The 1,124,643-nt window shown below is 40.9% G+C and overlaps 45 protein-coding genes, 1 long non-coding RNA gene, 1 other non-coding gene and 5 pseudogenes across 66 annotated transcripts; 18 read left to right on the forward strand and 34 right to left on the reverse strand.

Moving 5' to 3' along the window:
• Nucleotides 1-751: 751 nt before the first annotated feature.
• rab28 (RAB28, member RAS oncogene family) lies at nucleotides 752-42,488 on the reverse strand. 2 transcript variants are annotated; one of them, XM_033633653.2, is made up of 8 exons: nucleotides 42,031-42,488; nucleotides 35,462-35,558; nucleotides 30,782-30,870; nucleotides 27,849-27,978; nucleotides 9,368-9,471; nucleotides 9,199-9,276; nucleotides 4,007-4,108; nucleotides 752-2,331 (listed from the first exon to the last, which is right to left on the reverse strand). In XM_033633653.2, exons 1-7 carry the CDS (start codon nucleotides 42,103-42,105, stop codon nucleotides 4,013-4,015), a joined length of 669 nt encoding a protein of 222 aa, XP_033489544.1. In that variant the 5' UTR covers nucleotides 42,106-42,488; the 3' UTR covers nucleotides 752-2,331; nucleotides 4,007-4,012. The 2 variants fall into 2 exon arrangements, with proteins under 2 accessions (XP_033489544.1, XP_033489545.1); XM_033633654.2 differs by lacking the exon at nucleotides 4,007-4,108 and having other exon boundaries at nucleotides 42,031-42,486.
• A 5,477-nt stretch (nucleotides 42,489-47,965) lies between these two features.
• Nucleotides 47,966-50,601, reverse strand: nkx3-2 (NK3 homeobox 2). The gene is made up of 2 exons (XM_033632776.2): nucleotides 49,995-50,601; nucleotides 47,966-49,233 (listed from the first exon to the last, which is right to left on the reverse strand). The coding sequence occupies exons 1-2, from the start codon at nucleotides 50,362-50,364 to the stop codon at nucleotides 48,809-48,811; spliced, it is 795 nt and encodes a 264-aa protein (XP_033488667.1). The 5' UTR covers nucleotides 50,365-50,601; the 3' UTR covers nucleotides 47,966-48,808.
• Nucleotides 50,602-64,905: 14,304 nt separating this feature from the next.
• Nucleotides 64,906-80,340, reverse strand: bod1l1 (biorientation of chromosomes in cell division 1-like 1). The gene is made up of 29 exons (XM_078169463.1): nucleotides 80,109-80,340; nucleotides 78,340-78,464; nucleotides 78,061-78,251; nucleotides 77,476-77,952; nucleotides 76,949-77,098; nucleotides 76,641-76,801; nucleotides 76,014-76,110; nucleotides 75,611-75,737; nucleotides 75,449-75,506; nucleotides 73,530-75,339; nucleotides 73,389-73,435; nucleotides 72,307-72,607; nucleotides 72,041-72,148; nucleotides 71,636-71,679; nucleotides 71,478-71,546; nucleotides 71,305-71,377; nucleotides 71,065-71,123; nucleotides 70,898-70,973; nucleotides 70,721-70,767; nucleotides 70,405-70,573; nucleotides 69,980-70,032; nucleotides 69,468-69,594; nucleotides 69,003-69,055; nucleotides 68,825-68,897; nucleotides 68,553-68,632; nucleotides 68,216-68,312; nucleotides 67,650-67,785; nucleotides 67,151-67,222; nucleotides 64,906-65,864 (listed from the first exon to the last, which is right to left on the reverse strand). The coding sequence occupies exons 1-29, from the start codon at nucleotides 80,223-80,225 to the stop codon at nucleotides 65,729-65,731; spliced, it is 5,133 nt and encodes a 1,710-aa protein (XP_078025589.1). The 5' UTR covers nucleotides 80,226-80,340; the 3' UTR covers nucleotides 64,906-65,728.
• A 1,231-nt stretch (nucleotides 80,341-81,571) lies between these two features.
• Nucleotides 81,572-81,653, reverse strand: trnal-aag (transfer RNA leucine (anticodon AAG)). Its single transcript has one exon. It is a non-coding gene; the product is annotated as a tRNA-Leu (tRNA).
• A 561-nt stretch (nucleotides 81,654-82,214) lies between these two features.
• aurkb (aurora kinase B) lies at nucleotides 82,215-88,382 on the reverse strand. The gene is made up of 9 exons (XM_033632761.2): nucleotides 88,257-88,382; nucleotides 86,150-86,188; nucleotides 85,876-85,957; nucleotides 85,752-85,794; nucleotides 85,445-85,633; nucleotides 84,860-84,998; nucleotides 83,412-83,560; nucleotides 83,101-83,275; nucleotides 82,215-82,804 (listed from the first exon to the last, which is right to left on the reverse strand). Exons 1-9 carry the CDS (start codon nucleotides 88,260-88,262, stop codon nucleotides 82,631-82,633), a joined length of 996 nt encoding a protein of 331 aa, XP_033488652.2. The 5' UTR covers nucleotides 88,263-88,382; the 3' UTR covers nucleotides 82,215-82,630.
• A 2,553-nt stretch (nucleotides 88,383-90,935) lies between these two features.
• On the reverse strand, nucleotides 90,936-95,847 carry LOC117260592 (F-box/LRR-repeat protein 12). Its single transcript, XM_033632580.2, has 3 exons — nucleotides 95,544-95,847; nucleotides 95,330-95,405; nucleotides 90,936-93,348 (listed from the first exon to the last, which is right to left on the reverse strand). Exons 1-3 carry the CDS (start codon nucleotides 95,711-95,713, stop codon nucleotides 92,317-92,319), a joined length of 1,278 nt encoding a protein of 425 aa, XP_033488471.2. The 5' UTR covers nucleotides 95,714-95,847; the 3' UTR covers nucleotides 90,936-92,316.
• Nucleotides 95,848-100,292: 4,445 nt separating this feature from the next.
• cops6 (COP9 signalosome subunit 6) lies at nucleotides 100,293-105,112 on the forward strand. The gene is made up of 9 exons (XM_033632414.2): nucleotides 100,293-100,451; nucleotides 100,589-100,720; nucleotides 101,047-101,135; nucleotides 102,424-102,486; nucleotides 102,578-102,625; nucleotides 102,746-102,860; nucleotides 103,038-103,130; nucleotides 103,388-103,488; nucleotides 104,648-105,112. Exons 1-9 carry the CDS (start codon nucleotides 100,340-100,342, stop codon nucleotides 104,786-104,788), a joined length of 894 nt encoding a protein of 297 aa, XP_033488305.2. The 5' UTR covers nucleotides 100,293-100,339; the 3' UTR covers nucleotides 104,789-105,112.
• A 9,634-nt stretch (nucleotides 105,113-114,746) lies between these two features.
• On the reverse strand, nucleotides 114,747-118,885 carry and4 (actinodin4). The gene is made up of 5 exons (XM_033633547.2): nucleotides 118,812-118,885; nucleotides 118,317-118,379; nucleotides 118,184-118,228; nucleotides 117,939-118,099; nucleotides 114,747-115,851 (listed from the first exon to the last, which is right to left on the reverse strand). The coding sequence occupies exons 2-5, from the start codon at nucleotides 118,369-118,371 to the stop codon at nucleotides 115,036-115,038; spliced, it is 1,077 nt and encodes a 358-aa protein (XP_033489438.1). The 5' UTR covers nucleotides 118,372-118,379; nucleotides 118,812-118,885; the 3' UTR covers nucleotides 114,747-115,035.
• Nucleotides 118,886-122,237: 3,352 nt separating this feature from the next.
• mcm7 (minichromosome maintenance complex component 7) lies at nucleotides 122,238-133,457 on the reverse strand. Of its 2 annotated transcripts, none has more exons than XM_033632449.2 (15): nucleotides 133,287-133,457; nucleotides 130,809-130,888; nucleotides 129,461-129,625; nucleotides 128,590-128,714; nucleotides 128,310-128,490; nucleotides 128,082-128,219; nucleotides 127,813-127,962; nucleotides 127,555-127,669; nucleotides 126,778-126,909; nucleotides 126,386-126,469; nucleotides 125,864-126,075; nucleotides 125,515-125,780; nucleotides 125,258-125,426; nucleotides 124,031-124,140; nucleotides 122,238-122,868 (listed from the first exon to the last, which is right to left on the reverse strand). In XM_033632449.2, exons 1-15 carry the CDS (start codon nucleotides 133,315-133,317, stop codon nucleotides 122,643-122,645), a joined length of 2,184 nt encoding a protein of 727 aa, XP_033488340.1. In that variant the 5' UTR covers nucleotides 133,318-133,457; the 3' UTR covers nucleotides 122,238-122,642. The 2 variants fall into 2 exon arrangements, with proteins under 2 accessions (XP_033488340.1, XP_078025590.1); XM_078169464.1 differs by lacking the exon at nucleotides 133,287-133,457 and adding an exon at nucleotides 131,472-131,556.
• Nucleotides 133,458-134,789: 1,332 nt separating this feature from the next.
• On the reverse strand, nucleotides 134,790-172,067 carry stag3 (STAG3 cohesin complex component). 2 transcript variants are annotated; one of them, XM_033633658.2, is made up of 32 exons: nucleotides 171,956-172,067; nucleotides 171,453-171,575; nucleotides 170,580-170,676; nucleotides 170,053-170,277; nucleotides 168,878-168,974; nucleotides 168,462-168,538; nucleotides 167,890-168,094; nucleotides 166,599-166,750; nucleotides 162,240-162,437; nucleotides 161,734-161,832; nucleotides 161,112-161,191; nucleotides 157,560-157,667; nucleotides 154,905-154,998; nucleotides 154,570-154,672; nucleotides 154,311-154,414; nucleotides 152,291-152,383; nucleotides 151,927-152,019; nucleotides 150,711-150,911; nucleotides 149,734-149,801; nucleotides 149,524-149,611; nucleotides 147,976-148,056; nucleotides 145,758-145,850; nucleotides 145,333-145,501; nucleotides 144,105-144,238; nucleotides 141,972-142,073; nucleotides 141,163-141,296; nucleotides 140,257-140,379; nucleotides 139,535-139,713; nucleotides 137,947-138,142; nucleotides 137,364-137,465; nucleotides 137,179-137,272; nucleotides 134,790-135,385 (listed from the first exon to the last, which is right to left on the reverse strand). In XM_033633658.2, exons 2-32 carry the CDS (start codon nucleotides 171,479-171,481, stop codon nucleotides 135,335-135,337), a joined length of 3,669 nt encoding a protein of 1,222 aa, XP_033489549.2. In that variant the 5' UTR covers nucleotides 171,482-171,575; nucleotides 171,956-172,067; the 3' UTR covers nucleotides 134,790-135,334. The 2 variants fall into 2 exon arrangements, with proteins under 2 accessions (XP_033489549.2, XP_033489548.2); XM_033633657.2 differs by having other exon boundaries at nucleotides 171,959-172,047.
• An 876-nt stretch (nucleotides 172,068-172,943) lies between these two features.
• Nucleotides 172,944-192,878, forward strand: gpc2 (glypican 2). Its single transcript, XM_078169465.1, has 11 exons — nucleotides 172,944-175,003; nucleotides 176,761-176,919; nucleotides 178,861-178,995; nucleotides 182,117-182,292; nucleotides 182,400-182,480; nucleotides 184,390-184,555; nucleotides 185,522-185,652; nucleotides 186,566-186,712; nucleotides 188,680-188,816; nucleotides 190,320-190,492; nucleotides 192,275-192,878. Exons 1-11 carry the CDS (start codon nucleotides 174,826-174,828, stop codon nucleotides 192,550-192,552), a joined length of 1,761 nt encoding a protein of 586 aa, XP_078025591.1. The 5' UTR covers nucleotides 172,944-174,825; the 3' UTR covers nucleotides 192,553-192,878.
• A 4,042-nt stretch (nucleotides 192,879-196,920) lies between these two features.
• On the reverse strand, nucleotides 196,921-218,789 carry LOC117261210 (integrin alpha-6-like). Of its 2 annotated transcripts, XM_033633530.2 has the most exons (25): nucleotides 218,471-218,787; nucleotides 218,264-218,385; nucleotides 216,179-216,258; nucleotides 215,830-216,100; nucleotides 213,451-213,570; nucleotides 213,039-213,252; nucleotides 212,050-212,246; nucleotides 209,675-209,763; nucleotides 209,464-209,591; nucleotides 207,932-208,021; nucleotides 207,773-207,837; nucleotides 205,827-205,972; nucleotides 205,589-205,735; nucleotides 205,334-205,455; nucleotides 204,931-205,087; nucleotides 203,199-203,282; nucleotides 201,819-201,898; nucleotides 201,670-201,744; nucleotides 201,142-201,244; nucleotides 200,859-201,035; nucleotides 200,655-200,762; nucleotides 199,176-199,286; nucleotides 198,398-198,502; nucleotides 198,036-198,161; nucleotides 196,921-197,219 (listed from the first exon to the last, which is right to left on the reverse strand). In XM_033633530.2, the coding sequence occupies exons 1-25, from the start codon at nucleotides 218,644-218,646 to the stop codon at nucleotides 197,133-197,135; spliced, it is 3,180 nt and encodes a 1,059-aa protein (XP_033489421.1). In that variant the 5' UTR covers nucleotides 218,647-218,787; the 3' UTR covers nucleotides 196,921-197,132. The 2 variants fall into 2 exon arrangements, 1 of the variants encoding a protein (XP_033489421.1); XR_004502016.2 differs by lacking the exons at nucleotides 196,921-197,219; nucleotides 198,036-198,161; nucleotides 198,398-198,502 and having other exon boundaries at nucleotides 200,655-200,742; nucleotides 218,471-218,789.
• A 13,700-nt stretch (nucleotides 218,790-232,489) lies between these two features.
• Nucleotides 232,490-242,075, forward strand: LOC117261438 (uncharacterized). The gene is made up of 6 exons (XM_033633840.2): nucleotides 232,490-232,572; nucleotides 232,782-233,126; nucleotides 233,205-233,543; nucleotides 237,509-237,625; nucleotides 237,799-237,848; nucleotides 241,603-242,075. Exons 1-6 carry the CDS (start codon nucleotides 232,530-232,532, stop codon nucleotides 241,726-241,728), a joined length of 1,020 nt encoding a protein of 339 aa, XP_033489731.2. The 5' UTR covers nucleotides 232,490-232,529; the 3' UTR covers nucleotides 241,729-242,075.
• Nucleotides 242,076-244,934: 2,859 nt separating this feature from the next.
• LOC117261498 (uncharacterized) lies at nucleotides 244,935-246,799 on the reverse strand. The gene is made up of 6 exons (XM_033633912.2): nucleotides 246,757-246,799; nucleotides 246,298-246,621; nucleotides 245,805-246,161; nucleotides 245,603-245,719; nucleotides 245,247-245,308; nucleotides 244,935-245,151 (listed from the first exon to the last, which is right to left on the reverse strand). The coding sequence occupies exons 1-6, from the start codon at nucleotides 246,797-246,799 to the stop codon at nucleotides 245,041-245,043; spliced, it is 1,014 nt and encodes a 337-aa protein (XP_033489803.1). The 3' UTR covers nucleotides 244,935-245,040.
• Nucleotides 246,800-252,252: 5,453 nt separating this feature from the next.
• Nucleotides 252,253-254,898, forward strand: LOC117260853 (uncharacterized). 2 transcript variants are annotated; one of them, XM_033632959.2, is made up of 6 exons: nucleotides 252,253-252,295; nucleotides 252,455-252,775; nucleotides 252,938-253,294; nucleotides 253,394-253,519; nucleotides 254,161-254,222; nucleotides 254,335-254,898. In XM_033632959.2, exons 1-6 carry the CDS (start codon nucleotides 252,253-252,255, stop codon nucleotides 254,461-254,463), a joined length of 1,038 nt encoding a protein of 345 aa, XP_033488850.2. In that variant the 3' UTR covers nucleotides 254,464-254,898. The 2 variants fall into 2 exon arrangements, with proteins under 2 accessions (XP_033488850.2, XP_078025593.1); XM_078169467.1 differs by having other exon boundaries at nucleotides 253,496-253,519.
• Nucleotides 254,899-258,702: 3,804 nt separating this feature from the next.
• Nucleotides 258,703-261,050, forward strand: LOC117260864 (uncharacterized). The gene is made up of 5 exons (XM_078169473.1): nucleotides 258,703-258,745; nucleotides 258,902-259,225; nucleotides 259,448-259,930; nucleotides 260,476-260,537; nucleotides 260,650-261,050. The coding sequence occupies exons 1-5, from the start codon at nucleotides 258,703-258,705 to the stop codon at nucleotides 260,776-260,778; spliced, it is 1,041 nt and encodes a 346-aa protein (XP_078025599.1). The 3' UTR covers nucleotides 260,779-261,050.
• A 4,258-nt stretch (nucleotides 261,051-265,308) lies between these two features.
• Nucleotides 265,309-267,798, forward strand: LOC117261459 (uncharacterized; annotated as a pseudogene). Its single transcript, XR_013491837.1, has 6 exons — nucleotides 265,309-265,351; nucleotides 265,512-265,835; nucleotides 266,058-266,338; nucleotides 266,432-266,557; nucleotides 267,164-267,225; nucleotides 267,338-267,798. The product of XR_013491837.1 is annotated as an uncharacterized LOC117261459 (transcript).
• Nucleotides 267,799-270,544: 2,746 nt separating this feature from the next.
• LOC117261458 (uncharacterized) lies at nucleotides 270,545-274,821 on the reverse strand. The gene is made up of 6 exons (XM_033633857.2): nucleotides 274,747-274,821; nucleotides 274,277-274,606; nucleotides 273,430-273,786; nucleotides 272,103-272,228; nucleotides 271,827-271,888; nucleotides 270,545-271,714 (listed from the first exon to the last, which is right to left on the reverse strand). The coding sequence occupies exons 1-6, from the start codon at nucleotides 274,787-274,789 to the stop codon at nucleotides 271,586-271,588; spliced, it is 1,047 nt and encodes a 348-aa protein (XP_033489748.2). The 5' UTR covers nucleotides 274,790-274,821; the 3' UTR covers nucleotides 270,545-271,585.
• A 6,143-nt stretch (nucleotides 274,822-280,964) lies between these two features.
• On the reverse strand, nucleotides 280,965-283,363 carry LOC144463831 (uncharacterized). Its single transcript, XM_078169472.1, has 6 exons — nucleotides 283,302-283,363; nucleotides 282,882-283,187; nucleotides 282,466-282,780; nucleotides 282,178-282,315; nucleotides 282,031-282,089; nucleotides 280,965-281,922 (listed from the first exon to the last, which is right to left on the reverse strand). The coding sequence occupies exons 1-6, from the start codon at nucleotides 283,342-283,344 to the stop codon at nucleotides 281,788-281,790; spliced, it is 996 nt and encodes a 331-aa protein (XP_078025598.1). The 5' UTR covers nucleotides 283,345-283,363; the 3' UTR covers nucleotides 280,965-281,787.
• A 5,786-nt stretch (nucleotides 283,364-289,149) lies between these two features.
• Nucleotides 289,150-291,761, reverse strand: LOC117250584 (signal-regulatory protein beta-2-like). Its single transcript, XM_078169471.1, has 5 exons — nucleotides 291,702-291,761; nucleotides 291,238-291,567; nucleotides 290,660-291,010; nucleotides 290,366-290,497; nucleotides 289,150-290,221 (listed from the first exon to the last, which is right to left on the reverse strand). The coding sequence occupies exons 1-5, from the start codon at nucleotides 291,748-291,750 to the stop codon at nucleotides 290,076-290,078; spliced, it is 1,008 nt and encodes a 335-aa protein (XP_078025597.1). The 5' UTR covers nucleotides 291,751-291,761; the 3' UTR covers nucleotides 289,150-290,075.
• Nucleotides 291,762-297,737: 5,976 nt separating this feature from the next.
• LOC117260854 (uncharacterized) lies at nucleotides 297,738-301,284 on the reverse strand. The gene is made up of 6 exons (XM_078169470.1): nucleotides 301,224-301,284; nucleotides 300,760-301,089; nucleotides 300,170-300,520; nucleotides 299,879-300,007; nucleotides 299,698-299,735; nucleotides 297,738-299,583 (listed from the first exon to the last, which is right to left on the reverse strand). The coding sequence occupies exons 1-6, from the start codon at nucleotides 301,270-301,272 to the stop codon at nucleotides 299,449-299,451; spliced, it is 1,032 nt and encodes a 343-aa protein (XP_078025596.1). The 5' UTR covers nucleotides 301,273-301,284; the 3' UTR covers nucleotides 297,738-299,448.
• A 10,017-nt stretch (nucleotides 301,285-311,301) lies between these two features.
• LOC144463830 (signal-regulatory protein beta-2-like) lies at nucleotides 311,302-313,774 on the reverse strand. The gene is made up of 6 exons (XM_078169466.1): nucleotides 313,717-313,774; nucleotides 313,252-313,581; nucleotides 312,669-313,025; nucleotides 312,380-312,511; nucleotides 312,220-312,257; nucleotides 311,302-312,106 (listed from the first exon to the last, which is right to left on the reverse strand). Exons 1-6 carry the CDS (start codon nucleotides 313,763-313,765, stop codon nucleotides 311,972-311,974), a joined length of 1,041 nt encoding a protein of 346 aa, XP_078025592.1. The 5' UTR covers nucleotides 313,766-313,774; the 3' UTR covers nucleotides 311,302-311,971.
• Nucleotides 313,775-320,900: 7,126 nt separating this feature from the next.
• On the reverse strand, nucleotides 320,901-323,483 carry LOC117260855 (uncharacterized). Its single transcript, XM_078169468.1, has 6 exons — nucleotides 323,423-323,483; nucleotides 322,959-323,288; nucleotides 322,363-322,713; nucleotides 322,074-322,205; nucleotides 321,914-321,951; nucleotides 320,901-321,800 (listed from the first exon to the last, which is right to left on the reverse strand). Exons 1-6 carry the CDS (start codon nucleotides 323,469-323,471, stop codon nucleotides 321,666-321,668), a joined length of 1,035 nt encoding a protein of 344 aa, XP_078025594.1. The 5' UTR covers nucleotides 323,472-323,483; the 3' UTR covers nucleotides 320,901-321,665.
• Nucleotides 323,484-329,462: 5,979 nt separating this feature from the next.
• Nucleotides 329,463-331,982, reverse strand: LOC117260856 (uncharacterized). Its single transcript, XM_078169469.1, has 6 exons — nucleotides 331,924-331,982; nucleotides 331,460-331,789; nucleotides 330,873-331,220; nucleotides 330,579-330,710; nucleotides 330,420-330,457; nucleotides 329,463-330,304 (listed from the first exon to the last, which is right to left on the reverse strand). The coding sequence occupies exons 1-6, from the start codon at nucleotides 331,970-331,972 to the stop codon at nucleotides 330,170-330,172; spliced, it is 1,032 nt and encodes a 343-aa protein (XP_078025595.1). The 5' UTR covers nucleotides 331,973-331,982; the 3' UTR covers nucleotides 329,463-330,169.
• A 55-nt stretch (nucleotides 331,983-332,037) lies between these two features.
• On the forward strand, nucleotides 332,038-343,867 carry LOC144463864 (uncharacterized). Its single transcript, XM_078169643.1, has 8 exons — nucleotides 332,038-332,044; nucleotides 332,183-332,220; nucleotides 332,350-332,422; nucleotides 339,495-339,623; nucleotides 339,725-340,054; nucleotides 340,350-340,460; nucleotides 341,781-341,833; nucleotides 342,982-343,867. Exons 1-8 carry the CDS (start codon nucleotides 332,038-332,040, stop codon nucleotides 343,108-343,110), a joined length of 870 nt encoding a protein of 289 aa, XP_078025769.1. The 3' UTR covers nucleotides 343,111-343,867.
• Nucleotides 343,868-344,470: 603 nt separating this feature from the next.
• Nucleotides 344,471-346,459, reverse strand: LOC117260857 (signal-regulatory protein beta-2-like; annotated as a pseudogene).
• A 3,018-nt stretch (nucleotides 346,460-349,477) lies between these two features.
• Nucleotides 349,478-351,749, reverse strand: LOC117260858 (uncharacterized). Its single transcript, XM_033632963.2, has 6 exons — nucleotides 351,686-351,749; nucleotides 351,246-351,572; nucleotides 350,669-351,025; nucleotides 350,436-350,567; nucleotides 350,267-350,325; nucleotides 349,478-350,164 (listed from the first exon to the last, which is right to left on the reverse strand). Exons 1-6 carry the CDS (start codon nucleotides 351,726-351,728, stop codon nucleotides 350,033-350,035), a joined length of 1,050 nt encoding a protein of 349 aa, XP_033488854.2. The 5' UTR covers nucleotides 351,729-351,749; the 3' UTR covers nucleotides 349,478-350,032.
• Nucleotides 351,750-354,437: 2,688 nt separating this feature from the next.
• Nucleotides 354,438-383,111, reverse strand: LOC117260866 (signal-regulatory protein beta-2-like; annotated as a pseudogene). The gene is made up of 6 exons (XR_013491836.1): nucleotides 383,052-383,111; nucleotides 382,588-382,917; nucleotides 356,385-356,738; nucleotides 356,152-356,283; nucleotides 355,983-356,041; nucleotides 354,438-355,881 (listed from the first exon to the last, which is right to left on the reverse strand). The product of XR_013491836.1 is annotated as a signal-regulatory protein beta-2-like (transcript).
• Nucleotides 361,143-366,108, forward strand: LOC117260863 (immunoglobulin kappa light chain-like). Its single transcript, XM_078169654.1, has 6 exons — nucleotides 361,143-361,260; nucleotides 361,374-361,718; nucleotides 361,820-362,155; nucleotides 362,426-362,542; nucleotides 363,882-363,934; nucleotides 365,083-366,108. The coding sequence occupies exons 1-6, from the start codon at nucleotides 361,218-361,220 to the stop codon at nucleotides 365,209-365,211; spliced, it is 1,023 nt and encodes a 340-aa protein (XP_078025780.1). The 5' UTR covers nucleotides 361,143-361,217; the 3' UTR covers nucleotides 365,212-366,108.
• LOC144463912 (signal-regulatory protein beta-2-like) lies at nucleotides 366,521-368,514 on the reverse strand. Its single transcript, XM_078169666.1, has 6 exons — nucleotides 368,472-368,514; nucleotides 367,988-368,311; nucleotides 367,408-367,767; nucleotides 367,129-367,244; nucleotides 366,967-367,035; nucleotides 366,521-366,890 (listed from the first exon to the last, which is right to left on the reverse strand). The coding sequence occupies exons 1-6, from the start codon at nucleotides 368,512-368,514 to the stop codon at nucleotides 366,756-366,758; spliced, it is 1,047 nt and encodes a 348-aa protein (XP_078025792.1). The 3' UTR covers nucleotides 366,521-366,755.
• On the reverse strand, nucleotides 373,367-375,342 carry LOC144463892 (signal-regulatory protein beta-2-like). The gene is made up of 6 exons (XM_078169655.1): nucleotides 375,289-375,342; nucleotides 374,832-375,137; nucleotides 374,372-374,722; nucleotides 374,138-374,263; nucleotides 373,910-373,968; nucleotides 373,367-373,809 (listed from the first exon to the last, which is right to left on the reverse strand). Exons 1-6 carry the CDS (start codon nucleotides 375,335-375,337, stop codon nucleotides 373,678-373,680), a joined length of 1,023 nt encoding a protein of 340 aa, XP_078025781.1. The 5' UTR covers nucleotides 375,338-375,342; the 3' UTR covers nucleotides 373,367-373,677.
• Nucleotides 383,112-394,447: 11,336 nt separating the features above from the next.
• On the reverse strand, nucleotides 394,448-396,658 carry LOC144463893 (uncharacterized). Of its 2 annotated transcripts, XM_078169657.1 has the most exons (5): nucleotides 396,596-396,658; nucleotides 396,156-396,482; nucleotides 395,460-396,056; nucleotides 395,241-395,298; nucleotides 394,448-395,131 (listed from the first exon to the last, which is right to left on the reverse strand). In XM_078169657.1, exons 1-3 carry the CDS (start codon nucleotides 396,636-396,638, stop codon nucleotides 395,668-395,670), a joined length of 759 nt encoding a protein of 252 aa, XP_078025783.1. In that variant the 5' UTR covers nucleotides 396,639-396,658; the 3' UTR covers nucleotides 394,448-395,131; nucleotides 395,241-395,298; nucleotides 395,460-395,667. The 2 variants fall into 2 exon arrangements, with proteins under 2 accessions (XP_078025783.1, XP_078025782.1); XM_078169656.1 differs by having other exon boundaries at nucleotides 395,241-396,056.
• Nucleotides 396,659-399,582: 2,924 nt separating this feature from the next.
• On the forward strand, nucleotides 399,583-403,609 carry LOC144463894 (immunoglobulin kappa light chain-like). The gene is made up of 6 exons (XM_078169658.1): nucleotides 399,583-400,132; nucleotides 400,246-400,590; nucleotides 400,692-401,027; nucleotides 401,317-401,433; nucleotides 402,694-402,743; nucleotides 403,083-403,609. Exons 1-6 carry the CDS (start codon nucleotides 400,090-400,092, stop codon nucleotides 403,215-403,217), a joined length of 1,026 nt encoding a protein of 341 aa, XP_078025784.1. The 5' UTR covers nucleotides 399,583-400,089; the 3' UTR covers nucleotides 403,218-403,609.
• Nucleotides 403,610-408,928: 5,319 nt separating this feature from the next.
• On the forward strand, nucleotides 408,929-414,111 carry LOC144463834 (immunoglobulin kappa light chain-like). The gene is made up of 6 exons (XM_078169478.1): nucleotides 408,929-409,457; nucleotides 409,571-409,915; nucleotides 410,017-410,352; nucleotides 410,642-410,758; nucleotides 412,098-412,150; nucleotides 413,401-414,111. Exons 1-6 carry the CDS (start codon nucleotides 409,415-409,417, stop codon nucleotides 413,548-413,550), a joined length of 1,044 nt encoding a protein of 347 aa, XP_078025604.1. The 5' UTR covers nucleotides 408,929-409,414; the 3' UTR covers nucleotides 413,551-414,111.
• A 303-nt stretch (nucleotides 414,112-414,414) lies between these two features.
• Nucleotides 414,415-430,173, reverse strand: LOC144463836 (signal-regulatory protein beta-2-like). 3 transcript variants are annotated; one of them, XM_078169482.1, is made up of 6 exons: nucleotides 430,118-430,173; nucleotides 429,653-429,958; nucleotides 429,213-429,557; nucleotides 428,919-429,047; nucleotides 428,778-428,824; nucleotides 414,415-415,074 (listed from the first exon to the last, which is right to left on the reverse strand). In XM_078169482.1, the coding sequence occupies exons 1-6, from the start codon at nucleotides 430,164-430,166 to the stop codon at nucleotides 414,940-414,942; spliced, it is 1,011 nt and encodes a 336-aa protein (XP_078025608.1). In that variant the 5' UTR covers nucleotides 430,167-430,173; the 3' UTR covers nucleotides 414,415-414,939. The 3 variants fall into 3 exon arrangements, with proteins under 3 accessions (XP_078025608.1, XP_078025609.1, XP_078025607.1); XM_078169483.1 differs by lacking the exon at nucleotides 414,415-415,074 and adding an exon at nucleotides 427,075-428,686 and having other exon boundaries at nucleotides 428,922-429,047; XM_078169481.1 differs by lacking the exon at nucleotides 414,415-415,074 and adding an exon at nucleotides 427,075-428,686.
• On the reverse strand, nucleotides 420,832-423,035 carry LOC144463832 (uncharacterized). The gene is made up of 6 exons (XM_078169476.1): nucleotides 422,970-423,035; nucleotides 422,530-422,856; nucleotides 422,076-422,432; nucleotides 421,843-421,974; nucleotides 421,623-421,681; nucleotides 420,832-421,512 (listed from the first exon to the last, which is right to left on the reverse strand). Exons 1-6 carry the CDS (start codon nucleotides 423,010-423,012, stop codon nucleotides 421,381-421,383), a joined length of 1,050 nt encoding a protein of 349 aa, XP_078025602.1. The 5' UTR covers nucleotides 423,013-423,035; the 3' UTR covers nucleotides 420,832-421,380.
• An 8,687-nt stretch (nucleotides 430,174-438,860) lies between the features above and the next one.
• On the forward strand, nucleotides 438,861-444,033 carry LOC117260860 (uncharacterized). Of its 2 annotated transcripts, XM_078169474.1 has the most exons (6): nucleotides 438,861-438,937; nucleotides 439,051-439,395; nucleotides 439,497-439,832; nucleotides 440,108-440,224; nucleotides 442,026-442,090; nucleotides 443,004-444,033. In XM_078169474.1, the coding sequence occupies exons 1-6, from the start codon at nucleotides 438,895-438,897 to the stop codon at nucleotides 443,151-443,153; spliced, it is 1,056 nt and encodes a 351-aa protein (XP_078025600.1). In that variant the 5' UTR covers nucleotides 438,861-438,894; the 3' UTR covers nucleotides 443,154-444,033. The 2 variants fall into 2 exon arrangements, with proteins under 2 accessions (XP_078025600.1, XP_078025601.1); XM_078169475.1 differs by lacking the exon at nucleotides 442,026-442,090 and having other exon boundaries at nucleotides 443,004-443,078.
• A 648-nt stretch (nucleotides 444,034-444,681) lies between these two features.
• On the reverse strand, nucleotides 444,682-450,441 carry LOC144463865 (uncharacterized). The gene is made up of 7 exons (XM_078169644.1): nucleotides 450,399-450,441; nucleotides 448,792-449,066; nucleotides 448,460-448,493; nucleotides 445,342-445,716; nucleotides 445,049-445,177; nucleotides 444,900-444,946; nucleotides 444,682-444,816 (listed from the first exon to the last, which is right to left on the reverse strand). The coding sequence occupies exons 1-7, from the start codon at nucleotides 450,439-450,441 to the stop codon at nucleotides 444,682-444,684; spliced, it is 1,038 nt and encodes a 345-aa protein (XP_078025770.1).
• Nucleotides 450,442-452,699: 2,258 nt separating this feature from the next.
• On the reverse strand, nucleotides 452,700-464,660 carry LOC117260862 (uncharacterized; annotated as a pseudogene). The gene is made up of 9 exons (XR_013491860.1): nucleotides 464,618-464,660; nucleotides 464,134-464,457; nucleotides 463,585-463,913; nucleotides 463,284-463,421; nucleotides 454,330-454,656; nucleotides 453,877-454,230; nucleotides 453,650-453,775; nucleotides 453,431-453,489; nucleotides 452,700-453,318 (listed from the first exon to the last, which is right to left on the reverse strand). The product of XR_013491860.1 is annotated as an uncharacterized LOC117260862 (transcript).
• On the forward strand, nucleotides 457,868-488,885 carry LOC144463833 (immunoglobulin kappa light chain-like). 2 transcript variants are annotated; one of them, XR_013491838.1, is made up of 7 exons: nucleotides 457,868-457,945; nucleotides 458,059-458,403; nucleotides 458,505-458,840; nucleotides 459,130-459,246; nucleotides 460,585-460,637; nucleotides 461,500-462,076; nucleotides 488,530-488,885. XR_013491838.1 is itself a non-coding variant. In XM_078169477.1 (6 exons), the coding sequence occupies exons 1-6, from the start codon at nucleotides 457,903-457,905 to the stop codon at nucleotides 461,647-461,649; spliced, it is 1,044 nt and encodes a 347-aa protein (XP_078025603.1). In that variant the 5' UTR covers nucleotides 457,868-457,902; the 3' UTR covers nucleotides 461,650-462,218. The 2 variants fall into 2 exon arrangements, 1 of the variants encoding a protein (XP_078025603.1); XM_078169477.1 differs by lacking the exon at nucleotides 488,530-488,885 and having other exon boundaries at nucleotides 461,500-462,218.
• LOC144463866 (signal-regulatory protein beta-2-like) lies at nucleotides 469,681-477,646 on the reverse strand. Its single transcript, XM_078169645.1, has 7 exons — nucleotides 477,595-477,646; nucleotides 477,197-477,307; nucleotides 476,748-476,827; nucleotides 471,433-471,439; nucleotides 470,395-470,700; nucleotides 469,932-470,285; nucleotides 469,681-469,823 (listed from the first exon to the last, which is right to left on the reverse strand). Exons 1-7 carry the CDS (start codon nucleotides 477,644-477,646, stop codon nucleotides 469,681-469,683), a joined length of 1,053 nt encoding a protein of 350 aa, XP_078025771.1.
• On the forward strand, nucleotides 483,789-488,885 carry LOC144463835 (immunoglobulin kappa light chain-like). 2 transcript variants are annotated; one of them, XM_078169479.1, is made up of 6 exons: nucleotides 483,789-484,052; nucleotides 484,166-484,507; nucleotides 484,609-484,944; nucleotides 485,215-485,331; nucleotides 486,672-486,724; nucleotides 487,943-488,885. In XM_078169479.1, the coding sequence occupies exons 1-6, from the start codon at nucleotides 484,010-484,012 to the stop codon at nucleotides 488,090-488,092; spliced, it is 1,041 nt and encodes a 346-aa protein (XP_078025605.1). In that variant the 5' UTR covers nucleotides 483,789-484,009; the 3' UTR covers nucleotides 488,093-488,885. The 2 variants fall into 2 exon arrangements, with proteins under 2 accessions (XP_078025605.1, XP_078025606.1); XM_078169480.1 differs by lacking the exon at nucleotides 486,672-486,724 and having other exon boundaries at nucleotides 487,943-488,044.
• Nucleotides 488,886-488,931: 46 nt separating this feature from the next.
• On the reverse strand, nucleotides 488,932-496,800 carry LOC117255254 (uncharacterized; annotated as a pseudogene). Its single transcript, XR_013491861.1, has 12 exons — nucleotides 496,676-496,800; nucleotides 496,236-496,562; nucleotides 495,783-496,136; nucleotides 495,550-495,681; nucleotides 495,324-495,382; nucleotides 495,090-495,212; nucleotides 491,219-491,290; nucleotides 490,749-491,069; nucleotides 490,169-490,528; nucleotides 489,879-490,007; nucleotides 489,730-489,776; nucleotides 488,932-489,646 (listed from the first exon to the last, which is right to left on the reverse strand). The product of XR_013491861.1 is annotated as an uncharacterized LOC117255254 (transcript).
• A 5,417-nt stretch (nucleotides 496,801-502,217) lies between these two features.
• On the forward strand, nucleotides 502,218-507,299 carry LOC144463895 (uncharacterized). Its single transcript, XM_078169659.1, has 5 exons — nucleotides 502,218-502,300; nucleotides 502,464-502,808; nucleotides 502,898-503,146; nucleotides 505,195-505,290; nucleotides 505,487-507,299. Exons 1-5 carry the CDS (start codon nucleotides 502,258-502,260, stop codon nucleotides 505,492-505,494), a joined length of 741 nt encoding a protein of 246 aa, XP_078025785.1. The 5' UTR covers nucleotides 502,218-502,257; the 3' UTR covers nucleotides 505,495-507,299.
• Nucleotides 507,300-511,977: 4,678 nt separating this feature from the next.
• Nucleotides 511,978-516,397, forward strand: LOC117266174 (immunoglobulin kappa light chain-like). Of its 4 annotated transcripts, none has more exons than XM_033641239.2 (5): nucleotides 511,978-512,112; nucleotides 512,255-512,599; nucleotides 512,699-513,034; nucleotides 515,090-515,183; nucleotides 515,889-516,397. In XM_033641239.2, the coding sequence occupies exons 1-4, from the start codon at nucleotides 512,070-512,072 to the stop codon at nucleotides 515,179-515,181; spliced, it is 816 nt and encodes a 271-aa protein (XP_033497130.2). In that variant the 5' UTR covers nucleotides 511,978-512,069; the 3' UTR covers nucleotides 515,182-515,183; nucleotides 515,889-516,397. The 4 variants fall into 4 exon arrangements, with proteins under 4 accessions (XP_033497130.2, XP_078025611.1, XP_078025610.1 ...); XM_078169485.1 differs by having other exon boundaries at nucleotides 515,902-516,397; XM_078169484.1 differs by having other exon boundaries at nucleotides 515,090-516,397.
• A 2,661-nt stretch (nucleotides 516,398-519,058) lies between these two features.
• Nucleotides 519,059-527,160, reverse strand: LOC117266115 (uncharacterized). Its single transcript, XM_033641102.2, has 7 exons — nucleotides 526,848-527,160; nucleotides 522,529-522,738; nucleotides 521,952-522,281; nucleotides 521,478-521,846; nucleotides 520,850-520,996; nucleotides 520,695-520,738; nucleotides 519,059-520,604 (listed from the first exon to the last, which is right to left on the reverse strand). The coding sequence occupies exons 2-7, from the start codon at nucleotides 522,596-522,598 to the stop codon at nucleotides 520,470-520,472; spliced, it is 1,095 nt and encodes a 364-aa protein (XP_033496993.1). The 5' UTR covers nucleotides 522,599-522,738; nucleotides 526,848-527,160; the 3' UTR covers nucleotides 519,059-520,469.
• A 1,972-nt stretch (nucleotides 527,161-529,132) lies between these two features.
• Nucleotides 529,133-537,745, reverse strand: LOC117255248 (uncharacterized). The gene is made up of 12 exons (XM_078169646.1): nucleotides 537,626-537,745; nucleotides 537,202-537,529; nucleotides 536,719-537,072; nucleotides 536,117-536,260; nucleotides 535,960-536,003; nucleotides 535,718-535,869; nucleotides 532,511-532,605; nucleotides 532,088-532,414; nucleotides 531,613-531,966; nucleotides 530,818-530,955; nucleotides 530,654-530,712; nucleotides 529,133-530,563 (listed from the first exon to the last, which is right to left on the reverse strand). The coding sequence occupies exons 2-12, from the start codon at nucleotides 537,422-537,424 to the stop codon at nucleotides 530,411-530,413; spliced, it is 2,043 nt and encodes a 680-aa protein (XP_078025772.1). The 5' UTR covers nucleotides 537,425-537,529; nucleotides 537,626-537,745; the 3' UTR covers nucleotides 529,133-530,410.
• A 2,570-nt stretch (nucleotides 537,746-540,315) lies between these two features.
• Nucleotides 540,316-541,520, reverse strand: LOC117259293 (ribonuclease-like). Its single transcript, XM_078169487.1, has 3 exons — nucleotides 541,437-541,520; nucleotides 541,295-541,355; nucleotides 540,316-540,796 (listed from the first exon to the last, which is right to left on the reverse strand). The coding sequence occupies exon 3, from the start codon at nucleotides 540,785-540,787 to the stop codon at nucleotides 540,365-540,367; it is 423 nt and encodes a 140-aa protein (XP_078025613.1). The 5' UTR covers nucleotides 540,788-540,796; nucleotides 541,295-541,355; nucleotides 541,437-541,520; the 3' UTR covers nucleotides 540,316-540,364.
• Nucleotides 541,521-545,788: 4,268 nt separating this feature from the next.
• LOC117259286 (trace amine-associated receptor 13c-like) lies at nucleotides 545,789-547,251 on the forward strand. Its single transcript, XM_033630540.2, has 2 exons — nucleotides 545,789-545,961; nucleotides 546,209-547,251. Exons 1-2 carry the CDS (start codon nucleotides 545,789-545,791, stop codon nucleotides 547,017-547,019), a joined length of 984 nt encoding a protein of 327 aa, XP_033486431.2. The 3' UTR covers nucleotides 547,020-547,251.
• A 6,110-nt stretch (nucleotides 547,252-553,361) lies between these two features.
• On the reverse strand, nucleotides 553,362-909,699 carry slit3 (slit homolog 3 (Drosophila)). 2 transcript variants are annotated; one of them, XM_033624492.2, is made up of 38 exons: nucleotides 908,836-909,699; nucleotides 887,745-887,816; nucleotides 880,408-880,479; nucleotides 875,421-875,492; nucleotides 735,184-735,255; nucleotides 710,975-711,046; nucleotides 671,619-671,690; nucleotides 666,167-666,330; nucleotides 663,258-663,402; nucleotides 658,496-658,567; nucleotides 654,990-655,061; nucleotides 652,683-652,754; nucleotides 648,740-648,883; nucleotides 646,814-646,977; nucleotides 640,503-640,653; nucleotides 636,806-636,880; nucleotides 635,157-635,300; nucleotides 627,510-627,653; nucleotides 623,028-623,191; nucleotides 614,593-614,725; nucleotides 610,700-610,768; nucleotides 610,491-610,562; nucleotides 608,253-608,324; nucleotides 602,352-602,423; nucleotides 602,175-602,257; nucleotides 601,985-602,065; nucleotides 598,432-598,556; nucleotides 593,616-593,713; nucleotides 585,355-585,494; nucleotides 582,943-583,036; nucleotides 580,498-580,635; nucleotides 579,658-579,898; nucleotides 577,501-577,631; nucleotides 560,294-560,448; nucleotides 559,612-559,772; nucleotides 558,847-559,004; nucleotides 558,141-558,346; nucleotides 553,362-558,031 (listed from the first exon to the last, which is right to left on the reverse strand). In XM_033624492.2, the coding sequence occupies exons 1-38, from the start codon at nucleotides 909,024-909,026 to the stop codon at nucleotides 557,778-557,780; spliced, it is 4,617 nt and encodes a 1,538-aa protein (XP_033480383.2). In that variant the 5' UTR covers nucleotides 909,027-909,699; the 3' UTR covers nucleotides 553,362-557,777. The 2 variants fall into 2 exon arrangements, with proteins under 2 accessions (XP_033480383.2, XP_033480394.2); XM_033624503.2 differs by lacking the exons at nucleotides 735,184-735,255; nucleotides 875,421-875,492; nucleotides 880,408-880,479; nucleotides 887,745-887,816; nucleotides 908,836-909,699 and adding an exon at nucleotides 711,379-711,479.
• On the forward strand, nucleotides 753,979-761,737 carry LOC117255523 (uncharacterized). The gene is made up of 3 exons (XR_013491885.1): nucleotides 753,979-754,360; nucleotides 760,947-761,067; nucleotides 761,185-761,737. It is a non-coding gene; the product is annotated as an uncharacterized LOC117255523 (long non-coding RNA).
• A 100,211-nt stretch (nucleotides 909,700-1,009,910) lies between the features above and the next one.
• Nucleotides 1,009,911-1,116,033, forward strand: fgfrl1a (fibroblast growth factor receptor like 1a). Its single transcript, XM_078169488.1, has 8 exons — nucleotides 1,009,911-1,010,435; nucleotides 1,012,042-1,012,141; nucleotides 1,050,316-1,050,588; nucleotides 1,097,868-1,097,945; nucleotides 1,104,413-1,104,712; nucleotides 1,108,661-1,108,833; nucleotides 1,108,924-1,109,104; nucleotides 1,109,414-1,116,033. Exons 2-8 carry the CDS (start codon nucleotides 1,012,081-1,012,083, stop codon nucleotides 1,109,839-1,109,841), a joined length of 1,494 nt encoding a protein of 497 aa, XP_078025614.1. The 5' UTR covers nucleotides 1,009,911-1,010,435; nucleotides 1,012,042-1,012,080; the 3' UTR covers nucleotides 1,109,842-1,116,033.
• Nucleotides 1,116,034-1,124,643: the final 8,610 nt, after the last annotated feature.

A 1,124,643-nucleotide genomic window follows, 5' to 3' on the forward strand; every position in this document is an offset into this window, starting at 1 on the left:
AGCCATTTTTGGCCAAAAAAAAAAGGAAAAATGTGTCTGTACCCACAAAACATACTATAAGCCTTATAATGTAAGTAAAACAGTCTATTAAGTATTTGCCTATTAACATTACTAATAGGTCTAAATGAGCATTCTTTGATATGTTTTACTACAAGGTGGCTCCTCTGCAGTGGCCTATTTATAATTATTTGGTACTTTAACTTTGCAGCATTAGCGGTGAATGCAAAAAAAAATCTGTCTATACACTATTAAATTCTCAGAGACGTTTCGTTTTTTGGATTTGGAATCCATAGCCAAGTTCAGAGAGGGAAACTTAAGACAAGGCACTACTGTTTAGGTTTTGCAAAAGTTCTAGGAAAAGGTGCCAGGTCGTAGAATTTGTAAATTAAAATGTAAAAAAAAAAAAAAAAAAGTTATTAATTTCCATACAATTTTTTGTGAAAGCCACAGGGAGCCACTGGAGTGGGGCTTAAGAGCCGCATATGACTCAGAAGCCACAGGTTACCTACCCCTGGTGTAAGGTAATGAAAACATGATTCTTATTTTCTGTTGCTTATACACTACAGAAAAAATACTCGTTATATTTAGTTCTTGCTAATATTTCCCCCTAAATCCTACACACTGAACCACTTATTTGAAGAAACAATTTTCAATGCTTTTTAAGACTTTTCAGCACCTGCAGATTCATATAAAGCAATTACATCACAAAAACATCACAAATTCTGTATTCATAGATGCACTACACAAAGAATTCCTGGTTTGCCATGTTCCATTTTTATTTAGAAACACAAAACTGCGTCACTGTTTATGTCAACTAAACATTCACTTTAACCTGTACATTCTTAATTTTTTAAAGCATACATTTTGTTTACATGTTCAGGATTTACAGGATGTGTTCTGATCATTTCTAATCCATGAAAGCAGCTTTGAAATGCAGCTTTTATTGTACAAATACATATTTTACACATATGGCGGACATTTCTGTCGGTGAACGACACATTAAAACATGCCAACACAAACCATCATGTAAAAACTACTGTGACAAAACTGGTTAAACGTACAATATCTCAGTTGTCTCTAAGAATACACATACTGACAAACAGGCTATTAAAATGAAGATCCTATGAGGCATTTCATGCGACATAGCCATTCTTCAATGCAAACTTCTGTTCTAGAACGGACAGCTGAATAAGGCTATGTAGAGACCTCTAATAAAATGTTGTATATTTCAGCTCAGCTCACGCTCAGCTCGACACTCGGGTACTTCCTGAGTCATATTTACCAACCTTCATCAACACTTTATCAACACAGCATCTGAGTTGCCATGAACAGGATGAACCCGGGAATGTTACACAGTGTGAAAATGTAAAGCTGTATGATCACAATGTAATGTGGACCCTGCACAAAACATCTGGAGAACAGAGATGCTATTTCATGATTTGGATATTATCTGAATAATAAAGAATATAAAATGTAAATATTGATTTAAGATTGTAAATTTATATTTTCCTATGTAAAATAACACAGTACACAGTTGACGTCACAGCACTGCTGGTGCAAGCCCCTAATTGGCAAATTGAAAACAGATTCATTTCAGTCCACTACAGCTTTTTTTAATGCCTATCTGTTCAACTGAGGAGCACCACAGACGCATAAAAGAGCATTTGGTTTCAACTCCCTGTTTAAGTCTTACAACAAATTCACTTTGCAGAGGTGGATCTGACAGGTGTTGATGGTCCTTACAAATACACTGCAGCATATCTACTTATTTAAATGTCTCTAATATCACGGACAGAGGAAAATATACTGATATATAAAAATATTCCAATTATTGATTTCAGTTTTAAACATCCAGCCTCATTCTAATACGTAAAAGTCTTATTTTTATATTTTTTAAGGTGAATCATAGAAATAACATGATAGCTGCGTGTAAACTTGGAAAAAAAAAAAATAACGGAGTTCCCGCTTCCTTTTTGGTAAACCACCAAAGAAATCATTCTTGCTAAATATCCGAACTACAGGCCAAGGCCTCGAAAACCACACGGTCTGTTCTTCATCTCACCCGTGCGACTCACACACAGAAATACAGAGAACACACTCTAACACATTTCATCCAGTCACCCCACAAACCCAAGAAGAGGAATACTGACCGAAGGCAATTTTACATCTTGAAGAGTGACACTGTGTGTGTGTGTGTGTGCGTGTGTGTGCGTGTCTGTGTGTTTGCTGGAGAGAGGGTCACTGCAACACACACATGGAGCTGCGAGGGGGGTTGACTGTCCTGGCCACGGTGTCCTGACTGTAGTTCACGATGTCTGCCTTCACCACACGCTGAAATGATGCAAAGACAGATAAACACACACAAAGTTAATAAGCTAAGAGTCAAAGCATCACAATGTTAAATTTTAAACAAGTTATTTAAAAAGAAAAAGATCTAGTAACATCCCTTGAGGTTACCGATAAAATTGTGTCCACCACATTAAACAGCTTTACAAAGACTTGCAGTGAAATAAACACTGCAATTTAAAAAAACTGACTTTATGACAGGAATAGTTCAGGTAAAGACATAATGTGAAATACATGTCTTCACTTTATAGCCAACAGTTAGACGAGAGGATCGATGCCACTCCCGTGTCTGTACAATAAATATGAAGCTACAGCTGTTGCCGGTTAGCTTAGCTTAGCACAAATACTGGAAACGATGGAAACGGCTAACCCTTTTTAAGGGGTTTTTAACTTCCAGGCTATTTAATAATAATAATAATAATAATAATAATAATTATAATAAATTTTATTTGAAGGTGCCTTTCTTGGCACTCAAGGACACCGTACAGATACACAAAATGACATTAAAAAAATAAATAAATCTTGGCCAGTGACCTGTCACTATCATGAGGTTGCAGGGTAACTAAAGCCCCTTTCCCACTGCACAAAAAATCCCCACTAACACCCGCTAACATCTGGCTTTTGTATGTAATGGGAAAGGTTTCATTGGCCTGGGTCAAATGAGTCTGCTGCAGTCACAGGTATTTATCGGCTCTGGCTCTGATCGGCAGTGATGGAAATACAACACCCACATAAACGGTGTAATTTAAGCCCCTTTACTGATGCGATTTAATGACATGCCACCACAAAATACCGCCCGTCTCTGCACCCCAGCACTTGAACATCGATCCAAATTAATCGGCACTGAGTTTGAAAAGTGGACTAAATAAGTAAGAGATATATTTAAAAAAAAAAGAAACCACTGTGACATTTTCATTGGCCACCATGCTGCTTTCTACTGTTTACTAACCTGTTTTCCAGCGCATCATGATGGAAAATAGGTTAGTTAAAAATTAGAAAGCCGCATAGAGGACCATGACACACCAGTCAAAAAAGAGAAAGGCAGGCTTGTCTGCTGCAGAGCCATGTACACAGCTCTAGGTCTGCAAGCAATGTGGAAGGAGTCTATCACTTATTTTTAGCAGGTTTTCTCATGTTTAAAAATCGTGCTAATTTTGGTGGACAAAGGGTATGACAAAGACTTCAGGACTTCTAGCTGTAGCTTCAAGTGAAGGTGCACAGACATGAGAGTGACATCGACCTTCTCATCCAACTCATGGCAATAAAGCAGATAAACAAACTATTCCTGTAACATTTCACATGGCTCAAAATCCATAGTCAGAATATTTGTGTACCCCCAGCCAGTCAGGAGGCTTCTCTGTTATCATCATGAAGACTTTTCTCACTACATCACTGTCAAACAATTTAGAAAAACACACAAAAGTTAGATTTCTAAGACAGTTTAGCAAAATACTGTCAACTCTATGATAACACAACATAACAGAGGAGGTGTGATTAGGGTCTATTAGTCTGACGGGTTTCTTTACTTCTTCTAGAACTCTAATCTGAACCACAGGCACCAAATACATCCACCATGACTGCAATATTTACTACAACTACAAGGCAACTGTTGCCCTCTAAGACCTACTGAAATATACCAGTGTAAACTGTGGAGACATACTTCCAACTATTGAACAGAACATATTTTGCTTTGCTGGTTGTTGTCTTGTCTAATTGGGCCTTCATCCTGAGGGTAGTCCACGAGCTCAGCCTTCACAATCCTCTGAGCACGTTCAACACGTCAGAGCAGTGGAGAGATGGAGGAAAGCAAAAGGACAACAGAAAAGACAAGGACAGAGACATGGGGTGAGAGTGAGAAGAATGGAGACCAAAGCCAAGTAGACAGAGGACAATGAACAGCAGAGGAGAAATGAAGTGAGAAATGAACAAGAACTGTGAGACATAAACAAAAAAAGAATTACACTATGAAAAGTGACATCAGTGTGCAGCGACAGAAATCAAAGCTGAGCCAACAATGTAAAAGTGAAATAACCTTTAAAACCAGAATAACTTACTTGACTTTTCTAATTGGAAATTAAACCATGACCCAAAAATCTTACATTGATCTTGAGAAAATAAAAGGTATAAACCGCAAAACTCACCTCTGACAAGCAGAATCCAGAAACTGTTTGCCATTTTTGCTTTATATATATTTTAAAAGATTATTAGATTGTCAAAATTGTTGTCATTTTATGTTAATCAACTAATCTTTTTGGCACTACAGTAAATTGTCGACATTACATAGTATGGCTTGTAGTGTGGCTTTCCTGTTATGAGCCATGAAGAAATGATCATTGGTAGAGGATAAATTTAGGTGTAGCTAGGCCTTAAAGTTACTTAACTTAAAGGTTATGCCTGGTGTAAATCCAACACTCATTTCTCATTAGTACAGAGTTCTAATTTTATGATTGGGATATAAACCAAGCTGTATTTGTTCCTCTGACCGATGTGTGATGTCTATCTGTGTGTTCCAATACCCATGCTACCATACTGTATAGCATGCCAGAAAAAGATTTAGTATGTCCCAATACATAGTATGTCAAATGCAGTATGCAAAAAATACCAGAATGTTACTACTACATCCAGTCCGATTTTGCAGTATGCAAGCCGGCATGCTTTTCTGGCTATTCTGACCCACAGTCTACTGCACTGCAGATGATGCAACATATCGACAGAAGTCCCCATGACGGATGACAGCGCATTCAAGTAACATTCAGTCGAATAGTAATAATGGGAATAGTGATTGTTAAAGTGAACAAAATAATCATAAATATCACACACAACAAAAAGACATAACTATGGAAATAACAACCACAGAGAACTACAGATGTAAATTCACTGTCACAAATATAATATGTTGCCGTCTACAATCTGTGCAGTTCTAACTTTAAAATTAAACTACACACATTGCAAAGTGACAACAGCAGATCTCTCCGGGTTGATCTCCATCTCTGGCGTTAAATGGTGTTTCTTTTTTATCTCCAAAGTAATGGATATAAAAGCAAGAGAATCAAAGTTCAGGGTGTAACATTATGAGAAAGTAGTATGTCCCAACTGTGTGCATACTACATGCAACAGTGCATACTTTTTAAGGGCAGCTGCAGTACCTACTAAAAGTGAAAAGAAAAAGTATGTGATTCGGAATGCACCCTATTTTATTAAAATCTTGACACCTTGTGGAGCATTTTGAAACTCTACGTGTCAGCTGTTGAATTTTAGGAATACATAAGCCGGGCCTTCAAGTTCAAACTAGCCTAGATTTGGTCTTAACGTTCAACAGGGGGTTCAACAAGCTGTTGGACCCCATCACCAGTGAAGAACAGACCACATGGCTGAGCAGCAGGCCCTGGTTGGCTGTCTGATTAACGAGCTGCCGAAGCCCGGTGTCGGAGTCAGTGAGTGATCCGTGGCCTTGCTATCTGATCCACCAGACAGAGGACCATGACGGAGAGGGCTGCCAGGCAGATATAATACTGTCAGGGGTCGTGACCCTCGTGTTCAGCTCTCTGAAGCTGACAGCTGATAATGAGGCCTCGCCGGCCCCACGGCTAGACCCAGAGCCGTGACCTGCTCAGAGCCTCACCTCTGTATCCACGACATAAACTCACTGTGTCATTCCTTCACATCGCCAACAATAACGTTATGTATTTTAATGTCTTTTAAGAATGTGTTCTTTTTTTTCTGCATGGGAAAACTGATTACGTAGAATTTATTTCTGTAAATGGAACTGTAACTGAAACGATTGGACAGAAATTCAGTTTAATGCCAAACATTCCACAGTTTCTACTTCCTACATGTGAAGATTTTGCTCCATTTTACACTGAATATCTATGAGTTTTGGACTGTTGCTCATACATCACCATGGTCTCTGGGAATTTGTGATCAGCATTCCTTTTTTTTAAAATACTATTTTCTGACATTTCACCACCAAAACGACTAATTAACTGATAAAATAATTGTTGGATTGAACGACAATGTAATACTTGGTTGCAGCCGTAGACCAAACCAGCAGTCATTCAGTGAGTACTGATTCAGCAAGTTCTCAGAGTTTGCAAACAAAATTACTGTCCTTGATTAAGAGCCAGACAGTCCTTATGTTTTAGAGTCCTTGGAACTTCAACTTTTTTGGGGGGGTAACTAAAATATATTGATGAGGGTCTCTACCACTGTCATGAAAATTAAATAGTGCCAGCTAATCACATTTTACCAGTGTGTAGGCATATCCATTAGGAGTGAGAATTGGGAGTCCCAAGTCTAGATGGGCAAGTCTCGAGTCAAAACCCAAGTCCTAAACTTTAAGTTTCAAGTCCTAAACGAGTCATAATCCACTCTTCACCAAGTGTAATGCCATTTTAACAACATAGTGTTAATATATTTAGTTTAAAAAGATCATGACTGCTTTTTAAAATTTGTAATTATTTGTTAAAACAAATTTGTTAGAAATGGTTGCGTCAAGACTTTTTTGATTTTGTCAAGATAGGTCAAAGGTCTTCAAATTCAGACATGAGTCTGACTCGAGTCCAAATCATATCAAACAAGTCCACACCTCTTGTACGAGTCCATTAGAAACTGTTCCCGTGTTTTTCTTCCTTATTCTGCTTTGAGCTCTGGCCACTATAATGAGATCATTACCTCACTGTTACAATTATGTCCTTATTCTTGAAACATCACAAGAATCAGAAGTTTATATATATGCATATAGCGCTTTAAAAAAACACTCCAGAAGTCATGTTTTGTTTGTTTCTGTCAACTTGTCAGCCTTTTTGGTTCGAGCCCTCAGCCTGCTTGTTAAGCCTGGATTAAAGCACTTTGCTTTATTGACAGAGCTATCACAGGGAGGGCAGGAAGAGGAAAGTAGATTGACAGCTCCATTAGTCGATGGTCATTTTCAGTTAGTCAGCAGCGGTGTTGGTGATGGGAGAGGGGCTTGAGAATTTGGCCAGTCCTTTCCTGACATGCTCTCCCTTCACTGAGGGTCCTGACCTCTCTGTAGCCTCCAGGCTCATCAACCACTACCCAGCCAGTGTGGCTCCAACCGGTCATATCAGACCCAGGATTAATGCTTCTGTGGGAGGTGACCTTGTAAATCCTACAGCTGCCACCACTGGGCACCTCGGTCTGGCTGGCAAGCTGAGACCCTGTTTTAGCACCAAAACGGTGGGAGATAAACCAAATAAATCAGACAGCCACTCCTAACCTCCTCACCCCTACGACGGCCTACTTTTAACCTCAGACTTCACGCGTTAATGTGCTCAATGTGGGTCTATTTACAGATGGCCAGTGTCAGTGGCAGGTAGAACATCACAGGAGGCAGATGTAACAAACTCATGTTTACACAACAAAAGGTCCTTTACAGTGTGTGGTGACCTCCATTGACCTCACACACTCACTGTGACCTCCCTTAAGTTCAGGCATTGCATTACACGTAATGTTAGGAGAGAGGAAGCAGAACCAAATCACCAGCTACTTTCACTATTTTACCAATCAGCTATACATTTAAAGGAATACTCAACCCACAAAATAACTATTTGTACATCAATTACTCGCCCGCGTTACATTGAATTTGTAAAGAAAACTTCATTTTCCTTACACGTCTCCATGATGAACAAAGAATCCAAAACCAGAGAATATTCTTGATGAATTGGAGTAAAAAGGGGACGTAGTTATTAACTTCCGTTTACGAACTCTCACACAACTCATGCAGTATAATCCAAGTCTCATTAGCCAGTCGTACGTTCAGTACTATTAAAAACACTTACACATACAAGTAGGTCACCTGGGCAAACGTGGAAGTACTGAGTATCACAGTCCTGCATTGGGCTTGGTACCCAGAGATACCCGGCAGGTGATTGCATTTTGTCTTAATTGTATTTTTTGGTAAAGTTCTGGTTGAAAAAACAACATTTGGTTTGGATTGGGGTTGCTGGATGATAAATTTCTTAAAATAAAATGAGAAGAAGAAGAAGAAGAAGAAGAAGAAGAAGAAGATTTAATGTTCTGATGTTTTAATCCTCTGACTGCTGACTTTGTGTGCTGGATCTGTCTTCTGTGACAGCTGGAATATGAAAGCTGCTTCAATCAGGTACATTACTGACAGACACATTAACTGTGGAGATGTGCTGCTCAATATCATGAGAATAAGCAAAAAATATCTTAGTTTCACATGTATGAAATGTCCCTAAATGATCACTTTAAACATGCTGCCTAACATAATTATTTCAACATTGCATGGTTATTATGAGGTTTGCGGTCTTGGGTCAGGCCGTGGATCTTGGGTTGGCCAGGTTGGGTTGTAGAACGAATTGGTGCGCCGGTGTGGTGTTGCATGCCACGGTTGTGGTTTTGGAGCAGATATTGAAAATCAGACCAGTGGTTTTGGAGCAGATATTGAAAATCAGACCAGTGCAGGACTTTGAAGAGCATTGAGTTGAGATTGAGATAAATGAGTTGTGTCAGAGTTTGTATATGGATGTTTCGATATAACTTTGCTGTTAAACGTGGCTCCATATGACTTCAACTCATCAAGAATTTTCTCAGTTTTTGGATTCTTCATTCACTGTGGAGGCATGTGTGGTAAAACAAAGCTTTCTTCACGAATTCAATGCAACACAGGTTGAGTAATTGATATGAAAATGGTCATTTTGTGGATAAAGTATCTCTGAACAGTGACTGGTTAAGTGCAAAGCTGAGAAAAAAGTGTATAGTTTCTATCCTAGTTAGGAGCAAATAAACCATTTAAAATGTGGCTTGAGAGGCAGCTGCATAGAAATTTTGATGACATCTGAGAGAGTCGTTGATGCCCTTATGGCTCACCTGGGACTGCTCTATTTCTGCTTTGTTTAGCTTTACACCAAGAATCTCAGCAGCCACTCTCTGGAAACAAAGGTACACCTGGAGAAAGAGATGACAAGAAAACCAGGACAAGTTGAGTTATCAAAGTCACACATTTTAATTGTGACTCAATGAATCAGCTGGTACTAACCGAGTCCCCCGTCTTGGCTGATACGAACTGACTGATGAGGCTGTTCTCTTGGCAGAAACGCTGGTGTTTGTCAGCTTTCACTGTCCTCATGTGCTCCAGGTCGACTGTGGACGAAACACAGCGTGACGTGAGAAAACTTACGAAAGATAGATAGATTTATAAAGTGGTTATACAGCACTCTCGCAGGGTTAACTGTCACGTATCTGAACATAAACAGAAAAGATAACTGTTTACACTTGAGTTAAGATGGAGGGGGATCTGCCTAGTGTAAAATAATAGGCATGTGAATACAAAGCATAATTCAGTTGTTATGTTGCTTTCAAACCCAGCTGCTGGTTTTATTTTTTAATTTATGGAGAGAGTCATTTTAGGGGGTTCGAGAGTAGAAATGATCAATTCAGTGGCCCCGAGCGTTCATTCCCAGCTGGTACTAAAGCTTGATGTGACACATTCCTCAGTGTAAGCCTAGTACAGTTGGACCCCGAAGCCATGAACCTCTGTTTGACCTGAAACAGACAAACCAGCCCAGCTGTGGAGAACTGCTTAAGAAACAATGCGTGGATGACCGAAGTCTTCAGGCTACACTCGCAGTGAGAGCCTAGATGGAGAAAACAGTTTGACTTATGAGTGTGCCGGCCTCTTAAGGTGGGCACGCAGGCCCAAGAACTGGAACTGTCACCTTCATGCTGATTTACTGTGAGCACACAATGACAGCACCTTCCTTTTTAGCTATTGTGATGTGCATTCGACTCCTGTGCAGTGATACCGGGCGCTTTGCTTCTCTCCTTCCTCACTATGGGGTCATGCTAGGGTCGATGAGGAAGGTCACCCGGGGGTCTTGCCGCTGAAAGCAATAGCTTCGCTCTTTATTTCTGGCTTTGTGCGGAAAGGCGGCCACGCCCGGTATCTGGTGCATGCGTGTCTATGGTAGCTGGAGGAGGTCAGGCTACTGTACGGTGTTGCATTTCTCTCGTCCCCCCGAGTTTTACTCTTTGTGTGAGGTTTCATTGAAGTTGTCAAGGATTTACCCCGTTCTCATGCCCCTTAGTGTGTGTGTGTGTGTGTGTGTGTGTGTGTGTGTGTGTGTGTGTGAGGGAGGGAGGGAGGGAGGGAGGGAGGATAAAGTCAGAAGCTGAGAAAGAGAGAGACAGATACATAACAAGGAAGAAATGTAAACAGTGCGCTAATCCTGTATTATTAATATCTCAGTAAGTCATATGACCCAATCCAAAGTTAAAGGCCAATCCACAGCGATGAACAAAAAATACATTGGGAAAGAATCATTTTAGACTAGAACGAATATGACCATCATCATATCATCATACGTGACATATAAACACAAACCTTTCTGGGCACGGGCAGACACTTTTACAACTACTCAGTGTCCAGGGCAGACTGTCATGTCTCGGCCTGTACATAAACATGGCTGTCTCATAGGCGTCAGCAGGTTATTAATTCCAGTCATTAACAGCAGAGGTACCCAGCATGCTACTAGAAGTAAACACTGCTAATCCTTTGGATCCTGCACACTTGGGAAAGGTTATCAATCATGTGTCACGGTCAGATTAGCCAACATTAACATAGTGGCTCAGGAGCTGAGGAAGGCACGTTACTGTACGTTAAAAAGGTGTACGAGTGAGTGCGGTTTCTGAATCTTGCCTGTGGGTATGTGCATCAAAGGGAAAGGAAATATAGAACATTTAAAAAACTGCAATAAAACTAGAAGAGGCAGAAGGCAGGCAATCTGAGGCAGATTTATTTTAGTTTACGCAGCAAACTGCAGGTGCAAACTTTGTAAACTAGTTAACAGTGTTAATGTCAATTGTTTGCAGGTGAGATGTCGCATGACAGTTGCAGTTTAAGTTGAAATACTAAAAGCAGTTTAAGTGTCAGTTGAAGCTGAAGCTCTGACAGAGTTTAAGGTGTCTGTTGAGTGTAATTTCTAAAAGGATCTAAAATTTTAGTTTAAGGTTAAACGGGATATGTTGCCAATTTTGAACCAGCTTTGTATCATAACAGTGTGAATAGGATGTGTAAATGAACTGTGATAAACGTCTCTGCATCTGACCTGTGCCTAGATCTCTCTGCTCATGTCTTAGCTCAAATATGCGAAAAGCATCACCTGGTGGATTTTTGCTGGCTCTGGGGCTGTTGCTCGAACTACAGGTTGTACTTCTGTATTATCGTGTGGGCGCCACCATGGACACAAAGAGTATGGAAGCAGATCAATAGAGAAAGGCCTGCCTTTTTCTCTCAAACTTAGATCAAACAGTAAAACTAAGCAGTAAGATCAAATATAAACCAATATTCTGTTACCGTATTGCCTATTTCTCACCTAAATGTCATCAGAAACATTTTAGTGCTCTGTTTAGCTGTGATAGGAGAATTTGTGACCAGGAAGTATGCTGTTTCTTGTATTGTAAAAATTATGATGAAAGATGAGGTCAAACAGTGAAACTAAAGCTGAAAATACTCCGGCGCCGCTGTGGCGCATCACATTGCAGCTCGTTAACAAACAACCACACAAAGGTATTACCACTTTTACTTCAAGATCTGTACTTCTTCCACCTCTGCATTAGCTTAAAATCATGTGTGGAGCCTCTTATTACACTTGATTTCTCAGCTGAAGAGCTGATCTCCAGAGCTATGACTTTTTTTTTTTTTTTTAAGATTATTTTTGTGGGCTTTTTGCCTTTAATGGACAGAACAGTGTGTGAAATGGGGAGACAAAGAGAAAGTGGGGACTGACATGCAGCAAAGGGTCGCGGGCCGGACTTGAGCCCGCGGCCGCTGCGGTGAGGCAATGCCTCTGTACATGGGGTGCCAGCACTATCCACTACGCTGCTGATGCCCCTGCAATATCTCACAAGAAGTCTCTCATCATCAAGTCTTTGTCACACATGAGACAGTTCACTTTATGCATCCATAGGGAGGAGAGGAGTTGAGCTGCCACAGAAGCACTGAAAAAGAGATGCTATAGGAGCTGGTATATACAAGCAGAGAGAGAGCAGGGAAAAATGGATTTAATTCCGGGGGCTGCAAGGTTGGAAATAGGACAGTGGCGTTAAGTACCACTGGGTGGTGTTTCAAGGAGCACCGGTGTGGGGTTGTACATTGAAAATAATAGGGCTGTATTTTTTGATGCACTGCGTTTGCCACTGGTGTGTTTTGGCTTTAAGCAGTGCTGATAGAACATGAACCAAGATTCTGTTACTGCATTGCCAATGCATCTCCTAAAATGTTTTCAGAAACATATTTTAGCAAACTGTTTATTTGTATTTGAGATCATTTGTCACCAGTTGGCCCCCATATTGTTTCCTGTCTCAAAATGGATAAGCTTGCAATCCATCATCCACCAGCAGTTGTATATTGGTCTGGTGCAGCGCAGTACTTTTTCGTAGTTGTAGGTTTTCTACCTCTTGAGCAAAAGCAAATGCCACTGTCAGAAGTATTTGCCTCTTTCTACTGTATAGACAGCACAGTTTTATGAAAAGTGTAAGACATTGAGTTGAAATGTCAGTTGAAGTGTAAATGATGACTGCATTTTTGTTAGTTAATTTCATTAGATTTAAGTTAAAGTTGCCCCACAGATAGTTTCAGTGTGTGCTGTGTAGATTACTTTCAGTTGCTATGTAAGCAGTGACAGCAGTTGAACTGTCAGTTGAAGAGTAAAAGTTAAATGAAGTGTCAGTTGATGTGTAGCGGCTGCAGGTGGATACAAGCGTGTTAAGTGTTACCCAGATGTCATGGAACTACAGATATTCAAATTTAAGGTTAAAGTGCTCAGAAAAAAAAATCTACAATCCCATGACAACTAGGACAACTTAAAGACCAGATGATATGAACAAAAGCCCCACAAAAACTAATAAATGGACCTTGTGGTGAGGTTTCTTTGCAAACATTTATTCTACTGAATAGATATTTTAATATGCATAGAAAGACAACCCTCATTTTTGCATGTTCTTGATAGAGTTCATGATTTGTGAACAAGTAGCTCCTTTCAGTCACAAACTGATACTGTAGGTGGGCCCACATTCTCACACAAAAGAATTTTTGCAGCATGTGGCATCTGTCTGTGTAAACTGAATACAAGACTAATCCCACAGTTTTAGTGTTTTGCTCCATTTTTCTTCCTAATGTACCCATTTCTACTTATCAGGTCAAAACAATCTTCCTCCGATGATCTGGTTTCCCTCTGTTTCTGTCAAACTGTACATCAGCTTAACAACCCCAAGGAAGTGACTGCAAACACGAAATAAACTGTTTAGGCCTCCGAGCGCATAGAGATAGCAGAGGGGATCATCACTCGTCAAGAGCGATGGCCCTCCCTCGCTCTGGTCACCATCAGTGTTTATTTAAAAGGTCTGCCTGTCATTGCGGTGAATTACAAGACAACAGTCGGAGATTAATATCTGGCGGATAAATTAGGCTTTTACCGTAAATAACTGGTTTGTTATTGCGGTGACCTATTACATAAATGGGAACTCAACCAAATGAGAAGAAAATATGGATGTTCCTCTCCGCAAGTTAGTGTCTGTGGGGATGTCAGCTTAGCTCCTTCATGGAAAGAATCCACTCACTGGCAGACCAGATTATCCTGAAACCAGACAGACTTGGAGGGAGTCACTTAAAACTTGAAATTAGTAAGGAGGTTGGATTTTAGATAGATGAATCTGCCCAGAGCAGGCTTTTAAACCAACACTGTTGCTGCATCACCTTCTCAAAAAAGGAGATGTGCACCAACTGCCAATGACTGACAATAAATAACCATGTAGCAACATCATTATTGGACTGAGTGACTTAAAATGAGACTATGAGTACATTTAGATGTGCTCGAGTATCCTGGTTATGATCAGGTTTTTGGAGTATCCTAGTTATCTGCTGCACATCTAAACATCATATCCTGATTTCAGGAAGGAGGATAAAGTATTAGTTAACTCAATTAATTGTATGTAGTAGGGCATTAACAGAAAAGTTGATTTGTCGACATGTCGACGTCAGTGGCAGTCAACAAGTCGTGTGTTTTTTCCCTCTCTCTGTGTATGCTTGTGTACAGAATGCAATCGCTGCCTCTGATTGGAGTGACAGACACACATCACATGTGTGGAGATACTTCACTTTCCTCCGCCGTGTCAATATGATGACGTCATCAAATGACTTGTCGACTGGACTTAGACTTTATTGACGGATCAGTCGACCTGAAAAAAATCAAAGTCGTTAATGCCCTAGTATGTAGTAGCCTATTCACCTCCCTAGGCTCCCTTTGGTCGCAGAAATGGTGTTAAGGAGAGCAGGGTGCCCAAAAATAAAAGCATTTCAGTAAAAGCAGTCTTTGACGGTGGCTGAGTGTAAGACAGCAAAAAGTGTATGAAAAACTTTCTGAAAATTCCTGTGCAGTATTATCCAGGTGTCTTGTGTCTGTTTGTGGATTAATGGAAATTTCAACACAACTATTTTCAACTGTTGCTAAAAGGTAAAAGAAAGGATAATCCCAAAATGCTTTGTTTAGCAATAATTTAACAAAAATAGACATTTTGGGGGCGCTTTCCTTCGTTTGGTCATTATCAAAGTATTTTCTGCAATAATCCAAAACCCAATGGAATAATCTTTTTGTCAACGGAACCAGGCTGATGCTAACCTCCATGTCGACCTATTATAGTCATCCCTCTATGGCGGCTAAAGTAAGCTTATATTAGCAAACTTCAGCTATGTAACTGGTATGACTGAGTCAGACCAGCTCAGTGGCCTAGTGATAGAGTGTCCGCCCTGAGACTGGGAGGTCGTGGGTTCGATCCCCGACCAAAGACTATAAAAATGGGACCCATTGCCTCCCTACTTGGCACTCAGTATCAGGGGTTGGAACTGGGGGGTTAGATCACCACATGATTCCTGAGCGCGGCACCGCTGCTGCTCACCGCTCACTCGGGATGGCTCAAATGCGAAGAACAAATTTCACACACTCAGCTGTGTGACAATCAGTGGAACTTTACTTTACCCTTTACTGACTTTATGTTTTATCCCATTATTCTCACTTGAGTTTGCTTTCAGTGGGGCAAAGTAACAGACCTGCTTCTTTACATTTGTTTAACAACTGTCACTGTGGCCACAAGTGACAATTACTGGATATTGCTAATGCTAACACATAGCATAACAGTAGCATGAGGAGAGAAAATAATAAAGTGTTTGTTATAGAGCAGTATCAAATCAATGTTTATTGACATAAGCTAACATTGGCCACCATAAGCTACTGGTTTTATTAATGAATACCATTTTTCATTCCAAGACTTGTGTTATTTCCTCCTTTAAAAGTCTTGCACTCTCACTTTAAGGGGGAGAATTCACACAGAACCTAAAAGGTTATTGGCAACATACCTCGCATTTCCAGACACAGTCTATTGTTATTCTCACTGACACAGTAAAGGGCCAAATGTGGACAATGTGAGAATTCAAGGATGGATTTTTCCTTAACAGTTCACCAACACACGTAGCCAAGCCAAAACAATAAGCTAATAGCTCTTCGTTGGCTTACCAGCCTGAAATCCTACACTGCGCTGTGTGATCCTCAGTGGGCTTTTTAAAACCATGCTGTGATAACAGAGACACCTACTTACTGTTCTACTGAGTCGGCTGCTGGGGACCAATTGGAACAGTTTACCCAGCGAGCAACAGCCAGAGAATACGCTTGACATAACACAGCTAATTGCCAGCAGCCTCGTTTTAAACTAAACAGCAGTTGGTGCAGTGCAGTGGGGAGTACGAGGGCTGAGGGTGGAATGTGTGAACCGTGTGTGTGTGTGTCTATGTGTCTGTGTGTGGTGGTAATAGTAGGGTGTGTGTGTGTGTGTGTGTGTGTGTGTGTGTGTTGTCAGAGACTTGGGGCTCTGAGGGGTCATATCACATTAAGTGAAAGTTACAGGGTTGAGCCTAATCAACCCCAGGGGAGAACCTATCACTTCCAACATTACCTCACACTACGCCTTTAAGACCCTGTTAAGAGGGTTTGCCTCAGTTTCCCCTCAATGACGACCGTGAAACAATTCAGACTGTATAGTGAGGGCAGGGATTATCAAACCAAGTCCAACTCCTAATGAAATGACTTACAACTGTCTGAGCAAATTGTTCACTTGGCACCACTGAGTATAAAAACATCCCAGAGCTTTTCAGCAGCTCTGACATTCAATAGGGCTTTGTGAGTCTCTACTGCTGGACTCAAAGTCAAATGACATGAGAACAGTGTCTAACAGCACTTATAGGTCTTCTTAAACAGTCCTGGTTACTAGCAGCCTTTTACATGAATGCATCAGCACACTGTCCTCGCATGTTGGACATCTGCTGCATCTCTGCAAACTTATTAAGCAATTATTATCTCAGATCACATGACATAATCTGCTGTCTATCTCTAATGTATGGACTTAGATGGGAATGAAGGCCTTTGTGTTTTCTGCCCCAGTAAATACACTAGTCTGCAAAAGGAATTTAAATTGAGGAATGTGATACCTCTGGCTGGTTTAAAGACTATTGTTGATTCAGTGGTACAGTAAATGACTCCTTTATTACTTGTGTCTATTCTTAACTCATTGTAGTCTTCGTACTGGGGGGCTGTAGCTCAGTCCATGGGGACTTGGGTTGGGAACCAGAGGGTTGCGGATTCAAGCCCCCGTCCAGACCAAACACAGAGCGTGGACTGGCAGCTGTAGAGGTGCCAGTTCGCCTGCCGAAGTGCCCCTGACCAAGGTACCAAGCCCTCAACCACTTAGGGCGCCTGTCCAATGCATGTTTAGGTCCTGTAAGTGCATGTGTGTATTTCGGGTCTGTATGTATGACAACAGAGTGAAAAACTGAATTTCCCCTGTGGGATTAATAACATATCTTATTCTTCTTATCTTTTGCCTGATTCTGTACTGTTCCTTGGCCACGTCTCCCTTGAAAAGGAACTTCAGCAGGACGTTATTACATTGATGTCACTTAACGACTCAACCTTAATCAAGCTGCAACATAAATGATGAACACATTAATACATCAATAATTATAATCCAGTAATATCATATGCCGGTATAATATTCTGAGGCGAGCCATTCTGCCCGATGAGTACTTTGACTTTTGGTACTTTAAGAACATTTTGATTGTGGTACGTTTGTATGAGTAAAAGAAAGATTTTGTATGCATGACTTTTACTTGTAACAGACTAATTTTATACAGAGCCATTGCTACTTTTACTTAAGTAAAAGATCCAAATACTTCTTACACCACTGCTCCAGTAACACAGTGCCTTCATTCAATCCTTTTTGTACCCAAATCTAGAAATAAATACTGTTTTGTGGTTTTGCCGGCAGCCAATCACCAGAAGCGTTCTTCGATTTAATGCAACGTGTGATTGCCCCCCTAACAACCCATACAGTATGTGGTGTGTCCTGAAGTGGAGCATGGTATGTTTTGATGGAGTTGGCAGTTCAGTGTGCCGAGATGCCACAAAAACATTCCAAAAGTATGGCTCCTGTGGCGTTTGGTGACATTTTACGCAACTGAATGCTATTAAATGAGGTAGAGGAAAAAGGTTATCAAATAAGGTTCTCTATTGGTGTCTGTATCACTTTAGGAGTACTGGTATTGTAATTTTTTGAAACAGTACCCAGGCCTAGTGTCCTTTATGCCTCTCAGAACTTTGTTATAACATTTGCAAAACCTTTTGAATATTCGGAAACTTGCAGTTTGTGGTCCTCTGCCTTATTAGCTTACTGCTTGATCTTTATGCACCTTAATGCCGCCAACTGCTGATGTGCAGAAACACCACCCTTGCACTGCCCCGAGCATCCAAACATCCAAACAATACACTGACCTGTACATCAAAACAATGCTCACCATCACCCCCAGTGGTCACAAACTCTCGACAGAGTGACCTGAAGCTCCAAGTCACCTACTTTACAGTGAAGCATTCAGTCAAAAACGCTGTCTAATACAGCTGTCTTAAAAAACAATGCCACATATCCGACCACCAACCTGAACTACTTAAGAAATGCTACAGAAATCTTAACAGTAAATCAGTGGACACTTAGACACTTTATTATGAGCAAATATTAAACTGCAGGAGTCTGGAAAAGCAGCAGAATAACTTTCCGTCAAAGTCTGATAGCCAAATGGTAAGGTTAACGGCATGTGACATTTTATTTACCCTTAAATTTTCTGGTACAAGATACAGGAAAAGCTTTACTACCTTAAAAACTCCATAAAAAGTATAATGAATCATTCTGGGTGATGTGTGATTGAATTAGACTTTGATTTAACTTTCACAACACCAGTGGCTAATAAAAAAAAATGACGAGAGAAATTTATGTGGAGCATTTAAATGATTGGGTCCAACTGGTTTACATGACTTGGTGAGAGCTCGTAAAAACTGAGTGTATTGAATTATGAAGGGCGTGATAAATCTGTGCTAGTATTATAAATATGCACACTATAATGTAAATGTAAACAATAACTATGTTTCCACTTAAAAAAAAGTACTGGCTCGTTCCCAGATTCTTTTACTTTATGATAAAGAAGTGTCAGAAAATGTTGTGTCATCTTTACTCTTAAATGCTCTCATTCAGAAGTCAAAGGATACTTTTAAACATTTCATTAAGCCTTTACAATGTAGGCAAGAGGACTAGATTCTTACAATCAAGGAAATCCTAATTCATAGATCATAATTTCTGCATCAGTACTGTTGCATAATATTTCAGCAATCAGATATCAGTTCTGTACTGATACCTCTGACTTTGGAGGCTGTACAACTAGATCTTTGAGAATTTGACTCGTGGTGGAATAATTAGAGATAATTATCAGTATATTAGAGCTTGAAGGTACGCTAATAATATTATCAAGACTTTTCTGAGTGAGGGCAGACAGATGAAGTGCTGTTAGTAGCCTGGTGTTGTGGAGGTGAGCAGGGCCCGTGCAGGAGTCCTCAGGGGACTCCTGACAGAGACAGAGTGCTCTTTGTGCAGCGGCGCCCCTGCCCCGGTGGCCTGAAACGGGCCGGGTTCGTCAGGGGACTCGCTTTCCACTAGGTCAGAAGTGTTCTGTCGACAGCTCATTGATCACAGCTCATCTTGTCATTTGATCGTTCTTCAAGAAATGATGTGCAGAAACACACACGGTCATACACACACGTGTGCATTCACACTTTAAAACATAATCAGATACTCCACGGCGGCTAGTAAAACAATGTGCTCTTCCTCTCCGGTCAAGGAATGTAAAACAGAGATTGTCCAGCAGTAGCTCTACAGGCGGAGAGAGAGAAAGCTGGAGTGCTGGGCTGTCACTGCTACAGTAAAACATGGGGCCGAGGGCCTCGCAGCCTGGGTTAACGGGCTCCCAGGACTCGTGAAAAGCGAACAAAAGGCCCAGCTCTGAGCCGACCGCACAAGACGCTGCCCTGGGTTTCACTGGCCATGTCCTCTGAGTTCTCCTGTCGCTGTTAAACTAAGTGGACTTTTATGGGCGAGCCGTAATACATGCCTCTGTGAGCCGGCAGCGCAACTATGAGCCATAATAATTATACAGAGCGCTGGGGAGCCTTCGTAAATGTACGCATCGCATCACTATAAGTCTATTCATAATTATAAAGTCTTCCTCTGAGTAATGATGCGTTGGACTAGCCTACATATTCAGCTTCGAGCCACAGCAGTGAACTGTAACATGGAAAGTGAGTTCTGCTCACGACTGCCTGAGAAAACATCGAAAAACCTGAATCAGTGGAAGGTTGAAAAGACAGTGATGTAACATTTCACGCCACAAAAAAGTAGATTTAGCGAAAAGGGAGGGAAAACTATGTTGATATTTCCCATATATTTATAATATATGCCTGTGGATCCAGATCAATCGGTTATTTACCCAACCCTGTGTCAGCAAGGCCCCTTCCAGGAATTCCTCCATATCAATGTTGTGAAGCAGAGAAATAAAGTAAAGCCTGAACGTGATGAGGGTTCCAGGCTGCACTCAGGTCAGGTGGCTAAGCTGTGCTGTGCAACTCAAATGGCCCATGACTTACCACACAAGAAGGTATGCAAAGACTGATCATCTACTGCATGTGCAACAATATTTGCTTTATGGATGGCTAAAATGAATGAGGACTTTCCATGTTTCGACAGGCATGAAAGTCAAGAGAGATGAGTGTAGGGACCAGAGCTGGGTCAAACAGTTGTTACAATTAAATCTTAGCATTTAGTTCATTTAGCAAGGAGCAACAAATTGGCACTCGTTGCATTGCTCTGTGTGGGAAAGACCACCTATCAGCCATCTAAGTAGGCTTAAACAAACCTTAGAAACACACACGTCTCAGCATCTGCAGCTGTGATTTTACACTGACTTATCAGCCGCAGTGTAATACAGCTGTAATTCCTCATTCATCCCTCCGTGTCCCTGTAACCTGAATCTCTATTTCCCATCTTTTCCAGACTTACAGACAGCAGGCTACAGTCAGTGCGGTTACTGAGACAATTTGATACACATGTCTGTTCTGACCCTTTACCTTTAATAAAATGTGAGGAGAAACAGGAAACACTGGATTTGGTGTAAACTGTAAACATTCCAGATCTTTACCGAACCATACACCATGCCCTACTAGGTCTATATATTGTATATATAATGTTTTACAGTGTCGAACCTGTGGTCGCGCTACCCACAGTGCAAAACAGACACTGCTGACGTGTTCATCCTTCTATCTGGGGAGGGGTGAGGGTGCTGGGGTAAGAGCACTGGGCTTTTGTCCCACCACATGTCTATTGTGGCTAAACCTTTCCCTTGGGGGCAATTAGGACCTTTTAGTTTGTTGTAAGAGGACCTAAGTACGAGTGGGTTGAGCCAGGAAAAACATTTTTGAGCTAAACCAAAAACAGAAGCGCATTGAGCTCCTCTGCGCCCCTGGACTTCTGAGCATCTCTCTATTAAGAAATGTGCAGGCCTGCACTGAACAGACAGGAACTGTGGCAGCTTTACAGGGGCAGGGAGGTGACGGGGGTGAGAGGGCTGGGGAGGGGGAAGGCTTCAACTCCACCCGAGGTCTTGCCAAGATGGCAAACAACTCAAGACCAACAATGTTGGTGGCAAGGACATGCTTCATGAGAATCGAGAGTTAGGGGAGATCCATGTTTCGCTTTAACTTTCACATGGCTGGATGGAAAACTGGGGAGAGTGAAGTGCGACGGGTAACGGTATGCGGTGAGATCTGCCGTAGCGTGCAGAAAGCAAACAGGCATGTTGTTTAACACAACAGAGACACGGAGCCAATGAAAAGACATTACTGTAAAGGCAGCTACAGCAGAAGTGTTAGTCTACACATGTGAGAGATAAGCGTTAAGAGTAGGTCTAAGTGTGTGATTGAAAGAGTTAATGTTTGTACAGGGAGGAAAATGAATGTGTAAGTGTGTTTGAGAGATGGTGTAAGATAGGGACTTAGAGGAGAAAGAAAGGGGGAAAAGAAACACAGCAGAAGAGAAAAGCAGGTAAGATGTTACTGAGTGTACAAATTCTCTTCATGCGGGGACCTTATCTCCCTGCAGAAGGGAACGTTTCCCATGGCAGGCCTGAGTGGATCCACAGTAAGCAGTGTTAGAACCTCTGAGCAAAAAGCCATGAGTGATGAGGAGGGGTTAAGAGAAATGAACCCATTTAAGTCACCCAAATAAGGGCTGTACAAGCCCATGATGGATGCTCTGGAGTTCCTGAGGGAGAGCGCGCTAGCAATGGGAAGGGTGATGGGTGGGGAGCAGGCAGGGGTCCTGTGATCCCCACTTAATAATAACAAATTGGTTTGATAAACGATGCAGGCTTAATGTCTACGAAGAAATATGTGCACTAATTTCGAACAGTAACATAAGACATTTTAAAATGGCGGTGGTCCCATTTAATGATATGTGTACGTTGCAATACACAAAAAGATGCTAAATATGGATTAGGACAACTAACAGTGACTACATTAACATGCACAGAGTAACATTTTCCCCTAATCCTAGAAAAGATGACAACATTCCTACTAAGCTGTTTACATGGCCCATTGACATACAGTCTTGCAATGTGCCCTAACATGTTGTTTATCACTTCAACTTTTTGCATCTTTGCATGAAAATAGGATTTTTATGCCTCCATGCCAGCAACAGCTGTGGGTGGAGGCATTATGTTTTCAGGTTGTCTGTCCCTCTGTCCCATTCTTGTGAATGCGATATCTCAAGAACACCTTGACGGAATTTCTTAAAATTTGGCACAAACTCCGCTTGGACTCAACAATAAACTGAGTAGATTTTGGTGGTCAAATGAACCCATTTAAGTCATGAGAAATGAGAAAGGTCAGTGTGACCCTGCATCTGTCTCATTCTTGTGAACGCAATAACTGAAGATTACCTTGAGGGAATTTCTTCAACTTTGGAACAAACGTTCACTTGGACGCAAGAAAAGAACTGATTAGAATTTGGTGGTTAAAGGTCACTGTGACTTTACAAAACATGTTTTTGGCTGTAACTCAAGAATTTGTGAGCTAATTATGAAAAAAAAAAATCACACAAATGTCTTATAGGATAAAATGATGAAGTCGGGATATTTTATATCCAAAAGGTCAAGGGTGAACTTCACTATGACATCAGAAGATTCAGCAAAAACACTTCTCTTGCCATTACCCAGCATCATAACAGAACAGAAGGGGGGACATTTGGTCAGATACTGAATGGGTGACACTAATCTTGGGTGTCCACCTTGAAACTGTGCTGATTGTATAGATTTTCTGTGCTGCTGGGTTGAAGATGTTTGCGAAGCATCCATGTTTTCACAGACATGGACCATGTGCTTCACCATGAGCACAAAGCCTCCCTCTTTCATTCCTTCAACCGCATTCTTGAAAAGGTCAGCGTTGCAGTATTTGGGTATATCCAAAAGCCTGTTGATGTCCGAGTTTTTTATAATGCTTGAAAGTAGGTGTGTTTCTTCTTCCAACCAGAAATGTGGGATTTCTTTTAGGTATGCCACAGCATTGCAAACTGTTGGTTAGCTGGTTTGTGTACATCACATTCATGACAACGCATAGAGTTGGCCAAAAACAGACAAGAGGCTGTATGGTGCAAACTGCTGTAAAAACTCCAATTGAGACAGATATTCTGAATGTGCTGTATATGTCCAAAGAATGCTCCTAAAACCCGATTAATACCGGCATGTCCCATGTCTTAATTGGAAAATGTTCAATTTGGAAAAAGGCCTAATTCAGAATATCCAAATGGAATATGCTGTTTACACAACCTGTACCAAATTCAGAATATCGTCATATTCAGAATATCAGTGTGCACGTAAATGTGCCATATTTTTTATATCAGACAATCTCTGATCTGAAAGGCAAACAGTCACAGGCCAAATGCAGCTGTTGTTAAGCAAAGAGCAACAGAATTTATCGTTTGGAGCCCTTTCAAAACACACAGCACTTATTGGTCTACTAAAAATGAAACACTCGAGTGGTGGAGTAGATGACTGCGCAACAAGCCAACATTTCTCTTGAGAGGTTCCTGTGTACCATACGGTGTTACACTGGGCTGCGCTGTAATAAACAGTTATAGTATGTTTAGACAGACCAAGAGCTTAGCATTCTTCCATTACCCGTGTGTTCCCAGAAACTCCACAAGTGTGTCGCTGTACCTAAGTGCGTGTTTCTCTGTGAGTGTCTGCGTGTGCATGCGCTTGCATGAATAATTGCGTGCGCGTATGTGTGCCCTCAATAAAACATTTCACTGGCTTCCTCTCTGAATTGTTACAAGTGGTGCCATTATTTAACACAAGGCTCTGGGCAGCATGAAGAGGGCATGGGGGTGCAGCATACTCCTGCTTAACAAGCACACTTAACCCCAGCCGGCCATGCTAAGCCGAAGAAAGGAAAGGTTGTTCCCCAGCAGTGACATGGCACAGGAGGGCAGTCAGGCCAGGGTAAGGAGAGGAGGGGACAGCATCATTAATGAAGCAGTCTGGTCCATAGGCTCAATTACCGTACACTGGGTAAAGAAGACAGTGTTCAAATTAAAGTAGAAGGCAGGCATGGGGTAATTCAGGAAATTTAAGCTTAGTGTATACGGTAGCACATGTACAGTTAATAAGCCAAACAGAGTCACATTTGATCATAGCCCCTATGTTGAAGAGTAAACACTGTCTGTGAAGTAGAAAGACGCAATTACTTTTGAAATTGGTGCAACATGACCAGAGGAAACAGAGGGAAAGGGCTGTGGTGTTCACTTTTGCTCAAGAGGTAGAAAACCCACAACTACCAGAATGCACTGTGCCGCACCGCACCAATAAACATTCCTGCTGGTGGGTGATGTAATGTGAGCTTGGCTGTTTTGACACAAGAAACAATATGGCAGCCAACAGGTAACAAACTATCTTGTATAACAGTTTAACAGAACATATGTTATTTGACAACATTTAAGGCAACAAAATAAGCGACACAGTCACAGAATCTCGTTTCATATTTTTTCAGCACTGCTTAGCTTTAGTATTTGATCTGAGTATTTATATCCTCCATTTTTACAATACAGTAATTAATGTGGCGCTCACTTCCTGTTCACAAATTCTCATATATCACAGTCAAACAGTGCACTAAAATATGTTTCTAAAAACATTTTAGGTGAGAAATAGACAACACAGTAAGATAATTTTGATTTATATTTGATCAGCTCGGCCTGGTTTTACAGCTTGATGAGAGTTTGGAGAGTTTGGTCTGCATTTGTAAGACAGAGAGGGAGAGAGGGGCGGGTCACTCTCTCAATCCGCGTCTATACATCTCGTGTCCGTGGTGGCGGGCAAACGAAAATGTGTACGTATCTGTTGTTTGAGCGACAGCCCTAGAGCCAGCCAAAATCTGGCAAAGGAGGCAAAACGCCTCATAGTGGAGTTTACCACAGTTTGTTTGAACATTCTATGCACACTATATTGTTGCAATGGCATGAGATTTTAACAGTAAGATAACGTTCTCGGAAAATATCACAGTTTCACAGTATTACAGAATAATAACTATCAGTCAGAATGACCCTTAAAGGAGTGAGAACAGAAGGGTAATTTTGGTTGAACAAACATTTTATTACTTTAATTGAAACTTGAAACCATTTTTAAATGAAAGTACATATAAAAAGTCCTTCCCTCCCACCAAAATAAAAGTGAGATTTTCTGTCCAGTTGCCTCTCCCCCCCCCCCCCCCCCCCAATATCGCAGATAAGCAGGTGCACATGATATGCTCACCATCAATTTGGATGTCACAGAATACCTTGAAACCAGCCCTACAATTTTGTTATGATACAAAGCTAATTTAAAGGTCTTTTGGTACATGAAAAAAAATCATTTAGCTGCATATGTTTGACTCTTTCAGCTCTAACCAGCAACTGAAGTTAAGTACTACTGTGCACATGGCATCTAAATCCAGTGGTCACCTTAAGTTTATCTAAGTAGAAACACTAAAAATCTCCCCTGAGACGAGCCCTCACAGAGACATAAATCTGTAGTGTTTTTATAAGCTCCTTGTTATGTCTGTACTTCTATTTCGGTTGTCACAAACATGTTGCCTCACTCTGTCCGAAATCATGGGAACCATTTAAAAGAATCTCTGCTCCCAAAAGAATGCTGCGTATTCATGTCTTTAGCTTATTGTTAGTGTGTACCAAGTATTCATTTAGGAGAAAAAACATAAACGCTACAACACTTAAAAAGGTTAGAAGCTCAGACAGGGTGGGGAGACGAAAGAGTAAAACAAAAATGTAGGTGTGGACATTTGCTGCTAGATAGCGAGACTAACTCTCTTCAAGCTCCCTGAAAAAATGGGAGTCCATGGGAGGGTTCAGGGATTCATAAAGTCTTGTAAGGTAATTGATTGCTCCTAGCGGGGCAATCTGTGTGGGATTTTGTTTTTCTTTTTTTCAGCCTGTAGGAACAGAAAAAACACACATGGGGCATTCTCAGCGATAGAGCCATTAGGGGGAGAATGACTGTGCGAGTGTGAGGGTGAGGAGCCTGACAGCGGGATGAACACTACTTAAATATTACAGTACACACACTCATCCATACACCCAAAACCTAGCCTAAATACAGAGGCGCCCACCGTTAAAGCCGGGGCATTAGGAGATGCAACGGATGCGAAGACAAGAGAATCTGCTCTAGACAGGCGAATTAAACCGTGACCTATGGTCCCCGTTGAGTAACATTAGCGAGAGCTTCCTGTGTGCAGGCACCACTCTATTGACCGTTCATCATCGCCCGGGAAGGTGGACAGTCACCATTACACACACACTCGCTGACGCCTCACTTTACAATAACACGGCGGCAGCCATGACTCCACATCTGTCTAAGGGATGTTTAAAAAGACTCATCATTATTACTCTTTATTTTGGAGGCGGGTGGATGGGTGCAGGCTGATAGGAGGAGAGCCGTCTGGTTAACGTCGAGGTCCTCTCCTTAACCGACGACTCAGGGCAGGAGCGCAGGCTCGGGCTGGAGGGGGAGGGGGCAGATGGGTACTGACTGGGAGGGAGGGGGGCACAGATAAGCGGTGCCCTAGGTCCGTTGGCCCGCGGATCTTAAATCATCGTCAGTGACTCCCCAGAGTTCACAAACATCAGCATTCCCATCGCTCCAAAACCTCACTCTCTTATCAACTGGCTTATCACACCGATCAGTTATCTGGTGCTCTAACAAACACGTCTGCTACCATCAAACACTCACTCCTCCATGCACAAACACAGACACGCAAAATGAAAAATGCCTTGAGGTGAAATGGATAGAGAAAAACTCAGTCCGATACAAAAGATAATCTAATTTCATCTGCAGCTACTTAAGCCGGGCTTAGACACAGGAGTTTTAAAAATCCAACTGATTTTTTTTTTATGACACCACGCACATAAGGATAAACTAATCTGAAACACAGTCACAATAAAAGATTGGAAAATAATGGCGCATCACAAACTACCCTGCTGGAGGGAACATGAACGCACCACCTCATGTGATCTCATGTAGAAGCAGATGTAAACAGACTTGCTGTAATGTTGATAATGCTTTGCAGTGAGAAAAAAAAAACAGAAGGCTACACGAGTCAAAATGAGAGCATGGTTTGGGAGACGAGGTCAACACAAGTTGACTATTCTTCAAATTTTACCTGTCAGTTTTAATATCTGTCAATGGTAGTATGCTTGCTAACATTAGCCTCCAGGTAGAATGTCTACTAGTGCTTGGTAAGACCCTCAGCTGCTCCGTACTGCTGTAATCATAATCCTAAATATCACCGTGTTCGAAATTATTGGGGCGACCCCGATGAGTTTGTGAGCAGTTCTGGAGGTTTAAGACTGGATCTCCTGTGGTCTGTGCCCAAATTTAGTAGAAATGACAATAACGCAACTTCCAAACTTGAAGTTTTAGTACTGTAATGTTTCTTCTCTGCTGAAAGAAAAGTGATTTATATGCGTTTGTGTGTTAATGCATGTGTAATTCTCACTTTTGTTCCCAATCAGGGAGACGACAGGCTGGATGTCAGATTCCTCGTTGGCCTTCTTCACCATGCTGAACCAATCCTCCAGATTCTCAAAGCTCTGGTAGTTGGTGATGTCGTAAACCAGGAGAACCCCCTGCATTGGAGAAACATAAAGGAACAAAACCATCCTCAGACTGTGATTTGAGCAGTTGAACTCTACACTCCCTGGATGTGAGTACACAGTTTGATTTCACCTGATATTCATTCATATTAACATGAGTTAATATTGAGGGAGTGAGGGAACAGTAGGTGGCACTGCTCCTCTTCTTAGAGTTGGGGACAGACTCACACTGAAGGGGACACACTCACTCACACATAATCTGAGGTAGGTTCAGTATTATAATGATCTAGGTGTGTGAATTCACTTGGATCTTGTTTAAAATGAAAACTGTGCTTTGTACATGATCAGGCCTCAGTTCTGTAAGCACAGTCCAGAGTTTGGTGCAGAATAGAGATGAGGTTCGGTTATCTACCATCTGAGCTAATGAATGAAGGCTGTCGGCCTGAAGACATTCTCCTCCTCCCTGTGTAATCCTCCACACTGAATGCACTGCAGAAACATGCAACAACACCAGAGCCATGTTTGAGTGAACACTGTTGTGTGAGTGAACGCTGTTTACATGGACACATAAATTAATCAAAGAGTAAACGCAGATACAAGCTGCTGGCATAAATCAAGACAAATAATCACAGTTTAACTGTCTGCTATTGCTGCTTAAACTTTTCCTAAAGGGCTGCAAATTAAATGTGAGCTAAGACAAATGTCTCTACTTTTACTGCATGATGCAACACGACTGAGCGGGTGTCTGTTGCTTTTTGTTCGGGCAGACACGCACTGTCACAACACGCAAGGTCGGTGACGACAGCTCAGGCCTCTGACAATTACTGTGAGTCTCTCAGAACAGCCATGATTGATTACAGGACGCACAGTGCTGAACAATAGGTGTGAAAGTTCCACACAGCACCGACAAGAAGCTCCCTCAGCAAAGTGTCGTCATGTGGCAGTGATGTACGACATTTTGCTTGTGAAGAATAGACAGTAAAGGAAGTGCTGCAGACAGTGCAGAGTGTTGGGGCACAGAAAATAAAAGAGAAACATGTCACTTTCTCAATTTTAAAGCAAAGTAGATTCATGGAAAAACAACCCCCTACGTATGTCTGACAGAAGTGTGATTTCATATCACTGATGTATGGTGACAAGTTTGTGCTCAAATGTTACATCTCACGCTGCAGTGCAAGTCTCATATTAGACAAACCATGGTCTTTAAGTAGGCCTCTTCAAACAAGAGACATCCTGGAGGTGACAAATAGCACTCATCTGTTGCGGTGCGACTACTGATGTTGCTGACACATGTACAAACTAGCATACACTGACACATATTACAGTTTTTGAAGAGGTCTGCTGTCATTTTAATCAACACATTGTTGAGTATGTCAAAGGACATGCGTTAAATGACGGTAAATGGATCAATTAGGAGCCTATATTTTCCAGCACTCCTTCATGTAAAAGCTGAGTGCTGTCAAATACTTATGAATGATTTCAGTTTAAAATAAAGTTAAATGTAACTACAATAAATGTACACATTGGGAGTAATTATACATAAGTGCTGTCACAATACTGGAAGTTCAGACTGTGATTAAATACCTTGAAAAATATTGATATTCTATACCATGTTCATACAATTTAGTTCTTAATTTTATATTTTTTATTTATTTTTATTAATCCCAGAGGGGAAATTCAATTTCTTCACTCTGTTGTCATACACACATAGGCCCGAAATACACACACGCACACACAGGACCAAAACATGCATTAAATGGAGAGATGTCAAAGCGAGGGGACTGCCCATGGACAGGCACCCCGAACAGTTGGAGGTTCGGTGCCTTGCTCAAGGGCACCTCGGCAGTGTCCAGGAGGTGAACTGGCACCTCTCCAGCTCCACCCTCTGGTTTCCAACCCAAGTCCCTGTGGACTGAGCTCCTGCCAATTTAAAGTTATTTTAAAGGATAAATTTAACAAGCCTATAACATGACAATGACTTTTAATTTTGTGGTTAGGACTGGACTTACGACTGGACTATAATAAACACTAACAATAATTAAAGGTTTTTTACATTCATGAAAACAATGTAATGCACGTGTTCAAAATGCAATGAGGTGCAAGTGCCACAAAAGCCTGAATGCAACCGAGTGAATGATACAAATGATGAGAAGAGTGACAGGAGGCGGGCCTGTGGGGGCGCTGCAGTGGTGTGTGTGTCAGCTTGCTTTTGGAGAGAAGACGTAGTGAGTAAGTAGTGTTGATAGTATCGATACTGAGGTAAACAAGTACTGAAATCGTTCCCAATATTCAGAATTGATATGTATTGATACACTGATATTTTTGCCAACACTAGTATACATGTTAAAGAATGTAGTTTTTGAGTATTGACCTACAATGTGCTGTATCATCAACATGTGTTCAGTCTGATTACATTAAACTGTAACAACTGTAAAAAGTAGAGATTCGCTCAGTTTTAAAGCCTCATTGACCTGTCACTGCTCACTGTGAATCCATGTGACAGTTAATTATGATGTGGCTGCAAGGAGGGAGGCTCTGAAGAGAGTCACCAATACAAGCCTATTAGGGAAATGGAAACTTAATTCTCCCTGTTCTTCCTATTACTTTGTCACAAGCATCTACGGCTGCTGACTTGTAGCTTTACGCGTACATTTCTTATCCTTCCTGGGGTTACTGGAGGCAAAGACAGTTTTATGTTTTCCTTCATGATGGAGGAATAAAAGAATGTTCAGAAAGCATAAGATGAAGCTGCAGCACAAACCAGAGATGCATATGTGATTGTAGGGCAAAACAAAAAGTAGCAAGAGAGGATTTAGAGTGATGTGTTTCATCTTACATGAGCTCCGTATACGTATTTATCCAGCATTTTCCCTCCTAACGTTTGGCCTCCGATGTCCCACACCTGCAGGGTCACGTTCAAGTTTCCTACAGAGAAGAAAAGAGACAAAAACACCTCCATTTTTAAAAAGAACTGACATTTAAATGACAGAAAATGTGTATAAATCAGCTCTATAAAGGGGTCATACAGAAGATGTTTTAGTGTAACCGCTTTCTCTCTCTTGTCTGCTAAACAATTACATTTTAAAAGGAGAAAAAAAATTGATAACACTGCAATCTGTGGGTTTCCTTTCAGGATATTTTTGTCCTTTTTAATCATTAACTTGTTTGTTTTAACAAAGCTCATAATCCCAAGGAAATAACGAGTCAGCTGTAACTGGAACCTGTATTTTGGGTGAGCGATTTCTATAATAAAAGTCCACGTTGTTGATATACATAATGGAAACAATAAATCAGCGATTAATCTTTCATGCTGAGCTCTCTTGCCTGGCAGGTCACCCACACCTCACATCCAAGAATATCCAGCCCAGAGATTGAGGGGGGATAAATAGGTACGCTTACCCTCTAATTTAAACATTCTCAATACCATGGATGAAAAAAAATGGACTTCTTATTAGCCTGTGAAGAGCTGTTTGCATTGTGCCGTATCCTGCCAAGTTAGGAAAGTGAGGAGAATTATGTGCTGTTAAGGAAAATAGCAATAATTAAACACAAAATGAGAGGAAACGAAGACTCTTGTCCCTCTGCCTGTGGAAAACAGAAAGAAGGAGTGAATGAGAGGGAGAGAGAGAAAGACGGGCACAAAAACCAAATCCAAATAAATATTTTCTTCCTCTGGAAAATGAAAGGGGTGGTTAAAAAAAAAAAAGTCAAAAAAAAAAAAAAAAAAAAAAAGAGGAGGAGGGAGGACCAGACAGCGAGGAGTTTATGTTGGTGTGATGAGGGCCCGGCGCTGGGCTGGAGCAGCGATGGGGAGCAGAGCGTACACTGTGGACACGGCTGGACGACTCAACCCCTTCATAAGTCCCCTTTTTAAAGCGAGGGAAGGAAACGCTGAGGTTCACAGTCACTACATCTAGACTATACAGTGTCAATGTAAAGCTACATTGAGGAGTGCAATGAATAACGGTTCCTTGGTGTTATAAAGAGCCATCCCCACCCATCCACCATGGCTGGACACTAGCTTTATTTATGTCTCAAAGATTCACACTGACTCAACAGTGCTGACATTTTTCTGCTTATGCTTTACAACAAGTACAATCTGTGAGCCCAGTGGATGAACCATCAAACTGATAACAAGTTCGGGAAAGAAGGGCATGTTGATAATTATCCTCTAGGACCCTTTTTCTACCAAAATTAGCATGTGTGTGCAGGTTTTTTAAATGCGTGAAACCTGTAAAAATAGGCGATAGACTGCTTTCCCATTGACAGTAGACCAGAGGAGTGAGCACGGCGCTGCAGTAAAGGAGCATGCTTTTTTTGTTTTTCTGTTGTATCACGTTCAGCGTAACGGACGGGCAAGAAAACAGGTTAGCAGAAAGCAGCATGGAGGCCAGTGAGAATGTTACAGTGGTTAATTCTTTTTTTATATCTTACTTATTTAGTCTCGGTGCAAACTAAACTTTGAACAATGTGCAAACGCTTCTTGAACCAAGATGGATGTTATTTTGTGGCAGCCTGTCATTGTGTCGCGCCGGCAACAGGGCTAAAATAAGCGAGTCCACCCGGGTGTTGCATTTCCATTACTGACAATTGGAGACGGAGCCAATAAATACCCATGACTACTGCTGAGTGATTTGTCCTAGAAATGAATGCCTATTGTTACCTCTCCCTCTAATTAAATACAAGCGCGAGAGGTTAGTGCGTGTGCGTGGTTTTTTGTCCAGTGGAGAGGGGCTGAAGTGTGATGTGAAGTGGATGCAGACAAAGCAGCAGAGGTGTGGACTTGAGTCACATGACTTGGACTCGAGTCAGACTCAAGTCACAAATTTCATGACTTTAGATTCGACTTTACAGAAACAGAAAAAGACTTGCAATTCGACTTGAAGTGAACACCAATGACTTGTGTCTTCACTTGGACTTGAACCTTTTCACTCAAAAATACTTGAAACCTTCCCCCAAGCCCAAAGATTAAAAAGTCTGTTATTTAAAAGAGTGCAACAAATCAATTCATTTCCAGAATTAACCAACATTACTGTTATTCATTCCAAGAAAATTAACACCAAGCTCAGAGCATCCGGGCATCAGACAGACTTGTTTTAACAAATAAATACAAATGTTTGTAATATATATCATTATTCTGTTGTTATCATGACATTACATTTGGTAAAGAGCACATTATGACTTGTTTAGGACTTGAAACTTAATGTTTACGTGGATGCTTCTGGAATCCCTACAAAGTCTCAAAAGGCATTGAATTCATTAATCTAAAAACAGGGACTTAATTGTAATAAAATGTCTTATTTCAATCTTTCAAAAGTCTTAAAAATGCTAAGACATAGCAAAAAAAAAAAAAAAAAGTAATATCTATTCTAAAAAAAATTTACCAAATGCCTCTCACATTACCGAAATTTACCGAATGCCTCACATTACTGTAACACAGATCAGGATAAAGGAAACAATAACACTTAAATACATTTATCACATCTGATCCAATGACAAATCAACAAGGTTTTTTTTAAGGCAGACTAAATGGACACTTTTATGATAATATGTTAATTGTTTTCCATGTCTTTTGAACTTGACCCAATAAGTTATAATTGTCCCTCCCTCTGAGTAACTGATGCAGTTCACGTTTTCTTCCTTCAGTTTTGATTATTGTAAAACTGGTGTTAAAATTCATTCCAAGTGTCATTAAAAAGTCTTTAAAATTCTTAAATCTAACTTGCATTAAGCTGCAGGAACCTGGTTTAGGGACTTGGCACTTGACTCTGGACCTGAGTGCACACTTGGGACTTACTTGTGACTTGCAAAACAATGACTTGATCCCCGCGTCTGCAGAGCAGTGTCCGAAAGTTAGAGAATCTATCAAGTAAACTTCACCTCGAGTCAATCCCCTTCACCGCCTGTACCTCACTGGTTTGGCAGAGACATCTGGAAGAGGTATTGTTATAAAAAGCACACACAGAGGAGGCTGTTGTGTGCCAGTCGGCTTCGCCTCACCTCTCCCTGCGTTGGAAAATGTACATTAAGTTTGACAAGCTGGGCCTTTATGGTGAGAGGGGCCAACGCTGGCTATAGGCTACTCACCCCCCCGCTGCAAAAGACCCTTACAGCCCCATAGAGACCCGGAGAGCCATACAACCTCTCCAATACAAGGCAGGGTGGGGGTCCTAACGAAGTTTGGGACCACCCAGCTCGCAGAGCCACCCTCCTCTTCATCAGCTCATCAACACCCAATTCCCCAGAAAATGGGCCATTTAACAACTCCGGTGTTGGACCCAGTGTTGTTGCTGCCCCAGTGATGCCGGCGTGTATTTAAACAAAGGTTACAGTTTAACGCCGGAGAGATCAGTGATTATTTCAGGAAACTTACTGGAAAGAGAAGTCAAACGATTAACAGCATTTGTTCAAGTTCGCATTAAGACGCTGTGAGCCCAGCCTGTGCTTATGGTTGGCTCTTTTCATCCTGACTCCACCACAACATTTTTGGGGGTTTAGTTCTCCTAAGTCTCATAAGCTGAAACTGACACAAAATCAAAATAGGATCCTTCAGCCAACTCACAAATCAGCATAACTTTTACTTTTAGCACTTAATTTGCCCTTGCTTAATGTTGTTTTATTAGTAATGAAAGAATGGAGGCACTTTGCAGATTTCTGGAGCTTAGGCCCTGGCAGAGTTTTTAGAGATGCCATTTAAAATGCTGAAAATCCCCATTTCACATGGTAGGAAGTAAAAATGGAGTGCTTTCGTCTAAATATAGCATTAGTCAATAAACATTTATTTTACAGATCTAAGGTGGATACAGAGTGTGGCTTTATGTCTGCGGGTTCAACATAAACAAATAAGAACATGCATGTTTTATGTGGTGCAGGACAAAGATCAGTTGAACTCAGGGATCAGCGATATGGATATAAAATGTTAATGTATTTACTCTGTACGGTGCCCGCAAAATTATGAGCAGGGCTCGCCCGTTTGGACATAAGCTGTCCATTGGCCTTGTGGAGTCCAAAAAAAAAAAAAATAGAGTGTGCTGTTTGCTCTGGAGAGAAGAGCTTTCAGAGTGAATAAGCCTGAGAAGTGGCAGACACTCTACAATGAGGAGCTACCAGAAAAGACACATTCAGCTCCTGAGTTAACCTGGAGAACAAACTCTGCCTGGAAATGGTCGGACGAGAAAATACAAACAGCGCCAGAAAATATGAGAAATAAAAATATGACAGAAAGTGATGGTGGAACAGCAGGCCTCTTTGTTCCACTCTCAATTAATATTCTGGATCTTTTTAATGCTGATAATGTAAAGTAAACACAGACATTAAAACCTTAACATGGATATCACAGTATTACAAACAACCACTAACCGTGAAGCTGCTCTGTCTGACTACAATCCTGCCAAATACATATCCTTAGTATTTTATTGAATTAACAAGTCTGCCACTACGTGCTTGTGCAACATGTGTGCGTCTGTGCAAGTCTCCGAACAAGCGAGCACTCCAAATGATTATGAAGGTGTCTCACCTGGAAGGCTTATTCTCTTCAGAAAGAAATCCAGGCCGATGGTTTGTTTGTACTGCTTCCCAAAGGCCTCCTGTGCAAACCTGGTGGCGAGTGATGTCTGAAATAGAGAGACAAAGCGAGAGACACGGTGAGCGAGTGCCAGAACACCTCTGTAGCAAACAACAGGCTAAAATATGTCATTTAAAACAGTTATGGGTTTAAAAAGAAAATGCTCATAGGATAAAGCAGAAACCTCGATTCAGTGTGTCGTATCTGTCTCATAAATAATCTTCACACATACATGCGTACGATAAAAACCAAGTCAAAATCACAGCTCAGAGCAAAATGCTGCAAAACTCCTTCCAGAGAAAATACACAGTGTATTAAAGAACTTCCTGAAAAAGTGATATTCTGGTGCTGAGCAGAAGTAGAAAAACTTTGATTTCATTTATGCTGACCAAATGCCAGAGTAAGCTTTTTACAATATTTCATTAAATATTTCTAAAAAATACAAGAGTATAATTTATCATAAACCAACACTTCCATGCAACTCTTTTCCACAACAGCCTGCAGCCATAACTCTCAGGCGATGCAGCCTTGACGTACGAGCTGTAGGACATTAATTTCGTTTTTACAAATCCATTTTAAGCAACTTCAAAAACTCTGCGATTGACTGAAAGGTGCGCTGATGTAATTGTCTGCCTCCTCCCTGCCGTCTCACTACTCAGCCGCGGCTGTGACAGTGAAAATCAACGTGAATTACAAAAACAGGTGTCGGGGAGTATGTCATGTCTACAGACTGCAGACCTAATAATTGCCACAAATTATAAAGCCTCCATCACTGTCACTGTTGTGTTTGAGGAGGGGAAAAAAATAGCATGTTAGGGGCTCTCCTGAAATCCATGGGAATTCATGGCGCAGGCCTGACATGCCAAGTTTAATTCATTTTGATGGATGAGGATGGGGAAAAAAATGAAGTGCTGAATGTCTATTAGCTATCTTTAGAGCAGTGTGCTTACATAAACACAACAGAGAAGTGAAGCAATGGGATTCCCTGAGTGTTCATGTGGCAGCAAATGCATTTTAATGTGGTGCTTGCCACTCACTGAGGGTTAGAGGATTTAAAAGTAAATTCTTTCTTTCAATCCACTAAGCTTTCACTTGAGCCTATGTCCTTATCTATCTCTATTCAGGCTAAGAAAGTTTAGGTTTAGCCAAATAACGTCTCAAATAAGACTGGATTTCTTTCAAATACTCCAGGGAAGACACAATCTAATAGAAGTCAGAAAACCCTTCATGGTTTATCCACATATTCCTCAAGTAAACAGAGTCTATTTGCCTTCCAAAGGTATTGATTTGTCACTGTGGATGATACCTTTAATATCAAACCTTTATGCTTATCCCAGCTTGGATTTTTAAATGTAATCTTTTAATTAAACCTTTTGAGTGTGTAATCCTGGCCTTTCCCACTGCCTTGATTGATTAACATTTCCTTAGCGCTGCAGAATAAAGTTTTATCCACCTAATTCTTCTAAAAGTTCACTCACCTACAGACTTTTTTAAATCTCAGCCTGCGGAGCATGTCACAGGCTCGAGAGTGACTGAAAAATTACTAGAGGTGACTGACGCAACAAGGAGAAAATCGGCCATTTAAGTAGCCCAAACAATCACTGACAACACAGGAATAACAAGCTCGGACAGCAAAAATTTATTCCACATGCTCGCGTTGGCCTAGTCGGCCATTTGTCTTGGCATTCCAGTAGCTTGGCTCCCCTCCCTCGACGTAGTCCTTTTTTTCCAACGTACAATTGGAACTAACCAGCGAATGTAAAAGCTGGCGTAATCCTGACACTCCAACAGAGAACAGCACAGGGTCACCAATGATACCAATGCCGGGAAATGAGGGAAGTTCTACTGAAACAAGAAACTGGGAGAGAGGGAAAAAAATATGGCAAGCTGACTGCGTCCATGTGATGCAACTCAGATGAGAGATGCAGCGCATATTTGCAGCATCGCATCAAAACTGGCTCTTTATTCTGCTTAAACAGTTAAGACACATATACATGTTGAAGAGTTTGACTGTAAATAGCATTTCTGGGAAGCAGCATCCATTAATGTACAGGACCTGCACCTAAAGCTGCTTTTTACAGAGCAAATAGTCAGAAAAAAAAACTGAGAGGCTTCTAAATCAGGTTGAAAAATAGACCTGTGTGTGAGTTAGGCCCAGCACCTTACGAGCCTGGCTAAATGTGAGGGTCCGTATTTTAAAAACATCTTGCTCAGGTGGACAAGCCTTCCCACATCTCTCTATACTTCTGAATGGACAACCAACCACAAGCAAAAATACCACCGAAACTGCTGTCCAAGAAAAACTGATCCGATTGCAATTTGCTCAGCAAATTGACATTAATAAGGGGGGAAACGGCATTCAAGATGTCAGTCAGTGGTGCCTACTCAAAATGGGGGGCAGGGCTCCTGTTTTCTGCCCAAAACAGACAAGCAGGTAAGTCATTCAGACAGTGACGAGCTGACACCTGGCAGCAGTGTGAGGAGGGTTATTAATGTAGCGTATCTACTGGGAACTGAGTTGTGTGTGTTCTCTGCGCCCCCTCCCCCAAAAGAAAATGTCGACTCTCCAGAATGAGAACATTCATTTTTCTCATTGGGTCTCACCATTACTGCTACATTCATTTTCTTTCTCCCAGAGGAAGGAGAGATTAGTTACGAAAGGGGATGTGTAGCTGAAAAGCACTTGACGTCCCTGCCTTGCATTCACACTCATTCATTCGAGGACTCGAGATGCAGTGAAGAAGAACCATAGCTGCATCGTCATGACAACCTCCTTGCTTTGCTGCAAATGATTGTTTGGTGTGACAAGGGAAATATTCCACTGTTGTGGATGTAAGTTAGGCCTTCTTAATCTACATCTTTATACTATATCAACACACAGAATGAGTCACACCAGTGGTTTTGAAAGAGACTTACAGCAACCCTGTACAGATTTAGCAAAGATACAATATACCAACAAAAGGTATATTATTCACAGTTCAGGCACTCATAAAACCAAGTCGTCACACATGACCCTTTGTTATTTTATTCTATTAAATGAGAAAACAGAAACATTTCTCATAGGGGCTGTCCTGACATAATTTTCTTAAATGGGGCCTCACTCTGGAGCCAAATGCATACAGGGGTCCTTGGCCAGGAGAAGAGAGGTATACTGACGGAAAACAACCACCAGCTGCAAGAGCTGGGCGAAGAAACTGTCATACTCTGTATAATACTGTACAGTGCACTGTTTTACCCACTGCAGCCCCAAAGTGTTTAACAAATGTAGGGAGTGTGAAAATGCATCATCTAGATAATTTTATTTTAACAAAGGGAAAATTTAAGTTGTTGTTATGTGCTTACCTATTGTCTGTTTAATTGTAAGTCTCGTTTAAAAGCAGGCAACAAATCGATGGTGAATTTAGTTGGGCTCATTTAAATTGGCTCTCTTTGTTGTCATATCAAAATTAGATAAAAGCATAACAAAACAACAACACATAATCTGTAAGTGTATACCTATAGGCTGAGTCACTATAAAACACAGCACCACCAGCATGCAGTCTACAACTACGTTCAATAGCACCTGTAATGTGGATTAAGGGCTGGGTAGACTTAATAGGTTTAGAACAACGGATTTGTGCCAGATTTAAATCCATAATGCTATCATTGAGACAGAATAAAAACTACACGTGCTCATCAACCTTGTAAAAAAGAAATTTCAAGATAAACTTTAAAAAAAAATCAGAAATTTTTTGAAATGTTTGACTCTTTACTGTAGAACTACTTTAGAAAAACTGTGTACATTTTCGTCAGGAGCAGTTCCTGCACTGTGTGATTTGTTTGTCTGATAATCCTAACATTTATCTTTACTTTAACATACAGTTATTAAAGCGTGTGACTAATACTGAGTTCCTGAAGCTGCTGTTTCAGTCCACATAGTCATTTTAGAAACGTCATTCCTCAACATCCATTATCAGGCGTTAATTTTTTTTTTTTTTTCAGTAGTTTCTCATACGGTACGCTCTCCTACCAATAATTTAACCATCTCCAGCTCTGGCTGAGATGAACACCTTCATCCTCAACATGACATCAGTGTGGATGGGCAACCTCAGAAACACTCAGAATGTAATTTATCATTATATTATAATGCCCAACTTTTTGTCATTAAACTATCACAGAGAGAAGTAACGGTTGTTGCCAAAGTTTTACTAATTTATTTCTTATCTGAAATAAATGGCCACTTAACTACAGTAAAGGTAAAGTCGGTCAAAAAATAAATATAACACCAGGTTGACTGTCCACTTAAAGCATCTCTACCCTTCCATGTCTTTCGCTGCTTTTGCTGCTTCACTGACATCAAGTGAGCAGCAACTTCCCGGCTGAAATCTTATTAACCCCCACTCGCCATATGGACTACTATCCTCATAGTCTCATTTCTGAGTCTGGGTGTCTCCTCCTGTATGAGTTTTAACTGAGGCCACCAACCAACCTGTTGAGTTACCTGAGGTCGACAACACGGGGAGTCCTTCAAACAATTGTTTACATCTATCTGCAAAAATGGGTTTTATGTGTGACTAGTGCGTTTAGGGTGACTGTTCAATACTGACTCTTTTGATGCTCTGTCATTACTTCTCTTAATTTACAATATGGAATGAAAAATACTGTCAACCTCTCTCTGCTTGCCCCTATTGATATTAACAGCTATTACACTGTTCCACACAGGTTGACCAAAGCTAATGAGTACCCTTTTAAGCGTGAGTCAATTGCTATAGCAGATGTTCACTTAAAAAAGGTGTTTATATGTTTGAGTAGTACCACATGTTTAAATGTTGATAGTGATTAATTTGAATTACTAAAAGGGAAATTTTACTATAAAATGTATTCAGTATTGTACTATTTTTTAGTCTTTACAAACATGGACAAATGTCTCCCAAAGCTGGAGATCTGAGCCATGTCTAAGACATAATGTTAAGCCTAGACACTGTATTTACAGTATATAGACATGTATTGACATAGACATGTATTGACATGGACATATACAGTAGACATGTCCATGTAGTGTACATAATTATCCAGTCAGTGTATATCCATTCAGTATTTATTTCTTTGCACTATTTGTACAGTGCACAACTTACAGAACACTTGACTTGACTACACATTTTAAATTTTCATTGGTGTTTTTTTTTATATCTAAGTAAATAGTATTTATGTATAAATATTTTTTCACATATTTGTGTCCATGATAGTCCCGCCCATTCTTTACCTTATTTTTTGTCCAGCAGTGTTGTCCTTGTTCCTAGTTGTTAAGTCTATTTCTTTGTCAGTTCTTTAACACCAATGCAAAAAACTGAGTGAGATTCTTTATCTGTGATTGTTAACCAATTCAAGTATGTTGAGCTGCTGATAGTGATAAACTTGTGAGGACTAAGAAGGAAATTTTACCACAAAATGTACGGTATACTCTACTATGACAATAGGACGATGCTTTTTGAAGACAGTCTGAGACAGTATTTACAAGCATGGACAGCTGTCTCCAAAAGCTGGATATATGAGCTATATCTAAGACATGCACTGATGTTGTAGTGGGGACTGTTTATTTATGAGGGACCTATGTTTTTTATTTTGGCCTATATGATGGACATACAACTTTAAATGGCTGTATTTTGTATTTGTTTGACCACGTTACACCATTTATCATAGCCAGAGACTGTAAAAACAGACATTATCGTTTGATATTCACATTTCCGATAGTTCTTCAACACATGATGTTGGACAAACGCTTCCGTCAGAAAGAAACCTAACCAAATCTACGCTTAAAATAGTGATAGCTTATCAAAATGACTTTATTCTGCATGTCTTATTTAAAATTTTACAGATAATAAACCATTTGCATGAACTAACAAGCATACACAACAAGAGAAAAAAACCTTTAAAGTCCAGGATGTTGTCTTTAACTTTTAACTTTCAAACACCTATTCAGAAGTTTTTAAAGTCTAATAACTAATTTATGTTTGAGGAACGGTCGTGCATTTTTCCCAAGTCACTCAGGGAGGCTTGAAGAAAAATATTTAGCTTCAGGGAAGGTTAAAAAGAAGCCACCTCACCAGCCACCCCCCTCACCTGATAAGTAAAGAACACTCCCTTAAATTGAGAGATTGCAGATTTTGTTTTATAACTGTGTTAATGTTAATTTTGGCTTCAAACGTCTATAATAAAAGGCAAAGCAAAGACTTTAAAGAAAGAAAGTGTCTACGCCATTATCCTAACTACAACTACTGCATTATTAATCGCTTTATGTTGTCTTGCTGTGATTGTTAGCCTCGGTTGCTAGCAGTTAGCTAAGTTAGCTACATTAGCGTCGGTCGCCATGGTGACTGTCAAGACAGAGCAGCGTCCGGATGAGCAGCGTAAACAGCAGAATACTAACCAACCCTCCGTGCAACTGACATTAACACACTGTCTGTGTTGAATTCAGACTTTGCAGGTCTATGCACAGTTAATATTGTGAGTGTAAGTTGTCTCTGTGTCCGTGCTGGTCTCACCTTCCCACACGCACCGTCTCCAATCACTACAATTTTAAGCTGCCTGTCCTGGGTGTCCTCCTCCGAGTCCGACATGACGCTGAAATGTGCTCCGACTGTGTCAGCGTGGAAAACCGAACCAAAACCACCGGGATATAGTCACAGGCCGGCTGACACTGTCTATCAGGCTAATCACAGATGGATTAAACGAGTGTTGAGTGGGCAAGCAGACGCCATTTTGACTCTGCTAACACAACACTGCTGCTCTGCTCGGCATGATCCACTCTTACCGTGCTGCCTCCACGTACACTGATTTACGGTTAAAACGGGAGGACACAGATACCAGGAAAACGAACCGGAGGCTACAATATAGCGTTTCAGTTAGTAAATGTTGTCAGTGTCGCCATGAAGCTCTTTGTCGCCACGGGAAACGACCAGAACCGGAAACCCAGTCGCCAGCGGTGTGGTTGCGTCCTGTGTGTGACGCGTTGCTGTTGCCCTGGTAACACAGGTCAAAGTGTGAGCACTAAAACGTGAGAAGCACAACAAAAAGTGGTTTAAAGTAACTATTTACTAAATTACTAGACCTAAAATTACAATTTGAGGTTCTTCACTTTATATTTTCAATTTTCAGCTACTTTTTTTATTTCAATAACTGTGCTTACTTTGAATATTCTGAGTTTAAACAGCTTATTAAATACAATGAGCTGCCAAACAGCATATCAAGACATTAAAAGCTCCACCTCGACCTCACACAATATTAAAATGCTGCTTAAACCTTCATGCATCAGTAATAATATCCAACAATAAATTAGTTAGTTAATATGTAAGTACGAAAACGCATTGCATTTTATACACTACTGTGGCATTGCTACTTTTACTTGAGTAAAGGATCTACATATTTCCACTAGCTACATGTGGCTTATTCAAGATTTAAAATAACAATAATTATTTAATCTGTCCATCTCTCACTTTCTTACACACATACACACACCCTCTTACACAGGGTGCCCCTGTATTTAAACATATGTACATGTTTAGTCCATCATCTGGAATTCTCATTTACTTTAGCAGCAATACAGTTCTTCCACAAATAGACTTGTAGACATAAATCTATTTTAAAAAATGTGATTTTAATTATATATTTATACTACAGGCTACTGTATAATAACTAATTATCAAGTATATCTATATGGAAACCCTTTTGGACCACATTATGCATCTGTAATATGACAGATTTATGGGCCTAATGTACATCTAACACCAAGCTTCATTATGCTTTACTTGTGTTTAAGTTGTCATCTTATTGGCTGTCTGTCAACACACTCACACACACATACATAACATGTACACATACACACACACAGGTGCACTATATGTCATGTCAAACTGAATCAAAATTATGATAACCATGATTTAGATTCCCCTGAATAAAAGCAGATCTGAAGTCTGAAGAGGGCCAACAAACATTTAAGGATTTTTTTGCCCTTAAATCATTACAGACTCTGTGTACTAGTCGACCATTCAAAGGTTAATGTTATTCCTGAGGCATCCTAATCATGGATAGACAGACACATTTCATTTTTCCACTGCTAAATTCACAGCTGAACAGCCTCCCAGTTTACCACAGTGTCGAAGAATATCTTACCAGCTGTGTAACGTGATTGCTCTAAATGACACGCTGATGTATTTACCAAATGAAGTATGACTATTATTGGCAAAGTTAAACTCCAGTCTTGGACCAAATGCCAAAGCAGAATATTTTGACAGAATTATTTTTGTCACATTTCTTTCTAGTGTATTTGTAAATGATTCACAATTAGCTCAAGAATCTGTGCTTAATTTAACATAAACAAAATGTAGGTTAAAGAGTCATTATTTAAGATTTCATCAGTTTTTGCAGGAACTGTTGCAAAGCAGAAACATACCTCTTCTGTTTTTTTAAATTATGGCACATATTTTTTGGAGTGCAGAAGATTTAATATACCCTGCACCAAAATAGACACCCAAACTATTCAGTTAAGTAAAATAAGGAATAAAATATTTCATTCTTAATTACAAGAATAAGCCTTTGTGTCAGTGACCTTTAAATTTAGCCTATAATAAATATTATTCCGTCAAAAAGGAGGGTCAGGACACAAAGTTTTTTTTTTGTTTGTTTCCTGTAATTTTACTATCAAAAGTTATTATTAACAGCCTGTAGAAAGTATTTCCAAGAAGAACATCTCACTATACAACTTTTTCTCGACTGTGTGAGCTGTAGTTGAAGTTTGATGTCCACCGAGATCCATTTACTGTGTGCTCACACACACACACACACACACACACACACACACACACATACAAAATAAAAGGTTGCTTATATTTTAACCCATGTCACTAAATGCCCCAAAGTCCACCTCTTCCAGGGGAACATGTTCAGTGATAATGATTTATACATTGTCTCTAATTTACGTCCTCTTGTTAAATATTTTGTAATTTCTCTGTAAAACGTGAGCTGCGGTGTTTTAAAGCTAAAGGTTGAATCACGGTCCTCGTCTTTCACACTTTGCTTTTCACAGCCGGAGGATGGATGTCGCTGCAACATGAGGGATGGAGAGGAATTCACACCTGGGCCACTTTGAAGCAGGTGGCAGTGACTGTTAGGTCAGTGTAACAGGCTCATGAGGGTGTGAGTGACAGCAGCCCCAGCCGGACAGAAAGCTTTGGAGAGAAATTAGGACTAATTGTTTTTAAAAGAGTTTTCAGGCAGAGGCGATCAAGGCGAAGAGAGACACAGTTTGGAAAAGTCTGTCAGTGACTTCTTTGCATTTCACTTGTTCAGTGTAACCTAATCGCCTAAATGGAGAAAGCATTTGATCTCCTCAGGAACACGGAATTAGAAAGTCATATATTGGGTCAAATGGATTAAACACAAATTAATAAATTCACAAGGAAGAAGGTGTCGGACCTTTTACCTTATCATAATTAACTGTACTCTATATGAAGCTCAATTGTTTCACGAAAGCGCACCGAAACTGAGAAAATACAAAAATCGTGTTTTGATTTTCTCATTATTTTTATGGTAAAATTATCAGTATTAGACACAATGATATTGAAAAAAACAACAATGTCGTCAAATAGAGTTTTTAATGGACCTGTGCGGGCTCTTCAGTTTACATGTAGGCTAGATGATGAAATATTGATGAATAAAACGGTTATGCAAATGAAAACCATATCAGAGTAAATATGCTTAAATATATTCGTATATTGTTGTGCAAAATAAACCATCTTTTTCAATCACACAAGCCGTGCAGAGACACACAGAAACCCGTGGGCACACCTTTTAGATATCCCTCTATATCTGTTTTATAACTTTAAATGTTTTTGTTTGATTAGATGCTTTATCACACATGGTCATGTTGGTGACATTTTGCCCAAAGATATTTTATTATCTGCAGTAATAGAGAGAGAAATATTCTATTATTGATTTAGGCTACAAAAATAAATAATCTTCAAGTAAACGAACCTGTTATTAGTTGTTAAAATATTGTTAAAGACTGACAAATAATTTTAAAAAGACCTCGTGGTGTGATTGTGTCACTTGTTTACAGCCCAGGGCTATCTTAGTTACTGTGAATCGTGAAATTAGGCGGATTATCTCAATTTTTTAAAAAAATAAAGGCTATTAAAACCGACTGTTTTAGGAAATACGAATTAATGTTTTATCAAATTGATATTTTTTGCAGTGTGATTTGGTGTAAGATATCAGTGCATTTTATATTTCCATTAACCAACAATCATAAACCTACAAGGTTGCGTCTGTTAGTAGTCGCTCCGCCAAAGACGCAAATACATCCCATTATATAAAGGTGGAGGACCCCGGCTGTAAGCAGGGTCTGTATCCAGCACAGCCCACCGTTTAACGTGTGAAATAATGTCTATTAACTTCCAGTTTTCTGTTATCAGTAACAACTGTGGAGACTCTCCAGCTTAAAATAATTACTGCGCAGTGAACGTGAAGAGAGAGCCGCTGATGTGTCAGCTCACGCAAATATGGATCAGTTTAAGATATAAAGGAAGAGCTCGTTGCGTAATGTGAACAGAGGTAAAATAAAGAAAACATAAAGATGACGAAATTTCTGTTCAATCACAACTCCAAAAAGTTCAGTTTCCCAAAGTCCTTGCTTTGCTCCAAGTACAGAAAAGACTAAAATAATATGAATATATTCTAAAAAAAAATTGTTACTTCTTGTTGAGTAATAGAGACAAAAGTAGGTTACCTGTGCGTGAACATGCGTAATTGGTTTCTGTAGGCCTATATATGGGGCAAATAAAATACACAAACTGGCGTAGTTACCCTTTAAATCATATTTTTTTCCTCTAGGAAAAACTCAACATATGGTTTCACAGTCTATTTGATTAATACAATAAATATCTTTCCCACGCACCGCACGTACCGTAAGAACCAAAAAAAGGAAATAACGGGGAGACTGTGTGATGGGCTAAATGCACACTGATGGGGGTGTTTGCATTTCAACGATCGCAGGTTGAAAGGAACATCAGTCCTCTATATCAGATATCTCCACATGCAGGTATGAAAGGAAGTTATGTGGGACGGTCCACTCCTCAGTATCCTCTCTCTGTCCTTCAAGCCTCACAGCAGCCAATGACGAGCATCACTGCCGCTGGAGATGGTCTCGGGTGGCTCATGTACCTGCATCAAGGAGATCAGATTTTAGGACATATTGGCGCCGTTCGCGAGGAGGGGGAGTGTATATGGGGTTAAAGAAGATGGGACACGGATCAACCGCCACCCTACATATACCTGGGTGTTGGTGCGTATACGTGCGTAAAAGCGCACAGTCGTTGCGCAGCGTCAGGGCTGAAACACAGATGGTGCTCGTTATGTCCACATAAATTACACCTCATTTGGATCTTTGGTGCTTTCATGGTATCAGCTTATAGATGTGACACCTGTGCTGCAACAATTCAGATTTTTTTGTATTTCTGTCTCCAATTTCCCGCTTAATGCCTTTTTATATACTGCTGATATGCAGCATCCAGACTGTGTAGGAGTCTACAGGGGATGTGGGTATTCTTTAAGGCCAGAGATGGATGGCTGGTGCACGGCAGCTCCCTCCTGACCCCGACTTAACATACAGGCTGTTAGTGGAGACAGAAGAACACCTCCTCCCGTAATACTTCAATTCCAGTATTAGGCCTAAAACTACAAAGACAAGCTTTAATAATTTTCCTTTTTGACATAAAGAAACTGTTTGCAATCTGCCAACTCTTCCCCTCTTTGGCTTAAATTTAGGCGCAGTGACATGGGCCTCCTTAACCCCGGAATACTCATCTCCTTGTATTGGCATGCAGCCCTAAAGGTAGCTGTCAGTTTGCCCTGTCCGGGAATCACAGTGCTATTCATCATTGTTTGACAGGTGTGTTTGGGAAGGAAGCCATGGTGGCCCAGATGACATCTACACGGTCTCATGGTATGGCGTGAACTCTCGTGAAGTTTAGGTCTTTGTGGGAAAAATGGATACGAGAATAATAGTCGTTTTATGCGCGAAAATGCGCAGGAAAAGAAAAGGAAAGGATGGATAAACCTGTTTCTATCTATTGCATATTTGACCGTGCGAACAAAAACACCAAACGTTGTCCTAAATCAGTTTACTAATGAAAAAACTATAATAATGAAGTAATTTTAGCTCTATATGTAGGTCGAATTTAATTAATTTAAACTCTAACATGCTCTTTGTTTAGAAAAAAAGAGCAAAAACATTGTTTTATACAAGAAAGTGAAACTGTGTATTCTTTCCCAGTCACCGAGTTGTCAAATTAAAAAAAGAATTTATAAACCAGTGCACCCTTAACTTCCTTGTAAATTCTTATAATTATTGGTCATATCTGACGGTAAAAAATCTCTGTGCCAACATAAAACCCTTTAAATAAAATTACATCCAAATGAAAGTAATGCCTGATATGTTTTTAATGTTTTTTCGATCTAAACAGTCATTTAACACAAATAACACATGTACATTTCAAATAGAAGTTTGGGTCTGTTTTATAGCCTGCTTCCTGCCACGAGATCACTTTCAGGCCAATAACACAAGAATCCGCCTCCTCTCAGTCTGACACTGTACATGCCCACACTATAATGCATTTTTACATTGAAGTAATGTAACGTATATAGCTCCAAAAAGTGCTGAAATATCTTACCTTTACAAACACAGCAAGAGAAAAATAAAAACACAACCTGTAACAGAGACAGTTAATATGAAATGTCAATGGAATATGCCTATTTTTCCAAATCACTGCAGAGGTAGGAAGGCGCATGTAAAATAGAAACCAACATAAGGTGACATTTTCAGTCTGTTTAGGCCGCCGGGTCCCAAAGCGGGGTCCGTGGGGCTTCAGAGGTCCTTGAGGGGCTCCCGAGCAAAGAGAGGAATACTTTACTGTTATTACTGTGTCACTCCTCAGAGGTTAACACACTGACATTTACTAAGGAGGTCCAGACTCCCCGCTCAGCTACACTTCAGAGAGGTGTGATTTTATAGCCTAAATCATGAGAAGTGTCTTCTTTATTATGGTTCCTGGAGACAGACTCTTATTAAATGAAAGAATTAGTCGTTTTTTGGTATTTGAGGATTTGATAAACGGTTTGGGAACCTCTGGTCTGGCCTGGACATCACGGTGAGGCAGATTAACAGTCCCCTCAGGTCTCATCCTCGTGTCAGAAAATAGAGTTAGTCTGATGTCCTTGGAGCAAAAATAATCAAACAAAAAAAGAATAAATACAGTCACCGAGTTCTCACTGATTCCCCGCACATGCAGACAGTGTCCATGCAGGGAGGCAGTAGGCGTAGGGGTAATAGTAGGACGGCTGCAGGGAGAGCAGCGGGGGCCGCAGGATCTCTCCTGGGCTGTACTGTCTCTGGTCGTCCCGCACCAAAACTTTCACCGCCACCTTCTTGGCCGCCGGGGTCGACGCCATCAGGTCGGCGGCCATCTGGCGGCGTTTCGTCTTGTACCGGCGGTTCTGGAACCAGATCTTGACCTGAGTCTCTGTGAGCTTCAGGGAGGCCGCCAGGTCTGCGCGCTCCGGCCCGGACAGGTACCGCTGGTGGTTGAAGCGACGCTCCAGCTCGAAGACCTGCGCGTGAGAGAAGGCGGCCCTGGAACGCTTCTTCCGCTGTTTGGGCTGGTCCAGGCTCTTCTCGTCCAGGGTGCTGGAGTCTGGGAGAAGGAGACACGACAGATGCGTCATGCGAGTGAGTTCCGGGGTTTGTTTGTTATTTTGAATACAGCTGGAAGCACATCTGCTGATGTAAAGTGAGATTGGAGCCTGTTTTGGGATGTGAGTGATTTAAACAAAATAGGGAAAATCCAAATTCAGCTCACTTCTAAACGAAGTGTGTTTCAGTTCATTGTGTTGGCATGTGCTGGCATAGATTTACACAAGGTCACTGGATGCTGGAGTTTTCAAATCAAAGTTTAAAGTGTTATCAGTCAGGCCTAAACATCACATCTAGTGCGCAGATGTTTATTTAGGACGAGTTGGAGTTATTTCTTTAAATAAGGCTTCAACTACAGGCGTGTTTCTGGTAGCTTATAACTTTTGTCCAAAGATAAATCGTGCCAGAGCAGAATGAATTGACGTTAAGCCCCAATGACTCTATTTAATCAATAATAATTAGTGCTGTAGTGACACGATTTGAGTATAAGCCATAGTATCCGTTAATAATCGTGCGTAAAACCAGGACATTTCGTGCGTAAAAGTTGCAGAACGCGAATAGATTTTGCAAATAGGCCTGATATCCCACAGTAACACAATCACAGCATTATGGTTCTGCAGAACTGCACCAACAAGAGTGCCACAGTCCTTAGTCTTTAGTCATACTTGTTTGTTTAAAGGCCAGATCTTTTATTGACTCGTTATATTAAAATCAGAGCAACGCCACACATTGTAAACAGCTGTGTCTCTCTGTCCCACTTACCCGCATTATTGGGCTCACTGTCACTCTTTGCGTTTTCCGCAGCTGCAGACTCGTGGTCCGTCTCCTCTTGCAAGCTTTCTTCCGGCACATCCGACGCAGGGTCTCCCTCTTTCTCCGACTTGCACGCGGCCGCATTCTTGCTGTCGTTGTCATCGCTGAGCCCCGAGTCCGAGTCGTAGCTTTTCTGGTCCGTCGGCTCACAAGCCTCCCCATCATCTCTCCGAGACCCGCCGTTCATCTCCCCAAATATTTTCCAGCACGCCGTCTTGGAGAAGCACATGTCCAAATCTGGCAAGTGTCGGCTGTCGTCCTTTTTGTTCAGGATGGCTTGGATTGAGAAAGGCATCAGCGAGTTGCCACGAACGGCCATTTTCCAAAAGTTTGCTCGGTTCTTCGAGTTGAGTAATTAAAACCGGCCCGGATAGAGGAGTAAATGTCAGTTCATCCACATTTTAGGCTACTCCCTCCGTGGAAGCACTGCTGTGGGTTAACTTTGTCCCTCCAGTGTTGGTTCCTGGTCGCATCCCCGCGGGAGAAGCCGTGGAAAGTTTCTGCTACATCCGCAGGCACGATGCTGCTCCTCCGCATAGCTCTGCCATCAGCCCGGGCTCGCTCCAGTCTCCGGCCCTTTTCACCCAATTTTTTTTACCATCCACCCTCACCTGTGACTGACAGGCACTGCTCGTCGTCTCCTATTGGCTCAAAGAGGAGGAATGCCGTTTCCCGATTGGCCACTGTAAACTACGTCATGCTGCTTTCAATCGGCTGGGAAAAAGTTAAAGAAATGTTTGGTTGAAGTTTTTCATCGGAGGCTGAACTGACATGCAGGCTGCAACCACACAAATTATTTCAACTGGGAGTTCTCCCAAAAACAGAGGGGCAGGCTGTATCTCTGCACGACCTGTGATAAGAAAATTACATATTGATTTTGATTAATAATTTAGGATGAAGTTGGCTGAAATGCAGAATGTTCTGTGCTGCTAATGTTTAAAGTTTGTGCAGTCAGAAAAGGAGAGGAGCCGTGCGTAAAAGTCTGAGATCTTAAGGAAACTCATTGTGGCTGCAACACAAGTAGAAAATAAAACGCGAAAGTCGTGTCTCCCATTTTCCCTGCGTCGCTTAAATGCAGCACCAGGACAATAAATTCGTAGGATGTGTGTGTGTGTTTTTTTTTTTTTTAACTTAACCCCTTCATCATCCAAACAGGTCTGTCGGGAGTCCGGTGCGTAACGCGTAATGGGACGGTTTTTATCCTTGCTGACATTTTGGCCACCGACCAACGTGTGTCAGGTTGATACTGCTTCACGCTGTCTACGATTTTAAGGCCTAGTTACAGAAGTGCTCATTTTTGTCACGTCCCTGGCAGCCTGCATCATGGATCGCCATGACCAGGTAGGCCTCAGCTTGTGCGCAAACCAAATTCTTGCATTTCATAAATTCATAAATATAAGTTTAAAAAAAAAACAGGCAACTTGACCTCCTGCTGACTTCATAAATGGTGTGAAACCGTCTCATTAAAGAAGGCAAAAATATCTGATCATAGGTTACAAGTTAGAGTACTTACATTTTCGTTTCAGCAGCAGCCAGCTTTGCATCGACCCTTCAAATGTGACGCACATGAAACAACTGAAAGGATCTCGTTTTACTATCAGAATATTTGTCTCCTTCAAAAATGGTTTTATATATAAGAATTAATTCTCAGACTTCATTTTAAGGAAAGCTTGTTTGTTTTCTGTCACCTGATGTTGACCGTCTGATTACGAAATATCTCCAGACGTCTTAACAATGGCGAACATGACTATTAGTAAGAAACCTTTTGCGTTTTTATTCCACATGCAGTGACGAGGCAGGTCTCTCCTTTGGGGGTTTAAGCGGACAAACATCTGTCGCTGCAGATCCGGATCGTGACCTCTGCAGTTTTTCACGTCGCCTCTGTACAGACACTTCTCACAGCTTCTCTGCTGTTTTTATTCACCAACCAAAAACGATTCAAATTCTGCTTTAGATTATATTTTGGTAAATAACATAATAATAGTCTTTACTCGGCCAAACGCGCAAGAGAAGATATTTTATTAAGTCGATATAACGCAGCTATTAGGCTATTTAATTAATAAACACTTCTGACATGCTTAGCCTTTAATCAAAAAACGGGCGTGGAAACCTTGCACACACCCATATTATACCATTATCATTCATTATATTATATCATTATGTGATTTATTATAAATTTGTATTTATTTATTCTCTATGATTTAGTGCTTCCGTGGCATTGAGCCACCTGGTTAATCAGTCTGTATTAATTACAATAATACTAAAAATAATGATAACACATTTAAACCGCTTCAGAAAATGACCCTGAAATCTTCAGATTGTTAATGATCTAATGACTGATTATGAAAAAAGTGAAACTGATGAGGCTGTTAGTCTATAATAAATACTATGGATTAAAGTGACCTGATGACTTCAGTGCTGCATCGATGAAAGTTTAAGTATCGTTTAATAAAACGAGGCATTATATAAGTAATTAACAACATTATTCAAATGTAATAATTATGACAACATTAAGTTTAATGATTAAATGATAATAATAATATGTTCGCTACTTAATTTATTTCACTAAAATTGTAACAGCTGATTTGAAAGAAGAAAAATAAAATGTCAAATCGAAATCTAAAGAAAAGCACCGTCAGTGCAGAGGATGAGTGAAGACGCAGTCAGCAGATCAGCTGCTGAGAAAAGTTTAACAGATTTTTATTTTGTTGTTTTTGCTCAGTTTAATTTGCATCAGTTCTTTTGAGTCTTATTGTATTTCCTGCACATGAGCCTTCTGCGCATAAACCAACAAAGTGAGCGCGTAACAGCTGATGTTAAGACACAAACGACTCTGAATTTCAACTTCAATTAATTTAAAATGATATATTTTGCAATCCGTGAAGCTTTCTCATTGTTGCTTATTTCCCGAGGCCTTCATGCGCCGTTTGATAATAAAATATATGAAAACCCGGATTTAATCATCCTGTGTTTTAAATATTGAGCCGTAAAATAAATGAATAATTTCTCTCCTCCATGCCACTTAATTTGTGACATTTACACCTTTACAAACGCGCCATGTATTCATCACTGAGCTCATCAGCATGTTAGTCAGAATCCCCTCAACATTATAAGAATAATAAATAAGATAAATACAAATTGGCTTCAGGTTTTAATCGTGATAATATTAATCTACCCTCAGTGCTGCTGTCACCTTGTGCAGACCAGTTGCATGCATATATTATACCATCTAGTGGCCACTGAAAATACCTCCTCATTTGACTTCTTGACATCTTGTACCTCTGGGGTCAAAACACTCTGAACTTCACTCTGTGCAGAGGTACAAAAAGCATTCATATCCTTTATTAAAGTAAAAATACCAATGCCACACTGTGTAAATACTTTGTTACATTAAAAAAAATACTTTAAAAAAGTATAATCAGGAAAATGTACTTGAAGTAGTACAAGTGAAAGTACTTAATGCAAAAAAAAAATCCTTAAACATGAGAATCTGGAAACTTTTAATTTATATATTTTTATATATTTTTTTTAATATATTTTACATGAAAAACGACTGAAACGATCAAAGTAGTTCTTTCAATCAACTAATTGATTAATTAGCCAATCATTTCAGCTGCACTTGTAGGCCGCTATATTGTTGGGTACTTCAATTCATAATAAAATATCATATTTTATAAATTCCTCGTATGTTTGGTGTGCAAAAAATTCCTAATTAGTAAAGCTGTCAGATGAATGTAGTGAAGTTGAAAGTATTACCAGACAGTGGCATTAAAAGAAAAAGCTCAAGTAAAGTTCAAGTACCTCAAATTTAACTACAGTACTTGAGTGAATGTGCTTAATTATTCCACCACTGATAGCTTGCACTATTATTATTATTATTATTATTATTAGATATTAGGACATTATAGACATGATTAACTGCTGCAGACAGATGCTTCTTTTTAAAAATATCTCCTGTGAATCACTTAAACACTCTAACTAGGTTTATCATCCTGCTCTGTGAAAATGAATTGAATGAAATTATGTGGCATTGTCTCGGGGCTGGATGTGACCTCGGGGATGAAAGCCTGAATCACCGCAAGCAATGAAAACACAACTGGGAAAAGGGAAAAGCACAAACCGCTGACACCGTCTGGATATTTTCATACACCCTGCCTTTTAGAAACTGCTCCTTCCACCCAAGGCCAATACACAAGTGGTACATCACATAGTTTTTAAGTTCTCTTGTATTGCAGAGGGTGTTTCCCCCTCCTCCTCCTCTCTGTGTCCTTCATGTATTTATTTCATACTGTTGTCTTTTGTCCTCAAACCAGCCTCGCTGACCCGTACACACACACAGTCTGCTTCACCCTGAGAAAAAAAAGTGGAAAATAAATAAAACTGTCTGCCAATTCTCCAACAAAGTGAGTCAGTGTGTGCCTATCAATGTGATGTCGAGCAGAGCTCCACGGGTTACTCTGTGTTTTGGTAACCACACTGCGACGAAGAGTAATAAGCAGTAAGTAGCTGTAAGTGGCAGGAAATGTAAACAGCAGCTTGGTTTTCATTCAGACAACTGCAGAGGCATTTAAAACAGATACGCCGCTGGTGTGATGTGATTCACACATAGAGGACAGAGGAGGTGATCATCTGAGCAACTGGACATGTGTTTATTTATCTGCAAGAGCATGTGAGGAAACTAATTACTGCTGTTGCTATGTAACAACTCTAAATATTGTAAATGAAACGGAACTTGAAGCCAATATTTCTCATATTTCCTGAGATTAGACGAGAACAATTGAGTGGATTAAACTGTGACATTGGCAACAACATGTACTTAAAGTATCAAAAGTATCTGACCCCTGTCAGTGTACCATACCATAAGCAGTGAGGGAGTTTTTAACACAGCATCACCTACTTCCAGGTGTATGGAGAAGAGAAAGAAGTCTTAAGAGGTTGAAACTCCTGCAACACTTTATCCTCCTGAGACCCTGCGACATCACAGTTTGGGTTTCCTGCACCTTATACTTCATTCTGCTTAATTTACACCTGTTGTCCTTGTTTGTGGACACTTTTATGCTCCGTCTACAGGTGACCCCAACACAAAAGTGGGCAAGGTTCAAATCCTGATCAAATTTTGTGGTTGAAACTAAATTAATTGTGCTAAATAATGTCTGTAGTTTGATATGGCAACAAATTTGACAGACAGACAGCAGCAAGCTAAAATGCTGTTAATTAGGAAGTACTTGTTGGAAGACATTAGGACTAAATTATCGTCTTGTATGAGGACTTTTTGTTTTGCTTTGTTTTTGCACAACAATGTTCAGATATTGAAATAATTAAAACAGTTTTAGAATTTATTATACACTTGTGACTATTAAAAATAAACCCATCCTCATGAGGACATCTTTTTTTCCCCAAAACTACTTCCTGTTCAATAACAGTGCTTAGTTTTTAATACTTATCAGGTTCTACTGATCACAAATAGCTCAGAGAAATTAAAAATGCATACCAAACAAAAGCTGGGGTCTCAAGAGGTCAGAGCAACTTTACTGCAAGACTAACATGACTTGTTGTCTTCATGCAATTGCAATAAAGTTGCTCTATATGCTGGAAGTGTTGCTGGAGTTTTGACCTCTTTAGTGTACTATTATATCACAGAGTTTTTAGTACTTTAATGTTGAAGTCGAGGTGGAGCTAATTTAGAATACTTCATAACAGTGTTACAGTGAAGACCTCCTAAGTATAGACCAATGACTAAGACCAGAGTGTAATCAAGACTGAGTCAAGACCATGACCAGTCCAGTGTGAGTCCCAAACCCTATGACACACAATAAAATGTTGACCATGCCAAGAAAGATCCACATCCCCATAAAACACCCACAGACAACAAATTAGGATTTCTGTGTGTGTGTGTGTGTGTGTGTGTGTGTGTGTGTGTGTGTGTACCGTTGATCAAATAATCAAAAGGCATTGTAGGGGTGGATTTTATGTGTTAGAATTTTCATTTGTTTTCTATGAACAAACAAACACTAAGGAGCTGGAATGTACTCAACCATCCATTTTCAACATTCTTTTATTTACACAAGGAATTTAGTGATGCCCCCGCAGTGTGATCTTTACCGGTTTTGAAATAAGATCCCAAATCCTCTTTGTGTGAGACCGAGACAAGACTGAGTTCTTTAAAAGGAGGTCTTGAGACCAAGACCGATCTTGAGTGCTACAACACAGCTTCATAATATACTTTCAGTTTAATCAATAGTGATACATATATTTTACAAACTTTTTTTATATATATTTTTTTTTTATCTGTAAAGCAGCCCCATCTATCAAATACATGTAGGGGAGTGTTAGTATAAAGTTGCATAAAATAGAAATACTCAAGTAAAGAACAAGTACCTCATAACTGTACTGAAGTACAGCATTTGACTTATTTTACCACTGCTGGAGACTTTGATTAATCAGAGTGATGTAACATGTAGCATCCTGGATACTGTACTTTATTATTATTATTATTATTATTAGAGGAGGAGGAGGAGGAGGAATATCACTGCCTTTAAAGGTAGAAAATGGTCATTTAATTGCAGAAGAACCCAGATTTTTAGCCCTATGATCTGTCGGTAAATGTCAAATCATATTTTAAAAGATTAATTGAAATACAGCATATATATTAATAGAAATATACATAATGTGATGATTACCTTCATTATTTTACTATTATTTTTCATTTAGTCTGTAAAAAGGTCAGAAAATAAAGGGAATAATTGGCCATTACATGATCAGAGCCTTTGAATGCTTTGTTTTGTCCACACAAGGTAAAAAATATTTTAATTTAGATTATACAAAATAGCGGAAGGCTGTAAATCATCACGTTTGAGCAGCTGTAACCTGTGATTTTTTTTTTGTGTGTTTTTGCTTAAAAAATAACTTCAGTGATTGATAATTTATAAAAAATTATCAGGGACTAATCATTTATTGTTTCTGTACTGATGTTGTGTGAACAAAAAGTTAAAAACAAACATTAAAAGACACTTTTCTGTTTCTATAAAAGTCTTGTTTCCAGCCAACATGAAGCTGAAGCTGGTCTGCTGCTGCTGGACAGGAGGTCTCCCTCTGCTGGTGAGGACAGAAACCTGCTGCCGACATGGAAAGATGAGATGATCACTACATAATAGCCGTGCCGGGAAAAGGTATATTTTCTCTTCTTTTTCTATCTACAATGACACGATTCCTTAATACCCCCAGACTCTTTGTCTGCTCCCCTCCAGTTGAACACTGGGGTGAAATTCCCACCACCTTTCCAGTAAAGAAATAAACTTTAATGGCATATTAGACTATTACGTTTGCCTCCACCCACCACCACCACCTCTTTTTCCTGCCTCTTCTTGTAACTTTAATCTGGTGTTTTAAACAGAAATCACTCCTGATGCAGCAACGGGCCAGTCGCCGTGGTAACGTCTCTGTTTCCCCTCCTCTCTCCTGGGTGTGTTTATGACAGGTCTTGAGTTTTTTTCTTGCGTGCTGGTATGAAGGAGGCTCACAGCACGCCATACTAACCCCCCAACCCCCCCCCACCCCCCCCCCCCCCCCCACCCCCCCCCCACCCCCCACCCCCCATGTGCCAAATTGTGTTCAGATGGAGCAATACATGAGAGGGCACTGCCAAGAGTCATTTGCTGTAAATGCTCCCAAAATGCCCTCTAGATTTCTCACCAAATATCAGATCCACCATGATAGCACCCTTAATCAACCTCAACATTGGAAAGTGGAAGGAAGGGGAAGGGACGGGGGGGTTACTGCCAGCTTTAAGTATGCTTTTAGTCGCCTAAGTTACAATTGAACCCTCTTTCCCAAAGAAAAATTATCCTTGCATGCGATGGAGCACTAAATGGAAGAGCCCTTGGGACAGAACACTTAATACAGTAAATGGAAGCAAGAGACAAGCGGGGAGAAGTTCCTGCGTCTCTTGGAAGCTATTCAAAACATCTCAGCAATGGCTGCATTACTGCAGACACAGGAGCAGAAGTGGGGGGACAGCCCGCTGTTACAGTCCAATTAATGTGTGTAGATAGTGCAGACGTGATTTATAGTTTATTTTTCAGCTCTGCTGTGCTGACAAACGAGCTTCCAGCCGCCTCTGGCACGCAACAGATAATGCATGCAGCTCAAGCACATCATGAAAGGCTTCTGAGGTCCTGAAGGGCCTTTGGCTGCCTGTTCAGGTCTCTGTGACCGGCTCCTTTCTCCTGCGCTCACGCCTAAATAAAGACGTCCTTCAAAAGCAGCGGACCCCTCTCAGTGGTTTCATGTCACATGTGAAAGACCACTTTTGAACATAGGAGTTGATGTAGTTATGAAAACTTCAAGGATCATTTAGAAATTCTTGAGATATTATGGGGCTTTTCTTTTGGTGAAGTGGGTGTCAGACTGCAGCTGCAGCGGACCAGCTCGAAGTTTTTGGATCTTTGCAGATGACAGATTTACCTCTCTGACAGGTGTTTGTAGTTTAGACGTACAGTAGGGCTGTTGTCTGTTAAACTATGGATTACTTTCTGTACAAGTCGATTAATCATTTAGCCTTATGAAAATTTAAAAATGATCCTTATGGTTTTCCACATGACCTCTTTGACAGTCCAAAACACAATGATAATACATTTTGACTGTTTTGTCAAAAGCAGAAAATGTTTGTCTTTTTACTTGATAAATGATGTTAACAATTATTCGATTATCAAAATAGTTGTTGATTCACTTTGTCCGTTGACTAATCACTTAATCGACTAATCTTTTCAACACCATTCAATAGCATTTTTATTATCAATCCCTACACTGTGATGTGCAGTCACAGGGCACTCATTGAAAACATAAATCATTATAAACTAGTTAGAAATATAAAGTTTCATATTTTAAAAAGTCTGTGTGATTTCCTGAAACAGCTGGTCACTGTAGTTTTTATCAAACCTTAGTCAAATAGAAGTGAATAGTGCATTTGTTGGGGACTATTTTAAGCTGTGGATTAGTACACATTTATGTGCACAGTGAATACAGCAGCAGGCTCAGTTTGAAAAAGATGATGTCACATACAAGCCCGGTCTCATTCAGTATCACAGAGTGACTGACACATTCATATTGCTCAATTTATCCAACCATCAGTCTAAAACCCAAAGTTTTATATGACAAAGAAACGCATCCCATCCTCATATTTCACACGCATCTGTGCAGTATTTTGGTACAGAGCAGGGATACTCAGCTTTGCTCGGGGGCTACTTTTGCAACATGACAGGAGGCCAGGGGCCAGTTGCAGTCCCCACATGTCCACAGGGGCATTCCTAGGATTTGAGGACATTTGGGGCTTAGCCCGGACTTCTGTCGGGGGTCTGGTTGATCCACCCTGGCACTCGTTTTGATAAACAAGTTCTATTTTGATGCTTTTTATGCACTCTGGCATCTTATGTAGAGACCTGAGACCCTGTGTCCTCATATGAGGACATCACGTTTTGTGTTTACTTGACCTTATACTTCATTCGACTTAACTTAGATCTGTTGTCCTCGTTCGTGGACACTTTTTGTGCCATCTAGTGGTAGTAAGAGCACAATACGCTAATCCATGTGAAAACAAAATGGCAGCCATCTCTGCCAAGTCAGTTTGCAGCTGATCCCGACACAAAAGTGGACAAGGTCCAAAACCTGATCACATTTTATGATTGAAACTTGTTTATTTATGATTAATAGTGTTTGTAGTTTGTTATGGCAACACATTTGAACAATTTTAGCAACAGTAACAAGCTAAGACTCTGCTAATTTATTGATTAGGAACTCGTTTGAAGACGTTGGGACTTAATTATCGTTGACAATGTTTAGTTTTTTATACTCATCAGGTCTTACTGATCCCAAATAGCTGGGAGAAATTAAAAGCATACCAAGCAAAACTTTGGGTGTCAGGTAGTCTCACTCACCAGACCTTTCTCAAGAAAAGAAAGGTCTGGCTGTGCCGACTCTCACTTTGAGATTGGAGAAAAAAACGCCCCAGCTGCTTGTACTTCTTTCAACCAATCACAATCATTCTGGGCGGTGCCACAGCAACAGTGCGCTTGCAAAAATATTGCCAGGGGGAAACAGGTTTTGGTGTAACACGCCCACAAAAATATCGCCTACAGGACGCGAACCATGGCAGAAAAATGGCTACATCCCCGCAAGATCAAACACCGCAAAAGTTAGTAAAGGACGTGTTGAAAACAGTTGAAAACTGCTACACAACCGGAGGTGGTAGGGCGGGACTTCAGCGGGTGGCTCGTTCCGCCCAATGAGAGGCTGATCTATGCAGTGAACTTCCGCCCACTCAGACTAGGTGTCAGGAGGAGATTAAAAGTAGAGCTGCACAATTTATCAAAATATTATTGAAATGACAGCATGGCCAAGTACAATACCCAAATTGCAGGCACTGCAAGTTTTTTTGTTGAAAGTAAAATGTGTCACAGCAAACCATTATAAATGTATATATAAATCATATGTATCATACAAAGTATTGTGATGCTACTGAGGTACCCGACCTACAAATCATTTTCCAGATGTAAGGAAACATGGTTGTTTGGTACAGACCCAGCAAAAATCCCTTGATCATCATTTTCTAAAAAATTTTCAGTTAAGATAAAATGCAAAAATCATCACTCCCACTTAAATTGTGACTCATACCACAATCACAGTATCTATCAAAATAATTGCAATATGTTCTGGGTTTTTTTGGCAAATCGTGAAGCCATATTTTAAAGTCCCAAAAAAATCCCAGTGTGAATCATTTTATTTTCCCTATAAATTAGAAAATAATTTAGGGGGCCACATGGCACTCTATTGGGGCCAGATTTGGCCCCTGGGCCATAAAATGAGTATCTCTGATTTAGAGCATCATGCTATTCTCATGGTGTGTATGTTTGGTGTATATGGATGTGTGTGTGTTACTGAGTGCTAACTGTAGTTTGATTGTACATGTATGGTGATAATTGTGCATGTGTCTGAAGACGCTACGTTTTTTGAATGCCAGAGACAAATTTCTCCTTAAGTAGACAATAAAGGATCATCTTATCTTTTTACTTTTGAGAAGCTGGAACAAGTAAATATTTGGTATGATTGATCACTAAAACAGATTCCGATAAGTTTTCTGTCCATTTACTAGTAATTGCAGCTCTACACATGATAACTAAGGATGTTTTACTCTCTTTTAATGTTGCTTTAAATCATACACACTAAATGTTGTAGTGAAATACTCTCAGTGTTTAGAGACCTTAAATGACCCACTTTGATAATGCATCAACTAGAAGAGAATAACCACAGCTTTGTGACTGATGTGTGTTTTTGTGCTGCATTTTCTTTTGAAACAAACTACTACTAAGCTACTACTGCAACAGGTGACTGTAATTTTAAAAAGTAAATGGATATCAGCTGACATTTCAAACATCGCAGCAGAGCGCAGAATACAAGACATAAAATACAACAGCCCACAAAGTATGTACGTAAAGCTACAAATCAAAGTTAAACATGTTCTTCTTAAAATTCTGTACCAGACCAAACACACGATGCATTTTAACTTCAAACAGTGCTGACATGCTGCAACTATTCAATTTGACTTCAAAACGTTGGTCAGTAAACACATATTTAAGAAATAATCCTGCTCTCTGCTGTGTTTGTTGCAGCCTCAGACGCCAGAAGTCAGTCCAAATCTCAACTCAAATGCAGAACTATTTCAATACTGCAAAAGAAAAAGCAAACTCTAAGACTCTAAGCCACCACCCCTCCCTGCTGCCTGTCGCTGGCTATTTCTATGACTCTCGTATGAAACACTTTTGACGTTAAACACCTGTTAACTTTTATGTCTTGTGAGAGGAGTGGCTGAATGGGGGAGCATTATGTTCAGCCCTGGCCAAATCCCCAGTAGAGGAAAGACCACTCCCAGTGCAGAGAGGCAGCGGCAGGAGTGAGTGAGCCCCCTTATCCCCACAGCCTGCGAGGATCCCCTCGGCAGTTACCTCGATTCCAGTTGACAGCTGTGTGAAACCACCATCTTTCCACAGCTCTCTGCTGGATAAACTGCAGCGCGACCCACCAGCAGACCTGCTTAAGAGGCAGAGTGAGGCGATGTGAGGAAGCTTATGTTGTTGGTGTCTCGTATCATAGTGTTTTTTCCCTGCACTTTTAGATGCTGAAGTGAGGCTGGTGCAGGGTGTCCTGCCAGAATCCACATGACCCGTACCACCCATTATGAAGAGTCCCAAACTGTGCTGTAATTATGAGGTACTTGTGCTTTGGTAATTCCATTTTATATGACTTTATATTTCTACTCTGCTGCAGTTTGGAGGCAAATATCATGCTTTCTACACCTTTTTTTTCCTAACTTACTGGTTACTTTGCAGATTTTATTTAATAATACAAAATTTAATCAACTAATATTATAGATTATGCTACCCAGCAATATATTAAAGGAATACTTCAACCCCAAAATGACCATTTGTATATCAATTACTCATCCAGTGTTATGTTGAATTCATGAAGAAAACCTTTTCTCACATGCCTCCACAGTGAACAAAGAATCCAAAAACGAGCGACCATGCTTAACAACAGCAAAACTATATCAAAAGATCGGTTTACAAACTCTCACACAACTCGTGCAGTACAATCCAAGTTTCATTTGTCCAGTCGTATGCTCAGTACTTCCCAAACAGACAGACCTTCCTGTCTGAAGGAGCTGAATTACAAGTGAAACTTGTCTCTGCTCTCTTCAAAACCAGACTCCATTGGCAAAAACAATAATTTTACCTCCCTGAATTTGAGAGCTGCTGGTCTACCACTGCTTCGATTGGTAGTTTGTGTTATTGTGTGACTGTGGTGAGTCTGATCTAACCCTTCAAAACACCAAAAGGAGAATTTGTAAATGGATCTGTTGATATTGTTTTGCTGTTGTTAAACCTGGTCATCTATGACTTCAATTAATCAAGAATTTTCTTTGTGTTTGGATTCTGCGTTCACTGTGGAGGCATGCAAGAAAACTTTTCTTTACAAATTTAATGTAACACAGGGTGAGTCACTGGCATACAAATGATAATTTAGAGGATGAAATATTCCTTTAAGTAGTTAGAATCAGCCACATTTAAGTGATGGTTACACATTATTACATCCATAGTTATAATCCAATAATATATATTATTCTGAGCTGGGCCATTCTGCATAAAGAGTACTTTTACATTTGGTACTTCGAGGATATTTTGATGCTGATATTTATGCACTTTGAACACAGTAAAATCTTGAATACAGGACTTTTACACTCATTACATGTGTCTACACTGTGGTACTGCCACTTAAGCAAAAGATGTGAGTATCAAGTATTCAAGTATCATATTTTAGAAAACACTGGAAACTGGAAACCGCAAATATTTGGCATTTTTGGTTTAAAAAAGAGACTGAAACAAATAATCAATTCTCAAAATGGCTGTTGATTTTTTTTGTATATCCACTAAGGAGGATGTTTTGTATTTATGACCATTTATATTTTTCCACTCTGAGTGAATATTGTATTTTGTAGAAACTATTGTAAAAGCTGGGTAATACTGTCCTATGTATTGTTGATCTATAAGTAACACGACTGTTGTTTTAAACCGTTTTTTAAACCGTTTTCTGTTTTTGTGTTGCATAACTGATGAAGGCAATATAGCCGAAAATGCTGACAGACGATGGAACAAAGTAAAAGTTTGACTTGTTTGTGCCTGAGAGTTTGTGTAAGAATATTTTCAGGTTCAGTAGATTCACCTAAAAGCAGGTCAGCATCTGTGCAGCAGCAGCTCAGCAGATATATTTGGATTATTAACTTGTGTTGCTGCGTTCTCTACCTTTCTGAGTTCTTACTGTGAGGTCCCTGCTGAGCTGAGAGCAGTCCTCCCTCTCATACATAAAACATGCGGCCTATAAATCAGCCTAATGTGTCTCAGACTGCTGATACTCAGCAGCAGAAACCCGCTTGGCAAATTCAGAAATCATTTTGGACTACAATGCAAACGACATATAATAAAATGACGTCTCAAGTCGCTCCAATGGCATCAGTGAGTGAAAGGAGCGCTGTTCGTCTGCCAGACCCGGTGGCTAAATGAAAGCTGATCCAAACCCTTTAAATGAGAGCTAATATTTTAAGGCTTGGATTGCAGCACCAGGAAATACCTGGGAGAGGTACACCTTTAAGGAATCAAATTTAGCAATCCGCAGGAATGGCTGGAAAACTTTACCCAGAGAAGTCTCTTTCCGTAACCTCTCTCCGTGCTTTTTTGGATCCCGTAAGTTCAGGTGCAGCGATTAAAGCCTCCTAACGTGTTAATGATGGTGGAATATTTCATTCTGAGTTTGTCAGTTTTATCCCCCATTAGCAGGCAGGAATGTCCTCTCCTCTTCTCCGCTCACAGGGGATTGGCTAATGTCTTTGGCTATTTACACATTTACAGACAGCACATCCATTCAGGAAACAGAGGAGATAACGTTTGAGACATAATAAGGGTAAATTAATAAAAATGTGTATATTCTACTGTGTGCACTGTTCTATCTTTACATAAACAAACAGGTCAAACTCCCAACCGGGAGCAACACAGTTTAGGTTTTCTTCAGCCGTTGTAGAGCTGTTTTTTTTTTTTTTTTCCAGGATATTATGGATATAAAAACATGTGTGAATGTTTTAACCACAATGCTCATGGATTTACGAGTCTATAAAAATAAAAACGTAAGACCTCACTTAAAAATAATAAGACACCAATTTACTTTCATTTGCCTCTATTTTTGAAGAAGTTTTGTTAAAAATAAAAAAATACAAATTCTAGTTATTGACCACAAGTAAGAAACATTGAAAAAAAGGAAGCAATATTCAGTATTTTTACATTTATGAAAAAACAACAACAAATCTTTACATTGACAGGTAGGCGAGATATCTAACACCATTATATTGATATACACTTAATGTAAAACAATACATGTAACGAGATTACCTCCGTATAGAGAGTAAGAAACTTTGTGTGCAGCGGCTGTTGTTACAAATATGTCATGAAGGGTCAGTTTATAGATAAAAGTTCACGTACTGTGTTGTCTCTCATCTAATACTGCTGTTGTTTCAAGCAAAAAAAAAAAAAACAACTTCCCTTACCCCCTGGATGATGTAAAAACAAAGTGTAAAAACAAAAACTTAAAAATAGTGGTAAAGAAAACGTCTCCTTTCATTCACAGAATGAATATTAAATTATAAAATTCACAGTGATTTCTATGTACAGGTGTACGGACTCACAGTCTCAGCAGGAACTGAAACACTCAATTTCAATTCACCCTCTTCATGTCAAAGCGTGACTCGGCAGCTCGTTAGGCCTGTGATTGGCCTGAAATGCTCTGATTCACTGGGTATTACTGAATAAACGCAGGAATGATGAAGTCTGATCCAAACCATCTGGGCGTAGTGCAGTAGAAGGTATTCTGAGGGGATTCCTGCACAGATCCTCAGGTTTACACTCGGCCATCAGAGGAGAGAGTTTAATACTATCCAGAGCCTTTCAATATCTACAGTCAATGAAGCAGAAACAGCTTCATGTGCCGACTGTAGACGCTCTCTGACCCCCCGACAACAAAACTGACTTTGAATATGGAGTGGAGAGAAAACGCTGCCGGGGTGAATCAGTCCACCGCTGTCTGAAGTTTTAGCGTTTGGCTCTCTTGGTAGGGGGCTCCTCTGATTTCTGTCCTCCCCGCGTTCGCACCGCAGGGGGGCTGGCCTCACGTTTACGGCCCCCCTTCGCCGCTGCTGCTGCCGCTGCTGCCTGGCCCCTCGTCCCGCTGCAGGAGGGAAACAAGGAGAGAGTGTCAGTCCGTTTGTCTAAAGTGTCATATTTAGGTGCTGTGAAAATTTGTCTTTGTTAATTCAAGCGTGAAAAGTGTTGGAATAACAAGAAGTCCTTCACTACATGTAAGTGAACCTGGCGCGTCCACGTTCCCCTTAAAGAGTAAAGTCTGGACATGAGACAGATTTATAAGACTTTTGTAACGTTAACTGGAATTTAATTTGAGTTAAAAAACAAAATGAAGAATCATTTCTGACAAAATTTCCTAAAAAACTACAAATGCAGAACTGAGCGTTTCAGGAGATCCTTCGTCCCCACGGCAATGAGACTGTTTAACACCTCCTAAGTCCACTCACACACACTCACACGTATCACCTTAGCCACAACTGGACTGGACTGTGGAACGGGCAATTTTAATTTAAAGAAACAACCCCCCAGAAAAACATTAACTGAAGTAGTAAAATGCATTTTCTCACATATTTAAAAGACAAAAAATAAACATTGCATACAGTTATAATGGGAATCACTCATCCCTTAAATACATAGGTACTGATAAGGTATGTTTGTTGTTTGTTTTAAACTCATTTTGAAAAGTTTGTGATATTATATCTTTTGTATTTATGATAACTTCACCTTTTAAATCTGTGTATCTCCGAGAGTAAATCTGTAAAAAGTATTTTTCTTTTTAAAAAAAGGTAATGATGACCTATAAGTGTACAGAGTCTCTACAGTTTATCTAAAGAAACCAGAAAAAAATTTGGAAGAAGGCACGTCAGCCAAAAGAATTTGGTGAGTGAAATTAAGCTTAGTGTACTGGACAAGAGTTGTACAACATATATGTATATATTTTAATTTTTATAGACTCTTATCGGAGAAGTAATCCCCTATTTTTTATACATTTCTGAGTGAACTTTGGCCATTTAATATAGTTTAAATTTATTTGAGATTTTACAGATTTTAAAGACCCGTGGATACTCTAGGTATGTAATGAAGTCACACTAAGAACATGAAGCCTCCCACCTAAAATACAGATTGTACATATTATCAAATCAAATTATTCACAAGTCTTTTATAGACACTGATTGTATACCTGCAGTATAATTCCAGATGTTTAACACAAACATCTGAGGCCATTCAAAGTGATTTCATATTTTTATTTTGGGACTTCATAACTCAAAACCATTTTGAAATTCCGGGAAAACTTTTGGGAAAATGTTCCCTTTCACAGAGTGGCGACCTCGTGGTCGTTCGTTGTGTTGAACCTCAATGAGACAAACTCACCGTGTGCCAGCTGCGGTCTCCTCTTTACCGCTCTGTCGACTCGCCCGGGTGGATGGTTTGCTTGGCTTGTTTCTGAGGAGCAGTAAAAACAAATATGAAACAACAGTTGTTGCTGTAGTGCTAAATCTTCCACCGGCTTTCTTTTAATAGGATGTGACAGTGATGAAGCCTGCTGGGTGCAAACATTCAGCACTGAAACAATCAGAGGCTCATTCATCATGTCTCAGGTAGCTGTATTTGGTTTTATCTGCAGGTGTTCTGGTGTTTTATGATCAACCATGTTTTTAAGATGTAAATGGTCTCATTTAATGTGAAATACTGTCTTTTACTGTATGTTTTTTTTAAACCATAAATTGTGTTAACAGATAGGGCAGTTCCAGTGAAGACTGAAGGTCCATAATTGTGTGCAGTCCTGATACTGGAGAACCACTGGTACATTTATATTATAGGTATTATTTTGTTATTATGATGTATTTGTGTCCATGAGCTGTTCAATTACCTTTCAGCCTCCAGGCGAGATGCTAAGCGTGTGGTCGCTCTGGTTGCAGTTCCCTTTTCTTCCCCTTCTTTGTCACCATCGTCGTCCTCCTCTTCGTCATTCTGCTCACTTTCTTCTGCCTTTTTGTCCTTTTTATCTGTTGGAAAGATGATAAAACACAGCCTGCATCATGGCTTTGATATCCAAACTCCATCTCAGACACTTCACTGGAGCTATATAATTATTTAGTATTAACATATTTATAGATGTACAGTAAAAATTCTCCCACTTTTTATTAAGTTATTGTTTATATGTAGTGTATACTGTTGGTAAGTAAGTATTTTATATATTTTTTATTCTTTACAAATTAGGATTATCTTATTCTATCTAATCACAAATCTGCTCGTCCTTTCTACTAACATGAGAAAACAGTTTTATCTTTCACCAACATAGCACCTACATTCTTGTCCAGCAGCAGTGTAAAGCTTAAAACAATAATTAGTAATAACAGTTAAGTAGGGATTATCTCCTTTCTTTGTAACAAAACTTTTCTAGTTTGTTTTAGATCAAGCTTTAAATGTCCTCACCTGAATCCTCTGTTGTTGCTGCTGCTTTCGGCCGACCTCTCCGCCCAGGTCTCTTTGGAGTCGTCTCTTGGTCCTCCTGTTGCTGCTCCTCCTCAGCCTGGAGAGATAACAATAAATATTTAAGTCCCTGAGTCTGATGAGAGCTTGAATAAAACAGTGAATGATTGACGTACGGAGCCAAAGCTTTAAAGATCAGAGGATTAAACTTGTTTTAAGTTATTGCACAGACAATACAGACAGTACACCAACAGTGATGGATGCACATACAATGTTTACAACATTCAGATACATATTTGAACAGAACAACTGTAGTTTCTGAATTTTACTGCCAACATACATCATCTGGTTTCTTCCCGCTGCAGAGCTCCTCTGTGACCTCCTCCTCACCCTCTGTCTGACTCACTGAGGGGGAACAAACTAGGGAAAAAAAAGAAAAATGTACAATACAGAGACTTTAATGATCAAGGTAACTCAAGTTACTCCTGACTCAGATAATGTTGTGATGTTTTGTCCCTACTGTACACTGTGTTTTAGATGCAGTATTCAAGAACCTGCAGTAATGATTATTTCATTTAAGAAAAAGCGTTTCAAGTGTGTGTGTTTTCTTACCACTGTCAGGTTGTTGCTCACTTTGTTCTTGTTGACTGTTGTCCATCTCTACCTCCTCTTCAGCCTGAGTTTCCTGTAGAATCATATATTATTTTTGAAAACACGTAGTATACATTAATAGGGAAGTGAACACAGACTAAGAAGGAAGACCTGAATGCAAAGAACATTTTAATCTCACCTCCATAGATTCCTCCATTTCCTCTGACCTCTTCCTCTTCACTGCTGGTTCATCTGAAATGGAAAAATGATAAACTGATTAAAACCCCATCATCTCTCTCACGCATAAGGACCACCCAGAAAATATTTGTAATCCAGTATTTTAGGTTTAACTCACAGCAAAGCTGCCAGCTTTCCCTCATGTCAACTATCATTGCCACATTACTCATTTTACAGGCTGTTAACGGTGATGACAGCAAAATAAAACTTGTTTAACTCTCGACGTCATGCTATGAAATGCACCAATTAGCTGCAGAAGTTTGGCTCACTTATTCTCTGAGCTGGTAATGCCTGCTCTGGCAGACATGTAGCCAAACCTCTCCATAATGTTACCGGCCATTTATAGTGTGCTTGTACACAAGTACAAAGACACTGCAATCAAAAAAACAGGAAGGAGACGGATGACTTGAATTAAAAACAAGCGTACGTGCGTCAGTGGTCTCTTTGGAGGCGGAGCTTCCTGCAGCTTCAGCATCTTCAGGAACAGGAGACGGCAGATTGTCTTGACTTTCTTGCTGTGCACTTTCCTTTGGTCCACTTTCCTCTTCAGTTCTCTACAGATTGGGAGAATATTGTTAAAAACACTATAAAATATGAGGTACAGTGGGATGCACTCAATGCTTATGTCCTCTACAAAATGTTTAACCGCTATTGCATAAAGTCACATGTCCTGAAACAGAGTGTGGGCCAAAACACACTGGTAGCGAATGCAGCGTGTCAAAAAATACACTCCTGCTATTTTCAATATATAAACCTACACCGGCGGCAGCAAGATGCACGTTGGCACTCCTTCACACACTGCCCTGCAGCTATTTCCAGCCTTGCCGCCCCCGGGATTAAATGTACAGCTTGTCCTTGTAGTAATACACCTGATAATGTTAAGTATTGTTAAGTATCTCACAGTATGTGTGCGTACATGTTGCACATTTGTTAACGTACCTCTTCTTTCTCAGTGCTCTCCTCGTCTTTACTCTCATCCTTCTCCTGATTATCTGAGGATAAATAAATCACAGAAAGCAGACTCAAAACTTTTACATTGTTCTGCAGCACCTATAAGCGAGCATAGACAAGGATAGCTTCTTCATTAAAAAGTATAATAAACGTTAAATCTTTATAGACTTGGGACAATATGTTTCCATCAGCAGTGTGAATCAGAGGAAAAATGTTCAACAACTATTTAAAACATTTGATTCCATTCTACATATCTTAATATCTTGACTCAGTGTGAATATTTTGGCTGGTGCACAGTATAATATGGCTGATAGCAGGACAATATGACAACTAGGATGAAAAGTCTATCATAAAATAAAACGTTTTCAGACTTAAACAACATCTTTCTTTGTCTAATTCAAAGTGGCTCTCACCAGCAGTGGTTTCTTTGGCAGCAGCTCCTGAACGTCTCCCCCCGCGGCTCGGAGTCTCCTCCAATTTCTCAGCTTCTTTCGGTTGGTCCTTCTCCGCCTCCTCGGTGATTTTGGATGATCGACCCCTGCGTGGTGTTCTGACTTCTGCAGCCTTCTCCTGCTCTGGTTCCTGAAGGTAAGAATAAAAGTCCATGAGCAAATCAATGTGGAGTCAAATAAACTGATACAGATGTCAAATAAAAACACATACATGCGAAATAGTTTGCAAAGTACGTGGTTATTTTATGATTGAGGCGATGTGACAAAGACGAGTTACCTCAGCAGACGGCTGCTCTTTACTTTCCTTTTCATCCCTCTTATCACCTGATCAGTCACAGAGACAAACACATTAATTAATAAGGTAAGGCTGTGAGAGGGAGCTAATATCTTCCAAATCTAAACATCACAAACTTTTACTAATCTTTGAAATTTTGCAGTGGAAAGAAAATCTCACCTGATTCTTTCACTGCTTCAACTTTCTGTGTGGAAAGCTTTCGTTTACGTCTTCCTCTCCTCTCTGTCTTCTCTTCCTACACGACAAAAAAAGGTAGTGTACTGTATCATCACCTACATTTATCAACTATGTAAGAGTTGAATTTCAAACAAACTGTGCAGCCTTACTTTCTCTGACAGGTCTGATCCCTTCTCGTCGTCCTGGCTGTCTGTGCTGGAGACATTACCTGGAAAATACAAACAAATATCACTGACTGAGAAAACTGTGAAAAGACCAACATCTACAGTGGAGGAATAAGAAAAAACATAACAAGAAAATTAGTTTTCACTTCTAGTTTCAGCTTCCTGAAGGTGCAGTGAGGAAGATCCAAACATGAGAGTAGTTTTTTAAAAAGTCACATGACTCACTGATTTGTTTGACCAGTTTGGACTGACTCTCAGGTCCACTTTCTCTGATCTCCTCTGTCTTCTCCGGCTCCATCTGAACACAATTTACAAGATTCACAGATTAACAGAGGAACTATAACACGTATTACATCTGAACAAAGATTAAGTGATCATCACTGCGGTTGAACACTTACAGTTTGTGTGTCACTCTTCTCTGGTGCAACATTTTCTTCCTCCGCTTTCTCACTCTCAGCTTCCTCTGCCTGTTGGTTTAGAGGGACGAATTTGAATTTTAGTTTTGCACGAACAATTTAAGAAAGTGCAACAATTAAAACCATAAATGATACCTCACCTTGGGGCTCGTCTTTGTGTCTGTGACTTCTGGCTCAGTTTGATCTAAAGTAACAATGTGACGCAAAATTATTATTAATAATTACATAATAATAAAAGTTTTTAATATAAACTTTCAAAACACTTACAACGTGCTTTAAAATAACAAACATAACACATTTTAAACAGAGAATCAAAGTAACTAAAATCCAAAAACTAAACACAAGAGTAAACAAGATAAAATGACATAAATAAAATCACCAAGAAGCAATTTTTAAAAATGGGGTTTTGAATTTAAATGTGAGACTGTTTGCAATCTTGATCTAATAATTTTATTAATAGACAATAATAATTAACAATTAACGGTCAGGCAAAGAAAGCCCATTTTTGTTTTATTTTTTCATTAAGAAAGTTTCCAAGCACTCACCTTGTGTTGTGGGAATTTCTGAGATTTGTTCATTGGCGTCAGCTGCAGTTATTCTTTCCTCTGTGGCTCCTCTCGTCTCCTCTGCTTCTGACACGACAGCACCAGCAGCTGAAATATTGTAGAAAGTTAAAAAAGGGAATGAGCACCATGATCTTCATCGACCCACCGACCTCACATTGGAAATCACATGAAATTATAATTGCATGGTTCAAAACACAAGAAATAAGATGTAAATTTAATCAAAAGTAAGAGATAATTAAGTTTACCTTCTTCACCAGCCACTGCTTCTGCTGCCTCTGCTTCTGCTGCTGCTTCTTCTTCTGCTGCTGCTTCTGCTGCTGCTTCTTCTTCTGCTGCTGCTGCTTCCTCTGCTGTTGCTTCCTCTGCTGCTGCTTCTTCTTCTGCTGTTGCTTCCTCTGCTGCTGCTGCTTCTTCTTCTTCTTCTGCTGCTGCTGCTGCTGCTGCTGCCATATTTCCAACTGGCTGTGTTTCAGGAGCAGTTTCTGCATCTTTGGCTTCATCCTCATTTAAAAGAGGCTGACATTCACTTGAGATAGTGTCTTCCTCCTATGTAGAAGACAGAGGAGTAATTTTCCACAGCACAGTAACACCTTAGAAAATACTACTTCCAGAATTATCTTCACTAAACAAAAATATAGATGCAGCACTTTTGTCTTTGTTCCCATTTTCACGAGTTGAAACATAAGATCTAAGTTTTTTTATGCACACAAGACTTAATTATGTGTGTGAATTTGTTAATGTCACTGTTGTTAGTGAGCACTTATCCTTCTTCAAGATAATCCATTCCCCTGACAGGTGTGACATATCAAGAAGTCACACAACATCTATTGCACGTCTGTCCATCCTGGAAGACAGATCCCTCCTCAGTTGCTCTTTCTGAGGTTTCTACCATTTTTTTCCCCGTTAAAGGGTTTTTTTGGGCAAGTTTTTTCTTATCCGCTGTGAGGGTCCAAAGGACAGAGGGATGTCGTATACTGTAAAGCCCTGTGAGGCATATTGTGATTTGTGATATTTGGCTTTATAAATAAAATTGAATTGAAAATTACAGGGAAGTGCTCACTAACATGGATTTTAACATATTTGTGACCAAAATTTGAGAGAAATAAGTCTTCTCTGTGCATAAAAAAGTCTCAAGTCTTTTACTTAAAACGGTGTTCAGTTCAGTGTAAATAGCATTATACATTTTCCATTTTAAAAAAAGCTTGCAGGGAGTAGTGAAATAGACTAAAAAGGCTAGGAAGGATGTCCTTATCTCTAAACAGGACAAAGGCAATTTGATTTTACAAATGTGACTTTTTTTTTTTTTCTTTTTTTTTTTTTTTTTTACCTGTGAAGCCTCCACATCCATTTCTTTCTCCAAATTTTCAGACACATCTATAAGAGATACATATTTCTATTTAGGGAAACATTCTGACATGTTTATGTATTAAATAATACACACATTTTGCTGTTACTGTTTTGTATTTACCTGCAGTGTTCGGTTTTTCACCAACAAACTCAACAATTTGTTGCGTTGTAACTGGTGACGGCTCAGCTTCAGCAGCTGTTTGCGCAGTCATTACAGGCTCTTCCTGTTCAGCTGCACTGGTTTCCATCGGCTGTGGTGAAGTCTCACTCTGACTCACCTCTGGTTCTTCTCTGGTGCTGTGACACATTAAGGTGGAGGAAACTGTGCTGTCGGGGTCCATGGAGAGCAGAGTCAGAGCTGCCTCTTGCATCTTCATGTCAGCATCCTGCATCTCAGGCGTCACATCCTCCCGACTGCTCTCAGGGGGAAGTCTCGCCTCTGCTGAGGTACAGACGTCCATGAGAGCCAACAGAGCGTCAGCCTCGGCCGGCACAGCTGGAATGTCGCTCAGCCGTGACTCCGTTTCGCCCTCAGGAGGCTCAGGGGTGATGTCGCTTAGTGCGTCACAAGTATCGTCTGAGAAGGAGGTGGTGACGGTGGTGGTGACGGGGTCGGAGTCTGTGCTGGTGTCTTGGAGGAGAGAGCGTTTCTTCAGCAGGTCGTCTGCTTCAGCTGAGGAAAGTGAGGACTTTGAAGATTTATCAGACTTTTCCAGTTTGTCTTCTCTGGCTGCTTTCTTCTCCTCTTGGCTGTCATCTTTCTTTTCTGGGACTTTATCCTTCTTCTCGGTTTTCTTCTTTGCAGTTTTAATGTCTGATTTGTCATGCAGAGGTTCCTCGGAGACTTTACGCTGCTCCTTTGCATTCCCCTCTTTTTTCTTCTCCTTTGTCGCCTCAGGTTTGCTGATGGGTGCACTTCCTGTAGGTTTGACTTCAGAACTCTGAACTTTATCTGTCTTTGATGACAATAAAGTCTTTGTTTCCTCTTTGGATTTTGATTTAGATTTTTCCATGGTTCTTCCTTTTTCTGTTGGTTTTACCCTTTTTGGATCTTTGTCCGTTTCAGAGCTGGACTTGTTCGATTTCTGGCTGTCTTGATCTGCCTTAGTCTTTTCCTTCTCGCTGTCTTTACTGTCAGTTTTAGATTTGGGTTTGTCTCCTGGCCTGTCCTCACTGTGGCTCTTTGATCTCTTCAGGACTTCCTTGGAGTGTTTATCTTTCTTCTTGCTGCCATCGGGCTCCATGTCAGACCGATCCTCGGAGGAGCCGGCAGAATCAGGGCGGAGCAGCTGCTTGAAATCACTTTTAGCTGAAGTTTTCTCGCCTTTGGCCTTTTCCTTTTCTTTGCTCTTTTCCTTATCTTTCTCCTTTTCTCTAATTTTGTCCTTCTCTGCTTTGACAGTCTCCATCGATGGAGTTTTCGCCTTCTTGACAGAAGCATCTTTAGGACCCTCGTCTGCCAAACCTTCTGACAACTTTCCTTCCCTCGTGGTTCCAGCTGTTTTCTTCTCACTTTTAATCTTCAGCTTCTTCTCACCTTTGTCTTCAGACGGCACTTTAATGGCGACACCTTCCTTCTGCTGAGATTCATCTGCCTGATGTTCAGATTTTTTCTCCAGCTTTTGTTTAAGTTTGGCACGTTCATCTGACAAGCTGCGTTCTTTCTCTTTGCGTTCTTTAGGGTGAAGTTCTTTACGGGACAGCCTGTCAAATTTCCCAACTGAGCGCTGTTTGAGAGCCTCCTGGGAGCCTTGCTCCAACTCCAGGATGAAGGAGTGAGTCCGGCCTTTGTCCGTCAGCTTTTTGGGTTCACTGGAGTCTTCGGAGACGCTGCCACTCATCCTTCTGTGCCTCTCATCAGACAATGCTGATTCTGACAGGTTTCTGATCAGTTTCGGTTGTGGAGGTTTTGACGTTGTAGATTTTACTTCCTGAATTTGAAACAACAAAAACATAAAAGCTTTAAAAAAAGTCACCAATCCTGTTGCAAACCTGTTACTCATAATAAAATCTGTGTTAATCATGATAACTTTCATGTACCGCTTTCTTGGATCCTTCTGCATCTCCTTTCTTTTTGCTTGAAACATCTTCCTCTTTCCTGAAGGATGAAATAGATGAATGCATTCATATTTATATATTTTGTATATCTGTACATTTGGCTGTTTTGTTCAGCAGCAGCTGAGCAAGTTTCCGATTACTTACCTTGAGTCGAGCTTCCTCTTTCTGTTGAGAGCCATTTTTTTCTCCAGAACTTTCCTTTCTTTGCGTGCCTCTTTGGCCCTGGGGCCCTCCAGCCCAGCAGTGTCTCCACTCTTTTGTTTTTTGTGATCTGTGTAGGAAATAAAACCTGGTAAATGACGTGACAGTTGAGAGTAAACAAAGCTATTTTGAGGACGTTTGATTTTTAAGATGCAAACTATGAGAACATGGAATGATACTAAAAAATGCTAGACATGTCTCAACTCTTGAGTAGTACACAGTGGGGAGAAACAAAAGGAAAATAGTAGAAGAGGTCAAAAACATGAGATGATAAGAAGCTCTGGAGCCAAATTCAAACCCACAGCTATATGCACATGACACAAAACGGGTGCCAGACAAAAGTTACCTTGTTCTTCAGCCTGTGCTGCCTTCTGTTTACGCTTCTCTTCCATTCGCTCTCTGTTCTGTTGTCTCTTCAGCAGCCTTTCCTCTTTGTCCTTTGCCTATGAGAACACAGTGGAGAGACGGCAGTGAAATAAGCCAATAATTAAAACAAATTACCACAAATATCAGTGTGTTTTTAAAGCTTGTGATCAACTCATTTGCCAAATACAGCCTCTGATTTAGCTTGAAATATAATTAAAGCACTGCTAACACTGTATCTGGTGCTGGGCTACACGGAGAAGGTAAGAGATCACAATATTTTTGACCTAACACCTCAATATTAGTATTGCAACAATATTGTAGGGTTGACTATTGGTGCTTTCACAATATACACAGTGAGACTTTTGATCAATAATCATCAGTAATGTGGATATAATGACTAAATGGGTAAAGGTAAATAATAAAACAGCTAGAGGAGTCTCATTACTTTATTTTAATGCAGCTTTTAAAACCAGGAAAAGACAACACTTAGATATTACAATATCCAAAATCTAAGATGATATCTAGTCTCATATCACGATATCTACATAACATCGATATATTACCCTGCCCTAGCTGAACCTTCAATGTTAACATTAATACAACTCACAGCAGATCTCCGGCGTTCTTCCACAGTGATTTCATCATCCGAGTCGCTATAGTAACGGGAGTAGAGGAAGGGCTTGTGGACGTAGGCCTTGCGGCGAGGTTTGCGCTCTTCTTCTTCTGTGTCTCCACTGGCTGGTTTCTTTTCTGCTTTCTCATCTTGGTCTGGTAAAGGAAATAACATTATTATCAAAACAGGAGAATAAAGCTATAAATTATAAATCTGTGGTGGCAGAGACCATATTTAACACTTTCGAAACTAAATTGTTCAACGTTTGTGTGAAATTTCAGTCAGGAATAAAAAGTTGAGACCGTCTGATGGGAGCTCGCCCTCTTCAGAGGAATCAGACAGCTGCTCGTCGTCTTCACTTTGTTCCTCAAATGACGACAGGTCGCTGGTGTGGACGGAGCTCACGGTGATGTCACTCAGACCCTCCAGGTCAGAGTCCTCCAAAAAGTATTCTGCAGGACAAAGACACGTCAGACTTCAAACTCAGTTTTTTCCACTACGTAAAAACAACCTCACTCAAAGGGAACATTGTGTTTTTCATATATATGTATGTGTCTCTAACATGTATTCTTCTTGTATTTCTTGCAATAACCGAGATAAACAAAAAAAAAAACGATTGTAATTTGATATCATCCATGCCATTGTTCAGCCACAAAACTTTACACCAAGCCAGCAGATTATACATCTCTTGTAAAAGTCTCCACAAGTCTCCACATGACGATGCATATAAATCCCTTATCTGTCACATGGGGTTTATCAAGTATAATGTGTGCATGCAGGTTTCAATGCTCTTAAACTGGAAGCAAACACAGAGGGTACAACAGCTCACCTTCCTTTATCCTCTCTCTGGCTTTCTGCTTTGCCTGACTGGTAGATTTAAGCAGATCATCATCCTGCCTCTCCTCTGAGGGTTTTCCAGTTGTTCTGCTGGCAGCTTTATCTCTCTCCTCCTCCGTCTGCTCCGGAGCTCCTGACTCCTCTTCTTCCATCTTCACCTCCTCTGTTAACCCCTCTTTTCCCAGATCCATCTGATCCTGAGAGTCCTCTGTCTTCACTTCTAACGCCTGGACCTCTGATGCCAGCTCGTCTGCCTCCTCCTGTGTCCTTCCATCATGGTGGCTGTCTCCTTCTTCGACAATGCTCATGTCCTGCTCACCGTCCTCCACCAGCTGCATGGGCTCATCTTGGCCTTTGCGTCCTTTGTCTGAGCTGGCCCTGACGCTCGCCTCCTGGTTCAGAGAAGTTATGGTGTCCAGGATGGACATGGCGTCGCTGGCTGCAGTGGTAGCTGGAGCAGACGAGGAGGCTGTAAAAATATCATGTGTTAACTAGGTGAGTGTGAGCCAGACACTGTTTATGGAGACATTCATCATTCTGTTTCTCATGGTTGATAAAAGAATGAGGTGTTGTGTACCTTGCTCAGGAATACTGCTGTCTGGTTTGGTCTCTGTTAAAGGCAGAGGGGGCAGTGGCTCCTCGGAGCAGCTGCCAGGTGACAGAAACTCACGGACCACCCTCTCCACCTGTGGCCTGAAGATGTGGTTGATTTTGGGATCCACCACCTGGGCTACGATCCTGTCCACTCCCTGCTCCAGCATCCCAGATCTAAGAGGAACAGTTTGGTTGAACTCTGGGTTCTTTGCACATTAAACTAGCTTTAAAACATCAGAAACAGCGAGCAATGCTCACTTACTGCAGCACAAGTTGTCTGATGTTGTTTCTCAGCTGGTTCTTGTTCAGATGAGGGCTCCATGTGTGGTTAGAGAGGTGATTGGAGACAAAGTTGTCCACTCTTTGTTTGAGGTTCAAGTAAGCTGGCTGCAAGACAAAAAAAAACAACAAAGTGATCACAGTCGAGAGGCTGTTTTTTCAAAATTAGATTTAAAAAAAAAAAAAAAAAAAGATGACAAAGTGCAGACTGTTTTGGTTCTGTTTTGAGAGTCAACTGCCATTTTGCAAACTTTTAAATACAATAAGCAACCAAACTAATACTGTGCTTTTCCATCTTTGGCCATTTGTTTGTGTCCAAATTTGATCAGCTGTCAAAAACATCATGGTGTTACTAGTCTGTCTGATATAAAGCCTCCAATAACTGAAATCATGTTTCAGTTTATAGTAGAGTGTTAACAGGAAGTTAAACTCTATGGGCTCTAATTTACCTCAAACATTAGTAACATCACTATGTAGGTTTACACTTCGTCATTTGCGAGTGAGTTTATAGTGGTTTCTATATTTCTTACCTTCACTAATCTTCAGTACATTTATTGTTTTAATAAAGTCAGAAAAAAGATAATTTAAAGAAATAAACTGGTTGATTTAGCAATAATATTATTGACTATACCCGAAAAAGTTAACTAGCTATCACAATAAAGTACAACAGTACATACAGCCATTTATGAATGCGAGACAGTGATGATATTTTCAATTATGTTAGCTATATTTACACGTAGCATAGTTGCTGCTTAATTGGGCAGCGTTGCATCTGGCTTAAGATAATCTTTATGAAGGTTTTACTGAAACTGTTTAAGAGTTGTGTTGATTCAATGTTATACTAATACTTTGTCCACCCTCCTTGATATTATGGAAGACAGAAAATGTCTTCAGTGTCAGTAAATAAATTACTCCTGAAATAAATGTATAAATAAATACAGAAAAAATAATTAAGCACAGAAATAAAGAAAAAAAAACACAATAGATCACTGCTAAAAAATATATATAAATAAGTAAATACTAAGATAAATGATGAAATAAATGAATAACAAAATAAATAAATCAATAAATGCTTAAATAAATTTGGAAAAAATGCTGCTCTTTGTCATTTGTGAATGAGTTTTTGGCAAACTAAAGGAATTTGTCTATGTATAACCCATATAATATTAATATAACATTCATGTTTTCTTATTCGGTGTTATAATGATGTTTTATGGTAGTTTCTGTATTTTTTCACCTTCACTAGGAGTACATTTATGGTCTTAATAAAGTCAGGGGAAAAAAAGAAAATAATTTAAAGTAATAAACTGGTTGATTTAGCAATAAGATTATTGACTATGCCCAAATAAGGTCAATAAAAGTGATAAGCTCTTAATGTGATGGATTAATATAACCTGTCCGTCTTAACCAACTCTCTACTTTGAATTTTAAGCTGTACTAAAATGAATGAAAATCAATGGCTGACTCAAACGTAGGACAATTTGATGCGTCATGTTACTTCTTTAAAATGACCCCTGACTGTTTCCCTAAACTGGACTACAGTTAATATCCTGGCCCCATGATAATAATAATGATTAAGCATTAACGTGTTAACAGTAGGCTGTCGCTTTGGTAGCACAAAACAGACACCTGCTTTCAGTGTTACCTAAAGTACACTCACCCATAAATGTTATATTACCAGTTATAAGACAAACCAAACGTAGCTAAACAGTAAAACATTAACCGTTATGAATATATTTTTTTAGCCGTTACCTTTGTATCAACGTCTGCCAGGCAGTCCCTCCTGAACTGGTCGAAGAGACCCTGTGTTTTCAGGTGGTTGACGATCATTGAGACCAGCTGCGGGTCTCCGGGAGGTAAACCGGCCATGTTCGATGCAGCTAGCGTTAATTAAAATGAGTTAATACTGGTAACACATCTGTTTGTATCACACTGAAGGAACCGGGCTGCTGTTGTGGTTCATGAAGTTCGAAGCAGGTTTGAACCGGAAGGAGAACTCAGCCTGTGAAATAAACCGCTCCACTAAACCGGAAGAGCTCCGAAGGTTAGGACGTCGTTACCAAAATAAAAGTATAATGATATTTTCGATTATGTTAGTTGCACGTAGCATAGTTACAACTTCATAGAGCAGAGTTACATCTGGCTGAAACTAATTTTCATGAAGGTAGTTTTACTGAAAATGTTAAAGAGTTGTGCTGATTCAACGTTATGCTCATACTTTGTCCACCCTGATCTTATGGAAGACAGAAAATGTCTGAAGTATAATAAAATGATAACTCTTGAAAAAAATGTATAAATAAATACAGAAATAAAGAATGAAATATCAAAATAAAGAAAAAAAACATAAATAACTGCTAAAATTAAAATATAAATACACACATGCTAAGATAACTGATGAAATAATGAATAATAAAATAAATAAATAAAAATGAAAAAAGAAATACATAAATACATCAGTTAATGAATACTTGCAATCTATTTCTGCATTCACCTATTCACCTTTATAGTTCTGTGTGTGTATGCATATGAGGTAGGAGGTCCTAACCTCAGTCTAAGGGTAGGGCACACATAAATAGAATATAAAAAAATAATTATAATTAAGATATGTATTTATTTATGTACTGTTTAACGTTCAAGTTTTATCTATATATGTATGCATTTATTTATTTCTGTATTTATTTCAGCGTTTACCTTTCATGGACTTATTTATTTATGCACTTCTTTCTTTCTTCCTTTATTTTAGAGTTTATTTTTTCAGTGTTTATTTATTCCTCTGTTTATTGATTCTTGGGTTAGTTTTCGTTCTCCTCAGATATTAAATGGGGTTACTATATCATTATGTTTAATTAGTGACCTCTAGTGGTTTGAATGCAGCAAGAAACTTCCACACATCTTTGACATGGTGTCAAGTTGTTCGGTGTTATCTGTTTTCTATTAATTTAAGTAGTTACATAAAACTTGCCTCGGTCCAGACATTTGAAACATCCAATCCACTGAGTTGACGGTTCTGTCCCGTATCAAACACCGCAAATTAAAGTTGCTATCATTTCAATGGCTCCTAACGTACCACGTGTCTAACGGCCGTGTGGTATCAGTGATGGAACATGAGCGTGATATATCGACAGTCTCCTATCGTATAACCTGAATTTCACTGGCAGCACAAGCTATTAATGCAGATACACAGTATTAACTAGAGCATGTGAAGACAAAAGTAATGGCAGCGGTGGGATTCGAACCCACGCCCCCGAAGAGACTGGAGCCTTAATCCAGCGCCTTAGACCGCTCGGCCACGCTACCGTATGTATCATTGATGGTCACGTGGTCTTATAAAGGTGACCTGTACTACCACTGCCATTCTGTTAGTATTAAATTGATCACAAGAGGTAATTTCCTGGAGATTAATATTTTTATTAACTGTGTCTTACTTTAGAATACACACCCACTTCCATTTTGTTGTTGCCAGTCCCGCCTTCAGGCAACTTTTGTTGGTATACAGCACTACAATAAATCCTACCTTCAAGAGGGTAATAGTCAGCTTATTTCAAACTTCATATTTAGTCTGCACTCATTAATGTAAAAAGGGTGGATACAATTTTAAAAAGGCCACAAAACAGTTGAATCGACACACCAGCAGATATATAACCCCCAGAAAAGGGTCCGACTTATTGCAGGGGGTGTAATTATATAAGACTGCAGTGGTTTAACTCTAGCTAGGTGTAAGGTACCTTATAAAACTGATACCTGAGTGTATTTGAAAACACCTTCCAGAGTTATATCTTAATAGTATGATGCAAAGTTGAAGTTTTCTCATTGGTCATAACCTTCACATCAATCAACCATTCATAAGATGTCCACAAATCCTTTTATAATATTTATTAGAAATTTAAAGTATAGGTTGAGGGAAAATAAAAACATGCTTTCCACCTCAAACACATCATCTTAAACTATTTGCAAATATAGTCATCTTTAATGAGTCTAACAGTAGTACTTTGGTGTCAACACCGTCAGATACAGAGATTCAAAATACAGCTGTGTCCACTTTAAAAAGTTTCAGAGAGGAGAAATGACAGTAAAAACAAAACATCCCTAAGCAACATACTAGACATAGATAATGACATCACACTGTACAATATAAAAAGTGGGTATGCAGTCATACCCATCATAAAATGTGCCAGTATAATGGCAGTTTGAAGCCCGTGGCAGTGGAACCGAAACATGCTGGCCCAGAGTCTCTTGTGAAGGACAGATAAAACCAAACGGGAGGCCAGGAGGGCTCAGGACTTCTTGGCGGAGCAGATGGGGGGTAGGACTCGTCGAGAGTTGGCGCGCACCCATGGGTGGTCGATGACACTCTGTAGTGAGAGGCGATCGATGGGGTTGTGGCGGAGCAGCTTAGAGATGAGGTCCTTTGCACCATCTGAGATGTTTTTGGGGAACTTCAAATCCACCTGCAAACAGTAAGATAGTTTTATAACCCTGAAGAAGTTTTTCTTTACATGTTTTAATAACTGTTGATTGATCAGGGATTTTTTAACAATTACTGCCCATGTGCAAAACAAAACAGTCAACTCATGGTTTGGTATGCCACAGCATTCACAAATTAAAACACTGAATTTAAACAAACATTTCCAGCAACCCAAAATGCAGAGTGAAAATGGGTTCTGCCAGATGGTTTCCTCTGGAAACGTTTACATAACATACACACATTTGTAAAAACTGAGTGTATTAGACAGCCAACACTAACCTTCATAATTCTTTTGTATGTCTCTGAATGGGTGGCAGTTTCAAATGGCGGGTTGCCGACTAAGCACTCATAGCAGAGGACCCCGATGCACCACAGATCCACCTTTTCACTGTGGGTGTGGCCCTCAATCATCTCTGGAGGGAGGTAGTCCAGTGTCCCGCACATTGTACGACGTCTGGTTGGGGTTAAATAAAGAGGTGAGCAGGGAAACGCAGATTCACGTGATGTGATACTGCGGTATCGGGCAGTTTCTGACAGAACACAGTGGTGTGCTGACTTTATGGAACATTAATGGCACTGTGGTTCCTCACCTCAGAGAAGGTGCATGGACGGACCAACCAAAATCTGCAATTTTCAGCTCTCCACGATAGCCAAGAAGCAGGTTCTCTGGCTTGATGTCACGATGAATCACTTTCTTCTCGTGGCAATACATCAGTGCATCAGATATCTCCTCCATATACTGGAAATGTAAAGAGGTTGGCATTGGATCACAACAAGATCAGAGATGTAATCAAATCAAACTGCCCATTATTTGCAAATTATGTCACCCCTACACCAAAAGACTTTTCAAATGAATTTACTGTCCCAGACAAATTTCCAATGTTGAAATAATATCATGGGTTTTGCTAGAGTGGTGGCGCACGCGCCTGTGATCTCGATTATTTGGTGTCAGGTGTTCAAAAAACTATGTCTATGCTGTCTTAAGCCAGTCTTGTTCTTGTCTTGATGGGCCAGTAAATTGTGTAATATCATCCTAATTTTTTAGTTTTTGCTCATGCAAATGGTGAAGTTCAATGACATGCACATTGTCAACAACCAATAGTTGCGCTCTCTCCAGCATCAAACAGGAAGCAGCAAACTGGGTAGGCAATGAACATAGAGGGGACTCCGGAGAGGCGCAAGAACATGAACAAGTTTCAGCTGAGAAGCGGCTGACGTGAACAACAGTCAGTGTTTAGTTCACTGTGCCCAGCTCAGACCAAAGATCTGCGACAAGATGAGTTGAAACAGGCAATGTGCCGTCCTATAATGTTCTAAAAACCTGCCGGTTCACACCACTGCACCTAGATGAGATGGTGTATCATCTCTATGCAACAACTCTGTACTTGCGTTCTGATGTTCAGCTTTTTCAGGCTCATTTTGTGGCTGAATATAATTTGTAGCTCCTTAAAATATGAATGAGGATAGTGACAGTGAGATACTGGCTATCTGTTGTTGTAAGAAATCTTCATTTTCTTTTGAACAGTTTCCTCCCACTTAAACCGCACAGCTAACCCACGGAGGCTGGTAGCAAATTGAGGCATCAAAATTAAAGTTTGTCCACAAATACTGTTAATCTTTAGAGATTATATTGATGCCAAATTGACAGTACCAATGTCTGCATATGAAACCTTTCATCTTGTGTTCCTATAATTATGTGTTTGTGCGGACACGTAAGGAATTATTAACGTTGTATTTTTTTCCAAGAGATTTTTTTCCAAGAGATTGGTGCAACATTTTCCACTCAGAGCAGGATGGGAAATATTCTCAAAAGGAATCTAGTTGTATAAGAAACAGTGACCCTGCAAGATCCCCAGTATTTATAAAACCTTTAGTGAGTGACTGAAAATGTGAGATAGTGTCATACTTTACTCTTTTTAAAGTCTTCTAGTGTACGATAGGAATTACTCTCCAACAAATTACCGACTAGGTTCACTGACTAAAACACTACCAGCACAAATGAAAAGATCTGCCCTTTAAAAGCCGTAATAATTCTTACTGTGGCAGTGCGCTGGTCATCGAATCTTCCACATCTCTGTAGCTCCTTGTACATTTCACCACGTGGGGCGTACTCCAGCACCAAGAACACTCTCTTTCGGTCATGGAAATAATTGTAGAAGCGCAAGATGTTGGGGTGCCTGAGGAGAAAACAGATTATATTTGAGACAGGCTTTAAACTGTTGCCAAAACAAAGTGGGGCAAAATATTTAAACGCACGAGATCAAAATTTCTATTTGGGCTTATGTCAATATAATGTGAATGAATGTGCTTTCTACCTGATGTGAAACAAAATGCAAGAAGACAAAAAATGTTTGAGGACAATGCACTACTGGGTTAGCCTACAGAGAAAATTAACCACTGTTTTCATTGAGCTCAAACAATGTCAAACCTACAAATAGTTCTTGTGATGATGAATTTGATGAATGTTCCTGTAATCGTCAGTAGATGGTAGCAAACAGCCGGATATGAAGTTATACTGCAGGGCATTTCTAGTTAAGCCTGTCAAGTAGTCCTTACTCCCTGGTTGGTGTGAGGGAGGCCAATATATTGTTAAGATTATGAAAATGTTTTTCAGGATACTAACTTGAGATGTGCTTGAATCTCAATCTCCCTCCTGAGTTGATGCTCCACACCCTCCTTCTCCATCTGTGACTTGAACAGCACCTTCAGCGCCACAATGGCTTGCAGCTTCTTCACTCTCGCAAGGTAGACATTACCGAATTTGCCCTTCCCCAGTGGTCGACCGATGTCAAAGTCATCGATGGAGACTTTCCTGATGGGAAGTACAAAGATGGATATTCTCATGTTAATCATTAGATGTATGAAAAAAATACAAAAAACAAACCTGGCAACCACTACACAACTTGAGAAGTAGTAGTGAATATACTCACTTTGAGGCTGCACTGGATGAGCTAACACACTCTCTCCCAGGGCCTGAAAAAGAAAACAAAATCAAAACTGGCACACTCCCTGATGTATCTGTCTGTTGTGTGTATGTGAGGAGGGTGATGTTACCTGTGATGGTGTTTTTGTCCATATCTGCTCGTGGCTTCACCTGAATACGCTGTGGGCCGGCCACCATGGTAGGAGTTGTGAACTGATATTCAGAAGCAAACACACAGAATCAGAAACGCTATGATGTGTTGTTTAAATCAGTAATAGTTTCCAGTATTTTCATACCAATATTTGCCAAGAATGGCATTCTGATAGGTCAGTTTGTCAGTGTTAGTACAACTACTGGCAATCAAATGGTATTTGAACACATCTTTTTACAAATATTTCATCTTACCGGTCGCTGGAAGCCTCTGGGCTCATAATTTTCCTTATTCTGTAGAGAAATAAATACAGTTAACATTAATTTACAATACATTTGAGCTTATATGTCTTCTCTAGCTAGCCACACTTATTTTTAGTCTCAAGTTGTGCTTGTTATTTCATTAAGATTTCACTAATGAATCCCTTTTTAGGTGCAGCTGCTTTGTTCAATTTCTCTATCACCTTTAGATAAAAACAACTGGCCAGCTCACTCAGTGTAAAAGTCCATCAGACATCAAGACCCTGATGAGGACTCTGTCGTCAAAATGCGCTGGTTTATCCATGTATCAATAAAAGATTTTGAACTACAGTCAGAGTACCTCGGATGCATTTTTAGACCGCCTGCCTGTACTATGGACTTTTACCCTAAGCTGACCAGTCGTCGTGTTTTTTTATCTTGTATGACTGTTTGCTCGGTCAATACAGATTTTTAGACAACATCCTACTCACAACCCTTGCGGAGATCCCAGGGGAGAGCGGGTAGCAACACAACTCCACCTAACGCAGGCTGACGGCGCCCCAGATTAAAACGTCCTAAAAACACATAATTGAAACCACAAAATATCTCCATACCTCCTCACGTGTGTGTGCTTGTGCAAGACCGTGAGACATGGGCACCGCCTTCATGTGTGTTCACGTGCTTTCGCTGGTCTCTCTGCCCAGAGAAGCAGTCAGAGCTACAGGCTACAATGAGGCTAAAAACAGAGTTCAAATGACGTTTTTCCAAACAACTTTTTATGTTGGGGCTTCAGGACACTTGGATCACTACGGACAAGCAGTATGGAGATATTTTGTGGTTTTAATTATGTGGGGTTTTTTTGACGTTTTAATCTGGGGCGCCGTCAGCCTGCAGTAGGTGGAGTTGTGCTGCTACCTCCTCTCCCCTTGGATCTCCGCAAGGGATGTGAAGACTCTAAAACTTCACCTGAACCTCCCTCGGCATATGGGTGAGTAGATAATTGCTGAATTTTCATTTTTGGGTGCACTATCCCTTTAAGGACCTGTAGACGCCCTGAGTTTTCTCCAACTAACAACACAGTGCCTTAACTGTTTTGTTCCTCATTCTTTATCACCTTTATTAAACCAGAATGATGACTCAAAGTTAAGTCAGCTGTGTGAGGGCTCAACTGGTTTTCCTTTGTACTTTCACCTGAATGTGCTTGTAGGTGCTTGTAATAACAGTTGACATTTATCTGAGAACCCATGTTGGGTGTCTTTGTGGCATCTCATTTGTTTTCTGTCATTGTGCACACCTTGGACAAAACAGTAAATACCTTTCAGAAGAATACAATTTGCAACAATATCAAAAACTAACTTACAGCTTTTGAAAAGACTACAAAAAAATCAACACCTCCTAGAGTCCTCCCAAAAAATGTGTATCATCTTTACTGTTGTACTGGATTGAATTTAACTGTACAAGTGCTCCTTTTGGTGCAGTGTACATTTTCATCTACATATTGTGAAAAGCTCTGCTATTTATGGTATTAATGTAACACATGGGGTGGTCTGTAACCTTAAAAATGCGTGTCGTTGTGATTGTTTAACTACCTTGTCATAAGGTAACAAAGGACCATTTGTTATTTAAATAAACAAAGCTATAACGACAATGGATTGTCATTTTTTTTTCCAGTTACAGACTTTTCTAAATAAGCAGTAAATGCTTCTGTTGGTTCAGTTAGTAAGTTTAGCTCATAATATTAATTTTACTGCGTTTACAAATTATTAGTGTTCACTAAATTAGGCCACTGTTTGGGTCGGCTACCGTTAGCACCCTGCCTCATGTTTTTAATGGAGGTACTACCTACTGCTCCACGGTTTAATTTAGTTTAAATAACTCCTGCTAATGTAAATAATTTGCCGTGTACGCACTTATTAACTTTTTAACACAAGATAACGGGCGTCATGCTAAGTTAGGTTAGCAAGGTAACGTTAACTTAGCAAACCCAACGCTAACGTTAGCAAGTTAGCTCCAGTCTGTCTTCTACTTGAACAATATAACTTAGGTGCATATGAATCGTTTAATGTACTCAACTGTTGCTCGCTCTTATTTGTCTACAAAACAATACCAAAACATATTTTACCTGCATCGTTGTGAAGATTTGAGGTATGAACGTTGAAGCGAAGAAAGACCAGTGTTACTATTTTAAACTTCCTCGGCCGCCAACGTTTCAAAAAGCTATCCTGCGCGAATCTGATTGGTCGGTGTACTACACAGAGAAAGCTCCTATTGGCCAGACCGGTTTCAAGAGGAAGCGTGTGATTGGTGTACACCGACGTCAGTCAGACGTCAGCCCGCCCCTTATTTCCTTGTCTGCTGTGTTCTCTGTGCATTACTGTTGTTTTCTTTGTTAAGCAGAATCTCCATTGCTATACATGTCCCTTGAATAAATGTTTATGCCCGCGATGCCATCAACTATCTTTAAGGCTTTTGAACCAAATAAGAATACGAGCACCTTCCCCAACCATCCTGACCCAGTGCCTCTGGTTGCTGTCATGCTGTCTTTTATTAGGGACTGCACTTAATCATCAGACAAGAGAGCTGGCTAGATTGTGATTTTGCTTATAATTTTCTCTGCCTGAAGCTACAGAAATATTTCCTTGAACCTCTCTGAGTGAGTGGCAGAAAATGCATGTCTCCATCCACCACCACCTATTGTTAGAATTTTAAAACTTACCCATTGGTATTTGAGGGTTAAAAGTTGAAGACAAAATCCAGGTGTTGGAAGAAGTTTCAGACTTTCACTTTTGTCATGCCTGCTGGTCAGTTCGTGCAAATGGTTTATTTATGGCAAAATTTTAAATAGGACGTGGAATAAAGTGATTTTAATGAAATGTCTCAGATTTTAAGCTCAGATTTGTTTTTGTTTCTTCTCTGATGAAGTATTCATCCCATATAATGTGTTCAAAGATCCTCAGAAATTTAAATTCCAATGATAATTTCTGCTTTTACAGTTTCTGGCTGTGATGAATGGTGTAATTTTGGTGAAAATATGCCTTCCGCTTTTTTGGAAGGCATGTTTTCTTTAAGCAGGCTGTCAGCCGTCGGTCAAAGTTGGGCTGTTGGTGAGCATGTGCCGCCCTTGTCAGTATGGTGTATCTGGCACCACTGGCCCTCCGCAGTGCTAATCAACTTTTTTTTCTGCCAACACAGCATGTTGAATTGGTGTCGGCGACAGTGGAGCCCGTCGGTGAATGAAATCACTCTGGCAGGTCAGCGCACGAGAAGAGACACGGAAGTGAGGAATGTAAACAAAGAGCTTAAGTCAAGAGGAAGTTAGGTCGAAACAAACTTCTTATATGAGGTAAGACTGTTTTTATTTAGTCAGAAACTCTTTAGCAGAAACGTTTCCTGATGGTTTGTGTTATTGTATATGTATATTATAAATATTCTCTGTTCTTTCAACATTGGATTGTGTTGTTAATGTGCGAACTAGCTAACTAGTGTCTTGTGGTTTCCCTTTTTGAATCACGATTACAGGCGACCGCCATCTTCTGCTATGGAGGGGTATGTCCTGTCACGCAGGCGCAGAACATACATGCTTGTTGGCCGTCACTTTACTGTGTTCACATGCAACTTTTTGGCCAGGACACAGTGACGTGAGGCAACGCAGCAGGGGGCTCTCTTTGCAGCTAGTTCTCTGATGTTGGTTTGGTGCGTCTGGGCCTTTAAGCATCAGCGGTGAAATAAATACAAAATACAGCCATTTAAATTTGTATACCCCTCCCCTAGACCAAAATAAAAATATTAGTTCCTCCCCAGTGTTTAAAAAAATATTTTACATGCCTCCCCTTTTTTCACCACCTCCTCCCTCCTCATAAATAACAAACAGCCCCTTAGTGACAACATCTAGAGCTGCAACTAATAATGATCAGCTATGTATTATCTCTGGTTATGTTCACAGTTTTTCCATTAATTGTCTTTTGATTGAAAAGTCAAAAATACTGAAAAATGCACATCATTTCTCTGTTTTCCAAAGAGACTGTGCAGAATACAAAGATATTTTATTAACAGTTACATAAAATAAAGAAAAGCAAAAAAGTCCTCACCTTAGAGAGGCTGGAACCAGACCAAGCGTCTTTCCTTAAAATATAACAGAAACAGTTAACTCACTGTCCAAATTTTCTGCCAATCAACTTGATAAATCAACTTGTTTCAGTGCTGACTGTGTCCTTTTGTTGCAGATCATAGATGTATGAACAAAATAAACTAAAATGAAGATTCATGACTGCTTAACATTGTTAATATATATTTAAATGAGATATGTTGCAATGTGCAGGCTTGCTGGATTTCAAGAAAAGTCAGTCTATCTTTTAGAGAATGGTGCAATTAACTAACACATAAAGACAAGCGACACTAAAAGATTTGTTCAAAATATGTTTATTCAAAACAATTTCTCATTTAGAATTCTACAGAAGGTTAAAATTATAGTGGTTGGTTTAAATGCAACATAATTCATGTGAGTGACACACACATCTTCCATGTTTTTCCTAGTTAATGCAATAAACAGACATTTACAATTATCATTTTTTATTTCATAATTTCTAAAAGTCAAACAGTAAAAAAAGGGGGAAGTAGAGGACAATTGGGACTTGATAAGGATTCATTTAAATATGTTGTGCTGTTCTTCTGTAACACCAAAACAAAAACCAAACATGTGCTTGTCAGATATATTTTCTGAATGTATACGTTGTTGATAAGGAGTGAAGGAACAGGAAACAGGTGGATCACTGCCAGCAGCACACAGTTTTCTGCCGTTTAACCGACACCTGCTGATGTCTTTACAGCGACGAATCAATGTTTTGTTCACTTTTATTGTGACAGAGTTTAAAAACTTTTCCTGTCTGCATGTGAGCAATGAATTACAAAGTGAGACTGCTCACTGGTTTACACTGACGACACTGATTAAAGTAGTAGGGTTTGACAATATGACAACATACACCTTGAGGTGATATAAATTTGGCTACCATCAGAGAGACCGTCTGTAATGTAGCAGCTCTAACATTAATATGTCTGGATCTTTGAAGGAGTTTTAAAAATCAAAGAGCAAGACTGCTCTGTGGCTACATATGTTTTTGTTTTTTTTTAAATCAATGTAACATAGTACCTTAATTTGTCACATATCTTTAGTTTGTTGGATTATTCAACGGATATTTCTGTCTGTCTCTGTCTCTAACATATACCGTATAAAGCACCATTAAAAGTATGTTTTTATTCAAGTTTAAAGGAAAATGGTTTAAAAATATCCTGTCAAAACCAAAATTAGAGGTCCAGTGTGTAGAATTTAGGGGGCTATATCGGCAAGATTCTTAGAATTACTGGTTTATATCTACGTGAGGAATGGGTCCTCTTCTATAAAGTTTGCCAGCTGCAGCACAGTGTTTCTACAGTAGCCCCAGAATAGGCAAACCAAACACTGGCTCTAGATCAGGCCATTTGCGTTTTTGCATTGGCCACCGTAGTAAGTAGCCCCCCTGGTTTTAATCACCTGGTCCATTTGATTTGGAGAGGAGAAGACCTTTGTGGATAATTTGGCTTCCGGTAAAAGCCTCCTGAGCAATGAGCACTGCAGGAACTCTAACCGGGAGTTCATGCTTGGCACACGGGAGAAGTTTCAGCTGGTTACAATCTGAAAACCTCACTGAAAGATGCTACTAAATCTCGTGAATCCTACACACTGCTCCTTTAAGGACATACATGTCTATTAAACAAAAGTATGGCCCTGATTTATATGCAACTGTTTGTTTATTTCAAAGCTAGAGGTCTGTAATTGCACAGTTTAAAACTGGTTTTCCTCCTCTGTCTGTTGAGACTGGCATATTAAAAAATATTTTAAGGAAACAGTCTTAAAAGCCTGGAAAAGAAGGCAATCTGTAGTATTTAGAGGTGACTTTGATTTCTCCCGTGTCACACAGTAGATGTTTTGTCAATGATTTTAAAACTTTGTTGACATAAAGGTCTAAATATGTGATTGTGGTATCTTGTAAGCTCATGTGGGCTGAGCCTAAGTATGTAAATGACACAATAATTAGAACTTAAGTCATTCATTACATCCATAACACTACCTAAAATGGCATAAGCTGGTGAGAGAGAAAATAGTATCTATGTTGGCCACTTGCATACAGTAGTATCAGAGACCTCAGTTAATCTGCACTGATCTGAACAGAGCAGTTGGTGAACACTAGTGTGCAAGACGGCAGCAGGACAGCCAGCGAGCGACGCAAACTTGGAATGGGATCTTTCGTGTCTATCTCCTTGTTCTCATCATTGCTGTTATCTCCCCCTGCAGCTTCCTCATTGTCCTGCTCTTCTCCACCACCGTCACCCTCCCCCTCCTGTGCTGGTGGACACTGCCGAGGCTGGAAGATCACCTCCAAAAACTCCATGCGGCGGAGCCCGCGGAGCATCCTGCAGCTCCGCACTATCTGCATCTCGCTGAGCGTGCAGGCCCACAGGCACAGTGACTTCAGGTCCTTCAGACGGCTGGCACAAAGCAAGCCTGGTCCCACCTCCTTACCCCCGAGACTCAGTTCCTCCAGTCCGAGCCATCCTGTCCCCAGCCCGAGAGAGGCCATCTGTAACTGGTAGCCCTGCCGCCCAGTGATGCCTAATTCCAGAAACTTGAGCCTTGAAAGCCCCTCCACACCACAGGCACCATCCTTGGCAGAACAGTTCCTGAGCCCATTAGCCGAAACACGAAAGGTGTCTCGCAGCTCTAATCGACTGAGCTTCTCCCATGATGCCAGACTCTGCAGGTGGTCGTCCGTGAAAGAGGGCACATTGTGAAGGACTAACCTCTCAATACCAATCCCTGATGGAGAGCCATGCCCTTTTCCTTTCCGATCCTTTCCTTGCTGTTGAGCACTATCACTGGACGTGGCTTCTGCAGGTGAAGTAGGAGTCTGTTTGAAAAAAAGTAGAGGCAGCTCGCAGCCACGCAGCTCCAGCACCTGCAAAGACGGAGGCAGGAGCTGGCAGCTGGGCAGGCATCTCAGGTCTGCGTGCAGGAGATAGAGCTTACTCAGGCGAGGGCACTTTGTGGACAAAGCTTTGAGCCAAGACTCAGACAGAAAGGTGCCCCCTCGGGCAGACAGCAGCAAACCACGCAACCTAAGGCACCTTAATCCGCAACCCAGGTACTGACGCAGCAGGAGCCACAGGATGCGGGAGGTCACCTAACACACAGTGAACAGTCCATGTATGTGTTGAGGGTGGGGGATCAGAGGCAAGAGAGAGACAGGTTCTGTCAATAATTGTACAGACATATATTTAAATGAAACAGCATTCAGTCTGACTTATGGGGCTCATGGCAGAACAAGTTTAATTGTGGAGCACCTTTCATACACAAAGGCCATTCAAAGTGCTTTACAGGAAATACAACATGAAATATTAAAATCAAAAATACATATTTATCCACATATTTATTAATTATTATACCTTTAAAATGTAGCACGATGTCATTTTGCCAAGTAGGACACACTCCTGGATCAACATCCCACATGCTGTGTGCTTCTCTCCAAATTTCTTTGTGCTTCTTCAGAGCTAAGCTACTTCTCTAAATTATTGCTAATGCAATTAAACAAAATCCTCAGTAACAGTGAACAAAAACCTTGTTAGTGAGTTAGCTTGCTAACTAGGTTGGCTATGCTAATGAGTAAATTTGCTGATAAACTAGAATATTAGCAAGTTAGCTAAGATTGCAGTGCTCGTGTTGATCCAGGACCATCATCATCATCATCATCATCATCATCATCTTTATCCTGAATAATTTGTCTGATCCAGGTACATAATTGCCATGTTGATCCTGAACAGAATTGCTGATGTTGATCCAGGACCATCGCTGCCATGTTGGTGTTCACATAAACAAATTATCCAGAATTAGCGTGATGATGATGATGATGATGATGATGATGATGGTCCCAGATAAACCTAACCAAATCTATCCAGGATCATCATGGAAAAAAGGAGGGAACATTTGTTAATTGTGGGAATTTTTCAGCTGAAAAGTGCTCTTATCCTATCTCTTTGTCACTGAACAATATTCTAGCCTATTGGCAAGTTTACTCATTAGCATAGCCAACCTAGTTAGCAAGCTAACACACTCACTAACCCTACAGTAGCTTACATACTTTTTTTTCCGATGTTACTGAGGTCTTTGTTCAGTTGCACTGACTTAAATTTGGAAAACTTGCTTAGCTCTGAAGAAGCACAAATGAATTTTGAGAGAAGCACTGTAGCCACACACTGATGATGTCAGAGAGCTGTGATTGGTTGATTGCAATGTTGGTCCAGAACATGATGTGGGATGTTGATCTAGGAGCATGTCCTGCTTGGCAAAAAAAATCACGTCGAGCCCAAAATGTAAATGTATCAGTCTAGATATTTTGGTGTGAGTTATCGTGTGTTGGAGATATTGACCGTAGAGATGTCTGCCTGCTCTGGAATATACTGGAACTTGATGGCACTCGTCTTGAGGTGCTCATAATGATAAATCAAACCAAAAAAATTGTCTATTTCCACTTTAACTTTTAATCCATGAAGCCAGTGTAGAGCCTATAGTAATGGAGTAAAGTGTTCAGTACTCTTTTATTGTCCATACTATGATTATTTTTGCTTAAATGGCTCCAGAAATCCCTGAAAGTTTCTAGTGTACGGATGGTCAACTCCAGATTGATTCTCCATGTGCACATGTTTGCTGATTTTATCTCAAAAGCTGAGAAAAAGGGCAAGATTGATTATTTTAGCAGCAGCATTCTGAATGAACGAATGAACAAAGGCCTAAAGACCTGATAAATAATGGCATGGACACATTCCTGGACATTAATCCTCTCACTCTTGTGTTTTCTTTATAGGCTGGTATCATGCACACTTTGTCTTTGGTTTGATGTGACTGTCAAAGTTTAACCCTGTGTTCATCACACCAAGTTTTCTGGCTTGGTTTTGGTTTTCAAAGACTCTCAGTTATGGCTGTTGGAACAAATGGTTTCATGTATAAGCAATAATACATACTGTATGGTCATTTTATGAGATTGTATAGATGCTTTTATTGTGGACATGTGGTGTGGCCTTGTTCCCCATGTAAAGAAAACATTACACTGCATGACAAGCTAAAACAAAAGAAACATGTTAAAGCCACATCGCCAGTAACATCCTTACCCCCTTCCATGCAGTCAGGTCGACAGTTCTCCACAGTCTTTGGTCTTTAACAAGGCGTCTCCATCTCTTACACACTCTGAAAATCACCGCACAACACAACACATAACTTCCTCATGTGACATGAGTCACAACAAAGACACAGCTGCCTCTGACTTCTGTTTCACAGGACGATGAACTGGTAAAAACACTGTCGGTAAAGTTACATTATCCTTACCTTCCGGCTCTCACGAGCTCCCGTACGCTCAGATAAGACAACATGTCAATTAAGATGTTTTCGGGTAAGTAGTCCAGATTACAGGCTTTAAATTCATCCATTTTCTGGACAAAACTAGTTGAACCTCGGACACGGACTGATTTCCTGGCGCACACAGGTTGCGCCTGCATCAGGGACCCCCCGGAAACAGCTGCCCACAAACTGTAGGACCCACCGAGCGCCTCAGTTTACAGATTAAATCAAATATACTTCTTTATGTTCAACACTGCGAGTCTCTGTTAACAGCAGTCTCACTTCCTATAGACACCTGTCTAATTAATGACGGTAACTCTGCGGTACAGCTTATTAAAAACAGTCTGATGAAGCGATACTGCCCCCTAACGGTCATTAGGTGAACAGCCCGCCATCAATGAAGGTGATGATCTGGTATTATTCACTTGAAGAGAATTAAACGTTTTCGTGTCCTGTTTTATTATTATTATTATTATTATTATTATTATTATTACATATTTATTTTTTGGCATCGCAAACAAATTTGGCAAGACAAACAAACAAAAATGAAAAATAAAACTCATGTATTCAAATTATTTTATTTTATTGTGATAATTTATTATTATTATTATTATTATTATTATTATTATTATTATTAATTATTATTAATAGTAATCATTTTGTTCTTGTTTTTTTTTTACAATTAAGGTCTTTTTTTCAGTCTTTTTTTTCTGTGTTAACCTTGTCTCACTGTTTTTGTGTTGGAGAAAACTGACACTGACAAAAGAATGACATGTAGATAAAAATCTGAATATTGTCATTAAAAACACATCAAAGGGCCAAAAATGAAAATATGAAAATAAAATATGATGAAAATGAAATAAAAATATTTTTAATGCCTGTGTTCTGTTTTTCAGCTGCATATATTTTCCCCAGAGATTAACGTGGAGAAAGCGTATCAGAAATGTGTAGGCTAAGTGTCTAGTGTAAGTGTAAATAAAAGTGTTAAATGTTATCAGATATCTTACAGGAGTGGAATGGATCACTGAAATAGACTATACTAATATACTAGTAATCACATCAAGGTTAGACTAGGGGAGTGAGGTAAATAGATCAGCAACAATGTCTGTACTCTCAGGGCTGGAAGTAATACAAGTTAAACAAAGTCCTAGTCTGTACTGATTCAGTCTCTGAACAGTATAATGCCAGGTGCATCAAGTAATCATCAGGATTAAGGGTAGTTGTAAACTGTTGCAAGAGGAGACAATCACTATTCGGTTAAGAATAGGACACAGTAGTCTAAACAACACACTTCATATTTTAGGAAGGCATCCAACTGTTTTTTTGTGATCACCAGGTACCCCAAACCAGAGGTATGGACTTGAGTCATATGACATCGACAAAAGTCAGCCTAGTCACAACTTTGATGACTTTAGACTTGACCTGAGAAATTCCAAAAAGACTTCTGACTTGACTTGGACATTAACACCAAAAATTTGTGACTGCACTTGGACTTGAGCCTTTTAACTTGAAAATACTTGATACCTTCCCACAAGTCCAGTGATTTAAAAAGTATGCCACCAATCAATTCATTTCCTTAATCAACTAACATGAATGCTATTCATTCCCAACAAGTCAACACTGAATTCCCCACATTTACTTTGTGAAAAAATGATACCAAAGATAATTTTGTTCATGTACACAAACTATGTAGTAGTCAACAGAAAACAAATTAGGCAAAGCATGCATATTGAAAAAATGCAACAACTTTCAAAAACCTTGTTTTAATAAATAAGTTTACCTTTTAAAAAGCATGAATGATTTTTGGAAGTTTACTATATTATTACTCTGTTGTTAAATTTACATTATATTTGGTAAAAAAAAAAAAAAAAAAAAGTGCTTTATGACTTGTTTAGGACTTTAAACTCAAAGTTTAGGACTCGGGACTTTTCAGTCTTGATATGTGACTCAGCTTGAGACTTGAGTGCAAAGACTTGTGACTTGCAAAACAATGACTTGTCCCACCTGCCAGAAACTGTTGTTGAGCATGTGCTTCTTAGCTGCAAGAAATATATATGAGTGGCTGAAGGCAGAGGATACTTGTTTCCTTATGTAAACAGGACTGATGAGCACAGACTGGACACTGTAGGAGTGAACTACCTCCAGGAGGTGGCAGTACTGTCACATTAAGGATGCAAGCTGCCGTTAAAACCCAACGAAGAAGAAGAACAAGAACGTGAACAGTCCACTGCGCCTGCGCGGTCTACCGGACAAGATGGCGACCAGCAATGGAGGAGGAATGGAAGTGGATGGGGCAGGCGAGTATTTCTCATTTATCTCTCAATATCTGCCTGATATTAACATGAACCTGAACGCAGAACGATGCATTTAAGTCACATTTGTGTTGTGAGTGTCCGTAAGTGATGAATTAGCGGTGTTAAAGTCGGTAGGTAGCGAGCTTGCTGACATAAGCGGGTTAACGTACACAGCTCTGCTATAAAGCTGTCATCAAATTCATCACTTTGGGTGCTTGAGTCAATATTATATATAATTATATATATTACTATTGTGTTAGCATCAGGGACGTAAAGCTAAATCTGTCAGCTCAGGCAGGTTTGAGATAAACCACACTGACGAGCTATGACAACAAACCAATCTGTAACGTTAATAAGGGCTGGTCTTGGACGTCTGCTGTCTGTGTGATGAACCAATATATCGGCCTGTCTCTATCGGTCAGCATTTAATATTTAGATACATGTCCTTATCATTATGTTGATATTATTTCAAGGATATATTTTTCCAGTACTTTTCATTGAACAGTCAAATACAGCAACAGGATATCAATTAAGGGAAGCAGTGCTTTTTTATTTTATTTTATTTAAGAAGTATAAGTAATATATGCTAAACGTAGGGCTCGTCGGTATGAAGGACATTAAATATCACAATATTTTTGACAAAATACCTCAATATTTGATTATTGGTGCTTTCACAAAATATAATTATATATTTTAATTTTGACACTCCATTGAGCTACAGATATTTTTCTTGCGCCTCCCCTAGTGACTGGGGGAATATGCATAACCTTTCCTCCACCATGAATTAGTTATCTGATTTTTAAAACTTACCCTTTAATGATGGTTGGAAATTAGCTCCATCCACCAGCCAAATGCTGGTAAAAAATAATGCAAGTGGCTGCTAGATTTGCTTTACTTGCCAGCCAAATAACCAATGATAATCTATTAAAAATTATGTCTCTGAAGGTAAAACTTTGTCAACATCTGTGTTATCTAATAAGATAAAGTTTTCAGTCTGTTCTCACTTTAATCATTGTATTTGCAGCAAAATGTATCTAGTCGACTGAAAAAGCAATTGATAATATAATTCTAGTAAGCTACCTAAAGTTTAATTTGTATTTGTGATATTAATGATTTATGAAATAAAACAATCAAAATACGATATATATGTGACAATATGATATTGCCACACAAAAATATCTTTTTTTTCCCCCAACCCTTGTGTATGGTTATGTTTTTTTCCTCTGACAAAAACATTAGTCACACATGATGTGTCCAAGGACTGTCAGAAACTTACAATAATTTTGGTTTTTACAGTTTCTGGCTATGATATATGGTGTAATTTTGATAAATGGTTTAATTTTAAATTAATCATGCCTTCCAAACCAGGCAAAATACAAGATACAACCATTTAGATTTGTATGCCCCTCCCCTAGGCCAAAATAAAAAAAGCATGTCTCTCCCCAGTGCTTAAAAAAATTGATACCTCCTCTCCCCTAAAATAAATAACAAACAATCACTAATGTGGATAGCAATATATTACTGATATATTGCACAGCCCTGACTTAAAAGATAGGAGCTCTGACTACATCACTGACTGACATTTAATTAAATGTTTGTGGTTGTAATTTGAGCCAGACTGGATTTTTGAGGTCAGTGTTGATATTGGGCGGTTAAAAACGTACAACTGCAATACTTGTGCCAGTATTTGTATTTTAAAATAGTTGCATAATATAAACAAATCTTTTGATAATGTTGCTACGATATATCTGGAATAAGCTAATATCGCCTTTTTGGTTTGTTGATCTGGCTCTATTGTTGTCACATAGGATTGGCTTTAAACACACAACACTGAATCCCTACTTGTCGTATTGGCAAATGTTTGTGGATGCATCAGTTATCTTTTATTATTTCAGATTTGTTCATTAATGATAAATTTGATTACGGCTGGGCAATATACCAATATTTATATTGGTATTGTGATACGAGACCAGATATCGTCGTAGATTTTGGAAATCATGATATTGTAAGTGTTGTCTTTTGTTGGTTTTAAGACTGCGTCACTGTAAAGTGATGTCATTTTCTGAACTTAACAGACTGTTCTAGCTGTTCTTCTATTTTCCTTTACCTGCTTTGTGATTAAATCCACTTCACTGATGATTATTTACCAGAAATCTCATTGTGTAAATATTTTGTGAAAGCATCAATAGTCCAATCTACAATATTGTGTCAATATCAATATCAATATCAACATCGACACGTGGTCAAAAATATTGTGGTGCTTTTTTTTTGTCCACATCACCCAAACCTCAATGTGATTATTTTTCCATATTAACTGATGAATCCTCCATAAACTGTCAGGAAATTGTGAAAACTGTGTTTTACAAGCTCCCAGAACCCAAGGAGAGGTACTCAAATAGCTTGTTTTGTTCGACCAATGACCTCAGTAGCTGCTGTGGTATTAAAGCCCCTGTTGTTTGTGTCTGTGTGACTGTAGCCAGCCCCAGTGTCATGGCCTCAGGGGTCACCGGAAGCGTCTCTGTGGCCTTACACCCTCTGGTTATCCTCAACATATCCGACCACTGGATACGCATCCGCTCACAGGAGGGACGACCAATGCAGGGTATGTATGACGATGTTATGCAAATGAGATGGCATGTAAGCAGTGATGTCATGTACAGTTTGTCTCATGTTCAGCTGAGTTGTTTTGTTACTGAGTGAAATGAAACAGGTTATTATTGTGTTGGTTCTCCTGCTCAGTGATTGGCGCCCTGATCGGGAAGCAGGAGGGGAGAAACATCGAGGTCATGAACTCCTTTGAGTTGCTGTCTCACACCATAGATGACCGAGTGCACATTGACAAGGAGTACTATTACACCAAGGAGGAGCAATGTAAGTGGGTTGTTTGTGTGAAGGACAAGAATGCAGCTCTGTTTGTGTTTCTGCTTTCATGACTGATTTTTGTGAAATGCAGTGCAGCCAGTTCCTCTCTGGTAGGGTCGTTCTGCTTTAAGAACACAGAAGGGAAGTTACTCACCTCCTGCGCCCTGCTTGTATTTCAGGCCGTGACTTAATTAATGATACTGGCAAAACCAGCCTTTCTGAGATCAGTACCTAAAATACATTTTCACAGAATTGCTTCTCAGATTTTATTTGTGTGTGTGTGTAATAGGAAGAATAGAAATCTGTAAATCTGTAATATTCCTTTTGTCTTTCAGTCAAGCAGGTCTTTAAAGAGATGGAGTTCTTGGGCTGGTACACCACAGGAGGCCCCCCTGACGCATCAGACATCCACATTCACAAGCAGGTAGGCAAAAGTTACAAGGTTTCTTCAGCAATTTTCAACTTGCTTTGTATCAAAAAAGTGTGGGTAGTAAATGAACAGTGGTAAACTTCCCTCCATCTGCCAAGATATCCCACCTCGGCCCCTGGCGAAACTCTGCCAGATGACATTTTGCTGGCTCTAGAGCTGTTGCTTGAACTACAGGCTGTACTTCTGCGTTTTTTTAATAGCCTGACACAAAGAGTATAGAAGCAGGTCAAGAGGCAGGCCCGCCCCTCTCTCCAAAATCCAATCAAACAATAAAACTAAACAGTGCTGATTGATTATATATCAAGAATATGTTACTGCATTGCCTATCTCATCTAAAGTATTTTTAGAAACATATTTTAGTGCCATGTTTAGCTGTAATAGCGAGAGTTTGTGAACAGGAAGTGGGCACCATACTATGTCCTGCACAGTGAAAACAGAGGCCAAAAAAACTGAGATTAACAGTAAATCTAGGCAGGGTTGATCAAATATAAACCAAGAATATGTCACTGAGTTGGCCATTTCTCACCTCAAATGTCTTTGGAAACATGTTTTAGTTACTGTTTAACTGTAAGAGATTGAGATCATTTCTTGCCAGCCTGCCGCCTTTGTTACAAATGGACATTTATTGGTCTGGTGTGGCGCAGTGTACTCTGGTAGTTGTAGGTTTTCTCCCTCTTGCTGTAGCACCAATTTCAAAAGTACTTGCAACTTTTTACTGCATAGACAGCCTAGTTTTATTAAAAGACCATCTTTGCAGCAGTGAACGTCTTTAAAGGTGCATTGTGTACGGTAAATCTGAATGAAAGCAGAATGAACACCCATAACTTCTCTCAGACTAAATTAAGATGCAGTGAGACATAGATTATGTGTTTGTTTTTAAATTTCATCATCAAACAGTCGCCACTTTTCAGAGCAGTAGCTAAACCCCATGTGTAGAGTGTAATGGAAGGGCTGGGGTGTATGGTTTGACCATGGTCTGGATGTAGGATGGGCCTGAGACTATTCATGGCACGATGGGCACGTAGCTGTGTCTTGAATTTGATTGAACCAGCCAGCCACTGAGAGCCACTGCAGGGTGTGGAGTTGATGTTTAACCAATATGGAAATTGTGTTTACTGAATTCCAACACAGTTTCAACTCAAAACATGCAGCACCATCATTGTATTCCAAGCAGATGATGTAGTTGTTGACAGTGAAAGTAGAAAATCATTTTAAAGTCTGATAGTTACTTCAGATTATGTACAGTAGGTTTTCTTACAGTTATTTCCCTCTTCTCTGCCAGGTGTGTGAGATTATTGAGAGCCCTCTCTTCCTCAAGCTCAACCCAATGACCAAACACACTGATGTGAGTTTCTCTGCTCTTTCACTTCAAGAATAAAGACATCACAGTTGTGAAGACACAGCTGCTTTAAACAATGTGTCCTTTTCTCCTTCAGCTTCCTGTTAGTGTTTATGAATCTGTGATTGACATCATCAATGGCGAGGTAATGCTCACATTTTATATATTTCACGTCATCTACATGTCTTTACCTGTAGCAGTGACCCAGTGTACCATAGAGAAGTGTAAGAGTTTTATATGATGTGCTTTTCTGTTAAAAATCTAGGCTACCATGTTGTTTGCTGAGCTGACATACACGCTGGCCACAGAGGAAGCAGAGAGAATCGGCGTTGACCACGTAGCTCGAATGACAGCCACCGGCACAGGGGAGAACTCAACAGGTAAGAGAGGCCGTCTCTTACCTTTTGGTTTAATTCTCTGTTGCCAGATTTTGAAGGAACCCCAAAAATTAAATGGCTGTCCTGTGACCTGACTAATATACATGTTATTACGTCATTTTAAACAAATTCTGTCTGAATAGGTCTTTACTTCAATATTCTCTCTGTCTTCTCTGTTAGTTGCCGAACACCTTATAGCCCAGCACAGTGCGATAAAGATGCTCCACAGCCGGGTGAAGATCATTCTAGAGTACGTCAAAGCTGTGGAATCAGGTGAGAGGACAACAGGGCCCTAATAATGACGCTGTGAGAGCAAAGAATGTGAAAATAAGTCTGGAAAACAGCTGTTTTTGGATGAGATGCTTCCTTTTCCTCACTGTTACACCATCAAGAGAGGCCCCTGGTACACACCTCCATAATTACAAGCCCGTTTGATACTTTCTTGACAGCATTATCTTATCTCACTCTTTTGATTTACTGTGCTTTAACTTGTTTTTTTTCTGTTTCCTGTCTGTCGTCATGTACCGCAGGAGAGGTGCCATTTAACCACGAGATCCTTCGAGAAGCAAATGCCCTGTGCCACAGATTGCCGGTCCTCAGCACCATAAAATTCAAAACTGACTTCTATGATGTAAGCAAGCTCTGTGAACCTTCACATACAACATGTTTTTACATTGCTAACGCGTGGTGATTTCATTACAATGGTTAAGTTAAAGGATATGGCACTACTGTATTTTCTTACCAAGAAATTACATGAAAAGGCTTAAACCAATAAATTGTTAGTCCATCTCTCAATATCTTTGACTTCCCTAGCTTGTCTGTGGCTCTCAGCTCCAAGCCAATTCATTCCTGCTGAAATCAGATCACAAATGTTTACTTTTGTCTTTTAAAGACTCTGATTATTGTTGTTGTTGTTTTTAATTTGCTATAAAGAATCATGAAAACAATTCATAATATAGTGTGTCACAAAAATAGCAAACATATAGTACAGTATGTTATATAGAGGCAATAAAAATGTCATAGTACAGTAAACTATGAAAAGTTATATTATGCACATTACATTTTGTAGAAAAGTCACTGTGTGTCATTTCATAAAAAAGGTTATAGTATGTAATAAAAATCTCATTAAAAGTCATAGTAGAGTATGCCATTAAAATTTTCACTAAAACGTCATAACATCAAAATGTCAAGTCATCAAAAATGTCATTAAAAAGTCGTAGAATGATACGGCAAAAAAATATTACAAACTAAGTTATAGTGTGTACAAAACATTTCATAGAAAAGTCATAGTATGCCTATAAATAATTTCATTGAAGTCATACAATATTATGTAATAAAAATGTTATTTTAAAAAACACGTAGTAGGGTATGCCATTAAAAATTTCATAAAAAAGTCATAGTATAGTATGTCATCAAATAATCATGAAAAATCTCATACACGGGGCGCCGGTGGCTTAGTGGTAGAGCACACACCCCATGTACAAGGCTGTTGCCGCAGCGGCCCGGGTTCGACTCCAGCCTGTGGCCCTTTGCTGCATGTCACTCCCTCTCTCAAAAAAATCATGAAAAATGTCTTAGTATATAATATGTCATCATGAAAATCATCAAAAATATCATAGTATAGTATGCCGTTCCAAAATCATGAAAAATGTCATAGTATAATCTGTCATCCTAAATTTCATCAAAAAGTAATAGTATAATGTGTCAGTAAAAATGTCATTAAAGTGATAGTATAGTGTGTCACAAAAAGAGAGTGCTTTTTCAAATTCTGCATCTTTTCCCCTCTGTAGCAATGTAACGACGTGGGCCTCATGGCCTATTTAGGCACCATCACCAAGACCTGCAACAGTATGAACCAGTTCATCAACAAGTTCAACGTCCTGTACGACAGACAGGGCATCGGCCGGAGGATGAGAGGACTCTTCTTTTAAGCTGGCAGTTCGCCGAAGCAGAGAAGCAAACAAGCACTGCAGTTTCTTTTTCTGTTTTGTTCTTTTTTTGGTTTGTATTTTTGGCTAGCAAAAACAAATTCTACAGTAGCTTTTAAACAAGTTTACCATCTTCAAACACAAGTGTATCTAAAAGCACTTAAGTACACCAGTCAGTAAGAGATATGTACAAAATTGCTCAACTCTTTCTTGGGTATGCACAGAAATGAATCCACTGTACATGAACGTTATATTATTTTACCCCGTTTGTTTTATTGTTTCATGTTTCTGTATGTAATAAATGATCTGCTGATTTTTTTCATGGGACTTTAACTCCTCTTCTTTTTCAACTTGAGAGATTCTAATATGGCAGACCTTCCAATTTTGCCGTTCTAAAATCATGAAAAAATGTCATAATATATAGAATGATGTTCGAAAATCGTGAGACATGTCATAGTATGGTATGGTGTTCCAAAATCATGAAAAATGTCGTAGTATAGTATGTCGTTCAAAAATCATGACAAATGTCATAGTTTAGTATGTCATTGAAAAATCATGAAAAGTCATAGTATAGTATGTCATGAAAAAGTCATGAAAAAATCATGAAAAATGTCATAGTATAGTATGGCGTTCCGAAATCATGAAAAATGTCATAGTATAGTATGTCGTTTCAAAATCATGAAAATGGCATAGTTTAGTATGTCGTTGAAAAATCATGAAAAATGTCAGTATAGCATGTCGTTCGAAAATCATCAAAAATGTCATAGTATAGTATGTCGTTCCAAAATTATGAAAAATGTCATAGTATAGTATGTCGTTTCAAAATCATGAAAAATGTCATAGTATATTATGATGTTCTGAAATCATCAAAAATGTCACAGTTTAGTATGTCATTTCAAAATCATGAAAAATGGCATAGTTTAGTATGTTGTTGAAAAATCATGAAAAATGTCATAGTATACTACGTCATTCGAAAATCATCAAAAATGTCAGTATAGCATGTCGTTCCAAAATTATGAAAAATGTCATAGTATAGTATGTCATTCCAAAATCATGGAAAATGGCATAGTCTAGCATGTAAATCATGAAAAATGTCATGGTATAGTATGTCGTCAAAAAATCATGAAAAATGTCATAGTATAGTATGTCGTTCGAAAATCATCAAAAATGTCATAGCATAATATTTCGTCCAAAATTATGAAAAATGTCATAGTATAGTATGGTGTTCCGAAATCATGAAAAATGGCATAGTATAGTATGGCTTTCGAAAATCATCAAAAATGTCATAGTATGTGGTTCCAAAATTATGAAAAATGTCATAGTATAGTATGTAGTTCCAAAATCATGAAAAATGTCATAGTATAGTATGTCGTTCCGAAATCATGAAAAATGTCATAGTATAGTATGTCGTTCCGAAATCATGAAAAATGTCATAGTTTAGTATGCCGTTCAGAAATCATCAAAAATGTCATAGTATAGTAGGTGGTTCCAAAATAATGAAAAATGTCATAGTTTAGTATGTCGTTCGAAAATCATCAAAAATGTCATAGTATAGTATGTCGTTCCAAAATTATGAAAAATGTCATAGTTTAGTATGTCATTTCAAAATCATGAAAAATGTCATAGTATAGTATGATGTTCTGAAATCATGAAAAATGTCATAGTATAGTATGTCGTTCCAAAATTATGAAAAATGTCATAGCATGGCGTTCCAAAATCATGAAAAATGTCACAGTACAGCATGTCGTTCCAAAATTATGAAAAATGTCATAGGATAGTATGTCGTTTAAAAATCATGAAAAATGTCATAGTATATAGTATGTCGTTCCAAAATTCTGAAAAATGTCATAGTATACTACGTCGTTCGAAAATCATGAAAAATGTCATAGTATAGTATGTCGTTCCAAAATTCTGAAAAATGTCATAGTCTAACATGTCGTTCCGAAATCATCAAAAATGTCATAGTATAGTATGTCGTTCCAAAATTCTGGAAAATGTCATAGTATAGTATGTGGTTCCAAAATCATGAAAAATGTCATAGTATAGTATGTCGTTCCAAAATTATGAAAAATGTCATAGTATAGTATGTCGTTCCAAAATCATGGAAAATGGCGTAGTCTAGCATGTCATTCCAAAATCATGAAAAATGTCATAGTATAGTATGTCGTCATGAAAATCATGAAAAATGTCATAGTAAAGTATGTCGTTCGAAAATTAAGAAAAATGTCATAGTATAGTATGCCGTTCGAAAATCATCAAAAATGTCATAGTTTCGTATGTCGTTTCAAAATCATGACAAATGTCATAGTTTAGTGTGTCGTTGAAAAATCATTAAAAATGTCATAGCACAGTATGTCGTTCCAAAATCATTAAAAATGTCATGGTATAGTATGTCGTCAAAAAATCATGAAAAATGTCATAGTATAGTATTTCGTCCAAAATTATGAAAAATGTCACAGTATAGTATGGTGTTCCGAAATCATGAAAAATGGCATAGTATAGTATGGCGTTCAGAAATCATCAAAAATGTCATAGTATAGTATGTGGTTCCAAAATTATGAAAAATGTCATAGTATAGTACGTCGTTCGAAAATCATTAAAAATGTCATAGTATAGTATGTCGTTCCAAAATTATGAAAAATGTCATAGTATAGTATGTGGTTCCAAAATCATGAAAAATGTCATAGTATAGTATGTGGTTCCAAAATCATGAAAAATGTCATAGTATAGTATGTTGTTCCAAAATCATCAAAAATGTCATAGTATAGTATGTGGTTCCAAAATTATGAAAAATGTCATAGTATAGTACGTCGTTCGAAAATCATGAAAAATGTCATAGTATAGTATGTCGTTCCGAAATCATGAAAAATATCATAGTATAGCATGTCGTTCCAAAATAATGAAAAATGTCATAGTATAGTATGGCATTCGAAATTCATCAAAAATGTCATACTATAGTATGTCGTTCCAAAATAATCAAAAATGGCATAGTCTAGCATGTCGTTCCGAAATCATGAAAAATGTCATAGTAAAGTATGTCGTTCGAAAATCAAGAAAAATGTCATAGAATAGTATGTCGTTCGAAAATCATCAAAAATGTCATAGTATAGTATGTCGTCAAAAAATCATGAAAAATGTCATAGTATAGTATGGCCTTCCAAAATCATGAAAAATGGCATAGTATAGTATGTTGTTCCAAAATCATGAAAAATGTCATAATATAATATGTCGTTCGAAAATCATCAAAAATGTCATAGTATAGTATGTCGTTTCAAAATCATGAAAAATGTCATAGTTAAGTATGTCGTTGAAACATCATGAAAAATGTCATAGTATAGTATGGCCTTCCAAAATCATGAGAAATAGCATAGTATAGTATGGTGTTCGAAAATCAAGAAAAATGTCATAGTATAGTATGTCGTCATAAAATCATGAAAATTGTCATAATATAGTATGTCGTTCCAAAATTATGAAAAATGTCTTCGTATAGTATGTTGTTCAAAAATCATGAAAAATGTCAGTTTAGTATGTCGTTGAAAAATCATGACAAATGTCATAGTATAGTATGTCGTTTCAAAATCATCAAAAATGTCATAGTATAGTATGTGGTTCCAAAATTATGAAAAATGTCATAGTATAGTACGTCGTTCGAAAATCATCAAAAATGTCATAGTATAGTATGTCGTTCCAAAATTATGAAAAATGTCATAGTATAGTATGTCATTCCGAAATCATGAAAAATGTCATACTATAGTATGTCGTTCCAAAATAATGAAAAATGGCATAGTTTAGTATGTCGTTCGAAAATCATCAAAAATGTTATACTATAGTATGTCGTTTCAAAATCATGAAAAATGTCATAGTATATTATGATGTTCTGAAATCATCAAAAATGTCATAGTATAGTATGTCGTTCCAAAATAATGAAAAATGTCATAGTTTAGTATGTCATTTCAAAATCATGAAAAATGTCATAGTATAGTATGATGTTCTGAAATCATGAAAAATGTCATAGTATGTTGTTCCAAAATTATGAAAAATGTCATAGCATAGCATGGCGTTCTGAAATCATGAAAAATGTCACAGTACAGCATGTCGTTCCAAAATTATGAAAAATGTCTTAGTATAGTATGGTATTCAAAATTCATCAAAAATGTCATAGTATAGTATGTCGTTTCAAAATCATGAAAAATGTCATAGTATAGCATGTCGTTCCAAAATTCTGAAAAATGTCATAGTATAGTATGTCGTTCGAAAATCATGAAAAATGTCATAGTATAGTATGTCGTTCCGAAATCATGAAAAATGTCATACTATAGTATGTTGTTCCGAAATCATGAAAAATGTCATAGTAAAGTATGTCGTTTCAAAATCATGAAAAATGTCATAGTTTAGTATGTCGTTGAAAAATCATGAAAAATGTCATAGTATAGTATGTCGTTCCAAAATAATTAAAAATGTCATAGTATAGTGTGTCGTCAAAAAATCATGAAAAATGTCACAGTGTAGTATGGCCTTCCAAAATCATGAAAAATGGCATAGTATGGTATGGCGTTCGAAAATCGAGAAAAATGTCATAGTATAGTATGTCGTTCGAAAATTATCAAAAATGTCATAGTATAGTATTGCGTTCGAAAATCAAGAAAAATGTCATAGTATAGTATGTCGTCATGAAATCATGACAAATGTCATAGTATAGTATGTCGTTCCAAAATTATGAAAAATGTCTTAGTATAGTATGGTATTCGAAATTCATCAAAAATGTCATAGTATAGTATGTCGTTCCAAAATTATGAAAAATGTCATAGTATAGTATGTCGTTCGAAAATCATGAAAAATGTCATAGTATAGTATGTTGTTCCGAAATCATGAAAAATGTCATAGTAAAGTATGTCGTTTCAAAATCATGAAAAATGTCATAGTTTAGTATGTCATTGAAAAATCATGAAAAATGTCATAGTTTAGTATGTCATTGAAAAATCATGAAAAATGTCATAGTATAGTATGTCGTTCCGAAATCATTAAAAATGTCATAGTATATATAGTATGTCGTCAAAAAATCATGAAAAATGTCATAGTGTAGTATGGCCTTCCAAAATCATGAAAAATGGCATAGTATGGTATGGCGTTCGAAAATCGAGAAAAATGTCATAGTATAGTATGTCGTTCGAAAATTATCAAAAATGTCATAGTATAGTATTGCGTTCGAAAATCAAGAAAAATGTCATAGTATAGTATGTCGTCATGAAATCATGACAAATGTCATAGTATAGTATGTCATAAAATCATGAAAATTGTCATAATATAGTATGTCGTTCCAAAATTATGAAAAATGTCTTAGTATAGTATGGTATTCGAAATTCATCAAAAATGTCATAGTATAGTATGTCGTTTCAAAATCATGAAAAATGTCATAGTTTAGTATGTCGTTGAAAAATCATGAAAAATGTCATAGTATAGTACGTCGTTCGAAAATCATGAAAAATGCCATAGTATAGTATGGTGTTCGAAAATCAAGAAAAATGTCATAGTATAGTATGTCGTCATAAAATCATGAAAATTGTCATAATATAGTATGTCGTTCCAAAATTATGAAAAATGTCTTCGTATAGTATGTTGTTCAAAAATCATGAAAAATGTCAGTTTAGTATGTCGTTGAAAAATCATGACAAATGTCATAGTATAGTATGTCGTTTCAAAATCATCAAAAATGTCATAGTATAGTATGTGGTTCCAAAATTATGAAAAATGTCATAGTATAGTACGTCGTTCGAAAATCATCAAAAATGTCATAGTATAGTATGTCGTTCCAAAAATATGAAAAATGTCATAGTATAGTATGGTGTTCCGAAATCATGAAAAATGTCATAGTATAGTATGTCGTTCCAAAATTATGAAAAATGTCATAGTTTAGTATGTCATTCCGAAATCATGAAAAATGTCATACTATAGTATGTCGTTCCAAAATAATGAAAAATAGCATAGTTTAGTATGTCGTTCGAAAATCATCAAAAATGTTATACTATAGTATGTCGTTTCAAAATCATGAAAAATGTCTTAGTATATTATGATGTTCTGAAATCATCAAAAATGTCATAGTATAGTATGTCGTTCCAAAATTATGAAAAATGTCATAGTATAGTATGTCGTTCGAAAATCATCAAAAATGTCATAGTATAGTATGTCGTTCCAAAATAATGAAAAATGTCATAGTTTAGTATGTCATTTCAAAATCATGAAAAATGTCATAGTATAGTATGATGTTCTGAAATCATGAAAAATGTCATAGTATGTTGTTCCAAAATTATGAAAAATGTCATAGCATAGCATGGCGTTCTGAAATCATGAAAAATGTCACAGTACAGCATGTTTTCCAAAATTATGAAAAATGTCTTAGTATAGTATGGTATTCAAAATTCATCAAAAATGTCATAGTATAGTATGTCGTTTCAAAATCATGAAAAATGTCATAGTATAGCATGTCGTTCCAAAATTCTGAAAAATGTCATAGTATAGTATCTCGTTCGAAAATCATGAAAAATGTCATAGTATAGTATGTCGTTCCGAAATCATGAAAAATGTCATACTATAGTATGTTGTTCCGAAATCATGAAAAATGTCATAGTAAAGTATGTCGTTTCAAAATCACGAAAAATGTCATAGTTTAGTATGTTGTTGAAAAATCATGAAAAATGTCATAGTATAATATGTCGTTCCAAAATCATTAAAAATGTCATAGTATAGTATGTCGTCAAAAAATCATGAAAAATGTCATAGTGTAGTATGGCCTTCCAAAATCATGAAAAATGGCATAGTATGGTATGGCGTTCGAAAATCGAGAAAAATGTCATAGTATAGTATGTCGTTCGAAAATTATCAAAAATGTCATAGTATAGTATTGCGTTCGAAAATCAAGAAAAATGTCATAGTATAGTATGTCGTCATGAAATCATGACAAATGTCATAGTATAGTATGTCGTTGAAAAATCATGAAAATTGTCATAATATAGTATGTCGTTCCAAAATTATGAAAAATGTCTTAGTATAGTATGGTATTCGAAATTCATCAAAAATGTCATAGTATAGTATGTCGTTTCAAAATCATGAAAAATGTCATAGTATAGCATGTCGTTCCAAAGTTCTGAAAAATGTCATAGTATAGTATGTCGTTCGAAAATCATGAAAAATGTCATAGTATAGTATGTCGTCCAAAATCATGAAAAATGTCATACTATAGTATGTTGTTCCGAAATCATGAAAAATGTCATAGTAAAGTATGTCGTTTCAAAATCATGAAAAATGTCATAGTTTAGTATGTCGTTGAAAAATCATGAAAAATGTCATAGTATAGTATGTCGTTCCGAAATCATTAAAAATGTCATAGTATAGTATGTCGTCAAAAAATCAAGAAAAATGTCATAGTGTAGTATGGCCTTCCAAAATCATGAAAAATGGCATAGTATGGTATGGCGTTCGAAAATCGAGAAAAATGTCATAGTATAGTATGTCGTTCGAAAATTATCAAAAATGTCATAGTATAGTATTGGGTTCGAAAATCAAGAAAAATGTCATAGTATAGTATGTCGTCATGAAATCATGACAAATGTCATAGTATAGTATGTCATCATAAAATCATGAAAATTGTCATAATATAGTATGTCGTTCCAAAATTATGAAAAATGTCTTAGTATAGTATGGTATTCGAAATTCATCAAAAATGTCATAGTATAGTATGTCGTTTCAAAATCATGAAAAATGTCATAGTATAGCATGTCGTTCCAAAATTCTGAAAAATGTCATAGTATAGTATGTCGTTCCGAAATCATGAAAAATGTCATAGTAAAGTGTGTCATTTCAAAATCATGAAAAATGTCATAGTTTAGTATGTCGTTGAAAAATCATGAAAAATGTCATAGTATAGTATGTCGTTCTGAAATCATTAAAAATGTCATAGTATAGTATGTCGTCAAAAAATCAAGAAAAATGTCATAGTGTAGTATGGCCTTCCAAAATCATGAAAAATGGCATAGTATGGTATGGCGTTCGAAAATCAAGAAAAATGTCATAGTATAGTATGGTGTTCGAAAATTAAGAAAAATGTCATAGTATAGTATGTCGTCATGAAATCATGACAAATGTCATGGTATAGTATGTCGTTCCAAAATCATGAAAATTCTTATAGTATAGTATGTCATCATTAAATCAAGAAAAATGTCATAGTATAGTATGTCGTCATGAAATCATGACAAATGTCATAGTATAGTATGTCGTTCCGAAATCATGAAAAATGTCATAGTAAAGTGTGTCATTTCAAAATCATGAAAAATGTCATAGTTTAGTATGTCGTTGAAAAATCATGAAAAATGTCATAGTATAGTATGTCGTTCCGAAATCATTAAAAATGTCATAGTATAGTATGTCGTCAAAAAATCAAGAAAAATGTCATAGTGTAGTATGGCCTTCCAAAATCATGAAAAATGGCATAGTATGGTATGGCGTTCGAAAATCAAGAAAAATGTCATAGTATAGTATGGTGTTCGAAAATGAAGAAAAATGTCATAGTATAGTATGTCGTCATGAAATCATGACAAATGTCATAGTATAGTATGTCGTTCCAAAATCATGAAAATTCTTATAGTATAGTATGTCATCATTAAATCAAGAAAAATGTCATAGTATAGTATGTCGTCATGAAATCATGACAAATGTCATAGTATAGTATGTCGTTCCAAAATCATGAAAAATGTCATAGTATAGTATGTTGTTCCAAAATCATGAAAAATGTCATAGTATAGTATGTCATCATGAAATCATGACAAATGTTATAGTATAGTATGTTATTTCAAAATCATGAAAAATGTTATAGTATAGTATGTCGTCATGAAATCATGAAAAATGTCATAGTATAATCTGTCATCCTAAATTTCATCAAAAAGTAATAGTATAATGTGTCAGTAAAAATGTCATTAAAGTGATAGTATAGTGTGTCACAAAAAGAGAGTGCTTTTTCAAATTCTGCATCTTTTCCCCTCTGTAGCAATGTAACGACGTGGGCCTCATGGCCTATTTAGGCACCATCACCAAGACCTGCAACAGTATGAACCAGTTCATCAACAAGTTCAACGTCCTGAACGACAGACAGGGCATCGGCCGGAGGATGAGAGGACTCTTCTTTTAAGCTGGCAGTTCGCCGAAGCAGAGAAGCAAACAAGCACTGCAGTTTCTTTTTCTGTTTTGTTCTTTCTACAGTAGCTTTTAAACAAGTTTACCATCTTCAAACACAAGTGTATCTAAAAGCACTTAAGTACACCAGTCAGTAAGAGATATGTACAAAATTGCTCAACTCTTTCTTGGGTATGCACAGAAATGAATCCACTGTACATGAACGTTATATTATTTTACCCCGTTTGTTTTATTGTTTCATGTTTCTGTATGTAATAAATGATCTGCTGATTTTTTCATGGGACTTTAACTCCTCTTCCCTCTGAGCTTTAGAGATTCTAATATGGCAGACCTTATAGTAACTGTACACAACACAAAGCTCATAAAAATGTCAGACCTGCACTTTGAAATGAGCCTATGAAAGTCAGCTATGTGTAGCAGCAGGTTTATTGTCAGGAGTGTTTGCAGTTAGCTCGTCTTTTGAAGTTGTGTTCCTGCTGTTCGATTGCCTTTGGAGGTTTGAACAGACAGGCACACGCGGCAGGAAAAGGGGTGCAGGGGGGAGTTATAGCTCCAGAGTTGGAGGTCTAACAGGAGGCAGCGTTTTTATGGGTATTAAATGTACAGCGGAACCAGACATAATGACCCCCCAGCCTGCAAGTTGGCACTTCCTTTTTACTAGTCTGCCTCTACCTGCCATGTGGCAGTGGGAGGAGCCAACATTTTCTTTTCCTTCTGTCTTCTTGCAGCTTTTAGGTATATTCAGATCCCAAATACAACTCATTCACTGATGAGAAACTGTTTTGTGACACTTTATTAGCTCATTCGTCAAAAATCATTTGCATTACATGCTTGTGTTGACTGAAAACTCCTTTTTGTAGTTATTGACAGTGATACATAAACAGTTGTCAATTTATTAAAGTTTATAATACAAATACTGCAACTTGTCAATGCTGTAGTACAGGTTGTATTCCATGACAGGACATTTGCAAGATGTTAGAATCCCTCAAAATACGAAAATGTTCAACTTGTTTTCACTCCAAGTCTGTTTCATTTAAGTGACAATACCACCGACACATCCTGATGTCTTACTGACTGTGGCCTGACTCTGCAGCCTCGTCTGCGGCAGCAGCGGGCTGTGGGTACTGGAAGCGGACCGGGTCGTACAGATCATCCCGGGGGTCGTAGGGCACAGGGTAAAAGTAAGGGTAAGGGTAGCCGAGGGTTTTTTTCTTCTCGATGGGGGGAGCAGGGGGAGCTGGCTCCTCCACTGGTTCCTCTTCCTTTTCCTCCTCCACAGGAGGGGGTGGTGGCGGTGGCGGGGGGACCACCACCTTCCCCTTCATGGGCCTGGGTGGGTGGTCAATCAGGCAGTCGGGGTCCCAGTAGGGGTCACAGTCGTACTCCATGCCCTTGAAGGTGCGGATGGGGACTGGGACAGTCTTCTTGACAAGGACCGGTGGAGGTGGAGGCGGAGCGGACTTCTTTGGTGGAGGGGGAGGAAGTTGGGGCACTGCGACGGGAGCTGGAGCTTTCTGAGGGGTGCAGTGGGGGTGGTAGCGGGGGTCGCAGAGCACAGGCACGGAGCCAGTGGGCATGTAGACGATGTGGGGCTTACAGAGGGGGTCTTTCTTGTTGCACAGGTAGAGCACGTCAGCCTGGGAGATGGATGGAGCAGGAGGGAGAGGAGGAGGGGTCGCTGGGGGCTCTGTGGGCTTTGGGACTCCTTTCATCGGAGGTGGAGGAGGAGGAGAAACGACTTTGCACTTCTTGTCTGTGGCTGGGTCGCACATGATCATCGGCACGCCCAGTTTGCTCTGGAAATAGGAGGCGTTGGGGCCGTAGGTGTGCTCCAGGTACCTCATCTGCTGGTAGAGCATCCGCAGCTTGTCGATCTCATAGAGCTGAGAGGAGGAGGGGAAGGAACAGAAAAAAATTAGGGACTTTAAAAGGGATAACCAATGTAGACTGTAGAGCTGCAACGATTAATAGACTAGTTGTAAACTATTAAATCAATTGCCAATCAGTGTGATAATCGATTACTCAGTTTGAGTCATGTTTTAATGAAAAAAAAAAAGTCAAAATTTTCTGATTCCAGCTTCTTAAATGTGACAGATGTGGTTTCTTTACTCTCTGACAGTAAACTGAAGTTCTTTGATATTTGAGGACGTCATCTCCAGCTTTGGGAAACACTGATCCACATTTTTAGCTGCAACCAGCAGCTCTACAGCTCGCTGTGGGTTGGTCGACAAAAACTTCTCCACCCTTTGGGCACCATTGTTTTTGCCCTGGGAGGCTGAAACTTGTTATGAAGGTCGCAGCTATTGCAAAGCCACGCTTGTTCAAGTTTTATTGACCAAACAACAAGTGGATTAATCAAGAAAATAAATAACGAATCAACAGACAATGAAAATAATCGTTAGTTGCAGTCCTAGTAGAATATTATTTCTAAATACTCCTGTTTTATTTTACTTAATGAATTCAGACAAGTTTATTCTGAAAGTCAGCAACACAATATGATTTAAAGTGACATTATAACCTTTATCTTATGACTAATATTCAAAAGTAGGAACTGTGCAGTTCAGCAAAATACTCAACATCAAAAAATCAAAGTTGAGACAGTGCCACAGGTTATATATATATTCAGATGATGCTGCTGACCATGTAATTTGAACATTCCTGGTTTGAGTGAAGGAGCATTTCATCCCTAAACTCTCTCCCCTGATTTCCTGTAAGATCTCTACTGTCCACTGAACCCCCCCCCCCCCCCAAAAAAAAAAGTACTAAAGAAGGGGGAATAGATCTTATCTCCTCAGTGAGCATCCGCCCAGTCAGGTAAGTAACTGTTGTACTACTTATCATTTTTCTTTTACAATCGGTATGTGGACCAAACTAAGTTTAGAAGGTACTTCGCCCCTCAGATGATCAGCCAGTTAATCACCTGTGTTACATTGAATTCAGGAAGAAAACCTTTTCTTGCATGCCTCTACTGTGAACAAAGAATACAAGAACAGCAAAAGTTCTTGATAAACTGGAGTAGAGGGGGAATGCATTTAAGAGCAAAACTATATCAAGACATCCATTTACTAACTCTGACAAACCTTGTGCAGTATATTCCAAGTCTCATTCATCCAGTCATATCCTCAGTACTTTCCAAACACAGACATTTTCGCTACAACCTTACTATTCAAAACACTTCCACATTAACAGACAGGTGCACTACTCTTCTGTGTGTGAGATGGTTTATCCCGAAGTGTTTTAAATTTAAGGTTTTAGCAAAAATGCGTGTGTTTGGGAGGTACTGAGGATATGACTGGATAATTGAGACTTGGATTAAACTGCTCTGATGTTTTGAAATAGTTTTGTGGCCCCCTATACTTCAATTCATCAAGAATTTTCTCAGTTTTTGGATTCTTCGTTCACAGTGGAGGCATCTTTAAAACAAAAAAAACAATTTTCTTTCCGATTTCAGTTTAACAGGAGGTGAGTAGGTGATAAACAAATGATCATTTGGGGCTAAAGTGTTACTTTAAGATGTGTTAAATGAGTAGTTTCACTGAGAGTTACAATTTTTAAAGACTTTAAGAGAGTTTGTAGCTTTAAACAGCAGAAAGACAAAAATGCAGAGACAAGGTCATCAAGACAAAAGATTCTGAAGCGGCACCACAGATAGTGAATACCACTAAATAATGGATTTACTGGGATATGTGAAAGCCCATAAGTCAAATATATTTCTTTTGAATGCAATAATCTAAAAAACGTATTGAATCTTTAATGTTTTTGGATCCAGTCTGTTTGTAGATAACTGACGTTACTGATCAGAATCACTGGATTTACAGTGTGCATTCTGCTTACTTGATTATTCTGAGTGTCATATTACCAGAGTTAGATGTATGATCCTCACTGGAGTCTCCCAGAATATGAATGTTGACACTTATCCATTCACAACTATCATATCTTTACGTGTAGTATGTAATAGCACTGTATTTACCCCCTCAGTGTGTCCGATGCTGCTGTAGTAGCGGTAGTAAGCCTGGAAGTCTGGGTTTCCTCTGTACCACCTGGGGTCTGCGTTACGCTTCGGTCTGGAGTGAGTCAGAAAGGCGTTTGCTTTCTCTGAGTCAATACCAACGTTACTGACAGGTACCATCTCTGTCAACAGAGGAGATGACGCTCAGTTCCTTCAGAGATAAAATACTTCAACAGTTATTGAAGGTGTTTAAGATCTGCTCTTACCTTCCTGCTTGATGGTGTTTAACAAAGATTTGGCCTCCAGGAGGTCTGCAAGGAGACAAATCAGATGGTTATCGTCATGTTTGAGACACATTTTTGTTTATAAGTAGGTGAACAATGAAGTATCAGAACTGACCTGGGAGCAGCGTCAGACAGCAGAGTGTCCCCGCCAGCCATAATGACGAAACCATCTCGAACCCTGCAACACAGAGAGGAAGTTCATGGCACAAATATGTTTGTACAATTTAGGGAATCGATGCTAATTGATTACTACAACAAGAAATATGATATGTAATCATTTTAAAACAAACTTCCTGATATTTTTACATGAAAACCCACAAAGAAAAACACATTTTAAAGGGTATGTAGGTAACTTCTTGGTCCTTTTCACACTGAATTTTCTTAAAATTGAGGCCTTTTCCCCACAATTTAAATGTAATATAGATGAAGAAAACTTTGAAGATTGTTTCAAAGTATCACAAAAAAACAGTCTCCAAGTTAGTTTGTACGAAATAAAACACAAAGCAGCTCCAGGAAATGAGGTTTAACTGAGTTAAACGCAGTTTTTGGTTACATAACCAGAACCTTTCAGTGCCTGAAGACGAAGATCATCACACAGTGTTTCACTCACCTGGCTCAGGAAGTGGTCTTCACTGCACTGACAGGGCCAAGTGGGTTAAATACAGCTCTGTGTGTCAGACCCCCTGAAACATTACTCCCCGTCCAATAGGACTCCACCAACTGTGACCCAAACCTCTCATCTCCTCCTCTCCCTTAATACCGTTTAATATGGGCCCTTTGGCGCCAATTAGGAATAAAAGCCCCTGCGCTTTCAGCAGCAAAGTCATAAAGACAACAGACTTCAAATGGAAACTCCCCATTAAGTCTGGGAGGAAAGCAACACCTGCTGGGACCACTGCAACTGTGGGGGAAAATGCTGCCGACTAACACGGTATCTCGGCCAGAAAGACAGTAAAAATCATAGATAATGACCTGCACGGCCTTAAATGTACATTTATAATGAGTTTTTCTGAAACGCTGTCAGCTCTAGGAGGTGGTTATTTTTACCCAGAGAACACCTGATTTTCTGACAGGACGTGTTATCAACTCACAGAGACACAAAGAGGCTTATTTTTTGGTCTCAGCATGTTCGCCATTACATTTTAAACACTTAGAATTGGACCAAGCCTGCATTATGTGTTGCTGTCATACTACATGTCATACAGTTAATGCATGTTCACATATCTAAGTGCCCTGACTATACAACAAACAGTCACAGTAAATCATTTTTACTTGCTTAACATTGGTTGAACTTCAGAAAATTAATCTTCTACTAATCGATTTGTCACTTCTCAAGCACAAACAGGTTGCTACAGCTTAAGGCAAGTTACATTTAAGACTTGTTACTGCCACTTTGAGTTTATCCAGATTTACATATGACCACAAAAAAGAACAATTTTACAATAGCCAAATTTGAAGAAAAAATAAAAAACTTGAGCTTACATCAACTACTTCTGGTCAGGGACAATTTTGTCCAAAAGTTTATTGTGACATAAAACATAACACTTTTATTGCACCTGGCAGCCTTTTTTCTTTTTTTGTAGCAAATATGGAAACGGAAAAATCTTGTCACACAAGTTCATTAATTTGTCTTTTTTTGTTTTCTTTTAATTGTTTTATATTTATATATATTTTTAATTCTTTTTCATTTTTTTCCTCATTCTTGTCTTTTGGATTTCCTTTTGCTGGTCTGGCTTTCTCTGTCTGTTCCTGGGTTGATGGGTAGGTGTTTGTTTTTGTGTTTGTTGATGCTCTGTGCCTGTTATTGAATTATCAATAAAAATAACCTTGTTTTAAAAAAAATCTTTTGTCTCATGGCAGAGACGAGGGTAGAACCACATCTGGTGTTTGTTGGTGAGATTTCTTGGCGATTTTGTGTTTCTCATTTTCTCATCCTGCATGCTGGATTTCTCTGCTTTCATTCCCATCGTGACGACTTTGAAAAACTTATTGCATAAAATACACAGAGCCTTGTACACCTCTCCTTGTGCCAACAAAATATAGTGCTGGTCTCCTGACCATTCCCCCCTCACGCCTCAGCACCATGTGTGTCAGGGCTTTCAGCTGCACTGCCCCGAGGCTCTGGAACTCCCTACATCCACACATCCAACACTCTGACATCACATCTCAAAACCCACTTATTCAAACTGGCTTATGCACTTATACACTGACTGTACCCTCTGCCTGCCACTCCCTTTCCTATTTAATAGTCTGACTGATTTTATCAAAGCAACAATGTCTGCCCAATTCACGCATCTTGATTTGTATGTTATTTTACACTCTGTAAAGTGATCTTGGGTGTTTTGAAAGGTGCCTTTTAAAATAAGGCATTCTGTTGTGTAAGTTATTTAAAAAGTAGATATTACAGTTTATTGTGAGATTTTTTAATGCAATGCCAGAAAAACAAAAAGTAAAATCCTGTTTTCCATGTCTTAGAATAAAAACTTTTGTAACTTGATTAAGACATTTTTTAATTTCAAAACTTTTCCATGACTTTTCAAGGATCCATAATGATTTATTTTTTTGCCAAACTTGCCTTGCCAATATTTGGAGTAACTCCTCTAGGTGTTACCTTAAGTCGAGCCCAAGTGGAAATTGTCTCTTTCTGCTCACTTCTGGCCAGAGAGCTCATCCTGTGTAAATGGAAGGACTCTTCACCTCCAACATATGGACACTGGGTCAAAGACGTTATGCATCATTTACAACTGGAGAAAATCTGTTTTATTAAAGGATCACCAGCACGCTTCTTTGCCACCTGGCAGCCATTTTAAATGGTTGTTGCAAATATAGAAGCTGAAAAAAATTAATGAAACACACAATACTCCCCTACTTATGTTACACAATTTAATATGTGGTTATTTTAAATATATACACTTTTTAAATTAATTTGTTTTTATTTAGTTTTCTTCTTTTTCTTTCTTGTCCATCAGATTTCCTCTGACTGGTCTAGCTTTCTGTTTGTTCCTGGGTTGATGGGTGGGTGGGGTTGTTTTGTTGTCCTTACTGGTTCTGTGTTTGTTTATTAATACTCTGTACGTCTTTATTGAATCACCAATAGAAATACCTTGTTTAGAAAAAACTCTATTCCAACATAATTTCAGTAAGATGGCATATATGAAGGGAGAGTTGAAACAAGGGGAGAGAAAAAAACATATGTAATGGTCCACCAAACATCACATACACACATATTAGTGCTACACTGACAGCTAAAGAAAACAAATTTGCCATTATGTTACATTAAGTGGAAGGTTATCCACGAAAGATTGCTGCAACAATGTGATTACACGCGACAATATTCCATTACTTTTCCAAAACTTTCAATCATTTATATTAATTCTATGACTTTCCTAGGCTTGGAAAATGTGTGGGTGTGGGTTTTCAACAACTGTGGGAAGTTGAACAATTAACACCTTATTTTTACATCTATGAATTCAGTGTATTTTAAGACTTAAAGGTTCTGTGGGAACACTGGTAAAAAACAAACAAATATTACCTATTTACAGCATCTTAACTGTTAAGATTTTCAGCTTTTCTTTGTTTAACATGACAGTAAACTGAACGTCTTTGGGTTTTAAACTGCTGGTCAGACAAAACAAAATACTTAAACCCCATAACTTGTACTCTGGGAACTTCTGACTGCTAGCATTTAACATGTTCTTCTCCTTAGACTAAATCAATAATTAATCAGGACACAAAATCTCAAAGAATGACATCGCTGCAGCACTGAACTACACCTTAATATTTAAAAAGACAGCCTCGGGCTTTTAGGAAATTGCGGATGTTTCATGCATTTATAGACTAAACAATAATTAAAATAATTGTTAGTTGTAACCGTGTGTGTGTGTACGCATGTTTTACGAGCATGTTTTACTGAAAGCAACAATTATGTCAAAATGGCTGCTCTGGTACCAAACCAGGTGTTCAGGCGTGATTGTGGCACACTAACACTTTCATACATGTGCACACTGAGTCCAAATCATCCACAGCAAGCATAGCATTACTGAACCATCAATTTATTATAACTATATGTCACAATACAAGGCTCAACGTTAATTTATATGGCCTAATTTTGCATTACAGCGTATAAAATGTACAGAAATGCTCCGTGTCAGAGGAACTAGAAGCTTTAAGTTCTAAACTGCAGATGCTACACAATCCAAATTCTGACATACATATTTACAAGAGATTTACTGGTGAACAGGAATCGTGATACATAAAAAAAAGCTATGGATCTCCGACAGCAGGGATTCTTGCGTAATGGTCATGCTTAAAAAAATGTCCAGGTTACAAAATGCTGAAGGACGAAAAATGCAGAGCCCCAGTATGAGTCTGTAGAAAGCCCACAGTGAAGTTTTCCCCTCGGGTGGCTGAAACAGCGTGCAGGAAAGTGTCCCAAGTTTCTTCAGACAAAGGTGATGCGGGTGCGAGCCTGGTTCACCTGCCACACGTTCAGCTCCTCGTACTCCTCCAACGCCTCCTGGAACTGGGCCGGGGTGAAGCCACGAGAGACGCAGCGCTGTTCTGCTTCAGACATGCGAACCACCCCGCCGGCTCCACCGCGGCCCGCCACGCCCTCCGTGGAGAGCTCACGCACCAGAGAGAAGATGACGTCGGCCGGGCGCTGAGTCCTGTAGAGAAAGGATTGAGCGTTAGAGACTTTTAGACCTCGGAACCAGCATGATTGAGTCGAACATCAATTTAATGATTTAAAAATGGAACCTGTAAAGAGTGAATAGAAGTACAGAGAGTTGTCGCATAGAGATGATACACCATCTCATCTAGTTACATTGGTGTGAACCGACAGGCTTTTACAACGTTGCAGAGCGACACATTGCAAGGAGTTGCCTGTTTCAGCCTTTCTCGTCGCAAATCTTGGGTCTGACTGGGCTTCTGACTGCCTTACAAGTGATCCTGATCAGGGGTATGCGTTGCAACTGGGGTAAAACTCCAGATTTTATTCTGACATTTGTCTACGACAGTGGATACTGCTTGAAAAGTTGTTTGGTATAAGGCCAGCATTAACTAAATATCTGCCTCCAACTTCGATCTCAAAATGAAGACATGAATGCAATCTCAGTCTTTTAAAACCGGGGTTGCCACACATCCTATGGACAAAATTTCACAGCTTTTTCATAACTTTTCAAACATAATTTCAGCTTGCTAGCATAGATGAGAGGTTGAACACAGGGAGAAAATGAAGTGAAGTGATGGTGAACAAAACATTGTCGTGCACTGATGCATACTAGAGCTTTGTTGCATCGACAGCTACAGAAAACAAACTTGCCGTTACATTACATTATGTGGAAGTTTATCCACGGAAGACTGCTGTAACAATTTTATTTCACACAACAAAATTCCACCACTTTTCCAAAACTTTCCATGATTTTAGGATGTTCTATGGCAATTATTTTAATGCAGGGGGAAAACGTAACCTGATGTTAGAAGTGCTTATTGGTGAATCTGATGCCATTTAAAAGACACGTCTTTCTCACCCTCATATTGTTGTACAAAGCCTCCTCAAACTTTAAAAGCACAGGGAACAGTATATGTTTAGGGGGTGTTAACACGTCACAGGTTTCGACGCCTGCCTCAGTGAACATGCTTCCGTGTGAAGAGAGCTCCATAAAAATCCAGAGAGCTTTTACAGCTTCCTGCAGGATATGCAGCTACTGTTACAGGCAGAGGAGGAACTCATAAAAGCAGCTTCCAGGTCAGACGACATCCGGTCACTCATGTTATGTAAAGCGGGAGCTGAACAAACACTACCTTTAACAGAGTGTTAACACTAACCTTGTGGTGCTGGACTTGTCAGCTTGGAGTGAATCCTTTGACATCTCCATCAGTCTCATCGCTTCGTTGACGTCTTCCTTTTCCACTGTGTCCATCATGCGAAGGCGAGCCTGCAGAGAGGCGACAAAAGGAAAGAGCGGGGATTGTGATTGAGATGGAGGATTAAAGAAATGTGTATCACAGTGGAGATTTAGATGACAGCAGATCTGTCTTGATTACGACGGCTGCGCTGTGCCGGCACTGTCAGACCGAGACAAGTGCAATGCCCTCTGGGATGGCCGGCAATTGCCCAAGTCTCCGCCTCTCAACACCAGCTAGTCTCTCTACAGGTTGAAATCCAAACACCAAACATGATACACTTCTCAGATTCTCTTAATTTTATGTCGAACATACTGATGACGGCTCTGGCCATGGTCAGTTTTGCATGGGTTTGCACAGCTGCTCCGAACGCGCACAGGCTGACTGCCCACCCTGCAAAGCTGGCCAGGATCAGACAAACCTTCCTCTGCACCTCACTCATGACCATTATCCACCTGCAGCATCTGAACAAACGCAGAGTTCAGCCCATATGGTGCAAATAAACACATTCCTGATTTACATTCAAGCAGTTTTTCTTTCACACAGGGATGGTCGCAGTTCGCCCCCTTGTGGCCATCTGTGTGCAGCACATCGCCAACCTGTCTGCCTGAAGTGCTGGTTTTGCAGTAGGTGGATGACTGCTACCTGCACAAACAGCACTTTTGACACCCAGAGGCCGACACCAGATCAAAATTAAACACTCAGTCCAGGAAGTAAACTCTTCTTTTGATGCCTTCTTAGAAAAATAACACTGAAACAGTTGAAAAACACATGTATACATTTATCTGATCTGCTGCTGAGTCATGATGAGGAATGAAGATGATGAAATCTCCGGTGTTGACTGGAGATCTTCTGTCCAGCGTGGGAAAGAAGTGCTCACACTGCAGTAGGCCAGGTTATCGTCACTACCTGCACTGTAAGCACTTTATCGCACACTAGACTATTGATGACGACACAAGGACGATCATCACCATCGGTGAGCATTATCGGTTTTGGGCAACTCTGATAGCTTAATACTTCATTGTCAGCTAAACAAAAAAGGAGAACGCTGACATAATTTTCCAGGACTTGTGGGAACCCTGTTATTTGGCACATTACAAATTCGATGGTACCATTAAGGACATTGAGCAGTTGACATGTAGTTCTCACCAGGGCAGTTGAGAGACGGAGGATGGAGAGGAGGGTACGGGCAGAGGTGAAGGTAGTGTCCTTGCTGACTCGGGCCTCTTTCCTCATCTCAACATAAGCAGCGGTGATGTAATCAGCCAGCGACTCAGGCACCACAGGCTGCCTCTTCTTACACACGGCAACGTAACGCCTGAAGGGATTCAGATTTTTGTTTAGACAAAGCTGTTTTGTGCATTAGTAGGTTAGATATTTTGAAATATATTGCAGATCATTATCACCTCATCAGCTTCATGTCAATGGGGGTGAAGTGAGTGGGCGGCTGGCGGCAGTGCTGGTGGACGTAGGTGATGTGCTGGGCCAGACGCAGGTCAGCGTCGGCGTCCGGCTTGTCCTGGATCAGCCAGAGCAGGTCGAAACGGGAGAGCAGAGCAGCTGGCAGCTGAATGTTCTGCTCAATGCTCTTCCGGGGATTGTAGCGGCCGTATGCAGGGTTGGCTGCTGCTAGAATGGAGCAGCGGGCGTTGAGGGAGGTCATGATGCCGGCCTGTAAAGGAGTAACAACATTAGTAACGATGTGACACAAGCATTAGATGCGAGTGCTTCAACAATCAGTGCGGTTCTCTTTACCTTAGCAATTGAGATGGTCTGCTGCTCCATCACCTCGTGGATGGCTGTGCGGTCAGCGTCAGCCATCTTGTCAAACTCATCAATGCAGCAGATGCCCAGGTCCGCTAGCACCAGAGCTCCACCTTCCAGGGTCATCTCTCCAGTCAGAGGGTCACGCATCACCGCGGCAGTCAGACCGACACCAGATGAACCGCGACCTGTTGTGTACTGGCCTGAAGATCAGAGAGGGGACGGGACACAGTGAGCAAACCTGGATGAAATGGCAGCTTCATATATTTTGTATTTAAATAACAAACAATGCCCAAAACATTCAGATACTGGCGTCAGCTTGTTAATAAAAATGGAAACTAGAATAAGAAGCAGGCAAAACTACTGTGTCTGAAACCTGCCTCAGCTCTTCTCCACTCACACCATCACATCAAAAGTTAATATTTCACCACGTAATGGAAAGAAAATGCCTCACTGGATAAAATATTAAACCAGATGCAGGACTGTTACTCCCACTAACACGACTGTACTCACTTCGAGGAGCCAGGCGGTCAATGTAGGACAGCAGCTGGGACTTTGCAACTCCTGGGTCTCCCATCAGGCAGATGTTTATGTTGCCTTAAGAGAGAGAGAGGAGCCAAAACAGGAAGAGCATTCAGTTATTACAAAATTTCACAGAAAGGGAAATGCTTTGGGATTTAGAAACACCCCAACATATTGATAGGAGGTGTTTGTTATATGTACAAAATTGGTAGTGTTATCACCCTAACCTAAATAAGAAGGTATATCCCATGGGATGCATTCAACAGTATGACAATGTATTTTTGGGTTATGATTTGCTCCTGGGACAATGAATTTAGATAAACAGTCCCTAATCCATTGTCTATTGTTAAGTAACAGATCAAAGGACCTGAGTCAGCGCTCACCTCTGATCTTCATGCCTTTGGGTGCCTGTTCCACTCCTCCAACCAGCAGCAGGAGCAGAGCCTTCTTTACGTCTTCATGTCCATAGATCTCTGGTGCAATTGAGCCGGCTAGCTTCTCATAAAATCCTTCCTCTGTAACAGATGATACATCACTTCAGTTAGAAAAAGGGCAGAGGAAATGATCAGCATTGTCCGATTTTGGCATTCATACAGGTTAATATAGTCTACTCTACTAAAGTCCGGCCATCACACACATTTTAAAATGAAAACGTACTTTTAAAACCATGACGAGACACCCACGTTTGCTTCCCACATGGGTCTAACCAGTCACAACTTGTTAAGCCAAAATATTACAGCTAGGCCTTCAACGCTTATGTGATTTTATCCTTCATATGTGTGTATTTTTGCAATGCCATGGCGTCCTCTGTGCCACCAAATTTGCTTTGCAATGACTCACACCCGTTCCACTGCACTCACTGCCTTAGACACAAGTGTTCCGAAATGGTTTAACCTTGCCGATGGCCCACGCTAAGAATCTCTGGTCTTACTTTTCGCCATCTCTTTAGTGTTTTCTGTAACTGATTAACTAACAGCAGAACAGACAATCTGCATCCTGTTCACATCAGCAAGCACATGCCCAGTTTACATGAATAGTCATGCAATACAAGTTTTCAGGTGTCTTAGTATGGACAGCGATTATTTCTGAAATGGTTCTTTAATGCTGGTGTGTACAGATAGTTTTAAAATGAAAAATTATTTGTGTGGAAGTGCTCCAACCTGTGATGCTGCGCAGCTCCTCCTCAGACAGATCGTCATTGCCGAGCTCATCGTCCTCTGTCTTGTTCATTAGAGTGATGCTATGAGCCTCCAGGAATGTTTCTGACAGGAGACCCTGAAATAGCCAGAGCCAAATTAGGACAGGAAACATTTTAGGATGATGGACAGCTGATGTACAGGGGGAACAAAATTTAATGCCTGTTGCTATGTGGTATAAAACAGACAAATCCTAAATTCAAGTTAAAGCCACAAACATACCTGAGTAGCCTGTCTGAAGCCTGTGCGCAGCAGAGGGAGGAAGACTCCGGTGATGGCTACGTGGTCTCCTGGCTGGGCAAGACGTGTGTTTTCTCCGCGGGCGTAAATGGACATGCTTCTTGGAATATTTCCAACTGGCACCTGGTCACTCTACAGGACGACGGTAGACACTCATGAGAAAAAGGAAACTTGCCGAGATTGCGGCAACAACACAATGTATGGTAACGACATATGGTGACAGTGAATGATTGTCGTTTATAGCTCCTTACATGTTCCTGTATACGCAACTCCTGGAACTTGACAAATTTGGAGCCTCTGGTCTGCAGGTAGAGTCGACCTCCAGATTTGTTGGTGACACACTCTTGGCTGGGACACATGATGAGGGGCATGAAGGTGGGAGACTGGATCTGAAGGACAGAAGGAATTCATGAGGGATGCCTGATAAATGTGTGCATTGTTACAGAATATTAAGGACTCCAGGATAAAACCAATCTTACTGGTTGATAGGTCTCAGCACCACACTGGTCACATGTGTATGTTGCGACAGCCATCATTGGTTTGACCTCAGTGGCGCGGGTCACTATGCCTCGAACTGCCACCAGATGCCCGATGCTGTCCGCTCGCACATCACGCACCACTTTGGGTTTACCAGTGGTAGGAGACTTAAAGTAAAGCTCACTGTGGGAGGAAGATGACGTTCATAAAAAAAGGTGTTCAAACGTAGATGCATATGCAACATTTAATGCAGAACAGTAGAACCATTTTGATTCAACTTACAATCTCCTCATGAGTTCAGGTGGGTACTGGTTACGAGGGTCTCGAGTGTCTGCGGGGTCGCGACCCCTCTGTTCCATCATCAGCCTGTGCTCAATGTACACGTCCAAGGAATCTTTGGCCACAATCTGGATATGACAGAAGTATTTTTGCATTTCCATTTTAATTAACAAGTATTTCACAGATGCAAAGGTGCTATGAACTATTGAAAAATGTGAATGTGATACTGTGACTTGATTGGTCTATTTACTACAGCTAGTCTGATAAAAAATACTTTAAGTTTATTTATGAACCCTACAGCAGGAATTATCAGCTGGCTCTGCCAAGGGGGCATTTTTACATATTGATAGGAGGCCAGGGGCAAGTAAATAAATGAACATTATCAATGAAGACAAAATTAGGAAGTGTTGCACTAGATCAAGACTCTAGGTGAAGGTAATGGTGAAAAATAAATAAATACATAAAAAATATATAGCAACTGTCTGCCCTAGGTTACTCAGTGTAGAGGTCCATGATGTGTGTGGGCTGGCAGTCAGAAAGGGCATCTGAAGCACCATGATCATGGTTAAAAATCCCTTAATCACACACAGATACCATGCGTGACTAAGGGATTTTTTAAACCTTATTATATAAATAATCTGTCCAGACTCCTGTCAGGGGGAGCCTCCCCTAGCACTTTCATTTTGATTAACGATCTCTATTAATATTATTTTTTATCTTGCAACTTATTTACATTCAAAGTACAAAAAAATCCCTGTGTGAATCATTTTTTGCTGTGAATTATAAAGTGGTTGGAGGACCACCTATCACCCTACCACAATTCAAATCTGGGACTGTGAAATACATAAATGTCCTACTGTGCATATGCACGTACATCTCTTTCTTTATACTCTGGCAGCAGCTCATGGACGGCGTCAGCGAACAGTTCCGTGTAGCGCTTGGCATTCTCGCAGACGCTCTCAACCAGCTCGGGGTATTCCTCGGCCACATCGTCCAGTTCCACGAAGAAAGACACCTGCTCCCTGTGGGCCAGCGCCACCTATACACACAGACAACTGATTAGTCGAGCCACCTAACTACACAACATAGACTGTACAGATGTGGCTCAATAACACAACAATGACACCCTGACACTTTCACAAACATTAGACTGCTGTGACAGATATTGGTTATGATGTAGTGACAAAGTGCACTGGACTACACATTTTAATAAAAGTGAAGATATGTTTATCTTTTATAATGTAATCATGAGAACATCAGGGTTGGGAAATTATTGGAATTTGTTTTCGGCAATTATGACAAGATAAGACAAGAGACAACAATTATTGTGCTGCATCCTGTTCCACAATGATGCTCTAATTTTGTCGTGTTATTAATAAAGCGCAGTCCTGTTCCTTTACAGCAGAGCGCTTTCACTCCACCCCAAAAGCCCAAACCTTCTCTCAGCAGGGCTGAGGCAGGTTTAGTTCACCTCAAGCCAAGATGACAGAGCTGGAGAGCCTTTGAATAACTGAGTTAAATAACTGATTTCAATATTGACCAAAATAATTGTCATTAAGATTTTTTACAATAGTTGAGCAGCCCTTAAGAAAGCAGTGATGATATTTAGCCTTGCAGTCATTGGGTATAGCCCAAAGGCATATACCCGCTGTATGAAACAGCAATCTTTACTTTGTTACTATCATTCTGGGGCCATTTTATGCTTTTATGAGATAGCTGTAGTAAAAATATGACAGTAAAACATTTAATTAGGTGCAACAAAAGACCCATGAGCATATATTTGTAGAACTGGGGACATTGTGGTTCATGGTCACCTTTATGAGGTAAAAAAGGGAAGATGCCAGCACTCTCAAATGTCCTTTTCAGTTCAGTTTTCCCCCCTTTAGCCTAAACTATCTTATAAGCCACATTAGCACCCCATGTTGTCACTTCATACAAAAAAGAAATTACCTGTTCTAAAACATGCAAAGAAATACTAGTTTTGAAGACATTTGGTTCAGAAACAACTGTTCAAGGTGACAGAGTGGCTACAAATTATAATAAAGAGGAATAAATAGGATCCATCTTAAAACAATAATCCACCACTCATCAGCATTCACCTCTCCACTGAATTTATTCAGGTTAGTATGACAGTATCATCCTTCAGTCAACCACATTCTTCAAACCCAAAAACATCCACTTCTGAAAGCTAAACTCATTTCCTCTTTGTTTACTATACTTACAAGTTGAGCTCCATATTTAAACACCTTCTTCCCATTGTCATCCTCTGTGTAAAACTCCTGCAGGAACCTTTTGCATTTTTCTGCAACACAAACAAAAAAACAACACACACACCCCAGTATTATTTCACAGCAGAAAAACACAGGCCACATCCAGCAAACACTAGGTGGAGATTGTTTGTTCACTATATGCTCACACAAAGAAATGATTGTTTACCAGTGTTATCTTTTCGTTTCTTTGAATATTAAAGCTGCTTTCTGAGTTTTAAAGCTTGATTAGTAACACCACCACCAGTGGGCCTACAAACTGGGAGCTAATTTGTTGTCCTGCGACGACCCCCTTTGTTGAGTAACATGGCATCCTGTAATCTCGATGAGTCACTACAGTGGAGCACAAACTGCCACTGATGCACTACACGAACCAAATTCCACTCCTGTGTTGCTACTATCACAGTTTAAGAGTAAAATAACCGTCGTTACGCAGCAGATAGCTCCGGGGTGAGAATGTAAATACAACAACAGGCGCGCTCAGTTCAGTGTCCATTTTTTTTTTAGAGAGAAAATATCCCTCACTTCTCGAAACAGACACAACTACTAACTAGATTTAATTCCACGTTACAAGAAACAAAACTAGCGCTGGCACGGCGATTAAAATACTCCACTTACTTTGTCGCTGTGGCAGAAAATCTGCAGCTCTGCTTTATTATTTCTCTGTTCGAGGATGTTATTGTAAACAAAGCAGCACATGGCTTTTGTGCCTCGTCACTCGAGTATCCCTCCGCGACCCCCCCTCCGCTCTTCAAAATAGTCCTGGCTGTTGTTTTCAAAACCACTGCCAGCCATCTTCTAACGCTAGCCCAGGTTAGCGGGGGTTGTGCTCAACACAGACAGCTACGTCGATATCATATCTCTAATAATCTTAACGTATTTTCCATGCGGTAAGAGCTCGGTGATTTAATGTTTAACGATGACGGTTTCCGACCGTTGATACACTGCAACTTCTAAGTGAAGCGTCTGAGTGATGCAGCATTCACAGATTGGAAGATGGCTCAGCTCATTGTTAAGTTTCGGGTTGTAAAGTTTTAAGTTAAAAGGCAAAAATAAAAATAAAAAACAGTGTTTTAGAGATATAAACGTTAAGGCAATTAAATTAACTATAACTGAAAGGCAGAGGACGATCACGCGCTTGTAACGTTGCTGTTAATTTTTTTTTAAAAAAAATTGCCATTTCCGTTGGAGTGCCTATTAACGTTATAGTCAGTGTTGGCACATATTCGTGTATTTAACCTACAAATAAAGTGTGTTTTAAAACCGCCATGGAGTCAAACCCCTACCAGACAGTCTTTCGCAGTGCTCTTTAGCAAGGCAGCCGACTAACCAGCTAGCATTTTGATTAAAACAATCAGTAAAACTAAACGCATAATGGCACATAACTGGTGTAACTGACAGTTACAACCGCTGAGGAGAGCTAGCTAACTGCTAGCATGCTAACATAACGTCTGTCTGCTAGCAGTAACGTTAGTTTGTGGAGATTTGCTGGAACACTATATTGGTTTTTATACTTTAAAAAACTCGTTAACATTGATTTTGTTGTTGTTAAATAGTTAAAAGGAGTGACGAAGGCAATTTTGCAGCTAATTTGTGTTTTTTTTATTTGCCAATTTTAACCTATACAGCGCCGTTTCATCGTTACTAAACAAGCTAGGAGCTTTTAACGTAACCGAGATAAACATAACGTCCGTTAGCTAAACATCATGTCGGTCTAGCTAACCTAATATCTGTTCTAGTAACCTCATCCTAGTAACGCGGACTTGAAAGCCTCATGTGGATGCCAAACGTTACGATTATTCGAGTTTAAATCGTTAAGTTACATATTATAAAACAAACAGGAGCATGCGGTTTCAACTTTACGACAGAAACATGTCGCCACAAGGAAACTCCGCTCCGTCTTCGTTAACTTAACGTTAGCATGTTTAAGTTATTGTTGGACATGTGCTTGCACAGTGGCGCCTGCTCCTTTGTTTAAACGGCTCCATCCGGGTCACTGTGCAGTCACAAGCTCACAGAGAATGCTTAACTAGTTACTAACAAGTTAGGTAACATTCACAAGTCCGCGCAACGTCCGTCTTCAACATCTGTTCCCCACGTAACGTTGCTGGATTTAGCTTGCTATAACGTTACAATTAAAGTGCACAATAACGCGCATAACTTGAAGGGCTGTGGTCCAAGCGAACATGTTAGTGCAGAGGGAGAAATGAGTAACTATCAGATGAGTGACTGACTTCTCTGTAGCGTTACTGCTCAAACATAATGAGTTGTTAGAGATTGCTAGAGTAACCGACTTTAAACCAAACGCACTCCGTGATATACAGTCACTAACTTACGTTTACAAGGAGCATTTAAGAGAATGGCTTTAGCAAGTTCAGTCATTCAGGCCAACCTGTTGCTGCCATGCCGTTATTGTGAAAGTTAACCCCTTACCTTTCTCTGCCGCATAATCCTTACGAGCCATGGCTGCACACGTTGACCCTCGGCTGAGATAACTTGATTTCAAACTCCTGACGGTGCCACCGGACTGAAATACGGTTTAAATTCGCGGTTTAATCACTTCACTATCACAGCAGACCTGCATTCATTCACTCGCAGCTTGCAGTTCTTCCCCGGTCGCGGTGCGAGAAGTGGCGCGAGTCTGACGTCCGCAGCAGCCAATCGCGTCGCTTCTTTCCGCAGGGAGAGGCGGGCTTTCGTGGTGGCGCGAAAATTGCGGGCAATGGCGTGTCACGTGACCCGGCAAACTTCCGCCCTCTTCGTCAGGAATGGCGCGAAAGTCGATGATTGGATTCCATATAGCAGAGTGACCCTACAGTGAACTCCAACACTGTACACTGTATAAACATGGAGTCAGGGCCAAAACAAGCCTGGGAAAACTCAGGTATTAAAGACCCCCGTTTTATAGCGTACATGATATAACTTTTTATATTAACACTTAAAATACACATTATTTTTCTGATTGATAGACATAATGACCATGTAGGTGGCTTTTATACAAATATTCCATTACTAATAAGATAAAGGAGGTGTTCTTTAAATTTGTAGCTATTTTATACCTTTACTTTTTAGGCATTACTATACTAGACTGTGGGAAGATAGAGTATTTTTTATTTCTTTATACTTCATTTTTGAAAATCTTAAGGCAAACTTTGATTCATTTGATAAATATGATTCGGATGTGCACTTTCTGAGGTTTTCAATAATAAAAGAAAACCAAGCATACATTATCAATCTTAAAATTAGCGTCAATACGTTTCATATACTTAAATTCACCAACAAAGGTCTTTTTTCTACATTAAATGAATTAGAATTAGATTTAGAATTAGTGTGAGCAGTACACTGTATTGCCGTTTAGTTTAATACGTAAGTATTGTTTTATGTCATTAGTTTGTCCTGTTTAAAATTTGTATTATTAGTATTTTATTTATTTTATTCTGCTTCTTTTCCACTTAAAAAAAAAAAAAATCTTCAAATTGCTAGACCCTGGTATATTATTCTCATTAGGTACTACATTTAATTTTAAAAAAGTAAAGAAAAAAGAAAAATCTTTTAGAAAATAAAGACACTGTATTTCTAACTAAGTCCATATTCATTTACTGATAATATCTGACTGTATGTGCATTGGCGGCACAGTGATACCTGGTTCAAACCCTGGGGTGTGTGGAGTTTGCATGTTCTCCCCGTGTCAGCATGGGTTTTCTCCGGGTACTCCGGCTTCCTCCCACATTCCAAAGACATGCAGGTTAATTGGTGACTCTAAATTGTCCACAAGTGTAAATCAGAGTGTGAATGGTTGTCTGTCTCTATGTGTCAGCCCTGTGATAGTCTGGTGTCCTGTCCAGGGTGTACCCTGCCTCTCGCATTAAGTCAGCTGGGATAGACTCCAGCCCCGAACAGGATAAGCAGTTACAGAAAATAAATGAGTATGTACATTCTTTTAATTTAGCCTGTTAGCATATTACTGATTACTTTACACACATCACATGGTCATGCCCACTCGTAAACACCTTTTCTTGTGATCTCATTAAAGACACAATCAGTGTTACTTTGCTAAATTAAGTATGTTTTAATTAACATGAATTATTTACGGAGTTTTACACAAACAACAGTGCTGTCAAAAACAGTGACTGACATTATGAAACTTCAACAAGTGGAAGACAGGAGGAGAGACTTCTAGCTCGCTGCCAGTCCGAAGAGATCTGACTGAACTTAAACATTTCTTGTCAACATACTGTGTTTAAAACATGAACATTCTCACAGTGAATACCAACAACTTTGTCCCCAGACTGCATAATCATTTTTCCTTTGTCCTCCCCTCCAACAAAATTAATGACTGAAATCGATCTAATAGGTGAACTCAGTAAAGGGTCATGTAGAAGTGTAAATCAAATGTACCAAAACCACTAAAACCGCAGCACTGTTGAAGAGACTGATGAAAAAGAAGCATTTTTCCCCAGGCAGTCCAGTTCCGCGTGCCCTCAGTCAAAGAGCTCATCAAGGATGCTGGCAGGGGTGTGACGTGTGGAAGGCTGCAGCACAAAAACAAGAAGAAGAAAATTAGAACTCAACAGGGATGCAGCCCTTAAAGGGTAACCTTTGTATTCTTTTTTAACCTGCACTCTATCTTCCCATGTTTTTGTGTCTAAGTGAATAATGGGAACGACAATAAATAAAATTGGTCCAGTAGTGAACAAGAGCGCTGCAGCCGGCAGTGGCCAAACAGGCTGCAGTGTAATGTTAACTGGAAACAAAAAGAATCTTGCTCTTCAGCAAACACGTCTCTGTAGGGATCCTTTCCATAATGTTGTCATAAATTTAAAAACAATCTGAGCCTGTCAGTGGCAAAAACAAACACTTATGAACATAAATTAATGGTGTATAAATGCCCCAAGTGGTAAAATTGCAGCCTACTTTGCAGATGCCAGCTGCAGCCCTCTCGTTCAGTTCTGGACCAACATCAAAAATTGTTCTTCCTATTAGTCATTCAGAAACAAAAAAATGGGTGAGGGTAAAAAAAAATATTGATGTCAGTCAAAGAAAACCGTACAAACTGCATTAATATACCACTAGGGGCACTGTCCCAACTTCATGTCTCCCATCAGAAATATGAATTTATTAACGTCTAAGACTGTTGTGGTACTAGAATTGCTGCCATAATAAACCAGTCTGTTGCTCAGCTCCACAAATATTATATTTGCACATGATAACATTAGAAATATGATGTACTTTCACATGGGTTTATTCAAATATAGCTTAGTAGATGTAGTCCAAAATAGCAGCACAAAAGTGCATTATATGCTGCTACTTAAACTCATTACATATGCTTCAGAGAATGCTGTAAATATTAGGGGTGTAACAGAACACATATTTGTTCTGAACGGTTCAGTAAGAGGCTTTCATTACAAACCAAACAATTTGTTACACTATCCTATTACATTTGGAAAACAAGATATACAGGTTAAACTGTGTGAAATATAATGTTCTCAGTGCCACTGAGCTCAACAAGGCAGCCGACATGACAGAACAAGCTTTCTGTCTGCTAAGCTAGCTTGATGCAATATGGTTAGTGGTGCCTTTTCAAAGCCAGGAATAGAAGATCTGCCGATGAACTACAGGTCTAGCGTTTGGAGCCACTTTGGTTTTGCTGTGAATATGTCAATCAGTGTAACAAGAGGAAAACAAGGTGCAACACAAGCTGCAAGTTGACATTATGCTAGTCTCAACTGATTCACACAGGCCAAAAGAGATCACTGCGGGGACAGGACATTTATAGCTGCAGATATGAGACCCGACTGTAGACTTTATTTTCCTTCCTTCCTTTTCCTCCAGTTCAGCCAGACTGTAATTCCTGCTTTGTACAAAAATTATGTTAGTTTTAATACATTTAAGAATTAAAATACAAGGGAATTCCTCTGGCATTTCAGAAACAGAATTGTTTCTTTTGTTTGTATTTGTTTATGGCAACAATACTACATTTTATATTTCATAGGGAGCTGCTTTTGTTTTATACGCTGCTAAAAAGACACCCCAGAGGATGGGTCACTCAGCTGCATCATTGTTCAATGAAAAAAAATAAACATCATAATTTATGATAGTTTTAATAAATAAACTGATTACAAATTTGCTGTATTGAAAATGTACCGTGCCGTAACACCACTGTGTCATATCGAACTGAAGCGTGAATTTTGTGAACTGTCACATCCCTAGTAAACACCCAATTGATCTGAAGCTGACTCATTAATCATAAGCACAGTGTAGCTGATGTAAATGATCAATTTGTTGTAAAATGGTATGACTAACATGCTCCAAGATTTCTGTTTACCAGTTTGTATGCAGATTCTTGCTCAGAGTCACTTTCGTAATCCTCAATCTGAGGCTCTTCTCTCTCTGCATCTTCGTCCTCGATCAGAGACAGTCTGTGGAGAAAACAGTTTGTTCTCATATATAATACTGAGATCAGACAATTTTTGAGATACTTAAACAATTCTTCAGTCAGATCAGTCTTACAAGGTGAGGTGGGAGTTCAGGTTGTGCTGATCCACAGTGAGGCCAGACATGCTGGAGGAGAGCTGGCGTCGTCTGACGGGCTTCACCTTTCGCATGTGAGACCTGGTGAACAGCAGCAGGTAAATTACAGCAGCCATGAAGTCTTTACAGATTCTTGCTGGCTGGTAAAATGGGAAAAGCACCTCAGGAACCCTCCTTCCTGTCATCTACATCCTGTATCTGCATCTATTTGAACGCTGAGTTATCAGATGAGGGAAAATAACTATATATAAATTTATTTCAACCACAGGAAGATTCACCAAGACATCAAATATCTCTGCAGCTGCAACATGTATCCAGAGGAATAAGCTCTTCCCTCTGCTGACCACAGTGGCTGGCTGAACCCAGCCATTAGCCCAGTAACACTGCATATAGTGTTCCTTCAGAGAACAGAGCAGAGGCTGACTCCTGGCTGGTACACAGACAGAAAGTAATTGGCCTTTGGCAATTTTCAGCATTTGACAGGTGCCTGGCAGTTATTTCCAAACCTCTGAAATTGAGATGGTAGATACTGCAAACGTGCTGATGATAAAACTCAACTCACCCCGAGGAGAACTCATCCTCTGACTCCGGCTCGGTTAAGCCACTGCCGATATCAGACTCTGCGGCTGTGGGTTTCGTGGAGGCCGGCTGCTTGGCTGGCTGTCTCTGGACGGTAGAGGTGAGGGCTGGCGTGTGCAGGCTGCTGTGGATGCTGCTGCTGTCCAACCAGGATCCTCTGACTGTGCTGGCCGCTGAGCCTGGAAGAAACACAAGTCAACTACAGAAGTACATTTCACGTGTTTAACAAACTACAGAGAAGATTCAGTCACATCGTCACTTGGTCCTGCACAGTCCAGTGGATTCACACTGACAAGGAGAGGGGACTATTTCCAGAAAGAGCCAATTAGCAAGTGAACAAACTGCAAACTGGAAACTATTTTAACAAGTGATGAATCATTCAAGTCATTTAAATTCAACCTTCTCTGGTTCCAGCTTCTGAAATGTGAGCTTTTGCAGTTTTTCTCTGTTTTATATCATCATAAATTAAACATCTTAAAATCTGTGCTGTTGCTTAGACATAACGGGGAATTTAAAGATGTCACTTTGAGCTTGGAGGAACTTGTGATTAGGTTTGAGTAACATTTGGGTTTTTTCTAATACTGGTGTTAAAATAATATAAAAAAAGAGCACAAAGCCTAAGTCAACAACATTAAAAAACCGCTTTTTTAAACTGCAACGGCAAATCTGAATGTGACATTGAACTATATATTAACTCTTAATAGTTTAAAGTCTACCTAAATATATAATTATGAATAAAAACAAAACACTATTAAAGGATAACTTTGGCATTTTTCTACCTGGACCTTATTTCTCCGTGTAAATTGGTCAGAGAGACTGATGATCAATATTTGTCTCCCTAACTCAAGAGAGTCATTCCCCCAATAATTTGTTTAGGTGCGACTAAGACTGTCACTACTACAAGAACAGCTGTTCCACCTTAACAGAGGCTTTCTTCACCTGCTAACTCTGAGGCTAAACCCCTTCACTTTAAGCAGCAGGTGGGAAGCAAGACACCGGAACTTGTTTTGGGTTTTGAGTGGTAGCGTTTGAGCCTTTCAACTGAGCCTAAACTGATCACGCATTGCACAACTTCATTTAATACTGTCTGCTCTGGTCGCCACAGCCTCACTATCACGTGTCACCATCACACACACACACGCCCTGCTCTCTTTTGACTGCGCACACATACTACACACATAATCTGGCATTGAAATGGGACACTGAAACCTGCACTATGATTCAGTCTGCTAGGTACTGGTCGTACAGGAACAGGTGCAATATAGGCACTGGGTTTTGGTACCCAACCTTTCTTATAACAGCCAGTTTTTTGACTATTTTCCTCTACAATTCATTAGGGAAAAAAAGAAAGATTAATCATCAAAGAAAATAACCATTTCAGCCTTAATTATGTTGTACATGAGGGTTGGGAAACCTTCCTTTCAATAAATTAATATTAACTACAACAACTGTTCCTCTGCAGACCCTCATGTCTGACCCACCAGTAACTGACAATCCCTGCATAGTATACCTGTAACTATGCTGTGTAACCATACACACAGTTATTTCTATAGTCTGTGTGTCCATCTCACCCTGAGCAGTGGTCCTCCTGCGTTTAGCCACAGGGGTATCATGTGAGGAAGCAGCATCACCTCCCTCCTCCTGTTCTCTGGCTTTAGAAGAGGAGCGCACCTCCAAGGAGCGCAGATACATTCTGACTGACGGACAGGAGAGGGCAGCACTGGGACACTCTGATTTCAGAAACGCAGCCCTGGGAGGGGATGACAGAGTGACAGAAAGGAGAGGACAAAGACTGAGAAACCTTTCTTAATATTTAGCAGTTCAGCTTTTTCCAGATTTATGAAATTATTGAGTCAATCCATTACAATAAAACAAAGTGACATTTAAAGAATGAGAACATTATTCTCTCTGTTGGGAAAGCTTTTAATATCCACAAATCTTGATTTAATAGGCTGCAGCCCAGTTTTTGGAAAAGCAGATCTATTGATTTTGCTCAGTGTAAAGGTACTTGTACCATTAGCTCGTGGCTACTGGACAAGAAAACCTATTTCTCCTCTTTGAAGTGAAAAACTTGTTTTGCTTTGCGGTGGTCCTGGAATGATGCAAGCAAACGTACTGAGATGTAACATGTGGACATGAAATCTTCTGAAACACCAGCACTAGATTCAGTTAAGGCAGACAGCATGACCACTGTTACTCGTTTGTGATGCTGGTATTGAAATACCGACGCTCAGGTGCAGAAGGACAGAAAGCATATGGTCACATTTGAGTAAACATGTTTGAGCTCCCTCACAGCTGGGCGCGGTCCTTTTGCAGCAGCTTGAAACTGAACTCGCTGAGAATCTCCAGGAAGGCCACATTGGTGTGCTGCTCCTCTCCCTCCCGTGGGTCCCGAAATGCAAAACGTACACCGTTCCTAAAAGCAAAAACAACACACACATTAACTTGAACTTGAAAAACTAATTTATAATGGAAGGACCAGCTTTAGTGTGAAAACATAAATTAATATTAAATCAGCACCCTTCAAGTGTGACGATTCATTACCAATTCTGAGTTGATTATCATGTAAGAGGAAAAGTATCTGTTGCTTTTAAATCTAATGAGCTCTAACTCCCCCTAATGACTGAAGTACACGGGACACAGACACTTCACGACACATCTGCAGCAGCAGAGCGCATTCATTATAATCAACCGAAGCTGCTACACTGACCGTAGAAGCTGCACTTGCCTTCGCAGACATCACGCAGCTCCTTTTTTATGTGGCTGGTCTATTTTTTTGTCTATACGGCAGCTCTGCGGCCCTCAAACAGGTAAAAACAATATAAAATGTGTAAAACACAAGTACAATCTTTTTAAAAATGATCCAAATGAATACCTCATTGTACCACAGTCAATGTGACGCAGATTACCCTTGTGGGTGTTTTTACAATTCACATTAGAATAAATAAAACAAATCAATGCATCCTGTAGTTAAAATGATCCAGTTATTTAATTTAGTACCAGTTAATATAGCCTGTACGCTTCAAAACCCTGCATAACCAACTGCATTATCGCTTGGCAAAACTTCTGTGCCCCATTTATTTTGGCTGGAAGAGGTGAAAAACTGTCCTCACAGCTGTAAGAAAGTAAAATAGCAAAATCAGAAGGGTTGACAGGTCTGGCCTGAATGTGTTTGTCAGAGTATGTGTGTGTTACTTACATGTGCAGGGCCACCAGAGGTTTGCGGACGCGGTGAAGATCAATGCCAAAGCTCATGGCAAGCCTCTTGGCCAAGTCTCTGATCTCACCCAGATCCTGCCTGCTGCGGTCCTCCGTAAGCATCTCAGAGAACAGCTGAGCACACGCAAACATGACTTTACATAAACATGTTACACACAAGGCAAGCCGTTCAAACACTCCTATAGAAATGGAAGAGGGCGCCGGTTTCAACTGCTGAGAGGTTTGCCACAGGAAACAATGAAGTGAATGAACAACTATAGAAAATGAATATTCTGGGATTTACATGTTTTTTTTTTTTTTCCCCCATTTAAAAACACGGGAGGATGCACATGTGCCTCTGGGGGAGATTAATGGTCACAATGTAACGACATGGATACGTGTGGTCATTTTCAGCAGGTAGAAACAAAGCAAAGCAACCTGAAAACCGTAAAATTGCCATTTTAGAAGACAATATACATGTAACATTCATCCTCCTATCAAAAAGTCATTTAGATATAGCAACATGTTGATATGCTTCTGTCACTTGTAGGCAGCTGTTGTTTCCAGTGCAAAGATTTTTCCCTAACAGCACACAATATTTGAAGAAACAGATAAAATAATGAAAGGTGATATCACTCAAAAAGCACCACTAACATCAAATATTTAACTATCAAAAATTGTGATTACTGATTTTCAAACTACAAACACTGTTAAAAGGTATATCGCGCATTCATTAAAAGTTCACACGACACAATAAAAACACTAAGACAGAGATAATTAGAGGCTGGTTACTGTCCTTTGAGTGCACACCTGCTGCAGACTCAGGCAGACAGTCTTGGCACTCAGCACAGGACTGATGAGCTTGCTCTTGCTTACGGTCTCTTTAATGATGTCGCCGAAGTCTTTGAAGTACTGGAGAAAACCAGAAAAGACAAAAAACAGAACCACCTCAGTAATGCTCATTAGGGTATTTAATTATTTAATTAACAGCGCTGTCTAAATGTCACAAAATGTAAGAATAATCCACTTCCTTCCAGTCATTTGGGCTTCTTTTAACCACGATTCCCTCTGACTCATTCTCCGCACCTCGCTGCTTCTGAAACAGATTTTCTCACCATCCTCCACTCTCTTACACATCCTCTCCATTATTAATTTTTTATAAACTCATTTCCTGCATTCCTAATCCAATTTATTTCTCCAAAGAATGATGGTCCAACTACTTATTCATTTCTGAACTCACCAACTGAACTGTTAATTCATTTTGCTTACATTTGTAACCAATGTTGACACACAACCAGTCAATGAATATAGTGCTTAATGTGCATATATAATCAATCACTCACCAGCCACTTTATTAGGTACACCTGTTCAGCTGCTTGTTAACACAAACAGCTAATAAGCCAATCACATGGCAGCAACTCAGTGCATTTAGGTGTGTAGACATGGTCAAGACGACCTGCTGAAGTTCAAACTGAGCATCAGAATGAGGAAGAAAGGTGACTTAAGGGACTCTGAACATGGCAGGGTTGTTGATGCCAGACGGGCTGGTCTGAGTATTTCAGAAACACAACCATCTCTAGGGTTTACAGAGGATGGTCCAAAGAAGAGAAAATATCCAGCGAGCAGCAGTTCTCTGGGTGAAAATGCCTTGTTGATGCCAGAGGTCAGAGGAGAATGGCCAGACTGGTTCAAGATGATAGAAAGGCAACAGTAACTCAAATAACCACTGGTTACAACCAAGGTCTGCAGAAGACCATCTCTGAACCAACAACACGTCCAACCTTGAAGCAGATGGGCTACAGCAGCAGAAGACCACACCAGGTGCCACTTCTGTCAGCTAACAACAGGAAACTGAGGCTACAGTTCACACAGGCTCACCAAAACTGGACAATAGAAGATTGGAAAAACGTTGCCTGGTCTGATGAGTCTGGATTTCTGCTGCCACATTCAGATGGTAGGGTCAGAATTTGGTGTCAACAACATGAAAGCATGGATCCATCCTGCCTTGTATCAACGGTTCAGGCTGGTGGTGGTGGTGTAATGGTGTGGGGGAGATTTTCTTAGTACCAACTGAGCATGGTTTAAACACCACAGCCTACCTGAGTATTGTTGCTGACCGCGTCCATCCCTTTATGACCACAGTGTACCCAACTTCTGATGGCTACTTCCAGCAGGATAACGCACCATGTCACAAAGATCAAATCATCTCAAACTGGTTTCTTGAACATGACAATGAGTTCACTGTACTCCAATGGCCTCCACAGTCACCAGATCTCAATTCAATAGAGCACCTTTGGGATGTGGTGGAACGGGAGATTCACACCATGGATGTGCAGCTGACAAATCTGCAGCAACTGTGTGATGTCATCATGTCAATATGGACCAAAATCTCTGAGGAATGTTTCCAGCACCTTGTTAAATCTATGACACCAAGAATTGAGGCAGTTCTGAAGGCAAAAGGGGTCCAACGTGGTACTAGCAAGGTGTACCTAATAAAGTAGCTGATGAGTGTATATAACCTAATAATTAAAACTCTTAATTATATAATAATTAAAAGGGCCAGTTCACCCTAAAATCAAAAACTACATATTTTCCTCTTTTCCGTAGCGCCACTTACCAGTCTAGATTGTAAAAAAACTCAGAGATCACAACCTGGTTACTCAAGATAATCCACAGACCTTGTCATGAGCTGTTTCATGTAGGAACTATTCTTCTTTCTACTAAATTACACCCACCAGCCATATCGTCGCACACTTTGAGCACCACAAGCTGAGTGCCATCTAGTTCCATTATATTGGAAAGAAGGCAGACATCTCTATGACTGATATCTCCAACACTCAGCAACTCAAACCAAAACAATCAAGATTGATAAACAGCTACAGGTAAGAGGAAAAATGTGTATTTTTGTCTTTAGCATGAACTGTCCCTCTTCTCCATCTCCACCTTGCTGTAGTGCTTGAAGACGTCAGTGGCGGCGGTGAGATCCAGCACCCCGTAGATGACCAGCTTACAGTAACCAGCCAGCTGGTTGCGCTTCCTCTGGAGAAGAGTTATCTTCATCTCCTCCTCACCCTCAACTATAGAGGTGAGTCAGGGTGGAGGAACAATAGAAGGGAGAGCATGAGTAACAGTAACAGACCAATAATTGCTTAAAAAAATATAGACAGGAGAGGCAGGGAGAAAACTCTGAGGTGCTGATAAGACACAAGCAAAACAGAGCATATGATGATAGGCTGGTATTTGGCTTGGGATTTGGCAGTACATTGTGAAATACAGAAAGAAAAAGGTTTGTTATAGCAGCAGATTCTCAAAACAAGAGATCAAAAACTATGTCTGCAGGCATAAATGATGAGAGGGTCCCCTGGGAGAGATTTGGCAGAGTTAAAACTGAGCAGTTTGTTTCCAAAACACTGCACATCCACGAGGAAAACAAAATCAATTTCTGATCATCTCTCAGTAGCTTAAAAAAGGAGAGAATGACAATCTGTTACAGGCTTGTCAACAAAGACTGAGAGTGCCTCTGGTAGGTACCACAGTTCATACAAATACTTCACCTGCAAAATGACCACTTGTATATCAGTAACTCGTCGCCTGTTACATTGAGTTTGTGAAGGAAACTTTGTTTTCCTTGCATGCATCCATGAAAAATGGAGAATCCAAAAAGAAGAACACTCCTCATGAACTGAAGCGAACAGGGTCCAAATTTAACACCAGCAGAACTATATCAAAACATCTGTTTACAAACTCTCACACAACTCGTGCAGTGTAATCTCATGTATCCGGTCGTACGATAAGTGCTTACTGTATATGTATTTTCACTAAAGCCTCACTATTTAAAACACGTCCGTACAGAAACAGTCTCACACATGGACACGTGTGTTTGAAATGCAATAGGTTATGATAGTGCACAAACTGTATGAGTCTTTAAACAGATTTTTTTATGGTTTTGCTGTTGTTAAATGAGGACCCTGTTTATTTCAATTCATAAAGACTGTTCTTTTTTTTTCCTTTTTTGGATTCTTCGTTCAATGTGTAGGCATGGGAGAAAAACAAAGTTTTCTTAAATAGTACAAGATAAAGTGGTGACTGACTGATACACAGATGGTCATTTTGTAGGTCAAGTATTCCTTTAAAAGAAGGTGTTATTCTTTCATTCTGTTTTTAAAAATACCAATGAGTTCAGTATCTTCAGGGTCAGTGAAAACGTAGTCCAGGAGGAAAGCAGCCATCTCCGAGCGCAGGGAATCAGACGGCAGGTTGACCAGTGTTTGGAGGGCGGGTTCAGAGCGGACTGAACTCGCACTGTACAAGAGCAGCAAGTCGCACAACAGCTCAAATGCCTGTGGATGGAAGGACACAAGCTTTATTAGAATTAATTGTATCTGCAAGCTAAAATTCAGATATGTCTGCATGTCAAATCTGACAAAAGGTTTATTAGCTTGCCAACAATTCGGCACTTTGGTCAGTTTGTATTTTTTGTTTCACTGGGTAAAAGAGGAGCAACTAATCTCAAAGACAATAACATCTCCCTGCCCCTTGATAAATACTCTCCTCACATGGCTGGTTCACATATGATGGTTGTAATAAAGTTGTTACCTGATCTCTGATCTCAGCCTGGTTCACAGACAAACACGTCTGACAGACCCTGCAGAACGAACGCACCTCCCTCTTCAGACTGTTCAACTCCCCCTGGAAGATGGTGATGAAGGGACAAAGGGCAGAGGTATATAGATCACAGACCATTAATGTTTTTGTATTTTGTTGTGTAGAACAGAAACAAGGGGCAAAGCAGGATATTTTCATTCTCTGGACATTAAAGTGTAATTCAGCTTCCGTGTTTTAGTTACTTATCAACCAACTGGGATTCGCAAAATGCAAAAGCTGTGATTTTAATGCTACACAGTCTAACCAAGATGGCTGGAAACATCCTGCCCTGTGGGCTTCTCGTGCACACCCTCTGCTCAAAGCTCCACATGACATATGTGAATGACAGAAGATAAAGAAAACAACTTATAAAACGCCACGTGCAAGCTTTGATGCTCTCAGTGCTTCTATGTGGAAAAGGTCAAAGCTGGCTTTAAAGGGATAGTTCACCCCAAAATCAAAAATACACATTTCCACTTATCTTTCGTGCTATTGATCAATGTAATGGAACTAGATAGCACTCAGCTTGTGGTGCTCAAAGCGCCAAAAAAATACATTTGAAAAACTTAACAGCAATGTTTCTTTCCAGAAATCATGACCCACTTACTCAAGATAATCCACAGACCTTGTGACCAGTCCAGTGTAGGAACTTTTTTCTTTCTAGCAAACTACACCCACCAATTTTATCACTGCACAAAAGGAAGTGTATGAGAGGCTTGTAATCGTGAAAGCATGAGAACATTATGGCTTCTTCCTTGGCTGAGCTGAGATGCTAGCTAGCTCAGTGGTGCTGAATGAGGTAGCAGTAGATGCATGCTTCCTTCTGCACAGTGATACAGTTGGTGAGTGTTGTTAGGTGAAAAGAAAATAGTTCCTACATGAAACTGCTCACAACAAGGTCTGTGGATTATCTTGAGTAACCAGGTCATGATTTCTGGAAAGAGATGTTGCTGTTGAGTTTTTCAAATATATTGTTTTGGCGCCTTGAGCAACACAAGCCGAGAAAAAACACGTTTTCAATTTTGGGGTGAGTTGTCTCTGTAAGTGCAATTCAAGTTTGTTTTGAGAGTAGCGTCGAGCCAGAGACTGATGGTGGATGAGCTCAGAGCTGACAGGTCTTGGCGTTTGGAGCACAGAAGGAATTAGTGGTAAAGCTGTAGTAGTAAATGTACCCTGGAGGTTTCAGTGTGTCCGAGAATGGATGCTGCAGCTCATAAAGACCACCTAAGTTCCTGTGTCTTGCTTCCCAACTGCTGGTTTAAGTGAAGTCTAGCGCTGAAGTGAGCATCAACATTGCTACCATGGTCCAGAAGCTGAAGCAGGACCGGTTAGCAGCACATTTACAATGAGGCTTTGAGTTATCTAAATATTTTAGAGTGGTAGTGCCACTACACTGTGACTGACAAGAGATCAGTGAGATTCATATTTATTTTTCAGTAACAAAAGTAAATCAGGTAAAGAAAAAATGCACACTAAACAAAATAACATTTGATTATTGCCCCACATTGTTCAGCCCTCATAGTAGCATAGACAAAATAAACTGTGAATAAAACACGCTGTGATTTCTCTGCAGCCTCTCATGAAACCTACATGCAGGAAGAGCCTCTCAAACTGTGCTGCTATAAACACACGTAAATAGACAAGAGATGAAAATAACTTGACATGAAACACATTTGCATGTTGTCTCTCTGGAACTGTAGTTTACGTAAACACACAAATGGATGGATGACTAATGATGATGTGCTCAGTGTGTGTGTGAGAGAGTGCAGACAGGATGAGACAGAACTAATACACGAAGAGAAACTAAGAAAACGTGTGAACCAGTTGGAAATAAATGTCTGAGTGTCATCGTGAGCTTGGATGCATATGAACAGATTGTTGTGGTAATTGCCTGCTGTCTGCGCAGCTGGTGCATTGTTGAAGAACATGGACAAGGAGAGCTCCACAAATACACAGGAAGGCCACCAACATGGCCACCGTGGGTTGGCTGTGATGTGATAGCCATCATCATGCAGGCCGTGTTACTGTGAGCAGGTAGACTGGCACTTCCAGGAGCCAAGTTAGCGTGTGACATCTCTTGGTGTGTGAGAGACTGAGAGAAGGTCAAGCTATTTCTACACATGCAATGAAGGACAAATGCAGTGTTGCAGAAAGAAAGTCAGATAAGCACCTCAGCTGGTGTGGAGTTGACTGCATTCACTTTAGCCCACATCAGGTAGAAAGCAGCACACTTCAGAGCCGACACCATGAGCTGAAATTATACAAGAGCAAAGAGATTTTGAAAACGCGGCCTGTGTACGACCCCTTAAACGTTTTTTATGTTACTTTTCTTAACCTGATCCATGCCTACACAAGACTAAATCAAATGAAGGATGAACTGGGATCAATGGGATTTTTCCACGGGATTTTTGGGCCTTTGGTGCTGTGTAAAAATACTAAGGCAACATGAAGAAGGACTTTGTAATGGCTTTATAGTGTGATCTCTGTGTAGAAAGTACGGCTGCCCCCTTTTAGTCGACTAAACGTCAGTTGACTGGAAAGGTCATTAGTCGGCAAGATTTCATTCGGAAAATCTTACTTGCGCGGTGAGGGAGAGCCAAGGCTCCCAGAGAGGGAGAAATAGAACCAAGTAGGACAAAATACTCGCATGCTTGTCTGGTAGGAGGGGCTCAGGGCAGAGACGAACGAAACCTAACTCAGATGAGACTCAAAAATCAACCGTTTTCTGGCTTTCTACCTACTGCAGCTTTAATGAAGGTTCATTAGTACGGTTTTGTATTTCTCTGTAATGTAGCACAGTGTTAACAATGTTACTGATACTATTCTTTCTCACACCTTCAACTCAAACCATAATGTAATAATTAATATCGTAAACATGTGGCCGACTAGTCGACTAATGGGCCTAAATGATGACTATTGGTCAACTAGGAAAATCCTTAGTCAGGGGCAGCCCTAAATAACTCTCATGAAGGCAGAATTTATCACAGAACTTATGGTATTAGACCTGTGTTAGTTTTAGCTATGTGTGCCTCATAAAGTGGCAACTGAATGTATGCTCATATAGTAACATTTGTATTTCTCTGTAATGTAGCACAGTGTTAACAATGTTACTGATACTATTCTTTCTCACACCTTCAACTCAAACCATTGTGTTGCCCCGCACAAAATATATCATTTAATAATTAAATTAATATCGTAAACATGTGGGCGACTAATCGACTAATGGCTCTAAATGAGGACTGCTGGTCGGCTAGGAAAATTCTTAGTGGGGGACAGCCCTTGTAAAGAGGGCTACGGACTTCAAGAAGAAGTAACCAGAAGTGCTAAAATGCTAAATTAATTCCGTGTTTTAGGACTCATTCCTGCTCCACTCTATTTAGCCCAAACTAAAAATTTCTGTACTTCAGTTTTACAGTGTGGAGCAAATTCAGAAATGCTTAAGAGGTCATTTAAAAGGCAGTCAAACATGCCTTGTCTGAAAGGCAATTAATGCAATTTACTTAATACTGCAATACAATTTTCAGCTCCATGATGCATTTTGTGGTGTTTTTGAATTCTGTAGCATTCTGTGATGTTTTATTGCACCCCCAACTTTGTTTATGATTGGAAAAATAAACCCTCTCAGATTTTTCAGGGGATTGAAGCACCTTAAGCTAAGACCTCCATCATCACAACACTCCCCCTCAAAAATCAAAATGTGTGACTTTATGACACACACCTCCTTGTCAACCTCTCTGGACTCCATCCTGCTCTTCAGAAGCTCAACACAGGAGTCAAACAGCTTCCAGCTTGTCGGGTCTTTGGCACTGGACAACAAACACAAACAGCAAAGCAGACACACACACACACACACACACACACACACACTTCTGTGTTAGAAATAGCCTGAACCACTTTTGCTATGTGTATCATAAGATCAGAAACCGACCTGCTCAGGGCTGCAATCCTTTTCAAAGCAGTGGCTGCACTGTACACGTCATCTTCATCTGCAGTGCCCTGAGTACACAAGCACACACAGACTCTTGAGAGAACAGATGCTTACCGATCTGGATTTGTTGTTTGTTTTTCTACTAAAACAATATGCAGACTAAAAACAACTCGTTAACTGAAAATACATGCTTACATTTAACATCCTGACAGTGATTTATAAATTTTTTTCCAAGTCTTTAGCTTATTTTTTAGGGGCTTTTTTGGTGTTCTGTAGCACAATCTTGTGTTTGCACATTTTAATTATCGAGTGTAATGGATTACTTTAGGCTTTTAAGGAAAACTAAAATCAATAATTTGGTACATTGGTGACATGAAGTGGCATTACAATATATTAATCAAACTGAACAACATGCCAGAATGAGTAGTTTATATTGCTTATGTAGATATATACTAATATACTATATGAGCATACATTCAGTTGCCACTTTATTAGGCACACCTAGCTAAAACTAACACAGGTCTAATACCATAACTCCTGTGATAAATCCTGCCTTCATGAGAGTTATTTAGGGCTGCCCCTGACTAAGAGTTTTCCTAGTCGACCAATAGTCCTCATTTAGGCCCATTAGTTGACTTGTCGCCCACATGTTTACCATATTAATTTAATTATTACATTATGGTTTGAGTCTAAGGTGTGAGAAAGAATAGTATCAGTAACATTGTTAACACTGTGCTACATTACAGAGAAATACAAAACCATGCTAATGAACCTTTATTAATATAGGCCTATATTATATCTACAAGTGCATGTCACACACTGAGCGAGCTGCCTGTTAATGACGCTGTTGGCTAATGGGCATGTAGCTACTTCTGTGTTTCAGATGATACGTCATGTTTGTAGTCGACCAATGAAGATGAGTTTACATATCACCCATATAGTGCCCATATGCAAGCTTCACTGACATGCTCTTCTACCTGCAGCAGGTCACTTAAGTAGGCGCCGAAGCACTCAGTCAGGCCGTCCAGCAGCTGGCTGAATGCCAGGTGTGCACGGGAGGAGAAGGTGTAGCTGTCTGAGCAAAGGGTGCAGACCAGGCGGGCGCAAGCCTCCAGCACGGTGGTCTCTGTGTGCTTCTCCACAATACCACACACCTGAGACAATAGCAGGTCCAGATGCTGGCAAAGAGAGGGGAGAGGGATGGAGGAAAGATTGAGGGAAAACAGCAGATGGAAGGTGAACAGTTAAGTAGCAGTACTTCAGAACAAGAGCATGTTAAAGTGGGTATAGGAGAAAAATATTGGAGAGGGGTTATGGACATGATGTCATCCCTAAAGAAATTTTAATGATCTATTCAGAGTATTTATGTATGTTTGCTGATCCTGTAAGTTTATTTATCTCCTTTAACTTTAACTTATATTGTAGTTATGCTATATAGCGTGTGAAACAGAGTATGGTGAATGTGTTAGAAAAGGTAGTATCAGCACTACTTCTATCTGGAGCTTGCATGTACAGAGCCTGAGTTTGGTTGAAGGTGGCAGTGCTGTTTGGGCTGAGAAAGCCATGTGTAAGTAAGGAGGAAATCCAGGAAGAGGAAGGCTATTTAAGTGTGGGAGTGGCCTATTTGAATCCCTTTTGTTTGAGACCATGCTGCAAGGTGAGTATGTTTGCTGATCCTGTAAGTTTATTTATCTCCTTTAACTTTAGCTTATATTGTAGTTATGCTATATAGTGTGTGAAATAGAGTATGGTGAATGTGCTAGGAAAGGTAGTATCAGCATTACTTCTACCTGGAGCTCGCATGCACGGAGCCTGGGTTTGGTTGAAGGTGGCGGTGCTGTTTGGGCTGAGAAAGCCATGTGTAAGTAAGGTAAAGGAGGTTATTGGGTTGGTGTGGGGAGCAGTGAGACCTGGCATTAGGGGAGTGTCTCTGTGACGCCAGAGATCACTGTCTAGCCTCCTGGAGGTGTCGTGGGACCAACTAGACGAAACACTGGTGAAAGGAAGTTCCCACCTGATGACCCCAAAGACATGCTAGTTATCACTGCTCACTGGTCTGTATAGTTAAGCCTTGCCATAATAGCTTATCATAGCGCTTAGGAGGTTATTCACTGCGTGCTGATCCTTTTCTAGAGCACAAACTTCTTGCGTTTATTTGAATGAATTGAACAGCCACATTTCCACCACTCCTACCTTCTCCAGTCGCGGAGCGCTGTTGTACATCTCTAGGTAAAAGTAGAGAGGAGCTTTGAGGAGGAGGCTCATGTTCCCTGCATCTGCTGAGTACTGTGGGTCAGTGAGGGTAGAAGGAAAACACAAGCTCAGCATTAAAACACATGTGAAATGAAACTAAAAAACCCTGCATATACTTGGCACAGTAATCTACCTTCATATGAGATAACAGCATACAATTAAGGTAATACTGTACAAGTCTTTAATGAAGAATTAAAGGTAGCAGTGCTTTTGTTGCTCCGCCAATAATTCAACTATTGAAATTTTGACCCTTTGTGTAAATGTAGAAAACTGAAATGGTGTTAGGTGAACCTTGGCTGTGTACCTTGGCCAGTAGCTGTGGCAGTAATGGGATGAAGTGTGAGGTGATACGTCTCTTCTCTTGTTCCTGGACCTTCTTATCCTTCATGCTCAGGATCTGATCCCACATGTACATTCAGTCACAACACACAGAAGCCGCAGGCCAGCAGTTCAACCATGTGTGAGGACAAAAAACATATAAATATCATGAGAACAAGCGTGTGTGTTTCCTACATGTTCACAGATGAGTGAACTACCAACACTGCTCAAGAAAATATTTAAAGCTGCAGTATGCACTTTTCTGTCTTAAAAAAGGCGGTCAAGCTCATGCCCAGCATTTGTCACTATTAGGGTTGGGTACCTTTAACACTTGAACCAGGGCTGGGTGATATAATATATAATGTCAGTTTTCCAAAAAGCCATAGCAGCATGCATCTCTCCTCTCTCACACTCTTGCTCACAAGTTCTCCAGCAACACTCAGAGAGACACAGAGCTGTCACTCCATTTAATCTGTCTGTTAATTAGTCTACAGTGCAACATCAGTCCATATGCTGCATGTGCTGCACTAAATCAGTCTGTGAGATGAATGAAATTAGCGCAGTAGCACACATGCAGTACATCGCTGTGCTGCATGTGGTGGAGACAGAGCTGCTTGATTGTGTCAGGTGAACGTTTGTTTGCTAGTTTGCGTGAGGTGGATCATAAATGATAAAAGAGGCGGTAACGTCAGAGCTTACTATTATTACGGTCTTGATTAAATTTGCCTCGGGCTATTTAATATCAGGTCTCGGTACTAATCCCTGCCCGGGTCACTCAGAGGTTGCATCTGGGCCTCATGTGGCCTGTGAGCCGCTAATCGCATAGGGTTGATGTAGCCCATCTTGTAGAAAATACCAAGATATCTCTCGTGTATTGCCAGTCAGCCTGAAAATACTGAGATATGATTTTTTATCCATATCGCCCTGCCCTTATTTGAACCTACACCAGTACCTGGGATTTGGTACCAGTACCCAAATGGTGCTTTTTTTCAGTACTTTATTCTCTCTGTAATAGATTAATAAAAATGTAATTTTTGAACAAGCTGCAGGGATGACACTCTCACTCTCTCTTTCACTGTTCCTCTGCTTTTTCCGAATCACAAGTAGAGCTAATCTAAACAGATGCTCTTGCACATACTTAAATTTGTCAATGACTGAATTAACGTGAAATGGTACTCAGTAGTACCGACGTAATTTTGGTTAATATCCTTAAAAGCACCAAGTTTGGTACCTAATCTTAGTCACCACAGAAGTGTCCTCTGGGTCTGACAAGTGAAGCCATAAACCTGCATTCTTTCTAATGGCCAGCAGGGGGCGACTCCGACAAGAAGTCAAATTGTATAGAAGTTTATGAGAAAATTATTCTACTTCTTACTTTACTTATTACCTAAGTAAACATTTTCCTAATGAGTTTATGGTCTCAATCACTAGTTACAAGTCGTCTTTAGTACAACATGATGTTTATTTTGTAAATTATGGTCCGATTTTAAGTAAAATAGATCATAAAGCAGGGTGTGCTTTAGGGCGTGGCTTCCTAGTAACTGACATGTCGCTAATATAGTGACCTGTCAATCAGGATAGAGGTGTAGTAATGCATATCCTCCCCTGCTCCACCCTCTCATCCAAATATCATCACTTCAGGCTCTGAAAAAACAGGATGCCTCAAAATGGTAGTCCACAAACCAACGGGTGACATCACTGTGGCTATGTCCACTTCTTTTATACAGTCTATGCTCGTCACTCTTTGCAATGAGATGTCTATGTTAAAAATTAGACTGAGGTGAAAAACAAATGTGTGAGCACTGCAATAGAAAATGGAAACCTCATATTTGCACTCATGTATTTAGTGTCACAAAGTTGCATTTTGCAGCCAGAACTGTTTATGAGATGGGTACATTTGAAGTATGAACAAAGAATGACACACTTCTTACTCCTACGCTCCGCTGTTCCATTATAAAACATGAAGTACAGAGAATTATCATATGTTTGTCTGTGTGTGTCAACACCTTCTTGCCCTGAGTTCTCCCAACAGGTGGTGTCGCCTCTGCTGCCTGTCTGATGGCACACATCATCAGCTCGATGAGAACGCCCTCCTCCTCGTACATCAGACCTGACAACACAGAGGTGCAGAACTGAGTGGGCGACGGTTGAGACAACACAATGCAGGGAGTTAAAATAGGAGCAGAAACAACTATCTGTGATAAAGCAAGATATGTCAATTATTATGCACTGCTGCAGCCAAGATGGAAGAACCTTGTTCCTCACCAGCCTCCTGTAGCAACAACGCCGTCATGGTGTCCCAGTCTCTCAGCACAGATCCTGCCACACCCCACAGACTGTCCACCAAGTACGCCCCATGCTCATGGAACTGTCACAAGAGAGTGAATGAATTCCTAAAATAATAAAGTTCTCTTGGAGCAAAATGAATGAGAAATGGCAAATATTTAAGCTGTGAGTCAAACAGTCAGTGTGTCTTCTAATCCCACTGCTGGTGAAGGATATTATAAGAGAAGAAAAGAAGATTATATATATGTACATCTTTATGATGTTGTTAAAATATTTCTCAGCAGAGACCTGATGGAATAGAGAGGACACACTACCTCACTCTGGATGTAGAAGGAGATGAGGATTTGAAAGAAGGCTGCATTTTCACTTTTATCATTTTCCTGGTCACTGACAATCACACTTTTCAGCCTGACATATGAAAGATAAATAAATACATTTCACATTACATCACCAATGATAAAGAAATGGCATTGAACAGGTGCTCACTGATTGAAGTCAGATGTCTCAGTTGTTTGGCAAAATGCTCCGTTATAGGGTAAAGTATATATATATGATTTACACTGCTGGTTTAAAGTGAAAACAAATTATTTAAGTTGTATGGAGGTATTTTTGTGTATTTTTGTTGCAATCATATACAACTGTTTTAAGAGCATATTTCTTGAACTGCAATCAAAAATCAAGTTTGTAAGAAAAAACGTATGATCATTTTGCTTGTAAATCAGTCCTCTTTGCTTGCAAGTTAAAAACTTTTGCTTACAGATCAGTCCTCTTTGCTTGCGAGTTAAAAACTTTTGCTTGCAAGTTCAACTGCACTTAATGGGCAGGGCCTACGCTGATGGATGAGAGAAGAGTTTCTATTGGTGGGTTTGATGTGGCTTCATACATACAGAGCAGACTACACCCACAATTCCCTCTCCCCCACTGGAAACGCTTGACAGTCGGCATTACTGCTACACCCTGGGACTGTTACACCGTCAAATAGTTCTGCCCTGGCTAAACAAAAGCAATCTGCGTGCACCAGTTTAAATAAAACATTCTTGCTATTATTAGGCACACGGACCGTGTACTTCTGATACCGTGTATTATTCTATGCGATTTGGCTGTTTGTTGTAGATGGGATAACCACAGTATTTTGACGGTAAATAGCTCTTTTCTAAAAGTTTACTAACTACTAAAATCCCACATCCTGTGTTAAATACAATGTATCTTAACTATATTTACAATGAAGCTTGATTCTGCACTCTGCACTTAGCCTGTATGTGAATGTTTACCGTTGCTATGGCAACAAGTGACAGCTGACATTAGCGTTAGTTAGCTTGGCTCAATCGTCCGACGAACAATAACCTATAAAATTCTAATTCAACATATTTAAACAAAATCAACAACAGCTACCACCAGTTACAGTCCTTACAACCTTAGCTAATGTGTTGTCACGGGTCAGAGTGTCAAAATTAAAGTAATAATAGCGTAAATCCCTGAGGAACTACGCTAGCATTAGTGACGGTTGCATCCACTCGTATGCAGTTACCTTACGTTACAGTTCAAACAATATTACGAAGCACAATACAAACTATATAAACAAGTTATCTATTAAGGGTACACTACTAATAAAATCTGAAGGTGCTTAGGTGACATTTACCTACCTGAAAGAATAAATGAAAACAAACTGTGGTTTTGCTGGTCTTCAGTAGCTTTACTCTAGGTGTATCTGCCAACTGAAGAACCAACCGTTTATATACCCAGATTTGCTCTCGTGCCTTTACTCAAATCAGTTCAGCTTTAAATTGAATGGGGGGTATCTGTATGGTATCTGTAGATACAAAATCGATATATGCATACAATAATGTCACAATTGAGTGGGCATCGCCACCTACTCCTTGGACATGTGTATTCCATCACTTGGTAGCGGATTTTGCGGTTTTGTGTGGATATCATTTTTTTTTTTAATCACACCACTCGTGTAGACGAATTTTTTTTTGGAAACTGGAGGCCGAAAAACTTCAGTTTCAGAATTGATTTTCGCCACAGCTCCCCCTTGAACTGCAGAACTCCCATGTTGCTTTGCAAGCGTACTAGGCTGATGAGTAGAATTTAACAAACAGGCTAAATGAAATGATGTTGCACACTCTTGTACAGTAGGTGGCGGTATGCACCTTTGAATTGTTTGCAATCCACCAACCGAGAGAAGAAGAAAAAAAAAATGCTTTGCAAGCTGTCATTCCAATTGAGACTGGCCAATAGAGACATGTCTTACAGCTTTCAGTTTAGGCCCCACCCACCAGGTTCAACTTTTTACTCGCAAAGCTTTTTGACTTGCAAACAAAAAAAAATGACTCGCAAACAAAACTTTTGGATTTGCAAACAAAACTTTTGGATTTGCATTTATTAAACAATCATTTTTCTACTTACTGATTGCAATATTGATACTTTTGCTCTCAAATCTTGTTTTTGATTGCAAAACCTACTCTGTTTGATTGAATAATAAAGAAACAAATGTGGCTCCATAAAGCTGTAGTGTGAATTCAGTTTACGAGACTTTCATGTTTTTGGAATGTCTTTGATGAAGAAATCAATCAATCAAGCAGAAACCGAAACATATTTGTCGGATACAGAAAGAAATCAAGAACCAGGCAGATCTGCACACTGTATTAAAATCTCCCAGTAGTTTTAATAAAAGTTTAGCTCTGTTTCCTCTCTCAAGTTCACAACTACAGCTTTTTTTGCGTTAAATTTCCCAAGACATTTGCTGTGGTGACATCACTGCTGCTTTTAAGACATTACTCGCAGCAGAAAACTGCTCACTCCACCAGTTTACCGAATTCACCATGTATGTAGCAGTGCGTCTGGTGTAGGTGCACCTGGCCTCTAAAGAGAATGTGAAATGCCAGGAATTTTAGACCATGCGCTATAGATCTTGTAAATAAGGCCCTCAGTCTGACAGTGAGTGGAAATAAAGGATGAAAATGTACTTGTTATAGAGGAAGACACCAGCTGCAGACGCCAGGCCTCTGTTTGAAGCATAAACCAGGGGATAGATGTGGCCACACTCCTCCTCTCTCAGACCCTCCTCTGTCCTCCTGCATAGATGCACACATAAAACCAGCTACACGTTAAAGGCCCGAACATACTCGGGCGTACTATAAGCGGAACGGACTCCGCGAGGAATGTCCGCATTCATTCGGGCTTCCATAGTCGAGCGCACTTCCGCATTGTAGTTTCCTGTAAAAATGTCCGTGAAAAATCCCTGCGATGTGAAAAATACATGCCGAGCAGTCACTGCTGCGCGGAGCGGAGTCCACGCGGTTGTAAAATCTGAGCTTTGCGTGCACAGGCCTTGCAGACGTCCGCACGGACCTCCGCGGAGTCCGTTCCGCGTACATTCCGCCCGAGTATGTTCGGGCCTTAATAGTTAGTTAACACTGAAACCTCAAGATTAAAAAAAAAAACAAAAACTCCTTGTCTTTAAACATTGTGTTTGACATTGACTAAACTCTTCCCACAATTTACATAGTGTAAACATATTTTTCATCAAGTCAAACAGAACTTTAATAACATTAGTTGGATATACTGAATTTCACCACCACACTGTAATCTTTCTTGTTAATTAAACATCTAATTAATCTAATAGTAATTTAAGTCAGTGGTGTGAGTTGCTATGTTCATCAGCATTCATGACAGAAAGTGTTGTCACAGTTATGAGTGACCATTACAATTCTACTGTTGAAAAACTGGACTTGGAGTTATTCATGAGAGCAGACACGCATCACTTCCCTGTCGTCAGAATGACCACACCCCCAAGCACTGTGATAGTGCCAGTCCCAAATTAACACCATGCCTAAAAGCTGCTGCATTGTATGTTGTGCATTAAACAAAAAAACAAACAAAAAGCTGTTTATATTTTTCTTTACTTCCCCAAAAATTGTAGGACAATAAAAGATAAACTGTGGGAACCGGTCAGTCAATGCACGTACTTCACTTGCTGGTTAGTTAATGTTGTTATAGTCAACTGTCATAATGTTAAAAATCAAAGTAGTAAATGCTGAGCATATTAATGTTAGCAATGTAATAAATTTACAGTAACATCAAACCGGACTACCAACACAGCAAAATAGAGCATCTTATCAACAGAAAAAACAACAGTTACCATACATCACCCAATGATTCAAAAAGATAAGAGGTGTTTGTCAGGATATGACACCCCAGGCCACTGGGTGGAGTTGTTATTCCACTTCGATGGAGGCAGATTAAAGGGACCCACTTCTTTATTTTTTCTATATAAAGATGCAAATTGTGGATCAGCAAAAAACATAATTGTTTGCCTGACTGCCCATAGGATTTAGGCTCCTGATGGCTAAAAATAAAAAGGTACAGTATTCTTATTTTAGGGCCGTACCCAACTAAGAATTTTGTCTGTTGAATCAGATTGCGCCAGTTAGTACAGATATTTGACAATTCCTTTTTGTCCATATACAGTTTTAAAGTTAAAACAGACTTCAAGTAATATAGTAAACAAGTCAACGACGCTAACAACGAATTGGAAATATGCACAGTGTTCAACATAACATTTTTTCCCCACTGGCCCCCCGGGCCAGTAGTTCAGAGTTTTACTGGCCCCTTGTATATTCTTACTGGCCCAAGTAAAAAAGAGAGAGAGAGAAAAAAAAAATGTCTGTAAAACTTCATTTCATTTAACTCCATTATACCTCATCGTAGTGTGTGATGGTATATACAGCAGTCCTCGCAGAAGCTGATGTATGATGTCACAGCCTCTGTGTACTCATCCACTTCTTAGATGACCTCACAACAGGTTTACAGAGCTTTAACTTCTGCCTGTATGAGGCAATCAGGTGGACGGTGTTGTGGTCAGAGTGGCCCAGTGCAGCGCGGGGGACGGCGTGATAGGCGTTGTTAACAGTTGTGTAACAGTGATCCAGGATATTCTTCTCTCTAGTCTGGTCGGACATTTTATAAACTGTTTGTATCTGGGGAGTTCATGGGTGAGGTTACCTTTGTTAAAGTCGCCAAGGACAATAACTAAGTAGTCTGCTCCACACACAGTAGCCTATCTGGTCGGCGAGCATGCGCTGTAGCCTACCTCCTGCACGTTGGCCTGCGGTGGGATGTAAACACCGACCAGAATGAATGAAGCAAACTCACAGGGGAGTAAAAAGGTTTGCAGTTGATGAAAAAAGATTCCAGATCAGGAGAACAGTGCTGCTGGTCACTGTCACGTCATTACACCAGCCACTGTTAGTGTAAAAACAGATACCTCCACCTTTAGTCTTGCCGGAGAGTTCCATGTTACGATCTAAAGAGTTGGAAGCCTGCCAGCAGCAGCGCAGAGTCCGGTATCGATCCACACAGCCACGTCTCCGTGAAGCACAAAACTGCAGATGTAGAAAAGTATTCGTTTTTCACCATCAGTAGCTGAAGTTCATCCAGTTTACTGGCAAGCGAACGCACGTTGGAGAGAAATATACCTGCATGGCAGCGGTGTGCGGTGGCCGCGTTGGCAGAGAGACGCACAAGTGCACCGGCACGTTTCCCCCTCCTCCGGTGTTTCACTGCATGAGCAAAGGTAAGGGCACCTTTGGCCAAAAAGCCCAATAAATCCACTGAAGGCTCGAGAAAAGTGGGATAAAAATCCGCTGGAGTTGTTCCCCTGACAAAAAAGGCCTTACAGTGTCACTGGCCTGAGCGGGCCTGTGACCTGTCAGTCAAATTGCCCGACATACTTTTTGATTGGCCCCAGGCCATTGGGCCATGGGTTATGCCGAACCCTGATATGCAACAACAAACAAAAAAAACAAACAAAACAGAGACTGTGTGAATTAAGAATCTGGGAGCCGTAAGTTCACTACTTCCAAGCAAAAGAGAGAGACACAATAGGAACGCTCACTCTGGAGCAAAATCTGGGGACCAAAACATCCCCGGGGGTACACTGCACAGAACACTAACTAGCCAAAAAAATACCTGACAGGTCTGGTGATTGGAATCTCTGACTTTCAAGGGGCAGCTCTATCTTATTGTATGCTATCAAATTGGCAAAGACCTTGGAATTTGAATTTAGTGCCAGTCAAATTAGAGATACTGCTTTCACCTACTAAGGGATGTGGAAATGATGCAAGGGTAGAGTACCTGGCTGTGCTGCTCTCATCTATTTGAGCACAACCAGGATATATTTGCAGTATTTGGTTCTTTGTACCTCAAATTTCAGGTGATTTTGGTCACATTTGGTTTGGCTGAGTGTGAATCACTTTTTTAGTCCCTCATTCACCTGCATTCACAGACTAAAGACCAACTGAGTAAAATAATTGGAAAGCATTATCTGATGCTGCAAACCGCAGCTCAATAGAACTTTTCTGTAAATAAATCTCTCAACTATCTGTGCAAAAACAGAAGAAAAAACAACTGAAATTGTTAAAGTGTATAAAACGTACCAAATTTAGTAGGCTTTGATCTACTGAAATTAAATTCCTGTACTGTGTGTTGCGGATAGGGAGACAGAAACCCCAACTCACTGTTGGATCAGCAGCAACAGATTGACCACTTCCACTGCCACCTCTGGGTCTTTGTCCAGCACCATGCTGAGCATCCTTTCCTAAAACACACACACACACACATTAAAATATGCATTGGCACGCGCACACACACAGATAAATGAACAATCATGCCAGCAGACAAAAAGGCATAAAACAAGACGCACAGATATGCATAAATGTATCCACAGACACACATGCACGCACAGACCCACTGATTAGGCACTAAGCCATGGCATGAAAACCATTTATCTGCAGCAGCACATGTGGCTTAGGAGGATTTTTATGTGTTTGAGAAGAGCTTATTAACCATCAGTAATTGGCAGCAATTAACGCACCCAGACACACGCCCAGACAAAGGATGAGACCATCACAACAAACAGGAATGGTGGAAAAAAAAACCTATAAAGGCTAGAAATGGGAGGAGGCACAAAACACTGGGAAGAGAGACACAGACAGGCAACAAAATAGAAACAACACAATAAGCTGGAACAATAGATTAAAAAGAGATGCTGGGCGGGCAGACAGACAGACAGACAGACAGACAGGAGGGAGAAAAGAGGTTTTAAATGAGGTGTGAGTCCAATCCAGAGGGATGCCTCACTTTAAATCTGCTGGTGAAAAGCTCCAGGCGGCCAATGAATTCTTTCTCCTGATACAGACCCTGCAGGGCACGCACACACTGAAGACGCACTGGACTTTGCTGAAGGAAAGAAGAAGACAGTACAGTAACACACACTCTATAACTTTCATACACACTGCTGCACAAGTCTGTTTGTAGTGGACATTTCTCTTTGTGTGAGCAAGTGCATGTGATCCTTCTTGTGTCTGAGTGAAGATGTGCTACAGTAGCATCTGGTGTGAGAGGCTGTCAAAGACTATGAAGCATAAATGAGAAACAAAAAGCTGCTTAATTTGGAAACCTCAATTCCCTTTACGCAGCAGTCCTTCTCACTGCTGTCTCCACTGTTGGCCTGCGGAGGGCTGCAGACAGACAGCTGCCACCGCTGTGACACATGGTGCTGCCAGCGGTGAAAAGAACCGCAAAATAAAGGATCATAAACTTTACTCTGTTATGTCTACTGTCTAGTCCTGTGTATATGAGTTCACCTTGTCATGCAGGGTCCACCCCAGGTATTTAAGACATCCATCATTCAGGAAGTCTTCAGGGTCTGCTTTCAGCCATTTGCCCAACTCCTCAATGCACGCCGCCCGGATCTCAGGCAGCTGGTCCCGATAACGGTGCACAAACACACCACGGAACGTGGCATTCATCATGGAGGACACTTCCTCCCTGTTCTCCTGCAGCTACAACACATACATACATAATAATATTAAGAAACATTTATATAGCACCTTTCCTAACATAAAACGCAGCTCAAAGTGCTTAACTAGACAACAAATCAATAACAGAGACACAAGGACTGAAAACAAACAAAGAGATTTAAAAAAAAAAGAAAGAAAAAAGGATGGTACCAGCAATAAAACAAGTTCTTGAATTTCCCCCCTGGGGGATCAATAAAGTATATCTTATCTTAAGTTGATAATGGTATAAACAAGATATACAGTACAGGCCAAAAGTTTGGACACACCTTCTCATTCAATGCGTTTTCTGTATTTTCATGACTATTTACATTGTAGATTCTCACTGAAGGCATCAAAACTATGAATGAACACATGTGGAGTTATGTACTTAACAAAAAAAGGTGAAATAACTGAAAACATGTTTTATATTCTAGTTTCTTCAAAATAGCCACCCTTTGCTCTGATTACTGCTTTGCACACTCTTGGCATTCTCTCCATGAGCTTCAAGAGGTAGTCACCTGAAATGGTTTTCCAACAGTCTTGAAGGAGTTCCCAGAGGTGTTTAGCGCTTGTTGGCCCCTTTGCCTTCACTCTGCGGTCCAGCTCACCCCAAACCATCTGGATTGGGTTCAGGTCCGGTGACTGTGGAGGCCAGGTCATCTGCCGCAGCACTCCATCACTCTCCTTCTTGGTCAAATAGCCCTTACACAGCCTGGAGGTGTGTTTGGGGTCATTGTCCTGTTGAAAAATAAATGATCGTCCAACTAAACACAAACCGGATGGGATGGCATGTCGCTGCAGGATGCTGTGGTAGCCATGCTGGTTCAGTGTGCCTTCAATTTTGAATAAATCCCCAACAGTGTCACCAGCAAAACACCCCCACACCATCACACCTCCTCCTCCATGCTTCACAGTGGGAACCAGGCATGTGGAATCCATCCGTTCACCTTTTCTGCGTCTCACAAAGACACGGTGGTTGGAACCAAAGATCTCAAATTTGGACTCATCAGACCAAAGCACAGATTTCCACTGGTCTAATGTCCATTCCTTGTGTTTCTTGGCCCAAACAAATCTCTTCTGCCTGTTGCCTCTCCTTAGCAGTGGTTTCCTAGCAGCTATTTGACCATGAAGGCCTGATTCGCGCAGTCTCCTCTTAACAGTTGTTCTAGAGATGGGTCTGCTGCTAGAACTCTGTGTGGCATTCATCTGGTCTCTGATCTGAGCTGCTGTTAACTTGGGATTTCTGAGGCTGGTGACTCGGATGAACTTATCCTGGGTCGGTCCTCATGTGTGCCAGTTTCGTTGTAGCGCTTGATGGTTTTTGCGACTCCACTTGGGGACACATTTAAAGTTTTTGCAATTTTCCGGACTGACTGACCTTCATTTCTTAAAGTAATGATGGCCACTCGTTTTTCTTTAGTTAGCTGATTGGTTCTTGCCATAATATGAATTTTAACAGTTGTCCAATAGGGCTGTCGGCTGTGTATTAACCTGACTTCTGCACAACACAACTGATGGTCCCAACCCCATTGATAAAGCAAGAAATTCCACTAATTAACCCTGATAAGGCACACCTGTGAAGTGGAAACCATTTCAGGTGACTACCTCTTGAAGCTCATGGAGAGAATGCCAAGAGTGTGCAAAGCAGTAATCAGAGCAAAGGGTGGCTATTTTGAAGAAACTAGAATATAAAACATGTTTTCAGTTATTTCACCTTTTTTTGTTAAGTACATAACTCCACATGTGTTCATTCATAGTTTTGATGCCTTCAGTGAGAATCTACAATGTAAATAGTCATGAAAATAAAGAAAACGCATTGAATGAGAAGGTGTGTCCAAACTTTTGGCCTGTACTGTACAAAACATAAAGGTAAGTGTGAGACAGAAATATCAAATAGTAACAATGATGTTAGAAACAAGATTATAATATATTCTGAGGTGTTTCTTAAAACCATCAATTAAAGCTGTCTTATTAATGATGGGAGTTTGTTCCAAACCTTTGGTGCAGAACAACAGAAAGCTGCTTCACCATCTTTTTTGTAATTCATTTTTGATACATAAAGCAAGCCAGCTAAAAACCCAGGGGAGCGGTTTCAAGTATGTTATGAAGGTGGTAAACATTTTAGGGCCTTAAAAACAAGTAAAAGAATTTTAAAATCAATCCTTAGCATTACAGGTAGCCACTGTAATGAGGCTAGTACTGGTGTAATAGGTTTTTAGGATTTTTGTTAAAATTCTTGCTGCTGCATTTTGAGCAAGTTGCAGCCAGTCAATAGTTTATTTAGGTCAGAGTGCATTACAGTCATCTAGATGAGGAAATACAGAGGCATGGGTCAGCTTTTTAGCATCTTCCAAAGTGAGGCAGGGTCTAACTCCTGCAATATTTCTTAAATGATGAAAAGCAATCTTAGAAAAGTTGTTGATATGTAATTTAAAATGTAGCTCATAGTCAAAACTAGAACCCAGTCTGTACTTCAGGCTTACTCTGTAGAGTCAGATTTCAAAGTTGCTTTAGGGGCCGTACACATGCCGCGTCTTTAACTACCTTGAAAATGTGAGGTCAGGCGTTAGTAGGCGCCACTTTTGTGCCTTTTTTCAGGCTAGCTTTCAAGAGCGCAGCGGCAGGTTGCATCTGAGGTTGCTAAGCAACCTTGACAAGCACTGTATCATAGCCTATTTACCTGCAATCCTGAGTGCAGAGCTGATCTTCTTTCAGGAGCTGTTTCTAAGTGTGTAGGCCTATCGTCTGTGGGAGAGATGAAAAGCTTGGCAGCCCTGCACTAACGTGATCAACTTTTTCGTGTTTATCACAGACTGATATTTTTGGAAGATGGAAAGGATATCAGTCAGCTGTGACTGGTTGTTTGTCATGACATGTGGTGCGCGCTGCTGTGTTCCAAAAGTTGAAGATTGCGTGCCGCAACAGCTTTTCTCTGGTGTTTGGGCGCACCTGCCACACGTCTTAATTGAAAACAATGTATTTGAGGGCGCAATAAACGCGGCATGTGTACGACCCCTAACATGACTTCTCTGTACAGTTGTTTCAATTATAAGAATCTCTGTTTTATCTTTATTTATTTTGAGGAGATGATTACTCATCCAATATATGAAACAGGAAATGCAATTTATCAAGGGATTGAGAGCATCAGTATAATCTACAAATAAATATAACTGAGTGCCATCTGCATAACAATGAAAATGTACTCTATGTTCCAAATAATTTTTCCAGGTGGAAGCATATACAGACAAACAGCAGGCAGAGGACCAAGAACGGAACCCTGTGGAATACCAAGAGAAAGTAATAATATGAATCACCTGCATATAATAATGTACAACCAAGACTGTGAACAAATTCACTGGCACAGTCTCCTCTTTATATACAGTCTGTGGTTCAGCTGGAGCATTCATCTTTTATTGCTTTAAGGACCAGCAGGCAACCAATCCTTAAATTTAGAAATGTTCCTCATATCCAACAAAGGATTAAATTACACAATTTTTTCGTTGGTCTACATCATTCTAATGATCCAAAGTCTAGAAGTAAGGGTATGAGACATAACATCATCATCGACACAAAACATCATACAAAAGTATCCTTTGTTTCACTCCAAACGTTTGCCCATCATAATTACATTACTTGGAGTGCACTTGTCTGTTGTCCTTGATATAAGGTACCTGTATTTATATCTCAGAGTTTTTGTATTGTATAATGCTACAAACAAGGTGTGAAATGATGGCAAGCACATTATGTATCCTGGCTGCACTCTCTCTTCTCTATCACCCAGGCTCTGACAAGTGAAACATCATTTTGACTTATTTTAGGAGGAAAATGTATTCGGACAGTATCAAAAAATGACAATTTCAAACCCAACAGCCAAAAAACAACCTGTGTCTAAAAAGCAAGAAAAAATGTATGTGTATTGTTGACAAGGACCTGCAGTACTTACATGCAAAAAAGATCTTAAATATGTATATTTCAGTTTGATTACTCTGAGCACTTTGAGGACACTGGCCCTCTCCATTTTCTATTCTCTCTCTTCCAATGAAAAAAAAAAAGATGGCTCTTTTGCAACCAATGTGGATGGACTGTTGAGATGCCCTGACCTGGATGTTTAGTCTGTGAAAATGACTGCGTGTCTGCACTCCTGCCAGTGTTTGTATGCGTCACCTCACTGATGGTGGCCTGCAGCTCCTCCAGTCTGTCAGAGGCTCTGTCATGCGCCCTCTTGCCTTTCTCCATGTCATATTGCCGCTGGGTGGTCTGCAGCTGAACAGACACGATCACAGCGACTTCCACCAGCTCAGTCATCAACTTCATGGCTAACGGAGAGAAATGTGCAGGTTGACAAGGCTCAAAAATAATGACAGACTCACATATAACTTGAGGTCTAACTGAGGGAATAAAGACAGTTGATGTTCCCCTCTTTGCTGGAACAAAGAATACTACATTATTCCTTCCACAAGACAAACCAGCATCTTGCAGCCTTTGGATAAAGCCAACCCAAGTCTGCCTGTTTTGCCACTTTTCACTAAACATGTTCTTCATTTTTTAACCTGATTTTACAATTTTAATGAAGACTGTTGCAGACAAGTCCACTCTTACACAAAAGCATGTGCCAAATTATGACATTAACTTCATCTTCTTGACTGAAGACATGTATTCCTTTTAATTACTTACAGTATAAAAAGTAAATTTAGTAAATTCTTGTACATTGCCAAGAATTTACTATTTTTACTTACAGTATAAATAGTTAATTCTTGGCAATGTATAGCGCTTACCAGCCTAATCACATTGTGAATAAGCTGCTGATTTATTTATTTATTTTTATTACAGTTTTGCTTATTAAAATTTCCAGGGCATGTAAAGTAGAGAAATAGTGACAGCAATAATTAAAATTAAGATTAAAAAAATCATGACTATAAAATAATAATTACAAATATTATATTAAAATTTAAAAAATACATACAACAATAAATGAATAAGAATGAAAATATATAGATTACGACGGCAAGCTGCCGAATTTTATTTTGTAGTTTGGTTGAATGGGGGAAAAAAATCACATGGATGAGCTTTCAGCAGCTGAGGTTTCAAAAGAAGACAATGAAAAACAATAAAAGCCAGCCATACAGGAGGAGTTCATTCTGAAAAACAAAAGAACTTCTCCAGCAACTAAAACAGATGTCAGCTGAATGGAGCAATTTGTTCTGCCTCCCGGAAAAGAAAGAAGAAAAACCTTTGGTATCATCACAAATGCCGGCTTTCACTGCTATCAAAAACTAAAGCAAGTGACTTCAATGATGAGCACACAAAGGGGATTACCACCAGTCAGAGAGTGTAGCCCATAGAAATGTAATGAAAATGTCACTGTGTTTCTATGCTGTAGCCTCACTACTACAATCAAAGCTCCCTTGTGTATAATTTTCTATTTTATGCACCTGTATTGTGCCGCTGTGCTTACCGAACAGGGTGCTGGTGTGTCTGAAGGCTCTGACCTGGGAGTCAGACAGGCCGGTGAGCAGAGCCAGTAGGGAGGGGAAGAGGTACTCGTCATAAATGAGGCTATTCCGACAGGAGCTCACCAGAACCCGAGCAAACTCAAACAGGCCGGCTTTGAAACGCCTCAGCTGGGGGCCTGGACTGCACAGAGGGTAGTTCACTGAATCCTGGAGGACGACAGGAAACAAAGGACATTGAGGAAACATCATACACTGTTCTTAGCGCGGTTATTTGAAGCAGACGTGGTTGCTGAGCTAATGACAATTACATCAGGGGTGAACCAACATGATTAACTCATTAATGTGTCCATTTATCAGCATTAGGTTTTAATTAGCCTGTTCCATTACGCTGTACTCCATCCCTCAGATCATTATCTCCTGGGATATGGAGGCTGTCTGATCTTCTCGGAAAATTCCATCAGGATTATTAGAAGGGAGAACGATGACAAAGACTCTGTTAGATTCAAACATGCAGATCTGTGAGAATAATCTTTATTTTTAGGATTCATTCAGACAAATCTAAATTACGTCTCACCTCATTGAACTCTTTTGTTAGTGTACTGATGATCTCGGCATTCTGCATGCTGTTGAACATCTCTCTGCTGACCACACCTGGACAAAAGAATTAAACAGAATGTCCTAAATTAGGAACCAAAGCACCTGCACATAGATAAATGTGATAATACAATAACTCTGGCTCTTCTATCTGACCTTAAAATTGAATGACATGGTATGATTTCTCTATGATTTTCATTCCACTCTGACAAAAACATTGATATACTGTGTTGTCAATAGTCAGAGGATTAACATGGCACCTTGATGTTGCATCGTTACCACACAGGGAGATCAATATTTGACTGCTGATCATTGCCTGAGCAGAAATTGGATAGATAATCTCTTGAGCTCTGACTACCACCCCCCCATCTCAGGGGCTTCCCCTTCACCTCTGACCTTTGCATCCGCAGGACTGAACAATGAAGTTGATGAGCACCAGCAGCCCCGCCTCTTGGCTTCGCTTATAGCTGTCCAGCCACTCGTCCACCACCGTCTTCAGATTGACAAGGAGATAGCAGCCAATGAGAATGCTGGGCTCAGATCAATGGATAGATATTATGACAACGTATAATTGAAATGACATTATGGATTTCAGCTTTTACCTTTCTTTCCACTATTGGCCTTTTATGTTTTTATCAGTAACATGTGTGGGTCTGTATGCCCGTTCTCCCCCACTTACATTTTTAGCTCATTTAAATTCCAGTTTTATTCACCAGCTCCTTTGCATAATCATTTCTGGCAACCATGGCTCCATTACACAAACATGGACACTACTTTAGCACATCTGTTGTGCTAATAATCACAGTGTAACTTATGTAAAGTATAGGGTTGGGCAATGACGGTCTATACCAAGTGACAGTAGCACTGACACTGGCAGGGATTTGGCAATGCTGTTACAATGGGAGCCATCTGGGGCAGGCTTTATAGCAAATTTACAGAACAATCACTGTATTATTATATATCCTCGTACTGTGAAACAAAAATTACATATACTGTGATAAATGATTTTGGCTACATTGCCCACCTTTAAGTGTAATAAACTGCAAATACAGTAAAAGAAGCATGGAGTAAAACTTAGCCTAGAGACCTCTGTAACAGATAAAAAGATTGTGAACTACAGTTTGCCAGATTTGCTGAATTCACTATGAAAGTGGGCCTTCACCCAGAATCACCATCTGCATTGTGCTACTGCTCTACACTGTAGTGACAGACTCTTTTTATTACCACTCACCACACTTTTTTGTCTTTCCATTGTTATGCAGTCCTTCTTTTCTAGTCTTTAACCAGAAGAGACTAGGCATGGCACCACAATGGTTGGGATGGACGCACACTGTCAATCATTGACTACACAAGCTAGTGAAAGCACTTCTTCCTCCTCTTCGCGTATCAAAGCCAATTCTGTAGGGTCAAATCAGTCAGCCACTGACAGCAGATGATAATCTCTCTCATTGTTGCTCTTAGAGCCTTGTTTCTCTTCTCATTACACATGCCTCCTTCAGCACCTCCCTCCCTTCATGTGTTTATCTCTACACCCCCTTCCCCCTTTGCTCCTCAGCTGAGGGTTTGCTCACCACCATGGCACTCTTTCCAGAGCGGATAGCATCATAGATTTCCTCTGCACTGATGCCCTGGTTCCCCTCGTTCACTCCCATCACAGGTCTAGGAGAGACCTGCCTGGATGTCCCCTGGGATTGCTGCTGCTGCTGCTGAGGGGAGGGGTTTGGAGGAGTGGGGATGGGGCTGCTCCCGGGGCTGGACACCCTCAATGCAGCTTTACGCCTGGGTCTCTTGGGTGGCTTGAGATAAAAGAGGGATGGGAGGGCAGCTCAGCAGCGGATTTAAAGTGAATTGATGTTGTGACTGAATTAGTGATAGCTATGGCGAGATCGGGTTTAGGCTAACAGTTACACTTACTATGACGCTGGGTAAACCTTTTTGATCTCTTAAAAGAACGAAGAGATGATCGACAATAATAAAACTTGATCCAATACCATAACAAATTCCAAACTTAAAAAAGATCATAGCCCTGATCTATTCCACTGTGAATAATCTAAAGAAATACTATCTAACCAGTTTGAGAGTGAATAAGATCATTTACCTGTGGTCTAGTCCCTGTCTGTTTTCTCCGCTTCATGGCTTTCATGGAGGGCTCATAGTCACTGCCAAAATCTGAGAAGTCATCCAACTCCTCAAGACTAAAAGACAAGAAAACTAAATCAAGACAAACCTCGGCATCAACAAATAGTGATTACTAAGGATAAAAAGGCTGCAGACCCCAGACGGAGGTCATTATAACATTTTTGATGATTTGAGCACATAATTTACTAATTCATAACCCTCATGTTATTGTAACATTTTGTTGTTGTGGCCAACACTCAGGTCAGTTAGAGAGAATAACTTGTCTGTCAAATTATTTTTCATTATTGTACTTATTTTATTTGTCTGTGTCCCTTCAGCCCTGTCTTTAATACAGCTTTGGCTGTAAACTGGATGTTGTTTCAGAACTCTTTCTTTGCCAGCTAGTTTTAGCTGCTACCGATGCACATATGCTGCTAATGCAGAGCAAATAAAAAACAGCAAAATGTGAGGTCACTATGGCCAATCTCTAAAAGCCATTTGAATCTGGACTGAGATATGTGGATATGTACTTTGAGTGTCCGTTGTTAAACAGAATACTGTGTTATCTTCGACACCTCTTTATCAGGTTTAGCTTTGAAGGACAACACATTGTTTCTGTTAATTAGGGTGCCTTTTAAATTAGCAGAATATGTAGGATTATGTCTGATAAATGCTCCATGGCCAAATATGTTTGACAACTCTCCTAATTTTCCTTTAACTATGTAACAAAAAAATAATTAAATAATAAAAATCAGTGTAACTTAAGGGACTTCAGTGGCTCCGTACAAGTCTGTTAGAATGCGTTCAGATGACCAACTAAATATGAACTAACATTAGGCTTGCATAACTTTACCTGTCCATAAGAGAGTCTCCACTTGTCATTTTCCGTCACAGAGGCACCACAGTCCGTAAACTGGTTTTGTAAACAGGTAAGCTAGTCTCTGTAACACTTTTGCAGCCGTATCACCCAAAGTGACTGTGTGGAGAGGAGACAAAGTTAGCTAGCCCCTTAGAGAAACTAGCATTTGCTAGCTAGCTACTGGCATATCCTCATTTACCGTCATTTATGGTAATGTTCAATCTGACATAAATTATCTAACTTGCACCATGATTCTAAACATGTTTTTTAAACTTTGTCAACCAACTGACAAATTTAAAATACATATCACAAAACAACTGGGACGATTTTTCCTAAATACATCTGATTAATGTTAACTTATAGATCTCATGGGATGCTAAGGTAAAGTTACAAGACACATTAACAGAACACGTTAGCTTTTAAGGGAGTAGCTAGCAAACTACTACGGTGAAAATAAATCAGAGATCATCATTTGGAAATTAGTTGCATCATCTTACCACCTGATAATATATTAAACCGATGAGTATGTTCCTTTCTTCTGAGACTTATCGCAGTTTCTTTCGGTTTTCTCCGTCTTCATTACCCCAAGAGCCTCAAGGGCGCGTAAAGGTACGCAAATAGATACTAGATGCCGATTGGCCAGCGCTTCCACAGCTCAGAAGATGATTGGTTCGTGCAGAAGGTCACTCGATGATCATTGGTCATCCACAACAAGCAGTTCTGCTTTGCCCAGAGCCGTTAATGGCTCTGGCTTTGCCCAAGGGAAATGTAGTACATTAAACAGACGATAAAACCACAGTAAAATTTAATATTTGGTTCAAATTATGAATTTAACTTTCGCTAAATATATAGATAGAGTTTCCCAGGAATTACTACTGAAACCCGGAAATGAGTTAGCATTTTTGCGCGCCTGGTTTCCTCTTCTCAAAGTCAGTGGGTTTTTGAAATGGAGTTTTGGTTAGATGTCTAAAATAAGGTCTGTGGTTAACACACGCTTAAGAGACTTACTCATTTTGTTCTACGACATAAAATACCTCAGTAAATACCCTATTCGTGAACTTAAATGCTTCTATGCGTCTTCAAAAAGGTGGTTGCTAACAAGTGGCTAAATGAGACTACAGAACGTCATCACGCCGAACCGCGACGAACAGGAAGACGTTGTGTCAGGCGACCGTAGTGTAGTTCGTTTATAAACTAGCGTTCGCTTTTTTACTTCTGGCAATTGCATTTATTTATTAGGCTTCAGTAACCATGGAAGAGGTGCTCATTTGTGAAGATTATGTTGCTTAACAAAACGTGTAAGTATCATAAATGTTTGTTTGCCACTGAGCTTATTTTTGCAATAACTTGCTACAGAAAAAAACGTCATCCCTGGGGCGCTTATCACTTTAAGACTGTACCTGTAAAGAACAAAAATAAATAGCCTAGGTAAGTAAATAAATAAATAAATAAGAATACACCCGTAAAATACTTGGATCCTTGCAGTTAATTAGCTTTACCCTCTTTATTGATATTTCTTTTGTAAGTTTCTATATTTACTGTCAAATATTGTGTCTGTGTATATCTTTCTGTCTGCTCTGTCTGTCTGTCCAGATTTTAGGACCCTGAGGTGGATGTCTCAGCTGCTCCCCGCCCCGCCACCGCAGGCTCCTCACCCCTCTCTCCCCTGTTGGTCCTCCTCTGCACGGTCCATTGTTCTGTATTTGATGGGCCATGACCGCAGTCAAACCTGCCGGGGTGAAACACACAGCTTCTGGTCCGAACCTTTAAAATAAAATACCCATCGCCCTTTCTTCACGATATTATTTTTAAATGGTAGAGGCATAACACATTTACAAAGGGACTGAAGTCCTTAATATAATAAATATCTGTTATTTTTTTCCATTTTTTCCCTGTGTATAATAATGATGCAAAGAGAGAGACAAATTTGGGCTGGAAAAAAAGTGCTTTGTTACATAGGATATTGTCGGTAAGTAGTGTCTAACTGCACTGACAGTAGCAGACATTATTTATTGCAGCCCATACTGTAGCCTACTTGTCTGAATTACTTATTATGAAAACAACCATTTGATATAACCTAGCTCAAATTTAAAAGACACAAAATGAAATGGATAATAAAAACAAATTTAAACGGACTAAAACTGAATAAACAAGCTAATAAAAATCACAGTGCTTTAAGTTATGAATGAACAGTCCGAAATTTAATCCTGTAAATGACAGTGGCAGTCTGGTGCAGCACATTTAAATGGTTATAAATCTTCTGAAACTCTAATGGATACTAAATATGAGTGCCAAGACTTACAAACCTTTTACACCAAGGCAATTATCCAGGAAAAATGTTTGCAATTGTTGTCAATAGGTCAACATAGGTGATCCAGAATTGCTCCATGACCCTGTTCACAACCACTCCAATAACAGCCTCTCCTTCAGACTCTAGCTGTCCATCTCCCTGTGCCACATCTACTCTGAATCCCAGTTTGATGGAGGTCTGATTGAACAGTGCTCACCTTGGGTAGAAAAACATGAACACAGGCTGAGCACTAGGACTGGGTGCCTTAATTTACTACAACTGTGTCACTATTTATCCCTATACCCATAAATTCTGTTCTGATAAATATGTAAAACTATCTGAACCTGATTTTGGAACATATATTGTTGAATTATCCTCTGTCATGGTTGATCCTCCAATATAAAAATAAACTAATGAAATCAACTATGCACAATTTTTAAGAGGCTTAAAAGCTGCTGTCTGCCACTGCCTTTCATTGTAATAAATTTGGGATTTAGTATCCTGCCATATCCTACAGTACTGAAATGGTATTATTAAATCAGTTTTTATACAGTAGTAAAAGCAAATTTTTATTTGCCATTTAATTTTACTCTTTTAAAAACATGTTTGTGAGTCTTGTGTTTCTTTTACATTTCGTATAGTGCTTTGTTGAAAAACCTCAGACTTGCTTTTGCTTTTATTTTGAAATCAGTCCCATTTCCGGTGTCCTCCTGCTCACCCCTGCACACTTGCCTCAGTTGGGGTTGTTAGATGAGGCTGAGGGACGGGAGTGCCCCATTCACACTCCCTTTACATTTACGCACAACAGCGGATCTCCCAGGAAGGACAAATGAACAGGACACGGTGGATGGAGACATATGTGTGATATAAAAACCAGCCCGGATGCGTCTGCTCGCTGCACTTATCGGGGAAAACTATGACTCTTTTAAACGACTGACGATTTGGGATACTGTTTTTACTTTTGCGTGCATCTAAACCGGCCGTTCATTCATTCATTCATTTATAAAAAGGTGCTGCACCCGTCTGGTTTCACATAAAACCGTCCTCTCCTCTACTGCCTGCTTTTCCCTGGTGAGGATGAATACCCGGCAATCTTCCTCCAGGTACCCGCTGCTGGTGCTGCTCTGCGCGGTCTGTGCGCTGTCGGGGACCCGGAGCCCCGTGGCTGCTGCGGGGAGGAGCTGCGCCGACACCCGGCAGGTGTACGCGGAGAAGGGGTACAGCACTGGCACCGCTCCGCTGACTCAGATCTCCGGTAAGACTCTGCATCCAGCCTGCGGTGGGGATAAATCACACATGTAAACAGTGATGGGAACTCATGCAGAACAGTCCCATCCTCCTCTGTTAGGAAATATGTGCCTGATTCAAGCTTATAGTACAGTTTAGGACACATGTAGCGGAGGACATAAAGGTGCGTCAGCATGCTCCAGTTACTCCAAACAGGGATAAAACACCATTAAGGTCACTTTAAACTCGCTGCTCACCCCCACAAATTATTTATCATGGCAACATTAATAATGCTATAGCAGAAATATGCCTTTAAATGACAAACATAGTGCAAGCAATGACAGAAAAGTGATATCTAAAAGTACAAGGTGGCACAAAACTCACTAGAGACACAATGCAGGAATATCATGTTGAGTTTTCCTCCAGAGAAACAATACCGGGTGGTTTAAAACAAATTACACCCGCCCCCTCCTCCCCTCTGTGCTGTTTAAATAGGATGATTAAGGGGATGAGCAAATTGCCAACACCGGTGCAACAAAGAACCTCGCCCCTAATTAGTCTTTGCCTACTGGCTCACTGTTAAAACCCTGCATATACCCCCATAGGCTCTGCTCTCTGGTGATAATCTTATCTGCTGAGTGAAAGCACATCACGTGGATTACACAGTTATATTTTGGTGAGAGGTTGGGATGATAGAGGAGAGGAGAGAGATGTGGGACATGGGTGGACATTTGTTTAAATGTGGATGGCTGACAAAGTAAAGGGAGCAAAGCATGGAGCTGTGGAGTGTCCTAAGATGTGGTCTACTTCTCGGAGGTTCAGCTTTGCATTTAAATCAGTGAGACTGTGAGAGTGTGTTGCCTTCACACAGACATGGAGCTAAAAAAAGAAAAAAATTTGTGAGTGAAATGTGTGCTTGTGAAATAGCAGCTCTCTAGAGTGTTAGAGGATTTATTTTGTGGCAATTTAGCTCCATGTGTGTGTGTGAGTCACTGAGACAACTGCAGTATTGATTGATTTGTGTGTGTGTGTGTGTGTGTGTGGGTGTGTGTGTGTGTGTGTGTTGGGGTATCACTGCCTGAGTCTTGGCTCACCGTCCCGTGGGCCAGGGGAGCAGATGGCCGGGAGAGCGAAGGATGAAGAGAGGCAGTTTAGAAATGGAAATAGAGGGATGAGAGAGGGCTAATAGTGAGACACACAGAGAGAACAAAAGAGGCAGAGGGGAACACCGGCGAGGGTGGAGTAGGGAGAGTTTCGACTGTATTAACAGCAGCAATATTCATATTAGACGTAAAATTATAGAAACAAAAGAATTCAGACCTTTTCCTCATTCGCAGTGCTGTGGCTCTTTTTTTCCCCTTTCTCCCCTGGTTGTCGTTTGCATATCATTACCTCTGACATATCAAAGACCCAACCTGAGCTGACAAAGAAAGACAGATTGAAGCTGAATAATTCATGCAGGGAAATTACAATTTTCTATCACACCCTTATCTTTGATAAGATTTCCCCACAGTAACTGAACAGACTGATGAGTGGAGGAATTGAGCTTTAAAAACATCTGCTCTGACCTGATAAAAGACGAGCTGCAGTTATTAAGAATAGGCCTTGGGTTTTTCTTGAGGTATTAATAATAACTTTATTTATAGCACCTTTTTGTGCCCCACTGAAAGCTCATACATGAGGTTAGAATTAAACCACAGTAACCTAATTTCTACATTTTTAAACATGCATCATCAATCCTAACTTTTCCTTTTCTTCTGCCCTGGTTTTGCCTCCGTCCTGCAGGTGAGCACCTGCGGCTCTGTCCTCAGGACTACACCTGCTGCTCCAGTCAGATGGAGGAGACGCTGGCCCTGCAGAGCGAGAGGGACTTCCTCAAAGCTGTCGAAGAGAACAGCCAGTTCCTTCTGACTACTTTTACCCAGAGACACCGCAGGTTTGATGGTGAGAGGCTGACTCAGAGGCTTGTACAGTTATTAAGTGTATTTGATGGGAACATTATCAGGTTTGAAATTGGCTTAAGAAAGCATTCTCCTAGAAGCCACAGTGGGTACATTAGAAGGAAAAAGGGGACACAATCTGAACTCGGCTTCTCCTCGTCTCACCCTCCTTATCTACTGAGTTAGTGGTGATGAGTGACAGCTGATTAAAAAGTTATTCGGGATCTCAGACGACACAGTTCCTCTCAGATGGTCCGATATCTGAGCCACAAAATTGACTCTGGAAGCTAAAAGCACAGCAATGCATGCATATTGCAGAGACCCTCGCTCAGTTCTTATATATGTTTAATCAACACACAAGAACTGCTGATATTAAAGAGGTACTCCAGCACTTTTGGTACAGCAAGGCAAGTATTTTTATATAGCACATTTCAGCAGCAAGGCAATGTAAGTGCTCTATAAAACATCAAAAACATCAAGACAAAATGCAAACAAACACATTAGAAAATGACATTTAAATTCAATTAAATTATTTACCACTTAACAAAATGCCGCCCAACCAGAAAGTCTTCAGCCTTGGTTTAAAAGAGCTGAGTTGAAGCAGTTTTCTGGGAGTTTGTTCCAGATATATGGTGCATAAAAACAAAATGCTGCTTCTCCACATTTAGTTTTGACTCTGGGGGACACAAAGCAGATCCTTTGAGGTCTGAATGGTTCATAATGTTGCACAAGATCAGGAGTCTCATTTATAAAACGGTGCGTAGGATCTATACTGAAAATGTACGTATGAACAAAAGCCAAAAATGGTGTGCGCCAAAAATTGTTGACAGTTTCTACAATCAGGCTTCCACCTCACCATCTGCCTCACCAATTTTCCGTCTCAAAATGTTCGTAAACATGGGTCAAAGTCTTTTTTTTTGCATCACAACATTTGCGTGGGAAGTGGCGTACGCCTTTTTCAGGCCTCACTTTGTGCGTACACAATGTTTATAAATGAGACTCCAGAAATGTATTTTGGCCCTAAAGTATTCATGCTGTGTAAACCAATGGTAGTATTTTGAAATCTGTTCTTGGACAGACAGAGTGTTGCACTTCCATAAAGCTGGGGGACTCACCAGAGACAAATTCTAAAAATAATGGGCACAACTGAAGGAGCAGAGGTCAAGATATCCTGATCCTACATTTCCCATAACGCACCTTGACAGCACAGACACAATTTGCCTGGTAGATGCCCAAATGTTTAAAACTGCACATCTCCAGTCTGTAACGCAGACATTCTGTTATAAATTTGTGTTTGCCAAGCAAAGCTTAGGTAACCCCCTGATGACATCACTATGACATCATCAGGATAAATTTGTCAGAATTTTGAGCTCTCCCTCCAGCGCCACAGAGGACGTTATAAAACAGTCTTCACGGACTAAACGTGGCCGGTAAACTGAGACTCGTGTGTAAAATCAGTGGAATGTCCCTCTGAACAAATGGTCAGTGTGGGGAAACCTACCCAGACAGCATTAGTGACTGTATCTCAGAGAATTCAGCCCACGTTGTCTCAAATCCCTCATATATGGCTGCAGGTTTGTAGCAGCCGCAGCACAGAGCTGAATTTACACTTTCTCCTCCTACCTGCTGTGGACTGCTATCACCTTTTTTTTCCCTCCCTCCTCATCCTTTTATATAATGTACATGATGAATCATTTGAGGATGCTGAAGGAGTGGGAGACTGCATATGAGTCCTAAAGTCCTAAATAGAGTACACGTTGTTACACTCATTTACCAGTGTGCAGGATCTGATGTAACTCTCCCTATGAGCTGTTCGTCTTGGAGCGGTGGGGGTGACTTGAGCGCCTACGTCTGTAAAAACCTGGCCAAGATATTAGAAGAAAAGGAGGTGGGTGACAGATTCATATCTAATCTCTGCTTTTCCTGTCTGTCTGTCTGTCTGCAGAGTTCTTCAGAGAGCTTATAGACTTATCGGAGAAGTCTATGAACCAGATGTTTACCAAGACCTACGGCCGGCTCTTCACGCAGAATTCACACGTCTTTCAGGAGCTGTTTGTGGAGCTGCGCAGATATTATTCTGGTTAGTTTAATCGCTTCATCCACCTCCCCTCACCTTAGTGTATTCAGATGGTCTAATGGTCGTTGCAGAGTGATAGCAGTTGGCTTGAATTTGCCATAGACGATTAAATCAGGGACATCCCAGTGGTTTAGTGGTCTAAGGGTGTTTTCACATATTGTCCTTTTGAAATGAACTGAACTTAGTCCTCTTAAAGTGCACCAAAAAGGGGACCAACAGAAAGAGGACTCAATTCTCTTTCTGGTCAACTTCAGCTCTGATGGGGCCTCAGTCCTATTTCTCTTCACACTATAGCCTATATATAATATATATTGATGTACTTTTGTTTTTACTTTGACGCACTGCGGTTATGACGCTGCTCGCTTTCAGATGAACTTAAAACAACCGAAGATGTTTTTTCTGTGCTGTGGACTGTATCTGTTTGATTTATTCAACATTCCACATCTGAAGACGTGCAGTATCTTCCGTGGACCAAACTATTCCTTATCCTGCATTCTTGCAAGCTTTAAAGGCCGATGTGGTTTCATCTTTTTTCATTAATTTTCCGTAACCGCTTATCCTGATAGGGGTGGTGGGGGGCTGCAGCCTATCCCAGCTGACATTGGGTGAGAGGCGGGGTACACCCTGGACAGGTCACCAGACTATCACAGGGCTGACACATAGAGACAGACAACCATTCACACTCACATTCACACCTACGGGCAATTTAGAGTCACCAATTAACCTGCATGTCTTTAGACTGTGGGAGGAAGCTGGAGTACCTGGAGAAAACCCACGCTGACACAGGGAGAACATGCAAACTCTGCACAGAAGGGCTCACCCACCTGGGGTTCGAACCAGGAACCCTCTTGCTGTGAGGCGACAGCTTCAGAGTGGAAATGTGTAGATTATGCTTTGTGCACTTGGATAGTATATATGTACAATATCTATTAAATCATAACAGTTGCTCCATTTTTAAACATTTTATTTGGCTTCTTGACATGGAAATGAGTTAGTAGAAAACAGCTCCAAATTTTTTCCTTTTTTTTTTGTTGACGCAATGGCATCAAATAAATATTCGATACTGGAAGTTTAGGTGTCGGAATTGGTATCAGGAAGGAACAAATGGTATTGGAACATCTCTACATGAAATAAACACCATTATCTTTTATTGCATTCAGTTAAAATTAAATGCTATGTTTAAAAGTGTGCGTTTAAAAAACTATATTCGGTCGGTCTGGTTAAAGTTGTCAAAGTTGGTAGAGTAGTCTGGTAAAGAGCTGTGATGGTTCCTTGCTGCACTGGTAATTTAGAGTCATTTTACCAGTCCCCATCCCTGTTGTGGTAAATCCACAGCCACTCTGGACAGCAGAAAAGAGGCAGCATTGTCATTTGAGGAGAATCGAAATGCCACGAAGAATTGGAGGAAAAATAGAGGATTGGAATCCCAGGGATGACTGTTTCTATTTCTGTTCCAGATCATTCCATTTTGGCATGACAGCCGCTCGCTGGCGAGTCTGTCTGCAGGCTGTTGCTGCTTAGTCAACCTGTCTTTGTCTGCCAAACAGCATGTATGGCTAATTTGAGGCTGTATTGTAGACTACAGATTGGAGAGTCGCATATTCAGGATCTGTCTGCCAGTTGACTAATGCACAGAGACTGACTAGCACCAAAACACATTTAAAGGAGAAATAAAAGGAGGAATAACAGTGAACACACAATATTTTAGGCAAATATTGTGTTTAAAAGACAAATTTCACATCAAAGCAGCAACACTGTTTTGTATTTGTCTCTTCTTTATGTGGTTGATTTAAAAAAAATGTGCCAATCTGTTTTTACTTGATTTGGTTACAATACTCTGTGGCAGGATAGTGGTTCCACAAGGCACAAGGTACAATTACTTTTTCTTGAAAAATATGAAAATTCACCCATAATTACTGCCCCATTAAGCCAGTTGAAATGTGTAGTAGTGCTAAATGTGGTTAGTCCCCATAGTTGACTACATGAGGTAGCACCTCAGCCCTGTAGTAGAGGTGTAGTGTAAAACTTAGTAAATTTTTCTCAGTGTTATCTGTATGATTTCTGTCTTGACAAACCTTGGAAGTGCATGTGCACCCTACTGCTGTCAGGCAGGAGGTGCTGCATGCCAAAGTAATAAGTGCTAACCGAGTGGCCTATAAAGCCATCGTGGAAGTGGCAAAAACTGCAGTACCATGAATGGCCACATGAGGCTGTCTCCAAGAGCGAGTCAATCTTCCTCGCCCCCATGTTACGACGCCCAACTTTACAGCAGAAATATGTTTACAGCCTGGTACTAAAAAACAGTTTTGGTCACTATAGCTAATTTCAACATTCATGACAACTGCACGGGGGTTAAATTTTATCTAACTCACCCGTTTAAATGTTATTATGGCTTGAAGTTATGCATAATTAAGGGCTAGCTGCTTTGAGTGACAGGTGGGTGCCATCTGTTTACAAGTCGCTACCACGGTGACAACGTTGGTTAGGTATCATGACCATGACGCAGCACAGATTCATAGAGTTTAGCCGTAGCTGTCGCTATATCAGTGTATTTTCAGTTCATGAAAGTTAGCTGTAATGATTTGGTTGCACTGAAATTCTCTCTAAGGAGTCAGAGGTTCAGTTCTTCCAATAAGTACATTTAGTTTAAATGGTTTTGAACCTATTTTCGCAAGTGAAAATTAGCATTGTCACTGTTAACCATAGCTGTACTGTAAATGCACCATGCTAACTTAGCTAGCGGCTAGTGTTCGGGCTAGCTCCACCCTGTCATCCAAATAAAGTGTCGTTTGGCTCTAAATATCCAAGATGGCGACAGCTAAAATGCCAAACAAGACTTCAAAACAGGAGTCCACAAACCAATGGGTGACGTCACGGTTGTTACGCCCATTATTTTATACAGTCTGTGGGGCAAACCACAGTGTGTTTGGAGGGTTTACAAGCATCAGCTGACATGGCACTTGGGATGAACTATTCCTTTAACCTGGCCTTATAAGCATTGCAGCAGCTCACTGTATAAGCATACGGTGCTAATACGATGCTCTTTCTTCAGACAATCCAGCAGGAGCAGGATCTTTGTTAGATTTTAGATACTGTGTGCTGACAGTTGCTCTTGTATCCACAGGGGGCAGCGTCAGTCTGTCAGAGGTTCTCTCAGACTTCTGGTCCAGACTGGTGGAGCGAGTCTTCTCTCTGGTTAACCCCCAGTATCAGTTTAGCGAGGACTACCTGGAGTGTGTCAGCAAACATGCCGAACAGCTGCAGCCGTTTGGGGATGTGCCCCGCAGACTGCGCGTACAAGTATGTGCCTTATGATAAAATATGCCTTTGATGGAGGATAAATGTATTTCCAGTTATGCAGTTTGAGTGACTAACATTATTACATTGTCTTTCTTTCTTAAATTCAGGTGTCGAGGGCTTTCATTGCAGCCAGAGCTCTGTCTCAAGGCTTGGCTACTGGTCGGGATATTGTTAACAAAGCAACAAAGGTGAGTTGTTTCTTGTAATGCAGTCTGTCCTGCTGTTAAAGCTGCTCTGTAACCCTTTTTACCCTAGATCTAAATGTGGGCCTCAAATTTATGTTTTCCTTTTTCATGAAATATATCTTTATTTTAAAGTGGAAATAGAAAAGTGTTTGCTTTAACTTATCATAATGAAGTAAATGTTGGGGCATTAGGATAATGACCCCATCAGCATTTAGAGTGGTTCTTTATAAGCCTCACTTTCACTGTGCACGCCAGGGGATGAGCAGTTTAAAAGTTTCCACTTTAAAGCTCTTCTCAAAATGAAGTTGGAGACTGTATATCTTAAATGACAAATCACAATATGAAAGCCGAAAGCAGAAGTCTATAACTGGCAGCAAATGAGCACTTCATTCAGTATAAGCTGGACTTAATTAGATAAGATCATTTACTGAGGGCAGCAATTAATGGTTAGTTTCATTATCAGTTTGTGTTGATTGTTTTCCTACTTTAACTGCGTTGTCGATATGCTGCCAGAAAGTTTGAAAATGCCGATTTTGATTTCCCAAGTGACACATTCAAATTGTTTGTTGTATCTGACCAGCAATCCAAAACCCAAAGGTTATTCAGTTTCCTATTATACGACAGACAAGCATCAGATCTTCACATTTGAGAAGCTGGAACCAGGAAATATTTGGCAATTATGCATGACAAATATCCGTTATACGATTATCTGAATGATGGCAGATTAATTGTCTGTCGATCAACAGTGCTGGTAAGTCTCTAAATACATGTAACAGTAATTAAATTACTAAAATAAATCCAATTGTAATCAGTTACAGTTCCTGAGATATATTTAAATGCAACACCATTACATGTAGGATGGCTTACAAGGAGCTGCCTCTACATCCAGAGAGGCTCCATGCATTTGGCATATGTGCCCATGTTATGAGCCCTGTGTTTGATTGGTTCTCTTTTTTGAATTTGCACTGCTTTGCTCTGAGCAGGGGCACAGCATGTGATTGATATCAAGTGATTCAATTGTGCGCTCTCCCTCCTGCCTGTCAGCGCATGAAACGCTACCCTTTTACCTACTCTGCCTCTCGCTGGACTGTTGCAGTGCGTAGTCCTCCTCTTCACTTCTCTCCCAGTGTTCATCACTTCACAGAGTATACCAAATATTCTGGGGTGTACCACTGGGGCCCCATGGGGACTGGGTACCACATATGGAGTTCTGTGGTGTACCAAGCCTAGTTATAAGTTAAATTCAAAAGCTTCAGTGAGTACTTTAACCTGGTTAAAGGAGGGTAAACAAAATAAGGGGGCTGCCTTTGGCTCCCTACGGACACCAGCAAAAGAAAGTACTGAAGGAAATTTAAATAAGGGTCAAACATGATTTATTTATATATCATCCCCCCTCCCCAAATTAAAATACAGAAAAAAAGGCCATTGGAGGAATGTCCAATTAAAAATTATCCTCTTTATCTAAGAAATGTTTAATGTCCACCCTTCAAAATGCAAAAATAACAAGCCAGGAAAAAGCACTGCACTGCAAAAAAAAAAGAAAAATATGGTGGATGGATGGATGGATGGATGGATATATAGATAGGTAGGTAGGTAGGTAGGTAGATAGGGAGGTAGGGAGGTAGATAGATAGATAGATAGATGGATAGATGGATGGATGGATAGATAGATGGGTAGGGAGGTAGTCGGTGGCGTCCTCAGCTCAGCCAGTATGGGATGTCTGGCTCCCTATCTGGTCTGTTTCAGTGCCAGGAGTTCCTGTCTTGTGTACAGTCATCATGTGCAAATCGCACAATGCAAGAAAACACAAAAGCACAGAGCTACTTGGACTTGCTACCACACAGAATGAAATTAATCATTTTAATTTATTCTTCTTGTCCTAACTCTCATCCCACGGCTTTGTGTTTTTCAGCTGACTGCAGATTCAGAGTGTGTGCGTGGCCTGATGCGTCAGTGGTACTGCCCACTGTGCCGAGGCATGCCCTCCCTGCGGCCCTGCCACTCCCTGTGCCTTAACGTGATGAAGGGCTGCTTAGCCAATCAGGGAGACCTGGACACTGAATGGAACAATTTCATTGGTGGGTGAACATACTGTGTGTCGTTGTGTGAGTGGGTTTGGGGTCAGATGCATGACACGCTGACACACTTATGTCAAAGAGTCACGAGAATCCTTTGATTTCAATTATTTAAGATCCTTAAAGGGACAGCAAAAAAAAAAAAAAATTTACTTTTCCTCTTACCTGTGATGCTGTCTATCAATCTAGATTGTTTGGAGATAGTGTTGGAGATATCTGCCCTCTCTCAAATACAATTAAACTAGACAGCATTATATTTATAATGATGGATAAATAACACAACAGATAAAAGTAAAAATATCTATTTTTGATTTTGGGGTGAACTGTCCATTCAAGAAATATAATGTCATAGCCCATACCTCATTTAAAAGTCTTTTAAATAATTATCATTATTCCATTGAGCATACCTAAAAGTAGACTCCTTTTATTGCCCTCTGTCACTCATTTAATTTCACTTCCTTTGCCTCATAATGAATTCCTCCTTCATTAATCATTCATGCTTCTCTGCTCCTTCACAATTGATTTGTCTTCCTATGTTTCCTTTCCCCTTTCATCAAGCCCATACGTTCCTTCCTCTTTTTTTTCTCCTTTTCATGTGCTGTGCATCCTCTCACCTTTCATCACTCAATCCATGTGCACTGCACCCAAACCCATTTTACCCTCATTTACCTTTTTTTTCCCTCCAAACACCATTCTCTGGTTCTCTTTATATGATGTTGGCTTGCTTCCTAATCTTCCAGTCCTGTAACCTCATACACAGATGTAAATCAAATCTCTTTAGCTGGTTAGCCGGTGAGAGATTCCAGACACAGGAAACCATTGTCTTGATGTTTATCAGGATCTAGAATAGGCCACCAACGAGGAGTTTTTTCTTTGCGTGTAACACCAGACAATTGGGTGAATGTAGTCATAGCAAACTTAATCACCCTGCCATCTCTATTTCTGTCTCTCCCTCTGTCTTCCTATCAGATGCTCTGTACCTGGTTTCAGAGAAGTTGGAGGGGCCGTTCAACATGGAGCTCGCAGCCGACTCCATCTCTGTGAAAGTGTCGGAGGCCATCATGCACATGCAGGAAAACAGCGTCAGCATCTCCACTAAGGCAAGGAAGAGCGCTCAAGCAGATGACACTGAAATGAAATGGACATGGATGTATTTTTTATTGCTTTCCGAATATTTATTAAACCTTTGTGTGTGCATAAAGGCCATCATCTGCCGTTTAAAAAAAATCACTAAGCTATAATTTTGATTTTTGTTCAATTTGAATCTTCCCTAATGTGACAGCATGCAGTAAAAAAAGACAGAAATTATAGACAGAGAGCATGACAGCCTCACAGTATGATTAAAACATGCTGGGCAGGCATCCCAGCAGCTAATCCACCAGAGAGACACCCCCATCTTGTTAGAAACAGAGAAGCTCCTGGTTTGTGTGAGCAGTGCTTTAAGAAAGGTTTGCTAGGTTATGGTTTGCCACACTAACACAAAGGATAGCTTGAACAGTCTAGAACCTGGCATTTCTGGGCTGTTTTTGCTGTGTGGCAGTAGAGAGCTTAATGTATCATCAGAATGAAAAGGTTTTGAAACTCAAAAGAGCAACGACTTCTTTGTAGAGCCGTTCTTGGGGTGTTTCATTCCAGACCATTCAAGCAAATGTTAGTCAAGAGGTGACAGGAAATGAGTACAAAGAGAGAGATGGGGGAATGACATGCAATAAAGATACCCAGCTGGACTCAAATCAGAGACGTTGCGGCACATTGCCTAAAACATGAGGGTTTACAAAATTATCTCAACATGAAGTAAAAGGTTACAGGGCATGCTAAGGGGGATTGAGTGCAAGGAAAATCGAATTTACAACAATTTATCACAAACTATGTCCTAGAGACTAGAGAGTATCTGTGGGATGGACATTTCCTTGAATATCGCATAACAGTGGCAAACCTGTTGTGAAAATTATTACTAGTATTATATTAAAAAAGCTGTTTACACTAATATTGCTTTGTTGTCGCATACCTCAGGTGTTCCAAGGTTGTGGAAGCCCCAGGCCAACTCCAGGACGCTCCAAACGTTCCCCCAAAGAGTCAGGGGGTAACAGGAGACCCTTCCGCACCTACAGCCCTGAGGAGAAACCCACCACTGCTGCAGGCACCAACCTGGACAGACTGGTGAGACAGAAACATACCCTATGTAAACTGGGTGAAGTAGCTTCATTAATATGTTTTAATATAGTGATTTTAAAGGGTCTGTGTGCGACATTCACAGCGTTAATAGCAGCAAACCACCATTTGCTATGTAAGATATAGTGGAGTAATGGCTTCCAGAGCAGAGAATAAAGTCATGTTACCTGTTACCTTAGTGCTTGTGTGTATCGCGATCCCACTGACTAGCTCATGACCGCCACTTTGCACTGCACTCATATAGCAGTTACGGCATCGATGCATAGCGTTCACCCTCTGGTTCCCCCCCTATTTAACACACTCTGTCAGCACTGTTGCCATTTTTTGTGCTGTTTCTGGAGTTAGCACCATTAGCTGCTAGCTGCTGGGTCAGCCGCCTCCATGTTGAGAACTGTGTACAGACAACTGATACATTACACATTCTGATTATCGCATAGAGCCCCTTTGAGACAGTTTGAATTTGTATTATGTGATTTTTTTTTTGGCCACATGGGGGCAGCACAACAAGGTCCAAACACAATGTTGACTTACTAGCATCTTGTTGGGGCAAAGTTGTCATAAACCTTGGCACACACAGAGCAGCTTTAGCATTCAATTGAAATCGTGTCTCTAGCAATTTGGGAAATGTAACGCCTTTTTTCCACATAGTTTTGTTTTATGTCCGCATTTCCATATGGTATGCAGTAATTAGTATCCAGTTCCTAAAATGTTGAGGCAGAGGGTACTTGCTGTAGCTCTGGTTGAGGGTGAGAGGCTGTCAGTAAATAGTTTGTTGAGCACAGGGAAACAGAGATCTGTGTGGGTACATGAGACCCTAAAAAGAGGGTGGATCATGGTGAGTACTACCAGTTGGTCCAGGAGCTTCTCCTCCATGATGGCCGTTTCCAGGCATATTTAAGGATGACTCAGGGGCAGTTTGACAACCTGCTATCTATCGTCGGGCTGTATAGCTCTGGGTATCCAGCAACCACTACCACCAGTTTCTCCTCCATTGTTTACCAACTGTAAACTTGTTGCCGTGACCACCACAGAAGGCCCGCCCCTCAAATCATCCGATGACGTGAGGCACTTTTCCCCTCAGAGTTGAAGGTTTTTCAACTCGAGGAGTTCAGAGCGCTTTGGCAAAAACACCAGGCGTCTAAAGCACAGAAACATGAGGTGTATCATAACACAAAAACCACAAGCAAAAAGCTTCATTCTAATTAAAAACAATTACAAAAAGGCGCCTCCAGCTGCTAAAATGCTTTCTGTGTGGGGCGTAATTGTTGCGTGCCAGAAAACCAAAACAATGAGCTGAAAGATGCTAAAACTTGTTATAAATCTGAGGGGAACTTGGGTCATAATCTGTGGATTCATCACTATTAGCACCTGTTTTCACATTACACATGGTAATGTGACCCCTTGCATATATAAAAAAATTAATTAGTGCAGCTTAAACTACTTAAAAAGACTGTTTTGTGGAGGCCATGTTTCTGGGTTGAGTGTGATTTTAATATAAGATGCTGAAACTGCAATAAAGGATGTCAGAAATGTTTGCACTGCACAGGAGTCAGGAGTCAGACATAGCAACTGAGCAGAGAGCCAAGACAGGAACAAACAACAGTAATACAAATCTAAGCTTGGTACAAGAAACTAATAATACAGAGAGCAGCGGTCAGAGCCCAGACAGTTCTCCTGCGACCACAGAGCGGTATTGAAAGATAGAAGAGCTGGGAAATAAATGAAACCAAGAGCAGAGGAGGGGAGAGGGAGGATGGTAAGCATTCATATCTATTTATGAAACATAAAAGACTTGTGGTTCAAGAGCTGACCCAGAGGCAGTGTCATGTCAATTTTTGACTTTGGCCAACGTCAGCACTGCGGCTTCAATATGCTTCCTCCAGCCAGCCATACCAAACAAGGATACTTTAAAACCACGTCTGAGTCATAACCAATTTCTTTCTGCCTCCGTGCAGGTTACCGAGCTGAAGGAGCGACTGCGGCCTATGCGTGGCTTCTGGGTGTCCCTCCCACACACCATCTGCAACGATGAGAAGATGGCTGCCGACGTCACTAATGAGGACCGCTGCTGGAACGGGCAGACCCGAGGGAGGTGAGCAAGATCAGAGTGGAGGGGTGGAGGGAGGGGCTCGGTAGAGGTGGAGGAGGAGTGAGTGATGGCACAGAGGTGGAAGGATGCAACAGATGGAACGGAGTTAATTTGATTTTTGCCACCAACAGTCACCCGCATGCTCTCTGCGTGGGTCTGCTTGCTTTTACAAACACAGAGACGGTGCTGGGCTGATGTAGAGACACTGTGCAGGCCTGTGTGTGCTAAGAGGAGAAACATGCCTGCATAATGGGTGATTTGTGTCGATGATGTTCCAGCTGCATTAGCCAACAGTTTAATGTAAAAGCACACCCACCTTAGCAGCTTTAATCATGAAGTTGGACTGCAGCCAAACATGTGCTAGGAGAGTATTGTATTCTACTATATTACTTTCTGTTGGCCTCAAGGAAGATCTGGCAAACTGTGAGATGCCTCAGGAAGGGAAAGCAGGGCTTGCCTCTGTGTTCAGCAGGGGAGGAGAACTGCTGAACCAGACTGGGGATATTGTCGAGGGGTGGAAAGAACACTTGAGGAACTCCTGAGACCGGCCATTATGTTCTCTGTGGAGGAGGCAGAGTCTGGAGACTCAGAGAAAGCCTTACACATGTCCCTGGCAGAGGTCGCCGAGATAGTCAAAAAGCTCTCTGCCAGGTGTGGATGAGGTTCTCCCTGAGATGCTGGAGGCTCTGGACATTGTTGGGCTGTCATGGCTGACACGCCTTTTCACACTGTTCATCCTCCCTGGGAAGGTTTATTCCAGGGTGCGGGAAAGGAGGCTCCGACTGATTGTCAAACCTCAGATTCAGGAGGAGCAATGTGGATTCTGTCCTTGCCATGGAACAGTGTAACAGTGGACCAGCTCTTCACCCTTGCAGGGCTGCTGGAAGGGTCATGGGAGTTTGCCCATCCGGTCTACATGTGTTTTGTGGACTTAAAGAAAGCCTATGATTGCATCCCACTGGGAGTCTTGTGGGGTGTACTGCAGGAAAATAGGGTATCGGGGTTGATGCTACGAGACATCTAGTCTTTGTGTAACCAAAGGGAGTAGAGGTGGTTCGGGCATCTGATCAGGTTGTATCCTTTGCGCCTCCCTTTAGAGGTTATAATCATTTAAACTGAATATCACTGCATTTTTGTTAGCCATTTATATTTATAAATGTTGTTCTACAGTAGCCCTGAACAGACAAATCAAATGCTGGCTTAAGATAAGGTCATTTGTGTTTGCAATCTGCTAGCTCACCACTCGATGCCACTTAATGCTGCACACTGGACCTTTTAAATATTGCTGCAATTAAATGCCAGAGTAAGTTACTCCCCTTGTGAACATTACCAATCATTGCAGTGAAGATGGTTTTTGTAAAATACGGTATGTACACCTGTGGTGGTTTGATTAATTTTGTTTCCGGGTTAAACCTCAGTGCTGCCGTTCGATACCACACTGTGTGAAGTCGCCAAGCGCTGCTTTGAAAAAGACATGAACACCTCTGCATGTGTGTGCACACTCAGGTACCTGCCGGATGTGACGGGCGATGGGCTGGTTAGCCAGATCAACAACCCGGAGGTGGAAGTGGACATTGCCAGGCCGGATGTGAGGACCAGACAGCTGATCATGGAGCTGAGGGTGGTGACCAACAAACTGAGACACGCTCAGAGCGGACAGGACATGGACTTCATGGACAGTCAGTCTATATATTTGTGTATATCCTAAGCATGCATTACCTGTCACCTGCCAAATGTATATCACAATTACTCACCTTTTTGTTACGTTGAATTTGTGAAGAAAAATCTTGATGAATTAATCAGTCATTTCTCCAGCTGGATGCTCAGCACTTCCCAAACACAGGTTTTTTTGCTAAAACATTACCATTCAAAACTGAGGTGAAACTTACCTATGCTCTCTTCAAAACCAGACTACATTGTCAAAAACAATCATTTTACCCGCTGAACACGGGAGCTGCTCATCTACCGCTGCCTCAATCCGTTAGTTTGTTTCTATTTATTGTGCGAGGGTTAGTTCAGATTCACCTAAGTTATACAATTATTTGACAGCTTTATTTGTTACTTAACGAAGTAATCTTATAAAAAAATGTTTAACTTAAACTAACAGTTTTCAAGTACAGTGGACACGAGTTAGTTGATTAGTCAAAGGCAAAAATTATTTGACAGCTGTTTTGATAATCTTTTGTCATTTTTCATTCAAAGACATTTGATGGTTCCAGGTTCACATGATGTGAGGATTTTCTACTTCTGCTTTTAGCTATTTTAAGTATATTATTTTCTAATAATTTTGCACTATTGGTTGGACAAAACAGGTGTCACTTTGAGCTATGAGAACTATTTTAGGAATTGTTACAAACCAAACAATCAGTTGATAAATGGATAAAATAACCAGCATGTTAATCCATACTAAAAGTATAGTTACCATCCTCTACAGAGTAGTTAAAAATTAGCTTCATTTCAACGAACTACAACTTTTTTATTAATGCACGAGTAATAATAATCTAATGATAAAATATAGCATTGTAACAGTCATGGGGACATTTCGTTTTGCACTTGAGTACTTTCACTTTAATACTTAAGTATATTTCCTGATTATACTCGCATGCTTTTACTTAAAAGGCAACTTTGGTATTTTCCAACCTGGACCCTATTTTCTCATGTTTTTGTGTGATTAACAGGAACAATAACTTTTTAATTGGTTCAGCTGCGAAACAGGTTGCAACATCACCCCTGCAGACAATTAAGCACCGTCAATTTATGTCCACAAAAAGTGCTTGTTTTTGCCAGTGAGAGGCTCAGATTGATCATCTCTGTGTCTGACAACTTACAGAAAGGATCCCTGCAGATATAAACCTTAGGAACAGTTCTGAAATCCTTTCATTCATTCATTTTCCGTCTGCTTATCCTGTTAGGGGTCACGGGGGTGCTGGAGCCTATCCCTGCTGACATTGGGCAAGAGGCAGGGTACACTCTGGACAGGTCACCAGACTATCGCAGGGCTGATACATAGAGACAGACAACCATTCACGCACACATTCACAGCCCTGAAATCGCCATCGTCAAACCCACCAGATTCCATTTAAATAAATAGTGATTTTAGCTTGTATAGAGGCAGCATCATGCACGTCCAACTGGGTGAATTAAGGGTTTATTTCAACCAAACCAGAGTTGGTGATAGCTTGAACAGTAAAAAGACTTACCAAGGCTTTCTTTGGGGTCTTACTTTTTTCTGTCAACTTTAATAAAGCATGGTTTCGGATTATAAAATTGCTGTTTTTTTTAAATGGAATCTATTGGGTGTTATGATTGTGATTTTAGGTGTGTTTCTGGTTAAAATCCACCGCTGCCTGTATGTGTCTGTAGGACTTGTAACACCATTGATAGAACTTATCTACCAAATCTGTATGAAATGTTTTACTTCTGTTCCGAGGATAACTCTGACATCTTTTCCCTTGCTCCAGGTGAGGAGGGCAGTGGCTCAGGAGGCGGAGATCAGGGTGAAAGGTACAATGATTGGCCAGGCTATGGGCCGTACTCCCCGCCCTACAACAACAAACCCCCCCGCAACCCTGTCTCCAGTCCCGCAAAGCCACCAAGAGTCAGAGAGAGAAATGGGTCCAAGTGGAACAGAAACAACGGTCACGGACGGGTCAGATCTGCAACCAGCCAGCTCTCTTTCTCCCTGGTTCCTTTGTTGTCTTTGCCTTTTGTGGTCACTGTTGCCCCCATGTGGAGATAGCTGGTTATTACAGTCTGGAGGTGGAGGTTATCTGTCATGCTGGAGTCTCAAGCACATTATGAAGAAAGAAAAAGTCATTCCATTTGGTTACACCAGCAGAAAAAAAGACAAAACAGGCTAATTTAGCAATAATCAAAAACCTGTTTACAGCACAAATACAAAAAGTTAAAGTGAATATTTTTCCTACTGCCCAAGCCATAAAAGAGGCATTATTGTATCAGGCATTGATGATTACAAACTTAATAAGTACTGCCATTTTTTAGAGCCGTTCATTTGACCTATTGGAGTCTTGATGCTGGATGGTGACTATGAAAGAGAAACAAAAAGCACAACAGCAGCAGGTGAATTCACAGCATGTTTGGGTGATGAAGCTCGTGGTTTGGTGGTTTGGTGGTCTGTCAGATGGAGATCAGTCGTGCCGGTTAATAACCACGTGGTATCCGCAGCAGAGTTTGTTTGCTGCCTTTCTCATGAAATTAAGTTCATTAATTCAATTGATCTTGGTTTCAGTCCGGTTGTGGTTTATTTTTCATCTTGTGGAAGTAGTGGGAATTTAATTTACTTGCTTAATTAAACCTCCGTATTTTGGCTTGGAGACTAAAGAAAAGTCAATAGTGTGACTCTTGAAACCAAACAAGGGGCTTATTTTGAATGTACGTAATTAATTTGCGGTTATTTGTGACAACAAGGGGTTTATTAATGTAATATATTGATGTTTTTTATTTATTTGTAATATAATATGTCATTGTTCTTATCTGATTTTTAAGGCAAGGGTCAAGTGTTTTTATCTTTTAAAATAAGTGTTTGTCTTTAACTTTCTCTGGTTTAAAATAAGGGGAAAAATCAAGTTGTATTTATTGATACTTTCTGTAAACCAATTATTTTAAAATGTTATTGAACCAATCACAGCAAAACATTTAAAGGTCCAGTGTGTAGCATTTAGTGGCATCTAGCGGTGAGGTTGGACAACACATTCTTACTCTGACCTTGTCACATATTGACGTTTTAGTCATGGACTTTCCACGTCCAAATACGATGTTGCTTGTTGACATTCTGGGACACCGTGTCAAGTTCTGCCGTTACATGCATTGTCTTCTTTCAAAATACACTTCTGTTTTCACAGGAAATTTAACATTTATGTACAGTCTCTTTCAAAATAAACGCACCACGTCAGTACAACGCCGCAAATTGACATTTTTTTTCCTTCAACAACAAAAACACGTGGTTAGGTTTAGGTAAAAAAAAAAAAAAAAGGTTTGGCTTATGAGTCTTACGGGACGCAAACACTGCTCTCTTGGGTGAAAGTAGGTGTTTGTTGGACCCATCCACCACCTCTTCCACATGCTCCAGTCGGACTTTCACTGCCTTAACTTTAGTCCTTTTGTCGTCGCATTTTCCCGACACCGCTGGATGCTGTTAAACTATAACGGCAATTGGCCGCAACTCATGCAGATGTTAAAAGATACCTTTTTCATTGGTTTCTGACTCCACAAGTCATTGCCCAAGCACCAGATTTCAATGACTTCGGAGTGAGACCGGGTTGCCATGTGCCAAGTGTGTCGGAGTGCCACAGTGGCCGATGCAAAAATGTGAATGGCTCTATCTAGAGCCACTGTTTGATTTGTCCATTCTGGGCTACTGTAGAAACAATATGGCAGACTCCATGGAAGAGGACCCTCTCCATGAGTAGATATAAACGGCTCATTCTAAGGTAACGAAACACGTTTCTTATTTTCATGTGATTATACGCTAAAGAAAACATAGTTGTGAATATAAGTATAATTTTTTGGCCTGTTGATCATAAATCCTACACACTGGACTGTTATTGTAAAATATTGGGCTACAAGAGCGGCGTTTTTAGCCATAACCAGAGATTGTTAAGGAGCAGTGTGTGTGAATGTGTGTGTTTGTATGCTGGTTTTATATTGTTTGTTGTATGTTCTGGTTTCAAGGTTCTGAGGTCATGTTGAGAAGATGTTTGGGATGTTTTTGTAATACCGTGCTTTTCTACTTATTTTTCCTAAAAGCAACAAAAGATGATGTAAACACTGAGGGAGCTCATGTTGTGATGTAAAATTGGACTGAATGTTGACGGAAAGAGAGGAATGCTATCAAGAACCAGGAAACGATGGCTCTTAATTTTCATACGCTGAATGTGTTTTGATGACGAGAAAAACAAATAATATTCAAGAAGGAAAAACAAAAACTTGAGGAGGAGTGGTCATCCATGAACAGAGAGGATGAGGAGGAGGAGGAGGAGGGTGAACTAAAAGGATTTGTTTGACATTGTGGGAAATACTCTCTTGCCTAGAGTTAGATGAGGGGACAGATTCCACCCTCATGTTGGTATGATAAATGTGAAGTAGTAGCTGGTTAGCTTAGCTTAGCATGAAGACTAGAAATAGGTGGAAACGGCCCACCTGGCTCTGTCTGAAAGTAACAAAACCTACCTAAAGCTCAGTAATTAATTATTTACACCTTTACACCTTTTTTTATTTGTTGAATCTGCTAAAAGAAAACTAGGTGCAAGAAAACAAGAAATTAGAGGGATTGTGTGCCCGGATTGTTGCAGGGAGCAGTTGACAAGTAACCAGCAAGACTCAGAGAACTTCCTGGGAAGTCTTGGCCAAGAAATAGTCACAGCCAGTGTTAATGTCATTGAGAAAACCAACGAAACACTTTTTCCACGAGGAAAACGAGAAGATGACGCGCTAAAAATAGGACTTGATAATAAAAACTTAGATGAAATCTGTGCTTCATTTTTGTTGACGAGACGTTACGAAAATGTTCATGGTCGACTATCGGACGTTGAAAGCCGAGAATTGCTGAGTTTGTTATTATCTTCAAATGCGACAAGCTGGTAAACTCCAGTAAATGCGGCAGCATGTTTTGCTAGTTAGCAAAAACACTGACACCAGGGCAGTGTCAGCCATTGGTGTGAGCCGTGAGCTGTAATTCATCAGTAAATAATCAGCTGTATGTGTCTGACTGTTGATGGTGGAGCTGCTGAATGGACTTGTTGGGAGTTTGTCAGTTGCAGCAGTGCCTGTTAGCCGCTGAATGGCAGCAGAGCAAGCAGCCACTGGCCACCAGACTTCACAGCTGATCCCTGCAGGATTCTGCTTAGTTAGGACTGTCTCAGGAAGGTTTATGGTGATGCTGTTTGACAGGCAGGTAGGAGGCTCGGTTATCTGAGTGTAGCTGTGTTGTAAGTTAACAGTCTGAACTCAGATCAGTTTTCTGAGATGAAAGTTTAGTTTTAACCACCAACTCTGTGAGAGGACACGAGATTAAACCTCCAGACTATCATGTTAGAGATTAAGAAAGAATTCAGACTTAAGTCAGAGTCAGAGTTTACAATGAAGCTGGGTACAAAAATAAAAAGAACATGTAGAAAACATAATAACGAAAATGTCAAGAATTTTCATCGACAAACTATTAAGGATAAAAATTACTAAAATGTGACTTAAACGTAAAAGCATTTTCATCTCAAGACTAGGACTAAATCTAAAATAACTGTCAAAATTAACAATGCATTTTTTTCCACTTTGTTTTTTGTACAAATGACACAAAAAAGATAAAACGTGCTTATGAGTGAGCTTTACAGATGCTGGTTCACTGTTTTCGGACAGAACTTGGCTAGCTGTTTTTGATTTTTTTTTTAATGCTAAGCTAAGCTAACAGGCTGCCATAGCTCCAGTTCCAACTCGGCGAGAACTCAAATCAGCTTATTTTTTCCTCAAAATGTTGAACTATCTCTTTAAAGATGAAAGGTAAAAGTTGATTGGTAGGATCCCAAAAGATAGCACAGATGCAGATGGAGGAAAAAAGAATGTATAGATGATGTGAGCGGACACTTTTCTGTTAAATGAGGAGTTGTGAAATTCACCTACACTGCTAGTCAGATGGGCTGTTGCACCTGTATGATACAAACATAAAGAAAGGTTTCATTCTAAAATTAAGCCAAAAATATTAACTTACTATTTTAATCACTGCTTTTTATGTCGAATGTAATTTTGGAATGAAACCCTTCAGCGTCAGTAAGGACTTTGTACGAGACTTCACCACAAACACAGTATTATGTTGCACAACTACAAATGAAAACACAGTATTCACAGTATTTCAGAAGCGACAGTGTTGTAATCATATGTGCTTTCGATGATCAGCAGTCAGATTATGACGCGTTGGCTGCAATGTTTCCATTGAATTTCAGGTAAATTGTTCCTTAGCACGACCTCTCATCCATCCCCACCACTCACACATTCCTTCATGGTGAAAGTATAGCACAACTTTTTTCATGTTGTTGTAACAGTTTTTTGGTATCAAATGAGTGATATTTTCTGCTTCATTAAAAAAAAAAAGCTCAAGAAAAGTGTTTTCTCCTTTATTTTTACAAAAGTAGAACAAAACATGCAACTAAACTAAAATAAAAAAAGTTCTGCATCAGATATGTCTCAACAAATCCTGTACCATCATGTAATCAGCACTGGTAGTGGATGGTATTTGAGCTAGAATCAAACTGCTGACATTTTGTGTTCATGGCACGTCTCTCATACCGCTGAGGCCCCTGTGGTCTCCTTTCAGCCCTTAAGGGGAGCGGTCTCTGTGTCTGGATGTCCATCATGTGGGAGCTTCTTGTTCTGAGCGAGGCAGTTAATGCATCCACGCTGACAAGGACAGAAAATATAAGAGTCAGTACAACATTCACATACCATTTGTTTATCATTTACTTACCCTGTGTTACACTGTGTTGCTGAAGAAAGCTTTGTTTTTCTTACATGCCTCCATGGTGAAGAAGGAATCTGAAAACTTGGAAATTCTTTTAAAGAGTTGAAAGTCATAGAGGTCTGCATTTAACGACAGCAAAATTATATCAAACTGATCTAATATTGAAACTTCATCAATGCTCTCTTCGGAGCCAGACTCCATTGACAAAAATAGTGATTTTACCTCCATGAACACAGGAGCTGCTGGTCTACCACTGCCTCAATCAGTTAGTTAGTTTGTGTTATTGTGTGACTTTGGTGTTTTAAGGTTTAGCTCAGATTCACAGACCTGTATTATACTTGTGTATAACGGATGATTTGATATAGTTGTACAGCTGTTAAACACGGAGCCCTTTTACTTCAATTTATCAAGCATTTTCTTTGTTTTTGGATTCTTCGTTCATCGTGGAGGAGTGATTCGTATACAAATGGTCATTTGAGGGGTGACGTGCTCCTTTAAGTCAGTGGTTCCCAACTGGTGGGTTGCAGTCCAAAAGCGGGATACAGACACATTTTATTTTGAAGTACAGAGAATATCCAGCACAGAGATTTTATTATGAAGTGCTGTTTCCTGTTGTAGAGTGAGTGAATAAAGGACAGCTACTTAAGAGACAGCAAACTAGCTTGAGGAGAAATCTGGACCCCGTAGCTGGATGTAGATATCTTAGCAAAAAAACAAAAAAAAAAACACGATTATAGATGGATTTTATTTGTTACCTTCCGCAACAAGAAGCCAAGAATTGCCAACAACAGGAGCAACGCGATGACCGTCAGGAAGATTATCCACCAGGCAACTTTAGTGAAATATTTGACCTTTCTCTCGAGGAACACTGTCACCTTTACCTGCAGACAATGACATCATAAGAGTGGGGTTACTGAGGTACATCGACAGGTGAGTAACACTCAGATTACAATGCGTGGATTGCAGGATGACCCTTTTTGTTTGTTACTTCAGTGTGATGGTAGTTACTGCAATATTACATTGAGAACTGAAATTATTTAAGACCAAAATTTAGTTCTGTCCTCTAACACAACATATGCAAGTAATTTAACAGCATTAAACACACTTATGGTTTTACCTTTGTCCCAGGATTCTCTGGTTGAAGTCCAATATTCTCTGGAGAGTTTGTTAAAGTGAGAGTAGCATCCACAACAATGTCCAGGTAGTTCAAAGAGCTATAATCCTAAACGGGAATGAAATTGGTGTTACAATTCATGAGGGCTGCAACTAATTATTTTCACTGCCACCATCAAAATGGTGGAGAATGTCAGTTAGTGTTTCCCATAGCCCAAGAAGAATAAAGAAATGAGAAAATATTCACATTTGAGAGGCTGAAATCATAAAAAAAATTCACCTTTTCTCCATAAGATAATCTTTTATCTTATCTTTGTTAGTGGGGAAATTTGCAACAATGCAGCAGCAGAGGGAGAGTGAGTGCAAACAGGAAGCATTGGTAGAATAAAATACAAAGCGATATATAAGTACTTAAAAATAAATAAAGTGCACAAAACCAAAGAGCAACATAACAAGCAAACAGTATGAGAACACAAAGCAATATAAAAAGCAGAATATAATAAAGAGACAGACTGAATGGCTGGTTTCACATTACTGACTGATGGAGGTGTAGATATTGTACAGTTTAACAATTCTGATATTGTAACTGATCCTGAATAACTGATTGTAAGCATTAAAAAAAAGGAAGCAAGATATATCTGGTCGATTACTCGATTAGTTGTTACAGCTCGTTATGAGGAATGTTGGACAGAGCCAAAAAGCTAAAAGTCAGTAGGAAACAAGACCTTAAAGCAACAGAACTAAAGTACTGTCCCCACACATGAGAGGAAGGAATAAAACACCTCTGTAAAAGTGGCGTTCCACAGGCGTGAGTGCAGAACCATCACTGCAGAGCTGTCCAACCCCAGCAGAGGGCAGCGTATCTCCACACACTTCAGTCCATCAGAGCAGGTCTGAAACAGAGGACACACACCTGAGACTGAGGGGGGACATCTGACAGAGAAGACACTGAGCTCCCAGAGCCTCCCAACATTCTTACACACCCTTTGTATTACTATATACATAAGTGCAGCAAAGCAAAGGTTCAGACCAGTGCAAGGCTTTAATAGTTAACAAAAAACTAAAAACAGAAACTAGGTGTGAAAAAACATTTAAAACAAAAACTAGACCATAAAAAAACTGAAATTATATTGTGTGCTTACAAAACTAAATAAAATAAAAATATACAGGAAATGTCTTCAGTTTTAAACACAACAGACATGAGGAGGCACTGATGCATACATAGATAGAGACTGGAATCTCTGCATGACAGTTTTATCAACCTCCTGAGACCTGAACCTTTGTTTGGTTTGCATTTTTAATTTCTCCTAGCTATTTGGGATCAGTAGGACCTGATATATATATATATATATATATATATATATATATATATATATATATATATTTATATATATATATAATAAAGTCCCAGTGTCCTCAAACAAGTACTTCCTATTTAACAGCGTCTTAGCTTGTTTCTGTTATTAAAATGGTCAAATTAGTTGCCGTATCAAACTACAGACATTATTAATCATAAATAAACAATTAAAAAAACATAAAATGTGATCAGGTTTTGGACCTTGTTCACTTTTGTGTTGAGATTGGCTGCAGATTGACCTGGCAGAGATGGCAGCCATCTTGTTTTTACATGGATTAGTGTATTGTGCTCTTACTACCACTAGATGGCACAAAAATGTCCACAAACGAGGACGACAGATCTAAGTTAAGTAGAATGAAGTATACGGTTAAGTAAACCAAAATGTGATGTCCTCATATGAGGACACAGAGTCGAAGGAGGTTATAACAAAACAAAAAACCAAACAACTAAAATTTGTACTGAAACTAATAAAAAAAAATAAAAAACTAAACATTTTTAAACAGTAAAAACTAAACCAAAAGAGCACACTCTGTAAGCTAAGTGAAAAAAAATAATAAAATAAGATAAATAAATATATAAATTAAATAAAATAAAATATTAAATATTAATAAAATGTCATTTTTTGATCAAACTTGTGTATAATAATAATATTTTTTTTTTATTTCATTCATTGAAAAAAAGAAGAAAAACAAACATTACAATATAAACACAACATTCCCAAATCTGAATGAAAGGGAGCAGAAAGAAGAATAATCTTATTTAATCTGCCCCTTTATCCCAAAAAATTAATTTACAAAGCACTTAAATTAAAACAACTACAACAAAATAAACAAAAATAAAATAAAATAGCTGCTTAATAACAATAATAATAATAATAATAATAATAATAATAATAATATCTTACCAAGGTTTTGTATTTTCTTCTTTTTGGAAGAAATGGGAATCCGTCAGTTGAGAGAGCTTCAACTTCAGCTTCAGCTTCACGTCTTTTCCTTGAGGGGTCATGCCAACCCTCAATATCACACATCGTCACGTTAGGGGTGTGAATCATTACAGGAATTTCTTACATTTTGAACAATAAAACAAAACAAGGTGGAGGTGTTTTTACCTTTACATGTTTCAGTGGATTGACTTCGTCCACAGGTGAGCAGGGGACCGACTGTACACCTTTACTGTTGATCTGAGTCAAGTACAGAACCCATTTTCCTACAGAGTTCTCCTTCGGCCAGTGGATGTTCAGTGACGCATTGGCAAAAGATTTAAGTGATCTGCCCAAATTTGTTATCTGGAGGAAAAATAATTCATCAGAACAGTTTTGTTTGACCTGTTTGTGTGTGAGGAAAAAAAGCAACAAGGAATTTACAGTAAGATGGCAACACATGGCGACTCACCCTAAATTCAAATTGAACCAGAGTTCCAATTTCATCCACTGAATTCATGCCGCTCTCACCCTTCAAGGTTTCACCCAGTGACACTTGAGAAGGCCTGGCTAGTCTTAGAGACAAAAAGAGACCTCAGTGTTAATAGTCTTTGATCATTTCAAAGCATCTAAATAATTTTCAAGCCCAAATTTATTGCAAATAGCTTTTTAAAAAAAACAAAAAACCCAATAATGATAATAAATAAAATGAAACAAAATGAAATAAAATAAAATGAAAAAATAATGCCTCCATGAAGAATAGCTCCTATGATTTAATACAGTGGGTCCAGTGATAACTTAATTTTCAAAAAGCCGGGTAATTCTGCAAACAGCTTTTAAAAAGTTATTTTGTGTGTTTTATTGCACCAAAAGCCCCCCCCCCCCCCAAAAAAAAACAGGGCAATTTATATCTGTGTTGAAATTACAAAACTATAAACATAAAAAACAATAATTTATCTAATAAAATAACTCAATTTAAAAGACAATAAAAAGTACTTACCCATATACTCGCAGCTCCAGCTCAAAAACCACTTTTGCCAACGCCTCCACTGGCTGTATCGTCTGCACACTCGTCCTGCATCACAGCGATTACACATGTTTTTACCATCATCTTCAGCTCACTGATCAATAACTGATCAACTGACTTACGTTGTAAGTTGCATTGTGACGTTGACGTCTTTTGTGCTCAGTGTGATCCTAGATGTTGCGAGTAGGACATAAAAAGTAACCTGAGGAGAACGAATTCAGACAGTGATACACACTGAGGGTGTTGCAATATACCAGTATTGTGAATTAAAAATGAAATATTGATATACTGATAATACATATATTATAATATCATGTAAATAATCAAATGCCTCTTAAATCATTTTAATTTCTTTCCATTCTCGCTCTTTGTCTCTGTGCCCCAACGCCATCTGGCTGGTTAATTTTTCACTATCCATTGAGTGTAATTGCTCTTTTTGTACACTATTATATCTCATTTGCCAAAAAAAAATGACAGAGTGCAAAAACAAGATTAAAGATGAATCTGACTGATAGCTTTTTTTTTTTCAAACTTTCTATAGATACCACGAAAATATCGTTATCAAGGTTCGTTACAGAATTGACTACATAACAGCATTCTTTATGGCACACCATCCAAACTCCTAAACAAACTCCATTAAGAACTCTGCTGCCCCTCTGCTCACACATTCCCACTCCCGCCATCACATCACCCCTGTCCTCCAGAACCTCCACTGGCTCCCTGTCCCACAACACATCCAATTCAGAGTCCTTCTCCTCACTCATAAAGCCCTCCATAACTAGGCCCCCTCCCAGCTCACTGACCTGCTCCACTCAAGACCAAGCACCGGACCTGGGGTGACAGAGCGTTCTCCATAGCCACCCGCTGATTCAAGTTGGTCATTAAAAGTCATCTTTTCAAAATGGCTTTTAATGTGTGAAATTTACTGTGTTCTATTTTATGAGCGTTTTGAAATAATTTCAAGTGTCTTTGAGTCCCATGAAAAGTCCATCCATCCATCTTCTAACCGCTTCATTCTCTTGAGGGTCGCGGGGGGAGGCTGGAGCCTATCTCAGCTGACACTGGGCGAGAGGCAGGGTACACCCTGGACAGGTCGCCAGACTATCACAGGGCTGACACATAGAGACAGACAACCATTCACGCTCATATTCACACCTACGGACAATTTAGAGTTATCAATTAACCTAGTCCCCAATCTGCATGTCTTTGGGAGGAAGCCGGAGTACCCGGAGAGAACCCACGCTGACACAGGGAGAACATGCAAACTTCACACAGAAGGGCTTCCACACCCAGGATCGGGCCGGGAACCCTCTTGCTGTGAGGCGACAGTCCTAACCACCACACCACCGTGCCGCCCTCACATGAAAAGTGCTCTATAAATAAAATGTATTATTATTATATCATTATTATTGTTATTATTACTATTATTATTATTATTATTATTACTATCATGAACTCTTTTTACCATGTCAGCCATGCAAATATTGTGCAGTGCTACTCACCTCAGCATCTCTCTTGAGTGGATTTCCCAGTTCACAGTCTATTAGTGTTCCTTTTTCATTGGCCGCACAACTCACTTGTGTTTCCTGTAAACAAACGCACACAGAAAACAAAGAAATTTCCATATATTAAGCTTTCTGGATTGAGATTAATAATGCAAGATATAATGAACAAATAAATTATGATGTATTATTATCATTAAGATAAGACTCTACTGATCCCCGGGGTAAATTCAGAAGCTGCTCAGGGGAATATAAAAGAAAAAGGAAAAATAGTTCCACCTTTACCACTTGTAACATTCACAGTGATGCACACTTTAATACATCAATAATTACTAGTCCATACCCATTGGTAGCTTTGTCACCTTCTACCTATGCCAATCCTCAATGCCTCAATGTACAGTTTCACATAGATTGACCACGTCAGTGAATAGAAAAACGTGGGACAGACAGAATGACTGACTGACAGAATGACACACTGACAGTTTCCGTGATTATGTACAGCATACCATACCATGACTTAGCCATAACAAAAATTAGAAAAAAACAACAACATTGGTCCACAGGGGGAGCCACAGCGATCGGTCGTATTTTAGCCATTTTTAAGCATTTTTCTGTTGTTATAGCGCCACCCAGTTGCCAATTAGAGTTAAATTTCTCCAGTCACCTTGAGGCGTCCTGTTCTACATATCTACCAAGTTTAGTAAAAATTGATATGGCGGTTAGGCCTAGATGAGAAATTAGCTCTCTAGTGCCCCCATTTTGTTTGATGGGGTCAATAATGGAGGGGTCCCCTCAGATTATGTGTGGTCATATGCCTACAAAGTTGCGTGGTGATGGGTGAAACCCTTGAGATGTTATACACCTTTATGTGATGAGCCACGCCCTCCTCAATATTCATTGCCTTGTAGAAGCTCAGTTTTAGTAAGTTTTCCAACTTTTGCCAAGAGGGAACTTTAGATATTGGTCTCTAGATTATGTTCACTGAGTTTCATGCAGATCGGTCAAACTTCCTAGGAAGAGATCGATTTTAAGTGTTTTTCAAAAAATTCAAAATGGCAGAAAATCTATATAACTGGAAGTTATGGGTTCCTGAGGCAAATGTGTTCCTCATGAGGAGAGGCATCTCTGTGCAAAGTTTCATGTCTCTACGACATACGGGGCATGAGATATGTATGAGATATTCAAAGTTTGCAATTTCAATCGGTTGCTATAGCGACCCCCTTTGGCCAATTGATGTAATATTGCTTCATTCGCATCCTCCCATGACCCTCTACCACTGTGCCAAATTTCACATGGATTGACCAAGTCAGTGAGGAGAAAAACATGGAACAGACACACAGACACACAGACAGAGTTTTCATCATTATATAGTAAGATAATTTGATAAAATACACCACTCTGGACAATCTGCATAGTGAGTACTTTTACCTCTGGTACTTTGTGTAGATTTTAATGCTAATATTTTTACTGTACACTGTGGTTCTTCTACTTTTACTCATGAAAAATATCTGAGTACTTGCTCCACCACTGGTTGATCCTCAGAAAATAAAATATATACATATACAATAACGTAAATCCTGAAATCTTTTATTCACAGTAATCCCAATAATATTTTACATCAGCTTCTTTCTCACCACAGTTTCTTTTCCTCACTGGCTGATGTTTCAGATCAGCCACACTAATAAATCTTTATAAGTATTGTTCTTCCACCACAGAGCACTTGTGTACCTACTGATGCTGTGCTGTAGACAATGGAGGCGTAAGGAAGAGCATCGGGGAGGCTGATGACCGAGTGACTCTGGTGTGCGTCATCCCCGTTTCTGTTAGTCACAGTGATCTCCAAAGCTATATCATCTTCAGACGGAGTGATGACTGCAACACCATCCTCGCTACAGACACAAGACAACACCAGGGGTCTCATTTATAAAACAGTGCATAGGACATATATGTACAGGCAAAAGTGTGCCAACTGACACTGCGTCTCTAATTTCCCGTCTCCAAAATGTTCGTAAGTGTGGGTCAAAGTTTCTCCCATCAAGTCTGTTTTTATAGATCACAATTTTTCCGAGACGTGGTTTACGCCTCTTTCAGGCCTCGTTTTGTGCGGTTTGTGAGTTTTTTTGTTTTTGCCTTACCTGGCCAGTGGTTTGAAAACATCATGATTGTCTTGTTTTTTTCTGGAGCAGAATTTGTACTGTAGCTCGAGGTTACTTTGGCAAATGTTGTCCCTGCCGCAGCCTTTGTTTATTAATATAATCTGTGAAAAACAGCACAACAGAAATTAAACCTTTTTAAATCTTAGATTGGTTTCCAATTTATTTCTCTCACACAAAGAGATGCATTGCTAAACACAAAGAGGTATACAGACAGATTTAGGCATACACTGGTACCTCTGAGACTGTGCTCTTTGGCTGGAAGAGGTTGAAGACAGGAGTAACGTTGGGAAGATCTGCACTCGTCCTGGTTGTCTGACTGGAGCTCAAAAGAGACACAGTGACGGAGACGGGGATACTGTGCAGCCTGTCCTTAATATCACGCTGCAACAGAAGAGTTTTACTTTGGTTTCATGTGTAGAGTCAGGCGTTTGTTAGGTCTCTTTAAAAGGGACATTGCATATTAAAACAGTACCAGAAGTCGGATTCGGATGTCAGTACACACTTCTCTCTTCTGTCCAGGCAGCTCCAATTTTCTTGGAAAAGAAACCAGAAAGTCCATTCTGGGAGGAAGTCTCATCTTTCTCTTTTCGGCATCGGCCTCAAAAGTATAGCTGAGGGCTGAAAAGGAAACATATAATTACATAAACTGATATTTATACTGATATTTGTACCCACTGTTGCTGTTGTTCAGTACTATCACCACCATTACTACTTTTAATAATAATATTGTTCAGTCGGGACCACTTTATTTATATTTGCAGTGTGATATTTAGTGGTATGGCTCCGTTTCGGGACCTCCATGCCCTTCCACGTGCATACATGGACAGCCTGAGGCCAGGAGAGCAGTAGCAACGACCCCCACAGGTACAGAACAGAGCAGGCCTTAATAACAACAGAAATGACACAGATTAGTCAGACACAGGATGAAAAGAAGGAGCTGGGGTGGAGGCAGGTAGCAAAGTGGCTTGCAGAGGAAGCAGCAACAGTAGGCAGGCTAAAGCAGGGCACCCTGTAGGAGATTTGTCAATGGGATCCATAGAGCGGGTGATCCATCAACTGACCCTCTTGTATCAATCAGTTAATTCATCAGCTGACTGATGTAGCTGGGATGTGAGCTGAACTAAATGCTCAGTTTATTACTGCAGCAAACACTGCAACTTCTACAACTTCTTTTATTACTGCTACCGCCATTTACTGCCAGTAATAACTGCGGTATAAAAATGAGGCTGGTCTCACTCTGAAATTGTTGAATTGCGGTGCTTGGGCAGTTATTTGCAGCATCAGAAACCAACGAAAAAAGGCATCCTTTAACATCCGCATTATATGTGGCCGGTTGCCGTTATAGTTACAAGGACAGAAGTTAAGGCAGCAAATGTGCGACCGGGGCGGGTGGGACTGGTGGTGGATGGGTCCAACAAACACCAACTTTCACCTAAGACAGCGGTGTTGGCGTCCCGTAAGATTACCCTGTTCTTTTTCCCTAAACCTGATTACATGCTTTTGTTGTTGAAGGAAAAAAAACCTGTCAATTTGCTGTGTTGTACTGACGTAGTGTGTTTATTTTGAAAGTTTAACTTGATAGTACATAAACGTAAAATTTCCTGTGAAAATGGAAGTGTATTTTGAAAGAAGACAATGCATGTAACAGGCAGAACTTGACACGGCGTCCCAGAGCATCAACAACCAACGCACCCAGGATACCTTGCACCTTGTGGATAGGCAATGCCTCTGTGGGCACCGGCACTATGCACTACACTACTGACGCCCCCACAACCTTAAATTTGACAGCAAACATTTTTTGATCAATGATCTAGTCTGGCACAATTTTACTATGAAAAAAGCACCACTGTAGGCTTTAACTCAATGGTATATCCATAAATCTATTTTCAAAATTCAATTCAATTCAATTCACAATTTTATTCACAAAAACAGATAAAAAAATACAAGTAAAATTCATAACAAATAATGAAGATGTGAAAAGGAACACCCTGATAAGCTATCAAAAGCTTGAGAATAGGGGCCCAGATATGATGCAAATTGTATTTTAAAATGTGTTTATAAACACGTCTAGATTTAATTTAAAAAAAGTGCATGTAATAAACAGTAACATTTATAACCTACAAAACTGCTAAGACTAACCAAGAAACCTAGAAACTAAACTAACCTTATGCCAACTACTAAACAGTCCCAAGACATTTATTCCCTCAGTCTAACATTGGTTAGGATAGGATAACATGAATAGAGACACATTGCAAGAGGAAATAACAGTACATATATATGTACATATAAATGTATGTAAAAAAGTATGTAAAAAATGACATGTATACATTACAAAGACAATAAATGCTGTATAAAATAAGGGATGAACAGGCTTATATTCAGTGTGAAGAATACTGAACTGACGACAAGGAAACTTACTCAGTTTGGGGTTGAGCGATGCTGGGTGTGCCGTGTAGGTAAAACATGCCCGAGCTGTAAAATAACTTCACACAAGTTTGTGCAAAGACACACTGGATCAAAAGTCAAACAGCCTGCAGTTCATGATCATGTTGACATCTATGTTACTGTGCCTCTTACCATGTGCGTTCATCACATTGTTCCTTTGTGATGTCTATTTGATTTGGTGTTACCGTCAGATAGGTGCTGACAGTGACCACTGGCCTCGCTCTGAAGCAGAGACAACAAATATGACAGGTCGAATAAGTGTGCCGGTTTGGAATTTGATATTGGAAGCCAAAAGTTGTTAGAAAAATGAAAACAGTTTAAAAAAATGTTGTATGATGTTTAAGCTCTTTCGCAGCACAGTGGAACTGAGGGGTAACCCCATGCAGTGTGTGGATATCAGATTGCACTGTAGTGATTCCTCCAGTAATATGGCCCTTCTGATAGCAGTGTTGACACAGTGCTGCACAAAATGGCCCAATTCAAGAGCAGATATATAATTTATAAACTATAAAAAGTGAGTAAATATTGCAAAATAGTTAAAGGAAAATATGTCATAAACAAATTTAAAAATGTAAGAAACAAACAAAGACAAAAGGAAGAACACATAAGCCCCGTTTCCACCAAAAACTTTCAGTACAGTACCTTTGGACCCAAAAGTAAACCCTCACACATGGTACATAGACCCTAGCGTTTTCTCTGCAAACAGTACTCTTAAACGTGGGCGGAGTTGTTGTCACTCACTGCTCTGTCCAGCACTCACTGTATTTCCTCCTTTATCATTCAGCACCTCGTTTATCATCCACAGAACGAGACTACATGTGGACATTTTCAGAACAAAATAGAACAGGCTGCAGTGAGAGTCTCTCTTTATGGGATATTTAAAAATAGTGGGTTTGTACATTCAGTCCTTCTCAGGCAAGCTCAGGGGTTTAGTGATGCCGTAGCCCACAGGAACTATACTCCATGATGCTTTTTTTTCCTTTGGATTGGTATATATGCAGTTCAAAGAATCCAGTTGAAATTCATAAATATAAACACTTGAAGATCCACTCATTACTTAAAGTGTATGTCATATAAAAACTAAAGTGATGGTCAAAGTTGTCACGGTGAAATTTAAGGTGTGTTGATCGATTCATGTTGTCAACTCACGCATTGAGTAACAGTCCAACAGTTAACGTTCCACCTTAAAAGTTGCCGGCAGTCGGCCCAGTGAATTAAGTGGGTAAAGTGGTAAAACATCCTGTCATTTTATAGTTACAGTCTACTAATAAAACTCTCCACAGTATGAACAGTGGTTACATGAGCCTCAAAACCAGACACAACTCAGCCCTGAGCAGAGTGACCGTCCTCTATTGACCAATTAGACTGCAGTGTTCACAGCTGCACCTTTTAGTATTAGATCTGCGTGCTAGGTACCCCAACAGAGGGGGGACCAAAAATGGGAACGGTACTAAACAGTTCCATTGGTACCATCCACAACTTTTCACAGTGAAACGGAAAAAAGGTGTGCTGAACTGCTTGGTGGAAACAGGGCTTTCATCTATAAAATTTGAATTTACCCTGTAAGTCGTTTCTGGGGAGTGTTTGACATGAAAACTTTAATGATAGAAACACCAAAAAAAAAGACAAAGAATAGAAATAAAGTGTTTGTGTTGAACACTTACCTGTAGACAAAGACAGAATCAGACAGAGATCCCACAGCCAGATCAGGATACTGATTGTTATCCACGTCCAAGTTTCCAGACAGAGAATATCCAAACAGAGTAGCCTCTTTGGACCCTGGTGAGAGTACCTGAAAAACTCAGAATATGGGGGTGTAATTTAAAGGTCTGTTTTTACTGTCTGAACATTTCCAACCACAGAGGGTGGCCTCACCTGCACTGGCTTTTGGTGGATTCCATCTGATGTGCCGTAGTAAAGGTAAACTCGACCAGAGCCATCATATGGTGCCCCCACAGCAATATCTGTCAAAGATTAACATAAAGACAAAGTGGGGCGACAGCATAAATGGAAGAAAAAGATAATAGGTGTATCTCAAAATACACATGCATTAGATGCATTACAAGCAGCAGAAGTTCTTTTTTCATAAACACACTACAGTATACTTAATGTTTATGTGTGCTGCTCTTCTGTTGTAGATGTTTTCAAGCTTTGAATGGGCTGATAATCCCAAAATCAAACATTCATGTTTTTACTCGTGCCTGTAGTGCTCTTTAGTAATCTAGATCTTATTCAGTTGAAAGAAAATAGTTCCTGTATGAAACTGCTCACAACAAGGCCTGTGGATTATCTTGGACACTTTTCTGGCACTTTGAGCACCACGAGCCAAGTGCCATTTAGTTCCATTATATTCGTGAGAAGGCAGACATCTCTTCGGCCAATATCTCCAACAGTTGGCAGCTCACACCAAAACAATCTAGACTGATGAAAAGCCCTACAAGTAAATGGGAAAATATGTATTTTTGATTTTGGGGTGAAGTGTCCCTTTAAAATGAAACTATGAAACTTTTGAGAGAAGAAAAAGGCATCTTTGCTCTTACAAATTAAAAGTCCAGATCATAACCAATGAAACACTCCTGTGCTCATCTCAGTACACCCAAAGGTTTTTTTGCTTTAACGTCTTAGTGTGACCAGCAGCTTATGGTTGATAGTGTCAACAAACTTTACTTGGATACTGCTGTTATGTTTTAGCACTTAGCATTATCCTGACCTGTACTTGTGGCCACAGAAGCCACTGTTTAACAACGGTTACACAGTCTGTAGAGTGCTCCAGGGATGACGTTCCCCTGTAGGCCGATGAGGAAGTTACCATCACCTCGGTTCCATCATCAAAAAGCCTATGGGACTTTTCTATCTGATTTTGGATTATTGCAGAAAATAAGCTCTATGGCCAACAAACATTTATGATTATTACTCCTTTTGTTCACAAATGAACACTACATTATAATTTTTCGAGGCCCAAATGTAGTCGTTAGAAGTACAAAGCTAATGTTCGGCTATAAACCAACTACACTACAGTCGCATGATTTAACACTCGTACCACAATGACGCTGTAAAGCTGTATTCGGCGTGATGTCACTCTGTAGTCTTATTTAGCAACTTGTTAGCAACCGCCTTTTTCAAGACACATAAAAGCTTCAAAATTCACAAGTGGAGTATTTACTGACGTATTTTATGTTGTAGAACAAAACATGAAAGTCTCTTAAGGTGCGGACAAACCAAACCGACATCAAAGAACTAGTGGCGACGAAAGCCAACTGTTGCGTCGTCTACGTCGCCTCACGTTGCCCTGTGTCAGTTGCATTTGAACACACTACACGGCCTACATCCGACGGCCAAGTGGCACATACGTTCTGCGCCTGCGTGAGAGAGAGCGGAGTGACAGAGTGGTACATCCTGACAGCCGAGGGGTTTCCTATCTGTGCAGCCGAGCACCACAGCACCTCCACAGACTAATACATTAAAGGCCCGGTGTTTCCTCCTTTTTCCCACTTTAACCTGAATAACAAACCAGGGCTCGGCTCTCCATTTGGATCCAGCTCAGAGACTAGCGAGGGCTAACTGGCTGTGCTTCCCTCCGGTCATGCTGCAGCTAACGCTCCGCTAGCCGCTCCCAGCAACCCCTGGCTCTCTGTTTGGATTCTAATGGAGAGCCGGGGCTAGCTGGGAAGCTAGCGGAGGCTAACTGGCTGTGCTTCCCTCCGGTCATGCTGCGGCTAACGCTCCGCTAGCTGCTCCCAGCTAGCTCCGGTTTGTTGTTCAGGTTAAAGTGGGAAGAAGCAGCGGGTCTGTGGGCCTGAGAAGGAAGCACCGGTTAGCCCCGGTTTCACTACAGGCAGATTTACTCACTACAGGGGCGAGAAAATATAACCTGAACAGCCAATCAGAGTGATCTCTCTCACTGACTAGCTCCGCCGTCAATTCAACATGCTCAGAAGCCACCGACGCCAACCACGTGCAGATGGTGCGGGACACACCGCAAAAACTAGGTCGACAGACGCTCACCGACGGCCCGACTTTGGTTGACGGCCGACTGTCGGCTTGGTGTGTCAGGGCCTTTAAGCCTGTGTTCACCACAGACCTTATTCAGGGATCTAACACAAAACCCACTGACTTTGATGAAGGTACCGGGAGTGCAAAAATGCTAACTCATTTTCAGATTTAAAAAGTGAGAATTGAGTATTTGAAATTAAAACAAGTCACTTTCTTCGTCAGATTTCATGACATATTTGATATAAAAATGTCCCAACCTCCAAAACCATCTTGATTGATGTCTCCTATGCTTGCCACTGCAAGGCCGAACATTGAGTCTTTATGTCCAAGAAGTTGAGTTGGAACAATCTTCTCCCAGTTTTTTCCTTTGTCGTTGATATAGATGTAGACAGCTCCTCCAACCAATCCATCTTTAACAAAGAACTGTGGTGCTCCTACAGCGAGGTCCTCCCACCTGCACATATCAAACTGTCACAGTACAGGAACACGCACAGCAGTCTCATAATAACGATAACAGGCCGGAAGACATGTTTGTTTTGGCAGAACACTCAAGTAGTGATATGCACTGTGTACAAAAGGTTGTGTGATGTCGTTTGTGTGCATGTTTGTGTATCTCAAAGCGCCAGCATGACAAATCCCTGGATGTTAATGCAAATAAGGTAGATACAAGACAGCAAGTCCTACTGCTATGCAAGCTGCCTTCAGAAAGAAGGTTTACAGAGCAAAATTTACTCCACAATGTCAAAGAGAACTGAATAACATAATCAGAAATGTATTTATTTATAATCTTAGAGCCTTACTTGTTAGTCAAAAAATAGAAAATTTTAAATTGTCACAGAGGCAAAGGCCATGGCACGAACTGTAGATGTTTGGAGGGTAGACGTAATATTTTACGCTTGGCATTCTGGAGCCAGAAGTGACTGTATTTGGACAAGAGGGTGGAGCCATTCACTGTGCGTCAATGGTTGTCTGTCTCTATGTGTCAGCCCTGTGAAAGTCTGGCAACTTGTCCAGGGTGAACCCCGCCTCTCGCCCAATGTCAGCTGGGACAGGCTCCAGCTGTCCTGTGACCCCTAACAGGATAAGTGGTCAAGTAACTGCAGTTTTTCGGCACCTCAGCACTGGCTCCATTTTTCAGTCCAGGTTGCTGCTTGCTCTAGACAGTCATTATCATGAGATTTTACTTTGAACCAAAGTGTAGAATTGATGGATTGACCAATATAAAGACTGTCCTCAGTAAACCTACCCATCACCATTGAGATCCACCACTGCCACATCATAACCAAAGGAGGAGGCCAGGCCCTGACCAGAGAGGACCAACTTCACAGCCAAACTTGTCTTCAACACGGGGTCGGCCTTAAGAAATGCCACCTGGCCACTGTAACCTCCTCTGGGTGCTCCTGAGACGATGGTCAACTCACCCTGTCCGATGAGGGCCATACCAGAGTCAATGGAGAATCCTGGAGGACAGAATATGGAGATATTTATGGGGAAGTTATAGGAATAAAGACAAGGTTGTGGAGCTACCTCTAAATACATAAAGAGCATTCTTACTACTGAAAATCATCTCAATCTAGTATTTCATCAACAACTGGATATATAGAGCAAGATCAAACTTGAAATGCTCAAACTGACACAGACCATGGTTATAAACTGACCCAGGTAGCTGTCTCTCTGTAGGGGAATGAGGTTTGGGTCAAATTGGTCATAATCCCCAGTCTCACGAGGATCCGGACTGAAGATGTCCAGGTTGTCCACGACTTCCATTCGTACGATTCCTTTAAACAGTGAGAAAATACAGAATGACAAGATTTTACTGTATGTTTTAGCTTGTAAGTTGTAATGTATGTCATTGGGCAGGAAGCTATATATGAACACATTTTTGTGCGTACCCATGATTTGCTCCTATTCTGTTAGTTTACACTGATTTCTGGGATTCAACCACTGTTTTCTTATTTTTGCTTTTTTTCTTAGGTAAGAGAAAATTTTATGAGTGGTCGAGAGCACCCTTATCAAAATAACTAAAACCCATCTCATATTCACAGTCCACAAACTGTCCACTGCATCACATTTAGAGTAATTATAATGATTGGATTATGGGCCAAAGAAATATTACCATTGATCCAAATTACTGTAATTTTAGTTACTGTGCATCACTCTGATGACCTTAGTACATTTACTTAAGCATGAATCTGAGGTACTTTTACTTTACTTGAGTGTTTTAATCTCACGCCGCTTTGAAATTCTCCTCAATTTCACAGGGAGAAATTATGGTTTTTGGAACTCAAACCATATGAAAATATGGAAGTGCAGCTGAAATGATTCGTCAGTTGATTAGAAAATTAATTGGCAATTATTTTGATAAACTCTAAGTCTTTTTTTTCTCAAAAAAATTCATGCGGGTTTCTTACTATATAATGACGAAAACTCTGTGTGTGTCTGTGTGTCTGTTCCATGTTTTTCTCCTCACTGACTTGGTCAATCCATGTGAAATTTGGCACAGTGGTAGAGGGTCATGGGAGGATGCGGATGAAGCAATATTACATCAGTTGGCCAAAGGGGGGCGCTATAGTAACCAACTGAAATTGCAAACTTTGAAAGGGCATATCTCATGCCCCGTATGTCATAGAGACATGAAACTTTGCACAGAGATGCCTCTCCTCATGAGGAACACATTTGCCTCAGGAACCCATAACTTCAAGTTATATAGATTTTCCGCCATTTTGAATTTTTTGAAAAACACTTAAAATTGATCTCTTCCTAGGAAGTTTGACCGATCTGCATGAAACTCGGTGAACATAATCTAGGGACCAATATCTAAAGTTCCCTCTCGGCAAAAGTTGGAAAACTTACTAAAACTGAGCTTCTATAAGGCAATGAATATTGCGGAGGGCGTGGCTCATCACATAAAGGTGTATAACATCTCAAGGGTTTCACCCATCACCACGCAACTTTGTAGGCATATGACCACACATAATCTGAGGGGACCCCTCCATTATTGACCCCATCAAACAAAATGGGGGCACTAGAGAGCTAATTTCTCATCTAGGCCTAACCGCCATATCAATTTTTACTAAACTTGGTAAATATGTAGAACAGGACACCTCAAGGTGACTGGAGAAATTTAACTCTAATTGGCAACTGGGTGGCGCTATAACAACAGAAAAATGCTTAAACATGGCTAAAATGCGACCGATCTCTGTGGCTCCCCCTGTGGAACAATGTTTGTTTTTTTCTAATTTTTGTTATGGCTAAGTCATGGCATGGTATGCTGTACTCAGTGGGTATGGACTAGCATTGGTGACTCTAAATTGTCCGTAGGTGTGAATGTGAGTGTGAATGGTTGTCTGCCTCTATGTGTCAGCCCTGTGATGGTCTGGTGACCTGTCCAAGGTGTACCCCACCTCTCGTCCAGTGTCAGCTGAGATAGGCTCTCTTGACAAAAAATTAAGAGAATATCAAGAGAAATTTAAGAGATTGTTGCTTGAAATCCACTGTGTGCCAAAACAACAAAAAAACTATGGTAATAATGTTAACTTAAAACAAGTGTATTTATACTGTGATGGTACGACAAATAAAGCACTGCTTCAGTTTAAAAATACCTGACAAATTTACTTTTTACTCCCATTTGTCAAAAACTTAAGTCCCCAGTCCTGTAAGGAAATGTTTTGGCCTTAGTAGAAAATCAAAGTATGTATTTGTTGTCCATCATCCCAGATTGACTTTTCGGGAGGAACCAGTGGACTTGGGGCTGCAAGCTACAGGCTTACTGGGGAAATCACTGTATTAAGAGACGGGCTAAAGCACTGGTGGTTCTGGTCTGTCAGCTGTATCCTTTTAAGTGTATGAATATAAAAACTGAATGTAAACCTTAACTTGGTCTCTGTCTGTCTCTTAAAATGCAATAAAACATGAGAAAGAAGACAACTGAAGCTCATTTCCAATCTGTTTGTAATGACTAAGCACATACTGCACATGCTTGTTAATTCTGGCTGATGAAACAAACACCTGAAGGTGCTGCCTAAGTTTTAATTTACCTTTCCACAGGTACGCTCCCGGTGCTCCAAATAACAGAGATGTGTTGTCCTTTGCAAAAGATGCCCCATGACCCTGTTGGCAGTATGCAAACCATGCGTGGTCCATTTGACGTTTGGTCAGGTGCTTAAGGCCACAAACTACCCTCCTCCACGTCCTCTCTACCTTCCCGACCTGCAGGTCTTCCCCTAAGAGGTAACACTGACCCGTCACCAAACGAGGGACATAAAGGCTCGGACTTGGGCTCCATTGCTGGTATCGATGAGCACAAGTCTACAGGGGAAAGATGACAAAATGACTGGGTACTGATTTTTATTGTTTAATTATTTAAATGTGGAGTATTTTGCTTACCATGACATTTCTTCCAGGACCTTGGCTCGTCACTCTAACTCCCATCCACTGGTTGTTTATGCCTTTACTATCCAGAAACGCTGGAAAAACAAAGTTGAGCTCAATGTGCAGCCAAATTGTCAGTGTAATAACATTCAGAAGTACTCAGATATTTAACTCAAGGATAGTACCAATTTTATAATGTAAAAATGCTCCATTTAAAGTAAAAGTTCTGCATGCAAAATTCTAATTAAGTAAAAGTAAATAAGTATTATCTACAAAATGCTCTTAAAGTATTGAAGGTACATTTACTCTTTCTACAGTAAAAGGGTTGCTGTGACTGATGTTTTATTAGGTATGGTATGGTTGCATTATCAATACTGATGCATCAATGTGCAAGCAGTATTTTACTTTTGTAGCTCCTCGCGGTGGAGCTGTTTTTAACTACAGTACTTAAAACACAGTTCAGTCCACTGGTTCCCAGCCAACCCAGTCGCCAGAATAAATGTTTGCACTGTACATTTCTGCCATGGATATTTTATATTTATATATTGTTACTAGTCCATACCCATTGGTAGCTTTGTCAGCTTCTACCTATGCCAATCCTCAATGCCTATGTGCAGTTTCACATAGATTGACCACGTCAGTGAGTAGAAAACCGTGGGACAGACAGAATGACTGACTGACAGAATGACACACTGACAGTTTCCGTGATTATGTACAGCATACCATACCATGACTTAGTCATACCAAAAATTAGAAAGAAAAAAACAACCAAACATTCGGCCACAGGGGGAGCCACAGCGATCGGTCACATTTTAGCCATGTTTAAGCATTTTTCTGTTGTTATAGCGCCACCCAGTTGCCAATTAGAGTTAAATTTCTCCAGTCACCTTGAGGCGTCCTGTTCTACATATCTACCAAGTTTAGTAAAAATTGATATGGCGGTTAGGCCTAGATAAGAAATTAGCTCTCTAGCGCCCCCATTTTGTTTGATGGGGTCAATAATGGAGGGGTCCCCTCAGATTATGTGTGGTCATATGCCTACAAAGTTGCGTGGTGATGGGTGAAACCCTTGAGATGTTATACACCTTTATGTGATGAGCCACGCCCTCCACAATATTCATTGCCTTATAGAAGCTCAGTTTTAGTACGTTTTCCAACTTTTGCCAAGAGGGAACTTTAGATATTGGTCTCTAGATTATGTTCACCCAGTTTCATGCAGATCGGTCAAACTTCCTAGGAAGAGATCAATTTTAAGTGTTTTTCAAAAAATTCAAAATGGCGGAAAATCTATATAACTGGAAGTTATGGGTTTTTGAGGCAGATTTGTTCCTCATGAGGAGAGGCATCTCTGTGCAAAGTTTCATGTCTCTACGACATACGGGGCATGAGATATGCCCATTTAAAGTTTGCAATTTCAATCGGTTGCTATAGCGCCCCCTTTGGCCAATTGATGTAATATTGCTTCATTCTCATCCTCCCATGACCCTCTACCACTGTGCCAAATTTCACATGGATTGACCAAGTCAGTGAGGAGAAAAACGTGGAACAGACACACAGACACAGAGTTTTCGTCATTATGAAGTAAGATGTAGCAGATACATTTAAACTTTGTCTCTTCGCATTTCAACAACACTGTGGTTGATGTGTGGTTAGGTTTAAGCACAAAAACATTAGCTCATGTTTTGGCTTTAGATACCTCCTTGGCACTATCCCCAGTGGAAAAACAGCTACAGGTCATTAAAACACCCACATTTGTGGCTAACAAGTCGCTGGATACGCAGGGATGATTCGCTAAAAAATGAAATCTGGAGAATAAGCAGTTTTTGGGTCCCAGAGAAAAATTAAAACGTGAAATGGGGAATCACTCTTTGGTGAACCTGCTAACAACTAATAGATATGTGAAAAATGCATTAATCTTAATCTGAAAAGTTACCAGCTGTGAAATAAATGTAGTGGTGCTCTGAAGTACTCTTAAATGTTGTGTAGCAGAAGTAGAAAGTAGCATGAATATACTCAAAGTATCAAACATGTACTTCTAGTACTACTATTTAATTACTTTCATGTTAAAACACACAAAGATGATTAAATATGCAAACAAACCGTCATCATCAAACTCAATGGGCTGGCAGCGATCAGACGTTGTAGTGAGATCACACTGGTAAACAACACCAGTTACATTCACTTGGTTCTGGTGTTTTGCTCGCGGAGCTCCAACCAGCAATCTGGGGAAAAATACCTCAACTGGTTAGACACAGAGTTTAAATAAATTTACTCAAACTTAATAAACTAGCGTTAATTTTCACTCACAGGTTCTTTTTGGCAGGATTCAGCTGCTGGTGGAAAGCAACAGAAAATCCAAACAGGCTTCCTGGATCTCCATTTCTCTGCATCACATTCTGCGTGTCCAGATTGAAAGCTGTAACATCAAAAGTCAGGAGGCACCAGAAACACAACAGATACACCATGTGCCAATGCTTTGCCATGATTTGGATTAAAGTGTGTAAGCTGCCCTTTCTCCTGAAGTGGCCGAGCTCTGTGAGAGCACAGTGACTGTAACCCTCACAGGAAAGGGATTGGCCTCAGCAGGTGCTAACTGGCTCACTGTAGACAGACAAACAAGGTGTGGTGGCAAGAAATTTATCTTCATACTAACAAAGCTGCACTGTTCACTTGTATGGGTTGATAACTGAAGTTAATATTAACCAAGTTCTGCTTTGATGAAAGCCAGACGTGAGACACACCCTCTGAGCAAAAGTCTTCCTCTGCTGGCACTGAGCTGGCCCTGGCTGAATATTTAGAGAATGAAATGAGGTCATGTTGTGGCTTTCACTGGCTCTGCAAAAAGCATGTGAACGAATAAAACAGTCAACATGCACATGACTTAAGACCTTTGTCCTTGTTGTTCATTTTGATTCATTTCTCTAAAATTTATAAGAACTAAAACATCCCGGCAAACAGTGGTCTGAAGGTGACACCACGTCCACGGCCAAAATGGTCCAGGTCAAAGGCCACAAAGTGCACCGCCCTTATGAGGCAGATGGCCAGATGGTGACGTGGTTTCGATGTCCAATAATGCTCCATTCAGACCTTTATTACAAGGAAATATTACTCACTGCTTTAAAAAACAATGACATGCATATATTTTAAATACTGTTTCTGTTTGTGAATTGATTGTTATCAGATGGCCACACTGTGACATCCACTCCACATCCAAGGACGTGTATTACAACACCTATCCCCCCCCCCCCTCCCCCCCCCCCCCCCCCCAAATCTTTTTAATTAATATTTCCAGACACATGAAAAAGTCAGTTCATCAAATACAAAACCTAAAAAAAATCTGCAACAGAAAAACAGCAACAAAAAACACAAAACAGAAGAACAAGAAAGAAAGGCAGAGTCAGAGCAGGACAGGGAAAACAGGTGATTATTCAAAATTTGAACGAGAATCAATGCACTGTGTAAGCCACATTGTTTCATAAATTCATAAATCACAGAATGTAAAGAAAAGGAAAATGGATTTCCCAAGGCAAAGTGGACCCAGGGGAGGGGCCAGACTAAAAGCGATTCAAGAAGACCTTGATGAAACGTCATATTCGGTTGTTGAGGACCTTGTTTAGTATGGGGACACTGGGACACAAAAGTATCTATCAAAAGTTTTAAAATCTGCAGCATGGGTTGAATAATAGTGATTTTTATAGATTTGCTCAACTCAATGACCAATTAATGAAGGTAAATTAAAGTATGTGGATATTAGGATACTAAAATCTTCATAGACGCTTATGTTTTGAACTCAAATAAAAAAAAAAACATCTCAAGACTTTACAGGGGCTGCAACTAACTAAATCTAACTCATTGTGTATAAAACAGAGAATGGGAAATGGGAGAAAACCTAGGTATAACAGAGGAGGAATGGGAGGAGTTATGTGAACTACAATGGAAACTACAGGTTCAGCATCATGGAGAGAGTTTTGTTGGACAAACCTCATTAGGTTTTTCATTACTCCAGAGTCACTACTTATATCAAATGTTCAAACTGCTGGAGACAATGTAAGAGCTTCGAAAAGTACAGAAAGTATTCCAGGTGGACAATTCATTTTAAACTAGAGACACTATATTTGGGCACCTTGCCACTGGACAGTGTTACCTCTCATGACAGATACCTATTTCGGATTCTAAGTGCTGCTAGCAGGAAAGTCATTACCGGGAAGTGGCTAAAGCCAGCAAAACTAGCAGTCGATGACTCAATTGACATTATATACGACATCGTAAGGATGGAAAGGATTAATCTTTCTATTGGACTGCAACGGGACAAGTTTTTGAAAAGAAGGGAAAATTGGATGGTTTTTCTTCATTTGTTTCAGGTGAATGTATCCTTCTGAGTTATTTTATTTTATTTTTAATTGATTTTTTTTATCCTCGTTTGTAAAGTGGTTAGAGTATCATGAAGACACACTCCAACATTCTGGTTCATATATGGAGTTCAGTCTCTTTTTTTTGTATTAGTTTTTCCATGTTCATACCTGTATTTATATTTACTTTATCAACCCATTTTGGCTTCTATGTTACTCATTTTATGTTACTTTATGCTGTAACTGTGTCCTACAGAAGGCCTGGAAAGACTGGGCAATAAGCCCTTTGGGTACGATTAAGCTGTCGGACTGGACCCTGAAATAACTAAATAAGAGAATTACAAAAAGATAAAATAAAAATACAAAAGAAACAACTATATTCTTACAAGAGTCACTAAATGGGTACTGAAGAATGATTTTACCTGTCTTATCTTATCTTATATTGCCAGTCACCAAATGTCCTCATCAGCTCTGACTCTCTCTGTCTTTGCACTGAGAAAACTTAATTAATAATAATAATAATAATACATTTTATTTATACAGCGCTAGTACAGCTCTCAAAGACGCTTTACATTTAAAACCAAAGAAAAGAAGTACATACATGTAAGTGCAAAGACATAGACAGAAGACAAGGACAATATAAAACAACAAGGTGCAAAAGCATAGTGCAAAACAAAGAAAAGGAGGGCATGTGAGGAACCGAGAACGAAAAGCTAATGTTAAAGGTTAAAGGCGGATTTGAAAAGGTGGGTTTTGAGGAGTGATTTGAAGGTGGATGGATTTGGACAGTCACAGATGTGTATAGGGAGGGTGTTCCAGAGGGAGGGGGCGGCTATGGAGAAGGCTCTGTCGCCCCAGGTTCGGTGCTTGGTCCTGTGTGGGGGTGAGAGGAGGTTTTTGTCGGATGATCGAAGGTTGCGGGAGGGAGTGTGGTGGTGGAGCATGTCCATGAGGTAGGAGGGGGCCTGGCTGTGGAGGGCTTTGTGGGTGAGGAGGAGGATCTTGAAATTGATTCTGTACGGGACAGGGAGCCAGTGAAGGTTTTACAGGACGGGGGTTATATGTTCACGGGAGCTGGTGTGGGTGAGGAGGCGGGCGGCAGAGTTTTGGATGTACTGAAGTTTGTTGAGGACTTTGGATGATGAGCCGTAGAGGATGCTGTTGCAGTAGTCCAGTCTTGAGGTGATGAAAGCATGGATGAGAGTTTCAGCAGCAGAGAAGGAGAGCAATGGGCGGAGATGGGCAATGTTTCTAAGGTGAAAGAAGGCAGTTTGGGCGAGGCGGCTAATGTGATGTTCAAATGAGAGGTTATTGTCGAAGATGATACCAAGGTTGCGGATGAATGGGGAGGGAGAGAGGGTGGTGTTGTCAATGCTGAGGGTGAAGTTTTGTGTTGCTGTAGAGAAGGATGTTGGGCCGATGAGTATTATTTCAGATTTGTCACAGTTGAGTCATTATATGTGTCTGTTTTTTTTATGTGTGAGATTGCTGGCTGCACAACAAATTGCCCCTTGGGGATAAAAAAGTTTTCTTTGACCTTTTGACCTTTGCGTTTGAGGAAGTTGGCTTGCAGCTATAATTATGCAATATAGGTGACTTCGTCATATTTCATCAGTCACAAACAACACAGGGAATGTGCTGGCAACTAAGGGAGGATGACTAAAACAATACAAAAAGCAGTTCAAAGAAATACCTCATATTCACGTCTATATGGAGGGAAACATTAGGAGCTAAACCTGTTGCCTATTGGAGCCTAATCAGGCTTAAGGTGGACTGACCTTTAAGGCGGACCAGCTAACACACCGCCACACACTGATGAAAAATTTTCATACAACACAACATGAAATGTGACTTAATTCAGAAAAGCAGCCTGAAGGAAATTAAAGGTGTCTTCTTTCAGCAGGTGGCACTAGAGTATTCGTTTACAGAGATAATGTAGGCCTACAGATCTGCAGGTGACCAGCCAATGGCAGCGATTATCATTACTGGTATTCATCTGTTTTCAGTTGCAGTAGAGATATTGGTATCTGTAATAGCTGTAGTTGTTGTGGTGTCTTTTGGAACGAAACAAGTTCAGAGGAATCAGTGGGCTAAGAGTCATGACATCACATCCACTCTCTGTTTGACTTCCTGTCTCTCTGTGTAATGGATGTTTAAAACAAAGAAAGGACAGAATGAATGGATATAACAGAATCTCATACTTGGTGTTGTTAACTGATGTGTAGAGTTTTTACAGTCTGTGACTAATGTAGGTAAAGCAGGTTGAATAATGTAGGAATGAGCATGAGAATCTTTGGTTGATGCTTTCACATGGTGCCAAACAATGATACATGGAAAATTCAGCAGCGGTGTGGTTGTGTGGTCAGACTGAGGTGTGAACGCTCATACACTTTCTTTGCCTAACTTTTAATTTTAGTTTCAAAACAGCAACGCTTCTGAAAGCTTTTCCAACAGGGCAAGTGGAATAAAAGTATTAATATATTGAACAAGAATAGCTGGCAGGAAAACACACACGCACACACACACACACACACACACACACACACACACACACAGGGCAGTGATACCACAGAGTGTTTCCACTGCAGTGTTTAGGGGATGTGGTTTTCTTCTTTAGTTGTTGAGAAAAGGGAGAGTGCTGCTCAGTCACTGGTCCCACCTACAATATGTGACAGTTGCTGATCTCCTGCTCGCACGTCTTCTCCTCTGACCTGTACACTAACCTTTACTCCACCCTCCTCTTTTTTCCTGCAAAGATTACACCTGCAAGCCCAACTCATTTTGTAGATTTTGTGTTGAAATCCATTGTTTGCATACTCACACTGAATTCAATTAGAGGATTAATATGAGTTTCACGTGTGTACTGTGATGTTAAATATGGTGCTACAGCCAGCAGCTGGTTAGCTTAGCGTAGCACAGTGACAGGAGACAGGGGCAAACAGCTAGCTACACTTCACATTTTGGACAGATCAAACAAATGAGATATAACATGCTACTTAAAAAGCATTAGACGTGCTTGTAGACTGATTTTGTCACATTTGGACAGACAAAGGCTGGCTGTTTCTCGCTGTTTCCTATCTCTGGGCTAAACCAGGGGTAAGCTACCTGTGGTTCTGTAGCCCTTCTCCAATGGCTTCCCGTGGCTTTGACAAAAAAATATGAAAAAAATAATTAAGTTATTCTTTAATATTTTAATTTTTATTCATCATTGTTGTAGCCATTGAGTGATTCTTACGTTTTCCAACTGTATAAATGTGCAACCCATACATTGGATAAAAACAAAATGTTGTATCATCTCGTCAGCTATGTGCATCATACATCTACGACCTGGCACCTTTTCCTAAAATTTGCCAAATCTCAAAAGTGATGGTTAGTCTTGAGTCTCCTTAGTGAGGCTAACTTTTGATTCCAAATCCAAAAAAGAAAACGTCTCGGAGGAAAAAAGATAATTTCATAGCGAGTGGACAGATTTGTTTGTTGTCACAACACATTCTGACCCTGGAAATTCAGAGTTCTCGCAAGAGCACAATTTGAATTTGCTCAGCGAGTCATGATGCTCATTACCCATGCCCTTGGAGCCGAGCTGCACCAATCACATCGGTGCATCTGATATAGGCGGGCCAGAGGCGAGCTAAAGTGATGACGACAGCGCTGGAATCAGTCAGTAAACATTGCAAGATGGCTACGGATGAACACCAGTTGTTTGAAACGGCTTTGGCCGCTACAATGAACGAGTTAGACTTGGCTTTTTTTCTAAAAGAGGAACAGAAGACGGCGCTCAAATTGCAAGGACGTTTTTGCTGTTTTGCCGACCGTATACGGCAAGAGTCTAATCTACCAGTTAGCTCCGCTGGTAGCGCTCTGGATACGTCACCCCGTGTATTGTTCTGATTGGTCGAAGTGTTATCCAATTGCGTGCAGTGATATTTTCAAATGCATGCTTGGTGCCGCCCCTCGAGTTGGGCCATTTGCATTACTCATAGCCAGACCCTAAATCTTTCTAGATTTGGGTCTGGATTTCCAGGCTACCACATTCTCACTCTGACCTCGAAACATATTGACGTTTGGTCATAGACTTCTCACGTCCAGATACAGCTTGCAAGGTACCCTGGGTGTGTTGGTTGTTGATGTTCTGGAGCACCGTGTCAAGTTCTGTCTGTTACATGCATTGTCTTCTTCCAAAATACACTTCTGTTTTCACAGGAAATGTAACGTTTCCATACAGTCTCTTTCAAAATAAAGGCACTACGTTTGTATAGTGCTGTGAATTGGCATTTTTTTTCCCTTCAACAACAAACGTACATGGTTGGTTTTAGACAACAAAAACGCGTGGTTAGGTTTAGGAAAAAAGAACAGGGTTTGGCTTTAGAATCTTACGGGATGCGAACACCGCTGTCTCGGGTGAAAGTCTGTGTTTGTTGGACCCATCCACCCTACCTCCCGCCCGCACTCACCAAAACAAACAGACTGTGACCTTCTTGAAGAGGTGGTCTCGGTCCGGTTACAAACAAACTCTGGCGCGGTTTGTTTGTGGTGAGAAAATGTTTCGACCTTGATCCGAACCAACTGCAGTCACATTACGTTAGTTGTCCCTCCATTGTGACATTAGAAAGTGTCACATTTATCTTGCAAGTGTACTCTTCTTCAACGTTTTGTTTACTTCCTGATTTTTCCTGCATTCTGACCAATCAAGAGCAGCTTTCTCACGCGTGCATTTGATCTGGTCCGCTTGTAAATGCTGCCGTGAGAACATGAACCAACTCTAGGCAATTATGCAACTGTGTAAAAAAAAAATCAGTCCCTAATTCAAACCAAAGCAAGACAACTCTAGGTCTGAAAGCACCCTCTGAGTTGCTGAGGATGAATACAAGTGTTCCAGCAGACAGGAAAATAAAGGAGGAAATAAGAAAATACAAGTATTAACCTTAAAGTAAGCACAATAGGTCATTAGGGTTAATGTTAAACCAAATGTCTGCTTTGATTGGTTTGAAGGTTGGTTTTCAGTGCATCCACCACTGTTGAAAATGGCCAGTGGTATCGTTGTCCCTCTTTTATCTGCTCAACCACTCGCAAGACAAACTTCTGGTGGCCTGAAAACCTGATGCTGAAATAGTGTTTGAACCCCCAGTCACATCAAGTTCAGTTGTTGCTACTTCATCACGTGACATGACAGTGAAACAGTGATGCCTATAGCTTGACCCAGTTTCAATTTGGATGCCTATTCCGGACTTTGATCACAGACCTTAAATGTTACAAAACATATCATTAAAAAAATGTGATACTGAACCCAATGTTATAAAATGTTATACAACCTACTCTTTGAAAACAATTGTGGTTGCATGGGGCTGAGTGGTTATTTTTCAGACATTAGATTAAACTAAGCGAGTGCACATCCAGGAAGGCGGAACCCAAAACTATCATGTTAACCGTTTCTGCTAAATTTAGCCTGCGGAGGCTTCTCGTCCCCTAGCTTCATATCCTGTTGATACCCAAAGTCGTATACATTCTGAGTAAACATGCTCGGCGGTCTGTCAAAGCAGAGGAATGGCCAGCCACAGCCTACATCTCACAGCTCAGCTGCTGCGTGTGGCTTTGCTTGTTGTTTCACAGGCATAGATGTGCAGATACCACAGTGCAGACCTGCGCTGATTCAAGCAGACTATTTTTGAGTGGCCACACATGAGATATCTATTGTTAGAATTTCAGAAACTACAATAAACACTAAAATGAAAATAAAAGCCTCTGTGATCTGTCATGTGCAACAGGAATAAATCAGGTTTGCTTACTGACCCAATAACTTTTAATTGCTGCTATTTTACACCAGGAAGAGCACCGGAAATAAGACAGGTTTTACATTTTTTGCTGCTCTAGAAAAATAATGTGCATTTGTTTTAAATTTCTTTCAACTGTACTGCACCGTCGTTTGCTTTGTCTTTGTACACTTGCATCTAAAATACCTATCAAGCACCAATTTACAACAGTTTGGTGCAATGTATCTGTAAATGGAAACAAGTCAGGGTCACACTGAGCTGCTGGTTCACTTTAATCCTGGCTCAGTTACACATTTCACTCAGTTTCTGCCTCATAAAGCCATGAAGGCTTTCATGTATCTGTGCATACACAATAAGTAAAGTGTGATTTGAAATCACAGATCAGAGTAAACACTTTGATCACTTTCATATACTTTCTTCCTTTACAGATCAAACACGGTTGGTTAGTCTTTCTAAATTCATTATTGCAGAATGATCTACAGTGGTATTTGTCACAGCAAACAGATGTGAATAGGTTACTTCAGCCCTGCTCTATTTTTGTAACATGTAGGCAGAGTCTAGTGTCTCTCTTAGTTCCTGAGATGACAAGACGACATGTCTGTTTTGAAGTGGTAAAGCCCACCAACGGACATGCATACAGTGGGCTTTTATTATCAAAGCACAGTGGTAGCTACCTGATGTGCTTTTAAGTGTGAAGAGAAACTAGTATCACAGGCCTGTGTGCTCAATGCATGCTTTCTATTTTGAAACATGAAGCATGATTTTAACCTTATTCACTGCCAACTGGGGGATTGTTATTGAGTCCTACAGGGGCAAATTAGGTTCGGGGATGTAACGGTGAAGCAACAAGTCTGGGACAAAATTTAATATAAAGCTTCAACCTCATGTCAACGTGTTTTTAAATGCTCTGAGCAAGAAGATAATAAGCGTCCATGTCTCCATATTAAGAGTTCAAACTAATGAACACAACAAAGTCAGAGGAGCAACTTAAAATGAGATGGGAAATGGGACCATACAGGGAGCACATGCTTACTGCACACGAAACTCCTTAAGGTTGGTTGGAATATGTGCATGGAGGAGAGAATCCAAGGTATTACAGCACATTGTGCTTCCAGCAAAGTGATCTTACTATATAATGACGAAAACTCTGTCTGTCTGTGTGTGTCTCTGTTCCATGTTTTTTTCCTCACTGACTTGGTCAATCCATGTGAAATTTGGCACAGTGGTAGAGGGTCATGGGAGGATGTGAATGAAGCAATATTACATCAATTGGCCAAAGGGGGGCGCTATAGCAACCGATTAAAATTGCAAACTTTGAATGGGCATATCTCATGCCCCGTATGTCGTAGAGACATGAAACTTTGCACAGAGATGCCTCTCCTCATGAGGAACACATTTGCCTCAAGAACCCATAACTTCCAGTTTTTAGATTTTCCGCCATTTTGAATTTTTTGAAAAACACTTCAAATCGATCTCTTCCTAGGAAGTTTGACCGATCTGCATGAAACTCAGTGAACATAATCTAGGGATCAATATCTAAAGTTCCCTCTTGGCAAAAGTTGGAAAACTTACTAAAACTGAGCTTCTACAAGGCAATGAATATTGAGGAGGGCGTGGCTCATCACATAAAGGTGTATAACATCTCAAGAGTTTCACCCATCACCACACAACTTTGTAGGCATATGACCACACATAATCTGAGGGGACCCCTCCATTATTGACCCCATCAAACAAAATGGGGGCGCTGGAGAGCTAATTTCTTATCTAGGCCTAACCGCCATATCAATTTTTACTAAACTTAGTAGATATGTAGAACAGGACGCCTCAAGGTGACTGGAAAAATTTAACTCTAATTGGCAACTGGGTGGCGCTATAACAACAGAAAAATGCTTAAAAATGGCTAAAATGTGACCGATCACTGTGGCTCCCCCTGTGGCCCAATGGTTTTTTTTTTCTTTCTAATTTTTGGTATGACTAAGTCATGGCATGGTATGCTGTACATAATCACGGAAACTGTCAGTGTGTCATTCTACCAGTGTGCCCCACTTTTAAGTCAATACAACATATAAACACTTTAACTATCTGCCTTTCAACGTGCTACCTCAACTACTAATGTACAGTTTCAGCCCACTAACTATCCCACTATTGGCAATGGTACTACTGTACTTTCAATAAAGTGATCTTACTATCAAATTCACAAAACTCTGTCTGAATACATTGCTCTTCTTAATGGGTTCAGTTGACTATTTAATCTGCAATTTCCTATGACCTGTATCCCAAACACACACCATGCTAACATGCTGATGTTATTAAGGTATAATGTTTACCATCTTAGTTTAGCATGTTAACATGCCAACATTTTCTTTTTAGCACAAAACAAGTACAGCTGAGGCTGATGGGGCCCACCCACGGGCCATCATATTGATATGACTAACATTAACTGATTGATATTGTTATTTAAACAACGACGATGTTTCAGTGGTTACTGATGCGACCTATCATTAGAAAGCTGAGATTCTTATGACTGATGCAAACCACTTCAAGGTACAACCACCACAGCAGGTTCAATCAGACCACCGACAAACACACAAACAGTTAAAACTCACCTGCCTCATTGCAATCCACTGATCCATAATATTGCAACAAAAACAGTCCTCATACACTGGTTAAGGTCCAGATGATCCAAATCCACTAAAACATTTTGTCCAAACACATTATTACATCCATAAATAGCCATGGACTGCTGTTGGATCCTTTTAAATGTTCTAATATCACCTGTTACATGTGGATGTACTGCCATGGGCAAAGCCCTTGGCAAAATGGCTGCTCCACTTTGACCCCTTGATTGACACTTCACTTGACCCAATAGGAACTTCCATGTCCTGCCCACAGCCTACAATAGCCAATGAGAGCCTGTGTTGCAACAAAGTACCTGCCCTCTCTCCTTGTCCAGGGATCCTGCCAATAGAAAGAGGTTGTGCCGATGACTGACACTTCTTAAAGTCAATTAAACTCCTTAAACAACAATGCAATATAAATGTAAATAAATAAATGCTAAAACAAATGGCACTTTTATTATCTTTAGGGGAAAATCCAGTCTTTCTGATTAATTCCGATTTTCTAAAAGTCTTTATAAAGGCAATAAAATCCTAATTAAACATTTCTGTCTATTGATTTGTTTTTCACTCTTGATCACACATTGTTATAACCTCTTTTTTTGACAAGCACCAAGATAAACCTATGTAAAATATTCTGCCGTATTGCTATCTACTTTGAAGCTGGACTAGGTGAGGCTTCATGCTGTGGTCACACTGTCCAGCTAATAGTTCCCATTTATCTGCAAGCATCTGTTTTCAAGAAGATATTATGTAAAAACCTTCTACTTCAGTGTGCTCAATCTTGTGTCACTCAATGCCAGTAGCACTGTTAGTGATTCTGACTGGGAAAAAAACTTCAGCGCTACCTTTCAAAATAGACCATTTACATGCATATGTAACAGGGTCAATTATACAGCAGTAATATATGTAACAAAGTCAAATGTACATTTGTCATATTAAGTGTTATAATTACACAAAATTAGTTTCAGTTGTTATTACCTGACACGCTCAGGCCTCTATAGCCAATATGTGGAACGTCTGATACTCAGTTTTTGTACCCCTACATTCACCTTTGGGGGTACCCCACCTATAAAGGGGTGTCTCCCACCTTACCTCTCCCCTTTTGCTGTTGCACTCCATGGGAGAGGTAAGTGACATTGCCCTAGTAGTAATATTAATGTTTCAGCGCTGTCTTAATTGACGGAGGATTTCCGTTTTTACCTTTTGCTGTCAGGTATGTTTTCTGTGTTTTACATTACTGAATTGAATATAACATGGCTGCCCTTTTGCTGTTGTACTCTATGGGAGAGGGGCTCAAGTTATATGATAATAATTTACAGTTTTGTTTTTAACCTCTTGCTGTCAGAGTTGTCAGGAATAAACAGAGATAGCCTCCAAAGATATCCACAGTCTGGGCCTCTTCATATCAACACAAGGCAGACAACACGAGAGTCCACCAGTTAACATACACTGCAAATGGTCCAAGTACAGCTTTACCTTGGGTATTCCCTGGATAGGTGTTTAAGGCAAAACTTACAGTAATGATACGAGGTTTCTCAACACTAAAGACGTGTAAAAATGTGACCTGGTGATGGTGCTAGATGAAAAGGCCGGGAATCCCCACAGTTGGTAGGTTAAATCCCATGGGTATCATGAATGTCTGTCCAAAATGTAACAACAAAATGTCCAGTAGCTGTTGAGAATAAAAACAATTTTAAAAAAAACATTAATTCATTCATTTTCCGTAACCGCTGATCCTGTTGGGGGTCGAGGGGTGGCTGGAGCCTATCCCAGCTGACATTGGGCGAGAGGCAGGGTTCACCCTGGACAGGTCACCAGACTATCACAGGGCTGATACATAGAGACAGACAACCATTCACACTCACATTCACACCTACGGCCAATTTAGTCACCAATTAACTTGCACGCCTTTGGACTGTGGCAGGAAACTGGAGTACTCAGAGAAAACCCACGCTGAGAACATGCAAACTCCGCACAAAAGGGTTTCCTCCACCCTGGCTTTGCACCCCTAACCTTCTTGCTGTGAGGCAACAATGCTAACCACTGCACCACCGTGCCGCCTGTTGAGTATAATGACTGAAGAAATGAACGAATTGTTTAGTACTGTGTCATGCAAGCAGCTACGCCCAGCCCACACAGGTTTACAAGACACAATGAAGGCAAGAGTCTGGACCAGTCAGGACCAGAGTCCCGCATACATATTTTGGCATCAAAAGGAAAGAAAATGGAACAAAGCAGCAAAAGCATCGTACATAATCAGGTCATCATTGTGTAAAATATTTCAGTCTGAACCAAAGTGGTGGACAGACTGACTGACAGACCAACATCACCATCGAGAGAGCCGCTCTGCTAGCTAAAATACTGACCTAGTCTGTTGCCCTACTGACTGTGTGGACACTGTGACCTATCTTTAAAGCTATGATTGATTATTAAATACAGTATATAGCACAAATTCAAAAGGCCTCGACCCTATATCACCAAGCTGTGGTGCATATTGCCACATTAAGTCGCATAAAGCACTTGTCTGCAGCCCTCTCTCAGGGCAATCTGTGCCCTTGTGGCCTATTTTTTTTCTCCCTGCACCACTATTTCTCACCCCAGTTGTGTAAGAACTTGCGGCTTCTTCTGGAGATGAAAATTACTGTAAGTCAGTCAGTAAATGTCAAGTCAGACCAAACATGTTAACTTTGTGAGAATCAAAGGAATTAAATGTTTGAAATTCGTTTTGGCCTCAGCAGTGTTTTAGATCTACACATAGTTCAAAGAAGGGTGCCGGAAGTTCAGGTCACTTCTTTCCCCTAAAACAAACGCTGGCTATTGTTTTCACTAAAGATGAGCGCTGTCACCTTGACTGGAAGATGGCTAGTGAAAACCCAAAATAGACTACTACTACTAGCTTTCAGTCCCCCCATAGTCCTGCAATAACGCCATAGGTTCACAGCCCTTCTGTGGAAGAGCAAAGTGTTACTCTAAATGTTAAAAATACATTTCCTCTATGCGGCTTTGTGCTTTTTTTTTTACCACGAACTCTCCAAACTCCATCACATCAGTGTGACTGAGAAAAACACTCAAAACAAAACCACACCACACTAAGAATGTGCCGACGTCAAACAAATTATTGCTTAACATCATACTTAAGTGAAATTGTTACGTATACTAAAAATATACTGTCTTTAATTTTATCATTCATCCCCTTGCTTTGATACTAATCCAGGACTTTGTAGGAAAGAATAATCACTGTTATGCAATAATATTATAAGATGAATACAAGCAGACATCTCTGGTGACTACAGCTCCAGACTATTTGTCTTTTGTTAATTTGAATTAGATCTAAAATGTATTAAAGTCATTTCTGTGTGTTTAAAATACAGTTTATGTATATTTTTTCTGTCATGATTATGTTGCTTTAGAGTCATTAGCTGGTCTATCCCGGCAAAAACAAAAAAATTCTGCAGCCCAGATTTACTGAAAATGGGTCACTGGCTTGCAGAATTTAACAGGAAGTACATTTTCTGTGTTTCAGCCAATCAGTGTGATTTCCACTTTGTAAACCTTGATCACCTTGTGACTAAATCTTCCATCTGAGTGGGAAGACACCAGTTGTGCAAGAGAAGGGCTCTGTACCACAATGATCCGTAGACAGTCTGCTTTGATTCTCCTCAGTACCTTGTGTGAGTGCAACTTTACTTTTCTACTTAAAATATGGTTTGTTTTGTTTAAAACTACAACAAAATCATATTACATATTTTGTATTGTCTATGTATTTTATATAGTATTTGTATTGTATTGTTTGTAGCCTCCTGTCTGTGTTTAATTGTCTTCTGTTTTACATTATTCATTTTACATTATTAGTTGTCCTGTTTTTGTCTCTTTTCTTCAGCTCTGATTCAAACTGCAGAGGTTGCTGAGCAGATCTCTTTGACTGTGGTTGAACCTGGTGGTAGTTTGAATCTGACATGTCCGTTCTTTGGAAATGAAGCTGGGTTGTTTTACTGGTATAAGCTGAAGTTTGGATATATGGTCCAAACAGTTGCAGCGGGGACTTTTAGGACAGTAAATCTTCAAGCACCATTTGACAACTCAAGATTCACAGTCACAAAAGTGAACAGTCAGTATGTTCTCAACATCAGAAATGTGAGCAAAGAAGACGAAGCAACATACTTCTGTCAAGCAGGATCGGCATACATAATGAAGTTCATTAACGGCATGCTTCTGGTTGTGAACGGTAAAGTATGTTCTTTTGCTGCTTTGTCAAAACCAAACAATCCATTCATTAATTCCTGCCTCTTTATGAATCACACAGATCATAAAAATCAGAAGAAGTCTTTCTACGTGAAACAAAATCCGGAGGCTGAGTGGGTCGAGCAGGGCGAAAGAGTGACTCTCGAGTGTTCACTTGTCTCCACAAACAAAGAAACCTCAGATGATTGTCCAGGTGAACACAGTGTGTACTGGTTCAGATCTCGATCAGGAGAATCTAATCCAAGCATCATTTACACTCAAAGTGATGAACAAGAGGAGAGAAGTTGTTTCTACAGTCTGTCCAAAACTATACAGACCTCCTCTGATACTGGGACTTACTACTGTGCTGTGGTCACATGTGGAGAGATCCTGTTTGGTGAAGGAACCAAAGTGGAAACAAGTACGTGTTTACATTCATTTTTAGGACTTTGCCTTTTTTCTTGTAAATACTGAGTAGATTTACCTCCTCAGGCCTCTGAGTTGATTCAGATTAGATCAGATATATGTACGAACAGCTAAAAATACTTTATGTAATCTTTGATGAGGGGTGGTGACTTAACTTTGTGTTTCACAAACCATAAAGGCTGGAAACCACTGAATTAGTTCATAGTATGCACAGGCTACTTGCGGTGGACTTGTAATGGCAACTCGTAGATGTGCAGTCCTTTCATGCTTCCCCCGCTTCTCTTCCCCTCTCTGTTATATCTTTGTATGTGTGTGTGTGTGTGTGTGTGTCTCCATTTCCTGTGGTAGTCTTTGTGCTATCCAGGCCTCTCTGCTGTTCTTGTGCATTTTTTTTGCGTCATTTTTGTTGTGACTAGATGCCAGTCACTGCAACCAAAAACATTACTGTAACATTCAGCAAGTTTTTGACACACTTTTGGTAAAACTTAGCCTGACATCGCCCGACCAATCGCAAATAGTGCTGGATAAACCCAATCTTTTTACAGAACTGGCTCCTTTGAGTTGATACATTTATCAAACTTTTTGAGTGCTGATACTTTTTGGCAAATTATGGTGTCAGTTTCTCTGCGACACCTTGTACAGTACTTGCACACTCAAAAGCCAGCGTTGCCCACCCCACAAAACTTGACCTCAATACATTACTAGTCAACATGTGTAAGTTTACATTAATACAGACAAAATATTCATTTCATGCACTAATTCTTACCCCACATTTATGTAGGGAGGCTATGTAAGGTCAATATGATGTTACAGAAATGTCACTGACTAACGTTCTTTGAGGGGCGGGTAGCAGTTACCCCTGCAGCCTTGTGCTACGTACATGTGGTGTTGTAATATTCTGAAAAATTAGCTCTTGGTCATACCTCATGGCTCACCCTATCTGTATCATTTGTTCTTTGCTGTTGACATGCTGTTTAAACCATCTTTGTAACATCAATGTTATTTCCATATTACAACTTAAAGCTCATGAACACACCGAAGTTAGAAGAACAACCATCTGAGGAGTATGTGAATGCACCCTTGGCTTTGGCTAGTAGATGTTGATGATTGCTTCTCTTTCACTTGCTGTAGCAGGCAGGGGTGAGCAGTAACCTACAATAACAGCGAGTAAGAGAGGTTGGGAATTTATGAGCACTGGGATATTTGACAGGCTGACCCAGTACATACTGGACACTAAAAAAGAGTTTTTCAAAAAGACTTGCCCATTCATTCTCGCTCATCGCTAATTGCAAATGCAAGTTCTCGGTTCATTTTCAATTTCCGAGGGGCGTTATCAATGACTGTAGACCAAAATGCCTATGGACACAACTGGATAGACCTGCAACCTGTCAGAGCAATGAAACATGTGATGTAGAGCTGGGTGACGGACATAGCCATGGAAATGTATTCTCAATAGGTGGGTGCATGGGTGCATATACTGTAGGCACTTAATCAAACAAAATTTAAACTATAGGCTATTGGTGCAGCTTGATTATGCAGACTGCTGAACACCATGGCAACAGTAAAAGATGTTACGCAGCAGCCGTATGACTATCGCATATTTGGTTTTTCTTTCTACATTAGCAGTTGTGATTGGCCTGACCTGGGCCAGGCCGACAGGAAATCTGTCTGAACAGCAATGGGACCAGATCATCTAAATGAAAACAGAAACTAAACAAAAGTACGAGTTAACAGTCAGCGGCTCAGAGAGGCTGTACTCAGGCACAGTCAGTACATTCATATGACATTAGAGAAAGTAGATTCATTATGTTAGTCCGACTAAAACCAAACTTTTAAAACACATGTAAACATGTAAGTCTGACTGAAATCGTACTAAATCAAATTTCTCAAAGTCAGACTTATTCAAATTACTCCTGCATGAATACAGTCAATCAGATCCAAACTGGCCTAGGCGCTCTGCACATGCTCCACAGTGTCCGCCCTGGGCTTTGAACCAGAAGTGAAAGCATTAAATGCGTAAGAGAAAAAGAAGACAGTCACAACATGGTGAAATCTACATTTAGAGCCGTGCATTTTTGTACGGATGAAATATACAAAGCTGTTAAGTTGTCCACCATGGTACTAGTTTGCCGCTAGCTAACTTGTTTGACGATTGTTTGGTCTGTGACGCAATAGGATAACCTAGGGTGACCATATTTTGATTTCCAAAAAAGAGGACACTTGGCCTGGCCACGAGATAGCCTACTTAAATGATACTCGCAGTTTACTCAAAGATGCCTTATAATTTTAATATATTTAAAGCTATAGTGCGTAACTTCTGTCGCCTCCCAGCGGATAATGCGTTATTACAACTAATAAGCCGGCGGCACTTCCATGTACACAAAGTAACACTCGCCAGTTGCCACACACCGTACACAGAGTAACACTTGCCTTTGTGGTAGGATCCACTTCTGAACCGTGTCTTGGCCGCTTCTCTGCCATGTTGCTTTCTCTTTCTACCTGCGCTCTACCTCTTGCTATGAGACTCTCCGCTCTTCCTTCCCCTCCCTTCTTGTTGTGAGGAAGCATTTCTTGTGTGCCAGCGCGGGAATGTAGCCGGTTGACACGCAAACTAAAAATGATATATATTGAAAAATACCGCAAGATGTTAGAGGAGCTGATCGGCTTAATCAGCATTGTGTCATCTCCTCTAGTAGTGGCTTGGGTGAAACGGACATTTACGGACCTGTAGAAGTTACGCACTATAGCTTTAAAGTTTCTATGTATGGATAGAAAATTCAGTTATATTACAAAATAATATCTCTCAAAGACAGAAATTCAGATAGGCCCCTATAGATAGGGGACACATACACACACTAGATTGTGGCTACCCAATCCGAGCCCGACGGGTCCCGACGGGTCGGGCCAGGCTCGGTCAAAAATGTATAAATTGTATTCGGGCTCGGGTCGGATTCGGTCAGCTTTCAGTGAAAATTTAGTGTAAAAATAAATAAAAACCTATTGTCTGTCCTGTTTATTGCTTGGGGACTGTTATTTACGTGACAACACCTGAACATAACACACACGGACACACATTAGCTGTTTGTTTCTACCTTGCTGGAAGCCTTGGACCTCCAGCCGCCCGTCTCTGCCTTGATTAAATGCTGAAAATAAAATAAGAGAGAGAGACAAGTTTTCCTATTTTATCTTATTTTGTTATATTTCTCACTCTCCTCTCGGTGGAAGCCTCGCACCTCCTGCCACCCGCTTCCGTCTCAAACACGGAGGTCTCCCTCTCCCTCTCTCTAACACACACACACACACACACACACACAAGGAAAACTGGACATTATCATCAATTTATAAAAACCCCCCGGATGCCCTGGACAGGACATCAAAAGTGGACGTGTCCGGGCAAAAGAGGACGTTTGGTCAGCCTAACAAGGTCAACTACTAACAAGCTGAAAGGGGGCATATTGTCACCTATTGTCGCGGAGTACTTCGGTCAGTTAATCAAAGACTGTAGTCCAATTAAATGGCCTTGTCGAACTATAATCGTAGCTCAACTTAACTGTGCATGTGAATGTACTGAGTGATGCTTAGAGCTAAATGCTAAGCTCAGATTTGATGTCAGCACTAGATAAAAACGTATATATCACCAAAGCTAATTTATCCTGAGGGTAACTACGTACCACATTTCAATCAATTCAGTGTCAAAGGCTAGCATTTATCAGTTGGACAGTAAGTCACTGGTAATGTGGATCAAGTGTTGGGTTTTGCTTTCGGTTTTTCCTGACAGAGAAAAGAAAAGGTCTGGTAAAATAGGTAGCTAATGATCACTTCCTGTATGAAACTTCCTCCGGAGTTCACAGTCAGTTTTGTAGCTGTAAACTGTTAATAATAATTATATAAAATCTATGACATTACATTTTATTTAGTAGTTAATTAAGTTTCTCTTTGGGATTTTTTTTCTCGTTCCAGAAAATCAGCTGTGCCCATACCTGGTTGTGCTCGGGATACTGCTGGGCTGCTCTGTGATTGTGATTGTGGCTCTAATTATCTTCCGAAATCGAAAGCCAGTTTGTGAAAATCAAAGAGGTACGTTCGTCGTGTGTGAGTGGATTATTCGATTAACTAACCACGTTACATTTCAGCACTATTTGAATGTGTTGTTATGACCAGCTTGTGACTGGATAGTTGGTGGTCCTGAGATTGCAGACATTTCAGTCAGATGTCAACAGTAATTTCACTGCCAGTGCTCTCATTCACAGGAGGAGCTTCCATTCATGACGGATCAGCTGACGATCAAGCAAGTAATGTGGTAAATATGATTTAAATATAATCTAATTTATTTCTGAACTGAATCAGTCTACATTGGTTACATGCCCTGGATGGTAATGTGAATGCTGATTTAAAGGATAAAAAACACAGAACACAGCAAGCTGCATCACTTTCTTTAAGTTTGTTCAAAAAATCTAATAAACAAACTCTGAGCTAGAAAAGGTGTGAAATTCTCAGCTTGGTCTCACTCCTCAGGTGTCAAAAACTGCTGCTTGGTCAGTGGCCCTGGACGTATAAAGCACAATTTAGCATCTGTATGAGACACACGGGGCTTTCAGCAAACTCCAATGTAAACCCATCCTCATTATTTTTTTATGCACAGGGCAATGGTGTGGGTGAAAGGGTCAAACAAGCATAGGACTTTGACCGGTGTTCATATCCCATGTGAAACTAAAAGTCAACAATGACTTCTTTTGTCACGTCAGTCGTAAGTTGCGCTATTCTTCAATCCCCCATTAGTCAGATGCGTTGCCTCACATGACTAAATTCAGCTACAACCCCTACTTTATCCCCATAACCAAGTGGTGTTGTTGCCTAACTAAAACAATTTTATTTCAGAAAGAAATCACCACTAATCACAAGTCACCAAAATTAAATAACTGGAATGATTTTGGTCTTTTTTATATATATACAGTACAGGCCAAAAATTTGGACACACCTTCTCATTCAATGCGTTTTCTTTATTTTCATGACTATTTACATTGTAGATTCTCACTGAAGGCATCAAAACTATGAATGAACACATGTGGAGTTATGTACTTAACAAAAAAAGGTGAAATAACTGAAAACATGTTTTATATTCTAGTTTCTTCAAAATAGCCACCCTTTGCTCTGATTACTGCTTTGCACACTCTTGGCATTCTCTCCATGAGCTTCAAGAGGTAGTCACCTGAAATGGTTTTCCAACAGTCTTGAAGGAGTTCCCAGAGGTGTTTAGCACTTGTTGGCCCCTTTGCCTTCACTCTGCGGTCCCGCTCACCCCAAACCATCTCGATTGGGTTCAGGTCCGGTGACTGTGGAGGCCAAGTCATCTGCCGCAGCACTCCATCACTCTCCTTCTTGGTCAAATAGCCCTTACACAGTCTGGAGGTGTGTTTGGGGTCATTGTCCTGTTGAAAAATAAATGATCGTCCAACTAAACGCAAACCGGATGGGATGGCATGTCGCTGCAGGATGCTGTGGTAGCCATGCTGGTTCAGTGTGCCTTCAATTTTGAATAAATCCCCAACAGTGTCACCAGCAAAACACCCCCACACCATCACACCTCCTCCTCCATGCTTCACAGTGGGAACCAGGCATGTGGAATCCATCCGTTCACCTTTTCTGCGTCTCACAAAGACACGGCGGTTGGAACCAAAGATCTCAAATTTGGACTCATCAGACCAAAGCACAGATTTCCACTGGTCTAATGTCCATTCCTTGTGTTTCTTGGCCCAAACAAATCTCTTCTGCTTGTTGCCTCTCCTTAGCAGTGGTTTCCTAGCAGCTATTTGACCATGAAGGCCTGATTCGTGCAGTCTCCTCTTAACAGTTGTTCTAGAGATGGGTCTGCTGCTAGAACTCTGTGTGGCATTCATCTGGTCTCTGATCTGAGCTGCTGTTAACTTGGGATTTCTGAGGCTGGTGACTCCGATGAACTTATCCTCAGAAGCAGAGGTGACTCTTGGTCTTCCTTTCCTGGGTCGGTCCTCATGTGTGCCAGTTTCGTTGTAGCGCTTGATGGTTTTTGTGACTCCACTTGGGGACACATTTAAAGTTTTTGCAATTTTCCGGACTGACTGACCTTCATTTCTTAAAGTAATGATGGCCACTCGTTTTTCTTTAGTTAGCTGATTGGTTCTTGCCATAATATGAATTTTAACAGTTGTCCAATAGGGCTGTCGGCTGTGTATTAACCTGACTTCTGCATAACACAACTGATGGTCCCAACCCCATTGATAAAGCAAGAAATTCCACTAATTAACCCTGATAAGGCACACCTGTGAAGTGGAAACCATTTCAGGTGACTACCTCTTGAAGCTCATGGAGAGAATGCCAAGAGTGTGCAAAGCAGTAATCAGAGCAAAGGGTGGCTATTTTGAAGAAACTAGAATATAAAACATGTTTTCAGTTATTTCACCTTTTTTTGTTAAGTACATAACTCCACATGTATTCATTCATAGTTTTGATGCCTTCAGTGAGAATCTACAATGTAAATAGTCATGAAAATAAAGAAAACGCATTGAATGAGAAGGTGTGTCCAAACTTTTGGCCTGTACTGTATATATATATACATATAAAAAAACAAAAAATGAAAAACAGTGTTTACACAAAACAAACATCATTGTCCTGATTTGAAGTCTGACATTTTGTTGACCTATCTGTCATCGTCACATATTGACGTTTGGTCATGGACTTTCCACATCCACACACGACGTGCAAGGTACCCTGGGTGCGTTGGTTATTGACGTTCTGGGACGCCGTGTTGAGTCCTGCCTGTTACAAGCATTGTCTTCTTTCAAAACACTCTTCCGTTTTCACGGGAACATTTACTACATACAGTCTCTTTTAAGATAAACGCACTTCATCAGTACATCTTTCGTCCTTGTCCTGCCACCTCTTCTTCTGATGCCGCTGGGCACCATTAAACTATAACGGCAACCCGCCGTGTATCATGCCAACGTTAAAGGACACCTTTTTTGTGTTGGTTTCTGAACCTGCAAATCACTGCACAAGCATAAGATTTTTGATGACTTCGGAATGAGACCAGGCTCATCTGTCCGTGATTTCTTTTACATCTATAACAACATCACACCACATCCTCCATTGCTCCTCATGGAAAAAAGTCATAAATACTGCTGCTGGAGGCTTTGTCACTTATATTACATTACATATTAACATATGTAGGTTTTATGCACTTGATTAAAGGTCTGATACTTGTTCTTAGCGAACAGTCTTCATCCATCACAACTTTATTGTAAATAATGTAAAGCTGTTATTTTTACATTTTTACTTTCTTTAATCAGATACAGTTCCTCACCAAATCCTGTTGTCTAGAAATAATTAGGGATGCATGATAATATTGGTACGTCATCAGTATCAGCTGCTATCGGCTTTAAAATCAGAATCGCCCAACATGCTTCTTTTTACTTTGAACAATGAATGAATATACATTGAAAAGTATTTTATTTCATGTCTCCTTCAGCTGGTGGGCCATCACAATAGAGCATGCATGCATAATGCGATGTTAATTCCACTACAGAAGATACTTGATGATCACTAAAATTAGGTCGGGGAAAAAGTGGATATATGGATAGCGGTATCGGTTATTGGCCAAATTAATTGTTACATATTGTCATATCGGCAAAAAATCCGATATCATTCATACCTAGAAATTCTGTTTATATACCATGCTAGTTTCCTAGTTGTATTGCCCTGACAAACATAATCGCTGCCTGGATTATCTTTAGATGAGCTGGCTGTGGTTTAGGAGGTAGAGCAGTCCACCATCACTCCCACTGGTTGCGGCATCTATGTGTGAGTGTGTGTGAATGTTTATCTGATGAGCAGGTGGCACCTTGTGTGGTTGCCTCAGCCACATGTGAATACGTGTGTGTAAATGGGTGAATGGTGTCATAAAGTGCTTAGATTGGTCGCTAAGACTAGAAAAATGCTATACAAATGCATTTGTGTCTGTTTTAAAACATTACTTTATTACAGCTCTAACATCTTACAATCCTAACTATGCTTTACAGGATGATGAAGCGGTGGCGATGAACTATGTAGCGCTGGATTTCCCCTCAAGAAATGCTAAAAGATGGACAAATACCAGGGAGTTTCCACAGGACTGTCTGTACTCTGGCACCAGAGAGTATCAGTGAAATGCTGCCACCATGAAGGAAGAACATCTGACATGTTCACTGTCGATTAAAATCATTTTTATGTAGCTGTTTAGGTAAATGAGATGACATGAGAGAATTTTGCCGTGATGTACATTTAATAGCATAATCAACAACATTAGTTTAGCATAGAGACAACACTTGTGTTTGGTGATGTTATGTGGTTATATCAAGGATAGATATTTATTTTAATCTTATTATTATTTCATTTATTTTTTTTATTATTGCGTGTGAGATTAATTTGAATCATCACTCAGAATCTGAATGAAATTTTAAAAAATGTTTACTGCCATTAAACAGAACATCCATCCTTGTTCCTTTTATTGTGATATGAGACACTTTGGTGAATATTTACTCAGTTTATTTTCTTTAAGGGGGGCGACTGGGGTGCAGGTAATTTTCTTCTAATTTTTCTGAGTGTGGTTTACAGTTGCTGGAATAAATATATAAAACATGAATATGATTAAGTTAAAGTGAAGAGCCCCATTAACATCAGTTAGGCTTTTAGACAGTGGAGAGATGTCCGAAGGTTGAAAGGCATGAAGATGGAGGTTGCTCTGTGTCTGCAAGAAAGGTGGGTAACACTAGTTTTGCTGTTTCACAGAACTGATACCTGTAGGTCAGCTGTGAGCGTCCCTGTCTGGTGTGCTGTTTCTGAGAAACGGTCTCGTCCTCTTTGCATGTAAGCTTTGCAGTAGCAACTGAAGCAACAGATGGCTACTGTTACACCCCAGTCTAGAGGTGTTAGAGCATACCATAATAAGTGAAACAGTGTCACACACAGATGATAAAAGCCGTCCTTTAACGTCGGCTTGAAACACAGCTGGTTGCTGTTATAGTTTGTCAAAAGAGCTCCAGCAACACCTGTGGTATGGGAAAAAAAAAAAAAACTATTGACTGACGCTTTTCGGCTTGTGACCTTCATCAGGGTCATCAAGAAACATATTGCACACATCATTTAAATAGGTTCATTTGAAATTGAAAGAGTAGAAAAAAATAAAAAATGTATGCATGTGACCAATCCTATGCATCCACGTATATATATCTCAGCCAATGAATCATTAGTAAAGGTGAGTGTGTTGGAAGCACATGAGACCTTTGGATCAACCAGAACTGCCAGAGAAGTAAGGGGAGTGTCTAGCAGAGGTATAGAAAACACCTTGTTTGGTCGGGGATTTAAAGTGCCATACACAGAAAAAATGAACAAAAATTACAAAAAGGTAAAAAAAAAATATAAATAAATTAAAAATAAATAAATAAATAAAACAGAAAATAAATAAATAAAAAAAAGAATAAATAAATAAAAAAATTTTTTAAAAAAAGTTATAGTTTTACGGCACCTAGTGGCGTCAGAGGGGAACGCAGTGGTACAAGAATGAAAGTTAAGATGGTGAAAGTGGGTTGGGTGGGATGAGTGGTGGATGGGACCAACAAACACCGACTTTCACCTGGGAGAGCGGTGTTTGCGTCCTGTAAGATTCTAAAGCCAAACCCTGTTCTTTTTTCCTAAACCCAACCACGTGTTTTTGTTGTTGAAAGAAAATGTATTTGAAAGAGACTGTGTATATTTCCTGTGGAAACGGAAGTGTATTTTAAAGAAGATGATGCATGTAACAGGCAGAACTTGACACGGTGTCCCAGAACGTCAACAACCAATGCACTCAGGGTACCTTGCACGTCGTATGTGAACGTGGAAAGCCCATGACCAATTGTCGATATGTGACGAGGTCGGAGTGAGAATGTGTTGGATGACCAAGCAGCTGCTTTGAATGCCCTGGGAGTGAGACCACACCATAATTTACAAAATGAACATCATGCTGTACTGAAGAAGACTTGGAATTAGCGACTAAGACCATAAACTCATTAGGAACATTTTTACTAAGGTAATAAATCAGAAGTAGGTTCACTCTCTCATAGACTTCTTTACAAGTGCACTTCTTCTTGCAACCAGTGGAGTGGCCCCCTACTCTTCAGTATCAGGCTTCGCTTTTCAGACCTGGAGGCTACATCCACTTCCTTGATACAGTCTCTACAGAGCTAGATCCATGACAAGCATTAAAAGTATTAGTACTAAGCAGTGCTACCATATTTGACTTACTGTGTGGAAATCTGGGGCAACACTTACAAAAGCAACTTACAACCATTATACATCCTTCAAAAGTGAGCAATCAGGACAGTACACAGTGTGGGGTACAGGGAACACATGAACACACTGTTTTTAAAGTCACATGCACTGAAATCTTTAGATCTGGTCAAATTAAGAAAAAAAACAACAACAATCAAAAAACAATGTGTTTGTACAATTAAGAAAAATCTGTATTTCAGTGTTCGGGGTGGACTTGTGGAATGAGCTGCTTGATGAGTTGAAACTAAGCACAAATAAAAAATCATTTCAAAAAACTATACAAAAAAGATATTTTTGGCAGATATATAGTTGAGGTAGGTAGGTAGGTAGGTACTTTATTAATCCCGAAGGAATTCGGGAGGAGAGGTTGTGTTAGGGTAGTGCATATGTATATTGTAACACTGGTACTTGGACTGTAAATACACTGGGTTAATTACTTATTTATTTAATTGGGTGGTAAATAGACTGGGGATAGTTGTATATTAGTTGTGATTAAATTTGGAATTTATTGAAATTATTTTTGTGTTAAAAGAATAAATGTAAGAAATGGGTAGGGACATAAGTTCTACTTCTACCTAGCCCTTTTTGGACACTGTTATCTTTGTCTTGTTTGGTTTTTATTTCATTATTTTTTTTATTTATATTCAAAAATGAAACCACAGTATTTTAATCTAAAGATATGCATTTAACCCAGTTAACCAGATTTAACATGTTTTAAAGGAAAATAAGTTTTTATATCTGTTTTGTCAAGCTCTATGCTGCCATTTTCAAGTTTGATCTTTTCATATCATCAGAGCGAATGAGTTCAGTATACAAATTAACAAATACATTAAAATGGAATTAAGTTTCTTTTTAGGAGACTCTCCCTCTGTCTGCTTTTCTTTCTCTCTGTCTGCATGGTTGTAAGCACATTTACACACAGAAAGCATTTGAGCCTTTTAATAAAAATGTTTTTAATTATAGCAATTTACAAATTTCAGATTATCACAATACGCATTTGTCAAACAGTAAATTTTAAAAACCTGAGATTTAACTATGTAAGAAATGCAACAACATATCTCTAACTGAGCTGGATTGATAAGATAAGATAAAAGAACAAAAAACAAATGCAAGCACATCATCTAACATAATGTAAGGCTCAGATGAAATACACAACGTTAAAACCAGTATCAGCATTTAACCTGAGAGTACACACTGTCCTCAGCACACTCTCTTTTCTTTCTTCTTCTTTTCTCTGAGAAGTTCAGCGCAGCGTAGTTCAGTGTGTCGTCAGCTGCAGTCTGTGTAGAAAATACAGTAATTACATGCATGTAATGATATAAATTTCCGATATTTAACTGGGGTAACAATATTGTTCATTGGTATTATTACTTACATTAGCATGCACTGATTGGCGCAAATTGGCATGTCGTTCTTCTGAAGTAACACTTTCCATTCCTGAGGATGAATTAAATCATAAAAGATATGAACATGCACTTAATCTGACTTTTCAGTTAAAGTTTAATGTCAGAAAATAAAAAGCCTACTTAGTCAGATAAAATATAGTTTGAGGCTTTGAGTTTAATTAAATTATTATTATAAATATATTCTTTAAAAAGTCTGTGAAAAATGATGCCTATGATTTTAGTTCAGTCTTGTTCTGTATGTAACATGCATGAATAAATGCATAAATAATTTTAATTTTATACATGTGATCAACATGTTTTAAACTTACACTCTTACAACACTTACCTTTACATCGTTCACATGTTTTTCGGTTGCAGATGAGGACAACATTTCCCACAGCAGAAATGACCGAACAGACTGTTAATATCGCCACTGCAATAAATACTAAATGTGTAGTTTGCACTAGAAAAAGAAAAAGACACTGGTCAATTGTGACGTTATCAACAAATGTTGAGTATAACTTCCATTACTGAACGCCAAGTCATACCGATCTCCACTTTAGTTCCATCTCCAAATAATATCTGTCCACATGTGGCCACAGCACAGTAGTAAGTCCCAGCATCAGAGGAGCTGATGTTCTTAGAGAAGCGATAAATACAACTCTTCTGAGTGTCAGATCTCCGCTCACATTCCTCATGTCTGTTTCCATCAGTGTAGATGATGTCTGGATGAGATTGATCTGATCCGGCTCTGAACCAGAACACACTGTGATCTCCTGGACACATTTTATTCTCAGAGTCAGAGAGGACTGAACACTGGAGAGACATCGAGGCTCCTGGACGGACTGGATCAGATACTGTCGGCCACTGAACAACAGCATAGTTTGATGTCCTCTGAGTGTTTCCTGTGTGATACAGAATTGTTTTTAAGATCTCCAAGCACATTTTTAAAGCTTAAGTGGCATTGAAGCACAATATATCTCAAATACAAATCCAGCATGCTTGATGACACTTTAAAACTTTGTAAAAGTAAATTATTACCTTTTACCAACAAATACGTCCCACTCCACTGAGTATTAATCCACTCTGCAATGACACAATGATACATTCCCTCATCTTCTTGGATCGTCGCCACAATGGTCAGGTTGCTAAACGTCTTATCGTAATTTACCTCCAGTCGTGATTCAGAAAACTCTGGTGCATACTGTTTTGTTGATTTCCACAGAGTCACAATCAACTTCAGAGTCTCCCCAGCACTCTGCTTGTACCAGTAGAGTTTTCTACTGCTCAGCTCTTTATTAGGGAAATCACATGTCAATGTCGCAGGTGCACCAAGTTCAACCGTGGTCACTGGAGTCAGCGTATCTATAGATTAAATAAGATATTAAACAATAAATAATAATTAGTGTAGTGCAAAAACACACTGTTCATCATACATGTAGACTGCATGCAGATACAGATAAATGAGAAACTATTTAGCCATTATTGTTTATTACTTACAGCTCTGATGAAGGAGAAGCAGTGTAGCCCATACCACGATCATCTTGACATTGTGTCTTGTCGGGAGACTTGCTGGTGATTTTGTGAGTGAAGGAGGTGACTGGTCGTGATAGGTCAAACCATCCAGTGCATCTTTCATCTGATTGGTTATCAACACAGACATGCAATAAAAGAGCATTTCCTGCCACACTGGTCTTGTCATGGTCTGTGTGAAGCAAATTACCACTCTCTCTCACCCATTCACCAAAGTATATGATGTCAGTAAAAGTTCATGTTTTTTAAATGTTTATTTTAAGACCTATTTAACATTTGTTCTCAACATGCAACATGCATTTTATTTTCAGCAGGCACAGACAATGTTCATAAAGCCTTTGGTGCTTAAATGGTCATTTTTTGATTGTCTTCAGTGTTTATAAAATGGCACCCACTGACTCTAATGACATGGTGGCTATTGCTGCTTGTGGTACCCGGTACTTTAATATTCTTTGTCAAATCAAATTTTTTGTTTGCTATCCTCTCCTGCACCCAGAATTTATACTTCTGCATTGAATCAAAGCTGTACTTACTGTACGGTTTAGGCTCTGCATCGACGTAGAGCCTATGCCATACCCATAAACCCGTAAACCATTTCCCTCAGTGAAAACAAAGTTTTTATTTACTTTAATTTCACAGATAAGAAACAATAAAGCCACCACAAAAATAGCATTAGACAGTTGTTTTGTCTGTGAACTTTGTGAGTTGTAATGGAGCTGAATTTTGTAACATAACGTAAATGTTGCTGTCTCTGGTTTCATGTGACAGGAGAAAAGTTTGCCAGCTGCTAGGCTAATTCATACAATGTAAAATGCCATTGGCTGGTGCTAAAAACATTAGTATGTTGTATGTGTGGGGAAAATGTGTACAGCAAACGTCCGACGGTCAAAAATGTATAAATTGTAGCCTATTCGGGCTCGGGTTGGATTCAGTCAGCTTTCAGTGAATATGTAGTGTAAAAATAAATAAAATCCTATTGTCTGTCCTGTTTATTGCTTGGGCACTGTTATTTACGTGACAACACCTGAACATAACACACACAGACACACATTGGCTGTTTGTTTCTACCTCTCCCCTCGCTGGAAACCTCAGACCTCCCGCTGCCCACTCCTGTCTCAAACATGGAGGTCTCCCTCTCCGCGGACCACCCCTGGCACACGCCTGGCCTGTCAAATAGCCTGTAACCATAACAACTGTGTGACACAAACTCAGTGTTTTAGTCATTAAATAATGTCGGGCTCGGTTCGGTTTTGGACATAACAAAGCAGAATGACTGCCAGGTTCGGACGCGTTTGGACAGAAATATGCGGCCCGTGCCGCACTCTAAAACACACACACACATACACACACACACACACACACACACACACACACACAAGGAAAACCAGACATTATCATCAATTTATAAACACCCCCCGGACGCCCCAGACAGGACGTGAAAAGTGGACATGTCCGGGCAAAAGAGGACGTTTGGTCAGCCTACCATAGCTGACTAGTGTTTTGGAGGTGTAACTGCAGAGTGACACAGACACACCACTGCACAAGTATAAATTCTCCTAACGACGTAGGCTACGGCATAGGGTCTGCTGCACAAGTATAAATTCCGCTTTAGATGAATAAGGTCTTAGAAACTGGATGTACTACATTAAATCAGTATGTCATTTCGGGAACTGCCCATTGGTTCGACATCCCATTGTTCCGACCATATTAAACTCATTATTCCAAAGTCCGTTCCGAAATCATCATGACGCCGTGTGGTTAAGGTCTGGTTAGGTTTAGGGACAAAAACCACTTGGTTAGGGTCAGGAAAATATCATGGTGTGGGTTAAAATGAAAAAGAAAGTGGCAAACACATAAGCCGTGAGCCTGCTCTGCCTCAAGCCGGTCGCGGCGCACCATACGCCCGCCACAAGCCGTTCAGCACCACGGACAGTCGGACTAATGGGATGTCGAACCAATGGGCTGTCGAACTAATGACATGGACCCGTCATTTCTGGATACTCCCTAGCTATATATATATGTACCGATTCTTGCTAATATGTCCCACTGTTATGCTCAAAACATAAATGTCACATCACTGCACCTGCACTAACAGACATCAGTCACTGGCGTCTACAGCTACATTATGTTAGCTGCTATGTGAGGCCATACTTGGTCATAGCCTTGGTTTGAGCTTGCTGCTAATGTCATCATGCTAACACGTTATAAGTGATGTTTAGCAGGTTTAGCATCTTTATCATTCTAGTTCAGCATGCTAACATTTGCTAATTAGCTGTAAATGAAGCAACGACTTCCAGGGCTGAAAAATGAAGCCAACACAGAAGTGCCAAAGACTGCAGTGCCTGTAACTGCCACATGAGGCTCCCAAACTGAGTCAGGCCCTATAGACTCTCAAGCAGGGGTGGAATTAACAAATTACATTTACTCTTGTTACTGGAATAAAGTCTTCTTTTTGTGTACTTGTTCATACTTCAAGTTGCAATCGGTGTGAGAACAGAACAAAAGAAAAGAGAGATAAATCAACAGCTGCAGCAAAGAAGAAGCTGTGGGTGTAGCCACAGGAGCGCATAGCTAGATAGGTGACACTGTGTTCAACTAACAGTCTGGAAACGAGATATGTGTTGGAAATGCTTACATCCACTGCTGAGCATCAGGGGTAGGAAAGGTGCAGAACAGTGGTCGCATCTGGCCTGGTCCTAGTATTTAGTGAACAGCACAAATGCACAACAATGCAGTTAAGCTAAGGATCACATCCGTATGGGTTATGCAGTGCTTAATTTGAGCCGGAACGTACTGGAACGCACCAGGATCTTTTTAGAAAAGGCCCTGGTGCATTCCGGAACTAATTTGCATGGGTCTAGAACTTTTCACATCTAAAAACTACATACAGTATTGGCTAATGTCACTAGTGTTGCAGGGTGGAGTACCATAGTACTATGGTGCCTCACGTGCCACTACTGTGGGATAAATTCAAAGTCCAATCGCAAGAGGGTGAGTGTCCATGCGCCGTCCAAAAACAGCGCGCGCTGGTCAATAACAGCGCGTGCTGGCCACCTGGCACTCAATATGCTGCTGTAGTGGTTTGTTTTCCAGACATGTGAGTATCTTTGAGCAGTGAAAGTTATTATTTATTTCTTTTGACTTGTCGGCAGTGATTTGTTTTCCACAGAGCTCTATGTGCGAGCATTTTACTCGCATTTGCAACTAAAAATAGTTTTGTGCGAGCAAAATAAATCATTCAGCATGCTGTGCGAGTACAGATTTCAACCAGCAGCAGAAACGAAAGGCGAATGTGGGTTGAACGGGGGTCACAGACAGGAATGTGGCGGTCAAATAGCCTACGGCGGCTCCGTGGTGCAAGATAACGGCTTACCGGCGACAGAGAAGTCCAACTCCAGGTCGTTGGTGTCATGACTGCCCAGTAGTACCTGGACAACCGAGCCATGGCGGCACACAGGTATGTGGCGTGTCAGAGGAGAAACGAGCCGTTCACATTTCTCTCTTTGTGGCAGGTAACAGCCCACAAACCTCACCGCACTTTAAGGACTGTTCTTTACTTATGAAGGGGAGGAGGGTGGCTGGTTGATTCTTATTTTATTTATTTATTTTATTTCAATCCCCCCTATGTTCATCACTCATTGATGCTGTTTTTCTATGAATAAGTCAATAAGTAATTTATTCCATTGAAATATCATTGATGTATTATAAAAAAGTGATTTATCTTTTTATAAATGACAAAAGGCACATCTGCTTCATTTTTGCTGTGGTATCGTGATACTACTCAGAACCGTGATATTTTCACTGGTATCGTACCGTGGCTCCCAATTTTGGTACCGTGACAACGCTAGATGTCACAACCATTCCATTCGGAGTTGCTCTCTCAGAGGCCCAAAGTGTTCCCCTACTGCTAATTTTACAAATTAAGCACTGGGGTTATGGTTAGCATTATTTTACTGGGCATAGCCAAAAAACATGTTGCATCTATGAACCTTTATTAATCACTTATTCAATGCTCCACTTGGCAAGCATGCTCAGTGACCCAAATCAAACACACCTACGATGTTGTGTGACCCAGGTGCAGAGTCAGGCTAACATGCTCATAGTGGATCTGCCAGCGGTGACTTCTGCTTCCACTGAGGGGCTTTTGAGGGGCATTTTACTGATCTCCACACTCTATCAACTTCACTTCCTTGTTCTTGACTCACATGTCATCTAAACTAAGCAATCAGAAGCTAGGAGGGCTGAGACTGAAGTAAATGTAAGGAAAAACACAGGGGTAGATTGAGCAGATTATTGTAACTGTTTTAACATCACTGATGAACATATTTCAGCCATTTACTGTGTTCATTCACAGAGCTGCTAGCATAGCTGTAGACCCTCAGTCTGTCACCAAAATTCCATACTAGCATGCTATTTAGTGAGCTAAAACATTTTGTGAAATTTCTCAGTATGTCCGAAACCTTAGAACAATACCCATAGTGTGTGATTTGCATACTTTTTCAAGTTAAATATTACGATATGCACACACTGGAAACTGTGCTGGCATAAAAAATAAAAGTTATACCGATAAAGGCAAATAACAATTTTTTTGGGTATGACATGGTTTGGACTTTTTGACAGCCATGCTAATGACATTACTCTGGAAATGCTGGCCAGTCACTCCACCACAAATATCTCACTATATTTGGATGACTTGCCATAAAATTTTGTACACACGTAAACATTATACCTGCTAAACATCAGCTTGTTAGCTTGCTAATGTTAGCATTTAGCTCATTTAAACATTATCTGGTGACGAAGATGCCTGTGACACAATGTTGCACATTGAGTGAGCCAGCAGTTCGCATTTTCTAACAGCTGAAGTAACGACACTCCTACAGATATGTTTAAAAAAGCCAAAACTCCAGAGGTTCATCATGCTTGAATTTGGCAGTAGAGCTGAGGTTGGTGTGGGTTACTATGTTTATGTGTCTCCAACAGCAAGGAGGCTCTAAGTAAGGGGCGTGGTAATTACAGCACAGTTTGAGATACATGATACATGCATACATACGCAAAAGTATTGACTGATAGAACAGATGTTGGATATGTAGTGCATAGTATGCAATTTTGGACACAGCGTCAGTTTTTTTTTTGAGAAGTGATATCTTTCAGTGAACTAGCAGTAACGTGGCATTTATGGTTCAGGATTAACAGCAGTGGGATATAGCCTACTGCATTTGTAAGAATTGTTAAAAATGAAAAGCACTCCCTCTTGAGACATAGTTGTAGACATCTCATAGTTTAGTGAATGGATCAAAGAGAGAGGTAACACGCTTCACACAGACCAGGACAAGACCAGTGTGGCAGGAAATGAACTTTGAATCTAGATTCTGCAACAACCAATCAGATGCATTTGACAGTTGACATCACCTCCTTTTACTCAGTAAAAAACCAACAAGTCTCATGTTAATAGACAGTGTCAAGATGATCCTGTTATGGGTTGCATTGCTTGTTCTTCATCGAGGATGTAAGTGTGCTAACGATAACTAAATATTTTCTAATCTGAGTATCTGCATGCAAACTAGATGTAGGGTTGTTCATGTGATTTCCTTTTAGCCTCCATTTTTTTATATTATGCACAAATTCTCCTTTGTTATTTCATGTGTTGTATTTTCATTTAATCCAGATGCGCTGATTCCAGTGACCACAGTTCAACTTGGTGAACCTGTGACTTTAACGTGTGATTTGCCTAATGAGTTTAGAGATAAACTCCACTGGTTTAAGCAGAGTGCCGGGGAGACTCTGAAATTAATTGTGAGACTGCAGAAACATGCGAGCCTTGTGTATGGACCAGAGTTTTCTGCCTCAAGACTGGATGTAAACATTTCTAACAAAATCAGCAGTCTGACCATTTTGAGGACGATTCAAGAAGATGAGGGAATGTATCACTGCGCAGTCATGGAGTGGACTGAGATTACCTGGAGTGGCACCTATTTGTCATTAAAAGGTAATTATGTGATCTGTTTATGGCAATGTTTGGAATCACTTTAACCACTTATGAACTTATGCTTACATTGCATTTGAACTTTTAACTAATATTAAATCCTTCAAAGTATGTCAAAGCATGTGTGGAGATCCCAAACTTTTAACACAGTTCTGTAACACACAGGAAACACTCAGAGGACATCAAACTATACTGTTGTTCAGCGGCCGACAAAATCTGATCCAGTCCGTCCAGAAGCCTCGATGTCTCTCCAGTGTTCAGTCCTCTCTGACTCTGAAAATAAAATGTGTCCAGGAGATCACAGTGTGTTCTGGTTCAGAGCCAGATCAGATCAATCTCATCCAGACATCATCTACACTGATGGAAACAGACGTGATGAATGTGACAGGAACTCTGACTCTCCGAAGAGTTGTGTTTATCGCTTCTCTAAGAACGTCAGCTCCTCTGATGCTGGGACTTACTACTGTGCTGTGGCCACATGTGGACAGATATTATTTGGAGATGGAACTAAAGTGGAAATTGGTATGACTTGGCATTCAGTAATGGAAGTTCTACTCAACATTTATTGATAACATCATGATTGATGAGTCCCTTTTTCTTATTTCATTTTTCTTTGTCTAGAGCAAACAAGAAGTCTTGAGTTTATTGCACTGGTGATTGTGACTGTTTGCTTGGTCATTTCTTTAACTGGGAATATTTTTTTCATCTGTTACCGAAATACAGGACCAGCATGTTCTCAATTTAGAGGTAAGTGTTGGTGACTGAGTCAAAAACTTCAATATTCCAGTGGTAAAATTTATATAGTGTTCAAGTGTAAAATCATACTGGACAGGACAAATGATTAACCTTGTGTTTTTGGACAAAATAATAGACATCGGTTGCAGTTTGTTACACCAAAAACACACCAAAGTGCGGTCTGTAGCTAGTTGCCATGCAATGTCTGTGGAAAGCTCCACACTGCGGCGGTTGGATTCTGCTGTGAAGTGCAGCCAAACTAAAAGCTGAGGATAGTTAAAATTTTAGCGGTGACTTTCAGCCAGAGAATACCTGCAGCCGATCAGCCACACTCCTGTGACATGTTGACCAATGTTACGAAATTCTTCTGGCCTAAAACACAACGCAGAAAAATGTAATCATTTCGGCGAGCCGAACTTTGCTGCTGCTTGGTGTGTTTTTGGCATTTTAAAAATATTGTTAATCAATTAACGTATTGACCAACATCTGTAGCACAATTTCTCCATATTGCTGTTTGCTCCATTTGTGCCTCATGAAAAAAAATCCTATGGACATTTTTTAAAAATCAAAACCTGTTGAATCTTCTGAGAATCCTTACTGAAAAGTCAGATGAAATACATATTACTTCTCTTTGTTTTCTTTTGAAATTTTAGGAACAGAAAGTGGTGCTTCACAAGGAAGACATGACAACTGGAGCCAGCCAGTACATGATATTGTCAGTAATTATACCAAAATTCTATTATCTTTTATTTCATGAACATAATTCCCAACAGCACCAAACAACAACACAACTGTTCTGTATAATGAGGCTTTTATTTGTTGCACAGACTGACGGTGGACCTGATGTGAACTACGCTGCGCTGCATTTCTCTGGAAACAAAGCCACAAGAGGAAGGAAGAAGAAAGAGCTGAAGACTGAGGAAAGTGTGTATTCTCAGGTTAAATGCTCAGTGTGAATGTGTGTCTATTAAAACCTGCAGTTTAGTTTATAGTTCTGACCTCTGTCAATAAAATACATTGTAAATGTTGTGGGATCCCTTCAAACGTTAATGACAGCGAGTTACAGCCAAAATCCAAAATCATAATATACAGACTCTGTGCTCTTTATGTTCTATGTTTAACTGTATATCGATCCTTGCACCATATCGTGTGTTTGTATCAGCCTGTTTTTTTTTTATTCTTTTATGTCTGAAATATTAATGCTAGCTGGCTTTATTAAAAAATAACACAAAAAACTTAGAGCTATCGCAGACTATCTTCTTTTTGTCTACATTTCTTTCAAACAATTACATCTCTGCTTTTAATAATATTTGTTTGAAAATATTCTTTGCTTTTATTTGGAGTCTTATTTGAGGATGTACAGTATAAAATACAAATATGAAAAATAAATGGGTCCAACACTTCGTGAATGTGTAATATTTCCATGTGAGTGGTTACAGGAAGGAACATGAGGGGGAATTTCTCACATGAATGTTCAGTCTTGACGAGCGCAGCCACAGTTCTTTTTGATCTCTGAGAGCAACACTCAGTCCACATGAAAAAAAACGAGCATTGCACAAACAAACAGATCCTTCTCAGGCATTACTAGTTGTTCACATTAAAATAGAAGATAACACCTTGATCTGTCCTGATGAAGCCTCATATTACCTTCAGCTAAACTTTTAAATGCATTTTTGCAGAGAAACAAGGACTGTCAAATTTGTTCCCCATTACTTAACATTGGAGCTGCATTAGGAAATGAACTCTTTGTGGCCAATATGGACAGAGAGACCAGTTAAAGAAACCAATACTTTTTTAATATACAATGCAGGGGTGTGGGAGTGTTTTATTGTAGACTTTAAAAATGTGAACCTAACCTTCAGTATTTCATAGTTTAGAGAGAAAGTAGCCTTCTCATTGGGCACTTTTCGTCCTCCATACATGCAATCTCCTCAGCCCATTCAGTAATTTTCTATTCACCCCAACTTGTCACCACACCTACCTGCCAGCCTATCCCCTGTCCACTCATTTTCTGCTCCTGCCGGTCCTTCATGCTCACCTCATAAGGCTAATGCCATTCACCTATGGATCATTAACCCTGTCACTATAAAGACGCCTGCTTCACAGACACTCCTTGCCAGATTGTTCTTCACCCCATGCAAGACTTTTCAGCATTTGTTTCTGGACTGCTTCCTGGGTATCGACCGTGCACGTCTCTGACTCACCTGCTTTGTCTGATCCCTGGTAAACCACTCTGCCTTCCGTCTTTGATCCCAAGCTCTGCGTTTACCCCCTTGGTTCCTGTCTGCCTGGTTCCTGTTCCCCTGTTCAGTTTCACATCCTGTCATAGCAGCAGCTTCCACTGATCCTGGGGCACTCCTGACACCGCCATCACAACCCTCACATCAATCGGGCCACTGGAGCCATCCTGGGGTGGAGCTCATCTTGCCACCAAGTCTGCCTGAAGAAAGCCTCCATGGCCCAACAGCCATCCTCTGCCTGCAGTCCTCCAGACCTGTCGGGGGTGCCCCCTGGATATCATGACTTCCGGGAGGTATTCAGCAAGGCCAAGACTATGTCCCTGCCTCCACATCAGCCAAATGACTGTGCCATCAACCTGCAGCCCAGCACGGCTCCACCGAAGGGATGCATGCACTCCCTCTCAACCTAACCTTTTCCTAGCAGTCGGGATCCCATAATGTCAAGCCAGACGCCCATCCCACCAGTTCCAGGAAGAGTAGGAGGTTCCAGAACCGGAGGCTGATTCTATCCCTCCTGCTCCCCATCTTCTGGCCACCATCTCTTGGGAGGTTGAAGAAAGGGTCAAGGCTGCCCTTGAGAACCAGCCCAGCCCCAGTGCCTGTCCTTCCAACTGCCTGTTTGTCCCACAAGCTCTACAGTCAGATATCCTCCAGTGGGCTTACTCCTCCAAGCTGTCCTGCCATCCAGGCATCCAGAGAACCAGAGACATCCTGCAGCAATGGTTCTGGTGGGCCACCACGGAGGAGGACACAGAAGAGTTTGTCGGTGCCTGTCCTGTCTGCAATCAACACAAGTCCTTGCATCAGGCCCCAGGTGGCTTCCTTTAGCTCCTTCCTGTTCCTCATCACGCATGGTCCCACATCTCCCTGGACTTTGTGGTGGACCAGTTCAGTAAGATGGCACACTTGGTACCCCTTCCCAAGTTGCCATTAGCCAAAGAGACTGTTACCCTCCTCCTGCAACATGTTTTCAGGCTCCACGGCATTCCCGTCTATGTGGTCTCCGACCAGGGCTCCAGTTCACTTACGTCTTCTGGAGGGAGTTCAGCGTGCTGCTCTGGGTCACGGCCAGCCTGACCTCCGGGTTCCACCCCCAGTCCAACAGCTAGACGGAACGCAGAAACCAGGAGATGGAGATGTCCTGCGGTGTATATTGTCCCAGAACCCCGCATCTTGGTCCCAGCAACCACTGTGGGTGGAATATGCTCACAATACTTTGACCAGTTCTGCCATGGAGCTCTCACCTTTCCAGTGTGCCTATGGTTTCCAGCTACCACTCTTCCCCACACAAGATCCAGAGGTCTCCTGCCCATCTGTTAAGAGGCTGACTTAGAAATTCTTCGGGGCTTTTTAGATCCAGAAGGTCATTCACCCGGCAACGGTGGGATTAAAGCTTCCTCGGTCCATGTGCATTCACCCTACATTCTACGTCTTCAGGGTGAAGCCAGTCTGGGAGAGCCCACTGATTCCTGCAGTTATCCCTCTGCCACCACCTTGGCTCATCGATGGTGGTTCAGCCTATGCGGTTCACGACCTGCTTCACTCCTGCCACCGGGGAAGGGGTCTCCAGTACCTGGTGGACTTGGAGGGATACCGTCCCAAAGAGAGATCGTGGGTCCTGGCTCGCCACATCCTAGACCCCAAGTCATCGCTGATTTTTGGCACCTTGACCAGCCTGAGAGGTCAACAGCACCAGTGAAAGAACACATCCCGAGAATCTGCTTCTGCTGACCTACCTGTGCCCTCCGATGAAGAGGGCTCATCTTCGGACGATGAAGACTCCCTCTTCCAGGCTCCATCCTCCCTGTCATTCAAGACCCTGATTGTCCCTGATTCTGCTGTTTCATCTGCACTCAGGTAAACCACTCTGCCTTCTCTTCTTGACCAAGAGTTTGGCCTTTCTGGTTCCCGTTTGCTTGTTTTCTCACGCTGTCTGGAGAGACTGTCACCCAGCTCTCCGAAGTGAGTTCACCACTTCAGTTACCAGTGGTCTTCTGTGCTATAGATTGCTTCACTGTGCGGCTGCACATTCCGCCTTTGTGTGTGTGCTACGGGTTCCAGGCTTTATCGCCACTGACAACCTCTTCCCTGTCTACGGCCAGCTTCACAACGGAGACACCGTTTCTCCTGTGCGTACTTCTGGTTTTAGAATTCCTGCTCTTCTGACATCGCTCTATGCCTGCCCCCTCACGTTACCATTGCACACAATTTAACTGTGTGCTGTATGTGTGAGTCCAGCTGACGCCAGCTCCTCACCCGTGTGCTGCTTCAGCGTTCGATGCCGAGAGCTGTGGACTGACTCAGTTCCCCTGGAAGCTCTGAACCTGAATATTGACTCCCTCTGTTGCTTTACCAAACTGCTCTCCCTGTATTTGTGAAAGTGGTGCTTTGAGGCTCAGTATAAGCTCTTTGACCTGTCCCTGGTGCTGCTTTTGAGTCCGAAACTGGCCTGTTACAGAAGATGCCTGTGACATGATGTTGCAAGGAGGCAAGGAGGTTCTCGGGAAGTGCTGTGATAATTACAACTTATTGGGCATGTCGTGCATAGGACGCAATTTTGGACACAGTGTCAGGTTTTTTATTTATTTTTTGGACACATTATGTTCTCTTTTTTAAGTCTGTGTGTAAAGTGATTCGTGTTGTCAGTGAGCTTGTAGAGACGTGGCATTTATGATTTAGTAATAACAGCAGTGGGGTATAGCCAACTGTATTTACAGTAATTGGTGCCTGAAAACACTCCAAGTTTAGACATAGTTATAGACATCTCATAGTCTAGTGAATAGATGAGAAAGAGAGGTAACATGATTCACACAGACCACTACAAGACCAATGTGGCAGGAAATGAACTTTAAATCTAGATACTCTGACAACCAATCAGATGCATTTGACAGTTGACGTTGCCTCCTTTTACTCAGTAAAAAACCAACAAGTCTCATGTTAATAGACAGTGTCAAGATGATCCTGTTATGGGTTGCATTGCTTGTTCTTCATCGAGGATGTAAGTGTGCTAATGATAACTAAATATTTTCTCATATATCTGCATGCAAACTAGATGTAGGATTGTTCATGTGATTTCCTTTTTGCATCAATGTTTTTTACATCATATACTAATTGTCATTTATTGTTTCATGTGTCATGTTTTCATTTAATCCAGATGCGCTGGTTCCAGTGACCACAGTTCAACTTGGTGAACCTGTGACTTTAACGTGTGTTTTGACGAATGATGAGTCTACAGATGAAGTCTCCTGGTACAAGCAGAGTGCCGGGGAGACTCTGAAATTAATTGTGAGACTGCGTAAACGTGTAAACCCTGTGTATAGACCAGAATTTTCTGCCTTGAGATTGAATGTAAACCTTCATAAGAAAATCAGCAGTCTGACCATTTTGAGGACAATTCAAGAAGATGAGGGAATGTATCACTGCACAGTCATGGAGAGGGCTGAGATTACCTGGACCGGCACCTATTTGTCATTAAAAGGTAATTATGTGATTGGTTTTTGGCAATATTTGGAATCACTTTAACCACTTATAGCTGCACTGTGTTAATATTTCTTAACAATTTCTGTAGAGTGTTAAATGTTAAATCTTTGCATGTTATACTTACATTGCATTTTAACTTTTAACTAATCTTAAATCCTTTTAAGTATGTCAGAGTTGGTGTGGAGATGCCAAACCTTTAACACAGTTCTGTATCACACAGGAAACACTCAGAGGACATCAAACTATGCTGTTGTCCAGTGGCCAACAGTATCTGATCCAGTCCGTCCAGGAGCCTCGATGTCTCTCCAGTGTTCTGTCCTCTCTGACTCTAAGAATAAAATGTGTCCAGGAGATCACAGTGTGTTCTGGTTCAGAGCTGGATCAGATAAATCTCATCCAGACATCATCTACACTGATGAAAATAGACGTGATGAATATGAGAGGAGATCTGGCTCTCCAAAGAGTTGTGTTTATCACTTCTCTAAGAACATCAGCTCCTCTGATGCTGGGACTTACTACTGTGCTGTGGCCACATGTGGACAGATATTATTTGGAGATGGAACTAAAGTGGAAATTGGTATGACTGATGAAACTCCACATTTAGTATTCATTGCAGTGGCGATGTTAACAGTCTGCTTGCTCATTTCTGCTGTGGGAAATGTTGTCCTCACCTGCAACCGAAAAATGTGTGAACGATGTAAAGGTAAGTGTTGTCAGAGTCTAAATTGTTGCAGAACTAAAATACTCCTGTTGCATTTAAAACATGTTGATCACATGTATGAAATTAAAATATTTGTCTTTTTTAATGCGCATTATATACATTACAAGACTGAACTGTGAAGTGCAGCCAAACTAAAAGTTGAAGATAGTTTAACTTTTAGTGGTGACTTGCAGCCAGAGAATACCTGCAGCCGATCAGCCACACTCCTGTGACATGTTGACCGATGTTACAAAGAATTCTTCTGGCCTAAAACACAACGCAGAAAAATGTAATAATTTAGGCAAGCCGCACTTTGCTGCTGCTTGGTGTGTTTTTGCGTTTTAAAAAATATTGTTAATCAATTAACGTATTGACCAACATCTGTAGCACAATTTCTCCATATTGCTGTTTGCCCCGTTTGTGCCTCATGAAAAAAAAAAATCTGGGACATTTTTAAAAATCAAAACCTGTTGAATCTTCTGAGAATCCTTGCTGCAAAGTCAGATGAAATACATATTACTTCTCTTTGTTTTCTTTTGAAATTTTAGGAATAGAAAGTGGTGCTTCACAAGGAAGACATGACAACTGGAGCCAGCCAGTACATGATATTGTCAGTAATTATACCAAAATTCTATTATTTTTTATTTCATGAACATAATTCCCAACAGCACCAAACAACAACACAACTGTTCTGTATAATGAGGCTTTTATTTGCTGCACAGACTGAGGGTGGACCTGACGTGAACTACGCTGCGCTGCATTTCTCTGGAAACAAAGCCACAAGAGGAAGGAAGAAGAAAGAGCTGAAGACTGAGGAAAGTGTGTATTCTCAGGTTAAATGCTCAGTGTGAATGTGTGTATATTGAAACCTGCAGTTTGGTTTATAGTTCTGACCTCTGTCAATAAAATACATTGTAAATGTTGTGAGATCCCTTCAAACGTTAATGACAGCGAGTTACAGCCAAAATCCAAAATCATAGTATACAGACTCTGTTTTTTTTTATTCTTTTATGTTTGAAATATTAACGCTAGCTGGCTTTATTAAAAAATAACACAAAAAACTTTGATAGAGCTATTGCAGACTATCTTCTTTTTTTCTACATTTCTTTCAAACAGTTACATCTCTGCTTTTAATAATATTTGTTTGAAAATATTCTTTGCCTTTATTTGGAGTCTTATTTGAGGATGTACAGTGTAAAATAAAAATATGAAAAATAAATGGCTCCAACACTTTGTGAATGTGTAATATTTCCATGTGAGTGGTTACAGGACGGAACATGAGGGGTATTTCTCACATGAATGTTCAGTCTTGACGAGCGCAGCCACAGTTCTTTTTGATCTCTGAGAGCAACACTCAGTCCACATGAAAAAAACGAGCATTGCACAAACAAACAGATCCTTCTCAGGCATTACTGGTTGCTGCTATTGTTCATATTAAAATAGAAGATAACACCTTGATCTGTCCTGATGAAACCCCATATTACCTTCGACTAAACTTTTAAATGCATTTTTTTGCAGAGGAACATGGACTGTCAAATTTGTTTTACTTAACATTGGAGCTGCATTAGGAAATGAACTCTTTGTGGCCAATATGGACAGAGAGACCAGTTAAAGAAACCAATACTTTTTTAATATACAATGCAGGGGTGTGGGAGTGTTTTATTGTAGACTTTAAAAATGTGAACCTAACCTTCAGTATTTCATAGTTTAGAGAGAAAGTAGCCTTCTCATTGGGCACTTTTCGTCCTCCATACATGCAATCTCCTCAGCCCATTCAGTAATTTTCCATTCACCCCAACTTGTCACCACACCTACCTGCCAGCCTATCCCCTGTCCACTCATTTTCAGCTCCTGCCAGTCCTTCATCCTCACCTCATAAGGCTAATGCCATTCACCTATGGATCATTAACCCTGTCACTATAAAGACGCCCGCTTCACAGACACTCCTTGCCAGATTGTTCTTCACCCCATGCAAGACTTTCCAGCATTTGTTTCTGGACTGCTTCCTGGGTATCGACCGTGCACGTCTCTGACTCACCTGCTTTGTCTGATCCCTGGTAAACCACTCTGCCTTCCGTCTTTGATCCCAAGCTCTGCGTTTGCCCCCCTGGTTCCTGTCTGCCTGGTTCCTGTTCACCTGTGTCCTGTGGCTTTCTGGAAAGAACATCATCCAATCTCTGCCTGTACTGCAGCCAGGCCAGCCACTTTGTCTCCAGCAAAAGGCAGGGCTCACCAATAGATTGGGGACTACTGGTGAGCTGGACTGCTACAAGACTCTCTTCCAGCCCTAAACCCTTGTCTCACACGAGGCTCTTCCTCCTGCTTTCGGCTTATACCCTTACCATATTCATCAATTCGGGGGCCGGCATCAGCTTCAATGATGAGGAACTCGCTAAGCAGTTGGGAATCAGCCAAGTTCCTCTCCGGCATTTAATCCCAGCTAACGCCCTTGACAGTCATCTCCTACACACAGTGACTCACCAGACCACCCCTGTCCACATGCTTCTGTTCGGCAACCATCATGAAACCATTCAGTTTCACATCCTGTCATAGCAGCAGCTTCCACTGATCCTGGGGCACTCCTGGCACCGCTGTCACAACCCTCACATCGACTGGGCCACCGGAGCCATCCTGGGGTGGAGCTCATCTTGCCACCAAGTCTGCCTGAAGAAAGCCTCCACACCCCAACAGTCATCCTCCGCCTGCAGTCCTCGACACCTGTAGGGGATGCCCCCTGGATATCATGACTTCCGGGAGGTATTCAGCAAGGCCAAGACTATGTCCCTGCCTCCACATCAGTCAAATGACTGTGCCATCAACCTGCAGCCCAGCACGGCTCCACCGAAGGGATGCATGCACTCCCTCTCAACCTAACCTTTTCCTAGCAGCCGGGATCCCATAATGTCAAGCCAGACGCCCATCCCACCAGTTCCAGGAAGACTAGGAGGTTCCAGAACCGGAGGTTGATTCTATCCCTCCTGCTCCCCATCATCTGGCCACCATCTCTTGGGAGGTTGAAGAAAGGGTCAAGGCTGCCCTTGAGAACCAGCCCAGCCCCAGTGCCTGTCCTCCCAACCGCCTGTTTGTCCCACAAGCTCTACAGTCAGATATCCTCCAGTGGGCTTACTCCTCCAAGCTGTCCTGCCATCCAGGCATCCAGAGAACCAGAGACATCCTGCAGCAATGGTTCTGGTGGGCCACCATGAAGGAGGACACGGGAGAGTTTGTCGGTGCCTGTCCTGTCTGCAATCAACACAAGTCCTTGCATCAGGCCCCAGCTGGCTTCCTTTAGCTCCTTCCTGTTCCTCATCACGCATGGTCCCGCATCTCCCTGGACTTTGTTACCAGTCTGCCACCGTCAGATGGCAACACGGTAATTCTGACAGTGGTGGACCAGTTCAGTAAGATGGCACACTTGGTACCCCTTCCCAAGTTGCCATTAGCCAAAGAGACTGTTACCCTCCTCCTGCAACATGTTTTCAGGCTCCACGGCATTCCCGTCTATGTGGTCTCCGACCAGGGCTCCAGTTCACTTACGTCTTCTGGAGGGAGTTCAGCGTGCTGCTCTGGGTCACGGCCAGCCTGACCTCCGGGTTCCACCCCCAGTCCAACAGCTAGACGGAACGCAGAAACCAGGAGATGGAGATGTCCTGCGGTGTATATTGTCCCAGAACCCCGCATCTTGGTCCCAGCAACCACTGTGGGTGGAATATGCTCACAATACTTTGACCAGTTCTGCCATGGAGCTCTCACCTTTCCAGTGTGCCTATGGTTTCCAGCTACCACTCTTCCCCACACAAGAGCCAGAGGTCTTCTGCCCATCTGTTAAGAGGCTGACTTAGAAATTCTTCGGGGCTTTTTAGATCCAGAAGGTCATTCACCCGGCGACGGTGGGATTAAAGCTTTCTCGGTCCATGTGCATTCACCCTACATTCTACGTCTTCAGGGTGAAGCCAGTCAAAGAAAGATCGTGGGTCCTGGCTCGCCACATCCTAGATCCCTCAGTCATCGCTGATTTTTGGCACCTTGACCAGCCTGAGAGGTCAACAGCACCAGTGAAAGAACACATCCCGAGAATCTGCTTCTGCTGACCTACCTGTGCCCTCCGATGAAGAGGGCTCATCTTCGGACGATGAAGACTCCCTCTTCCAGGCTCCATCCTCCCTGTCATTCAAGACCCTGATTGTCCCTGATTCTGCTGTTTCATCTGCACTCAGGTAAACCACTCTGCCTTCTCTTCTTGACCAAGAGTTTGGCCTTTCTGGTTCCCGTTTGCTTGTTTTCTCACGCTGTCTGGAGAGACTGTCACCCAGCTCTCCGAAGTGAGTTCACCACTTCAGTTACCAGTTATCCGGTGTGCTATAGATTGCTTCACTGTGCGGCTGCACATTCCGCCTTTGTGTGTGTGCTACGGGTTCCAGGCTTTATCGCCACTGACAACCTCTTCCCTGTCTACGGCCAGCTTCACAACGGAGACACTGTTTCTCCTGTGTGTACTCCTGGTTTTAGAATTCCTGCTCTTCTGACATTGCTCTATGCCTGCCCCCTCACGTTACCATTGCACACAATTTAACTGTGTGCTGTATGTGTGAGTCCAGCTGACGCCAGCTCCTCACCCGTGTGCTGCTTCAGCGTTCGACGCCGAGAGCTGTGGACTGACTCAGTTCCCCTGGAAGCTCTGAACCTGAATATTGACTCCCTCTGTTGCTTTACCAAACTGCTCTCCCTGTATTTGTGAAAGTGGTGCTTTGAGGCTCAGTATAAGCTCTTTGACCTGTCCCTGGTGCTGCTTTTGAGTCCGAAACTGGCCTGTTATAGAAGATGCCTGTGACATGATGTTGCAAGGAGGCAAGGAGGCTCTTGGGAAGTGCTGTGATAATTACAAATTAGTGCATCTAAAAATATACATACTACTGTTTATGTACGCAAAAGTACTGAATAGTAGAACACATATTGGGCATGTAGTGCATAGGACGCGATTTTGGACACAGTGTCAGCTTTTTTTTTTTTTTTTTGGACACATTATGTTCTCTTTTTTAAGTCTGTGTGTAAAGTGATTCGTGTTGTCAGTGAGCTTGTAGAGACGTGGCATTTATGATTTAGTAATAACAGCAGTGAGCTATAGCCTACTTTATTTACAGGAATTGGTGCCTGAAACACACTCCAAGTTGAGACAAAGTCATAGACATCTCATGGTCTGGTGAATAGATGAGAAAGAGAGATAATACACTTCACACAGACCAGTGCAAGACCAATGTGGCAGGAAATGAACTTTGAATCTAGATACTCTGGCAACCAATCAAATGCATTTGACAGTTGACATCATCTCTTACTCAGTAAAAAACCAACACGTCTTGACAGTGTTAATAGACAGTGTCAAGATGATCCTGTTATGGGTTACACTGCTTGTTCTTCATCGAGGATGTAAGTGTGCTAACGATAACTAAATATTTTCTCATTTGAGTATCTGCATGCAAAATAGATGTAGGGTTGTTCATGTGATTTCCTTTTTGCATCAATGTATTTTACATCATATACTAATTGTCATTTAGTGTTTCATGTGTCATGTTTTCATTTAATCCAGATGTGCTGGTTCCAGTGACCACAGTTCAACTTGGTGAACCTGTGACTTTAACGTGTGTTTTGACGAATGATGAGTCTACAGATGAAGTCTTCTGGTACAAGCAGAGTGCCGGGGAGACTCTGAAATTAATTGTGAGACTGCATAAACATGTAAACCCTGTGTATAGTCCAGAGTTTTCTGCCTTGAGATTGAATGTAAACCTTCATAAGACTATTAGCAGGCTGACCATTTTGAGGACGATTCAAGAAGATGAGGGAATGTATCACTGTGCAGTCATGGAGTGGACTGAGATTACCTGGAGTGGCACCTATTTGTCATTAAAAGGTAATTATGTGATCTGTTTATGGCAATGTTTGGAATCACTTTAACCACTTATAGCTGCACTGTGTTAATATTTCTTAACAATTTCTGCAGAGTGTTAAATGTTAAATCTTTGCATGTTGTGCTTACATTGCATTTTAACTTTTAACTAATCTTCAATCCTATTAAGTATGTCAGAGTTGGTGTGGAGAGGCCAAACTTTTAACACAGTTCTGTATCACACAGGAAACACTCAGAGGACATCAAACTATGCTGTTGTTCAGTGGCCGACAGAATCTGATCCAGTCCGTCCACGAGCCTCAATGACTCTCCAGTGTTCAGTCCTCTCTGACTCTGAAAATAAAATGTGTCCAGGAGATCACAGTGTGTTCTGGTTCAGAGCCGGATCAGATAAATCTCATCCAGACATCATCTACACTGATGGAAACAGACGTGATGAATGTGACAGGAACTCTGACACACATGTGGACAGATATTATTTGGAGATGAAACTAAAGTGGAAATTGGTATGACTTGGCGTTCAGTAATGGAAGTTATACTCAACATTTATTGATAACATCATGATTGATGAGTCCCTTTTTCTTATTTCTTTTGTCTAGAGCAAACAAGAAGTCTTCAGTTTATTGCACTGGTGATTGTGACCGTCTGCTTGGTCATTTCTTTAACTGGAAATATTTTTTTCATCTGTTACCGAAAAACAAGATCAGCATGTTTTCAATTTAGAGGTAAGTGTTGTTGACTGAGTCAAAAACTTCAATATTCCAGTGGTAAAATTTATATAGTGTATGAGTGTAAAATCATACTGGACAGGACAAATGATTAACCTTGTGTTTTTGGACAAAATAATAGATATCAGTAGAAGTTTGTTACACCAAAAACACTGTGTGGAAAGCTCAAAACTGTGGCTGTTGGATTCTGCTGTGAAGTGCAGCCAAACTAAAAGCTGAGGACAGTTAAAATTTTAGTGGTGACTTTCAGCCAGAGAATACCTGCAGCCGATCAGCCACACTCCTGTGACATATTGACTGATGTTACGAAATTCTTCTGGCCTAAAACACAACGCAGAAAAATGTAATGATTTTGGCGAGCCTAACTTTGTTGCTGCTTGGTGTGTTTTTGGCATTTTAAAAATATTGTTAATCAATTAATGTATCGACAAACATTTGTAGCACAATTTCTCCATATTGCTGTTTGCTCCGTTTGTGCCTCATGAAAAAAAATCTTTTTGGACATTTTTTTAAAATCAAAACCTGTTGAATATTCTGAGAATCCTTACTGAAAAGTCAGATGAAATACATATTACTTCTCTTTGTTTTCTTTTGAAATTTTAGGAACAGAAAGTGGTGCTTCACAAGGAAGACATGACAACTGGAGCCAGCCAGTACATGATATTGTCAGTAATTATACCAAAATTCTATCGTTTTTGATTTCATGAACATAATTACCAACAGCACCAAACAACAACATGACTGTTCTGTATAATGAGGCTTTTATTTGTTGCACAGACTGAGGGTGGACCTGACATGAACTACATTGCGCTGCAGTTCTCTGGAAACAAAGCCACAAGAGGAAGGAAGAAGAAAGAGCTGAAGACTGAGGAAGGTGTGTATTCTCAGGTTAAATGCTCAGTGTGAATGTGTGTATATTAAAACCTGCAGTTTAGTTTATAGTTCTGACCTCTGTCAATAAAATACATTGTAAATGTTGTGGGATCCCTTCAAACTTTAATGACAGCGAGTTACAGCCAAAATCCAAAATCATAGTATACAGACTCTGTGCTCTTTATGTTCTGTGTTTAACTGTATATTGATCCTTGCACCATATCATGTGTTTGCATCAGCCTGTTTTTTATTCTTTTATGTTTGAAATATTAACGCTAGCTGGCTTTATTAAAAAATAACACACAAAAAACTTTAGCTATTGCAGACTTTCTTCTTTTTTCTACATTTCGTTCAAACAATTACATCCCTGCTTTTAATTATATCTGTTCTAAAATATTCTTTGCCTTTATTTGGAGTCTTATTTGAGGATGTACAGTGTAAAATAAAAACATAAAAAATAAACGCCTCCAACACTTTGTGAATGTGAAATACTCATGCTTGACTGGTTACAGGAAGGAACTTGATGGGGCATTTCTCACGTAAATTTTCAGTCTTGCAGAGCGCAGCCACAGTTCTTTTTGATCTGTGAGAGCAAAACTCATACACTCAGTAACTGCTTTTGTTCACATTAAAATAGAAGATAACACCTTGATCTGTCCCGATGAAGCCTCATATTACCTTCAGCTAAACTTTTCAATGCATTTTTGCAGAGAAACAAGGACTGTCAATTTTGTTACCCATTATTTTACAGTGGAACTGCTTTAGGAAGTAAACTGTTTGTGGCCAGTATGGACAGCAACAACAGTTAAAGAAACCAATGATTTTTTTAATATACAATACAGGGGTGTGGGAGTATTTTATTAGAGACTTTAAAAAATGTGAACCTAATCTTCAATACCTCATTGTTTAGAGAGAAAGTGGCTGTTTTCAGTTTGTAAAATGTCTTCAAGTTTGCCCTTTTTTGACTATAAAATGAAAAGCCTAAGGCAGGGAGAGCAGCAGCAACGACCCCCACGGGAACAGAACAGAGAAGCATCAATGACAAACAGAAATGACATTGATAAGTCAGACACAGCATGAAAAGGAGCAGTTGGGGTGGAGGTGGGTTGCAAAGCGGCTTGCAGAGGAAGCAGAAACAGTAGGCAGGCCAAAGCACTTTAAATAGGGCAAAGAACTGCCTATTGGTTTTATAGAAAGGAATCGTGATCTATCAGCTGACTCCCTTCCATCAGTCAGCTGCTCCATCAGTTGATTAGGCTGTTTGAGATCAGCTGATGAAGCTGGGATGTGAGCCGAGCTTGACATCGTGTCCTGCCTGAACTGAAAAAAAAAGTTAGTGTTTAACTGCCACAAAAAAAAATCTAAAAAAAAAAATCTGAAAAACACTCTACAAATGTGTGTGTTTTATTATACAGTACAGGCCAAAAGTTTGGACACACCTTCTCATTCAATGCGTTTTCTTTATTTTCATGACTATTTACATTGTAGATTCTCACTGAAGGCATCAAAACTATGAATGAACACATGTGGAGTTATGTACTTAACAAAAAAAGGTGAAATAACTGAAAACATGTTTTATATTCTAGTTTCTTCAAAATAGCCACCCTTTGCTCTGATTACTGCTTTGCACACTCTTGGCATTCTCTCCATGAGCTTCAAGAGGTAGTCACCTGAAATGGTTTTCCAACAGTCTTGAAGGAGTTCCCAGAGGTGTTTAGCACTTGTTGGCCCCTTTGCCTTCACTCTGCGGTCCCGCTCACCCCAAACCATCTCGATTGGGTTCAGGTCCGGTGACTGTGGAGGCCAGGTCATCTGCCGCAGCACTCCATCACTCTCCTTCTTGGTCAAATAGCCCTTACACAGCCTGGAGGTGTGTTTGGGGTCATTGTCCTGTTGAAAAATAAATGATCGTCCAACTAAACGCAAACCGGATGGGACGGCATGTCGCTGCAGGATGCTGTGGTAGCCATGCTGGTTCAGTGTGCCTTCAATTTTGAATAAATCCCCAACAGGGTCACCAGCAAAACACCCCTACACCATCACACCTCCTCCTCCATGCTTCACAGTGGGAACCAGGCATGTGGAATCCATCCGTTCACCTTTTCTGCGTCTCACAAAGACACGGCGGTTGGAACCAAAGATCTCAAATTTGGACTCATCAGACCAAAGCACAGATTTCCACTGGTCTAATGTCCATTCCTTGTGTTTCTTGGCCCAAACAAATCTCTTCTGCTTGTTGCCTCTCCTTAGCAGTGGTTTCCTAGCAGCTATTTGACCATGAAGGCCTGATTCGCGCAGTCTCCTCTTAACAGTTGTTCTAGAGATGGGTCTGCTGCTAGAACTCTGTGTGGCATTCATCTGGTCTCTGATCTGAGCTGCTGTTAACTTGGGATTTCTGAGGCTGGTGACTCGGATGAACTTATCCTCAGAAGCAGAGGTGACTCTTGGTCTTCCTTTCCTGGGTCGGTCCTCATGTGTGCCAGTTTGGTTGTAGCGCTTGATGGTTTTTGCGACTCCACTTGGGGACACATTTAAAGTTTTTGCAATTTTCCAGACTGACTGACCTTCATTTCTTAAAGTAATGATGGCCACTCGTTTTTCTTTAGTTAGCTGATTGGTTCTTGCCATAATATGAATTTTAACAGTTGTCCAATAGGGCTGTCGGCTGTGTATTAACCTGACTTCTGCACAACACAACTGATGGTCCCAACCCCATTGATAAAGCAAGAAATTCCACTAATTAACCCTGATAAGGCACACCTGTGAAGTGGAAACCATTTCAGGTGACTACCTCTTGAAGCTCATGGAGAGAATGCCAAGAGTGTGCAAAGCAGTAATCAGAGCAAAGGGTGGCTATTTTGAAGAAACGAGAATATAAAACATGTTTTCAGTTATTTCACCTTTTTTTGTTAAGTACATAACTCCACATGTGTTCATTCATAGTTCTGATGCCTTCAGTGAGAATCTACAATGTAAATAGTCATGAAAATAAAGAAAACGCATTGAATGAGAAGGTGTGTCCAAACTTTTGGCCTGTACTGTATATTTAAACCATCCAGGGTTAACTAAATTTCTAAATTAAAAGAATGACGACATATAAAACCCATGAAATTATGCAATGATCATATGTCCCAATACAAGAATTTCTTGATTGGGATATTTACATTATTTTTGAGGATATTGATTGTGGAGATAGAACCTGACCCATTACAAATATCATAAGTGCTGAGGAGACCGTAGGTAACTCAACAAGACCTCTGACCTTATGGACTGCTCACAACTGAAAAGCTCCCTCTTTTATTTTAGAAGAAGAAGAAAAAGATGTCTTCTGTTAAACTCTGGAAAACTGAGCTGACAGAATCCCTGCATTTACAGACAGTTAAGATGTACTAGAAAAAACTAACTGAGGATTTTGAGAAGATTTGGCGCTCGTTAATCTCTTCCCTGAAAAGCTAATTGTTCACAAATTGTTAAACATGGCAATGTTTTCTATAGCTTGTGATAAGTTTAAATTCTGCAAGCACAATTTGTAAGCAGATGACACTGTCATGTACTCCAGTGGCCCCACTGCAGATATAGCCTTTTCAAATCTTGATTGCCATACCGTCCACCTTGTCCAAACCTCACCCCCTGTATCACTCAGCCCTGAGGTATATTACTAAGTCTAGCTTCAGGACCCATCATTGTACATAATACAGCATGGTAGGATGGACATAGCTTTGCGTAGGTTACACTGGTACATTTTAGTCTGTAAGATCATCTCATCTCATTTACTTGAGCCAGAAGTTTTTGTATTTGCAAAGCATTCATCACCTAGGTCACAAAAGCTGCTTCAGGTCAAAGTGCCTTTAACCAGCAGAGAATGGTGCTGACAATAAGTCCACTTCACGGAAATTGTGTACTGTGATGTTTAGTTCTTTATTGTGTTTTTGCTTTAAAAAAGAAAAGGGAAGCATGCCTGTCTCAATGTCATGAATGATGATGATCCAACTATTCACAATGAAAAACACAAAATGATGCAAGGATCACAGTAAGCAGTAAAACATGGAACATGAGGAGCACGTTTGTCTGCAGCTCACTGTCAACAAAGTTAGAAGGAAATCCAACACATTTATCTATTCACACTGTAAGAGGTCAGTACTATAAACCAAATCACACAGAGCATTTAACCTGAGAATACACACTCTCTTCAGTCTTCAACTCTTTCTTCTTCCTTCCTCTTGTAGCTTTGTTTCCAGAGAAATGCAGCGCAGCGTAGTTCTGATCAGGTCTGCCTTCAATCTGTGCAGCAAATAAAAGGCTCATTATACAGAACAGTCATGTTGTTGTATGGTGCTGTTGGGAATTATGATCATGAAATAACGAATAATACAATGTTGGTATTACTACTTACAGTATCTTGGTCTGGTTGGCTTGAATTGTCATGTCTTTCTTGCAAAGTGGCGCTTTCTATTCCTAATGACAATTGAAAACAGGAATATTATGTATTTAAGTTTTCAAAATCCTCATTGAAAGTCATAACTTCTTCCTCAATTACTGACATTGTGTACTATAAAGGTAAAGACACAAAAAGAGCAAACCGTAATATTGAGAATCGTGGTACAGATGTCATTCACTAACATTTAAATGAATGAGGTTTGTCCTGTCCTGCATAATGTCAGTCACTTACCATTAAGTTGTGAACATGGTGATCTTGACTTGAGGTAACAGATGAAAACAATATTTCCGATTATAGAGATGACCAAGCAGACGCTTGCTATCACCAGCCCAATAAATTCAAAACTTGCTTTATGTCCTAGACAACAAAGAAAAAATACATCAATAATCAGCCATGTCTCCAAGAAATTCTATTAATATACAATCAATTTCAAACAGGGAATATTTTTTAAGGAAAAAACATAATGTTGAGAAAATCAAGTTATTAGCATAATGAGGAAATGTTGCTAATTAATGAATCTGGCAAGTCACAAAAATGTTGATACGTAATGCTTCAGCAAAATGTTCACTGACAATGTATTTCGGGTGTTTTCTGCCCAAATCGTCAATCTTGTAATACAGTATCCACTCAAAGTGACAAAGTTATTTTTTAATTATTTTTTTAAAAAGTCAAATTAGCCGAAATCACGAAAACTATGTAACCTTAACCAAAGTGCTTTTGTTGCCTAACCCTCAAGAGTCTTTGTTTTTACATTCTCTTTAATTAAAATCTAACCAAAATCATGATTTTATTGTAACCTTAACCAAAGCGCTCTTGTTGCCTAAACCTAAGATACGAGTCGGTCATTACGTTTTATTAAAATGTAACCAAAATAACGAAAATAATGTAACATTAACCAAAGTGTTTTTTGCTTTGCTTTTGCTGTGCCTTTTTCTTTGTTGCCTAGCCCTCAGAACAAAAGTCTTTGTTTTTACGATTTGTTAAAATCTAACCAAAATCATGATCTTTTTGTAACCTTAACCAAAGCGCTTTTGTTGGCGAAACCTTAGATTGTGTCATCACATTTTTTTTTTTTTTAAATGTCACCGAAATCACGAAAGCTCTGTAATCTTAATCAAAGTGCTTTTTGCGTCTCTCTTGCTGTGCTTTTTCTTTGTTGCCAAACCCTTAGAACAACAATCTTTGTTTAAATGTTTTTATTATAACCAAACCTAACCAAAATCACTATCTTTCTGAAGCGTTTATTGAAGTGCTTTTGTTGCCTAATCCTAAAATACGAGTCTGGACGCAAACCCAAAGTTCTGGTATAAAGGTCCTGCACTTTGTACGACCACCAAACTCTCCGTCCACCTCCTTCTGAAGCCTTCAGCCTACTTAGTTCATGGAAATAGTGCTTCTTTGCCTGAAATAAACATTGTCTCAGCAATTATGTTGTCACAACAAAGTCATTTAAATTTGGTAACATGTAAATAAAACTTCTAGGAGACAGGGTTGCAATAATAGTAATATTATTAATATTTTTGGAATATTACTTCCAGTACTGAAAACAAAATCCTACCCATTTGCAGTTTTGATATATCTCCAAATAGTATCTGTCCACATGTGGCCACAGCACAGTAGTAAGTCCCAAAGTCGTAAGAGCTGATCATCTTGGAGAAGCGGTAAACACAACTCTTCTGAGGTTCAGATGTCCTCTCACATTCATGATGTCTATTTCCATCAGTGTAAATGATGTCTGGATGAAATTCATGTAGTGCGGCTCTGAACCAGAACACACTGTGATCTCCTGGACACGTTTTGTTGTCAGAGTCAGAGAGGACTGAACACTGGAGAAGCATCGGGTCTTGTAGATAATCTGGTTCATATACTGGCGGCCACTGATCAACAATATAGTCTGATGTCCTGTGAGTGCTTCCTGCACAATACAAAACTGGTTTAGAAGGATTTACAAGCACATTTTGAAAGCATTCATTCATTCATAGAAGAATTAAAGTATATCATAGAATATTATTTAAGTAATTTAAGTATACAGTATCACAAATGTGAGTTTAGTAGTTTAACATGCTGAAATTTAGCAAAGCTAAAGCTGTACAGGTGTTCTCAGAGTATCTAGATTGTTAAATTATTGATTAACTACCTATTTTAAGATTCACAAATGAGGAAGTTGCTCTTGTAAAGTGGTTGTAAGGTAATTTTCCTCAAATAACTGAAGTCCATGGCTATGTAACTGCAAACAAACTATCTTAAAACTATATTTAATCAGATTAAAATCAGAAGTTTTGTGATTTTTCAGTACTTGCTTGCAATACTTAAAATGTTTTTCCAGAACATTACCACAGTGCAGCTTTGGAGCTGTGGTGTCTAAACCATTGGCAAAACTTAGTAAAAGGAGATCACATCATTACCTTTTAGTAACAAATATGTTCCACTCCAAATAGGAATCGTCAACCAATCCATGACTGCACAGTGATACATTCCCTCATCTTCTTGGAATGTCGTCATAATGGTCAGGTTGAAGAAGTTGATTTCATGGTTCACCACAACTCTTGAGTCCGAAAACTCTGGTGCATACTCAGGTTTCTTAGATTCCCGCACTGTCACAATTAATTTCAGAGCATCTCCGACGCTCTGCTTGTACCAGTAGAGCACTCTGCGGATGAGCTCAGTATGAGGCAGAGCACATGAGAGGTTCACAGGTTGACCAAGGTGAGCTGTGGTCACTGGAACCAGGGTATCTGAAGGAAATAAAAAAACATACAAACATGAAAAAGTAAAGAACAATTTGTGTATAAAGGTATCATGTAAAAACCTCCATATATCTGGCTGATATGCAAAGTCTTAACTGAATACTTGGACAGAATAAAATAGCACTTACATCCTTGATGAAGAACAAGCAGCGTAACCCATAACAGGATCATCTTGACATTGTGTCTTGTTCAGAAACTTGCTGGTATTTCAGTGAGAAAAGGAGGTGCTGTCACATGGCCACTGCACTCTAGTCACACTGTCAAATGCATCTGATTGGTTATCAGAGAATAAAGATGCTAAAGGGCACTTCCTGCCCTCATTCTGGTGTTTGTGAAGCCTTGTTCCTCTCCCTTCATTCAATCATTGTAGCATACTTCCAAGAAAGGTTAAAGAGAATGGATTGCCTTCGTGATTTTGACTGTGAAACTGTGAAGACACTACTGGACAACAAATTCAAATCAGAAAATGATGAGACTCCATAAACAAGTGTTAGCACAGATTAGTTACACCAACAAGGAAACTGGATTCACAAAAGCATGGATTAGCTGTTAACTTAGTTACACTGGTCCTGTTTACACCTGGTATTAACATAGGTCTTGGGTACTCACAAGTGTACAGCTCTGAGTACAGGTGTGAATGCACCTAATGCGTCCTCAGTGTGTCTAGAGATCTGATCGCTTACACCCAGAGACTGTATATAAAGATGGACACTGCATCTCCACCATAGACTGCATAAATTAAGGGATGTAGCCACCGTGACATCACCCATTAAAGTCTTGAGTTTTCAACATTTCTGCCATCCCCACTTTGGATTTTTTAAGCCAGAAGTGACCATATTTGGAGAAGAAGTTGGAGCTGTGGAAGAATGAGGGGTGAATCTGACTTATAGACTGTAGCAACACCTTGAAAGACAGCCTGACACTTAGGTGGCCCTGCCCTGATATATGCATAACTTTGGGCCTTAAAATGTTAATGGATAGGTTATTCAGAAATTCAAAAAAATTAGGTAGAGGGACCAAAATGTTTTTTTTTTTTGTTTGTTTTTTTTTGTACCAGGTTGTATCTGCTGTACAGTTGGGCATTTTAACATGGAGGCCTATGGGGATTTTCTCTGTTTTGGAGCCAGCCTCAAGTGGCTACTCCATGAACTGCAGTTTTTGGTACTTTCACATTGGCTTTATTTTTTAGCCTCAGAAGTTGCCACTTGGTCTCCACCTTCTCCTACTGTACAAAAATGAAGTTAAAATATCTCCAATATGGCCACTGCCATCTTGCACTTGTGACATCATTTAAACGCAGAGTGTGCGCAGTAGTGATCTTTGTGGTTTCAAGCTCCCGCTCATATACCCAACCAACAAATCAAGAGCAGCACCAGTGGCACACATACGTAGCTGTCAATCATGATTTCCAACTGCAGCAATTAAAAATGAACGCTTAAACAAACATCAGCGTGTCAGGAGCTACCTAAAATGACATACACCATCTTCGGGGAAAATGTATTTGACGTGTATTTTGATCTTTTAGTTTGGCCCACATCCCATCCACTAACATGTAAGGGACAGGGTTTATGCCTATGACCTATTCTGCAGCCAGCCACCAGGGGGAGATCAAGATATTTTGGCTTCACTTTTGGGGAGCTGTCATGTCGTCCATCTTTACACAATACAATTTTACCCGTCATAAATATCAATGGCTGTAAAGCAAGACAAACCTCCCATTTTAAATCAACAATGCATTTGGCTTATTTGCATATAGATCAGGTAAGTCAGATCAATAAGTGTACATGTGAGTTTTGCTTCTATGTCAACAAAATCTTGACACTAATGTTAGCTCGGTAGCTAATGCTACTTTACTGAGGGTTGACTACACAGGTAACATTTGCTCCCACACAATAGTAATGCAAACGACTTGGTCTCACTCTGAAGTCATCGAATATTGGCACTTAGGCAGTGAAGTTCGGCGACAGACGCTGATGACAAAAGCTGTCCACTCATGTTGGCATGCTTGGCAGCTGGTTGCCATTATTGTATAATGCACCCCATGGTGTCCGGGGGAAATCCTAAGCCAAACCCTGTTGCCCTGTTATTTTTTCTAAACCCAACCACATGCTTTTCTTGCCTAAACCCAACCACATGTATGTTAGCCAAACACAACCATGTGTGTTTGTTGTTGAAGGGAAAAAACATCAATTTGCGGTGTTGTACTGATGTACTGCGTTTATTTTGAAAGAGACTGTATGCGCTCTACATTTCCTGTGAAAACTGAAGTGTATTTTAAAACAGACAATGTACGTAACAGGCTGAACTTGACATGTTGTCCCAGAAAGTCAACAACCAACACACCCAGGGTACCTTGTACGCCATATGTCAACATGGAAAGTCCATGACAACAATATGTGATGATGTGAGTGAGTGAGTGAGTGAGATTGTGTTGGTGCAAAAGATCCATGTTGAAGTGGATTAAGGATGCCAAAGGAAAAGGAAAGACTCTGACACAGAGGCATTTCCATCACCTTATGAAGTTTCTTCAGCTTGATATCGATGAAATTCAGCCAATCACTGTCTTAACTCAGAGACCGCCTGTAGTAACTTCCGGCCCCACGTCAGGGCTAGCTACAGTTTCTCCTCTATCTATATCTCTGTAAGATATTTTTTTAGGCATTTTTGCCTTTATAGACAGGACAGTTAATCATGAAGGGGGGAGAGAGAGAGGGATAATGACATGCAGCAAAGGGCCACAGGCTGGAGTTGAACCTGGGCCGCTGCGGCAACAGCCTTGTACATGGGGCGTCTACTCTATCCACTAAGCCACCGACGCCCCTCTCCTCTATTTATATCTATTGGTCATAACCAGATGGATGGCTTTTCAGAATCTGCAGTTCATGAATCTGGATTTCATGTGTGTTAACAGATCAGCATGTTTCGTTACTAACACTATAATCAGTAAAAACTATAATTTATTCGGTGCACCTTTATTTGAGTCTACAGTTATTACTTTTAATAGTTGTTTCTGCAATGATGCAGTCATTTAATAAACAGGAAATTCATTCAATGAGTCACACAAGAGAATACTGCAGAAAAGGTTAAAGGTCATGTCTTTAATTTTTATTACCAGCTGTCATAATATATATTAATTTATTAAGGAAGCAACGTATCACCACAACCTCAAGAAAGTTGACAGTCTTCAAAATTCATGTTATACAAAGGGAAAAATAGAAAAATCATCTAAGAGCTTATAACTTTAATAACAACTTACAATGAAACAAATGGTTATACATATACCATCCATACAGCACAGGTGTATTACCAAAAGCTTAACTATTACATATATTATTTTCTTTAGATAACATATAAATACAGTCTCAAATGAAATACAATACATTTTTTTAAGTAATCCAGAATAAAAAAATAAAGAATTATATACTGACTTTAGGGGTGACGTTAACCACCACTACATTTCAGACTGTGTGCTGGCAAAAATTACATCACCATAAAGGATACAGCTGTTAATTTTTATAAAAATGACTTGTCTATTTGCTGAAATTGTCACTATATCCACTCAGTCTTTGAAAAAAAATCAGGTTTGCTAGGATCTACTTTGTCACGCGGCCATCATGTTAGACACACTTTTCACAAAGTACCAAGCACTGCCCACCGGCTTCACCAACATTCTCATTTTACAGCTAAACAGTACACTAAAATATGTTTCTGGAAACATTTGAGGTGAGACATAGGCAGTACAGTAACAAAATCTTGATTTATATTTGATCAGTGCTGCCTAGTTTGACCACAGCTTATGAGCAGTGATTGACGTGATTGACAGCTGCGTTAGAGACTCTTCAACACTGATTGGTTGTTTTTGTTCACAATCAGTAAAGCCGTTAGAAATGCTACAAGGCAATAGAGAAAGCAGAGGAGTATGATTTCTTCACAGATGATCTGTCTCATTAGCCCCATTTCCACCAAACACTTTTGGTATAGTACCTTTGGAACCAAAAGTAACCCTTCAGACATGGTACCTAGACCTTAGCATTTCCACTGCAAACAGTACTCTTACAAGTGGGCAAAGTTGTTGTCACTCTCTGCTCCGTCCAACACTCACTGTATTTCCTCCTCACAGGTGACACAGATGTCTGCGCCTCATTTATCATCCATCGTACGGGGTTGTTTTTCACAACAAAATAAAACAGGCTGCAGTGAGAGTCTCTCTCGATTAGATATTGAAAAATAGTGGGTTTGTGCAGTTAGTCCTTCTAAGGCAAGCTCAGGGGTTTAGTATTGACAGAGCCCACAGGAACGAAGCTCTGCCGCTTGTTTTTCTCCAAGTGAGGACTGGGCAGAGGTGGGTAGAGTAGCCAAATATTGTACTCAAGTAAGAGTACTGATACTTTAGAACAATGTACTCAAGTAAAAGTAAAAAGTAGTCATCCAAATAATTACTTGAGTAAGATTAAAAGAGTATTTGGTGAAAAAACTACTCAAGTACTGAGTAACTGTTGAGTAACGTCTGATTTATTTGTAAAATAAGAACATGAACGTAATCAATCAATCAAAAATAATAATCTGCAAATTCATGTATTTTAAACGATACCCCTTTAACTAAAACAAAAATAAATCTTTACAAACATAACATAAATCAAGGCATAAGAAACACAAATATATTCTTATATATACTGTACATATATATATATATATATATATATACAGTACAGGCCAAAAGTTTGGACACACCTTCTCATTCAATACGTTTTCTTTATTTTCATGACTATTTACATTGTAGATTCTCACTGAAGGCATCAAAACTATGAATGAACACATGTGGAGTTATGTACTTAACAAAAAAGGTGAAATAACTGAAAACATGTTTTATATTCTAGTTTCTTCAAAATAGCCACCCTTTGCTCTGATTACTGCTTTGCACACTCTTGGCATTCTCTCGATGAGCTTCAAGAGGTAGTCACCTGAAATGGTTTTCCAACAGTCTTGAAGGAGTTCCCAGAGGTGTTTAGCACTTGTTGGCCCCTTTGCCTTCACTCTGCGGTCCAGCTCACCCCAAACCATCTCGATTGGGTTCAGGTCCGGTGACTGTGGAGGCCAGGTCATCTGCCGCAGCACTCCATCACTCTCCTTCTTGGTCAAATAGCCCTTACACAGCCTGGAGGTGTGTTTGGGGTCATTGTCCTGTTGAAAAATAAATGATCGTCCAACTAAACGCAAACCGGATGGGATGGCATGTCGCTGCAGGATGCTGTGGTAGCCATGCTGGTTCAGTGTGCCTTCAATTTTGAATAAATCCCCAACAGTGTCACCAGCAAAACACCCCCACACCATCACACCTCCTCCTCCATGCTTCACAGTGGGAACCAGGCATGTGGAATCCATCCGTTCACCTTTTCTGCGTCTCACAAAGACACGGCGGTTGGAACCAAAGATCTCAAATTTGGACTCATCAGACCAAAGCACAGATTTCCACTGGTCTAATGTCCATTCCTTGTGTTTCTTGGCCCAAACAAATCTCTTCTGCTTGTTGCCTCTCCTTAGCAGTGGTTTCCTAGCAGCTATTTGACCATGAAGGCCTGATTGGCGCAGTCTCCTCTTAACAGTTGTTCTAGAGATGGGTCTGCTGCTAGAACTCTGTGTGGCATTCATCTGGTCTCTGATCTGAGCTGCTGTTAACTTGCCATTTTTGAGGCTGGTGACTCGGATGAACTTATCCTCAGAAGCAGAGGTGACTCTTGGTCTTCCTTTCCTGGGTCGGTCCTCATGTGTGCCAGTTTGGTTGTAGCGCTTGATGGTTTTTGCGACTCCACTTGGGGACACATTTAAAGTTTTTGCAATTTTCCGGACTGACTGACCTTCATTTCTTAAAGTAATGATGGCCACTGGTTTTTCTTTAGTTAGCTGATTGGTTCTTGCCATAATATGAATTTTAACAGTTGTCCAATAGGGCTGTCGGCTGTGTATTAACCTGACTTCTGCACAACACAACTGATGGTCCCAACCCCATTGATAAAGCAAGAAATTCCACTAATTAACCCTGATAAGGCACACCTGTGAAGTGGAAACCATTTCAGGTGACTACCTCTTGAAGCTCATCGAGAGAATGCCAAGAGTGTGCAAAGCAGTAATCAGAGCAAAGGGTGGCTATTTTGAAGAAACTAGAATATAAAACATGTTTTCAGTTATTTCCCCTTTTTTTGTTAAGTACATAACTCCACATGTGTTCATTCATAGTTTTGATGCCTTCAGTGAGAATCTACAATGTAAATAGTCATGAAAATAAAGAAAACGCATTGAATGAGAAGGTGTGTCCAAACTTTTGGCCTGTACTGTATATGTATGTAATTATGTACTCAGAGGTGGGTAGAGTAGCCAAATATTGTACTCAAGTAAGAGTATTGTTGCTTTAAAACAATATAACTCAAGTAAAAGTAAAAAGTATTTTGCATTAAAACTACTCTGAAAAGTACAATTTATCCAAAAAGTTACTCGAGTAAATGTAACTGAGTAAATGTAACTAGTTACTACCCACCTCTGGGACTGGGATATATGCAGTCCACATAATCCCGCTGAAATTATGCTTGAAGATCCACTCATTATGGAAAGGTCAAAGTTGTCATATTGAAATCTAAGGAGTGTTGATTCACATCGTCAACTTGTGCATTGACTGGACTGCTTGGGCAGTCGGCCCAGTGAATTAAATTGTTTTTTCTTAGTCTACAGCTGCTGCAAGAGGCAGCAAAACATCCTTTCATTTTATAGTTATACTTTACTAATAAAACTCTCTACGATATGAACAGTAGTTACATAAGCTTCAAACCAGCCACATCTCAGCCCTGAGCAGAGTGATCGTCTGCTATTAACTATCAACAGACTGCAGTGTTCACAGCTCCTCCTTTTAGTACCAGATCTGTGTGCTAGGTACCCCAACAGAGGGGGGACCAAAAATGGTAACGGTACAGAACGATTCCATTGGTACCATCTACAACATTTCACAGTGGAAACAGAAAAAAAGCGTACCAAACTGAACTGATCCGTACTGCTTGGTGGAAACAGGGCTATTTATTTCTGTGTGAATATAGTGACAGTTTCAGCAAATACGGAAAAAGTCATTTTAAAAAGTTACCAACTGTACCTTTAAGTAGCAAATCCAGTATTTTTTTAGACTGTTAATCCAGCTCCAGAGCCCTGACATCAGTGTAGATACTCTCCTCCTCCTCTGGTTTTCCATCCCTTGTCCCTTCTTTACTAGCTTGCCTCCTGGTGAAGATTGGTGCAGAATAAACCAATGAGTCCTCATCTGTCTGAGAAAATGTATGGAGACAGTTATTTGATGGCAGATGACAAAATTTAGAGACAAAAACATGCTGATAACTTAAAAGCCACAATACATTTTTCTTTTTATATCTTACCTGTTGAATTTGCTGATCACCACTGGCTGCTGCAGCATTTGTTTGCAGAGCAACAGAAGCTGCATTATAAAATAAAAACAGCAATAAAGTAAATCCAGTTTTGACAAATACTGTTTGATAGATAGACATATGAGTGACTTTGCCTACCGTTGCAACAACCACAAGATTCTTTCTTGAGTTTCTTGACTGAGTAAATGAGAAAGGCTATGACAATCAGACTGATAGCCAAAGCAGCACACAACAGAGAGACGACTATTTGGTTCCTCTGTGAGTCCCACATGGTGTCTGCTGACACAATATGGAAAGTTAACCATTAGAAAAGGTGTATATAAGAGTAATTTATAATTTATAATGTTCTGGTACATTTGCTTGATGTAAGTCAAACACACAAATGTTCTTATTTTCCAATTATATATGTAAATATGATGCAGTTACCTTCAGTGTTGAGTTCTGATCTGTTTCCAGATAATCTCTCCTCACATGTGGCCACAGCACAGTTATAAGTCCCAGCATCAGAGGAGCTCACGTTCTTGAGGAAGCGGTACAAACATCCTTCAAGGTTCTTTTCATGTTCCTCAGCACTGTTTTCTTGAGAACAGTTCAAACTTGGGAGACACTGAAGTAATCCGGCTCTTAAACAGCACACACACGTCTTGTTCTCAGAGTCAGAGAGGGCTGAACACTGGGTCACTGAGTCTCCTGGACAGACTGGATCAGATGGAGGGGCTGCAGTTATTGCAGGCTCTGGTGCTGGGAAAAAAGTTTAAAACTTCAACTATTCATTTTCAAACAAAATACAACTGTCGGCATAATTAAAACAAAGCTGTAATAAAATTAATATATGTATTTACCTCCAACTTTCAGGTCTGCTCCTTTCAAAAGTGTGAAGGTTTGTTGGTGTATTTTTACACAGAGGTAAACTGCTGTATCACTTTGCCTTGTGTTTTTAATATGCAGGACAAATTTTCCAGGCTTTTCCGTGGCTGTGATTCGAGGATCTCTCTCAAAGCTGAAAGTTTTTCCTAATACTTTAGGAATGTCTCCAGAAACAAGCCTCATCCAAAAGATGCTTCCCGAAGACTTGCGGGGACAAGTCAGTGTCACATCAGCTCCAACACCAACAGTCTTTGTCTCAAAGATCTGCTCTACTGTGCAACCTGAAAAAACATTATTTAACATTAAGAGAGACAGAATCTTGAATGCTCTCTCCTCAGTTACTGCAAGAACATGACGATACTTGAAGTGAATCTGCCCTCTCTAAATATACTTACGTCCCACTCTGAGCATCAGCAGTAGATAAAGCACAGTCTTCATTTTCTGGTTATTATTCCACTTGAGACTTCTTAAATTGAGACTACAATATGAAAGGATTCACTGTAATGTAGTCATATCAAGTGGGAGGGAACAGTTGCAGAGCAACATGATTGGCCTCTCGTCATGTTGGCGTTTACCACCACAGTGGAAATAAAATCAACAATCTTTCCAACCTAAACACATGAAACAACACCAACAGCACGCTTCTGTATAAATGTGGGTTTCTATAACAACACAGTGACAGTGAAAGTAAACACAACAGATGATTTGATCTTAATGTGAACTACAGTTATTTAAAGACAAAAAGCAGAGACACAACACAGCACATTCTTCTGTTGTACATCTTTGTTGTTTTTCACTGCTATACTAACATTTATCAGGGTTGTAGCCTGATTTCCAGAAACTCTAAAATAGGAAGCAATCATATTTCTATGATTTATGGGGTACTGTATTTACTTTGAGTTTGATTATTCATGCAAACCCAAGATTATGTTCAATAACAATATTTTTAAATGGTCAAAACCAACTTTTATCTTTTTTTTTTATTTAACTTTGAATGCTTGTTAGGGTATGATTAAGGTTAAGCAACTAAAACCTCTTAGTTTAATTTAGGGAATGATCGTGGTGATGACAAACACTAATGAAGTCAAGATGCTACATAATTGACACACAACATCCTCCCTTGGCACTGAATATTGGATTAAAGTGCCTGAACTGGCACAATCTGTGCCCTAGGCAGGCTTCTCCTGGGAAATTAACACAAATAAACCACTTAGCTGACAAACAATAATAATAAATGACAGAATTAAGAATTCAGAACGTGCAAATTTGCAAATTTAAATCTCTTCACATACACTTCTTCCACTCCACCATTTCACTTATGTTCAGTTAAAAATATTAAAAAATGGTGGGGCCCTAGACAACCGCCTGTTTCACCTGTAGGAAGATCTGCCACTGGTGGGTTAGACTCACAAGTCAGTCTTTAGACGCTTTGCTTAACTAAAGACTGATGACTTTCTCCTGATTTTGTGTTTAGATGGGCGGATATAATTTCAGAGTTTAAAAAAACTCCCTACGTTGCAGAACCAAAAGTAAATCCACAGGGCGGTACTTCGGTGGCTCGCTGAACTCTTGTGCTTGTAAACATAGTCCCACTAGGAACACGTGTAGCGGTACAAAATGGCTCAAGTCGCTGTAAGTCCTTCATTTCCACAATCTTGTGGACTGAGCACACGTTTGATAAAACAGAGTTAAATCTCTCGGCATCCATTTTCAAGCTCTCTGTGTGTTTGTTTCCTTGCAGACGAGAAAAGGGGGAGCGCACATTTCCAGGAGGGCGTGTCCTTTTCAAAAATGTAAGAGGCGTTGCTTTGTTGCCGGCCGTTTTCTCTGGTGTGTTAAACACACTTTAGAAAGGAGTGTCCCCAGACTATCAGAAGGCAGAGATGGTGGGTTGTATGTTTAGTGCTTTAGCAAAATGCTAAATCATGGCTCTAACACTGCAGGGTTATGATTCAACTTGATCAAAAGATACTGTTTATGATCTGCTCACTCTTTTACATTACTGCCTCAGAAATCGTGAAAGAACTACTTTGTCAACGAAATGCTTTGATTCATTAAGTGATTTGTGATTTTCACCTCTAGCTGAAGTAATTGGCCTGCTGTGTTGTGAATGACTCTGATGGGAACAGTCAGAGTTAATCAAAACAGTGAAGTTCCAGGCTGTAAACGTCAAAACAAGGATTAAAGATGTTGATACCCTCTGTGGAGCTGAGGGGAACTGCAGATGTTGACTCTCTGTGGTTTTGTGTTTATATCTAACCTCTCTTAGGATGCTTTCACACCTGCCCTGTTTGGTTCGGCTCAATCTAACTCAAGTTTGTTTGCCCCCTAAGTGTGGTTTATTTGGGAAGGTGTGAACACAGCAATCACACTCAAGTGTGATTGCACCAAAACAACCGGACTGAGACCTTCTTGAAGAGGTGGTCTGTCTGGTCACAAATGAACTCTGGTGCGGTTCATTTGTGGTGAGAACGTGTTCAGACCTGGATCTGAACCAACTGCAGTCACATGACACATTGTTTGGGTTAAACATGAGCATGTTACAGTCCTGGAGGATTATTAATGTGCGCCTCCTCCTGTACTGCCTTAATATGCACATTCAGCACATCCAATGCATGAAAACATTGTTTTCTGGTTGGAGTTGCGCCAAAGTAAGCCTTAAATAAAGGTAATCATGAGATCTTGCTTGGCATTACAAGACTTAGGGGCTTTTTCATCAGGGGCCCGGGCCTGGATCCAAGTACACTTGATCCTGGAATCCGGTTTGTTTGCTTAGTGCGAACACTGTGTAGTGTTGCCAGGTACAGTACACCAATCTGTACTCTTATCTGTTACTGTCTGTCAGAAGGATGAGAGGCAGAAGCAGAGCACCACTCTGTCATAGAAACTCGGTCAACCTTGAAATATTTAGAATTTTTCATACAACTGACCTGTGTGTTATGATCTGAAGGAGGAAATCCATGTGAACCTGGGAGAGAAACAAATAAATAAAATAAGATCAGATATGAATCAGGGGAAATAAAAAGGAAGCTCTTTACCATGTACAGCCTCACAATAACAATGACAGGAAGACCTGACAAGATAAAGCAGTCCAATACAACACCCCAAACTGACATGAAAAAATCACCAGAGGGTTTCTGGCACAGCTTCAGCTACTTGTAAGGGTATGGAGGCACCTCATCCAGTGCCTGTGGGTCAGCTGCAGGGTCATCAGCCAGGTACGACTGGTCTTCAACGTTTTGATCCTTTAAAACTGGAATGTGTTCTGGTGGTGGGGCATTGGCAGGGTCGTCTTCCTGCCACCCCCTGCAGCTGCCCAAGAGCTAAGTGTTACCCCAGCCCTGGTCTTCCCTCTTGGCCCACAGCCAGAAGCTGCTGGTGTGGCTTGTGTTGTCCCTGCTTTCTCTGCAAACTGGATGTGGTGGCCTGCTGTCTGCACCTATCCAGAACCTCAGCCTGTTTGCTCAGGACTTGGTCATATCGCCACTTGTAGCACTTGAAACAGGATGCGCTGGAAATTTGCACAAGGACTGCTGCAGGGGGGGGGGGGGGGGGGGGGGGCACTTAGAGCCAGTGTGGACCTGAAGTTTATGCTGCAGAGCGTTCTTTCCGATGAGACCGGTGTCAGAGAGGCACTGTGGTAAGATCTAGATCTATCTACAGAGCCAAAACTGCAGTGACATTTGTCAGACCAGCACACTGTGGTTTGTGGCCGTTATCAAGGTCAACATATTGTTGACCACATACCAAAACATGTTAGACAATGAAGTTTTCTTGATACAATAAGTGTCGCCGTCCAGCACCTGCACGCAAAACACACATACACGGTTAAAGATACAGAAGAGTGAATGTTATTTACAACAAAAGCACTGTAGGAAATACTTTCATGGTCTTTGTGTCCTGCTTTGTACCTTCTGTTTTTTCTTTGTGTGCACTGCTTGCATGTCACACACAGACAGACACAGACAAGCATGCATTCACAGTCACCACTGACAAAAAAACGGTGCATGGAAACTTTAGCATTGCTGTGGTCGGGCTGCAGACTAAGGTTTCAGTGCAAAGGGGCTTTTCTGACATTCTCACTCTCTGTTTTAGTCTCAACAAGCTGAACTTGAAAGCTGTTTTAAAAAGGCAAACGGAATAACACAACAGTATATCATTTTCATAACTATTATTATCACATCAACTTACAGTGGGAGTTGAAGAGTAAAGTTACACTATGTCATAAAGAGTTTTTTTTTATCACAAGTTTCTGTGGTTCGGTGCTTTTCATCCGTAGTTGCTGTCAGTGAGGGTAAGTGCCAATCATTCACTGGTTCCACTGGCCAAATTAATGGTGAATAAATCAACACGTTATATTAAAATTAAATCAAGACATGAAATTATGTGCATATGCAATATTTTAAGATGCAGATGCATGTGGCTCTAGATTTGGTTGTTATCTGAGTTAAGAAGCCTGCTGAAGCCTCTTGTATCTCTCCTCTCACTACACATCCTGTTGAAGCCCATCGTCAGGTCTGTTCTGAGTAAACAGCCTTGATGGTTGGTAAAAGGGAGGAGAAATAGCCAACCACAGTTTGTGCCTGTCTGTGTAGCTGCTGCATGTGTTCTTGTTTGTTCTTGTCATGACAGATGTACTTTACAAAGCGCTGTGACATCACAGAGACTGGGGGCGGGTGGGGTAGGGGGCATTGTTTAGTAGTTGACCTGCTTATTTTTTTTTAAACATTTTTATATCATGTTCTGTCAGGCAGACACACAGAAGTTTACTGGCTAGAACATTAGCATCTTGATCGCTGGGTCACAGATCTGCCGTGTACGTGTTATGTCACTGCACCAAATTTCTCTGCAATCCATCCAGTAGACATTTCACACAACACCAAAGATATCAACCTAATGATGGCGCCACATGAAAAGGTATTATAATAGCACATCCTCTGGAAACCTCGACTGCCTGCACAAATTTCATGATAATCCATCCAAATTTATGAAGGCATTTCAGTCAGGATCAAAGCAGTGGATGTCCGACAGAGCCAGGCCCGTAATGTGGCTGACAGTGTTGCGCTTGTGTTACCGGTCCACCCTTTTTCCTCTTTAAGGGCGGTGGCCTTGTGGGCAACCTGTGAGTCTGTGACGTGTGCTTTGTTGTATGTGGAGGGAAGCAGCTCTTTCGCAGGTGTGTCATGGTGAAGACCGCATGCAGCAAAGTGTGATGATAGCCAGCAGGATTAAAGGTGCTTTCACACCTGCCCTGTTTGGTTTGGTTCCATCAAACTCAAGCTCATTTGCCCCCTAAGTGTGGTTCGTTTGGGCAGGTGTGAACACAGCAATCGCACTCGGGTGCACTCCAAAACATCCTGACTGAGACCTTGGTGAAGAGGTGGCCTCAGTCCGGTTACAAACGAACTCTGGTGCGGTTGGTTTGTGGTGAGAACGTGTTCAGACCTGGATCTGAACCAACTGCAGTCACATGACACATGTGACATGGTTAAACATGAGCATGTTACAGTCCTGGAGGATTATTAATGTGCACCTCCTCCTGTACTGCCTTAATATGCACATTCAGCACATCCAATGCATCAAAACATTGTTTTCTAGTTGGAGCCGCGCCTCGTTTTCAAACTGTATGGTTTGACTCAAATGAACAATGACAGCAATATAGTCCACGATGAGCAGCGCTAAAATCAACCTGCGTAGTTGTCCCTCCATTGTGACGTTACAAGTGTACTCTTCAACGTTTTGTTTACTCTGCACCAGGAGAGGTTGTGGCTCCCCCTGCTGGGATGTGCTTGTTGAGTTGGTTGCAGTCACCTATAATTAATCACACCTGTGCTGCCTATATTGTTTGTGACATTGCCAGAACACACACTGAAGTTTCTTGCCCACCCAAAGCAAATAAGCAGACACAGTTTAGAAACCAACTACCTATTTTTATTGTCACTAACCCAGTGTTAATCACCATCAAATCTCTGTCATTTCAATCACATTATGACATATCACCTGAACTTATAAATTACACAACAATCATCTAAATATTTTATAGGATTCACATCAACACATAATTTAGCCAATTACTGTCCTTATTTGCAAAACAGATCCAAACATAGTTTTAGTGCTTGATACTGTGGAGTGTAAAAAGGGTCAAGTTTTATATCTAATATTAAATCTTGGGTTAGGGTTAGGACACCAAATATGTGACATTGTTTCACTTGCAGGCAAAATGAAAACAGTAAACAGTCCCAGTTAGATTATTATTTTATTTTATTTTATTTTATTATTTTTTGGCATTAGTTAAACCCTTTGGATTAAAAATAAATCAAAGTAAACTATACAAGTATTTTCAAAGTAGTCAATGTTCACTTTTTTTCAGTAGCAAATATAACATGCTTTCGCTGTTAAGTCTTTATAGCAAATTGTGAAAATCATTGGATTAAAAATGTGGTAAAAGATCGACATGAGTAGGGAAAATTAAGCGATATAAAATGACTGCCATATTAGTCTCATCAGGTATTGCTTCAAAAGTATTTTATTTATTTCTACTGTGCTGCAAACATTGAAAAAAAACATCCAATCTCACTTTTTAATACTTAAATCCTGCAATCAGTGCAAATAAAGTAGTAAATAAAGTAATTCAAAAAGAAACAAAGTAAAGTAAACATTTAAAGATGAGACAAAAATATGCCATTTTTAAAGAAAAGCAAAAACAAAACTTTTGAAAAGCCTGAAGATGGTTTACCTTAAAATTGCAATACATATAAGAGAAATTCAAAGCCTTAAAACTGCTCATCGGACAAAAGAATCCATCAGAAACCTTCCTCAAACTCCCTCCTTCTTCAAGGTAAATCTTTCAAACTGCATGTCTGAGTGGTAGCACAAATCCTCTTCATACTTTAATTAAAAACATGCAAAAAGAATATCACTCAAAGCAACTAACATAATTGTATTTTGCATCATGATAATCTATAAAGCCTTAATATAATAAGAGCATAAAAAGTCACACAATGGTTGCAAACAGACAGAACATGATGTCAGTACGACATGTTAAACATATTTGAAGGTTATCCAATTAAAAAACTGTTACCATTATCAGATGTTGAGTAACATATTTACAACAGTGGGCCAGACAAAATTAAATTAATCAGCAAATTAGGAAAAGGTTAATCTTTCACTTAAGTCCTGACATCAGTGTAAGGCCTCTCTCCCTCTGCTGCTCTTACATTCCTTCTGTCTGCTTGGCCAGGTTTCCTCTTGGTGAAGATCGGTGCAGAATAAGCCAATGACTGACTTGCAGCATTTGTTTGCAGAGTGACGGCAGCTGTATCATGAAATAAAAACAAAGATTAAAGATAAAAGATGCTGTTTGGTAATTTACACAAATCACTAATGCAACTCCTGTTAAGTTAGATTTTGCAAAATAGCCGACTGTTTGATGGACTGATGTATGAGAAGCTTTAATTACCATTGCAATGATAACAAGTTTTCTTCTTGATGGTATAAATCAGGAAGGCAATAACAGTCAGACTTAAAGCCAAAGCCGCAATTAACAGAAACAGAAGTGTGTTGGCCTTCTGCAGATCCCACATGTTGAGCTCTGAAATAACATCAGGAGCAAATAATGAAAGTTAAAAACTTTTTGGACAAGATGTTACAATATAATGGAAACTAAACTTTTGTAATACATTATTTTAATCTCTTCTACTGGATTCAAAATGAATAATTATTAAAGATTAATATGGAAATATTCTGCACTTACCTTCAAGTTTTGCTCCATTTCCAAATAATATCTCTCCACATGTGGCCACAGCACAGTAATAAGTCCCGGCATCAGAGGAGCTGACGTCCTTAGAGAAGCTGTAGATACATTTCTGTGGAGAGTGAGCTTCAGGACTCTTCTCACATCCATCACTACTGTTTACTTGGGCATAAATGAAACTGGGATGAGATTCATCTGATGTGGCTCTGAACCAATAAACTCTGTGTTCTTCTGAACATGTTTTCTTCTCAGAGTCAGAGAGGACTGAACACTGCAGAGTCACTGAGTCTCCTGGACGGACTGGATCAGATGCAAAGTCTTGAGTGACGGCAGTGATATCAGGTTCTGGTCCTGTCAAGATAAAATGACATGTTTTACTCAATAAAAATAAAAGTAATGAAAATTTTAAATTCATATGCTTAAAACCTTTTCTATACATTATGGAGACATAATTTGAATCATAATGAGTTATGGAAACACATATACATGTAGAAAAATCTATATATGTAAACTGATGGTAAATATGTTGGATTAAAGCATGGTTATTTTTTGTCAAGTAATTTAAAATGTCGATTTACCTTTAACTCTCAGAAGTGTTGATTTGGAAAATGTCATGTCCAGTAGATTTACTTTTAAACAGTAGTAAAGTCCAGTATCACTCAGCTTTGTCTCATGAATATGCAGAATAAATGATCCAGGCTCTTGTTTTGCTGTAATGTGAGGAGTCTTGTTAACACCTTCATAATCAAAGGCATATGTTCCTCCCAAGAACTCAGGTTGTTTTCCAGAAACAAGCCTGATCCAAAAGAGGGTATCATCGTACTCAGATGTCTGGCGAGTACAATTCAAAGTCACATTATCTCCAACTTCAACAGTTGTCATTTCAAAGACGCGATCGTCTGTGCATCCTGAACATAAAATTAAATGGAGCAGTGATTAACAACAGAGAAAGAAAAATGTACACACTGTACTAAATTACTGTAAGAACATAATATTTTAAATGTATATCTGGAGTAAATCTGACTTCTGTGAATATACTTACGTCCCACTCTGAGCATCAGCAGCAAATAAAATATGATCACCATTTTCATGTTAATCCCCTTGTAGCTGCAGCTAAATTAGAGCGTATTAGAAGATGACTCGCCTTAATGTAATCATGGAAAGTGGGAGGGAACATTTCAGAGCAATCTGATTGGCCTCTCGTTATGTCAGCATCTCACTGTATCACCACAGTGGAAATAAAATCAACCATCTTTCCAACCTGAAACAACACAACAGCACACTTTTGTTTCATGTTTCAGGGTGGGTTTCTATAACTGACACTGAAAGTAAACACAAGGTAAAGCTGGGGGGGCACTTTTCTGGAGAGGGCAATAAAAAAAAAAGGTAGAATTTGAAAATACCTCTCCTCCTGCAGCTGTCATCTCTGTCCCACCAGACAAGTACGTGCATATGCAGGTGCTTCAGACTGTAACACATTGTTTCCCATACAATGACCTATTTAATCTTCATTGTAACGCTCTCTCTTTCTGTTTCTCAGATCACTGATGAGACAAGAATTAGCTATCCCACCTCCTCCTTGCTCCTGGTACTGCTGTGGACTGCTTCGCCAGGGGTAGAGGGGGTAGTGGCTCTGGGGACAGACGGACAGACAGAGTCTGGAAGTCAGGGCCGTCTGGGCCCTCTGCACTAGCTGAGTTTGAGTTGCTGTAGTCGGGCTCACAGGATGTAGACTGCTGGTATGAGCCTGCCTTTAACCTCCTAGCTCAGATGGAACTGTCTTCCTCTTCTTTCTGCATGTCACGGTTTTCAAAATCGGCATACTTACATGATACTAGATTCGCATAGCCAGAGCTATCTCCACACATTGTGCTATGTGTGAAACTGCAAAAACAACCTCCAAGCTACAGTAGCAACAAAATCTGGCAGTTGGGCAGTGACTCGTGGCGTCAGAAACCAACGAAATACGCTGTCCTTTAATGTCCGCATGATATGTAGTCGGTTGCTGTTATAGTTTAACAGTGCCCTTTGTGTCAGGGGGAAATGTAGCCGGACAAGGACAAAAGTTAAGGTGGCAAAAGTCCAACTGGGCAGGGTTGGAGAGGTGGTGGATGGGTCCATCAAATACGAGAGAGCGGTGTTCGAGTCCCGTAAGATTCTAAAGCCAAACCCTGTTCTTTTTTTCTAAACCCAGCCATGTGTTTTTGTTGCCTAAATCCAACCATGTGCATTTGTTGTTGAAAGAAAAAAAAGTTGTACTGTCTTTGTGTGTCTATTTTGAAAGAGTCTGTATGTAAATGTTAAATTTCCTGTGACAATGGAAGTGTATCTTGGAAGAAGACAATGCATGTAACAGGCAGAACTTGACACGCTGTGCCAGACTGTATAACCAACGCACCCAGGGTACCTTGCATGTCGTATGTGGACATGGAAAGTCCATGACCAAACGTCAATGTGTGACGTTTTAGTTGTCCTGTTTTAGTTTTCTTGGTCCAGACCTTTGAATCTGCCTACGTCACTGAGTCAACTAGCCAATCAGCACCATGGGCAGGACTAATGCCATTGTCAAGTTGTTGTAATGCCCTTTTCCTGAAGCACTGAGGAGTAATAACATAACATGATGACCGCTATAGTTAAGACAGACGCTGCAATCGAGGCTGTTCTAAATCGACGTCCTTGTTGCCCAACATTGTTGTTAGTTTTTACTTCGCTTCGCTCCACTCTTAAAACTCCAGCACAATCAGTATGTTGGCATGGCTACGCATCAGTTGACATTTGAGTACTGTTTGGTCTCAAGTGATTATTTAGGAAAAATCTAATCCCCCATGGAAATCTGTTAGAGTGGCGACAACGTCAGACTGAGGATGGAAACAGAGGTATCCGTCAAATCTGGCAGTGAAAGTCAAATAATTCATCAAACAGAAGATTTATAATACACTTTTTTTTCAAATGGATAAATATTCATTACTAAAAATGACACTGTTAACACAAGCCTCCAAATAAATATATCCCATGTAATTCATCATTAAATATTTAAACCTATGTCTTTAGGAGCCATCTTGAATACTGAGCAAGCCAACCAACTGAGATGCTCCACATCATCAGTGATGACCCGCCCACTCTGCCTGTCAGTCACATCAGCAGGAAGAGCACAGCGTACAGAGGAGGGCTGTTAAACCATCCATCCTCTATACTCACTTCACTTCTTTTCAGAGAGCTGCTGACAGACAGCAGCAGAGCGACACTCTCACAGTATCACAGGAACATTCACCTGGAGCTGATTTAGAGTTTCTGACCTACATGTTTTTATCTGAGGGAGAGAAGCCATGTGACCCTGGGAGAAAACCACTAATGAGATACACCAGTGATTAACAAGGTGATTAACATGTGTAAAACAAACCATAATGTATGGTTGACACTGTCACTATGACAGTAACAGGAACACCTGACAATATAATGCAGTCCAACACCACAAACTCTGGAATCAAAATAATGATTAAACAGTGTTCAGGTTTCCCGCCAACTTGAAAGGTGCAAGGAGAATAAAAATAGATATACAGTCAACCCATCTATCTATAGGACCAAAACTCATCACATTTGTTCGACCAGCAGGTTGTGGTTTGTGCTTTTCATCACGGTCAACATATTGTTGACAACGAGCCAAAACACCCTTTGCACACACAGACAAACACACGTTCACAGTTACGATAAACAAATGCTGCATGGAAACTTCAGCATCGTTGTGGTCGAGCTTCAAACTAAGGTGTCAGTACAAAGAGGCTGTTCTACCTTTCTCACTCTGTGTTTCAGCCTCAGGACGCTGGGCTTTACTGCTGCTGTCAAAAGGAAAGTTGAACAACACTATATAACTATTATGTTTATTTTTAATATCACAAGAACTCACAAAGGTGGGTGAAGAGTTCAGGAGGGTTGGACACACACCATGACCCAGTTGCACTTACTCTCAGTTGTTTGGTGCTTGTCATTGGTGGTAGCTGTCAGAGGGAGGAGGTGCTAATCACTCACTGGTCCCACCCTGGTCTTTCTGTCAGGAGCAGGAGTTTGAACTGTGATTTGTAGTTTGCCTGATTATCTGCAGACAGATTTGACAGCCTTGCTAATGTCACTTGGTGCAGTTATGGACCGGCAGCCTGTTCAAATTAATGATGAATCCATCAATGAATATACATTCAAATTAAAACAAAACAAACTAATGTGCATCTGTGAAATTTTAAGAATGCAGCTGTTGACACCTTTGTTTGCATATTTAAAACCACAGGACTGATAGATATTTGTACTGTGAATGAGCACATTAACAAGGTGAAAAGTTAGCCTGCTGAAGCCTCTTGTATCTCTCCTCTCACTACACATCCTGTTGAAGCCCATCGTCAGGTCTGTTCTGAGTAAACAGCCTTGATGGTTGGTCAAAGGGAGGAGAAACGGCCCACCACAGCCTGTGTTTGTCAGTGTAGCTGTTGCATGTGGCTTTGCTTGACATGCAGAAGGTCTTTACAAAGTGCTGTGAGACCAGAGAGATGGAGGGGTTCATTCATTTCAGTAGTTATGCCCTTACATTTTTAGTATATCAGAATATCAGTATATCCTATTACCATGTTTTTTTCTAACGTAGCAAAGTTAATTATCTCTTCAAAATACTTTGACTCATTATCCAGTTGTGGTGGACAGATACACAGCAGTTCACTTCAGAAATCATTTTCTCTCTGCTAGTTTCTCAATGTGCAAATGACAAAAATGTAAAATAAGCTGTGTCATACTCTTCAATTCACTGCCATTACATCGAGGGAGCAAAATGTCTTTCTAACTTTGTCACTTTATCTTTTTCATTCACACCAGAAACTGATGAGAGACACAAAATAAAATAACACATTTGCTTAATTTTCTTGATCATGTTATTTCAATTACAATTGATTGAATTTAATTGAATTTCCCCTCTGGGGATTAATAAAGTATACATAAATATATAAAATTCTACTTGGTGCAATTCATCTCAAGTTTGCTCAATATTGGTAAAGGCTAATAAAACTGCAATGCTCCATTTTGATGACCTATTGCACATTTGTGAGAGCCCTCTTTCTCTCACACATATGTTTACCTGTGAGTTTTCACATCTCTTGGTTTTCTGTGTGGTTTTGGTCGCATTTCCTCTCACCTTTCCCCTGCAACTGTCCCTCATACCTGAACGCTAGCACCTACACTGTAGCTAGGGATATTTCAAAAGTCCTCTCTATCTTTTTTTAGTGTTGATTCAGACGCCCAAATTGGGTTACGCAAACAAAACAACACAACCTCCAGGTCCAGGATGAGTTAAGCCCTTGTAGGGCAAATACCTTTTTGAGAATGTTTGCACTCGTAATAAAGTTTGGGGCACCACCCTCCTAATGAGGGAAGCGACTAATCAAATCAAATAACTCTGTAAACCAATTATTAATTTGTCAGCACACTTATCAATAATGATTCAATCTCAATATCTGGGTTATGAATTCTCCATACAGTGATCTTAGTTCCTGCTCAAAAGAAATATCCACAGACAACGCCTTGGCAATAAATGAAAATGTATTTAAGCTAAATGGGTAATAACTGAATAAATAAATGAGGATAATATGAAATAACACAAAATCAACAGTATGTATAAATGGATTAAACAAAAAGTAACACTCGTGTGTTATTTAATTTGGCGATAGTGAGAGAGTATGTGAAGATAAATTGGGAACGCAGGGATGCGCAAAATATTTATCTAAGGAATCCTAAATTAAGATTAAGATAATTAGATCTCCTATTCAACATCAGCTCTTACCACTGCCCAGTGGGTCACCTGTGAGGGGAAATTCGTTGCCTCCCTTCTTAGCAGTGAATCATGCAGATGTTTCTCCTGGGGCCCCAAACTGTCACTTTGCAACTCCCAGACTTTCCAGCAGAGTGAAACCGGCTGGCGCACTGTGGTGGGGGGACCGGTTGAGTCTGCGACGTCCTGTGGGTGCCTTGAACACCGGTTTCCTCATGCTGCAGAAAGCCTTTGGGTTTGGCACAAGAACTGCTGTGGCAAGTGGCTGGCAGCCGCTGGGTTTGATGAATCTTTGGTTGAAGAGGCAGGTTGAAAAGGGCACTTGTCTACTTTGTTATAATTACTCGCTTATAATAATGGTGAAAACAGTATCGTTGGCTGTTCGATATTGTTATCAAAGTTATTATTAACACGCATAAAAATGTTGAAAACACTGGAGATAAAAGAAAACTGGATAAGCAAAACTTTTTTCTTTTTTTTTAAAGTAACCTTGATCGTGAGAGTATAAAAGCGTAACTTAAACGTAAATACAAGAGAGGCTAAGATACGAAAAAGAAACAAAAAGGAAGATAAGTAAAAAAAAACAAGAAGAGAGAAGAGTCAAAAAAAGAAAACAAAAAAAGATGCACCGACTCACTTGTTTTTATCCGGCCAAAGGAGGGCGGGTTTACTAAGGCGGTCTTCTTAGTTGTAAAATAGGCTTATTACTTTATTTTTAAAGAAACTAAATGCTTTTTATTATACAAGATCATATACTTTGACATGTTACGTACGATAGGCACATACTCTTCTCATTATGGTCAAAATCGGTTTTTAACATCCAATTAAATTGAATACGATTATTATGCCACGTGTATCAGCAAAGTACACGTATAAACTGCTTCAAATACACACACTCTACACTAACCTATAGTTGCAATCTATAAAGAAAAACAAAATGAGGAAGCACATATTCATGAAAACAGGTTGATTAATAAATCCAACTCTATTTTAACTCCAAATATATAATTTGGGACTCCTTATAGGAACTCAATTTAACTCTGCCACGAGATGGCAGTATGGCTCCATGTTAAATGAGGGATTAATCTTATTTTTCATAATTCCCTTAATTAAATAACTAAATAACGGAAACAAGAAAAACATCATTCAACTAAGAAACAAGGATTATGCACATTTACAACGTTATAACATGGATAAAATGTTTAATTTCACTTTCAACAGACATTTCAATTTTGTCACACAGAAACATTTGGTAAGAGAGTGGAAGGCGTGATTTCCCCGGGGCAATGCGAATGGACAGGATGTGGCTGAGAAAAGACGCATTGTCTCACGACAACTAGTGGGTTGTTCATCACCGCGTTTTGCCCCAAGGCTGGATACTTTAAGATGGAGTCTGAAACTTGAGGGATCCCAAGTGACTTTTTACCTCTTTTTGGCCTAAGGATGGCTCAACGAAGCGTTTGTCCAGTCTGGGGTAATACAGGGGTTGAGTCCTAAACATTTGACCCCAGTGGTCTTGTGGGTCTTGTTCATTGATAATACTGGTTCAAAGGAAGTCCAGAAAGGCTGTTCCTCTACACCCTCCAAAAAATGACTGTGGTTTTGGTAAGAGTGAAATATGTGTGTAAAGCTGGCAACTTTACTATGAGAACAAAACATCAGGCCTAGCTGTTGATGGTCAGTAAATATTGGCGCTTCACTGTGTAAGAATGTTGCTCAAAGAGAAGTTCCCATTAAACAGATACAACATCGATTGATTGATTGATTGATTTCTGGAAAACATGTTCCCAGAGAACTACACACAGCGTGCCTGTCAAATCCCTGGGAAGTTCTCATTGTTAGAAACTTGATAAATGCCCTTTAGTACTATTATTTAAATGTTGGATGAATTTAAATTATTGTGTCAATTTTTAAATCTAATATTAAATCTCAAGTTAATTTGGGTTGAGACACAAAATATGTCACATTGTTTAACATGCAGGCAATATGAAAACAGCATACAGTCCCCATTAGATTTTTTTTTTTTTAATTTCATTTTATTGGCATTATTTAAACCCTTTGGATTTTTTTAATCAAAGTAAACTCAAAGTAGTCAATGTTTGCTTTTTTTTTTTTTTAGAGGCAAATATAACATGCTTGCGTTGTTAATTCTTCATAGCAATTCAATGCAAATTGTGAAAATCATTGGATTTACAGTAAAGTGTGGTAAAAGATCAACATAAAGAAGATAAATCAAGCAATATGAAATGACTGCCATTTTAGCCTCATCAGTTATTGCTTTAAAAGTATTCTATATATTTCCACTATGCTGCAAATGCCGAAAAAGAAAACACTGGGTGCCCGGTTGCTTAGTGGGTAGGACAGGCATCCCATATACAAAGGCACTGTCCTTGCCGCAGCAGCCGTGGGTTAGATTCCAGCCTGGGGGCCTTTGTTGCATGTCGACCCATCTCTCTCTCCATTTCACACATAGACTATCCTATCTAATATAGGCAAAAAGCCAACAAAAAAAGAGACAAAAAAATCCAATCTCATTTTTTCATACTCAATGAATCCTGCAATGAGTGCAAATAGTTATTTAAAAAGCAACAAATCACAAGTAAACATTTAAAAATGAGACAAAAAATATGCCATTTTGAAAGAAAAGCAAAAACAAAACTTTTGAAAAACCTGAAAATGGCTCACCTCAAAATTCAAACTCCCCCCTCCTTCAAGGTAAATCTTTCAAACTGCGTGTCTGAGTGGTAGCACTAATCCTCTTCATACTTTATTAAAAAACATGCAAAAAGAATATCACTCAAAGCAACTAATGTAATTGTATTTTGCATCATGATAATCTATAAAGCTTTAATATAATAAGAGCATAAAAAGTCACACAATGGTTGCAAACAGACAGAACATGACGTCAGAATGACGAATGTAAATGTTTACAACAGTGTAACAAACAAAAATGATGCTAATTTTTAATCAGCAAATCCAGCAGATGTTAATTTTTCACTAAGGTCCTGACATCAGCGTAGGTCGCCTCTCCCTCTGCTGCTTTTACATTCCTTCTGTCTGCTCGGCCAGTTTTCCTCTTGGTGAAGGTCGGTGTAGAATAAGCCAACGAGTCCTCGTCTCTCTGAGGAAATATATAGAAAAGTATAATTAGACGACAGATTTTAATCTCTAGATATGTCGGGGTAAAAATATGCCAATAACTTTTCCAGCTACACCTATTCTTTATATACTTTACCTGCTGACTTGCAGCATTTGTTTGCAGAGTGACGGCAGCTGTATCATGAAATAAAACAAAGATTAAAGATAAAAGATTCTGTGCGTTAATTTACACTAATCATTATTCTAAATCCTGTGAAGTTAGATTTTGCAAAACAGCCGACTGTTTGATGGACTGATGTATGAGAAGGTTTAATTACCATTGCAATAACAACTTTTCTTCTTGATGGTATAAATCAGGAAGGCAATAACAGTCAGACTTAAAGCCAAAGCAGCAAATAACAGAAACAGAAGTATGTTGGCCTTCTGCAGATCCCACATGTTGAGCTCTGAAACAACATCAGGAGCAAATAATGAAAGTTAACAGCTTTATTGACGAGGTGTTACAATGTAATGGAAACTAAACTTTTGTAATACATTATTTTCATCTCTTCTACTGAATTCAAAATTAATGATTATTAAAGATTAATATGGAAATATTCTGCACTTACCTTGAATGTCCACTTTTGCTCCATTTCCAAATAATATCTCCCCACATGTGGCCACAGCACAGTAATAAGTCCCGGCATCAGAGCTGATGTTCTTAGAGAAGCTGTAGATACATTTCTGTGAAGATCCAGCTTCAGGACTCTTCTCACATCCATCACTGTCTCCATGACTGTAAATCAAATTTGGATGAGATTCATCTGATGCGGCTCTGAACCAATAAACTCTGTGTTCTTCTGAACATGTTTTCTTCTCAGAGTCAGAGAGGACTGAACACTGCAGAGTCACTGAGTCTCCTGGACGGACTGGATCAGATGGAAAGTCTTGAGTGACGGCAGTGATATCAGGTTCTGGTCCTGGAAAATGTCAAGATAAAATGACATGTTTTACTCAATTTAATAAAATTTAAAGTAATGAAAATTTTAAATTCATATGCTTAAAACCTTTTCTATACATTATGGAGACATAATTTGAACCATAATGAGTTATGGAAACACATATACATGTAGAAAAATCTATATATGTAAACTGATGGTAAATATGTTGGATTAAAGCACAGTTATTTTTTGTCAAGTAATTTAAAATGTCTATTTACCTTTAACTCTCAGAAGTGTTGATTTGGAAAATGTCATGTCCAGTAGATTTACTTTTAAACAGTAGTAAAGTCCAGTATCACTCAGCTTTGTCTCATGAATATGCAGAATAAATGATCCAGGCTCTTGTTTTGCTGTAATGTGAGGAGTCTTGTTAACATCTTCATAATCAAAGGCATATGTTCCTCCCAAGAATTCAGGTTGTTTTCCAGAAACAAGCCTGATCCAAAAGAGGGTATCATCGTACTCAGATGTCTGGCGAGTACAATTTAAAGTCACATCATCTCCAACTTCAACAGTTGTCGTTTCAAAGACGTGATCGTCTGTGCATCCTGAACATAAAATTAAATGGAGCAGTGATTAACAACAGAGAAAGAAAAATGTACACACTGTACTAAATTACTGTAAGAACATAATATTTTAAATGTATATCTGGAGTAAATCTGACTTCTGTAAATATACTTACGTCCCACTCTGAGCATCAGCAGCAAATAAAATATGATCACCATTTTCATGTTAATCCACTTGTAGCTGCAGCTAAATTAGAGCGTATTAGAAGATGACTCACCTTAATGTAATCATGGAAAGTAGGAGGGAACATTTCAGAGCAATCTGATTGGCCTCTCGTTATGTTGGTATCTCACTGTATCACCACAGTGGAAATAAAATCAACCATCTTTCCAACCTGAAACAACACAACAGCACACTTTTGTTTCATGTTTCAGGGTGGGTTTCTATAACTGACACTGAGAGTAAACACAAGGTCAAGCTGGGGGGGCACTTTTCTGGAGAGGGCAATAAAAAAAAGGTAGAATTTGAAAATACCTCTCCTCCTGCAGCTCTCATCTCTGTCCCACCAGACAAGTACATGCATATGCAGGTGCTTCATACTGTAACCCATTGTTTCCCATACACTGACCTATTTTTTTTGTAAAGATATTTTTATTGACAAAATTGCTATTTTACCATTTTACATGACAGAAAGTGCAAACAGAGAAACAATACAAAACACAGAATACCCCCACCCCAGTATGGTAGAAATGTATCTCTAGTTCTCACTTCAAAGGTGAAAAGTATAAAAAATAAAATTTATTAAAAGATTAGGTATTTGTCTAATAGACTGTGAGGTCCTACAAGGATGCAATGATGGTAGCAAGGTGAGGAAAGGGCCCCATATTTCATCGTATGTTACCAGTTTCCTCCTCACACTATAGAGGATCTTTTCGGGTGTGCTATAGGAAGTTAGTTCATTTAACCATTGTTTCTGTGAGGGGGGAAGTTCAGCTTCCCAGCTTTGTAGGATACACTTTTTTGCAGCTGTGCCCGCGAGTAATATGAAGTATTTTTTATTGTGATCCATGTTAAGAATCTGAATGTCTCCCAAGATCAAGACCCTAGGGTCAGATTCTATTTCGGTTTTTACGACATCTATAATCATTCTGATGATATATTTCCAAAATTCCTTCAGAGAGGAGCATACACTGATCTTTTTAATCTTATTTCATTCTCTCTGTTTCTCAGACCACAGGTGAGACAAGAATTAGCTACCACACCTCCTCCTCGCTCCCTGCAGCTGTGGACTGCTTCGCCAGGGGTAGAGGGGGCAGTGGCTCCAGGAACAGACCTGCGGTCGTCAGCCACAGCAGCTCTAAGTCATCGGTCACAGCAGGCTGGTGGCCAATGGCAGCACCAGTTCTAACCTCTGTAACAGCAGCAACAGAGTCTTGAAGTTGGGTCCATCCGGTCCCCCGTCATAGACTGAGTTTGAGTTGCTGTAGTCTGGCTCACAGGATGTAGACTGCTGGTATAAGCCTGCCATTGACCTCCGAGCTCAGATGGAATTGTCTTCCGCTTCTCCTTCCTGCATGGTACGGTTTTCAAAATCACGGCAGTTAAATGAAACTAGACTCACATAGTCAGAACTATCTCCACACATCATTTTAGTGCTGTGCGTGAAACTACAATAACTACCTCCAAGCTACAGTAGCAACGAACCCGGTCTCACTTCAAAGTTGTCGAAATCTGGTGGTTGGGCAGTGACTTGTGGTGTCACAAACCAATGGAAAAAGCCGTCCTTTAACATCGGCATGATATGCTGCTAATGCCGTTATAGTTTAATGGCGTCTAGCAGCATCAGGGGGAAATGCGCCAGGACAAGGACGAAAGTTAAGGCTGCAAAAGTCTGACTGGGGCAGGTGGGAGGGGAGGGGTGGTGGATGGGTCCAACAAACACCAACTTTCACTCAAGAAAACGGTGTTCATGTCCCTTAAGGTTATAAAGGTTATAAAGCCAAACCCTGTTCTTTTTTTTCTAAACCCAACCACGTTCGCGTGTTTGAGGTGTGGCACCGATGTACTGCGTTTATTTTGAAAGAGACTGTATGTAAATATTAAATTTCCTGGATGTAACAGGAAGAACTTGGCACGGTTTCCCAGAGCGTCAACAACCAACGCACCAAGGGTTCCTTGCTCATTGTATGTGGACGTGGAAAGTCCATGACCAAACGTCAATATGTGACGAGGTCAGAGTGAGAATGTGTTGTAGCAACCTACACTCTGAAACATCTTCAAATGTTTTATGTTGCGTTTCTGTTGCAGGGATTTAGCCATGTTAATGCCAAGGCTCGCCTTCCCACGTGCAAACATTCCGCCAAAACAAGTTTTCTCCCGACACCATTTTGCGAGAGCTCTGTCTTTACATCATTGCAGTTTTAGTTGTCTTGGTCCAGACCTTTGAATCTGCCCACTTCGTTGAGTCGACTGGTTTGTCTGGCATCGTGACATGAAACAGAGGTTTCTCAAAATCAATAGATCCACCAACCATTGTAGAGGTATTAACGATCAGCCAATCAGCACCATGGGTGGGACTAATGCCATTGTCAAGCTGCTGTAACGCTGTGTGTCTGAAGCTATGAGGAGTAATAACAAGAAAGGTGACCACTATAGTCAAGACAGACGCTGCTATCGAGGCTGTTCTAAATCAACGCCTTTTTAATATCGCCCGACATCTTTGTTTTTACGTTGCTTCACTCCACTCTTAAAAATCAAGTGAAATCAGTTTGTTGGCATGGCGACACATCAGTTGAATACTAAGTAACGTTTGATTCAGGCGGATACACTGGTCAAGTGACAATTCTGTCTGATATCAGTCAAATCTTGTAGTGACAGTCAAATGATTCAACAAACATAAGATTCAGAGTTAACTTTTATCTCAATGGCCAAATATTCATGTTTAAAAAGGGCACTGACACCACTGGCCTTTAAATATATCACATGTAATTTATCTGTAAATATATAGAACTATGCCTCTAGGCCCAATAAAAAATCCTACATTGTTGTTACCACCCAGTTAAACAGGAATTTATGGATCAGTTTAATTTGAGTTCATATAAAAAGACGTATCCAGCCATTTGCCACAGTGACAAAGACAGAGGAGCCATCGTAAATACTGAGCAAGCCAGCCAACTGAGATGCTCCACATCATCAGTGATGACCCGCCCACTCTGCCTGTCAGTCACATCAGCAGGAAGAGCACAGCGTACAGAGGAGGGCTGTTAAACCATCCATCCTCTATACTCACTTCACTTCTTTTCAGAGAGCTGCTGACAGACAGTAGCAGAGCGGCACTCTCACAGTATCACAGGAACATTCACCTGGAGCTGATTTAGAGTTTCTGACCTACATGTTTTTATCTGAGGGAGAGAAGCCATGTGACCCTGGAAGAAAACCACTAATGAGATACACCAGTGATTAACAAGGTGATTAACATGTGTAAAACAAACCATAATGTATGGTTGACACCGTCACTATGACAGTAACAGGAACACCTGACAATATAATGCAGTCCAACACCACAAACTCTGGAATCAAAATAATGATTAAACAGAGTTCAGGTTTCCCGCCAACTTGAAAGGTGCAAGGAGAATAAAAATAGATATACAGTCAACCCATCTATGTATAAGGCCAAAACTCATCACATTTGTTCGACCAGCAGGTTGTGGTTTGTGGCTTTCATCACGGTCAACATATTGTTGACAACGAGCCAAAACACCCTTTTCACACACAGACAAACACACGCTCACAGTTACGATAAACAAATGCTGCATGGAAACTTCAGCATCGTTGTGGTCGGGCTTCAAACTAAGGTGTCAGTACAAAGAGGCTGTTCTACCTTTCTCACTCTGTGTTTCAGCCTCAGGATGCTGGGCTTTACTGCTGCTGTCAAAAGGAAAGTTGAAGAGCACCATATAACTGTTATGTTTATTTTTAATATCACAAGAACTCATATAGGTGGGTGAAGGGTTCAGGAGGGTTGGACACACACCATGACCCAGTCAGCTCACTGGTCCCACCCTGGTCTTTTTGTCAGGAGCAGGAGTTTGAACTGTGATCTGTAGTTTGCCTGATTATCTGCAGACAGGTTTGACAGCCTTGCTAACGTCACTTGGTGCAGTTATGAACCGGCAGCCTGTTCAAATTAATGTTGAATCAATCAATAAATCCACATTAAATTTAAAACAAAACATAAACTAATGTGCATCTGTGAAATTGTAAGATTGCAGTTGTTGACACCTTTGTTTGTATATTTAAAACCACAGGACTGATAGATATTTGTACTGTGAATGAGCACATTAACAAGGTGAAAAGTTAGCCTGCTGAAGCCTCTTGTATCTCTCCTCTCACTACACATCCTGTTGAAGCCCATCGTCAGGTCTGTTCTGAGTAAACAGCCTTGATGGTTGGTCAAAGGGAGGAGAAACGGCCCACCACAGCCTGTGTCTGTCAGTGTAACTGTTGCATGTGGCTTTGCTTGACATGCAGAGGGTCTTTACAAAGTGCTGTGAGACCAGAGAGATGGAGGGGTATCTCCTTAATTTTTATTCTACAGTGTGCTTTTTTATCAACAAAGGAAGACTAACTCAATTTTATTCAGTTTCAATCAATTTTATTTATAAAGCCCAATATCACAAATCACAATTTGCCTCACAGGGCTTTACAGCATACGACATCCCTCTGTCCTTAGGGCCCTCACAGCGGATAAGGAAAACTCCCCAAAAAAAACCTTTAACGGGGAAAAAAACGGTAGAAACCTCAGGAAGAGCAACTGAGATGGGATCCCTCTTCCAGGATGGACAGACGTGCAGTAGATGTCGTACAGAACAGATCAACATAATAAATTAACAGTAATCCCTATGACACAATGAGACAGAGAGAGAGAGAGAGACAGAGAGAGAGACAGAGACAGAGAGAGATGCAGGACAGACGGTAATGACAGTAGCTTACAACAACATTAATTAAAGTAATAATATTATAATTAATAATAATATATTAATATCTGATAGTATACATGTGTGACAATAATCATATGTGTATAATAACAGTAGAAGTATGACTAATGATAACAGCAGCAGCAGGAGGCATCTGGCAGGACCACGGCAGCAGCACAACCACACACGTCACACTATCCAGGCACCGCTGCAATACGAGTTAACCTGAGAGACAGTGGAGCACAGAGGCTCCGGAGAAGAAGCCGAGTTAGTGACATCCAGAATGGCCAAGTTAGCAAGATGCAGTAATAGGACACGAGAGACAGAGAGAGAGAGAGAGAGAGAGAGAGAGAGAGAGAGAGAGAGAGAGAGAAGGAGAGAAGGTGCCCGGTGTATTATAGGGGGTCCTCCGGCAGACTAGGCCTAAGTCAGCCTAACTAGGGGCTGGTACAGGGCAAGCCTGAGCCGGCCCTAACTATAAGCTTTATCAAAGAGGAAAGTTTTAAGTCTGGTCTTAAATGTGGAGACGGTGTCTGCCTCCCGGACCGCAACAGGAAGATGATTCCACAGGAGAGGAGCCTGATAGCTGAAGGCTCTGGCTCCTGATCTACTTTTGGAGACTTTAGGGACCACGAGTAACCCTGCGTTCTCAGAGCGCAGAGTTCTGGTGGGATAATATGGCACTATGAGCTCTCTAAGATATGATGGAGCTTGACCATTTAGAGCTTTATAAGTTAACAGTAGGATTTTGAATTCAATTCTGGATTTAACAGGGAGCCAGTGCAGAGAAGCTAAAACAGGAGAAATATGATCTTGTTTCTTAGTTCCTGTTAGTACACGTGCTGCTGCATTCTGAATTAGCTGGAGAGTTTTTAAGGACTTACTAGAGCTACCAGATAATAGAGAGTTACAGTAATCCAGCCTTGAGGTAACAAAAGCGTGGACCAATTTTTCTGCATTTTTTCAGGTCAGGATAGGCCTAATTTTCACAATATTACGCAGATGAAAAAATGCAGTCCGTGAGGTTTGTTTTAAATGAGAATTAAAAGACAAATCTTGATCAAATGTTACTCCAAGGTTTCTTACGGTAGTGCTAGAAGCCAGAGCAATGCCATCTAGAGGAAACTATGTCATCAGATAAAGAGTCTCTGAGTTGTTCGGGGCCAAGAACAATAACTTCAGTTTTGTCTGAATTTAACATAAGGAAATTGGTGCTCGTCCAGGTTTTTATGTCTTTAAGGCAATTATGAAGTTTAGTTAATTGATTACTTTCTTCTGGCTTCATAGATAAATACAACTGTGTATCATCCGTAAAACAATTGAAAAATTTACAGAGTGATTTCTAATGATGTTACCTAAAGGAAGCATATATAGAGTAAATAGGATTGGTCCAAGCACAGAACCTTGCGGAACTCCAAAACAAACTTGAGTACATAAGGATGACTCATTAAGAATGTGAATAAACTGAAAACGATCAGATAAATAAGATTTAAACCAGCTTAGTGCAGAACCTTTTAGGCCAATTAAGTGTTCCAGTCTCTGTAGCAGAATTTGATGGTCAATTGTGTCAAACGCTGCACTAAGATCTAATAAAACAAGAACAGAGACGAGTCCTTTGTCTGAAGCAATCAGAAGGTCATTTGTAATTTTAACTAGTGCTGTCTCAGTGCTATGATGCACTCTAAATCCTGACTGAAATTCCTCAAATAAATTATTATCATGGAGAAAATCACACAGCTGGTCTGTGACTACTTTCCCAAGGATCTTTGACAGAAAGGGAAGATTAGATATTGGTCTATAGTTGGCTAACACCTCTGGATCCAGGGTGGGTTTTTTTTAGGAGAGGTTTAATTACAGCTACCTTAAAAGACTGTGGTACATAGTCTGTTAATAAGGATATATTGATCATATCTAATATATGAGTGTTAACTAAAGGTAAGACCTCCTTAAGTAGCCTAGTTGGGATGGGGTCTAAGAGACACGTTGATGATTTAGATGAAGAAATCACTGTGGGCAATTCTTGAAGAGAAATCGGGGAGAAGCAATCGAAATATATATTAGGTCTTACACCTGTGTTTGAGGTTAGATAGGTACTATCTGAGGACAGGAGGTCATGAATTTTGCCTCTAATAGTTAGAATTTTGTCATTAAAAAAGCTCATAAAATCATTACTGCTAAGGGCTAAAGGAATACAAAGCTCAAAAGTGCTTTGACTCTCAGTCAGCCTGGCTACAGTGCTGAAAAGAAACCTGGGGTTATTCTTGTTTTCTTCTATTAATGCTGAGTAATAGTTTGCTCTGACATTGCGGAGGCCCCTCTTATACGTTTTGAGACTGTCTGCCCAGATTAAACGAGATTCTTCCAGTTTAGTTAATCGCCAATTCCTTTCAAATTTTCGCGATATTGGTTTTAACTTACGGGTTTAACTGTGTCCACAAAATCAAATGCTCTGCATGTGTCTTTTTAGCCATGCTTCTGATTACAATTGTGAGAAGTTGTGATGGACAGATACACAGCCATTTAACAATCAAACCACAAAACCAAACATATATTTATCTGTGAGTTCTTCACATTTCTTGGTTTTCTGTGTGGTTTTGGCCACATTTCCTCTCACCTTTCTCTTGCAACTCTCCCTCAAACCTGAACGCTAACACCTACACTGTAGCTACGTGTGGCAACGTGGGGTGGTGCTTTTATATTATAAAGGGGCTGTAACGGAATGACACCAATTGCAAGCCAGACAACGTCACCTAGGGACTTTCACCCAAGGAGTTTTACCCAGTTCTAAGCAATAAGGCAAACACAGGTTCAAGCACTACAAGACAGAGACGTGGCTCAAAAGCAAATCAAGATTTATTTATTAAGAATTGTATAAGCAAAAATAATACTATTAAACTGGAAGTGTCTGTAGAGGGAAAAGAAAGAATTAGTAATGGGCAATGAAAGCAAGTCAAAGTTACGGAAGGATGTATGAAAATTTATTACAATTTATTCTCTTAACAATAACTCTTTTTTTGTTTAATTAATGAAAACACTTCCAGAGTAGATGATTAAAACTATCAAAACGGGGAGGGGGGAGTGAGTGGAAGCTAGCAAGGGGGAGGCAAACTACCAAAGGAAGTGTCCCAGGAGTGCACTTACCCACCACTCGTGAACTCACAGCAAACACACGGCAAACAGGTGCAGACTATCGTGTCCCAGTGCCCTTATCACTACAACAGAAAGGTGCTGGGAACCACCCAGGGTGCCTAGCCTCCACCGCTAGCCAACAACCACTGCACTGTAAGGAAAAAAAAGAAGAAAATGTTACCCAAGAAACGGCTAAAACTGTATTAAACCAGTTGGTTCAGGCTAAAAGGGCAAATTTTAATAACAATTTCAATAGAATGTCATAATTCAAAAGTAATGGCTAACTCAAAGTAAACTAAAGATGAGCAACCTGGAACAAAACAGGACCTAACAAAACCAAAGCTAACAAAACAGACAAAACACTCATCTAAAACAAAACAGCAGCTGATTGTGTCTGAGCAGGTACTAGAAATTACCCTGATGTCCTCCAATCAGTTTGGAACAATTCACCACTACAAAAGAAGCAAATACAGTGTTAACACATTTTGTGGTTTGTGGAAGTTAAACATTGTTTAAAAAGTTAACAAACCTCAAATCAATTTCAATGGACACCAAGACAACCAGGCCATCCGTGCAAAACAGGCAGTAAACTCTTTAATTTTTAATTTAATTTTATATACTTTATTAATCCCCGAGGGGAAATTAAATTTTTTCACTCGGTTTGTCAATTACACACAGGTCCGAACACACACATGCACAAACAGGACCTATACATGCACTAAGTGGAGAGATGTCAGAGTGGGCTGCCCATGACAAGCACTCAGAGCGGTTGGGGGATTCGGTGCCTTGCTCAGGGGCACCTCGGCAGTGCCCAGGAGGTGAACTGGCACCTCTCCAGCTACCAGTCCACGTTCCATATTTTGGTCCAGACGGGGACTTGAACAGGCGACCCTCCAGTTCCCAACCCAAGTCCCTATGGACTGAGCTACTGCCGCCCCCAACACAAACACAATGTAGCTTCTGTTAAAATAAAGGTCACTACTCAAAGTAAAACAGGCTAAAACGACCTCCAGGCCACATTACCCACCTCAGAGACATGACCATTTGGCAGCCACCAGGCACAGACAAGGAGAAAGGCAGCCTTCTGACCACACGGTCAGACAAATACCTCAACCGGAAGCCAGCCTTGATTCGGCCATTTTGGTAGTTCTCTGTTGTCAGCCATTTTGTTTTGTAGGCCAAACGGCTACTTGATCACCACACCCGCCTTTGTCTTTCTCTTTTCTCTCTCGCACACACACACATATACACACCAAGCTTGTATATAGTTAGAATTTGTATGTTTTGGTTTGCTCTGCTAATTTGTGGATAAATATAATTCTTTGGCATCATGCCTGCTGTCTGTTTAATGTTGCACAAGGGTGAATGAATAGTCAACCTCTGCTGCGTCAAGAACTCCGAAATCCTTCAGGCGTTACTGTTAATTCTGGTTGTTGTCATTAATTTAATTATTAATCAAACTCCAAATTAATAGTTTAGTCTATTTTATGAGACTGATATCTTTAACTGGCTATCATTTTTCCCTTTACGGGAATGGTGCCCCACGAGGTGATTTAATGTTAATTAAGTCACATTATTTAACATAATTATTAAGTATTAATAATAATTATTAATTATTTCCGATAGCCAATTTAACCCCAACATATTTGGTGCCATCGTGTGAGGTAAATATATGTTGATTCCCAACAAATGCTTGACAAATTTCAATAATTGTGTCAATTTTTAAATCTTATATTAAACCTTGAATTAAATCAGGGTTAAGACACAAAATATGTCACATTGTTTCACTTGCAGGCAAAATGAAAACAGTATACAGTCCCCATTAGTTTTTTTTTATCTTATTTCATTTCATTTCATTATTTTGGCATTAGTTAAACCCTTTGGATTTTTAAAAAAAAATCAAAGTAAACTCTATTTTCCAAGTGGTCAGTGTTTGTTTTTTTCCAGAAGCAAATATAAAATGCTTTCACTGTTAAGTCTTCATAACAAATTGTGAAAATTATTGGATTTAAAGTGTGGTAAAAGATCAACATGAGCAAGGAAAACCAAGCAATATGAAATTACTGTCATTTCAGTCTCAGTAGTTATTGCCTTAAAAGTATTTTATTTATGTCCACTATGCTGCACATGCCGAAAAAGAAAAAATAGGGTGCCCAGTTGCTTAGTGAGTAGAACAGGCATCCCATATACAAAAGCACTGTCCTCACCGCAGCAGCCGTGGGTTAGATTCCAGCCTGCGGCCGACTATCCTATCTAATATAGGCAAAAAGCCAACAAAAACAAGACAGACATAAAACTCATTTTTTCATACTCAATGAATCCTGCAATGAGTGCAAATAGTTATTTAAAAAGCAACAAATCACAAGTAAACATTTAAAAATGAAACAGAAAATACGCCATTTTGAAAGAAAAGCAAAAACAAAACTTTTGAAAAACCTGAAAATGGTTCACCTCAAAATTCAAACTCCCTCCTCCTTCAAGGTAAATCTTTCAAACTGCATGTCTGAGCGGTAGCACAAATCTTCTTCATTCTTTAATTAAAAACATGCAAAAAGAATATCACTCAAAGCAACTAACATAATTGTATTTTGCATCATGATAATCTATAAAGCCTTAATATAATAAGAGCATAAAAAGTCACACAATGGTTGCAAACAGACAGAACATGATGTCAGAACGACACGTTAAACATATTTGAAGGTTATCCAATTACAAAATTGTTACCGTTATCAGCTGTGAAATCGAAGCAAAATAAATGTTTACAACAGTGTAACAAACAAAAATGATGTTAATTTTTAATCAGCAAATCCAGCAGATGTTAATTTCTCACTAAGGTCCTGACATCAGCGTAGGTCGTCTCTCCCTCTGCTGCTTTTACATTCCTTCTGTCTGCTCGGCCAGTTTTCCTCTTGATGAAGGTCGGTGTAGAATAAGTCAACGAGTCCTCGTCTCTCTGAGGAAATATATAGAAAAGTATAATGAGACGACAGATTTTAATCTCTGTACATGTCGGGTAAAAATATGCCATTTACTTTTCCAGCTACACCTTTTCTTTATATACTTTACCTGCTGACTTGCAGCATTTGTTTGCAGAGTGACGGCAGCTGTATCATGAAATAAAAACAAAGATTTAAGATAAATGATGCTGTTTGGTAATTTACACAAATCATTATTCTAAATCCGGTGAAGTTAGATTTTGGACTGATGTATGAGAAGCTTTAATTACCATTGCAACGATAACAAGTTTTCTTCTTGATGGTATAAATCAGGAAGGCAATAACAGTCAGACTTAAAGCCAAAGCCGCAAATAACAGAAACAGAGGTGTGTTGGCCTTCTGCAGATCCCACATGTTGAGCTCTGAAACAACATCAGGAGCAAATAATGAAAGTTAACAGCTTTTCTGACAAGATGTTACAATATAATGGAAACTAAACTTTTGTAATACATTATTTTAATCACTTCTACTGGATTCAAAATTAATGATTATTAAAGATTAATTTGAAAATGCATTTACCTTTAATGTCCACTTTTGTTCCATTTCCAAATAATATCTCTCCACATGTGGCCACAGCACAGTAATAAGTCCCGGCATCAGAGGAGCTGACGTCCTTAGAGAAGCTGTAGATACATTTCTGTGGAGAGTGAGCTTCAGGACTCTTCTCACATCCATCACTACTGTTTACTTGGGCATAAATGAAACTGGGATGAGATTCATCTGATGTGGCTCTGAACCAATAAACTCTGTGTTCTTCTGAACATGTTTTCTTCTCAGAGTCAGAGAGGACTGAACACTGCAGAGTCACTGAGTCTCCTGGACGGACTGGATCAGATGCAAAGTCTTGAGTGACGGCAGTGATATCAGGTTCTGGTCCTGTCAAGATAAAATGACATGTTTTACTCAATAAAAATAAAAGTAATGAAAATTTTAAATTCATATGCTTTAAACCTTTTCTATACAATATGGAGATATAACTTGAATCATAATGAGTTATGGAAACACATATACATGTAGAAAAATCATATTATGTAAACTGATGGTAAACATGTTGGACTAAAGCATGGTTATTTTTGTCAAGTAATTTAAAATGTCGATTTACCTTTAACTCTCAGAAGTGTTGATTTGGAAAATGTCATGTCCAGTAGATATACTTTAAAACAGTAGTAAAGTCCAGTATCACTCAGCTTTGTCTCATGAATATGCAGAATAAATGATCCAGGCTCTTGTTTTGCTGTAATGTGAGGAGTCTTGCTAACATCTTTAGAATCAAAGACAAATGTTCCTCCCAAGAATTCAGGTTGTTTTCCAGAAACAAGCCTGATCCAAAACAAGGTTTCCCTCAAGTTAGATTTCGGGCGAGTACAATTCAAAGTCACATCATCTCCAACTTCAACAGTTGTTGTTTCAAAGACGTGATCGTCTGTGCATCCTGAACATAAAATTAAATGGAGCAGTGATTAATAACCGAAACAGAAAAAATGTATATAGTGTACTAAATTACTGTAAGAACATAATATTTTAAATGTATTTTTAGAGTAAATCTGACTTCTGTAAATATACTTACGTCCCACTCTGAGCATCAGCAGCAAATAAAATATGATCACCATTTTCATGTTAATCCACTTGTAGCTGCAGCTAAATTAGAGCGTATTGGAAGATGAATCGCCTTAATGTAATCATGGAAAGTGGGAGGGAACATTTCAGAGCAATCTGATTGGCCTCTCGTTATGTCGGTATCTCACTGTATCACCACAGTGGAAATAAAATCAACCATCTTTCCAACCTGAAACAACACAACAGCACACTTTTGTTTCATGTTTCAGGGTGGGTTTCTATAACTGACACTGAGAGTAAACACAAGGTAAAGCTGGGGGTGCACTTTTCTGGAGAGGGCAATAACAAAAAAAGGTAGAATTTGAAAATACCTCTCACCTCTCTGTCCCTCCAGACAAGTATGTGTATATGCAATGTTTCATACTGTAACCCATTGTTTCCCATACACTGACCTATTTAATCTTATTTCATTCTCTCTGTTTATCAGACCACAGATTAGACAAGAATTAGCTACCACACCCCGCAGTCCCTACTCCTTGTTCCCCACTGCTGTGGACTGCTTCGATGGGGGTAGAGGGGACAGTGGCTCCAGGAACAGACCTGCGGTCGTCAGCTGCAGCAGTTCTAATTCAGCGTTCACAGCAGGCTGGTGGCCGATGGCAGCACCAGATCTAACCTCTGTAACAGCAGCAACAGAGTCTGGAAGTCGAAACTCAGCCCGTCACAGGCTGAGTTTGAGTTGCTGTATTCTGGCTCACAGGATGCAGACTGCTGGTATACGCCTGCCATTGACCTCCGAGCTCAGATGGAACTGTTTTCCCCTTCTCCTTCCTGCATGGTACTCGTACTCGTCCTCCGCTTATCCGGGTCCGGGTCACGGGGGCAACAGCCTCATCGAAGAAGCCCAGACAGGCCTCTCCCCAGCCACTTCCGTCAGCTCTTCCGAGGGAACCCTGAGGCATTCCCAGGCCAGCCGGGCATTGTAATCCTTCCAGCGTATCCTGGGGCGGCCCCAAGGTCTCGAAACACCTCCCACGGGAGGCGTCCGGAAGGCATCCTTACCAGATGCCTGAACCGCCTCAACTGGCTCCTCTTGATGTGGAGGAGCAGCGGCTCTACTCCGAGTCCCTTCCGGATGTCCGAGCTCCTCACCCTATCCCTAAGGCTGAGCCCAGCCACCCTGCGGAGGAAACTCATTTCAGCCGCTTGTACTCGCGATCTCGTTCTTTCGGTCACTACCCAGAGCTCGTGACCATAGGTGAGGGTTGGAACGTAGATCGACCGGTAAATCGTGAGCTTCGCTTACTGGCTAAGCTCCCTTTTCACCACAACGGACCGGTTAACCACCTGCATCACTGCTGACGCCACCCCAATCCGCCTGTCAATCTCCCACTCCATCCTACCCTCACTCGTGAACAAGATCCCGAGATACTTAAACTCCTCCACCTGAGGGAGGACCTCCCCCCCCGACCTGGAGTGGGCAATCCACCCTTTTCCGGCTGAGGACCATGGCCTTAGACTTGGAGGTGCTGATTCTCATCCCAGCCGCTTCACACTGCGAACTGTCCCAGCAAGAGCTGGAGGTCACTGTTCAATAGAGCTAGGAGGACCACGTCATCCGCAAAAAGTAGGGACGAGATCCTACCGTCACCGAAACCGACACCCTCCACCACTCGGCTGCGCCTAGAAATTCTGTCAATGAAAGTTATGAACAGAACCAACTTACTTACTTAGCACGCGAACCAGACTCGCGCTCCTTCGGTACAGGGACTGGATGGCCCTTAGCAGGGGGCCACCAACCCCGTACTCCTGGAGCACCCCCCACAGGATGCCCCTGGGGACATGGTCGTAAGCCTTCTCCAAATCCACAAAACACATATGGACTGGTTGGGCGAACTCCCATGCCCCCTCCAGCATCCTGGCAAGGGTAAAGAGCTGGTCCACGGGGGGGAGAGAGAGGGGGAGAGACATGCAGCAAAGGGCCACAGGCTGGACTCGAACCCGGGCCGCTGCGGCAACAGCCTTGCACATGGGGCGCCTGCTCTACCACTAAGCCACCGACGCCCCATACCTCGGCGACTTCTGCCCCAGAAATTGGACGAAGCTCTGTTTCCTCACTGGAATACGTGTTGGTGGGATTGAGGAGCTCCTCAAAGTATTCCTTCCACCGCCTGACAATGTTCCCAGTTGACGTCAGAAGCTCCCCGCCCCCACTGTAAACAATGTGAGCAAGTTGCCGCCTTCCCCCCCTGAGGCGCTGGACAGTTTGCCAGAACCTCTTTGGAGCCGATCGATAGTCTTTCTCCATGGCCTCACCGAACTCCTCCCATGCCCGAGTTTTTGCCTCTGCGACTGCCGCTGCTGCGCTCCGCTTGGCCTGCCGGTACCCTTCAGCTGCTTCCGGAGACCCACAGACTGACCATGCCCTGTAAACCTCCTTCTTCAGCCTGATTACCACCGCGACTGGCCCCAGCGGTCTTGCGGCCACAGCTCGCAACAGCCGCCTCGACAATGGCAGAGCGGAACAAGGCCCATTTGGACTCAATGTCCCTCTCTGCCCTCAGGACGCGGTCAAAGCTCTCCCGGAGGTTGAAGATCATCTTGACAGGTTCTTCTGCCAGGCATTCTCAGCAGACCCTCACTGCTCGTTTGGGCCTGCCAGGTCTGCGCGGCGTCCTCCCCTGCCATGTGATCCAACTCACCACCAGGTGGTGATCAGTTGACAGCTCTGCTCCTCTCTTCACCCGAGTGTCCAGAACATATGGCCACAGGTCAAATGATACGACTACAAAGTCAATCATTGACCTGTTACCTAGGCTGTCCTGGTGCCACGTGCACCGATGGACATCCTTATGTTCGAACATGGTGTTTGTTATGGCCAAACTACGACCCAAACAGAAGTCCAATAACTGAACACCACTCGGGTTCAGATCGGGCAGGCCGTTCCTCCCAATCACGCCCCTCCAGGTCCTGCTGTCATTGCCCACATGAGCATTGAAGTCCCCCAGCAGAACATGATACGTTTTTCAAAATCACAGCAGTAACGTGAAACTAGACTCATAGTCAGAACTATCTCCACACATCATTTTAGTGCTGTGTGTGAAACTACAATAACTACCTCCAAGCTACAGTAGCAACGAGCCCGGTCTCACTTCGAAGTTGTTGAAATCTGGCGGTTGGGCAGTGACTTGTGGTGTCAGAAACCAACAAAAACAGCCGTCCTGTAACATCGGCATGATATGCTGCCAATGCTGTTATAGTTTAAATGGCGCCCAGCAGCATCAGGGGGAAATGCGCCAGGACAAGGACGAAAGTTAAGGCTGCAAAAGTCCCACTGGGACAGGTGGGAGGGGAGGGGTGGTGGATGGGTCCAACAAACACCAACTTTCACCCAAGAAAACAGTGTTCATATCCCTTAAGGTTATAAAGGTTATAAAGCCAAACCCTGTTCTTTTTTTCTAAACCCAACCATGTGCGCTTGTTGTTGAAGGAAAAAACATAAAGTTAATTCATGGTGTTGTGCTGACATAGTGCTTTTATTTTGAAAGAGACTGCATGTAAATTTTAAATTTCCTGTGAAAACAGAAATGTATTTTGAAAGAAGACAATGCATGTAACAGGCAGAACTTGACCCAGAACGTCAACAACCAACACACCCAGGGTACCTTGCACGTTGTATGTGTACATGGAAAGTCCATGACCAAATGTCAATATGTGACGAGGTCGGAGTGAGAATGTGTTGTAGCAACCTACACTCTGAAACATCTTCAAATGTTTTATGTTGCATTTTCTTTTGCAGGGATTTATCCATGTTAATGCCAAGGCTCGCCTTCCCACATGCAAACATTCCGCCAAAACAAGTTTTCTCCAGACACCATTTTGCAAGAGCTCTGTCTTTACATCATCGCACTTTTAGTTGTCTTGGTCCAGACCTTTGAATCTTCCCACTTCATTGAGTTAACTGGTTTGTCTGGCATCGTGACATGAAACAGAGGTTTCTCGGTTAAAATCAATAGATCCACCAACCATTGTAGAGGTATTAACGATCAGCCAATCAGCACCATGGGTGGGACTAATGCCATTGTCAAGCTGTTGTAACACTGTGTGCCTGAAGCTATGAGGAGTAATACAAGAAAGGTGACCACTATAGTCAAGACAGACGCTGCTATCGAGGCTGTTCTAAATCTACGTCTGTTTAATATTTCGCCCGATATCTTTGTTTTTACGTTGCTTCGCTCCACTCTTAAAATTCAAGTGAAATCAGTATGTTGGCATGGCGACACATCAGTTGAATACTAAGTAATGTTTGATTCAGGCGGATACACTGGTCAAGTGACAATTCTGTCTGATATCAGTCAAATCTTGTAGTGACAGTCAAATGATTCAAAAAACATAAATTCAGAGTTAACTTTTATCTCAATGGCCAAATATTCATGTTTAAAAAGGGCACTGACACCACTGGCCTTTAAATATATCACATGTAATTTATCTGTAAATATACAGAACTATGTCTCTAGGCCCAATAGAAAATCCTACATTGTTGTTACCACCCAGTTAAACAGGAATTTATGGATCAGTTTGATTTGACTTCGTATAAAAATACGTATCCAGCCATTTGCCACAGTGACAAAGACAGAGGAGCCATCTTAAATACTGTGTAGCCAGCCAACTGAGATGCTCCACATCATCAGTGATAACCCGCCCACTCTGCCTGTCAGTCACATCAGCAGGAAGAGCACAGCGTACAGAGGAGGGCTGTTAAACCATCCATCCTCTATACTCACTTCACTTCTTTTCAGAGAGCTGCTGACAGACAGCAGCAGAGCGACACTCTCACAGTATCACAGGAACATTCACCTGGAGCTGATTTAGAGTTTCTGACCTACATGTTTTTATCTGAGGGAGAGAAGCCATGTGACCCTGGGAGAAAACCACTAATGAGATACACCAGTGATTAACAAGGTGATTAACATGTGTAAAACAAACCATAATGTATGGTTGACACCGTCACTATGACAGTAACAGGAACACCTGACAATATAATGCAGTCCAACACCACAAACTCTGGAATCAAAATAATGATTAAACAGAGTTCAGGTTTCCCGCCAACTTGAAAGGTGCAAGGAGAATAAAAATAGATATACAGTCAACCCATCTATCTATAGGACCAAAACTCATCACATTTGTCAGACCAGCAGGTTTTGGTTTGTGCTTTTCATCACGGTCAACATATTGTTGACAACGAGCCAAAACACCCTTTGCACACACAGACAAACACACGCTCACAGTTACGATAAACAAATGCTGCATGGAAACTTCAGCATTGTTGTGGTCGGGCTTCAAACTAAGGTGTCAGTACAAAGAGGCTGTTCTACCTTTCTCACTCTGTGTTTCAGCCTCAGGACGCTGGGCTTTACTGCTGCTGTCAAAAGGAAAGTTGAACAACACTATATAACTGTTATGTTTATTTTTAATATCACAAGAACTCACAAAGGTGGGTGAAGGGTTCAGGAGGGTTGGACACACACCATGACCCAGTTGCACTTACTCTCAGTTGTTTGGTGCTTGTCATTGGTGGTAGCTGTCAGAGGGAGGAGGTGCTAATCACTCACTGGTCCCACCCTGGTCTTTCTGTCAGGAGCAGGAGTTTGAACTGTGATCTGTAGTTTGCCTGATTATCTGCAGACAGGTTTGACAGCCTTGCTAACGTCACTTGGTGCAGTTATGGACCGGCAGCCTGTTCAGATTAATGTTGAATCAATCAATAAATCTACATTCAAATTGAAACAAAACATAAACTAATGTGCATCTGTGAAATTGTAAGATTGCAGTTGTTGACACCTTTGTTTGCATATTTAAAACCACAGGACTGATAGATATTTGTACTGTGAATGAGCACATTAACAAGGTGAAAAGTTAGCCTGCTGAAGCCTCTTGTATCTCTCCTCTCACTACACATCCTGTTGAAGCCCATCGTCAGGTCTGTTCTGAGTAAACAGCCTTGATGGTTGGTCAAAGGGAGGAGAAACGGCCCACCACAGCCTGTGTCTGTCAGTGTAGCTGTTGCATGTGGCTTTGCTTGACATGCAGAGGGTCTTTACAAAGTGCTGTGAGACCAGAGAGATGGAGGGGTATCTCCTTAATTTTTATTCTACAGTGTGCTTTTTCATCAACAAAGGAAGACTAACTGTGTCCACAAAATCAAATTCTCTGTATGTGTCTTTTTTAGCCATGCTTCTGATTACAATTGTGGGAAGTTGTGATGGACAGATACACAGCCATTCACAATCAAACCACAAAACCAAACATAAGTTTATCTGTGAGTTCTTCACATGACTTGGTTTTCTGTGTGGTTTTGGCCACATTTCCTCTCACCTTTCTCTTGCAACTGTCCCTCATACCTGAACGCTACCACCTACACTGTAGCTACGGATATTTCATAAGTCCTCTTTATCTCTTTGTAGTGTTGATTCGGACGCCAAATTGGGTTATGAAAACAAAACAACACAACCTCCAGGTCCAGGATGAGTTAAGCCCTCCAAGAAATGATGGTGGTTTTGGTAAGAGTGAAATATGTGTGTGAAACTGTCAACTTCATCATGAGAACAAAACATCAGGCCTAGCTGTTGATGGTCAGTAAATATTGGAGCTTCACTGTGTAAGAGTGTTGCTCAAAGAGAAGTTCCCATTAAACAGATACAACATGTTACCAGAGAACTACACACAGTGTGCCTGTCAAATCCCTGGGAAGTTCTCATGGTTAGAAACTTGATAAACACCTCTTTGTACGGTTATTTAAATGTTTGAGGAATTTCAATAATTGTGTCAATTTTTAAATCTTATATTAAACCTTGAATTAAATCAGGGTTAAGACACAAAATATGTCACATTGTTTCACTTGCAGGCAAAATGAAAACAGTATACAGTCCCCATTAGATGTTTATCTTATTTCATTTCATTTCATTATTTTGGCATTAGTTAAACCATTTGGATTTAAAAAAATCAAAGTAAACTCAACGTGGTCAGTGTTTGCTTTTTTCCAGAAGCAAATATAAAATGCTTTCACTGTTAAGTCTTCATAGGAAATTGTGAAAATCATTGGATTTAAAGTGTGGTAAAAGATCAACATGAGCAAGAAAAATCAAGCAATATGAAATTACTGTCATTTTAGTCTCATCAGTTATTGCCTTAAAAGTATTTTATTTATTTCTACTGTCTTAAAAACATTGAAAAAGAAAAACATAGGGTGCCCGGTTGCTGAGTGGGTAGAACAGGCATCCCATATACAAAGGCACTGTCCTCACCGCAGCAGCTGTGGGTTAGATTCCAGCCTGCAACCCTTTGTTGCATGTCGACCCACCTCTCTCTCCATTTCACACATAGACTATCCTATCTAATATAGGCAAAAAGCCAACAAAAAAAGACCAATCGCCAATCTCATCTTTTCATACTCAATGAATCCTGCAATGAGTGCAAATAGTTATTTAAAAAGCAACAAATCTCAAGTAAACATTTAAAAATGAGACAAAAAATATGCCATTTTGAAAGAAAAGCAAAAACAAAACTTTTGAAAAACCTGAAAATGGTTCACCTCAAAATTCAAACTCCCTCCTCCTTCAAGGTAAATCTTTCAAACTGCATGTCTGAGCGGTAGCACTAATCCTCTTCATACTTTAATTAAAAGACATGTAAAAAGAATATCACTCAAAGCAACTAACATAATTGTATTTTGCATCATGATAATCTATAAAGCCTTAATATAATAAGAGCATAAAAAGTCACACAATGGTTGCAAACAGACAGAACATGATGTCAGAAAGACACGTTAAACATATTTGAAGGTTATCCAATTACAAAATTGTTACCATTATCAGCTGTGAAATCAAAGCGAATTAAATGTTTACAACAGTGTAACAAACAAAAATGATGTTAATTTTTAATCAGCAAATCCAGCAGATGTTAATTTCTCACTAAGGTCCTGACATCAGCGTAGGTCGTCTCTCCCTCTGCTGCTTTTACATTCCTTCTGTCTGCTCGGCCAGTTTTCCTCTTGGTGAAGGTCGGTGCAGAATAAGCCAATGAGTCCTCGTCTCTCTGAGGAAATAAATAGAAAAGTATAATGAAACAACAGATTTTAATCGCTGTACATGTCGGGTAAAAATATGCCAATAACTTTTCCAGCTACATGTTTTCTTTATATACTTTACCTGCTGACTTGCAGCATTTGTTTGCAGAGTGACGGCAGCTTTATCATGAAATAAAAACAAAGATTTAAGATAAACGATGCTGTTTGGTAATTTACACAAATCTTTATTCTAAATCCTGTGAAGTTAGATTTTGGACTGATGTATGAGAAGCTTTAATTACCATTGCAATGATCACAAGTTTTCTTCTTGATGGTATAAATCAGGAAGGCAATAACAGTCAGACTTAAAGCCAAAGCAGCAAATAACAGAAACAGAAGTATGTTGGCCTTCTGCAGATCCCACATGTTGAGCTCTGAAATAACATCAGGAGCAAATAATGAAAGTTAACAGCTTTATTGACGAGGTATTACAATATAATGGAAACTAAACTTTTGTAATACATTATTTTAATCACTTCTGCTGGATTCAAAATTAATGATTATTAAAGATTAATTTGAAAATGCACTTACCTTCAACGTCCACCTTTGCTCCATTTCCAAATAATATCTCTCCACATGTGGCCACAGCACAGTAATAAGTCGCGGCATCAGAGGAGCTGACGTCCTTAGAGAAGCTGTAGATACATTTCTGTGAAGATCCAGCTTCAGGACTCCTCTCACATCCATCACTACTGTTTCCTTGGGTATAAATGACACTGGGATGAGATTCATCTGATGCGGCTCTGAACCAATAAACTCTGTGTTCTTCTGGACATGTTTTCTTCTCAGAGTCAGAGAGGACTGAACACTGCAGAGTCACTGAGTCTCCTGGACGGACTGGATCAGATGCAAAGTCTTGAGTGACGGCAGTGATATCAGGTTCTGGGAATGAAAAATGTAAAGATAAAATGATATGTTTTACTCACTTTAATAAAATTAAAAGTAATGAAAATTTTAAATTAATATGCTTAAAACCTTTTCTATACAATATGGAGACATAATTTGAATCATAATGAGTTATGAAAACACACATACATGTAGAAAAATCATATTATGTAAACTGATTTTAAACATGTTAGATTAAAGCATGGCTATTTTTTGTCAAGTAATTTAAAATGTCGATTTACCTTTAACTCTCAGAAGTGCTGATTTGGAAAGTGTCATGTTCAGCCTTTTTACTTTTAAACAGTAGTAAAGTCCAGTATCACTCAGCTTTGTCTCATGAATATGCAGAATAAATGATCCAGGCTCTTGTTTTGCTGTAATGTGAGGAGTCTTGTTAACATCTTCATAATCAAAGGCATATGTTCCTCCCAAGAATTCAGGCAATTTTCCAGAAACAAGCCTGATCCAAAACAAGGTTACCCTGGACTCAGATGTCTGGCGAGTACAATTCAAAGTCACATCATCTCCAACTTCAACAGTTGTCGTTTCAAAGACGTGATCGTCTGTGCATCCTAAACATAAAATTAAATGGAGCAGTGATTAACAACAGAGAAAGAAAAATGTACACACTGTACTAAATTACTGTAAGAACATAATATTTTAAATGTATATCTGGAGTAAATCTGACTTCTGTGAATATACTTACGTCCCACTCTGAGCATCAGCAGCAAATAAAATATGATCACCATTTTCATGTTAATCCACTTGTAGCTGCAGCTAAATTAGAGCGTATTAGAAGATGACTCGCCTTAATGTAATCATGGAAAGTGGGAGGGAACATTTCAGAGCAATCTGATTGGCCTCTCGTTATGTTGGTATCTCACTGTATCACCACAGTGGAAATAAAATCAACCATCTTTCCAACCTGAAACAACACAACAGCACACTTTTGTTTCATGTTTCAGGGTGGGTTTCTATAACTGACACTGAGAGTAAACACAAGGTAAAGCTGGGGGGGCACTTTTCTGGAGAGGGCAATAAAAAAAAAGGTTTCATACTGTAACCCATTGTTTTACCATACACTGACCTATTTGATATTGTTTCATTGTAACGCTCTCTCTTTCTGTTTCTCAGACCACAGGTGAGACAAGAATTAGCTACCACACCTCCTCCTCGCTCCCTGCAGCTGTGGACTGCTTCGCCAGGGGTAGAGGGGACAGTGGCTCCAGGAACAGAGCTGCGGTCGTCAGCCACAGCAGCTCTAATTCAGCGTTCACAGCAGGCTGGTGGCCGACAGCAGCACCAGATCTAACCTCTGTAACAGCAGCAACAGACTCTGGAAGTCGGGTCCGTCCAGTCCCTCGGCACAGGCTGAGTTTGAGTTGCTGTGGTCCGGCTCACAGGATGTAGACTGCTGGTATAAGCCTGCCATTGACCCCCGAGCTCAGATGGAATTGTCTTCCGCTTCTCCTTCCTGCATGGTACGGTTTTCAAAATCGCCGCAGTTATGTGAAACTAGACTCACATAGTCAGAACTATCTCCACACATCATTTTAGTGCTGTGCGTGAAACTACAATAACTACCTCCAAGCTACAGTAGCAATGAGCCCGGTCTCACTTCAAAGTTGTTGAAATCTGGCAGTTGGGCAGTGACTTGTGGTGTCACAAACCAACGAAAAAAGCCGTCCTTTAACATCGGCATGATATGCTGCCAATGCCGTTATAGTTTAATGGCGTCCAGCAGTATCATGGGGAAATGCGCCAGGACAAGAACGAAAGTTAAGGCTTCAAAAGTCCGACAGGGGCAGGTGGGAGGGGAGGGGTGGTGGATGGGTCCAACAAACACCAACTTTCACCCAAGAAAACAGTGTTCATGTCCCTTAAGGTTATAAAGGTTATAAAGCCAAATCCTGTTCTTTTTTTTCTAAACCCAACCATGTGCGCTTCTTTGCGGTGTAGTACTGATGTACTGTGTTTATTTTGAAAGAGACAATGCATGTAACAGGAAGAACTTGACACGGTGTCCCAGAGCGTCAACAACCAATGTACTCAGGGTACTTTACACGTCATATGTGGACGTGGAAAATCCATGACCAAACGTCAATATGTGACGAAGTTGGAGTGAGAATGTGTTGTAGCAACCTACACTCTGAAACATCTTCAGATGTTTTATGTTGCATTTTCTTTTGCAGGGATTTATCCATGTTAATGCCAAGGCTCGCCTTCCTATGTGCAAACGTTCCGCCAAAACAAGTTTTCTCCAGACACCATTTTGCGAGAGCTCTGTCTTTACATCATTGCAGTTTTAGTTGTCTTGGTCCAGACCTTTGAATCTGCCCACTTCATTGAGTTAACTGGTTTGTCTGGCATCGTGACATGAAACAGAGGTTTCTCGGTTAAAATCAATAGATCCACCAACCATTGTAGAGGTATTAACAATCAGCCAATCAGCACCATGGGTGGGACTAATGCCATTGTCAAGCTGTTGTAACGCTGTGTGCCTGAAACTATGAGGAGTAATAACAAGAAAGGTGACCACTATAGTCAAGACAGACGCTGCTATCGAGGCTGTTCTAAATCAACGCCTTTTTAATATTTCGCCTGCCATCTTTGTTTTTACGTTGCTTCGCTCCACTCTTAAAATTCAAGTGAAATCAGTATGTTGGCATGGCAACACATCAGTTGAGTATTGAGTAATGTTTGATTCAGGCGGATACACTGGTCAAGTGACAATTCTGTCTGATATCAGTCAAATCTTGTAGTGACAGTCAAATGATTCAACAAACATAAGATTCAGAGTTAACTTTTATCTCAATGGCCAAATATTCATGTTTAAAAAGGGCACTGACACCACTGGCCTTTAAATATATCACATGTAATTTATCTGTAAATATACAGAACTATGTCTCTAGGCCCAATAAAACATCCTACATTGTTGTTACCACCCAGTTAAACACGAATTTATGGATCAGTTTAATTTGTTTGCGTATACAAAGATGTATCCAGCCATTTGCCACAGTGACAAAGACAGAGGAGCCATCTTAAATACTGAGCAAGCCATCCAACTGAGATGCTCCACATCATCAGTGATGACCCGCCCACTCTGCCTGTCAGTCACATCAGCAGGAAGAGCACAGCGTACAGAGGAGGGCTGTTAAACCATCCATCCTCTATACTCACTTCACTTCTTTTCAGAGAGCTGCTGACAGACAGCAGCAGAGCGACACTCTCACAGTATCACAGGAACATTCACCTGGAGCTGATTTAGAGTTTCTGACCTACATGTTTTTATCTGAGGGAGAGAAGCCATGTGACCCTGGGAGAAAACCACTAATGAGATACACCAGTGATTAACAAGGTGATTAACATGTGTAAAACAAACCATAATGTATGGTTGACACCGTCACTATGACAGTAACAGGAACACCTGACAATATAATGCAGTCCAACACCACAAACTCTGGAATCAAAGTAATGATTAAACAGAGTTCAGTTCATCACATTTGTTCGACCAGCAGGTTGTAGTTTGTGCTTTTCATCACGGTCAACATATTGTTGACAACGAGCCAAAACACCCTTTGCACACACAGACAAACACACGCTCACAGTTACGATAAACAAATGCTGCATGGAAACTTCAGCATCGTTGTGGTCGGGCTTCAAACTAAGGTGTCAGTACAAAGAGGCTGTTCTACCTTTCTCACTCTGTGTTTCAGCCTCAGGACGCTGGGCTTTACTGCTGCTGTCAAAAGGAAAGTTGAACAACACTATATAACTGTTATGTTTATTTTTAATATCACAAGAACTCACAAAGGTGGGTGAAGGGTTCAGGAGGGTTGGACACACATCCCGACCCAGTCGGATCACTGGTCCCACCCTGGTCTTTCTGTCAGGAGCAGGAGTTTGAACTGTGATCTGTAGTTTGCCTGATTATCTGCAGACAGGTTTGACAGCCTTGCTAACGTCACTTGGTGCAGTTATGGACCGGCAGCCTGTTCAGATTAATGTTGAATCAATCAATAAATCTACATTCAAATTGAAACAAAACATAAACTAATGTGCATCTGTGAAATTGTAAGATTGCAGTTGTTGACACCTTTGTTTGCATATTTAAAACCACAGGACTGATAGATATTTGTACTGTGAATGAGCACATTAACAAGGTGAAAAGTTAGCCTGCTGAAGCCTCTTGTATCTCTCCTCTCACTACACATCCTGTTGAAGCCCATCGTCAGGTCTGTTCTGAGTAAACAGCCTTGATGGTTGGTCAAAGGGAGGAGAAACGGCCCACCACAGCCTGTGTCTGTCAGTGTAGCTGTTGCATGTGGCTTTGCTTGACATGCAGAAGGTCTTTACAAAGTGCTGTGAGACCAGAGAGATGGAGGGGTATCTCCTTAATTTTTATTCTACAGTGTGCTTTTTTATCAACAAAGGAAGACTAACTGTGTCCACAAAATCAAATGCTCTGTATGTGTTTTTTTAGCCATGCTTCTGATTACAATTGTGAGAAGTTGTGATGGACAGATACACAGCCATTCACAATCAAACCACAAAACTAAACATAAGTTTATCTGTGAGTTCTTCACATTTCTTGGTTTTCTGTGTGGTTTTGGCCACATTTCCTCTCACCTTTCTCTTGCAACTGTTCTTCAAACCTGAATGCTAACACCTACACTGTAGCTACGAATATTTCATAAGTCCTCTCTATCTCTTTTTAGTGTTGATTCGGACAGGCCGGGACTGGCCCACGGGAGAACCGGGGAGTTCCCCGGTGGCCTGGCCCGCAAGTGGTCTGCTCTGGCCTGCCTGTCTTTTTTTTTTTTTTTTTTAAGGCACGCTCTGCAGTGCAGGCTGCGCAGCGCAGGTGGCCATGCCGGCTGGCAGAGAGCCCGCCCGCTGTCAGAAGTGATAGGTGCTTGTCAGCATTTGTCACAACGATTGGTCAAAAAGGTTTTTTTTTTTGTAGATTCAAGACGTGATTAGTTTGTTTCGCTTTCCGCCCGCGCCCGCCTCCAAATCAGCGCGCCTGTAAACTGAAAGCAGATTGGTTGTGGAGAGTCAGGTGGAGCAGAGAGCAGAGGGTGTGTACGTGTGCCTGTGTGTGCAGACTGTGCAGTAGGAGCTCTGCAGCTCAGCAGTGCCGTTACAATGGACCGCAAAAAGAGGAAAGGTGGAGCTGAACGGGAGAGAGATTTAAAAAAAAAAGGGCCATTGAGGAGGAGGCGCCCAAATGTCATAAACTTACAGATATGTTCAGAGCCCCCCCATCAGCAGTGTGACGTCGTCAAATGATGATGCTGCAACAAGTAAGTTAACATAGAAAAGTAACTGGTTGTTCTCAACGTGAGGATGGGGACCAACCCGAGGCCAGATAAATGATTGATGATAAGCTATAAGAGCCAAATTAACCCGTAAGGGTCCATTTGGTTCCATTTTGTAGAGAGCAGCGCAGGCTGAAACAGTTTGGGGACCCCTCTTAAGGATAGGCTCTTATCTGTCTAAGTTAAAAAGTTTATAATATCTATCTAATGTTACTGAAATAAGATCAGATAAGTTGAAGTTGCTGCTGACTTATATTTATGGGTGTTGCCATATTGATTATGATAAGCTGACATCAAAATGATTTGCTGACAAAATAATACAATCATGTTGTTTAGTTCAGCATGATACCCATTCATATAGGAGTCCTGGTTTATTGAGGGACACATTTGGTGAGGGTAGAGAAGAGAAAAGCACTGGACTGGAGGACTATAAGTAGGGTTGCTGTTACAGTTGTGTTTAATATAATAGAGTTGTTGTGTGACTGTCAGTCTGGAATAATGAGATTTGGTGATTACTTAGCCCATATGTGTGTCCGTGTGCACGTGCACGTGTGTGAGCATGTAATGTGTGGATTGGGTGGCCTGGGTGGATGTATGACTCCCGGCCTGAATTTTTGTCCCAGTCCGGCCCTGGATTTGGACGCCAAATTGGGTTACGCAAACAAAACAACACAACCTCCAGGTCAGGATGAGTTAATCCCTCCAAAAAATGATTGTAGTTTTGGTAAGAGTGAAATGTGTGTGTGAAGCTGGCAACTTCACTATGAGAACAAAACATCAGGCCTAGCTGTTGATGGTCAGTAAATATTGGAGCTTCACTGTGTAAGAGTGTTGCTCGAAGAGAAGTTCCCATTAAACAGATGCAACATGTTGCCAGAGAACTACACACAGTGTGCCTGTCAAATCCCTGGGAAGTTCTCATGGTTAGAAACTTGATAAACGCCTCTTTGTACGGTTATTTAAATGTTTGAGGAATTTCAATAATTGTGTCAGTTTTTAAATCTTATATTAAATCTTGAATTAAATCAGGGTTAAGACACAAAATATGTCACATTGTTTCACTTGCAGGCAAAATTAAAACAGTATACAGTCCCCATTAGATTTTTCTCTTATTTAATTTAATTTCATTATTTTGGCATTAGTTAAACCGTTTGGATTTTTAAAAAAAAACAAATTAAATTCTATTTTCAAAGTGGTCAGTGTTTGCTTTTTTTCAGAAGCAAATATAACATGCTTTCACTGTTAAGTCTTCATAGCAAATTGTGAAAATCATTGGATTTAAAGTGTGGTAAAAGATCAACATGAGCAAGACAAATCAAGCAATATGAAATTACTGCCATTTTAGACTCATCAGTTATTGCCTTAAAAGTATTTTATTTATTTCTACTGTGTTAAAAACATTGAAAAAAAAAACATAGGGTGCCCGGTTGCTTAGTGGGTAGAGCAGGCATCCCATATACAACGGCACTGTCCTCACGGCAACAGCCGTGGGTTAGATTCCAGCCTGCGGCTCTTTGTTGCATGTCGACCCACCTCTCTCTCCATTTCACACATAGACTATCCTATCTAATATAGGCAAAAAGCCAACAAAAAAAGACAGAATAAAATCTTATTTTTTCATACTCAATGAATCCTGCAATGAGTGCAAATAGTTATTTAAATAGAAACAAATCTCAAGTAAACATTTAAAAATGAGACAAGAAATACACCATTTTGAAAGAAAAGCAAAAACAAAACTTTTGAAAAACCTGAAAATGGTTCACCTCAAAATTCAAACTCCCTCCTCCTTCTAGATAAATCTTTCAAACTGCATGTCTGAGTGGTAGCACTAATCCTCTTCATACTTTAATTAAAAAAACATGCAAAAAGAATATCACTCAAAGCAACTAACATAATTGTATTTTGCATCATGATAATCTATAAAGCCTTAATATAATAAGAGCATAAAGAGTCACACAATGGTTGCAAACAGACAGAACATGATGTCAGAACGACACGTTAAACATATTTGAAGGTTATCCAATTACAAAATTGTTACCATTATCAGCTGTGAAATCGAAGCGAAGTAAATGTTTACAACAGTGTAACAAACAAAAATAATGTTAATTTTTAATCAGCAAATCCAGCAGATGTTAATTTTTCACTAAGGTCCTGACATCAGCGTAGGTCGTCTCTCCCTCTGCTGCTTTTACATTCCTTCTGTCTGCTCGGCCAGTTTTCCTCTTGGTGAAGGTCGGTGCAGAATAAGCCAACGAGTCCTCGTCTCTCTGAGGAAATATATAGAAAAGTATAATGAGACGACAGATTTTAATCTCTAGATATGTCGGGGTAAAAATATGGCAATAACTTTTCCAGCTACATCTTTTTCTTTATATACTTTACCTGCTGACTTGCAGCATTTGTTTGCAGAGTGACGGCAGCTGTATCATGAAATTAAACAAAGATTTATGATAAACGATGCTGTTTGGTAATTTACACAAATCATTATTCTAAATCCTGTGAAGTTAGATTTTGGACTGATGTATGAGAAGTTTTAATTACCATTGCAATGATAACAAGTTTTCTTCTTGATGGTATAAATCAGGAAGGCAATAACAGTCAGACTTAAAGCCAAAGCAGGAAATAACAGAAACAGAAGTGTGTTGGCCTTCTGCAGATCCCACATGTTGAGCTCTGAAATAACATCAGGAGCAAATAATTAAAGTTAACAGCTTTATTGACGAGGTATTACAATATAATGGAAACTAAACTTTGGTAATACATTATTTTAATCACTTCTACTGGATTCAAAATTAATGATTATTAAAGACTAATATGGAAATATTCTGCACTTACCTTGAATGTCCACTTTTGCTCCATTTCCAAATAATATCTCTCCACATGTGGCCACAGCACAGTAATAAGTCCCGGCATCAGAGGAGCTGACGTTCTTAGAGAAGCTGTAGATACATTTCTGTGGAGATCCAGCTTCAGGACTCTTCTCACATCCATCACCGTTTCCATGACTGTAAATCAAACTTGGATGAGATTCATCTGATGCGGCTCTGAACCAATAAACTCTGTGTTCTTCTGGACATGTTTTCTTCTCAGAGTCAGAGAGGACTGAACACTGCAGAGTCACTGAGTCTCCTGGACGGACTGGATCAGATGGAAAGTCTTGAGTGACGGCAGTGATATCAGGCCCTGGGAATGAAAAATGTAAAGATAAAATGACGTTTTACTCACTTTAATAAAATCAAAAGTAATGAAATTTCAAATTTATATGCTTAAAACCTTTTCTACACATTATGGAGACATAATTTGACTTATGAGTTATGGAAACACATATACATGTAGAAAAATCTAATTATGTAAACTGATTTTAAACATGTTGGATTAAAGCATGGTTATTTTTTGTCAAGTAATTTAAAATGTCTATTTACCTTTAACTCTCAGAAGTGCTGATTTGGAAAATGTCATGTCCAGTAGATTTACTTTTAAACAGTAGTAAAGTCCAGTATCACTCAGTTTTGTCTCATGAATATGCAGAATAAATGATCCAGGCTCTTGTTTTGCTGTAATGTGAGGAGTCTTGTTAACACCTTCATAATCAAAGGCATATGTTCCTCCCAAGAATTCAGGTGTTTTTCCAGAAACAAGCCTGATCCAAAACAAGGTTTCCCTCAAGTCAGATGTCTGGCGAGTACAATTTAAAGTCACATCATCTCCAACTTCAACAGTTGTCGTTTCAAAGACGTGATCGTCTGTGCATCCTGAACATAAAATTAAATGGAGCAGTGATTAACAACAGAGAAAGAAAAATGTACACACTGTACTAAATTACTGTAAGAACATAATATTTTAAATGTATATCTGGAGTAAATCTGACTTCTGTAAATATACTTACGTCCCACTCTGAGCATCAGCAGCAAATAAAATATGATCACCATTTTCATGTTAATCCACTTGTAGCTGCAGCTAAATTAGAGCGTATTAGAAGATGACTCACCTTAATGTAATCATGGAAAGTGGGAGGGAACATTTCAGAGCAATCTGATTGGCCTCTCGTTATGTTGGTATCTCACTGTATCACCACAGTGGAAATAAAATCAACCATCTTTCCAACCTGAAACAACACAACAGCACACTTTTGTTTCATGTTTCAGGGTGGGTTTCTATAACTGACACTGAGAGTAAACACAAGGTAAAGCTGGGGGGGCACTTTTCTGGAGAGGGCAATAAAAAAAAGGTTTCATACTGTAACCCATTGTTTTACCATACACTGATGTTTTAATATTATTTCATTGTAATGCTCTCTCTTTCTGTTTCTCAGACCACAGATGAGACAAGAATTAGCTACCACACCTCCTCCTCGCTCCCTGCAGCTGTGGACTGCTTCGCCAGGGGTAGAGGGGGCAGTGGCTCCAGGAACAGACCTGCGGTCGTCAGCCACAGCAGCTCTAAGTCATAGGTCACAGCAGGCTGGTGGCTGACGGCAGCACTAGATCTAACCTCTGTAACAGCAGCAACAGAGTCTGGAAGTCGGAGCCATCCGGTCCCCCGTCACAAGCTGAGTTTGAGTTGCTGCAGTCGGGCTCACAGGATGTAGACTGCTGGTATACGCCTGCCATTGACCCCCGAGCTCAGATGGAATTCTCTTGCGCTTTTCCTTCCTGCATGGTACGGTATTCAAAATCGCCGCAATTACATGAAACTAGACTCGCATAGTCAGAACTATCTCCGCACATAGTTTTAACTCCTCCCAGGGGAGGAAGTTATTTTCCCAGTATTCACCGGCTCATTATACATTATCCCGCTTATTACACGGCTAATTATCAGTTAAATAAATAATGTTGTCTGCCTCCGCGAAGTGCATTAAAACCGACCGGATTCGACAACTTTTGGTGAAAGTTTTGGACTCACCCAGGCTTAGTGGACTGAACCGAGGCATAAAACTCGCGTAAAATGTCATTAAGCATGACTGCCGAGTGTGTATTCAAATCCGTGTTCTTTTGTTTTTGGCAGAGAAAGTCCATCAGTATAGTAGTAGTAGTACAGTACAGTATAGTACAGTAGCCCATTTTGTTGTTTTTTTGTATTTATCTCATCTTTCTCCTCCTCTATCACTTGAAGCTCTTCAGGTGTCAGTTCCTTGTGCCGTTGTTCGCTTGATTTTTTTCTTTCCTTCTCCATTTCTTTTTCTTCCATTCCTCAAAATCCTTGTAGCTACTCTCCAAATAAGTTAAACGAAATGTGAAAGTCAGCCATTTCTGTTTGTTTTTTACCTTGGAAGTTGTTTGACAGCTGCAGTGTTGCAGGGCAGCGTCCCTAGCAACGCTGGGCTACATATTACTGTGTAATGACCGTTGCTACTAGCAACGGTCATTACACAGTAATATCAGACCGCTGAATGCCGCGACTGACCAATCAGAATACAGACGCGTGTAATAAACTACAATAACTACCTCCAAGCTACAGTAGCAACGAGCCCGGTCTCACTTCGAAGTCGTCAAAATCTGCCGGTTGAGCAGTGACTTGCGGTGTCAGAAACCAACGGAAAAAGCCGTCCTCGAACATCAGGATGATATGCTGCCGATGTTGTTATAGTTTAATGGCGTCCAGCAGCATCAGGGGGAAATGCGGCAGGACAAGGACGAAAGTTAAGGCTGCAAAAGTCTGACTGGGGCAGGTGGGAGGGGAGGGGTGGTGGATGGATCCAACAAACACCAGCTTTCACTCAAGAAAACAGTGTTCATGTCCCTTAAGGTTATAAAGTCAAATCCTGTTCTTTTTTTCTAAACCCAACCATGTGCGCTTGTTGTTGAAGGAAAAAGACAAAGTTAATTCACAGTGTTGTGCCGACATAGTGCTTTTATTTTGAAAGAGAATGCATGTAAATTTTAAATTTCCTGTGAAAACAGAAGTGTATTTTGAAAGAAGACAATGCATGCAACAGGAAGAACTTGACACAGTGTCCCAGAACGTCAACAACCAACACACCCAGGGTACCTTGCACGTCATATGTGTACATGCAAAGTCCTTGACCAAACATCAATATGTGACGAGGTCAGAGTGAGAATGTGTTGTAGCAACCTATGAAACATCTTCAGTCTTTTATGTGGCATTTTCTTTTGCAGGGATGTAGCCATGTTAATGCTAAGGCTCGCCTTCCCATGTGCAAACATTCCGCTAAAACAAGTTTTCTCCAGACACCATTTTGCAAGAGCTCTGTCTTTACATCATCGCAGTTTTAGTTGTCTTGGTCCAGACCTTTGAATCTGCCCACTTCATTGAGTCGACTGGTTTGTCTGGCATCGTGACATGAAACAGAGGTTTCTCGGTTAAAATCAATAGATCCACCAACCATTGTAGAGGTATTAACGATCAGCCAATCAGCACCATGGGCGGGACTAATGCCATTGTCAAGCTGCTGTAACGCTGTGTGCCTAAAGCTATGAGGAGTAATACAAGAAAGGTGACCACTATAGTCAAGACAGACGCTGCTATCGAGGCTGTTCTAAATCAACGCCTTTTTAATATTTCGCCCGATATCTTTGTTTTTACGTTGCTTCGCTCCACTCTTAAAAATCAAGTGAAATCAGTATGTTGGCATGGCGACACATCAGTTGAGTATTGAGTAATGTTTGATTCAGGCAGATACACTGGTCAAGTGACAATTCTGTCTGATATCAGTCAAATCTTGTAGTGACAGTCAAATGATTCAACAAACATAAGATTCAGAGTTAACTTTTATCTCAATGGCCAAATATTCATGTTTAAAAAGGGCACTGACACCACTGGCCTTTAAATATATCACATGTAATTTATCTGTAAATATATAGAACTATGTCTCTAGGCCCAATAGAAAGTCCTACATTGTTGTTACCACCCAGTTAAACAGGAATTTATGGATCAGTTTAATTTGAGTTCATATAAAAAGACGTATCCAGCCATTTGCCACAGTGACAAAGACAGAGGAGCCATCTTAAATACTGTATGAGTCAGCCAATTCAAACACTCCACATCATCAGTGATGACCCGCCCACTCTGCCTGTCAGTCACATCAGCAGGAAGAGCACAGCGTACAGAGGAGGGCTGTTAAACCATCCATCCTCTATACTCACTTCACTTCTTTTCAGAGAGCTGCTGACAGACAGCAGCAGAGTGACACTCTCACAGTATCACAGGAACATTCACCTGGAGCTGATTTAGAGTTTCTGACCTACATGTTTTTATCTGAGGGAGAGAAGCCATGTGACCCTGGGAGAAAACCACTAATAACATACACCAGTGATTAACAAGGTGATTAACATGTGTAAAACAATCCTGTGTTAACAAACTGTATGGTTGACAGCATCTCTATAACATTAACAGGAACACTTGAGAATATTCTGCAGTCCAGTACAAAGACGTTTGGAGAAAGACAAAAGAAAGACAGGAAGCCCATCTATATATAGGGCCAACACTGATGAAACATTTGTCAGAACAGCAGGTTGTGGTCTGTGGTTTTCATCAGGGTCAACATATTGTTGACAACGAGCCAAAACACACTCTGTACTTTCACACACAAACACAAACACACATTTATAGTCACCACTGACAGATAAACGATGCATGGAAACTTGGAAACTGGTCGGGCTCTAATGTGTGTAATTGACAAGCAAGAGTGAAAACATTGAATTTCTCCTCAGGGGGATTAATAAAGTAAATAAACTTAAACTTAAACTTCAAACTAAGGTGTCAGTACAAAGAGGCTGTTCTACCTTTCTCACTCTGTGTTTCAGCCTCAGGACGCTGGGCTTTACTGCTGCTGTCAAAGGGAAAGTGGAATAGCATTCATAAAACAAAAACTTAGAGGAGGAGGTAAAGGGTTCAGGAGGGTTGGACACAGGATCGAGAAGATTTTTTTTCTTTTATGAACCAGCTCTATTTTGATGCTTTTTATGCACTCTGGCATCTTTTTTACCCCTGAAAGATGTTTTAACATTTTATTTACAGATTAATAATTATTATTATTAATTTATTAATTATGAATTGTGATGTTAAAAATGTTAATTATATTTTATTCCACCCAGCAGTATTCAAAGCATTTGAAATGAACTCCACCTTCACCAGCTGCAACATTGAAGTGATTACCGGTGTGTTCTGTCTCTTGTACAAAGTCACACAAAATGTGCTGCTCGAAAGACAAAGAGGACCCAAAACTTGTGTTTGTGATTAATGATGTTGTATTTGTTTTAAGGGATTTAATGCACAAACTTAATGACATGTTAGTAGTTACAGGGCTTTTTAAAGTTAAAAATATATATACAGCCTATTTAGATCTGGGCTATTTATAAAACATTCAGGGCTGAAGCCTCAGACTCCCAGGCCTAACACTGTCTCTGGTTGGACACACACACACACACACACACACACACACACACACACTTTCTTTTTTGTTAAACCTCTCAGTGGTTTGGTGCTTTTCCTTGGTGGTAGCTGTCAGAAGGAGGAGGTGTTAATCACTCACTGGTCCCACCCTGGTGTTTTTGTCAAGAGTAGAGTTTGAACTGTGATCTTTAGTTTGCCTGATTATTGACTATGAGGTTTACTCACTAAAGTCTGTTCCAGTGTACATCACTTGGTTCAGTGATGGACTTACAGCCTGTCCACATTAATGATGAAGGAATCAAACATTAACATTTAAAATTAAATCAAAAACAAGCTTATGCTCATCTTCAGATGCTTTTGGTTGCATTTTAAAAACACAAAACAAAGGGACATGATTTGTTCTTTAAATGAGCACAATAACAAGTAAAAGTAAATCAATCGTTTCAGTCTGTGAAACTAAAGTTAGCCTGCTGAAGCCTCTTGTATCTCTCCTCTCACTACACATCCTGTTGAAGCCCATCGTCAGGTCTGTTCTGAGTAAACAGCCTTGATGGTTGGTCAAAGGGAGGAGAAACGGCCCACCACAGCCTGTGTCTGTCAGTGTAGCTGTTGCATGTGGTTTTGCTTGACATGCAGAGGGTCTTTACAAAGTGCTGTGAGACCAGAGAGATGGAGGGGTTCATTCATTTCAGTAGTTATGCCCTGACATATTTAGTGTATCAGAATATTAGTTTATCTCATTGACATGTTGTTTTTCTGACATAGCAAGATTGATTGTGTCTAGAGAATAACATATCAGGATGTATATGTGTTAGCTATGCCTCAACAAATTTTCCAGTTGTGGTGAACAGATACACAGCAGTTCACGATTGAAACCACTGACACACACACACACATACGTTTCGGCCTCTTTCCCAGTTTAGAAGTGAAAGGTTTGACAGCATTTTGGGTGCAGGAGTCTCATCTACACAGCATGGGAACCCATTTGCAGAAAGAGCAAGCATAAAAGATAATGAGATGGATGATGTGACAGAATCGGTTCAAAGAAAAAAGGAGGTTAACACTGTTTAACACTGCTGTGGTGCTGTGTAGTGTTTGTGCTGTGTAGAGTGCAGTTACAACTGACTGTGCATCATATATGGAGGATAAATCAGTAAGTCCATGTAAAATACAGACTTCTCTTATCCTGTGTGCGCCGTATAAAACACAGACGTGGGGGGAGGGGTTCTCTGTGAATAGGACTGAGGGCAATTAAGTTTCAGATGTGTTTAGAAAGCAAAACGACATGTAAAATACAAACTGTACAAACTTGTCTGGGACAAAAAGAGAGAGCCCTCTTTCTCTCACACATATGTTTACCTGTGAGTTTTCACATCTCTGTGGTTTTGGCCACATTTCCTCTCACCTTTACCCTGCAACTGTCAATCAAACCTGCAGGCTACATCCTACGCTGTAACCAATATTATATCAAACATTCTTTGGATGTTCAAATTTAAACAAATAAGAAACATTTCACTCTAACTCCAGGATGACTTTTCCTTACTGTAGCTTAGCACAGCCACAAGAAGCAAAGGAAAGTACAGCCTCATGCCGTGTAGTGTAAGATTTAATTTTTAATCAGGTAAAGGTGTTAAACTGCATAAGTTGATTAAGAGTAAAAGTTCATATAACAATGTTATATGTATAAGTTCCTATAAAACTGTTTGTTATGCATCTATATGTGATAAAATGCTGTTATACAAGTCTATGTATTCATAACACAAGGTTATGTATTCACATTGAAAAGCACACATATACCACACCATGTACTGTCTGATGATAACACACATACACTCTAATGTTTGTACTGCATGACACACACTCTAAAGTTCACATTATATGAAAGCACAGGGGACAGTATAAAGAAAGTCCCCAGGTTTCATATGTTTTTAAAAAATAAAGTGAAACCAGGCTCGAATTTAATGGTGAGAGAATTTGGGGATTTCCAGGCCCGGAGATTACACCATTAGGTCATGTTTGGACAAGGGCCCAAGGGGCCTGCCACCAATAGATTTGGACCAGATGGAAAAGGGCTAAAAAGAAAAAGACCTGCCACCAATAGATTCGAACACAGGTAGGATGGACTAAAGGAAAAGGGTGGAGATTCTCTCGAATCTTCACCAGCATAAAAGGGAGAGCGCAAAAAGTGAAACTTCAGTCTTGCTCCGGAGCCTGACTCAATGAGTTGTATGTGTTAAAGCTTGTGAACACATTAAACTCGATTGCACCAGATTCTATTTGACTCCAGTGTTTCTCTAAGTGTCAGCCAATTGAACCTAAGATACTAAAACAACTCAGAGGAAGATCTGCAAGAGAAGTAGAAGACGAGGTCGGGTGCCATCTGGCCCACTTCCAGGCACCGATTTTTGCTTCTACAGCTGCTAATGAAGCCACAGATTTGCTTTTCTATTTCTATTTAAGGCAGGCTGTGGAATTAACTTGTAAAAATTCAGTTATGTTTAAGGAAACACACTGTGTCTTTCCTGGAGGAGTAACTCTCTTATAAAACATATGAAGCCATTTTTTATAAATACCTTTGAACCTTCATTGTTTATAGCTGTGTTTTCTAGCTAAGAGACGTCTTTCTCCTGCATTGCTACATTTCTCTGCATGTAACCTTCACCAACTGTTGACCAATAGAATGGCATGAATGTGGCAGAAAATGTGTATTGTGTCATCATGTGCATGTGAACGTACGACCTTGTGCGTGTGCTGCTAAAACATGACAGTGGTCACAACGTTTAAGTAAAGTGTGTCAAATAGACAGATGTTGCTGTTGAAAGACTTCCAGTGCTTGTTCTCACAGTACGTACACACAAAACACACCCACATGCACAATGCTGGTTATTATGGAAACAATAAATTCAGTCATGTGGTGAGAATAAAGACACTGCTTTGAAACCTTAACAACAACAACGTGTAGACGTCCCATCGAATGAAAACAGATCACATGTTTGCTAACTGTAAGGAGGGGGAAGATCATTTTCCACAGTTCAGCCAATCACAGCGATGTCTACTTTGTAAACCTTGATCACCTCTTGACTAAATCTTCATTTGGGTGGGAAGACATCAGCAGTGCAAGACCAAGGTGCTGTATCACAAATGTCAGCAAAGAGGATGAAGCAACATACTTCTGTCACTATGGAGTGGCGTATTCATGGAGTTTCAGCGAAGGCATCTTCTTGGCTGTGAATGGTAAATATCTTTTACTTTCAGTGTTTGTGCCAAGTTTTTATGTCCTACAAACAGTTTAGATCATCAAGTACTTCTGATATTTCTTTTCCTGACTCATGCAGATAGTAATCAGCAGAAACGTTTTCATGTGAAACAAAGTCCGGAGACTGAGTCAGTCCAGCTGGGCAACAGAGTGAATCTTGGGTGTTCACTTCTTTCCACGAACAAAACCAACAAAGATGAGTGTCCAGGTGAAGTGTACTGGCTCAGATCTGGATCAGGAGAATCTCATCCAAACATCATTTACACTCACAGTGACAAACAAGAGGAGAGAAGTTGTTTCTACAGTCTGTCCAAAACTATACAGACCTCCTCTGATACTGGGACTTACTACTGTGCTGTGGTCACATGTGGAGAGATCCTGTTTGGTGAAGGAACTAAAGTGGAAACAAGTACGTGTTTACAGTTGTATTTAAGTCAAATATGCATCATGTAAGAATTAATTTAGCCTGGTTAAATTATGTTAATGTATAATGTTTGTCACATATAATGATTATGAGTCTGTTAGTTTCTTTTCTTACTGTATCACATTACATTTACAGAGCAGATACTTGACTGAATGATTGATTGACTAAATAGTAAATTGAACATTGACTTACCAGTTGTGCCTGCTGACAAATGCCACTGTGCCACTGACTCCCAAAAGTCACTGATTAAATAATGCTTAATGCTTTGATTCAGGATCAGAACTTGAACCAGTAGTCCTTGCTCTTGGAGTCCTGTTGGCCTGCTGTGTGACTGTGATTGTCGTCCTTATCTTCTATGGAAATCGAAGGAAAGTTTGCGAACACTGCAAAGGTAGGGCCACCACTTTTTACTTTCAGGTCAGTGAAAACTTTTTGAGGAGCAGCCAGGTGTTATAGTGGGCCGAAACAATCCTGATACGTCATCTGTCTGTTGGGGTTTATGTAAAGGGACATGATAAGTGCTGCCAGACACTGCGAGTATGCAGTATTCTTCAGTGTTGCTTTATCTTGCGTGGGCTACAGGTAGCCCTCTGCAGATGTCAGAACACTCGCAATTTGTTCACTACTTAATCAAACAAGTTATCAGATAACTAGACTTACAGCATCACAGTTGTATGCCCCTAAAAACCAGTCAAGTTGCAGTTACAGTTTACATCCATGTCTGTGGAAACATGAATGCCTCACACACATCTTCCCCATGGCGGCAAAGACGATACAATCAGCACAGTTTCAAGGTGGACACCCAAGATTAGTGTCACCAATTCAGTATCTGACCAAATGTTTCCCCTTCTGTTGCTGAGTTATGACGTTGAAAGATGACCATGTTTTTCCAGAACATCATGATGTCACAGTGAAATTGACCTTTGACCACTAAAATCTAATCAGTTTATTGCTGAGTCCAAGTAAACATTTGTGCCAAATCCGAGAAATTCTCTCGAAGTTGTTGGGACGTATCGTGTTCAAGAATAATACAGACAAGGTCACAATGGCCTTGACCTTTGACCACTAAAATCCAATCAGTTCATCATTGAGTCCAAATGGACGTTTGTGCAAAATTTCCTCAGGGCGTTCATGAGAATGGGATGGACGGGCGTACTGACCACCTGAGAACATAATGCCTCCAGCCACGGCTGACAGCGGTGCGGAGGCATAAAAAGAACACTGCTTCATTAGCAGGAAACTAGCGGTGCTCTGAAGGCTAACTCGTTAGTAATCCGTGCTCCTACCCTGCCAGCCTGCACTGATATTAGAGGAGCGTTAACAAGTGCAGCAACTCCTCTGATGGACTTAAGTTTTATTTTGGGCATCATATGCCATCAAACGGGGAAATGTGACATGGAAATATGTCAAAATGCCAAACTGTCATGCACAAAGCAGTGATAACAATGTAATGTCAGCTAGCTAGCTACAAGTGATTTCTTTTGTCATGCTTGTTATAAAGAAAAGGGCCATAATTCATTGAAACAACATTAAATTATGATACTGTGATGGCTATCATTTTTTTAGGTCTTCATTAACAAACACTGAAGCTGTATTAAGCGCAGTACATGAGTGAATGTGTTTAATTGGAAAGACTTAAACTGAAAATGTGATTTAAGACAAAAATCTCACTGAATGATTTGGGGTTTTTTTTCTTCTTTGTTTAACACAGCTTCCCATCATCTTGGACATGACAGATTAACTGTGGATCAGTCTAATCATCTGGTAAATATGTGACAGTGTGTTGTCCTGTGTGGGCATGTGATGTTTTGCTGCTCTTATCTTACTATATAATGACAAAAACACCCACACTGTGGGTGTGTCTGTTCCACGTTTTTCTCCTCACTGACTTGATCAGTCCATGTGAAATTTGGCACAGTGGTAGAGGGTCATGGGAGGATGCGAATGAAGCAATATTACATCAATTGGCCAAAGGGGGGCGCTATAGCAACCGATTGAAATTGCAAACTTTGAATGGGCATATCTCATGCCCCGTATGTCATAGAGACATGAAACTTTGCACAGAGATGCCTCTCCTCATGACGAACAAATCTGCAACCCAAGAACCCATAACCTCCAGTTACATAGATTTTCTGCCATTTTCAATTTTTTGAAAAACACTTAAAATCAATCTCTTTCTAGGAAGTTTGACCGATCTGTATGAAACTCTGTGAACATAATCTAGGGACCAATATCTAAAGTTCCCTCTTGGCAAAAGTTGGAAAACTTACTAAAACTGAGCTTCTATAAGGCAATGAATATTGAGGAGGGCGTGGCTCATCACATAAAGGTTTATAACATTTCAAGGGTTTCACCGATCGCCACGCAACTTTGTAGGCATATGACCACACATAATCTGAGGGAACTCCTCCATTATTGACCCCATCAAACAAAATGGGGGCGCTAGAGAGCTAATTTCTTATCTAGGCTGAACCGCCACATCGATTTTTACTAAACTTGGTAGATATGTAGAACAGGACACCTCAAGGTGACTGGAGAATTTTAACTCTAATTGGCAACTGGGTGGCGCTATAACAACAGAAAAATGATCCTATGACCTGTATCCCAAACACACACCATGTGAAACTGTACGTGGGCAACTGTGCACTCAATGGCTATGGACTAGTCAGTTTCATTTAGCAGATCCTTTGTACAAGAGACATTTAATATAATGAACATACAACAAATGTATAATAAAGTGTTCAGTTACTACATGATAAATATGGATAAAGTTAAGACATACATGTAACAGTGTTGACTGTGATATTATATTAATGAAAAAGTATGTTAACCTCACTTTGTTTATATGTTACAGCTCTAATCTCTGAAATATTTGTCATTAACACACAAATATATTATTACATTTTATGCAGGATGGTGAAGAAGAGGCCGTAAACTATGCGGAAAGTGAAAGAGGAAAGAGGAAGATCGAAAACACACCAGAGTGTGTGTACTCTTTTGTAAAAGCAGATTACCACAACCAGCAACACCCCTCTCTGTAGACAAATCCGATGGCTGCTTTGTGTGTTCTGTGCTGCAATTACTGCAGTGGCAAATTGTAGTGACTCAGTGTCTGCTGCTGCCTGCTAACAGCCACCATGTTAGCTGGTGACTTTCAGCAGAATGTGTCTGTGGTTGCACGAAGTAACTTGTGTAAATGGTTGGCATAGATAATGAACACAGATGAGTACGTACTGAAAACTGATTAAAGTAAGATTCTAATTATGAGTACACCTACACGTTGTCAACAGCTGCTACTATGAGCAACCACGACGTATTTGGATGAGACACCATTTAGCACGGTCACTTCTTACATCGAAACATCGGACACCATTGTACAGATCTGTTTGTGATGTCCATAGAATGATGATACTTTTGTGGTTGTTGCGCAACTTAGAGTGACTAATGATGTTTTTCACACTAACGTCACAGTTAGCTGACTGCATTAATTTATTATGTGGGACCACTGCAGCTCCGAGACAGTGTCTTAGCCCATTTATGTTAGCTCAGTAAGCAGAGTTTTCCCCAAGGTTTTCCACTTGTGTTGGAGCAGCTGAGAGCTGCACATGTTCTTCCCAAAGTCCTACATCAATTTGAAAAGTAATGTTAGGTTGAAAATTGTTCCCTTATTCGGACAGCTTGCATTCAAAGGCACTTGTATTGTAGGGAAATGCCACCACAGTAATGCCAACTTGTTAACTTCCCCACATTTATGTATAGAAAGAGCAGGGCCTGTGCAAAGGTCCCCAAGTCCAAAATGTGTTGCCACAGTTCACATATGTGCCTGTATTTTAGTAAGAGACCATCATTACATGTCTGTCGACTTCTGTTTGCTTCTGTTTTTTTGTTGATACAAGAATATGGCATAAGATATTTATATCGTCTTCTCATATGGAGTGAGTGCATCTTTATTCATCACAAATACAACAGTATACCTGTAAAGTTGTTAAGGTTAGAAACTTGATAAATTCTGTTTGTGTCTTTTGGATTGATTTCAGTGATTCTTGATGACCAACACAGATTGATGTTCGAAAGTGTATTTTATTTATTGACACAGTTTAACAGAGTTACAAATCAGGTTCAAGAGTAGTTACACAAGCACAACAACAAAACTAAACGAAAACAAAACCAGATCTGATCCACCTAATATATCTGTGCCAACACTGATCCATTGGAAAGTTCCATATTTACTGTTACAGTTACAGTTAAAAAATTATTTGAGTAATGTCCATGTTAACTGACACCTACAGTAGTTTCTTTCTTTAGGGCCAGTGTCCACATGGCCACATTCACTCCCAGCATTTCTTATTTATTTTAAATGATGTCCTGCCGAATGCGCAGCTTTTTCTGAAGGTTGGGTCTCAAAAAATGGGCTGCACACGGACACCCACATAGGCATCTGGCAGACCCTCATAGACAGGGTTGAATGGTGACATTTACCTTATCAAAGTGGACCAAAGCGGGGCCTTGCAGACACCTGCATGCACATCATTACCTAATAGCCACATATAACAAACCCTTCAGCTCATAACAGACCAACATTAATTAGATCACACAGTACCAGCTGATGGCAAACAGACCTGTGACCTCACTAATCCAACCCAAAAGCCTTGACAGCAGCGTAGATCCTGTCTCTCTGCTGCTCTTGAATCCTTTATTGCACCACTGCCAGTTTTCATCACTGTGAAGACGACAGCAGAATAAACCTGTGTGTCATCATCTCTCTGAGGAAATAATGACAAAGTTAAAAAAAGACCCATAACTATTTCAATAAGGTTGATCCTACTGAACCGTTTCATTCTTTACCTGTTGACTTTTCTGACCATGAAGGTTTCTCTGCACGGCAACAGCAGCTGAAATTATTAAATAGAAAACATATAGCTAATAATAAATACGGATGCAGTAGTTTTTATACAGTATTGTTGGATAGAGAGCTAACTAATGACTTCTATTACAGTCGTCACAATCAGACTTGTTTTTCTTGATGGTGTAAACGAGGACAGCTATGACAGTCAGACTTATAGCCAAGACAGCACACAGCAGAAAAATAACTGGATCTGCATTCTGTGAGCATGTACTGGTTCCTGAAACATGAAAAGGAAATATAATGTGTTAAATTCAAGCATGTTTAATGTCACCTCCTACTAAAACAATTTTGCTAGTTAAATTATAAACAAAGATTTGGCTCATTGACAGTCTGGCACTCAAAGGAGCAAATTTCTTAATAAACAAAACAATGACACAGTTACCTTCAATTTCCACTTTAGTTCCATCTCCAAATAATATCTGTCCACATGTGGCCACAGCACAGTAGTAAGTCCCAGCATCAGAGGAGCTGATGTTCTTAGAGAAGCGATAAACACAACTCTTCTGAGTGTCAGGGTTCCAGTCACATTCATCACGTCTATTTCCATCAGTGTAGATGATGTCTGGATGAGATTTATCTGACCCGGCTCTGAACCAGAACACACTGTGATCTCCTGGACACATTTTATTCTCAGAGTCAGAGAGGACTGAACACTGGAGAGACATCGAGGCTTCTGGACGGACTGGATCAGATTCTGTCGGCCACTGAACAACAGCATAGTTTGATGTCCTCTGAGTGTTTCCTCTGTGATACAGAACCATGCTAAAAGTTCGGCATCTCCATACATGCTTTGACATACTTAAAAGCATTTAAGAATAGTTAAAAGTTCAAATGTAATGTAAGCATAACACACAAAGGTTTAACAGGATACTGAAATACAGAAATTGTTGATAAATATTAACACAGTGCAGCTTTAAGTGGTTAAAGTGATTCCAAACTTTGCCATAAACACATCACATAATTACCTTTTAATGACAAATAGGTGCCACTCCAGGTAATCTCAATCCAATCCACAAATGTGCAGTGATACATTCCCTCATCTTCTTGAATCGTCCTTAAAATGGTTAAACTGCTAATATTCTTATAAACCTTTACATCCAATCTCACGGCAGAAAACTCTGGTCCATACACAGGGTTTACATGTTTACGCAGTCTCACAATTAATTTCAGAATTTCCCCTGCACTCTGCTTGTACCAGTAGAGTCTGTCGTTAAACTCATCAGGCAAAACACAAGTTAAAGTCACAGGTTCACCAAGTTGAACTGTGGTCACTGGAACCAGCGCATCTGGATTAAATGAAAATACAACACATGAAACACTAAATGACAATTAGTATATGATGCAGAAAGGTAATAACATGAGCAACCGTACATCTAGTTTGCATGCAGATACTCAAATGAGAAAATACATGTATGTAGTTAGGACTACACAGCACACTTACATCCTTGATGAAGAACAAGCAGTGTAACCCATAACAGGATCATCTTGACACTGTCTGTGATTTGGAAACTTGCTGGTATTTCAGTGGGTTAAGGAGGTGATGTCACATGAACACAATACTGTATGTCACACTGTCAAATGCATCTGATTTGTTATCACAGAACTTAGACTCAATGTGCATTTCCTGCCACAGTGGTCTTGAAGTACCTTTTATTTTGATGGGCAAAGTCCATGTAGTCATGTCACTCTGAAACTTTTTTTTTAGCACACTTGCCTTTGTGTGAACTTTTTGTTTCAGGGGAAATTTTGTGTTGATGAAATCTATTTCTGTGTGAAGAACTCTTTTGTTTGTATGTGGTAATAACAGTTGACATGGTGTCTGTAGCTGCTTGCTGCTGAGGAGATATAACTTCTTCTGCGTTAAGAAGAGAAAACTAGAGTTGAGGCAGTTTCAAACCAAATGTGCAAGAGCATATAGCTTGTGTGAGGCACAGGGGAGGAAAATCAGGGCACAGAAAGGCACAAAAGAGCAAGACACACACAGGTAATAGTTGTTAAGCCTCTTTTTGTATCATTGTTTTGTCTTTTCATTGTAATTTAATTTCATTTATTTCTTTATACAGGAAAGGAATTAAAAGCAACATTGTGTGTTACAGTTAAAACTGTCCTGACTCAGTTGGTTTTCAGCAGGTTCCTGTTATGTAACCAAAAAACATTACAATACAAAATGAAAACAGAAACAATCAGCTGAGGCAAAACAACAAAACGTAAGCAGCTACATAAACACTGCAAAGCAGCGGACTGAAGTGGATCAAGTAAAATGGGATATGGTGGTTGCAGGTATGTTTATCATCAGATAGTGTTTCTATGCATATTTTAAATGTGTAACAGAGGTTAATGCTCTGATATAGTACAGGATCTTGTTTCACATCTTAATGTAATTGTGACCATAATTGTTTTTGTAAGGTGGTACAGGAATAAGTGCTTGCGAAACTGATCTAGTGACGTCTCGCTGTCTTGTGTTGTGACTTACAGCAGTAAGTGTAGGATTGGAGTTGTTGTTTAGGATCTGATAATAGAATTTCATGACAAGATTTTTTTTATAGTTTTGAAAAGTCATGTATTGCATGTAGGTATGTGTCTGAAACAGCCGGGGGGAGATATGGTCTGATCTTGCTATAGATGCACCGTGGTTGAGCTTCTTTGTTAGGTTCTGAATGTGGTGTCGATAAGTGAGATGTGAGTCAAGGAATACTCCAAGATATTTGTAGGTTTCTGTGATGGTTAGTGTTTGATTTGCAAAATGAAAAAGGTCAGACATAGATGTTTTTTTTAGGGGAATGAAAATACATACATTCTGTTTTCTTGACAATGATAGTTAAATTATCATGTTTCAGCCAGTCAAGTCAGTGGTTAAGAGCAGATGATCGTTTTGAATTTAAGATGTCAGGGTTTGGGTCAGAGTGAAAAATGTCAATGTCATCGGCATATGGAAAACAATTAGAATATTTACACATGTTGGGAATGTCATTTATGTAGAGGAGAAAAAGTAGAGGGCCCAAAATGCTGCCTTGTGGAACTCCCATATTACAAGTTAGAGGGGGAGATGTTACCTGATTGATTTTAAATAGTTGAGACCTGTAATCAACTTTGTTGTCATAATGCATCTTTTTGTGGTTTTATGTCTCTTTGTAGTTGTTTGTGTCTCTTAGAGGTAATTTTGTTGTTTTTTTTGGTCATTTTGTGTCTTTTTGTGGTCATTATGAAACTCTCTTGAGTAAGTTTGTGTTAATTTGAGTGACATTTTGCAGGTGAGGGCCAGGGATCCACCCTTACACTTTTGGCCCCTGGCCCCGATGTATCCAACATCTGTCATGATATTTCAATCTGCATGCTGATTAGCTTGTTATTGTGTTTGGTGGCATCATTGTCTTTGCCCCGATTTAATTAACTGTGATCGGTGACTACAAATAATATTTAGATCTCAAATGTCTTTGGGCTTAGAAATTGCACCATGTAGCCCCCTGCAGACACATTCTCAAGTACAAATACTAATATTTTGTTTAACATAGTTTTCCCACATAACAGTAAAAAACTCTGAAAAGAAGCCAGAAGTAGATCTACTCTTTCTCCCTTACTGAGAAGTTTGGGATCTCGTCTTGTGCCCCGACTACCTACGCAGCTTGCTGACAGCGTTAGGTGGACCAATGAAAGAGCAGTGTGCAGTAAGCTGGCAGCGTTAGCATTAGAAGAAACATCACTGAGATTCAGACATACATGTCTGAGCCTCAGTCACACCCAGACTTAGATGAGGAGTCTGTTTTGCACCAAAATTAACAAATATCAGAATGCTAAGTGTAGTTAGCATCTTTTATTCATGTTGTTGGTTAGCTTGTACTCAGCATTAATGGTTGTGAGACAAAATAATATCTGCTTCATTGTTGCCTGATATCAGACAGAAATATCAACTCATTATATTCTGTTTCCAGAATCAGTCAACTTGAACTCAGAGGAGTGGGAAGATTCCACGGTCTTGGACCCAGGCAAGCTACGACGGGGTTTTCTGTCGATAGTGGGAGGAAGCTCCAGAGCCTGTTCACATCCAAAAACTGCACACTCTACCATGTTTGCTGTCAAAACTTTTGCTATGCTAATGCCAACTATGCTCTCTGGACTGACAAGTCTGCTCTGCACTGGAGGTTTTAAATTACTTTTTCAGTGTTGTGTCAAAGTCTCTTCCTCCATCAGTATGTCCTTCCCGTATTGGACAACGATTGACTTTAGTATTAGTGATGCACCTAATGCAACTTGCCTGATGTATGTTTGAATCTCAGATTTTAGGAAAGTGGGCAGAAATGACCCCGTTGACTAGAGGAATGTGAAAACACCTCTCTAGTGATAATCTTTGCACAGATATGAGTCAGTAAAAACACGATGGCTAATAAAACATGAGAAAGTGCTTCTACAGTGGCCCAGAAGAGAAGAGGAGTTTGGAACGAACACACACACACACACACACACACACACACACACACACACTTTTAGGTAAATAAAGTAAAGAGTTCATTATAAATGTGGATGTTTATTTATTAAAAAATGACACAAGGCATGTTCACGTTTTAAACTGCAGCGATGCAAAGCTGAGGGACTGGGGAAGAAGTTTATCACCTTATATGGTATCACAGAGAAAAGAGACAGTTGACTCTTCTCTCAACTCTTTCAAGATGAATCTTTCAAAAAGTCACATTAGGCAGATGCATCACCACCTCCTTAAAAAATGTAATAATAAACTGCATAAAAACTGAAACAAAATTATTAGATATGGGATTCACAGTGATACAGGCTATCAACAAACGTTTAGTTATCAAAGGTGGTTATTTTAGCATCATAATAAGGCAAAAACATGTAATATTTGCAAGTAATTTGGACAGTATATATGTATAATGCATAATATAATGCATAGTTTATCAAAAATACATTATACTATACTACTACTTGAAGTCATGATATATTACAGTATACTATGTAATACATCATGTCTTCAATGAAATGCAGAAACCAGTGCTGCTAAAGCAAAAAAATTACATTAGCCTCATTTAGCAAATTCATCGTTTAGATTAATCATGTATCATAAAAGCCCTGACATCAGTGTAGATGGTCTCTTCTTGTCTTTGATTTCTTCTCCCTCCTCTGCCAGCTTTCCTCCTGGTAAAGTTTGGTGTACAATAAGCCAAAGACTCCTCATTTCTCTGAGGAAACAAAGTGCAAAATTGAAAATGAGAGCAGATTTTAATGCGTATACATGTAAATAAATAAACATTGCTGTCAACTTTTTTCTATAAAATCCTCACCTGCTGACTTTGCTGATCACAACTGGCTGTTGCAGCATTTGTTTGCAGAGTGGCAGCAGCTGTATTATTATAAAAAGGTGAATAAGAAAACAGCAGAAATGTGAACTGAATGATATAATCTTGTGTGAAACACAGTTCAATAGATGAATGTATGAGTAATGTCTCTCACTGTTGGAACAATCGCAGGATTTTGTCCTGATGGCATGAACAAGGACGGCTATAACAATCAGACTTAAAGCCAAAGCAGCACACACCAGAAACAGAACTGTATTGTCATTCTGTGAATCACAGCGGCTGACATCTGAAACATTAAAGAAACAATTAAAGTTAAGAAATCGTAGGAAATACTTTGTTAATAGATAATGATTATCTAACTATTAGATAGAAACAGGGTGCACTTACCTTCAACGTCCAGTTTTGTTCCATTTCCAAATAATATCTCTCCACATGTGGCCACAGCACAGTAATAAGTCCCGGCATCAGAGGAGCTGACGTTCTTAGAGAAGCTGTAGATACATTTCTGCGGAGAGTGAGCTTCAGGACTCCTCTCACATCCATCACTACTGTTTACTTGGGCATAAATGAAACTGGGATGAGATTCATTTGATGCAGCTCTGAACCAATAAACTCTGTGTTCTTCTGAACATGTTTTCTTCTCAGAGTCAGAGAGGACTGAACACTGCAGAGTCACTGAGTCTCCTGGACGGACTGGATCAGATGGAAAGTCTTGAGTGACGGCACTGATATCAGGTTCTGGTCCTGGGAAACAAGACAAACAAAAAATAATAAACATGTTTTTCCTCAATACAATCATGATACATTGTAAGATGGGTGTTGAGGTTACAATTATATATCCGTAATAAAAGACATTAAAAACGTAATATGAACAAGTAACAAAAAAATGACTGTTATAAAATATGCATAGTCCTTTAATTTTGAAGACATCTGCAGTTGCAGTTGCAGTTTTTGCTGTTTTTACCTTTGACCCTCAGAAATATTCCTTTAAAAAATGTCATTTTTCTTTGTGTCACTTTTATACAGTAGTAGACTGCAGTATCTCTTAACTGTGTTTCAGTAATATGCAGAACAAAAGTTCCAGGCTCTTGTTTTGCTGTAATGCGACGGGTCTCCACATCAACTCCGAAATCAGCAGCAATTGTTCCTCCTAAAATTTCAGGAAAGGTTCCAGAAACAAGCCTGATCCAAAATAAGGATGATAAACTTAATCTGTTGCGGGGGCATGTTAGAGTCACACTTTGTCCAACACCAACAGTCTTTGTCTCAAAGATGTGATCGTCTGTGCATCCTGAAGATAAAACAAAAACAGAGCAATGATAAACAAGAGACACATTTACAGCATAAAGATGACAAAATATATTTTAAATATATATCCTGAGTAAATGTGACTTTAATACTTACGTCCAATATTGAGCACGAGCAGAATATAAAATATGATCAGCATTTTCTGTTATTTCCACAAGAGCCTCCACTTAAATTAGAGCGTATCTGAAGATGACTCGCCTTCATGTAGTCATATCAAGTGGGAGGGAACATTTAAGAGCAATCTGATTGGCTTCTCATTGTGTTTGCTCCTTACTGTACAACCACGGTGGAAATATTTCAACCAAAACTTTCCAACATAACATCTGAAACAACACCAGCACCACGCTCTTGTCATCTCATGTTTGGTTCTCAGGGTGGGCTACTTACAGTGGGATGTCTACAGTAAACACAACACATGTTGTTTACAACCTTTCTACTGTGACAAACAAAGGTAAATTTCTCATGGCCCAAATGTCATTTAATTAAAACTCAAGTGAAATCTTTCATTTCCCACACTCAACACATCTGTAGTTCAGGAATTTATGGATTACCAACTGCAGATTGGTCCAAATTAAACCAACAACCTCCAGACTGAATGATACTATGCAGAAATGTATACATTGTGAGGTGCACTCAGTTGAGGTTTGGGAATGTTGTGGTCACAGAAAAAGGCAAAAATATAATATTTGTAATAGGACAACATGCAAGCTTCACCTGTTTTCACCATGCTACACGGACGGCACTCTAACATAAACTTAATTCCCTGAAGTGGTTGCAGTCCATGGGGGTTCAAACTGTTGTTTCTGGTAATTAACCGAATCCAATGTATGTTTACAATAGCTTTGGGTTAGAAAACCCAGAGTCAAGTACATTACTGTAAATGAAACAGCGCTGAGCAAACGCTGCCTCAAGTTGTTACTTTTTAGCACCTAAAAAAAAGTACCACCTAAAAAAAAATCAGTATCAGTTTAAGAGTATGCTTTATTTAAAATATCTTCACAACTTTGTCTCTCTGTCAGACAGCTCTTTCTGATGAGGAGCCGAAGCTTATCTCAAAGCCACCAGACTCCACTGACAAAAACACTACTTTTACTCCACAGAACACTGGAGTTGCTGGTCTACCTCTGCCTACATTGGTTTGTGTGCAAGGTAAAGCAGAGAAAATATTCCAAATATTGTGTGTACCTAAACTGATATTTATATTTTAAGTGGCTAAAATACGTTTTGCTGTGGCCCTGTCTACAGCAGTACATTGGTTAGCTTCCATGCCAGTAGATTTGGTTTGTCAAAGCAACACAGTACATAAAAAAACAGTAGACACACCACATTGGTTGGACCTAAAGGTTTGACTGTGTATCTTAAAATGTTACAATTACTGATGAAAATACCAAAAGAAATACTGATTTCAAATTCCACACAATGGAAATCGGTCACTAGTTGTCTACCTGAAAGTGATTGTTGTTGTTAGTGCGACATCATGGTGATTTGGCCGATACACTGTTTAACTGTAATTGCTCTGCCAGGCAACAGCTTGGTTCCATGTTTACTTCTAATCAGGTGATTCAATCACATACACTGCAAAACATTCCAACATGAAATACAAAAAGACCCAGTTAGAGTGTTTATGTTGTCAAGTTTGAAAAGGTCTGTTGAGGTATGGTAGTTAATGACAGTTAAAAATTTTAACATTCAGAACTAAACTAGAATTACTGCTCCGCAGTCATATGCCTCCGCACACCAGTCAAGTTTCTTCTACAGTTAACATCCATGTCTGTAAAAACATGGATGCTTCACACACAGAACATCTTGACAACCAGCACAGTTTCAAGGTGGGCACCCAAGATGAGCCTCTGTATCTGATCAATTCCTTACTCTTCTGTTCCTGAGACATAGCTTTGAAAAATGGCCAAAATGCATAACACTGTTATGTCACAGTGAAGCTGACCTTTGACCATTTGGATATACAATGTCATCACTTTATTATTTTTTCCTGTTAGACAATGTGTGAAATCTTGTCATAATTAGCATATGAATTCTTGAGTTATGGCCAAAAACATATTTTGTGAGGTCCCACTGACCTTTGGCTAGCAAATTTTAATCAGTTTGTTCCTTAGTCCGAGTGGACATTTGTATCAAATTTAAAGAAATTCCCTTAATGTGTTTTTGAGATATCATGGTCACAAGAATGAGACAGACAAGGTCACAATGACCATGAACTTTGGCCGCCTAAATCTAATCAGTTCATCGCTGAGTGGACATCTCTGCCAAATTTGAGAAAATTCCCTCAAGCTGCTCTGGAGATATCGTGTTCACGAGAATGAGTTGGATGCAAGGTCATAGCGAACTTGACCTTTGACCCTTGACCATCAAAATCTAGTCAGTTCATCTTTGAGTCAAAATCGACCTTTTGCCAAATTTGAAGAAGTTCCTTAAGGCGTTCTTGAGATATTGCATTAATGAAAAGGAGACAGAAGGTCACAAGGACCTCAACATCTGACCTATGACCACCAAAGTCTTATTCTTTATAAAGTCCTAAGCTTGATTTCTGGTCCTGCATTAAGGGGTCATGGCAGTTTTGTAGCTGATCTGTAGCTCATGTGCACCTCCTCAAAAATGTAACTACACATCAGGGCTACAGCAGCAACAGAGATACCACCACATGAAATGTGACTGATCAGCATGAACGGCTTGTGGTCTCCCATTCAGTTTCCAATGCTGGTCGAGACTGAATAGCTAAGACAACACTGAGGAAGTGAAGGAAATGTTTTCCACTGTTTTTTCACTCACACACATTTATTAAAGCCGTAACATCACAAACCTTGTGCTCAGTGTGATCACAACTGTTGCTTAGGAGAAGCCTAATATACTGTATGCGTGACACAGCTCAATCGGGAATGACACATCCATTGAGTGTTACAGTTGTGCTATCAACGGGTGGAATTCAACTACAAACCAAAAATTCAGTAGTTGCATGAAGTTACATTTAATACCCTTAAAGGTACAGTATACAACATTCAGAGCATTAATATAGCAGAAACAAGAACAAAACATTTGCTATGTAAACATAGTTGAGTTATGGCATCGTGAGGAGAGAATTTCATTTTCATTTATTTCATTTATAAGGATATCGCACATTACTCAACATTTCTGTATATGTGCAAGTGTTAGGTAGCTGGCTAATTTTCAACTGCAGTCCTTTGGAAAGATGTTTTGAAACCAGTGAAGTCATACAGCTGATAACACCGTCCCGACCAATGGTGGCGGGTCACAGAAATGCTTTATGGATGGAGGAGAATCTCCACAAATTAAAAACTTTAGACCTTGTTGTTGTGAAGCAACATGTTAATCACTATGAGACCATGGCAACAGCTAAAAAAACCACTATACCACTATATGAAAAGTCAGTTTATTACTAGTCTCGCCACCAGACAATCAGAGATCTCTGCCTTCTGATAGTCTGGGGACACTCCTTTCTAAAGTGTGTTTAACACACCAGAGAAAACGGCCGGCAACAAAGCAACGCCTCTTACATTTTTGAAAAGGACACGCCCTCCCGGAAATGTGCGCTCCCCCTTTTCTCGTCCGCAAGGAAACAAACACACAGAGAGCTTGAAAATGGATGCCGAGAGATTTAACTCCGTTTTATCAAACGTGTGCTCAGTCCACAAGACTGTGGAAATGAAGCACTTACAGCGACTTTGTTTAAAACTTTTAACACAGTGGGACTATGTTTACGAGCACAAGAGTTCAGCGAGCCACTGAAGGACCGCCCTGCAGATTTACTATTGGTTCTGCAATGTAGGGAGTTTTTTTAAATCTGAAATTGTATCCGACCATCTAAACACAAAATCAGGGAGAAAGACATCAATCTTTAATTAAGCAAAGCGTCTAAAGACTGACTTGTGAGTCTAGTTTATTACTAGATATATTTGCATACATCCCCTGGGGAACATGAATGTCTGTACAAAATTATGTCACAGTGTAGCCAACATTTGTCATGATATTTCAATCTGCATGCTGACTAGCTTATTATATTATGTGGTATATCATGTCTTAGATGAAATTCAAGCACCAGTGCTGCCAAAGCACAAAGTTTATTTTCCACATAGTGTGCCACACAAAAATTACATTAGCCTCAATTAGAGAATTCATCATTAAGATTAACCATATATCATGAAAGCCCTGACATCAGTGTAGATGGTCTCTTCTTGTCTTTGATTTCTTCTCCCTCCTCTGTCAGCTTTCCTCCTGGTAAAGTTTGGTGTACAATAAGCCAAAGACTCCTCATTTCCCTGAGGAAACAAGTGCAAAATTGAAAATGAGAGCAGATTTTAATGTGTATACATGTAAATAAATAAACATTGCTGTCAACTTTTTTCTTTAAAATCCTCACCTGCTGACTTTGCTGATCACAACTGGCTGTCGCAGCATTTGTTTGCAGAGTGGCAGCAGCTGTATTATTATAAAAAGGTGAATAAGAAAACAGCAGAAATGTGAACTGAATGATATAATCTTGTGTGAAACACAGTTCAATAGATGAATGTATGAGTAATGTCTCTCACTGTTGGAACAATCGCAGGATTTTGTCCTGATGACATGAACAAGGACGGCTATAACAATCAGACTTAAAGCCAAAGCAGCACACACCAGAAACAGAACTGTATTGTCATTCTGTGAATCACAGCGGCTGACATCTGAAACATTAAAGAAACAATTAAAGTTAAGAAATCGTAGGAAATACTTTGTTAATAGATAATGATAATCTAACTATTAGATAGAAACAGGGTGCACTTACCTTCAACGTCCAGTTTTGTTCCATTTCTAAATAATATCTCTCCTCATGTGGCCACAGCACAGTAATAAGTCCCGGCATCAGAGGAGCTGACGTCCTTAGAGAAGCTGTAGATACATTTCTGCAGAGAGTGAGCTTCAGGACTCTTCTCACATCCATCACTACTGTTTACTTGGGCATAAATGAAACTGGGATGAGATTCATCTGATGCAGCTCTGAACCAATAAACTCTGTGTTCTTCCGAACATGTTTTCTTCTCAGAGTCAGAGAGGACTGAACACTGCAGAGTCACTGAGTCTCCTGGACGGACTGGATCAGATGGATCTTGAGTGACGGCAATGATATCAGGTTCTGGTCCTGGGAATGAAATAAAGTAACATAGCTGTTATAAATTATGCATTTTTCTGTAACTCTCAAAGCATCTGGAGATTCTGTTGCAGTTTTTGCTGTATTTACCTTTGATTCTCATAAATGTTCCTCTCAAAAACGTCATTTTTCTTTGTGTCACTTTTATACAGTAGTAGACTGCAGTATCTCTTAAACGTGTTTCAGTAATATGCAGAACAAAAGTTCCAGGCTCTTGTTTTGCTGTAATGCGACAGGTCTCCACATCAACTCCGAAATCAGCAGCAATTGTTCCTCCTAAAATTTCAGGAAAGGTTCCAGAAACAAGCCTGATCCAAAATAAGGATGATAAACTTAATCTGTTGCGGGGGCATGTTAGAGTCACACTTTGTCCAACACCAACAGTCTTTGTCTCAAAGATGTGATCGTCTGTGCATCCTGAAGATAAAACAAAAACAGAGCAATGATAAACAAGAGACACATTTACAGCATAAAGATGACAAAATATATTTTAAATATATATCCTGAGTAAATGTGACTTTAATACTTACGTCCAATATTGAGCACGAGCAGAATATAAAATATGATCAGCATTTTCTGTTCTTCCTACAGAGAGACTGCAGTAAAATTAGAGTGTATCAGAAGATGATGCGCTTTAATGTAGTCATATGAAGTGGGAGGGAACATTTCAGAGCAATCTGATTGGCCTCTCACTATGTTGGCGCTTTACTGTACGACCACAGAGGTGATGAAGTCAACCATCTTTCCTACATGAAACAACACAATAGCGCGCCTCTGTTTCATGTGTCTATCTTCAGGTTTCTATAACTGACACTGAGAGTAAACACAAGTTAATGCCTTTGTCTTCAAAACTTAACTTTCTCAGTTTGCAATGCAGGATTCCTGTCATAAATCTGTTGTCTCCGAGCCCACTGAGGGACCAGGTTTAATTACTGTGGGTTACTTTTTGTAAACATGCTCACGTGTAAAACTAACAGCCAACTCCAGATTCTCTCTCTCTCTCTTTTTTTTTTTCCTCGTTTTATGTTTGTTTTTTTCCAGCACTGTGTATCTTGGATGTCTGCTGCTGACGGTCTAGCACCTGGTTGCTACATTTTAAAAAGCCCCGACCTGACCTGAGCTCTGTGGGGATACATACCTGTAAACGTCATGAACACAGAAAATAAAAACAAAATAAGAAAACACAGGCAGAGGACAGAGTCTCTGCAGGTTAAAACATCACCACATACTTCTAGTAGGTCATAAGTGATGATTGAGAGGGATTACTGCTGTATGAGTCTACACATAAATCCTCCACAGCCTGCCTTAAACTAACTGAAGATTTACAATCAACTTTTTTTTTTTATCAAAAGCTTTTTTCAAAAGGGCACTGATACCACTGTCTTTAATGCATGACATGTAATTTGCCTGTCAGTATATAGGCCTGTGTCTACAGGCTTATTCAATCCAGCCATTTGCCACAGTGACAAAGACAGAGGAGCCATCTTAAATACTGAGCAAGCCAGCCAAGTGAGATGCTCCACATCATCAGTGATGACCCGCCCACTCTGCCTGTCAGTCACATCAGCAGGAAGAGCACAGCGTACAGAGGAGGGCTGTTAAACCATCCATCCTCTATACTCACTTCAATCAAAAACAACCTTATGGTCATCTTCCGTACGGTTTCAGATGCTTTTGGTTGCATTTTAAAAACACAAAACAAAGGGACATGATTTGTTCTTTAAATGAGCACAATAACATTCACGTAAAAGTAAATCAATCATTTCAATTTGTGAAACTAAAGTTAGCCTGCTGAAGCCTCTTGTATCTCTCCTCTCACTACACATCCTGTTGAAGCCCATCGTCAGGTCTGTTCTGAGTAAACAGCCTTGATGGTTGGTCAAAGGGAGAAGAAACGGCCCACCACAGCCTGTGTCTGTCAGTGTAGCTGTTGCATGTGGCTTTGCTTGACATGCAGAGGGTCTTTACAAAGTTCTGTGAGACCAGAGAGATGGAGGGGTTCATTCATTTCAGTAGTTATGCCCTGACAAATTTAGTATATCAGAATATTAGTTTATCTTATTAACATCTTGTTTTTGTGACATAGCAAGATTGATTGTGTCTAGAGAATAACATATCAGGATGTATATGTGTTAGCTATGCCTCAACAAATTTTCCAGTTGTGGTGAACAGATACACAGCAGTTCACACACACACACACACACACACACACACACACACACACGTTTCGGCCTCTTTCCCAGTTTAGAAGTGAAAGGTTTGACAGCATTTTGGGTGCAGGAGTCTCATCTACACAGCATGGGGACCCATTTGCAGAAAGAGCAAGCTTAAAAGATAATGAGATGGATGATGTGACAGAATCGGTTCAAAGAAAAAAGGAGGTTAACACTGTTTAACACTGCTGTGGTGCTGTGTAGTGTTTGTGTGTTGTGTAGAGTGCAGTTACAAATGACTGTGCATCATATATGGAGGATAAATCAGTAAATAAATGTAAAATACAGACTTCTCTTATCCTGTGTGCGCCGTATAAAACACAGACGTGGGGGGAGGGGTTCTCTGTGAATAGGACTGAGGGCAATTAAGTTTCAGATGTGTTTAGAAAGCAAAACGACATGTAAAATACAAACTGTACAAACTTGTCTGGGACAAACAGAGAGAGCCCTCTTTCTCTCACACATATGTTTACCTGTGAGTTTTCACATCTCTGTGGTTTTGGCCACATTTCCTCTCACCTTTCGCCTGCAACTGTCAATCAAACCTGCGGGCTACATCCTACGCTGTAGCCAGTATTATATCAAACATTCTTTGGATGTTCAAATTTAAACAAATATCAAACATTTCACTCTAACTCCAGGATGACTTTTTCTTACTGTAGCTTAGCACAGCCACAAGAAGCAAAGGAAAGTACAGCCTCATGCCGTGTAGTGTAAGATTTAATTTTTAATCAGGTAAAGGTGTTAAACTGCATAAGTTGATTAAGAGTAAAAGTTCATATAACAATGTTTTATGTATAAGTTCCTATAAAACTGTTTGTTATGCATCAATGTGTGATAAAACGCTGTTATACAAGTCTATGTATTCATAACACAAGGTTATGTATTCACATTGAAAAGCACACATATACCACACCATGTACTGTCTGATGATAACACACATACACTCTAATGTTTGTATTGCATGACACACACTCTAAAGTTCACATTGTTTGAAAGCACAGGGGACAGTATAAAGAAAGTCCCCAGGTTTCACATGTTTTTAAAAAATAAAGTGAAACCAGGCTCGAATCTAATGGTGGGAGAATTTGGGAATTTCCAGGCCCCGGAGATTACACCATTAGGTCATGTTTGGACAAGGGCCCAAGGGGCCTGCCACCAATAGATTTGGACCAGATGGAAAAGGGCTAAAAAGAAAAAGACCTGCCACCAATAGATACGAACACAGGTAGGATGGACTAAAGGAAAAGGGTGGAGATTCTCTCGAATCTTCACCAGCATAAAAGGGAGAGCGCAAACAGTGAAACTTCAGTCTTGCTCCGGAGTCTGACTCAATGAGTTGTATGTGTTAAAGCTTGTGAACACATTAAACTCGATTGCACCAGATTCTATTTGACTCCAGTATTTCTCTAAGTGTCAGCCAACTGAACCTAAGATACTAAAACAACTCAGAGGAAGATCTGCAAGAGAAGTAGAAGACGAGGTCGGGTGCCATCTGGCCCACTTCCAGGCACCGATTTTTGCTTCTACAGCTGCTAATGAAGCCAGAGATTTGCTTTTCTATTTCTATTTAAGGCAGGCTGTGGAATTAACTTGTAAAAATTCAGTTATGTTTAAGGAAACACACTGTGTCTTTCCTGGAGGAGTAACTCTCTTATAAAACATATGAAGCCATTTTTTATAAATACCTTTGAACCTTCATTGTTTATAGCTGTGTTTGCTAGCTAAGAGACGTCTTCCTCCTGCATTGCTACATTTCTCTGCATGTAACCTTCAACAACTGTTGACCAATAGAATGGCATGAATATGGCAGAAAATGTGTATTGTGTCATCATGTGCATGTGAACGTACGACCTTGTGCGTGTGCTGCTAAAACATGACAGTGATCACAACGTTTAAGTTAAGTGTGTCAATTAGACAGATGTTGCTGTTGAAAGACTTCCAGTGCTTGTTCTCACAGTACGTACACACAAAACACACCCACACGCACAATGCTGGTTATTATGGAAACAATAAATTCAGTCATGTGGTGAGAATAAAGACACTGCTTTGAAACCTTACAACAACAACAACGTGTAGACGTCCCATCGAATGAAAACAGATCACATGTTTGCTAACTGTAAGGAGGGGGAAGATCATTTTCCACAGTTCAGCCAATCACAGCGATGTCTACTTTGTAGACCTTGATCACCTCTTGACTAAATCTTCATTTGGGTGGGAAGACATCAGCAGTGCAAGACCAAGGTGCTGTACCACAATGATCGGAGGACTGGCTGCTTTGATTCTTCTTAGTACAGGGTGTAAGTGCAATTCTTACCCAGAGAGAGAAAGACGATGTCAATGGCAAATACTTTACCTTTTGACTTTGTCCCCTCATGTTGTAATTCTGCTACTGTTTGTCTCTTTTCTTCAGCTCTGCTTCAAACTGCAGAGGTTCCTCATCAGATCTCTCTGACTGTGGTTGAACTTGGTGGGAATGTTACTTTGCAGTGTCCAGTTTCTGAGAAGGAAGGCAAATTCTTTTACTGGTACAAACAGTCTCTTGGATATATGGCCCAAACAGTTGCAACTGCAGTTCAGGGTCAGTTAACAGTAAGTGAACAGTTTGACAACCCACGGTTCAAAGCAACAAAAGGAGTTGCTCAGTATCTTCTTACCATCACAAATGTCAGCAAAGAGGACGAAGCAACATACTTCTGTCACTATGGAGCGGCGTATTCATGGAGTTTCAGCAAAGGCATCTTCTTGGCTGTGAACGGTAAATATCTTTTATTTTCAGTGTTTGTGCCAAGTTTTTATGTCCTACAAACAGTTTAGATCATTAAGTACTTCTGATATTTCTTTTCCTGACTCATGCAGATAGTAATCAGCAGAAACGTTTTCATGTGAAACAAAGTCCGGAGACTGAGTCGGTCCAGCCAGGCGACAGAGTGAATCTCCAGTGTTCACTTCTTTCCATGAACAAAACTAACAAAGATGAGTGTCCAGGTGAAGACAGAGTGTACTGGCTCAGATCTGGATCAGGAGAATCTCATCCAAGCATCATTTACACTGACAGAGACAAACAACAGGAGAGAAGTTGTTTCTACAGTCTGTCCAAAACTATACAGACCTCCTCTGATACTGGGACTTACTACTGTGCTGTGGTCACATGTGGAGAGATCCTGTTTGGTGAAGGAACTAAAGTGGAAACAAGTACGTGTTTACAGTTGTATTTAAGTCAAATGTGCATCTTATAAGAATTAATTTAGCCTGGTTAAATTATGTTAATGTGTAATGTATGTCACATATCATGATTATGAGTCTGATAGTTTCTTACTGTATCACATTACAGTTACAGAGCAGATACTTATGACTAAATAGTAAATTGAACATTGACTTACCAGTTGTGCCTGCTGACAAATGCCACTGTGCCACTGACTCCCAAAAATCGCTTATTAAATAATGCTCAATGCTTTGATTCAGGATCAGAACTTGAACCAGTTGTCCTTGCTCTTGGAGTCCTGTTGGCCTGCTATGTGACTGTGATTGTCGTCCTTATCTTCTACGGAAATCGAAGGAAAGTTTGCGAACACTGCAAAGGTAGGGTCACCACTTTTTACTTTCAGGTCAGTGAAAATGTTTTGAGGAGCAGCCAGGGGTTATAGTGGGCCAAAACAATCCTGATACGTCATGTGTCTGCTGGGGTTTATGTAAAGGGACATGATAAGTGCAGCCAGACACTGTGAGTATGCAGTATTCTTCAGTGTTGCTTTATCTTGCGTGGGCTACAGGTAGCCTTCTGCAGATGTCAGAACACTCGCAGTTTGTTCACTACTTAAGTTTCATGCTATTAACTGATCAAACAAGTTATCAAATAACTAGACTTACAGCATCACAGTTGTATGCCTCTAAAAACCAGTCAAGTTGCAGTTACAGTTTACATCCAGGTCTGTGAAAACATGAATGCCTCACACACATCTTCCCCATGGCGGCAAAGACGATACAATCAGCACAGTTTCAAGGTGGACACCCAAGATTAGTGTCACCAATTCAGTATCTGACCAAATGTTTCCCTTTCTGTTGCTGAGTTATGACGTTGAACCATGACAATGTTTTTCCAGGACATCATGATGTCACAGTGAAGTTGACCTTTGACCACTAAAATCTAATCAGTTCATTGCTGAGTCCAAGTAAACATTTGTGCCAAATCCGAGAAATTCTCTCGAAGTTGTTGGGACGTATCGTGTTCAAGAATAATACAGACAAGGTCACAATGGCCTTGACCTTTGACCACTAAAATCCAATCAGTTCATCATTGAGTCCAAATGGACGTTTGTGCAAAATTCCCTCAGGGCGTTCATGAGAATGGGATGGACGGGCGGACTGACCACCTGAGAACATAATGCCTCCAGCCACGGCTGACAGCGGTGCGGAGGCATAAAAAAGAACACTGCTTCATTAGCAGGAAACTAGCGGTGCTCTGAAGGCTAACTCTTTAGTAATCCGTGCTCCTACCCTGCCAGCCTGCACTGATATTAGAGGAGCGTTAACAAGTGCAGCAACTCCTCTGATGGACTTAAGTTTTATTTTGGGCATCATATGCCATCAAACGGGGGAATGTGACATGGAAATATGTCAAAATGCAAAACTGTCATGCACAAAGCAGTGATAACAATGTAATGTCAGCTAGCTAGCTACAAGTGATTTCTTTTGTCATGCTTGTTATAAAGAAAAGGGCCATAATTCATTGAAACAACATTAAATTAAGATACTGTGATGGCTATCATTTTTTAGGTCTTCATTAACAAACATTGAAGCTGTATTAAGCGCAGTACATGAGTGAATGTGTTTAATTGGAAAGACTTAAACTGAAAATGTGATTTAAGACAAAAATCTCACTGAATGATTTGGGTTTTTTTTTCTTCTTTGTTTAACACAGCTTCCCATCATCTTGGACATGACAGATTAACTGTGGATCAGTCTAATCATCTGGTAAATATGTGACAGTGTGTTGTCCTGTGTGGGCATGTGATATTTTGCTGCTCTTATCTTACTATATAATGACAAAAACACCCACACTGTGGGTGTGTCTGTTCCACGTTTTTCTCCTCACTGACTTGATCAGTCCATGTGAAATTTGGCATAGTGGTAGAGGGTCATGGGAGGATGCGAATGAAGCAATATTACATCAATTGGCCAAAGGGGGGTGCTATAGCAACCGACTGAAATTGCAAACTTTGAATGGGCATATCTTATGCCCCGTATGTCGTAGAGACATGAAACTTTGCACAGAGATGCCTCTCCTCATGACTAACAAATCTGCAACCCAAGAACCCATAACTTCAAGTTACATAGATTTTCTGCCATTTTCAATTTTTTGAAAAACACTTAAAATCAATCTCTTTCTAGGAAGTTTGACTGATCTGTATGAAACTCTGTGAACATAATCTAGGGACCAATATCTAAAGTTCCTTCTTGGCAAAAGTTGGAAAACTTACTAAAACTGAGCTTCTATAAGGCAATGAATATTGCGGAGGGCGTGGCTCATCACATAAAGGTTTATAACATCTCAAGGGTTTCACCCATCACCACGCAACTTTGTAGGCATATGACCACACATAATCTGAGGGGACCCCTCCATTATTGACCCCATCAAACAAAATGGGGGCGCTGGAGAGCTAATTTCTTATCTAGGCCGAACCGCCACATCGATTTTTACTAAACTTGGTAGATATGTAGAACAGGACACCTCAAGGTGACTGGAGAAATTTAACTCTAATTGGCAACTGGGTGGCGCTATAACAACAGAAAAATGATCCTATGACCTGTATCCCAAACACACACCATGTGAAACTGTACGTGGGCAACTGTGCACTCAATGGCTATGGACTAGTCAGTTTCATTTAGCAGATCCTTTGTACAAGAGACATTTAATATAATGAACATACAACAAATGTATAATAAAGTGTTCAGTTACTACATGATAAATATGGATAAAGTTAAGACATACATGTAACAGTGTTGACTGTTAAATTATATTAATGAAAAAGTATGTTAACCTCACTTTGTTTATATGTTACAGCTCTAATCTCTGAAATATTTGTCATTAACACACAAATATATTATTACATTTTATGCAGGATGGTGAAGAAGAGGCCGTAAACTATGCGGAAAGTGAAAGAGGAAAGAGGAAGATCGAAAACACACCAGAGTGTGTGTACTCTTTTGTAAAAGCAGATTACCACAACCAGCAACACCCCTCTCTGTAGACAAATCCGATGGCTGCTTTGTGTGTTCTGTGCTGCAATTACTGCAGTGGCAAATTGTAGTGACTCAGTGTCTGCTGCTGCCTGCTAACAGCCACCATGTTAGCTGGTGACTTTCAGCAGAATGTGTCTGTGGTTGCATGAAGTAACTTGTGTAAATGGTTGGCATAGATAATGAACACATTTGAGTATGAGATTCTAATTATGAGTACACCTACACGTTGTCAACAGCTGCTACTATGAGCAACCACGACGTATTTGGATGAGACACCATTTAGCATGGTCACTTCTTACATCGAAACATCGGACACCATTGTACAGATCTGTTTGTGATGTCCACAGAATGATGATACTTTTGTGGTCGTTGCGCAACTTAGAGTGACTAATGATGTTTTTCACACTAACGTCACAGTTAGCTGACTGCATTAATTTATTATGTGGGACCACCGCAGCTCCGAGACAGTGTCTTAGCCCATTTATGTTAGCTCAGTAAGCAGAGTTTTCCCCAAGGTTTTCCACTGGTGTTGGAGCAGCTGAGAGCTGCACATGTTCTTCCCAAAGTCCTACATCAATTTGAAAAGTAATGTTAGGTTGAAAATTGTTCCCTTATTCGGACAGCTTGCATTCAAAGGCGCTTGTATTGTAGGGAGATGTCACCACAGTAATGCCAACTTGTTAACTTCCCCACATTTATGTATAGAAAGAGCAGGGCCTGTGCAAAGGTCCCCAAGTCCAAAATGTGTTGCCACAGTTCACATATGTGCCTGTATTTTAGTAAGAGACCATCATTACATGTCTGTGGACTTCTGTTTGCTTCTGTTTTTTTGTTGATACAAGAATATGGAATAATATATTTATATCGTCTTCTCATATGGAGTGAGTGCATCTTTATTCATCACAAATACAACAGTATACCTGTAAAGTTGTTAAGGTTAGAAATTTGATAAATTCTGTTTGTGTCTTTTGGATTGATTTCATTGATTCTTGATGACCAACACAGATTGATGTTCGAAAGTGTATTTTATTTATTGACACAGTTTAACAGAGTTACAAATCAGGTTCAAGAGTAGTTACACAAGCATAACAACAAAACTAAACGAAAACAAAAACAGATCTGATCCACCTAATATATCTGTGCCAACAGTGATCCATTGGAAAGTTCCATATTTACTGTTACAGTTACAGTTAAAAAATTATTTGAGTAATGTCCATGTTAACTGACACCTACAGTAGTTTCTTTCTTTAGGGCCAGTGTCCACATGGCCACATTCACTCCCAGCATTTCTTATTTATTTTAAATGATGTCCTGCCGGATGCGCAGCTTTTTCTGAAGGTTGGGTCACCCACATAGGCATCTGGCAGACCCTCACAGACAGGGTTGAATGGTGACATTTACCTTATCAAAGTGGACCAAAGCGGGGCCTTGCAGACACCTGCATGCACATCATTACCTAATAGCCACATATAACAAACCCTTCAGCTCATAACAGACCAACAGTAACCAGATCACACAGTACCAGCTGATGGCAAACAGACCTGTGACCTCACTAATCCAACCCAAAAGCCTTGACAGCAGCGTAGATCCTCTGTCTCTCTGCTGCTCTTGAATCCTTTATTGCACCACTGCCAGTTTTCATCACGGTGAAGACGACAGCAGAATAAACCTGTGTGTCCTCATCTCTCTGAGGAAATAATGACAAAGTTAAAAAAAGACCCAACCCAACAAGGTTGATCCTACTGAACCGTTTCATTCTTTACCTGTTGACTTTTCTGACCATGAAGGTTTCTCTGCACGGCAGCAGCAGCTGAAATTATTAAATAGAAAACATAAAGATAATAATAAATACAAATTCAGTAGTTTTTATACAGTATTGTTGGATAGAGAGCTAACTAATGACTTCTATTCCCATCGTCACAATCAGACTTGTTTTTCTTGATGGTGTAAATGAGGACAGCTATGACAGTCAGACTTATAGCCAAGACAGCACACAGCAGAAAAATAAGTGCATCTGCATTCTGTGAGCACGTACTGGTTCCTGAAACATCAAAAGGAAATATAATGTGTTAAATTCAAGCATGTTTAATGTCACCTCCTACTAAAACAATTTTGCCATTTAAATGATTAAAAAAAAGGCTCATTTAACAGTCTGGCACTCAAAGAAGCAAATGTCTTTATAAACAAAACAATGACACAGTCACCTTCAATTTCCACTTTAGTTCCATCTCCAAATAATATCTGTCCACATGTGGCCACAGCACAGTAGTAAGTCCCAGCATCAGAGGAGCTGACGTTCTTAGAGAAGAGATAAACACAACTCTTCTGAGTGTCAGAGTTCCTGTCACATTCATCACGTCTATTTCCATCAGTGTAGATGATGTCTGGATGAGATTTATCTGATCCGGCTCTGAACCAGAACACACTGTGATCTCCTGGACACATTTTGTTCTCAGAGTCAGAGAGGACTGAACACTGGAGAGACATCGAGGCTCCTGGACGGACTGGATCAGATACTGTCGGCCACTGAACAACAGCATAGTTTGATGTCCTCTGAGTGTTTCCTGTGTGATACAGAACTGTGTTAAAAGTTTGGCATCTCCACACATGCTTTGACATACTTAGAAGGATTTAAGATTAGTTAAAAGTTAAAATGCAAAGTAAGCATTACATACAATAATCTAAAATGATTCTCTGCAGAAATTGTTGATAAATATTAACACAGTGCAGCTTTAAGTGGTTAAAGTGATTCCAAACATTGCCATAAACAGATCACATAATTACCTTTTAATGACAAATAGGTGCCGGTCCAGGTAATCTCAGTCCACTCCATGACTGTGCAGTGATACATTCCCTCATCTTCTTGAATTGTCCTCAAAATGGTCAGACTGCTGATTTTGTTAGAAATATTTACATCCAATCTTGAGGCAGAAAACTCTGGTCCATACACAGGGTTCACATGTTTACGCAGTCTCACAATCAATTTCAGAGTCTCCCCTGCACTCTGCTTGTACCAGTAGAGTCTGTCATTAAACTCGTCATTAGGCAAATCACACGTTAAAGTCACAGGTTCACCAAGTTGAACTGTGGTCACTGGAACCAACGTATCTGGATGAAATGAAAATACAACACATGAAACAACAAAGGACAATTTGTGCATAATGTAAAAAAAATGGAGGCTAAAAGGAAATCACATGAACAACCCTACATCTAGTTTGCATGCAGATACTCAGATTAGAAAATATTTAGTTATCGTTAGCACACTTACATCCTCGATGAAGAACAAGCAGTGTAACCCATAACAGGATCATCTTGACACTGTCTATTAACATGAGACTTGTTGGTTTTTTACTGAGTAAAAGGAGGCAGTCAACTGTCAAATGCATCTGATTGGTTGTCGCAGAATCTAGATTCAAAGTTAATTTCCTGCCACACTGGTTCTATCCTGGTCTGTGTGAATTGTGTTACCTCTCTTTCTCATCCATCACTAGACTATGAGATATCTATGACTTTGTCTAAATTTGGAGTGTTTTTCAGGTACCAATTCTTGTAAATGCAGTAGGCTATATCCCACTGCTGTTATTACTAAATCATAAATGCCACGTCACTTCTAGTTCACTGACAGATACACACAGGGACACAAAAAAAAACTGACGCTGTGTCCCAAATTGCATACTATGCATTACATGCCCAATATGTGTTCTACTCTTCAGTACTTTTGTGTACATAAACAGTAGTATGTATAATTTTAGACGCACTAAGCTGAAATTATCACAGCACTTCCCAAGAGCCTCCTTGCTTCCTTGCAACATCATGTCACAGGCAGCGAGACATTGAGGCTCCTGGACGGACTGCATCAGATACTGTCGGCCACTGAACAACAGCATAGTTTGATGTCCTCTGAGTGTTTCCTGTGTGATACAGAACTGTGTTAAAGGTTTGGCATCTCCACACAAGCTTTGACATATTACCTTTTAATGACAAATAGGTGCCACTCCAGGTAATCTCAGTCCACTCCATGACTGCACAGTGATACATTCCCTCATCTTCTTGAATCGTCCTCCAAATGCTCAGACTGCTAATACTCTTATAAACCTTCACATCCAATCTCACGGCAGAAAACTCTGGTCCATACACAGGGTTTACATGTTTACGCAGTCTCACAATTAATTTCAGAGTCTCCCCGGCACTCTGCTTGTACCAGTAGAGTCTGTCGTTAAACTCATCAGGCAAAACACAAGTTAAAGTCACAGGTTCACCAAGTTGAACTGTGGTCACTGGAACCAGCGCATCTGGATTACATGAAAATACAACACATGAAACACTAAATGACAATTACTATATGATGCAGAAAGGTAATAACATGAGCAACCATACATCTAGTTTGCATGCAGATACTCAAATGAGAAAATATGTAGTTAAGATTACACAGCGCACTCACATCCTTGATGAAGAACAAGCAGTGTAACCCATAACAGGATCATCTTGACACTGTCTGTGATTTGGAAACTTGCTGGTATTTCAGTGGGTTAAGGAGGTGATGTCACATGAACACAATACTGTATGTCACACTGTCAAATGCAACTGATTGGTTATCACAGAACTTAGACTTAAAGTGCATTTCCTGCCACACTGGTCTTAGAGTGAACTTTTTGTTTCAGGGGAGATTTTGTGTTGATAAATCTATTTCTGTGTGAAGAACTCTTTTGTTTGTATGTGGTAATAACAGTTGACATGGTGTCTGTAGCTGCTTGCTGCTGAGGAGATATAACTTCTCCTGCATTAAATCAGACAGTGGGCCCCTGGGCACAGATAGGAACATACAGTAGGAGCAAGACACAGACGGGTAATATCTGGTAAAGTTTAGCCTCTTTTTGTGTCATTGTTCTGCATCTTTATGTTGTCATAATGAATCTTTTTGTGGTTTTATATCCCTCTGTAGTTGTTTGTGCCTTTTAGAGGTAATTTTGTATCTTTTGTGGTCATTATGAATCTGTCTTGGGTCAGTTTGTGTAAATTTGAGTGGCATCTTGCAGGTGAGGGCCAGGGGTCCACCCTTACACTTTGGGTCCCTGGGCCTGTGCCCTGTAGGCCTGTTCAGTAATTCCTGCATGGTGAGACAGTGTGCAGAGTGAAGAACAGCACATAATTCTACTAAGAAGGAAACTATAATGGTTCATATTACACCAAAATCTAATCTGGCATCCCGTCCTCTCTGATAGTTTCTGCTAGTTTAAAGCAGCTGTGCGGAACTTTTCGTTTTTGTTGATTATAGCGCCCCTTTGGTCGAAGCGGTAAGACACCCACAGCCTGGTGTCGTAAAATTCCGACTGCAGCCGGCAATTACCACATGCATTTGTTTTGGAGAGCGAGAGGATTAACTAACGTCAGGTCAGTCCAAGTAATTAGTGGAAACAGCAAAATTACTCAGTAAATTCTCCTGTCGCGTTTCTGTTCTGATCTAATCTAATCTGTTATGTATTTTGAGTTACTAAGGCTACCGTAGTAGTGTGAGCCTCAAGTTATTCTGGGTAATGTAGTAACCGAAGCAGCCGTGTACGTTCGATGTAAGGAGGAATAAACAGTTAACAAGTCATCTGCTGAGTCTGCATTATTAAGTGAAAAGAATACTCAGACGATTTGGGAGTTATGCCCTTTCTCTATCATTTTCATACTGAGACAACATGATGGATATCTTGGCGCTAGTAGGGGGTCAGTACATCTTGCACGGAGGGATACACCGGTGAGCAACAGCTGCAGCTGGCTCTGGGGCAGGTACGCTAGGTCACTCGGTAAAAGCAAACAAAGAGACGACACGGACGATATTACTCACCCGACTGAAAGCTGTCCATCAGCTCCTGCGGGCCTGGACGTTTTTTCCAGTTCATCTTAGGAACATGAAAAAAAGTTTCAATCACACCAGGATTAGTGATTGCTGCAAAGTTTTCACTCCTTGTGATGCACTCTCTGCGGCGCTTTTCCTCCTGATGATATATCTCCCCATCGATGGTAGCACCGAGTCCCATTCTGTGCAGCAAAATGGGAGCGGAGGATTCAGCCTCTCTTCTCGCCCGCTCAGCATCCAACACATGGAGTTCCTCATCTGTGTACTCCGGCTCAAACAGGTATGGCTCTGGATCTGTGTCCGCTACAAGAAACTCTTCAAAATCACGTTTAAAGTCATCCATTGCAGCTACTATAGTATCCGGAGATATCGCTAGGCTAAATAAACAGCTGAGTTTTGTTTACAAGCTACGTCTGTGCCTGCTCAACGGTGTATCCCTCCACGGATCACAGCGCAGGACGTACTGACCCCCTATAAGCGCAATGCTAACCGCTGAGACCCAGCCACTGGACGTACAGACACAAAAAAGATATCGATCATGTTGTCTCAATATGAAAATGATAGAGAAAGGGCATACCTCACAAATGGTCAGAGTATTCTTTTATGTGAAGATACACAGTGAAGACATAACATAATCCTAACACAGCAAAGCTGTTACCTGCAGCCTTCGCTTGCAAAGCTAACGCTACTAACGTTACGTCAGTCCAAGTAATTAGTGGAAACATGCTAACATGCTAACGTTACACACAAATTAGTAGTAAAGTAAGACCTGTTCATAAATGTTCTGGTGTAGCTCTGAATTTCTTATAAACTGAGGACAACTGCCTGCTGTATATTTGTGTTCATGGTCACAGTCACAGATTATTTTAGATGATGCTCCTTCGTTATCCGCCATGACATCAAAAGTACAACCATGTCCTCATAGATACATCTCTGGTAAAACTGTTAGGTGTTATGTGTTCAGCAATGCCCGTTGCATACTGCTTACTCGAAGAACACTGTAAACATGGCTCCTTCTTCTTCTGTGGTTTAATCGCTGCGGGCTGCTGCGGGTGAGCAGAATCTCTTCTGCCTCGGGTGCCGTATTCTGGTTTGCTGACTTCCGCTGTGTGTCCGACCCGAGCGAGGCTACGTTAAATAGCCATATAGAGAAAGGCTTTGTTGTCGCTGTTGGGTTCAAATAAATATGCGGATCTTCAAGGGGGGGTGATACGAACTAGGGACAGTTTTATTAATGGTAAAAAGTTCCGCACAGCTGCTTTAAGAAAGAACACAATACATTGCTATAATGTCAATTATAGAAATTAAGAGATGTAAAAATCTTTCACCATCCTTTCCTACAGTAAAGCTGATTACCTTAAAATTTCCGGGTCCTGACAACAACAGAATCTCACTGGACAATGCTAACATAGTCATTGTGAATGATAACATGTTTACCACCATCACCATTGGGTGTTTCAGCATGCCAACATTTTATAAGCTGAGGGTGATGTCAACAGTCTGGCAGCTTTTTGGCTTATTACCTCCGCCAAGGAGGTTATGTTTTCGCCGGCGTTGGTCTGTTTGTTTGTTTGTTTGTCTGCAAAATAACTCAAAAAGTTATGAACGGATTTTGATGAAATTTTCAGGAAAGGTGAATAATGGGACAGATGATAGCAGCAATTAAGACGTTGAAAATAGTGCCATCTGGTGGCCGGAAAGCACGTCTTGTTCTACTTGCTAAATATTGTTGTAATTCTAAAGTTGAAATTAATGTTCTGTGTTGGAAAAAAAGAAAGTGAAAAACACAAAAAAACATATTATATTTTGTGTTGGTACAAAATAAAAATCAAATAAATACACCACAGTGTCTCCATTGTGAAGGCATATATAACCTAATAATGATAGTGATGCAAATAACTTAACTGTGATGCAGGCTGCAAAATCTGATGCAGCGGGGGAGGGAATATCACCTACTTGGCGGAGGTGTGCACTCTCTGAGTGCTTTTCTAGTTTAATTACAATTTATCCTGTGGGGAAAGTGACTGTGTGGACCAATTTTCATGGCAATCTGTTTTACACAACACCGTAAGTGTTAACCTGCTGGTTGCACTAAATGAAAAGTCAGATTATCACCAGATTTATTCACATACACCCCCAGGGGACCATGAATGTCATGATATTTCAATCTGCGTGCGCACACACACACACACACACACACACACACACACACACACACAAAGAGGAGTTCATTATAGATGTGGATGTTTATTTACTAAAAATGACGCAAGGCATGTTCATGTTTTGAACTGCAGCGATGCAAAGCTGAGGGACTGGGGAAGAAGTCTATCACCTTATATGGTATCACAGAGAAAAGAGACAGAGTTGACTCTTCTCTCGACTCTTTCAAGATGAATCCTTCAAAAAGTCACGTTAGGCAGATGCATCACCACCTCTTTAAAAAAATGTACTGATAAACTGCACAAAAACTGAAACAAAATTATTAGATATGGGATTCACAGTGATACATGTTGTGATGTATGTGATGTTATATAATGTGATATATCATGTTTTAGATTTAGAATGCAAGCACCAGTGCTGCTAAAGCAAAAAATAACAATAGCCTCAATAAGAGGATTCATGGTTTAGATTAATCATATATCATAAAAGCCCTGACATCAGTGTAGATGGTCTCTTCTTGTCTTTGATTTCTTCTCCCTCCTCTGCCAGCTTTCCTCCTGGTAAAGTTTGGTGTACAATAAACCAAAGACTCTGCATTTCTCTGAGGAAACAAGTGCAAAAATTGAAAATGAGAGCAGATTTTATTGTGTATACATGTAAATAAATAAACATTACTGACAACTTTTCTTTAAAATCCTCACCTGCTGACTTTGCTGATCACAACTGGCTGTCGCAGCATTTGTTTGCAGAGTGGCAGCAGCTGTATTATTAAAAAAAAGATAAGAGATCATAAAAAAGGAACGGATTTAACTTCATTGAAGATGAATGACACTGCACGTTGATTTAAACACAACAGAAATGTGAACTGAATGATATAATCTTGTGTGAAACACAGTTCAATAGATAAATGTATGAGTAATGTCTCTCACCGTTGAAACAATCGCAGGATTTTGTCCTGATGGCATGAACAAGGACGGCTATAACAATCAGACTTAAAGCCAAAGCAGCACACACCAGAAACAGAACTGTATTCTGTGAATCACAGCGGCTGATATCTGAAAAATTAAAGAAACAATCAAAGTTATGAAATAGTAATAAATATTTTATGTTAATAGATAAGATGATGATAATTCAACTATTAGATAGAAACAGGGTGCACTTACCTTCAATGTCCAGTTTTGTTCCATTTCCAAATAATATCTCTCCACATGTGGCCACAGCACAGTAATAAGTCCCAGCATCAGAGGAGCTGACGTCCTTAGAGAAGCTGTAGACACATTTCTGTGGAGAGTGAGCTTCAGGACTCTTCTCACACTCAGCACTGTTTCCATATGCGTAAATGGCACTAGGATGAAATTCATCTGATGCGGCTCTGAACCAGAACACACTGTGATTTCCTGGACATGACTTTTTCTCAGAGTCAGAGAGGACTGAACACTGCAGAGTCACTGAGTCTCCTGGACGGACTGGATCAGATGGATCTTGAATGACAGCAGTGATATCAGGTTCTGGTCCTGTGAAATTGAGAAGAAAATTTAAAACTTCAATTACTCACTTTTAAACAAAAGACAAATGTCGACATAATTAAAATAAAGCTGTAATTAAAATGAGATATGTATTTACCTTCAACTCTCAGGTCTGCTCCTTTCAAAAGTGTGAAGTCTTGTTTGAATTTCTTCACACAGAGGTAAACTGCTGTATCACTTCGCCTTACATTTTTAATGTGCAAGACAAATTGTCCACGCTCTTCTGTGGCTGTAATGCGAGGATCACTCTCAAAACTATATGTTTTCGCTAATACTTTTGGAATGTCTCCAGAAACAAGCCTGATCCAAAAAATGCTTCCTGAAGACTTGCGGGGACAAGTCAGTGTCACATCAGCTCCAACTCCAACAGTCTTTGTCTCAAAGATCTGGTTTACTGTGCAACCTGAAAAAATGAACTTTACATTAACAACAATCATATGTGCTCTCTCCTAAATTACTGCAAGAACATGACAATACTTTAAATATATATCTGTATATATTATAAACTTATAACATATATCTGGAGTAAATCTGACCTCTGTAAATATACTTACGTCCAATATTGAGCACGAGCAGCAAATAAAATATGATCACCATTTTCATGTTAATCTTCTTGTAACTGCAGCTAAATTAGAGCGTATTAGAAGATGATTCACCCTAATGTAATCATGGAAAGTGGGAGGGAACATTTCAGAGCAATCTGATTGGCCTCTTATTATGTTGGCATTTCACCGTACTTACACAGAGGAAATAAAATCTGCCCGCTTTCCTACATGAAACAAACCCAACAGCACGCCTCTGTTTCATGTGTCTGTCTTCAGGTTTCTATAACTGACACTGAGAGTAAACACAAGTTAATGCCTTTGTCTTTGAAACTTAACTTTCTCAGTTTGCAATGCAGGATTCCTGTCATAAATCTGTTGTCTCTGAGCCCACTGAGAGATGGAAATGACAAAGTCAAATATGAATATATTTCCAAATTAAATTAAATAACTGCCACTTTTTTGTATATATGTTGGACTGTCGGTTACTGTTTGTAAACACAAGTTAAAGTAACAGCTAACACCAGATTTGGTATTTTGTCTCACAGATTTTTTTCAGCTACATTTTAAAAAGCCCCGACCTGACCTGAGCTCTGTGGGGATACACGCCCATAAACGCCACGAACACAGAAAATAAAAATAAAATAAGAACCACGCAGAGGGCAGAGTCTCTGCAGGTAAATACAGTCACACACTTCAGTGGGTCATAAGTGAATCAATTTGAAGATCCTCTTAATGGTTTTTAAAGCTTTAAATGGTCTTGGTCCTAATTATTTATCTGATTTGCTTTTAACATATGAGCCCTCTGGAACTCTCAGGCCTTCAGGCAGTGGCCTTTTAATTACTCCAGAAGTTTTAAGCAAAACATATGGTGAGGCCTCCTTTTATCACTACGGCCCACGTTTGTGGAACAGTCTGCCTGAGGACCTGAGGAAAACAGAGAATGTGGACATTTTTAAAAGCAAACTCAAGACCTAGCTTTTTAGTCTGGGTTTTAACTGAATTCTATTTATTTTATTATTTTTATCTGTTAGATATTTACTGAATTGTAATTGATTCAGTTATCTTTATCTCTCTATAGTACCAATTATCTTCTCTCTGGTGTTTCCTCACTTCAAAGTGGTGAGTGTAGGATAGTGTTTTCTCAGTGTTTTTAAATCTGCATGCGTGTATGTGTGTGTGTGTGTGTGTACCTGTACGTATGTGTGAGTATGTGTATGAGAAAGGGGGATATCTCGTGTCTATTGTTTGTTATTTTTATGTAAAGCACTTTGGGCTGCTTCTTTTGTATGAAAAGTGCTCTGTGAATAAAGTTTGATTGATTGATTGATTGATAAGTGATGATTGAGAGGGATTACTGCTGTATGAGTCTATACATTGGATTTAATCCTCCACAACCTACCTTTAACAAAGTGAAGATTTCCAATCAACTTTTTTTCAAAGCTGAATATCAATGAAAAAGGGCACTGATACCACTAGCCTTAAAATATATTTGCATGACATGTAATTTACCTGTTAGTCTATGATAGTATATCCAATCCAGCCATTTGCCACAGTGACAAAGACAGAGGAGCCATCGTAAATACTGAGCAAGCCAACCAACTGAGATGCTCCACATCATCAGTGATGACCCGCCCACTCTGCCTGTCAGTCACATCAGCAGGAAGAGCACAGCGTACAGAGGAGGGCTGTTAAACCACCCATCCTCTATACTCACTTCACTTCTTTTCAGAGAGCTGCTGACAGACAGCAGCAGAGCGGCACTCTCACAGTATCACAGGAACATTCACCTGGAGCTGATTTAGAGTTTCTGACCTACATGTTTTTATCTGAGGGAGAGAAGCCATGTGACCCTGGGAGAAAACCACTAATGAGATACACCAGTGATTAACAAGGTGATTAACATGTGTAAAACAAACCATAATGTATGGTTGACACTGTCACTATGACAGTAACAGGAACACCTGACAATATAATGCAGTCCAACACCACAAACTCTGGAATCAAAATAATGATTAAACAGAGTTCAGGTTTCCCGCCAACTTGAAAGGTGCAAGGAGAATAAAAATAGATATACAGTCAACCCATCTATCTATAGGACCAAAACTCATCACATTTGTTCGACCAGCAGGTTGTGGTTTGTGCTTTTCATCACGGTCAACATATTGTTGACAACGAGCCAAAACACCCTTTGCACACACAGACAAACACACGCTCACAGTTACGATAAACAAATGCTGCATGGAAACTTCAGCATCGTTGTGGTCGGGCTTCAAACTAAGGTGTCAGTACAAAGAGGCTGTTCTACCTTTCTCACTCTGTGTTTCAGCCTCAGGACGCTGGGCTTTACTGCTGCTGTCAAAAGGAAAGTTGAACAACACTATATAACTGTTATGTTTATTTTTAATATCACAAGAACTCACAAAGGTGGGTGAAGGGTTCAGGAGGGTTGGACACACACCATGACCCAGTTGCACTTACTCTCAGTTGTTTGGTGCTTGTCACTGGTGGTAGCTGTCAGAGGGAGGAGGTGCTAATCACTCACTGGTCCCACCCTGGTCTTTCTGTCAGGAGCAGGAGTTTGAACTGTGATCTGTAGTTTGCCTGATTATCTGCAGACAGGTTTGACAGCCTTGCTAACGTCACTTGGTGCAGTTATGGACCGGCAGCCTGTTCAAATTAATGTTGAATAAAACAATGAATCTATATTAAAATTAAAACAAAACATAAACTAATGTGCATCTGTGAAATTGTAAGATTGCAGTTGTTGACACCTTTGTTTGCATATTTAAAACCACAGGACTGATAGATATTTGTACTGTGAATGAGCACATTAACAAGGTGAAAAGTTAGCCTGCTGAAGCCTCTTGTATCTCTCCTCTCACTACACATCCTGTTGAAGCCCATCGTCAGGTCTGTTCTGAGTAAACAGCCTTGATGGTTGGTCAAAGGGAGGAGAAACGGCCCACCACAGCCTGTGTCTGTCAGTGTAGCTGTTGCATGTGGCTTTGCTTGACATGCAGAGGGTCTTTACAAAGTGCTGTGAGACCAGAGAGATGGAGGGGTATCTCCTTAATTTTTATTCTACAGTGTGCTTTTTTATCAACAAAGGAAGACTAACTGTGTCCACAAAATCAAATGCTCTGTATGTGTTTTTTTAGCCATGCTTCTGATTACAATTGTGAGAAGTTGTGATGGACAGATACACAGCCATTCACAATCAAACCACAAAACCAAACATAAGTTTATCTGTGAGTTTTCACATTTCTTGGTTTTCTGTGTGGTTTTGGCCACATTTCCTCTCACCTTTCTCTTGCAACTGTCCCTCATACCTGAACGCTAACACCTACACTGTAGCTACGGATATTTCACAAGTCCTCTTTATCTCCTTTTAGTGTTGATTCGGACGCCAAATTGGATTACGCAAACACAACAACACAACCTCCAGGTCCAGGATGAGTTAAGCCCTCCAAAAAATAACTGTGGTTTTAGTTAGAATGAAATATGTGTGTGAAACTGTCAACTTCATCATGAGAACAAAACATGAGGCCTAGCTGTTGATGGTCAGTAAATATTGGAGTTTCACTGTGTGAGAGTGTTGCTCGAAGAAAAGTTCCCATTAAACAGATACAACATGTTACCAGAGAACTACACACAGTGTGCCTGTCAAATCCCTGGGAAGTTCTCATGGTTAGAAACTTGATAAACGCCTCTTTGTACGGTTATTTAAATGCTTGACGAATTTCAATAATTGTGTCAGTTTTTAAATCTTATATTAAATCTTGAATTAAATCAGGGTTGAGACACAAAATATGTCACATTGTTTCACTTGCAGGCAAAATGAAAACAGTATACAGTCCCCATTAAATTTTTCTCTTATTTAATTTAATTTCATTATTTTGGCATTAGTTAAACCGTTTGGATTTTTAAAACAAAATCAAAGTAAACTCTATTTTCAAAGTGGTCAGTGTTTGCTTTTTTTTCCAGAAGCAAATATAAAATGCTTTCACTGTTAAGTCTTCATAGCAAATTGTGAAAATCATTGGATTTAAAGTGTGGTAAAAGATCAACATGAGCAAGAAAAATCAAGCAATATGTAATTACTGCCATTTTAGTCTCATCAGTTATTGCCTTAAAAATATTTTATTTATTTCTACTGTGTTAAAAACATTGAAAAAGAAAAACATAGGGTGCCCAGTTGCTGAGTGGGTAGAACAGGCATCCCATATACAAAGGCACTGTCCTCACGGCAGCAGCCGTGGGTTAGATTCCAGCCTGCAACCCTTTGTTGCATGCCAACCCACCTCTCTCTCCATTTAACACATAGGGCTCTAGTTTCGCAGACCAGGCGAGGTGGGGGCCAACTGGGTGTGGCCAGGCGGATTTTGCAAGTTTGGCACACCGTGCGCGCTGGCCCAGCTACTCCTCTTTCCCACCTCCGTCCCTCCTACCTGCGCAAGTCGAAAAGAGGGAGGAGAGAAAGCATGGAGTGGGTTTTACACACATCACACCAATCAAATGAGCCCCTCTCCTCGCCCTTAAATGCGCCTTGCGAAGGTGTAATGAGAGTTTACTCAATTCGCCATTGCAGAAGAGAGCAGCAGCGTCAGACAGCCAAACTTCTCCCAGGAGGAAACTGATGTTTTGGTCCGAGAGGTCCAAGCTCGCAGTGTCCGAATATAGGGAACTGCGAGCAGACCTCCACGGGCTGATGATGCAAAGGTGGCCTGGGAGGAGGTCACCACAATTGTAAATCAATGTTGCATTTCTCTCGTGCGCGCTCTCTCTTTCTCTCTCGCAGTCTCACTCTGTTTCTTTTCTTTTGACTTTTCTAAGATGACAGATGCTGAATATATACTCCCTATCTGATGCTGTGGCTGTTTGTGGTTGGCTGAGAGGGATGTGAACTCATTAGTTTGCAGCTGTGTTAATCAAATCAGGTTGGGTTTCCATTACGCGTGCCAAACGGTGCCAATCCCCTTTGATCTGACATCAGATGTGACGGGACAGTCGATATAGAGATACATTTATGTGCTGATTGCAGATAGTTGCAATGAATAGTGGTTTTGTGGCTATTTATTTTATTGTTAATGTGCCTGACATTCTGGAAACCTGCCTGTGAGGTTTTGGTGATGTGTGTGCGCACTGTCCGCCGGTCAGCCAAACGTCGGCTTACACCGGCTGCGCTCCGCCTGCACTGACAGTAGACCTGGTTTCAGATGGTGAGCTTTTAGCACACCTTCGGCGAAGCCTTTTGGAACGAAACTGTCACTGCGCCAAGCTGGATCTGTCGACACCCCCCTGCTGCGCCGCCACACCCATCTCAGTGCACCTCGGTCTGCCAAACTACCAAACTGAGCGCGCCTCGGGTTGCGCTGCTCGAAACTAGTTCTGCGAGGGATTCGCCACCCTGCGCCACCCTGTGCAAACTAGAGCCCATAGACTATCCTATCTAATATAGGCAAAATGCCAACAAAAAAGACCAATCGCCAATCTCATTTTTTCATACTCAATGAATGCTGCAATGAGTGCAAATAGTTATTTAAAAAGCAACAAATCACAAGTAAACATTTAAAAATGAGACAAGAAATACACCATTTTGAAAGAAAAGCAAAAACAAAACTTTTGAAAAACCTGAAAATGGTTCACCTCAAAATTCAAACTCCCTCCTCCTTCAAGGTAAATCTTTCAAACTGCATGTCTGAGTGGTAGCACTAATCCTCTTCATACTTTAATTAAAAAACATGAAAAAGAATATCACTCAAAGCAACTAACATAATAGTGTTTTGCATCATGATAATCTATAAAGCTTTAATATAATAAGAGCATAAAAAGTCACACAATGGTTGCAAACAGACAGAACATGATGTCAGAACGACACGTTAAACATATTTAAAGGTTATCCAATTACAAAATTGTTACAATTATCAGCTGTGAAATTGAAGCAAAGTAAATGTTTACAACAGTGTAACAAACAAAAATGATGCTAATTTTTAATCAGCAAATCCAGCAGATGTTAATTTCTCACTAAGGTCCTGACATCAGCGTAGGTCGTCTCTCCCTCTGCTGCTTTTACATTCCTTCGGTCTGCTCGGCCAGTTTTCCTCTTGGTGAAGGTCGGTGCAGAATAAGCCAACGAGTCCTCGTCTCTCTGAGGAAATATATAGAAAAGTATAATGAGACGACAGATTTTAATCTGTAGGTATGTCGGGGTAAAAATATGCCAATAACTTTTCCAGCTACATCTTTTCTTTATATACTTTACCTGCTGACTAGCAGCATTTGTTTGCAGAGCGGCAGCAGCTGTATCATGAAATCAAACAAAGATTAAAGATAAAAGATGCTGTTTGGTAATTTACACAAATCATTATTCTAAATCCTGTGAAGTTAGATTTTGGACTGATGTATGAGAAGCTTTAATTACCATTGCAATGATTACAAGTTTTCTTCTTGATGGTATAAATCAGGAAGGCAATAACAGTCAGACTTAAAGCCAAAGCAGCAAATAACAGAAACAGAAGTGTGTTGGCCTTCTGCAGATCCCACATGTTGAGCTCTGAAACAACATCAGGAGCAAATAATGAAAGTTAATAGCTTTTCTGACAAGATGTTACAGTATAATGGAAACTAAACTTTTGTAATACATTATTTTAATCACTTCTACTGGATTCAAAATTAATGATTATAAAAGATTAATATGGAAATATTCTGCACTTACCTTGAATGACCACTTTTGCTCCATTTCCAAATAATATCTCTCCACATGTGGCCACAGCACAGTAATAAGTCGCGGCATCAGAGGAGCTGACGTCCTTAGAGAAGCTGTAGATACATTTCTGTGGAGAGTGAGCTTCAGGACTCTTCTCACATCCATCACCGTTTCCATGACTGTAAATCAAACTTGGATGAGATTCATCTGATGCAGCTCTGAACCAATAAACTCTGTGTTCTTCTGGACATGTTTTCTTCTCAGAGTCAGAGAGGACTGAACACTGCAGAGTCACTGAGTCTCCTGGACGGACTGGATCAGATGGAAAGTCTTGAGTGACGGCAGTGATATCAGGTTCTGGTCCTGGAAAATGTAAAGATAAAATGACATGTTTTACTCACTTTAATAAAATTAAAAGTAATGAAAATTTTAAATTAATATGCTTTAAACCTTTTCTATACAATATGGAGACATAATTTGACTTATAATGAGTTGTGGAAACACATATACATGTAGAAAAATCATATTATGTAAACTGATGGTAAACATGTTGGACTAAAGCATGGTTATTTTTTGTCAAGTAATTTAAAATGTTGATTTACCTTTAACTCTCAGAAGTGTTGATTTGGAAAATGTCATGTCCTGTAGATTTACTTTTAAACAGTAGTAAAGTCCAGTATCACTCAGCTTTGTCTCATGAATATGCAGAATAAATGATCCAGGCTCTTGTTTTGCTGTAATGTGAGGAGTCTTGTTAACACCTTTAGAATCAAAGACAAATGTTCCTCCCAAGAATTCAGGTGTTTTTCCAGAAACAAGCCTGATCCAAAAGAGGGTATCATAGGACTCAGATGTCTGGCGAGTACAATTCAAAGTCACATCATCTCCAACTTCAACAGTTGTCGTTACAAAGACGTGATCGTCTGTGCATCCTGAACATAAAATTAAATGGAGCAGTGATTAACAACAGAGAAAGAAAAATGTACACACTGTACTAAATTACTGTAAGAACATAATATTTTAAATGTATATCTGGAGTAAATCTGACTTCTGTGAATATACTTACGTCCCACTCTGAGCATCAGCAACAAATAAAATATGATCACCATTTTCATGTTAATCCACTTGTAGCTGCAGCTAAATTAGAGCGTATTAGAAGATGACTCGCCTTAATGTAATCATGGAAAGTGGGAGGGAACATTTCAGAGCAATCTGATTGGCCTCTCGTTATGTTGGTATCTCACTGTATCACCACAGTGGAAATAAAATCAACCATCTTTCCAACCTGAAACAACACAACAGCACACTTTTGTTTCATGTTTCAGGGTGGGTTTCTATAACTGACACTGAGAGTAAACACAAGGTAAAGCTGGGGGGGCACTTTTCTAGAGAGGGCAATAAAAAAAAAAAAAATATTGAAAATACCTCTCCTCCTGCAGCTCTCACCTCTGTCCCACCAGACAAGTACATGCATATGCAGGTGCTTCATACTGTAACACATTGTTTCCCATACATTGATCTTTTAAATCTTATTTCATTCTCTCTGTTTCTCAGACCACAGGTGAGACAAGAATTAGCTACCACACCTCCTCCTCGCTCCCTGCAGCTGTGGACTGCTTCACCAGGGGTAGAGGGGACAGTGGCTCCAGGAACAGAGCTGCGGTGGTGAGCTGCAGCAGCTCTAATTCATCGGTCACAGCAGGCTGTTTTGCCGACGGCAGCACCAGATCTAACCTCTGTAACAGCAGCAACGGAGTCTGGAAGTCAGGTCCGTCTGGTTCCAAGTCACAGGCTGAGTTTGAGTTGCTGCAGTCGGATGTAGACACAAGATGTAGACTGCTGGTATAAGCCTGCCATTGACCCCCAGCTCAGATGGAATTGTCTTCCGCTTTTCCTTCTTGAATGGTACGGTTTTCAAAATCGCTGCAAACTAGACTCACATAGTCAGAACTATTTCCACACATCATTTTAGCACTGTGTGTGAAACTACAATAACTACCTCCAAGCTACAGTAGCAACAAGCACGGTCTCATTTCAGTTGTTGAAATCTGGCAGTTGGGCAGTGACTTGTGGTGTCAGAAACCAACGGAAAAAGCCGTCCTTTAACATCGGCATGATATGCTGCCAATGCCGTTATAGTTTAATGGTGCCCAGCAGCATCATGGGGAAATGTGCCAGGACAAGGACGAAAGTTAAGGCTGCAAAAGTCCGACAGGGGCAGGTGGAAGGGAAGGGGTGGTGGATGGGTCCAACAAACACCAACATTCACCCAAGAAAACGGTGTTCATGTCCCTTAAGGTTATAAAGCCAAACCCTGTTCTTTTTTTCTAAACCCAACCACATTCGCTTCTTTGCGGTGTAGTACCGATGTACTGCGTTTATTTTGAAAGAGACTGTATGTAAATATTAAATTTCCTGTGAAAACAGAAGTGTATTTTGAAAGAAGACAATGCATGTAACAGGCAGAACTTGACACGGTGTCCCAGAGCGTCAACAACCAACAGACCCAGGGTACCTTGCACGTCGTATGTGGACGTGGAAAGTCCATGACCAAACGTCAATATGTGACAAAGTCAGAGTGAGAATGTGCTGTAGCAACCTACACTCTGAAACATCTTCAAATGTTTTATGTTGCATTTTCTTTTGCAGGGATTTAGCCATGTTAATGCCAAGGCTCGCCTTCCTATGTGCAAATGTTCGGTCTGTAGTTATCTCCGGACACCATTTTGCGAGAGCTCTTTCTTTACATCATTGCAGTTTTAGTTGTCTTGGTCCAGACCTTTGAATCTGCCCACTTCATTGAGTCGACTGGTTTGTCTGGCATTGTGACATGAAACAGAGGTTTCTCGGTTAAAATCAATAGATCCTCCAACCATTGTAGAGGTATTAACGATCAGCCAATCAGCACCATGGGCGGGACAAATGCCATTGTCAAGCTGCTGTAATGCTGTGTGCCTGAAGCTATGAGGAGTAATACAAGAAAAGTGACCACTATAGTCAAGACAGACGCTGCTATTGCCCGATATCTTTGTTTTTACGTTGCTTCGCTCCACTCTTAAAAATCAAGTGAAATCAGTTTGTTGGCATGGCGACACATCAGTTGAGTATTGAGTAATGTTTGATTAAGGCAGATACACTGGTCAAGTGACAATTCTGTCTGATATCAGTCAAATCTTGTAGTGACAGTCAAATGATTCAACAAACATAAGATTCAGAGTTAACTTTTATCTCAATGGCCAAATATTCATGTTTAAAAAAGGCACTGACACCACTGGCCTTTAAATATATCACATGTAATTTATCTGTAAATATACAGAACTATGTCTCTAGGCCCAATAAAAAATTCTACATTGTTGATACCACCCAGTTAAACAGGAATTTATGGATCAGTTTAATTTGTTTGTGTATAAAAAGACGTATCCAGCCATTTGCCACAGTGACAAAGACAGAGGAGCCATCTTAAATACTGAGCAAGCCATCCAACTGAGATGCTCCACATCATCAGTGATGACCCGCCCACTCTGCCTGTCAGTCACATCAGCAGGAAGAGCACAGCGTACAGAGGAGGGCTGTTAAACCATCCATCCTCTATACTCACTTCACTTCTTTTCAGAGAGCTGCTGACAGACAGCAGCAGAGCGACACTCTCACAGTATCACAGGAACATTCACCTGGAGCTGATTTAGAGTTTCTGACCTACATGTTTTTATCTGAGGGAGAGAAGCCATGTGACCCTGGAAGAAAACCACTAATAAGATACACCAGTGATTAACAAGGTGATTAATATGTGTAAAACAAACCATAATGTACGGTTGACACCGTCACTATGACAGTAACAGGAACACCTGACAATATAATGCAGTCCAACACCACAAACTCTGGAATCAAAATAATGATTAAACAGAGTTCAGGTTTCCCGCCAACTTGAAAGGTGTAAGGAGAATAAAAATAGATATATAGTCAACCCATCTATCTATAGGACCAAAACTCATCACATTCGTCAGACCAGCAGGTTGTGGTTTGTGCTTTTCATCACGGCCAACATATTGTTGACAACGAGCCAAAACACCCTTTGCACACACAGACAAACACACGCTCACAGTTACGATAAACAAATGCTGAATGGAAACTTCAGCATCGTTGTGGTCGGGCTTCAAACTAAGGTGTCAGTACAAAGAGGCTGTTCTACCTTTCTCACTCTGTGTTTCAGCCTCAGGACGCTGGGCTTTACTGCTGCTGTCAAAAGGAAAGTTGAACAACACTATATAACTGTTATGTTTATGTGCATCTGTGAAATTGTAAGATTGCAGTTGTTGATACCATTGTTTGTATATTTAAAACCACAGGACTGTCCAGCCCGCTGCCCTAAGGGGTCAAAGCGACCCGGGTTCTCGAGTGGTAGTCTTCCTTTGTACGTCCAACCCGCTGCCCTAAGGGGTCAAAGCGACCCGAGTTCTCGAGTGGTAGTAGTAGTAGTAGTAGTAGTCCCCCTCCACCCCCTTAGTATACCCGGGTAGTTCCACCCCCCCCCATCTCACTAAAACGCCACGTGTCTCTTACTAACGGCATCCAACTGTGCGCGCGCGTCTGTGCGTGTATGTGTGTTTTGCGCATCTGTGTGTAGTTGTGTGATGGCACAAGGATGGCGGCAAGGATGGCAGCAAGGACGACCGCCCGTTTCACAGTCCACGAGGTTCTGGAGCAGCTTGCTGACGATCCGCACCATGAACACTCGGACCCTCCCTCTGAAGCCGAAGAGGTGTCAGAGGAGGACAAGGGTGCGAGGATGAGCAACGCACCCCGACCCGCAATGCCTCGTGTTCCGAAGCAGCAGAAGGTGTAAACGACAACAAATATGACAAATACGAAGGAGAAGACGGAGACGAAGACAGAGACGAAGACGAAGAAGGAGAAGAAGAAGAAGAAGAAGAAGAAGGAGAAGGGGAAGAAGAAGAAGAAGAAGAAGAAGAAGAATGGGGTGGCGGAGGAGTACGTGGACAAGGAGCAAGAGTGCGAGGAGGCCGTGGATGCGGACAAGGTGTAAGAAGAGTGAGAGGAGGCCGAGGTGTACGAATGAGAGGAGGAGGAATAGGACGAGGACGAGGAGAAGGAGAGGACAAAACACACTTGTTTCTTTCAAAAAATGGAACTATATCATGGTCTCCGGCTCCACAATGCAGGACGCAAACATCTCGGAGCCGGGACCGCTCAGCGTCAGGTGACCCAGGGCCCACAGACCAGGCCAGGCGTGGGGCTCGAGACGTGGCGTCTACGTTCGAACTGTTTGTCATGGCAGAGTTAGAGGCGCTCATACTGGATCAGACCAATTGGGAGGGTGTCCGCGGCCGCGGAGACGAGTGGCGGGAGATGGACTCGGACCTGCGCGCATACATGGGTCTGCTGATTCTGGCGGGTGTGTACAGGTCCAGAGGCGAGGCCGCTGCCAGCCTGTGGGACGCGGATAGTGGTCGAGCCATCTTCGGAGCAACCATGTCCCTCAAAACGTTTTACACGTACTCCAGACTGATACGCTTTGACGACTGTGGGTCCAGACCAATGCGGCGTGCTGCGGACAAGTTGGCTGTGATACGAGAGGTGTGCGAGGCGTGGGCCGCGCGGTTGCCGCTCATGTACAACCCAGGGCTCGAGGTGGCAGTGGACGAGCAGCTGGTTCCGTTCAGAGGTAATGCGGCTAGGAGACACGCGTCTCCTCCTCCTCTGTTATTACTATTATTATTATCACTATTATTATTATTATTATTATGATTATTATTATTATTATCATCATATGTGTCTTTGCCCTAAGGTCGGTGTCTGTTTCGACAATACATGCCCAGCAAGCCTGCGAAATATGGGATCAAGTCCTGGGTAGCATGCGACGCTCAGTCCAGCTACGCGTGGAAGATGCAGGTGTACACAGGCAAGCCGCAGGGGGGTCACCCAGAGAAGAATCAGGGGATGCGGGTGGTGCTCGACCTCACGCGAGGACTAAGCGGGTGCAATGTTACGTGTGACAACTTCTTCACCTCGTACGACCTGGGACAGAGGCTCCTGAGGTGAGGGCTCACCATGGTGGGCACCGTTCGAAAGAACAAGCCCGAGCTCCCACCCGCGCTGCTGGCGAACAGGGAGAGGGCGGTCTTTTCCTGCAGGTTCACATTCACGCACACCACCTTGGCTGTATCATACCTACCCAAGAGGAGCAAGAACGTGGTGCTACTGAGCACGCTGCACACCGCGCCCGAGGTCAGCGATCGACCGGACGGCAAGCCCTCTGTGATCCTGTGTTACAACGCCAACAAAGGCGGCGTGGACAACCTAGATAAGGTGATTGGTACGTACAGCTGCCGGAGGATGACCGCTCGCTGGCCCATGGCCGTGTTCCACAACATGCTCGACGTGTCCTCCTACAATGCGTTTGTGATATGGAGAGAGGTCAACCCCGACTGGATGCCCGGCAAGCGGAACAGGCAGAGAGTGTTCCTGGAGGAGCTGGGCAAGGCACTTGTCACCCCGCTCATACAACGTCATAAACGCATGCCCCGCACGGAGGTGGCAGCTGCGCTCGTGAAAGCTGTTCACGTTGTTAGCGGGACACGACCCCGTGGCCCGGACGGTGATACGGAGGAGGCGGCCCCGGCGCGGCCTGAGCCCGGGCCTGAGCCTGGGCCTGCTAAGAGGAAGAGGTGTCGGTTGTGTCCACCCAGGACGGATTATAAAACGTCCACGGTGTGCTGCCGGTGTAAGACGTATGTGTGTAGACGCTGCGCTCTCACATACTGTCCCACATGCGCAGCCTAAGTGGCAGTGGATTCTAGCCACATCGCGTGATGCAACGACGGACGGATGGACGGTGTACTACACCACTCTCACATACTGTCCTGCATGCGCAGCCTAAGTGGCAGTGGGTTCTGGCCAACGTCGCGTGATGCGACGACGGACGGTGTACTACACCACTCTCACATACTGTCCCGCATGCGCAGCATAAGTGGCAGTGGGTTCTAGCCATGTCGCGTGATGCGACGACGGACGGTGTACTACATTCGGCACATGAATATGCACATAGCACAGAAGGCTAAAGGGTAGCGGGTTGGGTTGGAATGGTGTTCTACTCATCAAATGAATATATAAATAAATAAATAAATAAATAAATGAACAAATGTATCGACACATGGACTTGCATTGAGAAGTTGTTTATTACCGCACGCACACAACATATGTGTGCTATGTGCAGTACCACGCAACACCCACCCTCCCTGCAAGGACACAAACACACACACACATATATATACAGTCAGGTCCATAATTATTTGGACAATGATACAGTTGTCGTCATTTTGGCTCTGTACACCACCACAATGGGTTTTAAATGAAACAATGAATACCTGCTTAAAGTGCAGACTCTCAGCTTTCATTTAAGGCTTTTTTTCAAAAATGTAGTATGAACCGTGTAGGAATGACAACCATTTCTTCACACAGTCCCCCGACTTTAAGGGCTCATAAGTATTTGGACAAACTAACATAATCATCAATTAAACAGTCAGTTTTAATACTTGGTTGCAAATCCTTTACAGTCAATGACTGCCTGAAGTGTTGGACACATAGGCATCATCAGATGCTGGGTTTCTTCCCTGGTGATGCTCTGCCAGCCCTTTACTGCAGCCGTCTGCACTTCCTGCTTGTGTTTTGGGTGTTTTGCCCTCAGTTTTGGCTTCAGCAAGAGAAATGCATGCTCAGTTGGATTCAGGTCAGATGATATGACTTGGCTATTGCAGAACATTCCACTTCTTTGCCTTAAAAATGTCTTTGGTTGCTTTTGCAGTATGCTTCAGGTCAATGTCCATCTGCACTGTGAAGCATCATCCAATGAGTTTTGAAGCATTTGGTTGAATCTGAGCAGATAATGGTGCCCCAAACACTTCAGCTTTCATCCTGCTGCTCTTGTCAGCAGTCACATCATCAATAAATACAAGAGAACCAGTTCCACTGGCAGCCATACATGGCCATGACATAACAGTACCTCCACCATGCTTCACTGATGAGGTGGTGTGCTTTGGATCATGAGCAGTTCCTTCCCTTCTTCCTTCTCTTGTCTTCCCATCATTCTGGTAGTTGATCTTTGTTTTATCTGTCCATAGTATGCTGTTCCACAACTGTACAGGCTTTTTAGATGGTTTTTGACAAACTCTAATCTGGCCTTCCATTTTTAAGGCTAACCAATGGTTTGCATCTTGTGATAAACCCTCTGTATTTATTCTAGTGAAGTCTTGTCTTGCTTACAAGAGCAGCAGGATGAAAGCTGAAGTGTTTGGGGCACCATTATCTGCTCAGATTCAATTAAATGCTTCAAAACTCATTGGATGATGCTTCACAGTGCAGATGGACAATGACCTGAAGCATATTGCAAAAGCAACCAAAGACATTTTTAAGACAAAGAAGTGGAATGTTCTGCAACGGCCAAGTCATATCATCTGACCTGAATCCAACTGAGCATGCGTTTCTCTTGCTGAAGCCAAAACTGAGGGCAAAACACCCAAAACACAAGCAGGAAGTGCAGACGGCTGCAGTAAAGGGCTGGCAGAGCATCACCAGGGAAGAAACCCAGCATCTGATGATGTCTATGGGTCCAACACTTCAGGCAGTCATTGACTGTAAAGGATTTGCAACCAAGTATTAAAACTGACTGTTTAATTGATGATTATGTTAGTTTGTCCAAATACTTATGAGCCCTTAAAGTCGGGGGACTGTGTGAAGAAATGGTTGTCATTCCTACACGGTTCATACTACATTTTTGAAAAAAAGCCTTAAATGAAAGCTGAGAGTCTGCACTTTAAGCAGGTATTCATTGTTTCATTTAAAACCCATTGTGGTGGTGTACAGAGCCAAAATGACGACAACTGTATCATTGTCCAAATAATTATGGACCTGACTGTATATACATACATACATATATATATATATATAAAAACAGCCATGACACCTTTGGCAATCCTTTGTAAGCAATAACACAGAAGGCAAAGGGGTAGCGGGTTGAGACAGTATACATTGTGCTATAATCATCGAATGCATAAATGTATTCTCAAACACACACACACACACACACACACACACAAACACCACCCAGGCCAGCCCAGGACAGGCTGGGGTTAGTTGTGTACAATAACTGTCCATGCGTTTCCTGGTGCAGCATGAGTTCTTTTAGGTGCTTTGGCATTGCCACGCCTGGCTATCCTAGTATTAGGCTTAGCAGAACCTCTCTTAGCTCCTGGTCTGGTCCCTGTGCACTTTGCACCATTGGGCTGTCTGCAGGTAGTTGTTGACGTCACATGCTTATGGTTTGCAGTTCAACAGAGCATCCACTACACCACCAACACCCACTCTCCACATACCCTTTGGCTTGTTTGCTGCTGCTGCTGCGCGCTTGGCCGTAGTAGCCTTTGGCTTGCGTGCTGCTGCTGCTGCGTGCTTGGCCGTAGTACCCTTTGGCTTGCGTGCTGCTGCTGCGCGCTTGGCCATAGTACCCTTTGGCTTGCGTGCTGCTGCTGCTGCATGCTTGGCCACGATGTCCCTTTCGGTGATAGACATCACGTCCCACGCCTTGGTGTCGACAATGCCCCTATCAACCGGTCTGGACATGCCGCCGGCCCCCATGACTGGGAGAACGCGCTTAGCTGCGGTGTCCCTTTCGCTGATAGACACCACGTCCCACAACTTGGTGTCGACAATGCCCCTATCAACCGGTCCAGACACGCCGCCGGTCCCCATGACTGGGAGAACGCGCCCCTTGTTACACGCGTCACCGTCCGTCAGTCGGCGTACATGATCAGTTGGAGGGATGATTGCAAGCGACCATCCACTCTGCAAAGTGTTACATACATGTGTATATGGGTCCACGGTGTGGCACACTTGTTGTGTTACCTATGATAGTGTAATGGTGTAGCTGATATGTTAGTGATCAGATGCTAGAGATGCATCGGTGCATTGATGTACGGGTTCATGGCAAGCGGGTGGTACCCGCGTGGTACCGCTGCGAGGGGTCCTAAGGACAGAGGGATGTTGTGTGCTGTAAAGCCCTGTGAGGCAAATTGTGATTTGTGATATTGAGCTTTATAAATAAAACTGATTGATTGATTGATTGATTGATATATACACATCAATAGGGGCAGCGGGCAGCATCGGCCAATCATACTGGGTTCAACATCTTGACAACGTGCAGATTGACTGCTATGAACTGTACCACTGTTCAGAGAGGCAGCGGGAGGGTTAAGGAGGTGATGTCACATGACCACAATACTGTATGTCACACTGTCAAATGCATCTGATTGGTTATCACAGAACTTAGACTTAAAGTGCATTTCTTGCCACACTGGTCTTAGAGTGAACTTTTTGTTTCAGGGGAGATTTTGTGTTGATGAAATCTATTTCTGTGTGAAGAACTCTTTTGTTTGTATGTGGTAATAACAGTTGACGTGGTGTCTGTAGCTGCTTGCTGCTGGAGAGATAGAACTTCTCCTGCATTAAATCAGACAGTGGGCCCCTGGGCACAGATAGGAACATACAGTAGGAGCAAGACACAGACGGGTAATATCTGGTAAAGTTTAGCCTCTTTTTGTGTCATTGTTCTGCATCTTTATGTTGTCATAATGAATCTTTTTGTGGTTTTATATCCCTTTGTAGTTGTTTGTGCCTTTTAGAGGTAATTTTGTATCTGTTGTGGTCATTATGTATCTGTCTTGGGTCAGTTTGTGTAAAATTCAGTGGCATTTTGCAGGTGAGGGCCAGGTGTCCACCCTTACACTTTGGGTCCCTGGGCCTGTGCCCTGTAGGCCCGTTCAGTAATTTCTGCATGGTGAGACAGTGTGCAGAGTGAAGAACAGCACACAATTCTACTAAGAAGCAAACTATAATGTTTCATATTACACCAAAATCTAATCTGGCATCCTACCCTCTCTGATAGTTTCTGCTAGTTTAAGAAAGAACACAATATAGTTATAGAATTATAGAAATTAAGAGATGCAAAAATCTTTCACCATCCTTTCCTACAGTAAAGCTGATGACCTTAAAATTTCCGGGTCCTGACGACAGCAGAATCTCACTGGACAATGCTAACGCAGTCAATGTGAATGATAACATGTTTACCACCATCACCATTGGGTGTTTCAGCATGCCAACATTTTATAAGCTGAGGGCGATGTCAATAGTCTGGCAGCTTTTTGGCTTATTACCTCTGCCAAGGAGGTTATGTTTTCACCGGCGTTGGTCTGTTTGTTTGTTTGTCTGCAAACTAACTCAAAAAGTTATGAACAGATTTTGAAATGAGGAGACAAAGAGAGTGGAGGGACGACATGCAGCAAACGGCTGCAAGCCAGAGTCGAACTTGCGACTGCTGCAGCGAGGCATCACCTCAATACATGGGGCGCCGGCACTATCCACTAAGCTACCGACGCCCCAATATTGTTGTAATTCTAAAGTTGAAATTAATGTTCTGTGTTGGAAAAAAAGAAAGTGAAAAACACAAAAAAACATTATATTTTGTGTTGGTACAAAATAAAAATAAATAAATACACCACAGTGTCTCCATGGTGAAGGCATATATAACCTAATAATGATAGTGATGCAAATAACCTAATTGTGATGCAGGCTGCAAAATCTGATGCAGATGGGGAGGGAATATCACCTACTTGGCGGAGGTGTGCACTCTCTGAGTGCTTTTCTAGTTTAATTACAATTTGTCCTGTGGGGAAAGTGACTGTGTGGAACAATTTTCATGGCAATCTGTTAGTCCCCAAGACATTTCACACAACATCATAAGCGTTAACCTGCTGGTTGCACTAAATGAAAAGTCAGATTATCACCAGATTTATTCACATACATCCCCTGGGGACCATGAATGTCATGATATTTCAATCTGCATGCTGATTAGCTTGTTATTGTCTTTGATGGCATCTGTTTTTGCCCTGACTGAATTAACTGCGATCTGTGACCCTTATTGGTGGAGTTCTGGATCTCGCCATGCCGCCCCCAACCTACGCTGCTTGTGGTAGGTTTTGTAGGAAGTGGAAGGACACTCCAGAGCCTGTTTACATCCAAAAACTGCACACTCTACCATGTTTGTTGTCAAAACTTTTGCTATGCTAATGCTAACAATGCTCTCTGGACTGACAAGTCTGCTCTGCACTGGATGTTTCAGGTTTCTTTGTTGGTGTCGCGTCAGAGTCTGTTCACATGTCAATATGTGTTTCCTTTATTAGACAGAGATGGACTTTCTTATTAGTGACGTACCTAATCCACCTTCAATAGAGGAATGTGAAAACACCTCTCTAGCAACACGTTTCACAGATACAAGTGCTTCTAGTGCTTCTACACTGGCCCAGTGTGTAAAAAAACATGCAGTGCAAATCCATATATGCTGTACTTCTAGAAAAGGGTTTGGAACCACATGCAGATAGTTAAATAAAGCAAAGAGGAGTTCATTATAGATGTGGATGTTTATTTATTAAAAATGACACAAGGCATGTTCACGTTTTGAACTGCAGCGATGCAAAGCTGAGAAACTGGGGAAGAAGTTTATCACCTTATATGGTATCACAGAGAAAAGAGACAGAGTTGACTCTTCTCTCGACTCTTTCAAGATGAATCTTTCAAAAAGTCACATTAGGCAGATGCATCACCACCTCTTTAAAAAATGTACTGATAAACTGCACAAAAACTGAAACAAAATTATTAGATATGGGATTCACAGTGATACAGGCTATCAACAAAAGCTTAGCTATTAAAGGTGGTTATTTTTGCATCATATTAAGGCAAAAACATTAAATATTTGCAAATAATTTGGACAGTATATATGTATAATGCATAATATGATGCATAGTTTATCAAAAATATATTATACTATACTACTACTTGAAGACATGATATATAACATTATACTATGCAATACATCATGTCTTCAATAAAATGCAGAAACCAGCAAAAAAATTACATTAGCCTCATTTAGCAAATTCATCGTTTAGATTAATCATATATCATAAAAGCCCTGACATCAGTGTAGATGGTCTCTTCTTGTCTTTGATTTCTTCTCCCTCCTCTGCCAGCTTTCCTCCTGGTAAAGTTTGGTGTACAATAAACCAAAGACTCCTCAATTCTCTGAGGAAACAAGTGCAAAATTAAAGATGAAAGCAGATTTTAATATGTATACATGTCAATAAATAAACATTACTGACAACATTTCTGGCTACATCTTTAAAATCCTCACCTGCTGACTTTGCTGATCACAACTGGCTGTCGCAGCATTTTTTGCAGAGTGGCAGCAGCTGTATTATTAAAAAAGAGAAATAAGAGATCATAAAAAAATAACGGATTTAACTTCATTGAAGATGAATGACACTGCAGGTTGATTTGAACACAGCAGAAATGTGAATTGAATTATATAAACTTCGGTTTGATAGATAAATGTATGAGTAACGTCTCTCACTGTTGGAACAATGGCAGGATTTTGTCCTGATGGCATGAACAAGGACGGCTATAACAATCAGACTTAAAGCCAAAGCAGCACACACCAGAAACAGAACTGTATTGTCATTCTGTGAATCACAGTGGCTGATATCTGAAAAATTAAAGAAACAATCAAAGTTATGAAATAGTAATAAATATTTTATGTTAATAGATAAGATGATGATAATTCAACTATTAGACAGAAACAGGGTGCACTTACCTTCAACGTCCAGTTTTGTTCCATTTCCAAATAATATCTCTCCACATGTGGCCACAGCACAGTAATAAGTCGCGGCATCAGAGGAGCTGACGTCCTTAGAGAAGCTGTAGACACATTTCTGCAGAGAGTGAGCTTCAGGACTCCTCTCACATCCATCACTACTGTTTACTTGGGCATAAATGAAACTGGGATGAGATTCATCTGATGCAGCTCTGAACCAATAAACTCTGTGTTCTTCTGGACATGTTTTCTTCTTAGAGTCAGAGAGGACTGAACACTGCAGAGTCACTGAGTCTCCTGGACGGACTGGATCAGATAGAAAGTCTTGAGTGACGGCAGTGATATCAGGTTCTGGTCCTGGGGATGAAAAATATTAACATAGCTGTTAATATTTATGCATTTTTCTGTAACTCTGAAGGCATCTGGAGATTCTGTTGCAGTTTTTGCTGTATTTACCTTTGATTCTCAGAAATGTTCCTCTCAAAAATGTCATTTTGCTTTTATTCACTTTTATACAGTAGTAGACTGCAGTATCTCTTATACGTGTTTCAGTAATATACAAAACAAAAGTTCCAGGCCCTTGTTTTGATGTAATGCGACGGGTCTCCACATCAACTCCTAAATCAACGGCATATGTTGCCCCTAAAATTTCAGGAAAGGGTCCAGAAACAAGCCTGATCCAAAATAAGAATGATAAACTTAATCTGTTGCGGGGGCATGTTAGAGTCACACTTTGTCCAACACCAACAGTCTTTGTCTCAAAGATGTGATCGTCTGTGCATCCTGAAGATAAAACAAAAACAGAGCAATGATAAACAAGAGACACATTTACAGCATAAAGATCACAAAATATATTTTAAATATATATCCTGAGTAAATGTGACTTTAATACTTACGTCCAATATTGAGCACGAGCAGAATATAAAATATGATCAGCATTTTCTGTTCTTCCTACAGAGAGACTGCAGTTAAATTAGAGCGTATCAGAGGATGATGCGCTTTAATGTAGTCATCAAGTGGGAGGGAACATTTCAGAGCAATCTGATTGGCCTCTTGCTGTGTTGGCACTTTACTGTACGACCACAGTGGTGATGAAGTCAACCATCTTTCCATGATGAAACAAACCCAACAGCATGCCTCTGTTTCATGCGTCTGTCTTCAGGTTTCTATAACTGACACTGAGAGTAAACACAAGTTAATGCCTTTGTCTGTAAAACTGAACTTTCTCAGTTTGCAATGCAGGATTCCTGTCATAAATCTGTTGTCTCCGAGCCCACTGAGGGACCAGGTTTAATTACTGCCACTTATTTTGTATATGTGTTAGCATTTAAAGATAAACTATGGAGGACTGTTGGTTACTGTTTGTAAACACGCTCACATATAAAAGTAAAACTAACAGCCAACTCCAGATTCTCTCGTTTGGTTTTTTGTCTCACTGTATGTTTTTTTCCAGCACTGTGTCTCTTGGATGTCTGCTGACGGTCTAGCACCTGGTTGCTACATATTATAAAGCCCCGACCTGACCTGAGCTCTGTGGGAATACACACCTGTAAACGTCATGAACACAGAAAATGAAAACAAAATAAGAAAACACAGACAGAGGGCAGAGTCTCTGCAGGTTAAAACATCACCACACACTTCTAGTAGGTCATAAGTGATGATTGAGAGGGATTACTGCTCTATGAGTCTACACATAAATCCTCCACAGCCTGCCTTAAACAAACTGAAGATTTACAATCTGTGCCTGTGTCTACAGGCTTATTCAATCCAGTCATTTGCCACAGTGACAAAGACAGAGGAGCCATCTTGAATATTGTGTAGCCAACCAAGTGAGATGCTCCACATCATCAGTGATGACCCGCCCACTCTGCCTGTCAGTCACATCAGCAGGAAGAGCACAGCGTACAGAGGAGGGCTGTTAAACCATCCATCCTCTATACTCACTTCACTTCTTTTCAGAGAGCTGCTGACAGACAGCAGCAGAGCGACACTCTCACAGTATCACAGGAACATTCACCTGGAGCTGATTTAGAGTTTCTGACCTACATGTTTTTATCTGAGGGAGAGAAGCCATGTGACCCTGGGAGAAAACCACTAATGAGATACACCAGTGATTAACAAGGTGATTAACATGTGTAAAACAATCCTGTGTCAACAAACTGTATGGATGACAGCATCTCTATAACATTAACAGAATAAACTGCAGTCCAGTACAAAGACATACAGAGAAAGAAAAGAAAGACAGATAAATGATGCATGGAAACTTCAGCATTGCTGTGGTCGAGCTTCAAACTAAGGTGTCAGTACAAAGAGGCTGTTCTACCTTTCTCACTCTGTGTTTCAGCCTCAGGACTTACAGCCTGTCCACATTAATGGTGAAAGAATCAAACATTTACATTATAGTTAAATCAAAAACAAGCTTAAGCTCATCTGCCACAGTTTCAGATGCTTTTGGTTCCATTTTAAAAACACAAAACAAAGGGACATGATTTGTTCTTTAAATGAGCACAATAACATACACGTAAAAGTAAATCAATCGTTTCAGTCTGTGAAACTAAAGTTAGCCTGCTGAAGCCTCTTGTATCTCTCCTCTCACTACACATCCTGTTGAAGCCCATCGTCAGGTCTGTTCTGAGTAAACAGCCTTGATGGTTGGTCAAAGGGAGGAGAAACGGCCCACCACAGCCTGTGTCTGTCAGTGTAGCTGTTGCATGTGGCTTTGCTTGACATGCAGAGGGTCTTTACAAAGTGCTGTGAGACCAGAGAGATGGAGGGGTTCATTCATTTCAGTAGTTATGCCCTGACATATTTAGTATGTCAGAATATTAGTTTATCTTATTAACATCTTGTTTTTCTGAATATCAGGATGTATATGTGTTAGCTATGCCTTAACAAATTTTCCAGTTGTGGTGAACAGATACACAGCAGTTCACAATTGAAACCACTGACACACACACACACACACACATTTCGGCCTCTTTCCCAGTGGAGAAGTGAAAGTTTTGACAGCATTTTGGGTGCAGGAGTCTCATCTACACAGCATGGGGACCCATTTGCAGAAAGAGCAAGTTTAAACGATAATGAGATGGATGATGTGACAGAATCGGTTCAAAGAAAAAAGGAGGTTAACACTTTTTAACACTGCTGTGGTGCTGTGTAGTGTTTGTGTGTTGTGTAGAGTGCAGTTACAAATGACTGTGCATCAAATATGGAGGATAAATCAGTAAATTAAAGTAAAATACAGACTTCTCTTATCCTGTGTGCGCCGTATAAAACACAGATGTGGGGGGAGGGGTTCTCTGTGAATAGGACTGAGGGCAATTAAGTTTCAGATGTGTTTAGAAAGCAAAACAACATGTAAAATACAAACTGTACAAACTTGTCTGGGACAAAAAGAGAGAGCCCTCTTTCTCTCACACATATGTTTACCTGTGAGTTTTCACATCTCTGTGGTTTTGGCCACATTTCCTCTCACCTTTCCCCTGCAACTGTCAATCAAACCTGTGGGCTACATCCTACTCTGTAGCCAATATTATATCAAACATTCTTTGGACGTTCAAATTGAAACAAATATCAAACATTTCACTCCAACTCCAGGATGACTTTAGCTTACTGTAGCTTAGCACAACCACAAGAAGCAAAGGAAAGTACAGCCTCATGCCGCTAATGAAGCCACAGATTTTCTTTTCTATTTCTATTTAAGGCAGGCTGTGGAATTTACTTGTAAAAATTCTGTTATTTTTACAGAAACACACTGTGTGTTTCCTGGAGGTTCCTATTTTTTTATAAATACCTTTAAACCTTCATTGTTTATAGTTGTGTTTGCTAGCTAAGAGACGTCTTCCTCCTGCATTGCTACATTTCTCTGCATGTAACCTTCACCAACTGTTGACCAATAGAATGGCATGAATGTGGCAGAAAATGTGTATTGTGTCATCATGTGCATGTGCATGTACGACCTTGTGCGTGTGCTGCTAAAACATGACAGTGATCACAATCAAAATATTGCCTCACATTGCAACCTTTAAATACAGTGTGTCAATTAGACAGATGTTGCTGTTGAAAGACTTCCAGTGCTTGTTCTCACAGTACGTACACACAAAACACACCCACACGCACAATACTGGCTATTACGGAAACAATAAATTCAGTCATGTGGTGAGAATAAAGACACTGCTTTGAAACCTTAACAACAACAACAACAACGTGTAGACGTCCCATCGAATGAAAACAGATCACATGTTTGCTAACTGTAAGGAGGGGGAAGGTCATTTTCCACAGTTCAGCCAATCACAGCGATGTCTACTTTGTAAACCTTGATCGCCTCTTGACTAAATCTTCATTTGGGTGGGAAGACATCAGCAGTGCAAGACCAAGGTGCTGTACCACAATGATCGGAGGACTGGCTGCTTTGATTCTTCTTAGTACAGGGTGTAAGTGCAATTCTTACCCAGAGAGAGAAAGACGATGTCAATGGCAAATACTTTACCTTTTGACTTTGTCCTCTCATGTTGTAATTCTGCTACTGTTTGTCTCTTTTCTTCAGCTCTGCTTCAAACTGCAGAGGTTCCTCATCAGATCTCTCTGACTGTGGTTGAACTTGGTGGGAATGTTACTTTGCAGTGTCCAGTTTCTGAGAAGGAAGACAAATTCTTTTTCTGGTACAAACAGTCTCTTGGATATATGGTCCAAACAGTCTGTGCTGCAGTTCAGGGTCAGTTAACAGTAAGTGAACAGTTTGACAACCCACGGTTCAAAGCAACAAAAGGAGCTGCTCAGTATCTTCTTACCATCACAAATGTCAGCAAAGAGGACGAAGCAACATACTTCTGTCACTTTGGAGCGTCCTATTTATGGAGTTTCAGCGAAGGCATCTTCTTGGCTGTGAACGGTAAATATCTTTTACTTTCAGTGTTTGTGCCAAGTTTTTATGTCCTACAAACAGTTTAGATCATTAAGTAATTCTGATATTTCTTTTCCTGACTCATGCAGATAGTAATCAACAGAAATCTTGCTATGTGAAACAAAGTCCGGAGACTGAGTTGGTCCAGCTGGGCGACAGAGTGAATCTCCAGTGTTCACTTCTTTCCAATAACAAAGAAAGCTCAGATGAGTGTCCAGGTGAAGACAGAGTGTACTGGCTCAGATCTGGATCAGGAGAATCTCATCCAAGCATCATTTACACTGACAGAGACAAACAAGAGGAGAGAAGTTGTTTCTACAGTCTGTCCAAAACTATACAGACCTCCTCTGATACTGGGACTTACTACTGTGCTGTGGTCACATGTGGAGAGATCCTGTTTGGTGAAGGAACTAAAGTGGAAACAAGTACGTGTTTACAGTCGTATTTAAGTCAAATGTGCATCTTAAAATTTATTTACCTTGGTTAAAATGTGTTAATGTAAACATTTCGTGATTTTGTGATGTTTTCTTGTTCTACTGCATCAAGTTACATTTACACAGAAGATATTTTTGACTAAATATTATATTGAACATTGACTTACCAGTTGTGCCTGCTGAAAATATTAGTTTTCTAAATGCCAATAATTAATGAAAACTCCCAAGAATCCATCATTTAATTATGTCTAATGTCTCTTGGGAAATGTTTGTGATTCAGGATCAGAACTGGAAGCAGTTGTCCATGTTGTTGGAGTACTGCTGTTCTGCTGTGTGACTGTGATTAGCAGCCTTTTTTTCTACGGAATTTCAAGGAATGTTTGTAAAAATTTTAAAGGTAAGTTCACCAGTTTTTACTTTCATTTAATTTTCACTTTTTGAGGTCTGAATGTCTTGAAGTATTTTGTCGTTAAAAAATAGATCATACAGGCTTCTGTTGATTAGATAGTCTGTGGATGGGGCGTCGGTGGCTTAGTGGTAGAGCAGGTGCCCCATGTACAAGGCTGTTGCCGCAGCGGCCCGGGTTCGACTCCAGCCTGTGGCCCTTTGCTAAAAAAAATGTCACTCCCTCTCTCTCCCCCTTTCACACTTGTCTGTCCTATTGATTAAAGGCTTAAAAATGCCCCAAAAAATATCTTCAAAAAAAAAAAAAAAAAAAGATAGTCTGTGGTTCCCACAACTGTTTAAGTTAACTGCAGAAAATGATGGAATGCTAGAAAATCCATCCATGTGTCTTAATTAGGACAGCATACAGTATATTTCTATTTCTATTTCTATTTAACAAAATATGATGATGGTGGAAATAAGATTTGGACAGTATCCATTTTTTTACCTTTATACCTCCCTGACCTTTCACCAGGGTACATGGTATATGATGATATTTGTGTTTAAAACAAAACAAAGCAAACAAACAAAAACCTTAAAAGCTGAGGTACTGGTGACAGAAGTCATTGTATCATGTATGTCGTCCAGCCTGCAATGTTACTTCTAATATGCAATTAGCTGACTTAGACATGTCGTGCTGGGTTTAATTACTTATGGCCCACAGAAAAATGAGTAGATAATCATGATCAGTAATCGCCCCTCTTGTTTGAGGACCCGACGACGACAGACACCTTCTTTCTCAACATAGCTGCCTGTTCAACTAGAGACTGACCGCTGGTGGCGCTTGCTGTGCACTACAGTACAAATCCTCAATACAGCATCTCCATATCAGTGTAATAGGAAGAGGAGCATCCTCATATCTGATGGTATTGGAAATCACACCTGTGGGATTTCTGAATAACCTGGTATACCGTAATACCATGATAGCACCCAAGCCTAGTGTAAATAATTAAATACTTTACCTGAGTAAAACATCACTGCAGCAGACCAAATACTCTGTAGGCCTATACATAACCTACTGGAAGAGTCTGCTTAACCTCTTGTGCCGGTGAGATGTTCTTTCACACATTAACAGAAGTGATGTCTTAAACTGTAAATGCAAAGACTGAAAATGTGATTAAAATCTGTAGGTCATTCCTTTGTGTCCATGTGTGACACATGTACACATATTCTAAAGGCAATGTTTATTTTTGTTTGTTTATCTTTTTGACAGGAGAGATGAGTACTTCCCATCATCTTGGACATGACATGACAACTGATCTGGTAAATATGAAGCAGTGTGTTGGACACATTATGTTTATATCTTTATATGTTTATATATGTTATTTATCAGATCCTCTGGACAAGACAGACATAATACAGTATTGTCATTAAACAACAATATAATAAACTGTTCAGTAGCCAGAACAATGTATTTTACTATATGACAGATGTAGATAAAGTCAAGAGGTATAAATATAATACTGATGACTGGGTAATTGTGTAAAAGGGAGTATGCTAAGCTAACTGCAAAGCAAACTATATTCTCGACTTAGTCATTATGTCCCAGCCCTAATCTCTGAAACATCTATCAGTAACACACAAATATTACTTTTTTTGCAGGATGGCAAAGCAAAGACAGTGAACTTTGCAGTTCTGGATATCTCAACAATGAAAGTGAAAAGAGAAGAATACACCGTGTGTGTGTACTCTGCTGTTAGAGCAGATCATCACAACCAGCAACGTTCCTCTCTATAGACAGAGGAGGGCCTACACAAAGGTACCCAAGTCTCCTCAGATAGACAGGCATTTAATAATGATAGGGAGCAGCTGTGTATAATAATGTGTCTGTAAATACTGTATGTGTAGTTTGTTTGGATATGTATATTTAAAAAACAAAAAAACAAAAAAAAACAGTTTTGCACTCAGCTGATTTTGTGGGTGATCATCAGATTTTCAGTCGCTTTGTAGATTTTTGTCACAGCACACATTCCAGCATTTCTGTAAGGGTCATGTTGTCAACATGTCTGTGGACCAGAGTTTGTTTGTTTGTTTGTTTGTTTTTTTACATAAAAATTGAGATTTATATTTTCCTCTCAGATTGATGAACTGCATTTATCTATTAAAGGGGAAACCCACAATGAAAAGGACTTCATTCGTAGAGATGTCTCCTTTAAAGAGCAACAACATGCCAGATAACTACACACATGCTGTTGTCAAGGTTAGAAACTCTAATTTCAGAAAATTCTGTCAAGTGTCTGGAAACACCCAGAATAATCAATGCGTTATGAATAATAAGACATGACATTAGCAGCAACAGTTAAGCACAGGAAAACACACAGACAGTTTGCATCACCGCAAAACACAAACAATAAAGAAAAAACAACATGCATAAATCCTTAAGACAGTTCCTTACAACAGGCGTATTGCCATATGGTCTGTTTCCAAACAAGATTCATGCACGATGATGCAATGAACCTACACTCCCCTGACCAAAATTTTTCTTTTCTCTCTTGAAACCTGTTATGATAAAGAGTACTGGCTGATACATAATACTTATATAAAATCAGTCTCTGTTCCAAATTGCAGACTTTTTCCTTTTACTTTCAGTCCGTACTGCAGCTAACCTTATGAAGTATGTACTGTTGCATGGAATATACTTACAGCTGGGACATACTACCTCATCCTAACATTGTGCCTTGAACTTTGTCCCTCTTGCTCATACAGTACAGGCCAAAAGTTTGGACACACCTTCTCATTCAATGCGTTTTCTTTATTTTCATGACTATTTACATTGTAGATTCTCACTGAAGGCATCAAAACTATGAATGAACACATGTGGAGTTATGTACTTAACAAAAAAAGGTGAAATAACTGAAAACATGTTTTATATTCTAGTTTCTTCAAAATAGCCACCCTTTGCTCTGATTACTGCTTTGCACACTCTTGGCATTCTCTCGATGAGCTTCAAGAGGTAGTCACCTGAAATGGTTTCCACTTCACAGGTGTGCCTTATCAGGGTTAATTAGTGGAATTTCTTGCTTTATCAATGGGGTTGGGACCATCAGTTGTGTTGTGCACAAGTCAGGTTAATACACAGCCGACAGCCCTATTGGACAACTGTTAAAATTCATATTATGGCAAGAACCAATCAGCTAACTAAAGAAAAACGAGTGGCCATCATTACTTTAAGAAATGAAGGTCAGTCAGTCCGGAAAATTGCAAAAACTTTAAATGTGTCCCCAAGTGGAGTCGCAAAAACCATCAAGCGCTACAACGAAACCCATCTCTAGAACAACTGTTAAGAGGAGACTGCGCCAATCAGGCCTTCATGGTCAAATAGCTGCTAGGAAACCACTGCTAAGGAGAGGCAACAAGCAGAAGAGATTTGTTTGGGCCAAGAAACACAAGGAATGGACATTAGACCAGTGGAAATCTGTGCTTTGGTCTGATGAGTCCAAATTTGAGATCTTTGGTTCCAACCGCCGTGTCTTTGTGAGACGCAGAAAAGGTGAACGGATGGATTCCACATGCCTGGTTCCCACTGTGAAGCATGGAGGAGGAGGTGTGATGGTGTGGGGGTGTTTTGCTGGTGACACTGTTGGGGATTTATTCAAAATTGAAGGCACACTGAAACAGCATGGCTACCACAGCATCCTGCAGCGACATGCCATCCCATTCGGTTTGCGTTTAGTTGGACGATCATTTATTTTTCAACAGGACAATGACCCCAAACACACCTCCAGGCTGTGTAAGGGCTATTTGACCAAGAAGGAGAGTGATGGAGTGCTGCGGCAGATGATCTGGCCTCCACAGTCACCGGACCTGAACCCAATCGAGATGGTTTGGGGTGAGCTGGACCGCAGAGTGAAGGCAAAGGGGCCAACAAGTGCTAAACACCTCTGGGAACTCCTTCAAGACTGTTGGAAAACCATTTCAGGTGACTACCTCTTGAAGCTCATCGAGAGAATGCCAAGAGTGTGCAAAGCAGTAATCAGAGCAAAGGGTGGCTATTTTGAAGAAACCAGAATATAAAACATGTTTTCAGTTATTTCACCTTTTTTTGTTAAGTACATAACTCCACATGTGTTCATTCATAGTTTTGATGCCTTCAGTGAGAATCTACAATGTAAATAGTCATGAAAATAAAGAAAACGCATTGAATGAGAAGGTGTGTCCAAACTTTTGGCCTGTACTGTATATTTCTGTTTACATGTTACTCTTGCTCTACTTTGATTCCAAATAAGTGAAAGAAGTTACATTCATGTAATTTTGTTCCTCTGGAAGGTAGGGGATATATTAATGCAGATCAATATAGGAAATCAATGATCAATCTAAGTGAACACATCAATCCATGTCATCATTTTTAAGACATGCCTTTATTTTGAAATGCCCCTGCCATGCTTGTCACTGTGTCTTTTCACGTCTCCTTTCTGAACAGGCTGTGTAGTACCCTTCTTTGGAAAAACTCTGCAGTGTGGAAATAGTTAAGGTTTTGGAGAAAAGACAGGTTGCCAGATGAACTGGACACCTGCCTCAGAAGCTTGCTACAGCAATTTAAGATGCTCAGTTTCAACAATATTAGGCTGAAATAAGTGCATGCAGGAAGCTGAAATTCAACGTTGGTGTCCTTTTAGGAAATATGGTGACATGAACCAGTGGTGAGTAAGACAAACTATATGTAGCATGTGTAGTTTGTCAAGCTATGAGGAGATGCAAAAGTTTGCTAGCTGCTACGCTAATTTTCACAATGTGAAATGCAACAGGCTTGAACTAAGCATGGCAGCTAGCAACAAATAATTGTTTTGTCACATCTGCACTCATGTTAGATGTTGTTCTGTTTACAGTGTGTTAATGAGGTCAGTTTAAAGTGAACTTTACTCTGCACTTGTGTCATATGGGCAAAGTAATCTCAACAGTAAGTATGTTTGAGAGCTTTAGTTACAGTAAGGGAGGATTAGCTACACTAAGCTAAGCTAAGATAAGATAAGATAATTTAAGCTATACCTTTATTGGTCCCCTGTAGGGGGGAATTCAATTTGATCCAGCATTGTGAGAAAAAAAAGTAGTATGCAGGGACTGAATGCAGAAAAAGTAAATGAAATAAATTATTCTAAAAATGAATAATAAAAAGTAGAATTGAAATGATGTAAACAATAGATGGATCTGAGTTTCAGTATATGGGCAATGTACAAAAATACTGTAAGATATGCATTTAGTTTATACTCAAACAGTGTTTACATGTGCAGTATCTTTCATTAACTAAAAGAGGTGTATTGGCAAGCAGAGGCTTTACACTTAAAATATTTAAAACACTTACTAAAGCAGTGGTTGTCCAGTATTGTAATTTAAACCACCAATCAATACTAAGTTCATGTGCTGCCATATCATTTGAACAATTTGGATTCATATATATATATATATATATATATATGTATATATATTATTTTTTCAGAATATAATCATCACACAGTTGACTGTTGAACTTTTGGGTATGAAGTGGCATCACTTCGTTATTATTTGTCAGACTTATTATATTAATTATTGAGCAATAGCCAAACATGTTTTTTGTGGGGGTCACAGTACACAGTGACCTTGACTTTTGACCTGTGACCACCCAAATCTGTTTAATTCATCCTTGCATCTGAGTAGACATTTCTTCCAGATTTGAAAAAATTCCCTCAACCCATTTCTGTTAAATCACATTCATGAGTTACCTCTGTCCTTTGAAAATCCAATCAGTTCATCCTTGTCCAAAGTGAAGCGGTCTCAGTTCTCCCACTTAAGTCTATCAGGACCTAAAACACTAACTATAACTAACATGAGCACAGTGTGCTGCCGACTGAAGATAAACGTGCACTTCTATTACACTTATTAAAAGCAGAGCAGTAAAATGAAGACTAAAAAATAATTAATATCTGTTCTGATAAGCCGTAACATCACAGACATTACTCACAAGTTAGCTATATGAATAAGGGGGCAAGGTCAAGTTTAAATAGAATAGAAAACTATATAATTAAGGTAGATTTTAGGCAGGGTCTATGAATCATTTTCACTGCTAATTTAATTTAATGACAAATGATAACCTAAAATTATTAAATATTAAATACCATAAAAACAAAAAACAAAAGGTGAAATTCCATATAATGTATATTATTTTACTTAAAACACCTTGAAACTGCCATTTCTTTAGTGCAAGACCTTCTGGCGCAATAATGGAAAATGTCCAGCGGGGGCGATAGAGAGCAAAATGTGTGTGTATTCTGATATTCCAACTGAGTACACGCACGACAAAATGTGTATTTTTTCTCAGTTTGGCATCTTTCTGAGGACCTCTCTGAAACTTTGACAGAAGCATATTAACAGCCTCTGGAGGCCATTGCAGTGAAAATCTTGTGAGGACCGGCCTAAATGTCCTCACTTTCCAAAATGGTCCTCACTCGAAAGGTTATCTACCTGTGATGGTCCTCACAAAGATAGCAGTACAAACACACACACACACACACACTCACACACACACACACACACACACACACACGTTTCAGCCTCTTTCCCAGTGGAGAAGTGAAAGTTTTGACAGCATTTTGGGTGCAGGAGTCTCATCTACACAGCATGGGGACCCATTTGCAGAAAGAGCAAGCTTAAAAGATAATGAGATGGATGATGTGACAGAATCGGTTCAAAGAAAAAAGGAGGTTAACACTGTTTAACACTGCTGTGGTGCTGTGTAGTGTTTGTGTTGTGTAGAGTGCAGTTACAAATGACTGTGCATCATATATGGAGGATAAATCAGTAAATAAATGTAAAATACAGACTTCTCTTATCCTGTGTGCGCCGTATAAAACACAGACGTGGGGGGAGGGGTTCTCTGTGAATAGGACTGAGGGCAATTAAGTTTCAGATGTGTTTAGAAAGCAAAACAACATGTAAAATACAAACTGTACAAACTTGTCTGGGACAAAAAGAGAGAGCCCTCTTTCTCTCACACATATGTTTACCTGTGAGTTTTCACATCTCTGTGGTTTTGGCCACATTTCCTCTCACCTTTCCCCTGCAACTGTCAATCAAACCTGCGGGCTACATCCTACGCTGTAACCAATATTATATCAAACATTCTTTGGATGTTTAAATTTAAACAAATATCAAACATTTCACTCCAACTCCAGGATGACTTTACCTTACTGTAGCTTAGCACAACCACAAGAAGCAAAGGGAAGTACAGCCTCATGCCGCTAATGAAGCCACAGATTTGCTTTTCTAATTCTATTTAAGGCAAGCTGTGGAATTTACTTGTAAAAATTCAGTTACGTTTATGGAAACACACTATGTGTTTCCTGGAGGAGTAACTCTCTTATAAAACATATGAAACAATTTTTTATAAATACCTTTGAACCTTCATTGTTTATAGTTGTGTTTGCTAGCTAAGAGACGTCTTCCTCCTGCATTGCTACATTTCTCTGCATGTAACCTTCACCAACTGTTGACCAATAGAATGGCATGAATATGGCAGAAAATGTGCATTGTGTCATCATGTGCATGTACGACCTTGTGCGTGTGCTGCTAAAACATGACAGTGGTCACAATCAAAATATTGCCTCACATTGCAACCTTTAAATACAGTGTGTCAATTAGACAGATGTTGCTGTTGAAAGACTTCCAGTGCTTGTTTTCACAGTACGTACACACAAAACACACCCACACGCACAATACTGGCTATTACGGAAACAATAAATTCAGTCATGTGGTGAGAATAAAGACACTGCTTTGAAACCTTAACAACAACAACGTGTAGACGTCCCATCGAATGAAAACAGATCACGTTTGCTAACTGTAAGGAGGGGGAAGATCATTTTCCACAGTTCAGCCAATCACAGCGATGTCTACTTTGTAAACCTTGATCGCCTCTTGACTAAATCTTCATTTGGGTGGGAAGACATCAGCAGTGCTGTACCACAATGATCGGAGGACTGGCTGCTTTGATTCTTCTTAGTACAGGGTGTAAGTGCAATTCTTACCCAGAGAGAGAAAAATGATGTCAATGGCAAATACTTTACCTTTTGACTTTGTCCCCTCATGTTGTAATTCTGCTACTGTTTGTCTCTTTTCTTCAGCTCTGCTTCAAACTGCAGAGGTTCCTCATCAGATCTCTCTGACTGTGGTTGAACTTGGTGGGAATGTTACTTTGCAGTGTCCAGTTTCTGAGAAGGAAGGCAAATTCTTTTTCTGGTACAAACAGTCTCTTGGATATATGGTCCGAACAGTCTTTGCTGCAGTTCAGGGTCAGTTAACAGTAAGTGAACAGTTTGACAACCCACGGTTCAAAGCAACAAAAGGAGCTGCTCAGTATCTTCTTACCATCACAAATGTCAGCAAAGAGGACGAAGCAACATACTTCTGTCACTATGGAGCGTCCTATTTATGGAGTTTCAGCGAAGGCATCTTCTTGGCTGTGAATGGTAAATAACTTTTACTTTCAGTGTTCGTGCCAAGTTTTTATGTTGTACAAACAATTTAGATCATTAAGTGCTTCTGATATTTCTTTTCCTGACTCATGCAGATAGTAATCAACACAAATCTTGCTATGTGAAACAAAGTCTGGACACTGAGTCGGTCCAGCCAGGCGACAGAGTGAATCTCCAGTGTTCACTTCTTTCCATGAACAAAACCAACAAAGATGAGTGTCCAGATGAAGACAGAGTGTACTGGCTCAGATCTGGATCAGGAGAATCTCATCCAAGCATCATTTACACTGACAGAGACAAACAAGAGGAGAGAAGTTGTGACTACAGTCTGTCCAAAACTATACAGACCTCCTCTGATACTGGGACTTACTACTGTGCTGTGGTCACATGTGGAGAGATCCTGTTTGGTGAAGGAACTAAAGTGGAAACAAGTACGTGTTTACAGTTGTATTTAAGTCAAATATGCATCATGTAAGAATTAATTTAGCCTGGTTAAATTATGTTAATGTATAATGTTTGTCACATATAATGATTATGAGTCTGTTAGTTTCTTTTCTTACTGTATCACATTACATTTACAGAGCAGATACTTGACTGAATGATTGATTGACTAAATAGTAAATTGAACATTGACTTACCAGTTGTGCCTGCTGACAAATGCCACTGTGCCACTGACTCCCAAAAGTCGCTTATTAAATAATGCTCAATGCTTTGATTCAGGATCAGAACTTGAACCAGTTGTCCTTGCTCTTGGAGTCCTGTTGGCCTGCTGTGTGACTGTGATTGTCGTCCTTATCTTCTATGGAAATCGAAGGAAAGTTTGCGAACACTGCAAAGGTAGGGTCACCATTTTTTACTTTCAGGTCAGTGAAAACGTTTTGAGGAGCAGCCAGGGGTTATAGTGGGTCGAAACAATCCTGATACGTCATGTGTCTGCTGGGGTTTATGTAAAGGGACATGATAAGTGCAGCCAGACACTGTGAGTATGCAGTATTCTTCAGTGTTGCTTTATCTTGCGTGGGCTACAGGTAGCCTTCTGCAGATGTCAGAACACTCGCAGTTTCTTCACTACTTAAGTTTCATGCTATTAACTGATCAAACAAGTTATCAAATAACTAGACTTACAGCATCACAGTTGTATGTCTCTAAAAACCAGTCAAGTTGCAGTTACAGTTTACATCCATGTCTGTGAAAACATGAATGCCTCACACACATCTTCCCCATGGCGGCAAAAACGATACAATCAGCACAGTTTCAAGGTGGACACCCAAGACTAGTGTCACCAATTCAGTATCTGACCAAATGTTTCCCTTTCTGTTGCTGAGTTATGACGCTGAACGATGACCATGTTTTTCCAGGACATCATGATGTCACAGTGAAGTTGACCTTTGACCACTAAAATCTAATCAGTTCATTGCTGAGTCCAAGTAAACATTTGTGCCAAATCCAAGAAATTCTCTCGAAGTTGTTGGGACGTATCGTGTTCAAGAATAATACAGACAAGGTCACAATGGCCTTGACCTTTGACCACTAAAATCCAATCAGTTCATCATTGAGTCCAAATGGACGTTTGTGCAAAATTCCCTCAGGGCGTTCATGAGAATGGGATGGACGGGCGTACTGACCACCTGAGAACATAATGCCTCCAGCCACGGCTGACAGCGGTGCGGAGGCATAAAAAAGAACACTGCTTCATTAGCAGGAAACTAGCGGTGCTCTGAAGGCTAACTCGTTAGTAACCCGTGCTCCTACCCTGCCAGCCTGCACTGATATTAGAGGAGCGTTAACAAGTGCAGCAACTCCTCTGATGGACTTAAGTTTTATTTTGGGCATCATATGCCATCAAACGGGGGAATGTGACATGGAAATATGTCAAAATGCAAAACTGTCATGCACAAAGCAGTGATAACAATGTAATATCAGCTAGCTAGCTACAAGTGATTTCTTTTGTCATGCTTGTTATAAAGAAAAGGGCCATAATTCATTGAAACAACATTAAATTAAAATACTGTGATGGCTATCATTTTTTTAGGTCTTCATTAACAAACACTGAAGCTGTATTAAGCGCAGTACATGAGTGAATGTGTTTAATTGGAAAGACCTAAACTGAAAATGTGATTTAAGACAAAAATCTCACTGAATGATTTGGTTTTATTTTCTTCTTTGTTTAACACAGCTTCCCATCATCTTGGACATGACAGATTAACTGTGGATCAGTCTAATCATCTGGTAAATATGTGACAGTGTGTTGTCCTGTGTGGGCATGTGATGTTTTGCTGCTCTTATCTTACTATATAATGACAAAAACACCCACATGTGTCTGTTCCACGTTTTTCTCCTCACTGACTTGGTCAATCCATGTGAACTTTGGCACAGTGGTAGAGGGTCATGGGAGGATGCGAATGAAGCAATATTACATCAATTGGCCAAAGGGGGGCGCTATAGCAACTGATTGAAATTGCAAACTTTGAATGGGCATATCTCATGCCCCGTATGTCGTAGAGACATGAAACTTTGCACAGAGATGCCTCTCCTCATGAGGAACAAATCTGCCTCAAGAACCCATAACTTCCAGTTATATAGTTTTTCTGCCATTTTCAATTTTTTGAAAAACACTTCAAATCGATCTCTTCCTAGGAAGTTTGACCGATCTGCATGAAACTCAGTGAACATAATCCAGGGACCAATATCTAAAGTTCCTTCTTGGCAAAAGTTGGAAAACTTACTAAAACTGAGCTTCTATAAGGCAATGAATATTGCGGAGGGCGTGGCTCATCACATAAAGGTGTATAACATCTCAAGGGTTTCACCGAACACCACGCAACTTTGTAGGCATATGACCACACATAATCTGAGGGGACCCCTCCATTATTGACCCCATCAAACAAAATGGGGAGAGAGAGAGCTAATTCCTTATCTAGGCCTTACCGCCATATCGATTTTTACTACACTTGGTAGATATGTAGAACAGGACACCTCAAGGTGACTGGAGAAATTTAACTCTAATTGGCAACTTGGTGGCGCTATAACAACAGAAAAATGGCTAAAATGCAACAGATCGCTGTGGCTGCAATCGTACTATCAATTCACAAAAACTCTGTCTGAATACATTGCTCTTCTTAATGGGTTCAGTTGACTATTTAATCTGCAATTTCCTGTGACCTGTATCCCAGACACACACCATGTGTAACTGTACGTGAGCAACTGTGCACTCAATGGGTATGGAATAGTCAGTTTAATTTAGCAGATCCTTTGTACAAGAGACATTTAATATAATGAACATACAACAAATGTATAATAAAGTGTTCAGTTACTACATGATAAATATGGATAAAGTTAAGACATACATGTAACAGTGTCGACTTTTAAATTATATTAATTAAAGAAAGTATGTTAACCTCACTTTGTTTATATGTTACAGCTCTAATCTCTGAAATATTTGTCATTAACACACACATATATTATTACATTTTATGCAGGATGGTGAAGAAGATGCCGTGAACTATGCGGCACTGGAGTTTCCTACAAGGAAAGTGAAAAGAGGAAAGAGGAAGATCGAAAACACACCAGAGTGTGTGTACTCTTTTGTAAAAGCAGATTACCACAACCAGCAACACTCCTCTCTGTAGACAAATCCGATGGCCGCTTTGTGTGTTCTGTGCTGCTATTAATGCAACAGAATGATGTTACCTTTGTGGTCATTGACGACTTAGAGTGACTAATGATGTTTTTCACACTAACGTCACAGTTAGCTGACTGCATTAATTTATTATGTGGGACCACTGCAGCTCCGAGACAGTGTCTTAGCCCATTTATGTTAGCTCAGTAAGCAGAGTTTTTTCCAAGGTTTTCCACTGGTGTTGGAGCACCTGAGAGCTGCACACATTCTTCCCAAAGTTCTACATCAATTTGAAAAGTAATGTTACCTAAAAATCAAAAGTGAAGGTTCACTTATTCGCACAGCTTGCATTCAAAAGCACTTGTATTGTAGGGAGATGCCACCACAGTAATGCCAACTTGTTTACTTCCCCACATTTATGTATAGATAGAGCAGGGCCTGTGCAAAGGTCCCCAAGCCTATATACTGATCTTCAGCTCAGTTCACACATAGCTTTTTATTCCCAACTGCCACCCATCCATATAAACATAAGTTTTGCACTCAGCAGATTTTGCGGGACATCATCAGATTTTCAGTTGTTAATGTGTTGCCACAGTTCACATATGTGCCTGTATTTTAGTAAGAGACCATCATTACATGTCTGTGGACTTCTGTTTGCTTCTGTTGTTTTGTTGACACAAGCATATGGCATAAGATAATTATATTGTCTTCTCATATGAAGTGACTGCATCTTCATTCATCACAAATACGACAGTATACCTGTAAAGTTGTTAAGTTTAGAATAAATTCTGTTTGTGTCTTTTGGATTGATTTCAGTGATTCTTGATGACCAACACAGATTGATGTTGGAAAGCAGTGCATTTTATTTATTGACATAGTTTAACAGAGTTACAAATCAGGTTCAAGAGTAGTTACACAAGCACAACAACAAAACTAAACGAAAACAAAACCAGATCTGATCCACCTAATATATCTGTGCCAACACTGATCCATTGGAAAATTCCATATTTACAGTTACTCCCACTTTGAGAGAAAAAAAACTTATTTGAGTAATGTCCATGTTAACTGACACCTACAGCAGTTTCTTTCTTTAGGGCCAGTGTCCACATGGCCACATTCACTCCCAGGATTTTTTTTTTTTTTTTTTTTAAATGATGTGCTGCCAGATGCGCAGCTTTTTCTGAAGGTTGGGTCACCCACATAGGCATCTGGCAGACCCTCACGGACATGGTTGAATGGTGACATTTACCTTATCAAAGTGGACCAAAGCGGGCCTTGCAGACACCTGCATGCACATCATTACCTAATAGCCACATATAACAAACCCTTCAGCTCATAACAGACCAACAGTAATCAGATCATACAGTACCAGCTGATGGCAAACAGACCTGTGACCTCACTAATCCAACCCAAAAGCCTTGACAGCAGCGTAGATCCTCTGTCTCTCTGCTGCTCTTGAATCCTTTATTGCACCACTGCCAGTTTTCATCACGGTGAAGACGACAGCAGAATAAACCTGTGTGTCCTCATCTCTCTGAGGAAATACATGACAAAGTTAAAAAAAGACCCATAACTGTTTCAATAAGGTTGATCCTACTGAATCGTTTCATTCTTTACCTGTTGACTTTTCTGACCATGAAGGTTTCTCTGCACGGCAACAGCAGCTGAAGTTATTAAATAGAAAACATATAGCTAATAATAAATACAAATTCAGTAGTTTTTATACAGTATTGTTCGATAGAGAGCTAACTAATGACTTCTATTCCCGTCGTCACAATCAGACTTGTTTTTCTTGATGGTGTAAACGAGGACAGCTATGACAGTCAGACTTATAGCCAAGACAGCACACAGCAGAAAAATAAGTGCATCTGCATTCTGTGAGCGCGTACTGGTTCCTGAAACATGAAAAGGAAATAAAATGTGTTAAATTCAAGGGTGTTTAATGTCACCTCCTACTAAAACAATTTTGCCACTTAAATGATTAAAAAAAGGCTCATTTAACAGTCTGGCACTCAAAGAAGCAAATGTCTTTATAAACAAAACAATGACACAGTTACCTTCAATTTCCACTTTAGTTCCATCTCCAAATAATATGTGTCCACATGTGGCCACAGCACAGTAGTAAGTCCCAGCATCAGAGGAGCTGACGTTCTTAGAGAAGCGATAAACACAACTCTTCTGAGTGTCAGAGTTCCTGTCACATTCATCACGTCTATTTCCATCAGTGTAGATGATGTCTGGATGAGATTTATCTGATCCGGCTCTGAACCAGAACACACTGTGATCTCCTGGACACATTTTGTTCTCAGAGTCAGAGAGGACTGAACACTGGAGAGACATCGAGGCTCCTGGACGGACTGGATCAGATTCTGTTGGCCACTGAACAACAGCATAGTTTGATGTCCTCTGAGTGTTTCCTGTGTGTTACAGAACTGTGTTAAAAGTTTGGCATCTCCACACATGCTTTGACATACTTAGAAGGATTTAAGATTAGTTAAAAGTTAAAATGCAAAGTAAGCATTACATACAATAATCTAAAATGATTCTCTGCAGAAATTGTTGATAAATATTAACACAGTGCAGCTTTAAGTGGTTAAAGTGATTCCAAACATTGCCATAAACAGATCACATAATTACCTTTTAATGACAAATAGGTGCCGGTCCAGGTAATCTCAGAACACTCCATGACTGTGCAGTGATACATTCCCTCATCTTCTTGAATTGTCCTCAAAATGGTCAGACTGCTGATTTTGTTAGAAATATTTACATCCAGTCTTGAGGCAGAAATCTCTGGTCCATACACAGGGTTCACATGTTTACGCAGTCTCACAATCAATTTCAGAGTCTCCCCGGCACTCTGCTTGTACCAGTAGAGTCTGTCGTTAAACTCGTCATTAGGCAAATCACACGTTAAAGTCACAGGTTCACCAAGTTGAACTGTGGTCACTGGAACCAACGTATCTGGATGAAATGAAAATACAACACATGAAACAACAAAGGACAATTTGTGCATAATGTAAAAAAAATGGAGGCTAAAAGGAAATCACATGAACAACCATACATCTAGTTTGCATGCAGATACTCAGATTAGAAAATATTTAGTTATCGTTAGCACACTTACATCCTCGATGAAGAACAAGCAGTGTAACCCATAACAGGATCATCTTGACACTGTCTATTAACATGAGACTTGTTGGTTTTTTACTGAGTAAAAGGAGGCGGTCAACTGTCAAATGCATCTGATTGGTTGTCGCAGAATCTAGATTCAAAGTTAATTTCCTGCCACACTGGTTCTATCCTGGTCTGTGTGAATTGTGTTACCTCTCTTTCTCATCCATCACTAGACTATGAGATGTCTATGACTTTGTCTAAACTTGGAGTGTTTTTCAGGTACCAATTCTTGTAAATGCAGTAGGTTATATCCCACTGCTGTTATTACTAAATCATAAATGCCACGTCACTTCTAGTTCACTGACAGATACCACTTCACACACAGGGACACAAAAAAAACTGACGCTGTGTCCCAAATTGCATACTATGCATTACATGCTCAATATGTGTTCTACTATTCAGTACTTTTGTGTACATAAACAGTAGTATGTATATTTTTAGACGCACTAAGCTGAAATTATCACAGCACTTCCCAAGAGCCTCCTTGCTTCCTTGCAACATCATGTCACAGGCAGCGAGACATTGAGGCTCCTGGACGGACTGGATCAGATACTGTCGGCCACTGAACAACAGCATAGTTTGATGTCCTCTGAGTGTTTCCTGTGTGATACAGAACTGTGTTAAAGGTTTGGCATCTCCACACAAGCTTTGACATATTACCTTTTAATGACAAATAGGTGCCACTCCAGGTAATCTCAGTCCACTCCATGACTGCGCAGTGATACATTCCCTCATCTTCTTGAATCGTCCTCCAACTGCTCAGACTGCTAATACTCTTATAAACCTTCACATCCAATCTCACAGCAGAAAACTCTGGTCCATACACAGGGTTTACATGTTTACGCAGTTTCACAATCAATTTCACAATTAGTTTCAGAGTACACTCTGCTTGTACCAGTAGAGTCTGTCGTTAAACTCATCAGGCAAAACACAAGTTAAAGTCACAGGTTCACCAAGTTGAACTGTGGTCACTGGAACCAGCGCATCTGGATTACATGAAAATACAACACATGAAACACTAAATCGCAATTAGTATATGATGCAGAAAGGTAATAACATGAGCAACCATACATCTAGTTTGCATGCAGATACTCAAATGAGAAAATAGGCTCGTTCGAGATGAACTGCGCCTCGCCTGAAAAGTAGACAAGCGCAGGCGGCCGCAGCGGGGGCGGTGACAAAAAGCTGCAGTGAAGTCGGACAGTTTCCCGACAGTTTCCAGCAGCCTTCAAACCGTACAGGAAGTCACAGACACACTAACATCCTGTCTGGAATGATGTCAATTCATTAAAAAGTGATCAGGCCCATATATCAGTTTGTTTTCACCATCAGTCACACAACATGTTTTGTGTTCACAGAATAAACCTTCGGGTCAGACAAATACAATCTTAATCTCTAAAATACAACAAAAATGAGTAGTTTATGTAAAACGTCATCTTGTTGAGTCGGCATCTGAACCAATGAGCTGTTAGATCAGGTGAGAGCCAGGCGGTGCAGTCGGTGGAGAGCAACTGCAGCGCCTGGCTCTAAAAACTGTGGCCACCTCGCTCTCGCGGCTTTATCGCCGTCCACTTTTGTAATACGTCAGAGCAAGTCGGGATGAAGTCGGACACAAAACTAACCGGCATGCATTGTGCGCCGATCGCCGGTGATCGAATCTGCGCAGGCCTGGCTCATCTCGAACGAACCTAATATGTAGTTAAGATTACACAGTGCACTCACATCCTTGATGAAGAACAAGCAGTGTAACCCATAACAGGATCATCTTGACACTGTCTGTGATTTGGAAACTTGCTGGTATTTCAGTGGGTTAAGGAGGTGATGTCATATGACCACAATACTGTATGTCACACTGTCAAATGCATCTGATTGGTTATCACAGAACTTAGACTTAAAGTGCATTTCCTGCCACACTGGTCTTAGAGTGAACTTTTTGTTTCAGGGGAGATTTTGTGTTGATGAAATCTATTTCTGTGTGAAGAACTCTTTTGTTTGTATGTGATAATAACAGTTGACATGGTGTCTGTAGCTGCTTGCTGCTGGAGAGATATAACTTCTCCTGCATTAAATCAGACAGTGGGCCCCTGGGCACAGATAGAACAGACAGTAGGAGCAAGACACAGACGGGTAATATCTGGTAAAGTTTAGCCTCTTTTTGTGTCATTGTTTTGCATCTTTATGTTGTCATAATGAATCTTTTTGTGGTTTTATATTAGCCTGGTTCCAGACCATAGACCCCGCCCACTCAACTGAGTAGGCTTGCATTACTGGTCTGGCATACTTCTATGAATTTGCGATTTATCTCGTCCAAACGATGGACGGACCAATGAACACCAGGGGTCTAGCGATTAGCCAATCAGCGCCACGCTGATGTCAAGCTGTACGCCGGTGGGTAACTGGAGAGGATAGCAACAATGGCGACCGCTACAGATCCCACAGACCACATTAACGATGCTATCGAGATATTTCGCCACTACTCGTGTTAATGGAGGACCAAATTAAGGAAGCTGCTAAACTGGATTTAACGGCGATGCAGCTGGGGGTGCACGACAACGGAGACATTTTAAACGGGCAATGCTCGCTTATTTTCGGCACCCCCGAGGCATGGATACTAATGACGTCAGATTCTGGGTAAGTCGTTGATCTCTACTGATTGGTTAGGGAAAAAATCAAATTCACTCCCCCTTGTAAATCGCCTTCAATGGAGGCCATGTCAGACTGAAGGTTCTGGGAGCTTCAGTCTGACACTCAGGCTAGTTTTATATCCCTTTGTAGTTGTTTGTGCCTTTTAGAGGTAATTTTGTATCTTTTGTGGTCATTATGAATCTGTCTTGGGTCAGTTTGTGTAAATTTGAGTGGCATTTTGCAGGTGAGGGCCAGGGGTCCACTCTTACACTTTTGGCCCCTGGGCCTGTGCCCTGTAGGCCCGTTCAGTAATTCCTGCATGGTGAGACAGTGTGCAGAGTGAAGAACAGCACACAATTCTACTAAGAAGCAAACTATAATGTTTCATATTACACCAAAATCTAATCTGGCATCCCGTCCTTTCTGATAGTTTCTGCTAGTTTAAGAAAGAACACAATACAGTTATAGAATTATAGAAATTAAGAGATGTAAAAATCTTTCACCATCCTTTCCTACAGTAAAGCTGATGACCTTAAAATTTCCGGGTCCTGACAACAGCAGAATCTCACTGGACAATGCTAACATAGTCATTGTGAATGATAACATGTTTACCACCATCACCACTGGGTGTTTCAGCATGCCAACATTTTATAAGCTGAGGGCGATGTCAATAGTCTGGCAACTTTTTGGCTTATTTAATTACAATTTGTCCTGTGGGGAAAGTGACTGTGTGGACATGGCAATCTGTTCGTCATAAGCGTTAACCTGCTGGTTGCACTAAATGAAAAGTCAGATTATCACCAGATTTATTCACATACTGTACATCCCCAGGAGACCATGAATGTCTGTACAACATTTTGTCCCGATGTATCCAACATCTGTCATGATATTTCAATCTGCATGCTGATTAGCTTGTTATTGTGTTTGGTGGCATCTCTGTTTTTGCCCTGATTGAATTAACTGCGATCTGTGACCCTTATTGGTGGAGTTCTGGATCTCGCCATGCCGCCCCCAACCTACGCTGCTTGTGGTAGGTTTCGTAGGAAGTAGAAGGAAGCTCCAGAGCCTGTTTACATCTAAAAACTGCACACTCTACCATGTTTGCTGTCAAAACTTTTGCTATGCTAATGCTAACTATGCTCTTTGGACTGACAAGTCTGCTCTGCACTGGAGGTTTCATGTTTCTTTGTTGGTGTCGCGTCAGAGTCTGTTCACATGTCAATATGTGTTTCCTTTATTAGACAGCGATGGACTTTCTTATTAGTGACGTACCTAATCCACCTTCAATAGAGGAATGTGAAAACACCTCTCTAGCAACACTTTTCACAGATACAAGTCAGTAAAGTCATAATGGAAGATAAAACATGATAAAGTGCTTTTACACTGGCCCAGTGTGTAAAAAAACATGCAGTGCAAAACCATATGCTGTACTTCTAGAAAAGGGTTGGGAACCACATGCAGGTAGGTAAATAAAGTAAAGAGGAGTTCATTATAGATGTGGATGTTTATTTATGAAAAAATGACACAGGGCATGTTCACGTTTTGAACTGCAGCGATGCAAAGCTGAGGGACTGGGGAAGAAGTCTATCACCTTATATGGTATCACAGAGAAAAGAGACAGAGTTGACTCTTCTCTCGACTCTTTCAAGATGAATCTTTCAAAAAGTCACGGCAGATGCATCACCCACCTCTTTAAAAAATGTACTGATAAACTGCAGAAAAACTGAAACAAAATTAATAGATATGGGATTCACAGTGATACAGGCTATCAACAAAAGCTTAGCTATTAAAGGTGGTTATTTTTGCATCACATTAAGTCAAAAACATTAGATATTTGCAAATAATTTGGACAGTATATACGCATAATGCATAATATGATGCATAGTTTATCAAAAATATATTATACTATACTACTACTTGAAGACATGATATATAACATTATGCTATACTATGTAATACATCATGTCTTCAATGAAATGCAGAAACCAGTGCTGCTAAAGCAAAAAAATTACATTAGCCTCATTTAGCAAATTCATCGTTTAGATTAATCATATATCATAAAAGCCCTGACATCAGTGTAGATGGTCTCTTCTTGTCTTTGATTTCTTCTCCCTCCTCTGCCAGCTTTCCTCCTGGTAAAGTTTGGTGTACAATAAACCAAAGACTCCTCATTTCCCTGAGGAAACAAGTGCAAAAATTGAAAATGAGAGCAGATTTTAATATGTATACATGTCAATAAATAAACATTATTGACAACATTTCTGGCTACATCTTTAAAATCCTCACCTGCTGACTTTGCTGATCACAACTGGCTGTCGCAGCATTTGTTTGCAGAGTGGCAGTAGCTGTATTATTAAAAAAAGATAAATAAGAGATCATAAAAAAGAACAGATTTAACTTCACTGAAGATGAATGACACTGCAGGTTGATTTGAACACAGCAGAAATGTGAACTGAATTATATAAACTTCGGTTTGATAGATAAATGTATGAGTAATGTCTCTCACTGTTGGAACAATGGCAGGATTTTGTCCTGATGGCATGAACAAGGACGGCTATAACACTCAGACTTAAAGCCAAAGCAGCACACACCAGAAACAGAACTGTATTGTCATTCTGTGAATCACAGCGGCTGACATCTGAAACATTAAAGAAACAATTAAAGTTAAGAAATCATAGGAAATACTTTGTTAATAGATAATGATAATCTAACTATTAGATAGAAACAGGGTGCACTTACCTTCAAAGTCCAGTTTTGTTCCATTTCCAAATAATATCTCTCCACATGTGGCCACAGCACAGTAATAAGTCCCGGCATCAGAGGAGCTGACGTCCTTAGAGAAGCTGTAGATACATTTCTGAAGAGAGTGAGCTTCAGGACTCTTCTCACATCCATCACTACTGTTTACTTGGGCATAAATGAAACTGGGATGAGATTCATCTGATGCAGCTCTGAACCAATAAACTCTGTGTTCTTCTGAACATGTTTTCTTCTCAGAGTCAGAGAGGACTGAACACTGCAGAGTCACTGAGTCTCCTGGACGGACTGGATCAGATGGAAAGTCTTGAGTGACGGCAGTGATATCAGGTTCAGGTCCTGGTTATAAAAAAAAGTAGCATAGCTGTTATAAATTATGCAGAATTCTGTAACTCTGAGGGCATCTGCAGTTTCTGTTGCAGTTTTATGTTTTTACCTTTGATTCTCAGAAATGTTCCTCTCAAAAATGTCATTTTGCTTTTATTCACTTTTATACAGTAGTAGACTGCAGTATCTCTTAAACGTGTTTCAGTAATATACAAAACAAAAGTTCCAGGCCCTTGTTTTGCTGTAATGCGACGGGTCTCTACATCAACTCCTAAATCAACGGCATATGTTGCCCCTAAAATTTCAGGAAAGGTTCCAGAAACAAGCCTGATCCAAAATAAGGATGATAAACTTAATCTGTTGCGGGGGCATGTTAGAGTCACACTTTGTCCAACACCAACAGTCTTTGTCTCAAAGATGTGATCGTCTGTGCATCCTGAAGATAAAACAAAAACAGAGCAATGATAAACAAGAGACACATTTACAGCATAAAGATGACAAAATATATTTTAAATATATATCCTGAGTAAATGTGACTTTAATACTTACGTCCAATATTGAGCACGAGCAGAACATAAAATATGATCAGCATTTTCTGTTCTTCCTACAGAGAGACTGCAGTTAAATTAGAGTGTATCAGAAGATGATGCGCTTTAATGTAGTCATCAAGTGGGAGGGAACATTTCAAAGCAATCTGATTGGCCTCTCACTATGTTGGCGCTTTACTGTACGACCACAGAGGTGATGAAGTCAACCATCTTTCCTACATGAAACAACACAATAGCACGCCTCTGTTTCATGTGCCTGTCTTCAGGTTTCTATAACTGACACTGAGAGTAAACACAAGTTAATGCCTTTGTCTTCAAAACTTAACTTTCTCAGTTTGCAATGCAGGATTCCTGTCATAAATCTGTTGTCTCCGAGCCCACTGAGGGACCAGGTTTAATTACTGTGGGTTACTGTTTGTAAACATGCTCACGTGTAAAACTAACAGCCAACTCCAGATTCTCTCTCTCTCTTTTTTTTTTCCTCGCTTTATGTTTGTGTTTTTTTTCCAGCACTGTGTATCTTGGATGTCTGCTGCTGACGGTCTAGCACCTGGTTGCTACATTTTAAAAAGCCCCGACCTGACCTGAGCTCTGTGGGGATACATACCTATAAACGTCATGAACACAGAAAATAAAAACAAAATAAGAAAACACAGACAGAGGACAGAGTCTCTGCAAGTTAAAACATCACCACACACTTGTAGTAGGTCATAAGTGATGATTGAGAGGGATTACTGCTGTATGAGTCTACACATAAATCCTCCACAGCCTGCCTTAAACAAACTGAAGATTTATAATCAACTTTCAAGCTTTTTTCAAAAGGGCACTGATACCACTGTCTTTGATGCATGACATGTAATTTGCCTGTCAGTATATAGGCCTGTGTCTACAGGCTTATTCAATCCAGCCATTTGCCACAGTGACAAAGACAGAGGAGCCATCTTAAATACTGAGCAAACCAGCCAACTGAGATGCTCCACATCATCAGTGATGACCCGCCCACTCTGCCTGTCAGTCACATCAGCAGGAAGAGCACAGCGTACAGAGGAGGGCTGTTAAACCATCCATCCTCTATACTCACTTCACTTCTTTTCAGAGAGCTGCTGACAGACAGCAGCAGAGCGACACTCTCACAGTATCACAGGAACATTCACCTGGAGCTGATTTAGAGTTTCTGACCTACATGTTTTTATCTGAGGGAGAGAAGCCATGTGACCCTGGGAGAAAACCACTAATGAGATACACCAGTGATTAACAAGGTGATTAACATGTGTAAAATAATCCTGTGTCAACAAACTGTATGGATGACAGCATCTCTATAACATTAACAGGAACACCTGAGAATATTCTGCAGTCCAGTACAAAGATGTTTGGAGAAAGACAAAAGAAAGACAGGAAGCCCATCTATCTATAGGGCCAAAGCTGCCACAACATTTGTCAGAACAGCAGGTTGTGGTTTGTGGTTTTCATCAGGGTCAACATATTGTTGACAACGAGCCAAAACACACTCTGTACTTTCACACACAAACACACATTTATAGTCACCACTGACAGATAAATGATGCATGGAAACTTCAGCATCGTTGTGGTCGAGCTTCAAACTAAGGTGTCAGTACAAAGAGGCTGTTCTACCTTTCTCACTCTGTGTTTCAGCCTCAGGACGCTGGGCTTTACTGCTGCTGTCAAAAGGAAAGTGGAATAGCATTCATAAAACAAAAACTTAGAGGAGGAGGTAAATGGTTCAGGAGGGCTGGACACAGGATCGTTTCTAGGATCCGCCCCCAAGATTTTTTTTCTTTTATGAACCAGCTCTATTTTGATGCTTTTTTATGCACTCTGGCATCTTTTTTACCCCTGAAAGATGTTTAAACATTTTATTTACAGATTAATTATGAATTGTGATGTTAAAAATGTTAATTATATTTTATTCCACCCAGCAGCATTTAAAGCATTTGAAATGAGCTCCACCTTCACCAGCTGCAACATTAAAGTGATTACCAGTGTGTTCTGTCTCTTGTACAAAGTCACACAAAATGTGCTGCTCGACAGACAAAGAGGACCAAAAGTTGTGTTTGTGATTAATGATGTCGTATTTGTTTTGAGGGATTTAATGCACAAACTTAATGACATGTTAGTAGTTCCAGGGCTTTTTAAATTTTTTATTATTAGGTCTATTCTAATGATTTAAAAATATATAATATACAGCCTATTTACTACTGTCTCTGGTTGGAGACACACACACACACACACTTTTTTTTGTTGAAACTCTCAGTGGTTTGGTGCTTGTCATTGGTGGTAGCTGTCAGAAGGAGGAGGTGTTAATCACTCCCTGGTCCCACCCTGGTGTTTTTGTCAAGAGCAGAGTTTGAAGTGTGATCTTTAGTTTGCCTGATTATTGACTCAGAGGTTTACTCACTAAAGTCTGTTCATCACTTGGCTCAGTGATGGACTTACAGCCTGTCCACATTAATGGTGAATTAATCAATATATTAACATTAAAATTAAATCAAAAACAAGCTTAAGCTCATCTTCCACAGTTTCAGATGCTTTTGGTTGCATTTTAAAAACACAAAACAAAGGGACATGATTTGTTCTTTAAATGAGCACAATAACATACACGTAAAAGTAAATCAATCATTTCAGTCTGTGAAACTAAAGTTAGCCTGCTGAAGCCTCTTGTATCTCTCCTCTCACTACACATCCTGTTGAAGCCCATCGTCAGGTCTGTTCTGAGTAAACAGCCTTGATGGTTGGTCAAAGGGAGGAGAAACGGCCCACCACAGCCTGGGTCTGTCAGTGTAGCTGTTGCATGTGGCTTTGCTTGACATGCAGAGGGTCTTTACAAAGTTCTTTGAGACCAGAGAGATGGAGGGGTTCATTCATTTCAGTAGTTATGCCCTTACAGTTATTTTAATACAGTGTTTGTTCTTAACAAAGGAAGACTACTTGTGTCCACAAAATAAAATGCTCTGTATGTGTTTTTAATGATGCTTCTGTCTACAGTTGTGGGAAGTTGTGATGGACAGATACACAGTGGTTCACTATCAAGTCTGTGTGGTTTTGGCCACATTTCTTCTCACCTTTCCCCTGCAACTGTCCCTCAAACCTGAACGCTAACACCTACACTACAAAGTCCTCTTCATATCTAATCAGTGTTATAACAATAATAATACATTTCATTTAAAAGGCGCCATTTAAAAGGGCAGAGGGTACAGTCAGTGTTAAAGTCTGTAAGCCAGCTTGAACAGGTGGGTTTGAGATGGGATCTGAAGGATGTTGTGCTGTTAGAGTGTCTGATGTGTGGATGTAGGGAGTTCCAGAGCCTGGGGCAGTGCAGCTGAAAGCCCTGACACCCATGGTGCTGAGGCGTGAGGTGTGGATGGTCAGGAGACCAGTAGAGGAAGAGTGGAGGGCTTTAAATGTGTTTGTATTGTATTCAGTACTGAACATGGAGCCAGTGTAGTTGGATGAGAATGGGGGTGATGTGGTCGGATGATTTGGTGCGGGTAATGATCCGAGCAGCAGAGATCTGAATGATTTGAAGCCTGTTAATGAGTTTGGTGGGGAGGCCAGAGAGAACTGTGTTACAGTGGTTAATACAGGATGTAACAAATGTGTGGACCAAGACTTCAGAGGTGGACTGGGACAGTGTCGTCCAAATTCTCCAGTGTTGTATGGGTTACGCAAACAAAACAACACAACCTCCAGGTCCAGGATGAGTTTAGCCCTCCAAAAGGTGATTATGGTCTTGTTCAGAGTAACACCTGTGTGCGAAGCTTTAATCAACTTCAACTTTACTATAACAACAAAACATCAGGCCTAGCTGTTGATGGTCAGTAAATATTGGAGCTTTACCGTATAAGAATGTTGCTTGAAAAGAAGTTTCCATTAAACAGACGTAACATGTTGCCAGAAAACTACACATAGTATACTGTAGCTTTCAAAGTTCTCATAGTTAGAAACTTGATAAACGCTCGTTCTTGTTATTATTTAAACACTGGATGAATTTCAATAATTGTGTCAAGTCTTTGGAAAATCTCCAGAAGATCCACCACTTGTTGTATACATGACAACACCAGCAGGGAAACACAGCATGTTTTATTTATTGACAGTGTAAAAGAGTTCCAAATTATGTTACCACAAAGTTTACATGGTCACACTAGAAAAACAATGACAGGATTAACGTCATGTGGTCTCTGTCTGATGATGCAATAAACTTACGTTCAAATATCCACCAATCCAGTGGTTGTATGTATGTACATTTTCTGAAGTACTGTACTCGGGTGGTGATGGTTTGAGGTACTTGTACTTGAGCATTTTTTGCTACTTTATACTTGTACTCCACTACAGTTCAGAACAAAATATTACAAGCTACTTTTTACTCCACTACATTTGTCTGACATCATTAGTCACAAGTTACTTTGCAGACTCTGATTATTTATACAAAATATAAATCACTAAAAATGATGATGTATTATTACAGATTCAGCTACCCAGCAGTATATGAAGTAGGGGTGGGAATCACCAGAGGACCCACGATACGATATCATCATGATACTTATGTCGCAATATGATATTATTGTGATATGATGAGTTTTGTGGTGAAATCTATTGTGATATATTGCATCATTTTTATTGCAGCAAAATGTGATGCAAAGCAGACAGACTGACAAACACCGTCATAAAACCTGTCAGAAATGCTGCATACAACTGACAAACTCAACTGTTGGCAGATTAAACGTCCTCTGTGAGGCCACATTTAGCGCGAGTGCAAAACACTTCACATGCACGTATCCTGCTAACTGAATGGCAACACCCATGTTAGAAGTGTTGCCTGTTACAACCACATCTGGTTCTGAAATGGACCATTCTGTAAAATGAGTACTTTTACTTTTGGTACAAGACACTACAAACATAATAAAAACAAGAGCAACAACATAATAAGAGCAAAAGAACAAATATAATATACCTCCATACATGTCAAACAAATATGAACACAGTCCTGCTCCTTAGACATCACTGCTGTAAAACATGACTGAGGCTCATCTGAGACGCAGACTATGCCTTTAACACATCAAACATAAAGCATCTTCCTTTTTATTTTTAGGGTGCAAATGAAACTAAACAGTTACTCATGACTAATGGTAAAAACAGATTTCAGAAACCAGGTTTCAGAATTAAGAATAATAGCTGATAGATTTCTACTTGAAAAACGTGATTACTTAGCCCTTTTTCATCAAATTTTAATAGTATTCTTAGGGTATTTTTATGCATTTATCACGGACAATATTTACATAACAGGAAATGAGGGAAAGAGAGATCCAACGCCCCAGCCCAGACTTGTACTGGGTTCACCCCTGAGATATATTTCTGGAGTGTGCACATTTGCATAAAGAAAAACAAAAACACAATCAATCTCATTACTTTTGAATATATGGACGAAACCTAATTATAACATTAAAACAATGTACAGTAGAGCTGAACTACCTAATAGCCAAAAACTGTGAAACAACCCTTTAGCTCCAGATTAACATCAACGTCAACACACAGTACCAGCTGATGGCAAACACACCTGTGACCTCACTAATCCAACACAAAAGCCTTGACAGCAGCGTAGATCCTCTGTCTCTCTGCTGCTCTTGAATCCTTTATTGCACCACTGCCAGTTTTCATCACGGTGAAGACGACAGCAGAATAAACCTGTGTGTCATCATCTCTCTGAGGAAATACATGACATGACAAAGTTAGAAACGACATCACAAAACTGTTTCAATTAGGTTAATTCTATGATACCTATTAAATTCTTTACCTGTTGACTTTTCCGACCACCACTGTTTCTCTGCACGGCAACAGCAGCTGAAATTATGAATAAAAAAATTAGTAATAAATACAGATGCAGTAGTTGTAATGTAATTCTGCTCCCTAGAGAACTATAAATAACTTCTATTACCACTGTAACAATCATTCTCTTTCTTCTTGATGGCGTAGATGAGGACGGCTACAACAATCAGACTTATAGCCAACACAGCACACAGAAGAAACATAACTGCATCTGCATCCTGTGAGCACGTACTGGTTCCTGAAACATCAAGAGGGAAAAAAGTTAAAGGTAAATGATGTTTAATGTCACCTTCTGGTTAAATGACTGCATGAAAAAACAACAATAGATGATCTGAATAAATTTGATTTGACTTGTGACACACATATACACATTTTGTAATGAACAGAATAATGACACAGTTACCTTCAATGTCCAGTTTTGCCCCATTTCCAAATATCATCTCTCCACATGTGGCCACAGCACAGTAATAAGTCCCGGCATCAGAGGAGCTGACGTTCTTAGAGAAGCTGTAGACACATTTCTGCAGGGAGTGAGCTTCAGGACTCTTCTCACACTCAGCACTGTTTCCATATGCATAAATGCAACTAGGATGAGATTCATCTGATGCGGCTCTGAACCAGAACACACTGTGATTTCTTGGACATGACTTTTTCTCAGAGTCAGAGAGGACTGAACACTGCAGAGTCACTGAGTCTCCTGCACGGACTGGATCAGATGGAGGGACTGCAGTGATCGCAGGCTCTGGTGCTGGGAAATGGAGTTTAAAACTTTAAACACTTACTTTTAAACAAATGGCGACATATTTAAGACAAAGCTATAATAAAAGTAAGATATGTATTTACCTTCAACTCTCAGGTCTGCTCCTTTCAAAAGTGTGAAGGTTTGTTGGTGTATTTTTACACAGAGGTAAACTGCTGTATCACTTTGCCTTGTGTTTTTAATATGCAGGACAAATTCTCCAGGCTCTTCCGTGGCTGTGATTCGAGGATCTCTCTCAAAGCTGAAAGTTTTTCCTAATACTTTAGGAAAGTCTCCAGAAACAAGCCTGATCCAAAAGATGCTTCCCGAAGACTTGCGGGGACAAGTCAGTGTCACATCAGCTCCAACTCCAACAGTCTTTGTCTCAAAGATCTGCTCTACTGTGCATCCTGAAAAGATGAACTTTACATTAACAACAGAAAAAGAATCATATGCGCTCTCTCCTAAATTACTGCAAGAACATGACAATACGTTAAATATATATCTGTATATATTATATACTTATAACATATATCTGGAGTAAATCTGACTTCTGTAAATATACTTACGTCCAATATTGAGCACGAGCAACAAATAAAATATGATCACCATTTTCATGTTAATATTCTTGTAACTGCAGCTAAATTAGAGCGTATTAGAAGATGATTCACCCTAATGTAATCATGGAAAGTGGGAGGGAACATTTCAAAGCAATCTGATTGGCCTCTTGTTTCATCAGTATCTCACTGTATCACCACAGTGGAAATAAAATCAGCCATCTTTCCTACATGAAACAAACCCAACAGCACGCCTCTGTTTCATGTGTCTGTCTTCAGGTTTCTATAACTGACACTGAGAGTAAACACAAGTTAATGCATTGTCTGTAAAACTCAACTTTCTCAGTTTGCAATGCAGCATTCCTGTCATAAATCTGTTGTCTCTGAGCCCACTGAGGGATGGAAATGACAAAGTCCAGTATGAATGTATTTCCAAATGAGACGAGGCTTAATTACTGCCACTTATTTTGTATATGTGTTAGCATATCCACCTTATTCCTAGGCCCCATGATACCTTGCGTGAATTATTGGTGCAACTTCCTGCATGGAACCGAAAGCGGCATTTTCAATACTAACAGAGCAACTGGGAAATAAAGTGTGGAACACACCACCTGTTATAGCTCAAACGGGATTATGTGATCATACCTCTGCCATCTCTGACAGCAATCTTAAAGCATTGTTGTTGTTTTTTTACCTTTTCAACCTTGCACACTAGCAATTAGCTTGCCTTGCTGTGTTAAAATATTGTTAACTTTAACATGGCCCGAGCTAGCTTATGGTAAACATCTTCTCCTTCTCAAGATGATTTATGATTTATGATGACTTATTCAGAGATACTTACACATTCGGCAAACATTTAAAATAATTCAGTATTAACTGTAGCTCCATGTAACGTGAATAAATGTGTTTTGCAGCTAATCCTCCGCTGCGTTATTGACGCAGTTAACACAACTTATAATTTATTAAAAAAACTGCTCTGAGAGAGACATGAAGCTGAATTTAGCAGCAGACTTCAGTGATAGTAATATAAAGTACTACTCATACTCGTACTCGTCGTCGTCCTCCGCTTATCCGGGTCCGGGTCGCGGGGGCAGCAGCCTCAGCAAAGAAGCCCAGACAGTCCTCTCCCCAGCCACTTCGGTCAGCTCTTCCGCGGGAACCCCGAGACGTTCCCAGGCCACCCGGGTGATGTAGTCCCTCCAGCGTGTTCTGGGGCGGCCCCGAGGTCTCCTCCCGGTTGGACACGCCCGAAACACCTCCCAAGGGAGGCATCCGGAAGGCATCCTTACCAGATGCCCGAACCACCTCAACTGGCTCCTCTCAATGTGGAGGAGCAGCGGCTCTACTCCGAGTCCCTCCTGGATGTCTGAGCTCCTCACCCTATCCCTAAGGCTGAGCCCAGCCACCCTGCGGAGGAAACTCATTTCAGCCGCTTGTACTCGCGATCTCATTCTTTCGGTCACTACCCAGAGCTCGTGACTATAGGTGAGGGTTGGAACGTAGATCGACCGGTAAATCGAGAGCTTCGCTTTCTGGCTAAGCCCCCTCTTCACCACAACGGACCAGTTAAGTGCCTGCATCACTGCTGACGCCGCCCCAATCCGCCTGTCAATCTCTCGCTCCATCCTACCCTCAGTCGTGAACAAGATCCCGAGATACTTGAACTCCTCCACCTGAGGAAGGACCTCCCCCCCGACCTGGAGTGGGCAATCCACCCTTTTCCGGCTGAGGACCATGGCCTCAGACTTGGAGGTGCTGATTCTCATCCCAGCCGCTTCACACTCGGCTGCGAACCGCCCCAGCGAGAGCTGGAGGTCACTGTTCGATGGAGCTAGGAGGACCACGTCATCTGCAAAAAGCAGGGACGAGATCCTCCCATCACCAAACCTGACACCCTCCACCACTCGGCTGCTCCTAGAAATTCTGTCCATAAAAGTTATGAACAGAACTGGTGACAAAGGGCAGCCCTGGCGGAGTCCAACCCTCACCAGGAACAGGTCCGACTTACTGCCAGCCACACGAACCAGACTCATGCTCCTTCAGTACAGGGACTGGATGGCCCTTAGCAAGGGGCCACCAACCCCATACTCCCGGAGCACCCCCCACAGGATGCCCCTGGGGACACGGTCGTAAGCTTTCTCCAAATCCACAAAACACATGTGGACTGGTTGGGCAAACTCCCATGCCCCCTCCAGCACCCTGGCGAGGGTAAAGAGCTGGTCCACAGTTCCGAGTCCGGGACAAAAACCACATTGCTCCTCCTCAATCTGAGGTTCAACTATCGACCGGACCCTCTTCTCCAGCACCCTGGAGTAGACCTTACCGGGTAGGCTGAGGAGTGTGATCCCCCTGTAGTTGGAACACACCCTCTGGTCCCCTTTCTTGAAAATGGGGACCACCACCCCGGTCTGCCACTCCAGAGGCACTGCCCACGATGTCCACGCAATGTTGCAGAGGCGTGTCAGCCAGGACAGCCCTACAACATCCAGAGCCTTGAGATATCCAGGACGAATCTCATCCTACCCCGGGGCTCCGCCGCCTCGGAGTTGTTTCACTACCTCAGCAACTTCTGCCCCAGAAATTGGACGACCCACCCCCGAGACCCCCGTCTCTGTTTCCTCACTGGAATACGTGTTGGTGGGATTGAGGAGCTCCTCAAAGTATTCCTTCCACCACCCTACAATGTCCCCAGTTGACGTCAGCAGCTCCCCGCCCCCACTGTAAACAGTGTGAGCAAGTTGCCGCCTTCCCCCCCTGAGGCGCTGGACGGTTTGCCAGAACCTCTTTGGAGCCGATCAATAGTCTTTCTTCATGGCCTCACCGAACTCCTCCCACGCCCAAGTTTTTGCCTCCACAACTGCCGCCGCTGCGCTCCGCTTGGCCCGCCGGTACCCGTCAGCTGCTTCCGGAGACCCACAGACCAACCATGCCCTGTAGGCCTCCTTCTTCAGCCTGACGGCTCCCCTCACCTCTGGTGTCCACCAGCGGGTTCGGGGATTACCGCCGTGACTGGCCCCAGCGGCCTTGCGGCCACAGCTCACAACCACCGCCTCGACAATGGCAGAGCGGAACAAGGCCCATTTGGACTCAATGTCCCCCTCTGCCCTTGGGACGCGGTCGAAGCTCTCCCGGAGGTGGGAGCTGAAGATCATCTGGACAGGTTCTTCCGCCAGGCATTTCCAGCAGACCCTCACTGTTCGTTTGGGCGTGCCAGGTCTGCGCGGCGTCTTCCCCCACCATCTGATCAAACTCACCACCAGGTGGTGATCAGTTGACAGCTCTGCTCCTCTCTTCACCCGAGTGTCCAGAACATATGGCCGCAGGTCAAATGATACGACTACAAAGTCGATAATTGACCTGCGACCTAGGCTGTCCTGGTGCCACGTGCACCGATGGACATCCTTATGTTTGAACATGGTGTTAGTTATGGCCAAACTGCGACCTGCACAGAAGTCCAATAACTGAACACCACTCGGGTTCAGATTGGGCAGGCCGTTCCTCCCAATCACGCCCCTCCAGGTCCCGCTGTCATTGCCCACGTGAGTGTTGAAGTCCCCCAGCAGAACAATGGAGTCCCCGGTCGGGGCACTGTCCAGCACCCATCCCAGGGACTCCAAAAAGGGTGGGTACTCTGAACTGTTGTTCGGCGCATAAGCACAGACAACAGTCAGGACCCGTTCCCCGACCCGAAGGCGCAGGTAAGCAACCCTTTCGTCTACCGGGGTAAACCCCAACATACAGGCAGAGAGTCTGGGGGCTATCAGAAAGCCCACCCCGGCCCTCCGCCTCTCACCCGGAGCAACTCCAGCGAAGGAGAGAGTCCAACCCCTCTCAAGGACTAGGGTTCCAGAGCCGGAACTATGTGTCGAGGTGAGGCCGACTATATCTAGCCGGTAGCGCTCAACCTCTTCCACAAGCTCCGGCTCCTTCCCCGCCAGAGAGGTGACATTCCATGTCCCAAGAGCCAACTTCTGTAACCAAGGATCGGACTGCCAAGGCCCCCGCCTTGGTCTGCTGCCCAATCCACATTGCACTGAACCCTTCTGGATCCCTCTGCGGGTGGTGGGCCTGCAGGGGGATGAGCCCATGTAGCGAGTTCGGGCTGGGCCCGGCCGGACCCCATGGGCGAAGGCTCGACCACCAGGCGCTCGCCCACGGGCCCCAACCCCAGGCCTGGCTCCAGGGCGGGGCCCCAGTAACCCTCCGGGCCAGGTACACATGTCCTTGTTTGTATCCATCATGAAGGGTCTTTTGAATATAAAGTACTAGTAAAAGAAATAACTTTTGGCATTCATTTTTTTAAATGATATAAAGGACATATGGTAAATCAGTAACACATTCTCAGCCCTAATGACTAAATACATAATTCAAGGCATGTTGCAGAGTTTATTTTATAGGAAGCAATTTTCTAATGAATGTTGAGAATAAAATCAGAAAAGGAAAAAACATCATGTACTGACATTGAGTGACGGACCTGTCAGTCTAGGTGTCATTCTCCCCTGCAAATTCTGATTAAATACTTTTTTAGCTATGTCTCGTGAAACTTTTGTGGTTTTATTTCTCACATCAATGGTACCTTTGGCAACAGGAACAATCCCTTTTTGGTCTGCTCACAGGTTCAACACATGAAGCTGAAGACAAAAATGTAGCTTAGACTGGTTGTTAGTCGTTACAGTGCAAAAGGTACCAGAGCTCCGCAAAGACATTTTAGAAAATGCAAAGTTAACATTAGTTAAATATTTGTTAAAAAAAAATCAATATTTGCTAAACTGAAGGCAAATTACTTTCGAAAAGAACCAGTGTTGACAGTTAGCCACCAAGAGTAGCCACTGGGCCCAACCACAGTCTATGGGACTAACTAGCTTACTGCTACTTCCGCTATCTCACCAGAAGTTGCACTTATAATCATATGTACATTGGCACCCTCAGGGAAGAGGTGGATACATTTTAAAGATATACGATGCAGGACTGTCGGTTAGTGTTTGTAAACATGGTCAACAGTAAAAGTAAAAGTAACAGCCAACACCAGATTCACTCTCGTTTGGTGTTCTGCTATATTTAAGATTTTTTTCAGCGCTGTGTCTCTGGATGTCTGCTGCTTATGGTCTGGCACTTGGTCCCTACATTTTATAAAGCAGAGGGCAGAGTCTCTGCAGGTAAATACACTGCCACACTTCAGTGGGTCATAAGTGATGACTGAGACTGATTACTGCTAACTGACCTGTCAGTATATAGGCCTATTCAATCCAGCCATTTACCACAGTCATAAAGAGAGAGGAGCCATATTAAATACTGTGTAGCCAGCCAATTCAGATGCTCCACATCATCAGTGATGACCCGCCCACTCTGCCTGTCAGTCACATCAGCAGGAAGAGCACAGCGTACAGAGGAGGGCTGTTAAACCATCCATCCTCTATACTCACTTCACTTCTTTTCAGAGAGCTGCTGACAGACAGCAGCAGAGCGACACTCTCACAGTATCACAGGAACATTCACCTGGAGCTGATTTAGAGTTTCTGACCTACATGTTTTTATCTGAGGGAGAGAAGCCATGTGACCCTGGGAGAAAACCACTAAAACAATCCTGTGTCAACAAACTGTATGGTTGACAGCATCTCTATAACATTAACAGGAACACCTGAGAATATTCTGCAGTCCAGTACAAAGATGTTTGGAGAAAGACAAAAGAAAGACAGGAAGCCCATCTATCTATAGGGCCAAAGCTGCTGAAACATTTGTTAGACCAGCAGGTTGTGGTTTGTGGTTTTCATCAGGGTCAACATATTGTTGACAACGAGCCAAAACACACTCTGTAATTTCACACACAAACACACATTTATATTTACCACTGACAGATAAATGCTGCATGGAAACTTCAGCATCGGTGTGGTCGAGGTTCAAACTAAGGTGTCAGTACAAAGAGGCTGTTCTACCTTTCTCACTCTGTGTTTCAGCCTCAGGACGCTGGGCTTTACTGCTGCTGTCAAAAGGAAAGTGGAATAGCATTCATAAAACAAAAATTTAGAGGAGAAGGTAAATGGTTCAGGAGGGTTGGACACAGGATCGTTTCTAGGATCCGCCCCCAAGATTTTTTTTTCTTTTACGAACCAGCTCTATTTTGATGCTTTCTATGCACTCTGGCATCTTTTTTACCCCTGAAAGATGTTTAAACATTTTATTTACAGATCAATTATGAATTGTGATGTCAAAAATGTTAATTATATTTTATTCCACCCAGCAGTATTTAAAGCATTTGAAATGAGCTCCACCTTCAATTGATTACCAGTGTGTTCTGTCTCTTGTACAGTCACACAAAATGTGCTGCTCGAAAGACAAAGAGGACCAAAACTTGTGTTTGTGATTAACGATGTCGTGTTTGTTTTGAGGGATTTAATGCACAAACTTAATGACATGTTAGTAGTTCCAGGGCTTTTGAATTTTTTCATTATTAGGTCTATTCTAATGATTTAAAAATACACAAACACACACACACACACACACACACACATACAGACACACACACTTTTGTTGAACCTCTCAGCTGTTTGGTGCTTGTCATTGGTGGTAGCTGTCAGAAGGAGGAGGTGTTAATCACTCCCTGGTCCCACCCTGGTGTTTTTGTCAAGAGCAGAGTTTGAAGTGTGATCTTTAGTTTTCCTGATTATTGACTCAGAGGTTTACTCACTAAAGTCTGTTCCAGTGTACATCACTTGGCTCAGTGATGGACTTACAGCCTGTCCACATAAATGGTGAATTAATCAATATATTAACATTTAAAATTAAATCAAAAACAAGCTTAAGCTCATCTTCCACAGTTTCAGATGCTTTTGGTTCCATTTTAAAAACACAAAACAAAGGGACATGATTTGTTCTTTAAATGAGCACAATAACATACACGTAAAAGTAAATCAATCATTTCAGTTTGTGAAACTAAAGTTAGCCTGCTGAAGCCTCTTGTATCTCTCCTCTCACTACACATCCTGTTGAAGCCCATCGTCAGGTCTGTTCTGAGTAAACAGCCTTGATGGTTGGTCAAAGGGAGGAGAAACGGCCCACCACAGCCTGTGTCTGTCAGTGTAGCTGTTGCATGTGGCTTTGCTTGACATGCAGAGGGTCTTTACAAAGTGCTGTGAGACCAGAGAGATGGAGGGGTTCATTCATTTCAGTAGTTATGTCCTGACATATTTAGTATGTCAGAATATTAGTATATATTATTAACATCTTGTTTTTCCGAATATCAGGATGTATATGTGTTAGCTATGCCTTAACAAATTTTCCAGTTGTGGTGAACAGATGCACAGCAGTTCACATCTGAAACCACTCACACACACACACACACACACACACACACACACACGTTTCAGCCTCTTTCCCAGTCGAAAAGTGAAAGTTTTGACAGCATTTTGGGTGCAGGAGTCTCATCTACACAGCATGGGGACCCATTTGCAGAAAGAGCAAGCTTAAAAGATAATGAGATGGATGATGTGACAGAATCGGTTCAAAGAAGAAAGGAGGTTAACACTTTTTAACACTGCTGTGGTGCTGTGTAGTGTTTGTGTGTTGTGTAGAGTGCAGTTACAAATGACTGTGCATCATATATGGAGGATAAATCAGTAAATAAATGTAAAATACAGACTTCTCTTATCCTGTGTGCGCCGTATAAAACACAGATGTGGGGGGAGGGGTTCTCTGTGAATAGGACTGAGGGCAATTAAGTTTCAGATGTGTTTAGAAAGCAAAACAACATGTAAAATACAAACTGTACAAACTTGTCTGGGACAAAAAGAGAGAGCCCTCTTTCTCTCACACATATGTTTACCTGTGAGTTTTCACATCTCTGTGGTTTTGGCCACATTTCCTCTCACTTTTCCCCTGCAACTGTCAATCAAACCTGTGGGCTACATCCTACGTTTCTAGCCAATATTATATCAAACATTATTTTGGTGTTGATTTGGATGTCCAAATTTAAACAAATATCAAACATTTCACTCTAACTCCAGGATGACTTTAGCTTACTGTAGCTTAGCACAACCACAAGAAGCAAAGGAAAGTACAGCCTCATGCCGCTGAAGCCAGAGATTTGCTTTTCTATTTCTATTTAAGGCAGGCTGTGGAATTTACTTGTAAAAATTCAGTTATGTTGACAGAAATGCACTGTGTGTTTCCTGGAGGTTCCCATTTTTTATAAATACCTTTGAAACTTTATTGTTTATAGTTGTGTTTGCTAGCTAAGAGACGTCTTCCTCCTGCATTGCTACATTTCTCTGCATGTAACCTTCACCAACTGTTGACCAATAGAATGGCATGAATGTGGCAGAAAATGTGTATTGCGTCGTCATGTGCATGTGCATGTACGACCTTGAGCGTGAGCTGCTAAAACATGACAGTGATCACAATCAAAATATTGCCTCACATTGCAACCTTTAAATACAGTGTGTCAATTAGACAGATGTTGCTGTTGAAAGACTTCAGTGCTTGTTCTCACAGTACGTACACACAAAACACACCCACACGCACAATACTGGCTATTACGGAAACAATAAATTCAGTCATGTGGTGAGAATAAAGACACTGCTTTGAAACCTTAACAACAACAACAACAACGTGTAGACGTCCCATCGAATGAAAACAGATCACATGTTTGCTAACTGTAAGGAGGGGGAAGATCATTTTCCACAGTTCAGCCAATCACAGCGATGTCTACTTTGCAAAACCTTGATCGCCTCTTGACTAAATCTTCATTTGGGTGGGAAGACATCAGCAGTGCAAGACCAAGGTGCTGTACCACAATGATCGGAGGACTGGCTTCTTTGATTCTTCTTAGTACAGGGTGTAAGTGCAATTCTTACCCAGAGAGTGAAAGACGATGTCAATGGCAAATACTTTACCTTTTGACTTTGTCCTCTCATGTTGTAATTCTGCTACTGTTTGTCTCTTTTCTTCAGCTCTGCTTCAAACTGCAGAGGTTCCTCATCAGATCTCTCTGACTGTGGTTGAACTTGGTGGGAATGTTACTTTGCAGTGTCCAGTTTCTGAGAAGGAAGACAAATTCTTTTACTGGTACAAACAGTCTCTTGGATATATGGCCCAAACAGTTGCAACTGCAGTTCAGGGTCAGTTAACAGTAAGTGAACAGTTTGACAACCCACGGTTCAAAGCAACAAAAGGAGCTGCTCAGTATCTTTTTAGCATCACAAATGTCAGCAAAGAGGACGAAGCAACATACTTCTGTCACTATGGAGCGTCCTATTTATGGAGTTTCAGCGAAGGCATCTTCTTGGCTGTGAACGGTAAATATCTTTTACTTTCAGTGTTTGTGCCAAGTTTTTATGTCCTACAAACAGTTTAGATCATTAAGTACTTCTGATATTTCTTTTCCTGAATCATGCAGATAGTAATCAGCAGAAATGTTTCCATGTGAAACAAAGTCCGAAGACTGAGTCGGTCCAGCCAGGCGACAGAGTGAATCTCCAGTGTTCACTTCTTTCCATGAACAAAACTAACAAAGATAAGTGTCCAGGTGAAGACAGAGTGTACTGGCTCAGATCTGGATCAGGAGAATCTCATCCAAGCATCATTTACACTGACAGAGACAAACAAGAGGAGAGAAGTTGTTTCTACAGTCTGTCCAAAACTATACAGACCTCCTCTGATACTGGGACTTACTACTGTGCTGTGGTCACATGTGGAGAGATCCTGTTTGGTGAAGGAACTAAAGTGGAAACAAGTACGTGTTTACAGTTGTATTTAAGTCAAATGTGCATCTTATAAGAATTAATTTAGCCTGGTTAAATTATGTTAATGTATAATGTTTGTCACATATAATGATTATGAGTCTGTTAGTTTCTTTTCTTACTGTATCACATTACATTTACAGAGCAGATACTTATGACTAAATAGTAAATTGAACATTGACTTACCAGTTGTGCCTGCTGACAAATGCCACTGTGCCACTAACTCCCAAAAGTCACTGATTAAATAATGCTCAATGCTTTGATTCAGGATCAGAACTTGAACCAGTTGTCCTTGCTCTTGGAGTCCTGTTGGCCTGCTGTGTGACTGTGATTGTCGTCCTTATCTTCTACGGAAATCGAAGGAAAGTTTGCGAACACTGCAAAGGTAGGGTCACCATTTTTTACTTTCAGGTCAGTGAAAATGTTTTGAGGAGCAGCCAGGGGTTATAGTGGGCCGAAACAATCCTGATACGTCATGTGTCTGCTGGGGTTTATGTAAAGGGACATGATAAGTGCAGCCAGACACTGCGAGTATGCAGTATTCTTCAGTGTTGCTTTATCTTGCGTGGGCTACAGGTAGCCTTCTGCAGATGTCAGAACACTCGCAGTTTGTTCACTACTTAAGTTTCATGCTATTAACTGATCAAACAAGTTATCAAATAACTAGACTTACAGCATCACAGTTGTATGCCTCTAAAAACCAGTCAAGTTGCAGTCACAGTTTACATCCATGTCTGTGAAATCACGAATGCCTCACACACATCTTCCCCATGGCGGCAAAGACGATACAATCAGCACAGTTTCAAGGTGGACACCCAAGATTAGTGTCACCAAATCAGTATCTGACCAAATGTTTCCCCTTCTGTTGCTGAGTTATGACGCTGAACGATGACCATGTTTTTCCAGGACATCATGATGTCACAGTGAAGTTGACCTTTGACCACTAAAATCAGTTCATTGCTGAGTCCAAGTAAACATTCGTGCCAAATCCGAGAAATTCCCTCGAAGTGGTCGGTACGTATCGTGTTCAAGAATGATACATTACAGACAAGGTCACAATGGCCTTGACCTTTGACCGCTAAAATCCAATCAGTTCATCATTGAGTCCAAATGGACGTTTGTGCAAAATTCCCTCAGGGCGTTCATGAGAATGGGATGGACGGGCAGACTGACCACCTGAGAACATAATGCCTCCAGCCACGGCTGACAGCGGTGCGGAGGCATAGAAAAAAACACTGCTTCATTAGCAGGAAACTAGCGGTGCTCTGAAGGCTAACTCGTTAGTAACCCGTGCTCCTACCCTGCCAGCCTGCACTGACATTAGAGGAGCGTTAACAAGCAACTCCTCCTCTGATATACTTAAGTTTTATTTTGGGCATCATATGCCATCAAACGGGGGAATGTGACATTGAAATATATCCAGCAAAAAAACGATAAACATCACATTATCTTAATTTAACGGTTATTGTTTTTTTTTAGTACTTCATTAACAAAGCAAAAACAACAATTGTGGGCTTCTTTTGTTGCTCTTGCAGCCATCTTGATGATTATTTTTCTTCACACTGAGTTTGGAGTGAGTCTCTAAAAAACCTCCATTTGGAGGTCCATGTAGCTCTAACACTTCGCCCTACCCCTCTATCCCAACAAGAATCAGGACATTCCCCAAGATGTGAATGCACAAAACAGAGGGATAAAAGGTAAACTGGGATTGGGCCTAATACTCTGTATGGAGTGGTATTCTATTTAAAAGAAACCAACCTATTGGAACAGTCAGTTCAGTCTCTTTTCCTGGTTAGACGCTGGTTTGATTTTTCTTGTCACAGTGTTATTATAAACCTGAGGTCACTATACTGTACGTGATGTTTTTGAATTTAAAACAACATTTTGCAAACTGGCTGGTAACACTGTTTGTCCCTCTGAGTTATGTCCCACCATAATATCCTGTGGCAGCAGGAAATATTGAACATTTAATTTCAGAGCCATTTTCCAGATGCCCTCAAGCAAAGTGCTTTAGCCGACTGCTGAGAGCTCTGGTGGAGTTAATCAGTGTTTATCACTATAACACTGAAGCTGTATTAAGCGCAGTACATGAGTGAATGTGTTTAACTGGAAAGACTTAAACTGAAAATGTGATTAAAGACAAAAATCTCACTGAATGATTTTTTCCACCCTTTTTTTTTTTTAAGAGGCGATGAGTGCTTCCCATCATCTTGGACATGACAGATTAACTGTGGATCAGTCTAATCATCTGGTAAATATGTGACAGTGTGTTGTCCTGTGTGGGCATGTGATATTTTGCTGCTATTATCTTATTATATCCTGACAAAAACTCTGTCTGTGTGTGTGTCTGTTCTATGGTTTTTCTCCTCACTGACTTGATCAGTCCATGTGAAATTTGGCACAGTGGTAGAGGGTCATGGGAGGATGTGAATGAAGCAATGTTACATCAATTGGCCAAAGGGGAGCGCTATAGCAACCGATTGAAATTGCAAACTTTGAATGGGCATACCTCATGCCCTGTATGTCGTAGAGACATGAAACTTTGCACAGAGATGCCTCTCCTCATGAGGAACAAATCTGCCTCAAGAACCCACAACTTCCGGTGATATGGATTTTCCGCCATTTTGAATTTTTTGAAAAACACTTAAAATCGATCTCTTCCTAGGAAGTTTGACCGATCTGCACGAAACTGGGTGAACATAATCTAGGGACCAATATCTAAAGTTCCCTCTCGGCAAAAGTTGGAAAACTTACTAAAACTGAGCTTCTACAAGGCAATGAATATTGCGGAGGGCGTGGCTCATCACATAAAGGTGTATAACATCTCAAGGGTTTCACCCATCACCACGCAACTTTGTAGGCATATGACCACACATAATCTTAGGGGACCCCTCCATTATTGACCCAATCAAACAAAATGGGGGCGCTGGAGAGCTAATTTCTTATCTAGGCCTAACCGCCATATCAGTTTTTACTAAACTTTCTGGAGAAATTGAACTCTAATTGGTAACTGGGAGCACCACCAAGACAGACATGTAATAGTGGTGACTGTGAAATTATATTAATTAAAGAAAGTATGTTAACCTCACTTGTTTATATGTTACAGCTCTAATCTCTGAAATATTTGTCATGAACACACAAATATATTATTCCATTTTATGCAGGATGGTGAAGAAGAGGCCGTAAACTATGCAGCACTGGAGTTTTCTACAAGGAAAGTGAAAAGAGGAAAGAGGAAGATTGAAAACACACCACAGTGTGTGTACTCTTTTGTAAAAGCAGATGACCACAACCAGCAACACCCCTCTCTGTAGACAAATCCGATGGCCGCTTTGTGTGTTCTGTGCTGCTATTACTGCAGTGGCGAATTTGAAGTGACTCAGTGTCTGCTCCTGCCTGCTAACAGCCACCATGTTAGCTGGTGACTTTCAGCAGAATGTGTCTGTGGTTGCACGAAGTAACTTGCGTAAATGGTTGGCATAGATAATGAACACATTTGAGTATGTACTGAAAACTGATTAAAGTAAGATTCTAATTATGAGTACACCTACATGTTGTCAACAGCTGCTACTATGAGCAACCACGACGTATTTGGATGAGACACCAGTTAGCACGGTCACTTATTACACTGAAACATCAGACACCATTGTACAGATCTGTTTGTGATGTCAACAGAATGATGTTACCTTTGTGGTCATTGACGACTTAGAGTGACTAATGATGTTTTTCACACTAACGTCACAGTTAGCTGACTGCATTAATTTATTATGTGGGACCACTGCAGCTCCGAGACAGTGTCTTAGCCCATTTATGTTAGCTCAGTAAGCAGAGTTTTTCCCAAGGTTTTCCACTAATGTTGGAGCAGCTGAAAGCCTATATACTGATCTTCAGCTCAGTTCACACATAGCTTTTTATTCCCAACTGCCACCCATCCATATAAACATGTATAAGTTTGCACTCAACAAATTTTGTGGGACATCATCAGATTTTCAGTTGCTTTGTTAATGTGTTGCCACAGTTCACATATGTGCCTGTATTTTAGTAAAAGACCATCATGACATGTATGTGGACTTCTGTTTGCTTCTGTTGTTTTGTTGACACAAGAATATGGCACAAGATATTTATATTGTCTTCTCATATGGAGTGACTGCATCTTCATTCATCATAAATACAACAATATACCTGTAAAGTTGTTAAGGTTAGAAACTTGATAAATTCTGTTTGTGTCTTTTGGATTGATTTCAGTGATTCTTGATGACCAACACAGATTGATGTTAGAAAGCAGTGTGTTTTATTTATTGACATAGTTTAACAGAGTTACAAATCAGGTTCAAGAGTAGTTACACAAGCACAACAACAAAACTAAATGAAAACAAAAACAGATCTGATCCACCTAATATATCTGTGCCAACACTGATCCATTGGAAAATTCCATATTTACAGTTACAGTTACAGTTAAAAAATTATTTGAGTAATGTCCATGTTAACTGACACCTACAGCAGTTTCTTTCTTTAGGGCCAGTGTCCACATGGCCACATTCACTCCCAGCATTTTTTATTTATTTTTTTTAAATGATGTGCTGCCAGATGTGCAGCTTTTTCTGAAGGTGGGGTCTCAAAAAATGGGCTGCACATGGACACCCACATAGGCATCTGGCAGACCCTCATAGACAGGGTTGAATGGTGACATTTACCTTATCAAAGTGGACCAAAGCGGGCCTTTGCAGACACCTGCATGCACATCATTACCTAATAGCCACATATAACAAACCCTTCAGCTCATAACAGACCAACAGTAATTAGATCACACAGTACCAGCTGGCAAACAGACCTGTGACCTCACTAATCCAACCCAAAAGCCTTGACAGCAGCGTAGATCCTCTGTCTCCCTGCTGCTCTTGAATCCTTTATTGCACCACTGCCAGTTTTCATCACGGTGAAGACGACAGCAGAATAAACCTGTGTGTCCTCATCTTTCTGAGGAAATACATGACAAAGTTAAAAAAAGACCCACAACTGTTTCAATAAGGTTGATCCTACTGAACCGTTACATTCTTTACCTGTTGACTTTTCTGACCACGAAGGTTTCTCTGCACAGCAACAGCATCTGAAATTATTAAATAGAAAACATAAAGATAATAATAAATACAAATTCAGTAGTTTTTATACAGTATTGTTGGATAGAGAGCTAACTAATAACTTCTATTACCGTCGCCACAATCAGACTTGTTTTTCTTGATGGTGTAAACAAGGACAGCTATGACAGTCAGACTTATAGCCAAGACAGCACACAGCAGAAAAATAAGTGCATCTGCATTCTGTGAGCACGTACTGGTTCCTGAAACATCAAAAGGAAATATAGTGAATTCAAGGGTGGTTAATGTCACCAAAGAAAACAAAACAATTTTGCTAGTTAAATTATAAAAAAAAGATTTGGCTCATTTGACAGTCTGGCACTCAAAGAAGCAAATGTCTTTATAAACAAAACAATGACACAGTTACCTTCAATTTCCACTTTAGTTCCATCTCCAAATAATATCTGTCCACATGTGGCCACAGCACAGTAGTAAGTCCCAGCATCAGAGGAGCTGATGTTCTTAGAGAAGCGATAAACACAACTCTTCTGAATGTCAGAGTTCCTGTCACATTCATCACGTCTATTTCCATCAGTGTAGATGATGTCTGGATGAGATTGATCTGATCCGGCTCTGAACCAGAACACACTGTGATCTCCTGGACACATTTTTTTCTCAGAGTCAGAGAGGACTGAACACTGGAGAGACATCGAGGCTCCTGGATGGACTGGATCAGATACTGTCGGCCACTGAACAACAGCATAGTTTGATGTCCTCTGAGTGTTTCCTGTGTGATACAGAACTGTGTTAAAAGTTTGGCATCTCCACACATGCTTTGACATACTTAGAAGGATTTAAGATTAGTTAAAAGTTAAAATGCAAAGTAAGCATTACATACAATAATCTAAAATGATTCTCTGCAGAAATTGTTGATAAATATTAACACAGTGCAGCTTTAAGTGGTTAAAGTGATTCCAAACATTGCCATAAACAGATCACATAATTACCTTTTAATGACAAATAGGTGCCGGTCCCTCCTCCGTGAACCGTCACCTTATCGTGGTGGAGGAGTTTGAGTGCCCTAATGACCCTAGGAGCTATGCTGTCGGGGGCATTTTGCCCCTGGTAGGGTTTCCCATGGCAGATTGGTTCTGGGTGAAGGGTCAGATGAAGAACGGTTCAAAAGACCCTTTATGATGGATACAAACAAGGACACACGTACCCGGCCCGGAGGGTTACCGGGGCCCCGCCCTGGAGCCAGGCCTGTGGTTGGGGCCCGTGGGCGAGTGCCTGGTGGTCGGGCCTTCGCCCATGGGGTCCGGCCGGGCCCAGCCCGAACCGGCTACATGGGCTCGTCCCCCTGCAGGCCCACCACCCGCAGAGGGATCCAGAAGGGTTCGGTGCAATGTGGATTGGGCAGCAGACCAAGGCGGGGGCCTTGGCAGTCCGATTCTCGGTTACAGAAGTTGGCTCTTAGGAAATGGAATGTCACCTCTCTGGCGGGGAAGGAGCCGGAGCTTGTGGAAGAGGTTGAGCGCTACTGGCTAGATATAGTCGGCCTCACCTCGACACATAGTTCCGGCTCTGGAACCCTAGTCCTTGAGAGGGGTTGGACTCTCTCCTCCGCTGGAGTTGCTCCGGGTGAGAGGTGGAGGGCCGGGGTGGGCTTTCTGATAGCCTCCAGACTCTCGGCCTGTACGTTGGGGTTTACCCCGGTAGACGAAAGGGTTGCTTCCCTGCGCCTTCGGGTCGGGGAACGGGTCCTGACTGTTGTCTGTGCTTATGCACCGAACAACAGTTCAGAGTACCCACCCTTTTTGGAGTCCCTGGGACTGGTGCTGGACAGTGCCCCGACCGGGGACTTCATTGTTCTGCTGGGGGACTTCAACGCTCACGTGGGCAATGACAGCGGGACCGAGGTGAGGGGAGCTGCCAGGCTGAAGAAGGAGGCCTACAGGGCATGGTTGGTCTGTGGGTCTCCGGAAGCAGCTGACGGGTACTGGCGGGCCAAGCGGAGCGCAGCGGCGGCAGTCGTGGAGGCAAAAACTCGGGCGTGGAAGGAGTTCGGTGAGGCCATGGAGGAAGACTATTGATCGGCTCCAAAGAGGTTCTGGCAAACCGTCCGGCGCCTCGGGGGAAGGCGGCAACTTGCTCACACTGTTTACAGTGGGGGCGGGGAGCTGCTGACGTCAACTGGGGACATTGTAGGGTGGTGGAAGGAATACTTTGAGGAGCTCCTCAATCCCACCAACACGTATTCCAGTGAGGAAACAGAGACGGGGGTCTCGGGGGCGGGTCGTCCAATTTCTGGGGCAGAAGTTGCTGAGGTAGTGAAACAACTCCGAGGCGGCGGAGCCCTGGGGGTGGATGAGATTCGTCCTGGATATCTCAAGGCTCTGGATGTTGTAGGGCTGTCCTGGCTGACACGCCTCTGCAACATTGCGTGGACATCGTGGGCAGTGCCTCTGGAGTGGCAGACAGGGGTGGTGGTCCCCATTTTCAAGAAAGGGGACCAGAAGGTGTGTTCCAACTACAGGGGGATCACACTCCTCAGCCTACCCGGTAAGGTCTACTCCAGGGTGCTGGAGAAGTGGGTCCGGTCGATAGTTGAACCTCGGATTGAGGAGGAGCAATGTGGTTTTTGTCCCGGACGCGGAACCGTGGACCAGCTCTTTACCCTCGCCAGGGTGCTGGAGGGGGCATGGGAGTTTGCCCAATCAGTCCACATGTGTTTTGTGGATTTGGAGAAGGCTTACGACCGTGTCCCCAGGGGCATCCTGTGGGGGGTGCTCCGGGAGTATGGGGTTGGTGGCCCCTTGCTAAGGGCCATCCAGTCCCTGTACCGAAGGAGCATGAGTCTGGTTCGCGTGGCTGGCAGTAAGTCGGACCTGTTCCCGGTGAGGGTTGGACTCTGCCAAGGCTGCCCTTTGTCACCGGTTCTGTTCATAACTTTTATGGACAGAATTTCTAGGCGCAGCCGAGTGGTGGAGGGTGTCAGGTTCGGTGATGGGAGGATCTCGTCCCTGCTTTTTGCGGATGACGTGGTCCTCCTAGCTCCATCGAACAGTGACCTCCAGCTCTTGCTGGGGCGGTTCGCAGCCGAGTGTGAAGCGGCTGGGATGAGAATCAGCACCTCCAAGTCTGAGGCCATGGTCCTCAGCCGGAAAAGGGTGGATTGCCCACTCCAGGTCAGGGGGAGGTCCTTCCTCAGGTGGAGGAGTTTAAGTATCTCGGGATCTTGTTCACGAGTGAGGGTAGGATGGAGCAGGAGATTGACAGGCGGATTGGGGCGGCGTCAGCAGTGATGCAGGTGCTTAACCGGTCCGTTGTGGTGAAGAGGGAGCTTAGCCAGAAAGCGAAGCTCTCAATTTACCGGTCGATGTACGTTCCAACCCTCACCTATAGTCACGAGCTCTGGGTAGTGACCGAAAGAATGAGATCGCGAGTACAAGCGGCCGAAATGAGTTTCCTCCGCAGGGTGGCTGGGCTCAGCCTTAGGGATAGGGTGAGGAGCTCGGACATCCGGGAGGGACTCGGAGTAGAACCGCTGCTCCTCCACATCGAGAGGAGCCAGTTGAGGTGGATCGGGCATCTGGTAAGGATGCCTTCCGGACGCCTCCCTTGGGAGGTGTTTCGGGCATGTCCAACCGGGAGGAGACCTCGGGGCCGCCCCAGAACACGCTGGAGGGACTACATCACCTGGCTGGCCTGGGAACGCCTCGGGTTCCTGCAGAAGAGCTGACGGAAGTGGCGGGGGAGAGGACTGTCTGGGCTTCTTTGCTGAGGCTGCTGCCCCCGCGACCCGGACCCGGATAAGCGGAGGACAACGAGTACGAGTACGAGTAGGTGCCGGTCCGGTAATCTTAGTCCACTCCATGACTGTGCAGTGATACATTCCCTCATCTTCTTGAATCGTCCTCAAAATGGTCAGACTGCTGATTTTGTTAGAAATATTTACATCCAATCTTGAGGCAGAAAACTCTGGTCCATACACAGGGTTCACATGTTTACGCAGTCTCACAATCAATTTCAGAGTCTCCCCTGCACTCTGCTTGTACCAGTAGAGTCTGTCGTTAAACTCGTCATTAGGCAAATCACATGTTAAAGTCACAGGTTCACCAAGTTGAACTGTGGTCACTGGAACCAACGTATCTGGATTAAATGAAAATACAACACATGAAACAACAAAGGACAATTTGTGCATAATGTAAAAAAATGGAGGCTAAAAGGAAATCACATGAACAACCATACATCTAGTTCGCATGCAGATACTCAGATTAGAAAATATTTAGTTATCATTAGCACACTTACATCCTCGATGAAGAACAAGCAGTGTAACCCATAACAGGATCATCTTGACACTGTCTATTAACATGAGACTTGTTGGTTTTTTACTGAGTAAAAGGAGGCGGTCAACTGTCAAATGCATCTGATTGGTTGTCGCAGAATCTAGATTCAAAGATCATTTCCTGCCACACTGGTTCTATCCTGGTCTGTGTGAATTGTGTTACCTCTCTTTCTCATCCATCACTAGACTATGAGATGTCTATGACTTTGTCTAAACTTGGAGTGTTTTTCAGGTACCAATTACTGTAAATGCAGTAGGCTATATCCCACTGCTGTTATTACTAAATCATAAATGCCACGTCACTTCTAGTTCACTGACAGATACACACAGGGACACAAAAACAAAAACTGACGCTGTGTCCCAAATTGCATACTATGCATTACATGCTCAATATGTGTTCTACTATTCAGTACTTTTATGTACATAAACAGTAGTATGTATATTTTTAGACGCACTAAGCTGTAATTATCACAGCACTTCCCAAGAGCCTCCTTGCTTCCTTGCAACATCATGTCACAGGCAGCGAGACATTGAGGCTCCTGGACGGACTGGATCAGATACTGTCGGCCACTGAACAACAGCATAGTTTGATGTCCTCTGAGTGTTTCCTGTGTGATACAGAACTGTGTTAAAGGTTTGGCATCTCCACACATGCTTTGACATATTACCTTTTAATAACAAATAGGTGCCGGTTCAGGTAATCTCAGTCCACTCCATGACTGCACAGTGATACATTCCCTCATCTTCTTGAATCATCCTCCAAATGCTCAGACTGCTAATACTTATAAACTTTTACATCCAATCTCACGGCAGAAAACTCTGGTCCATACACAGGGTTTACATGTTTACACAGTCTCACAATCAATTTCAGAGTCTCCCCGGCACTCTGCTTGTACCAGTAGAGTCTGTCATTAAACTCATCAGGCAAAACACAAGTTAAAGTCACAGGTTCACCAAGTTGAACTGTGGTCACTGGAACCAGCGCATCTGGATTACATGAAAATACAACACATGAAACACTAAATGACAATTACTATATGATGCAGAAAGGTAATAACGTGAGCAACCATACATCTAGTTTGCATGCAGATACTCAAATGAGAAAATATGTAATTAAGATTACACAGCGCACTCACATCCTTGATGAAGAACAAGCAGTGTAACCCATAACAGGATCATCTTGACACTGTCTGTGATTTGGAAACTTGCTGGTATTTCAGTGGGTTAAGGAGGTGATGTCACATGAACACAATACTGTATGTCACACTGTCAAATGCAACTGATTGGTTATCACAGAACTTAGACTTAAAGTGCATTTCCTGCCACACTGGTCTTAGAGTGAACTTTTTGTTTCAGGGGAGATTTTGTGTTGATGAAATCTATTTCTGTGTGAAGAACTCTTCTGTTTGTATGTGGTATTAACAGTTGACATGGTGTCTGTAGCTGCTTGCTGCTGGAGAGATATAACTTCTCCTGCATTAAATCAGACAGTGGGCCCCTGGGCACAGATAGGAACATACAGTAGGAGCAAGACACAGACGGGTAATATCTGGTAAAGTTTAGCCTCTTTTTGTGTCATTGTTTTACATCTTTATGTTGTCATAATGAATCTTTTTGTGAGTCAGAGTGAAGAACAGCACACAATTCTACTAAGAAGGAAACTATAATGCTTCATATTACACCAAAATCTAATCTGGCATCCCGTCCTCTCTGATAGTTTCTGCTAGTTTAAGAAAGAACACAATACAGTTATAGAATTATAGAAATTAAGAGATGTAACAATCTTTCACCATCATTTTCTACAGTAAAGCTGATGACCTTAAAATTTCCGGGTCCTGACAACAGCAGAATCTCACTGGACAATGCTAACATAGTCATTGTGAATGATAACATGTTTTCCACCATCACAATTGGTTGTTTCAGCATGCCAACATTTTATAAGCTGAGGGCGATGTCAATAGTCTGGCAGCTTTTTGGCTTATTACCTCCACCAAGGAGGTTATGTGTTCACCGGCGTTGGTCTGTTTGTTTGTTTGTCTGCAAAATAACTCAAAAAGTTATGAACGGATTTTGATGAAATTTTCAGGAAAGGTGGATAATGGGACAAGGAACAGATGCTAAAATTTTATTGGTGATCAGTTGAAGCAAAGTGGATAAAATAATAAATGAAGTCTATGGTCTGACAGCCTCAGCAGCAATTAAGGCGGTGAAAATAGCGCCATCTGGTGGCCGGAAAGAACATCTTGTTCTACTTGCTAAATATTGTTGTAATTCTTTTTTTTTTAAGATTATGTTTTGGGCTTTTTGTCTTTAATATACAGGACAGTGTGAAATGGGGAGACAGAGAGAGTGGGGGGACGACATGCAGCAAACGGTTGCAAGCCGGAGTCGAACTCGCGACCGCTGCAGCGAGGCATCACCTCTATACATGGGGCGCCGGCACTGTCCACTAAGCTACCGACGCCCCAATATTGTTGTAATTCTAAGGTTGAAATTAATGCTCTGTATTGGAAAAAAGAAAGTGAAAAATACAAAAAACATATTATATTCTGTGTTGGTACAAAATAAAAATCAAATAAATACACCACAGTGTCTCCATTGTGAAGGCATATATAACCTAATAATGATAGTGATGCAAATAACCTAATTGTGATGCAGGCTGCAAAATCTGATGCAGAGGGGGAGGGAATATCACCTACTTGGTGGAGGTCTGAGTGCTTTTCTAGTTTAATTACAATTTATCCTGTGGGGAAAGTGACTGTGTGGACCAATTTTCATGGCAATCTGTTTTACACAACACCGTAAGTATTAACCTGCTGGTTGCACTAAATGAAAAGTCAGATTATCACCAGATTTATTCACATACACCCCCAGGGGACCATGAATGTCATGATATTTCAATCTGCATGCTGATTAGCTTGTTATTGTGTTTGGTGGCATCTCTGTTTTTGCCCTGATTGAATTAACTGCGATCTGTGACCCTTATTGGTGGAGTTCTGGATTTCGCCATGCTGCCCCCAACCTACGCTGCTTGTGGTAGGTTTCATAGGAAGTGGAAGGACGCTCCAGAGCCTGTTTACATCCAAAAACTGCACACTCTACCATGTTTGCTGTCAAAACTTTTGCTATGCTAATGCTAACTATGCTCTCTGGACTGATAAGTCTGCTCTGCACTGGAGGTTTCAGGTTTCTTTGCTGGTGTCGCGTCAGAGTCTGTTCTCATGTGAAAACACCTCTCTCGCAACACTTTTCACAGATACAAGTCAGTAAAGTCATAATGGAAGATAAAACATGATAAAGTGCTTCTACACTGGCCCAGTGTGTAAAAAAACATGCAGTGCAAAACCATATGCTGTACTTCTAGAAAAGGGTTTGGAACCACATGCAGGTAGTTAAATAAAGTAAAGAGGAGTTCATTATAGATGTGGATGATTATTTATTAAAAAATGACACAAGGCATGTTCACGTTCTGAACTGCAGCGATGCAAAGCTGAGGGAATGGGGAAGAAGTTTATCACCTTATATGGTATCACAGAGAAAAGAGACAGAGTTGACTCTTCTCTCGACTCTTTCAAGATGAATCCTTCAAAAAGTCACGTTAGGCAGATGCATCACCCACCTCTTTAAAAAATGTACTGATAAACTGCACAAAAACTGAAACAAAATTATTAGATATGGGATTCACAGTGATACAGGCTATCAACAAAAGCTTAGCTATTAAAGGTGGTTATTTTTCCTCATAATAAGGCAAAAACATTAAATATTTGCATAGTTTATCAAAAATATATTACTACTACTTGAAGACATGATATATTACATTATGCTATACTATGTAATACATCATGTCTTCAATAAAATGCAGAAACCAGTGCTGCTAAAGCAAAAAAATTACATTAGCCTCATTTAGCAAATTCATCGTTTAGATTAATCATATATCATAAAAGCCCTGACATCAGTGTAGATGGTCTCTTCTTGTCTTTGATTTCTTCTCCCTCCTCTGCCAGCTTTCCTCCTGGTAAAGTTTGGTGTACAATAAACCAAAGACTCCTCAATTCTCTGAGGAAACAAAGTGTAAAAATGAAATTAAGAGAGCAGATTTTAATGTTTATACATGTCAATAAATAAACATTACTGACAACATTTCTGGCTACATCTTTAAAATCCTCACCTGCTGACTTTGCTGATCACAACTGGCTGTCGCAGCATTTGTTTGCAGAGTGGCAGCAGCTGTATTATTAAAAAAGAGAAATAAGAGATCGTAAAAAAGAACGGATTTCGGACTTCATTGAAGATGAATGACACTGCAGGTTGATTTGAACACAGCAGAAATGTGAATTGAATTATATAAACTTCGGTTTGATAGATGAATATGAGTAATGTCTCTCACTGTTGGAACAATCGCTGGATTTTTTCCTGATGACATGAACGAGGACGGCTATAACAATCAGACTTAAAGCCAAAGCAGCACACACCAGAAACATAATTGTATTCTGTGAATCACAGCGGCTGACATCTGAAGCATTAGAGAAACAATTAAAGTTAAGAAATCGTAGGAAATATTTTGTTAATAGATAATGATAATCTAACTATAAGATAGAAACAGGGTGCACTTACCTTCAAAGTCCAGTTTTGTTCCATTTCCAAATAATATCTCTCCACATGTGGCCACAGCACAGTAATAAGTCCCGGCATCAGAGGAGCTGAGGTTCTTAGAGAAGCTGTAGATACATTTCTGTGGAGAGTGAGCTTCAGGACTCTTCTCACATCCATCACTACTGTTTACTTGGGCATAAATGAAACTGGGATGAGATTCATCTGATGCTGCTCTGAACCAATAAACTCTGTGTTCTTCTGGACATGTTTTCTTCTTAGAGTCAGAGAAGACTGAACACTGCAGAGTCACTGAGTCTCCTGGACGAACTGGATCAGATGGATCTTGAGTGACGGCAGTGATATCAGGTTCTGGTCCTGGGGATGAAAAATAGTAACATAGCTGTTAATATTTATGCAGAATTCTGTAATTCTGAAAGCATCTGGAGATTCTGTTGCAGTTTTTGCTGTATTTACCTTTGATTCTCAGAAATGTTCCTCTCAAAAATGTCATTTTGTTTCTATTGACGTTTATACAGTAGTAGACTGCAGTATCTCTTAAACGTGTTTCAGTAATATGCAGAACAAAAGTTCCAGGCTCTTGTTTTGCTGTAATGCGACGGGTCTTCACATTAATCCCTAAATCAACGGCATATGTTGCCCCTAAAATTTTAGGAAAGGTTCCAGAAACAAGCCTGATCCAAAATAAGGATGATAAACTAAATCTCTCGTGGGGGCATGTTAGAGTCACACTTTGTCCAACACCAACAGTCTTTGTCTCAAAGATGTGATCGTCTGTGCATCCTGAAGATAAAACAAGAACAGAGCAATGATAAACAAGAGACACATTTACAGCATAAAGATGACGAAATATATTTTAAATATATATCCTGAGTAAATGTGACTTTAATACTTACGTCCAATATTGAGCACGAGCAGAATATAAAATATGATCAGCATTTTCTGTTATTTCCACAAGAGCCTCCAGTTAAATTAGAGCGTATCTGAAGATGACTCGCCTTCATGTAGTCATATGAAGTGGGAGGGAACATTTCAAAGCAATCTGATTGGCCTCTCACTATGTTGGCGCTTTACTGTACGACCACAGAGGTGATGAAGTCAACCATCTTTCCTACATGAAACAACACAATAGCACGCCTCTGTTTCATGTGTCTGTCTTCAGGTTTCTATAACTGACACTGAGAGTAAACACAAGTTAATGCCTTTGTCTTCAAAACTTAACTTTCTCAGTTTGCAATGCAGGATTCCTGTCATAAATCTGTTGTCTCCGAGCCCACTGAGGGACCAGGTTTAATTACTGTGGGTTACTGTTTGTAAACATGCTCACGTGTAAAACTAACAGCCAACTCCAGATTCTCTCTCTCTCTCTTTTTTTTCTTCCTCGTTTTATGTTTGTTTTTTTCCAGCACTGTGTATCTTGGATGTCTGCTGCTGACGGTCTAGCACCTGGTTGCTACATTTTAAAAAGCCCCGACCTGACCTGAGCTCTGTGGGGATACATACCTGTAAACGTCATGAACACAGAAAATAAAAACAAAATAAGAAAACACAGGCAGAGGACAGAGTCTCTGCAAGTTAAAACATCACCACATACTTCTAGTAGGTCATAAGTGATGATTGAGAGGGATTACTGCTGTATGAGTCTACACATAAATCCTCCACAGCCTGCCTTAAACAAACTGAAAATTTACAATCAACTTTTTTTTTTATCAAAAGCTTTTTTCAAAAGGGCACTGATACCACTGTCTTTAATGCATGACATGTAATTTGCCTGTCAATATATAGGCCTGTGTCTACAGGCTTATCCAATCCAGCCATTTGCCACAGTGACAAAGACAGAGGAGCCATCTTGAATACTGAGCAAGCCAACCAACTGAGATGCTCCACATCATCAGTGATGACCCGCCCACTCTGCCTGTCAGTCACATCAGCAGGAAGAGCACAGCGTACAGAGGAGGGCTGTTAAACCATCCATCCTCTATACTCACTTCAATCAAAAACAACCTTATGGTCATCTTCCGTATGGTTTCAGATGCTTTTGGTTGCATTTTAAAAACACAAAACAAAGGGACATGATTTGTTCTTTAAATGAGCACAATAACATTCACGTAAAAGTAAATCAATCATTTCGATTTGTGAAACTAAAGTTAGCCTGCTGAAGCCTCTTGTATCTCTCCTCTCACTACACATCCTGTTGAAGCCCATCGTCAGGTCTGTTCTGAGTAAACAGCCTTGATGGTTGGTCAAAGGGAGGAGAAACGGCCCACCACAGCCTGTGTCTGTCAGTGTAGCTGTTGCATGTGGCTTTGCTTGACATGCAGAAGGTCTTTACAAAGTGCTGTGAGACCAGAGAGATGGAGGGGTTCATTCATTTCAGTAGTTATGCCCTGACATATTTAGTATGTCAGAATATTAGTTTATCTTATTAACATCTTGTTTTTCTGAATATCAGGATGTATATGTGTTAGCTATGCCTTAACAAATTTTCCAGTTGTGGTGAACAGATGCACAGCAGTTCACATCTGAAACCACTCACGCACACACACACACACACACACACACACACACACACACACACACACACACACACACGTTTCAGCCTCTTTCCCAGTCGAAAAGTGAAAGTTTTGACAGCATTTTGGGTGCAGGAGTCTCATCTACACAGCATGGGGACCCATTTGCAGAAAGAGCAAGTTTAAAAGATAATGAGATGGATGATGTGACAGAATCGGTTAAAAGAAAAAAGGAGGTTAACACTGTTTAACACTGCTGTGGTGCTGTGTAGTGTTTGTGTGTTGTGTAGAGTGCAGTTACAAATGACTGTGCATCATATATGGAGGATAAATCAGTAAATAAATGTAAAATACAGACTTCTCTTATCCTGTGTGCGCCGTATAAAACACAGATGTGGGAGGAGGGGTTCTCTGTGAATAGGACTGAGGGCAATTAAGTTTCAGATGTGTTTAGAAAGCAAAACAACATGTAAAATACAAGCTGTACAAACTTGTCTGGGACAAAAAGAGAGAGCCCTCTTTCTCTCACACATATGTTTACCTGTGAGTTTTCACATCTCTGTGGTTTTGGCCACATTTCCTCTCACCTTTACCCTGCAACTGTCAATCAAACCTGTGGGCTACATCCTATGTTTCTAGCCAATATTATATCAAACATTATTTTGGTGTTGATTTGGATGTCCAAATTTAAACAAATATCAAACATTTCACTCTAACTCCAGGATGACTTTACCTTACTGTAGCTTAGCACAACCACAAGAAGCAAAGGAAAGTACAGCCTCATGCCGCTGAAGCCAGAGATTTGCTTTTCTATTTCTATTTTAGGCAGGCTGTGGAATTTACTTGTAAAAATTCAGTTATGTTTACAGAAATGCACTGTGTGTTTCCTGGAGGTTCCCATTTTTTATAAATACCTTTGAAACTTTATTGTTTATAGTTGTGTTTGCTAGCTAAGAGACGTCTTCCTCCTGCATTGCTACATTTCTCTGCATGTAACCTTCACCATCTGTTGACCAATAGAATGGCATGAATGTGGCAGTAAATGTGTATTGTATCATCATGTGCATGTGCATGTACGACCTTGTGCGTGTGCTGCTAAAACATGACAGTGGTCACAATCAAAATATTGCCTCACATTGCAACCTTTAAATACAGTGTGTCAATTAGACAGATGTTGCTGTTGAAAGACTTCCAGTGCTTGTTCTCACAGTACGTACACACAAAACACACCCACACGCACAATACTGGCTATTACGGAAACAATAAATTCAGTCATGTGGTGAGAATAAAGACACTGCTTTGAAACCTTAACAACAACAACAACAACAACAACGTGTAGACGTCCCATCGAATGAAAACAGATCACATGTTTGCTAACTGTAAGGAGGGGAAGATCATTTTCCACAGTTCAGCCAATCACAGCGATGTCTACTTTGTAAACCTTGATCACCTCTTGACTAAATCTTCATTTGGGTGGGAAGACATCAGCAGTGCAAGACCAAGGTGCTGTACCACAATGATCGGAGGACTGGCTGCTTTGATTCTTCTTAGTACAGGGTGTAAGTGCAATTCTTACCTAGAGAGAGAAAGATGATGTCAATGGCAAATACTTTACCTTTTGACTTTGTCCCCTCATGTTGTAATTCTGCTACTGTTTGTCTCTTTTCTTCAGCTCTGCTTCAAACTGCAGAGGTTCCTCATCAGATCTCTCTGACTGTGGTTGAACTTGGTGGGAATGTTACTTTGCAGTGTCCAGTTTCTGAGAAGGAAGGCAAATTCTTTTTCTGGTACAAACAGTCTCTTGGATATATGGTCCGAACAGTCTTTGCTGCAGTTCAGGGTCAGTTAACAGTAAGTGAACAGTTTGACAACCCACGGTTCAAAGCAACAAAAGGAGCTGCTCAGTATCTTCTTACCATCACAAATGTCAGCAAAGAGGACGAAGCAACATACTTCTGTCACTATGGAGCGTCCTATTTATGGAGTTTCAGCGAAGGCATCTTCTTGGCTGTGAACGGTAAATAATTTTTACTTTCAGTGTTCGTGCCAAGTTTTTATGTTGTACAAACAATTTAGATCATTAAGTAATTCTGATATTTCTTTTCCTGACTCATGCAGATAGTAATCAACACAAATCTTGCTATGTGAAACAAAGTCCGGAGACTGAGTCGGTCCAGCCGGGCGACAGAGTGAATCTCCAGTGTTCACTTCTTTCCACGAACAAAACTAACAAAGATGAGTGTCCAGGTGAAGACAGAGTGTACTGGCTCAGATCTGGATCAGGAGAATCTCATCCAAGCATCATTTACACTGACAGGGACAAACAAGAGGAGAGAAGTTGTGACTACAGTCTGTCCAAAACTATACAGACCTCCTCTGATACTGGGACTTACTACTGTGCTGTGGTCACATGTGGAGAGATCCTGTTTGGTGAAGGAACTAAAGTGGAAACAAGTACGTGTTTACAGTTGTATTTAAGTCAAATATGCATCATGTACGAATTAATTTAGCCTGGTTAAATTATGTTAATGTATAATGTATGTGACATATAATGATTATGAGTCTGTTAGTTTCTTTTCTTACTGTATCACATTACATTTACAGAGCAGATACTTGACTGAATGATTGATTGACTAAATAGTAAATTGAACATTGACTTACCAGTTGTGCCTGCTTACAAATGCCACTGTGCCACTGACTCCCAAAAGTCGCTTATTAAATAATGCTCAATGCTTTGATTCAGGATCAGAACTTGAACCAGTTGTCCTTGCTCTTGGAGTCCTGTTGGCCTGCTGTGTGACTGTGATTGTCGTCCTTATCTTCTACGGAAATCGAAGGAAAGTTTGCGAACACTGCAAAGGTAGGGTCACCACTTTTTACTTTCAGGTCAGTGAAAACGTTTTGAGGAGCAGCCAGGGGTTATAGTGGGCCAAAACAATCCTGATACATCATCTGTCTGCTGGGGTTTATGTAAAGGGACATGATAAGTGCAGCCAGACACTGCGAGTATGCAGTATTCTTCAGTGTTGCTTTATCTTGCGTGGGCTACAGGTAGCCTTCTGCAGATGTCAGAACACTCGCAGTTTGCTCACTACTTAAGTTTTATGCTATTAACTGATCAAACAAGTTATCAAATAACTAGACTTACAGCATCACAGTTGTATGCCTCTAAAAACCAGTCAAGTTGCAGTTACAGTTTACATCCATGTCTGTGAAAACATGAATGCCTCACACACATCTTCCCCATGGCGGCATAAACGATACAATCAGCACAGTTTCAAGGTGGACACCCAAGATTAGTGTCACCAATTCAGTATCTGACCAAATGTTTCCCTTTCTGTTGCTGAGTTATGACGTTGAACCATGACCATGTTTTTCCAGGACATCATGATGTCACAGTGAAGTTGACCTTTGACCACTAAAATCTAATCAGTTCATTGCTGAATCCAAGTAAACATTTGTGCCAAATCCGAGAAATTCTCTCGAAGTTGTTGGGACGTATCGTGTTCAAGAATAATACAGACAAGGTCACAATGGCCTTGACCTTTGACCACTAAAATCCAATCAGTTCCTCATTGAGTCCAAATGGACGTTTGTGCAAAATTCCCTCAGGGTGTTCATGAGAATGGGATGGACGGGCGTACTGACCACCTGAGAACATAATGCCTCCAGCCACGGCTGACCGCACTGCGGAGGCATAGAAAAGAACACTGCTTCATTAGCAGGAAACTAGCGGTGCTCTGAAGGCTAACTCTTAAATAACCCGGGCTCCTACCCTGCCAGCCTGCACTGATATTAGAGGAGCGTTAACAAGTGCAGCAACTCCTCTGATGGACTTAAGTTTTATTTTGGGCATCATATGCCATCAAACGGGGGAATGTGACATGGAAATATGTCAAAATGCAAAACTGTCATGCACAAAGCAGTGATAACAATGTAATGTCAGCTAGCTAGCTACAAGTGATTTCTTTTGTCATGCTTGTTATAAAGAAAAGGGCCATAATTCATTGAAACAACATTAAATTAAGATACTGTGATGGCTATCATTTTTTAGGTCTTCATTAACAAACATTGAAGCTGTATTAAGCGCAGTACATGAGTGAATGTGTTTAATTGGAAAGACCTAAACTGAAAATGTGATTTAAGACAAAAATCTCACTGAATGATTTGGGGTTTTTTTCTTCTTTGTTTAACACAGCTTCCCATCATCTTGGACATGACAGATTAACTGTGGATCAGTCTAATCATCTGGTAAATATGTGACAGTGTGTTGTCCTGTGTGGGCATGTGATGTTTTGCTGCCCTTATCTTACTATATAATGACAAAAACACCCACACTGTGGGTGTGTCTGTTCCACGTTTTGATTGAGCTTCTATAAGGCAATGAATATTGCGGAGGGCGTGGCTCATCACATAAAGGTGTATAACATCTCAAGAGTTTCACCGATCACCACGCAACTTTGTAGGCATATGACCACACATAATCTGAGGGGACCCCTCCATTATTGAAACCATCAAACAAAATGGGGAGAGAGAGAGCTAATTCCTTATCTAGGCCTTACCGCCATATCGATTTTTACTACACTTGGTAGATATGTAGAACAGGACACCTCAAGGTGACTGGAGAAATTTAACTCTAATTGGCAACTGGGTGGTGCTATAACAACTGAAAAATGGCTAAAATGCAACAGATCGCTGTGGTTGCAATTGTACTATCAATTCACAAAAACTCTGTCTGAATACATTGCTCTTCTTAATGGGTTCAGTTGACTATTTAATCTGCAATTTCCTGTGACCTGTATCCCAAACACACACCATGTGTAACTGTACGTGGGCAACTGTGCACTCAATGGCTATGGACTAGTCAGTTTCATTTAGCAGATCCTTTGTACAAGAGACATTTAATATAATGAACATACAACAAATGTATAATAAAGTGTTCAGTTACTACATGATAAATATGGATAAAGTTAAGACATACATGTAACAGTGTTGACTGTGATATTATATTAATTAAAGAAAGTATGTTAACCTCACTTTGTTTATATGTTACAGCTCTAATCTCTGAAATATTTGTCATTAACACACAAATATATTATTACATTTTATGCAGGATGGTGAAGAAGAGGCCATAAACTATGCAGCACTGGAGTTTTCTACAAGGAAAGTGAAAAGAGGAAAGAGGAAGATCGAAAACACACCAGAGTGTGTGTACTCTTTTGTAAAAGCAGATTACCACAACCAGCAACACCCCTCTCTGTAGACAAATCCGATGGCCGCTTTGTGTGTTCTGTGCTGCTATTAATGCAACAGAATGATGTTACCTTTGTGGTCATTGACGACTTAGAGTGACTAATGATGTTTTTCACACTAACGTCACAGTTAGCTGACTGCATTAATTTATTATGTGGGACCACTGCAGCTCCGAGACTGTCTTAGCCCATTTATGTTAGCTCAGTAAGCAGAGTTTTTTCCAAGGTTTTCCACTGGTGTTGGAGCAGCTGAGAGCTGCACATGTTCTTCCCAAAGTCCTACATCAATTTGAAAAGTAATGTTAGGTTGAAAATTGTTCCCTTATTCGGACAGCTTGCATTCAAAGGCACTTGTATTGTAGGGAAATGCCACCACAGTAATGCCAACTTGTTAACTTCCCCACATTTATGTATAGAAAGAGCAGGGCCTGTGCAAAGGTCCCCAAGTCCAAAATGTGTTGCCACAGTTCACATATGTGCCTGTATTTTAGTAAGAGACCATCATTACATGTCTGTGGACTTCTGTTTGCTTCTGTTGTTTTGTTGACACAAGAATATGGCATAAGATATTTATATCGTCTTCTCATATGGAGTGAGTGCATCTTTATTCATCACAAATACAACAGTATACCTGTAAAGTTGTTAAGTTTAGAAACTTGATAAATTCTGTTTGTGTCTTTTGGATTGATTTCAGTGATTCTTGATGACCAACACAGATTGATGTTTGAAAGTGTATTTTATTTATTGACACAGTTTAACAGAGTTACAAATCAGGTTCAAGAGTAGTTACACAAGCACAACAACAAAACTAAACGAAAACAAAACCAGATCTGATCCACCTAATATATCTGTGCCAACACTGATCCATTGGAAAGTTCCATATTTATTGTTACAGTTACAGTTAAAAACTTATTTGAGTAATGTCCATGTTAACTGACACCTACAGTAGTTTCTTTCTTTAGGGCCAGTGTCCACATGGCCACATTCACTCCCAGCATTTCTTATTTATTTTAAATGATGTCCTGCCAGATGCGCAGCTTTTTCTGAAGGTGGGGTCTCAAAAAATGGGCTGCACACGGACACCCACATAGGCATCTGGCAGACCCTCATAGACAGGGTTGAATGGTGACATTTACCTTATCAAAGTGGACCAAAGCGGGGCCTTGCAGACACCTGCATGCACATCATTACCTAATAGCCACATATAACAAACCCTTCAGCTCATAACAGACCAACAGTAATTAGATCACACAGTACCAGCTGATGGCAAACAGACCTGTGACCTCACTAATCCAACCCAAAAGCCTTGACAGCAGCGTAGATCCTCTGTCTCTCTGCTGCTCTTGAATCCTTTATTGCACCACTGCCAGTTTTCATCACGGTGAAGACGACAGCAGAATAAACCTGTGTGTCCTTATCTCTCTGAGGAAATACATGACAAAGTTAAAAAAAGACCCATAACTGTTTCAATAAGGTTGATCCTACTGTACTGTTTCATTCTTTACCTGTTGACTTTTCTGACCATGAAAGTTTCTCTGCACGGCAGCAGCAGCTGAAATTATTAAATAGAAAACATATAGCTAATAATAAATACAAATTCAGTAGTTTTTATACAGTATTGTTGGATAGAGAGCTAACTAATGACTTCTATTCCCGTCGTCACAATCAGACTTGTTTTTCTTGATGGTGTAAACGAGGACAGCTATGACAGTCAGACTTATAGCCAAGACAGCACACAGCAGAAAAATAAGTGCATCTGCATTCTGTGAGCACGTACTGGTTCCTGAAACATGAAAAGGAAATATAATGTGTTAAATTCAAGCATGTTTAATGTCACCTCCTACTAAAACAATTTTGCCACTTAAATGATTAAAAAAAAGGCTCATTTAACAGTCTGGCACTCAAAGAAGCAAATGTCTTTATAAACAAAACAATGACACAGTTACCTTCAATTTCCACTTTAGTTCCATCTCCAAATAATATGTGTCCACATGTGGCCACAGCACAGTAGTAAGTCCCAGCATCAGAGGAGCTGACGTTCTTAGAGAAGCGATAAACACAAATCTTCTGAGTGTCAGAGCAGTGTAGATGATGTCTGGATGAGATTTATCTGATCCGGCTCTGAACCAGAACACACTGTGATCTCCTGGACACATTTTGTTCTCAGAGTCAGAGAGGACTGAACACTGGAGAGACATCGAGGCTCCTGGATGGACTGGATCAGATACTGTCGGCCACTGAACAACAGCATAGTTTGATGTCCTCTGAGTGTTTCCTGTGTGTTACATAACTGTGTTAAAAGTTTGGCATCTCCACACATGCTTTGACATACTTAGAAGGATTTAAGATTAGTTAAAAGTTAAAATGCAAAGTAAGCATTACATACATTAATCTAAAATGATTCTCTGCAGAAATTGTTGATAAATATTAACACAGTGCAGCTTTAAGTGGTTAAAGTGATTCCAAACATTGCCATAAACAGATCACATAATTACCTTTCAATGACAAATAGGTGCCGGTCCAGGTAATCTCAGTCCACTCCATGACTGCGCAGTGATACATTCCCTCATCTTCTTGAATCGTCCTCAAAATGGTCAGACTGCTGATTTTGTTAGAAATATTTACATCCAATCTTGAGGCAGAAAACTCTGGTCCATACACAGGGTTTACATGTTTACGCAGTCTCACAATCAATTTCAGAGTCTCCCCTGCACTCTGCTTGTACCAGTAGAGTCTGTCGTTAAACTCGTCATTAGGCAAATCACACGTTAAAGTCACAGGTTCACCAAGTTGAACTGTGGTCACTGGAACCAACGTATCTGGATGAAATGAAAATACAACACATGAAACAACAAAGGACAATTTGTGCATAATGTAAAAAACATGGAGGCTAAAAGGAAATCACATGAACAACCCTACATCTAGTTTGCATGCAGATACTCAGACAAGAAAATATTTAGTTATCGTTAGCACACTTACATCCTCGATGAAGAACAAGCAGTGTAACCCATAACAGGATCATCTTGACACTGTCTATTAACATGAGACTTGTTGGTTTTTTACTGAGTAAAAGGAGGCGGTCAACTGTCAAATGCATCTGATTGGTTGTCGCAGAATCTAGATTCAAAGTTAATTTCCTGCCACACTGGTTCTATCCTGGTCTGTGTGAATTGTGTTACCTCTCTTTCTCATCCATCACTAGACTATGAGATGTCTATGACTTTGTCTAAACTTGGAGTGTTTTTCAGGTACCAATTCTTGTAAATGCAGTAGGTTATATCCCACTGCTGTTATTACTAAATCATAAATGCCACGTCACTTCTAGTTCACTGACAGATACACACAGGGACACAAAAAAAAACTGACGCTGTGTCCCAAATTGCATACTATGCATTACATGCCCAATATGTGTTCTACTATTCAGTACTTTTGTGTACATAAACAGTAGTATGTATATTTTTAGACGCACTAAGCTGAAATTATCACAGCACTTCCCAAGAGCCTCCTTGCTTCCTTGCAACATCATGTCACAGGCAGCGAGACATTGAGGCTCCTGGACGGACTGGATCAGATACTGTCGGCCACTGAACAACAGCATAGTTTGATGTCCTCTGAGTGTTTCCTGTGTGATACAGAACTGTGTTAAAGGTTTGGCATCTCCACACAAGCTTTGACATATTACCTTTTAATGACAAATAGGTGCCACTCCAGGTAATCTCAGTCCACTCCATGACTGCACAGTGATACATTCCCTCATCTTCTTGAATCGTCCTCCAAATGCTCAGACTGCTAATACTCTTATAAACCTTCACATCCAATCTCACGGCAGAAAACTCTGGTCCATACACACGATTTACATGTTTACGCAGTCTCACAATTAATTTCAGAGTCTCCCCGGCACTCTGCTTGTACCAGTAGAGTCTGTCGTTAAACTCATCAGGCAAAACACAAGTTAAAGTCACAGGTTCACCAAGTTGAACTGTGGTCACTGGAACCAGCACATCTGGATTACATGAAAATACAACACATGAAACACTAAATGACAATTACTATATGATGCAGAAAGGTAATAACATGAGCAACCATACATCTAGTTTGCATGCAGATACTCAAATGAGAAAATATGTAGTTAAGATTACACAGCGCACTCACATCCTTGATGAAGAACAAGCAGTGTAACCCATAACAGGATCATCTTGACACTGTCTGTGATTTGGAAACTTGCTGGTATTTCAGTGGGTTAAGGAGGTGATGTCACATGAACACAATACTGTATGTCACACTGTCAAATGCATCTGATTGGTTATCACAGAACTTAGACTTAAAGTGCATTTCCTGCCACACTGGTCTTAGAGTGAACTTTTTGTTTCAGGGGAGATTTTGTGTTGATGAAATCTATTTCTGTGTGAAGAACTCTTTTGTTTGTATGTGATAATAACAGTTGACATGGTGTCTGTAGCTGCTTGCTGCTGGAGAGATATAACTTCTCCTGCATTAAATCAGACAGTGGGCCCCTGGGCACAGATAGGAACATACAGTAGGAGCAAGACACAGACGGGTAATATCTGGTAAAGTTTAGCCTCTTTTTGTGTCATTGTTCTGCATCTTTATGTTGTCATAATGAATCTTTTTGTGGTTTTATATCCCTCTGTAGTTGTTTGTGCCTTTTAGAGGTAATTTTGTATCTTTTGTGGTCATTATGAATCTGTCTTGGGTCAGTTTGTGTAAATTTGAGTGGCATCTTGCAGGTGAGGGCCAGGGGTCCACCCTTACACTTTGGGTCCCTGGGCCTGTGCCCTGTAGGCCTGTTCAGTAATTCCTGCATGGTGAGACAGTGTGCAGAGTGAAGAACAGCACATAATTCTACTAAGAAGGAAACTATAATGTTTCATATTACACCAAAATCTAATCTGGCATCCCGTCCTCTCTGATAGTTTCTGCTAGTTTAAAGCAGCTGTGCGGAACTTTTTGTTTTTGTTGATTATAGCGCCCCTTTGGTCGAAGCGGTATGACACCCACAGCCTGGTGTCGTAAAATTCCGACTGCAGCCGGCAATTACCACATGCATTTGTTTTGGAGAGCGAGAGGATTAACTAACGTCAGGTCAGTCCAAGTAATTAGTGGAAACAGCAAAATTACTCAGTAAATTCTCCTGTCGCGTTTCTGTTCTGATCTAATCTTATCTGTTGTGTATTTTGAGCTACTAAGGCTACCGTAGTAGTGTGAGCCTCAAGTTATTCTGGGTAATGTAATAACCGAAGCAGCCGTGTACGTTCGGTGTAAGGAGGAATAAACAGTTAACAAGTCATCTGCTGAGTCTGCATTATTATGTGAAAAGAATACTCCGACGATTTGGGAGTTATGCCCTTTCTCTATCATTTTCATATTGAGACAACATGATGGATATCTTGGCGCTAGTAGGGGGTCAGTACATCTTGCGCGGAGGGATACACCGGTGAGCAACAGCTGCAGCTGGCTCTGGGGCAGGTACGCTAGGTCACTCGGTAAAAGCAAACAAAGAGACGACACGGACGATATTACTCACCCGACTGAAAGCTGTCCATCAGCTCCTGCAGGCCTGGACGTTTTTTCCAGTTCATCTTAGGAACATGAAAAAAAGTTTCAATCACACCAGGATTAGTGATTGCTGCAAAGTTTTCACTCCTTGTGATGCACTCTCTGCGGCGCTTTTCCTCCTGATGATATATCTCCCCAACGATGGTAGCACCGAGTCCCATTCTGTGCAGCAAAATGGGAGCGGAGGATTCAGCCTCTCTTCTCGCCCGCTCAGCATCCTACACATGGGAGTTCCTCATCTGTGTACTCCGGCTCAAACAGGTATGGCTCTGGGTCTGTGTCCGCTACAAGAAACTCTTCAAAATCGCGTTCAAAGTCGTCCATTGCAGCTACTATAGTCCTGAGATATCACTAGGCTAAATAAACAGCTGAGTTTTGTTTACAAGCTACGTCTGTGCCTGCTCACCGGTGTATCCCTCCACGGATCACAGCGCAGGACGTACTGACCCCCTATAAGCGCAATGCTAACCGCTGAGACCCAGCCACTGGACGTACAGACACAAAAAAGATATCGATCATGTTGTCTCAATATGAAAATGATAGAGAAAGGGCATACCTCACAAATGGTCAGAGTATTCTTTTATGTGAAGATACACAGTGAAGACATAACATAATCCTAACACAGCAAAGCTGTTACCTGCAGCCTTCGCTTGCAAAGCTAACGCTACTAACGTTACGTCAGTCCAAGTAATTAGTGGAAACATGCTAACATGCTAACATTACACACAAATTAGTAGTAAAGTAAGACCTGTTCATAAATGTTCTGGTGTAGCTCTGAATTTCTTATAAACTGAGGACAATTGTGAAAGATAACATGTTTACCACCATCACCATTGGGTGTTTCAGCATGCCAACATTTTATAAGCTGAGGGCAATGTCAACAGTCTGGCAGCTTTTTGGCTTATTACCTCCGCCAAGGAGGTTATGTTGTCGCCGGTGTTGGTCTTTTTGTTTGTTTGTTTGTTTGTCTGCAAAATAACTCAAAAAGTTATGAACGGATTTTGATGAAATTTTCAGGAAAGGTGAATAATGGGACAGATGATAGCAGCAATTAAGACGTTGAAAATAGTGCCATCTGGTGGCCGGAAAGCACGTCTTGTTCTACTTGCTAAATATTGTTGTAATTCTAAAGTTGAAATTAATGTTCTGTGTTGGAGAAAAAGAAAGTGAAAAACACAAAAAAACATATTATATTTTGTGTTGGTACAAAATAAAAATCAAATAAATACACCACAGTGTCTCCATTGTGAAGGCATATATAACCTAATAATGATAGTGATGCAAATAACTTAACTGTGATGCAGGCTGCAAAATCTGATGCAGAGGGGGAGGGAATATCACCTACTTGGCGGAGGTGTGCACTCTCTGAGTGCTTTTCTAGTTTAATTACAATTTATCTTGTGGGGAAAGTGACTGTGTGGACCAATTTTCATGGCAATCTGTTTTACACAACACCGTAAGTGTTAACCTGCTGGTTGCACTAAATGAAAAGTCAGATTATCACCAGATTTATTCACATACATCCCCTGGGGACCATGAATGTCATGATATTTCAATCTGCGTGCACACACACACACACACACACACACACACACACACACACACACACAAAGTAAAGAGGAGTTCATTATAGATGTGGATGTTTATTAACCAAAAATGACACAAGGCATGTTCACGTTTTGAACTGCAGCAATGCAAAGCTGAGGGACTGGGGAAGAAGTCTATCACCTTATATGGTATCACAGAGAAAAGAGACAGAGTTGACTCTTCTCTCGACTCTTTCAAGATGAATCCTTCAAAAAGTCACGTTAGGCAGATGCATCACCACCTCTTTAAAAAATGTACTGATAAACTGCACAAAAACTGAAACAAAATTATTAGATATGGGATTCACAGTGATACATGTTGTGATGTATGTGATGTTATATAATGTGATATATCATGTTTTAGATGAAATGCAAGCACCAGTGCTGCTAAAGCAAAAAATAACAATAGCCTCAATAAGAGGATTCATGGTTTAGATTAATCATATATCATGAAAGCCCTGACATCAGTGTAGATGGTCTCTTCTTGTCTTTGATTTCTTCTCCCTCCTCTGCCAGCTTTCCTCCTGGTAAAGTTTGGTGTACAATAAACCAAAGACTCTGCATTTCTCTGAGGAAACAAGTGCAAAAATTGAAAATGAGAGCAGATTTTATTGTGTATACATGTAAATAAATAAACATTACTGACAACTTTTCTTTAAAATCCTCACCTGCTGACTTTGCTGATCACAACTGGCTGTCGCAGCATTTGTTTGCAGAGTGGCAGCAGCTGTATTATTAAAAAAAAGATAAGAGATCATAAAAAAGGAACGGATTTAACGTCATTGAAGATGAATGACACTGCACGTTGATTTAAACACAACAGAAATGTGAACTGAATGATATAATCTTGTGTGAAACACAGTTCAATAGATGAATGTATCAGTAACGTCTCTCACCATTGGAACAATCGCAGGATTTTGTCCTGATGGCATGAACAAGGACGGCTATAACGATCAGACTTAAAGCCAAAGCAGCACACACCAGAAACAGAACTGTATTCTGTGAATCACAGTGGCTGATATCTGAAAAATTAAAGAAACAATCAAAGTTATGAAATAGTAATAAATATTTTATGTTAATAGATAAGATGATGATAATTCAACTATTAGATAGAAACAGGGTGCACTTACCTTCAACGTCCAGTTTTGTTCCATTTCCAAATAATATCTCTCCACATGTGGCCACAGCACAGTAATAAGTCCCGGCATCAGAGGAGCTGACGCTCTTAGAGAAGCTGTAGACACATTTCTGTGGAGAGTGAGGTTCAGGACTCTTCTCACACTCAGCACTGTTTCCGTATGCGTAAATGGCACTAGGATGAAATTCATCTGATGCGGCTCTGAACCAGAACACACTGTGATTTCCTGGACATGACTTTTTCTCAGAGTCAGAGAGGACTGAACACTGCAGAGTCACTGAGTCTCCTGGACGGACTGGATCAGATGGAAAGTCTTGAGTGACGGTAGTGATATCAGGTTCTGGTCCTGGGAAATTGAGAAGAAAATTTAAAACTTCAATTACTCACGTTTAAACAAAAGACAAATGTCGACATAATTAAAATAAAGCTGTAATTAAATTAAGATATGTATTTACCTTCAACTCTCACGTCTGCTCCTTTCAAAAATGTAAGGTTTTGTTGGTGTATTTTCACACAGAGGTAAACTGCTGTATCACTTTGCTTTCCTTTTTCAATGTGCAGGACAAATTTTCCAGGCTCTTCTGTGGCTGTAATGCGAGGATCACTCTCAAAACTATATGTTTTTGCTAATACTTTTGGAATGTCTCCAGAAACAAGCCTGATCCAAAAAATGCTTCCTGAAGAGTTGCGGGGACAAGTCAGTGTCACATCAGCTCCAACACCAACAGTCTTTGTCTCAAAGATCTGGTTTACTGTGCATCCTGAAAAGATGAACTTTACATTAACAACAATCATATGTGCTCTCTCCTAAATTACTGCAAGAACATAACAATACTTTAAATATATATCTGTATATATTATAAACTTATAACATATATCTGGAGTAAATCTGACCTCTGTAAATATACTTACGTCCAATATTGAGCACGAGCAGCAAATAAAATATGATCACCATTTTCATGTTAATCCACTTGTAACTGCAGCTAAATTAGAGCGTATTAGAAGATGATTCACCCTAATGTAATCATGGAAAGTGGGAGGGAACATTTCAAAGCAATCTGATTGGCCTCTCATTATACAGGCATTTCACCGTACTTACACAGAGGAAATAAAATCAGCCCGCTTTCCTACATGAAACAAACCCAACAGCACGCCTCTGTTTCATGTGTCTGTCTTCAGGTTTCTATAACTGACACTGAGAGTAAACACAAGTTAATGCCTTTGTCTGTAAAACTCAACTTTCTCAGTTTGCAATGCAGCATTCCTGTCATAAATCTGTTGTCTCCGAGCCCACTGAGGGATGGAAATGACAAAGTCAAATATGAATATATTTCCAAATTAAATTAAATAACTGCCACTTTTTTGTATATATGTTGGACTGTTGGTTACTGTTTGTAAACACAAGTTAAATAACAACCGACACCAGATTTGGTATTTTGTCTCACTATATTGGAGATTTTTTTCAGCTACATTTTAAAAAGCCCCGACCTGACCTGAGCTCTGTGGGGAGACACGCCCATAAATGCCACGAACACAGAAAATAAAAATAAAATAAGAACCACGCAGAGGGCAGAGTCTCTGCAGGTAAATACCGTCACACACTTCAGTGGGTCATAAGTGAATCAATTTGAAGATCCTCTTAATGGTTTTTAAAGCTTTAAATGGTCTTGGTCCTAATTATTTATCTGATTTGCTTTTAACATATGAGCCCTCTGGAACTCTCAGGCCTTCAGGCAGCGGCCTTTTAATTACTCCAGAAGTTTTAACCAAAACATATGGTGAGGCCTCCTTTTATCACTACGGCCCACGTTTGTGGAACAGTTTGCCTGAGGACCTGAGGAAAACAGAGAATGTGGACATTTTTAAAAGCAAACTCAAGACCTACCTTTTTAGTCTGGCTTTTATCTGAATTTTATTTATTTTATTATTTTTATCTGTTAGATATTTACTGAATTTTAATTGATACAGTTATCTTTACCTCTCTATAGTATCGATTATCTTCTCTCTGGTGTTTCCTCACTTCAAAGTGGTGAGTGTAGGATAGTGTTTTCTCAGTGTTTTTAAATCTGCATGCGTGTGTGTGTGTGTGTGTGTGTGTGTGTGTGTGTGTGTGTGTGTACCTGTACGTATGTGTGAGTATTTGTGGGAGAAAGGGGGATATCTCTTGTGTCTATTGTTTGTTGGGCTGCTTCTTTTGTATGAAAAGTGCTCTATAAATAAAGTTTGATTGATTGATTGATAAGTGATGACTGAGAGGAATTACTGCTGTATGAGTCTGTACATTGGTTTTTAATCCTCCACAACCTACCTTTAACAAACTGAAGATTTCCAGTCAACTTTTTTTCAAAGCTGAATATCAATGAAAAAGGGCACTGATACCACTAGCCTTAAAATATATTTGTGTGACATGTAATTTACCTGTCAGTCTATGATAGTATATCCAATCCAGCCATTTGCCACAGTGACAAAGACAGAGGAGCCATCTTAAATACTGAGCAAGCCAACCAACTGAGATGCTCCACATCATCAGTGAAGACCCGCCCACTGCCTGTCAGTCATATCAGCAGGAAGAGCACAGCGTACAGAGGAGGGCTGTTAAACCATCCATCCTCTATACTCACTTCACTTCTTTTCAGAGAGCTGCTGACAGACAGCAGCAGAGCGACACTCTCACAGTATCACAGGAACATTCACCTGGAGCTGATTTAGAGTTTCTGACCTACATGTTTTTATCTGAGGGAGAGAAGCCATGTGACCCTGGGAGAAAACCACTAATGAGATACACCAGTGATTAACAAGGTGATTAACATGTGTAAAACAAACCATAATGTATGGTTGACACCGTCACTATGACAGTAACAGGAACACCTGACAATATAATGCAGTCCACAAACTCTGGAATCAAAGTAATGATTAAACAGAGTTCAGGTTTCCTGCCAACTTGAAAGGTGCAAGGAGAATAAAAATAGATATACAGTCAACCCATCTATCTATAGGACCAAAACTCATCACATTTGTTCGACCAGCAGGTTGTGGTTTGTGCTTTTCATCACGGTCAACATATTGTTGACAACGAGCCAAAACACCCTTTGCACACACAGACAAACACACGCTCACAGTTACGATAAACAAATGCTGCATGGAAACTTCAGCATCGTTGTGGTCGGGCTTCAAACTAAGGTGTCAGTACAAAGAGGCTGTTCTACCTTTCTCACTCTGTGTTTCAGCCTCAGGACGCTGGGCTTTACTGCTGCTGTCAAAAGGAAAGTTGAACAACACTATATAACTGTTATGTTTATTTTTAATATCACAAGAACTCACAAAGGTGGGTGAAGGGTTCAGGAGGGTTGGACACACACCATGACCCAGTTGCACTTACTCTCAGCTGTTTGGTGCTTGTCATTGGTGGTAGCTGTCAGAGGGAGGAGGTGCTAATCACTCACTGGTCCCACCCTGGTCTTTCTGTCAGGAGCAGGAGTTTGAACTGTGATTTGTAGTTTGCCTGATTATCTGCAGACAGGTTTGACAGCCTTGCTAACGTCACTTGGTGCAGTTATGGACCGGCAGCCTGTTCAAATTAATGTTGAATCAATCAATAAATCTACATTAAAATTTAAACAAAACATAAACTAATGTGCATCTGTGAAATTGTAAGATTGCAGTTGTTGACACCTTTGTTTGCATATTTAAAACCACAGGACTGATAGATATTTGTACTGTGAATGAGCACATTAACAAGGTGAAAAGTTAGCCTGCTGAAGCCTCTTGTATCTCTCCTCTCACTACACATCCTGTTGAAGCCCCTCGTCAGGTCTGTTCTGAGTAAACAGCCTTGATGGTTGGTCAAAGGGAGGAGAAACGGCCCACCACAGCCTGTGTCTGTCAGTGTAGCTGTTGCATGTGGCTTTGCTTGACATGCAGAGGGTCTTTACAAAGTGCTGTGAGACCAGAGAGATGGAGGGGTTCATTCATTTCAGTAGTTATGCCCTGACATATTTAGTATATCAGAATATTAGTTTATCTTATTGACATGTTGTTTTTCTGACATAGCAAGACTGATTGTGTCTACAAAGTAAAATATCACCAAAATAAAGTTTCCTGGTATTCAGAAATCTGGTGGATACAACTCAAAGTCACATCATCTCCAGCTTCAACAGATGTCGTTTCAAAGACATGATCATTCCGGAGGATTTGGCTTCCAAACTACATGGACATGATTGTCTTTGCATCCTAAACATAATATTGGAGCAGTGAGTAACAACAGAGAAAGAAAAATGTATACCATCCATCCATTTTCATCCGCTCATCCAAAGCCAGGTTGCAGGGGCAGCAGGCCAAGCAAAGCAACCTAGACATCCCTCTCCCCAGCAACGCTTTCCAGCTCCTCCTGGAGGACCCCATGGCGTTCCCAGGTCAGATGAGATATGTAATTCCTCCAATGTGTTCTGGGTCTGCCCTGGGGCCTTCTACTAGTGGGATGTGCCCCAAACACCTTCAACAGGAGCCGCTCATGAGGCATCCTGATCAGATGCTTGAACTACCTCAACTTACCATTTTGAACGCAAAGGAGCAGCAGCTCTACTCCGAGCTCCCTCCAGATGTCTGAGCTCCTTACCCTATCTCTAAGGCTGAGTCCAGCCACCCCACAGAGAAAATTTATTACGGCCGCTTGTACCTGTGATCTCATTCTTTTGGTCACTATCCAAACACAGCAGATACATCGTATTTGTGCTGCTGTATAGACAGCGATTACGTTCCAGAAGACAGGTAATAATCTAACATGGTTTGTCTCTTACTAACACTGAATTTGAGATTATGTTAGCCTTTTTTGTAAGATAACGTTAGCTGGCAGAGCACAGCTAATTCACAACGCAAATGTGTATGTGTACTTATTTAGACAACTGAGGGCTACTTTATTGTAGTTTCAGCTGGACAAAAGAGGATGCTTAGCTCTGTGAAATGAACCCTACTATTTGAAATGCATGTAAATAAACTGTATGAAAATACAAGTCAGTGATTTATGTTTAACCTCATTTTCTTAACCCATATGCCTCACTAACAACATTCTTGGTTTGTCACTTAATTTTCTTGATAATTTTGGCTGCGTTCATACATATGGCATCAATAGAACGTAATAGAGTGCCGAAGTCACGCCCCTTCCAGTGAAGCTCATGGGACCTTAGATCGGAAAAAATATGAATGGCAGTGAATGAGGAGAGAAATATTATCTTTTGGTCCCGTTTGAGTTGTGACATGAAATCCAAATATGTTGTTAATGAATTTAAAACATAAATTTTAAGATCAAGAAAGTCATACTTTGTGGTAAAACTGTTGCGATATAAGCTTTTGAAAAAAAATGTAATTAGAAAAAGTACACAGGAGGCGGTCAAGTATGTGACGTCATAGCTTTCGCTCACTTCCTGCAGCTTGGAGTGACTGCAACCTGGCACAAAACACACAGACATCTTCAATCATAAATCAATTAATCATAAAACAGTGGAATTTAAGCGGGGAGGCCAAGCTGCAGGAAGCGAGCGAAAGCTATGACGTCACATATGCGACCTCCTCCTGTGTACTCTTGAGTCTTTCTAATTAAAAAGCTTATATCTCAACAGTTTTACCACAAAGTTTGACTTTCTTGAGCTTAAAATGTATGTTTTAAATTCATTAACAACATATTTAGATTTCATGTCGCAACTCAAACGGGAACAAAAGATAATATTTCTCTCCTTATTCAGTGCCATTCATATTTTTTTCCGATCTAAGGTCCCATGGGCTCTACCGGAAGGGGCGTGACTTCGGCACTCTATAAACTCAATAAAATGATATATTACATTTCAAATGTGCTGTACATTTCCTCATACATTAAATGTACAGCACATTCACATGCTATGAATGCAGATCTGCAAGACCCTGTTTGTATCTGCACATACAGTACAGGCCAAAAGTTTGGACACACCTTCTCATTCAATGCGTTTTCTTTATTTTCATGACTATTTACATTGTAGATTCTCACTGAAGGCATCAAAACTATGAATGAACACATGTGGAGTTATGTACTTAACAAAAAAAGGTGAAATAACTGAAAACATGTTTTATATTCTAGTTTCTTCAAAATAGCCACCCTTTGCTCTGATTACTGCTTTGTACACTCTTGGCATTCTCTCGATGAGCTTCAAGAGGTAGTCACCTGAAATGGTTTCCACTTCACAGGTGTGCTAGTTTAGCGGTTTAGCTCATGTTAGCTAACAGGCTAAAACTGTGGTGTTTTCATTTTATTTTCCCTAGTTGACGTTATCTGCTCATCTGGTTATCGTGAGCACTCATTTTGGGTTAAAGTGGAAGTGCCCGGAGCTGCCACCCGTGGTTGCGCGGCCCCCCGGCCTGACCTCCGGGGCCCTGGACGGGTGCTCAAGTGTGGTTGAGAGGAGTGGAGAGGAGCGTGGAGGTAAGGCGGAGCGGGCCGACACTGTATCGCGGAACCGGTACTCAAGTGTGGGTGAGAGGAGCGCAGAGGTCAAATAGTGAAGTTTAAGGATTCCTTCGGTATGTTGTTAATGTGATTTTATGGGCAATTTATCAGTCAAGCAGAGTGACGGACCCAAAGCCTTCAATCTGGCTAAAAGACAGCTGAAATGCTAAAAAAAACATAAATACAGTGGTGAAGTTGGAATTTGTTTCTCGCGTGGTGGTCATTTTTGATTAAAGGCCGACGTCTCAGCGACGTCTTGGCAATGAGCAAACGCTCTCTCTGCTACGTCTTAATGATCTAAACTTGATACATCGGGCCAACGTCGGCCAGATGTACATGTATGTGTGCTATCTGAGTCTCGTCTGCTGTCTCCAGGTATGCCAGCAGCTCTGTGTTGCTGTCTCTCTTCTTCTTCCCTGTGTACAAGAATAGAAGAAGCAGTTTAAAAGTTTTTTATTAATTCATAAGTAGATAAACACAGGTTCAGCAGTACAGTGTAAAAATCATGTCAGCTCAACAATCAGCACTAGTCTTAAGACACAGTATACAGACTTCACACCATATGGAAATGAGGATGTGGGTATAAAAGTAACAGTGACAATTGTGCATAGTATTGCTAACTGGAGTATGTAGCTGCCCTGGTTCAATGGCAGCAGTCATGGGTGGTAGGGGATTGTGTATGAATGATTGTTCATTTATCACAGCACATATTTATATTATCAAGTCATACTTTTAGGTAAGACAGGTGAGACAAACTATTGGATAAACAGCACAACAACTCTTACCTGGTCTGGTCTGATGGCTTTGACCTGAGCTGCTGGATGGTGTTGGCGAGCTGCAGTGGAGTGGCGACGTTAGCTCCAAGTTAGCATCGTCTTGTTCGATGGCAGATAACTCTATAGACCACATGAAAAACAGCGCTTTAAACAGTGACTTGTCCACTACACATTATACAATGTTTAGCCAACTGAAAGTGGGGCTGGTAGTTGAGCCCATGGCTAAATAACTTGCTAACGTTAGCTAATGTTACCAAGGCTAGCCTGCTGATGAGTTAACATTAACCCAAGCAGACATCACAAACAATAGCTGTGTGGGCCCTAAATTGGGACACAACAGTTATCTGAAGAAACTGGTAAAACTAAACAACTGTATGCCAGGCGAAAATGTTTGAAAATAAACTTACCAGGTTCCATTTGCGGCAGCGTTACGCTTTCGTCCACCATCACCTCCAGCATTGCAGTGGCTGAGTTTAGAGCTCCGGTCACTTGGCACGCCGGTCTGTCACCTAGGACCGAGTCCAGGACATCGAAATGCGGATTTCTCCTTGACCGCCCGTTGCCGCTTTGGCCGAGGTCCTTCTTTTGGTCCCGGTAATCTTTTTTTTTTAACTTTTTAAGCTTGTTGCTTATCTGCTAGCTTCACACAGTCTCAGTTATTGTTGTTGGTCTCAATAACCCAGCCCTCTTCCCCGTGACGTATGTGGTTCGTTCTTCTAGTCCAGCAAAAAAGTGGTGTCACTCTGGAACTGTTTTTTCTGGTCCAGAGCCAGTTCTTTTGTCTGTCGAAACAGGAAAACCGGTTCCAAATTCAGCACTGGCCCTGAACCAGCACTGGAACTGCTTTGGTGGAAAAGGGGTAGTAGATGGACCAGTCAGATAGGAGTCACGTTACAAACCAATCACAGCTGACAGATATCTTTCCCTTCTTCTGTAAATATTCAGTCTGATAAATACAGAAAAGTTGATCATGTTAGTGCAGGGCTACCCAGAGCTTTACATCTGTCCCACAGACGATAGGTCTACACACTTACAAACAGCTCCTGGAAGAAGATGCCAACCTGCCACCGCCCTTGAAAGCTGGCACAGAAAAGGCACAAGAGTAGCTCACAGCACCCGACTTTGTGTTTTCCAGATGGTTATAAATGCAGCATGTATACGGTTCCTAATTTCCAGGGTTGGTACCTGCGGTTATTCCACAGGCTAGTTAATAATATGTCGGGCAGGAAATCCAAAGTGTGGGATCATTTTGAGAAGGTAAAGGACGAACCCAAGGTGATATGTAAACTCATCTTCATTGGTTGACTATATACATGACGTATCATCTGAAACATGGAAGTAGCTACATGCCCATTAGCCACTTAGCACAATCATTACTGCTTTGCCGACAGCGTCATTAACAGGTGTTGCTCAGTGTGTGACGTGCACTTGTAGATAAAATATAGGCCTATATTAATGAAGGTTCATCAGTACGGTTTTGTATTTCTCTGTAATGTAGCACAGTGTTAACAATGTTACTGATACTATTCTTTCTCACACCTTGAACTCAAACCATTGTGTTGCCCCGTCCAAAATATATCATTTAAGAATTAAATTAATGTCGTAAACATATGGGCGACTAGTCAACTAATGGCCCTAAATGGTCGATGAGGAAAATTCTTAGTCAGGGGCAGCCCTACTCCGCAGTTGCTGCCAATCCAAGCCATGAGTGTGCTTCACGCAATTAAGTGCCTGTATTTGTGCACATATTTAGCAGATAAATTCAATACATTCAAAAACTACAATCAATGACTCCTTAGTGTTAGATTAGTTTTGACATTGGTCATTTGCTCTCATTACATTACTGCCATATTTTACTGAATTATTCAACAAATGAAGAAGAAGATTTACAGTTCCGTTTTTCAAAAGCAAATAATTATTGTAAAAAGAGTACTAATACCACAAATCTTGAAATATAAATGCATGACATGTAATCTACTTGTAAAAATAAAGGCCTTTTGATTTGTGTGCGTATAAAAAGATGTATCCAGCCATTTGCCACAGTGACAAAGACAGAGGAGCCATCGTAAATAGTGTGTGAGCCAGCCAATTCAAACACTCCACATCATCAGTGATGACCCGCCCACTCTGCCTGTCAGTCACATCAGCAGGAAGAGCACAGCGTACAGAGGAGGGCTGTTAAACCATCCATCCTCTATACTCACTTCACTTCTTTTCAGAGAGCTGCTGACAGACAGCAGCAGAGCGACACTCTCACAGTATCACAGGAACATTCACCTGGAGCTGATTTAGAGTTTCTGACCTACATGTTTTTATCTGAGGGAGAGAAGCCATGTGACCCTGGGAGAAAACCACTAATGAGATACACCAGTGATTAACAAGGTGATTAACATGTGTAAAACAAACCATAATGTATGGTTGACACCGTCACTATGACAGTAACAGGAACACCTGACAATATAATGCAGTCCAACACCACAAACTCTGGAATCAAAATAATGATTAAACAGAGTTCAGGTTTCCCGCCAACTTGAAAGGTGCAAGGAGAATAAAAATAGATATACAGTCAACCCATCTATCTATAGGACCAAAACTCATCACATTCGTCAGACCAGCAGGTTTTGGTTTGTGCTTTTCATCACGGTCAACATATTGTTGACAACGAGCCAAAACACCCTTTGCACACACAGACAAACACACGCTCACAGTTACGATAAACAAATGCTGCATGGAAACTTCAGCATCGTTGTGGTCGGGCTTCAAACTAATGTGTCAGTACAAAGAGGCTGTTCTACCTTTCTCACTCTGTGTTTCAGCCTCAGGACGCTGGGCTTTACTGCTGCTGTCAAAAGGAAAGTTGAACAACACTATATAACTGTTATGTTTATTTTTAATATCACAAGAACTCACAAAGGTGGGTGAAGAGTTCAGGAGGGTTGGACACACACCATGACCCAGTTGCACCTACTCTCAGTGGTTTGGTGCTTGTCACTGGTGGTAGCTGTCAGAGGGAGGAGGTGCTAATCACTCACTGGCCCCACCCTGGTCTTTATGTCAGGAGCAGGAGTTTGAACTGTGATCTGTAGTTTGCCTGATTATCTGCAGACAGGTTTGACAGCCTTGCTAACGTCACTTGGTGCAATTATGGACCGGCAGCCTGTTCAAATTAATGTTGAATCAATCAATAAATCTACATTAAAATTAAAACAAAACATAAACTAATGAGCATCTGTGAAATTGTGAGATTGCAGTTGTTGACACCTTTGTTTGCATATTTAAAAACACAGGACTGATAGATATTTGTACTGTGAATGAGCACATTAATAAGGTGAAAAGTTAGCCTGCTGAAGCCTCTTGTATCACAGGAACATTCACCTGGAGCTGATTTAGAGTTTCTGACCTACATGTTTTTATCTGAGGGAGAGAAGCCATGTGACCCTGGGAAAAAACCACTAATGAGATACACCAGTGATTAACAAGGTGATTAACATGTGTAAAACAATCCTGTGTCAACAAACTGTATGGTTGACAGCATCTCTATAACATTAACAGAATAAACTGCAGTCCAGTACAAAGACATACAGAGAAAGAAAAGAAAGACAGAAAGCGCATCTATCTATAGGGCCGAAACTGCCACAGCATTTGTTAGACCAGCAGGTTGTGGTTTTCATCAGGGTCAGCATATTGTTAACAACGAGCCAAAACACACTCTGTACTTTCACACACAAACACAAACACACATTTATATTCACCACTGACAGAAAAATGCTGCATGGAAACTTCAGGATTGTGGTGGTTGGGCTTCAAACTAAGGTGTCAGTACAAAGAGGCTGTTCTACCTTTCTCACTCTGTGTTTCAGCCTCAGGACGCTGGGCTTTACTGCTGCTTTGAAAAAGGTAAGTGGAATAGCATTCATAAAACAAAAACTAACAGGAGGTAAAGGGTTCAGGAGGGTTGGACACAGGAGCGTTTCTAGGATCCGCCCCCAAGATTTTTTTCTTTTACAAACCAGCTCTGTTTTGATGCTTTTTTTTATGCACTCTGGCATCTTTTTTACCCCTGAAAGGTGTTGTAACATTTTATTGACAAATTATGAATTGTGATGTTAAAAACGGTAATTATATTTTATTCCACCCAGCAGTATTCAAAGCATTTGAAATGAACTCCACCTTCACCAGCTGCACATTAAAGTGATTACCAGTGTGTTCTGTCTCTTGTACAAAGTCACACAAAATGTGCTGCTCGAAAGACAAAGAGGACCAAAAGTTGTGTTTGTGATTAATGATGTCGTATTTGTTTTGAGGGATTTAATGCACAAACTAAATGACATGTTAGTAGTTCCAGGGCTTTTTAAATTTTTATTATTAGGTTTATTCTAATGATTTAAAAATATATATACAGCCTATTTAGATCTGGGCTATTCATGAAACATTCAGGGCTGAAGCCTCAGACTCCCAGGCCTAACACTGTCTCTGGTTGGACACACACACACACTTTTTTTTTTTTGATGAAACTCTCAGTGGTTTGGTGCTTTTCATTGGTGGTAGCTGTCAGAAGGAGGATGTGTTAATCACTCACTGGTCCCACCCTGGTGTTTTTGTCAAGAGCAGAGTTTGAACTGTGATCTTTAGTTTGCCTGATTATTGACTCAGAGGTTTACTCACTAAAGTCTGTTCCAGTGTACATCACTTGGTTCAGTGATGGACTTACAGCCTGTCCACATTAATGATGAATGAATCAATATATTAACATTTAAAATTAAATCAAAAACAAGCTTAAGCTCATCTGCCACACAGTTTCAGATGCTTTTGGTTCCATTTTAAAAACACAAAACAAAGGGACATGATTTGTTCTTTAAATGAGCACAGTAACATACACGTAAAAGTAAATCAATCATTTCAGTTTGTGAAACTAAAGTTAGCCTGCTGAAGCCTCTTGTATCTCTCCTCTCACTACACATCCTGTTGAAGCCCATCGTCAGGTCTGTTCTGAGTAAACAGCCTTGATGGTTGGTCAAAGGGAGAGAAACGGCCCACCACAGCCTGTGTCTGTCAGTGTAGCTGTTGCATGTGGCTTTGCTTGACATGCAGAGGGTCTTTACAAAGTGCTGTGAGACCAGAGAGATGGAGGGGTTCATTCATTTCAGTAGTTATGCCCTGACATATTTAGTATATCAGAATATTAGTTTATCTTATTGACATGTTGTTTTTCTGACATAGCAAGATTGATTGTGTCTAGAGAATAACATATCAGGATGTATATGTGTTAGCTATGCCTCAACAAATTTTCCAGTTGTGTTGAACAGATACACAGCAGTTCACTTTTGAAACCACACACACACACACACACACACTTTCTTTCTCAATGTTCATATGGCAAAAATGTATGGTAACATGTACAATATCTGTAAAGGGTCCGTGCTTAATGTTACTGGTTTCACCTGTGCTTCTCCTGCTATGACAAATCAAAATGTCTGTTGTGAAATCAGGTCTACAATGTTGTGATGTGACAGAATCGGTTAAAAGAAAAAAGGAGGTGAACACTGTTTAACACTGCTGTGGTGCTGTGTAGTGTTTGTGTGTTGTGTAGAGTGCAGTTACAAATGACTGTGCATCATATATGGAGGATAAATCAGTAAATAAATGTAAAATACAGACTTCTCTTATCCTGTGTGCGCCGTATAAAACACAGACGTGGGGGGAGGGGTTCTCTGTGAATAGGACTGAGGGCAATTAAGTTTCAGATGTGTTTAGAAAGCAAAACAACATGTAAAATACAAACTGTACAAACTTGTCTGGGACAAAAAGAGAGAGCCCTCTTTCTCTCACACATATGTTTACCTGTGAGTTTTCACATCTCTGTGGTTTTGGCCACATTTCCTCTCACCTTTCCCCTGCAACTGTCAATCAAACCTGCGGGCTACATCCTACGTTTCTAGCCAATATTATATCAAACATTCTTTGGACGTTCAAATTTAAACAAATATCAAACATTTCACTCTAACTCCAGGATGACTTTTCCTTACTGTAGCTTAGCACAGCCACAAGAAGCAAAGGGAAGTACAGCCTCATGCCGCTAATGAAGCCAAAGATTTTGACTTTTCTAATTCTATTTAAGGCAGGCTGTGGAATTTACTTGTAAAAATTCAGTTATGTTTAAGGAAACACACTGTGTGTTTCCTGGAGGATTAACTCTCTTATAAAACATATGAAACAGTTTTTTATAAATACCTTCGAACCTTCATTGTTTATAGTTGTGTTTGCTAGCTAAGAGACGTCTTCCTCCTGCATTGCTACATTTCTTTGCATGTAACCTTCACCATCTGTTGACCAATAGAATGGCATGAATGTGGCAGAAAATGTGTATTGTGTCATCATGTGCATGTGCATGTACGACCTTGTGCGTGTGCTGCTAAAACATGACAGTGATCACAATCAAAATATTGCCTCACATTGCAACCTTTAAATACAGTGTGTCAATTAGACAGATGTTGCTGTTGAAAGACTTCCAGTGCTTGTTCTCACAGTACGTACACACAAAACACACCCACACGCACAATACTGGCTATTACGGAAACAATAAATTCAGTCATGTGGTGAGAATAAAGACACTGCTTTGAAACCTTAACAACAACAACGTGTAGACGTCCCATCGAATGAAAACAGATCACATGTTTGCTAACTGTAAGGAGGGGGAAGATCATTTTCCACAGTTCAGCCAATCACAGCGATGTCTACTTTGTAAACCTTGATCACCTCTTGACTAAATCTTCATTTGGGTGGGAAGACATCAGCAGTGCAAGACCAAGGTGCTGTACCACAATGATCGGAGGACTGGCTGCTTTGATTCTTCTTAGTACAGGGTGTAAGTGCAATTCTTACCCAGAGAGAGAAAGACGATGTCAATGGCAAATACTTTACCTTTTGACTTTGTCCCCTCATGTTGTAATTCTGCTACTGTTTGCCTCTTTTCTTCAGCTCTGCTTCAAACTGCAGAGGTTCCTCATCAGATCTCTCTGACTGTGGTTGAACTTGGTGGGAATGTTACTTTGCAGTGTCCAGTTTCTGAGAAGGATGGCAAATTCTTTTACTGGTACAAACAGTCTCTTGGATATATGGCCCAAACAGTCGTTGCTGCAGTTCAGGGTCAGTTAACAGTAAGTGAACAGTTTGACAACCCACGGTTCAAAGCAACAAAAGGAGCTGCTCATCTTCTTACCATCACAAATGTCAGCAAAGAGGACGAAGCAACATACTTCTGTCACTATGGAGTGGCGTATTCATGGAGTTTCAGCGAAGGCATCTTCTTGGCTGTGAATGGTAAATATCTTTTACTTTCAGTGTTTGTGCCAAGTTTTTATGTCCTACAAACAGTTTAGATCATTAAGTACTTCTGATATTTCTTTTCCTGACTCATGCAGATAGTAATCAGCAGAAACGTTTTCATGTGAAACAAAGTCCGGAGACTGAGTCGGTCCAGCCAGGCGACAGAGTGAATCTCCAGTGTTCACTTCTTTCCATGAACAAAACCAACAAAGATGAGTGTCCAGGTGAAGACAGAGTGTACTGGCTCAGATCTGGATCAGGAGAATCTCATCCAAGCATCATTTACACTGACAGAGACAAACAACAGGAGAGAAGTTGTTTCTACAGTCTGTCCAAAACTATACAGACCTCCTCTGATACTGGGACTTACTACTGTGCTGTGGTCACATGTGGAGAGATCCTGTTTGGTGAAGGAACTAAAGTGGAAACAAGTACGTGTTTACAGTCGTATTTAAGTCAAATGTGCATCTTATAAGAATTAATTTAGCCTGGTTAAATTATGTTAATGTTTAATGTATGTCACATATCATGATTATGAGTCTGATAGTTTCTTACTGTATCACATTACAGTTACAGAGCAGATACTTATGACTAAATAGTAAATTGAACATTGACTTACCAGTTGTGCCTGCTGACAAATGCCACTGTGCCACTGACTCCCAAAAGTCACTGATTAAATAATGCTCAATGCTTTGATTCAGGATCAGAACTTGAACCAGTAGTCCTTGCTCTTGGAGTCCTGTTGGCCTGCTGTGTGACTGTGATTGTCGTCCTTATCTTCTACGGAAATCGAAGGAAAGTTTGTGAACACTGCAAAGGTAGGGTCACCATTTTTTTCTTTCAGGTCAGTGAAAACGTTTTGAGGAGCAGCCAGGGGTTATAGTGGGCCGAAACAATCCTGATACGTCATCTGTCTGCTGGGGTTTATGTAAAGGGACATGGTAAGTGCTGCCAGACACTGCAAGTATGCAGTATTCTTCAGTGTTGCTTTATCTTGCGTGGGCTACAGGTAGCCTTCTGCAGATGTCAGAACACTCGCAATTTGTTCACTACTTAAGTTTCATGCTATTAACTGATCAAACAAGTTATCAAATAACTAGACTTACAGCATCACAGTTGTATGTCTCTAAAAACCAGTCAAGTTGCAGTTACAGTTTACATCCATGTCTGTGAAAACATGAATGCCTCACACACATCTTCCCCATGGCGGCAAAGATGATATAATCAGCACAGTTTCAAGATGGACACCCAAGACTAGTGTCACCAATTCAGTATCTGACCAAATGTTTCCCTTTCTGTTGCTGAGTTATGACGCTGAATGATGACCATGTTTTTCCAGGACATCATGATGTCACAGTGAAGTTGACCTTTGACCACTAAAATCTAATCAGTTCAATGCTGAGTCCAAGTAAACATTTGTGCCAAATCCGAGAAATTGTCTCGAAGTTGTTGGGACGTATCGTGTTCAAGAATAATACAGACAAGGTCACAATGGCCTTGACCTTTGACCACTAAAATCCAATCAGTTCATCATTGAGTCCAAATGGACGTTTGTGCAAAATTCCCTCAGGGTGTTCATGAGAATGGGATGGACGGGCGTACTGACCACCTGAGAACATAATGCCTCCAGCCACGGCTGACCGCACTGCGGAGGCATAGAAAAGAACACTGCTTCATTAGCAGGAAACTAGCGGTGCTCTGAAGGCTAACTCTTTAGTAATCCGTGCTCCTACCCTGCCAGCCTGCACTGATATTAGAGGAGCGTTAACAAGTGCAGCAACTCCTCTGATGGACTTAAGTTTTATTTTGGGCATCATATGCCATCAAACGGGGGAATGTGACATGGAAATATGTCAAAATGCAAAACTGTCATGCACAAAGCAGTGATAACAATGTAATGTCAGCTAGCTAGCTACTAGTGATTTCTTTTGTCATGCTTGTTATAAAGAAAAGGGCCATAATTCATTGAAACAACATTAAATTAAGATACTGTGATGGCTATCATTTTTTTAGGTCTTCATTAACAAACATTGAAGCTGTATTAAGCGCAGTACATGAGTGAATGTGTTTAATTGGAAAGACTTAAACTGAAAATGTGATTTAAGACAAAAATCTCACTGAATGATTTGGGTTTTTTTTTCTTCTTTGTTTAACACAGCTTCCCATCATCTTGGACATGACAGATTAACTGTGGATCAGTCTAATCATCTGGTAAATATGTGACAGTGTGTTGTCCTGTGTGGGCATGTGATGTTTTGCTGCCCTTATCTTACTATATAATGACAAAAACACCCACACTGTGGGTGTGTCTGTTCCACGTTTTTCTCCTCACTGACTTGGTCAATCCATGTGAAATTTGGCACAGTGGTAAAGGGTCATGGGAGGATGCGAATGAAGCAATATTACATCAATTGGCCAAAGGGGGGCGCTATAGCAACTGATTGAAATTGCAAACTTTGAATGGGCATATTTCATGCCCCGTATGCTGTAGAGACATGAAACTTTGCACAGAGATGCCTCTCCTCATGAGGAACAAATCTGCCTCAAGAACCCATAACTTCCAGTTATGTAGTTTTTCTGCCATTTTAAATTTTTTTGAAAAACACTTCAAATCGATCTCTTCCTAGGAAGTTTGACCGATCTGCATGAAACTCAGTGAACATAATCTAGGGACCAATATCTAAAGCTTCTATAAGGCAATGAATATTGCGGAGGGCGTGGCTCATCACATAAAGGTGTATAACATCTCAAGGGTTTCACCCATCACCACGCAACTTTGTAGGCATATGACCACACATAATCTGAGGGGACCCCTCCATTATTGACCCCATCAAACAAAATGGGGAGAGAGAGAACTAATTTCTTATCTAGGCCTTACCGCCATATCGATTTTTACTACACTTGGTAGATATGTTGAACAGGACACCTCAAGGTGACTGGAGAAATTTAACTCTAATTGGCAACTTGGTGGCGCTATAACAACAGAAAAATGGCTAAAATGCAACAGATCGCTGTGGTTGCAATTGTACTATCAATTCACAAAAACTCTGTCTGAATACATTGCTCTTCTTAATGGGTTCAGTTGACTATTTAATCTGCAATTTCCTATGACCTGTATCCCAAACACACACCATGTGTAACTGTACGTGGGCAACTGTGCACTCAATGGCTATGGACTAGTCAGTTTCATTTAGCAGATCCTTTGTACAAGAGACATTTAATATAATGAACATACAACAAATGTATAATAAAGTGTTCAGTTACTACATGATAAATATGGATAAAGTTAAGACATACATGTAACAGTGTTGACTGTGATATTATATTAATTAAAGAAAGTATGTTAACCTCACTTTGTTTATATGTTACAGCTCTAATCTCTGAAATATTTGTCATTAACACACAAATATATTATTACATTTTATGCAGGATGGTGAAGAAGAGGCCGTGAACTATGCAGCACTGGAGTTTTCTACAAGGAAAGTGAAAAGAGGAAAGAGGAAGATCAAAAACACACCAGAGTGTGTGTACTCTTTTGTAAAAGCAGATTACCACAACCAGCAACACCCCTCTCTGTAGACAAATCCGATGGCCGCTTTGTGTGTTCTGTGCTGCTATTAATGCAACAGAATGATGTTACCTTTGTGGTCATTGACGACTTAGAGTGACTAATGATGTTTTTCACACTAACGTCACAGTTAGCTGACTGCATTAATTTATTATGTGGGACCACCGCAGCTCCGAGACAGTGTCTTAGCCCATTTATGTTAGCTCAGTAAGCAGAGTTTTTTCCAAGGTTTTCCACTGGTGTTGGAGCAGCTGAGAGCTGCACACATTCTTCCCAAAGTTCTACATCAATTTGAAAAGTAATGTTACCTAAAAATCAAAAGTGAAGGTTCACTTATTCGCACAGCTTGCATTCAAAAGCACTTGTATTATAGGGAGATGCCACCACAGTAATGCCAATTGTTTACTTCCCCACATTTATGTATAGATAGAGCAGGGCCTGTGCAAAGGTCCCCAAGCCTATATACTGATCTTCAGCTCAGTTCACACATAGCTTTTTATTCCCAACTGCCACCCATCCATATAAACATAAGTTTTGCACTCAGCAGATTTTGTGGGACATCATCAGATTTTCAGTTGTTAATGTGTTGCCACAGTTCACATATGTGCCTGTATTTTAGTAAGAGACCATCATTACATGTCTGTGGACTTCTGTTTGCTTCTGTTGTTTTGTTGACACAAGAATATGGCATAAGATAATTATATTGTCTTCTCATATGAAGTGACTGCATCTTCATTCATCACAAATACGACAGTATACCTGTAAAGTTGTTAAGTTTAGAATAAATTCTGTTTGTGTCTTTTGGATTGATTTCAGTGATTCTTGATGACCAACACAGATTGATGTTGGAAAGCAGTGCATTTTATTTATTGACATAGTTTAACAGAGTTACAAATCAGGTTCAAGAGTAGTTACACAAGCACAACAACAAAACTAAACGAAAACAAAACCAGATCTGATCCACCTAATATATCTGTGCCAACACTGATCCATTGGAAAGTTCCATATTTACAGTTACTCCCACTTTGAGAGAAAAAAAACTTATTTGAGTAATGTCCATGTTAACTGACACCTACAGCAGTTTCTTTCTTTAGGGCCAGTGTCCACATGGCCACATTCACTCCCAGCATTTTTTTTTTTTTTTTTTTTTTTTTTAAATGATGTCCTGCCAGATGCGCAGCTTTTTCTGAAGGTGGGGTCTCAGAAAATGGGCTGCACATGGACACCCACATAGGCATCTGGCAGACCCTCACGGACATGGTTGAATGGTGACATTTACCTTATCAAAGTGGACCAAAGCGGGCCCTTGCAGACACCTGCATGCACATCATTACCAAATAGCCACATATAACAAACCCTTCAGCTCATAACAGACCAACAGTAACCAGATCACACAGTACCAGCTGATGGCAAACAGACCTGTGACCTCACTAATCCAACCCAAAAGCCTTGACAGCAGCGTAGATCCTCTGTCTCTCTGCTGCTCTTGAATCCTTTATTGCACCACTGCCAGTTTTCATCACGGTGAAGACGACAGCAGAATAAACCTGTGTGTCCTCATCTCTCTGAGGAAATACATGACAAAGTTAAAAAAAGACCCATAACTGTTTCAATAAGGTTGATCCTACTGAACCGTTTCATTCTTTACCTGTTGACTTTTCTGACCACGAAGGTTTCTCTGCACGGCAACAGCAGCTGAAATTATTAAATAGAAAACATAAAGATAATAATAAATACAAATTCAGTAGTTTTTATACAGTATTGTTGGATAGAGAGCTAACTAATGACTTCTATTACCGTCGTCACAATCAGACATGTTTTTCTTGATGGTGTAAACGAGGACAGCTATGACAGTCAGACTTATAGCCAAGACAGCACACAGCAGAAAAATAAGTGCATCTGCATTCTGTGAGCACGTACTGGTTCCTGAAACATGAAAAGTTAATAAAATGTGTTAAATTCAAGGGTGTTTAATGTCACCTCCTACTAAAACAATTTTGCTAGTTAAATTATAAAAAAAGGCTCATTTGACAGTCTGGTACTCAAAGAAGCAAATTTCTTAATGAACAAAACAATGACACAGTTACCTTCAATTTCCACTTTAGTTCCATCTCCAAATAATATCTGTCCACATGTGGCCACAGCACAGTAGTAAGTCCCAGCATCAGAGGAGCTGACGTTCTTAGAGAAGTGATAAACACAACTCTTCTGAGTGTCAGAGTTCCTCTCACATTCATCACGTCTATTTCCATCAGTGTAGATGATGTCTGGATGAGATTTATCTGATCCGGCTCTGAACCAGAACACACTGTGATCTCCTGGACACATTTTGTTCTCAGAGTCAGAGAGGACTGAACACTGGAGAGACATCGAGGCTCCTGGACGGACTGGATCAGATTCTGTCGGCCACTGAACAACAGCATAGTTTGATGTCCTCTGAGTGTTTCCTGTGTGATACAGAACTGTGTTAAAGATTTGGCATCTCCACACATGCTTTGACATACTTAATAGGATTTAAGAATAGTTAAAAGTTCAAATGTAATGTAAGCATAACACACAAAAGTTTAACAGGACACTCTACAGAAATTGTTAAGAAATATTAACACAGTGCAGCTTTAAGTGGTTAAAGTGATTCCAAACTTTGCCATAAACACATCACATAATTACCTTTTAATAACAAATAGGTGCCGGTCCAGGTAATCTCAATCCAGTCCACAAATGCACAGTGATACATTCCCTCATCTTCTTGAATCGTCCTTAAAATGCTCAGACTGCTAATATTCTTATAAACCTTTACATCCAATCTCACGGCAGAAAACTCTGGTCCATACACACGGTTTACATGTTTACGCAGTCTCACAATTAATTTCAGAGTCTCCCCGGCACTCTGCTTGTACCAGTAGAGTCTGTCATTAAACTCATCAGGCAAAACACAAGTTAAAGTCACAGGTTCACCAAGTTGAACTGTGGTCACTGGAACCAGCGCATCTGGATTAAATGAAAATACAACACATGAAACACTAAATGACAATTACTATATGATGCAGAAAGGTAATAACATGAGCAACCGTACATCAAGTTTGCATGCAGATACTCAAATGAGAAAATATGTAGTTAAGATTACACAGCGCACTCACATCCTTGATGAAGAACAAGCAGTGTAACCCATAACAGGATCATCTTGACACTGTCTGTGATTTGGAAACTTGCTGGTATTTCAGTGGGTTAAGGAGGTGATGTCATATGACCACAATACTGTATGTCACACTTTCAAATGCATCTGATTGGTTATCACAGAACTTAGACTTAATGTGCATTTCCTGCCACAGTGGTCTTGAAGTACCTTTTATTTTGATGGTCAAAGTCCACGTAGTCATGTCACTCTGAAACTTTTTTTTAGCACACTTGCTTTTGTGTGAACTTTTTGTTTCAGGGGAGATTTTGTGTTGATGAAATCTATTTCTGTGTGAAGAACTCTTTTGTTTGTATGTGGTAATAACAGTTGACATGGTGTCTGTAGCTGCATGCTGCTGAGGAGATATAACTTCTTCTGCGTTAAAGAGAGAAAACTAGAGTTGAGGCAGTTTCAAACCAAATGTGCAAGAGCATATAGCTTGTGTGAGGCACAGGGGAGGAAAATCAGGGCACAGAAAGGCACAAAGCAGCAAGACACACACAGGTAATAGTTGTTAAGCCTCTTTTTGTATCATTGTTTTGTCTTTTCATTTTAATTTCATTTCATTTATTTCTTTATACAAGAAAGGAATTAAAAGCAACATTGTGTGTTACAGTTAAAACTGTCCTGACTCAGTTGGTTTTCAGCAGGTTCCTGTTATGCAACAAAAAACATTACAATACAAAATGAAAACAGAAACAATCAGCTGAGGCAAAATAACAAAACGTAAGCAGCTACATAAACACTACAAAGTAGTGGACTGAAGTGGATCACATAAAATGGGATATGGTGGTTGCAGGTCTGTCCTTCCATCAGATAGTGTTTCTATGCATGTTTGAAATGTGTAATAGAGGTTAATGCTCTGATGTAGTACAGGATCTTGTTCCAGATCTTAATGTAAGTGTGACCATAATTGGCTTTGTAAGGTGGTACAGGTACAGGTGGTGAGTGTATTCTGAAAGTAGAAGTAGAGTGTGTATGAGCATATCTTTGTCATTGTCAGGAATCCACAATAGTCAGAGAAATTGTTTAAGTAACGTTACAGAAAAGCATATCATCAGCATTACTGTAGCATACCCAAACTCAATCCTCTGACACTTCTGAATGAACTGCATAATTCATACTAGTACTGTGTATTTTTCCTATACTGAAGCAGTCTGCTCTGCACACATGTAAAAAAAAAATAAAAATAAAAAAAGTCCGCTGTGTTGGCAATAACATAACATTAAACTCTGAACAGGCTGTTGTTTAAAGAGTTCATGTATGACGTACTTTTGATTAATTACCTTTTAAATTAAGCCGTAGACCGCAAAATACATCAGCAAAGCCAGCTACTTCACTAGCCTGCTAGCTACTTAACATGCAAGTCAATGGAACCGCGTTAGCTACCGTTAGCATGACCTCGGCTCAATTAGAGATCGGTACGCCCACGTTTTAAGTAGGTGACAATTCAAATAGCTGGCTCACATTAGATGGTGAGTGGCCTTCGTATGGTCTTAAAAACGCTATACATTAGACAACGGTATACTTACATTTTGATGCGAAAGCTGGGCTACCAACTGCTCCTTTCGTGAAGTGTTCCGCTGTGAAGACAGAGCACAGCAGGTCATAATCTGAAAGCCACGCCCCCAAAGGGGAAACGTTTCAGATCCGGGGGTGGAGTTGTGAGATTTGGAAATCCATATCAAGTCAGATTGGGATCAAAGTGATCCACCCTGCCAATGTTTTGAAATACCCAGATAAAGTCAGCAGGATCACCTTGATCCCTGACTGTGAAAAGGAGGATTTCATTATCCGGATTATTCTGATCCGGATTACAAGTTTTGAAATACTGGGCCCAGGTCCTGACAATAGCAGAATCTGGTGCTAAATACTGAGAGTACAGCCAAGAGTGATGTCAATTGTTTGGCAGGTATTTGGTGAATTTTATTAATTTTTATTTATCCTGTGGGGAACATGACTGTCTGAACAAAATTTAATGGCAATTCATCCATTAGTCCCCAAGACATTTCACACAACATCATAAGCGTTAACCTGCTGGTTGCACTAAATGAAAAGTCAGATTATCACCAGATTTATTCACATACATTCCCAGGGGACAATGAATGTCTGTACAAACTTTTGTCCCGATGTATCCAACATCTGTCATGATATTTCAATCTGTATGCTGATTAGCTTGTTATTGTGTTTGGTGGCATCATTGTCTTGCCCCAGTTTAATTAACCGTGATCGGTGACTACAAATAATATTTAGATCTCAAATGTCTTTGGGCTTAGAAATTGCACCATGTAGCCCCCTGCAGACACATTCTCAAGTACAAATACTAATATTTTGTTTAACATAGTTTTCCCACATAACAGTAAAAAACTCTGAAAAGAAGTCAGAAGTCGATCTACTCTTTCTCCCTTACTGAGAAGTTTGGGATCTCGTCTTGTGCCCGACTACCTACGCAGCTTGCTGACAGCGTTAGGTGGACCAATGAAAGAGCAGTGCGCAGTAAGCTGGCAGCGTTAGCATTAGAAGAAACATCACTGAGATTCAGACATACATGTCTGAGCCTCAGTCACACCCAGACTTAGATGAGGAGTCTGTTTTGCACCAAAATTAACAAATATCAGAATGCTAAGTGTAGTTAGCATCTTTTATTCATGTTGTTGGTTAGCTTGTACTCAGCAACTCATGATATTCTGTTTCCAGAATCAGTCAACAGTCAGTGAACAGTCAGTCAGTGAACTCAGAGGAGTGCGAAGATTCCACGGTCTTGGACCCAGGCAAGCTACGACGGGGTTTTCTGTCGATAGTGGGAGGAAGCTCCAGAGCCTGTTCACATCCAAAAACTGCACACTCTACTATGTTTGCTGTCAAAACTTTTGCTATGCTAATGCCAACTATGCTTTCTGGACTGACAAGTCTGCTCTGCACTGGAGGTTTTAAATTACTTTTTCAGTGTTGTGTCAAAGTCTCTTCCTCCATCAGTATGTCCTTCCCGTATTGGACAACGATCGACTTTAGTATTAGTGATGCACCTAATGCAACTTGCCTGATGTATGTTTGAATCTCAGATTTTAGGAAAGTGGGCAGAAATAACCCCGTTGACTAGAGGAATGTGAAAACACCTCTCTAGTGATAATCTTTGCACAGATATGAGTCAGTAAAAACACGATGGCTAATAAGACATGAGAAAGTGCTTCTACGGTGGCCCAGAAGAGAAGAAGAGTTTGGAACCACACACACATACACACACACACACACACACACACTCACTTTTAGATAAATAAAGGGTTCATTATAGATGTGGATGTTAATTTATTAAAAAATGACACAAGGCATGTTCACGTTTTGAACTGCAGCGATGCAAAGCTGAGGGACTGGGGAAGAAGTTTATCACCTTATATGGTATCACAGAGAAAAGAGACAGAGTTGACTCTTCTCTCGACTCTTTCAAGATGAATCTTTCAAAAAGTCACATTAGGTAGATGCATCACCCACCTCCTTAAAAAATGTACTGATAAACTGCATAAAAACTGGAACAAAATTATTAGATATGGGATTCACAGTGATACAGGCTATCAACAAAAGTTTAGTTATTAAAGGTGATTATTTTTGCATCATAAGGCAAAAATATGAAATATTTGCAAATAATTTGGACAGAATATATGTAGAATGCATAATATGATGCATAGTTTATCAAAAATATTCTACTATACTACTACTTGAAGACATGATATATTACATTATACTATGTAATACATCATGTCCTCAATGAAATGCAGAAACCAGCAAAAAAATTACATTAGCCTCATTTAGCAAATTCATGGTTTAGATTAATCATATATATTAAAAGCCCTGACATCAGTGTAGATGGTCTCTTCTTGTCTTTGATTTCTTCTCCCTCCTCTGCCAGCTTTCCTCCTGGTAAAGTTTGGTGTACAATAAGCCAAAGACTCCTCATTACCCTGAGGAAACAAGTGCAAAAATTAAATTAGGAGAGCAGATTTTAATATGTATACATGTCAATAAATAAACATTATTGACAACATTTCTGGCTACATCTTTAAAATCCTCACCTGCTGACTTTGCTGATCACAACTGGCTGTCGCAGCATTTGTTTGCAGAGTGGCAGCAGCTGTATTATTAAAAAAAAAAGATAAATAAGAGATCGTAAAAAAAGAACGGATTTCGGATTTCATTGAAGATGAATGACACTGCAGGTTGATTTAAACACAGCGGAAATGTGAATTGAATCATATAAACTTTGGTTTGATAGATGAATGTATGAGTAATGTCTCTCACTGTTGGAACAATTGCTGAATTTTGTCCTGATGGCATGAACAAGGACGGCTATAACAATCAGACTTAAAGCCAAAGCAGCACACACCAGAAACAGAACTGTATTGTCATTCTGTGAATCACAGCGGCTGACATCTGAAACATTAAAGAAACAATTAAAGTTAAGAAATCATAGGAAATACTTTGTTGATAGATAATGATAATCTAACTATAAGATAGAAACAGGGTGCAGTTACCTTCAACGTCCAGTTTTGTTCCATTTCCAAATAATATCTCTCCACATGTGGCCACAGCACAGTAATAAGTCCCGGCATCAGAGGAGCTGACGTCCTTAGAGAAGCTGTAGATACATTTCTGCGGAGAGTGAGCTTCAGGACTCTTCTCACATCCATCACTACTGTTTACTTGGGCATAAATGAAACTGGGATGAGATTCATCTGATGCAGCTCTGAACCAATAAACTCTGTGTTCTTCCGAACATGTTTTCTTCTCAGAGTCAGAGAGGACTGAACACTGCAGAGTCACTGAGTCTCCTGGACGGACTGGATCAGATGGATCTTGAGTGACGGCAGTGATATCAGGTTCTGGACCTGGGGATGAAAAATAGTAAAATAGCTGTTAATATTTATGCATAATTCTGTAACTCTGAAGGCATTTGGAGATTCTGTTGCAGTTTTTGCTGTATTTACCTTTGATTCTCAGAAATGTTCCTCTCAAAAATGTCATTTTGCTTTGTGTCACGTTTATACAGTAGTAGACTGCAGTATCTCTTAACTGTGTTTCAGTAATATGCAGAACAAAAGTTCCAGGCCCTTGTTTTGCTGTAATGCGACGGGTCTCCACATCAACTCCGAAATCAACGGCAATTGTTCCTCCTAAAATTTCAGGAAAGGTTCCAGAAACAAGCCTGATCCAAAATAAGGATGATAAACTTAATCTGTTGCGGGGGCATGTTAGAGTCACACTTTGTCCAACACCAACAGTCTTTGTCTCAAAGATGTGATCGTCTGTGCATCCTGAAGATAAAACAAAAACAGAGCAATGATAAACAAGAGACACATTTACAGCATAAAGATCACAAAATATATTTTAAATATATATCCTGAGTAAATGTGACTTTAATACTTACGTCCAATATTGAGCACGAGCAGAATATAAAATATGATCAGCATTTTCTGTTCTTCCTACAGAGAGACTGCAGTAAAATTAGATCATATCTGAAGATAATGCGCTTTAATGTAGTCATCAAGTGGGAGGGAACATTTCAGAGCAATCTGATTGGCCTCTCGCTATGTTAGCGCTTTACTGTACTACCACAGTGGAAAATTTTCACCCCAAACTTTCCAACATAACATCTGAAACAACACCAGCACCACGCTTTTGTCATCTCATGTTTGGTTCTCAGGGTGGGCTACTTACAGTGGGATGTCTACAGTAAACACAACACATGTTTACAACCTTTCTACTGTGAAGAAAATCAGCAATAACAAAGGTAAATTCCTCATGGCCCAAATGTCATTTAAAACTGAAGTGAAATCTTTCATTTCCCACGCTCAACACATCTGTAGTTCAAGAATTTTTGGATTACCAACTGCAGATTGGTCCAAATTAAACCAACAACCTCCAGACTGAATGATACTATGCAGAAATGTATACATTGTGAGGTGCACTCAGTTGAGGTTTGGGAATGTTGTGGTCACAAAAAAAGGCAAAAATGTAATTTTTGTAATCGGACATGTGAGCTTCACCTGTTTTCATCATGCTACATGGACGGCACTCTAACATAAACTTAATTCCCTGAAGTGGTTGCAGTCCATGGGGGTCCAAACTGTTGTTTCTGGTAATTAACCGAATCCAATGTATGTTTACAATACATTACTGTAAATGAAACAGCGCTGAGCAAACGCTGCCTCAAGTTGTTACTTTTTAGCACCTAAAAAATGTACCACCTAAAAAATCAGTATCAGTTTAAGACTATGCTTTGTTTAAAATATTTTCACAGCTTTGCCTTTGCCTTTCTGATGAGGAGCTGAAGATTATCTCAAAGCCACCAGACTCCACTGACAACTAGAATCACCAGCATGCAGCTCTATGCCTCGGCAAGGTAGTCAAGTTTACCTTTACAGTTTACATCCATGTCTGTGAATACATGGATGCTTCACACACTGAAGACCTATACAATCAGCACAGGCACTCAAGGTGAGTGTCACCAATTAAGTATCTGACCAAATATGTCCCCTTCTGTTTCCAAAATATGCCATGGAATAATGTCCAGAAAAGTGTTTTATGCAGAACATTATGATGTCACAGCGAATTTGACCTTCGACCTTTTGGATATCAAAGACTTGACTTTATCCTGTTGACATTTGTGTGTCAACAGGAGTGTTGTCATCATTGGTGTAAAAATTCCAAAGTTATGTTTTGTAAGGTCACACTGACCTTGACCTTTGACTAACACATTTTAATCAGTTTATTCTTCAGTCCAAGTGGACGTTTGTTTCAAATTTTAAGAAATTCCCTCAAAGTGTTTTTCAGATATCGCATTCACAAAAATGAGACAGATTTAAGATCACACTGACCTTGACCTTTGACTACTGAAATTCAGTTAGGTAATTGTTGAGTTCAAATGAACATTTGTGCCAAATTTGAGGAAATTCCCTAAAGGTGTTCTTGAGATATCACATTCACAAAAATGAGACGGACAAGGTCACAATGACCTTGACCACCAAAATCTAATCAGTTCATTGTTGATTCCAAGTGGACATTTCTGCCAAATTGAAGAAATTTCCTTGAGGTGTTCTTGAGATATCATGTTCACAAAGACGGGATGTATGCATGTATGGACAACCTGAAAAAAGAATGCTTACTGCCATGGCTGTCACTGAGCTAAGACATAAAAGAACGTATCATTGTCTCTTAAATATCAATAAACATAAAATAGTGAAGTCTTAAAACTTTATTTTTGGTCCTGTGTCAAGAGATTTGTGATTGATCTGATGCATTTGTATGAACAGACTCAATCAACAGAGATTGTCACACTGAATCAAAGAGGAAGTCAGAGGAGTTATTTGAAATAACCCACAACAAATTAAAATGCTCCATATCATCAGTAACGACGTTGCCCACTCTGTCTGTCATCTGCAGTGAAACACATCAGCAGGAAGCGAGCAGCAGCCAGAGTGGGGGAGGATATTTACACAGTCCACTATGCTGACACTATGTGCAATTTAGAGTTTCAGATTCAAGTGACAGAAATGCTTTACGGATGGAGGAGAATGTCATAACTCCATGAATTAATAACTTTAGACCTTGTTGTTGTGAAGCAACATGTTAATCACCCTAGCCCCGTTTCCACCAAACACTTTCGGTATGGTACCAAAAGTAACCTTTCAGACATGGTATATAGACCCTAGCTTTTACACCACAAACAGTACTCTTTCATGTGGGCGGGGTTGTTGTCACTCACTGCTCCGTCCAGCACTCACTGTATTTCCTCCTTTATCAGTCTGCACCTCATTTATCATCCACAGAACGAGGCTGCACGCCGACATTTTCTGAACAAAATAAAACAGGCTGCAGTGAGAGTCTCTCTCCATGGGATATTTAAAAACATCAGGTGTGTGCATTTAGTCCTTCTCAGGCAAGCTCAGGGGTTTAGTGTTGCCGTAGCTTTAAAAATTTAAATTTTTTTGATTCACAATAGCTAAAATAACCAAAACTGACATGATGCAGTGAGGTGTCCATCACTTGTGGGATGAGGGACACCTCCCAATTTAACGCAACCCAGCACCACAATACCACAAACTCATCAAAAGACCAAGAACTGCAGAGGAGTTCATTGGTACTTTTTTGTGTCAATCTCTATTTGCAAAATACGGTGCAGTGAAATATGCGGAGCCTGAACACGGGGAAAGAAACAAGTTTAAAAAAAACAGAATGAATAAATCTATATGCTGCTCTGTACTTCCTTGTAAATGTGTGTGCACAGACACATTAACAATCACCAGTGACAAACGTGTGGAAAGTTTAGCATGGTTGTGGTTGGGCTGCCGAAATGAGGTGTGATTTCAAAGCCCCTTTTCTTCCTGTCATTTTCACCAGTTTAGTCTTATGAAGGCGGGTTGTGAAGCATGTGCAACAGTAACATGAGTGCAAAGTTTCATGGTGTATTAGAGTTATATAAACCTACACCTGCTCAGTAATACAGTATTTTAGTCATGCATTGCCAGTGTGTGTTTTCAGTGCATTTGTCTTGAGTTTTTTTCTTTGGTGGCTGTTGTTGTTGAGAGACAGGGGAAGCTACACACTGACTAGTCCATCACAGATCTTTGTAAAGGTGCAGCGAATCTATGTTTTAATGCTGCAAAATTGTGATTTCTCACTCTACATCCCTTATTCATGTCACAAAAGCCCCCAGATACATAATGCGTCATCGTAGAATGACTTTCATAATCTCTTTGGGCTTTACATGTTCATCAGAGTGAAACATGCAGCTGAAAGAACACATGAAGAGGTGACTGATCTTTGGTAAATATGTTCTCAGAGGTGCATGATGAGGGAAATCTTCTTAACACATTATCATCATGTGTGATGATCTTGTACTCTGTTAGGATTAAAGTAAAGGTGCATTTAAGGGATTTTAATTATGCTGGTTAAACTAAAATTAGCTCTCTGAAGCCTCTTGTAATGCTTCCGCTCTCGCTACACTAACCTCAATACATATCCTGTTGAAGCCTGTAGGCAGGTCTCTTCTGAGTTGACAGCTTCAGTGGTTGGTCAAAGGCGAAGAAATGGCCCGCCACAGCTTTTGTCTGTCAGTGTAGCTGTTGCATGTGGCTTTGCTTGTTGTTTTCAATTCAAACTGCCTTTACAAAGTGCTGTGAGAATAAAAAGACAGTAGGTATCCCCACATTTGCAAACATTCTGTAACGAAAAAGTAATGACAACATAAAATTTCAGTGTCTGCTGTAAGTAATGTGTTACTGCCCAACACTGTAAAAGCCCTACATCATGTCCTGTAGAATTACCCAATATTGACTAACAAAAGGTCCTTTGCCTGAGGTATGAACTTTGAATCCGCTCATTCCACCGAGTGGAGTGATTACATAGATGGCATGTCTCAATATTGTCCAACAGAGTAGTTTGTTTTTACTTTACTGCAGTCCACTCTTAAAATCTCAACAAAACAAGGCAATAAACTATGGGGCTAAAAAAATTAAGCCAGCACGGTAGTGCCAAAAACTGCAGTTCTTTGAACAAAAAGTGGGTAAGTAAGTCACCCATGTTAAAATGCCCAACTTTACAGCAGAAATAAACATGTTTACAGTCTGGTACAAAAATGTTTTGGTCTTTATAGGTAATTTCCTCCTTCATGACAACAGTATGGCAACTTTAGGGGGGGGGGGGGGGGGGGGCAGCTCTGAGTGACAGGTGGTCTGCAGATCAACCCCTCGCTCCTTTACAGTGCCAGCCTCTCGCCCAAATACAGTCACTTCTGGCGTGACCGTATTTGGACCACTAGCTACATCCATTATTTTTACAGTCTACGGGTAAAATGGGCATGGCTAAACATCAGTGTGGACTTAATGGTATACCATGCAGGATTTTCAGCTACTGGCTAGCGCAAGTGAAAGCCAACCCCAGATTCCCTCGTGTGGAATTTCGCCTCACTATATTTCTATTTTTTTTTGTGTGTGTCCACTGGATGCCTTCTGCTTACAGTCTGGCAATGGCGTAGGCAACTTGCGGCTCCAGAGCTGCATGTGGCTCTTTACCCTGTCTCCAGTGGCTCCCTGTGGCTTTGGCGAGTGGTGTAGTTTTTTGTTGTTTTTTTCCCCACTTATCACAGGCTGGGTTGTGGGGGCAGCAGGCTGGGCAAAGTATTCCAGATGTCCCTCTCCCCAGCAACGCTTTTTAGCTCTTCCTGGGGGACCCCAAGGTGTTCCCTGCCAGATGAAATATGTAATCCTCCACCACACATTATATCTTTTGATACCTTGAGGTTGCCGACCCCTGGTCTGGCACCTGGTTGGCATGTTTTTAAAAAGGCCGACCTTACCTGAGCGCTGTGTGGGGTTTACGCCCATAAACATGTCCCATTCACAAAATAAGATGAAAATAGAGGCAGAGAGCAGAGTGTCTGCAGAAACAAACACTGTCACACACTTCTAGTGATTACAAGTGATGATTGAGGGGGAGAACTTCTGTATGATTGTTTTTCAGGAAAATCCTGAATAGTGTATCTTTAAAGTGACATTAGATGCAGGTGGATATACTGGAATACTCTAGGAAAATCAAATTCCCTTTCCCCCCAGTGGAAAATGGAGCCATGTCACACTGAAGTTGTAAAAGCAGTGTAACAAGTTGACAATTCTGTTTGATATTAGTCCCTTTATAGACATTAAATTTTATACTCAGAGTATTTTATTTTTCAACCTCAGCTTCATTATTATTGCTGATTAGATTTTTAAAAACTGGGTGTAATTCAGTTTATTAAGCTTTAGACTTTCACCTCCAGTGAAGAGTTGTAATCCAGTATCTGATTTTTACTGAAATGGGGGCATGATCACTGGTTTGGTGTATATAGGACTACGTGCAGTCTGCATTTCAGCCAATCACTTTAGACTTCCACTCTGTATACCTTGATCACCTCATGACATCTTTCATTTGTGTGAAGACACCAGTTGTGCAAGAGAAGGGCTCTGTATCACAATGACCGGAGGACTGGCTGCTTTGATTCTCCTAAGTACATTTTGTAAGTGCATGTCTTATCTACTTTGAGTACTGCGGTAAAACAAATTAACTAACAACTAACTAACAGCTAATATTAGACCACATCAAGGTTTAGACTAACTATTTTATTAACAGTCTAGTTTGTGTTAGACATTTATTTATTTATTTTATTCTCTTTTCTTCAGCTCTGATTCAAACTGCAGAGGTTGCTGAGCAGATCTCTTTGACTGTGGTTGAACCTGGTGGTAGTTTGAATCTGACATGTCCGTTCTTTGGAAATGAAGCTGGGTTGTTTTACTGGTATAAGCTGAAGTTTGGATATATGGTCCAAACAGTTGCAGCGGGGACTTTTAGGACAGTAAATCTTCAGGGACAATTTGACAACTCAAGATTCACAGTCACAAAAGTGAACAGTCAGTATGTTCTCAACATCAGAAATGTGAGCAAAGAAGACGAAGCAACATACTTCTGTCAAGCAGGATCGGCATACATAATGAAGTTCATCAATGGCACTCTTTTGTTTGTGAACGGTAAAGTATGTTCTTTTCAGTGTTTTTGTTTGCTGCTTTTTGAAAAACAAATAATCGACTTGTTAACTGCATTTTTATGAATCACACAGATCATAAAAATCAGCACAAATCTTGCTGTGTGGAACAAAGTCCGGAGACTAAGTCGGTCCAGGCGGGCAACTCAGTGACTCTCCAGTGTTCACCTCTCTCCGGGAACCACACACAAGATGAGTGCCAAGGTGAACACAGTGTGTACTGGTTCAAATATGAATCTGGAGAACCAAGCATTAGGACTTACTACTGTGCTGTGGTCACACGTGGAGAGAACCTGTTTGGTGAAGATACTAAAGAAGAGACAAGTACGTTTTTAAAATTGTATTAAAATAATTGTACTTTCATAATATATTGTTTTGTGATAATGCCATTTAAATAATTCACAAAAACAGGTCTGAGATTGTTTTTCTAATCACAGATCTGTCAGTTAGTAAAACATGGTACCTACCACAGTAACTGCTGAGATATTGAAATGTGATGACATCACTAACATGGGTCAAACACGAGTGGTCCAACAACCCAGCTGGCTGTAAACAAACCCCAGTCCAGTTGGATTTATCTGGAAAACAATGTTAATGATGAATATGCTTCTCAAACATCTGGGGTCGTATTCACAAAGCTTCCTTGCGCCAAGAGTCGCTCCAAGTGACAAAATTCTAAGAAAATTCTTAGAATTGTGACATTTTCTAAGAATTTTCCCTTAAAGTTAAGACTAGGTCCTTGTAAAGATAAAAGTTATTTACAGAGCTTCTCAGACCTTAAAAGAGCTCCTAAGGTGGAAAACTGTCAAGAGAAGGGAAGACGACTTTTCAGAGACTTAAGAGTTTCTTAATCAGAGGAGAAAATGGTGGAAATACAAAGAGCGCTGGATGACGGTGAGTTAATGAAATGCTACAGATTGGATTGTGCAGGAATTATGTTTGTGGTTGATCTAAGGCTGTGCAATTAATCATCTGGTGATCGCGATTACGATTTTGTGGGTAAACGATTTTTGGTCACGGACGCCTGGAGACGCGCATGAGCAATACCGCCCGTCCCCTCCTCTCCTCTATTCACTCCACGAGCCAGTCAAGTAGGTGAACTATGAATAATGTGAGAGGCAGGTGATCACGGAAGATTTCAAAAGCAGCGTGCGGAAAATGGCAGAGGGAGAGCGAGAGAGGTTGGTCTGTGTGTGTGTGTGTGTGTGCGCACGATATGCGATACAGAGAGCAGGGGAGAAGTGTAAACGCGCGACCATGTGGAGACAGAAATGACATGCTGTCGTGTAAACAATATAAGTCATCATGTACGTCGCATAATTGTTTGCATAATCATGATTTCAATTTTGACCAAAATAATCGTGATTATGATTTTTTTCCATAATTGAGCAGCCCTAGGTTGATCTCATTAGGGATACGCACATATTTCCCACCCAATGAAATAACACTATGACACCAGAAACAAAATGATCCCCACACTAGGATATTTAGAAAGCTGGAAAAATGCAAAAGTGCAGCAGTGATGACATGAGTCTGTCTCAACCCTCCATCAGCAGAGTGATCACATGAACAATGACAACGCTTTCACAGTGTCATATTGTAATGTAGTTCATTTCATTTCCACTGGGTGTCCATACCTTTTAAGCTCACAGAAGGACAACCAATCACATATGTTAAAATAATGTATCATTCCTAGCAACGGGGTCGACCACACCTCCTCACTAAGGTAAAAGTTTCTGTCCCTTCCTCGCTCAGAGTTGCTCTGAGAGCTTTCCTAAATCACTCCTAGGCAAAGACTCCTTACTAAAGATTTTTAGTCTAAGTTAGGAGCTCTCTGAGAGTGTTCTCAGAATGTTTGTGAATACGGGTCCAGTTGTTTGCACAATGACAAATTATAAGGAACATTACCGGTGCCCTCGCCTACAAATAAAGTGGTTAAACTGACATATGGTTTACAGCCCATCTGATCGTTCCTGTTTCAATGCCCATGGAATTATTTTTTAATGATGTCTGCACATTCTGAGATCTATTAGAGTGGAAAAAAATGTTATAATAAAAAGATTAAAATGGCCAGAATAAAACAGTTTTTTTAAATAATTGTATTCTATATTGATTTAAATATATGAATCATCATACAACTTGCCATTGTTGTAGAGATCTTGACTCCTTTTCATTTTCATATTTCATGACTCTAAATTAAAACTCCATGATTAAAATTATAATTAGGAATGATGAAAAAGTAATACATTTAATTAACTACTGTATTCTGCTTTTTTGAACTCTAAACTACAGAGTCACTTAAAAAAATCATGGATGAGGTAAAGTAAAGACGGAATAAAGAGTTTGTCTGCTGACATTTTCTTTAATTTCAGGACAATGTTGGGACCCAGTTGTCCTCATCCTCAGCGCACTGTTGGCTCTGTGCGTGATTGTGATTGCCATCCTCACTTTCTCAAGAAAAACTGAAGGTAAGATTTGTAACACTGCAAAGAAGTAGCACATAATGTGTATTTAGTTTTTTGTTCTTTTAAACATCCTGGACAAGGATCCAGGATGTGACAGAAACCTTGCTGATACTAAAGCTTTCTTTGCTTTATTCTACACCTGGTCATGATGTTAAAGCCCTAAACTCTAACACTTTGTTTAAATCACTGTTATTTTTAGGATGGTGACTCAGAGGCATTGAACTGGAATTCTCTACGGCGGAAAGAAGAAGCAGAGAAACAAGAGATAATAGTGGCAACGATCAGGACTGACTTCTGTTTGGGTGAAATCCAATAATTGTAAAGAAAAGAAGTTGAGTTCTCTCTTATGTAAGAAAGACTCATCAACATGTAGTGCACGGATTAAGTGTGTTAGGCCCTGATCAATAAGGGCATGTTTTAGCAGCCTGGGGCAGCTCTTTGGTTTTTAATGAGTGAAAAGTTTTGCTTGCCACTTTTGCTTTGCCACATTGTTTTGTCCCTTTGTGCCTAGCGTTGCTGCAGCAGCACCCTGTTTGCTTCTACTTAAAAAAACTTCACCTCAGAGCGCTAAAGTGCCAAATGCCATTAGCGGGTTTTTCTTTACATTGTCCAGTCAGATTAACTCAGGGGCGGGCCCTTTGTACTGGCAGTGACAACAAGTGGTAGTCTAGTGTTAGCCCACTTTCAGTGTGGCCTTAGGCAAACTACAAGACATATCTAAACATTTTTTTACCTCAACTATTTTCTAACATTCTTCCAACAGTAATTAGGCCCAACAATTGACAGTAGATTGTAAAACTGTCGTGTCTCATCCTAAAACAGGCCTTGAACTGACCATCGGCCAGTTTTTATGCAGATTTTAGGGTACAGATCTGTCCGTTTACTTGACAGCGAAATGGCAGTAAAGCTAAGGACAGGTGATTTTTAGGCTGCCCAGCAACCTATGAAAAGGTGCAGCAAGCTGCAAAACCTGCTCTGTCTGATCTTTGTTCGTGTTCCGAAGGTTTTTACCGGGTGCCAAAATTATCTTCAGGTCTCTTCCTCTTCAAGTCAAACAGACCAGGTGAAAAGGTTAAAATATTTAGTACAAAACAAGCAAAATCTAAAAGGCTTACTATAAAAAATGTAGCTTAAAACAAAAGAAAAGGAAATTCATGACAGCATCAGGCAGACAACACAAAGGAGACATGACGCCACTGACTGGCGATGGCGACCAAATGAAAAAGACTGCGTTCTGGATTAAAGGTACAAATTTTTCTGGGTTTAAATATTGTTGGAAATGTTTGGGATAATGCAAGTATACAACTCAGTAAGACAGAAGAGATTGGTCTAGTTTTTTAGACATTTTACCACTGAAAAGTCATTATATTACATTACATCTTAAACATTAAATATCACATTATATCTTAAACAGAAAACTAAGAAATGCACTCAGTTGACGACAGACCTCCACCAACGAGGTGTACTGAGTCATCTGTGTCCAATCTAGTACACTAATTATACTGGGTTTGAGCTTCATCACCATGAAGTACCAGAATTACAGAATCTGTCATTTATGTTAATTATTTTTATATCCAATAATATTGTACTTTATGTGATCTTTGAATTCTTTGTTGTCTGTCAGCGAGATGCTTTGCCAAGTTGGATGTATTAGCAGCTTAGCTCCCGTGGGCTGTGTAGGTTTATAACATATTTTAGTGACGGACTTTGTAGTGTCCTTAGGGCTTATGCTAATTATAGAGCTTTCCTTGTGCTAGCAGGTGTATTTTGGAACTTTGCAGAGAGCCATGCTAGCAGTTTCCACTAGTTTGTCTTTACGCTAAGCTACAGTAAGCCTACTGCTTCCTCACTCCAGCTCCATACTGTGTTTAATGCGGAAATATGAGAGCGGTATCAATCGTCTCATCTAACTTTTGGAAGAGAGCATGTAAGATTTGTTCCACTCTGCATCACACGGTGAAGCCACAAATAGAACAGAGCACATCTGAACTCTGGAACAAATAAAGACTTGTTTTTTCTGACGTCAAAAGTGGAGTGTATTGCGTTATTTCCTAATTTTTCCCTTAATGAATGCTGACATACTGAAGGCTCTCCACATGACACTGATTAGGACTGAATGGGAGGGATAGGAGGTGAATTAATTGATGCATTTGGCATTTAATGAGCAAAATAAAAAAAAGGAAATTGGTCAACAGAAACAGATTTTTTAGACAGTAATTTATACTATAAATGAGCATGCAATAAAGTACAACTACACCAATCAGGTCCATTGGTTAAACTAGAATTACCTTGTTGTAGCTCTTCTTTCTTGCACCTCTAATCTCACATCCTGTTGAAGCCTGTAGTCAGATCTCTTCTGAGTAAACAGCCTTGGTGGTTGGTCAAAGGAAGAGAAATGGCTCGCCACAGCTTTTGTCCATCAGCGAAGCCTCTGCATGTGGCTTTGCACATGGCTTTCAAGACACAAGTGCAGACTGCTCTCTCATTCTTGTCTCAAAATACTTAATAAAGGCAGTCAGTCACTCCCAGTCAGTCTCATCCGAAACAGTATTTTTTTTTTTATACACACAATCGAGAGAGAAAGACTGCCGACTTATCATAAAAAGCTTCTTGCCTCTTTGTTATCATTTATCTGTAATTTGAAGCCTAACGATCAGACACCCACTTCAAGGAGTAATGTGTAGGATTTGACCGCATCTAGCAGTGAGGTTGCAGATTGCAACCAACTGAATACCCCTCTGCTTACCGCTCACTGACAGCCATCTACGGTCGCCTTCAGGTGACACAGAAAAAAACACTAAAGGCCCTCTCTAGAGCCAGTATTTCATTTGTCCATTCAGGCTACTGTAGAAACATGGCAACATGTAACATGGCAGACTCTGTTAAAGAGGACTCACTTGCGATGTAGATATTAACGTTTCATTCTACGGTAACACAAACACAACAGTTCTTAGTTGTTAGGTGGTTATAAACTGATGAAAATGTAGTTTTGACTGGAGCAACCTCTGGCTCACCTCAAGCAGTGTGTGCCCCATATAAGCAGAGTCCTTTGTAGTGACATAGGTTCAATTCCAACCCGTGACCCTTTGCTGCATGTCATCCCCCCTTCTCTACCACCTTTCCAGTCCATCTGCAGCTGTCCTATCAATAAATATGAAAACGGCCAAAAAAATAATCTAAAGACAAAACAAAAACATAGTTATGACAAGCGACCATCTTGTAATGGGATCAGTTCAGCCGCGATACAGCAATCTACAACTTGTAATGAACATGGGCCGGGGGTTTAAAGTGGGGTCCAGTGACCCCTTCCGTCATTCCTACCCCCCTACCTTCGGCCCGGTTGCTCGGACCACACCCATCCTCATACTCAACCTTCACTTTGATCTCAACTTCAAAGCTGTACAGTTTTGTCACTACACCTTGCACAGTTGTGACGCTATCATGTTGACAAAACCTGGCCACAGACAGACAGACATGTAAAGACATGATAAAATACTCAAAACCGCTCATGTTGTAGTTCCCACTGAGAGAGGTGTCACCAGGACCACATTTCACCATGATGACACACACTCGGACTCAAAAGGTGAAGACAATACCAGCTGTTGCAACAATGTCGCTCTGGTAAATATTATACTCTATTTCTGCCAGTACATCCCTCAACAACAACAACAACAACAACAACAACAACAACAACAACATGTCTATTCTGAAGTAGTACACATCTGTGACATCCATGGTTTTGATATGTTGAGACATGTCAGAATCACTAAGTTGGGTATATGTATATTGATTAAGGCTTTATTAAGATTAATTTGGCAGCACGGTGGTGCAGTGATGAGCACTGTCGCCTCACAGAGAGAGCATTCCTGGGCCCTTCTGTGCAGTGTTTGCATGTTCTCCCCGTGTCAGCATGGGTTTTCCCACAGTCCAAAGACATGCAGGTTAATTGGTGACTCTAAATTGTCCATAGGTGTGAATGTGAGTGTGAATGGTTGTCTGTCTCTATGTGTCAGCCCTGTGATAGTCCGGCGACCTGTCCAGGGTGTAACCTGCCTCTCGCCCAATGTCAGCTGGGATAGGCTCCAGCCAGTTATGGAAAATATATGAATGAATGAATGAATGAATGAATAAAAATAATTAAAGTTTTGTAATCTCGGGATAAGAGGCCATCAACTGCACATTGACATTAGATGATTCTGAAACCTCAGATTATGTTCAACACCAACAGTTTTAAACCTATTTATTCATATCCTTGTGATGCAGCATGCAAGAAACAATGCTACATAAACATAAAACCATAACACCTGTCAACACAAAACATACATACAAGGGCGTAGTGGCCAGACTACACATCCCAAGCTCTCTTCATATTATAAATCATGCTACAAGTTACTGAGAAACCATCTCCTCCACCACTCCACCCTCTCTTTTCTCTGGTTCATATCATGATACACCGCTGCCAGGTTACACGACTCGTTACACGACTCCGCAACAGACAGACTCTTTTGGGAAAGTCTTAATTGCGGGTAACCTGGAAATCCAGATGCCCCGCCCCTAGCAAATTCGAATTTGCACTGCATGGGAATCTGGCCCCGACGAGCAGGAGCCCGTTGAATCGCAGATCGGACCAATCAGATCAGTCTATCTGACAGAGGTGGGCTCTGGGCAGGCGTAACATGATGAGGACAGCACTGCGCCATAGGAGTCTAATAGTAAACAGCCAAGATGGCAGATGCCGAAGGACCACATCCATTCAATTTAGCTTTGGAAGAAACGCTAAGCCAACTACACTTATCTTTTTCCTTGAGAGAGGAACAGAAGACTGCCCTAGAAGCCTTAGTTTCCAGGAAGGAAGTTTTTGCCGTTTTGCCGACGGGATACGGCAAAAGCATAATAAGCATAATATATCAGTAGTGTCGGTTACAGTAACGCCGTTAGTTTTGGCAGTAACTAATACTCTAACGCTTTAGTTTTTAAATTCAGTAACTCAGTTACCATTACCAAACGCTGCGTTACTCCGTTATTTCTGGCCAGGTTTTAAACGGTGCACAGCATGCAGTATTCCTTCACAAACTGAAGTTCCCTTTCACTAAAACATTTTAGCCCTAAACAATAAATGATAGTCAAGTCACATAGAGGTATATGAACAATTCTTACCAGAGCATCTTAATGAAACACGTCTTTCACCATCTCTGAAGTCACCGTCGACCTGCTGGCCTCACCACAGTGCTGTAACGTTACATTAAGCGGTAGCACTTCTGTAGATTTTTAGTCCCAGTAACGTTATATCCAGTGACATGATATCCATTGTTATCCCGAGGAAGCTTTTAGCTCATTTTCCATATTTGTATCCAAGTACCGTAGTTGTAAAACGTTTAGCTGCCTGACAGCGAGTGACTCCACTGTAGAAGACGGCTGCATGTTTCCTGTACCGTTCAATTGTTTTTTCAAGTTGTAGTCTAACAGTCCCTTGGTTAAACTCCATCCGCTGTCGCTTAGGCAATGCAGCTACGAGCCAATACAGTTAGGAAATGTTTTGGGCTGCAGGGCTGAGTTTCCCAAAACATGATCCTTCTTAGCAACGTTGTCTTCTTTGTGGCTTAGAAAAACTACACTGCAAAAAAAAAAAAAAAAAGTGCCTGACGCCCTCTAGCGTCCCCACTCAGTCATCTACAGCCAGGACATACTCAAAAGTATAGATGACACTAGTGCGCATGCGTCAAGGTCATGGCGTGATGGCGGGGGGGGGGGGGGTAACTAAAAAGTTACTTTTGTCAGTAACGCTGACTGAGTTACTAACTGAGTTACTTTTTAATGAAGTAACTAGTAACAGTAACTAGTTACTATTTTTCAGTAACTAGCACAACACTGTATATGAATTAGCCCCACTGGTCGGCAAACAAATGGGGCTTAGTGCAATGAATACGTCACCTAGTTTTTTGCTCTGATTGGCCATCGTGCTATCCAATTGTGTGCGGCGGCATTTAATATGCCTCCGTTAGTGCCACCCCTTGGGTAGGAAGGGTGTATCATTGAGGGCCAGAGTTTCTGCAGATTTAAATAACAAACAAACAAAAAAGTTATAAGATAATTGTCTTTAACATTAGAGGAAACATAACATTCCACTAAATTTCACAGATTTTCATTCTGGATCACTGCTGAAAATTGTTTAAAAAAAAAAACATCTGAGGTACAATGATCGAACCTGAATGGCATTTAATTTGTTACAGTAACAAAAGTGCTTTGGAAACATCATTATTAACCTCATGGGGTCACAAAGATGACTGATTAATCACTGAGTAATCAGTGTTGAAGACGGACCAGGTCACCACTTTTTTTGAAGGGCCACAAACATGGAGTCATGAAAAAGTAATGCTTAGTTAATCATTAATACAACGCTTGTAATTTAGCAGGATACATGTGCCCTGCTGTAAATGGTCAGTTTTTTGGCCTGCAATTATGTTGATATGCTTGATTCATTCATGCTTTTTTTTTTTTTTTTTTTTTTTTTTTACACATTTAGTCATGTATAAATTCATGATATTTCATATGCCCTGTGTTACCTAAACATCATCTATTGTAACAGTAAAAACAATTATCAATAAATGCATAGGAAAGAGTTGAAAATCGATCATAGATCTGCTAAATTTTTGAGGAAGTTCATTTGCTGCGTTTCAGCCAATCAGGATGATTTCCACTGTGCAGACGATGATGATCTTGTGACTAAACCTTCATTTGGGTAGGAAGACACCAGTTGTGCAAGAGAAGGGTGGTGTACCACAATGATCGAAGGACTGGCTGCTTTGATTCTTCTTAGTACAATGTGTAAGTGCAACTTTACATAATATGATTGTTTACATTTAACAGAGTTAAATTGTCATCCAAAGACAAGTCTCTAATGGCAGATAATTTACATTTGTCATTGTTTTTGTCTTGTGTTGTAAATGTTTTTGTCTCTTTTCTTCAGCTCTGCTTCAAACTGCAGAGGTTCCTCATCAGATCTCTCTGACTGTGGTTGAACTTGGTGGGAATGTTACTTTGCAGTGTCCAGTTTCTGAGAAGGAAGGCAAATTCTTTTACTGGTTCAAACAGCCTCTTGGATATATGGTCCAAACAGTTGCTGCAGGAACTTTTAATCAACAAAAACTCAGCCCACAATTTAATAACTCACGTTTCAAAGTCACAGAGGGAAAGGCTCGCTATCTTCTTACCATCGCAAATGTGAGCAAAGAGGACGAAGCAACATACTTCTGTCAGAATGGAACGGCATATTCACAGAGTTTCATCAGTGGCATCTTCTTGGCTGTTAATGGTAAAATATCTTTTACTTTTTAGTATCTGTGCCAAGTTTTGTGTTGTACAAATAATTTATATCATTTCTTTTGATTTCTTTTTTAACTGAATCATGCAGATCGCAATCAGCAGAAATCTCTCTACGTGAAACAAAGTCCGGAGACTGAGTCGGTCCAGCCGGGCGAAAGAGTGACTCTCCAGTGTTCACTTCTCTCCAACAACAAAGAAACCTCAGATGAGTGTCCAGATGAACACAGTGTGTACTGGTTCAGATCTGGATCAGGAGAATCTCACCCAAGCATCATTTACACTGACAGAGACAAACAAGAGGAGAGAAGTTGTTTCCACAGTCTGTCCAAAACTATACAGACCTCCTCTGATACTGGGACTTACTACTGTGCTGTGGTCACATGTGGAGAGATCCTGTTTGGTGAAGGAACTAAAGTGGAAACAAGTACGTGTTTGCAGTTGTATCTAAATAATTGTATGTTTATATATTGTTTTTTAAAATTGTTTTTAAATACTTTACAAGTCATTTGTCATTTAAAGATCTTATAAGGGGCCGTACACAGGCTGCGTCTTTAACTGCCTGGAAAACGGGAAGTCATGCACTGGGTGGTACTTTTGTGCCTTTTTCATGTGCCATCTGAGGTTGCTCAGCAATCTTAACAAGCAGCGTAGAGCCTATTTACATGAAATCCTGAATGCTGGGCTGATCTTCTTCTGGACACTGTTTATAAGTGTGTAGGCCTATTGTCTGTAGGACAGATGTAAAGCTCTGCGTAACTTTCCGTATTTATCACAGACTTTAGAAAAGAAAGATATCTGTCGGCTGTGACTGATTGTTCCTCGTCACATGACATGGCTTTAAAAACAGTTGAACTTAGTTTATCTCAGGGTGCAGAGGTTGCACCCTGAAAATGGCAGCATCATTTTTACAACCCCTTAGAATGTTATTTCAATTGCAGGTATTATGAGCTAGGAGAACATATTACTCACCATACGAACTGCTGAGATATTGGGATGTGATGACATCACTACATTGGGTCAAACATGAGCGGTCAGACAATCCAACAGGCTGTAAACAAACCCCCAGGTTGGTCAGATTTATCTGGAAGAGAAAACAATGTTAATGATAAATATATTTCTCTAACATTAATTGTTGGTGTACTGGTGGAATTATTTGCAACACTACAGTTGCACTCAGATTTTGTTTTACTTCCAAATAAAGTGGTGGTTGATCTGGTCAAACTGCCATTCTGTTTACAACCTGCCTGACCCTTCTTTCAGTGATGTCGCCGCATTCTCTTTTGGTGCAGAGGGATGTTATTATGACTGACTGAGCAAAAACTAAAAGCATAAAACCCTAGTTTTTCTTTAAAGGCATAGTATGCAACATGTTCTGCATAGTGGTGGTAAAAACACAACATTCAAACTTGGCCCCTCCTCCTTGCCTTCACGAGACAAATCAGCAGCAGTGAAGCAAGGTAGAGAGCGAGTGAAGAGATGGAGAAGTGTAAATGAGAACAAAGAAACAAATTAAAGAAATTAATATAAGCCTTATTTTCAAATTGTGTCATGGCAATTATGTTCTACAGCACAAATAAATACACCCACACCTCTGCACAATCCCGCAGGAAGTTGCTGCACTGCCAGATTTTGTGTGAAATCAGCTGAACTGCATGCGTCATCCTGACCACTTGGCTACTCTGCAGTGTGTGTCTAAACCTCGACTTCAATCAAACAGACACACAGACCTGCAGCTTGCATCCACAGAGCAGAGGAAAGGGTTCTCAACGGGCCAAAAGAATTGAACCGAGCTAAGAGCTGAAGCCTGAACCCGGCCCATCCAAGATTATCTCATAAAATACTGAGCCCTAGCCCGTCTGGTTTTTGTGACCCGTTGGGCTAGGGCTTAGATTGAGAGCTCTCACAGAGGAGAGAGACGGAGACAGCAGAGCAACCTGGTTGCTATACTTTTAGAGAGAACTGACCTCGCGCTGCTATTGGCTGGGGGCTACACACCACTGTCCAAAGACTGACACCAAGAAATGTTCCAAACAAACCAAAATGAGAAGAAAATTTAAAAATACAGGCAGAGGGCAGGTTCTCTGCAGATACAAACACTGACACACACTGTTAGTGGGTCATATGTGACGATTGAGAGGGATTAATTTTGTTTGAGTATATATATTGTTGTTGGTTGTTTTGTTTTTTTTTGTCAAATTCCTGTACAGTATATTTCTTTATAATTATGATTTTTTTTTTAAATTAACAACTCTGACACAAATGTTATAAATAGAAATGCCAGAATTATTAATTAATACTATCAATCATTGCCATAAATATTTTAAAATTAAATTAGAATATTTTAAATACATAGAATTTGATAGAATAAATAATATCTCCTGCAGAGAGTTAGCTCTTTACTGTGGAGTCACCTAAAAATCATGGGTGAGGTAACAGTAAAGAAGGAGTAACTTTCAGCTGACATTTTCTTTAACTTCAGGACAACAGTGGGACCCAGTTGTCATCATCCTCAGCATACTGTTGGCTCTCTGTGTGATTGTGATCGCCATCCTTATTTTCTCAAGAAACTGAAGGTAAGTTTAGTAATACTACAAAGATGGAGTACATGACATGTTTTTACAATTTTCTTTTTGTTCATGAAAACATACCTATTGGCTTTATTTTACACTTGGTCATGATGTCATAGCACTAAATGAATGCCCACGCATTCTCATCCCAGGTTGTCAAATACCTACGTTTTTTCACAACCCTCAGTGTGTGATACTGACGCCACAGGAATTCTTTAGCTTCTCTATGCACAGCTGTCTCCTGGAGGAAACACAATGTAACACAGGGTTGAAGTTGTGAAATGGTCAAGGTTGAGGCTAAAAAAGAGAAAGGTTCTTAAGATTCAATAACAACATGTTTTGGGTTAAAATAAGTACGTAATGTGACGTAAATACGCCACACAAGTTACACAATTGACAGACTGATGGAATTTATGAAACACTTAAACTACAATGACTTTTGGTTACACAGAGGACACAAACAGCGGCCTCCTGGGTGAAAGTATGTTTGACCCATCCACCTCACCTCCCACCTGCTGTATTCAGACTTTATATTTCATCAGTATTGCCTCGGATGGGTTTACACTGTAATTAGTTTAAAGCCCTGTGCGTCTTATAGACTCACCAAAGGGTGCCTTTGGGGTCAATGTCACATGCAGAGGGGTATGACAAAGGATCAGTATTTGATGATCTGGGAATGATAGTGGGCCACTAAAACCTTTGTTTCAACAGCTGTTGTTTTTAGGATGGTGACACAGAGGCACGGACCTTTCTCTACAATGGAAGAGGAAGAATACGAGACGATAGTGGCAATGACAAGCGCCGACCTCTGTTTGGGTGAAATCCACTGATTGTCAAGAAAGTTCAATTCTTTCTAATGTAAGAAAGCCATTGAAGTATTGCATGGCTTATATGTCTGTTAACGTTAAATTTACAAGAGCATAGTTGTGTGTTGTTTATTTAAACTTAAGGCTGAAATTATGGACTTGTTCCCTGTAACTATGGCAAATATTTTTCAGACATTTTCCACTCTACATTTACACCAAGTGAGGAAAAGTTGTAACTATTTATAGGCAGTGATGAATAAAATGTTTATTTGTAAAAATGTATACATATGTATCAATGTGTGTGTGAATGTGTAATGCACAAAGGCTATCGCCAGCTAGTTGTGTTTTCTGTTTGTTCATGTCATGTGATTTTGTGGTTGTTTGCAATTGTGAAGCGACCTTGGGTTTCTTGAAAGGCACTATATAAAATTGATTTATTATTATTATTTATTATTATTAAATAAAAACAGGATAACATCATAAATCTTACACTGTCATTTTTGAGAAAACGTTTTTGTTTGCATTGTAGAGTTATTCCTGTCAGCATAGGACTCAACATCAGTGTTTAATATTAATCTGCTGCCACCCCGACCTGTTAAATCATTATTACTGTTTTTAAAACTAGTATTACAATAATTTGATATGCGTTGTGATTTGACAAAAGTAGACGTTTGCAAAAAAAATTATCTCATTTATTTCACAATAAAGTCTCACATAAATACTGTAGATAGAAATGCAGTTTTCTTGACCTGTCCATCACCCCTACTGCCTGCCCTATAGGGACTTTCCAGCACCTTATATTACGTCATTACCGGCAGAGTTTCAACTTGACACCGTCCAGTGGCTTATCATACCGCCAAGACAGGTGCTGTCCCGCCACACTATGAACTAATGCTGCCCATCCGCCTATAAAACTGCTGCAACAGGAGCAATCTGGCCCACTGTCGGTGTATTTTAACACTGCAAAAGGTCATATCTAGCAACTTTACATATGTCGCCCGGCCGTGAGTCATATTGCCATGAAAGGTGGTTTTTGCCGTCAGGTGTCTGATGTCGAAATCACTGACAAAGTGGTCGTATTCGACGATTTCAGAAGAAGGAATAGGCTGGATTACGTCTCAAATGGCCTTTTTTTTTGGTTTGGTATTACTTGTTGTATTTGTATCTGTTGTGTACTGTGAATGTAGTGTCTATATTGTTTGTTGTCTATAAGAGTTTTCCTGGTGGCAAATCGGTCTCCCCATTCGGGATTAGTAAAGTTTTCTAATCTAGTAGTACAATTTACTTAGGTCCACTGGTGAAACCTGAAAACGCTTCTTGTATTCATCCTTCTTGCACCTCTAACCTCACTGCACATCCTGCTGAAGCCTGTAGTCAGGTCTGTTCTGAGTAAACAGCCTTGGTGGTTGGTCAAAGGCAGGAAAATGGCCCGCCACAGCTTTTGTCTATCAGCGTAGCTTCTGCATGTCGCTTTGCATGTCGCTTTTGAGACACAAGTGCAGACTGCCTTTGTTAAAAGCTTTGAGACAAGAAAGAGAAAGCGGTCGGTCTCTACCAGTAGATACCATTTCAAAAGGCTGAATTTTTCAAGCAAAGCAGAAAGAAAAGCAGAGTGTATGTGTAGAAACATAAGAAGCTTTCTATTCCTTTATCTTTCATATATTATTGATGAAGTCTAAGGTTGATGGACAACTATAACCCTGTCAAATTGGAAATGGTAAAGGCTCAGGCTGGGTTAAATGTTTACCCACTACAAGGATACTTAACTTGCCTTGCAAAATGACAGCAGACCAGTGGCCAGTTAATAAAGTTAAAAAAACAACAACAATATTTATAAATAATTAGCCTGGATTTCTGTTGGGAGGTCCAAGTGGTCATCTTTTGGCACTTATATATCAAGCTCTATATTTATGCTTTTTATGCACTCTTGCACCTTATTTACATTAAACGTACAAAAAAGTCTTAGTGTGAATTAGACTATGGTCAGGGGGCCAGATTTGGCCTACAGGCCAAGAGCTGAGTATCACTACTAAATCACTGTACATTGTAAAATTCCAGTGGATAAATTATCATTGAATTACATAATATGATACATAAGACAAGAGTTCCTGGAGTGAGCTAAATTAATCTATAAAATAGTCAGAGCAAAGCTGATCCTTGTTTAAAGTGCTCCAAGCAGCTTTCCTCTCAGACAAAAATGCTGTGTGTGAAAACAGCCACAATCCTCTAGATGCTCTGAGTCACAGGCAGAAAAGAAAGTATAATGACTAATACCACCTAGTCAGTTGGTTTGTTAATGTGTTGAAGGCCACAGTACTCCATAAGTATATCACAGTGCTGTCTAGAATGTAAACCTTTGTTCTAATGCCGTTTTGTTTACAAAAATGTTCATATTGTCTTCACAGAGGTGCATCGTGAATCTAAAGTTATTTTAAAAATGATCTTTATAAAGGGGACCTCACATCTAATTTGGGTGTAAGGCATGGAAGGATTACTGAATAGATCTACTGGGCACAGGTGGCCCAAAGTGTAAACAGAATGTCAACCACATTACAGCATATTGACCATTAAGAGCTTAAAAATAACCACAAAGAAATGCAAAGCAACTCCAAAGAGACAGAAAAACCACAATAAGATGCATTGTGACTACAAAGGAATGGTGTTGAGGTGTGTGTGTGTGTGTATGTGTGTGTGTGTGTGTATGTATCATCCACATATGAAATGATTATTTTATTATCAAAATATGGTTAAATGGTGCACTTATTTTAAAGGAACGAGGGGAATAAATCCATTTGCTACTACTGGACTTGTTACCTTGTCTTGCAAAATCACACATGAAAACAGACTAATTCTGAAGAAAATAAAACAGCAGCACCAAGTTCTTCTAATGCCCCCCTACAGGCTATTCTGCCACATTAAATGAGTGAGAATTGAATTAATGATAATTTCCCCCCCCACTTAATACCATCAGTATTAATGGCTGGCTGTTGCATATTGTCTTGTGTGGTTGTCACATACTGAAAAACAAGATTGTCATTCTGACATCAGCAGTGTGGCACAGGAAAAGACCAAGTATGATTTCTGCTATGTGGTCTTTGTTTATTGATGAAAAGAGCTGCCTGGCTCTCTCTGCGTGGTCACAGACCTATAACTTACTTTTTTGTTCTTTCACTGTGACTGGAGCAGCATTTCCTGTCATATACATTTCATTAAACAGCACTGAATAACAGCAGCAGTTTCCTGCTGAGACTTAAATCACATAACCACATTACACATCAAGTTTCCCCTACATTATGTTTAGAATCACTATGCAGAGCTTTGATTTTAAAAATGTTCATGTTAAAAGTAAGACTTAAGAAAGACTTAATATAACCTGGTTGGATAAAGACACAAAGTGCAACAGCAACATATCAGTGTGAAAGCAATAAAGATAGGTGAAGGGAAGACGTTCACTCTCACTGTGCTCATCACGGTTTCACAAAATTCACCTAAGTCCAACATACATGAATGAAACAAAAAGCACTACTTTGATTTAATCATCTAGTCTTACACATGACCACAAAACATTAAATTAAAAGTCTACTGTGTAGGATGTTAATGGCATCTTGGGGTGAGGTTGCAACCACCTGAAACCTCTCCTGTGTGACAAGCATGCAGGATAACTATGGTGGCTGACGTGAAAATGCAATAATGCGAATGGTCCGACCTAGATCCGGTGTTTTGGTTTGTCCATCCTGAGGCACAGTAGAAATAACATGACAGACTCTGCAGAGGAGAACCCACCCGTATGGAGGTATAAATGACTCATTCTAAGGTAACAAAAACGTAATGATGTTTAATATCAGGAGATTAAAAACTGAATCAAACATAGTTATTAATACTAAATTCTATCTATCTCGCTAAATCCTACATACTGGACTATTAAAATGTACATTATATGTATAACAAAACAAAACCAAAAAAAACAACAACAAAAAAAATCACCTACATGTAATAGCCACATATAATAACCGCCTCTAGCTTTACAGATGCTGTACAGGTCATACAGAGCATTAATACAGCTGCTGAGTAAAAATATACTTGAGTAATGAGTCCTGAGCAGAGACTGAAGTCACGTTCTCTCGGTGTGTGTGTGTTGTAATCCAAGCTTCTTTGTTCTTTGTTGTTGTAGACAGTCCAACTATGCGTACATGTTAATGTTAATGCATTTAAGTTCCTCTGTGTTTATCCCACTGGCTCGCTAATCGCTGTTGCTCTGCGCTGGCAATGTTTGGAGGGTTACATGTGAAATCTATTCCACTACAGGTTATTAAATACATGCCCAAATATGTAATTTGTATGGTATTAGATTACTCAAACTAAGTTACATATTATGAATACTCTGAATTACTTTTGAAATACTGACAGATCGTCTTGCTGAGCTCATTTGCCTGGGTCTTACATTGCCATGTGGTACGAACTGATCTCAAACAGTCCAGTTAACCTGCTAATCCAACCCAAAGGCCTTGACAGCTGCGTAGATCCTCTCTTTCTCTGCTGCCTTTGAATCCTGTGTTCCACCACTGTCAGTTTTCATCACGGAGAAGACGACAGCAGAATAAGCCCATGTGTCTTCACCTCTCTGAGGAAATGTATCACAAATCATGTGAGATATGAGAGACACAAATACCAATAAAGAAGCATCATAACATTTTTGCTTAGTGGATCTTACCTTTAAATTCCTTTTTGCAAGATACTGCTGCAGGGAAACAGCAGCTATAATAAAAGATAAAAAGTATTATGCACTTATTTACAACAGTTATGCTACAACACTAATGATGTTAACATTTGCTAAATAACGTGATATAATGAGGTAACTTCTATTACCTTCATTATTGCAATAACCACATTTGTTGTTCTTGATGACGTAAACGAGGACGGCTATAACAATCACACTTATAGCCAGGACAGCACACAGGAGGAGCAGAATTACTCTGTCCTCCAGTAAAACATCAGTAGACCCTGAGCTGGCTCCTGAAACATTCAGAAGGAACACACAATTACATTAAGTAAAAGTAAATTAATATGCATTTAATGAACATGTATTTGCTTGATCATTCTGGGTATTATTGGACTTCTGATCAAGACTATTTAATACTTAAATATCAAAATTTCCTTATTAAACTCCGATCAAACTGACAATGTACAGTCAACCATTGTTCAAACCGGCAGAACTTTTTATCCTTTCCTTCCTATCATTAAGACAGGAAGAAACCAAATATCTTCTAAAATGATGGGATCAATTTCAGAGAAATGTGTGTAAAATGAAGCCTTAGACATTTACAACATTTCCATTTCATGCAGCAACAAAAACATGTCTTAGGTTAGAACAAGGTGATAACAATATACAGTATATTATGCTGTCAAACAGTGTGGACTAAGATGATTTTTCCAAACTTGAAACCACTTAAGGGGCATAAAGAAAGAAAACTGGGTCAACAGAATGATGAGTTACCTTCAATGTTCAGTTTTGTTCCATTTCCAAACAATATCTCTCCACATGTGGCCACAGCACAGTAATAAGTCCCGGCATCAGAGGAGCTGACCTTCTTGGAGAAGTGATAAACACAACTATTTGGAGGAGAACGTGCATCAGGTTTCTTGTCACATTCATCAGGTCCATTTCCATGAGTGTAGATGATGTTTGGGTGAGATATATGTGATCTGACACCGAACCAGTGCACGCTGGTTTCACCTGGACAGGACTTCTTCTTAGAGTCTGAGAGGACTGAACACTGAAGGGTGACGGAGTCTCCCGGATGAACTAGATTAGATACTGCTGGCCACTGAACAACAGTATATCTCGACGTACTCTGAGTGTTTCCTACAAAATATAATGCAAATTGTAAGAATGTTGTCTATATTCTGTAGTTAAGGAGGCAAAGTTGGAACATCTACACACTACTGAAAATACATAGACATTCATTACCTTTTAAAGACAAGTATGTGCTCCTCCACTCATCCTTACTCCAGCTACTGACAGCACAGTGATACACAGCCTCATCTTCTTGGATCGTCTTTAAAATGGTCAGAGTGCTCATGGTTGTGGTATGGTTTACATTAAATCGTGAGGGAGGAAACCCTTGTTCAAACGTAGGAATTGCAGTGCCTTTCAGCAGTGTAGACATTAAGGTAAGTGTATCACCAATACTCTGTTTGTACCACTTGGTTCGTGAGTTACTATACTCAGAATCATGGTAAATGCATGTGAAGGTCACAGGTTCGCCAAGTTGAACTGTGGTCACTGGAATCAGTGCATCTGAATTAAAAGACAGAGCGGAAAACATATTACTAAACATGATCCATATACTTTTATACACACATTTATTTCTGTAACTACTGCTAGAAATATAAAGTTGGTTTGTTTCATTACATACAACTGTTCAGAGAAAGGTGGCCAGAATTAGCTTACTACAAATAAGTAAAAAAAAATACTTGAAACAAAGTTTTCCCCCTACAAAACACTCAAATAATAAATTGTTTGGACAGAGTTAGAAAGTACTCACATCCCTGATGGAAAAGAAGAAGTGCAATCCATGAAAGGATCATCCTCATGTCTCTTGTTGGGATCTTCATAGGTTTGAATAGTAAAGGTGATGATATAAGGTGATATGAGATGGTGGTGATGGGTCAGACTGTCACAGTAGGAGGTTTCAAAAGTACATTTCCTGTCACAATGCTCTTATGCAACTTCATGACTTCTGAGGTGTTGTGGTCTGTTTGAATAGAAGACAGCAATGCAGAAAAACATGAGCAGTCAGGTGGTGGAGTATTTTTCGTAGCTGTTATCAGCTATTTCTACACTAAAGTTAGTTTCTATAATGTATACGAAAACCAGACCAGGTATTCAGCTCTCTTTGGCTGGTTCAGGGATGAAAATTTTGCCAGACTATCACAGGGCTGACACACTAAGACAAACAACAATTGACACTCACTTTCACACCTATGGCCAATTTAAATCAAGGTTGCAAAACACACCCTAGAATTACTGTAATCTCGCTGCTACAAAAATAAAGTAAGGGGGACATCAGTTCAGGCCACTAAAGCAAAAAAAAAGGCAAGAGAGTGCAGAGTTGGGCCCAAGAATTCATTAAAGTATAGTGTTAGCCTACACTGTAGCTAATTAACTTTGTAGTTTTTGCCCTTCAGGGCTATTGCAACTGCTGTTTGGTCTATACTGCTTCAAAAGCCTTTTCACAACATGAAATATATATCATAATTCCTTCTCTAAAATCTTTTTTACATTGCTGTGAAAACATCAACAAATTTGGCCTCCATACATTTCACAAGATTACATGTGAACACATCATATGACCCTTACAATTTACCTTTGCTCAATGCTCATTTTTACTGAAGACAGCTTAAATGCGTCATAATAGGCTATTACTAAGTGCAACCTCTGTCAGCAGTTAGATCCAGCCACAAGCTGCCTACAGCCAACATGGACAAGCTCTCCTGCTGCTGATGTCAACACAGATTCACTGTCTACGAAGTAGCATCGTCCAAAAGAGTTAATGATCAGCTGTCAAACCTTTGAGTATGGCAATCTGCCAATAAAGATTGGTGGCCAGTCTATCAGAGCGCCCATATCTGGGGGTGCTCTATATAAAATCCTTGCTTGTCCCAACCCTGGCAGCTTTAAGTAGAAATAGTGTATGGGGAGATTTTATAGCAGCGGTGCCAGGGGAGAGACAGGCTAGCTTTTGCTAAATCAAAACAACTCATAGCCTAATCAGGCTAGTGTAAAATGTACATAGTGTAAAATGTACATTATGCTGTATTGGTGAAGACTTAGAACTACAATTTGAGACCATAAACGGTGTTCACTGTGTAAATAAATCAAGTGAAAAGTAGGGTCATTTTCTCACAGACTTCCATACAATCGGATATCTTTTTGCAACTAGTGGAGTCGCCCCCTGCTGGTGATAAGAAAGAATGCAAGTTTAAGGCACGTCTGCATAAAGCCTTGTTCACATTACACGATTTTCACCGTGATTTTGACGTCGCAGAGGATCTTGAGAGCCACCTTGGGTCAGAGGGGAGTCGGCAGATAAGTCTGCCACAACGAGTCCTCATGTTTGAACAAGCCTACGAGCAAGTCGCCCCCTCGTCTGTGATTGGGACTGGATATCGGGCATGCTAGAAAACTGGAGAAGTGTGACACGATTGACAAATTAGCATCAGCCAATGAGAGGTGGGATACATCCCATGTCAGCACGCAGTTTCTCTCAAAAGATCTGGCAACACTGACAAGCCGGCAAGCACCAACAACAATGGCAGCATCCACAGGATCACGGGAGCGCACTGTGTTTGGACCCAGGCCCTGGAGGTAGATCTGATTCAATACTGGGAAGAATATCCATGCCTTTACGATGTGTCGTCTCCAAGTTTGGTGACGTCACCGCATTATCTGGGGCTCTGTCGGCAAGGGCTTGGTGGAGAAATCTTGTGGTGTGCACACACAGGTCGTAACGCAGTTGGCGAGACTCCCGATGACAGAAACACACGTCGCCAGGTATGAACACTCAAAAGATAACGATATTCTCCGCGACGCAAAATCGGGGTGAAAATCAAGTATTGTGAATTAGCCTTAAGTTTCACTTTTTAGATCTGTAGCTAACCTTTTGGTCATGAACAAAAGTATTGTACAAATTAAAACTCTGACCTGATGAAGACACTTGATTAAAAAATTAAGGCAGATCACCAAAGTTATAAGAGTTCATCTTGTTAGAACTATGAATGTCTATAAAATTTTGCTGCTCTCAAATGCAAAGAGTGGTCTTGACCCACTTTCAGTAAGGAAATGGCTGTATGCATGAAGTAGGTAGCTGGAAAAATGCACCTGTTTTCAGTTTTGTTTTCTGAGAATTGAGCCGATAAATGTGACCAACAGACACATTACACCAACTAGCTTTCGTGTCAAAGGTGTCGCACATCCACTGACAGACTGTTCTGTGGTTGAACCATCTAACCTTCAACACACAAACAGCATTAGATCTCTCTTAGATGTTGACTAACAGGTTCCTTTTCAAACTGTCTTAGTGTGGTTGCTTTGTCTGCCCCTGAGCTAAAATGCCTCTGTTCTCAGCAGCCCAGATGAACTGGACCACAGCAGGACACTGCATCAGACATTTGTTAAAATACTGTTTCTGCATCAGTGGCGCTGGCAGTCGTAAGCCTGTACACACTGTGCATACATTTTTTCAATGATTTATCCTCCCATCTTGAAAATAAAATTGTGACAAAAGCAGCAGATCGTGTCTTTGGGTTCTTTTTTAGTGATGAATGTGCCTAAGATGCATTTTTTGCCTGTGTCCACTCACTATGACACAAATACATTTGGTGCACATGTCATGGGCCAGTGGTCAGAGTATGATAAACATTTCTGCTCCTCAATTGTAATGCTAGCAATATTGTGTTACTTAGCTTGTGTGTTAGCAAGCAAAAGTGGTTAGAAATGAGCAAACAAAAACAAGGCTTTTGAAATAAGAAAGCCAACAAACCTCAGCAGAGAAGAATATGCAGAGAGCACCAAGTCTGCTAACGCTACTGCCGCTAGCATTAACGTTACAATGACAGAGGCTAGCAGCTTTGCAAAGCGATGAGCTCTGGGAGGAATCTATTGCTGCAGCTACCCTCATCAATGACTGCTGTGCAAGCTCAGAATACTTCGATGTCTTGTCTCAGGAGCAAAAATCCTCGGTATGTGGTACCTCAGCATCTCAGGATGACATTGGCAGTGTGAAAAGGTAGGAATACTACTTAATTTTCTCATCTGGCCCTTTTATTGTTTATTATAGCAGCTTGGTTTGGGCTTCAAGTTACATATTGTTATTGTGTATTTTTTATACCTCAGTGGTGATGTTGCTGTGATGCTGCTGCAAAATGAGGAGATCTGTTGTCTGCTAAACGACTGTAAGTTTCTCTGAGCTATATTCAGTGTTTACTATAGTATTCTATTATTTTGCTGGCTGTTGTCGTCAGGTCTGTTGGCTTGTCTTTGAAATGCATGTGGTAGGCTAATCAGAGTTTTATGGTGGTGTTGCGTCGGTAACATTAGTGTTAATCTCTTGCTCACTCACCGAGTAGACTGCGTATGTCAATGTGTGGGAAACTACATGTTAAAGGTACCCTACAAGTGGGCGGGTGGTTCCTGTGCCTACTATGAAATATAATCCTGCTGGTGCCACTGCTCTGTATTAACTATTTCCTGACAAGCAACGTCATGTGGTTGTATCGTTGAATCTTGACTGCCAGCTCTTGGTGGCAGCAGGAGAAGCAGTATGTTGTAGTTGCAGCAGATGTAATAGTGATCAATCTGGGGGGAAGGTTGGCCATACAAAATGATTTTGACACAGGAGAGCACTGTTTGCTTCCTGTTTCCTCCCAACAGTGAATGTCTGTTTCTATGAACCATAATCATTCCCTAATCTTAAACTCCCTGTTCAGGCACAACTGCGTAGCCATCCACAGCTTCAACACCATCAAGTTTGCTGACTGCACGACAGTAATCGGCTGGATCACGGACAATGACAATACAAAAAAATGGTCAGAGCCCTGATGTCTTGACGCTATGACCACAACCTCAATCTCAAAGTCAGCAAAACCCAGGCCCAGACACACCAAGTTGCACATGAACACCCCGCAAAGACTACAGCCAATGGCCAACCAGTGCATACGTTCTGTGTCTGCATGAGGAGATAACTCTGTACACCAGCAGGTGGTGATGAAATTGTCATTCAAAAAGAAAAAAAATAAAGCTGAAAGGGGACAGTGTGGGGCAACGGTGTGGGAAACACTGCCTACTAGGGCGAAAGACACTCACCGACGGCCCAAGATTGGCTGAAGGCTGACCATTAGCTTGGTGCACCAGGGCCTTAAGGAGCTGCTTTTGGAATACAGGAAACAACAGGGAGAAGGACAAGCCCCGATCTTCATCAATGGGACTACAGTGGTGAGGGTCAGCAGCTGCACGTTCTTGCGGTTTACGTCAGTAAGGTCTGGTCTCAGCACACTGACACCATCACAGAGACAGCACGACAATGGCTCTTCTTGCTCCAGAGGCTGAGGAGGTTCAATATAGACTTAAGAATATTCTGCAACTTCTACAGGCACATCAAGACTATCCCCACCGACTGCATCACCGCCTGGTACGATCACTATGGCACTTTACCTTTAAACCATCACCTTACCCTTATACTGGGTTCACACTGGATGCCAAAGTGCCACAATTTTCTGTGGAGTGCTGCCCACTTCCTTTTGCCCACGGCGGCAGAACTGAGCTCCATGGCTGGCTCGCCATCTCCAGCTATACTTTCAGCGTCTGGTCTATTTTTACCTGAGAGCAAATCTGGCAAAGAAACGCACTGATGATCTACTGTAAACAATATAAAAGATATATAAATGATCTATTGATGATAAATGATAAAATATGCAAGCCATGCATGGCTGGAAATCAACTTTTTTGTCCACCCACCACTGGCTGGTGGATTCCAAAGTCTACAAGCCCCTCACTAGATTACCATTGTTTTGGGGTTTTTTTCGCTGGTGGGTGAAGCAAAAACCAGAGGCCACTGAAAAGCTCCCAGTGTGGTGTGACACAGTGTGGTGGTAGACGGAAAAAAAAGGCTGGAAGGTAGCCCAACTGCACCCTGTGGACATTTCCCCTTTCCTCCCTCACAGACAAGATGGTGGCGAAGGTAATAAAAATGGAGATTTATTCATATCATGCCTTACTTTAATGGATTATATCATATCGGGTATAGACGTATAGACTTAATCTGCAGATGCTCCACTCCAAAATGAGGCCAAACTTATCCAGGGATGTCAGTTTCTAAGGCACAGTGAAGGCCAAAATGTCGCCTGCAGCAGACAGTAATGCTTGTTATTTCTATCTGAGCTGAATTCTGGAAAACTTACGAGGAGTCAAATAAAATACCGTATATAACGGTACAAAACAGCCAATAAAACACGCATTTCAGCAATTATGAATCACCGCAACCCAGAGAAGTCCTTTAGCATACAGTCATAAATGTGTATACAAACTAGGAGTTTGCAAGATTATCTACAGACAGTCTCTCTCTCTCTCTCTCTCTCTCTCTCTCTCTCTCTCTCTCTCTCTCTCTCTCTCTCTCTCTCTCTCTCTCTCTCTCTCTCTCTCTCTCTCTCTCTCTCTCTCTCTCTCTCTCTCTCTCTCTCTCTCTCTCTCTCTCTCTCTCTCTCTCTCTCTCTCTCTCTCGTCGTCCTGACGTTAGGGGACTTGATGAAAATATGAGTCATTTTTTGAAGGTAGTATGAACTGGCCTCTTTTGTGGTTTAGGAATGAGAAATCAATTGACACACCTGAGTTTGACTAAACCATACAAAACAGATTTGGTGTGAAAGCCACTGTGGCTATTGTAGAAATTATAGTGGCTTTTGCAGTAGAGAAAGAAGTTCACTAACACCACAAGACCACAGTGTGAAAATATTCTCTTACAAGTAAAATCCCTGCATTCAAAACTGCACTTAGGTCAAAGAAAATGCAGAATTGCCCATTTTGGAAAATATGCTTCACATTATATCCTTAAAATATAACTTTTGATGCATTTATGTGTATTTATTTTCATCGTATATCCTTGATGGCCGTTTTTCTGTGTGTCAGATTTAAAATACTCTATGTGTTTAATAGTTTTAAACCATAGAGACCATAGACAGTAGAGAATAGTTGTTTTCATATGTTTAACAATCACCAAAGATAAAATGGTGGTAAATTAGCAATTGGAGTCAACCAGTACATTCCAATATTTTCTTAAATGTTTCTAAAAACTCTTGAAATATAGTTATATTTCCAGTACCATGAATCCTCATAAAATGTACTCACATATTTGTTAAATCTACACCAAACAGTTATCTCAACTATGATTCATGGAATCATCTTACCTTGACTATTAAAAGTTTTACATTTCTTATGTTTAAACTGAACATTTCTTTAACTTCATACTCTACATACAATCTATTGAAAGACTTGAGACTGTAGCTCTATACACTATAACTTGATTCTTTAATCCTGTTTGTTAGTTATTCATCCAAGAATGTTCTCATTTTGCTTTTTGTAACAGAGGAAGCTTTAATATAAAATTTCCACTTAATAGCTTAAAGTTTTTACTCACATTTAACACTGACCTTGCCAAAAAAAAAAAAAAAAACATCAGTAGGCCTATCATAGATCCATTACATCAACATTGATCTAAACTATAAGATAAAACAGAAATAAAATAAAAGTCAAAAGCTATAAAGATCTGGTCTACATGTGCTGTAAGAGAAAACATTTGCCACATAACATGCTGCTATTATCTCCCACATGGAAGACAATTCAAGGATTAAACAAACATCAGTTAGGACCTTTGTGTTCATTTACCGTAGCAATCTGCAGGCACCTCATCATAATCCTAATCACAATGCATCAGCATTTTTGATCACTGTATTATTGTCCTCAACGTGTGACTACTTTCTACTTTGCTAAAACACAGCATACTCTATTGGATGTGAACCATAATTAAACAGATTAATTTGCTTGCATACAGTCTGGTTCTTTTCCAGGTTTCTCTTCCATTCAACTTAATAGAAGCCAAAATGCTTCCATACCCTGGCTTTTATAACAGAGAGTGACATTCAGATTGTATCCACACTATTTATGCTGGCTTAGTGTCCACTGTTTACAAACTGTAATATTTCACCAGAAATATGAAATTACTATGTTGTATTGAATGGGAAATAGTCTGCAGCCTTTTTATTTTAAAAAGTTAACTGCATTAAGTAATTAATTAATTGATTAAAGAATTAATTAATATGAAAACACCTTACAGTCTCCTGTCTGTATGAGAGTAACAAAATAAGGGGACAGTGGCTTGCTCCCATGTGTTGTTTTAACATCTCCAGCGGCAGAGAGAAGCCTCTCCGCTGCACATTAGCTCCAGGAAAAGCCAAGATGCTGAAGGGGCCGGGCGGAGGAGTTTTATATGTGCAATGCTGCAGCATGTGTTGGTCAGCAAGTCTTGTTTGTTTACATGCTGATCGCTGCTCTGCTCCATTACCGCTCTGTGTGATGATTTAGAAAGAATTCACAATATACTTCACGTTTGCCTCGCAAATATAATTATTTAGACATTAAACAAACTTGCAACCACTGCCTTCTGTGAAGGTTAATTGCACATTAACTCTAGCGTGTCTGCATTGTAGACTGTCTGGCTCCTGCACTGCTCTTGTGGTAGAGCTCTGCCTCTTTCATTCCATTAACATTACGTTATTAATAAACATTTAGATAATCAATTGAAATTTGTAAATTGATGCCGAATTGTCCACATCTGCATTGTGATGCATCTGAGAATCGACTATTTTCTCCCACCCCTAGTGTACGTGTCGCTGTTCCTTTTTTAAGACCCTGACATCAGTGTAGATGCTCTCTTCCTCGACTGCAGTGGCATCTTTCTGTTTACTCCTGCCACTCGGATTCACTCTGGTGAAATTTGCCACCGAATAAACCAATGAGTCTTCATCTGTCTGTAGAAATAGAAGGCAAAGCATTATCAGCTGGGAGCTGTCAACAGAAATGTACAAATTATAAAAAACAGAATCTTTAAAATGACTTACCTGCTGACTTTGTTGATCATCTGTGGTTGTTGCAGCATTTGTTTGCAGGACAGGAGCAGCTGGATTATAACAGGACAAACCATGAATAACATGCAGCATGTAAGGATTCACAGGATTTCATTTTATTTTGAAAATGAATGATAGAATGAAGTGAGTTTTATTACCATTACAACAATCGCACTTCTTTGACTTGATGGTGTAAATCAGAAAGGCTATAACAAACAAACTTATAGCCAAAGCAGCACACGACAGACACAGAACTGTTTTGACTGTGTGACAATCACCAGGCGACATGTTGGAGGCTGAAATATTAAGAACAAAAACAAATCGCAAAGTTAACAAGGGTTAAAAGTGTGGCATTAAAGGCTCTCGAAGTCTTCCTAAGCTTGAAAAGTTTTTGTCACACACAGCAAACATCTCCTCACGATCCGCTAGCTACATGTCCTCTGAATATGCTGTGAAAAAGTCTGGTCTCTGTAGGCAGCCCAGGCTCCACAAATGGCAACAAAAACATTTTGGTCCAGGCAGTGCGAAACCAGCAAAAGCAAGCACACACACATGAACGCGGTGCCCATGTCTCACGGTCTCGTGCAAGCGCGCACATGTGAACGTGGTGCCCAGAGAGGCAGTTAGAGCTACCGGCTACAATGAGGCTAAAAATAGAGTTCAAACGATGTTTTTCCAAACAACTTTTTATGTCGGGGCTTCAGGACACTTGGATCACTATGTACGAGCAGTGTGGAGATTTTTTGTGGTTTCAATTATGTGTTTTTGGACGTTTGAATCTGGGGCACCATAAGCCTAAGTTTTGTTGCTACCTCCTCTCCCTTTAGATCTCTTACAGTGTTGTGAGGACTCTAAAACTTCACTTGCCTTTAATCTTTAATGCTTCCTCTTGGTAAGATTGTACGTATCATATATTGACTTTTAATAGATTAAATATGCAAAATGGTTGTTACCTTGAATGTCCAGTTTTGTACCATTTCCAAATAATATCTCTCCACATGTGGCCACAGCACAGTAATAAGTCCCAGCATCAGAGGAGCTGATGTTCTTAGAGAAGCTGTAGACACATTTCTGTGGAGATCCACCGTCAGGACTCTTCTCACACTCAACACTGTTTCCATGAGTGTAAAAGACGTTGGGATGAGATTCATGAGATCCAGCTTTGAACCAGAACACACTGTGATCTCCTGGACATGATTTGTTATATGAGTCAGAGAGGACTGAACACTGCAGAGTCACTGAGTCTCCTGGATGGACTGGATCAGATGGTAGGTCTTGAGTGACGGCACTGATATCAGGTTCTGGTCCTGGGAAATGACAATATTTTCGTATTTCGTAGAATGTGTGTTAAGTAGTCAACTGCTTATTCAAGATAATTGTTCCAAACTGAAGTTGGAAAGTGAATGTAGTGTATACTGCTTCACTTACCTCTGACTCTCAGTAAGGTTTTATTCAGAAATGTCGTCTTTAGTTCAACCACTTGTTGGCAGTAGTAACATGCAGCATCACTCAGCTCTGTTTGGGTAATATGTAGAACAAATACTCCAGGCTCCTGTTTGGTTGTAATGCGAGGGGTCTTATTAACAACTGCACTATCAAAAGTATAAGTTGCTCCTAAGATTTCAGGGAAGTTTCCAGGTACAACTCTCATCCAAAGTAAGACACCTGCTAATCCAGACTGGCGGCTACATGTCAGAGTCACATCTTCTCCAACACAAACAGTCTTTGTCACAAAGCCTTGGTCCTCTGAGCATCCTGACGAACAAATTCAATATGATATATTTACCATAAGACGGTGCCAATAACTGAAACATAACAGAAGTGAAACTGAATTTTTTTATGCATACTTACGCCCGATTGTGAGCACGAGAGCTGCACAAAATATGATCAGCATTTTAAGGCAAATCCACTTCAGACAGCTGTTCATTGGGGTCGAACTGCAGGATGATTAATGTTAATGTGACTCATTTGGCAGGAAACTGTGAAATGGGAGGGAGAAGTTCCAAAACAATCTGATTGGTCTGTCATGTTGGTTTGCAGCGTACCACCACAGTGAAAATGTTCTCAACCAATGTCTAGGTACATGACAACCCCAGCAGTGTGGTTTTGACATTGTGTGTCATGAAAACACATGAATCATGGCTATAATTAGCAAACACAGATGTGTGGTATGAAAAAAAAAAACAAAAGCAAAATTTTAATCCTCTCACTAGAAGATAACTTTAACCTGAATAGCCATTCATTTTAAGTCAAGTTATTAGCAGAAGAACTTCTGCTGTTACTCTTTTCTGTGGTATAAATGTCCAGATAAATATCACCCCTAAAAACGTTATCAAAAACAATTAATAAATATGTTTCCATGTGGTGTCATGATGTGTGTGTTTTCATTTTTGGTTTTCTCAATGTTCCTAAACACTGTCAAAGTACACAGAGACCAAATAACCCACTGAAATCTGATATTACTGAGACTTCACACACTTCTGATGCACCTCAGAGCTTAACACAACACAACCAGCCTGTCATGTCAATTAATAAGTTTCATTTCAACACAAAAGGAAACTGAAACTGTGTCCTCCCTCAGAGTAGAAGGTAGGACAGACATTCTGAAACACAGAGAATGAGCTTTATATTAATTATGAGACAGGTTACATCATGAAGACTTGCCAATTTGTTGGTTGTGCACTGAAGGTCAAACAAGTTTAAAGTTTAGACTCAGAGCACAGTGGCAGGGTGAGAAATCCAAGCGGCCCACAATATTCAAGTTAGGCTGAAAATGTGTCAACGAGATCTGACTGGAACTGAAACACTGTAAATCTGTAGTTTTGAGTTAATGTGAGGGCGTTGCCATCTTCATAAAAATACTAACGGCCCCAAGGTTCAGAACAAAGTCTGAGCAGGTAAAGAAAGGCTCGCACACTGCAGCGCTCCTCTTCAGTGCAAAGTCTGGACAAGGGTCTTAGTCCCTTTAGTTGGGACTAAATGTAAAATATTTAATACTCATGGTGAACATACAGGCTGCACAGTTTAACTCACAGAGGGGTGGAGTCAGTAAAATACATATTACTTATATACTCCATTAAATCAACTTCTTCTGCTTTATTTAATCATTTCCTGAGTAAATTGGTTATCTGTACTTGTATGTACAACTCTGCATCTCTATATTGATTGATAGCTACTTTTTGGCCTTCTGACTTGTGAGAATATCTGTGTATTCTTCTGTCAATGCAATATTAACACACAAACATCCCTCCGTCTTTACTCTGCTGCCATCTTCTGGCAGATTCATTCACAATCTAAATGTTGACTACTTTAGTTTTTGATTTCTGGGAAGCCTTGGCTCAAGTGGGCTGTGAACATGCCTATCATTTCAGTACATTTATGCTCAAATAATGGGAGTTGGGGATTTCTTTTTATTTCATTTTATTTAAAAGGACAACACACATTAATCAACATTTCTGTAAATGTGCCAGTTAGCCAGCTGACTATTTTCAACTGCTGTTCTTTGACATGATGTTTTGAAACCAATAAAAGGATAACATTCATTCATTCATTTTCCATAACCGCTTATTCTGTTTTTCTGGCTTCAAGAAATCCTCTTGCTGTGAGGCAACAATGCTAAACACCACACCACCGTGCCACCCAAAGGACAAAGACGGCATAAAGACATAAAGACAGCATTAACTACGGCAAACAGAAATTCTCAAGATAGAACATAAGCCCTGCAAGGCAACAAGCAACAGCAGAGCATCAGTACAATACAATAACACAACAACAAACAGCATGTCATATTAACTTGGGTGAGAGAGTCACACTGCAGCTATTCAACTATTTACACCCATCCCTTCAGTGCTTTATCATGGATCTCAATGAGTGCTGTGATTGGCTAGTAGTCATCACATTGACCCATCAAGGTTGGAGGCGTTTAGGGTTAGGGCAAGTAAGTCATGATTAGGACTAGTACTCGTCAAACTCTTATATTCTCTGAGTTCAAAGTGGTAAATTCACGAGGAAAAACAAATGTACTGCCAAAATGTCAGGTGACCTAGTGTAAGGATCAACTCAGTCCACAGAGGTAGTAAGACACGTTGGGGTCTGTCACAGGACTTTGTACAGGAGACTGGTGTTCGAGTCTCGTGTGAGTCAAAATTGGGTTATCATTTTTAGATTTTATTGACTTATTATTTTCAAATTTTAGGATATGTAAAGCTGCTGAATGTTAACTGTAAATAAACAAAGCAGCTGAATAAACCATTACTGATCATGTCATATTTTGACGTTGCAAGGGCACAAAGGAATATACAACTGCAGTGTAAATAGAATTGTTGGCTATGGAAACCTGGGTGCAAATAACATCTGCATTAAATATTTTGATTCTATTAGTGTTGTGAGATGCTGAAAAGTTTCTTTTTTTGGGGGACATTTAGTATGACAACATAATGAGAACCAACAGCTCAGTTTCCCTGTCAGTGTCTTAATATAGCAAACTGCACACTGTTGTGCTGTGGGTGCTGACCAATTCAGACTTAATTTAGTGACAGTTTTAGTCGAAGCTTGGATTGAGCACTACAAGTATCTGTCTTTCCATACCCCTGTTGACTCGGCAGTTCCTTTCTGGACACTGTGCTTTTACAGTGGTTCTGTGACTTCATATTGCTGCCACCTTTTGGCGGGAATCAGATGCTAAATTTAACAAATCCAAAATAAAGGCAGAAGGTTCATTTAGCCTCACGAATCAGTCGCAACTCGTCCATTGTAGAGTTTTCAAAGCAAGTGACAGGAGTAAATATAGGGCGACAAAAGTTTAGCTCAAAATGGCAGTGCTGCACGGCTCACAGCCAGCTGAAGCATTCCAATTTAAGCCAGTGCAATCAAACAGATTTGGATGCTGATGCCTGTTCCTAGTTAACATCGTTACCTCCTGTAACCTCATGTAACCTCCATGTTGATAGCCATGTTCAGGCAATCCTGGCGAAGCCTCTGAATCATCTCAATGTCCCATACAGCCCCTTTCAAAAGAGTAACATCATCTTTCACATATGGTACTAAGTGATCTCAAACAGTCCAGTTAACCTGCTAATCCAACCCAAAAGCCTTGACAGCTGCGTAGATCCTCTCTCTCTCTCCGCTGCCTTTGCAGCCCTCGTTCCACCACTGTCAGTTTTCATCACGGAGAAGACGACAGCAGAATAAGCCCATGTGTCTTCACCTGTCTGAGGAAATGTATCACAAATCATGTGAGATATGAGAGACACAAATACCAATAAAGAAGCATCATAACATTTTTGCTTAGTGGATCTTACCTTTAAATTCCTTTTTGCAAGATACTGCTGCAGGGAAACAGCAGCTATGATAAAAGAGAAAAAGTATTATGCACTTATTTACAACAGTTATGCTACAACACTAATGATGTTAGCATTTGCTAAATAACGTGTGATATAATGAGGTAACTTCCATTACCTTCATTATTGCAATAACCATACTTGTTCTTGATGACGTAAATGAGGACGGCTATAACAATCACACTTATAGCCAGGACAGCACACAGGAGGAGCAGAATTACTCTGTCCTCCAGTAAAACATCAATAGACCCTGAGCTGGCTCCTGAAACATTCAGAAGGAACACATAATGACATTAAGTAAAAATAAATGAACATATTTTACGTAATGAACATGTATTTGCTTGATCTTTTTGGGTTTTATACACATACATAAAAATGTCCTTTATAAACTTCGATCAAACTGACAATGTACAGCAAACCATTGTTCAAACCTGAAGAACTTTTTATCCTTTCCTTCCTATCATTGAGACAGGAAGAAACCAAATATCTTCTAAAATGATGGGATCCATTTCAGAGAAATGTGGGTAAAATGAAGCCTTAGACATTTACAACATTTCCATTTCATGCAGCAACAAAAACATGTCTTAGGTTAGAACAAGCTGATAGAGATATACAATATATTATGTTGTCAAACAGTGTGGACTAAGAGGGTTTTTCCAACCCTGGAACCATTTAAGGGGCATAAAGAAAGAAAACTGGGTCAACAGAATGATGAGTTACCTTCAATTTTCAGTTTTGTTCCATTTCCAAATAATATCTCTCCACATGTGGCCACAGCACAGTAATAAGTCCCGGCATCAGAGGAGCTGACGTTCTTAGAGAAGCTGTAGACACATTTCTGTGGAGAGTGAGCTTCAGGACTCTTCTCACACTCAACACTGTTTCCATGAGCATAAAAGACCCTGGGATGAGATTCATGAGATCCGGCTTTGAACCAAAACACACTGTGATCTCCTGGACATGTTTTGTTATCAGAGTCAGAGAGGACTGAACACTGCAGAGTCACTGAGTCTCCTGGACGGACTGGATCAGATGGTAGGTCTTGAGTGACGGCACTGATATCAGGTTCTGGTCCTGGGAAATGACACAATATTTTCGTAGAATGTTTGGTAAGTAGTCAACTGCTTATTCAAGGTAATTGTTCCAAACAGAAGTTGGAAACTGAATGTTTGCTATCAGCAAAGTGTATAATGCTTCACTTACCTCTGACTCTCAGTAAGGTTTTATTCAGAAATGCCATCTTTAGTTCAACCACTTGTTGGCAGTAGTAAAATGCAGCATCACTCAGTTCTGTTTGGGTAATATGTAGAACAAATGTTCCAGGCTCCTGTTTGGTTGTAATGCGAGGAGCCTTATTAACAATGGCAGAATCAAAAGTATAAGTTGCTCCTAAGATTTCAGGGAAGTTTCCAGCAACAACTCTCATCCAAAGTAAGACACCTGCTAATCCAGACTGGCGGCTTACATGTCAGAGTCACATCCTCTCCAACACAAACAGTTTTTGTCACAAAGCCTTGGTCCTCTGTGCATCCTGACGAACAAGTTGAATACGACACATTTACCATAAGACGGTGCCAATAACTGAAACATAACAGAAGTGAAACTGAATTTTTTTATGCATACTTACGCCCGATTGTGAACACGAGAGCTGTACAAAATATGATCAGCATTTTAAGGCAAATCCACTTCAGACAGCTGTTCATTGAGGTCGAACTGCAGGACGATTAATGTTAATGTGACTCATTTGGCAGGAAACAGTGAAATGGGAGGGAGAAGTTCCAAAACAATCTGATCGGTCTGTCATGTTGGTTTGCAGCGTACCACCACAGTGAAAATGTTCTAAACCAATGTCTAGGTACATGACAACCCCAGCAGTGTGGTTTTGACATTGTGTGTCATGAAAACACATGAATCATGGCTATAATTAGCAAACACAGATGTGTGGTATGAAAAAAACAAAAGCAATGTTTTAATCCTCTCGCTAGAAGATAACTTTAACCTGAATAGCCATTCATTTTAAGTCAAATTATTAGCAGAGGAACTTCTGCTGTTACTCTTTTCTGTGGTATAAATGTCCAGATAAATATCACCCGTAAAAATGTTATCAAAACAATTAATAAATATGTTTCCATGTGGTGTCATGATGTGTGTGTGTTGTCATTTTTGGTTTTCTCAATGTTCCTAAACACTGTCAAAGTACACAGAGACCAAATAACCCACTGAAATCTGATATTACTGAGACTTCACACTTCTGATGCACCTCAGAGCTTAACACAACACAACCAGCCTGTCATGTCAATTAATAAGTTTCATTTCAACACAAAAGAAAACTGAAACTGTGTCCTCCCTCAGAGTAGAAGGTAGGACAGACATTCTGAAACACAGAGAATGAGCTTTTTATTTATCATGAGTCAGGTTACATCATGAAGTTAGGTTGAAAATGTGTTGACAAGATCTGACTGGAACTGAAACATTGTAAATCTGTAGTTTTGAGTTAGTGTGAGGGCGTTGCCATCTTCATAAAAATACTAACTGCCCCAAGGTTCAGAACAAAGTCTGGACAAGAGACCTATTCCCTTTAGTTGGGACTAAATGTAAAATATTTAATACTCATGGTGAACATACAGGCTGCACAGTTTAACTCACAGAGGGCCAGCAACAGTGAAATACATATTAATTATGTACTTTATTAAATTAACTTCTGCTTTATTCAATAATTTACAAAGTAAACTGGTTTTTGTAGTTGCAGAGTAGCATCACATTTGTATGTACTGCTCAGCATCTCCATATTGACTTTGGTAGTTACTTTTTGGCCTCAGTATCCTTGACTTCAATATCTGTGTATCCTCTTTGTCAATGCAATATTAACACACAAACAACCCCCTCCTTCTTTATTCTGCTGCCATCTTCTGGCAGATTCATTCACACGTATAAAAATGTCTGTTGACTGCTTCAGTTTTTGATTTTGTGGAGGCCTTGGACCCAGTGGGCTGTAAACGTTCGTGTAATTTCAATATCATTAGACATTTATGCTTAGATAATGGGGCTTGGATTGAACACTACAAGTATTTGTCTTTCCATACCCCTGTTGACTCTGGTAGTTCCTTTCTGGACGTTGTGCTTTTACAGTGGTTCTGTGACTTCATATTGCTGCCACCTTTTGCTGGGAATCAGATGCTAAATTTAACAAACAGAGAATGAAGGCAGAAAGTTTATTCAGCTCATTTAAATGTTTGTTGATCATGCTTGACTTTCAATTACGGGGAAGTCATGAACCCAGTGGACTGTAAGCATTTCTCTAATGTCACATAACAAAATAATGATGCACTTTGGTGTTTACAGGTGAACCAGGCCCACTTTCAAAATTAATACATGTTATTCCTAATGGTTTAAGGCAGTCAAAAATATTAGCAAGCATGAACAACTCTCTCCAAAAAGTGCTAACTAAAAAACTAAAACTTAAACTTATGACGTCATAGTGTAAAGTCTGCAGCTGCTACAGGGATGGACCATCTCTGGAGTTGCGCCAGCAGCACACCCAACCACCTCCAAGCAGGTAGCAGTGCATCTAGCCAACCATGGCCAACACCTGACGACCTCCCTTTCCCCCCTCAAATAAGTGTGTTACAAGAATCAACTCATATCTTCGCAGTAGACCAAAGACGAAGACATTTTTAAAAGTCTTTGTGTGTGTGTTAAGTTCAACACTTTAGCTCCTAACTGAATCTCTGTGGCTTCAACTTTAGTTTCTCTCCTGCCGTTTGTACTTTCAGATATCTGCTTCATGTTCATTTTCAGCTGTATAGGAGTCATGATGAGTTACTGCTGGTGAAAACTCAACATTTTCTGTTTATAAGAAATAGGCAGGGACCTTCAGCTGTGAATTGGCTGCTGCTTTTAAACATCATCATTACAGGACAAGCCATCATCCAAAAACTTACTCCATAAGTCTACTTTATCTCAGGCTTCCCTCGCAAGATTTGTATATGAGAAAGAGATTAAACAGTCACATCAAAAAGACTCTGTATTGTGTGCCACGTGTCATGCAGGTGCATTTTACATGCAGAAGATAAAGGGGGCTAATTTCCATTTTTAAAACCACAATGCATGTGGATCTTATTGGTCATTACTGACAATGTCTCTGGTAAAGAGACTGGCCTTTACAGCCACTACTACAAAAAAGAATTAGCAGTGGCTTCTAGAAAAAGGTCAATGACCAATATTAACATTATTATTGATCTTGTTTCCAATGTTTATCAAACCTTACTGTCAATTATTACACATGACTATAAAAAAGACAAACAACTGTAAGCCGTCAAATGTATTTTATTTAACAGGAAACAAAGGCACACAGCAGCTGTTTGAATCAGTTTTCAAAGTGTACTATGTCTCCGTCAAAGTGCACAGGAAAGCCTTGCTCACATCTGATTGCAATTCTCCTGGTTCGTGCTTGACCGTTGTACTGACAGTGGGGGCGCCTGGCCCCTTGGTTTCTCAGTGTACAGACAACAATGTCGAAGGGTAGGAGGCTTCTGGTCATGACACCATATGGCTCTCCTGCTTGACCACAAATGGCTCTGACATGGTTAGTGGTGGCACGGATGAAGGTATTGGTCTCCTTACACAGATTGCTGTCGGTTTGGGTAATGCCTCTACTTTGTATCACCTGGTCACACCTGGTTTTACTCATCTGCCCATTGATATGCTGGTTTATGAACTTCCTGTAACGTGCATCCTGAGAGAGCGCAGTGGCAAAAAGCAGCAGCAGACAGGCAAACTGGACCCTCATGTTTCCCTGCTGAAGAAAATGTGGGAAAATGTTCTATTCGAGAATTTATGCCAACAAACAACTTTGCAACATAAGAGCTATCATTATTTTTTTCATATGCAAATGTGTACATTCTATGAGGCTGTGGGTGTAACTGGATACTCATACTGTGTATCCTCTTTGTATGCAAAACATAATAATAAGCATCTTTCTCAATGTTCAAGCTCCTTCAGAATTGTCATCTGCAGTGATATCAAATGATATTTTCTTAAAATTTGGGAACAGCTGAAATAAAATGTATGGACCCCTTAAGTTTCTTTAAAAAAACAGAATATATATATTGTGCTCACAAGATAATAACTGTGCACAAAATTGTGAAGAAAAACTTAACTCTAAGCTCTGTAAAAAATATCAGAGACCTACAGAAAAATCTATTAAACCAAAATACAACACAGCCATGAGCAAAATGCCCTATATAAATAAACTCTCATAAACAGCTGGATAATAGAGTAAGAACTCAAAACAGACCTTTAAAGTGTAACGTTGAACGGTTAACAGTTTCTTCCTTACTTCTGTCTAGTCCTTGCAGCTGAAACAGAATAAGAATTAATCGACGTTTTTTGTCAACAGGTTTCTCTTAAACATGATGTGTTATGAAAGGCATATTTACCTGTATCGTGAACACAGTGACATTGAAGTCTCTGCAAACTGCTGAATCATTTATAGGATTTGTTTTGAACTTTGATTTCTTGGCATAGCAACGCAGTGGGACGGGACATCGCAATGCAAGCATGTTAGTTTGTCAAAAAGGGGAAAAAGGTGCCTCAACTGTTTTGAGAAACAATTTCATTAAAGCATTAGCAACAACACAGCCTCTGGTGTTTGACCAAGTGGGTCAAACCTGCACACATGACAGGACAAGCAGCATAGTTTTTGACATCTCATTTGATGAAAGCATTCAATTGAAGACACGCAGGCCAGATCCCTAGGTCAGAGAAGTCGTCACTGACAATCATATTATATAAAAAGCAATGTTTTAACTGTCATTTTAACCTCGACGGACCCTCTTAAAACTCCACTGGTAATTGATATCATGTTATGCAGCAATGCCCCTCCAGACAGTCTAAATGAAAAAAAAAAAAAAATCTACTCCAAACTTTTGAAAAGCCATGCTGATCACCAAAAAAATAACTTTTTTTTTTTTTTTTAAACCAAAGTGTTCATTTTGAGATTTGTTCAAAAATCTGGGTGTAAATGGCTCCAGAAAAGGGCATTGTTGCAAGCGCAAAAAGACTTGAATTTACATTAGCTGTAAACCTACAGAGTGTGCGGTTTGATCCCCCAAGGACATACATTTTAAAAAAAATGCTTTTGAATGTTCAAGTGATATAGTTGCTAACTCCAGTAAACAAAGTAGTTTCGTTTTTCTGCAGTCATGGATATAACACTGAGGTTGCATGAACCACCTTTTATCTCCCATGTTGACCCTGGCAGTTAAAGGATAACTTTGGCATTTTTCAACCTGGAGCCATTTCCCCATATAAATCAATCAAAGAGATTGACGTGAACAACAATTTTTGAAATTGGTCCAGTATTGTGTGAGTAGGCAGCAGCTGGCAGCCGTGGGACAGGCTGCAATGGAAGCACACGGGGCAATTACACATCGTCACTATATGTCCATTAAAGTGGTTATTTTTGCCACAGAGCAGCTCAGATTGTTATTATGGGAGGCTGAAGTTTACCTTCACTTAGTCCGGTCTGTTTGTTATTGCCTTGTTAAGCTGAAGTCTTTATCTGAAATATCATGAGATGTCACTTGTTGCGAGGACAACAGTGGAAACGTGTGTGAGATCTGGAGAGAGTATAGTAATCAGAGTAGTTTACAGAAAACGTAGTTTAGTGTTATCTAAAGATATTCAGTGTCATTGATGATTTTTACCTGATTTCAGTAATGTGGATGAGACCTTTGGATTTGACCAAGTGATGGTGATCTGCACTCTACTGTGTGCACTTTTCTAGTTTAAAATTTAAGTGTATGCTGTGGCATTAAGATCTACCTTCAATGGATCTAAACACCTTAACTCAGATTATGGACAGGGTTGAACAGGGGTGTCCACATACTTTTGACCTTGCAGATCAGTGTCTGTTTTGCTATGGAAATACCAATTTACTGTACATTACCTATCTGTCCTGTGTGTTGCAAACAGTAGTTCCACAAAACAGACAGACAGACACACACACACACGTCATTAAAACCTCTCACATTTAATTTGTCTCTGGGCACTGAACAGCACTCTGTGTAGGTCATTAGCTGCTCTTAATGGCTCAGTATGTCTCTGATTAAAGAGTGTTTTCACACCTGATGATGACATCTGAACCTCTGCTGCACCACGGCAATCAGAGGTGTTAGAAAATAAAAGCTCCAAAATAAAAACATGATTCAATCTCCTCACATCAACTTATGATGCAATCATTGCTTAAGAATAAATCAAAAGTAAAGAAATGATGAAGTTGAGGACAAGTTTGCCATGACCTGTAAAGTTATGGTATCCAGGCACAGGAGGCTAGGAAGAGACACAAGGACGGAGGAGCCAAAGCTGCCAAACACCTTGGCTCCATGGCGTCAGCAGGTTTTCCCATATACTCATTTATTTGTGGCGGCCCGCCACAGTTAAAACATTTGTCGCCAAAGTTTGATTTTCTATTTTTGGAGCTGGACAGTTTCTTAGGAGCACTGCCACTGTTGGAATATATTTATATTTATATGGTTATTCATTGCTCCATACTCACAGAGCACAGAACATGCTCTGCACACAGAGAGAGCAAAATAACATCAGATGCAGTGAAAGTGGAACTTAACCGTTCATTGCGCTTACGTCCTAAAAGTTCCTCTGCAGTAGCTGCAATTATCGGTCATTGATCTGACCTGATCAGCTCGACTGACTAAATATCCACCCTTCGAATCAAAACTCCACAAACTGCTGCTGAGGGGAAAAAAAATGAACTGAAGAAATGAAGAAGACTTCTGCCTGTGCTACGTTACAGACCTGCAGAAAGCTCTAAATTTAGAGAAGGGACCCAGACTGAGACACTGTGACACACAGAAAGGAATAAAAAAAAAAACAGTTAACAGAAAGTGAACCCCCACCCCATAATTAGCATAATGAAAAGGACCCAAGGTTTCTATGACAGTATAACTGATGACAGTCAGATGTGTGCAGAAGATTGTCCTGTTTCACAATAAAATGAAATATTTGCATGTTTTGAGCAGGACAAACAGCATCTCAGAGTTATCAGACCTGTAACCACTCTGTGATTATGAGATATTAAATGCAAAAGTTCATGGCTGGATTATCTACTGGGTAAAATGTGGGGAGCCTCAGAACACAAGAAGCCCAGTTAAAGACTATGCACCACTGAAGCAAATATCAGCTACCATGAAGAGGGACTTTACTGTAGGTGTGTGCTGCTTCTTGAGGCGATAAAAGAGGGTCCCTGAGTCAGAATCTAGGCTACAAATCATTATCTCCACCAAGCCTGGAGGACTGTGGCGGCACACAGTATGTGGCGTATCAGAGGAGAAACGAGCCGTTCACATTTCTCTCTTTGTGGCAGGTAACGGCCCACAAACCTCACCGCACTTTAAGGACTGTTCTTTACTTACGAAGAGACTTGTCAGGGGAGGAGGGTGGCTGGTTGATTTTTATTTTATTTTGATCCCCCCTATATTAATCACTGATTGATGCTGTTTTTGAAGTATGAATAAGTCAATAAGTAATTTATTCCATTGAAATATCATTGATGTATTATAGAAAAGTGATTTATCTTTTTATAAATGACAAAAGGCACATCTGTCTCATTTTGGCTGTGGTATCCTGATAATACTCAGAACTGTGATACTTTCACTGGTATCGTACTGTGGGTCCCAATTTTGGTACCGTGACAACACTAATCTGGAGGGGGTTCATCTGCAAAAAAAAAAAATGAAAAACTAAAAAACGGCATTCGGTATTCGGTACTCGGTATTCGGCCAAGCGTTTAATATTAAATCGGCTTCGGCCACAAATTTTCATTTCGGTGCATCCCTACTATGGATAAATACCCAGCACAACCCTAATTCAAAAAACCCTAACTATGCCTTTAACCAGCTGATAGGAACAGCGGCTCAGCTTAAAACAACAAGCCTGACCATCTGACACCCATAGAAAAATTTAGCCTCATTTTGAAACGGAACATCTAAAACATTAATCCTATACTGCATGATGTTTTTTAGATACTGCGTTCCCAAGAAAGAGATGGATGGAGATGGATCACAGTGTCCTTGACCTCTGACCAACAAAATCTAACCAGTTCATCCCTGAGTCCAAGTAAACGTTTGTGCCAAATTGAAGAAACTCCCTCAAGGCGTTCTTGAGATATCGCATCCATGAGAATGAGACATACAAGGTCACACTGACCTTCATCTTTGATCTATGACCACCAAAACCAAGCACTTCATCCATGTGTTCAAGGTAACATTTGTGCCCAAGTTGAAGAGATTCCGTTACAGTGTTATTGTGATATCGTATTTACAAGAATGGGACATATAAAGGGACGTACACATGGACAGAAGGACGAACGCACAACCTGAAAACATAATGCAGAGACATAACAACATACTGGCTTGGGCCAGATTCATGCTGTAAGGTTACACAAGCTGTTGGGCCTGAGGCAAGGCTTAAATTGGAATAAATGTGGTGGGTTTGGGCTCAGGCTGATGTTTCAGGCCCATGCAGTACCCTACTACTGTATAAACTCCAAACACCATCAAACCAAATCTGAACTTGAGACAGACAGGAGAAGATGCTATCGAAGAGTATGATGCAAGGAGCGAGGGCATGGTGAGGTCAGTATCCAGGAGAGATCCTGAGAGACAGCAGGAGAGGGTGGTGGGGGAATGAGAGGAGATAAATCAGCTGTATGACACAAAGTTTGGTGAGAAAACTGCCAGAGCTCAGCAGCGTCTAATCTCCTTCCTCTGAGATGATGCAGACCCTGGATGAAGCTGAACTCTGCTTTCCACAACTCCTCAACAGCTCCTGCAGGAAGCCAACGCGCCCTCGCTCTGGAGTTACGCTCTTCTATTTTCTGTCCCTCATCTCTGTGCTCACTACAGCTCTTAACCTGCTGGTCATCATCTCCATCTCCCATTTCAGGCAGAGATACGCACCTCAGCAATGCTAATATACTGTCATTGTTTTATTTACAAGGATAAGATGAAGATTTAGGGTAGCTGAGGGATGTTAGAATATCCTAACCTTTGTGTGTGAATAGTGCTTGCAGCAGACTGTTTTGCTATGTTGGAGTTTTAACCATAACCACTGAATTTATTACTCAGCTGAAACTGTTAGTGATAATACTGTCAGTGTTAATATTCATAGTGACTATATTCTCTCACTGCAGGCAGCTTCACACCACCACCAACCTCCTCCTCCTCTGCCTGGCTGTCTCAGACTTTCTCGTGGGCCTTGTTGTGATGCCGGCTGATATCATCTTAGCAGACAACTGCTGGTTCTTGGGTGACCTCGTATGTGCTGTGTATTATTTGTTACCCTTCATCATCGTCTCAGCCTCAGCAGAAAGCATGGTGCTCATATCAGTTGACCGCTACGTGGCTATCTGCTACCCTCTGCATTACCCCAACAAAGTCACTCTAAAGAGAGTCCGAGTCTGTGTTTGTCTGTGTTGGATCTACTCTCTTATTATCAGCATTGTTATTTTATATGATCACCTGAAAAAGCCAGGCAGGTATAATTCATGCCACGGAGAATGTGTGTTTGACATCGCAGGAGATGTGGACCTTGTTTTGAATTTTATCATTCCCATATTTATCATCATAATTCTGTACATGAGAGTGTTCATGGTGGCTGTCTCTCAAGCTCGGGCCATGCGCTCCAACATCGCGGCTGTCACGCTCCAGCGCTCATTGACTGTAACTGCCAAGAGGTCTGAGCTGAAAGCAGCCAGGACTCTGGGTATTGTTGTCGCTGTGTTTCTGATGTGTTACTGTCCATATTACTGTATGGCTCTCACAGGCGGCAAAATAATGATCGGCTCCTCAGCTGAGGCCTTCATGGGTTTTCTGATGTATTTTAACTCCTGTCTCAACCCTGTGATCTACGCCTTTCTCTACCCCTGGTTTAGGAAAGCTGTCAGACTCATTGTTACATTTCAGATCATGCAGCCTGACTCCTGTGAGGCAAACATACTGTAGATATGTATTTTAGCGAAGGTGGAAAGCAGTGAAGTGAAATGAAGAGGATTAAATATGAGCATACAGGCATATGCAACATGAGCAAACAGATTATTGAAGACTGTGAGATGGGAGCGTCTGCGGCCAAGAATGAACTTCCATGATCAAGTCATGATGTTATTCCTCTGTCGTATGTGTAATAATGTTCAGTGCATACATTAATTAAATATCCTTTTGTGCAGGATTTACTTTGTCATCTCCTTAAAGAAATCTTTCTTAGTCTCAGCATCTCTGTATCACTAAACATTCAGCTACAGATGTACTAAGCATTATATACATACTAAATAAGGGGTGCACAATCAATCAAATTAGTATAGAAAATAAAAAGGTACAACAACTGATAAAAGGTAAAAAGTGTCACAGCCCACCATTATGAATGAAGCATTGTGCTGCTACAGAGAAGTCCTGGCCTACAAATTATATTCCAGACATAAGGCAATGTGCATGTTGGGAACAGACCCCAGCAAAAATCACATCATCATCATTTTTTTTTACCATTCGAGAATTGAGAATATAACCCTATAAACACAATCTAATCTTGCCCTGTGCCGGAAAAAAAAAAAAATCCAAGACAAGAATTCACAACTTTTGTTTTGAATTAAAATGTGTTTTTAAGCTTTTAAAATCCAAAACTAATAGAATGTACTGATAACATTGGCCTTTGGTTGTTTGTAGTGGGTACAATATTTTAGTGTTTTATAATCTTTTGAAATTGTTCTTACCGGTTTTATTCTGTTTTATATTTGTGTACATTTTATCTTGGTATATTGTGTGTCATCCTTTTATTTTGTACAGCACTTTGGTCACCTGCGACTGTTTTTAAACGTGCTATATTATGTATTATATATATTTAACTTGATTTAATTTGATAACATTGGTGTAAGACTGTATTGTTTTAATCATCTTTGTTTTAAAATATATACACCTTATGAAAATATAGGTCTTTAAATGTAGGCCTTTGTCTGAGATTTTTGCCAACTCTGTCAGAGAAGTCACCTCTATCAAAAATAATTCTGTTATGTTCATTTAATAAATGTTCACAATGATTATAAACTGAGTTTATCTCAATAAAAGGTTTCTATGGTGCACCTGATGTGTGTCCTTTGTCTTATTAATGACATGTTATTTATCAAAAAGACAAATTACATTATTAACAGTTGTGAGTGGGCGTTATAATATGATTTATTTCTTGAACAGTAAGATATCCAACTTTTTAATCATACAGCTCATTAAATAATCTTGTGTTTAATACAACAAAAATCATTAAACATTTCCCTCATGTTTTACATTATAGGACTGCTTGTGTGTCTGACAGAGTTGACCAAATTTAAGCCTTCAGTTGCACAAAAAGGAATTTAAGAGAAAAAAAAAAAACTATTGGGGAGGTTAGCCCATTACAGGTTTAAGAATTTGATGTAATAAAATTTATTTTCCCAGCATGGCTACATAATATAAAAATAATGTTTTGTCCCAATTCTCAAGAATAAGTTTTTCTTTTCAGTAGAAATGAGAAGCAAAAATTACCAATCCCACTAAAATCACGACTCTTACCGCAACACCTGTCCAAAGTATAATATAATATGTTACTCATATAATATAATATGTTACTCCAGCATGTTTTGCAGCCCTACAATACACAAAACTGTTAAGTCTACATTTCCGAACTCCAAACACATATTCACATATTCAGACTAAAGGATAATGAGATGGATCAATGATTATCTTCTAAGCACAATCTTCATGGTGGTCTGCACAAGACAAATGAGTTTACCGTGCCAGCATACCCTATCTGATTTACCACTCTAAAATTGATTAACATAACAAAAACATAATTCTCTTGTCTAAACCTTAAATGTAAGCCTTACAGCAGACATGTGCAAACTGCTGCCCAGGGGCCAATCATGGCCCAATTTTAAACATCCTGTGGCTTGTCTTTCAAAACATACTATATGTGGCCTGCTACACAATATTGGTTAATCAAGCAAGATAATTTTGCATTATCTCTGTTCACTTCACAATGGCAGGACTGTCATGCAGTTTGTGGACATGCATCAAGCAGGAACTACATAAACAGATTCATAAACAAATGATAAACAGGTAAACAAATGAAGACAGAACCTAGCAGTGGACACCTCCTGCTAGGTAACAGACAAGGCTACAGCAAAGAGGCATAAAGACGACAGCTACTGTAATTTTCAGGAGTGGCGGAGAGTTAATATTTCTGGTGACAGATGAAACTGTTGCATTTGTCTCATCTGAACGTGACTGTTTTCTTTAAATAACTCATATGATACAAGAAGCAGCTGGTGCCCAGATATTTGTTTACGTGTTTTAATATGATCCCTAATATGATATGATCCCTCTGGTCTGCCTTACAGTGCAGACCAGAGACTTTTGTTTTGTTGTCAGGGTGTCTTCATGAATTACAATTCTTACTAATCAGTCTCACTCTGCTAAAATGTGTAATTATTGAGTCTGTTTGAATTATTGTATATTGGCATTTTAATTACTTTAATAATAAAGAACTCTATCCACTCATCATGTACTCATTCCTTTGAAACTGGATTACATGTACAGTGAGATAGTGAAGATTTATGTTGGTCCAGCAGCATGTGCAGATTCTCTTTGGTCCACCTATACTAAAATATACATTTTTACAATAGTTGTGTGTGAATGAAGCATGAATCTAATTACTTAATGCCCTGGATTTGCAATTCCCATCTCTGTCTGTACACTGCTGCCATCTCCTGGTGAGAAGCAGAGTTTGTTGATTTAACATCAGCCAAGAGGTTTTGTTTTGAGGATCTTCTTGGACCACTGATGCTGCCTGCTTATCAGTGACATGGGCTCATTTTAGGTTTATACTGGGTTAGGTGATAAAAACAACCTACAGCAGGAAAACAGAGATGTAGCGGGTGGCTGAATATCTCTGCATCTCTGACCTCAACTGTAATTAAAACCACAGAGGGGAAATTCAAATTGTTTTCACTCTGTTGTCAAATAAACACATGCTGCCCATGGACAGTGGTTCAGAAGCACAGTCAGAAAGGACTTCTAAAGAAATAAAGTAGCATAATGTGTCATTTTACCAACAAAGTTAATGAACTGATTTCTGGTTCCATTGTTGCGCCATACAACAAATCATGTAACATTCATTTAGTAAACTTTGAGACGTACTAGTTTGAACTCTGATACAGGTCCAGATAAATACAAAGACTGACCTTTAACAACTACAACAGTGTTTTCACTTAGGAGAGAGAGAGAAAGCTTGCTGTAATTTACAAACACAGCAAGGTTATTATCTCAGATTCATGTGACAAGTTTTCAAAACTGCTAGTTTTTTGCTGAATTAATGAGATAATTATCTGTAAAATTCAAAAGGAGCAAATTTTTTTCATCTCAAGTAAATGCATTACACCAATAAAAACATATCACAGGTCAAAATGCTTGCAGTCACATCAGAAAGTATAAATGCATGTATCACACACACATGACTTACACACTCTAATCCAGTGGTTCTCAATTGCAAATCCAGGTGTGCTGTGGGATTTTGTGATAACCACACATTATTACTGCAATATTAAACTGGGAATATACAAAAAGTTATGAATGATTTTTTGACTAACTGTATCAGTATGTAGTGTGCACCCATTTCCTAATAAAGAGGCAAAAAAATGTAAATTAATGTAATTTAAAAAACCTTCAAGGGGAACTTATTTGTCACAGTTCACACCTGGGAATTACAAGTGTGTGACACATCACACTATCTTAATACCTTATTTCCACTTTAAATGGATGTGTTATTGGTACTCTGATGTAATTTAAAAAGTTTAAAATGAATTCTTGTATAATTTTGTAAAATATTTCATGAGTTGGTTGTCATTAGCAAATAAAAACAAACACTTATGTCATGATAAGAGTGATAATACACCGTATAGAGCTGGGTGTCAAAGATACAGCCTGGGGGCCAGAACCGGCCCGCCAAAGGGTCCAATCCAGCCCTCTAGATGACTTTGCACACCTAATGTTGATGCACATGTGAAGGCCAAGAGGTTTCAGTAGAGATTTAAACACTGAGTAGATACTTAATGTAAAATGCTGCCTCAGAGGCTTTTCAAACTGACCAGACACAGCTGTTTGAAATAACAATGAACACTGACTGTGGTCGTATTTAAAGATATTGATCATTGTGCAAAATCTTGTCAACCAGCAGCTTCAGTACAAAAATAATCTGTTTCAGACTTTTATCTTTAAAACAATATGGGTGGAACCCTGCTGCTGAGGCAGTGACAGAACTTCAGATTGTAAGTGGTTTGTAAAGCAGGAGATGACTTAATGTGCTTCTTCAACAGCTTCACTTTAGTGTAAAATTATGAAAAAATGCACATGTAATTAAAGTGAGTAGTCGACTGAGTGAAATTAGAAAAACTGACTGCTGAATTCGCACATATTTTTCATTTAATTTCGCTTTGTAAATGGATGAACATTTTCACAATTGACTTCCTTACACTAAAAAAAGGAAACAATTCAAAAGGATGATATTTATAGATTATTATGCAGTGGTTTTACTGCAGATCAAACTGAGCTGTATGTGGCCCCTGAACTAAAATGACTTTGACACCCCTGTTGTAGAGGCTATTGTGCACAAATACAGGTGTGCCTTGAGATTTTGACCTGCCCTCTGGTGTGCTTTGGGCACATTTATTTAATAAGCTGACTCACAGTGCTGCTTAAAAACAAAAAGAGAGAGAGGAAACTTTCAAACAACTATCAGCAGACTCATTCACAAATAACAGGTGACTGAACAACCAGTAAATGCAACAGTGGAGAAACCAAAACATTCAAAGCAGCTCAGGCTCTGTGTCCATGTGACACTGACACACAACAACACAACAGCTTTAAAACAAACACAGTATGACACTTATTTAGCAGCAGCAAACAAGAGACAGACAGAGTTTATAAATAACTCACGTTATCTGAAGAGCTTCTTTCTTTCGTGGAGTATCCATATTATAGATGTATAAATCCAAATTACAATTATGTCCCACTGTTTGTTGACAGCAGTCCGTGCTGTTAGCCAAGTTAGCAAAGCTAGCTAACTTTATCCGTTGAGCAACACTTGAAAACAAGCTAACTCTCGCGCGTGCTTCATTGAAAATACGTTAAATTAAACTTTCTATTTTTTTATCGGGAGCTCAGAGTAAGTCTGGCTCTATAACTTACTTAAGAGCGTCTTTTCTTCAGACATGTCCATCTGTAGTAGCAGCAGCATGTAGCAGCGTCTAATTGATTGACACTCGTCACGCTTTAATTAACGTCACCTGGCGGACTTCTGTGAGGGTGCAATACCATGATTGACCACACTGACTGCTCTTTATAGGCTGTTGTAAAGAGGGGGGCGCTGTTTCACTCATTTCAGGAAACTCCAAATATATGGATAGGACATGGCTGCGACAACAAAATGAGACATGTTTATGTTAGACAGGAAGTTATTATTTAAAATGGCGGTCAGTTTGGATAGTAGGGAGAGCAGCTTTATTCAGAGTGTATTAAATGCTTGATAGTTAATTAGTTGCTGAGAGCAGATCAAAGGAAAATAAGGATCAACACAATTTTGCTGAACTCTGTTTTAGAAGACAGAAAACAATTTTAGGATAAAATAGGAATAAATATTAGTCACATAAGTTGTTTTTACCTTTGATTTTTTTTTAACCCAATTGTGCCCAGTTTCCTTTGTGTCAGCAAATATCTAGAAAGTATCTAGAAAGACAAAATAAGCCTGATTTATCCACCATAAATACATTTTTTTTTTAATCAAAAATGCAAAAGAAAAGAAAATAGAAAAACTAGTGAGAGCGGTGAATTGTTTTTGGAAGCAGGTTTAAATTATCTCCACCAAGTAGCTGCGATTAGTTGTTTCATAAAAAGCAAGGTAACAAACAAAATGGAGCTTTTGTCAATGAAAAAAATGAAGACAAAATCAAAGGCCTTTAAACAACAACAAAAAAAAAACTTTCAGTCAATTTATGTCATTTGCTGCAGGATGTTTTGATGGTAGGCTACATCACTCAGTCCGTAACAGCACCACCAACAAGGATAAAAGAAAAACATGAAAATAATAACAGTATCACATATCAGCCATATTTTACCCAAATATTTGTCTAGCTTTGCAACCTGCTTCCACACCAAATTATAAGCCTACCAGACCTGGCTATGGTCTTCCATTGCAACTGCTGGGACAAATGATGTAGAGGACTTTGTTGCAGTAACAGTAACGTCAGACTCAGACATGGGAGATCAGTATAGTTTCAATGGTAGTTTAATTTGAACATTCAACATAAGTATCAATTATCATCACTCACATATTCATGTTTTATTTAAACCTAAGACATGGGAGATGGAGACTGACTGACTTTATGGTTATTTTTTATTGTCAGTAAGTCATAACAGATTCTTTTCACAATTAAGAACTGAACCTTTAAGAGCGGGAAAGAGGGCATGAGTACAGCAAAGAGAAGTGGGCAAAAGATAGGAGCTGGAATTGTTGTGAAAATGGGAATGGGGGGAGTAGAGGAGACGTTTTGGATGAAGACACGGGGGTGGGTGGGGGTATGAAGACAAGAAGTGAGGGTCAAACAGAAGGAGGTGTAGGAAACGGTGACATGGACAAAGATAACACTGATATGTCTCAAACCCAGAATATTAGAGCTGTGAATTAAACTGTAGAAGTGTGACAAAACGTTGCACATGTTGTAAACAATGCATCAATGTATAAAGTAAACAATACAGTAGTAGTTACATTATAGTCTTTTGCTATACTTTAATCATGTTAGTCATCTATAGGCGGTTAAAACCCTACTGATGTTGATTTCTCAGCTGTGTAGTGGTACCTTGGTCCAAAACAGTGACAGAGTTACAGGAACAACTGAGTCGTTGATGTGGAGGTTTGCTGTGATCAGACTGGAGCACGCTGTCTTTTGGTTTGTAACTGTACGCCACGTGTTTAACCTCCACCCCACAGTCGGTGTGGACATTTAAACATGAACAAATGAACAAAAAGCTTCACCTTAAACGTACATGTGAACATTTTCAAGGTCAATGCTTCATTGAAATGTTTTGTTGTATGCACATTATGATCCACTGAACAATCAGACATGCATTTATAATGTTATCACTTTACACACCGAATGCATCACACATTAACACTGGAAGAGGAAATGGGTTCTTGTTGTTGCTGCAATTTCACATATTCACATAATTCATACCAAAAAGCCTGTGTCACCATTTTTGATCCAATTTAATTGTTTCAATCGCTTTGGAATTTCCACACATTTCAAATGGCCTGCACACACAACCTGATCAGGAGGGAGGGTGTATTTATTTAATGTAAGCATCATTTTCTTTGGGAACTAAGGGACTGTTCGTTATTTATGAGAGGAGAGGGGGTGGTCAAATAACTTTTCAAGCTCTGGGGAGGGACTTATGCTTTTTATTTTGGAGGGTTAGTGGAGGGGCATAGAAATTTAAATGGTTGTATTTTGCATTTAAAAGGTGTGTTTTCTTTAAAAATCTCCAAAAATGCACCATTTTTCATGGCCAGAATCTGTAAGAACAGAAATTATCATTGGATTTTGAAATTTCCGATGGTCCTTGGACACATCACATGTGACAAATGCTTCCGTCACGGAAAAAACGTAACGAAATCTTCGCTTAAAATGGTGATATTTCATCATTCATTCATTTTCCGTAACTGCTTATCCTGTTGGGGGTCTTAGGGCTGGAGCCTATCCCAGGTGACATCAGACGAGAGGCAGGGTACACCCTGGACAGGTCACCAGACTATCACAGGCCTAACACATAGAGACAGACAAGCATTCACACCTACGGACAATTTAGAGTCACCAATTAACCTGCATGTCGTTGGACTGTGGGAGGAAGCTGGAGTACCTGGAGAGAACCCACTCTGACACAGAGAGAAGATGCAAACTCCACACAGAAGTGCTCCCCCACCCATCTGTGTGGAGTTCGAACTAGGAACTTTCTTGCTGTGAGATAATGGGTACGTTTAGAAATGGCATAACTAATTTATGGTGGAGGGAAGGTTGCATATATTCCCCAGGTCACGGAAGGCTCAAGGAATAATATCTGTAGCTTTGGGGAGGGTCAACAAAACAAACAAACAAAAAAAAAAGAAGTCACACCCTGGCCACTCCTCCTCTGATCAATACAGAACAGTCCTAGAATTTTGATTGTGTTGTCATGGAGACACGTGACACAACAATACCTTTATCCACCCAAACTGATAAAAAAATGAAACATTCAGTCGTTGACACTGTTGCAGCAACCTTTTCAAATTCCGATGAAAGTACACCAAGGCACTTGAAGTTGTATAAATCAACAATTTCAGTCAATAGTTTGTTGACATACTTATCTGTTAAGGCAAATACATTTCACTTTGGCATTACGGCTTTATTTAAAATGGCTTCCCCGCCCACTCAGAAGATCCACTCATGTTTAGCAGCCATTTAAAGAGCTACTTAAACCAGCAGAAGTTGCTTTTGCTGTGGTGATGTAGGAACAAACCTCAGGGTGTGTCAGTACACCGTGACATCACTGTCGTAGGTAGGAAGAGTTGGCACAGAGCATCCTTCTGACCACAAACAACAACAGTCAGCAGTGATACACACACCTGGCATTAAGTTACTCTTAACTGTCTCTTCACTTTCTTTGTTATGTGATCCGGTGGTGACTCATGACTCATCAGCGATATCCCTTTGTATCTGATTTAAAACTAATTTCAAATCTCAGCAGCTAACAGATAAAGACTCAGCATGGTGCTGAACTTACAGTATGATTTCACTATTGTCGATTTGAATGTGAATTCCTCATTTACAATTTTTAATTCTCAAAGAAAACGTTCACCTTAAAGTCAAGAATACATATTTTTCCTCTCACCTGTAGTGCTATTTATCAGTCTCGATCGTGTTGGTGTGAGTTGCCGAATGTTGGAGATATTGGCCGTAGAGACGTCTGCCTTCTCTTATTTGTAATGGAACTAGATGGCACTCAGCTTGTGGTGCTCAAAGCGCAAAAAATATACAAAAACTCAACAGCAATGTCTCTTTTTTTCAGAAATCATTGCTCAAGACAATGAACAGACCTTGTTGTGAGCAGTTTTATGTAGGTACTATTTTCTTTCTAACGAACTACACCCGCCAACTGGATCACAGCGCAGAAGGAAACATGCATCTACTGCTAGCTCACCTAGCATCACTTAGCTAGCTCCGCCGTGGAAGGCGCCATTAATGTTCACATCTGGCAAAGTCATGAGCATGAGCCTCTTCACGAGTAGATGCACACTTCCTTCTGCGCAGTGATATGGCTGGCAAGTGCAGTTTAGTAGAGAGAAAATAGTTCCTACATGAAACTGCTCACAACAAGGTCTGTGGATTATCTTGAGTAACCAGGTCATGATTTCTGTAAAGAGACATTTTTTTGGCAATAATAAATAAGCACATACACAGCACACAAGAGGTCTGAATTGCTTCTTCTCTTGCCCTCTTGTGTGCTGTGTATGTGCTTATTTACTATCAGTCCAATGTTTCCTGCCTTCCTGCCATCACCTGCACCAAGTTATATGGATCGACAGTGCTTTTGAATTAGTATTTTTGGCGCTTTGAGCACCCCAAGGCGAGTGCCATCTAGTTCCATTATACTGGAGAGAAAGCAGACATCTCTATGGACGATATCTCCAACACTCTGCAACCCACACCAAAACAATCTAGATGTATAAACAGCACTACAGGTAAGAGGAAAAATATATATTTTTGATTTTGGGGTGAACTGTCCCTTTAAAAAACAGCAAATATCTCTCAGATTTTCATGTCAAACCTCATGTGGCTCCAAGTCTGGTGTACAACAGCAAACTAAAGAATAACACAACATTAGAACAAACTGTTAAATCATCTCTGTGGAAAGAGTCTTTTATGGTTTCTCAAAGAACTCACATGTGAGGATGACGTCCATTATATAGTGAAGCAGGTTAGCTAGGCACGTACAGTTCCTGCTCTCCTCTCCAAGAGGGAGGGCAACAAAAGACTGCCACCTTTTCCTTGTCCTGGAGTCAAGGGAGCTCTTCTCTCTCAGCCCTCCTCTCTCAGTGTCCAAAGCCTCCCACACATCAGCACTCACATTAACATCATGCAAATACACTTTGAAAATATAGAATTCATTGGGTTAGGGTATATATTTATATAGATTTATACATACATATAAATTCATATACTTTTAAGGAATGTTAATCTATTTTGCTGTGTATTTTTTTCTCCTTACAAGGTATAAAATAACTTTCCTTACTATGTAACACATTATATAATCAACATATTAAAAAAACACAACTTATCAGTCCTTTTATCATCTTTTAGAAAAAAAAAATCCATAATAAAAATAAGTTCTATGTTTTTTCTCACTTATATCTTACAATATATTTTCTCTCTGTCAAAAAACACGCACACATGTCCCATTTTTGTTTTTGTTTGTGGTTTCTCTTGGCAGCAAATTGGCGGCGGTCAAACTGAATGTGTAAAAAAAAAAAAAAAAAAATCACATGGTGCTCATCAACGTGGAAGAATCTCAGAGCGACAGCCTCTTTGACGTGTAGAATTCACAAAATGGCAGCGGTGGGTGTTTGCAAAACAAACTTAACAAACTGCGGTGCTGTTACAACGGGCACTTGGAGCAGCCACACTCCAGAGCAGTTTCCATCTCCTCGGAGTACGAGGTGCCGTCGGTGCAGCGGAACACCGCCTTCCTCCTTCTGGTCTTGGTGACGCCACAGCAAACACCCGGAGGCGCCGCTGCCTGGCAGGATCGGGGACAATCCATGCGAGGAATCTTGCTGGTGGACGTGCATGTTCTCATCGGGTGGTGGCGCTTCAGCTGCTCCCTCACCATCTCTCCTTGACATGTCAGCTCTGGACGTTAACAGAGAAAGCACGTAAGAATACACACATTGTAGGCACACTGATGTTTGTCAAATCTTGGCACAATTTCCATCTCCTCTTCTAACTGTCTCCATTTTACCTGTGTCACAGGTAGGCCCAGTGTACCCTGGCTGACAGTGGCAGACAGGCTCTCCTGCTTCTGACACACGACACTCCCCGTGTCCACAGCGCTGCCCCCTGCAGGCTGGAGGCTCCTGCCGTCGATCGCAGTACTGACCCTGGTAGCCATCACTGCACTGGCAGCTGTAGGACTGACCCTTTGGCACACACAGACCGTGAACGCACCTGGAGTGAGAGGAGGGAAAGAGGGAGGACATGTTAGAGGACATGGGCACAACAGGGCAGATGTCATTAACCTCTCTGTTTGCAATTTAAATGTGAAAATACTGCAGCAGCAGGGTTAAAGGAATACTTAACCCCCCAAATGCCTGCTGTTATGGTAAATTCATGAAGAACACTTTCTCGCATGCCTCTGTGGTGGCATTATGCAGTTGGATGTTCAATACTCCCCAAACATACAACCCTCTCTGACGGGGAACAAACAAAAAGTGAAACTTATCTATGCTCTCTTCAAGGCCAGACTCCAAACTAACCCTTTAAAACACCAAAGTCACACAATCACAAAATCAAACTAACTGACTGAGGCAGCAGTAGACCAGCAGCTCCCATATTGTGCTATTGTGTGAGAGTTTGTAAAAGGGTGTTTTGAAATCGTAACACGGGGGAGAGGTATTCCTGCAATGATTTTCTAAACATTTACATCATACATTTCTGTCCCAGCTTACCTGCTGTTCTGACAGGCGGTGGGTGCTGTCGTCTGGTCACACAGGGCACCGCTGCGTCCTGGAGGACAATCACACGTCACCCCCGTCTCTCCTCCCTCCCTGCACGCCCCCTGGGCGCACACACTGCAGGAATGACACCCTGCGAGAATTCCCTCACCCTGGTGACAGAACGAAAAAGGGAGAAACTACTGTCAGGGGCGTTGAAGGGTCTTATAACAATAACAGAGGAGAGCAGAGGGGTGTTATCTGACAAACATGATCATGTTGCATGAACGCTACAGCCTCCATCAACACTGGGCGTCCACTGTAAATACAGCTCCAAAATGTGGGAGATGACAAATGTTATTTTCTAGAGGTGCTGCCATCAACGTTTGTTGAACTGTGACCTAAAAATCTTTATTGTAGCAGTCAGAATGTTTCCACAGTTGCTTATATTATAAAACTGTAAGTGCTTCTTTGGATTAATCTTGCTCATGAAGATCAATGGTCTAAAGCCCCAAAAAAGCAGCATTACTGTCATCACATTCTGCAACAGGACTTCTATATTTAACATTTCTGCTGCATGTCTGCTTTCTCCTCTGAACATAACTTTGCTGATATCACTTACGAGACAGGGTTATGACAAGTAATAGCACCATCAGAGGTAACACACATCTCAATATGGCTTTAAAGGCTGCTGCATAGCTCCTTTAAAGCCAGGCTCAGATACTACAGTATATACATGATGAGGCTTTTTGCCATAACTAATATTCCCCATGTGATTACCTTGCCCTCGACCCCTTGTGGTCGTGCTCCTCCTGCTGCTCGGTAACTCAGGTCTTGAGGCTCCCCGTTGACTCGGACGTTGTGGATGCAGCCGTTAAAAGCCTGAGGGGATCGTTCAGGGCCGGGTCGTAGACCTGAGGCCACCACCTGGGATGGTACGCCTGGGATACAGAGGAGAGAAAGACAAAGAAGAATATGTATAAAGAGGAATGAGAGTTGAGAGCAGGGGGAATTGGAAACTGAAGGAGGATTGCTTTATTAATACGCATCCCTCGGTCCGGTGTCATTCTCGATGGATTCTTACAGTAAAATGCAACGTTCCAGCAAGAATATGGCGTCACAGCTCTCACTATTGCAACATCATGTTTTTTTCTAGTACTTGGGGAAAAAGGCTGACTGTTCTCAGGGGTGTGTCCTGCCTTTTTCTTGAGGAAAAGCTGAGCAAAAACAGTTGTGCATCTCCTCACCACATCCCTTGCTGAGACTGTGTGTGTATGTGTGTGTGTGTTTGCATGTTGTGGGTATATAACTGTATGTACTGTACTCATGCATGGAAAACATGTGATCACAACCACAAAAAGTCAAAAAAGTAACATCTGCATGTTCTGGACATGTGACTCTGGATGTGTATTGTTGTACATTATGCGTGTTAAAGTGTGTGTGTGTGTGTGTGTGTGTGTACCTCCTATGTAAAGTTGGGTGTTGTGGTCGACGGAGGGCTGGCGTGCAAGCTTTCCCAGACTCTTGGGGGCACCGTTATCCACCACCAGGCTCAGCGAACGGTTCTGAATCAACAGCTCGACCGTGTGGAAAAGGCCGTCATTCACCGACTCCACGCTGTAACAAACACACACACAGAAAAAAAAGGAAAGAGAGATTTTCAGTATGGTTCCGATTATGATAAATTACTGTTGAATTCTACACCAGACCGGAGAATTAGAGAGGAAAAAACACGATAGAGCAAATTGGTACTGCCAGACACAAAACAGACTCCAAACATTTTTTCTTCTTTGTTTTGTTGTGTTTGCAAATCGACCAAACTAAATGAAAAAGAAATTAGGGAAATCTGTGTTGAAATGTTATTCCCAGACATAAAACAGACTGATTACATCCTTCTTTTGGAAGAGATTATAATGTGCCCTTAATCTGGGCCATGGTTTCCAAACATGGGGGTTGGGGCCCAGAATGGGGCCCTGAGCAGCACACAGGCTGCTTATTCAGATGAGCTGAAGCCTCGGGGCAAGATTTGATTTATACAACTTAATGGCCAGACTCAACCATGTAGACCGCTGGGTTAAAGAAAGGGTCTTTCTTAATACAGCGCTGATATATAAATGTTTCCACTCAAGAGGAGCCAACGATGAACAAGGATCATGACCTTTTGCACCATGTCTGACCCTGGGAATAAAGTGTGTGTGTTTGCGTGTGAACATGTGCGTCTGAGATTCCCCACTAAGTGGTTTTTTGCTGGAGGGAAGACAGACAGCTATAGAGACAGTGGTTTGGCACAGCCGAAAGAGGGAGAGAGAGCGAGAGACGGAGAGGGGAAGAAGAGGTAGATGGCGGGGTGGTAAAGCCGACTGTGCCTCCGCTCACCCAAGTTATTCCTTCCCTGAACCCGGAGAAAACAAGCAGAACATCAAAAAAACAAAAGAACAAGTGAAGCCACTCTTTCCGCTGGTGGTCTGCGTCAGACTCCCACAGCTAAACATCAAGACAATACATCCCTTTGTCTGCAGCCACTCGTTGGCTAAGTAGCTCGGGAGCCTCCAGTAAGCTCTGATTGACAGCTGTTTATAGAGCGTTCAGATTACTGTGATGTTACATTAACAGCCAATGGGGCACGGTTGTGAGTTCTGGAGGCGGGCCAGTGTGACTTTCACAGAAAGTGCTGACCGTACAAAAGGAGAAAAACAGAACAGATGCAGTAACATTAAGCAGAGATGGAAGGAGGAGAAGATAATCATGATTAAAAAGATGGAGACAAAGATCATGATGATAAAGAAGTAAAACAAGAAGAGGATGGAGATAGAGCAGAGGAAGAAGAAGAAGAAGAAGATGAAAAACAGAAAGTCATATTTTTCCCAGCTGTGTCATCGTGAAACACAACTGTGCATTAAGGTTCAGTACTGGTGGGAGTTTTCCATGTTTCATGTATAGCAGTAAGTAGAGTTTACAACATGAACAATTCATAATCAAGACATTATTATCAATTATTGATTTACTTTGCTAAATGGATGTCGAATGGGCTTACATTTATGTAGCGCCTTTCAAGTCTTCCAACCACTCAAAGCAGTTTAAGCCCGGTTCAGACCAAAGACTCACGACGAGACGAAACCGTTTTAGAATGTTGAAGAGAAAAGTTGCAGTGGTGTGAACTGGCCGGTCTGAGCTTCACTCAGGTCGGCTGATGGTGTCACCTGCAACTCAGCTGGTCAAATCGTCTGCCGCTGGTTTAGAACGTAAAGCACGTCATTTGTTTCAATAGACCAGTCAGCTTGTAGTGAAGTTCAATAGTCAAGTCAAAATGACCTCAGATGGGGTGTTCGCTTGTTGTGGCAGGTGCTCTGTTCTAGCATCTAGCTGCATTGGTGCGAACCGGCAGGTTTTTAGAACGTTGCAGAACAGCGCTTTGCAAGTAGTTGCCTGTTTCAACTAATTTTGTTGCAAATCTTTGGTCTGAACTGGGCTTTACACTTCATGTTACATTTACCCATTAACACACAGTTGAAATTCAGGTTTTTTAATCGTGCTCGGCCCCAAAACTACTGCCGTGGTTCGGGGTCATGCTTGGACAGAAAACTATGCAAACTCATGTTGGCCTGATTTATTGACCTCATCATGGCCCGAATTCAAAGACGTACCAAATGCCCCATGAGTATCTTGGATCTACAGATTATTTTACTCTAACTTTTAGCTAGTTTACTTTCCCCCTCTGAAATGCAACCCATTGCACCGTAAACTTTAATGAATGTACATGTCTCCTTTGACGGCATACCAGGACCTCTTTTTTCAGCACATAATCTGTCACTAGCCTCCCACCCACTTAAACTACCAACTGTGAAGTGCAGGAAGTACTGCAGCCAGAGGTTTAACCCTAAGGTGCATGACAATACCTAGCTTTAAACCTTTTAACCTGGAAAATAGTTGTGTATGTGACTATTAAGTTTATCTGGTAACATATTTCTAAGGATTTACTCCCACGCTTCTTCTGAACTGGCACAAAATGAAAAAATACAAAACTAATATAATTGTTTTAATAGTTAAATAGTTACACACTCTTACACACCAGTTTGGGGTTCAGTATCTTGCCCAAGGATACTTCAACATGCAGAATGAAGGAGCTGGGGACTGAACTGCCGATCATCCGATTAGTGGACAAACGGCTCTACAACTACAGCCGCCCCTACTTTGCATTTTCTTACATTGAACCATTTGTTTACCTGCATCACAAAAAATTTAATTTAATTTCACGTGTTCTGCTTATGTTCATACGCAGCGATCAAAGTTACAATACATAAATAAACGGAAGAATCTGAAGCCATACAATGTCCAGCTATATAGTCCAACTGTTCTGTCTTCATACACTTTACAAACAGAAATTGCACATCAGATATTTTGATTAATGCATTGCTGGGATAGATGAGTAACAAAGCCAATAATGCAATCAACATGGCAAAAGAAAGAAGTACCGTTCTCCTGGACATCAATCTAGTCCAGCATTTAGCTGGTGGTTTCTAAAATAAGAGCTCCTACTTCACTGCAGACCCAACACAGACACATACATGGTTTCCATTAGCAGCCATGTAATTTAATAATGGTCTCAAACAGGCCCGCTGCAACCAAGCAAAATGATGGTCTGCTAGCCTGAAAGATTAGCCCTCTATCTTCACTCCACTGTCTACATCTGCCCTACCTTCACTTTGTACTCCCTCTTTCGCTTTGTCTTTTCTCTTCTTTCCATACATGTGCTGTCCTTCTCACTACCCCTCCCTCATCTACATCTTCCTCCTCTCTGCTCCTCTTTTCGCTCTGCTGCTCCCTTTCTTTCCCTCCCTTACAACAGCCATTTCCACCCTCTTTTACTCTTCTAAGGTTTCTCTGCTTTCGTTCCAGAAGCACTTGATCCCCTTTTAAATTTGTTCAAGTGTCTGGAAAGTTGAATCAAACAAGCAGCTCGCGCAACTGAGGACACTCTCAAAGTGATTTTTCCACACAGGTTTGAACTTAACACACTAATTTAGGCACATTTTACACACACACACACAGACACACACACACATTCTGAGAGGTAAACCTGGTGTACCACTGAAGCTCCACTGGGTGGCAGTAGATGACTAATGGTCAGTGTTTCAATGTCCGATCAGATGCCAGACCTGCAGGGGAGTGTGTGTGTGTGTGTGTGTGTGTGTTTGATGTTTGCCACTATCAGACCTCATCAGTGTTTTGACAAGTGGATGTTCTCCAGCACCTCACTGAACCATGTTTATTTTTTATTTTACATATTATACATACACAAATATATTAATGCTTACAATCTTCATTAACCCCAAGTATATATGTTTATGAATCCTATGAGAGGAGCATTTCTACTTTACGTGTGTGTGTGAGCGCATAATTAAATGTGTATTTCAGGTTCTTTGATGTCTGCTGTGTTGTTGGCCTTGTGCATTAGTAAAAAAGCAGCCCATTACGAAATTCAATAAAAACAAACACACAGCCATAGCAGATTTCAACTGCCTCTTTCTCTTTCTCTCATTGTGTTTCAACCAAACCCACCAGGGACGTCAATTTCCTGTCAGTGCAGAGTCAAATACACCCTGAATGAGCGCATACACACACAAATAAACTTCAGAAATAACTTCCTAAAAACCAAAAACTGGCCTTTCTTCAGTATAACTGATTCAAATACAAACCCAGGAGTAATTACAGGTCGCTGACTGTATCTTAAACTGAAAAAAAAGATTTGAATTGAAAACAAATGTGCAGATCCACTTACACAGTTAAATCTAATTAGGCACCGCTATCATTTACTTACAATGTTTCTAAACCACATTTGGGGCTTGAGTGTGTTTGTGTGTATATACATGCGTGAATGTATTTGACAATGTGTGTGTTCGTCTGTCTGGGTTTGTGTACATGCATATGCAGTCTTTACACACTATATGTGCATGTGCGTCTGTATGTATTTGCATGTTTGTGAGTCTGCATGTGTGTATTTGTGAGTATGTGTGTCTGTGAGTGTATGTGTGTGTGTTTAGCAGCCCAATCTGATTAAAATGATGTTCAGCAGACAGGCATCCCAGTCCCATATTGCCGTAGTAACCTCAATTAGTCATTGCTGAGACGGCAGCTGCTGAACGGCGAGCTCCTTCACTGTTTTCTTTACCGTTTTTTCAGCTTTTATTAAACCAGGCCGGCCAGTTCAGATGAAATTTGTACTTTTTGGGAGTGGATTTGCAGCGTTTTGATGCAGACCTCCAGGAATGAGCGCTCGTTGTTTCAGGCCTATAAGGTTTCGGCATTAGAATGTTTGATTTGCCTCTGAGCGTTTTAAACCTATAACGTTCAAGGATTTTCTGTTTGTTTAAACCACAGCCTTGTGGTTTCTACGAGCCAGACTCAGATTAGACATTCAGTCACTATACTTGTCTAAATCTGGGCATGGAATCATTTTGTAAAATCTAAAAAAGTGCAAGTAAAAGTTGTATGATTGATTTATTTTAGATGCCAAACATCAGAAGAAACAGGATTAATTTGTTGGTGTGTATGAAGTGTGGCTATACAATGACACATGGCATTCACTGTGGGTATTTAGAGTGAACAAAATAAAAGGAACACCTTTATACTGGACATGTGTTCAGTTGAATGTTGTAGTGGTCCTATCGTACATTACACCACATTCAAAGTAGAGCTTTTATTCTCTGCCTGAGTGATTGGGCCTGATCCAAGTGCTGGATTGGGATTGGATTTTAATTTCTAAAATTTCCCCAGGTCAGCTTCATTATATCCCAGTGTTATATTTTTGTTTTGTTTTTTTAAATGCAGACCTTTATATAGTCTGTGTAATGTCATGAATAATGTATAGGACATGTTGCCATCCACCCATCCTGACTCCTGCCTCTCATTAGTGAGGAGAAACGTTATGCAACCCCTATTTAATATATGTGGCATATGACAGTTTTGGGGCTGTGCGGAACATTCAGTTGGAGAGGGCACATGTTGGAGATTGTGTCACAAATGTCTGTTACCACACTGAAAAGATTTCAGCTGACTTTAGCTTGTAATAAAGGTTTTAATATCAATGTATTTACTTTTAATTTACAGTAGAATTTTAGATCTCTAACTGGGCTTAGGCCAAAACTGCTGCTGTGGTTCAAGGTTGAGCTTGGACAGAATTTATGCAGGTTCATGCACAGTCAGGCCTAATTCTTTTGGGCCTGATCATAGCTGCAAATTAAAGATGTAGCTTATATCCCCTGAGAATCTGTGGAACTATAACGCATTTTACTCTTACTTATGGCTGGTTTATACCTGTCTGAAGTGCAACCTATTTCTACCATAAACTTTGAAGAGTGCAGACATATTTGTCTCCTTTGAGGGCATGTGGGGGTTCACACCATCCCTCAGATCCCAAACTCTTTAGCATGGGCATCCCAACTAACATGGATCATATCAGGACCTTTTTTTCAGCAAACGATCCCTCACTGGCTTCCCACACACTCAAATTGCCAACTGTGCAGCACAGGAAGCACTGTAGCCAGGGACTGAAACCTTTAAACCTATAAAAAATTAAAAAAGTTTAAAGTTTGTCTGGTGACATATTTTAAAGTATTTACTCCCTCATTTCATTTAGTGTGCAGTGTACTTCAGGGGACAATTCAGTCCTCTGATGTAGCTGCAGCGTGACTGTTCCTCAGGCAGCTGCAGACCCAGACCCAGGGTGAGTCTGAGTGAGATGGAGGCCACTGGTTTTTGTTTGATATCTAGTGTCGGCAAAAAATGTTGTTACATATTTCCGATCCGTTGTTGGCGTAGTTAGCACACATTAGCTTGGAGGGCCACTTCCCACTGAACCCTGTTCAAACTCTTAAACTCTACATGTTAAAAAGGAACAGAGTCCAAAGCCAAATCGGATTTGACTGATATAATTCTTACTCAGGTACAGAATGTACAGCGCCTGCTCCTCAGTTTCCCCTTTCCCTCACTATATCCCTTCCATCTTCTTCTGTCCAACCATCCATCATCATCCCTGCTCACCCTACTTCTGTCTTTTCTCTGTCTCCTTTCTGTCCATTCATCCATCCATCTATTACTTCCACTGCCTCCTTTATCATCCTTTTATCCTTTCATGTAGCGACCCATCCCTGCGTCCCTCCCTCTGCTGCTCACTGATGAATAACAGTAGATGTGCTCTCTGTGACCCGATGGGAGATTAGTGTGGCATTAGTAAAGGTCAGCACATTAATACACAACAAACACACACACACACACCCTCTCCTACACACACACACGTTCATTTAACAGTGGGCATGCTTAACCGTTTTCATCTGTTGCTAATGAGGGCACAATGAAGGACTTGTACACCTTCTCCTATTTCTCTTTCTGTCACTCTGTCACCCCTTCTTCTTTCTTCTTTCAAATCCTCAGCTCTCTCTGTTTAATGCATGTTGCATGTTTTTTATTTTCGCCATCACTCCCTGTGTTTTCTACCACTGCATCTTTCTGTCCGCCCTGCTGAGATTTTTCCTCTCCTCTTCTCCTCCTCAATCTCTTCTCCCCCTCTTTTCTTCTCTCTGTATTTTCTAATCCAATTTTTCTGTTTCACTGCAGGATGTAGCTCCTGTCCAGATGTTATCTGGGCAGATGTGCGTGTGCCTATAGATGTAAGCCCATGCATAATTTTGCTTTGTATCCTTTCTGCAAGCTTGTCTACCAGGCTCTACATGTCTGCTCCAGGCCTTAAAGGAAATATCCTTAAAGGAATACTTCACCCCCAAAATGACCATTAATATGTCAATTACTCACCCTGTGTTACCTTGAATTTGTGAGGAAAACATTGTTTTTCTCACATGCCTCCTCGGAGAACGAAGAATCCAAAAAATGGAGAGGTCTTTGAAATGCTTGTGTATCCAAGTAGCACGCCTGGATAAGTGCTGTGCTTGTGTATTCTATTGAGAAGAGTTCAAACGCACAGGCTTGCCCACACAGCTACGCCTCCATGCATGAGACTCTTGATGCGAACACTTTTTGATTAATGAGCCTTTAGCTAAAATCTACGTGTTTGGGAAGTACTGGGTACATGACTGGATAAATCAGACTTGTATTAAACTGCAAGAGTTGTGTGAGAGTTTGTAATTGGATGTTTTGATAACATTTTGCTGTTATTACATGTCCCACCTCTCACCTATGGTCATGAGCTCTGGGTAGTGACCGAAAGAATGAGATCACGGATACAAGTGGCTGAAATGAGTTTCCTCCCCGGGGTGTCTGGGCTCAGCCTTAGAGATAGGGTAAGGAGCTCGGACATCTGGAGGGAGCTCGGAGTAGAGCCGCTGCTCTTTTGCGTTGAAAGGGGTCAGTTGAAGTGATTCAGGCATCTGATCAGGATGCATCCTGGGTGCCTCCCGTTGGAGGTGTTTCGGGCATGTCCAACTGGTAGGAGGCCCCGGGGCAGACCCAGAACATGCCAGAGGGATTACATATCTCATCTGGCCTGGGAATACCTTGGGGTCCCCCAGGAGGAGCTGGAAAGCATTACTGGGGAGAGGGGCACCTGGGGTGCTTTGCTTGGCCTGCTTCCCCTGCGACCCGGCCCCAGGTAGGCGGATGAAAATGGATGGATGAATGGATAAATATGGTTCCCTTTTACTTTAATTGAATGTTTGCTGTTTTTGAATTCTTCGTTCTCCATGGAAGCATGCGAGAAAAGCACTTTTCTTCATGAATTCAACGTAACACATGGTGAGCAACTGATACACAAATGGTCATCTTGGGGTAAAGTATTCCTTTAACCTGATCTCTTAGACATCCAACTACTGGAACCTCACACTCAACCAAATCTTAATGTCAAAGCCCAATTTTAACTGTAAAAACAATTTCGGACTCATTAATGTACCATTTTACCAGCATTAGTTTTACATTAGTGTGTCTTGGTTTGGCCATGACTGCTGCATTTCAGCTCGTTGTCAAAAACTGGCTTGAACACAGTGCCCCTCCTGGCTGTCTGGTTTTTACACAAGATAACCGACCCGGGGATCGCTCAGAAACATCCCAGGGCCTGGCACCGGTCCCTGGCCCTCAGTTGTACAACCACAGTAACTGTGCGGACAGTGCCATGTTTGGGTTATGCCAAAATTGCTGCGCTCAGATTGTGGTGGTTAAACAGTTACGCCATTCTGGACAGTATCAGTTGAATGGTGGCAGGACGTTCTGCTGGGCCTGCCTCACCATGCGGTTTGAGTCCGTTTACAATGTATTTCCAAATTAGGGCAGATAAGATAGGCCATTTGCAGTGCTCAGACTCATGCAATCAAAAGATGGCACATACAAAGGAATACATAGAGGCTTGTGGTAAAATGAGCCCCAGGCTTGGAGCTGGGCCTCGTCTCCTTCCAGATTGCTAATGCTAAACATAACATAGAGACAGTGTTTACTTAGTGCTTAGCATTGTGCTCAGACATGATTTGGTTCTATGGATCTCTGTTTCACTCTTTCGCTTTCAATCGTTCTTTTTTCTTTGCCGCTTCTTCTCATGTTCCTGCTTCTGCTCTCTTGTCTCCATTTGTGTCTTCCAGTTTAAAGCTTTCTTATCTCTCACTCAGTCTTTCCTTTCAGAGCTACTGTACACTTTCTTTGTCCCTCTCTGTCTTCATTTGTCTCTCTTTTACACTTTATTTCTCTGCTTCTCTCAGTTTTTCTTGCACTCTGTCTGTCTGCCTGTCTCCCTCCCAGGCGTGGCCCGTGTCATGTTAACAACACCAGACAAGGATAATTCCCTGACTCACTCTGTGGTTTACTTTTCCCCCTCTGTTCTTCCCCCTCTTTCACTCCATCCCTCTGTCATCCCTCACTCCTCTCTCATCCATCCTGCCGTTCAACCGTGTCTTGTGGTCTTTTCATTTCGCCTGCTTCTATCCATCTGTTTTACCCCTCCTGTTTTCTCCTCTGGCGGGCAACCTATTCTGCCCAGTTATCTCTTTATCGTGTTGTCTGCTATTTCACTCCTGCCTTCCGCCCAGCATCAGTCCATCCATCTGTCTTTCTGGCTATCTCTCTATCTATGTCTGCCTCTCAACGGATCAATCTGTCTTTCTGTGCATCCATACTTCCCCCTGACTGTCCTCTTCTCTCTCCTACTCAACCTTTTCAACCCAGTCTCCACCCCTCCCCATCTGCGCCAGATAATTAGATTAACCCCATCCTTTCATTCTTCCATTCCTTCCTCTCTAACCATCCCTTCCTCTTGTCCTTTCACAGTGTGTCATGTATTGTGAACACCAGCTCATATTCTAGTTACGGTCATAGTTGGGATAAGTGGTTTCTACTCATTCATGTGAGGAAACAGGACAACACCACAGAAATGGAAAGTGGACAAACTGCAAAAGAATACAGTCACAAAACTGTCTTCCTGCCCAAACGACCTCTGTAGTCTCCTTGAGCAGGGCGCGGTCTCTACCAGCTCCAGGGTTACCACGATACAGCTGACCCAGTGCTCTGGCCTAAATTGACCTACTGGGTTCACATTATTATTATAATTAAGCTGTTTATATGCATCAGTTTATCAAGGTCAATGAAGACAGAATGCAGAGTTCACCTTCACCAACACAATGCTACACATTACTAAATAACCTCTACATAAGGAGGTAAATGCACTCAGTGTAACTTTTAACATCTCACTGTGCTGTAGCAAGTGTGGACCCACAGAAATAGGATGACAGTAGAACAAACATTCCCATTCAAATCTACTTAGCAGGGTGGTCAGAACAGCGGCCATATTTATGTGTACCATTGCCACTACAAAGAACTGTGACTCTTATAGTGGGCTAACTTCCGTATATATCAACCTGCAGCAAGTCACAAACTCACTGAGAGGAGTTTATGCAGAAACAACCAAACGAGTGTGTCCATTGTTGCAAAACCTTGAATGGCCATCACAAGGCAATATCCTCATGCAACGGTTTGTATGATATCTAACGAACAAGCGCCCCATAAATGACACTATGTATTTGATGTTAGGTACTAATAGCCAAGTGAAATCAAGTCAGGTTTAGAAAAAGAAGCAACTGAGTGACAATGAGGGGCGGAAGTAGCTCAGTCTTTAGGGACTTGGCTTGGGAACCAGACGGTTACCCGTTCAAGTCCCTGACTTGACCAAATATAGTGTGGACTGGTAGCTGGTGAGGTGCCAGTTCACCTCCTGGGCACTGCGAGGGGCCCGTGAGCAAGGCACCAAACCCCCAAATGCTCGGGACACCTGTCCATGCGCAGCCCCCTCGCTCTGATGTATCTCCATTTAATGCATGTATAGGTCCTGTTTGTGCATGTGTGTGTATTTCGGGCCTGTGTGCTTGTGTGTATATGACAGCAGAGTGAAAAAATTGTATTTCCCCTCAGTGATTAATAAATAAAGTATTATCTTCTTCAATGTACCTTAAAAAAATACTTTAACCTTCACTTGGTTTCACACAGTTCTGAACACTGGTTCCCTGAGCAAAAGTCCTGTGTTTGTTTGACCTATCCACCACATTGGACTTGGACTTTCCCTTTTTATACTACCTCCATCTTTACTCTTGTCAGCACATTGGTCAGGGAATTGGAGTCTTCCCAATCACATTGGTTATACACAAATAACTGGTTCATGATTATATGTTTTCATGGGTATGAACAGGACATGAGACATGAACAGGAACATTGTAACATTTAAAGAGTTACATTAACTAAAATCTTGACAGGTAAGATCAAATATTTGTTAGTTTGCAGATATGATATTGACTGGAGAAGCTAGACCAGTAGGAGAATCACAGTCTTTGGTCATGTTTGGCATTCATGTCTCTAATGTAAGCTGTCTGTTAGAGTTCAGTTGAGTCTTGACCTCTGGTTTGGTAACAAACCAGGACACAGATGTTGATAATTATGAATGTGATTAAAGGCCCAGGCAACATGATGAGCATCAAGAGACAGACAAAAAGTGAGTACAGTAGACCAAAATGGAGTTACATACTTCTTTTGAGCTGGTCAACTGACCGTGGTAAACAGTTCAATGTCTGTTCTGCTGTCATTCTATTTCTATGTTTGGAACTAAATCAATTTCTATAAATACATGTGGCCTAACAGTCAACTAGCAGATCTCATAAACAACTCTGAAACATCACTGAATATGTCTTCACATTACAACACTTACAGTATTACTGTTGATGTACAATGCTTTAAAATCTGTGAATTCTAACACCATGTCCAATAGCAGAGAAACTTGAAGAAACTGTCCTATTGTCCTGTCCTACTGAAGCCAAAACTATACTTTTAGAGTCCACATGGTGCACACTGAGTGCAGAGTCAATGCAGACCGTCTGCTTGCAGCTTGAAATTTATGACCAAGCGGACTGTGTGTGTGGACCATACGTGTCGACAAATGTGTGAACATGTTCATGCAGACACCAAATGTTAATATAAACCAAACCATATGGGTGTCTGCTGGTCATGTCCTTTTTGGAATACAGCCAGCCATTAACGGTTTAACACCTTGCATTAAACTGTGACCAGCATGCAAAGACCTGATCATTTCTCCCCTGAACGTCCTCAGTGAAGTAAACTTGATTAACACGTATCAATTATAATTAATCAAAAGCCAAACTCAACCTATATATTCACTGGAAGAGTAGAATACTGCAGAATAAGCCAAAATCACGTAGGGGATTTAAAATATATGCACATTTTCCTGTGGCCACATGATTTTTTAATGCAAAGTCTGAAACAATACATACGGCAATGAATCATGATTGAAATGCCTGATGCAGAAACAGTCTTTGCCCTTGACGTAAGAAACTGTGGCTTTAATTTTCTTCTCCCACAGCTACTTGCAGGATTTATAATGACGTAATGCCCTAATCCTTAAGTCAAATTTGTTATGAACCGGCTGCATATTATCATCAGAAGCAGTAAGGCTACCAGTACCTCCTCCCCCTACTGTGACCTTGTCTCTATCCACACAGACAATAGGACAGTGCAGAGCCAAAACCACAAAGCCAGACGTCACATGCTAAGAAAATCACTGATTGAAATACAAAGAAAGAAGTAGTGAGTAATGAGAAAGCAATAAACTCTTGCTCTCATTTCTCTGTCTTCCTCTCCCCATCTTTTCTCACTTATTTAATTCATTCAATTACACTAGCATCTGTCCCTCTCCTCCCTTTCTTCGGCTGTAGTTGGCATTATTACCCTGACTGGTGTGATCATTCAAAAGTGGTACAAAAAGCACTTTCAGTGTTTATATAATGTTGTAAAATTTATTTTCATACTTTGGTGTAATTGCCATAAAAAGGAGACCATGGTCAAGATGATTGGTAGCCTCTGTCTCACACCAGTGGTATCGTTGGGTCATTTTCGCGTTGTTGTTTTTTTCTCTTTTCCTTTCCATGCCCGACTAAATGTTGGAAGTTATTTTTCCACCCGCGTCTAACACCTTCCATTATCTACCACTGCAAGAAAACTCTGGAAATTTCAGCTCTGTTTGGACTGGCAGAGCAGTGCCCACTCCCTGCCTCATGCAATAAAACTCTTTTCTGACATAATGTATTAAAGGAATGTAGATACAGCTTAATTCCACTGCATTATATCTTCCTCATACACTACAGGCTGGTGACATATCATCCTGCCAGTACTCATTTCGGTTATTGGTATTCACTCAAATGATGTGGTACTGATAGACTGCTGCTGAGTGTGTGACATGTTATTAAATGTTTTGTATAGTTTACACTGTTGTCCGTGTAAACTGAATATACCTCCACACAAAACATGGTATTGAATTTTGTATCATATATCCCTCTCACATCTCTCTTCCTCTATCCTCCTGCCACAGACAGTATAGACAGAGAAGCAGACAGAATCAATATGAGCCAATCAGCACCAGACAAAGATGGACATGGACCCTCTCTCCCTCTCTCACTGTCTACTTTAATGTAAAGCCAGGCAATCCTTCTCTTCTGTCTCTCTTTTTCTCTTTGTCATACACCTTTCCCTCTCCTCTGCACTTATTTCAACCCACCTCTCAGCCTGACCTGACTCTGAGGGAGTCAGTAAGGCATCAGGCAGAACACAATGTACATCACACTGCATACTATATGGTACACTGTAAAAGTGTATTATAGGCTCAATTAACGTTTTTATAACAGCTAAAGTTCACCAGAAAGAAAACTAATAGTAGGGTACTGTTCACAGTGGTTTGAATTATTACATTCAGTGGTCCAGGGCCTGAATTTCAGTGAGCAATTGCAGGTATTGCACATAATTTAATCAATTCCAGGAGATCTAGCACCTATAATGCAGGAAATTGCTGCAAAGATTTATAGCATGGACTAATAAATTTCTGCAAGTTGTTGCACGGGTGCATAATGCAGGAGTGAACACTGCATCAGACGGATTAACTTCCACCGAGGACAACACACCTGGCTCACTCTCTCTCCACAAGGCTACGGGCCCCCTCTGTTGTTGCAGCATCTCATGCTAGCAAATACAGACAAGTTTCAATGATGTTAAGTTTAAGGCAATGTAAACATGAACCAAAACTATCCCTTACGGACATGTACCTCGACCCTTGATCTGCTTAGCATTTCCACTGCGGGCAGCACTCTTAAAGGTAGGTAGGTTTGTTGTTACTCACTACTCTGTCTAGCTTTCGCTGTATTTCCTCTCCACCAGTGATGCAGAGGAACGTCTGCACCTCGTTTATCATCCACAGAATGGGGTTGCATGCCAACATTTTCAGAACAAAGGAGAATAAGCTGGAGTGAGAGTCTCCCTCAATTGGACATAAAAAATAGCGGGTTTGTGCATTGAGTCCTAGTCAGGCAAGAGCAGGGGTTTAGTGCTGCCAGAGCACACCAGAACAATGCTTCGACAGAGGGGTGACGAAAAATGGCGACGGTAAGAAACAGTTCTGTTGGTACAGCCACAATTTTTCACCATGGAAACACAAAAGTAACTGTCGTAATGTGTACCGAACTGAACTGAACTGAACCAGACTGTTCGGTGGAAATGAGGCTTAAGGTTAATCTTCAGACTCCCCAGACCGGTGAAGGAAATGTCACAAAGTCGAAGCAGTACTCCAAAGACTCATTTCAGGCTGACTCAGAATATATCCTTGGCTCAAGCTTGTGAAATGTGCAGTACTGTATGTTTTACAAGCCAATGTTTCAAAATGTCGACTTTAAGTTGCTTCTCAGACAGCGTTTCTCATACAGCAAGGAGGAGAAAGAACAGAGCATGGAGACAAGAGAGAAGAGGGAGCCACCAAAAGAAGGACGAAGGACACTGATGCAGCTAAACAGAGATGGCCACTATAGAGGAGGAGAAAGAGATGACAAATTATAGCAATGTACAAACTTTCAGAGAATCCCAGGGACAGTCTAAAAATGAATTTCAGGCACTCTCAGACTTGTCCATGTCTCCTCTGGCTCAGAGTATTTAATGATACCTTACGTAGTTTGTCACTGCATTAAATGGATTATCATTTATTATACATGCCGTGTTATGGGTCCGCCTCAGCAGACTCTTGGCATCATGGTATCTACCCAGGCTGTGTTTTGACTTACAGTTTAACTTGTGTTACTCAAATCTCTTCTTTCCCTCTTGTTTTCAGAAGATACAATGACCTGAAGTTTTGATAACAGAGAAAAGCACGCCAGGAAAAGTTTTGGCAGAGTCTTTAATGATTATGTTCATAAATTATAGATTTTTTTTTGTGCAAACCTTTTGTGTTATTATATTTTCTTATTGCACATATGTAATGTTGTATGGTCACTGTATTGTAACCTTGTGTCCATTGCTTGTTTGTGAAACCACATTCTGAAATATATCTGCATATGTTGCACTAAAACCCAAGATGGTTTCTCCTACAACTAACTACTGAAAACATTATCATGTTCTTTTCCTGGATTACCATCAGTGTTTCCATAGCTTAGCATGGCGTATCCATTCCTATGAAACTGTGAATGTAGTTTATCATATAATATCTAGGGGCCAACACAGACTAAAGCTCTGAATGAGGGCTTTTGTTTCCTCTGTTTGAAGTTTACCTGCTGGGTTTTACTCAGGGACATGACCGTCTAGTCAGGATTGTAAAGGAATTTTTCTGAGTTCATGTTTGTTTATAGAGAGAAGTGCTCATACATGGATCTGCTACTGTGTGTGTGTGTGTGTGTGTGTGTGTTTGAGAAAGAGAATGCTAGTGGATTTCTGTGCGCATGGCCAGATCAGCACTTACTGAAAAGTCCTTTAAGTACTTTAAATAAAAACCTCAGGTCCTTGAAACCTTTAGTTGTTTGGTGTGTATGTGTGCACTTTTTGTGTTCTTAAGTACCCCTGCACTACCTTGAACCTCTGTAACACTTGAAGCTTATAAATGTTATAAAGTACAGTTGCGTTATTCAATGGATACAAAAAAGTGATTTAAAATAAATGTGAGTGAATGAATGTTTGCTTTTTTTGTAATCTTTAGTCCATGGTGAACCGGAGCAGTGTTTGAATTCTTTAGTGTTTTCAGTATACTTTTCTGTACATGTGTCAATGTGTATATGCGCTTTTTGATTTCTTTAGTGAGCTTAACCTACCTTAAACCACAGCAACCAAGTATTACGTATTTACTAACTACTAACGGAAGCAGCATGACGAGGTGCTAAGTATCCATTCTGTGCTAAGCCACCGCTTTTTTTTCTCTGGTCGTTGAGAATCGAAAAATATTCGACTTTGGGTAAACGCTGCAGATGCTTGTTTGTGTCACTTTACCCAGCCATCCAATCACAGTAGAGAAAGACAGAGACAAATACCACAGAGGCCAACTGTCACATCAATGAACAACAACAACAATGGAGGAGAACTTCATACTGAACCCACACAGATTGTCGGGTTTGTCCTCTCCCCCTACGTGCTTGAGCCTTCCATTCATCCAGAGCAAGTAGTCTAGCTTGTTCCGCCATTTTTTCTTCCGCAGCTATTCAGTATCATAGCAACCAGACTCAACCAAAATGTTGTCGCTAAAAAAACACCCACCCACCCGCTATATCAGTAGTTCCCAACTGGTGGGTTACGGTCCAAAAGTGGGTCGCAGGCCCATTGTGAATGGACCGCAAGTGACTCGCAAATGTGTCAAGGTTGTAAAAAAAACACATACTATTTTCAAGTACAGTAAATTTCCAGCATAGAGCTTTAATTATGAAGTGCCATTTTCTGCCGTAGAGTGAGTGGCTGACCGATGGCTACTTGACAGAGACAGCTAACTAGCTCAATGACATGGCCAAACACAAGTGTGATGCTGTATGTATTAAATTGTGGGACCTCGAACTAATGACGAAGGAGAAATCTGGACCTCATGGCTGGACCAGCTGGGAACCACTGCTCTACATATTTACGTTAATTATGCAGCTTTATGTTAAGTAGATATCGTAATTCTTTGGGCGCTAATTCGTAGGATATCATACAAACCACTGTATGAGGATACGTTTTAGAGTTAGTGGGGTTTTTAACCCTTATAGTACTTTATGTATAAACTTGTCCTTCAGCACAAAATACAATATACAAATTTGGCAAATCATAATTTAATGTGGACGGTAAGAAAGTGAGGGAGAAGTGTTCACTTCCTGTGTGTGTGTGTTTGTGTGTATGTGTGAAACCTACCTATACACAGTGGTGGGTGGGTAGTTGGCGATGTCATAGATGAGTCGTATGTGTCCCTGGTACAGCTCCAGTGCCAGGGGGTCGTGGTCCTCCTTATACAACAAAATGCCGTTGTCTTTATCTGTAGCCACCTGAAGACACAGAGAGGTTGGATGAGAAATTAAGACCAAAGTATTTTAAGATGGTACTCATAGGTGATATAATGTATATTATTCATGAGGAAACTACTGAAATAACTGAGGCAACACAGCAGACAAAAATCAGATCATATTAGATGTGAGATTAAACAAAAGGATTGGCAACACACACAGACCTGTTATTTAAATTCCCTAATTTAGTCATTTGGCTGACACTTATAGTTTCACACATAAATAGACACTTTTTATGATTAAACCAAAACAAATCCTCAATTTGTTAATTAAAGCAAAATCAGGGTAAAAACAAAACAATGTATAGACTCGTACAGAAGTAATCCCTCTCAATCATCACTTCATGACCCACTAAAATTGTGTGGTGGTGTATTTATCTGCAGAGACTCTGCCTGTATTTTCTTCTTATTTGGCTGTGTTTGGGACATTTGTGGTCTCAGTGTGCAGATGAGGTCAGGACTTCAGAAAAAGGTAGCAACCAGGTGTCTGTAAGCAGCACACATCCAAGAGCAAGCCACAAAAATCACAGACACGGTGTTGAAAGAAACCTCAAATATGGTGACATGAAACGCCAAGTGAGTCGTATCTCAGGTTGGCTTTCATCGTGACCGACATTTCTCACCTAGTTTACCTTAAGTGCAGTGCAAGTAGCGGTGATGAGCTAGCTGGTGGGATACATGCATGCAGTAACACGCACATGCGCCCGGACTGGCTTACCACAACAACTCTGAGGGAGCGTGACTTCATTCTTTACTCAGGACAGCATTACGCCACTACATCTTTTCATGGCAAATAGTGGTTGCTAATAGTTGCTGTTATGTCAATGCTCTGAATGTCTGATATGACTGCAAGTGCTGATGTAGCCCTAAACCAAAGAAAAATTAAGAATAGACTTTTGATTCCAGGTGCAATGTCACACCGTCAAAACGCTAAAGGACTGCATGAAAATGAGGAGAAAATGTAAATTCCGCCACACACATCCCTAAACGAGGTCACCCGCGCCTCCCTCCCACACAGACACACTTGACATGTCACACTTGCTCGCATGCGCCGCTAAGCGCTAACTAACTAGCGAGTGGAACTGGGGCCAAGGGGCCAAGCACTTAACACTCTGGCTTCAATGGAGCATAGCCAAGTCAACACCTGCTAACAAGCTGCTGGAGAATGGAAGAGATCGAGGCAGAGCGAAGAAGAGAAAAGGAGGGAGACATGTAGAGAACAAAAGACGCAGAGAGAAGGGCTGGAAGGAGAGAGGGAGATACAGAAAAGTGGGTGAAGAGAGAACTGGTATGCAGACGAAAAAAAAAGTAAAAAGTGTTAAAGAGAAAGAGAAAAACCATCCAGTGATTTATGAAGTGCTGTGGCCCCTTTATTCTTTTTTTTTTCATTTTCTCTCTCTTGCCTCTGAGTCAGGGCCTCTTAGTAGAGTTTTAACAGCCTTGGCACTGACATTGAAAGCTCCTGGCAGGAACGCAGAAGCACACACACAGACAAACACACACACACACACACACACACACACACACACATAGATCCAAACAGGTGGTAAATATCAATTAGACTTCCCTCCTTTTCTTGTTTCTCTCTCACTCACTCTCATTTCCAAAAAGGAGGCAAACATGTCTCTATTAGGATATGACTCTCAGGTGTCCAAAATGTATGATCTGTGTGAGTGTGTGTAAGTGCACACAAGCACGAGTGCTCAGTGTGCCATGGAAACAGAGGGTGCAGCAGATGTTTGCTTTGCTTCGTCGGCACCAAGTTGTGCAACTCTATAGGTTTGATTTGAGCATCTCACAGCTCTATTTCTAGCAGCCCATAAATGTTTTCCATGTAGCGCAGCAGAATATGGCTCTTGTACCTCCACACGCTGACATACTTTACAAGATAACGTTCAGGATACATTACAACAGATTTTTTTCTTTATTTCAAAACAGAAACATTTAAAAAAATATCTGCATGAGCAAAGGATTTCCCTGAAAACCCAAACTTTGTCAGCAGAGCATACCTGTAATGAAATATGCGCCGTGGGCCGGAGCTTCGCGCTTGGCAGCTCTACGTACGCATCCCGACCCAGGAAGTGAACGGTGGCCATCTTGTCACATTTGTTGCCGTAGAAACCGGGTATGCAGCGGCAGACGGGCTCCCCAGCAACCACCAGGCACTGGGCACCGTTCTGGCAGTCGGATTGGTCGCAAGGGCTGGTCTGCAGCAAGATCATTGGCGGAGGGTTCTCGCAGAACAGGCCGCTGAGGGAGGAGTAGATTACACAGAAGATAACTTATTCATAGAGCTTTAATGAGGTGATTTGCTGTGTCCGTATCCTCTGATGAAACTTGTTTAGTGCTTGCTCTGTGTTTTGCATTACATTTGGAGATTGCACTGGTGGAGCTGGAAAGGTAATATTCCTGAAGGAAATGGACGGGTTTTATCAGCATGACACAGCAGACACATTCAGTATTGTTTTCTACTTCTCGCATCTTTGAAACTCCTGAACCTTTCTTTGCATTTCCTCTTTTCACCCATACACCACCAGTCTGTCTACTTTATTTGTTTCCTGCATACCTATGACTTCCTCACTCTCTCTTTCTCTCTGTCCCTTGTGATGAATTTGTTCCTCTCATGCCAACAGTCTCTGCTATAATTAACCACATGGAGCTGCATCTGCTGCACACACACACACACACACACAAACACACACATGCACACGGCGGGTCCAGACAGTCAAGTGTCTGATTATGGAGCGCCATCTGCATCTCCTCTCAGTCTGGCTCTGCAGTGTGTGTAGCTGTGTTTGTGTCTGTTCAAGCCATTTACCGTGGCCATGATGTATTTCCATGACTCTCACCTGAAACCTTCTTTGCAGACACAAGTGTAGCCGTTGACAGCGTCCACACACTCTGCTCCGTGTTGACATTTATTCTCCAGACAGTCATTATAGTCCTGCTCGCAGTGTTGGCCCACATAGCCCGGTAAACACTCGCACCTAGAGTGACATGGAAATATGGATGGGGTTACTGTGTGTGTGTGTGGGCTACAGAGTACAAAGACGAGAGTGTTTTCAGTTCTTTTCTACAGCCAGTGTTTTCAGAAACAATCTTCCTGCAACTGCAAATGCATAACATCTATAAATACATTTATATAACATCTTCTCTGGCTCTACAAGTTGCTTCAGTAGATTTCACTTGCCTAGAGAATTTGACAAATGGTGAAATTATAAAGTGTTTAAGGGAAGAGTGCTGTTTTATAAACCACACTTGTGTGGGCTGCTGTGCTCAAATGCATTCGTATAGATTGTTGGTGGAGTTTACTCCATGGCCCAAGAAACATATTGATGTAACCAAAGTAATGATGCCTCAGCTTCCCACGGCTGATGTCTGTTTTAAGTTGGAAAACAAAAAAAAAATGGTTTATTTCTATGGTTTATGAAAAGCTTTATTAAAGGAATACTTCACCCACAAAATAACCAGTTGTATATCAGTTACTCATCTTGTGATACAATGAATTTGTGAGGAAAACTTTGTTTTTCTCGCAGGTCTCCACGATGAAAGAAGAACCCAAAAATGGCAAACATTCTTGATGAACTGAAGTCATTGGGGTCCACGTTTAATAACAGCAAAACTATATCAAAACATCTGTTTAAAAATTCTCACACAACTCGTGCAGTATAATCCAAGTCTCAATTATCCAATCGTACACATGCATTTTCACTAAAACCTTACTATTAAAAACACTTAGGCATAAACACTCTCACTCACAGATGAGTGGCAAGCCTGGGCAACAAGAGCAGAGTTCAAATGCTTGCACTTGCCCATTCTCTTAGTGTTTTCAATAGTAACGTTTTAGTGAAAATGTGCATTTGGAAAGTACTGAGGATATGACTAGAGAAAAAATGAGACTTGGATTTTACTGCATGAGTTGTGTTTGATTGTAAACAGATGTTTTGATGTAGTTTTGCTGTTGCTGAACGCAGACCCCCTTTACTTCAATTCATCAAGAATTTTGCTGGATTCTTTGTCTGCCTATGAAGCATGCGAAAGAAACTGTTTTCAACAAGTTTTCTTCACAAATTCAAGGTAACATGGGGTGAGTAATTAATGTACAAGTAGCCATTTTGTGGGTGAAGTATTCCTTTAAGACAAAAGGAATATACGTAACAGGGTCAATGATACAGCAGCAATATCAGTAACAAGGTCAAATGTACATTTGTGATATTAAGTATTATAATTACACAAAATTTGTTTCAGTTGTTCATCTGACATGTTTAGGCCCTTTATAGTCAATATGTGGAACATCTGATACTCAGTTGTTGTACCCCTACGTTCACCTTTGGGGGTACCTCACCTATGAAGGGGTGTTTCCCACCTTACCACACCTCTTTTGCCGTTGTACTCCATGGGAGAGGTAAGCAACAATGCCTTTGTAGTAATGTCCATGTTTTAGCGCTGTTAAGTTGTTTATAAGTTCCCTTTTTTAGGCTAAACTTATTGTGTAATACGCTAAAATGTTCCTGTGTCACTTCATTTGTGTAGGGGCTTATATGGTTGTAATTGACGGAGGATTTTTTTTTTACTCCTTGCTGTCAGGTATGTTGTCTGTGTTTTATTGTACTGAATTGAATGTAACATGGCCGCCCTTTTGCTGTTGTACTCCATGGGAGAGGGGCTCGAGTTATATGGTTGTAACTGACAGAGGATTTTGTTTTTACCTCTTAGAGTTGTCAGGAATAAACAGAGATCGCCTCCAAAGATATCTACGGTCTGGGCCTCTTCATATCAACACAACGCAGATGACACTCGAGGCCATCAGTTACATTTATAGTATTTATTTAAGGTTAATAGACAAAAATCTACAAAATTTGAGGTTTGTGGGTTTTACGCAACAACAGAAAATCAGGTAGTGAGGACAAAAATAATGACGAGAGAATGGCGACATGTTGTTGCTAAAGGGGGAGAGAGAGTTGGGATGACATGCAGCGAGGGGGTGTGGGTTGGAATCGAGCCTGTTGCGTTGTCATTATACAAACCCCGAGATAAATTACATGTTTACTTAGAAAAAAACCCATGTTGTTCCATGTGTCTCCATCTGTCTTTTTGTCTGGTCGTGTATTTGTCTAATTAGGAGCTCAACTCCCGGGGCAGTGATAAATGTTCAGATTCTCCTTGTTTCACAAAGTAGTCAGCTTCCAACATTGTGACCTCGCTGCTCGCTGCTCTTGTCACTTTGTTGTCACTTTCTGTGATGTAACCTCTGACCCTTTTAAGTGCAGACCTCCTGTGAAGCTGTCACTCACCTGTAAATGCGGCCAGCACTGACACACTTTGAGTCATGCTGACAGGGGTCGAAACCCGGGAGACAGTGGTCAACCACCTCGTCACACAGGTCACCTGGCGACAAAGAGAGAAAGTAGATATTTTTACTTAATTTCAAAAAGAGCTAAATCAACAGGTGTTTGTGTGTGTGAGCAGGCTTATGTTTTTCACCGCATCATGCCACCAACTGGATCCATTTTTTCAGAAAGGGAGAAGAGTAACAGAAAGACAGAACATGGGAAAAAAGGAGGAGGAAGATGGGAGAAGAGGGCTGGTTCAACCTTTTCACATGTTGTCTCTGTCAGCTTCAAATGACAGCGGAAAAGACAGAAAAACAAGGGGTGGAAAAAGATCATTTATATGTGTGTCTATCTTGTTCAAGGCCTCAGATAATGTGCAGTGGAGGTCTTCATGCACACACACACACACACAGGGAACAGCATTATCAGCTTTTTCTCAGAGCTGACGGAGAGGGGGGTTAATAGGCTGTGTAACAGTGGCTGCGGTTGACAGATGCACACACACACACACACACACACACAAAGGGTGAGAAGGGTTAACAGCGTGTGTAAAAGCAGTAGCTGAAGGTGGTCATATGAAGGAAGAGGGGATTGAGAAAGGTCAAGCACATTTCCATCGTTCTCTGCCTGCTTTAATCTAATCCTGCCACCTCACTCCCACCCCGTCTGTCTCCACCACTCCTTTCTCAAGTCGCTTTTAGACGATGTTGTTCTGAGCTGCAGTACACTCCTCCGTCTGCTGGAAATGACATCTGAAATTCTTTAAGCTACAGTAAATGTACACAAATCTCTGTGATATGGGCATGCTATTTTACACTCTGGAGACATAAAGACGTCGACATTAATTTACCTCTGTGAAACAAACTGTGATACCTCAGTATGATTACGATATACAAATGTTTGGAGCACCCCAAGGGTCACATTGAATTTTTTTGTGTCCCCTAAGATACATTTTGTTTTGTCTCGCCATAGACAGACTGCATTGCAGTAGTTTGGCTGCAGTGGATAAGATAAAACAGCAGCTGTTGATAGCAAACTTTACAATTAAGATGTAAAAACTTTAGGAATTAGCATTATATATAGGTATTTGCCTCCTGAGCCCAGAGGTGTTTTGGGCATGTCCCCCTGGTAGGAGGCCCCAGGGCAGACCCAGGATCCCCCAGGAGGAGCTAGAAAGCATTGCTGGGGAGAGGGATGTCTAGGGTGCTTTGCTTGGCCTGCTGCCCCCTCAACCAGGCCCCGAGTACACAGATGAAAGTGGATGGATATATAAGTCTATATACTGGTTGCAGGTAATAAGTAGATGCATGGTACTACAGATAAGAGGCAAAATATGTATTTTTGATTTTGGGGTGAACTGGTCCTTTAACCATAGATGTCTTAGTGACCTCCTGACCTTCTCCTCTGTTGCCAACTTCAAGAAATGTCAAAACTGCACACAAGATTCTGCAACTCATATCCTACAAGATCAAACGCCGCACATTCATTCTCATGTCCAAGTTTTAAAGCGTGACTTTCTCTATTTGGAACGAAACCCCTCGGTTTTAGAAACTTTATATCAGCAGTTTAAAAGGTCTTTTGACCTTAAATCTTGATTTTTGTTCCCCCTCTGGTGCAAATCTGACGTGACAGTCCTGGTTGCTGAGTTTGGAGAAAGCTGAGCGACTAGCAAAGGACTGTCCTCTTAATGTGACACCTGATGATTACGCCTCGGTTCACTGAGCTGAGTGGAGGTTCAGAGCCAAAGGAACCAGCTGTGTGTGTGTGTGTGTCTGTGTCTGTGAGTGTATGTGTGCAACAGCTGTATGTGGTAAGGTGGCTGGCAGTGTGAGAGGCTGCTCTATGCCGACAACGATAATGACATGGTGCGTGTGCGGGTGAGTGTGTGTGTATATTGACTGAGCTCCAGTGTCAAAGGGGACCAGCTGTGTGTGTGTGTGTGTGTGTGTGTGTGTTTTAGAGGACACTGTCGCAGATATAAAAACTTAACTTCCCAGTCAGCAGTTCAGCTTCAACTTGCTGCACCGACTCCTTCTGCCCTTTATCAGCCTTTCTTTACCCTTTTCCCTCGCTATGTTTATTTTTCCCTTCCCCTCCTAGTGCACAGTCCCTCTCTGCCATCACTCTGCCATTCTTCCTCGCTCTCACTCTGTCCTGTGTGACTGCTCTCAAACCTCCTGTAGGAGCAGTTTCAGGTCACTGCGGAGAGGCTGTCCATTACTAACTTACCATCCAGTAAAGTGGAAAATATGATTTTGTATGTTTGCACAAGTGGAGGGACTTGGTGACTCTCCCAGTCTCTCAGGGGGCAAAGAGGGAGGGTTTCAGGAAGTGTGGAAAATGTGGAAATAGACTGTGTGTGTAAGTGTGTACCTGTGTAGTTGGGCGGGCAGACGCAGGTGTAGTTGTTGACTCCGTCGATGCACGTGGAGTTGTTCTCGCAGTCGTTGTCTTCACAGTCGTCCGGGTTGATCTCACAGCGTTGGCCCTCGAAACCTGGCGGACACACGCAGCTACACACACACAGAAACACACACGCAATGCGTGTTATAAGATGGTGACTGGGCACGATCTGAGCACACACTCCTGCAGCACAACTTGAAATAAAATCAATCAGTCAGATAAATCAGCTGCTCAACTTCACTTCCCTTTAAATTCTCCTGTAAGAGCTTTAAAGAAAAACAAATTAATCTGTATTCTGGAGGGTTTTCTCCCTTCCTGTGCCGGTTCTTACACACCGCTGGAGCTGTGGCATATCTATATTTAGTGGTCCAACAGGGGACACCATTTCATGCCTCATTTTATAGCAGAAATGAAATTTTAACATGGCTGTTCAAAGTTTAAACTATTACTGCCTCACACAAACCCTCTCTGACGGTCGGAAAGCAGTCGTCTCCTTTAAACGCGGCCCTTTGATTCGTTTCATCTCTGTCTTTCTTTCATCACGTAACATCAGAAGTCAAAGTTCCTCCAGCATATATCATCTAATAAGGCTTTGTTTAACTCTTTAACAAAACATAACCACCCAGAGCTGAGAAATAACATGCTGGGATAAACTTTTTTTCTAGTCTGATGCCCATACAGTGACCACCTGGGCAGCTCTGAAGGAATTTTTCAAAGCCTCCTCCTCCTCCTCCTCCTCCTCCTCCTCCTCCTCCATTCATCTTCCTCCCTCCTCATTCTCTCTTGTCCCTCCATCTTCAGAATCATTTCACCCTCCTCTCCTCTCTCCAGCCCTTGATCCCTCTCCCCTCTTCCCACCCTTCTAATCTCAGTCCGGCTGACTCCTTATAATAGATCACAGGCGCTCAAAAACACACACTACCTTTAGGTAAAGCTCACACACACACAAACAGTTTGATAAATCTGACCACAGCTGTATTCAGCGGCTCTCACGACTCTCCTTTCTTTTCAGTTAGTCTCTAACGCTTCGGTGAGCCAAGTTCCTTTTATTGGATGAAAAGTATTTTGCAGCACAGTCGACCCAAGAGGCTACCTTCAGGGCTGAAAAATGAAACCAACGTGGAATGCCAAAAACAGTTCCTCTAATGGCCACTTGAGGCTGGCTCCAAAACAGAGTCAGTCCTTACAGACCTCCATGTTGAAATGTCCAACTTTACAGCAGAAATAAACATGTTTACAGCCAAGGCCGTAACTACCATTGAGGACGCAGAGGTCATGACCTCGGTATTTTTTTCCAACCTAAATGAATGAATTAAATGAAAATAAAAATAAACCATTTCATTTGTGCGGTGAAAGTATGTGGGAGGATCGATGGAAGGTGATTGAGTGACTCTCCCTTCTCCATAATAACAATTATTTAAAAAAGAAAATTCTGGTACTCTTGTTTGATCGACGCACTCACACACGGGCTGTGTTTAGTGGGGCAACTCGAGCACCTGTCAGCGATCAAGCCAGGTAACTGAATAAACTAAAATCATTCCAGTGTGGGCTGCTTGCTTGCTTCTTGTAATTCTTCTAACAAGAGGCAGCAGCTAGCTGTACTTGCATGAAGTAACGTTGCAATGAATGAATGAATGAATGAAACATATCAAACGTTAGCAAACGTTAGCTAGGTAACATTAGCTTGCTATTTTAACCCTATGGGCCCGAACGACGCATAGTGCGTCCAAATTCACACCTGTTTTTCTCTATTGATTTTCTCCGCGATCGTTCGTCATAGCGAGAAGCCATGCATATCATGTGAAACAGCGGGACTGTAGCTTTCTGACAAGACCTAGCACTTGTCGGTAGTCCAATGTTTTCGTAGCGAAAAAATGATAAAGTTACACTAAAATGATGTATAACAAAGCTTTCATACAGCTTTGCACACACATTACTCTTGGATGGACTACTCGCAAATGTCATCCCATCACGCTATAAATCCAGATCAATTGTCTACAAAATAAAAACCTGACGAATTTCTTTACAATCCATTATACAGATCTTGTTATCAGTCACTTCATATAGTGAGGAATATCGTATCTTACCACGTCTTGGGCTTGCGTGTGTTTCTCCCTGTCTATCCACATTTGTAGTCCAGCTTTCAAGATGCAAATATCTCCATATTGTCCAGTTGACACTCCATCAAACTTTGTATGACAAGACCAGCACACTTCACCTTTGCGCACCCAGACAACTGTAGCCTAATTATGCATGCATGACAGGGCCGTAGTCACCATATATATTGAGGGGGACATCTGCCCCCCCCCCAATGCCCAAAATGTCCCCCCAGTATATAACTGCAACTGAAAAACAACAACAAAAAAACGTTCAGGTCAGGTCAAAGAGCAGCACGGAGCACAGAGAAGTAAGTTAAGATCATGTCGACAAGAAAACATCTGCAAAGTGGCAAACATTATCTTGGAGGACATCATTGCACTTGGTTGACTATTTTTCTATGATCTTAGATGTAAATATTGCATGTTTCTTTCAGATAAAACACATTTTTGACTTGTGAATGAGTCAATGGAATTTCTTGCAATAATGAAAAAATACTGGCAATCATTTTCCGCCTGGCACAAACCACATGTTTTGGACAACTGTGAAGTGACAGAATGTCCCACCAGTTCTTATATTGCCAGATTCCAGCGAGTCTCCCCTCTTCATATATGGCAGAATATGTCATTTTCCAACTTGCTATGCTGAGATACATGTAAAAATGTAAGAATTTAGTAACACGGATTTGTTTTTTTCATTGATAGAAAAATGAATACTGACAACTGACAGATGAAGAGAAGTACTTCCTGCTAAAGAATAAGGGGTTCAAACATAATTATAAATACCCACAAAAAAGTCTGGTGAAAGGCAATTACGCTATAGTATGAAGTGGGAAGAGAAACATGATAAGATGGGATTAATATAATATGATGTGTGTAGTTCTTTATAGATGTAGCCTCTTAATTTGGCTGTCAAAGTGCACCAGATTGAAGCCTTTTGATATATGATTGTCAAAAATTTCTGACCCACTCACATGCACCAGGACTAAATGACCTCGGTATTTCAAAAAACCTGCGTACGGCCCTGTTTACAGCCTGGTACAAAAACAGTTTTGGTCTTTAGAGCTAATTTCCCCATTGAAGAAAACTTAACAGTGGGTAAAGTTTTATAAAACGCACCTGTTAAATATTATAAAGGCTTAAAGTTATGCAAAATGAAGGGCGTGTCTGCTGTGAGTAACAGGCTGGTGCCATCTCTTGACAAGTCACAACCATGACGACCCTGTACAGAGTCATATATTCAGTTTTTCCGGTAAGTACATTTATTTAATGGTTTTAAACCTGTTGCTCACTGGCAAAAATTAGCATTAGCATTTTCACAGTTAACCACTGACTATAAATGCAGCATGCTAACCAAGCTAGCAGCTAAAATTAGGGTTAGCTCCACCCTCTCATCCAAATATGGTCACTTCTGGCTCCAAAAATCCAACATGGCGGCCGTCAAAATGCCAAACTCAAAGCTTCAAGACATCCATAAACTAATGGGTGACATCAAAGTGGCTGCGTCCATTAGTTTTGCACAGTCTATGGGTCATCCCAACACATTAAGCAAGGGGAGAGTTGTTTCAGGACAAGTGAGCAACACACACACACACACACACATATACACACGAACTTTTGTAAGACACTGTATCATCTGTCCTCCCTCTCCCCTTGCACCTGTAAAACTTACTCCATATTTTTATTCCTCGTGTTTCACTCTCACTCTTCTAATCTCACTTTGCTGCCTCACAGTCTTTTTCTCACGCTAACACTTATCTCACTCACTCTCTTTTCCCACACCATATAGGATAGTCAGTGGTTTCCCTCCACCCCGTCCGCCTGCTGGTTTCAGAAAGTTCCACTTGAAGCTGAATTTTTGACCTCTGGAGGGCAGGGAGAGTCCGAATATAACTAAGCCCCTGAAATACAATGAGCTTATGAAGTTGTTACAGCTAACATATTAGCATTCAGGTGTTAACCTCTACACATCCAGCAAAGACAGAAAAACATTAACATCCAACTGTGTCATATTTCTTGCCAAACAAAGTCCAAAGAACATTTTCCTTTTAGCTATCATCTGGTCTCCATCAGCCCCTGATAAAAAATAACTATATCTATCTACAACAGTCTACATGTTGGCCAGGAGAACTGAAAACAAGGAGCTAAAAGCTACACAGAGCTGGAGCGATGGAAAAAGGAGTTGGAAAACCTTTCCATGCAGCATGTAATTGGATGTCTATCTGCATTAACTCAGTTACAAACAGTACACCTGTCTCATCTGTCTCAATCACAAAGCTGCCAAGAAGAGGCCTGCATGGTTTATTTAAGTTAAGACATCGTACATTTACCCTTAATGCACAATAAAATATTGGCTTTGGGTGTGGTTGTATTTTTCTATTGTATAATTTTGTAAAGTTGTTACATTAATAAGCAGTCACTCATGTGCTTAGTCAGTTTTGACAGGAAGGAAGTGAAGAAAGAAGAAAGATACAGGGAAACAGAGGAATTATAAAGAAAGTGCAGGAGCAAGTAAGAAAAAGACATTAAGTTTACCCGTGAGAAACCAATGACAAAGAAATACAAATGAGAAGAAGACTGCCAGCTCTGACAGGGTCAGAGAGCACTGCTCCACCAATCACATCCCAGTCTTGACATTTAAAGGATGTAGTTTGACAAATGGGTCTCTGCTAAGAACCAAGGCTAATTGGACTTATTGAATATCCCCATCTGATTATATTACATGTTAAAATGTCAAAGGGGTCTGGCCTCCCACTCATTCTGTCTTCCTCTCCCTCGTTCTCTCCGTGTGTCTCAGAGGGCACCTGATCTACCTGTGTTGGTATTAACATTAAGAGAAGATCTGTAAAGGGTAAAGAGACCCCTAATAGCATTACCACGTGGGACGTTAAAGGGCAGATGCACATCAAAGTTTTACAAAGGGCAAAGGGCTTGTTAAGGGGCTCGAGGAAGAGACATATCTGGATAAGATATTTATGACAATTGTTTCAATCAGAGTGGCTGTTTGTCATGAGTCGGGGACAAAGAGGGATGACAGGGTGACCCTGGCAGGGACAAGGGTGCTCATGCCTACATACACACAGCTGTATGTGTGTATGGACTATTATAGCATTAAGCATGCAGACTGTACAGTAATTTAAGTTTTTGAAGTGGGACTGCAAAAGTCAGTGTATTAGGTACAGTAGATGTCAGTCTGCACGCCCCCCCAATGTATTGCAGTTTAAATGTACGCTATATTTAGAGTATTTTCAGGGCTTTACCTTATGGTCAGAAAGCCCTTTCAATTGAGGAACTACGCCTGTTAAGTATGCTCTCTTAAAGACCAATAGACTGCTTTGACAAAAACAGTAATTTCACCTCACTGAACACAGAAGTTGCTGGTCTACCACTGCCTCCATCATTTAGTCTTTGTGTCACTGTGTGACTTTGGTGTATTAAAAATCTAGTTGGGATTCACCAAAGTCACACAAACAAACTAACCAATTGAGGCCAAAGTCCTGCAGAGTTCCATTTTTGAAAACCAGCACCCACCCACACCTGTAAATAAAAGTCCCGCCACCCGACCTATACCCATGATTTAATGCACACGGTCTACAGTCACTCACATTAAGCTGAGTTCACCATTCTTAAATTAAAAATCTAGCGGAAGAAAAGTCTCTTTCACTGACTGCTCAATGCCTGGATGGCGAAAACATTCTGCGCAATCACTGCCAGGTTAAGAATCATTTTAGAACACTCCTTTCACCACCATAAACCCTTGAAAGGACCCTCCTTGGGTGTCTTGAACTTGATGTAGGCTGCCACCTCATCCTAGGGCTGCACATTTTCATAACTAGAGTCCTTCATGTTGCTGACGAATGCCAAAGGTTTGACTTGTGTCATTGACTTTCAAAATAAAGTGCGGCTTGCTAATAGTGATTTAGAAGTCGAAATATTACACCTACGATGCAGATCATTTTCATTTGTTTTATTCTGAAAAATGTAAAAAATATATTTTTGTGCTCATCCGCTGCCTGCCCAAGTGCAGTTCATCTTTACGTGTGCCTGTGAATTTATATACATACATATTTTTACCCATTACAGGGGTACCCGACTCGGTGCAGGACTCTGATTGAGGCAGTTGTAGATCAGAAGCTTCTGTATTCAGCAAACTAAAATGACTGTTTTTGTCAGTGGAGTACGGAGGAACAAGTTTTAGTCTCAGTTTAGTTCCCTGTCTTAAACGGCTGTCTGATGGCAAGGTAAAGCGGTGAAAATACCTTAAATATAGCATACACTTAAACTGATGTTGATTTTTTTTTTGGTGGCTAAAATACGTTTCGCTGCTAACCCCCATCCACAGAAGTACATTGCTTATAGCTCCCATGGTGGTACTCCTGCTCCTATTCCAAACTCAGGTTGTACTGACTGTCATCTACTATAGGTAATACACTGACTATGGTATCTCATACAACCCCACTTGGAAAAATACAAACTATTCCTTTAAAAAAAAATTTTCCCTAATTCAAAATTTATGCAGTTTCACATCTAAGGCTGCCTCCTTGGACCTGGAAAAAGAAAATCAACTATTATGTATTTAATGTGGTTTGCCTCAATTTTACGGTTAAAATGCTGTTATGTTAAAATACACCAAATTAAAAAGTCATACCACATTACGCAATCTGTTTTCAATTAACTGCACTGCAAAAAATTTGATTACTTTTAGTTTGTGGTCTGTTGTTTGAGTTATATTGTGTCTCCTGGCAATATGTCCAAATTAAGCCTCGAGGTGTGAAAAGCAAATTTGTGATCCTGTATCGGCTCCGCTCTGCACTCCCTCAACAGCTGCCACTGGAAGGTTCTTGACCCCCAGCGTCTCCGGTGGAGCTGCTCTGCAGCCAGGAGTCAAACTGTGATTGTGTTGGGCAGCTCCCAGGTGTGAATGTGTGAAACTGTATGAATGTGGAACAGGAATTGCTGGGAAGGAGCGAGCAAGTGCGGTACGCTTCCCCCAGATGAATATAGATGAATAAAGGGGTCAAGAACATTTTTGCCCACGGGTTGTATGCTTATGTTGTATGTCAGCTTAAAATCTTAAATAGCAAAGCAGTTATGGATGCTGTTTTAAAATTGTAAAATAAGGAATTTCAGGAAGGAATGTTTTTCATATCTAAAGTGCTATATTGTAGGCAACTGGACTTTCTTAAGTTCACATCAATAAAACTGATAATACTCTTTATAAATTAACTTTGCATGGTTCTGAACTGAAACACAAACACACAGATTCAACATTTAGTCTTGGGTGCCCATGCTTATGTGAAAATTAAATGCTCACATCAACAGATTTCTCTTCCCTTTGTTCACTCTCAAAGATTAAAAATGAAACCAAAGCTTAGAAAATCTGAAAAATTCTCCATGAAACGCAGGTTATATCAAATTACATGCTGCTTTGTATCATTTGTGCGTAACCACAGAATAAATAAAACACATGCACATTATAGGAGCAGTGTGTCAACAGAGTACTGCAGACTCAGTGGAGAAACACTGACACTAAGTTTCAAACATCCCTTTAAGTGAGTGAGGAGGTCAGAGAGGGCACAAGGATTTAATGAGCAGCCCAAATGGGAGTTCCTCGTCCGAGAAGTCCCTCTCTTCCTGTCTAACCCCCCCCACAACACACACACAGGCAGGGAAACACATCATAAGGTCAAAGTAAGTTGTTATCTCGGGGTAATGCGTTGTCCAGTGAAGACTGTCCACTCTAATCACGTTGTCTATATTTCTGGAGGCCGAGTAAAGTTAATTTTCCCTTTAGATGAGAATACAGGGTGAGGTTTTTAAAACATCTGCGCTAATAAAGAGGGGCGGCAGGGTAGAAAGGGCAATGAGATTTGACCTGCAGCGTAAATGGATGCCCAAAGGACTTCTTTGAAATGTCTCCTCCTTGTTTTATTCCTCTCAATCTTCTACATGCTGAATTAATCTCAAATATGTAGCTGGTTTAAAATGCTTAAGAAACTGTACTGGAAACTGGCACAGTTGGTTTCATAAACACTCATACACACAAATGCACTCCCCTTTTCAGTGTTTATACCTCCCAAATGTTTTTATATGATAAATACGATATATTTGTTAACAACAGTTGTGTTTTTGTACCTGAAGTGGTCTTCATGGCCGGGCTGAATGTGGCAGGTTCCTCCATTAGAGCAGGGGAAACTAATGCAGGCATTGATGGGTAATTCACAGTTTTGACCCTGGAGGAGAGGACAAGGCAAAGAAGTTAATAATTGAACACTGTATATTTTAAATCTAGAGACAATCTCACTCTTCAAACAGAGATAGCTCCAGTCCATGGATGCAAATCACGTCAGTACCAGCACCTTTTTACGCAGTCAGATTGAGTCAACAGTTATCGGTGCGAGAGATAATTCCTCCCTTTGCCTCACCGATACGTTCTCCTCTCCGTCTCTGGCGTTGATTGCCATTAACACTGACACACAACAAGCAGTGGAGCTAATAAGCTACATGCTAATGGTGGGAAACAAAAAGCCTACCTGTTGGGTGCCCTGGTTGCGCGGGGATGAAAGGACTCCCTGGCACCAGCCTAACGACTGACTACAGTTGGCAGTGTTTTTGGGGGTGGGAAGCCGTTAAAAGATTGTGTTCTGTCACTACAATGAGAAAACTCCTGCTGGGTGCTTGTGTGTCGCCTGTAAAGAGGGGGGCGGTGGATCTTGTGAACCTTGCTGTGCATTACTGTATAGCTTCATATTGAAGGAGTCAGGCAGTCTGGCAGAGACAGTTTGTTACTGTTAACCCATTTGTGCCCAAAGACTACATTTAGTATTATAGAGAAAAATGCAACAACATCTGTTCTGATTGGTCTCAAGTCTTAAAATCTGGTAAAGACATACTTTGAGCAAGTATCTAACACATGCATGTGGCATCTTAGGCACAACTTCATCTCTCTGATGCCCTGCCTGTTGGGGCCAGATCACATGAATGATTCATAATTGATATGTTATCTGAAGCCAAAACAAGTAATATTCACACTGGTTTAAATGAACAGTTTGATTGTATCTTTGCTGAGCAACAGTTTTGTGTGAAAGGAATTAAAGGCCCATATCGATGCCTGTCCCAAACATGGGCCGGTTGATTTCAGTGATTTCAGCAAATAATAGCCTGGGCTACTAATTAAAATTTTGGGGTATGTGTGTTTATCTTTGATATTCAACTTCAATTCAAAGATACCAAATACTTGACTGTGCTCCCTGTAATTTCTATGGTGCAGCCGTTTTCTTATCACACAGTCTTTGGGCACTGGGACTTTTTTTATTCCTAAAATATGATGAAATATATAGAAAAAACTTCAGTCCCATGTGCCCAAAGACTAGATATAATATGATAAGAAAAACAGTTTGACCGATTTTGATAATTTCTTCAGATTTGTGCTTAGAGCGAGCCCACAGAGCACTTCCACCAGAGGAAATTTCAGCTGCGGACACAAATGGGTAAATCGTATGTAAAACAATGTGTGTAACCACTTGGATTTATTTATTTTTTTATTGTCTTGCAACATCAACTCAACGTGTGTCAATCAGTTTTTGTTCAGGGGAAACACCGACCCCAAAAGACTTAAGCAAATATATATAGAGATTTTTGTTTTTACCTAGGGCAGGGCGGCATACAATATTGTCTGTGGGTGTTGATGTTTTTTCTAACAAAAAAGTACAACAAGGTAGTGCCAGTCTGTTGCCATTTAGTTTTGTTCTTCTAATTAACCACCACTTTTCTGCTTTGGGACCACAGATTTTTTTTAATATTTTAGTTGTGGTGAAAGAAAATAGCCTGCAGAGAGATAGAGGGTTGAATAAATCTATTCTGATCGGTTAATCTAAAAATACAGCTGTTTCTTAACCAGCTGCTCTACTTTCCCAGTGAGCTTTCATTATTGTTCTTTTTTTCTTCCTTTTACACACAGTGGTAGTAACCAGCCTACACATACAGTATGTGCTGTGCAATATGCACAAATGTCCATGCAACAATATGGACGACGCAGCCTGCTGCCTTGATTCATGGCTCTTCTCACCACACACCTGTTTTCTAAATAAACAGCTTTCACTAGGAACTATATCATGTATCAGAGTGCTACACACACACACACACTCCTTCTCCACATCCAGCCCTGCGGCTGTAGTTTTAATTTCAAACCGCCAAACCTTTGGCCGCCAACACACCCACTTCCTCTGATCAAAGTGGAGAAGTGGACGTTTATTCTTGTTTTCCTTCTCCATCCATCTTCATTATTTTCCTCCTCTCTTTTTAACTGTAGGTCTTTGTTCACTCTCTCTTTCTCTCTGCCTCTCCCTCCTTCACGCTATTCCTTTCTTTCAGATGTTTTCATTTCCATTTCTCTCACAGCGTTTACACCTTTCCAATTTCTCTTTTCTAATACATCCAACTGTATCACTCTATCTAAGTTTCCCTCACTTCTTCCCCTCTCTCTCCCTCCTTTGTTCTCTGCTGCTCCTTCTTTGATTCCTCCAACACATTTTAATTAATGTTGTCCCAGTGGACACAGAAAGGAAAACATACACACAGACATGTATATGCACAGACATGCACACACACACACACCCCCAACAGTCCCTGTTTCCCAGTCTGTGACCTTGGCAAGTGATGTTTTAATTAAAAGCGAGACTCAGGCTTTGTCCTCCTGTAAAAGCCCAAAGGTTATGAGGTGTGTGTGCACACGAGACTAAGTGTATCTTTAAACTGTTCACACACACGCGCACATGCACAACCAAGTATATACACACCAAAGCCCCCACAGAGGCTTGAACCCACTGATCTCTACACACACACACATGCAAACAAACTGCTTGGTAATCCAGCACGTACACATACATACATGAGTCTACACACTCACAAATATTCCACACACACACTGCTCCGACACAAATTGCCCCTTCACTAGTAGATTTGCATGTCTTCCCTAACGCAGGGGTCTTGACAATTATTACACCCTTCGTCTTTTGATCAGTCAATACTCCAAGTGCAGCCAGCTGCAGTCATCATTTCTCTATTGACGAACAGGTGGATACATTATGCATGCAAGGCCGGAGCTAAGCCTGATAATACTGCTAATACCGCAGGATTATGCAGCATGGTGATCCATCTAGGCTACCTTTCACACATGCAGCCAATTCCATGAATCGGGCAGCATCAGTAACATTTTCTCAACTGCCGTGCCGCCTGTAATTCACAAGGTTCAGAATACAGAAGAACCGCCAAATAATACTCTGTGTGACAGTGTAGAGGAGGCTGGTTATAGGGATCAGGAGAAAGAATATGGCACTAACACTGTAAAAGTGCAAGGATTGATTTGTACTGCGTCTACTCCTGCTAATGAATATTTTGATGAGCCACTTTGGAAATGCATCTAACATTTCATGGAGGATGGAAAAGGTGAGGAACTTAACAACTATAGCAATAATTAAATAAAAGAGACAATATAAACTGGCATGAGACTGTATCTGAGACTTTTTTTTTTTTACAATTTGTTTTTTATAAATATAGAGAACATATTGACTGGTACTCTGGGATTTCACTGTGACAGCTCTAATATTTAGTAATCTGCAGTGCTTTTGTAGACAAAGCTTGACTTCCACTTAAAAGGGTCTCTCTCTGATGTTACCGGTGTTGGGGCAACTTCACTGAAACTGTAGTTTACCAAACTGCTACCTACTTCACAATCATAAGTAAAGTAGTTCTTCAACTACATCCAAACTACATCACGGGAAATGATCACAATCTGAGTCTGGAACCTCATATTGTTACACAGAGGTACGACTGAACTCGAAAAGTGCAGGAATGTTTTTAAAGATTAGGTCAGGTCGATCCTCATCTTGATACCTTGCAGAAGTATTTTAAGGAGAGGATAGGGAGCAGTTGATGGCTTGAATCAAGAAAATGCAAACTTGTAGGTAAATTGAAACGATGTGACCACAGACATCTTGTTGCAAACCAGTGGTGATTTTGGTCAAATAGCAGGTGACCTGTGGCACTGCGCCATGTTTTATGGCCAAAACACCCTTGTTGTGGGAATACTATGAATATAAAGTTCACAATTGACCCCTGGATGCAGACTGACCAATCATAGTGTAGCATTAGGCCGGCTCAGACCAGGGTCCGACAACAACACAGCTGTGCTCCATTGACTCTAATGCAATTGTTTCAGATTTCCTTCATTTTCAGGCTGGTTTTTGGGATTTGGAGCTAAATGTTGTGCCTGGGGCATGTTGTGTATTAATGATACTCGTTACCTGGAGAGGTTGGAAAAAGATATACGTTTCTCCCCTGTTACAAAACCAAAATCAAACCCTGAAAAGGGTAGGGTTCGCTAGCTAGCTACTGAAGATACAGCCTACTGAATGTATACACATGCTGCTTTTGCTTTGTCATGATTATAACAGTGAACAAAAGACCGACCTTGCTGTACAGGAACCAGTGAAGGGAAGCAGGGAAACTTTGCTGATATTCAACCAGCTGTGCAGCATTGCATTGACACACACCTCCCTGCCCATATGGTGGTGGAGGTCAGGGTGCTGGCAGCCAAACACCGTTCATCTGCACACACTGTGATGCCACACAGCTGGTTCAATATCAGCGAAGTTTCCCTTTATATTCATTGTCTTGTGTGGCGATCAGCAGTGATGTGGTGGTTCACTTTTACACTGTGATCTGTAGCCTGTAGTTCGGCTTTAGCGTCTAACTATCTTTGTCTTTTTAACCTGTTGTTGCTGCTGAGTCAGTTTGACATCCTGGATATATCCTTCACACACAGACTGTAGACCCCTCTGTCTGCTTCTCTCTGGAATCACTCTTTCATTTTTCCAAAAATATGATAATATTTCTTCAGGGAGTGCAGTTAGTTACAGTGTGGGCTCCACGCTGCTGTCTAGTGTCTCACCTTGAATCCATATGGACAGGTGCAGTGGTAGGATCCAGTAGCATCAGAGACACAGGTGCCATTGTTTTGGCAGGGTGCTGCCAGGCAGGGGGCGCACTTCGACATCAGGCTGATATCTACTGGACCTGAGCAAGATAACACAAACAGAAGCAGATGAGAGGGGAAGGAGGAGGAGGGGAAAGGAGGGATGAAGATAAGGAGACAGAAATGGGGCAAGTGTCAAAGGCAAAGACATACATATTTAGTCACACTGTACGAAATGGCACTCCTACAGACTTCATTTAATGGATGGTGTGCTAAGAAAAGGCCTTACAGAATAAGAAAAGTAAGAGCTTAGGAGAGCAATAAATGTGATTTGTTTCAGAGGCAGGGGCATGTAGAAGCAAGAGGAAGAGGAAGAGAGGGTTTGATTCAGTGTGATGATGTAACAAGAGTGTGATCTCAGCACCTGAGTCACAGTCCACTTTATACTCTGACTTTCTTTTGGAAAATCTGCTCCAACGATTCTTCTAACGTACATGCACCGCAAACTTTGCCCCTGTGTTACAGTTTCTTTGTACATGATCACGGTTTTCAAGATGTACTCTTCTCCTGTGTGTGAAAAGTCCACTTTTAAATTCTCTTTCCCTCTGGTGTGTAACCAGGCGAGCCCCGGGGCAGGTAATGTTCGAGGTCGGCTGCTGCTGTAGTCTATTCTGTACCACTGAAATACAGCTGAGGGGACTGAGATGTTTTTGTTGCTTATTCTTTATCTACAAACATTGGCAATTCTCTTTCAGAAAATAGTGTGTTGTATCACTGACCGAGCTGATCCAACAGCACAAACAACCTCACACACCATTTTAAAGCAATAGACCTTGATACATAAAGGCTTGATTGTCTGGCAACTTAGTTTTCAGAAATAAGAAAATGTAACAACGGTGCAACAACTGCTATATTTATATTTACACAAACACCTTGAGGTAACTCAAAGTGGCTCACTCAGAATAATATGATTAGCTTTAAAGCCCTTCTCTCCTAATCTCAGCTGTTTGTTGCCTTCCAGCCTGAAAATGTATCTGAGGTGCATTCAATATCTCAATATACGTAACTTGTTTAAAAAGAGACAATCTCATTTAGTGCTCTGAAGAGGTGGAAGAACCACACAGAAGGTCCTGATATAAACAGCATACGTTTAATTTCTTCCACACTGCTGGAGCCACTCCCAGCATGCACTTGGTGAGAGGCAGGTTACACCCATAGGAACAAAATGAGAGTAAAATGGACATTCCCATTTAAATAAACGTAGCAGTATGGTCACACTGGTGGCCATTTTGTTGGTGGGCTAATTTCTGTATAAATAAACCGCAGCAAGTTGTGAACTAGCTGAGGTGAGGTTTTGCAGTAACGACCAAACAAGCAGTGGAGTAGTAAATTTTCAAAAGAGCAATCTCTTACTTTTGTAATATTACCTAACTGTTATTTCCCTGCGTTTTATTTTGTTTCTACTAAGTCTGAATGAAGTGTGTTTTACGATAAGTTAACAAGGCAGTTAAGCTGATGTTAGTATTAGTCCAGTGAAAGGCAGAAACTTGGATTGGTGTACTGTTGTATCTCTCTGTTCAATAAGGAGTGTGGGTGTATGAATAGGCCAAAACTGAGTTCTTAAACTAGTGAGTGTGATAGGGCTGAAACGATGGCTTAAGTAACTCAAATAATTCGATCACTAAAAAGCTTTGAGGCAAATTATTTGCCTCGAGGCTTTGTTAATCCAGTACAACTCTACAGTGCGCTGGGTTTTGCATGGATGGTTGTTTCTTTTGCAAAACACGCTTCTGTTACTTTCACCTTTTATAATGTACGCAGCTGTAACATGGATGTGAAGCGTGGATTGCACAACAATGGAAGTAGAGGGACAAGAAAAGAGCGAGAGACATGCCAAAAAAATGACAGAAATTGTCAAGGGTGTGGGCAAAACGGAGTAAATATACTGGAATAGCATGTTCTCAGTGCTACAACAAAACATCCCATGTATGCCGAGCAGATGCGACACAACAAGGAAACGTAAACGCCATGTTTTATGCATTTAACATTAATCAGTGATTGCTAGCTGAGATTCATTACACATGTAAAGAACGCACGTGTATTATGGCTTTACAATGGATGATTAATAACAGAAATCAATGTGGTGGCTAACGTTACCTGGCAATGTATCATGTGTACTAGCTAGGTTTTGCTAGAGAAAAGAGCAACACACGGAAAATAAATTGCTGTAGTGAATTTGTCAAAGCCTTAGCTTCATTCATGTTATGTTAGTCACACACACACATTAACACACGTGCACCCCTCAATCAATCCCAGACACACACACACACACAGTAGAAAACTGCACAAAGCACAAATCAAGTACAGCAAGTATATTAATTTGGACTGCAGTAAGTAGAGTCAGCAGGTGTAAGGCACCCCTTGACCACAGTGAATAAGTCTAAACTACCCAGTCATAGGCACTTAAAGTATGATAACTATGAAGCCCAAGTAATACATATCAATAAAAAAAATTAATTATACTCTTAAGTCGCAGAGTCATAGTTTGAACAGCTTTGTGCAGAGGGTTCCACCATGTTCAACTGAGCAAGTGCTCATTTCTCTCATTTCAGAGACTTTTATTGTTTTCTCTTTTATATATTACTCTCGTCCTTGAATAAAGCTAACGTAATTTAATGAAAACACGCAGTATTTCTTATCACATTGCTCGATTAATCCCCAGAATAATCAATAGAATACTTGATTACAAAAGAATCTATTACCGCAGCCCTAGAGTGTGACACATTTTACATCCCCACTGACGTGTGTTGTCACCGCAACAACTAATAACACCATTTTCTTTTATACCAGACAAATGACCACAGCAAACAGTTAGGTATCCTTTCATATTCACATTCACTTTTGGACCAATGGGCTATTTAAAGTTTATGATTTTCATAATGTTTTACCCCAGTGTCATCTTGGTGTTAGGCAGCTACACTCGCCCCTGGTCTGCAATGCACATAAGCATGTAAATATAAAAGCATTGGCAGCCCTCCTCACCTCAAGCACTGAAACTCACCCTGAGACCGAATAAAAGTCCAACTATTGGCCAGCAGACTGCCTGAAGACAAAACCCAGACTAGTGGAAGGGAAGTAAATCACACAGATTTACATGCCTTCCACTAGTGTGGCTTTTCCACTGGAATGCTACAAGGTCAAGGATAATATACTTCAACAATCTCAGCAAGTAAAAGGATCAAGCTTCTTGAAAATCAGGACTTTGTTGAGATACTGTGAATGCAGTGGAATAGACATAACTATTCATGTACTGTAGAAAGAGTCGAAACACAGAACTGATTTAAGTCATATTGACGTGATTTTTGCCGCCACTAATCCCTATTTAAATCACCTTTCTGTGTACTAATCTGACTGAATCCAGGGATTAATCCAGAGCTAAAACAGGTCAGCGCTGATATTTATGGACACTGAATATACAGCTGGTGGTAAGGAAACAAAAGGAGAGCAGAATAAAGAGGAGACTATTCACCTTTGCACTGAAATCTGTTGAGAGGTGTGGTGAGCAGCAGCCTGTCAGCCATGTCAGGAGGTCCAGTACAACGAGCAATGCCTATAAAAACAACACCATACTTTACAACTTGTCTTCTACACAGCAGAATGTACGTAACAGAAAATGTAAGATATTTAAACAGCATCTTAATGGTGATTCTTCTTCTTACCAGGCTCTTTGAAGCCAGCCTTGACCCACTGAGAGAGCCAGCGCAGGTCGCAGTTACAGTACAGTGGGTTGGCACCAAGAGCCCTACACACACACACACACACACACACACACAATTAAAAGTATATCCACGGCACCTGCATTGAAGACACACAAAAATATATGGAGCTGCACTTACAGGTGGGACAGGGAGGTGAGGTGGTTGAAAGCTCCTTCGGGTATGGTTGAAAGGTCGTTACCATGGAGAGTGCTGGAGGAGAGAGAAAGAGAAGTGTATATAAATATTAAACACTAAACTGACCTTGTTACAAATTCGAGAGCCACTTTTTGACCCATTTAATTCTAATTTGTAGTTTAATTAATTTGATTAAGTAGTCTTTATATTCACATTTTTGCAACAAGGAGAAAAATGTCAAACAGCATTTTGACCTTTGACCTCAGCCCAAGATGCTGCTAATTATTTCTGCTACTTATACTTACAATCATACTACAACCTTAGACTGTGTAATATAATGGACATAAACATGGTAATGTCATCCACTTATTTGTGAACTCCAGCGTTGGTGAAGATTCTCAGTCCAGGTCATGGTAACCATAAGTGCTATATCGTAGGCAACTGGACTTGCTTGAGTTTCTTGAGGACGTTTCGCCTCTCACCCAAGAGGCTTCTTCAGGTACAGAGTCGCAGACTTTGAACTCCATGTGGGTGTGAACCCTTACAGAGTCATTGAAGTCGTGAGTCGTTGACACACCCTGGATGGCTTGCTCAACAACTCACAAGTGACCTCAACGACTCTTTAAGGGTTCACACCCACTCAGTGTTTAAAGCCTGCAACTCCGCACCAGTCCGTTAGAACTGAAGAACCTTCTTGGCTTAGAGGCGAAATGTCTTCAAGACACTCAAGCAAGTCCAGTTGCCTACAACTCAGCACTTTTGATTGGCATTGGGTCACTTTTCAGCCCTGAAGGTTGCTGCTTGACTGACTAATGCTGCCACTATAACTTCTACTACTACTGTACTTACATTAACAAAGCTTCAAGTATGAACTGACAGGTCTACTGAGAATGTGAAGCTGACATCACACCATTTTAATTATTTTGGGACAGTGGTCAAACCACCATGTTTGGTAAAAGAAGTCACAATAAACAACATAGGTCCATATGACCTGGTAGCTCAAGGCTGGGTAACAGATCCCAGTGCACTCAGGCTGTTCTCGTGCACTGTTCTACGAAAAAACAAAGTTCGTACATATCCCACTTAATCATGAGCCAGTAATTTGTGCATGATCCACATATTTGGGAGTGCTGCAATCACATGACTGATGCATTTATGGAAGTAAAGAAAGAAGTGGTTCATTAGGAGGCAGGTTAGGGTGGTGGATGGGTCACAAAAGCGGGACATTTAACTTTGAGTCATTTTAAGCTACGTTATCACCATGATTCTCTTCCTAACCCTAACCTATGTAACTTTACGTTAAGTGTGTAACTTTACATTAAGTTACATAACGTCATACGTGGGGTGCTAACTTGTAGGATATCATATGAACCCTTGTATGAGGACACATTGATGCACTGCCTCCACATTGTAAACCACACACTGTTTGGGACTTATACTCTGGTAACAGAGATAAGCATGTACCTCACAAGATGGCGCCCCTGTCCTACACGGGGCAATGCACCTTCACATACTCTATATTTAGATCCAAACGGTGAAGCTGCATTTAAGGCTTACCTGTAGATGACAGCACTCATGACTAATTTTACACTGAATATCTAAACAAACCTAGCGCCTCATAGCCATCACATCTGAGGTAAATGGAAGTGACAGCCGAGCTGCCTAATACTAGATTTTCAGCGGACTAATACACCAACCCTGACTAGCTGCATGCTAAATTATTTAAATTATTTGTGGTTCCTCAGCTGCAGACACACCATCATCCCCTTCTATAATGGAAAATAAATAAAATATTTATGAAAGAATAACACAAAATAAACAGAAAGCTTATTTTCATCGTCGGCCAATAAAGCTTGTCCTGGTCTCTGAATGGAATATAAACAGTCTCATATGGTCATCAGGCAGACTATAGTGTGTGTGTGTGTGTGTGTGTGTGTGTGTGTGCGCTCGCGTGTGTGTGTGTAAGAAATCTTCGTGTCAAAGGGACAGACTGCAGGCTGTGATGTGTATCGGTGTGAGCATGTGCATTTCTGTTTTGTGCCTTTGGGTTTTTGTGCACGTGTTTGTGTGTGTGTCAGAAACTTTTGTCTCCAAGGGCTCAGCGACTGCAGAGTGTGTGTGTGTGTGTGTGTGTGTGTGTGTGTGTCCTTTGTGTCTCGCCATTTGAGTGTGTTGCCTGCTGGATATAAGTTCACATTCCATTAGAGCAAAGGGCTGTAGCAGGGGACAGCTATCAAACCACCACTATTGGAAAAGCGTGTGTGTGGTGTGTACGTGTGTGTGTGTGCATAATTCAGTGTGTGCACCAGAGTGTGCAGCTGTGCATGCAAGTGTAGAAGCTTGTGTGTGTGCTTAATGTCTGCGTATCCGTGCAACTTTTTACATGTTTGTGTGCATCACTGCGTGTGTGTGTGTGCATCTATGTACGGTGGTCTAACAGCCCCCGCGTAAGGCTGGCCCAGAGGGGGTTGTTGGTAATGAGGAAGTGACAGTGATGGCTGCCTGGCAACCAGTTGCTACGCGGGGGCAGAGAGGGATCAGTCCCCACGGCAACATCAACTAAAATGAAAGGAAGAAAGGAGGGAAGAAACAAAAAAGCGATAACTAAACTTCTGCAAGGTGAAAGCCTCGTAAGAGATACAGTCAATATACAGAGAAAAGGCCAGAAACAAAGAGGGAGAGACACTGAGTTTTTCTGTCTGAACAAACTATGGTGGCCAAAGTCCAGGAAGAAATGTCCACGGAGAGTAATTTGAGGTAAAAGTAGCAGGACTCTGATCATTATTTCTTGTTGGCAGGGCTTGACTTGAACATCATTTGTAATGTATGTGGAATTCTATCTGTAAAGCTCTACCTTCTGATTTTTAAATCAACAGTATTAAGTAACTTTAATCAGACTGGCACATATGGGTACTTCAAAAACATCAAGGCCACACCACTATCTGGGGAACTGAAAACCAAAGACATCCTTTACACCTTGCATTAAAATGCATCTTGTATGATTTAACCTTACATAAATATGTCTGGTTTTAACATGTGTCTACAGTGTCCGCATTGAGATTGAGATTGAGATTGAGATCAAAGTCTTCATTATTGAAAAAAAAAAATACAATTACAGAGGGTGCGCAATCATAAAATTTGTGTATTTTCAGAGACAATATTGGCGAAAAGAAGAAAACAAATAATCAAAAAAAAAAAAAAATCTTTGCTGGTCCATTTTCCTTGCTGTATACATCAGAGCCCGTCAGGAAGAACAGCAAGGCCGATGAGGATGAAACAGGCCTGCCAGATTGTGACCAAATGGAATACATTACAGGTGAGAGACAAGACAGAGCCCCCACTGCCATACTGGTTTGCAACAGCTGTGCCTGGTGCCCATGCAGTTGTCGTTCTTCTTTGATTGAAAACGCATTCCCATTTACACTTGTGTTTAATGTGGTCACAATGCGTTTCTGACCACCTCTGGAGATGACTGGGATCGGATCACAATCTGCCAGGCTCCCACTCAACCTAACGTCAGCTATCCAGCAGTCGTAACTGTCACCAGCACCATTTAGAGTTTTACCACACTGACAGCAAATATTCACTCATCTCTTGTGCCTCAGATCTCAGTGTGAAAGCTTTGGTTAACCTGCTACACAACCGCTTTCCAGCATTTTCCTTTTTCTCTCCTGATGTGACAGTGGGTAGATGACGCAATGCAGGTCCAGTCTATAGCCTGGAGCCAAAGCCCATTGCAGGGAACAAATTGGAGATCAGCATTTTTGGATTTATTGTTGGTGCAACCAGCTTCACAGCAACTCCTCAGCATCAAACATGTTTGTGTTAAGTAGAAGTTGGGAGACATGTTTCAACATTGTCCGTTTGCACTGTTGCCGTCTACACGGGACGCTGGATTATTCCCGTTACTGTTCACCACTGTACCATTGAAACAGAGTTTTAAGACTTTCACACCACCGTGTAGAGAGTAGATGATGTTGCAAACAATCCCAACTATAAACTATTAAATAAAGCAAAAAAGCAAAAGTGGCAGCATTGTCTTTTCATTACACAACACCAGGGATTATAGATAATAAAGTCTTTACTTTTGAGAGCCACTAGCTCTTGGAACAACAAGGCTGGTTAAATAATAAATAACCAAAATAAATAAATAACTTTTTTTCTGTTTCCTGTGGTGTTTTTTGTGATCACTTTATTGTATAAAAAAATAATCCTTGCGTGGGTAACAGACAATACTGGAAAGACTTGGTGTATGGGATCTTTTCTGTTCCTCTGAACGCGCTTTTACATCTGGCTCTCCCGTCTACAACGGGTCGGACGCACCCTCGTTGAGGACTTGGCTCAGATTCCAGAGTTACTCTCTTATCCTGAAGCCTCCTTCAGGAATCTGATCCTGTTTGATTCGGTGGTGGAAACCTTTTGCGACCGCATGCCTTTGCTGACGTCGACCCCAGCAGGATTCGAACCCTGGACCTTCCGCATGGAAGACGAGTGCTCTGACCATCTTTTCTGTTCATCAATGGAGAAATTTCATTCATCTCCATCATACTGGGGTGGAGGTGCAAATCTCAGAGGTAGATATCAGTAAAAGGTATGAGGTTTCGTGTGCATTTTAAGAGTTCACACTAGGGATGTTCTGATACCATTTTTTCCTTACCGATTCCTATGCTTTTGTATCAGTATATCCAGTACTGATTCGATACCATTGCGTTAAATACAAGAAGAATAGCTGTATACCACTAACCCTGTGTGGCTGTGGCATCGCGACAAGACTGTATGGCATGGCTCTGGTTAAACCCTACACTGGTGGGACTTTCCAGTGTAAAGTATTGCCAAATCACTGACATTTTGGTAATAGCTGACGTAATGCTATTTACAAGGAAATCAATTCTTCCTCACTCCTTTGAAACAGTAATTGCCAGTGGTTCCACAATCAACTCTTTAAGTAGGGTTTAAAGTGGCGAAGAAGAGCCGAGTTCCAGGAAAACTGACGTTTCATGCAGGTGTCAAGCTATAAAGCAGATTAATAAATACATGATGTCAGATTGGTGCATAGACTTGCCTACTCATAGATACCCATCCAGTGTTTCAGGCAGTATTGGAGGCATTTCTGATTCGAGGAAGGTCTCGGAATGACTTTACCTAAAATTTATTTATTCATTTTCTGTAACCGCTTATCCTGTAAGGGGTCACGGGGGGCTGGACAGATCGCCGGACTATCACAGGGCCTAACCTACCTAACCCCCCTGAAAATCTTGTTTCTGCTGACATCCAGTGATTTCACTTCTCACCTTGCTGCAGTGATGCACAGGGGTACCGTTGGACCCTGTGATGTCACTGCTGGTGGCAATTTTCAATTCAAAATGCCACATATGGCACCGTTAAGAAACCTGATTGAATTCTGCCATTACTGAGCATCGGAGGTGTGTGCAGCTGCTCGCATGTGTGTGAGAGGATGGTCAGACACCGATGTTCACGTGTACATTGTGCATGTGCGCGTGTCACTTTGTGAGACAGAGGGTGGACAACCAGATGGATGACTGAGAGAAACAGAGGCTGGAGGTCGATTCATCAAACACAACACTGGGCGGAGAGAGAGACGGAGACACAGAGAGGGAGACAGAGTGAAGGGACACAGGGGGAGAGAGAGAGGCCAGAGCATGCAGATAGAGAGGGAGTATTAAAGAGGAGATGAGAGATTGTCACTTTTATCTTTTTTAGTACCCTGAAACAACAAATGATTGGGTGGCTGCGACTCATTTTGTGACTGGGTCTTAACGTGGCACTCGGCCCTGGCACCAGGGGAGTGATTAAACTTTGATTTAGCTCTGTACAACAACTAGCGAAGGGGAGTGTTGAATATTGAATCCACTGCGGCACTTAAAGATGAAGCTCGCTACTCACAGCAGGCGAAGTGACTTGAGCCCGTCGAAGGCATGGACCGGGATGCAGCGGATCTGGTTATAACTCAGGATGCTGGAAGACAGAGGACATGAGCAAGGTCACAAGACTTAGTTTATGACTCAGGATGGTGTTTTTCCACAGTATTATTTTCTTGGCTGTACTCATTTAAAATGGTTTTTCCTTGTCTTTCAGTCTACATCCCTCGATACATAAAAATTAATGTAGAGGGACTAATATAAAGAGATAAAAAAGAGGGAAGATATGAGAGGTGACACAGCAGATTTTGGCTTATACAATAACTTAGCACAGAACCAGTTGCCACTGTGGGTTAAGCAAAGGGAAATAAACAAGAAGGCCACATCTGAAATGAAGCAGAAAAAGTATTCAGAGGTTAAAAAGTGCCAGAGGCAAAGCTGAAGCTCCAACACCACAGGTATTTTCTCTCTCTTAAAACTGCAAATGAACCAAAAATTAAGTTTAGTAATGAATGAAGGTGAGGGAAACACTTGTGGACAGAATTCTGACCAGGGTCAAATGAGATGAAGTTGGCTATTTCAGCGCGCTATCATCATTTTAAACATTATTAAGTCAGATAATGATCCTTGTGTAAAAAGCTGACTGTTGCTCTCTGATCACCCTTAAGACAACAGCAGCCTCCAACGCTGGATCTCAGCACTTTTTCTTTTGGCTCCTGATGCTCTTCAATTAACGTCCATGTGAAACAGAAGTTAGAGTGTCTTTAGCTTCCGTATTGTGACGTATTTCGGACTGCTGGCTCCACACACACACCTCCCTCGTCTTAGGTCAGGAGGTGGATGAGGGGGTGTTGGATGAATTAGACATCTGCTGCATTGTTTGGAATTGGAAACAAAGGTTTTGCTCACAAACATCTCCTCCTATCTCTCTCCATATCACTCTGTTAGCTACCACAACCCACAAACAGTGACGTGTGGTTTTATATAGCCAGTGTGGCTAGCTTGTCGCTCAAAGTACCAGTTTGTTGGACAAAGTTTTGTAAATGCTCCTGAGTGCAGGACAAGTCATCAAACATTTGAAATTGTTTACGTGGTTTCATAGAAAGAGGAAAGACAGATGTAAAAATACTGATTTTCTTGACATATATTTGTCATATAACAAGAGCTAAATGATGTGTTAACGCAGGCACACAGGATTAAAACTGGGAAAATATATTTTTCATTTCATGAGGACATTAAGTAATGCTTAATCATTATTAATGATTATCAAGAGGGCTCAATGTGTCTCAGAAGAAAGAGGAAAAACCCAAATTCTTTCTCATCTCCAACTGCAGGTTAACAACTGGCGTAGAAGTTGGAGAAAAGAGCCTAACAACCAATAAATCAACAGATTAAGAAAATCCAATGTGGAAAAAGAAACACTCTCCTCCACCTATACCTCTTCAACTCTTGGCAAGGTGTGCTTGAGCAAGGCATTTAACTCAGCAAGTGTTCCACTGATGCTATCTGCGGGCTAACAGTAGAAGCCTGTGGTTGCGCTGGGCAGCTCCCAGGCGTGAATGAGTGCAATTCTATGAAATATAAAACTAGGCGTTGCTGGAAAAGAGCAAATGTACTTTCCCTGGACACACAAAATCCTCTAAGTTGATGTAAAATCCATGTGATAGATAAGGTAGATTAGCTAAAGGCAAAAAAAGAGACTAAGTTAGCAATAAAAGGAATTTGTATGTACGACAGAATGGCAGTAAAGAGCTGAAGAGAGGGGAATTTAAGAGGAGCTAAAGCAGCTTATTATCCAATAGGTTCATTTAGTGAGTGGCGGAAAAGCGAAAGGATAGATTTGAGAAGTTTTAGGAAGAAACAGGAAGACAGGAAAGCCAGATACCACATGAATATGTAAAGAGGACAATGATAAAGCTTGGAATAAGACAGAGGAGAGAACAGGAGAGGAGCGAGAGGAGTGTGGCAATATTTGGGGTAAAAGGAGGACAGAGGAGGAAAAACTGGAGGGAGAGGAGTAAGAAAGATGAAATGACAAAGGTAGAGAAAGATGAAGATACAGAAAAAAATGGGAGAGAAAAGAAAAAGCAGGAAACTGAAGAAGAAAGGGAGGAGAGGAGAGGGCGATTAATCAACATTAAGAGAAGAAAACACTGATTTATCTTGCGGCTTTTAACCTCACACACACACAAAACCCATCAAGACATGGGCGGGGGTGTGTGCATTCATGACTAGGTGTGTGCGTGTTGCCATGGTAACTCACAGTGTGGCCAGTTGAGTCATGTTACTGAAGGTGAAGGGGGCCAATGTGCTGATGCTGTTGTTGCTCAGGTCCCTGTGTGGATACAAGCATACAGTAAATGCACACAGACAAATACACACATGACAGAACATGCTGAGCAGATGCATGTTTCTAAACTGTCTGCGTGAGGATATGTGTATTCTGTTCAAGGTCATGGGAGAGGTACATACACCAGTGACAGCTGCTTCAGGCCTGCCAGCTCCTTGGGCACAGATGTCAGCATATTACCCTCCAGGTAACTGCAAGGGAAGGTGCATAGTTAATGCAGAATATATTACATATATACATTTAGATACAAAATAGGCCTGTGGGGGTGAGAAAATTGAAATATAGCACATCAGTTTTGCAACTTTTGTCATATTACTGCAGGTGATGGGAGGATGTGAAAGGCAGATGAGCAGAGTGGGGGATGAGTTTGAGTTGTGCTGGTAGAAACAGACCTCAAATCTACCTTTTTATAGCATATCTGCATGAACCAGAGGAGTATGGTGCATTTTACATTCACTCAGTTGTGTGCTATGTGAATGTGATCAGCTTCAAACTTAACAGAGTAAGAATAAAACAAATCGTTCAGACTTGGTAAATACTTTTGTTTCCTTTCGTTGACAGATGAGAAGATCAATCCCACTCGGCTACAGCTGAGCGAGGGCCCGTGGCGTATTAGCTTAGCTTAGCATAGCAATAAGACTGGAAACAGGGGCAAACAGCTAGCGCTGCTCCTTCCAAAGTTCAAAACAAAAGTTTATCCATCCACCCACTACTTCTGTGCAGGAGCTCCGATGGTTGCCTGGCAACCTCACAGTGACCACAAGACTCCTCTGGCTGTTGTTGGTCATAAAATAACTGCAGCATATAACTCGCTGTAAAAACCACAAGTTCTCTTTTTTTGCATTTAGTTGGAGAGCAGATTTTTAAAAGTAAAATTGTGTTGTGAGCTTCACAAGTGTTGGCATGCATATCCTTTAACTTTAAATAGAGCCAAGCCAGATGTGACCACCTGCATTCAGTCTTAATGCTAAGCTCTTCAACCTGCAAAATGTCACTCAAATTAACATGTAGAGATGCAAAGCAACTGCAAAGAGAGACACACGGCTACTACAGATAGGTACAATATTTCCACCAGGAGATACCAAACCGCAAAAATATGCATAATAACTACAAAAACATGCAGCAAAAAAAGACAGAAAGAAAAACGAGGCAAGCCCACTGCAGATTCTGTGTGTCCTGCTCCTTTGTAGGAGAGGTGAAGGGAGTTTTTGCTTATCTGTGCAGTTGGGTCCATTTGCTCCGTTTCCACCAAACACTTTCAGTATGGTACCTTTGGACCGAAAAGTAACCCTTCAGACATGGTACCTAGACACTAGCGTTGTCACCACAAACAGTACTTTTAAATGTGGGCGGGGTTGTTGTCACTCACTGCTCCGTCCGGCACTCACTGTATTTCCTTCTTTATCAGTCTGCACCTTGTTTATCGTCCACAGAACGAGGCTGCATGCCGACATTTTCAGAACAAAATAGAACAGGCTGCAGTGAGAGTCCCTCTCCATGGGATATTTAAAAATAGCAGGTGTGTGCATTGAGTCTTTCTCAGGCAAGCTCAGGGGTTTAGTGTTGCCGTAGCCCACAGGAACGAGGCTCAGCGACGCTTTTTTTCCTCTGAGTGAGGATTAGAATATATGCAGTTCACATACCCCGATCTAAATTAATATAAATATAAAGGCTTGAAGATCCACACCATACTGAAGGTGCTGATGGATTCACATGATTCATGCATTGAGTAACATTACAAGTTAACGTTCCACCTTAAAAGTCGCCGGCAGTCAGCCCAGTGAATTAAATTATTTTTTTTTCTCAGACTCCAGCTGCTGCAAGAGGCAGCAAAACATCCTTTCATTTTGTAGTTACAATTTACCAATAAAACTCTCCACAGTATGAACAGTGATTACATGAACCTCAAAACCAGACACAACTCAGCCCTGAGCAGAGTGACCTTCCTCTATTGACCAATCAACAGACTGCAGTGTTCACAGCTCCACCTTTTAGTACCAGATCTGTGTGCTAGGTACCCCAACAGAGGGGGGACCAAAAATGGGGACAATACAGAACGGTTCCATTGGTACCATCCACAACTTTTCACAGTGGAAACGGGAAAAAAAGTGTACCAAACTGAACTGAACCATACTGCTCTGTGGAAATGGGGCAACTGTCTCATAGTCTGCACACTAAGCTAACTGCCCCCCTCCTGTAGCTCCATACTTACAGACATGAAAGTGACATGTTCTCATCTAACGCTTGGCAAAAAAGTAAATACATGTATTTCCCAAAATGAAGGTCTATTTCTTTAAACCAAGAGCAAAGCTAAATATTTGTTCGACAAGACCAAGATCCCATCTTTAAATCGATTTTTATTTTAATCCCATTTTGCTTTTATCTGACAGGAGAGAGTGACAGTGAAAAAAGAACAAATATGAGGACTCAAATATGTGCAGCAAATACAGTACAGGTCATGTGTAGCACCAGACAAGACCTCTTTGGAAAGTAAACGTTAATTTCTTTAACATCGTCGTCATCGCACATTAGCTTTTACACTGATTTGATTCCAGCAGCTACGTTACACTTTCTGCATAAGTAAATGTCTGTGGAAGATTATCGCTCTGAATTCGCCTGACAGCAAATCAAGACGGGACAAGATGACAAGATTACAAGTGTGTTAGTGTGAACCTGCCCAGCTGAGGCTGTGGAGACAGTTTCAACATGTGGCTTTAAACAAATATATAAACACACAATATTCACCTACTGATTCGTCTGTGACAAACAAGTAAACCACATATACACTCCAGCACACACACATTTTATGATCCCTTGCTCTCTGTTCCTCTCTCCCTCTCAGGTCATAAGTAGGTCATGTGGACAGTATGATGGAGTGTCTTCTTCAGCCTGATCAATACCTAATCACTGCTATTGACCCCGCAGAGCAGACCTATTTCACAGCTAGAGGGGTTTCTGCGTGTGTGTGTGCACAATTATTCACCTTCCCGACGACAAATTGTCTTCCTACTTTTTTTTCTAAATTCCCCAATCTCGATTAACATTGTTTTACCCTTGTTTTATCCTACATCAATTCTAACAATTACTATCATTATAGACATTTCCTATATCGGTGTCTCTCTTTGCTACAGGGATTCCTGCTCGCTTGAAATTAACAGGACAAAGCGAGTTACAAGATGTAGCAGCTGCACTATATGGGGGAATAACAAGGCAAATAAATAATTCAAAGTATTAAAACTGTTGTAGATAATTACAAATACAAGCATTTGTTTATTTGTTATTGGTGTCTCTTTTAGTGCGACCTATCTGAAAAACAATATCTCATTATTGTACTAGACAAAAGCTAAAAAAGCTCTGGCAAAGAATTTAAATATAAAATGTGGACCATGGCTTCTTTACAGGTGTTTTTGGCACTATAGCTTTGAAAACTGAGTCTTTCTTACAAGCAACTTGCGAAATATTTTTAACAAAATAACCCAAGGACACTTTCTGGTATCTCCTCTCAGCTGTCTGTAACTGCTTTGGCAATCGTTCCATCTCTCTCTGTTTGCCAATATGAAGTATTAGACAGAATGAGACTGTGTGTTGCGGATAAACTATCTGCGGTGATTCATAGATTCATGACATTACCTTTCAAACAAACACGTTCCAACACACAAGTACCTGCAGCAGTCACTTGCCTTTAAACCCATCAAGTCACACAGGAAGAAAGGAAAAGAGAGAGTGTGTGTGTTTGTGTGTATTCACTAAATGGTGTGTTAGTTACTGAAGCAGCAGAGGGCAAACTGCTGCATCAATATTGCACTGCAGCAGTGTGTGACTGTGTGTGTGGCTGTGACTTTGCATGTTATTGGAGAGTAAGCATTGACACAAACGCCCGTTCCAGTGTGTGTGCGTGCACGTCTGCCGGTATGTTCATTGGCTTTTGTGCGTTGGTGTATTTGAACAAAGGTGAACGTGTGCATCTTGTGTTTGAGTTTGTGTGTGTGTGTGTGTACGTGCACGCGTGACTCACAGCTCCGTGGTGTCCTTGGGAATGCCCTTGGGCAGAGAGTGCAGCCCTCTGTTGCTGCATCGCACCACGCCGTCTGTGCACGTGCAGACGTCAGGACAGCCAGACGTAGGAAGACAACCATTATCCTCAGCACCTGGAGAGAGACGGAGAGGGGAAAGAGAGAGTGGGATGTTAGACAAAGAGAAAGAAGGAGAGGGAAGAGGAGGACAGATAAATTAAAAAAGAGGCAGAGGTGAGGGAGAGAAAAAGAGCAACAGGGAGGGACAAAGGAGGAGGAAATGAGATGGACCGAGGGGAAGGAGGTTGAGACAGGTTAGGGCAAAAGAGAAAAAGGAGAGCAGAGAGAGAGAAAGAGAGGGATGAAAAGAGATAAAGGCTGAACTGTAAGTGTGGTACTTGGTCAATTCCAATCAACTCTGCACTCAGCACTTTTAAAGAGTGCTTTACAATCCATATCAAATGACCAGAGGCTGCTTAACTGGTGTGGTTCAGCATCTGGCTCAGGACCTGCAGGCAGGTCACAGTGATATCAAAACGCCTCAGATGATTCTGGACAAACACTGAGCAGATGTTGGTGGGACGGTCTGCAATGACTATGCAAAGTCACAGAAATACAGCAACAAACTGAGGTAAATCATATACAGCAGTCTGTGACTTTAATACCTGGATTGTTGTTTCATGCACGAAATGCATCCGTGAAATATGTATGATATCATTTTCATCTTCATTCATTCATTTTCTATTACCGCTTATCATGTTAGGGGTCGCAGGGGGCTGAAGCCTATCCCAGCTGACATTGGGCGAGAGGCAGGGTTCACCCTGGACAGGTTGCCAGACTATCACAGGGCTGACATAGAGACAGACAACCATTCACACTCACATTCACACCTACGGACAATTTAGAGTCACCAATTAACCTGCATGTCTTTGGACTGTGGGAGGAAGCTGGAGTACCTGGAGAAAACCCACGCTGACACAGGAGAACATGTAAACTTCGCAAAGAAGGGCTCCCCCACCCCTGGGTTCAAACCCCTCACCCCACGTTCGAACCAGGAACCCTCTTGCTGTGAGGTGACAATGCTAAACACTGCACCACCATGCCGCCTCAAATTTATCTGGAAAACTTTATTAGTAAGGCCCAGACACACCAAATTGACATCAAAGAACTAGTGGCGACGAAGGCCAACTGTTGCGTTGCTGCCAAAAAGGTGCACTTGAACACACCGCAAAGACTACAGCCAATTGCTAACTAGCATGTGCATTTTGCACCTGCATATGAGGAAATAACTCTCTATACCAGCAGAGGGTGGTAGTTTGTGTTTGTCATTCAAAAAGGGAAACTGAAAGATTGACAGGACAGATTCAAGATGCTAGTTAGCTAGTTATCACATTAATGACACAATCCAATGTTGAAAGAACAAAGGATATTTACAGCACTCTAGCGACCAAAAACACACTTACAAACCGTTTCTGCTAAAGACCTCAATGGCTAAAACAATAATCTAACACATATAACAAATTGAGCATAGTGTTAGTTCAGGCAGGACACGATGTCAAGCTCAGCTCACATCCCAGCTCCATCAGCTGATCTCAAACAGCCCGATCAACTGACGGGAGCAGCTGATTGATCACATGATTCCTTTCTATAAAACCAATAGGCAATTCTTTGCCCATATTCAAACTGCTCTGGCCTGCCTACTGTTGCTGCTTCCTCTGCAAGCTGCTTTGCAACCTGCCTCCACCCCAGCTCCTCCTTTTCATGTCTGACTTATCAGTGTCATTTCTGTTTGTCATTGATGCTGCTCTGTTCTGCTCCTGGGGGCTCTTTGCTGCTGCTCTCCCTGCCTTAGGCTTTCCATGTAGGTGCATGGAAGGGCAGGGAGGTTTGCCTACACAGGAAGGCAAACCTCCCTGCCCTCTAGGAAAGGTAGAGAAGTCCCAGAACAGAGCCATACCACCAACAATAATACTGCAATGGAAATAAAGTTTTCTTTGACTGCAGTATTTCTGACTTAACTTTGTTTCAAACTCAAGTTCTCTTGACTTCAGTTATGTGTTTGCTTTCCTTTCTTCAGTTTCTCCTCTTGTGCACTGAGCTGCCAACCACAGTGATTTCATTCATCATCTCCACACTGAACACTGATTCAACACACTGAATCGACCAAAAAACAGCCGACAAGGGCCGAATAGCACCAACAATACAGGACACAACGAAACAGCAGAGACAACAGACACTTAATGACGGCCCGACATTAAATGACAACCGACTGTCGGCTTGGTTTGTCAGGCCCTTAAAGACTGGGAAACCTGCAACTTGCTTTTTGTCTTAAAATGCACGCCTCTAGTCATGGTGTAAAAAAACAGATTTTTAGAAAAACAATTGAGTTAAAGCGAACAGCTGTACTGTTAGAGAGACTGTTCAGGCTGTGCAGCTCCGTTCCACTCACACGCACATGTGCACACAAACATATGGCGGGGACCAAAGAACATCTGAGTGATTGTAATCGTTTAACACTCAGAGATAAGAAGGATCACAGACTACAGAGTTGTTCTTGGCTTAAAACGCCCTCCATTTCCTTGACTGACAGACAAACACACACACGCACACACACGCACACACACTCACAGCTTTAATCTAGCACTGCAGTATGTAAATAGTTGAACTGCGGTCCCAAATGTAAAACAAGCTGAGTTAAAACCATAATTAAGGATAATGACGACTGGACACTAAGCCAATCATAACACAACTGCAATCTGAGTTTGTGTGTACTTGTGTGTGTGTGACGACAGAAGGAAAGATTAGGAGGGAGAAAGTTTTTACTGTTTCCTGTCTCTTCCTTGGTTGTGTATTTGTGCCTCTGTACCCATATACTGCCATGGGCTGCGATGATGTACATGCACACGTTTTGGGATAAGTGTATGAGTTTGGTGCACATTCAGTTTGTTAAATAGCTATCTCCCCTCTGTCCTATGGCCATTTCCTCGTTCACTTTGTAGTCTCCTAATTGTACTAATGTCTAAATGTCGAGCAAATGGGCGCTTACGTGCCTGTGTGTGGAGCAGTGTGTGTGCAAGTGTATGTGTGTGTCTTATCTGATGTGTGTAGCTATAGAGTCCACGGGGAGGTGTAGCCGTGGGCTGACTCACTCCACAGTTGGCTGATTGAACTAACATCTAAATGTGCGCTAAATATCTTCTCACAAATTCAATTAACTTTACCTTTCCCCCGGCTGCCTCTGGACAACTTAACAGTCATTTTACTCAACTATAAATAGACCGGACATGGGGACCTTGGTTTTGTGTGTGCGCGTTTCTTTGCTTCTGCTCTTTTGAGAACCAGTTTGAGATTTACACCTTTGGAGTGTGCAGATTTAACTGTGGCCAAGAGGCCATGTTGACCCTGTTTGGTAGTTTGTTTTTCTGACTGCCAGCAGGATGTCTTCAAACCTTTGAGGATGGTTGGGACTTCAGCCAAGGTACAATTCAGTTGATGTTGGTGATGATCCAGATCTTTGATTTCCATCAACAAACAAACGTGTTTGACTATGAGATGAAAAGAATCCATATTAAACTGTAGTTTACAAGGTCAAACTAGAATTACTACCTCCTGCTTGTATGACTCCGCCAGCCAGTTAGGTTGCAGTTTACATCCATGTCTGTCCTGACTCATATGTGGCCAGGACAGTACGGATGTTGCACTCACCAGAGTTTCAACGTGGGCACCCAAGATTAGTGTCAATAGATCAATATTCGACCAAATGCCTGCCCTAATGATGTCGCAGTTAAGTTGACCTTTAAAGTTTTGCATATAAAATGTCATCACTTCATCATTTTATCCTAATACACATTTGTGCCAAATTTTGTCACACTTAGTGTATGAATCTTGAGCTATGGCCAAAAATGTGTTCTGTGAGGTCACAGTGACCTTTGCATGTAAGGTTATAGTACCTTGACCTTTGACCACCAAAATCTAATCAGTTCATCACAGAGTCAAAGTGGATGTTTGTGCCAAATTTGAAGAAATTTCTTCTGGGTGTTCTTGAGATATTGCGCTCACAAGAATGAGAGGGATGGATGGATAAGTGTGAAAAGAAGATGCCCCTGACCACAGCTGTCATCAGCACAGAGGCACCAAAACATACTAACATACATTCAGCTCAAATGATTTTCTATATCTGTATGCAGCTCCTCAGTTCTTACACATTAATTTACTACTTTACTACTGTCTGTATGTTGTACTATGTTGACTTTTTTTAGAATTGTGACAAGCACAGAGTTAAGATTAGGCATTTAATGTGTCACCTCGGCTCCAACTCACTTTCAAAAAACTTCCTGTCACTTTGATAATTAAACAAATTTATTTAACGGACTTAAACATGTTTCAAACATGAATCTAAATTCACTTTATAAACAAAGGAACACCTCACCCAAAAAATGACTATTTGTATGGCAATTGGTCATGATGTGTTACCTTACATTTGTGAAGAAAACTATCTTTCTAACAGGCCTCCACAGAAAACGGCGAACACAATAATTTATCAACTGATTGGGGAACACATTTAATAACAGCAAAACTATATAAAAACATCCATTTACAAAACTTTCACACAACTCCAAGTCTCATTTATCCAGTCATATGCTCACTCATTTATTATTCATTGTCTATAATCACTTATCCTATTCAGGGTTGCAGGGGTGGGGGGCTGTAGCCTATCCCAGCTTGACAATGGGTGAGAGGTGGGATACACCCTGGACAGGTCACCAGACTATCACAGGGCTGACACGCAAAGACAGACAACAGCCCCTTTTACACTGCCAGATTTTTTGCGAATGTTGGGCCATTTTGCCGGTAAGCTGCGAGCATTTAGACACACAAAGCCGGATTGGCGAGTTGATCCAGGGTGCCCAATTTTCCGCCTCGTAGGGTAGTCATATTGGCGGAACCCTTTTAGTTTACACAGACCGAGGCGGCCTTTCGCAACGGGAGGGGCTGTTGAAGACTTGTGGGAGGAGCTGTTGATGAAACTGCATGTGCGATCCACTGGCGGTTGATAAACAGGAAAGAGCTGATAGCAGGAATTAGCGAGCAGCTAGTAGCAAGAGGGAAATGCAAACCTGACAGACACTGTAAAGATGAGCAACTGGGGAGACAAGGAATTGCTTGTCCTCGCAAACGTAGAGGCCATTAACTGTCAGATGACGGGGATGGTGAAGAACGGGCCGACTTACGAGAGAATCACCGAAGGACTGACCAGCCGTGGCTTCCCTCCTGCATGTTTACGTCACACGCTGAGCTACACATTTTGTTACTTGCTCATGCCCCCCATTGCCCCGAAAAAGGCGCATTCTGTATAAACAAAAGTAGGTAGGTGGCATTTTGCCGCACTCCCCAATTTTGTTTTTATACTGCCAATGCTGAAAGAAGACTGATTGGGCTTTCCTGCAAATTTGCACAATTCCTATCTAAAAAGGGCTAACAATTCACACTTACATTCACACCAATGGGTAATTTAAAGTCACCATTTAACCTGCATGTCTGTGGACTGAGGGAGAAAGTCGACAGTGCTAAACACTGCATCACCCCGCCATAATTCTAGTACTGGAGTCTGGTTTTGAAGAGAGCATAGATATGTTTCACTTTCAGTTTTAAAGAGTAAGGTTTTGGCAAAACTGCATTTGTTGGGAAGTGCTGAGCATACGACCGGATAATAACAGAAGTTTTGATGTAGTTTTGCTGTTGTTAAACATGGTCCTCTATAAATCCATATGTTCTTGGTGGAGGCATGTTTTCTTCACAAATTCAAGGTTACACACAAATGGTCATTTTATGGGCGAAGTATTCCTTTAATGTCATAAAAAACAGTCAGATAGTTGTGGAAAGACTTCATCTCATCCACAGCTTTAGTGATATGGCATACAGCAACTGTAAGGTCCTCATAAGGACAGCAGTACAAGGGTCTGAGTATCATATCAGCCATTCAAATTTATGTTTGTGCAGCTGAGTGTGCTTGAAGGTAGATTTCTGTGTGTGTGTGTGTGTGTGTGTGTGTGTGTGTGCAGGATTCAAGAATGAATATTAAGATCTGATACCATCTTAGAGTTTCCTTACTCGAGCCAACCCGGCTAACTACTTTCCAAACTCATTTTCAGTAAATGGTTGCAGAGCAGCTACAGGAAATTAGAAAAGTGTAATGAATTCAAAGAAACTCAGGAGCGAGAGGGAAGCCGAGCGAGATGGAAAGAGAGAAAAAAGGCAGATCGGAAGGAGTTTAAAGTGTAAAGCTATAAAGAAAGAAAAAGGGGAAAAAAGAAACAAAGATGTAATAGACATGAGAGCCAGACCACACTTTGTCTATGGCGTCAAACTTGGCGGCCAAGACGACGGCCTCGGTCGCTATAGGCAGGCATCGTCGTGGTAACAGCAACGTCACTGTAGAAACCACAAGCTGATGTCATCTACGGCTGCTGTTTGCCAGTAGTTACTGATCATTCTGTCCTCATGATACCCTGCTGAGGATGTCTGTGTGTGTGTGCGTGTATCTGCTGGCTTCATGGGATGATGGAAGTTTTGCAATGACTATCTGGAGGGGTTGTTAAAGTTTGACACAAAAGACGAGAATCGGAGCTGAAGATAAGCTCACTTCAGTCAAGTCCAGCGCAAACGAAAAGACTTGAGGTCTCTCAGGATGCGACAAGATTTCATTGTGATATCAGTGAAATCCTCCTGAGAACAAGTGATTTTCCTCAGCGTAATTAGGGCACTCATTGTGAGTCACTCTGGGTAAAACCCCCAATGTAAAACTGCAGTTGTAATAATATAAATAGTCTTGACCTTTCTCTCACCACCCGATGCTCCACTGCAGCAGGAATTTCCACGAATTTCACAGTTTTATTAGACTTATTTTCCTTCCGCCCATTACCAACCTTTATGTCTCACGAGAGACCTTAAAAACTTTATTAAAAGTTGTGTTGGGCATTATCACCGAACATGAAACAACCTTCCATGTGGAAATTTCCCTTGAATGTGTTTCTTGAAACACTGAGAATGCATTCAGTAATTGGGATGAGTAAACATGATGCAAAGACACATTTAACTCACCTTTCAATCACCTGACTCATGCTCTTATCTGTACAGGACACCAGGCTGCTGAGTGACACATGTCATTTGTTTCAGGTTTTCAGAGTGTGACCTTTAGTTTGGATTCATAAATGCTCAGGCTGTTCCCATGCACTGTTAATACACTTACCTATTAAAATAATGCACCACAATTTAATTAAATTCCACTTAATCATGAGCCAGTAACACGTGTGTAACCCATGTAATTAGGAAGGCTGCAGGACTTTCCCTGAGATCAGTGTTCGGAACTGTGTGAAGCCAAGTGAACTTTAAGGCCCTGATCACGCCAGGAAACAACGCACCTCCTTATTCTAACCTTCCTGTGTAATCATTCTACTGTTTATCTATTGATTTTAGTTATTTGACAGTAATTTGTATCTAGTTACTAAAGCAGAGGCAGAGGGTACTTGCTGTACTGTAGCTCTGGTTGAGGGTGAGAGGCTGTCAGTAAATAGTTTGTTGGGCACAGGGAAACAGAGATCTGTGTGGGTACATGAGACCCTAAAAGAGAGGGTAGATCATGGGGAGTACCACCAGTTGGTCCAGGAGCTTCACCTCAATGTTGGCTGTTTCCAGGCATATTTTAGGATGACTCAGCGGCAGTTTGATCATCTGCTGTCTATCGTCGGGCCGTATAGCTCTGGATATCCAGCAACCACTACCGAGAGTTTCTCCTCCATTGTTTACCAACTGTAAACTTGTTTTCATGACCACTACAGATTGACCTGCCGCCTCTTAAATCATCCGGCTGGACAATGGGAAAAAAGATGAGAAAAAAAGAGATGACGTGGGGCGTTTTTCTGCTTTGAGTTGAAGTTTTTTCAGAGCTCTCCAGCAAAAACACCAGGTGCAAAAACCACGAGCAAAAAGCTTCATTCTCATTCAAATCAATTACAAAAAGCTGCCTCCAGCCACTAAAACGCTGTCTGTGTGATCAGGGCCAAAGTTAGTCTGAGGTACCTTGTCACCATTTTTCTTTTCCTAAACCTGACCACAGTAACTTCACTCGCGTAAACCTAACCTACGTGACTTCATGTTAAGTACCTAACATCATTTGTTGTGCGCTAATTGATGTGATATCACACAAATTGTTGTATGGAGATATGTTGAAATACTGGATGCACGTCCCATAGAACTTGGTAGACCAGTCCCACACACTTTCAGGTGTTGTTCACTACAGTATTTTAGTGTTAATCCTCTTTTAACAGTGTTTTATGTGTAAGCACTGTTATCTCTAATTGTGTTAATGAAGCAAGAAAGAAAAGAAAACATTTTGCAGAGTCAGTACAGAGTGAGGGAGTAAAGAAGGGGGGCTCACCGTCGCATGTGAAGTCTGGGTTGGCCACATCCTGGATGGGGATCTCCTTTAGGAAGGCTGGCCTCTGACAGCGAGGGTTTCCACTGACCACCCTGGTCTTCTTCAGCCACTGACCAAGCCAGGCCAAATGACAATCACACACATAGGGGTTGGACAGGAGGTTGCTATGGAAATGAAGAGGGACAAGACACAGAGAGGGAAGGAAACAGGAGAAATGAACACCAGTGTTGGGAGCTTCTCAAACATGTTGCCGCACAATTGTGGTTACACTACACGCACAGTTTCATGAATTCATCATAGCAAGATGATGCACATTTGATAAATGTGTCCGCTGAATTTTGCCCTCATGAATACAATATTGATATATTAATATTAAGCAGATAAAGATAAGATCAATAAGACTGCAGCTTACAAAAACAACAAAAAAGGGGCACAAGGCAAAAGAGATTATCAGCTATTTATCTACAAAGCTAATCCCAACAATTAAGGCAGCAGTTTGTGTGGTATACTTTACACTGCAAACCACACAAATATAACTTGTTTTCTGGTCAGCTATACACTTGAATAAATTCAGATGGAAGACAAAGAGAGGCGGCAAGAGAAAGGCAACAAAAGACAGCCAAAAAGAAAAGGTTATCAGTTATTTTTATTCATTTTGTAAAGAACAAGAGAGAGATGGAGAATGGAAAGGAAGAGGTGGCAGAATGAAAAACTGAAAGAGAGAGACAGAAAAGAGAAAAGGTTATCTGTACATTTTATTCATTTTTGATCACCCCTCATTGCATTTTGTTGCTTTTGTAACACAGCTCATGTAATATTTATGCTGAACCATATTTAAACTGGATGAAGGCTGAGGAGGCATCAGCAGCACAGCAGCGGTGTACTTAGGTGCATTTTCTTCTCAGCTCACTGCCGTTTTAGATTCAATATAGTCCAGTGATGACTTTATTTTAGATAAAGGGATGCTGTTACAGTAGGCGGAACAACAATATGAGGACTTTATTCCCACCTTCCACTAACAGTAAAGGATTAATGGAAATCTTAAGTCTTGTCTATACAGACAGCAGCATTTTTGAAAACGTTTTTTTTCCCTCCTTCGTTCTCAAAAAATAAATGCTGTCCATACAAGCACTGTTTTAAAAAAGTCTCCTTCCAAATGAAAATGCAAACACAACTGAAGTGCTGTCAAACCAAACCAACTGGCAGCAATGTAACAGCGACCCTAAAGCCATGCAAAGAAGAAGAAGATCAGAACAAAGTGTTTTACAGAAATTAAATGTAAACTCCAAGATTCTGATTCACTCTCTGACCAGACTAAAATGCAGCATCTACTTGGAGGAAATAGTGTCATCACCACTGATGCAGTAAGATGTGCATGTCACAACCTCAGAGACAACCAACACAACATGTAGTTCACCTCATCACAGATCACACTCTACCTTTTTATTAACTCCTTCACTTAATTAGTTTTGTTTCCTTTAAAATGTATGTCTGTGATTTTGTCTACAGAGCTGTTCTTTTTTTATTATTGACTTGTACAGAGATACAACCACTGTACAGAGAACATTAAAGGAGCAACCAGTAGACATTTGTGGTCTGGGTCCGTCTTTCAATCAGCACACAACGCAGATCCCACAGAAGTTAACTGGTGTGCACCCAGCCAGATACGAGAATGCCACAGAACAGACACACCCGTTACACTACCTAAAAATCACACACTGGAACGGCATGATGCCGCAGTTGTTTGGTTCTGTATGTAAAAGCAAAGGGATGCTTAATCAAGGGACTTTGTTGCGTCCCTGTCGGAAACTCTTCTGTTTTTCCCCTTCAACACGTCAACACTAAAAACAGAGTTTCTGACAATCTTCACCCTGGACAGAGTTTTACAAAAGGTGTGATTTCAGTGACCTAAAATGCAGTTTGTGTGGACAAAAGGCCAAAACACAGAGAAAAGCTACATTTCAAATATGTAATGTATATACCAATCAGCCTAAACATTAAAACCACTGGTGGGTGACGTGAATAACATTGATCATCTTGTTATAGTGCAATGTTCTGCTGGGAAGCCTTGGGTCCTGGCATTCATGTGGATGCTACTTAACGTGCTCCACCCACCTGAACACTGTTGCAGACCACGTAAACCCCCTCATGGCAACAGCACTTGTCGATGTGCCACCCCACAAAAACTGCTCAGAGATGACCTGAGGAATGAGACAAAGAGCTCAAGGCGTCGTCCTGACCACCAAATACCCCAGATCCCAATCTGATCGAACATTTGAGGGACATGTGCTGGTACCCCAGAGGTACCACCAATCCATAGTGGGTCCTCCTTGGGCATGGCTCTGACCTGGACAGGACCTGACAGGACCTCTGGAGGGTGTCCCTTGGTGTCTTGCACCAATGCCTTGGCTTCAGATCTTTCGGGTCCTGTGGGTTGTGAGGTGGGGTAACAGTACGTCCCATAGATGTTTGATCAGACTGGGATTTGGGGAATTTAGAGGCCAGGTTGATGCCTTGAGGTCTCTGTCGTGTTCCTCGGGCCACTCCTGAGCAGATTTTGTGGTGTGGTATGGTACATTGTCCTGGTGGGGGGCCACAGCTACTGGGGAGTGCTGTTGCCATAATGGGAGGTACCTGGTCTGCCCCAGTGTTTAGGTGGGTGGAACGTGTCTGGTGGCATCCACATGAATGTCAGAAACCAGGATTTCCCAACAGGACATTGCACAGTTACAAGATGATCAGTGTTGTTCACGTTATCTGTCAGTGTTTTTAATGTTTTGGCTGATCGATGTATATGTATATGCAGACTTGGGGATTGGGGAATTAAATTTTTGATGACTCACATGTATCTCCTTAATGATGATGGTATGCCTCCAAGTCGTGTCAAGACATGTAAAGTGGCATACTGCCCTTGCACTGTGTCTGCTGAACTAACAAACTTGCATGTTGCTGTTTGTGCTACAATATTAATGGGGTGCTGCTATAGATAGGGATGAGTTATTTCCTCATTTCCTTGTAATGAATTGACCTCGCTGCCTGGCAACCAGACCTTTGCTAAATCCCTTCCTTCCTTAACAATGTGTTAATCTTTTAATTAAACGAACAAAGTCTGTTGGGAAACAATGCACTACAAATGGAGACTGATATTAGAAATGGTCGGAGTGAGAGAGAAGAGGAGAAAACAGAGGGAAGATAAGGAAATGAACAGAGGAAGTGTTAAGAACAGAAGCTTTAGACATTAAAAAAATCTATCCGTCCTTTCACAGGTAGGTGCTGCATACAAATTCAAGTGTTAAAATGAAAAACGGAGGCTTAAAAAAGAATGAACACTGAAAAATGACAGGGATGATGGTAATAGAATATGTTCCTTTTTTGTAGTGATAATCACCGACAGCCCCACTGAGCAAACCTGAGTTTATGCAACCATCCATTCATCCTCTCTCTCCGCTATCCCCATTTCCCCTCTCTTGTTTCCTACTTTTCCTCCCAAAAGACTCAAGGAGAAACTTGAATCGAAGATGACAGGTACACAGCAGGACAGAGAAAGAGAACAAAAGGCAGAACAAGGGAAGCAAACACGAAGGAAAAGCAAGAGAGAGCGTTAGAGAGGATGTGAGGAGACTCTTTTTTGGGCTTGGCACATCTGTGTCTACGGTAAGAGGAAGAAAAGATATAAAAATCAACCTGTAATGTTTTATTAAGCTGAAAAAATCTATTATTTACAACCTTCAGATCCGTGTGGTCAGAAGATTGAAGATAAAACACACACACACACACACACACACACACGGTCTTTTGCCTCCTTGCCTCCTGCTCTTTCCTTCCTAACAATAATGTTACGTGGCAGGTTAATACTTGTCATAACTTTACTTCATGGCATTTTTTTCTGTACTTCTCTGTGCAGGCTGAACACCAGTCAACATCTTCACACACATGAAAACATGTACACCTCACACACACACCAAACACACACAAAACCTAAAAGAATATATTGCATCTTGGTCGCAGCAGGTGTGTTCATCTTTGGGAGGATAAAAACAAGCTTGCAGATGCTATAGTGTGTGTCCCTATGTGTGTGTGTGCGTGTGTGTGAGTGGGTGTGCAGATGCTGGGATATATTTAGCTTTGATAACAAACGTCTTGGGATCCAGACCAATGTAGTCGATAATGATGGAGAGCATCTGCGAGGAGAACAGTGTCCAGAGAGCAACATGTGTACAAATGTGTGTGTACGTGTGTTGCAGGGTAGATAACTCCCACAGCAGTGCTAAACTCTGGAAAAATAGAGGATAGGGACGGAGAAGAGAAAGAGGGAGAGATAAAGAAAGAAGCAGAGACTAAGAACAAGGGGGAGGAAGATAAGACAAAAAGACATAAAGACAAAAAGTGACTGCGGCACATGTTGAGAGATAGCAAGAATAATGGGATGGAATTAAAAAAGACAGGAAAATAAGCACCACAAAGCCATCATAATAGACTCACATGGTGGACAGGGAGTGCAGGGTGGAGAAGGCTCCTGGGGCGATGCTGGAGATCCGGTTGTCGTACAACGAAAGCAGACGCACCGAGCTCAGACCCATAAATGTGCTGTTGTCAATGCAGGTGATCTGGTTGCTCCGCAGCATTCTGGAAACACACACACAGTTTGTATTCAGTAAACGAAAAGCTAGAAGTTACTGTTTGCACATTTTGTTTTACCTTTTACTGGAGCTTACAATAAAATCTTTACAACATAAACTCCAGAGTCTCATGATTAGATCTCATCACCCAAATCTTAAATCATAAACATTAAACCAATGACTCAGGAATTTATTACACTCCTTATTTTTCTTTCACTTGAGGGATGCTTTATGAGAGACAGTCTTACTGTTTGTCCTGAGGAAAGATGTTACTATTGAAACAGTTTGCCTATAAAACAGTTAAATGAAAAATACCAGATTTACACACTTGGATAAAAAGAGACAGAAAAAGAGGTTAAAAGAACATAACCTAAAATGATATGGACAAAAGATAAAACAGAAAGCAGGGGTAAATTCAAACCAGCCCTCACAGGACAACTGTGACAGAGTCTGTAATATGACATTAGCTTTTGACATGCAGTCACGTGGGACCGGGCTAACTGAGTTAGTTAGCATTAGCAATCTCTGGGACAGGCTAACCTAGTTAGCAAGGCTATTACTGGAGCAGGGAGCCTCTTAACATAATACAGAGACAGCCATGATGCCATTAGAGAGTCATTAGCCGGCATATATATACATGATAGCATTAGCCAGTCATTACTGAGCATACACAGACAACATTAGCTCATGAGTCCGTACACTATCCTGTAACCCCTAATTGGACGCTAGCCTATTTATGGAGGGTGCCCAAATTAAGGGAACAACAATAGGCTGTCATTAGCTTTGATTTCAGGGTGAGTGAGTAAACAATCCTGGTGCTCTGTTTTTAGTCTGGAGAAGAAAAAGTTAAGTCCACCATAAGTCAGGTGCTAACACAAGTCACAGTCTGCAACAGGAGAAGTACACTTTAAATCATCAAAGGTACTGCTATGCAAAGGCAAAACACCTTCATTTAAATCTAGTCAGAATTACTTTTTTGTTGTTTATGGAACAATAATGACTTGCTCTACAAAGTGGACAGATATCCTGTGTCTCCTGTGTGGTTTTTAGTGGAGAGTAGTTGTTTGTGTCTGCCTTAACTAGGAACAGTTTTGAAATAACCAAGGTAAATTTCCCATAACTTCATTTTTGGTTCTCTAGCTTGTTTTGTCGCACTTAGGCCGTGCACATGCCACGCACAGCAGAGCGACATGCACTCATTCCTGATCGCCTGTTTTTCAGGGTGTGCCGGCTACGCCCCTAGGTAAACAGAGTTCAACTTTTGGAATGCATCAGCGTGCATCGCATGTCATGTGACAAGGACCAATCAATCACAGCCGACAGATATCTCTCCCTTCTTTGGTAAATATTAGTGGTGAATGTGGAGAAGAAGTTGATCATGTTAGTGCAGAGCTGCCAGAGCTTTACATCCGTCCCACAGATGATAGACCTACACACTTCTAAACAGCGCCTGGAAGAAAATCAGCTCTGCACTCAGGATTTCAGGTAAATAGGCTATGGTACAATGCCTGCCACCACGCTCTTGAAAGCTGGCACAAAAAAGGGCAAAAAAGAAGCGCCCAGAGCCTGACCTCGCGTTTTCCAGGCGGTTAAAAGCGCTCCATCTGTACGGCCCTTAGAATGCTTTATTATCTGAGACATGAAGTTACTGTTTTTGGTGTTGCAAGGTGCAACTTTGAGAGTTAAGAAAAACAGTATTGTAAGGTTATGTTTTAATTCAACACAAATATTAGTTAACCCAATTTGGTCCTAATGATTTATGTTGGTAATGTACCATCAAAAAACAATCTACAAAATTCATATTATAGTAAAGGGATAGTTTCATGATATATCACTAGATTCTAAATAAGATATAATCATTATCATGCAGTATATTACTTACTATAATCAACAAAGTGATAGATCAAATGGAAGTTAATGCCTTTTGCCTTTTGTCTTGGTATGACCCTCATTATCTTGCAGACAATGCAAAGGAGCGGGGCAGCTGTGGCTCAGGAGGTAGAGTGGGTTGTCTAGTAATTGGAATATCGGCAGTACAATCCGCAGCTCCTCCAGTCCACAAGTTGAAGTATTGTTGGGCAAGATACTGAAGCCCAAATTGCTCTTAATGGCTGTACATGCGTTTATTAATTTACTTGTTTATTTGACAAGGACAAATGCATAAGACACCACTTTATATGTAAGATACAAAGTAGATGCAGACTATTTTAAGTTCTGAATAATGGTCAGAAGTTTTTCGGTTCTACACTGTGGTGAGTTCAGGTATTTTGTCTTTTGTTTGTCAGGGCAGAGTAGGTTTTAGATAACTTCATAGCTCCTGTTTTTGACATTCATCTTCTCCTGCATCAGGAGCATTTACTTTGTTCATTAGTTAGCTGTCACCGCTGAAACGCTGCCAGACAATCTATTTTTAAATCGGCTTCTAACCAATTTTAGAAGCGACAGTTCAGATTCGCCTTTTACTCCCATCTGGCTTTAACAGCACTTTTTAACCTGACGAAGTTTTACAGCGATCAGTTCCCTGGTTTTGCACTTTTATTGCGAACTACCTTGAGAGAAGTCGGGCTGTGGCTAAGCACTGCCGAGATTGCTTTTAGCCTAGCAGCTAACCTGTCGCCGTCAAGTCATGCACAGCGATGAGAAAACCCTACTGCTCAAAGCAAATAAAAAGATCACTGGCCTGAAGGAGGACATCAGACGGCTTTCTGAGGAACTCCACAAAAAGGACTCCCTACTTTCCAGTTTTATGGACCTAGCGAGTGAGCAGTCCAAAAAGCTGGCCTCCCTCAGCTCGACCCTCCAGGATACGATGGCGTGGGACCCCCGCACCTGTCCACGGCCCTCCTGCTCAACCCCTGGCCATGGGTCAACCTGGACCGAGGTTGTGGTCCACAGCCACAAGAGGGGCTCAGGCGAGTTTTCCTCTCCCCCTCCTCTGAGCCTCTCCAACTGCTTCTCCGTCTTGGCAGACGACAACCCGGTCCATCCAGCTGACTCCACCACCCCTCCCCATCACCAGGATACAGATACATCCAAGCCGTCTGTCAACCCCACTACTCCAGCACCGCCGGCAACTATCATCACCAACGACGCACTGTCACAGACAGATCCGGGTCCCGGCTCGGGGCATTTAGCTCCGGCTCCCCGCTCGGAGCGTCCCTCAAGGGCCTCCCGCTCTGAGCATCCCTCGCCGGCCTGCACCAGCACGTCATCGAGAGTGGATCGCCATCCGTCCCGATCATCAACCTCTGCATCTCTTCGGAGGCTTTTGAAAGAGGCGATCATCGGTCACTCCAAGGGTATTCCCTGTCCAGGCCAGTTACCTGTCAACACTGTGACCACCGTTACGCCTCACATGGGGGCGGAGCCAATTGACTCCCCCTCCCACCACCTGCCTCCAGACCCAGCAGAGCAGCTCCCTCCATCTCCGTCTCCCCGTTCTCTGTTCCCCCTCACCTCCATAATAGCAGGTGACTCCATCACAAGAAACATCCATTTCCTCAATGCAACCACACACTGTTTGCCTGGTGCCACAGTGTCATCACTAATGGATAAACTCCCAGACCTGCTTGAACTAATCCCTCCCTCTGTGAAACGCATTATTCTCCACATTGGGACCAATGACACTGCCCGCGGCCAATCAGAAGTGTTGAAATCTAACTTCATTAAACTATTTAACTTTATAAAAACATGTGGAAAATCTGTTCTCATTAGCGGCCCTCTTCCCACACTTAATCATGGATCAGAGCGATTCAGCAGACTTCTTTATCTCAACTCCTGGCTTAGGGCGGCCTGTACAACCCATGGTTTTACTTTCATTGACAATTTCAATTTATTCTGGAACCATCCCTCCTTCTACTGTGGCGATGGTATTCACCCAAACAAGCTGGGAAGCCAGGTGCTCTCAGCGAACATACAGCATGCAGTACATTATGCATGACTGTCTACACCCGAACCACTTGCCTCCCTGCCCTCCCCCAACATACCCCCCCACTGTCCTCCACTGTCCACGGCTTCCCCTTTGCCGCAACTCCCTGTTCCCCACTCCAACCCATTTTTTCCCTCTTCACCAGGGTCCCCTGTGTGTAACTCTGTATCTCCCTTACACTCTGCCCCCACAGCAAGCCTCGTCCCCCTCCCCATCCCCACTATTGCCAGTCACAGGTTCTCCCCAGCTCGGATCTCCACCATACACCGCTGTGGAGTGTACACAGAACCCCTGCGCCCAGTGAAGGCCTTCAGACGGGGCTGTATACAGCATCATCTCCGTCCGGTCAGTCGTGTCTCCCAGCAGCCTGACCGGCATTTAATCCGTATGGCCCTGTTTAACACCAGATCCCTCACGAATAAAACCTTCATCCTGAATGACTTTTTCACCTCTCACCTTCTGGATTTTCTGTTGTTGACAGAAACATGGAGTAAACCAGGTGACAACAGAGCCTTCTCTGAGCTCCTCCCTCCCAAATGTTCGTTCTTTAGTTCCCCACGAGCATCTGGTAGAGGAGGGGGCCTTGCCTCTGTGTTCAAGGACAATTTTAGCTGCCGACTCCTTCCCACACATAACTACACCTCCTTTGAGCTACAGTTATTTGTGATTGAGCTTACATGTTCTGTCTTATGTGCCGTTGTGTACCGCCCACCTAAATATAATAAGAACTTTATTCAAGAGTTCTCAGAGTTTTTATCAGAGTCTGCTTCTGTTCATGATCAACTCTTGATCTGTGGAGATTTTAACATTCATGTTTGTTGTCCCTCTGACCAGTTTGCTACGGATTTTAAAAACCTCTTAGAGTGTTTTGATTTAATTCAATCAGTCGATCAACCAACTCACCATCTTGGACATATCCTGGATCTGGTTATCTCCCGTGGGCTCTCAATCTCCATTAATGAAATGTCTGACACTGCGATCTCAGATCACCTGCCCATTATCTTCGAGTTCACAGCCCCTCCTGTAGCCTGTAAACCTCTTGCCCAGTCTTGTCAACGCCGCATTCTCACCTCCTCAACAGCTGGGGAATTTGCCACTGCCTTCATGGGATCACAGCTTCTCAAATCCAGTGATCTGATGCATCCTCTGTCCCCAGACATCATCCTCTCCTCCTTTTACTCCACCTGCTCTAGGATACTGGACTCGATCGCCCCATTACGACATAAATCAACGAAACTGAGAGCAGACCCTTGGATAAATAACTCTATTCGTGCCCTCAGACAACGCTGCCGGCAGGCTGAATGTCGCTGGAAAAAAGACAAATTACATGTATCCTGGGGCATACTAAGAGATAGCCTCACTGACTATCAAAGGGCCGTGAAAGAGGCTAAATGTCAATATCTGTCCAATGTCATTTTCAGGAACAGTCATCAGCCCAGAGTTTTGTTCAGTACAATCAACAAAGTTGTTAACCCATGCACCTCTGTCTTGGCTGATGCCTCAATCAGCACTTGTGAGAGTCTTCTTCGCTTTTTTGTTGACAAAGTTACTACTGTCAGACAACTTGCCAGTAGCATTTCAAATGTCGATCTGTCCATTGCTCCGCCACACTCTGCTGTGTTTGAAAAGTTTGAACCAGTCTCCATCTCAACCCTCACAAAAGTGGTGCTACATATGAACCCCACAAACTGCCCCTTGGACATTATTCCTACTAAACTGTTGGTAGAGGTGTTTAATGTTGTTGGTCCCTCCTTACTGACTTTTATTAACTCTTCTCTTAGCTCTGGCTCTGTCCCGGCCGCCCTGAAACATGCTGTGGTTCGGCCTCTCCTTAAAAAACCTCAACTCGATCCCTCAGGTCTATCAAATTTTAGACCTGTCTCCCATCTGTCCTTTTTGTCCAAAGTTCTAGAAAAAGTTGTTTTCACACAACTACAAGCATTGTTAGAGAACAACAATATTTTTGATAAATTCCAGTCTGGCTTCAGATCTCGTCATAGCACCGAGTCTGCTTTGCTGAAGGTACACAATGACGTTGCTCTGTCTGTTGATGCCAAATGCCCTATGATCCTAGTACTGCTAGACCTCACAGCGTCCTTCGATACTGTGGACCACGCGATCCTGCTATCCCGCCTTAATGAATATGTTGGCATCAGTGGCACCGCACTTAAGTGGCTTACTTCCTACTTAACTGATCAAAGCTTTTCAGTAATGATTGGTGACCTGTCCTCCTCGAGCACCTCTCTCTCCTGCGGGGTACCACAAGGGTCGATCCTCGGGCCTATTCTTTTCTCTCTTTACATGCTGCCGCTTGGTTCAATTATAGCGAAGCACGATCTGTCGTTCCACTGCTACGCGGACGACCTCCAAATTTATTTACTGTTGGGCCTAACGGGAAGCGGGGCACATAGGAGTTTGACTAATGCTATTGCCGACATTAAGCAGTAGTTGTCATCCAACTTCCTACATCTTAATGAAGACAAGACAGAGTGTATTGTGTTTGGGAAAACAGAAATGTCTAATTTCACAGCAATGAAACTCAGTCCAACGGTCAGAAATCTCGGGGTTACGTTCGACAGTAACTTCAAGTTCGACAAACAAATTGACACTGTGGTTAAAGTAAGCTTTTTTCAATTGCGCCTTCTGGCCAAGGTGAAGCCATTCCTAAATCGTGCTGACCTTGAAAAAGCTATTCATGCCTTCATTAGCTCAAGGCTAGATTATTGTAATGCACTTTATGTTGGCACTTCCCAGTCATCCATCAGTCGTTTGCAATTCGTGCAAAATGCAGCAGCCCGTCTTTTAACGAACACTCCTAGACGTGAGCACATCACTCCTGTCCTTTACTCTCTTCATTGGCTTCCTGTCCATTTTAGAATCGATTTTAAGATTTTAACATTCGTTTTTAAAGCTCTTAACGGACTTGCTCCACCCTATTTATCCGACCTTCTCACACCACAAGTCAGAAACAGAACACTAAGGTCGTCAAACCAGGGTCTGTTGGAGGTCCCAAGGTCCAATTACAAACATTGGGGTGACAGGGCTTTCTCGGTGGCCGCACCCAGACTGTGGAACAAGCTCCCCCCGACATGCGCACCATCACTGACCTAGGTCTTTTTAAATCAAAACTTGAAACCTTTCTTTTTAAGACGGCTTTTAACACTTAAGATTGTTATGACATGTTTATTTTGTGTTTTTTTATTGCTGTCTTTTACTGTTGTTCTTTTGCTGTTTTATTTTATTTTATTTTATTGTAAAGCACTTTGGTCACCCTCTGGGCTGTTTTAAAGGGCTATACAAATAAATTTTATTATTATTATTATTATTATTATTATTATTATTATTATTACATAGAGCTTTCTGTTTAAGGAAAAAATAAGTGTTTGCATATTTCAAATTCATTAGCATTACTGTTCTGCACAGTGATGGGAGGAACATTAAAACTTGTGGGGTGAGATGCAGCCTGCTTAATTACACAATTCTAACGTTCTTAACAAGCAGACCACTGCCTACATAAATATAATGTTAAACACACACACATACACACACGCACACACACACACTAATGTAAAGCAGACTTACAGAGTTTTGAGGCCACTCAGGCCTTTGAACATGCGTCCCTGCAGTCCAGTTAGCTTGTTCCCCGTCAGCAGCAGCTCCAAAACTCCACCTGCACCGTCAAATGCACCGTCACGAATGTCCCTCAGCTTGTTGTTGCTCAGGTTACTGCAGGAGAGACGAAGAAAGTTTTTCATATTGTGGCTTTTCTGCTTGTGTTTCTTATAAGTTCAGTCCACACAGGATGGCCTCTAAGGGCTTCCAGTATTACCATACATGCAAACACATGGACACTCACACACACACACACACACACACACACACACACACAATATTCCCACTTTAATTGCAATAATCAATCATGTCCCTTCAACTAATAAATGTTAACTCTTCTCTCCTTCATCTTAATGTCCTCATCTTGTCCAATAGATATTCTGATAACAGCTTACAGCCATCACTATAACTCTGTACACTATAAAGCAAACACACACACACGCCCGCACTCACACACATAAAAGAAAATGAGACAAGTGGTCACAGACAACTGAAAATGATTGCTATCTCTCTTCCTTGCACACAAAATGAGAAAAATGAAAATGGAAAGAGAGCGTTTGGCCACAGAGACAATAACCTGAGATGATAGCTATCACAACTACTGTAGCTTTCATTCATAGCTAGTTTTGGGTTTCCTCTTATCAGCTTTATGGGAGAGGAGAGGAGAGGAGAGGAGAGGAGAGGATGGACAATCAGAGTTAAAAGAAGAGATGATGGCAGACAAACTTAAGAGTTAAAAGATAAGTAGTAGATGCAAGGATAACAGAAAATGTGAGGCGAGGAGAGGAGGAGGAGGAGATGATGAAGAAGAGAGGGAAGGAACTGAAGGAAGAAATGGAAATGAGTGCTGGCCAATCTATATCGTCAGTGACACTGCTAGATGGTTAGCAATTTCCTCTCCAATAAATCAACTTCTGGTCTCTGCTCTGTCTTTCTCTATCTCGCTCTGACACACACACACACACACACACACACACACACACACAAACTTAGAGGAGGTTGTAGATAAGGAGTGACTGTAAATCTGAACCGAAGGCCCATCTTCCATTTCCATTTAATATTCGCTTCCTCCATACCTCCCACCTAACCTTCCTTACTCTCCAGCTCTCTTTTGTCCATCCCTTCCTCTCTTACTTGTCCTCAACCACTCCTCTTCCTCCTTCCTTAAATCATGTCTCTCTCATTTTCACTTCCGCCCTCTTTGCATGTATGTTTTTCACACTTTTCTCATGTTCATCCTTCTCTTCCTTGCTCCTTATCATCGTTTCTGTCCACCTTTCCTTCCCATCAACCTCTCTCTATCACCTTTCCTTCTTCCTTTCCTTTCTCATTCATAACTCCTTGCATTCCTTATTGTAAACCATCCACTGTTTTCCATCTGTTCTCATCCAGCTGTTCTTATTTCAGTCATTTTGTAATTGCAATGCTTTTCCTTCTTTCCTCTATCAGCAATATATAGAACAGGAAACTGAAAAAGAGCAACATCCAATAAGATTCCAGGTCTTCTTTACCTCCTTACAGATTTGGTAAAAGCATGCGTGGTTTAATGAATAAATGATGCAAAACCAAACATTAATGAGAAGCAAATGAGAGGTGCTTGTTAAAAAGAATATACATACATTTTCTTCAAGTTAGGGAGCTTCTTAAACGTCCCCGTGGCCTCCAACACGGCAATATCGTTGTCATTTAGCCGTCTACAGAGAGAAAAGTTAAAGAAAGTGAGTTAAATTTTAATTCTTTCTTTCAAACTGCTTTGAAGTCAACACACACGCATGACCACACACACACACACTCAAAAAAACAAAACAAAAAACAAGATCGAAAGAGAAAGGCCGCGAGTAAAGGGGGGAATGACCACATGAAGGTTAAGAGGCCTTTAGTGACTGTTGAAGTATGATGCGCCACAGAACCAGAGGAGGGAGGAGAAAATAATTAAACATATTGGAGAAGAGAAGACAAGAGCAATGAATCTTTTCTATGCAGTCATCAATACCCACGCTGCCCTAAGCCAAGAGAAAACAGTTTGAGAGATAGGAAGCTCGACATCTGCTTTATTGAGGTAATTTGTACTAAAAGTGTGCTGCTAAAAGGATGCTCTTTGTGTATGTGTGTGAGAGTGCGTGTATGTGTGTGTGTGTGTGTGTGTGTGTGTGTGTGAAAGACGCAGAGTGAGAGGAACTGGGGAAAGAAAGTGAAAGTTCAGCTGGAGGGGACACTTTCTAATGAGATACAGGGGGGACTTAAAAGATGGATCCACCTGGATGAAGCCAAACTTGAATAACATGTTGCAAAGTCCGAAAGAAATCGGTGGTGACGCTGCTGGGCTGACATGCTCATTGTAAATGTTTATATACATATAAGAATAAAGATAAAACATTTATTATCTCTTTAGGTTGTAATCTACAGTCCTCAGAATGTACGATTTTACTGAATGCAAATAATTCTGTTGAAGAAAACTGTGCTGTCTATGCAGCAGAAAGATGCACATTTTCTATTTTATTTAATTTATTTAACCTTTATTTAACCAGAAAAACCTCTTAAGATTAAATATCTCTTTTTCAAGAGTGTCCAAGTGAAGTTACAGACAGAGAACATAGAACACAAATACAGAATAAAAATGTACAGATCTAAAACAAGCAATATAAAACGCAAAGTGAGATTACTACAAAGAAAAGCCAAAAAGTATGTTAATTTATTCTAGACGTGAACAATAAAAACGCCAAAAACGGCAACTACGCACGATTACAAAGACCAGCTAAGACACACTGTGACATAGAAAACTGTGTATAAAATCCTGCAACAGTGCTTTGAAACGGCCGAGAGGAACCAAAGAGTGCAACTTTAATTCCCTCTGCAGGGGTTTCCACATATAAGGAGCTGTGTACATAAATGCTCGCTTACCAAACTCTGTATGAATCATCGGTACAGACAATAAAAACATGTTCTGAAAACGAAGCGCAAAGCCATTTTCAATTTCTTGCTCAATTAATACTTTTGAAATTGGTGGTATATGAGCAGAGAAACAGAAGAAAAGTACAGTGGCATTCACATTTACTCAAGAGGTAGAAAACCTACAACTACCAGAATGCACTGCGTCGCACCAGACCAATAAATGCTTAGTGCTGGTGGATGACATAACAATAACATAATAAAAATAATATTTTGTGTATAGCACTTATCTAAACAACAGGGCCTTGATGGCAAAAGCCATTGCATGCTTGTCAGTTTTAAAACAGGAAACAAATATGGTAACGGGCTGGTAAAAATTCATTTTGAATTACAGATAAAATATGTTTCTGAAAACATTTTAGGTGAGAAATGGGCTATGCAACAACAGAATCTTGGTTCATATTTGATCAACACTGCTTAGTTTTACTATTTCATCTCAGTTTTTTTGAGCCTCCATTTACCCAATACAGGAAACAGTGAAGTGCCTGCTTCATGTTCACAAATATATATGTATATATATATGCGATAAATAGGCAATACAGTAACAGAATCTTGGTTCATATTTGATCAGGACTGCTTAGTTTTTGAGAGTGTCTTTGTGTCTGCGGTGTCGGGCATACAAAAATGCAGAAGCACAATCTGTAGTTCAAGCCACAGCCCTAGAGCCAGCGAAAATCCTGAGAGATGAGCAAGGAGATTTGGGCGCCGGTAAGATGGAGAGAAGTTTACCATAGTTCATTTACACGTCCTACCCACACTGTTATGAGACAAAGCTGGCTGAAATCAGCGAAGTATCATTTTAATTCCTTTGTACTTATTGAACACTCTCAAGGCCGATGTCAAGGATTATTGTGGCTGGTGAGAAGAGTCGCAAATAAAGACAGAAAGATAGACAGAAGAGAGAAAGAGAGCAAAATATATAAGCCTTCAGCTCAGCCTCTCCTGATTTCCCCTGATAAGGCAGGTTACACAGGGCACAACTGGCGGCTTGTGTGTGTGTGTGTGTGTGTGTGTGTGTGTGTGGCCTTCAAAAACCCCACTGGTGGTTGTGTTCTTAAGGAAAAGGCAAGAGAAAGAGAGGGTTTTGAAAATATTTGAAAAACTTTGATCTGCCCTCTAACCAACCATAAAGGACAAAGTTTATGTTTTTGACATGAAGCACCCTGGGAACACAGAGGGAAGGAGGGAAGACTGGAGGGTTCACAGAGAGAAGCAGAGCCACAGAGAGAGCAAGAGAAAGAGGAACTGGGGGCTAATGGTCTGTGGGATACTGGCATTATTAGTTATCTAAAGTGGCAGCCACGGTTGAATTCACCATTATACAACTAATCTCCGTAAGCAACCTGCCTGCGTCTGCCCCAATGCTGCAGTGGTGCCGTATTCTGCAGCTATTCTCCATTAGCGGCACAAGCTCTACATCCTTCACCTACATTTTAAAGCTGTGAAGTGATTCAGCATTATTAGGTAAAACCTTGCCTCTGGCTGGATTCCTATTTCCTGTGTGGAAATATTAGCTTATTGAATATTCGATCAAGTGCAGGTGCTGAAAGTAAAATGGGGCTGGCTGATTTTAGGGGCAGCACACTTTTCTTGTGTTGCAGTTTTGGATCATAAATCCAGTTTTTGTTCTCAGTCGGTGTGTATTTTATGACTTAGAGGCTTTTTTTTTTATCTTTGACCTTTTAAATCACATCACAGACATTCAAAATTATGCTTTATTTTTCAATTATGAACACTTATATCATCGTAATTCCTCAGCATAATACATCACCTCCCTCATACATGCTGAGATGTTGATTTTGTGGAGCAGATTCTGAACACACGCCGACTTTTTAACCTTTTTCTCAATCAGATTATGGTATTCCTGTTGCGTGTTATCTGTTACTCCCTCTCCATTTTTCAGCGGTAAAATGAATGATCCATGGGACTGCTCAGTATTCTAGTGTGAGACCCTTCGCCAGACATGATGATGGCTCCTTTGGGACTTTGAGGGAGATGGAAAAGACTGTTGAGAGGCATTTTGGTCTGAGAGCTAAAAATGAAAAGTGACGTTCATGATACTGCTCTGAGAGAGGCGAGGAGACAGAGAGAGGAAGGCAGACGTGCGCGTGCATGGAATATGTGCATTTGTGCATGTCTTTGCATGTATGCCTGTGCCCACGCATGTATCCATGTGCATTTTGGTGTGTGCCTGAGAAAGTGAAAAACTTCCTGACAGCCCTGTGGCATGTTGAAGGATGTGTGGTGGTTTACAGTTTCAGGTTAGAGCAGTCTAACACATGGCGTTCAATCTGATATTTCATCATGTGTTCACATACAATATACAGCAAGTGTGCGTGTGTAAGAAGGAAACACTGGCTGACTTACAGGTCTGTGGTGTGTTCAGGGATGTGTGGAGGTAAACGGGTCAGTTTGAGATTGGAGCAGTCGACCACGGTGCCTTCGCAGCGACATCTCTCTGGACACACCAGGTCCTGGAAACACTCCCCGCTCAGACGACTACGGTAGTCCTCCTGACCTGCAGAGGAAAGAGGTAGGGAAAGTCCAAAGGGGAGAGAAAGTGAAACAGAAAAACAGGGAGGGAGGGAGGGAGGGCAGACAAAGGGTAGAGAGCAGGTAGAAAGGACAGAGAAGAAGAAAAGCCGGGTAAATTAGGTCAACAGAGGGACAAGGAGACAAAAGGCAAGAGGGGGAGAGAGATGGAGAGAGATGGAGGGCAAGAGAGAAAGACCAGAGACAGAAAGTTCTTCATGTTAAACTCTGTGGGTTTTAATTAAAACATTGTCCCATTTACATATGACCTGATTCTATATGCACCATATAATAAAGGATAACATTATCTCAAGAAATACACAACTGAAACTCTTGCCTCCACTGCCACATTATCAATCTCTGTCTAAAGTGTTTCTCGTTGGAGTTTAATTGTTTGGAAAATTCTAGTTTAGCTCTAATTTCAGCTGTCAAAGGTTGTAAAACATAAACACTCAACCAGTGAACTGCAATACATCAACGAGCTGTATCTATCTCATCTGTTTAAAAGAACAGGCTGCGTGCTGCAGTGCTGTACTACGGAGCATGCACAGGGCTGATGCAGTAAATCAAATTAACAAACAGATATCCATGTGGTTTTATGGAATCGTTTTGTTGATAAATGTGGTTTAACCCCGGATGTTTTTATTTAACAAGGTGAGCCAGAGACCACTTCTGTTATTCAGATATAATGTGAGCAGATATTATTTATGACCGCCACTGCCTGTGGAGTGGAGCTGCTTTACATCATGCAGCACTTGTATTTGTGCACTACGTATGCTCTTTATTGTTCTCACGGTTATCATTACCTCCCTCTCCCTTTCCAGCCTTGCTTGTCTATCTGTTCTCTGTCAATTTTGCCTTTTCTGTTTTTCACCACCCTGCTATCAGACTGCTCTTATATTGGCACAGACTGCGTCTTCTTTCAGTCTCTGTCTCCACTCTTTCCTGGCACACACCCTGGATGTCTCATACGCTTTCTGCTTGTCATTGTTGAAGATCTGAGACCACCGGTTGAGGGGGAATTTGCAATGAACAACCTTGATTTGAACTTAGTAAATGATCACTGCTCTTCAAATGGTGTCTATCTGTTGGGAGATTTGGCGGGTTAGCTCCTTTCAGTGGCAGAATATTTGCTATCGCTGGGCTGCTACAAACCCTAGTGGCTGGCAGGCTGACAAAAAGGACAGAGCGAGGGAGCGAGTCAGGGAAGAAAGGGAAAAGAGAGCAAAGAACTTTGGGTGGGAAGGTTTTTATATCTGCTAAGGAAAAGAGGGAAAGAATGAGAAAACCTGTTTAACAGTCTGAGCTTGAGTTTTTCTGCTTGAGCAGAAAAGGGCGGTCTGTACAGAGGTGGTGGGATCAGTCATGCTAACCACTAAAGCACTTGCGGTTATCTGACAGTGGAGGCAGGTGTACAGGTGCGGCCAAACCAGATTTTGCTGAGCAGGTGGGACAAAGTGTTGATAAACTGCAACCCAATCTCTAAAATAAAATGTTGGCATTGTCTATTTCTACAAACCAAGGATATTTCACTTTTTTTTTTTACATTTCCTACGGATCATATCAACATTTCTAAAGTGACAAAGTTCTGATAACACGAACATGAGCTGAGTTTCTTTAGGAAGAAGAGAGGATGGTGGATGGCGTGACACCTAGGCAAGATGGCCGCCAAACAGCAGACAGCAGTAGACTACTGTTTGTGACTGACTAACAACGAAAGCGGGTATTTTTAATGATACATCTGTACATTTCCAGCCGTTTGTTGCAACCAAACCATGTATTTTAATCCAAGCAATGATCTTTTCCTAACTTAAACCACCTGGCTTATGTCCTTAAACCTAAATGCATGTTAACCACAGTGCTGTCACAACATAAAATTGAAAATTGAAATGTAAAGAAACATAAAGTTTCAACATATCTGCCACATATTAAATGTAACATATCCATGGTTTGCAGAAGAGAACAGTGCCAACATTTATTCTGTCAAATGGTTGAGGGTTGTGAACATAAATTGCAGGAGCTAGGATGATGAAGGGGATAACCACAGCAGTCCAGAGTATTGTAACTTATATGGCTTATAATCAAACATTTTATTGTCTGTAACCTCTGTCACTGTCCTGCATTCACTACGGCCAAGACGTGTCCTGCTCTCTCAGTGTGTATTTTCGCAAGCATTGATATAAATTAGAATCGCAACAAAATTTTAAAATCACCTGAGTGAGAGTGCAATATCACCCCTCTTTCAAACTGTCTAGACATTGGAGGGCTTGCGAGACTCGCAGAGATGTAATACCTTTCAATCATCACTAATGATTCACTCGAGGTGTTTGGCAGTGAATTTATCTGCTGAGATTCTGCCCTCTGCCTGGATTTCTTTTCTTCTCATTTTGCTATGTTCGGAACATTTCTGGGTGTGTAGCCCTCAGCCAAAAAGTGTGCAGTTGGAGTACACACTTACAAAACAGTTGCTGACAGGTACCAGACCGAAATCATCATGCATCTAAGAGAAAGCTATGTAAACTGCGGACACAGTACCAAAAGAAACCACCAAAAAATGCAAATATAGTGTGATGAAAAGCCAAGCAGGCAAAGCTCTTTTAAAAAAGAGAGTGAATCTGGGATTGGCTTTCTCCTCCTGGCAAGTGCTGACGGAGAGGATGGGGATGAAGAGTGACGTGGAATTAACCTGTTTCCTGCTGGACAGGGGCGTTCTGGCGGTTAGCTTAGTTAGCCTGCCAAAGTATTGTTTTTACATTTCAACAAATGTAACGTTCCTACAGTAGTGCAGCAGTGTACGTAGAGGCAGTGTAGGGAGACGGGGCCAGATTTGAATGTTGTATTTACAAATAATAAACAGTAATTTTTGCACAGTTTCCTGAAATCAGATTGAACCAGAAGCGAAAACATCTAGTCCTGCTCTACACTGAAATGAAAGTGAAACAAAATCTGGTGTGACTGCACTTTAACAAGCATTTGAGGCCCTATGAAGACATACCAATATTTGTCACAGGAAAAGTTGAGCATTTATGGCTGATATGGTTGTTAAGAAGCACTTAACTTATTAATAATTATAACTGACTGAAATATTCTGATGTTAGATTACTTTTCTAGTTCTGTTTATTTCAACCACAGTTAGAGTCCCATGTATCCAAAGCCCTACACATAAATGCAAACAAACAGAAGTATGAATAATTTTTTAGCTCCAAGGCGTGTGATTGGCTGGGAGAGGCAGGTGGGTGTGTGCTGGGCGGTCCCTGGCGCTTGACGGAACCATGTGATGCCACAGTAGGCGGGGCCACATGGTTAGATCAAGCACAAGAGACAGCTGCACGAACCAATCAGAATGCAGGTCCACACAGGAGGAGGAAGGTGGGGCAACAGAGAGCTGCACCAATCAGTCAGGGGGGCAGGGTCCATACAGGATAGGAGAGGCAACAGACAGCTGCAGATCCACACAGGAAGGGGACGGGACCAGAGAACTGCCCACCACATAGCGAAATATGTCCACACAGGTCCAGAGAAGAAGAGGAGATGCAAGGAGAGGCATGGGACTGCAGACAGCAAGGGCTGAAGCAAAGAGGACCGCCACAATCAGCTTTAGGAGCATTTCTAATCTAGTTACGTCGATTAGCTCCATGGGCAGAGCACTAACATTAGGGGCCTGCTTACCACTGAGACCTTCCATGCTAAAAATATACCACATGTGCTCATGATACTGCAAAGCACTTTGGATAAAAGCCCTCACCATTTAATAGTATTGGTTATGCTGTTTATTGTGTGCCCAGTTTAGGCTGGGATATATCATTTCAGGGAACAGGAGGGGTGGAAATCTCATGTGTGACGCTATTTTGGCCAGACTTGACAGGCCGTTACCTTACAAGGAAGGTCGTCAGCCTATTAGGCTCACCTGAGTTCTTAGGATACAAAAGCTAGGCCATGTGTTTAATCTTTCTGTCTGCCTTCCTACAGAACAGCTGACACACATCTATGCATTGCTGATATTTGTGTTCATTGTTGTTTAATAAATTAAGTAAAACCTTGCATGGACTCCCTCCTTGACACATTCTCTGAGCCAGTTTGTGACACATCACTACACATCACCCTTTTCCACCATAGCCTTGTTTCCACCAAGTAGTCCAGTTAAGTCCAGTTCAGTTTGTACCACACTGTAATGGTCACTGTTGGGTTTTCATAGTCAAAAGTTGTGAATGGTACCAATTCAACCATCCCATTCTGTATTGTTTTTTGTAACACCTCTGTTGAGGCACCTAGCACACTGATGCGATACCAGAAGGTGGAGCTAGAAACACTGCAGACTGTCAATTGGTCAAGAGAGAACCATCCCTCTTGCTCTACAAAGCCTCAGTGCACAAGGCTGCTATTTTTTGATATCTCATCGACTTTGATGGACTCTTAACACTCCAGCCTGTTCTTTTGTTCTTCTCAAAATATTGGCTTGCACGATCAGCATGATGCATACGTCCCTTGAATCGCCCCTGAAGAGAAAATACAGCGAGGGCTGGATGGAGCAGTGACAAAGCTATCCAGTATCTACTTTGCCTACTTTTAAAAGTACTGTCTGCAGAGAAAAAACTCAGCGGATGTAGATTTTAGGTACGTCTGTACGGGTTTCGTACTGGCTTAAAGGGTACTATACCGAAAGTGGTTGGTGGAAACGCAGCTCATTTAAGCTCTGGTTCTTGAACTAGTTCTTGGAATCTTGGTGTTATCTAGCGATACAGCCCTTGTTTCTAGCAGAACCATTGTAATCAAGGATTCGTCCTCTGACAATGGCGTTGACCAATGTACAACGGAACTAAACAGTAGTAGCAAGACGGTGGACTGTGTTCTTTACCTGCAAGCTTTTGTTCTGTTATTACAGATATTAGCTTATATCCTACTCCAGAAAAACAGCATGGACCAACTATTAATAATAAAACACACAGAAGACTATTACGTGCAAGATTCAATCCTGTCTTTCCAAGATGTAGAATATGACACGCCCAATTATGTCATCAAAATTCACACTACAGTTTAAGGGATTCCAGCTAGGAAACAACTTTTTGGGTTTGGTCAAAATGCTCATAACAGTCCAAATTAGCCTCACAAACTGGAACAGAATCTGTTTCTTGTTGGTGGAAAAGGGGTATAAATGGTCAGTCTTACAGGTACTAATGAAACTAAGTTGACTGTGAAGGAAACAATTGTTTTAGTAAAATGTAAAATCTTTTTTTTTTTTTTTTGTCAAATATTTTGTGCTTTCTGTTCCATCTGCTGCTGCATTTTTTTGTTAAGCTTTTTCCAGATAAAACAAAACATCCCTGACAGAAAGTGATTTCTCGATAACATACCTGCTGTTGTACAAAGCACTTTGTTGGTTATTGTGAAATAAACATAGGATACATTTAAATCATAACAATGCTGTTGCTCATATAGTCAAATTAAAAGCCAAATCTATTACGTGATCGTCTTTTCTGAGCACAATCCCATTCAGTTTAAGGTTAAAGTGACTGTTGGAACTGAAACAGTTGACAGTGGTCCCCTAGTCTGCTGCATAGTAAACCAAGGATTTGCTTATAACCATTGTTCTCACACAGTTCATATAGTTTGTTTCCAGTGATCCATAAAAAAGGCATTATGTTTAAGACAGAGAAAACAACATGAGGAGCCACCGCAGAGAGATACTGAGGATGTGAAGTGTAAACAGCCTCACACACACACACACACACACACACACACACACACACACACACTCATTCGCACGCTTACACAAGTGGGCGATCACAGTCTATGGCCAGTCCCTGCTGAGTTAGTTATTGTGCTGCTTCAGTATACTGAATTGGTCTGTGTTGTAATTAGTGAGACCCACGGCTCGTATCAAAGGAAATAACAGTAATAAAATACTACCAGAGAGAGACACAGAGACTGTATGTGAATGTTTGTGTGTGTGTATGTTTCAGTAAACGCACATCAGTATCTAATTGCACACATAAACCAACATGTGTGTTTTTAAATCTCCATGTTTTACTTCTTCATCTTGACACTGAACCTTTCATCTGATTAATATGAGTCTACATTCATCTTCAGAGGTGAATCCCTGCATGTTTACTGTGTGTGTTAATTGTCTGTGTGAACTCTTTTCCTACCTGTGCACCTGAACTTCTTGCCTTTAACCTGGCTGATGCGCTTGTTAGCCAGCCGTCTGGGGTGGCTGCAGCGTGCGCCACTGGTCTCAATTGGGTTGTCAAACAGGTAGTCTGCCAGCCACTTCAGGTGACAGTCACACATAAAGGGATTCTGGGCCAGATGACTGAAAAAGAGAGGGGACAGAGAGGAGGGAAGAAGATGGGTTTGTCACAGGACAAGGAAAGAGGAGGACCTCACAGTTACTACATTTATTGACCGATACAAAACATTCCTGGTTCAACAGAAACCCATCAAGGCTTTTACATTTGTTGCTCTGCACTGCCAATGCCATCTCATCACTACTCGTCATATTTTGACGCATGGGCAGAAGCAATGCCAGGGACAGCCTTTTGTGTTGTATCTTGATGCAGGGATCAGGGGTTAGCTTTCTACTTGGTCAGGGATAGGAAGATTTTGCGTTTGTTGTCAGTTAGGTCAGTCGACACGTGACTACTGTTGTGACAAAATAAGTCAACGTTGCCTTTTATTTTCACACAGGACACAAACACTGGTCTCCTGGGTCAAAGTCCGGTGCTCTTTCGATACATCTACCTCCTACTCTACCCGCCCTCAGTGGACTTTCATGCTCTATTTACTACATCTGTTGCTCTGAATGTCTAATAATAATGCAGATGGGTTTACATTCGAGTTGGTTCAAAGCCTGGGTGCATTATGCATCCGTATCTTTGCCAAGGGCTATTGACCAAGCTGCATTTTTTTTGATGCCCTGGAAGTGAGACCTGGCTGAAACGGCTGGTGTGGAATCTTTCTTTTAGCATAGAGGAGGTGACGTATTTCAAACGCATTCGTACTCCCAGGTCGTCAAACACAGACATCTGATATCAACTCAGAGGCCACCCTTTAGCATCTATGAGATGCACAGCTGTCTCCAGGGTGAAACACATTACACATGTTTAACATTGCGAAATGGTGGCGGTTAGACTACTTGGTTAGATTTAGACAAAAAAATCATGGTTTGGGTTCAAATAAGTCCATTTGTTATGGGGTTAGGGTTCAACGTTACGTAGCAAAGAGATTAATACATGATGTATTGTGTGTAAGTTATGTATGTTAAATAAGACAGTGCTGACTTTTGGTTTCACATGGGACATGAGCTGCAGTCTCCTGGGTGAAAGTCCTGTGTTTGACCAATCCTACCACCCTGACCACCTTACACAAACTTTGTCACTCTTTATATAAGGTGCTTTGAGTGTCTAATATTGCTGCTGATGGGTTTACGTTGTAGTTAGTTGAATGCCTGTTACGTCACATAAAGAAGCTAAAGAGAACTTTGTGCATCTGTATCAGACAGTGAGGGGTTGCGTTAATATTTGACGACCTGGGAGTGAGACCAGGCTGGTGTTTTAAGTTTTGAGCAGCAGAAACAGTGATTAGAATAAAGAGCCTGTACTGTTAACATGATCACCAACAGCTTTCAGAGCTCTACTTACAGATACTTTGACTTAACTAAAGGAAAACTTTAGCAAAGGAAATGATGAAGTATACTAAACATGACAGTGGTAAATGTGTTTTAAGTATGTTGGCCTCTTTCCCCTGTCTGTCTCAATAATCACATTTAAACATCAATGTATTACTTTATGGGATAAAAAGAGGGCTAGAAGTCACCATTAAATTCATTACCTAAATCATCCTGATTAATCGTTGAGTCTATGAAATGTTTAAGAAATATTGGTCTTTAATTTGCTTCTTTTGTCCAACTAACAGTCCAAAACCTTCAGATACTCAATTACCTGTCACATATGACAGATGAAAGAAAAATTCTGGATGAATAACGAGTGAAACAATAAATTGCTTATCAGAATAGTATGCTGGTTAATTTTCTGTCTATCCTGGGGTCCATGAAAAACTGACTCTACTCTACTCACAGAGTCTTGATGGAGCGCAGCGGGGCAAATAGTCCTTTGCTGATGGTCTGCAGCTTGTTGTCGTACAGCGACAGCAGGTTGAGGTTCTGCAGGTCTTGGAAGGTGTTCACTCTCAAACAGTTAATTTTGTTGGCATTCAGCAGCCTGAAACACAAGCGAGAGACATTTGTTATTTATCTGTATTTGTTTTACTTATTTAGCTTTATTATCTCAACACAAACAAAAGATAAGAACATGCAGATAATGAGATAATTTATTTTTCTCAGATTCATCTCTACTGCCAAAACACTACTTTTCTCCCCAGTCTTTTTCTTCTCCTCCTCCTCCCTGTTTCTCCTCCTTGTCCCTCCCTATAGCCTCTCCTACCCTCTCCACAGTCATGATAATATTTTTTCTGGCTGTGACACATAAATCTGAAAATTGCGGTTTTATATATTTTCACTTTCACTTCTGGAGCACTTTCTGGGCAAATCTACCGTTGGGTGGGAGTGTTATATCTTGTTTTGATGGGAGAGACAGATGGCAACAGGGGGAAAAGGAAAGAGGAAGAGAAGAGGTAGAAGTATGGAGATGGGATGGAGGAAATAGTGGCGAGACACAGCGAAGGGCCAGGTGAAAAATGTAATTCTGAGTGACACAAATATACAATTAAGTGAAAGAGGCTGGCAGCCAACATGGAGGATAGAGAAAAAGGGAAATGAGAAATGTGATAGAGGGATTAGGTAAATGACAGGAAAGGTTTGCACCTCCACCCTTTCCTCCATCTCGCTCTTCCAAACCTACACTTCATTAGCTAATACGGCCAAGCTGACTGCTTCTTCCCTGTACTTTCTTTCTTTCCTCCACTTCCTGTCTGTCTCTTCCTTGATCTTTTTGCTCTTTTATCACACAAACACTCTTCTCTTTCATTCTTTGTCCCTCTCACACTCTCCTACTCTTCTTTCTTTGTCAGACAGGTGACTAACTCGGCGCTTGGTACAGCAGCTCAGCTTAATCATCTCAAGTCATCCTAACGAGCGTCTATACTGGCACCAACTCGCTTATACATACACTCACAGGCAGATACACGCACACACACACACACGCTGCTCTGCGACATATCCACGCCTCATTAGGCAGCTCACAGGGGGAACTAATTACTTGAAACTGCACCAGTAAAACAAAGCAGCACAGACAATATAAACAGCAGACCAGTAGCTATACAAACCAATAAACACATCTTTGTCATGGAAGGTTGACATGCTGCTTGATACACCAGTGAAAGTTAATATATAATTTATAATTATTATACTATAGTAATAACAACAGCATCTTGAAATTCCTGACAAACTGACCGACGTTTTTGGAAGTCTGTCAGCGGCTAAATATTAAAAGAAATATTCCCTCCGAACGCCTGCTGAGTGAGCGCCAACACCCGCAGGCAGTGTCTTTGTGGGATTGACCAATGATATGGCAAGACATGAATATTCACTAGACACTCAGTACTTTATTTATTCATCGATTGAAGCAGTCACAAATGCACAGAAGCACTCCTGAATTATTCTATTAAGGGATCACATGTGCATGTAAAAACAAATACAAAGCATTCTGTGTTTCAGTGTTTACCATCCTCATGACAAGGTGTGAGGGAAATGCTTGTTCAATCAGGGGACGCTAAATGTTAATGATGTCACCTTACATTTACACATTTCATCTCTCTTTCTGGGTTTCTTCACTCTCTTTTCTTATCTTCATATGTTTCTTCATGTCTGTCTTCTTCCTTATGTCCATGTCTTTTTTCCATCTTTCCCCTCTCCATCCATCCATCCATTATTTTATCTGTCCATCCACCTCCCTCCCCCTTCTTTCTCTCAGTGTCTGACTATGCACCATGCATCCCAATGATCCACCTAAGCCCGCAAAAGGTGTTTGTGGGTTAGATTCACTCATCCTCATTCTCTTTGCTTCGCTTCACTTTACGATGGAAAAGCCCAGAACATTAGCTGTTTCTGCAGTGGACTGCGGCATTCGCAAGGACCATATGCCACATACAGTACCAATGTAGCCGTAACAGGAGTCCGATTCTTTTTACTGCATGCTGAACCGCCGCTGCAGTTTGAACCTGTGCCTGTGAGGAATTATTCACCATTAATAGTTTCACTCCCAGTAAATGTTTAGAAGAAGTATGGGAGATTACAGTTTTTATTGCAGTGCATCAATTTGGTTCATGTTGATTATTTAAGAGAGACTTTCCTGTATACACACACACACTCACACTCTCACACACGATGCAGGACAGATGGAGGGTTAATGCAGGAAGAGGGGATTCTACTATAGCTGTCGCTGTGCAATAACGATGATTACCAAGATTTGCTCTTCCTCATAAAATTACCACCACACTGTATATTGAAGCACATTAAATTGGCCTTAGCTGTGATTATGATACAAAGGTAATGTATTTTAGATATGACTCTCGAAAGCCAAGCCACTAAATCATCTTAATCAGGGAAAATTAAGAACAACACTAACACAAATAAAGCCACAACTACTTACCATTATGATGCTCCAATTGGAATCAACATAGTGGCGAGGTTATCTTATTAGCATGCAGTGTTTGTAAAGAAAGCATGTCTAGCAAGAGACAATTGTTTTGTCTGTGGAACTTGTGAGTTAAAATGGAGCCAATTTTTGGGTCACCTTTAAGTTCCCAGCTTCACATTAGCAAAGGAAAACTCCTCTAGCTGCTAGGCTAATTTATGCAATGTAAAATGGCATAGGCATGTGCTAATAAGGTTAGCATGCAGTATTTGTGAAGAAACTTGTCTAGCAAAAGACAACTGTTCCCTCTGTGAAACTTGTGACTTATAATGGAGCTAAATTTTGTAGGGTTACCCTGAATGCCTCTTTTATTCCCAGCTTCATATTAGTAGAGGAAAACTCTTCTAGCTGCAAGGCTAATTTATGTAATGTAAAACGTCATAGGCATATGCTAGTAAGGTTAGCATGCAGTCTTTTCTGGGGATAACGTGCTAGCAAAAGACAATCGTTTTGTCTGTGAACCTTGTGAGTTATAATGGAGCTGGGTTTTGTACTTTTCTTAAATGTTGTTGCCATTATGCTATGTTTTATGTGGTTTAGGTGTGTTACTTGAATCAATAAAAACTTACACAGGGTTCCCACAATCCTTAAAACATCTTAAAAGGCACTGAATATCATTAATCTGAAAATAAAGCCTTAACTGGTATTAAATTGTCTTAAACTTATCTTTCAAAAATCTTAATAAAGCTCAGACATAGGAAATGCCATTTTTCCTGGCCGTCCAACTCCAGCTTCCTCCCACAGTGCAAAGACATGCAGGTTAATTGATAACTCTAAATTGTCCGTAGGTGTGAATGTGAGTGTGAATGGTTGTCTGTCTCTATGTGTCAGCCCTGTGATAGTCTGGCGACCTGTCCAGGGTGTACCCTGCCTCTCGCCCAATGTCAGCTGGATAGGCTCCAGCCCCCCCCGCGACCCCTAACAGGATGAGCCATTATGGAAATTAATGAATAAATGAATAATTCACTTCTGATTTAACATGAGGATGCTAGTAGTTTTCCATCTCACTTTTTATATATTTTCACAAACACTGACTGATATTTTTTCTACTGTCAGTGATGCCACACAGCAGTCATGTTCCTTGCTGATAAATCACCTATAATAAGGGTCTTTGACTGTGTAGGCTGTTCTTTTATTTTACATCTCACATGCTCACTGGTTGCCACTTGGTCCACTTTCTGAAGGAAATTGTAGCTCTACATTTTTCCATCACAAATCCACAACAATACAGGCCTTCCTGTGTAATTCATCCCATATTTGAGTGTCTTTTGTTTTCTGAATAATGTATTTCATTGTTTTCTGGAGGGACCACACACACATACACACAGGTACACACGTAACAACAGACCACACAGACAGTACTTACAGTAGCTGCAGGGAAACCAGTCCATCAAACAATCCCTTGGGCAGCTCTGTGATCTTGTTTCCGTACAACACCCTGCACAGGACAGTCAAAACAACATCATTTAGGCTACAGTGTTTACAAGGCTGTCCAAACACAATGAGACTTATGCGGTCTGAGGCCGGCTGTGAGGCACAGTAAACACTTCTTTTGTGGACATTGTTCCCACTTAAATCCGCCACAAGAGATTTTTTATTTTAATGTTTAAATTACTGTGATGAGGAGCGGCATACAGTGAGAAAGCAGATGATATATTCTTTGGCCTCTCTGACAATTGCAACTCTGAATAATATTTAGTGTAACTCACATTATAATGCTTTCATATTTATATCCTACATATAGGCCTGCTGAAAATTATAGTTCAGTGTGGAGTGGTGGAACTGGGTTTGCAAAACAGGTTTACATTGAAATGAAATGCCTTCATTAGAAAACAAAGTTTGATGCTTAAATCGTTTATCAGTTTGTCATGACAATGGCTGTTATATAATAGAGTCTCAGCTGAAAACAAAGTGATAAAGCTTTAGTCGCTGTCCTTTGAAAACCATGCAACTCTAAAATGTCCGTTTTTCATTAGCTAAGAACAAAAAGGTATTTTTTCAGTATGTGATGATGTCATTTTTAGTTAATACAGTAAGATTTCAAACGTTTTATGCAAATCCATAAGATATTTGAAGATATTCTGTTTTCACTGGTCAGCGACACTTAAACACAAAACTTTGAGAAATGATACCTTAAAGAGTGGCTACTATTTTTGGGAGGTTTTACATCATTCTGTAGCTTCAAATTTTGTTTGAAGGATGCATATTTTACATGTCAAAATTTCATTTCCCCAAGCCCCTTTAAAACATTGTTTCATGTGACCTGACGTAGGTTTCTGCGTGATGACACCGACACCCCCCAGCTCACCTTATGTGTCTCCTCTTGACTGAGTCGAACTTTGAAAATTGTGTAATGCTGATCTACCACTCAGACAGAAGTTTGGATCTTGTGTTGATAACTACCACAGTGTCCACAGCAGAACTGTTATGCTTCCGTGTCGGTGCTTCTGTCTGCTTCTCCAAACTTGAAGCATGCCAATCACCATTCACAGTAAGTAACACACTGACTATGGCACTATAAATGTGTTCAAATACATGAATCAATACAGTATAAATGCGGTATTACATTATACTGAATCCTATTGTATCTACAACTGATTAATAAAGGTTTGATTGTAATAAAACAGTACCATCTTCCACCTTCATGTATACACACTAAGCCACAGTCACACTGTCCACAAACTGTGTGTGTGAAGGGTGAGGGAGGGGAGGGCTTCAGCTCTGTCACCTACGTCACTGCTTTTTGCTAAAGTCTGAGAGGGAGTTTCCTTTTGAAAAACCCAGAAAAGAAAGCAGATGGAGTCTGTTTCTAAAACGAGACATCCTTTGTTATTACTGTGATGTTTGATCAACACATCTTTAAAGTTCCACTAATATCTAGCTTCTCCTGAAGGCAGAGGAGACCCTGAATATATCTGCTCAGAATGAAAAAGCCATCACGCTCAGCGAGTTGGAACAACTATTTTGGGGACAAGAACTGATGGAGTTTTAAAATCAAAGAGACAAAGTGTCTGCTTCCAGCATGATTTTTAGCATTTTTGTCAGATTATAAAAGACATGCAGTCATTTTAGCACTGAGGCTTTTCTCACTGAGTGCACTGTTGGACCATTTATCTCATTTGATCGTCAAAAACTGAAATCATGTTTGAGATGTGCTTCCAACTGCAGTTGCAACCATTTAATTCACTTGAGCAATTTTATACTTTGCCACATCACGCCTCAGCTGGCCTCTGCTGCAAAAGTCCTGCATCTCAGTGACATTCCCATTCAACCGACTTGGCTGTGTGTGTGTGTATTCAGTTTTAACACCCCGCAGAGTTCACCTTGTCTACCCCTTCTTGTCTGTCTGTCTCATTTTCATGCTCCAGATTGATTCAAATTAAACTGTCCTTCATGTTCTTATCACATTCACCCTCAGTTACACACACACACTCACACACACGCATGCACTGACTGATTACAGGCACGTACCATTCCACACACGCACAAGCAAATACAATGACACACACACAGCACATACACACCCTCTGCAGCGTTGTGGTCCGGTTGTCAACATCGACAGCGACAACATTTTTATTTGCTAAATGTCTGGAAATGCAATTGCTTTCCTGTCGGGATATGTGTGTGCGCGCACATGCCCGTGTGTGTTTGCATGTGCGTGTGTCATACTTACAGTGAGGTGAGCGAGCGGAGGCCACTGAAAGCATCGGCAGCAATGTCAAAAATCTGGTTTTTACTCAAGTCACTGGGGGAGAAAAAGAGAGAGGGGGGAGATAAGTGCGTTACTGTAATACACAGTAATGGGGTTCATTCTGTGTGAATGTCCTAGAACTGTCTGACAAATGATCATGACAGAATACATCAGCAGAGGTCAAGGCAAGGGGACATGAGTAAAAAAAAAAGTAAGAAGGGCTGAATGTGTAAGTAAATGAGAGACAGATAGAGTGAGGGAAAGAAGTGAAGCATCAGGAGAGAGACACTGGAAGCGGTGGCATGTTAAGTGCAGTTCATGTCATTCACTTCCACCGCTGTAAGATATATTATTTAACACGTTTGTGGAGGTTAAAACTCTATCTGTGTGTGTATGTGTATGTGTGCGTGGGTGAATAACCTTACAACCTTGCACAACTCTGCAAGTCTGGCATTTTCAGCCATTTGCATGATAAGGACATTTTTCACCAGTGAGTTTTATGTCTGTGTGTGAGTGTGTCAATGAGACAAAAAGAGATGAACCATGTGAGAGTGTGTGTGTGTGTGTGTGTGGGTGGGAGGGTGCATGCATGCTGGTCTGGACTTCAGATTAGACATACACACTCTTCCTTTCGACTATAGGTCACAGTTATAGACATCAGTGACTGATTATGTGTCTGTTCTAGATTCAAACCATTATCTGCTGCTGAGGTAAATTCTTTATTTAAAATAAAATTAAGAAAATGCGAAAATCCTGACAACCTAGATCCATATTTTGTGTGGAAGTTGCTGCAGATTTTTTTTTCTTTCAATTCTTAGATGTATTTCTATCTAATTATTTAGGCTGTCTAGAGGTATCAAATACTTAAATTTAAGACCTTTTCAAGACAATTTTTAACCAGATTTAAGACTTATTTTTGCTCAAATCATCATTTTGTTATTCAAGCATTGCAGGTAAATTTAAAGGTAAGTATGTATGTGTTTGTGCAGAGGTAGGTATAATTCCGAAATATGGTTACTGGAGTGAGTTCATTATCTACATTTGCCAAAAGGTAAATACAAGTATATGTTCATACAGTACAGGCCAAAAGTTTGGACACACCTTCTCATTCAATGCGTTTTCTTTATTTTCATGACTATTTACATTGTAGATTCTCACTGAAGGCATCAAAACTATGAATGAACACATGTGGAGTTATGTACTTAACAAAAAAAGGTGAAATAACTGAAAACATGTTTTATATTCTAGTTTCTTCAAAATAGCCACCCTTTGCTCTGATTACTGCTTTGCACACTCTTGGCATTCTCTCGATGAGCTTCAAGAGGTAGTCACCTGAAATGGTTTTCCAACAGTCTTGAAGGAGTTCCCAGAGGTGTTTAGCACTTGTTGGCCCCTTTGCCTTCACTCTGCGGTCCAGCTCACCCCAAACCATCTCGATTGGGTTCAGGTCCGGTGACTGTGGAGGCCAGATCATCTGCCGCAGCACTCCATCACTCTCCTTCTTGGTCAAATAGCCCTTACACAGCCTGGAGGTGTGTTTGGGGTCATTGTCCAGTTGAAAAATAAATGATCGTCCAACTAAACGCAAACCGGATGGGATGGCATGTTGCTGCAGGATGCTGTGGTAGCCATGCTGGTTCAGTGTGCCTTCAATTTTGAATAAATCCCCAACAGTGTCACCAGCAAAACACCCCCACACCATCACACCTCCTCCTCCATGCTTCACAGTGGGAACCAGGCATGTGGAATCCATCCGTTCACCTTTTCTGCGTCTCACAAAGACACGGCGGTTGGAACCAAAGATCTCAAATTTGGACTCATCAGACCAAAGCACAGATTTCCACTGGTCTTATGTCCATTCCTTGTGTTTCTTGGCCCAAACAAATCTCTTCTGCTTGTTGCCTCTCCTTAGCAGTGGTTTCCTAGCAGCTATTTGACCATGAAGGCCTGATTCGCGCAGTCTCCTTTTAACAGTTGTTCTAGAGATGGGTCTGCTGCTAGAACTCTGTGTGGCATTCATCTGGTCTCTGATCTGAGCTGCTGTTAACTTGCGATTTCTGAGGCTGGTGACTCGGATGAACTTATCCTCAGAAGCAGAGGTGACTCTTGGTCTTCCTTTCCTGGGTCGGTCCTCATGTGTGCCAGTTTCGTTGTAGCGCTTGATGGTTTTTGCGACTCCACTTGGGGACACATTTAAAGTTTTTGCAATTTTCCGGACTGACTGACCTTCATTTCTTAAAGTAATGATGGCCACTCGTTTTTCTTTAGTTAGCTGATTGGTTCTTGCCATAATATGAATTTTAACAGTTGTCCAATAGGGCTGTCGGCTGTGTATTAACCTGACTTCTGCACAACACAACTGATGGTCCCAACCCCATTGATAAAGCAAGAAATTCCACTAATTAACCCTGATAAGGCACACCTGTGAAGTGGAAACCATTTCAGGTGACTACCTCTTGAAGCTCATCGAGAGAATGCCAAGAGTGTGCAAAGCAGTAACCAGAGCAAAGGGTGGCTATTTTGAAGAAACAAGAATATAAAACATGTTTTCAGTTATTTCACCTTTTTTTGTTAGTAGTACATAGTACATAACTCCACATGTGTTCATTCATAGTTTTGATGCCTTCAGTGAGAATCTACAATGTAAATAGTCATGAAAATAAAGAAAACGCATTAAATGAGAAGGTGTGTCCAAACTTTTGGCCTGTACTGTATATAATATTCATATATACTTATATATATATATATATATGTATATATATATATATATATATATATACAGACCATAGATGAGGGTTGGGACATAGATGGACCAGTAAATCGAAAGTTTCGCCTTCCAGCTCAGCTCTCTCTTCACCACGACAGACCGGCGCAGCACCCACATCACTGCAGACACCTAACCAAACCTCAGTTCCATCTCACGCTCCATTCCGTCAAATGACTTTTGAGGCCTAACATTTGTTTTTTAATCATTTTTAAGACTTTTTAAGGACCTGTAGACACCCTGATTATTACTGCTATAGTGAACATAGCTGAAGCCTCAGACAAGAATCCAGACCTTGCAGCCTTATCCATTAATTTATTTGAGGCCTCTGACAGAGTAAAACATGTTTTTCTAACACTGAGACTGCGTTAACATATGAATGTCTGACAAACCAATAGGTTGCTTTAAAACTGTCTCAGGTTGGACTGAATGTGTGAAAGTCAATGGGCTCAGTGTAGGATTACTGTAGTTGGAGTGCCACAAGGTTCAATACTGGGTCTGCTTTATTTTCTATTTACAAATGATTTAGGAGTGAAAGCACATTAAACCTTAACCCAATTTAGTTGCAGATGACAGGATTGTTGTAGCTGACCTCAGCATTGGTGAGCTGTCCTGTTGGTGCATATCAGTATATATTTGTATGCTTGCCAACTTGTGTGCACACAGAAGCATTTGTGTATGTGTGTTTGAGAGTGCGTATGCTGTTTTATAAAGACGGACTTACATCCTCTTGAGCTTCTTGTAGGAAGAAAAGGCTCCTGCTGGGACACTTTTAATCAAATTCTGCTCCAAGCGACTGAAAGAAAGAGAGAGAAGGGAGGGGGTGAGAAAAAGAGGGAGTTAGATGATCTTTTCCAATCCCTTCGAATTAATTAGATGAGGACATTATCCCTAAAACATATGATGAGAAGATTTGAACAAAGATTCAACTCCACAAGTTAATTTTCTCTCCTTTCAATATTTGATTTCACCAAGGACGGAGAAATCATCGGTTATCATGAAGTTCTGTTTACCCCACAACCGGAGCCAAGCGCAAGTGCACACATAGTTCAGAAGGTGGCTGTTCCAATCAACATCTACACAATATTTCTGCAGGTTGCTTTGAAGCAGGGGCTGGTTAAGGTCACCCTGAAAATGTTGGGTTGAACTTTCCAGCTCAGCAGTAATGAGCTTATATGGGACCAATATGAGAATCAGAGCGAGCAACCAAAACCTGAACTGCTGAACACAATAGTTCAGTTAGACTCTGGCCAAAGTGTTCATGAGGTGCAGCTATGTACATAAATGTTTCCAATGACAACTAACTGGCTACAACTCAGCCACAGTGAAATACAGGTTTTAGAGCACAGTTTGCACACGGGGCAATTGGTTTTGCTGTAACTGGCAGAAGTACAGTAACAATTTTCATTTCCCAGTCACTTTGAATATTTCATATTTTCCTTTGATAAAGCCACAACGCTCTCTTCTTTAGATGCAGTAAGACTGTTATGAACACATTAGATTCCTCAACTTTTTCAGGCTAAGGGCCGAAGGGAATTTATTACATCTCTTTCTCTGGAAGATTGCAGACTCATTACACCATACTGGCTGTATTGTATCTATTATCATATGGGGAGCCATCAGAACGAGACACAAAGCCCTCGTTTGGGGAAATGTACTGTAGTTTAGTTTCTGCTCTCCTGATGGTCGAGGCAACACACTCATCTATGTAGCTCATGCATTTTTCATGTTGTTGCTGCTATTAAAAGAGGGGAAGAATGTAGGAAAGGAAGGGTAAGGAAAGGAAAGGAGACAAAAGGAAAGGAAAGGAAAGGAAAGGAAAATGACAGTACAAGTAAGGAAATTAAATGAAATGAAAGGTAAGGAAAGGAAAGGGAAGGAACAGAAAGGAAAGGAAAGGAAAGAAAAGGAAGGGACATGACAAGTCAGCAAAGGAAAGGAAAGGAAAGGAAAGGAAAGGAGGAAGGGAAAGGAATGGAAAATGACAGTACAAGTAAGGAAAGGAAATGAATTGAAAGGAAAGGAAAGGAAGGGACATGACAGGTGAGGAGAGGAAAGGAAAGGAAGGGGCATGACAGGTCAGGCGAGAAAAGGAAAGAAAAGGAAAAGAAAGGAAAGGAAGGGACATGACAGGTCAGGTGAGGAAAGGAAAGGAAAGAAAAGAAAAGAAAAGAAAGGGAAGGAAAGGAAGCAATAGAAGAGAGCAGAATAAAACGGCCTGTAGCCCAAAATTTGAGAAAATTAAAGGAAGAAAACGAGACGACAAAAGTGAGAAAAGAAATCAGACAAGGGAAGTGGGAAATTAGGACAACAATGGAGAAATGGGAGGAATGGAAACGTGTGGACAACAGGGGAGAGGAGAGGAAAAATCAAGAGAAGAAGAGGAGGATGCGGTGAGGTCCCAAGGCCAGCCACAGGGTCAGCTGTCAGAATGATAAATGGGAACTAATCCACCCTTCTTCTTCCTCTCCTCCTCCTCTTCAGACCCCACCCTGTCCTGCTCCTGACCTCCACTCTTCATCCTCTCCTTTCCTTTCTTCACTCTGCTCCCTTGATATCTATCTATCTACGCCTTGTATCACTGGTTGTCTTTAACCACTGATAGTCACTTCACAGCTTAATACACCCCACATATTTTATAACATGGACTCAAAGCCAAGTTTTGATCACATTTGCGGGGACTGAATGCGATTTGGTTGAATTTATTGCAGCAACTTGTGACTATACAACCCCGTAGCTGTGTTTTTAAAATGAAACGCTTACGTGGTCCTGGCTTTGAAAGCTACACAACCCTTACAGGTGGCTGTTTCTTGGCTCATGTCCCTTTCTAAATTCCCACTCCTCACGCCCCTGGCAAGCAACACCGCCTTATTTCTACCGAGGGGTCAAAATAAATCAAGGATGTAGAGATATTGACGGAGACAATCTGCACACACAACAAGTAACAAATTATATCTGGGGGCTTTTAAAACAAGGTTGAATCAAAGACACTTAGAGGCTCAATATCAAAGGATGTATTAAAGGGAAGACGTTTTAAGAGGCAATATAAAAAATCTATAAGGTGAGGCTGCGATTAAACGGCAACTCAAACAGGAGATGGGTTTGGCAGGTGAGCATGTTCACAATGGGAGCGCACACATGCACACACACACTGTTGATGTTCTAATGACGTTAAATACCTTGAGACAAACCTGCTTTATTAAATTGCATTATGAATGTATTTGACTGGGAGAGAGAGATAAACATACACACTTGAAAGTGCATAGTTGCATGCTGTATATACACACGCACACACACATTTGGCAGCGATCCTTGCCACCAGCATGCAGAAAGATGACTTTGTCCCTATTGGAGGACTGACAATGCATCATCCTATTAAACTCTATTGTTCCTGGCTGCAGCAACAACATTTATTAAAATGGATCAAATGCTAATTCTGTGTGTGTGTGTGTGTGACCAAGAGATTTAATCAGATATGTTTGGCGGCTCAATCACAATGCATGCATGTGTGTTTGACCCTCTCAGAAAGTGTGTGTGTGCATGCAATATGTGCCCAAGTACGTACTCTGTTTGCGCATACAGAACTGGTGTGTCTGCATATATGCGTGTGCATCGGTGTGTATGTGAGTGCGAATCTATTACTTATGCTGGGGAGGTATTGGCGTAGCGTTGCGGGGGAGAATTGCTCCCTTACTCAGAGAGCAATCAACCAGCTGTCCTCTGTACAAACAAACAGGGTACAACGATCAATACGGATATCAAACACGTCCCACTGTGGGGTGTGTGAGTGTGTTTAAATATGTGTGTAAGAGACAGAAAGGAGCAGGGAGAGAGAAGAGGAGGCCAAGTGTATGAGTGTGTAAAAGAAAGACGGCACTGCAAAACTCACAGTGTGCCACAGATCAGGTTAGATGTTAAGTTCTAGATCATGGTGAATAAAGATGTCTCAAGATCACAGTGAAATTGAGTCTATGTTCACATTTTAAGAAAATGTGGCACAAATCTGATTTTTCTTTGCTTTCTATGTGACACAGATCTGATTTCTAGAGTAGTTTGGACACATAAATCCAAATTTTCCAATCAGATTTGAGCCACTTTCGTATTTGGTCCTACATCTGGTACATATCTGATCACTGGCCATGTGACCGCTGTAAAAATGGTCATGTGTATGTTGTCCATACATCCATGTTATTTCCAAGTCAAACTTCACTGTGCAGGTGCAGATCACTCATTTAGTGTCTGAGCAGTCTGCTGAAACTACAGAAGGCTGTTTAGCCACACCGCTGCTGCGGTAGGTTGCCCTATTCACCAGCTAATAGAGTCCGACTGTCAGAGACTTTCTGACGGGGACAGTTTGTCTACATACTATGACAGCGTTGTGAGGCGCCAACAGAGATATTGCACCCTGGACAGCTTTATGTTTTGGAAGAACTGTTCCTCTGTGAAACCCTCTACAGTACATCGCGACCACACCACTCCAGCTGCACCCGCACCACTCTCCACAGAATTAACCACCATAGCTGCTAACAGAGCTACTGGACTGAAAGCCTTTTTGTCCGACAGCCCGCCATCACAAAAACAATCTTATTCCTTGGAAGGGCCATTCCCCTGAAAATATGTTAATACATTATGCTGATATGTTAAATACACTTTCCCAAACAGAAGCACATGGCCAATTAATATGCTTAAAATTATGTCATCAGACCTTCCCACTATGGTGATGATTCAGGAGATGAGGCTTGCACCAATTCATTTCCCCCAAATACCTGTTTCACGAATGTTTTAACGTTTTTTGTTGTTCCAAACCATGTATGTGTCAGGTTATTGGTTGCATGTGAGGCATTTCAGGGCAGAGATCTGTTCACACTGGTGTCAGATATGGGTCACTTCAAACATGAACATTAACATTCTAGACACAAAGATTGGATCGAAGGAAACAATCATAACTGTGATGTAAACGTAACCTGAGTATGTCGTGTGTATGTGAGCAAAAATGTGTCTCTGTTTGGATTCAGTATTGTAAGTTTTAATTCATAAACTGGCTGTTTTCATGTGGCTTTTGCTATTTTTAATCTTATAAATATTTTAAAGTGTTTCTCTCAGTCAACTTAATTCACATCTCTACTATTATACACACACACAATAATCATATAACAGTAAAATATGCGTTCAATTAATGCAGAGAAGGAGAAAAAGCAAATCACAGCATGATTCTGTTGCGCAAAAGCAAAGCATGTACACAGCAGAGAATTTGAACATGGATCCATCAAAGGTTTGTGGACAGTGTGCAGTTTTAAGTAGGCAAACACATGATACAAATACTGACATTGTGTGCAAAACTACAAGTATAAATATACTGTAGGAATATAAAGAAATACAGACATTTAAAGACAACATAAATGCTGTGAAAATGTGTTTTGTTTGAACAAGTCAGTCGATACCACACATGTCACACGTAGCATTTAAGTAAAATAAAGCAGTCTTACATCTCCACGATGCCCTCAGGAAGGTTCGCTGGTATTTCAGTGAGGCCTTTACGACGACAGTCCACGATGTTGTTGTTACAGCTGCAGCTGGGCGGACAAACGGCTACCTGAGGAACACAAGTCCTCAACTCTGTCTGTGCTGGACCTGGAGACAGCAATATACAGATGTAAACATCAAGCAGAGATTGGCTGTAATTTGTTTGAATATGAGACTGCTTTCGTTGGTCTTCTGCCAAACATGAGGAGGAGAAGAGGAGATTCCTCTGTGCCTGCAGCTACATTTACTTCACGATTACTACTGTAAATTCTGCAATCAAATTTTAGCTTCTGTTTTATCTTTAATTCTTTATGATGTTTTTGTATATTGTATCCTCTCAGTGTGATTCGTGCCAGCTACAAGGGAGGGTTTTGTGTCCAATGATGGTCTTTGTGTTGTTTTAGAAGCATTTGCATCCTGCCAGGAATAAAATACTTTGGGGGAAGCATGACATTTTTTAGTATGAAACGGGAACAAATTGCAATATCGACTGAATGCCAATAGTAAATAGTATCTGACCACAATATGTAAACAGAAATATTGTTGGATATGGGCAGGAGGGTAGAGGGGTACGCACATGGTGAAGAGCAAGACGGGAGCATGAAATTAAAAGGAGGTAAAAAAGTAAAGAAAGAGTGAAAAAATAGGAAAAGATAAGTCTGTTATTACCACCTATAGTACAGCATGAGAATGGAGAAAAGAACAGAAAGAGGAGGTCTGGCTTGGAGCATGTAAGGCAGAGAAGATGAGGCTAAAGGCTAATAAAGACAGCCCAGCCTGACAGTCTATTAGAACAGAGAGCTGAATCAGAGGCCTATAAACAGTGCCTATACTATCAGCAGCTGATAACACTACTGCTCTTATACTGGCCTTTTAGCTGATTACGCGCTCTACATGGTGTAATTCTTTCAGTGCTATAAACTCAACGCCGAGCTGTCTGTGCATGATAACAACGCTGCCTGTAATAATAGCCTTTATGTTTATTACATTGTCTGTATTGTCGACCTCTGTGTCAAAGAGTCTCGACTGTCAACGGCACTGAATTCAATCGAGAACTTCCACTTGAATCCACTCAGTGTGTCATATTTATATGACATACTGAGGGCCAACATTACTTTAGAGGCTCAATTTCACTCTTAGAATATTGTAGTTCATGTGTCAATTTGATGTAGCTGCAATGGCAGCTTGGTCTATATCCCATATCGACAAATGCCGACACTTTGTGACGCTCCTCGGCGTCTGATACTGACACACAAGGCACCCTTTAGTGTCTTTATGAGATGCAGCGGGCTTTCAACTAACTCCAATGTAAACTAGGGATGAGCATGAGTATTTGAGTACCCGACTTGGACATCAGTATTTGTTAAGCCTATAACCATGGTTCCCTATGGTCCAGCCCTGGGGTCCAGATTTCTCTTTATGCAGTAGTTCAAGGTCCACACAGTTTAATATATTCAGAATCATACTTGCATTTGGCCATGTCATCAAGCTAGTTTGTCATCTCTGTCAAGAAGCTGTTCATTTGTCACTCAACCTACAGCAGGAAACTGCACTCCAAAATAAAAGCTCTGTGCCAGAATTTCACTGTACTTCAAAATAAAGAGTGTTTTTTATTTTTTTTTTTTTTAACAAACTTGACATGTTCACGTGCAGTCCATTCAGAATTGACCCACAACACAGTTTTGGACCATGACCCACCAGTTGGGAATCACTGGCCTATTAAGTATTCCCTGCCGAACCCTCTACATGTGAACATGACTTTTTTTATCTGTATAACGTGGGTAATATCTTATTTGACTGTAGAGCTGCAATGTATTGCTTTGCTAAGCGCCTTATTAAACCTCTGGGGCTACTGCTGCGGCAGCTCCCGCACAAACAATTTTACCAGGCTAACCATTAGCATCACACAGCTAATGTTACCTAACGATTAAATAAGGGTCTAACAACAATGAGCTCAATGAGTTGAGCCGTTGTGGTGTTGGTTTTTAGTTTGTTGGGACCGTTAAATGGCTTGACGTATGATGTTAGCCACTGCTACTGTGTTAGCTCGTGTTAACTGGGCAGATGACTGACTGGAGAGCGGCTCAGAGACAGTTGTTTAGTGTTGTGTCTAACCTATGCAATGGCAACCATAGAAAGTTTACTGAATTTTCATAAGTTAACTAGCAACTGATGTAATATTAAGAGCCAGAAAGTCTGCGTAGGCGAGAGGCTGAGGTAGATGGATGGGTCATACACACACAGGACTTTCACCCAGTTGGCTGCTGTTTGTGTCCGGTATGAAACTAAAAGTCAGCATTGACTTACTTAAATGAAACGTTACTGAAGTTACATGAGTATGTCACTTACCTTTGTCATCTTATATATTTACATGATGTCACGTTACAGACATTCTCATTTTATCTCAAACCATGCTCTTTTTTTCTTAACCTTACAGAGTAGTTTTGTTTCTTAACCGTGACCGTTTCATGTTAACCGCATGTTACAACATGTTTCACCCGGGACACAGCTGTGTGTCTAAGAAAGACGATAAAGGGTGCCTTGTGTATTAGTATCAGACACCAGGGGAGCTGTATATTACAAGCTGAGAATAAGAATGGGTTGGCAATGGAGCGAAAACCTGGCGACTTTTCTCTGAAAATACTTTCATGGGTTTTGTCCCAGAACCAATTTAAAAGAAGTGGTGGGTGAAACTAAAAGCATGTCTTTTTTTCCCCACCTTGACTTAAGAAAGAGTTACATCATCACTTTCTGTGATAATCACCACAGTGCATGCCACAATAAGCAGAAGAAAACTACCTCAGTGTGTCCTTCAGTTATGCTTTTAGATATTTTGATTGAACATCATGTATGTGTGTTGATGCCGGCTCACCATTGCAGACAAAATCCTTCTTCTGCACATCTGGGACATTCAGGCCCCTCATGTGGGCGGGGGCCATGCACTGGGTGAAGGGAGCCAACCCCCGCCTGGCTCTGAGCCAATCAGAGAGCCAGGACAGGTGGCAGTCACAGTGGAGGTTGTTTGAGTGCAGACGCCTGAGAAAGATGAAGAAAGAAAGTTGTCACTTTAAGGAAATTGTGTTTAATTAAACACTGTTATCAGTTCAAAATTAGACCTTCATCCTTCCAAAAAAAAGAAACACACAAAGAACACAATAAATTCTTGATTATCGTCTCTGAATTGTTCACTTTTCAGAGGCAAGGGTGAAGTCAGACTGAGCCCATCAACTCAGTAAGAACAAATGTATTTGAGTCGGCATTCAAAGAGGTTCTATTTTTCACACAGCTTACATTCTTGGCCAAGATCATGAGGCTATTGCTTAGGTGAAACACACACACACACACAGACACACACACACACACAAATAGGCACTCACACAAACACAAAGAGTAATATCATCAACTCTCATTTCCCCAAGGTCTATGACAATATGACTCCCTTTAGAGGGAGGACACATACGGCTAAATCACAATCTATTCAAGACGACAGAGAGAAACAGAGACAGAGGAACAGACAAAGAGACAGACAGACAAAGGTGGGAAAAGAGACTGAAAAGAGGAAAGGAAAGATTCAGAGATGAGGAGAGTGGACACAAAGAATGAAAGTGAGAAAGAGAAAATTAATATGAAGAGAGAGAAGAGGAAAAAAATCAAAATGAGAAAGGTCCTTTTATTTCTTCAGAGTATTATAGTTTCTGGTCATTGTGGCTTGATTTCATAGTGGCTAGCTCAGAGTGACAGGAGAAGTTGTGATTACATGGGATATGTTTTAGATCCCTGAGCCTCTAGACCCCAGATGAAGATGTTTTAAAGGGTCATTTCACCAAAATTTGAAAATGCTTCTGGTGGTATCTAGCCATGCATTTAGTTTTGGTTTTATATGTCTATGTTTCCATACATTATCTGAGTTTTCTTCTCCACTTCAGTTCAATAGGGGGTGAAAGAAGTTTAAGTTGTGGCAACCAATACATTTGTGAAACTCAATAGCTACTTTTTCCAGAGCTGATGTCACTGTTCTGTACTTATCCAGGGCTGGGTCAGGGGGGCAGCAAGTGAGCAAGGTATTCCAGACATCCCTCTCTCAAGTAACATTTTCCAGGTCCTCCTGGGAGATCTTAAGGTGTTCCCAGGTCTCCTACCAGTTGGACTTGCCCAGAAAACCTAGTAGTAGGCGCCTAGGAGGCATCCTGATCAGATGCTTGAACCACCTCAACTAGCCCCTCTCGACAGGAAGGAGCAGCGGCTCTACTCCGAGCTACATCCCATCTGAGCTCCTCACCCCATCTTTAAGGCTGAGCCCAGCCACTCTACAGAGGAAACGATCTTATTCTTTTAGCCACTACCCAGAGCTCATGACCATAGGTGGGGGTCAGAACGTAGATAGACCAGTAAATCAGGAGCTTTGCCTTCTGGCTCAGCTCCCTCTTCACCACAACAGTACAGCACAACACCTGCATCACTGCTGACACTATATCGAACTTCCTGCCTATTTCACGTTCAATTTTGCCCTCAATCTACCTACTTGAACTTCTTCACTTGAGGCAGTAAATCTCTCCCAACCCAGAGGGGGCAATCCTTTGTTTTTTGGCAGAGAACTATGGCTTGAGGCAGTGTCTCCATTGCTGGGGATAACTTGCCAAACATTAGGACTACTTCTCCAACAGAAAGTAGCAGGGAGGTCCGTCAATTATCCTGAGTATTGTATCTTGGACTTTACTTAGAAACTTAAATGTAAGTTTTCAATGTTGTGAGTGGCAAAAACAAAATTCCATCCACCTCTGAGGTAGAGGCGCAAACCTCAGAGATGGCCATTTCAAAACCAGGACAAAAACTATCTGCATGGCTGTGTTTCACACTCACTACTTGGCATAACTGGGAATGTTTTTCAGCCAATACTTTAAAGTTGCCATATTGTAAAAAGTCCAATTTTTATGTCTTTTTTTAACTATAAAACCAGAATAGGTGCTATATAAATACTGTGAATGTATCAAAACACTCAATCTACAGAGTAATGCACACAGTTTTTATCCAGAATCTGTGCCTTTAAAGGAGCCCTCAGGACTTTCATGAAGTTGTAATGTCACAGCTTTACTATATAGATAGAAACTACTCTTACAGTCTTCCCCCGGCTGCAATAACAGCGCAGAGATGCAGTGAGCACAGAAGTAGAAGACATGGAAATGCTGACCAGTCAGAGCAGACTGGGTTTTTTTAGGAGGGGTGATTAAAGAGACAGGTGTTAAAATGGAGCATTTCAGACAGAGGGTGAATACAGGTGTATTCGGGAAGACAGTACAAAAAAGTATGTATTTTTTTAACATTAAACCATTTTAACATGTTCTACATACAAGTACGAACCTGAAAATGAGCATATCATGAGGACCTTTAATGCATTATACTACTCTTTGCATACTGTGACACTGCGAGTAAATTAAACGGTAAAGAAGATTCTCTCATCAGGTGACATCACTGACTCTCATCAGATGCTGATGAGATTTCCAATTGCCAATTAATACTTCAAGTAACCTCACACTAATAGCCTTTTCAAATTTCACTTGTAGCATTAATTAAATGGTATAACTCAATATAGAACACATCAGGTGATGTTTCACTGAGCTGAAACTCTCTACGGGCTGCGCTGGCTGGATCTGACACCTTAAAAAAGACGGAGAGAGAGAGAGGGAGGGAGATGAGGAGAAGGAGGGCGGATGAACAGCAGAATGTCTTGTCAGCGTATTATATGCCAGCCGGGATATCTAGCCTTTCAGAAGACAGGCCTCCCTTTGTAATAAAGCAGAGGACAAATCCTGTTATGGAACAGAGATGGGCTCATTGATGCTAGCAGCGGGGGCAGTGGGTTTTAATACCGCTCTCCCATTATAAATCCAGTTTATAGTCAAACCCCCGCATGGAGATAGCCACGTCCCGGCCCACCCCCGGCTCAGCCTTAATTACTGACAAGTAGGATTAAAACACAGGGGAGAATGGGTTGATGCAGGGGGTATGGAGAAAGTGCTGTGTGTGTGTGTGTGTGTTTGTGTGTGTATGTGTGTGTGGACTGTATTTGAGTGTAGCTGTAAGTCAGTGATAGCGTTTGTTGGGCTTATTGGTTGCGGGTGACTAAGGGCATTGTGCATGGTGTTTCAGTGAATGTGTGTCTGCGTCTCTGTGTGTGTTTGTTCTCAGTATTTACTCCAGAGGGTTACCGGGCACATCTTCAGTACAGTGAATCACACACACACACACACACACACACACACACTGAAGCAGTGGGATTTTTAATCTTTTCATTGGTTCAAGTTTCTCAATGAGAGACACCATGAGGAGATATCATTACTGCTAATAGATTAGATGGATACAGCAGAAAGAGAAAGAAAGAGATAGATGACTAGACAGAGAAAGAGAGAAAGAAAAAAGAATAGAATAAACTGAATATATGTAAAAGCAGGCATAAGAGGAAATCACATATTAAGGTGTCAGGGGAGGGAAGCCATTTTATTTAGAGAGAAGTTTCACACAAACTCACATTTCTCAAACTTCCCCCCTAATCAAATCAGGGACATCTCCAAACATTTGATTGAATGAGTCCTTTTTATAAAAGCACCAAATTCAATACCAAGATCTGAGGGAGGCAAAAAGGAAAGGACACAGAATTTAATACAGAAGAGGCAGCAAAAAGGAGGAGGATGAAGAGGTGGAGAGGCAGAAGGGAAAAGGGGCAATGACGGACTGAGATGTGAACAGTGGACGTGGAGGAGATGGACAGGAGGATAGAGGAGGACAAAGAGAAGAGTGGTAAGAAAAGGAGGAGGAGAAAGGGAAACAGAAGAGGACAGGTGGAGAATTCGGTAGGGGGAAAGAAGACGCAACAAAAGGAGCTGATGGTAGGAGGGAGGAGAACACAAAAGGGAAAATAATGACACAAGTGATGGGAGGAAGGAGAGGTATGAATGGGGAAAGCAGAGAATTCATAATAGTGGAGGCTGAAAAGAGAAGTGTAGAAGATGTGAAAATACAGAAGGAAAAAGGGGAGAAATCCACACGTAGCAAGGAAGAGAAGAGAAAGGAGGAAGGAGGAAATCAGAGGTGGCAGTCACTCACTTCTGACAGAAAACAGAGGCAGACGAGGGCTCCTGATTAAAAGATATTGGATATTGGTAACTCTGTACTCAATCTGCTGGCGACTGGGTGGCCGCGCTGCCGCCTGAATCCAATTCTAAAAGGCGGATTTCGAGCCCTACTGCCACTTGCAGCAGTATGCAGGATATACAGAAACCCTGCCACGTGACTGGCTGTTGAAGGATGCTGCCGTACAAAAGCTCGTAAAAGATAAATGGACTTCTACGATTGTTATCCTGCTTGTATGTAGAAATCCCCATGTCTGAATGTTGAGTGGGGTCGAGTGACCACACAAGTGCCTCTTAAAACTGGTGATTCGGGGGAGGGAAGCCTACTCTATGCATGCTGGTTTGGCAGAATTCAACCCCAGTGTGGCCAGCAGGAATGCAACCAATGGTCTGTCTCTCAGACAGTCCCACGGGATTATGGGTAGTCTCCCTTGAGACATCGTGCCATCTCCTTGGCAACTGAAAGATTTCCTTCACACAACTAAATACAGGAGGAGAGACACAAATCAAAGCTCCTCTTCCACTCAATCAGAAGGACGATTTCGTCTGGGTCCACGTTGGATGGATCGTGTGTGTGTGTGTGTGTGTGTGTGTGTGTGTGTGTGTGTGTGTGTGTGTGTCTTAGTGTCTGCGTTCACATCAGTAACATCAGTGTAGGAGGTTTCTCCTAATGAATCAAAGCAGATAGAACTATAGCGCCTAAACAAGCTTTTCTTGTGGTATTAATGAGGTTGGCATTACTCAAGTGTGTGTGTGTGTGTGTGTGTGTGTGTGTGTGTGTGTTTGTGTGTGTGGTAGTTGTCACTGTATCCATCTCTGTGTGTCAGTATGTGTGTGTGTGTAATGGCCACATGATTATTCACAGTCATGAAACAATAGAAGAGTTGGTCTCTTATTACGGTATGATTAGATGATCACACACAGACTCTGCTGCCATGCTGTGTGTATGTGTGTTTGTGGCGTGTGTGTATGGACGTGAACATAAGTGATGTGTGTGTGTGTGCAGCGAGTGTCTGTACTTACTCAGTCTGCATGAAAATGGGCACTAATACAACTTTGTGCAAGTGTGTATTTGTTAACGTGAAACCACAGAGTGCCTTTGTGCGTGTGTGTTTGTGTGAGCATCTGTTGTAAATGTTAGTAGTTTTCTGTGTGTATGTGTGTGCGTGCATGTGTGTGATTGTTTGGTATACTCACAGCGTCCGCAGCTTAGGCATGTGGTTGAAGCTGGACAAGGGGATGAGGGTGATGTTGTTGTTGTTGAGGGTGCTGGACGGAGACACAGAGAGAGGAAGAAGGGGGAGAGAAGAGAAAAACAGATTGTTAGAAAAATAGGATCCCGGTGCCACTTTTTGGTCTGGCGGTTTAAACTCTGACGCAAGTTAAATTAAACTGCATCCAAAACGCAGGTTCAAGTCCTTGTCACCTTTTTCCTGACCTCCCCAATCTTCAAGTTTGGGGATTTTTGCTTTAGAGTCATACTTGAATAACTCAGTTTACAAGAACCTTTGTCTGTGCCGGTGGTTTCCCCCAGAAGGGTCACAAAATGAATTCTGAGGGGTCTTGGGGTGGCTAATAGAGGAGCAGACATTCAAAAACACACTCTGCTACATTAAAACTTCTTTTTAAAAGAGCTGTTTGTGACATTTAGAGGCTATCTATGATTCAGAGTGAGTCAGGCTGTCTGCACACAGGTCCTAACACGGAGCTGGGTAGCAGCTTGTAGTGAGAACAACACAAACAGTGCTAACAATGGCAACCATGCTGTGAGAGCTAATGGTGTTAACCTTGGGGGGAACCAGAGGGTGGACGCTACACTTCCCTTTTATATGTTGCAGGTCAGGGCAGCATTATCGGCCGAAACCACCATATGAGTGCAGTGCAGTGGCAATTAGCTAGGCAGTGGGATAGACACACAAGGACTCACATGCTGACATGCACACGCAGTCGGACCATCTACCACAACAACCCAATCACCAGGAAAAATGTTCATACTGTACGATTCTGCAAATAAAGGATGTTACATTAGTACTTTATTTTAGTCATCACAACTTTATGTTTCTCATCTACCCTGTGGTTAATGTATGATCAGTTTTGGCCACAAAAATCACTTGCTTATGGTTTAGAAAAGATCATGTTTGGCACAGAATGCCCATGTTTCATGGCACAAAAGCCGCTGGAAAAGCGGGGACGGGTCACTGAAAAACACTGGGTTTCAGTGGCTAAAACCCCACAGAGAAACACCACAATGTGTTGGTATAAAACATCCGGGTTTGGGGCCACAAACACTGGTTGAAATACCAAAAACGGTTGACCAAAAACAACCGGTGTTATTGGTCTTGAACAGTGGTCTGCAACTTGGTGGCTTAGGTTTAGGATAGACTTTATTAGGCTTCTTGCCTTGGTGGTAAGCCATCCACCATTCCCTCCACCTCTCAATCACAAAGTCAGCTTGTATATTATGTCACTTCAGAAATGTTGCTTTTACACATATGAACTTTTCAGATGTAATGTCTTCATTGTTTGCAGAAACCTATACTGCAAACATTTTCTTCTGCCAACAGGGCTTGCAAGATAAAATGACTAAGATGAGATGAGTAAGATGTAAGATGACTACATTCTCGGCTAAGGCTGCCATGACTCCATCATATCTTTACAAAGCAAATAACTGTTTCCTGCTATTGAAGCTCTGATTGTCACATACGGCTCCTTTTAGACTTTCCTATAATATTTTCCTGTGAAATACCAGATAGTTTTACCCCTTCATCTTCTGAAAAATATTCAAATGAACAATCTGAGAAAGTAAAATCACTCATAATGATGAGTAAGAGAAGAAGCCTAAGTAGATATTGCTTTGTTGAAGGGGACACAAGTCAGCAAGGTTGGAAATCACTTGTCCTCTGATGTTATAGATCACTGTACACTCACAAAACAACTGCTAAGCTAAATTAAGTGGATAAAATAGGACAACTCAGTAAAATCAAGCTCTACATGGTGCCTTTTCATGATAAAACATCTACTTTTATTGTTTAGCAATGTTCGAATTGACTTCTGTGCATGTCATTTTAGTAATATAATTTAATAGCATTTGGAATTGCCTGAAACAATCCAAGTATTTTGTTTATTGAGAAAATATATAATTGTCTTGGATGAGAAACTGTTCCCTTTTTTCTCTTTCAGAGGATTCGTCTTTTCTACTGAAGTTTTTCTTTATCTGAACTGAAGATCTCAGAATGTAGCGATAGTAAAACACAAGATAAATTTGTAATTTTAAGCTATACAAATAAAATGTACTTGATTTGAATCTAAATCATGCACACATTGCTGGTACTTTCAAACACCATCGAAAACTGCAACACACTGCATTTGCCAAGTCATCACATAGAGTTTTAACTCATTATTTATTGATACACAAACACATGCATGCACACACACACACACACACACACACACACACACACACCCTCCTGATCTGAGCTTCTTCCATCTCTAACTCATAAGCAGGTCACTGCTGTCTCTGACTATTAGCTCGCTCATAAACTACACTCTGTCTCATATGTAGTATCGACCTGAAGTGGAATGAAAAACAAGGCTGACTGTCATTACAACCAAACAAACACACACACACAAGCAATCCCACTCAATGTGTTGGAGAAACCCAACACCTATTGATTCTTTGTGATTTTCATGTACAGAAATGGAGATAAAAATGAGAGCAGGGAAAAAAAAATGCAGAAAAGACAGCTATTCCATCAAAGCGATCCACGGGGGGATCAGATTGCATTGACAGACTGGTACAAGCTGGTAAAGCTGCATATACAAAACACTGGAGGGGTGGGGGAAATGTATTAGAACACATGCAGGTCCCTCATGACTCAAGCAGCGCACATAAAAATTACAATACAGCAAAACACAAGACTGGACAAAGACATATAACATACATTATGTGGTCATAATGCAGTGAACACTATGTGAGAAACAGAGCGAATACTTAAGTTATTCGCCTCAGCACTGCAGGCCATAAAAGAGACTCAGTTCTTTTAGTTTTACTGATTTTCACCCACGACTCCTCAATGTTTAAAACAACTTTCAAGATGTTTCCCAATGAAAGAGAACACTAAAGCTCTTCTTGGAACATTCACACGTCAGAAATTGCCACCAGTGTTCAAAAGTGAAGCAAAGACAATGGGAAATAATGCATATGACTTACTGATCATGCCTCAGGTTAGCTAATAGTTATATAAAATCAATACATGGATAAAGTCTGAGCTGCAGATGATATTCTTAAAATCTGTCTTCAGCCAAATCTTTATATTATAGATTACATCTTCAAAGCCAAATTGTTTTGGGCAGAAATACAAGTTACAGCAAAAAATCTCTTTTCCAAGAGTGACCTGGCCAAGATGGCCACTTACAGACTGTTACAACAATAAACAATCACATTGACCAAGAATCCAATTTTCTCCATCCCTTAAAATGGACTTTAATTCCTCCATAGTAATCAGCTCTGACAATTTCAGATCCTTCCGTACATTCTTCTGGGAAAAAAGGAAAGCGTATTTTAGGGTGCTGCCCTGTTTGGTTCGGTTCAATCGAACTCAAGTTTGTTTGCCCCCTAAGAGTGGTTTGTTTGGGCAGGTGTGAACACAGCAATCGCTATCGGGTGCGCACCAAAACAACCGGACCGAGACCTTCTTGAAGAGGTGGTCTCAGTCCAGTTACAAACGAACTCTGGTGCGGTTCGTTTGTGGTGAGAACGTGTTCAGACCTGGATCTGAACCAACTGCAGTCACATGACACATTGTTTGGGTTAAACATGAGCATGTTACAGTCCTGGAGGATTATTAATGTGCACCTCCTCCTGTACTGCCTTAATATGCACATTCAGCACATCCAATGCATCAAAACATTGTTTTCTAGTTGGAGCCGCGCCTCGTTTTCAAACTGTATGGTTTGACTAAAATGAACAATGACAGCAATATAGTCCACGATGAGCAGCGCTAAAATCAACCTGCGTAGTTGTCCCTCCATTGTGACATTAGAAAGTGTCACATTTATCTTGCAAGTGTACTATTCTTCAACGTTTGGTTTACTTCCTGGATTTTTCCCACGTGGAAATTCTGACCAATCAAGAGCAGCTTTCTCCTGCAAGGTATTTGATCTGGTCCACTTGTAAATGCTGCTGTGAGAACACAAACCAACTCTAGGCAATTATACAACTTTGTAACAAAATTAGTCCCTGATTCAGACCAAAGGAGACAACTCTAGTTCTGTTCTAACTCTTGGGACCATCATTTTATACATGTAGGTACACTGAAGAGAAGGAATCAGCCCAAGGAAAGATTTACATTCAAAAGCCAATGTGAAAATTCTGTGGACATAAAGAGACGGCCATTGAGCAGAACTATAGAGAGTGCAGTGGTGTACATGATCTCCACATCCAGTTGTAAAACATAAAACACAACTGTCTTCTTTGGGGCATCTTTAGACACTGGTCAGGTGCATTTATGATGAGCATTTCACAGTAATTTAGCTTCGAAACAAGGCTTTCAGTGTGCGGCACGAATGACAATTTCTGGTCAATAATAATACCTAAATAATTAATTGTTGTAATAATACCTAAATAATTAATTGTTGTGACCATTTTAATTTCAACCCCTTGAGCAGCTGAGATCTCATACTGACCATCATTATAACTTGCAACTGTTCAATTGGCTCAAAGTCAGATTTTTATGGGAAAAAGTCAACACTGAACATGAGTGAATGAGAGATCCTTGTTGCATTAAAAACCCAAGGATTACTAGAATTTATACTTCAGTATAATTCTTCTGGTGGCTTCTGGAAGCCAACATCAACACAAGCCAGTGCAACCATTTGCTTTGTTTTTGCCAGAGTTTCATGGATCATTAATTTCACTGGATAGAAAGGAGGCTCTAGTTTACTTTACATATCACCCGAAACCTTGTGTGTTCAAAGAGTCATTGTTTCAGGACGGATGAAGACTGAACGGTCATTTTTTACAACTGAAACCCATTCATTTTTCACGTTTGACAATGTGTTTTTAATGCTTTCAGACAAGGACAAGGTCGTCTCTCTCTCTGAAAAATGGCCCAAATTTAAGATGAGAGGATTTTTTTTTTTCACGGCATCCGCAATATGTTTGTGCCTAAACATACAGTGTGACCACGGTGAGGGTTTGGATTTCGTCGACAAAAATCAAGGATGGTTTGTTTTAAGCACTGTCGTCACAACTGTTCAAAAACGGCTCATTACCAGGGGTTTACTGTGTTTTTACTAACACCCACTCAGCCTTAAAATAGACTGTTTTTGCTTCACTCTGTTGATGTTACTACTTTTCTTTCTCTTTAATTCTCTCTCCTTCCGATTCTCTTTCTACATTCCCCTCCCTGCCAGTATAGCCTCAGTGGCCTTGGTAGACGGATAAAGTTTCACACTCACTCTCACATACACACACGCACATTAGGAGTGCTGCTATGGTCAGCCCTGTCAGGGGTGATTCCACCCAGTATATATAATTTAATTGTGAAATAACAATAATTTCCCTCTGCAATTTCCCTGTCAGTTATTCTCCCACTCACTCCGTTCAACCCCGGTCCACATTTCTCTGCCTTAATAAAGTAGTGACTGCACTGGCTTAAGCCAAGATAAACACTAAAAACATCATTTAGAAGTCCGCAACTATGTTTTATATCGTGGCCGTTTTTTTTCCCAGCTCATTTTACACCGCCTCTGGCCATGGCTGCACTCTTAAAAAATCGTACAAGCTCTTGGATTTGAAGTGATCGTAAAAAAATATGTGCATTTTGGCAACAAGAGAAATCGGTGCAAGAAGTTCAGTGTTTGACATTGCACAGATATAGCAGATCCAGTTAGCAATATTAAAATCACCTCCAAACTTCTTGAAAGTGTCATTTAGTGCAATTACTAACTAAATTTTACAGAGTTAAACTCTTAAACTAAAATGTCCTTTTTACCTCAGAAGCACGCAGATGGGTTGAAACAATTTATTTTTAAATATTAGTTGCATTTTAAAGCTGACAGAAATTCCAGATCTGTTTTACAGTGAGTGCTATAAGCTGGAGGGAAACTGTACACCTGTGAATCCCCACAGCATTTCACGTCTTTGGTTTTACAGTGTAAAATATCCGATTGGTCCAGATGGGGACTTTCCACTGGTTCTGTACTCCACCTTGTGTCAGTCTAAACTTTATAATCCTGCAGCCTTGACAGATCCCAACACACCATACTCTATACTTCCACCACAAAATCACACAGTGCAAACCGGAACATTGGCTGTGTCATCGCGGACCCATTTACAAATGTTTCACAACTGATGTTATATGGTTAGGAAAATACTTTGTGTACTGTGTATTAGCATCCTGTGCTGCAGCTGTTTCCAAAGTGACGTTATGCTTTGAGTGAGAATGGTTGGTTTTTTTTCTCTTCTGTTTTATGGCTGATTTCGGAGCAGGTTTCATAGCGAATGTTGCTTCATATTCTGAAGCTTTGTGATGTCACAAAGTTCACAGGTTACAGGTTAAATAAAATGGGTAAAACAAGGGCTCAACGATTATTTCTTAAAATCGTGATTAATCACTAAATTTCAGTAGTTAATCACATGTTTAAGATTCCATTATTCTGCATTTCAAAACAGTTTTGAAGAAGAGGAGGAGGATCAAAGGATCATCAGTCAATATATCTAAAAGGGGATCCAGGGGGAAGTGTCAACTTTTTTTCAAAACTCATAGTTTGTCATTGTTCTGTCATTTTTAGGTGAATATTGGTTATTTTTGTACTATTTTTCTCATATGTATCTCCTACTAAAAAACATCATTAATATGTATAGATTCAAATACAGATTTAGCCGGTGTATAAAACCCACATTTTACTGGAAGCTTGCTGCCCTGCAGACTAATTATTCCAGGAAAGCCTGTTTGAAAAGAAAAAATACATTTTGTTTCTGCAGTCGCAGTAAAAAAGAGCTCAAGGACTGGTCCAACACTGTTTGCGACACAATGTTTCTATTACAAAATGCCTATTCAGCTCTATTTTCTTCTTTTTAATTTGAGATAGGCTGCAGTGACCGCTGCAGTGCTGTTGCAGGATAGATCCATGATCCCTGACTGTGTGTGTGTGTGTGCGTGTGTGTTTGCTGGCGTATACATGCCCATATGTGTGTGTGCTACTATTACGTGTGTATTCTTGAGTCAGCATGTACAGTACATGCTTGCGTGTGTCTGCATGCGTGTGTGTTTTCGATGCAGCTTTGTTGCAGTAAATGGGCCTCTGCAGTCAGTGATGGAGGAGACTCTTTAGAGGCAACCCACCAGGGAGATGCTATCGCTTGTGTTTGTGTGAGCCCGTGTGTGTGCGTGAGGGAGACAGTGTGTGTATGTGTGTGTGTGAAAGAGGGAACGAGAGTGATGTTATCATATGTGTCTTTGCTGCAGCCTACACACTGAGGTCAAAGCCTTACTCGTCAATCTTGCCTCCCTCATACAAACACACACACAGAGAAACTTGCACAGACACAAGATTAACTTTCTATTTGCAGAGGTCTAAACATCTTCGGCTCTTCTTCTATGATCCTGGATATTAAGCCGAGCATGAAAAATACCTTAAATAATAAATAAATGCTCCAAAACAACTTTTAACAACAAGAACAAACTCTTCAGTATTTGACAAGAATACTGTAATAAATACAGAACTGCATGCACCTTTCCCCTGTTACATATGTTAGATGTAATACATGTTACATTTCATATAGATATGTAATCTGTCCCACATACCAGCAATAATCTAAACGTATTAGCAAGTGGTATTGAAAAAGTTTAGAGGCTGTTGGGCACTGTGGAGATGAAGCCTGTGATATTTTTCTGTGGGTCAAGATTGTTGGGACCATATGAGAATTTCACGGTACAATATCTGTCTCGGAAAATGTCATGGTCTCTAAGTGCCAGTACACAATTATTGTTATTATTTGCAGTTACAATGAACCATAAAGGAATGGAAAAACATGTTTTTTTGTTCAGGGTTTTTTTTTTTTTTTTTTTTTAAATCCATAATCCATCATCCAACAAAAATGGTTACACATAGAAACCTCTGACACTGAGTTTGATGCCTTTTAAAGCTCGATTTGCAATGAAAATTTAGCCTGATGATGTGGGTTCAACATTCTGTTTCACTCTCTGTATCAGTCTTGACTGGAAACTGCCCCAAACAATTTCCAGGAATTAAAATCCAATTGGGGCCAATCGGGAATCTGCACCGTAGTTGTCAACGTAAGCAGTCAATCAGGGACCGTGTTGTAGTTGATGACATTAAAGACTGTAAGAACTGTAATGGTGGCTCCCGAAGCAACAAGGGACTCTAACGTTAGAAGAATAAACACAGCAGTAAGTAGAGTTATTGCAGGAATGGAGTCAGTAACGACAATTAAACATGAACAACCGTACGCATTTGCGGAGTTCTTCAGAGGAAAGGACGTTTTCGCTGTTTTCTTGACTGGATTTGGCAAAAGGTTGTTTCATCAACTGGCTCTGTCGGTATTTAAGAAAATGTTTCCTGGTGTTTTTGTTAACTACAGTTAGCTGAAATAGTAGAACTGTCACCGCGAGAACTCCCTTCCATTGAAAGTGTTTGGGGCCACATTGAGTCCAAACTGATACAGGGAGTGAAACATGATGTTGAACTCACGTCATCAGGATGGTCTTACCAGGCTAGGTAAAATGTAAAGACACATTTGCTCCCTGGCCGTCGCCACTTTCTCTCCGTGTCTTGCATTTGGCATCGTGGCTACATAAAGGGGCTGACCTTTCCTTTCTTTCTGTCTTCACACTGTTGCTCTCTCTCTGTCTGTGCATGGTCAACATCCTCTTTCTCGTCATGTTACTATCTGACCAGCTGAAAGTAGGCTATCCGAGTTATGATATGATATTGTGCACTCCATGCCTTCCTTCTTGTTGCAGGTGTATGTGTCCTGCAGGTTACACCACATTTTGTTCACTGCATCTGGATCAAACAACTCTAAAAAGGCTTTTGACAAACACATGCAAAAAAATGACCATTAAAGGTTTCAGTGTGTGCAGATGTGATTGACATAACGAAGGGGCCATATTTGTTTTTAAATATGCAATAGTTTTGGTAAAAAAGTACAAACTTGGTGGCCTTAACTGGTTTAATTTAATACGGTATAAGCAAATGTACATGATACGATACCTCTTAATTTTCATACCACAGCGTACTGTGAACTGGTACACCACTGCAGCCCAAAATGGCAGTATTTGTTTGTAAAAGCAATATTACATGCTCCCCAAGCCCCTATGACCTAAAAGTCCAAGGTCATGACTGTATTTCGTCTTAAGTGTCTGTTTTCTGTTTTCTACCACGCTGTAGGATAAAACTGAGTTGGCACACGGCGGCCTTGTGGTTTGAGATGCCAACCCTAAGGTCACAATTTAATGAACATGTGTTTACCCAGTTCAAGTCCCACTGAGTAAACTAAGTGTAAATACAAACTAAACAAAAGCACACACGTCTCAACATGTGTATTTATGTTTGTCTGGCTGCTCTCGAGTTCTGTTCAGTTATATATTGTGTCTATTTGTGTCTGGCTCCACAGAGTCTGAGCTGCGTGTGTCTGAGTGTGTTCATGTAATAAAGTGAATTTTCTATTAGTCTCTATTATGCTCAATCAGCCTTAACAGACACAGATCGATACGCTGACAGAACGTCTGAATTACTACAGCCACTAAAACACAACACAACAATGTAACTTTATGACTGTGATTACAACCAATATTGACTTCACGTTCGATGCGATTATTCTCTCTCGTAATCACTAACATTAGTTATGGTCTGCTCTTGTGAAAAGGGACAGAGCGAAAGAAAAGCTCTTAGGACTGAATTACCAAACCCGACATAAAACGAATCATAAAATGCACCACTATGGAGTGGTCGTTTTAGTGTTTAGTAGGTTTACTGTACATTTAATCTCTAATTATACTGCTGAGCAACAGTGTATCAGCCTGACTGTCACAGTTGCTGGTGCTCCTTTTTAGGATAAAGCCAAATGTCTTTCTCAGTGTATGAATTAGTCTCCGCTTGTGCATGAAATTATTAAAAGAATTTAAATACTGAAAACTAAATTTAAAGCATCCATTATTGGGAAAAAAGCTGTCAAGATAATTTCTCCAGCACTTCTAGTATATGAGCCAGTTGACAAACGTGTGAGCCGGAGGCTGAACTTCTTTGCCACCCGTGCAAAAACACCATAATGTATTTCAATTTTCTGCAATCATCTGGTAATATTAGACTTCTCTTTTTCAAGTGCTGATGTCTCATTTTAGATAAAACTCCAGGGTAAAAACCTTCTGGTGCACTTGGACCTGCTCTGAAATCTCAAATCAATACTCCATTGTGGGAAGGAGACCACACACTGAAAGCACAACAAAGCTATTTTATGACCCTACTTAAAACTGCATTGTTGTAACAATTGATCAGACCCCCTCTAATAATTGCAAACGTTATATAGAGATCTTTGATGTGACAGAAGAGAGATTCCAAAAACATACGTTGTTTTTATCAAAGTCATTTTTAGATGAACAATATGGTGCTGCTGTGACAAACTGTCTTGGGTCTACCCCGGAGCTGCTCTGCAAGCAAACTGTTGTCCTCCAGCAGCAGTTCCTCTAACATCTACAACGCCCCGAGACAGTACATGTGTCAGGTGTCTTTATTGGTTTCAGTGAGTCATTGTCAGGAGTGCCAGGTGAAGGAATTTAACGAACTAATTGGTTAGAAAACTGGCAGCTGGCCTGAGATTAAGGATTAAGTCCTGGCCAAATCAACACTTCAAATAGCAACATTTTGCAAACAAATCAGTTCACTTCATTGGACACACTGTTCACCGCTATCAGGTGATTTGCATTTCTTTATGGATGGATAGAAACCAGATAGAAACAACCTGTAGCCATGTGGGAGAGACTAATTTTGTCCGTTTTTCACCATTCAGTTGTTTGGAATATGCGCTTGGATTATTACTGGGACAAAAACAGGACGGTTCGTGGCATGTTTAGACGTATGTGCGGCTGAACGAGTCATGATGACAATCTGACTGTAGGTTTCAAACTGGATAAACAAGTTCATTTTAATCGTACAAACCCACCTGACAATCAACACAGTCAAGTGAATTGAAGGACTAGCCTGTTAGCTAGTTAGCAGCCTGTTAGCTAAGCTAGCACACTGTCTTACAATCTCTCTGAAATCTACCGCATAGGTTCTTTCTCTTTTAACATATTCGCGGCAAATTCCAGACTGAAATATCCTGGAGGGCAGGTGTCGGATATCACAGGGATTCCCATAGGAATGAATGGACTTCCAGTTGACTCATCTCCGTACACATACGTAAGTGGACACGAGGTGTTAGTCTCAAGTGCTGCTTTTTAGCCTAAACAATAGTGATCTGACACAATAGAAGAACATCGGCCACTGCCATCAGTGAGTGTCATCTTATTTGCGAATAGACCAATAGCAGTCAACAAGGCGAATGTTCGTCTGAGAAATTAGTGCATCCCCATTGCCAACCGCAGCAGTTCATTAACTAGTCCAAACATCTCCAAGCCTCTAGCACGGCCTGCTTCATGAGGACATGTGGGTTATCTTCGTTGTGCCCTTTTTGCAGTGACTGAACGTAGAGTTAAAGTTTAAGCTTTTAAATCCGAGATAGCTGAGAACTTAAACAGTTACATCTTAGTTTTTTGCTGGTGGCTTGTAGAAAAAGACAAAAGATTCAATTTTCTTTCGAAGGTAGATCATGGACATTTTTCTCTCACATCTGCCTTTTAGTGATAGAAATCCATCTTAAAACATAAAAACAATATTTCTACCTCTGTCTTATTTTTGTGTCAACTCCGCCGCAGCAAAAGGCTTCTCTGTACCTTCCACCAAGCTGCCTCGACAGACCAGAGAGCATTGTTCTAAATAAGTTATACAGCTCCCTTAACTTAAACTCTCATTCTTTGCCTTCATAATGTAGTTGTAAAATCAACTGGTGGTCATTACAGCAACATGATAAGTTTATGCTCCCTCTCTTGAGGCTGTGGGAAATCACTTATTTATGTATGATTATATTGGGAAAGGGGATAGAAATACTGCATTGAATTAAATGAGAATTTAGTGCTTGTACTTGTTCCTGGACCTCCAGCTAACCTCCTGCATTCAGTACATCATGTGTAAAACCCAAATAAAATGCAAAGCAAAGGTGAAGCTCTTATTAATGTTATCAGGTTAAATTGAGCTAACATGCCTGTTTTCTAAATTAAATCTTCTCAGGATCGAAATTGCAATTCCAGTGCCGTGACTGCGAACGTATTGATTGGAAAGATTAAATGCAAAATGTTATTTGGCAGAAAATAAAAATGGGGCAAACAGCACACGGGGTGGACAGGTTAACTCAGGTATAAATTGTATCAGAGAGGAAAGCTGATTGTCATTCAAAGCATGTTTTAAGATAAACTGCAAAGCCAGAGTAAACATTGATTTTTGCAGGAGTGTGGGTTTAAATTTATCCAATGAGTTGGGAAGATCCTTGAGTTTAAAATCTATTCTTATTCTATCTTACATAAGCAATAATGAGCAGCTGTATCTGGAGTATAACACCACCAGAACATGCATACCATGTGTAAATTGGGTATTTCTTTTCTATTCCCATACAGCTGTGGGATTAGCCTTAATATTGTCTCAATGAAAATGTGCTTTAAACATTTACCATTGAGAAACACATTAGGAGAAGTAGTAACTGTGGACTGATTTGCTTTCTTGCCAGGAGTTAGAAGAGATGATTGATATCGCTGTAATGTACATCAATTGATAGTAATCTCTTTATCTATCACAGATTATTACCTTACGCTTTATCGTCCATCTGAACACCAAAATGTTACTTAAAAACATTTTTTTCTAGAGTAAAGTGGAGTGTGTTCTGCTGCAGTTGTTTTTGCTTTGACATGAGTTCTAACAAGAATTTATTTCTCTGAGAGCCTTCCCACACAGACGCTGAAAAGGGGCCAACTATCGAAAGGCCTAAAAGACTCTTTATGAGTTGTGTGAAGAGCCCTCAGCATCTTCCCCGAGGCCTCATTACAGCTTTAGGAGAGGAGGCAAAAGGGAAAGGCACGGACACTTCACTCCCTCAATCACTCATTTGTTTAACCCCTTCACGCGCACTCGTTCACTCGTTCACTGTGGAGAAAACCAATGTGTGTCACTCTCTCAATCAAATAGGTCACATGATCATTTAACCTCTTTACTGTTTCTATTCACTTCATCACGAGAGAGAAGGGGAGGGGGGGTTTCTGTCTGTAGGTAGATCTTGATTTAACAGCCCAGTCACCAGAGGAAAATGTTGGCATTGTACATTTCTGCAAACAATGGATACGTTACATTGTATGTTTCACACGTATCATATCAACATTTCTACAGTGACGATTACATGTATATAAGCTGAGTTTCTCATCAGGAGGAAGACAGGATGGTGGATGGGGTAACACCTGTGCAGCTGCTAAGCAGTCGAGCACTTTTTGACATCGGGGACATTTACAGTCGTGGTTGAGGTGACCAAATGGGGCATTTTTTGACGAGATGTCAGGTAACTTACAGCTGCGTATGATGCATCCTAACTGGGTATGTCGCAACATATCTTCGTGTCATCAAAACCAGACATCGGGACATTTGCAACCATGTTTTTTGGTGACCAAACTAGGCATTTTAACATGATTTTGGGACACTTAGAGCTGTGCTTGATGCGTCCAAACTGGGTATTTTTCAATGAGATGATGCCACATATCTAGCCATGTTTGTGGTGACAAAACCAGACATCAGGACACGTACAGCCATGTTTGTGGTGACCAAATGGGGCATTTTTCAAATGAGATACTGGGCCACTTAGAGCTCTGTTTGATGTGTATTTCTTTATGAGATGTCGCAAAATATCTGTGGTGACAAAACCAGAGATTGGATCATTTACAGCCATGTTCTTTGGTGACCAAACCTGGCATTTTTTGACGAGATGTCGGGACATTTAAAGCCGGTTTGCTAACCTTAACCCTTACCAAGTGGTTCTTGTGACTAACCACATGTTAACATAGTGTTGTCACAAAATAAAATTATAAATTAGAATGTAACATAAATCTGCAAAGTATGAAATGTTCAGATTTAACATATGAAATGTACAAATGTGTAACATATCTGTAGTTTGCAGAATTAAACAATGCCAACATTTAATCTGGTAATTGGTTTGAAGGTAAGTGAGTGTGTGTGTGTGTGTGTGTGTGTGTGTGTGTGCGTGTGTGTCTGCTTCTATACATGCTTGTGTGTATGTTGGAGGCTGTATCCTGTCTCGCTGAGTCAGACAATGAGGCTCACCGACCCCTGAAGTAATCAGTCATCTGAGAGTCACACAATGGTGCAGCCCGATGCAATGCTTCAGTATATGCAGGTGTGTGTGTCCGTTGTAGTGTGTAAGTGAGTGTGTGTATCCCTTTGTTCATTTATGTTTGTTAACGGTTATGTTCAGCATACAAGGACAAACAAGAGGTTTTCAAGGATGTAACTGTGTGAATTACAGCTCAAGTTTGTTTTTTATAAGCATATGAACAGTATATATGTTAGTGTGTGTGTGTGTGTGTGTGTGTGCGTGCATGTGTGTATCCGAGGTTGGTGAGGATATGAGAAACAGAGAGAATGGGATATGCGAATGAATGCTCCTGGCCTTCATTCAGTGTGTGTCTCTTTTGATCAGGAGGTTTCAGCTTGTAAGCTGAAGTGATTTTTGACCCTGTTGACTTTAACACACAACTCTAAAGATCCATGAGGTCTGCAAACAGGCTTTAAGGGCCTTTAGGTATAAGAGTTAAGGGCTTTTAGTGGTTGAATTGTCTCATATTTGAACTTTCCCACGGGGTTTTATGCCTGCTTTACTGCTTTACCCTGGCAGCCTGGTGTTAAATCGCGTATGCGTGAGTGTGTTTGGTTTTTTTGTGTGTATGTGTGCATTTGTGTCGGTTTGTGTATTTGTGTCGTTGCGTACATACATGTGTGTATGCCACTGTGTGTGCGCGAGTGAGCTGGTTTAATGAACTCTCGAGTGTTTGCACAACCAAAGTCGCGCAATTTACTCCTCTCATCTCGGAGAAAATTGACATTTCCAAAGTGTTGCCGTTGGAAACCACCCTGGGAAAGCTCAACTGTTTACAACCCAAACCAAAAAAAGCACTAGGGGGTTGATATAATTAGTAGTTAAGGTATTTTCAGACCGAATCTTGAGCTGTGCCAAATTTTGAGTCTAAAATTATATCTACGACAAAGGGAGCAAACACTGAAATGATTTTCTCTCAAAGAAATGAGCCATGCTATAAGTGAAACCTTGACATTTTAAATCTGGTCTCTTATTTTTCTGCTGAAAATATGCTTCCACAAACAGAGGCACGAAAAAGTTTCTGTATCTATCTTCAATTAACTGAATAATGGATGTTTGCATTATTCCTCACTGAGACCAGTAGGTGCTGAGCGCTGCAAGCTTTTCAGACTGCCTGATGGACAAAGGATAAAACTTTGTCCAATAATGTGCCAAGCTCTTGGCGAAGAGTTACAACAGATTAAAACTTGAAAAATGAAGGTATCTCTGCGAAAAATCAAGGCTCTTTGAAGTGGGGTGTAAATGATAGCCTCAGTGTGGAGTAAAGTTACAAAAGCTGCCCCTAAAACCACAATCTGATGATGCTGATATTAATCAAATTAACTGACACTGAGCAAACAGGGATACATGATCATTATCATTGGACAAATCCATGTGGTTTGGCAGGAGGCTGTTTGTATGTGTGTGTGCATACGCACTCAAGAGAGAAATGCAGAGAAACGGATATGTGTGTGTGAGAGTGTGTGTAGGGGCACAATGCCAGGCTTTTGCTTTCTGATATTTCATGATATGTCACCCTTGTATTGCTATCGAATACAAATGCTTTGTGGGTTTTCAAAATGAAAATCTGCGAGAGAGACATGGAAGCTAAGGAGAGAGGAGAAAGAAAGAAGGAGACTAATAATATGGGAGGGGGAATGCAGGCAGAGAGAGAGATGTACATAAAAATCTACTGATGAGACCATTACACCTTAAACGGGAAAAAATTAGATCGCAGATTGCCTCTCTTCCTCCTTCTTTCTTTTGCTCTCCTATCATCTTTTCTCAATTGTCCTACAGCTCTGCTTGATTTCCACCTTAAATTGCCTCTCCCTCTCCTCCTCCTCCTCTCCCCCATCACCATCTCTCCTCCTCTTTCCTGTCCTGCCACCCAGTGGGATGTGATTAATTGTGAGTGGGTCAGACTGCTGGCACCAAGCTCTTCCGATATCTGACGCTGTTCCCACCTCTGCATAAGCTCTGTTTTACCCACCCCCTCCTCTGTGTGTGTCTGCGACTGACTTAATGTCTTACCTGCATGGCTGTTCAGCTTTGTTAACACCCCCTCTGCTGTAGCATTCTGTGAGTCAATCTTTTGTGTGCTCTTTATTATAGAAGAAAGAACAAATACGTCTGACAGTGCACAACCTCATGTTAGAGCATTTCAGCAATATCAATACAAAAAAAAACAACATTTAAATTATATTTAATTTTTGAAGATGTAAAGTTGATACTTAGATCAGAAATCAACACTTTCTGCTCTCATCAAAACAACCCAATCACCAAAAAGATGTTAGCATTTTACATTTCTACAAACCAGTGGCGGCTGCTGGTCTCTCAAACAGGGGAAGCTCACTTTAAGTTTCGTCAGAGTCACTTGTGGTCCATTCAGAATGGCACATTTGGACCACGATCCACCAATTGGGAACCACTGCTCTAGATGTCCATCCCTCAAGCAATGTTTTCAGCTCCTCCTGGGGTATCCCAAGGTATACTCATGCCAGATGAGATATATAATCCCTCACGTGTGTTGTGGGTATAACCTGGAGCCTCCTACTAGTTGGATGTGCCTGGAAAACCTCTAACAGGAAGTGCCCAAGAGGCACCCTGATCAGATGTCCGAACCACATTAACCAGCCCCTTTCGAAGGAAAGGGGCTGGTTAAAAGGAAAAAAATAAAGACTATGTCAAGAGATAATATGGTAATAGCATGATAATAAAAGAAAAAACACATAATATTAAAATTTCTAACTCTTGATCAGATGTTCGAACCACATTAACCAGCCCCTTTCGAAGGAAACGAGCAACGGCTCTATTCTGAGCTCCTCACCGCATCTCTAAGGCTGATCCCAGCCACCCTACGGGGAAAACTCTTTCGGCCGCTCCTTCATGATGAGTTAACTACTACAGGTTGAATTGGGTCATCAGGGGTAATGCTGCAAATCAATGAACACCACAGCATCCTGACAAAAAAGAAGAGCCAGCCGCTTTAATTTAATAGAAAGAATTAAGGAACAATGTGTAACTCTATCCCGCTGATGCAATAATACCAATGCTGGTTTATGATCTGTAGATGTGGCTACTAATCACAAAGCTCTTCCAGTCTCTGTCATCACTCCCTCCTCTTTCTCCACCCTTACTTCCTGCCTTTCCTCTTTCTCTACACCGTATCACCATCTTCTTTCACTTTGCCTGTCTGTCTCTTCCTTCTTTATCACCTCCACCTTCATTTCCTTTACCTCTTTCCTCTCTCCTTCTCTCTCATTCCCATTTCTTGCCTCCTCAAACCCCTCTGACCCTTCCTCCATGTCTCTCTCCAAACCAACAAAAACTCTTAAGCACTTTATGAAACCGCCATCATTATTCCAATGGAAACAGTCAACTGTCACAGCTTCTCTTTATCTCTTTTTCAGGCCCAGCTTCTCTTTCACTTCTTCTTACTACTTTCTTTAAATCCCAAACAAATATGTCTGAAACCACTGTCATTATTTTGAAGACAGTAGTTACCTTGCACACTTATCTCAGCATGTCTTTCTTGGCTGAATCCTTTTTCCCTCCTTCCCTCCCAACCCGCCCTCACAGCAAGTTTTATACAGATATTAAACGTTGATTTCTGCTCACTACTGACCCCAGCTCTCCTGTCCTCTTGATTTCTGACCCTGCATCTTGTCTTCTGGCTTTCTTGCCTTTTCTCTCTATTTCCCACACCCTTTCAACCCTCCCTTTTTCTCTTTCTCTCCCTCTCTCTCCCAGGTCAGGTCAGACCCTCCGTCTTTGCCAGGGCGCTGGTTGTTGCCAGGATGTGATGGCTCTGCTGAGCCCGCTGACTCAAACAGAAGCCAAAAGGCCAGCCAAACCAAAATCACTGAACAGCAGAAAGCTGCACTGCTACGTTCTTTTTTGACCCCGCCGTGCACGCACGCACACACACACACACACACACCCAACCAGTGCTGACAGACAGATATGGGCATACACACTTGCAAGAAGATGTGGTCAAACATTTCAGGCACAAACATGGAAACATGGAAGTATTGACAAAGACATTTAAAAACATGCATCCACTTAAAGTGAATTTTGCTTTCTCAGAAACCTCTATAGTACACACACACACACACACGAACACACCAGCCTTTTGTATTACTAAACTTTAGGTTCAAGAAAGGTTCGTTTCAGGGGCTTCGATCCAGCGCCCACGCGTCGGGGGATATAAGACAGATCTGGAGGCAGGACGCGACCACAGAAATGCAATCGTTACTGGGGCGGCTGAGGCTGGACACACACCAACTATAATATAATACCCACTAACTCTTGTTTAATGTTGACAGTTGTAGCAGTGAATTTGCACAAACAACTATTGGCTATACTGTAAGTTCAAATTACACTTAAGGCAAAAGGCGTGCATGTGTAAGCACACACACACGCGCATATGCACACACAAAGCCAGGGTATTTCACCATAATGTAATTACAATTGGGACAAACATGCAGAAATACAAACTCTTTTGTATTTTGTCATAATAGCAGAAAACAACAGATACTTAACAGCATAAACTATATCATTTGGAGCCACACCATCTCGTTTGTTGGATGGATGGATAATGGGGCCCAAAGTGTCACATGGCCCCCTGGCCTTCAAATTTCCAGGTACAGACCAAGAAGAGACACAAAACAACCAAATAAAAATTCTCTATGAGAGACACAAAACCTCCTTAGGACACAGAATGACCACATAGAGACAGAAAATGACCTCATTAAGTCACAGAAAGACCACAAAGAGACATAAAACTACCTCATTTAGACACAGGATGACCACAAAGAGACATAAAACTACCTCATTAAGACACAGAATGACCACAAAGAGACACAAAATGACCTCAATAAGACACAGGATGACCACAAAGAGACATAAAATGACCTCATTAAGACACAGAAAGACCACAAAGAGACACAAAATGACCTCATTTAGACAGAATGACCACAGAGACATAAAATGACCTCGTTTAGATACAGAATGACCACAAAGAGACATAAAACTACCTCATTAAGACACAGAATGACCACAAAGAGACATAAAACTACCTCAATAAGACACAGGATGACCACAAAGAGACATAAAACTACCTCATTAAGACACAGAATGACCACAAAGAGACACAAAATGACCTCAATAAGACACAGGATGAACACAAAGAGATATAAAACTACCTCAATAAGACACAGAATGACCACAAAGAGACACAAAATGACCTTAATAAGACACAGGATGACCACAAAGAGACATAAAACTACCTCATTAAGACACAGAATGACCACAGAGACATAAAATGACCTCATTTAGACACAGAATGACCACAAAGAGACACACAATTACCTCAATAAGACACAGGATGACCACAAAGAGACATAAAACTACCTCATTAAGACACAGAATGACCACAAAGAAACACAAAATGACCTCAATAAGACACAGGATGACCACAAAGAGACACAAAATGACCTCATTAAGACACAGAATGACCACAAAGAGACACAAAATGACCTCATTTAGACACAGAATGACCACGAAGAGACACAAAATTACCTCATTTAGACACAGAATGACCACAAAGAGACATAAAACTACCTCATTAAGACACAGAATGACCACAAAGAGATACAAAATGACCTCAATAAGACACAGGATGACCACAAAGAGACATAAAACTACCTCATTAAGACACAGAATGACCACAAAGAGATACAAAATGACCTCATTAAGACACAGGATGACCACAAAGAGACATAAAAATGACCTCATTTAGACACAGAATGATCACAAAGAGACATAAAACTACCTCATTAAAAAAACAGGATGACCACAAAGAGACATAAAATTACCTCATTAAGACACAGAATGACCACAAAGAGACCCAAAATGACCTCATTAAGTCACAGAATGATCACAAAGAGACATAAAACTACCTCATTAAGACACAGAATGACCACAAAGAGACATAAAATTACCCAGCAATGTGGCATTAAATGTTAGCGTAAACAAATGACAGAGCGTAAGCAATGTCATTGAGCAGTCCAGTACCTCTGGCAATCTTTGTGTGTTTAAGATGATTTCTTTATAGTCTGAAACATCATTAACGAGTAACACTAAAACTTCCATTCTCGTTCCAACACATCCACTTCTTCCTTTTGTAAAAGCGTATTTTCAAACTTGCAGTTGTGAAGGTTGTGGCATCTAGCAAAAAGAAAAAGTTTGAGGAGTGAGGGAGGCCTGGTGGAAGTGAGGCTGAGAAGTCAACAGCTCAGTGGGTGGAAATACAATTCATGCCTCCAGCTTACAAGCTTGATGCACGTCATTCTATTTTTTTTTTCTTGCTGCTCTTCTCTCTTGGATGTTTAAAAAGTTATTCTGGTCTCGCTGCTCGGTTGGATGATCACTAAACTTTCTTGATTTCATGTCAGAGTCGAGTCTAACTCCTATTGGTGCAAAGTAGGAACTAAATTACCAATGACAGCAGATTTTGTATTATTTAAAAAGAGGAAAAGGAGGTGGGAGAAGTACAAGAGTTACTGGACTGCTGGAAATGTAGGAGTTCAATGGGTACTTCTCTACACCTGATGTGGGACTGCCCGCTGGTTTACCCATTTTGGACACGAGTGGCTGAATCAGCCCTCGCCAAGCATGCCAGGTTTTTGCCTTCTTGGAGACAAATCAGTTCTACCAGCTGGACTTACAAAGGCACACTTTGGGTTACCTCTTGCAGGCTTTCTTAATGCAGCCAAGGTTATATTAAGGGACTGGAAAAATACAGACACACCTTGTTATAAGGACTGGGTTGATATCATGACTGTTAGAGCCTCATATGAGTTACTGACACTGAGTTGAAATTTATTTAAATGTGGGGAAGCCTACACTGATTTATTAATGGTGGGGATCATGGGCAGGTTATGATACAATAGGCATTGGGCACAGATATGCAAAGGGCCCCCATCCTCTCCTTCAATTGACCAAAACACACAGAGTTTGTGGTTGTTTTGTGTCTTTTCGTAGTCATTTGGGTCTCTTTGAGATAATTTTGTATCTCTTTGGTGAAATTTTGTGTCCTTCTCGGTCATTATGTGTCCCTTTGTTGTTGTTATGCGTCTCTTTGTAGTCGTTTTGTGTCCCTTTGTGGTGTTTTTTCCTGTTTTTGTAGCCAGGGAGACCCTTGACACTCTGGACCTGTGCCTAGTAGGCCCATTCAGTCATCCATCCATGGTGGCAATCATCAGATAGCAATGTGTATTAGAAAGTGAAGTTAGAACATCTATTTGAAACTTCCCAGAGGATCCTATTCCTGATTGAATGGAGACCAACACTACATATCCCATCACTGCAGACTCTAAACTGCATCATATCTTTGGCAGGAAAATGGTCAGACTGTGAGGTATACCTCAAGTTTAGAAAAAATGGCTGTCTGCAACTCACCCTGCGCTCTTTCTTCTAGACCAATTTCACCAGTATTCCAAGTAAGTATTTGACTCATAATATTTATCTTATTTTATTCTAAAGAAGTTTAGCTTTAGTAATTAAAGTAAAAGTATCAAACACATTATTTGATGCAATATGATAAAAATGGAACGTTGGGTGTCAGTGGGCGTTACTTCTTTACACAAAATGTGGCATCGCTGAGTCATGATGTGACTCCTACCCAATTTTTTCACATGTAAATTTGAAGATTATGTAGAATGAAGAACATTCGAATTTCGCAAGGTCAAAAAAGCTCTAATAACAAGTCATTTTCCTACAGTTTTTTTATTGTGCAGAAAAGCACTGTTGCATGGATTACATTTGCAGTTTAATTGGTCAGATTTATTCTCTTTTGATTGTGCTGTATCACAGTTTTGTTTAAAAAAAAAAAGATATATTTGTTAATAGTATTAAATCTTCAATGCCTAATAATCTATGGACTTTGTGAAAATTAGTGGGGTCATTTGTAAGCACAAAGAGTGCTGTTTTTTGCAGTGTTTTTACAAAAATCAGCAACAACAACAAAATCCATAATAAAACACTGACAATAAAGACAGTTTAAAAAAGCATACAAACAAAAGTAAAAATAAAAACTAAACGTCTGTTTTCTGTTTGTGCACTTTGTTACCTGCAGACAACCACTTGAAAAGTATGTTTTGCACTGTAATACTGCAGGATTTTTTAGAAAAATATATCAAAATGACAAAAAAAAAAAAGGTGGGAAGAGGTGAGGAAAGAAAAGGATGAGGACGGGAATAAGGGAGATACAGACAGAGAACAGGCAAACCATAGAGAAGACATGAAGGAAGGCAGAGATGACAAAAGATGGAGAGAAGATAAATCAGGGAGAAGTAAATCTTGCAGATGAAATATGATTGAAAGGAGAGAAAAAAGGGTCTTTAGAGAAGTAGGAAGACAAGAGGGAAGACATGTTAGATGAGGAAGAGAGATGTGAAAGAAGTGCTGGGGTGTGTGTGTGTGTGTGTGTGTGTGTGTGTGTGTTTGGGAAAGAGAAAGAGAGAGAAAGAGTTACGGGCAGAGTGAAAGTCACCTTGTGGAGCTACAGTGCACTGAGCAACTCTGTCTGTCTACCCTTATGAATTATGACAGTCGCTGGTTGGCCAAAACCCCTCTGCTGCACGCACACACACACACACACACACTCACACACACACACACACACACACACACACACACACACACTCACATTTCAGCCCTCTCTGTCTGTCTTACTCTGTCCTTTTCTCACTCTCTCCTCCTCTCTCGGCGGTACACCCTCATCCAGAAAGCCTTGCTTCATGGAGAAAAGTGATCATAAAATATGCAGCTGTTCCACTGCTCTTTAGAGTGCTTCTCAGACCCCAGGACTCAGTGTGTGTGTGTGTGTGTGCGTGTGTGAGAGAGAGGGCATGTCATGTAATGGCGGTGCGAGTCTTCTCCTCTCCCACTTGTCTAACCATCTTGCTGTTCTTCTCTCCATCTGTCTCTCTTTGTCACACCCTGAGTTTCTGTCTGTCCTGGTCACACTTTCACTCTCTGAAAAACTGAATTCATTTCAGGTCAGTGGACATTATTTCAGTGACATCTGACCTGCTTCTCGTTCACTCTCGCCGTCTTTTATGCTCAATCCCTCCTCGTCCCTCTTGTCTTTCTTTTCTTGTGGCATCAGCAGAAAGGTGGGCCGTCCTGCAGCCTGAATCAAACATGGCTTCACACTCAGACAGTGCTCCATCTTTATTTTAAACTTCGCCTTTGTCTGAACATTTGGAGCACGGTGGCGTTTTTCTGCTTTTGAGTCGTCCCATCATGAATCTGCAAAATATACTGGCAGGTTCTGTTTCTACTTAAATGCCCTGACTTTTTTAAAAAGCTATAAACATATGGAATATAACATACTGTATTTAAACTGCACCTTATCTTCATATCTTTAAAACTGGCTGTCAAAATTTCCGATGTGCAGGATTTGTCAGCCAGTCTAATAAATGTTGCTTCCCTCACTTGCTTAGTATGTTGCTCAGAAATACTAGTCAGTTTTATTATTCCATGTCATTGTGTGCATCCAGCAAAAATGCTGCTGTCATAATTAAGCACAAGGACATCTGAGTCCGGCCTACTGACTGTCCCAAGAGTCAGAACAAAACACGGCGAAGCAGTTATCATGCAGCAAAACCTGAACTGGAATAACCGCCCAGATGATGTTAGACAAGCCCTGACTCTGACCACGTTTAAGTCAAAGCTAAAAACCTTCCTTTTTACACTGCCTACTTGACATTATAATGACTGCAAAATAATTTTTAAACTCAATTTTAAACCTTTTTAAATAATCTTTTTTGTGTTTGCACCTCTTGTCTGCACTTTTGCTATTTTTAATGGTGATTTTTTCATTTCATTTAGTAATTAATTTTCTCTTTTATGTCTTTTTTTTCTCTTTACTTTTTTCTGTATTCTTCATTATGTTTTATATTTTTGTCGCACTGTAAAGCACTTTGAATTGCCCTTGTGTGTGAAATGTGCTTTACAAATTAAGCCGCCTTACCTTGCCTTTTAATACGAGCAATATTTTGTCGCACAATGTTTAACTTTATGGATTAAATTGTGCTAAATTTTGACTGTTTTCTGATTGTTTTCTCACTTTGAGACTAGTTGACTAGTCTAAGTTTAAACTTCCGTATTAACTGAAGACATGATCTTGTTCATGCCAAAATGATTACATATCATAATTAGGAACTTTGTGCTTATATGTGTTTGGTATTCACTTAAAACACGTCTCCAGACTGACTTCCAATCAGTGACGAGATAAGAATCGAGCGTTTGGTTGAAGGACACTTGAGTAGGCGCTGAATGCTGATGAACACTTATTGGATTTTTCAGGGACTGAACGGGTAGAGATTATCTGATTTCTGATGGTATCAATAACATCGAGCCTGCACATAAGAGTAATGTACCAATACTGTCACAGAGTCACATCCTATATTTGAACATGTCACTCAACAAAGATGCAAGAAAGTACTCTTGAAAGCATTTGTACCTGTTATTGCCCTGAACACTGGTCCCCAACCTTGAGGTCCCGACCTCCACTAGGGGTCGCCAAAGCTTCACAGGGGGTCAAGAGTCCTTCTTGATTTTAAGGGGTGTAAGAAACTTTTTTTTTTTTTTAAGACACAGTGGGCCTGTATTACTGTATCTACTATATATATTGCTTCCACCCCCTATTTCATCCCTTTTAATTCTGACCTCACATGATCTTGGTACTTTTTCACAGAGCAGGCTGTTGCTTCACACTCCCTACATCAGAACTAAATTAGGAAGAATGTCATTCTCTCACAGTGCACCATATACATGGAATGTATTTCTACTTTTAGCGATCATTTATTGCTATTGTTAGTGTTGTTTTGTATGATTTCATTCCTGTTTTAACTGATATGTATGACGGTTCTTTGTTTGCTTACTGATTGTTTTTAATGTCTTTGTTCACGCTCGGCATTACTGAAAATGAGGGTCTCCCTCAACTGATATCCTGAGTCTTAAAAAAAGGTTTGAATGAATATTTCAGCATTTCATTCATTTCTGTGAAAAGTCAAAATGGTGTTTTTAAAGTTCAGATTATTATTCAAGATATAAGTCTCACAGGGTGCAGTGAAGCAGTTAAGACCTCAACACAAGCTACATCCTTCACTCTCTGCTAAACTGTCTCGTCCTGCATCAGAGAAGTACACAGTAAAAAACAACCAAAGAGCTGATAGAACAATGACCAAGCAAAATGAAAACCGAAATTTCTCAAAAAAAGAAGCCTTTTTAGTGTGTATGATTGTTGAAAATAACATTTCATAATCAGACATCTTACACAAACTTCCTGCAGTTAGGCACTTGGGTGAATTATCCAGTTTATCTGTTGTTCTGTGCCGTTATTGTTGTACATTGAATATCATATGTCACCCAGTCTGGGGTTGTCCATTTACTTAATGATAGAAAATGGGTCACTAAAGCAAAAAGGCTTCCTTGCAAACAGTTAATGCTGGATTTCTTACTTCTAAAAGACACCAAATTTTAAAAAGATCCGGTTCAACAGAGTGCAGTGACTTTGCAGCAGAAAGTGGGACATACAGTATATTCTCATCACCTTGAGAAATATACTGCGCTCAGATGTGAAGATAAACGATTCACTGAAAACTCCCCCTCTTTACATTTTCTGACTGAGATAGAGACCCTTTTGAAAAATGAAACTGATTAATTCTTTTTATATCTGAAATGATCAAGTACTTATCATCTATTTTCATTAATCTTCGTTGTCAGCAGAGAGAGAGAAAAAAAAAACTCGAGTCGAAAGATCAGTGAACGAAAACCGCATCTAATTCAACTGGTTGAAAACTGGCCTATGAATAATTATTAATTAATCACCTTCATATTAGCCTGACATCGCTGCTCTCCACTACTCATGGAGTCCTTAGTAACATACACACATGTGCACACACACACACACACACACACACACACATACACACTGCCCACACGTGGCTGTGTACGTGTGTGCCTCCCTGACAAAACCATTTGTGAATTTATGATTGTGTATGCATGCATTTATTAAAACACTTCTGCATGTTTTTTCCTCTTTGTGTGTACGTGTGTGTGTGTGTGGCTCTTTGTGTGTGTATGGGTGCCCTTTTCCCAGCTCATTGGGATGCAAGGCGAAAGCCCGTCGAGTGAGAGCTGTCCAGGCTAGCTTTGGAGTCATTAGCGCGCTCGTTAGTCCAGTTATGTTAAATCTAAATTACCATTCATCATCACACAGGGACCCATCATTTATTCTGATGTGGCCTGGCAGACACATGCGCTAACTGGATTAACTCATTCAAAGACACGCAGACACACTTGCTAAAACACAGTGGAATTCCAAATCAGGCGTTAGCTGTGTGGTAAGTGTTTTAAAATAGATTATATATTATTGATTGAGACATTGCAGGGCATTAGCAATGATTGGTTTGCCCTTGTGAATGCAAATCATCTACAAATTGTGCCCTGCTGCAGACAAACGCAACAGAACGGTGAATAATAAATCAAGAAAATAAGATCTAAAGTACGATTTTTGACTAAGTGTCAAACTGGAGACTTAATTGGAAGCTGAAGGTTACAGAAATTAGCTTACAAGTTGGTGGCCCAAATCCCAGACCGCACTGAATATACTACTGTACTTAATTAAGCTGCGAAAAAAGTTGTAAAGTCATCAAAATAACACAATAAAACAACACAAAGTACAGGGAAGTTAATTCTAACCTTATACTCTGAGGATAAAAGGACGTTCTTCCTGCTGTTCTGCATTCCTCATTGATACAAATGAACACAGTGATATACGGAAAGACTTCAGGGTACGGCAGAGGAAGGCTGGCCTGCATTCAACGCTGGCACTCGGCATTAAATTCGCTCTCACTGAGTAAAAACACACTCACTCACGCTGGCACACACAGTCATTAGTCGCTACAGGAGGAATGCCTACCATCTGCGCTGACGTGATTGCAAAGACGAGGAATTCTCGGGAATCAAACCCGACAAAGTGGATCAAGTGGCTTCTCTGCCAAATATAAAGACTGTGTTTATCACATAATTACATTTCCACTTCTGCTGTGTTTATTGGCCTTACAAGTTTGAGCACATACAGCTTTTGACCATCAAAGGCTTTCAAAAAAAAAAGGTGAAATCAAAGTATTAGGAAGAAAAGCCGACTGCGGGGTTGTTGAGTTTAATGGTCATGGTGCTTGTCTCAGTCAGGCACTGGAGGAAAGTCTTCTTCCAGTTGCCATCGGTGTGTCTGTGGCGGCATCACAGCTTTGACTATTAGAACACAAAGTGGAAATATTTGTCGGAAAGTCTTTGTTTTTGTTTTCTTTATTAATCAGAGCCCATTTCTCAGTCATGCATCAATAAGACGTCCTCTAAAAAATCCCCCTAATATGGTTATTAGGTATAAACTGTTCAGGACATGCAGCTGTGAGCAGCGTCTGACCTCTGTAATGGATACAAAGAGAAAAGCGTCTCTGTATTTGTTGTTGTCAATAATCAGCCCACGGAGTCAAGATCCAAATGACAAAATGTGTTTATAAACTTAAGCCGTGCCAATCTAAAGCCTTCAAAAGCTTGTATTGAGATGAAATGGACTGTCAAGTAATCAAGATTAATCTTTTTGTTTAATGTTAACAATGAACATGGCGAGGCTCGCTGTCATGCATCAATAACATTCGCCATTAGGAAAATCACTTGTTTAGAATTATTGTGCGGCCCTAATTGATTCTGATAGGTGTTTAATGACAAATATGATAAGGCCACCCCAGCATGCAATCTGTTCATGATTTTAAGTGGAAGAATAATGAGTAAAGTGCGGGTCTATCTCAGTGTTTGTACATGACAGAGAGAAGATTTCCGACTTGTTTGATCTTTAAAGGACACTGGTTTTGGCACTTCAGCGTCCCATCACCGACCCAGTGCGGACACCTTTGAAACGACAGCTGTTTTCATATAACCCAATCAATGCTACTAATTTCTGGCGGGGCATCACAGAACACAGGCCGAGGAATGTCAGTGAATTGACTCGTCTGGTAAAACAAAGAATAACATTCAGATTAGCAGCTTGATTTGTTGCCATTTTTGTAAGGGTCTGTTTGCTGTTCAAGCAGAGCTGTTGCATCCAGACTGTTTCTGTTTTACAGAATGAATTTTCCACTTGTTTATAACTTTAATCAGGTGTACTGTACCTTAAGCGTTAAAGGTATACTATGCAGGATTTCCGAAAAATGCAAATATAGCAAGGCAAAAAGCCAAATGAGAGTGAATCTGGGGTCAGCTTTTACTTTCAGTTTCACCAAAGAGCTTGTTTATAAACCATAACTGACAATCCTACAATACTGTTAAAGCAATTTCAAGCAAGTCCTAGATTCCTTTTTTTTTTTGAGTCAATGCACCACCTGACCTGGCATCTAGGGAGACTTTATTTAAAGGCAGGTGTGCTCAAGCAAGTGTTGTTACAGTCTTTAACCACCATGTATTTGGTTAATCTTAGTTTTTATTGTTTGATGAAGTCGTTTAATACCCCATTGATTTGAACTTTTTTGTAGAGGCCTGTTTATATGGAGGAATGTTTGTTTGGGGATTTTGTTTCCACTTTTTTGAACAGGACAGTCAAGACAATCTGTTAGCGTCATCTTGCAACTCTCCATACTGTACATCCTTTACATCAGTCAACTCTAAACCAACTGAACCACCTGGATCATCAAACAGTGAGTAAAATTACACCAAAGACAGTGGGTTCATCATATCTCCCGTTATGGCGTCTGTGGGCGGCTATTTTTTACTTATATGGAAGCAGCAATAGTATACCTTTGACTACGTGTTTCAGTTTGCCAGTATTTCTGTACCTTTAACCATTCTTTAGTAGGGCTGCAACGATACGTTGACTAATCGATGACTAATCAACTATTAGAACAATCGGTGACTATTTTAGTAGTCGACTAATCGGTTTGAGTCATTTTTCATAGAAAAGTACTATAAAAGTACCCCAAAATACTCTTATTGCAGCATCTTACGTTCAGATATTGGCAGCTTTACACACTCTCCCATGACGGTGAGCTAAAACCCTTTGGCGTGAGTACGAAACAAGACATTAGATGACATAATTTTGGGGTTTGGGAGAGACAGACCGACATTTTTCAACATTTTAACACATTTTTCAATAAAATGATTAGTCGACTAATCGAAGAAATAATGGACAGATTAGTTGACAACAAAAATATTCATTAGTTGCAGCCCTACTTTTTAGCTGCCATGTGCAATATTAACTTTCTTATCAGGTGATAGGATTGGAATGCTAACTGTTAGCAGTGAAGAAGCTACAGAGACCCTGGGAACAAGACAAATCTTTGAGCTGATGTTTTTTTTTTTTTTTTTTGCTCTGGCAGATGCATCTGGTCCCCCTTCGCTTTGGACAAATTTCCAGCAGCCTGAGACGTGCTGGGCCAATCACGCCCGACGAAGACCGTAGGGACGAACAATGTTGAAGTATTTTTGAAAACAACCAAGATGGCTGCAGCTCATGTGAATTTTCTGCTAAAGTCATCATCATGTCAGTATCGAATAAACTGGCTACAATTCTTTCTCTAAAAGCAGAACAATCAACTTCACTTACAGATTTTCATGACAAGAAAGATGTTTTTGCCGTATATCCGACAGCATTTGGCAGAAATGTATTATCCAAGCTCACCTCTGCACGCTGCAGTCTGTTTATAGTTGTCTGTCGCTCAGGCAGTATTTGTTCCCCACCCATTTTGTGCCATGTCCCAACCTACTGTGCTGTGATCAGCCATCTACATCTGGCAGACCTGGTCACTGGTTGCTCTGAACTGAACTGAGAGACTCCAGACTAATTCACGTGCGATTTGGTCCGGCAATGTCAGGCCAAACAAGAACATGTATGCACTTTTCTTGTACTTAATTTCAGATCTGTGATCGGATGCAAACTCCCATCATCTGCATTTAAGTGTCACATGGCTATCCTCACACCCTGACTTTTTACATCTCTACATAAAACACACACTGATTCCTGCTTTGGCACTAAATGCTGGCGTGCACATAAAGTCTGTGCTGCAGATTCATCCACTATGAATGTAATTTAAAAAGATACCGAGCTGATCATTCATACCTTTCAGCTCTCAGGATCTCCCAGCAGAACAGAGACTCTGCTAAAGGGCACCTTCGATGTTTGATATTAAGAGATACTGTGTGAGTCTGTTTCTTCATTTCCCAACACAGTGTGTGGCTTTAAATTACACAACACTGTTTGAAGTTGATACCCACCACAGTAAATGCCAAATGTCTGCTACATTTGTCCGTCAATGAATCAATATGGTGCTTCCACTACAGTGGCTTATGTTTCAAAACAGAAACATTTGAACTCCGCAGTGATATAAAGCTTTTGGTCTTGGCCTGTTCGAAAAGTTTATCCCTGCTGTGCATGGTGCACCTTCTGACCATGAGGCAAACCGTTCAAACCAATGCAATGTTTCTGTATCAAAGCCTCACATCCTCTCCCTGTTTCTATGCCACTCAACAAAGACATCTTGGAGAACAGCATTTCAGTGAAAAATGTTAATTCATTATTGTGGTCACGAAAAGTGAATCCTGGCAGGTAATGTTTTGTGAGCACAAAAGCCCTCGCGGACAAGCCAAAAAGTTACTTTCAGAAATTGACTGGCAACTTCCCAGACTCACTCCTCTAATCTTCAGGCAATGAAAGCTTACTTAAAATCACCAGAGCATGCTAATTTCCTTCTTTAATTTTTCACCATGGCAGTAGTGGAGTTCATCTTCATTACAGGCCAGTGGAAAATGACTGGACGGATATTAAAGGGGGAGGAAAGATGACCTGTAGAAGAGGCCAAGTTGGATGCAAAGCCTCACTATGACAACAGTTTATAACAGGTCGTGCACAGGCTTAAAGAAACAGTGTGTGATTTTATGACTGACAGGTGAGTGTTGAACATATTGATGCTCACCTTTCAAGGCTGCTGTGAAGGCAATAATCAAATGCAACTGGTTTATTTATGCACTGAAGGCAATTTATGTTTGAGATTCAGGGTGTTTATCCATCAACTGGATGACTTCACTTTGCAGCAATCAGTTTTATAATCAGGGACATAAAAGTTGGTGAGCAAAACATTACATTAAAAAAATAATATATTTAATTAGTAGAAATCTACTGGTTATATAAGATTTTAAAAATACCTAATTGAAACATTAAAAACAAGAGCATAGCTCTTAATATTTCAAGTATTAAAGTAAAACCTATAATCACAGAATAGCAATCTAACTTGTAACTAAAACTGCATTTTGACCCCATATCTGCATTTCAATTTAAAGGGACAGTTCACCACAAAATCAAAAATACATACTTTTTTTCTTACCTGTAGCCCGTACTACTACTACGTATTTGGAGATATCTGCGGTAGAGATGTAAACATTCTTTCAATGTGTCTTTCGAGAAATAATGACCTGCTTACTCAAGATAATCTACAAACCTTGTTGTGAGCAGTTTCATTCAGGAACTATTTTCTTTCTGCCAAATTTCACCTGCAGACCATATCACTGCAGAGAAGGAAGCATACATCTACTGGTAGCTCACCTAGCACCACTGAGCTAGTTAACGTTACAGCTCAGCCAAAGAAGATGCCATCAGTATTTACATCTGGCACTGTCCCAAGCACCAGCCTCTCATACATGAGTAGATGCACACGTCCTTCTGCTCGGTGATACAGTTTACAGGTGCGAACTCCACTAGGACGGTGGTCCGGCACAATAAAAGTACTCCAATAGTGATAAAAACAAAAATGTTTCATGCTGCCAAAACGAACCTTACTACACTATGCTATGAAACAACTATTAAAAGTACATAAATAAGGTAAAAAAGTAACAAGTAACTCTAGCGGGCTGCCGCTGAAGACAGCGTTGGAAACACAAGCTGGTGGAAAGCTGAAACAAGGGACAATGACAGCAATATTCACCTATATTAGGAGCACTATTACTTTCCATGATGTACATTCCTGCAATTATTATCTTCAATATTTTTCACATCATGTGCAATAGTATTCTTCAATATCATAACCACTTGTCAGTGTAGTGCAATATCATTTTCTCGATCGTGTGCAATGCTACTTCTAATTGCTATATCATATTCAATATAACATTGATTATGACACGCAGTACTCTTATTGTTACTCTATCAGGCACTGGATTTGCTTTTGCTCCTTGACAATACTTCTACCTTGTATATTTATATATTTTGCCAGATGTTTGATACTCTATGTTCTAAAATGTTCTTGATACTCTATGTTCTAAAACTGAGTCCAGTGAGTGATCCTGACCCGGGGAACCCACTGGTTGTGAACATTAAATTGCGGTTACTGTACTGAGTGTTACTGTAATGTGAAGCACCCTCTGGCACAAGAATTTCCGTCAGGACAAATAAAGTTCGATTGAACTGAATTTATTTGAAGAAGTTCCTATATGAAACTGCTCACAACAAGGTCTGTGGATTATCTTGAGTAACCAGGTCATGATTTCTGCAAAGAGACATTGCTGTTGAGTTTTTTAAATGTATTGCTTTTTGTGCTTTGAGCACCACAAGTCGGGTGGCATCTAGTTCTATGATATTGGAGAGAAGGCAGACATCTCTACAGCTGATATCTCCAACACTCAGCAACTCACACCAAAATAATCTAGACTGATAAATAGCACTACAGGTAAGAAGAAAAATACGTATTTTGATTTGGTGAACTGTCCCTATCAGGACCCAGATATTCAGCACATCAGCAATCCAGGCAGGGTCTCTGTCCTTACTTTGAGAAACGCTGTTCTGAGTCTATCTGACAGCCTTGGTGGTCTGGAAACAACAAAGGGCCAAATTGAGTCAGTCACTCAGACATTTGTTCCATCAATAATTAATGCCTCCCTGCTCTCCTCCCTCTGATCCTTTCAATCTATTTTCTATCACTGGTCGTTCTTTTTTTTTTTTTTTTTTTTTTACCCTCTAACATCACATCAGTGTTTTTTCCTGCTTTTCTGTCTCCTTTTTTATCTCCATTTTGCTCTCTGATGTCCTCTACACCTTTGTGTCCTACATCTCTTTTCTTTGTCCTCTCTTTATGTCTTGATGCAATAAATGGACAAGTTTAGCATCTTTTTTTGGTCTAATCTGGTGCTTGGATTTGTCTGATCTTGTATCTGTTAGATGTATCTGTCAATCTCTTAGGTATCAGTCTCTGTCCCATTTTCCCCTTCCTACCAACCTTCTATCTTTCCTTTTCTCCACCTATATCTCTAAATCTTCTGCCTCTCATCTCTGGATTTCCCTCCTTCCCTTCCTATCTCTTCCTCTGTATCGCCTGGTTTCTCCCCCCTCCTTCTCCTCAGGTCCAGCAGCAGATAAATAAATGATGTCCAGGAAACTGGCTGCTTTTACAACACTGATACCACACTCCTCCCTTTCTTTCCCTCCTTCTTCCCTTTTCCATTTTGTGAACGCCCTCCACCTCCCCCAAATCTCTCTTGTCTCTTGCCTCTGCTGGCAAAAAAAGAGAGGAAAGGATAGTAACCGCAGTCCTTTCAGGTCTAAATAAATCATAGCCCAGCACTGCCTTGCTTTTACAACACTGATCCTGCACTTTCATCCAGGCAGCCACGAAAGCAAGCGTAAAGAGAGGAGGAAGCAAGGGAGGAAGAGACTATCTAAGGACATATGAGTAAAGGGAGTGGATATCAAAGGAAATGGTGAATGTAAAAGTGTCTTTAGTCATGTCCGTCTTTCTTCCTAAACCTCTTTGGGAAGCTAAACTCTTCTGTCAAACCAGGACGTAAAGGTTAACAGCAATACAAATCGCTTTACCCCAGACTTTTAGGTGTTTTACTTCAATGTGCTACCGTATATTATATTTCACACTTTGCTCAGTGATGGTTTGGGATGTGTAATGAAAGCGCTATATACGTGTCAAAAGTGCTGCAGAATATCATGAGATGAAAACCACAGAAAAAGAGGCACATTTTGATTTATGTCAATGGAAAATTAAAATAACATAAATACATAAAAATGCATTCCTATTTAAAAAAATGAGGAATTCTTAATATATAGCTATCACTTTGTCCAACAAAGATAAATGATTGAGCCTTTTAGACGCATCGGCACGCACAGAAATCATTCCTTTTTAATTCTGTCAAATATTTTATAAATCCAATCCTTTCAAATGCCCCATAATTTTAGCATGTTGTCTAATTTAATAAACAATTATAACAAGATGAATGAAACTACCAAACTAAAATCCATTTAGCATTTTTAAAATGAGCCCGACGTCCCAATATTCAGCATTGACTCGTCAACGCTGCTCCTGTGAAACATATTAAGCAGCTCAGATAAAGCCTAGTCTACCAAGAAGCAGCGGCTAATTAAAAATGACTAGATTAATTAATGTGGAGATTCGTTAGTGGCGCACACACACAGTGTCGTGCTTCTTTCAATTAGCAAACTAAATTAACACAAATGGCCGAAACACACATGCACACACACTCAACATGTATCCATTTGCCTTCCAGTCTACATACAGGCCTTTATACAACACTCCTGCAGGTCCTAACACATGCTTACACTGAAATGTAGAAAAGGAAATTCACACATACACAGACACACTCACACACGTAGACAGACATCTTTCAGAACGATCATCATCATCTTAAAGCTCCATCATGCATGAAGTGGACAGTTTTGACCAGTAATGGGGATGGAAATGTGTAACTGGTGCATTATTCATAAAAAACGCACACAAATGACAGAAACAAGAGCACTCACTCACAGAGGCGTACACAGATAGACTGACACACGCAAGCAAACATGCAAGGGTGTTGGCTGACACACACGCTGACACTTGCTTATCCAGCCTCAGTGAAACACATATTTCTGCTCACACATTGGGACTATTATACTTGTGAGAACCTGCATCGACATAATGCAATTCTATCCTCACAACTACATGCTTAATCCTGGATTTTACCCTAACAAGACCTTCAACTTACACATATTTTTTGTTGATTACGCTTTCGATTAACTGATAAATCATCAGTAAAATGTATGAAAACTACTTCCCCGAAACCAAGGCGAAATGTTCACATTGCTTGTTTTGTATGACCCGCAGCCAAAACCCCAAATAAATTCATTTACAATGATATGAAACAGAGAAAAGCAGCAAATACTCAACGCAAATGTTCAACGTTACCGCTCGGAAAGAGACCTAACTCGTGGTCGGCCATGGCTGGGTGTCCATATAGCTATTTTCCTGAGCACCCACGTCTTTTTTCAGTTGTTCCCAATGAGGAGAGATCGTATGTGGCCGCTGAGAGAAAACAGCACTGCTCTCAGCGTCTTTTTTGTGTCGAGATTTTTGCACTGTCGCTGCAGGCACTTCTGGTTGAAAATCTATGAAGTTTCAGAAAGGCGTTGGTGACATTACGATTGTTACTTTTTCGGCAACCAATCATAGATTAAAGGCAGCAGGAGTCGTCACCTAAAACCCAAGAAAATGGAGAAGCTATTTTTTCCAGCGCCTTGTCTATCCCATGGATGTAATATGTAGCACAAAAAGGTATATAAAGGCACGCACCATCAGACAATGAACACTGGGTGCTGGACAAAAGATCATGCGAAAGACAGAATACACTTAACCATCTTCATTATTCTTTCGCCATCTGATAAAAAGCGCGAAGCTCGAAGTGTCACCTCGGTGGTAATAAAATCAAATATATGTTCAGTGGAGCTTGGTCTAGTGTGTGTACTCTGTTTTCCCGTCTTTCGTATTCTTCGGCACACCCCTGGTCTAACCTGAGGTGTATAGTAAAACATAAACTCTTCCACCAAAGACAGAAAATCCCATTAGATTGACTCGACACTGAATGCTGCTGGTGAGTGCGATGCTTCTATCACCGAACACATTGTAGGCGTGTTGTTAGCTGTGTAGCGCTATTTTGATGAAGCGCTTCCTAGCACCCTGCCAGAGACAAACGCTATGTGGACACACCCCCTGATAAATTAATCAACTTATGATTTCAAAGCTAAGCTCAACCTCAACCTTATGATTCTAACATTAAACCTAAAACAAAGTCTTAATTAGCAAAATGTTCTCATTTTGAAGGTCTAATATACCAACTGGTCCTCATAATGATAGAAGAACACCCTCCAACACACACACACACTCATGTACAACACTCTATGTGCCCAGGTGTGCACACACACACAGAAACACACACACCTACCTGATGGTGCAGTCACATGACCTCCAATCACTGTTATCTCTATCATCCCATTTTGTACAATGGTCACGAAATCAACCCCAAGAACCGAACAGATGGGGCTGTGCCTATATATGTGTGTGTGTGTGTGTGTGTGTGTGTGTGTGAGCATGTGTATGCATATGTGTGAATACGCATACATCTGTGAGTGTGTGTGTGTTAAGATGCTTGAAATGAAGATCAGTCCAGCGGCAGAATTGCTTACTGTCATTCATGCCCTTTGCACACGTGCACACACACAAACAGACACACACATACACACACGCACACCTGCCTTTATTAAAACGTCACATTCAGTGAATATACTGTGTGCTGTCATGCTGTCTGCTGTGAATGGGAACGGCTGCGTATTTACAGTGAATTGTAAATCCTGCCGAGCACTCAGCTGTCAGAGTCTTATGAATTGCTAATATGTTGTATCTCGCGCTGCCGATCCCCCTCTCTCTGGCCCCTATCACTTCCATTGTGCACTGAGCAAAAAAGTGAGGCAGGTGAATCAAAAAAGCTAACTTTGCTAAAGGGAAATGAAAGGTAGAAATAAAGGGATGTGGACAGGTTGAATGAAAGATGATAAAATAAACCTCTTTTTCTTCTGCAGCATTTCAACTTAACTCAAGCTGACGTTAATCTATTTTCCAACACCAAAAAATATCTACAATATGTTCTCCGTGCACAACATTTAAAATGACGGTATTTGGAGTGGATGGCGCACAGAATAAGCTGTCATGTATTGAGCCATTTCCCACTGTTTCCTGCTCTCTTTAATCATTCATGTGAACACATTAGGCAGCACCAGACTGCACCAAGAACACTCACACCGACAACAGCAGGGTTCTCATCAAGATGAGCCTGATACTGTTGGGAGTCTCACTGAGCTTTTACATTACAAATACCTGCCTTCTACTGTATATAATTATGCAGCTTTAAACCTTGTCCTTGATCACGCCATCTTTTTAAATAGTTGGAGAGAAATAAACATTGTGCCAAAGGTGGAGTGAATGGTTTTTAAATAACACATCATGTAGACATTTTACATAGAGCTGTTAAAAGCACACATGTAGCCAATAGATTTTGGCGTGGGAGACTCCCATATTGTTGAATATTCATGTGATAATGAGACAGATTTACTCCAGAAGCGACCCATTAGAGTTCCCATCTTGATTATTGTCACAATGTGTCCAAAACCATGAGAAACAACAACTTGATCAAATGTCAACTTCAAAACTGTATTATTGGACACATGACACTAATCTTGTGGGTCTATTTCTGTGGATCTCAACCATGTCCACTTGGAAGAAACAGCATTTAGCTCTATGCTATGTGCTGTAATGGGGGACAGTGCTGTCCTCTTCATCTTCATCTTGCCCTCTCCTCCACTGTCTGGTCATCTCGTTTCCTCTGCCGCTTTTGTCGTTCTTTGTCTATGTGTTCCTTTGTCTCAGCCTTATTTGCCATACAGTTTTACCCTCTAATAAACATATTCAGCAACAATCCCACTAACCTTTTCACTTCTCAGCACCATACAGCAGAATATGAATGCATTGCCAACATCCCTGCAGTCAAACGAACCAATGCTGTTGCCAACCAAAGAACTGTTTAACTTTTTCCAGCTCAATGTTTCACAAAATTAAGACACGACCCTTTAACCTTTACATATTCAAGCACAAGAATTGGAAATGTATGCTTTGACAGTTCAGTTTGTTGCAGTGAACTGAAGCAAAAGATTTTGGTTCTGATGCAGAACCCACAATGAAGCATAGCGTCTGCTTCCGTGCCAGAGCGAATGCACAACATGGACACACACACACACACTTATTTGTGTGCAGTGACGCACGCCCTCACACACACATACAAGTGTCGAGAAAGTAGACACCTTTCCCGACACAACCTCGCAGTGCCCAGACGCCAGTCACACCTCTGAGCATAGTGACAAATGAGCAGCTCTAAAAATGTGGACAGATCCGGCGCACAAACTTGCACACGCTCACACATACACACACTCAATCACACACACAGCTGGAAGCAAATACGCATCAACGTATTCCCATATGCAGGAGGGAATCACCCACATGCACGGGCACACATGGTGCAGCGAAAGCGCACACCACAGCAGGTGGCAGATGCACTATTTTCTTCACTCTCTGTGTTTGTGTACCGCTGTATTGTAAGTCAAGGACAACATGTTTGCTGGTGAATGAACAGGTACGCTGCGCTTCACTCTTGTGAGCTACGCACGCAAGCACTTAGACGTGCACTTCAGCTCACACACGCACATACACATACACACACACACAAACACAGGGATATCGCCAAGAGAATTCACACACAGAAACATGTAAAGGGACAACAGTTTATCAACAAAAGCGTGTTTAAGTTGAAGCTTTTCTCATGCTGAAGACATACAGAAGATGTGTCTGAAGAGGACGATAAAAGGATGACAGAAAAAAGTGATGAAGGGGAAAGAATAAAGGACGACGTGCAAGAAAGAGAGGAGAGGAAGATGTGAAGAGGAAAAAGAAACTGAATAAGACAGAAAACAAAGCTGATAACGAGAGGAGGAGAGTGCAGGACAGATCCCTGCTTCACAGACAACACATGAAAAAGGGGGGTAGAGGAGAAGACGGGATGAGAGGAGGAGGAGGAGACGGAGGAGGAGAAGAGAGATGGAGGAGCCAGAGTGAGAGGACCAGGGTTTTTCTCTACTTACAGAATCTCCAGATCGCGCAGCGCTCGGAAAGCTCCATCTTCGATGCAGCTGATGTGGTTGCTGTCCAGTTGCCTGCACCGAGCACACACACATACACACAAACACACACACAGACAAACACACACACACACAGATGAGAGAGAGAGATGGGAGAGAGTCAGGCGCAAGTCTGCAAGGTCCGCTCAGCTGGGGGAGGGACTAACAAAAGACGGGTTGCGTGAATGAGTGTGTGTGGGGGTGTGTGTGAGGTGATACCCCAGTAAGTGGGCTTAAGGTAGCAGGTAGGAGACACTGGCGTTAACTCTCTCTCCCAGACACACTCCCACACACACACACAGCCACACACACACTCTAGGGATGCCCGGTCCAGACGATAGCACACAGGCTCAGGTTAAGTCTCTCACCTCAGCGCTGATATGGCCAGCCCTGAAGAGAGCAGGAGAGGAAAAGGAGAGCGCGAGAGAGGAGACCGGTGCGCTGAAGTGGCCTGCCTGGCGTCAGCCTATCACCTCCCTCCCCTGCTGCACGCCCAGCGCACACTGGCCATCGGGAGAGAGAGGGATGAGAGACGTAGACACAGTGAAGAAGAGAGGGAGCGAGCCATAGCTACTAAAGCCCACCCTGCTTGTCTGTTCTGTAAATATTAATTGCATTTTCTCCTCTCCCATCCTCCTCCTTCCCTCCTCCTCCTCCTCTCCCCTCCTCCCCGTGTCCTCTTTTATTCTTTTTTTTCCCTCTCTCTGTAGTGAAAGAGGGAGTAATTTCATTACATTAGGCCAGCCAATCCATTAAGGGCCTTTTACCGGCTCTGTCACTGAAACAATTTCATTAAAAGGAAAGCCTCCGTAAATCAACCTACAGTCACGACTCTCCCTCTCTTTCCCGTTCCCCTTCCTTCCTCTCTCTGTCTCTTTCTACCTCCCAACTCTTCTTCTCCCTCCCTCCCTCCCTGGCTCGCTCAATGCCTCGTCTGCCGGACTCCCAGATGCACCCTGTACCTCACTGTCATCCATCCTTTGCTTTTACTTTAATTTGCTCGGCTCTAGGTATTCAGCCCCCCTCCCCTCCCTGCCAGCATCCATCCCTCCATCCATGAACCCAACAACCCCAGAACCTCCACTCCTCCCTCCCTCCTTCCTTCCCTACTTCTTTTCCTGCCATCCATCCATTCATCCATCCATCTATACCTCTGTCTCTCCTCCCCCTCTCTTCTTCCTCCTCTGCGGAGGAGCAGATGGATGGGTTGCAGATATAAAGGGCAGACATTTAGAAGTATCTTCTTGTTTTGTTTTTCACTTGGTTTTATTTAACTCAACCAGGAAGGATGAGTGGCATTTAGACTGTTAAACACACACACACACACACACACAGAAACAGATAGACACAAATACATAGACGAAAGGATGAAACCAAACACACACACTTACAAAAACACACACACAAAAAACATGTAACAATAACGTTCCACAAACACAAATATTGTCATGGACACACACACACACACACACACATACTGAAACAGGTGGACACACACAAATACATGGAAGAAAAAACATGTAACCATAAAGGTCCACAAACAGAAATGTACCCCCATGGACACACACACACACACACCCACACACACACACACACACACACACACCGTGGGTAGTTACTGTCTGCTCTCCAGACACAAGAAGATAAAAGCATATCACTCCACCTTAATCTTCTCCTCCTTGTCCCCTTCCCCATCTCATCTCTCTTCCAGTAGATCCCTCTATCCCTAATCCTTTTTTTCTTCAACTTCTATCCCCCCTCTTCTTTTTTCTCCCCTCGTTTCCGAGCATCCATCTTCTCCATTTTTCATGTTCTCTCCCCCTCTCCATTCATAATCCATTTTTTTCCTCTCCCTCTAGTGCCCTCTCGCCTCCTCTCATCTCTAATTCCCCTTCACCTTTTCTCTTCTCACACTCCATCTATCCATTGCTAATCCATTTCTTCTCCCTGTTTTCTTTTATCAACCTTTTAAAATCCCCTTTTCTTCTTCTCTACATAGCCCCGGCATCTGCTCGGCACACTGCAGCACCTGTTAAATCAGTCATGTCAGCTTTTAACCCAGAGGAAGGTGGCTCCCAGAAACAGGAGCTGGGTGGCCTCTGCAGGGCGACAGAAATTACATCAGGGCTTCTGGAGCAACACATTCTTTTGGTTTGTTTTTATATGTACATGTTTGTGTGAGCGTGTCCTCAGAGTGTCTAAGAAATGTATTTACTATAGTACACCACAAGTGCACCTCATGGCTGTATTTCAAAAAACAGCAGGTAAAAGAAAGATTCTGTTGCAGTGACTTCAGACAAGATAAATGTGAAAAATACACAAAAAAAGTTTACTGTACACTGAGCTTCATTATCAGTTACAGAAAAAAAGAGTGTTCTTCAATGGCAACACCACAAGTGCTTTTAAACGAAATTTAAAGATAATATATAAACAAAAAAGCTGCTCTACAAGGGAATAATATTGTTGTTCTATGTTTGATCAGTAGACTATTATTTTGAAATTTGCTGGTGTGCACAACATGGTCACAACAACCAGTCTGACTCGCGGCACAGCAAGCAATTTTTTCATGTATTTCTACCTGATGTTGACCAGCTGCTGGTGGTTAACAGTTGGCATGAGTTCAGTTTGGATTCAAGACAGTAAATACCAAACAACTCCATGCCCACGGGCCAGGTTTGGCTCGCAACATAATTATTTTCGGCCCTCCAAAGGCTTCCAGAGACTGATGAGATGTTTTGATCCACTTTGATGCAATGCAATTATATTTTAGAGGTGATTTAGAGATAACCTGTTTATGGCCTTGCCATGCCGCTCTTGATTAATTGAGCACGATTTGTAAAGATTGCTGGGGTCATCGATGTGGAGTGGTCTGCTGTAACAGTATGAAAGGGGTCTGAGAGGGTTGTGTTCTGTTGGTTTGAATCTGAGATTCCTTTTTTTCTCTTTGGGGCTACTTGTTGGAAGGAAGCTGTGAGTGTGAACATCTGTTAAATGACTGGACTCTAAAATAAAGTGAGTCTGGGGATCATACCAACATATGGCGATGCCATGTTTGTGTTTTATGTAATTAAAAGGCATGATTTTTTTTAGGAAGGCAAACTGGCACACAGCCTGATCAGCCATATGGAGACACATGGCACTGCCAAAGTTGACTGTAGTTATTAAAGCTGTAATATTTTCAGTAGTCCTCTTTTTGTAACACTGAATATGAAGTATCGGCACAGGTGTAGTGCTGCCAGAGTGCATCAGAACGCAGTTCCGCCATGATGTTTTTCACCAAATGAGGAAACCGTTCCTATGGTCAAGCAGAAATTTGTATACATTTTTAGTGCTTAAAGGATAACTTTGGTATTTTTCAACCTGGGCCCTATTTCCCCATGTGTATGTGTGCGTATGCTTCATGGGTACAACTCGTTCTAAAATTGGTTCAGTATTGAGGGAGGCGGATGCAGCCGACAGCCGCGAAACAAGCTAAAATGGTAACGGGGGCAAATGCATTCTGTATAAGTTTGCGCATTAAAAGTGCTTTTTTTCGCCACTGACTGGTTCAGATCGCTATCTAGTGCTATCTATGTAAATAGCATATTGTAGTGACACTGGGGCAGTGGTGAGTGTGGTATGAGTGGAGTCAGCTGTCAGTCAGTGGTGGAGCAGAGAGGGGGAGGGCTGCCCCGCTGGGTAATGTAAGTGAGTATGTGTGTATGAAGTGTGTGTGCTACGCTAGAAGAGTCGGGACGGAGTCTTTTACGTCCTACACCCTGGAGTGTTACCGGAGTTTTTGGAGTGCTCAAATAAACCGACCTTTTTCCCGAACGCAAGAACAGGATGTCGTGCAACACCCCGTACAGCTTTCATAGGCTGCCTTTGTCGGATGGTGAGATGCTGAAGTTGTGGCTAGTTGTGCTACAAATGGATGCTAACACTCCTGTCCAGACACTGCGCCTTGGCGCCTCACTTCTCCCAAGATGACTGCTGCCAGCCGAAGAAGAGAAGACATCCAATCCCGAAACACGGCTTCCTCAAGAAAACGGCTGCCCCACGAGTAGAGAGAGCTACAGACAGTGGAGCAAAGCTCGTGACATCACACAGCCCAGAGGTAAGGGAAAGGCTTAGTATGCTATTTACAGAGATAACACTAGCGATCTGAACTGGTCAGTGGCGAAAAAAGCACTTTTAATGCGCAAACATATACAGGACGCATTTGCCCCCGTTACTGTTTTAGCTTGTTTCGTGGCTCCCAGCTGCATCCACCTCCCTCAATACTGAACCAATTTTAGAACGAGTTGTACCTATGAATCATACGCTCACATACACATGGGGAAATAGGGCCCAGGTTGAAAAATACCAAAGTTATCCTTTAAAGGTCCAATCACATGAAGTGTGCAGGGGAGACAAAAACAAATGGTCAAAGTTGTTGTGTTGACCTTTAAGGTGTGTTGACCGATTTTTGATGTCAACTCATGCTCTGAGTAACATACAAGAAAACATTCCACCTTAAATGTTGCCGCCAACCTTTGAGTGGCACAGTGAATTAAATCAACAGTTAACTAGTAAAGATGGCAGCAAAACATCGTATTTATTTTATAGTTACAGTTGACCACTGTATGTAAACTCATCACCATAGGAACGGTGTTTACCTAATCTTCAAAACTAGCCACAACTTAAATGTGTGTGCACACATATAAGGGCACATCATAGTTGCGCTCCAGTACTGGAATAAATAGCACTGAGTATAGGGATAAGTATATGCTATTCTAGAGAACTACCAAGGTTGTACTTTCCATTCTAGAGGTCTATTGAGGTTTGTCATGTTTGATTAATCTGTTATTTCATTCGTTCACAAACAGCCCAGTATCTAGTAATTATATTAACAATGGACGTCTATGGTTGATGTTCTGTGCCAGTGTAAAAAGTAGTGTGCCCACCATGTAACTTGGCAGGAGGTAAGACTGTGAAGGTTGGAGTGGTGGATAAGTGTGTAGATCATTTGACTTTCATGAAGGACACTGAAGTTCACATGCTGCAATTATTGTTAACGATGTTTCCTTAACCTAAACCCCAAGTTTATTTGGCATAACTGTGAGCTTTTCCTAACCTTAACCATAGGTTGCCATGAGGAAATATAGTAGCACTCAAGAAAAATAACAAATTGCTGGAAAAAATGTGTAAAAAAAGTATCACTGAACAAAATCTGGGGTTGGATCGTCAAAATATCAATGTTCTTGTCTGTGGATAATGTTAGGTGGTAAGACGTGAGACTGTTCTCCTCGAAGACACATGACCTGTGGCAGCTGAAGAGAATGGCAGCCCACTGAAAGGAGCAGAGGTGGAGGTAGCTCGCCATTGCCATATTGTCCTAAAACCTCTTAAAATGGACATAGACTGTACGATTTGAACCGCACTACTCCTTTTAGAGTTGGACTGAACTTTAGCTTCATTGAGCACCGTTTTCCGTGATGTGTACGGGGGGAGCAAGGACCAGTCGTAGCCCATTCAACAGCTTCCGACTGGCCGTTGGATGTTGGAATGACTTTCTTACATGTCAAAAGTTTTGGTTGGCCATTATCAGGCTTTTACACAGTTCACAGGTCACAGGTTGACTCCACAAGATCAGAGCCCTGATTTCCCATTGAGCCTGCACAGAGTGGCAAAAAGGGTGTCTAAAAGTGCCATGGCAACATGATGCATCATGACGATGGAAATATGGAAGCTAGGTTGGTTGAGTTATGGCAACAGCATACGCGCCTCTTTGATGTTTCCTCCTTCTCCTATCGAACATTTTTACAACTGGGATAAATCATTCAGTGTATGCCCAGCTTTAAGGAAGACCTTCGGAAGACCGGTTGGGTCTCCGTCTGATTTTGACAACAGAGGTAGTGGTTCGCATCCTGTTATCTACCAACAGTCAATGTTGGCTTCTTTTAACCATGATTTTCATCAGCTAATGCTCATACGTATCATTTTTGTAATCTATGTGTTGTTTTGGAAGGCACTGATAAACTACCTATTTTGTTGTTTTGTGAGAACTTGCCCATGAATAAAGATTTAAAAATGAAAATTGAAGACCTCCACATCTATATTCATTTGACTCCACTGTCTCTCTCTATGTCCGCCATCACTGACACTGATGACTTCTTAATGCGAGACTGAGGGACTCCCACCGCTCTGTAGAGCTGACAAGGACTGTCAGACAAGTGCTGAGATGTCTTCAGCTCTTAAACTCTACGTAGGTCTCCAGGACGGTTCTGATAATTTTGAGAACATATAATCACCATGCTCCTCGCATCTGTAATTTTTCTAGAATTGAGAATAACTGTTGGATTCATATTGGCGGCCATGTACTTCATCTTCCGTCCTCATCCACAGTAAACGATTCCATCATCTGTGATAAGATTGGATTCCTCTGACAGCTTTGTTCACCAAGCACCCTGATTAGCAGTGACATGATTGGTATCAATCTGGGATGAGGGTGTACTTTGTGTGTCTGTGTGAGTGTGTGTGCGTGCTCTTCATATTTGTACCATCGTGTTGCATTCACAGCCTTAGTGTGTTTGTGCTTCTATGTGTTCAGATCATGGATGTTTGTTACAACGGGGGGTCCAGAATTTAATTTCCTTCCATATAATTAGTTAGTGTGTTTAATCATGTCTATCATAAGGCCTACTGGCAGACTGATTCAATGCTTCCCTCTGCTACCATCTGGACCAGAGGGAAGCACACACACAGCAGCTCTGCCACTCCATGAATCCATCAGTGAGCAACCACTACTGACTGAGTAATTAATGACAGAACAGAGGGAGAGAAGGAGGATACACTAGCAGGGTTCCCATCCAATCCATATCAACAAATACTGCTTCATGAAATCTGGAAATTACTGTAAACAGCACAAATGTTTGACTGGAATTTACAAAAACTGCCCAACGCAGAACATTTCTGTTGATAAAGACTTTACACAATGAGTAGTGATGGAGACATATTGGAAACACATTGAATAAACAGTGATGTGCTGTGGCTCCTTTGATTTCAACACTTCTTCAATAGATCATCTTGTATGTTTTGGTCAAATGCGGCCATTGTGAGGACAACAGAACTTCCCAACTGTTCGTGAGCCTGTTTCACATTTATATGATCAACACAGAAGACAGAAACAACTTTAACTTCTTACAGGAAAATGAATTTAAAGCAACAAAAGTCTGGATTAAATGTGTTTGTTGGCTTGCAGGGAGACGCCAAGTTGCTGAGTGGCTATAGCATGTTGCACATATGCTTAATGTTTATGGTAATCACTTTCTATGGTGAGGAATGTCTTTAATCCAAATCCAAATGTAGGAGACTTAAATGTATACTTACAAATTCATATAGCTATGTTTTTATCCCTGTTGAAAAGCAAACACATTTTACGATGTGACAGCACTTTGCTTAAGGTTTGGTTATATACACACACAAGAACAACTTGGTAGGGTTCAGTGTTGTGTATGAACATGCTAAAAAAAGGGCTGTTCATTGAATGTGCTTAGTTTTTTTTGGTGAACAGTGAAATGAACGCATCACTTTACAACTTATGAACTTGATTTTGAGTGTTGTTCACTCTCAGGCATTTGACAACGCCGTTTTACAGTACTGGAGGATTTTAAGCACCTACTGTAGCTACTGGTGCTGCTGAAGCCATTTCATACGGATACTTGAAGGAATTTTATGAATAAATAAGTACAGATTCCAACGGGGGAAAAAAAATAACATTTATATGCAAATTGTGCCCATCTGAAGAAAAAAAACGAAACAAGTAAGAATGTCAGCTATATCAGCAACAAGTTTGAAACGTGGAGCATCCGACCAGTCTTGAGAAAATTGAGTAAAAGATGATCACAAGATTTTAATTAATTATTTAAAAAAATATAAGACATGAAGTTAAACTAGCTCTTTTTTGGGACTGTGAACTTAGCTCAAAATTCAAATTTTGAACCATGGATGTGAACTCGCTCATTTTAATCTGTGTGAACTGAACTTTGAGCTAGCTCTTGTGAAGTATGAACGTGCACAATATTGGTTAGGTTTATGGAAAAATAATGGTTTGGGTTGACAATCAGTACTCTCTCATCATAGTAACAATAACACAGACGTGGTGACGGTTATGGAATGATCGTGGTCATGGCTCAAGGAAACCAAAGATGAAGGAAAGGAAATGAACGGCAGTCTCCTGTGTTAAAGTCTGATATTCTGTTGATCGATCCATCTACCCCAACCATCCCTACGGTGACTTTGTCACTCTAAAGCAACAATAACCCTAACTTCCTCCCTTGCTCTTGTCATAAAGACTATGCCCGCTCAAGGGCTTTGTCACTGCAAAGTAAACAATATGTCATTGTGGGGCACTTTCTCAAACCATTGATGCAGTCGTTCTTCTTTGGAAGACATTCTTGAAACACATTTGATGACCAAAATTCCCTTTACAATATTCATAGCAGCTGTATTCTTGCATAAACTTTGAGTCTGCTCACATTTCTAATTCCCCACTTTATGTTGCTTTTCTGTCTATCAAGTGAACATATTGCTTTGCCTCTTGTTGTTTCTGGTAGATAGAGCTTACGTTTACATAGAAACAAACAAATGGGTACACGCAGAGGGGTAAACACAAAAGTCAGCCCAGTTGATGGGGGAAGTAAATGTTGAACATTTACTGCAAACCACGGATATTTACATTTGTACATTTAATAACAACATTTCTTAACTGGTTTTGTAGTATATGAGCTGACTTTGCTATCAGGAGGTGGAGAGAATGGTGGATGGCGTGACACGAAGGCAAGACTCCTGCATAGCTGTAGACCACTGTTCAAGGCCAACAAACAGCAAAGCCAGTTGCTTTTCATCACTGTGTTTCCAGTGGCTATGGCTGCATTTCTAGCTGTGATTGTGCCACCAAAACCACCTATTTCAAGCCAAAGACTATGTTTTCGTAACCGTAACCACAGTTTTTTTTGCCTAAACCTAACCATACATGAACCACAGTGTTTTTGAAACATAAAGAAACGCAATGTTTCAGCTGTCATAACAAATAACTATCTATGTCTATATCTTTGGTTTGCAGAAAGAATAGCAACATTTATTTTGGCAATTGGATAAAAGTTACTGTGGTGAATGGCCTGAGGAGGAAAAGTGATAATGAGAAGAAAAGAATGAGAACGGGTCAAAAGGAATCAGCAGAACTGGTGAAAGGATTTTTTGAAAAGCTACAAAGAAAGGGAGGCAAAAAGGGGACATGCAACGAGACACTGGGTGAAATCAGAGTTAAGAAATTAAAGAAATAAAAAGAAGTGCTGTACTGCTGAAGAGAGAAAAGCAAAGGACCAAATGAGTGGTAAAAAAGAAGACTGTTGCAGACTGAACGCCAAAAAGTAAAGAATTGAGAAAAAATACAAGGATGGAAAGAAAAAGTAGAAGACAGAAGAAAACAAGAGGGGTGAAGGATGAGCGGTACATGTAAGTGGATTAAGGATGGATGTGACAGGAATGTAGAAGGGGCCGATTAGAGGACTCACCTTCTTACTCTCTTTCTCTATCTCTGCCATTAACTCCCTTTAAATCCTTGTGTTTGCATTTAAACATCTTTCATCATCCCTCCCTGTCTCCGCTGGTTTTCTTCCTATCTCAAAATAACATTATGATACCAATATGTTTGTATAAGTGAGACAGTTAATGCTGGTTTGCAGAGCTGTTGGGAAACCTGCAGCCGTGCCGACGTAGGATTAAAGGGGAACTACAACCATTTTCAAAACTCATAAATGTCATTCCTATGGTCTAAGACAGTCCATAAATATGTGTAAACATGAATGACTCTCACCTGAATTCAAAAAGAGAGTGCTAAAACTCAAATTTGTGACATCAAAGGTATAAAGTCTGGAGCTGCTCCAAAGACAGTGACGTTAAAGATGTTCTAGATGATACTGAGAGCATCCAGGGGAATTTCCTGAGTATGTAGGTACATTTTCTGTTTCAGAACTGAGAACTCTACAACAGACTCAAGCTCATTCGGGTATAAAAAAGCGTTGGTTCTTGATGTTCTGGGATGCCGTGTCAAGTTCTGCCGATTGCATACATTGTCTTCTTTCAAAATACACTTCTGTTTTCACAGGAAATTTAACATTTAAATGCAGTCTCTTTCAAAACTATGTTGGTACATCACCGTGAATTGACGTTTTTCTCCTTCAACAACAAACGCACATGGTTGGGTTTAGGAAAAACAAACAGGTTTTGGCTTTAGAATCTTCTGGGATGCTAACACCTCTCTCTTGGGTGAAAGTTGGTGTTTGTTGGACCCATCCACCACCCCAGCCGCCACAGTTGGACTTTCACCGCCTTAACTTTCATCCTTGTCCCGCCGTGTTTCCCTCTGATGCCACTAGCAAATGGCCACGTATCACGCCAATGTTAAAGGACGCCTTTTTTCGTCGGTTCCTGACGCCGCAAGTCACTGCCCAAGCACCAGATTTTGACAACTTTGGAGTGAAAACAGGCTCCCCAGTCAGTGTCCATAGAGAAGCTCTAGACTTTATATCCTCTGACATCACCCTCATCATCATCAAGTTTGAGACCTACTTCCCTGGTTCTGGCTTTGAGAAAGAGTAGCTTGTGTTCACAGTATTGATTGAACTTTCCTAAGCCATGAAAACATCATACATTAAGTCTTAATTAAGGTGGTGTTCCCCTTTAACGCAAGGTGGATGGACATCTGTGAAGGCTGCCACTGCATGTAGCCTTCATGCAGTAAATGAGAATTTGCACAATACAGGGAAAGCTTTGACTTGCAAATGACTCGTCTGCTTTTAGTGATGTTCAAGGGTACAGGAAGCCATGTACATGTTTTATAATTATAAGTCCACCACCGCTGTCAACTGTGTTCCAGACTGAGATTGGTACATGGAATCAAGGACACCAAGTGGGTTTCCATCCAAGTCTTTTTTGTGCAACGAATTAGACAAATTGAATATAAACTTAAATTTGCTTGAAGTGCATTTAGGATGTTTATAACTCTGTAAAATGAACAGTTAAAAGACATGGAAGCACATTAGTCTAATGGTAAAGTTCAAGTTTAATAAAGACAGCACTGCAAAAATCTAATTTGATGATCAATGGGAAAAAATAATAGTGTCTCTGTCTCTGGCTGAAACTTACCACTACACTTTGAAGATTGTGTTTTACTGTGTGTGAGTTTCAGTAAATTTTACCTTAAACTGAATCCCAAATACTAACACTGATGAAAAATGCCAGCTTGCTAAATGAACAATTCAGACACAGCTATTGACATTTTCTCCCTCCTGTCTCGGTTGGTCACAACCTTTAATGAATCAGCCACATCCTGCCATTTAAGGAAGTGCGTAGGTGGTTGGTGTGGGGCAAAGAATGATGGGAATCTGAGTAAACAATTTCAGAGAGCTGGCTATCATGTCTTTGTTGTTCTTCCTCGCCACTCTTTGCATATTGGTGCAAGGCTTTGAATGCTTGATCAGGGAAGAAATGACATGGTGAAGTGTGTGTGCGCATTATCCCCCCTGGTGTCACCTTCATTTAAAGATGCTCTGCTCTCAAAAGGACGGCCATTATTAATCTTTTTTTCTATATGTTCAAACACACTCTGGCTGGATATATGCCTGGCTCTAGCTGTCCATTGTTGGAATTGTGGTAAACATAAAAACAACTGAAGGCAAACATCGGCAATGACAGAGACACACAACAGTGCAGGTAAGAAACTTGAGTGTGTGTGCGCGTGTGCACGCAGCCGACACAATGTTCTCACCTCTCTCTAAGGCGCTGTAGTCATAATTCAAACAAACGGCCATCCTGCACTGCATTGTGGGTAGGGGAGCGTGAAGCGTGGAGGCGTTTTACGAGGGAGAAGAGAAAGGAGAGGATGACAGGAAGGAGAAAGGTAAAGAAGTAAAGCCATGGGGTTGGTTCTTTTTTTGTTCTTACACTGATATACTGTGAGGTTGTATTGTTGGAAGAAATCACATATTACATTCACCGCACACATTCTTCCAAAGCACCTGAAGGTCCTACGAGTGTGCAGTGGTTGAGCATGGGTGGACCCAGTGGGAAAAATGAATTACATTTTATCACAATAAAAAAGTGGGCAAGAGAGCGAGAAGGCAGGCAGATGGAAAACAAGGTACAATATGAGGACGTGATGGCTACAGAAGATAAAAAGCGTGTCTGTGTGGGCACTGAGGTGTAATGTGAGGGCATATGAAACAGCTGTATCTTATCTGATGCGTCCATGCTTCTCTGTAAGCTAAACTACAGCTATATGCCTCCCAGCATGACTGACTCACATATGTTGTGATTTAAGCGTGACTCCAACTGTACACATACTGCATCTGTGGTTGATCACATTCATCTCTGCTTCTCTGTCGCTCCTCACTGTACACAGACGGTATCTCAGTAGCTACTGAATACCGTAGCGTAACCTTTATATAGGTTCCAAGAAAATAGGTTTAAAAAGTAGTCTGGAAAAAATCTCATTATACTATGCTGCATCAAATATATATCTACATGTCTGATGTAAACAGTTTCTGAAGAGTGTTCCACTTTTGTTGTTGGCTGTGACGAGTTTGGGATACAAGGTTGTCAGTGTCACTCACCACTCACAGAAAGTTTGCAATAAACACTCAATATGCTTTCCTCTGAGTTAGGGCTGTTGCGATAACTGCAATATTGCAATACTGCTCTACAGACAAGCCAACCACTATGTTCATGTTTTTTCTTCCTCTTTGGTAGCTACGAATATTTACACTATACCACAAACGCACGCAGCATGCCAAGGCGCTGAGTGTCTATTCTACACTGCATGTTTGCTTTTTTTTTTTTTTTCTGGTCACCGAAGTTTGAAAAATATTCAACTTTGGGTAAAACGCTGCAGCCGCTTGTCACTGTCACTTTTTACCAAGCCATCAAATCACAGTGGAGGAGGGCGGGGACAAATACCACAGAGACCAACTGTCATATTGCTGGTCAATCAATACTGAACCCACACATACTGGTGAGTCTATCCTCACTCCCTATGTGCTACAGCCTTCCCTTCATCCAGAGCAAGTTGTCTACCTAGCACCAACGATTCTACCTCCACTAATATTCCATATCATAGTAACCAGACGCAACCAAAGCCACTTGGGTGTAAAAATGCTGCACCCCTAATTGTGTTCCATTGCCCCCTCTGTTCTGTATTTTTCATGATAAGCAAGTATTTCAGCTTTTTTAAAACTGTGTCATCTTTGTCATTTTAAAAAAGGAACAATGTACCTAATAAATGCCTATAGCGCTTACTTAATTAGTCAGGATTAATTAAGTAATTTGCGAAAACAACAAAATGGCGGTAAAAATGCAAATCGTGCTGTTTAGCCATTCTTAATCACCGCAGGGGAAATTCCTTCTACAACCCAAATCTGATTGTACAAACTTTCTCGACAGTCTAGTGATCATGTGTTAGTGTATGGAAGTTCAAGGAAGGGGAGGGATGCCATCCATCCATCCATCCATCCATCCATTTTCATCTGCTTATCCTAAGCTGGGTTGTTTCCCAGCAACGTTTTCCAGCTCCTCCTGGGGGATCCTGAGGCGTTCCCAGGCCAGATGAGGTATATAATCCCATCAGCATGTTCTGGGTCTGCCCCAGGGCCTCCTACCAGTAGGACATGCCCAGAAAACCTCTAGCTGGAGGCACCCAGAAGGCATCCTGATCAGATATCCGAACCACCTCAACTGATGCTTTCGGACGCAAAGCCCAGCCACTTCCTGTATAGCTAACTTCTTCTAATGGTTGCTCATTACTTTATAAGTGTTGCTGTTATTAGACTTTTATCTTTATCTGAATACATTTAGCATTTTTTCATTGCTTTAAAATGTGTGAATTAATTGTCTGATGTGATTTTATGTTGTTATGTTTGCAAACCAGCTTGCCTCAAATTGCCTCAAATTGCACCCTGAGGGAATCGAATGAGTTGTGACACCAGTCACTTAAGCGCTGTCTTTGCAACACATCAAACTATGTTGTGAGCTGTTGGATGTTTTCTTTTTAATGAACTCACCAATGTTGCTAGAAAAACAGCATAAATGTTATTGTTGAACATCCTGCACATGGCTAATTAATCTATTGCTTTAACTGCTTGGCTGTGAGTCTTTTTCAGACAGAAACATTTCTTTAAATCTTTAACACAACTATTATTATCAATTATCAATTAAAGGTTTTACATCATTAGCATGCAGCTTGTTAGCTAGAGTGCTCTGTGGTTGCTGGTCACAGAGGAGGCAGACACTCAGTAAGTGTCAACGCAGGCTGAACATTGAGAGTTGACTGAGAGTTCTTCTAATGGATAGGTTTTATGACACATACATGTTAACACTGCATTAGCTTGACTTTGGTGGATGAAAAAGGAAGTAAAAGTGGGGATAATTTAAATTCTCAGAAATAATTTAACTTCCCACTGCCCACACCACCGACTGAAATGTATTCTTCTTTTAGTCTTATGGAGGAGGTGGTGGTGCAAAGGGTCAACCAGCTTTCTGCAAATGGAGAACTTGCTTGAGGCTGTTTAGAAGACACTTTTGTATTTGTTCTTTAAGGGATACTTCACCAACAAAATGACCACTGATATATAAATTATTCATGCTGTTTTACACTGAATTTGTGAAGAAAATGTTTTTCTCGCATGCCTCTATGGTGAACAAATAATCGATAAATGGCAAACATTGTAAATGAACTGAAGAAAACAGGGACCGGGTTAAACGACAGAAAAACTACATCTAAACATCACACAACTCGTGCAGTATTATCCAGATCTCATGTATCCAGCATGAAGTGAAAGTATAGTTTCACTTTTAGTCCTAGTCAGAAAATGCTGAAGCCAAGGCAACATGTTTAAGAAGCACTGAGCATACGACTTGATACATGAGTCTTGGATTATCCTGCACGAGTCGTGTGAGAGTTTGTAAACAGTTGTTTTAATATAGTTTTGCTGTTGTTACACATGGTCCCCATTTACTTCAATTAGTCTACAATGTTTGCCACTTTTGAATTCTTTGTTCACTGGAGGCACGTGAGAAAAAGGTTTTCTTCACAAATCTAATGTAACACAGCATGAACATTGATATATAAATGGTTATTTTGTAGGTGAAGTATTCCTTTAATTTCCTATTTGTCAGAGGGAACTTGCCACCAGTGATCACATTCGACACAGGTAATCTGGAAAAACAGAGCCATACATTGGCATCTTGTTTTCCAGACAGAATCAGATGCTTTTCCCTGCTTCATCCTGACTTTGCTACAAACTGAGGAGCAGCAAGACAAGCAGAGGTGCTAGATGCCAAAGAAGCCACGCTGATGGACATTTGCCGGTGTGGTTAACATGATGACTTTTCTGGCAGGGCAAGACAAGACAAGAACTGATGAGATGAGACACGACCAGACAAGACACGACATGACGAGACAAGATTAAATTATAGAAAACTGGATTAGATAAGATTAGATACAATAAGATAAGCATCCAGAATATGACTTACGGCACATAAAACCATAAAACACTGAGTGTATTACAGGAATTTTGGCACAGAGCTTTCTACCCATTCTAAATCTACGTTTACCTTTATCATCTGCAGTTTGACTGACAGGTGGAGTTTTGGGGGATGACAGGACCGGCAGTCAGCACAATGTATAGGGGCGCACACATGTACACACACAAACACCTACACACAGATGTATGGCATATACCTGTCTTCTTAGGTTAGCAAAACACTACAGTAATCGTATTTGCCAGGTTCTTGGCAGTTTCAGCAAAGCAGTCAATCTGATAGCAGGGTCGAAAAGGTCCGGGGCTATGTGTGTGTGTGTGTGTGTGTGTGTGTGTGTGTGTGTGTGTGAGAAAGAAGTGCAATAAATGGATACTATGCTAGCCACCAGGCAGCATGAAAGGGAACAACAGAGAAAGAGAGACGAATAGAGACCCTACCCTCTGAGAAACAGAGCGAGTGAGACAGAAAGGGTGAGAGACAAAGATTGAAAGTGAATGAGGGAGACAGAAGAGAAAGTGAGAGCGAGGGGGGAGAGAGACAAAGTGAGAGGGGGGAGAGAGACATATGAGAAAATCAATGCTGTGTCCACTAGGGACAGAATGTCATGAAGGTTTTTTTACTCTGTGGTATAATGGAGGGTTGGAGCCTTTTACTGCAGGAGTCACCTTGTCTAATGGAGGGAGGGATGGAGGGATGGAGGGGTGTGGAGAAGGAAGAAGAGGGAAATAGAGAGGAAAAAGTGGTAGAGAGAGAACTGAAGGGAGGGGGATGGTCAGAGGCAGCTGGGAATGGTGAGAAAGGAGGGATGGAGAGCAGAATAAAAAGAAAGAAAAGGAAATAAAAGAGTGGAAAAAAGGCAAAGAAGGAAAGGGACAAAAGATTGACAGATGATGGGATAAGAGAAACAATAGGGAGAATAATTGATGGTGGGAGAGAAGGGAAAGATAGAGGATGAAGATGTGATGACAGATGAAGGAAGGGAGCAAGAAGTGATGAAAGACAGAGAGAGGAGGAAAGGCAACGTGATGAAAACATGGAGAAAGAAAGACAAGAGGAGGCAAAAGTGTAAAAAAGTAAGATAAGGAGAAAAGGGAAGGGGAGGAAGAGGAGGAGGAGGAGGTGTTGTTAAACACCAAAAAAAAGGAGGAGGAAGAAATAAATGATCTTTATATGCCTGAGTCATTCCTAATTTTGGCACGAAAAAAGGGTAAAATGATTCACTTTGTAGGTCAAAGCAATTTAGTGCAAAACATTTTAACAGTGGAAGAGACAATTTTACCGTCAGATTTGATTGATATGACTTTATAGCTTTGGCAGGAAGTGAAGAGCCGAGTTAGTACAGAGAGTCTGGTGTTAAAGGGAGAGTCTGGATTTTTTAAAATGGGGTTGTTTGAGGTACTTATTCATGGTCAGGGTACCTACAGTAGAATTTGGTCAGTACATTTTGTCCCAGTTTGGACAAGAAGGCAGGAGTAGTAGCACAGAAGCTAAGAAATGCACGCCATGGACGGGGGGCAGCAGCAATAGGTATTTTACCTGGCTGTCAGACAGCCCTTCTGGCTGGGGAACTGAAACCATTGTCAATTGAAGCTATCTAGCAGAATTTAAGAGGACCTCACCTCAACCGTGTCATTTGTTCTGCTCTTGTATTCTTTCTTCCTCCCCATTCCTAAAGTGGCTGAGCTACAAACAGTCCAAGTCTTGCAAATCAGTCGTGTCTTTCTTAAATGAAACTGTAAAACGCATCTCTTTGATTGTAAGCGCCATTTATCAGTGATAAGTTTGTTCTATTGTCAGATGGTACAACTTGTTACAATACAGGGAGAAATATATTTTAGTGTAATGCTGAAGAGGTTGTTAAATATGAGGTTACTCTTCCTGTATATTTTGACCTCTGAGAATCTTAATTGTGGTCCTGTGTGGCTACCGTATATATGTGACAAATGAACAGAAGTGTAAAATGTTCAGTTTAAGAAAATAAATGAAGACAGTTGTTCTATCATTTTTTCATTGGCGTTGCTACCAAGCCTACTGAATGCCTAAGGCAGTCTCCTGTTGTCATTCAGATGTGGTTATCCATAGAAGTGAATTGAGATGAAGATGAAGACTGAAGATAGCCACTTGCTTGTGAATGCTCTCTTCAAAGCCACCAGACTCCATTGACAAAAACAGTAATTGTACCTTACTGAACACAGGAGCTGCTGTTTTACCATTGCCATGATCTTTTAGTTAGTTTATGTTATTGTGTGACTTTGGTGTTTTAAAGGGATAGTTTGGATTCACCAAAGTCAAACAATGACACAAACAATCTAACTGACTGAAGCAGCCGTAGACCAGCAGCTCCCGTTTTCCGCGAGGTAAAAATACCGTTTTTATCAAAGGAGTCTGGTGGCCTTGAAGAGAGCAATGTAAACGTTTCAGTCCCTAATTGGAAAGGGCTGTGTGACTGCAAGGTAAGGCGGTGAAAACATTCTAAATATAGCGTACACTTAAACTGATAGATTTTTACTTAGGTGGTTTATATATCCATCCACAGCAATACATTGCTTAGCATCCCTGTCAGTGCTCCTGTCTGCTTCTCCAAAGTGGGGGCATGCTGACCGCAATCTGCTGTATGTAATACCCTGACTATAGATAAGTACCTCATAGAATCCCACTTCAAAAGATCCGTACTATCACTTTAACACCGTTAGGGCAGGGGGTGGAATACAGCCAATGTGCAAAGTCTGGAAATGATGAATTTTACCTGCTGCACTTTCAGTAGGACAACTGTAGGAGACTGTGGTTATATTAGGAGGCTCTCAGGTGTGAATGTGTGCTAATGTATAATTGTGACGCAGGGAATTACCAATAAAGAGCTTGCATGCTCAGCAAACCTTCCCTGGATAAATGCAGATTAAACATTAATATCAACATGCCGGGTGCTGTAACATCGCACCTAAGATGTGAGTTGCTCTGCAGTTTTCTGGCACGTAACATCAAATACTTGTGAAACACTTGAGTGAGTCTGAGGTCAAAGAGGTAAGGTGGTGCGCAGCGTTTAGTTTGGATTGTGTCCGACGTGAGGAGGGAGAGTGGATCAGATGATCAGAGTCCAAACTGGACTCAAAGGTTTGGAGCTGGGCCATGAGAGCTGACACTCGCTCACTTACACGTACACACATGCACACACACACACACACACACACACACACACACACACACACACACACAGCAGTACAGAGTACAGGCACTTTCGGGTCCATTTAACTTAAGAGTAATCATCTCCTGTGGACTTTGGCGGCCATATTGAACTTACATCACACTTGGGAGAGGAAACTAAGCAGAAGAGCACATTTGCCTGTCGCCTAACTCTGAATTACTGATCTTTAGCGAGATGCTTATTAATCAATTCACCGATTGCCCAATGAAAAAGAGCTAGAAGCTCATAGATCTTGACAATTCAAGGGCACATAAGTTCACGTTTTAGAGTGATTATACGGACTTACTGGAAATATATATAAGTGCTTGTTGTAACTGTCTCTGTTATTGCTCGCTTAGCTTAGCTAAGAAGTGTTTTTCCTAGTGAGGTGAAATGTTGTGATGACTGTGCCAACCCAAACCTGGGCCCAGAAGTTCTCTGTTGGTAATAAATCTATCTGAAGTCATTACTTTTGTGTTGAGAAATAGATGTACACATGGGAGCACATAATAAGATAAAAAAATAAGGTGTGAAAAAAGGACTATCAAACTTATCTTGAAAGGAACTTAATCACAGCTACAAATGAGTTGTTCCGATACCAGTGTGGGAAATGCCTCTGATTTGGCCTAAAGTGCTGGAACAGGTATTGGCAAGTACACAAGTCTATGCACCGATCTGACACCATGTAATTTATTTACAGACTTCAAATCGTTTCACACCTGGATAAAACAGCACTTTCCTGGAAATCAATTCTTTTTTGATGCTCTAAAACAGCAGCCCATCCAGCAAGTGGTGCTGTGCAGCCACTGGAAACTACTGTTTTAGGTTTGTATATATAAAGTAATGTAAAGTTATGTGGGTTTGGATTAGGGAAAGAAACATGATGATGATGTACTTCAAAACAGCTTAAAGGTCACTTGGTTTCACACGGTGCTGAACACTGATCTTCTTAGGGAAAGTTCTGTGATGTGTGACCTATCCACCATTCCAACCAGCCTCTTTATGCAAACTACTTTCTCTTTACTTCTGTCTCCACATCAACCCTTTTACTGTTAGTAGGCAGTATTACATTTTTGGTGGGCTGAAGGCAAAACAATTCTCCACAGACATTAGCCAGCGCTAGCAAGTTGTGGTGGCTTGTTTTAGACAACGGAGGGAGATGATGCGAGCGGTGCATTCAGAAACATTCACTCCGAGAGCTGGAGCGAGCTCTGGCCCAAACTTGACCGTTCATAGATTCATAACGCTGTCAGAATGTACCGTTCAGTTATTCAGAGCACCGCACTCTCTGAGTAGCAGAGCACACTCTGGGCACTCTGTTTGGGGAGACAGAGCAACAGAGCGCTGAGTGGAGTAATTGTGTGATTAACTTAACCATTTGTTAATTCATGTAGAAATAAAACACTTTTTGCTGGTTTCTTTGACCAGCAGTGCTCTTATTTTAGTGTAGAGCTTCAGACTGAAATTACAAAAGCACCATGTCAGGTCACTCACTCTCCGGGGTGGCGAGTGTTACTTGAATAAGTAAACACTGACCAACGGGACCAGACTGGTTGACCCGTATGCTCTCACTCAGTGAACGAAGGATTGCTGAAGGTGGGATGGCCACCTTTGTGGTTGATTACTATGCCAATCTTTGTTGACGGGGAGTGGTGGCTGTTATGCAATAAAATTTAAGTTTTGCGTCATGACTCCTTCTATTCTGGCTCCCACTAACACTGCAAGACGACATTTTAAGACTCCTAAGTAGCCTACAGCCCTGTGGTGTTGTGTTTTGCCTCCAGTTAACAAACTCACTGTGATGTCGGCCGTAAAAGGTCTATTGGTCACGTAATCGTAGCATTCCTGATCACGTGGGTTATATGCGAATTACCGGCTCATGATTATGTGTGTTATATATGAATTGTGGTGCATCACTTTTCGTAGGTTTACGTACAAACAGCGCATGAGAACATCCTGCAGATTGAGTTCTCCCGGTGGTCAGGAACCTGCAGCTAAGAAAACTATTTCCCCCCCAAGTTCTATTTTGTGGCTGTTCTGGAGCTTTCATTCATATTACATGATCTTCATTGGCATAACAGACTGAAATAAATGATGATTTTTTCTAATCAGCACTAAATATGACAAATACAGTTGGCATGCAATCAGATATGACCCATCTTTTAATCACTAATTGCACTGATGATTAATTTAGCCCTAAGTTCAAACCCATTTTTGTGAACTTTAAACTTACATGCAGTCTTCCCACACGTGGCATATGTTCACAAGTGGGCTTATTATTATTTGTTCACATTACAACACTGCAAAAAAAACAGAGAGTATATTAAGATCACATCTTTCCCCTTCTCTTTTTCTTTCTCTCTCATTTAACCAAAGTATATTGTTGATTTGTTTTCTGTCAGTCAGCAGCTCCAGTAGTAAATTAAGGCTTGTGGAGCATCCAGAGAGACGGGTTATTATCTTTTTTGCATCTTGTAGTTATTACGTGCTGCTCTGTTTTTCTATTTCATTCTGCCTTCCTTCACTCTGTCATGTCAGTCATGGCTGATAAAACACAACAGCAAACTTTAATTTACACACACAAGATTGTTGAGCAAACCTGTTCTTTTTTTCAGCACTACCCCAGCCATTCTATTCTATTCTATTCTATTCTATCTAACCCTATATCAAACTCTCACACATTGTGGACATTGTTTACCCCCAAGAGTCTGTCTAGTAGTTCCCTTTGCAGCATCAAGTCAGATTGATCAGCCGTTATTGATGAGAAGAATTGATTGGGCAGCGTATTGATCACACTATTGGTGATTAGGACATCATGAATAAATGACAGGGGTGTATTGAGTGCTTGACGTGAGGACAAAACCTCGCTGGACAGAAGGAGAGAAGAGGGAGAGGAGGAGAGAGAAGAAGGAGAGACAAGTGGGGATATGAGGAATATTAGGGGAGGTGAAATACGTAGATAAAAGGGTGTGAGGAGGAAAAGGGAGGAATGATGAAAAGGAGGACGTTAAACAGAGTGACGAGGCTCAGGGAAAATGGAAATTACAGACACGTCATGTGAAACTAATCTAAACCAAATTAGTGATTCAGAAATTTCCGATGCCACGTCCAGGAATAACACTGATTTTCTCTGATGTGATAAAATCTAAAATATGCACACCATAGATACAGACCATGATACATAGATAATGCATCACCTCAATGTTGGGGAGTAACTGGTTACATGTAATTAAATTACAAAATATAAGTAACTGTAATCAGTTACAGTTACTGAGAAAGAATCTTTAATTAAATGACAGTTACAAATCAAATAGTAACTCCTGATCTGATGCTTCTATTTTCCTTTAACACAGCAGCAAAGTCCATACGTCAAGTAAATTTAAGTTATCAAAATCAGTCCAATGTACGCTAAAGCCTATGCTTGACAATGCATTAAGAAAGAATTACCTGCATCCAGCTGTTCCTTAAAGTTAATAAATATTTGTTTTTCACAAAATTAAAAAGTATAAAAAACAACCCTTCTCTTTTATCTTTTCAGTCTTGTCGCTGTCTCAAGGAAATTTCTCTGTCCCTTTTAAGCGACTATCCAGTGTTTGTTGCTTCAGTGCAGCCTTGCCTGTGTTACATTAATGAACTGTATTCTGTTGAGTGTTTATTTTGGTTGTCTGTAATTCTATTGTGCGGATTAGGCTCGATTTTGAATTATTCCTATTGGCCTTTTGCTTACTGGCTTTTGTTGCATTGCAGTGGTGTGGTGAGTGAGGCTGTCACTGGTTCTGCACTGCTGTCTGTCACTACTCACAACATAAATAAACGGTGTCATACTGCATTTTACTCGTGTTAATGGCATGTGCGTGTGGTGTATTGCCACGGGCGGGGCTCAGCCACTGCTCTTATACTCACACGGGAGCTCAGCGGAGAGAAAGAAAGACAGACATTGGAAAGCTGACAATGGCTGAACTCCTTGCATTGCTGTGCATGAAAGCTTCATGTGTAACACAACATCAATCAACATTAAACAAATGATCGGATTGTGCTATTTATAGATAGATATGGCTGAGCCTGTTAAGATTAAAAGTTCTTGATCAACATTTTTTCAGCTTTCACGTCCAGTTTAAAACATTTGTTAGAAAAGTAATCAGAGGACTGGGGATTTCTAACCCAGTTACACTCAAATCCATTTACATTTACTGTTATTTCTACTTCCCATGTGTTTCTGTTTCTGTTGTCTTACCTTTCAAACCAATGTTTAGACTGATGAAATAAATGTCTTGGGACCAGTTAGTAGTTAGCATTAGGTTAGTTTGATCTCCAGGTTTTTGGTTAGTCTTCGGAGTTCTGTAGGTTATTGATGTTATTGTAAATTATATGCACTTTCTTTTCTTGAATCTAGATAACACGTTCATATTCACATTTTAAAATACAGTTTGCATCATGTCTGAGCCCCTGTTCTCAAGCTTTTGATAGCTTATCATGGGGTTCCACTTCATATTTTTAGTTTCTTATGAATTGTACATGTACTTCTTCTTTATCTGCTTTTGTGAATAAATTTGTGAATCTGAATAAAATATAATCAAATGGTATAGTTTCATCAATTAAATCAATTAAAATCAATTAAAATAGTTACACACCACGATGAAACGCTAGAAACACGACGCCAGTAAAACCATTGTTTTCCTATGATATGGCGCGTCTGACCGGCGTTCAAGCGTCTTTTTAGACGCGCGTTTATGTGGACGCTTCTTCTTAGACGCTTCCTCTTAGATGTGTGTTTTTACACATTGAATAAGCGCTTCCAGCGTTTCAAGCGTCTTTGAAGCGTCCGCGTCTCTAGCGTCTCATTTCTGTGTGATCGCCCCCTTATGTTACTTATTACATTTTCAACAGGGTATCTAGGAATCTGTAACCTATAACATTTCAAAAGTAACCTTCCTAACACTGGTTATCCTTTATATGTTTCCCGCTTTTCCCTCCTTAAATAGCTTTAATGTTGGATAAATATTTTTATTTCACACTGTCTGTCAGTATAACACATACCTGTACGTTATGTGCACACTGAGTGATGGATTTTAATCACAGTCTCGATGTTTTTATGGCTGCACCATTATATTAAATGGAAAGATTCAAGTAAGTTTGGGCCTCATATTATACATATTTCCCCCAAATTCAGGCTGACATATTTGGTATGTAAAAGCTTTTTGGAGCTCTATTAAAATTTTAAGTAAAGCTACTGGATGAGTTTATAGTAATTGGGCCACTGACTGGTTGGTGAGGTTTAAGAGGTTAAAACCGCAGCAGCATTTGGGATCAACTTTTTTGTGAGATAATAATAAAAACTGGGCTCAATGACAGAGAACAGAGGAGGAAAAATAGAGGTGCAGAAACACAAGGCAGGAGAGAAGAAAGATGGAGGGAAGGGAGTGATTGTGCTTACAGGTTCTTGACACTTGTGATTCCTCTGAAAGCTTTCCTTGGAACCGCCTGGATCTGGTTCTCACTGAGGTCTCTGGAGGGAGAGAGACAGACGGACAGACAGAGAGAAAGGGAGACATTAGTTGAGGTATTCCAAGCACTCAAAGATATATATGGAGTCAAATGATAAACAAAACCACAAACATTTGATCTATGTCCTACACACACACACACACACACACACGCACACACAGCCAATTACAGTACAAAGGCACAGAAGGAGGAAGAGATGGGGAGAAAGGCAGCGAGAGGATGATATGACATTTATGATCAGTGGAACAATTTGGTCCAAAGAGCTTCAAAGACAAAAGGAACTATCAGAAATACTGCTGGCATGAGTCCATCTACTGACTTGAAGTGTGTGTGCACATATGAGTGTGTGTGTGTGTGTGTGTGTGTGTGTGTGATTAATGGAGAGGCAGTGGCGGGGAAAGAACGAGGAAAGGGGGAAGAGGGAATCAGAATAAAAGACCAGAGCGTGTATGTGTGTGCGTGTGTGTGTTCAATGTGTATGTTGTGCATGTTTTTAATGTAAAAGATTTTTTTTCCCTAACTTAAGCCCTCCAACGGCGAAGCGTTGCCGTGGCGGAAAAAACCAAGCAATCACATCTATTCTGAGAAACCCGAGAACACACACACACATTTTAATACCACCATCAAGCTTTGTATCTACTTTTTTTCTCCCCGTCAGGTTTTTCCTCTTTGTCTTCAACACATGCTGAACATGGCAGCACATACAAAGGCCCCGCTAACTTTCTTTTCTTTCCTCCGTTTTCTTCCTCCGTAATGAATACCTATATGAGGCGAATGATTTTTGACATGACACAACAGCCTGGCCTTAACTCTATTAGTGTTGTTTGTTGGGGAGAAGGCCTGGCAGGCAGACCGGGTTCAGAAAGCACAATGTAATTAGAGAGGTATGAAATATCAGACAAGCTAATCACCCTATATTCCTGCCAGTCAGGCCTGAGTCAAACACACACACGGACACACACACATACTGATCACACATGTGCTAACAAAGCCAATCAGCAGCAGCACACATACAGTATACACGGCCACGCATATTAGATAGTCGACACACACTTGGATAATCACAACAGACCACCACCTGGACTTTTCTGTTTGACCTTGACACACACATATGCAGACACGCGCGCACACACACAGAGACACACACGCAAAGTACACAGCATGGAAATCAGCCAAGCTCTCTGTGGAGAAAGGTAATTATGTACCAACCATATTCATAACATTTTCCTGTCACGCATTTAAAAAATGCCGCTTCTTATTGGTCAGTTTTCACAGACGGACAATCACACACACCTGAACACACACACACACACACACACACACACAGTATACTTTGGAATACACATACTTAGACATGCTGCCACACATACATACACCCTCACATACATACTGTATATGCTTACGGCGTCTAATTTACAGTCACGCACACGTTCACGTACGCAGGAGGAAAATTGGTTGTGCATTATTCCAGAGCCAATCAACTTTTATTAGGGCTGTGAATGTTAATTGGCGAGCCGTGCTCGGAAAACAGAAAACTCATTTCCTCACACTAACAAGGTTTCATCGTTTTGGACGTTTCCCTTTCAGCCCTGTGTTTTCTGGCTCATTCCTTTTGTTTGACAAGAGATGAGCGTTCCCCGTTTTTTCTTTTCTCCCCAGGCCTTGATGGGAAAAGTATGTGCCTGGCATTGTATACTCTTTAGGCAAAGAAAATATGTGCTTTTATGTGCAATTTTGCTCAGCGATTGCGGTAACGAAGGAGCACAAGAAAGGCAAACATTTGACGGACAGGAATGGTATTATGATATTTTAATGTGCCGCACAGCCGGAAAATATTCCTGGTGTTTACACTTCTTGTTTTGAACGTTTTGACACTTTTTGGGTAGGGATGGGATTTTTCTGAGAGGAGGTTTTCTTTCTCTTTTTTTTTTTCCTGTCTTTGTTGCTCCCATGATGACGTTGACACGGCAAATAGGAAACAGATAGAAGGCAAAGCTGTTATCTCTCCTGCTCTCCTTTTCTCTATCATTCTCCATTATCTATCTGTTCTTTCCATCTATCCACCTAACTAGCCAACTATATCCACAAATCTATCTTGTTTATCTCTATGATTTGCATCTCTTTTATACCGCCCTGCTCTCCATGGACTGCTGACAAACAGAGTGGAGAATGATTACAAAAAAATCGAGAGGGGAAAGCAGGAGAAGGAGAAGAAGATAAAGAAAAAAAACATTAAAAAGTCATATTTCAGAGGAGTTCCATGGCTAATAAATCTTTTATTGTTTTGTTTACCCACCATGATATTTATTTGTTATTGCTTCTAACAGAAGGAAAGTCATCCAAGTCAAATAAAAGCCATTATGAGACTGTGTGTCTCTCTGTTGGCCTTTATGACTCCAGCTGAGTGACTGACACCAGCTCCAGGAGTCCACGGTTTAGGCCGCCATAATAAACCAAATATGTCACAAGGCTTGAATTAAGTTTTCATCATATGAGTGGTTACTAGTCGTCCGTTTGTGCAATTGGTTTTGGAGTTATGGGAATGTTTTGGGTGGCATTTTGGGAGGTGTAAACAAAAGATAAACTTCGTCAACATTTCACTGGAAAATGAAAAAATACCACATGTGATTTTAATGAGTCTGTCAGGAATCAATGAGTGAGAGAAGGGATGTTTGCTGACCCTAAAACATGTTTATACTTAGATAAAGTATGTATCACTCTGAAAAATGCGTTTGCGGTAATTGTTTAAAGCTGGACACGGCATTTTTGTACAAATACAAAGGTCTTATCAGCTTGAAAGGAGTGAAATTCTGATGTGGTCACAGGCAAAGCACAGGGAGTCGTAAAAATGTGAAAAAAATAAAATAAAATCTTTGACCGATTGCTGACCGTTTTATCTCCACCAGACAAACAAAAAAAAATTAGGGGACAAGACAGGGACGTTAACAATGACCCATTTAACCGTTAAAAATAACGACGACAACAAAAATAATTTTGACTGATTAATTTAAGTAGCTAACAGTTAAAAATATATATTAATATAATGGCACTGTGGGGGAAGATGATGAGACAGTGGAGTGTGCTGCTGCCAAAACTGGAATCGTATGATGACCCATCCAATTCCCTATAACAGAAACGGTTCACTTCCTGTTCCAAAGAACAGTCAGTTTAATGTCTGCCCAATTAGCACAAGCTAACACAACAGCCGCGGCTAACATCTAAAACTCAGCTGTAAAATGGTCCCAACTTTCAATAGTAATGAAAAACATGCATACACACTTACAGGTTAATGGATAACGATGTGCAAACGAGGGTCGTCTATTGGTAACAAAAAGAAAAACTAAAAACTAAATTAGCATTCCTAAGCAAAAAATTCTGTTGTCTACAGCAGTGGTTCCCAACTGGTGGGGCCCAGTCCAAAAGTGGGTCCCAGGTCCATTCTGAATAGACCACAAGTGACTTGTCAACACGTCAAGTTTGTAAAAAAACACACTTTCATGCAATAACAAAAACTATTCAAACATTGGCAGGAAATGTGTTCATGTAGGACCCCACTGTTCATAATAAGAAGCTGACTGAGAGAAAAGACTTTCAGGGCCTTTAAGATTCAAGCAGATGTCCATGGCTACCTTCTGCACAGATATGACCCTTTGTACTGACAGATATTACAAACAACTCATTATCCGTGTCTGCACATTCAACATTCAGAGCTACGTTATGTTTTCATGTAAACAGTTGTCTTCCTCTCGTCTCTCTGTGAGTCATACCTGCTGACCTTTCAGTGGAGCCAAGGCTATCAGCAACAGGAGATTGGCCTGTGGCCCTTGAAAAGGACACTCGCTGATAGACTAACGACACAAACACGAACCCACACACATGGATCATTTAGATAGCTGTGCAGTTTGTACGCCGGTGTCTAGCATTCTGCACCAACATTTCAATTATTGGATTTAGCCCTTTTGGTCCTCCTCTATTGCCATAGCGTTTGAGGGAGCGGGCAATTAATCTCCTAAAAATTCTATTAAAGAGACAGATGGCTGTTTGAATTATACATCAGTTCTATTAGGATGACAAATTCTGTAAATTATAGTGATGCTGATTATGAAAACAAATGCATATCTCCTGAGGAATTGGGGAATCTCAAGAACTGGATGGAGACAAGACAAACACCGCAAAAGTTCACAGAAGTTCATGTGAGCTAAGTTTAGTGTTCTTGGGTACGGGGAGAAAAAGACGAAGAAGAACAACAAACAGAAGCAGCAGATGAAGAAAACTTAGTCCTCCATTATCCTTTCCATGTTTGTCATGGCTTCCTAAGTACTGTATGATTGATTGAATTTTGACCAAATGTCTTCCAGACCTTCAGCTTTCACCACACAGACCCCCCACCCTCAGTTAGAGTTTCCCCAGCCAAGGCCTCTCCTCTCTGGGCATGCTGACTCTCTGTGGCCCCTAGAAGTCTGGAGGGATTGAGGATGACAGCAAGATCCTCCTGGGGTTGGGGTGGTGATGGTGGTGGTGTTGGTGTGTGTGTGTGTGTGTGTGTGTGTGTTTGTGCGCACTCCGGGCAATCACCTCCTCCATATTAAGTTCCATTATTCATGTGAGGAGAATAATAACACTCGCCAGGTCGCCCTTTGCCGCTTCGGATATTACTGTTAACCCTTTAACACACACACACACACACACACACACACACAGAAACACACACACACAATGCTAAACAGGCCACGTTGTGTCTCTGTAGATGCTGGTGTTAACCCTTTACACACACGCACACACACACCATGCATGCAGTCACACATTTGCACCCACATCGTCAACAAGCATGCAGATATAAAAACAGAAACACATGCATGCACAACTATTTTTTGCTCTGTTTCAGTCACACACACGGACCAAATGAACTTTTCTCCCAGGCTGTCTCACCCTACACTTTTTTGTGTAACAGTAGACACCAGATATTAGATGAATCCGCCCTCAGGCTGGTCCAGATATGAGCGAGGGCCACTCTAAACCATTAGTCTGCCAACGGGGGAGTGGAAACAGACCTGTTTGATTCCACATGGCTTTGTGTCAGATGGCATCACAGGAGGTCTCAGTTAGATGGATTTGACAAGGAGGGTGGCAAAGGTGTGTATCCCCATGTCAGGTAAAATTTGTGTGTCTCTGTGTGAGAGAAACAGCAGGCAAGGGAGAGTGGATGGGTGACAATGTATGCATCTTTGTGTGTGTTTCTGTGTGTGTCTTTTATTAAAAGAAAAGAAAAGCAGTGGAGGAAAGAAAGAAAGATGACCCTTGGCTGGGCTCCAGGGGAGAGATGAAGAAGAGAGAGGAAAGGAAAGAAACAGGAGGGAAAATTGAGGGAGAGGAAGAAAGGGGACTGAGAAAGAAGGCAGAGGTGGCACAGTTTCTCTTTTTGAAACCTGAGAGACCTTCAATGGTTCACGCCAGCCTCTCACTTCTCCTCTCCCTGTCTCTTTTCTTCTTCTTCTTCTTCTTCTTCTCTCACTTTCTTTTTCCACCACTCCCGCTATCTTTCTCTCTCACTCTGTCTGTCTCTTTTCTGTCCCTTGGGGGCTGTAACTGCATTTAATATTGTTCCATAAAGAGAGTAATAAATATTGACTGCTGGCTAGCTCATATTCCGCTTGTTTTTTAAGGCACTCTACTATAGGGTAAGACCAAAGTCATGCAGCAGGTATTAGAGTACTTACAGCCCGTACTGTAACAGTAATTTAAATATCCTGTGGTATCTGTAACCTTTGGATCCATTAAAGTGTCCTTTAAACCATTTTAACTTTAACTGTTAAGTGCTGCCTTTAAAGGAGCAGTGTGTAAGATTTAGGGGGAATTAGTGGCATCTAGTGGTGATGATGTAGACTGCAACCAGCTGAAACTTCTCCTGGTTAGAATTCCTTCAGTGTTCATTGTTCAGCAGGTTTTTTACTATGAGCCGAACTATCTGCAGAGGTCTCTTCCTCTCTCTCAGTGCGGTTTCGCATGTCACAGGAGGGCTGCAAGCCCGGCACCTGCTAATCTGTGCTCATCTTTTTTCCCTGATAACTTATGACCTAGAAGTGTAAGAGGTTTTAACCAGTAACAGAATTATCTGCAGAGGTCTCTTCCTCTCCAAAACAAATGGACCAAGTGATTTAAACTGGTAAAAACACTGATTAAAGCAGTTTCAAGTTACAAATTAGTGTGTCTCCATTGCTGTTTCGCATGCCACAAATGAGCTGCTAGTCCAGCACCTGCTAATTAATAGGTTTTAACCAGGAGCCGTCTCTTCCTCTCCAAATCAAATAGACCCTGTGAGTTCGACCAGTAAAAACACTGAATGACAGAGTTTCATGTTAAAAAAAAATGCTGGTTTTTCTGATGCTGCTTGTTGCAGAAGGATTGCTAACTATGGTGGCCAATGCAAAAATGTAAATGACCCTATCTAGAGTCACTGTTTGGTTTGTCCGTTCTGGGTTACTGTAGAAACATAGTGGAGCAATTCAGGGATCTCCATGGACAGAGACTCTTTCCTGTGCAGATATAAATGGCTCATTCTAAGGTAATGAAAATACCATGATATTTGTTTTCAGGTGGGTATAGACTAAAGAAAATATACTTATTATATTATATTCCATTCCTGGCACCATTTCCCCCTAAACTGTACACACTGGACCTTTAAGTTACAATAAATATATGGGAATGTTTTAATGCTTTGGATAGCATTTCGTTTAAATTTATTCTTGAGGCTATAAAGGCAGAATAACTTGTTCAGTTCACGTTAGGACTTTAAATGGTGAAGACTGCTGTTAAAACTTTCCCCTCACTTTTTGTCACATTGCATAAATTGAAAACTGAGAATGACGTTCCATCATGATAGATGAACAGATTTTCCCAGATTACCAGCCGGTAACCACACAGTGAGTGTCAGCATATATTCATGTGATATAATGAAAATGGATATAAATATATTATCGAACTGCAGCAGCAAACACGGAGGTCTGCTGTTCCAATGTGGCATTTGAGTGGAAATAACTCCTTTGTAGCCTTTGTACACTCTTAACTATTATTTTGTTGGGCATGTTGAAAAGGAACTAAGAGCAACTTTTTTTTCTAACCTTCATTTATCCTGGGAAAACTTACTGACTATAAATGCTGCATTTTGGCAATGCCACAGACGTATAGCTCCATGCATTCAAAACTGGAACCTTCCCATTACAACCACGGCCTTCTAGTCTTGGCTGCATAGCTACTTCACTTGAGTGAGTCTGACTTGTGCCAGCAAACTGGGGGGATATATTATCCAACATGCTGGCAGTGCATTGCAGACAGGAGGACTGCAGAGTGGGACTGACTTTTTTTTTTTTTTTTTTTTTTTGTATTTTAAAGTTTTACAGCTTAAAGTCATTTTTCATTGCCAAATCTTTGTTATAGATTTGGCTTCAAAACTGATGATGGACTATGGACTCAACTGCATTCTGTCTTTCCAGTTTTTGTTTTTTATTTTTGTTGCCTTTAGGTTTGCAAAGTTTGTAAGTTCTTCTTTAATTCTTGTCTTTATTCAAATGTCTTTTTGATGTCAGTTATATTCCCCTGGTGCATTTTTTAATGATCCTTACAACTGTGCATGTAGTGTTTAAGTCATTAGGAAATTAGATAAAGTAATATGCAGAGGAAATATCTAAATAACATAATAAACATGTCTGGGGAAAACAATATTTAGTTTTGTTTATTTTGGTCATTTTCCAACTTATTAAACTCAAATAAACTGGTACATAGACAATACATAAACATTAAGTTAATGGGTTTTTTTTAGCTTTAGAAAAACAAAACAAAAGGTAAACCACAAAGATAACATTATCTTAACAACTGATCCATTTTACTTCACATGCTTAACATAAAACAGTATCTGTGCTCACACATACATACATATTTACTTTACTTCAAAGTATGTATTTTGTATTCATTCTATTGTACATTTTAGTTATCACTTTCACAAATATAACAAAAATAAATCCAGGTTTTTGAAAGAACAATTTTCAAGTTCAATTTCATATGTGAAGGCTCATATTTGTACTAAATGTAATTTTCAGGCGCTCTGCTCATTTGGTCTAAATCTTATTTTATTTATTAATATCTTATGGCTCTAGCCTGATGAGCAGGAAAAGCTAAATATGGCACTTTACCTTAAAAATTATTTTATTTTCAACGAGCGATGATGCTGATGAAATAAAAGTCAAAGAGACTGATATGTGATCAGTGTTGGACAAAGGATTCATGACGTACAATCTCTAGGAATGTATGATAAAACTTTTCCCCTCGATCTAGTGTTAAAAAAGCGAACAAAAATCTCAATATATCGTAATATCTAATCGCAATACATATCGTATCGGCACCCAAGTATCGTGATGGTATCAAATCAGGAGGTAAGCAAATTGTCCCAGTTCTAATTAACAAGTAAACTAAAGAAATATCTACAAACAGAAAAATAAATAAATAAAAAATATAAAATTAAAAGATAAATAAAAGATTATAAAATTTAAAAAAAAAAATTAAAAAATAATAAGCCCCCTCCTCACAAACGCCCCCCCCCCATCCTTATCTTTCAAGGTTACAACCCCCACATCCTCCCTACCGACCCTACCTTGCTCATCTCACTCTTCCCCAACTTCTTGTTTAACTCTTCTCAAAGTTTTAAGCATGTGTTTCTTCCAAACTGCAAGTGTCCCCTGAAATATTTCTCTTTACATAACAGAACGAAAGTCATTTTTATGGAAAGTGTTGCTGCAGAAAGCACTTCCCATCAGACTCATATTGCCTTCAAGTTTGTCCTCTGTGTCCTGGTGTACTCTCGTATAATGGAGGTCACACAGAATGGTCCTCCTTTCATATTTCTCCCCCTTTTGCCTTTCTCTTCCCAGTCTTTGTAATTCTTCATCAGTCTTTTGACTCGGTGCCCTTGCTTCGTCTTGTAACCCCCGCCTCATCCATCCTCCTCCCCTATTCAAACCCACCAACCCTCCTCTCCACTCCCTGTGATTTAATTAAGTGGGCGCTTTATGAATAAAAATATTGCCCCCCTCTATTGATCATGGTGGACGGGAGGATGACAGCCCAGGCTGGCTGGGACGGGACAGGACAGGACAGCCACTCTCCTAACTCGCTCCATTACGCTGATATAACTAAGTGTGTCTGTGTGTGTGGTTGGAGTTTTATCAGTGTGTGTGTGGACAGGTGTGTGTGTGTACAAGGGACATTGTGTAAGAATGCGAGTGGGTGTGTGTGTAGACGGTAGAGTGCAGTGTGTTTGTGTGTGTTAGCGAGTGAAACAGCCATCGGGGAGCTGTAGCATCTAAATCAAACTAAGCGTTCTCAAAAGCTCTCATGGGCCCTTGCAAATCCTTCGTTAGAGACACACACCCACACACACCTACATAGACACGTACGCATTCCTCAAACGCCTCCTTGATACATACACTGCATCAGCATTATAAATGGACATTGTCTGCACTTTTCGTTTCTCCCTCTCCCTCTCTTTCTCCCCCCTCCCCGCTCCCTCCTCCCCTCTACCAATCGCTCTCCGTAAGGCTGTAAGTATCTATTATGTTTTGTCGATACTGTAATTAAATTGGACAGCTTAATGCAATTCTCTGTGATCCATAGGCCTTTATGGATATAAAAGCTTTTCTGGCCCCATGCCCGAAAGACGTCCAACAAATTTAGATGAGTTACTATTGGGGGGGAAAAAATTGTTGGAGAGGTTAAGGCAGCAGGGCGCACACATGGTCATTTGTAATTGGCTAATTCACTTTAATGTCCCCGACGCCATTTTGTTTTAATATATTTTCTTATTTGAATTGTCATCTGCAGGACTAAGCGATATTACTACTCTGCCTCTCTTTCCTTTTCCTTTTTTTTTCTTGTTAGTCCTTCCTTTTCTTCTGGTGCTTTAGCTAAGCGATATTGCAGGCTCTTAGGGACATTTATGGAGCTAATAAAACTTCAGCAGCAAAGGATCAAGAGACGACATTAGAAAGGATGCAGGGAGAGGAGATAGATGGAGGGAGGAGAGGGTGGATTAACAGAAGGCGAGAAAAAGATAGAAACAGACTAAAGTGTGATAGATGGAGGGATGGTGGATGGATAGATTGGAGACAGACGGATGTCCTTCTATTGGAATAGATTTAGTATCTCACATGTACATCTAGGACAGAGGGCACCACCAGACTGCTTTATCCATGCTTAGCAATCTCCCCAAAACCACAATCTGATCACTACCAATTCAACCAGTTCCTATAAAACTAAACCCAACTGTGAGCACAATTTACCAGCAACAAGAGGCATGCTATAGTTGAGGATACAATCAAGCTCTGATGTATTCATTTGAGGAAAAAAAGCTGCCAAATCAAAACTAATATGTGCCTAAATGAAAGCAAAATAGTTTTAATGATATTCTAATTACTGACACGACAACAGTTTCAAGTGCTGTGTTTCTTGGCTTATCTACTGTACTCTGAAAGCCAAAGGAGCCGAGGATTTTTTTTTTCCCCCAACTCACAGAGGATTTTGTAATCCTTCAATTAAGATTAAAACATGAAAATAACAAAAGTGGGTTTTTAATAAAGGAGCAGGGACAGCTTATCTACTCTCTCACATCAGGGGGTTGCGATGTCAGCTACGTACTGGAGACTCAGATGTTTTCCTTTATCTTTTAAAAACTTGACAAGAATAAAGATCGTATTGGTATCAAGGAAAGAGTTCGTCCCTGCCAACAACAGATATCTGCACGCACTGATACATGCAGTGAGTAGTTTAGCATATTTCTTATAGTGAGTATGAGGTCTAGAGGACTTATCTTCAATGACCTTCAATGACTGCTTCATGCCTTGCAAATAGCTGTTAAACCTGCCAAAATAACCGGCCATGCTTATTTGTCATTGCTCTCTTTGGGTCAAATGGACAGGCATTAAACTGACCAGGTGTGTTTCGTCATCATGATCACTTCATATCTTTGACCCTATTACATATCTATTTTTGTTTTATTCATAAAGTCTCACAAATGGAGATAGCATCCAAACATTTAAAGGGACAATTCACCCCAGGATGAATGAATTACCGCTTGTGCTATATATACATCTAGATTGCTTTGGTGTGAGTTGCTGAGTGTTGGAGACATCGTCTGCCTTCTCTCCAATATCATGGGGTGCTTGTGTTGCTCATAGCACCAAAAAATACATTTGAATCTCAACAGTAATATCTCTTTCCAGAAATCATGACCCAGTTACTCAAGGTAATCCACAGACCTTGTTGTGAGCAGTTTCATGCAGGAACTACTCTCTTTCTACTGAAGTGAACCAGCCAACTGTAACACTGTACAGAAGGAAGTGTGCATCTACTCATGGAAGAGAGGCTCTGCGCTTATGACTGCGCCACATCTAAACATTAATGGCGTCTTCCTCGGCTGAGCTGTAACATTAGCTAGCTTAGCGGTGCTAAGTGAGCTAGCAGTAGATGTATGTTTTCTCCTGTGTAGTGATACGGTTAGCAGGTATAGTTCGGTAGACAGAAAACAGTTCCTGCATGAAACTGTTCACAACAAAGTATGTGGAAATTCCTTGAGTAACTGGGTCATGATTTCCGCGAAGAGACATTGCTGTTGACTTTTTCAAATGTATTTTTTGTCACGTCGAGCACCACAGGCCCAGTGCCATCTAATTCTATTACGCTGGAGAGAAGGCAGACATCTCTACAGCCAACACTCTGCAACTCACACCAAAACAATCTACACTGATAAACAGCACTACAGTGAAGAGGAAAAATATGTATTTTGATTTGGGGGTAAACTGTCCCTTTAATTGAGCTTATGCACGCATAATTGACACCTAAGTGGAATAATTGCAGCGCAATGCAATACATCTGCATCAAAAAGATAAAGTGGTAATGGATTCTCACATGTGAAATGAATGATCCTCAGCGAGAAGGATGGAGGATTTAGGCTGAGATTCTCATTCAGAGAATGGCCAAAGCTCCTTGACTAAATGGATTTGTTCTTTGAGAAATTGTTTAACCAACATAAGGCTATTTGAGAGGCTCTTAGTCCACAGACAGTTGTCTGAACCTTTTATTTGATGTGGCAATCCGAGCTTATCTGCAAGCTATATCAATTGTTGAAATGAAATAAAACATTGGATTAAAAAAAGCACAGGAAGTTTAAAGAAACAAAAAACAGAACACAACGAAGAACATAGAACATAGTTCTAGACTGATTAAATCTTTCTGGTAAATGGCTTGTCAAGCCTTTAAAGGAAATGGTGAAAGGCATTAATAAATGTAGGAACAGAAGATTGATGTTTGCCATTACGATGAGGATGAACCCAACAACCGCTGTTTGACTCCTCAGTGAACGGCTGAATCAGTCGTTGTGGAAGAAGAGATAGACATGTTTTGAAGAAGATGGGTTGTTAGAGAGACTAAAAGGAGGACGGAGGCACGAGACGAGGAGAGGAGGAAAGACAGGGGTCGACAGGAGGCGAGGTGAGGTAATGAGGAGGGCGTATGAAGCTGGCAGGTGATCGAGGGGAAACTGGTGCAGGAAGGAAAGGGGAGGAATGAGGCAATGGAAGGAAGGATCGAGGGAAATATTGAAGGGAGTGAGTGAAGGCGGGAAGGAAGGACAGGGTGGGGGGTAAAGAGAACGGTAGGTTTGAGTTAAGGATGGAGGGATGGGAGGGGCTGGTGGAGGTATGTAGAGAAGATGAGAGGAGGAGGAGGTGTGAATAAAGAAGCTGACTGTGGCATTTTGCCTTTATAAGCATCTGGGGAGCACCTCAGCACCCATAAATAATACACCGCAAATTAGCAGATTGGACGGAAGAAGGCGACTGCTGCTGGCAGTGTGTGTGTGTGTGTGTGTGTGTGTGTGTGTGTGTGTGTATGTGTGCTGCAGACATGCGTGCATGGCAGTGAATATGCACCACTGTATATGTGTGTGTGTGTGTTGGGTGTGTATCCATATTAAACACTTGCATGTTCAGTACAGCCTCGGTACAATGTGTATCTTTGAGGTTGTTTGTGTTCTGTGTGTGCGCGCAACTGCGTGTATGTTGTGTGTGTATATGTAACGCATCTCTCTGAGTTCTGATCCGTCTCTCAGCAGGTCAGCGTTGTCAAGGTTACTGCAGGCCATTTTGCCGGTGGGCCAATTAACTTTTAGCACAGAAACAGAACAGAACAGCGCAGGTGTCTCAACAGTGTCGGGGTTAGAGAGAGACAGGGAGTGTGTGTGTGTATGTGTAGTGTTTTTTTTTCTAAGTGCATAGTATTGAAAGAAACCAACAAGCAGAGAGAGGATGAGCGTGAGATGAAATGAGACAGTGTGTGTGTTTATGAAAGAGGGGAAAGCGAGAGAAAAGACAGAGAAAGGCTTTGTTGTCTCTGTGTTTGGCAAATAGCTGCATGGCCTTTCATGATGCTGAGAGAAGAATACAATTGAGGGTGAGATGCGGGCAAATGTGAGTCTGAGCCCAGCAAGACATCAGGCAGTCAAGGCTCCTGTGTGCTGAAGATGACATAATGTGTTCCCTTGTAAAGGTTGACACAGTCCCTTGAGCGCACACAAAGTTTTTTTGGAGTCACTTTGGCCCAAAATCTCATTATGTAACATGATAATGTCTGAAAGCTGATCTGGAAATTGCCTGATACTGAATATCTGAATATTGTTTACTAATAGGTACTTCTTAGTGCAACACTTAGCACAACAATGGTGCTCGAGCATAACAAACGTCATGACAAAGGAATTTAACCCTTCGAACTTTGAGCTTTTTTGCTTGGTTTTCATTGTCTTAGCTGGGAATGCCATGTATTGTTATTACAAGGTTCAATAGGCTACTACGTACTGATATGATGCTGATGTGATACTGAACATGTTCTAGGCATGGGTGGGTTATGAGACAATTGGCCCCTGGGCACAGACATGCAAAAGGCCCCACCACCAATGCTACATAGGAACACACACACTTTGCAGTCGCTGGCATCTTTTTGTGGTTTTGTGTCTCTTTGAAGTCATTTTGAGTCTTCTTGTGATTGTTTTATGTCTTTTTGTTATTAGTTGGGATCTAACTGAGGTAATATTGTGTCTCTTTAAAGTAATTTTGTGTCACATTAAGGAAGTTTGGTGTCTTTTTTGGTCATTTTGTGTCTCCTTGTGATTGTTTTATGTCTCTTTGTAGTCGTTTAGGGTCACTGAAGTAATTTTATGTCTCTTTGTGATCTTTCTGTGTCTCTTCGTGGTCATTTTAAGTCTCCTTGCGATTGTTTAATGCCTTTTTTTTAGTCGTTAGAGGGTAATTTGACATAATATACTGTGTCTTTGAAGTAATTTTGTGTGTAATCATGGTGAATTTGTGTCTTCTTTGGTCATTCTGTGTCGATTTAGACATTTTGTGTCTCATTATGCTCTTTTTGTATGTCTTTGTGGACTTTTTTGCCTCTCTGTGGTCATTTTGAGTCTCATGTCTCTTGTGTCTTTTTGTCGTCGTTTGGGGTCTCTTTAAAGTAATCTTTTAATTAATTATCCCTTTAAGGTAATTTTGTGTCTTCTTGTGGTTGTTTTGTGTCTCTTTGTGGTCTTTTTTTCTCTCTGTGGTCATTTTGAGTCTCTTCCTGGTCTGTACATATTAATTTACTTGATGTTTTGCAGGTGAAGGCCAAGGGGGGCTTCCTGACACTTTCTGCCCAGTAGGCCTGATCAGTAATCCATCTATGGTTCTAGGCTGCTTTTTATTGAAAAGATTTTACCAAGAGTTTAACACAGTTTCGCCCATATGTTCACAAGTTTTCAGCACTTAGCAAATATCTCCTATGAGGCTGAGGGGATCCAAAAAACACCAAATGCTTAGCTAAGGTTTAACTATACAGAAACTAAATCCCAACAAAGGTGGACCATAAAGCTTAAAGGTCCACTGTGTGGGGTTTAGAGGCATCTAATGGCAGAGATGGGTTATAATATTCATAACTGTTTTCATTAGTTGTAATCACAAAGTCTGCCATATTGTTCTACAGTAGCCCAAAGCTGACAAACCAAACACAAGCTCTAGATAGGGTAAATTGTATTTTCAAGTTTTCACGCCAGGGGTAATATCGCTAGCACATGGGATGAGTTTCAGTTCTGTAACCTCTGAACACTAGACCACTAAATGCCAATCTTGTTCAGCTATTAAAAAAACGTCTGGCAACCATGAAAACAACGAAAAAACAACAACCCACAGAGCCTCAAGGAGGCTGCATCATGTGTGCCCAAAGTGCAGCACAGTTCAGTCAGAGCAACCGCAAATGTGTGTAATACGTTAATGGAAACAATTGGGAAAAATCAAATACATCATAGACTTACAATGAGTAGCACTAAACTGTTAACTAGTTCCAGTGCAGTTTTTAATCCTGAATAGATTCTGTAGTCATGCTATCCCACCCAGTATATTTTAAGAGCAGTTGAAAAGTATAAAAGTTTAACAATGGTCTTTTCAATTGTTCCTCTTATTATCACCTCATGTCTGAAAAACACAAAATTTTCTCAACATTTATTTTTTGGCGTTTTGTAACAAAGTCGTGAAGCAAATGCAGAGAAAGAAAGGAAGCTTTTTACAATGGTTGTATCTGTCTGAGTGTACTTGGTGAAATAAAGTGATTGTGATGGCTAACAGAGCAGACTGTCATCCTCCCTTCCCGTGCAGTGGTAGGCTAATTCCTCTGACAGACTGTCTTCCACAATGGCTACTGGCTGCTGTCTTCTTAGCCTGAGGGCCTGTCTGGTTGAGTGAGAGTTTGTGTGTGTGTGCGTGTGTGCGTGTGTGTGTGTTGTGTGTGTGAGAGAGAGAGAATGAGAGAGAGATACAGAAGGAGAGAAGCTGGGGAGATGGAGAAAGAGAAAGGAATAAAAGAGACAACCAGGGAGGAGGAAAGCACTTTTGTGTGGACGAGAATGTGTGTGTGTGTGTGTGTGTGTGTGTGTGTGTGTGTGTGTGTGGTTGCTATGCCGTCTCTAGGCCCTAATCTCTTTAGTAAGCCCCATGATCCAGTTAGAAACAGCGAGTGGCTAATGTCAGGGCTAACTGGAAGAGAGGGATCTATGTGAGTGTGTGTTTATAAATGTTTGTGTGTTTGCCTCTGACTGTATCCATGTCCTCATTGAGACTGTCGGGGTCTAACTGTAAGAAAACTTGAGTGTTTGTGTACTAGTCAAATAAATGTTATTATGCCTGCAAACATATCCACCTCTGTGTGTGTGTGTGTGTGTGTGTGTGTGCATGGTTTTCTGTGTGTGTGTGTTGCAGGGTGTGTCTGAAAGCAGCAGTGCCCATTAAGGCTGAGAGATTAGATTGAGTGGATCCAGATTCTGTGCTATTGTTCCTCTCCAGCAGGCTCTCTCTGTGGTTTGTAAAAAAAAAAAAAAAAAAAACAGGACAGGTGCAGGAAATGGATTTTTTAGTTAATTTGCCTGGTCAAATCAGGGTTAATCTGGTTTAACATCTGGTCAGTATTGAGAAATTTTAACTTACAACAGTGATTCTTGGTGTTCAGCAGTGATACCGATGCAGCAAATACAGTTTCTAATTAGGAAAAGGTGGGGAATGTAAAGAAACATAAGCCTAAATTATTCTGCTCCTCTCAGTATTTACAAGAGATTCATATTTCTTTTCTTCAATTTAATAAAACTTTTTTAGAAAGGAGTCTCAGCTGGAAATAAAGACAAACATAGTTGGCGTTTATGAAACTACCAGTTCCTGAAAATATCAATCCATCCATCCATTAGAGGTGTACAGAGATGCTGTTATTTCTGTATCTGTTCAGCCACCACAATTATTTGCCTCTGTCTCCGTATTCAGATAGAAGACCGGAAGTGGGTTATACCAGGGGTCACAATTAATCGGGCAAATGTTTTGTCAAATCCAATATTCAGTGGAAATGCAATTGTTGTGCCCTCAAAACAATACATTTATTTATTATCGGAACATTAATACTTCTGAAATATATTCCAACATACTCATACTGCCTCTCTCTATCTCTCTGTCTAGTTTCATTTTTAACTAAACTAAGTTTTATGAACTGCCTGAACCTTTCTCACGCAAGGCATTTGATCCAGTCCACTTGTAAATGCTGCCGTGAGAACATGAACCAACTCTAGGCAATTAATACCTAATTATTATTAACTTTGTAACCATATTAGTCCCTGATTCAGACCAAAGCAAGACAACTCTAGGTCTGAAAGCACCCTAAGACTACAGCTGAAAACAACAGCTTCATTTTGATGTACCAGTAGCAAATCCAGCTGCCACACCAGGCTTTTTGTCTTACGACTCCCCAGTTTCTCAGAGTGATGGCAAGAAACCATGATGTGCAATGGTTCCAGGTGGTTCAGGAAAGCTTACAAGAAAATATCACAGGTTCAGGAGGGCTGTTCAAAGAGTGAACCCGAGGAAAACCCATGCGAACACTGGGTGAACATGCAAACTCAACACAGTAGAGCCCAAGCCCTCTTGCTGTGAGGCAACTGTGCTAACCGCTGCACCATCACGCTGCAAACACTAAAATGAATAAATCATGAACACAATATGTGGTAGATAATCTAAATATGACTGATCATGTACACGTAACTGTACATCTTGTGCAAGGAAAATATTTCCTTGTGAAACTCAATAACATTACATAATTTGACAGATATAATTTTCTGCTGTCCTTCAAACCAGTATTTGTCCCATCTTCAGATAGTGTTTATTTTATTCCAATATGCCTGAAATGCTAAGAGGCTGTGTATTATCTTGGTCCGTGATGGTATGAAATATATGGTACATTGAGTGCAGCATGTAGATGAATGTTGTAAATGTGCTTGAAGCTGTCATGGCATGATTAAAATGGACGTGGTGATCAGCAGTTTTGTCACAGAGGGTAAAAGTACAGCTAACTCACCCGCTGCCATAATAAACGATAAGACGCTGACACAACGGGAATGATGAATACTCTGAACTAATGGCTGCTCGCTCGCTCACACGCATGCATAAATATGACTGACTCTTTTTTTTTTTTTTTTTTTTTTTTTTTCCATTTCGGCCTGTCTGTCTTTTCACCTCCGTCACATGTGTCTCTTCCTGTCCAATCAGTTACTGTACGTGACGGAAAAAAAAAGACAACCTGTCCTTCAAAAATCGTATTACACCGTTCCTTCACTCCAGAAAATTCAGCACCCAAAACACATCGTATAACAGCTTGGGAGCGAATGTAGACCGCCTCAAAAGTTGTGATATGAAAATCATTCATGCCCCTGGGGGGATATATGGAGAGGAATAAAGGATGAATGTGGACAGACAGAAATTAAACCAAATTCTCCCCTCCCACCCAATCACACTGCATCACAAATCACTAGCTCCGCCGCTAATTCAGGGGTGTTACGGTGTGCAGGCCTTGGCATATGGCATATGGTGTGAGTGTGTGTGTGTGTATGAGCATTTGTGTGTAGAAGTGTGTGTTTGCATATTATAGTTGGGAGATGAGGGAGCGAGAAAGAGAGACAGAGAAAGAGAGGGAGAAGGAAAAGATGATTTAGGAGTAATGAGAGCCGGTAAAATCATGGTGCCCAGCGGCATTATGGGACTAAATCTAATCTGCTAATGGAGAGGGGGGCGTGGGCTGGGGATGGGAGGGTGATGGAGGGAGGAGGAAGGGGTGGAGTAGAAGGGGAGATAGATGGAGAAGGGAAAGGACAGCAATGGCAGGAATGAAGGTTGAAGACAGAGGAAAGGAGGGAGGGCAAGAAGGACAGAGAAGAAAAAGGGAGGTATCGAAGAAGGGAGGAGGATGGAGAAGTCTGAGACAGAGTAAAGCGCAAAAAAAGGAAACATGGAGGGGAAGGAAATTAATACAGAACCAAAACACACTGACTAAAGAAAGAAAGAATGAGGATGATGAGAATAGAAGAAGAAGAAGCGAAGCAAGATAACGGTGAAGATGCCAGAGAAGAACATACCACAAAACAAAGGAAGAAGGGAAAATTAAACAAGAAAGCAAGAATGCAGAGAGAGGAGAAAAAGGTCAAGGACATAGTGAAATGATGGGAGGTGAGTTTAGAGTGTGACGTGTGTGTACGTGTGTGTGTGTTAGAGAAATAACCTGAGGTGGAGGCACTGGGAGGGCAGGACCCAGGAGAGCACAATCAGCACATATTGCTATCACATGGTGCACAAAATGCTCTTTCTCTCTCTTCACACACACACACACACACACTCGCATGCAGATGGGCAAAGTTTGCACACCATACATGACGTACGTGAAACAACAGAAACACCATCCTCATTGTTGCTCTCTCTCTCTCTCTCTCTCTCTCTCTCTCTCTCTCTCTCTCTCTCTCTCTCTGCCACACACACACACACACAGACACACTCGTACACACCCACACACTCTGCAGAAGGCAGCCATTGGGAGGTAATTGCCCCAGACTGTTAATGTTTTCCAGGATAAAACTACACCAGTCTTTACAAGGCCGGGCTAATTTCACAACTTTACGTCGTTACCTCAACAAAATGGCTGACAACCGCACTGCAACCACTCCAAAGAGATACAAGAGAAAAGAAACTGGAAGTAGATTTTATTTTATACGTCTAATCATTTATTTAAATGTCCTGTGAGATATCGGGTGGTGCTGCGGGTATGTGCATCATTTGGAGGCTTTTTTAAATTATGCCAAGTGGGGCCACCCATGCTGAAGATGTGCAATGTGTATATCCTGCAAGGTGCTCTATTTAAACATTCCTCCAAATTGTCTTTCTAGTGTTGCACAGAGTCCCTTTATAAGCCGCACATTTCTATTTTTTGTATTGCAGCATTAGAGTTGCAGACATTAGTTGATTAATCAATTAGTTGATCAACCTAAACTTAAAGGTATACTGTGCAGGACTTTCCTAAAACACCATGTATAGACTCATACAGATGTAATCCGTCTAAATCATCACTTATGACCCATTTGAAGTGTATGGCGGTATACTTTTCTGCACGGGCTCTGTGCCCTGCCATTTTCTTATTTTCTTCTTTGGGACACATATGGGCGTGTACCCCCACAGCGCTCAGGTGAGGTCAGGGCTAGCAACCAGGTGACAGACCATAAGCAGGAGGCATCCAAGAGACACACCTTGCCCAAAATAAAAAAACAACCTGCAAATAAAGTGCAGCAGAACGACAATCGAGCGTGAATCTGGGGTTGGCTTTTACTTTCAATTTAGCTGGCGAGCCTGTTTACAAACCATTACTAACAATCCTGCACAGTATACCTTTAATTGAAACTATATTGATAACTGATTAATTAATTATTCAAGCAAAAATGCCAATTATTTGATGGTTCCAAGTTTTGCCAAACATTTTGTTGTTGTAACATCATACTAAATTTATAGTTTTCAGGTTTTGGACTATTGGTCATACAAGACAAGACATCTGCGGAAATATTTTGTGCTCTAGGACAGTAGTTCCCATCTGGTGGGCCATAATCCAAAAGTGGGTCACGGGTCCATTCTGAATGGACCGCAAGTGACTCACAAACATGACAAGTTTGTAAAAAATACATACTTTATTTTGGAGTACAGTGAATTTCCTACACAGAGCTTTTATTTGAAGTCACGTCTCCTGCTGTAGAGTGAGTGATGGACAGCTACTTAACGGTGACAGCAAACTAGTTCCATGAAATCGCCAAACGCTAGCATGATGCTGAATATATTAAAGTGTGTAGACCCTGAAGTAATGAATATAGAGAAATCTGGACCCTGTGGCTACACCAATTGGAAACCAGGGGTCCTTGCAGGAGTTCCAAACAAAAAAATGGGAAATAGTTTATTTTCACGATCTAATTTACTATAGAACTGAGCCCTATGTGAGTAAGAGTCACAAGAGTGACTTTCCTCCATGGTTATCTCCTCAGCTGTAGTTGACAACTATCGCACTCTGGTCCTTATCATATCTGAGGGTGATCCCAGCTGACGCTGGGCGGGAGGCAGGTTATACCCCGGACAGGTGGCCGGACCATCACAGGGCTGACACATTGAGACAGACAACCATTCACACTCACATTCACACCTACGGACAATTTAAAGTCACCAATTAACCTGCATGTCTTGTCTGTGGGAGGAAGCTAGAGAACCCGGAGAAAATCCACGCTGACACCTTACAGAAGAGCCCAGCTGGCTGGAAGGTTTGAACCTGGAACCCCTCTGCAGTGAGGCAGTGCTCAAATGGGGGTCCATGACCTATCAATTTAGGTGTCCTTGACAGCCAAAAGGTTCCATGTTTTCTGATGTTTAATATACCCAATGACTAATTGAGAGAATAATTGACAGGTCAATCAATGCTGAAAATAATTAGACAGACAGCATGTCAGCATGTTGTTTCTGCAGCATTGTGCTGCAGCAATTTTTCTTAAAGGGCTGCAGAAAGAGCACATGATGAGTTATCTGCAAAACCATTGCTACACAATCTAGAATATGAGTCATCTTTAAATGATATGCTATCAGTCTCTAGGATCTCTTCATTATGTGATGCTGAAACTCTCCAGTGAAAGCAAAGTAAACTCACCTCGTTCAGGCTGGGTGGCCCTCGCTGCAGTGCGGAGAGCGATTGTCAGACTGTCAGATTTTATTGTATTGCACTGTATCATATCATATTGTTTTAAATCATTTTCATGACTCATGTGTCTGTGATCATCTCAGTTTATAAATACAATCTGCAGTTGGAAATTGAACCTTGGGCCGCAGTGGTAAACTCCTACACGGGTTTGAAGTCCAGACACCCTGTGAAACTGCACCAAAACCTCAACAATCTGCTATGAGCAACACAAACAGAGCAGAGCCGCATGGCAACTCCATTATCTTGATAGTAAACAGGACCCCAGCTCTGCAAATTGCAGTATCTAAGCTACGACATCAACACACAACAACGAGCTAAGAGGTCCAAAACATACAACACACAGAGTATTGTATTGGTGCATTACTGTGTTACTGTACGACTGTCCACTGAGCAGCCCTTTACCTCAGAGAAACCTTAACTTAAACACATTAAATGTAACTTGAACTCCTAAATGAACTCCTAAAAGACATTACTTCCCCCAAAAACACTTTTCGCCCAGGTCCCCAAGAGTGTAGAAAAATAAATCCAAACTCCCTATAATTCAGCATGAGACGATAGCCGACCGTTATGGTGGCAATGATACTAAACAGCAGCCGGACACAATGTCAAGCTGTAACATCTTGTGTTGGGCCGTTTGAGTCGCAGGTCGGTAAAAGAAAACACAGATGCAACATTACCCTGCAGCTTAGACAATTACACCAAATTACACTGAAACTCTGCAGTGGCTCTTGTGTTTATGAGGTAATGTACAGTTTCAGTACATGAGATTGTAACCGCGCTCCCTTACACATTCAGGTCACAGGCACGCCGCTGCAATCAAACAGCCATTACAGTGTCGAGTGTTACTGTTGAGACAAAGCAGACGGGGAAGAGATAGGGTCAAAAGCAGTTATTGAATGAATTAAAACATAGAAAGTTCTCTTATTTGCACTAGATGAACATGAAATATCTACTGCTGTGCAATGTTTACATAGAATAGAATAAGTCGGGCAGAAAGCCGCCTGGTGGAGCTCAAGCAAACCCCACCCAGCAGGTAGGCCGCCTGCATCAGAGCACCTTGCCTGGCAGAGGGACCAAAAGGAGTTTCCGGACAGTAGATGGCGCTGTAATGCTTCTCTGTGCTTCTTTCCAAGCACAATCAATGCATTCAGATCACTATCACACACTCTGCCTGCTCATCAACATCAATACCTGCAGATCACTCAGAGACAAGGCTTACTATCTCCCATCCTGGTGAACTTCCACAGCAACACACACACACCTGTTAAATGCACCCACGAGAGCAGACATCTATTTTCATTTGAGTAGATTCTTCTACTTGCATAAATTACGGCATGACAGAGAGAGTAAATGTATCTTGTGTCTTTGCATTTAAACCTATTGTCATTTATATTAGATGTGTCATTAGCTTGGGTACACTGGAAATAATTCAAACGTAGCACTGCATAATTTCCCCGCTCCTGACTAAATGCCCTCCAAATTTGTCACTGCCGGACATGAATCAAACTGACACATTGTTCATTAAGCGGGCTGATGAAAGGCAGAGTTGGCACAGTGAGGGGAAACAAAGGGAAGAAATGGATGTCTGCATTTTTTTTCTCTCCTTCCACACCTGTTGTGTGTCTTCTCAGTCTATCCTCTCTTCGTTACGTCTGTCAGTCCGTCTGCCGTATCTGTCTTTCTTCTCTCTACAAAGAAGAAAGACAGACACTGGAGGGATCTGTGAATCATTATCCTCTGCTCACCCAGTGACACCGAGAAGCTAATAGGCTCCCAGCAGGGAATACGTGTGTGTGTGTGTGTGTGTGTGTGTGTGTGTGTGAGAGAGAGAGAGAGAGAGAGAAAGGGTGTGTGGAGAGAATTTACATCTTTGAACATATATTGTCTTGTTTCTCTTTCTGTATGTTAGCGTTCAGCTTTTCTATGTTCAAACATGCACTTCCTATTCAGTTTGTCTGTGTGTGCCGTTGTCTCTAAATATGTGTGTGTTTTGTGCACACGTGTGTGTATTTGCACACACACTCAAAAGAGTGTTTCTGTGTGCGTAAGAGTGTGTGTGTGTTTCTCATTTCCTCCATGTAGAGATTAGGGCCAAAGAAGAGCAGCATTATCAGACAGCTGGAAATGAGATCTCAGTAGGGGACTCGACTCCTCTGCCTTTCTTTTCATCCGTTCTTCCACACCTCCGTCAGTCCCTCCTCCTCTCCTGCTACTCCTCCTTCACCTCCTTCTCTTATCCTCTCTGCTAGCTGTGCTTTTACCTCTCTGTCCCTCCCTCCTGTCACTATATCCCCACTCATCTTTCATTCCATGCTCACTTTTGTCAATCCTTGTACTAACAGCCCCGCCTCACCTTTCTATACCTGCGGCTCTTACTCTTCTCTCATCTGTCCATCCATTTATTCCTCCATGTACTCATCCTCTGCCTCCCTCTGCTAAAAAATATTATGTCTGTCTAATTGTCTTTATGTGTTAGACTTTATTTCGTTAGTAATCCATTCATCAATCCAGTGTATCTACCTAATGGCGCAAAGGAGATTCTTAATATCTGAGCTGCAATCGACTTTCCTGTACATAAGATGTGAAATGCAGATTAAAAATTAAAGTAGCAATCTGTGAAGCAGAGTCTAAAAGTTAGCTATTAAAATTTATGCTCATTGAGTTCTTAATCACTGTTCAAGTGTGGCTACAACTTGTTACTGAGATTTTCACTCCAAACTGACTGTTGCTGCTGTTGAAAACAAGTCATGCTTTACTTCCTGCGCACTAGTGGTCAGTGGATATTGGTTTTTCAGTGGCTGATGCCGATATTTAGAGAGCAGGGCAACCAATGGCTGAAATAAAATGCCAATATCATGGTGCTGTTTTTTCCAATATATACAACAATCAAATTTTACTTACAAATGAGACATACTATTGCTGACTTACATGAACATTTATCTTAATGCAATCATTATTTGCATTGCCTCAGTTTGCTGATCTCAAGCAGCCCAATCAACTGATGGAGCAGCTGATTGATGGAAGAGAGTCAGCTGATAGATCACCTGATTCATTTCCATGCAACCAAATGGCAAATCTCATTCTGGGCGCCCTATTTAAACTGCTCTGGCCTGCCTACTGTTTCTGCTTCCTCTGCAAGCTGCTTTGCAACCGACCTCCACCCCAGCTCCTCCTTTTCATGCTGTGCCTGACTTATCAAAGTCATTTCTGTTTGTCATTGATGCTGCTCTGTTCTGTTCCCAGGGTTGTTTGCTGCTGCTCCCCCTGCCTTAGGCTTTCCATGTGGGCACATGGAAGGGCAGAAAGGTGTGCTCTCTCTGCCTTAAGGCTTTCCATGTAGGCGCATGGAAGGGCAGAAAGGTGTGCTCTCTCTGCCTTAAGGCTTTCCATGTGGGCACATGGAAGGGCAGGAAAGTTTGCTCTCTCTGCCTCAGACTTTCCTTGTTTGTACGTGGAAGGGCAGAGGTGTGCTCTTTGACTACAGTGTTCCTGTCTGAACTACTAATTAGTTTAACCTTACACGTGAGGTTTGTTTCTTAATATCTAAACATTTATTTAAAAAAACAAATGAATGAAACCAATTATTCCTCCTCGGTCAGGCAGGGCAGGGGGTCAGCTGAGCGGAGCAAACACAAGGCACCTCCATGTATAATATTAGGGGACAATGAGATGTGTCTGCAGACATTTTTGTTACCAGCCTCCAATTGCAGGTATCAGCCAATGCTGATTATCCCAACATGGCATTAATCAGTGGATCGACTGTATTTGTTCTACCACTACCGTGCACTCCGGTTTTCCCAGGACAGATTACCACTAACCATGTTTACAACACACAGCTGAATCAGGATGGACTGAATAGCTATTGTGTTACATCAGTTGGCAGTTAACTTGCAGAAAAGACATCTTGTATAATTGTTTTTATATTGATATAACAATCTCTTACTGTGGTGAGCATGGACTTTTGGCTTTTATTTTATGAACATTTCCGGAGTCTACTTCCTGTGTGGGCTGTTTGCTGCTGTGTTTGCCTGTCTCCAGAGGCTTCTCCCTTCCCCCGCCCTGCACTGAGGCTGAGTGCACACACCTGTGACTCATCTGCAATCAACGGGCTGTTAAGACTGCCACCGTCTCTAGCCTCAGTGCCAGAGTATTCGCAACTGTACGCAGTGGTATCTCGGCTCCTCTGATCCTCCAGTGAATTAAGTATCTTGCAAGTTTGATGGTGTTTTTTGCTCCTCGTGTGTTAACCCTCGTTCTCCTGCCTTTTTTGTTCCAGTGTCTCCCTCCGTGCCTCTCAGCAGCCCACAGCCCAGCACTCTCACCTGGTTTCCTCACTCTGCACCTCGACTCCGGATCTCCTCAGTTCTCTGCACAATTCTGACACAATAAACCTGTTAACCCTCTTCCCTCTGTGTCTGCATTTTGGGTCCTATTCCTCACTGCCATCACATCTTACATTATTACTAAGATATATCTGGACAGAGTTTGACTTTCTCAAAGTCAAAAGTAGAAACCTCAGAATGGTAAATTAAAAACAGACAAGCGCATGACAAGTGAACACGATAGTGAGCGAAGATCTTATTAAGAAAGACCCTCCGCACGCTGATAGAAACCGAACTGTTTAGGATAAACTGCATCTCTGTGAGGCCATTTCCTCGTGCCATTCTTTTCATCTTCTTCTCCTCTTTACTTTTGGCAGTCCAATGTCACCATGACGACAACAAAACAAACACGGCCCGAGCCACGGTTTTGTAGATAAACACTTCATTGTTGAGATCTGTCGTCTTGTCATGGAAAAGTTATGAAACAAATAAATCTATCTTGAACAATCTGTTGGAATTCATGTTTGGCTCCACTGGAAGCACACAGCATCACATCATCATATAGTGTGTGTGTGTGTGTGTGTGTGTGTGTGTGTGTGTGTGTGTGTGTAGGGCTGGGATGTAACAGAATCCATGTTACAGCACTACATAAATAAACTACAAAAGAAATTTAACGTATTAAAGAGAATGCTGTGGTTAAATTAAAATACAGTATACTAGAGTAATGAGATAATTACAGAAGTGGCTCTGTGAGGACTCTTGGATGTCGTTCAGCAGGAAAAAGGGAAAAAAGGATGGTAAACTCTAAGTAAAGGCAGCAAAATGTCCAGTTTCAACACTGGAAAGAACTCACTCCAAGGTTAGAAGCTACATTCAAATATATATTCATATATATATTTACGACACAGAGTGGATGGATACTTGTCTAAAATGTAATATGAAACCTTTCTAGCAGCCTGTCTGTATATCTGTGTGCACAGGGGTCAGCGTAGAGTCTATTGGGTATTTCCAGGAAGTGGTAGCCAAACTAAGTTTATTATCTCTCTTCCTCAATCAAATCAGTGAGAGTGAAACATGTAGAACAGGACACCATTTCCTGACAACCACACACACACACACACACACACACACACACACACACACGCTGCTATCTTGACTCAAACATCTACTGAGTGTGACCATTGTGCCAAAGAGAGGAAATCCCTTCGCAACCCACACCTACTCGCGACATATTACACCGTGGTCTGTGTGTCTGTACGTGTGTGTGTGTGTGTGCTTGTTTGGTCTGCTGATGCTATCTCTGTCTCTCATTGACAGCGAGGAAGGAAATGAACAGTCAGTCACACTGACAGCAACACAGTCTCAACCGGAAACAACCGTTCAGATATAACGCTTCATGTCTGTTGACACATGATGTGTAAAACGAAGTCTGTACTTTTGAAGGAAAAATAACAAATTCAAATACATTTTTACATCTCACATCTATTGTTTGTTCACAGTAACTTACGGATAGAAACCCCCTGTGTAAAATGAAACGACGCCGAGCAAACGCTGCCTCAATTGGTCAGTTTTTAGCCACTTAAAAATGGCCAACTCAAAAAAATCTATATCAGTTTAAGCATACGCTATATTTAGAATATTTTCACTGCTTCACCTTGCCTTCACACAGACCTTTCCAACGGGGAACTAAAGCTGCTTGTACAAAGAACCAAAAGCCAATGACAAAAATATTATTTCAGAAAAAGGGAATTGCTGGTGGTCTACCACTGCCTCAATCAGTTAGCGTGTGAGATAAAGTGGTGAAAATATTCCCCATATGTTGTACATTTACACTAACAATGACTTTTAGGTGAGACCTTTCATTTGAGGTTGCTAAATTATATTATGCTACAGCCCCTGTCACACACACAGTCACACACTGGCTACCATACAAGGTGCCACCTGCTCCTCAGTTTTTAACACATCCACACAGCGATGGAACAGCCATCGGGAGCAATTTGGATTTCAGTATCTTGCTCAAGGATTCTTTGACATGCAGACTGGAGGAGCCGGAGATTAAACCGCTGATCTTTTGATTAGTGGACAACATACTCTACCTCTGAGCCTCAGCCTCCCTTAAATAAGGTACAAAAAATATCTCTAAAACGTACTAAAATGTCCTCCTCAGTGAAGTGAAGTGTTTTGAAACTGTGAACTCATTAGATATGAATACACAAACTCCACTTAAAGCTTATCAAGGTCTCACTGTCTTACACCTAATCACTCTTCCTGTCTGAATAACATTTCCCATCTATCATTCAACATTTTATTCTGTTTTTTATCTCTTTCATTTTCTGTCTTAACTTCATCTTGCTCTGCTGAAGAGATACAGTGTCTATGTTTACCTCCTTGACCCCTGTCTCTTCACTCTCATCTCCATCATTCTCAGTGTCCCATCTCTGCCCTGTGCCCTCCTTGTCTCTTTGCTACTCTTGTCCTCTCCTCTAATCACAGTTTTCACTTGATTGCCCCTCTTCTCTCCTGTTCGTGATCATATTAGCTCTCTCTTTACATTTATAGACACTTTCATGTCTAGCAACTTAACCGCTAAGGGCTCTCGACATATTGCGAATGCTTGTGTGCAGTTTTTTTTGTTTGTGTTCGTGTGTTTATGAGGACATGCATCCACCTGTATTTATTTGTCTGCGTATAAGTGTAAATGTTAGACGCTCTCCTCCCAGACAGTCTGAGGGTACAAAGCCGCTGAGATTACACGTGGCGCCGTCGGCCATGTAGACACTAATCAAATATACGATCCCTGTGTCGAGTCTCAACGGGCTGATAGAGGAAAAAGAAAGATGGGGGGCAGCAGGAAAGAGCCATGCAGAGAACTGAGCTGACCAGCCTGGTGCGACCTGTTAGAGAAAATGTGGGAGGACGGAGAGAGAGAGGGAGAGATGCAAGGAGAGAGAAGGAGGGGGAGGTAGGATTATAAAAAATACACATTCATAAATCACCCCATCTAAATGTTAATTGGTGCTAAATGGCACGTTTGAATAGGTTAAGTGGATGCTCTGAATTAGTGTACTTTACGTAGGTGGTTCAATAAAAGCCCATTTCTAAACCCATAACTCCCCAAATATCATTTGTGTCAAACAGCAGAGCACTTGATAGCTTCACCTCAGACAGACTGCACAGTTTCAAAATAAAGTGAAGCATCGGATCATTTAATTCAATCAGAATCTTTCCCTTTCAATCTGTTTTTGAAAGGGACAGTTCACCGAATGTAGCATGTACCCAGTGTACCCACTGTGCACAAAGTGGCCCACCAGAATGCTAAGCACCAACAAGGGAGAAGTTGCGGAGCCTAAGTGAAGGAGTTGCGAGCATTTGACCATTTTGCCCAGTGGAGAATTAATTTCCTTGCATTGCAGATATACTTCATCTTTTTCTTCGTCTTTTTTAACAGCACGGCCCAGCGAGTATCCCCTGGGGCCGATTAAACACTCAGTGTCACTTACACAGAGGTTGGGAGGGTTAAGTGGACCGGCTGAGCGTTAGACAGACAGAGGTAAATTGCTACAATGACAAACTGCCGCACTGCTTGTATGAGTCCCACTGCGCTCTGTGACATGGTGTGCGTGCCCCATACAGTTATCTGAATAGGTACAAACACACACACATATAAATATATATATACACTGTGAAAAATGCTGCTCTGCGAGTGAGTGGCCCAGCCAGCCAGCCACCGTCTCCGTCTCCATCTGAGGTGACCTCAGTGATCATGACATCATGAGGTAGGTTTGATTTATGTGCGTGCTGCGCTGAGGAGCATATTCAAACAAACAGGCCCTGGGTGGAGCAGAGGGGGCCCCATGGGAGGAAGAAGGAAGCAGCCGGGGACACGAGGGGAGAGGAAGAAATGTGACAGTGAGAAGAAATATCACAGTGTGAACCTGTACAATATTGTATTCTAAATATAGTAACAGTATTTAATTACATTCTGTCTGTAGGTGCTATTTTGTTTGATACACGCCATGCTGTTTACCCCCTGACCAATCAGACAGTTGCAGTTGGGCAGGGTCCAACATTAAGGACTGTCTGATGGCCGGGGGCCAGTGAATACAATCAGCCAATTGCCCGATGAAGCCAGTGCTCAAAAAAGTGAGCTAGCGAGCAACATTACTACATCTGCTCTACTCTCAAAGACTTTGCTCCACTCTCCCTGTGTCTGTCTACGAAACAGGCAGGCTTGTTTGCTTAATAGATGAAATGGTGGTATATCTTAAACAACATTCGAGCTGAAATGCAAAAGAATATTCTCTGCGTCAGCTCAGTGCTTAGTGGGTATGTCGTAGAGCCAGAAAGAGTGACGGTGGATGAGCTCAGAGCAGACAGGTGCTGCCGATCAGAGAAGCAGAGAAGAAATTAAAAGTAAAGTTGTCAAGTCGTAGTAAATGTACAGTGTAGGTTTCAACTTATTTCAACTTATATAGTACAAGATCAATAGAAGCAGGGGTCTACCACACCAGACAGGACCCCAGATGCAGGCTGTGCAAAGATGCTCCTGAGACAGCAGGGTGTAAGATGCAGGCAGGAACAGTGTACATGGGACACCATATCCAAGTGGCTGGCATAGTGTACAAGAACATCTGCATTGGGTATGGACTGGAAAATCCCAAGGTCACAATGGAAGACACCTCCTAAGATGGTTGAGAATGACCCAGCTAACATCCTGTGGGACTTCCAGATCCACACTGACAGACTGGTGATGGCTAACCAACCAGACATCGTGTTGATCGACAAACAACAGAAGAAGGCAGTGGTGAGAGATGTAGCAATGCCAGGCAACACCAACATCAGGGAGAAGGAAGACAAAACCCGGAAAAATACCAAGGGCTGAAAGAGGATCTAGAAAAGATGAAAAAGACCCCCAAACTGGGAGAGTGGCTCCAGCAGATTCCAGGTACAACATCTGAGGTCTCTGTCCAGAAGAGAGCAGTCCTAGGAACAGTTAAGATACTGCACAAAACCCTCAAACTCCCAGGGCTCAGGGGACCCGAGCTTGAGGAAGACACACCACCACCATGGGGGGAGTGTGAGGAGGATTAAAATTATATACATACATATATATATATATATATATATATATATATATATATATATATATATGTTAATTTATCAAAAAACAATATCTCAATATCCAACAACGCCATCTTATATTTACTCTATATCGTGCAGCTCAAAAGGGGACAGAGGAGAGGAGAGGAAAGGAGACAAGAAAAAAGGTGGAAAATTGAAAGAGAAGAGGAAGTGAGGAGTATTAAAAAACACATATGCTGAAAGAAACAAATGAGGTGAGGACAAAATATAGAGGAGAAGAAACAAGAGGAAAGAATAATGAGAGAAGAGAGGATGAAAGGAGGGGAGAGAGGAAGTCTGATGGTAGGAAAATGAATGTATGACCTCCATCCTGCTCATGTCCTACAGCTGGCACACACACACACACACACACACACACGCGCACACACATGCACACACAGTGTCCCGGAGCAGAGTGTATGATTAACTGTAAGGATATATGATCCATTTACATCATAATCAGGTGCATTGTACTGGATTATCATCTGAGGTCACCCCTCCTCCCCTGTTCTCACTTCACTGAATATGTGTGTGTGTGTGTGTGTGTGTAGGGGCTATGTCTATGTATGTGAGTGCACCTGAGGTATTCGGCAGACAATAAGAGAAAGAGAAAGAGAGTTATATTAAGGAAAAAATTATTCAGGGTTGGCGGTGGATCTGTTCACTAATTGGATTTCACATTGAAAAATTAATACACTGCATTATCAAGGGTCAATGCAAAGCCTCAAACTACACTGAGCTACCAGCAGCACACACTGTGACACACTCTTTAAAAATGGATGCTTAGTATTGACACAGTGGTTAGAAAAATAAAGTTCTTTAAAATTTTATTTCCTCTGTTTTGGCTGACGGCAATGTTTCCCGAGCACGGTTTTGTCACTCATCACTTTCCGCCTTTTTAACCATCCTTTCATCCCCCCATACTGAGCACTGTCACATTCACACTGAAGAACACACTCACCCACATTTGACATTCCAGTTATTTTAAATATGTCATTTTGATTTGCCGCAGCAATCAAAATCCGCAGACATCGCCAACTGTGTCTGATGGATCACCCGACCACGCCGGAGCGATCACTACCAGGGAGTCAAAGTAATTATTTTCGTAAGTTCATTTGAGCCAGAGACAGCAGCAATGTTTCCTTAAAAACATTAGTCCACATAAATTTGGTCCGGGCAACCACTTCTCCACTCCTCATTTAACTCCTTTAACTTCTAAGATCTGGACCCAAATGAGCTTTTGAGACGCAACATTGACTTAAATTTAAGTCTTGAAATTCGGTCAACTTTCTCTATTAGGGAACTTTTTATTGTCTTGATAATAATTACTTTCCTTCCACATTGCCAGTCAACTTGGCCATTCTCTTCGCAATAACTTAAATTTAGAGGAAACTGGAAAAATACTTATTACGGACTGTATAAATCCTCATATATTCAGTTTTGTAAACGTTCATTATGCTCAAGTCATATTTTTACAAGTTTGGCAGGCATCACGTAACGAGCCAGTAACATGGCAATCAAAGAATAAATGCAGCTGGAGTGTTCCTGTAAATTCACAAACTCCTCTGCACTGACATAATTTGATGTTTGAGGAGTTTATGAGTGTGTGTGTGTGCGTGCACGGGGATGCTGCTACTCATGCTGAGCCATGTGGGCTTCAGGACACACACACACACACACACACTCACACACATGCAGACACAGCTACAGTAACTAACTCATTAAAACGGCTCATTTCACCCCAACCTCAGCCAACACACACACTGCTCTCTGATCCAAGTGCTACACACACACACACACACACACACATATGGACTGCAGGCTTAGCCACAGTTGCGCACACACACACGCACACACACACACTCACTCATCCATATCGGACTAAGGGTGTCACTTCCGGATTTAGTTTCCCTCTGTAGCCTCTATCTTTATCTCTTCCTGTTATTGAGGTGACGAAAAACACATCAAGAGGAACAACAGATAAAAATACAGTAATTAAGACCAGGGTGAGAGCCGGATGTTCGAATGGTGGAAACCGCATCGAAGCTTCTTTCTGATGTGGTATCAAATTACAATATTTTAACGTATTCATGGGGTTCATTCATTATTTTTTTTCTTAAAACACAATGGAAATATATTGCTGTTGATTGTTATACCAGAAAGGAATGAGTTAAAATTGCGTATATTAAATCAAATACATGAAAATCACTGCTCCCCATTTCACACACCTACTTAAAATCCAAATGTGATCGAGCATTTTCAGTTGTAGGGCCTGAATTATGGAATAGTCTGCCATTTACAAGTAGACTTACCCTTCCATTGATACCTTTGAACCTTGTCTTAAGACCCATCTGTGTTTTTTAGCTTTTTAATTATTGTCAGGTTGACATGCCAAAACTCTGGTACTTTAGTTTGTTGTTTGTGCAATGCTGTTTTTGTTTTACTATATCACTGAGATGTTTGCTTTTATTAACTTACTTTCACTGTACTTAACAAATTTATATTCTCTTATTTATCATGGTTTTTATTGACCATTCCTGTTTTTCTATTTGACCGTGCCTCAGTTTAATTTCATCTCTTTGTAAAGCACTTTGGTTAAATGGTTGTTTTTAAATGTGCTCTGTAAATCAATTTGTCTTTTTGAAGCAGGAAACACAGCAGCCATGCATTGTGTAACAAATCTGCTTCTTTTAAGGAAAAATTGGGGATAATTTTATGTTCGATAATAACGGATTTTGATAATAATATTCAAGTTTATTTCTTGGATTAAAATGATCAATTGTTTGCAGACTGCCTTCACAACATTTTTACTTAATCCCTGTGTTAAGAACACTGTAGAACATTTCGAGCTTTGATTCAAAATGTTTTCATTGAGAAGCAGCAGTATTTTGATAATATCTTTAGTACTAAGCATTCATTGCTGTGGGGCACTTTGCCTTTCCTCTTCCCAGAAACATGGAACTCAAATGTTGGAGGCAATACCACGGCATTTTAATTTTATCCTGACAAACCGCTGTTCCTGCCTCCAAATAAAAAAAAATTAAAAAAAAGACAAAAACAATGTAAATAGTTTTCTTGTCCTGCGCTGAACCGTATTTGGAGATTTTTTTGGATCGTTCTTGAACCGCAGTCTGAACCAGAGCTGTGTTTTATCAATCAACAATAGATAGCGGAAAAACTGACATTTCGTTTGAATAAAAATGGGAACAGAATTCTGCCGGCACTTGAGAAAAGAGTTACAGTAGGAAGAAAGTCGAAAGACAGGAACAGAAGACAAAAAACAGGAATGCAGATGTAGCAGAGAGAGAGAGAAGGATGAAAAAAAAAAACAGGCGAAAAGCAGAGACAGAAAGACAGAATCTCTCATCACTACCAACAAAAGGAGAGGTGATTTTCAGTCTTTCTTCTCTCCCCTACTGTTTCCTCTTAAACCACAGAAGAGCTGCTGGTGTCAAACTGAGCCAACACAGTTTCATAAAAGCCTTCGAAGAGCACAGTCAGTTTCACATGAGAAAGACTTTCTCTGAACAGTTTAACTTATCATCTTGAAAATCTATTTATTGTTTTTACAGGCTGATAATATCATTTATTCTGAGCAGGGCAATTTACAGTTTCAGTCAGTGTGCTGACAGTTTGGGCTTGAAATGTTGCACTTTTTCTAAAGTAATGAAACATATTTTAAAGCAAACGTTTTGTGCTTGTGAATCCTCGGAAAGGTAGAGGTTTGCAAAAGATATTTCCATTTTTATTTATTTTCCTAAACCATATTTATTGTGCGTTTGTGGCAGCCAGGGAACATCAGCCAAACTGGTGTTCGCTGTTAAGATATCTAAGTTTTTAAATTTCATAAATCATGCATTGTGCAATCAAAAAAATATCAGTCACACTGGTAGATTAATCATTTTAAGATTGTCTTTTATCCATTTAAGCAGATTAACTCTGCTTTAATTCAATGCATCTATCACCCTAATTGACAGAATGTTTATAGTGTTACATATTTTCAAAGTATGTGTTGCACTATTTTAAAAACTATATTAAAAATTGAGATGCTGTGGTAATACATGGCTCCAAATTTTGAGTTGTGCGAGTAATTTTCAAAATGACAGAGATAGAAATTCACATCAGCAACCTAAAAGTACTATTTATATTATACTACACCCATAAAATATCTGGAGCACTGTGCTCTTCAATCATTTTATACACTTAAACACTAACGCCAAATAATCAAACACTAATACTGCACTTGGAAACGTGAAGATTAAACCCCTGCATGTTTATTGTACTTGGCCAATAAAGTAATTCAACCTCTGAAAATATTTTCTTTGCTGCATTAGTTCATCCAACTCCGACTGATTGAAGGAAGGAGACTCTAAAGCTCAGCCTCTGTCAGTCAACCTTAAGCCCTCAGCGAAAAAAAACACAACCACCCCCGATATGTTTTTTTCCTCCCAAAAACCCCAAAACCATGAAATCTCCCCCTGCTTGATCCAATCTTTCCTTCAGGACCCAGAAAAACATCCACCACCTCCCAGCCTCCCAGAAATCTGGTTCCAGTTTGGGGCAGCACTGAGCTGGAGGGTGGGGGTGACTGCGAGGCAGCTGACGCTTATAAATAAATAACCAGGAAGAATGCAACATATCTAAAATCTCTCCACATCTTTATGATTTTTTAATGTGGTGCTTTTTTCACAAACGTTTAATTTAGAATTTTCCCTCTGCCGTTTCTTCAATTTTTCCTCTATTTCTGCGTTTTACAAGAACATGCATAGATACGGTTTTTGTTTTCATTTTTTATGGCGGAGCCGGCTAGTAATTTGAGTGTTTAGAGTCAGTGATTAATGAAGCAGGGAGTGGATGGATTGAGATGTTAAACTAACATGCCAAGTCTGCAGGCCTTCTGTTTTTATTTCTTTCTTTTTTCTCTCTGTGTATGTGCTTTTTCTGATCTCTGTGGCCTCCATGTAGCCTCTTGAGCTCTTTCTGTTTGTTGTTTTCCTCTTACCTCACACACACCTGATAGGCAGTGCTTTTCCTTTTGTTGTACCCCTGCCAGGGGAATGTGTGTGTGCATCTGTGTGCCCTGAATCTTTTCTAAAAATTCCTTATTCTTGGACTAAAGGGGGATTACTTCAACAAAATTACTGCACGAGAAAGTGACTTAAGAAAATCATCAAAAGTCAAAACCAGCTAATCACATGGATAAAAGGCTTCCACAAAAGGGATCTACAGGATCCGCAGAAGTGGCTGAACTGAGGTTACCATGTGTTGCATTGGACTTGACACCTTTATGGGACACATATGGCCACAGAGACATACCAGAGCAGAGGCGTAGCAGCCCAAAAACCACGTCCAGCAGCATCTACATAACCGCTAATCACCTCAATCCTTGGACACTTAACCTGCCCGACCAAATACGTATATTCAATACTGTGCTTTGAATCGATAATGTAAAGCCAATGCAAGATTCTGGAGCGAAAATATGGCGAACTATAAGTTTTTTTATTTCAATGAAGAAGAAAAAGATAAAAGATATATTATAATAATCTGATTCACGCACAGGCCTGAAATACACACACATGTACAATCCGGACTTGTATACGCATTCATTTGAGAGATGTCAGATCGACAGGTTCCCCGAGCAGTTGGGGATTCAGTGCCTCGCTCAAGGGCACCTCGGTAGTGCCCAGGAGGGAAACTGGTACCTCTCCAGCTACCAGTCCACGCTCCATATTTGGTCTGGACGGGTCCTTGAACCCTCTAGTTCTCAAGTCCCTGTGAGCTGAGCTAGCGCCGCCCCAATTACTTATTTATAATAAACCAAGACATCGATCTGGAGCTATATATTGATTCAGTGATCAATGATCCAATATTATCAATTCAAAGTAAAACCATAGATACATATTGTCACCTTCCATGGCACGTCTACGTCACCATTAACGTCCGAGTGCACATTCTTCCTAAACATTTAAATGGTGCCAGGGGCCTTACACTAGGAAAAGACAATGAGGATATTTTCTGATATCGTCTCATATCGATTGCAAGCCCCCCGAATAGAATCACATCAATATCATATTGTGGCAAACTTTTTGTTATCAGCAGGTATTGTATTGTTGTCCAAAGAATCGATATAATATCATATTGGGATGAAACTTGTGATCAGTGTCAGATTTTGACGAAGAAGACAAACAATTAACATGTATGCGCATTGTAGAGAAAAAAAAAAACCCAATGTGTTCTTCCTTCTTTTTGTATTAAACAGCTTGCACTTTGCTGGCCAACTCCTAAATCCCACATGCTCCCAGAACAAATCGAAGCACCCTTGACAAAAAAAAGTAAAAGCGACAAAACATACACTATGATGGATTACCTTTCTAAACCAATTTTTAGGTCTCTGCAAATAGCTTCTCATACTTTACTGAAATAACTGAAACCAACAGCTGCCTGGAAGGTGGAGAATCAATGTGAAAGGCTTTGGCGTGCTTCTAAAAGTGGTCAAAAATAATAAACCTCTAGTCTGGCGCACTGAGACTGGCCACTAACAAGACGACTGTTAGATCAGAGGAGCTCTGTAGTGAACAGTAGGCTTCATTATGATTCTGCATACAGCACCATTATCTACCAGCGGGGGGCAACAACATACTGAAATGAAATTATTCTGTGTGGCTTTCATATACCCATTAAACATTCTACTTTTATTCAGCTCTCTGCTACTGAGTGTTTCACTCTTCCGCTGCGAACCCACATATGGCTTTGACCATGCGCCTGGCTAGCATGAATGACACCTGTGAGACATAAGGTACATAGCGGTAGTGAAGGTCAGGTTACCATGTGTTGTACGTTGGTCCTGACACCTTAGCAGGACCCACGCGGGGCTTGTATAGAGTCATATAGATTGGAGCTGAAGTACAGTAGTTTTCACAGCTAGCCGCGGCTCCCCTCATATGGAAGTCATATGGAGGGAGAAACACTACAGAACAATAGGAGTCGTTAAAATAGCGGGGGGGGACCTGTGCATGTGTGTGTACGTGTTGAGAGGGAGTGCATGCGTATCAGTTTGTACGTGAGAATGCCGAGGTGTGATTGAATGTGTGTCTTTGGTGTGTGTCTGGATGACAGGATGAAGCTACAAGTCTTTCATCTGTGAGCGAAGTTGAGGGGCAACGTGGCCAACAATTCAGGCGAGGAGATGACAGGACCCCATCCCTTTCTTTTTCAACCCCTGGCCCCCTCCCCCGAACACACATTTTCTGCTTCTCTCGTCCTTTCGTCCATCTATCTTATTTCCTTTTCATCTTGCCCTCTCTTTTTCCTTTTCCAGCCTTTTTTGTCTCAGTTTTTCTTCCTCTCACACGCCGTGTCTCTACATAACTGCTTTTTTCTTTCATGTGAACTGCTGATCTACAATGCATCGACAAGCAGTAATGCGGTGTGTGTGTGTGTGTGTGTGTTATTCTGATGGGGTACCCTCTTTGTCTGTGGTCTCCAAATGGTAGCCTGCCAATGGCTCCAAGATGTACTCTACTGATGATTCTGATCTCTCATCTTACTGCCACAAATTCTCTTGACAGACACTTCTGATCTCACCAAGACCACCATGTGAGTCTATGCGTGTTTGTCTGTTTGGGAAGATAAGTGTTTGTGTTTGTGTGTGTGTGTGTGTGTGTGTGTGTGTGTGTGCATGGGAGAAAGACAGTGACTAAGAGGAAGCCAGAGCAGTGTTGTGTCGTTTGTGGTTGAGCTCTGATAATGATTGTAAATGGTGGTTTGCCCAGATGGCACTTACTGTCTGTCACTATCAGTGTCTCTCTGTCTTTTGCTCATGCTTCTTTCCCCTTTTTTCTATTTCCAAGTAAGGTGAAGGAGGTAAATAGCAAAACGCTCACTGACACTGTCTGGCAGCTATTTCCAGGCCAGACAATGTCAAGTTGAGAGAGTCCATTGAGTTGAAACACGGGTTTGCTTTTTATGTGTCTTCCAATTAACCCTGTGACACTGTAAATGACCGAAAGTGTGAACAGGTGATGCGGATGAAAAGCTAATTTTTTTTAGGGGATCTTTGTGAAGCAAAGGTTGCTTTAATCCACTCTGAAATAATTGTAGCCTTGGATATAATCAGAGTAGCCTCAGTCAGACTGGGTGATTTATGGCAAACAATCCCTGTCTCATCTAATGCAGGTCATAGGTTAACTGCCTTACCAGTCTATCGTGCAATACATCAATGCTCTCTTGTGTCCGACGGCAAAAAATGACAGGAAAATGCATGCTTCCATACCAGACTTACACCATACAGCAACATTTTTTACATGTACTGTTTTGGGCAAATGGTAACATATGTTGAAGACATAAAATGCTCTGCAAATACTGCACAAAGGTTGTTTTTACTGGCTGCTGTGGAAGTGTGGCTTATATGGAGCCACTGTAGGTGTTCCATGTTTTGAAGTCAGGTCTCGCTCTCCTTTCAGCCATTTGACGTTACAAGAAATGGTTTTGGTTGACATGAAGTGGTGTTTTCAAAATATCTTTACTTCGTGCTGTGCAATATTCAAGAAAAAACATCTGGACTAACGCAGTACAATAGAAGCCCGCAATGAATAAAGTGGGAATTTTACGATGGCTGCCACTGTCAGTGCAAAGCTAAGATTTTCAATATTCCCAGTCAGTCCTCCATCTGTAAGAGGGATCAGGAATCCATATTGTGTCTGAAATGTCAGCAACTTGGCTACTTTGATGCTTTAGTCATAGAAAAGTATGACTTAAAGGAATAATTCACCCCCCGAATGAATGACTGTATTTCAATTACTCACCCCATGTTACGTTGAATTCAGGAAGAAACCTTTGTTTTTCTTGCTTGCCTCTACAGTGAATAGAAAAAGAATCCAAAAACAGGGAGAACTCATGATGGATTGAAGTCATAGAAGTCACAATTAACAACAGCAAAACCATTTTAGAACAGTAATTTTACCTTACTGACTATGAGAGCTGCAGGTCTACAACTGCCTCACTCAATTAGTATGGTTGTGTTATTGTGTGATTTTGGAGTCTTAAAGGATTAGTAAGGATTCACCAAACTCACACAGTAACAGAAACTAACTGACCGAAGCAGCAGCAGACCAGCAGCTCCTGTGTTCAGCAAGGTAAAATTATTGTTTTTGTCAATGGAGTCTGGCTTTGAAAGAGAGCATTGATCAGTTTTACTTTTAGGTCAGTTCCCCGTCTGAGAGTTTGGAGTGTCAGGGAAATCTGTTTGGGAAGTACTGATCAACGACTGGATAAATGAAACTTGGATTATATGGCACAAATTGTGTGTTGAGTTTGTAAATGGATGTTTTGATACAGTTTTGCTGTGTACCCTGATGACTTCAGGGGACTCCATTTTTAGATTCTTTGTTCATCAGAGGCATGCGAGAAAAGCTATGTTTTATTCATGCATTCAACGCAACACTGGTTGATTAACTGAAACACAAATCGCCATGTAGATGGTGAAGTATTCCTTTAATATAGAGCATGGAGCATCAAGTAACACCAACTCTTAAATATTGTGGGGTGACACTCATCATGTACAGATAGAGTTTGGCAAAATCTCAATACGAAAAAGTAGTTAATTCACCCTTCCCTCATATTTGAGTCATTCTTTGCCTTTACCAGTAATTCTGGGCTGGTATTTATTCATTAGTAAGGCTTTTTCCTGCTTCTATCCAATCATTGAAATCTAAAGGCGAACTCCCTCTGTGTTCACAATATCCAATCAAGTACAGGTAAATCTACCTTTCCTTGTACTTATCCACATGAAACACTGAAACACTAAAATGTATTTATGCTGCTTTGGGACTGACTTGTGGAGCTTAAAACTTCACATATATTCAAAAAAGTTTAACACAGGCGATGCTGTGGGATCAGTGACTGGCTTTCTCTGATGCAGATTTGGACAAATTAATTAAGTGTACAGAGTTTAAAATACATCAGGGTTTGTATATGTATGCTGATGTTCTCCTTCCAGTTGCTAAAAACACATATTATTAACATATAATTCCTAGAACTGTTCCCAGACCCGCCTCGCTGCTTACATATTGTGTTTCTTTTGTCTCTCTCCAAGTCGAGCTCTTCTGTGTTTCTGCTTATTGTCTCCATTACAGCCGGAAACACACAGTCCTTGTCTTGATAAAACTCAGACATGCTTCATGTCTGTCCAGCTCCATAAAGTTTTCACATTCCTTCACAAATGTTTGAAGAAAGATTTTGTTTTGGACCCAGTGCCACATGATAAACACATCTATCATGGCTATATGTTGTCAGTGTCAAACAGAAACCGCGCATCTCCAATTTCAGGACTTTAATTTTTGTAATTGGTACCTGCTGTGTTCTAATAGTATGTAGAAAATAGTCAATGAGACAAAGCCAGACCACTGAAAATGTACTGAAACTACATCTAATATGTAGACAGATTGCCCTGGTTTCTGCAATTCCACATCATATGACCATGAAGAGATCCAACAAAAGGGTCTAATTTCTACAAATGATGAAAATGTTGGCCCTTTAAGATTTAAGTTTATTCAGCGTCTTCTGTTGTAATCACCACAAACTTTACCAGTAGCACTCTAAAGCTGCAACCATTAGCTGGTCGACAGAAATTAAATTGGTAACTATTTTGATTATTAAATAATCACTTGGGGTATTTACTGAATAGCTTTGGATTTTTGGACTTTTTTTCCATTTGAAGATGTCACTCTAAGCTCTAGGAAATTACACAGGGCATGTTTACAGCATTTTACTGACAAAAAGATTAATCGTACATAGCTATCGTGACGACATTGGTATGTGGGCTCCTTTTTTGCCATCTTGGTTTTTTGGAGCCAGAAGTGACCATATTTGGGTGAGAAACTGGTGCTGTGGAGAAACGAAGGGTGGATCTAACTGAGAAGCCGGGGACAGTATCAGCGCACAGCCCTTAATTATGCGTAGCTTTAAACCTTATTATAATATAAACCCTTAGTACATTTGGCATGAACGGAGACATTACCTTTAGAGACCAAAGCCGTTTTTTGTACCAGGCTGCAAACATGTTTATTTCTGCTGTAAAGTTAAAGCATTTTAACCTGGGGGTCTTTGAGGATAGACTCACTTCTGCAGCCAGCCTCTAGTGGCCATTCAAAGAACTGCAGTTTTTCTTACTTCCGCGTTGGCTTCATTTTCTAATCCGAGAGGTTGCTGCTTGGTTGGAGCCCAATAGCATGCGCATTTTAAGTTTCCCTTTTCAGGACATGTAATTGAAAACTGAATATGTGTGGTTACAATACAGACGAGCAATGATGTATTCTCATTTAAAACATTTTCAGCCATCTAAGCTAAAATATTCAGTGCTGAAAGATGAAAATATTGAAAAACTACAGTTTAAGATGGCACACGAGAAAGAATTTCTTAAACAAGGATTCAGTGTGAGGACAGTTCCTCGTCCATTGCTTGTTTGAGAACAATACAGAAACAGGGGAACAGCTGACGGTGGTGACTAGTGGTTTTTGGAAGCCGTCTCGGCTCTCTGGAGTCCAGAGCCAGTCTCTGTTTTGTGTCCAGTGCTACACTGCTGCTATGGATACATATTTGAGGAAGAAATCTATGACACACATATGGTCATCTCATCTCTCCTTGCCAAAGCCTGAAAGACTGAAATGTCTATCTGTCAGCAGGTGTCCCCCCCACGTACACACACCCACGCACACACACACTGATGCAGGCTCATGTACAAGCAAACACACAAACACCACACAATCAACAGAGACCCCTTCCGATCCCCCGCTGTCCAGTTTCTGCAACCCATCCATCTTCCTCAACTGTCAGTCAACCGTCAAAGAGCTTTTGAAAACACTCAGTCACACACACACATGCGCACACACACACAGGTCTGAATACCCTCTCATACACAAGCATTAAAACACATACATGCTCAAAAACACTCACATGCATAAAAATATGGGCCGAGGAGCACGCAGTCACACAGATGCAAAAACCCTGCTCAGCTCTCCTGCCTGTGAGTTTACATGTGTGTGTGTGTGAGTGACTGATGTCTGGCCAACCTCTGCAGGAGAAGGCAGCTCCAAAGTTGTGTATGGATGATAAACACTGCATGGTACACGGGCATCACATGGCTGCACAAAAAGCCACCAGGCAGCCGTTTTCCGTCCCTCCCTCTTTCCCTCCGACATGTCTCTCTTTGTCTCTCCCTCATTTTCCCAACTAGGTGTTGAAAAGGCACATAAAACTTTTCTGTTCCACCATGCCACCTCTTTCGAGTTGAGACCGTGTGCGTGTGTGCATGGTGTTAACGATCCAGAGCCCTCTGATGTTTTGATCTTTCCGTGTGTTTCCCCGTGTTTGCGACCACCTACAGCACAACCGCTACGTAATGCTCCCTCTCCTGCAACCTCAGCTCACGGTGAAACTCAAACGCAGCCCTGCATCAATCATCCAGCCCAGCCAGGGCAAATAATGAAAGTGGCAGTCCTCAGCATCTTTCTTTGGTGTTTTTGTACTGAATTTCTCCGAGAACACATGTCAATCAAACAGTGTGACGTCTTTTTTTCTGACTGCTCTGTTCACAGGGTCTGAATTTTTAGTAGGTTGCACTCTTTTTTTCTGTCTGTTGAGCCATGGCAAGTTCTTGTGCCTGTCTCCAGCTGCCCAGTTTTTCTTCTGTTTATTCCAAATACACCACTTTTGCTTCGACTGGAAACATGAAATGTAGCACCTCCTGTACAGACCAGATGCTCAGACGATGAATAGGAACAAAAACTTTGGCAACATGCTTAATGGTCATGCATACGCCATGACACACAGACAAATCAGTAAAACTGCTTTTTTCTTTGGAAGCACTTGAGACTGTTGGAGCAGACAGAACAAAGTATTAATATGCAAACAGGTGATTCATGTGGGCAAGTTTGGGATCAGAGTCATTGCCTCCAAGTCTGAGGCCATGGTTCTCTGCTGGAAAACAGTGGAGTGCCCCTTCTGGGTTGGGACAGTATTACTGCAACAAGCGTAGAGTTCAAGAATCTCAGGGTCTTGTTCACGAGTGAGGGTAAAATGGAGCGTGAGATGGACAGGCGGTTTGGTGCAGCATCAGCGGTGATGCGGACACTGCACCAGACTGTCATGGTGAAGAGGAAACTGAGCTGGAAGGCAATGCTCTCAATTTTCAGGTCCATCTACGTTCTGACCCTCACCTATGGTCATGAGCAGTAGGTAGAGACCGAAAGAATGAGATCGCTGCTATGAACTGCTGACATTAGGACAGCTAGGCTCAACATTAGCAATGAGGTGAGGAGGTGAGGCATCGCTACAGCTGCTGCCCCTTCACGTTGAAAGGGTTGAGTTGGTTCGGGTATTGATCAGGATGCCTCTTGGGCGCCTACTGTTAAAGTTTTATGGGCACGTCCAACCGGTGGGAGATCCTGGGGCAGACCCAGAACATGCTGGAGGGATTACATATCTCATCTGGCCTAGAAGCGCCTCAGGATCCCCAAGGAGGAGCTGGAAAGCATTGCTGGGGAGAGGGACGTCTGGAATACCTTGCTCAGCCTGCTGTCCCAACGACCTGGGCCCGGATAAGCACATGAAAAATTGAAAGATGGATGGAAATGTACATAAATGTATTTGTTTATTTGAAATCTATGGGTGCAGAAATGTGCCTCAAGCAGATACACCCACATGAAGGTTTACAAAAAAGGGACCACGTGTCAGCATAGCTTTATGAATGTGACACAAATTGTGCATATTCTTATTCTTGTCTCTGCATGTCCACCGTTTTAGTCCAGAACATACACAGTTTTATGAGTCTGGCAACTGGTGTTTGGGTCGCCACATGTAAAAGCTTGCACTGGCTTTAAGATTCAGCCCTCATCAGATGAGTTGCAAAACAGACATTTATTCTCACTACCATGTTGTAGATTATTACTTTAGTAAGTATTTGTTCCAGCAACCACCAAAAATCCACTCAAGCCAGGTCCCAGGCGCATAAAACTGGACTCAAACTTGTCTGGGAAACCAGTTAAAGACACGCTGGGAAGAGCTGTATCTTCCCTTATAGCATGCTCAATTTGTAGTGGTCACTTCTACTACACACTGATCAGATGCACACTCAGGGACACACATACACACTAATTTACTGCTGTCATATCCATGTGGGACTGTCCTACGAACAGCACTTCTGCAACAGTCCCCAGAGTAATCCATCAAGGTGTGTGCCTCAGCATGTGTGTGTGTGTGTATGTGCGTGTGTGGCAGTGTTAAATTACTGCTATGGCACATTGAGCCCTGGCCATTACTCTAGCAGGTGACACCCATTAAAAGAGGTGGTGACACTGACACAGAGAGAGAGAAGGAGGGTGGAAGAGAGGAAGAAAGAGGAGAGACTGGAAATAAAAAGGACAAAATGTGACAAAGAGAAAGGAAAAGAAATCAGTGCTGAGAGAGAAACAGAAATGTGAGAGAAACAGAGTAAGAGAATGAAGAAAGAAAAAAGTAAACAACATCAGAAGGAGGGATGCAAAGATGTAAATACTTGAGAACAACAAACAGAAACGTGTAAAAGAAAGACAGAGTAAATAAAGTAGGAGATGAGGACAGGATTGAAGAAGTGCTGGCAGAAAGTGGAAACAGAGAAAACCACCCACTGTTCTCAAGTCTGAGCCAAGGAAGGTTCGCGCACGCACGCACGCACACACACACACACACACACACACACACACGCACACACACACAAACTCTACAAGCCAAGAAAGGTAAAAAGTTAGAGAGGATTCAGACCTGGCTGACCTCCAGAAGATGTTATCAGCCTCTCCATCTGAAACTAAAATACTAGGCCAACAGCACAGACACACATTAACACACACATACACACTTACACGCGCACACACACACTGAAACCTCCAAGGTAAGAAAAAGCAGTAGATATAAACAGTGGCACACACACTCTGAGCAATATTTCCTTTTTCACAGCTAAAGGGAAACAGATATATGTGCGTGAGTGTAGAAACTGGTGAAGTAATAACTGTGTAATGTAATAAACAGTAATAACAGACCCATAACGTAATAACCTGCCCGTAATGCAATAAACATGTTGAGCATATAATGTGATAACTTTTAGAGTACGATACGTCACTGTATTTTCTACTGGTTATTTCTTTAAGATGTGGTGACTTTTGTTTTCATTATAAAATGTAATAATTTGATGTATAGTGCAAAAACAAAATTAGTCATTTTAAATTTCATGGATACATTTTGTGGTTTAAGGGCTGCATTGACTGCATTGACCTTGTCTAGTTCCTTGTTTACTCCCTGGCCAGGCAGTCTGACAAAAATGGAAAAGGGTATGGTGATGTCTACTGAACTGGCATCTGATGCTGTCCACAGTGAAACATCGGGATCGAACAGGACAGAGACACAAGGATTGAGCACCAAGGTGTGTGTATGTTTGAGAAGGAGAGTGTGACAGTAAGAGGGGTGGAGAAGGTGGACTACTGTACGCAATGTTTTTGGAAGTTATTAAAAACTTATTCGGGATGTTACTTTGTCACTTTTGACCTGCCTTCCAGGACCCAGGATATTTATTAGGGCTGGACAATTCATTTTTTTTACATTCTGTTAACACCTTTCCCACTGTGTGTGTGTTCATGTAGTGTCCCCTTAAGAACCTCATACTACTGCATGTGTAGTCACGTGACTCCGCCCTGTTCAGGCCGCAACCTGGAAGCAACATGAAGGAGAACTCAAACACCAAGCCACCTGAGCAACTTGAGCAGCTTGTACCAAAGAGAAATGCCATGACAGTCATTTGGACACATTTTGGCTTTTGTGAAGACGACACCGTACAGAAAGGAATCAAAAATGTTACCGAATATGAACAGTGCACAACCTAAATAAAAAGGAAGAGACCGACAAGCGCCCAGCAACAAGTGCCTCCATAAAGCAGCTCTCATAACACAAGCATTTACAAAGGCTAAACAATATTCAAAACATCAAAATATTAAAACTAAAGAAAGAAACATAAGCAGTTCATCTATGTGTGTTTCCTTCAATTATTCTTGTCGAGTCTTTTAATAAAAAAACTTTACAATTACGGCCTCTGAGGGGCAAATGGGGAGAACTTTTCAGACGCGTGCTCTGGGCAACAACAATAAACCAATGTCCACTTCATCCGGTTTCTTTAAGTGACCCATTTACTTTGACGTGCTCACCTTTACACAGGTAAAACATTGTATGTGCATAATTCATCTTAGGTAAGTTCCCACTTCACAGTTTTAGTGTCCGTTCAACAGTTCAGTGTCCAAGTTTCCATTCATCAGTTTTAGTTTACATGCTACAAACTCTTCATGCTGCTACACGTCAAAAAACTGTTTGCTTACCCCGTCACACACCTGCTGCTCATCACCTGCGCCTTACCTATATTACCTGCGTTTCCCTGCTCTAGTGTGCCAACCCCTGTACAAACAACAAAACTGCAACTATTCATATGTTAGTGTATTAAACAAGTAAAAAGAAAAAGGGGGCAGTCAGGCCAGCAGATGACAGTGGCAAATCTACACAATGACAATGACAATGACAAAGATGGTCGCTATACAAGGAAGGCCTACCACTTCACCCATCTAGCAGACTGCAGTTGGCACTTGGTGCAACCCAAGAGATGAGTGTAACTGCAGCCTGTGTGTGTGTGCATGGCAGAGAAATAGAGAGGGAAACTCGAGAAAAGGTGTTTACAATGCAGGTCGGTACTGTGTCTTTCTATTGGTGCAGCAGGGGCACCCCAGTATACACACACACATTTGCCTCTATTTACACCTAAAGTTGAAGTGTGCAGGGAATGCTCAAGCACACAAACACACACACTCCCAGTTCCACTTGCAGTGTATGAATAAACAGAGAGGGATGAACACACACGCCATCACACCTTTTCGTTCTGCCGTGTGCAGCGTCCCTCCGAACGCACACAAGCGCTCGTTAGTGTAATCTCCCCAGGGCTCGTTAGCATAACAGCCCACCTTAACGAGAAGAGGACACGTCTGGCTGAGCACACCTACGTCCTGATCAGCTAAGAGGGTCTCGGAGGGACAGAGCCGGGGCTCCCGTACACCTCAACCTCCACACACACACACACACACACACACACACACTCTTACGCAAGTGGAAGTTACTTTATAAACAAATGGCGTGACAGTAGACAGGAAGCAGTGATGATTAATTTTTGAGCGCTTCTGCACTGAGTATCCTGCTTTAAAACATGTGTGTTTGCAATTTGTGTGTGTGTGTGTGTGTGTGTGTGTCTGAGGGTGAGAGGTAGAGACACAGAGAGTGAAAGAAGAGAGAGATGTGCTTTGGAACAAAAGACTAATTAAATCCAATCATCATTCGGCTTAATCCTCAGAAGTAATTAGTTGGCTGCATACCTGTCTTCACCCGGTACACACACACGCACACACAATGCAGACACAAACACACACACATATACAGATGCACACACAGAGACACACCTGTGCTTTTCCTTCAGTTACATGTTAAAATGTATTTTCTGACAACACCTGTTTGAAATTAGATTTTTTTAAAGCCTAAACCTTTAAACTTTTTACGTTTGTCTGGGATGGAAAAGTTTGCGCATCGAAAAAGAGTCGACGTGATGACGACTGATGGGAACTGATTTGTAGAATACACATGCTTCTGTTCCTTCTAATGTAAAAAACATTCATGTCAAACACTCTACATGGTCCCTTTTTACGAGAGAGGCCAAAAACATTACACAAATCTAATTTAAAAAACAGAGGTGTCACGGGTGTATGTACAGTTTATGTCCTCGGTTCATGTCCAGGCCCTTGTTGCGCGTCCCTTTCCTACCCTGAGGCTGATAAAAACACCACAAGGTACACATAAAGACATAAATTAATTCATTAATGAAGCCATTTTATGTTGGATGCAGCAATGAAACACACTCAAGTAATTATGTAATCGTGACACATTCACAACACAAGCGCTGACTGACATTTAAATAAAACTTTCCCAACATACTAACTGATGTTTCTTTTATTCTGCCATCCACAGCGTTCACTCACAGATTCGTCTGTCTCTCTGCCCACACATCTGTCGGTCTGTCTGTCTGTCTGTCTGTCTGTCTGTCTCTCTGTCTTTCATGCCTCGTCTCCGTCTGCATTTGTGTTAATGTGGTGTTTGTTGCGGGGCACAGAGCGCTTTCATCTGGCCTGGCACCACGCTCACTCACAACGACTTTATGATGTGCGAGGTTCAAAACTCAGTCAGACATGTTTTTGAGCGACCTCAGCTGTGGCAATCAAGAGTGCCGTGACAGAGGGGGAGAGAGGCTCGAACTGACGGAGAGAAAGCAGAGATATAAACACGAAATAAATACAAAGAAAGGCTGGATTTAACACCTTTTTGTCTTTTAATGAAAAAACTCTTTAATCATGCTCAGACTATTAAGTTCAAATCAAAAACCCCTGAATGCTGTTGTTTTAATTAGGTGAATTAGTTTTAATCAAAGCTGTGATTTCAGACTGAATGACATTAAGTGCTGCTCCTGTCCCTGCATCACTTGTGTCGTTCTTGCTATTCATCCATTCAATTTTGTCCCTCATTTTCTCCTCCATCTCAAGTCCCTTTTCTCTTTACTCACCAAAATTTCAAGCAGCATAGAAACTGTCACTGCTGCTAAAAAAAATTGGTATAATATACTGAAATTATTTATATTTTCAAATAAAGTTCAACTTTCACTATGGACTGGGAGCTGTGCATGTTTTTAGAGTTTATTTTGGGTAGAAAATAACCATCATCATCTTTATTTCTCATTACTTCAGTAGACTTTATGATGCTAAATGTTTGCACCGGCCACTGAAAACTGGGCCTCTGAACGTCGGGTTTTCATTGAGTGGAAAAAAAGAGCATCTTTTATTGAATTCACAAAGCGTGCTGTTTCAGAAATCATCTACAAGAGGCATTTTGGAAGCAGATACAGAGCAGTTTGGTTACAAAATATGTGACACAAAGACAATAAAAAGAGTGAAGGGAGGACTGTCAGAAAGAAGAGTGGAGATGTACCACACATAAAGTGGCAAAGGGTAAACTTCATAAAGGCAGAGTTTCCTCTGACACACTGTGTTGGAAGCCGATACAGAAAGCAGGAGAAAAAGAGTGAAGAGAGGGAAAGAGGAACGCAGGAAGAAAAACAGATGATCTTAAAATATTTGTCATGGAAATTATGACTTGAACACATTAGAGAAATATCTGAGAACCGTAACAGAGAACAAGTGTTGAGCGGTTTTCCCCCTGACAAACAAAATTTACCATGATGAATTGAGAGCAAATGAGAAGAACGGAGGAGGAGAGGAAACATATGGTGATGCAGCAGAACTGTTGAAATGATTATCCCCGCAACATGGCCGTTCATTAAAATATAAATATATGCAAAATAAGGCTTTTCGTGTTCCCACTACTTCATTACATTATGGAGGGTTTAAAGCCTCACCAGTTCTGTATTACATATTCATCTGCACTTCTTTTACATCATGCATACTAATTACATTATGTGTTTTTAATAATCCATGAAAAGGACTATGCTTCACTACCACTTGATCTCACAGCTGCTTGTTAAGGGTTTTTTTTTTATGATGGCCATTTTGTTACAGTCATTAACTGGCCATAGATAGGAAGCACTGAGATCTATTCAGCTCAACAGCATCATTCAAAGTGAGGTGTTTTTGTTTGTTTTTCAGAGAGAATTTTCTGACCATATATTCTGATTTCCAGAATATTGGCTATTTTATTCTTTTCAGCAGCAATTTTACAGAACTGCACAACAATGTATAAATGGTAAACTTTGCATATTTGTTTTATTTTAATTATGATGTACCTCATAATCTGAACTTCTTTTCCAAACCATAAAAGGCGGGAAGCCTTAAAGCAAAGAGTGTCCATTCGCTGACCCCAATTATTATTTCTTTTTAAAGATATTTGTTATGGCTTTTTGCCTTTATTTGATGGGGCAACTATAGCGTGAGAGGAGGAGAGAAAGAGGGGAATGACATGCAGCAAAGGGCTGTGGGTTGGAATTGAACCCGCAGCCGCTGCGGAAAGGACACAGCCTTTGTAAATGGGTGCCTGCTCCACCAGGTGAGCTGGTGGGCACCCTCGAAATAACTCATTTTCTACTGAAGACATGGATGGATTAATAAACAGGTCAATAAGGTTCATTCCCAGGGGCCAAAAGTGTCAGCGGGCCCTCTGGCTCTCATGTGTAAAATGTCACTCAATCATAGACCATGGAGAGATGTGAAGGAACTGCAAACAGACACAAAATAACTACAAAGCAGGCAAAAACATAAAGAGACATTAAATAATTACAAAACGGGCACAAAAAACATAAAGAGACAAAAATAATTACAAATGGGCACAAAAAACATAAAGAGACAAAAATAACTATAAAAGACTAAAAAAAGAGACACAAAATAACTACAAAACAGGCTGAAAAAAGAGACACAAAATAACTACAAAAAGGGATAAAAAAACATAAAGAGACAAAAAACAACTATAAAACAGGCTTAAAAAACATAGAGACACAAAATAACAACAAAACAGGCAAAAAAACCCCAAAAAGAGACACAGAATAATTACAAAACGGGCACAAAAAACATAAAGAGACAAAAAAAATACTATAAAACTGGCTAAAAACATATAGAGACACAAAAAAAATGGGAAAAAGAAAACAAAGAGACACAAAATAACAACAAAATGGGCAAAAAGAAAAAACAAAGATACAAAATAACTATAAAATGCTAAAAAAAGAGACACAAAATAACTTAAAAAAGGGATAAAAAACATAAAGAGACAAAAAAATAAGTATAAAACAGGCTAAAAACATATAGAGACACAAAATAACAACAAAAAAGGCAAAAAAAAAACAACAACAAAAAAACACACAAAGAGACACAAATTAACAACAAAACAGGCAAAAAACAACCACAAACAGATCAAATTACAAAACGGGCCAAAAAACATAAAGAGAAACATAATAACTATAAAACAGTCTAAAAAAACATAAAGAGACCCAAAATAACAACAAACGGGTGAAAAAACATACATAAAGAGACACAAAATGACCAAAAAAGACCCAGAATCACCTCAAAGAACCAGAAAACCACAAACGATGCAATACAACGCCAAAAAAACGCACCTCTGTGCAGCAGAGGTGGTGGGGCCTTTTGCATATCTGTGCCCAGGGACCCACTGTCTCATATTCCGCCCATGAAGAATTTATTTATTTATTTTTTTATTTTATTTTTTTTTTTGTTTTAACAAAGCTGGTTGTGTTTGTGGTTGTATGTAGGTGCTTCTTCATTGAAGATTTTTTTAAGACTGCGGCTAAACTTTTTTTGTTGTTTTCTCAAAAACTGCTCCAATGTTCTCACCCAGTCTGCACTGGAAATATCCACAGCAGACACATCATATACATTTATAATATTATGTGTATTATTGTGTGAATCTGACTGAATAAAAGCGAGTGATGTGACGAGGAGAGGGCACCAAAAGACGAAAAAGACAAAATAATGAAAAACAAGCCTACTGACATCCAGATCCAAATATAAAGGAAAGCCACCCTAACACAGATAAAACTGACAAAAAAAATCAGTATGATGTCTTGTCCTCCTGCCAACAGTTGAGCGCACGTCACCTTGATCCAATCATTTTTATTTAACTTCAAATCCCTCGTAGACTGCAGGAATCTGCGCTGAGTTCACTGGAAATCCCCCCAGCTCGTCTCCTTGCCTCTCTCCCCTTTGTCTCTTTATTTCCCCTTTTATCTTTTATGTCATTTCTCTCTTTCTGTGTCTCATTTCCTTTCGCTATAATTTAGAAGTGGTGTGGGGAAGCTATCACTCCCTGTCACTCTGTCAGACTGCCTACCAATTTGTCCATCTGTTCGTCTTCCTCTCCCCACTTCTCTGTTAGTGTGTGCCTTTCAGGAATTGTTACACTAAGTTTTGCTGTTCCCTTAAAAATATCCAGTGTTTGTGGTGAGGGAACCCAGAAAACACTTTTTTTTAGGTTGCATGTCGGGAAAGCAAGTGTGCTTTTTCTTTTTTTCTGCATTGGAAAAATGAATGATGGACTTACACAACAAATGGATATGCAGTCCTGTGATTTTTACGAGTGAACGCCATCGATATATTGTTTTTATTGGTAACAAGAGACAGAGGACGTATGTGGGGAAAAAGAGCGAAGAATAAGAAAAAAAGAAGTGAAAGAGACATAGATGGAGGTTTGGGCCCTTCTGCGTTTGGAGCTTGTAATATGCTTCAAAGATCTGTTCAAAAGAGGAGACGAACTTTACAACATCTTATACAGTCCAGCATGAAGATGTATTCTCACTGAGCTAACTCAACTGATTGCTCGAGAGCTTTTGGAGAGAGACGCTGGCTATAGAGCCTCGGCCTGTAAGATATTAACAACTGAAACTTTGACAAATATTTCCATGAGTTCACACACATACACACGCTAAAATACCTACACATGTGGAGAGAGAAACGAAGGTATGAAGGGAAACAAATCCAAGAAATCCACACATCCAACAGAGAGACTGAAAAGTGAAGCACCAAAGGAATATGTCCTGTTTCGATTAATGCCGGCTTCTTTAAGGCTCACTGGAATTAGGCATTAGTATAATTGTGTTTCATATTTACATGTGGATTACATGAAGAGGCATTAACCAGGCTTATGGTGCCTTAGCTTGGCAGAGGGAGGAAAAATAAGACAGACAAAACAACACAGAGCAGCAGAGACACAATACTGAGAAACAGCAAGACGGAGAGGGTCGTGTGGTTTTCCACACAGGCTTACTGAGCAGACCAACACTAAAGCTTCTGCATCTGTTCACTGTTTAGTTTTCTGCAGGGTTTCAGCTACAATCAACAACCTGGAGTCTCTTTAAAGTGAGTGTGATTGTCTGCGCAGGGAGCGCTGCTATATGCATCGGCTGCTCTCTATTCGCCGGGCTGTGAGGTGAAGCAAACCTAACGCACCCTTACTGCTGTATCATCCCTGCCCCACCTGTACCCCCCACATGAAGGAGGCTGGAAACACTACAGCACAGCGCCACCTGGTGGAGACAAGCGTGAAACACAAGCACGACTTCATCTAGTGATGCTGCAGCACTTCACTGCCCCCCCCCCCCCCCCACCCATATATTTATGGGTTGTAAGTTTGTTAGCACTGCTTGCCTGGTTACATTTAAACACATATACACTCAATACACAAATGCAAATACACTTTTTGAGGCAGGAAGTCACCTGGTAGAACCACAGGTTGGCCTAGTAAAGGACATTTTTAAAAATATAACTTTCTGTCAACATTTTGAGTGAGCTCAGGACTCAGTGCCAGAAAATAAAGTGCCTGACAACCATGATATTGGCTTGGTTACGTCATCTGTTTATGACATTAATCCTGTGGTTTCTTTAAGGACCAATTACATAGTTTTTTTTTCTGAATAGCCCTTGTTGGACAAATGACTCTCTTCCACAAATGCTTTTTTCTATTCAAATATACATAACTGAGTGTCTTAAAATGATCAGAGCGATACACACCTCACTTTTTGACTGACATCATAAAATGCAAACCAAAAAACAAGAGTTGAGGGAAAAGACTAACTAAAAGAAGAGCTAATTAAGATAAGAGGGAGCTTAACATTTTCATTTGTTCATTTGTTGAGGCCTAATTCACATTTGGTTTATTCTAACAAAGCTGAGAACTTTTGCATAAATGATTGCTAAAGGCAAACGCTGACTTTTATTCTCCGCACATAAAGACAGGGACATGTCATTTTTATAAACAAAACAAATTACTGGAAGAGAGGGGAAGAAAAAGAGGAGCGAGAGATCAAGCTTAAAAGTGGTGACACTTCTCCAGATGTGCCCTCAATGACTCTGCCACACACATACACACATATACACAAACATGTACAGCACCCACACGCGTACACACACTGTGACCTTGACAACTAGGATGACTGTGTTTATCTGAAGCCCAGTCTGTTTCCTATCTCGCCTCAATGTCCCCGTGGACACTTTCTCTCATCGTGACCCAGACTGACACAAATGCTCCCTCAAGACACCTCAGGACGGGGAGTGTGTGTAGATCATGTCATCAGCACACAAACTTCTGAGCTCACCTCCTACCCTCGATTCAAGGTGAAACCCTCCCACACATTTGCTGCATAAATCAAGATCTTAATCCTGGTTTTAAATAGATGTTAGTATGAATTTGTTTGTTCTTCTCATGCCTAGCTTTTAGATCAGAAATTTGAATTAGATTTTAAATCTGTCACAGCTGTCATGTTGACATATTAAAGGGACAGTTCACCCCAAAATCAAAAACACATATTTTTTCTCTAACCTGCAGTGCTATTTATCAGTCTACATTATTTTGGTGTAAGCTGCAGAATGTTGGAGATATCAGCTGTAGAGATGTCTGCCTTCTCTCCAATATAATGGAACCAGATGGCACTGAGCTTGTGGTACTCAAAGCAGCAAAAAATACATCTGAAAAACTCAACAGCAATGTCTCTTTCCAGAAATCATGACCGGTCTCTCAAGATAATCCACAGACATTGTTGTGAGCAGTTTCATTGAAGAACTTTTTTTGTTTTACTGAACTACACCCGCTAACTGTATCATGGCGCAGAAGGAAGCGTGCATCTATTCATGGACAAGTGGCTAGTGCTTGTGACAACCTGAGATGTAAACATAGATGGCGTTCTACTCGGTTGAGCTGGAATGTTAGCTAGCTCAGTGGTGACAGGTGAGGCAGCAGTAGATACAGCTGATGGGTGTAGTTGTGAAGAAATAAAATACTTCTTAGATGAATCTGCCCACAACAAGGTTTGGAAATTATCTTGAGTAACCATGTCATCATTTCTGGAAATGAACAAAAACTGTTTCTTCTGCTCAAAATCTTGGATTTCAAAGTTTGGATCAGCTGTCTAACAGTGAGAAATAGGCTGAACTCTCAGGTTTTTTAGGTATGTTGATGAGAAAGCATCTTAGATTAGGTAAAGTTTGTTTCTAATAATGGGTCATTAGGTAAATACACCCTCACAGGGCCTATATGCACACAGGAAAACACACCTAATGTGTGTGGCAGACACTACGTTGCCAACCTGCTGTAATCAAAGGAAGTGGTGATTGTGCTAATATGTGTGTCCTGCTCTTTGTCAGAGTGGAACCAACTGATTGGACCGCCATGGTAGAGGTGAGAGGAGGAAGGCGGCGTCCCCGCCTGTTAACTATTCCAGCAGCCATCAAACTGTCCCTGTACAGACTTATCACATACACACACCCTTGCGCACACACACACATAGAGAAACACACGGGGAAATTAATGGGGCTCTGCTTTTCATCAAGATAGACCTCCCTCTCTGAGTCTATCCATCAGCACCATGTTTCTTTTCCTCTATCTCCGAGCGTTCTGTTTTTCTCTTTCGGCCTCTTTTAATCCCTCCCTTCATGATGTATTAAAATTACTCCCTCATAACTCTGACAGGGACTTTTTTTGATGGGCCCAGACACCGTGATGGCAGCAAAAAAATGTGTCCTGATTGGCCGAAACACCAGGAAGTAATCAAATCAAAGCCTCCATCATGCTCCACTGATTACACTGTCTGACAATGTGGTCTAGTATCATTTAATTTCTATTGTTCCCATCGGAAACCTTTGTGCAGCTTGTCAGTGGGATAACAACCCAGAGAGCCGAGGGGAGGCTGTGGTGGTGACACTGTAAATCCTCACACAATTAATACTGGGTTCCATATGGTGACTCTTTATGGCAGCCGCTGTGTGAGCTTTCACTGCTCCTTATTCCCATCGCGGACATACTGAGCTTTAATCATACTCAAGATGAAGGCTGTACCTGAGAGACCAACGCAGGTCTGCTATTTGTTAGGGGCCATTTCTTAAAGGTACAAACTGTGAGTCAAGCTGAAACTAAAGGGTCAGAAAAAAGGTGATTTTGGTGGGTGCGGTTTTATTCTCACTGAAACAAGTTGCCTTCCATTTCTAATGAATTATGCAGGGAAAAAATCGAACTTATTTGCAAGGTTCGATTGCTCCTGCAAACAAAAAAATAGTCTAAAATTACCACAACATCCAGGTATTTAGAGCAACTCAACTCCTGCTTGACAACACGTTAATGATGTTTAATGCTGTTAAAGTTTTACTGACACCATTAATGTCTTTATGGATTCTTCTCCACCTCCTTCACCTGAAGGAAATATAAATAAATATGAATCTAGCTGGAATTCAGTTACTTCTGAGTGACAACTGCTGAGCTCAACTATTCAACTGACAGTCAATATGAGATGACCTGCATCTTCTACTGTTGTCATATATCATTGTCCCATTTTAGCAACAACCCTCTTTTCATAACTTGCGCCTGTTTTTCAAAGTGCATCAGCTGTGCAGTGAGATAAACTGAATTCAACTTTTGGAACACAGTTGCATGCACCGCATGTCATGTGACGAGGACCAACCAATCATAGCCAACAGATATATTTCACTTCTTTCGTAAATATCAGTCTGTGATAAATATGAAGAAGAAGTTGATCATTTTAATGCAGGGCTGCCAGAGCTTTACATCTGTCCCACGGACAAAAGGCCTCCGCACAAACAGCACCTCAAAGAATGTCAGCTCTGCACCTAAGATTTCAGGTAAACAGGCCATGATCTGGTGCTTGTTAATTAGATCAGCAACCTCGGATGCAACTTGGTGCTGCACTCTTGAAAGCTGGCACAGAAAAGGCACAAGAGTTGCACCCAGCGCCTGACCTTGTGTGTTCCAGGTGTTAAAGACACAGCCCCTAAGTCAAATCTTCAGTAATGTGTAGGCTAGTTATTTAGCCCAAATTTATATGATTTAAATAATGCAGATTATCATGGGAAATGTGCATAATGTTTTGAAGTCTGGGTTGTCAGTGGACGATCAATGGCAAAGCATATCGTAAGCAAAGATATAGCGCTGACTGTATTATTAAACATTGTTGCAATTAACTTTATTTTATTTGTTTATTTCAACAGTTGTTGTTGTCTCTTTAATACTTTTAGAACTCTTGTAGAAATTGTTTTACATATTTATATTCAAATTAATTTCTTCCGTTAACATTTTTCCCAGGAAGAGGAGCTGTTGTAGTGGTGAGAGCTAATCGGAGTCCAAATAAACAGAGCAAACATAAATTTTGTGTTTAAATGTTCAGTGCATGTGTAACCACTGCTGTGCATGTGTATGCAGTGGTTATACATGTGATATGAGAGAGAGAGCTGAAAAAGAAGCCTTGGTGTTTACATAACCTTACACAGGTTGTGTGTGTGTGTCCACATCAAAGTGCAGGGACATATAGTATGAGCAGGTAACTGTCTTTGTGTGTATGCGTGCGTGTGATAGTGTGTGTTCACGTCCGTGTGTCAGGGTTGGCAGCAGTGGTGCCATCTGTTTGTCATTATAATGTTGACAGAACTGTTGCCCAGGTTAATTACCATAGCAACAGGTTAATTACACCAATTAAGCATTACTGGGCATACTGGGGACACTGGCTTCTCTCAACACACAGACACACACACACATCAGACGTGTGCTGTAGCAGGTATATGATGAAAGACACCAAAGGAGTTAAAAAAGAAAGTATGATATCAGGAAGCATCTATTAGAATGAATGGTAATGGTGATGAATGAATGGGACGTCTATGTGCAGAAGAAGGCCGCTGTGTTGCATCTGACAGAAACAGGAAGTGGACAGGAAGCTTTTGACAGCTGGAGGCGGGCTTAAGAGCTGACAGGCGGTTTGGTGGACGACCCACAGTGGACTGGCAGGGTTAGCGTGTGTGTGTGTGTGTGTGTGTGTTAGACTCATGGGGATAATCCTGAGTAGGACCTCTTGCCGCGTGGCTCGTGGAGGGACAGGGCAAAGGGCCAAGTCACACACACACACACGGAAGAGAATCCAACTGGTATTCCAGATTTTTCCTTCCTCCCCACTGGACCTTCACATACATGATTAACTATGTGTGTGTATGTGTGTGTGTGTCTACCTCCCAGTGCTGGACTATCAATCTGCATCAGCTGAATGTGGAAAACCAACACCTGATAGATTTATCTTTCATTCCAGTATGTGGTAGCCAGACAGGGGGTCAAATTCTGCTGATGCTATTCAGAGAGAATTTAGACTGAAAACGCTCCACTGCAAAACACAACACTTCCACTTGGGGAAGAAACACTTCCTAAAATCTCTTTGGTCGATAATTTAAAACCCAAGATAGTTAATCTTCCAACATTTTACAGGATATTTCCTTAAGATGAAAAATAGTTCTGAAGGAGAGCCATAATCAGTATTGTTTTAATGGTGAGGAGCGACTTTTAGAATTAATCCCAGTTAATATATATATATCTTTAAATTCCATGTCATGCCTGTTTCAAACTGCAAGTAAATATAATTTTACAGTGTCAGATGTTCATATTAAATGAGGCCAAAGATTCAAATAATGAGGTAGATGGTCTATTCTACTTTTGAGAGAAGATGACATCAGCTCATGACACATTTCATTATATGGTCATCTGCTCCAGGCACGCTCCTACAAGTGTTTCCATTACATAGCCTTCACTGCAACATGTAGCAACATGCTAACGTCAGGGAAACATGTTATGTAGACTGACAATGCAGAAAGCCTCTTTCATGCACCTACGTGGAGAGCTGTGGAAAGAGCACACCTCTCTGCCCTTCAACATGCCTGCGTGGAAAGCCTTAAGGCAGAGAGACCAAACCTCCCTGCCCTTCCATGCGCCTACATGGGAAGCCTAAGGCTGGGAGAACAGCAGCAAAGCTGTAGCTGGATGTGAGCTGAGCTTGACATCGTGTCCTGCCTGAACTAACGCTATGCTCAATTTTATCCCAATTACTGACTATATTCCTGCTGGAAAATGTAAAGATTTTGGTTTTTATTCTCTGTTACAGTCCTTCCCAAGCTGCAATGAAGGTACAGAGACCCCGAGAGCCCAGATGTGGAAGGCCCAGAAATGCTGACCAATCAGAGCAGACTGGGCTTTTTCAGGAGGGGGGCTTAAAGAGACAGAACTCAGGGTGTTCCAGCACAGGCAGTATGAGGAAAATAACATGGTTTTTGAACATTAAATGTTAATATATTGTGATAGAAACATAAAATACAAGTATGAACCTGGTCCTCTTTTAAAAAAAAAAAAAAAAAGGAAAAAAAAAAAAGTTTCCAAATTATATACGTGACCATAGCTTCAAACTGTTAGCATTTAATAGGCTCTTAAAGCACAGCAGCCACTAACATGTACTTTTCTAAATTGATTTATAATGTCAGATTTTATTTTCACGGGAGTTGGCTAAACATCACTTCTTTTTTTGCAAGTGGTGGAAATCTCATTTTAAGGTTACACTCTACATTAACTCCACAAAACTAATACTGGAGGCTCCCATGTTGCCAAACCTGCAACCACATACACACTAAAATGTTATTAGCCTCATTTTAAGCGCTTTCATCATCATGCTGTCATCGTAAAATCAAAACAGTGTAAGTTACTACTGTGAGTTACCATGGATTCAGACTGCAACACTTTAATATCTCTAATGTGTCATTAAACTAGCAGCTATTGCTTCCACTTTTCTCTCACAAGCTGTTTTCCTTTACTTCCACAAACTTTTCCTTTCCTTCTTAATCATCCCAAAGCTCTATAAGAAATTAACTTGTTAAGACATGACATACGGTATATCACACATGTGGCCCTGGGAGATTAATTACTGAGTTGAGTGATAGAAAGCAATTAGCATTAAGTAAGATATTAGAAAATGAGAAGCCCCGAAGCTGTAAATCACAGGGTGTCTTGAAATATCCAAGTCTATACCCTTGTTCACACACTGTACAGTATGTCAAAAATAACAAGAAATAAAATTTGAATGGGATTATGAAGGAAGATTGACAGCTCTAATGTTCAAGTGACTGTGGTTGCCAATGATAAACTGAATGACGTTATATATCAGTGTGCATCAGATGAACATGGGCTTGTTTTACATAAAGAAACAATAAGTTACATATTGCTATAACATGTTTCAGATATTCATGATATATGAATGTTCAAGCACATGCACAGGACTAATGTGCAAAGCAGATAAATAATGCATCATCGCAGCATTAGTGTATCCAAGAACATGACAACTTGACGACTTGTCCAAAGGAGCAATCTCCAAAATAACCTTCAAATTAAAGAAACAATTAAGCAATAAAAGGCAGTTTTTCCCTCCTCTTATCCCCCCATCTTGCTATACTAAGTGGCAGCATGTTTATCACTTCCTCTGCCGTCTTTACTTTTCTTTTTTCCCCAAACTTCAAAGCTTTCTTCCTCCCAACCACCTTGCCAATCCCACAGTTGAACACTAACCACCCATGAAGCCCCGCTCACTTTAGCACCAAACAACCGCCCGCCTCATTACACGCGCTAATTGTTAAGTTTCCACTCGTATTTTATGCAACTTTTTTTCTGTCTATCTTTCTGACAAACAACTCCCCCTTATTATTATTTTTATAACACTTTATGCATTTAACGTTAATTGGATTGCTACAAAAACGGATATTACATGTGACAAAGTTTCCTTGGCTGATATTAACTGAGGACGCTGGTGTTAACATGGTGTGCTTATTAGACAGCTACACCACCAGCAAGCCTTAGAAGTTATATTTCTAAACATCTGACTGTATTCTGACTTTACTTGACTCGCTTTAGTTATTTATATCTCTCTGCCTCCCCTCTCCTGTTTAGCTCCTGTTATTCTTGTCATTCTTCTTCATCTCTTCCTCTTTATGTCGATGATTAATTCAACGTATAACTGTATTAAATGTGAGAATCCATTAAAGATAAATTGCTTTTGTTGTACAATGATGGATGAATTCCATTAACACGTTGGTATTATTTATCCAAAATGTAAATAACGTTGTACCATGGCTCATTGAAATTAGGCAGCTACTGTTAATCATGTTAGAGCACGTATGAGCACATACACAGATACACAAACACGTTTTGTGAGGACATTGTGTTCACGTTCATTCATGTAAACCTTGTTTTTGAAAGGTGCTCTAAGACAGTGTTGATGTTTTTAAAAGTCGTCTTTTATTTTGTATTTAATATTATTGTGTATTTATCTATTTTTTTCTTATTAATCTGTTTTCTAGCTGGCATATTCTCTTATTTCGTTATTTATTTTAACATGTTTATTTATCTCTTTATTGACTGATTGAAAATTGTTTTCTATTTTGAGTTTTTATCCTGCCTTTGTTGTTTCCTCACTTATGATAGTGTTTCCTCAGTTCCTCAGTTATTCTTTTCATTACAGTCCTTTCTTTATGTGTGTGTTGTTTTGTTTGTATTGTTTTTATTGTGTGAAGCACTTTGAGTTGCATTCTGTTTGTATGAAAACTGCTATATTAATAAAGTTTGACTGATTGAGCAATATAAATATAAAGTTCATTTATTATTCAAGCTACTGATCTGAACAAATGAAAAGTTTTAACCCTAAAATAAAACCTCTTAGAGACCAGCCCTTTTGTCCTGATAAGGAAACGAGTCCCCACAATGTGACTGTGTGAACGAGTTTTGTCCCCACGATGTGATTAATAGAGGCACGTCTGCACACACAGACGCTAGGAATTAAAGACGTCCACACAAACATTTGTGTCCCACACATCATTTCTCTCCCTTCTCTCTCTCTCTCTCTCTCTCTCTCTCTCTCTCTCTCACACACACACACACACACACACACACACACACTGTACATACTTTATGTTAACTGAAGCTGTTCCACTGCATTAGTTTTCTTAAAAAAAAAAAAAAAAAAAAAAAAAAAAAACAGCAATCTTTGAATTATTACTGAAGTCTGTGAATTGTGTATATGTGTGTGTGTGTGTGTGTGCATTTGTTTGTGTGTGAATATGGGTGGGTGTGTGAGGGACATAAAGAGAGAGAAAGGATGGAATAAGTATTAATGTGATATGATTTTTCTTCTGTGAAATTTGTTTCAAAATTCCTCATCAATGAATTAATTAGCCAACTTCTTGATTAATAATTTAAACAGAGATGTTGTGGGCAAAACAGTAAATTGGACTCAAAGGTAAGAGCAAAATGGACTGCAGAAAATGAGGGGGAAGAAGAAAAGAGATGGAAATTGAGGAAAATAAATTATCACTTCAAACTAGCATTTTGTATCCTGTGGAGAGCTACAGATAAACAGAGGTAGGAGGTAACAAACAGACAGAGAAATAAAAACAGAAATAAAACAGTCAAACTGAGCAGAGTTTACATGTGCAGAAAGTCGGGACAGATGCGGAGAGTAGTGAGATGTCCATAGGGAGTAATTAGTACTGACAGTAGTACTAATGATCTGTCTATAGCTTGGCAGACTGGAACTCACAGAGGGGACTCCAGGGTTTAACGCTCTTTGTATTTATAATGTATGTCTCTCTCTATCGCTATGTTTCCATCCAAGTGTCATGTCCAAGACAACCTCTCAAATGTTGCACAACATAAAAGGCAAATTAGTTTGAGTGGAATTAATTAGCTTTTTTAATCTCAGAAAAAAAAAAATCGCAAAACAAATTGAGCTACTATCTTAATTAATACTGAATGAGTTGTGTTAGTTCACACTGCAACCAGCTTGATTGATGGATAACTTTATTCTGAATCACAGTGAGTCATGTGAAAGGCAACATGTCCTCATACCCGAGCAACAGAACAGGTCGTTTCCTACTGACTCCCAAAACAACATATATCACTGTTGACCGCTGGAGAGTCCTGCTGACAGGGGCCCATATTCACAGGGTTTTAAACATGTGGTCAAAAGTTTGCTTAAGTTAAGGCACCAAAACTACTTAGGTTTAAGAAAAAAATATTGTTTGGGTTAAAATAAGGATGTTTGTTATGTGTCTTACATCAGGTACAGGACAAAGGTGAAGTACAAACTTAAGTGCACCTTAACTGGGTGTCTAGACTGCACTTGTATAGAGCCCATCTAATCTTCTGAGCACTTAAAGCGCTTTAACACTACATTTCAGTTCACACACACACACTCATACACTCAGGGCCAAGGCTACCGTACAAGGTGTCACCAGCTGCTCAGTTTAATATTCATACGCACTGACATACATGATTTGGGGTTCAGTATTTTGCCCAAGAATACTTTGACATGTGGACCAGAGGAAACAAGGATCGGAGCTCCAAACTTTGGATTAGTGGATGACCCACTCTACCTGCCAGTACAGCCATAGAAACCAGTCCCACTTGATTCAAAAACAGCCTCTTTTCTACAGCAGTTACTGTACTGCACTGTTTGCATTGGTCCATCAGCCATTGTACTTTTTGCCCATTGGGCTAATTCATATGTTTGGGAACTGGACTAAACTGTACATATCATATACTTTTCATTGAACATATTTATGCATTAATGTGTTTCATTTTCGTGTGCACTGTTTTTACAGTTTTAACATTGTGTGTTCCTTGACTCTTTGTGTCTTCTCTCTTTCTCTGCACTGGAACTGAGCTAACATGCTGCACCAAAATGATTACCACCAACTACTGTGCATGGCAGTAATAATAAAGCGTAAGTATCAAGTATGTACCTGTACGTAAGTTAAAATGAGTCATTGACTTTTGGTTTCAGACAGGACACAAACAGTGGTGTCCTGGGTGAAAGTCCTGTGTTTGTTTGACCTGTCCATTCACCCCAACCTCCTCCCTGCACAGACTTGGTCGCTCTTTCTACTACTTCACTTGTCTCCTCCTTTGCCCCCATCATAATTACTCAGGCCACCTAACAATAAATATAACAAATAAGACAACCAATACTGCAGTTTTTATTTATTCATTTTGAGGAGACAGTCTGTCTATAAAGTGACCTCATGCAGCTAGTCATTTTGTGTCCAGTACTGCCCTTGTTATCACAGTGCTCGATGCCATCCTCATTAAACTAATTTATGCCTGCAGTCCATCATTTAAAAGCTGTAGATAATCTTTAACTGATATAATCAGGCTTTTTGGCCATCTTGCCTTCGCCCTGCAGACCTTATGTTCCTCAAATAGACAAAATTGCATCAGTAAGAAGACAAGAAGTGCACAAAGCTGTGGGCATTTTTTTCTCAGCTGATAAGCTAGTTGATTATCCTGGAAGAACAATTAATGTTTTGTAGCTCTGGCCATATTTCATGCTTATTAAAGTGATGTTCTGGTGTCTCTGGGGTACTATTCTCATAAATGTGGCCATTCTGACTTGACTACATGTCAATCTAACTTTGCACTTGCTACCTCCGTAGAGGTGTAGGAAATGTGACTTGTTGCTCAGTAAATAGACTTTTTGTCAAGCAGAGATACACTCATGATGAACAGAGTTGTCACCTTTTACATGGAACTGACAGCATGTGTGATGATAAAGTGATAAATAAATGTTGATAGATGACACATTTTTATAGATTTCATAACATCCACAGCCACTTTTGAACTGTTGAATCGTTCTGTGCAATAAGTCTGAACCAGACCTGCGTTATTATTCATTCAGACATTCAGACAGTTAACGTCTGATGTGTAAATGCACTGTTGAACAAAGTGACAGCCTCATAAAATACTGCACAGCAATCATCAGTTATATACTATTCAGTGCATTCTCCTCACTAGACTGCTTTGTATTAAATCATGTAATATGTGAGCACATTACGGGCAATTTTGTTCTCTTTTTCAACTGTCAGAAGATTAAAGGATTAATGATCCGGCCACCAGCCATTTCAGAGCCTGAGTTTGACGTTAAAATATGTCTTCTCAGTCCAAGAATGCTATTTCAGGTGCCTCAACAGGCCAGAGATACAGGAAAAAAAGTTGCAGTGAAGAGCCTGTATCTGCTGCTGAAGATGAATAAGTGCAGTTTCCATGAGGAGTGTTTTCATCACTAGATCTTTAACGTCTGATCTCACCTCTGGGCTGAAAGGAGCCAGCCATGTCAGACAAAAATGTGTGTGTGAGTCCGTATATATGCCTTTATGCCATACGCATGTGTGCATTAGGTGTATGTGCGTGCTTCGTATGTTATCTTCGAGGGCGAGACCATGTTGTTCCAGCAACCCATAGGTCCCAGCCCCATAAATCACAGCTATCATTTGAGTGCATATGTGTGTGTGTGTGTGTGTGTGTGTGTGTGTGTGTGTGAATCTGTGTGTGTTTTTCAAATTCAGAGCCAACACCTGCTACTAATCACCATCGATGAACAGCAATGTGGGGAGCGTGGTGACGTGTTAATATTTTTACACGTTCATGCAAACACGCACGCGCTCATATGAACACGCACACGCACACACACACAAAGGTCAGGTTGAAAGAACGACAACAAAGCAACGATGATTGATACGTCAGTGGTGATTAGGCTGACACTCCAAAGAAGGAGAATGAGAACGAGACGAGGAGGTGATACAACGGCAACAGAAAAAGAAGAAAGAGAAAGACAGAGACATATAGACAGATACAATGCACAGAAACAGGATGATGTTGATCTTCTTGCTGCTTCGCCGAAGTTGTTCTTTGCTTTTGTGCCAGCGGAGCATAATGGAATTGAAATCAAAACTGAAGGAAAGCAGAGGCTGAGACATAAAGAAAGACAGAGATGTGGTGAGCAAAGAATGCAGAAAATAATGAAGACCTGCCCGTCCATTAGCCCACATAACTCCCATTTTACAATGGTGAAAATCTTTCCACAGCAAGGTAATGTGGACGAGTGACGTCATCTTTCAACATCTCATCCTCTGCTCGCTCTTCTTCGCTCTCTCATCCCTCTTTCCTGATTCTTCTATTTCGCTCTCTGTCTGATGTAAACTTTCACTGTCATCTTTCCCTCCCTTCTCCTCCCTCTTCCTTCCCTTCATTTCTCTTTCTCTAACTCTTCCCCATCTCCGTCTACATGTGCAAGTCATCGTCTTCTTCCATTATCTTTGCTAAAAGCCAAGAAAAGTCAGATCTCACCACTTAATCACAGCCTCTTTAATGAAAAACAGCTAGATATTAAAAAAGGGAGATAAAGAAGGAAAAGATAGTGTGGGATTAAAAATAGTTGGATAAGAGGCAGCAAAACACAACTGATATGTGAAACATTATCGGCATATGGATTATTGAATAGAGAATGATGGCAGAATGGTGGTACAGATGAAGTGGTAGATAGACAGATGAGTGTCCTCTAAAAAGTGTTTCTACTATGAACTAGAAAAGCGCACTTTAAAGAGCAAAGATGTTCACCTAGCGGCCACCTGGGTTCATTGGGGCAGCTTCAGAAGCTAACAAAAACATATACAACTCATCTATTTTTGACAGAGCTGTGGCACGTTGCTGAAAATTTAGTTTTTCCTTCAAACAGGTCAGGTGAAATAAAATTCATCTGCAGATGCTCCAGGTCAGTTTTTTCTATGGATGTCAGTTTTTGAGCCGCGACAAAGGTTAAAATGTGGCCTCCAACAGATGATAAGGCTTATCGTTTTTAGCCGAGCCAATTTCCTAAAAACTTGCGTCCCCTACCGGCATATTAAGAGGAGTGGGGAGTCAGTAGCTTATGACAGTATAAAACAAGTTTTTCAACAATTGCCACCGCAACCACAAGAAGTTCTTGGGCATACAGTCATAAATGTGCTTACAAAATATTAGGCTGGTTGTTCCAGTAGTTTGCGAGATTAGCTGTGGACGGAAATATACATGCCAAACACATGATCCCCTTTAGGCTTACACCAAGCAGAGCTAATAAATATGTTTTTAATCACATTCCCCTCATAAGCTACCTACTATTATTTTAAACAGCTCATGATGTGTTTGGATTTTGTTTCTCTAGAAGTCATTTTATAGTCACTGTTTTACTTGTGACATCTATCTTCTTATAAATTGGTTGACGGAACCCTAACATTTTAGAATAAATGAAACAATAAATGAAAAACTTCAATAGCTGATGCTGTTTGTTGACGAAATGGAGTGAAACCAAATATTTCATCTATTTCTGAAAAAAGAAAAGTTGACACTGACAATAAAATCTTCCCTCAATCTTAATTTTGTTTGGATTATTAACCTTTAGGAGATAAAACAAAGTATCGGGCTGGAATAGGTGAACAGAAATATGGATATAAGAAGATAAAAAGGAGTTCTGAATGAGTAGATAAATGTGTATCAGCAGGGAAACATGAACCAACGTGAATGATGTGACAAATGAAGAGCGGCCGAGCACAGCAGTACAGCTGTGTATGTTTCATGGATGGGAGGATGGAGCGAATGATTGAGAGGTAATGCACATCAACTAGTGCCGCAGAATATGAATGGATGAAACATGGGGGTGAACAGCTGGAAAGAAGAAGAAGGTATGGTGGAATAAAAAGCCGTGCAGCAACGGTGCTTTATGGAATTTTTTTATCAATATGTTGATAAATGGCCGGAAGGACGGCTGAAGGGATGATGGATGGACAGAAAAAAGCTTCTCTAGATGGAGTGCTAGGCGCATGGATGGGTGATGGTTTAAAATACAGTCCCATCTGTTGTCTATGGTACATGAAATAAGAACCTGATGGCCAGTCATAATGTAACACTCACACACACTCAGCCTTTACCTCCGAGCGCACAAATATTTGGATTATTACTGTCGCTTTTTTATTCTTTCCTTTGTAACACCCGCCTGTTTTCTCTGGGCGATGAATTACCTCAACACACAATCTCTCTCATCTCTCCTCCGAACCCCACTTTCTCTCGGCCTCTCCGTTATTAACTCCTTGTCTTTGAGTCCCTCTCTTTCCCCCTCTGCCTACATCACAGCTCTTGTTCTGCTCTGCATTAGTTCTGCTGGTTTTGAAGCGATCAGCGTGCATGATCACTACCAGACCCGACCTGAGGAGAAAGTTGGGGGGAAAGGAGAAAGACAGATGAAGAAATAGTGAGACAGAGGGAGATAAAGGGTGAAAGGCAAAGAAAAATTTGGGCACAGAGGCTCAGAACAGAAAGGGAGAGATAAAGAAAGTCAGTGGCTGATGGATACAAAAGCCAAAGGTTTACTTCTCTTTTAAATGATGATATATTGAATAAGGAAGGAAGAACAGAAGAAGGGAAAGTCTGATTTTTCTCAGCACTGCCAAAAATGTTTTACACTCACTAAACATTTCACTTTGTCAATGAAGAGACGTCTCAATTAAAAGCAATGGAGGAACAGTGGTCCAGTAAATATGAATGTAGGCTTATAATGATCGTTTGGCTTTGCACTAAATAAATCTGTAAACTTTTAAACTGCCCTGAAATATTATATCTGCTTTCGCTGCCACGGCAAAGTCACTAATTGTGGTTGTATGGCTATTAGCTGCATTAGAATATGCCAAGTGCATTTCTCTGTTATTAAAATGAAAGCATGAAATTTGCCTATAACTACTTTAAACTAAAGAACAATAAGGATATGCCCAATACTAATTGAATCTTGAAAAGCTAGTTCCTTTTCTACTGTAAGTGTTCCTGTATGAGACTCAGGAAACACTATATGTTTGAAACATTTGCCCAAAATCTTGAAGCATTTTCCGTTTGAGCGAAAAACATGAGGAAAAAAGAGAAAGAAATTTGCTCTAAGTAGAAAGAGATGTGGGAACATTTTATTATATTAAGTATGTTTGTGTTCCATGTGTGTGGTTTGAATTGGTTTGCATGTACCTGTCTCTTCATAACTGTATCCATGAGAGTCTTTCAGTATCTGCGACACAGCGTGAAAGAAAGTCTAATCCAGCCAGGATTGGTTTTTAACTGCCCCCACAAAGCATCCATACTGAGCCATCTCATACAAGTCAATGTGCTCAGTATGTCAGTCCGACGTAGCGTGAAGCAGCTTAATTTGGACCGTATTGGTTTTTAACTGCCTACACAAAACAGATGGGTGTTGGGTTACATACGGCTCAATCAGTCAGATATAGACAGAATATTGGGGGGAAAGACAGATGGAGAGGTGAGGAGACAGACGGGTTTGGCAGGTGGTCTGGTGGGCTAGATTGACCTGTAAAAGAGCCTTGTGACCTGTCGTATCATCCTTGTGCAAAACATCAGACTCCATCTTCACTGATTGAAAATTACTCAGAGTAAGAGTGGCTTAAAGGCAAATGTACTGGGGTGTACAACAGTATTTTAAATACAAAGACATGACTTTTCGATACATAAAGAACCATGTGTACAACAGTGAACAACTATTATCATATTGAGTTTGAATGTTTCTGTCCTAGGTTTTGTTTCTAAGTTGAGTAGGACACATATAAAACAGGGAGTTTGGGGTCCTCCGCTAGAAAATGTTGAGCAACAAACACTTGATTTCCTGCATTCTTGTGAATTTTTCTGCATCAATTTCTGATGTGTTTCATCATTCAGTGTCATATATGCCAAATAGTTTAAACTAAACCTATGAAATACATTCATATACATGTTACAAATGGTAAATGAAATCTGTCCAGTGGGGTTTTTTAACCCTGGATGGCACTATCTAGCGATGTTTTGATGTGGGGTCCTAATTTATCTCGTATCTCATGCTGTAAAACCCAGTTTAGACCAATGATTCTGACGAGACAAAACCGTTTCGGAACATTGCAGAGAAAAGTTGCAGCAGGTTTTAGGTTTTAGAATGTACGGCACATCGCCTGTTTCAACAGCCAATCATGTTGTAGTGAAGTCTGCTGGTCCAGTCAAAGTGACCACCAATGGTGTTTGCTTGCTGCGGCAGGTGTTCTGTCACCGTCAAGCCCTATGATGTCGCTCTCGCTGCTGCTGCTCGCTGTATGTGCTCCCCACACACACGCATTGTCATTGACTGACTAATTGGTGCTGGTTATGTATATTATTGCATATATATGATGAAAACAGTCAATCTGATGCTTGTTTTGTTGATGTTTTTCGCTGTTTCATCACTACTACAAATGCAGCTGTAGCCAGTATCTCACTATCACTATCCTCATTCATATTTTAAGAAGCTACAAATTATTTTCAGCCACAAAATAAGCCTGAAAAGCTGCAAACAGAGTAGAAGTACAGAGAGTTGTTGCATAGAGATGATACACAGTCTCATGTAGTTGCACTGGTGTGAAACAGCGCGTTGCAAGTAGCTGCATGTTTCAACTTGTCTTGTCACGAATCTTTGGTCTGAACTGGGCTTAATAAAGAGTGTAAATGCATGCACACAAGCATGCGGTTGATGCAGACACATCCCTTCAGATGGTTTCATGTTATTCCACTAAATGGCAATTGGTGATCCTGATACACGAAGAAATGTGGGAAAATCTGGAGAAAAAGAAACATATTTAAAAAAAAAAAAAAAGTAAAAATGAAAATGTTTTATGTGGAGGAAAATGCATGTAAATGTTTCTTTGGCCTGGAGTGCAGAACTATGCAGAATTGTCTGTTTACAAGAAAACTCCACGGGGTATCTTTAATGATTGTTTTGTGATGGTAACATCACTGTTGAAATATTGCTGCATTTATCACTGCATAACAAGACCCATTACCGTCCAAACATTTATGAAACACTGCACTTTGCTGTGCTTTTTAATAAATCTATAGGCTACAGGTACATTTTAACATCACAGGAGAGGATTTAGAGCTTTATATGAATCAGCTTTCAACTTCTGTGTGCCATTCCATCTGCCTCGAACCACCACGTTGCTGTGTGTTTTAATTGGCTGTGGAGCCTGCGGTCATCACTTTGATTGATCAGTAGCCGAGCTGAGAGGTCAGCGAGTCCACTGGTCAGCAGAGTTTTGGATGAGACTGGTCCTGATGTCTGCCATTCGTAAAGACAACAAATGGGATTCAGACGTGACTCTGCGGAGTACATCTGGAGCACAGCTGTCTACACTCCGTGTGTCTGCGTGTGTGTCATCAGAAAGTTCTCCACCCTGCCGTACACCTCCACTAGCAGACAGACCGCATGCACACACATACGCTTGCAAACACATGTATCGTATATGATAGAGCACAACCAGGGACCCACATGCACATGCAGCCTAAAGTATCCCGCCTTTGAAGAATATATAGAGGAAGGAATAAGGAAAGGAAAGATCAAATTTAGGATGTTAGGATACTTTTTATGACTTTTATGACCTACCAAAACATAAAAAAATATGACATCAACCTATGGCAACATAAACGTCAGCTAAGTTGTTGCACTCTTATATTAAATTAATGGTTTCCAACAACTAGTGGCCAAAGTTACTTGCCCATATACCCACCCTAGCCACATACGCACATACACACATCTCCAGTGGGCACACTGAGGGGCAGTGCGTTGTCATAGAGATATGTTTCTTTTGGCACAACGCCCAAAACACATGTTTCTGATGGTCTGACACAGAGCTAATAATAATAATAATGATGGTTAGCTTGCTTAAAGCCAATGCTATGATTCATAAAGAAACTCCTCCCAAAATACAGTATACTGTAATTGCCTGAACACACACACACACACACACACGCTTATGTTTCTCCCTCTCTGTCTGTCTGTCTCTAAATCATAACATAATCTGTAATAGCTGAACCATTAGGGGGTGGAGAGACACATTCAGCGAGAGCTCGATAGCATCTGGTAATAGGACTCATGAGAGGCAGACGAGGAGAGATTAAAAAAAAAAGTGTGTGTGACATGACAGAGAACAAGAGCGAAGTATTAGAGAGTGAGCGAGAGGGCAAGAGTGACTGACAGAAGAGGGAGCGAGAGAGAGAGGTTTAGTGTTTCAAGACGATTAACACTGCCCCGCTGTGTTTTAATAGTACGCTCCTATGGGTATTTTTAGTCAAACATTAGTGAAATGACACTAATGACGGAGTGTAGAGAGAGTTTGACTGCAAAAACCTAATCAGACTCGCATTGCTGCGGGGCAGGGCTGCTGAAAGACGTCCACACAGTGTGCTAAGATTACATTTACATGAGTCTGGGATTTTTGGTTCCAGACAGGATGCAAGTTTAAGTACAGAGCTTAACCATTTGAAAAAATGTAGCCAGAGTGATGTAAAGGACAGTCGTATTAGGGCTGGATGATATGGACAAAAAGTCATATCTCCGTATTTTGTAGGAAATGGGCTACATGTTTTCAATTGCAAGTCGAAGCCACATTTGAGATGTCACAAGCAGTTTTATAAAAACAGACTGCGATCAAAATAAAATGCAAAGACAGGGATTTTATTCACCTGTTTGAAAATATGCAGCTGCACAACAGTTACACTTCCAAAACACTAGCCTGTGGCAGAAGTGCTATAAAGTTTAGTTGATTCAAAACACACATTAAACATGGCTTAATAGAGACAATTTCAAACACAAGTACACAAATTACACATTTTACATTGTACAAATTAGCCTAGCGGCTAGTAGACTTTTCCTCTACTCATCTGAAGCCAGGGACAAAGGTAATGTTACAAAACTCCATTACAACTCACAAGCCTCACCAACAAACAACTATCTAATACTACACGTTTTCCAAACAAATATAACATGCTAACGTTATTAGCACAAGTCTATGGCATTTTACATTGTATGAATTAGCCTAGCAAATAGCGGAGATTTCCTCTACTCATATGAAGCCACGATAAATCACACCCAAGACTTAAAATGTTATTTTTGTGGAGGCTTTACTGTCTTCACAATTTATTGTTTCTTATATGTGAAATTAAAGAAAATAAAAGCTTAATTTCCACTGTCTGCGTCGCCGCGACGTGAGGTTACATTTCTGGGGAGGTGCATGTCTGGCTACAGCTCTATAAAGTACTGCTGGAGAATTTGTGAGTGAATGAATGGGGTGGAGCTTTGCTGAAAGTGAGAGAGAGGCGAGATGCACACTGGTTTACGTCATGTAATGCAACTTTACCTTATATAGATATAATGGTGTTGTCTAGATTTATATCTTGCTTGAAAATATATTGTTATATTGTACATAGTCGTTATATCGCCCAGCCCTAAGTCGTGTATTTTGCCTTTTCTCTTTGTATCAAATTTATGTAGTGTTATATTCTGGGAGCAGCACAGCAGGTGAAACCAGAGTTCACAGTTTGTAGGAACATATGGGTTGCTTAGTCACAGCAAACGTCAAATGAACGGCACTGAAAGGGTAAACCACAAAAGTTTTTCAACTTTGGGGAAATTCAACCTCATTTAGCGTGAAAAATAAATCTGTGTTCTTTCAGATTTCTCCATAAATCAAACTGTTAATGAAGACAGAGCAGAGGGGAGACTGATGCTCCTTTGGTCACAGCTGCAGCAAGTTAGAGGATCCCTCCATCAATAACACACACAGTCAAACCACCACAACGCGCACAGACACACACTCATCTTCGTCCAGACGGCTCTATCAGTCTGTCAGGTCAGGCCATCGGTCGTAAAGTCACACATCCCCATTTCCGTTTGATGTCTACAGCTTAGCGAGGTGGGGAGGGGCGCTTTTTGCTTTTATAACGAGAATTTAACGGGCCCCTGCCGGTAAACAACGGCCATGTGGAGCTCGTAGAAGACCAGGTCTGTAAACATGACACACCTACTGAATCAGATCCGGGCAAAGGTATAAAAACAGCTTTGATAAGGGCAGGCAGTAAACTGCGTAGGCGTTTGTTTGTGTGTACGTGTCAGGGAAGGCGGGGGGGCGCTCGGTGTATTTAACAAGAACAAACACATTGTTTTGATTACTTGACATGACAATTAAATTGCTCTTGTCAGGGGAGAAAAACATCAAATCACTTCTTTTCTGAGAGTCTTCAGTGATTTGAAAAACACACTGTTTGTAATAACTTCATCACATATGGGTGAGAACATACAGACTTTCTTCACCGCTGAAAAATGCACTCTTTATGTCTGTTGACAGCCAAGCGTTGTCACTGCCTACAGAGAGCTTTGGCAAGAACAAGCATTAATGGAGGTTTAAAACTAGTTTGATGCAATCAAACCAATAGCCAATTACTTTCCGCTGATAAGAGGAAAATGTTATCTCCTACGTAGGTCCAGTTCATTAAAGAGTTGAGGCAGGGCTCTCAAGGTGCATTTCCACCCGACTGCTTTTATGTGCATTTTCGATTTTCACATAAAAAACCCTAAGTGGAAATGCTAACAATTTAGAGGGAAAAGAGCTTTAATTTTCACAAGGAAAGTTTGCTGAGGTGGAAATGTTGGGGAAAAACGCTTTATTTCACAAGCAAAAGAGGTGGAGACGTTGGCATGTCAAAAGAGAGAAGGTGTAATAAAGGCGGGTGGAACCAACACGCAGTTAAAGGTAACCACAGCAGCAGAAAGTTTTACAAATAATGTTGTCAGGGTTGTACACAACTTCCCTGGGTCCAGGCCAGATTGTGGCCGTTGTTGCACGTCACCCCTCCTCTCTATCACCACCCAAGGGTATAAAAACACCACAGGGCACACAACTTCAACTTTACTGAAATATCTGAAAGACAATCTCAGAGTGGAAGCAGCAATGGATATCAATGCTACTTCAGAGCTACTGCTGCTGCTTGATCAAAGAGGCACTCCACCGGTTTTACACATGAAGTTCTGTCAACTCGTAATTAGGAGTAACACTCAGCCTGTGAGAACAGTTGTGTAATGTCTGTGAGGCTCCGGAGAGAGCTTTAGGTTTGGAAAGTAATTATGATGATGCTGCTTCGATTTTGATAATTTTGTCTTAATCTGGTTTACAATTTGTGGACTTATATATTACTCTCACTGGCCACTTTATTAGGTACACCTGTTCAACTGCTTATTAACGCAAATAGCTGATCAGTCAATCACGTGGCAGCAACTCAATGCATTTAGGCATGTAGACATGGTCAAGACGACCTGCTGGAGGTCAAACTGAGCATCAGAATGGGGAAAAAATGTGATTTAAGTGACTTTGAACGTGGCATAGTTGTTGGTGCCAGACGGGCTGGTCTGAGTATTTCAGAAACTGCTGATCTACTGGGATTTTCACACACAACCATCTCTAGGGTTTACAGAGGATGGTCCAAAGAAGAGAAAATATCCAGCAGAAGAAGACCACACCTGGTACCACTCCTGTCAGCCAAGAACAGGAATCAGTAAAACTAGGCTTTTAATTTGAATTTATGACAACTGACACCACTATAGAATATTAATGTAATGTTAGAGTAAATTTATCTTGCCTATAGTGAGTATCAACTACCTACAGGAAGAAACTGCTGGTTCATGCCTCATTTCATTACTCTGAACTGACTTCACGGGCCAATGATGGTTTGTGACAGATGAGTAGAGATAGGTAGAAGTAGGACTTTGGCACTTTCTCTCTTTGTGTCTCTCACAGATCAAAGTGAATCCAGCTGGTAGTGATCCTAACCTCCATGCAGTGGGATGTGACCCCGACCCTTCAACACACACACAGTGGCCCGACAGCTAGACCTTCCCGCAAAATGCTCGAGGGTGTGTATGTGTAACAAAAAAAAAAACAAAAAAAAAAAAAGGAGGGAGAGTTTCCGTATGTGTGTGTGTGTGTATGTGTATGTCTGTGTGTGTCTGTGTGTGTCTGTGTGAGTGTGTGTGTTTGTCTTGCTGAACCCTCCGGTACCTTTTCACCTTGAGGTCAGAGGTCAACAGAGCAATCAAAGCCAGCTTCCATCTGCTCCCCGCCTAGACACGTCCTGTGTGTGTCTCCCTGTTTATATGTGTGTGTGTTTTTCCGCCTACAGCTATCCATTTCTCAGAGTGTCCCTGACTCTGTGTGTGTGCTGGCGTGTATGTGACTGTTTAGATTTGTGTGCTGGCATGTGTATGTGTGTGTGTTCCCCCCTCCGGCGATAGTTGCCCTGTAGTCCGCAGGAATCCCTCATCAAAGAGCAGAGAGTGTTCGAGGTGTCTGGATCGTCAAAACGTGCCGGCGACTTCTAAAGCGACCAACAGTGTTTGTAAGGTAATATTAAAACTTCTGGCTCCTCAGGTTCTGAAACATAGCCAAAACACACACTAGTGTGTGCACAGTTAATAAAGTTTGTACTTTCCTTTTCACGTTGCTTCATATGTTTATCAATGGAATAATGACTATGTGGAGAAGATTAATATGTGTTTGTCTCGCTGATTAAGGTAGCAAAATGTTGGACGCTTTATATTTGTAACTGAAAGGCTGAGAGGGAACACATCCCTCATGGGGGATGACACTGAACAGCAAGTGTAGAGTTGTTATTGCAAAACCCATGGATTTCATTGTGTGGCATGAGAAAGAGGTTTAATAAAAAGAAAGTGTTGAAGTGTGAGCCCCTGAACTCAGGTCAGTGTTGCGATCAAGGAACAATGCTTCTGCACAGGTCTGTGATCTGCCACAAGGTAAGAGGTCACCATGACCACCTACTCCAAGAAGCAGACGGAAACATGCCTCAAACCAGAGAGAAAGTTACATTTAAAGGTCATTTTTAGTTTTCTGTTTCTTTTTTCCTGATCACATATGAATCTCTGAATCATTGGGCGAGAGGCGGGGTACACCCTGGACAGGTCACCAGACTATCACAGGGCTGACACATAGAGACAGACAACCATTCACACTCACATTCACACCTATGAGCGATTTAGAGTCACCAATTAACCTGCATGTCTTTGGACTGTGGGAGGAAGCTGGAGTACCTGGAGAAAACCCATGCTGACACAGGGAGAACATGCAAACAGACGGGCCCCCCTGGTTCGAACCAGGAAGCCTCTTGCTGCGAGGTGACAATGCCAATGTAATTATGACTATTTTAATCAGAAACCATAGAATCCACAATTCCTCTGTCTCAACCACCTAACTGACAATTATCTTGTATGACTGCACGAGCTGTGTTTCATGGATTTAGTTATTTGGTTCTTGGTTCTAAGTTCTTTACTTTGGGGGAAGAAATGGTCACACACATGTTCTGACACCCTCCAAGTGGAGAGGAGCGATTGCAGCTGTGTATTGCCTTGCTCAAGGGCACTAAACAATTGGAAAAAAGTGTCACAGGTTTTAGGTAAAGCCGCCATAGTATCACCTTACGTAGTAGAATTAAATGTCAAAGAAAGCAAACAACTTTGGGTGGTCTTTGCAAACACACATAAACACAGGTTGGATTAAAGACACACACTCAGGTCATGTACACTGCACACACTCGTTCATTACAGTTGCCAAAAAGCTGATAATGAGGTCCTCACGAGTGGAATAAATCGCACACACACACACACACACACTTACGCCTAAGTAAAGTTCCTTAATAGTTTCCTCAGGTGTTAAGGTGATATTCATGTAAAAACGCAGCCCATATATTAGCACCTCAACTCCTATTATTGCACACATTATAGGTCTATAAAGGATGCCGTCATTTTGTGTGTGCAAGTATGTGTGTGTTTATGTGTGCGTGTATAAATGAGAATGTAGGTAGATGGTATATACTACAAATGTTATATACATGTATTTATCGTGTGAGTGTGTGTGCCACAGTATGTGAGTGGGTACTTATGCGGGTGTAAGTCTCTGAGTGTGTGTTTCACCCTAAAGCCAACATTTGCGTTCTGAGGGGAGGCGGCGAGTTTCTCCACAGAGCCCATATGTTTCTCATTTTTCCATACACATTCATGAGGCATTTCTGCATTTTTAAGGGAAAAAAAAATCAGAGAGAGAGGGAAGAAAGCAGGACGACGAGGAGGAGAGGAGAGATAAAAAGAAAGAGTGTATTCCCCGTAGAGATGTCAGATCAGAGAGCTGGCTTGTTTCACAACCAGCCGGGTTAGTGGGACTAATATCGGAGACCTCACAGAGTTCACCTCTCTCTGTATCTCGTTTTCCTGCTCGCATTCCCCTCGCTCTTTCTTCATCACACAAATACGGGAAATATATTCCCTTCACACACACACGGGGAGAAAATGTCTCACGCTTGCATAAACACACACACACTAGAAAACAGACCGCACAAAAAGTTTGGGCAGCAAGCATGCCCCAAGGACATAGGACAGAGCAGATGAAAACCAAAACCATACGAGAGGGAGAGAAAGAGAGGGATAAGAGTGGAGGAAAGAGAGATCGAGAGACAGACAGAGGGGAAATGAGAGCAGTCATTATCCAGCAAAATGTCCCAGCAGCCTTTTTACCAAAACCAAAGTAAAGGAAATATGCGATTGGCTTTGACCAATTGTTGTGTGTGACCATAATGTTCTATATGTGTACAAGCCTGTACAACAAACTGTGCTGTGTGTGTGTGTGTATATATAAGGGCAAAACAAATACAGGAGTGTGCCCCGTGAGATGTCAGTGGGCACATACCTGTGACAGTGTGTACAGCAAAGAGAGCTGTCTCTGTTTTACACTAACAGGCAACAAATCAGCCAGCAGCCACATCTATATGTTCTGTATAACCCACCCTGTACAACATCAATCTGGGTATGGACGTGTGTGTGTGCATGTGTGTATGTGCGAGGGCCACCGAGAGTGTGAACAAGCAGCAGCTGGTGAAAAGTGAGGGAATGACAAGGTGTTTAGAGGCAGACAAAGACAGACAGACGTAGAGGGCGGAGAAAGAAGAGACACCTAGAGATTAATATGACAGAGAGACAGAGACATAGAGGTGCACCATCAGAGGAAGCAACCCAGGCAAATGTTTTGGGCCCCTCAAAAAAAAAAAAAAAAAAAAAAAAAGGGCATCCCAGATGGCCAATCATATTGGCAAATTCTGTAATGACAACTACAAACCCCCTTAAACCTATACAGTGCACTACTGCTGCCCCAAAAAACTCTAAAGCTCCGTTTCCACTGAGCAGTATGGTGTGATACGGTACAGTTCAGTTTGGTAAGCTCTTTTTCCGTTCCACTGTGAAAAGTTGTGGACGGTACCAATGGAACCGTTCCTTCCCATCCCCATCCCCTCTGCTGGGGTACCTAGCGCACAGATCTAGTACTAAAAGGTGGAGCTGTGAGCATTGCAGGGTCTGGAGGGTTACTTTTGGTTCCAAAGGGACCATACAGAAAGTGTGAAAACAGGCCTTAAGCTTAACCCTTTAGCTATCGCTGGATACCCTTAGTTAGGATAGTCAGCTGGCTAGATGTAACTATCATTAATATGGTAGGTGTAACCGTCAGGGCCTTGATGGGCTTCTTTGAATGGGGCCAGGGCGTCAAGGTAGGGGGAAAGTGGGACTGATTATCCAGGGCCTCAATGAGAGGGGGGCCCCTTGAGAAGTTAGGAATGACAAGTTTAAGTTTGTTTGTTTTTTTCCCCCTTAAGTAATTATTGCTAACTAAAAAAAAATCAGATGAATAAATCAGTTGAAAGACTGAACTCTGTATAAAAAAACAGTGAATGCTCTCTTAGGCCCCTTTTACCCCGTGAAGGTGCAAAATGGTTTAATCCACCCTTGCAATAGGCTTCCTCTCTAAATGCAGCTAGAGCCAAGTGATGTTCGTTATGGTGCTGGAGCGCCACTGTACACTGTCATGTCTTTCCCCATAGAAGAGAAATCAGGGTTCCAAATAGAAAAGAAAGAGTAAAAAGAAAGGAAGAGAAAACAATGAAAAGGTACATGAAGGAGACATGCATCAAGAGATGAAGGGCAAGGGGCCCCACACAAAATTGCTTATGAATAGGGCCCAGAATTTAGTGATACACTCCTATCTGGGTCCCCAAGAGTCTAGGATCACCACTGAAGACCGACAGATTGTTAGATGGAGAAAATGACAATGGAACAGCAAGCAAAATAAAAAAAAATGTTGTAAAATATAAAGAGGTGGAGGTTAAGAGACGACAGTGTGCTCGGGACTGTAGGACCTGCCTGCCACATACACACACACATTCACGCACAAACATGGCTGAAATAGTATACCGTGCCTCATGCCACCCAAGCATGAACACACACAAAGGGAATTTCCTCATTTAGAATAAGTTGAAAATACACACACACACACACACACACACACACACACACATTCCTCTGCTAACCAATATGAACCTTCATGGACGGTTGGAATGTGTCTGTGCACATGAGTGTGTGTGTGTCAGAGCGATCATATTCACATTCTTTTGTATGGAAATATGAACATTAAAAGAATCCAAACTTTGTGTTTGTGCGTGTGTGTGTCTGCTTCTACATCCGAGCTGATGTATTTGTTTGTGTGTGCGTGTGTGTGTGTACATATTTGTGTGTATTCACTATTCAGACGATGTGTGAAAACTATGTGTTTACAGTCGTGATTATAAACAGAGCAGATTGAGCAACAACTGCGTCTGTTTGTTCTAATATGTTGCAAATTAACTCCACCATGTGTGTGTGTGTGTGTGTGTGTGTGTGTTTGTGTGTGTGTGTGCATGTGTGTGTGAGTGAGTCTATCCGTCTGTTATTGGGCCTTTGCATGTGTCTCTGTGTGCAGTGATAGCTTTTCCAATAGCGTTCTTCAGTAATTGAGCCCGCCGCCCTGAGTTCAACTCTTTTAATAAAAGACACAATGAAACACAATGGTGGTAAAGTGGGCGTCCCGTTTATTACTCCCTCTGTCTCTGTCCCTGTTTCTTTATTGTTTAAGACACTGGATGAGTGTTATTATCAAGCGGAAATTGTCCTGGGCGTGAAAGAAAGCTCTAATCTATTAAATCTCTCTCCCCCCCTCTCTCCTTCTCCCTCTCAGCGAGATTGAGTGTGTGATGACAACCAAGCGGAGTAATTGCAGCAACAGCATTAATCTGCTTCAATATTCGTGTCGCAGTGAAAGTGGATCTGTCTTCTCTGCCTACAGGAGCCTGTTTAAACACCAGTCAGGAGTTATTAGAGCAAATAAAACAGGCGTGGATATTATTTTTCCTGCTAAAGATGTGGATCTTGGAGGGCTGAGAGCTGGAAATGAGAATGTTCAGCACATATTAGTGTGTCCAGGGTAGTATTACGGATAAATAAAAGTAAGTTTAGCTCTGTTCATCATTCTTTATAGCTTAAAGTTAGGGTCTGATACAAAAATGAGACCACACTACAATAACTATAGTAATGCCTACCTTACACCAAACTACTTTTCGACGGATTTCACTGTCACAGACACATTTCAAATATCAGAATAACGTCATGAGAGTTTTTCTAGAGTTGTAGTGCTCTTTCTTGGAGTACGTTGGTCATAAAACTCAGTCTGAGCTGTTTTAAGTCGGTCTTTTGCTTGTTTGAGTGTTCCGCTAAAACCAAACATGTTTAATATTATCCTACATTTTTAGTCTTGGCTCATGCAAAGACGTTAACACTGTCAACAACCAATAGCTGCACTCTCTTCAGCACCAAACAGGAAGCAGCAAACTGGGTAGAAAGTAAACACTAAGGGAACTAGGTGGAGGCGCCACAACGTGATCTCTTGTGCTGAGGCAAGGGAGGAGAACAAGAGTAGGTGTTTCATTCATTATTTTCCTGATCCACCAACCAACACTTACTTTAGTGAGAAATCATCATTTTTGGAATGGTTCCACCTGTTCGCACAGCTAACCAACAGAGACAGAGTACTGAGTGTAAACCGTAAACTTTGTCCATAAATACAGTTTATCTCCATGGATTATATTGATGCCGAATTGACAAGAATACTGTCGACACATGATGCCTTTTATCTTGTGTTTCTAGAGTCATGTGTTTTTGTGGACACATAAGGAATAGTTACAGTTTTTCCCAATTGTTTACACACAAATACTGGTACTTGACACACAATGACCACAACATGTAACTCATGCACCAACCCCCTGAACCAATTTTGCTAAACTACAAGCACAATTCCTGCTTTACACTCAAATTGCAGTTCTAAAACACATTTTTTTCAAAACACTACACACAATTCTCTGCATTTGGCACAATTTTCATGAAGAAAATCTCGTTTTCACAAGGAACACACTGTCATTCAAAATTCTAAAGTTAATTGCCCTACTATGCACACTGACTCATCACATGGGCAAACACCTGTCACACTTGAGCTTTAGCATAAAAGGGCAACAGGTGAGCTCTTCTGTTTTTGAGAAATGGATGCCAACATTGGAAACAGAGGCAGAGCCAGAGCCAGAGGAGTGAGAGTAAGAGGAGGAGGACGGGGAGGACGAGGACGAGGAAGGCCAAGGACCGTAATCTCTGATGAGATCCGAGCCACTTTTTCTGCCTGGAGATGGAAAGTGTATGACCGAAATCCACAAACGCGTATAACCCTTCTCCAAGCTATGGAAGACGCATGTGGAGATATAGCAGTTGATGCTTTTCATGGCTGGATTCGCCATGCTAGGCGATATTTCCCCCACTGCTTGGCCAGGGAAAATGTTGCTTGTGATGTGGATGAGGTGCTGTGGCCAGACCGAAACAGAAGAAAGGATGCAGCATAGTGTTTTTTTTTTTTTTTTTTTTGTTACTGTAAATGTATACAGTAAATTCTTCTGTTGTTTTGTATGTAGACCACTGTATGTGCAACTTTGTGTTGGTTGGAATGTACACTGTGTACATTGTTTTTGTGGGAAAAATAAAATATATTTGTTACCATGTATTTGTGTGTTCTGAGTATAAAAACAATATTCTAAAATATTTTACAACACACTTATGTATGTACTGTCTGTAGTAAGTGCAACACTGAACAAAAAAAAGGCCTAAGTCATTATGATGAATGGAGAAGAAGTGTTTTCCATTCATCATAGTGTTTTACATTGAGCACATCAGTGTTCAACTGGTTCTTATAAATGTCTATTCATATGATGGTTTGTGTGTGTCATTTGAAAACAAAATACCATTTTGAGAAGAAATAACATTGTTTTGAATGTAAAGTTTCATTTTGCAGGAGAATTGAGGGGTTTTGCCCATTGTGTGTGTGTTTTTGGATTTGTGTGTAGAGTTCTGAGAGTATGAGGCATGCTTTCAGAAAATGTGTGTAAACAATCGAGAAAAACTGTAATATGTCATATTTCTTAAAGGGAGTTTGGCATAATGTTTTCCACCAGGAGCAGGATGTGAAATAATCTTAAAAGAAATCTAGTTGTAGTTTTGCAAAAAGTTATCCTGCAAGATCCCCAGTCTTGTAATGTGTGACTAAAACCTCACTTTAGATGGAGGAGGGTGTCAGACTTTAGTCTTTTCAAAGTCTCTAGTGTATGGTAGACATAACCCTGATATGATGATATAAAGAGATTATTGCCGGCACATGTTCATGCTGGTTTTTAATCTTTAATCTTATATCTTAAGACACCCTCATTCCAAAACAGCACATAAAGTCAGTTATTTAAAATTCTGCAAACACCCTTGAGGCTTTTAAAAATTTCATGTACAGGAAAAAGCTGAATGCTGCATTGTTGTGGATACTGTATGATCAAATTATTACATAAGTTATACACAGTAATCACATTTGCTGTCTCTACATTCCACAGATTACTGATATTTAAAATTGGGAAAGAGATAGTATATCCGGTAAAGAGGCCCTGGATACTATTTTAAATTGGTCTGATTCTCTTAAGACACAGCTGGCTGAGAGGCTTCCTGAAGGACTCTGAGTCATTATAATGGAGTAATAAAAAAAAAGAGCAAGGCAGAAACAAATAGGTGTCTATAGAGAAACACAGGAACTAAGATAGAAAAAAAAGAACTGCTAGAGGGACGGGGAATTTAAACTTCTCATTGCAAACTGATTAAGCTAATCAAAATGCAATTACAAAGAATTACAACCAAGACCCTCGGATGTCCGGCTTACTGTGTGTGTGTGAATGTGCCTGCATGTCTAGGATACGACAAGCCGACCAGGTGCAAGCCCTCTCCTTGACATGTTGAGAAGGAAGAGGAAGAAAGAAAAAACGGCAGAATAACAGTAGATTAGAAGAAGAAATACAAAGGAGAGAAGGAGAGAAGGAGAGAACAAGAGAAGGGGATGCAAGGCCAGAAAGCAACACGACAGGGGTGAAACTTTTCCAGCTGGGCCAGAGCTCCCAGAGCGACGTCTGTTCTGGTCATTATGGAAGTCTACCTGTCATTCTTTCTACGTGTGTGTGTGTGTGTGTGTGTGTGTGTGTGTGTGAGTGTGTGTGCTGTTGTTGCAGCACTAAGGAATGTCAAGAATCCCTGTACCTTAAAGTGTCACTACCACGTCAGGCACTTTTATCAAATGGCCTCATCTCTCCTTCAACTCTTCCTTCCTTTCTTCCTACTCGCCTTCCTCCTCCCTCCTCTATTCCTCAACCTTAACTGGGATCATAACAAAGGGGCCAGAGGTCAAACTATGTGTCATTACATAAAGAGAAAAGGAGAGCGGGGGCAGCAGTGGAGGAGGAAAATGAGAGAATAATAAGGCCTGTAGAAACTGAATAATGCGCCCCATTTGCATTTTCCATGTTTTACACATTGTTTTTTTAGCTGACACGCTTTTGGAAAGTGGCTTATAATGAGGGAAAAGGCAGAAGAAGCTTCAGTTCCAATATCACTGACATTACAAGCGAGCAGTAGTAAGACAGGACAAGGTCAGGACCATATGAGTTAAAATAATAATAAAGGATGTTTTCACAAAAAATTAATGTCTGTTTCACTGCTCTTTGGGTCACATGAGGTTGTGTGTTTGTGCTTACCCACAGGAGCGCAGGGTTGTTTGTTTAAGTAGTGGAAGAAGAAGCGGGTATCTAAAGGGTCACGCTGCCTGATGACATCAGGGTTATCTTCACTTGGGCTTGGGGAATAACAGAAAGCCTGTATAACACACCGGGGTGGTTGAGTTTAGCAGATATAAGCATTTGAGTTGCATTATGGGCCATCTCAGAACCCAGCGGGTATCAGTCTGATGATGATTTAGCATCTACTGGGCAACAGCCAATATTTCAGTTGTGCTGCTGTAGCCAGCGGATATCTAGATAACAGCTATCCAGGCCAAGGCTTCCTCTTTCGTACACTAGTCATTCTTTACAGTCCAATTAGCAACTTGAGATGTGAGAATGGAGTTGGAGTTGCTTGCAAACTCGGCTCTATAAACATATATGAAAAAGGGTCATAGAAATTTTAATTGTCATCCGACGCTACTTGATTTTGTCCAGTGTGTTCTGCCTCTTTTGCTCTCCCTTCAGATGTTACCTGCATGCAACGCTCAGACGTCATTGGTCAATGGTACTTGGAACAAAAACAAACTACAAATGGAAACCAAAGAAAATATACAGGAAGGAAAGGTCATGACATCAGTGACACCATTCAAGGAGCCAGACTTTGGTGTCAGTTCTATCGAAGTAAATGGGGCAGGCACGGCAGTTTAATCACTGTCAGGACTTATATGTGCGCTAGCGAGTTAACATTAGATGACTTACATCAGTACGAATGTAAATCACTGAGGCAAACCGTAAGGCATTATAACCAACGTTCAAGCCTTAGTTCGGCAGCCTATTTACCAAACCGACAGACTTTATGATTGAAATAACAATCAGCGACTAAGAGCTAATCTGGTTATAACTGCAGTCTGACCAGCTGCCCTGTTTGCTTATGTATCGTGATGTAATTAGCTACCGTGGGCCAAACAGGAGCTTGAGATGAGATGCAGCTGCTGGACAGAGCCATGATCTGTTCGGAGATCAATAGCAAGAAAAACGAACATGCATATTTAGGTAAAATAATGTCAGTAAGCATCAAATAATGTGTGTCTCTTAATCTGATGGAAGGATTTTTCAGCCAAAGGTGACACACCAAAGATATGATGAGTTATAGTGTGATTTGCCGTGCCCGCCCCATTAACTTCAATAGAACTGACACCAAAGTCCTTCTCCACGCTGTCACTGCCGTCATGACCTTTTGTTCTTTCATATTTTCCTTGATGGAAACCAGAAACCACGTTCTAATTCCAAAATCTTTCCTCATTGCCTACAGATTCAGAATTCATATGCAGATATATGTTGATGGAGAATACATTATGGAGAATGTGGGATTGTTTTTGGAGCTTGACCCATGATAGGGACTCAAAAAACAGGATATCTTGGCCTCTGCTGCTTCGATGTTCTTTCTAATATGTGTCTCTTGCAGGTCCCCCAATCTCATGAGGAGCATAATACCACATGCCTAGATTACCCTTTAAAATGGACTGCATTCATATAGCACTTAACTGGTTTTAGCGACCACTTAAAACACTTTACAACAAAAGCAACGCTCACCTATTCACACACACACATTCATACACTGGTGGCCAAGGCTACCACACAAGGTGCTACCTGGGTTCAGTGTCTTGCCCAAGAACCCTTTGATATGTAGACTGCATGCACCAGGGATCGACTTTCTGAATAGTACACAACCACTTACAACTGCCCGTTTACGCATATGCAGTAGGTGCATATAGCAACACCGACTGACAATATAATTTATGGGAAATTCAGTTCAGCAATGAACATTCAGGCCAAAAATCTCATTTTATTTGAGTTTTTCACACTAAAACCATCAGACAATACCTTCTCTGGTCCCTGTATTACCACTACTTAGTACTGACATTTTGGAATTTATACTAATTGACTCGCAGAGTTGTTACAATTAAAGGTCAGTAGTAGTTGAGAAGTTTTCCCTTTTTATATCCACGTCTTGGCTGTGTTCAAATCGGTGATATCATGGGGATGATGATGACATTTATCGTCAAACATTTTGCCAACATCAGTGTTTGCTTGAACCTTGCCTTTCAGTCAGAGCAAGAGAGTGATACTATTAAACACACTCGCCTGTGTAAAGTGAGAAGTAGCGTAATGCTCCGTGCTGCGCCATGCAACACCGAGTCATTTGTCATCCACTGACAAGCCATGCAACAGAAAATGAGCCACGGCCAACGTCAACAGTGTCTCGCTGAGGGAAGAGGAGGAAAAGTGAGATCTTACAAAGAGAAAGGCAGGAAAGAAGTGACAGAACAGAGAGGAGGAGGAGGAAGGAAGGCATGATGGGGGAAAATATTTGAGAAAGGAAGCCGATAAGAAAAAGAGAACAGCCTAGAGAGAGAGGAAATATAAGAGGAAGAGAGGAAGGAAAAAGGAAAAGTGATAGAAGGAGAGACAGAAAAATGTGAAGGAGTGATAAAGAGATGTGATTAAGGGGGATAAGAAAGAGGAGAGAATTTTATCTTGGTGAGAGAGTCCCTAAATCCTCTTGTTGACTGACATTTCCTCTTCCTTTAAATACCTTCATCTGAATTGCTTTTGTCTGCCTATCCCTGTGTTTGTGTGTGTGTGTGCATGTGTGTGCGTCTCTCAGTAATCTAAGGAGGCTTTGTGCTGCCATAGCCAGGTTAAGTCTTTCAGACCTGTATTAAATCCACTTGTTGAACAATGATGTTACAAGTGGCTGCTTTGAAAACAACAGTCAGGGTTCTCACAAAATAGTGAGAAAGAAAGGGCTGAAATTGTTTATCATTCATTTTAAATCACTCGTCTTCCCTTCCTTCCACGCTCGTTTTTCCTGCCACACACGTTTGTCGGGGCTGACAGAACATTGAGCACTGTGTTAAAATGAAAAATATAAACCTTTCAATGTCTTACAGCAACAGAGCAACTGCCAAAACAAGAAAACTGCCTCAACTTTATGTGACTTGACAATTGTTAGATTGCTGGGTCGTTCATGTATCTTGATGTTGTTTGAGCAAAATTGCAGGTTTTCACAACAGCAGACAGAGTAAACCTGACAAGAGATTTCCGAAGCTGTCATGAGGATTGTGGAAGCAGAACGAAAAACACTGCAGGGCTTCATGTCGAGAGAGTTTTGTTTCTGCCCCAACAAACTGCTTAAGGACTACTTCCACATAGGCCACTTGGCAGGAAGAGACATATACTGTGTGCTTGATGCCCACTTTTACATCCCTCCCCACCTTTTTATTCCTTTACTGACAATAAATCCATGATAATCACCAGAAAATGTCTGTCCCTAAATGCACAATTTGAGAAAGCAAAATTAAATCAATTAACAGCAAAATTAGTTCCAAACATAGACACATAAGTAGTATAGACATGGCTGATGTCAAAAGTGACACTGGCGAAGGTTGTTCAGCTAAAAAACTGCTGATTTGAAAACTTTTCTGGCAACGGTGACTCTTAAAGAGGCACCTAATGGATCAGATAAAAGTTATTTTAAATAGCAGATGAATTAAAATGATGATGAACAGCGTCCTACAGTATGACAAGTCCTTTGCAAAGTCAAAATAATGCCTTAAATAAAATTTCAAAAGACCTCAGCTGTCCTTCCTGGCAGCAGAACTTACTGAATGTGTCTTCCAGGAAGAGATAAAAGCAGTTTAAAAAGACAGATAGCTCAGTTGACCCAGTGCGTCAGCCCCATTGGAGCTCCAATGGCCCAATCAACCAATCATAGATTAGCTGCGGCAGGCTGTTATTAAAGGGTTCAAACATCCGCTCGGCAACGGAATCTCACTCCGAGCCATGATTGGTGGGGCTGCCCGGGGCGCCGCGGTAACGACGGGTCATCGCAGTGACACGGAGCTATGCTGGTGTCGACATCAGCTCAGTTGAAAGGTCAGTGCTGAGGGAGAGACCATTCACACTCCAGCACAGCCAGCACAACTAGTGTGTGTGTGTGTGTGTGTGTGTGTGTGTGTCAGCTGTCACACTCAGCCATGCTCATTAACTGAGAAGCTGATTTATTATTGGTCTAATTACAGAGCTCTGGATGCCAATCAATTATGACTCTAACCTACAAACTCTAACAGCAGCCTTCCACAGGTTAAGACGTGCATGCCCAATGTGTGTGTGTGTGTGTGTGTGTGTGTGTGTGTGTGTGTGTGTGTGTGTGTGTGTGTTCCTCAAATCAGGAAGTGCAGCAGACTAAAGCTGACTCTGTTTCCAATAACGGAAGAACTCACAACCGCTCTGCTTTTCCTAATGAACTCTTTATTAAGTGGCATTACACTACACAGATGGTAGTGACGCTGGTAATGGAGAAACAAAACGAGATCACAGATCACTAGTGTACACAGTTTGGACTGTAACTCTATTTATTGCTGGGATCATTAAAGGGAGGAAGAGTGAGCAAGGAAATAACAAAATACATATGTTCATCAGGGCTGTTCCCAACTCAGAATTTTGTCAACTGAATCAGATTTGCCTGTTCACTGCAAATAGTAGACTATTTGTTCCTGTTTTTCATAAAGACAACAATTTGGCTTTTTAACTAGGTCTGGTGGGATGTTCAGGGCATAAGCAGCATTCACTGAATGATGTAAACAAGCCAAGTTAGGTCTCCGAACAATGATCTGAATCTACAACTACAACTCTGCAATGTTCTAAAACCTGACGAGACGGTGTATCATCTCTATGCAACAACTTTCTGTACTTCCATTCTGATTTGCAGCTTTTCAGACTTATTTTGGGGCTGAAAATAATTTGTAGCTTCTTAAAATATGAATGAGGATAGTGATAGTGAGATACTGGCTACAGGTGCATTTGTAGTGGTGATCAAACGGCAAATAGCATAAAACCTGCATCAGATGGACTGTATTCATAAAAAAATATGCCACAATAATATAAATAACCAGTGCCAATTAATCAGTCAGTGAGAATGTGTGTGTGAGGGGGCAGAAGCACATACAGTGAGCAGCAGCAGCGACCTACTGTCCAACACCGTCACACCGTGAGGACGGAAAAGGTGGGCTTGACGGGTACAGAGCACCTGCCACAGCAAGGGAACACGCCATTTTGACTTGACCAGTGAACTTCACTACAAGCTGACTGGCTGTAGAAACAGGTGACGTGCTTTACCGCTAATACCAGCCACTGAGGATTTGACCACCTGAGTTGCAGGTAACACCATCAGCCGGCTTGAGTCGAGCTCAGACCGGCCAGTTAACACCTCTGCAACTTTTCTCTGCAACGTTCTAAAACTGTTTTGTCTCGTCGCAAATCTTTGGTCTGAATTGGGCTGAAGATTCCTAAACAGCAACTCTGGAATTTTTTTAATGAGTCTGTGCTTCACTAAAAGTACTGAATTATGTGTTGATGGGATTACAGTAATCTTACAAAGATACAATAATAAGGATTAAGAATTTCTTCGGTGTTTCATCTTCAATAACACAGTTTTCTGCTTTCTTACTAAACCATTTTCACTGATGATGCTTGACTAACCTGCTGCACTTCAGTTTTGCTGTGTCAGCATCATTCATGCACTGTTTAGTAAAAAGGATCATTTCTGTAAGAGGTCAGGTTGTATTACCATCTATTATAGTGTTTGCTATATGTTTAAGAAAGACAAAACATTTGCCATTCTCTCCTGTTATTTAAAACCAAGAGTTTATGACTGATTCCAACATTCGCTTCCTTCCAGAGGATTTTCTCCTCAATAAAAACTATTGTTTCAAGGATCTTCTGCAACTTGCACCATAACCTCTGCTTCAGTCATATTTGCTCCAACCTCTCCCAACTCGTTCCATCAGCGAAGATTTGCACAACGGTTCCGCTGAATGAGTGTTTCCGTATTGGCTGTCAAACACCACCCACTGTCCAGTGGTAAGACCTTGACAGTCCTGGATCTGAGAGCAACAAATCATTACTAATCTAATGGGAACAGGGCTGTCAGTAGTTCGGTGAAGATGTGTGTGCATGTGTGTGTGTGCAACTGAGAAAGGAGAGAGAGAGGAAGGGAGGAAAGGAGGAAGGAATGGCTGGAGCCAGAAAGAAAGACCAGGTGAGAGAAACTGACATCTTATCAAAGCTAACCTCATGTGAGAGTTCTGGATGTGAGAGTCGTGTCTGCCTGCCAGTTTCATCAACTTCATCTCTGAATACATAATATCATGTAATGCATACCATAATGCCCCTCCGTGAGCTGAATATTTATTTCCTGGCTGTGAAACCAGTTGCAGATACCCTGAAGGTTCAAAAGGTGATCTCATGACTGGGAGGTCACTGGTTCAGATCCCTGGACTGGCTTAGCATCTTTCCCTTCGCCTACTGTTAACAAGCCCCAGAGGACGACATATAAACCCCCCAAATCTCATCCAAAAACTAACTTACAGTCCAAGATGCAAATCTGCAATCCAGGTTAAATTAAGTCCCAGTGCTATTGATTTAGTAATGCATTTATCTGATGCCTATACATCACCTCTGTGTGGGGGCTGCTAGTTAACAGATAATGAGCAATCTATATGCACACACTGTTTTATATTGCCTGCTCTATAGTTACACCATAAAGACAAATATGGTGAGAAAATGAGATAAGGGGTGAAAGGATGAAATGAAAATGAGGGGCGAGAGAAAGAGGAAGGCAGAAAGGAAAGACAAAGTCTAAGGGAAAAAATGTGAGATGTGTTTGAAACAAATGCATGAATCATGTGTGAGAACAGGACAGAAGATAGGGAAATAATTCAGCTCGTGGCGTTAATATGGTCTAGTGTAATCACTGGAATGAAGACAGGACATGACTGCTGGTTAAAAGACTGGCCAATAAAGGCTGCTTATTACGGTGGTATTACTTGCAACTTGATTGCATTACAAGTGTGAATTTAGACATGATTAAATATTGAAAAATTGGATTATAATTTAAATAAATATGAGGCTGTTATTTATGGTCTAAATTTTACAAAGCTTGCATGTTGCCAAAATTACAAATCAAACATGGAAAATATGTTTTTGCTGCATACAAACTGTTCCCATGCATTGTTCATACATATACCAATGGAAAGTAATGCCCCAAAAATTCCTTATGTAACCCACATAATCATGAATCAGTAATTTGTATATAACCCGCCTGATCAGGAAGGCTGCAATCCCGAGAGAAATGGGCTACAGGAGTAAACAAGGAAATAGTATACAGGTTAAAAGTCAATATAAGGAGGCACGTTGGGGTGGTGGATAGGTCAAACAACACAGGACTTTCCCTCAGGAGGCCGATGTTCGGAACCGTACGAAACCAAATGAAATTAAGGTACGTTGTCGCCATATATCTTTTCCTAAATCTATCTAACTTAACTTGAATAAACCCAAAGACACCCAACTATGTTTCTTTTCCTAACCCTAACCTACATTACTTTACTTGCCAAAACCTGAAATTAACTCTGAGCCAACTGTCAAGTATCACGCCGCTCTTTAAAGTTCCTGCTTCCAGGGGGAAACTTGAGTAGATGAAACCAGTAGTTCCTGTCAAAAACAAGAAAAATATGTTTTATATCTTGAGTGCTGAGTGTTTGCAGGCAATTTCCACCACAATTTATTGGTCTCATAAGGTAATTTGCAAACAGTGCGGACTGAATTTAAATCCACCAGCATGGGCCTTTAACCTCGAATAACATGACTCACTGAATCCCAGCAGTGACTCAGACTCACGCAGGGACAAAGAGATTGGCTGATCTCCACCACACACGTATGATTTTTTCTCAAAACACATTTCCTCACCTCTGTCTTGTTGTGGATAAGATGAGAGCTGATCAGCTTCCAGAAATCCCATGTATTCATTACACACACACACACACACACACACAGCTTGTGTCTATAGTGTATGTAAACTCATTCACAGCTTCCCACAACCTCATGTATCCTCTGGCCTGTTTTTTTCCGACAGATTTATATCAAAGTGCCTTCTGGGGCCACGAAGTTTGGGAAAGTCAAACATACAAGCATGCACACAATCGCACACAACACCACCCTCAAATTTGTGCGTGCACACACACACACTCACACAGACACAAGCCATACGAGGGGAAAGCAAATACAACTCACTTGCTCATACAGGGTGGAATGTGTGAAGCTATGGTGATGCACTAACACCTACACTATAGACAGATAGATGGCTGTGTGTGTGTGCGTGCGTGTGTGTGCACGTGCGCGCAGACTCCCACTTCCAATGCTACGGTGATGCACTGACACCCAGCCTGCAGAGACGGGCAAATGCAGGTGGATTGTGGGATACGTGACACATACAAACGAGCCCGCAGAACAGCAGAATAAAAGAGGAGTCCTTTTCCTCCCTCTTCACCACACATGAGCGAAAAATACGATGCGGGCTCCTTTTGTGAATAGACACTAGCTCAGAGGCTTTGCAGGGTGATGCGCCTGAGTCAAAATTCACTTTCAGAGGGTTTAGATTTCATTCTCCCCAAAACCAGTCTGGGATCAAGTACTTGCTGGAAATGATTCGGCACATTTGTGTTGCTTGGAGAATTCCACAGGTAGGGTTCAAAGGCTTAACTCAAATCAGAAATGTCATCAGTCCCAGTAGAATATATAAAGATGGTTTTAAAAAAACACTGGGTTTTTTTAATAAAGAAACTGACTTTACGGTTTGTTTAAATTTCTGAAAATTTGCATGGCTAGAAGCTGCACTCTGTGTCACCAACCAGTCTGTTTTTACACTTTGAACAAATCTTTTAGTGTCCTGCCAAAGCTGCCACAAACCTAGCAAAGATTCAGGTAGCCCACAAGGAACAACGGCTGCTTTTACAAATGTGTATTGTCAACAAACATAATGTGAAGAGGATAAAGTACAAAACAATAAACTCCTTTTGTTTGTTGAGGATGATGAATGGATTAAGCACAAGACATTCACTCGGGAGAATCAAGTTTGTGTCCAGTGTGAGTCAATGTTGGCTTGTTATTTTCAGACTTAGATGATGTGTTATCTTCAGTTTTTAGGATGTATGAAGCTGCCGAAAGCACACTGTGTACAAAAACCTAAGAAAAATAGATGAATAGGTGAGTTCATGTTAACTTAAACTGTGTTCTGACTTTGCCAAGGAAGGACTTCAAGCTGATGGCCAGGTAATGTAACGAATTCCAGCGCAACGTTCTGGAACTATTTTTGAATCAAAACTATATGTCTTGATTGGAGGTTCATGGTCAAAGTCCTGTGATAATGTACACAGTGTGCATTTAGCAGCTTTATACATCCTGAAAACTGAAAATAATAAATCAACTTAAGCTAAAATAATATGCTCAGACTGACCTACACAGGACACAAACCCTGGTTTCCTGGGTGAAAGTCCTGTGCTTTACCCAGTTACCAATCACAAATTCTTCCTTATGTCGACTTTGTATGTCTTTACTCTACTCCACCTGAAACCTGAGGTACATCTGCAAGTTGTTTTCTCATAAATTTATCAATTTAAACTTGGATATTAATTTTCTCTCAAAAATCATTACCAGTCAGTTAAATTCAATGCTTTCAGACCTTTCCAAGACACCTTTTAACCACATTTAGGACAGATTATTTAACTTTAACTTTAAAATCAGATTTAAGTGTTGATTCCAAAAGGTTGCTTACATAAACTTTGCCGACCCTTCGTGGAGGATCTATATTGGATAATACTTGCTATATCACATTCATCAAACAAGCCACTAGACACACATGAAACACAATAATGTGTGAATTGAATTCAGAGTCTGCAGCACAGGCTGTCAAATAAAGAAACAACATCTTAATATTTCTATTTCTGTGAAGAGAAGGAATTCAGACAGTAATGTGCTCCCATATAGCTCAAATCAAATATGCATTGCTTTGTAAGGAGTAGGAGGAGATTTAAATGCATACATCCTCTCACACCTGCGGGAGCCGGTGTCACACCTGAGCAGTTTAGGTGTTCAGTGCATCGCTGAGAGCCACTGCGTGATATAATTTAGTGTGAATTCTCAGCGGCTCTGAATTTTAACAGGCTCAAGAAAACACATGACTTCAGTTGGAGCAAACAGATGCTTCATGAAGACAAACTCGGTGCTCGTTGAAGGACTCATGATCATTGCTCACGGCCTAGCCAAGTTTATTTGGCACAACATACGTCTTTTTGTACTTTCTCTCTCCGTCACCTCTCCAGTTTTCCTTTCTCTCCCTTTTTAGTTTAACTCTCCCTTTGTGCCTCCATCTCCTCCCCTCTTTCTCCCGCCCTCCTACCTCTCTGATGTATTATCTGAATTGGCGAGAGAACGCAGATTCCATATATTTTTAACAGCCCTCTAACAGATCATCCACAGCCTTCACAGAAACACACCATGGATTATTCATCAATTTAACACCTCTAGAGTGATCGAGCTCTACGACAAGATTAAAATGAGAGGTGGTGACAAGGGAGGAACAAGAGATACAGCGTAAACTGATGGGAAAAAAGGAAAACAGAGACAGACAAACTGGGAGTTTGGAAAAAGGGACTCAGTACAACAGAAATGAAAAGACAAAGGAACGCAGTAAGACAATTATGAAATTCCAGAGGAAACATTGTGTACATTTTTCATTTTCTATGACATTTAGACATGATATACAGTATTTTCTTTCACCACAGAGATGAATGGCAATCTAAATCAAGTCTGTTCTGTGAACGCTTCAATCTTTTGCATAAAATTCACTTGACAGCGCGATGGAAATGTAGCTGCAGAGACAAAAAGACAGAGAGAGAGAGACAGTGGAAGAGGTTATAAAGGGTGACATGACTGGCATTGCTGGGATTCCTTTGAAGTCTTTTGTTGTTTGTGAGCGTGCACATGTGTGTGTGTGTGTGTGTGTGTGTGCGTGTGTGTGTGTGTGTGAGAGGAGGTCACAGTTGGAAGTCTCTCACTCGGGGCCAAATTTAACAAGACTTACTTAACTTCACTAACGACTTCAAGGTCCCAGTGAGAGACGGACACACAAAGGGGGAAACAGACAAAAGCGAAAAGAGATCAGATCATTTTCAGCCACCCGGGCCAGTAATCCTCCATAAATAACACAGAGTCATTATCTCAGGCTTTTACTCACGCCAGATCATACTGATTTGGATATGGTGCCGCATCTCGGCCAGCTGATTATTACTTTAAAGGTCACAGTTACGAGTCAGGGCTCACTGTTCTTGCTCTATCTTTGTTCTTTTTCTCTCTATTAAAGTTGTTTCTGAGTACGTTTTAAAAGCTTTCCATGTTTGTTGCTTTCTTTGCTTCCCCATCTTTCATCCTCCTCTCCTCCTACTCCTTTTTCTCCATACACGCATGGACATACAGACATAAGTGTACGTAGTTTATAGACACAGACACAACCACAAAGAGGCAGTCAGCATAGGCAGATACATGCATGTATAAAAACAAACAGGCACACACACACACACACACACACACATACACACATTTAGAATTTCCAGCAGACAGTGCAGTTATTGACAGTTGACACCTGTTAACTATCAATGGACAGACTGACAGACAGACAGACCGGGGAATCCTGACAGAGGCAACGGAAATTATTAACACCCCCTTTCATGTGATTCATTCTTCTCTCCAACTCCTGTTTATGAATATTTGATTTGCTGTTTCTTTCCATGTGTTTCTCATTGATTCTTATTTCATTCCTTTTCCATCAACATCTTAATTAATGATTTGCAACTTTCTGATGACATATCAAATTATGCAACCCAATAAGAATCAGGTGATGAGAATAAATCAATTTTAAGAAGTAGGCAATGTACAATAGTTTTAGCACGTTCTGTTACTCTTTTATACTGCAAATCACTGGTTCTTAGTTGTCAACAACAGAGGAATAAAGGGAGAATTGAAGAACGTATGAAATATTATGTCGCCATTTCTTCAATAAATATAAATCACTGCCGTATTACAACATAAATAATCACTTTTTATTAGCAGCCTGCTCTCACTGAAAAACGACCACATAGGTCGACCGTGCAAGTAACTTATTACAACACATACTTATGGTTATTGTAAGGCAACGCCCTCTAGTGGCCATAGTTATTTTTACAGGAGCAGAGTGACGTAGCAGAAAAAGCAAATATCTTGTATATCGGCCAAATATCGTAGAATGGCAGTGGATGGGTTAACCGAACACAGGACTTTCACCCAGGAGACCAGTATTTGCATTTATTCATTCATTTTCCGTAACTGCTAATCCTGTTAGGGGTCACGTGGGGGCTGCAGCCTATCCCAGTTGACACTGGGTGAGAGGCGGGGTACACCCTGGACAGGTTGCCAGACTGTCACAGGACTGACACATTGAGACAGACAACCATTCACACTCACATTCACACCTACGGACAATTTAGAGTCACCAATTAACCTGCATGTCTTTGGACTGTGGGAGGAAGCCGGAGTACCCGGAGAAAACCCACGCTGACACGGGGAGAACATGCAAACTCCACACAGAAGGGTTCCGGTGCTTGTATCCCCGAATTAAAGCTGATTTCTTTTAACAAGAAAGTTGCCTACAACGTAGCATATTATGCTAGTATGCTAGTAGACAGGCATCACGTTACAAAAGTACTTATCTAACACCAAACCTTGATGTTTTTCTCAACCCTAGCCACATAGTTTTCATGCCCAAACTTATCCAGGCAGTTTTGGACCAGAACTGCAACCGTTACAATGGTAATATATGTTGTTTTGGGGCTGGTCATATGATTCGTTTTAGGAATCAGTATTCTTTATTTCACAATTCTTCACAATGAAGCAAACTCTTCAGTAATACTGAGGAAACACTATTTTTTAATACATCATGATGTCTTTCTTTTTTTCTGTCTCTGAAACTTCCTCTCTGTCTTTTACAAACCGTGTCTTTGTCCACTTTTCTCCCTCCCCCAGCTAAACCAGTGAGGAATGCAGTTGATGAGGATTCCCCGGTCTGTGTGTTAGTGTGTGCACGTGGATAAAACATTCCTGCCCCCCTGTTATGCAGAGGCGCACACCTGCAGGGCACCTGAGGTCACGGGGTCAGAGACACACACACACACACACACACACACACACACACACACACACAGTTTGTGGGCCATGCATGACTGGGCACCAACTACCTGTTGCTCTCAATATCTTTTTCCTCTACCTGAACTGTGCAAACTTGAAGAAAAAAAAAATAATACACAAGTCTGCCAGTTCTCTTCCAGCTCCTTTTAACTGTAGCAGAAAATGAGTAAATGTGAACAGACTGCGTAGAAAATGACTCTTTCTTTCTTTCTTTCTTTCTTTCTCTTTCTTTCTCTCTTTCTTTCTTTCTTTTTCTTTCTTTCCTTTACTGATTTCTATCCATCTTCCGTTCTTTCTTTGAAGCCACCCAGAGCGCAACCAGTGAGAAAGTCATTAGAGATAGTAGTTTGTACTGGGATTAGGAAACTAAGCTGGTAAATACAGCGAGCCTTTCAGCTGGCAGCCAGAAAACGGAAGGGAGAAGAAGAGACAATGAAATTGGTAGATAGAGAGGGAGGGAGGGAGGTAAGGGAAGGAAAGACCAAAAGTAGGGGGGCGAGAGAAGGTGAAAGCGAGGAAGATAGACAGACCGAGTAAGACGCGATTAGGAGCTAGTCAGTAAAAGAGAAAGCAGCTTCCCTCGTTGCTCATTAAAAGTTGAGGGAACTCAAACAGAGCTGGGGGCAGCTTGCAGTCCTTCTGCTGAAAACCAAACAGAGCGGCGGAGGGAATGGGAGGCGAAGAGAAAGGAAGAATGACAGAGAATGGAGGTACTTAGTTTTCCCAGTCGTTTAGCAGTCGTGTTGTTGTCAGTCTTTAGAGAAGCTTAGAGAGGACAGCCATTCACTCTGGGGCGGGCAGACACAGCTGCTACTCACACACACACTTGCAGACACACACATGCACACAGGGAGGCAAGCCATCACAAAGACACACACACTCCATCTTATTTTTCTTACAAAATGACTGCATTTTAAATTAGAAACAGCTAAAATCTAAAGCTAAATGGAAACAGAAAATAAACTTTCCTTTTACGCAACATCAAGAAATAATTTTGTCAACAAAGAAAATATTCCATAAACTCATGCAAAAACAAGAAAATTAAGTTGCAGACTTGACAGAAGTAGAAATCCGTTGCACAGCAGCTCAATGATGCGTATGGAGGTTCAAAAGTGTAAAAATAAAATTAAAAAAATTGCCAAACTTTCCAGAAGCATCGAATCTGCTGTCACTACAAAGAACAAGACATCTATTGTGGATTTATGGTCATCAAAGTTCATCATTTTGTTTTGTGTAAACTGCATGAAATATGATGAACATGAGCTCTAACAACTTGCACCAAAGTCCAATATTGTTTTTTGCACATTTAAAAAGTATAAAATTGTCTCAAACACATTCACAGATTCAACACATACTGTACACACACTCTCACGCACACATCCAACTCCGACTTGTTAACTGTTTCTAACTGTATTACACATACACACAGACACAAATACAGTGACACATTGTTTGAATCACCCGATTGTGAGTGTGGGACCAAAGCTCTTTGGTTACTGACGAGCGAGGAGGAATCGCCTGGTGACAAAGAGTCATCTATGGACGGAGGGATGTGGGCTTGGAGGGTGTGAAAGACAGAGAAAAACAAAAAGGAAGAGTCAAATGAAAACGAGTGTGTGTACACAGACATACAGAGGCCCTCCAGGCTAAATGAAACGGACTCTCTGTGTGGAGGGCTGAAAGCTTTTAAGCAAACTGACTGAACTCAATATCTAGAGAGACAGACAGACAGATAAACAGACAGATATGTCCAAATAAAGAGTTTTGAGGAAGAGGAGAAACACAGTTAGAGGCCTTCTTTTCCCAGAGAGTTGAGCGACCATTCAGACAAGGAAATTTTAAAGCTACTTTGCATCACCTTGATCATTTAACATGAAAAATTGTAGCAAAACAGGCATGACGACATGCAATTAAGTTTGATGTCAGCGACTGACCTGAGAGAGCACAGCTGGGACAAACAGTCCCAGCCATTATGATTAGTGGAGTCAAAGATCTCTATGTGCGCAATTACGTTCAGGTACATTACCATTAGCCCAACAAACAGGCAGGTTTAATGGTCTATCTGGAGAGGAAAGACTTTGTTTGTTATGCCATTTGGATGAAACTGAAAACAAAGTTAATTTTACTCTGAGCTAGTTTTCAAGTTCACTGCTCTAAAGAGGACCTATTAAGCTCATTTACAGGTTCATACTTGTTCTAGTAGAACCCCCAAAAACATGTTCACATGTTCTAATGGACAAAAAACACATTGTTTTCCTCATGCTGTCTGTGCTGGAACACCTGTAGTCACCCTCTGTTTGAAACGCTCCATTTTAGCGTCTGTCTCTACAAGCCCCTCTCCCAAAAAAAGCCCAGTCTACTCTAATTGGTCAGCATTTTTGTCCCTTCTGCATCTCAGCATCTGTGCTTCATCATTGGAGCTAAGACTAAAAACGACACTTTCTACCAGGAAAATCAGCAATAAAAGCTTCTAAACACAATGGGATATATTCCAGCAGTAATATGATCCAAAGTTGGACAGAAATGAACAACATCAGCAATCAAGATTATACTTTTCCCTGATGTTAGCATGTAGCTTCATGTAGCAGTATACTAGCAGCAGGGGAATGGTGGAGTATACCGGCACTTTCTCCCATTAAAAACCACCAATACATCGTTCTGAATACAACCAGACATGCTACAACATTAATATGATCCAAAATTAGGAAGAAATCCACAATATCAACAACCAAGATCACATTTTTCCCTGATGTTAGCATATAGCTACATGTAGCAGTGTAATGGCAGCAGGGGAATGACTGAGTATACTGGCACTTTCTCCCATTAAAATTCAACAATAAAAGCTTCTAAACACAACTGCACATGTTACAGCAGTAATATGACATTAGCAACCAGGGTTACATTCTTCCCTGTTAGCATGTAGCTACATGTAGCAGTGTACTGACAGCAGGGGAATGACTGAGTGTACTGGCACTTTCTCCCATTAAAAATCAACAATAAAATAAAACACAACTGTACATGTTACAGCAGTAATTTGACATCAGCAACCAGGAATACATTTTTCTCTGGTATCAGCATGTGGCTACATGTAGCAGTATACTAGCAGGTAGGGACTGACTGTGTACAGCAGTACTTTCTCCTGTGAAAAATCACTAATAAAGGCATCTCAGCACAACTGCACATGTTCCAACAGGAATATGATCAAAAATTAACAGTATCAGCAACCAAGATCACATTTTTCACTGATGGTAGCATGTAGCTATGTAGCAGTGCACATAACAGAAACACTTGCAGTAGCATGTCTGGAGCAGATGAAGACATAAAGAAATCTGTCAAGATCTAATGTCAGTTGTAGCCGTAGCAGGAAAAAGTAAACGTTGGAAACAAAGTGTTCAAAATGGTCTGACGCCTGAGGTTTTTGTGCACAGGGATTACTTAAACACAAGTTTACCTTGTTATTTGAAATGCTGGTCACATTTACTATAAACATTCTTCAGTGTAACATTACATACAATGATATAAAATAAGAAAAGGCATAATAGGTCACCTTTAAGGACTGCAGCCTTTGTGAAAATGTGGTCAATCTGTGCAGATGCCTCCTGTTTGGATGATTATAAGACAAGCTGCATTTCAGTCTTTATTTGTTCAGCTTCAAAGAGAGCACAAAGTGTTTTGTTCACAGTATGGAGCAGGTTCTAACTACAGAATAAAACATAGTCATTAAATGCGGCTGAAAAGCAGTTATTTGGAAGCTCGACATCTCAAAAACTTCACTTCTCCAGTAAACTTTCATCTCATCCATACGTCTTTTAACTTCAAATCAACAAATCACTTCTCACTGCTCCCAGTAGCGTCCATGTCTCGCTATGTTCACCTCCTTACACTGAATTCGTTCAGCAGTTTTTTTCATATTTTAGTTTGAACATGGGCCTTTGGTGCTGTATGGTAGGAATATTTTTGCATCATTAATGTCCTCCACCAAAAGGAAAGCGTTGCTGCCGGATATGCCTCAAAATGCACTTTCTATAGAGAATTATATCTGGTGTATGGAAATGTTGCATCTCATCTACAGACTATGAAAACTTAGATGCATAATTATTCTTTTTTTTTCACAAACAAAGTCCCAGTTGCTCGTGGTGTGTGTGTGTGTGTGTGTGTGTGTAATTTCAGTTTAGCGGACAGTAAAAAGAGGAAGCTGTGGGCGATCCGCTCCTCTCTGTACTCTCTATGTGGTTTGGGTCTGTGTGAGTGTGTGTCTTGCTCTGATCATGGGTGAGTAGAAGGGCAAGCTGTATGATGAGCCCGACTCTGTGTATGTGTGTGTGTGTGTGTGTGTGTGTGTGTGTGTGTATTGAATGTGTGCATGCACATTTCCTTTGCCTTCAGATCATATGAGCGTGGGAGGTTAAAAAATGCTACATCAAGCCAGCGGCGCAGGCCAAATTTGTGTGTGTGTGCGTGTGTGTGTGTGTGCATATAGATTTCCCAACCCGCCTATTTACAGCTAAAGGAAAACTGTGATTAGAGAGAAAGAAGAGAGCGCGAGAAAGAAAGAGACAGAGGGAGAGAGGGGGCAGACAGAAAACTCTCTCCATCTGGCCCAGTGGTGAGCCTGCCAGAACACACACACACACACACACACACAATGACACACACACAAGGAGGCACAAACACACTGATACAAACAGTGCTATTTTCTTGTTTTGTTCTATTCTCATCCTGTGGACATAAACAATACCTCACAAACCAACATCCTAACAACATCAGCACACTCGCACACAGAAGTGCGTTGCATCACACACACTCATTCACAAACACGTGAAAGTGTGAGACAGATATACTGACTAACAGACAGACAAATAGACCGACAAGCAGACAGACAGACAGACAGTGTCTCCACTTAAAACAACCACAGTGGCTTTTGAATTTGAGGCCTCCAACTAAGAAACCCCCCCAAAAAACCACAATGTTGGTGGGTTTAGGGATTGGGTAACACACTCACACACATACACAAACACACACACAAACACACTTTCATGGTCCTATTACAAACTTAATACTGACTTAATCACTGCAGAGGTTTCTAAACCCCTTTTCCTGGCCACAAAGAGTCTTTTCCTCTCCTCTAATAAAGACGACCTCTCTTTTGCTCCAGTCAGACAGATACCGGCGCTGCGACGGGTCAATTCATCAGTCTGCGTCCTTTATTGAATTAAACACAACATCTACCTGAATGAAGGGAAAATGCCTCTAGATGGGTACCGTAACTTAGACACTAGATCATGAAGGTGGAAACTCTTATATGAATATGGAAAAACTGTGTTTTCATAGTGCACGTTGGGCTTGGAATAACCCAAAAGTATCATTTTTAAGAAATGCTTTATGAGCAGCGTTGATGTTTTGAATAGATAAGGTTACAGCTTTTTATCCGTTACTTTAAAGGTCCAGTGTGTAGGATTTAAGAGGATATATTGACAGACGTGAAATATATTAAGTATGTTTTCTTTAGTGTATGGTCGCCTGAAAATAAGATTCTTTGTGTTTTTGTTACCCTAGGACGAGTCGTTTATATCTACACACAGCTGGGCCTTGTACACAGAGCTCTCCATGTAGCCCAGAAAAGACAATCCTCTATCTCAAGATAAGGTTCTAGATAAGGGCCATTTGCATTTTTGCGTCAGACACTGTAATAAGCAGCCCGTCGACGAGGAGCAGCGTTGATAAAACAATGATTTTTTTAAAGGTGAAATTACTTTATTTAGTGTTTTTACTGGTTTAAATCAATCAAATGATCCATTGGTTTTCAAAAGGAAGAGACCTCTGCAGATAATTCGGCTACCAGTGAAAACCTCCTCAACATTGAACACATAAGAATTCTAACGGGAGTAGTTTCAGCTGGTTGCGAGCTGCAATCCTCACAACTAGATGCCACTAACACCCCCTAAATCTGACACACTGTTCCTTTAATGTTTTATCTTAAAGCACTCATACACCGTCAGATTCAACACATTCTCACACTGACTTCGTCACATATTGGCATTTGGTCATTGGCTTTCCACATCCAGATACAACATGGGTTTTGGCAACAAAAAAAAACACGTGGTTAGGTTCAGGAAAACAGAACAGGGTTTGGCTTTAGAATCTTACTGAACGCAGATACGCTCTCAGGTCAGTGTTTGTTGGACCCATCCACCGCCCCTCCTGCCTGCCCCACTTGGACTTTCGCCACCTTTACTTTCGTCCTTGTCCTGCCACATTTCCCCGACACTACTGGGTGCTGTTAAACTGTAACGGCAACCAGCCACATATCATGCTGACGTTAAAGGATACTTTTTTTGTTGGTTTCTGACGCCACAAGTCACTGCTCAAGCGCCGGATTTCGATGACTTCACAGTGACACTGTTAACTGGATCAAATAAAAGACATCATTTAACCCCTCTTTTTGCAACTCTGCAGTGGCTTCCTGACAACTTCAAGATTGATTTTAAGGTTTTACTCGTTACTTCTAAAGCACTACATGGTCTGGCATCAGCATTCATCTGTGAACTTTTAAGTACCTGTGTACCTGCACACAAATTCAGATTGTTTGACAAAAATCTACTAACAGTCTCTTGATCTACACTTACAGCTAAATGAGACTGTGCTTTTGCTGTCAAGGCCCCAAAACAGCAATAGTAACAGTAATAGGAACAGTAATAGTGGCAGTATCTTCTTTTTATATTTTTTTCTTTAACCATATAATGTTCCCAGTTTCAGCAGTTAAAAGTACTGAAAGGCAATTTTAAACAAGAAGGTTTTTAAATTGATTTAAAGAAAAAAATGGAACAACGAGAACAGATGTGTCTGAGGATCTCAGGGTGCACGAAGGAACATAGGGCGATCTAACTTGGATCAAGGCCTCTCAGGGCTTTGTAAGTAATCAATAAAATCTAAAAATCATTTCTTGACGCAGCAGGTAGCCAGTGTAGGGACGCCAGGATTGGTGTGATGTGGTCATGTTTTCTATAAAAAAAATATGTTTGTGATTCAGTTTTGCTTGAGGCAGGACACTTTCCATGTCACCATAAATAAATCCAAAGCTTTTCTATTTTCTCCCTCTGTCATTGCTGACACCATGTATTTCTACGTGGGGTAAAACACACATCACCACTTCACTTGAGCAAAGTCAAATTTCCGCTTACAATGACTGGCCAAAGCAGTTGTTTATTTTTCCATATGTCACATGCGATATCTGAAACGCTGCTGACAGGATTTTAATGAAGCATTGGAAAATATGGATCAAAATGATTAAACCATTGTTCTCCAGCGTTCTGCGAAAAGCAATGATTACCCCACAGAGGCAGCAGAGTTACAGTTAAGAACAAAAAGACTTTGGATAGTACTTGGCCCCGAGGAGCTCTGCCTGGTTGATGCCTTGTTAACTGTGGCTGTGTTCCTTTTACAAATGGGACTATTTTCTGATAGCTGTGCAAGTTAATCCCCCCCCGCCTCTGAAACCACACTTACTGTACTGTGTGATCCTGCTGATTGAGGATCGATTGCCAGAAAAACTTACTTACTCCCCTTCGTCTTTTTTGTTCCATAATCTTGACTTTCCTGCCTTTTGACTTTCAAAAATACCAAAGATGAGTAAACTGCCAGCTCTGCAAAAAAAAAGGGCCTGGGGAAATATTTCAATTAAGTTGTAATACCTTTAAACGTTCTAAAATAAAATCCTACCTAGACAGAGGTTTTGACATTAGCCCCTATGTCTGGTTTATTACTCAATCAGCTGCATGCATATGCTAATACTGGTCCCTGTAAATGAGCTTAGCAGACGTGTTCTGTTAGAGGGGGCTGAGAGTCTCCTGCTGTGCTGTTAATGTACTGGTCAGCCACAGGGAAAAGTGCTTATTTCTCTCTAACGGTTTTAAATGACTTGAAGAAATGACAAATTAATCTCTGATGACAGGATCAAACCAGGGAGAAAACTAATAGAAGAGCTTTGTATTGCATTAAATACACTCCTTGTACAGATGCACCAGCGTTTGCAGACACACAAACAGACTTGAATGCATACACAGGCAGACACGTACAGGCAGGCGCATACACGCACGTACGCAGTGACCACAAATGCTGCTCTGTCAGGCAGCACAGAAATGAGAGAGGTCATCTGATGAAAGAGCGGAGGATAATTGATGATATTTCTGTGCTGGAGCCTCTTCCACCGTACAGCAAATTTCACATCTGTTATGTCGATGGACAGTTGACTTGAGACTTGGGAGCAGGAACTAGTCTCTCCTTGAGGTGGTGCAGGGCAAGAGAAGCCACAACTCACTTGATAGTGTCACCATGAGAGGAGCTGGAGCTGCTACATGAGCAACCAATGGTGTAGTGTAAAGATATCCAGGACTTAAGGTCGCATTTTTAGTGAGTATAACTGAAATAATTGCGCTCATTTGGCTTGTATTTAAAAAAAAAACAACTCTTATTTCATTGTTGAAGTATATTGTTAAAAAGTTTATATTATCTGTATCAATGCAAATGTAGTTCCTACTTGGCTGCAGTGCTGCAACAACAGTAACTTCTGCACATGTTCACTAATCTATTTCCAAAGAAAAGGCGAAGAGGAAAAGGAGGCAGACAAAAAGAACAGGGGGAAATAAAAAAGATAAAAGTAAAGGAAGACACCAAAGCCTTGCCCTTTACAGTTAATACTGAGGGCTCACAGAAAGGTACAGGCACACAGTCAGGACAAAAAAACAGAGAGAAAGAGGAATTCTGTTAGAAATAAAAGTTCAACTTCTACGAAACAGCCTAATAGTCAAGAAAAGCCATTAAGTTTTAGCAGGAGGGTTTAACATCCACTTCAGGCTCACTTTCTATGTTGTTGAAGAATTCTAAAAGTATCTGTAAATGCTTTTTAATGCTCAGTGAACAGCAATTAAAAGTGATTTGGGGTTTTAAAAAATCCAGAAGTTGTCTGACAAAGTGATTAGTTGCTTAAAATGACGATAAATTGACCTAAAGTCTGATTTATTAAGCCTGATGGAAACATATAGCTAATCTGCATTTTAGCTTCTTCTGTGGCATTAAAAACTATGGGCCAAATCTGTTTGACCAAGGCCCAGTCCACAAGTACTAAGGTACATTTTAAAACATAGCTTTATTTAAGGAGTTCTGGCCTTTTGTCCACACACAAACCATGTTTAACGTCACCTAAAAAATGAATGAAGAGTTTTTGGCTCGAAACGTCAGAGTGTGCACCGTAATCTCCTTTTGTGAGTCGTCACAAATAAGGTGAAATTTCGTGCAATGGTGGAGGTGATCAAAAAAGTGCTGAATCTAACCTTGTTAACAGGACTTTTTATATGTTCACACATAGAGGTACAGTTACGCTGTGCTCCTCAGATGGTTCCATTTCCCAAGTTGGTAAGTCCTTCCAAATTGGGGTGTTCGTAAGCTTTACGTCAAAATGTGAAAAAAAAAAACATGGATGCTACAGATCATATGTGTTGTATTTTATTGCTCAGAGCATTTAAACAAAACGTTAAAGCTTTATATTACAAAGTGATTTTGTCCCAGACTTGCTGCAGCACCAGTACATCCCCTAAAACTACAAAAGTATTGCTTTACCCAACTAATGCTTATGAATAACTTTACAAACTGATCTAGGTCACTCTACATGGACAGCAACTGACAGTTACAACCTAATACCACATTACAAATTAAATTATGTGAGCAAAAACATGACATGCAAGATGTGAATTCATAAAAAAAATTAACACCATCAACCGAACATTTACTTTCGTCTAACATGTTTCTGCATATACGAAATTTTCAACAACTCCAAGTTGTTGGTCTGACTTGAGAAGGCGGTCACGTGAATATATTTAGTTCGAAACTAATTTCTCCAATCACTGCGACACCACATGAATGCAGGAAAAGTCTTCTACTATCTTGAGAAACACTAATCCAGGTAGATTTTTTCAGTCTTCAGATTAGCCGACACCTTCCCCTTCTTCTTCGTGTGTCTTTAGGTGTTGATGTGGCATGGTCTTGACAGCACTTCAATTACCCAATTTTCATTTGGACGGAGATTTTTTATAACAGTGTGTATGGACATGATTTTATTTTCAGAGCGTAAGAGGGGTAAAAACATTTTCAAATATACATGTAGGTGTGGACTAGGCCTAAAGGAGAGTGTGAGACAGACAGATACTGCCTGCAAGACAGACAGACAGAGAAGCGAGAGAGAGGAGCAGAGTCAGAGAGAGGAGGACAGAAAACAGACGGAGGGATATTCTCTTGTGGTCGACTCCAGCACATAGGTTAATTCTATTATTGCAAGTCTGCAGAGTGGAAAAAGTAAGGATGACGCTTTAGATTGAAAACAAATGTCAGGAGAAATGAGTTCCTGGCTGTCTGTGTAGAGTGGATGAGAGATTGAGGTAAAGGATGGAGAGAGAAGCAGCTCTGTATATGTATGAAATATGCATTTGAAGTTGTTTCCTCATTTCATGTTTCTTCTTGCTGCCACAGCGCAGTCAAATATCACACTGTGGCTAAAAGAAACCAGGGTCTGCAGTCGACAGAAGTATGAAGAAGGACACGAGTAAACGAAGAGAACGTTGGATGGAAAAGAAAGAAAGGCGGTTTGGAGAGGACAGCAGAACGGCTGTTTCAGGGTTCAGAAATTATGCAGCGACCCTCAGCCTCACACAGAGAGCTGACAGCGCAGTTAAGTCTATTAGGGACTCAGGTGGACACGTATGTGCACATGCATGTTAAAGGTAAACAACCTGATAGGTCTGGAAGAGCACTTAGACAAAATGCTGGAGCAGCAACATCTCAAGGCAGCCTTGACCCATCACGTACACGCACACACATCTGTATTTCTCACCCTGTCAGGTACACAGGCAGACTCCACTTAATGGCTTCTCGGGTCAGCACTGAAAGCAAGGCATCATGGGAGTCATATGTTACCTCGCTGGCGTCTGCACTGCTGCCTGCTCTTGACATTTAACCCCACAGATCACGACCAATTCTCAACAACACCGATGGCATGTTTGCACGACGCGGCGCGGGATCAGCGGAAAGTTTTCACTAAGTTATCTTACACAGGAGGACCCTGGAAAGTATGTGAATCAGTGAGAAGGTCAATGTTCCGACCTTTCCCTCACTGAACTAAGAAAGAATTAAACCTGACAGAGTCATCTCACACAGAAATCCACTAAGACGCAGAATCCAAGACTACTTGCTGAAAAGGTCAAACCCCAGCGCTGGAAAATAACAGAAGTCTAGAGAGAATTTTAAACTGAGAGAAAATGACAGAACACCTGCACTGACCCGTTTACGGCTGCCCTAACCCTTTAAAAGACATGCAGCTTAAAAAACACAACCCAAACCCAAATAGGCCTATCAGTGTACCTGTTTAAGGAAAGTATTTAAAGTAAATCATAGTTTTAGTAAGGAAGACAGGGAGGAATGATTAGACGAGTGCTCTTACACACTATGCAATTAGTGGTGCAATCTGATTCTTTAATAACACACAACTACAACTACAGGAGAAACACAAAACAGGTGTTTAGACAAAATAGAAAAGCAAAGGTTTCTCCATTTTCAAACAAGCTCTTACGCATGTAATCTAATTTCTGCAGCCTAAACATTCATGTCAACATGCTCTGAATCACATTAAACACCAGCCTTCACTTCAGTTTACCTCTCTGGGAAGTAAACAAATAAAAAAGCGGCTACTGGACCAAATTTAACTGTGTTGTCACGGCAACTGTTTCCACAGCAGAGTTGTGATTGGGCCAATTAGGCTGAGGACTAATTATGGGATGTATTTAAAGCTGTGTTAATGAGTGGTTGCACTAACTGGCTAACTTAGAAGTGCCACACACTCACACTCACACACACAGAACGAACAGGAAGCCTGTACTTGTCTTTGCATGGCTGCTGTTCACTGACCCATTGACGACAGCAAGGAACTCCCTCAGTACTGCAGTCAGGTGTGTGTGTGTGTGTGTGTGTGTGTGTGTGTGTGTGTGTGTGTGTGTACGTGCACATCAGGGATCTATATTCCAAAGAAACCCCCTGTTCTATGTCTACATCTGCATGCCCTCTTACCCAGAAGCCCCTTGCTTCTGCCTGTGTGTGTGTGTGTGTTTCCAGGTGAAGGGCCCTTCCTCCCAGTTCAGTTTTCACTCAGCAGATTTCATTAACGTGGCTCCTCCAAGACTCTTTCATCTCACTGGCTTTTCCGGAAAGGTAGAATGGTCTATTTACCAGTGGAGCGCCGCCAAAAAGCTGAAACTGCTATTAAATACTACATCTACCTCCAGAATTAGACTGGTGATTAATAGAGGGTCTGTATGCGTGTGTGTGTGTGTGTGTGTGTGTGTGTGTGTGTGTGTGTGTCTACAGAGTGTGTGTTTGTGTGGCGGAAGTAGTACAAAGAGGAGGAAACACTTTGGAGGGAAAGAGGGATTATGAGAGGGGAAGAGAGACGTTCCCTTTATTGCCCATTAAGTATTTTAAACCTCAAAGTGAACCATTTAGTCTCTCTTTGTAGAAATGCAGAGATTCCTTCTGAGCATTTGTTTCTGCCATTATCCCGGCACTTCAAACAGAAAGCATGATTTGTAGTAAGGCTCAAGGGTAGGGCCACTAATGCTCACGTATAGAGTCTAAACAAATGAAGGAATGACCATAATCCCAAAGCAAAATCATAGTTGGATATAAGCTATTTTGTTAATCTGTGTATTTACATTATTCCAAAGGTTTCCAACAACATTCAAACCAAGAGAAATCAGTAATTTTAACCAAGGACACAGTACATGTCATTTGGTCGCCGCTGCCTGTCAGTGGCATCATATCCACTTTGCTTTGTCTGCCAGAAGCTGTCATAAATTGACTTTTTATCCAGTTTTAGCTACATTTTTTAGATTTTGGTCTTTTCTCAATTGTATGATTTAACCTGATGAAGAATTTTTAGCCAGTGGATGTCTGAATCTTAAGTAATCAGAGAAACAAGCCAAGTAAACGTTAGCAGCAACTCAGTTCCAGGCCCTGGCTGCCAAACCCTGTCGGAAAAACACTCACTTTTAAGGTGAACCTAATTTACTCTATGTTATTTACTATTTTGAATCACCAAGTCTGTTTGTTTAGAGAGGAAGATAATTCAGCTCCAGGTAAAAACCTCCTGAACGCCTGCGTCTTGAGTTATCAGAGAAAAAAGGTGAGCACATATTAGCAGGAACCGAGCTAGCAGCCCCCCAAGACAAGCCGAACAACGTCGGACAAACACTTATTTTTTTAAACCTTTTTTACTGGCTTTACTGGTTCTGGAAAGGAAGAGACCTTTGCGGATAATTCAGCTCCTGGTAAAACCCTTGTGATCGATGAACACTGAAGAAATCCTAACCGTGAGAAACTGACTGTGATGATAGCACTACTTTAGTTCTTGTTTTGATTAAGAGAATCCTCATGGCAGAAAATTACATATTTTACGTTTCAAGAGATTAATCAGTTGATTTATATCTGTATTTTAACTTAGTGATTCCCAACTGGTGGGTCATGGTCCAAAAGTGGGTCACCAGCCTAATCTGAATGGACCTCAAGTGACTCGCAAACTTGTTGAGTTGGTAAAAAAAAAAACCACTTTATTTTGAAGTACAGTAAATTTCCAGCACAGAGATTTTTTTTTTTTTTAAGTGCCGTTTTCTGCTATAGAGTGAGTGACTAACAGCTACTTGACAGAGACAGCAAACTAGCTCAATGACGCGGCCAAACGCAATTATGATGATGAATGTATTAACCTGTGTGGACCTTTAACTAATGACTAAGGAGAAATGTGGCTGGACCAGTTGGGAACCACTGTTTCACACTGTATTTGCTCTGAGGATGCATGAGATGAGCTGTTGTTTTCTATCTATGAGCCATTTTTTGGGAAATTATTTAAAAAAAACACTTCTATTTGTTTCAAAAACCCCTCACTGTGTTTATAAGAGTCACTAATGGTCTCTCTGTACAAGTGAACGGTACTTAGCAGTGAGAAACACACTGTTGACACTCAGGAGCTCATTAGCCCAGAAGTGGTGGCAATAATTTGGTATCTGACACACACTTGTGTATTTTTTAACCCCCACTTACAATTTGTAACACACACAGGGAAACAGGGAAGCAAATTATGAACAAGACAAGCTCTCATAAAGATCACGGACAGGCCAGCGCTGCCATCAGACACAGAGCGTCAACCTCTTCAACTGGACACACAGACAAAGGCCTGAAAGGAACGCCAATTATCCCAAAAATCCCAGAGGAGGCCACTGAGAGGACTGTATCCAGGCTACTGCTGAAAAAATACGAGCTCCCAGAGATGCCACAAGTCTTGTGTTGTTTGTAAAAGACAGAAAACAAAATAAGTATGTACATGTAATATTTCTCAAATCCAGACACGTCTCAGAGAAATTAACGTCTCCTCTGCAGGACAAACACCACATGACAGATATTGTCTGCTTTCAGGTGATATATTACACACCACATGTTTTTTGTGGGTGTGAGATTATTTCCAATGTGATCTATATCTTCTGAAGTGTCAGGACAAACATGGTGCAGGAGGTGACCTGTGCCTCTCCTGGATGTCAGCCCCCCTGGCAACAAATGTTTGTGGAGACATAGAGCAGGAGAGGAAAAACAGGAGAAGAAGAAGACGACGTGATTTATGTTGGTGTTGACTGTTGACTTACTCTCGCTGTCTCTCGCTCTTATTTCTCTCTTCCCTCCCCACATTCTGCCATTTATCTTTCAGTCCTTTCTCTTCTCTCGTCTCTCATTGTCTGGTGCTCTCATTTTTGGCTTTCTTCTGCACACACACACACATAAACATCCCCTCTGTGAATTAAAGTTTGTCAGCATGCACAGACAAACTGCCACTCAGCGCTTTGATGAAAAGGAAAATGGGAGAAGGTTGCAGACAATTAAAGAGGGCGCTAATTAAATCACAATTTGCTCTCCTTTCATTTCTTTTATTTTAATTGTCCAAGTCTGCATCGGATTTAAAGCTGGCAGGATAACGCCAAAGGAGGATTTCACAATAAGAATTCATATGATGTAACACATTAGGGCTGCGGGACAATGGCCAACATGATAATCATGATTATTCACTGATTTTTGGGGCAGAACTTTCACATTGAAATAAACAGAGCACTGTTTTTACTTCCATGTTGTGCTACATTCCTGCTAACGAACAAAGTCTGAGTTGACAGTGGACAAGCACGGAGATTCACTGAGGTGACGCAAGGCAATGCAAGGTAATGTGTGTGATGTTACCTGACATATTCTTTTTGGCCTTTTTGCATTCATTATACTGACGTTTGCAGTCTTTGCCTTCTGATCCAGACATTTGCTTTTTGTTTTGCCTTTCTGCTCTCTGTTGTGTATTATACTTCTACTCATGACTGCAGCTGCAACATCCATGTAACTGCTTATCCTCTTGAGAGTCTTGGGCGGGCTGGAACCTATCCCAGCTGACGGGGTACACCCTGGACAGGTCACCAGACTATCACAGGGCTGACACATAGAGACACACAACCATTCACACTCACATTCACACCTGCAGACAATTAAGAGGCACCAATTAACCTGCATGTCTTTGGACTGTGGGAGGAAGCTGGAGTACCCAGAGAAAACCCACAATGACACGGGAGAACATGCAAACTCCTGGGATCAAACCAGGAACCCTCTTGCTGTAAGGCAACAGTGCTAACCATACCACCGCCCCATTAATTGTGCAGCATCAAATCATAAACCTGATGGCCAGCATTGATAAAACAACTGGTCTGCAGCATATATTAACTCCCAACTTAAATAATCTGGGACATTTAATGTATAAACTTTGACTTTATAACTATTTTGGCAATGAAAAACAAGAGAAGAAGAGCAGTAGGAACAGTGTAACAGACGACCTCCTGAAAATATAAAGGCAGAGGAAGAGAAAATAAAAGCAATAAAAAAATAAACCAAATGTTGATGATGAAGAAAATCATGGATGATGATGATGATGATGATGATGACTGCTTTGCTGAAATACGCTGTTGCCTTTTCTAAATTGGGTACTTAGACACTCCAATTGACTCCAGAAGATGTTTCTGGCCAACCAGAGGCCTGTAATTATACACACTGATATGTTTTAGATGATGAGAGTGGAGCTCACACACACAAAACATATTGCACACACGCAGACACACACACACACATAATGTCTGCCACTCTAAACTTGGCAAGGTTTTCAAAGAAAGCGGGCATCAGGGCCCCAAAGTGTGCATGTGTGCATGTGTGCGTGTGTGTGTGTGTGTTCAAAGCCTTATTCCCGTCATTTAAAACATAATCCATATATGTGTGTGGTAGGTCCACAGTTTTCCAGGAAGGAGTGGGTAACTGTGTGTGAGTGTGTGTGTTAACGAGACAGTGCTAATTAAAATCAGAACAGCCTCAGAGCACAGCTATGTTCGCCGTCCATGACATTATTGCATGTCATCACACACACACACATAAAATCTTAAAACATGAGCAAAGGCGAGCACACACACACACAAAGCCACACAAAATATGATACACACAAATGCACACACACAAATCTCTGGCATCTCTGTGGTCTCTCGAAGCCAACAATGTTAGATTCTTCCCGCCTCTATGCCTCCCACAATCCTTTGTGTTTGCGCGGTTGTGACGTCAGTGACGCCTCTTGATTCTCTGTCCTCCTCTGATTGTCTGATTGTTGGCGTCAATCAAACAACAATGACAATCTGTGCTGAGCACTCCTCGGATTTCAGGCTTTTATGATTTGATTGTCTGATTCGGCCAAAGTGAGGTCAGTGTTGGTGAAGCAGCGATATGAACGAGACAAGACAGTTTATGCAACAACAAGTCTGAGTTTAGTTCATTCTTGACCTTGGAAAAGAAAAACAATCCAAGGTCTATTTAGTAGCCACTTCAGAGCTTTTGATGGTATCATATGACATTCATCAGCAGATAGAGCCTGCCAAACTGTGATGGAATGAAGATGCATGAATTTCAACCTTGGCTAAAGCTGATACGGACGGAAACTTGAACAAGAATTTTGGTATTTGAGGTCTGTAGTGAGTGCTCAGTAAAAACAAATGGAAATTTCAACATCTTTAATTCTGAGACAACTGGAAAACAGACTGATTTTTGACAACTGTATTTAAGTAACTGTGGAAGAGACAGAAGAAAGAGATTATATAAGATTTCTACAAGTTGGAAATGTTTACGCATCTGATTGAGTCTCTCCCCGAATGCACCTGTCCCATTCCCCTATTTATCTATCCTGCTTTTTTACTATGTCCCTAAATCATCACTTTCAATATCAGCCATGAAACAAATACATCATTACCACTCTAAACATAAAACTAGTATTCAATTTTTCATTCATTCTCCATAACCGCTTATGGTGGTCATGAGGGGCTGGAGCCTATCCCAGCTGTCTTTTGGCGAGAGGCGGGGTATAGCGGGGTGCAGCCAGAGTCAGGGACGAGCAAGGATTATAAACTGAACCCTCCAGAAATGGGTGCTCTGACTGACTGGCCATCGATCGTTATCAGAAGATATTCATGCTGAATAGTCTGAAGAGCCAATCAGATGAAACACAATGATGAAACATGACGGACAATTTCTCCATGTGCCTCTAAAGTAGCTTAACTGGTGTGGCTGTAGCTCACACTGAACATTCCCTGTTACGTTCATGGTTTACTGCTAACCTGACGTCTAGCTCACCTGCCTGTCCTGAGAGCAGACATGCTGTCTCTCTCTGTCTCTTTGCTCAATACACACATGCACACAAAGCACTAAATACTTCAGTAGAAGCTGCGATAAACTCGGCTGTTTTCTGACAGTGTTTAGCTTTGTTTCATCCATATTGTGCCCAGACGACCCACATGAGTCTGCCCCTGCGTGCAGGAGTGATTGTAACAGCATAAGGGGGATGGGAAGGATTTTTAAACATAGTTCGTCACCTTTAACTGCGTACAAATATGTGTCTAAAGCCCTTTTTGTGTCAGCAGACGTGCTAAATATCTTCCGGCGTGCAAAAAAATCTCCATACTTCAGCACTGCTGCTGAAGAAGTCCTAGGGGACACACTGATCTTTAGTCTCTATAATGGTCACTTCACTGACATACTGTAACAGCCGGTTCAACGAAAGCTCGACTCCCCAAGGAAGGTTAAACATTTTTGCTATCTCAACCCACAAAAGACACATTTAGCTCTGAGAAGTGTTTTGAAATCTCATCACATGATGCCTAGATCCTCAAACTAACATCACCAACATCTCAACTGTTGCTTGTGCCCCCAGTTACTGCATCAGCTAAATATGTCATCATCATTTTTTATTCAAGTATGCTCTTGATTTTTTTTCTAGAAAGGAAATCTGAAGAGGAAGTTTTGACATCATGTTGTCCACAGTGAGCTCGCTGCACAATTACATGTGTTTACCCTAATGTTGTGTTGTTTACTCATTGGGGAGAAAATGACTCCTCACACAGACATAACACACACATAAGTTTATCCCCTCCGACAGTGCCAGGACACCTTCCATAAAACACAGTGACCACATGCGCTGCAGATTCCTGAGGATGTACGTCCATATGTTCCCCCCCGTCTGTGTTTGTGTATTTGTGCACGCGTGTGTGCATTCGTTCATCTTAATAACACTACAAAGGCGGCCTAATGAAAGCCACATGTCTGTGTGACTCAGGCTTGATTCACTCACAGCAAATATGGAAGAAATGCCAAATATGCCAGAGCGAGGGCAAGAATGAGAGACAAGATGGAGAGTGAAAAAGACAGAGAGGGACACCAAACCAAAAGTTACAACACTCAATCAAATGGTGCAAAACCCCTAATGGTTAGCCAGATATATTTAATTAAAACACAAGATTGTTCCCAATGCTTTAAACACATTTTTATTGAACAGGATTATTTAATAGCTTTGGCATCAGTGTGCTTTTTCTGAAGTATGTAACCCAACTTTGTGGAGTGATTTCATTGGCTATGAACGCATGTGCAATCTACAAGACAAACTGACAAACGTCTGATCCATCTGTGGCTGGCATGAGACACTGTGGTGTAAGAAACACACTCCAACACACACACATGCATGATGGCAGGATCAGTGAGCACCTTGTCAGTGAGGTGGCATAAATGTGTTTATATGCATGTGTGTATTTGTGTGTGTGTCTGTGTGTAGACATGTCCATGCTCATGTCAGCCAGCAGCTCCTCAGCAGTGTGTCCAACACCTTGTAAAGAACAGACGTCGTGTCTGCTCACAAAGAAAGAGACAGATTTTCTTTTTTTTTTCCAAGAAAATTGTCTTTTCTTCCACAGCAGTGCCGTAAAACTGTGACATGACTGACAGTTTGATCACCAACAGTTGTGGTGGTGGGTTTGATCCGTTTCATTTCCCTCAAGACTATCACTGAACTATCACAGCTACGTCATGCAGCTCACTGTAACCAATATCTCCAGAATATCTCGAGCCTTGTAACTCAAAAAGAGAAAATTGAAAATCAATATAATTACAAAATATGGTAGGAAACTGGCAGGCTCACTCCGTGACGGTCACATGTGTAAATAAATGGTGCAAAATGATCCCGCTAATGACTTACTGATGCTAAAAAACTACACACAGCCCCTTTAAGTGCTACTAGATCCCTCTGGTTGGACAAATCTGGTGTGAATCAGCCTGTTAATCTCCTCGCAGAGCTGGAGGAGCTAAAGCAGTTGCAGCAGGGCAGTGGAAACGCAGCCAAGGAGCGGCCAGTGACATCATCTCTTAAGTGACCACTTGAAAGTAGCCACCAGGCAGTGGGTGGTGTGGACTTCAGTAGCGCTCGGCTCCACTTGACGCCTGTGGCCGTTTATTTAGCTTGGTCTATCACTGATACTAACTGGTGTCGGCATTTATTTGCTCTCCCTCTCTTTGGTTCCTGATCTCCCTCCTTTTCCCTCTCCCTCTCGCTGTCTGAGTTTCAGGAGCTCGCTCTGTCATTTCCTCCGTGCCCCGCTGCAGCATGTGTCCCTCCCAGACATTCCCCATCTTACTATCAACAACATGATTATTTGTTCTGGTCTGTGTGTTTCTAGCTATTACACGCTCTCTTTCTCTGCGTCTCTTTCTGTCAGCCTGTCGCTCTCTCTGGTTCTATTTTACCGCAGGCTCTCCTTTTCTTTTCGCTGTGTCTCTATCTGCCGTATGAGTGCATTTACATGGATTAAGTAACCAGGTTACTCCGGGCTCTCTGAAGTCTGGGGTAATCTGATTTCTGCAAAGTCATGTAAACAAGAAATCTGATTTAAGTAACAGAGATAGGGGTTATAGAAACCAGATTTCCCGAGCTAGATTTCTCTCGTTGAAAGCCAGTTTCTTAGCCATGTACATGTGTAACCAGGTTTATGATTAGCTTTTTAAATGTATACATGTTTATGAAACAGAGATTAAAGGAAAGATCTTTATACATAACCGCATCCTCATACTCAGAATTATTCTTAAAAGTCAGACAAAAATTGGACCTAACAGTAGGTAACATCTGAGTCTGAACAAGTAGTTTTCTGAATTTTTGTGACACGTTTGTGTTGTAATTTGTGATGTATCAGGGGGCAACCTCCTCTATCATTCAGTACATTTACATGCAGCTTGAGAAAAACAAATTATTGGCTTAGTCCGACTGAAATTTGACTATCCGTAGCTCGACTAACACACGTAGATAATACTAATGAAAATCAAACTACTGCTGCATGTATCCACTTAGTCTGACTGGAGTCTGATTCGGCATTCTGCGCATGCACCACTTTTTCTTTCACAGGCTTTCACTCACAAGAAGGAGGAGATGACGTAGCAGCAGTGCAGTAACTCCGGGAAAAACAAACAAACACACACCATGGCGACCGAGAGGCAGAAGACGCATTTCTTGGCGGACGAGGAAATACATTCATGCTCCAACAGCTAAAGGAGCTTAATATTATGAAGTTTATGGATTGTAGGAAAATGCGAAACGCGGATTTATTTTAAAAAGTTTCTCATCAAGAACTGGAACTAGTTCAATACGCCCTATATTAAAAAGGACACAGCACTGCCTATCAAGGCGGAGTCAGACGTACTTGGTCAGAAATTCGATTTTCTCTTCTGCATGTATACTCAGACAAGACAAGAAGTCCGACTTGACTGATTAGCCGAGCTATGAGCTTAGCTCGACTACTGCGTGCATGTAAGCGTACTGACTAAGGGCTCTTCCACACCTACCTCGTTTGGTCCTGACCTTCAACTTTTCAGTTCAATCTGATCCAAAATAACAGGTGTGGAACCTTCCATGGTTTGGTTCGTTTTCAGAGCGAAAACATTTTTTGGATAGTTTTGTCAGGCTATTGTCATGTGATCAGAGTAGTCGTGCGCCTCCTGCATGATGTGTGTGTGTGATGGGTTAAGTGACAGAGAGTTACGATGGCTGAATTCTGAGCAGACAGGTGTTGGTGAGTGGAGCAAATGACTTAGCAGTAAAGTTGTCAAGTGGTAGTAAATGTACAGTGTAGGTTACAGTTTGTGGGGGGTCGACTTTATAAGGATGAAGTTCGAAAAACTCACAATAACTTCCAACACTACAAGACACAAGAGGACAGGAGAGCAGCTCAAGTAGGTGATGACGACAGGAAATAGGAATATAATATATTGTTATTTAGTACACTTGCTTAACGCAGACCTTGCTTTGAAGCTTTGGTCTGGGCAGATGTAAAAACACCCTAAAGATGAAAACACATCGGCGCCACCGCAGCACATCAAGTGCCGCCCATAGCACACACAGGATACGTTACGCTGCAGCTCGTCAACAGACAACCGCACAAAGTTATGGTTGTACTACTTTTACTGAAAGATTTTTCTCAACCTCAACAACAAGTGTCTCCTCATCCAGTCTTCAACAACATGAGACAGCAACAGCTACAGAGTTCTTTTTATACATCAATGGTGAGGAGAGGAGTCGAGCTGTCATAGGAGCAGAGAAAAAGAGCTGCTATGGGAGTCGGTATGTACAGGCAGTGAATGAGTGGGGGAAAAACTGGTGTGTTTTAGCCTTAAGACATTTAGAAAAATTAAGACAAGGTTCCAAAGTAAGGTTCAGATATGGGAGAACTCTGATTTCTGACCTGTGCACACTGACGCATGTCCTGATTTCATGAACTCTGCCTCTTTCTCACTGTCTAATATCTTGCTGGAATCTTTCTCTTTCATCTTGTCTCTCTTTTCTTGCCCCTCTCCCTTTCTTCCTCTCTCCTTCTCCCTCCTCTTTGTTTCTGCTCTGATCATTTTTCCTCTTTCCCCCTCTCTCGGTATGCATCTCTATCTCCACAGTTTATTTCTCTTTTGTCAGTGTTGGTAACTGCAGCCGGCTGTTTATTGATGTTCAGTGGTGGAGACAAACTTTTCCACACATCAAACGTCCCTCTGCCATAATCATCATCTCCTGCTGGCACATGCGATTTGTTTTTCTTTCTCTCTCCCGCTGATTTTGTCTCCTTTTGCTTCTTGTGCCAGCTACCTATAGGAACGGCCATGTACTGAAAGTGAATATCAAGAATTCTGTACACCAGGAACATAGAATACAGTTCCTGCTTTAACACATCAACTGTTTAAATTATAATGCACACCCATGCACACATATATCTCTACTTATTTTGGCTCTAACAAGGCTACAGCTTCTACCACTTAATGGAGCAGTAAATTAGTGTTTATTTCAGTTAGTGCCAACACAAGGTTTCCATTTAATTCAAAATATAATGAACAATCTGGTGTGTGGTCGTGGTAAATACAGAATAATCAACTTTGAGCTGAAAATAAAACTCCCTGTGGAGTCAAAACCCTCTCCCAGATGGCATTTTATTTCTGTCACATATTTGTTTATTGTTCTAGTCATCCATCTCTGCACCATGTTCAGCATGTTCAGACACCAACTGCTGGATTTCGGGGAAACTTGGACAAATAATGCCACTCGCCACAAGGTGTAAAAAAACCTTGAAGCACAGGTTTCAGTGGAGAGTTATAGTTTCAAACTGTGTTAATGTTCTTTAGGAAGTATTGTCCCAACATTCACTGTCAGACCTGCAAAATTTCCAGAATATGATGTCAAACTGGAGCAACTTTGCAGCAGCAGCAGTATGAAAGTAAAGTAATCTGCAGATACTCCATAAAAGCGGAATGTGTAACGGTTCTATTGTTTTATACTGCAGAAGCTGTGGTGACTTGGTGGCCCTATAAAGTGAAGCTACTAATTAGCGGGCAGGCCACTGGAGCCTATTGTCTTTGATTGGAGCAGAGACCTATCGCAGGCACGCTGAGACACACAGAGGGCCATAGGGTTATACCACGAGCGTGACGCTGCGCTTGTAAAAGTGACCAAAATTCAGGATGACAAGTTTACAGAGAACAATGTTTGTGGCTGAGCACACACACACACTGCCATTCTTTGCTTCTGACTGCAGTATGTTTCCTGCCTTTACTCTTATTTCTAAATATATACTACATTTTTCTTCTTTTATCTCTCTCAACTACACACTAGGGTTGCACGATCTTTTCAGCATCACCATTGTGATGTGTGTTTATGCAATAATCTTGACATTGCAAGAATGCAATGCCACGAAAGGCAAATTAACTCATACACGCTACAACTTTTTTACTACTTGATACAAAAGGAAAACTCACACGGTTTTCACTTCCTGTGACTAATGTTACCGGCCTAGCCTTCGCCTTTAAGACAGGTTACATCTGCATGTGACGTACACTGGCAGCATTTTTAAGGGAAGTCTCTCCTGCATATGTGTGTGTCGAAAAGTCATAACGGTGCAGGCAAGCGCCACAGACACAGTAAAGTGTAAGCTTTTCGGAAGCTACAGTAGTCAGCAATAAGTGTCTAAATACGCTCAGGTTCCAGTATAACAACTTTCAGTGCTAAGAAAAAAGATGTGAAAGCTTAATCATCACTGCATATGATTTAGTGGGTTGGACATCATTGGCCATTCACAGACAATAGCGCTGATTCATTTTTATCTATAATGCAATATTGAGCAAACTTCTGGCCCACCTCTGCACCCTTCTGTGTGTCAGCTCCGGTAGTTACCAGCTACACTCCTCCAAGCTGTTGCTTTTTAATGTACCCCGAGATTTTATTATATCTGGGGAAAACTGCATTCTCCTACTCTGCACCTTGGACATGGAACAATCTTTAAAAAGATCTAAAATTAAACACCCTTACATCCATTGATGAATTTCAGGGCATGATAAAGAATGTGGTGACAGAGACATGTGCTTGTTTTTCTTGAGAGGCCACTATGTTTGAATAGTTGTTGTTTTATTGTGGATTTTTGTATTATATGCTGTATTTGTTGCCTTTTAATTGTGTTTTGATTGGCTGCTACCTTGGCCACGTCTCTCTTGTAAAAGAGATTTTCACATCATGGGACTTCCTGCTTACATAATGGTTAGGAAGAGAAAAAGGAAGAAATAAAGCACCTGTTTAATGCAACGTAATCATGATGTCTCCCGACCGCTCTTCTCCACAGAGTGACCAGACTATAAAAGCTAGTTACCAGCTAAAAGCCAGGCTAAAGCTAATTAAGTTAGCCTAAAGAAACCAGGGGTCTCATACCGACGGTTCGGAACCAAGAGGCTGGAAAGGTAACGTTAACACTAACACTAATCTGCAAGAGTAGTCTGTCTGATAAACAACCAAAGCATGCCTAGCTATTGCATAAACATATTGCAGAAAAAGAACATATTGTAATGTCAGTTGTTTTCTGATATCTTGCACCCCTACTACCCACTTTACATTTGTTGTTGCTGGTGCTGTGTAAAGTGTAAAGTATGTGTAGAGTTTGTGAGTTTTCCAGCCGTGTTTAGCTTAAAGAGATGGACACACACACCTGAAAGAAGACAAGGATGTTTAAATGCAGCGGGGGAATATCTGACATCTGTGGAAGACACACTGCCGTTTGGCTCCTGATGATGGTTTGAGCAGCGCACTAACAGACTCACTCAAGACATGCCCATACATAAACCCTGACACAGTCAGCTCAGAGTGCAAAAGCAGATGCTCCTGCTGAACAAACAGCACAAATAAATGCAAACACACTCGCACATAAAGTGACGAGCAACACAGCTCTGACAAGTTACTGGATGTCTACATCACATTAGCCTGCCCCTGCTTACACATCAGTTAAACTGCCACAATCAGGGTTTTGTGCAAGGCTGAACAGAAAAGGAAAAAGAAGAGGTACGAGGAAAGAGAGAAGGGTAGAGGAATCACGGTTTCCTATTTCTTTGTTTAAACACAAAAATGCACATTCCTGCATCACTTGTTTAGTTCACACTTGCACAAACAGCAGCTAATATTACGTCTCCCTTACACGCACAAACACACACACAGTGACGTCTGCACGCATTTTCACCCGTGAGAAGAATTCTCAACCCAAACAAGATAAACCCTCATGTTTGTAACTTGATTTAAACAACATACACAAACTGTCAAGGCTTTTTAGGATCTTTAATTATCTTTCTCAACCTAAAAATAACCGTCTCTCGCTTGCTCTCACTCAGCTGTCCTTTCATTCGTTCTCCTAACATCATGTGTCTATTTTCCATTGCAGTATGCCTTTATTTGGGCAGGTACAGACTCAGCTATAAACATCTATTCATATGCAACATAATTCTCAAGATTTGTATTCAACTGTGACATTTGTGCACCTGAAACAACAGGGTCAATGTTTCTTTTTAATGTAAATGTCAAACTAACAAATGTAGAGCTATTTTTAAGATCAAAGCTTCGACAGGTGGAGCCCAAACTGTTGCGTAATGTTTGAGTGTTTCTGTTTTAGAGACGCAGAGTTAGAGAGGTAACAAACAGGGAAACTGCACATACTGTGTGTGTGTTTGTGTGTATTTGTGTGTGATGTATAAATATATCTGTACAGGTTTTTAAGTGGCTTTGCGGTGCTCTGTATTTAGAGGAGGCCTAAATCTCCTCTCACACCATTCATGTGGCCGACTCTCTCTGTCTCCCTTCCTGCTGAGTCTTTCATTTCCTCTATCGTCATCCTCCTCTCCCTGACGGTCTCTCAATCATACAATCTCTGCATTGTAAAGCCAAATCTCTGTCACCTGTTCACTATCTTCTTCACAAGGCCACAAAATGTCCACACTCAGTGCTTCAAGAGAATGGAAATGAATGTAAAGTAGGTGAAGATGGTTCTCTGGCAATGTCGGTACTTTGATGTATTACCTTTTGTTGTATATCTGTGGGAGTTTGTTGGTCTTTAAAGTGATTTATAGTCACTTTTTTCCACTGTATATTTCATGCCAACCATCATTACCACTATACCGCTACTGAATGTACAGCTTTCAGCATCTCTCAAAATAAATTTCCGTCTTTGTTGCAATCACTGTAAACACTGGACAAATGGGTGACAATTTAAAGGAAAAACCAACACAAATTGCAAGGTGTTGTTTCACCACGAGCCTTGCGTCAGTGCTCCTTGGCACAGAGTCATCAGGCCTCTGGAGCTCCACTGAAGGGAGGAACACCATTCTTCCGAAAGATATCATTTGGTGTTTTGATGATGGTCGTAAAGTGCACAGTTTAAAGTTCATCTAAGGATGAAATTAGATATAATGCTGCTACAGTAATCTGCATTTTTCCTCACAATATTACGTTGTGAGGTTAAAGGTGCAATGTGCCCCCTAAGTATCAATACACTGGACATGTTTTAATGGTCAAATTAGTCGACTAGTTGCTCAGATGTTTAGGATATTAATGTAAATATTAAATTATATATTTTGGGCGGGGCAACACAATGGTTTGAGTTGAAGGTGTGAGAAAGAAAAGTATCAGTAACATTGTCAACACTGTGCTACATTACAGAGAAATACAAAACCGTACTAATGGACCTTCATTAATATAGGCCTATATTTTATCTACAAGTGCACGTCACACCCTGAGCGAGCCGCCTGTTAATGACGCTGTCAGCAAAGTAGTAATCATTGTGCTAAGTGGCTAATGGGCATGTAGCTACTTCCACGTTTCAGATGATACGTCATGTTTGTAGTCAACCAATGAAGACAAGTTTACATATCACCTTGGGTTCGTCCTTCACCTTCTCAAAATGATCCCAAACTTTGGATTTCCTGCCCGACATGTTGATTTTTTTTGTGTGACTAAGAGACTAATGAAATCTTGCCGACTTAAGACCTTTCTGGCCGACTAACGTTTGGTCAACTGTCAGCCCTACAAATTTACTGCAATAGCTTTGTAACCGTGAAAATCAAAATGATTGGTGGCCTCTGTAGTGTGTCTGTGCCATTGTTTTTCTAAAATAAAGGCCACATTTCCCACTAACCCCACTGCTTAGATCCACAAAGAGGATCGCTGGCTGTTCTGTCAAAGGTTCTCTCTTAAAAGGATAATAATGTTGGAAGTGGTTTATCAAATGTCTTTAACTTAATCTTTTATCTTCCACTGCCATCTGAAACTCTGAAATCTAGCTCCATTTGTGTTGGAAGAGCAGCAGCACCCCCCTCTAGTTTTGTACTGTGAAGCAATCCAGCAGATTCCCAGCCAAATCGACAAGGTGGCACACAATGTTAAATTCAGTTTAGAGACTGGGTTGAAGCCGCCAATCTTCTTAGTGGTGGGCTTTTTTGTTTGCGGTGTTTATTCTAATGTTTCAGCCTCAATATGGACATGATTTAGTGATGCTAAAATGTTGCATGTAGCAGCTTATGTTAGTTATTTTTGCTGTTGACTCAGAGGTACATGGATGATGTAAAAGCTTCCAGCCTCCAGAGTTAGTTAAGTCTTTATGGCCGCATGCTACACCATAGTAACGTAATGACAAACAGACAAACTTTGATTCAGTCACACTATGCAGTTCACTGCATGACACTGCAGTTTAGAGAAAATGTATTTCCAGATATCTTATGTAGTTTAGGTAATATCTGAGCACGATTTTATCTGCAACAGTTTCTATAATTAAAGTGTAAAATTACTCAAGACAGGGAGGTTTCATCACCACTTCAGGCACTAAGAAAAGAAACAAGACACATTAAAATAGGATTTAAAAGCATAAAACAAAACACCACATAAAAAGTTATCTAAAATACAATAGAATACAATAACAGTGAAATGCAAGATATGAATAAGTAGTCACAAATTTAATTTAATGAAAGGCAATGTCAGAAAAGTCTTAAGCCCTAATTGGAAAGAGCTGAACGTTGGAGCTGACCTCATGTTCTCTGGGAGTTTGTTCCAGATATGTGGTGCATAAAAAAATTGAATGCTGCTTCTACTTGTTTAGCTGTGGCTCTGGGGACAGTAAGCAGACCTGTACTAGATGACTTGGGAGGTCTGGAGAGTTCAGAACAGTGCAGATGATCAGAACTGTATTTTAGCCCTGAACCCTCTAGTGCTTTATAAACCAACAGCAGTATTTAATCATTGATTTGTTCAATGCGCGCAGTCAGTGCTTGTATGAGACCAGAGTCACCTGGTGATGATATTCATAAATGTGAGTGCTGTGCGCTTAAATATGGTAAAAAGAAAAAAAAAAACATTTTAACAACCTGAACTAAAGGGAGAAATTAAAAGGGAACAAAAAGGGGCCCGTGAACAGAGCCTTGGGGGACTCCATATATTTTACCACCAATCAGCACTAAGTAGTCCCTATCATTCACACAGGATTAACACATTTCAACTATTTCTTTTCTGTAACTGCTTATCCTGTTGGGGGCCACGGGGGGGCTGGAGCTTATCCTAGCTGACAGTGGGCGAGAGGCAGGGTACACCATGGACAGGTCGCCAGACTATCACAGGGCTGACACATAGAGACAGACAACCATTCACACTCACATTTACACCTACCGGCAATTCAGACACTTTGTGCATTAATGTGTGCATGTCTTTGGACTGTGGGAGGACGCTGGAGTACCTGGAGAAAACCCACACTGACACAGGGAGAACATGCAAACTCCACACAGAAGGGCTCCCCCACCCCCGGATTTGAATCAGGAACCCTCTTGCTGTGAGGCAACAATACTAACCACTGCCGGATTAACACCGGTATACCAAAAACCACAGCGCCAGTAAATTTCTATGCAGTTTAAGAAGTTTAAGAACTTCACTATTTTTGGTTGATTCAGATTGACAAAGTCCTAAAATGTTTCACAGACAGACACAGGCTGGAAAAGACAAAAGGAAAAATGACAGCTACTAGTTTTTAACTCTGAAACCAGTTGAGAAACAGTTGCAACACATGTGAGAGCCCGGCCCTTACATGAATGTGTTTGCATGAGAGCGAGACAGATGAGGAGAGAGGAAAAGAGCGACAGAATTGCTTTGTGTGTGTTTGTCTCTCTGCACAGTGCGTGGGTGATGTGTATATCTAAAGTGTTTCTGTTACTCTATGTGGAGTGCGTGTACAGAGAGTGTTTGTGGGTCGTTCCATGTGAGTGTGCACGTCTCTGATTACACCAGAGCAATAATAACAGTTTGAGTTCATTTGTAACAATCAGGCTTTACTTAAACAGCATAAATCACAAGCCTCACTTCCAACACGCACACAACCACTTGTCGGTCCAAACACTGAAAGTGTGACTCTCAAGACACCAACATGTGTCTGCCCATGTGTGTGACATTGGCCAGTTCCAACCATGTAGCCATAATAATGGTCAACAATGAATGCAGTAGCTATGTCGACCTCCCACAAAGTCTCTCTCGCACACGCACAGATGAATTGGAACAATTCCACTGACTTTAATTCACTAAACCCTCAAGAATGTTTATCACGTGACACAATACGTGTGGAACTGCAACGTTACTTACTTACATTGCACCTTCTGCATTAGCACTATACTGTATGTTGGCAGTGAGTGTAAATTGTGATACTGAACCATCCAATAAAAACATAACTCCTTCGTCGCTCATTTTTGTAGTTTCCTAGGACTTCCCTGTGAGTGTAGAGGTGCTTTAAAGAATAACAGGCCATGTGAGAGTTCTGCACAATCCAGGAACAGAGAGGTTTCAGCACTTTTTTGACCCCACACTGAGCTGATGCTTCGATTTACAATGACTGCAGGTCTATGTGTCACCTTACAGTAAATAACCTGGAAACACTGTTTCTCAGAATTTAAGAGGAGACTAAAGACAGACACCTTTGGATGACATCATTTTAACACTGCAGATACTGTTTAAACTGCTATAATTGTATTTTGAAATCAGATATCTATGATGAAACGAGACATTCTTGCAGCGTGATTAACAGCGTGAAATTATGTTAAACTAATATCTTAGCTAACAACACGCATGACAAAACTACAACAAATCATTCCAGGGACAATGGTAGTATCATTACAGGAAAAAGCTCAGGGAATATTTGGGCTAGATTGACTATTGTTGCTTTTTTTTTTAATTCCTCTGTGGTGATCATCACTGACTTCCAGTTTGACCTCTGCATTACAAGTCTTTCTTTCTACCCACTAATTCACTGTGCTGCCCAGGAAACTCAGAAAAACATCTTAAGTTTAACTATAAAAAAAGTGCAATGGACATAAAACTGAAAGCTTTTATTGAGGAAAGAATCTGTCTTTTCTATCATCTTATTCACATGAATGTAATTATGGGGGACATTACATTTGTTTAGTGGTTTGACTTTTGTCAGTGATGGAGTGTAGTGTGTATATGAGTCCATTGTGCTTTTACTACTGAAACCCACCCTGTCAGCGCACACACACACAAAAACACACACACAAGCAGGACAGACGCCAGTTACAAGGTTTTTTAAAACATCCTTTAGGGAAAATAAAGCATCTCAAATCAGAGCCAGATCATTAGTCCGATCTGTAGGAAGGAAAAAAAGGTCAACAATCAACAAAAGCTTCTATTCTCTCAAAGCTCCTGCTCATAGAGAGTATCAACTATCCTACGTCCTCCTCCAGCCTCCCTTCATCGCCCATTTTTCATTTTACTCCGTCTTTTCCTCTCCCTCCTTCTCCTGTCCTCACCTGTCACCCGGACTTGTTTTCTCTCCTCTCCTCCTCCTACTCCCATTCCCCTCGTGCCTCCCCATCCATCTCCTCCTCTCCCTCACTTCCCTTCTCCATCCCTCTCCTCCTCATCCTCCTCCTCCTCCTCCAGCTTTCCAGGGAGCCGAGTCTGTTTTCGATTAGCGTTCTCATGTAAACCTAAATTGTGATTAAACAAACACTGTGTGAGTGTGTTTGGCCCCGCATCAAGTTTGCCTCTCTCTTAAATATATGTACAGTCAGACAAACACACACACACACACACACACACACACAAGCAAAGCCGGAGACATGTATATGAGTAGACATGTACAAACAAATGCACGTCATATACAAACATATAAGCAAATATGCAGACGCAAGCAGAGACATAAATTAGGAAACTGTGTATACACGTTTAGCATCCATAAAAGACCATGCATAAGAATATACACACATACTGTAGATCCATATTCATATACATTACATTAAGACAGACAACCTCAATCACAATCATGTACCTAAGCACACACAGGCATGGCATACAGTATACGCCTACACACGTTAGAGTAAACAGGTCAAGAGGAAAGTCAGTGAGTTATAACTATGAGCACTAGCAGCTCTGTGGCTACTTCCCCATCCAGCTCACCTTTATTTGCGAGGTGAAATTACAACCACATGCAGCCTCTGTGCTATTTCAGTGTAAGCACATAAAAATTCTTTGCCACGGAAAAAAAAAAAAAAAAAAAAAAAATCGACAGGCCCCCTGCCTCCCACGAACATTTCACAGGTTCTGGCCCTGCAGCGAGCTAGCTAGCTAGCTGCTAAAGAAGTGCAGCTGAAAGGGAAAGGTGTTGCTGCCGTGAACTTTAAGACCGCCTGGTTGGTGAATCCTGCCAGCTAACACACACTGAGGCTTGTTTTATTCACACATCCATGTAGGAAGCCACACACAGGCCTACACACACTAAAATTTAGCCTCTGGAGTGCTTTCACAGCAAGAGAAGCAAACTCGACTTATGCAAGTGAGGCAAGAAGTTGCAGCAGAGGACACCTGACGGATTGATTTTCGGTATAATTCTGTGTCAACAGGAAGGCGAGGGAAAGGGTTGCATACAAACAAGAAGTACCATGAGTAATGACGTTTTCTTTTATTCTGCTGGACTGCTGCCACAGTGATATTTTCCCTGTCTCAAGTCTTTGTCCTGCACATGCATACCTGTAAAAAGCCAATTACAGATCCAGTTATGTGTGTAAATGGCCAAGACGTCGACTTTCTACCGGAGACACGTCACTGGGGAAATTAGGTTCCTTTAATCCCCTACACTGATTACGGAAACTGGTTTCTTGTATAGATGATGCTGCAGAAATCCAACAATAACTTGTTTAATCAAGTGTAAATAAATGCACATTAAGTACTTTTACATAGGAGAGTATTTTAGGACAGTATGAAGGAATGTGTGAAACTTTTTTAATGTAACTGGCTTTTCCAAATCTCTTAAACTATCCTGATATCATTTGTGCTCTCCCTCGTTCTTACTTTGTCTCTGTCTCTTTCTCTCCCTTGGTTTTCGGTATCTCTGCAGTGTGTATTTATCTAAATATGTCTTGGGACAAAATCGCACTGCTGTCTGGGCTGTGGGAAAACACACACACACACACGCACACACACACACACACACACACACACACACACACACACACACACAAGCCGCTAAGAGCAGCCTTATTTTAGAGGAACTCTGGTCAGGTTCCCTCTGTAAAAGTCTTCCCTTCCCTGAATACCAGCGGATCTCAGTGTGGGCCCTGTGATGCAGCTCCATCCAGGAGCCTATGGGCTTGCTGGTGCAGCTCCATGCCAGAACACCCACTGCCATCTAAGCCTGCTGGCATGTTCTCTCTTGTTTGAGGAAGCAATTACACCAAGTATGGTTTTAAGATTGAACGTAAGTAAGATTGATAAACTAGAAACACACTTGCAGCACACCGCTGTGCATGAGCCCTGTGGTGCAGCTGCATGTCAGGTCCTACAAGCCTTGTGGTGCAGCAACATACCATGGTTTGCACTTCTGAGTCATGTTTAATTATTAGGAAGTTCTGTCGTGGGTGTGTGGTTTGGTATAAAGTCTGTCATGCACCAACACACACACACACACACACACACACACACTGACCCACAATTCTGTATCCAGAGCCTGTGGTGTTAAATCAGCAGGAGAGGTGGCGTGAGAGAGAGAGATGTTCTTGTGTGTGCTTCTCAGTATGTGTCTGTGTGTATGTGTGTGTTTGTGACTTATTTGTTTCTCGCCAGCACCCAGTGGCGTGAAAACCAAACAAAGGGCCCGGAGCCTAGTGACAAGAAAACAATCATACAATTCCTGACAGCAATACAAACAACTGAGCTGTTTGTTCTGTTTGAGAGTAACAGAACAAGAGCACACAGAAAAAAAGAGAAAAGGGGAAAGAAAGTAAACGAGTGAAGCAGATTGTGATGAAAATGGGGAGACATACACACGAGCTCACACAGTTTATGTTCACCCCTCACCCTTCCAGACCATTCCCACCAATCGCCACTGAGGCCCCGTCTGTTGCAGCCAATCCTCGGACACGCAGAGTACACCCACTTCCTGTAACACTAACCGTAACATTCCAGCAGGTAAACTAAGGCAGTCGCCTCTAAATGGACAATTAGCCAAGATTAAAGGCAACCTCCTCGTCTTTCTCCATTAACTTAATTAGGAGGAAAAGACATCTCAAATGACCCCCTGCTCCCTTCAGCCTTCCCTCCCTCTCTCATTCCTCTCCCTCCATCCAGCTTTTCTTCCCCTGATTTAACTGACAAAGTTGTATTTACAGTAACTGGGGAGGGTCCACGCTTTCACATCTGGGAGCTCCACTGAAGCATTTGGAGGTTAAGTGCCTTGCTCAAGGGTAACCTAATGGTGCTGCGGAGCATGTCTCATTACCATCCACTCCTCAGTGCAGAGGTTTAGACTGGCAACCTTCCAGGTCATGATTTGTTGACTATTAGACTCCTGACGGCCATTTTCCTTCCACTACATATCCATCTGTCCCTCTCATAATCCTGTTTCACCCAGTTTCACTTCCCACAGCTATCTCTTTTTTTTTTTAATTTGCCCTCAGCTACACTTTTACTTTTTAGGAATTTATCTAATGCTGTTATCCAGACTGGCCCACAGTGAGTGAACATGCAGAGATTAACCATCCTTCTCAAGGACACTTTGATTGGATAAAATCCTTCACCAGCATCCCCCTGGACAGCAACTCACTTCTCTTTCCATTAGGGCTCCAAAAAACCCTTTTAGGCTGACTGTTGGTATCCCCGCTGTGATGCATTTTATAGTGTGCAGTGAGGACATTACGGGAGCGCAGCAGTGTTAAATAATAGGAAGAGGTTGAAAACTAAAGAAGACACAGGAGTTTACAAGCTTTACGACACTGGGGCATGTTATCAAACTGGAAGCTGACAGCTAGATTCTTGGTTAACAGGTTACTTTGTCAGTTTTTATTATTATCGTTTACAATTGCTTTTTTATGCAGATGTTTTTTTGCAATACAATTGAAAACACTGTGAAAGTGGCAGAAGAGTCATAAAGCCAACAGTCAAATGTCTAGTTTGCCTACATTAGCTCACATTAGCCACCCTGGACTACTGGTCATACCAAACCAAGCAGGGCTGTAGCCAGGCTTGAGGGGTATCACAGTACTACAGTATACCAGAGTATTTTTATTTTGAAAACCCCATGTTATGATTTTCAATACTGCCAAAAATACTGTTAAACTCATATGGAGATGCTGTATTGAGGATGTATTATATGTAATGCACATCCTGTGCAACCAGGGGCCAACATAGCCACTACCAGCGGTGGGGACAGCATTACAGGACTGTAAACAACCAGCTAGTAATGACGGAGAGAGGCCACAGGGAAAAAGAGCATGTGTTCATATCTAACGCACAGAGGGAAGGTTTACTTTGACCAATCCAGAGTATGGACAACTGGACGAACTAGGGGTGCTTTCACACCTGCTCTGTTTGGCTCGATTCAATTGAACTCAAGTTCATTTGGCCCTTAAGTGTGGTTCGTTTGGGCAGGTGTGAACACAGCCATCGCACTCAGGTGTGCACCAAAACAACCAGACCTTCTTGAAAAAGTGGTCTCGGTCCAGTTACAAACGAACTCTGGTGCGGTTCGTTTGTGGTGAGAATGTGTTCTGACCTGAATCTGAACCAACTGCAGTCACATGACACATTGTTTGGGTTAAACATGAGCATGTTACAGTCCTGGAGGATTATTAATGTGCACCTCCTCCTGTACTGCCTTAATATGCACATTCAGCACATCCAATGCATCAAAACATTGTTTTCTAGTTGGAGCCGCGCCTCGTTTTCAAACTGTATGGTTTGACTAAAATGAACAATGACAGCAATATAGTCCACGATGAGCAGCGCTAAAATCAACCTGCGTAGTTGTCCCTCCATTGTGACATTAGAAAGTGTCACATTTATCTTGCAAGTGTATTCTTCTTCAACGTTTTGTTCACTTCCTGGATTTTTCCCACATGGAAATTCTGACCAATCAAGAGCAGCTTTTTCGCACAAGGTATTTGATCTGGTCCACTTGTAAATGCTGCTGTGAGAACATGAACCAACTCTAGGCAATTATACAGCTTTGTAATAAAATTAGTCCCTGATTCAGACCAAAGCAAGACAACTCTAGGTCTGAAAGCACCCTCAGACTGAGATGACTAACTGAGAAGGTTTAGAAGGTTAAGTTGACGAGGCAATTAAGCCGCACACAAATACCATCATATACTGCGAAATTTCAGGAAGGTGTGAACTATGAAGGTATGAAAAAATAAATACCAGCCAAGCTTAGCTATAGCAGCAAAATCCCTCAGTGTTGAAATGAGCTAGGGTATGTTTTGTTGTCTATGAATTCAAGTTTTGTTTGTAGGAGGGAGACTGTATTATTTGGTCTTTTAATAGTTTCACAGTCTTGCTTTAAACAGTAGAAATAAGTATGTTTTTGAAGCATGGGCTGTATATCATATCTCTGCATTCTTGCTTGAAATAACATGATGTAAAATACACGAGGGTTCTGCATCTTTACAGCCAGACTGTGCTTTTACTTCAGCGTCCATAAATGTTGAAACATGGTCAAAAATCACCTCCTGCATTATGTAATACTCAGCATCTGAGGCCCTCCTTGTGGTGAAGGAGAAGAGGAAATATCTCTCGAGTCTGACGTTACTCTCATTTTTCTTCTTCATCGCACCCCTCTGCTCTCATGCAAACCAATCAACTGCAACCTGAGCTGCTTTAATGGGGGAGAATGATGCTGCTTCATGAGTATCACTGGCAGTAAACCAGCGCTGGTTCAAATGCACAGACTGTGCAGTCGGGGGGCCCTGCACACAACATACACTCACACACTGACACACACATAAAACATGCGCACACACACACAGACTACCAGAGCAGAAAGTGAAGATAACAGGATGAGGCTCAGTCTGGGTCAGTGTTATTAGACAGGAGACCAACAGCCATCAAGTCACTTAGCAAAGTAAACCTCCCCGATACACTGTGATGTGCACCGATGCACAAAAGCCCTCTAAACCAATAGCTTGCATTTTTCCATGCGAGCCATCGTGATTGTTGCTTTTCAAACCAGAAATTCATTGCCTTTCTAGTAAATGTATTCTACTCAAAGCTTCTTCTCAGTGTGTGTCTGGGTGCATGTGCTGCAAGACCACAGTCTCTGCAAACTGTGGGGGGAAACGACCACAGACTGCACACACTCAAACCCACAGACTCCAGTCCACAATCCATCTATCTCACCACCCCTGTCTTTGTTTTCTCTCCCCCCTACCGAGCACCTAGTGGGGTCACTAAGACTCCAATCCCTCTATCCATCTACCTGCTCCCCTCATCCTCCACCAGCATCCTTTCATCCATCCATCTCCCTCCTTCACATGACCTCCCTAATACCTATCCTTCATCTGTCATTGTCAGACGCTTACCGTCGGCACTTAATGCTCAATAAGAACATTTTCCAAAAAGACACAAGGCCAACCTCTTCGATTCTATCATACCCTTCGTTCATCTCATTTATCCAAGACTCTGGTGAAAACTATTATCCAGCCTGATACCTCTTGCCCTTACCTCCCACCCTCCTCAAGAGCAAAACCTCCAACCCATGCCTATTTTCCCTTAATGCTAGTCCAGCTCCTTCCCTCTCCTCCTCTCTCCAAACCTCAGACCACAGGGCTTTAATAGGAGGGTTAAGAGGTAATTCCTATCACACTGCCATCATTTAATATCTAACCGAGGCTGACAGAGAGGAAGGTTACGAACCCAAACCAGAAACCCACCAGCAAACCTCCCTGTCTCCTCCTTCTTACTCTCCCGCTGTTATTCTCTGTCTCAGTCTCCCTCCCTCTAACCTACTCTCTTTTTCTGCTGTCACTCTACCTTAGTTTATTCCTCCTCTGTCTTTCTCTCTCACACGCTCTCTCATCTTCGTACCTGGCTATTTGCATTACTGCCATTGCCTTCATTTGCAGAGAAACACGACACAGATGGGATAAAGAGTGCTGTAAAATGGACCAGAAAGATGAGAAAAGTGGAAAGAAGAAAAAAAATAAAGGGCAGGAGGAAACTCCAGACACTGTAATTTAGATTGTGCTGATGGCAAAGTAGGGATATAAAGAACATGAGATTTATAATGTTAAGTTTGGAACACGTTCACCCTTTCCACTCGTTCTGAGTTGTCTAAGAGCTCTATAGGGATCCATATTCGACCAGCGATAAATAAGAGCTATCAAGACCAATTACAGGTTTTACAGAATAGTAATCCAGGCGGTGGAGGAAATAAGACTGTCACTCATGACGAACAAGACAAAGGGTTGGAAAAAAAGAGCTAAACACAGCGAGGGTGTGCGGGATGGAGTGTGTGTGTTTGCATGTGTTTGCATGTGTCACTGTGTGTGTCCCTGACGTTCACATGAGGGGTTCTGACTGTGTGCGATCCTGGAAGCCACAGTTGACGTAAATGACAATTTGCTTTCAGCCATAGCAGTCGACTTCACTGTCTTCAGCAATACATCACGCATCGCCACAAATATATGAAACACACGATTGGTCTGTTTTAAGTAGAGGTTTCGCAGTGTGCACCCCGCTGAGAAGATTTCATCTCTCTGCGGCTTTTCTGCCAACACAAGAGATCAGATTGGGAAAGCGCTGCAGAAAATACAATTTATTGTCATCTTCATAAACCACAATTAGTATTACTGTATTTGGTGTTTTGTTCCTTCACTCTGTTTAGAAATAAAAGTAGAGTTGTCAAAGCTGTTTTTGAAATTCACTGTTCAGATTTCTAAGCTTTAAGAGCCTATTGTCATTGTCCAATGGGAGCCACCATGTATTACAACATTTCCACTTTCCACTTCCATAAGTGTACTTTTTAGACAATTTATTGGGATTTTAGGTTTTCTTTTCGCCTCAGGGCTTTTGCAACCAGTCCATATTTTTGTATACGTTTTTTACATCAGTCATCTGACAAAAAGCTTTACATACACCGTGCACACTGAGTCCAATGAGTGTTATTATTCTATTTGTTGTGAAAATTCCCAATACGTGACAAAATGTAAAGACAAATTTCCTCCCTTTCTTCTCCCTACTAAAATTACCTCCCCGGCTGTCACCACTTTCTGCCTGTGTCTGGCATTTAGCACTGCAGCTACCTGAAGAGGCTGAGCTGTCCGTCCTGTCTCTCTCTGTCTGTGTGCAGTCTTTACATCCTCGTCCCCATCATCTACCTGAATATTACTATCTAACCTGTTGAAAATTGGCTGTCAGTATGACTGACACAACACAAGGTTGTATTTATATTCAAAAATTTGGGACGAAAAATACAGACTTCGGGTGCAATGGCTTTATGACATAGGAGAATTGCCTGAACTCAAAAAACAGCATTTCAACCGTCAGTTCATCTGAAAGCTTGATGACAAAATATGCAGATCCACAGTTTTCACTGGACGGCAATCTATTATTTACTGCAGATAAGACCTGTGGTAATGTTTAGAGGTTTACTGCCGACAAAAGACAACACATATATTCCACGGTTCATTCCAAAATACGTTTCCTCAACTGAAAGATCAGTCAGCGTTCTTCTAAATTTTCACAAAGAGCTGTCACTTTTAGGAATCCATTTTTTGAGAATAAGATAATCGCTGTCTGCACACTTGAAAGGTGGCTTTGGAAGTTTGTAACATGGTCCGTCACAAAGGAGGGCATCTAGAATGGATTTCACTGGCGTCAGAGGTTCAAAGCAAAACAGCACAGACACTTCTCAAACACTTCTCTGACACTCCTATATCATAATCCACCACCACCAGCAAACCATTCAATCTGCTACTTCTGGCAAAGCTTTAACACTATATTGTATTTAGTCTTGTTGTGGCAAAACTATGACTGATGGGAACCCATTGAACGCACTTAACCAAGGCCTCAACAATAGGGACTGCCCAATTGCCCAGGCCAAGTAAAATACCACTTAAGGGCTGGTAAAGAAACAGATATAGATAGTAGCCAAGTACTGAGCCATCCTGCTTCTTGCTCATCTCTGTTGAAAGTTGCAGATGCACAGTACAGATCTGGTACTCATGAGAAAATGATGGCGGGTAAAGACAAAGTTTGTAAGCTGATGTACAAGTAGGCATTTCAGACTAAAGAGGCGTTTAGTCAGGTCGCGTTTGAGGATGTGGGTGAGACTCCAACTATGTGTTGCATGGTTTGCCGCAAGTTTAAGAGCAAGTCAGATAAAAGGGGTCACTTTTCATGACTTAAGTGTTTGCTGTTATTTGATAACTGCAAACACTTTGGGCAAGTCGAGTTCTGACCAACTTGCCCAACTAAGAAAGTGAAAACAACAACAACAACACTGAACCCTGCCTACCAATGGCGCAGAAGTGGATCTCAGTCCTTTGAGGCATTTCTTAGGATATATTATGACACTGGTTTGCCTTTAGAATATATTGTACCTGCTGTGAACCTAAGCTGACACTCTCCGTGAAAAAGCAAGCTACAACCTTTCACATCTTCTTTTTTAGGCTACCAGCCTTGAATTTTGATATCCAAAGGTCTTTCAGTGGAGTACTTCTTCAGGTTTTGTTTGTATAATTCACTTTTTGATCTCCAAAAACACCTTAAACTTCCAAAAATGCCCAAAACACAAAAAGACCATTCACAGAAGAATACACTTTTTCAACAAAGAAAGGTTACAGTAGCTTCACAGGCGTTCTGCCTCATGGAAAACATTATAAAAGAGAGTGAGAGAAGTGAGAAGTTTAATGTCCCAGCGCTGGTATCCCCTATCCTAACACCTCACAACAACACACACACATGCACACACAAACACACTGATATGCACATACAGTGTATTAACATGCTGAATGCATGCACACACTTACACAGACATGATATATAAGCTCAAAAATGCACACAATAATGAGTGCAGACACACACAGTTAAAAGCAACACACACACACACACACACACACACACACACACACAGGGTCTACCTCTCGCTTTACTTGAAGGCAGCCCAATATCAACAGCTATAAAGTCTAGAAGGTGTTTCAACCTTCAGCCTAAGCTGACAGAGTGTCTCTGAGGATAAGACAAATAGAAAACCTGAGTGGAAAGAAGGAGTGCAGACAGAAAGAGCACAGGGGAAGAAAAGGAGACAGGGTGGGTGCACCGATGGGACTGAAACACACAAAGAAAGAGAGCGAGAGAGTGTGTCTGGGAATGTGAGATGAAATAGAGAGAGAAGGAGGGCAAGTGGGAGGCTTCTCTGCATCAGTATGACCTGCTCTTACTCTCCCAATGCTCTGGGAAAACTCCATATTCCCGAATAAAAATTCCTCGCAGGTCCAAGCAAAACATTCGCTCCAGGCACACTTTCACCTCTTAAAATTGTGCGCACACACACATACACACACACACTTTTTCACCTCTCTACAGGAGCACAGAGCAGCACTGTGTCACCTGGCGCAGGACTTGAACCCTCAACCCCGGATGAAAGTTCTGACATTGCACCGTGGCCGTGTTTTCAAATGGATCACGTAACACATCAAAAGACGAGAGTAAAGAGCAAAGAGAGAGTGACGAAGGGAGAGCCAGAGATGGGAGATTTGAGGAAAGTAGGATGGAGAGGTGGAAAAACAAGAAAGGTGGACTCACAGTCGTCCTAGTTTGGGGTTGGACTGGAAGAGAAGCTCCGGGAGGAACTGGAGTTTGTTTCTGTTCAGACGACTGTGGAGAGAAAAATAAATGTTGAATTAAAATGGTTTACATTTTAAAAATCAAAGAGAAACATCATAAAAAGAAAGGGCACAAACACAGACTCATAAATCACTCTCATTTATCCTTTTGTGTTGACTGAACTATCACCAACCAGGCAACTGGATCACCTTGAGGGTCATCGAGTTCATGGTTCAAAGGTCAAACTCATGAGAAAGTCTGTCTGGTTTCCTGTGATCATGACCTACAGGGTTATCATGCTGTGTTGTGTGTGTGTGAGTCAGCTGCAAGTTATCGTGCCGTAAGCTCCCTAAAGCCAGTTATCACTATCATCCCTGTATGTGCTTTGACCTGTGGGTGCAAGGAGGAACAAGATTGGGTTCCTGGCGTCTTCCAGGCATCTGCACTAAGCTGAAAAATGTGTTAAGAAAAACACACTCTTCCCTGGATAAGTCCTGATTTAACGCTGGGTACGTCTACACACACACTAATATTCCACTATGATTCAGAATATGACAATGTTCCGGATTTGATAAGGGTCATGCAAACAGCAAATTGTCGTATGAATAATCCCAATTTGACCTTATTTCCGATGTAGCATTTTCCAATCAAGAAACCTGGGACATTCCAGTATCATTCAAGTTTTACCAGCATTCTTTGGATATTTATACAGCACATTTGCAATATGTATTACAACTGGAGTTTTTTCCGCAGTTTGCAACATATAGCATCTTGCTCTGTGTGTGGTCATGGTTGCGTAGTACACATACCAGCTTGCCAACAGTATGCCAGGCTGTGGTAGAGATGCATGCTCAAAAGAAAAGCCCACATATCAGGTTGAAAGGAAAAACACACCTACTTTTAAACATTATGAAAGACCTGAATATCAACAGGTTTTTGGATAAGCACAAACATCACAGTGCTGACCTTTTCAGAAGGTGGTTAAAGGAATGAAAGAGGGAGGACGTGTTTAGACAATCCAAGTCTGCCACCGGATGAAAACAAAAAAAAACAGCCTTTCCACTTTTCAATATTTTGATGTGATAGACGACATGTTAGGGCATATTAATCTAAGTATGCACTGCTGTATGTAAAAATGTTCATTTTTTTGTGGAGTTTAGTAGGACTATTGTCTTTTTAGGAATAAGGGCATGAAGTGGAATATTTTGTGCATTTATATGCAAAAAAATAGTACATTTTCAGTGTATTTTGAGAAAGCTGGTAACCTGTTTAGTCACTTTGTGGAAAGCAGAAGACTCTATGATCAATTAGGGGGTTACAAGAGAGCCACATGCACTATATTGTTTTCAGATGGCAACAGAGAGCCTAATAATATTGGCCTAATTTCTCTTGCTAGGACAAAAATGTGTAAAATGAAAAAGCTTTGTCCAAGAAATCATATTTAATTCCCATCTTTCATTACTAAAACTAAAACCTTATCCATCCTGTGTTACTCCACTAATATTGATCAAGACAAACACGTATAGGAGGTTAAGTGCTCTGGAATTAAGGCTTTTAAAAAAGTAGTATGAGCTGCGTGTAGCAAACATAAACAGTCCCGTATCATAGTAAATATGCCCACACTTTTCAAAAAAAAAAAAAAAAAAAACTATTAGAGGCTTTCCAGGTGCCAAAATCTAATAGTAATTTATTCCTTGTGTAAAACATGAATGTGAAAAAAGTGAACAAAACTTTGCCAACACCAATTTAAGACCATGCAGTTCTTAAATAGGCTACCAGACTAACAGTATGGCCAATCAGGAGAGCTTAAAGGTGTTATGCATAATCTCATTCTGCTGGTGCAGTCACCCGACCTGCAAGGATACTAGAATAAATACATAGACAACAGATCTTTGTGTATGTATACACCCATGTGTATGTTTCTTTATATGCACAAAACAAAAACTAAAGGCACCAGTAGGATGGGTGGGCTTTCATTAATATCCTACTGGATAACAGAAGTTTATCACAAAAAACATGTTGAAGATAACTCTTAATTAAGTACCTCTGGATCTAGTGTTCTCTAGCCTAAGAGTTTTCGTTTAACATTACCTCCTCTGTGTGGTTTTGTAATGTTCCTAATATTTCAAAAGTTCCAAGGGACCTTTAGAGGCATTTTTTCCTATAATATGTGACTGTTTCTAAACTAATATGAAAAGAAAACAGCCAGATGCTTTCTTGTATTTTACTTGTAAAACACAGTCTCTTGTTGCTGTTGAACTGAGCATGAAATGAACACATGGCAATTATTTACAAAGGAATGAGAGGCAGAGGAAGATGGAGAGAGTGACAGGATGGTGCTGACCAACAGGTAGACATGCCTGTTAGGTTAAAGTGAGAGATAGAGTGTTTAACATTGAAAGATGTGTCTGCCTGTGTGTGCAGGAGGAGGGTGGGGCCGGCTGCAGCAGAGACAGATGAGAGAGAAGAGGGAGTGAAAGTGTTATCAAGCTACCAAAGCATTTGGCTGAGAAACGAGGCGTGGAGGGGAAAAAGAAAAGAAAAGGAGGGTGGGGGAGGTCACGGGGTCACAGAGTAGAATCTGTGCTGGAGAAGACACAGACACCAACCTTTTAACCCCCGTGATAATGATAATAAGACCCTGACTTTCACTCCTGCATGCACCAATGGAAAGAGAGCTGTAGTCCAAAAAGAGATATCCACCATTTGAAATAATTGACCCCTGCTCCTAGAAAATAACTGCTGGTACCAAAGTAAAGCGCACGATCGGCTACTATTACAGTTATGAGTCATTTTAAGATGTTCGCTCGCAAAACAGTTACGGTTTTTATGAGAAGAATCCTTTGTGTATTCTCAAATAATAATGACGAGTTTCTTCTGCTTGGAACCTTTGAAATATTACCAGACCGCAAGTCCAGGGGCACTATATTTTTAAAATTTGGAAAATTATCCCTATTAGTCAGAATCACAGTAAAGTCCAGCAGAAATGGTTTGGAGACTGAGGGGAACTAATCTCACTGGACCACTACCTCAGAATCCAGAAGTTTGATATATTTTTGCAAGGAAAACAAAATAAAACTCACTCCCCTTTTCTTTCTGCAAAATATCCATCAATTAAGACCTTACTCAGGACTAATAACAGCCACATTTTGTCATTTCAGACCAACGCAGAGCCCTTGTTTGTTTCTGTTAAATGTCCACGAGGTGAAATGACCACATCCGTGACTTTATAATTTATGTGCTGACATACATGAATGTCCTCGCCCACGGAGACGACTGCCCAAGCTCCATGTTTTTCACATTGTGACACTATAAATCACACAGACTCAGCACTGCGACCCCTGACCCCTAAACTTTCACCCTGACAGGACAGCTACAACATCAGAGACCCTGACAGCTAAGCATTTTAAAAAGCATTTCACTATCACTGACACAAAAAAGGAACATAATTCAGGACACTTGTTATCATCACCAAAGCAGTTTTCTTCCTAATTTCAACCCACACAGAGAAAATAACTTGTTTTTCTTTGGATTGACGTAAGGTAAAGTTAAGTAACTTCTGAGAGAATCGCCGAAGGACTGACCAGCTGTGGCTAATGTAAGCTACTGAAAGTAAAACTGAAATGGACCGCAAATGATTTAATGAATATAATGCATGCATTTTATGTAACATTCAGGGGCCGCACAAAATGTTTCTGAGCTCTACCATTGGCCCCCAGGCTACATCTTGAGCAACTATGCCTTAGACAAATGAAAAGCCATCTCCTGTGTGAGTTTTGACACACAGCTATGTTGCCTCCTAACCTTTTCCCCCCTTCACCCCTCACCTCTGACCCTCCCTGACACACCGCGTTAAAGAGCCTTTTAACATTAAAGCGGCCCATCACCTCTCGCTTTCACTATCAGATGTGTGATCTCCATTTAGAGACAAGATACACATGTTGCTGCCACTCAATGTTCGCTGTCACCTGAACTGAATTAACTGCTTTCGTCTCTCTCGTCTGTGACAACGTCTCCTTTTTGTTCTTGCTCTAGTAAAATATATACTTCTTTTCACAGCAGACAAAGTCTTTAAATCAATGTCTCTGACAGTGGAAGTGGACTAAACTCGTCAGTTTTTGAAGTTTGTCTTCAAGTTACTGACACTGTGATACCGTGGAGGTACACTGTGTCAGATTAAATAGCCTGCTGTGCTTAAATAGTTAAGACACTGACATTATCATATCAGTGAAGAAATTCTCAGCTCCTGTCCAAACCCAGCAATGTGGATTCAACACTGTTAAGACAGCCAGCTCCTAAGTTCGGACATGCTGTTCTCATCGGCTGACAACCACCATTATGGCAGGTAGACTGTCTTACATGACCTGGATATCCTCTTTAACAGCTTTAAAAATATATTTATATTGTCGGAGATAATGTGTAACAATATGCAGTGTGTTACTTTCTATTTTCATTTCATGCTGCAGCATCATAAACACTCTCCTGCAGAACTGCCTGTCTGTCATCCCTCCAGCCCAGAGTCATAAACATGCAGGTGTGTGTGTGGGAAGTGTTGTGTTGTGCACTGACACCTTGATTCTGTTGACTCAAGCCTTGGTGTGAGCTGAAGGACACAACACACACACTCACTCACACACACTGACCGAAGCAATATCTGTGAGAGATTCCAAGGTGGTGTGTGAAGTGGATGGACTTGGGTATCATCCAGGAACACTCTCTGTGTGTATGTGCATGTGTACTTTAGAGAATGGACAACAGCGAGTCAAAGGTGTGTATGTTTGGGGAAATGGAAAATCAGCGGCGCCAAGTCAAATATTTGGATGTGTGTGAAGTCATGTTTGCTGGCGTGCGTGTATGCATATTTTGGGATGTGTGTGCATCTTTGTAGCCTGGGGGGGGGGGGCTTGCATCAGCCTTTTCTCACACACAACACACAACAGGTAGCAAAATAAGATGGTGTACTTACAGTCTCTCCAGCAGTCTGAGGTCTTGGAAGGCTCCTCTCTCGACAACACTGATTTGGTTGTCCTCCAGATGACTATAGCGATGGACAAAAAGACACAGAGGAAAGCTGTAGTTACTTTCATAATTTAAAAACTCCAAAATTCAAAAGCAATACCAGCAGACATATGCAACTTTGCAGTGAAAAGCCATCATGACCGGGGAGAAATAGTAGTGGATGTCAAAGGAGTAGCTAAAAATGATCAGTAAGACTTTAAGTTTAAGGAGTTTAAGGAGGCTTAATTATCAATTATGGTTTGGGAATACCTATCCAAAGCCAGCTTTCCAGGCTGACCTGGAAGTTTAAACCAAAGGAAAAAACACCAGATAAATCTTATTTTCTGTACAGTGCAAACATCAGCCGCTTGCCAGAGCGAAATAGAGAGATTTTAAACATCATGAGAGACATTTGCACTTTTTAAAAATTGGTTGTGTAAACAAGGACTCAGTGCACCGAACAAATGAATCTGGCATCGAGCAAAAGTTTTGAAAAGTTTAAGACATGCAACATTTCACAAATGTCACAATCTGGTGAGCCAAAACAAACAATTAACAACCCATCCCTCTTCCACCCCTCAGTGGATATCTTCTCCATTTCTCTTCTGTGTTTCCACTGCTGCTCCCAATGCAATGCATATTCTTCTTTCTCTCTTCCCTGCTCTGTGTCTGTGTGTGTTGTCATGTTTTGGGGGTGATCTAAGGTTTTCCAGATGGGACAGAGTAAAGGAACGAGAACATCTCCAGTGATATGTGTGTTTATATTTTCTGTCTGAGGATGTTAAGAGTGACATCTCCTGAGAGAGGGGAGGGGCCGGTGGAGATCGAAGGGGGCTAAGTGGCTGATGTGAGAGGAGGGAAGTAGGAAAGGGAAAGGAGAGAAAGGAGGAGGCAGTGAGTTAGTAAGCAGACGCAAGATGGATTGAGTGAGAGCGATATTATATAGCTAGAAAGCCAAAGAGAACTGAAGAAGCTGTATCAAAAGAGACGATGTCGGGCCCGCCATGTGGACTTTGAATTGTTCTGGCACGACCTTCCTTTAAATATTCTTTCAAAGAAAATGTTTAGACATGCAGCTGTATTACAGCCATTAATCTGTGGTCTGTCAGACCGACTCTTTCCACAAACACACATGCAAACACACTTACAGACAATCTGTTGGGCTGAGGCATGCACTTTACTGAGTGATAACAGATCCAGACACTTAAACTTGCATTCATGGACATACACACAAAGAAAATAACTAATACATGCACACGTGTATTAGTTATTTGGGGTAATTATTCACTCATTCTCAGTTTCATGATGGGGTTCTTTTTCACCCAAAATAAAACAAAGGTGTAATACAAAAATCTAGCTTAAAATTGGTTTAACATTTTGTCTTAAAGCCACTTCTTTTCCTAATTACTTATGGGGATTCTGTTGCACAATGAGAAGATATTTTCCATGTTCAAGTATTTTTCTCTTTAGGTTGCCAGGCATTTAGTCAAATCCAATCATATACGTTCAAAATCACCAAATGTTTCGTAAAAACTGGTTAAAATTGAAACAATCCAGCATGCTTAAACCTGCCTATACACACAAACACTCAGCATATGCTGCAGAAAAATAATCAGAGTTGGAGAAAATTTTCTAAGCTCTTAAACACAGGTGCAAATACACACAGAAGTTTTAAGATTTAAGATTGACTTCATTGTCCTGCAGAGTGGGAACTCTGTCTTGGGCTTCTCTCCCATGCTGCAGCCATACAGACAACATTTCACTTATGAAAAACATACATATGCAGGTACATAGATAAAAAGGTTTGTTAATAAATAAAAAGAGAAAACACAGCAAGCTTCTTAAAACACCTTGGCAAGGCTACCATTAGTTCACCTAGTAGAGCAGGTGCCCCATGCACATAGGTGTTGTCCTTGCTGCAGAGGCTGTGAGTTCAATTCCAACCTCTGGCCCTTTGCTGCATACTGTCCCCCTCCTCTTTCCCCCGTTCAAGCTAAAAACTGTCCTATCGATTAAAGGCAAAAAGCCCTAAAAAAATATCTCTAAAAATACTGAGGCAAGCAGAGCAAGCCTTTCCCTAAAAATCTTATACCTTGTAACCTGCCATTATTTAAATGTTTTAATGACGCAGGAATAAATACATTATTAAATCTATTTAATCTGCTACGAGGGACTTGGAATTTCCTACCAGAAGGCAGTAACTTTTACGCACAGAGAAGAACATGAGATGGGTCATTAACTATCGTATTGGCTTGCCTTAGTGTAGCCTTTTCGTAAGAAGACTGCGAGGACGTGTGCCGTCTGAACCCTATAATCTTCCTTGCAGTTCATGCAGATGCACAGATATATACCCAGCACCAATGAGCAATGTCAGATATGAATGTAAACATGTAGAGAGTAAACATAGGTACAGAGTTACGCACTGGTAGCAAGCACACCCAAAGACGCATGTAAACAAATGCACAGTCCTGACTGCGGCCCATCAGTCATAATTTAGAATCCAGCCAGCAATAATCCAGCATGTTTATTCTAGTCTAGTTACATTTCCTCCGTCCTGATAGAAAAAGCATATCTCGTAAACTTTAGGGTACGCTAAATCAAGACATAACTTTGAGTAACTATCAGAGTTTATTTGTCCAAACGAGGGATCAACCGCATGCTGATTTATTGAATAAGGTTAAGAGAGGCAGGAGATCTCAAGCCAAACACATGGTGTGGGGAGTCGATGCTGGCATATTGTTCAGATGAGGTATTGTTTTTATATTGGTCTGTATCAGGCATTAGTCATCGACAGTGAGATGGAGAAAGATGGAGAGAAGAGAGAAAACGTATTGATTTCATGTGTGTGGGGCCTGGTGTGTCTAATAACTCTTTCATTCAACCATATTAGAGAGTCTTAGCAACCATTATAAAAAGCACAATGATGTCACACTACCTTGTGGCAAACTCGGAGCACTTGGCGTCTAAAGGAAATAAGGAAATACTTCAGGGGATATTAACTTCACTTGTTGTTTACACACAACGGGTGAAACCACATTAACTTTCCCCGGCCAAGTGTTCGAAATCAAGCACGAGTTTTCACCTACATCTAAATTTGTTTGGAATTACTCAATTTCGCCACAGTCTGGAAGAAATCTTGCTATGTGAGGCTGCCAAAGATATTACGCTAAGTGTTGCGCATGCAGTGTGGATGCCGGGACAAGCTGTGATTACAGCAAGACAGCCTGACTCAGATTAGAGAATATTCAGACTGCTGGATTGGATTACAAGTTTTTAAATGAACACAGTATGCTAAATGTTTGATTGGATTACAGTAGACTATCTGATTAAGGTGCTTTAATAAGTCAGATACTAAGTTTGAAATTTTTTGTACTTAGCGTTGGCGTTAATGTACAACCAGCTCATTTAGCAGCTGAAAATACACCTGATATATTGCAGTTTAGTCTGGTCGAGGTGTTTAACAGACGTCAGATTATACGTAATGGGAGTCAAGTATTTTCACACGACTAATTATCAATAATTACTAGCCTGTATGTAAACATGGGCATCAAGGAATACTTTTTCTGCAGCTATTTAGCATTCCCTGGGAAAAATGTCAGAAGTGTTTAACTACATGCAAACTTTTCCCATGGGATGTATGTAAGTGACCAGGAATACCAGAACGTGTGCATGTGTGTGTGTGTGTGTGAGTGTGTGTGTGCAGAGTGAAAGGCAGATACGGAGGTCTGGTAAGTAACAGTAATACCTACAGATAAGGGAAAAGGCTACACCGGACTGTGACCATGTATGCTTTGTTCATCCCCTGGTATCATTTGCAACAATGTGTGTGCGTGTGTGTGTGTGTGTGTGTACGTGTGAAACACAGAGTGTGTGGGTGTGTGCGTGTGTCTGTGTGTGTCCTTTCTCAGACTATCTTCCCTTTCCCAAGCCATCTCCTCCCCATTTCTTTAAGAGATTTAGAGTGGGGAAATGTCACAGCAGTTTATTACCAACCACATGAAACAAGCTGCTGGCCCACCACACGCAAACACACACTCTCTTGCTCACACACACACACACACATATACAGCCTCTGTTCCTTGGTTCTTCTCACCCTGTCTCAAGTGCACAAGATGCACTAAATAAAATGATCTCTTTGTCTATTCTGCTTTAACACACACACATATATAAATAAAACCTGAAACATTAACTGAGATAAGTTCCAAAATCCATCATAAGTACAGTTATAGTTAAACTAATGTAGTCACAAATGCAAACGCACACATCCATAAACTTATTTCCAGTCCTCAGCGCAGTTTGTGCTGGGAGTGTATTTTTATCTACCAGTCTGGTTAAAACAGAGTGAGGAGGGAAGCTGCATGCAGCCAACGGTGATTATAGTTATTATAGGCCTAAGACACACACACACACACACACACACACTGTACATACACGCACACACATTTGAGCCACTTGAGGCAGAAGAGTAAGAGAGCCCTTAACATCAATTAGGACAGCTGAGAGGAGACGAGGAGTCACACTCTGCTGAGAGCAGCCGATTAGATAGAATGAGTTAGACAAGCAGGAGTAACAACAGCAATGACTTTAGCATGTTGACTTTAGCAAGAGGCTAAAAGATTACACAGGCAAATAGGAACACAATACAATAAGGAAGGTTCATACATTAAGATGTTTACTGACAGCTACATGTTGAATCTGTAGTCAGTAAATTGCCTTGAAACGGAGCAGTGGTCAGTCCTGCTCAGCTGTTTAAGGGCCCGTAGACACGCCGTTTTTTTTTTGCGCCCTCAAATCCATTGTTTCAATGTATACGCATGCAAGCTGCGCTCAAAAGCGTGAGTGTCCGAGCACACTGTTTTTCAGGGCGTGATGGCTGCGCCCTGACATTAACAAAATACAACTTTTGGAATGCAGCGACGGACACCGCATGTCATGTGATGAGGAACAACCAGAACAAAGGAATACTTCGTACATCTATTTCAAAACAGGTGCGTAGGAGAAAAACGAGCAGACCAGAGCAAGGTCCAGTCACCATGTAGTCTGAGATATGTTCCAAGTCTGATGAAGGTCTAGTCACCGAATTGTTGCAGCATTAATATCATTATTTTTGCAAGTTGGACAGTGTGCAGGAGTTTTTCTACGTGAGGAACAACCAGTCATAGTCGTCATATATCCTCCTTTAATTCCGTAACTATGAGTCTGTGATAAATATGGAGAAGTTGATCGTTTTAGTGCAGGGTTACCCAGAGCTTTACATCTGTAGCATGGGCAACAACATAGGCCTAATACACACTTAAGAAACAATGCACATGGGCAAGTGAGGTTTGTGTCAAGATAGACTTGAAAAAATGCCTCCATGTGCTGTGCATTCTGTTCTTAGGACTTGTATTAGATGTGAAAACTAATGGTTTTATTTCTAGAGAAATGTGTGTTCAAGTCATATGTTGTTCAGTTGCATGTGCACAACTTTATAAAACTTCCTTTTGTGTATCTTTAAAATAATCTCAAATGTTTGTTCCTTATTTCTCATTTTCAAAGGCATTATCGTATCTCAGGGAGTCCCACTATTGCAAAACTTCTTAAACTCCCTAATACTCAGAGACATGGGACACAGGAGTGAATTCTGAGTTATATTATCTCTTCTGATACTGTTTCATATGAACAATGACTCACATGTTCTTGCTTACAATTCAGAAATTGCCAGATTTTGTCAGCAGTCTGGTCTCTGCACACCATCATATCCACATCAGTTTAACATCTTTTTGCTTGTTTAACAAATGGGAGTCTTGCTGCTTGTTACTGGCATGTCAGCTCACGATTACTCTATTATTTAACCTCGTAAATATTCAGTAATTACGGAATGCAACTCCTTGGATAAGACACTCGCATTTTCTCCTGCTCTGAAATCCCTCATTAGGATGGGAAACTTTATTTTATAGAGACTTGTTTCCCCTATAGCCATATACAGGCCTATTAGGTAAATATAGCATTTACCTAATTGCTCCAGCATGGCAGTTTTTTGTTAATGGGATTCCTTGTAAAGACAGAATACAGAGTCACAATGAGGAAAAAGAAAGAGGTCATAATAGACCTGCTGGTAAATGGTACATTCAACATCAAGTCCTTCTACTTAAATGGCTAAACAGGCCGTTTGATAGCACGTCTCATAGGAGCGTTTTCTGATCTACCAATTGTGTAGCTGAGGTATGATTACGTTTATACAACTAAGGTTAACAGCCTGAGTAAAAGGGAAAGATCACCATCATTGTTAAACGAAAAAATACGAGCTGTTGAGGGTGGGATGCAACATTGCAAGCTTTGCATCTACTTGGTCCTACATTTTATGTAGCCACAGTTGTGGGTGGAAACATTATGTTTACAGGCTGTCAGTCTGTCCCATTCTTGTGAACGCAATATTAAGAATGCCTTAGGGGGATTTCTTCGAATTTGGCACTAACATCCTCTAGGATTCGAAGACAAACTGATTAGATTTGGTGGGAAAAGGTCAACGTCACTGTGACCTTGCATCCCTCCCCTTCTTGTGAATGGGATATCTCAAGAAATGCTTGGAGGGATGTAGAGTGAGGCTCGGGCTGCATTTTCCTGACCAAACCCAACCTGAGTCCGAGACAGTTATAACCAAGCCTGGCCCGAATCGGTCAGACTTTCTGATTTTACCCGACATAGTTATTGTTATGGACAGTGTGTAAATGACCATCAAAAGACTGCTGTTACGCACAGTCAAACACGCCGCATGCACAGCAGCGCAGCGCACACACTCAGTTGGACCGGAGTCTGTGTTGCATTCAGGCATTATCACATAAATAACAAATTCCAGCACTTGAATAGGCCATAGCACAACACAGCAGCATGTGTGCCGAACCCAAGCCGGGTTGGGTATCCACACTCTGGAGGGATGTTCTTCAGTTTAGCACAAACATCAACTCAAACTCCACTAAACTCAAGGATGACCTGATTAGAATTTGTTGGTCAAAGGTCACTGTAATTCTAGTTTTTACTGCAGTGTGACATTTTCATGCCAAAGGATGAAAGACTTGATGCTGCATTCTGGCAGTTGTAGGTTTTCTCCCTCTTGAGCAAAAGCATATTTTTTTCTCTAATTTCTCTGGTCATGTAGCACCAGTTTCAAAAGTCTATGCGACTTTCTACTGCAAAGACATTCTAGTCTCATTTCAAGGCCATCTTTTCAGCAATGAAGTACTTCATTAACAAACCCTGAGTCATGGTGGCAGCACTTAATAGCTTTTAACAACAAAATGTGGACAAAGAAAGACACAAACTTACAGAATCCTGAGGTTCTTGAGGCCAGAGAAGTCCACTTTAGTGATTCTGGTGATGTTGTTTCTGTTCAAATCCCTACAGAGAGAAACACAAAGGTTAAAAATCTGATTCAGCAAAACTAAGCGTTAATAAAATTAAGTTTAATTAACAGTTTGAAGTTAATATAATACAGTGTACATCTTGAAAACATATGGCTCCATGATAAAAAATGCTAGGAAGCAAATGAACATCAGAGAGGAACAACTGAGTGCATGTGTGACTGCATTTGTGTCTCTGTGTGTGTTCTCTCACTCAAATTAGCGAATGTGGCAGTAGGACAGAGCGTGAGAATGCCCCACAGCATATGAGCCCACACACGCACACGCACACACACAAACATACAAACACAAACAAACAGAAACCAAAACACACAAACACTCCTACCCTCCTACCGTAAAGGCACCAGGAAAATTATGCACACACACACTCTCACGTCTACACATAAATTGGGCTCCTGCTGCTCTGACTTATTGAGAAATTTTCCAGCAAAAAAAAAAAAACGAGGTGGGATGAAATTATTTTCTCTTTCCATCATCAGAGTTTAAAAGCTTATCGTGTTTCCTGGCTGTCATTCAATCTGTTTTAACTACAGGTGCACGATGTATGCACACTGCAATATGAACTGACCGCCTGAGTGTGTGTGTCTATAGACTGGTTCCCTTTATACGGGTATGCTGTTTATTGAAACGCTGTCGTACTGGAGGAATTAGGGCGAGGAAAAAAAACACACACACAAGAGAGCACAGACAAACAACACACACAATTTTCTCTCCTACTTCACACACACACACACAACCCTTTCCCTCGCTTTGCAAGATTTCACTTGCCCTCACAGCCACACACACACTTACACACATAAACAGAGTCTGGTTTTGCTATGGCGGCCCACGTGTGTGTTTTTCATAATACACCTAAACATTTATAAATCTGATTTAAGACCATATTAGGTTTCAAAAGGCTTCTCCAAGCTGCCATGGCAGGGACCACTAATAGGAGCCATACTCCAGCCTGAGACAGGGAGGGCTGGTGTGAGCAAGGGCAGCACTTCCCAGAGCCCAACGTGGGGTCCAGGAGTCCACCAGTGGTCCTTGAAAGGGCTCCAGGATAATAAATAGTCTCAACATCTCATCTGATACAAGTGAAAGTCACATAAATGACTACTGATCAAATTTCCCCACCTACCATGGCACACACAGAGGTATAAATCATAAGCAACAACAAATTAGTTCTCAGGAGGCCGGCCCCAGTCAAGAGAGGTTTCTATTGAAGGATTCTTGAAATAAAAAAGAGAAGAGTTTGTTTCCAGACAAAATTGCCCAACAAAAACTGACAAACAGGAACTAAAGAGTCAGACATTTCTCTCACGATTTGGTGGAAACTAAAAGATAGCGAAAAGGAATTTAAGGCCTTGTCTACACATATACAGGTATTTTTTCACAAGAACAACAATACAAAGATTTTTAAGACGCCTTCTAGGGTGCCAATTCTTCAGAACTCTGTCTACTTTGTACCTGTGTGGACGTATTAGATGGAGCATTGGGGAAACAGTGATGTCATCTCCTTAATCTGCGCACGCCAGTTGTTGCTTTGAAAACACTTAATTTGCTCACATTTAAACTAAACGAAACATCATTTCAAGGACACACAGAGGCGTCTGCTGCACCTGGTGTTATTTTTCCACCTTAGCATCCATGGTCCAAAGTCTGCCCGAAGCAGTGGCTTTGGATCAGACCCGAGCAATCCAGCAGATGTTGAGACAATTTTGCGAGTCGGACTGTTGTCAGTGAGGCTTGAGAGGAAAGGTTTTGTATGTTCAGAGCAGCACTCGTATATCTGAGTGCTCCTTCGTTCATATCAAAGAGGAGTCAACAATGATTAGACCTTCGGGAAGACTTTTGACGAAGGTAAGGTTAACCTCTACACTGAACTACCTTTGTGACAAGTGAAGACTGCGGACGAAAGCTATCACTGGTGACCATTAGAAGTTATTTTTGCGTACAATTGTGGAGAAAACAAAAGCTATGTTGACAGATAAAAAAAAATGTATATTAAAAAAAAAAAAACTTCCTCTCACCATCCCCCATGTGGGGTGGTGGTGGTGTGTCTTCCCCAAGCTCAGGTCCTCTACCAGAGACCTGGGAGCTTGAGGGTTCTGCGCAATATCTTTGCTGTTCCTAGGATTGCACTCCTCTGGAGAGAGACCTCAGATGTTATACTTGCAATCTGCTGGAGCCACTCTCCCAGTGTGGGGGTCACAACCCCCAGTGCTCCGATTCTCACTGGCACCACTGTTGCCTTTACTCCCCGCATCTTTTCTAGATACTCTTTCAGCCCTTGGTATTTTTCTGTTTGTTTCTTGTGTTCCTTCTTCCTGATGTTGCTGTTGCTCAGGATTGCTACGTCTATCATCACTGCCTTCTTCTGTTGTTTGTCGATCAACACGATGTCCGGTTGGTTAGCCATCACCAGTTTGTCAGTCTGGATCTGGAAGTCCCACAGAATCTTAGCTTGGTCATTCCTTAGGAGGTCTTCCATTCTGACCTTGGGACTTCCCTATATAGATGTGGTTGTGTAAATCGGCAACTGTTTGCTATCAGGTTTGTAACTTTAAAAGATGATGACATGTGAGTGCTGTGTTTCCACTTTTTGTACTGCCTCCAAGTGTTTAAAAGAGAGCAGGCCAGAGTTTTACTCGCCCCAATATATTTTCAGCAAACCACTTTTCCTATATTCATGTATTTTTTTTCCAATAATACATAAAAAAAAAAACCTTATAATTAATTCTTACAATCTGTCGGGGAGCCCTTGTAGCCTTGGGGTTAAGGTGTTGAGCATGTAATTATAACCACCCCCTCATTTCCTGTCCATTATGCAGAAAATAATAATAAATAAAGATAGCTTTGCAATCTGTCACTGAACTGACAAATACTGAAATGAATCATGAACACTAAAAATGATGTTGCTGGTATGATGGTGTTGCCTTCATTGTAATCATAGATAAACCCACATCATCAAATGATCCAAGCACTTGGAAGCAGCCGCAACATGAAAAAATTTAAAACCCAGAGAGGAAATTCATGATGATTTTGAGTCTCATCCATCTTGCCAGTGCATTCAAGACAGCAGATACATTTCTGACAGCAAGCCATTTCCCCATCATCCAGACTGGATGCTGCTGGTTCTTGTCACAGGCTTTCAGTATGTGTGTAATTGCCAGTTTCTTGGAAAGCGAGGCAGCTTGATAAGCCTTTTTGGACGCGGTGAAAAACTCAATACAGCATTGATTTATCATTTTCAACTTGAGGAAAGAGCTGCTTCCATGATGAAAGAAACTGTTTTTTTGCCTTGTTGATTTGTAATTTCCAGTATCCACTCACTTCTGAGTGACTCCGAGGCAGCATCCAATACGAAAGCTTCTGTTCCTAATTTCTCCACCTCTATCCATCTTCTCCTCCCTGTATTACCCCTGTGCTCTTTATCTCTTTCCTTCTCTTCATCTATCTCACATCTCTCCTTTCCCCAGTCACTGCTCTTTAATGTCAATCTGTCAGTCCTTCACAGCCAGCTTTAACCGTGTTCCCAGCCTTCCTCTCTTCTTTTTTCTCTCTAATCTCCCCCTTTTACAGTGTCTCCCTCTCTCAATCTCCCATGTCTTATCTTTCACTGTTTCACAGTTGACTAAACACTTTTTCTTCGCCTTCCTCTGTTTTTCTCCCTCACCCTAATCTCTCCTCTTTTATCTCAATCTTACACTCTTTTACAGTTGGCTACATTTTCCTACCCTTCTCTTTTTTCTCTGCCTTTCCCCCTAATCTCTCCATCCTTATCTCCATCTTTCTCTTGTTCACAGTGGAAACTTCTGCTCTCACCAGGGAAACCGCTCTTGACTCAAACAAACAGTGAGGAGAGAGGGCCAGGTGGAGCCCGATGGCATCACACAATCTAACGTCACCACCCAACAACTGAGAAAGTCAAGGCCATCGCCAGAGCAAAACAAGACTTGGTGTGAAATCAAATTATAACATTGTCAAATAAAGGAACATCAGTTCACAGTGATGTATTCAGATATAAAAAGATGTAAAGTATGCAGCCCAGTTGCCAGAAAAAAACATTACATTTATATGTTTCATGCGTATCATATCAACATTTCTAAAGTTACATAGTTCTGATTATGTGTGCATGAGCTGATGAAAAGGATGGTGGGTGGTGGGTGGTGGGTGGCGTGACACCCCAGACAGCTGCCAAGCTGCAGACCACAGTTTGAGATGAACAAATGACAAAACTAGTTGTATTTTTAGCGAGACATCGGCAGCATTGCCAGCCACAATTGTGCCACCACAAGTGAGAATGCAAGCCAAAACATGGTCTTTTTCTAACCATAACCAAGTGCCTTCTGTGCCTAAACATAACCACGTGTTAAACACAGTGTTGATGAAATGTGCATAAACACAAAGTTCCAACTAATCAGCTACATAAATAATATACAAATGTTACATGATCATGGTTTGCAGAAACGCATGATGCAAAAGTAATTTTGGCAATTAGTTTGGGGATGACATCGAGTCAATCTTTATGTGGAAAACAACCGTCAAATTATCAAATGAACACTACTCATGATTTTCCCTCTCAGACACCTTCCATGTTAATAACTTAATGCTATGGTACATTCTACCTACTGACATGTACATGATGGAATTTTGTTCTTTGCCAGTGCCACTAAAGTGCACTACAGTGTGTACAGAACTGTAAATGTTATTATTTTCATTTACTGTCCAATATCCAGAGAAGTACTTAATAGCCAACATGTCATATATCTAATGTAAAAGCACATAAACCAAACTGAATTTGTCTCAACCTTAAGGCATTGATATATTTAATTTATTTTGAAATGTAGTAGTTGCTGTTGCTGTTGACATAAAAAGTTGAGGATCAGTTCTATTCTGCAACTGATTACTGGGTAAATTGAGTACACAGTGGGTGGGCTCAACCTCATAAGCCTTTATTAGTCACAAAATTGCAGGTTATTAATGGATAAGCATAAACATAATGTAAGGCAAATCAAGATACATGAAGAGTAACCAGGTACCCTACATCTTTAGTATGGGTTTAATGATACATTGGTCTAGATAGATACATAGATTCAGTGATCAGTGATTCAATATTATTTATCAAAGTGAAAACACTGATACTTATTGTCATCCTCAAGATACATGTCACCATTTCCATACAAGCACACCACTTTGTTTACAGTCAGAGACAGTGAAATCAAGGAACTGATCATTTAAAGCTGGGGCTGCCTCCTGAAAGTCAGAGGTTTAAATCTTCAGTTGGAGACCTAAATCTTGGGACCAGCTTTGGTCCCAAGATTTAGGTGGCGCGGCGGCGGCGGACTCTGGGGTTTTTTCAGACCTAACTGTATTGCGGAGTTTTGCACAGCGGCGACCGGATCTTTGCTCTCAAACCACAAAAAAATGTGATGGCACAACAGTCTCCTTCAGTACATTATTCTATGCCTTCTTTTGATTTTCACATTGGCTAGTCATCCTGTTTAATTTGTCTTCTGATTAAATCGGAACTACTGAAACAAGTTGTAGGAAGCCTCTGCAAGTAATTGGTTGCTGGCAGACACTCTGTGCTGCAATAAAATGGTTAATCAGCAGTGCCGTGTACTGTAGAGCCGATACGCTGTACAGCATTTATATACTGAGCTGAGTAGTGATGCGCGGGTCGACCCGTAACCCGGGACCCGCAAATGGACCTGCGGGTCGGGCAGCAGTGATCGTCTGTTAAATCGGTCTGTAAATGATATTTTGACATTATTGGCTATTACTGTCATGGCATCCGAAGGTACTGATGCGTTGAGCAGGTGACAGTCCGCGGTCGTTTTCAAAACATACTTGTGTCACGTACTCCAAAAGAAACTTGTTGAAACTTTAAACAATAATTTATTGTACAAAACAGGGTAATGAAAATGCAACCTCAGTGCTCTTCCTGAGCTAAAGCAATGGTCCATCATTAGCCTTATCTGAGAGGGTGTTGTGCACTGAGATAAGGGCTCAGATAATCCCATACAATGAGGGGTGCTTCTCACAAAGAACTTCTAAATTCAAGAAAGGTTGTTTGAAAAGGAGCTGAGAAACAATGAGCTGCCATTATACTTGAAACCAATAGAGAACTTTTTTTTTCACCCAACCTAAAATGGTAACAAAAACTCTCCGCCAATAAAAATGGCTGAAGAGGATCTGAACGACTTCAAGTTAGTGAGGCGGCCATTTTTATGCACCTGGTCTGCTGAAGTGTGGGTGTCCGCCCCACCCAGCAGTAAAGCTTAACTCAGCTTTAAATTTAACTGACCAGCTGGCAGTCAGACGACTAACGAGTGGCTTTAGTACAAAAGCTCTAACCGCTGTTTGTTTCCATTGCAGGCAGAGGCGAGGTGTGCATGTGTGTGTGTTTGCGACAACGGGATAAGTCAAGAATGCAAACAGCAGGTGTTCTGGGAATTAATGTGCCATACAAGACCCACACAAAGGCACAGACAGCTCCCCACCACATCTCACCCCAGACCACTGAAACCAGTGAACCTTACAGTCTGGCTGCCTTGGGCCAGTGTACTGGTTGACTTTACACACACACGTTTAGTGTGTGAGGGCCTGATTCACTTAGAGCACAGCTTTATTGGTTGGCCACACCACAGAGACTGAGAAAAAACAGAGAAATAACTATTAGAAAGGAATGTTAAACAAATGACAGATCAGGTGATGAAGACTCCCAAGAGCTCGATGGAATGAAAAGCTGGACTGACCGCCGCTGTGGCAAACCATGAAATATTACGTGAATACATGCTTTGAAATGTGTGACATGTGGGGTTGCCCACCGGTCAGTTGTGTTCCCCTTATCTTAATCTGTCCTGTTTTTGTTTTCTTGACCTTTGCCCTCTTTTTTTCCTATCTGGGCCAACAGTGAGGAATAACGATTAACTGCTGCTAAGAGTTTCCTCTCTCTGTTCTGTCTCTGTCTATCTCACTCTAACACAGCGACATTTCCTTGTTACACTTTGTCTCTCACTCTATCAGGCACTGCATCCTTATCTCTCCATCCCTCCGTCCTTTCCCTTTCATCCTTTGTTGTTCTCCATCCAAACGCTTCGTTTCCAAATGCATTCGCTTCCTGTCCTAATCTCCTGTTATTTTCCACAAAGCTCTTGTACCGCTTCACTTTCTCATTCCTCCTTTCTTGCTCTTCATCCTTCTCTCTCTCAAAGATAGGTATGCTCAATTTCGCTCTCTAAATCTCCCAGTTACGCAAGGAATCCTAATTGCCCTTTTCCTTTTCCTCTGAGCTCCACGCTCCACAGTGCATCTGTCACCAGAGGCAGGGAGCAGGCGTTGAGCTGTTTCAACATTAGCTTCTGTTGGAGCTGCAATACATCCTTTTCTTACTTATTTTTCATCTAATCACTGATTGCGACCTCTCTTGATATGAGGCTTAAAAGGCAGGAGCGGCAAAACGTTTTGTGCAAACAGCACTGAAAGAAGAGGAAGCTTACGAGCCAAAGCAGTTTGCTGCTAAAAAAGTGAGTGTTGCTGTGTTTGAAATTAAATCCAATTTAACATATTCATTTTCTCTCATTTTGCGTTAGGTGCACATCTGTAGCAAGCTAAACACAATTCCAAAAAAGGTTAAACACAAGGAGCTGTAGTTTGCAGTAGCTGCAGAAAAAGATGAGATACCATCAGCAAGAGTTAGACTACAGTAACATACAAGTAGAAGAAACTGGGTTTACATAAGCAAAGACTATCAAATTAGTTGGATGGCCACTTGTGCCAAGAAGAAAAAAAGTGAGATGTAATCATTTAAAGATCAACATTAAGTTCCTACAGTATAGGAGGTTCAACACAGTAATTAAACCAGTAAACATATACATCCACAAGAGTAAAGTAAAACAAGAGAAATAAAGCTACATATTGTTAGCCAAATGGTAATAGACCAAGTCACAATGTTTGTTTAAAATAACTTCCGGTTAGAAAACCCCCACGTCACGTACATGAAACGTCACAGAGTATCAGTTGTTAAGTTCTTAGCCTTCTAAAATGGCCCACCTAAAATAACCAATATCATTTAAGTGTATGCTACATTTAGAATATTTTCACCGCTTTACCTTGCCTTCATACAGCCCTTTTTGACAGGAAACTGAAGCTGTTATCTCAAAACAACCAGACTCCATTGACAAATCAGAAATTTCAGACCACGGGAGTTCTTGGTTTGCTCCTGTCTAAATCAGTTAGTGTGTAAGGTAAAGCAGAGTAAATATTCCAAATATAGCATACACTTAAACTGATAAATAGATTTTTCTTAGGTGGGTCTTCTTTAGTGGCTATAATAAATTTTGCAACAGGCTCTGTCCACAGCAGTACATTGCCTAACTTCTCTGCTAGTAGATCTGGTCTATTAAAGATGCTAGCAAAGCAACACAGTACATAAAATAAGCACAGCAAAAAATAAGTCAAATAAGTCAGACCACCTTGTTAAACTATATCTCTTTAACCGTCACAGTTACGACTGAAAATGACAACAGAAATAAACTGATTCTACGTATCAATTCAGAACAATTGTCAGTCATCTACCAGGAAGTTTTAGCATGATGTCACAGTCATTCGGCCTTTAACCAGTTACTTATGCTGCGTTCACACTACTAGCAACACAGCAAGAGTGTTACTGGCTAGATTATTGCAGAGTCCCTGTGGAAGTGTTGCTTAAGCAGTCGTCATCAGGCTTATATGTGTCTGCGACTTGCCACAAAGTACCTTGATTAAACGTCATCTAAGGTTTATATTGGTCATTAAACTATCTTTGCTTTTGTTAAATGTCTGAGTCTCATTTTAACATCACATTTGGCTGCCCAATTACATCCCTGACACAAAGCTAGCATAGCGTCAGTTAACTTAACTAAGTAACACAGCACCATGGTCAAAAACAAACCATGTGATTGGGTGATGCTTCACCAGGTCATTTGAGTGCTGAAAAATGTTGAGGACAGCTCAACTTTAATTTGTAGCATGTCACACCCATCAACAGTGTCAAGTGTCAGGCGTCAGTTTATTGCTTCATGTCACCAGCTTCCATTGAAAATGACTTGTAACCTGTTGCTGCGTCGCTCTTAATGTGAACGCAGCATTAGAATGTTGTAATAGCAACACATTAGCTTCAGTCAGCTAGCACAATGGCCAGCTTGGTTAGCAGTAAACTGATTGCAAAAGAGACAGTGACAAAATCTATAACGAAAGGAGTGCCTACAGATAATGTCCCAACCAAGGCATTTGGAAAGTAGATAAAAGACATCTGTCTGTTTTCTTCATTACAGATTTGACAAAATGTTGGATGTAACACTGTCAGTTTAACTGTCGTAGAACTGTTTCAGGAGTGGTTGCTACTAGCAACATAATGGTCAGCTGAAATTAACTGCTGGTGACAGAACAAACACATTCAACATTAAAAATTAGTGTATTTAATTTCAGTATCAAACTTACTAAGAGAAACTCATGTTTACAAAAGGAGTTCATGTGTGAGTCAAGAAGAGAAAGTTCACTATTACAGCAAAAAGAAAAAAAGACTATGGTTCACATAGTAAAAGCATAAAATTATGAAATCGAAAGATGTAATCATGGAAAGCATTCAAAAGAACGACATATTCAGTCTCCGTCTCTGTTTGCACACCATGTATTGTCTACAAGAGTTTACGAGAATCTACAAGTTTTGGAAAATTTGGGGGTTTTGTGGCATTTGGTCTCCTGTGCGACCGTTTACTGCTGTTTTGAATCTCTGTCATAGTGATGCTAATGGGAACTGAACTCTCTCCTATTACAGAACTGCTCTCTGGGATACACAGCAATCATCACTCAGAGGTTTTGGGCATTCACATCACACACGCACTCACATGGCAAAAGGCATTTGAACACATGAGAACAAGTGAGTACAGACACGCTCATACATACTAGTCCAGGGCAAAGGCTACCTCTGAAGACACCATGTCTATTTTTTAAATCCTACAGGTTATTTACACGCTTATACCAATTTTATGTAGACTCAGCATCATTTCATTGATTTTGATAATCTCAAACTTAATCTCTCACAGTGTCTTTCCTTGACTCCACCTTCTGTCTATTTTTCCTAGTGATGAATAAAACTGGGAGGGCCATAATAACTCTGAGAAATCAAACATGATCCCTTTGTGAACTCACATGACTGTCACTGTAAGTGCCTTTACTGTATATCGAAGCACCAAGCTTGGCCAGTAAGAAAATAAATTTAAATAGAAAGCAACCAAATTATTCAAGCCTGGCTACGTACCACCTGTGTACAAAGCATGTAAAATCTTAACAGACCGCCATGAAATTCAGCCACAGTAGAATGTACACAGCAACAGCAAACATTTGCGAACACCACTGAGGGAAATCTGCTTGGAAGACAATGGGTTTCCTGGTGTGATGGGTTTATAGCCCCTGCAGCAAGACACTGATCCTACTGTTGGAGATTGCCTCTCGTGTAGGCTACGCATGCTTCTCAGAAACATTCTGACACTTGACATTTAACATTTTATGTGGCCAACGCTCCTCACCACATATTTGTCAGAATGGGTAAAAATCTTGTTCTGTACAAATACAAATCAATTTCAAGAAAAAAATGGACATGTTGAATTTGTACTATATTTTGTAGCAGATAACTTTTCATTCCTCAGCAACATGGAGTGTGGTGAAGGTGTGATTAGGTTTAGGCACAATATGTGACTATAATACTGGGATACGTTAGCCATGTTTTGGCTAACACACATACGTTTAGTGGCACAAAAGCCACTGGAAACACAGGGTCAGGTCTGTGAAGAACACTCAGGTTTGGTGGCTCAAACGCCGATAGGAAAAGCTGCAGTGTCTCATGAAAACACCCTGGGTCAGTTGCTTTAACACTGCTGGGAAATGCCGCAATGTGTTGGTGAAAACACCCAGGATTGGTGGCTCAAACACCGCTGGGAAACTGCACAATGTGTTAGTGAATAACACCAAGGTTCCGAACATTGGTCTGCACGTCACTACATTCAGCACAAAAGCCATTGGAGGAGCGGGGACAAGTAAGTGAAAACACCAAGGTTCAATGGCTCAAATGCCACCAGGTAACGCCACTAGGAAATGCTACAAAGTGTCAGTGAAAAACACGCAGGTTCAGTGGTTCAAATGCCGCTGAGAAACTACCAGATGTGTTGGTAAAAAACACCAGATTTGGTACCACAAAAGCTGCTGGGAAACAGTGCTATGTGCAACTAAAAACACCCAGCTTCAGCGTCACGAACACGAATGGCCAAAAACAACCAGTGTTGTTATTTGTTGGTCTTGAATAGTGGTCCCCAGCAGTCTGCAGCTTGGCAGCCATCTCGCCTAGATGTCACACCACCACCCTCCAATGATAAAATAAGCTCACATACTACATCACTTTCTGAAACATATGCTACTTATGAAATTTACAATTAAACGTATCCAAGGTTTGCAGGAACTTCGATGCCAACGTTTTCCTCTAGCAACTGAGCCGACAAATAAGCTACTGGCTTAGTCATTTCCAAGGTCTAGAACACTAATTAAACAGAAGTTGGGAGAACTTGTTTCCCAAAAAAGAGAGGAGCTATGAAGAGGAGTGGAGACACAGATGTTAAAGGAGAGTAAAATAATTTCCCTACAGCAGACTGAAGGACATGCAGTTTAACTCCATAAAGGGGAATCCTGTCTGAATGATGTGAGTGCAGCTCCCTCCATATCAGTTCTTGAACTCTGTCTCAATCTTATCTTCATGTTAGTATTTTTGTCATTCTGTCTGACTTCCAACCTCACTTTTTTCTTTATTTTACTCTTCCCAGATCTGTTTTTCTTCTATTCTATCCATCTTTTGCTTTAAATTCATCATTCTATCACCCCTCCTCCCATTCTTCTCCTGTTTATGTCTGTCTTTTAAATGACTTGTTAATGCATCTTTCGCCTTCAATATGCCAGACTGATCGGACTGTGTTGACATCTGGGGGAGTAATGTGTCTTGCCTCTGGGTTTCATCATCTATTGCTTTGTTTTCTGTCTGTCACACTATATTTCTCTTTCCCTCCGAGTCTTTATTCAATGTTAATCCCCCTAAACCTAACGAAACTCATAGTTTGGTGTCCCTGTTAACCACGCAGGCTTGACCACATTAGGGAGTCGCCTGTAAGCATCCCTTTCTTTTGGAGTCACGAGCCAAATGGGCAATAAACCAGCACTGTATTTGGTTAGCTCTTTTCTTTTCCAGAGTTTATAGGGCTGCATTGCTTTTGTCTAGATTTACTACCGCTGTACTGTAAGTGAATGGGGTGGGGGTGGAGGTGGAGGGGTAATTTGGCCGCTGAGAGGCCACTTGACAAGAACAAGGACCGCTGCTTCCTCAGCAGAGGCCAAGTCAAAAAAAATGAGAGTGAGTGAACGAGAGGATAAGAGAATGAGAGAGGTTAAGATGAATGAGAGACCGAGAGAGAAAGTGAATGATAGAGACGAAGCTTGGGAGAGACGGAGATGGAGAAACACACACATGCAAAGTGCAGTGACCAGCCTCTCCAAATGCTTCCAGCCTTACATAAACAGCCTGTCACTTTGAGCTTAGCTGAACACTGGACCGAAAAGGGAAAATTATGGCTCAAGTCACACTCTCATAGTGTACACACATACTGCATGCACACAAATAAACACAAATATGTACGCAGACATATATAGCGGAGGAGTACACATAGAAATACACACTGAGAAAAAGAAAGTTCCTGCAGAAGGGATATAATGTGTTGCTTTGGTGACAGTGGCCTAACAAAACAGTGGCATAGCTTGTTAACATCAAACGACTCCAAGCATACTGCACGCACACAAATCCAGACTGGCACTAGAGTATGACACACACTCTGAGGTCCTCTGGTCTGAGAACTTCTGTTTCAGCAGAAAGTCACAGAAGGTCATTTCGTGACTCGGGAGAGTTTCTATGTGACACTCTCTCTCTCTCTCTAGTTTTATGTCAAAGTTTCCATCTACAACCAATTTTACATTTAATCCTGTTAAAGCATGAGAGTGTGCTGTGTGTGTGTATGTGTGTATTTGTGCCTGCACTCGCCCAATGATGAGTGTATGACTAGCTGCGTGCATAAATTCTCCTGTGTTCGTATAATCGCTTGAAAAATAAATGTACTTTTTTTTTTTTTTTTTGCACACATGTACACATGTGTCCGTGTGTTTTTGTACCATATTTGTGAGGACCCATTTTTAGACCTCGAGAGAGAGGATATTTTTGGAGGGTGAGGACATTTTGGCTGGTGCCCACTACTTCAAAGGGCTGTTTGAGGGTTAAAATAAACTCATTACATTACTCATTACATATAACATTAGTAGTTTTGTCTGTAATAATATTACTCTACGAGACCACAAGACGATCACACAGATTTTTAACCAACCCCCAGGTTAGCAAAACTAACTTTGAAGAGAAAATGAAGGCAAACTGTGAAATAATCACCCAAATTGTTCACTGTGAACATCCATCACAGTTGAGAGAGCTTCTTTGTGATCCAACTTTGACCCACCATACTTTCAGTGCTTGTGAGCGCACACACAGTCAATTTTTCTCATCAAAGAGGAATTTCAGGTGCACTAGCTTCCAGCTTATCCTCCACTATAGCTAAGCTGGTTGTAGGCTTGTTGACAACTTGTCTGATCATCTGAGCACTCATTTCTCATGCTTCCTGGTAGCAGTGTTCCCAAATCTCAGCATGTAAATGTGATGAGCAAAATAGATAAAAAACAATGGCCGAGACTACAAAAATAAGACTCAAGTTAAAATGAAATACATTTTTCCTTTAAAGGGTCTCCATGAGACATTCAGAGCATTAATATAGCAGCAAACCGCTATTTCCGATGTAAAGATGTAGTGGACTAATGGCATCCTGAGGAGAGAATGAAGTCATACTACCTCTGTGTGTGTTGCAATTCGAGCTTCTCTGTGGTTTGTTGTGCATGTGCATGTTAGTGTATGAGTGTATCCCGCTGGCTAGCTCATCATCGCGCTTTGCACTGCGCTCATATGTCAATTACTGCTAATACCAGGTCAGCCGCATCGAGGAAGCATAGCGCCCACCCTCCTGTTAACACATTAGCTCTGTAAGCGCTGTTGGCGTTGTTTGGTGCTGTTTATAGAGTTAGCAACATAAGCTGCTAGCCAGCCAGAACTGTGTCCAGACCACTCATACGCTCTGAATTTTGCAAACAGCCCCTTCAAGGGTTAAGTTTAGAATTAGGCTGGGTTGGGGTTTGGCATAGTTGTGATGGTTAAGGTTGGGGACAGGGCCTAGGAATGCATTACGTATGTCAGTGAGGGTCCTCACAAGTGCAGTACAATTATGTGTACACGGATGCAAAGTGTGCATTCATCTGCCTTCCTGATTTTCCATATGTATGCCAGTGAGCACTTCTTTGACTGTGTTAAGTACATGAGAGTACAGTGTATGTTTTAACGCTGCCAGCTTGCTCTGTTTCCCAGAAGGGCAGTGCCCACTGTCAGTGCCAGCTGGCTGCCTCCTTGGCAGCCTGAAAGTCATTATATAGAAAGGTCAGCTGCCCGCACGTTGGAGAAACTTGGGGCAAAGAATATCACCCACTGACCTAGAACTGCAGACTAAATATCGGTTACCCTCACATGTGCCATTTGGCATACCATAACTGAATCAAACATATTTGGAAGGGCACAAAATGGTTACCACGAGATGGCCGCAGATGATAGGCGTGACATTAAGAGGCTGTTTGAGAACAGCAAGCTCATTGTGGTTTTTGCTTCTTAGTTTAGACTCGTCTGCTATAGCAATAACACTCGCCTGCTCCTCAGATGTATTACATCACCATCATACCCACGATAACACTAAAGAACGCTCTTCATTGAACGATGGCTTTAATTCAAGTTGCCAAAGCATGCGTGCTGACTTAAGCATCCCCACAAAGTGGTGCACATATACAGAAATACTACACAAACAAAATACATCACTAATTAGCTCCCCGGTTTCCACAAAAGTTGGCAAAGTACCAACACAGCATGGTTAGCAGAGATTCATGGGAATGCATCTTTGACTTATCAGACTTCTTAGCTGTGTTAGCAGCCAGCAGCACAATATCTGCAGTGACTTCAGGCGAATACTTGGGCCACAACTGAAAGGAGTTCAGCCAAAACTGAAGTCAACACCACAACACTCTCGTGATTAGAGATTGATTATGGATCCAATCAGATTATTCTAAATTTAAGGGGCAGGGAACTGTGTCTGCACAAATTAGCTGGTCTGCCACATGCGCAGGTTAGCACCAAAGTATTCAAAGATCACACACACACACACACTCACACACACAGATTTCAGTCCCACCATGGAATGCTGTTTCATAGCTGAGGGTGTGGTGCTTACAGCGTTCACTGACCAATCAACACCAAGCTTTGATAAGAGCCAGAAGCAGAGGCTGGAACGTGTGTGTGTGTGTGTGCGTCCACTCTACACACAGAAACCCACACACTCACTGATGCTTGCCTGCACACATACAGCAGCAGGATCTTATTGTTGTGTGCTCCGTGGTAGGTTGGCACGCTGAGGGGAAATGGGAGCTGTGAAAACTCTACTGGAGAGACGCTGCTGGCAAACTGGAGGTGTGTGTTTGTGAGTGTGTGTTGAAACGGGAGGTGGAGGTCAGAGAGAGACTGGTGAAGAGAGATAGGGTTAGGAGGCAAGGGAGAGGGAGATGGGGCAGAGAAGAAGGTGGAGTGAGGAGAGGGTGGGAGAAAGAAACTGAGGGAGTGAGCACGGAGAAGAAAAAAGGACGGTAGAGGGATGGGAAGAAAGAGCAAGAGATGTCAGAAAGAGAAACAAAGCTTGGGTAAAGATGAAGAGTTGGTAAGGGAAATAAAAAGAAATGCCTCTGTCTTGTGCCAGACAAGGCTAGAGAAAGTAGAGAAGGTGTTGCTCGTAAAAAACTTGCCAAAAAACTTCCTCAAAGTGCCGTTAGCGAGGGAAAAGAAAAATAGGCAGTTAAAATCAGAATTAGTTTGTATAAAGTTGGCTCAGGCGGCTAGCCGCTTCCAGCAGTGAACTCATTCAACTGCAAACACACACATCAACGCACACATACTCACTTTGACATATAGAACAAATATATGTATATATATATATATATATATATATATATATATATATATATATACAGATGTGATCATATATAAATGGATATAGGTACATTTTATAAAAGCAAATTCAAGAGTACAGACCCACAGACACAGTGCAACACAAAAAAAATTCCTGATTGCAGCTCAACCAATTGAAGGCCCCCTCTAGAGTTTACAGCATTCAATTTCCCAACATTTCACAGCAATTGGGACAACAGTTTGGAATCTGCAGTTCTAAAAATCAACACTCCAGGGTGTGTGTGTGTATCTGTGTGTATATGCGGTCCCTGTGGGGCAGGTGTGAATTGGACCCCGGAGAGAAAAGCCGTCCCTGTTTTCCAATTCATTTTACCCAGCCTCGTTAAGCCTGTTAAGCCTCCCCCCAAGACCCTCCACTCAAATTAGATGCAAATGAGGTCTCGAGTGGCTTCCCAAGGAGGACATTACGGAATTGACTGGCCTAAGGGTAATCTGTGAGGCTGCCTGTGAGTGCATGTGTGTGTGTTGAGTCGAGGCCACCGCTGTTTTTTTTTCTCTTTAACCTTTCCAAATGCTCCGTTTACAATAGAGAGGAAAATGGTGCTTTTAAAAAGATTAATTTTGAAGTTATGACAGGTGGTCTCTGGCTCTGACTGTTGCTCTCACCGTTTACTTGAGAGAACTGGATTCAAAGTTATATACTGTGTGTAACAAAGGGAGTACGTGGGGAGTAACTGCAGTTTAAAGGACCACACTGGTGATTTTTTACACTTTTACACTGCCAAACGTTCCCATTTTGATTTGATTTCTTTCCCTCTAGGCAGCCATGTTCCTTTAAAGAAAAAATCTGTGTGCTTTTTCAGCGTTGTACATGCATATATCCTGAAGCCATTTCATCATGAAGCCTTAACTTTTTTGTCATGCCCGATTTCCCGGTGTCATGTATTCCTTCACTCAACAGGGATTTTCTACATTTGTTTTCAGTAACCTCCACAAAGCCTGAATTTGTTTGATTCAGTGCATGTGGCTTGAGACAGAGAGAGAAAGAGAGAGATAAAGGGAGCAGCAGAGTAGTAGCCGAAAAAGATTTTCCACTCGAGATAAGACGGGAGTCATGTCCCTTACTCAAACGCCACATGTCTTGTGGTCTTGGTGCAAAGTATTCTGGTGTGGTGAGACTACTATCGGTGGAGAAAAATGTACCTCCTCTTTTCTATGGACTTCTCCCCATGTGACTAAACATTTCTTCAAAACGGTGAGTCCATAAAGAAACGTTCGCCATTTTAGTTTGTGGGTCAAACAAAACTTAAGCATGAGACGCAACCAAACAACACATTCTGAACAGCAGAGGTGTGACCAAGTCATTCTTTTGCAAGTCAAAATCTCAAGTCTTTGCACAAGACAGGCAAGTTTGAATCAAACCCCGATTCAACACTTACAAGTCCCAAATTCAGTTCCAAGTCCTAAACTTTGACTTTCGAGTCCTAAACATGTCATAATGCATTCTTCACCTAATGTAATGTCATCTTAATAATGGAGAAGCATCTACAGTACAATAATCAAGACGAAAGGAGGTTTGTTAGAAGTTTCTGTCTGGAATTTTCAACCCACAAGTTTTGCATACTGCAGTGCCTTTTTTGTTGACCACCACATAGTTTTGCAGGGGAACAAAATTAAATTTGGTATCATTTTTTCCAGCTGGCCCTTTGTAACATAACATCAGGGTGTCTACAGATATAACCAAGTTAAATGTAAGACTTTTTAAGACCTATTTAATACCACCATTTATGGAATTTAATACCAAACCTGCAGTGAACGTGTTTAAACTAAATCTCATCGCTGTCATAAAAGCTGTTGATTATTGCAAATCTTCGGTCTGTCCAATGATTGCAAACAGTCATTGGGTCTGTTAGGCTGCAGACACAGATACAGTTTCACAGTAATGTGACCAAAAATATTTAAGAATTTAAGACTATTTAAGACTTTTTACGGCCTTTTATCAAGACATTTAAAGACTTTCTAAGGACCTACAGACACGCTGAACATTATTTCTTCATGGTTCTCCCCTGCAACTTGACTGGATGCTGACAGATGGTTCAAACAAAGTGGATCATCTGGGGAATTAAGTGTCGACTTGTTGGGAATGAATGACGTTAATGTTAGTTGATTCAAGAAATGAAGGGAAATGACTTGATTCGTGGCACACTTCAACAAAAGTATTGAGTATTTTCAAGTCAAAAACTTTAAATCCAAATGAAGTCATGAGTCACTGGTGTCAAGTTGCAGATCTTTTTCGATTTTGTTAAGTCGAGCCAAAAGTGATTAAATTTGTGACTGAAGTCTGACTTGAGTCCAAGTCATGTGAATTAAGTCCACACCTCTGTGGAACAGAAATGCAGAGTGAGTCACTATTAGAATTTTTGAAAGAGGATTAAATGTAGGCAGGGTTGGAATTTAGCACCAGCCACCAGCCAAGTGCTGGTAAAATATGCAAGTGGCTGCTAGATTTGCTTCACTCTCCCGCCAAAAAAAAAACCTAATCTATTGAGTAGCTGGTAGATTTTGAAATCCACCAGCCAAAGTGGCAGGTGGACAAAAAGTTAATTTCCAACCCTAGATGTCTTTACTTTGATGCAAATGAGCATTTTTATTCCCAACTTAACAAACTTGGGACTTTTTGTTACCAGACTCTGTTGTCCACATGGACCTCATCCCAGTTGTCAAACCCAAATCCCTGCTCAGGGCAACAACACTCATCTCTCTTTCCTAAAAATTTTCCCATCTGCCGTAACCTTTAGAACTGGAATCTCATCCATTTTAATGTTTCCCATCTCAGACTCCCTAAAATATATCTGAGGAGAGAGAGAAAGATGAAGGCAGGCAGAGAGGGAGAGTAAGAGGGAGGAAAAGAGTAACTCTGGGCCAAAGTCACAGCTGAAACACTGACCTGGATAAATCAGGGAAACATAAACACATAGTTTCTGGAGAGAAAGGGGAGGGAGGGGGCGCTGCTACCCCAAATATTCCACCCCGGGGACCCCAGCGAGAGGCAGGGGACCCCCTTATCCCACCTCCCCATCACAACCCGCTCTAATTATTTATTTTCCTAGGGTGTAAATGTCTTCGAGGGATTGCTGTGTAAAAGCCAACAGGTCCTGGGAGGTCACAACAGTCCTGTGGGATGGCAGAGGTATGGGGTTCGTTGTTCACACTCACACAATCGCACTAGCCAGCGTGAACATGCACACACAAATACACAATCATAAACAAACACATGCAAAAGTAAAAATGCTTGCACACATGCTAATCATATGCTCATATCCACCAGTACCCCCCACATCCACATGCACATGAAGCGTCCACAAACACAGCCCCCCACCTCCCTCTGCAGCCTACTGATTGTGTTTGTTGTCTCAGGGTTAGGTCTGTTGTTGATCCCCTGCGGGGCTTTTGGCTGCTCCGTTATCACGCATAATGGCTTCCATACCTTGACAGTATAGGTGTGTGTTTGTGAATGCATGTGTGTGGCTGCAGGGGTGTAGCCTGTACGTGTCAAGATCAGGCTGGAAGGTGGCAGCAGTGGCTGTCAGGGGTCTGTGACCGCCTTAGGAATGAATATCATTTGAAACTAACTGTCACCAGGTTAAAAAAAAAGAAAAAAAAAAGAAAAGAAAGTGCTGAAAGTAATTCTTTAACAGTAAAATTACTTATTAGGATTTCACACATATCACTGAGGATCAAGCACCAACTTTAGGAACCTGTGGAAACCTTTGGAAAGTCTTACTGCAAACGGAGTGCGGAAGAATATAAAAAGATTTAAGGAGCACACTGCGTCTTCTCACCTTTCATTTGGACCTGTTTAAAAACCTAATTACTTGCTCTAAAGCTGCTTCAGGACTGTTTTCTTAACTGCCTCCATTCACCGGGGTCACTGGTGAATTTTAGGGCAGTTTCATGTGCACCATCTATTACACATACCACACAACCAAAGGGATTGTAGTATATGCTTCAGCCAGGACGTACACTTGTAACTTTTTCCAGAAAACGACCCCTTGTTTTGCATAAAAATACTGTTAATACTACAAAGAGTGGGTTATTTTCCCATTTATCAGCATCACAGGGCTCACATACTTCTATATGAAAAGTCCTCTTAATTTCACTTCATCGAGTTTTGGGGAAAAGTTTTTGCTTTATTTGTCTCCAGGGAAATTTGTCTTGGACATAAAGGCTGCCAAATAAAAATACATACATAGTGCAGAAACAGAAAGTGCATAGCACAGGCAAGTACAGAAACAGGGTGCATTTTTTCTATTCCTGGCTGACAAAATGATAAAAGTTACTCAGCTGTAGGAGCTGACATACGCCTAAAATAACCAGAAGGACAGGGTATTTTAATGCTAAATAAAATAACACTGCCTTAAGGTCAGAGTTGAAATGCATCTTAATTTAATCACTGCGTAGCAGCCTGGTGTACAAGGATGCACCATAGTATTCACAAGAAAAGTGCACTTAAATATCCTGATTAATGAATGAAGGGGTGAGCGTTAAAACGCATGAAGTTTTCATTGCAAAAGTAAACCAAGCGTTCAGTTTGAAAAGTCCAATCAGTGGTGTTTGAGAGTTTAAGATGCTCTGATAACTCATTCCTGACTTCTGCAAGGCATGTTAAGTTTTCTAAGCTTCCATGTGACAAAATTCACTGTTGTCTCCACAGGATTATGAGAGGAAAGCCAAAATAGAAACGTGCATTATAAGGCCACAGGGCACAATATGATATTTAAGAAAGATGATGACAGACAGACAATAAGATTTCCTTAAACTGACATGAAATTTCACTTACAATCGCTCGGCATTCCTCGGTACTCCTTTAGGCACAGTCTTCAAGCCCAGACCCTGGCAGTCCACATGCGACCCGGAGCAGCTGCACTTGTGTGGGCATCCAGTCACCGAGGCAGCGCACACCAGCAGCGCAAAACCCAGAGCCCAAACCCGGCAGAGCGCAGCTCGCTTCTCCGGCCCGATCGGAGGCATGATATCCACTCAAATTACTTCCAAAGCGATGTTAATTGAAAATCCACTGGGGGGGAGTAGATGTTGTGGAAGTAGGGATCCCGAAAAAGGTCAAGAGAGGCCGCTCGACTGTGTGGTTTGAAAAAAGAAGTGATGAGAGCCGAAATCAAATCAATCGCTGCTGCAGAAGTTCACCAAAAAGTTTCTCTCAGGAGACTCGATCAGTCAGGATCTCCTTAAAACGCTCCCTTGCCATTGAAGAAAAAAAGGAAGAAAATGAGGATTTAACTGCGACACTTGCAAAGAAAAAGTTTTCTTGTTCTTTAAAACATCCCACCGCGCGTCACTCAACTCGATGCGTAAAAGTCTCTCTCCAAATGCTCCCCATTCACAAACTCCCCGAGAAGTTATGAAGCCTGAAACTTTCCAAGGTGAAAATGTTTAGCTGGGGTGTAACCTCCTTCTAGGGAACATCCCTCCGCTGCCAGGGAATAAAAAGTGAGAGTTGCAGAGGAGTTGTAGGGCTAATCAGTAAAGAGGAGGAAAAAAAAGTTGAGAGAGCGGAGGCGCAACACAGACTGGTACGCCTGGAGGTTGTGAGAATGAGAGAGGCACACAGATTTGTACTTAGGTTTCCCCAAAAATCTTCTCTCTCTGCCTCTCCCTCCCTCCTTCTCCCTCTCTCTCTCTCTCTCTGTGTTGATGTCACCAGAAAAGAGCTCTACAAACTTTCACTCGTCCCTTATCTCCTCCACAGAAACATACACTCGGATACTTTCCCACACAGACGGACACAACTCCAAACTCTCAGCTCGTGGCAACAGTGCGCATATTTCAGCTCATTTCCCAGCAGCTCGTCCTCTTTTATCAAGGCCCATATATCATCTTAATGATTTACTTTGTGATCATATAGTTGGGTTTGAGCCACGTCTTTTACGAGCCATCACTCCAAATAGTCAAATGCATCACACTTGGGAAATCTGTGTCAACTTCACTGATTAATGCATGTCTGATAGATCACTCTGAGTTTGACAAACTGTCATTGAGCTGAATTTATCTTCTATTGTGTTGGAAAATGGCATGAAGTCCACAATGACTTGAAACAACATCAAAACTTGGACTTTTTTAAATTGATTTTTAATTAATAAAAGCAAAGGTTTAAGTTGACTGATAAGGTTTCATGGCTCCTCTTTAATATCTGACATAATCTTGGATTTGAGTGTACATATTCTTTGGTGTGAGCTCTGTTCAAGTCCCGGTTCATCCTGCAACTATTCATAGTCACTACACTGATTTCCACACATTTCTTCCCTGCAGCAGTGAAGTGAGAAGACTCCTTCAGTAAAGAGTGGGTGCCCTTCTGCTGCCCTCTATTGGTAGAAGGTGAAACTTTCATAACCTCACTGTGGAGACTCATCAATTTTCAGTTACAGTAATAAAATAATTTCACTTCTCATTAAATCAGTGTCCTCTAAATTAATTTAATTCATTTGGGGAATTTTCCTGCAAATGTCAGAAAGGTTTTTTTTTCCTCAGCTGTGTCTCAGTGTGTAATGAACAGTGGAAAAGTTCATAAATATTGTAATGCCTGGAATCCAAACGGAGTAATTCAGCGTCTCATTCTGGAACGCGAGCTAATTAAAACATCAGTTTTCCTGTCAGCTGGAAGCCCACCAGAGACCATACTTTGAGCCAGTTTAATATTTGATCAAGTCTAAAGGAGATACTCTCGTAAACAAATTTATCGTAATGTTTAAAATTAATTCTCCGAAGCCTTTAGAAAAAAGCATCCCTTGTTGAGTTTGAAATATGTCTTTCTGTCTCTTTCTGTCTCATGGCTGCTGAGCATGTACGCTCATTTTCAGGTGCAGCTTGATTTATGGTCAGTCAGTTATGCATCTTCATACCTGAGAGTTGCCGGTCCTCTGGTGCAGCTGGTTCAGTTTATGTGTTTGGTGACTTGTTCAGACGCACACTGATGGTAGCTGCTGAGGAGAAACAAACATCCATTATCAGTTACTGCAGCATCAGGTTTCAGGGATCATCTGAATTCAAGTCTTGAGAGACCAAACTGTCTTCCCTCAGTTGTTTTCAATCACATATAAGTATAAATGTATACATAGACAAAGTGAGCAGTGTCTAATTTAGCCTTATGTGCACATGTGAATGTCAGTGTGTGTGTCATATGTATAAAGACAACCTCAGAGAAATATGTGAGCCTCTTGTTTATTCCCTGTCTACTTTTTTAGATATGCTCTCTATTCCCTGTCTACTTTCTTAGATATGCTCTCCATCATCCAATTTTCATCTCATTTCCTTTTAGGAAGGGAAAATTCATCAGAAGTTGGCGTATTGAAGATCTCTCTCACACAGCCCCCTTTACTGTTTAAGGGGACATTAGAAAATGAAGCTGCTTTGAAACTATTCTCAGTGTCAGATCGATGGCGGCAGCAGAGCAGCACAGTTCTTTTTCACAGCCACTAACTCCAGCTCCTCCCCGTGGGGGATCCCCAGGTGCCCCCCTGCCATTCGGGGAAATTAAATCCCTCCAGAGTTTCCTGGGTCTGCCCTGAGGTTTCCTCCCTGCTGGCCATGCCTGGGGAGGCACAGGAGCGAGCAGCCTGTCATGGAGTAAGCCTGGCCTCTCAGATGAGAAAACCCATTTCAGCTGCCTGCGCTGTTATCACCATCAAGAGCTTAAACGCAGGGGTGTAGCGGTGAAACAGTACCAAGACAAACACATCACAAAAGCATTAACATTTGGGAACAGCCAGATAGTGTTAAGTAGCTGCCACACTGGCTACGGTTACATGATGGCTTCTCATTCGGAATGAAATAAATCTGAATGAAATCATTCGGAATTAAAGTCTTTCCAGGTAGTTTACATAGGAAATATTCATTCCGAATGAGGGTTTACATGGGAGATCAGTTCAATCGCCTTTATTCAGGTCTGTGCAAGGTTTGGGCCAGGGAACGTTATTGATTATTTTAGGGGGCGGGGCGGATGTTACATGTTTACGTTTATCGGAAGAAAACACTGTAGTCCTCGCTCCAGATAACAAGATGCTTGACGACGCCGTTCCTAGTGCCTTTTTCGGGCGTGTTTTGCTTATATTCTTGAAGCAGCAGTACGACAACAACCTTGTCCTGCTAATGCTTCATCTGTTGAGGAGGAGAAGGGAAGTAGAAGACCGTGCTGTGGCGAATGGAAACCGGTGAGTGCAACAAGTCCGACTGCTCTATCTCAGCCCGTTGCTATGCAGCCCATTGCTATGCACGCTATATACGTCATCGCGCCAGAATGGCAAGGAAACGAGCATGTGCAGAAAGACCGGAATGAACTTAAAGAGGAATGAGTGTATACATGCACACACAATTCTTTCATTCGGAATGACGAACGGAATAAACCACCCCCTTTAATCGGATTTAATTTTCAATCAGAATGACCATTTTTCAATCGGAATGACTGTTTACATGACCACTTTTAATCGGAATGGCCTTTCATTCCGATTAAAAGTGGAATTAAACTGTGCATGTAAACGTACTGACTATGCAGCATGTCCGAAATCTGTGCAGCAAATATTGTTGCCAGAAAATACATATTTTTTAATACATATTAATGCTAACTCACACAAACACATCTCTTACTGTTAAAAGCAAATGAGCATGGCAAACCTAAGGATTGTCAATGTTGCCAGGTGTATGATGATTATAGTATTTGCACAAAAATGGTGCCCTCTGTAGGATGCACTGTCAATAATGCCAAAAAGTGTCATGATGAATATGAGAAGGATTCCAGTCGTGCTGTCTTGTAATTAGATTTTTTAATAATAGGCTGTTACAAAAATTGTGAGACTGAGAGACCTGTGGACTCACACTCCCTTCCACACATCATAATTATGTTTGCTTGCTTTAAAAAAACAACATGGGTAGATTTGTAGACTTGTCAAAAAGTTGTTGAATATGATAAGAGTCTCAGAAAATATCGCAGTTTCACAGTATAATGATATTACAGAATTTAAGTTGTTATCAGTCAGATGACCCTTAAAGGAATGAAAAGGGAAGGGTTATAGTTGGTTAAACAAACATTTTATTACTGTAACTGAAACTTGAAACCATTTTGTTAATGGAAGTATGTGTAAAAAGTCTCCCCTTAGAAAATAACTGAAACAAAGGCCAGGCAGATTCAACGTCCAGTTGTATTATTTTTATCAATATTGTGGATAAGCGACGTGGTACAATAACCATCAACTTTTATATCGCAACCCTTCACATATGATCCTTTTATTCTCAAGATACAATATTTTAAGCCACTGATACCAACAAGCCTGTAGGTAAGTAAATTTAAACAGGCACCAACAAAAGATGCTAACAACAGATTTAATGCTAGCAAAGCGCCCACATAACTAACACTGCAAACTAAATAAGGAATTACGAATGAACAAAGAAGTTATTGACCACTCTAAGACTCATTTGAATTTGAGTAAAATACTTAACAAAATGTTCAGTTACCTGTTTTGTCGAAAGACATTAGTTATAAGCTGCTGCTGGGCCAACTGCCCCAAGGCTCACTAAGCTAACGTCAATATGAAGCTAACATGACACATCCAGAAATTTCCTCTTTATTTTAATAACAAGGCACTTTGTGTTCATTTAACACAACATTTCTATTCTCCTATATTTAAAGAATGTAGGCATTAATAGTTTTGTACTTTTATAGCTGTATATTGTAACTTTAAAGTTTTGTTAATAGTGTTCATGCCACCGTTAGCTGCTAACAGTAACAAATGTGTTTTCTCACTGACTGAGACTGGCAGTTAGCTAGATGTTAGTTAGCTAACGGTAGGCTAGCTGTTAGTTAGATGTTAGCTAGCTAACGGTAACATTAGACTAACTAACCTGTAAAAAGCTAACGAGGCTTTCTAGGCTTTAAAAATGTAATTAATGGGGAAGTAACGTTAGACAACACAACTGTCCTTACATAATATTTAATTAATTTCACAGCAAAAGTTAAACTAAAAAGGTTTTTTTTTTTTTGCATTATTTTACTTCCATTTATGTTTAACAGCCAGAGAAGTCCTCTGAGAGGCTATTTCCATGATTTATTTTCTCTAACCTTAAAAGCAAAGTTTTCAAATGCAATAGGAAAAGTTTTTCTTACCTGTCTGCTGTGTTGCTGTCTGCCAAAAGTGTGAATAAATTTGATGAACCACACGCTGCAGTCTGTCTCTGCTTCTCTGTTTCTCTCTCTGATACATTTGAGGAGAGCTGAAATTCAACCTGCCCACTGATTAAATTTAGCTAATGCTAAATAAGAAGGAAGAATTCTTTATTAACCTAAATTATGGGGAGTGTCAGGTCTCCCTGCCTCTCCAAAAAGTTACAGTAATGGCAACATACTTGAAATAAATTTCACATTTGCTCACTTGACGTCAAGTTCATGACTGGTTATACCCCACTATACTTTATAACAGTGGTTCTCAAATGGTGTGCCATGGGATTTTGTGATAACCACGCATTATTATTGCAATATTAAATCAGGTGTATACAGAAAGTTATGAAAGAATTTTTAACCTTGCTATATCAGTATGTGCGCACCCATTTCCTAATAAAGAGGCAAATGCTAGCTAAAAATGTAATTTAATTTAATTTAATTGGGGGGAAAAAAACTTTTATAGGGAACCTATTTGTTGCCGTTTGCGCATGGGAATTTTACGTGTGTGATACATTAAAAGTCCTGATTGGCAGCCAGTGTGAGGGATGATAACAATTAAAAGTAGGAAGCCATGAGTGAGACAATGGATTGCTTTATTGTACGGAGCAAATAACAACAACGCACCAGCAAAGAAGACCTACCACCAAAAGAAAAGAGAAAACTTTGAATAGACAATATCAAGAAAGCTACCTGTCTTTTTTTCTTGTCTTGTGATTTGATAAGAGTTAAGCTATTGTACACACATATAAATACAGGTGTGCTGAATTATGGCTTGCCCTTTACCCTTGGGCACAAAAGTTTGAAAACCACTGCTTTATAAAACTCATCTATGGTTTTGTTCTGGGAAGAAGAAGTTGCAAACTCTGATGCAATGGGGATCATGTCACATGCAGTACAGTAACATTAGATTCAGAGGTCGTGACCCAGTTAGTCAACCAAACAACATTCCACTCCAGGTTAAAATGTTAAAACAGATTTAATGAGCTTGAGCAGAGAATAACTATGAGAACAGGAGAGTACAACTAAATCTGTACAACAACAGAGAAAAATAATGGTTTTGAAGAAACATCTGGTGTTGCTTTGTCTCCATGTGTTGCATATCCACTAAATGAATAAAGGAGAGACACAGCGTACATAATGTACATAAAACATAAAGACACAGAGGAAACAGTAAAACAGAAAAGGAGGACACTGAAGAGGAGACGGCACAGAGACGGAGCCACACACATTAAGTCGGACTGATCCGATTTTCAGCACTCTACAAACAATGTGGTAAGTTTTATTGTTGTGCCCTTTACTGTCCCTCTTATTGTTGGTAGTGGTTCAATGTTTTCACAAATGTCTACTGGTAAACACGGATGATTATAGATCTACATTTCATCACTCATCAGGTTATTTAACCAGAAAATCAATGTACCAGAAACTTTGTGTGTATCAGTAACTCTGCCTGGCACATAGACCATGGACGTCTTAGTCTGACTCACCGAGTTTGGACTGTGGCTCTAAGGCTGACATTAGGGCACTGATTTCGGCCAGCATTCTCCCTTCCCTCTGCTATCTGTGTGTTACTGTTTCCAAATCCCCTTCGCTACAGGACACAACAACACCCATCTCCAAGCTAACAACCTACAAGATGAAGATGTTAAGTTTTGATGAAGATTTAGATCGTGCATTAAGGCGTGCCTGCTTTGTTGTTGCAGTAAATCGTTGTTAAGATCTACTACAAATAAAACAACTTGTTTTACACCTCAGAAAAGCCCAGCCTCTGTCTCAATGGACTTGTGTGCTATGTTGATCAATATTCCGAGGCAGCCAGTTGGAGTTGATTTGCCATATCTTTTAACTCTGGCGGCAGAATGCTCAAACGATAGTGACTTCACAAATGTACCATTCCATCCCACTAGACGTGAACTTCTTCTGTGATATTGTAATAATGTTCTGCTACAGCCACATACAGCCAGCAAATTGTCTGTCATTTTAACAAGTCAAGGGAGTTTCTCCAAAGCTAAATTTTAGTCAGGTTTCACCTCCAGGGCACCAATTATTGAATCGTCTCTTAAATCACCAAAAGTTGAATCACAAAACACCGGGCGCTGTTCAACAATACAGATAACTGGCTGTGAATCATGTATGAAAGGACGGCTTTCTTCGTCTGTATCTGACGCTGGAAGTCATTGACCAAGCGCTTGATTTCGACGACTTCAGAGTCAGAGACCGAGTTGTCTGGGCTTAGTGCCGTCCAAGACAACTATGATTGTTTTCACGAAACAAAAACAAACCATGGCGTTTTTTTCCTTATAGTAGAAAGATTATCAGTAATTCCAGACCTTTCTCTAGCACCGACACAGCACTGTGGCTATATTAAGAAAAACTGGATACTGCGTGTTAGAGACTTCCTCTGGTTGAGGCGACTGACTTCCTGTTGGCTCACAGTCATGATTTGTCGTCTAGACTTTTTAAGTTTTATTAAACCATCAGGATCAAATTCTGATAATACAGTGAGTAAATTGGGGGTGTTTTGGGTGCTCACAAAATTTACTCACTGTTTTATTGCTGTTGTTGTTTGAGCCAGTGTGTCATGTGAGTACAACACCAAATTCACCTTACAGTGCAGCGCTGTTCCTGGAGGGCTTGACATGGAAATTTGTCTATAGATTTTAACCCGAGTTGTCATATTTACATTGGCTGAGTCTGTCAGTCACTTCCACACAAATAACTCCATGCCAGTCCTGTTGATGATTCAGTGGGATTTGCTCATAGGAAAGTCTTATCTGAAAATCTAAACAAAACAGTAACGTACTGGGTGATTCTGAATGTAGCAAACAAGATCTGCAAATTGGCTAAACTAGAGAAAATTAAATAGTGACTAACTATTCCCTCCATGAGGTTAGGACACAAAAAAATAAGTGGTCAATTGGGAAAAGTCCCGTCTCTGAAAGCAATGGGAGTTTGGGGCAAACAAATAATGAAAAAAAATTGCACCACCACAAAACAACACATTGAAACACTCAAAATGAAGGAGTGATGGTCCTTTTCCTTACACAAACCGCTGCTTATGAGTGTATGAAACCGCTCTCTGACGGCTTTGTTTGGGCTCATTGGGTTAAGATGCATGTCATTAACTCTTGAGGTTTCGGGTTTGAAATTTTGCTCCGAACCTTTGATTCATGATCCTTCCTGAGCATTTTCTCCCTAAGTCTCCACTGTATTTTGGTGAATTAAGTGGAAAAACCCCCAAACAGGCAGAGCACTTTACAAAATGAGACATTAAGCATTTGTGAAGTGAACAGAGTTGGCTAATACTGAACTTCTCACACCACATAACTACTGCCACTCTTTTTCTTTCTTTCCTCACTCCCTCTCCTGCCATCCCTCGGGTGCCTTTTCAACCCTCCATCTTATTCCCCTTTGCTTTTCGTCTCTCAGACTTCCTCTCTTTCTCTTCCTGTCATTCTGCCACGTATTGACACACTCTCCTTTTATTTCTCTCTTCCTTCCCATTATCCCATCATCTTTTTCCTCTGTGGAACCATCTCCCTGCTACTGTTGTCCCAGTCTCTGTGTTTTTATGAGCCGCCAGACAGTGTGATAATTAGCATCTTTCTGTGGTGCAGGACCGGGCTAGTGACCGGAGTAACAGCTTCACGCTTCACTGCTCACACTCTCTCTCTCACACACACACACAGAGGCAACAAGGCACACATTAATATCACGCTGTCATGCAGAATTTCCTCTCCGATGACCAAGTCTCTCACACATGCATAAGACAATGACATATTCCAGCCCTGCCAATGTACGATGTCATGTGCTCCTTTTGTAGTATGGCTTATATTTATATCATACTATAACTGATGTTACTGGCTTTTTAAAATATTTAACCACGATGGCAACGTTTTCTTAATGTTATAACCTGTAATAACTAATTTTTGTTGGCCACTCCAGGGCAGCAGAAACAAAGCTGTGAACACAACATGAGCCACATTTACATCCAAATACACTGCAAATTTATACCGAATACACAGAAAATCTGCTTAAGAAAATGCAAATTAATGCTTGTTTTATCCACTACTAATATGCTGGCCAGTTATAAACTGTCAGCAGACAGCGTGTTAGCTTGCTGTTGCATTCTCTGACAACAGCCCTCCGTCCTTATGCATCTTATTTTCAGTCCTGCGGCTGTTGACACGTATGTCGCTCTCTTTCCTCTCGATGTGTCAGTGTCAGACAGAGCATCACTACTGCTGCTCATTTTATGTACTTTATACTCACTGACTGATTAATTGGCACTAAGGTATTTAAATCATTGTGGTGTATCTATTATGCATATGATCCATCTGAAGCTCAGGTTTTCTTTATGTTTTTCGCCATTTAACCACTACTAGAAATACAAATGTAACATATGTCTATCTTTCACTATCCTCATTTCTATTTTAAGAAGCTACAAATTATATTCATCTATAAAATAAGCCTGAAATGCTGGAAGTTAGAACAGAAGTACAGAGAGTTGCTGCATAGACCATACACCGTCTCATCTAGTTGCATTGGTGTAAACAATGTTCAGAACATTGCAGACCAGCGAATTGCAAGTAGCTACAAGTTTCAGCTCTTCTCGTTGCAAATCTTTGGTCTGAACTGGGCCTTAGTCTCTTCAGTGAAGCTGAAGCTTGAGTGATCATTTAAGTCACATATTATGTAAACGTAATCATGATTAATTTGCTTGTTTCCATTGTACTTTGCTGCATTTTGCTTTAATCATTTCATTTTATTTATTGGTTTATTTAAAACAGGGACAGTGTACAATAAATGTATTGCACCAGATATAGCGCAATGCTGATTTTCATCTATTGTCCATGGTCATGTATATAATGCACAAATAACAAAAAAAAAAAGGTACTTCCACATAACATTAGTAAATACAGCCGTAGGACACCATGGACTACAAACTTTTGGAGTAAAAGGATATAAATGTTTTGTTTTTGTTTTGTTTTGGGTGCTTTTTTCCCCCCCAAAATTTTCTGTTTCCATTCAGCTCTATTTATGCCCAAATTTAAAATGTCTTTCAGTAAACTAGTCTGCCGCTGTTCTCTTTACTATAGCAAAATGTAGAAAACTAGTGAGCCATGCTAAACCAAAAATCTCAACACTAAACAACCACAGAGATAAAGTAGAGAAGCAATTTGGCCTCAACACTCAAGAATAAAAAATCATGGATAAAAAGGTGAGGCTGTTCGTCCACCTTGTAAAATACAATGGCCTTATAGTGATGTTGGCTTAACTGAGGAATTCCACAATATGTTTGATTATGATTAGGCTACATGGGTCGAGTTTCTTTTGAACAAATTACAGATGAATTATACTTCTTTCAAACTTAATTTTTTTTGATGCAGGAAAACACTGAAACACTGCAAGTGTGCAGAAATCTTTTCTACCAGTTTAAACTTAAATATTTTCAAAGAGTGATAGCCTTTTGGCTTTCTCAATTTTAACTATACACCACTGACTCTGAGATCAAATTCAATTGTGGTAATTATATTAAAAGATTAATTAAATATGGTGTAAAAATTCACTGTAATAATTTTGGTCTTCTGGGGGCCTTTGTCTTGGTTTTCCTCCCTTAAACCTCCTAGTTTCTGCCTCTCATCCCCCTCTTCCTCTCACATATTCTATTCCGCTCTTCTCTCTGTCCCTCCTCCTCCTCCTCCTCCTCCTCCACGTCTCCTCTCTCCCTCCATCCCAACAATGGACAGATTAGAGAATAATTGGTGGAAAGTTTGGACTTCTCTTCACACTGGGCCTCATGCATTTAAATGGTTTGATATCTGATGGCACATTAATGGTCCACGCTACACAGCTGTGTGTGCGTATGCTGGCAACTATGTGTGTGTGTGTGTGTGTGTGTGTGTGTGTGTGTGTGTGTGTGTGTGTGTGTTCTTGAGGCTTTGTGCTGGTATTAGTGTAGGTGTCCATTCACCTAATTTTCTATTTTTTGCATGGCAGTGATGAAGTATGTCCTCATGTGTGTGTGTGGTTTAATGGATCCTTTAGCCAGACAGATCTTTGGCTAAGCTCGAATGCGGCCCCTGCAAAGCTATTATCTCCCCATACACTGTGTACACACTTCCTCCATGTGTGTGTGTGTGTGTGTGTGTGTGTAAGAGACAGACAGAGTGAGAGAAGAGAAAGCCAACTTTTAAAGGGGGCTATCATAATATCCCCATGTCACTTTGAACACACACACTCACACACACACACACACACACACACACACACATAATTATGCTTATATATAATGACACAGCACCACATTTGGAGTATTTTTAGGGGAAAACCCTGACCAGTACATCCTTTTCTTTATCCTCCTCCTCATCTAACTACACAAACCTTAGTTCTTAAACTCTCATTGTCGGCCACAAGTCCATTTTTCAACTCTTGGACTACTATAGTGCATACTGATGTCCAGTTAGTCTAACTGTCGACCTGAATTCAGCTGTCATTGTAGTCCAACAGGTGTAACTCTTAGGTTTGAGTTCAGTTTTGAACTAGGTACTCAATATAAATTACGTTAATACACTTTTCTGTAAGTGTAACACTGAAACCTACTGAAATAACACCTGGTCCAACTTATTTCAAGTCGCTAAATAGAATCAGCCAGTGGCCGGACCACTTTCAGACATTTCTTCACAAGCAACTTTACTAAATCTGCTTTACTCTCCAAGATTTTGTTTGTTTCTATTCACAGTCCCAAGAATAAGAGTTGAGCGCGCCACACGGTGACAGACAGGCCGGCTTGTTTATTTCATAGAGGAATGGCAATCAATCCAAACAACATAAAGAGATAAATGACTGGTGTTATGACAGTATAGCTTTGTGCGTAGTGTGTGTGTAGCAAGTGTGTGGTTAAGCAAGAGGGAGAGACCGCGGCTGCACTGACAGAAACAGGTGTTGGCGATTTTAGCAGAGAAGAAAACTGCCCATGGCCTTACTTGTGCTCGCAACTCCAGCCTGTTCTCATTCCGAGGTTGTCATACAGCCATGGTTTGTCGCTGACACTAAAAGCACCATTTAGCATCTCTGTATATTTGTTTATTTTGCCAGATCTACTGTTTCTAAAACTGGCCCCAGTGAGTAACGCTGAACCGGGTAAAGTACTGGTTGTTCTGGTTGTTACCGGCTATGAACATTAAATTGTGGTTACTGTAAAGTGAAGCAATCTCTGGCACAAGAATTTCCTTGTGGATAAATAAAGTTCAATTGATGTGATTTTATTTGATTTGATTTGAACTGAATTAAATTAAGAAGCACTGAGCATTAAACTTACTCCAGCGTAATCCCATCTGCAGCAATATTTGATGCTGAAAGCAATGGGTGTAGAGTAAGAGTGAGGAACACATATATTGGGTAGGAGGGGTGAAGGACGGGTCAAACAAGATTTTCACCCAGGTGACCGCTGTTTGTGTCTCGTGTGAAACCAAAAGTTGATGTTGCGCTTAACATAGCGTTGCCTAACTTACGTCAGTCATGTGACATATTTACATCACATTTTGTACTTATTTTAACCCAATACATGATGGGTCTCATTCATGAAACGTGAGCAGAACATTTTGTGTGTAAACTGTTCGCAGAAGGACATTTAGGTGTATTTTGCCATTCATCAATATTAATTAATTAAAATCTACACCAATGTCTTTTCAAAACCAAACCAAGCAGTTTTGTTGCCTACACTGAACATTAACCATGTGTTTCACATTAGGAGACAGCTATGCGTCAATTACAGGCATTAAAAAATGAGTCGGTATCGTAATTTACATTTTCTAATGATTCCTTTGGAAATTGGTTTAATTTGGAGCCAGTTCTCGATGCTTAACGTCAGTAGGCGCTCATACTGTGTTAACTTGCCAGAGACATATTCACTTTCAACCTATCCTAGGCAAACTGCATCAACCAAACCTGCTCAGTACACTTGATTCACCTGATAAAAAAATCAGGAGGCATGCTGTACCACAGGACCTGTTAGTCTAACTGCAGTCATAATTTTAACCTTAATCCTGATATATCAACTTTAGTGCTAATCTAAACTCTCTGGTTCAATGAGCCCAATTTCAGTTAGTAGTCGCTCTAATCATTTTACTGAATGGACTCTTTACACTATCATGACAGGTCAAAAAGTCCTCAGGTCACTAATAAATCCCTGAAAGTCCACAACTCTGAGTTAGAGAATACACAGAACGTTTCTCAAGCAGACTAATATGTGTACACAACATACACACACACACACACAGACTTGTGTTTCTGAATGGGCAGTTAAATAATGCCACATGTTGCTCCAGCGCCTTTGTTTCGTTGCGAGGATTTTTTTTTCTCTTGCTGCTTCCCATGTTGTGTTTGATTGATGGTCTAATTTACTAGAATATCACACTGACGCACGCACACACAAAGATACACACACACACACACCACCAAACCGACAGCCTGGTGGTGTGTTAGTGGGCTGATTTTGAACAGGCAGATGTAAATGGACAGGCTCAGTTAGTGATACTCTTAAAGTGCGTTTCACTCTTTTAAAAATACTGAAAGAAAATCTGCTGAGATCGTCTGTTACAGTGTGAGATGAGTTACAACGATGCACATGCAGAGAGCTTTCTTTCTCTTCTTTCTTTCTCTGTTAATCTGGACAATCTTTTGATCTTATTGTGGACAATTTCCACTCTTCTTTTATTCTACATGTAATTTCGAACATAACAAATTAAAATCCAGTCACCCTCACTGTATTGCGGTGGTGGCAGAGACAGATCTGAAAACCTTGATAAATAAAAAACTAAAAATACTTGCATATGGCATGATTGATTTGGGTGTACTGACCCTTTAAGATCTCTCCCTTGTCCATCTCCTCAAACACACAGCTCTGAAAACCTGGAAACAATTCAGAAACACTGTAAAGAAACCCTGTACAATACAGTTCTGTAAGGCTATTTGTTACTTGCTGCAGGTCTTGACACATATACAGTACACACTGTGTATTAATGGCTGGGCAGCCGTGTGTTTGTGTGATTTAGGTTTCAGTAATAATAACTCATTAAACTCTAACCTCTGTGATTAAACTACTGATTGAGCAGCAGCACATCTGCATGGCTGACCCTTTGTGTGAGTGTGTATGTGTGTGTTGTACCCCAGCTCTAAGCTATTTACTGTCAGACACAACGGCATTTATCTAGAAACAGTAAGACAGGGAACAGGTCTCTGTGAGTGTGTGTGTGTATGTACAGCCTGTTTAAAACGTGAATATTACGGACTATTACCAGTCATTTTCTGGATACTGTCTTTCTTTTATTTCCTCACATCATTGTTGGCATGAACAGAGAAACAAAATGTTGCCCAAGGACGAAATAAAAGTTATTTATTGTTCTTTTTGGCAGTCTTGTTAATGTTTCGACAGTTGCATCAGTAGAATATCTTTAAAGGGAACCCATTATGGTTTGCCTTAGTTGTTTTTTCTCATACACAATTTTACAGTGATGGATGTTCATATTAAATGCTGCCAAAGTTTCAAATAATGAGGTAAACATATATAAAAGTAATCCCTGGGATCAAAAACCTCAGGCTTCAGAGCGTTCTGGATACTCTGTTTCCAACTTTTTTTTTTCTTTTTTTTTTTTTAACTTTTAAGACAAGGTCAGCTCATGACAGATTTCTTTATATGGTCACAAGCTCCAGGCACGCCACTTCAAGTGTTATCCTACGCTGCTACATGTTGCTTCATGCTAACATCTGAGAAACATGTAATCTTGGTTGCTAATGTGTCACAGTGTGGTCTGAATCCAATAGCATCTCCTGGCTGTGTGATTTACCAGGGAGCAGATGAAGCAGGAGAGTCAGAGACAGGTGAGGTCAGCGACAAGGAAGCAGTCCGGAAAAAACGCTGGAAAGTCTTCCATGGGTGTGACAAAGGACAATCTGGCAACGAGAGTCTGTGAAGCTGGAGTATTTATAGTGGCAGGGATTAATGAAGCACAGGTGAGAGCAGTTGGTGTGATAAGGTGGGTGTGGTGGACTGGCAGGAGTGGGAGATGTGTGGATAGGTGATAGGCTGGCTGGCAGGTAGGTGTGGTGGAGAGGCAGGTTTAGTGGAGATTTATTGGATTAACTGAGAGAGTGGCATGTATGGCAGGTTGGAAGTGCACACTGTGACATAATATTCTTAAATTTTACCCAATTTTGGTTCATATTACTGCTGAAACATGTCTGCTTGTAAAGATTTTAGTTAAGTAGCTTATATTGGTTTTTCACTGTCAAAAGTGCTGCTATTCTCTTTTTCAGTCGTTACCTCACTGCAAGTACACTGCTACATGTGGCTACATGTGGCTACATGTGGCTACATGCTAATATCAGGGGTACATGTAATTTTTGTTGCCTTTATTGCTCAGTTCTCCATGATTTCAGATCATGTGCCAGCTGCAACATGTCCAGCTGTAAAAAATAAAATTAGTTTAGAAGCTCATGGTAGAAAATGCCCCTATAGGGTTACACTCTTTACCTGGCTCCAAGTACACTGCTACATGAGGCTGCATGCTAACACCAGAGAAACATGTAAACTTTGTGGCTGACGTTTTTAAATTTTCCCCTATTTCAGATCATATTCCTGCTGGAACATGTCCAGTTGTGAAGATTTTGGATCTGAATCTTGTATTGGCAATTTTTTTTACAGCACAAAGTGCTGCTGTACTCTGTCACAGTTGTTCCCGTGCTGCAATGACAGTGCAGAAACGCAGAGATGTGGAAGACCCAAAAACTGTGGTACTAAAATGTTTCAGTGTGAATTCAGGTGTAAAAAAAAATTGGTTTGGAGGCTCATTGTAGAAAATGCCACCATAGGGTTACATTCTTTACCCAGCTCCAAGTACACTGCTACATGAAGCTACATGCTAACATCAGGGAAACATGTAAACTTGGTGGCTGATGTTTTTAAATTCTTTCATTCAGATCATGTCCAGTTATGAAGAGTTTGGTTCAGAAGCTTTTAAATGGTGATTTTTCCAGCTGTACTCTGTTACAATCATTCCCATGCTGAAATGACAGTGCAGAGACGCCAAGATCTGGACAACCCAAAAACTGCGGCACTAAAATGAAGCATTTCAGTGTGAATTGAGGTGTTCCAGCACAGACAGTGTGAGGAAAATAAAGTGTTTTATCTTGTAAACATGTCCCAAAATACAAGAATGGACCTAAAAATGAGCTTAATAGGTTCCATTTAAACCTCAGTGAGTGGCTCAGACACACAAAGACAAAGTAAGAAAGAGAGATATCTAAAAGTTGTTCTCAATGGCCAAGTAAAATATCTCTGTCACACTGAGACTGGAAACCTCGATCTCCAGAAAAACCTACTAAACACACACACAGAGACACACACACACACACGAGGTTCCTGATAACTGCTTTTACAACCTTTTGTCTGACAGGGAAAAAAACAGAGCTCAGTAAACGAAACAGTGTGTGTCCAAGACGTCAAGAAAGATTGAGAATACACTAAAGTTACACTCTGTTCAAGACAATAGTGTGTGTATGTGTGTGTCACCTTGCCCTGACAGCGTAGTCTTCCTCTAAAGAAATCACTGAAGTGAATATGCTCAAAAATGTAATGATCTGAAATTAATGTAATGATAGTTTGATAATAACTAGAATAAAACACATCAGCAATACCTTAATAGAAGCTGAGCAAACTTCTGTTATAGTCGATGATTTTTCTATGTATGTAAAATAAAATAAATTTGATATCATTGTCCACTGCCCTCAATTAACCCAACATAGTTCAATTAGGAAAAAGTCCATTTGTATAAATCTGTGTCGTCTTCTGTTAATTTGAAGTGAAAGCTAATTATCTGGATCTAGATTTGTAGACCAACACTCCACAGGGAACTTTGGTGAAGGCTGTAGGACACCAAAATTGCGTGTGTGTGTGTGTGTGTGTGTGTGTGCATTCAGTGCAGAGGTTAACCTCTTCCTTTTCCTCCCTAACAAGGAAAGGTCAAAAGTCGCGATACAAATGGAGGGAAAGGAGGAAAGAGGGATGAAAGGATAAATTGTAAAAGGAGGCAGGGAAGGAGACTGGAGACTGATTGGAAGCCAGATGTCTAATAAGGTCTATAAATAACCAGGTGACGGCTGACAGAGAACCACCGAGCTGCCAGCTTCCAAAACAAAGTCTTAACACAGGATTTCACAACTCTTTGTCTCCTGTCTTTGTCTTCTTTTTCTCTTAGTTTTGTAATGTTTATTTTTGTGTCATTAGACAGATCTCACACATGGAGCCTCAAGTATAATTTCTGTCTCTGGGTGTTGAAAGCAGCCAGAATCGATATTTCAGCAAAAATGATTTGGTAATTCTCCCCCCGCATGACACTGTGAAATTTCCAAGTACATTCTTTTGCAACATAAGAGTGAGTAAAAGTCCCAAATTTCCATATTTGTACAAATAGAATCTGATTTAATAGGCACTTTGCCTTTATTTATACAAAAAGAAATGATTTATGTGTGTATGAGGAGTTGTAGAAAACACTTTTGACTTCTCCAAAACTGACACAAAAAATGTCACGGCAAGTACAAAATTTGACAAATGTGTGAATGCACCAGTGTTTTAAAAATGACACTGTCACTTTTTGTGTCAGATATAATTTTTAAAATGTGTGCTTTTGCCATAAAAAAATGTGTTGAGCACAAGAGACTCATGGGCTGATTGTACATCACTTGCAACCGCTATCTGCCCCGTCTCAAGATCCAACTTACGAAAGATACTGTGCTAATGATATTACAGCGCAAACATGCTCATAAAGTTTTGCAGCTGAGTGCAGTTTGCTCTTTTTTTTGTATCTGGTTGAAATTATCCATGTGTAAAAGTATAAATGTTTACTTTGTGCAGTAGGCAGAATCATGGCAGAACGAAAAAGAAAACTGGAATTCTCTGACCACGAGCTACAGATCCTGAACGACAAGGTGCAGAGGCATTCCTTAAAACTTCAGGCAGGGAATTTAAACATGACAAAGACAAACTGTATAAAGGTTTTTACCAGTTGATTGTGGTTATGAAAAGATTGTGTTTTGGCTTAAAATATTCTGTGTGGGGGGCATGATCCTAGCGGGAAAAGCAGTCAGGTCTAAACAAAAACATCCCGGAGTAAAAGCAGTAATGTCTCGGCACAAAAAACCAAACGCTTTTTGTGCCTAAAAAGCTGCTGCAAACATAGTAACAGGTACCTAAAAATCACCCATATTTGGTGCCTAGAAGACGCTGGAAAAAAAGGGATGCGTGTTTAAACAACAACCAGTTTTGCTGTCTGTTGGTCTCAAACAGTGTCCTGCAGCTTAATAATTAAGCTTAATAATTTCACTGCAACTGCATGTGGCTCTTAGTACTGACCTTGGTTAGGCCCTGATCATACAGAAAGAGTTTTGCAGGTTGCAGGTTGGGGTTTTTTTTCACTGTTTCCAGGCAACCACCCCATCTCCTCCTTAGCTTAACCTTCCTGTGTAATCAATCGACCGTTTATTATTATTTTCTACATTTTATATATTTCGCAATAATTAGTATCTAGTTCCTAAAATGTTGAGGCAGAGGGTACTTGCTGTAGCTCTGGTTGAGGGTGAGAGGCTGTCAGCTAATAGTTTGTTGGGTACAGGGAAACAGAGATCTGTGTGGGTACATGAGACCCTAAAAAAGAGGGTGGATCATGGAGAGTACTACCAGTTTCTCCTCCATTGTTTAACAAATGTAAACTTGTTGTCGTGACCACCACAAAAGGCCCGCCTCTCAAATCATCCGATTTGACAATGGGGAAAAAAGTGGAGATGACGTGGGTCGCTCTGCTCTGAGTTCAAGTTTCTTCAACTGGAGGAGTTCAGAACGCTTCAGGAAGATATGCCAAGTGCCTGTGTGCCAGCAAGCAAAAAGTTTAATTCTCATTATAAACAATTAGAAAAAGCCGCCTGCAGCTGCTAAAAAAAAACACCTCCAGCTCTCTTTCACCCTTTGTCGATTGTTTGAGAATTTCATGGTTTCTGTTTTTCTTATTTGTGCATGTTGAGGAGCCGCAAATGTCACACAATCCTTCTGTGAATTTGCCCCTCTGTGTTTACCAGTTTACTGTGATTCACTGCTTCATTTCATCCTGTAACTTATGGCCTCTGACAGGAGTGTGGAAAGAGAGTCGGTTCACAGTGGGAAAGCTGAGACTTTGAAAATATCTGGGAAATAAAAAAGTATACATTTGTTTTCAAAAACATCTGAATGTTGGACAAAATGACTGACTTTCCTGGAAGAGTTGGTTCGTGAGGTCAAAGTGTGAAATCAGAATAAACATTTCTGCCCTTTTATCCCTCTGTCCCGTGTTTTAACTCCCTGTCTCTCTCTCTTCCTCCACTTTCTCCCTGTCTGTCCTCCCTCAATCCATCTTTGCACTTTCTTTTCCGTCTGTCTGTCTGTCTACATTCTTCTCTATCAGATAGCTCAGGTCTTATCGGTGTGGAGGTGCTGAGTGCTGAGCAACTCCACAGCTCCACCGTAACAACAACACATTCCTGCCTGCTATGTGTCTGTGTGTGTCAGCGTATGTGTGTGTGTGTATGTGTGTGTGTGTGTTTTAGTTCAAGATATGAAAGTAAAGTTAACGGATGTGTCTGCGTGAGTGTGTCGCAGGGAAAGAAAAAGACAGGGTCTGTTTTTTCGAGGTGCGGGTGTGTGTTTTTAGAGATATGAGAGTGATGCGAAAATAAATTGGTGTGTGTGTGTGTGTGTGTGTGTGTGTGTGTATGGTGTGGACACATTCCTCTTCGCCACCTCCAAACCCGGCTGGCTCTGCTCTGAAGGCCAATCAAAACAGACGTAAATCGTGGCCGGATATAAAAGCCGAGCCAAAACAAAGGACTGTGTCTTTGTGCGTGCATGTTTTGTGAGTGTTTATGCACACACATGTGGGTGTGTTACAAGGAAAATTATTCTTCTGTTCAAGCTTAATTTAGCAGCAAAAACTAAAATTAGGGGATTTACATTATAAAAGCTTTGCCAAGGCATTTAGTTTGGCATTAATATCAATCTCATAGTTTCAAAAATATCAGATTGTTATCGAAGGATCTTAATAATTGACAATAACAAAAGTAATTGTGTATGGTTCAAATTCCATCATGGTCAAGGGCAGAACATGTTGCACAATGTACATTTCATTTTTAAGTTTAAGATCAGTATCAGAATTGTATCACGATAGAGGAAAAGGTTTTGCTGCGGATAAAACTTAAATGAAACTGGGCACTTGTGAAACGTTTTGACACAAATGTGAGCTGACTTTGGCCTGTTTAACTGCCAGCATGGATCACTGGCTAATTTACAGCATGTTACCTGATCCACCAAGGGAATACCATCACAGGTGTGTGTTTGTGTGTGTGTGTTACAGGATCTATGGTAATGCTATTACCCTATCAGCATCTCATTTCCACCCCCAGTTCTGTCTCTGTGATGCTATCTGCTCCATTTATGAAGATATGATTACAAACGTGCAGCTTTTCAACTTGGTATGAGACGTGCATACCTCAACGCATGCGTGTGTGTGTTTTCTGTCAAATTTTTGTTATGTGCATGTCAGTACTTAAGAGCCAGTGGTGCAAAGTAACTAAGTACATTTTTCTCAAGTACTGGACTTTAGTAAAGTTTTTAGATATTGTACTTTACTTCCATTTAAGCAACTTCATACTTCTGGTCTTCTACATCTCTGCACTACATTTATCTCCAACACATTCTCACTCCAACCTTGTCACATATTAACGTTTGGTCAAGGGCTTTCCTGTCAGGTATGACTTGCAAGGTAACATGGGTGAGTGGGGGGTTGACGTTCTGGGACAGTGTCTTCTTTCAAAATACACTTCTGTTTTCACAGGAAGTTTACTGTTTGCATATAGTCTCTAAAAAATGACCACACCATGTCAGTACAACACTGCAAATTGGCATTTTTTTTCCTCCAACAACAAAAACAAGTGGTTAGAATTTGGAAAAATAGAACAGGGTTTGGCTTTGTAATTATACAGGACACAAACACTGCTCTCCTGGGTGAAAGTCTGTGATTTTTTGGACCCATCCACCACCACTCCCACCCGCCCTACTCAGACTTTCGCCACCTTAACTATTATACTTGTCCCGCTGTGTTTACCCTGCACTGCCGGGCCAGCTGCATATCATGCCGGCATTAAGGGACAGCTTTTTTCATCGCACCGCGAGTCACTGCCTAAGTGCCAGATTTCGACAAGTTATCTCACAACTTTAGGTACTTTGCAGATTCAGATTACAAAATATAGTCAACAAATAAATTGTGGTGCATTATTATCAGTTAAGACTTTATTGATCCTGGGGATAAATTCTCAAGTAGCCCAGCAGTATATACAGTCATTGAAATTAGCCCCACCTTTACCAGTTGCAACATTAAAGTGCACATAAACACATCAATAATTATAAGGCAGATACTGCAAGCACCAAAGACTGTATAAAATAATGGCCTTAGCTACCGTGACGTCCCCCACTGGTTTGACGACAGCCGTTTAGAAGCCTCAAGTTCAGCATTTTGGCTGTTGCCATGTTGGATTTTTGGAGCCAGAATTTACTGTATTTGGACATGAGGTCGGAGCTGTGGGGGAGTGAGCGGTGGATTTGGCTCATAGATTGTAGCGACACCTCGCAGACAGCCTGTCAGTCAAAGCAGCTCTTTAAATATGCATAACAATACTGAATTTAGTACTGACAATAAACATGTTACTGCAGTTATCACATGGTAAACGGAGCTAAGACAAAAAAATAAAATACCTTTGAAAAACTCTGAGCTGCCCTGTAGACAGAGTAAAGGTTGTAAAATTATCATTTTGAATCCCATAACTAGCTAACTAAACTCTAAGCAGAAACGGTCAGGTGAGGGACAGAGATCCAGGAAAAGGAAGTGAAGAAGGCCAGACTCTCTTCTCCTTCATATCGAGCACCTCCCTTCTCTTGTCCTCTCCCTCAACAAAAACTCATTGCCCTAAAGCACAACACTGCACCCCCAGCTGGTCCAGAGGAGCTGCTCCGTGGTCAACACAACAAGATTACACTTGAACCGGGCAGCTCCCAGGCGTGTGTGTTTGTGCGTATGTGTTTGATGTGTGACCCTTGTCCCTCTGTGAATATCCCTGCAGCAACTCCTGTAGAAGAGAGCGAGGGCAGTTCCAGGGTCAGTTTCTGCTACACCCAACATTTATCAGGCAGATTTATAACACATTTGTGTAAATCCAGCAGGACAGTCAGAAAACCAGAGGCATATGGTGATCATAGCTTTATTCTAAAACCACAACTTACCAAAAGAATCGATTTAAAGAAATTCTATTGACAATAATGGGGGCGTCGGTGGCTTAGTGGTAAGCAGGCGCCCCATATACAAGGCTGTTGCCGCAGCGGCACGGCCCCGATGCTGTGATGTCATCCCCCTCTCTCTCCCCCTTTCACACTTAGCTGTCCTATCCATTAAAGGCAAAAATGCCCAAAAACATATTTAAAAAAAAAAAAAATTCTATTGACAATAATGTCCACATAACTGCTCTTCTTTACATTTAAAACTATTGAAAGCTTTCATAAATTTATTCAAACTCAGTTATTTCTAAACTTTTGTGGCAAAGTGTACAGAACACTTTCTACATGGCTCTCCAACAGAGCTGTACACTTGGTAAATGGACATTTATATAGTGTTTTTACACCAAATGGCTGCAAAATGCACCCTCATTTACTCATGAACACACAAACCCAGTCATAAAGAGCCTCTGAGTATATTGTCCAGTGATAACTCAACATCTGGACAGGGAGATCTAGGAACTGAAAACCAACTTTATGATAAATTTCTGATACGAGTCTGACTGGTGTGACAAAAATTAGGATTTGCCATGAGATCTGACACACAGTACCTGAGCCTTGGTTCCCTAAAGACGACCTGACTTGAAACAAAACTGGAAAGCTTAACCATTCAAGTGTCAAGTTTAGTCCTGATAAAATCCCCCAAAATTTTCAAAAATAATTACAGTGAAGGCCTTTACACACCAGAGGTGGGGGTTTTTTTCCATGCGATTGACCCACACATCATTATATTTTAAAACTTTTCTTTATGTCATCAGTACTTTGCAGAAAATGCAAATAATATGCAGCAAGAAAGTGACATCATTTTTTTCTGGAACAGGGTCAGTATGAACCGATCATGTTGCGCCTATAGTTTTAAGGATTATAAAACAAAAACACAGAGGCTTTCTAGTCCAAACCAAAACAGCAAACTTAGGTCCTCCTTTCAACTTCAAGAAAGTCCAGTCCTTCTGTTCTTACCTTTCACAATAAAAGCCGTGGACTGCATAACTGTTTACCAGAGGAATTCACTCAGAGAATTTTGCTACAAGGAAACTCAGTAAAAAAGCTTACAGTAGCTTAGGCTATACAAAATCTTACCTTCGACAGACTGCCAGACTCTGCTCTGGGTCAGTGGGATCCCAATAGCTGTTGAAATTTCGCCATGCTGCGGGCAGTCTACTCATAACAAAACCTTGTTGCAACTATTTTTGCAACTTTGTGTTGTTTATTTGTCACACCTCCAGTGTGTAAAGGCCTCAAACAACATATCCTTATACAACAGTTTGTATGATGTCTAACAAATTAGCATTCCATGAGTGACGTTGTCAGGTTACATACTTAACGTAAAGCTACGTAGGTCAAGTTTAGGAAAAGAAACATTTTTCGGCTTCGTCACGTTATGTGTTTAAGGTAAAGTTATGTGCTCAAAGCAAAGTTATGTAGGTCACTTTTAGGAAAGTAATATTGCGCTGGTTAGATTTAGGAAAGTTGAGTTTAAGAGAAGAAACGTAGAAACGTTTGGCATCGTCACATTATGTACTCATCATAAAGTTACACACTTACATCACGTACATCACGTAGGTTAGGTTTAGGAGAGTAACATTACGTAGTTCACTTTTAGGAAAGTAACGTTACGTAGGTTAGATTTGGGAAAAGAAACATAGCTGGGTGCTGTCATTTTACATACTTAAAGTTATGTAGGTTAGATTCAGCCAAGTAAAGTTGAGTAGGTCAGATTTAGGAAAGTAACATTACACAGGTCAGATTTAGGACAGTAACGTTACGTAGATTAGGTTTAGGAAAAGAAACATGGTTTGGCTTCATCACATTATGTACTTATCTTAAAGTTACATATTGATATTAGGTACATTACGTAGGTTAGGTTTAGGAAAGAAACGTTACATATAGGTTAAGGAAAGTAATATTATGTGGGTCACTTTTATGAAAATTATGTTACGTAGGTCACTTTTAGAAAAGTTACATTACCTAGATCAGGTTTAGGAGAAGAAACATGGTTTGGCATCGTCACGTGACATACTTACTCTGAAGATACGTACTTAAGTTATTTAGGTTAGGTTTAGGAAGGAAATGTTACATATAGGTTAAGGAAAGTAATATTATGTAGGTCACTTTTAGAAAAGTTACGTTACCTAGATCAGGTTTAGGAGAAGAAACATGGTTTGGCGTCGTCACGTTACGTACTTACTTTGAAGATACGTACTTAAGTTATTTAGGTTAGGTTTAGGAAAAGAAACATGGTGATGATGAACTTTAAATGAACTCAAAGTTACTTTGGTCCTTCACATGGACCACAAACACTGGTCTCCTGGGGGAAAATCCTGTCTTTGTTTGACTCATCCACTACTCAACCTATCTTCTTACATGCGTTACTATTTGTAGGTATATGTATGAACAGTGCATGAGAACATGCTGACTTAAGACAGCGACTTGCAGGCCTTGCTGGATCAAAGAGAATTAATATTGAATTATTGGACCAATACACTGAACAGAGTATGTAAAAAACACTTAATGTTTAAATGCAATGTCATTATAATGGGTAGCTCTCAGCTACCTGAGAGACTTGACCAGTTACTTGTCCTCAAGGACTTGAGACTTGTTATTACAAGACTTGGATTTGTCCCAAATGCCTTCACAACAGCTCTGCTCCAGAGTACAGGCTCTTCTAAGACTGGAGGTTGTGACATTGTTAAATATGATACCCCATTTTGGTGCAATCATCCAGTCTGTCAGGGCAAAAAAATCTCCTTCCACTAGAGAAACTAATATCTCCAGGATTTAGAGTTTGATTGGAGCCACAATTGGTGCAGCCATCACTGAGAGCATGAATCAAATCACACAAGGTTTACATTTTATCTGGGTTATCAGGCCTCCTAAAACTCAGCTTTATTTCATTTGCTGTTAAAAATATGAAACTGACTGAGCTCTAATGAAATAAATCTAGCTGCACTGCAATTTCCACTGTTTTTCACTCAAGCAAGCCCGAGACACTGGAGTCATAACATCAAAGCCACCAGCCTGCTGGTAACAGGCAACACCGACTCACCAGGAGTCAAGCTCCCATGGCAGGACACACACACAAGTGAACAAGCTTGGCTCCACGCTGCTAGCTTATCTCTGATCCGCCATCTCCCTTCCTGCGGTTTGGATCTGATGAAGCCTTGTACTTCAAAGTTTGTGTTTGTGTGTGTGCACGTACTGTATGTGCATGCGTGTGTGTATGTGGATGTAATGGAAAGCACCTGCACTCGTTGAGGCAGGGAAATATTTTGTGTGAAACAATGAGGAGACGTGGACGGATGAATGGACGGATGGCGAGTTTGAAGGAATGAAAATATGTAATTTGTTTCATCTGTAAAACAATTTTCACAAAGCAGTTTTGTTGGTGAAGCTTCAGGAATAAATGACATTAGACCTGACTGGACAGAGAAGATGGATAGATGGATATAAAAGAGACAGAGCGTCCAGATCGGTGGGCTGCCTGGGGATGAAACAACAAGATGAATTGGATTGAATGCAAGAGGTAGAAAGGCTAAGGTAGGATTGGAAACCTGGATGGAGGGATGGAAAGAGTGAGGAGGAGGGGATAAAGGGGACTGAGAGAGGGATAGCAGTGATCAGATAAAGCAAAATAAAGATGAAAATACAGAATGCAGCAGGAAAGAATAAGGAAGAGAGGATTTCAAGCCTCTGAAGGGATCATACACACACAAGCCTGACGGGATGGATGTGAGGATGAGGAGGATAGAGCACGGTTGAGAAAGTAAATGAGACAATTGAGACAGCGGGTGAGGCAGATTTCAGCTGGAGTAAGTTCTCATGACTGGAGATTTGAGGGGTTTTGGAGCAATTTTAAAGAGTTTGAGGAGAATGGATACAGCAGCTTTCTTTCATACTCATTTGTTATTCTTTATTGAGAGATTTAACTTTATTTCATAGTGGATACAGACAGGAAATATGGGGGGCAGAGAGAGTTAGTCTTGTGTCAAAGGTCAAGCCCACATATGGATGCGCCAAAACATGGTGAGCCTCAACAGACACTTAACTCTGCATGGTTGTCAGACAGCATCTACAGGCTCTCTCTTTTTTGGCTGGACTACAGCATGTGAGGTCAGCCCAATATATGTGAAATGTGTGATGATGTAAGTGGTGGTGTTTCCCCCTTGGCCGTTGCTCTTTCGAAATGAAAAGGCACTGACAGTCCAGTCTTATGTTGTGCTCACAAAAAATACAACGTGAATTTTTGCATCACGTTACTCGCACAAGTTTAAACACTGGAATATTTTGTGTTGACTCGCTTCAAATAACTCGCGACATAATTGTGACACATTGTCACAGCGTAGAAAAGCATATTGCTATCACTTATGTCTGACTCATTTTCAGTAACCACTGTAACATTAGCATAAAGACATGTTGGAATTAGCAAGCTAGTTAGCTAACTAGTAAGTCGCAGTCAAAATGGCAGTTTTGGACAGAGAAAGAGAGGATCACCTCATCAATTTGTTTGAGGACCAGCCGCATCTGTATGAAGCAAGCCTTTGATTTATTTAAATGTCACTGACTACTGCATGTTACAATATCAGAAGGAGGGCCGCCACCATTTTGAGGAAAAAGCAAAAATAAGTCTTGATCAAAACTGAAGTGACTACTACGTGCTTAAGTGTCATAACGGGTGCCGCCACTATGACCTAAAGCCACAGTGTGTAGGAATTTCTCCCATCTAACTTTGAAATCATATATTGCATTCAAACGGATAGCGCACTCTAGCGCCTCACTGTTTCAAACCTGTATTGCAACAATGGTAGCCGCTGTGTACCAAAAAGCTATGATGACATTGATGAAACCATGTCATCCGATACTTCATGGCGTATTCATTCAGGCTCCTACACAGACACACGCGATGCGAGTTGACAAACCCCCTCCTCACCATGCTGGCTGTGTTTACAACGTAGGACTGTTGGGGCGGATGTAAACCGAAACAAACCAATCAAGTCTTGTCTTTTGACAACTGACAAGTGGCTCAACCTCACACACCTCATCCCTCCCCTCGCGTCACTGCGCCGATAACAGCTGTTACGCTAACAGCGGCAACTGGCCTGTGTTTGTATTACCTTTCTCCTTCAACAGCTCTCTCCACCTGGGAAAAGCTACCCCGATGTTGACCCTCGTTTTTTGAATTCGCCGGTCACATTGCCTTTTTGATTCCCTTTTGCGCTTTCTTGGCGATGAGGATTCCGTCTCCCGTGATGCATATGCATGATCCTGCATTATGTTCAAAGAGTGGGACTTTGTTTCAAATTTGTCGGGGTAGTAGCGAAGTGCCTCTTGCTCCTTTCCTTCGGCTTCTCAACCACGCAGCGCTGGCCTGGCTCCCAACGAAAACGCTGTAGGCGGTGTTGTATGTCCCTTGCTGGCAGATGTATTCTCAAGATAGCGAAATGTTATGGAACCCCCCCAGACGACTTACCCGCACAATGTACAAACAAATCCGAAATTCTCCTTTTACAAGAATAAGTCAGACTACTGTTGGAGGTAATAGTACACCAATGATGACATATTTATGAATACATGCAGACATCGATTTTTGCCAATAAACAACTGAAAACGCTACACAATATCCCTTTAAGTCTCTTTTTGGTAATCAGCACTAATAGGACCTTTTATAAACTATTGTTATTGGTGGAACTTGCCTCTGATAGTGGCTGATGGCAGTGAGGCCTCCACCAGTCAAAAAGGAAGCTGAAGAGGGGAGAGTAGTGTTAAATGATCAGTGGGTACAGCTCCAGAGAAAGCAGGTCCCCTCTGCTGTGTCTAAATGTACTTTTCTTCATTTAACATGGATTTACATGAATTTTTGGACTGAGCCAGAGCAGCAGGGCCAGCACTGTAACCACAGATTTTAATAATAACTAGACACTGGACACCAAGATGGCGCCTATTCATTCCAGTGGAGTTGGAAAAAGTCTTCTAGCTTCTGGGTTTACTTCTACAGTACACAGCTCATTGAATATGTGCAGTGGTGTTTCTCCCAGCAAGTTCCTACTCAGCTCATAGACTTTACATTATGATGACGTCACAGATGTTTTAATCGCTTTGTAAAGTTGAGGTAAGTTTTACATATATAAAACCAATATGGATCAACAATTCAGAATAGACAGATTCATAACTTCTAGCTTCTCCTTTATTTCCACTTTTCCAAAATGTCAGATCTCCACTCAGTCATTGTTGTTTCTCTTATAAAAATAAAATGTGATTCTGTCTTTAAACTTACTTTTGCACAACTCACCCTTCCTTATCTAATCCGTGATTTTCAGATTGTTTGGAGAGTATGAAAGGTTAAACTCTCTACCTACTGTCTTAACTCCACCACCACTAACCTATAGACTCAACATGTCCTGCCTTCTTTAATCATGGATCTAAGCTTTATGACAATCAACTACACATTATAGAGGTTATAACCAAAACCTTTTTCTGCCACTATACTAAAAAGCACTATTTGAAATCGGTCGCTTCTTATTGATTTAAAAATAGATGATTGGATCAGAATCTTTGCACTTCCCTTCGACAATCTATCAAATTAACACCAGAGTGGGGAGACACACAGTCACACACTTGGATTTTACCCTTTTTACAAGAGGTCACAGGAAGGAAAGGTTTTTATTGGGTGGTGTTAACAGTCTGATCTTTGAGTCTCACTTCCCAGAAGATGATCAGTTTAATCCCTAAATGATTCACACACTACTAGAAAACTCTTAACATTTGTGTAAATCTTTGCTGGCAACAGTCAAAATGTGTCGTGTATGATTTGAGTTTAATCGTACATCACTAATGACTATCTCAGGAGTTAAACAGTTTGGATTATTTCAGAAATGTTTACACACTCTTTTGTGTTCCCGGAATGAAAATGTTGTTTCTCAATGTGCAAGTTATTAAGAAACTAAAGCTGCGTAATAACAGAGTCTCTTCTTCTCGTGCCAAAACTAGATGACTGATACCATTAAACATCAATAGAAGTCTGTGAGTCACCGACTCAATTAATGGAAGTGACGAAATGCCTGCACATCCAAATGGTGTTTTCCTGAGGGTTGTTGGGATGTTTGTTTTAGAGAAAGAGAGTGAAAGACAGATGGAGATGGAGAGGAATGAGTGTGAAAGGGGCAGCAAGTAGAGAAGTTATCCAAGTGTGAGTGGGAAAAGCCAAATAACCAGCATTCATTTGACAGAGCAGGAGAAAACCCCTTTTGAAAGTGGCTTATTAGATTTCACTGTACTTTGCTTTTAAAAGCCAGGAGTTTGGGACAAAATTATATGTTTGAGAGCACTGTTAGCAAAAAATTCTGCCTCGAGTAGCAAAAGCAAAGACATTTGTCTCAAATGTGGAGCGGCCGGCTATTCATTTTGAGCAGAGACCCATGTAATTTAGTGCTTTCCCAAGCACAATGTAAACTAAATTACGGGTTGTAATACAATGCATGGCTTACATTGATAACAAGGCCATTCGGCTACAAGGGAAAGAGTCAGAGGGCTGGGCCCATGCCCATGTGCAAGCACACAAGTCATTATCGCATATACACACACCCTCACACACACAAATCATTGTCAAGTTTAAGATGAGACTGTAAACTTTGCTGTGAAGGTCTATTAAGGCCAGATCTAGTGATAATCTTTGGATTAGTTTACTGAAGCGAGCACAGAGCGCATAGGTCTTTACAGTTTCAACTAAACATTTGTGAGAATTTTTTAAGCTCAGAGCAGAGAAGAAGGAGGAAAAAAAAAGTTTACATTGCCTTGCCCGGGCCCTCGATTTCCTTTCCCAGGATATTAATGAGGAAATGACACACACTTGTAAAGAAAGAAAGAGAGGGAAGAAGGAGAAAAAGAGGGAGTGAGGGATGAAGGTTTCAGGGGGATGAGGGCGGGTGATTAATCCCGCTTTGAGTCGACTCCGTCGGGAATTCCATCAAACGGACAGAGAAAAGGGGATTTTAATTGCTGTTCCCTCCATGTTTCCCAAAACGCTTACCTACCTCTGCCCTCCCTACCACCACCACCACCACCCGCCTTCCATTCCTTCCCCTTTCCTCCGCCATCCTGGTGAGGGGGGTCGCCCTGGAATCCGGCAGGCCTCACACACACACACACACACACACACACACACACACACACACGGACCCACAATTACTTTCAGATGTGGGGTGAAAGAAAAGGTAGGTGTGTGCTTAAAATGCCACCTCACCCTCTGCAGCCTGTGTGTGCAGCTCCTCATTTTAGTATTTAAACGTGTGTTTATCTTGCTGTCACATGTGCTGAAACCCACCTGTATTCAGTTACAGTCTAATGCAGGGTTCTGGTAGATCTAAACCTTTCGGTCCTGCTCTGTGTGTTGATAACCTAACACAAAGCACTGACCCCTTTATGGCTGTTACGTTCGTCTGTGTGGATAAAGCTGCCCGTGGAGTCAGAGCGTTCCTGCCACATCTGGTGGATGTGTTTCATCCCTCTGCTGGAGTGACTGTCAGAGTGGAGGCTGGGGACCCATCAGAGGTCCTTGAAGGAAACCCTGCGGTTCCCCAATAAAAATGAAAAATAGCTTCATTTCTGTATTATTTCAGCTACCAGTTAGTTAAATCAGAGAGTGCACTTACAGTGCCATGCACTTACACATGTCCTGTAGACCTATCCTGTCCACAGTGCCACTTCATTTAAAATTTACAGACCTCCCACTCCCCTGGATACTCTTTATATGTTAGATATCCTCAGTATGTGATATTACAAGCAAGCCAGGAGTGATTTTAAAAGGGTGCTTCACTGATTTGACTCATGAAGTTCAGTTTACTCATCAGGAGGAGAGCTACCCAGCCTGTGAAACCATTTCTGTGTCACCCTGTCTCAGCAGGGTTATCTCACTTTGGGCTTGGAGTTTAGTGTTCTATATATTTTTAAAAAACCTCTGTCACACACGGGGGCAAGGGGTTTGAAAAATGTGAGTGTTTAGCAGGTAGGGAGAAATGTATCAATGAGGAAGGAAATATTGAGCCTTTAGGGTTCAATCATTACAGGAGCCAGCATGTTCTGACCACTGTAAGGCTTTAACGAACCCTGATGACGACCTACAATGGTCGAAACATCTATTAATCATACTGTTTAAGTACATAATTTGTGTTTAAACTGTGTAAAAAGTAAAGCAAGATATTTTTGATGTATTTATTTTTAAAAAGGGGGATGGATGCGGGGTGGAGAATTTTTTTATGAGATTGATTGTGTATTGATGGATTAATAGAACAGGGGTAGGACTCTATAAGCTCCATTTTGGACATGAAATGTTGATTTATGTTGCTTATTGAACATCTGTTATATATGTTCACTGTTATTTATTGGTTACTTTTGTTTGGGTTTTACATTTATAGAGTTTTTTTAATGTTTGAAATAAAGTAAATAGAATTTTTTTTATATATAAGACTTATAGCTTTCAATAGTTGGGGAATGGTGGTCTGAATAAGGAGTACTGTTCTGATATATTCTGACTGTTACAATATGATTTTCTACTGATTTAATCTGCAGTAATGTGTAAATATTTGATTTTCAAGAGCCTTACTGATGCCAATTAACTCAACGAAGCACTCTGGATTGACTCCTTGTTTTCTTATCAAAACTTTTGTTAAAATAATACAAAATATATATGCAATATGTTTTAAAGCATTTTATTTTTTTTATTCACTAATATGAGTTAACCTTTCATAACAAAATTAATAAACTCGTGGGTTTTTTTAGGTGAAAAAAGGTCCCTTAGGTCTAGTATATAGGATTTAGTGACACCTAGTGGTAAAGTTGCAAATTGCAACCAACTGAAACTACTCCCATGTGCCAAGCCAACACATTCTCACTCCGACCTCGTCACATATCAATGCTTGGTCATGGACTTTCCATGCCGAGATACAATGTGCAAGTTACCCTGGATGCATTGGTTGTTGATGTTCTGGGATGCCGTGTCAAGTTCTGCCTGTTACATGCATTGTGTTCTTTCAAGATACTCTTCTGTTTTCACAGGTACACATGTACAGTTTGCATACAGTCTCTTTCAAAATACATTTACTACGTCAGTACAACACCACAAATTGACCCCCCCCCCCCGGCAACAAAAGCATGTGGTTTTGTTTAGCTAACACACACACACACACACGGTTGAGGTTCAGGGGAAAAAGAGTTTGGCTTTGCAATCTCACAGGAAGCAAACATCGGCCTCCAAGGTGAAAGTTGGTGGTTGTTGGGTCCTTCCACCACCTTTCCAACCCGCCCTACTCAGACTTCTGCTGCCTAACTTTAGTTTTTGTCCAAACGGATTTCCCCGACTCAGTTGGGCGCTGTTAAACAAGCGCCGGATTTCGACAACTTTGGAGTGAGACCAGGTTGGCCAAGCATGTAGGAAAACTACGGTGGCCAACGCATAAACGTGAATGGCTCTATCTATCTAGCCGGTGTTGCATTTGTCTGTTCTTGGCTACTGTAGAAACATGGCAGAACCCATGGAGATGGATATTTCTGCCAATATCTGCCCCTATATCCTACACACTGGACCTTTAAGACTATTTATCTTCATTTTAACAATTGGTGCTTGTGTTCAGATTCTATATCCTTTAGAATGGACAGAAAAAAACACAATGAAGTGCTTTAATCTTCTTCTTTAATTGCTCATGATTTATGTGAATTTAGAGTAGAAACCCACCACTACAATATGTTTTTATGCATTTGGAACACAGTTGGGATCTGCGAGTCCCTAGCCTGCAGCAGTGACATTTTTCTGTTTCAATAATCTGCGACACATGGAGAAACAGAAAAAAAAAACTGCAACGCTGTGAATACTGAGCCTCGGACATTAACCTTTACACTCCAGGAATTTAACTGTTGGTCAAAAGAAGAGTGATTTCTAATAAGTGGGTGGTATCGGGTTTAGTGTCCTCCTCAAGTGTCGTCATACCTCTGAAAATGTACCACACAGCTGTAACAGATAAACACCAAGTAAAAAATAAATAACAACAAATAACTCTTTCAATCCATTTTATTTCAGCTAATCAAACAGTTGTACTAAGTCTGTTAACTTTAAGTCCCCTCATCCACTTATTCACCTCAACTTCCCCCTTTACTTTCCCTTTACATCTAACAGGATCAAAGTAAAGAGGTTAAGGGGAGGGGGTCTTTAAGTGGAGATAAGATGGGGGTGTTTGATTTCGACCACAGCTAGAGGTCTGACTGTCATGCCATGGATAGATGACTTTAACAAACTTCCCTCAGATGAAAACTTTACCTCCCCCTGTGGGATCATATGGCCTTGGTTAGAGATAAGGGCCATTTTAAATGTATTGTGGAGTTGTCTATAGATGGATCTTAAAGGGCTGCTGTTGAGGGAAAATAACATGTAACTGCAGTTTTTGATCCTTCACTGAAACAGTACGTAGTCTCTTAAAATTATAATGGTAATTTTTCCATATCACAGATTTTATTTCTAAGATTGAACAAGTTTTCAGAAGCTTTCTAGCCACAGACAAGGTCAAAAGAAACAGGTAATGAAATCTTTCTCAGTGAACAAAACACCACCAACACATGCACTCACATTCAGTGCATGCTCACATACATTTGGCATCATATGGTCCTTGTTAAAGACTTTTTAAAAGGTCTTTTTCCGTTCTAAACTGCTAAAAATACCTTTTGCAATGCAGCGTGTTATTGTTTAGTTATCTGTGTCTTGGGAGGGCAGCCACAGGATAACATCTTTACTGTTGATGTTTGCAGGAACACAGTGTAAGTGATGGCATCTCTATATCCAAACATATATCGGAGAAGCACAGGGAAAGTAATAGTGTTTATGTGTGTAAAATACTGCTTACATATAACTCAGCAAGACAGAAATTTCTGATAATGTGTAGATTGGTAACCATAGAAGAAGAACTTGAAGAACAAATCTTCATCATGCTTTACAGCAGAAGGAAATCTTTTTGACTGTGTGGTGTCTCCTCCAAACTTGACCGACCCTGAGAAATTCAGACGGCTAGAAAAGTCCAGTTAAAGACAGAAGCCGAAAACCGCAAAAGTTTAGCAAGCACACAGCCAACATACTCCCATGGTGCCCACACTGTAACTAACTCCACTCTCTGATGAAATATTATCATATTTTTGGAAAAATGAAAGAGTGATTCCAGAGAGAAGCAGACAGAGGGGTCTACAGTCTGTGTTTGAAGGATATATCCAGGATGTCAAACTGACTCAGCAGCAACAACAGGTTAAAAAGACAAAGATAGTTAGAAGCTAAAGCCGAACTACAGGCTACAGATCACAGTGTAAAAGTGAACCACCACATCACTGCTGATCGCCACACAAGACAATGAATATAAAGGGAAACTTTGCTGATATTGAACCAGCTGTGTGGCATCGCAGTGTGTGCAGATGAACGGTGTTTGGCTTCGTCCCCGTGCTGCTGCCAGCAGTCGGACCTCTGCTGCGGGACTTCCCTGCTTCCCTTCACTGGTTCCTGTACAGCAGGGTTGATCTTTATAAAGTGTTATAATCATTAAAAAGCAAAAGCAGCATGTGTATACATTCATTAGGCTATATCTTCAGTAGCTAGCTAGCTAACCCTACCCTTTTCAGGGTCTGATTTTGGTTTTGGAACAGGGAAGAAACGTATATCTTTTTCCAACCTCTCCAGGTATCGAGTATCATTAATACACGATGTGCCCCAGGCACAATGTGCCCAATGTAGTTACAGAATCTTGATTCATATTTGATCAGCGCTGCCTAGTTTGACCCATGAATGACATGATGGACAGCTGCAGTAAAGACTACTTGTCTCTGATTGGTTGTTTTTGTTTTTGAAATAGATAACACATATTATCTGTCTCTTTTAGCGCTGTGTGAATATAGTGACAATTTCAGAAAATATGAATAAAGTCGTTTTTTATTTAAGTTACCAACTGTAGCTTCAGGTGGGGGGGGGGGGGGGGGGGGGTCTGCAAGTAATTGGTTGCTGGCAGACACTCTGTGCTGCAATAAAATGGTTAATCAGCAGTGCCGTGCATTGTAGAGCTGATGCGCTGCTGGTTCTGCCGGCCTGAATAGAATATAATGTCTACTGTTGTGTACAGCATTTATATACTGAGCTGAGTAGTGATGCGCGGGTCAACCCGTAACCCGCGGGACCCGCAAATGGACCTGCGGGTCGGGCAGCAGTGATTGTCTGTTAAAACGGTCTGTAAATGATATTTTGACATTATTGGCTATTACTGTCATGGCATCCGAAGGTACTGATGCGTTGAGCAGGTGACAGTCCGCGGTCGTTTTCAAAACACACTTCTGTCACGCGCTCCAAAAGAAACTTATTGAAACTTTAAACAATAATTTATTGTACAAAACGGGGGAAACAAACGTTGACAAAAACGGTTCCATAATTCATATTAAATTCAAAAGATAATGAAAAAACAGCTACAAGTTAGAGGGAATAGTGATAAAGTGGTCAAACTTGATCCACAGCCTCAGACGGATGCGCTCAAGCGTGCCATGTGCACAAGCTCAGTTGGTAGGCGATACTATATTTTCACATTTTTAACAATGCAATGTAAAAGTTTTGATTTTTATTGATAACCTACATTTACCAACAACAAAAAGACTACATTTAGCACCAAAAAAAATATGTAAAATAAATATATAAATAAATAAGTAAATAAAACAACGAATATCAAATACCAAATTTTCATAACGAATACCTACCTCATAGAAACGAACATTCGAATATCCGAATATTTGGGTACAGCCCTAGCTATTACTTGGTAAAAACCAACTGCTTTTCTTGCCACAGTCCTGGCAAGAAACACAGTGATGTGCTGGTAAGACAACAACTTTTCGTGGCAGTATCCTCGCTGGAAAAACAGCCACAGGTTGCTAAAAAACACCCACGTTTGGTGGATTAAAAGACACTTGAAATGTAGCAATGACTCACTAAAAATCAGATGGTTTTGTTGTTTGTTGGTCTCAAACAGTCGTCTGCAGCTTTACAGGCATCTCACCCAGTTATCACATCATCCACCATCCCTTCCACCTCCTGCTCAGTCAGCTCAAGTACTACGTCACTTTAGAAACTTTGACATGTTACGTACAGTATGAACAATGCAAATGTAACGTATGGAGGGTTTACCTAAATGTACAATGCCAACATTTTCTTCCGGTGAGTGGGCTGCGTATATCTGTCTTTACAGATCAGGTTAAAGTCCAGTTTAGGACAAGATTTTGGCACCCTCTGTTGAAACACTGTTGATGTGTCACTGGTTTTGTTTGGTGACTTGATGATCATTTTTCACTCTGAAATGTTTCGTATGACCTTCTCACACAAGGACTGAAAACATCAGATTGCTAAACATGAGTCTTATATGTATTTGTTTTGTATATGTTTAAAAAGTAGAACAAAAAAGCATATTTTATTTTAATGACAAAGCCTCCATGGTGTGGGTGAACACATTTAAATGAGCTGCAGATGAAAGATACAGACATATAAGGTGAAATCATTTTACACAGGCTTGCAATAGTGTGGGAAAGGATGGAAAAACTGTATCTAAACAAAAACTCATTATGTTCTTGTCTCGTGTGGAAAAAACCACCGGGTAGGAACATATTATTTTGCTTTGTGTATAATGGAAAGCGCATGTAAAAACCCATGTGTGGGGAAAAAAACACACAATTCATATTCTTGCAAATAAACTCCAGAGCAATGCGTGTTATCACTGCGGCTGCATGGAAGTGATAGCAGACATTTGTTTTCTCCTCCATGAAAAACAGAGAGAGCAATGTTTACAGACACCATGTAGGACACAAAATGTAAACAGGGAGACGGCGCAGGAAGAAGCGATGTGGCGGCACATTTAATTAAATACAGCCATGGGAGATGAACATAAGACATCATGAGATGGAGTTGGAGTCTTAACATGTCTTTATGATCAGATCTCTAAAGTCTTATTGACAGTGGGATAGTAGGACAAGATGCTTTAACCCTTGGTTAACCATATATGGATGCATTTAAATATGTTATAAAGGACGGAGATGCATAAAGCCTTTTAGTATTTCTTGATCTTAATCAGGTTTTATTTTGTGATTTTAATGTGTAAAAACAAGTATTAAAGGAACAGTATGTGGGATTTAGTGGCATCTTGCAGTGAGGTTAGCAGACTGCAACCAACTGAAACTTCTCCCATGTGGCAAGCGTGAAGTCCCAGTTAGGATTACTTCAGTGTTCATTGTTCAGGAGGTTTTTACCTTTCGATAATTTCCACCCCTGGACGCAGACTGGAAAAGAAGGGGAAAAAAAGGGGGAAAGAAAAAAAAACTGAATTAATGACTGTACAGCTTTTTTATTATTATTATTTATTTCTTTGGTATTGTTTTTAAATTCATATTTTGGGTATTATAATGGTTTTACATGCTCTTTTTAATCCTGCACTTTGAATTGACGCACTGATGACATTTTACCTTTTTATTTTATTGTTACTATGTTACTGTGTCTTGACCTGTTTGTCTGTTTCGTGTGGATTTGTGTGGATGAAGCCAAATCATCACTGTGAACCAAATCTACCTTCGGGTACAAATAAAGTTACCTGACCTTACCTTACCTTACCTTACCTTAGTCATAACGTAGCATTGGGCCGGCTCAGACCAGGGTCCGACAACAAAATAGCTGTGCTAAATTGTTTCAGATTTCCTTCATTTTCAGGCTGGTTTTTGGGATTTGGAGCTAAATGTTGTGCCTGGGGCATGTTGTGTATTAATGATACTCGTTACCTGGAGAGGTTGGAAAAAGATATACGTTTCTTCCCTGTTACAAAACCAAAATCAAACCCTGGAAAGTACAGGGTTAGCTAGCTAGCTACTGAAGATATAGCCTACTGAATGTATACACATGCTGCTTTTGCTTTGAAATGATTAAAACAGTGAAAAAAGGCCGACTCTGCTGTACAGGAACCAGTGAAGGGAAGCAGGGAAACTTTGCTGATATTCAGTGGAGGTCCAGGTGCAGGCAGCAGCACGGGGTCAAAGTCAAACACCGTTCATCTGCACACACTGCGATGCCACACAGCTGGTTCAATATCATCAAAGTTTCCCTTTATATTCATTGTCTTGTGTGGCGATCAGCAGTGATGTGGTGGTTCACTTTTACACTGTGATCTGTAGCCTATAGTTCGGCTTTAGCTTCTAACTATCTTTGTCTTTTTAACCTGTTGTTGCTGCTGAGTCAGTTTGACATCCTGGATATATCCTTCAAACACAGACTGTAGACCCCTCTGTCTGCTTCTCTCTGGAATCACTGGTTCATTTTTACAAAAATATGATAATAATTATTCAGGGAGTGCAGTTAGTTACAGTGTGGGCTCCATGCTTACTCTGACAGCTTGTTGGACCATCACAAAGGGGCGGGGCTTAGGGAAAGGTGAGTTGGTGCTCACCTTTTTTCTCTGATCTAAGGTCCAGACGTTCAGGTTTTTACTGGGAGCCAAGTTATCTGCAGAGCATTCTACTGAAAGCAAATGGGCCCAGTAATTAAACCGGTAAAAAAACTGAGTAAAGCAGTGTTACATTAAATATTAGTGTTCTCCCGATGTTGTTTGGCTCGTCCTGGAGGGGGGTGCTATCTATGGTGGTATCTATGTAAAAACACGAATGGCCCTTTCTAGAGCCATTGTTTGGTTTGTCGTTTCTGGGCTACTGAAGAAACACACTTAGATATAGGTACAGATATAAACGGCTCAATCTAAGGTCACAAGAACATAACGATTCATATTTTCAGGTAATTACACACTAAAGAAAACACACTTACTATATGTCCCTCTAAATCCTACACTCTGGACCTTTAAAGGTCAAATACATAATAGTTGGACTTAAATTACTGAGCTGCTGTTTCAAAGCCTTGTGTGGTCCTACAGTCTACAGTCTTTATGATCGGACGTCGATGAAAAGACAAGTGTAAGTCTAAATGAATCACATCAAGAGTTTGCTGTTGAACTCTCTCTTCTGTGTCAGGTATGCTTCTAGTTAGCAGCCGACAAGAGTGTCAGATCATAATCAACGCGACACCTGCTGGGACTACCCATAAGCCCCCGCTCATATGGGCCGCATTACCGGTCCCTCTAATTGGCTGGCTCCCCTGTGAGAGCTAAAACCTCTGCACTGTGATTGGTCGAGCTACGGTGTTTTGAGCTGGCTGGGTTTGTGAGTGTGACACTGCAGGTCTGTGAAAAGTGCAGCATGGTGTACTGCGTGTATGTGTGGAAATTAAGTGTAGATATCTTCTGAAGTGCTGCTCAGAAATCCATATGAGCTGTTGTTGTTTTGGAGAAACAAATTGCTGTTTTTTTTCCTGGTGGAAAATGAAAAGAGATGGCATCAAGCAGGAAAAACATTCTTCATATTTAATAAATGAACTGGAGGCCACTTCCTTAAGGCTGCAGCCATAAGCTTGTGGGTTCATAAAATGCGAAATGTTGCTACATCATTTGTTTTCAGAGTGATTTTACACCCCGGGATGAGGTCTGTGTAGTGTTCTCTGTAATTTAGCCGCTCTGCCAGCCTCCTCAGTCAATCCCATGATCCTCAGGGAAACATTCTCTTTAGCCCTCAAACAATACCAAGCCCTTCTGGTACATATTTTACAACCAAATGGTGTCATGGGCACGCAACAATGCCAGAACACATTGTGCAGGAAAAAATAAAAACATATATATGCATGTGTACACGCACACACACACTCACACATGTGCACACAAAGACAAACACACAATAAAAGTCAATAAAAGTGTTTTAGGATGCTCAGGAGAGCAGAGTTTTAAGACTTTCTTCCTGCTTTCACTCCTGGATACCCAACACTTAGGATTTCAATTACTATCATTCTGGCGTGTCTGTGTGTGTGTGCATATGTGTGTGCATTTTTCTGTGTGTGTGTGTGTGTGTGTGTGTGTGTGTGTGTGCGCGCGCGCTGGCCCTCCATCAGTCCATATGAGTCTAGAGCACAATTAACGACCTCTGTTCTCTGGTAGCCAGCAGCCAAGGTGGAATGGTTCGAGTTAGGAGGAGAAATGGCGTGAAAAGAAAGCTAAAGAAGGGGAAAAAAAGAAACACTAAATGCACTCTGGCTCCACGGCCGTCTCCTGTGACAGTGGAGGCTGAAGCTCTTGTAAGCCTCATTTCCACCCGGCTTACTCACTGAATTTAATGCAACACTTGTGGAATAAAGTAGATTTTTTTTGCCTCTCCTATTTGAACTTCGCTCAACCTACAGTATTTTGACACAAGAGGAAGCCCTGAAACCTATACAGCTTTAATATTGATGAAGCTCTCTTGTGTGAAGCACAGCATAGAATTTATATACTGTATTTTACCAGGTGTGGTATCGAGGCATATGACTTGGACTCGAGTCACAAATTTGATGACTTCTCAACTTGACAAAATCAAAAAAGGCTTGCAACTCCACTTGGATTTTAACACCAATGATTTATGCCCGAACTTGGACTTGAGCCTTTTGACTTGAAAATACTTGATACCTTCCCCAAAGCCCAAAGATTAAAAAGTATGTTATTTTAAAATAGTGCTACAAATCAATTCATTTCCTTTCATTTCCTGAATCAACTAACATTAACACCATTCAATCACAGCAAGTTGACACTTAATTCTCCAGATGCACTTTGTTTGAACCAATCCAACAGCATTCAATCAAGTTGTAGGACAGAACCATGAGGAACCTGCAGTGTAGCGGTAGCTGATGAAGTGGGTGTACTACCAGGCAGATAGGGAGGTTACTGAGGAAGATGTGGGTATACTCTCCGATATATTCCAATATTCCAATAGCTTTATGGCTGATAGATGGGTATACTGCAAACCAGTTCCCAACTGGTCCAGCCACAGGGTCCAGATTTCTCCTTAGTAATTAGTTCAAGGTCCACACAGTTAAATACATTCAGCGTCATGCTTGTGTTTGGCCATGTCTTTGAGCTAGTTTGCTGTCTCTGCCGTTTCTTGCTGTAGTATTCTTCTGTACTACAGTGCTGTAGTACATTTCAAAATAAAAGCTCTATGTCGGAAGTACACTGCACGTGTTTGTTGTTTTGTTTTTTTTCACAAACAACAGGTTTGCGAGCTACTTGTGGTCCAGTCAGAATGGACCTGTGACCCACTTTTGGACCGCGACGCACCAGTTGGGAACCAGTGCTGTAAACAGCTAGTAAAAGAGATGAGTATATCCCATATACCTGCGTATACCCGCCCCTACACCACTCTGAAGAACCAACTTCACACTACCAAGCATCATTTGGAAAAATGACCAAAGATAATTTCATTCATGTACAAAACCTATGTAGCGGTCAAGAAAAAATTGACCGCAGCATGCAAACGTGCAAGTGAAATATTAAAGACGAAGACGCAACAACTTCCAACTTCTTCGACAGTTGAAGTTCCACAAAGAACCATAACTCGAGAATAATATTAGCATAGTTAGCAAACTAAAGCTTAGCTAACATTAGCTTATTAGCTAAGTAACTTTTTAACAAACTTTTTTTAACAAATAAATGCAAATTTTAAAAAGCAATTATGAGTTTTGTAAATTCTGTGTGGAGTTTGCATGTTCTCCCCGTGTCAGCGTGGGTTTTCTCCAGGTACTCCAGCTTCCTGCCACAGTCCAAAGACATGCAGGTTAATTGGTGACTCTAAATTGTCCGTAGGTGTGAATGTGAGCGTGAATGGTTGTCTGTCTCTATGTGTCAGCCCTGTGATAGTCTGCCGACCTGTCCAGGGTGTACGCCACCTCTCGCCCAATGTCAGCTGGGATAGGCTCCAGCCCCCCCCCGTGGCCCCCAACAGGATAAGTGGTTACAGAAAATGAGTGAATGACTGAATGACATTTGGTGAGAAGTGCATTATGACTTGTTTGGGACCCTCAGGTTCAGGACTTGGGTCTTGAGTGCAAAGACTTGAGACTTACTTGTGACTTGCAAAACAATGACTTGTCCCACCTCTGTACTCTACTGTAAGTCCATAATGGGGACAACATAGCGGTCAGTGGGGTGAGGTAGAAACAGGAATGTCAGACTTAGTAAAGAAAAGTGTTGGGCAGTAAGGGGAGGAAAGGTTTGGGACTGTGATTATCGTGTCAGCCAAGGAGCAAAGTAACCTATCATCCAGAAAAAGTAATTTGTATGATATATCAGGTATCAATCAATTCCTGAGAGAAAGACATCAGCTATTCCAAATAAATCTTGTTTTCAGTTGCTGCTCAGACTCTTAACCCACATCCAGATTCCTCCAAACGCCGCCTGCAAACCGTGACCTTGAATGGAGTTTACTGCAGTGGGAGCACAGTCAGACTCCAACCACAGTCAGTGTGCTGCTGCACACCAAGTTAATCACACTTTCTATTAACTTTTATTGGTTACACACATGTAATGACATTTAATTGAGTAGAATGTACAAAGTTTAAGGCTATTTTTCTTAGCGTTGGAGTGTGTCCAGTGTGGGCTGGTACCAATGTCAGAACAATGTGGTGGAAAAGAACATGAATGGAGCTACACACACGCACTCACACACTCACACACACAATCATTATTCGAGACAGGGGATTTACTCATTTCTTATTACTTTAATTCCAGCCAATTATCCCTTTTTTCCTCATAAGAAATTGCATATATTGCTACTAAGGCTGAAATTAACCACTCCCTACAAAGAAAATTAATATTACTTTGTAAAACCAATTTCATGCATTGTACTCTAACTGCTACAGCGCTAATATGGAAAGATATATGGACAGAAGGTGGTGGGCTCTCTGATAAATCCAGTAAAAGCATAAGATTAACCTATAAACTCAGGAGCCTGAGGGCGCCGTCACACATGCACGAAATTAACAAAGGCGAATATTTCCCATCTGTTTACATCCATTCAATGCGAGTAGAGGGGCAAATTAAACATTCATTTCCAGGGGCAAAGCAAATTCCCAGCTTCACATCGTGTGGAATTCATCTCTGGTGAACTCTGACCAGCAAAGTCACAGCTTCAACCAATAGCAAAGAAGTATGGGTGGTTGACCCCAGAGGAAACAGTGATTGTTGCCATGTTTAACCAGCAATATTGTACAATACTGCCAATGAAATCAAAAACTGGCCCATATGAGAGATGCTGCCAGTGAGACAGGAGACAGGCATGGAAACAGAAAGTATATCAATAACATCACATTTTGCTGTGTTAATTAGCAAGCTTCCTAACACTCATTTGTCAGCTAGCAAACTAGCTTTCATGTGTGTCACATCTGCACCAAATCACCAAATTCAGCACCAATATCCAATCCCGTCTCCCTCCCAACTTGTCAAAGACAGACACCTGGTCATCATCTCCCTGCGTCAGACACCGGCACACAAGAGCACACTTAAGCAACAGGGTGGGATGCACAAGGTGGTGGTGTTTTCGGACGCTGGTTCCGTCTTATTTGTTTAGATATATATGTAAAGACAAAAACCAATATGGCCTGCACTCTCACGATATTCTACAGATGCTGGTCCCCAAGGTTCAGACAGGACAAGGTAAGGAAAAGCTTTTAAATACACTGCAAGTTCTTTTTGGAATAATTTACAGAGGGCCCTGAAATTGTCTTAGCTGACTGGTGAGTTAAAGTCAACTAAGCACTCTTGGTCAATGTGATTGCTCTTCAAATTAACACTTAAATTGTTTGGGAAAGTTGTAAATGTTTATGTATTGAACTGTTTTTTGTATTGCATTTTAACTGGATGCTGTACCTGCTCATTTGTGGTGTGTGATAGCTGTACTTGTCTGCTTGTGTTAATTGGTGTAACAATGTTTATGCTGCCCTCTTGCATTGTGCCATGTGCCTTTTCATCTTAGCCGCTAAGACACCTGACTTGAGCTTCCATGTTGTACAGAGGCAGGTTACTGGCCGGCAGTTGGATGGGTCTGCGCCCTTCTGGGGATCCTTCATGACCAGGAATGTCCATCCTTGGGTTAACCACTCTGGATGGGTCCCATCCATCAGCAGTTGGTTCAGGCGTTCATGGAGTGCAGTTAGTGTCTTTAGCCAGTAGGTGTGTCCAGCTCTTCATACCTGACACTCTTTCTTGGAAGACTACCATTATATGGTAACTGGCTCTTGTTCTGGGAGATTGCTGTGGTCTGCTCTCAGATTCACCAGCCACTAAGCACTTGCGTTACGTGATGCCTCCTTCTCCCATTCTCCCATATGCTCTTCCAGTATTGTTTAGTTTCAGCCATGGATGAATCTGTTCTCTGTAGTCACCTTGCCACTGAGAGTAATTGTAGCATACTGCGCTAATGATGTATGTCATGTATGTCACCTGAAGTTACAATACGTTAGCAACAAATGTACCTATTGTTGGCTAAACAATAAATGATGTTTTTTCTTAACCTAACCATGTTCTTTTGTTGTCAAAAGCTGAGGACGTAAACCTAAAATCAAAGTTTTCACAAGCCCCTTTTACACTGCCAGATTTTCCGCTAATGTTGGGCCGTTTTACCGGCAAGCTGCAAGAGCCGGACTGGCGAGTTGATCCGAGGTGCCCAATTTTCCGCCTCGTAGGGTAGTCATATTGGCGGAACCCTTTTAGTTTAAAAAGACGAGGTGGCCTTCCGCAACGGGAGGGGCTGTTGAAGACTTGTGGGAGGAGCTGCACGTGCGACCCACTGGCGGTTGATAAACAGGAAACAGCTGATAGCAGGAATTAGTGAGCAGCTAGTAGCAAGAGGGAAACGCAAACCTGACAGACACTGTAAAGATGAGCAACTTGGGAGACAAAGAATTGCGCGCCCTCCTTGCCCCCGCAAACGAAGAGGCCGTTAACTGTCAGATGACGGGAACGGTGAGGAATGGGCCAACTTACAAGAGAATCGCCAAAGGACTGACCAGCTGAGGCTTCCCTCCCACGTCACTGTTTACGTCACACGCTGAGCTACACGTTTTGTTACTTGCTCATGCCCCCCATTGCCCCGAAAAAGGCGCATTCTGTATAAACAAAAGTAGGCAGGCGGCAGTTTGCTACACTCCCCGATTTTGTTTTTATACTGCCAATGCTGAAAGAAGACTGATTGGGCTTTCCTGCAAATTTGCACAATTCCTATCTAAAAAGGGCTACAGTATAAGTTTATTAAGATTTAAAGAGACTGTACATATTTACCAAGGAAAAACTGCATTTTCTGTGAAAACTGAAGTTTAAAAAAGATAATGCATGTAACAAGTGTGAATTGCCACGCTGTCCCTGAGCCTCTGACACTGGAGGAGTACGTATATCGTCATAGTTTGAAGTGTTGCCTCCACTGACCATGAGTTGGAATTTTACAAGGTGGGATTGACAACGTGTTGGAATATCACCTCACTCGCCTGCATTCGTTCATATGTAACCGTGCCGTGATACTTTATCTTGGATTGTTATACGCTATCCTATTGATCAGAGGAAAGAAATGAGCCAATCAGGGATCAAAGACATGAGTACCAAGGTTGTCCTTCAGTTCAAGTGCAGGAGAAAAAGAACAGAAGGAGGAGAATGAGGGAAACAAATCTTTTAAGGTTAAAGGAAAGATTAATGAGGAGGCAAAAACAAAACAGAAACAGGGGAGAGGAAGTATAATATGAGTGCGTCTGTAACTGGGAAATTAGTCTCAATCATAACACTCATACATTCACATTATCCAGGACACAGACACATGTTTGGTCTCTGCAGTAACTGTAGATTACCGGCTGCACGGAGGAAACACAATCTTAAACCCACATTTTCAAAGCCCAGTTCAGATATATTGTGAAATTAAAAAAACAAAAAAAAACTGTTCTACCTTGTCGTTTAAGACTCAAGATATGAGTAGAAAGGCCACGTCACTACGTATCCACTCGTGGCCTGAGAACACCTGCTCACTGTTTCCTTTGGCTGTATTTATTTAAATATATAACCACATCACTCTTTCCAGCTCTAGCTTTATTTAGAATGGGTCAGTGCACATTGTGGCTGGATTATATCAGTAAGAGAAACTCCTTAATTGGGTGTGGAGTGAACTATGTTTGGGGAAACGTTAGGCTATCTATCTGTATCTCTCAGGACCCTCATCAGTGGACGTTTCCTAAAAAAATCAGCCTTTGTTTAAACACTGAGGAGGAACTGGACGGTGCTCTACAGCCTCGAGGCATGAATGAAACTGCTCAGGATGTACTGACACTAAATTGTACATTCGCAGAGTCTTTGTTGGCAATTTATTGTGCACCCTGACAGTTACTAACAGGGAGTAATTTGATAACACTCAAAGAGGCTCCAACACTGAAGATTTCGGAGTCATTCAGCTGCCAAACTTTGACTTAGTAATGGAAGAAAATACTAAAAATCTTTTTTGTTATTGTGTGTTTTCTGTAATGATCACAGCGGCTCATTGATGCTTGGTTCACAGCTTTTAACTCTTAAATATTTCCTTTCTAAAGGCTTTTTTTAAATGGACAGAGTCACTGCCTACAGTTACTTTACTGTGTAGAAAATAAGGTTCTTTGTCAAAGTAGGGTTGACTTTGAAATGTTACCTATCTCAACAAAGTTTCAAGTCTCTATAAGTTCATTTCATAATTTACCTACTTGGAAACAAGTGGGCGGCACGGTGGTGTGGTGGTTAGCACTGTCGCTTCACAGTAAGAGGGCTCCTGGTTCAATCCCGGGTGTGGGAGCCCCTCTGTGCGGAGTTTGCATGTTCCTCCCACAGTCCAAAGACATGCAGATTGGGGATAGGTTAATTGGTGACTCTAAATTGTCCGTAGGTGTGAATGTGAGCGTGTGTCAGCCCTGCGATAGTCTGGCGACCTGTCCAGGATGTACCCCGCCTCTCGCCCAATGTCAGCTGGGATAGGCTCCAGCCCCCCGCGACCCGAGGATAAGTGGTTAGAAAATGGATGGATGTAAACAAGTGGAATGAATTAAGTTTAAAACCTATCACAACAATTCCTAGTTTAGAAAATGCAGGCTGTCCTCATGCACTGTTCGTACATAAACATACAAAAAGTAATGCAACAAAATTTATATATAACCCACGTAATCATGAGTCAGTAATTTGTGTATAACCCATGTATTTGGGAAGGCTGCGATCATGTGACTAACATACTGACGGGTGTAAAGAAGTAATCCACGTAAGGAGGCAGGTTGGGGTGAAGGTGAGTCACAAAACATAGGATTTTCACCCATGAAAGCTGTGTTCGGAGCTGTGTGAAACTTTGAGTCATTTTGGGATACGTCGTCATCATGTTTCTTTTCCTACATAGAACCAACATAACTTCACGTTGGGTACTGTAATTTTAGGTTGAGTAAAATTGTTTGATGACACATTTACACAACCCTGTGTCTATGTTTTTTACAGATCATTCTTACTCTCAACTTGTTAAATACCAATGCTTGGTCAGTGACTCTCGGCATCTGACGCCAACGCACTGAGCCACCCTTTACAATCTGTAATGTGACGCATGGGGCCGTGTCACTATCTGAGGCTATGAGCAACTGGTGTAATATAAAGAGCAAAAAACACCACGTAGGGTGGAAGGTAGAGGTGGTGGATGGGTCAAACAAACAAGACTTTCACCGAGGAGACCACTGTTCATTTCCTGTGTGAAACCAAAAGTCAGTGTTGAATTATTTTTAACTACATAACACTGTATGTCACTTGATGTATGTCGCGTGACATATATTATGTAACATTGTTGGTTTAAGTTTATTTTAAAATGAGACCGCATGCATGTTCAGAGTGGAAAATGTTCATTTCTGTGAACTGAAGTTTATTTTGAAAAGATACTGTGCACTTAATGAGCAGAAACTGGCATGCCATCCCTGACCATGCAAAATTGATGATAGAAGGCTAGGCTACCAAGCGCATCATCGTTTGATTCGTAGGTCCACTGACCAAGCATCAGTATTTGATGAGTTGGGAGTGAGAATGTGCTCGTTTTTAATCAACATGACAGGAAACATTTATGCTGCAAACTGCCAAGTTAAAAATGTTTATTCTGGAAATTCTGCAAAATGTTCTTTTTCTCCCTATAGTACAACTACAGTTTAATTTTATATTTATGTTTTGGCCACTCAAAGCACTTTTTATTATGAAACCAAAAACAAACTTTAACAAATTTATTTAGTAACCTAAACCTAAGATGAGAGGACCAACACGTATTCCAGGTCCCTGGCGCCCTGAGTTTTGTAAACCCTTGAACTCCCTTCTCCTTTTCGACTTCAGAGCAGTATAATCATGTTACATTTCCCTAAACTGAAAAAAGGGTTGTAGGAAGCAGTTATACTTCCTTTAGAACATATTTGGCAAAGCAAATAAACAGTAAGTAACTGTCCTTTGTAGAAGACATGGTTGGTGTACTGTAAATACTCCCGCAACCGCTGTAGTGCAAACACAGTCCTGCTATTTGCCATTGAGCAACTTCAGGAAAACAATTAGTGAGTTCTGCAAATCAACATGTTGACAAGAACTGCTGAGGAGAGGGAGCATTTCCAAATTATGTATTAGCCTTTGATGGTTGGTGTCCAGAGGGAACAGAGTCATTCATGCTGAAACTGATTAGAAAAGAGAGTAGTAATTTGCTCCAATCAGAGCTGGTGTTGTTACAGCAGCCTCCTGGGTTCTGCTCCGTCATTCACAATCCTTTACTTTCTCTCCACTTCTGTCTCTCTTCACGTCTCCTTTTCCCTTTCCTCTGTCTCTTTCTGTCTGATGGATAAAAAAACAGCATCTCTCTCAGCTTTCTGTTTTACTCTCTCGTCATGACTCTGTTTCTCTGTCTGTGAGTTTGTCTCTCTTTTTCTCTCCGTGGGCCACATTCAGCTGACGATTCCTAGAAAATCATCCATTGTTTAAACACAGTATAAGATTGGCTGTCTAACTGGTGCTACACAGCTTGGGGGTATGAATGAAACCGCTTACCACATAATGACACACAGGAATGCAATCTTCAACTAAAGTCTTCACTATAAATTCACTTAAAGAGTACCTGACATGTATTTAGCGTTGGTGGACCCTATCTCTTCCTGCATGTCTGTGTCCGTGCCTTCCTCTGCCCTTCTCTCTTTCACTCTGTCTCTCGCTGTCTCTTGCCAAAAAACCCATTGCTGGAAACACTGTTTGGTAAAAAAGCTGTTTGTTTGTCTTTCTCTGCGCCATCTCTCTCTTTAGATGATTTATTTGACTGCATTGCGGCGCTCAGCTCCAGTTTCAGGCGGTTCGGCCAACGTAAACCTTGTCACAACTCTGAATTCCTGACTAGGCTACAGCTTCCAGGCAGAGCTACAGTGGATCAGTGCTGGATAAATACACGAGATAAGCCGCGCCAGAGCCGTGCATAGCACACGAGTTAGGCAGAGACTTCAGATGATAATGCACGGCGGGATGCTTCATCTCACAGAGGATGGGCAACTTGAAGTGGAGCCTCTGTTTCATGAACGTGTCATGCTGCCTTGAAGCAAGACTAAAATTTATTGCCATTTACACATCAGCTGCAATTAGCCACCATAAGCTACTGGTCAAAGCAGGCCAAGTAAGGCTGTAGATGAGTTTACACAGTATTTTATTGTCTATAAATTCAACTTCAAAGCAAAATAACAGCACAGAAAACATATTTTTGGTTTTGTCGTGCCAAACTAGGCCAGGCATCATTTTTAAAAGCTGAAACAGTTGTGAAATAGCTGTGGCTGCACAGGAGAACACTGTCTAATATGATTGATCACAACATTTCAAATCATATTTCATTTTTCACGCTTTAGCCACTCTCTTGTATTAACTACAATGGCGGAGACCAAAATCACTTGTAAGTTATGGCCTAAGCATTTTCACAGAGTGTGAGAGTTTATATTACAATGAATTAGACAGCCACAGTTTGCTGCTCAGATTGTTGGCAGACGCCGGAGAGCAGGGATCAGTGTGTCACTCAGTATCAAAGTTTCAGTGCTCACTTTGTGCTCAGCAACCAGCGAGATGAAGTGGTGAGAGAGAGCGAAGCCAGCTGGAGCGAGGAGGCTGCTGACTAACAAGTAAATCCCTTCAATTTGCTAAACTATGCTAACCTGACAAATATTATATGACATACATATACGATGTCATGCTGGCCGATTATTTATCCTGTGGGCCACACATGTTGTGAAAGTGCATCGACTTTGCAGTGTTTTTTGTAAGAAAATATGGCCTCAGTGTTTTCTCTGCAATAACGTCAACAGTAGGTGTCTTTGTCGTTTACTGCTTGACGTGGACACAAACATTGTTCAACAAAGTATTTATTTTCAGCCCTGCTTTGGTTAGCCATTACGCTTTATTAAATTAGTCCTTGTTATAAGTTCACCAGACTATTATATTTGCGGTGTATCTACTGCTCCGAGTGCTGCAAGGCAGCGTGGGTAACTGACACACCAAGCAATTTTAGGAGCCTGGTTTACTTCAGCATAGTGCTTCATAACATGTCTTTCACACTGAATGCACACAGCACAGGTGTTGTTGTCTGTCACACTGTCACTCAGGAGGATTCAGGATAAAACTGTGTCACTATGAAAGCTTTTGAAAGTCATATGTCACAGTAAGTTGTCATTTGTCACCTTTGATTAGTTGCCAAACATGAAGATGGCCGGCCTTATTATCTCCGCGGAGGATGTTTTCGGTGTGGTTTGTTTGTCAGCAGGATTAGGAATTACATGTAATTTGGTGGAGGGATGAAACATGAGCGAAGGAAGAACCCATTACATTTTGGAGCAGATACGAATCACAGGACACATATTACTTTTCACCTTCATTAACACTGGCATGGTGGCGCAGTGGTTAGCATTGTCTCAAGAGGGTTCTTGGTTCAAACCAGGGGTGGGGGAGCACTTCTGTGTGGAGTTTGCATGTTCTCCTCGCGTCAACGTGGGTTTTCTCCAGGTACTCCAGCTTCCTCCCACAGTCCAAAGACATGCAGGTTAATTGGTGACTCTTAATTGTCCGTAGTTGTGAATGTGAATATGAATGGTTGTCTGTCTCTATGTGTCAGCCCTGTGATAGTCTGGCGACCTGCCCAGGGTGTACCCCGTCTCTCACCCAATATCAGCTGGGATAGGCTGCAGCCCCCTGCGACCCGACAGGATAAGAGATAGTGCGAGATTGGACATTTGACCTTGGCGGAATAGAATCGTTCAATAATGGCAAACAATTGTAGAAACATTATGACTCGGTATCACAATCTATATTTGTGAGTACCAGTGATCCTCTGGGGTAGCTTTCACATTGAGTTGCTCAAACGTTATACAGAAAGCAGTTTGACAAAATTCTGAATTAGGAAATATATCCAGACGTATATAGTAGTTGCACTTGCAGTTTTGCATATCATATAAAACTGAGTCATTGGCCTTGGTTGAGGTCTGCGCTCTCCAAGTGCCCTTCTTGTTTAAAATCTGAAGGCAGAACATGTGACAGGAGGAGAAACATGGGAGTGATGTGCTGCAAATGATGACAAAGAGCAACTTTTTGTTGAGACCATAAAGTATTTCGGTTTAACTTCTGTCTGCATCTATTTGATCACAGAAATGAAACGAAAACAAGCTCAATATCCTGTTGGCAACATGAGAAGAAAATGCCGGGCCTGGACCCAACCACCCAGTCGAGGGACCTTGTGGGGATATGAGTAGAGTGACCTTAGAAAGTGAGTTCAGCTCATCAGGGTTCAGGTAAGCCTTTCTTGTTGATGGCAAATAAGGATTTCAAATCATGTTATGGCTTCTGTTCAGCCAAAAGGCTCGGTGGTACCTCTCATAAATGTGATCAGTACTGTTTCTATTAAGACTGTTAACTAAAATCTATTTGCATGTGTTGAGTCTAAATGTTCAATATTTAAAACAAAAGAATTGGATGCAGTCCTGGCCCATATCCAATAATCCAGTCAAGAGAGAAAAACTTGTCTTGGTCAAAAACTTGTGGTTCGGTCTGGACTTTGCAGCTTTCTGTTTGTCCTATGACCCAGATTTACCTAACCCTAAAATGAACTATGTGCTTTGCGTTGCTCTAAAGCTCTCCAAACAACCCAGAGTGCCTCACTCAGGGGTCGGGCAAACCTGTGAAGTCATTTCTACACCAGTGAAACAAGGATTAGAGGGGAAACAGCAGCCGGGGCCACTGGAGTATGTGTGCATCCATGCATGTGAGCACACATGCCTGCTGTGTTCTGAATTGAAAGCATGCATACATGTGTGACGCAAACCTGATATGGGAATGTGTATGCAATTGTGATCATGTGTCTGTGTGTCTGCCTGTGTGTATCTTTGTGGTTGCATATTTGTGTGTGTGTGTGTGTGTGTGTGCCCACTAACTGTGCCTGCTCTGAGCCTGGCTGTAAGGCCTGAAAGCACCCACTCTGTGTTTTCCTACCAGTGTTTGATCAAGCTGACAGGAGACCATTGTTTAGAGCTGGCTGGTTAAATCTTTGTGACCGAGTGCTGCTTGGCAGAAAAATTGCATTTCTGAGAGTTAGATACACAAATGATGGCTTAGATCAGGTCTTTCAACATTTTTCATTCCACGACCTGAGCAAGACAAGTCACTGACCCCATTAGCCAGGATAACAATAATAGCACTGCTGCTGTTATTCAGGGACCTACACCAAAGCAGCTCTGCTGCTGCCTACGACATATTTTAGGCTTTAAGGAATAATTTAAGAAACCAAGAAAGCACAAATGCTTGCCTATTTATAGGTTGTGACTAAGCAACAACCTCTGGGGCTGAAAAATGAAGCAACGTGGAAGTGCCAAAAACTGCACTTCCTCTAACGGCCACCTGAGGCTGGCTCCAAGATTGAGTCAATCCCCATAGACCCCCATTTCAAATGCCCAACTTTACAGCAGAAATAAACATCTTTACAGCCTGGTATAAAAACAGTTTTGGTCACTATGGGTAATTTCAACATTCATGACAACTGTACAGGGAGGGAACCTTTATATAACACACCTGTTTAAATGTTATTAAGGCTTAAAATTATGCATAATTAAGGGTATTGACCACTCTGAGTGAAAGGTAGGTGCCGTCTTTTGACGAGTCCCTACCACAGCAATATGTTGGTTTGGTAATGTAACCATGGCATAACCCCAGATTATAGCCGTAGCTGTCGCTGTTTCAGTGTGCTGTCATCTCATGAAAGTTAAATGTAACAATTTGGGTCGCCTAAAAAAGTCTCAGTTAGCGTTTGGTTGTACTAACAGATCCTCTAAGGAGTGTAATATTCAGTATTTCCAGGGAAAAAATTGCTTAAAGGGACTGAGGGTGGGTTTTTTTTCCGCTAACAAAAGTTAGCTTTAGCATTCTTATATGCTATACTGTGGGCAACTGGACTTCCTTGAATTTCTTGAAGACGTTTCACTTCTCATCCAAGAGGCCGTCATCAGTGTCATTGGCCGTGTGGGTCAATGACTCACATGTGACTTTAATGACTCTGAAACTCAGAGCTCACGTGACCTCAACGACTCTGTAAGGGTTCACACCCACACAGAGTTTAAAGGCTGTGACTCCACACCAGTCCATTCAGAATTGAAGAAGCCTCTTGGATGAGAGGTGAAACGTCTTCAAGAAACTCACGCAAGTCCAGTTGCCTATGACATAGCACTTCAGATGACCATGACCTGGATAACTGAGAATCTTCACCAACAGCATTAGCATTGTCACAGTCAACCATTACTATAAACACACCGTGCTAACTAAGCTAGCAGTTAGTGTGTGGGTTATCCCCACTCTCTTGTCTAAACATGGTCACTTTTGCCTCCAAATGAGCAAAATGGCAACGACCAAGATGCTGAAGTAAATGCTTCCAAACAGGAGTCCACAAACCAGTGGGTGATGTCATGGTGGTTACGTCCATTTTTTATACAGTCTATGGTTGTGACTTTATTGAGTGTAAGTTCTCCTAATGATTGGGGGCAATACATGTCAAACAATTCACAAACTGTAGCTTGAAAGAGTTCTTTACTGGTCTAATTTTAGGTTGACCTCAGTCTTATTTGTACTGTACAGTATGTCTTCAAGGTCAATATCAAAGACTAATAAATCAAACATTAAGTAGGAAGTAACCATCAGTAACAGGCTGGTAGTGTTTCACTAGCAGAGAATCTTTATGGGGAATAGGAAAAAAATCTCTTTTCCGCAATCACAAAATGGGGGTCGGATTTTCAGACTTTCTACATTCTTTACCTGAGCAATCTAAGATGTTTACATGTTTATGTTTATGTCTTTTCTTGGCCACTGAAGAGTCACAAAGCATCAGCTTGGAGCTCGAAGGCACCTCAGTGCAGTTGTTAAGGAAACACTCTCCCACATTTTCCCACCCAGCCTGTCTCAACAATATATTTAATGTGCCGCTGCATATACAGTGTGGTAAAAAACAATAAACTATCAATATAATATCAAATTCATTGTATTTTATCATATTATTCATTTAGGCCGGGTTACTACTCAGGTTTAAAACCAACAAAACGTGCAACCGCTGGAGTCTGTGTGAACAAAGTGTTCTCCAAACTCTGCACTGAAGCATCCACGATGTTCCTCCCAACTGTCTCCTAAAAGTTATAGTGCCACCCAGTGTGGTCGAACGCTGACTGTCACGTGCTGAAAAGCCACATAATTTATGTGGAGCTGCAGAAATTCTCACGGGAGACGTCTTGGAGTCGTTCGTTTCTTCTCAGGGACATCTCCCAGCACGCCTTGGTTTACAAAGCGTGCGGTTCAGAGCCGGAGCTCTCCCAGGGAAGTCCAGACTTTTGGGATTCGGCCAAAGAACATGTCTGTGTGGAGCACTACAAAGGCCGGAGTCAGGAGCGGGTTGAAATGGTTTCTGAACGTTGTTGGCCCAGGCCGATTTTCAGTGTGAAAAGGGTTGTTTCTGATAAAATAAAACAGAGACAAATTGTATCATAAAAAAAACAAATCACAGATTAGCGTGGATGTGTCTGCACGCACACATACATTGCACAATAGCAGGATCTCCCCCAGTCTGACAGTGTAATTATCTGTCTGTCTCTGGTGTTTGTAGCCAACATGGCCCACACTACAGAAACCACTTCCCCTCTGCCACAATGGACAGAAGCACAGAGGAGATAAAAACGGACTGGAAATACCTTCGGGGTCTCTGTTTCTTCCCCCCTTTTTCTATCTGTTAAATATCTGTCAGTAGTGGATTGAAAACTGAAAAGCAGCCTAAATACAGATGAAAAAAAAAACATATTTTTGCGATTGTCTACTTCCAAAGATGTAGCGATTTTTGACATTGCGGCCTGCACAGAAAATCAAAACCATGTGGAGAGCTCAGGAGCTGAGGATGAGGAGGAAGAGAGGAGGCATGTAGCAGCCGAAAAATGCTGAATTGTCATCAGTCTGCCCTCGCTTCATGCCACCAGACACCAGACGAGCTGACAAGACGACCAACCCCAGCAGAGATGAGTCAGTGCTAGGGTGGAAACATCGGGATGTTGACTTTCTTTTCAACATTTATTTATTCAGGGAAAGCTTGCTGAACACGCAACCTCTTTTCAAACTCCGTATCACACAACCACAACCAGAGTCCTCTTCTTCCAGCAACGACTCAGCTCCAGTGCAGCTGCTGGGGGTTACCTGCCTCGCTCATCTCAATATCATACTGCTGAAATAAGTGACTCATTCTTTCCTGAACCAGATTTCCACAGCGAGTTTGAGATTCAAGCCGGCGTTCGTCCAGCCACAAACCACATGGGTAGGCTTTACTGTGTAAGAACAATGGTGTTAAGTTGATTCTCATAAAGTATATTAAAGGTGCTACTTGTAACTTTTTTTCCCCTAAAATTAAGACCACGTTTCCCATAAACCCTGTTGCTTCCTGTGGCATGTGAACATGTTTTGAAAAGTAAGAAGAAGGACAAGAGCCAGTAACAACGCTCGATAACAGCAGAAACCTGCTCCAAGAGGTTTTAACTGTCATCTTGAATAATGATCGAGGTGTGATTTGTTCACAGTGAAACAGCTTCTACTTTATGTCTTACAGCTATTTCCCTTCGGGTGTGAAGAAACCAAGCAGCTTCACACCAAAATTCAACTTGAAGGCAGACCTTGCGAAACAGTGTAGAGAGAAGGTGATACAGGCTGACAACCATGTCCAAGATGACACCATTTTTTAATGGAAATACCATATCAGGTATGTTTTTCTAAGAATACTATAAAGCACAGCCACAACAACGATTATGGGTTTCAAGCCAACACAGACCGTGAGAAGTTGGAAGCTGTGAAGGATCAAGATCTTTCCAACACCTACATTACAGATAACAAACAGGTTTTATGGCCATTGAACAAAAGCTCATTCAATTTCAACTAAATCTGTTCCAGGCAACACTGTCGCCCCCTGTTGGTCAATGGCGAAAACATTTTGGGGACATGCTCAAACAGCTTAGTTAAAAATATCCACTGATTGTGGTGATGTTGTGACCATAGACTGTATAAAATAATGGATGCAGCTACCATGATGTCATCCATTGGCTTGTGGACTTCCATTTTGAAGCCTTGAGTTCGGCATTTTGGCTGTCGCCATGTTTTTTTGGGATCCAGAAGTGACCATATTTAGATAAGAGGTTAGAGATTTGAATGAGCAAGGGATTGAGCTCAATCAGCTACTAAAAATCTCAATAGGTGAGTGATATAAAAATTCACCCCCCATACAGTTGCCATGAATGTCATCAAATACCGGTGCTTGGGCAGCGACTTCCACGTCAGACACAGATGAAAAAAGCCATCCTTTCACCTCAGCATGATACGTGGCCTGGCACCACCAGTGTGTAACTCGGACAACAATGTAAGTTAAGGGAGCGAAAAGTTGGAGTAAGGCAGGAGGGAGGGGAATTGGATGGGTCCAACAATCACTGACCTTAGGAGACTGGTGTTCGTTTTCCAAATGAATGTAAAGCCAAACCCTGATATTTTATCTTAACCCAACCACGTGCATGTGTCGGCTAAACGCAACCACGTACGTTTGTTATTGAAGGAAAAAAATGTCAATTTGCGGTGTCGTACCGAGATAGTAGGATTATTTTGAAAGAGACAATATACAAACTGGACATGTCCTGTGAAACTGGAAGTGTATTTTGAAAAGACACAATTTCACAGCTTGCTTATGACCCATGTGATAGTGTGACTGCTCGTGTCTCTTGCAGCGTGGTGGTCATGTTCCCAGATTTTCGCAGTTACTTTAGGGAAATAGGCATTATCATTAAAGAAAGAAATAATGTCCGACACTAAATAAATGAATAAATATAGATGAATAAATGAGACTTAATGTTGCGTTCCAGTGAAAGTTGGAGACCAGAATTTCCCCGTTAAAATATCCAACTATCGACTTCCAACATGTTCCAGGTGCACAGTGCCAAATGTAAACACAGAGCAGGGCTTATATCGACAAACTGATGTTTCTCTGGCAAATGCACACTAAGTTTCAGCAGTGCAGCTTCCCTGTATATATATTTATCAGAAACTAAGGAGGAATATGACACATGAGTTAATCGACACCATTATACATTTTTTTCTACAGCACTTTTACACTTGCGAGTGTCTCTAAATATTTCATTCACTTGCCCAACACAAATACTGTAGTCTACAAATACAATCTTCCCCCTGCTTCTTTATGAAGTCGGGGTAGATTTGCTGATCTTGGATTTTGAGTGGGGTTCAAGGGTTTCCCACACATTCATTTATTTGTGGTGGCTCACCACGATTAAAACATCTACCGCCACGTTTTTATTTTCTATTTTTGGAGCTGGACCGCTCATTGAGTGCACTGTTGGAATATATGTACCGTTTAGTTAGTCATCGCACCACATTATCGGAGCGCAGAGCATAATCTGGGTAGAGATGGAGCAGCCAAACGCCAGGCGCAGTGAAAGTGAAACTTAACAATTAATTGCAACAAATCTAAAAGTTTGCTTTCACTCACAGACAGCTGCTACTCTTATCTATCAATCGCATCAGCTCTCATCAGACTGACTGAACAATAATTCAACACGCGACTCAACACAAATTTGCTGAGGAAAGAAAGAGGAGCTCTGTCTGTGCTGTGTTTACGGACTCGCAAAAACTTCACATTTTTAAAGCAGTAGGAGTAGGAGGTCAGAAATTTTGGAGCTGTCTGGAGTTCAGCACAAATTGTAATAAACCTGAAATTTTGTCTAAAGTCTGAGGTTAGTTGTGTCACCCTGGAAAAGCCAGAAAAACCTTCTTTTGTTCATAAAATAAATGAATGTGCTTTTGAAAACCTAATTTTTTGATTTATTTTTGCTTCAATGAGGTCATCATTGGAATGTCGACTATATTTCTGTGTGTGCGTCTGTTTTTATGGGTCAGTGTGTGTCCATAAATTCTCACGTTTCTCGGCATTACCTGAGATAATGCCTGCACCCTGATTAAAGGACAGCTGATATCCCTACATCAGTGGTTGCCATGGCAGCTAATTGGCACAAATTACCCAGAGTGTGGCGGTCATTTCCTCGTTAAGTGCTTAGGGAGGTCGCAGAGGCTAACGTTACACCAATCACATGAAGTGTTCTCAATCAAGTCCTCATATTACCGGGAGTGTTGCCGCAGCCTGGGAAGGATCAAAAAGAGGTTTAAATTTTTCCTTTCTTTTTCTTTGTTTTTGTCTTCGCTCAAGCATCTCTGTTTCTGTATCTGTTAAAGCTGCTGTCGCTCTGAGTAAGACGTCTTTACTACCTTCCCTCTGTGTGATTTCCCTTCCTCTGTCCCCGGAGAAATCATCTTCACATCTGTCTTCTCTAAAAAATGTTCATTTCTCCCTCTGTCTCTCTGTGTCTTCAATTTCAACTTCATCTTCATGTCCACTGCTTATCCTCTCCTTCCTCTATGTTTCAGCTCCTCGTTTATCTCTCTCTAAGTTTCTTCCTCTGACTTTCTCCCTGCATCCTTCCCCCTTTGTCCCTCCACCCTCTCTTTCTGTGTTTGTGTCCTTGATTTAAGCTGCCTGAGGCCGTCAGTAAAAAACAAATGATTGCAGTTTTATGATTTTTAAAGAGTAATGTGTGTAGGGGGGGAGGGAAGAGACAAGTTGGAGGGAGGGAGGACGGAAGAAGGAGAGTTTGGAGAGGAAGCAAGGAAGAAGAAAAGGATAAGAGGTGGAAGATGAAAGGGAGAGCATGAGGAAAAAAGTGGAAAACAACCTGGAGGATGAACGAAGTGAAGGAGAAAGTCATCAGGGAGGTAGAGGTAGGGCTGCCCCCTGATAGTCGACCAACTGTAGTCGACCAGAAAGGTCATTAGTTGGCAAAATTTAATTGGTCACAGAGAAAAAAAAACAGCGTAAGAAGAACTCTATTAGGAGCTGCGCCTCATCAAAATAAATCAAAACCTACATGACTGGACCATGTGGGAATTTAATTTGAAAGGACAGACACAGGAAGTGGCCACGCTCAGCAGTCAGACAGGAGTCACGTTACAAACCAATCACAGCCGACAGATATCTTTCCCTTCTTCTGTAAATATTCAGTCTGATAAATACGAAAAAGTTGATCATGTTAGTGCAGGGCTACCCAGAGCTTTACATCTGTCCCACAGACGAGAGGTCTGCACATTTATAAACAGCTCCTGGAAGAAGATCAGTTCTGCACTTGCTTAGCAACCTCAGACGCAACCTTATAACTTATTCTTAGAATCTATGGATGCAACCTGCTGCCATGCTCTTGACAGTTGGCACAAAAAAGGCACAAAAGTAGCGCAAAGCGCCCGACCTTATGGTTTCCAGGCGGTTAAAGATGCGGCATGTGTGCAGCCCCTAATTTACAGGGCTGGTACCTGCAGTTATTCCACAGCCTAGTTAATAACATGTCGGGCAGGAAATCCAAAGTGTGGGATCATTTTGAGAAGGTGAAGGACGAACCCAAGGTGAAATGTAAACTCATCTTCATTGGTCGACTACAAACATGACGTATCATCTGAAACATGGAAGTAGCTACATGCCCATTAGCCCACAGCGTCATTAACAGGCGGCTCGCTCAGTGTGTGACGTGCACTTGTAGATAAAATATAGGTCTATATTAATGAAGGTTCATTAGTACGGTTTTGTATTTCTCTGTAATGTAGCACAGTGTTAACAATGTTACTGATACTATTCTTTCTCACACCTTCAACTCAAACCATTGTGTTGCCCCGCCCAAAATATATCATTCAATAATTAAATTAATATCGTAAACATGCAGGTGACTAGTCAACTAATGGCCCTAAATGACGACTATTGGTCGACTAGGAAAATTCTTCGTCAGGGGCAGCCCTAGGTAGAGGTGAAGAATGGGGGAAGTAAAAAGATTATGAGTAGGAAAGGTGAAGGTAGGCATTACAGCGAAAAAGGTCAAATCTGTTGTAACTGTTGGCACTTTGTCAAAAACTCAGACCAACAGATTATCTTTCCCAAGACAGAATATTTAAGACTTTTTTGTGGTATTAAAAAAATGTGAAAAATGACACGGTTGTCATAACATTTGTACAGCAAAATGTTTTTAAGAATGATGGCTTCTCTGCCCGCCTCTCCCAGAGCAAGATTTAATGTGCACTGATGTCTGGATGAATAATGATGTTTCCATCGCAGCTGCAATTTTTTTTTTTTTTAAAGCAGCATCGCTTCATTTTTTTTTTGTGGCTCAGTTTCAAAGCTTTATCAACACACTGTATGTCTCTGATGGTAGAGAAGGGAGGCTCTCACTCTCTCACACACATACAATTGATGCTAAGACCCTCACAATGCCGACATACACATTCACACACGTTTAATATATACAAACACACACGTCATCGTACGCACACATGGTCCCGCTGTGTGCGGACATGAAGTTGTGTCTAATTCTCTGTGTGTTGAGTGATACAGACCACATAGGAAGGGAATGTTTCTGCTTTACATCCATTTTTAATGATGAAAAGTCAAACTGAAAGCCAACACACACCACCTGCTGACACACTCACACACACACACACACACACACACACACACACACACACACACTCCACTCTTTTCTGTACATGTACTCATTCATACAAACACACATTTCTCCCCTACACTCTGAAGTGTTTTCTGATTTTTTAATTCAACTCTGTTCTGTTCTATATTTTGTCGTTTACGTGCCGTACAAATCGTTTATGATTTATATCAGTATGTTTTCTGGATTTCATTATTGCTCCTGGTGTAGGCACTGATGTTGCCATCCCTCTGTGACAGTGTCATTTTTGACTCTACCACTAGGAGTCCCCAGAGTCGAGAATGTTCAGTACATTTTCTTGACTAGTGTCTTATTTTCGGTACAGGACTCGACACTTTTGATGAGTGTTAACAGAAATGATGCATTTTCAACTCAAAAAAGTGACACCTAGAGAACTTTGTCATGTTGCTGACATTATCAGATTTTGTTGTGCAGTGTGATCGGGTAGTTACAGAGGTGCCATGCCATTGTTCCGACAGCACAGATTTCCAAAGCCCCATTGGTCAGAAAACTGTCCCATTGGACCAAAAGCCCAATTCTCCGACAGCCTGTTATCCCCAAAACAAACGCCCATTGCTCTGAGAATATACACTCCCTGCAGGTAGTTTCAGTTTCCCAGGGGCATTCGAGCCCCCAATCCCGGGTGTTTTTATCAACCCTTCATGGCGCTTCTTAGTTTCATTTGAGCCACCAGTGCCAGGTGTTTTTAATCAACCCTTTGCGGCGTTTCCTAGCAGTGTTTGAGCAACCAATTCAAGGTGTTTTTACTGACCCTTCACAGCGTTTTTAGTGGCATTCGAGCCACCAATCCTGGGTGTTTGTACCAACCCTTTGCGGCATTTCCCAGCAGTATTTGAGTGACCAGTTGTAAGTGTTTTTACTGATTTTTACTGACCCTTTACAGCATTTCCCAGGGACATCTGAGCCTCCAATCCCAAGTGTTTTTACCAACCCTTTGTGGCATTTCCCAATGGGATTTGAGCAACACAGGTGTTTTTACTGATTTTTACTGACCCTTTACAGTGTTTTAGTGGCAGTGGAGCCACCAGTCCCAAGTGTTTTTACTGACCCTTCACGACATTTCTCAGTGGCATTCGAGCCACCAATCTTGGGTGTTTGTACCAACCTTTTGCAGTGTCTCCCAGCAGTATTTGAGTGACCAGTTGTAAGTGTTTTTACTGATTTTTACTGACCCTTTACAGCATTTCTCAGGGACATCTGAGTCTCCAATCCCAAGTGTTTTTACCAACCCTTTGTGGCATTTCCCAATGGGATTTGAGCAACCAGTACCGTTTTATTTTCCACTGACCCATCCCTGCTCTTCAAGGCACTGTTGTACCACAAAACACAGCTGTTTTAGGCTAAAACATGGCCTTTTCCTAACCCAAACAGCTTTTGTGCCTAACCCTAACCACATCATCACCACAGCATTGTTGAGAAGTTTCAATGTATCTGCAACAAAATAATGTACAAATTTAATTTATCCAGGGTACACAGAAATGTACAAACATGTTTTCTAGCAACTGGGTTGTCCAACTGCAGGGAGTGTATATTTTCCATGAAACAGGACATCGGAGAACCAGGCTTTCACTTTCAGTAGGTCTATTTTTGGACTGACTTTGGCTTCAGAGGTTTTGGCCACCACAATAATGGGCAGTCCCCATCACAGTGAGCCTCTCTGACAAACTCTACTAGAGTTTTGTGTGTCCTGCAGCATAGGGCCAGATCTGGTCAACTAGAGCATCAAAACAGTTGGCAGACATCCAAAAATATCAAAAGTGCGAGTGTTTCTTGCACTTCTGTTCCCTTCTCAGTACAAATAACTTTAAATAACTCACTGATGTCATATAGTCTGTCCATTATCAAAATGCAAAAGAATACAAAGTAGAACAAATATAGATGCAAAACAAACAGCTGCCAAAAGGATATTTGTACCGATGGGGCTCTTATAATGTAACTAAACAAGCTGGCTGGAGGACATCGTCTGGTTACCATGAAGACTGAAACCTTTGCCGATGCACATGTTGGAAAAGGTTGTAAGCTCTTTAATTTTTGTCTAGCCAAACTCATCAAATGTGTCAAGCACACTACCATAAAACGCTTGAGAGAACCACAAAAATCGCTGTGACTAGTTTTGATTAAGCAAACAGAAATACTCAGTGGTCAGATGTGGTGTAACATATTGGCAGTGGTGAGGACCACAAGCAGCCAGAACTTCACCAAACTCTAAACTTTATAATCCTGTTGTTCGGCTAATTTCATTCACAGGTCATATGTAATGTCATTTAGTGTTTAACGACTAATAATAACAGTGGACTCTACTGAAATTTTCTTTGGGTTGATTTGAAAAACAAACTACAACATTTTCCAAATGTCACTTTTCTTGTTCTGGTCGGACAAGTTCAAATATAAGACAGCATTTGCAGAATAAGCCTTTTTCATTGCTTACAGGTGCAGCATGACTCAGCTGCATCTGCTCCTTCAGATGTTGGTGCAGGACATGAGCTAATGTAATTTGGATCAATACCGGACCAATCATGTCTTAGATTTTCATCTCTTTTTATATTGTGGAACAAAAACATAAAAGACGCCGCCCAAAGAATGTGATCTTGGCATCTTAATTTCCTTACATGCTGTGAAGATTGTGCTGTGAGTGAGTAGACGTGCAATCCAACTAGTGGAGGATAAAGTAAAAAACTAAATAAAGCAGCACTATCACAGCCAGAAGACTGAGAGCGACATGATGGTAGATACGGTCTCTAACTATAGCTAAGGAACAAATAAAGCACATTAAAGAGGTCAGTGTTGAAGTCACTAAAAAAGTCCTACATTTAGTATCTACAAACATTAATAGTTTTGCTAGTGATTGCTCTGTGTGTATTACGATATTATATTCACCGTCATCATGACATCAAAGAGGCTGTAACCTGTCTCTCTCTAATTGGAGAACCAAGGTCCATCAGTCGAGTTTATTTTCATTGCCCTTAATCACACTTAAATTCTCAAAGGGTTTCGCGAGGTCCACATCATGAAACAATAAATGAAAATGACAACTTCCAAAGGCCTTGAAGTTGGCTAAAATCCCTGATAAATAAATGTATTTAGGCCATGTGGGCGCAATGATTACAAATCTGTAGATGAGACAGTATAGTTGTCCATTCAGACACAGGCAGTGGAAGTACTACTCAGAACTCTAAACCCTTTTGTCCGATGGAAAATTACACAAATGGTCAATGCAACCGAATCGCTGAAATAAATGTTGGCAGTGTACGTTTCTGTAAATCAGTTATGTTACATTTGTACATTATGATGTTGTGAATCCACTGAAACTTTGTTTCTTTACATTTAAGCAACACCGTGTTTAATGAGTGGTTAAGTCAAGCACAAAAACCACTTGGGTATGGGTAGGAAAACTTCATGTTTGGGCTTCAAAAACACAGTTTTGGCGGCACTATCATGGCTCGAGAAGCCGTCGATGTCTAAAAAAACAGTCTCTTATTGTGGCACTATCCCACCTTGAAATGTAGCTGTCTTGATAAAAAAACAACCCCTTTTTGTGGTCATATCCTGACAGAAAATGCAGGGATGTCTTGTTAAAAAAACCAATTGCATTTAGAGACACTATACCCACTGGAAAGATAGCAACAGGTCCCTAAAATGTACCCAAATTTGGAGGCTAAAAAGCCATTGGAAATATACAACACAATTAAAAAAACAGCCAGTGTTGTTGGGTTTTTTGGTCTTGAACAGTGGTCTGCAGCCTGCAGCTTTTCACCTGGGTGTTATACCATCCACCATGCCCTCCACCTCCTGATGACAAAATCAGCTCATATAATATGTTACTTTGGATTGACACAACACGTATTAACGTACAAATGTAATATATTGGTGGTTTGCAGAAATGTTCAATGCCAACAACTGTGCTGATCAGTGAGTGGGTGAAGGACCATTTTACTGCTAGCAGAACCATAACATAGCCAGCACGGTGGTGCAGTGGTTAGCATTGTCGCCTCACAGCAACAAGGTTCTGGGTTCAGGAGCTCTTTTGTGTGGAGTTTGCATATTCTCCCTGTGTCAGTATGGGTTTACTCCAGGAACTTCGGCTTCCTCCCACAGTCCAAAGACTGCTGACTCTAAATTGTCCGTAGGTGTGAATGTGAGTGTGAATGGTTGTCTGTCTCTATGTGTCAGCCCTGTGATAGTCTGGCAACCTGTCCGGGGTGTACCCTGCCTTTCGCGATAGGCTCCAACCCCCGTGACCCCTAACAGGATAAGTTACAGAAAATGAATGAATGAATGACTGACTTGCTCATGTAAGACGGGATAAACAGCATCGGTAAATCATGTGGCTTTTTCTTCTCTAAGAGAGAATCCTATCAATCCAAAAATACTGTGTAAAACTGAACATGGCACTTGGACAAAACCAACATGAAGGAGCCTTCATGTCAACAATCTCTAAAGGAACTGAAGTTGCCACGAACCACGGCCTGATCCAAGAGTTGTAAAACCATATGACTCTACTGAGACTCAGCTTATTTACTTCAATATCATACTGAGCTCATAAAAATGTTTTCATAGAGTTTATTGTAGACGATAGGGTCAGAATCTGAATGTACAGCGTAGCACTGATGAGGGGTTATCAATGCAGACAATGTTCTTCCAGCTCCTGTCATGGACGTTAAGTATTATATGCTCAATAACTGTCAGTCCCTTCAGTAGAATCAGGCTGCTCAGCACATTTCACCAGAAACTTCCAGAAACTGTGCGAAACATTACTGGAATCATTAAAACTGGTATCTTGATCTGCAGTCTGCAGTCTGATTGGCAGAGATAAACGTAACAAAGCAAGACAGCGAGCCAACGAAATAAATCAGAGTGAAAATAGTATTATTAGAGACTTTGGGGCACATACATCGCATGAAAGAGAAGGAGAGACCCATGGAGGAAAAGGATACAAAGGAGATTGTGTGTTATAATTTCAATAAGGAGGCAATGAGACAAAATAACCCGACAAGTAACAGGATTTCTGCTCCATTTATCCAATATCTGATATCTCCTTTAGGGAGTTCCCTGACCACCCAGCCAAAGGGTTTTAAAGTATGACTCACTGATACTAGAGAGGTTAGTTTACACCACTATCTCTGAAACTATCTGGTGTATCAAAGGACTGATCATGTTCTCGACACAGCAACCAGCATATTTGGAGATGTTACAGCTGCCTCTCTGGATCAGATGGTGGGGAAAATGTTGACATTCAGACTTCCAGTAACCTCACTTATCACTTGGAATCAGGTTGTGATTGCTCAATTTGTTTGTGGTAGGTCTGGTTGAGAGGCCAAATACAGTGTTGGTTGGAAGACCACTAATACACTTCCACAAATGGTAAGGGAAGTAGAAAACAGACCAGTAAATATCTAGAAATACACCCATCTTGCCTAAAAACAAAAGCAGGGCTCATCAATCTCAGATGATGATAACTCTATTCACCAAATGAAACTCTGAAAATGCAGGGAATCAAGTTCAGGAGATATTTCCATTGTCTATCAACACTTTGTTAGAAATAATTCTGACTATCCAGGTTGGTAAATCGCACCCCAGACACCAGAATAAAATGTTGGCATTCTGCATTTCTGCAACCACTGATGTATTACATTTATACATTTCAGATATTTTACATACTTCACATTACATGTATAGTAGGTAAGTACTTTATTAATCCCTCAGGAGGAAGGGGAGGGGTAGTGGACGGCATGACCCCTGGATGAGATGACTGCCAAGGTGCAGTCAGCAGCTGATCACTGTTTGAGACCAACAAACAACAAATGCAGGTATTTTTTAATGACACTTCGGGACATCCCCAGCAGTGTGTAAGGTGCCAAACTAGTATTTCAAGCCAAAACATGATCTTTTCCCAACAATTAAAAAGTGGGTTTTGTGCCTAAACACAGTCACATTTTCACCACAGGGTTGTCACAAAATAAAATTTAAAAAACTGAAGTGTAAAGAAACTGAACATATCCACTACATGTTAAATGCACAAATGTAACATATCCATGGTTTGCAGAAATGTACAAAAAATGCATCCACTGATTTACGGACACCTCTTTCGCCAAGTTAGTCTAAGAGAAAATGTTTTGTGGGGGCTGCAGGGCATCAAGTGACAGACGTAATTCCACTTTTTGGCCACTACAAATACTGGCTTCAAAGCACAACGCACTTTCTAGTGGCCTGTTCTTCACTAACAAATTCTACAAGAAAAATGAAGCGGGGCGAGGCAGAGTAGTAAAATTAACATAAAGAAAACAGGCCCCATTCACAAAAAAAAACCCTTTTGCAGGTTGCAAAATGTGAGGCGCGCTGCACTGCCTTTTTTAAAATTGAATGCCACTAGCAAAAAAGAAACGCTTGCTGCGCCATTTACTGTTGCCAGGCAAACACCTCATCACGTCCTCACACTAACCTCCCCCATTTTTTTACAGTTACGAGTATCTAGTTCCTAAAATATTGAGGCAGAGGGTACTTGCTGTACTGTAGCTCTGGTTGAGGGTGAGAGGCTGTCAGTAAATAGTTTGTTGGGCACAGGGAAACAGAGATCTGTGTGGGTACATGAGACCCTAAAAAGAGGGTGGATCATGGTGAGTACCACCAGTTGGTCCAGGAGCTTCACCTCTATGATGGTTGTTTCCAGGCATATTTTAGGATGACTCGGGGGCAGTTTGACAACCTGCTGTCTATCGTCGGGCTGTATAGCTCTGGGTATCCAGCAACCGCTACCACCAGTTTCTCCTCCATTGTTAACAGACTGTAAACTTGTTGTTGTGACCACCACAGAGGGCCCGCCTCTCAAATCATCTGATTTGGAAAAAAGACGACGAAAAAAGACATGATGTTGGCCGCTCTTCCACTCTGAGTTGAAGTATTTTCAACTCAAGGAGTTCAGAGCGCTCTGGAAAAAACACCAGGCGCCTAGACCGCAGAAACACGAGGCATGTTGCAACACACAAAAAGCAAACAAAAAGCTTCATTCTCATTAAAAAACAATACAATTTCTGAGTGATCAAAACCCTAGACCTGAACTTTAATGTCATGAAATAAGACAAAGACATAAGTGTAAACGTACATGAGGAGGACAGAGGGAAACAGGCAGAGAGGATGAACACAATGATTAAATACAGAGAGGAGAGGTCAGAGAATTTTGTTTGCGTTTGTGGGTGAGAAGCATGCAAATGGATGACATGTAAATGATGTGCATATATTAAACATAAATCAGGTGAAACATTAAATGATTAAATGTATGAGCAGCTGCTGGTGCATAAAAAAGACCTGCTCCTCCCCCCAGCTGTATATTCAGTTGACATCTATAATCATGCAGGAGTTCATTTTACATGTTTGACCTGGTTTCCTGTTTCATTTACTTCTTATTTGTGTTTTCATCATGTCTGACTGATCGCTGCTGTTAAAGAAAGAATCCAGGTGTTGTGTTTTTAACCTACGTAGAGAGACGAGAATTCATGTAACTCTTTGTCTCATTGTAAATGTGTGCTGTTTTAGGCTTTGTCATATTTCTGTTTGTCAAAAACACAACTCAGATTTAAGGAATAAAAGTCAGAGCACTTTACCTAAAAGCCAAGTTCAACAGGTACATCTGAGCTGTTTTGAAATCCTCTCCCTCACAGTTTATTTCCTCGCCTACGTGCTATTTATCTCGGTTTCTTTTGAACTGTTGCTCTCCCTCATTTTCTCTCCTTCTCTGTTTTGTTCTGCTCTCTCTCTCTCTCGCTCGTTCTCTCTGCTTTTATTGCTTTTCGCTGATTATCGCCATCAAAGAAAAAATAACAGATTACACCCAGATGTAAGCACTCCGAGTTCAAGAGGCAGGGTAGACGCACGTTAACAGATTCTGACCAGATTTACTCCCAATTAGAGAAACACAAATAACACAAATCCGAGCGTATGTCACAGTTTTCCCTTGGAGGCTCTCCTAATCCAAAAATGTATCGCCAAGGGGAACATTTCGTCTGATTAGTTAGGGAAATCTCGCAGGCCGAGTTCATGCTTTGTCAGTGTTGAGGTAATATAAACAAATGGCTCGTGAAGTATCTCTCCATTAAAATTAACATTATGAACTGGTTTAATTGCGCGGCTGCCAGCGCCGCCACAACAACAGTTACTCTGATGTTGAAGCTACGGCAGTAAACAAGTGGGTGAAAGAGAATAAATTTATTGAAGCGCACAAACTATCAAGAAAACACGATCAAAGCAGCCAAACTGGTGACGTGACTGGGTGACATATGAAGTACGGGAATGCAAGAAAATACATGATATAATGAGAGGAAGAGTGGGCTCGACTGAGTGACTGAATGAGAGGCAGCAAGGTCAATCACAAAAACAGCAACAGTGCAGTGAGGTGAACAATGTGACAAGAGAGAAAAGGTGAGATAAAGAGGGAGAGGAGAAGAACAATGAGCAGAGAAGATGAAGTTCGTAGAAGAAACAGAATCAGTCAGTTAGGGCTGGGCGATAAAACGACTATGTACAATATGTCGATATATTTTCAAGGAAGATATACATTTAGACAACACCATTTATATCGATAGAGGGTCAAGTTGTGTTACATGACGCATACCAGTGTGCATCTCTCCTCTCTCACACTCTCCGCACAGCTCCGCCTCACTCACTCACTCACTCACTCACTCACTCACAAGTTCTCCAGCAACACTCAGAGAGACACAGACCTGCTCCTCTGTTTAATCTGTCTGTTCAATAGTCTACACTGGGACATCGGTCTGTATGTTGCACGAGCTACGTTAAGTCAGTCTGTGAGATGAATGAAATTACTGCAGTATCACATGTGCAGTCCAGTGCTGCCAGTTTGTGTGTGAGGTGGATCCTAGTGGTCCTGTGCTGCAAACCTCTCAACCTCTGTAGCTCCAGTGCGATTTGCAAAAAGTTAACGTAAAACCCTGCTATTTATTTTATATAATTTTCTCATTTACATGTTGTGCAGCTGTATATTTCCAAACAGGGAAAAAAAATCCCTGTCTTTGTATTTTATTTGATCACAGACTCTTTTTATAAAAGTGCTTGTGACATCTCAAATGTGGCTTTGACTTGCAGCTGAACATGGAGCCCATTTCGTAGAAAATACAGAGATATATATCGTGTATGGCCATTCAGCCTGAAAATACTGAGATATGAATTTTTGTTTGTATCACCCAGCCCTACAGTCAATCAGGAAAATCATGAAACATAGCCCAGTAAACTAAAATAACAAAGAACTAAAACAGATCAATACAAACAGTTTGCTGCTGTCTGTAACCACTGCAGATAAATATTTAGACAAAAATATGAAAAAATATTAAAAATGAATCACTCCATTTTATGACTAATGTTCACATCAAGGTTACATCTCAGAATCGCATATTCTCTTTTAAAGGTAATTGTGTGGAAACTGGGGATGGCAGGAGAGTAAAAGTACTGCTATGACCAAGGGCACAGGTTTCATTTAAACACATAAAAAACTTTGAGCATCTAACCCTTAATTTCCTGCATTCTGGAGAAATTTTAGGCACCAACTTGTTCATTTTCAGCATCGATTTATGGTGTAAGTGTCTTTCAAGTCCTCTGCTACATTCAAGTTTTCATTGGAGGGGCTATATGCACATGGTATAGCCTAAAAATTAGCAGGGACATGCCCTCTGTGTCCCCCCCCTGAAATCTACACCTATGGATACGTCATTTTACTCAAGTAAGACTAAAGTACTTGTGTAAAAATGTATTTAAAAGTAAAAAGTAGGCCAGTTAAAAAGTGTTCTGAGTAAATAACATCTTTAGGCCACCATATACATTGCATTAAATGTTAACATAAACATCATGGAGCAACAGCAGCAACATGACAGCTTATATCCAAACCAACAATAAATTCATTCTTGGCTGCACTTTGCAGGCTGTGCATACAACTGATTATCAAACATGAACATATAACTGCCCTCCTCACTGCAGCTTCGATAGACATGACCAAAATAAGACCAAACTCAGACAGTTAAACTATAATGTGGAGCAACAAGTGATGCAGAGCGCCACACAGCAGGCCTACATTAAATATAGAATCAACTCCTTCTATAAAACATCAGCAAAACAGAAAACACAGAGATGCAGCGGCAGCAGCCTCAAACACACTATACATACACAACGCCACATTGCTAGGCAACCGAGTGGTTGTTGACGTCAGTGAGCGTGTTGTACTCACCTGTCTGAATGGCCTCCTTCGAGTTTTGAACACCGCAAAATCCTCCTTATTCTGCCCCAGGTCCGACTTCCCTGCTGAGTACAACATATAACCAGTCCACACAGCCTCAGTGTCCCAGTATAACCAGGAAGGCCTCACACTCCTCACTGAAGGTAAAAGTTCCTCAGTAAACACAAAGCTCACCCAAAGGATCCACCCTGACTGTTTAGCCTTTAGCAGGTGAGCCTTCCTGCCCAGAATGCATCTGTTCTGGTGAGGTGTGTTTGATTCGGGTCACTGAAGGTGCTGCACAGGGTGTGCTTACATCAGTGAATAACTCAGGTAGATGCAAACAACCTTGTTTTAACTGTGACGCGGTAACCTATAAGCACATGAGCCTTAATTTGATAGCATTGTTTTGCATTTATTCTATACTGTTTAATGCAAGCCTCCGCTGCTCCGCACCTCTCCTACATCCTGACACTCGGTGGTGGACGTCAACATGTTTTTATCAAACCTTTATTGACAATAGAAGTCACACACAAACAAGGAAGTTATTAATACAGGCTAAAGGTCAGAGCCAGGGGGAAACTAAAACACATCAAACAAGGAGCACAAGTATATGTTCTTTGCAGATTTCTTTCTTTTTTTTTTGTAATTAAAATGGTCATAATGTGGATATGTGGGCTACTGTTAAGCTTAATTTTCATATACTATACATAAAGGTTTGAATTAATGAATCAAGATTTATGCTGGCATAATTGTGGCAACTAAGGATCTATTATTCCTCTTGCTCCTCTGGTTATAATTGACATCTCTTATATCAGAATTTTTCATGTCCGTTTCCCAGTGTGCCCCACGTTATGCTTGCTGGGCCTGAAATTGGACAATAATGTTGGAATCCCTATGAATCTCCTATGGACACTGGGTTGCTCATCTACTAAGAGACGTATTCCTCTAAACTGGAAGGAGCCTGCTTCACAAGGGACTCTTGGCGGAAGGAATACCTGGACTTACTAAACATGGAACGTGCCACCTGCCTTGTTGAATGTGTGTTGAGTGTAAAAGAAAGAAGTAACAATAAAACTGTGAACAGCAAAAGGTTTAGAATGGCTGAAATTGGATATATGAATATGATACTTTGCTAAAATGATCAGCAAATTGATTATATATAATTCTCTTAGTTTTCTATTGTTGTTATTGCAGATACCAAACAGCACATTTTCCTGGTAAAGAGAAAATTAAAAATGTATTAGTGTTGTGAACAGATGCAGCATTGCTTCTGGATATATTTCACATGAAGAACAGTTAACACAAATGTCTTAATTATACCTGAGAACATGATGACTTGCAGGAATGATTTTAAAAAGGAACTCTCATTTATTGGTAAGGAGATATTTGTATGGAAGAAACCAAATATTTTTCCCATTCAAGTTATCAACAAATTTGGACCAGTGAGGTACAGCAGCAGGGGGACTAGTGACGTGGGTTTTTTGTTTTTTTTGTTACTAGAGAATTAAAACTCCAGAGGGAATAATTTACAGCACGTATCTCTTCCAGAGCCTCAGCTGAGTGCAGTCACCTCTCTGGAGCTCTGCCCTCCTGCGACACTCCAGATGCTTCAGATCAACAGGTGAACAAACACACCAAGAGTTTCTTCTGTTCCACAGCTGCTGATTTATGTCCTTTCTTTTGATCCATTCTCTCATCATTTATCATGACTTTTTTATGTCACATTTGTTTGTAGGCTGCCCTGTAAATGATGAGATTTGAATTGTAGTAAAGTGCAATACTTATGATAAAAAAAACAATGCTCACATAAAAGTAAAATTATTGATTTAAAAAAAAGCTCAAGTGGCCTACACAAAAGCCTGTTACAGTAACGAGAGTAAATCTAGTTTGTTACTTCCACTTCAGCTGGAGAGATGAGGAGAAGACTCAAACAGATAGCATCACTTTTTTGTCAGAGGTTGTATGCATACTGTACTGTATATGCGTTCCTATAGTGCCTCTCTGTAGTTGGGTGCAGTCCAGATGTTTTTCCAACAGGTGTCATGCTGGTTCATATTCTTGGTGGTTTATAATATTTTTTCTTTCTGTGAAATTTAAGGTCACACACCCAGTAGACTTTGTTTCATCAGAAGATATATAAAACTATCTGGTGTAATTTACACCATGAACTTGACTAATAATTTGCTTCTTTTGAGTCCTCACACCTGAAGAGTGTCGACAAAAATAAAAAGCATGATTAAAATTCAGGACATCCCGAACCGCTTATCTGAAGTCAAGTCGTGTGGACAGCAGGTTTAGCAAAGCACCCCAGACGTTCCTCTCTCCAGCAACACTTTCCAGCTCCTCCTGGGGGACACCAAGGTGTTCCCAGGCCAGATAAGATATGTAATCCCTCCAGTGTGTTCTGGGTCTGCCCCGGGGCCTCCTACCAGTGAGACGTGCCCAGAACACCTCTAACAGGAGGCGCCTTGGAGACATCCTGATCAGATGCCCGAGCCACCTCAACTGACCCCTTTCGACACGAAGGAGCAGCGGCTCTACTCCAAGCTCCCTCCAGATGTCCGAGCCCAGACACCCCATGGAGGAAGCTCCGCGCTTGCATCCACGATCTCATTCTTTTGGTCACTACCCAGAGCTCATGACCATAGGTGAGGGTTGGGACGTGGATGGACCAGTAAATCGAAAGCTTTGCCTTCTGGCTCAGCTCCCTCTTCACCATGACGGTCCAGCACTGCCCCCACATCACTACAGATGAATTCCTGAATCCCCTCACCTGGGACAGCAACTCACTCCCAACCTAGGGGGCAGTTCACCATTTTCCAGCAGAGAAACATGGCCTCAGACTTGGAGGTGTGACTGGTCTGAAGTGTAGGACTGAAATTACAGTAAAGGCAGAATTTACAGTGAGCAGGGATGTGCCGACTGTCTCACTGTGGGAGGTCGATAAAGCTCCATGACAGCCATGCCAGAGTTTGGATTCTGAAAACTGTTGGCACCAGTTGTCTAGTGGGCACATGGTCTTACCTACAGCACACATACAGGTTAGTTCATGTTCTCCCACTGTGTGTGTGTGTGTTACATCCTGCAGTGTCAAATAATGAGAAATGTGACACTGGGTGTTTACTGCGGAAGTTTATCCTTGGCAGGTGGGGAGCACCTTTGAAACAGCATGTAGAGCATCAAGAGCAGCCAAAAGCAAAGGAAAAAAGAGACAGTTTTGTATCATTTAAGGTTTCGGGTTTGATGTTGTGAGTTTTTAGGAGGGTGGAGGATGACTGTGAGGTGTGTGTTAATTTACAGGCTGTTTACAATGATGCTCTGTATGTGGAACCTGAATTATCTCATGAGAATAAACAGCAACACCTGGTAAAATATTCAGATAGACACTGTGACCATACTGCTCAGTCACACTGAGCAAAATGGTGAAAAAAAAATATGCAACAGTGTCTCTGTAACACTAATCTAATCATCTTCAGTCACAGGTGTAAACAAAGATGCTGCATTCAGGATCAAAGAGCAGTGACCATGGAAACGGCAACAAACACACCACGGTGTGCGTGTCAGTGTTTCCAGCTTTCATGTGTGAGTTATCAGTACCTGTGCAGGTTCCTTTGTCTCCATCTGTCTGCCGCATACATCTGTCTGGGTTATTTGTGTGTGTGTGAGTGTGTGTGTGTTGATGTTGGTGGGGAAGCTGTTTGCCCTTTAAACAGCTGTTCAGCAGTGTGCCGTGCTCCAACATTCACACAGTTGTGCTGCGCTCCACTTACCTGATCAGTTATTCTTTTGGAAAGGCATAAAAGGCCATTTTACGACCCTCAGAAGAATGAGACTGTTCTTTGGTGTGTTGGCTTGTTTTCTCTGAGCGGTGATGTAATTGTGTTGCAAACTGGGAGGAGGCCCCGGTTCCTGTGGTACAGGTTTATGTTAAGGCTATCAGTTTTTATTATTTCAATTTTGTTTCTGAGAAATCATGTTTTTACGTCAGTTTGAGACGGTAAATTGCTGTAAATACTGCGGTACCCTCGAGCCAAAGCTGCGGAGGTGAAACCAGCCAGAGGCATGAATGAGAGCTGTAACAAATTCAGAATGGTTTGTTGTTGCGACTGGGAGCAAAACACTCTGCAGCCCGTTCTCATTCCCAGGGCGTCAAATGCAACAGCTTAGTCAGCGGCCACTGGTATCTGACCACACAAGGCACCGCTGAGTATTAGTATGAGATGCACCAGGACTTCAACTAACTCTAATATGAAATATTATAAATCTGTTGCAAAGACGTCGTATAAAGAGCGAAAAGGTTCGCATACGGTGGAAGAGTTAAACAAACTCCAGACTTCCACCCAGGAGACCACAGTTTGTGTTTCTGTCCTTTCTCCAGCAGTGTTTGACAGATTTAAGGGCTGATTTATGAGCACTCACTTACTGATCATCATTTGAAAAGCTCAGAATCTCTTTATTTATGCTCTCAAAAAGTTTGACACCCAAATAACTAATCTGAGACAACTAGGATTTGTACCCAGGTTCACTGTAAACTCTGACTCATTTATTTCAATGTTAAGAAGCAGAAAATTACCTTAATTAAAGTCTGAATTCTTTCTTAATGTGCAACATGTTAGTCTGGAAGTTTAAACTTGTGTCCTCTCACAGAGTTGGTGATTAAAACTAAACTTTCGCCTGAATCAGAGAAAACTGATCAGAGTTCCGACTGTTTACTTACAGCTCAGCTACACTCACAGATGACAGAGGCTCCTACCTGCCTGTCAAACAGCATCAACCCAGAAACCATCTCGAGACAGTCTGATTTTTCGTCTGCCGGGAATCAACAGATGTGAAGTCTGGTGGCTGGTGGCTGCTTGCTCCACTGCCGTTTAGCAGCTAACAAGTGGAGCTAGCTGCAAACAGCCACAGTCAACTAACAAACTTCACAAACTCATTTAGCAGTTCCACCATCCACAGTCAGACAACACAGTTTCATCTTTCATAGATTTTATCTTCATTCTTATTATCAAGATCTATTTTCAGCTCGTCATCGTCTTGTTTCTGTCATGGAAAAAGCGATGGCCACAAAAAATCTTTGTCATGGTTTGTCACCAACCCAACGCGTCGGTATTTGAAGACCTGGAAATGATATTCAGCAATCAACTGTCTTTCTCAAGAGTTACATACAGCACTTTTAAAATACATAACAAACGTAGCTGTGTTAACTCAAACTTTTTGCTACGCCTAACCAAGTAATTTCATTGCGTCAACCTACTAAAGTTTATGTTGACACAACACTGTGCATGTAACAGGCGGAAATGACACACCGTTCCTGAGTGTCCAGAACTGTGGTTAGAGAGTTACCTAGAGCGACAGAATTTGAAGTTTAGGGCCACTGACCAAGCTGCTGTATTTGACGAGTTGGGAGTAAAATGTGTTGCCATAGTGGCCTGATTTATCCAAAATTGAGCAATAATCCAAAAAAAATATTTATTAATATTACATGATTATCTTTTTATACAACTTTAACTGTTCTTTTGACTAAAGTTCACCACAACCAGCTGCTGGTAGGTCTCACCTCTCCCTGACATCTGATTCTGACTGCATCCATCTTCAAAGCATCTGTCAGTCGCTGTTCTTTTCTTTATGCATCCACAATATGTGTTTGTGCACATGCATGTTACTGTATCTCAGGGGTCACTGCACTTTGGCATCGGAGAAAGGATGTTTTCACTGCCGTTGCTCTGCAACTATCACCGTAGAGACGGCCAATTGGGGGCACAGACAGGCGCTCTATTGTTAGAGGTGTGGCGTTAAGGAAGCTGATCTGTGGGAATATAAGGATAATATCAGACGAGAGATGTTCATCTGGCCGCAGCACAGGGTCTGTGTGTGGGTATTTACAAGCAAACCGAGGGGAGAAAGTGAGAAAGTCTTTGTTGACTGTGTGTTTCAGTGTGAGTATGAATGGCAGGGGTATTGTGTTTGTGTGCTTGTTTGTGTAAGTGATTGTGTGCAAAGATGAGGAGCAGAGGTGGAAAAGGCGATCAGGGCCGTGCAGCGGCGTATCGTTCACGGGTTTCCTGTTGTTTCCTGAGTCACCAGTACAAAGGAGGCTTTCATATAGATAAGAAGACAGATAGAAACTACACTTCCCCCTGTGATGCTAAATTCAGTATGAAATGCCAGGAACTAACTGTACACTACATTACATCCATATGCTGCTACATTAGGCCTTATATGTATTTATATGTGGCTTTAACAGCTTCCAGTTTTCTGATTTGCTCCCATTCAGACTCAAGAGCATTGCTGAGTTTGGACGCTGATGTTGAATGATAAAGTCTGGAGAGCAGTTGGTGCTCCAGTTCATCTAAATAGTGTTGAGTGAGTTGAGGTCAAGGTTCAGGCCTGTCAGGATCCTCCATAACGAACTCAGAGACCTTTTTCTTAACAGGCTTCACTGTGTGCACGAGCAAATGGTTGCCAAAAAGTTGTAAGCACGTTATTCCCCTCCACTCATTTCTCAATTTGTACATCCTCGATTCTTTTCGTGCTTTCTCACCTATCGTCTTAAACAAGATTTATACTTCTGCTTCGAATTGACGCCATAGCCTGACATGCACCTCCCCAGAAATATAACTACAGTACACGACAGGGCGAAGCAGACCTCCTGTCTAATTTTTGTGAGCTGAAACCATTTCCCTCACTGGAAACAAAGCTTTTATTTACTTTAATTTCACAGATAAGAAACAAAAAATTGTGAAGTTAATAAAGCCTAAGCTAGGCTAATTTATACGACGTAAAATGTCATAGGCTTGTGCTAATACTGTAGCTTTAGCATGTTGTATTTCTTTGGAAAACGTGTTTAGCATAAGACAGTTGTTTTGTCAGTGAACCTTGTAAGTTGTAATGGAGTTGAAATTTGTAATTTGTAAGTTACCTTTGTTAAATGTTGCTGTTGTCTCTGGCTTCATATGAGTGGAGGCAATGACCGCGAGTCGCTAGGCTAATTAATGGAATGTTAATTGCCATAGGCTTGTGCTAATAACGTTAGCATGATGTATTTGTGAGGAAGACGTGTCCAGATAAAGACAAGTGCTTTGTCTGTGAATGCTGCGAGCTATAGTGAAGCTGATTTGTGTAGTTGCGTTTGAAATTGTTGCAATTAAGCCATGTTTAATGTGTGTTAAATGTGTGTGTTGAATCAGCTAAACTTTACAGCTCTTCACAGAAACCCCATCACTGACTGGTGTTTTTGAGGTGTAACTGCAAAGTTGACACAAACACACCACTGCACAAGTATAAATGCTAACAACGCCGTAGACTACAGTGTTGGCTCTGCATGGAGCTGATGCACAAGTATAAATCTGCCTTTAGTCCCTCCAAACTGAGATGCAAGTGGAGAAAGGTAAAAAAGTGTCATGAGGAGTTGAGGCAAAAAGCATCTAACAAAATGAGACATCCGTGCTTCAGAGCTGTCATTTTAATCAATTAAATATGTCAGTTAAATCTGACATGTGACACACAACTGCATCATCAGCTGTGTGTCGCACGCCTTTTATATATCATTGGGTGCCAAAATAAAACTCCCGCAAAGGAAACATCTGTGCATCCTTGCTCATAGCTCCTCCAGCAAGCCTCCTCACTCCTCAAGATGCATTTTAGGAATTGATGCTGCGTTCTGAATCACATACTTATTCCTTTTTACTTTTAGTACGTAATGCAGCTGCCCTTACAAATATAAGAACTGTTGCATGCATTATGTACACAGTCAGGACACACTAATTCTTCATAACTTTCACAATTTGCCAAGCTCACCAGAAACGGAGGTAACCAGAGCACTCCTGCATACATTGTAGATTCTTACATGCAGTATTTCATTTCTAACAGTAAAATGACAGATGCATTTCTCTGTCATTGTGTTTTTTTATTTTCTGTTGTTGGTTATCTTCATGATTATTTTGTTCACTCAAATAATTAATGTTCCTAATAATACTATTCTGCTGATCATCAGTCAATTGAAAGTGCTGTCATGTGTCACTGTGGCTTCTGACAGCTGTCACTGGGCTGTCAAGCTGTCAGCTGTTTGCAGCTCAGTCAGTGTGAGGTATCTTCCGCTGCAGGATTGTGATTCAGAATAGCCAGCAAAGCAGGCTGGCTTGCATATTGCAAAATGTGGTCGGATGCACTACGACATCTTGGTATTTTTGGCATATTGCATCTGACACATTATGTTTTGGGACATACTAAATCGTATGGTCGTATGAGTACTGGAACACACAGTGAGACATCCTGGTATGGTGGCAGGAGGACAGAGGAGACAAGGAGGCTCAAACCATAGAAATGAGAAGAGCCTGTTGTCTAAAATATGATTGTATAAGATCAGGATTTCCCCTTAGTTAAAAGCAAGGGGTGCAGCCAAACTGTGAACAACAGTCTAAGATCACAAGTACATAAACAGCGGTGTCAAAACATCATGAGAAAAAACTATATTCTATTTAAATGCACTGAAGAAATATTGAATGCAAAACAAAGACAACAGTTTATCGCAGGAAGGAGTTTATTAACAGTTTCATCATCATGGTAACATTTTCACATTTTACGACATCACAGACTTTTAATATTTTTGGGTGTGAGTTCCTACAAAACACCCTCGCAGCTGATTATGAAAGAAGGTTTTAATAAAATGAAGGAAGTAAGTTGTTGAACTTCATAAAAAGCTTTTCATGAGGGTGAGAAAATGAGGATACAGCCAACACATCCAGCTGAAGTATTGCACCTCAAATATGTAATAAAGCAGTAAAAAGAAATAAGGTAGTGTGTTGGTTCGGGTTTTTTTTCCAGGACTGGCTTTATTTAGAGAGAACACATGTTTGCATATTTACAGCACTCTAAAATCTGTTTTTAGCACAAGGACACCTGACATCACCAAATGTTTTAGTGCGAGGGGCCCACACATACATGCGAATGACATTTACATCCGTCATCTTTAAATGATATTCATAAGACTGCTATGAAAATGAAACTTTATTAAATCTCTTAAAAAGTAGCTTTGATTGCACGAACATTCCCCAGCACAAATCCAATTTTAAGGTTAAATTAAATGCCATATGTTCAAGCTTCATTGGTCTTTCAACAGTCAGAATATTTAAGTTGAGTTTATGTCTTTTGTTCACAGTATCTCAAACTGTATTTTGTTATATATCAATCAAAAAAAAGTATTAGACACACGCACACTAACAAGCAAGCAACCACATTCTCACATTAATTACTGTAACTCAAGCAGAATGAGTTCATTTAATTTACCTGGTTCAAATTCAATTCAGAATTCCCTTATGCCTCCCTTCCTTCATATATTGATTTATTAATTGAATGATTAGTCCACTTATATATACGTACACACTTGTGTTGCAACATTCAAGTGTTAAAGTGATGTGGTGACTCACACAGCAGCAGCAGCAGTTCCTCTGAACACAGACTGTCAAGTGTTTCTGTCATCAGCACGCAAAGAAAAGGTTTTATTAAAACAAGCTTTATGGAGCAGAGGTACAACGCATGTTGAGGCATTAATGGGGGGCAGCTCAATGCTTCTAAATTGGCCCATAAAGACAAAGTAAAACGTAACAGAAACCTGAATCTAATATAAAAGCAGAATGCTGAAATACATACAGGCTGAATGAGCCTGTAAATCAACTGATTAGGTCTTTGCAGGAATGGTAAACAGTATAAAAATTAATGGCTCTCTGCATGGGCTCATGTGTGACTTCACCTACGTTCATATACTTCCATGTGTGAACTATGGAGTGTGTGTGTGCGTGTGTGTGTGTGTGGAGAGAGTAATAGGCAGTAAGTCATACTTGTAGTAATTCAGTGGAATTCCTGTGGACCTGTAGCAGCGCTCGCAGCCAGTAAATACAGCCTGTTAAGCCGGGCTGATAACTTCGGCTCAGGACTCTGATTTACAGGTGGACAAACACGAGGTGACTCCGGCTCTCGGTGTGGGTGTGTGACTTTTGTGTTAGTGTGGAAAAAAGGCGGAATGAGATAAAGAGAAATTAACTGCTTAACAAACAGTCTGTCAATTGGGACATGTTTGTTAGAGGAAGGAGGCGGTGAGGTAATTACAGACATGCAGACCTGATAATACTTTACTAGATGAACTCTGAACAATGTGTCAGCCTGCGGGTCTTTGTTGTTGAATGTTGTATCCTGGCCTCATTGGGTGTTTCAGGTCTTGCAACAGACGCCCCCCTCCAGGCTACCCGACCGAGATTGATCAAGCCTCGGCCTGTGTCCAAGTGGCATGCTGTTCTACTGACCCCACTGGTCACCCCTTTTCAGCCATAGCCATCTAGATGCCTTCTCTGCTGCCTCCACATTGCTGTTGATTGCTCTTCTCCTTCTTTGGCCCATAATGCCCAGGGTTCCATAGGCCTTGCTGAGAGAATGACTTGCAAACTCCCGACTGCCCACCTCCACTGGCATACACCTGGTCCTCCACCTGTTCCTGCAGCAGTCCTCTACCAACTCCTGGTACTTCGCTCTCTTCCTCTCTTGGGCCTCCTCCATCCTCTCTTCTTCTTCGTCTGGTCTCAGCGAGGCCTGGGTGATGTGAGATGGGATTTTCAGCTGCCTCTCCAGGTCAACTGTCTTCCCCCAGTCTCGTGCCATGGAAAGCAGACCAGCAGAGCAGGTCCTGGGTCTGCTCTTTGACTGCTCTCCTTCCTTGACAAACTCGATCTCTCTGGCTCTAGCTATAACTAGTAACTAATATTTCCCTCTGCATTGTTGTGGAGTAAAAGTATAAAGTGGCATGAGAAGAAAATACTCAAGTAAAAGTTCAAGTACAAGATAGGTGTACTTGAGTAAATGTAATTAGTTACATTCCAACGAAAATTCTGAAAGCATTTCTAATACGTATGGGTGTTGTGGTTTCTTTGTTTTGTTGAGTTCATTTAATTTTTTACTTTCCTTCCCAGATTTTTTTTAACTTTCCAACAGTTCCTCAGGTAGGAGGCTCAGGATACAGGTTTGGTTTGAAAATAATGGTGAGCACAGAGCAGAAAATAACAACGAGGGGCTTTTGGCTCGTGTGCCCGCTGTAACCTTTGGATTCAGTACAGAATGATGACGTACTCCATCCACATAAAACAAGTTTTTAATTAGTAAAAGGAAGGAAGCTGGTCATTTTGGTTCATAAAATTCTACGAGTGTGACAAAGGGGAGTGTCTGGAAATCTTGGACCACTAAGCCCAGGTCTGAGTATGCAGAAAAATAGAGGCAGAGGCAGAGACAAATATGGGGAAAGTAGGACAGGACAGGATAGGATAGGATAGCATAGGACGGAATGGAATGGAACGGGACAGAACGGGACAGGACGGGATGGGATAGTATAGGATAGGAAAGCATAGGATAAGGTAGGATAGGATGGGATGGGATAGGATAGAATGGGATGGGATGGGATAGAATAGAATGGGATGGGATGGGATGGGATAGAATGGGATGGGATGGGATGGGATAGGATAGAATGGGATGGGATGGGATGGGATGGGATGGGATAGCATAGGATAGGGTGGGATGGGATGGGATGGGATAGCATAGGATAGGATGGGATGGGATGGGACAGAATGGGATAGAATGGGATGGGATGGGATGGGATAGAATGGGATGGGATGGGATGAGATAGAATGGGATGGGATGGGATAGGATGGGATGGGATAGAATGGGATGGGATGGGATAGGATGGGATGGGATAGAATGGGATGGGATGGGATAGGATGGGATGGGATAGAATGGGATGGGATGGGATGGGATAGAATGGGATGGGATGGGATAGGATAAGATGGGATGGGATAGAATGGGATGGGATGGGATGGGATGGGATGGGATAGAATGGGATGGGATGGGATGGGATAGAATGGGATGGGATGGGATGGGATGGGATAGAATGGGATGGGATGGGATGGGATAGAATGGGATAGAATGGGATGGGATGGGATAGAATGGGATGGGATGGGATGGGATGGGATAGAATGGGATGGGATGGGATGGGATAGAATGGGATAGAATGGGATGGGATGGGATAGAATGGGATGGGATGGGATGGGATGGGATGGGATAGAATGGGATGGGATGGGATGGGGTGGGATGGGATGGGATAGAATGGGATAGGATGGGATGGGATAGAATTTGATGGGATGGGATGGGATGGGATGGGATAGAATGGGATGGGATGGGATGGGATAGAATTTGATGGGATAGGATGGGATGGGATAGAATTTGATGGGATGGGATGGGATAGGATGGGATGGGATAGAATTTGATGGGATGGGATGGGATGGGATGGGATGGGATGGGATAGAATGGGATGGGATGGGATGGGATGGGATAGGATGGGATAGGATGGGATAGGATAGAATGGGATGGGATGGGATGGGATGGGATGGGATGGGATGGGATAGGATGGGATAGGATAGAATGGGATGGGATGGGATGGGATAGGAGGCAAGACGAAAAGTGGGTGAGGAAGAAAAATGACCAAATGGAATGGAACGCAAATGTCAAGAAATAAAGACATAACATGGCAGAAACTTAAACAGCCTGAGAAGCATATAGACGCAGTTAAACTTTTAAAAAATAAATGCAGATGAAACTTTTACATTTGACACAGATGAGGTTAAAGGGAAAAAAATCTTGCCATTTAAAAAACAGTAAAACAATCAGTGATATTTGGTCTTACAGTATATCATAGCCAGGAAACTGTACAACCCAAGGTTGTAACAAAGTTCAACACCTTTAAGAGTGCAGAGGGAGTGAGAGAAAGTGAGATATATATGGACTGAGTGTGAAAGGTGGGGGGGCTCAAAACATGAGCTCATGACTGCAGCATTAGTGTAACATTAGTGTTAAGTGCTCATAAAATCCCTCTTTGCTCTGCATTACCTCAGAGTGTGGGGGAGCGAGAAATGAAGTTAATAATACCGCTGTTATGAAAATTTTTATTTTTAATGTTTTTAATGAAACGTCTCAGAGCAGAGTGGAGGGAACTGTACGAAACAACACCTCAGAAAGCCACCAGCTCACACTCACACTCACACTCACATATACGTATACACACACTGTTTACAGCAACACTAAAGACTCAGTCCACACAGGCTCAGCTAACATGTAAATATTCAACTGTACATGCAGTCAGAGCTTCTCCTCTCTCTCTACATATTGTGCTCTACAGCCCCCAGATGATCATAAATGTGACAAAATCACTAATGTGAGTTAGTTTAAGAGAAGTTTAATGCTGATCACTTACAATGAACAGGATTTGCTGCTGTTTGTTCCCAACAGTGCTGAGACAGAGAATTAAATGTTTTCAACTTGTTGCAATGGCATCTTTTAAACTAAATTGACACACTGTCCCAGAACGTCCAAAACTGACACAGAAGGGTACAAAGCATGTCATATCTTGATGTTAGGTCCACTGACAAGGTGGCGATATTTGACGAGTTGGGATGAGAACACTTTGGGTTGCTGCAGTCGTCTCCTGGGTTCCATCTTCGGAGCTGTTACCCGCTCTATTCCCAGAGAGGTGGTCTGTGGCAGCGGGGAGTGAAGTGAAGGGACACGCTGTGATTCGAAGCTCAACCTAACGTCAGCTATATAAACTTGAACTTGAAGCAGAAGTGAGCAACATTTTCTCCCCATCTCTGAACTTCTTTGCCGATAGTTACATGTGATTTGTTTTATGTATTGTCCAACTGTCCTTTAGACTCTCCTTTTGATAAGTCTGTCTTTCTTTTTTGGGGGTTGCTTTGCAGTGTAAACAGTTGTTGCCAGTGCTAGAGTAGCAACTTTCCCTACAGGATTCTCTGCTATACCAAAGGCACATGCACGCACATCTGCATTTGTAGAACAGCCTGTCGGAACACCCTCTCTCTTAAATGACCTGTGATTAGCAAAAGTCTCCTGTTAGGGGCTAGATTTTCTAAAGCCTGAAAATAGAGTCAAGGGGAGGTGCAGTCTAGTTCTCTCACAGTCCACTTTATTTACAATATGCTCAAATTGCCTAAATGTCCTTGTTTAAAGAATGCTGGGATAGGCTTCATTCCCTCCCCTTGTGAAAGGCAGGTATAGATAATGGATGGACTGCCGTAGAAATAGCAACACCTTTAGCTTCAAAAGACGGACTGAAATAAAATTATGGTATAATGTGGATATATCAAAATATTTACACACTCCAAATTATTATCATTTTATTTAAAAAAAAAGTTTTCTCGAAAGGTTGAAGAGATGAAATATTTTAGAAAGCATTACATAATTAACAGGTACAATTATTTAAAACAAGTTGATTTTATTGTACTGTATAAGAAATGGAAAAAAAACCACATTATACTTAAATGGATAAAAAGGCATAAAATAACATGAAACATTTTCATTTTACAACCAGAAAAACAAACAACTGAAACATTTGATTGTGTCACAGTCATCAGGGAGTCCCACACACTCGTATTACAACCTGCTTTCATTCTGCATCTGACATCATCACTGGGCAAACTGAGGCCAGCGCTGACCCTGAATCAGTCCAGTCTCAGGTTTGGTTACACCAAGTCACTCTAGGTTAGGGAATGTCCTGTTGTATTTGGTTCTGTAGCATTCTGTGCTTTTACAGCTGCTCCATTACATTACACTTTTTATTTCCCCAGTCTGGGGGCTAAATATCTCCCATTAGCTTAACAGGCCCCCATGGTCGCTTGGACTGATGCATATGTGTGTGTGTGTGTGTGTGTGTGTGTGTGTGTGTGTGTGTGTGTGTGTGTAGGTGCGGCGGGGGGTCAGACTACCTGGCATCCAGATGTGGAACAAGACGTTCTTCTTGAAACACGCCTATTGTTTCCTACAGACTGTACAGGTTTTGTAACACAAGCTGAAACAGCAGCTGTAGGAGCACAGGTATCATTGTCCTGCAGCAGCAGCAGTGCCACTTCCAGAATGCATCAGGTAGCTGCGGCGTTAGTTACAGTAGCTGAAGGATTATAGTTGTAGTAGTTGTAGGATCAGCAGCAGCAGTAGTACACTGTAGTTACAGTAGTGATTTTAATAGTAGAAGCAAAATATATAAAAAGTAAATTAATTATTTATGAGTGTATATGTTACCATAACGGCAGTTTTAGAGTGTGAAGGTGTACTTTCTTCATTATTATTATTATCATTATTATTATTTATAATAATAATATAAGCTGAGTAATTACAGTTATCAAATAAATGTAGTAGAGTAAAATGTATAATATTTGTCTCTGACGCACTGGAAGCATAAAATGGAAATACACAGATAAATTACAAGTACCTCAAAAGTGCAGCATTTTATTCACTGTTGCCTTCCAACACTGCAATTACTTGCATGTCATTAAAGTGTAGATTGAAATACACGTGTAAGAACTTTAATAGGAGTTCATATTTAAACATTTTCAGTCACAATTATTACATATTATTATTTTGACTTGAATTAAAAGTAAAAGAACAAGTGGGCTGCTGTGTTTTGTTCTGTCTACATGTAGGTTATCCAGATCAGTTATTTGTCATTTGGAGGTGAAGTATAACAAAGTGTGGTCGAGCGGGTCTCAAGCTTGGCTGCATGAATTGGGTCTTTTAAACGTGAGTACGAGCCAAGTTCAGTTCTCAGTTCAGTTTTTATGGATATTTAGTTTGAAGCATGTCATAAAAACCTCATGGCAGGCAGACAGAATAAAACACATTTGCAAAACAGCACATTTGAAAATTGGTCAATTTTGACGGGACCACAACAGCGAGGCAGAAATGATCAAGCCTCCAAGGTGGGAAAAAAACAACACACACTTGAATCCTGTTTTCAGGTACAGATCCCAGTGCAATAACAAAATAAAAAGTAATACAGCAGTCAAGTTTTTTAAATTTTCTGGTTCTGCTTCTGGGGTCAAGACTCCGTGTTCATGGCACTCGGTGGGTTCCGCCTATTAACTTTAAATTATCTCATGCCCTCTTTATATCCGTTATTCCTACTTTTCCCGTTGTTGTCCAGAGTTTGCCGTCTAACTAGAACGGAAATGATAATGCAAAAAGCCCCAGAGGAGCACATGGCAAAAAAAAAACATATTTTGAGAAATGGGAAGTGAATCCAAAGGTTGCCAAATTCCCTCTCACAGTCTCCCGCTCCCCGTCTCTCTTGCTCTCGTTCTCTCTGCAGCCGTTTTCCATTATCAGTGCCCAAACCAGCTTGTTAAAAAGAGTGAAACTCAAACCACAGTTTTGAAAATTACAGAATTCCTTCATAAATGCCCAGCCCTCCCCGTGGCTACGCTGGGTTCAGGCTTGAGGTGAGACCGCCATACTACAACATACACACACACATTAGATGTATATAATATGCAGAAACAGCTCAAGGCATAAGGACACAACAAAGTGCTCCACACTATCAATCTACACATGCTTTGAGCACATGTACACATTTACCTTCAGAGAGTCACAGGCTGACACAATAGATCGATAATGCACCAATACATGCTTAAACAGAAATACACACAAGGGCACAGTAATAGCCTTGTGGCTGCATCGCCCTCTCTCCCTCCCTCCTTTCAAACATCAACCAGAGCCATTTCCTACAACAGCTGAGGCTGCGGCATAGCAACTGGTCAGGCCGCCCTAGCAACAACAACATGATCACTCATTTGACCGCTTTAGGACGACAAAGTAAAAATGAAACATTTCTTATTTTACACATTTTGGGTTTGGTTGGAGAGTTTTTAAACTCTGTATTTGCTCTGCAGCACTGTTATCATGTTATGTAGTTTAGAGTTAACTGTAGTGCTGCTTTAAAGGTCCAGCATGTGGGATTTGGGGGGATATGTTGACAGATATGGAACACAATATAATAAGTATGTTTTCTTTGGTGTATAATCACCTGAAATTAAGATTCAGTTTTCGTTACTTTAGAAAGTGCCATTTATATTTACATATAGAGCGGGTCCCTGTCCATGGAGATCGCCATGTTGCACCACCATCTTTCTACTGTAGCCCTGAACAGACAAACCAAACACTAGCTCTTAATAGGACCATTCGCATTCTTACGTTGTACAACTTCTGTGGATAATTCAGCTCCTGGTTAAAACCTCCTGAGCGTCTGCATCTTAAACTGTCAGGGAAAAAAGGTCAGCACACATGAGCAGGAGGTAGGGTAGCGGCCCCTCTGCAACAAGCTGAACATTGTTGAACAAACAATGATTTCTAACATGAAACTGCTTTATTCATTGTTTTTTACCAGTTTTATTCACCTGGTCTGTTATTTCAGCCCGTTCTCCACCACAACTCATCAAATACTGCCACTTTGTCAGTGGGTCTTGGTGAAGAACACGGACGCACAGAGGCACCCTTCGCACGGCTGCTTCTGATGCAGTAGGCAACAACCCCACTTATCAAATACCGTTCACAACAATTTGTGATGCAGACGGCAACTACCCTGGTATTAAGAGCGACAAAGTCTGTACACGGTGAGGTGGATGGGTCAGACAAACTCCAGTCTCTTACCCAGGAGCCGTGGTTCAATGGCATCATTTTAATAACAACCTAGTGTGCTAGTATGTGTATCATGGTTAGCTAGTGACATACATAATTGACATTATGTTAGTAACAATGTGTAAACAAAGTGTTTTTCCTATGTTGCAAGTTTGTTTTGAGACACACTGTATACATGTAATGAGGTGACATTGACAGACAATCTCTGAACATCCAAAACTGACGCAAGAGGGTATGTAGCGCATCATATTTTCACGTGTAGGCCCACTGACAAAGCAGCCGTATTTGACTAATTGGAATGAGAATGTGTTTGTTATTTTTTTCAAGAGGAGGAGATTACTGCGGATTATTTGGCTCCCAGTGAAAACCTCCTGAACAATGAACACTGAAGGAATCATAATCCTGCTAGATGCCACTAAATCCTACACACTGTTCCTAAACTAAAGTAATGTTCAAGAATAACAAACAGATTTTCTATTAAAAATTGTTGCCAAATCTAAAAATGTTTTTGCCAGCAGCACACCTGGCTACTCAACAGATTGCTTTTCCAAATCTTTGAACTGGCAGGTAAATTGGAGCAGGCATGGTGATGCTGAATAAATTACAGCTTCCCGTGTCTCTGCAGCTGCTGTTTAATTTCCCCCTGTGTGTGTGTGTGAGTGTGTGACCTCCTATCACCAAACCTTCTCCAACCTGGCTAATAAATTGTAATGATTCTCAGCTGCTGCTACATCTAAAAGTGTTAAACTGCTTAAATCTAACAGCTTTTATGCCCCTGTAGAAAAGATTTAAAATGTAGAGTCGGACAGCTTGTCTCTCCACGTTACATTTAACTTTTGCAGCTGATACGGAGACAAAGCATTTGATACCGGATGAAGAAGTAAGAATGGAATAATACCAAACCACAAGTGTTTCACACATACACACCATTCAGTTTCGCTCTCCATGAGTAATTCTATGTTTTGCTTCAAGGGAAATTGGTGCACTTTGGCCATAATTGTTTCAAAACTGCTAGCTAATTATGACCTTTTGAAAACAAAGTGTACAGATTGAATGTGACATTTTGCTGCGCCTGCAGAATATAAACGCCCTCTTGCACTGGCTGAAGCCCAGTAAAACCTAATAATGAAAACAACCATGTCCTAACTAACTGAGCTGGGAGGCTGTATTCACAGGTTTCTGCCCACTGACCCCCCAGGACAAAATATTACTTGCACTGTGGCACAGTGTGCAAGACTTTTATTAAGGATTGTTTCTGATGTTGTCATAGTGCCACCATGGTGAAGTGATTACAGGATAAACCACATCATAGTCAGCCTTAACTCAACAGTCATACATGCTTTAGATTAATAAACTGGTCTGCTGCAATCAAAGATTCATTGTAATCATCAGCAGAGGCAGATTTAAAGTCTCATGCAATAAATCAAACCCATATACTTAATATACCACGATGTTTATCAAGTCAACATGGGGCTCAGAATAATGGAAATATTGAACATCTGTAGTTCCACAAGTGAGTGAGGTCTATCTGCTGATGAAGACTGTGTGATACAGTTGAAAGCTTATAAAGAAATAAGTAAGTGGACCTTGGGTCAAAATTGTTTTGTCAACTTTACCAACCCAGTCTCACTCAGAAGTCATCGAACACCGCACTTGGTCAGTGACTTCCAGCGTTGGACACTTCTGAAAATAGCCATCCTTTCACGTTGGCATGATATGCGGCCAGTCACTGTTATCAATGGCGCCTGGCAGTGTCAGGGGGAAATACACCGGGACAATAACGAAAGTTAAGAATGCTGAAGTCAGAGTATGGATGGGTACAACAGTCATTAACTTTCACCCATGAGGCCATGTTCGCTTCCTGTATAAATGTAAAGCCAAGCCTTGTTCTTTTTTCCTACACCCAACCATGTGCTTTTGTTGCCTAAACGGAAATACGTGCCTGTGCTGGCTAAATGTAACATGTACATTTGTTGTTGAAGAAAAAAAAAACATAAATTTGTGGTGTTGTACTGACGTAGTGCGTTTCAAAAGAAACTGTATGCAAACTGTACATTCTCCATCTTAAAATCACACCTTTTTAAGCTGGCATATTCAGTCTGATAAAAATTTTGTGGTTGCGCTTAGGCAACAAAACAAGGTGGTTAAATTTAGAAAAAACATCATGGTTTGCCTTATAAGGACTTTTGTTACTAACATAACGTCACGTATGTCACATGACAGACATCACAGATGTCACATCACACATGTCACTAGTGTAGTACGCTCCACATACTAGCTTACCACTCTATATAGTTATTAAAAGAAGTCAACTTCAGGGCAAAAAAAAAAAAAAACACTCTAAACGCTTACGCTAAATTCTGGCAATGGAGCAACTGGCATGGCCATTTTTAAAGGGGTCCCTTGAACTCTCACCTCAAGATACATAAATGAAAATGGGTTCAATGGGATTGCCTAACCACAAGTCTCCTCTCAACTTCAGAATCCTTGTTTCAAGTAAATGTACAGTAAAAGCTGTATGTTTGTCTTTGTAAGGAAAAGGACAACCAGCCTATTTAAAGACCAATGAATCATCTAACTCATATATATACAGATACACAAGATGATGAAATGGTATTCAAGAGAACTCAAAATGTTGACTACTGGTATTGACATGGTTTTAAACTAGCCTACATGCTTCAGCAGTATAACTGAATTCTTGAAATTCAGTTGTGGCTTATGGTTTGGTGTGCCACCCCAAGATTTTCAATGGCGCCATCTGGCCCCAGGGCCCCACTGCTCACAACAAGGTCTGTGGATTACCTTGAGTAAGATCATCTTGGGTATAGTAGTTTCATTGTATTTGAGAGAAGGCAAACATCTCTACGACTGATATCTCCAACAGTCTGCAACTCACACCAAAACAATCTAGACTGATCAACAGCACTGCAGGTAAGAGTAAAAATGTGTATTTTTGATTTGGCGGTGAACTGTCCCTTTGAGAAGTGTTCAATCCTGAAATAAAAGTACAGTACAAATACACACCCCTCACCCATGTAGGAAAAAACATCTGTCATAGCCAATTGTTATTGTCTGGCTTATTCAAAATGACTTTCCAGCTGCAGAAGGACAAAGGTTGCAGTGATAGCACGACATGTAGGAAAGTCAGTAATCCACTGCTGACAGGGGATGTTCTGCGCTGGATGAGTCATGATCATGTTCTCCTCTCGACAAACTGGCAGCGACCATCACCGCTGGCTGACCACTTCTCTCACTTAGTCTCTCTGCTTGTAGAAAACAAATGGACTCCTGGCTGCTGCTGAGCAGTTTCTTTGGGGCAGAGAGGAGCAGGAAGTGTAGCAGAGGGTAATGATATAATAAAAGGAGCTGAGAGCAGAAATCTGCCTCTCACAAAAGTGGTATTCATCAGATGATGATATGTTAGGCAGCTGTTACAAGAGGTGAAAACCATCACACTCTGCAGTAATTACATGGGATACATTATTACGCACATGATGTCTCTTCAGATAGAGAAAAGACATGACTTCAGAGATTCAGACAGGACTGAGAAAGGACACATGGTCTCTCTGTCTCTCTCTCTACACACACACACACACACACACACACACACACACACACACACACACACACACGCCAGTATTCACCCGAAATAGTTCTAGCCTACTGCCTGTCACAGTGCATGGATTTCAATGGAGCATACTTAACCATATTCCCACCATCTGTCATGATGATTTGAGAAGAAAAGCAGGTTTTTTACAACTATAGCTGAATGAAAACATAAAATACTGAATGTGTGTATGCAGGTGTGTGTACGTGTGTGTCACTTTGCTCCATTGATAAAGCCCTCTGCTACCATCTACTGGGGAAAACATGGAATTAAACTGTAATAAAACCCCTTAAAATAATGCACTGGATTATCAACTGGATTAAATCATTAGTATTTATTCATATATTGAATTATATTATTTTATCTTCTATAATATTTAGTATTGACAAGATTTATTCAGATTTAATGCATTGGTTAATAATTGCATTATGCTACATCACATCTAGTCTAATCAAGTAGGAATTCAGTCAACTTAAGTTACATTTATGAGCTGTTGGAGTGTTAATAATAATAACAAACCTAGTAATAATGATCTTCCATCTCATGCAAGGGCAAAGGTTTTCTTCTAACATTGTGTTAATGTTAATTTGGGGGACTCGAGGGTCCTCTGACAGAAACTTTTGATCATCAAACACTTAATTTCCTGCATTTGGATACATTTTTTTGCCCCAATTTGTGCCTTTTCTGTATTAATTTAAGGTGTAAATGTCTTTGACTTTGTCAAAATAAAAGTCTGGAGAAGAAGAAAAATGCACATTTCAAATACGATGGCGACCTATGATCTAATGATCACTTCACTCTCAGGGGAAGTTTTAGGGTAAAATCTTCTGAATACAATTTCTTGTGTTCAAAAGAAGAAAAAAAGTTCTATAAATGAAAAATCATCTGATTGGCTTCCAAAGATTTCTTTATAACTTTACTGTGCGTCTCGACTAACAATATATTGCAAGATTTAAAGTGCTGAAAGAAGGAAAAGGTGTTTAAAATGTTATGGGGTTTTTTTTCAGAATGGAGACATTAACGATTTACACAAAGCTTGTAGTCACACTCAGTTACTGACAGAGATACTTCTTCCTCTATTGGCCACTGACAAACTTTCATAGTTTCAGATAGACCTATAATAAACAATCAAATATACCAGAGGCCTATAATAAATAGCACACATCAATCAATAGCTGCATGCAGACGCAGCAGTGCAAAGTGCAGAGGACAGACTTTAAGCGAGAGATTTTGACTTAATGACCTCAGTCCAGGCTGTTTTTAATATTACCTTTTATAGAACAAGACTGCATTTTATGACTCCCAAAAATTCTGTTGTTCTTTGTCTTTTCATCTTTTAATACGTTTAGTCTATTCAACTAGGATGTGATGGTTTGACTTTGGTTCTTTTCTCTGGTTTCTGAATTTCTCTCATTTATCTCCAGGTAGCATTAAAAGTTCTCTCAGATCGCCTTTTTCCCAGCTGCTCAGACACTCTGTTAGACTCCGGGGAGTTTGGTCTGCCGTCTCCTGACACTGAAATAAAACACAGTGGTTAAAGCCATGGAACTGGAGCACAGCCACAGACAATACTCTGCTGTGTTTCAGAGTTTAAAAAAATCATTGCAGTAGAGATGGCTGTATTAAATGACTGTTTAACTGATCTGGTGTCTGGGTGTCCTAAAATATCCTTCAGCTCATTTCAGACAATCATGAAATCATTTGCTTTTGTCCCTAAAACACTGACCGTTTTAAACGACAATTTAAAACACATATTTTTATTATATCCTATAACTAGCAGTTCTTAGCATTTTAAACATTTTAAGTTCTTCTTTGTGTGTCCAGTGGATTTGATAACTTGGAGGTAAATGAAAAAGATTATGCTTTAGATTACATTGTTAGGATCTCCACTGGCTGTTTCTGAGTCATTCTGTGTCAAATCACATCAACTCAACTCATGTATTTATAAAGCATATTTAAAAACAACTCTAAGTCGCTAAAAACACACACAAGAGGCAACATAACTGTCAAGTGCAGCTCATATTCAGAGACACTACACACACAGGCACACGCCAGAGAAAGCCACATCAGGCGGACTCAAATGCTAATAGATAGAAGTACGTTTTGAATCTGGACTTAAACAAGTCAATGGAGGAGGCAGATCTGATTGGGAAGGGGATGCTGTTTCACAGTTTGGAGGTGGGACCTGGACGTAGAATAAGGGGTTAGGAGGTCTGCGATGTAGGAGAGGGCCAGACTGGGAGGACTTTAAAGTCAATTCTGAACTTTACAGGCAGCCAACGAAGAGAGAGGAAAAACAGGTGTGATATGGTCTCTCCTCTGGGTACCTGTGAGGAGAGGACTGACCGATACTGGTGTACAGAAAGTAACAGTAGTCCAAATGGGAGGAAATGAGAGCGTGGATGACTATCTGTCTCCAGGTCTTTGAGGGAGAGAAATGGCTTGATTTTGGAAATGGTGCTGAATTGGAAAAAGCTGGCTTTCACTACTGCATTAATTTGTTTGTCAAACTTAAAGGCTGAGTCAAATATCATGCCAAGATTTTTGACATGGGGTTTTAGAGGGGCTGCTGGTCAGAAATCCCTTTGATGGAGACAGGGGGACCAAAAAGGACAACTTTGGATTTGCCCTCATTTAGTTATTAGTTATTATTATTTAATTATATAAAATTATTATTATTTTCAGCCCCTAAAAATTGTTGCAGGAGGTCATTTTGGGGGGTTAATGTCTTTAGACATATAACACCTATAGCCATGAAATCTGATATGGGCACAGATACGGTGGAACTGTACAACTGTACATCTGTTCAACAGATCCAATTGATTAAAAAGCACAAGCAGATGTCATATTTTTAACTGGTCCTTAAAAATAGAAAAAAATGAAAATGGTTGATATGGAGGTGCCAAGCAGTCCCCCTGAAGCAGTGATGTAGTTGAGGGTATATGCAGGTATACAGGGTACAATCAACTGTCAGCCAAATAGTCATCAGAATATAAAGAAGAGTACCAACTTCCTCCTCAGTAACATCATCAACTACCTCTACACCACTGTCCCAGAGTACATAGATATGGACGTTTCCATAATTCCTGCTAAAAGATATTGTTTTTAATCAATGTTGTACCCAATTTCAAGGGCTCTAACGTCATCAGAATCCTAAATATGGCAAGCCAAGATTGCGATTTACTGACATTTTGAGTTGCCAAAATGGCAAAAATCTGTGTTAAAATGTGTGTGGGCATTCTGTGTGTAAAGTTTAAAGTTCCTTCCAGATTGTCCTCATCTTTAGATTGAACAAGATAAGTCACTAATTATGCCCAATCAACTGCCCATGCTTATATTGAGTGCTGAAAAAAAGACACCTCTCTAGTACATCTGATTATTAGCATCAGGTGTGATTGATTAAGGTTGTTTTCCAGGAGCAGGGTTGGAGACACCTGATTAAGATGATGTTATTGGATATATTTGTGCCTTCCATCAGATGACATGTGTTGGGTGTCAACTGTACATGCTCTGTCCAACAGTCAAGCTACAATTTGGAGGAGAAGACTATTTAACCCAGACAGGAGGACCACCGGAGACACTGAAGTGGGTTTTGATTTTTTTTTTTGCAAATAAGTGAATGTACAATGAACTGAGGAATAATGACCTTTTGTATCATATTTTGTCTTTGTTAAAGTATGTGTTCACCTGTTTTAGCTGTGTTCAATCTTCACCTCACCTGACAGCACTATGACCTTTTTAGTTAAACGTTAAGTTTATTCTGAGTTATTATTTCAGTTTCTGTCCTCATTGCTCAATATACATCTATGCATGGGTAGTCGGTTGTATAATAACTCTTATATCTTGTTAGATTTATGGTTTGCAGTGTGAATGACATCAACTGACAGGAAGTAAATATGGGCCAAAGCTATTGCTTACCAATGCAACTCCCATAAAACTTTCTATATAGGCTACTTACTTACTTTTTGTTCAAGGGCCAGTAATTAAAAGTAGGACATCCACTAGTGCCTTTCAAGCATTTGGATCTGTTGTAAACCACTGTGTCTGTGTCCCTACCAAATTTCATGGCTCATAGAGTTATGGGTATGAAGATACTGAGTCATGAAATCGGCTTCCTACCTAACATGCTTTCTTAGCGGGTGTGATAAAAAAATATTCCCAGTGGCAAAAATGATGCACTTCTCAAAATTCAGACAAAATATTTTATAGAACTTTGTTCTTGGTATGAAAATGCATATACATATGATTTGAACAAAATCTAAACGGTCATTAAAAAAAAAAAAAAAAAAAAAAAAAAAAAGCTAAACGGCTAAATGTAAGCTAGCCTACCTACACCACTAAATTTAGACAGACTGACCAACACTGAATGATCTACTGAATATTACAAGACTTTCCCATACCTGCAGTTACCTGGGCAAAATTGACACCTGTGGTTTTGGATGTTTTTGCATGGGCTCAGCTGGTGTTATTACCCCTCACTTAATAACACCAGTGACTTAAAAATTAGTATTATTCTTGGGAAATCATCAGGCTTCATTAAATAATCATCTGTTGCTGTTAGTATTATTATTGTCATACAATGTAGGCAGCTGGGAAAGACTATTTGACAGCATCATGCTCTCAATGTCAAGTGCCATTGAGAAAAAAACACAGTGCGCATGCTCAAAGTTTTTTGACTCTTGACGTCACTTATTCGCAGTTGGCAAACGTTAGTAATGGCGAAAATTACTTTCTGTAGTAAAAACTTGAGCACCAGCCATGGGATATTGTTATAAACCAAACCACTCCTAAAATTAATCACATTTAACTTGAAGTGGTTCTTCTATGAAAAAGTGGCTAACGCTAACGCTAACTGCTAGCTTGTCAGAAAATAGCTTTTCCGCTTCAGTGTGTTATTCGGAAGAGATGGTACCTGTTCAGCCTTTCAGGAGCTCAAGCATCACCTGAGAGGATTTAACATAAAAGCAGCAGGACAACAAGGTAAAAGTTGGCTAACATTGCCAACTTTACCCGATTGTCAGATATACAAAGGAGTTTAGTTGAATAGGTATGTGCTAACTGGGATTTTAACTCGTGTTAAACTGTGTGGAAAATGTGAAATAGTGTAACGTTATCTGTATGATTTTGCATCTGTCCGAAGTAGTTGTTGCCTATTTATTGGCCTCCTGGGGACAGAATAACTCTAGAAGCTCTGACCCATCAGAACAGGAGTTATGTAGCCTAATAATTTTCTGTGGGTTTGTCACTGTGAGCATATTAAACATAATCAGATTGATTTCAGGACAACAAATTAGTCCTGTTTCAGTTGTGCAAGACTTTGTTTCCCTATGTACCAAGCAAGAACTATGCTTCCGGTATAGGAGGAAAAAAATATTATCTTATAAATGAGCTGGGACTAATGACAGGATGTTAATTTTTCCCGTGACTTATCCACCTCCGCAGGACGGCGATGCTAGTGTGCTGTTCCTCTTATCACCAGGAGATGGCACTACTCTTCTACAGGGTGGAAAGGGAATAGAATGATCAAGGTAAACATTGTTTCCATATTAAAACAAAAGGTTTATAATGTTGTTATAATGTTTTGATAAGATTATACTACAGACTTGAAAAGATTATTATTGTTACTGTTATTGAATGAGTATGGCATACAAGGATTTAAGATCATCCAAAGTGCCACTGAGAATGTTTATCAAAGTTTGTATCAAGCTATCATAGTACACTGAGGTACAGTATATTAGTCCAAAACAAAGGTAAAAAGTAGATTTATGATTTCAGAGCATGGGTTGACATCTGGGAAATACTTTTCAGATGGGGAGAGAGACTGAAGCTCTGCTGAGAAGGAGACAGAAGCTCAAAAAGGGTTGAAAACAAAGTCTGCAGGACAATGCACAGTGATGGAAGAAGTACTCAGATCATCTACGTAAGTAAAAGCATCAATACCTCAGTGTAAAAATACTCTTTTAAAAGTAAAAGTCCTGGAGTCCCCATTTTACCAAAGTAAAAGTCCAAACGATTTTGTATCAAAATACACTTAAAACACAGAAGATGGAAGTACTCATTAGGCAGAATGGCCCATTTCAGAGTGATGGTTATTATATTACTGAATTATAATTATTGCTCCATTAATATGTGCATACCTTTGATGCAGCTGGTAAAAGGAAGGCTTATTTATTACTATATATACCACTGTAGCCTGTGAATTTCAGTAAGAGAACTCAGCCTCTAATAATACATTATTATTTACTGATCATATTTTGTATTATTAATCTGAATCTGCAGTGTCATCTGAAGTATGATGATTAGTAATCAACAAAATCTGATTAATGTAATGGAGTAAAACATACAATATTGCTCCCTGAATTGTAGTGAAGTAGAAGTATAAAGTAGCAGAAAACAAAAATATTCAAGTAAAGTTCTAGTATCTCCAAATTGATAAGTACAGTACTTGAGTAAATGTACTTAGTTACCCTCTACCGACAATTCATTGCTCTGCATAATTACAGGACTTCTGGACAACCAAAACATATTCCTGAGGGACTTGTTTGTAACAGGACAGATCAGAGATCAACTTGCCAACCACTGTCAATCACTGATAACCCCACACTGCTCTTTTTCTTTTTGTGCATGTGTAATTTATCAGCTGAAACAGAAAGAGAGACACTAATCCTAAACATATATTTATCAGCTGACTTTCCCTGGCCATTAATGCTGCAGGACATCTACATATACCATTTCTGCTGTTATGTGTGTCACATACAATGGCTTAATCCAAATGTCTGGACTTCACTGCACTTGCAGACTCACAGACTTTGCAGGCACATTCCCAGGAAGTCTGGAAGTGCTGAGGGCTCCAAATCCACAATTCAACCAGTCCACAAAGGGCCTCAAGTAGAGTTTCTACAGACTTCCAGAGAGTCTGCTTGGGGTGCAGACTTCAGCAGACTTTTCTGACTTTTCTAATTTAATAGGTTAAAAAAAAGTTGACCAAAAACAACAAAATAAGGTCTTCTTATGTAAGTAATACCCAAATTTATTGACGTAGGCCTATAGTCCTGTCCTTGGTTATAAACATTTCTGGTTTTGAATATTTAGCCTGTGATATAGAGATGTATTACTACATTTTAGTTCAGTCACAAGAAAGGTTATTTTTGGGATTGTTATCCGCAGGGATGGATGAGTGAGCACTAATTATCAACTTATATGACATAAATATGACAGCAGCAATAGTTGAACGTTTCCACAGCATCGAGTAAAACAGTATTGAGGGCTGTCCATCAGTTGCTTAGAGTTTGCAAGTTCAGAGGGTGGACATTTGGATTCAGCCAATGTGCCAGCTTCATCTTCTTTAAGCATATTGCTGTAATAACGTCCAAGTGCCATGAGGTGGCGGCGTTGGTCCGTAATGTGACTTGGAGTGAGTTCTCAGGGACCACAGAGCAAAGCAGTGCAAATACTGTACATGCAGAGGACTTCATGAATACAATAGAATACAATACAATACAATAGAAAACAGAGAGACCAATCGCTCTTCTAAAAAGTCTTACATATAAATAAAACAAATATATAGTTGCTTATTTACTATTACTACTACCACTTCTTCTTCCTCTTCTTCTTCTTCTACGACTACTACTACTAATAATAATAATGATAATAATATAGCAGCTAATTAAGAATGGAAATCCCACTTTGTGCACCATATCTGTTAATAATTAATGATATAAATTAAATGAAATTAATGTCCCCTCCGTTTCCCCCCAAACCGCTCCAAATTTGTCCCGCACGTTCCTGCTCCCTGATTGGCCCGCTCTCTGATTGGCCTGCCCTCTGATTGGCTGAAAGTTCCGTACTCGGACAGTCAGTCGACGCAGTTTGTTTTCTCGCCTGCGGCTGAAATCTGGACGGTGTGCCTGTGCCGCTGCTGGAGGCAATGTGGATACAGCACTCAGGTTTTCATTCTGCAGATAAGTGTGTGACTATAAACGCAAACAGGCGGAAAATGTAGATAAAAGTTTCTCCTCTTTTTTACTGCCTTTCTTCTCCCGGTTGTGTGAGCGGTCTGCCTCGAGCGTTTTACATGCGGACTGTCATTCAGAAATACTACAGCCTCACGTGTTTGACCTTAGACTGTGCATTGGAGATTTTTTATATGCTTTTACTCTCATATTTTTTGCTCGTTTAGTCACAGAAGACTTTGTGCACTTTGGTAAAGTCTTCACAGCGAGTTGGAGTCCCGGTGACAGACGCGTCCCTTTGCGTTTGTGAATTATTCTCTGCTTGAATCACGGATTAAGTTATCGTAATCTTAAAATCATTTAAGGACTCTTTCTGGGAGAAAGGCATGGTATACCTGCAGGTCATCAGAGGGTAACAGACTGTGGATATCTCATCAATTTTTACAGTAAGTCCAACTTTATTAATAACCCTAAAGTCAGTGTATTATTTATATAATGCATCCACAGGGTCTTAATATTTGTCTGACACACTTAGAGTGAGTTTAAAGTGAACTTGCATTACCTCCTTTATCCCTTTTCATTGTTTCTTTTCCTATCAGTGTACTGAGTTTGTTTTGCCCTGATTAAGTTTAGATTGTTTGATTTAGAGTCAAATTTATGTCATGTTCTTATACAATTTTCAACGACATAGATGTACAGAAATTGTAAGTTAAGTTTTGCCACATCTGTGTGAAACAGTTATAGAATGTTTCAGCTCTTGCAAGGTTAACTTAAACCAAATGTATAAAGTGGTTACAACTATAGACAACACATTCACATAGTTAGATATTGTTTATTATGGGAGGGTGAACGTGTCATACTGCATGAAAGCAAGAAAACAGGGTTTATAATTTAGTTTTTTTTACTTAATCGGCATGTAAATGATTGATTTTAAAACAGGTGATAAACATAAATTCATCAGACATCCAGTTTGGGATCATCATAATGCAAACAATGACAGTTTGGATGCTGTCCTCCTCCATAAAGAAACTTTTACTCCTTAAATTTATAGCCACGTCCAGCTGCTTTGTAGGATATTTATCGTAACTTTAGGGAATAAAGATTGTTCTCTCAGTAAGACACTCACTCATATAACAAATGTGACTTTTGAAGGTTGAAAATCTACTCTCGCTCACCACAAATCAAATCAATTACAATGCACTTTTAAGAAGTTTCTGGTGAGACACTGAGGTTTGACAGATGCTGATCAAAGATACAGCATGTGAAGTATTGAAATAAGATCTCAGAGGGTTCAGGGCAGAATTTATGTGGCGGAAAGATTAAAACCACTGTAAGGAGAGACATATGGACAGGTGGACGGAATAAATCTGCGAGGAAAATAGTCTGACTCCCGGAAAATCTCTGCTCCCGTGCGATAGCATTAGGACAGATTTATCGCGGTGTCCAGCCGGTGATGAACACCTTACTTTATTCTGACTTTTGTAGAGCCAAATATGGTAAAGCAGACAGAGTACACTGAATAGAAGAACATTTTGGAAGTGAGTGCATGTATCTATCTAACGTCTGCCTTGTAGGCTTTTAAACATCTGCAAAGGAATTAAAGGGTCTCTCAGATTCAGAGAAACTAGAGACCTTTACATTCATACTTTATTTTATTAAGGAAGAACTTCATTGTTTTCTATCAAGTTATTCCTCGTGTGAAATCTGAGGTCAGGTTTTCACAGATCCTCACCAGCTGTCAGCCAATTGGTAGTAAATTACGTCTTAATTCCTTTGCGCTAGCAGCTATTTTGGCTGCAATTAATCAAAAACGGCCCGTCAGATGGTGAAATACTGATGTGGCTGGTTTATTTTGTGGAATAAATCAGAGCCTGTTGGTGGATGTTACAGCAGTTTTGATAAATTGATGATTTATATTCAGAGATGGCATCTGAAAGATTAAAATGCACCTTCAAGCCGGGAAAAAAAAAATGTCATTGTCTCCTAGATATACATATAACACCTTATCCTTCAACAAGCAACTTCATTTTTTCCCCTTTGATTTTGTTTCAGATCAAACAGGCTGAAATTCTTCCAGAAAATTAAACCTAAATGGATCTTCTGTGGGTCTGTCTGTTGCTGGAGGTGTTCCTGATGTCCACTGCTGCCAGGGGTGAGTAATATATTCTGAGAAGCAGTGGAAGCTTGGAGTGTTACAGTCATCAATACCAGCAGTAAGATTAATCACTGCAGCTGACATCACTACATATGTGGCAGTACTTTCCAATGGTTCACCTACTGTAGTGAAATTTTTATTTCTGCATTCTTGCTGTCATGCTGCTGCTCCAACCTCAGTAGGATTTGCATGACAAAAACAATGAGTATCCATGGGTATAGGTTGGCAGTCTAAAAAGCATCTAAGGCAAAAAATCCTTTGTATTAATGAAGTATTGTTACTTACAATCAGAGTGCCTCGGATGATTTTCAAGCCTATACCATAGACTTCGATATTAAGTAACCTGGACAGTCATTTTATGTGACTATTTGTCCTTGAAGAGCACCTGCTTTTTTACACTCACATGCATCCAGTGTCTTGACCCAGTGCAGCACTCCCATGGTGGTACAATTGCTTTGACTTTGGTGTCAGACAATCTTATTCAAGTCAAAAATATGATGGTAAGACAGTAGTAGTTGCAGGAATGAACCCAATCCTCCATCTTTTTCGCCTTTTCTATCCGCTGTTCCTGGAAGTACTTAAGTTGTGTGCTCTGCAAACATGTTTGTTGTCCCTCATTGGCTCATTCTGCACTGATACATTTGCTCCGTTTCTGGGATATCTGCAGACACTTGTCCTTGTGTGAACTTTACTTAAAGAGTGCTTTCGCTGTGTAGATAGTCAGTGAACCTTTGACTTTGACTGGTTATTCAGTCACTGTCAGGTATACTTGCACTCGCCCTGGAGTTCCAGACTTGTAGTGTGTGGTTTTTTTACCTGCTGGTTGTTTAACAAAGATACTACCTTGTTGGCTGTTGTGTAACATGTAGTATTTCAGCTCCAGCCCCACAGGGAGATTGGTGGTCAGGGTCAGACACGGAGTAGCACCCTCAGTACTTGGCACGCCACCTTGTTCCTTCCATTGAAATTAAACAAAATCAAAACCAAACAACAACAGCCACAGACGCTGGTCATAGATGAGAACGATCCCCAACCTGCAGGCATTATGGGCAGACGGTCACGGAGTTGGCGCCCGTTCCAGAGATCACACTGATGATGAGTTTTCAGCGGGAACAAAGCTGCATTCAGCGAGGCGAAGCCGAGCCAGCGTGCAGACACAGGGCTGAAAGTAAACACAGGCCCATAGACCGCAAAGAGATGAGATTAGATTAGCCTATTAGGGATGTTTGCTGTGCAATGCTACAGCATTTCCTCCCCCCTTTACCGCCTGCAGTCTGTCAATGAAACCAGGGCAGGCAGCAGAGAGGGACAGAAGGCAAGGAAGAGGAGAGAGAAGAGGGTGAAGGAGAGAAAAGGAGGGCCTCAGGACATAGGAAGACTGGATGATAAAAGAGAAAGAAGGAAAGGAGAAAAGGAACTAGGGGGAAGGAGTGAGGAAGATATACAGAATAATGGACGAGGGAAGGAAAGAGATTACAGGAGGGGATGTGAGGGAGAGGGCAGGAGAGCATGAAGAGGACAGAGGGGACAAAATGCCATTATAGGAACCTATTAGAAGCTGAACCTCTCCCTTATCTTGTGATGGATGAGACTTGAGTTGCCTGACAAATCTTTCTTGATTAAACAAGAAAAATGGTAAAGTGTTAGGTTTCGTTTTAGGTCAGAAGTAGGCAGGAAGTTTATTTATATGCAACCCATTTTTTAAAGAAAGTAATTACTGTCATTTTTTGTTATTTATTTTGTTAACACTGACAAAAGGATTCTGAAGAGGCAGCTGAAAGACATCTACACAGTACCGTAGAGTATGTGATGAGAGGGATGCTGGGTTCTGGTGGCCTTGTGGTCTGAGGTTCATACCATGTAATTGTGAATTTGTGGTTTTGAGCTTGAGTAATGAAGCATGTCATCTGGCCTCTGTCTGTATCTCATCTTAAGGTAGTGTTTACCACAACAGAAGAATTGTCTGGAGCATGGACAAAAAAAGCAGGAACAAATTGTTTTAATTTACGATCTTTGAATGTTTCCCAAGATTTACTCACAGTCCTGTCTAATTCCTGGATAATTTTCCACAAAAAAAAATAACAAGTCTAAATTAGGATAATGTTAAGTGCCAAGGTCAAGCCAAATCTGTTTTTGATTTCTGTAGTCCAATGTGCTTGTAGGTACGTTTTTGCCAACGTAACTTGATTTGTCGTGAAATTGTCTTCTCAGTCAGCTCACACCTAGGCCTTTTATTTTCCACCATGACCTCCACCAAACTGCTGCAAGTTACTCATGGTGGTGCACTTTTTAAACGTTGCAGCTGTTTCTTGAAAAATCTCAAACAAAATGAGAGACATTATATTGCAGTTGTTTAGAAAATCGAAGGCCTGATACAGTCACTTTTGGCCACAATAGTTACACAAAGACGTGTGAGATCCTGGTGAAACAGTTGTAGCGTAGGTTGCCAAGTACTTTGTTGCTTTCCTGTTCAGAAAAGGGGTAAAGATTAAATTTAAAATGCCTTTTCAACCCCCTTCGATCACGTCCCCAGTCACATTGTGCACCCATTTAACAATGTATACCAAAAAAAGATTAAAAAATACATCTTATATCAAAATCCAATCATGTTTTCTCCCTGTAAAACAAAATATGGCGTGCTTGTGCAAGATAGTACCGACCAGTTTCAAGCAATAATATCATGGCATCCACCCATCAATCCATCTGCAACTTTTATCTGCACAGAGCAAAGATTAAGCAGTTAGCTAGCGACAGCATGCTACATCGGTGTGTCTTTTGGTGTTCGCCATTTCAAAACTTACGTTCTCCTACCGTAGTTACGCGCTGCTGGATAGAATTTATTTACTTGAGGAGAGTGGTATCTGTGACGGTTCCAGATTGCAGTTCCACTTTTTAAAGATAAAATCAAATTCCTTTTTATATCCAACCTGCCTTTCAATTTTCACTCAGGAATATGTTACAATATTGAAGCTAGATACTCTCAAAATGCAGTTTCATATGGCCTTTAAGATCCGGGTAAAGCAAAATCAGTGATTTCTTTCTAAACACATTATACACTGTAGAAAACACTGTTTTTTCCAGGTTGTGTGCCTGTGATTTTTTTGGGGCGGCCTGAAATCTAGGCTTGATGACACACTGGAGCCATCCGTAACATAACCCCTCGCCCACTATGTCAAAGCTAACGTTAGAGCACATAGCATCGGTGTTGTTTCGTTCATCCTCTGTGTTAGCGGTGAGTTTGCGACGTTCCATAAGCTCTCTTTGCGCTTTCAGTCTAATAAATACATGAATGGACATCTTTGTTAAATACCACAATCATATGAACACGAGCAAAATAGCCGTCATGAACATACCTTTCAGCTGGAATCAGCTATCTGGCACACAGGCAGTTACTGCTCACTGCTGTGGGTGTTTGCTTTGTGCTAACGTTAGCTGCTGCTAGCTGCTGAACGAGTTTGTTACTGTGGGATGACACATTATTTGGCACAGAGTATGTATGCTGTGCTACCTTAGACTGTGTGTGCGACTGAGTAAGCTAGCTGCTAACTATCTGTTGCTTCGCAGTGGCTTGTTCTTCATTTAAGGGCCTTCAGTGGACATGCTGCCAACGTCTCACAGCAGAGAGCACTGCTTTTTTTCATGATTTTGAAACCTATTTTTATATCCTTGGTGATTTTTTTTTAAACATTCAGATTTGGCTGGGTAGTTAATTACTCATTTTTCTGTGGTGTGACAAACTCACAACACATTTGTTCAAAGGGCTTTGACCAGTGGCATCTGGACAATGGGTGTTGAGGAACCAAACAGAATCTTTCCATATTGAGTTTGCAGTATTCCACCATAGCTGAAAAATGAGCATATCTTAAATTCTTTACATTGAGGATCCATATAAGACAGCCTTATATGGATATATGGGAAGTAACTGTCCCAGTCCTTCAGCAGGGTTTGGGCCAGGTGGGACTGTGCAGACAGAGGACACTTTACTACTTAAATAAATCAAAACTAAGGCAGAAAATATCATAGTGGCAGTTCAGGCACTCACTGGATCACTTACTCTAACTGTATTTGACCATTTGCAACCATGCTGCAAAATAAAGAATTAATTCAGAGCAATTCAGTACATTAAATAGGTAATGAAAAGTAAGAGCTGAAGTACAAAATTATATAAAACGGTTGACTAATTTAATAGAAATATTTGTGGAAAAGCTTCTTCTTTTTTTTCACAGTCCGCCCTCGCTGCACTCAAATGATGTAAAGAAGCATTTTTATTAGTGACTTGGTGACTACTGAGATGTTCCAGAGATATATGCATACCGGAGGTGGGTTACTCAGGGCAACTGTCTAAACAATGAACAATAAAAAGCAAGATATCATAAGACACATTGTGACATGATTTAAAATTGAAAACATTAACTCTTTTGTGGCCTCATCTTTCTGGGCAGTCCCCTTTGCACACAAGGTTCAGTTACAGTAAATGTGAGGCTGCTATTGTACAAACCCAGGAAGTTGTGTCTTATAACCACTCTGCAAAATACAGTATGGCTTATTGTGTTAAAGAAATTGCTGTATGTATTGAAAAAAGAGAACAAAATGATTCATTTAATGATAAATTAATAGATACTAGCAAGGCCAAATAGTTTTAAAGACTGTTTCTGGTAGTTACTTTTTGGTCAGGGCTGAGCATCAGATGGCAGTGAAGGCTGTTTTCCACTGTGATCACAGATTGGCAAATGGAAGCAGAAACAGTGAAACAGCTAAGAGCTTTGCTGGACTGCTGCAACACGCAGAGATAAAGAGAGAAATTAGGAGATGGAGGGCTGGAACAAGAAAGAAAGAGTGGAAGAGATACAGATACAGGTGAAGAGAGAAGAGAAAAGAAAAGAAAAGTAGTCACAGAGAGAGCAGGAGGCAGACAAAGATAAGCCGAGAGATAGAGACAGAGAGAGATAAAGACACAATATTTATGCCTCTTATTACAGCAGATGTAGAGTCACATAAACTGCACTCCAGAGGTTTACACAACCACACTGTTTGAACCAGTGTCTGGGCCACTGTGTGCGTGTGTGTGTTTGTGTAGCTGAGCATGAGACTGAGCAGCTGAGAGATTAGCATTCTCCCGTGTTAGCTGAACAACACTGAGGTTGAATACAGGGGTCAAAGACTAGGAGTAGGAGGCCAGTGCATTCTGGGCTACCTGCAGCTCCAGACAGAGTTAAGCTCAAGTGTGCACAGTGGAAAGGAAAGATCCTTCATAAAATACTTTATACACTGTTAAAAGAATTGTCTCACATCTTAGGAAATAGGCTTTTTCACTTTCTTCTCAATCTTCTCATCTGTGTCGAGAAAGTAAAAAGGCGTATTTCCCAAAATGTTGAAATATTCCTTTGAGGGGGAATTGCAGTATTTTTCAGACCCTATTTTCCCATTTTTTTGTGCTGAAGTGACTCAAACAACAATTTTTGACAATTTTGCCACAAGTACAAGAGTTACAGCTTCCTTTGAGACCATTCTTCTCCAGCACTTATCAGTCTTGAAGAGAGACCCGTTTAAGAAGAGCAGATGTTGCACTTTGAAAAGGGGACTTTATCTTCAATGGAAAATCTTCTGTAAACTGTCAGCTCTGTAGATCTCCTGGGGCTGATGATGAGGCAGGTGGCAGGTCAGGAGGAGAATACCAAAAAACGTTAGACATTTGGAATGCGCTGAACAGATCAAGCGTTTGTTTAATGGTGAGTGCATGTCTGTGCTTCTGCTTGCCTCCGCGTGCATGCACAGACACACACATTAACAGTGCATGTGATGTGAATTGTCATATGTATGTCAGATGGTTATCAGCATGTCAGATGGTATTTACGTAAGCCAGCTGTTAAACGCTTCACGGTCAAACAACTGGAGCAGGGCAGAGAGGATAATGATAATATGATGATTGAAGTTACTCCAGCACGGATTTTCATTTTTGTCTTTGCTTAAACCTGCGATATTTTGTGTTGAAATGACCTACACTGTGCATCACCGCATTACAGTCTTGTCTTGTCTACATCTTCTACCCCAGTCCTTTTGAAGCAGATTCAAAGAAAGAAAAGATACACCAAGAAATTAGATGATGACTGTGGGTTATGTACATCGTTTCCTGATGCAAAGTTTTGTCTAAACAATTTAATGTTTTCCGGGTGACCGCGCCGTATAGACCACCCATCACCCAGAGGATGGGAGAGGAAACAGACACAGAGATGAGAGGGTTCATTTGTTGTTATACCAAGTGTAAAGAGCCACAAACACATTAAAAATGCATCTTCACTGTACTGAGCTGCCAAACACAGAGATGCACATGCAGCAACAGAGAAAGACAAGAGAGCGTCATCGCTGTAGACAGTGTAAACAACCGCATACACAGATGCTGAAAACGTATACAACTAGGAGACCCTACCCATAAAAATGACTTAACGCATGTAGGCACACACACACACGCAGCCCACAATCACTTAACAACCTCCTGTCCCACACACTCATTACTGAGGAATGTAATTAGCATGCTAACACTAACAATGATGGGTAGGAGAGAATTGCGGTGAGGTAAAAAGGGCTGGAAGAGGAGGCACACAGTCATCAGAGGAGCGAACAATGGATAACTAGCAGAGCTTTAAACTTTCGTAGACAAGAGACAACTACATAGAAAGATGAACAGACAGAATAGAGGTGCCAGTCGCAGTACTGGATGCAGTTTTCCCTATTGAGATTGTAGTGCATGAGATTTAAAACACTAGACAAATGTGATGTGTTGCTACCATCTATTGGGCCTGTCAGACTCTTAAAAAAATATCTGTCTTTACTTCAAATCACATGAAGTAATGGAAGGTGAATGGGGGGAGCCACATGAACATGAGAGAGGAAAGTAAAGGTGCCTTTGAGGGCCCTGACATACCAAGCCACCAGTCAGCCGCTGGTCAGTGTCGGCCATTGGTGAGAGTCTGTCACCCTAGTTTGTGTCCCGCACACAGTACATTTATATGACGATAGAGAAAATCGATTTATTGTATTAGTACGACTTAAACCAGACATTAAAATACATGGTAACATGTTAGTCCTGCTGAAAACGTACTGAATTGAGTTTCTCAAAGTCAGACTAACACACCAAGATAATGTGATTGGGAGTCGAATTACTCCTGCATGTATACAGTCAGTCGGATCCAAACTACCCAAGGCACTCTGCGCATGCTCCACAGTTTCCACTTCGGGCTTTGACCTGGATGTCGAATAGCATTAAATGTGTAACACACAAAGTTAAGCGCACGGCACGTATGCAATGTACAGAGCTATAAAGCTGTCCACCATGGTACCTGTTTGCCACTAGTTAACTGTAGCTAACTTGTTTGTCAGTTGTTTGGTCCGTGACATAAAAGTGACATCACCACCTATGGTATCAGAGTCTGACATACTTCGGTCAGTAAATTGATTCCCCTCCCGTGCAGTAGTCCAATTAAATGGCATAGTCGACCTATAACCACAGCTTGACTTAATTGTGAATGTAAACATACTGACTGTTGGCACTAGGCGGCCCTTGTTGACTTTTTTTAGCGGTTTCAGCCTGAGTTGGTGTCAGAAACGGATGAGCCTGTTGGTGAGTGAAATCACTCTTGGTAGTTCAGTGCACAAAAAAAGAAAAAACAGAAGTGAGGAAGGTAAACAAGCGATTAAGTCAAGAAGGTGTGAAATTGAAACAAACTTGTTATATTGGGTAAGATCTTTATTAGCCATTGAGCTCTTGAGCAGAAACGGTTCATTGTTCTTCCTTCTTGTATCCGTCCTGTCAGTCTTCCAGTAGTTTTTTTGGTGTGTTCAAGTGCAACTTTTTGGCCAAGACACAGGCGACATGAGGCAGCGCAGCAGTTGGCCTTCCTTGCCACTGATTCTATGATAACGGTTTGGTGTGTGGGCCTTTAAAGGCCACAGGCAGATGCAAAAACAAGCACTATTCTCCCCCTATGCTCAAAAGAAGACTTGTCCATCTTTTGTGGTCAAAAATCCTTGTCTTTGGACAGTATTAGAGCTTCTCTGGAATCAGGGATTCTCATGGTAATGGAAAACCTGGAAAAGTCATGAAATTTCTCAATCACATTTTCCAGACCTGGTTATGTCATGGAATTAGTAAAAATCATTGAATGTTTTGGAAAAGTCATGGTATTTTGGTGTGTGTAATAAAGTTGTTACAGTAAACTTACACGGATAACCTTCCAGGTAATGTAGCATAATGGCAATTTTATTTTCTGTAGCTGTCTGCGTAACGTAGACATTCCATTACCATCATGTATGTGACTTCATTTTTCCCTGTGCTCTGTCTCTTCATTTGTGTATGCCAGCTAGCTGAAATTCTGTTTGAATAGATTTTGAATCTTATATGTTTGAAAACGCCAGGCAAGAGGTGCAAAAAAAAAAGAACAAATTTCATTATGGGTCCTTAAAAAGTCATGGAAAGGTTTTGAAATTTTGTCCATGGAAATGTGTGAGAATCATGGGTATTGTGTAAATGATTCAGGGCTACAACTTATGAGTTTCATTGTCAATTAATCAGTCAATTATTTCCTCTATTAATTGATCGATAAAATGTCAGAAAAGTGTTTAAAATGTAGTCTGAGTTGACGTTTTAAAATGTCTCTTTCTGACCAATACGCAGAAATATCCCGTTAGCAATCATATAAAACATAAAAGCAGCACCTCATATTTGAGAAGCTTAAACCAGAGAGTGTTTGGAGTTTTTGCCTGAAAATTGTGTGTTTAATCATTTATGAAAATAGTTTCAGATTAATTTTCTGTTGAATGAGTAATCAACGGCTATAATAATTTAATAACTTAAGCTCTGGTATCATTTACGTGCTGGATCAGCTTGAAGTTAAATGGTCACAGCCTGAGTAGTGTCCAACTTGCAGGGCTGAGAATGCACTTCTAAATCACTGAATATTAAGATCTGGTGTTAAATGTATACCACCTGAGTATTTCAGTATGGAAAGCACAGGCTTCAGTTACACAGGCCTCCATCAAACAAGGAGTTATGTGTCACCAATAAATAAAAAGGGTTAATATTTAATGAATCACACTGTTTTATGTTTAAACTACACCCACACTGTTGTGTATTTTCCCACACACTGAACTCTGAATGAAAGCTAACTAAAGTAAGCACTGATTAACCATGTTATTACATTACATGGTGAAACATATTATGTTAGTTTTAGTAAGAACCTGCCCTGTCTGTTGATGTGAGGAGTGGAGGAGAACATCTTGACTCCTCACAGAGCAAACAACCTCAAACAGATGCTTCAAACACACAACTTTACCTCATTGTAAACACACACACTCTATAGACTCACATCAGTAAATCCCCAAGTCCTGTTTTTTAAACATGCAATGCGTCCCAAGTCACAGCTCACTATCGTAAATACCATTTGACATGCTGATAACCATTATATGGCCTTGCGGTGGTGGCGGCATCTGCCTCCCAGCATCAGTGTGTGCAGTGGGAGAGCTGCATCCACACTAGTAAACATGGGTGAAATTTCCATCAGCATTCACATGTAAGGGTTTTAGAAAAATGCATTTTCTCGAACATTAGACAAAGAAATGAGTAAATATTCTTCAGTATTTAATGTGACCTAGTTTTAGATCTGGAAACGACAATGTTTAAGACGGAATGAAGAAAAACGTAAGTGTGTTTTAGGTGACTCTATTATGCTGCTCAATTTATTATTTGTATTCGCTGACTGGGATCACTTTGTCTCTCAAATAAGAGAAAAGCAGAAACATTCAGTGCATGTGTGTTTGTTAATTACGTGGTGATTAAGAGACAAAGGGAAGCTTCAAAGGGCACAAATGACTCTTTCAGTTCCTCTTGTTAAATCCTAATGTCAGGGCCAAATGTTGTCTTGTTGGCTGTTTGGACAAGTAGAGCTGTGGCTGTCAGAGAAAAGAGAAGACAGAGATTGTCACTTTAAAAAAAGTCTTGTATTTAAATTATAAATTTAGATTTAAGAGAAGAGTTATATGTCTTGTATGGATAATCTAGAGTGAGATGTCTCTGTGGGATCTTCAGCCAATATTCTAGTTAGGAATAAAGTTGAAACATCACATGCATGTATCACTGTCTGTGTTTTGTACTCTGAAAGAAATGAGCCAGCACTGTCATGAACCCATTTGCAGGGGACTGAATGTGGATCTTAGGGTGGCCTCTCCCCCACACCCCGTCTCTGCAACCACTGTTCTCCTTCTCAGACTTTTACAGGGTCTGTTAATGTTAGAGACTATTAGCCCACATTTAGATAAAGTCAATGTTTGCTTTGACTTTGCTAATGGTGGGTGGTAATGGGGCTGTCTGGACGCTCTCTGTGGGGGTTGATGGTGTGTCACAGTGATGTGAAGATGTGATGTGTGTTTGTGGAGGGGGTGCAGCAGAGAGAGGAGCAACAGGAGGAGCTAACGTAGCAGGAGCAGGCTTTGTGGAGAGAATAGTCAGAGACAAAGAAAGAGATGTTAAGGAACAATGGGCCTTTGACGTACAGCTATACCCTTTGCCCCCTTAAAAAGCTTTATGATAATACAATGAGCGAAATATTGAAACTCAGAGCTGCCCCATTCTTGCAAATAAGAATATTTTTTATGTCTTGAACATCATTTTATGCGTATTTCCCCAGGATTTAGCCTAATGTAGTTGGTACGTTTGGAATCTTTGGGACCTCCATTAGAATAAATAAGTCATTCTTTGTGTTTGAACTGTGTTTGACTGCACAGCACAAGTTTGATTGTTGTAGAAGACTTTTAATAAGTTAAAGGAAATCTGGGAGAAGTGGAAAATTGACACAAGATTTAGAGAAACTGTTATACTGCAAACACAGCATACAGTACAGGGCTCAACATTTGCAACATTGGGCAAGTAAACCGCCACACAGGGAAGTAAATCTAGCAACTCAGGTTGGCAAGTGGTAAAAATGAATTACACACATTTTCTGAAGCTTAAGTAACTAAAGAGTGAGCCATCTTGCTCCATTCTCGTCTCTGTTGAGAGTTGCACATGCGCTGTACCCATTGGGCACTCATGAGAAAATGACAGCAGGTAAAGACAAAGTCACTGAGCTCAAGCAAAGCTGAAGATGTGGCGAAACTCCAACTATGTGTTGCACTGTTTGCTGCAAGTTTAAGAGCAAGGCTGATAAAATTGAGACATTTTTCAACAGCACATTACTTTTCTGAAAAATGTCGCCATAACAAGAACTGTTTGTTACTTCACATCTGTGACACACTGTGTCCTTGGTCTGATTCATTTACTTAAATAATGATTAAACATGACAGTTAACCTGATTCTTTGTTGTTGCAAAGATCAGAAACATGGTGTTGTAGTTGTATTTATGGACATCTCTTGTCGTAATGTGACGTTTTACATACGTAGAAGTTTGTCTCTCTGTTCTGTCTCTTACTCCCTTTCTTCTCCCAGCTTCTCTGTCTCTCTCCTACATAGTGCAGTATTGTGTGGGTCGTGGCGCCACAGTGCTGTATTGTGGTCTCAGTGGGGTTGGGGTATGTTTGGTCAACGCTACAGCACTGCAGGTCGAAGGTCAGCCAGTGGATCAGGGAGAGGGGTCAGGGAGAGTGTGTGTGTGGGTCTGTGCGTGTGTGTGTGTGTGTGTGTGTGTGTTCGTGTGTGAGAGGTAGGGTCAGAGAAAGCACATGCCAGCACCAGAGGAGACTGTAATAACACACCAGGAACCCCACAGGACAACACACACACTCTGCTTTCACTCCTTTATCTCCTCTCTGTCTCTGTTCAGTAACCTCATTGACATGTTTGTTAGAAACTGAATTACTGAACATGAATCCATTCAGTCAAACTGAAGACGCTGATTTATGTTTTTTCTCTATTTTTGTGTTGCAATCCAAATGGAGCATAGAGTTGAAGTGTCCCCTGGAGTGAAAATCTTTGTTTTGAGGGTTAAACGTGCAGTTGTTGCACATTTTTAACACTGATTTTCCAATATCTTGTGATTCCAGTGAGTTATTTATGAGAAATTAGTTAGTGTTTAAAATATAGTTTTGATTTCCTGAAGTCTTCACATCAGCAGTCATGGACAACTATGATATCAGAAGAGTTTTCTGTATCTGCTGTGGTGAAACATGGCTTATTTATACAAGAAAATGCAGATAAAGTTCACAAATGCAAAGCACAAAAGCGTTTTTACATATGTTTACGGTACGTTAAGCACCATCTGTGGCAGAATGCTTTTTATGGTTCACCGCATGCATTTTATTGGACGTGGGAGTTTCAGTCGTTAACATTAATACAATGTTTAAATTGACACAGACACACCTAATAAACCCAAATGAGATTGAGTCTGGGCAGTAGAGGCACGATAAAAGAAATAGCTGTCATCTGTCAGTGATACACTATGTGATCACACACCAAGTATGTTGTGAATGTATATTTTAGTGATTGCAGTGAGACTTTCACAATGGGTGCATCCCTACAGAAAACACATTTCCTCTGTACCTCTGGTGGTATCAAACCATGCAGACAGATTGGATCGTGTTTTCCAGTTACGCAATGTTCCAGGTTTCATCAGGAACTATTTACTTTTAAAGGTAAAGCAAAGAAGTAAAAATTGTCCACAGGGAGGTCTCCATGAGTGTCACTCAGCTAATTGTCTGTACTCCACTGCCTTCACATTGTCTCTCTCTGATCTGTCTGTTCTCTCTGTCACTTTTTATCTCGCTCTCTGACATTTTAATTCCTCTGCCACTTTCTTTGTCTCTGCTGGTTTCTCTCTCCCTTGTCTATCCTTCAATCAGACCCTTCCAAATTCCTTTAACCCCCATCTACCACACACACACACGTAAACACACACAGTCTCCAGCTGTTATTCCTGATGGCGTTACAAATGAGATGTTGAAAGGTGATCGCTGGGACAGGAGACACAGACTCTTGTTTTCTTTAGGCTTCAGTCTGTCGGATTGGGTCTGGTGTGGCATGCAGCACTCAGGGCAGCTGTGTGTATGTGTGTGTGTGTATGTTATTACCTGTGATAGACAGACGGACAGAAACACAAAGACAACCCTAAACCCAAAATACCACCATTATGACCTCAGTCACAGGTATGATTGACATGTTGTGGACAGTCAGCCACCCTCTCTCTCCTCGGCTGTTTATCAGACGTACAGATGACATTTGACCCCAGGAAGTGGAGGCTGATCAGGGGCAGGATGTTAAGGCGGACGGCTTTAGGAAATACTTTTGTAAGCTGTTGCTGTAGATTCTAGCTGTGATGTATTGTGCTTGTTCTGTTGAGCTCTTACTCATGTTGTACCCAGTCTTTTGGTTGCAGATGTATAATCACATCACATAAACACACATACAAACATAGCATTATTTAATATAAAAGTACAGGATTCTCAAGGTAAGATCAATATGCCTGTTCCTTGTTTTTCACCACTGTCTATACAAGCAGGAAATGCTGTAGTGTTCTTTATTTATAGGCTGACAGATGGCAGCAGAAACAGTTCAGAGATGGTTTCCCTTGTTGTGGCAAGTCCAGAAGACTAAAACTAAAACATGGCACTAAGTTGAAAACCACCACACATGAGGGGACACAAACGCACTCGTCTTTCTCTGCAGTGCCAGCTGTCGATGTGGAATCCATACTGCAGGGGGAATGTGAGAGGACTGTGAGAGATGTGGGGGTGGGTTCAGCAAGACGGGAACTCTGGGGGGGGGGGGGGGGGGCGTATACACTGGTGACTGTGACTGTGTGGCCAAACATATACATTTTTAAAGTCACAAAATTAGTATGGTATGTCCAAGATTTACAAGGTTTGCAAAAATTGTAGAAATCTGTAAGGGCTGAGCTATGCTAGAAAATAGGTAGTTTGTGTTGTCGTGATGTGTTGTCCGACAACTTAAGAAGGCAAAAATGTTTCTAGCTCTTTTGAACATCCAAACTCAAAGGTGGAGTGAAAAGCCAGTGGTCATGGAGGCAGGAACAGAAAAAGTGACAGAAATGTTTTGTTTAAAGAATGAAAAAAGAGCTTGTTAAGACCCTGATTACTTTTTCACCTCAACATAGGCCACCAATCTCTTCGTGAAGTGAGTGTGAATGTTGAATTTCAGATAGTTACATAAATTGTCGGACCCAGCCCAAAGAATTCCAGCATTGGAAAGGCCTCTGAAACTATTCAGCCATCTTCAGTATAAACAAAATAAAAATGATCTCTCATTTCTTTAGTTTGTAAACAACAACAGTAACTCAGAGTGAGATTCAGATTCTGTACACAATATTAATAGTTTAAAAAATGTCCCCTGGGATCTATATATATAACTCAACGGGTGATTTCCTTCTTTTAGTAAAATCCTAAATGATTGAGTTGGAGTTTTTTTTTCCACCTGGACCTTTATGCTCTGCCATTTCTCCTATAACCATCACGCTGTAACCTGTGACAGACTGTTATGGTACCAGAACTATCACACATTCACATATATGGAGGTTTTTGTGAAGCTATAAACATCACGTAGATTTACATTATCAAAGGTTTATGACAAAATCACTTGACGACACTGACTCCTGTGTGTGCACAGCGAGAGAGGAGAGGGAGAGACGCTGTGCTGCTGGTGGAGGAGCCGCTGAATGAGTTCCCTCTGAGCAGTAAGTCGCTAAAAGAGTCCGGGGCTGTTCATAAAACATTCAGGACGCCATTCAGGAAGCTGCTCCTCTTTTTGGAACCACTGCAGTCTGTAATAATTTCGCTTTCAGCCATGCTCGTTGTTGTCGTGGGTAAACAGTATGACGTCAGTATGTCAACAAGTATCACAATCAAGAAATTATACCAGTACTATCGTGAAAGAGATGATATGGCACACCCTTATTTTTGCATCCAGTGATTTCACTTGTTAATCTGGCTTTGCATGTGTTTCTTGGACTTCAAGTTGTTAAATCAGTCTGTAAAGGCTCAGTGACCCAGGCTTTGAAAGTGTAAATTGGGTTTTGTTACTGTTTTGTACGCATGACATCTTCTTTCATGTCTGCTTATACTGGAAGAGGGACCCCCCCTCTCTTACTCTTCCTGTAAAAGGTTTATTTTGGGAGTTATTACTCATCCAAATCGGAGGCCCAAGTACTCCAAGTGTTGTATGCTGTACAACTAGTAAAGCCCTTTGACTCAAATTTGTGATTTGGGTTTTGGTGATGTAGAGAAAATTGACTTGATAAAAAATCAATAAATGCATAACAAATGCCTACACTGAGCCAGAACTCCAGCTCATAAAAGCCAAAAGTCGATAACCTCAAGACTTGCAGTGTGAACTTCTGACACAACTATTTCAGGACTGCACATGCAGCCAAAGTAGACAGTGCATCCTGTGTTGATTATTGTTCATAATTTGAAAAGCAGCAGAGAATAGCATGAGTGGCTTTTCTTGCATTTTTCCCAAAGTAACAAGTAAAACATTGAGCAGATCTGTGAAACTTAAATACAACAGAGTATCTCCAGATATTGGTTACAGCTGCAGTGAAGTAACCCCGGACATTAATCCCCTGCCAGTAACCACACAGCGCTGACGTCTAGTTAAAAGGCCTGCAGACCAGTTAACTGTGTTAATTATTTCCCACTACATGGTCCTTCATCACATTGGTCAGCTCAGCGTACGTATTATCCAGAGGTAATCCCTCTGTTGTGCTGGCACCATTATCACACAGGGACACAACAGGCCTATTCTTCCACATGTAATTAACAAAGGTACTTATGGGCTGCTTTCTGGGATTTAACGGTTGTGTTGTCGCAGCTTTAGGGGAGGCAGCGAGATCTGGTGGAAAATGGAGAACGTGGGGAAAAGAAAGCTCTCAGATCAGTGTTGTAGTGGAGGCTGAGGAGTTTAGACGTATAGCTTTAACCACACTGGATCAGACATTTTAGTTGAGAGAATTTCTGTTGCTCTCAGTGATTGAGAGTCAAACTGTTTTCTTAAGTTGTGTCTGAAGCACTTTTAGTTTATGTGTATATTGTCATGTTAGCATTACTGTTCTCCAGAATGTCAACTTTTCATGAGCTGAGAATAACAGGCCTTTTTTCAACTTTGTGACTGTACGTCTTTTAGATAATCCAGTGATTTAATTGGCTGAAGAAGCAGCAGTAAAGGAATATGTACTCCTTCAGTTTGTCAGAAAAGTAAGATTGCCAAATATGTGTTTTTCACTAGATTGGTCCATTTTAGAAAGACATATCAGACTTATTACTCCACTCTACACGTAGTTGACGGCTGTAGTTTTTAGTTAGGCTTACTTTACAGATTTTGATTTTCCATAAAAATCACGCAGAGTAATCACATGGTTTTCCTGCGCAGAGCATTACGAGGTGGCCGCCTCCATCAAATTTTGTCTCGCCTCCAGCTGTCAACAAACTGTCAGGTGTCTTCTTGCTTACAAACAATGCACTTGGTGTATTTCTGTCATTTGTAACTGCACCTGTAGCATTACACCAATGTGGTGGTTCTGTATTCTGTATACAGTTTTATTTCGCCAACTGGCACTTTCAAACACTGTTGCAACCAACTGTTGGCCTTTGTGAATGCAACTCAGGGCAGTTAGGTTAAGCTGAAAAGATATTAGCAGATTTGAACTTCGAACTGTCTCTCTCAAACCGTAATAAGGTAGAGAATAAGGCATAACCTTAATTTTCATCAAAACAAACTGTCCTCCAAGCTGGACAAATAACGAGTGTGTGAGACGAGTGTGTGGGGACCGTCTACGAAGTGCAACACCAAAAAGACAGAGCCAACTAAAAACACTTTCAGTAACTTTTCTATTATACAGTGAAGGTTCCCCAAAATCACTTCACACATCAATAGTCTCCTTTTGGTTACAACACTTTATTTAAAATGTGCTTTTGCATAATTTGGGGGATTTTTTTGTGGGAAATAATATTCAATAACTTCACTCTTATACAGTGTAGTGTCAATTATTAGAACTCCTAAAAACATTGCTTGTTAAAAAAAAAAAAAAAAAAAAAAAGAGTGTTTGCTTGAGCCACTTAATGCTACGGTAAGTTTGCTCGTGTGTGCACATGATCAGGATGGTCAGTAGTTAAAATTAGCTCCACCAACAAAGGCTGTATTTAAAAAACAATACACTAATACACACACATTTAAAGTGTCCTTTCTGCATAATGAATACTTTGACTTGTAGCACTTGAAGCCTCTACTCTCCCATGCCTCAGCTGCGCAGGTGTTTTCACTTAATGTCCTTGATTAGACCTCCTCATAAATAGCTTAACACTGGAGTATAGAGGTAGAAGACAGGAGTATAATGTGGTGGGTTCTGTGTTTCTTCCAGTTTCAGGCTGTAATTATGACACACTCACATATACACAGGACGATGAGAGGAACACAAGAACAAGAGATGAAGAAAACACCAGAGAGGCAGACTGAGAGATTAGTCCACACTGACAGCTTCAAGTGACATGATGACTGATTTATTTCAGGTGGTATTCTTGGATTGTCTGTGTGTGTGTGTGTGTGTGTGTGTGTGTGTGTGTGTTTGGTGGAGAGTGTCCACTATCAATCAACACTTCTCATGCTCTGTTCCTGGCTCACCCTGTGCATCATGGCAAATACTGTATGTGTCGGGAACACACACGCACGCACATTTAGTTTGTAAAAGGAATGATTCAACTAGTGTTCTTACTTGTTCAGATATACTGATGAGTAACAGTAAAGCTCTAGACAAACATTTTCTTCTCAACTGGGCATTGTTTCCCAAAAGCATTGCTAAGTCATGATTAGTGTTACTGTAAGTCGAGGGGTCAGTATGTGTCTTCTCCTTTCACCTGTTTGATGCTGAAATTAGGTGGACTTTTGTTGCTTTCCTGAAAGCGACAACACAACGAGCATGCCCACTTTATGCAGACTATGTGTGCAAAAGTTAGAAAGTACTTCTTTATTTTTATTTGTAAAGATTTGTTTTTATTAGCAGATGTTCAAATAATAGTGCAGGAGCAGTTCCAAAAATGTGTCAGCTTTCCATTCATGCATTTGAAAATATTATTTTAAGGATGTAGGGAGGATGTACTAAAACTAAATTGAAGGACATTTTGATGTACAAACATGTATTAATAAATTCATGAGTGGGTCAGAACTGATCAGAGTTGGTAAAGAAAAATAAGAAGTTGTCTCCATTCTTCATTTTCTCAATTTTTTGTCATTTATATGAATATGACAGACTAAATAACAAAATCAATATAAAAGTTTAAGTTAGGGTTAGTCCAGGAAGAGTCGCATCCCTGTGATTGGTTAAATCCATCAATGTTAATGAAGGGACCCCACATTTTCTGAGAGGTTGAAGGTTTTTTGCCTATATTATATAGAAAGCACTTCTCTATTTAAGCAGAACCTGACCGTAGCCTGATAGTACTTTTGGAGAATGGGTGCTGTGAAAGTGAAGTGAAAACCGACACTTGCACTTTTTTTTTTTGCTTTCATACAGACGTCAAAAGTGGAAATATCCTCAAATGATCCAGTAAAGCATTAAGTTAGTCTCTGACATCAAACTTGATTGCACTACTTGCCTTTTGAGCTCAGACGTGTTTATCAAAATGCTCAGGGTATAAATGTTTCATATATTTCAGTATTCTAGTAATGCCACAGATTGGAGATGATTTTTGCGTCACAGGGGTGAAACTGAGTTTTCCTGATAACATAACTCCCAATTGTGCCTCCTTACCCTCACCTGCCATCAGCTGACACCAAGATAAACGTTGCGTAGATTCCACCTCTGTCACAGGTGTGTGCATGATGTAAGCGTGACGGTTCGATCCCACGTTACCTGAGATAATGTCAGTGTGGAGCAGAGATGTACGTAAAACAGGTCACTCAGAGCCGAGGCAACCTCTACTGCTTTATAGGCCACAACTTTGAGGTTCGTATATGAGGTCAGATTATTACGTTTTCATCAGGGTATTTCCCTTCTGCATTTTGTTGTTTTATTTCCTTTTAGCCTTTGGGAGACATTTAAGGTGTCTGTAAGGATGGAGAGATCAGAAAAAAAGAGATATACAGTACAGGCCAAAAGTTTGGACACACCTTCTCATTCAATGCGTTTCCTTTATTTTCATGACTATTTACATTGTAGATTCTCACTGAAGGCATCAAAACTTTGAATGAACACATGTGGAGTTATGTACTTAACAAAAAAAGGTGAAATAACTGAAAACATGTTTTATATTCTAGTTTCTTCAAAATAGCCACCCTTTGCTCTGATTACTGCTTTGCACACTCTTGGCATTCTCTCCATGAGCTTCAAGAGGTAGTCACCTGAAATGGTTTTCCAACAGTCTTGAAGGAGTTCCCAGAGGTGTTTAGCACTTGTTGGCCCCTTTGCCTTCACTCTGCGGTCCAGCTCACCCCAAACCATCTCGATTGGGTTCAGGTCCGGTGACTGTGGAGGCCAGGTCATCTGCCGCAACACTCCATTACTCTCCTTCTTGGTCAAATAGCCCTTACACAGCCTGGAGGTGTGTTTGGGGTCATTGTCCTGTTGAAAAATAAATGATCGTCCAACTAAACGCAAACCGGATGGGATGGCATGTCGCTGCAGGATGCTGTGGTAGCCATGCTGGTTCAGTGTGCCTTCAATTTTGAATAAATCCCCAACAGTGTCACCAGCAAAACACCCCCACACCATCACACCTCCTCCTCCATGCTTCACAGTGGGAACCAGGCATGTGGAATCCATCCGTTCACCTTTTCTGCGTCTCACAAAGACACGGCGGTTGGAACCAAAGATCTCAAATTTGGACTCATCAGACCAAAGCACAGATTTCCACTGGTCTAATGTCCATTCCTTGTGTTTCTTGGCCCAAACAAATCTCTTCTGCTTGTTGCCTCTCCTTAGCAGTGGTTTCCTAGCAGCTATTTGACCATGAAGGCCTGATTCGTGCAGTCTCCTCTTAACAGTTGTTCTAGAGATGGGTCTGCTGCTAGAACTCTGTGTGGCATTCATCTGGTCTCTGATCTGAGCTGCTGTTAACTTGCGATTTCTGAGGCTGGTGACTCGGATGAACTTATCCTCAGAAGCAGAGGTGACTCTTGGTCTTCCTTTCCTGGGTCGGTCCTCATGTGTGCCAGTTTCGTTGTAGCGCTTGATGGTTTTTGCGACTCCACTTGGGGACACATTTAAAGTTTTTGCAATTTTCCGGACTGACTGACCTTCATTTCTTAAAGTAATGATGGCCACTCGTTTTTCTTTAGTTGGCTGATTGGTTCTTGCCATAATATGAATTTTAACAGTTGTCCAATAGGGCTGTCGGCTGTGTATTAACCTGACTTCTGCACAACACAACTGATGGTCCCAACCCCATTGATAAAGCAAGAAATTCCACTAATTAACCCTGATAAGGCACACCTGTGAAGTGGAAACCATTTCAGGTGACTACCTCTTGAAGCTCATGGAGAGAATGCCAAGAGTGTGCAAAGCAGTAATCAGAGCAAAGGGTGGCTATGTTGAAGAAACTAGAATATAAAACATGTTTTCAGTTATTTCACCTTTTTTTGTTAAGTACATAACTCCACATGTGTTCATTCATAGTTTTGATGCCTTCAGTGAGAATCTACAATGTAAATAGTCATGAAAATAAAGAAAACGCATTGAATGAGAAGGTGTGTCCAAACTTTTGGCCTGTACTGTATGTTAAGCACATGCAATCACACATAGACACACAGTAGCCTAAAATGAGACAGTGACCTGAGCTGAACAAATGGACTTAGTCACGGCTGAGGATTGGTGTGGAATGTGTGTGTGTGTGTGTGTGTGTGTGTGTGTGTGTGTGTGCTTTACGTGTTATGTGCATGCTTGGAATGTCTGACTCTGCACCCAGTGAAGCAGAAAACACACAGGTGAAGGAAATGTGAAACAGGAAAATGGAGGAAATACAGGAGGAAGAAGAAGAAGAAGAAGAAGAAGAAGAAGAAGGTAGAAAATGCAGATTGAGTCTGTGTTTATTTCTGTTTCATTTGAAATTATGGCCTGAATTAATGCGTGCCATATACACTGCCTGGCCAAAAAAAAAGTCGCCACCTGGATTTAACTAAGCAAATAGGTACAAGCCTCCTATTGGATAATTACTGCATGGGCGATTATCTTTCAGCTGGCAACAAGTTATTTAACCCCAACTGGTGCAATGAGTTGCTTCTCATTTCCTAAACAACCATGTCGAAAGACACATCCCGTGGTCGTGGAAAAGATGTTAGTCTGTTTGAGAAGGGTCAAATCATTGGCATGCATCAAGCAGAGAAAACATCTAAGGAGATTGCAGAAACTACTAAAATTGGGTTAAGAACTGTCCAACGCATTATTAAAAACTGGAAGGATAGTGGGGACCCATCGTCTTCGAAGAAGAAATGTGGCCGGAAAAAAATCCTCAATGATCGTGATCGGCGATCACGTAAACGTTTGGTGAGATCAAATTGAAGAAGAACAACAGTAGAACTCAGGGCTATGTTTAATAGTGAAAGTAAGAGCATTTCCACACGCACAATGCGAAGGGAATTCAAGGGATTGGGACTGAACAGCTGTGTAGCCTTAAGAAAACCACTAATCAGTGAGGCTAACCGGAAAAAAAGGCTTCAATTTGCTAGGGAGCATAAAGATTGGACTCTGGAGCAATGGAAGAAGGTCATGTGGTCTGATGAGTCCAGATTTACCCTGTTCCAGTGTGATGGGCGCATCAGGGTAAGAAGAGAGGCAGATGAAGTGATGCACCCATCATGCCTAGTGCCTACTGTACAAGCCTGTGGGGGCAGTGTTATGATCTGGGGTTGCTGCAGTTGGTCAGGTCTAGGTTCAGCAACAGTATGTGCTCAAAGAATGAGGTCAGCTGACTACCTGAATATACTGAATGACCAGGATATTCCATCAATGGATTTTTTCTTCCCTGATGGCACGGGCATATTCCAAGATGACAATGCCAGGATTCATCGGGCTCAAATTGTGAAAGACTGGTTCAGGGAGCATGAGACATCATTTTCACACATGGATTGGCCACCACAGAGTCCAGACCTTAACCCCATTGAGAATCTTTGGGATGTGCTGGAGAAGGCTTTGCGCAGCGGTCAGACTCTACCATCATCAATGCAAGATCTTGGTGAAAAATTAATGCAACACTGGATGGAAATAAATCTTGTGACATTGCAGAAGCTTATCGAAACAATGCCACAGCGAATGCGTGCCGTAATCAAAGCTAAAGGCGGTCCAACGAAATATTAGAGTGTATGACCTTTTTTTTTGGTGGTGACTTTTTTTTTGGCCAGGCAGTGTAAATAAGGTTGACCTTGTGCATCTATGAACTGGGATGTAATGTGTGGGGAAAAACAACAGGTTAAACTTCTGTTATCAAATATCAAATATAGGAAAACAAAGTCAGCAGCAGAAGTGAAAGCTAAGGAGAGGTAGACATTACTACATTTCCTGCTGGGATGTGCCATGAAAAACAGGTATTTTAAGCCAAAACTTAATCTTTCCAAAGCGTAACCAACCAGTACGCAGACGTACACAGATGCAGAGCTCATTGAAACTGAAGAGCGGACGAGGAGAGAGAAGGAGCAGTGTTACTTCGGTAGCACATATACTAAAATTGCAACAGGCAGAGGAACATGTCCGAATCCAGCTAAAGGTAAACACAGACGTTCATTTCTCCTTTCCGTTATGTTATCAGATAATTATACTAACAGTCCGAACCTATCTGTGTGGAAAAAAAATGCACTTTTAGTGGACGTATTTTGACATTGTTTGACGCTGTCTGAGTGCCCTATTATTTAATATAGCGCGCGCTCACGGGCTGCAGGCAGGTCAACCCAAACTTCGTACTGGAGAAATGTCAAATATGAACATCCTATCACTCATTTAGACAAAAGTAGATCAGAAAATAGGGCCCAGGTTGAAAAAAACATTAGTTCGCCTTTAACATGGCCACATTTAAAAGTGAGACATGTCTTTTATTATTTATTTAAATATAGTAATTGAAATAATATTGATGTCTTTTTTTAGCACTCACGTATATTTATAAAGTAACTAATTACTTGTCAGAGTATTTCAAGGACCTTGTTAGTTTGAGTAAACAAAACACAAAAAGTGTGGTGGTGTTTTAGCCTTCCAGGGTCACCCATTTGAATTCAACCCCTTTATATCTTATCTTTAATTATTTAACTTGCAGGAAGCCACGCCCACCTGTTGAGATGTTTATATGAAACAGTCTCTCCCTCGCCATCGTACTCCGTCTCCTTCTTTATATGTGTTATGTCAATATGAAAGGCTCCCTTGCAGCAAATATGCACCTCTTTATCATTAAAGTGGACCACAGCAGTTGGTGGTGCTGTGTGTGTGTGTGTGTGTGTGTGTGTGTGTGTGTGTGTGTGTGTGTGTGTGTGTGTGTGTGTTATCACTGCTGTTAATAAGTAACAGCGTCTGCCTCCAAAATGCTGATAAAAGTCAGGTCGAGGACATCGGTTTACTCCACACACACATGCACACAAACAATCACCCACACTCACGAGTGTTAACTATTTCTTATCTTGAGCCAACTATGTCTCCCCTTATCTTTAAGGCACGAGGCAATCTGCAGACACACTCGCACACACACACACACTTTACAAACGGATGTATTTACGACGGCTGCTTTGTTGAGATCAGTGCAGCTAAATGTAGTTGTTGACCACAGAGGGTGTGTTTAATTGTGCTTTGGTTCAGAGGGTCAGTGCTCGCTGATGTGCCCACTGCTGTTGACTGAAACCTGACATTGACTGAATAAGTAAATTGACCCTGACCTCGGATTCCTCACATACAACCGCAACACCTGCCACTGCTGCACTGCTGGGTAAAGACTCAGTCTGACTTTGTAGTCACTGGTGAAGGTTGGCGTGAGCGAAATGGTTTTCTGTCTGCATGTCTGAACGTTTAAACTGTTGCTTCTTAAAACAAAGTATGTAACTATAAGACCTTAAATGATAAATCTGTGTCTGCTCTAGGAATCACAAACACACATCATGTTGCTCACTAGTTTCCTGACATCATTTGTCTTGTATTTTAATGTCTGTGCGTAACTAGAAATTTGTTTTCTTAAACCTTAATTTAGCTGTCTGACATATACAGATCTGCAGCTGGTAGTTTATCTCATGCGGTTGCTTGATTTATTGAAAAAACACTTACACATTTATACTCATTTATGAGAAATACTTATGCTTATATGTTGGTGATTCAGACAGGACGTAAGTTGAGTATACTGTCACAGTCCTTGGTGGCTGGCTGTGGATCAGAGCGTCTGCTCCCTGTCTGTCTCAGGTCTTATTTTGCCCTAAAATGTAACCCAGTCCCCAGCCTCCATACACTGACCAGCCAGACACACACACACACACACACATACATACACACACTGAACTGGAATAGTATTTTTGGCCTTTGACCTACTTTCAGTCCGAAGCGGGCCTGCTTACCCCGTTTATTCAGTCTTTTTCCTGCTTACCTTTCACTTTCTTTCCTTCTGTCTTTTTGCCTTTAGTTAACGAGCTATAAGGTAATGGGCTAAATTTCCCTGGATGCTCTGATTTCTTTATTGCCAGTCATAATTTATAATATGACCATCTGCATATGGCATCAAAATATGGAAGCCCATTTTCCGCCAGTGTGATGGTGAATGAAAAGATCTAGTAAGTCATTACAGTGAGAAACTTTTTCGAAATAATGACGTAATATCTCAAAATAATAACTTAAAATAATTAGAAACTTTATCAAGAAGTGACTTATTTTTTCTGGAATTATTTACTCAGTATCACAATGTAATGAGAAACTTTCACAAAATAATGATTTGGTTTCTCAAAATAGTGAGACGCTTTCTCAATAGTAACGACTTATCTGGAATTATTGACTCACTAGTGCAACATATTGAGTAACTTTCCCAGAATAATGACCTGAAAGCCCACAGTGATAACTTGGTAGGTCACACTAATGACTTGGCTTCACAAAATAACAAGAAGCTTTCTCAAAAATTATGACATATCTCAAAATATTGACCCAGTATTGCAACATAATGCAAAACTTCCATGCAATAATGTCTTGGTTTCTCAAAATAATGAGAAGCTTTCTCAGAAGTAATGACTCATCTTGAATAATTGACTCACTAACACAACATAATGAATAACTTTCCCCAAATAATGACTTAGGAGTTCACAATAATTACTTGGTATCTCAAAATAATGACAGTATCTTAAACAAATTACTTTATAGCTCACAATAATGGCATAATATCTAAAAGTAATCCCTTAATATCTCAAAATATTGACTCAATATTACAACATAATGCAACATTTTCTTAAAATAATGACTTGGTAGCTCACAGTAAGTATTCCATGACATAGTATTTTGACTTTTGAGTTCTGAATTCAACATTTTGAGAAAGTTTGTCATTATTTTGAGATACTAACTCATTATTTTGTGTGTGTCTTAATATATTGTAATATATTATGCTATTAATTTGAGATACTAAGTCATTATTTCTCATTATTATGACTTACAGGATCTTTTTGTTTGTTTGTTTTTAATTACATTAGCTGACTTCCAAAATAAGCTTGCATTAATGATTCCCTCTTGTGATATAAAGAATAAGGTAGTCAGGCCGTCCTTTCCTTATTTCTGTTTATGAAATATGCTGTATGCCTCAGACAGTTGAGTATACTCTCCGTAATGTAAAACAAACCACATCAGGTCACATGGCTGTTTGTAGAGCCTCTGTGATCACAGGAGACAGGTGTGGTGTTTTAATACACTCACTGTCAAACTGTGTAAAATCTAATTTACCTTTTGCCTTGGTCCGTGAAAGACAGACGTAACAGAGAAAACATCATTTTGTGTCTTCTTTGTGAGCAACTGCCGGATCAGTTTTCAACAAGTCGTGACTGCGAGTGCTTAATGGACCGTTGAGGACATCTCTAGCTCTGTCGGTCTTTTTTTTTTTTTCTTACTGTCTCACCGGATGTACACGTTATACAAGGCTATAGAAAGCAAAGTACATTCTGTTACGGTTTTTAATCCAAGGTACTCATTAAATTGTCAGTTCCTGTCCAGTCTAAAGTTTACTTGTAAGTCCTTAAATGTTAGCAGGTAGTTGTTTGTGAGGATTAATTCTTCACTCTTTATTCCTCCTGACTCCTGAATCTCTTGACTCTCTGCTTCAGTGGGTGTGTGTGACTTTATCTCTCACACATGTTCCCTCCTTTTCTTCCCTTACTGTACTTTCTTCACTTCCCTTAATCTGCATTTATATAATGGGCCCAAGTTGTTGTTACACACACACACACACACACACACACACACACACACACACACACACACACAATGCATGATGTGGTTTCAGTAAAGCCCTTTATAAGCTTTTAAAGAATGTTCTAGGTTCAAACCGCCCTCAGGTTCTTGGTGGTTTGCAGAACTTTATGTTCTTGGTTTCCTTAAAAGCCTCGCTTCCACCTTTCCCATGTTTGAGTATCCTCTGTCTTGCCTTAATGAGATTAAACCACCGCAGCGTCTGTTTTGGGAATTTGGACTGCAGGTTTCAAAGGTTGACATTTGACTTAAGTAACTGAAAGCATTTGCGGTTAAAGGTCCAGTGTTTAGGATTTTGGGGCATCTATTGGCAGAAATTATATATATAATTCATAACTATGTTTTGATTAGTTTATAATCACCTGAAAATAAGAATTGTGGTGTTTTCGGTACCTTAAAAGGAGCTGTTTATATCTACATACAGAGCGGGTTCTCTCCCACAGGGTCTGCCATGTTGTTCTACTGTAGCCCCCAACGGACAAATCAAACACTGACTGTAGATAGGGCCGCCTGTCTTCCCCATTCTGATGCTTGGTTTGAACTTCAGCAGGTCGTCTTGACCATGTCTACATGCCTAAATGCATTGAGTTGCTGCCATATGGTTGGCTAATTAGCTATTTGCAGAGGAGGAGATGAACAGGTGTACCTAATAAAGTGGCCAGTGAGTGTATAGTGCAGATGCATGTTCCAGAGTGGAGCCTGGCAAAGATATTTCTTTCCATAAGTGTCTGCCTGGTGAACGTGTCCTCTGCATTGCAAATGGCATTTTAGTGTGATTACAATTTTTCCCATGAGAGACACTGAGTCATACGTAAAGCTGTTCTAATACTACCAAACCAGACATTCAGTAACAAATGAAAACCATTCTTCTGTAATGCCACAAAAATAAATCTTAATTTCACAGTGACATAACAGTTTTAATTAAAATGCATGGGGGCGTTAGCCACAAGCTAGCTGTAGTTATTACACAGCTGCTGCAATAAATTAAACAAAGAAGGCAACCAGTCTCTGTAAATGTTTTAATAGCAAATGTTGAATTTTTTCCCACAGTTACAAACATAAGACGAGATTTCAAAGTTGAAAAATTGTTCAGATTGTTCCCATAATTTCCTTTCCCCTCGGTTAGTTAAATTAATCGTCTTCATGAATCATTTCTCTTGTGTTCATTTGGGTGGAGTGTGTCGTTAAAATGATTCATTGCCCTTTTTTTAAGTTCTTTTTGGGGCTTAAACTGAGCAAATTTATTGCTCTTGCCGAGTATAAAGCCAATAGGAAAAGGTCTGTGGCAGAGTTTGCACCTTACCCCACTGGTTTCTGAACATTAACATGACACTCAAACATTGGTCTTTGTACAGTGTGACTATATGGTAACTTTGCAACATAGCTTTGGTGCCAGTGTAGGCGCTGTGTATGTGTGGGAGTTGAGGTGTTATTTCTAAAGCAGGTTGAGGAAAATCTTTGAGCTTTAACGTGTTCCTCCAGGAGTTAGAGTTAAGTCCCGATTGTGGAAAACCTTTCCTCCAGTGAAAAGCAGACAGGTGCAGCCACCAGAGGAGAAGAAAGGTGGAACAGTATAACCAGCTATTAAAAACACTGCAGTTAAAGGAGAAGAGAGAAGAAGATGATGAGGGAAGGTAAGGGAACAAATCACATTTCTTGGAAAGGTGTGAGATTATCATCAGGCCATAAAATGTCTAATTAAGACAAATAAAACAAGGATTACAGTAGGTTTTATACCTTTATATATCATGTGTGTGTGTGTGTGTGTGTGTGTGTGCTTCCAGAAAGCCAATGCTGTGAGTCGCTCAGGGGATCAGGTTGCCGTACCAACCACTCAGCAGATTCCTCAAAGTTTTTCTGGCCGCTGTGTGTTTTTCTTTTGTGTGGGGGTGTGTGAGACAAGTGTAAGCCCTGGGTTTTATGTGTATAAGTGTGTGTGTCTGTGTGTGTGTAGCCCTTCAGTGATGTCCGTGTATCCTCCCTGGCCTCAGGCCTAGTGTTAACTGTCAGGACAGAGTAACAAGCAGCAGTTGACCTATTGTTGGGATGGAAGTGACTGGGTCAGAACGACAAAGTGTGAGCATGTGTACCTGAAGAAAACGACAACTTAATGTGTACCCATCAGTCCGCCTGTTGCCTCGGGCCAAAGACAGGCCTGAAGTGTGTTATAGAGTGTGAGCGTGAACTACGGGACGAGAAGGAGAGACAATCAGCAGATGTCAGACGGCTTTTGTTGGGATGAATCTGACAGTGTAAGCAGCCTGACTAAAAAATTACACATCAGTTTGGTTCAGCTAATGCAGTGTCACGCAGCAAGCATTCCCAGTGGTCATAATCAATTTAGAAAGTATTGATGTGATAACAGGATTCAGGCTTGTAAAGAGAATTTGGATACAAAAACATAGCAGCAGGTGATTACAGGGTTTGACCGAAAGCATTACGTAAATAGCCGACTTACGGGTATTGGGGTAATTTGAGTTGTGCACACACAAATTCTCATTGAACCACATTGCGGGAGGATAATCCTTGTGCCTATTTTATTAACTCAAGGCTTATTTAAAAGTACAGGAAAGAAAGAAAGTTACTTGTATAACTGATCTGATAATAATGATGACCTCTTGAGGACCCAGTTGTCTTTCAGTGCTCCGGTCTTTTATAGCTCAGCATGCATTCACACACACACATACATACGCACACACCTCTACCTTGCGCAGTACATCAACGCTGTGTCCCGCTGTTAAGTGCTCTCCATCAAAAGCATTCCTCAGCTCTCCCCTCTCGCTCCAGTCTCACTTCCCTGCCAACAACAACGTTGTGTTGGACTCTGCAGACCCATCTGACTCTAAGACCAGTGGAACGTTAAGGGCATTAAAAAGCCAACTCTCGATCCAAATCCAAAACATAAAGGGCAGTCCCGGCCGTCACACTCTGCCAAAATATGCACTACAAAAATTGACTAAATTAGCAGGCATTTTTTCAGCACTTCAGAAAAATGACAAAGTATTTGGACGCTAGAACTGTTCTTCGACTTTACCTTTGTGGTGAATGGAGAGAAGGTGTTTATAGTTCTTATTCAAAAGTAAAATGTGTTACAAATCCTACTTTGTCGGCCAGTTATGGCATTGATCACTTTTCATCTAAGAAAATTTCACTCATGGAAATGTCTGTGAAAGGTATTAGTGAGTCTGATTTAAACAAACAGCACTGTGCTCAGACATTAACTGGCAATGATTGTTGAATTTCAAAGAAGTATGTAGAGCTGAGAACCAAAGAAAACATACTAAGAATGACTTTAACTCTACTGTGTTTCATCTGCTAATGTTAGCGTGTGAAAATGCAAAGGTAAAGCAGCAAAAACAGTCTGTCTGCACTTGAGTGTGACGACCAGCACCAGAATTGATGTCTGTAGATTAATCAAGAAGAGACAGAGCCAGACAAATGTGAGAGACAGACACCGAAGAGGGGAAATTGAGTCGAAATTCTTGGATTCGTAACTCACTTAAATAAAAAAAAAAACATATATGGTACACATATTTCCAGTTACTTACACTTCTTAGGTCATTTTCCCTAATGTCCATAAATCTGCATAGAAATAACAGGAAAAAAAGATGATCTGTATGACTCCAGAACCTGCCTGAGAATGATCACATTTTCAAGTTTTCATCAGTATCAATGTAGTCCAGTGATAGTTGTCCGCATAGCCATGGGTACGCCGCAAACAAGAGCTGCCAATAGTTTATTCGGCACTCTTTTAATGGTAACAATATGTCAAAATGTAAACTGTAGTTTTGATGATCATCTTTTGCTGTTTTCAGCGAAGTGCTGAAGGACCATCCCTGTAAGCTGCTCTCCTCACACTCTCTCTACCTGGTTAGCACTAGCTAATGCAGCAGCAGCGGCTAACATCTGACACCAACAATCTCACACCGACACTGCAATGGCTCAACTCAGCCGGTTAATAACTGTTGTGTAATATTAGCTGTAAAGCCCTGTTTCCACCAAACAATTTTGGTATGGTACCTTTGGAACCAAAAGTAACCCTTCAGACATGGTACCTAGACTCTAGCGTTTCCGCCTCAAACACTACTCCTTTTTCATGTGGATGGGGTTGTTGTCACTCACTGCTCCGTCCAGGATGCACTGTATTTCCTCCTTTATCAGTCTGCACCTCGTTTATCATCCACAGAACGGAGTTGCAAGCCGACATTTTCAGAACAAAATAAAACAGGCTGTAGTGAGAGTCTCTCTCCATGGGATATTTAAAAATAGTGGTTTGTGCCTTTAGTCCTTCTCAGGCAAGCTCAGGGGTGTAGTGTTGCCGGAGCCCACAGGAATGATGCTCTGCGGGTTTTTTTGTGAGGATTGAGAAATATATGAAGATCCACTCATTCCTAAAAGTTTATGTCATCCAAGAGAGACACTAAAAACTAAAGTAATGCTCAGAGTTGGGTGACCAAAAAGGGGGATGGTACGGAACGGTTCCAACGCTATTATCCACAACTTTTCACAGTGGAAACAGGAAAAATGGGTACCAAACTGTACCGTACTGCTTGGTAAAAATAGGGCTTAAGATGCTAAAAGTTGGCTCTGTCACTGTGTTTGTGACTGTCCCAGACGTGATGCTTAAATTCCAGCAGCAGTAGGCGACTGATAAACAGAGAGCAAGAGAGTGACAAGGAGGGGCATGGGAAACTCAATACACTGTGCGCAGCTCTACAGTGACTTGAGATTTGACCTGTTTTAAATAATCAAATTTGAGGTTGCTATGAATAGACAGAATTCGAAGGTTGCACAGAATTCCCAGGTATTGGCCGAATTTGCATGAGCTGATATGATTCGAAATCCTGGAGGGGCTGATCAATATTTGTGGTTGCGTCTTCAGGCTTCAGCTTCATATGGAACAGACAGATGTGAAAGCGGTATCATTCCTGTCATCTGACGCTCATGAAAAAGCATATTTCCCAAAAAGTCAAGCTTTTCCATAAATGGGATTTAAGCAGTGTATTTATTTTGGGAGTAACTAGTAAGAGAACAAAGTGTATGGACTGATTTCTGCTCTGCTTTATTTGGCCTTCAACTCCCATCCATGCAGAGGATGTGCAGCTCCGAGCTGGAAGGTTCTGCCTCTGTGGGAGTAGTGTGTGTCTGACGTGGGCTGTGTTTTCCTGTCAATAGGCTACAGAATACCAGACGTGCACGTCTAATCTACCTACACACTCCCTGCGTGTAAGGGGAAAGAAAGGGAGGGTGTGCACAGTGTGTGTGCGCTTGTGTGTGTCTGGAGGCCGACAAACAATCTTCAAGGTACTTTAGATTGTCATGGGGAGGCAGTTGCAGGCTAGGGAGCACCATAAAGCCCCAGATGGACTAAACAGACCAAAGATTTAAAGGCCTGCAATTTTCTTTCCTCCACCACACACACACACACACACACACACACACACATGCAGACACAGGCTTCCTAAACAGCATATAAACAGACAAAGATGCTCAAGCACAAAGAGACAGAGACTGTAATTAGCCTTACATGATACATACTGCATGTATAGCTCCTTTTTTTACATTCAGCACCACATATATGTTAAAAATGACCCACACATGTGCAGAGACGCGCACACATGCACACATTGACCGTGCGTCTCATGAAAGAGAAGAATAGATTTTTTACTCGCTCCAGTTTCACCCCTAGAGACAGATTTAAAAAGACTTTACTTCGGTCATGCACCGTGGAAGAGGAGGAGGAGGAGGAGGAGGACCACGATGAGGAGGGCAAGGAAGGGAGGAAAGGAGGCCGCTGGTCTGTGTTCTCTTCATTGGGGAGAGAGAAAGGGAGGAGAAGAAGAAGAAGAAGGTGGGAGGCAGTGGAGGTAGATTTAGGAGAGGTTAACTGCCGAAAGTTGAGAGGTTCAGTTAGAGGTCCTGGGTCTGTGATTCTCTGGGGAAGAAACTTGGGAAGTTATGTGTGTGTGGATCCGAAAAAGGCAGGAGACCAGTAAATCACACAGGAGAGAAAGGGGAGATACTGCAGTGGACGAAGAGGTTGGTGTAAATGAGTGTGATGAAAGAGAAAAGAGAGAGCAGGGAGTAAGAGAGCAAAATAAAGAGAGAGGTAAAGAGTGATGACAGGGGAAAAGAGAGGACAGAAGGAGGTAGTAATGGGAAGCGAGGGGTTAAGGGCAAATAGAGAGGTAGCAGGGGAGCAGTGAGAGTTCAGTGGAATGAGATTTCAATCTGTTGGAGGAAGAAAGAAGGAGAAATGAATAGAGAGGAAGAAAAAGTAGGAACATTAAAGGGACACGGTGTGTAGAGACAGTGGGGAATATACAGAAAGAAGAGTGAAAGTGGGACAAATATGCAAAAGACAGAAAGAAGCAGGTATTAAAGAAAGAAAAGAAGAATGGCAGAGGGAGATATACAATATGTAAAAAGAAAAGGCAAAACAGAAATTGAGAGAAGAGAAGGAAATCAGGCTAAAAAGTAGGAAAAGGGGAATGAGTGAGCTGAGTGAGCTGTCCAGCCCCTGATGAGAAAGCCATACAGCTCAACGACCACATTCCCCGTCCAGGAGCGAGGAGGACGGAGGGAGGAGAGGCTCCCATGAATACCTCTGTGTGACTAATGTCTTTTTCACACATTTCACCTCAATCCATCCATCATTGTGTCCACCTCCTGCTCCCCTGTTAAAACAACAGTCCGGCGTGACAGCAAATGCTACAAGACTACTGTTCTCCTTTTTTATAATCAGCTCGATGTGTATGACTCTGCTTCACCTTATTCATCTCTGACATCTACAGCTGCTCATCGGAGGAATAAATCAAGATCCTTGTTTTGTTTGGTTTAGGTGACAGTTGACAGCTGGCCACTGCTGGTCAATGATGTGACGTCTTTTTCTTTGAATGTTCTGAAGTCTGGGACCCTGTAGGAAGGATGTGAAGCCATGATGGCTGCTGTTGCTCATGCTAAACTCTTCATAAAGAAATGCAAAACAATGTATGAATATAGATGAATGCAGCTAATTGTCTGCAACTAAAGATTTTTCATGGGAAAGTCTTTCAGTTGTACTTAAAATTGCAAATGTCAAAGAAAAACATCAGTAATTCATTCATTCATTTATTTTTAGTTCAGTGTCTTGCCTTTTTAGGCTCATCCCACATGGGATTACAAGACACTTACTGGACAACCATCCTCTGGTCTCGCATGTACAAAACAAAACATGAAAACAAGCTTTTCTGATTATCTCCATAAAGAGCCCTCTTTCTTTTCTCCCAGGCTTTCTCCAGATAACTAATTATAACATTTAAACCCCACAGATACGTAAATGTGGCAGCATCATTAAGATGAACTCTGACAGAGCTAAAAACACCATCAGACAGGTTTTAAACAAACATTTAAAAGAAGCCAAACTTATGTGAGAAGAAAAAACAAATACAAAATTAAAATTAAATCCATAAATTATGTGATAAGTAAAATTATACATCCGTCACATTTATAGACCAACTGTTATTGCTTTGGTAGTTTTTCTGTGCAGTTAATCATTTCTGACATTTTGGGGGCACTCACTTTTGGTTTTACCTTCAAATTAGGTGTTTTAAATAAGGTAGACAAACTTATGGCTTGTTTACTTCATCGTACCACTTGAATCTAGTGATGCAACCGTGTTTCCAGAACTTACTTTAATGAGTAAAACATTATAACCAGTGGAACAGTGATTCTCAACAAGTGGGCCGTTGCTCATGGAGGGCCTCATAGTGTCACTTAGTTTAGATATCTGCTTTGATATACTGTTTCATGTTTGCTTTTAGCGGTACAGGAGTCTGTTAATGTACTGCTGATGAAAACTCAACATTTCTTTACAATGCAGCTTCACAATAAAAGCTTGTACATAACAAAATAATGGGGGACTTTTATTGTATAAATCTGTAGGAAATTAGCACCAAAGTAGAGAAACTTGGTCAGCAGCTTTTCTTTAATAAAAACAAGTCTACTCATACCACAGGGAGGAAGAGTAAAAGCAGGAGCAGCCACAGTGAGATGTTGAAGAAGTGTTGCAGACAACAGGCTCTTACCCCCAATTTCCACATACTCTGTCTGCGCCGTGGATCTGGAGCAACCGACGGCGCGTACCCTCACCTACTGGATGCATTTCTGGGGCACCATGCTGCATAGCGAAGCCGCAAGATCACACGTGGGAACTGCAAAATCACGCGATAAAAAGTACCATTCACTCCCAAAACTGCTGCAATTTCACACCACGTCTTCTCCTTTCGGCTTGTATCCTTGTTGAAAGGATGTGCGGTGTCATACAAAATACTATGGTTTTCCACTTCAACTATGAGTTTCTCCTCGTTCAGCTTTCCTCGGACCCTCGCACTGACTGACAACTTGTGCGACAGGATGTGACGTGATTTTTAAAAAAGAGTTTACAATCCGTAGTCCGTGCATTGTGTTGTATTTTGAAATTTTCCAGATGCTGTGTGCGTTCCGTTTCCAGTTTGGTGCGATCTGAGCTACATGGCTTGACATGCTATGGACGCGCAATCACTGAAAAATAGACCTGGCGCGTTTCTCAGACGAAGCGGAATGGGAGCGTGTATGCTGCGCAGTGCGCGTTGCTGTGGCGCAGATGGAGTATGTGGAAATTGGAGGTTACTACACTTCTGCAAACAGCTCACCTCCAACAGGTAAACTTCTCTGATCTGCCCTGATGTGTGATGGGAAAAAAAACCTTGCAGCAAAATCATAATAGGGAGTTGTGGAGCCGCCTGCTACATTAAAACGTCATCACTCCAGACAGGCCGTCATCAGTTAAAGACACTCCTTCAAGCAACAGTTGTAGTGGAGAAGCAAATCAAACTTACCAAGTCAAACCAAACCAAGCCAAGCCAGCACATGGGAAAAAGCTGAAAGTTGTTCAGGGGGTAGAGTAGGTCGCTCAGTAACGGCAGAGTTGATAGCTCAAACCCCATCTCCTCCTGTCAACTGTTTTTACCTTCCATCCACTTCTAACTTTCTTCTAGTCCACTTGTGGGACCCCGTATAATTCCCCTGTGACCACATCCCAACTTCCTGTTCCCTTACTTCTGCACAAATCAAAAAAAGCTGACTAAAAACATGTGTATTAAATCCCTATTTGACAAGGGCAAATTAAAGGTATCAGGCTGTGTTAATTCCCTTGTGATAAGAAAGAATCAGACAAGGGGGCCATAAATTAAACACACCTTAAATGTTTATATTCAAGGTGATATGTTTCTTTATCAGACTAAATGTATTCTTCTAGATAAGGCACGTTGTTAAAATCAGGCCACCCTTTGTCCTTCCTTTAAATCTTTCTTTAACTACAGGACACGACCTGCAGTGGGTTGTTTTCTTATGGTTTTTCCATACAATTGCCTTTTGTAGTTAGTTAGGACACTTTGTCCGCTACATGGTGACCTATTATGTGTTTCACTGCTATATTTGGAGCGTATTGTTTTAAGCCAAAAGGAGTAATGAGAAGACATGTACAGTATGCTTCCATATTTCTATCCTCCTGTTTGCCTTTGTTTGTACTGCTCTCCTATTCGGCCATATTTCATTCCCTGTCTCTCCTCAGACTTACTCCCTTAAATTCCATCCTCCCTCATTCCCTTTTCTTTCTTCCCTAACACCTTCCTTCCTCTCTTTTTCCTCATCCTCCCCCCTATTTGTTCTCTCCATCACCCCCACTTCTCCACACAGTTTCCTCCCACCTTCCCCAGTCAGTCAGCCTGCTCCTTCACCTCCCTCTGTTTATCTAGTGTGCAGTTTCACAGTAGAGCAGCTACTGAGTGGTCAAGGTCACGCCTGATTTTATGTCTCGACATGACATCTCAGTCCATATTAGCTTAGCTTTGTGTGTGCTCCCTGGGGTCTCTATTGTTGTCTGTGGTAAAATGTCAGTGTTTAAGCTAAGCCATAATGAACTTCTTAAAGGTCAGAGGATAATTCCTGTGTGTGTTAAATGGCATATCTTGAGGCGTCTATAGTTCTGAGAATGGTGGTGAAAATGAGAGGTGTGGCGCTGCAAACATGAAGATAATGAAAACACATTTCGAGAGGTCATCTTAACCTTGATGCTGAAGCTGTCGACACACCTACTTCACTCAAAATGTCTCCATGCCTCACCTGCCCCTTACTCTGTGGATGCAGCCACACATACTTGGTGAAACCACTCTTTGCACAGTGCATTAATCTGGTAATGGGCACATCCAGGGTATCCCTCAAAGCAGTGTCAATAATAATAGAACATCTTAACTATTCTGATATTTAATCAATCATGGCAGTCATTTTTCAAGCACAAATTGTGAAAAACTCCAAACATTTCTAGCTGCAGCTTCTCCAGATTGTAGATTTCCTCCTTTCTTTGACATAAATGATTGTAAACTGATTGTATTTGGCTGGACTGCAGCGTGCGACGCCAGCCTTATGAACACATAATTTTGTCCGTGATTAATTGAATAAGTGAGGGATGAACTGGCTTGAGTGAGTGGTGATGGAAGTGTTGGCGTTTCCCCATTGGTTGTTGCTCATTTGAGATGACAGAGCAGTGGGCGCTGACACTCCTGTATAACTGTAGCCTAATCCTAATTTTCTGTAACCACTGTAGCATGATGGCACAGCGGAATTAGCGAGCTAACTACTTAATAGCAAGCTGCTAGCTTTTGCCACATACTCTTGACACAGAAAATGAAAGCACATTGCTGTCGTCAGATAAGTGACATCTTGGTCTTATTTTTTATAGCCTGTGTAACGTTAGCATAATAGCATGGTGGAATGAACTAGCTAACTGCAGTCAAAATACCAGTTTTAGACAGAGAAAGACAGGCTAACCTCATCAATTTGTTTGAAGAAAGACATTTCTATATGGCAAACAAGCCTTAAACTTCACGTGTTACAATGTCAGAACGGGTTCTGCCACCGTTATGAGGAGAAGTGAAAATAAGATGTCAGAACGGGTGCTACCACCTTAGTAACAGCTCGTAATTAGAGGTTGACCAGTCAATCAGTTTTGTGGATTTATCTGTGTCCATAGGATGTTTTACAAGCTGTCGTTAAAGGTGGAACTTGGCTTTGATAGTGGCTGACCGTTGCCAGGCCTCCACCTGTCACACGGAGACGTACTTCTCCAATTGGAGCTGAAGAGGGGAGGGTTGTGTTAAATGATATGTATTTACATGAATTTTGGGCTGGACCACAACAACAGGACAGAGTCCATGACTGAATGAATGCCACCACTTCCTGTTCAAATTAAAAGCTCTCTGAGGTTTCATACACGGTCCAGCCATATACTACATTTTGACCGAGTCTTGTTGGGTTTTAGACAGCTGGTCACACAACACAAAATATTTAAAGAGGTCACTTGGGGCTCTGGAAATTTACAGGCTACAGGCTGTTATCAGTGGATCATATTCCTTAATAGAGACCTTGTATCTCTGCCAAAGTGTGTCAGAAGACCTATTTAGGATGAGATCTGTGTGCAGTTAAATAGTGAAAAGACTAATTAGACTACAGTAACTATGACCCAGTGATTTCCAGTCCAAACAGCTGGACTTTGCTTCCGCTGCTAACAAAAATGCACTCAGGTCACCTGGTTGTTTACACTTTCTGTAATCTGATTTCTTAAACTTTGTGTTACTAGTCTGAAGAGGGAGTTCCTTGGTGGAGCGGTCATGAAAAAAAAAAAAATGTGTATATATATCTGAAAATATGACTTTGTTAAATTAACTTCATAATCTTAATAACTCCCCTTTTCCCCTTCCATCCTTTAAGGTCCACCCAGGGTGTCAGAGCGTGTGGCCCACCGGCAGAGCATCCGCCTGGGTCGCACCATGAAGCTGCCCTGCCCCGTGGAGGGCGACCCGCCGCCGCTCATCATGTGGACCAAAGACGGCCGCAACATCCACAGTGGCTGGACACGGTTCAGGGTGTTACAGCACGCTCTGCGCATCAAAGAGGTGGAGACTGACGACGCAGGGACTTACATCTGCAAGGCTACCAACGGGTTTGGCAGCGTGAACATCAACTACACACTCATCGTTATCGGTAAGTCTGTAAAAACAATTTAACTATGACATGAGACACCAGTACTGAAACACACGTCTACAGACTTGATATATTACTTAAGTACTATTAAACAACAACCCAGAGTTATGTGCTATACAGCATTTTTCAGACAAACTTGGCATAAATCTACCACTGTCAGCAGTTACACATAAAACGATTTGGAAGACGACGTGATTGTACAGGAGAAGTCTTGCTGAAGCAGTGTGGGGGTGTGTATTTTTTTGGGCGAGTGTTTGCGTGTATGTTCACATGATGACAGACTGATAAAAACCAGCCATCCATGAGCAAAGCACAAGATCTTGCTCTTTTATTTCTTTAATCCTGTCTTGTTTCTTCCCATTAATTTAAGTTTGCTTTTGGTCTACCGTACTCACATCTTCTCTTCTTCATCACACGTGATTTTTCAGTCTTTGTTTTGTTCCTTTTTCTGTCTGTTGCGTGAGTATCCAGGATATAATTAGCCAGGATAGGTTGGTGGGGCCATTATACAGTAATCAAGTCTGTGTAGTTCCCCAGACAATGAAGCACTGCTTTTGTCTGAGTTTGTGTTTGTGTGTGTGTGTGTGTGTGTGTGTGTGTGTGTGACAACAGTTGTTGTGTTTGTGTGTTCCTGTATGGTTATGAACGAGGCATTTGTTTAAGAAGATGCTTTTGTGTGTGTGTAGGACTTGCGTCAGTGTAGTATGAAATGTCAAGTCTGTGTGTGTGTGTGTGTGTGTGTGTGTCTCAATTTTGATGAAGAGACGAAAAGACACATTGTTGTGCCTTGTTCTCCCTCGATTTTTCTTTTTTTTCCCAACATAATCATTTTCCAATTTTACATCCAGAAAGCTGAGCCGGGTGTCAGCATGTCTGGATGTGTATATTTTTATGTGTTTGTCTCAGTCGTACAGACTGTGAGTTGTCATGTGGTGACTGTAGTCTGTGACCGTGTGGATTCTGAAAACCTTCCTGCCTAAATACAGGTGGGTGTCTTTCTATACCGGGACTCAGATAACTGCCCCCCCCCCATTCATGTAAACAAAATACCTGGAGGGAAAACAGTGTGCCAGTGCACATTCACAAATGCATGTCAGTGTTTGTCTATGTGCTGCACTGTTTCTACATCCCTGTGTGTGTGTGTGTGCCCCCCATACCATGTGCTTGTCTACATGCCAGTGTGTGTGTGTGTGTGTGTGTGTGTGTGTGTGTGTGTGTGTCAGGTTCCAGCGATCCAGAGAGTCTGACTAAAGCATCTCCCTCTGCCCACTGTCGGCACTTCAAAGACAGCTCAAGTAAAATGATACTGATATTACCAGCCGATATTTTCTGTATTTTAATGAGTGCGATTAAGTTTTTCGTACCCAAAGTGGGAATCTTTAGTGAAGTCCTGCTGGCAGAAAACTTTCTTGCACCTTATGTTCATAAAACTGTTTGATAGTTAATGGTTTGGGACAATAGACCGATTAACAAACGTACATTCTTAAAAGAGAGTCTAGATTAGTTTTCTTCTTATAGATGCAGCAGTATTGTCACTTTCCCTGAAGGTACTTTTCTGTTTCTGTCAAGTTTGCATTCCAGTTGCAGTTGCACGAATAGATTTTTATCCTCGATGAAAAAGCCAGGTGATATGGATGAAATCAAACATCACAATGTTTTTACCAAATACCTCAACTGATACAATGACAATATTGTGGGGTCAACTGATGGTACTTTCACATTATATTTACACAAGATTTTTGATAAATAGTCATCAGTAATGTGAATATGATGACCAAGTGGGTAAAAGCAAACCAGCTTGAACTGCCGAATAAATTTAGAAAATTACATCACTTTACTGTAATGCAGTCTTTAAAACTAGTAAAAAACAGCACTTACAGTATTAAAATATCCAAAATCTAAGACGATATCTGGTCTCATATCAATATAATAACAATATATTGCCCAGCCCCTCTTGTTGGCACAATAAACTGGCATATTGACAGTAAATAGTAGCTCTTTTATTCTGCAGTAATCATTATCGGTATGTGATCCAAAGCTGTATCGGTCTTGACCTGAACTTCAAAGGCAAGCTGGCATACAGAGGGCAGCGGGGTGTTGGGGGGGGGGGGCAGCAGCTGCCGCTGAGGTCATCCAGGCAGACAGCTGCTGCCTCTCTCTCTCCTTCTCTCGCTCCCTAGCTTCCTCATTCGCTCAGGCTCATTCATCGTCCCTTTCATTCACTTTCATATATGTGTGCACACACATACTGTATCCTGCAGAAACAATGGATTGGGTGAACCCACATGAGCGGAGTTGGATTGTGTCATTTAATTTAGTCTCACTGGACACTAAAGACATATTCACACCAGACTAGTGTTACCAGGGGACCTCGTTATTTAGACATTACCCCCACACACATCTGTGTTTCATGCACTGCATTTGCAAGTAACATCTGTATTGTACTCAGATTTACTGACACTATTCCCCGGTAGCAATGTGCAGGTCAGGCTTTTTTTAATACCTGCACCCACCTGACCTGTCATGAGAGCCAGTCCGCAGCACCCAAACTGCAAAAAATATGCGTTAATCAACCACCTGAACCCTATCCACAACCTGCTAACTGCACTGTAGTCACACTGTTGTCAGAACTGAGGACTGGGACGAGGACTGAGAGCCACAACATATGTTTGAGAGAGAGGAGGGAAGAGAAGGTGGAAGGTGGACTATTGCACACCATGTTCCTGTGAGTTATTAGTAACTGAACGCTGCCTTGTAATTTTTTTGATCTGCCCACCTGATATTTTCTAGTGACTTGCGGGTTGTTGGTCAACCCGTGCACCACTGTTCCCTGAATATGATGTCAAGGCTTGGTTTCATGATCAATCCATTCTGCGTAGTGAGATAAGCCTTCCGACTTTGCACCCAACATGCTGTCAAAACTTTAATCTATAATTGCCAATGCAGCCTCCGTAATTCTCAATCAGGAAAAAGGCAGAACAAGGTGTGGAGAAAAAAAAAACATTACACTGAGATGCCAGTTCATATGGGACTTGTATCATCACATGACCTCTGTGTTTTGTGAAATATGGTGGAATTATTACAAACAATCTTCCCTAGCATGTGAAGTTTGCTCAGTGTCAGATGTCAGATTTTAAAGGGCCAGTGTGTAAAATGGGTTGAAAACCGTTGAAAACAGTGACATCAGTGGTCAAATTCTAGATTGCAGGGCTCACTCGCTCACCCCTCCCGTCGGGTAAATGATGGTGGCCTCGTAGGGACAAAAAGCCTTGCGCAGACACAAGTTTTTCAGGAGTAGGTCTATCCAGCGAGGAGGTGAATATTTATTTAGAAATCTAAACCATGTTACGATATTATAATGAATCCCTCACGAGCAGGAGACCAGAGGAGCGTTCGGGAAAAAGGCCAGTTTACGGTGCTAGCTGCTAGACTGACCTTGGTGCTAGCTGTTATATCGACCTCTCTCCGTTTCGCCAATCTCCCCGGCTTCTGCATGTCATCTGCCCTTGAACGGATGTCTGCAAGTGGGCTGCCATCTCTGTGGAGGCTCTGGACCATCCTGGGCTGTGCGGCTGCCATCCATCGTCGCTCGCCGGGATCGTGGCTAATGGCTAACACCGACACTCCAGGCTACTCCACCGTCATCTCTGTGCCGCTTCGGAGCTCCCATCACATCAGCACTCCTTCTGATCAACTCCAACTACCTCACCGACCCCGCTACATCCACAGAGGATCTGGTCGCCGGTTTGTTTTGTCCAAACACGGTGATCATGGTAACCCTCACCGATTCATCACATCCCTCTGGTCGGCTGGTCGCACCGTCGCACAACAATGGCGTCATCAGAACACCGCTACTCCAGTCGCAAAAGACAGGAGCGCCTATGGCCGGATGGACAGAAAACCCGGAGTGGATCACAGCGTCCTGCGCCCCCTTAATGGACTGGACTCCGCAGGCCATTCCACACTGGAATTACTAAATGTTCAGTCACTGACAAACAAAGCTGGACTTATCAATGACCACATCACAGACAAGGGAATTGACATTCTCTGTCTTACAGAGACCTGGCAACAGCCTGAGGTCTACTCTGTCCTCAATGAGGCCTGTCCCCCTGGGTATAGCTACCTCAGTAAGGCCCGGACTACCGGTCGGGGGGGTGGCCTTGCTGTTTTTCACCGCAGCACCATTCAAACCTCTCTACTGTCTGTCCCACCCGTCAACACTATTGAACATCTGGTTTTTAATTGCAAACACATCACATCACATCACATCACCTCTGCAACCATAGCTCTCATTTATCGCCCCCCCAAACCACATCCATCATTCCTCTCTGAAATTCATGACTTTCTCATCTCACTTTGCACCTCACACTCAAACATTCTGGTTTTGGGGGACTTCAACATTCTCATGGACTCACTCTCCTGCCAACTGGCTGTTGAATTTAAACAGGTTTTGGACCGCCTCAACCTCCACCAATCTGTTGTTGGACCCACCCACACTAAGGGCCACACACTGGACCTGGTCATCACAGATTCCATCCACATCTCAGACCTTCACGTCCAGGACATCGGCATTTCAGACCATTATGCAGTCACCTTCAGGACCCCTCACCCCTCCCCCCTCACCAAACCACAACGCCTTATATCCTTTAGAAATTTCAAGAACATTGACTCCACCTCCCTCAATCAGCATCTCCAGCTCCTTTCTCCTCCTTCAAACACATCACTTACTGACCTCATGGACTACTACAACCATATCCTTGACTTTCATGCTCCACTAAAAACCAGGACAGTCACCTTCACCCGTTCCGCCCCCTGGTTCACAGAGGAGCTGAGACTGCTGAAGAGGACCGGCCGAGTCCTTGAGCGGGCCTATGTCACATCTGGGCTGACGGTGCATAAGTTGGCCTATCGGGAACATCGACGGAGATATGCCAAAGAACTCTCCAAGGCCAGGTCAGCACACTACTCCAACATCATTAACAATAACCCAGGTAATTCCAAACAACTCTTTACCACCGTCAAACACCTTCTCAAACCTCAGACTTCTCCACAACACAACCAAACAGTCACCCAGTGCAACAAATTCTTGGATTTTTTTTACCTCCAAAATACACAATATCCGCGCATCTCTCTCCTCCGCCAACAGTTCTATCCCATCAGGTGACATCGCACCCACCACACAACACCTGTCTCAATTCACCCCCACAGTGCAGCAGGAGGTCGAAAAAATAATCAGTAAATCCAAACCGTCCACATGTTCCCTCGACCCCTTCCCCTCCCCTCTGCTTAAAGCTCACTGTCATTCCATCAGTCAGCTAATAACAAACATAATTAATCTCTCTCTTCAAACCGGCCACGTTCCGGCCAGCCTCAAAACAGCTATCATCAAGCCCCTCCTCAAAAAACCCACTCTTGATCCTGAATCTCTGTCAAACTACAGACCCATCTCCAATCTCCCCTTCATCTCCAAAACTCTTGAAAGAATTGTATCCATCCAACTTCACAACCATCTTAAATCAAACAGTCTGTATGAAAAATTCCAATCTGGTTTTCGTCCCTCCCACAGCACCGAGACAGCTCTCATCAGAGTCACCAATGACCTCCTGATAACCTCTGACTCCGGCTCCACTTCCCTCCTCATCCTTCTCGACCTCTCTGCTGCTTTTGATACTGTTGATCACCACATCCTCCTTCACCGCCTCCAACACGACATCGGTATCTCTGGCACCGCCCTTCAATGGTTTCACTCTTACCTCATGGGAAGGACCGAGTTCGTAGCCCTGGGGGATGCTAAATCCCACCCCCACTCTGTTGTCTGTGGGGTCCCCCAGGGCTCTGTGCTCGGTCCAACCCTCTTCACCATCTACATGCTCCCCCTTGGTCGTGTTGTCAGCAGGCATGGAATACAATTCCATTGCTATGCTGACGACACACAACTCTACCTCAAGGTCACCCCCTCCTCCACTTCCTCCTCCTCTGTCACTCAACTGGACTCCTGCCTGGAGGAGATAAAGGCTTGGATGAGTGAAAACTTCTTACAGCTGAACAGCTCCAAAACGGAAGCCATTCATATCGGCACCCCTCACCAGCTCCGTTCTTCCCACATTTCCTCCGTCTCTTTTCTTGGCCACAACTTTTCCCTCTCTCCTTCCGTGACTAATTTGGGAGTCAGGTTTGACCCCCATCTTAGCTTTGACGATCATATCAACCATATCTGCAAGACTTCCTTCTTTCACCTCCGTAATATCGCCAAACTCCGGCCATCTCTCTCTCGTCCTGCAGCAGAGAGGCTCGTCCATGCCTTTGTCTCCTCCAGGCTGGACTACTGTAACGCACTCTTCATCGGGATCCCGGGCAAGAGCCTACAAAGGCTCCAATATGTCCAAAACAGCGCTGCTCGGGTCCTGATGAGAGTGCGTAAACATGAGCACATCACCCCCATCCTTCACGCTCTGCACTGGCTCCCCGTTCACCTCCGCATTGAATTCAAAATCCTCCTTCACACCCATCACTGTCTGCACGGTGTAGCCCCCACCTACCTCACCGAACTCCTCAACCCACTTACCTCAGCCAGAACCCGGTCAGGCCAACTGCACCGTCTGCGCCCGCCCAGGACTCGGCTCAAGACCATGGGCGACAGGGCCTTCGAGGCTTCTGCTCCCCGTCTGTGGAACGCCCTCCCCAACCACCTCAGGGCTCCACAGTCGGTGGATGCTTTTAAAAAAGGACTCAAAACCTTCCTTTTTCAGAAAGCCTATCCTGACTAATCTTATCTGATTTTATCTGCTGACTGTTTTTAGTGTTTTGTTCTGTTGCTCGATTTTACTGTTATTGTTGCTTTTATTTGCCTTTGTACTGTGCACTTTGAGATTTGTATTCAAATGTAAAGTGCGTTATAAATAAAATCTATTATTATTATTATTATTATTATTTGAGCACTCCAAAAACTCTGGTAACACTCCAGGGGGTAAAAGACTCCGTCCCAAACTCTGACTCTTCTAGCGTAACACACACACTCCATACACACATACTCATTTACAGTACCAAGCGGGCACCCCCTCCCCTCTCTGCTCCGCAAATCTCCAGCCCGCACACTGACTGACAGCGTAGCCTGTAAACAAAACTCAGCTGTTTATTTAGCCTAGCAATATCTCTGGACTATAGTAGCTGCAATGGACGACTTTGAACGTGATTTTGAAGAGTTTCTTGTAGCGGACACAGACACAGAGCCATACCTGTTTGAGCCGGAGCACACAGATGAGGAAATCCATGTGTTGGATGCTGAGCGGGCGAGAAGAGAGGCTGAATCCTCCGCTCACATTTTGCTGCACAGAATGGGATTCGGTGCTACTGCCACCATTGTTGGGGAGATATATCATCAGGAGGAAAAGCGCCACAGAGAGTGCATCACAAGGAGTGAAGTTGCGTCTTCTTTTCCTCGATGATGACAGTTCGGGTTCATTCTCTCCTGTTGCGTGGTAAGTGTGGTCCATTCGCAAACTTTATAACTAAAAAAACTTTTCACTACTCTCTATTGACGAACTACTAACACTCTCTGCTGTTTCCTCTTCCTTCTTCCTTCCTTCCGCTGTCTTCGTTGGTTTATTTATACACGTGAAACGCGTTCTCTGGCTGGCTGGATTGTCCGCTCAGTCTGCTGTACATACATGGCGGCGCAAGATGGCGACCTCTCTAAAGCAAGGCCCTTGCTATATATATATATATATAAAAGCATAATTATAAGGCTACGAAAACCAAACAGATTTTATTTTATAGCGATTATACACTTATATAAACATATTAATGGGTAGAATATTCAGATTCAGATTTGACAATAAACCATGCCAAATATTACACACTGGCCCTTTAAATGTGTAAAGTTAAATATAGAGGTACCAAGGGAAATAATTGATGAAAAACCCTAAGGTGCTTATTGGTTAACTAAAGCCACCAAATACTTTCAGTATAGTACACTTGAAACCAGTATGTAGCCTGTATGGACATGTACCTAAACCCTAGATCTCTTTTGCGTCTTACTGTGGACGGTACTCTTAAATGTAGACGTCACAGCTATAGCTCTCACTGTATTTCTTTTTCATCAGCAAAACACAGGAACGTCAAAAGAACAGGCTGAAGTGTTTCAAGCTGTTGACTGGATGTTTAAAAAGTCCTTGTAGAGTAAGGCTGACAATGCGCTCCACCTTTTAGCATCTGATCGGTGTGCTAGGTACCTCAACAGAGGGGTAAGAAAACAATGCAAAGGTATGGCGTGGTTCTGTTGGCACCATCCACAATTTCTGGCAAATGCAAAAATAATCATTTGCATGTGTGACGAACTAAATTAAACTGAACCGGACTGCTTTGTGGAAACGAGGCTTTAAAATCTTAAAAAACTGACATATATTCTGGTTAAAATTGCCCCAAAAAACTCACACATAAAGGTAAGAAGGTAACAAAACTTCTACACCTCACTGCATCATATTACAAGCAAACTCAGATCAGGAAATTTGCCACCAAACGTTCACATGCTGTACAAGAATACGAGGCTACATCACTACATGTTTGCAGATCATACAGATGGTACCCAGAGATAATTTATGCTTCACCAGGTTAACCTTCAAAGATGACCCCTCCCTGTAATTCAAGCCAGGAATCATGCCACAGCATCTCCTCAGAGAGGCAGTTAGCATGGATTGCAGTGTTTTCATAGCTGGAACAATCTGCATAGGCAATGATGTTCAGAGTGTGGGGGTGATGAGGGGGGATACAGGGGTGCAGTTGTCTCCATCTAAGAAGTGATGGCTTGTGTTCATCAGCTTGGAGTGTTGTTTTCTGCTTCTCTGCTCAGTGTTCCTCCTGCTGCTGCTTTGCTCTGCCTCCTCCCAGCTCTCCTCCTCCTCCTCCTCCCTGCTTTCATCTCATCTCCTCTCCTGTGTGGTCCCACGGTAATTATTCTATGACCGCTCCGCTTCACAGTAATGAGCCCACACCTGCGTCTTATTGTCCTTCCCTCTCAATTTCTAACCCAAAGTATCTTTAACACCTTTTTCCTATTAACACTCAATCTCAGCCCTCATTCCTCCTTCCTCAGCCGGCCTGGCTCATTTTTTCTCCGACCACGCTTTAATTTGTATCAATATTTTCACAGTTTCCCATTTTTCCCGGACGTAATAGCATTGCCGTAAAACATCCACTGTACCGCTGCCCAGTGGTTGGGAGTGATGGAGAGGCGTTTTTGTGAAGGCAGGCTTTTGTTGGCGGAGGAAATTAGAAGATTCCTTCGAGTGTTTGTTCTTTTATTGTGTGTAGGTTGGCAAATGTTTGCGTGAGTAAATAGTGTGTGCGTGTGTGTATACGTGCATGTTTATCAGAGGGGTTGTGTATGTATGCGTTGGTGTGCCGAGATTTATGGGACCACCAGTGAAGTGAAACTGAGAAAGAGATTTTTCTGCTCAACAAACCTCAAGTCCTTCAAAAAACAGAGCACCAGGAGAGCTCTCGTTTCTTCCTCCCACTCCTTCTCTTGATCTCTCCTCTCTTTGTCTCTGCTGTCTGTCTCTCTCAGTCGCTTGTATGAAATTCCGAAATTGTTCCCCTCCTCACAGAAGAGTGAATGATAGAAAATTTATAGTTCAAACCAGATGTGATGACAATGGGAGCGTGTCTGGAGCAGAGTTCGGAGGCTGTGCGTAAGAAAGAAGGAAGTAAGCGGTCTGGAGTCGTGTGTGTGTGTGTGTGTGTGTGTGTGTGTGTGTGTGAATGTGAAAATGCAGTTTTAACTTTTAATGAAAATTTTCATCAACACGCTTTTGTCTGAGAGTGTGTGTGCATGCAGGTCCAAGTGACTGGTGTGATGATTTGTGGTGATTTAAGAGCTCAGCCATCGCAGCTGACATCTGGTCGTAATTGGAGAACAAAGAGGAAAAGACAGGCAGAGAAAGATATCAAACGTAGACATACTGTATGTTTGAATAAATTAGCTTTTACGTGATTTATGTTCGTCATGCGGCAGATGCGTAATGAGTGTTGAAATGAGAAAAATGGAAGCATCAGATGAAATGTGACAAATGGAAAATATACACAAAACAGGACTTGGTGGAGGATCGTTCAGGAAAAATGATTCTGTTCTACATTTTCTCAAATAAAGCTCTGCAGTTTTATGCCAGGATTAGTTCACTAATGCTGCTGAACTCAGGGTAAAATCAATTATCACTTAATGCAGACTGACATTCTGACGTCATGCGGCTCAGTCCTGATTATCATGACAATTCACTGTGATGTTGCATGCAAAGTAAATTGTTTCAAATTGTTGCTTTGGTCTGCTTTTACATCCAGTTCATTGAAAACAAATCACGCTCCATTCAGGTTTATTCTCTCTCCAGTTTAGCCGCACTGCCTGTGTGAGACTGCAGCTGTCTTCCGGCCAAAAACTAACACATCAGATCAGGTTGCGGACCAACATCATCTCTATATCCCTCAGTTCCTCCATCCTGATACCTCCTCTGTTTTTGTGTTCTCACATTACGTAGTTTTTAATTTAGATATCTGGAGCCTCGTCTGGAGAGGATGTAGAGGTGGCCAAGGTTTGCAGCCTAATTGGTATGAGTCATACACACACACACAGATAAATGTATGAGTGTGTGTGTAATTGCACAGTGCCTTAAAACAATCTCAAATAACCCAATCTCTTTCACACACACACACCCACACCCTCACCCACCTTCTTACAAACACACCAGAGCAGCTGTGCCTGTCTTGCTGTATTTTTCTGAATGTGTGTGTGTGTGTGTGTGTGTGTGTGTGTGTGTGTTTTGGATTTAGTGTTTTTACCGCCAGATTCTGCTGCTCAGGTTACACACACAGCACTTTCTCACTAATGGCAGAAATATGCACGGGGTGAACGTGGAGCTGCAGCTCGCTGGGTTGCAGGAACCGCTCAGTTGGTGTTCTGTTGAGGGTTTTGAGGGTTTGAGGCCTCATAGGAGAATTTTTTGGGGGGTCTCAATCATGATTTACAGAACATGAAAAAGAAATCATCGAGTGGTTTTGCCCCCCTCCTTTTGAACTATATTGTTGCATTTACTGGCCTTGAATCTGATCCCAGTAGAAGTTTCTCTCCAGTTTTTCTCCTTTTGCTTCTTTGTTGCTGCCTGAATAAAAGAAACCAAAGGGTAAGAGACTAGCTTTGTTTCTTTGGATTCTTAAATGAATTATTTGTACTTGGTAGGAAACAAACAAATGTTAATAATGCTGATAAGTCAGTAAATCCATAAGCTTCTCTTGTTGAGTTTTTCCTTTATTTAACAGCTGACGGTATAGACCAATAGTTCCCAGACTCTTCTACTGCTCCAATAGCTACTATGTCTGACCGCTGCAGGTTTTCTACAGGGTGTCTGCACGCCCGTCAGAAGTCTTCAAATGTTTTTAATTCAACTTTATATATATATTAGGCCTTAAAAGTCATTAAATGGTCTTAAATTTGAATTTGTGACGTCTTTATTGCCACAAACATTTGATCTTATTTAATTTATCCATCTTTAAACTTCCCTCTGTGAAAGTGAGTCGATTTCACCTGTTCTGAAGTTGCAGATCTTTAAACCTTCCACTGAACTTAATACTTAACTTTATACTTGAACCTACCTGTTGTAGATCAACAGATGCCACTCTAATCACCATATTCCTGCATAAAATCTACCTCTGCATGGATCTACTACTTACCTTTATACATACCTACAATGCTTGAAGAAGAATAAAGTGATACGTCAAAAAATCAGTCTACAATTTGGTGAAAATTTATCTTAAAACTAGTCTTAAAACCGTTAATTTAGGTGTCTAATACCTGTAGACACCCTGTTCTAAAGGCTGCATTTCCACTGCATGGTATGGCACGGCTCTTCTCAACTTGACTCGCTCTGCTGTGTTTTTCCATTATCTAAAGTTGTTTATAGTATCTGGTACTTTTTTGGCTTCCAAGCGAGCTGAAAACGCTGAATGCGTTATCCTGCACAAACCTGCTATTTTTAAATCATCAAGCTACTGTTAGTCACGACCACAAAAACCCACGATGCACTGCATACACTACGCTGTAAAACTGACATAGTGCAGACGTTCTTTTTTCGTGCCAATGAAAGGAATCATCAAGTGTTACACTGAAGACGATGTCAGAGAAGTTTCATGCAGCGTCTTTATGGTGATCAAATGAGAATCCTGACTACACTGAGGGGGTGCTACCTGCAGTGGAAAACGAAATAGAGAAAAGGACCTGGTAAAGTGAGTTAAGTCGAGTTGAGTCCCTTCAGAGGAAATGAGGTATAACACAGTGATTTCAATATTAATCACCCATTTCTCTCATTTTATATGCTTAAAATGTAGTTAATATATTTTTTCTTTATATACTTCTTGTTTTAGTCATTGTTATAAATGTACAATAACAAAGGAAATGACCAATTCTTGCAGCATCGTTGAGAACTGCTGGTATAAACAGACAGGAAACATAGGGAGAGATAGAGGGGCGTTGCAGCAAAGGTCCCCGCCAGAGACAAACCAGGGACATTGCGATTACCTGATATGCATCTTAGGAACGGTTGTACCACTGCTCAGAGTTTAACAAAACTTGGTGAATGATTTGTTAACAACTGCATAAAGTTTAAACAGACTTGAGTAAGTGAGTGCAAATGCTTCAATTTTTCTGTTTCTCCATCACAGTCATTTCATGCTGCTTTGAATCAAATCCGTTCAGTCCATGTTGGTCCTGTTGTAACAACATGCCGCCCTTACACTGAGATAGACAAAGCTGTTCCTCCGGAAATCAGGGTGGCACACAGAGATGTAAACATGCTGGTGTGTGTGTGTGTTTGCGCTCGTATGAAAGAGCATGTGGGGATTGTGGAGTTAGAGACAGGGGGATAAAGATTGGAGTCATGTTTCAAAAGCAGTTGTCTTGTTGCCTTGTTGTTGAGTCCACTTGAGACAAACATACTCAGATGCACAGAGATGTATGTCCTGTGTTTCAGTGCACGTACATACCAACAACACAGGAAAGGAAAACACCAGGTTATTTTTCCATGCGCTCACACACATCACAGACAGATGTGAACAAAATCACATACTCCTCAGAGGCCCTGGCCTCCATTTCACGGCTGTCTGTCCCACATCCTCTCGTTCTGCCTCGTTTCACTTCCAGCAAAGAGACGGAAAGACGATGGACAGGACGGAGACACACACACACACACACACACACACAGAAAATAATAAAGCTTCTGTTTTTTCCTGGCTTCAGTCTGAAGACGTCAACGAGTCTGAAGAACAAAAAAAGTTTTGGAAATCTCGTGTCCTAACAGGCTGAGATGAGCTTAAATTCAAAACACTGTGGAGATCAAGAGATGTGTATCTGGTGTAACTATAGAAACTCAAACTTCATAAAGAGAGGAAAGAAAGGAAACACTTGAGAGTATCGCTGCACTGATAGATTGATATAGTGGTGCACTGTAAAAACACCTCAACACTTAAGCATTTAACATCCGAAGCCTGGAGAAAGAGCTGAAAAAATGATGTGAATGAAAAAACAAATTTTTACAGGAAGTTATTTGTTTAATGTTTCACTGCCTCCTCACCAAAACTGCATCTCATTTCTTTGTCCTTGTCTCAGATCTGTCTGTCTTTATCCTAACTTTACCTGCTTCATCTCTGTCTTCTTCTCCCCTCTCACACAAACCCCCCATGGTCTTATTCCCCCCGCTCCACCAGCCAGAAGAAGATGTCTTTCTCTCAAGTATCTTTCAGCTCCTCATTCTTCCCCCTTCTGTTTGCCTTCATGCTCCATTTACATTTGTGTATGTGCATTTGTGTGCATGTGTGTGTGTGAGTGTGTGAGTATGGCTTGAATCTACTGATTGTATGCCAAGTCAAGCTCCCCTAGACCCCTAATGGGTCTTAAATACCCTCTGCTAGCTTTAACTTCAATTCTCCATACGAGATGCCATCTGTCAGTCAGCGGGCCTGTTTCTTGAGGACCTGAGCAGTGAGTCATTCTGAAGGAGAAATCCACCCTAAAACAGAAGCAGTGCCAGGTTTTCTGTGATTTTGGTGAGTTTAAATGGTATTGTCTCTCCCTGAGGTTTGAAATCATTTCAGTTCAGCTTCCCGAATTACATTCCTTCTCTTAAATCCTCCAGCTTTGGTGCTACATAGGCATAGGTGTAGATTTCAGGGGGGACGTAGGGGACACATCCCTCTCAATATTTAGAGCATGTGCATTAGTCCCCGCCAATAAAAACATGAAAGTAGCAGAGGACTTTTTTGGACAAAATTAAAGACATATACACTTAAAAATTCTCTATCGAGCGCAGAAAATTAAGTGTTTGATTATCAAAATATTCCGGCAAAGGACTTCGAAAGCCCCCATTACATTTCAAGTGTGGTCCCCGAATCCGTCCAAATGTTGTAACAAAAGCTACGCCCCTGTACATAGAAGCTGAGTTAGATTTACTGTGAACGCAACCTGTGTTGCCACCTGTGTTTATTTATTTATATATATATTTTTTGCATTCATTAAAAAAACAGACATGGAAGCATTAACAAGTAAAATTGATTCTTGGTTGTAACATTAAGGTGTCATGCAGCACTTCCTTTGTCCTCTACATCAGTGGTTCCCAACTGGTGGGTCGCGGTCCAAAAGCGGGTTGCAAGTCCGTTCTGAATAGACCTCAAGTGACTCTGAAACGTTTCATGTTTGTAAAAAACACACTTTATTTTTAAGTACAGTGAATTTCTGGCGCACAGCTTTTATTTTCAAGTGCTGTTTCCTGCTGTAGAGCAAGTGACTAACAAACAGCTTCTTAAAAGAGACAGCAAACTAGCTCGACGACATGGCCAAAAACAAGTATGACACTAAATGTATTACCAGTGTGGACCTTGAACTTATGACTAAGGAGAAATCTGGACCCTGTGGCTGGACCAGTTGGGAACCACTGCTCCACATGTCCCCTTTGTCCTGATACCTGCCCTCTGCCCTCTGACACTGTCTTCACCTTATAAATTCTGTTTTTGGGTGGAACTTCTTCTGCTAGCTGTTCTGAAACTCTACAGCAAACGTGTTTTCACTCTGGGTTTCCACAGCAACTCTCCCATAGCTAATATGAGGTGTAACTTTACTTCCCGGTGTGTGTTTTGGCATAGCGGGCATCCTCTGAGTACAAAATATAAGTATGATAAGTAACAAATGTAGCAGAATTTAACACGGGTCATTTGGTGCACTATTACTCATGTCATGAAGTACACTCTGTCCCTAAGAATGAGTGAAAGTATGTGAAACTGAATATATGAGGATGTGGGCTGCTTGTAAGTGTTGCAGTTCCTCAGTTTGTTTAATGTAATTAAGACCAAACTCCTCAGTGTGAGTCCAACAGTAACAAAAGATGGGAGAAGGAGGGAGGGAAAGAGAGGCGGCGGCAGGAGCAGGAGGGAGCAGGGAGAAAACGGTAGATGGTAGAAGCACTGGTGATAATGAGAAGTATGCAGGCAAGAGTGGGTGAGGGAGAGGGAGAGGGAGAGGAGACGTTTCACTGCACCTCAGACACATAATTATTTCAAAAGCAAACTGTTAAAATGAAGTGTATAGATATATTAACACATTAATGACAAATGCAGGTACCAGCAGTACTGGTTATTGAACCTCTATACTTTTCGGTAGAGACTGAAAAGTGTCAGTAACATCCAGTATCAAAAACTGATCTGAAACTGTTCCTGATTGAAATCAAAATTTCAGACGACATTTACCATTTGAGAACTTTGGTTTCTTTTTTTAAGTAAAGAAAAGGAAAAGTCAGATAATCACACTACTATTGGCACTTTTGTGGATTCGTTCAGAAATACTAAACCCTGCCGTAAAATACACAACTCGCTTTCCTCATAGTCCAGTGCTTGATTGACTCTGTGAGCTCCAGCACCACATTTCAAAGCACTATCCATGCAGAGGTGGTGACATTTTAATGTGTTGTGTTGTAAATTTTCTGCCTTTTATTTTATTTTGTGATGGATTTGCTGACAGAAAAACGACGGCGTTAAAATGTGGAAGCATAGAGCGCACTATCCGGTTTGTATTGGTTAGGTAGCCTCTGCTGCAACTCTTAGATTAGATTTTCTTTGATAGGGACAATGCAATTTCACGTAGTTCCAATGAGTATGGGACTGATGTGTTGCACAGAGAGTTTATAGCCATTGCTAATTTTCAAGTCTTGTCCCTAGTTGGGCTTTTACATGTAGACCAAAAATGGTATTAAAAATATACAGTTTAAAATATCAAAAGGGAGGAGAGGTTGGAGGTTGGGCACCATTTGCCTACAGTAACACTGTCCTGCCACCACGGCTCAGAGCGGTGTAACCAGCTGTTATCAGCAAGTGAGCAGCGGCAGCTAGCGAGGAAGTGTAGCCTGAATTTATTATTAGCTTATTAGCTTTATTCTTAATGTGGTTCAACATAATGCAGCTTATACTACCAAACTGAAGAGTAGCATACGACAATTTACATTTGACTTTGTTGCCTTTCTGGAGGAAATATACCCACAACAAGCTTTGTTTAGTGTGCTTAATTTTGTGCCTAGCTACCTGGCAAAGTCATTAGCTGAGTGTGGGTGTGTATTTAAATTAATCTATAGAGGGGCGTCGGCCATTTCTGCTCTCAGAGTGGTGCTTGTTGGAAATGTGTTCTGCACTCCCCCCTCACTTAACAACCACCCACAGCCAGCCCAAAACCCCACCCCACCTACAGCTGAAAGGAAACAAGATGCTTCAGCATCCTTCTCTGCATAGCTCTCAGTCCCTCACACGCAATTACAGCAACTCTGCATTCTCACGGCAGAGGGGTTAACCTCTCCAAAATCCCATCAGTGCAAACACACACACACAGGCACTTCAGAATTGATTGGGAGGACGAGGAGGTGGAGACGGGAGGAAAGACGAGAGGAGAAGAGGGATTAAGAAAGAAGAGGGAGAGGCAGGGAGCACGACAGATGAAGGAACACAGGGATGAGGTATTTGATGAAGTTTTGACCAAGAGGAAAAAAGACATAAATCAATCAAACAATGTTTAGGTACATATCAAAACTGAAAAGGCAGGTTTCTTAAAAGGCTTTAAAATCAGTCATTTAAAATTAAGGTGTTAATTGGTATTAAAATATATGAAATCAGTCTTTCAAAAGTCTTAAAAATGTTGAGAAATGCAAGGAAGGATTTTTTGATTTGTGTTTTTCTGACATTGCATTGTACAATCTCCAAATGATAACTTTTTTTTTTTTCTTTTTAGAAATAGTTACTAAAACCAAATGCCTCTCACAGTAACATCACACAGATCAGGATAGGGGAACCAACAGCACTTTGTTTCTGGGTTGGACGCTCAGAGCAGAGTATCCACTGTCTGCTAGCTGGCTGTCACTGTACCTGAGACCAGTGGTTCCCAACTGGTGGGTTGCAGTCCAAAAGTTGGTCACAGGTCCAATCTGAACGGACTGCAAGTGACTCATGAATGTATTGAGTTTGTAAAAACACCTTTTATTTAGAAGTACAGTGAATTTGCAGCACAGAGCTTGAATTGTGAAGTGCTGTTTCCTGCTGTAGAGTGACTCACAAACAGACAGCTATTTAACAGAGACAGTAAACTAACTTGATGACATGGCCAAACACAAATATGACAATGAACAGATTAAGCTTTGTGGACATTAATGACTAAGGAGAGATCTGGACCCTGTGGCTGGAGCAGTTGGGAACCACTGCTATATACAACATGGGGAAGTGAAAATTGATCATTGGCTCTTCAACTAGGATTTTGCTGCATGGCTGAAACTTGTACAAGCAAGGCAGCGCATATGAGTTTTTAAACTCAGCATGATGGGAATAACTTGCAGAGTGAAAAAGAAAATCACCAAGAAACACCAGACGTTTCCCAGTTCTATTCTACCCTTTTCTCCACAACACCCCCACCCCCATATCCAACATTAGCAGCAAAAGATCCCTGATCAACATTCGGGCATACGCCTAAGCAGAAAGTTGAGGTACTGCATGAGCATCACTTATTCCATGCAATGCTTATTTTAAATTAGGGTTGCCCTGTAACAGTTGTCCCAACGTTAGTCGAGCTGTAGGAACCCCGACTGTTGGTAATTCTGATATACAGTATATTGGGGGTCATTAATAGATTTTTAAAATGAATAAGTAAACACTAACTAAAAAATTTATAGGGATTCATTAAATTTGGATATTATCGTAGAGAATTGTCACCAAGAAGGATACTAAGCAGGATATTTTACTGTAGGAAAATACTGAAAGTTCTTTGTTACTCGCTGACATTTATGCCGAGATAAAATTTTCAAACTAAAATTGGGTGATAATGCCATGCAGAGAGATACATGAACGAGGAGAAGAAGAACAGGAAAGTTTCAGAAAATAATAGGAGGAGGGAGGGAGGGAGTGTGAATGGGTGAGGGCGGGTATTCGTGTCTGATCAGAGCAGTTAGCAGGGGAGCTGTGTACTTGTGAATAGACAGCTTAGTGGCCATTATGCGGTCTGGGGGATTTGTCTTGTTCACTATTGTTCCCCTCAGGAGGTAGCAGCACACACACACACACACACACACACATGCAGACACATGCACATAAACACACACTCTCGTCCTGTTTCTTTGATTTAGATTTTTTTCATTTCATAAACTAGTTTTACTTTATTACTTTATGTCTCTATCATATATAAAAAGTGATGCACCCACAATTTGGAGGCTAAAAACACACATACACACGCTGTGCCCTCAGCCCACCCCCCACCCCGTAACTCAATAATAGGCCAGTCTATTGACAGACCTGCTTGTTCGCTGAAGGAGTCTTTTCTCATTAGGGCTGGGATTTTGTCGCTGGCCCTGCAGGCTCCATTGTCCCACTCAGAGCGGGTTATTAGGCCTTCCCGCTGTAACAACCCCCCTGCTGAATAGACCTGAGAGGAGTGGAGAGCCTGCAAAGGGCAGGACAGGGTCTGGCAATTAGCAAAGACATGTTTGAAGAGAGGAGGGAGAGGGAAGAATGGGAGAATCAAATAGAAAGAGAGAGCGGACCTGTGCTACAAAAAGGCTTCTTTTGAAGTTTTAGAAACTTTTGTCTGCTTTTTGCTGCTTCGCTCTTGCGCCATCATCAAAGCCAAAGACTGGTTCTTCAACACGCAACGTCCCTCCTCCTCCTCCTCCCTCTCCCTCCTTTCTTTTCTCTGCCGTTCTTCTCTCTCATTCGTTACTCTTCTCCCCGAGAATGCATTTGTGTCAGTGCTGAAAAGCTCTGTATCTTCTGCAGCCGCTTTGATGTCTTAATGACGACGTGAAGAGCGAATTATGCTCAGAGATGCCCCCCCCTTCACTCTGCTTTTGTCACTCTTCAGATTCCAGCAGTTGCATCTGGCTTTTCCAATCTCACCTCACTGACAACAAGGAGGCGGAAAAAAATGCTTGTATTTGACCAAACAAAGCAGTAGGCATGGAAAAACTTGTTCCACTTATCAAAAGGTTTATCACAGTTTCAGCTATGTATCCCAACGCCAGTGTTTTATCTGGATTCGATAGAGCCTTGTTGCCTATTCAGTGTTTTCCTGTCATGTGGTCGTAGAAGGCGGGTAGACTAAACTGTGTTTTTTTTTTTTAAAGAGGCCACCGTGCCATATCTCAGCTCCAGGAAGTTTGATAAAATGCCTTTATCACTTGTATTTTTAAACATTTAACATAGCTGTGGTGAAAAAATGCAGACAAAAAAATACTGATTACAGAAAATGACTGCTGACTGAAATATCAAATGAAATGATGTGTAATTCGAAACAGACAATGTCACAGTAAAACAAGAAATGAGCTCTAACAGACGGGTTTTGTTTGGAGCCATCAGGTGTGCGTGTCAGCATGTGCTTACTTGCATAATGTTGCTGCATTCCACTGCATTATATTTCACATAAAAGCATGCACAATATGTTTTCCCTGTGTTCTCTGGATGTGTGTGTGTGTGTGTGTGTGTGTGTGTGTGTGTGTGTGCGTGTGCAGTTTTTCCCCATGGTTCTTAGGCAAACACAGCGATGGCTCTGCGGCGTCTCTGCTATCAGCCTGGAGTTTGATCAGTGTGACAGCATGCTGAAAACTGATACACACACAAACACACGCACACACTCTGTGGCCATGAGTATAATCTCTACTCTACATTCCTCTATTGTGACTTGATTTTGTTTTAGTGTATATGCATGTATACTACGTTTTTAGATTTAAAAGTCCAGTGTGTAGGATTTAGATGGATATATTGGCAAAAATGGAATATAATATGATAAGTATGTTTTCCTTAGTGTATATAATCACCTGAAAATGAGAGTTGTTGTGTTTTCGTGACATTAGAATGAGCCCTTTGTACATCGGGTGCAGGTCCTTGTCCATGGAGTCTGACATGTTGCACTGCTATGTTGATACAGTAGCCAGAACAGACAAACCAAACACGACCCATACGCCCCGTTTCCACCAAACACTTTTGGTGTGGTACCTTTGGAACCGAAAGTAACCCTGCAGACATGGTACATAGACCCTAGCGTTTCCACTGCAAACTATACCTTTAAGTGTGGGCGGGGTTGTTGTCACTCACTGCTCCATCCAGCACTCACTGTATTTCCTCATTATCGGTGACACAGATGGAAGTCTGCACCTCGTTTATCATCCACAGAACGAGGCTGCATGCCGACATTTCCAGAGCAAAACAGAACAGGCTGCAGTGAGAGTCTCTCTCCATGGGATATTTAGAAATAGCGGGTTTGTGCATTTAGTCCTTCTCAGGCAAGCTCAGGGGTTTAGTGTTGCCGTAGCCCACAGGAACGACACTCCACAATGCTTTTTTTTTCCCCGACAGAGGATAAGAATATATTCAGTTCACATAATTAGGTCGAAATGAATACATATTAACGCTTGAAGATCCACCCATTACGAAAAGTGTATGTCATTTAAAAACTTAAAGTGATGGTCAAAGTCGTCACATTGAAATTTAAGGTGTGCTGTTGGATTCATGTCATCACCTCATGCATTGAGTAACATTACAAGTTAACGCTTCACAAAAAAAGTTGCCAGCTGTCGGCCCAGTGAATTAAATTATTTTTTCTCCGACAAGACTTACAGTCTACTAGTAAAACTCTCCACAGTATGAACAGTGGTTACATGAGCCTCACAACCAGCCACAACTCAGCCCTGAGCAGAGTGACCGTCCTCTACTGACCAATCAACAGACTGCAGTATTCATAGCTCCACCTTTTAGTACCAGATCTGTGTGCTAGGTACCCCAACAGAGGGGGGACCAAAAATAGGGACGATACAGAACGGCTCCATTGGTACCATCCACAACTCTTCACAGTGGAAACTGAACGCAACTGAACCATACTGTAATGCTGCTGGGCTAGCAGCCCGTCTCCAACGAACCAAACAGGGAGAAACGCTGATTTGCACCGTGAAACTAATTTATGCAGTGTTTTTACCTGTTTGAATCACCTGGTTTTTAATGTTTTGAAAAGGAGGAGACCTCTGCGGATAATTTGGCTCTTGGTTTAAACCTCCTGAGCAATGAACACTGAAAGAATTCTAACTTGGAGAAGTTTCAGCTGGTTACAATCTGCAATCCTCACTGCTAGATGCCACTAAATCCCTCTAAATCTTACACACTGCTCCTTTAGAGTTGTTTCTTTCTTTGTCTAAATTCCCAAATATTGATTTAAATCTGTGCACATCCCTCAGTGGCTCATTCTCTGTCAAGCACACTACATTTTACGCCTTTTAAATTCCTTTTAAACTCCCAGAGGTTTTGAGCTACTACAAGATTGTCCACGCTTTCATTCATGGCTAACATCCTCAGACAATTTCTCTGTACACGAGCCTTGTTTTTATGAGGGTTCAGAGCGCTTCATGCCAACATTGGTCAGATTTAAGCCGCCGTGACGAGCAGAGTGTGTCCTTTTCGGTTCCCGGCTGTAACTCTGTTTGGCCCGGAGACCAAAGCTCTCACAACAAGTGGAAACAGAAGTGAGAAGAAAGGAAGGGAGAGGAGAGGAGAGGATGTGTAGATGCTGTCAGACATGTTGTTAAACGATGAGAACAGGCCGCAGAGTTAAGCTGCTGTCAGCCCACGCAGGCCCTTTTCCTCCTGCTTTACTACTGCTGGTTTTCTGCTTCTATCTGTTTTAGACTCTGAACATGTGGGATCCTAAATGCCACTGTGAAGAAATATGGTGTTGTTTTTACTGTTTAAAGTGTCTTTGTTAATGGATGTAAATCAACAGGGATTTCAAAGAATTTTTTGAGCCTAAAGGGTGTGAAATTCCCTCGACCTGGCTGACCCTAAGGGTTAAGAGGACTTTACATGACAGCAGCAGTATGTTGCTTATTTATACAAGGACACCTCTGACTACATGGACATACTGGAGACGATTGACTGTCTGATGCATCGTTACTCAGTTTTACCCAGGTTCAGAGTCGAAACTTGGAGCAGGCATGTACACATACAAGACCAAACATTTGCAAGCATCTGTCCTGATGAAATATTCTCCAGAAAACACTGACTGTTGGAGGTGAGTAAGCAGCAAGCGAGCATCCCACTGAGCGCAGATGAAAAGTTGCATTATTATTAATCCACAAACAGCTCCGTGTAACGCAAATGAGAGACGAACAAAGCAGGGGGGTGAGTCATGTTGAAACTTCGCCCAGCGGCGCATCATGATGAGCGGGGTTAGTTTTACATTGTTGTAAATAGTTGTTCATCAAAGACAGCCTGTCAGCATGTAGCCTCACACTGCAGAGTGTGCCAGCATCTTTGAAGTTCAACAAGACAGCGGTATATTCTCGACACATACACTGAAACACGCACCCAAGGGCGTGCAAACACTCGTTGGCACATTAGTAAGCATGCATGCAGATGTATGCAGGAACAACCACACATGCAAGTACCTGCAAGGCAAACAAGCTCACGCACACACTTGTGCACGTGCATATGACAGATACACACTTAAGAGGTCCAGTCATTGCTTTGAAGTGTGACTTGTTTTAAGGCCTGTCTGACATTCCAGCAGGGAGCACGGTTTAAAGCAGCGGTAGGCAGACATGGGTCACATAAAAGCCACTTATAATTTAGAAAGTGTAGATTATTTATTTTCTTTGGAATACTGGGTGGTAGCGGTGGGAAATATGGTCCTAAAATAATATCACAATACTTCAGGATATTTTTGCGATAATGATATTCTTGGCAATATTAGTATTGTTATTAATTCAAGTTTTGTATGTCAACCGAACAGTTTGCCTTTGTTTATTCCGTAAAAACTGAACAAAAATTATCTCTCATTTCTTTAGTTTGTGAATGACAAAAGTAACTCAGAGTGAGATTCAGATTCTGTATAGTGTAGTGTAAGTATAATGATTGAGTAAATGTACTGAGTTACATTTCACCTTTGCTGACTCACCAGTATGCACATGTACAAGTTGCCGACAAAAGCCCCAGATCAGAGGCAAATCAGTGTTGACTCGGTGCTCACAAATCTGCAGTCGCTGAGACAAGCTGTGAAGACAGAGAAACGGCATGCCTATGCTTTCCAAGGTGTGTGTGTGTGTGTGTGTGTGTGTGTGTGTGTGTGTGATGGAGAGAGGGGAAAAGATGATGAAAGGTGAACTCTTGCACACTATGTTTCTGTTAGTTATTAGCCTAATAACTTCATCTGAACGCTGCTTTGTCACATTTTTGACCTCGATATTTTCCATAGACTTTATAAAATAATAGACATAGCCACTGTGATGTCACCCGTTGGTTTGTGGACCCCTGTTTAGAAGCCTCGGGTTCAGCATTTCGGCCAATTCCATCTTAGTCTTTTGGAGCTAGAAGTGAAGATATTTAGGCTAGAGGTTGGAGCTGTGGAGAAGCGAGGGGTGGATCTGACTGAGAAGCTGAGGACACTATCGGCAGACAGCCAGTCACTCCAATTACCCTGTCCTTAATTATGTTTAACTTTAAGCCTTAATGAGAATGGGTGAGTTAAATAAAAATTCACGCCTCGTACACATGAACTATACAGACCAAAGCAGGTTTTTGTACCAGGCTGTAAACATGTTTATTTCTGCTATAATGTTGGGCATTGTTACATGGGGGTCTGTGGAGATTGACTCCCTTCTGGAGCCAGCCTCAAGTGGCCATTTGAGGAACTGCACTTCTTGGCACTTCAGTGTTGGGTTCATTTTTCAGCCCCGGAGGTTGCCACTTGATTTTTTTTCTCGTAAACACTCCCTGACCCTGGATTGTGTGTGATCCACAAATCAAATAACATACTCAAGATCTTGTAGTGTGTGACCGCTTGTCACCGGTCAGTAATGTGGTGTGAAAACCACAACAACTTCAAGATTTCTGATTACAAGACAGCATGTTGTGTAGTGTGAACAGTACAGCCATCTGACGACTTCAAAAGATGTGTAATATGAACTTAGCTCAGTTGGATTGTCTTCTTGTAGTTGCTACTGTGCTCTACAGAACTTGAATAGTTTGCCTGTCGAAAGCTTTTTATCTGACACATCAGATAAGAAATGAATCGGACTGTACAAGCTGTTAACTGAAAGAACATCAGGAATCATGGATGAACAGTCAGAGTAGATGAGTCTTGTGGGAACAGTGAAGTAGGTGAGATTTAAGACGAAGAGCTTGTGAAGTTTGTCGAAAACCAAAAGTAGAAATGTTCTCTTCAGTCGTCTCCTCCTCTTGTCGCCCCACAGCTGCGATCACACCTCCAGCCCGAGTCGTGAAAATGAATTCAGGGATGTAAGATGAGAAAGAGGTCAAATGGGGAGAAAACTACTAAAGTACTAATGAGTAGATATTTAACTGGAGTATAATTTGATACAGGGAAGAGCAGGGTGGGCGAGGCAGAGAGTGATTGAGAGTTCAAAGTCCTGAGCCGAGGCTGGCGGTGTGTGTTTCAAAGGCGGCGCGTGGCGATGGATGTGAGAGATTCGTTAATTCAGCAAAGTAAAGCGCTGCCTTGATGTTTACTAGAGTTACACAGGCAGCAGCTGGACGAGCGCACGCACACAGGCACCAACACAACACACACACACACGCACACAAATGCACTTGGATGCAAAAGATAGCGCACATGTCTTCGCTTTCAGGCAGATACACACATAAATGCAGGCAGATGCACTAATACACACTTAAGCACTCAATAATAAATACACATTGCATACACATGTTCACATGCTCATTCACATACACACACTTTAACGACACACACACTGTCTAACAACAGAACTACAGGCAGATACATGCACATAAAAATTAATTAAAGTCAAGTCAAACCCACAAACATGATTCACACGCACACACACCATATTCACAAATATATTCACTCGCACTCAGGACATTTGTTGTCTCGCTTTTTGACCGAACATCATTCCTTCTTAATACAGCAGGGCACGTAAACAATGACATACGTGGACCACATAAGTAAATCATCCTGTAAGGAATCACTGTAATGTTTCTGCCTCCTGTTGTGCAGCAGACCTTCACACAGGACTGAGGCTTCTCTTTACGGATGGGGACATCATCTATTTTTGGGCTATGACAGTAGTTTTTATAAGCCAGGATGGTTTGAGGTCGGAGCAAATTGCTAAATATATCTGACCTGATGCCTCTTAAACAGACCGTGCACCTCCTGCATCCTGTCAGGAAACAATACACACGGCGGCGGTTGAAATTCTTGGTTACACTCTGGAGGAGCACTTCCTAAACTTTCGTGTTATAAACTCTTAAAGAAACCATGCAGGATTTACACAAATGTATAGACTCATACAAAAATTATCCCTCTAAATGATCACTTAGGATCCACTAGAAGTGTGTGGCGATGTATTTTTCTGCAGACACTCTTTCCTCTGCCTGTATTTTCCTCTTGTTTTCTGTGTTAGGGATGTTTATGGGTGTGTACCCCTGCAGCGCTCAGATGAGGTCAGGGCTTTATAAAAAGGTGCCAGACCATAAGCAGCACTGCGCAGAAAAAACATGATTATAGCAAGGTGAAACGTCAAACAAAAGTGAATCTGGGGTTGGCTTTTACTGTCACTGTACTGTTTGCTGGCGAGCATTTTTACACACAGTAACTGATAATTCTATATAGCAGTGGTTCCCAACTGGTCCAGCCACAGGGTCCTGATTTCTCCCCAGTCATTAGTTCAAGGTCCACACAGTTTAATTTTTTCAGCATCATACTTAAGTTTGGCTATGTTGTTGAGCTAGTTTGCTGTCAAATAGTTGTCCATTAGTCACTCACCCTACAGCAGGAAATGGCACCTCTGTGCTGGGAATTCACTGTGTTTAAAAATAAAATTTGAGTTACACAAACTTGACATGTTTGTGGTCACTTGCTGTCCATTCAGAATGGACCCATGACCCACTTTGGACCATGACCCACCAGTTGGGAACCATGATATAGTATACCTTTACAGCAAGGAGTACATGTGACCCTTTGGAACAGGTTTCATGTGTCGAAAATTAAATTTAGAGACCCTAAAAAAGTGAAACTATCCAATGTCTTGGAAGAAAAAAGTTTTAAAAATAGTCAGAATTTTGTGTTTTTCAGTTAAGTCTTTATTCTTCTCTTGTCATCTTGCAGACTCTGAGTTATCTCACATATTTTTGTGTAATTCAACCCTCAGATAGGCAACCACTGCTCTAGAGTAATTCTACATTTTCCAGAATTCTTTTCAAAAACTTTGAGACAACTGGCAGGGATTTACATCAAGCCTTTAGGGTGTAAACTGGGCTTTAGTTTAATATTATCAAAATTACAATGTGGCCAAATGCAATATTCACACTAAACCCGTGACTCATATCCCAAAATGGTGTAAAAATAATCGCAAAATGTTTTTTTATTTTTCATCTTGTGCAATTGAAGAATAAATCAAGATTTCTTGGTTCTTAAAGGGATAGTGCACCCAAAAGTGAAAATTCAGCCATTATCTACTCACCCTCATACCGAGGGAGGCTCAGGTGAAGTTTTAGAGTCCTCACATCCCTTGCGGAGATCCAAGGGGAGAGGGGCTAGCAACACAACTCCACATAATGGAGGCGTAAGGCGCCTCAGATTCAAATGTCTAAAAACACATAATTGATGAATTCACATGTAGCAAAAGCACGTGAACACACATGAATGCAGTGCCCATGTCTCACGGTCTCGCGCAAGAGCACACACATGAGCGTGGTGTACAGAGAGGCAGTTAGAGCTACCGGCTACAATGAGGCTAAAAACAGAATTCAAATGACGTTTTTCCAAGCAACTTTTTTATGTCAGGGCTTCAGGACACTTGGATCACTATGGACGAGCAGTATGGAGATATTTTGTGGTTTCAATTATGTGTTTTTGGACGTTTGAATCTGGGGCGCCGTCAGCCTCCATTAGGTGGAGTTGTGTTGCTACCCCCTCTCCCCTTGGATCTCCGCAAGTGTTGTGAGGACTCTAAAACTTCACCTGAGCCTCCCTTGGCATATGGGTGAGTACATAATGGCTGAATTTTCATTTTTGGGTGCACTATCCCTTTAATCTTAAGATTTAACTCTCTCTGTCTCCTCGTACCGAAGACAGTGGCCACAGGGTTAGATCAGCCTTAAAATGCAAAGTAAATCAGTGAGAGCATCTTTTAACATTGTTAATGGGAACACTGTCTGATGCACACCTGGTGCACTGGTGTCTAATGGAGAATGAAGTCATGCAAAAGACGGTAGTGAACTTCTGCACACTGTCAGCACTGAGTGTGTTAACAAAACCAAGCTTTTGGTCCGAGACCTTCATCATATTAGCATCACTTCTATTATGTTATTCTATTACACCTCACCTTCTGTGAGTCTGACTTTATGTGTAATATGCGTAACGTGTGTACTGTACGTTGACGCACATACTCTGTTTCCACTTCTGTGATCTCAGAGCCCCCCTGTGAGCAGCGGACATGAAGTAATTCAGTAATTCCACTGAATCATTTCTGCCCTTGACTGGATCTCCTCCGTCACCTTCATCTGCTGAGGTGGAGGGTCAAGGCTTTAGGCTGCGGCTGTATGTTTGCCAGATTTCTGTGTGGCGTCTCCATTTTAGGGAAATCTCAGTCTGTGTTCCGCACTTGACCCTGCTGCTCCGTCAGTGAAGTGTGAACAGTGATTTAAAACAGCTACATGACTAAGCACACACGCATATACACACCGTACATACAAGGATTAATGCAGGATCACACACACGGACATGGAAAGACAGGAGGAAGGATGAAACAAAAAAGAGGAGGAAGACAAGGAGGCCATTTTATTCTGTGGCTTAGAAAACTAAATGAACTTATCCAGATGCACAAGCGTTTATATTAACACAAACACAGAAACCGAAAACTTGATCCCTAACTGTATGTTTTCAGAACTCATAAACCCCATCACTGTGTGACGTTTATGAGCGAGTGTGTGGAACCACTTGCACCTCGTGCCTGTATGTTATTTCATCGCTCTGTTGATATTTTACGCCTTGACACAGTCCATGTTCAGCATTTGAGGAGGCCGGGGTGCTTCATCTATTTTCTCACTGTTGGTTTTCTCAACATTTTTCATGTCATAACCAAACCCAGGCCTTGTTGTTAACCTAAACCTGACCGCCAAGGGTAAATGGCCCGTGCCTGGCCGCAGCGTCTGAAAATATACCAGCGCTGAATCTAGGAGTAACTCTGCCGGAAAATGGTTCTGGACTTATTAACGCCCCATAAAAATGTGGCATGTTAATCACATATTGTGTATTTGGATAATATCAGATGGAGATTGAACGGGGCAGGATTTGTGCTTTGTCAGCTGGAAGCGACACAGTTGAACTCTCTTTTCCTTCCCCTCACGGCTGCAGCGAGGCAGCGGTTGCAGAAAGATTCAGTGAAATTCTTGGAGTCACAATCAGTACATAATGTGATACTTTATTGATCCCAAGTGGGAAAATTTCCTTTCTTATGCCTCCTCGCAGGGAGGTCAGGGGCCAGGGTCAGCAGTAGGAAAGTAGAGAGATTTAGTTTCTTACTTTAGGATACCCGAAGGAAAATCCACCCTGAAACACATTCACAGAGCTAAAAAACAAAGGCTACTGGCGATGTATGGTACATTTCTTGTTGCATTTTGGTTGATGGTGCTAAAATCTTTTCACTAGTGGATGACTGGCTGGATGTTTTTAGTTACTACAGTAGAGTTTGATTGCAAATAATCTTTTTGCTGTCTGAAGTATAAAGGTTAGTTTTCCCAACATCTGCATTATTTTGGCCCCTATCTTACACCCAACATAAAGTAGCCAGACCAAGGCAGTTGACATTCTCACGGCCAGCGCCGACATTATGTAAGTAACAAATGTATGAACATACCCATGTGTGTGCCCATGTCCATCTAGGTCTTAAAATAAGATGTGGTCAGACACATTGTTGGGGGATTGCTATTTTGAGGCAGTGCCATTGACCATTGACCAACAAAAACCTGGTCTAAAGTCAAGCACACTGCAGTTTAAAGTGCGCATTATTCAGATAGTTAGAGGCACCTACATAGTCAGGTTCACAATGCTTGTACACTCAGCTTGTTACACATACAGGGACCAGTGAATGGGATAAAACAATGAGGAAAATATTAATTACATTCTCTAAAATGTGAACATAGCAGAGAGCAGAGCAGGGCTGCTGTCGGACTCCTCATTAAGAGAGACACTGTGCGCATTTACGCACAACTTCATTGATTTTATCAGAAGCTAAAAGTTTAGTTCTGTTTCCTCTGTCAGGTTTCTGACTACAGTTTATAGTGTTTGCTGCTTAAAGACACACATTACGTCATCTGCCCAAGTACTAGCAAATGTGTCATTGTGGACTGTACGCACCACAAGAGTGCTGACTGTGCATGTGTTAGAAAAGCAAAACTGATGCTTATTTTGAACAGAGGCCATACGAGATCTACCACTATCCACAACTTTCAATTTATCTTTAAAGGAGTATAAAAAAACAAGAAATACAATAAAAAAATATAGAAGTGTGTATTCGCTCAGTGTCTGTATAAATGTATACAAATCTTTACTGATCAGACACCATAATTCAAGTAAGACGTTCCACCACCCAGTAGTGAGTGTGCATTTTCAGTATCGTAAGTGTAAAGTGATGCATTTTCTTTCCTGGCTGGAAAAACAACTGCGCAACTCAGAGGCTTGCAGACAGGCTTAAAAGAGTCTGATTGACCAATTTTTCATTTGACGTGACAGCTGTGAAGTTGACTGCTCCTAGAAACCACAAAAGTGTGATGTTATTTACTGTTCATCCTGAGTCAGTGTGAACAAGAGCGCTAACAAGGCACTGCAGAGTTTAATGTGAATTAACGTAGAGAAGGCCAGTGCGAGAGGGGGAAAAGCGCTGCAATATAATACAGCTGTACAGTGGATCTATAAAAGTTGCCGTGCCGAGGGGTCTGGAACTATTTTCAGCCTGTAGGGGTGGTAGATTTTACTTCCTGGAACAGGATTTTATTGCCCGCAGTTTTAGCCAAAACTCTGCTCCCTGGCTTAAATTAGTTACCTGGAAGCCTTAGCTTATTGAGGATTTTGTCAAGAGGAACTGGGAACTTTGGAGGCTTTGCTGTTCTCAATGACAGTTTTTTTTTTTTTTTTAAATTTAATATTCAACACTTAGACTACTGCCTGACCTTCATCTGAAGCCAATTGTACTCACCCAAAAAAACTTAACAGTTACATTGTTGAGGAGTGAAACACAAGAGCACCAGATGTTTTGAGCTGTGATCATATTAATATTTACTACTTTGCCATAAAACCAGTTGTTTTATCTGTAAGGACAATGTGTGCGCGTGCTTCGTAGCCTGCTACACAAGTAGTTGCCTGCTGTTCATAATCAGCTACACTTAAGTACAAACACACAAGGAAAAGACAAAGAAAGACACTCTTATTTAAGACAAAGAAAGACACTGGTAATTTAAAGAATAATACTTGAAGGGTAAGACAGTAGTGAGTCTACCTGTTTGGGGTTCATTTTAAAGTGAAAGCTTTAAAGGAATACATCACCATATGACCATTTCTACGTCATTCAGTCACCCCTTCTAACATTGAATGGGTGGAGAAAAGTTTTGTTTTTCCTCACGTGCCCCCATGGTGAATGAAGAAGCCAAAAAACAAACTTTCTTGATGAATTGAGGTCATAGGGGTCTGTGTTTAACAGCAGCAAAACTATATCAAAGCATCTGTTTACAAACTCTCACACAGCTGGTGCAATTTAATCCAGGTCTGCTCAGTACTTCCCAAACACATGCATTTACACAAAAATGTTACTGTTAAAAACACTTTTGCATAAACGACGAGTAAATGCATGTGTTTGGGATGTACTGAGCAAACTTGGGATTAAACTGCACAAGTTGTGTGAGAGTTTGTAAACAAATGTTTTGATGTAGTCTTTTTTTCCCTTTTGACTTGATCAGGACTGTTTGTCTTTCTATCGTGCGTTTTGTCTGTCTGTCAACAGCTAATCTCACAAACTGCTGGACCAGTCAGCCTAATATTTTGTGCGCACATTTATGACCGTATGCTCAAGGACATCTCATGGTTGCTGTAGTTCACAGTAGTTTAAAAACCTGTATTACTGACTGTTTTATGCTCTCGTTACCTGCTGCTTTCTGAAAAATAAGCCTGGCTGAAAACAACAAGCCGTACCATCTGTTCTAGGCAACATGTTGGCCCTTGTTGCAGCTCAAAAACTTAGATTCATAGAATTGTTTGTTCTTATTTTGAGCAGGAGCATTTGGTTGATTGCATACCTGATATGTTATGATCCTCTAAACGTAGACATGTTACAAGATGAATAAATCCCAATTTTTTTTGTCATCCTTACCACAGTCTTGACTGTAAGGTAGCCAGGAGGGATAATTCCACCGGCTGCAGGTGTTTGTGGTCCGGTTGTGATCCAGTTTTGTTCGCCCTCCACAAACCTTATGATTATGACTAAGACATTTTTTTAGTATGGGGGCCAAGGTACTTTTAATTGTTTTTAAAGCCATACGTTGGTGAATATTGCTGAACTTCTCTGCTCCTACTCCAACTCCCGACCTCTTAGATCCTCAGAACAATGTCTTTTAACTGTCCCACGATTGAGGCTGGTGGGTAAGGGAGATCATGCCTTTACGGTAGCTTTGGAATATCCTTCCACTCTAAATCAAATTCCCCCCTCCATTGACACTTTTAAGACAAACATACATGTTTTCAATGGCTTTTGGTTGCTCTAATTGGTTTTAATATTTTAGTATTTTACAGTCTTTTACTGGTGTTATTCTGTTTTTTTTTTGTGTATATGTTACATTGCTATATATGTGTGTGTCATTCTTTTAATTTGTACAGCACTTTGGTCAACTGCGGCTGTTTTTAAATGTGCTATATAGATAAACCTGATTTGATTAGATTTAAAAACAGCATTAGAAGTGAGATGTTTACCCCAATGTCACATTCTTCCAATTTAACAACCGGGACTTTAAGATCATTTTTGTTCATTTGATTTAATACTTTCTGAAATGAGCCGATTGGTCACACGTTATTTAAAGGTGAAAATGTGCATCACGAGGCTTTGTTGCATACATGGAAAACGCAGCTTCAAAGGAAGCCGCTGCAAGCACGTCAGTGGATCGATGAAGCAATTGGCCCAATCTGTCTCACTCTCTGTCTTTGTCCTGCTTCAAAATGGGAACTGAGCCCAATAGATTTGAGTTTTCATGTATGTTTAGACTCAAAACGTTTTTACTGAGTGACTGACAGCTGGACTGACGGACTCAGACATGCCGCTGCCTGGTTGTGAGACATGGCCAAGGCCAAAATGAATATAACAGGCCTCACACACACACACACACACACACTGAAGGTTAACCTAAAGTGGAAAACAGCACCTCTGCCTCCACAAAGTATGACGCTACATTATTTTTTCCCCTAAATGAGTGTATGTGTGAGTGGAAACATGACCATACAGTCACCCTCCTCCCTCATGTAGCCACTCATACCTCTCACACACACACACACACACACACACACACACAAACACAGGTGGCTGTAATTAGTGCATTGAGCCCATTCATGGCACAAGATCAAACTGCGGTCCACACGGCTTCAGGAAATACTGTACAGAGCTCTGCTTAGAGTTAGACACACGCACTTGTACACACACACACAGCTACATATTCATGCACCTTCACTCTTTATTTCTCTTGTTCTCTCTAACGTGATGCTGGCGTACAAAAGGTTTCCCCCTAAAACTGTTTTTGTTTAGTCTGTAAGTGAAACTGAGCTCTGTTTGACTTCACTGTAGAAACTTACACACTCAGTGTTTACCTCTGCAGCAGCGCGACAGACGGAGAAGGTGGAGAGTGCGGGATTATGGGTCAGATAAGCTTGAAATGCTCAACATCTCCAATCTGATTTAAGAATATACACAGTTGGTTTTTGCTGCAGCAGTAAGCAGAACTTACACAGGCGGAGCAGCTGGGCACAAGGTTATAAAAGCAGTAATAATGCTGCTGGAGGAAAAGCTTGTAGCTCTGAGTAGTCAGCTCTTCATATTGATGACCAGGCATGTTTCTCTGTGCGCCACCCTTTTCAGACAGGACTGGAAGTCTTTAGACAAAAGAATTGTTATCTTGAATATTGAATATTATAATTAACAAAGGTCTTGGTGAGGTTTTTCACCCCTTGATGGTCCAGCCCCTTGATTCATTTAACACTTACAAGATTTTAGCCTCCCTGTTTTTTTATTGTATGTTGCTTTTGTCCTCCATCTGTACCCATCTGGGGTTGGATGTGCACATCGTCTGTCATTTTTGTATTGGTTTTACCATGTGACCTGTATATAATTGGTGTCATTGAAGCTGAACTGGACGAGCAACCAAGTCATTTTCAGCTATTGTTAAAGTTACGTCCTTTAACAAAAATCTTGGGGAGTGGAGATGTCTGTCCAGTGCTGTAGGTTTGTGATTGATCTGTTAGTTTTATTGATTTAATTAAATGTAATTGATCAGCTGTGGAATTTAGCCTTTGTTTTAGAAGTTATGTTTTATTTGTGTGGTTAACCAATGTGCGAGGGGAGATTTCCTCAATATTTAGAAGTTGTGCATTTGTCCTCTTGAAAATAGGAAAGCACAAAAATGAAATATAATGATGCATAACAATTCACCAGAATGCAGGAAATTAAATGTTTGCCGCTCAGAATTTTCTGGCGGAGGACCCCAAACCCCCCGTTTCATATGTGTCTGGCCCCAGTGTTGGAACAAAACCTACGCCCTTGTGTGGTGGATTTTTTTGGCCATGGGTTGAAGAAGAACTAGTGTTGAATTGAAGGACTTCCATCCACTCTTGTCAGCGGTCCAAAGCATTTTTGCATCGCAGCTAAGCTGCGGGGAATTGTAATATGACTTCAGACCTTCAGTGCTTCTTATGCAATCCTTCCTCGGCTGTTAGGGCTTGGAACAAACTCCTGCTCTGTCTGACCATTAGAGAGCTTCACAGTTACTCTACTTGCAGCCTAACTCAATTGAACTTAAACACTACACATTTTATTCCACTTAAAAGAAGTTTAAGGATCCGATATGAATCGATGAGAAAGCTTTTCTGGATCCAGTGACTTCGGAAAAACTGAAACAGGCAACTCTGAAGTTCCAAGACTTCACATCAAGTGCACGACCGATCAAACTCATTTGTCATAGTTACAGGTCTCTCTTAAGATACCTGTTCAAAGGCACATTTTAGTCAGGACTCTCTGAAGGGATTATTGTGCATTATTACTCCTGAAGGTGTGTGTGTGTGTGTGTGTAGGATGTAGTGGCATCTAGCTGCGAGGTTGCAGAGCTGAAACTTCTCCCATATGTAAAGCATGTAGCAGAACCTCCACAACCTCTTTATTTCTATCTTTTTTTGATAGAAGTTCTTTACCTAAATCTGCAAAGGGAGGAACTAGACCCTCATAGTAACACACACACACACACACACACACACACACACACACACACAGGCATCCCTAGCCTCCTGACGGTAAACCTGCCTTCACTCTGAAACTCTTGCCAGCAAAAAACCTTGGTAATCAACCACATACCAAGATCACTATATGAAATAGTTTCTGGTGTGTGTGTGAGATTGACTCACACACACACACACGCACACACACAGGTTTGTACCAAATAGGTCATAAAGCTGGAAGCAATTCCTGGCTGAACGTTGACGTGTGTTCATCATATTTCAGAGAGCCCGAGCCCAGAATGGCACGACACGTAATCACATTTGTAAATAGCATCGTAAAGTTGGGCTCATTAAAACTTTTGTTGTTTTGGCTCGGTCCAGGGGGGCAGAGGGAAGGCGGGGGGAGGGAGGTTTGAATATCTGGAGCTAAAAACTCTGTCAGGTGTCAGTGTGTGCATGTGTGTGCCTACATGTGTATGATGATGATGATGATGATGATGAGGATGAGGATGAGATCAAATGTTCCAGAAACATTTAATTGCAAAAATGTTTACCTTAAACTTAGAAATTGGCTCTGTGTGTGTATGCATGAGTGATTTAGGGATTTAATGAACGTTGGGAGATGTCATCACCTCAAACACACGTCACCAATGTGATCACGGCCCACTAAATGCTCTGGGTTTACACACACACACACATGCTGTTAATCTGTCATGTATGCCAGTGTTGTCGCTCACAGAGAGTAGCAGTTAACTGCAGTGTATGATTGTCTGTTCTGCGGTTACAGTTAATAAATTTCGCTCTGCATTGTCGCCTTTTTCTCTCCCTCTCTGTCTTTTCATCTCTGTCCTGCCGCCTCTTGACCTCCTCTAAAACTCAGTCAGTTCCCGTCTCGTTCCCTCTCTTTCTCTGTCGCAGCTCCTTTGAATGTCTCTCTCTCATGCCATTAATGGAGGACTGTGTAGCAGCCCAACTTATAATGATTTCCATAAGGCTACACAGCCTCTCCGCAGGCCAGAGTGTAAATCACGGTGACGTGTGTGTGTGTGTGTGTGAGTTTGTGTGTGGACGACAGATCTGTAGTACACGTGCACACGTGGACGTTTGTGTGCACTTACACACATATCAACTTTTTCTCTTGAGGATATGACAAGGGACAGTTACCAAACTAAGTTATTAAACAGGTCCTGCAGCTGAATTATTAAAGACTGTGGCATTGATAAGCTCCTCTCTAAGCTTCTCTTCATTATTTAGGCTGCATGAATGGTATCTTATCTTCTCCTTTTTTTTCTTACCAGCTCTGTTTCTAATTTGTGATAAGGTTAAGACGTTCATCTAAGATTCATTTTCATTATTCTCAATCCAGAAGAGAGATCTTTCTCTGAGCTTATTGTATGTGCAAGGGGCGGGAGGGCCAGCTCTCTCTGCCTTTTTCACGCACACACATCTAGAGCATTCTCTTACTGACAATAGTGAAGAGAACTAAACACTCAAAAGTATAGTTAAACTTCACTGAAGGCGATGCTGACAGCGCCCGTCACCACAAGTGCAACAAGTATTTTACATGTAAGGGCAGAATTCATAAATTAAACCTGAAGTGGATGTTCAAGCTCCTTACCCTATCTCTAAGGCTGAGCCCAGCCACCCTTCTGAGGAAACTCATTTCAGCTGCTTGTATCCCCAACCTCATTCTTTCAGTCACTACCCAGAGCTTATGAATATAGGTGAGGGTTGGGACGTAGATGGACCAGTTAATCAAAAGCTTCACCTTTTGGCTCGGCTCCCTCTTCATCACGTCAGACTGGCATAGCACCTGCATCACTGCAGAAGCCGCACCAAACCACCGATCCATCTCATGCTCCATTCTACCCTCTATTCTAAGAAAAATATGTACTTTATTAATCCTAGAAGGAAAATTCAGTTGTTTTTTTTTTCAATCATATACACACAGGCCTGAAATACACACACATGCACAAACAGGACCTATACATGCATTAAATAAAGACATGTCAGAGCGAGGGGGCTGCCTTTGACAGGCCCCCCGAGCAGTTGGGGGTTCAGTGCCTTGCTCAAGGGCACCTTGGCAGTGCCTAGGAGGCAAACTGTCATCTCTCCAGCTACCAGCCCATACTCCATACATGGTCTGTATGGCGACTTGAACCAGCGACCCTTTGGTTCCTAAGCGAAGTCCCTATGGAGTGAGCTACTGCCGCCTTCAATGTCCATAATAAAATTAGAACATATAAAATAGGTGATTTGATCCCTAATTTTAGCAAAAGCAAATTTCTTCTCTTGTTTCTCACATCTAGATTTTAAATACTGCACTTTGCTTTTGCAGTACCTGTATAGTTGTTAAATGTCAACCGAAGGCAGAGTGCTGTATCTGCACTTTGGAGTCATAGATCAGATCAGTGGTCGTGGCTTTTATCCATGAAAACTTCTTCCTGAGAAGACACTGCATGAATATATTACCACTAATCTACCTACAATATTTTTTGGTGGACAGTCTGAAACCTTTAAAGGCCTTTTCTCTGTTTTCTCTGTTTGTATAGTTCCTGCACTTTGCCTTTGTAGGGCAGTGTACACCCAGATGGTTTGGCTTGTCCCCAAATACATTAAACACCTACTGTCCACAGAGGATTACATGAGCTGCTAATGACATATGAAACACGACCTGTGCTGCAGACAGAAAGTTTCCACAGAACATCTCCACAGGATTACATTTTAGATATGGAGCCATGGCAAGTAAATCTAACTATTTATTACCATGACACTGTGTAATGTTGCAACTTGCGGCAACTGAAGGCAAATAAATGTTCCCAAAATGACTGCGGCTGGAGAGAGAAGTATGTTTGGAAGGTCGGGTCTAAATGCAGCATGTGTGTCAGACAAACAAAGAGAGAGATTTTCTATGTTTTCTCTTCACCCACAAACAACAAAACCCCTCCATTGTAGAAGACGTTAACTCTCTTGTGTTACTGCAGCAGCAGCAGTAATGGCCTTATAACATAAGATACATGTGGTTTCATTGTTTCCAGAGTATCATTGAACTGATGGAGTTATAATGACAGTGTGTGTTTTAGTAGGGGGTCGGTGCACTGACAGGCCAACGTACTGCTGAAGGACGAATGGTGTTTATCCTGCTGGTTGTTACAGTAGACGGTTTGGGGGAGGATCCATCGTTACAAAACTGTACTGAAGAATGGGGTTCTAAAGTTCATCTGTCTGACGCCCAAATACAACATTTATCATCTTATCCTGCTGCCTTGGCTCTTTTAAATACTAATCAGAGTATCTGTGGTACAGAGGGTTACTTGTCAAACATATTAAAAGGTCTTCGAACGTTTCGATTTTGAACTTTCTGCTCATGATGTCTCAGTTTTTCAGGCATTTTCTTTTTTTGTTCAAGTCAAAGTGCACTGCTTCAGAGTAACAGAAAATATTTTGTGCATCATTTCCTGCAGGCTTAATGAAACTCTGTTTTGGGGGAAGTAGTTACGCAGCAACAGATGCTTTGTAAAACCTTTGATGTCCCGCTAATAGGCCGAATAACCGTTGTTTTTAGAAAGATTAAATAGAGACAGGCATTCATTTTTTCCAAAAATGAAGGAAAGAGAAAATACCTGCAGCAATGAAACAACTAATTATTGAAATTAAAAACGTATTTTCCTTGTTAGATCTATTTTTCCATCATCACTCCATCATGTCTTTTTTAGGGGCAATGGGATCTTTAGTTCAGGTAGCAGGTCAACAGTTTATACCAAATGAAGAGGTGTATATTAACTGTAATCTGGGAACCTGAAGATTTACTTCAGATCCAGCCCAGCACTGTGTGTTCAGTTCTTCTTGTCATAATCTGTAATTAACATTGTGTTTTGGTTAGGGGTTAATTCAAGCTTTAAATGTTTAGAGTGTATAGGGCTTAGAATGCTATGATGGAAGTATATGATGGACATTCCCATGTTCAATCACGTCTCATAAGTTGTTGCAGCAATTTTTGGGTTGATACCATTTGTAACTCAGATTTGGTGTTAATTTAAAGCATTTTTCACCACTCAAGAATTTAGAAAATTGGTCAAAAATCCCTCCAAAATACTAAATCAAGACACCAAGAGCTTGAAAGATCCATGCTTGTGATGTGATTTGTTATCAAAAACTTGTGACATTTAGAGATTTCTACAAGAACTGCTTTTTAGGTGATTCAGTCGAAGCGTCTCTGTTCAGGAAACTGCTAAAAAAACAACAACTTATTGTCAGTATGCCTATCTGAATGCACAAGGTCTCTTGTTTGTCGTTGTGAACTTTCATGAGGCTGTGATTATCTTAGAGGTCACTATAGGTCATTTTATACAGTGGTGTCAAGTCTACAGTGAAATGGCATCATCACACGAGTAAAATTTGGTTTATTGAATCCACAAGAGTCTCAGCTTTCCAGTCAGACCCAATTCTAACACTGTTTATGGACTGCGGTGTGCAGAAATACTGAAATACAATTGGCAAAATATAAGGAAAATGGCTTGGTTTTTGCCCAAAACAGTTGGCGTGTCTGTAAAGGGGAGACCTGTGAGTACCCATAGCACCCATTTTGAGGTGAGAGGTCAAGGGACCCCCTGTGAAAATGTACATGCCAGATTTTGACATCACCAAAGTTTAGCTTAAATTTGGAGCATCATTTAAACCGGACAAGCTAGTGTAACATTGTTGGTACCCAAAGGATTCCTTAGGTCTTCTAGTCTCATATGATACATGGTACTTGACTGATTGTACAGCGGTTTAGATTGGTGAAGGAGCGAGACCACAACCTTTCAATTCCTGCTCTAAGCGCGAAAAGAAGTAAGTTCTTGAACTGTTCAGCAAAAAATGAATAACATCTACAATTCTGTAACAAAAGAGCAAACTTTTTCTGCTGATAAAGATCATGTACTATGGTCGTAAGCCACAGATATAATAGAAAGCCTTTGCTACTAAATGGACTTGGTGGTGAGATTGTTTTCTAAACTGATGTTTCTTGGGTCAAGATTGAACTTTGAACCTCCTAAAAAGGATAAAGATAACTTTCTTGAAACGTGCCTCATCTAGGCAGCGTATGTATCGAGTTAAAATTAGAGCCAAATTGCAGTCCATGTGAAGTTTGAAGGTTATTTTTTGGTTTCTGATCAGTTACAAATCATACAGTTGGGTTAAACTTCAACTTTGGTCAAAACTGCAATCCCCTGCCATATTTTAAGCGAGCTATTGTTGCAGAAGCAAAAATAAACCCTCCAAGGACCCAGGTTTAACTGAACAATGCCTCTTGTTCCAGAGTTATGTAAAACTGGTACACTTGTGGTAGCTCCCGTCTAAATTATGAAGTGAATAACCAAGTCTGGATGAAGTGTGAGGCAAGCTGTGCCTGTGGAGAGCCTGAAACTGTGAGCGTGGTCAGTTTTAGAGGACTAACGGCGGTTTACTTGGTTTGTCAGAAACACAAACTCTCATCAGGCTGGTTTTGGCCCTGATGTTGAAACAACCAGTCTTCACTCATGCACACACAGAGGTTCTGTCCACATATCCAGTGACTCTATATTAAAACCTGGAAGGACATGACCCTTTAGGAAAACACTGGCCCCCTGGACACACTCACACATACAAACACTCATACACACATTCACACTGGACTGTTGGGTCTCATATTTCTGAGCCTGCTCATGTCCAATTGCTGCCTTTTCTCTACAGACCTTAATGTAAATACAAGAAGGGGTTATACAAACACACACACACACACACACACACACTCACACTCACACTCACACAGGGGTACCCCGCCAGTGAAAGTGTGAAATGTAGCACACTGTTGGACCATTTCCCCCCTGCAGATGAAAAGAGGGGGTATTGAAAAGAAACAAAAAAGAAGGTTGGAATAAGAGAAACTAAGAGACTTAAAAAAACACCCTCAAAACTCACAAGTGCTAAAAGGAGTATGGCAGATATGCCTAAGTGGTACATTGTAGGCAGCTAGACTTGCTTGAGTTTCCTGAAGACGTTTCACCTCTCATCCAAGAGGCTTCTTAAAGCCTCAACAACTCTGAAAGGGTTCACGGCCACAGAGTTTAAAGCCTGCAACTCCGCACCGGTCAGTGAGAACTGAAGAGGCTTCTTGCATGAGAGGTGAAATGTCTTCAAGAAACTCAAGCAAGTCCAAGTTCCTAGGATATAGCACTAAGGATCACTATGACCTGGACTGGCAGATATGTTTTATACCTTATAGAGTGAATATACTTAAATGACACCAGGTCGCAGCAGTGCAAACTGTGGACTTTAGGGGAAGTTTAGTGTCTTTATAGTCGATGCTTGCATGGTCACATAAGGAAAAATGTCTTCTCACATCTATCGCAAGTATAATTTCAAAGTGATACATCTGGGACACGAACTTCACAATGCTTGATGGACAGTTCGGGTGTTGGTTGCGTTGCTGGTGGTCTTCACAAGAGCTGTTCAGTTCCATTGTTTGTTGTGAGTTTGTGTGTGTCATCATGGCAGAATGTGGCCTTGGTGACACCATTTATAGCCGAAACTTACACAGAATACAGAGAGTATTTTGCCAGGTGTTAATGTCGCTGTCTGTCAGGGTGATAAAGTCATCATGTATGACAGAGGAAATAAGCTCAATTATCTAATCGATTTGTGTCTTAATGTTGTTGGTTTATGACTATAGTGGTTATGGGTTTCCTGGGAAGCAGGGGAGATGGAGGGTGGATGTTGGGTATATGGTATCATACTTTGCCTTTTGTCACTTGTATGACTGCAGAGAGGCTCGCCATCCTGTTATACAAATAATAAAAAATGGATCACAAAAACAAAAAAAACGTTGCAATTGTGCAAGATGCAGTCACGAAACTTCACAGGTCTGCAGGTGAGATCAAAATGAGGGTAGAGTTTGAAGATTTTTTTTTTTTTGTTTGAAGGTTTTTTCACCCCTGATCTCGATCATTAAATACTGATATCTGCCGATCCTGAGTTTGGTGTGATACTTCTAATAACCAAAATGTTAAAATCATAGACTGTATATAATGATGGACAATGCATCTCTACTTCTTCCACTGTACAAAAATGAAGCCAGAATATCTTGCTGCAACACTAGCTGGCTAAGGTAGACAAAACGTGGAATAGTGATTGGCTTTACTTTAGCTGATACTATTAAAGTATACCTGGACTGGCCTGAGACTGATTCTTAGGATCAGCTTGGGACTCTTTGAGTATATAGCTGCCTCAAGCTTATCAGAGTTACTGACACTGTGCATACGCTTGCTTTTACAACTTGCCTTCAAGTACGCACGTCTGTGTGCGTGTGTGTGTGTGTATGTGGCCATTTAAGTGTGTCTCTGTGTGGATTAGTTGTTGTAATCACCAGCCAAAGTATCTGGCCGAGCATTAGAAGGTGGAACGGGATCAGAAGAAAACATTTTGTTTATTGAAAACAGCTGAAGCAGGGAGGGAATATGTTTTCTACTCTGCGTGTGTTCAGCTTGAACCAAACAGTGAAACATTAAATCAAACCTCCCCGACTTTGCTCTCGTATAACAGAACTGAAGAAAGGTGTAAAACTCACTCTGCTGGAAGAATCGGGTTCTGAAGCTTGGATGTCTAACACGCTGACAGAAATGTGATTTGCAGGTTTCACACTGAAAGATACTGTTACAGTTTAACTCAGTGGAGGACTAGACGGTTATAAAAGAACATAAATGTGAGGGAACGGCTTTTTTAGCAGGAGACTTCTGTTACTAAGTTGTGTTCAAGTGTGGTGTTAATAACACTTTAGTTAGTGAGGCCCCACACATACAGTTTGCTCTCTGAACATCTTTGGATGAAAGCTTCCTCTTCAAGTCATGAGTGAAGTGATAATGGAGGAGTCAGCTGGTCGTCTGCGCAACATCATGTGTTTATAGTCAAACAGATTTTGTGTTGCCTGTTGCTGATGTGCGTCACTATCACAATATACAGCTGCTATACGTGTATGTGTTTTAAATGTTGGAGCTGCTCTCATACTGTGGATGTATGGCTGCACTGTATGGACAGTGGAAGCAGTCCAGCCCCCCTCTGTGAGTGCGTCTGTAGGAGGTCTGCCAAGCGAGGTTTACAGGCTCGCACCAGGCCTGGAGGAGGGTTTGCTGTAGCTGTTAAGAGTGCTAAACCATGTTCCCCCCTTCAGATCAGACCCCCGTGCCGCTGGGCTTCAAACACGCTGCCCTTTCTCAGAACACGCCGTGCATGTGGCAGGGGGGAGGGATAAAGGGGGAGTCGGAGGGAGGGAAGAAAGAGAGAGGTGCAACGGGAATACCGCCAACTCAAGTTACCACTTAGTTAAATAACGCCAGAACGCACGCACCCACACATGCACTGACACACCCATGCAGGAATTCATATCACAAACACACCACGCAGCCTGCCTGTATGCTATTAATACCAGCCCCGAGGATGCAGGTCATGCCTCGTATTTGCATTTCAAATGCGTCTTTCACTCCATCATCCAAATAGTGATGCTTTAAAGACATTTGGCGCTGCTTTAAACGCTCTGAGCTTTCAGGTGGTCTTCTCAAACCTACGCACAGATCTGTATATGTACCAACATGCACGATAAACATATCCAATTACAATTATGCAGGCACTCTCACGTATTTACTGCAGGTGGTCCGAGGCTGTTTAGTTCTCTTCTTCTCCATAACGACCATCAGGTTTTGGTTGAAGTTTCAGGTTCAAGCTGAGTTAACCGCATGCCCCCCTCATGTATTTTGACAGACCTGATATTGCATCGTATCAGCCCTCCCCTCCTCCCTGTTAAAGGGCCCCTCGGATACATTGGTTCCATCTTGAAGCGGTTCTTAGCGTGAAGGTCCGGACAGATGTTTGTATCTACTTGATAATCAATGTGGGAAGACACACTGAGCGAGGGAAACTGATACACCAGCGTGAGAGTAGAAGCAACATGACACTGTGGGGTATGATACAGGCACATACAGTATGAAGGTATTCAAGGAAGAGTTTGATCTTTGTAGCACGCCATTTTTTTTCCCTGAAAGGTACTCTTGGGGAAATTTTTTTCCAGCTTATTTCAGATATTTAGTGAACAAATTTATGATCATGCCTCTCAGCAGAAGTTAGGAAGTAGTCATTTGAAAGGTTAAGGGTAGAGGCATGTTAGTGGACTTGTAGCATTAATTTCACAGCTTTCATCACCAGTGATTTGTAGTAGCAGCAAGTCTGTGGCGCCGTCACATCAAAGGACAGACATATGTTATTTGTCATTCGGTTTTCTGGTTTGAAGAAATGTGAAGAAAGAAAAAGAAATGTGAAGCTGGTCCATTGCTGAGCAGTTTAAAATGCATGGCAGGGTGTTGAGCAGTGATAATGTTGACATAAAATAAGACTAAATATGTTCATCATCAATGTTTTTTCCATGACTTAGGCCCTGTCTGCACGCAAACAGAAATTTTTTTATGTAGATATTTTCCCCTTTGTTTGTTGTCCCCCAATTGGAGGTCTCATCACTGTTGATTCCCCTTCGTAAGTAGGATAAAGGAGCTCACTCAAACACACAAGTGATGCTGTAAACACTTGAAAGCTTTCCTTTCTCTCCTCATTGACAGCAATCCCACTGTCTAATTGTCCCATCTGCTACCATTTCACTGGGCCTAATCCAAAGCTGCTGATGCTGAGGTGTATCAAACGGGTACAGCGAATGCTGCTGTTTGTCCGTGAAGTGCTGCAGCAGTACTTAGGTTAAGTGTGAAGTAGTTATTAGTCATTAGACTGAGCAGTGCTGATGAAATGGAAACAACCTGGTAAGAATGTCCACCTTTGTCATTGTGCCTGGCGCACGCCTATTATATAAAGCAAAAATGGGCATGTGCAAATTAAGGAGATGATATCATCCTTTCCCCAAAGCTCAACAGTTTTGAAAATCTGCACCTTCTAAGGTGTTTTAAAAAATATGTTTGTGCATAAACATGAGACCAAAACGTAGAGGAAAACATCCATTCACAAAAATGTCTGTATACATGTAGACAGGGCCTCAGGGATGAGATAAAGAGGAGATGTCACTGACATCATTTAACACTGTGACTGTGTCATCTTGGAATATTGTTGACAAAAAAGACAAGACTAAGCACAGTTTTTTTTTTTGTTTTTTTTTTTAAGCTTATTTTTTTGGGTGCTTTTGCTAACACTAGATAGGAAAGTATGGGGCCATTATGGTAGCACTTTGTTAAAATAACTCATAATAACTCATAGTAAAATGACTTTATTTTAACAAAGCTTGGCAATACTAAGTTACTCATGACAACTACTGCAGAAAACCTGAACATGTACTTACAGAGAGCAAACGAGAATCCATAGGCCTCCAAGGCTGCAGCCTGTCCATACAACAAAACAGCTCGGCAAAGTAGCGTCTGTGAGCCTGTGCTCAGGGCAAAACAATCTGAAGGTTGCGGCAGCTTAAGCCTGTCAGCCTGTGCTCAGGGTGACGCACACAGACACAAATCTTCTCACGCATTTGCGGATCTCACACAGCAGAAGAGTAGCAAAAATCGCGTGTACAAAGAGAGCCAACTGAGAGGCCCGACTGAGTTAAAACTGAAGACATAATTATTTACAAATCTGCCCACATATTTACAGATCTCTGTACGCATTTGCAGATCTGTGTACAGATTTACAGATCGCAATACACTTGCAAATCTGAATACAGATTTGTAGATTTTTTTACACATTAACATATCTGATTACGCACACACAGATTCTAAATACACATTTGCAGCAATTTTGCTACCATAATGGCCCCATAGGAAAGGTCCAGCATGAAATAGGAAGAGAGAGAGGGGACGACATGTAGAAAAGGGCCGTAGCCAGAATCGAGCCCATGGCTGCCATGGCAAGGACACGGCCCCTGCACATGGGGCACCTTTTTATAATGCAGCATTTCTGTTTCGTCAGCTACTTGCACTAGTTTCATGTCCTGTGCTGCGCCAGACCGCACCCACAATAAGCACAGTCACCACTGGACTCCACAGGGAGCAGCTGTGTCATGTTTCGGCTACACCACGGCCGCCAGAGCTGACCGCAGCCACTCTAGACAATGCTTGTGATTTCACCAGAACGCACCACAGGGCATTTCAGAAGCGTCCTAAAAGTAGCTCCCTGCTCTGCTCTGCTAAAAATAGACTCTGAGTTAGTTACTCAAGTTAAAGTAAACAGTGACAAGAACAGGACTTTGGGCCCATATTGGATGTATTTATTCCATTGATACCATCGAACAACTAGACCAGGCACTTTCTGCAAAGCTGCATTCAACTTTTTTATCTGATAATGATAACATAAAATCATATGTGAATTAAGTTTGACTAAAATGACATTTTTGATTTTGTCTGGACTAGACTGACTAAGTCTAAGTCTAGTATACTGAAGTTTGTTTTTTTTTTTGACCAAGATAAGACATCAATGCCCAGGCTTTTAGTCAACTAAAACTTGACTAAATATAATAAAAGTTATCCAGAACTGTTGACAAAGGACTAAAATTACATTTTAAAAAATAGCTGACAAAATTAACATTAGTGTTGAGGCCAGATTGCTGGATGTAAAGTAAGGTTTTGAACACCAGAAGTCTCTGTACGTGTCGTCTTTCCTCTGAGGTTTAACACCTCCGTCTCACCATTGGACCAGATTTTACCTGCCACACTTCAGCAGCGTCACCAGCCTGCTTTCACCTAAAAAGCCTGTGTGCTCTAAATATTATCAGATGTTGCAGTGATAACAGCGGTGCTTCTGCATTCCACCTCCCTGAACTTGTAACAGTCTGCATCCAATTTGTGAGAGCAGACCAATGTATCATTGATATCTTGAATTTATGTTGGACAAACCATCATACATCACGACCCCATGCTGAAACAGCTGCGTCTTATAAAACAACTGTCAGATGCTGACAGGAAACAGAAAAAACTCTCCTCCCTAAATAATCCCTCCTAATTCCCAAACACTTGTGAATCTTCGTGACTTTTTTTGTTTGAGACCCAGCTGAGCTTTGTGCACATGATAAATGTTTATTTTTCTATAACTGGAGTGAAATGTGGGTGTAGGAATCATGGCTTCATCAAGAGAGTTCAGCACGGCGATGAAAGAACAAGTGAATATTTATTTGTCTGATGCTTGGGATTTGCTTTATTATTCATGATCGATTATTAGCTAATGATGCGTCTTGTCTTTCTCTCTCCGTCACCAGATGACTCCAGTTCAAGAGGCGGAGCAGCGACGACCACTGGTGACTCTGAACACACCCCGGATCTGGCTGGGAAACTGGGTAACCACTCACAACTCCTCTGATTGCGTCACTGCAGGATTTCAAACATTTGAAGATGAGAGGGAAGCCTAGAAGTGACACTTTAGATAGCTGAGAGTGTGTAGCATCTTAAAAAGTACAGTAGCAGATTGTGCAATAAACACCCTTGCACACTGTCAGAGGTGAGGCCCACACACATACACAAAGCACACACACATCAGGGTGGTTGTTTGCTCAGATAATTGGCTCTGACAGAGTGGAGGGCAGTCTATTTGTGTGAGGTGTGATTTGGTGGGACACATTCCTTCCCCCCCCCTCTCAAGTCTCTCCGGTCCCCCTGCATGTAACTCAACCCTTCTTTGCTTTTTGTTATCCTTTTATCCACCACTCTTTCTCCTTCCCCTTCTCCCTGTGGATCTCTGCATCATAAACGTCCGTGCATACTCACACTTAAATGTCAACAAACATTTACCCTCGCTTTGTTTTCTCACACACATTCTTTGCCTCTGTCTGCTCTCACACAGCCAAACGTTCACACTCAATGCTCTGGCTGCATTCAAACCAACCTCAGCCCTATGTGAAAAAACACAGCCCCCATATTTATTTGAATGAGGCCAGTCTGGCGACGCAGCGTCATAACACAGCATCAAAGCTAAACAGCCAATCACATAGATAATCTCACATGAACACGGTATCCGCTGTTTACCTTGTGATCACTGAGACAACAGATTGTTACAAGACATTGTGCTGTGTTTTGGTGTTTGATAAGCCTTTGAACACATGAATCGGTTACTCTGACTGGACTTCATGGGTCGTATTTCATTGATAAATTTAATGATAAATCTTCAACAGCTGCATATGTGAACTGGCAGGCAGTTAGCAGCAAAAAACAGGAAGCAGGGGTAAAAAGGTAGCGTGGCTCAGGCCAAATTGTCTACAAATTGTATCTTCTAGGCATGTCAAGATACCAGACATGTAGAAATTGATACCAATACCAGTGAAATTCCACAGTGTTCAACACCCAGTTCAATACCACAATAAAAAACAAGAACAACACAATGAATCCTGCACACTCCTTCATAAAAACACTGACATTAAATTTCAATTAATTAACAATTCCTGATGAGTGCTAGTGGGTGTGGGTTCATGAGATTTTGTGCAAACATATGTAACATGTAGCACAGTATACTATCATATCTCCTCCATTGTTGTTGTTCACCCAAGCGAGGGAATTTAAGTATCTCGGGGTCTTGTTCACAAGTGAGGGTAGACTAGAACGTGAGATGGATTGTCGGTTTGGCGCAGCATTGGCAGTGATGCGGGCGCTTTGCTGGACCGTCGTGATGAAGAGAGAGCTGAGCTGGAAGGCAAAGCTTTTGATTTACTGGTCCATCTACGTTCTAACCCTCACCTATGGTCATGAGCTCTGGGTAATGATGGACAGAATGAGGTCACAGATACAAGCGGCCGAAATGAGTTTCCTTCGAAGGGTGTCTGGGCTCAGCCTTAGAGATAGGGTGAGGAGCTCGGACATCCAGAGGGAGCTCGGAGTAGAGCCACAGCTCCTTTGCATCCAAAGGGTTCAGTTGAGGTGGTTCGGGCATCTGATCAGGATGCCTCCTGGGTGCCTCCTGTTAGAGGTGTTTGGGCACATCCCACTGGTAGGAGGCTCCAGGGCAGACCCAGAACACGCTGGAGGGATTAAATATCTCATCTGGGCTGGGAACGCAGGTAACAAGCACAGCATTTTACCTAACACTGAAGCTCAAAAAATGTGCAGAGCTCACTGCAGATTGCAACAATACTTTTCTTTTTGACAAGTTGAAGCGGAGCTGTCTCAGCAGCTGTACTTGTCACCATCTTTCACGCGGTGTTGTTCTTCAGTGCTGATGGGCATCCTTCTTCATCTGCAGAACAGAAAACCTGTAGGTATAAATGCTGCCCCTATGAGTCTGGAACAGTCACATCCCTGGTACCTAAGCTACTGGAGAAAAAAAGAGTACAGCTGCATTTCTAGAATTTTGGTATCGCCTTGTTACCAAAGTATTGATTCTCTTGACATCCCTAGTATTTTGTTTATTTAATCCATACACATACAAAAATAAAGAAATAACATTTTGTGGTTTTATGGGAAGTTATGTGCTCTAACTGTTTCTTTACTCACACTACCTCTGTGCTGAATTTTATGGTGACAATATGACTGCTCCTCTTGGCTTTTGTCGACCAAGACATAGCTGTAACTCCTAATAAAACTACAAATTGTCATTCTTTAACTCCTCTGTTTGTCTATGGATTAAACAAACAATATATGTGGTAAAGACTAAGCTTAAGAGGTGCAGTCAGGCTTATTTTTTAGCTCTGGAGAGATCCAGGATCGTTCTTACACCTGCTTCCAGTCCAGTCTTAGCCGAACTTAATGTACAGACATCACAGTGGTGTCAATTTTCACATCTCACAGGAAAAAAATTAAACTGCATTGAGATAAATCTAATCCTCATTCTAATCTGAATCCGAAACCAAATCATCACTTAAACTGCTCCTGTCAAAATAAGCCAAAATGACCTCAGTGAGCAAAAATCTCCTCAGTCTCTGAATCCAAGTTGGGAATCAGAAGGCGCTCCCTCTCACACTCACACACACTCTCTCTCTGTCTGTTTCTGACACACTGTCTGATCAAAGGCGGTCAGTCGGAGGGTCAGCAGTATTTTTACACTGTGAAGTGTGGCGTTGAAGTGGCCCCTGAGACCCAGAACAAGCCTGCCCTTTCGCCCGTCCTGGCTCTCACCTTCTCCCTTTCTCCCCTCTCCACCTCGCCGCTCTCTCAGCTCCCCTCTCGCTCTGTTTTTCTTTCTCTCCACCTCCTTGTGTGCCCTCTCTCTTACCTTTGCCTTTTTATTGTTTTAACTCCATCTCTCCTTCTCTTTGTTCTCCATTTCTCTGCCGTCACTCCAGTTTTATTCGTCTGTTTTCAGTAATCTGTCAGTCCTCTGTATGTGCTAACCCTAATTTGAACTTCGCTCTGTCTCATTCCATCTGTTTTCTCCTCAACTTCTGTTTGATTTGGTTCAGCTTAGACAGTATAAATCCGTTTATTTCAGTTGCACTTTGCTGTATTTCGCTCACTCTCCAGTTCAGCTGCACTTTCCTTTGGCTCTCCCCTCCTCACCTTTAATTAATTTCAGCCCCAGCCGGTGCAGTTGAATTTATTTAATCATCAAAGTAGGACACTGCCAGAACATTAAACTGTTAATCATGATCTTGTATTTATCCTCTGCTCTCTTTGTTAGATCTATTGACTCAGTCTGGTCACAGTTCAGCTGTAGTCCAGTAGCTTTTCTCAGACCCGGGGGGGGCAGAGGCAAGACTTAAAAGCCTTTGGAGTATGTTTGTTCTGTCATCCTGCCCAGCTTCCTGCTGGTCAGCAGAGAACTATATTCCGCTGAGTAATGTAGCCGTAGTGAAATCTCCACATTTGAGCGCGCAAAGCCGTCACATAACTCTCCCCCTTGTTTGTTTACCCAGAGCTAGAATAATAACTGTGTCCAAAGAAAGAGGCGCAACTGCAGTAGTTTGAGGCTGATTTATCACCCCGGCTGATGGCTATCTGCTGCGGCTGGAACATGAGGGCTGTAAAATCAAGCGCTCCTGTGAATGATTTCCTCTCCTCTCTCCCTACTGGATAGTTTGTTTCCTCTTTGATCTGCTCTCACTGCTCGCTGATTATTGTGGTTTTCAAGGAGGGATATGTGTGTCTGAAAAGATGAACAGGTTTCAGTTTGGTTGTGTGACTGTCATATCTTTGAGCGGCCCATCATGCAACTGCACAGAGGGATGTGGATGTTTGAGTAGGCGTGTGGGGTTAACTGGCCGTTTTATGTTTCGTTAGAAAGGATTTGCATGAATGAATGGATGTTTAGTGTGATGCTAAGTCACTGTCTGGCTTTTTACGACTTGTGCACAGATACGCATCCATGACTGGATATTTACAGTGATGTCACACAGCTGGTTTTACAGTGAGGTCTCATGGAAGCATGATTTGAGGTAAAATATGTGGCTTTTTAAGAGCAGCAGACACGTACAGCCCCGGGGCCAGAGGTGCTGGATCAGTGGAAAATAGGGAATCTGGTGTGTGTATGTCTGTTGTGTGTACATGCATGTGTTTGTGCATGTAGGTTCCCCGTCATGTGAGTAAGTCCTTTGTGTCAGGGAGAAGAGGAAGTGATTCAAACATTTTTCTTAAACAAACAATTAGGTTTATTACAGCAAATTAGGTTGTATATACCAAGAGGCACGCTGCCATATGTTGTTAAAGCACAACATGGAATTCTTGGCACCACCTGTGGCGATGACCTCAGCCTGTCTGAGGCTCCTTACACTGTAAAAAATGTCCATCTCAACAAGCAACCACGTCTAAAAATTCTCTGCAGACTGAGATGATTCAATTTGTTCCCACAGTAATTCCATTTTTCTTGTTTACAAAGTCTGTGGGAACACATGTCAGTATAACGAGGTCGTCTTTTCACACAGAGCCTGAGCGCTTGTGTGTGGATGCAGATTATTATTATTATTATTATTATTATTATTATTATTAACTTCAAAGAAATTGATTTCATGGTGTGCACTCGAATGTTACGCATCAGTGCAGAATATTCGTTGGGCAGAAAATGAATTTGTAATCACATTAGTTGCTGCAAATGTCTGCGTACATAAACAAGGGTTCAACCAATAAAACCTCAGAATAAGCAACGAGGAAACAACCAGGCTCAGTTCATGAAGCCAAACAGACGTGCAGACAATATCTGTGTGATTATAGAGAGTTTCAGAGAGCCCCTTGGAGAATGTGCTCCATCGTGACATCTGGAGGAAATGTATTTATATAATTAACAGACAGTAGTTTGGATTTTCCTGTTTTGTCCTTCAGAAGCAGTGATGGAAGTGAGCTGGTATTCACTGATACGCAGCTGGCACTTTTACATTTTAGTCTCTGGTGATTTCACACGGCACTTCTCACAAACTGCCTGTATTCTTGGCCTCCCTTTTCACATCAGGTTCTCTTGGCAATTACAATGGCCCTGAATAAACTGCATTACCCAGGGGGCACTGTGTTACACTTACCTGACTGTTCCCATTCTCACCTGCCTGCTTCTTTCTGTCAGTGTCTAGTCAAAGTAACAATAATGTTGGCCTGGCTCTGAATGGGTGACACAAAGAGAACACAAACAGTGTGAAGACACAACAGATCCTTGAAAGTCAAATCCTGCGTTACTAAAGAGTTGTATGAGGATATGTTGCTCACACACACGTCAACATGCGAGTAATGGGAACATTGTTTGAGAGTTAGTTTCATTTAACCCTTTGAAACTTGAGCAAATTGGCTTGATCTCTTTTAAAAACACCTGAAGAAGATAATTAGCATCAAAAAGCAAGAAATTAGTTAAAACAAAAACAGAGAGAGAGAAAATAAAAAACAAGAAAATAAGTAAATAAATAAAAAAAAAAAAGAAAGAAAGGAAGTTAAAAACAACCACAAAAGAAAATGATCTGGAAAGGGTGCTTAAAAATTATTTTAATTCTGTAACATAATTTTAGAACGTTATAAAAATAAGAATTATAAATATAGTTTTTCCCTAGCTTTTTTAATTTTCCTCTGTTATTTATTATTTTATTTTTATTTTTTTGCAATTTGTGGGACATTTCTTACCAAGTTGCTCATTGCATTTTTTTTATTATTTTTTTTTGTAAGAAATTGTACCAATTGGTTTCAAAGGTTTAAATACTTACAAAGGCATCTGAAAGCGGCACAAGAAAAGTGATGTCCCTCCAGGTTTCAAAGGGTTAAAAGGAAAGTTGGTCTTTTCTTCAGCAGCCTAAGCTACTACTGCATTGCCGCAGAGGAAGAAGAATAAAGGTGGACAGTGCTGAAGCTTAGCTCCAGGATTTTGAGAATAAGATACCAAGAAAAATACAGTAAAATGTTAAGAAATAAAATCTATGAAAGCAGCATGTCTTCAAAATGCTAGTAGTAGGTTTCTATATAGCAGAAATAGTGAGCTAACAGACACTGTAGCTCAAAGGGCTTGAAACATTTGTGAAAGCTTTTCTCTGTGCGGTGGCCTCTTCAGATAACGTGGCTTTGAGCGTCTCATAAAAGTCTCATATACGACTCTCTGAAGAATTCCACCATCTTTCCCAATCTGGTTTCCTCTGGTCTGAAGAGCAGAACACTGCTTGTAAATATAAAACTGCTCCATAAACCATTTATCTCCACTAATAACTTCTTCTGTTCTCTCCTTAACTTTTTCCCATCTGTTGCTGACTGAGAGTGAGTGAGGAAGGAAAGTTTCTGTGTCTTTACGTTTTGAGTTTAAAGCAACTTTACATTAAGCTCCCATATTCTACAGGCAGATAATAGCAGCACACATTTTCCAAAACTACATCTCTTTCTAATCACAGTTTTATTTCTCTCTCCACCTTCTCTCCACTTGCAGTGCGTCCACGCTTCACTCAGCCATCAAAGATGAGGAAGCGCGTCATTGCTCGCCCGGTGGGCAGCTCGGTACGCCTGAAGTGTACAGCGAGCGGTAACCCTCGTCCCGACATCGTGTGGCTGAAGGACAGTCGGCCGCTGGTGGACGACGACGCTGGGGCAGGAGGAGAAGGAGAAGGGAAGAAGAAGAAGTGGACTCTGAGTCTGAAGAACCTGACGCCAGAGCACAGCGGGAAGTACACCTGCCACGTGTCCAACAGAGCCGGAGAGATCAACGCCACCTACAAAGTGGAAGTCATACGTGAGTCACTAAGTAACTGGATGGTTTAGAGATATGAATTAGTTATTAAAGTTTTTGTCTTTGGTTAAGATTGGTTGAAGTATAATGTTAGGAAGAATGTGCAACAAAAAGAAAAGGTGAAATAATCCATAGGAAGGGAAACAATGCAGAGAGGGAGGAGAACACAGTTTGGCAGTTTTGAAGAGGTGTGTTTTTTGGACACCAGAGGATTATTTGTGATCGTGAGACATCTGAGCGGCAGTTGGATAAATATCCAATCCCCCCGTGGAGTCCAGACACTGGTGGTGGTGGTGGTGGCTGCTGACTTTGGTCGATGACTGCTGAGGTGAATAGAGGCTGCGTCTGAGAAGACTAGGTGGTGATGGGGAGGTGGAGAAGAAGAGGATGAGAAGCAGTGAGATGATAGGCTGACAGAGAAGGTGTGTGGCTGTGCTGTTGGTTGATTGTAGATCAGTGCAGAACAGCTAATGACTCGATTGACACCCCCGAACACTATCAGTCAGTGTTAGGCCAACCAGCCAGGGTGAGGAAGAAAAGTACAGCCTGAGCATGAAAAGTATTTTCTTCCTGACTGAACTTTTGCCAGAGCTTCATATGAATAAACCTGAAGTGACGGCAGAAAAGAAAACCTGTCTGTTCATCAATTAATTGTTCCAGCACTACTTTCAAGAGATGCAACCGCCATAAAACGTGCCTGTAAAACATTTAAATGTATGTAAAGGATATGTTTGCGTGTGGTCATCTCACATTGTGACACATCAGAAAGCACATTTTTGGAATTGTGGTGTGGGTATATGATACAGCAGCAGGAATGTGTCTGACCCAAACAATAACATACATTATGGTGTACACAGTGTGTGTGTTATTGTTTGACTGAGAGGCCTGTCAGAGTAAATAGCAGGGTTTGAAACAGGTTTCCATTCTGACTCACAGTACAGTGATTATAGAGAATGCCTATGTTCGTATGATCAACAACACCATAATTAACTTTTCAGCTCTTTAAAGGAGAGTCTGATGCCAGTGATCGGTCTTTGCTTTCAGATTTACATCCTGTTTTAGGAGAGAAAGACGTTAAGATGCTCAGTTATCTGCTGGTTTCTCTTTCAACATTTAATGTAGTCATTACAGGAGATTATGGATTCATGAATCTGAGCCACAGGGTGAGTATCAACCACAACTTCAATGTTCAAATTTTGATTTCAATGCTATAAATTAAATTAAAGGAAGTCTTTTATGTGGTCGTTTGCAACATAAAGCCACAGTGCCCACATGCACCAGTGTGCCGGCTAATGAGTTGCACCAAGTATAGAAGTTTAAAATAGCTTTTAAGAGCTTCCTTCCACTTCAGTGGCATTTATTGATCATCAGGCATGTCAGCAAACACCAGTCACACAAGCGAGGGGGTTTTTCAGTGTGAAAAGTGAACCAGCTGCAGTTTGAGTCTAAAAAAGGTCTAGTTTTATTGCTGAGAGCAGAATGTGTGTTCTGATGATTTGCGAGTGTTTTCTGATGTAGTAGGTCGCGTTGGAGAGCTGCGAAAGCTGTTATGACACTGGATGATTTAATGTGAAGCTGTTTTGGTAGGGTCAAATTTGTGTGTGTGTGTGTGTGCGCACTGAACTGTATGTTACTGAACATGATAGCTCTGTTGAGAGGCTCAGACCAGCTCTTCTTGCTTTACTCACCACATCTGTTGTACATTAAAGTACAGCTGTAGTCTTTCCTGACACACACACACACACACACACACACACACATAGAGGAAGTAAATCAAACGGCTGCTCATTTATGTCAAAGGTGACATTTTCTCTATCAGTAGAGATTCACTCGGCTGTCAGTCATTCGCAGCTGGTAGAAAGAAAACCAGAATAAAGGACAGAAAACCAGTAAAGCTCCCACAAACATATCTAAAAGTCGAGTTGCCTGAGTGCAGGTGATCAGTAGAGCTGTACCAGACTTATGTCAATCAAGTCAGATTAAGCTGTTTATAACGAATAAATGATGATTAGTTTCTTTGAGCGGCGCTGAGCAGGACATTCAGTGTGACAGTGACATTAATGGCAGTTTGGAAATATGCAACAATATTTTTTGACACTAGACATCAAACAAAAGCCAGAGACTGTGTTGTATTATTTTTGATAATAATTATAATAATAAAAAACTCTATTTATAGAGCACCTTTCATACAAGAATACAACACAAAGCGCTTTACAAAAACGGCAGTATAAGCATTGAGTGCTTCACATGAAAACAGACAGAATGAACATAAAACAGAACTGAACTGATTCATAAAATCAAAGAGTTGTAAAACTACGAATCATAAAATCAAGTAAGATTTTAAAAGAGTTGCAGCAGCGTGATGTGTAATTAGAAAGTAAAAGCATAAAAAGATCTGTATCAGGAAGTCAGAGCTAGTTAAAGGCTAAAGTGAACAGAGACGTTTTTAGCTTTCTTTTCAAAATATTTAGCGAGCTAGCTTCCCTGATATCTATAGGCAGTGTGCTCCATATCTTTGGGGTGTAACAGACAAAGGCTGCATCCCCGATCTTCTTCCGGCTGTTACTGGGAACCTCCAATAAACCAGCAGCAGATGATCGCCGTGTTCTTGGAGGCAAATTTAGCAATGTAGCTCGGTCCCAGCCCATGTAAGGCTTTGTATACAAGGAGGAGGAGCTTAAAATCAATTCTAAATGTAACAGGAAGTCAGTGCAGAGCAGCTCAGACTGATCTGATGTGCTCTCTCCTCTTGGTTCTGTTTCATAGCCGAGCTGCAGAGTTTTGAATGAACTGAAGTCTCCCAGTGGTGTTTTTCAGGAGGCCAGTAAAAAGTGTATTACAGTAGTCGAGTCGGTTTGAAATATAGACATGAATCAGTTTCTTAGCATCTTTTTCATTTCGAAATGGTCGTACCATAGCTTTGTTTCTGACGTAGAATAATGATGTTGTCGTCATCTTGTTAATGTGGGACTGGAAGCTTAGATTTGAATCAAGGATCACACCTATTTGTAACCTCAGATAACAAAAATAAGAGTGCTCGACTTGAAGTAACCTCTCTGACTTTCAAATCTCTGACTTCCAGGAGGCAGCCCTAGTAATCAGACATGGAATTAAAATAATTTTGGTATACATTAAATGCATTTTACCCCTGAACCATTTGGCATCCCTGCTGAGCATTACCTGATCATCTAAAAGAAAAATGAATGCCCAAAGATTTCACACAGAAGTTTTTTTTTTTTTTACACGTGAGCTCTGGCAGTGTTTGCATGTGTCGTGTCTTCTGGGTTTAATTTAGTATTGTATCATTTTGTACCAGATGTCTTTGGGACGTACATGAACATGTTCAAGGTTTAAATAATTGGAACTTTGAGCAGCCTGAGACATTAGAACAACCTGTGCAGACTGTTCGTAACACTACACACGCACTAGGAACAACAAAGAAAAGGAAGCCAGCACTGCAGTGTGTACTTTGAGTCTTAACCCTTTTTCTAAAGTAAAAACATACACCTGCAACTTAATTTTCTCGGGTTACACTCTCATGAGATCATATTTACAGACACTAAAAGAGGGACTATTGAATGTCTGTGGCAGGTGTGTTTATTCTGCTGTATAAACTGAGAGAGAAAAGGCAGGAGCTACAGATAAGGGATTTGTTTGTGTATCGTCAGCAGGGGGAGAGGATGTGGTGCTGAATACAGCAGGTACTGTTCAAATAATGCCTGCAAACCATATTATATTCTCTCAGGGCTGCTGCGCTCTTTAAGTTTTCTTTAAGTTTCAGTTCAAATAAATTGAAGAGAGAGAGTCCATGCCCTCTCCTCACTGTGTTTTCTTTCTGATTGTAATGAGATTACAGCTGAATGTTACAAGTTTGCACACTTTGTCAACTGAAAGATTATTTCATATTAAACGTACTTCTCTTTTTGTTTATGTGTTGGTGTCTTCCTTCAGAGCGTACCAACTCTAAACCCATTCTGACTGGCACTCACCCCGTCAACACCACCGTGGACTACGGAGGAACCACATCTTTCCAGTGTAAAGTCCGCAGTGACGTCAAGCCAGTTATTCAGTGGCTCAAAAGAGTCGAACCAGGAGATGAGAATAAATTTAACTCCACCATCGAGGTACAAACACACACAGTGCAACAGGCAAACACAACACTCTGAGTCAACTTGACTGAACTGGTTGATAAATTTTGTGTAATTTTTTCAAAGGTTGGAGACCACCGCTTTGTAGTCCTGCCTACAGGGGAGGTTTGGTCGCGTCCTGACGGATCCTACCTCAACAAGCTTCTGATAACCAGAGCCAAGGAGGAGGATGCCGGCATGTACATCTGCCTGGGCGCCAACACGATGGGCTACAGCTTCAGGAGCGCTTACCTAACTGTGCTACCAGGTCACAAGAAGACAGAAAGAGAAACTAACATTCACACATAGAGAACTGTCTGTGATTTTTGGTTTACAATACCAGAGAGGACGACACTTGATCAGCAGGTTTCATTAGAGGAAGTTAACCTAAAAAGTTAACTATGCTTTATTAGATACATTTCCTAGAGTCCTTACAGATGGGGTTGTTTCCACGATAGAGTTGTGACGACATATATTATTGATAAGCTGAGAGTTGTTCATTAAAGCAAGTTTGTTTGAACATTAGATGATGTCATATTTTCCATCACTAATTTCCTCATCTCTCACTCCTTTGCAGATCTGAAGCCCCAAAACAACGCTGTTCCCGCAGCAACATCCCCGAGCCTCCCCTGGCCTGTCATCATTGGAATACCCGCAGGTGTCGCCTTCATATTAGGCACCGCCCTCCTTTGGTTCTGCCAATCAAAACGCACCTGCTCCTCTTCTTCTTCTTCATCCTCCTCTGCTCTCCCCGCTGCTCAGCGTCTACCTGCGGCCAACCGTGACCGAGCCTGCCCGGCGCTGCCTCCTCAACCAGCCAACAGCGATAAAGATTGTCTCTCATACGAGGACTACATCGCCCATCAGCAGCTGCTCCTGGCTCAGGGCGGCACTGGATTGGTTCCCAAAGTCTACCCGAAGATCTACACGGATATACACACGCACACGCATTCACACGTGGACGGGAAAGTGCACCAGCATCAGCACATTCACTACCAGTGTTAGCACGCTTCTGGTGTCTCACACTCTTACATGAACATGTCCCAGTGCATGCCTCCACATCGGTCCATACTAGCTGCTGACACACAGCAAAGAACAAGAGACCACACAACTCTTCGTCATTCTGCTCCAGCCTCGTTAATGTGTGAACACAGACTTATTCAACACACAAACTATGAAGAATGTAAAGAAAGATCATTATTTGTAGCCTGTCCAGAAATCTATGAGAGAAAAATCCCAAAACATATTTTATTCAAAGCTTTTTTTATATGAAATATTTTCTGTAGATTATAAATCTCTCTTTTTTGCTCAAAGGCTTTATCTGAAGAAACAATGAACTCTGCAGCTTCAAGGTAACGTCACAACCCAACAGTTTATCTCTCCTTTTAGTTCTCTGGACACAACCACAACTTCCTCAGTGACAGAAACAGCCTGCCTACGCTACTCATGTATATAGTGGAATACGATTATATGGCATTTAGCACGCTACTTCATCCTGGGTTATCTATAAAGAATAATATAGCATGTATGTAATGAAATAGCTTAATGTCAGAGTATATCTCCAACTGAGCCATAGGACACACAAATTAAGGCGAACTCCTGATGTATCCACACCCTGGGCAAGAAAGAGGGCTGCCAGGTGTTCTGATAAATGTCCAGCTGCTATCTGGGTACTGTGTGGAGAAAGAGCTGATGTCAAACTGGTTCAGGCAACATGGATCTCTCTGAGTAGGTCGATTTTAGCAGCTCCTCCAGAAGCAATCATCTCCCAACTCCAATAACTACATCTACTGACAGTTCTGCCTCTTTACTTCCTGGAGGAAAGCAGCATTTTCTGTTTCACGTCATCGCCATTTCAGCTTTGTTTGACGCTCGCTGACTTTAAAAGAGAGGGATGAAGGATATCAGTTCTCCTCGTGTCGTACGTTCAACCTCTTCAGCCACCAGTGCAAAGGGATCATCGACAATGCCTCGGTGTAAAACGGTGCCTTCTGAGAATTGTTTCCAGATTTCGCGGATCGCTGTCGGATCAGCGGATATGTCACAGACTCTTGTTAATCTGTGATGAGATTTAGAGGGCTCAAAACAGAGGAGCTTCATCTTAAACTCTTTAACTTAAAGTCCTCGACTCTTCTTCCTAAAGCGCCTCGCAGTATGACCTCATGCGTGATGGAGCAGGGTTTGCATGTGCTCTGCTCTCCTCACACGGCTTGTTAAGGAGCATCTGTTGTTTTTATCTAAAGAGGAAATGTTTTGGATCAAGTGCTGCCGTCTCACCTGCAGAGTTGTCTGTCAGTATGATCTGGAAGATGCACGATGTTGCAGTCAAAACCTTCCAGATGCTACGAAGGTAAAATGATGGGATGCAGCTTTAAAGTAAAACAGATTTAGAGCCATATATTCAGCAGAATGTTATGTTGATCACTACAGCAGCGCCCACTGCCGAGCTACAGGTACATTAACTGCTCTTAGTGTTGTACAGTGGCAATGAATTATAATAGTTACATATCTGATTCTGTGTTTTGATTCATCTGCAGATTTACCACTAGTTTTATTGACCAGAGATCTACAGATGTGTTTGAAATGCATTTACAGGTGGGGTTTAAGCATTTTCACACTATTTGATTACAGTTCAGTCTTATAAAGCCCACACACAGACACACAGAACCATGGTTCACCTCCACACTTGTTTTTACTCCTTTTGGCTGATGAGACCTCCTCTAACCTGTGTGTTGTGTGTTTGATTAATATTTCCCTCCCTCCATGTAGTTTTATCGCACCTTCAGGGTTGGGACAGACCTTTATCATTCTCATTAATACAGTGACTACGTTTACATGCACACTAATATTTCATGATCACACACAGGTCATGTAAACAGGTTATGCCGCTTGAATATTTCGAATTATGCTTTGATCTAAGATGTGCCAATAATATTCAGGTGTTACGAGCATTTCTGGCATGTACACAGCTCATTTGGAATATGTATCTCAATTTTATTTTTGCTTTACTGCAGTTTGCAGCTCTGTGTGGTGTACACAAACCAACCAACCAGCCAACAGTTTGCAAGGCCGGCTACATGCATGCCCAACAAAAGAAAAGCCCACGTTTCTTGTCGTAAGAAAAAACACAGCTACTTTTAAACATTATAAAAGAATTCAGCAGGTTTTTGTATACGTGCAAATATCGCAGTGCCGACCTTTTCAAGAAGGTCAATCCCACAAGTCTGTCACGGGTGGAAAATTTTTAAATTTCCTAATTTGTTTCTAACAAGCAAAAATGGTGCGAGTGGCTCTAGCTGTTCCACTTTTACATATTTTTGATGTGATAAACAACATGTCAGGGCTCAGCGTATCCTCATACAATGGTTTGTATGATATCTAACAAATTTATTAGCACCCCACAAATGACATTACATACTTAATGTTAACTTACATAAGTTCAATTTAGGGAAAGAAACACGGTGTCTGAAAATAACTCAAAGTTCACTTGGTTTTTCATGGGACACAAACACCAGTCTCCTGGGGTAAAGTCCTGTGTTCATTGACCCATCCACCTCAACCTGCCTTCTTACATGAACTTTCGCTCTTTTTACTACTTCCTTCTTTACTCACATCAGCGTATTGGTCATGTGATCGCAGCCTTTCTGATTATGTTGGTTATACAAGAAATACTGGCTCTTACTTCTTCATTACTTCTTGTTGGTATCATACGTACGAACAGTGTGTAAGAACAGCCTGTAGAGCTCGTTAATCAAAGTAGGCATTAATTTTCTTTATCCATATTAACAGCTCAGTGGGAATACCGCCTGTACTGGAATAAGGGCAAAACCCAGAATATTTTGTGCATGTAAACACAGTCAGTGAGTTTGGTTAACTTTGGTAATTCCCAGCGCTGCTCCTCCTGGCTTCATCCTAAGAGGCCGTTTACACGTACACAGTGATTTTGATAAACGGAGACATCTTCCTTCGTTTGTGCCCTTCGTTTACACGCAAACGGAGATTTCTCCTCTGAAAACGAGTCTTTCTAAAAACTCCGGCCAGAGTGGAGATTTTGGAAAACTCCGGTTGCGCGTTTGCATGTAAACTGAGATAAACGGAGATAAACGGAGTTATAGGCAGCCGACGTCACAGTATGCGCCGGAACTTGCGCCTGTGTCAAAAGTGCGACCTATGTTGCTATGGTGACAATGGATACATGGAAGGCTTGAGCCTCTCGTTACACTGCCACCTACAGGTTTGGCATGCTCTTGTGTATATATACACGGGTAAGTGTAAACGAAGATCTTTTTGAAAACGGAGATGGTGAAATGTCCGTTTATGAAAATAGCCGGCGACGTGTAAACGGCCTCTGAGCTGAGGTCCAATCAGCAGGATAAACTGAAAACACCTGTGTGGGCGTTCAGAGCCTGTAATTTGTAAACAGGAGATCACCAGCAGCTGTTGTGAGTAAAGCAATTAGTTCACTATATAAATGATCCCAGAATAAGCTGTTTTCAAAGCTAGTGTAAGCTCAAGGTGGAGAGAGTAGAATTAAGGTCAGATGTGTTAGGTGGTGTCATTGTTAGTGATTATAAAACCCCCATGGAGCAAACTCATTGTCAGGGATCGACAAAATCCCAGTGATCAAAATTAAATAAATGTTTTAAGTTCATTAAATGTCATTTGCGAGCACTAAAATCCAAGATCTAATTATGACTTGCAGAAAACTGCAACCACTAAAGCATCAGAGTGTCTTGTCTGAGCGGTGTTTTAGAGACAAACTGATCCCACCTTCTTTTGTTACTTGGTTTGTTCATGTATTTGAATGACTGTACTTTGTTCTTTTACATTCACTGCATCATTGTATTTTTACTTTCACTGCTCCTGATGGGGTTTTCGAAGTTTTCTCACACCATACCGTAAAAAAAAACCAAACAATTTAAATGAGCCCAGATCTCATTGGAAACCAGCTCCAACAACCCTCCTCAGTCCAGTTGGTTACAGCAGACTCTGACTCTCTCTCAGGTGTCCATCTTGTTGTTCCTGTGCTCATGAATCTGACCACTGTATAAAAACTGTGTAAAACGATATACTAAGATAAGATTTAGGTTTCAGCTGTTTTACATTACAGCTCTCTCTGAAAGGCACGCTCACGCCATGTGTGCGGTTGGAGCAGTGGGGTGACTCTGTCCAGAGATGTTTAAACAAAGAAAAATGTCCATGTGAAATATGGAGGAAATTGTAGGTTCTGTCACATAGTTGATTGCACGAGTGAGTGTTTCTCTCTGCAAACCTTCTTCAGGACAAAATACAGCAGTGAGAACTTTACAGCGACGTGTTTAAACAACCATGTGACAGGAAGTGGAATATTGAAATCACCTGGTAACTTTAGTTACACATGTGGTCGTTCCACAGTGTGTATCTTTGCACATAAATCTTAAAACTCAAGTAGAAACATACAAACATACACACGGATACTTCACAGATGCCCATTTATCATAATACTCATTTGGTGTGTTGTCTTTGTCCTGAGAAGCTTTGAACCCAGCAACTTGTCAAGCCTCCTTTTTTGTTTCGTACATGTTGAAGCCCTTTCTGAGATTTGTTTTCAACCTGTGTAGTTCTGTGTATTATTTCACTTTCTGAATAATTAGACTTTTAAGATGGTGTAGCCTGTAAACCATGCAGTTAGGGATGCACAATATGTTTTGTTTTCAGCTGACACCGATAACCGATAAAAAAGAAGTTCATAATCTGTAGTTTATGCACAGCCAAGTGTAAGAGAGGCTAAAATGTAGTGAGCAAATATGGATGATTTAATATTCTGTAGCTCTGACCTAACCAAACCTAAATGACATCACTATCGTTAACACAACAAAAACAACAACAGTTCTGACTCTTACAATGTTCATTTATTTTTTCTAGTGACTTTGTTGGGACCATTTAACAGTACAGTGTCCAGTGTTAGCCACTGCTGCTATGTTAGCGCGTGCTAACCGGGCAGACATTGAACTGACCATTCAGTGAGACAACAGCAGCTCCTTCAGTGCTGGGTCTAACCTGTGTAACAGCAGCAACAGAAAGTTCGCTGTTTCGGGGGGGAGTCAGGCAAACTGGGATCGAACCCTCATTGCAAGCGTGTTTTCCAAACCAGCAACAGCATGTTTGTATTGTGTTGTATTATCAGCTATATTTATTGGCTATTTCCTTCATTATCAGAATTATACATAATATAAATGACTCATTATCGGCCAATAATTTATCAGAGTGATATATATCTACCACCCCGGCATGCAGTCTCGCTGTATACCTGTAATAAGTCCTATTTAACTAGCTGAATCAACAAAATGTGCATCTCATACCTCCAACAGAGACAGCCTGTGACCCGCCGTCTGTCTTGTTAATTTTCCAACCAAATTTGGGGTCTTCTTTCCTGTAAAATCATTAAAATACATCTATATTACAAAGAACAAATTAAAATTGAAATACACGAGAACAGCAAATGATACACATATTTATCTCACTAGCTCAAACTAAAAATAGGACTTGAAATATTGCATTAGCTGCTCTCCCTGTGACATGTTCCTCTTGTCTTTTCTGTTTTAAAACTTCTGTGGACAGAGTCACCCTGAACAGCTGGAGCGTGTTCCTTCATTTTTAAGTTTTCCTGTAATGTCGGAGTGTGGAAACGTTTCCAAACCGTAAAACTTTCCCTCAGTCAGTGCCGTGTCTTTCAGTTAAATCCATGTAAGTTTCATTGTGTCAAAGCTAACGGACTGCCAGTAGACAGACTGTATATGTGCACGAGCACGTACATGGACTGACACTAGTGTTGAAATGATAGTGTTAGATAATGTAGTGAGAATGCTTTGGACCATACAGTAGCTCTAGCAACACATTGGCCCAGGAAACATCGAAAAAATGTTTTGAGATTCAAACAAAGTGTTTCTAATTTATTTTAAACATGTTTTATTTTTCATATAATTGGGCATTATACTGCATGAGTGGATTTTGTGTTATAATAGTAATGTAAGCTATGTAGCAAATACCATGTTCATGTCATTGTAAGATACCGTATTTATACATGCTGACGGAATATACGAAATTTTATCGATAATCTTTGTATCGACAATCCTGTACAGTCTAGTCATTTAGGTTAAAATTTTGTTTTCTCCCATTGTAATCATGTTATCTGTGCCATTAAATAAGTTAAATCTACTTATATGTCTTTGTTCTTAAAGATTGAGTCCAAGTGAGACGGTTTCTGTAAGACAAGATATTTATCGCTGTGAGGATCTGTCAGTTTCTGCCTCTGTGTGTTACATCACAAAGAGAGATTCCAGTGGAGTACAATACCTCACGGTGCCACGGGACTGTCTTTAAGTGAACGTCCTCTAAATAGTTGCAGCCCTCCGATTGTGAGAGCTGCAGCCGGCGTTTTGTCTGTCAACATGTCTGTCTGGAGAGATGAGAGATGGACAAGCAGTGCGTGCAGATGGAGGGTGTGAAGGCTCAGCGTCTCTCCGTCTCTCCGTCTCTGACTCATTTAGGGAAAGGAGATGATGAAAGAAAACACTGTTGAAAGGACGGGGCACTGCAGCAGGGCGGAGATGGCAACAGGGCAGGACATGGGAACAGAACCAGATGATAATAGACGACTTTAAACAGTGTTGTGCACATTCTGAAGGGGGGGTTTCTAGTTCGGTGTTTTTGTTCTGCACCTTTCAGCTGGGTTCCCTCAGTCGTGGGAAATGTGGAAAAGTCATGCAGTTTCACAATCACAACCTCAACTCCTGGAATTAGTGAAAATCATTCAAAGTTTTGGAAAAGTCAGGAAATTTTTTGTGTGTGCGATGAAGTTGTTACAGTAATTTTCAGTGGGGAAGCTCTATTATGTGTTGATGTGTGACAAAGTTTTGTTTACCCTCACGTGCGCTCCTTCTCTCCCTTCATGTATGCCAGCTAGCAGACATTATGTTTGAACAGAGTTTGAATCTGATGTTTGAGAAATGCTGGGCAAGTGGGATAAGAAAAAAGTTATTATGGGCCCTTGAAAAGTCATGGAAAAGTTTTAAATTTCGTTCATGAAAATGTGTGGTGACCCAGTCTTAGAGACAGCTTGACTGTGAAACATCCTTAGACTTGGAAGTTGAGTATCTGTAGGTGGCGCTCTCGAATTTTGGTCTAGTGAGCATTTGTGGCTGTCACAGCATGGGCACCCATCATCCAGGACATCCTTACATTTAAATTGACTCTAACTCTGCACATTTAAAGCAGCCATACTCATTTTTTGGCCACTTTGGGGTAGCAGGACAAGCTGTAAACACATAATCATAGCCACAATTGGTGACTTATAAAAATAACTTTTTATCATGTTTTCTGAAACTATCCTGACAGTAGTACACGAGTCACATCATCCATGACAATACTGTTTGCCTACCTCCTCGTTCTTTTAATGGCATTTGCAAGAAACCACCACACATAAATGAAAACAACCAATCAGAGCCAAGGAGACAGCCTGAGGGGCAAGTTCATCTGTTCAGTTAAATTCAGTTCCATTGTATTTATAAAGCCCAATATCACAAATCACAACTTGCCTTACAGGGCTTTACAGCATACGACATCCCTCTGTCCTTTGGACCCTCACAGTGGATAAGGAAAAACTCCCTTTAACGGGAGAAAAATGGCAGAAACCTCAGGAAGAGCAACTGAGGAGAGATCCCTCTTCCAGGATGGACAGACGTGCAATAGACGTTGTGTGCACAGAACAGATTAACATAATAAATGTACAGTAGTCCAGTGATACCAATCAAAAGGTCCGTGGTTCGGTCCCCAGCCCTGTAGTCTACATGTCAAAGTTGCAATGGGTAAGATATTGAACACCAAATTGTCCACAGTGGCTGTACCATCAGTGTGTGAATGCATGTGAGTGTTTATCTCAAGAACAGGTGGCACCTTATATGATAGCCTTGGCCACCAGTCTATGAATGGGTGAATGGCTCTTCTTTGGGCGGAAAACACCATATAAATGCAGTTTACTTACCATTCAGCTAAAGAGTCCACTACAATATGTCTCTGAAAACATTTGAGGTGAGAAATAAGCAATGCAGTAACAGAGTTTTGATTCATATTTGATCAGTTTGACCACAGTGATTGACAGCTGTGTTAAAGGCCAGAGTCAGGTACCCGATGGGTAATTCGCAAAAAGCTGTGTAACGAGTAAAATTATGTGTGTGTGTATATATATATATATATGTATATATATATGAAAATAAACGAGCCCACCCACCCATCTGCACAAGCACAAACAAAGACAGACCAGTCAAAGGGAATCCAAAAGATTTTTCAGTCCCCATAATTGCCACAAAAGTTGATCCAACAACAAACAACAGATTTTTTCCAATTGTAAATAATATGGCAACAGACTTTACGAGGGAAAGACCCACTGGTTACCACGTGTTGACAACTTTAAAGGCTCAGTCAACTGGTTTTAAGTCCGGTAAGTTGAGTTATTGTGGTTTATCAGTTACATGATGGGAGGCTAACAGACGTTTATTTATATGACTAAGCCGTTATTACTCTGCGGGACTTTATAGTTTCATTCAAACATCACTTTTGAGAACGATGAAACTAAAGATAAAACAATAAATTAAAATAAAAAGCCAGGTAGATTAAAAACCACTTCATAAAATGGTCCCAGAGTTTAACCATGACTGTAAATGATCTGCTCAGATTCCATTTCAATTGGATCAGACATCACACATATAAAAGGACATAACCTAGGATCATTAATATGCATATACTGTTTCATAACTTTTTGGATTGTGATGTTGAAGACTGAACTGGGGGAAAGAAACAGTGAGAATACACAGAGGAGGAAAATCCCTCACAGGAATCTGCGGTTTTGAAACTGTTGCAAGTTCAACAGTTACTCATGAGTGTGTGACCTAACGCAGGGATTTACAGAACCCGGATCTGCGGGGTCTCGCTGCATCTGGGAAGCTTCACTGGAGTTAAAGAAACAGTGGAGGCGGTGATTCGTAAGATTTAAAGCTCTGACAGACGTTTTACATGCTTCATTTTTCTAACTGCGAGATAAGAGAAGGAAAAACTGGCCTGATAAAAGAAACCTTACGAGACAAATATGTGACTGTTCAAGGTTTTTTTCCTCCTTGACAATCACTCTTCTCTTATCGCAGAGATTATAGCCTCTCCTGCGTTTTACTGTTCCTCCTGTGAATTTGATTGACTTGAAGAGTCGGGAGGGAGGACAGACAGAGGAGGAGAAGATGAAGAGAAGCAGGGAGGAGGATGACACAGAGCTGAGCTGCTGACAGATGTGTTGAGCTCACTGCTGCTCTGCACCGACCAGAGGAGATGAGAAAATGGAGAGGAGATGAGCGGAGAGAGTGGAGGTGTCGAGTGAGGCGGGGAAGAAATGTGCAGAGCAGGAAGGGAGGACAGAGTGTCACAGAGGACTGACACCTCCTGTCCCCTCTGCAGCCCTCAGTCAAGTGTAGTGTTTACTAATGTTCAAATTAACAAGGCAAATATTGTTTTCTTTTCTTTTATTTGTTTTCAAGGCATCAATAACTTTTAACCCTTTAAAACCCGAGCAACATGAGCTTGATTTAGTTTAAAAACATGGGAAGATGGTAATGGACAATAAAAGAAGGCAAGAAAATAGTGAAAGAAAGAAGGAAGGAAGGAAGAAAGACAGAAAGAAGGGAGTAAAGAAGGAAATAAATAAGAAAGGAAGGAAGGAGAGAAGAAAGAAGGGAGAAAGTAAGGAGAGATGGAAAAAGGAAGAAAGAAAGAAGGAGGGAAGGAAGGAAGAAGGAAGAAAGTAATGAGGGAAGGTAGAAAGTAAGGAGGCAAGGAAGGAAGAAGGAAGGAAGGAAGAAAGTAAGGAGGGAAGGAAGGAAGAAAGAAAGTAAGGAGGGAAGGAAGAAAGAAGGAAGAAAGTAATGAGGGAAGGTAGAAAGTAAGGAGGCAAGGAAGGAAGAAAGAAAGTAAGGAGGCAAGGAAGGAAGAAAGAAAGTAAGGAGGGAAGGAAGAAAGAAGGAAGAAAGTAATGAGGGAAGGTAGAAAGTAAGGAGGCAAGGAAGGAAGAAAGAAGGAAGGAAGAAAGTAAGGAGGGAAGCAAGGAAGAAAGTAAGGAGGCAAGGAAGGAAGAAAGAAGGATGGAAGCAAAGAAGAAGGAAGAAAGTAAGGAGGGAAGAAAGGAAGAAGGAAGGAGGGAAGGAAGGTAGAAAGAAAAAAGGAAGAAAGTAAGGAGGGAAGGAAGGAAGGAAGGAAGGAAGGAAGAAAGAAGAAAGGAAGGAGAGAGGAAAGAAAGAAAGAAAGAAAGAAGGAAGAAAGTAATGAGGGAAGGTAGAAAGTAAGGAGGCAAGGAAGGAAGAAAGAAGGAAGGAAGAAAGTAAGGAGGGAAGGAAGGAAGAAGGAAGGAGGCAAGGAAGGAAGAAAATAAGGAGGGAAGGAAGGAAGGAGGAAGGAGGGAAGGAAGGAAGAAAGAAAAAAGGAAGAAGGAAGAAAGTAAGGAGGGAAGGAAGGAAGGAAGGAAGGAAGAAAGAAGAAAGGGAGGAGAGAGGAAAGAAAGAAAGAAAGAAAGAAAGAAGGAAGAAAGTAATGAGGGAAGGTAGAAAGTAAGGAGGCAAGGAAGGAAGAAAGAAGGAGGGAAGCAAGGAAGAAGGAAGAAAGTAATATGAGGGAAGGTAGAAAGTAAGGAGGCAAGGAAGGAAGAAAGAAAAAAGGAAGAAGGAAGAAAGTAAGGAGGGAAGGAAGAAAGAAGAAAGGAAGGAGAGAGGGAAGGAAGAAAGAAAGAAAGAAAGAAAGAAAGAAAGAAAGAAAGAAAGAAAGAAAGAAAGAAAGGAAGGAAGGACAGAAGTGACAAGTAACTGACCTGTAGAGTGGTTAAAAATTATATTAATTCTATGACATTATTCTAAAATGTTATAATAATGATTAGTTGCCTTTGATCCCATGTTTTTTAAAGAAATCGCACCAGTTTGCTCAAAGGCTCAAAGGTTTAAATACTCGAGAAAAGCTTCGGCAAGTAGCACAAGGAAAGTGATGTCGCTCCAGGATTCAAAGGGTTAAAATAATCTAACCTTTAATGTCTAATTAAAAAAACAAAATTGTGACAGCTCCACGGCTCACATCAGTCCTGCTTTATGAAAAGTCATTATCACAATTCTTTACAGTATTTTAATGCCTTCTTGGGGCTCGTTTGGTTGAAATACACGTGTATTTATTTTTATTTATCTCACATGACATTATCTGCAGTTTAACCTGGATGAAACATGTGACATGATGAGCTGTGTCTCACTGACAGAGCTTCAGCAGGTTCATGTTGGTTTAATAGACACATTTGAATCTAGTGAAATGTTAATCTCTTCCCCGACTGTCAGTTATGATATCATGTCATAATCTGAACATGCCTCACACAGAGAAATGTTTATTGTTGTTTTGCAGAAAGATTTCTTCACTCAAAAAGGATCCTATGAATATTTCTGTACAGTAACAAATGAAGAGAAAAGTCTTTGTCAGAGTTGTACATTTGTGGCTGAAGCTTTCTCTGAATGTGACCTTTGACCTCTCAGTGCTTGTGGTTTTTCAGGTCTGTGTGCCTCAGTGTGTTCGACTGTGAGGCTGACTGAGCAGAACAGTGTGAATCCACTGGAGACATTCCTGAGCTGCTGAGATGAAGGATGAATCCTTTGTTGGGTTTAAGTCACTGTTATGTTTTGGATTTCTTCTCACATGAACCTTCAGTCAACAGAATTAGTGTCACATAGAAATGTCAATTTTTTTATTTTATATATATTTTTTTTTACTATGATTTTGATAGTTTAACTTAAATTATCAGGAATAGTGTGATGTGTGTGTAGTTGTCTTGTAACCATGGATACCAAAGAGACAATAACTTCATCCATCCATTCATTCATCTTCTAACGGCTTCATCCTCTTGAGGGTTGCCGGGTGGGGCTGGAGCCTATCCCAGCTGACATTGAGCGAGAGGCAGGGTACACCCTGGACAGGTCACCAGACTATCGCAGGGCTGACATATAGAGACAAACAACCATTCACACTCACATTTACACCTATGGACAATTTAGAGTCACCAATTAACCTGCATGTCTTTGGACTGTGGGATGAAGCCGGAGTGCCCGGAGAGAACCCACGCTGACGACATGCAAACTCCGCACAGAAGGGCTCCCACACCTGGGATCGAACCGGGAACCCTCTTGCTGTGAGGTGACAGTGCTAACCACCACACCACCATGCCGCCCAGACAATAACTTAAAGTTTTAAATTTAGGTTTTGCAAGTCCAGTTTTTCTCATCCCAATCACCTACATCAATGCTGGCATTCTGCAAACCACAGACATGTTACATTTGTACATTTCACATGAAGCAAACATGTTGAAACTTTACATTTCGTCACATTTGAATTTTCATTCTCATGTTGTGGTTAACGTGTGGTTAAGTCAAGGCATAAAAAAAACCTACTTGGTTCAGATTTGGAAAAAATTATGTTTTGGCGTAAAGGTATGTAAAAACAAGTAAAGTCCGCACACCAAAACAGCTCCAGTCAAGTGCAATTTATTTAAAGCATGACGTTTCGAGCCATGTCAGCTCTTCCTCAGATGCTTACATGAATGAATATGCAGGGAGACGCCATCTTTAAAGGTCCCAAACCCTGGTCATGTGACCTGGCACACTAGTAGTGCATTTTCATCAGTATATACAAATTAATGTCATTTCAAAAATAGTAATAGCAAAAATACACATATAAATACATACATACATCTAAACAGAATTTTATGTTCTCAGAAGGACTCAGGCCGTAAAGGCCGTCATATTACATAAAAAACTATTAGAGGCGCCTCTTTTTTGGTGCTAAATGTCAGCAACAGGGACAATAATACTCGTAGGAAACACTCAAATTTCTCAAAAATCCTGGAGATAACCAGATCTCCAATACCACAACGGAGATATACAGATTGATAAACTGGGTAAGATGTGCGTATTGTTTTTCCACTTTTGTTTGGCTTAAAGGTATACCATACGTGACTGTTGGTGACTGCTTTTAAACACACTCGCCAGTAAACTGAAAGTAAAAGCCAACCCAAGACTCATCTCACTATATTTGCACTTTTTCGGCACTGGGTCTCTTGGATGTGTGCTGCTTACGGTCTGGCACCTGGTCACATCAAGGTCACATCACCTGAGTGCTGTGTGTGTGTGTGTGTGTGTGTGTGTGTGTGTGTGTGGGGGGGGGGGGGGGGGGGGGGGGCACACGCCTGTAAACATCCCAATCACAGAAAATAAGAATTAAATAGAAAATACAGGCACAGGCACACTTCTAGTTGGCCATAAGAGACGACTGAGAGGGATATGTTCTGTATTACTCTATACATTGCTACACAGGAAAATCTTGCGCACTGTAAAACTTCAGTTAAAAGCCTGATCCCGATTTAGGGTCCCGTCCCTTTTATTAGCCTGTTGTGGCTACACATTTTGACATATAAACGCCTGTCTCAATTAGACGCCTGGTCTGGTTGCTGTGTAGTTCAATTTTATAAAACGTCTTTGAATGTGTAAAACCAGATTGTTTGCCTCCTGCTGGAGCTAATGTTAATTAGCTGCTTGGATTGCAAATACAAATATAAATGTTTAAACTTTTGTCAATATGAACATGCTTCACATATTGTTAGCTTGGCAAGATTCTCCACAATACAATCATTCAGTTCATTTTACTGAAACCATGAGCACCGGAGAATACCGAAATTGCTTCAGGTTTACCGGCCTGGTAAACAAGAGAGATGCAAAAAAAAGTGATGACTTCTTCAAATTATTATTATTATTATTATTATTATTCGAAACAAAAATTTTAAACAAGTCATATTCACACTGGTTTAAATAAAAAAATTGACTGTTTTTCCCATCTTTGCAGTGCATCAAAGGAATTAAAAGCCTGTCTCAAATATAAGCCAGTTCAGTGTTAAAGCAAATAATAGCCCAGGCTACTAACTGAAATTTAATGGTCGTATATCTTTAAAATACACTGTTTAGTCCCTAAAAGCCCAGCTGGAAATTTGCAGAAATCTCATTAAATAAACCAGCATTTGTTGATTTTGAGTGGTGGTGCCATGACTATAGGTCAAGAGCTCTGGGTAGTGAGTGAAAGAATGAGATCGTGGATACAAGCGGCCGAAATGAGTTTCCTCCATGGGGTGTCTGGGCTCAGCCTTAGAGATAGGGTAAGGAGCTCAGACATCTGGAGGGAGCTCGGAGTAGAGCCGCTGCTCCTTCACGTCAAAAGGGGTCAGTTGAGGTGGTTCATGCATCTGATCAGGATGCCTCCTGGGCGCCTCCTGTTAGAGGTGTTTGGGCACATCCCACTGGTAGGAGGCCCTGGGGCAGACCCAGAAAACACTGGAGCGATTATATATCTCATTTGGCCTGAGAACGCCTTGGGGTCCTCCAGATGAATAGATGGATGGAGTGGTGGTCTTCTGCTTGGCAGTCATCTTACCTCAGTGTCATGCCCTCCACCTCCTAATGACAAAGTCAGCTCATATACACGTAATCAGAACTATGTCACTTTAGAAACAATAATGTAATTGATTGAGTCAGAGAGCATACTTTCACCAGGATTTATCTTTGAGTAAGAAAGTCATCATAACTATGTGTAAAGGCTTGTTTTTCTTTTTTTGCAGCTTCTCTTCCTCCAATCAATAAACTGGCTGCTTTTGACTCAGTCTCGTCCACTGCCGGATCAAATGTTCAGTCCCTGAGACCCTGAGGTCTTGCAGGACCTTTT

Source organism: Epinephelus lanceolatus, chromosome 7 (genome assembly GCF_041903045.1).
Source record: "Epinephelus lanceolatus isolate andai-2023 chromosome 7, ASM4190304v1, whole genome shotgun sequence".
NCBI lineage: Eukaryota > Metazoa > Chordata > Actinopteri > Perciformes > Serranidae > Epinephelus > Epinephelus lanceolatus.

Bases quoted from the DNA above. Each gene is read 5' to 3' on its own strand.
- rab28 (XM_033633653.2), bottom strand. From the start codon at position 42,105: ATGTCGGACTCGGAGGAGGACACCCAGGACAGGCAGCTTAAAATTGTA. The intron at 9,472-27,848 runs GTGAGAATTACA...TTTCGTCCACAG, and splicing joins CTCCCTGATTGGGAACAAAA to TCGACCTGGAGCACATGAGG. The intron at 9,277-9,367 runs GTTAGTACCAGC...CTCTTTCTCCAG, and splicing joins CAGCCAAGACGGGGGACTCG to GTGTACCTTTGTTTCCAGAG.
- LOC117260863 (XM_078169654.1), top strand. From the start codon at position 361,218: ATGATCGGAGGACTGGCTGCTTTGATTCTTCTTAGTACAGGGT. The intron at 362,543-363,881 runs GTAGGGTCACCA...TGTTTAACACAG, and splicing joins AGTTTGCGAACACTGCAAAG to CTTCCCATCATCTTGGACAT. The intron at 363,935-365,082 runs GTAAATATGTGA...CATTTTATGCAG, and splicing joins TGGATCAGTCTAATCATCTG to GATGGTGAAGAAGAGGCCGT.
- LOC117260592 (XM_033632580.2), bottom strand. From the start codon at position 95,713: ATGCAGGCGCAACCTGTGTGCGCCAGGAAATCAGTCCGTGTCCGAGGT. The intron at 95,406-95,543 runs GTAAGGATAATG...GGTGATTTTCAG, and splicing joins GAGCTCGTGAGAGCCGGAAG to AGTGTGTAAGAGATGGAGAC. The intron at 93,349-95,329 runs GTAAGGATGTTA...ACTGTGTGTTAG, and splicing joins ACCTGACTGCATGGAAGGGG to GTGACCTCCCGCATCCTGTG.
- LOC144463834 (XM_078169478.1), top strand. From the start codon at position 409,415: ATGATCGGAGGACTGGCTGCTTTGATTCTTCTTAGTACAGGGT. The intron at 409,458-409,570 runs GTAAGTGCAATT...TCTTTTCTTCAG, and splicing joins GATTCTTCTTAGTACAGGGT to CTCTGCTTCAAACTGCAGAG. The intron at 410,759-412,097 runs GTAGGGTCACCA...TGTTTAACACAG, and splicing joins AGTTTGCGAACACTGCAAAG to CTTCCCATCATCTTGGACAT.
- LOC117250584 (XM_078169471.1), bottom strand. From the start codon at position 291,750: ATGAAAATGGTGATCATATTTTATTTGCTGCTGATGCTCAGAGTGGGA. The intron at 291,568-291,701 runs GTAAGTATATTC...TTTTATGTTCAG, and splicing joins GCTGATGCTCAGAGTGGGAC to GATGCACAGACGATCGCGTC. The intron at 291,011-291,237 runs GTAAATCGACAT...TTATCTTGACAG, and splicing joins AACACTTCTGAGAGTTAAAG to GACCAGAACCTGATATCACT.
- LOC144463835 (XM_078169479.1), top strand. From the start codon at position 484,010: ATGATCGGAGGACTGGCTGCTTTGATTCTTCTTAGTACAGGGT. The intron at 484,945-485,214 runs GTACGTGTTTAC...GCTTTGATTCAG, and splicing joins AGGAACTAAAGTGGAAACAA to GATCAGAACTTGAACCAGTA. The intron at 485,332-486,671 runs GTAGGGTCACCA...TGTTTAACACAG, and splicing joins AGTTTGTGAACACTGCAAAG to CTTCCCATCATCTTGGACAT.
- LOC144463830 (XM_078169466.1), bottom strand. From the start codon at position 313,765: ATGAAAATGGTGATCATATTTTATTTGCTGCTGATGCTCAGAGTGGGA. The intron at 312,512-312,668 runs GTAAATGCATTT...ATGTTGTTTCAG, and splicing joins AACAAAAGTGGACATTAAAG to AGCTCAACATGTGGGATCTG. The intron at 312,107-312,219 runs GTAAAGTATATA...ATATTTCCTCAG, and splicing joins CAAATGCTGCAAGTCAGCAG to AGAGACGAGGACTCGTTGAC.
- LOC117261498 (XM_033633912.2), bottom strand. From the start codon at position 246,799: ATGATCGTGGTATGGGCTACACTGCTTCTCCTTCATCAGAGCT. The intron at 246,622-246,756 runs GTAAGTAATAAA...TTTAATCTATAG, and splicing joins GCTTCTCCTTCATCAGAGCT to ATACGCTGACTCCAGTGACC. The intron at 245,309-245,602 runs GTAAGTGTTGTA...ATTCATCCTCAG, and splicing joins AACATGTGAACGATGTAAAG to GAATGGAAAGTGTTACTTCA.
- stag3 (XM_033633658.2), bottom strand. From the start codon at position 171,481: ATGACAAGTGGAGACTCTCTTATGGACAG. The intron at 149,802-150,710 runs GTAGAAGAGCAT...TTGTGTACTCAG, and splicing joins ACTTAAGTGACCTGCTGCAG to GGCACTGCAGATGAAGATGA. The intron at 145,502-145,757 runs GTAACAACTTTA...TTCCATCCACAG, and splicing joins AGGCTGAGATCAGAGATCAG to GCATTTGAGCTGTTGTGCGA.
- LOC117260854 (XM_078169470.1), bottom strand. From the start codon at position 301,272: ATGAAAATGGTGATCATATTTTATTTGCTGCTGATGCTCAGAGTGGGA. The intron at 301,090-301,223 runs GTAAGTATATTT...TTTTATGTTCAG, and splicing joins GCTGATGCTCAGAGTGGGAC to GATGCACAGACGATCACGTC. The intron at 299,736-299,878 runs GTAATTAAACCT...TTCATGATACAG, and splicing joins GAAAAGTTGTTATTGCAATG to CTGCCGTCACTCTGCAAACA.
- slit3 (XM_033624492.2), bottom strand. From the start codon at position 909,026: ATGCCTCCGATCGGGCCGGAGAAGCGAGCTGCGCTCTGCCGGGTTTGG. The intron at 887,817-908,835 runs GTAAGTGAAATT...TTCTCTCTGTAG, and splicing joins CCGAGGAATGCCGAGCGATT to GGATTTGAACAGAAACAACA. The intron at 558,347-558,846 runs GTAAGCTGGGAC...CTCTCACTCCAG, and splicing joins ACCGCCTGTCAGAACAGCAG to GTGCGTTCACGGTCTGTGTG.
- aurkb (XM_033632761.2), bottom strand. The intron at 85,634-85,751 runs GTGAGTATATTC...ACTTCCCATCAG, and splicing joins TCATCCAGTGCAGCCTCAAA to GAAAGTCTCCATCGATGACT. The intron at 83,561-84,859 runs GTAAGAATTATT...TTACATTTCCAG, and splicing joins ATGACCAGCGCACTGCCACA to TATATGGAGGAGATATCTGA.
- bod1l1 (XM_078169463.1), bottom strand. From the start codon at position 80,225: ATGGCCGGTTTACCTCCCGGAGACCCGCAGCTGGTCTCAATGATCGTC. The intron at 71,547-71,635 runs GTGAGGTATCAT...CTAAACCAACAG, and splicing joins ACACAAAGACGAGCCCCAAG to GCAGAGGAAGCTGAGAGTGA. The intron at 69,595-69,979 runs GTACGTTAACAA...CCCAATCTGTAG, and splicing joins AGAGCACTGAGAAAGAAGAG to AGAACTGAAGAGGAAAGTGG.
- LOC144463894 (XM_078169658.1), top strand. From the start codon at position 400,090: ATGATCGGAGGACTGGCTGCTTTGATTCTTCTTAGTACAGGGT. The intron at 400,591-400,691 runs GTAAATATCTTT...TGACTCATGCAG, and splicing joins CATCTTCTTGGCTGTGAACG to ATAGTAATCAACAGAAATCT. The intron at 401,434-402,693 runs GTAAGTTCACCA...TCTTTTTGACAG, and splicing joins TGTTTGTAAAAATTTTAAAG to GAGAGATGAGTACTTCCCAT.
- LOC117260856 (XM_078169469.1), bottom strand. From the start codon at position 331,972: ATGAAAATGGTGATCATATTTTATTTGCTGCTGATGCTCAGAGTGGGA. The intron at 331,221-331,459 runs GTAAATAGACAT...TTTCATTCCCAG, and splicing joins AGCACTTCTGAGAGTTAAAG to GGCCTGATATCACTGCCGTC. The intron at 330,711-330,872 runs GTAAGTGCAGAA...ATGTTATTTCAG, and splicing joins AGCAAAAGTGGACATTCAAG to AGCTCAACATGTGGGATCTG.
- LOC117266115 (XM_033641102.2), bottom strand. From the start codon at position 522,598: ATGAAGATCCCAACAAGAGACATGAGGATGATCCTTTCATGGATTGCA. The intron at 522,282-522,528 runs GTGAGTACTTTC...CTTTTAATTCAG, and splicing joins TCTTCTTTTCCATCAGGGAT to ATGCACTGATTCCAGTGACC. The intron at 521,847-521,951 runs GTAATGAATGTC...TATATTTTGTAG, and splicing joins CACATACTTGTCTTTAAAAG to GAAACACTCAGAGTACGTCG.
- LOC144463831 (XM_078169472.1), bottom strand. From the start codon at position 283,344: ATGAAGACTGTGCTTTATCTACTGCTGATGCTCAGAGTGGGAC. The intron at 283,188-283,301 runs GTAAGTATATTT...ATGTTTTTTCAG, and splicing joins GCTGATGCTCAGAGTGGGAC to GTTGCACAGTAGAGCAGATC. The intron at 282,316-282,465 runs GTAACTGCATCA...TTGTGTCAGCAG, and splicing joins ATCAGAACTCAACACTGAAG to ACACCATGTGGGACTCACAG.
- LOC144463866 (XM_078169645.1), bottom strand. From the start codon at position 477,646: ATGCTGGAGGTGATGGTGGACGAAAGCGTAACGCTGCCGCAAATGGAA. The intron at 476,828-477,196 runs GTAAGAGTTGTT...TCTTGTACACAG, and splicing joins AAGCCATCAGACCAGACCAG to GGAAGAAGAAGAGAGACAGC. The intron at 469,824-469,931 runs GTAAGTGCACCC...TTAATTTTTCAG, and splicing joins AACAAAACTGGACGTTGAAG to ATATCAGCCACTGTGATTCA.
- mcm7 (XM_033632449.2), bottom strand. From the start codon at position 133,317: ATGGCTCGTAAGGATTATGCGGCAGAGAAAG. The intron at 128,220-128,309 runs GTAAGATTGGTT...TCTGTCCTTCAG, and splicing joins GTGCTGAGACCTATCAACCA to ATCCAGTCTCCCACCTTCAT. The intron at 126,910-127,554 runs GTTGGAGCACTT...CATCTGTTACAG, and splicing joins GGAGCTGCGCAGCATCACAG to AGGAAGGATTTTATGAGAAG.
- LOC117261210 (XM_033633530.2), bottom strand. From the start codon at position 218,646: ATGGCAAAGCATTGGCACATGGTGTATCTGTTGTGTTTCTGGTGCCTC. The intron at 205,973-207,772 runs GTAAGTTTCCTT...TTTCCTTTTCAG, and splicing joins ATCGCTCAACCCCAAACTGA to CCCTCAGCTATACTTTTGAG. The intron at 205,736-205,826 runs GTACTGTTTTAA...CTTCTGTTGCAG, and splicing joins ACATCCGAATCCGACTTCTG to CGTGATATTAAGGACAGGCT.
- fgfrl1a (XM_078169488.1), top strand. From the start codon at position 1,012,081: ATGGATCTTCTGTGGGTCTGTCTGTTGCTGGAGGTGTTCCTGATGTCC. The intron at 1,108,834-1,108,923 runs GTACAAACACAC...ATTTTTTCAAAG, and splicing joins AATTTAACTCCACCATCGAG to GTTGGAGACCACCGCTTTGT. The intron at 1,109,105-1,109,413 runs GTCACAAGAAGA...ACTCCTTTGCAG, and splicing joins TTACCTAACTGTGCTACCAG to ATCTGAAGCCCCAAAACAAC.
- LOC144463893 (XM_078169657.1), bottom strand. From the start codon at position 396,638: ATGCTGATCATATTTTATATTCTGCTCGTGCTCAATATTGGAC. The intron at 396,483-396,595 runs GTAAGTATTAAA...TTTTATCTTCAG, and splicing joins GCTCGTGCTCAATATTGGAC to GATGCACAGACGATCACATC. The intron at 396,057-396,155 runs GTAAATACAGCA...TTTCATCCCCAG, and splicing joins AACATTTCTGAGAATCAAAG to GACCAGAACCTGATATCACT.
- LOC117260853 (XM_033632959.2), top strand. From the start codon at position 252,253: ATGATCCTGTTATGGGTTGCATTGCTTGTTCTTCATCGAGGAT. The intron at 252,296-252,454 runs GTAAGTGTGCTA...CATTTAATCCAG, and splicing joins GCTTGTTCTTCATCGAGGAT to ATGCGCTGATTCCAGTGACC. The intron at 253,520-254,160 runs GTAAGTGTTGGT...TTGAAATTTTAG, and splicing joins AGCATGTTCTCAATTTAGAG to GAACAGAAAGTGGTGCTTCA.
- gpc2 (XM_078169465.1), top strand. From the start codon at position 174,826: ATGAATACCCGGCAATCTTCCTCCAGGTACCCGCTGCTGGTGCTGCTC. The intron at 178,996-182,116 runs GTTAGTTTAATC...TTGTATCCACAG, and splicing joins GCTGCGCAGATATTATTCTG to GGGGCAGCGTCAGTCTGTCA. The intron at 182,481-184,389 runs GTGAGTTGTTTC...TGTGTTTTTCAG, and splicing joins TTGTTAACAAAGCAACAAAG to CTGACTGCAGATTCAGAGTG.
- LOC117260860 (XM_078169474.1), top strand. From the start codon at position 438,895: ATGATCGGAGGACTGGCTTCTTTGATTCTTCTTAGTACAGGGT. The intron at 438,938-439,050 runs GTAAGTGCAATT...TCTTTTCTTCAG, and splicing joins GATTCTTCTTAGTACAGGGT to CTCTGCTTCAAACTGCAGAG. The intron at 440,225-442,025 runs GTAGGGTCACCA...TTTTTTTTTAAG, and splicing joins AGTTTGCGAACACTGCAAAG to AGGCGATGAGTGCTTCCCAT.
- LOC117266174 (XM_078169484.1), top strand. From the start codon at position 512,070: ATGATCGAAGGACTGGCTGCTTTGATTCTTCTTAGTACAATGT. The intron at 512,113-512,254 runs GTAAGTGCAACT...TCTTTTCTTCAG, and splicing joins GATTCTTCTTAGTACAATGT to CTCTGCTTCAAACTGCAGAG. The intron at 513,035-515,089 runs GTACGTGTTTGC...CTTTAACTTCAG, and splicing joins AGGAACTAAAGTGGAAACAA to GACAACAGTGGGACCCAGTT.
- cops6 (XM_033632414.2), top strand. From the start codon at position 100,340: ATGGCCTCAGGGGTCACCGGAAGCGTCTCTGTGGCCTTACACCCTCTG. The intron at 102,487-102,577 runs GTGAGTTTCTCT...TTTCTCCTTCAG, and splicing joins CAATGACCAAACACACTGAT to CTTCCTGTTAGTGTTTATGA. The intron at 103,131-103,387 runs GTGAGAGGACAA...CATGTACCGCAG, and splicing joins CGTCAAAGCTGTGGAATCAG to GAGAGGTGCCATTTAACCAC.
- nkx3-2 (XM_033632776.2), bottom strand. From the start codon at position 50,364: ATGGCCGTTCGTGGCAACTCGCTGATGCCTTTCTCAATCCAAGCCATC. The intron at 49,234-49,994 runs GTAAGTGGGACA...TCCTTCTCCCAG, and splicing joins CAGTGAGCCCAATAATGCGG to ACTCCAGCACCCTGGACGAG.
- LOC144463912 (XM_078169666.1), bottom strand. From the start codon at position 368,514: ATGATCCTGTTATGGGTTACACTGCTTGTTCTTCATCGAGGAT. The intron at 367,768-367,987 runs GTAATTATGTGA...TGTATCACACAG, and splicing joins CACCTATTTGTCATTAAAAG to GAAACACTCAGAGGACATCA. The intron at 367,036-367,128 runs GATTGTGACGAT...TATTATCTTTAT, and splicing joins CCATCAAGAAAAACAAGTCT to GTTTTCTATTTAATAATTTC.
- LOC144463836 (XM_078169482.1), bottom strand. From the start codon at position 430,166: ATGAAAATGGTGATCATATTTTATTTGTTGCTCGTGCTCAATATTGGA. The intron at 429,558-429,652 runs GTAAATACATAT...TCCATTTCCCAG, and splicing joins AGCAGACCTGAGAGTTGAAG to CACCAGAGCCTGCGATCACT. The intron at 415,075-428,777 runs GTAAAGAATTTA...GTATTTCCTCAG, and splicing joins GTGGTCGGAAAAGTCAACAG to AGAGATGAGGACACACAGGT.
- LOC117255248 (XM_078169646.1), bottom strand. From the start codon at position 537,424: ATGAGAGTTGTTGCTGGAAACTTCCCTGAAATCTTAGGAGCAACTTAT. The intron at 530,956-531,612 runs GTAACAACCATT...TTAATATTTCAG, and splicing joins TACAAAACTGGACATTCAAG to CCTCCAACATGTCGCCTGGT. The intron at 530,564-530,653 runs GTAAGTCATTTT...CTATTTCTACAG, and splicing joins ATGATCAACAAAGTCAGCAG to ACAGATGAAGACTCATTGGT.
- LOC117259293 (XM_078169487.1), bottom strand. From the start codon at position 540,787: ATGAGGGTCCAGTTTGCCTGTCTGCTGCTGCTTTTTGCCACTGCGCTC.
- LOC117261438 (XM_033633840.2), top strand. From the start codon at position 232,530: ATGATCCGTAGACAGTCTGCTTTGATTCTCCTCAGTACCTTGT. The intron at 232,573-232,781 runs GTGAGTGCAACT...TCTTTTCTTCAG, and splicing joins GATTCTCCTCAGTACCTTGT to CTCTGATTCAAACTGCAGAG. The intron at 233,127-233,204 runs GTAAAGTATGTT...TGAATCACACAG, and splicing joins CATGCTTCTGGTTGTGAACG to ATCATAAAAATCAGAAGAAG.
- LOC144463833 (XM_078169477.1), top strand. From the start codon at position 457,903: ATGATCGGAGGACTGGCTGCTTTGATTCTTCTTAGTACAGGGT. The intron at 457,946-458,058 runs GTAAGTGCAATT...TCTTTTCTTCAG, and splicing joins GATTCTTCTTAGTACAGGGT to CTCTGCTTCAAACTGCAGAG. The intron at 460,638-461,499 runs GTAAATATGTGA...CATTTTATGCAG, and splicing joins TGGATCAGTCTAATCATCTG to GATGGTGAAGAAGAGGCCAT.
- and4 (XM_033633547.2), bottom strand. From the start codon at position 118,371: ATGGTTTCGTCATTATGGCTGGCGGGGACACTCTGCTGTCTGACGCTG. The intron at 118,229-118,316 runs GTCAGTTCTGAT...GTCTCCTTGCAG, and splicing joins CTGTCTGACGCTGCTCCCAG to ACCTCCTGGAGGCCAAATCT. The intron at 115,852-117,938 runs GTAAATACAGTG...TCCTCCTCTCAG, and splicing joins GCATCGGACACACTGAGGGG to CTCTATGAGATCGACAAGCT.
- LOC144463864 (XM_078169643.1), top strand. The intron at 340,055-340,349 runs GTACGTGTTTAC...ATTCAGGATCAG, and splicing joins AGGAACTAAAGTGGAAACAA to AACTTGAACCAGTAGTCCTT. The intron at 341,834-342,981 runs GTAAATATGTGA...CATTTTATGCAG, and splicing joins TGGATCAGTCTAATCATCTG to GATGGTGAAGAAGAGGCCGT.
- LOC117260864 (XM_078169473.1), top strand. From the start codon at position 258,703: ATGATCCTGTTATGGGTTGCATTGCTTGTTCTTCATCGAGGAT. The intron at 259,931-260,475 runs GTAAGTGTTGTC...TTGAAATTTTAG, and splicing joins AATGTGTGAACGATGTAAAG to GAATAGAAAGTGGTGCTTCA. The intron at 260,538-260,649 runs GTCAGTAATTAT...TTTGCTGCACAG, and splicing joins GCCAGCCAGTACATGATATT to ACTGAGGGTGGACCTGACGT.
- LOC117261458 (XM_033633857.2), bottom strand. From the start codon at position 274,789: ATGATCCTGTTATGGGTTACGCTGCTTGTTCTTCATCAAGGAT. The intron at 271,889-272,102 runs GTAAGTGACTGA...AATTGTCATTAG, and splicing joins ACCATGTTCACAACTTAATG to GAATAGAAAGCGCCACTTTG. The intron at 271,715-271,826 runs GTAAGTAGTAAT...TTTGCTGCACAG, and splicing joins GCCAACCAGACCAAGATACT to ATTGAAGGCAGACCTGATCA.
- LOC144463865 (XM_078169644.1), bottom strand. From the start codon at position 450,441: ATGATCCTGTTATGGGTTACACTGCTTGTTCTTCATCAAGGAT. The intron at 449,067-450,398 runs GTGAGTGCGCTG...CATTTAATCCAG, and splicing joins GCTTGTTCTTCATCAAGGAT to ATACGTTGGTTCCAGTGACC. The intron at 444,817-444,899 runs GTAAAGAATGTA...GTATTTCCTCAG, and splicing joins GTGGTCAGAAAAGTCAACAG to AAAGATGAGGACACACAGGT.
- LOC144463892 (XM_078169655.1), bottom strand. From the start codon at position 375,337: ATGAAAATGGTGATCATATTTTATTTGCTGCTCGTGCTCAATATTGGA. The intron at 373,969-374,137 runs GTGAGAGACATT...TTAATAATACAG, and splicing joins ATCCTGCGATTGTTTCAACG to CTGCTGCCACTCTGCAAACA. The intron at 373,810-373,909 runs GTGAGGATTTTA...TTGTTTCCTCAG, and splicing joins GTGATCAGCAAAGTCAGCAG to AGAAATGCAGAGTCTTTGGT.
- LOC144463832 (XM_078169476.1), bottom strand. From the start codon at position 423,012: ATGCTGATCATATTTTATGTTCTGCTCGTGCTCAATATTGGAC. The intron at 422,857-422,969 runs GTAAGTATTAAA...TTTTATCTTCAG, and splicing joins GCTCGTGCTCAATATTGGAC to GATGCACAGACGATCACATC. The intron at 421,975-422,075 runs GTAAGTGCACCC...TTAATGTTTCAG, and splicing joins AACAAAACTGGACTTTGAAG to ATGTCAGCCGCTGTGATTCA.
- LOC117259286 (XM_033630540.2), top strand. From the start codon at position 545,789: ATGATGCAGACCCTGGATGAAGCTGAACTCTGCTTTCCACAACTCCTC. The intron at 545,962-546,208 runs GCAGAGATACGC...CTCTCACTGCAG, and splicing joins ATCTCCATCTCCCATTTCAG to GCAGCTTCACACCACCACCA.
- LOC117260858 (XM_033632963.2), bottom strand. From the start codon at position 351,728: ATGCTGATCATATTTTATATTCTGCTCGTGCTCAATATTGGAC. The intron at 351,026-351,245 runs GTAAAAACAGCA...CTTGTTTCCCAG, and splicing joins AATATTTCTGAGGGTCAAAG to GACCAGAACCTGATATCAGT. The intron at 350,568-350,668 runs GTAAGTGCACCC...TTAATGTTTCAG, and splicing joins AACAAAACTGGACGTTGAAG to ATGTCAGCCGCTGTGATTCA.
- LOC144463895 (XM_078169659.1), top strand. From the start codon at position 502,258: ATGACCGGAGGACTGGCTGCTTTGATTCTCCTAAGTACATTTT. The intron at 502,809-502,897 runs GTAAAGTATGTT...TGAATCACACAG, and splicing joins CACTCTTTTGTTTGTGAACG to ATCATAAAAATCAGCACAAA. The intron at 503,147-505,194 runs GTACGTTTTTAA...CTTTAATTTCAG, and splicing joins AGATACTAAAGAAGAGACAA to GACAATGTTGGGACCCAGTT.
- LOC117260855 (XM_078169468.1), bottom strand. From the start codon at position 323,471: ATGAAAATGGTGATCATATTTTATTTGCTGCTGATGCTCAGAGTGGGA. The intron at 322,714-322,958 runs GTAAATCGACAT...TTTCATTCCCAG, and splicing joins AGCACTTCTGAGAGTTAAAG to AACCTGATATCACTGCCGTC. The intron at 322,206-322,362 runs GTAAGTGCATTT...ATGTTATTTCAG, and splicing joins AGCAAAGGTGGACGTTGAAG to AGCTCAACATGTGGGATCTG.